Source organism: Ischnura elegans, chromosome 12 (assembly GCF_921293095.1).
Source record: "Ischnura elegans chromosome 12, ioIscEleg1.1, whole genome shotgun sequence".
NCBI lineage: Eukaryota > Metazoa > Arthropoda > Insecta > Odonata > Coenagrionidae > Ischnura > Ischnura elegans.
This window is the reverse complement of record NC_060257.1, coordinates 68,171,620-69,325,052: the sequence shown is the minus strand read 5'-3', so window position 1 is coordinate 69,325,052 and position 1,153,433 is coordinate 68,171,620. Positions and strand designations below refer to the sequence as shown.

At 37.4% G+C, this 1,153,433-nt stretch overlaps 6 protein-coding genes and 1 long non-coding RNA gene across 16 annotated transcripts; 1 reads left to right on the top strand and 6 right to left on the bottom strand.

Moving 5' to 3' along the window:
• Positions 1-306,136: 306,136 nt before the first annotated feature.
• LOC124169582 lies at positions 306,137-306,631 on the bottom strand. Its single transcript, XR_006867155.1, has 2 exons — positions 306,600-306,631; positions 306,137-306,472 (listed from the first exon to the last, which is right to left on the bottom strand). It is a non-coding gene; the product is annotated as an uncharacterized LOC124169582 (long non-coding RNA).
• A 6,711-nt stretch (positions 306,632-313,342) lies between these two features.
• Positions 313,343-342,215, bottom strand: LOC124169828 (ras-related protein Rab-14). 4 transcript variants are annotated; one of them, XM_046548616.1, is made up of 9 exons: positions 342,048-342,215; positions 341,728-341,808; positions 341,465-341,610; positions 341,248-341,374; positions 340,792-340,909; positions 335,487-335,605; positions 328,990-329,058; positions 317,996-318,104; positions 313,343-315,050 (listed from the first exon to the last, which is right to left on the bottom strand). In XM_046548616.1, exons 3-8 carry the CDS (start codon positions 341,568-341,570, stop codon positions 317,996-317,998), a joined length of 648 nt encoding a protein of 215 aa, XP_046404572.1. In that variant the 5' UTR covers positions 341,571-341,610; positions 341,728-341,808; positions 342,048-342,215; the 3' UTR covers positions 313,343-315,050. The 4 variants fall into 4 exon arrangements, 3 of the variants coding, with proteins under 3 accessions (XP_046404572.1, XP_046404571.1, XP_046404570.1); XM_046548615.1 differs by having other exon boundaries at positions 341,761-341,808; XR_006867243.1 differs by lacking the exon at positions 341,728-341,808 and having other exon boundaries at positions 315,151-318,104.
• A 37,427-nt stretch (positions 342,216-379,642) lies between these two features.
• On the top strand, positions 379,643-471,246 carry LOC124169269 (kinesin-like protein KIN-14E). 3 transcript variants are annotated; one of them, XM_046547830.1, is made up of 13 exons: positions 379,643-382,271; positions 444,987-445,186; positions 449,838-449,986; positions 459,827-460,007; positions 460,263-460,629; positions 463,201-463,710; positions 464,945-465,199; positions 465,641-465,922; positions 467,026-467,265; positions 468,139-468,293; positions 470,508-470,624; positions 470,792-470,870; positions 471,094-471,246. In XM_046547830.1, exons 1-13 carry the CDS (start codon positions 382,146-382,148, stop codon positions 471,157-471,159), a joined length of 2,727 nt encoding a protein of 908 aa, XP_046403786.1. In that variant the 5' UTR covers positions 379,643-382,145; the 3' UTR covers positions 471,160-471,246. The 3 variants fall into 3 exon arrangements, with proteins under 3 accessions (XP_046403786.1, XP_046403785.1, XP_046403787.1); XM_046547829.1 differs by having other exon boundaries at positions 467,023-467,265; XM_046547831.1 differs by lacking the exons at positions 379,643-382,271; positions 444,987-445,186; positions 449,838-449,986 and adding an exon at positions 459,149-459,498 and having other exon boundaries at positions 467,023-467,265.
• Positions 471,247-479,977: 8,731 nt separating this feature from the next.
• Positions 479,978-503,091, bottom strand: LOC124169635 (dolichyldiphosphatase 1-like). Its single transcript, XM_046548287.1, has 6 exons — positions 502,979-503,091; positions 502,671-502,771; positions 501,992-502,170; positions 495,317-495,415; positions 490,076-490,204; positions 479,978-483,738 (listed from the first exon to the last, which is right to left on the bottom strand). Exons 1-6 carry the CDS (start codon positions 503,082-503,084, stop codon positions 483,609-483,611), a joined length of 744 nt encoding a protein of 247 aa, XP_046404243.1. The 5' UTR covers positions 503,085-503,091; the 3' UTR covers positions 479,978-483,608.
• Positions 503,092-503,420: 329 nt separating this feature from the next.
• LOC124169636 (oligosaccharyltransferase complex subunit ostc-B) lies at positions 503,421-504,374 on the bottom strand. Its single transcript, XM_046548288.1, has 4 exons — positions 504,094-504,374; positions 503,946-504,019; positions 503,654-503,871; positions 503,421-503,564 (listed from the first exon to the last, which is right to left on the bottom strand). The coding sequence occupies exons 1-4, from the start codon at positions 504,230-504,232 to the stop codon at positions 503,546-503,548; spliced, it is 450 nt and encodes a 149-aa protein (XP_046404244.1). The 5' UTR covers positions 504,233-504,374; the 3' UTR covers positions 503,421-503,545.
• Positions 504,375-507,330: 2,956 nt separating this feature from the next.
• LOC124169634 lies at positions 507,331-518,416 on the bottom strand. Of its 2 annotated transcripts, none has more exons than XM_046548285.1 (4): positions 517,408-518,416; positions 514,612-515,091; positions 509,885-510,328; positions 507,331-507,595 (listed from the first exon to the last, which is right to left on the bottom strand). In XM_046548285.1, exons 2-4 carry the CDS (start codon positions 515,068-515,070, stop codon positions 507,467-507,469), a joined length of 1,032 nt encoding a protein of 343 aa, XP_046404241.1. In that variant the 5' UTR covers positions 515,071-515,091; positions 517,408-518,416; the 3' UTR covers positions 507,331-507,466. The 2 variants fall into 2 exon arrangements, with proteins under 2 accessions (XP_046404241.1, XP_046404242.1); XM_046548286.1 differs by having other exon boundaries at positions 509,885-510,325.
• Positions 518,417-528,504: 10,088 nt separating this feature from the next.
• On the bottom strand, positions 528,505-1,091,272 carry LOC124169727. Of its 4 annotated transcripts, XM_046548416.1 has the most exons (11): positions 1,089,951-1,091,272; positions 967,273-967,328; positions 847,513-847,560; positions 757,090-757,171; positions 632,806-632,906; positions 626,275-626,557; positions 540,860-540,923; positions 538,081-538,510; positions 534,678-535,239; positions 531,698-531,873; positions 528,505-530,388 (listed from the first exon to the last, which is right to left on the bottom strand). In XM_046548416.1, exons 5-11 carry the CDS (start codon positions 632,815-632,817, stop codon positions 530,137-530,139), a joined length of 1,779 nt encoding a protein of 592 aa, XP_046404372.1. In that variant the 5' UTR covers positions 632,818-632,906; positions 757,090-757,171; positions 847,513-847,560; positions 967,273-967,328; positions 1,089,951-1,091,272; the 3' UTR covers positions 528,505-530,136. The 4 variants fall into 4 exon arrangements, with proteins under 4 accessions (XP_046404372.1, XP_046404373.1, XP_046404371.1 ...); XM_046548417.1 differs by lacking the exon at positions 847,513-847,560; XM_046548415.1 differs by lacking the exons at positions 757,090-757,171; positions 847,513-847,560; positions 967,273-967,328; positions 1,089,951-1,091,272 and adding an exon at positions 733,585-734,921.
• Positions 1,091,273-1,153,433: the final 62,161 nt, after the last annotated feature.

The following is a 1,153,433-nucleotide window of genomic DNA, read 5'->3' as shown; positions in this document are numbered from 1 at the left end:
CCCTGTGTATTGCGGGTGATTCCCGTAATGTTATCACCGTGGCTAGTCCCTATGTACTTAAAATACAATACTTTCAGTTTATAGAGGAAATATTGAGGAACGTTTTCTATCCATGAAAAAGCGAAGAGTGAAAAGTCAACGTAACATTGAGAATTTAAAACCAAGCGGAAGTGTACGCATGCCTACAATCTACCATGTAAAATATTCGCAATGTTGATTGGAGATATCGAATTATAACGAGAAAGGTGCAGCAATGGAAAGATTTCCAAATTAATCAGATAAATTAAATGGTCGAGCATGGAGGTCCTGCTTAGCATTAAGCGGGCATGCGTAATAATGTGGTGAATACTCAATTATAATGCGGTAACGATTTAGGTGGACACAATTGCGAATTAAATGGATTCCACTGGTTTTAAATGCGCTCTAATTCAGTAATGAAACTTCCAGCTAATTATTGCAGGCTACTAAGTGCTCAAATTAATTACATGCATAACTTTTCTCGATTGTGTCTTAAAAATGAGTGCGTGGAGGACCTAATTAACAGATTACAAAATGGTGGAGGCATATTTATCGGGGATACTGGTAATTATACACCGAATAGTGTGGATAAGGACTTAAGAGAGAAAATTACGAAAACAAGTCACCGTCCAATTTGATGGAAGAAAAATAATATGATGAATAAATTGGTGGATTAATAAAACGTTTGTTCGTTTTTATTGAAATGAACTTCCACAAAGTTGAGCCTGTGACTAAAGAGATTATTAAGAAAAATAATATAATAGAAATCATGGCTAATACAAAAATCGGAATAGAAGTAACACAGCGATAAGTGATTTTCGTTTAAACCAACAAGTATCACTTCTAGATATACCAATTAGTACTTCCAGAATCCATACAAGTCCTTGCTACTGTACCAAGTGTCTTCCCACTGTCCCTATCTGGGATTTTTCTTCCTCATAGGAAAATCTCCTCGGGATGGTGGTAGATTAATTGCGTATGCTTGGTTTCGCTATTTAGTGGGCCCTTTACGCTTTGTAGCGTTAAGGTGTTTTTCCCCGTCCCCTCCCTTCCGTTCCTATTCTTTTCCCAGAGGCGTCGGCGGGCTCCGATCGCGAGGGCGCCTCTTTCCCTTTTCCTTCCCCTCCAGCCCCTCCCCGGGTGACCGGGCGTATAAGGCTCGGCCTTGGTTCCTGGCCCCGGTGGTTGTATCCTCGAAGGGCTCCCCTGAGCCCTCACTGGTTGTCCCAAGTGTATGAAAACGTAGTAGCCGAATAAAACTGAAAATGTAAAACGAACGTTAATCGAATTTTATTTCTATTTTGTTAATTATTACCTCACCACCGAAGGCACCACATATTGGCCATATAAATTGGGAGTTTTCAACAAGTTAACAACTACAATTGCAAGAACAACTTTGCCCTGTATGAGGGCAATCTACCCCGGTGGGACTCGAACCCGTGACCTCTTCTTTGGCAGGCGAGGACTTTACCCCACCGCCACCGAAGTCGAAAAATATCGTATTTGATCATATGTCAATCCCCAGATTTATGTATCTCAAAACATCGAACACATGATAACAAGGATAAGTTTCATAGGGAAACCTACATTGTTCAAACTAAATCCAAACTGATAATTTCCTATAGCAACCCGGCTTTAATCTCTTCAGACCCAAGGTACAGACACGTTTACTTCAACGCTTTCATTATTACAATCCTTCAAGAGTGAATTATTGCCATTTTAACTCACCTCTGCATTTCTTTGTACCTTGAGGTACACAATTCTGTTGCTACGTGCTAGGTGTGCTGTGTTTTGCACTCGTAGAACACAAGGAGGTTGTAAATATACTGGAGGGGTCACCACTGGTTCCGAGCGTTGAGCGCAGTGTGGCAGGAATGGGGGTGCTTGGGTAGGATAGCCTACTTTGACCAAAACATTGATCATCCCATAATAGTCAATGTTAACTACTTGGTGAAATATTCGGTCATGATCGTTCTTACGTTAAAATAAACTTTCGCAAACAAACACAGTAAAACTTTTTTCTATCACTATGGGAATGCTTCGTAAAAATATGCCTCGAAAATCTTTTCTCAAGGAAAAATTATTGTCAATCACCACGGTTCATCTTTGCAACTAGTTTGGGGAAAATAACATTTTACAAGTGTAAAATATCCATTCTCCAGCACTTCAACTGGAAATAAATAAGTTTACAGCCAATTGATAATCTTACGATAGCGGACCGGTTGCAATAATAGTATGAAATTATGTTCACGACGATATATTATCTCCAAGTTATGACTATATACACAGTAGTATGACGAACGATCGGAAGACTCCTACGACCATCAAAAAGTAATTGTAATTTATAAATCAGAGGCGATTTAAGGAATAGAATACTTTTATTATATACGAACACTGTTTGAGACTAAGTCCTAACATGGTTAAACCATGATGGCGGAATTCTGACCAAGCGAATACAGCGCCTCCAGTGTATCTACAACCTCCTTGGTAAAAATGATGGATGACACAGCACGATGAGTGTGCGCCGTCAACTGTTCTCACAAAGCTATTGCTTGTTAATACTTCGCCTATACGTGAAATAAAAGATTTTTCACATCGTTATAAACTTAAGTGTAGGGATAAACTATTTTTTCTGCTTGTTTCGCCCTGCATGGAGTTCTTAAAAATTTCAAATTCCAGGAAATTATGTGTTCAGATGTTCAAAACTGATAAATACTTTTTATGAAGTTTATATCAATCGATAAATAATTTTTGGTAATAAAGTATTCTTGATGATAATAATTCCTTTGCACTATCGTAGTGCATAAAAATACTGTAGAAAAATCCCAAGGTGCACATACGTGTACGATACTGTAAAATATTTGTTAATAACTACGTCTTTCAATTTTTACTATGGTGTTATTTTTTTCATCTTCCCTGATTATGAAAGGAGACGTAAACATAATAAAACATCTCAAAGACTCATGGGTCTGAAGAGGTTAAACAGCTGTTCCATCATCTCGGGAAAAGCTTTTGTCAGGTGTTATGACATATATAAGTTTATTGGTGGCAAGGGAAAAATTGTGGTGGGCATGAATAGAAGGTCTATGTGGTCAATATCTGGTTAGGTTCAAGGGAAAGAACGTGATGCATCCTTACGGAAGATATAGCATCGAGGTACTCGGGTAAGAGCAAATGACATTGCCGGGATAGTTTTTATATTTTTATGGACCTGACATGGAAATAACAAACAGCAACAGATGAAATAATCTACGTATGCAGCACGAGCATATGTGACGGCCCTTGATTCGTTGGGAATGCTTTTGGCGAATGGTAAATGAAACTGAAAATGGTTCCTCAAAGAGTTCCCGCTTTATAAGCTTCCCAAGTCAGCGCCCAAAGTTTTTTTTTTAATCACATATCATGTTTTTATTTTTTATTAAATATGATACTTGTGAGCTCAACACAATGAACAAAATCCAAACTGACTGAATAATAGAGGAAACCTTCTATTAAGTATATGCACCAAAATGTACGCTAAAATTTACAAAGGATATGCACTGCCGGAGTATTGGCTTGGCACTGCACTGAGTGCCATATGGCACACATGGGCGTTGACGGGATGCACAGGAGGAGAAATATTTGGTACTCATATCAATTAATAATACAACATGGACTTCAAGAGAAATACTAAACGAAGTATGGACATGAAATGAATATGTCAGAATACATGGATTCCTAAACATTATTTTCTATATCGTAGAATAGCATTCCTTTGAATATTATTGCACATAAACAAGTTTTCATAAATTGTAATTTGATTTCGGAAAGCTTTTTCCGAGCGCAGTTTTCCTCAATGAGTATTGCTTTTTTGAATACGCAATAAAATTTACGAAATCAAAGGATAAATTCATAATCCAGGAAAAATTTGATATCTCCATTACAATTATAAAAAAAAACTTCCGTAAAACAGACTTTAGAACTCTAAATTAAAAGCTTTGATTACAATATTCCAGCTGCGGCATAAAGGAAATTCTCGAAGCCCAATAACACAACTCCATAAAAAAATCTAGAAATCTTCGCATTATTCGCGCTTACCTTTCAGATCCATTTCAATGAGTAAAAAACAGGTTTTATGACAGAACAATTTTTGCATAAATGGCCACAGTTAAAAACACTTCCAAAGTACAGATTATATCCTAGAATCCAATGGCAACTTAGAAATATAGGAAGACCATTCATTAATGGAATCCATATTAATACCTAGTATCATCTAATCTACGGACAAAATTTGTACACGAATACTAAAGGAAAAGTTTAAAACTATGAAATACGTTTCGTCATGGTCATACAAACGTCCTGCACCACGGAAATATGGAGTATTTATTCAAATCATCGTTCATATTAATGACAGCAATATACTTCCCTGCTACGAACATACTAACAAACGATATAGTATTGCGGGAAAAAAAAGCTACATTTAATCAAAAGAAGCACTGTAAATACGGAATCATACCAAATGCGAGGAAAAGCCTCGTTCGCTTGAAGCTGCCCTTAATCATTTAGACTACGATAGCCCAGGATAAATGTTCTAGTTTGCCAACACAAAAGGAATTTCCAAGCGCAAAAAAGCTCAATTCAATAATAATTTATTAAGTTTGTTATCTGTACTTCAAAGAGACTTCGGGGTACAGCTTTCTGAAAATTCTAGGTCCACATTAACATGCATTTTTTAAAGGGGAAGGGAGAAAGCCGAATTCACTTAATATAATACGAGTATGCAGAGGAATTACACACCAATGCATGCATCATTTACATACTTTGGGTAGTAATCGTATTTTTAAATACAACTCAGCGAAATACTAATATATTTATTTACTCATCATTACTCCTGAAAAGAGCTTTATTTGCACTTAAATCATGCGATCAAACAATCAGCAATATGCGACAAAAACACCAATGCATTGGTTAGATAGAAGGTATCAAGGTGAGACTCGAACTCGTGATCTTCGCATTGGTAGGCAAGGGTTTTACCCTGCTGCAACCGAGGCCAACGTATGACCATAATCATTGCCGCAGAAAAATTATTGTTCGAAATAAGAAGGCAACAATTAAAGCATACAGAGAATTTCACTTATAATTTGGAATGGGTTTACAATTTAAAGTAAAGTTAGAGGTAAAATTTTGGAGCAACAGCGTAGAAACAGTTGTTTAACATAGAAATTAAAGTTCAGCTACGACCGCACCAAGTTTAGAAATTAGAAGACACATAAGTGAAGAGGTTGCTTTATATCAGCAAGTTGATCAGATCGATTATTGACGAGTTCACTTTTTGGAAATTCATTGCAATAAGATAAAAAACTGCTGTTAATGTTTCACACTATTTTATTTACTCAACTGGTCTCAATTTTTACACGTCATTATCAAAATTGGCCTTTTGTATGCAATTTCGCCCGGCTGATTTCTTCTTTTTTCTATTAACTTCCTCAGCTATTCCCAGCTAGAATTAAATAAAGACTTTACCCCTCCGCCACCGAGTTCGATACATTATCGAAATATCTGCCGCAGAAAAAATATTATTCCAAATAATGAGTCACAAATTGAATCACGCTGAGCATTTGAATAACAATTTGGAACATACTTAGATTTTAGGTAAAATGTTGGAGCAATAGCAAAAGGATAGAAGTAGTTAATTGGTACAGAAATATAAGTCGATATACGGACGCATCAAATGCAGAAATGTTGAAAGCTCACTAGAATGTATTGTTATGGATCGCCATGTGAATGATATAATTGTTAGGAATATATACTAGTTGGAAGGTGAAAGCGATAGGCTATATGAACTCTATATAGATGTGGAAGAGAATGGAGGACACACACAAGGGTCACAATAAAATACTAGAAAAACACTACCTACATGACATAGCTAAACGTTTTCGCTATTTTTCTCTGGAAATACAAAGGGTCGATTTGAAAGATAAAAGTGTGCGAAATCAGTATTTCTGCCTTTCTGATTTCTTATATTTTTCTCAACTTTTTCAGATATTTCCAGCTAAATAAGGACTTTACCCCTCCACCATCGTGGCCGATACAATATCAAAATATATACCGCATAAAAATGACTATTGAAAGTAATAAGTCACAAATTGAAGCATTCTTAACACTTGACTTACAGTTAAGAATAGATTTAGATTCCAGTTAAATTTTGGAGAAACACTTTTAGTGTAGAAGTAGTTAATTGATATAAAAAGTAAAGTTCAGGTACGGACTCGCCATGTCTAGAAATTTAAAGAACACACCAGTGAAAATGTTATAGATCACGAAGTTAATGATTAAATGATCAGAAACATAGACAACTTTGGAGGTGGATGGAAATAATCTAGAGGAATTTTGAGTGTGTACGGAAGAGAAGAAGGAGAAAAAATAAGGGCTACAATAAAATACAAAAAAAATGGCAATCGGCATATATAAACGTTTTCGCTTTGTTTAGTTGAAGTACGAAGGGTTGATTTGAAAGATAAAAGTGGGAATAATATCCTTCAATGATTTCTCTTTTTTTCTTAACTTCCTCAGATATTCCCAGCTACAATTAAAATGAGGGAATCACGTCCGTTTATTCCATCACCACTCTGCTGGAGATAATTAGCGTCATTGGCTACAGCGGTCTGCATTCCGCCCGGATGAACTCAGCAGCCTCCGCAAGAAATCTCCATTACACCACCAAGAGATGTTAACCAAGTGTGCGAGAAACTTGACGTTCCAGCATGAGAGCAATTAATATGGGAGGATTTCGGCGCGAGATAATTCCTCGGAGCATATGGTTCCAGCAGTCACACATGGTCACAAGCGCTTTCGGATTGCCCAAGCAGGTTTCTATCACACCAAAATGATGTGCTGAACGATGGATATGGAGGTAAAAAGACGCGAGAGACTATGGAGCAACGACAGGTTGGCTGGAATGACGTATTTAACGAACCAAGAGTGATGGTAAGATAGGATTAATTTCAATTTGATCTAGGAATAAGCTGCTGGAGTATTTGGATACTCGTATCTCTCCTTTCACGAAGAAATTCTCCCAGATTAATTCTTTAGTACTCCATGGAAGCCTACCTTAATTGGTGGAATACAATAATAATATTTTTACACCATTCAACTAAAATATTCAGCAATGGCCAACATATTTGTGTTTATACCTTGAAGAATCAATCAAAAGTGACCAAAAGAATTTTTCATGGAAATTTTTCAGTTAGACGTAACTTTAAATAGCCATGAAATGTGAATGAGGATTTATAAAGCATTTGAAAATAATGAAATCAATTCTGAAAACACCTAAAAAGTCTTTTAAAATTAATTCTTTAAAAAGCAACTGCATAGTTTTAAAATATTATAAATTTCAAGTTTTTACCTATATTTTTATTTTTCTAGTCTTTGTGGAGCAGTGAATTTGCCCAAAAGATATAGAATTGCTTATCCCTATGTTCATAATAATTATTTACATGGCAGTTTCCGAATTTTTTAAACTGCAACAGACACCGATGACAAAATTTGGTGAATGTTGAATTTGTAGAATGTTGCTATTAATCATATTTAAAAAATGAAATTTTAAAAAGGAAGCATGAGAATGTATGAATGAAACAAGCTAAAACTTCATTATTCAATGTCATTACAACCTCAGCTAAGTAGCCGATAATTTATATTTTTACATTGAAGAGTAATGAATGAATTTACACAGTGAAAAGGACCGTATTTTACATTGTGGCTATGTTTCTCAAACCTGCAAGGCAGCAAATCTTACAAGAAGGGAAGAGGTAACTGGAATGTGTGATAGAATGTAATAGAAGATATGCGATGACCAAACTGCGCGTACATAGGGGTATGCCATCATACTGAGGCGACGGAGCTTGTTTTTATGAGTAGGCAGATTTCGGCGATTGTACCACTAATCTAATACCCTCAGTAATCAGACTCAGTATGAGTAGGAATGTCTCCTCCATGCAATCCCACCACGAAGCCGCCTATAAAAGTACTGATTTACTTAAGCAAGAGGAATAAAGAGAAAATAAGCATTATATTACACTCTTCCCCGCGAAAATCTATTTTTACTTAAGAATATTCCTCAATAATGCCAAAGGGACGATAACAACTTTTCGAAAGACTGACGAATAAATTCTCCGATACCTTGTATATTGTAGAAAAAATGTTCCAAATATCCCACCAAAATCCAAATATATCACCTTGGTGAATATCACCTTTTTACCTGAGATAGGATGATCGAAGTCGTGGCAGTAGCGGAAACAACGGTCCCAACACTAAAAACGTAAAAGTGCAACTGTTTGCATACATGATCTCAAATATTCTCGCCCGCAAAAATTAAGGATTAACGTCAATAATATATAAATTTACGATCACTATCCACAATTAAATACATACAAAAAGTGGCTTTTGGCAGCGAAAGTCAACGGTAGACAAGCATAATTTTCGTCTTTTATCATTCGGCGGGAATCGGATTCAGTGGAATATAATTTATTTTTTTGCGAACTTTCTAGTGGGTTTGGGTGGATGAGAGTTGGCAACACTGTCACCAGCAACCCCACCCCTTGTCTTCCCTTTACTCTCTGCTCAATTTCCCCTATCCTCTCCAAATTCCCCAGCTTCATCAATGGCTCCTTGGCCCTTTCTCCGAGTCCCTTCATAATCTCATCCTACTCTGTCTTAAGAACCCCGATACTCAGGCCCCTAGGGAGGAGCATTCTTCGAAAATCAGGTAGGTAGGGCCTCCAGTGATCCAGAGGATGGAAAGTTCGGCAGGAACAGCAATTTCATGGACAGCAACGCTAAAGCCTATCAGGGCGAGACAAGGAACTTCATGATCCCAAAAAGGAACAGATATGCGAGGAAAACTACAAGCACAGTGACGTCTTTGACTTACTAAAACAGTACTTATTGCAATCCTAATCCCCTGTTCACAGCATCGTAAAATGGCGTAACTGTAGAATGGCGTAACTGTAGAATCCAAAAGTAGAATACAGAGTCTGTTGGTTAGCAACAACTAAAAGCTGTTTAACTGGAATTAGTGACAATGATTTAACTTCAATTAACAAAGTCTGACTGTCGAGTTATAAAATTTAAAATAAGAATGCTTTAGGTCCTTTAACTGGAATTAGTGACAATGATTTAACTTCAATTAACAAAGTCTGACTGTCGAGTTATAAAATTTAAAATAAGAATGCTTTAGGTCCGCAAAAACATAAAATGTAGCTGTTCAACTGAGTTGCGAAATAAAATTAAATTCTCTTGAAAAAATCAATAGCAAGTGCAATATTTATCTATTGAGAGGCATAAAGACTTTCGCAAGTCTCCGAAAATCGATTTAAAGATCGATGCCCGTTTTTTTACGTTGCAAAAGGCATTTTCTTTAACTGGTCTATATAGTTATGAATGAATATATTTCCCACGTTCTGCCCTAAAATGTGATTGAGTTAGCAAGTGACTAATTAAAACAGCAGTTTAATGAACTCTGTATTTATTCAAGGGACGTAATTTTTAATTCTATCGAAATAGACCCAGTCTAACCAATGTTGCAGAAGATTAAAATACCATTTGTAAAACCATGAAGGTAATCCACTGCGAATGTAAAATTATTTTTCATTTAACCTTTCTTTGGGCACAATGGATTAGACAGACACAACGCGAGTGTGGACGCTTATAGAAGCTGTTTGTTCGCAGCCTTTCTCTTTCGACATCAATGCCGACAGATCAGTGGTGGATTATTTAATATAATTACACAAAATAATGACAAAATAAAGCAAATTAAAAGCAGTATGGGCTAAATAAGCAAAATAAAATACAGTGATCTTATAGAATTCACATGCTAAAATAATTTACATACAATAATACTTAAAAATTTAAAGAGTATGCTTAATTGCACCTTGCTGGATAGACCCTTACCGTGAACAGTGTGTAAAGGTGCATATGCATAGCGCATAATAAAATATCTAAGTGTCCAACTACACTAATAATTGTGCTTAAAAACTTTAAAGGTGTGCCACTGAGCCATGCTAACAATAAGAGTTAATTACGTTTTTTTTTCAAATCTGTGCCTGCGAGGCACATTGCCCCTGAACTCGACAATTCCAATATTGCGTCAAACGGGACGTGAATAATTTTAATAGCATTTCGTCTACTTTCAGCCGACATTTTACATCCGTCAACAGAATGGAATATTCCAGTTTCAATATGAAAAAATCCTATCATACGCATTAAATTTTTGCTTAGGTTCTGCACCTCTATGGAGATCGCTTTCTTGAGTGGAACCACGTCGTGTGTTCCACCGAAGCCGGATGCACAACATCTCAGACACACAAGCGGTGCAAAGTTGTCACCCATAATAGCTCGAGAGTAGATAGGGACTTCACTATTCGGTCTCGATCGTCTTAATGAATTTGCCATCCCAAGACCCCATTTCCAAACAGCCAGACAGCATTTCAGCTGAATCACGTCCAATTTCCCTTGAAGTTGGTTTTCGCGATTTCAATTAATTAACCACAGGTGGCGGCAATATATTTCCATATGCTTAGATTCTCACACACACTACACTAATAAGCTAATTCGCGAGAACACCGCAGACGTAATTTTATCACGGCCTAAGCAGTAAGACTATTATAAAAATCTACGCATAATTACCGTAAGAAATCAACGTATTAATTATAAAATCGTATGTTCTACCGTAAATTTGAATTAGATCCAACTTTTTTACTAATAATACAGCATAAGCTAGTAAATCACAGGTTCTTTGAAAAAAAAAGTCAATAATTAAGCAAAAAGAGGCACAAGAATACGAAATATATCCACAATGATTCGGTTCAAAGAACTTTGAAGACGATGTCTAGCAAAACTCTACCACCTTGCTCGCTAATTTTTTTTTTCTCGGCAAGAGACAATACTATTAACACAAATGTCCCTTTGTATTTTGGTGATGGTCCGCGGTTTTTAATTTAAAAAAATATTCTTCTATTCAATTGTAGATTTACGGAAAAGTTCATCACTTATACCATTTGCTTTAAAAACTGAGCTTATAATGACATAAGTACCTATATAACTACCTTTAACCCATGCATTATGCAACTTGGCATAGTATTAACTTCAACATTATATGTTAACTAAAATCCAAGACTAAAATAACAAACGTAGCTATCTTAGGCCCATTTATAAATTTTTTTGTCTATTGAATGCAATTTCTTTTAGTAAATTTATTCATTATCAAAACAGTTACCAAATTATTTAGGAAAAAGGCTCCGAAAATGTCAAAATATATTGCTAAGAATTCGTATTACCTTGAGAAGCCTAGAGGAAAACACTTTCAATTCTAACTCAACTCTTTCATGTAAACTTTGAATAAGTTACTGACGTAAGGCATTTCACAAGGATTTAGAAAAACTGCCTGAAGAAATTACGTTTTGTGGGTTCCACATGAGATAAATTTAAAATTTTATGATCAATTTATATAATTATGATACATTGCAGAGTTACCAAACAAAGGAGAAACAGGCTGAAGAAATGAACTCATCAGATGGCTCTAAAGAGTTTTACGGATAGCCTCCATTATTCTTAAACGTATTGGGGTCACTTTGCATTGCGCCTGTTTGATATTGATACTGATTTCATCTTTGGGTGATCAATCAGTAAAGAATGCAGGATACTCCTTTAAAACTGACACCTGAAATGGTTTTACCACACTGGTTTTACACTTTAAATAAACCAAACAAAGTCCGAAATCAATATTTAATAAATACAGTACAATTAAACTCAGTCAAATAATGGTATTCAAAATAGGAACTACGATGAAAAACTAACTGAGCATAAAATGAAAACATTGGAAGTATAAAATAAAACTCTTAAAACATTTCATTACAGTCCATGGCATAAATTCCCAATTTGCAAGTTCCTGTGGAATTATATGACATATTTTCCACCTGAGAAGCTATTAGAATTTTTACTGCAAATAGAAAATAGAGCCAATTCCTTTCCTGGGGGAAGCGGCATAAAAATATTCGAAGAGAGAACCTTACGGTCCCGCACCTACGGAGGATTTCATCGTAGCAAAGAAAAGAAAACGGGTGAATTCATACGATCGTTCTGAATTGCCTCGCACTTAATTGAATCTTAGAGTTTAATTGAGTGTAATTTAAAGTAATCTCCGACAGCAAAGAGTGTAAAAGAAGGAACACCAGAGGAAATTCAATGCTCCGACAAAAATCTTTTTGAATGACTCTCCTACTCTTCCATCTCGTTGAGTGATTCAAAATTTCCTTTTGGTCCTCTTTTCAGCGACAATTCATTCCAGAGAAAAATGCTATAAACATGTTCCAAAGACGATTTTAATCAGTGGTATTACCGTGTAAAATGGTGAACAACGGCTAAATCTCAAAATTCACGACTTGAGTGAATTTGAAAAGGAATCTAGTCTATCAGCATTGTGTTAGATTGATCACTGCTATAATAATATGGTGAAATTTTCTTCTTATGAATAAAGAAAAAAATTAATTTCAGAGATAAATGCTATAAACATGTTCCTTAATTGAAATTGACGACTTGATTGAATTTGAAAATGAATATACTAGTCCATCGATAAAACTAATAGAAGTAGATATTGGAGTGTAAATTATAAAATCTAACGTATAATTTATGCAATGGTTCAAACTATGTGTAGCAATTAATATTCATAAATGTAGGCGTGCTTGTGTTAGATTCATCACAGCTGTAATAATATGGTGAAATTTTTCTCTTGTAAATAAAGAAAAAAAAATTCAGAGAAAAATGTTATAAACATGTTCCTAAGACGATTTTAATCAGTAGCATTACGGATAGATTAAAATGGTTAACAACAGCTAAATCTCAAAATTCACGACTTGAGTGAATTTGAAAAGGGATCTAGTCCATAAGCATCACGAATAGAAGTAGGTATTATTGCAGGAAAGTACATAAAGAAGCGAAAAAATGTGTAGGCCGTGGTGCATAGAATTCGCAGCAATTAATAGTCATAAAAGTGAGCATGTCTGTGTTAGATTAATTACTGCCAAATTAGGCGAGGCTGTTTGGTAGTAAATAGAAAAGCATAAGTCACAAGTTTTCATCACATTAGTGTCGCATAGATGTTCCGCCATAAATAAATTGCAATGTATTTTGTTATTCAGTGAGCTTCCGATGCATTAAGGAACGCTGAATTTAGGAATCTCTTGAGTTTTCATGATTTATTCAACCGAATAAAGTTTGAATATGTAAAAATTATTTAATAATAAATTACTTCATTCATTCACACGGCTCCTTAAGCGCAAACATACATATAAATTCAGAGGCAAGGAAAGAAAGGGGTAGGAACATGGAATGGAAAAAGGACGAGGACAATGGTGCTGTGGTAGATGGAAAATGCCAGAAATCAGAGGGTAAAAATGCGGCCTGACTGGGACTCGAACCCAGGAATGAAGTAGTGTATCCGCCATATTGGCTGATTTCACGTGGGCTCAGCGTGCCCCGAAACGCATGTTCCTGTCTCTTTCCTGCTATCGTATGAATGTGTATCTTTCCTTTCATCCTTGTGTCCTCGTCCATCCCTTCTGTTGGTGAGTGGTGAGCTGCCCCAGTGCCATCTATTGGTTACTCTTGTGGGCCAAAGCAAAGGGAGTTTCCTGTATATAAACCCCCGCCGAAATCATAATCTAAGCGTCCTGGTAGCGCAACTGGGAGAGCACCTGGCCGGCAACCAGGAGGTTCTGGGTTCGACTCCCAGTCAGGCCGCATTGTTACCCTATGATTTCTGGCTTTTTCCATCTACCACAGCACCATTGTCCTCGTCCTTTTTCTATTCCATGTTCCTATCCCTTTCTTTCCTTACCTCTGAATTTATATGTATATTTAATAATAAATTATATAAAACTGGGAAAATTTGGGTTGGGTATTTTCTCAACGTAGCGAGACACTACCTCGCAGCCCTGCTACCCAACTGGGATCGGAATCTTACATTTTTAATATGAATAGATTGCCCGATAGATAAATTGCTAAAAATTTGGTGCATAAGTACATCGGCTGAATTTATACAATAATTCTACTTTTCTTAATGGTATTTGCAATATGGTGCCACCAAATTCCTACTATTTTATCTATTATTTAAGTTCTAAAACTCTGAAAAGCGACATTGAGTCATGTTGATTACATATAATATTTGTGACACGAGCTATAAGTAGGTATTTTTCAACTTTTTTTTCATTGGATTACAGAGAGGAGTAATTTCTAAAAGGAAACATTTCTCCGTACAATTCTCAATACTTGGTGGTGTCAGTACTTATGAAAATTATAATATTTACACGATTGATGGATGTAAAAATCAGATACATACACTATCTTCTCAATGGAAATTTTTAAGTCACAGTGCTTCGCAGAATAAGAATTAGCACAGCTGAATAAAATACATTAAGAATTCATTCAGAAGAATTTAAAACCTATACAAATGGAGTCAGGGGCGGAACCAGAATTTCTTTCTGGGGGGGCACAAGCAAGGCCGTATCCAGGATTTTGTTCAGGGGGAGGCACAAGGATACCCCGTAATACAAAACGAACGCAATAACAATGGGACCGTATTAAAAATATTGCATATTTTTAAGGGTCTTGGGGAGGTACATGCCCCCGTCCCCCCCTAGATCCACCTATGAATGGAGTAAAGGATACCTTCGCTATATTTCGTGGTTAAACCTTAACAACAACGAGAGTTCCCTTAGCATTTCTCTTTCTTAACTTGGAAGGAAATCAGAGGCATAACCACTACCTAAAATCATCTCCTCGACTTCCTAATTTGATATGATGCTCAAATCTCTTATTTGCACAAGACAGGCCATGAAAAATCTATGATATATTCTTTAAAGTCACTATTAATGTAACAACATCTAATCTAATACTTACCGATATAATAATAATATAGCAATTTCATCTACAGGTGGCATTTACACCAGTAGTAATGCCACAAGTAAGTGGGGTTAAATTATTAATAAAGAAAAATAAATATATTTTAGTAAATAATTTTGATATCAATCCCAAATATTTTCTCCTCCATTAGCAATAACAATGGTAAAAATAGAATTAAGCTACACAAAAATGCGACCCAAATATAGGTAATTTAACCGTAAAACAGTTTTTTTAAATCAAAGGATTTTTCTTCAAAATTATTTTATCACAAATGAAGCCTACTATCGATAAGTAGAAGAAGAAACCTATGTTTAGCAAAACCGTATTTAGTACTTGTTACGTTAAAGGTTGTATTTTTCCGGGTAACATATGATATGTAATCATTATCACTAGAGATTATTATTTGGGAAATGTGCGTTTTTATGTATTTTGTCAGATTTCTAATCACTTATTTTTCTCTATGACATATTTTTCCCAAATCCCGTTTAAAAATAGTATTTATTTTTACCCTCTAAACCAGGGGTTCCCAAACTGGGGGGCGCGCCCCCCTGGGGGGGCGTAGAGAAAGTCCAGGGGGGGCGTGACACCCAAATGAAATAAATAAAAAAATCACAAAAGTAATTACCTCAGATCTTTGAAATAAAGTCTTTCTAAGTTTTCATAATTGTTTTTGTAAAGTTTCAATAAAGTTGTAAACTTTATCAAAGAAGGTTACAGTTTTTAAAACTACAAAACACACAACTTGTATGAGTACAAGTAGGAGTTGGTATGTACGGCACCGTGGAAATAGGGTATTGCAAAATGGAAAGCTGATCTGTGTAGTGGGGGGGGCGTGGTACAAAAAGTTTGGGAACCCCTGCTCTAAACAGTGAGTCCTTGGTATTTTTAAGAATAATTCCTTAAATATATACCTGATTATACTAAAATTTCACATCTCCGAGATAAATTCCAAATCTAGTACGCAGAAGACTAAAATTTGTAGAAACAAGTCCGGAATAGATACCTACACCTAATTTCAGTTGCTTTAAACATTTTTCGTAGTACTATACTAAGGTGAAGACTATCATTAAGTTGAAAAGGAAATCTATCAGTGGTGAAACAGAAGTAAGTACTCATAATTTTAAAGGCTATACATTTCTACATGATGTGAGATAACATGTAATAATTATTACTAGGGATAATCTGTCTTTTTTTAATCTACTGGTTTATTAGACTTATAATCAAATCTCTTTCCCTTAGTCATCTTTTTTGAACATCAAGTTTTTTAAATTGATATTGTTTTTACCCTCAAAATATTTTATTCTCTGACATTTCTAAAAGTAAATCTTCAAAGCAAATCTGCCTTCTCTAGAACTTTATATCTTTAAATACTGAAAATATTTCAAAAACCCAAAACGTAAAAGAGAATCCATTTATCGAAATCTAAAATAGATAAAAACTTTATCCAGTAGCTTTAAGCATTTTTGCACTACTATGGAAAGGTGTAGACTTGTTACCTAAACTTCTAACCTGTGCTTAAGAGGGAGGAAAGAAATACTGACATTTATCTTTCTTGCACTCGAACTCTCCTTTTTTCAAAATTTCCATGGCATTACCGGGAGACATGAGGAGGAAGAGAAGAAGGATCACTGACTTCCGAAAACTTCCTGCAAGTAGAGATTGATGGATGCTCAGTTGCGTGACGACGACAGACCGGAGAAATAGATCTTTCCGCAGTTGCTACGGTACGCCAAAGTCGTGTGAACGCTTGTTAGTGTCAAAATTGAACAAAACGTGAAAATATTCTCTCATTACCAAGTGAACCTCATTGAATATGGTCTTTGAATAGTTGATAGTGCCAGGAAAAGTTACAAAAATATGTTAACGATTATAATTCAGTATTAAAATTTATACCTCTTTAGATTAACGTATATTAAGAATAAAAATAACTCTTAACTTTCATTAGTTAAACTTTTACATTAACTTTTTCCAAATTAACTTCAGTTAATTTCAGCCGTTAAATGTTGGTGAATGACGATTGGTTCTAATTTGGGCACGAAGCTAGCTCATAAGAGCATAGTGACAATAAAATAGTATCGAAGAATGCAAGATAGGGTATTTGGAAAAAAATAATGCAACGAATTTGCCCAGCCAAATACGTCAAAGCAAAACCGGTGTTTCATCATTTTCCTCATACAGGAATAAAGTTAACAAATTATATGACATCAGTTTTCACCAATCTCCTATTAATAAACGTGTGCTGCAATTATCGTATGACTAAAAAAAGACATTGTAGAAACATGTACTGAAATTCAGTATTTTTTTGTTCCTATACCACCGAAAGCAGATCATTTTGGTCTTTAACATCCTGGTACATCACAAGTTTACATTCATACGGGCACAAACCACTACATCCTAGATCCAGGCGGAACTCAAACCTGCGACCTCTTGTTTGATAGGCCAGCGAAAATAGTTCAAGTAATAATCTTTTTGAAGAGAATTCCAGGAATTTACGGCTTATATGCGGCTATTAATTGAACATGAGGAGAAAAACCTCGATAAGCGCATTCTGTCAGAGGAAGCACATAATCAATGACTAGAGATACATGAAAATAGCACTTTCATTTTAATTTTATAGCATTTTGTAGCATCTTTTTTCTTTATTTTCATAATCTATCAATAGTAATTGACCACAAAGTGGCAAGAAATATATTTATTTGAAAGAATGCGGAATAGTTTAAAAAAAGATGGGGTATAACAATAATAAATTAAGGAAAGGACATAATTATTACAATTAAAGTTGATATTAGTAGCCAGAATATCATTTACAATGGTTGAACATCAGCATAGAACACGTTTCTACACTTTCTTCCTTCAACTGGTTGCGTCTGCCAGTCACAACTAGATGGTACTGACCGAAAAACATCTCTGCATCCACGATACTAACTGATGTTCAGATTGTGTGGAGTGCAGAATTACCAAACTCAGTTTTTTTCTCGGCAAATAGCAAGAAATATTTGCTTTACATCGCAGAATCTACTAGGGTTCTCTCTCAACCTCTCTAGTGGCTGGCGATGAAAATACATGTAACTTACTGTGAAGCAGTTAGGCCCAATGTTCAATGGCGTAGCTAGGGGCGGGCTCGGCTCAAAATTAACAAATTTTGCCATCCAAAAGGCAAATTTGCGGTTTAATTATCATAAAAGTCCAGTCGTCGCGCCTATGTCGCATTCATTCACGTGTATCGCATTTATCGCATACGCGATTTTCACGTATTGCTATCAATGACAAATCAGCATTTAAAGAGCTGAGGAAATTGGGTCACAAGTGGATATATGCATGAAAATCAACAAAGCGCGGAATCAGGTTAGAAGGAACATTTCATTGACTCTAGGGAATAAGACGGCAATAGCATAGAGGGGCAATTGGAATGATAATCCTAGAGACAGAACGACTAATCGCTGTATAGGATTTAGTCCTAGTTGGCTCCAGGAAGCGGCAAAACTCAATAAAGTTACTTGAAGAAGTCAAATGAATGATAATACTGGGTGAAGCCAAACTCAAATCAACCGTTAATCTTAAGAGAAGGCAGGAGGAGTAAGGTAACATAAATATCATTGCATATCAAAAGGAAATTCGCAAAAATAGATGAATTAACAAACACTTTAACGTAATTAGTCACGTCATAAGTATAGCGTTTTTATAGCTAACCCACTCTGTCATCTGGTGAGGAGAAAAAGGCGCTAATCGTGCACGTAACTTTTACATATTCTACATACTGATTGTCGATTCATTTTTTTAAGTTTAATTCTCGAGCGTTGACATCGCTATTTTCACAACAAACCAATGAAATTGGTGGTGTTTGACAATACTCAATGTGATTCTTTAAAAACTCATGTTGTTTCATAGTTGAAGGAAAAGAAATTGAGTTAATGAAGTGACATATTTCCATAACCTTGCAAAGAAATTTGACTGATATGAATAAAAAATTGTTGATGATTGAGTCAGTAGCTTAACCGGTAATTAAGTGCAACAAAAATCCTTATATCGTCTCTCACATGAAGCTAGGTGACCTGATTGTCGGGGTTATTTTTTCTCTCATCTTCACACATCACAAAATAATTGTTCAGTAACCGCGAAATTTATGAAAATCCAAAATTTGATGGTTTAAATCATTCCTCTCTTTAAGAAAATCGAGCCAGAAAAGGCATATTCTACATGTTTTAAGGAAATTAAATATCCATTAGTAAACAAATGTCTCTCGAATGTATCTAAAATTAATTTCATCATCTTAGCTTGTGAAAATATTTTAAATACTTCAGTTTTTGTTTCCACGCACGGCATTCAAATTTTGTAAGATAAACGGGCCTAAAGGCATTTTTAATTATCACGCAATAATAAGAATAAGAATTAATAAAAAACGTACTCACGTTAGGGGAGCTACTTCCTCCTCTCGGTGACCTACATAATCTAACTTCCTGTCGGCTGCTGGTATTTGCTCCAGGAAAGCTTCAATTCTGACGGCTTGGGGTAAAAAAATATCCTTTAGAGTAAAATGAAGAAACTCCAGTTGAATAGTCCCTGCAAATGTTCTTCTTTTGCACGTAGTAGTAATCCATTAATTAACCGGATCCACTGAGCCCGTAGGCAACAATTTTTTCCTGGCCTTTCAATGCCTGGCAGCCGTCCCTCCGCTATCCGTTCGTCTCTTTGCAAAATCCCGAATTTTATAAAATGCAGCCGGAAAATACGTCTCTCTTGAAAGCTCAAGAGTCACCAGTGCTGTCCACCCGCAGACGAGGTCCTGACCTGGCTCAAAACGTATTGAAATAATTAAATAAGACTAACTTTTAATGCAATCCCTTTTCAAAAGCAGAAGTGCCGTGTAGGATGCAGTAATCGGGAGAGTAACAAACTTATTTCCAGAATAATTGACATCATATTGTTGTTCTGGGGATAGCGTACATAGAAAATGGTAAGTCAAATAATGAATGGTCACATTAGAAATGGATTTCTTGATGCAAAATTGACAAATAGTTTAATAACTAGAATTGAGAAATGACTTCATATCTGCCAGCTGAGTGGATTCGAATTGTTGGGCTACTAGGTGAGCGGATTGGATTCGGTGGGCGATTGTTGAGCGTTTTTGCAGTGGAAGTTTCGATATGGATATCACTTTTTCAAGCAGAAGTCGCAAAAAAAAAACCCTCGGCCCTAGTATAACTCATGAGAATAAAAGAGAAATCTTGACTTCAAAGACCTCTTTTTGCAAATTCTTACTTATTGTGATTATACTATAAAAAGATTGCTATCTTCTTCAGGCATTGCTTTTTGTTACATTTACTTCAAAAAAACAATGGTGATATCATGGTCAGGAAGTATTCGAAAATTTAGGGTAGGATGACGCTATGCGTCGAGACCATGGTATTCGTAGTTTTTCAATTAAAAAATTCTGTGGAAATTAAAATTTAATTTTTCATTCAAAATGTCCAGCAAATCCAAAAAGTATTCCCAGAAACCGATACATCATATTTCCTCAAAAGAATTGATTCCGTTAAATAATGATAGCTTTTTAAAGCGATAGAGTCATCCATATTTTTAGCTAAATATCACAATTAAATAAAAACTTAACAAATTCATAACGGGCAAAAAAGCCAATATTTTAGGATTTTTTTATTAAAAACAGTCCACTGCCGCAAAATATAATTCAGCTCAAAATAATGACGCTGAAAAGAATAATGATCACTCATATAATCATACCACTGGCACAAATAGGAATTCGTGGTCAGAATTCGTGCGTAAAATTCACTCCAAAGCACTACCAGTGGCTCATTATCCTACTTACCATTGATTACAGATATTTTCACTTTAAGCGAACACCACAAAAAACACTGGGGTCGTGACAATCTCATAAGACGCTACAAAAGTCTTAAAGGAGATGTCCGCGATATTTTTTTACATCAAAAGTAACTTGCTATCATGAGTACAGGGGCCTACTGATTAATTGTCAGATAAATTTAAAATGGACAGATATTTCTATTCCATAGACTTCAGTCGTGATAAAATTTTAAGCAGTGGAATGGGGACTAGGAAAAATTACTTACATTTGAATATGATTTTTTCTATCGTCTCACATCAATAATTGCAACAACTGAATGGAAGGACAAAGGGTTTTTAAAAAGAAAGATACCTGCACAAGGAAACGGCAAGCATAACTTTTGAGACAAACTATATATTTACTACGAGTCCCATTTCGATAAAAATTGTAGTTTGAAGGTATTAAAAGTAGGCACTGAAATATTTGAGGTGAGAACAGATAGCAGTGAAAATAAAGAAGTTCTACGAAAACCTTAAGGGCTACGTCCTGCTATGCAAATATGATGGTTAAAGATATTTCCGGCGAGGTGAATTTTACTCCTACACCACCTCTCAGCAGCTCATATTATCCTTTTACATGGGCATTTTTCAACAAGTTAACATTTACAAGTGCACGAAAAACCATGCCCTTGATAGGGGCAACCTACTCAAACGGGACTCGTACCCGTGACCTCTTGTTTGGCAGACGAGGACTTTACTTCAAGGCCAGCAATGGAATTTACTTACGAAAAAATTACGGAAGAAATTTAGTTAATATTTGACAGTGAATCTAAAAGGCAGACCAATTTATTCAAAAGACTGAGTTAATGAATATGTTCCATCTTCGTGGATATCTAAGGAAGAATTCAATCAACTTAATTTTTACATTCGATTATTGAGAATTAGACCAAAGAAAATTTGCCGGTATATATTTATTTATTACGTAATAACGTTGCGTCAATTTTATAATTTAGTTTCCATTTTTACCATATGCGCGCTGAATAGGTATATATTAAGAATTTAAAAGTCGTGTCCCACTTGAAAGAGTAAAAAAAAGACTAGAACATAAAAAGAGAAGTATAAAAATATTAGAATCACGAAAAGCGCAATAAAAAACATAAAAAATAAAGTCCTTTCGCATTGAATACCACACGTGCACGTTTAAAAAAAATACAGCGGTGGTGATAAAGAAAGATGAAAACCGCATTTACTCTACCTAACGTAACAACGGTGACAATTTTCCTCGGAGAGATATAATAATTTGCACGTGCCTAGTAATCATAGCGGGTCACGATACACCAGTAAAGTTCTGGTGTTATAGGGAGCAACGATAACGCAGGGTATGGAATTGAATGACATGCTGTCACGAATTAAAAATAGCGGCCTACATGTTGGGAGACCGAAGTACGAGACGGCAACACTAAAAACCCAGAAAATATTTTTCGTTATGCAGTGAAATAGTTCGCGCAAGTTCACTAAATGCTGTTTTCACATTCCCCTTTTAAAAAAATATATATCAATTCTGATAAATTTTGACAGCCTTCAAGAGCAACAGAACCATTGAACCATTGGCTCGCTTTTGCAAATGATTAAAATCATTAACCAAAACATTTGCGTCTAAAATAAATCGGAGGACTTTTCCGGCCTAAATTCTTGCTTAATGATAGTAAATTTCACGAGGTAATTGAAAGTAAGACATAAAATTATTCTTTCACGAAGAAGCCTTTGCTCACATTGAAATAATTTTAACGCCTGAATTTTAGTAAGATTCCTCTACAAAATACAGGTGCTCCCTGTAGGTTGCATATCGGAAAAGCTAGCGATATTTTTTATTCACATGAGGGAATATCGCGTTGGTAACGAGAACACAAGAGTGGAGATCCATAGAGGATATTTTACACGTACCTAGAAAGCATAGCGGGTCATGATACATCAGCAGTGGCAGATCTATGGGGGGGGGGGCTAAGAGGGCTATAGCGTCCTCCCTTGGGTATCCAATTTACACTAGATAAAAAGGTAATTTTTAGACCCCCATTACTACTGGAATTTTCACTCCCATATTTTACGCCCCCCCTTGTCTCTATCTACCATCTGCTACTACTGTACATCAGTTGTTGTGCAGTGGTTGATCTATGGGAGGGCTAAGGGGGCTATAGACCCCCCCTGGGGAGTCCACTTTACACTGGATAGAATGGCATTTTAATTTTTTCCGACGCCCACTAATGCTGGAATTTTAACCTCCAGTTAACCCCCCCCTGTCCCTATCCCGCATCCCCCACTGGTGTTGTGTTATAGGAAACAGGGGCGATGCAGGGTATGGAATTAAATGACATGTTGTCACAAATTAAAACTAGTGACCTAGAAATAGGGAGACCAAAGAAGGATAAGTCAGCACTGAAAACCGAGAAAACATTGAACGAATCAGTGGTTGATTCATGAGCTGACAGGTGCACTGCTTCGGATACAATTCCCATGTTGACCGAAATTTCTGCCCACCCATACTCCAACTTGCTGCCGAATTATGATAAATATGCTGCTGAGAATGCGATAACTAAATCCACTTATTAATATATTTTTGATGCCGTTGGAAATGAATTCACTGACGGAAGTGTGCGAAATTGAAATTCGATATATCCCCGATTTTCTGAAAATTTCATGCATGTATCAAAAAAGTAAACAGGAAATGGCAATGTATAGGTTACTTTAACTTTCCTTCATTCAAAAATGTTTTACCAAAAGATAAATTCATTCTATCAAGTTCAGAAGCAGAAATAATGCAACATAAGATTCCGACCTCGGCCCCGATCAGTGTAGCTATCTGAAAACGAGTCATTCTGAATAAACAAGTATACATGTATCGTCAAAATAATTTACTGGATTATTATATACAACCATAGGAACAATGCACCTATATATCTCTACAATCGCAAGCAGAACATTTTCTGGGAGGAAAGGAATGCTACTATTCTGGAAAAAATATTTATTAATAAATGCATTGACGAACCATTTATGAGACTGAAAATGAGTATACATATGTAGTTAAAATTAACAAAATAATTGCATAAAATATGGCGTACAAGTGTTCTAGCCTCCCTTACAATCGGATGTCAAGAAATTTAAGACATAAACCACGAATAAGGTGAAATTTTTATTTCAGGTAAAAGTTTTCGCGGACATTGAAAGTTGAACGATCCAGTGAGTTTGAATCATGTGTAAACAGGTGCACTGCTTTGAATACAATTATCATGGTAACCGAATTTAATAAAACTCTACTCTTTCAGGAATAACATATTCACTAAGCAATGTATAACGGAGCCGTTAATGAGAATGAATACAAGTAAACATGAGTACGGCCCAAAAATTAAAAAAATAATTACATAAAATGTCGTGTAAACATGTTCTTGCCAGCAGTCGGATGTGGAGAGAGTAAGATAAGAAATAGGAAGTAAATGAAGGAAAAAAGTGTAATGAGGAAAGGAAGATTACCGATAGAAGTAAAAAATACCATTTCATCGCCAACTATTCCATTTTAAATAGAACCGTAGAAGAAATAGATGGAGAGTAGGAGCAAGATATTCTGAAAATAAATTAAGTGGAAGAGGTTAGTTAATAAATGGATTGATGGAACCAGTGGCGTAACTAGGAATACGCTTTTGGAGGGATGGGATGGCCTGGGGTGGCGACCCCCTCTGGGATTATTATTCGGGAAAATTAAAAAAAAATTGCATGCCTGGATATACATTTTACATCATTTTTGCACTAAAAATTTAACTTTAAGAAGATGCCATTATTAAATTTCAAAACTTGACAATTGTTTTAAATAACTTTTTTATTTCTCTGAGGCTTTGTGGGGGAACTATCCCACCATCCGCCACCCCATGGTTACGTCACTAGACGGAACCACTAACCTTCCGTCGGGTGCAATGAATCTAATAGGCACAGAACGAGTGTTTTTTTCCACTGGGCAGCACAGACCCTTGGCGCTTATCGTAGCTATTTGTTTAGACACAACCTATGCAGCCTTATGCTTTTCGCATTTACGCTGACAGAGCAGTGGCGGATTATTCAGCATAGTTATACAAAATTATGGCACAATAAAGCAAAATAAAATCATTAATAGCTAAATAAGTTAGCAAAATTGAAAACACTGATCTTATATAATTCACATGCTAAAATACATCACATATAATAATAACCTAAAGAGCACGTTAAATCCCACCTGGCTGAAGCGGTTTATGACCGTATGACGGTGTCTAAAGGTGTATATAAATAGCAAATAAGGTATCATTTTAGGGTAAACTTACAGTAATAAGGATAGTTAAAAAATCTAAATAGTTTTTTAGAGGAGGACATACAGGAAAAAGATGAAATTATTCATACGATATGGTGGCAGTGCTGAACAACCAGTGTATAGAGAAAGATATTGTCAGCTTTATTGTTTTTTTTTGTTTTTACTCGCGTTCATGAATGTTCTAACGCTTGAAGAAATATTTTGGTTCAGTTTTTTTAAGTCATGTCCGAACAGGTAAAAATTAGTAAAAGTAAAATCTTTTACTACTTACAGTTGAGATGTCTTTTGCAGCTATAAAATGCAAGGTCAATGTAGTAAGGACAGTGCTCTAACTTATGACCGTGGACATCATGTCCGTGAAATCTGCAGTTCATGGACATGGCATATGGTAACGGACATGATGATAGCTAAACTAAGACTAGTTACAGAATGTCCAATGAATTTTTTTTAATTCTCGTGATTAAACACAATATTTCTCTTCTGGTATGTCCGCAGATAGCTCAAAAGTAAAAATAAAAAGTGCAAATATTACTAACGACCTCTTGTACCCACGTCATTAGATTGTATGATTGACCAACTGTAATTACACAATTTTGTTTCTAAATAAACAAAATCAATTTTTTTATTTTGCCTGTAGAAAATGTACGTTTTATGGAGATTGACCCGAGTAAAATGTCGCGTAAAAATGTTCCAGCCCCCATTACAATTAGGTGTGGAGAGAGAAAGATGAGGAAGGGAAACTATATGGAGATGAAAAGTGTAATGGGAGTACGAAGATGACGGATGGAAGCGACGCAGAGAGGAAGAGGGCCTGATATCATGATGGGGCGCTGTAGGATTATGAGGTTGGTGGCAGGGGATGCTGCTCGCGCAACCGGGGAACGGAGGAGCTAAGTCTACTTTGGGGTGGTGTACCAGTGCGGAGATAAGCGGCTTAAAAAAAATACCACCCATCTTTGGAGGTCGACCGGCCTACTCCCTTGCCGCTTCCATAATGCTTCTATCTCCGCCTTTGCTCCCACTTTCCCGTCCGAGTAGAACCCACACCCTGCAGTGCAAGCCATTCTCCCCAATAACCCCATTCCGACCTTACAACACCACTGCCACCAACTACCTCCTTCAGTCGCGTTTCGAAGTCGCTCCAATTCATTTCCCACCAACTTTCCGCCTCATTTACTCAGTTCACCTCTGCAACTGCCTATCATTCCGCAAACTAAGAGAAAAGGCTGTTAAAACGTTTTAAAAACAAACTTATTATTTGCATGACGCAAAGTAAAGAATCAGGTTAGAAATTGATCAAAAACAAATGCAAAAATTGTTTTAAATTGTTTTAATTAAAGTAAAAAATCCATCGAAATGTTTTCAAATTCTTTTGATAATCGCGTAATAAAATACCTGATAAAAATGTATAATCACCTAATAAAAAATAATCTGACGTGAAAATAATATATTTATTTAGCATCGTGTTACCCGTATAAAAACGTACGTTAGCATCACGTAATAATCACGGTAATGTGTGAAAAATCGACGACCCTCTAGAATAAAAGTTGATGACATCACGAACTCTTTACTGGCGGATCGCTGATTCTCCTTGGGCGTATGTGTGGCCCTCGTGAACTTAGTGGTTGCTTACACTATTGTGCGCAGTTCGTTATCTCCAAGAAAGGCTCTCCCCGAACGAGTAAATGCACCAGTACGTGAAACAGAACATTAATGACGTCACCAACTCATGTAAAGTGGGAGCAAATTTCACGTTTGCTTTAGCATAAAAAAAGAGTGTTTGAGCTGGGAATATTGTAGAAGAATGCAGAAATACCCTATAGGATGCAGTTATCGGAGGAGCTACCAGTTCTCTCTTCGGCGTAATTTTTCTTTACCTTCCGTCACCTACTTCTTAATATAAATTACGATATCGGTATGAATTAAAGATACACTTCTTCAATTACAACTCACGACTTCAAACTTAAACCGCGATTAAAAACTAAAATACATAGATACGTTGCTAATAATGTACACCATGTTACTATAATAAATATTCTAGGATAATAATACATTACTAGTCACCCCGTACAAAAACTTCGCACTTTATTGCCTTTATCTGAGAATAAGTATGCCAATGAAACGGTGTAATTGGGTTTTAAATAGAGAATAAGGCGTGTTATGAAGTTCATACTTGTTTTCTTGCAAAAATATACGAAACATTGGAATACAATACGGGCAAAAGAGTTTAGTACCAGTAGGTATAATCATGACGTCTGCTACTGAATAATGGCACGCAATTTACAAAACTTCTTCAAGACAATATTATAAGTAACAATGTTGTCGCTAGTAATTTTTTTGCTACCAGTTTTATCATCATGAGATTTTTAAACCTTTTTTTGTATAAAAAAAAAGAATAAAAAAATGCGTGGAGTCGGCATATAACGACATGGAAAAATCAAAACTTTTAAGTGAAATTAATGAGTAAATAGTGACCTTTGAGATTGTATTTTTCATCCAAAGCCGATGATTTAACGTATAAATGATACCTCATTTATCACGTTAGGTGCAGTATTAATGGAGCATACAAGGAATGACAGAAAAAGACCTTTCTTTAGTAGTACATTTTTTTATTTGGAATTTTAATTGACTCTCCAATAGAAATAAGTTACTTATTTCATGTAGTACTTTAGAATATAGATACTTGTAGTATATACTCTTCCTTCAACGTCTATGTCGATGATCGTAAACTTCATGATTTTTGGTTAACATCAATCATTCCCACTCTCGTCACTTGCCTACCCTTAATTCTTCGCTCTTTCGTCATACACTGCCGTTTTTCGTCTCACCATCAACCCAACCCAACCCCACTCTTAGTTCGTTAGCGTCTGCGGTATCGCGGTCTGAGGGTTAAATACTTCGCAACCGGCTCTCCGATAAAGTTCCTCCATGACTTCGTGTTTCTAAAGCCTACGGAAGAGCAAGCTCCGTAGTTTCTACTCTCAGATGGACGTTCCTAGTCCTCATGTAGCTGGTGAAGCGAAAACAGGTTTACTATTTGCTCAAAAAGAGAAAAAAATCAGTTACTATGCGTCATATTTTAATCTTATATTTTGAGCAGCGCTAAATTCAAGCCGGATGTATTAGGAGGCCCGTTTCCTTTTAGGAAATGAAAACATTTTGAGTCCATATGCTGCAAATAGCTCTTCTTTGGATACAAGTTTCAAAATCTCTTTTAAACATTTAAAAATTATTATTTAAAATTTGCTCAGCAAAAGTTGTTTCATAAATAAATTGATTTAAATGCGCTGTATCTAGTTTTTCAAAAAGGAAATATTTAGCATTTTTGTGTGGATAATACCCTAATTTTTTGTGTGGACAGCGTTGCTTTCATTACGTAATAGTGTAGTAGCTAATCGTTATTTATCGCACCATCATAACATCATCATTAGTTAGCGTTTCTAATACTGGATTGACGCAGTTCTCTATTCCGCTCTCTTTACCGCTACTATTTTTATGGAGATCTATATCTTCCTTTAATATTCTTAGTAACCTGTCGTATGTAACTAATTCGGGGCAGTCCCTTGCCCTTCTTTCCTTCCACTATTGTTTTAATCTGGCCATCATGCCTCAAAATGTGGCCGACTAAATTATCCCGTCTTCTACTAAAATTTTTCAGAAGAGTTCTCATTTCTCCCACTCTTCTTAGCACTTCCTCATTCCTTCTTAACTCAATAAATTTATCTTTATATTTTTATTCGGTAACAGCATATTTCGAATGCTTTACACAATTGACTTCTCTAAAACCACTTAATTACCAAGCCTCGATCCCATAGAGAATCATACTCCATTTGTCATTAAGCATCCGATGAATTTCCATTCCAATTCCAATATTCCAATAGGATATTATTTACTCTATTTTATTTATAGCAATGTTTTTTCTAGACGAATTTTCAAGGTTTCCTGAGTTTCACACCTCGAGTAAAGTATTGAATCGCCAACGTTTTAAAGGTCTCCTCGTACTTAATCCTCTTCAGATACAGTACGCCGACTTTAGACAACTACATCAAGTAGTAGGCCCCAGAAAATCATAATGTATGCTTTTGTTTTTAAGAATAAGCCTATATACTGCGACTCAAGGTAGGCTGAAAACTTTTTAGTTCAACATAGTCCGGTTCTAAGGCTACAATAAAATGATAACCGTAATCACTACTGTACATAATACAAATTTACCACAGTAGCATGATGGCAGTGTGCCAATGGCCTGCAATTGTCTAAGAAGTTGTTGTGGAAGACAGAAAAGTGATAGAATAATCCGATAGTGACATCATCTTCACTTATGTCCGCATAACACCCGAAAATACCAAAATTTCGAAACTTTAAGTGCAATGCGGCACGTTTTCCCGGCATCCGATTGCAAAAATAATTGTCACGGTTTATTTTCTCACCAAATGGAACAAAACTGGGGGGTGTCCCAAAAGAAATTCGAAAACTTTAAAAATAAGGAACACCCTAGTCAGCCATGTATGTCCTTGAGAGATTGGAATGTGAAGGTTTCTCAGGTTTGCAACCGGATAAAGCCTTGTAAGGCCATCGTTTCAAACGTGAGAATACAGACTACAGGTTGCCGGCCGTAGATAATTAGATCAAGTAGTAGGCCCAAGAAAACCTTTGCAAGTGTATTTAAAAAAATCAGCAACGTTTGAAAGGTATACTTATACCTCATCCTCTGAGGATACATAATGCAGGCATTAAAACACTAAATCAAGAAGTAGTCCCAAAAAACCTTCATTTCTTTTAGATGCAAGTATTTTTAAGAAAAAACATACCCTACGACCCAAGGTAGGCTGGCATTTCAATCTAACTTTCTCAGCACAGTCCAGTTCCGAGGCCACACTAAAATGATTACCTTAATCCCTATTGTATATAAGACAAATTTACCACAGTAGCATGATGGCCGATGCCATGTATGTCCTGGAGAGATACCCCGATCGCTTTGTCCAGGCACAGGGGGTGGTAACATGGCCGATAAAGCCCTCGTCTTGTGAGCGTCACCACCATTCACAACTGCCAATAACTCGATCCCGAACGCTTGAGACGCCTAACTCAATTACGGATGGTGATCCCCTTGGCCACAATGCCGTCCACCCTCTATACCCCCCCGGGGGTTCTGATTGGGGCCGGATTCAGCACATTGGATCTTTTCATAAGCAGTAATAGCTCCCGGGAATTTACGGCCGCGCGATGATGGAAGGAGGGCGTTCGTTAAATGAGCATTACTTCATTACGATCGATCAGCTGGTACCTCTTTAATCCTAGAAAGCTGTTTGACCAATCCTCGTTTAAGGATGCGAAAGATGTCAGATTGGCAAAATTTTGGATTCGTACTTCATTCTATGAGGATACAAGATGTCGGCCATAGAGGACTCGATCTAGTAGTGCGACCCATCGAGCCTTCATTTTAAAGAAAACCTCAAGAAAAAACCTTTATTTTTAAGAAAACCTAATGAAAAAAAATATTTTTTTAGAAAACTTACCTAACAATTCTTAATAATCATGAATCTTCGAAAAAAATTGAATCTCCGAATTTCATTCAGCGGCTATCTCAGCTGTTTAAGAAAACTTTTATTTGAAAGATAACCTCAAGAAAAACCTTTACGTTTCAGAAAGCCTGAAGAAAAAAAACCTTATTTTTAAAAAGTCCAGACGAAAAAAACCTTATTTTTAAGAAAACCTCAATTAAAAAAAACCTTTATTTTTCATAAAACCTCTGCAATTCTGAAGTGTTAGCAAAAGAAAGGCGTCAACGGTGTTTTGTAATGAATGGCAGCATCTTCTGGGGTTTCCAACCGTTTTCGTTGTTTATAGTGACATATTTGACCTAACAACTCCTTCTGGAACGCAGGCGACCCTTTTGTCACTATAAACGACGAATACGTATGTTTTTTTTGTAATACTATAAGGACTGAGTGAGCCATTTTGTCTCTGGCATGCCGTCCGTCGTTCTAGACAAAATATCATTCATTTTCTAAGGACATTTACAAGGTGACTGCACTAACCTAAATATCTTAAAGGATCTAAAAGGATGTTATTTATAAAGAAAATAAATGTGGTATTGCCCAAAGTCATAGATACGAATTTATCTCCCACACTTTTTTTCCAAAATAGAAAGGCTTGGCATTAAATAAATCGGTAACTAGGCTTTTTTTCGCAGCGTGACACGTTAATCAATCAGGAAAGATCAACGGCATCCAATGAATAAGGCAATGATCAAGAAATTAAATAAGGAAGCTGTGGGTATGCAGTTATTATTTTTAATATAAAAGTAAGGAAAGGCCTAATTATTCAGAAAAAATTACTCCCATTATTAAATATCCTTTTTTTCAATAGCATATTCCTGTGGGCTAAATATTAAACAGGAGAAGCTTTCTTAAAATTCATGAAAAATTCTATTCCTAAAACTGACTCTGTCATAGTTGAGACTTTTTTTCGTAGCCCTTACATAATGAAAAAAATCTGTTAATCTTTATCGATCTTTCTTCGGTTAACGTTTACTCTTTGTCTCCCAAAGAGCATATCCATCTTGTTTTTTCCATGTTCATCCGAAAGGCGTCCAAAAAATTCAGTAAGTAGGGCTCCTATTCAGGTTCAAAAGGTGCTTCCTGCTGCCGCTAGCTCTTTAGAAAAACAGTGCCTGTAGCGAGTATCCATGACCTTTCCATACAACCCTCCCGGATGATTTTAGAATTCATACGCTTTCAATAGTCTACAAGGGTTGAAAAAAATGCAGCAAAAATGTTCTAAATTACTGCTATTTCACCCTCTAACAGTAACACTTCCTCGGTCATTAAACACTAACATATTTTTTAAAAGATGCACACTATTTTCAAAAAATTAAAAGCCACATAATGACATTCCTCAAAATTATGAGACTGTATGAAGGTAAATTCATTCCAAAAGGCCTCCTCGTTCTTCGAGTATATACTTATTGGGTATATAGTCTGAGGTTTCAGGCGAGATGGAGTGGAAACGTGACATAATGAAAAATGAAAAAGCAGGAGCAATTTCCACAATTTTAAATTTAATGGACCTGATGATGCTGTAAAGCGAAACCGGGAGTACCATTAAATTTAACATTTAATTTATTTAGTGACCTTACCTCGGGATTAGATGCTATTACCCCTTGAAACCTAGTACTGCACCATTTTATTCTCGTTAATTTATTTCTCTTAAAATTTGTCCTATTCTCCACACAAATTTACCCTTAATAAAAAAAAACTCATGGTCTCTTACAATAGGGTAGTTTCCTTCATCAAAGAAAACGAAAGGCATTGATTGCGATTCGTTACCCACCATTAGTGTATTCATAATATATAAATTATTTCGTTTTAGAAATACCGGTTTAGACGAATGGCAATGGTCCATTTTCATCCTCATTTGAAAAGGGCCAGATTGGCGCCCATGCGATGCCACTCAACGTGACGTAACAGGGACCTAGTTTCTATAGGAGAAGATAGGAGTTATACATCGTCTGAGGTTACCAATGCATGCATGAGGCGCAGAGCTCAGGGAAACATGTATTAATAATCACTTATTAAAACTGGCTAAGGTCGGAAAGTTTTTCTCGTGTGATAAGGTATTAATAATCCTTATTTAAGCCAAGCGCTACAAGCCAGCAGGGTACTCAGCTACCCGCTAGCAGCCTGCGTCGTATCAGCGCTAAGCCTCGCCTCAAGGTCACCTCACAGGGCGGCAGCGGGAACAAGAAATACGTCTTACGGAGAGATTTCCCGGCATTCATACTTACGCGTCGTGTTTTCGCGCGCTTGAAAATTTTCACTTTTCATTCAATCGCGAAAAATAGATATCGTCATTTAAAAATCTAAAAGCGTGAAATACGTACTCCAGGAGTAATAATCTTTCGATTTAGGCAATCAACAAAATAATAGGAAACCACCCTATTGTTAAAAATTTTTTTTTTTTTAATAATAATATATAATTTATTCCATTTACAATCAAATATTACATTTTAGAACATACTTAAATATTTTGGAATATATAGGTACCCCTTTTAGTAGTTTTGGGGCTACCATCTTAAACTTTTTACATAGGTCTGGTGCTAGCTCACATGAGAAGTAAAATTTATTTGTATTCAGTTATTTGTTCTATTGCCGATTGCATTCATTATTACAAAACGTATTTCAAATATTTGGACAAGGATAACTATTTTTCTTATTTTTCTTATATAAACGCATAATTACATACATAGAATATACAATATACCTTTTATTGTAAACTTTTTAACCCACCTTTCTTAGTAGAAACTCTACTTCCTCACACATCATAAGCCATTTTTTAACTGCGGATTTAAATCCCCATCTTTTTTCCGAGTTTGCTACATTACTCGGCAACATGCTAAACAATTTAGGCCCTAAGTAATTGTATGACTGTCGATAAATTTCGGTCGTCGGCCTAGGTATATGGAAGTTTCTCCAAGCTCTAATGTCATAGTTTTGTGGTCGGGCCTTTTCACCACTACGGTTATAGAATATTCTAAGGACTTTATAAATGAATAAATGCCTTAGTGGGAGGACATCTAATTTTTTGAATAGAGGAAATGAGTGGCTTTTCCTATACGATCGTGTTATAACCCTGATAACCCTTTTTTGCGCCACTATCAATGGTTTAATGTTGATAAAATATGCTCCACCCCAGCAGGCTATTCCGTATTGCAATCTTGAATTAACGAGAGCATAATATACCATTTTTAACACTGATTCAGGGCATATGTATCTGAGGAAGTAGAATTTTCTTACAATAGTAATCATTTCTGATTTTAATTTATTTATGTGAGACTTCCATTTACAATTTTGGTCAAAATATATACCTAAATATTTTATGTGACTAACCTGTTCGATCAAAATACATTTATCACAGGAAGTAACATTATCTTTTATACAATTTGCACATTGATAGTATAGTTTACTTTTGTTTGAGGTAGATTTACTCATGCTAAACATAATATATTTCGTTTTTTCACTTAACAACATATAATTAGCCGAAAACCACATATTGAGTGTTAATAGATCACTTTGTATGTGTTCATATAGATCATCAACACTATTAACAGAGTAACTTAGTGCAGTGTCATCTGCGAATGACGTTAATTGACCTTTAAACCTGCCAGCACATAAATTGTTTACATATATTAAAAACAGTATGGGTCCCAACACAGAACCCTGTGGGACACCACAGGTGAGTCGAATCTTTTCACTGTAGCAATTTTTGAGACGCACACATTGATCTCGATCACAAAGATAACTTTGAAACCAATCATATGCGGTTCCACGTATACCCGCTTCCCATAATCGATTCATTAGTATGTTATGATTAATGGAGTCGAAGGCTTTGGTAATGTCTACAAATAAGCCAGCAACTCTACAGTTCTTATTCAGTCCGTCGTTCAGCTCTGAACAGAATTTTAATAATGCATCCTCTGTACTCTTACCACTCATAAATCCAAATTGGTTTTTATTGAAAAAACTATGCTGATTTAGAAATTTAAGAAGTCTGACTTTAACAACTTTTTCTATTATTTTAGCAAATACAGATAATAGGGATATTGGTCTGTAATTATTTACGTTCATTTTATCACCTTTTTTAAAAATTGGTATCACTATTGCAGTTTTTAATTGTTTAGGAAATATTCCAGTATACATACTTAGATTAGCAATATGGGCAAGGACCTCCGAAATATTTGCATTTACTTCTTTTATAACTTGTGTGGAAATATTATCAACACCTTTAGATTTTTTAGACTTTAATTTCTTAATAATGCTGCTAATTTCTTTCGCATCAGTAGGAACAAAAAACAGTGAGTCAATTGAATTGGAGGTTGGGAATATTTCTTTGTATTTATTCGTATTACTTTCAAAATAATTGTTCTGGGTCAATTCTTGAATTACTTTACCATAATGTGAACTAAATTCGTTTACAATGTCCTGGCACTTAGTGACAACGATACCATTACTAGTTCTAATTTTTACACAATTCTCATTTCCTTGCTTTCCTCCCGTGAGTGAATCTAAAATGCGCCATTGAGCAGCGGTATTATTGACATTACTATCAAATAGGTCCCTGTAATACTTTTCTTTGCGCTTTTTAATATCATATTCTAATCTTTGCGTGTACGATACGTAGTACCTATTTAGCTTTTCATTTTCAGGGTGTTTCCTCATTTTTTTATACAGAAAATTTCGCCTAGAAATTCTCCCGCACAAAGCGTAAGTCATCCATGGCCTCTTCATTCCTCCCGATCTGTTACTGTCTGACACGTATTCAGCTTTTTCAATGCAGTATTTCAGTTTATTTATAAATATTTCATAGGCTTCATTGACATTTTGTTGTGAATAAACATCATTCCAGTCACATCTTAGCAAACTATTATTTAGATGGTTAAAGTTTATCCGGCAATGGCTTCGATAAACTCGTTCGTATATATTAATGGGTACATTAATATTTAAAGAACATGATACAGCATGATGGTCTGTTAAACCCCAATCGTCCGCTCTTCCCTCATACTTATAGTTATCTCTACTTCTGCAAAAAATGTGATCTATACATGTACTACCCGTTTTGCTAATTCTAGTTGGTACTCGAATAAGCTGGTCCAGTCCATGACTAGCCATAAGGGTTTGATATTCAAAGGAAATATCGTTGGGTTGTAATATACATAAATTAATATCACCAATTACAATTAAATTCCTCTCACGAGAGATGGTTAATACATTCTCCAATTCACTCAAAAAATGTTCAACAGGATTAAAATTAAGTCTATATACACCAATAATGCTTATCCAAGAAGAATCATTTATCCCTACTGATATTTTAACCATATCAGCAGTTTTTAATTCACCCAGATCAATAGAAGAACACTCATAAGTATCTGCTACATATGCAATAACTCCTCCAGCCCTATAGTTATTATTACACACATCAAAACTCCGATAGCCAGTTATTTGATACATAGATACTTCAGTGTCATTGACCCAAATTTCTGTCAAAACAATTACAGCGGGTTTTATATCGAGATTAATTAGTTGAAATACAAATTTATCAAAATTAGCTCTTAGACTTCTTATATTTTGATGCAAGACAAGGAACCTGCCACCATTAAATCCACTATCATTAACAGTACTCTGCATTTTGTTAGTAAAGATAGGTTGAAGACATACATAACTCACTCACAGAATGCTTACAGTTTCTCCAGGTCATCAGAGGATTTCAGAGTGATTACTTGATCATTCTCCTTCTTCCTCATGAGTATTGTCCCATGCCTTAGCCATAAATATTTGTATCCCTTTTCTTTCTTCGCAAGACGCGCAGCAGCGAAGAGTCTCCTCCGACCTGGACTCAGGCTCTCGTTTATGTACACCGGAGTATCGGTCGCCAAGCCCAGGTGCCGTGTGGAGAAGGTCCTTTTCACTCGCCTCTTTTGAAGAATTTCTTCTTTTGTATACCTACGGACGAATTTGACTATGATACCTCTCGTTCCGCCTTCGTGTCCCTTCTTTCCCAATCGGTGGCATGTGTTCACCATATCGTCGGTTATTTTAACACCAAGGGCGTCCCCCACACTTTTCACGATTTCTAAGGTATTTTCATTTGGTTGCTGGGGAATGCCGTGTATTTCAAGGTCATTAACGCGAGAATATTGCTCTTGGTCGTCTAACCTCTTTTCTAATTCACTCACTCGAGATTTTAAGCCAACATTTTCTTGCCTAAGTAAGTCTATTGTCGCTAAATATTCAGCAATCTGCGTTGAGTTTTCTTGAAGCACTTTAGTATTTTCATCTAATCTATTGTGCACAAACTCAATAGCCTTGTTCAAGTCCAATTCCATGCGTTTCCTGTCCTCTTTAGCTTCTTCTAGAAGGTTTATAATATGAGAGATACTAGCAGTGTCCGTATCCGCCAGTGGAACTACTGACATGCTCTTACGTTTTTCCGCAGCACAGGTAGGACAACGCCAACTTTGCTTTTCAGCGCCAATATACTCGATATCCTCTTTGGACAAGTGAACACAAGTAGCGTGACACTGAGTTTGACATTCACTGCAGGTAATCCTTAGCTGGCGCTTAAGAACATTCACATTACATACACTGCAATTAGCCATTTTATTCTGCGGTTTCCACTTAATATTAGTAACTCGAGCTTCTAAATTGAGTAGGAAGTTATCCTCGTAATTGAATGCACTTATACTCTGGACGCAACTGAACACATCACTGAGGCACCTGCCTGTCTCGAGCGAAGCACCAGCCCACGTCTGTCTCGCGTGGAAGCTCAACCATGACTGAAAATGTATACCCTATGAAGCAGCATTCGCATTAAATGACTTAAGGCGCGCAAGTTTTAGTATCTCTGTTTGGAAAAAATGCACTGCGTAAACGTACTGCATGCGTAAACGCACCACGGTGAGCCCTACACATTCGGGTTTAATGTCTTGCGTCAAGCACCTTCTGAGAAACAACAGTTTCTGTTTTGTTATCAGGCGCAAGATGAAGCGGATGAAGCTAAATAAATATAGCGAAGCAAAGCAGTGACGCAGCGAGGGGAGGTTTTGGGGGATAAACCCCCCCCCCAAGAGCTTAGAGAATTTTTTTATGAAAGATTATGTTATTAATATTAGGGGGACGGATGACTAACAAATAAAACATATTTAACTATTCACACAGCCACAAAACCCACTATTTTGAACCATTTATCTTAAAAAATGTCTGGGGGAAGTACCCCCACACTTCCCGCTTACCTTAGCGAGTTTTCTATACCCTACAGACCCGTGGTATTAGCTGCGCCCAAAACCCCCTATCCTAGCTACGCACTTGAAGCGAAGGGAGAAATACAGAGGATGGTTTATCGACTCGTGAACATAGCACGCTAAATTGACCATGAGAAAATCATGGGTTTTCATTAGCACATGAGCACAAACAACACAAAAACTGAAAGAATGACCATGCGATTTTTTAATCGTTATCACGAATGCAACACGAATTATAACTTGAATACGTTTAAGCTCAAAAGGGCATATGAGTTGAGATCATGGAATCTACGGAATGAGGACTTCCTAACCTTTGAATTTTCCTTTGAGTAAAGTTGCGTGAATCACATTCATCACCAATTTTTTTAATGACCAAACACGTTCCGTTGGATAGCTATGGTTGGTTTAGGCTTCGAAAGATCATGAGCACAGAAACTACATTTTTCTGTAAATCGTGCCTTGGTTAGCCAGGTATGTCCAAGGACTTAAAATATTCAGATAGGTATTTGGTGATTTCGTCTTCGTTTGTTACACATTTAAAAGATTCGAATCCATGCAGAGTACGAACTATTTGAATTTACCTCGTTTTAGTCATCCACATCTTCGTTCTTGCTCACTAAATCAACCATCTTTGATTCTTTTGGTGATCAATCATATTCTGGAACTCTTTGTTGATGAGCTCACCTCCCGCTGAAACTAATTTGCAATCATTCCAAGGAAATGAGTTAAAACTACTCGATTCCTCGACAGGAACACGGACATTACCGTTTATCAACAATTGCTTGGAGATTTGTTTACAAACACGGTAGTGAAGTATCAACTCGAGCTGGGCCACGGCTGGGCTTACAATCAGCTCGAATTAAATTTTAAAAATGTTATTTCAATTTAATTAATATTTTGAATATATTTAGTAATTAAAATGTTATATTGTTACTAAATTCAGTTATTAAAGTGGTAAAAACAAAGCAAATTATTTAATTTGTAGTTTTGACCGACTTATCAATTGTTGTTGCGTTACTAACTCCTAAAAACATGTCACTAAGAAAGAGATGAATTTTTTTTGGCGAAATTATCCTTTTTTTAATAGCCTATATGTTAACCCCGCCTGAGACGAATCCAAAGAACCAAATCTTATTGAAATCGGTGCAGCCGTTCTCGAGTTATAAGTGTTCTAACTAACACGATTTTCGACTTTCTTTTATATATATAGATTAGAAGCTCAATGTTTTCTTAGACTGGAACTCAATGCCAGTTAAAACAGCGTATAATATAAGAAACAAAATGGGAAATGCCATCCTATGCCTATGCAAAGCAGTAAAATGGAATTAACGTCCACAGGTGAGCTTTTGCAAGCTACGCATTAAATGCAATTTTTGTCTAGACGCTCAGTCCAAGTAATTACTTCACCAACTTATGAATAGCGGGTTTGGTTGCTTGAAGACACCTATAGGATTACCTATCCAACAGCGTGATACTTGAATTCAATTACATTCACTGAGCACCGCCACAGGATATGCGACCACCTCACCATCTTCTCGCTACGCATTTATATATCTACAAAATGTACGCATTCACCCGAAGGAAGCTGGTAAATTATAACTTCTCCGTAATTATGCAATATTCAGTGGGATTAAATGGCAGGTTTTCTGCTTTGTAGATTAATAACGACGCAGGACCTGTAAAAGTCTAAATAAATCTTGTAAATCTAGCACTGAATTATTCCAATCACACAATTCTTCGCACTGTTGCAGATATATTATGATCATTAGAGAAATCAGGCTAGTAATCATTAGGTCGACCTCGCTTGGAGCAGTAGTTAGTTATTAGAAATTTTCACTGATTATAATGAGCAGGCGTATTGATTTTTGTTCCGGAATAGTAAGTTTATAATTCCCGACGCGATCAATATCATAATTTACCGTATGCAAATTATTAATTGGGTTGGGTAGTTTTACGATGAATGGCATGCGGTGATGAAGACACCAACTGATCGGAATTCTATCGACAAATTTTCCGCTTTCATACAAAAAGGGACTTTCAGTAAGATCAGTTTAAATTTTATTTCATTCAACCGTCTTAAGTTTATCTGCGTCAAAATGTAATCCAGTTAGCCACCATAAAAAGGTATTTGACAGCAGATGATATTTTATCTGCCATGCATTACGTCGTCAGATACACTGCTTCAAAAGATGCTGAACCAATAATTGTTGCGTGCATGCGAATTACACAATCTGGTGACAAAGTACAATTTATTGCACCCGAAAGTAAAATTTATCAAAAACGGAAGCAACACACTTAGCAAATTAGTCCCCTTAATTTCAGGCTAAGATTTCAATTCCACCACCACTAAATATTTTGGACTTTGTATCACGTGCATTTGTATCGCCACCAGATTTCAATCAAATATTTTATGCGGAGCTACTTTTTCCGTGGTTTTCACGTAATAAATAATTGTTTTACCCTCTCAATTTAAAAATCAATTTAAATAACAAAATATATGCAAAACTATCCATCGTTTTAATTGGGCATTTGCAACGTGTTTATTTTTTTGGACCACAGATGAATGATGGACACCAAAAAAAGTTAGAGGAAGGAGTAATTCCAAAAAAAAGATACGACTCCTAAAAAAATCGATACGTGAGACATGATTATTAATTTAGCACAGTCGCCGTAACAAGGGTTAGCAGAAGAGATGAAAGATAAAGAAATTCCTCTGAGCAGTAAATTTCTAAATTTCGATAAGTAATGAAGGTAACAGTATACCCCGTGAGAGCGAGTTTAAGGGGGTTAACACCCGCCTACCCTGAAAAGGAACGGGCCTTTAGACTACCGCATCCAAGTGAAACCTCTCTCGAAGAAAATCCAAGATTTTTTTCCTGCCTGCAGCCTGATAAAACAGCTAAAATGGAATATATAAGTATGTTATACTGAGAAGACAATCTCAGGGGAGAGCTGCGTCAAACCAATCTCCATTCTACGATAATTTACGGTAAATGACAATGAATATAGTTACCACCAAGTCACTCAATAAATATAATATTTTTAACTGGCAATTTCTACAACTAATCTACGCTAAGGATCCAATTTTAAACTTAATACATCCTCAGATAACAAGAGGCATAAAACATTTCAGGACTAAAATAAAGAATTTTTTATTCTATCATAATTATGTGGCGCTGTTTCAGTTTCTCCATTCATAAATTACCGACTTAGAGATTAAAAGCGAATTTCACCTAATTATACTTTCGTCTCCGGTGCATACGGTTCGGCTGGCAAATTAATGCTCGGACCTTATCTTCTAATTAAGGCGTTCCGGTGCGCATTTGTCCTGCCTCATTCCTGCACTTCACGGCTCGAATTACCCCCCACACTCGGGGTTAAACGGTGCAGCTGTGGTGGGAATGGTCCAACGATTTGACAGTGAGATAAGCCGAGGATCGAACGGCCGGCCCTGAGCTTTGGGCGACCATGAAATTAACAATTCCGAAACCGCACCAGACTTGAGGACGTAAAATAGCGCTTCTAAGCAATCGAGATGCAGACGACACCTGCCCACGTCTGAGGTCACTTAGTAAGGCAAGAAGCGACAATGAGACCCATTCATGCTCAGCTATGGAACGAGTGAGCTGCCTAACGACCCTGGCTGCAGCCAAGGGAGATAGCGGTGCACAGCTGAATCTTATTTGACACTCGCATACGTAATTTAAAAAAAAGATGTCCTCGAGTTTTCTAAACATGTTTCTGCCTCGACAGTGTAAATCAGAATTATTTAAACTTTGCACATTAAGAAATTTTTTTAATAAATAAAACTCACAAAACAAAATATTTCAATTTCAAGCGTAATATTACGATACACAAACATCACATTGATCGGTAGATTGGCACAGCGACTAACACTTTTCTCAGCTACCTAAATCCAACATACATCACTTCAATAAAACAACGGATTTAACCTATATTCCAAATTTAAACCACAATAAACCAAAACAAATTTTACTCGTAAATATAATGGCTAAATTAAAATATTAGATTATAAAAACCTCAAAAAGAATGAGAAAGCAGATCTAATTTCAATAGAAATACCTGTGCGACTTTTTATTTCATGGATGCCAAGGTAGATCCTGTATTGAGTTTCTTCAATAGTATTTTGAAGAGTGAATCGAATACTTTTGAAGTAAAATAAACAGTGGAAAATACTTCAAACACATTCATTTCCAATAGCATCTTTATCGTGTTCAATCCATTTCATAATTAATAATGTATACCAGTAGAAATCCGTTATTCTCTAAAATTAATAGTTTGCAATTAACTTCAATCGCGACTAATTGACTTTTATTATATGTAATTTTATTTTAGGAAACAGTTTTGAGAGCATATTGGAAACAAATTAAGAATAGCTTATTTCTTCTACGCTATTTTTTCAGAAATTGATTGCTTTATTGATCAACGTATGAGCTGGCCACATTAAAAATTACTTTTAAGGTTGCAATGGAGGTAAATGAAATAATAGCTCAATAATCTCATGTTGTTTAACAAAAGATAAGTACTTACTTATCTTGGTCAATATACGAGTTAATTACATACAAGAGTTATTTTAAGAGACAAGAGCTAAAAGTTAACGTCATCTTCTGCTCCAAATTATGACGTTAACCGTCGAAACCGTGGTTGTGATTAAATAAAAAAATTCTGAGGAAAAACAAAGTTTAAGTTACTCATTCAAAATGTTCCGAAAATTCCATTAAGTATCGCCGGACATCACCTACATTTAAAAAATCTAAAATTGGAATTGGTGGATGGGAAAAGGTTCTGTGTAGAGAGGAGGGTCCTTCGGATTGGTCCAGACCAAACATGAGGACACGGAGCTGTCATCTGAAGGCTGGCCACACCCGGACATTAATCTTGCCTCGGAGACAGGGAGAAGAGCAGAGGTAGAGAGGAAAGAGGGAGGGATAACAAGGACACTTCGACGACCGTCCAAGTTTCATCAAGGAAAGAGAGACCCCCTCGCTGTAGCCTTAATACTTCACGATATTCTTCACAGGACTCCAAGCTTAATGAATCCTTCTTCCAACCTCATCTTTCGGCAAGGGAATTTTCACTTCTTGTTGAACAAAACACAATGAAAACATATTTAATTGCGAGAGTACCGTAAGATGAGTACTTTGTCCCACCTCACTACTTATACGTGCAAAAAATATGCTTAAATCGATTAATTTTATTATACATGAGGTTATATATTTTAAATATTAATTTTTAGGGTAATGTCTATGGGTTACATGAATTTTAGATGTATCAATAATACAAAAATTCTTTTTGATTTTTTTTAATTGGGCCAGCGATGCCCCACACTGGGTTTACTCTGTCCCACGCATGATATCGTATGGTTATGATGCTTGTATTTTTAATCATGAGTCAACATTACCCCAAGGAGATAGTTTACTCATCACATTACTCTTCTATACGTTTTGCATACGCTAGAGCCATGAAAACTTTGCGAACCTCTAGTTAGTGCTGCCACAGTAACAGTATTCACCATGACAATATGTTGGCTGAAAATGTGTTTGAAAGTACTAAAAATACTCTTTTTAGAGCCAAAGTTTTCATTTTTTCCTAAGTAACTCTACCTTACGGTACTTTAAATCAGTGAAAAAGTAATATTGAACGCGAAAAAAGGCCATAAAATTGTCCAAAATAATAATAAGATACTCAATGTAAACTTACAGCGCATATGCTTGGTTCAAGAAAAATCAATCTCGGAAGCATGAGAACTACATAAAATGTGGTAAAAAGGGCAACCATTTACCACTAAAATCAACACGTAGCTAGCAATGCATGAAAATATGTACCTCTAAACAGTGTTTGCCAGGGTATGAGTTTCCACCCAAATGCGAATCAATTTTTAACCAATGGGATTTCACATACAGGGGTGCAGCAAGGAATTAAAGGTAGGGGGGATTTTAGGCGCAACTAATACTTAGGGGTGTTGGGGGTATGGAATTATCGCCAGCATGAGCGGGAGCTGCGGGGGCCATCCCCCAGAAAATTTTTTAGATAAATGTTTCCGAATGGAAAGTTTTACGGCTGCGTGAATTGTTAGATGTTTTGATTGTTAGTCATCCGTCCCCCTAATATTAATTTCTACATTCGTCAAATTAAAATATTTTTATAAAAATATTTCTCTAAGCTATAAGGGGGGTTAAATTCCCCAAAACCCCCCATCGCTGCGCCACAGTTCATGTATCATTGAATGAATATGCACACGCAAAATATTACGCAGCTGTAAACAAGAGCAAATGGTTATCTCTATTTGGCCGCAATTTGGCAGAGAAACAGAAGGGAAATCAGTAAAATCAAAGCTTGAGTCTGAAACCAAAACAATATATAAAAGTCACCGCAATAAAATCGTTTTCACGCTTGCCTTTCCGCAGATTACATTAAATCGTTAAAAGGTGAAGCTTATGGAATATTTTTAAGACTGATTGAAAATAGAGGGATAGGCATCAACCATGAGTTGTAACTGCAGTAAATAAGCCACATAAGTAGAGGGAATGCTTCCAAAGGAGGATGGGATCGGGAAACAGTTAGGGTAGGGCTCGGAACCTTGATGCCCAAGTTAACTTTGCATATTTATATGAAATCTGGTCAAAAATATTCATATGAAAAGCTATATTAGTGGCCTGATTTTTTCAAGAATTTGTAACAAAATTAATAACTGAATGAACCTAAAGTATAATTGCTTTTACGAAGCATGATCTAAAGCATGTTTTAAAACCACTTTAATGATCATTTCTTCACGCACTTAATTTATTTTGCTTACCTTTTATGTGTCTCAACAGAGTTTACGTGTGACTCAATCAAAAGCATAATGCCTCATTAGCCAATCTACTTTCTGAATATAAATACGCCGATGTTACTGTTTGCATGGAAGAATAAATATCATGCATACAACGTTGGGTAAAGCAACAACTAATTAACATTTATGCGGCCACGCTCTGCCCACATTTTGCTGTTGGGAATGCAAGGTCTTTATTTAACCGTATATACGTATGCCAGGTATGCTTCCAATCATTTTCAAGGTTCCCCCCAGGTCAATTACGTCCGTCACGGTCAAAATTCTTGCGACAGGGAGCGACATTATTTTCAAACCAAGTCACTTAAGAGATGAAATTCCCCGAGGTGAGATTCCTGAATTTACGAGTGACATGGAACGCAGTCATTGGCATTATCTGCAGGATAAAGAGAAGAAGATTGCCATACCAAACGGATTATAAATCCACCGATTTACGAGTGAAAACAAGAAAGAGAATATGACCCACCTCCAGCAAGCAAATGTGGTCTAACCGACGCCGCTAATTCGATGGAGAAACGGCATACTGCGATAGCCCCCTCACGGCTTTGAACCCTTTAAATTTAAGATCCCAGAGTTTGACGTCATAGGCTCCCGGAGAGAGAGGAACTCTGCAAAGATTATGGCTTATTCAAAAGGAAATGAGCTCACCGTCTGACGAAGGAGTGGGAGAAGCGATAAGAGATAGTTGGGGCGGTAGGGCTCGGAATTCGAAGCCCTGAGGCTAAGGGAAGCACATGGTTCACGGATGAGTAAACAGCCATCTAGCGTTTCCGAGTCATTCTTGCAAGCATGGAAGTTCGGGGCCCAATTACATCGCGCTCCTACCTATCGCCAGTCTCGCTTACTGGAGGGAGGGCATAACTGGCGCATGGCACGTTGCCAAAGATTGCAGAGCGAGCAGGGGAGACCGATTGAATATTTTCATAACCTGATTAGTCTACCTTCCCCAAGTCTCCCGACTGATTAAAAATGTTCTCCGGGAAAGGAAAACTAATTTGACGCTAACGGTCAGATATTCCGAGCAAACTCCTCAATATTTTTTAATTAGTTGACTTTGAAAACGTGAAGTAATGGGAGTAATGTGAATTTGCCGTTTCGCTGAGCAATTGGCCATATAAGGAAGTACACTTCGCCTTGATATCTCTATTTTCAGGGAAAAAAGTTGACATTGTGCCGATTCCATACCCCTGGATCATGAATACAGTGATTGCGTCACTGGGACTCAATATTGGTCCGATTATCAAACGTATTTCATGGGAATTCGTGAGCAGTTTAGTCAAATTTTAACTGAAGGATTAAAAAACCACGCAAGGTGTTACTACACAAAAGCCGAAAGTTTAGGTATTTTTTAAAATAACGTGGCTTGGGAAAATTTCCACAAAATTATGCTAGAAGGAGCTATGCAAAATGATGCTATACTATGGAGAAAGTTGCATGTATACTTGAATAACTTGATTATTCTACCTTCCGCAAGTTTCCAGGTGGTTTCAACATGTTCTAAAGAAAGTAAAACAAATATGACGCAATCAATCTTACACTTCGTGAAAACTCCTCCACTTTTTTTTACTTAGTTGACTTTCAAAACGTGGAGAAAAGGATATATCTGGGATTTTCCGTATAAGCTAAACCAGTAGATGTGCCAAGAAGTGAACTTCATCTCAAGACAATCTTTACTCTCAGGGATAAAATTAGCGCTTTAACATTTTCATACGACTCAGTCATGTAAACAGAGCATGCGTTGATAAGACAGGATTTTACCGGTAGATTATTAGCTTCAAAACAATCCCTCACCACTTCTATTAGCTAAGACATGTCACATAGAACGCCATTACGCTTCGTGAGAGCAGAGGTGGAGTAATTCTGGAGAAATGATGATAGGGATGGAGGTATATTGAGGTCTTCTTCTTTTTTATTAAACAAATAACTACGAGGTGTTTTAATAAAATAAAGATTATTTTATTTTATTTCAAATATCCAGTTAAATCGTCTACATATATATTGTCGTCTTTAAAATATTCTCCATTGGATTGGATTTTCATACCCATTCTTTCACTTTTTCCAGATTTTCATAGGTTATTGATGTGATGGGATACACGGGGAGATTTCCATCTTCAACGTCTTTACGGACACCTTGGAAACGCTCCCACCAATTATAAATTATTTTCTTACTCGCAGACTCAACATAGGCCTTTTTTTAATTTAACACGCTTTTTTACACTCTATTTACAATCATTATTTCATTCATCTCTTGTAACAAACGAATATCGCAGAGCTCATAAAAACACGTCTAACCAATTTTAAGAATTTTAGATTTTTGGAAATTGCTATCTTGGCCTTCGACATTTCCCATCGCAGAAAACAGCCTCATTTTAGGCACTTTGTTCATAATCATTACACCGTAAGTGACTACGAAAACAAACCGAGAGTAATTGAAGCGATTTCAATCAAATCTCCGTTTCAGTAAGTTTTCTCATTGTCAGGCCACCGACTTGAAAAAGACGCATTCAACTATATTGCGTCTGTAATTCATTAATGTTTAATTAAAACCCTGATAACAGCTTAATTAGTCAAAGATACCAATACTTACCGTAAAAAATTGAATTCTAGCGTTAAAATTGAAGTATATATTATTTATTGATACTATGGGTCATTACTTCAATGATAAATAGTATATTTCTTTTTTACAGCATAATATTTCACACGCGCATGGATGTAATTCTGGAAATTAACTGAAATTTGTTTAATTATTTATTTATTTAAAACAAAAAAGAGTACTAAGGCCTTTACATTGGGTTATATAAGCGATAATAAACTAATATGACTAATACTAATATTAATATGACAAAAATATGAAAGAAATGATATAAAACTCATTGATTTTAAATTACATGATTTCCCTCGTAACACAATCCATAAAAACTCAACACCCCAAATAGTATAATTTGAATAATTATATATGCAATATTGCAGTATTAATGAAATAAATTCAAATTTTCCGTAAAAGATTATAAGGACACAAAATTTCCAATTCCAGCAACAAGCATGATAACAAACTGAATTTTCACATTTTGGCGTTCCATGGTAAAGATTTTTCATTTCAAAGTGACAAAGGCTGTCAGAACAAAAAAATATGCAGTGTGATTTTTTTACTTTTTACGAAATTCAATATTTTTTATGGCCTGTCGATAAATGACTTCCTTTCATAAACCAATGCATAGGCGACTATTTCACATATCTTGGCGAATTGTCGAAGTTTTCAAACTAACATAGCGGATAAACGATTTCAATTTCTCCTGGTGAATACTATTAATGAATTCTTCTCGGGTTCTCAGCCAAGCTAATTCTGCCGTATAAGCCAAAAAACAAGTATGTGGTTTATACGACAGAATTAACCTGGCTAGGAACAATTTAACATAACGGATATTTTAAATATATATCGTAAATTAAAATAAATGCAATGTATTGAACTGCAAAAATTTGATACACATAATTAAATGAAAGTTATATTTTCCTATAATAAGATAAATTTATATTGTAACACGTAAAAATGCATTTTATTTTATAATTAATATTTCGGGGCGAATGATTTCTATATCCCTGTTGGTTGCTTTTGGAGCCTTAAATATTTAGCGCCAAGAGCCTGGTCTTGGTTTGACAGGTCACTGTCGGAGCACTGTTATAATTTAAATAACATTGAAGAAGGCAGGAACAATAAAGTTAAGTTTTTTGGATTAAAAAAAACAAAATAAGGAGCGGGAAGAGAAGAGAAAACTTTTTTTCCATCAGAAATTCCATTCAGTACCAATCCAGCAAACAGTATTTTTTCAACCTTTCATTGTTTCAATAGCACGGTCATTTTCCTTTTCTCAGCGTATGGCAAAAATGCTGCGACAGGTTAGAAGCAACGTTCCCTCATTTGGAATGACATTTCCATTTACTGAGACTATTCCTACGGGACATCAGCGAAACAAAATGTGAACGCCGCGACTCCGCGGTCTCAGTTTTATTTAGTTTTTAAACTCTCCAGTGTCCGAAGCTGAGCTGTGGTAGCCGTGACAGGTTTACAACCAACTAGTGACCTCGCAACGAAGCTTTTCCCAATGCAGTGATCTATGGGCAATCGGACGGAGCGTAACGTCACTCCCAGGTTGCTATTCCTTTTTTTTATAAACACTCCATCCTTTTCCATTCCATACCAACCACATCACTGCTCTCTCTATGGTACCAAACGATTAAATCCACAGCTTTAACTACGTTATCATTAACGCATGTGGGCTAACTATGGGCCTCAAAGAATAAGTCATGTTCCATGACGTTTAATCAAGCCTGATGCTAATAATTATATTGTCAGTAATAATGCATTTTATGGATAGCAGCAGTTATTCCCAAGTCGCAAAATAGAATTTTATGAACCAGTCAAAATAGGAATAATATTAATGTGTAAAAACAAACTCATTTACGTTTAATTTAACATTAATAATTTCCAAGTAAATTATATGAACGAACATTTTTCTTTGATGTGATGATTCCTATTGAATACAACTTTTCACCGTCTTCAGCAATATTTGCTACTTTTACAACAACGTAAACGTATATTGCTACTCATTGATCACTAGCTCTATCAAAATGATGTTATAGAATTTTTCATCTGCGACAAGCCAATATAAGCATGACTATCATTTCTACTTACTAGAGATTTTTATGGCAATTTAGCCTCAGGTCTTCAATTTGAATTCGATACTCCCTGATTGTAATGTATATATTGAAGTAAACTGAGAAGAAATGATGGCAGGAAAACAACAAAGGCTTTTTACTGAAGGAAAACTGCAAAAAAACGCCGTGCCTCTACACCCCAAGATTTCAAACGATAGGAAAAAATTTTATATTTGTGATTTTGGTCTCTACAGGAAAACTCATGTTGTAATTTAGAGTAACTTTGGTGAATTCTCCGCTTAAATTAAAACATAATCCCGATATTTCATATTTTTTACTTTTTATCACAATTTTGTACAGTTTAGGAAACAAAATTAATTGTAACAATGAGATTTAGCCACCAAACTCGAAAAAACGACATTCAGCAGCCTAAAGGATGGGCCCCGAATTGGAGCTCAAAACGTTGGCTAATATGGATAATTCAACCCGATGCACAGTGGTTCGAAATTGGAAAAAGCCGGACAAAAGTTCAAAATAGCGTTTTTTGAGGTAGAGTCTTGAAATTTGACGTGTATGCTCAAAAATAATTAATAATCATGAAACAGTAACTCATTTTTCCTAGATCTCATCCGTTGCTAAGATACAGAGGACCAAACACGACCAAATTTCCAAAAACACGAACGATCTCATTTATCTTCGAAAAACTTTTGAAGTCAGTGAAGCGCGATCGAAAAATTGCGCACATTTTTGCAGCTGCAAACTCTTTTCCAACATTTTTGCTTTACACTCTTAAGCTATCTTCAATTAATTATCTCAGTAAAAGTTGGAGAACTATTATTTCTTAAACTAAAGATAATGTCTACTTTATGTCAGGTTTGGCCATAAAAAATGGAACCGCCATTTTGCGACATTTTACCACATCGATGTAAACCAAAATATTTAAAATAAAGTGAAATGTAGATAAAGTACCATACTACTGGAATTTAATATTTTTTACTTCATTAAAATCCTTCCAAAACTCTACGAGCAGCTTAACTTCTCGAAGAAAAATGAGATCGTTCGTGTTTTTGGAAATTTGGTCGTGTTTGGTCCTCTGTATCTAAGCAACGGATGAGATATAAGAAAAATGAGTTACTGTTTCATGATTATCAATTATTTTTGAGCATTTACGTCAAGTTTCAAGTCTCTACCTCAAAAAACGCTATTTTGGACTTTTGTCCGGTTTTTTCCGATTTCGGACCACTGTGCGATGGGAAACTTGAAAAGAATTTACTCACATTATTCCCTGAAAAATCATCAAATCTTATTTCATATCTTGAGGCAATGAGATATACACAGGGAAGGAAAACTTCCGCCTGGTTTTATTAGTGTGGATATATATTTATGATTCCTCACTAAGAGATTTTTCTTCTTATGATGCATCATGATGGAACTTGAATGCACCATCCTTTCGCGGATGAAGTATAATACGGAATCAAGTTGAGCTCTCGGATCTGCAGTGGCCGACCGCTCGCTGATGAGGGATAATTCAAGAGGCGGAACGTAGTGGGCTGCCAGGGAATTTCCTTAACGGGGTGCGACCACAGAAATGGTGCATCTGCGGCAATTGATAATCACACGCACGTGGACGAGAGGGATCCAGTATCCCACCATATCATCCCGACTCACTCGGTAGCAGTAGAAGGCCAGAGACGCAGGCATGAAATATACATAGGTGAGCACGTCGGATGGCGAAAGGAAGGAGCGGATAGTAGCAGTCATCCACCACATGCGGGTAAGGTAACCGAGCGGGGCTAGTCCGACACATCTCTTGATGTTGATGGGAAGGTAAACACACACACACGCTCACGGACAGTCCGTGCTTGATCACTCCTCCAATTAACCAGAGTCACGGCAGGTTGGGCGTGTGCAAATCGCATGATGGAGGTATCAAGTGGGTAGGAGGGAATTATCGGCGGCCAGCGACCGCAGAGTGCTAAGGAAATTGGTATGTCGTAATGCGGCCGAAAACTTGAGTGAAGATTATGAACACTCATGCTGCAACTGTATCTCAGCTTCCAATGTCATTAGGTTTTTTTTGACACATTGCGTTCGACACATCAATCTCATCCTATATTTCATTTTTACCAAACCACAATCAGTAATCGTAGGCCGAAAACATGAGTGAAGATTATAAACACTCATGCTGCAACTGTATCTCGGCTTCCGATGTCATAAGGTGTTTTGTATGCATTGAGTTCGGCACATCGATCTCATTCAATATTTCATTTTTACCAAATTACAACCAGTAAAATAAAATACATAAATATTTACGCATCGACGCGTGAGAGTGAAAAGTCAAAAGAAAGAACAAATTGCTAATATCTATTCAATTAAATAAATAAGCAACGCCTGTAAGTTGTATTCCATAGTTGAAATGCGATGATGAAAATGCCGTGGAAAGGGTATTTAAGTTCGACAGAAGATCCTACCGAAAATTGTTTCACAATGCTTGGAATAAGGCTTGGTGGGTCGATAACGATCAGAAAAGCACTTAACAAACACATTGGACGAAATTAGCCATTTCCGCTTTTATTACACCATATTATCCCGTCTTGGATTTGGGGGAACACAGTTCGATTCAAGGGGTATATGCTTGCATATAAATACAGGTCAGAAATAAAAATTTTGATCGAATAAATTGCTATTTCAATAATTCATTTGGGATATTAAACTTTTTATCGCATAAATCAACCCAGTTATGGTGTACAATGGATCCAGGAGCAGAATATATTACTATACCTTAAACTTTTCACAGACTGATGATAATTATGATAATAACTACAATATGTGAGTTAATGACAGTCAATGTCATCGATTGCAGTGTGGATAGGAATTAATCCGGTCTTACACCAAGGAAAAAAAAGCCAATTATTGACAATATGCCGGAGTAACCAGAGCTATCTAAGTACCTTGAATAATCAGAGACAGGTTTGTCGTGGGAGATCCGCCCGATGAACGTGTAAAGTAAGTAGAAACGCATTATCGGGAAGAAAAAATCGTAGAATGCTGAGAAAATTGGCATCTCGTGATGTGGGAAAAAAGTATGAAGAAAGCATTTAAACGCTCGTGTTGCGACTGGATTTCAACATTGGTCTTCGTTAGATTTACAAAATACATTAAATATAGTATGTCCGTCACATCAGTCTCATTCTGAGCATCATTTTTTTGAAACTGCTCACTATACATAAACTACTTATAAAATTATTGAAAGAAGTATCAACGCATTGATGTACGATATTGAAAGTTCAGCAACAAATACGATTAAAGGTAATTTATAATTATTTGATTAATTCTTTTTTTCAACGTTTCAGGGGAGAAAATTAACTGTTTACCATATCGTACAACTCCTTTTCAGGTCTATAAAAGACTTATTTCAGTCACTCCCACAGGATATCTGTGAATGGCTTAACAGCATAAACATTTTTAAATTAAATTGTATGGAAAAGACTAACAAAGTACGTTGCTTGAATAGTTCTCGGAATCGCCACCGCGTTAGAAATTACATTTTTGCCGACTTTTTAATGTCCGGAAACTATTCACACAGACTTTCCGCCGAGAAATCACCTAATCTTCCTTCACATACACCCCTTGACTCTTGACTCATTAACACGTTCATAGATAATACTCCGCGGAAACATCATCTAAGTTTCATAGAGCCTATAAAAATGCAAACGAGAGCCTACAACTTTTACGGTTCAAATATCACCAAAAAAGTGATCCGAAAAATGTTTCCTCGAACGATCGCCAAATATTTACTCCTCCAGAAAAGCACACTCGTCATCCGAAAAAGAATATCTTCCTTTCCAATCTTTTTCAACAATATGCCCCTCCCTGGCAGGGAGATTATTTTTCTACGATCTCCGAGCCAGCACTACTTACTTAGAAACCTTTCGTAAGGCCGAAAAAGGTGGAAGATAAAGACTTTCATTCTGGATTGTATAGAAGGGAGGGATTTAATGACGATAAAAGATTGAAAGCATAGGGGAAAAGGAAAAGATCTCCTTGAGAGATAGCAGAAAATGTACATCTATCCGAGGGATAAGAATGTAAGAAGATGGAAAAAGAATACGGGAGCTTTGTGAATGAAAATTGAGAATGGTACCAACAGGGACTCGTATATTCCTCAAGATTTCCCCACTGCCTCCAAGGTTTGGGAACTCGATATTTTTGAAGGAAAGAAAACGTCATCACGAGTAAAAAATACAGGCATAATGAACTAAGAGATAAAATGACTGAAATTATAGGGGCGTAAAGTTGCAAGCTATATACCTTATCTAATACTGAACTGAATGAAAAGTTTGCTATAACCTTGCTTTTAATTAAGATCAAAATGTTCATGATATTTTACGTACAATTTATATAACACAAGGGTAATATTAACCTGCTTTAAAGTATTCCAACTAAAACATGATATATTATCATAAATATTCATTCTGAGTCGTATAACTTGAAGAAAAATTGAACAATCCTACAGCTAATAATATTGTGTGAGACCATGGAGTCTATAATATGTTTAGCCTATTAATTAAATGGATTTAATTATTATAATAATATAATATATTTCTCAAGATTTCCCCACTGTCTTAAATTTTTGAGAACTCAATATTTTATACAGAAATAAAACGATATTACGAATAAAAAAAAATAATAATAATAAAATGCCTTTATTCGGGCGAGGTTGAGACTAAAAAGTGCCCTTTTCCACCCAACCCCAGAGACAAGGCTAACTTATAGATAAAACGACTGAAATTGTAGTGGCATAAAGTTGCAATTTTGTATACAGACCAGAAAATTAAACCACATCTGTCACTAAACGAAATGAAAACTTCATTTAGTACCTTGCTCTCAATTTTGCTCTAATTTTGGAAATATTTCACACTAAATTTTTTAATATAGGTGAAGTAGTGGCATAAAGTTGCAATTTTGTATACAGACCAGAAAATTAAACCACATCTGTCACTAAACGAAATGAAAACTTCATTTAGTACCTTGCTCTCAATTTTGCTCTAATTTTGGAAATATTTCACACTAAATTTTTTAATATAGGTGAAGTTAATACAATTTCAATTACTCTCACTAAAATATGAGATAGTAGCATAACTTTTCATGTTGAGACACATAACTTAATTGAAGAAAAATCGTCCTAAAAACTCCATACCTATTTGTTTCAGTATGGCCATGCAGTCCATATTATGTATAAACGATTTAAGTTTTTCCTGGTGAATACTTCTGACAAATATTTCTCGGGTTAATTTGTGAAGAAATAATTTTCATTGTGTGGCTGCAAATATTAAGCCTGATACTTACAACTAAATATCATCGAACATTTAAAACCGACGCCTCATGACGTATGTGTTTGAAACTTGATATATCATGATTCGTAGCCACAGTAAATCACTGAAGATATCCCGGAGATCAATAAAAGACAAAGCAATTACGATGTACAATTGGAAAATAATGTTACTCCATAGCCATCCTTACGTGGCCATAAAAATATTTGTAGTTATGTATGCGTTTGGCTAAAATGAGCCCTAAATTTGTAGTCAATTTATTTTAACTCAAACTATATTTTATACACAATTTCATTGTGATACAGATAACACCACTTCACATCTAAAGTAGTATCATTAAAACATAAGCTATCATTTTGAGTACATTTTCAAGTTAAGGCCGGTATCTCTTTCAAAGAAATATTTTTTAAATATTTTTATTGTTATTTATTTAGAGTATAATCATGGAGCCTATAATATGTAGAGTCTATCAGTTAAATGGATGGGACACACATTAGTGCTTTTAAACTAAACATTTTGCTAAAATAGTAAATATTCATTTCTCTCGCTCCCCAACAGACTTAGCATCAGAATATATTTGCAACATGTGGCTGCAATGGTACACCAGTAGGCCTGATTATAGCAAAGAAGTATTACAGGACATTAAACCCCGTCACCACATGACGTACGTGTTTGAAACTTAGTGCATGATGATTAATGGTAACAGTGAATCACTGATGATATCCAAGTGATTAATAAAGCAAATATGATGCATAGTTGGAATAAAAATGTGACTTCATAACCATTCATGAGTGACCACAGTACTTCTCGTAACCATGTATGAATACTTACTCCGGCGAAATGTATTCATAGAAAAATAATCATTTTAAACATGTTTTAAAGCATTTGAAGAGTAATTTTGATGACTTTAGAAACAAACAGTTTTGTTAGCAAGGATTTAGTCCACGTGGACAAGGCTTACTTTGGCTGGGCAATGGCAGTAGCCACTTGGTGGAATAATAGTATTAACTGCAATAAACGTTAAAAAAAAGCAGTTGTATTCGTGGGGTTCCGGTAATGTAAGGAACAGATGCCATGAGTTTGATCGACGGATCTAACATGAGTAATGTCTATTTTACAGATGCTGGGAAATTTGCCCATAAAGGACTTTTTCCTAGTATCCATAATGTTACATTATTTGAAGCATCTGATACTAAATATCATGATGTTTCAATGTTAAAAATACTTATGAAAGGAAAGGAGTTCATGGCTTCAGTTAAGTGCTAATCAGGTCGTGTTATAAAATTCACCTCTCTTACATTTTTGTTGTTATGTTATTTTTTTAAATATCATGTTATTACAATGTTAAATAAGCTTTTGGAATGACAGGAGTTTATGGATCCAGTTAAATTTGAATCAGGTCGTGTTATAAAGTTCACTGGTCTTATAATTTTTGTTTCCAACTATGAAAGCATTGAAGATGAGGCGTTGCGCGACCATAATGTTATCTTTCGGAAACGGTATGAGGTCTGTTCTCAGAAAAGTCATACGTCTCCAACTGATGAATGCAGAAAGATTAACACAGATATCGAACTCATTAATCACAAGGGCTATGACTCAAGGGAGAAGGTTTAGGAAGAGAAGGGATTGCATGAAATTGAAGAGGGAATGGTCAGAATTACGCGAGGAACACAAAAAGTGAGAAAACATATTACAGAGGGACTTGGACAGTATTGACATCGAGAACTAAGAAGGGGAGAGTTATCCCAAAGGCAAAGAATACTTATATGAAACGTACGGTGCCCTTCTTGATCCATCGTGATGCTCTGGGGCGAGAAAGAAATGAATTTCTACGAAGAAAAGAAATTCTTATAAAAATATCTCCTAAAGAATAAAGACTAAAATAAGAAAATACTTCCGTTTTTACGAGACGATATTTTTCTTTTCTTGATATTACCCTGGCAAAATAAAATTTTCTACAACACCTATTTTATCTAGGATATACGGTAGGGTAAATATAATAATCAATTTGTAACGATAGCCAAAAATACATACAAATATTTTCTGTTGCGAGAAAAAACATTCTATAACCTATCCGTAATATAGAACCTGGAAATATAGTTTAGACTAAAATAATGTTATATCTGCCATTCTGAAAGGTATTGGGCCTTAATTGCTGAAGTAATGTAAGAATAACACTTATAATCAAAGACTCCAGTGGCTCCCAACCGATATCACGTCAACTCATGAAAGGCACCGTAAGCAAAATAAAAAATGCTGAAGTCGTCATAAAATGCTGAAATCGTCATCAGGATGGAGGGAATAAACAGCAAGTAAAAATATGTCTGCCCGCGAATAATACCTCATCAAAAGCTTTGAACATTGAAAAAGCTGATCATAAAAAAAACTTACGTATTGAAGGGCACTAAAGCTTTACGGGATAAGTGGCAGATTATGAGACAGAATGGCAAATAGAAATAGGAGTATCGGTACCATGCGCTTACTTGTACCCGGGGTGAGTGCCATGGAAATTGCCAAAAGAAAAAATCAAAGAGAAAAGCAACCCTTTCAGGATGTTCAGGAGATATCATATTTGACAATGAAAGAAGCAAATAGTTGAAATAAATTTTTGGTGAGAAAAGGAAAAAACACTAGATGAGAATTTTTATCATAAATTCTACTAAACAAATGGCAAAAAAACTGTGAGCATACCGACGATTCTCTTCCAATGCTTAGCCATTTAACAGTGATAACTATATTTTCGCACATGTCTCTTCCATTTCTTCAACTCATGAAATGATGAGGAAATTTCTCATACCCAAATACACAGTTATGAGCTTACCCAGCAAGCCATAGAGATTATTAGACCATTTAGTTAGCAATTAATCGCTTTAAAATGCTGATTAAATTTCTATTAAATGGCAATAACCGATGCTTAGTGCACCATGCGTTTAATGAGGCAAGATTGCATCAGAGTGCAGCGGTACGACGAGAAAGATCATAGCACCAGTAGAGAAAAATAAGAAATCCTACAGTCCTTCCACGCAGGAGCAATATCGGATATCATACTGACTGACGGTGCGTTAGGAATGGTATTGCCGAGAATGGAACATTGTTGGGGTCTGGTTTTCCGTCGGCAGGGTCTTTGACGCAGAAAGGAGGCCCAGAAGAGGGTTTAAAAGGAATCCCATGTCTTGGTCCCACACTATTTGGTCTCTGACACTCATTATACTTTCATCCCCTCGTGTAGTGTGGATATTTGCGGGAAGGAGTTGTAGTAGCGTGGTGGAAAGCAGGAAAAACGGAATGCCACTGGATAACAAGAGGAAGGGACTAATGCGGTAAGGGATGGATGCTAGTGGTGTGCCATTTTCGAGTAAGGGCGAATCGAAGATGTTTTGGGGGGATGGAGGGCACAAGATTCTGAAAGGCAAACAGCCTTCTCACATTTGAGATTAAAAATGGCACACAACAATTACTGTATGAAGTATTCTCTGTATTCTGATACGACAGTTATTAATATGAAATTAAATTAATATTTCTCGGGTTCTCAGCCAGGTTAATGCTTTTTTATAAGCCGACGTTTCGAGAGACGACTTGTCTCCCATCCTCAAGGCCGTTTTACTTTATGGAAGTCCAATTTTACCCTTATAAAAAAAGAAAAAACATTTATTTTTTTTTCACACTTTCATAAATGCATTAACCTCGCTGAGAACTCGAGAAATATTCATCAGTAGTATGCACCAGGATAAATTAAAATTATTTATGAAATTAAATGATTGAGGCTTCGATATATACAAAAAAAACGCGCATAATGATAACCGTATTCAAAATCTTGTCTATTTTGTAAGCGTCTGGGGGAGGGGGGGGCCTGTGCTCCCGTGCCCGCATTGATCTGCCAATATATGTAAGTGGGCTGGTTCCCCGTCGGAACGGTTAACAATAGTTTATAAATTAGACATATCTGAGATATCCCCAATTATTTCTCGTTTTTTCATCGCGTGTGATGACTTAAACAGGAAATTGTGCTGCCGATGTAAAGACTGTGGTCAATTTAAGTCAACAAACACGATAAATACTGTACTGAATAGTATGGAGAGATATTAGCGGATCTGCAGAAAATTGCACTCTTATTTTTGTGGTATCTGTCGGGATTACTCCGTAACCCAGAGTTGAATCTTATACCAGGGGTTTCTTGGTAAATTTATATTTTAATATTCTATAGCTGTGTCATGAGTACTATTCCAGTGCTATCAGTGGGTATTGCCCTGCTATACAACGCTTAATTTTACACTAGAAGAACCAGACCTGTTACTTTGACGGGTAAGCTATAATTTCTCAATCATATTGCCTAGAATTTTTTATTCTGCCGTCTTTATTTTTTATTTCATTTATTTGAGGTGGTTGGCTAAGAAATTTATCAAGTATTTGTAGAAACATGGTACTTACGAAAAATATATTCAGCATGGAAAACTATTTTTTTTAATCCGACAGAGACGTAAACAAAGAATTTTGCTATCCCCAATTGTACGTTATCGTGAAAGGAGGTTGTAGAATTCTTCATCTTTCTAGCGTTGGCTAAAAACACGAATCTTTCACAATTATTAAGTTTTCAACCGATTTATGAGTGTGTGTTTTCTATAATTCCTTAGGCATTTTATCAACTTATGGATTAAATGAAGCATAATGTTTCTCTAAGCAGCGCCCATTAAATTTTCCATCCCGACCAAATCTAAAGTTGCCTCGAGCAATATAGAAGTATTTTCCCACATATGCCTCAGTAATTTTTCTCGACCAATCACGAAATTACTGCCGTGGGATTGTATCAATGAAGAGGAATTGGTAGAGAGAGGATGAACGGGGTGTGGGAAGATAAAGGAGGTTGGGGGGGATGCCGATAGATGGAACCAGAAATACTATAAAGGGAGAATAAGGAACTGGAGAATGAGGAGGGAAATACTATAAATGGAGAGGGAGGGTTGTCTGAGACAATTTTTAAGTATCTGGGAAAATATGGGACTTTGAGGCAGTATTTATGCGATACAAATGTATTTCAAGACAAAACCAGTGTCAAGTACTTCAATTTCTGGAAGGTTCTCGTAATGAGAGGTAACAATAAAGTGGTTGCAGACGTTTTCTTCTTTCTATTTAAGTAGCAGTATGAATACGAAATCGATATATACGAAATACTAAGTTGCTAACTTAAAAGTCCCCATTAAATAAGCTACAGATTTTAAAGCTTCATGGTTATGTTATAAAGACGACAAAACGAATTTCCCTCCTTAAATTATGCTAATTATATAAATCTCCCTAACTAAAACTAAATATGCCTGCAGCCTAATATGCATATTCTATCTTAACTGCTAGAAAACCATTTATAATTATAATTCAGATATAAAAACGTTCGAAAAGTTTTTAAATATTTTACTAAAAATCTTCCACTGGCCATAACAGTCAGGAAAAAATATGCCTGTATACATTTTTTCCAATTTTACCGGTATACATTTTTGGACCAATTTCTACTCAAGAAATTCTAAAACTTCATGATCATGTTTTATAAACGACGACACGGACATCCCTCTTCAAATAATTTCAATATTTAATGCACCCCTCATAGATGAGATGCCTATACGGTATTAAATCCATTTTAACTTCTAATCTTTAATAATGATTATTAACACGCTGTATAAAGGTTCGCAAAATATTTAGTTCTTTTTATTACATAGCTTTCATTGACTAAGACATTCAGAAAAAAAATGCCTGCATACTTTTCTTCCAATTCCGACGATATACGTTTTTGGACCAATCACGAAATAACTGTCGTGGGGTAGTATCGAAGATGAGTGAAACTGGGAGGGAAATGGAATCTGTAGATGAACGGGGTAACCTGAGGTAGCGAATTCACAAAGTGATTGGAGATGAGGTTTGGGGGGATACCGATATATGGAACCAGAGATACGATAAGATAGAGGGTGAGAGACAGTAGACGTGGATGCTTATTAATTATTTGGGAAAGTATGGGACTGTGAAACAAAATCTGTGTCTTAGAAAACTATTTCAAAACATAACCAGAACCAAGTACGATAATCTCTGTAAGGTTCCCGTGATAATAGGTTACAGTAAACGGTTGTTACAGACGTTTTCTTTACGCTATCGTAGGGTACTTACGAACACTCCGGATATACTAAGTTACTAACTTATCTGTGCCCCATTAAAAATGCCCATGAAGTTTTAAAATATCATGGTCATGTTGTACGAATGACTAAAGGATTTTACCTTTTAAAGCAATGCCAATCGTGGAATCCATCCCTACTAAACTTAATGGCGCCTATATGCTGAAAGGTGTATTCTATCTCTATTGGTAGAATATCTAATAATATCATACACATAAATTCAAATCATAGGAAAGAAAGGAATAGGAAGACATAGGAGAAAATAACTAGTGAAACGATGCTGTGGTAAATGGAAAAAGTCAGAAATCAGAGGGTAAAATATATAATTAAATTTACGATAAAAAACAGTTTCAGGTACAAAAGTAATATAACTATATTTACGGTAAAAAAGGTTCGCAAAGTTAATTGTTCCTTTTATCTATAGCTTAAACTCAATACGAAAGTAAAAAAAATGCAAATTTACTTTAATTTTTTCGGAGTACTTTTTGGACCAATTTTAGAAATTATAGCCGCAGGGCTGCATCAAAGAAGATTGAAAGTGAAAGGGGTAGACGGAATCCGTAGATGAACGGGGTATTCTGGGGTAGCGATAATTAATAGAGTGAATAAAGAGGAGGTTAGGGAGGATAACGAAGGATTGAACCATAGGGATGATAATATAGAGTGTAAGTGACGGTTTTCGAAGTTAATTATGAAGTATTTGGGGAAATATGGAGCTTAGAGACAATATCTGTGCCTTAGAAAACTATTTTAAAACACAGCCGGAACGAAGTACGTTGATTTCTGAAAGGTTTTCTCCCCTCTCATCCCTATCGTAGGTTAAATACGAATACTCCAGAATTACTTAGTTTCTAACTTTGAATTTCCCAAATTAACATGCCTAAGAAGTTTAAAACTTCATGACCATATTTTACAAACGGCAAAAGGGACTCTCAGAAACGGAAATATAGGAACGGATAGAACCAGAGGGACGGTTATGGAAGATAATTGTTAAGTTTTTGAGAAAACATGGAATTTTGAGACAGAATATGTCCGATAGAAAATTATTTCTAAACACAACTACAGCCGAGTAATTTCTGGTAGGATGGTTCCCGGGATACGAGGCTACAGTAAGAGGCGGTTGCTGACGTTTTCTCGGTTCTCTTCGCTATCGAAGGATAAATGCGAATAATCCAGAAACACTAAGCCGCTAACTTAAAAATTAAAAATATAAAAACATACCCCAGAACTTTTAAAACTTCATGGTCATGTTTACAGACGAAAAAATGAGCTTCTCTTACTAAACGGTACAAATTTTTTAATCAATGCCTATAAAACATAAAGATGCATATAGGCGATTAGGCGCATTCTATCTTAAATGGTAATCCTTTATAGTAATAATAATAATTAATTACTATGTAAAAAGGTTCGCAAGGTGTTTTTTTTTTCTTTTTAATACACGGCTTCCACTGACTACGATAGGCAGAAAAAAAAGCCTGCATACTGTATTTCCAATTTTTCCGATGTACGTTTTTGGACCAATCACGAAATTACTACCGTGGGGTTGTATCAAAGAAAGAGTGAAACTTGGAAAGGGGAAATGGAATCCGTAGATGAACGGGGTATCCTGAGGTAGCGAGAATTCACAGAGTGAATAAAGGGGAGGTTGGCGGAGTGAGGATACGGACGGGTGAACCTAGAGGGGGCTGGCTGGCGGATGGAGTGGGGAGGCCGGGGTGAGTGGGTGGAGGGGGTAGCTTTTTTCGGAAAAGGCTCGTAACCGCATTGCGGGGGTATATGGGTCGGCCCAGTGTGACGGTGTATGTGGCTAATCACGTTCGTGTGGAAGGGAACCAATTCATCTTCGCCCGTTTCCCCCCCAACAGCATCCCGGCCTGGACTCCTCTTGTCCTGCCGCCGAGGAGGAGGTGAGACCAGTTGTTACCTCGTAAAGGATGGGCCTTTTTGGCCGGAGGAAAGAGAATTTATTCTTATTTTTCTCATTCTACCTACTCCGTCGCCGCCAATGCTCTCCGTCGCTACCGCCAGTAGCGACCTAAACTCCCTCGCCTCTTACTTCCACACTAATTTATTGTTCTTCGGAACAGAAGAAGAATTAGGGTCAGCGAGGGGCGTGATATTTTCTATATCAATTCCCAGTTGGCGGTGTAATTGAGTGTTCCCCGACTAAACGGCTATTATTCAATCCGGCTGCGTGTCCAGTAATTGCAATCTCGCCGATACATCAATGCAGAGAAAATTCTAATCGATATTAGCGAAGCGGTACAGGTTGAAAGAGTGGTGCTGTAAGCGATAGGTTAGAAATTATGCCCAAGTCTAGATAAGAACTAGAGAATGCTCAGTGGCAGCAATTAGATGACGATTCGCACAAATACATTCACCTTTGATCGCAGGATCTTGAATTAGAAGCTTTGTGATTCTCCTATAACTAACTTTTTTTAAATAAAGCTTGTATATATGATACATTTAAAAGCTAAAAACAGGTTTCAATGATGTATCGTGGAACCAAATGACCATATGACAATCTGGCCAAACTGGCAAGCATAGAAGAAACCCAGGAATTTAATTTTTGGTTCCTCATTTCTTGAGATCAAAATAGTTTAATATCAAATGGAACTGATAGTATTGTTCTTCCGCTATTCTCATTATGGCGGGGGATGAGGGGATAGATCCTCCCCAAATCCTCAGAGAAATAAAAAAGTTACTGAACACCATTGTCTAGTTTTCAAATTTAATAACTGCATTCAGTCTTTTGAAGGGGCTTTATGATCTGTTACATCTTCCCTTGCTGAGCTCTTTGTAGCACCTGAACACCATAACTTCTGGAAAATTGAAGCACCGATATAAAAATATCATGATGTACATATTATGTCAGTTGGCGCAGCATTTTAATATACGATGATATCATTTAGATTCTGTTATAATTGAGTGATCCCGACAGAGGGATATTGTTAAAGTGCCACTATGTCTGTCGATCAATGGGAAGAAAATTGAATCTGGTTAAATGAATGAATATTTTTATTATGCTCTACGTAAAACCTATGAGAGAAAAAAAATAGGAAACACAGGAAATGTTCTACTCCTAATTAATGACAGTTTGATAAAAAATGGCATTAGTGAGCATGGCAATGAGCGATGAAATAAGCAATAAGTTAGATACATACAAACCCAAGCCCAAAGCTAAAAAAATGGTTATTATAATTCCTAAACATCATATCTATCAGGGCGTTGCAATGAATTTAAGGTCTCCACTTATATCCTGATGTCTCATCTTATATTTTCAGAATATAATGATAAGAAGTATCGGAATATTTGCACTCCGAGGGCAGCCTGTTCAAAACGGTCTTCTCTCCTATTGAGTCATATTCCAATGTTCCGAAAATCTGTCCGTAATATTCTGCTTATGTCATTCAATAGATAATCATCTCAACTTCTTTTCAACCCCTCTCCTTTTAGAGTTCGTGAGGTGATAAAAATAAATTCTCAGTTTTAATAATTCCGAAAACAAATATTAATTTTAAACATTGGCAGACGTTAAATTACGTCTTTCACCGTTCTGCTTAAAAATCATGCGGGCGTAATATCACGGCCTCAACCTTGATAATATTAAAATTCCATCTATATATGTTTAAACTGTCTATATTTTTTTAATGGTGCACGAAAAATTTCATAAAGTTGAATGCGTTCAATCATATTTTTTCTATGGTATTATCCAATCTCACTCGCATTGTATACACTCTGAATGACACCAAAACCTTTCACTTGCTTCGATTTACTATGAGTTTGGCACCGCACCTCGATGAACGTCCCGCAATACGCCAAAGAACTCAAAATGACCGCCATCCACCCAACACGACACACGGGAGAAAGGTTATTAATGCATACAGCTATATGATGACAACGTTATCTCTTTCAAAACCGAGCTATGACGAGGAATTATACGCATCGCCCCGGATAAAAAGACCATTCAAGAGACAAAGGAAGATCGCAGCATCGGACGGACAACATTTTCAATGAACCACGGTAGACAATAAGGGATAGGCCATCACTTCCAGTCTAGAATATCAATGTGGTCCCATAAAAAAGCCTTCAATGCTAATGACTCTCCCAATATACGCCGCAAAAGCATCAATAAAAATGCATTATTCATGGTGAACATAATTACAACCGCTAATGACCCTTCATTAATATTTCACTAATTATATACATAGCGATGGAACAAATTTTAATATTTTCCGTTGAGGAAAGGGTAAAAATATGGAAGAGCGATTAAAATTACTGGCAAGTTGCGATAAAGGCTTACAATCAATTGGTGGTTCACTAATTAGTAATGAAATATAAACCTTATTTATGACTTACTCACAAATAGATTTTACGGCTTTCATTTTAATAAATTTTTAATGAAACGGGAAAATGCTACATTTCCCTATTCTTGATATGAAACTAAATAAATAGATGAATATCATTTAGCCATACCGAACATGTTATAATAATTAGCGAAATCATTTTTTTACATTTAATACATACATACATACGGTATATAATCATGAATATATATTTTTCAAAAAGAAAGCGTATTGAAAATAATGGGTCACTCGGACAATATATCAAATACATTTTTTCCCCTAGGTAAGAATTAAGTCTTCATGGCATGTATGCATGATATTGCATTACATAATTTTAATTGCATTAATTTTCGCGATTCAACGGTCTATAAACTCTAAATTCATATTTGTTAATATGAATCTTTCATTTCAGAGGCATTTCATGAAATTAGCAAATAATTAACATATAATCGATAAAACTCCCATCCTATTTTCCAAAGAGAAATAGGGAGTAACAAAGGCGTAGAAATTTCCAAATATACCCCCTTAAATTATATTCATCAACTCTTCCAGAGTTCATTCAAAATGCGCTCCCAAAGTAAGTGTTTTCCGAGCGAAATAATGGTTAAAAATCAGCAAATCATTTCACATAATTACACAGTAGTGGTTATCAGCTATTGTGAATTATTATTAGAACACACCTATCATTTTGAAAATAATATTATATAAGTCAATTCATTTTAGTAAAGTGACGGTAACATTGAACTTTGAGACCCTCCATAACCCTTAGGCCCGGGTTCGAAATCCGGGTGAAGACGAAGATTATTTGGAGAATGCTTGATCCATATATCAGTGCTTGGTAGACGAAACTTCAATTATAGTACTCCTTCCGTCGGATTGGACGTCCAGCCGTGGTCCTCTCGGCGCTTTTCGTTAAAACCCGGCTAATGCCTGCTCGCGGTTTTGAAGATATTTGGTATTTCGCTCCTACTGTCGACATACGTAATTATTCGGTGATGTAGTCATCAAACAGTTTTCTCAGAATAGTCCGTGGACTCATGGCTTTACGAGGTGATAACGTCCTCAAAATGTAACGTGATCTATTTCCTACTAGCATGAGAAAGGTTAAATCTGCACGGAAATCATTTTTCTGAATAAAGTAAAGTTAAAATTATCTCTTCAGTGTCCCTCCATTTTTAATTATGAAAAACGAGGTGAGTTCAAAAGTAATGCAATGCATTTTTGCCTCGGCCAATTTAGGTGAAAAAACTTGACATTTCGTGCGAAACATTTTAAACATTTCCGCTTCGTCTCGTATTGTTGCATTGACTTCTGATTGGTGATTGGTTAGTGACTGACTGTCTTTCGGCGGGAAACCAGCATATCACACATATTTACAGGCGCTTAAGGATGTCTACAATATTCTGGTATTGGAAAACAGCACGGTAAGTTATTGGGTAACGCGTTTTTCATCGTCGCCGCTAAAGCGATGTTGAAGAAGTTATTGATGCCGCACGGCGTTGGCTCCGACATTGACCAATGGAATGGTACCGCGCATCCATGCAGGCCCTCCCTTCAAGTTGGCGTCAAGCCGTAACATTGAATAGAAATTATGTTGAAAAATAGTGTTGAGTTGCCAGGGGTGTCATGGTGCCGGATACCGCCACTGGTTCCGGCACTGGTTAACAAAAGACAATAGTCAAATAACACTTTTATTAATATTAGCACCTCAAAATTTGTAAAATACACATTCGTAACGAAAACAAAAAGATTTGTAATGAAACTTAAATAATTACTTCCAATAAAAAACACACAGAGTAATATTTCACTTCTAAAAATGTTAAGGAAAGTGCGTTCCCGCACTGGTTATTTTGCCATGGCGTCGCTGTGTGTAGCTAAAAGATTTGGGAATAACAAAGTGTATTGGAATGCTGAATAAAACAACCCCTGTTTCGGAAAATAAATGTGTTTCATTACTTATTGAACTTGCCTCGTACTTTTAAATGCATTGCATCTTATTAACAGAGATCTTTTTCTCTTAGAGAGACATCTTATTCTCTATATTGAAATTCCAATATGCACCCATCTCTTTCAACAAGTTTGATTATTTCTGCCAGCCTCTAAAATAAAATAATGGGCGTATTAGACTAATAAAACATTAAGCAGCGTATTCATCACACTTTGAAACCAAAGTAAGGCACAATTTTCATCAAGAACCTCATTTGCCCAGCATGGTAAGGTGTAGCCACATGGCTACGGTGGGTTGAAATGGGTTACAATTGCATTCTTTGACTGATTTTACGAGGGCCGTTTTTCACCCTCCGATGGGACAGAAGATGAAGTGATTGATTAAAAATTATTTCATTGCTAAATATTGAGCAACTTGTGGTACCCTTTCGGCACAATGGACTCTGCGATTCAAGAATTGATCGTGCCTGTGCACCAGTATTACTATAACTTCTTCATAGGATGTTGCCACGAATTACTTCCAACGAATTTTGCCATTTCCCTTGAAGCTCATTGCGCGTTTGAAAACGCTTCCCTCCTAATCACTTATTCATTTCAATGTAATGATGGAAGTCACACGGTACTATGTCGACATTGCACGGCGGGTGATCGAAAATGTCCCATTGAAATTGCTCAAGATCTGCATCAGCGCATCGGTGACGGGCATTGTCATGGATCAGAACATTTCCAGAAGTCAGTATTTATTTTCCTTTGTTTTGAATGGGAATGGACGTAATTTTTCACACTTTTTCACACTCTATCCACAGTTCATTTTAAAAAATTCTCTTTTATCGGCATTAAGGTCAAGATATGTCTATTCTGAAGCCATTTGGCCGTTTTTCACTCTCTCTCTCTCCGCAGTGCACATTTGGCGGGAGAATCAATTGATGCAGTGTATAATTAATGAGATTGCTATTAACCTTAAACTAACAACTTACGGTCAGCAATGTGTTGATGGTGTGCGGTACGGATGACGCTAGGCTTACTTGCGTGGTACCCGCCTGTCGCCTGTACGGTGTTTTTTATAAGAGAAATAGGAGGTTAAGAACAAACCTCCCTCGTTATTATATCCACCCTTGATTTTTTATAATAGATTTTTAGAACATGCTTTTTTAATAGTAAACTTTTGATAAAAAGAAGAAAGATGTTCTTCACCACGCGTTTCCTAAGAAAGCACCTTCACCAGCTATTTCTTGAACGGAGTACCACTAAAAGGAACCGGACGTAATGGCAGCCGCACTATCGCTCACAATTTCCTTAATCCCTCCCGCAAGATTCAATTTGTGCCTCTCGGATAGCCAGGTGAGCTTGCGACGCAAGGCAAAAATGAAAAAAAAGAGGACGAAAATAGTTTCCAATGCCCTAGAAGCAAGGAACGTGTCCTGCGAAACGTGGCCAAGAGGTGAGGAAGATTAGTCTAGCACTGCATATGCGTTTAGCAATTTTAAGCTTAATTATTTCAAATTTAATTAAAAAAACATTGAGAATAACTTAAACGAAAGGGTTCAAAGATTTTTCCCGGTAAGAAATACACATGTCCGCTTAATAGGCAACTTTTTGAAAGAAGAACACCTCAAAAGAACTATGGGGAAACTCATATCGATCAACTGTCTCTTATTGTTTATAAATTAAATGTTTAATTTTATAAAGGCTGCCATTATCCTCTCTTGCGGAACCAGACGAGATGATCACTTTATGCATCAGTAAAGACAAAAAGATGAATAAATATATTCCAATGCTCTTGGGCCTATATTCGTTCCCAGTGGCACGCGTTATTGTGAATTAAGTCAAGCTTGTATTTAACAATTAAAGAAACTTCTAATTCTCTTTATAACACAGATGGAAGATCACATTCTAACTAAAATTAACACAAATCTTTCAAACGTAGTATAAATTACCCCTATTTACACATAGCCAAAACAGGAATAATATGTTTCAACTAAGTTCTATAAGGGGATATCGTTTCGATACTGACTCTCATTTTCTCCTTAATCTTTCCATCAGGCTTCTTTTTGCGTCCCTCGGGGAACAAGACCACATATTACAGCAATGAAAGAAAAAAAGACAACAACGAATTTGGTACAATAGCATAAGACGTGTCTTGTTGTACACGTTGCTAAGAAATGAGGATGGCTTATTTTCATTCAAGAATTACCTTTACTTCGATTTTTGGCATTAACAGCTTTCAATTCTTAGAAAGATATTTTAGATATCATTATCACTGAGCACTGGATACTTTTTTAAGAGTGTGCTCTAGGTAAAAACCTCTCGTAAAGTCGTATCCTAAGGCTAAGGAAGTGTAATAGAGAGATGCCCTTCCACAACTTCGCTTATGATTTATTCAATCCTTCTTACAGGTGGAGTACTTCGAGTACCCAGACTAGAACTCCACAAGATGCAAATATGAAAGTTTAAGTGACCATAAAACTATTTTTTATTACGGCTTTGGCCAAGAAACTTCCCCAATGGTAAAGGTGTATATCTGAGATTGCCTGTAATTCTACTTTGTATATTTCATTCGTTATCATCGATTTTAAAACATGAATTACAGATGTTAATTTAAAAACGGATCTCAAGCAACATCATTAACCAATATAAAACATACTTTTTAGCCATGCAGTCACGGCATTGCCTCTGTAACTCGCAATGCCTTCAACCCGGAAGTTCTAAAACGACGAAGGGCTTCTGCACTATTAATCTCTTTAATCCTTTCTGCGGACTTCCATCAGCTTCTCTATAGTGTACCCAGACGACATCACCATTCTTTTCAACAATGAAGGAAAAAATATACGACAAAAAATTTAATCCAATAGCCCAGGACCAAGAAACGTGCCCTGTGGTATACGTGGCAGAGAAGAGCGAGACAGATTACGGCAGTTCACCAAATACGCTTACAATTTCTGTAATCCTTCCTATAGCTCGACGCCACATTTAGGAGGGGGCCTGCATGGCTGCACGGTACCATTACACTGGTGCATGTCGGAGTCAACGTCGTACTGCATCAATAACTTCTTCAACATCCACGTAGCGGCGATGATGAAAAACGCGTTACCTACTAACTTACCGTGCTTTTGTCCACTACCAGAACATTGTAGACATACTGTAGGCGCCTGTGAATATGTGAGGTATCCTGGTTTTCCGCCAAAAGAATGTCAATCATTGCCCGTTGCTTGGAAAACACCTCTGTTACAGACGCCATTCCAACAGCTCCGTAAAGCACGGTCACCAATCGGAAGCCAATGCATCTATACGAGACGAAGCGGAAATGTTAAAAATGTTTCGCAAGAAATTTCAAGTGCTTTCACCTAAATTGGCCGAGAAAAATATGCATGAGATCTGAGAATTACTGCAAAAATTAATTAATAAATGACAAAAAAATATTTATTCCAATAACAATGGACCGCAGAGGTATAGGTGCGTGTCTGATATTGCCTTTAGTCCTACTTTGTATATTTCGTTAATTATCAGCAATTTTCAATTTAAATTACTGACGTCAAATTTAAAAACGTATCTCAAGCAACATTTTTATCCAAAATAAAACGAATTCTTAAGCACGCAGTCAGTACTGTACAGTTTGCCTCTTTAACCCGCAGTGACTTTAACCCAGTAGTTTTATAATGGGGAAGGTCTTCTATAGTGCAGAACCTACACCGTTAATCTCTTTAATCCCTTCTGCGGGCTTCCATCAGCGTCTCTAAGTGTACTCAGACGACATCACCATACGATGCAACAATGAAGAAAGAAAAAAACGACAAAAAATTTGTTCCAATAGCCCAGGACCAAGAAACGTGCCCTGTGGTATACGTGGCGGGGAATAGCGAGGCAGACTACGGCAAAGAGCGGTCGGAGTAAGCGGCTGCGGCGACGTTCGCCGATCAAATTCCCGCCAGAGGCACCTTTCCTATCCCTAGACCCGCAACCTAATGCTTCACCCCAACCCCAGCGAACGTGTATCCATTTTCCAAGAGCGTGTCCTTCAATCCAGCGGAAAAGCCGCGGCGAGGCAACCGCAGCTGAGCCCCGTTCCTATTATATGTATAGCTTCCAGCCACTTGACTACAGGGGGAGGGTTGGCAAATGAGACGAGGGGATAACACGGAGGCGCGAGCAGACGTGAGCGATCAGATGGGAAAGGTATCATAGGAGACGCTTGTGCACTTTGAACAGTTGATGACTATCGGTCAATCGTTAAAAAAAAAACTGCTCACCGTCTTCCTACAAACCTAACGTCTTCATCAAATTAACAACCAGAGTTACAAACAGGAATTAATCTCTTCTCCTTCAATTTATTTTCTGAACATCCTGCTTCTTATTATTTTTTTGCTGAGATTCTTCTGAAATTGATTTTAGGAAATTAAGTGATATTTTGTAGTTTGTAATCAATGTAGAGCAGTGAGATAAAAATTATCATATACCATCTAGAACACAGCTATAGCTACTCGTATATAATCATTCTATTCCTTCCAATGCATCGTATTTCATGAAATGTGGGTTTACTGTGCATATTATGGATGTTTTTGAGATAATTAAACTTTCAAAATATTTATATTGTACCCCCAGATAGTGCTAAAATTATGAAAATCTGATAGCATGCCACACTTGTCATTGCGCGACTTAGGACCGGAGGTTCACGACTTGTCATTTCATCGCAAGGGATTAATTTAATAAGAAACAATGGAGATTACAGCTTTTCTGGTACAAGACGCTAAATATGTGTACATTTGCGATCAATATAATTATGCATTTATTACTAAAGGGAAGGAAGGTAAGCAAACGTGACGCGCAGAACAGTTCAGCAGAATGAGAGCGATTAAAAAAAGAGAGAATTGACAGCAGAAAACAGGTTCCTCACAGTCCTATTCAAAATTAAAGCTACTCGAGTTCGAGAGTTAATATGTATCTCAGTAAAAAATTAATTTACGTAGACAAAAATACATCAGAAATGGTAATGAAACAGAAATATGGTTGCTTGTAGTAAGATAGATGACAATGCCGTCCATCGTTCAACAGTAGAAAAATCAAAATAATCACTTTTTCCTTTCTAGAAACGTACATTCAGCATGATTCACCGAAATCTAAAATTAATTTTCATTAATGTAGATACAAAATATTGAGAGTTCGAAAGTTATGATAAATGAGCGGATTATGAAAGCCCTGACTGCCGAAATTAGACAAGTCAATGTTTTCGTGAAAACGAAATATCAAACCTATCCTTTCTCCCACATAACACCCTGTAAAAGCATTTAAGGCTCCTAGCTGTATTTTGAATAATGCTATATTGGAAAACATATTCACTGTTTTTCTTTCCTATGATTATTTATAAAGCACCCGAAAAAAGCCAAAGATGGTATTAAAATGTTGGCTCGCAGTTTTTCATGGCGTTCTATATGTATGAAGCTCTCCAACTTCTGGTTTTTCCATCAACCACTGACAACCAACGCAACATAATTCCCTATTTTTATCTCATTTACAAAGCGGGCATTAATTCATCAAAAGCTACCAAGGCCGTAAAATTTGGGAACTAGGAAACAACTGAGCCCGGAAAAGACTAACTCAACAAGGTGGCATATCAGTTAACAGGTTTTCAGATGCCAAAACCTCCGAGACGTAACAACACAACTATTAGGTGTTTATCTTTTCAATGAATCGCGAGTTTGCTTTGTGGAACTTCGAATTCATTGCTAATAAATATTTTGAAGCTAATAGAGAGTTTCAGCGTTAATCTCGAGAAATTCTAATGTGTTAACGAATTAAAAGTAAATGGCAATTTTCAACGAGATACTATGATCGCACCTCCGGTTCCATTACTTTTTGTAATATCTTCAGGAATTTTCGATAGAATTTATGCTTTAAGAATTAATAATAATAATTAATTGAAATTTATGAAAACGTATTGAAACTCGAACTTAAAAGCACTTGAGGGTACTACAAAATGTATTGAAAACTTTCCATTAATATATCCGTAAAAATCCATTAAATTTTATATAATTATTATTAAAGCGTTGTCAATTCCATATACCTTAACAAAACTCCCGTGTCTTTCTCACGAAAACACTCTTTTATTTAGAGTATCTATCAGCAGTGCCTACCGAGGCTCGTAAAGGGACAAATACTGGTAGGTCACAAACACGGTTGTGAGAAATTACTCTTGCTGCAGAAGGAAATAACACAAGCAATCTCATTCACCCGTTAAAAACCACTTGAAAGGTGACCATATGGAGGGGGCCAGAGGCCGCTGCGTGTAAGCTTGAGTTATGGTGCACATTTAAATCGGTTATCAAAAATGTCCGCAGAGCGACGGTCAGTGCAGAGCTATTAATTTTTTCTTGATATTTGCTGTTTAATACTTGCAATCTTAATAAATAGATTAAAGAGTTATAAACTTAATAAATCACGCCATCTCGAACTATATAACTTTCAATTAGGAGCCTTAATATCGATTAGTAGAGAGATAGACTGTAGAACAGACAGATTCAGAATTTTTTTCCACGATCAATAAGAGATTATAACGGCAGCGATAAAACTCATAAATATATTAGAAGACTTGTAGTGTAGCCTACTAACCTATGTAAAACTTAATGCATGTTTTTTAATTTTATTATTATTTCTAACAGCATTTGTTAGTATAATTTGTTAGTATACGTGACCTTTTTGTACTGTATGGTGTTCATGAGGGAGTCCAATTGCATGCTGCATGCTGGTGATTTATCACCCTCTGCCAAACACCTAAGAGGTGGCTCGCATGGTATCATGTAGATGTAATTACAGCTTATCTCTCCGTAAAATTCTGTTTGCTTTTGCTATCAGCAACGCGAGGGACGGCTTTTGTTGACCATTTTCCATTCGTAATGAGTGAAAAACATATTGTGGCCTACTATAGAATCGTATGTGGTGGAGCACCCAAGCACCCTTCACGACCTTTGGAAGACATACCAGGGTGTATTAAAAAGTAAGGTCTCCAACGTCGCCATTTCCGAAAGCGAGAAGCTAGGCGAAATGTGACTACAGCACTGTATTCCTTGGTTCCTTCGCCAAAGTGTATGACCATTCACCTAACTTTATGCTGCTCAGTCGCTGCGAAGCAGTTGTTTAGGACGGAGAGCACTCTTAGCTCGCCCGCCAGGTGCGAAGTACGCTCAGTCATTCGATTTTTTAATGCAAAAAAGGTTTCTCAGATAGAAATTTAACACCAGTTAGTGGAAGTGTACGGTTAGAAATATAATGGCATCAAATACGTGCGGAAATGGTGCCGGGAGTTCTCTGTTGGACGGGAAAACGTCTACGGTGAGCAGCGGTCGGGGAGGCCGAATTCGCCGGAATCAACAATCAAATTAGGTTATGTGAAATGTAAAATACATGCGGCACTAAATAAATTATATCTTCATAATCTCTATCGTAATAGGCTCAACTTTGTGGAGGTTCATTCTAATAAATAAAAGCGAACAAACTATGTATAAATCCATCAATTTATTTTTGTGGTACTACTTATTAAATTATATCTTATACACAATTCACTTGCTAAAAGATTCACTTTCTAACGTCCGTCGAGTACGGTAATCCCCGTGGCCAGCAGCAAGCTCCGAACTGTGCCGCACTTTCGAAAAATCGATCTTAATTTCGGCGCCCGAGATGGTCGCAATTCTCCTTTTGCTATCATACTCTATAGGTTTTGTTGTATATGTGGTATAAATATCTCGAGGTAACTCGGTGATCCTTTTTTTATAATCGTACGTGAACACAAAATTTCGACATAAAACAGGGTCCACCATTTTGTATCGTTTTGGCCATAAATAATACAACTGAGTCGTGAAAGTTGCCAAGAATTAACAACAATAAAATAAATAATGTTATTATGAAAGTTTGTTTCCATTGAATTAGTTCTACAGAAGGTATGGCATTAGTTTTAACATGCTGAATTTCGAAATAAAATTCGATGAGGGCAATTTTTTCAAAATTTGTTCAAATTTGAGGCTAAGAAATTTTTTTAAAAAATTTACCTATGAGAACTGGTCCAAAAATGGACTATTGTATTGAAAATAACTGTGCAAAGTTTCAATTTCTGCACTCAAAAAAATCGATTTTGAGGTTTTGTCCAGCTTTTTTCGATTTCAGCCCACTAAGCGCCGGATCGAATTGACGAGATGGTGCGCAATGACCGAGGAATAACCCGTCATGAGATAAAGTAAGGACGAGTGTGACAACTTCTCCGAGGAGAATATTGTGTCGGAGGTCCTCGGTTACAACAAGGTGTGCCAGGTGGGTTCCTAAGCAGCTCACCGATGAACACAAGAAGAAGCGCATCCACATTGTCATCAAACGATAGCCCTACTCGATAAATTCGGTTGGGAAATCATCGACCACACTCCATACAGCAAGTGGTACAGTTAATCAATCCATGAGTACCTACACCTAACCACCTGAATTATACAGAAAGACCACACCGAATATGGTTTTCTTCTGTAATTCGTATACTTTTATACCTTTGATCTTTCTTTGAGAGCTTCAAGTACTTCAAGTACTCGTGTAACGTTGTGTGCCCTACATATCTATTTTGTAGGGCAATTAAAATTTATAGATTTTAAACCTTAAATTTGACCCTTCAACAACGGAATTTATTTTTGGAGTTTTATTTCGTTTTTACATTAAATACTACTTACAATTAGTTACTCCCCAAGTATTCAGATAAACACTTAGTTTTAAAATTTTGTTCATTCGTTCTTGCTCGAGGTGGTGTGCCCATATGGGCAGGCTAGCCGTTGTTGCCGTTGATATTTTTCAATTCAATACTGAAAGCAATATTGTTCATATGAGTTTACCAAGTCGTAAAATGCCACTAATGTAATTTAAATATTTAAATCAATCTCTTGTATTACAGCTCCGGAAAAACTGCGTTCCGGAATCGTTTTAGGCAATTATTGTTCTTGCTAATTCCTTTTCTGTGAGAGTATGAGCAATGAAATGAAATAATAAATGATGTATATTATTATAGCTATAGAGAAACTGAAATATCTAGATATTTGATGGCCCATTTCAACAGAAACCTTTGTGACCCAGCATGAAAATTGACCTGGATTCAACAAACTACTAATTGTAATTAGTAAATCACGTAAAATGAAAGAAGCATGGCGATATTTAAATCCACGTCTTTTGTTTTACCTCCGGAAAAATATCAGTTTCAAAATCGCGCAAGGCAATAAATTTTCTTACTTATTGCTTTTTTGAGAGAGTTTGCTCAATGAAATAATATAATTATACGATATACACTACAACAGCTAAAGAAAAACTGAAATATCTGTCCTGAATAACTGAAATAACTGAACAGCTTGCGGACCAGAACGAAAAAGCCGATCCAGATTCGAAAAACCACTAATTATAATTACTAAAGCACGTGAAATGTGAGGAGCACGGCAGAGAGAGAGAGATCCAACGAAACCAATTCGACGAAACTGGAGCAAGACTGTTAAGCCTCTTTATAGAGTTTAGGGGGCTGGTCTGTGGGTTTTATCCGAAACTGCAAGGATGGAGATTTGGAAATCCGGAACAGCGAACGGCCCTCCCGCTGTTTTTGGCATTAGCAAACGATGAAAGGAACGGAATGGTCGGTGGGAGACATGGTATGCAAATTTCGCTCCTAGGACGCTCATTTGTTTTAACGGCCCTTAATTATTACGCTCTGCGGAGGAGTCCGAGGTTCTTCTCTCTCGGAAAACATCGCTGGAAACGGCCATGCGAAGAGTTGAGATAGCGGCGAATATGAAGTTTATAACTGCCCACCCAGAGGCGGACCTCCGCCTTATTTTTGTCAATAGGTGCCTCTAGAGGACGTGTTTATTTCGTGGCGTCTTTTACGTTCGGCACGTTATGGGAACTTGTCGGTCGCGGTAATAATTTTGTATTTTATCACGCTCGGTGCCCAATGGCATCCCATAAGAGTCGTTAAAAGAGAGCTTTTTCATTTCATGAACCCATCTTCATCCCACGATGAAAACTGAGAAGGAAATAGTCACTTGCGCAAGCTTTTCTATTAAAATGAATCATAAAATCGCAAAATATACAATTTTTTTTATTTCCACAAAATAATTTGTTATTTAATTATTTTATTTAATTAGTCAAACTCCTACAGAAAATGTGAACAAAACAACTATTAACTAAGATAATTCTTCAGCGTAATTTTTGACAAAGTGTTTTTGTATAAATATGAAGTAAGCAATAACTTTTTATCTACCACCGTTTGCAAATGTAAAATATTTCAATTTCACTTTAAATGATGAGCCATCAGCTCATACAACATTATTGATATGAGCCATCAAATATAGACGAGTTCATTACTTTTTATTTTAGTCGCACTAATTATCGCCGAGTTATTTTATTTGGTAGATTAATCTTCCATAGGCAAAGAGTGAAAAGGAAAATTTATTATTTAAAACTATAACTCCAAATCCATAGTGTAAAATCATCACTTTACTAATATGAAATTCTCATAAATATATAACAATTATCGCATTAAATCTACAATACTTCCTCAAGATTGAATTTTAATCTAAAAAATACATCTTTTGCGAGAATATTTAGGATATATTTACCTCGGTAACAATTATTCAAAGCTCACTTTTACTTGACAACCATGTAGTTCTTTTATCACTAGTCAGAAACAATCAATTCAATTATACATTGCATCTCTGAATTACATTTTAAAGTAAAATGTTTGACAAAATTTCTCACTAATTGGTAACAACTCTTCTAAAACAATTACAATGGATTCCGATCACGTGGAAAAACTTTGGAGGAATAGTATCATGGCTCATATTATCATTTTTTTTTAGTAATTTAAAGAGGCAGGTAGCCTCTATCATCAATCCCCCCTATAAAGTGACCTAATTTTCAGCAACAAAATTATCTACGACCTATCTAAATAACAAATATTTACCTAAGGAGTCTCCATGGTCTCTATCAGCCATACATTTATAAAGGCATTTTAGTGGGGTCAACGAAACTTTATATATCATTTGACCTTTAGCACGCCGATTTAAGGGACGAAGGGGCATAAAACCAATATTTCAGATCTCTTAAATGCACAACTGAAGACCACAAAACAAAGCCTTTCATGACTGAAAATGGGCAGTTCACGGACTCCATAAAATTTCATAGGTTCCCAATCTCTGGCACCTAGGGACCAATTGGTTGAAAATCCGCATTTGAACAGAGACCTTGTCTTTCTTTTCACTGATATTAAAATCAAAGGCTCTTAAAATCAAGAAAATAAATAAATTTTCCCCGTCATCGGCACCGACCTTTTGATAGCGATATTTTATCAATTTTATATTTTACTTTTAATTATATTGCTTATGAGGTATAAATAGAATAATCGAAGACAAATTTATCTTTCGAATCTAAGGAATTAAAAAAATTGCTAATTACTCAAGAAGGAAAAACGAAAAGACCTGTTATTGCATTTGGTAAAAAAATGCTGTTTTGACAAGTTATTTCGGCAAACCTCTACACATTAAACTACAGATAAGTTTTTATTATTATTATCTTTATTTGTTATTTTACGGTCTATTAAAAAAAACTCTTACATAAACTCTTGCTTCACTCTTTTAATAATTGAGTGAGGCGTTGTAAAGAAAAGTACAAATAAATAAAATAACTCACAGAATAAATTTGAAAATCACAAAAGTTCCACAAAATAAGCAACTATTTTCATGATAGGTCAACAGTATATGCATACATCACCAACTGTGAAATAATTTGATTTCTTGATCTTGTGGAAGTATGTAAAACAAATGTATAGCACTGAACGGCAATGTTCCACAAACGTTTTAATCGTACAACAGGTTCAAAGAAGTTAGCGTTACCTGATGAAGAAAAAAGTATTTAAACCAGTGGTTTTATTGAGGTACCTAAGGAAATATATTATTAATCTATCCATAATCCAGCTCCAAACTATTAGTTTTACAAATGTACTATGATTATTAGTGTAGCAGTGAAGTAAGTGATTCTACATGGAAATGGAAAGACTAGAAATATATGTGGTAGTAATTTATCTGCACAATATTAAACATAAAATACGGTGTTTTCTGAATACCCTGAATAATTTTAATTAGTTAATCTTTTAATTTGATTTATAATCCAATATTTTCCATTCGATTTCAACAGCTTGATAATTTTACGAGAATGCATGATATTGGCTATGAAATTTTTGAAGATTCAAAAGAGATCGATTTGAAGTGCACGATTTTTGATTGGTATTGCTCACTTGTTAGTAAGTATTGCAATTTCTTTCAAATTTACAATGCAGAGGCATCATATTCATAATTGGCAACTATAGATTTTCGTAAGTGGCATCAGATTGTGTACAGTTCCGCCATCCACACTATCCACCGCCCTGCATGGAATATTTGGGAAGGACGTGAGGGAATCTTAAAATCCTTCCAAAGGAACTTTGAAAAAGAGCAGCCTCAGAGAATTTTCCAGAAAGTAGTGAAAATGAAACATAAAACATAACAAATTTTAAAATGTTTCCTGTTATCGGCACCGACCTCTGGATAGCGATATTTTACCAACATTTATTTTTATTTTACACTAACATATAACTGTCAACAGAGTATAAAATAAGATAATTGAAGAAAAATTAAGCTATAATATAGAAGCAGTATAAAACCAATTGCTGCTTCCTCAAGAACCAAAAATGACTATCTTGGTTTTTTAATTCATTTTATTTATTGGTCATTTGGTAAAAAATTGCATGCTGCCTTAACAAATTATTTCCACAAACTTATTCTTCTACATGCAAAAATTGGCTTGAAATATGAGTCAGACTTCTTTATCGGACAAAACATAAATCTTACGTCACCTTTAACTTATCTGCTTTTATAACTTAGAAGACAAAACAATACAGACTAAATAAATCGGAAAAGAAATATAAAAATAAAAACCTCCACAAAATGAGCATCAACGGGTTTCAATGAGCACGAACTTCCACAAAAATGTTTCTTACTTCACTGATAATCCGCAAGGTTGCTTTAACTACTGGTTTCCGTAAGCTATACCTAAAACACCCGTATTGGAGAAAGAAGTACTTAGCACATTTACCACCATATTTATTCACAGATGAAGCAATAAGCACGCCGTTAGTAGAGAACCCTTCAGATAAAGCAGTTCGGTTCGACTCATTACCTCACCAACTCATGCAGGTATATCGCGCGTTTAATAGTTCGAAGACACCCGGGAATCCCTTGCCAACAGCGTGATACTCGATTCCAATTGCATTCACTGACCACCGCCACACACCATTAGGGAGCTGAGATTGCTGCTTTAAGGGCTTCCAACGCTCCCGTCATGCACCGCGCGCTCCACTTGATGTCCACCTCAGAAACTAAAACAGAAAATGACTTCTTCTCTCGCCGAAGAATTCCTCGCCCGTGACCCAGCAACTAGAAGCACACGCATACTACTGAGTATCACCCAGCAACAACAATAAATGAAGTCCTAGCAGTCCTAGCATCAATTCCATGGAAATATGTCTATTCTGTAATCGTATTCCCTTTCTCCTAAGAATGATGCTTTTCCCTCCATCCCCAAAAGGATTTACAAACCTGACTTTTTTAGAATCGCTCTGAAAATAGTTAGCACTACTTCTTCCTTTATAGTTTCCTACCAATACTTGCTATTTATTTCGTTAAGATTTTAGCATTTTTTCACTATGGTTTTCAATGGATCTCCGTTAATCGGCAATAGTGTAGCATATGAATAAAATGTATTGGAAAAATATTTGAAAATTTCTGAATTACATCGAAGTACCAATGCATGCTTAAATATGATTTATATTGATATCTGTATTTCATTAATAGTAAAATCTTAAAAGCTGCCTTAAAATGTCTCGTATCATAAAAATGTAATGTTTTATGAATCTTCCCAGAGTAGCTCAACCATGTTCAAATGCATGTTAAAATATCTACCATTCTCTTTAGCAGTCTTTAACCTACCCACACCATGAGATTTCCAATTGTGGTAATATGTCAAGGTCAAGTATATGTCTCCAATTTCTACTGACTGTAAGGAATTGAAATCAAGCATAACTTCTGCCGTATATACAGTAACCGCTGAGTCTTTCAAGCGTCACGAAGAAGTTAAATGTCGATTTGTTAATTTACTAACATAGTATATTATATAATTCTAATGTTCAATTAACTCCATAGACTTCCTTCATGAGGACATAATGAATATTTTTAATTTATATTCATCAACAAAACAACAGAATGTAAGGGATATCTCAAGAACTGGCTTGGCTCTGAAGGTTGTAACAATTAAAAAATGCGGTTACTTGATTGTGATAATATCTTTTGCCAACACAATGCCTACCGTTTAAGGGGACGCATCAATTTCGTTCAATCAGTCACTTTAACGACGCATCAACTCGTTTACAATACCAGCTACCATATTTAGAACTTTGCAACATATAAACACTTTTCAAATAATCCTGCTTCTTAAATGCGAAATATTTGCTCAATATTATCTCAAATGGAAGATTTTCATGGTGAAACATATATAAACATTGATAACGGTCTATTTTATCAAATAAGTTCAACAGATTCAGGCTTAAATTGGTTGCAGTGAGACATATTTAAATAAATAAAAGATTGTAGCACTTTTCCACAAAATTCGCCGAATAAAGCATAAAAAATTCCCAACAAGATGACAATTAACAGGAACGTTACTAATACCACTCCAATGAAATCCTGAAAAGTACTCATCGTTACGTGTGAGCAAAAAGTTTTATTCAAGATCGAAGGTCACAAAATTGAGTTTTTTTTTGTATTTTTTGGCAAACGGTTAATATTACAATAAAAATTGCTCCGACCAAAATTGTATAAAAGAAAATTATATGATAAATTGTCATAAGATTTATCATTTCTGAGAAAAAGCCATTCAGAAGTTAGCTGTAGCTGTTCAATATTGTTCGGAGAGCGCAACAATATTGTCATGCACATTGCGGAGAATACATTTTTTAGGACAATTTAGTAAATAGTATTTCGATCTACAATTTTCGTCTGAGCAATTTTTATCGTATAACAAACCGTTTGGCCAAAAAATGAAAAACAATTGCGACATTTGACCTTGAATAAAATTTTATGCACACACATGATTGATGGGGAATTTTCAGGATTTCATAAGGGCTGTATTCCTAACGGTCTCGTAAATTTTCAGCTTGTTGGGATTGTTTGCAAGGCTTGATGTCTATTTGGACCAGGCTATTAACAAAAAGCGAGCCTGAGGAAAGAATGCTTGGTAATCATGGGAGGGGGAGAAGGAGAATGAGATTTATAGACAGAATGAAAGGACGTATGCCATTTGTGATTTGAAGAGGGTATCACAAGATGAAAGTGAAAATGGCCGGAGTATTTCTCCAATTCTTTATGCAAACCTAACTTAACCGATATCATGATAAAGATGAAACAGTTGTTTTATTTCCACCAACTTTATTTCTAAACCGACCCATGTTGCGACAGCATTGTTTCGACTTTCCACCGATATTATTTCTCAACTTCGACAATATTGTCGAATTAAAATATTGTCGAAAGACATATCGTAATTGTACCAAGGTCGATTGAGAAATAAAATCTGTGGAAATAAAACAACTATTTTATCTTTATCACAATATCGATCCTCGAATTACACAAGGTATCACCTAAGACGTTAAACTCAATGCTAACTTAATCGGTAGAAGACTCGAAGTGTAAATATAAAAATGCATATTAATTAAAAATCAAAAATGATCGATGAATCGACCACATTTAGGCATGCATACCGATACAGGTCGATCTACGACTGTCCATTCCCTGCAACGACTCCTCCTAACACTTTTGGTCCCATCACTTCCCCTCAAGCGCCAATTCCATCCCGTCCCATTTGACTGCCGTGAAACTCTACGAGGCGCCGTCGTCAGGAAAACGGTGCTCTTGAAAATCAGCAGCGAAATCGGCGCTCGAGGCAGCGGCGACCCGTCGCACTAAACGTATATTGCCACCCCCCACTAAAGGAGAGGCGGTAATAGCATGGGAGTCAACTCAGAGGGAGGGTCGAACCCCAAGAATCTTTTCTCGGCGAACGTAAAAAAAATAAGGCACGTCGAGTACTCAAATATCAAGCTGAGGATACCTCAATTTTCCGGGATTCGCAGACTATTTTCGGAATCGTGTCATATTTATATGAAGTAGAATCCTAACTGTGAAAAACAGATATACAATTTACATCATATTTTTCATTCGGAATATTCCAATTACGAAAACTAATTTAACCGCATTCCGTTTTCTCGCGAAATTTTATAAAGGGTAACGTCATCACCGATTGAATGTTTTATATTCCCAGACACATAGCTAAAGAGTACAAGAAACCCATGGTTGCAGCAAGGTAGAGGAGCACTGTACCTGCACATATCAGAATCCATTCTGAAATTACTTTCAAAACCGCGGTATTGAACTATGTCCATTAATTTAAGTGATTTTACTCTTCAAAAAGGGTTACAGAAACTATAAGTAGATGGTAAATATCAAGGCCCAATATTAATTAAATGCAACTCATCAAACTCATTAAAATGTGATAAAATATTAATGAAGTGTAAGGTGATAATTTTGATACGGTTGTGGTAAGCAAACTGAATTTATGTAATTGTATTCATATCAATATTATTTTCGCAAATTGGTAAGGATTACATTTCTAAAACAACAGATCAGAGATAAAATAAAATACAAATGAATAAATAAACCAAAATAAAAATAAATAAATCAGGCAAATTATGATAATAAAACAAGATGCATGAGAGAGAACACAATGCCCAGGCTTTGCGTCAAAGGAAGCCTTTGCACCTACTGTAACCATTTTAACCATCAGCATTATGTAAGCATATCATAAACCACATCGCCAGATTTTTATTTTCGTGAATAAGTATTTTTGTGACTTCAATGTTGCATACAGCTATTTTATATTGTGGTAGGATCTGAACATCATACAGAGCTGTATAAAAAATAATAAATACCGTCACGTCAACAAAGATACGGGTAAAATTTATGGAACGACAGACGTTTATAATCGCAAAAATGAAGTAGTCCTGTGACTACACTTCGCATATTCATAACTGAAATTAAAGCCAAGTAATGTTACAGAATGCGGTGAATTCTGTGATTTTGACAATAAATAAAGGGTTGCGGTAGCCGTAAACATTTCGTTACACTCGTCAGGAACAACTTGTTGAACTCGTCAAACTTATCGTGACGAGTGGTAACAATTATAATAAAGAGTTTCTTTTAATATTCTTTTAATTCTAATGTCTTCTCTAATTTATTGTTTATGGCTGCTGGAGACCTTTATTTATTTATAACCGCCTCGCTTCTATTTTATTCCATTATTCCTTTAGAAAATTTTTATCAGCATCAAGGTATAAAATACAATACTTTCATTCTATCATTACTGCTATTGAAGTGAGTTCAATATTAGGAATGTTTTTAGAAAATATACTTATGGCATTTCTATGATACACTAGCGATATGATTTAAAATAACTAGTATTCACCACTGCAGTTGCCGTAAGGAGTGTTCAGTGAAAGAAGCGGAGATATTTTAGCTTAATTTCTTATAGCAATCGTCACGTCTTCGCATCCAGTCGATCATAAGCGATAAGTAGCGGACCGCTGTTATTACCTACCCTTAAAACACCAAAATTACCAGGATATCACCGTCCTAAAACCTGATTTACCTGTGAAATAGCCTTTTCCTTCCTCCATATTAGATTACATATTATTCCCATAGCCATACTCTGGGAGTTAACCAGCAGCAATGATGCACCAGCTTGGCGATAGCCTATTTGGAGCAGATGCTAGACGATCATTCCAGAAGAACTGTGTGGCTCCATTTAGTTCACCCTTTGCATTCAACACGTTTCCTCATCAATAGGTGTTACGGGCCACATTGAATTTCCAAAGAAAGAAACGGTTTCTACTGACGGAAAGAGAGATGATTTTCTAATAATCTTTGCGTCTGCGAGCAAATTATCGTAACCTAAGAATCAAGTTACGCCATACGCAATCATCTATATCAATGGCATTTTCAAGATAACTGTATGAGATTAGCCGGCCTCGGTGGAGGCCTGCCACACAAGAGGTCGCGGTTCGAGTCCCACCTGCGGAGGTTGCACCTATCCAGAGCATAGATGTTCCTGTAAAATGAATTTTTATATTAATAACCCCGATTTATTAGGCCAATAGTGCTGTTTTTGGTGGAACAGTAGTCATAAATATTCTATCAAATCTTTATGTTTGTCTAACAGCATTCAGTTTGCAGTTCATTTGGGATAATAGGATTTTATTGAGTACCTCATTATATGTACTAAATGAGATGACTGGAAAGAAACTAAAGATGAAGAAGACTAAAGAAATAGTCTCACTCTGTGATTCAACCCAAAGGTTATTTTTGATTGGTGAGGTTAGTTTTTGCCCAGGACTAAGACAAAAGCGTTTGACAAAACAAATTCAGGGCGTGGGGGGTAGTTTCTTTCCCTGGGCCAATTCGCACATTTTTGAAGGATTTTTATTAAGGATCTCCTACGGCCTCACCAGGGATTTGAACTCAGAACGTCGCAATCAGCACCCACTAGGCTACCATAAACGTATTATTACCAAAAAAAAATCGTTGCGCATACTTAAAAACGTCAGAGCACATGAATTAAAATTTAGTACTAAATGTTTCAGGCCGCTGAAAATTTATAATAAAAATTATCATTAAAGCTCTATCACAGAAGATTAATTAGGTGAAGTACTGCAGAAGATAATGCATGCCATAACGCAAGGTAAAAATATCAAAAGTTACAGTATTAAGATCATTTAATATTAACTGAACCGCATACTTGGTCCTCTAATGATTAATCTTCTCGTCAAAATTTAATCTTTTTGGATCGCGGAGTGAAGAAACTACTTAAAGTAGGTTAACATGAAGCATTAAAGAATGAAAAAAATAATCATAAGACAACAACTTTTTTGAATATTTCAAGGTGATAAAATAACTTTAGAACGAGTAATAGCCTCATGCTAGTACAAAAAAAAACTGCTGATATAGAGGGAGTGACGGTTCTTCTCAAAGGTTTACTCTGTTATCATGAAGTCTTATGCGTGATTTGACAATTTTGCTGATGCCTAGAAAATACCTATCAGCGCTCACGTTCTCTGCAATTCTAGCAGAGGTTTATTGATAAAAATTCTCAGCTTTCCAACGGTATAAAATATGCAAAAATTATGCTTTTTTTTGGTCACGGAGTCGAGAAAATACTTCTTAATGTAATCTACACGAATATATGTAGAATTAACCCTTGCGTGACTGTGCCTAGAAAACTTACGCGAACGACTGTGTGGTGTATCTCAGGTACCCCATTTATAATTCATAAATTATGTGTTGTACATTAGTCTTTCCTGTAATTCAACACCATGGCTCTTTTTTAATAATATCTTGTTAAGCATGATTTAGAAATGCAGCGTTGGCGACATTAAGGTTTTTACGTTGATTTTGTGCAAAATGGCTGGGATTTTTCATATTTTGCTATGCAGCTATACATTGGCTAGCATGGTATGAAAAAACGAATGCAAAAGATGCCATCATGTAGAGCATTGGCGTTATTGAAGTTATAGCATAATAAAATTTATTGCATTCTACTTTTATCCCTGCACTTATAACAAACATGTTTTTCTTCCCGCCAACAGCTATATCTACATCTACCTACTACCCCGCAATCCGCTTGAAAGGCGAGTGGCAGGGGTTGTTAGCAGGACACCAGCCACATAAAAAGGAGATGTTCTAACGAAATTACGACTGGTATTTATTAAAGTCCTTTAGTAAAAGCAAGTCTCACATATAAAATACATAAAAGCTGTGCGGGGTAACCCAGTTACCTCACCAATGAAATTTGAAGTTTTTAAAAAATGTTAGATGCCAAAAAATCATTCGACACCTAAATAATGACAAAGTGGTTGAGCTCAAGTACAAAAAAAGGGAACAATAAAAAAATTATACACCATTAACATAATTTGTGGTAACTGTGTTACCCCGCACAGTCATGGAATGGTTAAAAAAATTATTCTTAAGTCAGCTTCAGTAATTTATCGCGAAGTGTCACGATGAAGTTGGCAACATCTATTCTTCTTCGATGCCGTTTAAATGTCTCGATGGTTATGTTTCGCAAGGTGACCGTCAAGTTTTTCATTAACTCACGCGTCTAAAAAAATTGTCCTTCAGCCTAAAACCGCTAGGATATACTCCTTCCTCCCATGGGATATACCAAGGGAGCTGCAAAGAGGAGGCCCAATTCCATCCCACAGAAGGCTGATTTCTGTTGCCACTTCCGTCGCATTTTAATCGCCTTTCAAAAATGTCCGCGGCGCGGTGATGAGTGCAATGCGATCCACTTTTTTCAAAAATATTCTGCAGTATGGCGTTTGCAAATGCGAGGAATGGCATGGAAAAGTTTTAAATTTGGTAGATAATATCACTAGGAATATGAATTTCGGATAATGTCCCTTATCATAGCCTATTTCTCCGTGAAACTCGGATCAATTTGTCCGTTAGCGACACGAGTGGCGTCTTTCGTAACCCATTTAAATGCGCGGTGGTTGACTCTTTTGTAATATTTGTGGGATATACGCTTGGTTCTCTCCGCCGGTCATATTTTTTTCGAGCCAATTAATTTTGTCTTAACGTCTCACTTTGCATTTCATATCGCCCTGATCTCTGGAAGCAGCCGAATTAAAATTATCTACATGATCTCCTCTATGAATGTAGAAGATATTTCTAAGTCTTCCTCAAGAAAAATGCATACAGGTGGCCCAATTCAATACCATAGTAAACTCATCAACTTTCTGTTGCCATTTCGGCCACATCTTAATCAGTCTTCAAAAATATCCGCGGCGCGGTTATAAGTGCAATGGCATACATTATATTCCAATTGTTTGGAGTATAATGTCTGTAATTGCGACGAGAGAATTGATATATTATGAATTTGATAGATCACATCATCATGTATATAAATTTCAGTTAACGCTCCAAATTATACCTTATTTTCCCGTGAAACTCGGTTCACTTTGTCCATCAGCGACGCGAATGCCCACTTTTGTAAACCCATTTAAATGCGCGGTGGATGACAACACATTTAGAGATCGATCTGCGGATCCTGTTTTTAAATATTCGTTGTATTCCTCTTGGTGATGCAGGACTACATCTCAAAGCCGTGCCTGCCGTTTTGCAATGATATCAAGTACAAACATATCTCATGAACAGAATTGATACCTACACAAATCATCGGGAAAAATATCCTTCGCCATCTGCATGAACGGAAGAGGCATGGATAAAAAAGGGCAAAATTTTATTCGAATAGCTAAGATAGTGGAAGTTACTGGCTTATAAATGCCTCTTCTATCACCTAATGATAGATACGAGGCATCGCTGCACACTTAATCGCACATTGACACAGATTCGAGTACGTCATAGGTACTTCTCCACAGTTGAGGCAACCCTACGTGACCAGATTTAGATGGCCATACTCAAAACGTGTCGCGGCAGTTGTATCATGGTATCTCAAGTGCATTTGTCTGCATTATTACAATCCTGATGTAATGTAGCCTGCATTTCTACCTTTTCCGTACCAGTTCCTTTAGTTGACTGATGTTTTTCTACGTGTCCTTCTAAATATTCCCCGTATACTTTTTTCGCCATTCCTCGAGGTACTTCTTTAAATTTTCCCTACATTATATTTCTTACGTAACTGAGTCTTATGACATGGCTAAAATACCCCCAGTCATTACCGTATAATAAATACCCTAAAAATAACCCTTCCGTGATTGTGCGGGGTAACTTAGTTACCCCAAATTATGTTAATGTAGCATTTTTTTATTTTTTACTTTGTTCTTTTGATATATTTTTATTTTTAGCTCAACCACTTTGTCGTTATTTAGGTGACGAATGATTTTTTTAACATCTAAATTGATTTTCAAAACTTCACTGTTTCATTGGCGGGGTAACTAAAGGCCGTTTTACACGGGGAACGTATTTGCACAAGACTTATATGTATAGGGGTATATCATCACTTCTCCGACGTATAGTACTCCACAGTTTTTTCGCTTATTCTTTGGCACATCAGACTTCTCACCGTTTCCCCTCCATTACATCCGTCTTCCCCATCTTCATCACCCGTAGCAGGTCAGGAATGCTTCTTATTATTTTCCTGTCAGACCCTAGTGCATACTACCCCATTTCATACCGATACTGTTTTTTTATAAGTGAGCAAAATGGTTGTTTCTTAAAGTTGCCGAACTCGATTTTTATATTCGCATGCCTGTGAAAAAAGCTCCTATTGGCATTTTGCATAGGTAGTTTTCGATATGATAACAATTGCACGTGCACGAACAACCATATCCTGGATTGGGGGAAACTACCCTGGCAGGACTTGAACCCGCGACCTCTTGGTTGGCAGGCAAGGACTTTATCCCTCCGACATCGAGGCCATGTGTCACAAATGAGACTCGATATACGGACATTGGCACGGCAATTTAACATCGTAAGCACTGGACTACATCTCACGAGAACTGTCTGTTGCCAATTATCATATTCAGCTTGGTATAGCAGGAAAGGAACCTCAAAAAACGATTTGCTTGAAACGATTCCGATTTCAATTATAAGCCACACTTGTTTCACAAAATTTGAAAGCCTCATATACAGGGATATCATCAATAAAGATGACTGTGTAAATATTGCTTCGGTTAAATCTTCTCGGGTTCTCCACGGGGTGAGTCTCTTGTAGGGCGACGTTTCGATGGCTCTAGACCCATACGAAACTCACCAGGTGGAAAACCCGATGAGATTTCACTAATATCATATTCGAAGAAAATAACAAAATCATATAATTATATTTGGGATTCTAGAGACTTTGGGGGTCATTATCACAGATTTTTTCACAGACCAAATGTCCTTACGATTCCATTAAGTCACTTTCGGTAGTTGACTAGGCAACCTCATTTAGGATGAAAACATATTACATTTACACATGCACGGAAAAAAGGTTGCTGTATTTAAAACGGCAAAATAGCTTTAACTTATACAAGAATTTCCATGAGAAAAAATTCCTTTGGACCGTGAATCGAACCACGGACTTTTGGCTTTCCGGGCCTTTGGACCTTTACGGACCTTTTTCCCGGAAAGCCAAAGGTCCGTGGTTCGATTCCCGGTCCAGGGGAATTTTTTCCCATGGCAGTTCTTGTATATTTCACCGCACTTCACGCGGAGGGATTAGAAATATTACAAAACTTTAAATTATTGTATCCTCCCTGAACTCATTTCCGACCCTTATACCCTGCACGATGCATAGAGCAAGATCGTACTCAGGATCAAAACTAGGGGTATGGGGGGGCAAGCCATGGTAGCTCAAGTTGTAGGTAAGATTTAAGCACGGAATAGGTGAACGAAATCAACATTTTAAGGAAACTATAAAAGCTCTTTATTAGTTTTTAAAATTATTTGCTTGAAAAAAATATTATTTTCCTTAAAGACATTTGCGATTTTTGCTTCTGGAGGGGGGGAGGCAGCTGCCCTCTCCTGTCCCTCGCTGGATACCCTCATGGCATAGTGTACCAAAAAATTTGTTCGTTGACCTCTCATATCATCAACGAGGAATAGCATTTAACGAAATGACAAACCACGGGACGGAGGATACTTTACGTTTCATCGAATATGAGGCAATATGAGCTAAATCGAAGTTGAATATCCACCAATGTATCCGCGACGCTTTACGGCACATGACCACTTCCCTATCATATTCACATAGGCATCATTGGGTGTTCAAGAGAATAAGGATTTAACGCTGGATTCTCCTTTAGCTCCGTTCAGCACATAGCCTATATGCATCCTTTAACACTCTTGGTAAAAATGGAGGACTCGCTTGGAACCCCGTCGTAATATGATAACGTGATGGCAACGCTGAATCTATAATATTCGCACGTAGTACATTACCAGGGTTAGGGTACTGAGAAGAGAATATTTTTATGGCCAATATCCAAGACACCCTATAAAGGGATGAATGTTATTTGAGGTTATGTCAGCGACCCGTGGTGGTTAAGTGAGCTGAACTTAAACATAGTTTTTCAACCGCAAAAGGAAACTGGTTTTTTTTGTGAATGAAAATTCATTCTGTATGGGGTGCTTATTCAATCAAAATGCATATTTATTCACAATATTTATTTCGAATCGGAGATTAAATACTTAAAATATTGACTTCACAAGTCAGAAATATGACCAGCATAATTGATAAAAATGTTTTCTTTTTTTAACGGATCCAACATAGGATTAACAAATTAGTAATTTTAAAAGCCTCCTTCGTTTCAAGAAAGAATTGAATATGCAAAACTTAAAAATCTAAACTCGCCTATTATCAAATATCAATATTCATTGAATTTATTAGGCGACTTGTAGTCAAAATGACCTCCTTCCGGAACATTAAAAATTACTTTATTTGTCCCTGATGGATACAATTTAACAATAATTTCTTTATTTGCTTCAATATACAACTTCTGCCCCGAAAGTATTAACATTCAAGAGCCATAAGATGCACGCATATCTTTAGTTACTCCATTCCATCATTAGATTTTTAATGGTCTTGGCTAATAGCTGCCAATTTATTTATTATTGAAAAACATTCTATAACTCAAAAGACAGTATTGGGTATTTAGACCATAATTATCACGGCATTAGTAACTTATAGGCACAGAACAAATATAGTGATTTTTCTATAAATGACGTTTTAATAGTTTTCGAATAATTTTGCATCCCAATATTATTATAAAAAATACGCGCAATTTTATGGACTCAATTCGTATTAATATTTTATATTACAAATTCTCTAATTGGCAGAGACACCCTTTCACCGAGTAAAATAGCTTTTCATTAACTCTCACCCTGACTCGATTATTGAACCTGAACTTTAGATTAGAGAGGTGAGGGCCGAGCACACCTCTCTAATCTAACGTTCTTCTCACCCAAGGCCAAGTCCATGCCCAAGACTAATCCATTAGTAATTAAAGTTTACACACTGTGGGTGAATTTTCATGGGCTAATCCGAGCCTCAAAGCTTTTATTTTAGGGCATGTAGGTAATAATACTCCAATAATAATAATAGGCCAAGTGTGATGGAAACGTGTAACTCTTCGATTAGTATCCCAAAGGTGCAATTAGTGATAATTTTCATTAGTAAATTTTCAAAAATGAAAATTTGAATTCTAATGATAGCTTTAATTCTAACGATGGAATAAATTTTTATTCTAATGATTGCTGTGATTAGTATTCCACTAGGTCACCACAATCTCTCTAAAATTACCTTTATGAATAACAAATTGCAATGAGTAGAGTAAATGACTATGTGACCACGATGAGGCACTAATCACTATCAATCTCACAATCTCCAATGAATTTTATTTAATTAGCAATTAAAAATGATAAAAATATTTGCATATATGATTCCAACTTCTCCATATATTCAACAACATATGTTTATCTTTCAGGTTCATAAAAAGCAGTATACAAATATTTCAGCAGTGTCACATAAATCGTAACATCAAGCACTGCAGAAATTGCGACCTATCAGATGCATGCATTTTGCATTGGTTTTATATCTATTCTCGGGATTAATTTCCACACGTACCTACTTATGATGACGCACTTAAGCGTTTATAAGATGGCTTGAAGTAAACACATGATTGTTTAACACAGTATAAGAAGTCCACTATTGCAAAATCATATCACACTTTCACGAGAAAACCATTGATGAAATTTGTTGAATTTGGAAACCGAAACTCGTAATAAGCTTCGATTTGCATATTTATCGAATATTTTCATCTTGAAAAGAACCAAAAAGAAAACATATACATTGAAAGATGAAAATACATTATCTGAATGGTTGACTCTCTAAAGCTTAAGCGGTTTTCGTAAGCACGTTTTGGGAAATTTTGGGGAAAAATGAGTATGGATCTTGAAGAAGGACGGATTGAAGACTTTTGAGACCCAGTTTACATCCTTTTGACGCAAGCTTCACCACGGCATGGAACGCAGGAAAGGAATGAGCTCGCGTAGACGATGACGTGAAGGAGATCAAAGGGTTGGGAGATTGAGTGGCAAAAGGAGAAGTAATTGGTAGTAGGTTTTGGCGGTTTGACGTTCAGAATCAAGCGATCAACGCGAGGATGCATCGAAGAGGTTCGCGGAATGATAAAAGGGAATTGGTGCGATACAGGAATACGAGTGTAATCAGGGGCGGATTCAGCAAAACATTTAGGGGGTGTTATGAACCGGGAGTGTCGAATACCCCCGTGAGATAGGAGCGTTTTTACAGTAGGGAGTGCTACGCTCTGCTATAAATACAACTCAAAATTCTCTCGCGTTCGCAACTTTTAGCCATGCATTTCCATATCACTCCCTTTATTCCTCTACAAGGATACAAAAACTATTAACCCAATAAAAATTTTAATTTTCGATACAATTTGGGGGGAGTCATGACCCCTGTGACACCCCCTAAATCCGCTCCGGAGTATAATTACGAATAAACTATATACTACAACTATATTCAGTCTCGAGATACTCATATATAAATAATAACATTTCTAGAATGCATTATGAAAATTCTTAATGGTGAAAAATGAAGCTATCAATACAATATTAAATCTAAGAGGTCAATAAACCGACCCATAAATAACTACTTAAACGATAAATCGGTATGGCGTTAAATAAAATCGAAACAAATTTATCAATTGCCAGCTCTATATTTATTGTCATGGAAATAATTTTGGGGCGAATATAAAATTTGAGGGATTTTAAAAGGAATACTCTATACTGCAAGAAATTATTTTTTTCCGCTGGCAGGTCATAAGTCCAACACGATTAAGGTGATGGGTTTCTAGTATTCCTACGCTTTAAGCTGAAAATTGAGTAAAAAATTGGGGATTGAGGTAAAGGGTATTGATATAAGTGAACTGTAATAAAACTGCCAGACCTTTTGTCACAAGTGAATCCTACTGCAAATGAAAAAGTAACTATCACTGTGATTAATCTTAAAGGAAAAAATTGAATACATACTATGAACTTTACGATGTAATTTACATCCGTCAATACTGGAGAATGAATAAAATATTACACTTGTGACCTAATCTCTCTAGCTTATCCGCCGTTACAATCTTAGTTTCACATTCTGGTGACCTTAAAATAGCCAAAATAACCAAACATTTACCAATAAAATCCCATCATCACCACCATCATTAGCCAAAAATGCTAAGATTGGTTTGACGAAGCTCTCCATTTCTCTTTCCTATTCGCTAACCTTTTCATAGCAACGTATTACTTCTATTTTATGTCCTTTATAACCTGTCCTATGTAACACATTCGTGGCCGTCCTTTGCTCATATTTCCTTAACCTATCCTTCTACGATTGTCTTCATCAGGCCTTCATGCTTCATAATGTGGCCAACTAAGTTGTCCCGTCTTCTACTTCAGGTTTTTAGGAGGCTTGTCTTTTCTCCCTCACTTCTTTGTTCTTCCTCGCTAGTTACAAGGTCATTTCATTTTATCTTTTTCATTCTTAGGTAGCACCAAATTTGGAATGCTTCAACTCTTTACTTCTCTGCTGTCAATCCCAAACAATCGATATTCTACACAATTTTTCACAATCTCAAACCCTACTTTCGTGTTAACTTTCTCTATAGCAATAAAAACATAATATGAGTACAAAATCAAAATGAAACGAACTCATTAATTTTATGGTAAAATTTTATTCCTTTGCGAAAAACTATAAACAGGAACTAGTTCACGCATAAATATCTCAATAATGCTAATTAAATTCATGTTAATTACTTACTTATTCAATTCGCGGAAACAAATCGCATCAGGCATTAGGAGTTCAGACCTATCCCTTGGATTTTCTACGCGGGAAAATATTTGATGCAGCAACATATATTTCATAAACCTCCTTCCCATTCAATTAAAAGGACGCTTTTCAATTACAAATTCAATTAAAATAATCCCTGAAACAAGCCCCGGGTAAAGTGAAAGCAAAAGATATTTTTTGATATATCTCCTGCACGTGAATAACGTGAATATATTCACAAACTGACTGCAAATTTCCAGCCTCGAAACCACAAAGTCCGCATAAAAGTGAACCGCATCTGTGCCTTCAGTAGAACTGCAAGGGAGTTCGAATATGCCTAGATTCGAATCCGGCCATGCGGAGTGGCTTACGGGGGGGCATTGGTGGCCACTGACCCAACTACCTTATTACGTTTCTCCCCGCTGCTACTCCAGAGGAATGGGACTGTCTGCAAGCCAAAACCCTGGCCAACAAAGTAAGGCAATATTTCCTTTGCATCTCAAAAGCACAGTGATGACCTAGGATTCATAGGTATATTCCGTTTCTGAGTATTTACCCCATCCTCAACTACATGGAGCATGTACCTAAATACCCCAACTTGTTACACCTACATTTCTCTCGTACAATTTCTAATTATATTTCATTTAGATTATTGCTCTTCTCTTTTAATAAATCCTTGACGATTGACATACTAGCAAACTGTGTGTCAACTTGAATAAAACATTAAGCTACATCTTTAACTAGAAAAAAAATTAATTTCTCTCAACCTAGGGTAAGTTTCTACACCTGCGGTAAAAGCGAAAAATAGCAATGAAGTTGATATACTCGTCATTTTGCTATCCGCAGCCTGGTTAGCATATTTCTAGAAGCTCATTAGTGTGAGATGGAAAACACACTTAATCAAGTCGTAAACATATGCTCAACTGGAAATGTCCTCAAAATTCTAGCGCGTGGATCATTTTTGCTCGATTCCTAACATAGTGTCTTAAGCCTTCATGATTATATTGCCAAATCTATCACTAAACTGCTTCCTCAATTTTACCTTTTTTCGCCGCGCGTAGTCCTGAAATCCTCATCGTTTAATCATAATCAACAAATGTCCAAAAACGGTAAAGGACATGATTTAAATTATTTTATAAAATAAAAAATATTGGAAGCGGTTTTTATCAAATCAAAATCAAACATGAAGAGCAAATTTCCCTACTATGTAAAGAAGAATTGGTTGACAGCTATGAAAATTTTGTGCCTCAATATGCATTTCAAGTAATCAAGTGGCGAGCAAAAATATTTCCTAATTTGTATTTTATCAACAAGACTAATTATTTAAAAATCATAATTCTTACGTATTAAGAATTTTGGATTCTTTTTAACTGAGAGCGGAATTCTTTAATGGTAGAATTCTTTCAGTTCTAAAAATGTATTTCATCTACACATTATAAAAATTAAAATCAAAAATAAAAATCTAGGAAAAAAAGTTTAATCTGCGTTAATAATTCAAAAACTAGTGTATGATTTTGCAGAAGTTATCTTCAACTAAACTTAAAATGATAGCATTAATAAAGCAGATCTAGACAATCCAATGCGTATCTAAAAACCTCCAATAGCATCATAAAAACAAAGGATAGCTCGTCACAAGTCCCTCTACATTGTAAATGATAAAAAACTTTATCATGCAATCTTGTGTCAGTCTTCTTTGATAAAATAGCTTCTTAATGGTGCAGTGAATTTCAGAGAAAAAGCAGCATTCAATTGCGACCGGAAGAATATTAAAAGGAAGGTACCTTTGTCTTTTTTGCAAAATATAGAATCTGATGCGGCCTTTGATCGTTAATGTAAAGAACATAGATAAAACACTCATATAGAGTCAATTTTTGAATGTATAACAACTACATCTACCGTGAATAATAGAGGTTCCATCTGATTATTATAAGAGAACCAAAAGCTTTACTTCAAAACCAGCGGTGATTCTTTATATTCTCCGTCTCCGTTATATTCTCTCTCTTTATATTCTCCGTCATGATCAAATTGTAAAGACAACAACATATAACACGCAACAGGTTTAAATTTTCAGACATTCTGCATATTCTGGTAAAAAGGAGTTCCCATTAGCAAAGGAGAAATGAGGAGGAGCATTAGTAATATTTGAAGGATACAAGTGGGAAGGGTAATATCTTATTGATGTAAGTGTCCACTCTGACTTGCAATCCCATACTATGAAGCTCCAGAGCAAATAGGCATCTAGCGCCTGTCGTGCATTCCACCCCTGGCATCCGATGACACAGAGCTGAGGAACTGCAAGTTAGGAACGACGCGACGTGATTTGGGGTAACTCTCTGGGCAATGCAGCTCGAAACGATAGTCGGTACGGCTAAGGGACTGGAATCTTTTATACGAATACCCGTTGAATAAACGTGCGATACCAAAAGGAGAGAAGTATGAACAATTCGTCAAATCCCATTCTTGCATTCCTCTGCTCCAGCGAACCCCGCGCAGTAACTTACGGTGATACTTTGCAAGCGATAATTCCGAGAATTTCTTGCGGTAAAAGATGTTAATATAAACTTTCTTCGTTCTGCTTCTCACCCAAAGGATCCAAATCGTTCTCACGTCGAAGTACATGTTCACGGAGCTAGAAACCTTACTCTTCAATTAATGTCTGCATTTAAAATAATTAATTGAGCATTGAATAAATGAGCGTTTTATTTTTCATATTTACCAGACACCAGACATGAAGCGACAACTCTATTGACTTAGTTCTACTTAGTCTTCCGATTTCAATATCACTTTTATTGCCGCTTGAATAATAATTATCCACCAAGTTATTTTTGCACAAAAAGACATTTGTCTGATAAGATTTGTCTGACAAGATATGTCTGCAAATCTATTTATTACGCATACCCCAGATGCAAATCAATTATGCTGAACATAGATCCTCCATCAGATCTAATCTCTCAGACATATGTCATTGCTTCATCATGGTATTCTGTCATTGATTGCCTGGCCATTTTGCATAAATAAATACCCTAAAGAACTCCAATCCCTGAATTAGGAATTACTTCATTTTTAATGTAGGCGCCATTCTTAGCCATGCAGTGAAGGAAAATATGCAGTGAAGTCCAACTCCGACATAATACAAACACGTACTACTCCAATCTGTACTATCCTTATATCACCTGAATTTGCAATTGCTCGAGTATGCCTAAATAGCGAAATGCGCACCAGTTCTATCATAAAAAACTTATACTCTCCTCGAAATCTGACACTTAGACAATTCAATATTGGTGGCATTCGAAATAGGTATGATGGTTTAAAGGATGGGACACATGTGAGTATATTTTCTTACCGAATCGTTTTTGCAAGAAAATCCGTCATACTAAATGAACGTAATAGGATTTTTTTCAAATATTCTTTCCGCTCTTGCTAATTTTCTATTACCATTGTGACATCAGTTGCCTCATTATATGCTCTCAAGGCTCGAGAATGCAATCACTGTTGAGTCTGCGAAATAAAAACAGTCAAACGAAAGATACAAGAATCCAATTATCTATTCGTCCGCGATAGAACCAACCGCTAGTCAAATATAATCAAATCAAAATGTCTGCATTAACTTGGGTAATGCATAATCAGATGACGCATCGACGACCCAATTTGTTTACTAGGTAATATACCCACCCCACCAGTAAAAAATGCCATTTTTTGGAATGGACACTATCTTTCTAACGATGAAAGACGTGCAAAGCCAACTACCAATTTTAAATATGTATGGAATAAATAACGAACCGGCCAAGATTCAAAGGATTCAAACAAATAGTCCCCTGCTCCGTATTCAGACGATTTAACCTTTGCACCACAGGACACTTTTTATAATTTCTAAGAATAATATTGTTTAAATTTATATTGCAGTCGAGCAATTAATACAAAAGTTAATTGTCGATAATTATGGCATATATTGATTCTTAAGAGCCGTTAGTAACGTAATAATGAATTGTCTGCTTCTGATCTCTACTGAAAATTTTAAGTCAATGGCTAAATGGATGGTCGGGAATTTTGTTAAATATGAGACATATGACGCAAGATTTTTTCCAGGAGGGCATAAAAACAAACAAACAGACAAAAAAATTAGCAATATAAAAGCGCTGTAAAAACTAACCGCAATGGTGGCATTGCATCTGCAGTAAAAAAATTCTTGTAACACGTAAGGAGAGCATAAAAGGCCAAAAGGGGTAAATCAATGGCTACTTCAGATCAACGCTTCCCTTAGTAAAAATATATGATTCCAAATTACGGTTACAGCGACGATAGGAAATAATTAACGATAGGCCAATACTGATAAGCCTGTTCCATGAACACGAGGTTATAGTTATTCCTCTCACGTTATTGCAATTTATGACGTAATTTGATAAGGCTATTTTTTAAGCAATAGACGAGCACTGAATGACATTAATCACGAGTAATTACTACTTTCAGCAGAAAATTACTTATGACAACACAAAGATTGATGAAATGCATAACGGTGATTGCGCCTGAGGCTCACAACGCGATGTAGACGGCTGTTTGATTACGGTGCGCTTTGAACATGCAGCGTAACTCAATACTGAGCTACAAAGGGAGAAAAAATACAACAAACAAAATTGGTGGAATTGGTAAGGATACAAAGGAGCCCTTCATTACCTAAACATTCCTTCCTCTCTCCCTTTGAGCCTTCCCCTAAGCCATACTTGTTATTTTTCCTTTCGACAGCGTACCCTGTCTTGCTACTCCATCTTCAAGTCCCCATCAATTTCCTCCGGACGAACCAAAAGAACCTCTGCCTCCTCATTCTGCTTTTTTTACGTTGATATGGAGACGCTCAATCGGCCAGTTTCCCCGTCTCCAGAGCGCAGTCGAAGTCCTCTCTTGATTTTTCGAGAGAGCGGAGTCCCTCAGGGTTCGGTTCCTGCCCCACCTCTATTTCTTCGCTTCCCCGTCTTTCGATTCTTTTTGTTTCGGAATGAGGAAAAGTAAATCTGGACGGTACGAGGGGCTTTAGGTCCTGGTTAAAGCCTCAGGGGGCAAGAGAGCAGCCAAGGGACCCTTATTTTCTCTCGTCTCCCGTCCCTTGCAACACTTGTCCCTTTAAGACTTACTGATGTACTCATCATGTTCCCTGTCTTCGAGTCTCTTCCCATTCACGAGCAAGTTACAAGCTTTCATTTTTATTTCCATGTTTTCTGATTGGTTAGGAGGGTAATACTGGGAAAATGGCGAGCGAGTAAGGTAATTCGATATTTCCTGCCAATGAGGTGAGTCGAGTACATTGATTGATTGAATGACAGCTATGGAGAATGTTCGCAACACGTAAGGACAGTAGAAAAGACCTAAGTAGGTAAATCATGGCTACCTTAGGTTTAAATTGCCCTTATTATAAATAAATAATTTCTCGTTACCGTTTCGCAAATTTAGCCACGGTAGCTGACAATATTTAAATGTGGGAAGCATTGTGCTATGCTGAGTAGGCTTAATAGACACGAAATAACTATATCATTATACAACTTTGAAATTATGGCCATGTGAATAAGGTCCACATTACTTCCCACAGTAAGAACCGAATATCTTTCAGCGACTTCGTTTTCCTAGACAAATAGTATTTCATAATTATGTGGGTTAAATCTGGATGGTACCATTGTCTGATGAAAATTGTAGCCGGAAGACAGGCGGAAGTTAAGAACGACAGGGGCAGGCCAAGGATGGGATACATACAGCAGGTGAAGAAGGATGCAGAATAAATACGTATGTGCTAAGACTAACTGATAGGAAACAGCGAGAGTTAGAGCTTTGTCAAACCAATCTTAATAATAACACGGGTCTATGATGGCGATGAGAGAGGCTTTTGGTCCTGATTTAAGCCTTGGTGGTAAAAGAGCAGTGGAGGGACCCTGTACCCTGTTCTCCTGCACCTTAATACACTTGTTTCATTTCCAATGTTTTCATTCTTATTCCATTTTTGAGTTTATGCGAGCGATAATGGATAAAAATTTAAATAGTTCGAGATTATCTACCGATCAGGAAAGTCGCACACATTACTTACGGAACGCCTAGATCTTTTCTATACCTATCGTGACAGGGTTGTATGACAACCTATTGAACTACCTATAATCCACAGTAAGGTAACAAAATCACCTAGCGAATGAAAATGGTGAAGGACACTCCCTCCTCTGTTTTGGTTTCAATCTGCTGATCGAAATAAGTTAAATCTGAACGAAAATGGAGCTTTTGGTCTTCTTTGAGGCCTCGAGGGGTCACAGACTTTGATCAATTGATGCCATCAGTCATGGAACCCTTATTCTGTCCCCTCTTGTCCTTTTGCTACACTTTTCCCTTTAAGGCTAACCAACGAATTCATCAAATTACCTGTCTTCGAGACTCCCTACATTCATGGAATTAACTTACGACCTCACATTTTTATTTCTCAATTCGTTCCTGGTTGGCTGGACAGGTAGTTCAAGGAAAATGACATGAGAGCGAGGCAGCCTGCCATTACCACTGAGAAAACTCGCAGATATTGATGTTATATAGTTACTTAAGACGAGCATTGACATGAAGGAATTAGCGAGTTAGTGTAGAATGAGCTGATCAAACACAGAACACCAATATTTTTCCCATTGGTGTCCACTCAGAACACAACAATTAATTAATTAGAGCTAGAAATCAAAGCATCACAAACTTGGAAAAGTAAATCAGAGGCGGCTACATTTTTAACAAAAGAGAATCATAATGTGATTAAAAAAAACATAATAAACCTCCCAAAAAATAATTAACTCTCTAGCTAAGAGATAACAAAGGTATTTTTTATTGATGATGAAGAAAAATCATTCATTTCACAGGGAATACTTTTATTTTCTATATTTCAATATTTCAGGGAATATTTACACACTTGTTAAACCATTTTTGAAGTTTCACATTTAGTTTGCATGCAGCAAAGGAGAGGAGGCTGAGATAAACGTTAACCTGGGAAAGCGTTTTCTTGATGAAGTGAAAGAGCATGGGAAGCCAAATTCTCTCTTACATGGGAATCCAAATTACCAAAGATGGTCGAAGCAAGAAAACAATACTCAGTAGAATATCGCAGGTGAGGAGGGCTTTCTACAAAGATAAGAATCTTCTTACAGCTTGGAGTTCAAGCATCGAATTAAGGAAGCAATTCATCAGATGCTACACATGGATCACGTTGCTATGTGGAAGCGAGGCTTGGACGTTGACAGCAGTAGAGAAGTCAAGAGTGGAAATAATTGAAATATGGTGCTACCTAAGAATGATGAAGATAAAATGGATAATTGACCGTGTAATTAGCGAGGAAGTGCTAAGAAGAGTGGGAGAAAAAGAAAGCCTCCTAAAAACCTTAAGCAGAAGACTTAGTTGGTCACATTTTTAGGCACGATGGCTCGATAAAACCTATCGTTGGAGGACTAGTGGAAGGGAATAAGGGCAAGGGACGGCCCCGAATGAGTAACATAGGACAGGTTATAATGGATGTAAAAGAGAAGAATTACGTCACCGTAAAAATGCTAGCGGATAGGAGAGAGAAATGGAGAGCTGCGTCAAACCAATCTTAGGATTGTTGACCAATGATAATGATGATGACCGAAGAATGATGAAGATAAAGTGGATTAACCGTGTAAGTAACAAGGAAGTGCTCAAAAAAGTTGGAGAAAATAGAAGTCTTGTAAAAACCTCAAGCAGCAAAAAGCAGGGCAACTAGTTGGCCACATAATGAGGCATAATGGCCTGATGAAAACAATTGTAGATGGACAGGTGGAAGGAAAGAAGCGCAAGAGACGGCCCCGAATAAGTTACGTAGTGGAAACTGGAATCAGCCTTCTATGGATTGGATTTGGGCCTCCTCCATTAAATCATTGGTCAGGGTTTAAAGGATGTTAGAGAGAAGAAACACATCGCAATGAAAAAGCTGGAGGATAGGAGAGAGGAATAGAGAGCTGCGTTAAACCAATGTTAGGGTTGTTGACTAATAATTATGAACCAGAAGTTTAATGACTCTGCTCTGCATGACACGTAATGTCACCATTCGTTTCTTAAATCTCTTTCACATTTTCCCTTTCCCTCCACCTCTAATTCTCTGATAGGCAAGTTTCCTTCACTAAATTTCTCCGTCTTTCCCAATTCTCTCTATAGTATCCCCAACCTTCCTATAGTCCATCCCAAAGGTCCAAAATACGATTGCTCATCCCTGCAAGGCCATCTACCTTTCCCCCTCCGTCCTCAAATAAGCTTTTCACCAATGTTCCTCTGGCATCCAATTGGTCGTTGCTTTCCCTTTAGTTATCTTTTTGACCTTATTCCCGCAAATGAACAAATGCCTATCTAGAGGATTTTTTTCCTCCTCAGGCCAATTAAGATTAAAAATAAGGGCAAGGAATACCAGATTGGAGTTTATATGAAATAAATGATAAAAATATTTACGTAAAGTAAAATAATGCGTGACAATCTGCAGTGACGTAGCCAGGATTTTAAGATGAGGGGGGGTGGGGTTTTACCGAAGATTTTGGGGACTTTCCGGGCCGCTGAATAAGCTGCCCCTCAATCTTGGAATTGATTTTATAGGTCCTTTAATAGTTTTTAGATTTCTCCACGAATGTAATTATTTCTATTCCTACTTGTTTATTTCCGAGCCGTGAAGGGACTCTAAAGCCGCCGATTCTTTAACGCGAATAGCACCTTTCTTTTACTTTGTCATCCACAAATCTTCCCACTATACGCTTCCCTAATTTCTTCAGAATAACTATTAGAATAGAATAACTATTAGATAAACTCGTGGACTTCCGTTGAGGATTTGGTTTACTGAAGGTTTCATTCCCTGTAATATTTTAACTAGACATTACAAAACAGGTCCTTGATGTACCGAAAAAAGGGAGCGAAGGTGCCTCCATAAGAAAAAAAACGTAGGTCACCGATTATTGTTTAAAAAAAGAGGGCTTTATCCACTTAGGCAACGAATTCCCTTCACGACTAGCTTCTTCTCCTTCGTCTTCCTTCAATTGCTGCATACCCATGTTCCCTACGGACTCCCTCCTTCGCTTCATTACAAATGAAAATCTCCATTGAAGACACATTTGTACCCTTTATCCTGGGGTCCATCCTTTTTCCTGGGATTGCATGAATATAGAATGATCCTCTTCCACTGACAGGTCTCCTCCGTCCTTAATCCTCCTTGGCCCTGCAGCAAGCGGAAATCAACCAGTTACCTTTGCCGGGTGAGATTTCTCTTTTTCCTGAAAATCCACTCCTTCTCAACATGCTGCGATAGTCAGTTCACGGTCATTCCCGCGGTTCCGTTGAAAAAATGATAGTATATAACCGGTAAAAGAGTGCTGGCTAAATTATTAGGGATCCAGCACGAATTACAAATGGATAAAAAGCAAAACTATTCTCAAGTCAATTGGTTTGACAAAGTATACAGACTGTCCCATTTATCCCATGTCAGTTTTGATCTCTTGATTTAAGGAATCTTAAGTTACGCGATTTGGATGAAATTCGGCATAAACATCAATAATGTAATTAATCGTAGTGGACGTAACTTGGTGGAAATCCATAATCGCAGGAATAGAAGGATCAACAACTTTGCTGTTTCCATATAGTAATTTAGTGACACCGACCATGGTTTCGTTACAGAGTAACATTATCATGGTGACCTTGATAATGTTACTCTATAACGAAACAAAGTTGTTGATCCATCTATTCCTGCGACATAAATAAAGGTTAATTTTTTAGATGTAAACCATTTCTTTTAATGTTGAAGTTTTGATTTGGTATTGTGGGTCCGAACGAGAAACTTCGCCTTAAGGGGTTTTCTTCTAAGTTTTTGGTGAGATTTCTTGGTGAAAATGAAATATCCTAGGTTTATAGGTTTAGGAAAAACAATAGTTTCTCCTATATTAGAAAAAAAATCCAGGTCAAATGGGTGGTCACCATGGACGTCAAAAGGGGTGGGAAAAGCGAATCTTGGCTCCTAAGGTGTCAAACCTTAGGTTTTCAAAGGCCCCCAAGTCCATCTACCCGGATTGTAAAGTTTTTGATTTCCAAAGAACATTCGAGGGTCAAATTTCATTTATGATTGTTCCGCTCTATTTGCACAACCATCAAGTCTAACCATACGGTTTTAAAGCTGAAAAAATCATTGAAGAGATCCATAGATCCCTCTTGCCTACCAGTGGACCTCCAAAGACTAGAAGGCGGTCAAAGGTCACTGAAATAGGAGCGCCCAGAAAATAGGGTGGTTTCCTATTATTTTTTTATTGCCTAAATCAAAAGATTATTACTCCTGGAGTACGCATTTCGCGCTTTTATATTTTTAAATTACGATATCTGTTTTTCGCGATTAAATGAGAAGTGAAAATTTTAAAGCACGCGACTACGTGACGGCTAAGTATGAATGCTGGGAAAAGCCCGTGTGACGTCATTCTGGTTCCCGCTCCCATCGTGAGAGGTGACCTTGGGGCGAGGATGTGTGCGCCGCTGTGATACAGGCTGTTAGCAGGTAGCAGAGTACCCTGCTATCAGGTAGCGCTTGGCTTAAATAAGGATTATTAATACCTTATCTAAAAAAGGAAACTTTCCGACTATGGGCAGTTTTAATAGGTGAATATAAGAGATTTTTCCATGAGCCCCGTGCCTCATGCATGCATTGGTAATCTCAGACGATGTAAAACTCCTATCTACTCGTATAGAAACTAGGTCTCAGTGACGTCACATGGAGTGGCATCGCATAGGCGCCAATCTGGCCTTTTTCAAATGCGGCTAAAATTGACCATTGCCATTCGTCTAAACTGGGATTTCTAAAACCAAATCATTTGTATATTATGAATACAGTATTTGTATATTATGAATGGTGGGTGACGAATCGCCATTAAAGCCTTCTATTTTCTTTGGTGAAGGAAACTACCCTATTAGGGCCGCTTTCAGACAAGCCGACTTTTCGCCGGCCGCCGTCCACGGAATACACAAACAAAGAGGTATGTTAATGGCAACTCACAACTTGGAAAATGAAACGGGATTTAAAAGCGGACAGCATAATCAAAAGCAAAACTTAAAGTTCCTGCTTTCAGAAAAAACTAGATATAGGCTCCCTTGCCTCCGCATCACTTAATATCCTTAGACTTCACTCACTTGTTAGATATTTGAGGGATGCAGGATTCACATCATTCTCACGTTTTGTATGAGTAAGCGGATAGAGAAGTCATGATCATGCAGTGTTTGTTTTGAGTTTCTGCGCGCTTTCTAGAAAGAGACTGACGAAGTTAGGCGAATGAACTAAGAGCCGAGAATTTAATCTTCGACCTATGTTACAACAGGAAAATCTTCTCATTACTCGTCTAAAAATTGGTGCTGACGATGTTTGTATATTAGAGGCACGCAGTCGATGCAATACCTTTCTCTAAAAATAATGTAAGCTTTATGGTCGAATAAGTACTTGAATTATCTTTCGTCAACTTGCCACTTGGGTCAAATAAAATTAATGTCAGAAAATACCAAATAGTCTTTTTCATCGTTTATTAGTTTGACGAGCTTGATTTGTCTAATTATTAAATAATGATTATTTATAAATTGCTAGTGGGGTGATAATTAAGGCATTACACTTTAAATTGACAAGACATATTTCCACCATCTAATGCACTGATATAATCGCCTCGCAACTTTTTAATGAAAATCCATGTGGCTACTCATATAGACGTAATTTAATCAGCATTATTCATTGCCTTTACAATGCTGCGGGTTCCATATTTACCGTAATTGAACAATTCAAACGCGTCTCATAAAAGCGCAGCAAATCTCTAACCATATTGACCAATACCTACGCACAAAAATGTAATATATATTCCGGAAATGAGAATCCCTAAAATGATTGCTATGGGTCATGGGAGCTTTTGTACACGAGTACACCGGTGAGGCAATTTTTATTGACTCGCCGGACGATGAAGCTCATTTCCTGTATTATAATGTCATAGGGATACCTCATGATCACCGCTCGTGAACTATTTATCCACTATAGTGTAATATAATTGAGAGCGTCATGCAAAAATATGAGCTTCGTTTCGAAAAGCACAGATACGCTAAAATATCACATTAATTCTCATTCTATTTCCGATTTACTTCCTGACCAAGATACTTTGATATCATCGTACTACAATGGGAAGGTGATCCGCTGATTTATAAAACAAAATAGCGGATGCAAACTTTATTACGCGTTTATTTTTACTAAATACTACACTGTCAACGTACGATTTGCAAGCGGATAACTTCCAATATATTCCTCATTGGTACCCGAATTCATTCCGGAAATCGCATATGTAGGCCGTAGATAAGAGGGATATGTTGAGGATGCCCATTTCCATCCCATAGAAGGCTGATTTCTGTTGTCATTTCGATCGCATTTTAATCGGTTTTCGAAAATATCCGCGGCGTGGTGCAGCGCGGCCCACTTTTTCCAATATTTTGCAGTAAAATGTTCATAATTACGAGGAACAGCATTGAAAACTTATGAATTTGATAGATAGCAAATATTACTTATGAGTGGGTTAGAAGCCAAGGGGTACAAGTGATTTCTCTTTTCTATACAGAGTTAGGTGCAGAAATTAGGCATAAAAAAACAAACGAGATGAATTAGACGTTTAGTAGTGTATTTGATTTTCCTCTAGAAGACAGCTCAGAACAGAGAATAACTCTTTTCCCTTGGCAACCAGTTTTTTGTGCATTTATTCTAACAATTAACTTTACCTAACTATGTTGAGAAAAAAATCACTTGTACCTCTTGGCTTCCAACCCACTCATATATAAATTTCGGTTAACATCCCTAATTAGACCTTTTTCTGGTTTAAAGTATACCGGGACTAGCCGCGGTGATAACTTTTAACTAGCGCGGGATCCCGGTCAAGGCGGATGAATTTTTCTCTCAGGATATTTCGCACGTATACCTTTTTCCCCTGAAACTCAGATCACGTTGTCCGTCAGCGGCATGAGTGATAACTTCTGCAAATCCATTCAAATGCGCGGTGTGTCCAACCCATTTAGAGACCGAATTGAAGATCCTAATTTGTAATATTCGTGGCGGAAACAATCGACCGAGCGGGGATGATGCGTCCGCTTAACTGTTGGCAACCCTGCGCCTAAAAAACTGTCAGGTTCGTGAAAAGTGTTTACCATAGTCTCGTTGGTGAAACTGACCTCTTAGATAAACTCGGATGAGAATCTCTATCAGACCGTAGACTGAAAAATGGGCTTAGTCTATTAGATAAATTCAAGAGCACTGTACTTACCGAAGAAGTTAGTATCTCAGTAATACAGAAGAAGTTAGCCATATTTTACGAACGCTAGATTACTAGGAAAGATCAGATCATATAAATAATATAAAAGGCAGTTTTAAATGTATTCTACCTTTTATAAGGGATCCTTATTTTGTAGAAAAATACTGTTATGAAAAATCGCAAGCCCTATATTTTTCCCAACAAAATTTTCCTGAAAATTCGCGCAACCCTCTCTACCTTTTCGGGAAGGGGCCGACCCACTTATTACGGCAGCAAAATGGAACATACGTGGGTGATGCAAATGCGCGGAAGGGCCTTTAATTATAAAACAGTGGCCGCCACGTGTGTGCCGTGGCATGCTATAAGGCGGTGTGTTATACGCAGTAGGGAAGAGGAAAGGAAGGATCCCTTAAAACCCATATAAATGTAAATGGAGCCGCATGCTGCCAGGAGTGCTGAGAGGAGGACCTTATGGTCCGGCGTTACGATTTTTTCCATCCCTTAACGCGCAGCATCACCCAAGAACGGTTCCATACCCTCGCCTGATAAACAGGATTGCCACAACACACGGGAAAATCGTGGAAAAACCTAGAATTAGCAGCTACCCGGAAAAATGTAGAAAATCCCATTAATTGCTACAAGGTACCGGGATGATTTACAGCCGATATAACATGGTAAAGCATATGATAATATTAACACTTTGAGGCCCGTTACATTTTCATGTGCGGTCTGTAGAAAATCCAGATTTTTTTAAAGTTTTTTTTTAGAAAACCCAGTACATTTAGAGCCCGGTGTGTAACAAGTCATAATGTAAGTAGCACTTAATCAGTCTCATTAACAGAATCATAGGAATAAAAACCTGACCTTTCGGTTCATTGATTACCTTCGAGTATCTGATTGTTTCTCACGAAGTTAAGTTCGCAGAACTTGACTAATTGTAAGTAGGAGAAGCAGTACGCTATGAAGGTGAAGGAGAGATGGGTCAGATGCTGGATGGTAAATTGAAACAATAGATGAAGAAGGATTTGGTTCTTTCCCGGCGAATGCTGTTGATGAAATCTTCTCGGGAAATCAGCCGGGTGATGATGGCCATTGCTGCCAACGTTTCGATGGCCTTCTCTGCCATCGTCTTCAGGGCGAAGGGCATATTCAATAGTCATTCGCCCTGAAGACGATGGCAGAGAAGGCCATCGAAACGTTGGCAGCAATGGCCATCATCACCCGGCTGATTTCCCGAGAAGATTTCATGAAACAATAGATCTTTAGACGCGCGGAGCCAAGAAATTGTCTGAAGAGGACGCGTAGTCTGGTGTTAGATTTGAAACGAAATCTTTACCAACCCATAGTTAAGATAGAAGATTGAATGAACAGAATGAACGGAAGAATGGATGCAACGTTTAATGGGTTCTATCCTAAGATAAAAGTGAAAACAATGGCAAGAAATCCTCATCATGTCATATATAATCAATACGCGCGCGCGCATTTGCTCGTGCGTGTCCTCAAGCAGTTAGGATCTTAGATTTCAACTTCTTAGACATAATATTCAATAGTCATTGTCTGAAGGAAAGTTACCACTAGACTTGAAAATTGCAAGTGTTACGCCGTTATTTAAAAAGGGAAAAAGACATGGCCTAGGCAAAGATCCATTTCCATTAACATCGATTTAGGCTATATATTCGAGCATATCATCTTTACTCATATGATGGCTTTATTGGACAGCCGTAACTTCCGCCATGGCTGTCAGCACGGCTTCCAAAAAGGTAGATCATGCGAAACACAGCACGCGCTCTTTCCTCTCGAAGTTCAAAAATCTGGTGAATTGAAAAGATAGGCTGACGAATTATTTCTAGATTTTAAGAGAGCTTTCGACACGGTACTTCACAACAAACTTTTATACAAATTACAGTCATGAGGATTAAACAAAATAATGGTAAACAGGATACGCGGCTTTCTAATTTTTCGTAAACAAAAAGTAATTCTTCACGGAATTAGCTCTTACGTAGTTAAAGTTAAATCAGGTGTCCCGCAAGGAAGCGTAGTCGGCTCACCATAGCCTCTGCTCCAGAAGTAGCAATACAATGCGTTTATTTGCTGACGACGCTGTCACCTATCGTGAAATTAATGATCACTCTGACTTTGAAATTCTATCATCGGCTTTAAACAACAAAATTTTAAATTGGGATATGGCCAACAATGGTTTATTCTAGGTGCCTTGGTGTTTTTATGATGGCTACGAGATTTTTTTACACGTAATTATTCGTAGAAATAATCTAACGAGCGGCAGCGATGCGTGTTCTTAAATGTTGGCTACCCTGCGTCTAAAGGGTCAGCCATAGATGGGAGGTAACCTGTTGGTTCCACACCTAACCCCTTCCCCTCCCTTTGCGCCTCAGAATTGGAAGGAAAATATTCAAACAGGCTAAAAGGGAGAACATTTTTGGGTGCGAGGACGGGAGGGACTGCGGTGAAACAGGTGCGCAAGAATGCGTTCCCCGGCACCACCCCGTCTTCATGGGTTTTGTGGCCTCGCAAAAGGGGCCTAGGTGGGGTTACAGAGCAGGCCGGGTTGGATGGAAATGCTCGCTTCCATTTAGATGCGGCGGTTTGATGCGACCGACCGCTCGCATCATTAGAGTGATCACTTCAAATTGTAGACCTTTGAATGAGGGAATATTCCTTTAAGATGCTTACTCGGGGTCGCAGTTAGGATTTTAGGTCCCCTTAGAGTGATACTAACGAGGAGACCCTAATGTAGGTCCTGGAAGATTTAATGCAACAACTAGCTAAATTGGATATTACGCACTATGAATTAATGATGTGTCATTGATTCACAGTGCGTAATAGCCAAAAATTTAAAGATAAATGGGCTATGTAGGATTGAAAACATTAATTAACAAATAAAAATTATTTCGTACACCTAAATAATGAAGCTTCAAAGATTACTAATGAGCAAACCTACCGAAGGTACTGGGAGATTTAATTCAATAACCAGCTAAATTGGATATTGGATCTTTTCAATTATTGATATGCCATGGTAAGCAATAATATGCATGTAATTGAAGAATTTAAAGGTAAATGGGCGAGGTAGGATTCAAAAAAACTTAAATAAAAAATAAAATAAAAATTATTTCATCTATCTAATTAAGAAGCTTTAAAGATTCGGTTTGATGAGGCCGACTGCGAGTATCATTAGATTGATCACTTCAATTGTAGACCATTGAATGGGGGAATATGCCTTTAAGATGCTTACTCAGGGCCGCTGTTAGGATTTTGCGTCCCCTTACAATTAGAGTGATGCTAATGAGCAGACTCTACTGTCGGTCCTGGGAGATTTAATGCAATAACTAGATAAATTGGATATTACGCACTATGAATTAATGATCATGTGTCATTATTAGGCTCGCTTATCAGGGTTCCAGTTAGGATATTTCGTCCCCTAGAATGGGACAAATGAGCAGTGCCTACCGTAGGTACTGGGAGATTTAATGCAATAATTAGCTAAATTGTATAAAGGGTACTGTGAATGACTGAAATGCCATAGTAACCAGTTATATGCTTGCAATTGAATACATTAAAGAAAATGGGCAATTTCGAAGCTAAAACCTTAAATATCAAATACAAAAATGAATCTTGTTTAACTCTGAGGAATGAGGTAATGCCACCGAAAATTTAGATTCGTGCGATTTTTTATTATGTATTTTGTATTGTGTCTTAACCAACGTGGGTTATTTTTGCGGTAAACATAACAATGAAATATGAATGATTATTTCATGCAAATAAACAATGATGCTTTTACGATCACTTCAGAGTATATTCCACAGCTAATCACACGCTTACTTTTTATCAATGCCGTACAATTACTCTGAAAAATTAAATTATCTGGAAATATCTAAGATTCTAATTGGAAGAAGATAACTTATCGATGTAGCTTGTACTGACCAGCAATCGAAATATCCGAGTTCGAATCCCGACTAAGTCAAATGATTTCTTAAATATAATTTTCAATTTCATCCTCGGTGTACATGTCCTTCTCTTTGAAAAAATATCTTGAAATCACGAAAGGCTAGACCTTTCCGATACTGACGCTGATTTTTCAATCCGAAATGTCCTCTCTTCATACTAGAGGACTCGAAGCAACTGGAATGGCGACAGGTACGGTGGTCATGCATAATGTAGGGGTGCATGACACATAGGTATCTCCACTGCTTTTCCACGCTCAAAGAGTCGTACTCGTCGGGTTGCCGCCGCCACAACCCCTACATTATTCATGCTTCTCTTTTCTGGTCCTGGTAGGCGATCTTCGTCTCAAGCAGCGAATGTGATGGACTCAGACGCATTCTGAACGACTTCCTCCGCAATGGTTTCCAACGTTGACTTCTGTGGAGTCACCCTAGCAACCGATTCCATCTAATTCCCAGCCTCAGAGTTCGTTTATGCAGGAGCGCGCAAGACGGCATTACATTAACCAAACGTTGAAGAAAACAGTAATATGTATTTTCAGTATTATTAAATGAAATGGCATAGAAAATAATATCTCCTAAAGAGATATGACAAAAAAAAGTTCTCATTCTTTAAAAGCTTTTATATAGTATAAAACCAAATTCCGACCACTGGTTAACTGATTTTTGCAAATATTTGGGGAGAAAAGACCAGATAAAAGAAAAAGTCATGGAATATACCATCTCTTATATAGTTATCTACTCTTACATGCATAGCAAACATTGCGGGAACACATATTTTCTACTTAAGACAGATACCAACAGCATCAATGCCTCTACTTCTTGGGGCTTTTGGGAGCCAAAAAAATTATTGTAAAGAAGAATTTTAAGATCACAGAAAAGCTTATCAGTGGCATCAAAGCCGTTGTGGCAACCATTAGTCCACATCTTGCAATAGAAAGGTAGGAAACTAAGAACTAATTGGTGTTCCTAGGATTCAATTTAGGTAGGTTTAATACCACCGAAAAAAATGATCCTTTGGCAAGAAACGGCAAAAAATTGTAAGAGCTGGCAGAGGGACCTGAAAAAGAGACAGGTCCTTGCGAGGGGAGCGAAAGTGAGTAGCCAGATTTAAATACCGCGCTCGTAAAACTACCAATGTAAACATCAAGAAAGCAAACGCTATCCTAGGAATCAGCCGATCAGTCCGTCTCGGTTATTGCCGTTTCAATCACGAATGCAAATTACCTCATCTCAGGAAAGGTCGGAAGATGGTAAGGAAATACAACAGAGAAAAACCTTAATAGAAGCTTTTTATGACCAAAAAGAAGATTTTTTTTCACAACATATGAATAAGCATTTTTACGATTCTAGACTTTTAAGTACTTTCTAAACAGAGATTCCGATTTTAATGAAACCACAACTTGAAGGAGATTTAGACCCAGAATTTTGCGGCGCACACTAAACACTGCAATTAACATGATTTCTCACTCGTGACACAATAAAAATAATAGAGTCCCACCACCAGTCGAAACGTAAATGACATTAATACGCAGTACAAAGTACGCCCTCTGCTGCTTAAAAGGAAAATGAAAATTCAATGCATGCACTATATATTCACGGATTTTAATTTTAAAGAAGAGTTTTTTATGAGTGTGTATATAAATCACTATTTACACTATCACATCAGGGCGAACCCATTTCAATATTTTAATTCAATTGCTACATTTGGTAGGATCCAAAAATTAAGGAGCACCATGAGCTATTACAACATCGATTCTCCTCAATTACTTTTAACTATATATCCAAGGGTTTTCAGAATGGAAATTGAACTTTTGATTCATTAAGAGCAATACTCAGTTTCTTGGTGACTTATTCTGAGTGAAGGTAACCAATTTCGTTTAATTATTACAATAATATAATGCAGAAAGCATATGTTTTTTTAAATATATGAACGTTGGAGTACATGAGCGATGATCACACGCTTTGTACATTAACGAAAGTTATATTCAACACATCTTACTAAAATTCCATACTGTATCATAATTAACGAAAAAATATCTACTTATATTACCTAAGATAAAAGTTGGTTTCTCAAGAATGGTTAAACATTATTTGGTACTTTAAGAAACAATTTAAAGCTGAATTTCTGGAAGAATTGCACTTACCCCATGCACCGTGAAATATGGAAATATATTGCACATCAGCCATGGGACGCACTTGATGGGAAAAATGTGATCCCTTGACAAGTTTGTGAGAAATGATTTATAAAAAATACCACTTTATAGAGAGAGTAATGTAAATATGTAAATCTAATTATCTTTTTCAGTGATTCACATATACATTATGTGTTGAATTTCAATTTTTAGAAAGCCTAGAAAATTTCCCTTAGCTGGTAAAAATTGATATATGCTATTCAGGGGGTTGCACTTTTCCCACCTTACCTTAACGCATTTTCAGATATTATTTTTTTGTACTGCTTTTCAAGTGTTCATAAAACTTAGCATAGACCTAACAAACACATGACCACGGAAGGGCGAAACGGGTCTCCCAGCAGGGTCCCTTAGCACATCTGCGCACTCATTAGTCTTGTATTCACTCTCACAGACCTCAAACTCAAAGCTAATGAATGCCAGCACGGCCTGCTGCGGCCATTTATTCCCCCCATGCTCCCAAGTTCAGTATCACCGCATCCTTTTCCGCAGTACAAATTCACGAAACGCAGCGAAAGCTTGGATCCGCACAGCATCATCGCCCGTACACCATTCATGCAACGTTCTCTGGCCAGCGCTCCAAGGCTTTTATGTACACACTACAACCCATTAAGGCAACCTGACTGTCTATAGGAAGGGCTTTAATTCTCCATATACAACCCTCGTTCTGCACATATCTTCTGGTTGTGAAGGAAGGTCACAGTAAAACACAAACAATGTTTTCCATAAAATTCAGTCTTTGATGTACGAGTTAGGAATTCTTACAGAGGGAGAAGCGTATAGGAAGTACATTACCATTTACTTATTATAACACACGGGCATAGCTAGAAAATGGGAGGTGTTTTGGCGCAGTTAATAGGAGGGGTCTGGAGGGTATGTGATACCTGCCAGGGTAAGCAGGAGGTGCGAGGGTCCGCCCCCAGGAAATTTTTAAGATAAATGGTTCAAAATGGTTTTAATACTTCTACATCTACATCTACGCAATATCCCGCAAGCCGCCGAAAAGGCGTGTGGCAGGGGGTGTTAGGACACTAGCTGTTTACAGCTTAAAAAAACATTAAGTGCTCTAACGAAGTTGGGACTACCGTTTATTAAAGTCCTTAATGGTTCGAGGTAGAGGTGGGTTAAACTGTTCATTTTTATGAACCGTTCACTTTGATCCTGTTCAGTAAAAAGAACAGTTCAAAATATCGGTTCATAGTGAACAGGTAGGGTCATTCGGTAGAAAATATTGGTTATCATGCGTTTAGAGTACATGAAAGCTTAGTGTGGTATCGTAAGGCGTTTTAAACAACATTTTTGGAGATGCATCCACATTGCACAATACAGCGCACTTAAAAAATTAAAATTTCATCGTAGGCGCCAAAAACTAAGTCCAAAGATCATCTTGGTAAGGGGACCGAAAAAAATGTCCCACAATCATGAGTTCAATCGTTTCCTGAGTTCATGAATCACGTTTTAAACAATATTTTTGGAAATGCATCCACAGATCCACAAATGTTCAAAATACGAAATCAAAATGAACGCAATATCCCAACTGAACGCCCCGAGGAAACTAATATTTCGAACGGTTCGAAAGAACTGATATTTTAAATATCAGTTCAAATATTAGTTATTTCGAACGGTTCGAAAGAACTAATATTTTAAATATCAGTTCAAATATTAGTTAGGGGGAACCGTTCAGTGGCTATCGGAGGGGAATAGTAGAGAAAGAAGGGGAGGGGCTCGGTCGTCTACGACGCACTTCGGCCGCCTTGGATGGCCTCCCTCGTTACCGCCATCTGTTGTACCCACAACGCACTTGCTCGAGTAAGCTGCAGTTCAAAATGCCTCTTGATGATCATACCTACTGTACCGAGTACGCCGCAATTGTGCAGTGCCGACATGAACAGTGAACAGGGTGTTTTAGAGAACGGTTCATTTTCGAACCGGTTCATTTCAGTGAACAGTTCGTTTTGGCAGTTCGGTTCTTTTTGACCCATCTCTAGTTCGAGGGGAAAACGAATTCCCATATCTATCTGCTCGGTAAAACATCTCTCTTAATTTATCGCTTCTATAGGACCTGGAAATGGGGGGGGGGGAATGTTTCTAAATTCTGAGGGATATTTCATTCATCCTTACACTTTTCTATAAGTAATATTAACCCAATTAAGTAAAATGTATCGCCTTAAATATTTCTCTGAGCTCTGGGGGGGATTTTATCCCCCAAAACCCCCCTCGCTGCGCCACTATTTCCACAAACACCTTAGCAACACAATCATTAGTGTATCTTAAAAAAACTCTTGTCTGGGCCAAGCTTAATGTGGGGTTTGAGAGGAGATTTAACCCATTTTCGACCACAAAAATGTCTTCTTGCGATTTTGAAGGTATATAGGTGCTTCGCCCCAACATCATCTTAAGATATCCTTTTAAATATTTTGGTGTTGCGTTCATCAAACAGTTTCCTTAGGATGATTTGTGGCCACATGCTACAATAAGCAGTAATGGTGTCAAAATCTAATATGATCGATTGCCTGCCAGTATAAAAAAGGATTAAACCTTCACGGAAAGCCTAGTTTAGGATAAAGTAGGCATAAAACTATCTTTCCGGTACCTTCAATTTTTTATTATGTTATGCCTTGGATATTATTTACAGAGATGGGTGCGCCCGGGCGTCCCTAATTAAATTCAGATTTGTACAAATTTCTTTCAGCGAGTGGGATTATTTCTACAAGCTTCAAATGTCAAATAATTGACGAACTATGTAAACAGAGCACTTATGTACAACAATTTTTAAACAAAAAAGCGCAGTTTTTCTTCAATAGCGCCATTTTCCCATCAGGGTAGGGTGTAGCCACATAGTTACGTTGTGCGGAAATGGGTTAAAATAAGGATATCCTACGATATCTATATATATAAAAGAAAGTCGAAAATCGTGTTAGTAAGAACACTTATAACTCGAGAACGGCTGCACCGATTTCAGTGACATTAGGCTCTTTGGATTCGTCTCAGCCCCAGATAACATATAGGACATTAAAAAATAGGAAAAGTTCACAAAAAAAATTTAAGTCCAAGTCCAAGTATATTTCTCGTTGTTGTTTTCGGCAGTTCCCAGCTTTGCAGCTGTCTCCTGGGTGTCTTTATGTTACAAGGGGAATACACGACCTTCGCATCGCCGATCGAGCTCAAATTTTGCGATTTGGTAGTTTATGGGTACAAATGTAATATGCCGAAGCGAGACGACGCACTTCTCGTAAAATTCCGAGAAAAAAGCAATTAAAAATCGTAAAAAATGAAGGTACGGTATATAAACTGTTTTGAACGCCTATTTTAAACTATTGGGCGACCGTCCAGTGGATACGGTGTCCGACTTTGGAGGTGAAGGTTGCGAGATCGATGCTCGCTCCGGTAACTTTTTTTGTGTTAATTTTTAAGAATTTTGTTGTTTAAATTTTTAAAGTTCGTTTTCTCATCTTCGTTACTACTATGGAATATATTTTTAAAAGAGTTTTTTTAAATATTTAAATCAGGAATGGATCAGCTTGGGATTCGGAACAGAGGATGAAGGGTGGATAGAAACCCGGCGTCGGAATTAGCCTGCTCTTAACGAAAGGCGCCAAGGGGACCACGGCTTAACGTCCCATCCGACGGACGGTGTACTGCACAACTAGTGTAATCCACATTACACGCAGGGATTGAATTTAGGAATGCCCCTTAATTATTTACCGAGATTTGGAGGTGGAAGGCCAGGACACTGCCTCACCACTCCAGTTAATCCTTTATTTGCAATTTTCAGGATGGAACTCATCATAAAGACATGCAAAGCACAGTGATTTGCGGCACCACGAACAAGCAGAAAAGGCGTTTTTTCCACAACTGCAAGGACTGTCCATAATTTTTGAAGGAAAACACACGTCATTTACATTTACGAAGAATTGTCTCGTGCCAGCGAGCTTCGAAGCAAACCATGCATATTTTAACATGTTTTGGAAAATCTGAGCACTTAATTGGTTATGAATTAACGCATGTATTTTTATTGCGTCTTCTCTTGACGCAATATCCCGATTTTCCTCCAATAGAATCGAGGATTTCTGTAAATGTTTTATAAATATTTTCACCTGCCTGAAAAAATACACGTCGCATGGCTGGCATAATGGGGTACATTTTGGAGGAATCACTTTCAGAGTGCACGATGCCTCTCCCTTGTCATCCGCTAAAATGTCATCGTAAATTGCGGGGTTCGTCTGCCCTCCCCACGAATTTATTAAAAGTAGAAACTTCTCTCCGTTGACATGTGGTTTTTACTAATGTATTGACTGATCTTTTTAACAATATTTAAAAAAAATTAAATGTTCAAACATGTTAAAAATATTAAAGTAATATTAAAATAGTATTAAAATAATTAAATTAGAGGTAAGCTCAGCTCGAATTGAGTTGTCAACAAACACATAACTACCGTGTGTGTAAACAAATCTCCAAGCAATTGTTGATTATCAGTAATGTCCGTGTACTCTGCATGAATTTAAATCTTTTAACTTTGTAATAAACGAAGACGAAGTCACCAACTATCTATCTGAATATTTAAAGTCTTTGGACGCACCTGGCTTACCACGGCACGATTTACAGCTAAAGGTAGGCTCTGTGTTCATGATCTTTCGAAACCTAACTTTCGGTACCTACTTTTCAAAAATATTTGCGGAAAAATGTAGGGGGAAATCACTAGTACTGTTCGATTTGCAGTAAGAAATGCAGGAAATTCTTAATAATTTTTCCATAAGAGAACTACTTAAAATACAATAAAGTTTTTCATCGAAATTCATTCAACGCAAGACGTGTTGTGTTGTACGGCATTTTCATGTTAATTTTAAATGTGCGGCTTTGACCAGTGCGACGGCAAGTTTAAGTGCGAACGAATTACTTCAAGCGCTAATTAAACAAATCATTCGCATAAAATCGTTTCAGGCTTAATTTTGTGAAATAATACTATATCCATGATTTAAGCACAAATGGTAATATCCACACTATTTTATTTCAAGGTTGAAAATGACATCAAGTGTCGAAACCATGGTGGGTTAGGTGATAAATAAAATAGTGTGAATATTACAATTTGTACTTTAATCATAAACAAATTATTATTAAAGTATTCTACCAAAGTAGAAAGAGGGAGCTGCCAGAATGCTTGGGAACCATTCTCCCTCTTTCATCATGTACTGCCCTCTTCAATTCACAATAAGGCCTACTCTCTTTCACTAAAATACTATTCCTAAAAATACTATTCTCTACCTTCCTCTCCCTCGTAAAACAAAGGTTAAACAAAAGTTAACATCAAACATAAAGTGAAAACAAAAGTATGGTACTTTGGAGGAGGCGACCGACAGCTGAGGCTGCTTGCGCCATGCGGAAATGGGTAGGTAAGAAAGGGTGGAGAGAAACCCGGCGTCGGCATTATCATGCTCTCAACGAAAGGCGCTATGGAGAACACGGATTAACGTTCCATCAGACGGACGGAGTGTTGCACTTGGAATGTTCTACACACATCATTCAAGCAGGGATCAGGTAGTCGCTGAAAATTCTCTGCCACCACCGGGATTTGAACCCGAGCCCACACGATGGGAAGCCAAAACTCTAGCCACCACACCAAACTGATACCCAGAAAAACAAAATTTCTCATTAAAATGATAGTGTGTAAATGCATACTTAGTGCTTATACATTGATATACTTACCATCTGTTTCCGTTAACAACACTTCTTGTGATTGAAATAGGATCTTAGACTTTCCCGGCGAACTAGCCGCAGGAATTCTGCTAGCGTTCTCCACCGGGTGAGAGAATTCATGGCCGACGTTTCGATGCTCGCTCGTACATCGATTTGGGATCTGCCTTGATGACGATGCGCGAATCGTGCATCAAACCGTTGCCCAAGGAAAATCCGACCCGGTGGAGTACCCGGAAAAGATTTTTGCTTCTGGATTTTGGCTCAAAATAAATCTCGAGGTGTCTATTAACCGAATTTATACTGAAAGGTTATTCAGGATTTCCACCGGGTCGGGTTCTTCGTCACGGGCGACGTTTCGATGAACGATCCGGAGGAAATCCCGAGTAACTTTCTACGATACGCCGGAAAAACCTGCGTTCATTCTTGACTTTATCATCCACAGTAGTGAGCATAACCTAACGTCCTAATGAAACGTATCGCTTAAGCAAAAAACATTATAATCATCAGGCGGAAATGATTTTGGTGAATAGGCTGTCCTAGACGTACCTGCGCCTTGGTGGTTGGGCTCTGTCACAGAGGTTTACCTACTAGACGGTCATGTTATCATAGATTTCTCTTCTGATGGGACTAGGCGGTAATCCTAAAATTCAATCAAAATGGAAATTACCGTCGCACATTTTCGACCACCGTGGGGGCATTACCTTCCGACCGCTTTATTTGGCCAGGCTGTAGCAACCTAGGCTGTCACGGGATGATCTCAGGGAAATTTGATCCATCATCATAGTCATGAAGTGAAAACTGACTACGGCGAAAAATCATCCTCTATTACCAGAAGGTTATTGAGGATACGAGGAAACTATCAGAGGCAAATTCACCAGAAGCAACGTTCCAAGAGTGCATAGTATTGTAATGATTGCTTACCGCCATACTGAATTACTTTCAGCTTTATGTCAACACAGAATCGTTACGTAAACAAATTAACTGGATGTTTCGAGGAACATGAAAGCAGGCAACGTTTTTTGACCAAGATAACATAACAATCGATTTGAAAAACCTCCTTCTGAATTTCTAAGACAGCTAACCAGGAATTAGAAATAAATTATTAAGTCTATTCATATAAATGATAATATGTCATACCGATTTCATCTACTGGAGTTATAGCCAATTTACGTATGTACAATGGGGGAAAAAGTATCCCAACAGAGTGTGTGCCGCCACCATCGCTTCACATGAGAATGGATTCCCTTCCTAACGGTATGCAATCCTTAGAGCGAGACGAGGGAAATTCAAATACGGCATTTTTTCAGCCACCAAGGTCGTGACGGTGAACTTGCCTCCCTCGCACCGAGGCTCGACCGTATTTCGCACTGCTCACCAGAATGTTGGCGCATTCGATATCCTTAGCTATTGCGCCTTCCTTTTTCCCGCTATCTCCCTCTAACCCAGCTTTCCTTTCCTTCTTCGCACCTACTCAGACACTCGTTCTAAAATTCACTTAAAGCACATCTCCACTTCCTCATTTTCTCGTCTCTGAAAATTTACGGCATTAAATATTCGCCAGATATAATCAGCAATGCAGCAATGGCGAGGAGCGATTGTGAGCATCACGAATTACTCTAAACACCTAAACAATCAACACTCTAAAAGGTTTTAGTACGTCAATGGTGACTGAAAATATTGCTTTTTGATTGCTACATACTTAAATGACTAAACACAATTTTGCGAGGTAAATTCCATAAATCGTAACAAATTAGCATTTTATTTTTATATAAAAGAAATATTTTCTGCAGTGTGATACATCACCTTCTTTTCAATTGCTTAGAATACCAGTTTTATAAAATTATAACAATTCATGACATTTTTTGCTGTCTAATTACTTTTGGCAATGTATAAGGGTCAAATAAATATCCTCATTGATGTGGAAAAATGATCAAGGCACGAAAAACATACTCCAGTGAATTCATACTCTACTTTGGACAATATCTCTTCTTTTATAAAATTCGAAATCTCAGCAGCACTTCGTCAACATCTCCGCTTGTACACCTAGATATCCCTCTTCTCCGATTTTTTAATGCCTCATCACCCTCCCTGTTGCATTTCTCCCAGTAGTACACGGTACTTCTATTTTTATTCATCCTTCGCTGTTTCCACTACTGTTAACCCTGCCTTCAACAAGCCGACCACATTTCCCCCTCTCGCCTGCTGACAAAGGCATCTCAAATCAAGATAGGAACATATCCTTTTCGATCCAAAAAAAAAACGTGTTCTGTCCATTCGCTCTTCAGTCCTTCCAGAAAAGCTAGAAATTCTTCAAAGTCAACGGCATTCAAATACGTGGCCCATCGAATCTGTTTGTTGACTGTCTTGTTTACCTCAAAAGAAATCTTGTTATGGCCGGTAGTGATTTTTGTCGCTTCGTGGAGATATGCGAAGGGAAATTCAGAGCAGCGTTCCCAATGTGTGCACATGATGCCGTCGAATGCGCCTCTATTCTACGGAGTTCATCGCGAATCATGCTCTGGGTTGCGGGAGACTCAGTGTACGGTCGCGAATTCTGACGACGAAGAAAGGAAATGGTTGACCTTGTTTGAATTTCCTTCATTGACAAAAGAATAACAATCCAATGGAAAGGAAACACACTATCCCGTAGAGCAATAGTGACGGCACAACCTTTGTTGGGATACTTTTTTCCCCCATAGTAAGTATATTCTAAATTATATAGAAAACCCTCAATAAATTTTAGTATCAAAAGTTTCCATTGAAAAAAACAATAATGGGTTGTTGTTGATTTTGACGGGAAACAGAGAACACGGAAGTTCATCATTTTTATACGCAAAAAATTTAGAAGAAAATTAAGAAAGAAAGATAATAAACTCTAAGTAGCGGACAGAAAATTAATTCCATTCCTTCATTACGATACAGTCATCGTAGTTACCTCATCTACCAAAGAAATCGTTAAGTAGCTATCATCGAATACTGACGGCAAAAGTAAGAGTATACCGATTAAAGCCCTATTTTTCTTCAAAGTAACATTAAAAAATGTGCACATTTTCTGCTATATTCAGGAAGTGTTTAAACAACAGGTTCTTTATTCTGCAAATTTAAATGTCGAAATATGTAGCTAACACAATATTAATTAATGAGTAGAAAATGTTCACATTTTTTTAATCAATAGTCTTGATTTTAAAATCTCCCAGAATCAGCTCTTGGCTAAAAAGAGTTAAAATTATACAGTTTACAGAGCTACTAAAAACCATTTATACAACAATTGTTTCTGTATTTTTTACAATTAATAAGCAATGTTAAAAAAATAAAGAAACGTTGGTTCTAATCCACGCAGTTTCCGGATTTTTACATAGACTTAGAAATTACGACAGACTAAAGCTCCGTCAGACGTGATGATAGAGGGCAACAACGGCTAACAACGGCTTGGTACCTAATTTTATTAACACATTTACTCAACTCAACCAGTTTTGACACAATAAGTGTATAGAACAGTTAGGTTGAACAAGCATTGTGTAAAAAGTTGCTATTAGTCCTATCATCTCGTCAAAATTCCGCAACAATTGTTAAATTCTGTATCAGGTATATTTTAATTAAATTAGCTAATAAGCGTTAATATTAAGCTATAGCTTAATTAGCTTTAATATTAGGCTAATAAAAATAAGTAATAATATTTCTGATTCCTAATTAAAGTATTTTCAAGCAAACTAAAATAAATTTTCAATCCAAATAATATCTTCGGAAGCCCCTAAATCTAATTCCTATCCTCCTTTTTAAGAGAGCTAAGAAAATTAATTTTCTTATAAAAAGGAATGAAATAAGTTTTAAATTAAAAAAGTGTTACTTACGTGTTTGAATAGCAGTGAATCATTTTTGATGCGTCAAGGAGTTACTCCAAACCAAGGTCTGCACCTGGAAAAAGAATTTAGTTTTCTGTGTCACTATATTTTTCTGAAGTAGACTAACTCAACCATGTTTGGAGATTGAAGATTAAAACCATCACGTTAATCATAACTCAATATAATTCAAAGTTCCGAGAAAAAAGTTAATAACTTTTCCAGCCAAGTCTAATCAATGGCTCTAGATGCTTAGCCCTTGCGGTCAATCATGCGTCAAAAATTAACTCGAATGGCCGAGAGAATTTTTTTTCTCGTGGCAATCCATTTCAATTTCACCACAGTTTACTCAAAAGGCTCGAAATATCACACAGCATATTTCATTTCAATTTTTACAATGACACACTTTAATCACATCCGTAGCAACACAAATATCTTTGAACTAAACTCTTTTCTAATTTAGCAGAATCGGAGCAGAAATCCGAGAGTTCATGAGTAGCCAATGATGTTAAAAGCGACTTCTCAATTCAGATATTCGACAATTGTCGGTAAATGGAATGCGGCGGAAATGTTAACTATGAAGTATTTTTAACCGTAACATTCAATCCCACATGAGGGCAAATTTGTAGCAATGCTGTTACTTACAATAAAAATAATTTCATCAAATAATACGATCAGAATCTTCAACGCGATTCGAATTTTTTACCTAAAAATTTACCAATATAAAATAAGAAAAATTAATTTTTCCACCCGCTAATGAATTCAAGCAATAGATAAATAAATTAGAGGAACAGTTACGGGTTATATTAAGTGATTATTATATGGTTCTCTTATATAATGGTTTTAAGAAAAAAGAAGAATTAAACTCGACAACCCATAATCAATTCAGTAGAACTAGCAATATCAACAGCAAAAAAATAAAATCAGAATTACCAATAATATTTCTTCATTTATTTAATTCACAACAAAACTTTTTTAAGCTCTTTCTCTACGTTTAGGATATGTGCGCACAATAGGAGGTAGGATTAAAATTTATGCGAAAGATCCACAGAGAATAAATCATTCGCCTTGGCCGGGATTCGAACCCGGATCCCCCGATTTCCGGTCGAGTGCTTTAGCCAGTTAAGCTATCGAGAGCAGGCCCGGACATAGAACCCAAAGTGGTGTTCGCTCTAGACTAGTTTAAAGTTTAAACTATTAAAATTTAGATATATGTTAAATATTTTGAAAACATTAGCTTATGCAAGTAACTAGCATAGGCACCATAGTTTCCCACTATATTCGAGCTGATGTGAAGAAGACGACATTATAATCACGCGGAGACAAAGACAACTGATTAAGATTTCCTTCTTGTAATCTTCTCCATACTTCACGAGCGGTAAAACTTCATCGGCTCCATAAGTTTCGCAAGAGGACTTCAGCGTGAAGCAGGTTAGGTACATGCATAAGTCAGGGACACGCCTAAATTCCACAATCGGCACTCAATAATTGAGAAAACGGCCATTGAAGAGGTCACAAAGGCACCAAAAGTTGCCCGTCTTCGATGTGAAAACGCGGGTAGTATCGGGAGAAAATAAAAAAAAGCATAACACAGGACAAGAGACCCTTTACTTCCCGCTAGATACCCTCTCGATAGCACAAAAAAGGGTTACAGAGTACACAATAAACTTTCAGGAAACCTAAACGTCTTTGCCAAAAGTTTCCTTCTCCTCTGAGAACTTTTAAGAGCTGTTAATAATCCTTATCGTTTGGAGAAGCATTCTTTTCTTTCAGGGTCACCGAGGATAATAGCGACAGCGTCCTTGCCAGCCGTTACCTACTTCCTTTGAAAAGCCCACAAGTCCTTTTTTTGGGAGGACACCTCTTCTCCCGAGAGTAGAATGCCTCGTCTAATACACTTTGACAGGAAAGGATCGGAGAAAGAGGTGGTTGTCTTGTGAACAGCTCGCAAAGCGCAAAGGACCAAATTCTCGGACAAGGACCAGACTACAGCGACGTTCCTCTGGGCTCCAACTCCGACTTGAAATTCCTCGCTCTGGAATTCGGGAGAACACCAAGAAATTAAACGCAAAGAGAGCAAATGAGAAAGGGAATTTGGAGGATCTTTGAGTATAAGGAGCAGGTAATGCACTAAAAAATCCGTGAGGGTATATGTGCAGCTTCGTAGGTTCATTATTAATGAGAAAGTATAGTTATCAGCAGAAAGAGTCAATCATCTGCATTCCATTACGCAAGCTATCTCAATGGGCGTGACGCAGGAGGTAATAGGCTACCAATGCCGGTTCCACATCAACACGTTAAAGGCTTCAGCGGATCAAAAACACCATAAGCAAACATTTTAGACTAGGATTAACTTATGACACTATTGAAAACGTACTCGGAGGATGGAAAACGTTTTTGAAATTCCCAAGTCGAAACTACTATTGCACACTGGGTAGATTGAGTATTGATATTTCTTATACCCCCCATGAGTTGATTAAATCACTTCCGGATATAAAACGTCATATAATAACTGCCGCGTTTACGAAATAGTCACCTACCAATCGTCTGGTTACCAATTGTCGCGGTTAAAGATGCCGGTTACAAAATAGACGTTTCCGTATTGACGTGATACCACCAATGCTAACTAGTAAGAGGATGAAAAAATAGCTGCACCTTGTGGGTGATATTACTGCCTGAGTTCGATTTTTTTTTCAAGTCCTTATTTACGATAGGCTTTAATTAATCTCTAAATTTTTTGTGGAGTCCTGCTAGAAAATTCGCAATTATACTTTTAAACAAAAAACATGAACCGGAATTGAGAAATTGCTCACTAAGCTAAGTTAAAAATGGATCAAAAATGAAAGGAAAATTAACTAGCCAGCTAATTACTTACGTTTATTCACATCTCTTACTGCAAAGTGACGTATGCATAGTTTTGCAAGAATCGAAGAGTTGAGATAAAATATTTTTGCTCATTCTATGGGTTATTAGTGGGTATTAAATGATGGTAAAATAAAAATTTACTCTCAATTTATGCATTTTTTCTACTCATAATCAACAAATTTCGATATATGGGTCGTAAAAATGAACGCTCCATCACTTAAAAAAGTAGTTTTTACGGTACCAATTATAAGTTACGAAATACCATTGTATCATATTTTTTGTTGAATGATTTTTTTTAATTTTAGCGCTAAAAATATTAATGATATACTTATGGAGGACTTGATTACTTTCCAAACATCGGTATGCTTGAAAAGGTGATCATAGACTTCATCGCATTTAACGCAGAATAATAAACTTCGAGCACCTCAGTAAAACTATTATGAATTCCAATCTAGAGGAAGCCTAGTACATACGAGGCAAGCTAAATTGGTGATAATATAACCATTGGCCATAAGATCTAAATAATAACGAATCAATTTCTTTGAATGCCCATAGCTGCCATTGTTCATGATTTTTAGTCTAATAACTGGTAAGTATATAGTTTTATAGAAGAATAGGAAACATATTCAGGATTTTTTCTATGAGACATAAGAATTCGCAGCTGAAAGAAGTCTTCAATACATTATCCCTATCTGTGGGAAATTAAAAATGCTTACAAAGGTATCATTAAAATGACGACGCAAATAACATAAGTCACCATGCCTAGCCTGATACCTGCCTAATGATACGGTCAGTCAGTCAGTCAGGATACTTGGGGCAAGGTTCTAAGTTGCAACCAAAGGGGACTTTTTACTTTTTCATGTTGGCTACTGTTATGTAAACAATGTGAGTGTACTGATTGGTATCTATTATTTCATAAGCATACTGTCTTCAAAGAGTAGTTTTGATTTATTAGATAATTTTGTTAATTTCATATTTTTTTGCAGTTAAACTTTGTTGCTGTAAAATATAAATATAAACCTACTGCACTGTCCCAAGTTGTCCAGATGCAAATTCAAAAATGTGTCAAGAAAATGTTCATGGTTCTGGATGTTCGCCAACTATAAAGCAAGTCTTCTGAAGTTAGCGGATGCAAGATGAATGAAATGTTCAAAGAAAAGTGCATTTCGTGTTTACAAAAACCTGGTAACTACCGACAGGTTCGCAGTTTACAATTACTTCAGTAATGAAAAACGACAAAATTGAGAAATTTCGAGAGGTTATCTCGACTGGTATAGAACATAGTACTGGCACTAGAAAACATAGGTGTCCCAAGTAAGTGGGAGGTAACCCTAATTTGTGAAAACATAAAAAAACTAAATTAAAGTAAATAAAAAAATGGTGGGTTTAAAATTCCCCATTTCCAATGTGCATGGGCTCTTCGGAATTTAGGTTAACATCTACAGCTGGTGGTTATTTCCAATAGTATTTTCATTTATTTTAGAACATAAAATCTGTCCCAAGCATGGGCTACTGACTGTACATTTATATACAGTTTGTATAATCTATACAGGGTGTCCCATTTATGTTGACCACCCGATATAAACTTTTGTCCAGATGCAAATTCAAAAATGTGTCAAGAAAATGTTCATAAGCCGTCAGGGGGACATTAATCAGCATGATTGCCTTCCTTGTAGCTTTGTTATTTACAAAGATATGATCAGCGGTATGTATTTTTAAATGGCATTATACCATAAGTTCCTTTACCTAAAAATCCTGCCATGTGATCATGAATTCCAAGTGTCTCAATTCTCTGGGTTCAATCCTTCACGAACAACGCCGCGTGGCCTGCTAGTATGCAATATACTAAAAAGTGTTAATGAATTCTCACATTCTCAATATTTTTCCGGAGCGAAGGATAAAGAAATTTTGGTATTTTTTAAGCTACTAAAGGTTTCAACCACGCCCAAGCTTTTTTTAGTAGAGACACAAACGCGCTATACTTGGAGCTTCCGCGAAACATCCCTTTACACATTTTCTTTCGGTTAAGCCTCTTTCATCAAATTACCCAGAATCCTTTTATCCCGTATCCCTCACCCAACCGTAAACCAACTTTTCATTGAAGATCCTGGATTTACGGAAATCTCGACTGTGATCCGACAATGAACCCCACGCATTCACTAAAAACCCTCATACACTCAGACGTAATTCCTTCAGAGACCATACACTGCCCTCCCACATCACCCAAAAGCATCAAAACAAAATCATTCTGGCGGCTTCCTGTGCCCCTTCCTTTTCAATTCCTTCCTTCATGCCGTCATCCAACAAGATTGTTATTCAATCTCAAACTCCACTACATTATAAATTCCGAAGACTCTAGCGTGAAAGAGTGTAGTTTTTCCATGATGAAATAAATATTTGCAATTTTTCACGATTATAAAATTATACCTACAGCCTATGTGTGGTAACATCAAAATCTAGGTGGTAATATATTTTATAATCGTTTGCAACTTAAAATTGCAATTCAAATTTATTACCAGCTAGGTCTTGATGTTACTACACCTACCATCGCCGCAAAGAAGGTAGTACGCTGAACTTTAAGGATTTGTTAGAATTCTGCCGAAGCTCCATAGGGTCGTGTAAAACATTGTTTTACACATTGTCTATTCGTATACAACAATAAGTCATTAAATATTGTATATATTTAAAAATTTATCTTCTACGGTCAAAAGAGTGAAGAATAACACGCGAAAACTATGAGATCAGCGAAACGGTCTTCGTATTCATCTCGTCACGGGCAAAATAATGAATTTGTACATTTTATTGTATTTTTTTATAGAGAGAACGACTTCTTCGTATCGAAAATAGCTTTTTAAATTAAATTTCACCCAATATTTGATTATTTAAATGGCCTAACGGTAGATTTCAATTTCCAAGGTGTAGAAAAGTAAATTAATATCGAAGTTAGTTATGCTATATGAAAAACAAATTTACAAACTTTTCGTGTAAGGAAATTGTTCTACGAATATACCATAAGAAGAAATATCACCATTTTGGTAGCTTGGATTGCTGCGGGGGATTTCCGTTGTTGTGGCATATTTTAAGTAAGAGGAACAATAGAAAAATTTCCTTGCATGGAAAGTTTGGGAACATTTTTTTCATATAGCATAGGTACGTAACTTCGACATTCATTTACTTTTCTACACCTCGATAATTATTTAAATTTATGGAGGCATTTCAGAATCATATTCTGTCAAAGATTGACACGACTCTTGCACTCCCTTGCTGATTAAACCCGGAGTTGGTTGGTACCGGTGAGGGTAGAGCTCACCCCGAACTAAAACACAGGCGTTTGAATTTCACAAATTAAGGGCAGCGGGCGTATTTTCATTCCCTGGGCACCTCTCGATTCGAGGATTTGGTTTGGGGGTGTCCGAAGACTTCACCCGGGACCCCTCCATCATTAGCGAACTGCTCTAACCACTAAACTTCCACGAATTATGACAATGCTCCGTGCAAGAATAAAATGGATTCCCGCTCTATAAAATAATGTAATTATCTCCACAGGATACTATCCGCAAAGGTTTAAGTATGAAGTTTTACACCCGTATTGGTACATGAAACAATTTTTAGGCCCTATGTTCTAGACTGGATCACCGTCGTTTCAACCAACAGCAGCAATATTGCCGATGCAACAGTTGCCTTTATTTCCGCGAATTTCATCTCCATCCATTCCCAAGCGGATTTCCTGCTTAGAGCTCCACTTTTGCCGCATTTCCCGAACTGAATCTTTTTCCCGGTTTTCCTAATCCGAATTACCACCGAAAAACTACCCACGCCCTCCACTACCTCTCTCCAGGCAGTTGACCACGCAACATACCACAACACAAACTATCAAGCATCCCCAGTGGCTATGTCCACCCAATGGAATTCAATAAAAGGAATACCGCTGCCTTCATAACACCACCATCTTCCCACATACTGATGGCTTAAAAAAAATAAAATATAAAATATATTTGAGTACTAAAAATCTCGCGTGGATCATTTTGACATAATTACAAGTTTTTGTCATTGCCGATCGATCTTGGAAGAATAAAATTTTCTCGAAATTTGATTTAAATGTGAACCTAGATCGATTATGAACGTGTAGCCTCACTTAAATTTAGGGAGAGATGCCAATGACTCGGAGGCTACGCGCTACGCTTAGGTTGCTTGACCAAATTGAGGATAAATGTCATTTAGAGATATCATGTTACTTTATAAGGATTATACCTCACTATATTTCCAGGTTCAACGTAAATGACAAATTAAAAGAGATACAACGGACGACGAACGATTCAACGAACACGAAGCTCGTAAGGTCAGTCTGGACGGACAGAATTGGGGGGGACCGCGGAGTCTAAACGATGTAAGATAAGCAAAAACCGGCGAAATATTTACCCAAAGAATCATAACTGTCTGCCCATATGACCACATTATTCTAAGATCTTTTTATGCCCATTATACTACACTCAAGAGTCACCGAGTTAGTTGACGATTGACTTTTTAGAAATTTAAAAAAATAAGGTTTTTTTGGGACATTTAGGCTAGAGGGTGTGTTAGCTCCCGTGTCGAACCCGCAATCAATGGAAACAAGGTTTTTTAAACATCAAATCAATATCAAATGAATTTTGAAATAAAACATTAAAAAATCCGATTACGAGAATAAAGAGCGTCTAAAGAGCAGATGTGGTAAGATGTTAAACATAGTAAAAATGAGAAAGAATAATATAGCACGCCCCCGTAAGTGTTAAGTTTTCATCCGTGTAGCAATGGAGAATAAATTACCAGAAAAAATAAACAAGTCCTTACAAAACAGTGCTGCCTATTTTCTTTCTAACTTGAAATTCATCTTTTTCAAGTAATTAATAATTTCATTTTAACATGACCGACGATAAGAGGCAATTGTCAGGTTATTCAACTGATATAGGCGTGAACTACCATGCACGTAGGAATCGGGGCAAGTCACGGTGCATGCTAAATATGACGGTACCTCCTAATTTCATTTCCATTACAGCTGTTGCATTGGAGGAAAAATCAAGGGAGGAGTCTTTCGAAAAGCGGTGCAACAGCATAATTATGAGGATCAAATAGATCGTCGGGGTGAGTAAAAGGAAAGTCCTAAGAAAAGTAGGAGAGAAGAAAACTTCATGAAAACCTTAAGAAGAAGACGAAACAACCTGATTGGACATATCTTGATATTTGATGGCTTGATAAAGACAATCGTCGAGAGATAAGTAGATGGCAAGAACAAAAAAGGAAAACCTCGAATAAAATGTATGAAAGAGGAAAATAAGGATGTGAAAGAGAAGAATTACATAGGGGTGAAAATATTAGCAAACAAGAGAATTGAGTGGAGATTTCTCACGTAAAGGAATCTTACCATTAAAGGGAGACATACGGGTGTATGCCGCATGATGTATCAGGAATTGCGCCGACGTTTCGAGACCGATTACTGGGAATGGTGACTTTGCTCCATTCCCTTGAAGAAGTGACCAGCAGTTGGTGACGAAACGTCGGGACAATGTCTGATACATCACGCGGCATGCACCCGTATGTCTCCCTTTAATCACCATGAGCCGCGAAAACTTCAATCAAGGAATCTTACGATTGTTGAACAGTGATGTACTCACTCGGGGCGTTCACATACACACCGAAAAATAAAATTGGAGGCAAGACTACACAAGCCGTATACTATTGTTTTCAATACTACTTAGGCTCCGACGAGTCCCACTTTACTGATGGAGCCGGGTCGGTGATAACTCGGAAGGTTGACATGCGAAGCAACCTACTTCCTTGGCCTTTACATCGTCATGAGCCGACGAGAACGGACTGCGTTGCGACCGGGCTAATGAAATTTCAGTCATACTCCACCGAAAAATACCCTTTCGGATTGAATGCATTGAGGAAACTCACGACCACACACACTGTGGGCATTCTGAGTGTTTCTTTCGGGCTCTGTGAGGAGGTGTTTCCTCTCTTTGATAGACTCATACCTGGATTCACCATTTAAGTCTTTTGAAAACGTGGCTCCATAGCTGAATAGATTTTTTCGGTGCCCGCTAGTTGCTGAGGAGTATTGGAAAGATTCGAATTCTAAGTAATCTATTTTTATTCATTTTTTAAGAGGCCTTCTTAACTTCAGCATAATCTATTCAGAGGACATAAGAAAAAGTTAATACTGAATTTCAATTAGGCCCACCCGTAACTTTTCTGTTATATATTTAGGTCGGATTAATGAGCCGGTCATGAAGACTTTCATAAGTTGCCGAGGGTGAAATGAGAGGGCGAAGTCAATAGATATCCAAGCAGAATAATTCTGTATGATAACTTAAAAGTTATTTAGGAAAATGGCTCAATGGATGATTTGCACTCGGCTACAAGTTAAAAAAAAAATTAATAGCCGCCGGATTATTTAGGGTGTTAGAGTACATATACCGGTTTATTTCCACCTGATCCCTAGAGCTAATTGTGATTCCCACACCCACTGGAAGGAAAGCGTTGGTGATTATAATCACGTAAATTTCCGCATTAGGTACTTCGTTATCATCATAAGTGCTAGATATCTGACAACGATTCTTATCGATCGCAAAAAATTATTTTTCTTATTTCCCGGTTATGAAAATGATTTCAACTACGAGTGTATTTGGTTATTTAGTGAGAATTGTAGTTACTACAAATAGGAATTTTAGTCAACGCATATTTGACAGTAATTAGCCGAAAAGACACGAAGTTGACGCAACTGCCACCTCCCCTTCATATTTCCTCTTCGTGAATGAATATGTTCAGAAATAAATGTGTTGACGTAAATAGATTCATCGTATTTATGAGTTAAGTCGTATAAAATTAATCAGTATTGACTTTTTCTTGAGTCATCTGAATAGATTACGTTGATGTTAAGAATACCTCTTTCAAAAAATAAAATAATATGAATAAATAGGACTCGAACCCAACCAGAACTTCACAGTAAGTACCGCGCACAGAATAAACCTTGTCGGCTACGTAGTCACGTATTACTAATACACAAACGGTGAGTGCAAATATGAATCTAAGCAGAGAAAAAACCTCGCTACGGAACCCAAAAGAAAACACTCCGACAGCCCAATGTGTGCGTGGACGTGAGTTTCCTCAGTGCATTCCATCCGCTGATCTTAATTTCGATAAAGCCCGTGGAGTTTGACTCCCACTTCGGTAGATCAGTCGCGTTCGCGTTCGTCCTTGTCGGCTATTGCTGCCGGGACAGCTAAGGGTATAGGTTGCTTTATGTGCCGACCTTCCAAGTTTTCACCGACTCGGACCCATCAGTTAAGTGGGACTCGTGTGTGTCTCCATACTATTGAAAACGGCAGTATAATCAAACCGGGAAGAAAGGCAATGGGGAGAGCAAAAATCGTAACGGGAGCAAGTGCAGACGAGGACGTGGGCACTTACCTTGCTTCCGTTGCTATTCCGGCAGGCGCTCGCCCAAGACCAACGGCCGACTTGCCTAGCCAAAGGCGTATTGCACACTGAGCTGCCTCTCCACAAATATTACAAAAGAGGACCCTAAAGTCGACCTCTAAACAAGCTGTTACCCACCGCGCGTTTAAATGGGTTTACAAAATTCGCCACTCGCGTCGCTGACGGACTAACTGATCAGAGCTTCACGGGGATATAAAATATAGTTAGGAATGTACAACGAAATTTATATACATGATGATGTGATGTATCAAATTAATTACTTTTCGATGCTATTCCTCGCAACTGCAAACATTACACAGCAAGTAAGAGTCGGAAAAAATTGGATCGCATTGCACTCATCACCGCGCCGCGGACGTTTTTGAAAGCCGATGAAGATGAGACCGAAGTGGCGACAGAAATCAGCCCTCTATGGAATGGATTTGGGCTTCCTCTATGCAATCCCCTTGTATCTCCTTCACCTTTGACTGTTACATAGAATTGCCGCGTTGCTGTGAAACCGGTCTCCGCGCATTATTAATTTGCACTTCAACTTTAGTCACTAGTGGCGCAAGGATCGGTAGCTGTTTGCAATTGACATGGCTTTGAATTCCCCTCAGAACCGCCACACTATCGTGGCCCAGTGGCTACGGCGTTCGACTCCAACTCTGAAATTCTAAGATCGAGTCTCGTCTGCGGTACTTTTGTCAATATTTCTTGCTACTTTTTCTTTTACAGATGCCTGGTTTTCACAATTATTTTCATGATTTTTACTGAAGTTTTCACTTTTTCTGCGACATGCGACTGCGACTCAGTGTTCATGCGACATGTGATATTTTCCCAATTTTTTTCTTTGAATTATTTCATTTCCTTGTCGCAACACGACGCATTTTTAAAATACACACGTACCTGTATTCCTTTTATTTTGCGATACGGGTTTGTGGACTCTTACAATCCAAGCCTATTTTTCGAATCGTTGGAAAAAGACCGTTGAAAACCAGAGAGAGCGAACAAGGGAGGGAATGGGTTCTTCTTCGGGAGTTGGGGATGGTCAGCCTTCTTTTCACTCAGCGAGCTGTTACAAATCTGACAAGAGGCTCCAGAGAAGCGTCTTGTTGGTAAATTTTGATTTTTTCATCAAGAGAATTATCAGTTTTAATCATCAAAGAATATAGTTCTCCGCTTATATTTTTTTTCCTACTCCGCAGGGTGTTAAAAGTTCAACTAATAAAGAAATCTGATTCGACAACTAGGCATGATTGGTAATAATGAATCGACAATATCATATTGCAACATAAAAGGAAATCAAATACATGCGTTTCTTAATAATTGGCCGTGTTGCGTCACGAAAATGAAATAATTCAAAGGAAGCTTCCGTGTGAAAAAATGGGAAAACTTCAGACGTTGCAACTGTACAAACGCATCTCCTCACACAGAAACAAAATTTTCAGTGAAAATCATGAATATAAATGTGAATAGCAGGTTTTTGAAAAAAGTGGAAGGAAATTGTGAAAGAAATTACCATTAACCGGGAATTGAACATGAAACTTCAAAATGGTATTCCAACACCGTAACCACAGGACCATATTTACATGCACTTGCATACCGCTTTAAAGAGAGTACATTACACTGATAAATGTTTAATTTCTTTTTTTAACTGTTAGATATGAAATTGAGCCTAATATAAATCAATTAAGCTTGAGTTTGTGCAATAAACGATTACATGCAACGCATAGCGTATCTCATGGGGGCTAATACGTATGTTTACTTGTATCCTGGCGACTGGAGCGCCGCTATTTATAGCGACCGGTCGGAATCAATGGAACTATGGGAGTGGAGAATCCTGTGTGAAGTATTTATGGACGGATATGCCCCGAGCAGACAAAAAATCTCGAGAAATTCTAATTTCAAAAACAGCAAAAGACGAACGGATGGCGCCTAAGGAAGGAGAGAGGGAATTTTAAAATAAGGAGGGTAAGGAAATTAAAAGCTTACCTCCCGAGTGGTACCAACAATGGTCTAAAAAAAACAATTGCGATACATATTTATCCCAATCTCAAATTTCCCTCCCTAAATGTGACACCTTATTCTATAAAAATTAATATTATGATTTCCTTCAATTCTTTGCCTACCCCATTTTGCCGTTAACTCCATAGTTACATCCTGAAGGCATTTCCGGAACCAGTATCAATACAATTCTGTCCCTGTGGTGAGCACTTTAATCGGTAGAATACTATAATAACTAAAAATGGGTGTTATGGAGGGCCAGAGCATAGAGCCAAATGGCCAAAATCGCATATTTTCAATCGCATTTTTCGCGATGTTCCACCACCTAAAAGTTATATTTCCAATACGCCAGCCGAAAGGTATTAAAAAACACCTCCAGAAAACGTTTTTTCTTTTTGGCCCTCTCAAGAAAGTTTTATGAAAACATGCATTAGAAATTTTCAAATCGACGCTATATCTCCTTTTACCGCTCGAAGTTCTTGAAAACAATTTGAAATATGTGCCATTAAATAAGGTTTCAAATGCCGCAAACCGCTTTAAAAAATATGCATTCTTGACCGAGATATTAAAAAAAGAGTGAAAATCGTTTTTTCGATCTAGCCGGCCCTGGTGGGCATCTAGCGGGCTGGAAATATTGGGATGTTTGTCCTATTTGATCCCAAATCGCACACCCCAAGTACGGGAAAAATCCGGGAGGGGGGACTTTTCACCTTCTTATCCGGCTATGCCCTTTGCGTAAAAATATCATAAAAATCCAGCCATCGCATTTATGTCGCATTTATCGCATTTGCGATTTTCACGCATCTCTAATGATGACGTACTTTTGTCATATTCTGAATAGAAATGCACGGTGTCACTTTAGAGAGTGAAAATTCTCATACGCAAGCACCAATCATTCGCAACCAATTGGAGTTAGTTCCATCATTTGTTGAAAGCACTAATTACTGTCTTATTTTTTAACACAATCATAAATGACTTCAAATCAATCGCATAAATCAATCATAAATAAATTAATTGCATTTAAAGCAATTTTAATTAGATTCAATTATATTTCCGTGATTATTAGATGAAACATACATCATTAAGAAATAATTTTATAGGCATTTCATTTCAACAAACCTAAAGGTATTCATGATTTTTCTCATTTTAAAAGATCATTAAAAACTGTCACCCTGCGTTTCGAAAATCTTCCATTGCAAAATTACTCTGATTAGATGAAAAAAAAACTTAATTTTATTCCACGGCCCATGGATATGCCACAAATAATTCCAGATAAATTTTAAGCTTATAGCAAACATTCTTCGCCCCTGATTTTTGCGAATATACGAGAAGTAATGAAATTTTACGTAAGAATGGGAACACTATGAAACGCTGGAATTTAAAAGCTTCCTTGTTAATATAATTGATGCATCAATAATAATCGCATTGCTATGACGATTGATATCCCATTTCCTCAGGTGATGCACCACCGAGTATGAGTAGATGGTATCGATCCGAAAGCGTATATTAGTGCAAGAAAAAAATATGCACAATATACTCCGATATGAAAAAATTCCGCTAAAATATTCATAATTCAATTATCTCCAAAGCTAATTCTAATAAAATTTCAATATATTTGTATCCAGTTTTCCTTATTAATGCAAGTTATCGACGGCTGTTTGGTTCAATGAGATATTTTCACGCCAGCAATATTTTATTTCCAAATTATATTACCTATAGGTATCCAAATTGTGAATTCGGAACAATTTCAATAAAATAAATGACACCATTATTCATTGCAATTAGTTAAGACATTAATTTTTTTAAAGTTAACACATTACACCTATCCAATGCATACGGCAATATCCCAAGTTGAAATGATTAAGTATCCATTACGTTCAGTAATGATGTAGTACACAGCATACGGATATTATTAATTTTCTGTACGGTACATGGCAGGATGAGGTAGAAGTTCTTAGTACTGATTAACGTCCACAATGTCTAATTTACTAATTATTATTAATTTTCACGTAAAAATGTTCAAATAATAATCACATACCGTTTTCTACATTCAAGAAGGAATTTTCTGGAATATGAATTTCAAAAAGTGCCTCGTACAGGTGATGGGCCCAAGTACAATTGTAAAATCAATTGTGCAAATATAAAATAAAAGTTGGAAATTATTTTACCTCGAACTTTAGATCGGTCATATAATCCCAAGTTTTTTTCCATTTGGCGCAAACATAGATTTATTGAAGCGTAAATTAAAATGAGAATTTCCTCTGGACTGCACGTATGGTAGGATATGGTATTTAGAGACGCCCGATAACTGAGGTCATTTGTGCCGTGAGTGAAGCATATGGAAGGAAAGATAGAGAATCCCTGCGCCCCAGGGCCTCCGCGTTAGCCTGTTCTTAACGAATGGCGCCAAGGGGATCAATGCTTAACGTCCCACCCGACGGACGGAGTATTGCGCTTGAAATGCGCTTAACAAAACATTCAAGTAGGAATCAGACTGTCTGAAAATTCTCGCCCACCGCCGGGATTTGAACAGTAGCCCACGGGGTGGGAAGCCAACACTCAAGCTACCTCACCAAAACGATCCCCACTTGGGTCGAGGGCAGTGTCACGGTACAGTCAATGGTCCAGAGGTATGCACGGAAAATCGTATTGGGAATGAATAACAATTGATACTTGCAAATAATAAACTATTTTAAAAACATGAAACCTCAAATTGAAAATCACAGCAGGCGAATTGCCCAATAAATGTAATAATTGAACCGAATATTTCAAGAGTTAGTACGCCTAGATGAATAGATAAATGATGGAAAAGCTGGCCAAGTTTTTGGCATATTATATAACATACATGCATAAAGCATCATAGCATGTAAGGTGCATTTTATCAAATGTACGACACCTCAAGGGAATAAGTGCAGCATTAGAACACAGAAAGTAAGCGAAAAAACTCGAAAAATCTACTCGATCAGAAATAGTATATAACTGGAAAATTAGGCATATGCACAACGTACAGTAATTTTCAAAAGCTTTAGGAAAAGTTTGTGGCACCACATATACTGCTAAGGCAGTATTTGGAAGGAATTGATTTACATACTTTTTAATGGTAATGAATCATATACTAGTCAGTAGTTGGACAAGGGTTACCGTATCTTATTCAATCATACCTGCATTTTAAAGGTTAGGTATTTGAAAATAATGATAATCCGACGGTAAAGACGACCCTCTCAACAGCATATGTGGCCCATTGGATCACTACAGCTATTTATAGCGAGTGTATTATTATACGTTATACACAAACCAATACTGAAAATCGGAGAAAGTAGGCAGTAAATTCTCACGTAATATTCATTAAATCCAACAGAAATCGAAAAATAATGATAATTTCGCAATAATAAACTCTCTTCTCCCATTAATTTACATATATTTGCGCAGAAAACAAATATTCGCGGCGCGTGGATAAAGACAACAGAAGGAGTAAGGGAAACTTAAATTTTCTCGAGAAGCAGAAGTGGCGCCACAAATTTGTCCAAATACTTTCAGAAAAAAATGTACATATCTTCAGTTCAATAAGCAGTATGTACAAAAAGTACAATTTACATACTCGCATTGAAAGAGTGAAACCTGACTTCGAAAAAATACGTGCGTTGAGAAGGGCTGGGTAAATAAATCCCAGACTGCTCTCTCCCTTCAAAATCGCCAAGGGGTGGCGACCGGTCGTTTTCTGTTCTCTTCAAGGGTCTGAGGGAAGGCCAAATTGGATAGGGGACGGTGGTAGGCCCGGAACATGGGTTGAGAGGTCGGAGCCTACGGGCTAATTTGAATCAAGGACGAACACCACTGCCATCTATTTGGCACGTTTCCATCTCATCAGAATTCGCATCAAAAAATTCAGAGGGTCGTACCCCATTGCCCTCCTTCTCCCAGTCTCCCCCAATAAAGGGGCACTCAGGACCCAAAATTGTAAATCATCAAAAGAATTTGGTAGTTGGGAAGGAAAGGTAGGCCACAACGGGATGTGGTGTCGTTCTCGGGTGTTCCACCGAGTAATCTCTTCCATGGCTGCCGACGTTTCGGAGTTTGGGTCGTACTGTATCCTCAGGGCTCAATGTACAGTCACTTTCAAAAGTTTTAGGACAAAGTATGCGGTGCCACTTCTACTTCTCCAGAAATTTTAGTTTCCCTTACTCTTTTTGTTTTACTTGGTTAATCATTATTCATAATAATATAAATATTTCGTTGCAAAATCGGTGTGCAAACAAAAATAAATAAAAATTGGAAATCACTTTACCTTGAACTATAGATCGCTCATATAATCCAAGGTTTTTTTCAATTCAGTACAAATATATAAATATTGAACCACCGCATCTGCTTGGCGAACAAGTGTTATAATACGTAAAATACAAACCAACAGTGAAAACCGGGACAAGTACTCAGTAGATGCACACGAAATAATCATTAAATCCAACATAAATCGAAACAGAATGATCAATTTACAAGTAACATCTCCTTTTGAGTGCATATATCTTTACCCACGAAAGAACCAGTGGCGTAATTAGGACCATGCTTTAGGGGGGGGGATAGGATAGTCTTGGGTAGCGATCCCAAACCCCCGTTGGGACAAATTTTTGAAAAATAACATGCCTGGAAAAACATTTCACACCATTTTCTCACTAAAAAATTAACTTTAAGCAGACACAGTAATTGAATGTCAAAACTAGACAATAGTTTTAAATATTTTTTTATTTTTCTGAGGCTTTGGGGCGGGATCTATTATAGCTACGCCACTGAAACTAACAATCTCTCGTAGATGAATTCTTCACATGATTCCCACCAGAGCAGTTGTTCAGTAAGAGCCAGCGTTTCAATGGCTAACTCGATTGATCCCCCTCGAATCCCCCTCCCTAACTTGAATCCCCCTCAAGGCGTTTCAATAGACGTCTCCCAGGACGCATCAATGGCTAACTCTAACATCGTCCTCCGGGCCCCGAGGATATCGCGAATTCTGCATGCTGGTGATTGATCACCCCCTGCCAAACACCCTAGAGGTGGCTCGCAGGGTAATTTGTAGATGTAGATGTAGATGATATAGAGTTCGCAAGATGCAGTTGTCCGGTGATTCAACAGAAATAGATATGAACAACCAGCCACGTCAAAATCGGGGTAGTGAATTCCTTCTAGATCTTCATACTGTCCCGCAAGCCATCTCAATAGGCAGGGGAAGGGGATTTCAGCAAACCAGTCGTTTTAAAATAAAAAGGAAATATGAATACTATGTTCCACCTAGCATTCTCCAAGGCCTTTATCGTTCGGAGAAATACGAACTCCTAGACCTATCCGCGTGTAAAAGTATCTCGTAATGTATCCTTTCTGTATATATAAAGAGGCTCTTATATGATGTCCTCTGTGTCGCTCTGAAATACAGACTGTCCCAAGGGTCGTGTGTCATTTTTGACCTGTAATGTTAGTAACTTTCCATCGAGCAATGTTCATGAAAATTGGCACACTTATGGGGGAAGGTCATAAGTTTTGTTGAGTGTAAGCAAAATTGTACAGTTTTGACCTTTTGACCTCACAATTTGGGTCCAAACCAAAAATTTGAATTTGCCTTATGGGATTTAAATGTTTAAAAAATCGAGAAAAATACCTGAATTTCATTGACCAAGATGTCGATTCTTAGGTTTTCGGACATGAAAAACCCGAAAATAACACTTCTATTTACGAAAATTCAGCCGTTGACCCAGTAAGGTCACCGTCAAGGTCATAAGGGTGACAAAAATAATATCATACCAACGAAGGTGTCGATCCATGGATTTTTTAGGGTGCCCAAGTGATTGGTATTGTCCAAATATCCGTAATACTCACTAATTGACCTCCGAGGATCACAATGGGGGTCAAAGGTTATAGAGTTAAACGTCAGGCCATCATGACAACCAACGTGTCAAACCATTGGTTTTGAAGGGTGCCAAAGTCTGTTAGGCAGTTCATAGATCCGTATTGTTGATTTTTTGACCTCCGAGGGTCACAATGGGGGTCAAAGGACACACAGTTAAACGTCGGACGTGTATATTTATTTATTCATGGTACATGCTAAAAAAAACTGTTCCCTCTCATGCCACTTTCACTCATGCTGTTGTATGGACGGAAAAAATCAAGGGCGGAGGCTTTCAAAATACGGCGGCGCAGAAGAATGATGAGAATAAAATAGATAGACCGGGTGAGTAATAAGAAGTCCTAAGAAAAGTAGGAGGGAAGAGAATCCTCGTGAAACCCTTGATAAGACGACGAAACAACTCTGACTCCTTGTAGAGTAAGTATCCATTAAGTTCAGCTAATAATGAACTAAATAATATTGAACATACGGATAATGAAATATGATTTTAAGCTTTCCCGGCGAATAATGTGGGTAACCTTTTCTCGGGATTCCCACAGGGTTAATGTTTTTATAACGGCCAACGTTTCAAGTACCGTCTCGGCACTCATCATCAGGGCTGAATATTGATTTATTTTTAATAATTTTTAATAAATCAATATTTAGCCCTGATGATGAGTGCCGAGACGGTACTTGAAACGTTGGCCGTTATAAAAACATTAAGCCGGTGGGAATCCCGAGAAAAGTTTATCCACATACGGATAATATTAACTTTCTGAGGACGAAGGCAGAGTTAGCTACCAAAAATTCGGCTCTGTATGAGCAGTTCACCTGGTGTGGATCCCGTGAAGAATTCGTTCACATCGTGCACCAGGAAAGCATCAAACCTTACGTCAGATCTTTTTCACAATAAGGAGATCTGCTCCACCCAGTCATTCCCTCACAAGTTTGAAATAAAAATAATCAAAAGTTGCCTCTCAGTTTTCATGAGTTGGTGACGCCATAAGAACTCTGGTTAATTTAGCCGTTCAGATAGAACCTTTCACTAACGGAAGGAATGGCTTACAACAATGTAAACAGCAATAAGTACGTGAGGTTCATGCTGTAAGCCGAGGAATAACTGGCAATGAGAAGTGGTGAACCGCGAGGCATGATCTCGTGATGTTATCAAATTATTAGTGGAATAGTGAATTACTTCTAGATATTCATGCTATCCCGCAAGCCGCCTAAATAGGCAGGGATAGTGGGTTTCAGGACAACAGCCGTTTTAAAATAAAAAGCAAATATGATTACCAAGTTCCACCTAGCATTCTCCAAGGACTTTATCTTTCGGAGAAAAACGATTTCCTAGACCTATCCGCGCGTAAATATACCTCGTAATTTTTCATGTTTGTACTTATAAAGGCTCTTATATGATGTCCTCTGCGTCGCTCTGGAAGATATTCTCTTTTAATTGCTGAATAAATCGAAGCCTAGCGCGTAGTTTACCTACCTGTCCCTGGAGGCTCCCAGCCTCCTTTGAACCATATCGGACTATTTTTTTAAATCATGTCAAAATTTTCCCAGTAAACTATTCAGCCATAGGTTTAATAATAAGATACATATGTTGATGTTGGTATAGTGCGTTGCGTTGGTATAGCATATAGTGCGGAAATTAGTGGAGATAGATAAAGGATGGACCATGCGCTATGACCCCTGGGTGGACTGGAAGTCAGTGTATAAACGATGGGATTATGAACAGGAAGCTGCGGATATTCTCCCGATACTCACAACTACACTTGATCTAAAGTGCAGAAGCATTTGGCTGGAAACTAAAGAGTACTCTAGTACCGATTGGTTATTATTGGGGGCACATATTGTAGCTATATTAACTGTATTTAGGCTGATTTTGCTCATTGCACATTACCAAAATTCAGTCATTCATCAAGAGAAGCATGTTGCCAAACGTAATAAACGGCCAATAGTCAATCAAAATAGCTACCCCAATCAATGATCGATTAAATTATCCCCCACAAACCTTTCGCCACTTCCACAATCCGAATATGATGTAAACCTGCAACAGACAGTAACGACTTAATATTACGATAGAAAATTCCGGTTACCATTCTGTCCGGTCATTATCCAAATTTTGAACGCTCATGTACTCAGCAATCCGACATTTCTCTCGAGTGAATTACCATACGATTTCACTTAGGGGCGTGCGGAAATGTGTCGAGTCAGCAGCGTGCAATCACGTAATAATATGCATCCTCGAATCGGGAGAGGGAAATTCGCTTTCTCGGTCGTCTGCTGCTATTTCGTTCAGCCTGAAGAGTGTTATGCGAATTATGCGTGGAGATTAGATTTTCGAAAGAAAGGGAGGTTTTTTTTATTGGTTTACCCGAATGCGCAGTTTCCTCAATTTATTTCTCATTTTTCTTCCTCCTCCATCTCCTCATCGGCATTTTTGGTCAGCATTTTAGAACGCGTATTTTTCCCATTTTGTTTCCACTCCCTCACTTCCCTTATCGACTGATCTTGCCCACCTTCTGGCGCCTGCTTCTTTTTATCGTCTCTCTTTGCCTTCGCGTCGCTACAACCCTTAATGGGTCTTGGCCGTCTCCACATTAAGTCTCCAGATTTCCTCAGGTTTTGCTCTTATCCTACATCCCTCTCCGTTCATTTCCAGTCGTAACGACGTGTGTTCATCGAGTTTTCGGTCTGAATTTTTTCCTTGAATGGCAGGCTTTCACTCCCAATATATTTTTTTGGCCAATGTTTCATTTACTATTCACTCCGTAAGGCCTAGTCAATCTAATTCTCAATCACCTCGTGTGATATGCCTTCACCTTCACTAATCGTATCCAACTCTCTATTCTATCTCAGTCTTCCTTTTCTATCATCGTTCTTTTCCTTGACAGGTCCTTCCTTCGATAGAATCTTCCTTTGAACACCCGTGCTATATTCCCTATTCAGGGACCACACCATAGATGAAACTTAGAAAGTTAGGTGACTACCAGTTGCAAAATAGTCTTAAGGCCTGTGTGAAAAGCAACATGCACATGCACAAACAGGTACATAAGCCCATACAAGTGTATGACTTAAGGTATGAACGCGATAATGAACGTCAAAATGCACTGTTTAACTCCACTCGTGCGAAATGGCATCTGAAATTATTCCGTCCCAGTCCACCAAAATCATTTATGTAATTAGATATTTACACCAATGTTTTAATTTATCGTGTAAAGAGGTCTTTACACATGTTTATTTCGGTCATTTCACGAATAACTTGATATCTAAAAAGATTTCTTCTGAATATCTCCCATCGGATACCTCCCCATGTGGCAAATATGGTATATTTCACCAGATATGGCTAGCACTGTACAAATTAAATGCCCAGGTTTTACTCAAACTAGCAACTGCTTCCAGTTAGAGGTTCGATCTAAAGAGGTTCTTTACGATCATTCCAAATAAATTATCTCTATAAACGAGCACGTAGCAGATAATACAAACTGCAGTGCACAGAGATAATACAGAGACACTTAATAACTAGTCAGTTCAATTTGCTCAAGTTGAAAGGTACAGATGAATGAACAATAGTAAAATCTCTCGGTTTGAGAAATTATTTAGCTATAAAGGGGACATAGAAGTCATTCCATGTCAACTCGACAAAAATGAGATAGCATTTTGATCCCTCATTTATTTGTTACTCTGATGTCTTTCCCGATGCTCTTTTCTCGATTTCATCATAATATCCATATAACTTTTCACTCCAAGACGTCTTTCGCCATAATTCACGGTTAACAAAATAAGGACAAAAAGCGCAAGTCCTAAGACTACGACACTGTACCTACTTAAAACTACGATACTACGACACTAATTCAAAATAGACCAAATCTCATGCAAATTTTATCATTTCAAGCTGATTGTTCAGTTATTTTAGCCAATTCATGGGTCAAATTTTTCTGTGAACCCAGCAAATGAGGCACTGGAATGTTACTACGTAGGTCATGGTACTAGACTAAGAGCCAAAGGTTCGTGGTTCAATTCCTGGTCCGGGTGAATTTCTCCTGGGAATCGATACATATTTCAGAGCCGTTCATAAAGAGGGATTCGAAATATTACACATACCTACCGTAATGCGCGGCTACATCGCAGATTTGAGCGTCTCAACTGGTTGTGGCTTCATTGAAGTACGTCTTTGCGTTGCCATCCTTGATGGACCGTGAGGGCTTAACATCTAGTCCCATGAACCTTACTACAAGTACAATAGCGTAATAGCTCCGAAAGCCAAAGGTCTGTGGTTCGATTCCCGATCTAAGGAAATTTTTTGTCTTGGCAATTCATGTATTTATCGTAATTTTGTCTATAAACACGTCTTGAGCCATGCACCTCAAACAATACAGGCTTTGTGTGAAGTGGAGAAGATAATGAGAGAGGTGAAGGATTGACTGCACAAGAGGTTCAAGGGGCATCAGTGTGAGGAGACGGAATGGAAGGATAGTAGCCCTTCGTTAGGGAGAAATGCAAGATTCATGATGGGAGTTGAAGAATCGAGGACGGTAGAGGGTGAGATAGAAGTGCTGTAGTGGAGGAAATGAGGGTGTAGAGCAAGCAATGCAGGGGAGGGTGCATATGAATAGGAATCAAATCATGAGGAAGAAAACTTGGCCTTAAGGTCGTCTAAATAAGCAAGTGATAGAAGCATGTTTTTTAGTCTTAATAATTACGCCATTAGTCTTCCATCTGAACGTCAATGAAATGAATAGCTCTTGAATGAAATTTAAAAATGATACAGTAGTATTTACTTTTTCTGGTCATTTGCAGATTCGTTCCCCGTAGAGCCATGCCCGGGTGGGGTAGCTTGATGCCGTCTTTATTATGGAAAAAGGGTTTCCAAATGGTTCATTGCAAGCAACAATGGAGCCTCCATAACCAACTAAAGATATAATTTGTCTGCAAAAGCTTTTAATTGAGGAAAATTTAAGGAGTAACTGATGGAATTGACTTCTTTCCGTGAACACAGTCAAAATTCTTGGTCGTCATTGTCGAACCTTAGCAGAGGTAAGTAATGTCGTTATCATTTCATCATTTGAATTGATCAGTTTCTCACGAATAAAATCAAAAATTTTTGATTCTGTTGACTTCATTGGTGAATAATAGTTTTGAATCGGGCATCTTGAGTAGGTTTAAACACGCTTTCAATAACTATAAATTTTGGTTTCATTTTCCCAGAAATATAACTATTATCGGTTAGAATTCATTGTGCACTTTAAACCCCTTGAAACTCAGGGATACCTATGAGAGGTTTATAGGTTTTAATCAACGCGTTTTTGTATGAGAATTTTTATGTATGTTTCAACGAAAATTCAAAATGCGAGGTTCGCTCATCAGTAATATTTCTAACCCTGCCGCGTGAACGGCGGTGAAATATACAATAATTGCCATGAGAAAAAATTCCCCTGGACCTGGAATCGAACCACGGACCTTAGGCTTTCGGGGCCACTGCGCAGACCACTACGCTATCCAAGTTCTTTAATTACCATGGCAATTATACCGAGGCACATGTTACTAGGTGTTAGGCCCTCGCGATCCATCAAGGATGGCAACGCGAGGGAGAAAGGACTTCCAAGAAGCCACAACCGGTTGAGAGCCTCAAACCTGCGCTAAAGCCACGCAAAGCGGTATTTGTAATATTTCTAACCCTGCCGCGTGAACGGTGGTGAAATATACAAGATTTGCCATGAGAAAAAATTCCCCTGGACCGGGAATCGAACCACGGACTTTTGGCTTTCCGGGCCTTTGGACCTTTACAGACCTTTTCCCCGGAAAGCCAAAGGTCCGTGGTTTGATTCCTGGTCCAAGGGAATTTTTTCTCATGGCAGTTCTTGTATATCGCTCATCAGTGTTGTGTAATTCTAACATTGATCACAGTCAACTGATGTTGAAGAGAGATCCTTTGTCCGCCTCTAAACCTTTAAGCATGAGTGGAACTGACTAAATATTCGCTGAATACTTGAATATATACTGGGCTAATCTTTGATAAACAAATGAATGAAATATATAAGGCAGGAATCTTGAGTTAACATAATAATGAATGACTTGGACGTTATACAAAGGATCTATCGAAGGTAAATTCCATGAACTCAAGGTAATAATTGATATGAATGGTGGAGGCTGATATTTGTGGAAGTATATTGTAGGATATGAAGTTAAGATACTTTGCACTATTCCACATAAACATTTATTTAAATTTCAGTCAACATGTTTCACTGCATTGCAGCATCACCAGTTACCATGAGCGTAGTGAATTATGTTGACTCAATTTAAAATAAATATTTGTGTGGAAAGGTTCAACGTATATTTACTTCATATCCTGCAAAGGAAAAGCTTCAGATTTTAGCAATTAATAAGTCAAGAAATAGGTATAACCACGAATATAACCATAATCTAGAAGATATTTATTCGGGCGAGCGTTAGTGGCATGTCCTTATAAGTCATATCATTCAGGAGAGAGAGACATATCGGGGGTGACATCGCAATCAAAATCGCTGTCAAATAGGGTCCTCCTCGCCGCGATCTCTGCTTCACGTAGGTTTGAGCATTCATGTGCCAACAGCGCAGTAGGAAGGGGAAGAAGCTTATCTACTTCCCCAGACCAAATGCGTTTCTCACTCCAACTCCCACTTCTTCCCTGTGGTGACTCAGTTATCCTTATCTCTCTCTCTCCCTAATTGCATTCAATATATACTTCCAGAAGAATTTTGCAAGCACGTCAATTCGGAAAGTCAAAGCGATCGCATGGCAAAACTTAGATTAAACCTTTTGCGAAATTTTCAAGTAGAATACTATTAGCCCGATGTTCGAGATATTTTGAGAAAGCCTAATTATTATCGTAGAAACGGTCACTAGGATAAGATTAAGGAAAAAGACTACAGAACCGATAGATTTAATGTATCGTATTTTCCGCGTAATACCTGCGATAATTTTGCACTAGGATACCTTGACGAGAACTAGACAAATTCGGATCTGTATTTTAATGAAGAATTTTGCTATGATTCTCAATACTAGCTATCTGCATGCATCACCTAGCATGTTACAACTCATGCAAGAATGTATTATTTAACTGACTTATCGTTCAATGTAATTGGTGTGGAATCACCCCCTGCCACACACCCTAGTGGTGGCTTGCACGGTACCTCTTCGATGTAGATTTAACTGGCATTTACAGACACGTTAATGGGGTTTAAATTGCTAGGAATGTCGCATGATTGCTGAACCATGTAAGGTGTGAAATTAAAATATTATAATCTTGCCTAAGTCGAGCATTTTAAAATTGGTGGTAGTGTCACACGATAGTTAAAGTGCAATAATTACATTTAATATCTATAGACCTGATCTGGAAATTTTTTTTTTTATCCCACTATATTACAAAACAAATACTAATACCAGAATGCTAAAAAAACACTGTGGATTTTCAAAAAGACGCCACCCTGCATCAATGAATTCTCTTTCTCATCAAATAAGTGGGAGCTAAATTTAATTTTATTTAATAATTCTCAACAAAAAAATGTTTAATCTCCATGTCCAATCAAACTGCAAGAAGGGAAGACTCCCTACCTTTTATTTGCTCCCGGATCCATCGGCGGCAGAGCTCAGCTTTACAACAGCGATTCTCCAAAATACTTATAATCACCAACACTTCACATTAAACACACAAACAATGATGCATTTTTTTATGGACTCTAAGACTTTTTCACTTCACTTCACAGTTGGATGAACACTCGCTCCTGGCGCTGAGTAACATATCAAGTAGCTACACATTATTTCCATGAGACATGCATACCGATGATAATACTCCTAGGGTCAAGCCATAGGCTTCAAAGGGATCGTTGAAGGCTTGCTGTTATGCTTGTACTTTCATTCAATGGATTAATTCAAGTATTCACTCCACCTTTCGTAAGCTCTAAAAAAAACAAGAAATACCCTATAAGATATAATACCAAAAATTTATATTAATGACACTATACCTTTACTCATATGGCAAGAAGGAAAAGTGACAGCGGAAATGCATTTTTTCCATAAATACTATTTTAAGCTATTGTTAAAGCTATGCTATTATGACACTCCAACAAGTACAAGTTCATGTGCATTTCTTAAAATTTATAATTGAACCAAAATTATGTGAACCAAATTCACGCATTCATGCATTAACATGTACGTGATTGTGTATCGCATAACTATACCTTGCTCCTGCAGTAAGATTCTGATAATAGTTACAAAAAATGAAAATTCTAAGCCAAGTCATAAACTATGATTTTATACATATAAAGAGCTTGGAATCATCGGATATTTACGAGAATAAGACTTACCAGTACTCTTCAGCGACAGACCATCCACCTCTCAACACTAACCGAACTGCTATGAGACTCAAACTTCGCATAACAGAATGAGGGTAAAACCCCAAAGTGACGCACTGCTTCTTACTTACAGCTCTGGAGAGGTAACGGAGGGCGGGGAATTACTAAGGATATCAGGGGAGGTTGCCTGGCACAAATAGCACAACGTAGAGTCAAAATTGCTGGCCTGATTTTGTGTCCGAGTGCATCCCGAAGGCGGTCGGGACAAGTTCGGTTTGCGCGTCGTTGGGGGGAGTTGTGGTTAGGGGAAGATAGGAACTCAAAGAGCGTCGGCGAAGGTGATGGGGGTGGGGGGAGAAAGAACTTTCTACATTCCTCTCGCGACGCCACATGCCTGCGTAGTCTTAGTAGTTTACCAATAAAGATTTGCTGAACGGCAATTTTGATCATAAAAATTAAAAAAGGGATATGCTGTTGAACAGATAGTCACTACAGAGACAGATAGATACTATAACGGCAGAGTTACGGCTTATTAATAGGTCTGTAGACTTGAGCGTCTAAAGCGGTACTACCAGGCTCGTCTAAGCGGTCACGACGATAGATCAGATCATGAAAATAAATTAAGATACATAGAAGGTAGAACAGATGGATTCAGAATATTGTTTTTTTCCTGCAATCGATAAGGAACTATAACGGTAGCGTTAGGATTAACTAATAGGTTAGTTTACTTGTAGTGTAGCCTGCAAACATATGCATTCCTCAATGAATATTTGTGAATTTTTCTAGAATTTCTCACAGTATGTTTTGCATGATCTAGCTTCATAGGCTGACTATCTTCAAAAATTGACAAGTTTTGTCTTTGCATGTACGTGGTAGTTTAATTTGTCAGTATGCGTAACGTTTATATGACCGTGTGTTGCTAGCGTTGAAATCCTCTTGCATACGTCATGCCCGTGATTGATCACCCCCTGCCAAACACCTTGGAGGTTTCATGCAGGGTATTATGTATACATAGATGAAATAGTTGTACAGCTATTATGTTAATTTTACTGTCTTAAGGCAAAGTATTTACAAGTACGAGTTACATTTACGAGTTAAGAGTTAAGAATTTACAAGTGGAGTACTATTTTGTGTTCATTCCCCTGCACAATTTGTATGGTTTAGGGTGCATTCTTAAGTTCATGCATATACACATTTCCTTTCACGCGTTTACGTATACGTGTTTACATTGCCAATCATAATCACCAAGGAAGAGTTCTTAATCATTATATAAAAAATTAATATGTGATAAATTTTTTCATGATAAATCCTTATTCAACAATTATAGCCAGATTTGAAGACGCAACTCAACTTTAAATTATTATGTGCTTAATTCCCATCCGAATGTCAATTCACTTTCGTGACATAAACTGCAGTTTCCAGAACTCAAAAATTTACCTACCATTATCTATACAATTTTAAAATTGACTATCAACACATAATTTTCAATATTACTGGTTAATTTTTATACTTGGGTGGAGTTCGATGCAATTGTAGTCTTCTGATGCCCTGCAAACCAACCACCTCAAGTATGGATGGTACAAAATACATGAACACTATAGCTTATAATTTATAGGTACCTCAGTAAATTAATTTGTGTACTATATTTTGTATCTTCTTTTCGACTTTCGTGCTTGGATTTAAAACTCTGTACCAGTATATTTTACGTTGGTATTATTTTTTTTCAAGTTTTTTTTTATATACGAGGACTGTTTTTTCAACCTCCGATGAGTCATGAACATGGTCGAAGTTTATAGTTTTATGCTGGGGGGAGGAGCAGCAATACGGGAGGTTAAGGGACTATAAAACATCTTCTATTGTAACGGGAGGTATTTTATAGCCCCTAAGTGTTCCTGGAAAATTTGTTTAAATTAGCCTCTGAAAACTACATTTTAAGAACTACCAACGACAAAAATTTATTCAAACTTCTAATGCTTCTATGATAGCATGAAGAGAATACAAATGGATTGATTTGATTAACAACCATTTCATTCCTAAATATTACGTACACTTCTGGTTACTTTTAGAAAAGATAATAGAATTGAGTGGAGAGCTACGTTAAACCAATCTCAGGATTGCTAGCCAGTGATGATAATACAGAAATGAAATATTGTTCAACTTAAGGGTGAATGGCTTCATTCGGCAAAATTCTGGCTATATTTAGGAATGATACAGTGAATACTGCCGAAACCTGAGTCAGAACTTTTTAAAAAATTGTGAAATATTCAATATTGGTGTACCTTCGATTATTTTTACTGATATATTGTTACTTTGAAAAATAATTTATGTTAATGTTATAATTAGTACAATATGTATTTTGAAACCACCTTGATTCAATCAGCAAAAGTGTATGGTATCATTACAATAATATAATAATAAATAAAAATAAAACGTCAACCCCAATGATCAGCAAGAGGTAAGAGGTAAAAATTAAATTACACTATCACTAATGAAATTCACGGTAATTATACGGATTTTTCATACCATCCGACGGAAGAAGTGCTGTGCTTCAACTGCCCTCCACGAAGTACTCTACCAGGCAGCGGGAACTCTGGAAAACCTCCGCCTCTACTGGTATTTTAATCTAGATTTTAAGGGTGAAAAGACAACACTACAGCCACTACACCTACCAGATCCAAGTGTTGACCTAATGATACAAATAAAATATAAGCATTCCTTGTGCCCAGGTTCAATTTTTTTAACTCAACGGATGTCATCTTACTGTTAAAGTACTCAATGAATGCGAAAAAAATTGTTTTGATCGGCGCAGTCGAGTACCTAGCTTCTTCCGGAGATTTACATGATAAATAGGCTTGCCTAAGGTTATATTTATAACTACGTACATAATGTATTAGGTGCCTTACACGCATCATGAAAGATAACTTTATGCTGGAATTCAACAAACGAATACCATACAACCTTTATCTTTTGAATGTGTGCGTGAATACCGTACTTGTTGCATGTTTGGGAACGAGTCTTTTTTGCCGACGAGACGAGTGGAGGACGCTGATTTCTCTCGAATTCTGCGGGCCGCATAACCACGCACTTCTTCTGATAAAACTTCATGCCAAATTCATTACGTATTCCTTCTAACTTATCCAAGGCCGTGCTGAAAAATGGACGCGGGAAGGAATGTATGGTAATTTAAACCTTCAAAGATAGAATACCCGATGAAATTATAAAACAGTACACTCCAACAGTATCACCTACTTCTTTTCTTGAATATTCTTCCAGCAATCCAATGAATCTCTCTACTGACCCTGGATTTGTACAATGAGCATTTTGAATTTATAGTTGCTATGGTCGTAATATTCCTGTAGATCCTTTGCTAAAACGGATTTCATGTTGTTATTTAGAAAGCACTACCGATGTGACTAACCGCCATTTCAACAATTGAACAATATAAATTGTGTAATCGCCTATTCAATACATCAAGGTATTATCTTTTGAGAATATCAACTATCTAATTTTCAGCTGTTCAATAGATCAACGACCAGCAATTCAATATTTAACAGGAAGCAAATTTTGGCTGTCTATGGAAATTCTACACTCCAATTTCCTAAATACCGTTCGTAGGAATACGACAATCTAACTGAAAACTTAACAGTCCCCTCAATGAGAAAGCAATATCCGGATTCCCATGTCGGATAATCCATTTCGAATGCATAGGATGCGTAGACTATGAAAACAAGTCTACACGGAATGTTTACAATATCATTAACCACATATTCATGATTGCACGATTCACACACGATATTCAGGTCAAATTGACATTAAAGCATCGGTTCGAGACATACCTGCATATAACAATGAAGTCAAATTCATTATAGTTTTAGGAAAATGAAAAGAGGGACCTTAAATTGAAGAAAATTATCATTAAAAATGTAAAAGAGACATGATAATTCAAATTGTCGAATTGAACAAGTCTGGTCCGATTGCGCGGTCAAAAAAAACATAGAGCGACTTTTATACAAAAAATTGTATGCTATTAGAAACGGAAAACATAGAGGTAGTATTATCGTTAGGGTGCTCAGGATGTGGAAAATTTAATGCTAATATTTTAGTATTCAAGTTGCACAGCCGTATGAGCCAATTGAAGTCTCATTTTCATGTACATAAGGTTATTTGGCTCCAATCACAACATTAATTTGCAGGTAACTCAAAACATAAGCTAATGGTGCGCCTAAATTTTATCTTTACCATTGGTTTGCCTATAGCATAACGAATTTTATTTCAATTTCTTCAATCATATATTTGTTTATTACTGCAATCAACTGCTTTTTTTGCTTAAAGAATAGGGCAATAAGAAACTGGAAGATAATAGTGATTTTCAAATGAAATTTTCAGATATTTTACCACGGAAAGCCTATTTTTGTGGTTTTCAGACAATGAGGGATACTCATGTTTTGATCTGTGCGTGAAAATGACATGTACTTCGCCTCTAACATCCACTTCCATCATATGTCCCTACAGCTTAAAGCTCCCCATCTGAAACTCAAGCCCGATATCAAAGCATTACCAGTCCATGCGTTGATGTAGATTCTAAAATTAGAATCAAGCCTCAGAAGTAGGAGCTTTAGGACAATGAACAGCCACCCTCCACGATTTTTACGCTGACAATATAAATTAAAATACTTGTTTATAAATAAAAATTACTCGCGTTGCCACTGGAAGGAATGCGTTGGTGATTTTAATTACGTTATTTCCCACATTTTTTCAAGGCCAAGTACATAAAATTTGAAAACAATGATTACCGATCGAATTAGAATATTTTTTCTTGACGTAGGGTTATCAAAATTATTATCAACTACGAAAATATCTGGTCATTTAGTGAGAATTGCAGTTAATATGAATAGGAATTTTACCAAAGGAAGTTTTGACAATAATTAGCCAAAAGAGCAAGAATAAACAACCACGGCCACCTAAACTGATAAATTCCTCTCCGAAAATGGATCTGTTCAGAAATAAATGTGTAGATAGAGTCATAATTTTAATGAAGTTAGTCCTTTAAAAAATCAGTATTAATATTTACTTGATCTCTCTGCAAATATATGTTAATAGTGAGAATATCTCTTTTAAAAAATGAAAAAAGTTTCATCACATCGAACTCAATATTCCAGATCTTCACAGCAAATGCCGCGCACAGAATAGACCTGCTAGACTTGCTCGGCTACGGAGCCACTTATTTTTTAAACATAAACGGTGTGTCCAAATACGATTCTTAAGGGAGGAATAACCTCGCCACGGAGCCAGAAGGATAACACTCCGGCGGCCCAACGCGTGCGAGGAAGTGAGTCTCCTAAGCCATCCGCTAATATGATATCCGCTAGGCCATCTGCTCGTGGAGTTCGACTCCGCCTTCGGTAGCTCAGTCGCGTTCGAGTCAGTCCTCGTCTTAAACATTTCGCATATCCCCCATAAATTTCTCTTTAATTTTGTTGTAATAACAATATTGCGGGAGGTGGGAATGTAATCCAAATTTCTCTCATACTGGTACCATAGAAAATACTGAAACTCAAAATGCGCGAAAACGGCGCCGCTCAATTTGTGAGGAAACTTTTGGAAACCACTGTCCATGTATTACGTACCTTTTACTGCGTAATTTTAGATGAGATACATGCCCTGTGCACTGGGTAAATATATTATTGAGGCAATCACGCACGTATTATGATGTATGGATAGTATGACGTGCCATGTGAATAATAAATGTATCGTAATAATTATAAAATTTCAAGTTTTAAACTATAAAATGCAGAATAGTCAAGGAAAAAGGTATCACGGCAGAATAAAGTAATTGATATCTACTCCTGATATGGAATCACGTGAAAGTCAACGGACGTTTTAAGCAGCGAAGAGGAAAGAAGTGTATGTTGTGAAGGAGTTGAAACCGTAGAGGAAGACGTGAGTCCTACGCGGTCCCCCAAAAAGGGCTCCAAACGAGAGTAGTTCTCAAGGGTTTGTGGGCAAGGATGGGGACCAGGGGAGAGGTACTATGGATGGGCACTACGAGACGCTGGAAGCTTGAATTGGGGACTGTCGCTTAAAGGAAGCATAAAGGCAGCGAGGAAGCAGAAGGAAATGGGTCTTTATATGGCTGGAAGACACTCTGAAATGACGGCAGCCAATTAACTGTGTAAAAGACGCAAACGCGGGGGAAAAAAGGGTAAAAGGTTTTTCCCTACCTTTGCTTAAGGTAGGGATGCCATATCGATACATCGAATCGCTCGATGCTTTTGGTCTATAACAAGAAATATTGAGAAAGAGGAGGACAGGTCCAATATGGATGCGATATTTATACGAAGGATGAAATCCTCTATGAAGAAATGTTTTGGGTAGGCCGGGATTCGTACCAGAATATCCTGATTACCTGTAGGGTTATCATCATCATTACTCCTATTCATGATTTAAATGTGAGTGAAGTAGCTGCTTCTCCTCGGGATAATAATGTGGTGGTTTCACCTTACCTTTCACATCGCAGAACTACAGCCGTTAAAGAAAACGTTACCACGCCCGTAGTGAAATGTGAGTCGCTGTGCCGACCAAGATGGCCTCCACCTTCGCACATATGAAGAAAAAATGCTTTCCTCTCCCCCGAGTGATGAGAGGCATAATCGTTGGCGGCGCCCAGGCGCCCAGTTACGGCATCTTCACAGGTTTCGGTATCATTTCAATGGACTACCCCACCCAATACCCCCTCATAAAGCCGTCGCTTTTTGTCCTCGACTCCTTATTCGATGAGTAAACCCACTTATCTCGCAGCTAACCTCTACATCTAGAGATTGTCCCACCATTCTCAATCCGGTGGACACACTCGGAGGCTTTCAGTTCACCGTTTGATGTGGTGACTATAGTGTTGGAATCCCACCCCAGGGGCTTAGGTTCAAATCCCGGCGGTGATAGAGAATTTCCCGATCCCTGCTTGTATGTTGTGACATTGGATGACATTTCAAGCGCAATATTCCGTCCATCGGATTTTAAAAATTTATTTATTCCTATTTCACCGAAAACATCTCCATTGGCCTTTTACATCGGGATTTTTAACTTAATAATCAAGCGTACACGAACACCCATGCGCTCAATAGGGGCAACCTAACCAGGTGGGACTCGAACTCGCGACCTCTTGTGTGTCAGACAAGAACTATACCCCACCGTTACCGAGGTGGACAAAAATTTGACTCCACCGGGACTCAAAATCGGAACGCACGCAGTTAAAGACGTATGAGCGTCTCTGATCACTCGGCCACCACTGTAGCATAGGATATAGGATGGGACGTTAAGCCGTTGTCCCCTAAGCGCCTTTCGTTTAGAGAAGGCCAACGCTCAAGCCGGGTTTCTTTCCACCCTTCCTTCCAACCCTGCCCTCGTGGCGCAAATAACCTCAGCTGTCGGTCGCCTCCTCCTAATACTTAACTCCACACATTAAACTTGCCTTCTCATTTCACGAAAATGCGCAGTCCCTTTCATCCAATCTCTAAACTGTATTACTCCAATTCTCTGAAATTAATTAGTAGATCACGTCAAAATGTGTATAAATTTTGGTAAGTATCCCTATGTATACATTATTTCCTCGTGAAACTCGGATCAATTTGTCCGTCAGCGACACGAATGGCGACTTTTGTGATTTCATTTAAATGAGCGGTGGGTGACAACACATTTAGAGGCCGAATTCAAGATCCTCTTTTGCGATACTCGTGGTAATTATCTTGAAAGAATCGAGTATCTTGAAAATATCGAAACATCGACAACTCGATGCTTTACAACACCGACGCCACATCCCAACCCATCCTATCTTTCGGAGCTGCCGTCTCAGCTGCGCTACGTGACATCCGTTCCTGCGGCCATCTTTCCTTTCCGTTTCCAGTGAAAAGGGAGCTAAATAGCCCCGGTCAATGGGCCACGTGTATTTGTGGGGAGAAGGAGGACGGGCGATTTCAACCTCCAAATGGGGTCCGGAACGTAAACGAGGTCCAAAAAGCAAGCCACAGGAAACCTCTTCATTTCCTTTCTCCAACCATTCCCTCTCTTTCTCTCTCGAATTGGGAAAAAGAAGCTTTAGCCAAATTAAATTACCTACCACTAAAACATTCACGAAGAAACAGATACATGAGTAAAGTGAGTACTGCGTCGCGAAATAAGACCGATTGGGAGATTGCGATGCGTTTCCATTACACTTTGAGTGCTAATGACGTGATATTACCTTCTCTCGAAGCTTCGTGAAATTCGTATATTATTCGTAATATTAATTCTGTTGATATTGATGTATTTTAAATTACCTTGGTAACATTACGGTCTAATATCTACCTATAATAGTTCTTCAGACGAGTTAGTTCACAGAAAATGCACTAGATGATTGAGCCTTAAATGAGCCTTTATTTAATTTCAACTCATGTACTAAAGCAAAACTATTAAATCTTTATAAAAACTGGGTAAAATTCTGCGCACTGAAGTCAAGTATAATCACCCTGGAAGACATAAAAGCATAATAATTAGAATTAATGTATTATTTTTTTACTATAGGTGTCTTTTCTGTTTCTTACTTAGTTATTAGATTGGTACATTTGTTATTAATGTATGTAAATCTAATGCTGCCACCAGGCAATTGCCTATTTGCAGCAATATGTAAGAATAATAATAAATTACATACAACTTAATTAACACTTATTTCGGATGAAGTACAGTTTATTTCTACAATTTTTCCAATTATTTGCAATATTTTTAATATGACGATCCCATTATAGATGCTCATCGATTGTGTATCAAAGTTATTCGTATTCCTCAACCCGTTCCAGAGAGAAATAGCCACAACATCTCATGCTAGTAGACTCGGAGGAAAGGTACACAACGTCAAAGTCCATGGACGAGAGCGATAGCATAATGTAAAACATCACATTTTTGTTTTCTCGCTAAAGTTTGTTAATGAGTTTTAGAAAAGGCGAATATCTTCCTTTACTGAAATGCACCGTCAGGCTCTCAAATTTTATCATCGTTAGCAAGTATAAAAGGTTAAGAACTAGGTACCTACCTTGCCAAAAATAGTGAAGTACAAGAAACGCACACATTGCGTGCTCTTACAGATATGCAGGAGTGCAAACATTAGCTTTACAGCTCTGAGCAAAGAGCATGGAGTTTGTTCTAGAGTACACGAAACACACACTACACGTGTTATTCAGGGACGATATGGCATCGTACCTCTAGTTCACGCATGAGTACCAACGAATCGTGTGCAGTTCCAGAGTTGTCATTCGTGTAAGGCAATATGAGCCAGTCCACGTGTAATTTATGAACGCTTCCGACAACTTTCAAGTACTCCTTACCCATAGTTAGAGTAGATATGCTGTCCGTTTGAAAATAATGATTATCGATCGAATCACAACTATTTCCCTTTCAACTACGAGTGTATCTGGTAATTTAGTGAGAGTTGTAGTTAGTATGAGTAGGAATTTTACTCAACAGAGATTAGACAGACATTAGCCGAAAGTTCACGAAGATATAACCACTGCCACCTCCCCTGCTTATTTTCCCTTCCTGAATTAATATGCTAAGAAATTGATGTCAGAGATGATGAAAGGGAGAGTCATCATTTAATCAACTTTAGTCGTTTAAAAAAATGAAGCATTAAATTTCTCTTGAGTAATAAGCATGGATTATGTAGATTTTAAGAATGCGTCATTTAAAAATAAAAAAATAAATGATTACTTTGGACTTGATCCCTCCCAGAACTTTGCCGCAACTAAAGTCACAGAATATACCTACTCGGCTACGGAGCCACGTGTTCATGAGGAATAAACGGCGAGTCCAAATATGAATCTATAGATTGGAAAAACCTCGCCACATAGCCCAAAAGAAAACTCTCCGACGGCACAATTTGTGAGTGAACGCGAGTTTCCTCAGTGCATTATATTCGCTAATATTTAATCTGATTGGGCTTTTGCTCCAGGAGACCGACTCCAGTTCGGTAGCTCAGTAGTGTCGGCGACCGTCCTCGTCGACTCTTGGTGCCGTGACGGAAGTTATGCAGGTTGGTTTATGTGCCAACCTTACAAAATCTTACCGACCCGATCCTATCAGTTATGTGGGACTCGTGGATATCTACATGATGATTTGAAAACACTGAAAACGATAGTATACTTCCCATAAAACCCATAAAAAGCCGCCACTACCGGTTCGCGAGAAATTTTACTATCTCAAAGATGGCATTTCATTAACATTTTTATTAATGAACACTTCACTTACCTTAACAAGTTCATTTATGTAAACTTTTAAAATGATATCTGATAACGAAGTTTACTTCTTCAAAAAATAAATATACCGAATTTATTACACGTACTAATGATTTTAGGCATTAAAATATAACCTTGAAGCATTAAGTACAAACAAACATTTTCCTCACCTAAAAATCAGTGCTCTTTTCCTATATTTTTCTTTCAGCGTGGACACCGGTTCATAATATTATGATACGCTTTCTCCAATATCTTCGTCAAAATTCGTCTTTTCGAAATGATTAGCTCCATGGATGAAAATCTTGAGATTTGAGTAGTTGAGACCTCCACGATGAACGCTGAACGGTGCGGTGGGGCGTTGGGTCTGTGAAATTCGATGATTAACTGCAAGTTCCGCTCTTCAAACTCGAACAAAAGAAACAAGAAACCTTCGAAGTGCGCTCGCTACGAGGCGGACATTTTCTTTCTCCTGCCGGTATCATTCACGTAAATTACCTTGAAACAAAAGTTTCCTCCCCATTCGGGAAATTGAAATCTTATGTCTTTGTAGTTGGACTGTTTAGACAAGAACTATTCATAAAAGGATACCCAGAGTTACTTTAGAAAAGACATGAGAAAATCATGGCTTCCTTTATACATATTTTTATTCTATTAATATACTTTAAATTACCACCAGGACTTTCTTGAAGTTTTCTTACATCAGTAGCCCGGTCAAAATAGGCATTACAAAAAATGAAGTGCTCTAACGAAGTTGGGACTAGCGTTTATTAAAGTCATTTATGGTACGGGGGAAAAACGAATTCCCATATCTATCCGTTCGGCAAAACTTCTCTCTTCATTTATCGCTTCTATCGGACCTGGAAATGTAGTGTGGCTCTAATATTATGTTCTCTTTGTCGCTCTTAAAGATATCCATTCTCAGTTGTTCAAGCAATCTAAGCCTAGCGCGCAGCCTCCGAGTATCCAGCGGCTCCCAGCCTAATTCGCTCAATATCTGGGTAACGCTGTCAATACGCCCGTAGCAGTTATTAATGAAAAGCGAAAGGTGTATTCTCCGACATTAACCCTTGCATAAATCCCCAATAAGCTGAAAATTTACAGGAACGTTTGTAATGCCACTCTTATGAAATCCTGAAATCCTGTCTCCATCGATCCCGTGTATACAAAACATTTTATTCGATGTTATAGGTCACAAAAATGGGCTTTTTGCATTTTTTAACCAAACGATTGATTTTACGATAAAAATTGCTCCGACCAATATTGTAGATCAGGAAATTATCTACCAAATTGTCGTATATTTTTTCTCAAAGGTTTACCATTTCTGAGAAAAAGCCATTCGAAAGTTAGCTGGAGCTGACCAATAAAGTTCAGAAAGCGCAACAATATAGTCATGCATATTACGGAGAATACAGGCTACAGCTAACTTTCGAATGGCTTTTTCTCAGAAATGGTAAATCTTAGAAAAAAAAATTTATGGTAATTTTTCAGATAATTCCTGATCTAAAATTTTTGTTGGAACAATTTTTATCGTAAAACTAACCATTATGCCTAAATATGAAAAAAAAAAAATTTTGTAACCTTTGACTATGAATAAAATTTTTCACACTCATGGGATCGATGGGGACTTCTCAGGACTTCATTACTGTAGTATCAGTAACGTTCCTGTTAATGTTCAGCTTGTAGGGAATTTATGTAAGCGTACCCCTATTTTTGGACTAGTTTGACCGGACTACTACGGCATTAACGAAATTTTAAAAATATTGGTTCCGCATGAAATCGTTGTCTTGTCGTGGTGGAGTTGCTCTATATCCATCATTAAATATAAACAACAAATGGTAATTTCAACACTTCAATATACACATAATCTCCGCTACCGACCATGGTTTCGGTGTCATTTTCAAGATAGATGAAAATGACAGAGTGTCGAAACCATGGTTGGCAGTGAGTTATACATGTATATTGAAGTATAGAAATTACCATTTGCTGTTTATATTTTATCATTTATTTGCGCGAGGATCGACTGCCGTGGTATGGGCATGTGGTGCGTAGCGACGAGAACTCCGTGGCGAGAACAGCAATGCGGCTGAACCCTGAAGGACGCCGACCACGAGGACGATCTAAGATGCGCTGGCTCGACAGAATTAAGGTAGACATGAAGACCATCAACGCCACGCCAGTAGACGCCCTGGATCGAGCCAAATGGAGAAGACTTAGCAGAACAGCGGACCCTGCAATGGCGCGGGACAAATGCTGTGATGAAGAAGAAGATATTGATTTCAATAACCCGAAAGAAAACCCGATTATAAATGAAGGTAAATAGGCCATAATAAAGGAAGATATAAGAACAATAAATACAAATTAATAGAACAAAACTGGCAAGTGTATATCTTGAGGTAAAATTATTTGACTAAGACGCCATTTTAAGAAAAAAGAAAATGCTAGATGACTTAGCTGATAGATAGACAGCGGGGGAATGATGAGGAAGGAATAAAGACAAAGTTATCTAAAGGACTGCGGAATGAGACATTGTAGACTACTTTCTAATGATGCAATACCAAAAAAAATATGATGTTTTAAAGGAACCAATTGTGGACAAAACACAACGAATAATTACAGATTTACGTTATATTTTTTCCCGAACATTTTATCGTATTAACCACAGTTGTGCTCAGTAATTAAAAACGTTACAGTAGGCGTGTTAAATATATTACACTTGCCATAAGTGTTGAGCAGAAATTACATTCTACTTCGCTGTCATCTCACTCCATTCATATAATCTAACTTCATGAATTCATTCAGAAATAATAATGTCATACATATCTCACAGAACACATTTAGAACCTCATTTTCCTCTATTAAGGCCGTTTTACACGGGGTACATCATTGCAAAATCTGACATATGTACGAAGGCGCAGTCGAAATTGCGTCGAGTAAAGCGGTGAATTGCTAGAAAGCATGCAGGAATACATGGATACGAGATAACAAAACAGCCCCTGCTCTAACTCCAAGCTCGCATTCTCGCTTTTTCAAAATTATTTTCAGGGCTAACTTCCGCAATGGCATGCATAGTGCAAAACGTCCTTAAGACATGGTTACAATAACTATTAACATGTACAATTTAATTTATAACTGTATGAACGCGCGAATAAACATGAACATGCACCGTGTAACCCACCAACCTGCGCGTACGCATGAACGGAAAATAGAACCTTTTTTTCGTGCATTTTCGTGTTCATTCACGGTGAATTTTGTTTTTCATTCATGAGTTCGTAAATTTAGGCATAAACTTTTAACATTAACGTGTTAGTTGTCCATTCATGAGTTCAAACATTTAGGCATAAAGTTTTAACATTAACGTGTTAATATGTCGTGTAAAACACACATCACGCATTTTTTATTGCGCCTTCGTACGCACGACAAATTGTGCAATTACGTGTCCCCTGTAAAACGGCCTTTATAATATAATTATTCGACATTCACCTCGCATATTACCATGCTCAGGTGAGTGTACTTTCCCACACAGAGGAACTTGAACCTGCGACCTTTAGGTTAGCAGGCAGGAATAAAACCCTGTCACCTTCACTGTGGTTGGCAAAGAAATAGATCTTTCCGGGACACAAACCCTGACCGTCAAATCCCATCACCAATTTTCTGACTTTGAATATTATCGCCGGCCACCGCGGCCGCGACGCAAACTTCTTGCCCGCCTAACAATAGGTCGTGGGTTCGAGTCCTACCACGATAGGTTGTTCGTATCCCGGGCACGGTTTTTCGTGCACGCGTAATTGATTAATAAATCCCTATGTAAAAGGTAGCACTGGTATCTGAGACAGAAGGATTTGAATAAGACTTTGACGGATATGGAAGGGCTGTAGCCAGCTATCAGCTGAAAATCAAGAAAAAGAAGACTAAGACATTAGTGTGTAGCAAAAAAAGAGGAGGCTGCGGCAAACATTAAGCTAGGAAAGCATAATTTCGAAAAGGAGAAAGAGTTTTCTTACCTGGGAAGCAGAATTACCAACAGTAGACGAAACAAGAAAGAAATAGTCAGTGGAATAGCGCAGGCGAACAGGGCTTTCTACAAAATGAATAATTTTTTTACAGCTGAGAATACAAGCATAGAAGTAAGGAAACAATTCATCAGATGCTACGTATGGATCATGTTGTTCCGTGGAAGCGAGGCTTGGATGTTGACAGCAGCAGAGAAGTCAAGGGTGGAAGTATTCGAAATATGGTGCTACCTAAGAATGATGAAGATAAATTGGATCGACCGAGTAAGTTAAAAATTGAATACTTTGTCTTTTGAGCAGCGTTTTGAAATGTGAAACGAAATTCTATGATAAATATTAAATTATATCTCGATTTCAGTATAAACATCAACATGGAAATTTTTGTTGCAATAAATTCGTTAATATCGACCGCAGAGCTTCGTTCAAAATTTAACAATTCTTAGGATAAAACAAGGAATTCAATTCGAAGACTGCAATTTCAGTGCGAGTAACGGTTATCCATATGGCTAATTCATATAAACAAATGACGCAGAGCACGGGACAGCTTATGCAGATGACGGGACAACTTAATTTGCCACATTATGACGCCTGATGAAAACAATTGTAGAAGGACATGTGGAATAAAGGGCGCCTTCACACTACGCTGCTGAGCGGCGCCGCTGAGCAGCGCTGCTCAGCAGCGCCAAAAAATGTACACGCCGCTCGGCAGCGCGTTTGCTGCGGCGCTGCTCAGCAGCGTGGTACCGCCGCAGAGTAGCGCCGCAGAAAATTATTCTAGGCTGGACTTCAGTGTTTGTCCAGTGTCGCAATGGACGTTGACCAAGATGTGTAGCTCCTTGCACTGCTGATAGTGCGACGAAAGAAAACGAAAAAACAGAAGACTCCCGTGCGTTCCTTTTGGCCACTCTGTCACTGTAGAAAGCATGGGAAGAATCCCAAAGCGCTGGTTGATTTTCAATACTTGTTATGAAGCGTTCAGCATTAATGTTATCTACACCTGTTTCCATTTTAATTAAAACATGAGGCAGCGACAACTTCTCTCAGAACACTCGTGCATCAACTGGCGACCGACCGTACGACCTGGATGTGTCGACCAAACTGGTAAAATTTTCGCCTGACCTGGGCTTCCAAGTTATCTTGTCTAAAAACTGTTACAAAAGTGTTTATGCTACAAATTAGTTTCAAATTTTACTTATACATTTCTTGTGTTGTATGTTTCAAAAGAAAGAATTTGAAATGAAAGCATTTTCCAATTGTATACACTATACCCCCCCGAAGTAATGTATCCTTGTTGCCCAACTTGACACCCTGACTGCCCCCCTCTGGCCAATAATCCTGGCTACGGCCCTGCATGCCGCGGCGCTGCTGTGGCGGCATAGTGTGAAGGGCAACAGAGCTGCTAGCGGTCGCCGCTGGTGGCTACTAGTAGCCGCTAGCAGCGGGTCGCGGCGCCGCACGTTCTGCGGCGCGGCGTAGTGTGAAGGCTCCCATTGCTCTCAATGTATTTCCATCTGCAGCGCCGCTTAGCGGCGCTGCTCAGCGGCGTAGTGTGAAGGCGGCCTAAAAGAAGGGCAAGGGACGGCCCCGAATGAGTTACATGGGGCAGGTTGTACAGGATGTAAAAAAGAAAAAATTCGTAGCTATGAAAAGGCTAGCGGATAGGAGAGAAATGGAGAGCTGAATCAAACCAATAATAGGATTCTTGAGTAATGATGATGATGTAAAAGGCCGATATGTACTGTTATTGGTAGTGTGGGAATAAATATATGAAAAGAAATAAGTAATCCTGAGACTCTCGTAGAGTTGGTGAGAGTCTCGTAGATAGAGCTGCGTCAAACCAATCTTAGGATTCTTGAATAATGATGATGATGTAAAATGATATGTGCAGTTGTTGGTAGTATGGGAATAGATATATGAAAAGAAATAAGTAATACTGCGACTCTCCTAGATTACGTGGAAATATAGGTATGTCAGAGGGGATTCCCCAGGTGTTCCCGTTAGAGTCAGGACGTTTCGCCGTCTGACCGTGGCCAACACCTTGGCACGCACTGTAGTCCCGCAAAATTTCTTCCGACCTCCACACGTCTAGGCTTTTACCACTCCGTCCCTCGCCCTCAATTACTGAGGAGGAGCTGGGAAGCATCGCCTTCGCTCCGAATTCGTGCCAATTACGCTCACCTTTTACCTCAATTACGTCTCATACTCCTGCCATGGTCGTCGTCTGCCGAGGGCTAACAAGGGCGTAATGTGTGGAGAGGAAGAGACGAGACACCACTTTTATAAGGGGCATGTAAGACGAGAAGGGAGGCACCCGAGCACGATTAAGTCCCGGTTTACCAAATAGAAAATTAACGGGTTTTTTTTTCAATCTCTACCCACACTCCATTTACCCCACTCCTTAATACAAAGCAGGTCAAAATTCGGTACACTTTAGAAGACATTTATACCCTGGTGGTGATTTATTTACATTGAAATTCAGGCTGGATTAAAAGATATTTTTGTAGAAAATCGAATATAATTTCTGAAAGAATAGAAAACAGTCTTTTATAATTAGACAGTTGCACTACTGACACCAAATACTCATGCAGATAATAGTGAAAGGAATTAGAAATGACATTTTTATTTTTTTATCAAGACGCTTTTATCAATTTTTGCATTATATGAAGAGTCTTTTCATTACTTAATCCAAAGCAGGTAAAAATTGGGTACACTTACCGCGATTTATACCCTGATGATGATGTAAGAATATTGAAATCCAGGCCGGATTAGAAAATATTTTTGTGGAAAATTGTACTTAATTTATTCTGAAAGAATAGAAAATATCTCTTATAATTAGACAGTCACCCTACTCATACTAAATACTCATGCAGGTATGAGAATAGTATTTCTTTAAATGAGAAATGTATGTTTTATTCAGTTTTTTTGTTTTCCATTCAAAATCATCATATCCCGAAAAAAATATCAAAAGACAATTTTGTCTCAGATTTTTGAAGAAAAATGGAGCCATGGCACTCGATATAAATTACTCGGAAAAAATAAGTTGCGAACGTAAATATCTCGTAAAAATAAATACAAAATTCGTACACTATGATTATAAAGGACCCAAAGTAAATATAAGGAGCCTTACCACTTAAATGTATCAAAAAGTTTTTTTTATGACATCACGGGCGACTTGTCAATAAACGTTCTGGGAAAGAAAAAATGTAAGGTAAAATTATCTCGCCGCCTACCTGCTAAGACATTATTGACTCCCGAATTCTTATTGCCTACCCCTATATACTATAGTGAAAAAAGTATCCCAACAGAGTTTATGCCTCCACCATCGCTTTGCAGGAGAATGGATTCCCTTTCTAACGGTATATCGTATTAATCATCCGAATCCTCCGAGGGAAATTCAAATACGGTCTTTTCTCATCCACCAAGGTCGTGACGGTGAACTTGCCTGCCACGCGCCGAGGCTCGAACGTATTTCGTACTGCTCACCAGAACGTTGGCGCATTCGATATTCTTAGCTGTTGTACCTTCCTCTTTCCCGCTGTCTCCCTCAAGCCCTCCTTTCCTTTTTCGTACCTATTTAAAGATGTAGGCTGTATTTATTTACCGGTCCCTAACTAAGTTAGAAATCGCAAAAATGTGCGCTCGTTTCCAACTAGCAGTCATTTTTTTTTATTTCTTGGGGGCACGTGATTCTCAGCCTCTTTTGGAGCCATATTTGAGCTAAAATTTGAATCAGAAATGGAGCTTAAAACTCGGCACGTTTTCAGTCATTTCTCGTGAGTGGTCCGATTAGCTCATTTCAGTTAACCAGAAGTTTAAATCTTTACACTACTCCGCGATTCGTCTCTTTGGGCGTAAGGTAGGAGGAGATGTGGAACCGGTCGTCATCCTGTATAAGAATTTAAAAATTCACGTGCGTATCGTGAGTCATTTGTCTGCCTGAGTTCAATCTAGCATTTAATGAAGTTCTCTACTGCTCGGGAAAAAAATTAATCCCAATCCTAAGTTCACCCTTTCGGTGGAATATCCCTCTAACCCAATGGTTTTCGTCGGATCTGCTTCCTATACAGAGCAGTTATAAGAAAATGTCCTCCGCGTTGCTCTGAATGATATCTGTTCTTCATTGCTCAAACAATCTACGCCCTGCGATTAGCTTCCGAGCGGCTCTCAGTCAAACATTTTTCATTTTTCTGCATATCTCTTTGGCATACGACCCCGAAAATAGACCGAAAATTATGTCCAAATCAAAAGCAATTGGAACTATTTTTTTTCTTTCGATGGGCGTAAGGTGGGAGTTGATAGGGCACCAACCGTGTACCTATAGGAGAATTTTTAAAAAGCATGCGCGAGCTGTGAGTCCAAACATTAGGAAACTTCCAATAAAAAATCCCGGGTGGTAGTTTAAATAATATGAATAGAGGAAAATATATATAAAGGAAGCCATGTTTTACTCATTTCTTTTCAAGTATCTATGAGTATCCCTTTATGAAAAGTTCTTGTCTAAACATTCCGACTACGAAGATATGAGATTTTCAATTTCCACAATGAAGAGGAAGCTTTTTCAAAAATGTAAGAGCTAATGATCATCGCAGATATCGTATTGCCCACAATTTTATATACAGAAAGCTAAATATTTATTAAGTGTAAAAACTAAATAGCTTTGTGGTTTCTCGCACCAGTTTTTGACGAATTTCATAAGCAGTCATCAGTAATTTATTCATAATTTTAGCGCACCGAGCTAAATTTTTCGCGCCGGTATCCATTCGTTTCTCCGCGTTTTCGATATGTGACCTGACGAGTGCAAATCTGACAAAGTAATCAGCGGAACAGTGCTGAAAGGAACATTGAGAGCATAGATCCCTCCCTAACAGCGGAAATACTGTAATAAATGTCGTAACGGGGAAAAGTTCCTCCAACAAGGAGGAAATTTCGAGAACAAGACTTGGAGACAAGGGACGGAGATCTAACCAACTCCACTCCATCTACCTTATACCTACACGCTCAAGTTTTACGGGAAAAAAAGGTTGAATCAGGGGACTCTCGAGGAAAAAAAATACGAAGTCAGTGGGAAGGTTGAGTGGCCAAGGGAAGGAAGGTTAAAGGATGGAGATATATGTATGGAGACATAGAGAGTTGGGAAGGTTATCGAGTAAGTCCCGAGGTCGATTGGAAAAAGAAGAGAGACTTCGAGAGAGGATGCGTTCTCCGGAGGGTTTAAGGGGAAGCAAGGTAGGCGGAGGTGGTTCCAGAAGACGTAGGTAGCGCGAGACGGCTTAGAGGGAGGCCGAAGGCTCATGGGGATTAGAAGGACACAGATGTACGCTGCTCTTCGGCAAGGGGTTGAGTCGGAGGAAAGGAGGACACGTTCGTACTGGCATCGCGAAAACTTGCCTGCTCAACTAACCTCCGTAACGGAATTCCGCCACCTAGGTTCGAAGAGAGTATCTCTGAGAAAGTATGTAAACGTTTCAGGCTTGACGGGGTGGAAATGAGATATGTCCATAATAAAATTAAAACAACAAATAGTAATTTCCCCACTTTAATGTATGACTCCGCTAATCACCACGGTTTCGACTCATTATCTCTCCTTTTTTCACCTTGAAATGGCATTTCACCTTGATAATTGTTCCGCTATTCTTATAGAACAGGTGATACAGTTCTATAGTTGAAAATGCCTTTAGTAAACAGCTTTTAATGAAAAGCTATGAGAAATGAAGCTGTTTAGAGTTGGAACGTATGAAATATTTACAGGCTCGACTTGGTGGAAATGCGATTCATCAATAATAAAGCAAAAACAACAAATGGTATTTTCAACTCTTTTTAATATATATATAACTCCACTACCGACCAAGGTTTCGAAATTCTATGTAATTTCCAAGGCCATTTTCACATTGAAAATGACGCACAGTGTTGAAAACATGGTTGGTAGCGCGGTTAAACATTTACGTATAGATATTAACATTTGTTGTTTACATTTTATCATGGATATTTCTATTTGATATGAGAAAAAATTACATGATATTGAATATCGCTTATTTCTGTTCACTGATGTGTGAGAATTTTTCAAATTGTGAAGCATTTCATTTTACGTTCAGCGAACGTTTGCATTTTACGCAGCAGAATTTATTCTAGCACATTCTGGGAAAACCCTTCGCCAGTCTCTGTGAATCCTTAAAGTTATTTCCCAAACAGTTAAAAATTATTACGCAATCTATGATTCAGAAGCTTGGCCCATTAGATGAAGTGATCAGAAAAGAGTATCGAAGCTTGTAACACTTTTAATTGCATACTAACTGCATAGCTTCATAGTAGTAGCCACTGCGAAACACTTTATAAATGCTGGCTTGCCCACTCAAACCCCATAGTGTAATCCAGGAATCATAAAATTATCTAACATTGGTAGGTGTATATTTTTTCCGAATTGCTAGTCATTAAAAACACTTGGTGAGCGAGCCGATAACTAAGCAGATAGATAGACTGCAGGGGAATGATGAGGAAGGAATAAAGACAAAGGTATCTCAGGGACTGCGGAATGAGACATCGTAGACTACTTCTAATGATGCAATGCCAAAAAAAATATAAGTAATGTTTTAAAGGAGCAAATTGTAGACAAAACACTGCGAATAGTTACAGATTTACATGATATTTTTCCCGGGCATTTATCGTATTAACCACAGTTGTGCTCAGTAATTGGAGGGAGGAAAAGATGCTGCCGGAAGAAATGCCGGACCTGCAATGGAAGAGGAATCTGGTAAGGAGTAGAGGGAGGAGGACAGAAGAGTTAGGAAGAATGGGTCGAAGCGGGAGGAATTCTGTGGCTCCCCACCTCCGAATGGACACGAGTGACTGGATGGCTACTGTAACACTGGCCCTTGGAATAACGTACGGTGTGGGAAGGAAAAAGAAGAAAGAGGATTGGCTTGTAGACACGGTTAAGGATGTCTCCAACCACGGCGGAAAGAATTACGCTGGTAAAGGTAGCACTAGCAGCGATTGGGCCTTCAGCTTTTTTTATAAAAATACCTAGCAACGTTTGCATTTACTCGGTGTGCTGCCGAAGTTTATTCGTTAACCTTGGTATCTGTATGGTGATGACATTAATTAATCTTAATAGGAAAACCCATTTTTTAACGTTTAGCATTTAACGGAGTGGTATTTCATTGAAAAATCACAGTTTTCCGATCATAATCCCTATCACTATCAATTATTACTATTACCGGCATTATAGATGGTACTGTAACAGTACCATCTATAATACCGGTACTAATATAGTAAAGTACTACTGTTGATTACCACAGAAATGCATCCAAAAATATGATTATCAGATAAATAAAAAGCGTTGCTATAAATAGAGAGAAATAACTTCTTTTTTCCAGCAATGCGATAAAAAACTCAGCACTCTATCTTGAATAGAAATGCTTTTAAAAACAAAAATGTGTTCACATTTTCCCTGTGGTGCCTTCAAATGTGTGCTATCATTAATGTATCCTGTTACCACAAAAGTATAAAAGACCTACCTTTACAACAATTACGTGATAAATCTTTCGGCTGTGGTCAGTCAGCTACTCTTATAACCTCAACCTTATAGTCCGGACCTGGCACCAAGCGATTGCCATCTTTTTCTCCCATTGTATAACTTCCTGAGTGATAAGTAGTTGGCATCATGAGAAGATTGTGAAAATCGATTACTAACGTTTTACGCTAATAAACACCAAGACTTCAATGAGGGAGACATTATGAAGCTGCCTTTTGAATCGCCACAAATCATTGAAGAAAAAGGTGCATATTTGACTCAAATCAGACAATTCGAAACATGTTAAATAAAGTCCCGAAGTTCACGCAAAACTAATGGATTTATTTTTCCTCAATCTATTAAATTTGTGACTTTTTGAGTGGGATTTAATTTTAAAAATAATTAAATGACCAGTTAGGACAGACTATCATTCAGACTTGAAAGAGATACAGTGTAACGCTCCTTGCACATAACACGTTTTCGCCCGTGCGGGAAAAAAACCGCACGGGCCTTTTTCTATGAGTCCATTGAAGAAGTTTACGAGACCTTTCATTCTGTATGGTTAAAACACGGGGGCAATTTTTAGTCGCATTGCAGCCTTCCAGTGCCACTGGGGCCACACGGCTATTGTGTCGTCTTTCTGCTTACAATTAGTGATCTACGTAAATAAATGCACACTTTCACACTAGACGGTATCATTCGTGCGGGAGGTGTCTCCAGTACTGTTGATAATACTCTTTTTGTCCGGTTAAAATCGTTCAGTATGAAAACCAAGTGGCCACGATTTAAACCCGTGCGATTTATTCCCGCAAAGGCGAAAACGTAAAATATGCAAGGAGCATTAAGTTGAAAAAGTACACTTCATTCAACAATGCATGACCTTAGTGACGAGTATGCTACTATTTTTGAAGCAGCGTTCCTCATTTTTTTCATGCAAAAATTTATCACCAATAGGATGGTTTCCTATTATTTTTTTAATGCCTAAATCAAAAGATTATTAATCCTGCAGTACGCATTTCACATTCTTGGATTTTTAAACGACAATATCTATATTTCGCGATTAAATGAAAAGTGAAAATTTTCAAGCGCGCGAAAACGCGACGGCTTAGTATGAACGCTGGGAAAAGCCCGAGAGACGTATTTCTGGTTCCCGCTGCCGCCGTTTGAGGTGACCTTGGGGCGATGCTTTTAACGTCGCTACCAGTCGCTACGATGCAGGATGCTAGCAGGTAAGAGAGTAACCAGCTAGCAGGTAGCGCTGGGCTTAAATAAGTATTATCATTACCCTATCAAACGAAGGAAACTTTCCGACCTAAGGCAATTTTAATAGGTGATTATTAAGAGATGTTTCCCTGGAGTCTGTGCCTCATGCATGCATTGGTAATCTCAGACGACGTAAAACTCCTATCTACTCGTATAGAAACTAGGCCCCAGTGACGTCACGTGGAGTGGCATTGCATGGCCGCCAATCTGGCCTTTTTCAAATGAGCTAAAAATTGATCATTAACATTCGTCTAAAATGGGATTTCTAAAACCAAATAATTTGTATATTATGAATACACTAATGGTGGGTAACGAATTGCAATCAATGCCTTTCGTTTTCTTTGATGAAGGAAACTACCCTATTGCCGCCATTCCTTTTCGAGCGATGTGCCCTCCAACTATGTAGCAGCGTAGGGGTAAGAGGGCTCGCCTCGAAGGATATGGGAAGGAGATGGCGTATCCCCCGCCGGACGGGTGCCTTTTGAGTAACGAACGAGCAAACGAAGTTCCACTCTCGAAAAGGAAGAAGTCCATTCCCCAAAGGAGGACCCAGCATCCCGAAGGGGGGTTAGGGAGGAGAAGAGGACTCCGAAAGACAGGAGCAAGAGAGGAGGTCGATGTAAGGGTCTTAAAGTGGTGCAAAGGAAGGTGAGATGGGATTGTAGAGGGAGGGATCGATAGAGATACAGGTCCATCTGAGAGAAGAGCGTAAGAACTTAAGAGAATTCATGAATTCAGGTTGGAGGTAATGAATAGATGACCAATTTAAATGTCCAAGTGTAAGATGACGCAATTAATCGGACAAAAATTGTATGCAACTGTTTTACTGCGTTTTTCGATATTCCTTCATGTAGCATATGACCAACGTATCACATAATTAATGGAAATAGCAGTACTTCATCAACCAGTGTAAACTGTTATACTGCGTTTTTCTGTATGCTTTTATTTCGTGATACGTGTTTCTGTTTTGGTGAAATACTGCATAAAAGGATATTGAAAACGTAGTGAAACCGTTTACATTGGTAGATGAAAGACCACCGTTTCCAGCTATTATGTGATACTTTGTCCCAATGCTGCATAAAATCATATTGAAAAACGTAGTAAAAAGTATCGCATGATAGCTGGAAATAGTGGCCCTTTATCTGCCAATGTAAACTGTTTTACTACGTTTTTCAATATACTTTTATGCAGTATTTGACCAAAAACAAAATGTTTATCACGTAATGGCTGTAAACGTTGGTTTAGAATATTTTGTGGCAACAGTATGCACTAATTGGATGAAATTTGTAAAAATTAATTTTAATTTTCATGCATAAAACCGGTTCAATATCATCATGTTAATAACAGAAAATCCCTTGCACTGATAAACAGAGATTACGTATGAAGGCAAGGACGTTAAGTAAATGGTAACTTCACCACGCAAAATATTTAAAAACCTTAGCCAAAATTTCTATAATACCCAATATTATCATCAAGGTGATAATTTAATCAACAAAGTATTAATTTATTTCATTTAAATTCAGTTTATAACTTAATCGACCATGGTTTCAGCACTTAGTGCCACATATTAGTAGGTACTGCAACCATCTCCGGTTATGTTATTAGATATTGTTTGTGGAAATGTTACATTCATTCATTTTGTCATCCACTTATTGGCTTGGATATCACAAATTTCCACCGCGTTATTCCTGACTCACTTAAATCCCAAATTAATTCGTATTAGTTACACCGAAGTGTCTAAAACGTTAATAGTAAACTTCCTGTAAAATAGAATTTACCATGACACTCGTGGTAAATTAAGATAAATAAATGCAATAGCAGAGAATTCAAAGGGTCTCGGGGTTCAAAGAAAGGTAGTGAGATGAAAACAAGCCTTTTTTCGTCGTATTAAGTCACTTAGTTTTATACACACGTCGTTTCAATGATACTGAACCAACACAAGGTGATCACTCCAATATAAAGCTGAAATTCCCTGACTTATGCAGACTTTACAAATTATTGCCGTGGTTTTTGCCGTGACTGTTCCATTGTAAGCACGCCATCAGATATTCCCCTTGAATATTCTGTACGTTAAATTTTACACTTGCGCTAAAGAAATCATTCTCATTTATCGTAATCAAACAGTAACTTAGCATTAATTAAGTACAATCACAATATAAAAATGAACTCTATTGAAATAAGCAGAAATTAAGCATCACCTGAATGACACGTTTAGGGTGGGATATTCAAATATCAAAGATACACACGTATGTTAGGAGATGAGAAAAAAAATCTCTTGACTTTTGTAGTAGGTAAATATAAATTTTTCAAAATATTAATCACTTCCTTGGGATTCTACGTATTTCCAGGCACAGTTAAAATTCTATCAGTTTACTTAGCACATTAATAAAAAAACGTCAAAAACTCAAAAATCTAGCTTTTAAATAAGTACACCAATATCAGCTTCGGAAATTAAAAAAAGTATTTAATAAAGTCCATTTCGCGATAATAATTTGTATAGTCTTTGGAAAATTAAAACCTAGTAATTTATGTAGGGTAATGTTCCCATGGTTACGTCTCTGCACACCTGTTCCCCTGATAATTCTTTTTTCTCCATTTTTCACCGTTTGAATCCACCGAGGTGATTTGCTAGATGAGATTTTTTCACGCTGTTCCCCCTCTGTCACGTACGCTATCGATTTCAAGTGCGTCATACCATTCACGGAAGTGCTCATAAAGGATAACGGTTATGCTCGACTATCGCGGGAAAAAAGCGAATCCTTAACGCCAAATTCTCCTCATTTCCGCAGCGACACGGAATGTTTTCCAAGCAATATCATTTTTTTAGCTTTCAACAGGAGTTGAAGGTACCAGTCACGATTTAAATCACGCGTTAAGAGCTGAAATCTAGCCTCATCCGTCGTGATTTACCCTTTATCTCCGCTTATGAGAAGCGTCTGCAGGTGGCTACAGGTACGGACTGTTGGTGTGAAGTGGCTATTCGACGTCCAAGGTAATGGCCAAGCTGAGTGCCCAGTTTTATGCCGAAGTATAGCTAAAACAGCATCAGGTACGTATACCATTATTTGAGGCGGGATTTGATGCTATTCGTTCACTTGCTTTTAGCCTGACCACCCATTTTATCAGTAGCCAGGTGGTTCGGCTACCATTAATTTATTCATGCGTTTATAGAGAAAATTCTCTATCTAGAAATGATTTCACCATACCAAGTCACATCGGGGGTTACTCATGGGAGCTTCCTGATGCTACTTCTACTTCATGTCAATGACCTTCAGGACAGCATTTATTCTGTGGTTCGTCTTTCTGCCGACCACTGCATAATTTACAGGAGAGCCGAAGAGAATGACTATCATACCATGCTTCAATAATATCTTGGTTATTTTATGAGTAGATAATAACTAACAATACAAATACAAATAAGACAAAAAGCAATAATCTTAATTTTTCACGTAAGAAACACGCTCAACGTAGGTAAAACTTACTTTCGGGAAATAAAGTAATAAACAGCAACTCAAGTAGGTATATAGGTACCTAACAACTTAACGAGCGGTCTAGGGTAGGGCGAACAAGTCAAATTTTTCAACGGACGATGAGTAATGTAATAGGTAGCGTGACAGAAGGGCCACAGAGGAAATGGCGAATAAATTGTTTGTTCGACCGACCGATTACTCGACGATTTTTTGGGACCCAGTTGAGGAAGGCTACATGAATTGGAAGGATTTCTACTGGAGGAATTTCACAGAAATGACGGGAAAGCCTCGCGATGGGAGAGTCTACAAAGTAGACGGAAAAGAGATAGAATAAGCGGGTTACATAGATAATTAAGAAAGATATAACATAAGGAGCGCTTGGAAAAGAGCACAAATAGCCATTCTTATTCATCAAAAATGACCGTATGTCCAAAGTGAAACAGGATGCATTTGGATGAGGCTTCGGATTTTTTTACTCATTCTCGCTTTTCTGTATCTGTAACTGGAGCTACCCTTGAATGGCTATATGTGAAATTACAATGAAATTATTTATGCTTGGTTTTTAGATTACTTTAAGCATTCATCCTTGAAAGTTGCGATAACTTACAGATTTGACCCCTCTAGGAATGGCATGGCCATTGTTCAAAAGCATACGAGGGCTGTTTAAGAAGTGTCGGACTTTTGTTAATTAAAAGTGTATTTATTGAATTACAGCTACAAACTTTTAATCCCCTTCAAAGTAGTTTCCTTAGCGATGCACACGCTTCTCCCAGTGCTTCTGCCACTTTTCAAACATCATTTGGAATGCTGTTAAACATTCAAAACAATGCTCTTGAGTGATTAGACTGGCTAATAGCAAAGGATAGCAGTAAAATACCAAGGGAAAAGCGTACTAAACGGTAAGTAGGTACGTCTAATTTCGAATATGTTTCAGTAGGGAGGGACTCACATTAAGAGAGACGAAATAAATATTTTAACAAGGTACAATTTATGGTAGAAAGTTGCATCGCTGGGATGCATTAGAGTTGAGAGGACGTCATTAAAGTGGCACAAATATTGGAATTAGGAAGCTTAAAAGGATGGAAAAGTAAAGCAATTAGACCCTGTGCACTGTCCTAAGGGGAATAGTCCGGATTTGTAATAAAAGATCAAAAACTCAAACTCCATCACAAATAATGATCAAAAGTACAACTTATAATATCAGTCGCAAAGGACTACCGTGAAAATTTTTCCATTTATTTACAGACAATCGTATATTGGAATAGTTTTAGTCTAGTAATAGACGCATTATTATTATAAAATTGAATTTGGTTAGTTTGTTCTTATTTTAGCAATTGCTTACTTGTCTTCTTACCTCCTTGCACAGCGCCAACTTGTAACTCTTTTTGTCAGTAACATTGACGATATTATTATTCGACAAAAGGTAGGAACAGTCAGTAAGGCCAGTGCGTTGGAATTAATTATTGATTAATCTAAAAATAGAATGGTATGAACTACAATTATGAAACCTCGAGTCAGATGTCTCTCGATTTCTTTCATACGCAGTTACATATTTATCGGCCTTGTTGGTAGGGGGTAATTGGTAATTAAACAATAAAAATGTATGGTACGTATTCACACAATTTATTTAATTCCTAAATAAATTGTGTGAAAAATTACCATATATTTTTATTGTTTACAATGGATTTTCACAAAGATGCGCCTGAAACAATCGAGTTTAATTGGTAATTGTTAAATAGTCTTTATACCTTCACAAGATCCAACTTGTAAATCTTTTTGTCAATAATGTAGATAATAATTTAATTAGATTGATTTGTGAAACATGAAGATCAACGAATAGGGACAACGTATTGATTGATCTTAAGTGGGACATTATGAACTACAGTTCAAAAACCTCGAGGCAGAAGCGATGTCAGATGTCTCAGGATTTCTTTCCGTGTTCAAGCCCAGCTGGTACCTACGTATCCGCAGAAATACGGCTACAGCATGGAGGTAGCAGAGGGGAGGAAAGTTAGAGTAAGCCGTTTGCTCCAATAATGTTCCAATGGCGGTGGCTGTGTTGGTAAAAACGGAACGTAAGTTTCGAGGCAGGGATAAGACGGTAGCGGCGTCTGTTGGAATAGGGTTCGGGACCGTTTCGGAGTTCTTCGAAGGAGGCTTAAGTTAATTACATCGTTCGCCCCATTATTTGTGCGTTCCCCCCAGGACTGGGCCATATTTACGAGGCGCGAATTCACGAAGAATGCGGGCAAGCGTTCACGGTGCACCCTCCGCTGCATTGACCCAAGTGTGAAACGGACTTTTTTTTCTTCTCTTGGTCACAGGGTATCTTTATTTTTATATCGGAAGGCATTGTTGTGATCTCTCTGTACGTGTTTCTTTAAGATTCCGAGGGAAAAAAGTCCACCCAGCTGCTAATGCCAGGGAGAACTCTAAAATTCACTGCAATATGGTTGTTACTCCTCACGATTCACGGGGTTGGGATTCACGAGGTTGTTGGGATTGTAAACCGAATACTTGCGGGGTTAAGAACAACCAATGTTTGTTTGTGCAAAAAGTCACTGAACTTTTCCAAAATTTAGGGGATGGTAACACCTGAGACATGAGGATTTAGACAAAAAATAGCCATTTTAAAGGAAAAATAAAAAGAAGGGGTAATATTTTTTGGTATTTTGTAAAAGTAAAAATTTTAATTAATATACTAATAATGAGAATTTGAAGCTATTTTTAGTAATTTCCAACTGTACTCAGTCATCCCGTATCAGGTCGCATTGATAATATTAGTGGTCCAATATATTTTAGTTTCAATTTATATAAGTAAATTAGAAATATAAAAAATAAACTAATCTATGTATTAAAATAGAAAAGAGATCAAAGTTTAAGAATTGTAACGTTAGAAATATCCCGAAGAGGATATGACCTCTCGGAGCCCAGTTCGTAAAAAATAAAAATTTTAACTGTGGAAATCATGAAGTTTGTTCACATTTTATACCATTTCGTAATTTCACACATTTACTTTTGATACGTGTCCAGTTGTGATCAACTGCATTATATTTACGTACTTACTTATATGCGATTCCCTTATATTTAGTCAACTGACTAAGGAGTTCATTGATATATTTTTACAATGTTATGCGGGCCTGTGGCAATACATTTGAAGTCCTTTACTTAAATCTACGCATAAAAGCTTGCTTTGTGACACAGTCGGAGCTTAGTAACGCCTTATCAAAGCATGCACAAATTTCCCGTTTTTCTCTGCCAGAATCAACTCCTTTTTGCACATTATGCCAAAATGTTCCCATTCTTATTTTTCAAATTTTAGCAGTAGAGAACTAATTAAGTTATTTTCATGATAGGTATTGGCTCAGATAAATAAATCATATGCACACTGTGAGTTTAACTTTTAAACCTCTTTAAATGAGCATTATTTTTTAAAATTTTCATTGCACGAATGAATCAGTCCGAAAAATGGAACAATATTGATTTCTTTATTTTTTAACCTCTATCGCAATTCGAAGACGATAAAAAATAGGAAAAACGAAGCCATTGGTAATCTCAAATGGCTACCAAGTGGACTATGGCCATTTTGGAATCTCTTACTTAATCTATGCCAACTAAAACGAAAAAATAATATCGTCAATTAGCACACGAAGGAAATCTAACGTAACGAGGTTAAGGAAATAGAGAAGTGGCTTAAAGCGCCAATCCAGAACCAGACCAGCGTAAAAGAGACGGATGATGGAGACTGAAGGGAGTGTTGCAAGAATTACGACGACAAATAGAGCAGCATTGCACCCCCATAACACCACCTTCTCTAGCTCACCCCTGTACTTCTCCAACACCTGCGACAAAGTAGTAGGTACCTACTGGTCTGTGAGAACGGGAGCAGGGCATTAAACGCAGCTGGAATGAAAAACAGTTGAGATACGGAGACGTAGCAGACACGGTGCTCGGAAGGGGTTAATGAGATAGTCATTAGAGCAGTCACACGAGGATAATTTATTTATAGGAATCTCCCAAAGGGATGGAGGAAAAAAAAGATTTATTCCCCCGCGCACAAAGAGATAAATCGGCAGTAAAACTGTGACCTTTCTAAGCCCTAGAGCAAGCTTTTCAGCTCGTAAAAAATCGCAAGGAACAAGCCGTAGGTAGGTCTCATGCGCAGTTAAATTGAAGCCATTAGGTGTAAATGTAACGGCACGTGTAACTATGATTTTCACATTAAGAATTTTGACAGTTTCGAATGGGGTGATTTAAGATGATATTACATGAATCGTTACAAATAAATTTATTTCTCTCGTTTCTAAACGAATCTATCTCCAAATCCGGCGTGCTAGGGTCCTTTATCATAAATCATTGTTTAAATTAAACATCAGCCTGGTAAAGCTGTATTCATATTTTTTCAAATTATTATCTGTACAGTTTAACCGGTGCAGAAAAGTCTGAAGTCGACAGATGTGCAGAAAGTATGTTTTTATAAGTCTATCAATTACAACAAGAAAGAAAGATATTTTCAGCCACTAGTGTTACGATTCCACACCTTACTACACAGAGGAGAGCTAACATTTGTATTTCACATCGATAATAAATAAATTATTGAGACGAAATATCGCATTCAAAGTAAACGCATCAAGTTCACTTCTAAAATTGAGCTGAATCAAGAATTTTTCACTCAGGGTCAGACTTTTTTGGAAAAATAATATTCGAGAGTTTATCTAGGAGAGTTTAAAATAATGATAACTTAAAAATGTGAAAATTAATTTTCAAAGTATTTTTAATAAATTCTTTATCCTTCATGTCAGATAAGCAGATTTTAAACATGCAATACAAAAACACGGTCGATTTCATTCTATTCCCAATAAACGAAGTTCAAGGTAAAAAGCATGCCTTCAGTATGATCTTAATGTTGGGACCTAATTGTGTGCACAATGGACCTAATTGGTATTACAGATAGCTGGTAAATTACCAGGAAGAAACGGCTTCAGGTAACCTGTGAAAGACTAACCTGATTCCACGATGGAGCTTTCACAATGATTCCACGCCATTGCTAGATTTCACAAAGCTATTCGCAAATAAAATGATAGTTACGTTTTCACTTTATAAATGATTACTGAATTAAACAATTAGCCTACAATTGGTGTCTCTAGGTGGGCAAGAATTTTCTTCAACATGTTTCAGTCTCTTTGAGAAATATACGATACTTATTGCGCACTTCAAACCCCGCTGAAGGATGATTTTGTTCCATCAGACGTATTGAAGAGAAGCATTATTAGTTTAAATTTATTTCAAAAGTTAAATATACCCTTTAGAAAGACACAATTTTGAGTCATTAAGATGCAGAACAGCATCCTAATCTACAGGATTAACTGAAGTGAACAATGCTGGAAACGTTAACTGCGGTAATAGAGAAACCAGCCGTAACGATAAGTATTAACGTCATGTATACATGATCTATTTCCTTTACAATAATAGGTACATCACACATCTACGACACATGTGTACTATCGTTTCCAGTAATATGTGGACACCTACGAGCCCCACCTAACTGATGTGGTCGGGGCGGTAAAAACTTAGAAGGTTGGCGCATGAGATAGATAACCTGCATTCTTCAACCCTACGCTACTAAGATCCGACGAGGACGGACGCGGGGGCGATCGGGCTAGCGAGACACCTGGCGCAATAGCCCAAGGAGATGGAATGCACTGAGGGAACTCACCTCCACGCACACGTTTCGGCCGTCGGAGTGTTTTCATTCGGTCTCCTTGGCCAATTTTGTTCCTATCTTTACTTTAATATTGCGACTCAAACGTTTACATGTTGGGTAAATGTGTTTGCGTAGCTGACTAGGTTTATTTCACGCGCAATAGCTGCGCTTGAGTTTCGGGAGGGTTCGAATCCGAAAGGATTATATTTTTTAAAAGAATCTTTCTTAAAATCAACATTATAGACACAGTTTAACTCAATAAATAATAAATACCATTTTTTTTTGAACGACAAAATTTATTAAAATATTGACCAAGTACGTTAACACATTTATTTTTAACCAGAGAAGATTCACTACTCACTGAAAGAAAATAGCGAACATAGACAACTTACATCGGAACCACCACGGATTTAAAATTGAAATTTTCAATGCATAAATTTAGTATCGCCAGCCATTGCGTCACATCGGAAGAGAAGGCACACAATTTTGTAGATTACATGCAAATAACTTTATAACGGAGCGGATAGCTCTCGAAAGGAAAGGGAATATGACCGTTCCAGCACCTTAAAAAATTCAAAGGATAGTTTTTTTCGCATAAATCCCGCTTTATTATATTACGCGAGATTCAAAATGTAATTTTGTACCTAGCGTCGAAAATGATTCTTTCTCCGGAGTGTAACAGGAAAATACATCAAGTGAGGATCATCAATCAATTGAAAACTCGCGAGTAAGTAACACTAAAGATACAAACGCGGTGAAAAATGGTTCCGGAGGACATCATTTTTCTCATCCCTGACCAGCATCGCAAAAGAGATGCCCCGAAAAAAACGATCAATCATGAACTTTTTCCCCGTTAACACTATAGAGTAATAATCTGCCTACGGAAAGAATGTATGCTTATTGTCGGAATTTTAGGCTGCCACTCATGGTGTTATTGAGATGCTTTTCTTTGCAATTACGTCCTTAAAGGAGAGCGTCTAGAGATAATCCAACATTTCCAGATTTCGTGTTCAAAATACTTTTTCTGAGTTCTCACGGGCACCTCGACCAAGACTTTTCCACAGGAAATATGATAAATATCATATCATAAAAGTTTTATTACTCTTTGGTTAATCACGCTATAAATATATCTTTCAGGAATGTTCATATTAAATCGTTTCAGACTTGACGTGGTACATATATATAGTTTTCCGTTATTTCTATCCTTTAAATTACAACCGTATTTCAATAAATTTGCTTGAGGTTTCCTTGTATCTAGACGTGGTCGAAATTTGAAAAATATCGGTTCCTTATGAAATCGTTTCAGGCTTGTCGTGGTGGAAATGTGAAACGTCGATGATAAAATATAACAACAAATGCTAATTTCAACACTTAAATATATAACTCAATAACTGACTACGGTTTCGACACCTTGAAAATGACATGAGTGCCGAAACCATGGTCGGTAATGGAGTTATAAATAAAAAGGGTGGAAATTATCATTCGTAGTTTATATTTTATCATGGATTTCAGATTTTACTTCAAAAGGTAATTGAGTGTATATTTAGTGACATTCTTTCTAACAAATGAAGTTAGGTACTCAGAAGGATATTTATTTATTTTTTGTATTTCACCATCTAAAATGGCACAAAAGCTTTTACATTGGTTGTTTATGTAAATAAATATTAGCAAAAAGATGACAAAATAATTAAAAACAAAAGGAAAACAAATTTTTTTCACATAAGAAGAGGCATTATGGATTATACAGCGGTGAATTGTTCAGGTGGTATTTTAAGGAGGATTTGTAAATATTGGCAGAGAAGAATAAGTCCAGAGAAGAGATTTTTGAAGCCATGGAGTTAAACAAGGAGGGGATACCGTTGAAAGGATACCGTTGAGAGATGGTTAGACGGAATCGCGGAATGTGAAGCAGATAGTTATTACGTCAGGGGCGAGGAGGAACATGAAAACGGAAAAGAGGGAGAACTTCGATAGTCCGGAGAGAACCGGTAAATTTTCTATGCAGAAACATTAGATCTGAAAAGACACGGCGGCTAGTTGTGTAAGAAATCCTGAAGGTGATTTGAATTGGGGGAATATTAGGAGGGCGCGATCGATAGCCGACGTCATCTGCGCAATAAGGAAGGGTAGGAAAGGAGGGGTGGAGAGAAACCCGGCGTCGAAACTAGCATGCTCTTAATTTAAGGCAAGACGGGGATCACGGCTTAACATGGGACGAACTGCTATAGGTACTTCCAAGTCCCCTCCGCAAAGCTCTCAAGCTGGAAGTGGGCAGTCTCTGAGGAATATCCCTCTCCGTGCGAGGCATAGATCGGCTGAACTACGGATGGATTGAATCCATCAATTTTTAAGAACTATACGATATAAAGTCATTGTGTATTTAGATATATGGTTAGTGGGTCGTACGAATGAATATGTTTACAATTCGTTCTACTAAACAAAACTATTAGGAAACTTAGTGTTTTCAAATTAAATCGAAACTTGAAGCATTTACGTGGTGGAAGGGCTCCATATTAATAATGAAAAACACTTTGTTACTTCCACAAAATTCACAATTTCTATTTTATTACCGGTATCGGCTATTACACCATTTTCAAATACATACAATATATGGTGGGGGCAGGCATATATTTTGTGGTTTTTGATGTGGGGGTGAGGGAAAAAGCTTTAGATTCAAGCTGGGATTGGTAATTCGTGGAAAAGAATAGGGGGGGGACACAGTTTGTCAGGTGGGTTGTTGGGAAGGAGGATTTGGGAGGGTGATGAGCAATAAGGGGGATGGGTTGGGAAAGGTTATTTCATTAATAAGGTTTCCATTTATGACTATTTCTCGAATTCCCAAGGCGTCCATCCTTCTTCCTTTACTACTAAAATGGAGTATTTCGGGTTCGAAATTATCATTACATTTTATTTTTATTTATAAATGCTAAAGATGCAAATAATGCTAAAGATATTATTCACCCAAAATTAAAATCCGGCATTTATAAATTAAAATCAAAATTTAATGATTGTGATTCATGCTACATCGGCCAAACGGGACGAGACTTCAACACCAGGGTAAAGGAACACAGGGCATGTTGGAAAAACAAGGACGATACGTCAGCTTTCGCCCGGTACCTCCTGGAAATGGGGCGCGGAAGTAATTTCGAACCCGAAATACTCCATTTTACTCCCCCACATCAACAACCACTATATATATATATACCTACCCCCACCATATGTTGTATGTATTTGAAAATGGTGTAATAGCCGAAACCGGTAATAAAATAGAAATTGTGAATTTTGTGGAAGTAGCATAGTGTTTTTCATTATTAATAATTACTTAGTGTTTTCTTTAGATTCATAAGGCCACCGTGGTAGCAAGAGCCGCTGATAGACTCCGAAAGTTTTTGGATATGTGCTCCCTACCTTTTGATATATTGGTTAAGATGGAGGGTACCTTGGAATTAGATTTAAGTGTAGCAGCAATATTTGTGGCTAACATTTACTTGAGCAATTACATATGCATCTTTCAAAGCGAAACAGTAACCTCTTCTTGGAATCTCAAAATATTTCCATGTCCAACGGAAACATAGAAAAAGAGATATTCTTTTCCGATTAGAGGTAGAGCAGTTGGTATTTTCGTCTAACCTTCAAGGATTTATATAAACATAAGAGTAATAAAAAATCCATTAAGCTATTGACATATGGAGCATGCTTTTATTTTGGAGCGGGATTTGTGTGTAGACAGCAGCAATAAGGTCAATAGTGAAAGGTGATAGGCATATAAAATATGGTGCAACTGAAGAATGATAAAAATAAAATGGATCGACCGAGTTAGAAGTGAGGAAAAGCTAAGAAGAGAGAGATAAATTAGAGGTATTATATGAACCCAGAGGAAAAGACGTAAAACTTTTTTGTCCAGATGATGTGGCATGATGAAGACAATCGCCCAAGGACAGGTAGAAGGGAGGAAGGGCAAAGGACGGCCCCGTATGAGTTACATATGACGGGCTATTATGGACGTAAAAGTGAAGAAATACGTACCTTTGAAAAGGCTAGCGGATAGGAGAGAGGAATGGAGAGCATCGTCAAACCAATCTAAGGATTGTGGAAGGTTACTCGGGAATTCCAGCGGGTCAGGTTGTTCAACTCCATCTCTGCCGACGTTTCGATGTACGAGTTTTCCATCCTGCCCTGATGCCCTGATGACGATGGACAACTAGTAAATCGAAGCGTCAGCCGAGATGGAGTTGAAGAACCTGACCCGGTGGAATTTCCGAGTAACCTTCCACGATTCTATACGCCGGGAAAGCCTACGATCATTCTTCAGTCAAAGGATTGCTTTGGCTTGTTGACTCATGATAATGACGATAGTCGAACTCGTTCAGCGAAACCTCAAACAATACGGAACTTTATGTATGATCTTAGGTTTTCCCGGCGTATCAGTTGCAGAAAAGTTTCTCGGGTTTTCCACCGGTTGATGTCGTCCATGTCTCCCGACGTTTCGATCCGAGACTTGCTGATCATCCTTCCGAAGATCCCCTGAGGATGATCAGCAAGTCGCGGATCGAAACGTCGGGAGACATGGACGACATCAACCGGTGGAAAACCCGAGAAACTTTTCTGCAATACGGAACTTTATTTTTAGAATTCTCCACAAGCCAACGCGTGGTGTCTCAACATCTATCCCCGCAGGTCTATTTAGCCGCCTTGCAGGATAGCACGTTGTGGATGTGAATGGTATTCATCATGGAGTGAGCCATACAAGCTCGCGACGTGAATATGACGCGGAGAAGTTACCTCCCAAAGATGCTCAATTAAGTCCGCAGAGGCAAAGCGAACTGGATCGCTATCCACAACGTGCGGAACAGAGAAATTCGCGGAATAGAGTCATAATTTTCGCCACCCGTCATCCGCCGTGAACAACAGTCGTGATGGAAGCAGTCAAGCGCAATTATCTCTCGCATCAGACCCATCCTTGTTACGGAGCGGACCCATCGGCGTAACTTTATTAATTACTCCTTTGGGTGTGATATTATCGGTGAGGTATAAAAAGTAGGTCAAAGCGAAGCTCGAACTCCGCCGAGCACCGCGACAATATTTGAACTGTGAGGGTTAGGCAATTCGCACAAGTGCCATCTGATTGCCGTTGAAGTTACACATCCGTAAATGGGAAACATTTGATTCTCCCCCATAATAAACGCAGCAAACACACCTCGAGTGTAAAATTATTTATGACCGACACGTGTGGAAACATGGAAAATGTATAAATTCAACACAGTAGGGAACGTCATCGAATTTAAAATCCAGGGAACAATGTCCGCATTATATAAAATCACTAAACAATGCGTTTGATTGCCATAATAGTGATATGATGCAAACGTCTTCAACCTACGGCCCCCAGCCGCATGCGGCCCCATGAGGTTTAAGAAAGCATTGTGTCACGAATCAAATAACGACACACTCGTCAAAAAAGCATTGAAAAAAATCGCATTGATTGGTTGAACTTTTTAGCCAATAAATATAATTACACCTTCATATAATGTTTTTATTTTTATTTTATTGATGTAGTGGTAAAATGACGTGGAGAATAGGGTGGTTTCGTATTATTTTTTATTGCCTAAATCGAAAGATTATTACTCACGGAGATTATTACTCCGCATTTCACGCTTTCAGATTTTTGAATGACGATATCTATTTTCCGTGATTAAATGAAAAGTGAAAATTTTCAAGCGCGCGAAAACGCGACGGCTAAGTATGAATGCTGGTACAAGCCCTTGTGACGTCATTCTGGTTCTCGCTGCCGTCGTGTGAGGTGACCTTGGGGCGAGGATATGTGCGCCGCTGCGATGCAGTCTGCTAGCAGGTAGCAGAGTACCATGCTAGCAGGTAGCGCTTGGCTTAAATAAGGATTATTAATACCTTATCAAATGAAGAAAACTTTCCGACCATAGGCAATTTTAATAGGTGATTATTTACACATGTTTCCCCGAGCTCTTTGCTTCATGCATGCATTGGTAATCTCAGACGATGTAAAACTCCTGACTACTCGTATAGCATCTAGGTCCCTATGACGTCACGTGGAGTGGCATCGCATGGGCGCCAATCTAATGTTTTTCAAATGAGGTTAAAATTGGCCATTATCATTCGTCTAAACTGGGATTTCAAAAACCAAATAATTTGTATATTATGAACACACTAATGCTGGGTAACGAATCGCAATCAATGACTTTCGTTTTCTTTGATTAAGGAAACTACCCAATTGTGGCCCTCCGGACGATGTGAAGTCGATTTTTGGCCCGTGCATTTAAACAGGTTGAAGACCCCTGATCTAATGCATTGCTTTTAGACTAATAAATTAACAAATAATAAAAAATCTGAGTTCGTTCTTGACATTTATAAAAACGAATTTCATGGACTTACGGATCACTAATCCATTTCAACTTTTAATTGATAACTTCTACTCCAAAGTATTTGGGAATTATATATCCATCTTCAGCTTTTTCAATGTTTTCTAAATTTTTTCAAGAAAGAGGTAGTCAGTAGAATAGCACAGGGGAAGAAGGCGTTGCACAAAAAGAAAAACCTACTTACAGCAGAGAATACAATCAGAGATAGCATAAGTAAAGAAACCACTGATCAGATGCAACATAGAGAGGATGTTTCTCTATGGAAGCGATGCTTGGACGCTGAGAGCAGAAGAGAAGTCAAGAGTGAAAGCATTCGTAATGTGGTCCTACAAAAGAATTATTTAGAATAGAAATATTACAGGGTTCCCATTCAATCGAAATTATAGAAGTCACGGTTTTTTCCAGGTTTTCACGGTCTAAATGCCTTCAAATTTACGGCTTGTAGATAAACCATTTTAGGCAGAAATATTGATCACGTAAAAATGCTCACGTTAACTAAAATTTTAACAAACACGACAGGCACCGTGGATGCAAACGTAGCAATCAAAGTGAAAGTATTCCAAACCAAATTCAAATTCCAAACGTCACATATCGTTTGCGAAATTCAGCTCCGACGAAAGGTTGTGAGTGGGAAAATGGAGGGACCAGGGTGCCAGGGAAGTTAAGAAGTGTCTGAATTTTTGCAATTGTTAATGAAGACTATGGTTACCAGTTTTCCGGCTTTGGTACAGGCTTAAGGTCAATGTGTCATCATGACACACGGAACAATAATTAATATTCTTCGAATATACGTGTACAGATGAATCCGTGGCCATGTCTGCACGTGACTGACCTTGAAATATGATCAAAATATCAATTTTTCTTTTAATCTGTCCGTCGTTGTTCTACGATCGTAAAATCAAGATTGAGAGATTTTTATGGTTTTATGACGAAATTCACGGCTTTTTCCAGGTTTTTTCACGATATGCGAAATCCACGGCTTATTCACGGTTTTAAAGGTTTCAAGGTTGAGCGGGAACCGTGTGATTAAGATAAAATGGATCGTACGAATAACTAATGAGAAAGTGATAAGAAGAGCCGGAGAAAAGTTAAATACGGTAAACAGGAAAAGGGGCAAGGGACGTCGCAGAATAAGTTACATAGGACAGGGTATTTAAGATGTAAAATAGATTAAATGTGCCAATGATAAAAGGCTAGATGATAGGAGAGCGGAATATAGAGCTAAGTGAAACAAATCTTAGGCTTGTTGATTTAAGATGATGATAGTGCGATGTATCGGATATGTAATCGTATAGCAGGCGGAAGTGAATCTACACGAGTCTTATGAAGGGGTCTAATTGTCGGGTTTCTCATCGGGTATGGTATTGGGTAACTGTTCCCGACGTTTTGAAGGGTGAGTCTGCCATCTTCTTCAGGGGTAGAGTGTGGAGCCAAATTTTGGTCGATATTTTAATAAATGTCGGTAAAATACAGACAAGACTTTGGCACCACATTCTATCCCTGACGACGATGATAGACTCAGTCTTTGAAACGCTGGGACCAATTACCCAAAGCAACAACCGGTGGAAAAACCGATAATTAATCCTTCAAACTATACGCCGGGAAAACCTTAAATTTTATGAGTCTTGTGGTTAAGAATTATAGTTAGACCAGGGTCCTTCCCTTATCATCACTGTATAGAATATTTCCTAATACCTGATCTTCTTCTTCCATATAACATTCTCCATTCGTACCCATAGATGGGGTCAAAATCGAAAATAAAAGACATTATTCATCATTTTCGAGTTAACTGGAGTCCGCCTAAAAAGCCAAAAAGAAATTCGAAATGCGCTGTGCGAACAAAAATATTTCGGCGGCAAACTGTCATTTATTTTTTCGCCAACGGATAAATTACGCTGCATCAAGCTTGTGACCCTGCCTTAAAAACTTTATAATTGGAACGCTTAGCAACATGAGTGATTCCAGTTGCGCAAGTACACTTTCGTGTGCAGGGAAGGAAAAAATAAACTCTTGGAACGGGATTATAAAGAGCGTGAGAGCAAGGAACTACTAATTAGAGCGAAGGTTAAGGGCTTCAAAGGAGAACGGAGTTGGTACCCGCGTCTGTTAATTGCCGCCTTAGTCGTTCATGACGACGTCGCATAGACATAGATGAGCATCATAATTAGAAGTGAGTCGTTGGAAATAATAAACACAAAAGAAGCCATTACGTCGCGAGGACTCGCCGCCTCTCTATATTGCACCGGTGAAATAAATAATAGAGGCATTTGATGAACAGCAAGGTGGAGCAGGCAAATAAATAAAGGTTAAACACAAAAGTTTTCCACGAGTCTTAGGAGATTAATGTGAAGGTATGTTTTTATGCTTGATGCTTTAAGAAAAATTCACTCCCGACATAAACGCAAAAAAATTAATCCCTAATGCTTCACTTGCCTCATAATGTTGAGACGAAAAACATGCACGAATTGAAGTTCACGAATCGTTGATGCTTTAAGAAAAATTCACTCCCAACATAAACGCAAAAAAAATTAATCCCTAATGCTTCACTTGGCTCATAATCTTGAGACGAAAAACATGCACGAACTAAAGTTCACGAATCGTCTCAAGCGCGTGTCTAGTGCTGTGGGCGTGAGAATTTCTATGACAACCAAATAAATAGGTACCGAGGTATAGTAGGAAAATTTTATTAGGCGAGCGGCATGTTCATACACTTGAAAGCTGCATTTGACGAAAAATAAAACATTCTTCTCGACCTCCGACCACTGAGAAGTTTTTCGATCCGAGCAAGGTATACGGGCAAATATATAAGACGCTTCAAAATTTAACCTGTTCACTCGAATAACTCGAAATAACACGTTGAAGCAGGTCGTAAAGAGGGTAAAAAATTTTCATGGCTTCCTTCAAACTTATCTGCTTCCATATTTTCATACCCCCAATAAACACAATTTTTCTTCCTGCGTTCTCCTGCACATATTCCATTTCATTGCGTAGGAGAAAGACTGTAACGACTATTCTCACATTTCAATGCGTGACAACAGAAAGACGACCAACTTTTCCAACAATATTCTTGTATCTCCTCTATTAAATAAATTCAATTGGTAAAACAAACAAGTTTCCCCAGGTTCGCTCACGAAAGAAATAAGTAATATTTTTTTAGTTTCCTTTTCTGAGGCTGATTTTAATACCAACCGTAACCCGATTCCGTTGACTTGACTCTGTGCTATTTTATGGAAGCACTTTTAAACTCTTTTCCTTTATGGAAAGAAATTAAAGAAGTTACAAGTAGAGCTTTAAAATACGTTTTGCAAACATATCTCAGAAGATATTCAATGAACAATAACAACGACAGGTTTCTTGATTAAAGCTTTCGCTGTTCATGGTGATTAAAGAGAGACATACGAGTGTATTCCGCGTGATGTATCGAAAATTGCCCAGACGTTTCGTGACCGACTGCTGGTCACTTCTTTAAGGGAATGGTGCTGGAGTTTGTTTCTGCTGCCTTTTTATCTCAGGTGGGAGAGATGAGCGTAGGGGGTGAGGAGTGAGAACTGGAGAATCCGGATTGAGAATTATCAATACACAGAACCCAGTCATCCACAACATTTCTTCATCATACCCCTTCAGCTATGTACGTTTTCCTCGACCAAGAACATTATCGTGTGCAATTCCAAGTATTTATCAAGAAATGTGCATATTAATATGTTTTATTTTTGTTTATAAATGAAATATAAAAATATTTAAAGTGCTTTTAACTATAAGATGCTATCCAAATGCGTTAAAATACCCAAAGTATATTTAGGAAAAGTAAAAATATTAAATTTCGGCAAAAAAGCCGCAAGAAATTTGCACATTAATATGTTTTATTTTTGTTTATAAATGAAATATAAAAATATTTAAAGTGCTTTTAACCATAAGAAGTTATCCAAATGCGTTAAAATACCCAAAGTGTATTTAGGAAAAGGAAAAATATTAAAGTTTGGCAAAAAAGCCGCAAGAGTGCACTGGCGCTATTCTCGCGGGCGCATGTAGCTAAGGGTTAAGACTAATGAATGAAAATTGAACTTTGTTTTTCCACATAAATAATATTTATTCGATCACGACTGCGGTTTCGACGCACTACGTCATCCTCAAGCTAGGAGTACATAGATAGGTCGTCTTAAATACCTGAACGTTTAAACCAGATGGAGTGGGGAGGGAAACTCAAGAGGAGGGGGGAGGTTGGGAGGGAGGAGGGGGAGGGGTTGGGTCTTCCCCTGGTTGTAAAAGCCAAGGGGATGTGAGAGGATGGGGAGGTAGGTGGGGTCGATGCACCCAAGCTGACAAACTGCGGCGAAAGGTGGGCAAAGGAGTGGGAGGTAGGGTTAAGACAGTTCACCCACGCCTCAAGCTTTTTTTCTTCTCATGAAATTTAAGAGATTAAGAGCGTATTTCATCTATATTTATGAATCTTGTGAAATTAGCGATTCCCATAAACCCCATTATGCTTTCTCATCGGTACAACTACCGCCACACATCGCCCTCTTGGGCGGCACTCAACTCAAAAGGATGCACTCAACCCGGGATGCCCAACCTTATCGCATGCAAATTCGCCGACACGGCATATCACGACGCTGCGCCGTGAGCATCTGCAACACCTAAGACCTGCTTCCTCCTGTTGCTGTGACAAGGCGGAAGAAGGTCGGACCATCCGGGGCCTGCTGCATAGACCTTTGATCCCCTACCGGCGGGCCCCTTGATGGAGTGAAGCGATCCCAATCGAATGATGCACCTGATACCTCAATCCTGGACTAATGAGGTTGCTCCGGGTCGCCGAGCACAAAGTTAGGCCAGGGTGCGCTCCGATGGGTGCTAATTCGCAGTTGTCGGACGTATAATGACTCCGTCCTCGTGAGTGTATTCTGAGAGGGTGGGTTGATTTTGGGCAGTACCAGGTGATAATTTGGAGAGTAATGAGTGACTGCTATCGGCGCAAAAAAGATTGAACGTTGGACTTTAAGCATTTGCACGACATTCTGTCGAAAATCCATAAGATCATGTAGATTGCCCCACGGCAATGCACACGGCCAAAATATCGATTTTCATATTTGTATTTTATTTTGAGTAAGAGGAACAATATCAGCAATTCCTGACATGGAATGTTTGGATTTTTTTCTCCATATAGCATATCTTCTATATTCACGTACTACTCCTCGAAAATCGAAATCTACCTTTCGGCAATTTAAAAAATCAAAGAATGGGTAAAATTTAATTTTAAAAATACACTAATCAGTGCGAATATATTATTTTCAATATAAAAAAAACAATGAAGTGCATGAGTCAAATATTTTTCCCGTGACGAAATGAAGAAGACGACCGTTTCGCCGTTCTCATAGTTTTTCGAGTGTCCTTTTTCACTCTTCCGACCGTATAAGCTAAACGCTTACGTTCAAACACTGTTTAATGACTCATTAATGAATAAATAATAGGTAAAACGATATTTTGCACGACCCTATGGAGCATCGGCAAAATTTCATACAAATCCTAAAAGTTCAGCGTTCTACCTTTCCTTTGCACCGATAGAAGCATTGTGACAGGAACAACACTGCTACTTTTCACTGCAATTATAAATATATTTCATCCATGGAATGAGTCGATTCCCCTTTTTTACGATCCCAATTCTTTCAGATCGATTCTCGATTGCGATTGCATCTAGTCTTGTTCATACTAACAGCTGGGACATTTATTACTCACTATCATTGCTGTTGTTGAAATTTAAGAACTGAATGGAATGAAATATCAAAGACAATTAAATGGCCCAAAAATTATATTCATTATCACAAAAATAGCAAATTATTTTCATAGTAATAGATCCTCAATTTAAAACAATAATAATAATAGACACTTTAACTATTTCAGGCATAAATTGTTAACTTAATAATGTGTGGTACACGATGGCTCAGGTTTGTGGCGGCCTTCATGCCCCAAGCTTACAGCATATTTTCAAAATATTTATCTTCCTGGAATCGGAATCGACTAATGTCCATCATCTTTAATCTGAGATTTCGTATCGATAGGGCATAATTATTCAATAACATTCATGTTATACATCAAGTTCATTACATTTCAATTCACAGACATTTTGGTCCCACTAAACCATAATTGGCTTATCAACAGGTGCCAGATTACAATTTTTTAAGTGTCTTTTTAAAATTTCTTTACAAATTAACATTCAACTACCAATTTCTTCTTCAATTTCCACTTACCTTCTCACATAGTTTAAAAAAATTAAATTAATAGTTTTGAATTTAAAAAGCTAAGGAACTACCACTTTTAACGGCCTGTTTCCGTTAATGATGTAGCATCGCGGGGTTTCATACGTATTAACAAATCTCAATTTTAAACATCTTTTATTATTCTTTCCTTTTTTGTAATCACTATTACAATAAAATTGTCTTTCATAAAAAAAATATTTAATTAGCTTGTCCACCGGAAAAATTCCAATGTCTTAAAATATAATTCATCATAATTTTCATCATTCTTCTAGAATGTAAAAGGCTAAATTATTTTGAACGTCCTCCTCCGGTTAGAATTCAACCTTATCATATTAGTTGTTACAAATGTTCCGCACACAGTAAGGCCATGTCTTAAGAGGCTCTCGCAAAGAGCACGGTACATTATTTTCAATACATCTTTTGAAACAGTGTTCTTCATATGGTAGATGCATTAATGCATAGTGCATCAAAGCTTACTACTCAATTTAGATGAATGGCAATTAAATGTGAAATTAAAATTAACCACCAACCCAGGATGTTTGCAATCAGCCACATATATTCAAATAGTACGGTCAACATTAACCAGATTAGAGTGTAGACAAGCATGACTGTGTGGTTTAATATTGATGGATTTAATGATAGAAGTGAAATACGCTATGAGCATTGTCTTTTATGTTTTTTTCATTTAAGACTAACCTATTCTCACGATAGCACTTCAGCATATTATTAATGTAATTCCGCATAAGGGTCACAGCTTTATTCAAATTTGCATGACTCGAAATTAGGACTGTGTCATCAGTATAAAAACGTATAAAATCGTTTCAGGCTGTGTGGAAGTTTGCTATATCCATGATAAAAACACAAATGATAATTTCCACACTATTTAATTTTACACTCAACGACCGACCATGGTTTCAACACTTTGTGTCATTTTCAAGGTACCATACTATTATATGTAAAATTAAATACTGTGGAATTACCATTTGTGTTTTTATCATGGATCAGTATACAATACTAGCTCACAACTATTTATGGATTCATTGTGTATCGTTTGTAAAAATTAATTACAAAATATAGCCCAGAATCGATTCTTGAGGTATTCCCATTTTTATGCTTACAGTATCGCTAACAAAACGACTCTCGTACCCTCATGATTCAATTGTGAATATTTTTTTGATTACCATTAAATAAATATTCCTTAAACCAATCAAGTATCAATTCAATTACTCCAATATGGAATTTATTTTGCAATATAGCTTTTAGTTGGTCTTTCTTAGTTCTAGCCTTTCGTAGTTTACACGTAAAATACGTATTATGACATACTTTTAAGTACGGTTTTTTTGTAAAAGCTTGTGTTAATAATGGCTCAATTGGCTGAGAAAATTATTTATTGAATATATTTATATATATATTCATTAAGCGTCATGGTCAGTATATCAATATTGCAAGCTAACATTGAGCTATTAATTTATTCGTGTATGTAGAAGATGGAGTTGGTAAAATACATTGATTAATGTAGTCACGATGAAGCCCAGAAAAGATGTAAATGAAGAGCCTCGCACATCCACAGATTTCATAACATCACGCAATCGCGTCGAATGTAGTGCAAACGGCCGTTTATAACGCTCGAGCGAAGGAATGCGAGCTATGTGCCCCGCGATCGTCTTTTTTTTCCTCCTAATTCGATTTAAACTTACCATGGACGCGCAGCTGTGCGGAAATCACAATTGTCGTGGTTGGAATTCTCCAGCAGTAATTATTCTGCGCATGCAATTCCAGATTGCATCGTAAATTACCTCCCAGTTAGCTTTTACAGCGCAAATTTTGCCCCTTCGGCGGAACGCACGTAAGTGCTTTTAACCTCGCCCGAAAAGAAAAACTGTACGTACAGCCGGCATGTGCTTCGCTCCATTTCTCATAACAGGAGTAAGTGATTCATCAATACAAGGGAAAAATATCGGGCCCGAAAAAAAAAACAGTAAGAGATTAAAAAAGCCTTCAGGAACAGAGAGTAAAAAATAAACTTTTGAATATGTGACTAATTACCCAATTTGGAAATTCCTTTATTTCTCCCTGCCTTATTTCCAACGGATTCACCAATCTTTCAGCCAATACGTAGTAACATAACTAGAGAATTTTTAAAAGTCTCGATAGTTGGAATATCTAATTCATACGCAAAAGAATTTTCATGGAACCTCAAAAATTTTCAAAGAATCACGTGTAAAAATACTTCCTCGGCTTCTCTGATCCATACTAATTACTGACGTAACGGGACCGTAGTAAGTTATATCGTCTTTGTAAGACGACGAATAGCTATGTAATATTTATGGTTACATGCATGATTAGTCACATTTTAACTCTAATTTACATGACACAATATTAGGACAGTGTCATGAGCGTACACTGTAGCTCACATTTATTTATGAATTCCCGAAAATGATTTATATAAATGGAAAACAAAATTGGCACTAGAATCGATCCTTGAGGAACTCCCATTTGTATCCTTGATGAATCACCAACAAAATCTGGGACTCTTACCACTACCTGTCCATTCAATAAATAGTTCTTTAAAAAATCAAGAATAAATCCTCTTCCTCCAATATTGAATACTTTCTAGCAATATTGAATGTACTACCATATCAAAAGACTTTTTTAGTCTGCCGTAGTACTACTCTTTCGTAACAGATACCTAAAATTCATCTTACATACGTTTAAAATATCAATATTTCGTGTCTACCGCTACTTCGAGACCTATGAGTCCCTAATTCTACTTACCTGCGCCTCCATGAGACAAGGACATAGTAATTTATGGGAAACTGCCTAGGTACTCGTTTCGATTCGATTGGAAATTAAAATATACGCTCAACAAAATCTAAAAATGAAGATCCCGAAAATAAATTGAACCCATAATCCCTCACACTACCGCAAAAGACTAAGCATTTCGGGAGGCTCTCCGCATTCAATATCTGCACGCTCCAAGACTCAAGGTTAATTTTCCCTCACCTCACAAGGCACACAAAAGCGAGAGAGAGGGATAAATCTCCTCCACTCTGCGGATTAAATGTAGGTCGAAGGTCAGCGGGCAAGAGGTCGACCGTTAATGTTCGCGTCAGGAACTGCGTCATGCAAAAATAGATAGGAAGGGGGCAAAAACGACCGCAAATCCAGCGTTTTAACCTCTCTCGCCGCAGACATAAGGGCGTCCGTAAACCTCTTCCTTCCACTCCATCACACAAAACTTTGCGGCCTCCGTAATGCAATTAGCAGGAGCGCGATGGAGAGTGGCGACGTCGAGCCGCCTCCTGGCGGAGGCAAAGCACAACGCAAACAAAAGAATGCCGCCGCGCGCGCGCGGCGCTTGCCTTTAAAGCGAATTCCTACGGACGCCTTTTGCTGCGTTCCTCGCACACAGACGCGCGCGTGGTCCCCTTTTTTTCCCATTGCACCTTGACCCAACTGCTACGGCCAGGTATGCCCGATCTCTTTAGACGCCTATCTCAGCCACGTTAATAAATTTTCAACCTTAAACGCACGCTTATATTTACGCACACGCTCCAGTAGATGAAATTTACATAATTGAGGAATATAGATTTTAAGGCCAGCAAAATATTTTTTCTTTACAGACGATTTTATTTTATTTTTTTAGTACCTTTAGATTTTCGGTCGGGCTTATATAGGGGAAATACAGAAAATGCCACCTGCCGGAAAATTGTTTAAAAGTTAATGGCGACATATCTTTTTATATTACGACGGGGCCATAAATATAATGACGATTCACCATAGGAATAATAATAACCCTAATTTTATTTACTTATTTATTTATTTACCACCAAAAACATCTCTGTACAGCCTTATACATCAAGGTTACTGACATGTTAACAATTTAACGTACACACAAAACCACACCTTTAACACTTACATAATTGAACAGATTATTTGGTTATTTAGGGTTTCAATATTTTTAAGGCGCAAATATTCTTTTAAAAATTTAATTTAATTCGACTTCGATTCATTCTATTAAGTAATAGAGCATTTCCGTCACATGTTAAAATATTTTTATTGTAAATATTTTTAAATAATCATATATATTTTATATAATATCAGTTAAATTGTTCGAAACTCCCTAGAAAATCATCTTAGCCAAGGCACTTTTTTAAGGAATACAGTTTTCAGGTAGCCTTAAAATTATATATGCAAATGAAAATTGAGAAAACGCACTTACGTGACTTTCAATCAAAAAATTATGGAACAAAGTAAAAACGCACGGAGCATTCTTGCACCATGATTATACAAAAATAACGCACGCGATGAGCCCTTCTGCACGCAAGTGCAACAGGAGTGAGTGCCTTTTTGGATTTCATTTTAGCAACGTTATCAACTTAAAAAACATGATCGTACTCATACACAAGCCAGAGATACAGGATCCAGGAAAAGCACCCAGGGAAGGAGATTTAAAAGTCTTGCCTCAGAAGACAAAGAAATTGTAATGGAATAAAATAGAATTTTAATTTAAACTATGATAATATTTTGCAGATAAAAAAGAAATCTTTGTGGATTCCGCTTAAGAAGATTCTGCTAAATAAAACTTCACCATTGCCCTTTAAATTACACTAAAAAAATAAAACATACCGTGGCTCAGTATTAAAGCAGTTAAATATTTACGTGCCGATAAATGTTGGGAATACGAAGTTATGTTTTATCGACTTAAGATTTTATAACAGACAATATTTCCTTTTATCTATTGTAGTAACTAGGTGATCGTCAAACACATGAATGACTCACAATAGGAATTATACTGAATCAAATTGACGATTGACGCTAACGACACCTACGGCTTTTCATATAACTGACCCTCTGATTGTTAGTTTATTTAGAATTTAGAGATTTGTGATACATGGTTCAGAATAAATAAAAATTAGATTATGATTCATTTCCACTTAAATCGAACTATATTTATTTTCACCAACGTATGTAGCACTGCCGCTACAGGATTATACTGATTATTTTTTAAATTCCCTGTCACAAATAATTTTCCCTTTTCATAGGAGTGATAAAGGAGTCCCAAATTCATGATAATAGTCCTTAGTTGACGCAACCCAGCTCATTCTTGTATAAAATAAATTTGGAGTGTTACAAATACCTTGATGAATATATTTTATAATAAAAAATAAGATTTATTTCAGGAAGTAGCTATGGTTAATATTATTTCAAATACATATTATATCACCCTTAAAGAGCGAAAATTTCACATTCACAGGAAAAATATTCCATAGAGGAGAAAAAACCATTTTCCATGACCGGGATTTGCAGGCGAATCTTTTAGATTCCTACCTAATATTCCTTCACTTCAGCTACCGTGACTTCTTTTTCCTCAATGGATTTCCGAAATCGTGAGATCCGGTTTCGAATCCCGGTAAGATGAAATTAATGTTGAACCTGGAATTTTGCGGGCATAAAATATAAGCTTTTTACAAGGTATCCTCGAAAACTTATATTATAAAAGGTAAAGAATTACACCCGGTACATATAATGAACATGCACCGTCATTTGATTAGGGATATTCAGTCTAGATAAATACTTTTTCCCCTCTGCATTTGTCTCACTTTAAGATGTTTTAAAGCATTCGGTAACCAATTTCAAACAAAGAAAAACTTTATATCAGGTCCAAAAATGGAATTACACAGTGACTGAATCCAGAAGACTTGGGTTCGAATCCCAATTAAAGCAAAAGAGTTTTCTTCTGTGGATTTTAAAATGTGAAAATTTACATCTGGTACTATGAGAGACGAGCACCGTCATTTAACTCGGGATACTCGGCTTCGCATCTAAGTCAAGATAAATACTTTTTTCCTTCGTTTATTTTCTCACTTAAGTATATTCTTTCTCAAGGCATTGGATGACAAATTTTACAAAAAAATTATATCTGGTCCTTAAAATGGAAAAGAACAGTGATTTGATCCTGGAGACTTAGCTTCGAATCCCGATTGAGTTAAAAGAGCTTTCCCCCATGGAAGTTTTGCAGATAAAAAATGAGTTTTTTTTCAAAAGTTCCTGTTACCAATTTTATGCAGGGAAAAAATTAATACATGGTCCTTAAAATGGAAGTGAACATTAATCGGATCCAGGAGACTTGGGTTCGATTCCCGAATGAGGCAAATGAGTTTTCCCCTGTAGAATTTTTGCAGATAAAAGGTATGTTTTTTCATCAAAACTTCTAGCGCCTAACCAATGTTATGCTAGGAAAAACTTAATACCTGGTCCTTCAAATGAAAGTGCACAGTAATTGTATCCAGGAGACTTTGGTTCGAATCCTAATTAATGCAAATGACTTTTCCCCAGCGGAATTTTCGCGCATAAAATATAAGTTTTTTCAAAACCGGTAACAAGTTTTATACACGGAAAAATTGTAACCCGGTCCTTAAAATGGAAATGCACAGTAATTTATCCAGGAGACTTCGGTTTGAATTTCATTTAAGGCAAATGGCTTATCTGATGTGGAATTTTTTCACGTAAAAGATATGTTTTTTCAAAACTTCCGGGAGCCAATTTAATGAAAGGATATATACGTTATACCTGTTAGTACAGTAATTGGAAACGATCAATAGATGCAGGTTGGAGGCCTAGTCAAAAAGATGCGCGCGTAGACGGGGCTTCTAAAGCGTCGGCGCGGAAGGATGGCAGAATCTTTTAAACCCGCGGACAAAAGAAGGCTCTAGGCCGCTTCGGCATTCTCACTCGCCGCCACCGCTGGCTTTTGAAGAGCCGGGGCAAGTCCTGCGGGCACCTTTGCGATGCATCGCGGCCTCCTCCTGCACCTGGAGCCCCATTCAGCGGACGAACTAACGGAATGGAGGAGGGGGAATACTGCTTTCGGATCTCCGAGCCACGGAGCGGAGCAGGCATACCCTAACAACATACGAGCCGTCTTTTTTCTACCTTATGCCCGCAGACGTTCAAGGAACTTTCGTAAATTCCCCCATACTCCACCAAAGTACATAAAGATATATGATACTAGCCGGCCACACGGCGTTACATCTACATCTACATAATACCCTGCGAACCACCTCTAGGGTAGTTGGCAGGGGGTGACCAATGAAAAATGAAAAAGCATGAGCAATTTCCACAATTTCCACAACAAAATTGTAAAAGTTGCTCATGCTTTTTCATTTTTCATTATGTCACGTTTCCACTCCATCTCGCCTGAAACCTCAGATTATGTAGGGGTGACCAATCACCATCATGCAGCATGCAATTAGACTCCCACATGCACACCACACAGTACAAAAAACGTCACGCATACTAACAAATTATACTACCATATGATGTTAGAAATAATAATAAAATTAAGAAACATGCATTAAGTTTTACATAGGTAAGTAGGCTACACTAAAAGTCATCTAATCTATTTATGAGTTTTATCGCTGCCGTTATAATCTCGTATTGATCGTGGAAAAAAGGCATTCTGAATCTTTCTGTCCTACATTCTATTTCTCTTATTTTATTTACATGATCTGATCTTCCGTAGCATGTTGGCGTCCGTAGGACATGGCTAACTTTGTTTGAAAAGACACTGCTCTTAAATTTATCTAAAAGGTTTAGTCTATTTTCAATCTACGGTCTGACAGAGATTCCCATCCGAGTTTATTTAAGAGGTCAGTTACGCTAACAAGACTATCGTAACGACCTTTCACGTACCTGGCAGCTCTTCTTTGCACGCGTTCTAACTCTGTTATTAAGACTTTTTCATGAGGGTCCCAAACACAGGCAGCGTATTCTAAATGCGGTCTAACGAGGAAAAAGTAGCTAATTTCTCTCACTTTGTCGTCGCACTTTCCTAATATTCTTTAAAACAAACCATTTTACGATTAGATTGACCGGTTATTTGCCGAATATGATTATTCCACGATAGATCATTGTTGATTCTAACTCCTAGATATTTCACGGATTCAACTGCCTTGAATTGGGTGCCCCGAATGATATAGCTATGTTGTGGGGAGATATTCTTCTTCCAGAAATTAATTACGACGCATATTTTCAAATTTAATTCTACCATACGTTACTCGGGAAGAATAGTGCTGAAATCATCAGTCAAAACTAATCGTTTCCCAGCTAATGTGTAAAAACGCAAGTTTTCCTGAACCAGCCAATAAAATAGTCATCACAATTCAATCCAAAAAAGATAAACTACGTATTCTTCTGTGTGGTAAAATTTAATGGTGAAATATGTCGCTGCCAATATACGGCGTATTCAATTTGAATTACTGACCAAGTAATGGAACTAAAGGAATTTAGAAGAAGATAGAAACCAAAATAACAAAGTGGGGATACTTCATTGATGGTTTTGCGCTTGATAGATGCTTTCGGATTCCCGCGCTACAGGGCAAGGATTCCTGCCTCAGCAACATACAAGCTGACCTCTTTCTACCTTATGCCTGCGTGTGTCCATGAAACTTTCGTAAATTCCATCCCACACACACCACCGAAATACATAAATATATATGTATTTACTATACGGAGCATTCAGTGCAGTAGACCTATGCACGGAGAGGGTACATACATTGCTCTCAACCTTCTTGCTTGCACTCCTGGGAAATTCCGCAAGTTGTCGGACGCAGATGCGGGCAAGAACAAGCTAACATGGACTCCCAGAGTTTGCGAATATAGGTTGCGCCACGAAATGGGCCATAGAAGATTTGAGCTTGATCGGCTGACGACCAATGGTGCCCGACGTTTGACGAGGACAACTGCGGTCTTTATAAATATAATTTATGCTTCAGCTCCATAGACTTCATCTATTAAGTAAGTAACTAATTAGATTTTGAATTCATTTTGTTTCTCTTTCCGAATTTCGTTTTATAAAGAAGTTAATATTATTACCTTTATGTATTTATATGTTTGTCTTGCACTTAGTTTAGTTTGTATTTCCGTCATCATTCATTAAGTTCCATTGTTTCATTAGCCACTCACATGGCAACAAAACCTTATACGTTTAACTAAGAAAATTGCGGTATTTCTAAAAAGAATTTATACTACAGCTCCATAGACCTCATCTTTTAACTAAGTTTTCCAATACATTTGGATTTTTTTCATTTCTTCTCCTTATTAATTTTTATAAAGCATATATAACATCTTCATGTAATTACTTGAAGTTAGATAGCCTTCTTTTGGCTTATATTTCCTTCTGAATTCATTATGCTCCATTTTTTTTAAATAAAGGTCCACCATATTAGTTCCATGAAGCTCACAAAGCAAAAGGCAACGCAAAAAATGTAAAGTAACAACCGCATGAAAAATCAAACGGCAAATCGTAAATAATGTATACAGGTGTCACGGAGCTTTTCAACGCATTTCCATGTACGAAATATGCGACCGTATGCTATTATGCAACAATAATAACGTTCAATACTCTTAAAAAATAATTCGTCAGAATACACGAACAATTAACAATTTAGATTATGATTGCGGTCTTTCTAAAAATAATTTATGCTACGGCTTCATAGACTTGATATAGGAAAAACAAAGACGAAAATATAAAATCTGAAGTAACGCAACTGCCCATGAAAATCAAAATCGAACGGCGTATCTTTAATAATGTAAACACGTGTCAATGAGCTTTCAACGCATTTTTATGCACAAAATGTGTGACCGTATGTCATACAACAATAACAACGTTCAGTGCTCTTAAAAAATTATTCATACATAATTACGAGCAATAAACGAAATTTAGATGGTGAGGGGAGTTTTCAGTATTCTGTAAGGCGGGCCAGGCCGATCTGTGTTTATGCATCAAATTTTTGAATCACAGACCACCTATTTCAACATAAAGAATTCAGAAGAGACAATCCACCAAGATTTCAAAATAATACCTTTCAAGAAATTATGTATTTTTAGCGAAATACGCCTTGCATGCATTATAATTAAAGAACCTAAATTAACTAAGCATTATTTAAAATGAAGCTAGAATAAGCGCCCTTTTCTACCCAGGCGATGATATATATAACATTTTTTGCTCAATTAATTTGGACCTCGGCAAGATGAAAACACACTGCGGAATAACAAGATGTGATACGCGATTATAATGATAACATGTTATGAAAGAAAATATTTCCAATAGCTCATTGACACGTGGATAAAAAAATTAACGATTTTCCGGTTTAAGAATTTGTACTTTGATTCGTATTTTATTTTAAATATTATTTTTTGCCTGGTAAGAGTGCCAGCTTACAATAAGGTGGTTTTCTATAATTTTTTATTGCCTACAACGAAATATTATTACTCTTGGAGTATATATTTCACGCTTTTAGATTTTTAAATGAAGATATCTATTATTTGCGAAAACACGGCGGCTAAGTATGAATGCAGGGAAAAGCCCGGGTGACGTAATTCTGGTTCCGGCTGCCGCTGTGTCAGGCCTCCTGGGTGCGAGTCTATGAGCGCCGCTACGATGCAGGCTGCCAGTAGGTAACTTAAATAAGGATTAAATTACCTTATCAAACGAAGGAAACTTTCCGAACTTAGGTATTTTTAATTTGTGATTATTAAGAGATGTTTCCCTGAGCTCTGTGCCTCATGCATGCATTGGTAATCTCAGACTGTAAAACTCCTGACTACTCGTATATCATTTAGGTCCCTGTGACGTCACGTGGAGGGCATCGCACGACCGCCTATCTGGCCTTTTTCAAATGAGGTTAAAATTGACCATAAAAATTCGTCTAAACTGGGATTTCTGAAACCAAATAATTGTTTACATTATGAATACAATAGTGGTGGGTAATGAATCGCATTCAATGCCTTACGTTTTCTTTGATGAAGGAAACTACCTTGTTCTCGAGTCAGCTCGGTTTCGCTCTCGGGGTAACAGTAGATCAGGATGCAGCGTCACGTTTAGGTGTGGATATAATACCCGCCGCTAACAGCCTGCAACCTCTTGGCGTGGAACTCGGTCTTCGTGGGTAGTTGCACAGGCTGAAATTCTGCTGGCATTTCCGGCCGATAGGAAGACGCCAAGAGGGTCATAAGTAGAGATGTGTGAAAATCGCAAATGCGATATAGATGCGATGTGCGCAAATAAATGCGACATAGATGCGATGACTGGACTTTTATGATATTTTTACGCAAATTTGCATTTTTGACGGCAAAATTCGTACATTTTGTGCCGAGCGCAGTTTAAATGCTCCGCCGACACTCACCGCTTTTAAAGCATGTGAGCGACTGGCCAGCTGCTAGTTGGCTGGGACTCTACGTGGCCGCGAACTACAAGTGGGCGCGGACAACCTACACCTACGCCACTATATGTCTAATTCCTTAATTTGTTATTGGTCTACAACATAATTATTTAAAATATTCTGTATTTCGTCATATAACTCGCGTTTCGTCGTGTTTCACTACATTTTATCGTCATCTACCACATTAGGAAAATAAAAAATAGACACCACAAAATGCTGTTATTGATAACCTGTTATTGAAACTGCTATAAAATAAAAATAAAAGTGCGATTTTCACGTATCTCTAGTCATAAGACGACGCGGGCGCAGAAGGTTGCTGAGCGGGCGAAGGGACTTGGGAAAGGGAAACAATGCATCTGTGGCATAGGCGGATGTAGGGGGGGCGCACGGGCACGTGCCCCCTCTCCCCACACACGCTTAAAAAAAGACAATTTTTTTCAGTACTATTATCATTACGTCAGCTTTTTTGTGTATTACGAAGACTCGATCATTTAATTCCATATTAAAATAATAATAATAATACTAGATAAATTTAAATTTTAGATATATTAAATACTACATAAAAATTTAGATATATAAATACTAGATAAATTAAAATATAGATAAATTTAGAAATTACTTCTTCCAAAAAAGCGAGACGAGTAACCTCTATATGTCAGTCGTAAAAAATGATGATAAAGCAACACCACTCCAGCTTAATGTCAGAGACAAATCAATAGATGAAGAAAAAATAGAGGAGCTAGAAGGCACATGGCGAACCAAGCAGTTACATGGGATACATCACAAATTCCTTCATCAGGAATGCGTAGACACCTCACTATCAAATGCCTGGTTAAAAAGAGGTGAGCTATATAAGGAAACGGGGGGGAAAATGGTAGCTATTCAGGACAGAGTAATTGGTACGAAGAATTATAGGAAATATATAATCAAAGACGGAAGCATATTAAATAACCTATGCCGTAAATGTAATGCAAAGAGTGAGACGATAGAACACATAATTAGCGAATGTACGAATTTAGTTGGTAATGAACACAACAATAGACACAATAATATATGCAAAATTATTTATTTAGAAATAGCATATGTTACCGGATTAAAAATGGATCATGGACCATATTACCTGTTCACCCCTGCTACAGTGCTGGAAAATGAAAATTACAAATTATACTGGGACAACACAATTTACACAGACAAACCTGTTCAGCATAACAGACCGGACATAATCTGGATAAAAAAGAAAAGCAGATCTTTATAATTGAAATAGCGGTTCCAGCTGACCACAACCTTAAGAAGAAACACGAGGAAAAGAAACAAAAATATCAAGACCTCGCAAGGCAAATAAAAACTATCTGGAAACAGAACGTGATCACCATCATCCCCATAGTAATATCATCAACAGGAATAATACATTCATTACTTAATTTTGGAATTGAACAATTAAAAATTAAAAGAAACACAATATATAACATTCAAAAATCTGTAATACTGGATACATGTAGAACAGTTAGGCTGTTTTTAAATGAATTGTAACTTGAGGCAGCGTCTTGGCAAGGCTCGACACTGGCAGACCTCTCAGAAAATCTTGTGGAAAAATAAATAATAATAATAATAATATTTATTGTTCCTGGACAAATTGTCCATTAAGAACATAAAATGGATATGACATACAAAAGAGCTCACAAAATAAACTTTTACCAAATATATCAAATATTTCCGAATGGAATTCAGCAAAACTAACACATCAGGACATAGAAATGAAATCTTGAAATTAACTCAATCAATCATAGCAAGAAAACCTAATTATGCACATATACCCATCAAAACATTTAGGGTAGAACTTGAAAAAATAAATAAATAAATGGAACATGAATAATGAGAAATCATTTACTCCAACAAATATGGCATTCGATTTTAAACAGACCTGAGGTAAATATTATAAAACATTAGTTATGAATAGTTGATATCTCAATGACGAATAAATATATGCAAGTTTGAAAACCAGTAAATACTTTCCAATGGCATGGACATAAATTTTTAAACATGCTAATGGTATTGCAACTGCGATATATTATGTATTTCACATTATTCAAGAGTTTGCAGGTGTTTTTTAGCACCATCACTTATTGCTACCAAACCCACATCTACACAAACTAAAAATATTAATAAGTGGAAACCACAAGAGTATTCAGACACATTACAATGAAAAACAATACAAGAGTACGAAACCAGGTCACATATTTTCGAGGGTTTTAATGAATTGAAGAAATTTTTGCTTGAAAGAAGACCGAGACACAGAATCTTTTACATTCTTTGGAATGCTGTTCCACAGACGTGCTCCAACAACAGAAAAGGATTTTTCATAGGTGGTGGTTCTGTGTTCTGTGTATTAATAACTTTCATGTTAAAATAAAGAGACTATTTCGTACAACACTTAATTGTTGCCTTTTGGTTTCAATCACAAACATGAGACGATCGTTTGCCTGTCAGACTTTTTGTGCTCCCCCAGAAAAAAATCCTGGAATCGCCCCTCATCTGTGGTGTGGGTGAATTAAGAGTGTTAAACCAGACATCTGAAGTGTTATCTTACGGTGCCTTCTCAAAAACCGGCTCCTCCATAAAACTCAGCGCTTATCGCTTTATATTTATTTTATGCTGTCTATAGGGCCTGCAGCATAAATTATTATTACAACGACTGCAATTTATACAGTTAAAATTTCATAATTTTCTGTTTGAGAGAACTACCTCTCTTTTAATGTTCATATGTATTACCGTAGGGATTTCGCTTCCAATACAAGTTTAATTTCTAAATATTATTGTCCTAATGTTGAAACTGAATCCTCTTTCTCAAAACTATTGGATATAAGCCAAACTAAGACAAAATAACTTTAAGTAATTACATAAGGATAATAAGCTTTACGGAGTGGAAACATGGACACCTGGGACCTCAACACTGCTACATGTAACCTAAACTTTACGGGTAGTATGCTTTAATGATAATTATATTTTGGGCAATGTGGAATGTGTTTTATTTTAGAACGGCTCATTGTTGGGGAGCGTGGTAGTCTAATCGGTAGATCGCTTGGCTCCTGATCGAGGGGTGCCGGGTTCAAATCCAACCAATATACTCTACACTCACTCCCCACCCCGTCATTGAAAAGTGGGAACATAAATTTCTAAGCTAGTACATCCATAATAATGCCCTAAATTCAGCGAACATGCGCACGAAATTAAATTTTATACGTATGAGAATTTGACGTTGCTGTGAAGGCCTGCGACACCCCCATACGAAATCCTGGAAGTGCGATGTGTTCTAGGCAAATGAGTTGGCCCCACTTCCCTTAACGTGCCAATGCCACACGCACGTAAGTTCATTCGAGTTGAGCTCTACCCTCCCCTACCCAAACCGACCTTCGGGTCAAAACACTGAGTTATTTTGAAAGGTTTCTTGGATGAACATCTATTAATTATATCACTTCTTTTTTTAAATAAAGTGACTCGGATTTCGATGAATCATCACCATTAGGCGTGGCCATCAAAATAATTAATATTCATATAAAAAAGTAACAGATATTCATCCAAGAAGCCTTAAAATGTAATACCACATTCCTAAACATGAGTTAGTGACTTTTCTTGAGTTTGAGAGATAGAAAAATTAATTTCCGATAGTAATGCACTTTGAAAACAATACTAACCATCTCATACTACATTAATTTCTCACCCCCGTCATTGAAAATTGGGAGAATATAATTCTGAGATAATACCCCCAAAACAATGCCCTGAATTTAGCAAACATACGCATGGAATTAAATTTTATCCGCATGACGATTTGACTTAGCTGCGCGCGCTTATTAGGGAGAATGCACACGTAGTATCTCTTTTTGCAAATGAGGACTGTCACATTAAAATTTTCGAGGAGCCTCAAGGCCTAACGAGTCCCTGCGCTAAATTTAGATGTATATATATACTGCTAGTATTAAGAGAGAGGTAAAATGTGTGCGTCACCAAGGCAGCAAGCAGCGGCCGCATGGAGAGGGAGAGGGACTTAGTAACTATAAATTCAGCAGAACAATGGCCACAGAATTAAAGAGCACAGCAGTTCCGCAATTATTCCAACAGTCGCTTAAGGGAATTATATACGGATAAGTTGAAGTGGGTTGCTCGAGAAGGATTTCATTTTTAGATTTTTCGGAGAGAAAAAATGGTCCAAATATAGAGAAATGAGCCCCAAAGGATACTATGATGTTTGCCAAATGCTTCTGGATATCATGAGTTTTTCTGAAGGCACAGTTTTTGAAAAAGTAAAAAAGATATCGAGAGAAAATGCTAAAAATATATTTAAGTGAAGCGGGAAAGCTTTAATACGATGTTCAAATCGAAATAAGTAGATATAATCAGAAAATATAAGTAACTTGCCAGCATATATATTTTATTTTTTCCAATGCCTCCGAAAACTGCATATATTGGCCTTATACATCTGTTATTCAACTAGCTAATGATTACACCAACGACCATGGCCTAGTTAACGGCAACCTGCCCAGGCGGAATTCGAACCGGTGATCTTTTGTTTGGTAGGCGAGGACTTCACCACGCTTTACCACTTTCTCTCTCAACAATCCCCTCCCATCCCCCAACAACTCCTTGGTAACCTTCCATCCATCTTCATTACACACAAGCATCAAATTCAACAAAAATTTCAAATCAATAGCTGTAGTAATTGAACATAAACATAAATATCAAACGTTGCAGGCTTCATTAACAGCCTTTTTTCTGAGACAATGTATGGAAATATAGGGAAATTACAATACTCTCCCCAGTTGAAGTAAAAAAAAATTAGAATAAATAGTAAGCAAGGGTTACAAAGGTATCTATATCTGCTCTAATCCGAATACTTCTTAGCAGATTTCACTAAGAACTTACACGCGAAGCCCGTAGTCGCCACTTTTTTCTAAGAATCAAGCGTGATATGATAAATATCAAAAGAAAGTCGAATAACATAGTTATTTGATGGAAGATTCGAAGCATTTAAAAACACGGAAAAATAATTTACATCGATACCTCCAAATCATAAGCCCCATAAGAATACTCATCAGAAACAACGACGACCGTTTTTTTATCCTCCGATCGCTCAGCAAAAACACCATAAAAGCGACATGCGGGTACTTCGGGGATAGGGCCACTGCACGTCCTCCGCACAACTTGCTCAAGTCATTTATGACCGTAAGTCGCTAGTTTAAGGTTAGTAGCAATCTCATTAACTACACAGCCTTAACTCATGCTCCCGCCAAGTGTGCACTGCGGAGCTACAGCCAGAAAACTCGCCGAATGGCGTCGGCACTGACATATCTTGACCTTTATGCCGATGAAAGAGAATATTTTAATGCACTGTGGCTAGAGTGTGAAACATTACGTCCATTCCAATTCAAAACAAAAGGAGACACATGCTGACTTCTGAAAGTGACCTGATCCATGACAAGGACCGCCATCTCAGCGCTGATGCAGCCCAACTGCTCCTTGAGCAATTTCAATGGGACATTTTGGAAATCGTAGGCGGCAACATCCTATGATGACCGCATACCGCTTGTCCACAGGCACGACCAATTCCTCGATCTACGAGGCGATTGCGTCTGAAGGATACCACAACTGTGCTCAATATTTACCAATGAAATAATTTTCAATCAATCATTTCGCCTTCTGTTCATGTCCCATCGGAGCTTGAAATAAATAAAAACCCTCATATTTCACAATTGAAACTGAAGCGTTGAAATACGGACCTCACATAAATCAACGGTCATTTAGCCAATGAAATTTGTTCTCGGTTAAAAGAGTACATATCGCAAAAATATCCATCCTGTATCTCTATAGTTAGATTACTACATTAGGTACGAAGGGGTTGGGCACATCACCATGGAATTTAAATGAGATCACACGAGGCCTGCAGTTTGCTTATTCCAATCCTGCCATTTTGAACCATCACCTCTCTTCCCTCTTCGCTGCTGAAAGCCGTTTATTTTTCTCATTCAAATGTTCGCAGCGATGCGCAAATGTTTTTTTTTTTTAATCCTTCCGCGAGAGCGTTTCAAAACACATTACACAACCTATTTCCTCCGCAAGCAGGTAACTGGATATGAGAACACTCATCTGGATAACTCCCTTCACTTCATTAATTCAGCGTGCAGCTCCCAGCAAGTCCATTTTGTTCGGTTTTTGGTCATCGAATGTATTGTTACGCGATCTCCAACCCCGGTATAATCTCGGCCACGACCAATTTCCCCCGACGGGGTTAGTTCAATGTTTTGAGCGAGGAAAAAATAATAATATCACCCGGTCAGCCGACTCTTTCCATAGAAATAGCACCGCGATTTTCGGCCTCAATTCGAAAATAATACGCCTTATGTATTCCAATAGCGTCATATCCCTTGACACACACATTTTGGTATACGCAAACAAAACGATATGCAGTATAGAATTCAAGACCTCTCCCGAATTCAATTTTTTTTCAAATGCATTCATCGGATGGTATATCGTTTCGGTCCCTTAGAACGGAGTTCGTATATATTCTGTGCTAATTAGCAAATTTAGCGGAATGTAGGGAAAATCTGTGAACAAAAGGTAGTGCTCCACCAGTATGATACGTTATGAAACATAAAAAAGTTTTCCTAAGACAACTGGCTGGTTTTCCTACGGCTTTTGCATGATTGGAGAGCGCGTGGTAAAACGATTCTAAATGGAACGCTACATGCCAAAATTCCCCATTGATAAACCTCCTCAAAGGCAACAATTTAAGTCCAAAACTGCATAGAAGTATGCGATAGTACTTTCCTCCGCTTTACGATCCTTAATTTACTAATACTCACTGTTTTAATAACATATAATGAAATATCCTCTGCCACCATTTACCGAAAATTATAATCATCTCAAGTAGGATTTACAGACCAAATAATGAAATTGCAACAAACAATATTAAGCTTACTGTTTATTGATTGCGATATGAGAAATACCATTATGTTTATTACAGAATTCAGAGGCAAATCTGAAACAATGATGATTAAGGCTTCTGCGGAGTGGTGCAGTAGGCGCAGCTAGGCAGGCTTCTCTTCGTTTAGTCAGTTTCTCCGACATTGCCGCAGGCGTCTCCAGGGTTGAAACGAACTTCAAACCTGAAGGCACCGGCAGCAACTCCAGCGAAACTGTTGTCACGAAGACGAACCCACACAGAGGAAAACCCGGAGAAAATAATGAATCATCTAAATAAACATCATTAATGTTGTCATGGAAAATACAAATATATCTTTTTTAAGATTTTATGTAATTATTATTACAGGGATATATCAGCCTGTAAGGAGAGGATATGTGGGGATCGGGTTGGTGTGGTGGCTACAGTGTTGGCTTCCTACCTGGTAGGCTCGGGTTCAAATCCCGGCCAGCGACTGAGACTGAGAATCCAAGGACTGCCCGTTCCCTGCTTAAATGTTGCGTGGAGGATATTTCAACGACAACACTCCGTCCGTCGTATGGGACGTTAAGCCGTGGTCCCCTAGGCGGCTTTCGTGAAGAGCAGGCTAACGCCGACGCCAGGTTTCTCTTCACCCTTCCTTCCATTCCCTTCCCTCATGGCGTAAATTACCTGGGCTGTCTGTCGCCTCCTCAAAATACCATACCAGAGGATATGATTGTTTTCAATTGAAATAACGAATTTGGGGTCCAATGAACGACTAGGCAAGTTGAAACTCCAGTCGTTCTTGTGTTGGGTTACGAGGTGAGTTCAATGACTAATGCGGCACTTGTGGAAAATTTTTAAACATTCCTGATCCGTCTCGTATAATTGCATTGGCTTCCATTGGGTGACCAACTTTTTTTCTCTCCACCACAAGAAAAAGGTTCATCTTCAGGGGCAAGTCACTTGAAGTTGTCCAAATATTTTCTATGTACCTACAGGAAAATATCCATCAGTTGTTCAGCTCTTATAAAGATTCAGTGAAATTCACTATTATGCTTTACATTTATGTCCGGCAGAGCTCTAGGCAGCATAGGATGTGTACTAGGTACGCTGTAATGCCGCCTTTGGTATTCCTCCATCATCAGAAAATTATGTTAATGAGAATATTTGACTGCATTCCTTGCCTGTTCTTCCTTAAAATCTTATTCTAGCCTTACATAAGTTCCTCAGCGTACGATAAGCTACTTGTTAATTTCTTCCTTGTTAAATCTATAAGTAACAGATAACTCTCTTATATTGTGCCATCTGGGTTAGGTTAAAATTGAAAATATTAACCCATAAGTCTCACGGGAGTGAATTAGGACTCATCGTTTACATCTACGAAAAAGAAGAAAAACAAAGAGAACGGTTTTATGTTCTACTCCGGAAAACGACTAATGAATAAGCAATATTGTGCAACAAAATTAATGTAGCAATTTGATAGTCTCACGCAATAAACAAAACATGGCATAATATATGTTAAAAATATGATTACGACCAACGTGCTTCGCGCTCTTCGATTGCTTCGGACTGCGGAGGCAATGTGTTGATCGCTCAAATCATCTTGTGTCCATTGACTTATGGGTAATTCGTCATTGCTTACGTCAAAGTATTTCGCCAAGAGAACGAAGTTACCCGAACTGAAGCTCTAGGCGGGGCGAAAAGAACGAGAATAATCGCGGAGAAAATTTTCGCTTCGCTTCGCTTCGAGTTGCCGTGGTGAAGCGAAGACCCAGGCGAAAGGAGAACGAGAATCACCGCCCAGGGCTCACTACTGGCGAAACCAAGATTTAATGTTTCTACAGAAAAGAAAAAAGATTCCTATGAGGAAGGAAATTTCTACGATTTTCCGTAGGTAGTACATTATTTATGCAGTACAATGTTGACTCCGACATTGACCAGTGGAAGGTTACCGTGTAGGCATACAGGCCATCCCTTCAAGATGGCGTCAAGCCGTGAATTTGATGGAGGTTACATTGAAAAATGATGTTGCGTAGCTAAAATATTGGGGAATAACATGGTATATTTGAGTTCTAAAATAAAACAAATGCACTTTGTACTTTCCACACTTATTTTAATATTCTGCAACCGGTTACGACGTGTTCTACGTCATTTTCGAGCTAGACGGCTAGAACATGACGTAGAACTCGTCGAAATCGGTTGCAGAATATTAAAATAAGTGTGGAAAGTGTGTACAAAGCGCCTTTATTTTATTTTGGCATGCAAAACTTCCACAAAGTTAATTCACCCAACATCACCTTCATGCCGTTTGAATGCTGAAAAAAACAACCCCTGTTTCAGAGAAAAAATGTGTTCCATTACTTAATGAACTACCCCCGTAGAAGCATTCCACGCCACATCCCGTCTGTCCCCCTCCAACATTGAAAGTCCCTCTTCAATTACCGGGAAGTCCTAATCCCTATCATTTTATTCGTATACTTCTAATCTTCTTATATCCCCGCTCACCAAAGATTCTTTCCCCTAACAATTTTTTAGCATCCCCTTTCCACTCAGTACTCGCTCAATCCAAACATTCTTTCCCCACCATATCTCCTATAGAAGTTGTCTCTCCTCGCCAACCATCTGCAGCACCTAGTCGTTCCTCCTCCTCTCAGGCCACTTTAACTTCACCATTCTACATCTACACCATTCTACATCTACACCAACAAATTACCCTATGAGCCACCACAAAGGTGTTTGACAGGGGGTGATCAATCACCAGCATGTAGTATGCAAGAGGATTCCCACATGCAAACCACACGGTCATAAAAATCTTAGGAATACTAATAAATTATACTTCCACATTCATGCAAACGCAAAACTTTCCAAATACTCATGAAGGCCATGCCTATGAAGATAAAACATGCTGTTAGAAATACTAAGAAATTTGAAAAACATGCAATGAGGCATACATAAGTTAGTAGACTACACAACAAGCCAATTAACCTATTCGTAATTTCTATCGCTACCGCTATAGTCTCCTATTGATCGTGGAAACAGGGCATTCTGAAACTCTCTGTTTTACTGTCTATCGCTCTTATTTTATTTATATGATCTGATCCACCGCATTATGTTGGCGTTTGTAAGACATGGCTAACTTCGACGTAAAATACACTGCTCTTGAATTTACCTAATAGATTTAGTCCACAGTCTGACAGATATTACCAGCCGAATTCTATTAGATCAGTAACAATAACCAGACTGTCTTAACGATTTTTCACGACCTTAGCAGGTCCTCTCTGTACTCGTTCTAACTCAGTTTGTAAAACAATTTCATTAGAATCCCAAACACTGGCAGCGTAGTCCCATCGGAAACCATTGTTCAGGGTATCGGAGGCTTTTGGCAGCAGCTGCCTATTACGCTTCGTTGAGCAAGCTTTTGCGGCCATTAAAGGACGCATTATAAGGCGATGAATAAAAGGACATTGCTTCAATCGAAACCACGCGGGTGTTGGCCCAAGAATGATTTTGGGTTGACGTCAGGGTCGGCCCTACCCCCGCCACTCCAGTGAAGCTAGAGGAGAGTTGACGAGTGCATAAATGGCATCCACATTTCAAGAAAATAGGGTAGTTTCCTCCATCAAAGAAAACGAAAGGCATTGATTTCCATTCGTTACCCACCATTAGTGTATTCATAATATACAAATTATTGGGTTTTAGAAATACCAGTTTAGACGAATGTCAATGGTCAATTTTAACCTCATTTGAAAAAGGCCAGATTGGCGCCAATGCGATGCCACTCCACGTGACGTCACTGGGACCTAGATTCTATGCGAGTAGATAGGAGTTTTACATCGTCTGAGATTACCAATGCATGCATGAGGCACCGAATTCAGGGAAACATCTCTTAATAATCACCTATTAAAACTGCCTTTGGTCGGAAAGATTCCTTCGTTTGATAGGGTATTAATAATCCTTATTTAAACCAAGCGCTAACTTCTATCAGCCTGCATCGTAGCGGCGCATATATATCCTCGCCCCAAGGTCACCTCATAAGGCGGCAGCGGGAACTAGAATGACGTCACACGGGCTTTTCCCAGCATTCATACTTAGCCGCCGTGTTTTCGCGAGCTTGAAATTTTTCTCTTTTCATTTGATCGCGAAAAATAGATATCGTCATTAAAAATCTAAAGCGTGAAATGCGTACTCCAGGAGTGATAATCTTTCGATTTAGGCAATAAAAAAATAATAGAAAACTACCCTATTGCTCATACGTGATGCTGATGCATCATGGTTTGTCCAAAGGGGACTGCATAGAGGAGGCCCAAATCCATTCCGGATCTCTGTTTCCACTTCGGTTGCATTTTAATCGGCTTCAACAATGTCCACGGCGCGCTGATGAGTACAATACGATCCAATGCGATGAATAGCATTGAAAAATAATGAATTTGATAGATCGCATCATCAAGTACGTAAATTTCGGTAAAATCCCCTGGTTATACCTTATTTCCCCGAGAAACTCGGATCAATTTGTATTTATAAACAAACGCAAAAGCATATCTTACAGATAAGAAAACATGTTTCCATTCACTTAGAACATTAATGCATCATTGTCTCTGTTGTCACTTTTCGGTGTAGTAATATCATTATTCTGAAGAAGTCCTCAAACGGCCGTATTTCAACTTCCATTTTTTCTTGCAGGTAATGGCCGCTGTAAGGACATCTGAAGGTATCTCTGATTGGCTCTCTCTCTGATGACTGTTTTCCATCAAAGCGAAGAGAGAAGCGCCCAGTCAGACAGCCAATTACAGTGCACCTCCCATCCAGCCTACAGTATATAAGCGAGGCAGAAACCAACAGCCGACACCTTCGACCTGAAGACGTAGGCAGGATAGCCAGCGAAACTGTTGTCCACAAACAAGCTGACGCGAAAGGAAACCCTGAAGAAATGCAGAGATCAAACCATCGCCGCGGAAACCTACGTTCTAACACAACTCTAATTCTTTATCACCGACGACTAATTCGCAAAGCCATCGAAATTAAGATGTGTCCCAAAATTTTAACCGAGTGGACGACGTCGAACTCGGCCAGAATTGGAATAGAATCTTCCGGAAAGAAGCAACGACCTGGTTTTTTCCAGAATGATTTTAACAATGAAAGGAGAGGCATAACAGTGATCGCAGAAACGCCCAAAATTAATGGTTAGCACAGCAATTTTCAATGGTTGTTCATCTTATTTTTAATTCAAGCGTCAAATTAAACTGCAATCACATTAAATTAAGAAAGAAGAACTTTGTACTTTCACATTAATATTTAATCACGACCATGGTTTCAACGTTAGACGTCATCATCAGGTGAACTCTACAGAGGTCCATCACATCCTTTTATACCAGGCTAGGAGGGGGAGGGAGGAAGGTAATTAGGTTGAAAGGATTGGTTAACAGAGAAGAGGGAGGGGGGAAAAAAACCTTTCAACCTAATTACCTTCCTCCCTCCCCCTCCTAGCCTGGTATAAAAGGATGTGATGGACCTCTGTAGAGTTCACCTGATGATGACGTCTAACGTTGAAACCATGGTCGTGATTAAATATTAATGTGAAAGTACAAAGTTCTTCTTTCTTAATTTAATTATGAATCGCTTTCACCAAGTTACGCCTCAAACAATTAATTTTCTGCAATCACATGTAAAGATAGTCTTTTTTGTGTTACTGACCTCTTAGAACAAATTGGATGGGAATCTGTGTGAGGCCGAAGACTGAAAACTAGAGTGAACCAATCACGTAGATTCAAGAGCAGTTAATTTTCCGACGAAGTTAGACATATCTTACGAAGGCCTACATGCGATGGTAGATCAGGTCATAAAGATAAAATAAAAAATATTGACTGTAGAACAGATAGATTCGGAATGTCGTTTTTTTCACGACCGATAACAGACTACAACGGCAGCGTTAGGAGTTACTAATAGGTTAGTTGACCTGTAGTGTAGCCAAGTAACTTAGTATTCCTTAAATCATGCTTCTAAATTTTCCTAGTATATCTAAAGGCCGCTATACAGGGTGAATGATCATGCGATTGATCATGCTGAATGATCACGTGATCATTCACAGGACCATGCGAGCAAACTATAACATGCTCTAATTTTCACCGAATGATCATGTACATGAAGGTTCATTAGCGAATTTTTCCGTTATACACGGCGAACGATTTCGTTCGCATGATCAGTCAGCATGATCATTCACCCTGTATAGCGGCCTTAACATCATGTTTTGCATGTCCTACATTCAAAATCAGGTGACCTTCATGAGTAGTTGGCAATTTTTGCCTTGCATAAATGTGGAAGTACATGTAACATTTTTATGACCGTGTGGTATGCATGTGGGAATCCCCTTGAATGTTGCAAACTGGTAAATGATCACCCCCTGCCATACACCATAGAGATGGCTCGCAGGGTACTAAGTAGATGTAACTCTAGGTAATCATCGTGCATTCAAATTCCAATTCATTGGTAAAAAAGTTCAGTGGTTTGCTAAACAGTAGTTCCAATGCAAGCAATGTCAAAATGAAATCCGGAAGGGCCTCATGAACACTCAAGCAAGTTATGGCATGAGATAGCGAAGTATTTGCTTCAGCGTGTAAAGCTAGCAGTTATTACATAGAATCTGTGGCTGACATTTGCTAGCGATTCATACATACGACTACACTGGTACCATAGATAAGGGGATTGCTATTCCACATTAAAGAAAGACTCGATATGAATGACATCCTTCTCATTTACTTTTGATTCCGTTTTATTTTAAATTTATTTTATTCGCTTGCAGGACAATTCTATCATCGCCAGAATTCACGGGTGCAACTGCAAGCAATTATCTCAACACCAACAATCATTCTAACCCAATTTAACAGCAAAAAGTAGGACCTCCCCGCCCAGTAAGGGGACACTACGCACATGCCCGATGCTTAGGCCATCTAGCGAGGAGTCTCAAAGTTAGCAAGTCCCGACTGTGTCCAGCGCGGGAAAAGGGAGGGAAAAAACATCCCTTTTCTCTTTCCAAAGGAATATAACAGCTTAACATGCGCAACAATAAAAAAGGACGGCTCGCAGTCGCTTCCATGGTAACGAACGCCCGAGAATGAGCCAGTACGTGCTAAAAATCTCTTCTGCTAGCACGCCTCATGTGTTCTGTAGTCAGGAGAGTTTTTTTTATTTTTTAATGGATCGGTACAAGGTTGCGTTCCACGCAAGTCTTTTTTTTCCCAGCTCATTTTCCGGAGTTCGCTTTACACGGTCCCACAACCAAGCGGGACACGGATTTTTATTCTTTTTTACGGTTTTTCCAAATATCTGTAGAGTCACGTACCCAAGTACATAATTTTGTCTTGTCCTCTTCCCTAGCAAGTGAATAGACGCTGCTAAATCTAAAGCATCTCGCGGGAAACGTACGCCGCGCAGTCTAAACAAATGAGGAACAGGCGCGACAATATAGAACCGTGTTTTGCGACACCTTCTCGGACAAGGTACTACGCTCACTGGAAGGAAAAGCGTGGTAAACGGATGAAATTACAGGAAGTGTTTACTACGAGACACGCTTTTAAAATTGCTTTTCTGGGCGTTTGTTGTTTTAATTTTTTGTTTTACATTTAAAAGAGAAACGTGTTATCAGAGCTTAGTATTAGTGACCCTGTGATGAAAATAATTTCCTTTTTGAGCAAATTAGAATAATTAAGCATGTAATTCGTAACACTACGCACAACTCTATAATTATAGGGCATTCTCCAGTTTCACAACGCCAAAATTCAAAAGATTTATTACAATAAATTATCCCTGATGGGCAACAATTTCAACATTACTACAAACTATATCCAATTACACACAAATTGTGATCCACGTAAGTAGTAAATATTCGTTATTTTCGAGTTAATATTTTTTTCATTTAATGTTGCAGATTAAGTTTCTCACAATTATTGCATTGGATGACGGAGGAATTTTAGAAATTGAAGAATTAAGAACGCCTTGTATAATAAAATGGTTAAAATGAAGCGCAGGAATTCTAGTGTTTTAACGCAATGAGAAAAATCTTATTTGTGGCAATTCACATCCCTGTAAACCATAATGGTTGCCACAACGTTGCAGCTACGTCTCACGGCAACCAACTGGGAGTTCCATGCAACGTTGTGACAACGTCTTATTTACTGCCAAACGTCCTCCGTACTACGTTTTCACTACGTCTTCACAACATCTTTGCAACGTGACACGTAACATGATTGCAACCTGCCCGCAACCTTCTGTAAACCATATAGGTTGCCACAACGTTGCAGCTACGTCTCACGTCAACCAACTGGGCAAACAACTTTCATGCAACGTTGTGAAAACGTCTAATTTACTGCCAAAATTTAATCCTTACTACGTTTTCACAATTCTTCGCAACCAGAAGCGTAACGTGATGCAACCTTTAATAAATAATAATTTTAATTGTGTCGTTTCAAATGAAATTTTTTTATTATTCCTTATTTGCAATTTGTTTTAGCAAAAATTAAAAACTTTAAAGCTTTGGCCTCGTTTTAGTGCAAGAACTATTACCTATTCTTTTAACTCAATATTTTCATATTTTAATGAATGAGGGAAAATTGTTGTAAGGACGTTGCAAAGCAACCTGTCTGCAACGTTGCAAAGAGACCTTAGTAGCTCTGCAACCTCGTGCAACCTGTCTGCAACGTTGCCAGGACGTTGCAAAGAGACCTCAACAGCCCTGCAACCTCTGCAACCTCGTGCAACCTGACTGCAACGTTGCTGCAACTCATTGTGTTTACTGGGATATTTTATCAATTTCAACCCGCAGTAGCAAAACCTTTTTAAGGTTAGCTTTATTTTCTAAGTTCCAAAGTTTCAGGAAATTTAATCAGTAAAAGGATTCGGGCAACAACATTTGTAAAGGTCATCGATCCCAAAATTATCCCGGTGGTAGCATTTCTTTATTTGGCATATTTGTAGAACTAAATTAAAGATATTAACGACTGAATAAAACTGTTCTAAAAATTTCTTTATAGAGAATAGTCAAGACACTTTTTGTTTGGTGCAGTGACGCTTTGAGCCTTAGATAGCTTATCAAAATCTCCCCTTTTAGAGATCAAAATCTGTTTATAAATTTAAAAAAGTATATAATAATAATTAATAATAATAATTTATTACACCACATTTGTTTTTTACATCTTAATACAATGAAAAAAGAGAAGGAGCTTTAGGTGTTCTCGAAGGTCATAGGACCAGAATTGAGACACCATCAATTAACAAAAATGTATGCCAATAGCATTATAATGCAGTACATGATACATTAAGTTTTATGTAAATAACATCAAAATAAATTTTCAACTTTTTCTTGCGAGAAGAGCCAGTCTTTAGCAACATGACATTTGTGGTTTTATTTTTTTTATTCTAGCGGGCAGTAGATGAAATAATTTTGGCCCCATGTAAATAAAACAGCGTTTATATACAGTTAACTTGGGTCTCTTTGCAACTATAAATGACTCATTCCTTAAATTATAATTATATTTGTCACTTACACTCGGCATATTTCCACTTCTGGCAAAAAACAATTTAAGCACTTTATATAAATACAAATGCCTTAGTGGCAACAAATTTAGGGCCACAAACAACGGAAATGAGTGCTCATAGTAATTTTTAGACAGTATTACCCTAAATAAATATCAAAATAAATGACAGAGCAGACTCAAAAGTTAGACATCAGAGAGCGCGTTCGTGAGGGTACGAAAGAAATAAGACAAATTACCAGTGATTAAATAATGAACACTCAGACATGCATGAAGATATCAGAAAACGAAATTGACTTTATCCATGAGCAATAAGTTTTCAAAATATACATTGCATCAAATGGCCAGATATCAGCTGAAAATCAACAAAAAGAAGACTAAGATATTAGTTTGCAGCAAAAGAGAGGAGGCCAAAACAAACATCAACCTAGGAAAGCATAAGCTTGATGAGGTGAACGAGTTTTCTTACCTGGGAAGCCGAATTACCAGCGATGGACGGAGCAAGAAAGAAATCCACAGTAGAATAGCGCAGGCGAAGAGGGCTTTCTACAAAAAGATGAATCTTCTTACAGCTGAAAATACCAGCATAGAAGTAAGGAAACAATTCATCAGATGCTACATATGGAGTATGTAGCTCTATGGAAGAGAGCCTTAGACGTTGACAGCAGCAGAGAAGTCAAAAGTGGAAGCATTCGAAATGTGGTGCTACGAAGAATGATGAAGATAAAATGGATTGACCGTGTGAGTAACCAGGAAGTGCTAAGAAGAGTGGGAGAAAAGAGAAACCTCCTAAAAACCTTATGCAGAAGAAGGGACAACTTAGTTGGACACATTTTGAGGCACGATGGTCTGATGAAGACAATCGTTGAAGGACTAGTGGAAGGGAAAAAGGGCAAGGGACGGCCCCGAATGAGTTACATAGGACAGGTTATAAAGGATGTAAAAGAGAAGAATATGTAGCTATGAAAAGATTAGCGGATAGGAGAGAGAAATGGAGAGCTGCGTCAAACCAATCTTAGGATTGTTGACTAATGATGATGATGATGATGACATTGCATCAAAAAAGACTACCAAGACTCAATCAGATGAAGAATTTCCGTCTTCTGGTGTCTGCTTTGCAAAAATATTTCTGGGGTTTCCTACCCGGTGATAATTTTTTAGGATATAGATGTTTTGAGTGCTAATTCCGCCATCGTCTTCAGCAAAGAATATAAAGTCAAGAGTGTGTCCACAAAAAAGTAATACAATATCGAGTACCGTTCATCGTGGGCTCTGATTAGTTCGATAGGATTCGTTGTATTTTGTGGTTAACAATTTTCAGCCTCGAATTGCTTAATTACAACCCTTTTTCCTTTGTGTTATTTCAATAAACGAGGGGCGTTTTTAAAGTAAGTACCGTTTTGACATAAAAAAACAACAAGTAAATTTTTTTGGGTCTTGATATACAAGAGATATATTTGATATTTTGCTGAAATACCAAGTTTAACGGTTGTTATTACTTATTCTAAAATTAAAACGAAGTCTGCCGCATGAAAAAATATGCTTGATTCATTCTCTGGTTCTATATGCGAGAAAATAATCGCCTAATACGACTCTGAATGAGTCCACCTTAATTTCTGAGTGTGTAGTGATCATTTATTGAACCAATGAAAACATGTCTATACCTGGGTCATGCTATACAAGAGAAACAGTTGAAATTTCGCCGGAATACCAAGTTTAGAGGTTGTCATTTTTTGTTCTAAAATTGAGACAAGAAACCTACTTTCATGGTTAACTGCGTTTGAGTAAGGTTTTTAAAATGAGTGTGAGTGGTATAATTTTATATGTATCTCTAACTCTAAACTAAACTACTAACTATAACTACTCTAAACTTGGTATTCCGGCGAAATTTCAACTGTTTCTCTTGTATAGCATGACCCAGGTATAGACATGTTTTCATTGGTTCAATAAATGATCACTACACACTCAGAAATTAAGGTGGACTCATTCAGAGTCGTATTAGGCGATTATTTTCTCGCATATAGAACCAGAGAATGAATCAAGCAAATTTTTTCACGCGGCAGACTTCGTTTTAATTTTAGAATAAGTAATTACAACCGCTAAACTTGGTATTTCAGCAAAATATCAAATATATCTCTTGTATATATCAAGACCCAGTTATAGACATGTTTTCATAGATTTTCAAAAAGATCACTACACAAACAGATATTAAGGCAGGCTCATTCAGAAAGCCATAAGGCGATTACTTACTCGCATATAGAGCCCGAGAGTGAATCGAGAATATTTTTTCTCTCGGTGAATCCAGACCACGTACAAAGATTAAGGCTAATTGCTTCAGCATCCCTATGAAGGTCGCCCACTCACCCAGAAGTCTCTTCTCATTTGGCTGAGAGGGTCTTTAACGAGTCGCTACGGCAACAAAGCCTTTTGATGCCCTAGCAGAGAATATGAATGATACGTCGCAAATTATGATCGATGACGATGATGGTACGTCACAGACTTTTGAGATTCATCCCTCGAACTAGAAGCAAGAATAAAAATTGCTCCGTTGCCGGAGGACAAAAAGATAGGAACATCAGGATAGGGCTTTCTCTCACTCAGTTCCGGAAAGCTAACAATCGAAGTCAAGTGCACTCATGCGTTAAATATATCTTTATAACATATTTTTCCACCCGCTATATAATCCCCTAATTACATCGCGAAAAGAAAAATGGCCATTCTACGATATGAAAGAGAGTGAGATTGGACGTAGAACACAAACAAGGTGCTCAATTCATCGTTATAATTTTGACGAGTGCTCGCAGCTTAAGTGATTACACGTTCTACATTTCCCAACGCGTCCAGATGGAGATTTTCCTAGCTTCTTCAGACTGATAGTGGGGTATCACGTCAATACGTAAACGGCTATTTCGTAACCGCGACGATCGTTAACCAGACAATTCGTACCTGACTATTTTGTAAACGCGTCAGTTGGTATAAAGGCGTTCCAAAATAATGAAATTAACTCATGGAGGGTATGAGAAACATAATACCCAAACTACCAAGTATAAAGCCTACGCTTAAATTTGTGAATTTAAAACTGTTTTAAGTTTATTTTTGCCTGATGCATTTTTCATGATTTTCATTCTGATCCACTGAAGTCAAATATGCAGTTATTTTTGCTAAATTTTTGACAATCGCTTTTATACTTCCAAATTGTTTCAACAAATGAATGTTTAAAATTTTTAAATATATTAAAACAGCTGTTTTCGAATGAATACGAGCCGCTAAAGCCGAATTTTATATTATTTTTACTAAACCTTTGACTATCACTGTTTATACATAGAAAATAATTTAAGCAATAAATGATGTTGGTCACTCTCTTGACAAGAGTTTTCTTATATTGACACAGCCCTAACCGATTGACAAACGTTCGGAAAAGATCTTCACTGACGCCGCAAAAAACAGCCAATTTCATTCATAAGGGATATTGCTATTTCCATGATAAGAGGTTCTCAATTGGCAATATAAAATAAACGTGTGGATTACCATGTAAATTTACGATGAAACAGTCGGGTCAGAGGTCGGAAAATGTTTCCGATAATTACCATAAGGGTAATACCACACCGTCGAACTTACTACGCGAATGTAATCATACCAGTCGGGCGTCAGGTTACGTTTTCAGGGCTAATATTTCAGCGGAGACAGCGGGCTGAGTATGCAGAATAACTTCAGCATTATGAAACGACAGAAAAATTTTCGTTACCAGTCCATTATTTGTTTACTTCTATCAGGTGTATTAGCGTACTTCATCCGCCCGGCGATGGCAGAAAAACTCTGATATCCCTTACGCTTAGTCAGGTCCACGGTCGACAGGTTGACTTGAAAATCATCTTGAAATAAAAATAGACACAATGTAGTAATTTTCCACACTATTGTTATCAACCCATCAATCCCCAGCGTTGAGTTGAGGCAACATTATTGAATCCTAATTCTCAGAACAAACCTTTGCTTCAGAATAAATTTTTCTTTGGTTTTATGACTTTTTAAAATATCTCTAGTTCTTGTTGTGTCATTTTGACCAACATTTTCATTAATATAATTACCTTTTCTTTAATTCAAAATTTGCCCTTTTTTAAAAGAGTGAAGCAATATAATGCTGTATGATGCTTCACTAATATTTCTTGAGGAATATTACTATCGGTAATGTCTTATAACTTAGTTTTAAGTTTCGTTATTCATCATGTTTATTTTTATCATTCACTTTCATCGTTACTGGTAAAAATCTGGTTGTTGCAAATAATGTTGCGTTTACGCAACTATGGGAATTCTCTGGTCTTTTCCACAAAGACCACTGGGATTTTCAAACTAAAACTCGACCGGTTTCGGCATGTCTTCAGCCATTTTCAAGAGTTTTCTCTCTCAAGCCAACTCCTGAGAATGAAGTGAGATACGTCGAAACCGGTTGACTTTTTGTAAACATAATGTGAAAAATTATTCGATGCGTCTCTTTTTTTAGTCATACTTACGACTCATGCAGATAAAATAAACTCATAAGTGCCGAATAAATGGATGCCTAGTACTCTCACTCTCACAAACAGTGCTATCGTAGTCATATTCGTCATTTCTTCAACGCGTGTTCATGACCGACATAATACAAATGCCATATCAGTCATGCCACTCTTAATTCATCGCCAAAACATTGGCGGGTATTAGCAGTTATGGCGATAAAAAACCGTATGGATTACTCATTACGACGCGAAGTTTGCCGACCAAAACGTAGGGACACGTTAAGGGTCACAAATCAAATATCAGGACAAAATTCTTTTCATTGATTCATTTTTTTTTTTCAATTATTTTGAAATAAAGACAATTTTACAAATTTTAAGGCAATTGGTATATATAGTATATTTTACTAAATATCCATCTTCTTGGAGAAAATGTAATGGAGAGCATTAAAACATCAACCGTAAAACAGATTTGGCAACAAATCACCTTCATCCTCAAAATAAGTTTATTCGCATCGAATCAAAAAATGTTAATAGTTGAAAACAATTAATATCACAAAAATTATTCCTTTCGTATAACTTGAAACATCAAGTCAATAGCGTAATGGTCGTAAAAATATTTTCAAATGTCATTCAGAAGCTGCATATGAAATATTGGCTACGAGGAGGTTTCACGCCACAATAAATCGAGGTATGAGGGAAATATTAAATGCTTCCAGAAGAAGTATCCTAATGGGATTCCATGAATGTAAAGCAGCTGAATATTCCAAAGTCTTTACAAAATACCGGACATGATTACACACAGGAACGTGTATTTTAGCAATTCTCCCAGTAAGTGGCCTTATGCAGCGATATCAAATATGTGCTCACCAACGAAATCAAAATAATTTGACTTCATATCGCAGGACCACTGCTTGGTCCACTGATTTGCTACCGCAGTCATACTGGAAGTCCTAAATTCTGTCCCACGAAAGCTTATTTGATGTAACGTTTCCAAGGTATATCGGTATTTGGAGGAGGCGACCAACAGCTTAGGTCATTGACGTGCCTGAATCACACGATCATATTTTTCGTCATTTTCGAGGGATCACTCGGAAATGATCCTCACGCGCAACTGTTTTTCGCAATCACTCCAATGATGAGGATTCCCACCACTTTTTCCAACGCTTTTTCCGTCTCTAAGACCATATAAAACATATTTCTCTCAATATGCATTCCTACACTCTTCAGAATAATGACTTTTAATGCACGAATAATTTGTTATGTAAACTGAGCAATGCTTGTGAATAAAACCCTTAAAAACTTCCTGGTAGAGCAACTCCTTTCCTAATCTGTAAAGGAAATTTATACATCCGCTCCATTTTTAGCACTCTTTTAGTCTTTAGTCATTAGTGCTCTTGGTAGATCACTCTTTTTATTTGAAAAAAAATTACTCATAAAATAAATTTTTTTCCGGAAGAACAAATAATATTTTCATACATAAATGAATTATTATGCCGCACAGACAGTTATTATTTAACACTAAATTTATGTCTACTTCTATTCTTTCGTCCCAGTCAATGCTTAAGCTTGGAAACAATTTCGTGTTTCTAAAATTTTTACAACCGGTAGTTAGGAGGAAGATTCATGACCCTCTTGGGACTTGATTCCCCAAGCAAACCAATATCCGATTGACTTCGTTATGACGACGGTCTCATGGGGGTCACTATGGGGCAATTCGGTGCTTAAAGGAAAACTTTTCATGGCTCGGCGCCGACTCGGAATAACTTCTACTCCGCGTCGGAAGAAGCGATTCGTACGTCGTCCATTTCCGGTCCCCCTCTCTCGTAGACGCGGCAAACTTTGATGGCCATTTTACGACTTTCTCGCCCCGATCCTAATCCCATAAAAAGGTTCGACCGAATGTGATTTCCCCCACTGGATTTCCTCCCCTAATTGGACACCTATTAGGCTACATTGTTGTTACTTTTGCAAAGAGTACTTCAAGAGGTTAAAATGTTTGGGGAGAGCTAGTTGTGCTCCTTCAACAAAATTGAGTTTCGCATAATATTCAAAACTACGAGGTGTATGAGAAAAGTAATGAGACTGGCAACATTGCGGGTGATCTGGCATTCATCGTGTCTACTGGCCAGTGATAGACCAATTTTTTCATTCCTTATACTTCCTCAGTACGAGTTTCAACTCAATACAGCTAACAGATTATTTTACAGCCCCATCAGCGAAGTTGTGTTTTTCTTGCGAGTTACAAAAATGGAGCATCAGAATTCAGAGCAACATTGTGCGATAAATTTTGTGTTAAACTTGGTGAATCTGCAAGCGTGACTTTTGAAAAGTTGAAACTGGCCTAGGGGGAACATAGTTCATCAAGAGCACAATTTTTCCACGGGAAAATATAATTTGGGAGGGCAGAGGGCACGTTGAAGATGATCCTCGCTGGGGGAGACCTTCAACTTCAAAAAATGACGAAAACTTTTAACAAGTTAGGGCTCTTATGATGTCAAACCGTCGTTTAACAATAAAGATGATAAGTGAACAGTTAAATTTAAACACTTTCACCGTGCATCAAATTTTGACAGATGATTTGACAGACGATCATTCTCATAACTTTTCTCACACACCTCGTAGTAGAATATTAACACGTTGCGCAAAAATTACGAGTCTCGCCTGTCTTTAACTTCCGATACCAACACAAACAATGTCGAGTGCAGTTCGATTTTCATAATTTTTGCACCGTTTAGGTAAACAATATAAATATTTTGTAAGTTTAACCACAAAACATCCATAATGTAAATAAGTAACTCATATTTGATGAAATATGATGCATTAGAAGGAATAAAATGCCTTCAAACTAATAGCGATGGCAATGTTCTCAATCATTTTTTATTTCATTGTTCCACGTTGATTACAAACCATAAAATATCGTATAATCACCAACCATTTTCTTTAAAAATAACCACAGAAAAAATAAATAGAGAATTGGAACACGATATTCAGAAAATGTATTGAAGTGAAAGTGGTTAATCGTGCAATCAATTCGAAACAATCATAAATACAATTTAGTATGTACAGGGTGATTCAGGAGGAATTTACAATACTTCAAGAGGTGGTAGGGTAGACAATTTAAAGTATTTTTTGTCCATTGACATGGGGTCGCAACTGTTTTGTTACTGAGCTGTGGCAACGCAAACATTTATTGATACACTTTTTAGTTACCATGAAAACTGTTTTTCTAGGGTATCCATCCTTTTCGGCATTTTATTTAATACTCTCAATTTTTGAGGACATTAAATAATTAAGGTTGGACCAAAAATTTGCTGTTATAGTTGACTGAAACAATCTCAAAATGGATAAGATTTCGCTTTCACATTGTTGCTACTGGCTCAATACTGTCGTTAAATTAAGCTCAAAGATAAAAGTCAGAGAAAAGACGGACATACATGAGGAATGGATATGGTGGAACACCAATTTTACCAAAGTATTTATGTAATCATCATTAAGTCTAAACCATAGCAGGAGGAGAGATTGAAAGCGATTAAATGTCAACATATAGATTCAAAAATATTCAACAATACGAAAAATGGAAATTTTTCATAAAGCCAATTACTGAATACGATTTCAACATTATTTTCACTTGCAAATTTCTTCGAGCGTGAGAGCGTGGCCACGTTTAAAGCAATATCCCAAGGCAATAAACGAACACAAAGGATGAAATTCGTCATAAAAAAACATTTTGGCGGGATTCGAACCCGGATCAGCTCAAATATTTTCTTGTGGCGAATTTTCCCCCTGAGTGAATATTTGTACCTGCTCGCGTGGCTACGTAAAAAATACTTATTTCGTATAGTGTTTTGGTAATAAACGAGCTGCAGCCATTTATCCCTTCCTTTTGAAAGCAATTCGACTTACTGTCAACTTTAAACTACGGTAATTTATCTGATAGATGCACATAGCACGTACGTGATACAGAAAGCAAAGAGGAAAATTCAAACGAATGAGGTGATCTGTGCTGATTCCGCTAAAAAAAACTTTAACAGGAAAGGATTTATTTGTAAGAAACAACTTAAGCAAGGCCTTTAATTCTAATGAATTTTGACCTTGTCCTTTCGACGGAGAAAAATATTTTACAGTGAATTCTCAAATTTAATGACATTGATTTTTTCTTGTAATACATATGGCTAATTGACCTGCTCGATTCCTCATTGGTACATAATTTGAGAACTATTTTTTTATGTATACAGCATATATTTTCGCGATTTTTCCCTGAATGAGGTGATTTAAGCGCAAAAATGCAGCACGTACAATACATACGCGATACTGAAGCTACGCGCAGATGTGCACTGAAAGCCTATCTCTGGGAAAGGAAACATATTTCAAATAATTTTCAACAGCATAATACAACCGTTTTTGATTCTTCTGTATAATATTGCTACCTCAATTAGGGATGTTTGTGAACCACTAGCTCAAGCCTTTGGTTTCTGGATGACTAGGCTAAGTATACTTTTTCATTCCATTAGGCTGATTGAAGTGAACCATACAGCTGCCAACAAAGAAATGTGCCTCGAAATGTCTAGAAAAATGATATTTGAATGGTAACTGTTTGTAAACTCCGGTAAATACTGTGACCGAAAAATAGAATGACAGAGGCTTATAAGATTTTTATCGAACGAATAAGAGGTTTCGACGATATGAAACAATAATGTTCACCTTTAAAGAAAGCTTTGACGAGAACGGACTTATTTGTAAGAAACAATTAGGTCTTATAATAAACAAATAAGAAACAAATAGAAATCTTTTTGTTTATACAGGATATATTTTCGCGTCGGAGAAACATTCAATTAAAAAAATTATGTTTGATTAAGAGTACCCCACACGAGATAACTTCAGTGCAAAAAATGTAGCACATACAATACATACGCTGTGCTGAAGCTACACGCAGATGTGCGCTGAAAGCCTATCTCCAGCAAAGGAAACATATTCCACCAGCGAATTGGCAAAAATGTCTCCCACAAGAGATCTCACAAAAACCTCTTGGCCAAAGATTTCTGGCCCGTAAGAGTTTTCCTTTATATACATCTTCCCATTCAGCGAATGCTACACGGATTTTCTCTCAAGATATTGTGTCCGTCCGGGAACAACCTTGAAAAGAAATCTCAATTGTACTCCCCTTCATCTCGAGAACGCCAAACAGATAAGAGCTTATTCGCTCGCTCTTTCTCCGGGAACAGTATAAGCCAACATACACAAAAAAGGAACGAACAAGTGGACCCTCCAACATTTTCCACTCTCTCCGGAACTCTCTGGTTCCGCTACATATTACAGCAACATCCCTCGAAGGGATAGGTATATATAACCCACGATTTTAAAGGAATACTACCACGGCGGATGTTAGATTAATCCCGAAAATTTGTATGCGCAAGAAAGATTTCAGCTCTCGCCACGGAAGTTAAGTATTTTAATTCATACCACGGCGAACTTTTACATGAAAATAAACAGGATGACCAGCCAATTAAAGCAGAAAGATTTATGCATTATTTTAGGTTTTCCAGGGAAATTTCACAAAATTCCATGTCAATGTTACGAGATTTCTGCGATACAGAGAATTAACACACCCAAATTTATTTCAATACTTTTAAATAATATTATATCTATGATATTATTTTGCGTTCCCAATTTAAGGTCTAACAATGAGTGATAGAAACATTACTCTTAATTTATGCATGTCTCACTAGGCCACTCAAGACATTCGCCTTAAATGAAAGTGTTATATTTAAAAATATCTTCATAACATATTTTCCACCCGATCTATAATCCCCTAATTACATTGCGAAAAAAATAGCCATTCTCCGATATGTAAGAGAGTAATATTGGACGTAGAACACAAACAAAGTGCTCAATTCATCGTTATAATTTTGGCGAGTGCTCGCAAACTTAAGTGATTAAACGTTCTTGATTTTCCAACGCGTCCTGAGGGAGATTTTCCTAGCTTTATTGGAACTGATGGTGGGGTATCACGTTAACACGTAAACGGCTATTTCGTAACCGCGACGATCGTTAACCAGACAGTTGGTAACCAGATAATCCGAAACAGACTATTTAGTAAACGTGACAGTTAGTAAATAGATGTTCCTTTACTGCAAGAGATGAAATCATATCATGGAGGATACGAGAAATATTAATTCTCAAAATACCAAGAGTAAAGCATTGGTAAGCTTCGACTTATGAATTTAAAAATTTTTTAAGTCTATACTTGCCTGATATATTTTTTTATCATTTTTCTGATCCGCTGAATCGAAATATGCTGTTATTTTTGCTAAATCCTTTTGCTAAAAAAAGCAAATAAAAGGCGATTTCATTCATAAGAGATATTTTTAATAAAAAGATATTAGGTTCTCAATTGGCAATATAAAAGAAACTTGTGGATTACCATGTAATTTTCCGATGAAACAATCGGGTTAGATGCCAGAAAATGTTTCCGAAAGTATACCCCAAGGGGAATACCACACCGTCGGACTTACTACGCGGATGGGGTTGGAACAATTTAAAAATGTAATCAATACATTGAAATCATACATGAACATAAAATATAATACAAAATGGGCATTGAACTGGTAATTTTTTACGTGAAATGAATTAGAAATGAATGTTATTGAAATTCCAGATTGGAGGAAAAATTCATGAAAAATTAATGCATAATACCAGAGACTAAAAATTCACTCATGATTCCAGCTTTCCTCAATTTTGCCGGTCACTGGTCACCCTCTTAAATCAATGACTTGGTTATAACTTCACTTAAGAGACTACACGATTATTAACGCTGTATCATAGCAACACAATAGAAGGGTTATTTAAGTAACACATGAAAAGAAAACTATGCATTTATCCGCCAATTTATTCTCGCGGTACAGCTAGTCTCGACGCAGCGGCGTCAACATCAGGTAAAGGTACAAGCAAAAAAAAAGGTATTTAACTAATTGATCATTAACACTGGAGAAAAATTAAAATTTACAATTTTTCATGAAATAAATGCCTTAAGGAGATTATTTGTGTAAATACAAATAAATTTACGAGTCATAGTGTTAAGCTATTTAAATTTAATGTTAAACATCATCAACATTAAATGTTTTTATGCAAATAATACTGTATTTTTTTCAAGTAAAGGCACAATGCAGAATGTAAATAAAAATTCGAAACTTACAAGCACGTTTTAATGAAGTCCTACTGCCGAAAGAAATATGTAATTGTCTTTTGGCCTGTCCTTTGTTGCCCGGAGCCAGATTTTGTTGACGTTATATATGAGGTTTTTGAATCTATTGACGATAAATCCGAGGTTTTATCAATTTTTACACTTTAAGTTTGGTGGGACTAAGGAACAAAAGACGTTATACCCGTGTTAACGTTACGGCCGAGGCCGAAACAACCGAGTTACACTGTATTGTTCAAACTCAAATGAATATCCATGAAAGTTTTAGAATTGAAGGTAAAATTCTTTCATCTCAACTCGCCTACTTATGTCTTTCGCCTAAGCCGGAAAGTATTGAAAATTATATTAACTGCGTAAAGGGCTGGGCAGTATCTCAAATACAACTATATTAAAATACATATTTTAAATACAATTGAATTTTGTACTTGCCATTTCAAATACACGACCTAAATGTGTCTTGTATTTTGTATTTCAAATGCAGATTTTTGTTATTACCCCACTCTAAAATACAAAATACATTTGTAAAATACTTTTGAAGCATCTCCGATAGCACTTCTGTAGCATTATGCTTCAGAGATTACTTCGTTTTTGTTATAATCGTATTCTTCATGCTTGCATCTATTCACAACATAGCAAGGCAGGTTGTATTTATTTTTTTAAGATCCCTTAGTTTCCATAAAAATGTATTTTGTATTTTAAAAGGTATTTAAAATACTATTTTGTAGTTCGTTTTTCAACTACCCAAGTCAAGGGTATTTTGTATATTGCATTTCAAATACATTGGGAGCGGTATTTGGTATTTTCAATTTAAATTACTCCTTGGCCTGTATTTTGCCCAGCCCTGATTGCGCACAAATTGTATTGGAGCAGATATCACACAATGGATGCCTTGAAAATATTGTTTGGGAATGATGAGAGTAAAATTTTATACCTTTAATGAGGAAATCTTCCAATGTTCGCCAATAACACTCACGTCAAGAGAAGCGTCCGGTGAGGCAGTTCCATTATTGTATTATCCAGAGGGCTTCGGCACAAGAAATCATTCTTGATGAACTTTTGTTTTTGAAATAAAATTGGCATCATAATACGTTATAAACATAAGAAGACCGTAAAAAAAAAGATTTAGCAAAAGGATTTATTTTGAATAGTTTTTGTTTATATTTTCTTTGCAAAATGCGTTATGATGAATGGTATCCATCGAAAATTACTGTATTATTTCAGCAGAAGGCGCGCTAATTAGCTAACAAAATTAAACTTGTATAAAATTTTATTTCAGCTACTTCATCAAACATGTACGATTTTTAAATCTAAACAACGTAATATATTATAAATAACGGAATTAATGCACACATTAATATTATTAATTATGTAGACTTACAACAGAAATGGTACCAGAATAGCGTTAATTATTGGCTTTATTCACATCGTTTCCCATAAATAATAGAAAATAGGTTACTGCTCTCCATCAAAACGCTAAACGCTCTCGACTAATGTTATAATTTTTGGCTGATAACTAGCATGGATATTTGTTTTATATAGATGATCTTTTTGGCTATCTATCTATTTGGGGGATCGGGTTGGTGAGGTGCCTGAAGTGTTGACTTCCCACTCCGTGGGCTCGGGTTCAAATCCTGGCGGTGGCAGAGAATTTTCATAGACTGCCCGACCCCTGTTGGAATGAAGTGTGGAGGACATTCCAAGCGCAACACTCCGTCCGTCGGATGGGACGTTAAGCCGTGGTCCCCTTGGCGCCTTTCGTTAAGAGCAGGCTAATGCCGACGTCGGGCTTCTCTCCACCCTTCCTTACCTACCCTTCCCTCATGTCACAAATAACCTCAGCTGTCGGTCTCCTCCTCCAAATACCATACACCAAATATCAATTTATCTTCAGAAAAATGTTTGACGGTATGGTTATTACTTAATATTTTATTAAGAATACTTTCTAAAACTCAATATTGAACATTTTTCGTTCATTTAAATCACTAGCTGGCAGGGTATTCACAAAAAGTTAGAAAAATATTTCCTTCGAGTGGAAAGACGAGATATTTTCTCATCCATAAAGCAGAATAAATTTCATGTCTTCACTAAACGCACAATAGAAGAATACAGTACCCCATTAATCTATACCGTGTAAAAATAATATTAACCAATATGATGTCAATATAAATGCTAGCTCATTGGGGTCAATTTCAATTCAAGTTATACCAGGAGGGTCAAATTACTTGACATGATATTTTCATATATCAATTCAGGCAAAACTTTTGAGAGCTTCTGGTTTGAGAGCTTTGATGATCATGCAACCACGGCTTATAAGACTATATCTGAACAATACTATTTGAATGACTGAAAATACTATACATATTGTGGGCATGAAGCAGCTTCTTATGCTATTTAAACAACTTCATTAACTTTTTAATCGCATATACTTAATACCCCAGCAAATTCAATTTTGGCTATCTATCTATAATTGAATAGCTAATAGGTGCTCTCAATTTGAATAGAGTACATAATGTCAAATTATAAGCGTTTTCATCATTACAAAAAGTGACATAATTGCGAAAAATATAATATATATTCCACATACTTTCAAATTCTAGTAAATATATGTTTATAACACATTCGCACGACTTTATACGATGACGCGCATTATGCAAAAAGAGGAGCACCGAAAAATTCTTCATTTTATCTCAGATAAAACGTTGGGCAGATGCATAATAAGAGATCCGTCCATTTTTTTCAACTGCAAAAATCCTAAAAGGACAGTAATACCCAAAGAAAATAAACATGGCATGGAAACACTGATAAAAGATGATGATAATATAAATGTAAAACCCCGAACATCTTTCTGACCTCGTAAAAACATAATGAAAGGTTATCCAAAAACGCATGAAATTAAGATACACATATACAATCCTTAACATTAAGTGCGGCCAGCAAAAATTCCTATTACAGTTTCCTTGATTTCAATTGAGTCACCGAAAAATGAACCGATTCTTTATTAGATTTTTTACGATCGCAACGTAAGAACTCGGGTAATAGCATCAGCTTTCAAGTTGAATAAGACTTTATTAAAGAATTCAAGAATAGAAAACGACGGCTACTTCCTCTTTCCTTCCAAAGGACTCCTCATTCGGAGGTATTTCATCAATTTATTCATTGCTTGCCCCATGACTAATTTATCGACTTAATTCAGTCTCCCGATACATCTGAAGAGAAAACCTACTTGATCGCCATTTTGATTTGAATCATACCTAGAAATACGGTGCTCCTTCTTGATAGCAAATACAACCCTTTTTCTCAAGGTAAACATATTCTCAGGGGGAATAAAGACGATAGTCACAAAGGCTAGTCATAGTAAAGGTGATTTTCAGGGTCAGATTGAGTTACCATCCGTATACCCAAAGATGGCTATATCCTCTTTTGGGCCCTTCAAACAAGTTTCCAAGGATACGATTTCTAAATCTATGAACGAGTTCTCTTTGATTCTACAAAGAGACTAGATAGGTAGAACTGATGAAAAAAGCAAATGCTACTGTATAGCAATGGAACGCCATTTCCAAAGGAAAAAAGATCAGTAAGAGCTTATTCCTTAGAATTGATGAAGATTTTTATTAAGATAATGAGCTAAATAGCCAGTGAACCATCATTTTATCAACATGCATAGCGCAACATACTTCCTCTTTTCAATTCCAGAGTCAAAGACTCATCGAAAACTTTACTTACAATCGATGTCATAAAATATTCCACACTGAAGTCAAATATACTGGAAAAAAATGGGAGATACATGGGGCATATATTTTTTATCAACACTTTTCACATAGTACATGGACTGAGCGTACATTGAAAACAAAAGGAAGCCATATATCAATAGAAAACAAATGTGGTCAGAGAAAGTAATACTTATTGATTATTTGGCCAATATATGAGCAATTTTGGGCTATGTTTAGTGTATCATGGACTTTGTATGACCCATATACGGAAAATACATGAGTCACATTTGGAATATTCAAGAAAAACACACATGCATCGTAAAGTCAAAATGTGTACGAGTCAAAGTCATTTTTACAGTGAAGTGCCCAACGAATGAACCCAAGAACTAGCTACACTAAGTAGTGTTAGGACACTAACCACCAGCTAAGATGTGTTTATTTATCATCACATAAAATTGCCATTATTCCTACAATTGTCTAGATTACATACAATGTAATTGAAACCAATTTGATCGATTCTGGGTTTTCCACACGATATGAATCCAAATCTCCCTATTTCTAATTAATTATAAAGGAACACATAATTTCTTAAATTGAGATGTGCCTCATTTACTCGATTTAATAGTAATCCTTTCTTCAAAAGATGTCCAGTTAATTTTTTGAATTTATGATGGGGATTCAACTAGAATGGTAGTTTTAAAAAATCCTAGATTTGTTATACTCTCAAATGAAGAATACCCGCCACGGAGATAAGTATAATTTCTTCCAAAATTAAGAATACTTTCCTTAAGTTGTTAAGTTTCATCAGGCTGACAACGATAGATAGTATTAGCTTTGATGGTATTAGCTGAGGGCTACAAGAAGATCATCTGATACTTGTGATTTCTTCTGGGGCATTAGCACTAAAATGTTCCCCTTCCCAAGTAAAAAAAATATTCTCCGGGGTATGTTACCATTCATAAATAATAATATTTCCGGTCATGTGAAATGATTATTTGCCTGAAAATGTCTTCCTTTGGTTCTATAATCCCTAAGTCACTCACCCAATACCTGCTTATCACAGAAAAATGACTGAATTTAGAATTTAAATTGAATCACGCATCCACGACTCAACTCTCCGGACTCGGATCCCTTGGTAGAGGGAGACTCAAACAGGGCTATTCCTGAAACCCATGTTATGCGGATGATGAAGAGCTCACCACTAGCTTTTGAGCTTAAGAATCACTCGTTATTACCAGGACTCAGCGGAAGTTATTGCTCGGCATGAAAGTTTAATATATTTTTCGCATGAACTTCATGAATAATACATACGATGAAAAGCCCGAAATGCAACGAAATGATGCGGAACTCATAAATATCCCGTCGTGCATTCGTTTCTCTCGTTTGCAATTCCATCCAATGCCAACGCGGCCTTCAACACCAGCACGGAAAATAACTGGTCCAAATGCTTCGGGGGGAAGAGAACCAAATACTACGAAAACAACGACGCATTTCGACCGAGCAGTTCGAGGCGATATAAATTCGAGCGAAAAAGCGCTATCATTACCGCAGTCATAGAAAGCCAATTTTAAATCGCTCACGTTCGAAAAATTATGGAAGATTCAAATTTATGAAAGATTGTGAAGAGTTAGTATCAGCGTAGTGATCTATTGTTTCTCTCATTATTTCCATGCAAATAAATATAGAGCAGCGATCGCGGTGGCTGGCTGGATAAAATCAAATACTTTCATAAGTAACAATACCTTAGATTTCGTTACAAAATTTGATCCCATGTCAAACGTCCGAGACATTTACACATTGCTGCACATGATGCTTTCGCAAAAAGAGGCCAGCTTTTAAACATCAACCTCAGCATTATTACGGGAAATGGAAAAGTTTAGAAATGAAATACTTATGAATATATTAATGAAATCCCATATAATTCTCGTTTTTGGTGAATGTTTATCTAAATGGTAGTGAAATTTCAAGTTGTAATAAAAATCACAAAAACCAGCGCAGCAGCGGTCTTCGAATTAGATATAGACCAGAAAACAATAAAATCAACTCAAATTAAAAAGCTACATGAAAATGAATTAAAAGCATCTACATATTTTACAAGATGAATTACATTATACACTATTTAGGTCTGATGTGCAAATGGAATTAGGTATCTAAGAACCTTGGGAAAAAATTGAATTCGCCGTATGCTGGCACCAAATGGGTGAGATTAGTAATGTACTTAAATTCAAGCCATTTTCGGAGATTTCGTTAATTTTCTGCTAAATTACGCAATTCAAACCACAAAATGGTTTATTAATATTCAATAAGATTCTTGAATAAATGTTGTGTAAACAATATCGATCAAAAAATATAATTAAAATAGTGTAAAGAGAGTTTCCTAAATATGAAGAGAGAAACCTTACACTAGTGAAATATCTTCGATACCACTACTTACTTTGACTTTATTGATAAATCCATTAATAGGAAATACATGATTGACTGAGAAATAAGATCTAAACAAGATTCTTTCATATTATCGCGTAGTGATCTCGCAATATGAGCTCCTAAATTCTCGCATAATGAAATCCAAAAGGAGCAGCGAAGTTTATTGTACGTCGTGTCAATTAATCCACAGATTGTTGGCTGATTTTCCCACATCTAACACATTGCTAAGAGATAATATAATGCCATATTTTTAATAATAAACATGTCTTTCTATAAAAATTGAGGGGATACCTTTATATGGGAACTTCAAACTCGTGTTGCCCGGCACACAAGTTCGTCGAGAGAAAACAGATAAAAATCCAACTATGCACAGATAACATTATCATGAATGCATTCCAGGCGATCTGTTTATTTTGACTAACTACTTTTATTGGCCTAAACGTGAAAAAACATGGGAGTCATTGAAATATATTTTAACTACATGCCAGCATAGCTACAAAAAGAATAGGATAACAGTCGTATATTGATGGAATAGTTCATTTTTTAGTAATTCGGCCAATACGGACATACGAAAATGGAAACTGGTACAAAAAACAGATGTAAAAACGGCTATTTACTAAGGAAAATGCCAATAATTTAGATTCGAAAATCTTCATTGCTATTTATATATGTATTTCCAAAGCAAAGCCTAACGCAAAAATTTCTGAACGCGGGCGTGATTTTTCCCTTTCAACCTAATTTTTAGTCAAGAACGAATTTTCGTTGAGAGCGAAGGGAGAACATTTGAGGGCCATTGAAATTTGAATTTCGAGAGAAAAAATCTATGCATTCCAACTCGCTATTGAGAACGGAATATATTCACAGCAAGAGCTTATCACGGGCTCTCGTAAAGGTTTTCATTCAGTCACGGACTTATTCAAACGGTACAGTATAATTCATATCGAAACTATGAGGACGCAAGAAAAAAAATAAATTGCACTGGATATTTCATTACACCGATGGTGGGTTCTTCGGCCCCTTTTTCCGAGTATTAGCCACTAAATCTCCGCCCTTTACAATCTCTATACTGTTTTTAAATCGAACTTAATGCCGTGACGCGAGAGTTCCAACGAATGCAAGGGATCGTTTATACAGTGGCAACATACAGTTTTGCCACTTCTAGACTTTACCTCGCTTGGATAATAACCACTTTTTCGCATCATTCACCCTGATCAGAAAGGTTTATAAATCGATAATAGCCGTAAAATATTCTCTCGGCAGAACTCTATGGAAAAACATCAAGGTAGTACGTATTGATCGTAAAAAAATTATCTGTACCGATATTTCAGATTACAATTATTATTCAACCTTTGGCAAACGTTTTTCTCTTCTATTACAGCATCCTGAAGGCTAAGTAAACCAGCATTACGATGACAAGTACCATAAGTTTTCGCTCCAATTTTTAGGTAATTAACAAAAAAATATAAAGACCAAACTTCAGTATTCCATCCACATCAATTCTGTTGATTAATAATAATTATTCGAGCCGAAAATGAATGAACAAGAGGGAAGAAAACATGAAGAATGGAAAAAACACGGTCATCAACACGAGGAGACCAATAATATCACATCGAGAAAAGGATTTTCCGATAAAAGAGGAAAAGTATACTGGAAAGCATGGCCATTTTCCATAAACAACATTGACGATAACTTACAATATCTTCCGCGACAACATGAATTATAATGTATAATTTTTTGCGCACTTTTCCCATAACCCGGCGGCAAGAAAAATATATACACAGCTTTGCTCCTTTCGAAAACAGAGACAATTATTTCCCATTAGAACAATCCTGTGAAAATAAGCCCTGAGGATGGTTTAAAATGAACCGAAACGTAGGAAAATCACTTTTGCATAATTGGCCTAAACTCCGACAACTTACTATCATTATATAATAAGATGTCAAGACAAGAAGAAGAAAAAAACATCTCCTTTTAAAAACCTTTTGGATTTTATATGGTAATTTTTTAATCTACTTAACTCGCTATCAAGCGCCAGAAATATTTATTTATTTAGCCAGTTTATTTGTGAATTAGCAAATCCGACGAAGGATATTTTTTTTCCTCCCGGGGGTGCGCTTCACTCAATTCGGAATTGACGATATGAGCCCTCTTTATGTGTTGTCGGAGTTGACATTTTCAAGCACAGCAAATTCCGATGGAATTGCAGCCAATAGGGACCAACCGTTAAGAACGAAAACCGATCGGAATAATTCCGTTTAGTGTCGAGGATATCACCCTGGCATGTTAATAGTCCGCTATCTGATTTAACATATGTAGGCATATGTTTTGTTACGATGTGAAATTTAAATAAACGAATACCTATAAAGTGTCATTGAGGAAAGTGTCAATGAATTACCTCTTCCTCCACGAGATAGTTACACTGATATGATTAATGCAATACTGCGTATCAATAGCGTAACTAAAAATATGCTTAGATGAGGAGGCCTGAGGTGGTGACCCCCACTTCCCAGGCAACGGGAAGTCCGGTAAAAAAAAATGAAATACGTGGAAATTATTTTACATCATTTTGGCACTTAGATTTTAACTTTAAGCAAATGCAGTTATTTATATCAAATCTAGATAATAGTTTTAAATATTTTTTTTACTTCTCTTAGGCTTTGGAGGGAGACCTATTCCCTCACTACCCCCATTTTTACGTCGCTGCTGCTGTTATCGCTTCAATACAAAGGTAGAGAATCAGGCGCTACCATTACTTTTTTAGCGTTTCACTGTACAACCACCCAACAATGCTGTAGTTGGGAAAGAATTTAGGCGGTACTCACCCAAATTTGCCAACAGCTGAACATGTATCATACATCCGCCGAAATTGAAATTTCAAACTCCAACTCTTATATTAGTTCCAAGTTCTGCCACGAGATAACTATGAACAAGTTAATAACCATTTCCGATTTTTCTTTCTGAAATCCGTTCAACAATAGGGTAGTTTCCTTCATCAAAGAAAACGAAAGGCATTGATTGCGATTCGTTACCCACAATTAGTGTATTCATAATATGCAAATTATTTGGTTTTAGAAATCCCAGTTTAGACGAATGGTATTGGTCAATTACCTCAGTTGAAAAAGGCCAGATTGGCGCCCATGCGATGCCACTCCACGTGACGTCACAGTGACCTAGATTCTATACGAGTAGATAGGAGGTTTACATCGTCGGTTATTAACAATGCATGAATGAGGCACCGAGCTCAGGGAAACATGTCTTAATAATCACCTATTAAAAATGCCTATGGTCGGAAAGTTTCCTTCGTTTGATAGGGTATTAATAATCTTTATTTAAGCCAAGCGCTACCTGCTAGCAGAGTACTCTACGTTACCACCATGCTTAGCAGCAAGCAGCCTGCATCGTAGCCGCGTTCATAGCCTCGCACCCACGTGGCCTCACACAGCAGCAGCCAGACGTCACACGAGCTTTTCCCAGCACTCATACTTAGTCATCGCGTTTTGGCGCGGATGAAATTTTTCACTTTTTCATATAATCGCGAAAAATAGATATCGTCATTTAAAAATCTACATGCGTGAAATAACTACTCTAGAAGTAGTAATCTTTCGATTTAGGCAATAAAAAATTAATAGGAAACCACCCTATTTACAGTAATGCTATTTTTTACGTATATAGAAATGTAGTTTAACCGGTACGCTTATAACGAGTTTGGATTTTAGGGATGTAAGCCGTACCGGCCCAACTACTGCATTGTTTACAACGAGATAATGCCTACATCTACATCCACGAGGCCCCGTGCAAGCCACTACCAGGGCGTTTGGCACGGGGTGATTCCACACCAGATATGCAGCACTCACCATAGTCTTAATCATAAAGTTGCTCGCTTTTCCGACACAAGCACAGAGCCAAGGACAACGACACGCGGCCAAGGCAGAAACAAGGAGACGGCTTCGGACACGAACATGCTACCATGCAAAGATTAGTTAGCGAAGAAAACACTGGGGAGGTATTCCGCCAAATTAATGCACCCCATCATATGGAAACCTTACCTTCTCGTTTCCACATTTATCGAAAGAAATATTTAAAGTATAATAAGAATAAAAGGGATGCTTCTGGGGATCGGGTTGATGTGGTGGCTAGAGTGTTGGCTTCCCACCCCGTGGCCTCGGGTTCAAATCCCGGCGGTGGCAGAGAATTTTCAGAGATTGCCCGATCCCTACTTGAATGTTGTGTGGAGGACATTTCAAGGACAACACTCCGTCCGTCGGACGGGACATAAGCCGTGGTCCCCTTGGCGCCTTTTGTTAAGAGTAGGCTAATGCGGACGCCGGGTTTCTCTCCACCCTTCCTTACCTACCCTTCTCTCGTGGCGCAATTGGCTTAAGCTGTCGGTCGCCTCCTTCTGATACCACACCACCAGGATGCTTATTCATTGTCACTTGATAGAATGCTGATCGGGTTGAACAGTTGACCGCAAAACTTATTTTTTTGGCAAAGTGGTTCGAGTATGGAATTGGAAGGGACAAGAAATAAAAACTACCTCTCGCGATCCGACTCTGGTCGATTCGAAAAAATATATTTTTTTTAACTCACCAACGCTCAATAAGCGATCATACTCGACCTCGGAATTTACCGTGGACTGAACCAAATTCACTGAATTGGAAAACGCTTACTGCGGGAGCATCATGGGAAAATAAATATATATTTTTCTTCACACTCATTCCATGAAGTCCAACAATTTTTTAGATTGATAAAATACCGAGTTGGAATTCAATAGGAAAAACTCGCAGTTCAAAATTATCAGTTATCTGGTACGCGCGGAATTCGAGGGTTATTTAGTTTCCAAAACCTTAAAAACCACAGGACTCCGATTTAAAAAGAGTTGCAAGAGTAGGCATGGTGATAACGTTTCACAAAAATTTATAATAATTTGCTCCCAACATAAAATTGACGAGAGAAAACTGGAGATTGTCTGACAGCCCCTAGCCAAGAGCAACATGTTGTTTAAATTTGCATCAAAATCGTTCTTCTAAATAAAAAAATCACTCCATCTCATGCTGATGAATTTATTTACGAAGATGGGTACCTCATCATTCGTTTCGTGATTTTCGATAAAGACCTTTTCATTACTTTTCATGTTTAGGAACTAAATCTTTCCTACCCAGCTTACGGAGTCCCTGGAGAAAGGTAGAATAAATCTTTTCCTTTTTTACCAATCGTATGCCCATTTTATACTTTAAAAGATATATATTAACCGGATTTTACAGTAATTAGCAACAGAATGGCACCACCTGTGTTTCCGCAATCTACTTATGCCAAATGTATAAATAACAGAAACTCATTACTTAGATGAAATATTTTTCAAGGTAAAACGATTTTCTTGACCGCAGTTCGAATAACGGCCAAGGCAAATGACAAAATTCATATTACTACGGTAGATGGGGAGAAATGTAAAAACTTTAAAAAATAGCAGCCCTAATGTTATGAACAACATAAACATTTCGCTTCTAGAGATTATCTGTGCCTTCATATAAAATTTTAGGTATCCATTTACGTACTTCTACGTATCACACGAGCACGTCTTGCAGCATAAAGTTAAGCATCGACATCAGTCACTAATAAATGGGAGTATTGTACAACGGATACTGGTACTCAAGTATTACACAGGAATCCACGAGAATGTCTCTTTATTTCATCAAGCGCTGCTATTTCTCTAGTCTACGAGAAAGGCATGGGGACATTTTCTTTTTTCCACAGGAAAAATCACTATACATCACTGGTAGCGATAGCATACACAATAGGGTATGGAAAATTGGACGGTAACGATGTGTTCCCGAAGAATAATGCATATCAATTAATAAATAAAAGCAACATGGAAAGACTTTATAAAACATGCCTAAAGAACTGATATTTTAACCTCGTGTACGCCTACGAGTAATTAATTTGCTATCATATATCCCACAACATTCATCACTGTTGCGAAAGTGTTCACAATGGAACAACCGCTTTCTCCGGTGATACTTTTCCATCAGATATCGCTCAATTGCAGACTCGGATATTGATTTCGTGACTAAAATCGCTCAATGAACAAAAAACTTATCTCGCATCACTGCTTGGCACCTCATCCGACGAGAGACATTTCCGTGATCCGCATTATTACGTCATTTGTCATGTCTACGTCAAAAGGCGGCAATCGCAGCGGCGTTGATGGCGACAAATGAGTAATTAGGCAACGCTGTACGGACGAAAGAAAAACAAAAATGATGTCACTGGCGACTGCCATGCATCGTGTAAATCCGCTACCGCACAGTAAAATTCTCTGCTTAAAATTCTAAATGGAAACTGCAATTCATTGCATGACTTTGGTAGGTGGAAGAGATCTATAGATAACCTACACAGAAAATCATCCTCACTCCACCATTCTCTCACACGCTTAACACAAAAACCCGCCTCCCGCTATAGATGAGTTGGTGACGTCATGAGAGTGCCAGTTTATCAACTTGACCGGGAAGAGCCACTCAGTGAGTTAAGGAATCATTTACAAGGAACAACAACGAATCACATGAGAAACGAGGTGTGGTTCAGGAGCTCTAACCCACCTATTTAGTAGGAGTGAATGACATCATTTGGTTATCTTCCAAAGAGTTAGAGCTAAGTACTTGATATTCGTCACGTATAACAGGAGATGTAGACGATAAACCGAAAAAAACGGAAAAATATGGAACCCGTAAATTTTTCATCCATATCACAATTGGCGATGGCAAAAAAAAATTCTATTTTTCTCATGTCAGAAAACCTAAGAATTGACGTCTTGGTTAACGAAATTTAGACTTTTTTTAACTCGAAGTTTTTAACATTGAATGAATAACCCATAAGGCAAGTTCAAAATTTAGGTTTTACTCATTTTACACCCACATTGTGGAATCAAATGGTCAAAATGTAAAATTTTGCTTACACTTAACAAAACATACGACCTTTCCCCCTAAGTATGTCAATTATCATGAATATTTCTCGAGGCGAAGTTACTAAAATTAGAGGTCAAAAATGACACAGGACCTGAGGGAATGTCTGTATAAATTCTAGGTGAAATACCGAGATCAAATCATTTCAAAACCCACATTTTCTCTTTTCATCATTTTTAGGTGAACCGCTGGTTGACTAACACCACCCGCTACACGTCTATTGAGTCGAAGATATGTAGAAATAGTTAATCCTTTTCTTTCACTGAGGGAGGGCATAATGTAGCAACCTAACGAAATAAAGTTACAGCGCATTTGCGACTTCATACGGTTTTAAATATTGCGTGGATCACTGCAGCGGCATAAAGTTCATCTGTTTGATATAATCCGCTGATTATAGCAAACCCTTTTAAGTTAACACAAAATTGAGCATCATCAATATTTTAGAAATATTTATAAAATAAAAAATTGAAGCCAATTTGGCCGATATTCCTTCCATCCTAATTCGCAATCTCCTCAACCATGTTCACCATGCAATACGAGAGTCTATAAAGCGTTAATTACGCTCCAAAATTGGTGATAAATGCCTATTATAATAATAGTGATAATAAATTTATTCCAACCATAATTTTAGACAATTAGAAAGTATTACAGGTATTTTATTGGAATATAGGTGCCCCATTGTGAAAAAAGTATGCTCACCATTTTGTCAACAGAACCTTCAAAATAATCCGAGACATAAATACGATAAATCCGGCGCAGAAAGACATAATCCGAGAACTAAATAAATTACAAATGAAACCGTAAAATTTGCATTACACTGATACAGGAGGGCAGACAGTATAACACAGGTTTGACGTGAAATTTAGCAGTGATTCGCTAGAGATTCCGGTGCAACGTCCAGGCTTAAGTTGCTTGAGCAATAAATGAACAATAAATGCCATTCAAGAGCGCTATATGTTCAAATTCGGCAGAAACTATATAATTAGAGAATTATTTTGCAAAAAAAACTAGGAACGGGATTTGTTCCCGGCCTATGAAGGGCTTCTAAAAATGCTAGGTGAAATACGATAGTTAAAATCTTTCCAAAACGCCCTTCTCTTTTATCATTATCTTTAGGTAAACCGCTGGTGTCAAACACGACCCGCAACACGTCTATTGAGTCGAAGATATGAAGAAGCAGATTAACCTTTATTCACAGGGCGAGGGCATAATGAAGCAACCTTTTGCAACTGATAGGAGAAAATTAAAGTAAACGTGATCTGATACAGTTTTAAATATTGTGTGGATTGCAGCAGCGGCATAAAGTTCACCTCATTGATATAATCCGCTGATTATAGCAAATCATCTTAAGTTAACGCAGCACTGAGTTACATCATATTTTTAAAAATATTTATGAAATAAAAATTGCAACCAGATCGGATGAAAGCTGTTGGTCATTATAACGAGACATGCTCTCTTAACCTCTTCATACATCATTTCCCATTCACTGGGTAATACCTCACTGTTTTTCTTTAATCTTTTTACTCTTTCTCTCGTGATTTTCGAAATTCCGTGCGTGCTTTGCACTAGGAGGGGAAAATTGCATAAACTGATCGTTTTTTGAAAAAGGGTCTCCCTTTTTTTTTGTCATTCGTTTTCATTGAAAGGCAAACTTTAACAACAATTAATATTTTTCCTCCCTTTTTTCATGGCGAAAAATTGAGCAGCAATAACCTCCACGGTTACACGCGGTTGCTATTTTGTCCAGAAATGAGTTTGGCCCAAATGCTTTCCCGTCGACATTGTTTTTTTTTTTTTCTTTTTTTATAACCTTTTAATTTCGGCCAATCTGCGTCGCTGCAACTCGTCCAGGCGGGAAAGAGAACAGAGGGGATTATGGGCCTTCGATCGTGACCGGTAATGCCTATGCCAGCATCGGAATGCTGTTTTTAAAAATGCGCTAAACGTGTTGCCCTGTGCGCGACTCCTATTGTGTCCATGCTGGGATTACGCCTGTTTTCCACTTTAATTTTTTTTCAAAACAAAAAGGTTAAAAACAATAAAAAAGAAAGATAAAACAATGCCGGTTATGCTCGGTCATGTGTGATAACGGTGCCATCGTTGGGGATTAATAAATTGCTCATGCGATTCTCATTGAACCGGATCGCGTAAAATAAAAAGGTTGGTAATTAGTAAACCCCGAGCCCGCATAATGTCGGTCGCAATTTTGTAAGGCCGTTCACGGAGTTGGTTTTTAATAGAGCGTAAAGTGGTACAGCGAAGCGGTTTTTGACATCTGTACCTGGTCACTTTATTATTTTGTCCCCATATTAATTACCCTCTCTGACACACATTTTTGGAAATCTATATCGCTCAAAAATGGCTAGAAATCTATATGATCGAAAAAATAATATTTCTGTACAAGTATTCCATACGATGCACACTTGGACGTGGGCCGTAGGGTCAAAAGTTCGAATCCAGGGAAATTCTTTGGAAACATGCAATTGCGTGTAATATTTCGAAGCCTGCCGCGTGAACGGCGGTGAAATATACATGAATTGCCATAAGAAAAATAATTCCCCCGGACCGGGAATGGAACCACGGACCTTTGACCCGAATTCTGTACAATTGCCATGGATAGCGTAGTGGTTTTCGCGGTGGCCTGGAAAGCCAAATGTCCGTGGTTCGATTCCCGTTCCAAGGGAATTTTTTCTCATTGCAACTCAATTATATGAATAATACGAGTAAGTATCGAACGAATTCGAAAACGAAAGTTCTAACCCATTTTTTCGGAACGCCAGCACGAAGAACATACTCAATAATGTTTTAAAATTCAAATTTAGAACGTATAAAATCGTATCCGGCTCGATTTTGTGGAAGTTCTTTATATCCATGATAAAAAGAAGAACACAATGGTAATTTCCACACTTTTAATGTCACAACTCAACAACCGACCATGGTTTCAATACGTGTCACACCTTGAAAATGACACTTACGTGTTGAAACCGTGGTCGGTTGCTGAGTTGTGACATTAAAAGTGTGGAAATTACCATTGTGTTCTTCTTTTTATCATGGATTCAAATTTAGAGTTGATAAATTCTTAAACCTCCTGTTTATATTATGACAGCAAATTAGTATATGAGGCCCATACAGCACCCTCTCAGAAATTATTCTATCTAATTCTTCCGCAAGCGGAGATAATTGTCGAGTACGTTTTAAAACTAAATTTATAAATATTCTGATATGATAACTGCATTAGGTGATGAGATACGGCATTACTGGGGATGAACGAATTACTGGCGATTCTCATAGAAAAAAACTCCGAAAAAATAGAAGCATAAGTACTAATTACAATACACGGGTCCAGATAATCTCGGTAACGCATGATAAAGCCATTGTCAGTGTTGGGTTTTAATAGATCGTTGAAGCGAAGCAGTTTTTGATATTCATAACTGGTCATTTTATTATTAATTGGTGCCATCTGGTCATTCAATTATTAATTAAGACTCCCTCAACACATATTTCTGGAAATCTATACATAAATTAGTTCTTCATTAGAGTTCGTATGTGGCCAACTATATAGAGGGAAAAGTCACAGTTCCGAATCTGGTTTATATCACCAATCTCTTCCTTCATTCCAGCTATTTTGTGATAAGAAAGCAAACATGAGGTACAAATTGAAATATTACTGAAAATGAAATACTTTCTGAGTACTTTTTGAAGTCGATTTATAAAAAAACTGTTTCGTCTTTTTAAATAGAATTTACATTGGAAATATGCATAATAGTTCATATGATGGAAGAACATAAAGGCCGTTTTCGGATACAGCATTGAAATATAGAGGATCCAGTCATCAACAACGAAAAACAAACTGACAAAGATTTTATTAGTTAAATACGAATAATGTGAATTTCAACGGAGACCGAGAGGTTTTACTGCGAGAAGTTAGTTGTGAATAATGGAGACGTTCTATGTTGTAAACCAAAAAAACTTAAAAAATAATTATTTATGCTCGTTACTCTCACATGCAATATTACATTACAAAAATTTTATCAACAAACCTTTCCAGATTCGGATTCGGGGGGTCCCGAAAACATAAAGAGAAAGATAAAACAAAAAAATAACCACTAGCCCAAAACTTTCCCAGCAAGGCCCTTTTTTGGCTAGATTACCTAAAATCCAATTCAATGGGGCATCCAATCGAGTATGAAGAATGGTTTACTCGGATTCATGAGCATGAAACACATCTCTGTGATATGTATTAGAATACGAAACTTCCATAACGGGAGCGAAAATACGCTACGTATTAAATTCACATCCGCCATATGATCCACTACAAATTTGCGGGCAATAGCTTTTAAATTTAAGACACAGAAAAAAGTCGATAAGGGTATTCTTTACATACCCTGAATACTCCAGCATGATGGTGCAATTTTTAAACGAGTGGTACGTCATCAAAAAATGCCCATCTACTGCGAGCGTTAAGACCGAATAGGGATATTAATGCCATACAGAAAAGTCGATGTAGAACGAGGAAAAGCCCCCGAGAGTATGAAACGCTCCAACTCACTAATTTCATGGTCATTACGAGGCATCGCATTAAGCGGATGAAAACAAAAGACGAATTAAAGACAAAAAAAAGATGGCGCCGAAGCGTCGCGGAAGAGAGATCTCTGACGTGGGCGGGTCCACGGGGGAGTTTTGGTTGGCTGAGATGGCGAGAAAGGGGGTGGAGGGGGGTCAGAGTGACTGAAGCGCAGAGAAGCCTTGGAGAAAAGCCTTTTTTGAGGACGGGCGAGAGAAAAGGACTACTATAGGAGATTAGCCGACGCTAATGGCTCGAAATAATCAATGGCAAACTAAGTAGGTTTCCAGCGGGTGACTTTAGAGGGAGGAAGAAGAGAATGAAATGCGGTTACCAGGGAAACGGGTAAACATCACCATGAAAAGGAAAATAAAGACCAGGATGAGTAGGCCAAGAAGTGGGAACTATTGATGATGATTATTTTACAGGCATTGAATCGGGAGAGCGTGGTAATCCAGTGCGTAGAGCGCTAGCCTTCCGACGAAACGGTCCGGGTTCGAACTCAAGAAGAAGCCAACCTACAGGACAAGCAAAAATCATCCATTTTGAAACCCCTCTACTATGAATGCAGGAAAATTCACAAGCTTTGACTTAGTCAAGGAGTGCACTTTATCCTCACCGATCCAAGCCAGCCTTCAGATTAAACCACTAAGTTGAATGATTCATTGAACTTCAGAGTAAATACTGAGCTGCTGAGTCACGAGATTGCTAACCTCCATCACTGCTTTGAAGCTACCTTGATTGGATGATGACTAGTATTATAATGAACAAATTGCAACGAAATTGAAACATTTATGAATTAGTCTGCAATGCATCACTAGAACTGATAAGCTTTTCTCATACCTTAAAAGGTATCCTGCATATCGTATGAAAAAAAATATGAAGGTAGGGAGCCGCTTAATACTGGTATGCTAAGTTCAAGGCATAGATTGCTTGAGCAATTTAGAGCACACGTCTTCCAGAGAACGTTAAACCTAATCCTTGGAACGCATCATCTTTCAAGGTGAGACAGAAACGATAACACAAGAAAGATATTTTAGCTAATGGGCAGTTATAGGAATCCGTTCATCTCCCAGAAAATAGAGAACTTATCTAATTTCTAGGCAGAGCTTAGTCAAATCTCTCACTCTATCCATATGTTTTTTTTAATCTTCGGCTAATGCCATGAAACCTCCCGATCAACACCTATCGAGGCTTCCTGCTAGGAAATATTTAAATGTAGATGACAAGTTATTAAAATTTCTAAGATTCCACATATGGTTATTGCCCTGTGAACTAACATCTTATCTGAGGAAACACTCGTTTCAGGTAGTCCTCCTCAGAAGGGACGTTAGCATGAAAATTTTAAAACCAGCTCAACCTGTCCCTTTTCCAACACTGAATTTCCTATTTTATCTTGGTGTAAAGCCAGTTCCAAATATCTATCTCTGAATCCTTTCGTTCTTCCCCTTTCGCGTCCAACCTACAACCTTCCCATCACAGATGAGAACATATGGAATAGATTATGGGCATAGACGTCAATATTTCCTCACATCTTCAGGTAGCTCCTGAGCAACTCATAAAATTAATCGCTGTATACGGTATTACGAATTACAGCATGTTTTTCATCCTCTACTCCTTGATTTTCCTGTTTCATGGAAATTTTAATTTGTTGTATCTTATCGCTTTTTATTATTATTTGACAACAATTCCTTCGCTCATTTTTGGTGGACGACAGTTTCGGGCGCGTTCCAGCTCACGTCTTCGGGTCGAAAAAACTTCTTGGGTCGGACTTGTGGCCCTCCCCTTAGCGCGGCGCAAAAGCAAATGGCGCGTCAGACACAACCAGAAGTAGCTCCATAGGCTTTGAAAGCATGAGATGCACCTACGTGCTAACTTTGTTTGCAATCGGTGCAGCCGTATGGAAATGCATAGCGGACCGACAAACAGACATTCTCTCTTATAACCGAGGGACGTTTTTTTTTCAAACTCCGATGGCCTATGAACAAAAGAGGAAATTATTAATTAAAAATTATTTCATTGGTAAATTTTAAGCAAACTTGTGGTGTCTTTCCGACATAATCGCCTCGGCGATTGAGGAATTGGTCAAGCCTGTGGTCAAGTTTTACAACACCTTCTTCATAACATGTTGTCGCCAATGACTTCCAATGAATTTTGCCTTTGTCCTGATGCTCGTCGCCCGTTTGAAAGCACTTCCCTCCAAGCCACATCTTTATTTCAGCGTAAAGAAGGAAGTAAAATGGCACTAGGTCGACATTGCACGGTGGGTAATCGAAAATGTCCCATTGAAATTGCTCGAGGAAAAGTTGGGCTGCATCAGCGCTGAGGTGACAGTCGTTGTCATGGATCAGAGCACTTCCAGAAGTCAGCATGTCTCATCTTTTGTTTTGAATGGGAATGGACGTAGTGTTTCACACTTTTTCAAACTCTAGCCACAGTGCATTTTTTTAAATCTCTTTTATCTGCATAAAGGACAAGACATGTCAATGCTGCAGCCATTCGGCGAGTTCTCTGACTGTCTCTCCGCAGTGCATACTTGGCGGGAGAATCAATTGAGGCAGGGAAGTTAATGAGATTACTACTAACCTTAAACTAATAATTTACGGTCAGAAATGACTTGAGCGTGTGGTGCGGAGGACGCGAAGTTGCCCTATCCGCGCAGTACCCTCCTGTCGCTTGTGCGATGTTTTTGCTGAGCTATCGGAGGTTGAAAAACAAACGGCCTCGTACATAGATGGCGTGCATACGCCAATGATATGGATTTAGGCAGTGGACTTGAGAGCATTAGCAGGAGTAAGGGGAGGGCCACAATCGGACGGGGGTGGGTCAGGGAAGTTTTGTCGTTTGTTAAACCGAGTGATTGATTGCCCCGGAGCCCCGCTAATCGCCGATTACCGCTTTCACACCCCCCACACAATGTTCCGTTCACCCTTTCAACCATCTCCCTTTCCATGGTATCACTCCTCGTCCAAAAAGCTGTTTATTTCACCGTCTTAAAGGAACGTGTTCCGGTTCATCTCGCAATTGGGGGGGGGGGGGAAATGTCAGGTGTAAAAAAATTTCAAAAAATATATTGGAGTTTTCTTTTCATACATAAGTGGTGTGCTTTCGATCACTTATATGGGCTAAGAATTGGGAAAGTGATGAAAATACATGCTTACATTTCTAGCAATTTCAGAATGAAAAATATTAAGTGCGAGTAAACGACCGAATGTACTGCTAATCGTTGATAATAATCAGTTCATATTTTTTACCATGCCACCGAAAGCAGCACTTATTGGTCTTTTACTACGGCGCTTAGTGAATATTTCAACAATTACATGTACACCAACCACCACTCACAAAATATGGGGAACCTCCCCTGTCGGGACTCGAACCTGCGACCTCTTGCTAGGCACGCTTGGACTCTACCTCGCCGCCATCGAAACCAGCAGATATCTTACGAAATATATTATCTTTGCAAGTTATGGCTAACGAAATTTGTTAAACCTCAAACATACGAGCAAAAATAGGAGGTATAAATGCTAGATCCATTTCCTTCTCTCGCACCCTCTGAAAAATACCCCAACAAACACCTTTTACCCTCTCATCCGTCTTCCTATCCACAGCGCTCCTCCTTCTCCAAAAAGCTATTTATTCCACACCCTAAAAAGCAAAGTTCTCCGGTCCATCTCGGAAATTGGGGACAAAAACGATTGACCGAGGTTCGGGTGTTTTTTTTTTCCTTTAAGTGATGTCACTTCGATTACATGTGCGTACTACCCCGTAAGCTATCTCAATAGGCGTATGGTGGGAGGTGTTTGGACTGCATGTGAATGAAGTCAACTTTTTCGGGAGAAATATTGTACAACAACTGAGTGATGAGATACACAAAGATGTCGTCCGTCCACTTATTTTAATTTCATAACTCGACAACACTTGTTTCGACTGGTTAGTTTATGATGATGATGTTACGATATCTACCTGTTAGGGATGAGCGAGTACTCAAAAATCCGAGTCGAGTAGTTGGTACTCAACTCGAGTGATTCGAGTAGCATTACGAATACCGAGTCGAGTAGTTAGGGTTACAGAGCTGTCGAGGCCAGTAAGTTCAGAAATCCGCCGACAGGAAGCGGCATTATTACAATGATGCAAATGCTTTTACTGAGGGCTGTTTCTGGCAGCTCGGATACATATAGGTATATTAATTAAAATGACCACATATTACTAGAGGTTAATTCATTTCAATAGTAATTATGAAAATTTTCATGACACTTTAATTTGCATTCATCTCCTAATACTGACAAAATTACCATCAACATTCCTCATTATCTTTTCGTTTTTACACCAAGCTAAGCATTAAGTAAAGAATATTTACAAAGAGAATAAGTTGTGGCATATAAATGTATGATATTGCCAGATCCAGAAATGATTAAACTCGATTCGATACTCACGAATAGTTTTCAACTCGACTCGATACTGAACTCGAGATCGCAAAACACTACTCGAACATCCCTACGTTTTGTATATTTTCAGAACTGCATACGTTTAACCGTGAGAGAATATAAAATTTGTAAATGCGTTTTGTGAATGATTTCACTGCCAGAGTTCGACCCAGCAATGACTAAGCCTAGACCAAATATGATATCCTCCATAGTTGAGGGAAACGAAATTCCTACCTACTTCTACTTTCATTCAACGCAGCAGTCAACACTAAAATGAATTAAATTAGCGCTACTTTCTTGTTTTAATTTTCCTGTTGGACAAGGAAATACAGTGCGGCTCTAAGATGATGTCCTTCTAATTGCTCTGTTTTAAATTTCTCAAGGAACCGAAGTCTATCACTTAGCCTCCAAATCTCTAGCGGTTCCCAATTAAATTCGAGTAAGGGCAGTGTAATAGGGCGGATCAGAAAAATCGTTTTTTTTCAAACCCATCTGGCCCAATGAAAAAAGTTGTAGGGCTGATCAAAAATATGGCCTAAAAATTTTTAAACCTCTAGGTAAACCGCCTGACCCTCGCTCAAATGCCATTTACTGCACTTTTCTCCTAATAAAACGGGGGTGGGGTCATCGCCACGTAAAAATCAATTATTATGAATTTTTTTTTCCAAAATACACCGCTAATATAGATTCAGAAGGGTTCAGTTTCGACAATGCAGCTTTTTTCTATTTATCATAAAGCAAAAACGCAAAATATGTTTATTGATATCAATCAGGTTACACTCATCACAATGCAGGAGTAATCGAAAAAAAACTTTTCTCCAAAGAAATTATTTCCTGTTTTAAAATATAAAAGAAGCTTAAATATATTTGTTGTCAACAAGATATTGCTGCTGTAGACAAGAACAATTTGTCTATAGAAGCAATAAGATGGCAGGTGCATTTTTTTTGGCAGACCATTAATTACGTCGGAGCTAGCGAACGGAAAACCCCCGCACTGATTCAAGCACGTATTCATTTGTTTCCTCAAGGGGTGTCTTGCTTCCTCGTTTTCTTTTATTTTCAAGGCGGCGAATGCTTTTGAAACCGTGCTTATTTCTCAGAAAATCACATTCTTCACCAGAAGGAGTGCAAGCGAGGGAGATAAGCGTGGTGTAATTTCTGTGGAAACGAGGGGAACAGTATGCCATCAAGGTCGTAAGGCGTGCGCGCAGAATGTGTTTGCTCGAGTAGCTTCTTCAGGAGACGTAGGCAGGCTATAAAGAGCGGCGCGAAATCTGGAACGGGGTTAAGAGAGCGATGGCGGGAAATGCTGAAAAGACTCACTGCCGTAAGTGTCGCGCGTCGGTATTAATAATTCAAGGGACCCTAGCTACACACCCCTCCGGCCTCTCCGGGCATCGATCTGACGGTCGTTCTTCCACTGGAAATGAGTCACTTCGGCACACGCGTGCTTTTCCTTCCCTTCCCTAACCTCAGTGCATAGATTACCCTGCCGACGCGTAGCACAACCTAGGGCAGGGGTCTCCAATTTACTAGGCCACGAGGGCCACATTCCAAGTTCCGAATCGCCTCGCGGGCCGGATAGCTAATTTGCCAATGACTGAAGTATTAGATACCAACGTCTACTGAAGTATCCGGTGGCGTATTTCCTATTTACGAACAGTTGAAGGCGACTTTGACGTGCAGTACTACGCTGCAATGTTCCTACCGGTGTCTCACGGAGTTACACGAGCGAGAATCGCGCGCTACTTGAAACGAGTGCGCGGGCCGGATGAAAGCCCTCCGCGGGTCGGTTCCGGCCCGCGGGCCGTATTTTGGAGACCCCTGATCTAGGGCATAGTTGTACAACCACAGTCTTCCTTCCCTAACCTCCATGCATAGATAACCCTACCGACGATCAGCACGATCAAGGGCAGGGGTCTCCAAACCTTTCAATGTAAGGGCCACATTATATGTTTCCCACATTTATGCCGGACGAAGGAATGAACAAGAAAAAAATCAGTTCCAGGTATTTATTTTCCTCAAAATTTAGAGTATAACTATGGAAAAAAAAATTTTAATCTTGTTGGAAAAAATCAGGGTAAACTAAATAGAATCCTGCCTTTATATTTAAGAAACCAAATTAGTGTGACGAATGATACTGTCGTTTTGACCACGAATTTCATCAAAATCAGGTTCCAGAGTAGATGAGCCAATTGCATGCAAACATGAAGGGATTTTTTTGGCGGTACGCATCAAAATCTTCTAATTTATCGTATTCCAGACCTATCCTCTCATCGGAATAGATTTTCACACAATAATATACAAAGGGGTTTATATTGAATTCAATTTAAAATCACGCATAAAATCGGCCTTAAAGAATGAATACTTGGAACATGCCACAACCGTTGAGCCTTTGTTGCGAACAGCAAACAAAATAATTATGCCAGAATTTTCTTTCCCAAGAAATGAGTAACTTTGGCAACGCGATCTTCGTCCTCCCATCCTCAAATATTACTTTCTCCTTATAAATTATTGCTTCAACTATCTGATATTTCTTATAACGAAAAAAGTTTCAAAACACATGTTTACAGAAAACAAATGAGTAATGCTATTTGAAGGATGTAATGAGCCACCACCTATCAAGTCAATTATTGGGGTATGTCAAGACAAAAATTGATTTAATTATACTATTGTAAAGATATAATTCTAAAAAAAAGGTGGATGTGACGCCGTTATATTGTATTGAAAAAATATTTTTGATTTAATTTTAATCAATCTGTTGTGATAGAAACCTTAAAAAGCTAATTAAGTCAGTTGCCACGCGTTATGCATATTTTGAAACCATAGGTACATAAATTTCAAAATATTTTCATAAGATTATGCGTCTCCTTCACAGACACAAAACATTTTCAACAGCAATTTTAGAAACAAGGTAATCAACGAAATAATAGATCCCAACCAGTGGTCATAACCCTGTTATCATATTAATGATTTTTTCCTATGTTACATCTTCATTTTACGAAGATAATACGTCAACTCCCAAGATTAAACCGTGGAGGACTTTCGAGGCATAGTACATGAATAGCCGCTCCACAAGAATAATCCGCGTATTTCCGTGCAACAATATAATTCGCATCTGTGAGATCAAAGGGCTAGAAGCCTTATTCCAAAGAAATGGCTTCTCTGAGCTGGAGAATACTACAATGTGTAATACCTTTCGAGCGCAATCAGTGGAAAACTCCACCAGAGTGCTCAGAGCAGATAAGGCCAGTTAGTATGCGAAATGCTCTCTAGGATTCCAGGTTCTCAAACTACTCTCGTTAAAGATCTAAATAATCGCTAAAGATCTCTTTGAAATAATCCATATAATACTGCAAATTGGATAAAAATAATGAGATTGAAAATATATCAAGTAAAGAGGTCTATCGCATAAGGGATAAGAGAACACCGTTGAATTCGATCCACAGTCCCAAAATCTGGCAAATATGTATTATATCTATTTCCCATGTCCAGCATATCGTTGGTATCATCAGGCGATGATATTCATCCCTGACAAAGGTATGCTAGACATTGGTATGGTATGGTATTTGGAGGAGGCGACCGACAGCTGAGGTCATTTGCGCCATGAGGGAAGGGTGTGGAAGGAAGGGTGGAGAGAAACCCGGCGTCGGCGTTAGCCTGCTCTTAACGAAAGGCGCCAAGAAGACCACGGCTTAACGTCCCATCCGACGGACGGAGTGTTGCGCTTGAAATGTCCTCCACACAACATTCAAGCAGGGATCAGGCAGTCTGAAAATTCTCTGCCACTGCCGGGATTTGAACCCGAGCCCGCAGGGTGGGAAGCTAACACTCTAGCCACCACACCAACCCGATCCCCTGCTTGACATTGACACACGCCTTTAGACACACTATTCCAGCATCGAAATCATAAAAAGCTTTATGACCTCTGAAAGGAAAAGCTTTAAAGAAAATACTGAGGTAAAATATTCAAGTTCGAAATACAAGCAAATGTTTCCAAAAGTCATCTCCTTTCGCACTGAAAATTTCGTTATGATATATAATGTAATTTTTATAGAGTAAATCGTTGAAAAAAAGAATCCAACCAGACGAAAGAGGGTAATGTGTACTCTTTGAGCACCGTTTATAAGGATTTGCTGATTTGTATAGGTCATATAAGTTAAGATTACAAGAACAATTAAAACAAGCCTTCAAAAATCCCCGACTTATTATGCAATATATTCAGAAAACATCAGCTCAAAATATTTCATTCCCGATATGATGCAGTCATTTTTGGTTCATCGTGGAAAAAAGACTGAATAAAACTTTTAAAAATCTTATATAACAATCACAAAAACCGATTCGTTGGAGTGGCGAGTGAAATGATAAGAAGAGGATTGCTTTGCTTTTTAAATAAACTAAGAACCAGTTTAATATATGAAATTAGGAAGAGAGGTTGATATCATTTCACTTTATAAACTTCCTTTTTGTTTGTTTGTGAGTATGCATACGGACTCTTGCTTGAAAATAAATGGGATAAAAATGAACTGTTTTGATTATTTAGTGTCTGATTAGTAAAAGGGATATCAAAGAGAGAAAAACCGCATAAGCCATTTCTAATTTATTCTCTCTGCGAATCAAAACCAGCTGAAAATCCAATCACAAACGTTTCGGAACATCTACCAGGATGTGATTTTTTCTTTAACATCTATGCCTTTCCTGCTTTTCAAAGCATGAAATAATCTTGTACAAGAGGTATTTTCAAAGTTAATATCGAAAAATTAATTTTTGATCAAAAGGATCAGGCAAGGAGATAAAAGGGGTAAAGGCCCATTTCTCCGCTTTTCTGAAGTAAATAGGCAAGCATGGATTTCTCAAATGCCAACTGAACTCGCCGGGTAAGATAAATGCACTGATTGGGTTCGGACGGGATCTTTGTAAAATGTTAACAGGGGGAGAGTATGAGGAGGGGATTGGAAGGGGATATAGATGATTTCCAAGAAGAGATTAGCAGAAGTGGCCCCTTCTGACTCCAGACGGCGCGTAACTGGAAGAGGAAGGGGACTTTGGGAGAAAATGATGGTAAGAGAAGGGTTTTATATGATATTGCTATGCATCGAACGCAGTGCGCCATTGTGTACCCCTGCCATCAGTGCCACAGTATCTGTGTAAAGTACCACAAGGATCTGTGCTTGATCCTATAAAGATTTTAGATAGTACAAATGGGGTATTTTTTCAATTGTATACATTTCAAAACTCGAAAATTATACCACAGATACAACAATCGCTTGAGCCATGATGAAAGAACTAACTTTAAATTGATTTTCCAAAGAAATATTATTTTCAATCAAACGACGGATTTCACCACACTATGGCCTAATCATGAGCTAACGGGCGTGATTCTATTGCATTGTGCGGTTGAAGACAAAAATTTGATGTACGTGCAAAGTGCGTTATTACTTTATGAATACACAACATATTTCCTGTGTTCTGAAGTTATGGATAGGTTAATATCGTTGCCACTAATAGCAATTAGTTCAAGTCCTACTCGAAGACAATTACGCTGTAGAAGAGGGATGAGTGATGAAGACGAAAAAATATGGACTAGGAGAGTTAAGTTGAGTGTCAATCGATTTACAATTGACGAAACTAACTATGACATGGTATTTGAAGGAGACAACGGACAGCTAAGGCCATTTGTGACATGAAGAAGGGTAGGGAAGGAAGACTCGAGAGAAACCCAGCGTATGAATTAGCTTACTCTTAACGAAAGTTAGAATAGGCCCACTTTTAAAGAAACGCCTTTTGTTAGGCGTAGGTCAAATACCGACGCCAGGTTCTCTACACTATTTCTTCCCCACCCCCACCATTTGGAGCAAATACCTCATCATGGCATCTCCTATTTAGATCATGATATAGATTATTTGTACCAAATCAGGCGCGGATTAAATTCATTATTTAAGGTGGTGAGTTTCATTATTTTCCACGATGCCTCGGTGGAATGTAGAAGCTCATAGCGATCAATCATCTGACGTCTGATATGCATGCATAAGTGGCTTTTATGTATTCGCCAATTATTTCTAAACATAATTTGTTAACCTGGTTAAATAAATTCTCACATCAGAGAGCAACCTTAAAGATTATCTTCACTTCATTTTTCCTAGATATTATGGAGGAGAGAATTGTTGATCACAGTTCATATGGTGGCATGTCAAGCCTAGGAAAGTAATGAACAACCTCCTACTCCACTCTCCCCAAAGCAACAGCTTTAATCTGTCCGTACCTGGAGGAAAAGCAATAGGGGCATGTAATGGCAAAATTTTCAAAATAATACCACTACAGCATGCGTCGTTTGCTGAAGTATGTGAGATGAGGAATAAAAAGGTTGTTGCTATGGGGAACGCCTTTTAATCAAGCAATTTCAAACCAATCTCCTGGTTGGTCATCACATGAGAAGTGTAAAGGCCGTTATACACGGGACATGTCATTGCGCAGGTTTGTACCGAAAACATCTTGAAGTTGCAAGAATGCGAGCTTGGAATTAGAGCATGGGGTATTTTGCCGTCTTGCTTCCACGCATTCACGCATGTGTTCCACCAATTCACCTCTTTACACCACGCAATTTTGATAGCGTCTTCGTACATACTTTAAATTGCGCAATGACGTGCCCCGTTTAAAAAGGCCTTTCGAAATATATGGAAATCCGTGCACAGGAGACAGATACAATGCATATCTTATCGGCATGAAGTGGTTGTATCGAATCGGAACGTGTAAGTCTTAATATATCTCGGCCTTTCTGCTAAGGGTTGAACATCGGTAGCAGAAAGAGAGAAGGAGAAAGGATGGGGTTCGCAGACAGAGGAGATCTCAGTGAGTGCTCTCAAAACTCAAATCTTACGTCCTTGGGGAATCGGAGAACGAGCGCATTGTCCGCTCTATGGAAGAGATGCACGTCTCATCCTACGTTTTCAGACGGCTTAACGAAGGACCGAACACAAGTGGTCCAGGACTCAGAATAGCAAGGAATTTCATGACGACGAAATGGACATCATCCAACAATGGGCCAATCCCTATTCCTTCTATTACCAACGAGGATTGAAGAATACGACGAAAATGGACGCGGAGAGAGAAGTAATATTGATTTACAAGAGGGATACCTACGTCTTCAGGGCTATACCGCCCTGATTGTGATTGCGTAAAAATAAACAACAACAATGAAAATTGCCAGATGAATGGAAATAGAGCGATCAACAATGTGGATGGAAAATGATATTTCAATGTAAAAATATCATTTTTTTATTTAAAAAACTCTATTTATAAAAAGGAAGAAAATAAAGTCATACGGCCTCTTATATAATAGAAATTTTCAAATAATTTTTATGATAAAGTTACAATAAGTTTTAGAAATACCTTTCAGATATTAAAAATATGTCATTTTCTTATTTTTAAAACACGATTCATTATAATGAAGAAAATAACGGCATATGCCCCCTTTTATCACTGAAAATTTAAAATAAGCTCGATGAGAAAGTTACAATAAGTTTTATAAATACCTTTCCGATATCAAAAATGAATAACGTGGGGCGCATGTAAGATTATAAATAAATGCTTGCTCGTCAATAGATATCAACTTTGTCCCTTAGTGAAAGCGAATATAATCTTACATTTTCACCACGTTTTTCATTTTTTATATCTGAAATGTTCTTTTAAAACTTATTGTAACTTCCTCAACAAACCTTTCTGAAATTTTCAATATTTTAAGGGGCCGTGAGCTGTTATTTTCTTTTTTTAATACAACTCGGTTTTTTAATAAAAAATTATATTTTATAATGCAATAATATCTTAGTCTTTTTAGTTTTGTTCGAGTGAAAATGGGGCTAGGATCGTATTCTCAGGCGTATAATCAAAAAATAATTCACCAAATTGAAGAACAGATATGTAACAATGAAAAAAAATCATCCTCTCTTAACCATTCTACCCTAAATATAAAATAACAGAAACGCGAAAGTTATCGTCCACTTTTTATAAATTGGTGACGCAATTAGAATTCTGATTCTTTATCACGCTAAGACACAACTACTTATGGAGGGAAGGAATCCTAACAAGAGTGCAAACAACAATAAACAACTCGAGGCCCATGCGCACATGGCAGCAAATTATCCGGTGGAGAAATAGAGAATCCTTTCTGCACTCTCTCGTAATAGACAACATCAAACAATTGGATGAACGAGCTCTTTATTATAATACACTCCCATTTATTGAAAACGCTACAAGCCCTTTTCAACATTTTTACGAAAATATTTATTGAACCCTCGTAATTAAAACTAACATTTTCCCCTCCAGAAAAACGAATCTTTCTTTTCTATGTCAAAAAATCCAATGGTAATGAAGAAAAATTTGAAAACTCAATGCTCACCTTTTACGTACCGTGAATTTCGATACGATTGTGTACCGCAGGAAGGGCGAAAGCCTTTCAAACGTATCCCTAAAGTACTACCACCGGGTAGCAGCATTTTAATCTTTAATATGATGGATGAAAAATAAAATAATAACCTCGTAAAAATAGTGCTTTCCTTCCACATACAGGCGTACATACATTGGCGTAAAGCAAAAAACAAATGATAAAATGGGAATGAAAAAATAAATGATAAGTATATGAAAATGTAGGTTTACACATATAGAAAGCTACAGGACTTATATACTTTACCTTATTTTTGTCAAAAATAACCTCGCAAAAGGAATTCTTACCTTACGCATATAATATTATTTACGTAAAACTGGCAAAAAGCAAGTATAGACAGAGAAAATGAGAATGAAAAAAGGTAAATGATAAACATAGATAGATACAAAGGTATATAAACCAAGCTAGGAAGAATGCTCATATCCTTTACCTTTTTTACCCAAAAAAATAAGTCCCAAAAAACAGGAGGAAAAAATTTTTAAATAATGATAACTTTATGAGAACATAGGCGCATACATACAAAGGTGATTTAGGGCTTACATGCTTCACCTTATTTTTTTCAAAAATAATCTCGCAAAAGGAATTCTTCCATACACATATAATATTATTTACGTAAAACCGGCAAAAAGCAAGGATAAAAAGACAAAATGAGAATTAGAAATGATAAATGATAAACATATGTATGTACGGAGGTATATAAACCAAGCTGGGTAAAGGGCTCATGTCTTTTACCTAGCTTGGTTACCTTTTTTCTTAAAAAAAATACATCCCGAAAAAAAACAGGACACAAAAAAAATAAAATCCTAAATGCTTCCGATGAAATACCTCCGCGGAATAATATTATTATTATTTTAAGCAGGAACAGGTTTGACGAGCGCAAAAATGCAGGCTGGTTCGTTAAATAAATAAGAGGAAATAAAGAAAGAAAATTCCATTGATGTGGAACGGGTCCGCATATACCAACGGAATCACAGCACGATGTGCAGTATTGCAGACGAGACATGAGCAAAAAAAACATACGCGTCCACTTCGTTTGATTTCAACCCGAGCACAAAAACGCATGGAGTGACTGAGTCCCTGTGCATGCACGTGACCTCGGAAATCCAAATCTCCGAAAAAATCAGTATATTCAGGTGGAAGTCCTCTAATTCAACGGCACCGCCCTCGGGTGAGCTTAATCCGTTCCACCGATACCCGCAAAGAGCATGGACATCTACAAAAGGCTTCAGGCTTCGTCAAACCGATCGACTCCTGTGATTGGCTCTCAAGCCTGGTTCACAGATCGAAGCAGACTGCCGTTGAAGTAGCTCAAAACCTATATCTTGTTGCTATTACGAACACAGAAGTGTTCCAAGAGTTATTTATTTAATGCAGTCCAAAAACAGCACAAGGCCAATTACAAAGGACTAGCAATAACAAATAAAACAATTGAGAGGGTGTGAATCCAAGGGGTACAAGTAGTGCAGTGCATTGTAGTGCGTTTTATTTTCCACTCGAAGTCAGCACATAACAAAGACTCACTCGTATCCCATGGCAACCAAGTATTTCTTCTAACAATTACCTTTGCCTAAATCTGTTGAGAAAAATATCACTCGTACCCCCGTATCCCTTGGCTTCTCACCCTATCAATTTACAAATAGTGAGTAAAAGAAATGAACAAAATAACAATATTCAACAGTATCATCGAATATAAAACATAGCGATAGCTTAGTTCTAACAACACGTATCTCAAAATTTAGCCGGTTTGACACAGGTATCTTAAACAAAGTGTAATAACATTAAAAAATAAAACTCAAGCAAAAAAACAACTCTTTGTTTGCAAGTGTATGCTTCTTTTTCAGTATTATGAATTTTTGTTTTTTAACTTTAGCTTACAATTAGAAAAAAATAATCGCTTTCTTGCTCCCCTGAAAAGTTGCTATTTTTGAGATACGTGTTGTTAGAACTTAGCCATCGATAGGTAGAATGGTAGTGTTCATAGGATGGTGCGAGGACTAGGGGAAAATTACGATGGAGATAGTGCAAGATAGATGAGGGATGAAAAATAGGATCAAAATTTGGAACACGTTTAAAATAGTAGTTAATGGAAGAAAGTAGTCTGAATAGAAAATGTTATACCCTTCCTGATGGCAGAGTAAGAAATGCAAAAGAAATGGAAATATTTTCATTAACCCTTATTTTTATGAAAATCAAATAAAATTTTGGCCTGGAATACGAAGTGAAATCTGCAGAAAAATAATTTGCCAGGCAAAAAATATTGCTTCTATGGCTGAGCCCCATTTTTTTCTTAGGCTGGCTTTAAAACTTAATTTCGGCATAGAACAACGATAAAAGGCTTCAGGGCTCGAAAACCGATCGATTCCGGTGATTGGTTAATTAGCCTGATTTGCCACAACACTGGTGGATCAATTATTTGAAATAATACATTACATATTTCAATTGCCTTTGGTGATGCTCATCGGCTATTAACTGTGAGATTAAATACTATTTATAAGTATACTACATAAGGGAAAACGTTGTTTTTCGCGACATGAATATGAGAAAAACCACTCGTTATCGTTAAAATTTTACTCCTGGAAAACAATCATTACGTGGTATATTTAATACCACGGGTAAGTATACAGTTGAAACTTGAAAAAAAAATATATAAGGACCTGAAGAACCTTATATTGTTCGATTAAATACTATAAATAAGTATACTGCATACAGGAAAACGTTATTTTTTTCAATATGAAGATGAGAAAGACCACTCGTATTCGTTGAAATTACACTCCTGAAAAACACCCATTGCGTGTTATATTGGGTACATACGCTTAAGAACATCATATACACAATCAGAACATCACTTTTTCAATGAAGTACCAATACTCTGCTACTTTTACAGAAATTAAGATCGCACTTAAGAGGAAGAGGATACGAAAATGATCGGTCCAGAAGATGATGACTGAATAATTGGGGAGAATGACTCGAGGCGTTTGGACCAATAAATTTGAGAGGCTAGCTTTAGAGATGAGGAATGATGGGGTAAGGCAATCATCTAATGATTCTCGAGAGAAGTCGTTTTAAGATCAGATACCATGCGAAGAACGTCTCACTTAGATTAAATTATATCCACCATAGAGGAGCCAAGAGAATGGAGGATGAGAAAGGAGACTTACTGACGGTAGTCTAAAAAATTCGATCAATTTTTCACATCCCCTCGCTCAAGATGCAATCGCTTCATCCGGCAAATTTTTTTGATTAAATTTTAGTACTGCGTTTCACTCTTCACCAAAAGCATTTGTTGACTATTTAATTTTTTTTGAGCCCTTTCCAACTCACGCCACTATATTTATCAATAGGATACATAAAATTGAATTTTGCGGGCTTTATAAACGTATATTTTTTTAATTTGGTGTTTCTTGTCTTTTTTACTTTGGTCTTCGTATATTATGGTGTCAAAATGGATTTTGAGGGCAATGTAAATGTATACATGTATTGTTTTTTGCTGATTTGGTGCTATGTATATGGGGATATGTATTGAGTGAAAAATTGTTTTTTTAGGGCTTTTAAAAATTTTTTGGTACTTAGTATTTTGTTTTGTATTTTGGTTTATGTATATTTTTGTGTTTTAATGTACTTCCTAACTTTATGTTGCCATCCGACTTCATGGTCGACTTCTAACTAATTATTTAATAATAATAATGCTAACATTTTAAATATTTTTCTTTAATATGAGACTCGGTGATTTTCTGGCGCACAATGTGGATGAATGTATGATATTAGGTTTTCCCGGTTTATCAGCTGCAGAAATGTTTCTCGGATTTTCCACCGGTTTCCATGTCTCCCGACGTTTCGAGCAGCGATTTGCTGTTCATCCTCAGGGGATCTTCTGATTTATTCAGGGATTCGAAAGATCCCGAGGATGAACTGTTAGTCGCTGCTCGAATCGTCGGGAGACATGGAAGACATCAACCGGTGGAAAACCCGAGAAACTTTTCTGCAATGTGGATGAATGTTTCATGAGGGCGTCCCAACTCTTTCAACTAAACGCATGGTAAGTATGAGCCCTGAAGACGATGGCAGGGTTATCCATTGAAACGGCAGAGCAGCTAACCTGGTGGGAATCCCGTGAAACATTCATCCATACTTTTATTTAATTGTGCAAATGGAGGAGAACAAATACAAAAATAAACATAATTGCGGAGGCTTTCAAGGCCTGTCAGAATTTTTCTTTGCGCCTGGAGTAGAAATCAGATTCTTTCTCCAGATGTTGAGGGAAATGCCTAAAGGTGTTTAAAGTCTCAACAGGTTAATTTCAGGAGGTACTTTTCCGTATTTCCCATGCACTAGAGTGTTACAACTGATGCCACTTATTATTTTGTGCCCAAGGAACTGTTTGTTTTCTACTAATTGTGAGTACTTATTTTTTGTGTACGTGTATTCCTACTCCTAAAAACTTTTAGATCACATAACAACGGCGTAGTGAGCATGGAAATGATTAAGGGAGTTCAAAGTCCCTGGGATGTTTGGGATGTACGATCTTAAGCGCACCTCCTTCAAAAAAAACACACCTTGACATCAGGGCTGCCGACTTGTAAAAATATTGGGGGGACACATACTGGGGGTGTTGCCCCGGAAAATTCGATAAATAGTGAGTTTTAAAGTTTTTAAAAAGCATTTTAGAAGAGTCATATGATCAATATTAGAACCCTGAAAACTTGACTCTCGATAACTCGACACTCCGGTAAAATCGACAAGCCTGAAATCTTTTCTTCCCCCCAATAACTAAATTTTGGGGGACTAGTGCCTCCCAGGCCCCATGGAGTCGGCGCCACTGCTTGACATCAAACATTATGAATATTTGACACCATATTTTGAAAAACCATGGTGGCTAAAATACAAAATAGGCGTTAATAATGACAGAGCTTCCCACATATTTACACCTAAATGTAAAATATAATGCTATAATAAATAAACGTTTATGGATGAACTCTATAAACCACATTATCGAACATCTGTCTACGCTAGGTCCTTCAATGCCACCTCCTGCAAAGTATGGAATCCATTGTCAGACGACCTGAAAGAAAACTGAAAACGTAAGTCACTTCAATAAGAAATCCCATGAAATATCACTCCTTATAAGTGAACTAAATATTGTAATAAAATATTGTAATTACTAAATTAACTAAATATTGTAATTACATTGTACAAAATCAGATGCTTTTTATGTGGATTCATACATTTACCTTCCTATTAAATATTTTGATACATACTAACAATAAGTCTGATTTTGTGATACTGATGCATCATGCAAACATCCCCTCCCGAAATATTTCCCTGGCTACGGCCATGTCACATATCACTCATCTCCCCCACCCCTCAAGTTTTAAATACTTTGGCGAGAAATGTCTGCTTTAAAATGATATCCAGGGAACATATCAATGGTTAATTCTACTCTGATTGGCAGGGAGTCGATAATCATTGACAAAACAGCATGAAGGGGAATCGTCACCTAATTAAATATTCCAACTGCTGATTAAAGGCATACAACCGCGTAAATTATTCACACCACAGTAGCTTTGAATTTTGCAGCCGGGGGCTCGTTCAAAAGTAAAAAAAAAAGAAATCGAACCATGTGCCATCCTCCTATTTAGAAAATTCACAAGAAAGAAAAAAGTTAATAGGAAGCGGAGCGACGTTGATCTATAAAAATCCAAGCATCAGAGATTATTCAGGTGGGTTCTGTGAATTATCGAATAGGACGCATTATAAATGAAATAGAGATATGTAGTTACAACGGACATTAGAGATACCAGGGTGATGGACATCATGAAATGGGTCGATAACAATAGTTTTTTTTCAACCTTATGTTATAGTTTATCATTCGGTGTTATTTCTTGCTCTAAGTTAATTAAACCAACGATAAAGAAGAATTAGAGAGGAGGATGCAAGAAGAAGTGATTAGTAAGAGGAAGACCTTAGCCGTTTACAATAAATTTCGCACTTCCAATGCACTAATGCCATGCACTAATAGTCAAGTCCGCAATAACGTCCTCACATTCAATGATCGCGCCTTCGACGCATTCTATTTTGCCGCACCGAGGAGTCATAGACTCCTAGGCCGTAACCAGCCAGTTTACAGAATAGGTATTTAAATTTAATTGGCACATGTATAAGCGTTTTAAGTGTTATATTGCTGCTTAAGTGAAGAGGAAAGTCAAAACTAATAATTTAACATCAAATAATAATCAGTTGAATGTCATAATAGATTGCAGTTTGACGCAATGATTTTATTGCATTTTTTTTCAATTTTTGGATTTCATTTTTTGTACCAAACTAGTGATTTTTAAGTATGTTATATTTTTTCCTTATTTTTCTCGGAAAAAATTCGCCGAGGTAAAAATCATTTGACAAGACTGGCCACTCCGTTCTTTTCGAACGATGGGTGCCTTGAAAGACCTCCTGAAATACGATGTTAAATACCAAAAAGAATACCACAACCAAGAGCTATTCACATATATTTTCCAAGAGAGGAAAGTTTTAAAAACTCTTTTGGAGATATGCTGCGATATACGAACTCCTTGATAGATTATGGAAGAATTGTTGCATAACAAATAATATCAACTCATTAAATGACTGGATGCTGTTTAAAGGTATGTGAAGAGCTCACTCTGGACTAGGGTCAGGTGAGTGATATTAACACTCAGTTCCTGAGCCCCCTCACACTTCCTGAAATTTTTTTGGGGGAAGAGGGGGAAGGTCGGGTTGGTGTGATGGCTAGAGTGTTGGCATCAAACTCCATGGGCTCGGCTTTAAATCCCCGCGGTGGTAGAGAATTTTCAGGGACTGCCCGATCCCTGCTTGAATGTTACGTGGAGGACATTTGAAGCGGGACACTCCGTCCGTCGGAGGGGACATAAAGCAGTGGTCCCCTTGGCCCTTTCGTCAAGAGCAAATGCCGACGCCGGGTTTCTCTCCATCCTTCCTACCATTACCTTCCCTCATGACCTCAGCTATCAGTCGCCTCCTCCAAATACCTTACCAATTATTTGGGGGTAACCTAAGACTTCAACCAAGATTTGAACCCGCGACTTTATGGCTAGCAGCTGCAGAACAATCGACCATCATATCACCACGTTTCCTAAAAGAATACCTTAATCAAATGCTATTCACTACCATTTAATGTCAAAGAGGGAAGCAACATTAATTACAAAAACAAGAACTTAGACATAGAAACGTAGTAGAAATCCAGATAAGCGTTCAACCCTATCTAACAAAGAGCTGCTTCTGGGAGAAAAAAATCTCATTTTCAAAATGTGAAAAATTACTACTCAATCATAATTAATTTAGCAGCTACATGCTGCACCATTAAATTTCACAGCACAAATGAACGCATAGTTTAAATATTTCCTGGTTAGATCTGCATATGTATATATTTTTGATGCTACTTATTGATAGAAGTGATACAACATTGGGTTACAATTGGTTAAAAGAATTTCACGGTGAAGAATGTTATCGAATAATTTGGCAGTCTGATTTTCTTCCCTTGTGCCGGCAAAGTAGAGTGCTCTAAGAGTTGAGATAAAGACTGCAAACGATCAATGTCCAATCCAGCCCAAACACAATCCACTAAAAGTTCTCCGCATAACTTCTCTCGCCGCGAGATTAATTTTACATCCGAAAAAACCACTCCTCCTCCTCCTCCCTCGAATATTTCGTCCAATTCTCACTCCGTTCCCAGTTCCAAACAGTCCCACATACATTGACGATCCGAGCGGGAGTTAAAACCATTCAATCCGCGGGGAATAATGCATTGAAAAAGTTTTCCTGGGACGCGAGAGAAAAAAAAACGAATAACAGCTGGGGCGAGTTCTAATTTCTTTTTTCCCCCAACTCGGCGCGATTATTTTTTCCACTCTTTTTCGCAAAAAAAAGCAACAATGAGTGGCCAAAATCCCTGCCGCCGAGCTGTTAAACATCAATTCTAGAGCCTACATAAAAGCGGTCCGCTATAACCGGATGAATTATAGATCCAACCTGATTTTCCTATCCGTAACAATCGAAGCGACGCCGAGCCGAGCTTTCTGGTAAAGCGAGCTAATTCGTCCGAGTCTGAACAGACTCGCCGGCTCGCTAGCAGTCGAACCCTAAATTATGGATCGCCAACGTACGGATTTTTAAGCTTTTATGTTTTTACGCTCTAATTAGCCATATCGATTTTTCAGTGGAAATGATATGATAAAAAAGGAACAGTCTGCACAGGGATTTGAGTTTTGAGCAGTTTTACCCACGCGTTTGGCTTTCCATTCGACAAGGATGCATCAAAGTAATTCAGCAAACATTAAAGGCCTCACGCACATATTCTGAACTAAATGGCCATCATGGACAAATCAGCGCATTGCGGCGTGTTTTACGAATAACTGACCACATTACGCCTCATAAACTAGACATATTTTTCGGAACGCACTTCAAATTTTACAGACTAATCTCATATTCTTTACTGTGATGATGATAGATGAAACTTGATTTCCGATTCGCCGATCATCATACAAATTATGGAGAGATATTAATGAGCTATAAATCTGAGAACCTACATAATGACTATGGCGAGACGAGAGAATACGAAACATGGCGAGAAGTATATATGAGGCGTCCAATAGGGTGGTTTCCTATAATTTTTTTATTGCTTTAATCGAAAGATTATTACTCCTGGAGTACGTATTTCACGCTTTTAGATTTTTAAATGACAACATCTATTTTTCGCGATTAAATAAAAAGTGAAAATTTTCAGGCGCGCGAAAACGGGACGCTTAAGTATGAATGCTGGGAAATATCTCCGTACGTCGTATTTCTGGTCCTTCTCCCGCCCGGTGAGGTGACCTTGAGGCGAAGCTTAGCGCTGATACGTCGCAGGATGCTAGCGGATAGCTGAGTACCTTGCTGAATGGTAGCGCTTGGCTTAAAAAAGGTTTATTAATACCTTATCAAACGAAGAAAACTTTCCGAACTTAGCCAGTTTTAATAGGTGATTATTAAGACATGTTTCCCTGAGCTCTGTGCCTCATGCATGCATTGGTAACCTCAGACGATGTATAACTCCTATCCTCTCGTGTAGAAACTAGGTCCCTGTGACGTCATGCGGAGTGGAATCGCATGGGCGCCAATCTGGCCTTTTTCAAATGAGGATAAAATTTGACCCTTGCCATTCGTCTAAACCGGTATTTCAAAAACCAAATAATTTGTGTATTATGAATACACTAATTGTGGGTAACGAATCGCAATCAATGCCTTTCGTTTTCTTTGATGAAGGAAACTACCCTATTGCAAACCTTTTATGTTTAATTTTGTAACGTAATCACATTTTGTCTAACCTATAAACCGCTCAAGTATTAAAAAATTTTTTTGCACCGCAAAGAATATCCAATAGAGCATTTTAACAAGTAGATTTATATTTTTTTGAACAAACTAATAAAATTTATGTCCATTAGTTTTGATGCTTAACCATGAGAAAAACCCGTCAAAGAAGCTACGCAGAAAATCGGTAAACATGAGCGATTTCCAACTTATAACGCAATTTTCGATTGAATTTGCAATAAAAAGATGATCCACTCGCGGGAGTTGTCAAGAGGGTCATAGTAAATGGTTAAGTAGCGATAGAGAGTAGGGTAGTTATTTTCAAAATGTAGAGCAAAGCTCAAGAGCTTATTATGATTAGAGAATATGTATTAACCATTTTACTATGTAAAAACTAGACAGCCAACATTATCACCAAAAGAATTTGTTGCCGCAAGATTTTATTTCAGTGATCGCAAAACCTAGTCAAGCCAAACGCTTTTGTACATACGTTCCCGGTTTCTCATCAGCTACGTCTCAAAGTGAATCACGGATACTCAAAGACATGTGGTTAAATTTCTCTGGAGATGATAGATTAAATATGCCGCGAAAATTCTAACTCTACTAGTACTACTAATACTAATACTAGTAGGCGGTTCGAAAGACCAAAAATAACAGCTGATTTTAGGCAATAGATTCATCGTTGTTTGGGCAAGGCCTCTAAAAAGTCAGAAGTGTCAGGATTATATCTGACTTTATAAAATTCCTTTTCCAAATTTAAAACCTCTTTTGACAATCAATGGCTTGCATTAGGTAATTGAATCCTTTACCTACCCTATTAGCTTTACATCCAAGGGCTTTAGCTATTCTTTTCATAGGGTTATTGATATGCATGCGTTAAACTTGGTTATCACGAACTAACTAAACACTTATGCTCGTAAGAATATAGTTTCTCAAGGCAAATCCTAAGGCAAATCGTGGAATAGAGTTGGCGTGATGGCTAGGATGTTGGCTTCACACCCCGTGTGTCTGTATTCAAATCCCGGCGCCGGCGGAAATTTTTCCCTGCTTGTTTTCCATGCTTTGGGAAGGGTACCTCAAATACACAATTGCATCACTCCGTTCGTCGCATAGGAAGTAAAACCATGTTGACCACACGTTTCCGATATCTCATCAACTAAGTCGTCAAGTAAATACCGAATTCTCAAGGACATGTGGTTGAAATGCAGAGGATGAGATGGATTTAATCCTTTCTAGACGGTGGAGTTCTCTCCTTAGCATGACTGCTAGACTGAGCACCAGGAGACTATTCCGTCCCCTCTCATCATCATTAGTCAACAATCCGAAGATTGGTTTGACGCAGCTCTCCATTTCTCCCTCCTATCCGCTGACCTTTTCATAGCGACGTATTTCTTCTCTTTTACATCCTTTATAACCTGTCCTATGTAACTCATTCGGGGCCGTCCCTTGCCCTTCTTCCCTTCCACCTGTCCTTCAACAAATCTAACGCTTTGATCGTTGGATCATTCTTCCTCATAGAATGGTACTCCAAGATTGTTAGAACATTAATTGCGTACGCTTGGTTTCGTTAGTAGTAGGACCCGCCCGCCTTTGTGACGGTGCGGGATTCCTCGTCCCCTCCCTTCCTTCCCTATCCCCTCCCAGGAGTCGTCGTCGGGCTCCTATCGCGGCGGCGCCTCCTTCCTTGTTCCTTCCAGTCCTCCCCCTTCTGTGGTGCAGAGGTGATAAGCTTCAAGCTTCAGACCTCGGCCCAGGAGTGTAACCTCGTGAGCCCGCCCTTGGGTTTCGTATCCACTGTCCTTCAACCATAGTCTTCATCAGGCCGTCCTGCCTTAAAATGTGGCCAGCAAAGTTGTCCCGTCTTCTGCTTAATGTTTTTGTCCCTTCTGTATTGAGAATTTTTGCAAGAAATTCGTTAAGAAGGGTCTCGCGGATAAACACACACTCTCAGCACCAACCTTTTTGGACGCTTCCTAGCAGGGACCCCGCATTGTCTCCGACTCCTAAGGTAGTTTGGCTCCCTCCTTTCGGGGTTTATAACCCCACCAACGGCATTGGTTTGCGGTCAATCATGATTTTTTATATGAATTAGCTGAATGGATAACTGTTACTTACACGTAAATTGCAGACTTCGAATTGAATTCCTTGTTTTATTCTAAGAACTGTTAAATTTTGAACGAAGATCTATCGCCAATATCAACGCATTTATTGCAAACCCAATTTCCATGTTGATTTTTATACTGAAATCGAGATATAAGCTAATTTATCAAAGAATTTCGTTTCACATTTCTGAACGCTGCTCAAAAGACAAAGAACTTTTAGCTTAAAAATTTTTATAAAAGGAAGAAATATTTATACGTCATGTGAGTGCTCAATCATAAATAAGAATTAATACTAGGTGGCACTAACGACAGACCAAAAACAAATTTTGATTCACCGTTGTTTGGGTTGTTTCATTAAGAGCAGGCTAATGCCGACGCCGGGTTTCTCTTCACCCTTCCTATCCTCATGGCGCATATCACCTTAACTATCGGTCGCCTTCTCCAAATACTATAAAATCTTACTAAATTGAATCATGATTACTCGAATAGACGTGTTTCAATTATTGGAATAAATGGATTTACGTCATATTGATTCCTATGGCCACATTTTTGCGGAACTCGAAATATGAGACCATTCGTTAAGGCTTGTCTCATCATATGCATTCCGTATCTCCAACGTGAGTTTTTGTTCAACATAATTAATGACGGCGCTTTGAATTTTCAGTACCAACATTAATCCTCCTATTAGCTACCATAGGCAAATTATCCACCAGACATCTCATCTCAAAACCCAGTTAATATCATTTGCTACATACCAACCTTGAATAAAAACACCAATAACTATAAAATTATGCTATAAAAAATGCTAAAATAAAAGATAGAGTATTTTAAAAAGACTCCATATCATTGAGAAAACGTCTCCCTAGCTGTCCCTGTTTATTTTTGCGTATTAATTGAACTTGAAATTGCATGTCACTAATTCAACAATGTGTTAAACATGAAGGCAAATACTCTTTCCATTGTAAGCTTAATGGAAAAAGCCTGAATGAATCTTGTTTTCCTTTAAATGAATATTTTAAAAAACACTTGGGAACGTTTTTTTTATAAAAAAATCGCGTTTTAACTATATTTTAATTGCTGCAATAACTGAGCACTAAATTATTTATTGCATAGGTAAGATAAAGCAGTCGGTTTCTATGGCAAGAAAAAATCTAAATGGATATCTAAATTGAAGAGAAAAATCTGCATTTTTACCTCGAATCTAATCTCCAATAGCTAACAATAAGACTTACATCAACTGTCGGCCATAAATATAACAGCTTTTCACTTCAATTTTTTTTTAATCGTACATAAAAGTCAGTAGATTTCTATAGTCTCTAGTACGATTGCTTGAAAGTGCGTATTAGGATAGCGTATGGCTTCATACGATGCGCTCTACCTCACCGATTTAGATCTACGACCAGCAACAAATGTCCTCCGTGTGTAAATGTGCCCCCGTCTCCTACTCCATAAGAAATTCCTAGATTAAAATTAAAACCTAGATTATTCCCTAAGAAATAGGTACGCTAGAAAACAACGCGCTGGCTCTAATACGGAAAAGTGACTTCCCGTGCAATTAATCTCCACGCTGGCTTAAGTATGTGCGTGGCATGGGGAAAAAGAACCAGGAATTCAATGAGGGAAGTATCTCATATGGAATTATTCCGCTGGCCGCTAAGCTTAATGAGGCCCTCTTTAATCAAAAGAGATTATGTACTGCAGCCAAGAGGCATGCCTCGTGGAAAAAAATTAATGAAATTTTAATCCACGGATTAATATACGAAAAAATTGAGACTCGTGAACCAGTTCTGATGGTTATTCATAACAAGTCTCAATTCTTAATCCATGAAAATCATTAAAAAATTCTCATAATCAAGAACATTTCTCTCTGACCACACAATTACGGGTTGGACATTTATAATTTCCATCACAATCTCCCACGAATAACCACGATCGTCATTAAAATACATCTTCGTAATTTTTAGTAGCAAGGAGAGGGAAAAAAAGTCGTAAAGGGCCCTTGAAATTTGTAGAAAAACGAACTTCCGTTGCAAACTCATAATCATTTACAAAAATTATTCGTAATATAATAAGTATTACTCTAGGGCTCTAACAATGTTCCTCAAAAATGTCGCTCAGAATAAAATGAACCTGATTAATTCAGTGTCATGGAAGTATGACTCAGTCTCAAGGGTGAGAGACGAATACTGTACATTCCTAGGGCATAGTATTTATGAAGTTTTCTCGAGATCCACACAAGGTCAATGGGGTTATAAATGTCATTTCATTGTCTGTCTTCCACCATCTTCAGGTCACAAAAGGACATTTTTCAAACCCATCAGCTCAATTTTACGGCTTTTTATTGGCATTCGTACGCCCAATCACTTGCAATGAATTCCAAGAAAACTGCATTAAAGGGCGAGGAAAGTTAAATTTTTACCCATGATAAAAAGAAGAACACAATGGTAATTTCCACACTTTTAATGTCACAACTCAGCAACCGACCATGGTTTCAACACGTTAGTGTCATTATCAAGGAGAAAAATCCAGTACTCTCTCGGTATATATACCCAGGCCAAGGTAGGAGGTGGGGGCATATGGAATTAGGTGTGGGGGAGTGGGAGGGGATACGGTGGTTGCTGAGTTGTGACACTTGTTCACCAAAACCGTTTCCCCTCCCACTCCCCCACACCTAATTCCATATGCCCCCACCTCCTGCCTTGGCCTGGGTATATATACCGAGAGAGTACTGGATTTTTCACCTTGATAATGACACTTACGTGTTGAAACCATGGTCGGTTGCTGAGGTGTGACATTAAAAGTGTGGAAATTACCATTGTGTTCTTTTTATCATGGATATAAAGAACTTCCACAAAATCGAGCCGGATACGATTTTATACCCTATTACCCTAATTATTATTACCCTAATTTCCTGAATTTACTCCTCATTGCGATTCTTAAAGCTTAAAAGGTAAAACTTACCATAAGAACGCTCAATCCGTAGTAATTAGTCCTCTTTGGCAACGGATTACACGTTTAAAACGTAAGATATTACATTGAAATTTTCAAGGAATATACAATAAACATTTTCAAAATTTTCCTGTATCTTATATAAAATAATTTAACTTTAGTCATGGGCGTGGATAGGATTTTATCGCGTGGGTTCCAAGAGCGTTTACGAGCGCCCCCCGTGAATTAACTCCTTTATACGGAAGGTTATAAAATAAGTGTTCTAATCAATAGAAAATATTTAAAAAATTCAAATAAATTATGCCGTCATTTTACTGCAATTCAACCTACCATTTTTAATTTAGAAAATAAAATTTCAACGTAAGCGTAGCCAGCTTTAATACTCAATGAAAAATGAAGCTTTTTAGGCTAAAATAGCAGTAGCAGAATTTATTAAAAAATTAAAGGTTGTTTGTGTTTCCAAGGCTACTTCGCCTTTGAAGTCGCGCTGGGTTACCACATTGTAGACACGCCCATAACTTTAAGGTTATATGTGCATACTTTTGAATATGATGCACAAAAAATATTAAAAAGGTCTGCTATACATATTCTGTCGACTTTAAAATGATAGACTAAATTTTGAATTACCTATGCGTCACATAAAATGACCGTTAGCGCGGGATTAACGCATCTCCTTAAATAAAAAAATGCCTGACCTATACATACGAAACTGGTTTTTGCATTGCAATGACATACTGAGGTCCCAAGATTATTAGCCCCACTAATTTCGAATAATTTGTTAATTTGTTGCTTCAAATTTCTCACTATCTTTATGTAGGTTCCCATTGTTTATCCTTATAGTCTGCAATTATGGCCCCTTGCATAATTATGTCCCCCTCTCTGGCGGAGTTCCTTTTGCACACCAAAGTCCGTAAGTAATAAAGTAGTATATAAGATAAGAAAGGCTTTCCTTCGTTAAATTCTCTATGATAAATTTGAATGCAGAATAAATTCGGCCTTGTGGAGTATTTTATTTTCTATGAAGACATTTCAGGTTTGAAGGAAAATAATTTTTTATAGTCGACTAGCAGAATACGCTTGAACTAACTCACTAACAACTACTAGTCATTTATTTAACCCGAAGGCTGGTTTGGGTAACTGAGGGTAAAGCTCGCCTCAAACTAAGCAAGGCCTGTGGGTAGGTCAGTTCCATTCCCAGGGTTAACTCGCACTTTGAGAGTTTTTTTGTGTCTGACGATTGTACCAGGGATTTGAACACATAATCACCATATAGAGCACTACATTACCATAACAGCTAATTTGAAAAGAGTAACATTTCCACTTTTCCCGTCTCTTGTTGGAAGTTTAAATCTATTTTTCGCGATTAAATGAAAGTGAAATTTTTCACGCGCGCGAAAACGCGACGGCTAAGTATGGATGCTAGGAAAATCTCGTGTGACGTATAGCTGTTGATGTGTGAGGCCACCTGGGTGCGAGGCTATGAACGCCGCTACGATGCAGGCTGCTTGCTGCCAAGCATGGCGGTAGCGTAGAGTACCCTTCTAGCAGGTAACGCTTGGCTTAAATAAGGATAATTAATACCCTATCAAACGAAGGAAACTTTCCGACCTTAGGCAATTTTAATAGGTGATTATAAAGAGAAGTTTCCCTGAGCTCTGTGCCTCATGCATGCATTGGTAATCTCAGACGATGTACAACTACTGTCTACTCGTATAGAATCTAGGTCCCTGTGACGTCACGTGGAGTGGCATTGCATGGGCACCAATCAGTTTTTTTTTCAAATGAGGTTGAAATTAACATTTAACATCCGTCTAAACTGGGATTTCTGAAACCAAATTATATTATTAATAATAAACGATTTTAATTTATCCTGGTGAATACTATTGACGAATATTTCTCGGGTTCTCAGCCAGGTCAATGCTTTTATATAAGCCGACGTTAAATTGAAATTGTTAAATTGTGTGAAATTGGACTTCCATGGAGTAACACGCCCTTGAGGATGGGAGACAAGTCGTCTCCCGAAACGTCGACGTATATAAAAGCATTAACCCGGCTGAAAACCCGAGAAATATTCGTCAATATTATGAATACACCAATGTTGGGTAACGAATCGCAATCGATGCCTTTTGCTTTCTTTGACGAAGGAAACTATCCTATTAAAATTGCGCTCAACCTCAAAATTTCCCCTCCTTTTTCAGATTTCTCAGCGTCTGCCATTAGCAATTTCAAGCTTTTTTTTATAATCTCGGGTCGTTCAAATTCTTCCGCTACAGCTCAGGTTATTTTCCCTGCTATAACACCAACGGAAAGCGTAGATGGGTGTAACGGGCTATAAAAAATCTTATACGTTACCATTTTTTAAGAAAAGAGCCCTAGAAAAATTAAACCCTAACATATAAAGAGTGAGCAGGGATTTGTCTTTGGCATTTAAAGCGCACTAAGAACTCCGTTTCATCCTCGCCTGCTCCGCCATATCGTTCAGCGGTTAGCGGAACGCCTCTCAGAGCGAATAAGTAGCAGGAAAAAAAACTATGAAGGATGAAAATACTCTCGTGGAGACGTTGCAGAAAGCTCATTATACCGCGAGTGTTGCTCCAGATGCGAGATAAGCTCTATTCGCATTCAGCCCCAGAGAAGAGAAGAATAGCTCCTTTCTCCTTTCAAATTCATTGCTCGCTGTTCATGCTGCAGGAATCTTTCAACGCGGTCAAATTCTTCCTCCAGGGAAGTTGCTTTTCGTGCGAGGTTATTTGGCGAGACTATCTTCAGTATCCTTTTCTCCTTTGCTTTGCTCAGGTATGTGATTTGATGAAGATGCAAGTAATCTTTTTACTTTGCCCAATTAAGCAAAATTAAGAAGCCTTTCTCCGATTTAACGGGAGAAAAAGGTTTACTTTACGACATAGTATGTACCATGTACCATGAGTATGTACAAAGAACTCCGCTATAGAGCATAATGAAAAAGGTAACATCATTTCAGAATACAATCATAAAAAATGTGTACATGCTTACAAGTAATAACAAATTTGAGGCATGTGCGCAATATAGCAATAATACACATGCGCTTTGTATTTAACAAACAAACTCATTTTTTATTAAGTATTACTGGTGCAAAACTTAGGCTTTTTTCTTGAGGACACCGGGGTACATAGAGGAGACCTTTTTAATGTCTTTTGCGCCTCAAATTTGAAAATATTTATGACCTTAGCGTCCTATGTCTACAGTGTGTCCCGTGGCAATCCTGTACGACCTCAGAGGGGAAAAAAGTAGCCTTTAAAACCCCAACAATTTGAAATGAATTCTACTTCTACTATTTAATATAAAAAAATTAGTCTTTGATTGAATGTTACATCAGGCGATGGTTACTTTAAAATTCGTATTCTCAATTTCACATAGAAAGTTGAATTGCATCACAATGACGGAAAAAAATATTTGAAATAATATTCAATTCGAAAATACATCTTTATCTACAATTGCTACACCCTCTGAAGACAAGCAACGCTAACTACGCAAGTGAGTGAAACTTAGAAACACGGGAAAATTCAGAACCTTTACTAGAATTGTTTTATGCTAAGAGGTCATTACAATAGAAACATACCTATTCCTAAAAATGCAACATAATGTCTAAATTATGGAAAGTTATTAATGTTCCTTATTTTATGTCATTCAGTCAAAAACTATATCATTCAATGCCCGTTCTTTTTCTCGCCACACGATGGCTTAAATTAATCGTATGGCAGAAGTTATGACGTTTCCGTAGCGTTAAGTATTCTTACTTCGGATACCTTGTTAGTTTCGCTACAAAAATTACTCATGTAAAATTATCAGCCGTAACTACTTTATGACAAAAGTAGCGGCCACAGGCGCGTCTACAGTGGGTGCTATGACAACCACGAGCTTTATCTAATGTGCGCAGAAGTAGCGTTGAAAACCGTAAAATTCTACCATAAAAAGATAATAATAATTAATAAAACATTATTTCTTCACTAAAGTATAAAACTAGCGATGTTAATACTTAAATAAATTCCCTCCATATCTTTTATCAAGTCATATTGCAGAAAAGTAGCGAGAAATTTTTATGATACAATTTTTTTTATTTATGAGAAAACTTAATAATAATAATAAATTATTTAATCCTACATTTTGTTTATACAGCTGAATACAAGATAACAAAGAAAAAGGAGCTTCAGGTGGTCTCCAAGGTCATCATAGGGCCAGAATTGAGCCACTATCAAATAACAAAAATGTATGCCAATAAAGAAAATAATAATGCAGTAAATAATAGTGTTTGAGTGCATGAGCACTTTAAAGAAAAGAACATCAAAGTAAGTGCTCAACAATTTCTTGAGAGGAAATCCTGTCTTTGGCAAGTCTTAACATTTCATTTGATGATTTATTTTTTTAAATTTTAGCAGGCAGTAAATGAAATAACTTTGGCCTCATGCAAAGAAAACAACGTTTATATAATGTTAACCTAGGTCTGTTTTGGTACTACACGTAATTCAATTGTCTCATAATAATTTATAAAATGGACTTTAATTATTTATAGGGGGGTTATCAGCGCTCTCGGAAGCCACGCGAAAAAGTGTTAAATATCTCTATGGGACCATCCCGATATTTTCTCTATCTCCTTAGAGGTTGACTACGGAGTAAGCCAAGATTAAGCGGTAAAGTTTCAACAGATGACCTCTGAATACAAAGGAGTTGTGCCCGCCACCAAAATAAGTGAAGTCAAAAAGATTGTCGATACTCGGATGACACTAACTGGAGGAAAATTACGGGATTTGAGCAATACTATTACCTCCTTTTTTATCACCGAATCGACCTAGATTTTTCGATACATCAGGGTGCGTCCTCAAGATGATTCCTGAAAAATACGCATAAAATGATTCCTTCTTGGATTTCAAAGGATTGAAGAGTGTATCGGAATTCCCATATATCCCAATCGGAATTCGGCCATCGATTGCATTGAAAATTTAATGCTTCGAAAGGGAATCAAAAAACTGTATCTCCTGTCATGAGTAGGTTTGATGACCGTAGGTCACGGATTAGGATAGCAAAAAAATGTCTTCCAACGGATAAGGGCAGACGCTGAGGACCTTGGTGATAAACTTGAGATTAAGTTTACAACTACAATAAAAAATTTAGACCAATGGAGTGATGATACTTGATAATTAATGCTGACATGGAGTCGTGAATGGACGGCTTGAAGTAGACTTCCGACTGATACGTTAACTTGCGCCACCGTAAAGGAGAGGCGAAGAGAAATCTGCGGTGTATAGCAATTTAGTGTAGGTATCTGGTCAGTGATCTAAATGAGGATAATTAATAAAATTTGGAACTGTGCAAAGAACTGTAATTCTTCAGCCAAATATGCTAATTATTCAATAGCGAAGGAGAACATCATCTTAGAACCTTACTATACATATTACCACGTCTATCAGAAAAGATACAACAAGAGAGATATTTTTCCGAACAGATAGGTATGGGAATTCATTTTTTCCTCAACAAAAAAATTAATTTAAATAAATGCAAGGTTGACTTGAAAACATCAGTGAAATCACTGAATGCACACGCCTAATTGTTTTTCATTTTTTACGGGTTCTCTTACAGGTAAACGGCTGGTGAACTAACACCTCCATCCTCTACCCCATTGAGGCAGCTTGCGGGATATTATCAGGGAGGAGTAGTATATACAAGTAGAACCTGGTCACTGAGGACACAACCACCCTCAGCTTTAACATTTCAACAGCAAAGGTTTTAAACTACACCTTTTTACGAATTTTTGACATTTTTGAGCCGACACACTTTCCCGACAATCCACTTTTATGTGGTTACAGAGATTTTCAACGCTCACAGTTTCCCTACATTGCTATACCTTCCGTTACCCCTCTCATTCCACCCTACGACCTCACGAGTATCCCACTGCTTCCCCCTTTGAAGGCGTACTGTTATTTTTCCATTGCTCTTTTTGCTTATAAAAATTGCTGGTACCATTTTTCAAATTTTCCTGTTTATTTACCGATCTGTTAATTAATACTGTGGAAAAATTATGATTTACTATATGTTTATGAATTTCACTACTTTAAAAACTATAGCATTGCATCGAATTTATTCATTGGGATGTGACTTTTTTTAATCTTTCATTAATATTGGAAGTTAAGTATCGTCTATCTAATTCACCGAATTAAAGCGGTTACATTTAAAAAAATATGATTTTTTTTAGAGTTTACAAGTCTGAAATTGGTTCTCACATAGCTAGCTCTAGGAGAATGAATCTGCATTTATTAGGCAAACTGAGTAGATAATTAATGCTAGGGCCATAAAATACCATGACATATTTCAAGAGGAAAATGTGCTGCACATCAAAGTAGTATTCTGCCTGTGCAATTAATATTTTTGAGTCATGACCAAGTCATTCGTAACTAAAAGGTGACAAACGATTAGTACACCGTTCGTTAATCATCCTTCAATTAACCCATTGTCCTTTCGAATACCAACTTGGTCAAACGTGCCTTATTGAGTTTTGGACTACATTGATGTAGGCGGCTTGTTCGCTTTTCCATTTATTCACATCCGAATTTCCGCGCTCATCCATTAAGAGCGCCGAAGTATGATTTATCTTTACATACACATCCAAGTCGTCCAGAAGATATAATATTGTCGTGAATATAAAGCGATAATACTAACTTAAAATAGAGAGAAATAGAAATGACTTAAAATAAAGCAAACTGGGGAGACAATGAATACTAGGGATGTACAACAGGACGCATTCTTGAAGGGGAAAATCTGCAGCACATCAAAGCTGTATTTCGTGTGTAATGACAATGCTTCCGAGTCATAATCAAGTCATTTGTCACGATTAAGCGACGAACGTTTCACTTACAGTTCGCTGCCTGCGGCCCTCTCACGCAAGTCATAGCATACAAGGGCTGTGGGTAACGAATCGTGTTCACGTGGACGCAATTTGGATCCCAAATAGGCAACAAGCTGAACGCTTGCCAGCGCGCACACACACGAACAGTACCCGTATAGAGACGTAACAATCGCGCCTCGATTCGTAACTGGGAAACCACCAGACTGCGTCTCAAATATCATTCCGGATGGCCATGGAGCAAGGCAAGAGGAGACTGAACCTGGGTTATAGGTCACGGAGGCGACCAGCATGACAAGAGGCACCAAACGGATCACGACGGAATTACAAATTGGAATGGTGTTTCAACTTCGATGCACTTCACAAGGGAGAGATGATCACAGGAGGTCAAAATAGAATGATTCCAAATCATCACAGATGGGACGAGTTGTTAAAAGGTTGAGGTATTTCGCTAACAAGAACAAATTTAGTGTGAAATTACGATTGAAGTCACTGGGATTGCTGAGAACCCTTATTACAATTCATTCGATTGGATACGCCTGCAGACGTAGGTATAGTGGTATCAAGCCGGGATATCTCGATAATTCATATTTTATTCATCTTGATACACCTCAATCTCTCCGCTAAATGGAACATGCTAAATTCAGCTTTTTCCTGGCCTTTATAATTATACTTGAAAATTTTATATCATTATACATATTTCTATTTGAAAAAGTAAAAGGATAATAGAAAACACGCTTATTCCAACATAAAATATCATAATGAATATAAAATTCACTAGAAGAAGTAAATAATAACCTTTCCGCCTCTGGGATAATAAAGCATTTGTGCCGTTAGATTTATTAACAATGCGTGCAAAAGATCCTGAGAGTTTTGCAAGGATAGGCACGCAATATTAATACCTAAACCTAATCAGCATCCACGCCCTTTTCTCTTTAAACTTATTTTGTTACTTTGCAGCGCATTTTATACCGTTTTTAGGAAAATACTATTTCATCACGTTTTTAATTCAATTTCATTTTCTACTACTACGCAGTAACTTATGTAATCGATTTAATCAGAGCTATTACAAAAATTTCTGCAAAGAAATACACCGAAAATATAAAACTAGGTATATCTCCACGAGGAAATTTAGTTCATTAATTAGATCGCAAAGGAACAATTCTTCTCAATACAAACAAAGGAACAAAGCAAAATTTCTAATGTCTCATTATTGAATATTGTATTGTAATCAGAATCACACCGGCGAGAAAATTTCAATCCGATTCCACAATGGGAAGTGGGTTAAAAATCAATTACTTTATTCCACTCATGAAACACAAACACTTAAAAATTGAAATTCTTCGAACGACAAGGAGAATACAACACTTCTCACAATTTACGAATTTTTTGCCTTTAATGTTCTCCATTACATAAACTCCATACCTTAAATCTGTCCACAGCAAACACTAATAGCAATGAAATCCTTATCATTTTAGGTTTACAGGGAGGAGATAATACCTGTGTTCACGAATTTCACCACAGTTGATGTTTATAATGACGAGTAAAGAAAACTTTGTAACTCCACATAAATATTTCATGTGCAACTTAGGTTTCGACGTGGTGATGATGTGATCACGCTTTTTTCAAAAAAGAAACTCAACAAAAATTTTAAATTACTATTTTCTACTAAAAGGTGTTAATTTACGCTGAATTGGTTTAAAGTTTTTACTTAATTAAGTTACAAGATTTTAAGAACCCTATCTCCCATTAAATCAACTGGATACGACTGCCAAAAGCGGTATTAATTCGTAAAAGTTCGAGAATTCATTTTTTTCACGCACTCTAGTTCAGTCTTTGACCGGGACTCGAACCGGGGTCAACCAAATTTCTGCCACGAAATTTCATTTTTTTTCGAAAACGTTTCGTTAGACGGACAGCATACTATTCGAGAGTTACTTATTGCGCTAAAATCGACTGCCATCCATATTGATTTTGCCTTCGTTTAACATTAAAATTATATCTCCTTCACAGAAAAAAAAAACAAGAATACACAGCAATCCAATCCACGGACATCGTATTAACTTCATGCTTGCGGAGAGTAAAATTAAAGGAGTTCACGTTATTTATTCAGCTTAAGTAAATTCAAGTCATTCTTTTTTCTAATAAAAATCAAAGAGTGAGCTAAAATCTGATTTCTAAACGTGGTTAACTATGCTAAAAATTACATGGTGGGCAGTAGTTTGAGGAAAACATCCTGCATATAAAAAACAATGTCAAGCATCGACTATAATATGAACATTCTGACAAGTGTTACCATTGGAATTTATAATTCTTAAGACAAAATATTTAATTCGCCTACCATTCCATTAATACATATAATTAATAAGTCGGCATCACTTAATGGTAATCAATCTTCTTTTGCGATTATTTTCCAACTGTGAATGCATCGAGAATATTATTTATTTAAAAAATGGATGAGTGTTTTGACAACTGCTCCTACTGATTTTTTTCAAACACTAACATTTATTTTCCAGCCGATATATTATTAAAAATATACAATTAGCTACATCGCCTAACGTTAACCAATTGTCTTTACAATGGCTTTCTCAAATGTACCGATTCTCATTCGTTAATGAAGACCATAGGTATAGGAGCATATTCTCAAAGCCTTCAGTTTTAATGTCATTGAATAGAAATTATTATTATGACAACTAAATGTTATACATTATTTAGAAATAAACATTTACCACCAAATACACTTTTGCAACACCAATTACATGTCTTTAAGTCATACGATTTGCCCTCATAACAAGTGAATAATTAACATATTCAAACACAAGCTACTGAAAAATTTTTATTTTGGTTCTCCAAAACGCATTAAAATATCTTTTGTTGGGAAAATTCTACGCATGTGTCACCTTTTGTGATGTGTCCAACTCGGATAAACATTTTGACATTTTTTTTTTCTTTTTGAATTCGATTTCATTATTTTCTAAGTATAATATTTCATTACTGACACGATCCTTTAATTAATCATCATATTCCTGGCAGCAAGTCATGCAAGCTAATCCAGAGCTAGAGGGACTTTCAGTGAAATTGCAGAGGTAATCTCTATTCTTCAAAGAGAATTTCCCAAAGCAATGGTTTTTTAAAGAACCAAACTCCTCCTTGAATCCACTAAACTCCCGGTCTTAACCCGCTTGATACTATCCATCCATTTTCTGAACTATTTCCACCCATTAAACTACAAAAATCCGATAAAAATTTACAAAACGCAAATTTGCATAATGCACACAAATATGAAGGGATGAATAAAAATCCTTTGGCCGCCAAAAAAAACACTAGGCGAGAATTTTGGCGTTTCTTTCCCGAGAACCAAACATGCATGATGGAAATGAAGCCAAAGCGATGAATAAATATCCTTTTCTAGGAAGAGAAAATATAAATAACCGGGATGCACAAAACTTCTCTCTCCCGACACTTCTCCGAAGATATAAAACGCGGTCTAGGGCGGTCGCGGGTAGGAAAATTATTCCAGTGCGCGCAAGTAAACGAAAATACGAGCATGAATCAAAAGGGCGGCGTTTTCGGGTTGAAAAGAAAGAAATAACTCGAGGGGATAATTACCACGCAAAAAGGACTCGAAAATGGAAAATCAGGGGGTCGGCGGCCAAGGGCTTATTGAATGGAGAGAAAACCAGCGCGTGCTTTCCGCTACGATGCCAATGGAAGCGAAATCAAGTTGCTGCAGCGGAAAAGAAAATAATCCCAACAGAGAGCTTTTCAGCTCTCCATATTCCAAACCACACCAACATCTTTCATCGACCATCGCTTCGTTCCAAACATATTTACTTCACATAAAAGTCGAGGAATCAAGCGAGATGGAATGGAATTGATTCATAATGAAAGATGATTTGCAATTTTCCACAAAAATAAATTTAATCCGACCCGAGTTACGATGTTACTACATCATTTCCAAGGTACAAATGGAGCAAGTGCAGTTAATTTATACATATTTAGGAGGCGGGAGTGGGAGAACTGAGGGGAGAGAGAGAGGAGAAATGCGATGGAAAATCCTCAAGGAGGTGGCTGGAATGGGTAGAAGTGGAAAGTGTGGGGGGGCGGAGGGGAGAGTGGAGAGGTGTTGCTTGGAAAAACCGGAGGAGATAAAAAGGGTGGAAAGTAAAGGATTTTTTTCCAGGGTTAGCAAACTTTGAACATAGAAACGAAAGCATTTAAATACACGTGGCGGTCTTCTTATCTTCGGGTGTTGTTTCCTAGGGCCATCGGTGAATGGTGAGGAAGGGGGAAGGCGTCTTCTGTGCTTTACTTCATATCACTCCAAACATCCGATCTTCTTTTCCATTCCTCGTTTCGTACACAATAACGACGATGGTTTGATCATGTAGGGACTTTCTCTATCTCGATAACGAATTGTTGTGAACGGGTTGTTAACGAAAGTTAAAGAAAACTCTTGCATCGACACTCTCTTATCGAAAATGAGTTTGTATAAGTCACCTAAACTACAGAGATCAGGACATCAAGGTGGGTCCTCTGAGGGTTACAACGCACCGGGGCCGGGAACCAAGTCAGAGACTTATACGCCCGCGCTCCCGGGGAGGGGTTTGGAAAGGAGGGAAAAAGGAAAGAGGGGCCGCCGCGATAGGAGCCCGACGACGCCTCTGGGATAGGGTTGGAAGGGAGAGACGGGGAATACCCTCGCCGCTATAGAAGCGACAAGGGCCCACTAAATAGCGAAACCTGGCAACAGCCATTAATGTGCCAACGATTTTGTAGGATCAAATCGTTGGAACTCAGCGATCAAATCGTTGGAACACCTATACGACAATTTGTCGATGCAAAACAAAACCACAGCTCGTCTTAATATTATGAATTTCGATAAGCCAACGACGTAGCAGCGTCGATAACACTTGGTATCGAGATAGAGAAAGGACGTACAGGGTTGGCCAACCGGCGGGCCGCATCCTTGAATATTCTTCCGGCCCGCGATATTCAATAAATACACTAACATAAGTGTATTTATTCTGTAGTGGCTTCAGCAGAAAAACCATGCATTGACCTATACGCAATGTGCGCATTAATTTATTAAAAAATTAATACGCACACATCAAAGTTAAGAAAATTACTTGAATTCTCGTAACATACGTATCACGTTACCTGTGTTTATTCGTGATAAAAAAAGAAACACAAAGTCAAAATGCAATCCAATAGAATAAGTATAAAATATTTGTGCATTAATTTATTCAAAATTTAACTTTCTTAGTTAAGAGAAAAAATTTACTTGAACCTTCGAAACATAACTATTATGTTACCTATGTTTATTTGAGAAAAATGAAAAATACTCATTTTGTTTAAAATTTTCACATCAAAGAATATTTCCATAGTGACCCTAATTCTACCATTATTGTGTATGCGGCCCGCGGAGTTATAACGCATTTCCTTCGTGTCCCGAATGACCATTTTGGATAGCCATCCCTGATTTAAAAAGTAGACGCGAGGCCAACTTTTAGTCCAATTTTCCAACGATATACATACAAGAGCGCAGCAAGAACAGGACAGGATTCATAAGCAGAGGCCAACAATGATACCCCAATTTCTGCATAATAAAGAAAAATTGAAACAATAGGACTGTGGGTCAGCGAAGGATACACTTATTCTAGCATTCATTACATACTCTACTGTAAGTATTAAAAGAAAATAGAGATGGCACTTTTCCACAGGTTTATTTAAAGTACGACGCTTGTACTTGATAATGACATAACGGTTGAAACGCGTCGCACTTTAAATATCCCGGAGGAAAAGTGCCATCTCTATTTTCTTTTAATACTTACAGGATGTCATTCCACTACATTTCGCCTGCTTCTGTTACTTTTTTTACATACTCTACTATTTTAGTATACTTAAGCCTGAATCACAAGATCATTTTTTTCGTCGCGAAAGTGATCACTATCGGGATCACTGCGCAAAATGATCGTCGCCGGCAATTGTTTTTCGCGATCGCGATCGCGATGAGGATTCCCATTGCTATTTTTCATCACTCGTCCGGTCGCTTTTTCCATCGCTAAAACCGTCACTAAAACCCCATATCAGCCAATCGGAACGCATTCCCCTACGGAGCGATTGCAGCGCAACGTTTGACAATTGTGGGAACGACATAAATAAACAAACACGCTATATAATTTCGTGATGAGGGTCCTATGACAACGAGCTGTGATATTGGAAATGATGCAAAAAGCGACGGCGGGAGTGACCGTGTGATTCAGAAAAATTATCACTAGAGCGATTGCTTTTCGCGACGGGAAAAGTGATCTCGATAGTGATCACTTTCGCGACGAAAAAAAATGATCGTGTGATTCAGGCTTTAGACAAGTATTGCCATAAGAATCTGGATAGGTCACTGCAGGCTTCCGGGTTATGCAGAGTCTTAAATCTGAATCAAGCCATCATTTTTTTCCGTTCCACAGAATCATAGTAAAAGATACAATGTTTAATGTTCCACAGAAATTTACTCAACCGACCCAGGTTTCGACATTACACTATTACACTATGTCATTTTCAAAGGTCAAATGACATAGTGTAATGTCGAAACCTGGGTCGGTTAAGTAAACTTCTGTGGAACATTAAACATTGTATCTTTTTTTTCCTGTCCCCAAATTCCACCAAGTATTGCCATCCAGCCTTAAGTTCCACAGAATGATAGCGTCAGCGATAGGTTTTCAGGGAGCAAAAAAGTAATCGCTCGACCCATCACTTTCTATATCACACGGTCATTCCCACCGCACCTTTTCCATCGCTTACTCCATCACTTTAGCTATTTTCAACTTTCATTCAATTAAAGTCAACTTTCTTAGGAGAGATGTCGCGGAACGTAACTAATGATAATGATAAACGAAGATATCGTATTGTCCACAATTTATTGACCGAGCACTACGCGTGTTTCGATAGTTATACAATGCAAGGACGTACCCAGGATCATAACTAGGGGGGGAAAGCCAATTTGTGACATTTTAGCATGGAAAAGGTGAATGAAACCAACATTTTAAGAAAATTACAACAGCGCTTTATTAGTTTATGAGATTATTTCATTGAAAAAAGTTTTTTTTAGTTACATATCTTATACTAATACATTACGCTATCTTTTTTCCTGGCTTTAAAGAAATTTAGTTGAATGCTTTCGTGTCAATTCAGTGCTGATTTTGCTTAAAGACTTTTGCGATGTTTGCTTCTAGGGGGGGCAGCTGCCCCCCCTGCCCCTCGCTGGGTACGCCCATGATACAATGTACTGTAGACTTTACTGCAGACTTCTTTAGTACCACAGGATGATTGTATAACAATCGAAACACCTGTAGTGCTCGGAGAATAAATTGTGGACAATACGATATCTTCGTTTAACACCATCATTTCATTCGATTAAAAGCCAAGCTTGGCGTGACAATCGCGGTCAGCGGCTGAGCGTTCTTATTGGCTGAAGGATGGTGCCAGCGATGGTTTCAGCGACGGAAAAAGGGACGTACCGAGTGATGGAAAAAGAGAGCAATCGCAGAAAATAATCGCGTGAAATGGTCATTTCTCCGCCATCGTTAAAGCTATCGCTCCAATGGGACGAAAAAATGACGTCGTTCGGGCTTTCCTTTCAGGAGTCCCATCTTTCGCCTCCGTTGCAGGCTGCGCAGCCTCATGGCGTGCCACGCGCCCTGCGCGTCTTCATGATAATGACTTACGTTCGTCAATCATTCCAAAAGTCCTTCCTCCTCGTCCTCTGATGCTCTCGTATTCTTACTCAGGGTATAAATAATAAAACCTCATGTTGGTTCGACATACTCCACGAGGAATTGAACTAAGGTCCAGTTCATTCAATTTACAATGGATATAGAGTCTGTCCCACAGGTCAAGTGTCATTTTTAACCTCTAATTATAGTAACTACGCATCGGACAATATTCATGAAAATTGGTATACTTATGGGGAATGGTCTTAAGTTATGTCCAGTGTAAGCCAAATTTTACAATTTTGACCTTTTGACCTCACAATGCGGGTCCAAACCAAAAATTTGAATTCGCCCTATGGGGTTTCAATTATTAAAAAATCGAAATAGAAAAAACCTGAATTCCATTGACCAAGATGCCAATTCTAATGTTATCGGACACGAGAAACCAAAAATAGCACTTTTATTTACGAAAATTCAACCGTTGACCCAGTAAGGTCACAGTCAAGGTCATAAGGATGGCAAAAAGAATAGCATACCAACAGCGGTGTCGATCCATGGGTTTTAAAGGCTGCCCAAGTCAATGGTATTGTCCTAATACCCGTATTATACACTAATTGACCTCCAAGGTTAATACGGAGTTTTAGGTTTTAATGGGTGCCAAAGTCGTTTTTGCAGTTCATAGATCCGTATTGTTAGTTTTTTGACCTCCAAAGGTCACAATGGAGGTCAAATGTCCTAGAAGAAAGCCCACATCTGAAATAACAGTACACATTACTACATTTATTAATGAGAGGGCACGTTATTGAAAATGCTTTCTCATATTATCGAGAAGAGTTTATATAGAAATATGTCCGATGCATCTCCAATCATCAATTGATAAAAATAAAAATACACAACACAGTTAGTAAGATCTACAGACATGTCTAAAAGCATCAAAAGGATAATTTTTAAACATCCGTTAGTGTTTCCAGCATCGTAGCTTTTTATTCGTAATGGAAGTGTGCTGTTATTTACATTTGACGATTAAGAAGTAATATTTCCAGCTATTAAGAAGAGTATTTGGGGTCCCATGTAAGAAAGTAAGTTTTTTAAACCGGAGAAAATTGTTAATTTTATGTATTTTCTTCCACAATACCAACACTTAAAAGTACAATGCACCGAAATGACCAAAAAATTCATTGTTTAAGCTCTCTAATGCCAATATTAATGCAGTCTTTTTTTTCTAAATAAGTATGAAATGTGCACAATCAAAAATAGGACTAACACAGGAAATTGCTTTGTCGCGTAACTAGGCAGCATTTCTGATCTCGTGTTCTGAGAAGGAAGCACTGCTTCATCGGACTCTATTTGACCGGAGACATGACTGTTCCAATACCACACCCAATTTCCTCAAGGCAGGTTGCTAGTTAAGACAAGAACAGACCGTATGGAATTTCAACAGAGCATCCGGATTGAAATTAGCAGGCACATTTAGACCAGAGTTTCCCGATCTTTGATGGATGCTTGGAGCAAGAAATTAATTACTCCACGAGAAGTACCAAATTCTAAGCTGGAGTGATTGTCATGTTCATGGAGGCACGTGCACATTATTTCTCAGAAGGCACCGTGGTTGATGGGAGTTCCGATCGACACATGTTGGTTACTATGACGACAGAACTTATAACGAGCATTAAATATTATCATGGTAAAATTGTTCTCGGATTATAGATCAATGTTTGTGATGCAGAAAAGTTTTAGCCAACGACTCTGTTTATTTTAAACTATCATCAGGGCTATGAAAGAAAACATAGCCCTGATGATAGCATATTTCTTTAATAGCCCTGATGATAGTTTAAAACAAACAGAAACATTGGCAAAAACTTTTTTGCATCACATACATTGACCTGTACTCCGAGAACTATTTTACCATGAATTAAACGAGGTCAAGATAAAAAGAAAAAAAAAGAAAAAAATTAATTAAATATTATCGATATCAAAATTACCTCCACTATAAATAGCAAATTCCATCACAAGTTAAATTTTCAAAGGCGAGTTAATCTATGGAAAAATAGCCATATTGTGGTATTGGAGACACACTTTGGCGCTAGATGCGTTTATTATTGTGAATGGTGAAAATCAGCCTTAAAAATTATAAAAATATCGCAAGAGACCAACACAAATGTGAAGGAGATTGGTCAATAGGACAATTATTTAACACTCTGCGTGCCATGGACGTAATATTACGTCCTGTTAATCTTTCTGAAGAATGCCATGGACGTAATATTACGTCTTTCTATTTAATTGGCTTTGTATGCGTGAAGCCTTAATATTTACCCGTCGTACTTTTCCAGTTTATTGCTTAGTGGTTCTTTTATTTCAAAAATCAACTCTCGATGGAAAAAGAGTTCCCTTTATGTCTTCAGGACGAAAATTCCTCTGTAGCTACCGCCATCCTTATCTTATGCCACTTTGTGTGAAAATTCTTTGAGCCAATGAACCGTTCGTTGAGGGTTTAGCGACCCTTTTTTTCATCCAGGATTTATAATGCTTTGCTTGGAACAATGCTTTTTTTATGATTTTCATGCTGTAAAAAGTTCAAATTGATCATAATAAAAAATTATTTTGCATTTTATGGTGGTACATCATATATTGCAGCTTTTTTATTTTTCAAAAACAGTAGGTTTTCATTATTAAATAATATATTTAAAAATTAGAATTAATGTTATTCAACTAATTCATAAAGATGAGCAAAGTCCATTTTTATTGAAATACACATCGATATAAATATACTTTTGATGCGAATGTTTTTAAAAAAATTTGCGAATTTAGCAAAAATGGCTGGATTTTTCAGTAGGGCATAGAAATCAGGGGTCGGCACTCAAAGTGTTAAAAAGTGATTCAGGCGTCCTCAAGTTGACAAGAGGAGTAAAAACTAGTCATTAAAACCAAAAGAATTTTACGGGGTGGAGCTCAAGATCAATATCGGAATGTAGCATCAAAATTTAAAAAAAAAACAGTTTAAATAACGCACGATTACCACGTTTGACGTTCAAGGCTACATTTTATTCAGTGCATTGAAGGACGTTCCGTCAGTAGGCCATCATAAAAACAATACGTAATTTCAAATTTTCGCAACTATTATTTTTTTATAGCAGCTCTCCCATAGGATATTTTTAAATGCAAAAAAATCTTGATTTGTCTACGTAGTGTGCACATCAGTTGATAAAGTGAAACCTGTCATTGCGAATACCTCTCCCTTACAGACAAATCTGGCTTGGGAACACTTTTGAACTCCCCGGTAGGAACATAATCTTTCGCGTTGGGATTAAACCTGTCTACGGACGCTCCAACGACACGGACATATATTTGGGGAACTTTTTTTATGCGAAAATTATTGTCAAAGGTTTTTCGCTCCATATCACAGAAACAAAAAGTTTTTTCTCCCCTATAAGTACTCATTAAAGAAATAATATAATAATAATAATATTTATTTGCTCTGGGTACAATACCCCAAAGAGCACAAATTGTACGTAAGTGGTGAGCAAATTGCATACATAATACAGTTGATAACATATTCATTATAAGTTAATTACATATAAACATAAATAAATAGCATATTACAGTAGATAATACAGTATCGGTTATCAAGTCGAATTTAATCGAAGCATGAAAACGCAAATATGTCATTTAATAAGGTATTTTTAACATAATAATAAATTAAAAATTTGACACTTGATAGCATTTTATCATTTTATAACATTTAATGAATAATAAACCAAAAAATATTTAAGAAAAAAAGAGGAAAACCGCCGCAAATTCTATTGGGTACTAAAGTTTGGATTACTATTTGATTATTGAATTATGTTTTGCGGGAAAGGTGAGAATGAAGTTTTGATTTGAAGGACTGGACATTTGAAATATTCTTTAAGTTGATGGGAAGGGAATTCCATAATTTTGTTGAGTTTACGAGGAAGGAGTGATGGTATTTGGTGGTTCTGTGGGTGGGGCAATAAAGGTCGGTCGACGAGCTTCTAGTATTCATTGTGCGGGACTGTGGTTGGTGTTCGAACATATCTATTAGGTATTTTGGTTCTGAGGTGGAGAATAAGGAGAATAAGAAAACACAGAGCAGATAATTACGTCTTTCCTTGACAGGCAAGCAGGATAGTTTTTCCCTATAAGAGGACAAATGTTCATCGTAGCGGAGGTTAAAAATAAATCTAATACAAGAGTTATGGTCCTCTGAAGTATCTCATTAAGTTCATCAGTTAAGATCAACAAATAAGAAAGTGAAGGACTATCCCTAAAGGCGACGTCATCCAACTTCCTGTTGTTACTCCTTGTTGTAGTTAGAAATGTCTTTTTTGTAATCACCGTGACGACCTGGAGCGTATTTATTTTCGAAATGCATCCAGAAACGAAAAATTCTCCTTAATCGAGCTGTGCAGGTCGACCATGCTTCCCAAGTTCGTAGTCGTAACCCCTTTATATGCCGTGAGGTTGGGCATTGACATTCCGGAGGGATAACTCAGACACCAAAATATGTGTCCATGAATCAATTCCGACCTCCATATATATTTTTTTAATCGCACATCACTTATTCATATCACGTAGCTTTCAAATCCCCTCGAAACCTGTTTATGGATGCATGCAAAGAATGATTTGCTTTTACTCTCGAACTCGTTCAGCATTCGATGGCATTCATGAAATACAGGCCGCGACGGAAGCTATCGACTTATTTACATTCCAATAGAATCTCAGGGTGGTCCCTGATACATGCGCCGCAAAACCAAATACACAACCGAAACAGATTGACAGTTTCGGAAATGGAATGAAACTAGTGGTTTTCGTAGACAAACCGAAGTCATCGCAAACTTAGAAACACCCCTCCATCCAGTGGTTGTGGAAAGTTAAGGGAATTAAGCGAATGATTGAATCTAGGAAATACAACAGTTTCATCAGGGTTGGTACAAGATTGAATATATTATTTAGATTTGGCACGAAGAAAAATTTTCTAGTAAACTTTAATTTTAGATAAATAAAAGCTAGTTACCTATATTTAAATTTAAATTGACTCAGCAGATCAAACTTTAACGAACGCTGAAAAGACAGTGATTTAATATAGTTTGAAAAATTTTACACCGAAAAAACAATAGTTAACTTTATTCCTAAGTAATAACTTACAGAACTAGTGAACTCCGCATCTTACCGAGCGAAAGACAGCCTCTAGACGATAATTCGGCTATTCTTCTGATTTTCAGGTCATAACACAATTATTACAGACGGCATAAACGAGATTCCTCAACTTTTGCCTAATTTCCCTGATTCACTTCAAATCCCCAGACCTTTTTTGATATCCCCGACGTGTAACAACCCTGGCTATGATAGGAGCAGCAAATTATCATTGGTGCAATTGAGGGAGACTGGAGGATCAGCATTGAAATTCAACATCGAAACAAGGTAAGCTTCGAAAATCGGAAATTGTCCGTAGCGATAGTTAAAATCGGGACGATAGCTATAGTCTTATCGGGCCCAAAATATTTTCACGATAAAATACCGTGTTATATCACCAGATACAAAATGGCCTTCCCATTGTATATGAATATGTATCGGACAATAAAAAATAGCCTACCGATAAAATATCACGATACTTTATACGATGATGTATCGGATAGTTTTCGAAAGTTATACCGTGACATTTTACCAGGCGCGATATTTTGATTTTTTCGTCGTAGTTGCACCTAAACCTAGAGTTGCATCTATAAGGTGTCATGCGCATGATCATTCAGCGTAAATTAGATATTTTTCTATTTTACTCGCATAATCCTGTGAATGATCATTCACCGTGTATAGCGGCCTTACACAGCGAATGATTTAATTCGCATGATCATTCAGCATGATCAGTCGCATGCAGGGGCGCAGGTAGGAATTAAGGCTGGGGGGTTTAGGTGCAACTAATACCGGGGTGTATAGGGGTATGGAATACCCACCAGGATAAGTGGTAGGTGCGAGATTAATAAATTGCGGAATTTTAAGATAAATGGATTAAAATGCGGCTTTCTGAGGGATATTTTATTAATCCTTACACTATTCTATTAGTAATATCAATCCAATTAAGAAAATGGATTTAACTTAAAAATTTCTCCGAGCTCTAGGGGGGGCTTTATCCCCCAAAACCCTCCTCACCGCGCCACTGGTCGCATGAGCATTCACCGTGTAGAGCGGCCTTGAGGGATGGAAAAAATGATCCTGCGAACCAACAAATGTTTGGGAGATAAGGTCTTAAGAGTACCGCCACCATATGACCCCCCCGGAAACGTACCTCAAGGACCCCGTTCCCCGAAACATTGTTCTAGCTACGGTCTTGAAATGGATTTAAGGGTTTAGAAAACAAAACGGTAACTTTTACCTATTCCTGTGACCTAAGCGATTGCATGATAAATGCTTTAAGTTCCTCGTAAATGAATTATCACGCAATATAACTTGAGCCGCTCAACCTGAAGGAAGCCTCAACCATTCATCAACCTTACAAGCATGGGCGTACCCAGCGAGGGGCATCTGCCCCTCCCCCGCCCCCTCTAGAAGCAAAAATCGCAAAAGTCTTTAAGCAAAATCAGTACTGAATTGAAACGAAAGTATTCAACAAATTTTCTTGAAACCCACGAAAAATTATATCTATTAGTGTAAGATAGGTAGGTAACTAAAGTAAAACTATTTTTTCAAGGAAATAATCTCTAAAAATAATAAAGCGTTGTTATAATTTTCTTAAAATGTTGGTTTCATCCACCTTTTCCATGCTAAAATGTCACGACTTGGCTTGCCACTCCCCCTAGACCAAGGCTTGCCCCCCAGTTATGATCTTGGGCACGCCCCTGCTTACAAGCACTTATTCTTGGCAGTACAACACAGCACAATTCAATCAATTAAGCTAGATGAGCGGTAAGTACGAGCGCTTCCGGGAGAAAGAGAACAGGCACCCACTAAACAATCATTTGAATGAATGAACGAGGTGAATTTTGATGTCCGAAGCACTCTAACATGTGAAAGTCGCATGAGAAAATCATCCAGATGTTTAAATGAAAAAAATCTTCACGTACCTTCACCGCTTCCCAGTATGAAGAGGAATAATGAGCGAATTCCCAATGGAACACCTGTCCTTTGCTCCCCAGAGTCATACAGCTTTGTCACACAAAGAAAATCGCGGCTTCTGTCGAACAAGAAATGCCGGCGACGCTTTCAGAGAAATATTACGGTCACTTAAAATATAGTTGACCTCAACAACTATGGGAGAAGTTCGATATTGATAGCTGTCAACTAGAGAAACTCGTAATTATTGGGAAAATGGAACACCTTTTCACAACACCTTCACTACAATGATGCCACAGAACTGAAGAACCTACCTCCCGCACGCGAAAGAGCACAAGATAAAACAAACAAACGAGACGCAAATACAACTTTTAAATAGACATCACTCGGTACAGTCAAGATGCAACAATAGGTCAAAGATGCAGGCGAGAACTACTGAAGATGATTGAACTCGATTGCTATCGCGTTATCGAGTTCACGAGGGCTCATTTTCCAAATTTATACATGCACATAACTCTATTATACCTACTCTAGTGGACAAAAGTAATCATTCCTTTGTTAAAAACGCTAACTACACGCAAAATTATCACTCAAAGAAGCGTTGGTTCCATATCACCTTCACCGAACATGCAATATCGACTGAGTCGATATAGGTCGAATCTTAAATCTTAATGTCGATAGTTGCTAGCTAATAACGATATTACCGAAGAAAGAAACACAATTTACCATTCATATAGCATTATGATGTAATCTCAAACCCCTCCTTTGCCATGGTAAATTTTCTGTTTCCACTACCTTTCACAATGGTTATTGCCAATCCATACCATTAGGTACCCTCCGAAGTGAAAGCACGTATAGGATCTGAATCGATTGTCATCTGCTCCTATAATTCTTGGCACTGTACCATTGTAGGTTGGTATTAAATACCATGAAAATTTCCCAGTGAGAAATGGATCATCGAATCTACGTCGAATCTTCGTCGATTCGACGACTATAGATCGATATGTGGTCGACGTCGATTTTATTTGTTCAATCGACGTTTTTTCGACGTGTTATTCTCATTGGCCAGCGGGGTCAGCGTGTTGATTGGCTGAGGGGAGAACTTAGTGATGTAGTTTTAATGTCTTAAAAATAACGGTGAGACGCTATTACAACATATGTGTCTTAAATAAGAAATATAAAATTACATAATTATTTTATTCATCCATAAACATTAGTTTTAATCTCCGAGAACAATCTTTGATTCCTTTTAATTCTGTAACTTGACCGTTGAAGTTCGATTGCGTGTATCAGTTGAGCTGTTATTAGTCGTCATGCTGTTAGTTCTTCGCAGTAAACTCGGAACAGAGACATTCGGCGCCGTATAGAAAATTTATTGTCGCATTTATTTTGCGCGACAAACTTTGCTAGCTCTAAATCCTGTTATTGGTATTTAAAATCCTTCTGAAACTTAATGAGCTTTTGGATTCGTATTAATCATCGAAAAAGGCATTCCGTCGCTTAGTAAAGACAAGCTTCACTACGTCTTCCACACTTCGGAATCGGTCTGCTTTTGGACCGCTGTATGGCAGGTAGGATTAGCTTCCCCTATTTAATGTGTTCAAGATTTCCATTTTCACACATTTGCCACATACGCCGGACCTTCTATTTGCGTCCAAGTTCTTACTTCTTTCCTGCGTGGTATGTGATATGCACAAGCTTGGCTTTGTGACTACGTTTACCTCATTTCGATACCTTTATACTCGCGTCATAGATGTCAACACCTCACATTTTTTCTCAAGGATTTCTGATTATTATTGAAGATAAATCCGAAGGACTTAAGATTACAAAATCACCATTATAAATTTATTTCAGCCTTCATTTGTTTAGACTGTACGTGCTCGATTGAAATACGTCGTTGGCGCAGCAATAGATGCTCTTTATTAGCCGAAAAGATCTATATTTCCGCAATTATTAGTAGGAATCGCAGGTAAAAAGACGATATCTCGTCGACATAGAAAACTCGTCGATGGTGTCGACGTCGAAAACACGTCGATGGCGTCGACGTCGAAAACACGTCGATGGCTTCGACGTCGAAAACACGTCGATTTTCGGACCATATAGACATCGATCGATGTGTTGCCATCGACGTTTTATCGATGAGTACTTCGACGTCGAATCGACGTAGATTCGATGATCCATTTCTCACTGGGATTTCCTAATTATACCACCAGTGGCCTAGCTAATTTCTTTACTTCGTTAATAATTGAATATTTTACGTGAAAGTACCCCAACGACGCATTTAAATGGGTTTACAAAATTCGCCACTCGCGTCGCTGACGGACAAATTGATCTGAGTTCCACGGAGAAATAAGGTGTAGTTTGGAATGTTAACTGCAATTTATGTGCATAATGATGTGATCTACCAAATTCATCACTTTTCAATGCTATTCCTTGCAATTACAAAAATTATACTGCAAAGTATATTGGAAAAAAGCGGATAACATTGCACTCATCACCGCGACGCAGAGAATTTTCAATACCAATTAAAATGCGACCGAAGTGGAAACAGAAATCAACCTTCTATGGAATGGGCCTCCTCTATGCTGTCCCCTTGTGTTATGCAATCAACGCAACAAGATTCGCGTTTCCGTAACGTCCTCAGAAAAATGGAAGATATAAAACTCTTATGCATTCGAGACCGTGACAAATTAATCTTCGATTCGTCTAGAGGAGCACTGTATTTCGAACAGGGTTTCACCATACCATAGCGAATTAGACCTAGGGGTTCAACCCAAGCCCAGTACGTTTATTTTAGGGGGCGGCAAAATTTGAAAATATTATTTTTTTAATATTTAATTTTCCTCATTGAATTATTTAACATTTATAATGGATTTATAAATTATTTAGCTATATTATTAATAAAAATTCTTAATGGCAAAATTTTGTTATTTCTACTTCCGCATCTCAAAAAATTGTGGACAGATGTTATATATTTTAGAGGAGGGGGAGGAAGGGAGCGAGGAAGGACCATAGGAGGGGGGTGGCAAACTGATCTTTGCCCCACTGACTCCTAGTTCCGGCCCTGGTTCAACTCCACCAACAGACATGCTACCAAAAATTTGCTAAGGGTAGAGTTAAGGAGGCATAAAGGTTGACTAGTGATATTTTCATGATAATTTGCTCACATCAGAAAACCATATATGTATAGCAGTGAGCCAACTCCATGAAGCCTGAGCAGTGGCGCCGGCTCCAGGGGGCCTGAAGGGGCCCGAGCCCCCTCAAAAATTGCTTATGGGTGTGAGGAAAATATGTGTCAGGCTTGTCGATTTTCCCTGGAGTGTCCAGATATTGAGATTCGAGTTATCAGGGTGCTAATGTTGATCATATGACTCTTCTAAAATGCTTAAAAAACTAAAAACTCACTACTTATAAAATTTCCCGGGGCAAGATCCCCGGTTTGGCCCCCCCCCCCCCCCCCCCCCAATATTTTTTGTGAGTCGGCATCCTGGTCATTGAGTCAGCTAGTTATTTAGCTTTTTTAGTTCTAAAAGTTAAATTCATCATTCAATGTTCGCAGACATTATGAAATGTAATTACGCATGTCAAAAATGGAGTGTCAGAGATTGAAGCCCCTAGCACCTCCTGAGCTAGTGGTCTCCTCAGCAGATTCATCGCAGGTAGAAGCCACAAGAGAAGGAATTTTGGGGGAACTATAGCCCCACACTGCATGCCTGCCTATTAATACTTTTTGAGATAGTCTAAATTTTAACTGCTCCAAATAACACCCATGTTAATTCCATCTCCTCTAAAAAATGTACCTAAAAATATAACATTTTTCTAGTATCTCTAAAAAGTTTTGAGTGGATTTGAATGCCTTCGTATTCCCCCCCAGGGAGAACACTAAGGTCAAAAAGACGTCTTCTAGACGTCATTTAGATGGTCGAAATAACGTCTTAATCCCAGGTCAAAAAAACCTATTTCCTTCCCTTCACCATGACCTATCCACGACGTCTTGTGGTTCGTCAAAAAGACGTCTTCTAGACGTCATTTAGATGGTCAAAAAAACCTCTTAATCCCGGGTCAAAAAAACCTATTTCCTTCCCTCCACCATGACCTATCCACGACGTCTTGTGGTTCGTCAAAAAGACGTCTTCTAGACGTCATTTAGATGGTCAAAAAAACCTCTTAATCCCGGGTCAAAAAAACCTATTTCCTTCCCTCCACCATGACCTATCCACGACGTCTTGTGGTTCGTCAAAAAGACGTCTTCGGGACGTCATTTAGATGGTCGAAATAACGTCTTAATCCCAGGTCAAAAAAACCTATTTCCTTCCCTCCACCATGACCTATCCACGACGTCTTGTGGTTCGTCAAAAAGACGTCTTCTAGACGTCATTTGGATGGTCAAAAAAACCTCTTAATCACAGGTCAATAAAACCTATTTCCTTCCCTCCACCATGACCTATCCACGACGTCTTGTGGTTCGTCAAAAAGGCATCTTTAAGGCGTCATTTAGATGGTCAAAAAACCTCTCGATCCCGGGATAACAATACCTTTTTCCTTCCCTCCACCATGACCCAATCGCGACCTTTTCTTTTTGATCAAAAATACGACATTTTGATGGTTTAAATATTTTCAAAAATGAACCAAGAAGACATATTTTCTTCCCTCCACCAAGATTCAAGGAAAACCTCTTAGGAGATAAAAATAGGAGATAAAACATGAAATGAATGAAGTAATTTTTTAATTATATAACCAACAGAAAACTAAACAAAGATTAATGTCCGAGAAACGGAAGGTATAACAAAATGTAGAAAACTCCCACAGAGCACAAATATTGACAAAATGTCTATGTCTTATGCGTCTATATCTTATGCTAATATGAATATATCTTTAATAACTTGAAGACACCTTCTAAACATAATGTAGATATCTTAGCTGTCTCAAAGGCATCTGCAGCATTATCAATGAATGCATTCATGTTGATTCAATGTCTTGCAGTATAGGCCTTGAAGTATTTTCCATGCAAGTTTTGCCAATGTATTTTAACACCTTCATCAGGGCTATGAATAAATATGAGTACATAATTATGAAACATAAAAGTTTATGGCGATATTATTCATAATATTAAAATAAAAAAGAATTGTTGTTCATTAACAAAAAAGAAGAGACTAGAATTTTGATACATACCTGTTATTCCATTGAATTGGATTTGTTTATTGATGGTAACTAAGTTAATTCAGTACATAGTTACGTATCAATTTTGATTAAGTAAATAATTATAAATTTTGCTTGAATTGTTGATGACTGCTCTTTCCTTATAACTATTTTTGTTTTTCAAATATATATAATTTGTTTAAATAATCTTTTTGTCAAATTAATTACATAATCTAAAATATTGGTATTTTTGAAGTCCAATCAACAGCCATACTTTCATAAAATAGATATTCTATAGAATTTCTATTATTCTACTCTAGTATTCTCTAGAATATACATAGCTATATATATAGTAAAGACATTTAAAGAACGAGTTTTCCCAACTTTAAATCGCTTTTATGAACATTTGCCAGAAAAGTTGCCTATGCATTTTGGTGCACGTGCGCACTATGACTTCATCTATCCATCCACCTTCAAAGGAAATAGGTATTATTGACCTGGGATTAATACGTTTTTTTGACCATCTAAAAGACGTCTTAAAAACGCCTTTTTGACAAACCAGAAGACGTCGTGATTAGGTCACGGTGGAGGGAAGGAAATAGGTTTTATTGACCTGGTATTAAGACGTTTTTTCGACCATCTAAATGACGTCTTATAGACATCTTTTTGACCAACCAGAAGACGTCGTGATTAGGTCACGGTGGAGGGAAGGAAATAGGTTTTATTGACCTGGTATTAAGACGTTTTTTCGACCATCTAAATGACGCCTAGAAGTCGTCTTTTTGACCTTGGTGTTCTCCCTTGGATAGCGGCAGTGGTTAACAATATTTGATTTTGAAAAAAATGGCATATCAGGCCCTGATATAAGTTCGCAACTTTCCCTCACAGAGCAAATTTATAGGGAACTCGTATTATTAACCTGAGATCGAGAAGGTTTTCTCACCATCTAAATGACGTTTTTTTGACGTCTTTTTGACCTCTTTTGAAGACGTCTTATTCGACATTTTCTAGACCATTTCAAAACCAAACATAGACCACGTTAATGATGAAGTAAATAAATTTGGAATTAACGAGTAATCTTCATGAAAATGGATTCCAGAATGTCCTAGAACTGCTAAGCGAAGCATTTAAAAAACTTTTTCTCACAATTTTTACTGGTCATTTTTTTTTTCTTTTCAATACCTAAGTAAAACCACTGTAGCGGCAGTGGTCAACAATATCTGATTTTGAAAAAAATAAGATCGGGACCCTGATATAAGCTGGCAAATTTCCCGCGAAGGGAAAATTTATAGGGAATATGCATTATTAATATGAGATCGAGAGGATTTTCTCACCATCTAAATGACGTTTTTTTGACGTCTTTTCGACCTCTTTTGAAGACGTCTTATTCGACGTTTTCCAGACCACTTCAAAACCAAACATAGACCACATTAATGATGAAGTAAATAAATTTGGAATTAACGAGTAATCTTCATGAAAATGGATTCCAGAATGTACTAGAACTGCTAAGCGACGCATTTAAAAACTTTTGCTCATCATTTTTGCTGGTCATTTTTTTTCTTTTCAAAACCAAAGTAAAACCATTGACCATATCATGACCTATAAGACGTCTTCTAGACGTCTTATAGGTCTTGGTGTTCTCCCTGGGCCCCATTGCCTCCCCCTGCTGGCAATGGCCTTGTTGGCATGCTGAATATAACTCAGGTCCAGTAGAAACTTAACCCCTTCTATGACTCCTATTTTTCTACTTTCTTAGGAACTAAATGTCACCATTGAGGGAAAACCTCCCCCTGAGTTCTTTGGGGATATGTCTTATATGGGAGCTTGGTATCCCACTAAGTTGAGTGTATCACAACAAAGAGTTCTGGGTTCAAATCCCAGATGAAGCCTTGGAAATGCTCCAAACAAATATCCTTGCTGCTATAGGTGGCCCAGGGAAAGGAACCATGTGTGTGAAAACATCAAATGCCTATGGCTCAGTCAGGGGTGATCTCTACCACCTATCCAAACCAACATGAGAGCTTAAATGCTGAATGAATGTGTCTTAGATGAAGTCCTCATAATACAGACGACCTTAAGACCACTATACGCCGTGAATGATCATGCTGAATGACCACGTGATCATTCACAGGATCATACAAACAAAATAGAACATATGTGAACTGTGAATTTTCACTGAATGATCATGCGCATGAAGGTTCATTCGCAAATTGTTCCGTAATACACTGTGAATTTTCGTGCGAATGAAATCATTTGCCATGCATAGCAGCCTTTAAAATTATTAGCTATGGTTTTTCGGTAGGGGAGATTCTATTTCTATCACTATTGATCCGTTCTCAGCAACAGCATCAATTCAAAAAGCTAAAATGATAATATCGTAACTCTCACTTAAAAGCCAGTTCAAAAAGTTGACACAAGTATTTCCGGGTTAAACCCCTCCCTAGAGCTTTTAAAAGAAGCAGCAAAAATGGGTAAAATGGCCTCAATAAATACAAAATTACTGTTTCTGAGTCCAAAAAATCACATTTTCAACATCAAAAATCCCAATTTTCCCAGGAACTCCCTATGCCCTGGGGTGTTTTCCATACATGCTGGAAGGGTCCTGAAATCTCTGATTAGCCCCCCACCCAATTTCAAAACCCTGGCTAAGCTGCTGAAGCACTCGGCAATGGCCCGAGTGGCCACATTTCATGGCAACAGATCTTGGGGGTATTGAGCTCTATATCCTCAAATATGCAACACAACAAAAAACTAATAAGGCCATATAATGTCTTCCTATGGCCTTCCTTTCAGCAAAAATTTATCACTGCGTTACAGTGTGGGAAAAGGGAGTTTCTGCTATGAACTTTCTGTAGGTAGGCCCACACAACAACACAGAGAATATTTCTTGCAATAGGGGAGTTTGGAGATATTACATGGCCATTTGAGTTTTTTCATTCATACACAGGTTACATATTGAAACAGGTCTTGTTTCCCGTTTAAGTAATGTCAAATATTTTGTGCCAAAAATCCTCAGAGGAAAAATAATTCGCCTTGACCGGGATTCGAACCCGGATCCCTCGATTTCCGGCAGAGTGTTTTAGCCAGTTAAGCTACCGAGGCGTCATTCTCCCCTGTGGAAATTTGTGGACTATATGGGTTAAGGTGGTATGGACTGCTGAGCATATTATGCGACTAGCAGTCCAGTCGTGCGTATGGCGCCACAGCCGGAGAGCCAAGTCCGAACTTTGAACACGAGGAGGTGTTCGCTCTAGACTTATTTAAGTATATTGGGACTAGCCACGGTGATAACTTTTACGGAGTCACCCGCAATGCACAAATTGTGCGAAAAATCCACAGAGGAAAAATTCATCATCATTCTCCCCTCCATCGAGGGATTCGGGTTCGAATCCCGGTCAAGGCGAATGATTTTTCCTCTGTGGATTTTTCGCAAAATTTGTGCATTGTGGGTGACTCCGTAAAAGTTATCACCGTGGCTAGTCCCGGTATACTTAAATAAGTCAATTACTTTCCTTTCCAATGCCCCCTTCTACAATAGCCAGCAGCCACATTTTTTTGCCAACTGCCAATACTGAGGTGACCAGCTGCAGACCCATCAAAAAGAAATCGTGAAGAAATGAGGAATAGCTGTTTTACAAGTACATTTATTGCAAAACTTCACTGAGACAAATCTTGAAGAGGATTCATCATCAGACAGGCTGTCCCATTAGCTAGTATTCTTAATTAATGATTGATAAATTCCATTAAGTCATACCTGACACAACGGGACCTAAAAATTACTCTCAAATATCGTCTGGAAATCACTCTCTTATGATCTAGATACTCCACATTCTAAAAAAATTCTTAAGACCATTCCAAAAAACTTGCATTAAAAAACCATTGCTACCCCTGCATTGTCTGCAAGCAGTATTACTTCCTTCACACCCCTGATGTTGGCATCAATCTAGTGGGGTAGCGAGGAATTACATTCGGAGGGGGGGAGTCCAAATCAAGGAGAAAATTTATGATAAACAGGGTACTAAGTAGAGGGTTTTATAACTACTTTCGACACTTTTCATAATCAAAAACTTCATTAGTCAAAGAAATGTTTTTTTAAATTCATGATTTTGCAATATTTTGTTTCTCCAACCTCTCCCTTGGCTACACCACTGCATTAATCTATTATTATATTATTTTAGTACAAATTTACCAGTCATGTTAAGTCTCCATGGATCATTTGAGAATTCCTCAGTCCACCTCCACTCCCATCTTGATTTCCCTATTCAAATCACAATATGGCTTGCTACCTTTCATTCTCAATAAATCCTATTTTCTTCCTCCCCTGCCTAACAAGAATTTGTTCTAGCAACGGGTTTTAAAACCCCGTTGCTAGAACAAATTACGCCTCTCAGTACTCACTCAATCGAAACCCTCTGTCCTTGTCATATAAAATATCATATCTCATATAAAATCTTTCTCTCCTAACCCACTATAACTAGCACTTCTAGCCTACTCAACATTTATTCTACCTGCAACTCACAGACTAGAGAACCATGGTTGAGCTATGAAGGGTCCACTGTTCCATCATTATTATCAAATATTATCATGGTCGGATTATCTGTCTCTGTAGCATTGCCAACTATGAAGTGTACCTAAGGCCCTAGACATCAGTAAGAGGTCACCAATGTGACTACGTAGATTTCCGCGGTGTTCAGGTTCCAATTTCTCCATATTTCCGGTGCAACCGCGTCGGTTTGTTGGTGATGACAACAGTTTCGCTGGCACTGCTGCCAGCATCTTCAGGTCGAAGATGATGCCGGTCCACGATTTTCGTCCTCCTTATATAGGGGGTCAGTCCCGCCAGTTGTGGCTGCCGCTCTCCTATTGGTCCGCCTAATGAGCCTCCTCCAATGGGCATCCAGATGGTAGCCGTCGTCTCTGTTAAAATTATCCGTCCGGGCTATCTCAATGGATTCGCGGATGAGTCTGGGAAAATATCTGCCCTCTTTCACTATTATCTTGGCGTCGTCAAACTTAATGTCATGTCCCGGGGTCCAGGCGTGCTCCGATATGGCAGACAGCTGGAATTGCCTGTTTTTCATTGCCCTTCGGTGCTCTTGCATCCGTATCTTGAGTGAACGGCAAGTCTCACCGATGTATGCTTTTCCACATGAGCAAGGGACCTTGTAAACACCTTCATGAAGGTCGTGCTGTAGTCTGTCTTTGGCTGTGGGCAGCAAGTCACCAATTTTTGTCGTACAGTTAAACCTGGTGGTGATGCCGTGCTTTTTCAGGGCCCTGGCAATCCTTTCGGTGGTCCCTGCGATGTAGGGAATGACGGCCCAAGCTCTTTCGTCTTCCGTTTTTTCACTTGAAACTGTTGTCATCACCAACAAACCGACGCGGTTGCACCGGAAATATGGAGAAATTGGAAAGAGGTCACCAACTACAGCTGGTGGAACAGTTCAACTCAACAGCAGTGTCCTCTGATGTACAGCCCAACATGGTTGAGAAGCGCATTAGAGGAAAATGGACACAGCAGTAAAGGCATAATGAAGAGGATAGGATTACCATTACTATGAGTCAGTTCAAAAAGACTAGATACAATCAACTACAGTAAATTAACCTTTTCGCACCAAGTATCAGCAACAGCAGTAGGGGTTTCCCATGCATGAAAGAACCAGCATCAGCTACAGGAACCACATTTTCTCAAAAGAAAAAGAAAACAATGAATATCAGCAATGGCTGTCGTGATGTGAAGTATCCAATGTTTTTTCCAGTAGATTGACTGTGGGAAGGATTCTCTCGTTCAGTACCACTTAAAAAGGTTGATTGGCTCAAAGGTACAGTCTGCCATTGTCCTGAGGATAAAGTCGATTGCAGACATCTTTGAATTAATTTTTATCAAACATGAATACTGAATTGCTCACTTTAAACCAAGGCAAGGTTTGAGGTCTATGTCCTTTTAAATGTAACAAATTAAAATAAAATGAGGGGCTCAAATGACCATTAAAAATTTCTCAACAATTCATCCAAGAAACACAAAAACAATTTTTGGTGTGCCGGAAAGGGGACAATTTCTCCTGGAGTGACCTAACTCTCTCAACTGGAAAAGCCATACACACACACAACCCAGTTGGAATCCTTTGCTTGGGTGTAGACCTCACTAAGGCTACCTGGGAGGTAACTTGTGCTTCTTCACAGGGACCATATTATGGATATCAAGAAGCAGATACACGCAGAAGTTGTCATGAAAATTGTATCGCTCAAATGGGTCCAAATATCCAGGAGCAAAAATAGTGTAATTAAGAAGAAAGATATGATGAGTCTTGAATGCATACTAAATCTAAAGAGCAGCACTCTTTAGCAAGCTTAAGGGAATAAAAAACTTGCAAAAACAAGGTAGAATGTGTGACACTGATTCTTAACAAGTAACTCTGATTTTATTCATAACTTAGCATCTCTAACAGGGTCCCTTAAGCCCTGTTAGGAAGCAAAAAAAGCAAAGATAATGAATAAATGAGTTACTAAGTACAGAGGTTTCTCCTTGTGTAATAAATGCGTAAGACCTGTCCTTGGCCATCATTTTTACACTAAGTCATTTATGAAATGTAAAGGTTCAACAGGCCAAGGTGTGACTTTGCAAGGATAGCTGGGAATTGACTTCACCCATGTAGACAATGTGAGACTGATTCACACAAAGCACAAGCAATGATGAATTATCACGAATCATTCTCAAATACCTCGACAATGAAGTCAAAATGAGGAATAAAACAGGCAAAATTTTAAACTAAGTGTCAGATTATTTCATCAGTTTAATTTAATTTGTGATAAATCTTTAAGCATCAACACAATATTTTTAACAAGACCCAAATCAATAAAATTAACAATGTTGTCATATCTGCTTGCAACAATGAAATGAGATAAAAACTAGATCAAATTAGCAACGGTTGAAAATTTTCAATTCTTAAATCCATTCTGCTAGCTTCTATCTCACCGGAATGTATCACTGAAATTTCTTGATGCAATGCAATGCAGTTACCAGTAATGGACTGTTCCAAATCATAAACGCAGCAAACAGCAGCTGATGGGTGTGATAAAGAGAACGGATCCGAAGTAGTCACCCAAAATGTTTACATCACTGGACACTTCCATCGTTGCTTTTTTTTAATGCTACATTCAAAATTAAAAAATACTGAATATATATATACACACTTAACATATACCTTTTTAATAGCCCGATGTTTGAATTTTCTCACATGGGTGAGCTTAACTTTGGTATCAAGCACCTGATTATATTTAATCCATGCTTATGTTTGTTGGATACAACAATAATGATACTTATTACAAAACTGTACATGATCATTACTTAACAAGCGTTGAATATTCTATAAACTACTGGAGGTAACGAAACAACACAAGACATAAATAGGTTCTTATCCTCAAGGAGTTACTTTCTTGGTTAATTTAATATTAACCTTTCATGATCCAAAATTTAATTATGATTTACTATAGGTCACAGAGTCATTACCCCAAAAGCTACAGTTAATATATTCAAAAGTTCATACAGCTACACATTAAAACGTTGAACTCACATGGACCAATTGTGTTCTATGGGAGGCATTGACAAAAAACAGCATTTTAAGTGTTGAAGCTCTAAGTGAAGTGAAAACCAAATCAAATACTATCATCCGCCAATACATTAATAGCTTATCCATTTCTAAAGAATCCTTATTTACCATAAGAACATAAATTATTGTACTCGGTAAATCCTAATTTCCTGCTTGCATGGTTCAATACAAGGTTGAATGAGACAAGTTTTAGTTCAGAGCTGATTTTTCATTCTGTTTCGAACAAAGCAGCAGAATGATCATTTTCGAAGGTCACCAACCTTACAAATCTGACCCATCACTAAACTTATAGGCCTTTAAGAACAGTTCAGAACTGTGGTTTTCTTCCCTCATTATCAACATCATTCCTAAACATAGCAGTGTCTCTCTGACACTTGAGTAAAAGATGCAAGTATTTAAAGACTTAGCTACCGATGTACACCCTCTTTAAAAAAAGTGTAATCTCACAAACTTCATTTGCAATTACCTACTCTTTTTTTTTAAAGAGTTCTCTAGAGACAGAAAAAATCCTGAAATGGTAGGTAGGTACTGCTATTTTTACAAACTTAGTTGGCTTTACACAATTCACTTCCAAAGACACCACTTGACCTCATTGAATGTAGAGTTGAGTCATTTTTTTCCAGCAAGACATATGGAGGGAAAACAATGGTTGAATTCTTAACAACACATCCGATTAACCCTCCTTCTGTGAGAATTAAAGTCCAATAGGGAGTTTTTTTTTGGTGCTTTCTTCCCATCCTGCCGTAGCAGCAACATTAGGAGGAAGAGGGAGCATTGAAAAGGACAATAATAGCTGTGTTGATATGATAGTTTCCATTGCAATTAATGAGTTTCATTAATTCATCCATTTAAGGCCACAGCCTGGCTCAGAAACCTGAAAGGAAAAACAGAAGGGTCATCATTAAACTAAAAAAATATGCAATACACAATTTCTTTTCCTCAAAAATATTTATGCATTTTTTAATTAACTGTACCACAAATATGATCATGTCTTGCAAACTGCTGGATGAATTATGAGCAAACAATTATGCTCAGAAGTTCCAAATAAGCGCATTTATATCCTCATAGGCTAGTATTCCACAAGGTCATGAATTTCCTGAGTGACAACAACTAACTATGTTGCAATTTCTAAGCAAACATATAAAAAACATTTCTTTAAGAAAATACTCATATGTGACCAAAAGCTACCACTGTGCTTCCCAGATAAGATTGAATTACTATCTTGGCTACCTCAACACCTTGATTACTTATCTTATTGAGTGATCTCCAATTGATTCTTTCTGATAAAGTGGGTAAGAATGGAGGCATATTCAAAAGAAGTAAGAGCCCATATTCAAGAAAGTACTAATAACCCAAAAATGACAGCTATTTGCATTTCTTCCTATTTGAGCCTCATTTTCCAACATGCATTCGGCAGAATAGCACCTCAAATAGAAAACCTCACTTCTTTCTAATTCAGTTTGATGACTAACCAAGGTTTCCAAAAGAAATTTGACTCTTAAGATAACAGTATACTTTTGACTTCCATAAGCTTCACCATATTCTTTTTTTCATCACAACCCACACTTAAAATAATGCATGATTATAGATCCAATTCACACTGTGACCCTAATAGCTGTTTATTGACCATTATGTCCAAGAAAAATGAAATTCATCTCATAAAAATTATAAGCCTTAAATGCCTTCAAGAAGATGTCAATGTGAAAACGAAAACAGCTATCAAAATTAAGTTCAAAAGAAGAATTAACTATCATTTACTAAGAGTAATCATCTCAACAAATGTATAATGATGAAAGGATCAAATTCTTATTGTCATCAACAAAATCTATATGCAAATGAATAAATTTAAAGGCAGTCATCACACTTTGGCAATATAAAAAAGTCCGGGTAAAATCAAATACAATAATTTCTACGCCTATTCCAAAATATGTTCAACGATTGATTTTGATTTGAAATGGAAGAAAACAATAGTAATTTTTCTCTCTTTTATTTCATTAGCTACAAAAACAAAACATATATAATTACTTACTCAACCATACATAAGATATAAAATGAAACAAGTTTCAAGGAATAAGTCAGCAAGTAATGATCAATAAAGCACCTATTGAAATTGCAGTAAGCACAACACTTTTATAACACGTCAATGCAATTCCCAAACATTACTAATGCATTCAGCTGCATTATTGTGCAATGGAAATTTTTTAAAAAGCTTAAATATTTAAGTCTTCAATTCAATTCCCTACATATAAGACTGCAAAACTTATGTTGGTAAAATTGTATAATATTTGCATCATGAAGTGGAATGTAACAGTCAATCAAATGATATCTATGACTTATACAATAGATATTTTGGTCAGTTTACACACGAAAATTTGGATGTGATGATTCCTCATAATTACAGCAAATTGATTAATAAATCATCAGGAGAAGCCTTCATTTGTTACAAGATAATGCACGTGAAAGTACAAATCCCTATTTTACATTAAGATAAATTGGAAAAAGTAACATTTATTGTCACCAGCTGATCTAAATAAATAAAATTAAAATAGGCAGCTGTCTGAGGAGTAGAGAAGGCCTATAGAAGAATGAGACTAAGGTATTTCAAGCAGTCAGCGGCAGAGATGTAGCAATTCATGACAGGCAATTGCAAATAGAAAAACTAAGTTACAAATATTAAATCTTATAATTAAATGTTTAGGATGAATGGATAGAAAACATGATCTTCATACAAATCATCAAATACACTCATATTAGGGCTGTCTTTTGTTCCACTCACTTTGGCAAATGCATTAAGCTGTCAGGTCATCCACGTTTAAATTTTAATCTAATGAACAAAGGTATTTTAAATGGACAAGAAAATCATCAACTTCAAACAAAAAGTTAGTTTTCTTGATAAAATCATCACTTAAATACAACTCATATGAAACCAAAGTACCACTGCATTCAAGAATTTGGTTCAAGCATGATAACTGCACATTTCAACAGGCACAACTACACAGCCAAGATAATAAAAATTTTTACGTTGGAAAAAAATGAATAAATAACAAGACATTTTTACAGGATACATTTTTTACAGTTTGCCACCACAGCTATGAGAAAATTTGCCCCTTTTAATTGTTGAGCAAGTGAAAAGCTCTTACAAAGTCATATTTCAATGGCTATTCCAGCCCTTGCCTCAAAAGAGGGCTTTCAGCTACCCTCACAAATAGTTATCCATCAAAAATTACTCCCGAATCCAATCAAAAGCAGGCAAAATAAATATATATATCAGCACCATCAAATACATGGTGGCTCAACATAAATATTTTAAGGGAACAATAACAGATGTGGTGAAAATAATTTACAACTGCAGATATATTCGTTATGCATAAGAGGCAGGAAAGAAGAAGACGAATACTCGAGAGATAGACTTTTAACATGAATCTTAGAGGGTAAGTTTGGTCAATTGCAATTCCTTGCAGAGTAGTGAGAGTATCAACTACATCACTCAAGAAATAAGATCATTTTAACAAAATATGTATTGTAGTGCAGAATTAAAATGAAATTATTGCACAAGACTTATTATTTAGACCCGGACTTTCACACACTTAACCTCTCAAGCCAACAATCAATTAATTATCAGCTAAAAAATGTTTCAAAGGGAATGCAGTTTTTCTGCACAAGTTTTTTCTATAAAAAAAACTAGGAGAGAAAAGGGGTAGACTTCTGAAATATATCATATTAACAGATAGTAGATACACCTCTCTCAACAAAGGCCGAAAGTTTATAGTTTTCAAAGTATATCAATTATTATAATTAATTCAGCTAGTTTTTTCACACCTAGCAAGCGCAACTATCCCGACTGGTCTGCTGGTCATTGACAAGTGTGTTCCTTCCTGGCTGCGAAGGCTTATGCTGGACGCCAGACTCGGCAGCATTCAAATCCAACCTGGAAAAAAATACAAGAATTCTTTAAAATCAAAAGTACAGTCAAACCTCAACATAACAAACCTCAGTGCAATGAAACATCTTTGTGCAATCAAAAACTAAATGGCTCCTATTTTCCTAACACACACTACACTCAATCCCCATTTATGCCCCTTTGAGCTTGAAAGAAAAACCATAAAAGCACTGTTCCAGTCATCAGATTCCATTAAGTCTTATGTCATGGAGCTAAATTCGTCTCCGTACAAGTTTTTCTTAACGTAACTCACACAACTTTTTTCTACACATAACTTTCACAAATGATAGTTTCACATTTGCCATTCATAAATAGTTTTCATTCAATTAGTCCCTCATTTTGCTTATAACTATGAATACAATAAAAACAACAAATAATGCATCCCACTAAACCACAGTTTCAGATTCACCATACGTCTCCCTTTGTCCCCTAAAATCATGGTGATTATAGGTGAACTTTTGGGCAAAATACTTCCTGATGTGCCAACTGATAGGTACCCATAGTGCAATGTCAAGCGATCAAAGTGGTCAGCAACTATGTGTTTTGCAACTGTCTCTGAAAATTATCCTATTCAGTTTTTACATTGTACTCCACCATAAATCCAATCCCCATGCATCACAATGGTGCTACTTCATGCAAATACTAGGAGTACTTAACTTGATATGAAAGTAAGGTAATGGTGACACAATTCTCGCCAATAATGTTTTACAATGCAGCTTACTGCCTAAGAAAACAGCCACCATTCTTTTGAACTCAAATTGACAATTGGAATTGTATACGCATAGAATTGAATGTACCCCTTTTCCAAACTGATGGCGGGTGTCCTCGAAAGCGCTCGAGGCTCACCCACTCTTATAGCCAATCACAGAAGAGTGGCAGGTGGAAGTGCATAGGAGGGAGCAGCCTCTCTCCGACTTTCCTGCAGTTAACATCCCTCTCAAGCTCACAGTGTTACCAAACTTAAATCTGTGGAGATCACCTCTGCCTCACGTAGTTTTTTCCATGGACTGGCAACGCTGGTCGACCGGATGGAGGGAAGGGAGAGGAAAAGGAAGGGCATGGGGAGAGCGGAGAGATGGAAGGGCCAACGCTTCTGACTGAGTACCAGCTCTCTACCGCCCAGACGCCAACATTTAGGAAAAAGGGTATAGAGCCAGCAATTACCAAGCTCTCACTACCACCAGATAAGGGATATCAACTGTTACGCACAAAAAAAGTTATTCCTGACTAAGTAAAATAGCTTAAACCATTTTTCAAACCACTTTCAAATTGTATCAAACGAATAAATTTGAGGCATAATTTAAATTTTAAGGTTTGTTTAGAAGTTTCCCGTAGCAATGCAGGTTGCCTATAGTTCAGGCATGAAATCTTCTCCGGAGACCAACATTATATATAAATTTTACTGTAAATAATAATTGCTATTGAGGTATAGGCTTTACCTCAAACAACTTGTAGATTAGAATTATGTATTTTCATCCATACACGAATTACGTATTTTCATGCACGTGTTGATATTACAGTAACTATAAACTTCAAGTCTTTATTATAATTCAATAGTGCCTTTATATGCTTTGAAAAATATCAAATAAAGAAAGGAAAAGAATAAACCACAGATAAAACTATATCATTAAAATGTTCAATTGCTGTGATTTGGAATGTTTTGATGACCCAAAAAAATGCACGAATTCTAAGTAACATATTCAATGTAGGATAATTTTTGAAAGCGTGATTTTACAATTTATCGATCAAGCCAAAGCTGGCTGGCAAAAACCTTATTACATAGAAACAATACATGACATGATATCAGTAGAGGCAAAGATTATCGGTGAATAAAAACTGTGAATTTCGTCATAAAAATCTGTCAATTTCGGTTTAAAATTTCGTCATAAAATTTCAATTTCGTCACAAAAAAATACCATTTCGTCACAAAAAGTACGGTTTCGTTATAAAAATTCACTCGTCATAAATATTCTTTTTTATCCCAAGAACAATAATTTCAACAATAGAAATGCTCATTACCATATTAAATGTATTTTTAATGGTAAAAACCTTGATAAAGAAGGGTCAAATCAAATGCTAAAGGAATAAGTTAAGCATTTGTTAGATACACATAACATAAATATTCTTTGCTATGAATATACATATTTCAACCTCATAGCACTAGAGAAATGCCAGAGTTGTACAGACTTATTTTTGATTGGTCTAAATTTCAATGTCTCATTGGCCTGCATGATGTAAAAAAGTATCGTTTTCACCAGGGGCGGATCCAGGATTTCTTTCTGGGGGGGGGGGGGCACAAGCAAGGCCGTATCCAGGATTTTGTTCGGTGGGGGCACAAGTATATCTCGTAATACAAAACGAACGCAATGATAATGGTGATGATAATGACCATATTACAATCTCGCACATTTTTGAGGGTCTGGGGGGGAGCACGTGCCCCCCCCCCCCCCCCCTCTGGATCCGCCTATGGTTTTCACTTATTACATTGATAACAAATGTCTTTAAGGTCTAACACAAAAAAATTATATCAACACTTGCAAATGTGTATTTATCTACTAATGGGTTGCTTCTATCTATAAAAGTTTTTTGGAATATGCCATCTGAAATTATGCACACTCTGGAATTTAAAATTGGCTGAATCCTTCTTTTACTGGAATTGAGATCCATTGATATAACTTGACTTTAATTCTGAATTTTTTGGAAGTTCAGTTGTTCTTTTATTTATATTTCCATACATGGAAAAACCACTTTCTGCATCTACATTTGCCACAGGTATCCACAGGGTTTTCACACAATTTTCTACAAAATGGGGAAAATCATTTTAAAGGGCAAGAATTAGTGGAAGTACTGAAAATTCTTTTCCTTCTTCCTGAACTGATCTAACAGAATCCTTCAAAGTAGAATAGCCAAGAAGTTCTTGAGTTTCTGTTAATGATAATATGGGGACATTAGCAACGAGTGTGCTTAAGTCCATCACATCAGCTGTCGATATACACCTTGTGTTGAATAATCTTCCCATGGCTGTAATAATGTTCCTCCCTGGGTCACTGTATACAAGGAATGACAACTTCATATTCGTCTTTACACCTATTTGCTTCAGGACCTCACACATGAAAAGTTGCACAGATTATGTTGAGGCTATTAAGAGAAGATTCATTTTCTTTTCCAAACTGTGCATTGCTGACTAGGGTAAAGGAATTCAATTCTCGATAGATACAGGCCTGGTTCTCCCCCACTGATTCTCGATACTTAGTTCTAATTATCTGAATTAATGGCAAATTTAAATGAACAACCTCAAGAAGTGAATGAAAATAATTTCACGAAAGTTGTTAATCAGCAGGAAAGCTCTGTAAAAAAATGCCTCCATAATTTTATTTGCCAAGTAAAATAACACGTTGTTAAGAATGCATGATCGACCAATGTGTCTCATTACATCAGGCAGCCACTGGTTCTTTCACCAGGTTTTTTGTTGTAACTTGTAAGTCAGATCAAAATACATTCTGTGATGTGGCTAGCTTAAATTGTTACTTTAATTGACAACTTATTTGCATGCTTCACTGTCACAGTTCTTATAACCTAAACAATAAACTGCTCAACACGCCGGTACAGCGACACTGGATAAACTGGGCGGCCATGAATTAACGCAAAATTGTAATGCGGTGTTGCATTATGCAGGATAACCACCCTTTTCGACGCCTTGCATAGGTTTATCAAATTACGAGTTGGCTCTCGAAATGCATTTTGCTCGTATGTTGAAGAATTACTGTATATATACATGAATCAATCTTAAGACCACTCTCAGACGAAACGATTTTCCGCGGGCGCCGTCCATGGCATGGCACACGGCGTTGCAGAGAGTCGTCTCATCAGAAAGCCGCCTGAATTTCACGTGAACGGCGGCCGGCGAAAGGTCGTTTCGTCTGAAAGCGGCCTCAATGTAGCATAGTGTATATTTCACCTCGTAGACGGCGCATCACCGGGCCGGATTGAAATGGGCGCCGTGCCGTCGACGGCACGATTCGACTCGTTTGGAGACATTCATAGAGGCCTATACAGTAGACTCTCGTTAATACGAACAACGTTGTTACGAAGTTCTCGTTATTACGAAGCAAATCGTTGGTCCCGTCGAAAAGGCCTATCCAAGCTATAGTAAAAGAAACGTTATTACGAAATTTTCGTTTTTACGAAATTACGAACCCAAGTTCCGGTCCCGGCGGTTACAATATGAACTTTATTACGAAGTTACACGCACAAGTCACGGCATTTAGGTGGATATTCACAACACTTAAGTTTTAATAATCGCGCCACGTTATTCTCGTGTACTATGCTTAAGAGCGTCAATTATGTTTCTTTATTCAGTTTACGCGCTACATCATATAACAGCCCTCATTCCTGTGAAGTCGTGGTGACCCACTCATAACCGTTAGTAAATTGGATGTACAGTCAATCCTCTTCCTATGCACATTCGATGTACGAATTTTCAGAGATACGAGCATTCAAAACTTTCAAATTTCAAATTTGGCGCCTTTCGATTTGGCCGATACTACGCGGTTTGGCGCTGTGAAACTCTCACTGTAATCACCATCTGAATAAGGTATCATTGAATCTGGTGTGAATTTAGGAACTGTTCAGCGTTTCGCCCGTTCTTCGTTACCGCGGGGAGACATTTTCTCGGCTCCGGATGCATCGCAGGCCCCGATGGATCAGGTCGCCACAATCGTGAGTTAGCGCATACGTGTAATGCAGTGTTGCATCCCGCAGGATAACCGTACTCCTCGATAACTTACATGCAGTCCGGCTGGCGAGGGGTGTCCGATTACGGCACAATAGGAGGGGTGGATAATCCTGCGTCAGCACGGTTTAAAGCCAATCGCTGTCCCCCAAACGCACCTCACACCCTCGTCTAGTCATACAACTTTGTCAAATGCATATTCGAGCACCGAAATAAGCCTGACCAACCAAAATAAGCCCATTCTTCGAATCACAAGAACAAGTAATTATCCCTCTAGGTCCTTCACGCTCGTCGTCCCTTCCGGTTATTTTCTTCATGGAACACTTTGCAAGCGTTTCGCTTTCTTACCTGGCTCATACCCCCTACCCAGCCCATTGTCTGTTACTGGACAACTCTCGGTGGCCGGACTGTAATTTTATCAACCTTGGAACAAGGTCTTGGGGCGCATCTAGTTTGAACATCGGAGTTCATGTGTTCGGGAAGATATCAACCTTCGATTGCGTCATGGCGTAGTCTTCTGTTGAAAAACTGAAACGAATTTTCTTGTTTATATATATTTCCGCGTAATTTAATAGCGTTTATAATACACTATTTCTTTCGACGATTCTTAAAAGAAACGTTCTTACGAACTTCGTTATTACGAACCTCCGATTTTTCGGCCCCGTGAACTTCGTAATAACGAGAGTCTACTGTAGTCAATTGAGAGAACGTCACCGTGCTGAGGACGGCGGCAGGCGATAAGTCAGATTGTTTAAAAGCGGCCTACGTGGCCGCGGCTACAGAATGTTACAATGTTGGCGAGAGCGACAAACTGACGAACCTTTAAATGCGCGAGTTAGCAAGCAACTCGCAAAAGAAAAAAAAACATGGACGCCATAAAATCGGAAAGTAATATATGCGTTTTTAAGACTTTTTTTCACTTTTTGGCCATGAATATGCTGCAGACCATTTCGGATTTGGGCGCCAAATTCAAATCCTCGCTACGTTCCGAGCCGGTTGCAAAGCACCTACTTTATGCGATCAGTTCTTGATACCGGTTTATAAATATACCTTGAAGTGACGGGGTATTTTTTTATCGGCAATGGTACAAAATATCGCGCCAATTTCGCAGAAAAAGTGCTTAAACGCGAAATTTCGTGGAACCAAGTGAATTTCGCACAGCCTTGGAAATTTTGCGTTATAATTCGCGTTTCGCGGTTCGCGAAAATTCGGTGCCCCTAGATATCAGGGACAAAGAGGGCTTCAATGGTCTCAAATTAAAATTTATAAAATGTCCTACGAGATTAAGATAAAATTCCTAAAACATCTGCTAAGTGCGTTGCAAAATATTTATTATTAATCCAATGTTGAGTTATTATGGCATAAAAACTTGTCAACCTGTACACAACAAACAACTACATTCAACAAAATATTTTCCTTATCCCAAGAAGTTTGATATGAAGAGGTTTGATGTATCTTACATAAAAATCTCTATCGAAACAGGTCAAAATAATTATTTTCCTGAATATTAACAATGTTGAGTTTCATAGGTCTAGTTACAGTCAATGGATATTTTTGACCTTATATGGCTTAACCCTTCAAGTGCCAAAGTTGCTGAAAGAGCGGTTAGAAAAATTCTATCTAAATGCTGACATTGCCTTAAGGAAATCTTGTCATCGTAATAAAAAATAATTTTAGCTTTATGATATTTTCCAACTGATTTCTAAAATAAAGGCTGCTCAGTAGATGAGAGAATATACTCTATACTCAAATCAAATACAGTGGAACTTGGTTAGTACGTTCCTCGTTAGTACGTTTTCCTCCTTAGTACAGCGATTTCTCTCGGTCCCGGTACCATCCGAACAAAATACAGGTAAAAGTATTTGGTTAGTACGTTTGAAAAAATTGCGCTTTCCTGGTTAGTACGCTCAATTGCTTGCCGTGATGCAACCCGCAATTCCTTCTCTATCATCTTCTTAAGGGTCGTAAACCTCCGAATTCATGATTTAATTTATAATTATTAGCCATTGACATTCTTGCATTCATTCCACATCTCTTTCTTCGACTGTGATTTATCCAAACGCATTTCTCAATTCTAGTGACGTGATGAATAATAAAATGCGGCCATTTACAGGAATGTCTGACTAACTAAACTGTAGCCAATGAGAAGCCCCGATTTTCCCCACCCCGAGCTCCTCACCTTCTATTGCCTCTGCAGTGCCCACTGCGCACAAATTTCACGAGTGGGCAATTGTTGCTATTGCACGAGTTATCATGATGAAGAAATGAGTCCTATCCAAATCCCACTTAATCTAAAGCAGTACTGCATAAACTCGACGTCTAGGCGGTTTAAGCTCTGGAGTACGTGCATATTTACTTGACTACTGCTGCGGGAGCAGACGATGCTCTGGTTCTCCACGCGAAGCTTAGCTTAAAAATACTTGATTTCGGCACGAAAGCAGACGACATTAGACTTTTTTTAAAGTAAATTTCAACTGTATTTTAAAAATCTTTTTGTAATTACGTAGTAATCTAATAATCTTGCGTGTTATTGATCTAAATATCGATCGATATGGTTTCATTCCAGAAGCGAATGTGCACGGCTGTCGCCGTAGTTAAAGGTTAATATAATTTTGTCCAATTTTTATGATGTTTAAAAACAACCAGTTGACATACTCAGGGTTCTTGTTATACTCTCCGAGTATGCTGTGAGAAAGAAGACATGACTTAGCTTTACTTGTCCTCTTTCTATAAATATATATAGGATAAATCACGGAAGATAGACGCCGTTTTTATGTAATTGTCTTCGGGAAATCTACGAAACATTGTGATTTTTATTCACATGGTATTGTTTTTCAATGTAGCGCTCATTTTAAAGGTGAAAAGAGTTCAGGAAGGCGATCCTACGAGAACTACTGATAGTAGATGTAATTATGACTACTTTTCCACAGATTGCAATTACCCCGACTGCTAATATTTACTTTCCTCGTTAGCACGTTTTCCTGGTTAGTACGTTCATTTTTTGTGGTCCCTTCAGAAACGTACTAAACAAGTTCCACTGTACTATGCAAATTATTAGCAATTTCAATGGTTCTTTTGGAGATTTTTCATCAAGCCTGCATTTATCTGTAAAATTGCTTGCAAACTCTTGCATGAAATAAGGCGAAGCACAAGTGCAGTTATAAAGAAATCATGGATGCATGCATCCACGCATTTAAGGCAAATATGGGAACAGAAGTTTCAAATAAATTCATGGAGTTACACTGAAACAAGCCTTGTTGGCTGAAAATCCAACTGACTCCTCTTTGGCATGCTGAAAACTATTTAGGTTTATCTATCCACAAAAAAAGTAGCGGAACTTATTTAGGGCCCTTAAATTAATTCATGAACATAAGGCAACACAAATGAAATTTTTTACACAAACACCTTGAAAATTGAACGTGGATGCACCAATGAGCATTAGAAAAATAGAGTATGGAGAGAAAAAAGAATAGATCTCAATTCTTCCAACCAGGTCAGCATTGACACCTGTAAAGAATTTAGTCAACTAGCATATCGCGAAGAAGAAAAATAAAAGACAACAGTTGAGTTCATTTCACACACAATACAACTATGAACTCTCTCACAAATAAACCATATTTCTGGAATGAAGTCCCCCCCCTTTATATTTGAGACCTGATTATTGAAAAGAAATTCACTGATGCAAAAGTTCAAGTTGAAGAGCTTGATATGTCCTGTGCTACTGGTGTGCAACTGAGTAAATTCAATATCAGATCACCAAAAATAAAGCCCAATGGCTTAATTGATGTTTTGAAATGCTTCCTCATTCATTCATATTGTTTGAAATTTTTTGCAAATTGCTATCTTATCTAAAATTCTAAAATGCTCTAAATTTCAATTTGAATCTTCCTTTCTCACAAATTTTAATAAGCCATTGAAAACTGAAAAAATAAATAAATTAAATAACAGCTAAGTTGTTTGATGCCTTCTTAACCCTTTCTTGACGACGCCTACAATTAGAAAAAGTTTTCCGTGCTACGAGTAGCATGAGAATATTTTAAAGCTCTCTGTATGGAGCTCTTTTTTGGGTTAGAGTTACCCCTGTATTTTTGTCCCTCAGATTTGGGACCAAACTCAAAGGGTCCCTTACGCCGGCTACTGGACTAGACCCTCTAACCCTATCATAGCACGAATCTACTTAATGCGTTATTAGTGTTTTTTCAACCAAACATTGTATTTGATTTTCTATAATTTACTCCTTTAAAAGAATTAAAACATTTCTTTAATCATTGTGGAATTTTAAACAGATTTCAAGCACTAATAACAACAAAGTTGGTAAACAGTACAAAGCAAGTCCGGAAGTCCATTATTTTTAATGCTAAAATTTCGTTTAAAAATTGCTTACTCACAGAACAAAATGAAGAATTCATGTTAAAGTATTAAAAAATTGTAGTATGCAACAAAATATATCATTGAAAAATCTATTGACAACATAACCACTTCACAACAGATTCCACCAGAGAGGATGATCATAAATGAGTGGGAGGGTCGGGCTTTGTTGCATGGGGAGTGGACATAAGGACTCGCTAAGCTGGGTCTCACGCCGGGCCTGAATACATCAGACAATTGCTACCTCAGCAGTCACTTCCCTTCCCTCGCGTTGTCTAGAGCCGATGTCCGCTCATTTGCATTGAAAAATCTGCGACAGCTTTACCCGACGTCAGATGCTATGGGTTTGAAAATTCCCGTCAGCTCCACCCAACGTACGGCGCAAAAGGGTTAAACTTGGAGTGATTGATTTAAAATTAAGCATTCCTTTCATACTAAATATGTCTCACAGACTTTCAGTCTGAAAATTGCAATAGCCTTCATTCAGTGTTTTATTGTAATAATCCAATCACATATTTCAGACTTCCTCCTAGATTTTTGAAATTCATTAGCACAACCAAATCCAGGAAAAGTGTACCTACTGATTTGGCATACTATAAGAGCGTCCTGGACATCAAATGCATAACTTATTTCAACTCAGAATTTCACTGAAATTTTTACTTTACATTTGGAGAGGTTTCCCACCAAAAAATCTATACACTGGTACGTGGATAATACGTTCCTCTTTAGCACGTTTTCCTCCTTAACACGGCGATTTCTCTCGGTCCCTGTATCATCCGAAAAAAATACAGGTAAAACTATTTGGTTAGAACGTTTTAAATAGTGGCGCTTTCCTGGGTAGTACACTCAATTACTTGCTATGACGCAACCCACAAGTTGTTTCCAGGCAACTTCTGAAGGTGTTTAATTCTTCGAATTCAAAATTTATTTATATTATTATCAGCCATATACCTTCTTACTTTCATCCCACACCTCTCTTTCTACGACCGTGATGCATCCAAATGCATCTCTCAATGCGAGGGGAACGTGCGTCATTACTAGCAGTTGGGAGCAGGTGTTGTGGGAGCAGACGATGCTTTGGAACTCCACACGAAGCTTAACGCAAAAATACTTGATCTCGGTGTAAGTGGACTAAATAAGACAAATTTTTAAGTGAATTTAAACTGTAAAATATAAAAATGTGCTTGTAATAATCTTTATGTGCGTTAATTATCGTCATATCAATCTATATGGTTTCATTTCAAGAACAAATGCATAAGGCGGATGCCATGTTTCATGGTAAATAAAGTTTTGCCCATTTTATAAAATAATGATATTGATGATGATAATTATAATTATGTTTTAAAACAACCAAATGATGTACTAAGAGGTATCATCATATTCTCCGAGCCAGCAGTGAGAAAGAAATTACAAAGCTTTGCTTGTCTTCTTAAAACATATGCATGATAAATCACAGGAGAATGATGCCGTTTTTATATAATTGTCTCAGGGAAATCTATGTAACATTGTGATTTTCATTCACATGGTACTGTTTTTGCAATGCAGTGCTCATTTTCTTGATTTTCAATGTGGAAAAGGTTCAGGAAGGCGATCCTATGAGAACTTCCAAAAGTAATTGTAATTATGACGACTTTTCGACAGAGTGTAATTACTCCGATTGCTATTATCTACTTTCCGGGTTAGCACATTTTCCTGGATCGCACGTTCATTTATTGTGGTCCCTTCAGACACGTACTAAACAAGTTGTACTGTATTTATCATGTGATTACTTACCTTCCATCCTGAATGCTTTGGTATATCTTCTTTGCGGTCTCCAAAAATGCTTCCTCAACATTCTGCCCCCTGTAATCAAAATTGAAAATTCAAATATAATCAGAAATCAAAAAGACAGGCTAAGATTTTCTAGTTCCATAGTTAATATTTAATTATGTATGAACGTATGAATTTAAATATGTAATTATGTACTGGTAAATATGAATGAAGGTATAACTTCATTTTTTTCCAAATACTGCCTGATCTAAGAAATATTTAGTCTCTGTAAACTTAATTCCTCCTCAATTTTGGACCTTTATTCACAAATAAATGGAACTACTATATGTTATCCAAGGGCTCATGAAAATTAACTTCTTTTCAGTGAATTTGTGACTCTAAGTTATTTATAATTATAATAAAGTATGAGTCATCATACCTTATGCCAGAAATAAAACTTGTCAGAATCCATACCGTTTAACAACCATGTGCACCTCAGATGATTGCCATAAATGGAAGATAACAGCATACATTCCATCAGAACGTTAACCATCTATATACGTCAACTATGTTCCAATGTGCATAATTTATTTTGTTGGTTGCACGTTAGTTTGCTGCTATATTTTTTCCAAAAACAACATCTAAATGGCTACACATTGAAAACTTGAGCTTTAATTGACATCAGTAATTAATATCATGCTTCCAATTGCATATTCAAAGGGCGTAAAGTGATTTCTGTACAAATACTTACAAGAAATACATGCAAAATGATGCCTGACAACAATTCTAGCTTTCCAATCCTGGTAACAAAGACAGCAAAGAACGATAAAACTGAGTGGTAGATGCATTTGAGAAGTACCTTGCGATATGTACCACTTCAATGAGAATATCATTAATGCAGAATTCAGATTAGTTATAAGATAAATAAGTTCCATTAACAGTTAACTCCTAAAAGGAGGGAACACTCAAAATTAAAAATTGGATTTTGTTATTTTAAACCAAAAAGATATGAATGAAAAACACACATGCCAAATTTCAGAGCTCAAATTCAATTTATAACTGAGATAAGTAGCTGTAAAAGTCCGCTAGGAGCTTTGGCCACGCCCACGACGTGAAACGTATTTCTATTGGCTGATGCTGTGTGACGTGTGAACCTCAAGAATGCCGCGGGAGTAACGCTTGAAGAAACCGTAAACACATTGGGTTCATGGAAATAGTGGCCAAAAGTTTATCATCATGGTGAAAAAAGCGTTAATTTTGTTCTGGCTGATTCTTGAAATGTACTGACGTTATCAACCGGGCCTCGATGAACAATTTTTTGTCTCAAAACGAATCATTTCATTGAAATGAAACTTTCTTAAGATGAAATAATGACAGTTTTGATAGAGACAGTAATCACAGAAATTACAGTGGATGCTTTAATTTGTGGACATACCATCGTAAAATCCTTTACTTATTAATGGTTTTTAGTTTCCGGATGTAAATTATGAAATAAATCAAAAAATGTGCTATAGTTATAGCCGTTTTCCTGCTCTCTGAAGTGAGGAGGTTCGGGGTTCTCTCAGTTTCTTTTAGGATTAGCATTCAAATTTCGTTGGAACAGCATTTTTAAAGCAGAGGCCTCGCATTGATCAACTGTGCTTCTGATAATTCTTCAAAAAAGTTCCGTACTATAAAAAATGGTAAAGAGTTGTCATCAAAACTATAGAGGAACTCAGAGATGGGGTTTTTACATGAAAATATCCGTTAGTTACCTTATATTTACATCTGAGTTACACGTGCAGTCACTTTCAAAAGTTTTAGGACAAAGTTTGTGGCACCACTTATGATTCTAAAGGAAATTTAGTATCCTATACTACTTTCGTAGTTTTCTGCTGTGCTCCACTAACATTCCGCTCGTATAAATGTACTCAAAGGGATTAATTATTTTATACTGCAAATTTATCAATCCACTTCTCTTTATGCAGGATGTAATGATTATTTCGTATGCATTTACAGCATATTTGAACCGGCTTTCCCCCTTACTTTTTATAATACTTATTTTTTGAGTAATTTTATGTTACCGAGGCGACCAAGTGGCCATCGATTTGAGCTGCACTAGTGAAGGTTGAGGGATCGGGACTGTCTTTCATAATTTTTTCACCTTTTTCTCTCATTTTCTTTCTTACTTACAGGTTTTTTGTATTCGTCATTTCGCTGTCTTTGCTAATATGCTTTCATTGAAGCTAATGCAAATTTTTTTAAATTAAGAAAAATATGGTGGATAAAATCCTGACGTCGGCATTAACGTACAGTTTGAAGTCTGGCGAGAGGATTTACACATTACATTGTATAATTTGACACTTATTCTTTTTCGATGATAGTTGATGAATGATAGTTCAAACTATTTGCTAGTATTCATTCAGTACGCATTTACCTTTGGTTTCTGTGTTTTGCTGTAAGATTAGAAAAGTTAAAAAAGAAAGAAAAGTTATTACTTACTATCTGTGCTTCTATTTATAAACCTGGTGGCACCGTGACTCAAATGTGCTTATTTCTGCTTGTTGTGAGTAATACTATATCGTAGTATTTCGTGGAGTACAAATTTGTGATTATGATGTATTACTTTATACTACCGTATTTCTCCTAATATAGTCCCCGCCCCTAATCTTGAGGCTTCAATTTCGGGAAATGTTAAAAAAAATGCGTTCGAATATAGTCCCCCCCTTTACATTTACCACAGGCATTTTTGGAAAAAAAGGGGGGACTATAATCAGACGTATACGGCATTTGACACATCACCAGGTTAGCGTCGAAGACCCTTTACATAACAGTAGTTGGCTTTTAATGCGCAAGATAGAAACAAAGAGTGAAAACCAGGGAAAATATATAGTAAATGCACACGAAATAATCATTAAATCCAACATAAATTGATACATAATGATATATTTAGAAGTAAAATTTCCCGTTGAGCATGTATGAGCACAGAGTTATGGAGGGCCAGAGCATAGAGCCAAATGGCCAAAATCGCATATTTTAAATCGCATTTTTCGCGATGTTCCACCACCTAAAAATTTTTTTTTCAATATGCCCGCCGAAAGGTATTAAAAAACACCTCCAGAAAAAGTTTTTTCTTTTTGGCCCTCTCAAACATATTTCATAAAAACATGCGTTAGAAATTTTCAAATCAACGCCATATCTTCTGGTCTCGCTCAAAGTTCTTGAAAACAATTGGAAATCTGCTCCATTAAATAAGGTTTCAAATGCCGCAAACCACATTAAAAAATATGCCTTCTTGACCGAGATGTTAAAAAAAAGAGTGAAAATTGTATTTTCGATCTAGCCGGCCCTGGTGGGCCTCTAGCAGGCCGGAAATGTGATGAGGTTTGTCCTATTTGATCCCAAATCGCATACCCTAAGTATGGGAAAAATCCCGGTGGGGGGACTTTTCACCCTCTTTATCCACCCTTTAGCCCTTTCCAGGCTAAAATTTTCTAATTTCCCAGAATTTATATCAATAGTAAGGCAGTCATATATAAAAATGTAGGGTAAAATGGAGCAAGGTATGCATCAAAATATTGCCCTGCAATACATGTATGGCAGTGATGTTAAGACACTAGCCCTTTACGATGAAAAGAGAAGAAACGAAGGTTTGCGTAAGAGCAATTTGACTGACTGAGTCCTGCCTATAGTTTATTGAAGTCTTTCATTTATCAGAGGAGAAATGAATTCTATCAGTACACCTAGGCCAATCCATTAATCCTCTTGGCATTTAAACAATAAACTGTTTACAACCAATGGGAAGCGCTGATTCATGAGTTCCTTTGATACCACCCAGTTTTACCATTCTTAGCCATCTTCATCACCTGGATTGGAAAGTTAAAATTGTCGTTGAACAACGTTTTGCAGAACTTAAGTATAAGTATATGTACAGCTATATCTTTATGCTCTTTGAATATATAATTTAACTCATGATACTGGTTACTGTCCTCAACATAAGCTCATGTTACGTGGAGTTTGGCCCCAATAACCTATCCAAGTTGCTGCTGTAGGACAAAATACAGTGCAACCTCGATATAACGACACCCCACGGTGCACTACTAAACACTCGCTATAGCGAATTGTCGCTTTACCGGAGGTGGAGCTAATAATAGCCAATATACCTGTTGTGAACAGATATACAGGAACGGGACAGATAAACATCTATCCGATAAACGTAAGCATAAATCCAGACGAAAGGCGATGTTTTTTTGCATCACTAAATTTCCTTACTCAAATAACGACTAACTATTCAAACAATTTAAAGCGCCGCACTGAATAAAAATCATGCAAAGCATTGTTTCGTCAATCACTATATTTATCGAACGACAGTTTACCAAATAAATTTGAGTCTGAGCACTCCATTAACTTCATTTCTAACAGATCGTTAGCAGTTACAGAGGTTAAAGAGTCTTGATGAAAGTCTTCCGGCGGTGAAACCCTCGCTATGGCGAGAGCCGACGCCGAAAGGGTCTCGTAAAAACGAATTTTTTACACGCTTATTATAGGGTTAATTGACGGTGCATCGGCTATCTCTCGTTATAGCCGGGGTGTCGCTATAGCCCGTACTCGCTTTAACGAGGTTTTACTGTATAACTACAAACTAAAATACAACCAGCATAATAATTTATGCGCATCGTAACATAATTAAAACAGAAAAATGCATAAAGCTCAGATGGGAAGTGCATACTTATCATCTTCAATTAATGGCAATTGTTTGAGGCTTACGCTGCCGTTGAACCTCATGAATTCTAACAAGTGGTTATTTATCGAAGAAGGTATGTCTACCCATCCTTTATTGAAGGAAATTTACTTAAGACTTACGAAATTCACTGCAATATTCCAGATCCAATAAACAATCATAGCTACATAAATCATGTTTTATAGCAACTTAAATCTCCTCAACAGATCAGTATGTAATTCCATTTTCTTCTAAAAAATTTCAAATGCTTCGTCTCACTGGTGGCACAATATTTCTAAGTAGGTATAATTAGTTTGGGTCTTGTGCATTGCACAATGAACACAATGCAAAATGTTGACATAAAGCATTGACAATTTAATATGAATATGATGATAAACATTCCACTGTAGGTCAGAGCATTAATGCATATGACAATATAAAGAAGAAAATCCATGAGCAAGGGTTATTTACACTGAACCTATGTATATGAATTCTAATAAAAGAGCAACCAAAGTAGATGAATCAAAAAAATTATGTTATATAATCATCAAAGTAGCAATCCTAATGCAAAGGCCTACTAGTATCAGAATGTGAACTGCTAAGGATCATAGATTTTTTAACCATTCTCCTCCACAAATATTTCCAACTATGCCCAACATTACACTGTCATTAAAATTAAAGCTAGAGACTAAGAAACTTGAAGCACATATTTTTTCATTCCAATTAACCTTCCATAACATATTATTTTAAATGTTTAGATAAAAAGGCCATCATAATTAATTGCATTAATAATAATTATTATATTGATAAATATTAGTACAATGATACCTGAATGAATGATACAAGTTTAATTCGTTCCGTAATATTGCTTGTAGGTCAATCTATACGGTCACATGCAAAGTTAGTACATAAGCTTCCGAACCCCATAGTGCTACTTTTGGTTGCATCCGACACGTCCTTTGCATCATTTTCTCTTAACCTAACAATGTAAGTGCACTCAGCACCACCTAGCACCCATTCCCCGACCTCTCCTATCCCACCTCCCGATAACATCTCCATTTACTTGCCATGTTTATACATCTCCAAGCGTGCTGTGTGCGAGGTGAAGGCCGATTTGGTAACATCCAGTTACAACACTGCTTTTTCTCGCAACTTCACCATTTACAGGTATACGGCCTATGAATTACCTTGCTGTCCTTTTAACCATGCTTTCCGACAAATCATGTTTCTTTCATATTTTCCCAATGAAAGGTCAATATGACCATGATTTCCAAGTAACCTGGAAACTGGGTACAATCCTTCCCGAGCAATGCCGAAAGACCAGCTAGTGTATTTATAAATGACAAAATGTTGTATAGAATAACTTAGCAAAGCCACTTCAACACAGAGGTAAACACGTACACTGGGGGGATGAGTGAGATAATGTGAGACGGATAAGTTGCAGGTGCAGTAACAGGGGCGGATCCAGGATTCCTTTCTGGGGGGGCACAAGGCTACCTCGTAATACAAAATGAAAGCAATGATAATGGGGCCGTATGAAAAATCTTGCATATTTTTTAAGGGTCTGGGGGGGCCACGTGCCCCCCCCCCTCCCTAGATCCGCATATGTGCAGTTAACTAGTAACTAAAACTGCCGTGTGCAGTGCTGCACCTGGCCGTTCTTTGCATCTCAAATTTTGCTCGTATTGCTCGAAACTTTGTTCGCTTGATGGCTCATATCTTAAGTATCTCATATGTTATGGTACTCATATCTCAAGGTACCACCGTACATACTTATTGCAATAGAATTAAACTAAAAATAAACGAAAAACAAAACTCTTACGTTTTAGCACTAGCTTCTACAAACATCAGTCCATTCTCTTCCGCAAACTTCTCTGCCTCTTCATAAGTAACATCCCTTTGAGCATCTAAGTCACATTTGTTTCCTATAAGAAATATCACCTGGAAAGAACAACAAAAAATATTATACAGAATAAGTCACAGATTAACTAAAATAAATAATTTTTAACATAAAAAAGTGGCATTTGACATAATAACATGAACAGGGATAGATAATGGCATATGTATTACGTCTTAGATAGGAAAAACAGATTCATAGGCAAAAATAAGCCATGAGATTGAAATTAAGGCTTAGCAAATTTTCTCTTAAAATGGAGTCTATCAACCTGAAGGGTGATTTAGTTAGTTGTGGGTAGAGCTCATCCTAGTCTAAACTGAAGGAGTGAGAATTTTTACATTGGGGCTATGGGTCCACTTCCTTTACCAGGGCCACCTAAAACCACTTGGTTATTATTTGAGGGTGTACAAAGGCTTCAGCAGGGACTTGAACTCTGGACCCTTTGGTTAACATAAGCAAGTGCTGCACCAACTAGGCCAACATAAAATGGAAAAAAATGACCGAAGTCAACTATATAGTACCATGCACAGGAAGTAGAAATTGAACTGTACATGAACATTATTTTCATTTACAAAATTCAATTATATCAAAGATGGAGTAAGTTATTTGGTGTAAACATAAATTTTTGGCTCCTGAAACAGCATGTTTTTTGTATAAACCTCACCAAGTTTAAAAAAAAACTCCAGTTCTAAGGCTTGTATTTTTGGACATTTCCTCCCTATTTCATAAGGTTACATTCTGAAATTAACACCTATCATGACCACATTATGAAATAACAATCATAATATCATGTAATTTGGATTGGCAATTTAATAATCTAACCATTCAATAAGCATATACGGTCACGCTTGATATGTCAATGACATATCATGCATGACCGTTGGTTCTCCATTGAACTCAAGAAAACTGAGCTTTTCAGATACTAACTACATATGTTATGGGATTCCGGTATTTTTAACAATTACTATCAATGGTGCTCCACCGGGAAAGGCCATTTAACATTGAGCATTTTAAGTATGGCAGGGCAATTTGGATGGTCGAATACTCAAACACCTAAAGCCCTGCAGACAAGTTCATGAAGGGTTTTCAGAAAAAGAAAACATAGGGCAATATCCAAACTCAATGGGCTCATTCATTCCTTACTGCTGATAATGATGGTTTAAACCCTTTCCTGACAGCAACTACAAATGGAAAATGTTTTCTGTGCTATGTCTATAATGAGAATATTTTAAACCTCCTCATGTGGAGCTCTTTTTTGGGCTGGAATTACCCTGGTATTTTTTACCCTCAGATTTGGGACCCAGCTCAACAGGGTAAGGCACCCGACCCTTACCCCGGCCACTGGACTACACCCTCAAATCCTATCATAGCATGAATCCACGGTCAACTTATGGCGTTACCAGTGTTTTTCCACCAGAAATTGTTTGATTTTCGATAATTTATTCTTCTAGAAGAATTGCTATCATTTTTTTAAGCATTGTGGAATTTTTAAGTGTTCTAAAGTTAATAACAACGAAGTTAGTAAATACAAGGTAATAGGACTATAAGTGCGAAAGTCCATCATTTTTAACACTCAAATTTCATTTAAAAATTGCCTACGCACAGAAAAAAAACAAAGAATTCTTTTCAAAGCATAACAATTGTAGTATGCAAAAAATGTGATACTGAAAAAACTATTGGCAGGGTCAGGCTTAATTGCTGAGTGGCCCTAAGAACTCCCTAAGCTGGGTCTCAGGCCAGGCCTGACTTTTCGACAATGCTACCTCAGCGGTCACTTCCCTTCCCTTGTGTTGGCTAGAGCCGGCATCCAGTCGTTTACGTTGAAAAATCCGTAACAGCTACACCTGACGTCAGGTGTTCTGCATATGAAAATGCCCGTTGGCTCCACCTGATGTCCAGCGCGAAAGGGTTTAAATTCAAGAGGCCCATATTTTTCCATTTTTGATCCTTCACTTACTTCTTGTGTTATTTGCCATGAAAATTTGAGGCCTTAGGGTCCATTATTTACATCAGGTGATTTTGCCAACTTTTGGACCACTCTCTTTCCCTGCGATTTGGCTCTACCCACTTACCTCCTCCCTCTAATCTCACGTGAGATTGTTCAAAATACATATTTCCAGAGTGAATATGTTAATCTATGCTTCATTGCATTGGGTTTATTAAAAAAAAACATTGTTAAATTATTTTTACTTATGATTAGTTAAGACCAGTATTTAATATTACCAAGATCGCAATTTACAGTTTCTTGCAGAAAAAAAAACAATTGCTATATATGTACTTGCCAGGACCCACCTTCCCCTCAGATGAGATTGTGTGAGAATTGGCTTGACCCCTTCTCCCTCTTTAATGCCTCACATAATTAATGGATGCCAAATTAATCTTTCACTGTTAAGTTGATGACATCGCGAATTCATGCCAAGTACTTCTGCTTCTCGGCTAATCTTCAGCATTGAACATGGGCTTTACGTGTTTTTTAGATTGTTTACCTTCTTGTGAGCAATTACCTTCCCTCAATGAAATGTTTTCCCTGAGCGAGTAAATGAACCAAAACTCTAATGAAGTCACCAACTCATAAAAAGTGGGTGGCAACTTTCAGGTTTTCTAACTTCGAACTCGCGAGAGAACGGATTAATGCACATGAATTGTTTTGCCATACTTATCTTTTCCTTCCATCTACCAATATATTTCAAGGAAATGCTATTTCAGGTCTGAGTGTACAATCCCATCCCATATTCCTGATTTGATGTCCTGCAGTGGACATAAAACACAAATCGAAGCACACAATTCCAACACACTAATCAATTTGAAGTATACCATGAATAAAACAGGACTCTTCTTAGAATAAGGACTCTGTTCTCTTCAATTCTCTAATTCTCTTCAAACACAGTAGATCAACTCATACCAGTCCTCAGAGGACATGGAGGCAATGTAGCCAGCAAGTTACTTAGCCAAATAGGAGCTTGAGACAGGGTTTTGGAATTCATGTATGGACAACCCATTTCACCCCTAGAGTTCATTCCACATGAGCATCAATGCTGCCTGATGAAGGGCAAAAATCACACATAAGTTAATTTCCCCCTAATACAATAATAATTTCCCTCTAATTTAATACAACATTCTAGAAACTCTATGAATGATGCATTAATATTGACAAAATGAAAATACCTATGCATAAATCTTTCCTTTGAGTAGAGGAGCATAATTGTTTGTTCAAAAACATTGAACCATATTTGCTACCAGAGCATTCTGCTACATAAAAGTGTATTATTTTTCAAGGAAGAAAGAAGAGGACTTAATTTCTTCACCTCAGACAATAACAGAAAACTCTATATTGATACTACTTTGTTAAAGAAGTTATTTTTCCCTCTCGCCTTGACTATCAACCCATTTCATTGAAAATTCATTACATTTTTATCCCTTATTTACATCCCTTTTTATCTTTTATGGCTTCCACTCAATGTCAATAAAATTCCTGTCACTAACCCCATACTCCATAAATATTCCATCAGTTTTTTTCACTATTACAGTGGTCAACTTCATCCAGACCCTACTAGTGTCCATGGAACTGAAAGGTCTACGGAGAGTAGGTTAAATTGTTGAAAATACTGGATTCTTCAGAAGAGTTTCAGAGAAGAAAAAGTGAACTCATTGGCTTCAAAAACAAACCCAAGGCTAATTTCTCAAGGCATATCCGTTTGATACTACATATTTACCTTGATTTTACAACCAATAAGCATTACAAATGTATAGTCATTATAAAAGTTTGTGGTCAACAGGTACATACTACACCAAGGGCAGCAAAGCATTGGACTTTCATCGAGTTGCTAAATTAGTCGCAGCATGGATTTCCCAGCATCCAAGACTTCTGCACTTTGTTTGGAATCGATGTAAAGATTTCCACTTTAAAATATTTAGCCTATTCAAATACTGAACCACATCATATACATACAACAGGTATGACTCACAATAAAAAAGGAGGAAAATACCCTAATTAATACAATCCCTGTAATCCAACCCAGTGTTAATGCAACACATCCAGTATTCAGGTGTCCGAGCTGGTTACCTCCCATCAACTAAAATAATTTCATCAGGTTTAAATGAAAAATATTTCAATGGATTGTAAGAATTTTTGTTACTAGGCACCCAGGTTTCTGTGTATGCCCGACTTATATGTAACTTGTACAAAGTTTTGGTAAAGTAACCCACTGTATATTGGATACAGAAAACGAAGTTAGCAAGGAGTAAGATCAGACCCACGCCGGATGTATATTTTTAGAGTTGCTTTCTGCATGTTTCAAGTGATTGAGCCGTTTTGATAACATTGCTAGGTCACAGTTTAATGTGTAACATGTTTCCGAGACCACTCAGTACTTAAAAGCTTGCAGCCAAGAGGTGTGTGTTACAGCAGAACATCTATGACTTTGCTAATGTCTTCATCAAAACCATAATAGTATAGGACTATAGATATATGAGCTGTTAAATCTTAAAATAAGTTCAACAGATTCAGGCTTCAATTGGTGGAAGTTAGACATATTTAAATAAATAAAAGATCGTAGCACTTTTCCACAAGAATTTGTGGAAAAGTGCTGCGATCTTTTAAACTAAACTAAATTCTTAAGTACTCATACTGAAACAAACACTTTATCAGCCACATATTATGTGAAGTCCACACCACTATTTCATTGGAATATTACCAGTTTTCTTTAACATGAATGTATATTATGCTTCCTCAAAGTGATGCCAGAAGCCAATTCCTACATGAACATATAACCCTGAAACACTTCCACAGCAAAACTACAACATTAACTGAAAATTCCTATAACAGACCCTAATCAATGAATACCACTCAAAACTAGGGATCAAATTCTATACAATTTATCAATCATAAAATGGTTTAAATTAAAAAGTTATGGCTTTCTTTGTCGACAAAGATCACCAAAGTTCCTTTCTGTAAAGCATACACGAATTTCTCCCCAAGTTTTTTTTTATTCTTCGCAAAATGATATACCTAATCAGCATCCATTACAGAAAGATAAATAATTTCTTCCATATACAATACTAAAACTGATCATACTATTGAAAATTTTGATGAAAAGGCCCTACCCACAATTATGATCACGAAAGAAATATCCACAATATAACTGCCAATCACAAATAGACCAGAAATTTCTTTCATATGACGTTTAACATAACACCCTGTGCTATTAATCATGCTACAAGCTGAACTTACAGTACTGGGGTTGGTCAAGTTTCGTGTATCAGTCAACCAACTACTAAGATGATTGTAGGTAGATCGACGGGTAATGTCATAAACCATTAGGGCTCCAGCAGCTCCTCGATAATAAGACCTATTAGATGAAAAAATAAGAGTGATAGAGCTAACAACGTAAAAGCTAATAGTACCACGAACACATCTACTGTCATCAACATACAATAAGGGGGCGGTAAAGACTCAAAGATAGAACTAAAGAAAAATCAAAGCCATAAGAAAATAATACGTATATTTTAACAAAACAACTAAAGGAGAGACTCTTCTACATCCATTAGGTTGGTCACATACGAGATCACACACGTACGGATGAATTAAATGTTTGGTAATGCAATTACTATAATTCTAATACTATGACGTAAGCCGTGACTAATGTACGACACAAAACTTCTTCGGTGGTAATTAAACGCAACATACCTCGTTACAGCTCTGAACCTTTCCTGGCCAGCAGTATCCCAGATCTGTAGCTTAATTTTCTGTCCAGAAACTTCAATGATTCTCGTCCCAAATTCCACACCAATAGTATGAGGGCAGTCAGCCATAACTGAAATAAGTTAACAATAATATTTTCAAACCACATCTCTCCAATTATCCAGTTCAACGGCCATAACAATAACTCTACAACAGTACTTACACTTTTTCTCGGTGAATTGATGTAATAGACATGATTTTCCCACTCCCATATCACCGATAATGATGTATTTAAAGATGTAAGAGTAATTGTACGGACCAGCCGACATTGTTACAGCTATATTGAAATGCAAATTCCTGTTATAACCGCTGAAACGAATAACACTCAGTAAATTAGACAACATTAAACAGAATTTGTCAATACAAACAACATGGCTGACTGCCAGTATACACGAATCACTAAAGAATATATCGTAAGGGAAATACCAAGCTATTAAGAAGAATAAAAACGTGGCTCACTCAGACAACGATGGTTTTACAAATTAATACAAGATGTCAACTATAGACCTGTCGGGGAAAATGTTCACAAGCTAAGAATCATGGCCGCACATCAACTTTAGAAAACGTACAGTATTAATGGAGACTTCTCAAACAACTTGACCAATTACGATTGAAAATGAACTACTATTAAATAATAAACATGCAGGTAGGGCTTTAAAGTAAAACGCATTAAGGATAAAATTTCATTAACGGAGAACTACAAATTAGTAGAAATGAAAACAAATTAAAAATGAAGACCACTGTACCTTGAGTAATACTGCTTAAGTTAAAATGCAGCGAAATACCAAGTAAATAAAGGTAATCGAATGAGTTCTATTACAGTGACAAATACGCTTCAACTTTTCTATGTAACAAGGAAAAATATGGCAGTTGCTGTAAGGTTGTCATCGGTAGGCGGAACTGTTCTATCACCGAAAATAAGTCAAATCAAAGTCATCTTCCGACTACGACCAAAATTGTACCTTAAATGGTTCCCGTTTTTTATTAAATATTTTTTTATTTATTTTAAATTCTTTTGAATAACACTAGCTGATTCATCTGCTTTTAGGTATCTCAATTGCTCAACACCTTCCAACAGCTGACAGGATATCAAAATGCCGTGGACCGTAGAGGCGTAGACGACTGTGAAGTGATCAAGTTTTGCGTTCTACATCAAATTCCTCGTAACTTCAGCCTGAAATCGAGGCTTTCCCAACGTTAGTATATAATCCAACTCTGTTAGTTAAATTATCTAGATTATTTATGAGGAGAATTCAACATTTTCGTGACCTCGTATCCACTTCAAAATAGCTCAGAATTAATATTATTAAGCAATCTGCCTACGTAACAAATGCATTTTTGACCTTGATCGATGAAAACATGAGACTTTCCTTAGTCCGGATATTAGATTCCAAGCTTTATAACAAAATGCGTCACTCTTTGCAAAGGTATATGTAAACCGCGAAACTTTCTTCCATAGTACAGGACTACACCCTATGGAAATATTTTTTAAATTTAAAATCGGTGTCGGATTCAGTCGCGCTCAAGAGTAAATATTTGCCTTATACTCATCTGAAAGAGGTCCTTTGTTTCACACATTTCCCAGAGGATCAAAGGGTCACGCATGATTATGATAGTGGTTGTAGCAGAAATAAGACGGTCTCCCCTCCCATAAAAAAAAACTGTTTTGGTGAATGAGCTTCATTTCAGTTCACTGGCGATGGTAGCGGCCATGTATACCATCAATTTAAAACTTTTTAAGTATATTCTATTATTTTAAGAACTGTGTAAGTGAAATGATGGTTTAACAATGTCCTTTGCTTTGCATGCCCACCACTTTTACAAGGGAACTTAAAGGCCTGTGGTTGTGTTGTGTGTGAGCCTCATTCATATATCATTCATGTCCACTGTATACTCAATTGTAAGAAGCACTTTTCTATTAACAATTGCTCTCTGTCCTACTACTAACTAGAAGGTAAAGGAGAATTTAAAGGAATGGCTGTATGGGCAGAAAGAGGAGTGACCATAAAGACATCTTCGATAAGCATAAAAATTGATTCAAATCCAGATTGATTTGTTTGCCAGTCCCAGGGCCGGGCGGCATAGCTAGGGGGGTGAAAAGACGCCCAAACAGCAACAAAAATTTACTTACCTGGGCAAACTGCTGTTGTGGGTAGGGGGGCAAACAAATCAATCGGGAAGTATTCTGTCTCAAGCCGGCCCTGGATAGTCCTGTTATTGGAATTGACCATTGTACAGTCTTGATTATCTGTCATTCCATTCACCTTGCATAGGATTATTATTGAGGAGTATGGAAGCCTATTGGTTTGGTGATCAAAGAGTCGATTTTTAAGCCTTTGGTAACCCCAAATAAGAATCCCCATTGTGGGAGTTGGCCCAGAATAGGAACTAGCCCATCTGCCCTGAATACATGGTATCGCACCGGTTAGACAGTGGTTTTGTCTGGAATGAGCTCCACCCTCACCTACCCAAAATATGTAATCAATAGCTTGATTTTCTGCATGAGAGTTAGTGAGTGGATCCAATCCACCTTTCTTTTCCACAGCCAGTCCCCTGAAACATTCATCTTGTCTCCCTTTACTACTCATCCAATTATAACCTCACTATGTTTCTCATTCTGACAGAAGCAATAAAATAAGAGATACTATGCTGAATGGGTAGATATAGTAATTTTTTATCAGCTGAACAGCAAAAGACTGCCTAGCATTTATTCAATGAATATTTGATGTGAATCAGTGGTGAAATGTCTTCTACAAACACCTCCTTCTCTTTTCTTTTAAAAGGCTGGAGTCCTTACACAGCCCACCACTCGCAAAATGAAGTAGCTTGCTGAGTAGTACGTACAATTAGACACTCTGCCTTGCCTTCCCTTTCATACCATTCCCAACCTCAAAACTACAGTTATTTCAGAGGAATGGATTGTGGCATAACTAGGAATTTTGTTTGGGGGGTGTCCAAAACTAGGGGGGAAATTTTTGAAAAGCAGGGTATTTAGTAGAGGGTTTAAAACTAATTTTAACAGTTATCATAATTGAAAAAACTTCATTTTTCAAAGAAATCTTTTGTAAATTCATGACTTTTCAATATTTGGTTTTCTTTTGTAATGCTGAGTTAGTGTGCTTTTATAGTGCGGGGGGGGGGGGGGGGGTCCGGATCCCCAGCCTTGCTATGCCACTGGGAATGGGTACAGAAGGGCAGGGTCTGTACAAAATATGTGGGCAAAATGAACAGAAACCGAGGTAAAAATTGCTGACAAAATGAGCATAAATGTCTCATATACTTCTCTTTCAATAATATGCATTTGGGCTGTCCTTTCCATATACGTCTACCCTCTGTGTATAGATAATTTAAGTTCCACAATATCCGAAGGATACACGTAAGATTTTGGAAACTATTGTTTACATTAAAATGAGGAGGAACTGGACCTCACCTCGTGGGTTAATGCCCCTACAATCCCTTCTATAATCACATGCAGATAAAGAAGGTTCGTCCTGTTCCCCCCTTGATCAACTGTCGATCAACATTGACCAATTGAGTCGACTGCCGTCTCTAGTCTGTTGTGCTCAAGAAAGTAGAAAAGAAAAGTTAAGGTAATATGGTTCTCCACACTAAATGTTTACCTCGTAATTTTAAAATGCACAGGGAAGCCTCGAACAACTGCTTTACAATCAAGCTGAGAGTTGTCCTGTGACGGGTATAGAGGTTGAAAGAGGGGACCAGAGTGGCATAGAAATAAGAATGCCCAATGTCTGAGATAAATGAAAAGATTCTCCAAAGGAAGGGTTCAATTAACCTTTAAAAGATAAGACAAAAATACACGGTATTTCCAGTGATTCGCGTCCAAGAGACAATATTTTATAGGAAGGCGAGGGTTTGGGATATAAATAAGAGGACAGCTGGTCAAGTGACATGTGAATTTGCCAGGATTGGTTCTTCAACCCCTTCCCTCTGTCATTGGACAACTCTGGCTGACATAGGCAAATTTAGGGTGGGGGTGCAAGGCCCCCCTAGATGCTTAAAAAATAGACAAGATTTTTTAATTAGGTTATCATTACATTTGTTTTATTTTGTGTATTAAGGAGCCTCAATAATTTCATTTAATATTAATAACATTCATATCAAAATTGCTGTATCTTGTTTTTAATCTCTAAGATCATGAGATGACCTGTCTGACTCTTGTGTGTGTGTGTGTCCCCAGAAAAATATCTTGGATCTGCCCCTGCTGGCTGGCCCAACTGCAATGGAGGAAATGCCCACACAGTTGTTTGATTTTTAAGTTCTTATATGCACATTTCCATTTCCAGTCTACCGATTACGTGAGGTGATTTTACCAATTTTCGGACTCCTCCCCCCCACATTAATGAAATATCATGAGATTTGGCTTGACCCCCCAGTGGCGCAGCGAGGGGGGGGTTTTTCGGGGATAAAACCCCTCCCAGAGCTCAGAGAAATTTTAAATTTTAATCCATTATACTTATCTGGATCAGTATGACTTATAGAATAAAGATAGGATTTATCAGATATCCCTCAGAAAGCCGTAAAACTCGCCATTTTGAACTATTATTCTGCAAATTTTTCTGGAGGAGGGCCCCCGCAACTCCTGCTTACCCTGGTAGTTATGCAATACCCTCACACCCGTAAGTATTAGATGTGCCTAAAATCCCCCCTAGCCTTAATTCCTAGCTGTGCCCCTGTGACCCCCTCCCTCTAATCTTAACACGTTGCGTACCGGGGTATTTAAATTCCTAGGAACGCCGAGATTGGAAATATGTGCCTATTAGGGCGTAATGCCTTTGGTTTGAACATGGTTAAGAAGCTAATGTTTGGAATATAACTTTACCCAATCAAACGTTATGATGCATCTATTCCTTATGAATAACAAACAACTACTGAAAACGTACTAACGAATATGTACTATACGCTTTAAAATTGTTTAGGTTGACGCGCCTAAATGATGAGAATCTTCGTCATCAGTCCGGAACGTTTGGGAAAAAAATGACGAGAATTCTCGGCATCCGTATGCAAGGTGTTAAAAACTAAACTCTAAATTCCTCCCTGTTTGGCCGATGCCGGATTCCCTTCCTTGGGAATTTGTCATTGAGAGTGCAAAGACTACTTCCGAAAGAAAAAATAAGGCCAGCCTTTTATAACCACTGCACATTAAGGAGCATGCTGGGGTCACCAAAGGACAGGGTTATCCCGGAGGAACGGAGCGGAATATATCGCCTCAATTGCACCGACTGTGACGCGATTTACATCGGCCAAACAGGGAGGAGTTTTTCCATCAGGGCGGCCGAGCACTAGATGTGTCATAGACAGGGGAAAGATCATTCACAATTTGCAAAACACCTTAACGACATGGGGCACATTAGTGACTTCATGCCTACTATTCTGCACTTTGAGAAGAAAGGATGGAGATTAGACGCCTTGAAAGAGCTGGAAATTTTAAGCCACAGGGACTCATACCTAGTTAACGACCACCTTTACCCTTCTTGCTCCCCCCTCCTCCACTTTCCCACTTACTCATCCAACTCTCCACCCACACCACTCACAGTGACCTAACCTAACTCCAAACCCAGCCCCTACCTCCCCCTAATCAACGGCTACCGGAAATTTCCCTACCCAACCTTCTGCTATATATACTGTCAATTTACCTGCATTTTTCACCTTGATAATGTTACTCTGTAACGAAACCATGGTCAGTGTCAATAAATTACTATGTGGAAATAGCAAAGTTGTTGATCGGTCTATTCCTACATAGTACTAGCCAGGAACCAGTTGCAGATACAGAGAAAACTCAAGGGGGGAGTGCAACAGATATCTTGAGTTACCTTTACTTTTATCGTGATAAAAAATAATCAAGTCATATGCAGAGCCTCAGAAATTTTTAACTAAAGTCATTATACACATATTTAAGACAATGTCATCTTATGACATAAAAAGTTAAAATCGTGGTTCTATTATGTTTGGCAATACGGGTGGCCCAAAGGGGGGTGCACCGTCTGTGCCCCCGATCTGTATCTGCATCTGCCACTCCACCACGTGAGATTGAGTGAGAATCGGCTTGACATTCTACCTCCTAAATGGCTCACGTAATTTATGGATGTCCTCTTGGGGGCAGCAAGCAGGAGGGGATGGGAATATAGAGGTACGAGGGTAAACTTAAAAGTAAGGTCTCCAATTTTTTGTCATTTAATATGAAGTTTATTTACATTGTTGGATACATCATTGGAAAGGTCATGGTTTCAGCTATTTTTTGATATAGTCATCCCGGTGCTCGATGACTTTCTTCATCCGCATGATGAACTTTTGAATCCCCTCGTCATACCAACCTCCATCCACGTTGTGAAGATAGGCGTTGACCTCCTCTTGCACCTCGTCATCCCTCTGAACTTCATCCCTCCCATGTGTTTCTTCAGGGCGAGCAACATGTAAAAAGGATTGGGTGAATGAGTCCAAAAAATCATCTTCTTCCTTTTCAAAATGGCGCACAACTTCTTCACAGTTCATGCTCTGCCTCTGGTATTCTATGGTGAGGTGTTAGTGCACCCACCTTGCATTCGATGTTTGCACGGCCAGGAAGGAACTTGTGGCATGATTCACGACCATTTTTAGCATCCATACATTTTTCACCGTAAATCAAACCAATTGGTGATTAATTTCTATAGGTGCCACCTACGGCATGTTTGGGCACCCACCTTGCATTGGACATCTGTACAGCTGGGAAGGAACTTGTGGCACCATTAACGATCGTTTTTATCATTCATAAAGTTTTCACCGTAAACTCAAACCAATTGGTGACTCATTTCTATAGGTGCCACCTTTCTCCCAGCCAAAAATCGTATGACAGACCAGATTTCAAACGTTGGAGACATGAAAGGAAGCTCCATGGAGACAGCTGCTATGCCAACAATGAGTGGTCGACAATGCTTCGTGGTGGTCGAGAGTGGTAGTGGAGGAAGCAAGGAACATGGTGGTGTGGGTAGACAGAGCCTAGTGCTTCATGATGGTGATGCAACGACTTAGGAGACCTTACTTTTAAGCCTACCCTTGTATTATTGGCTTCTCTTATAATCTGCAGATGCGATAATCTCTTCTGCATGATCAAGGTGTAATGGGTTCTCTTGCCAATTTTATTTTATTGTCAATTGTGATAAAGTTTTAAAATCACAGAGATCCACATTTTTCTGTTTTTCAATCTATCGCCTAATTCTCGAGATATTAGCATCAAAATATCGACAGCCTTAAACCTGTACAAATGAGTTGATGACAGCATGAACTCATGCTGAGTGAATCACTGCTTCTTAGTTGCTCCTTGTTCTTATATTTGGGTCTCGCATGGTTCGTTATTTTTTCCATCTTTTGAGGTATCACCTCCATCAATGAAAGGTTCTCCCTAAATTAGTGAACGAACCATAATTCTAATTACATACATGACAACAGCAAATCCTTCCTCATTCATCCATTCTCTCATGGTATAAGTGGCCATACGACCTGATTTGGTTGGGACAGTCCCGGTTTAGACTGCTTTTGAGGGCCGATTGCTTGTTTCCAAAATTTCCTGACCATCTGTTTCCGAAAATTCTCTACAATGTCCCAGTTTCATCAAAAATTATGAGAATTATGTTTTTATAATAACACTTAACAACAGAAAGCATAGCTCAATATGGCAATAGGAGTTTAGAATAAAAAAGTATTTTAGCAACTTCAAAATACAATAATCAAATATCAGCATTATCAAAGAACACCATAAGTCTAGATGATAATGATCAGTCAGATGCTAATATCCCACCAGTACTGACAATATGTCTCTGTAACTTGTAATATGTCCCGGTCTAGGCCAAAACAATAGGGTGGTTTCCTATTATTTTTTTATTGCTTTAATCGAAAGATTATTACTCCTGGAGTACGTATTTCACGCTTTTAGATTTTTATATGACAACATCTATTTTTCGCGATTAAATGATAAGTGAAAATTTTCAAGCGCGCGAAAACGCGACGCTTAGGTATGAATGCCGGGAAATATCTCCGTACGTCGTATTTCTGGTTCCCCCTCCTGCCCGGTGAGGTGACCTTGAGGCGAGGCTTAGTGCTGATACGTCGCAGGATGCTAGCGGATAGCTGAGTACCTTGCTGGATGGTAGCGCTTGGCTTAAAAAAGGTTTATTAATACCTTATCAAACAAAGAAAACTTTCCGAACTTAGCCAGTTTTTGATGAAATCTTCTCGGGAAATCAGCCGGGTGATGATGGCCATTGCTGCCAACGTTTCGATGGCCTTCTCTGCCATCGTCTTCAGAGCGAACATTCGCTCTGAAGACGATGGCAGAGAAGGCCATCGAAACGTTGGCAGCAATGGCCATCATCACCCGGCTGATTTCCCGAGAAGATTTCATCAACAGCATTCGCCGGGAAAGAACCAAATCCTTCTTAGCCAGTTTTAATAGGTGATTATTAAGACATGTTTCCCTGAGCTCTGTGCCTCATGCATGCATTGGTCACCTCAGACGATGTATAACTCCTATCCTCTCGTGTAGAAACTAGGTCCCTGTGACGTCATGCGGAGTGGAATCGCATGGGCGCCAATCTGGCCTTTTTCAAATGAGGATAAAATTTGACCCTTGCCATTCGTCTAAACCGGTATTTCAAAAACCAAATAATTTGTGTATTATGAATACACTAATGGTGGGTAATGAATCGCAATCAATGCCTTTCGTTTTCTTTGATGAAGGAAACTACCCTATTATGGCCACCCTACCCATGATTTTAAAATTTTAAAAAAATTATGAAATTTGCTAAACCTCTCCTCTCCAGTGTACGCATATTTTCTTAAGAATGAAAATAAACTTCATCCAGTCCACTCTATCAAATTCTTTCTCTAAATCCATGAAGCAAGAGCACACATCCTGGTCGTATGAGATAGTAGGCTAAAAGTCGTATAGACTCTGCATTTTACAGCTTCCTTCTTTTTCAGTGGTGTAATTAGAACTGTTTTTGTGAGATCTTCTGGTCAAGACCCTTCCTCATAGATCCATACACCAGAGGTGTAATGAGGGGGGGAGGGTTTGGGGGATAAAACCCCTCCAGAGCCCAGAGAAATTTTTTAATTTAATCCATTTTACTTAATTGGATAAATATTACTTATGGAATAGTAGAGGGATTAATAAAATACCCCTCAGGAAGCCATAAAATTCACCATTTTGCACCATTTATTTTAAAAAATTTCTGGGGGAGGGCATCTGCACCTCCTGCTAATGCTGGTGGGTATTACTTATCTCCCAGACCCCCCAGTATTAGCTGCACCAAAAAACCCTACCTAGCCTTAATTCCTAGCTGTCTGCCTGCTATACACTAGTTCAAAACACCTTTTTCTCCCAGCCTTCCCTAAAATTTTAGAAACTCGTGGGAAGGATGGCATTGAGGAGGGAAGACGAGAAGAGACTAGGAGTGTTCAAAACGTGGGAGTGAAGAAGGTTGGGAGGGTAATGTGGATGGACAGTGGTGTAGCCAGGGGGGGTGGGGCAGGGGTACAAGTAAATATAAAAACACAATTGTTTTCCTTCATAAAAGGAAACAAAATATTGAAAAATCATGAATTTACAAAATATTTCTTTAACAAATGAAGTTTTTTTTCAATTATGGAAAGTGTTCACACTAGCTCAAAACCGTCTACTTAGTACCCTGTTTTTAAAAATTTTCTCCCATGGTTTTGAACCCTCCCTGCCCCCCGGAATAAAAATTCCTGCCTACGTCACTGTGGAGGGATAGGATGAAGAATGATGGCACACTAGTCATGGTGGTTGAGGAGAGGAAGATATAAGAAGAGATACGGAAAAGACAGAGGGTTTGGATTGAGCTGGTACTAAGCAGGGAGAGGATACTAAACATCATACTGGAATAATGCTGGGATGATGGGGAGGGGAAGAAGAAAATAGGATTTGAAGACAGCATGAAAGGAAGTGGGCCAAACTGTGATTCATACTGTCATGTGAAGAGGGAAGTCCAAGGTGGAAGTGGAGACGGCCTACAGCCTCAGTGATTCTCGTATGCTCTGTGAAAACCTGCTGGTAGAAAAGGTACTCTAATAATAATAATTGAAAGATTTTGGGGGTCACATACATCAGGAGGGCACACTCTGATCAAATATTGTATCTGTCATTTTTTATTGATACTTAACACCAACCTTTAAAGGAAAATAATATGCAGTGATCAAAACGGTCAACACAGAGTCAACAAAAGCTTGTGAGAGCCTAAAATAGAAAAATATCAGCATTAAAAATGGCAGCTTTTCGTTCTTCCAAGTTAGGTAAATACAAGTTTAGAATAGTGATACCTATTCAAATGGCTCAAATGTTTTCCGAGGACTTTGCTTTATTATAATTCATTAATCGATTTTTGGATCGATAATAGGTCTGATATGGATAGACAAGAGGCTTTTTTAAACATTGTTTTTAAGCTGGTGGAAAAAGCATTTTTATTGGACAGTCATCTTAAAGATTGCCATTTTTCAAATTTTCCAGATATTAGATAGGTAGGGAGGGGTCTCCTCGTTTACCCTATACCCCTTAATCTACCTCTGCAGGTACATACAAGACCTGATCAATCCAATTCTTAACCCCTTTGGTCCAGAAAAATGCTATAGGCTGAATAAAAAGTAAAATTATTCTCTCCTTTAAGCAATGATTCTTCAAAGTTTAGTGTTCCCCATGTTTTCTTTTGCAACTGACTCCATACAATTTATTTACAGAAAAGAAAATACATCAGTGGATCAGTATTCAAAACTTTTACTGTATTTGAAAGTTTCTCTTCCATGCTGGAGCCCTTTCTGATTCACTGGTCTCTCACTTTTTATACTCAACAAACCCAAAGACAAGATACAAAGATTAATTTAATGAAAAAATTATAGCTCTTCTGCAAAAGGCATGGAGGTGTATTAATGAATTAATAGCTCAAATGTTTTTTGAGGAATTTGCTTTATCATAATTCATTAATTGATTATTGAATCAATATTATAGGTCTGATCTGTTGCGGGCCTCGGTCGTGGCAGGGTAGCGTCCTCGCCCACCAAACAAGAGGTCACGGGTTCGAGTCATGCCTGGATAGGCTTCCCCTGTCCAAGGCATGGTTGTTCGTGTACTAGTTAAATTTGTTGAATACCCCGATGTAAAATGGCCAATATTAGCTGTATTTGGTGGTTTGAGAATAACATTCAAAAAAATAAATTAAATAATAGCTATGAAATTTGAGCAAAAGTGTTTTGAAGCACCATGGTGAAAGCCTAAATCATGCTAACTAACTTCATTAATATCCAGCATAGAAACTCGATTCAAAGATGATTGCAATGATAAGCCAGAATTGATCCATTTGAATTCAATGAAGATAGCATAACCTAAATTTCACATTTGTCTTGGAACATAGTGATGAAGAATATATTATAGCACAACATTGGCTGTGAGTTGGTGGCTAGAACACAGGGAAAGGGTAGGATCGGAGGGACTGCAGCCAAAATATTCAGCATAGAAGAGTAGGCAGGTAGCGTTATGTTTGATAGTTTGACTGAAATATACAGTACGTCTGTGATATTAATACCCTGATTTTCAGCTTCTAAAGCCTTTGACGCACCAAACAGACAGGAAATATTTTATTACGGAATATTCAAATGAAAAAAATACCTGTAAATACTTACTTTGCTGAGAGAGCATAAGAGAAATTCTTCATATAGATGTATTTAATATCTAGTCCATTTATTATAAGTGAATTATGATCAGCCGTGGATCCAATATATAGGGACAATGGGAGGGGGTGTTAGGCCGCTAATCCTCTCCTGTATATATTCGACAACTAAACAAAATGTAAAAAACCCTCAAATTGGCTTACATAAAGGAGGGATATGGGACCCACCCTCCACTCCCCAAAGTGAGTTGCAAAAATTGTGCAACGCAGCATTACAAAACATGGAAAGGTATCTAGTCTGAATTCGTATGATGATCGAATCACGAAGCTATGGTAATCATATTTTACTCCAATATATAATAATTACTATTCGTAAATATTTAAATATAAAAGGTTATTCATTTTATTAAACAAAATATATGGAATAGGTATCTAAAGAAAGATATGAAAGAGAAAAATATGTAGGCGGGAAAAAATTAGCCAATAGGAGAATTGAGTGATGAGAAAATAATACGTTTTCTTCGGTTGCTTTATTTACAACGTACTGAAAGAATGTATGAAAAATAAATTAAATAAAGTTGTCCGAAGATAATAGAGAACCTGATGCTTTTCTAATGAGAACCTGATGAAGGGTTATTCGAAAAGGTTATTTCAGAGATTTTTTAGAATTCAGTTTTCCAAGAAACAAATTCAATAAATAAATGGTAGAGCATTAATACATGATTTAACTACATAAGCTGTGAATTTCTCACTTTTCGCGTTACTTTTCTGACGAAATTGCTATTTTCTATTAACTTCTATAGTTTTCTAGAGCGTTTCTAGCGTCAAAATCCATTTCCGGGTAATGCGAATTTCCTAAAATTCCGGACCCACAAATCCCTCGGTAAGGATGGCCCAGTAACGGATACAGAAAAAAACTTAAGGGGGGGGGGGGCGCAAACGATATTTTGAGCTATAGCTATAGCTCTTTAGTACTATATAGTACTCTCTATATAGTACACTACCTCAAGCTATAGCTTGAGGTAAGGCTATAATCGTAATGAAAAATAATCAAGACAAATGCATAATTTAAGATAGTTTCATTCAAACTGGTCATACACATGTTCAAAACAATGCTATCTAATGAGTTACCATTGTGGTTAAAAAGTTACCAATGTGGTTCTGCAATGTTCGGCAATGCGGGTAGTCTCGCAAGGGGGGAGGGGCGCGCGCTCCCCATATATGTATCCGCCACTGGGAGGGCCCCATTATAACGCCTTAGCCGAGGGCCCCGATTCCCTTCTACAGGACCTCCTCAGGCCTCTATGTAGTCCACTTGGTTTAAAGACCGTTTCACACGGGGCGCGGAATTGCGCAGGTTAGGAATGCATTAACTTCAAAGGCCGTTTTACACGGGACACGGAATTGCGCAGGTTAGAGCTGCATTTATTTCTAAAATGGCGTGGAATTGCGGGAATGCATGAACGAAATTAGAGCAGGGGCTATTTTGCCGTCTCACATCCACGCATTCGTTCTAGCAATTCACCGCTTTACACGACGCAAATTTGATTGCGCCTTCGCACGTACGTCAGATTGCGCAATTTCGTGTACCGTGTAAAACGGCCTAAAATGGCGTGGAATTGCGCGAATGCATGAACGAAATTAGAACAGAGGCTATTTTACCATATCTCGTCCACGCATTCTCGCATGTGTTCCAGCAATTCATCGCTCTCCATGACGAAATTTTGACTGCGCCTTCGTACACACGTCAGATTGCGCAAGTACGTGCGCCGTGTAAAACGGCCTTAAGAGCTAGGGCGCCGTCGCGACGCGTCGGTCAGTTCGGGAAACGGTTGACCATAAAGCACTCTATTGGAACTGAACTTGTTCCGTCGACGGCAGATATTCGGCGTCTGGGTTCACCGGTGGAATCGGCCATAGAGAACGTAAACACAATCAAACGGAGCACTCAAATGAGCTAACAATCATCTCGCATAACAGTACACAGGCACGGCATCTCCGTCACGGGCGATTCACAGATTTAATCACGGAGCAAAGAAGCGCGTCTCTTGTCCGATCGTGAACGAATTAACAGCTACACATATGATGCTTTGTTTTCTACAGATTATTAAGTTATAAGCTCAATAAGGCTGGGCATAATTCAGATACAACAGGGACCTGTCTCCCTCCAAATCGGCAAAATAAAGAAAGATAAAAAAGGTTATTTTCGACTTTTTAGCGCACTTCATACTGCTTTTGGGAAAAGGGTGTTTAAAAAAATGTTTTTTATTTTAGGTATTTCTTTTTTCTACTTTTTGGTGATTATTTGATACTTTTTAGTGATTTATTGAATCGATTAAATCAGAGCCGTTGAAGAAATTTCAGCAAAAACATTTATAACTACCGCCATGAGGTACCGTCAATATCACTATGCGAAATTCTGATGCTCACTTCCGCGTAATGAAGCAAACTTGATACCCTTGGCCATGATACTATGATGTTTAACTAAAGAAGTTGATATTATTTGAAATAATACTATTTTCCGGGGAAAAAGGTAGGCCCCAGATAGCACAGAATCCTCCGTATCTAATTCGTATGCAGATACTATCCATTGACTACCGCTTCGTCGCTTTTCGTCAATGGATACTATCTGCATACGAATTAGATACGGAGGATTCTGTGCCATCTGGGGCAGTGAGGGAGGGAGTATTGGAAAAATCAGGGATATCGGCGATCAATTTCATTGTTTTCTGATTCAAAATAATTAACATTTCTATACGTTCATCTGACCTACTGGAAGCCTTTAGACAATCACAAGCAAAAATCCTTTGTAAGTGCGAGGTGGCCCAGGGAAAGGAACAGCTCCAACTACCTATTGAATGGATGAAATTCACACACCTATGGATTAATTAAGGGTGAGCTCTACCCTCACCTACCCAAACCAATACTCGGGTTGGATCACAGGCCGAGTGATAAGTTTATTAGTTTTCTCTTACCATTTCCAGCCGTTGCATAACTTGAGCCATTATTCAAACATCACATGATCCCTTTACATTCAATTAAGTCATGATTTGAAATTAACTCCTTCATAAAGTCGAAAAAAAATCCTTCCGCGTGACCGATACGATACGGTTATGACGGTGCCAATTAAAAATCAGAGAGGCTGGGAAGGCAGCCATCGACCCTATCTCGTTGGGTCCACTGACGTATTCTTCCTCTTTTTCAAGGCCGTAGTGAGCGGGTCAGTCTCGCCACGGCTTTGATTAGTTTTAACCCACTAAAATAAAAAAAAACTTGCCAGATACAGCTCATACGCTTTTAAATGACAAGACAAAGTCGAATGAAATGAACAAAGCGGAGTATAATACTAACTCCGTTGCAAGGATGGTGATAGTGTTCAGGGGCGCAGCTAGGAATTAAGGCTAGGGGGGGTTTCAGGCGCAACTAATAATGGGGTGCCTGGGGGTGTAGTATACCCGCCAGGGTAAGCGGTAGGTGCGGGGGCCCTCCACCAGAAAAAAATTAAGATAAATGGTTCAAAATGTTGAGTTTTACGGCCTTATGAGGGATATTTTGTTAATACTCACACTATTCCATAAGAATCCAATAAAATAAAATAGATATTACTTAAAAATTTCTCTGAGCTCTGGGCCCTCGCTGCGCCACTGATAGTGTTTACATCGGATAGTCGGGCAGATCGCTCCACTCGCGAATAAAAGAACACGAGGAAAGTACGTTGCCTCACAATTTTCCAAGCATCTTGTGGAAAACCAAAACCAGAGTAGTTTCATCGCTAAAATTCTCCCCAAAGGAAAGGAAGGGAAAAGGCTGCATGCTTTATAGCAATTAGAGATCTTGTGCATGGAAGTACGATAACGATTCATCAGACGATACATATGGATCATGTTTCTATATTATGAAAGTGAGGCTTGGACATTGACGGCAGCAGAGAAGTAAAGAGTGGAAGCATTCGAAATGTGATACCACCGACGAATGATGAAGATAAAATGGATCGACCGAGTAATTGTAATGAGGAGTACTAACAATAAGAAGAGTGGGAGAAAAGAGAGTTATTCAAAATACCTTAAGGAGAAGACGCGACAACTAATTTGGCCACATTAGTAGACATGATGGCCTGATGAAAATAATCTTAGGAGAGGTGGAAGGGAAGAAGGGCAAGGGACGGCCCCATTTTCGAATGTCCAGGGCATTTAAAATTGAAGTTTATTTTTTTCAAAATAATTTGTTTAATTTTTATAGCTGGCCAGAAATCAAAAAAAAATCTAAGAAATCTCGAGTGTGCGATTTTTGAGCGACACGACGCAATTCCGATCGCGCCTTCGTGCAAACGTCAAATTGGGAAATGATACTCCCCGTGTAAAACAACCTTACGGGTCTATTGTTGTGCTACGAAACAAAAACTACACGTCATGAGTATCCGTTTGTTATCACCTAGCCAAAATTTGAACTATATCTGATGGTGACTTTTGAGGGACTTCCCTTGTTAGTCCATGAAAATCTATTCCCCACGTGCTAACCCCTTCTCCACTTCCACAATTAAGTCATCATTTGTTATAAATTCCTTTACAAAATCGGAAAAAAAATCCTTCCGCGTGACCGATGCGATGCGGTTATGACGGTGCCAATTAAAAATCAGAGACGGTGGGAAGGTAGCCATCGACCCAAACTTGTGGGGTCGATGAATGACAAGGGACTGATAAGCGACAGAAAATGCGCCCCCCCCCCCTCCACCAACCTCATGCTCGCCGCCCCTAATCCGACCTTAACAGGATGAATTTCTGAAAACGTGTCAAAAAATATTTTTCGTTATAAAAAACATCCATATACGCTTCAATTAATTGCTATAAACAACTTTTTCTGCTATTTCTTGATTTTTAAGGAATATTTTTAATATGTATCACATATGATACCTTATGTGATTATAATTTAATTTAGTGACTTTAATATGATATCTAACACATCTGATGTATTAAATAGGCAACAGATGTTATAGACAACTTTTACATTAAATGAATATGTGATGATACACATACTCGTTGAAAACTTCTCATTGGCACCCGTAACTTTACTAATTACATTTATCAACATCGGCCTCGGTGGCGGAAGGTCCGCGCCTACCATACCGAATTACGAATTTACATTACGAATACCGAATGAATGGGTTTGCGCAAGTCGAAGGTCCCGGGTTCGAGACCCCCCTGCATAGGTTGACCCTTCCAGGACATAGGTGTATGTGCTCGTACGTTTTTGATTGTTTATAAACTCCCGATGTAAAGACCTCGTTGAGCTGTTTTCGGGGGTAATTAAGATAAATGAAATAAAAATAAACAAATTAAATAATATCACCCGGGGAAATCCTCTTTACTCGTTTTTCATGCGGGAAGCTGACTTCCTTAAACATAATTAGAAGCTGATAATTATTTAAAAAAGCTATTAATAAAAATAATACAATAATAATAATAATAATAATAAAATAATTATTAATTAAGCAATTATTGATAATTATTATATCTGAACCTGATTATTTGAAGCCTTTGGCACCTACTGATTGCTTCGAGAACCATAAATTATAGCGAAATAGTGTATCATACCTGATACACTATGCGTTAGAGAGAAAGAACTGTGCCCTTCGGAAATAACCGGTAATAAATGTAGCGTATCATAAAAGATACAAAATGCAGTGAATGGGTAATTCCATTAGTCACTAATATTACAAAAGAGGATCTTAGATTCGGCCTCTAAATTTGTTGTCACCACCGCGCAATTAAATGGGTTTGCGCAAGTCGCCACTCCCGTCGCTGACGAACAAAATGATCCGAGTTTCACGGGGAAATAAGGTACAATTAGGGGTGTTAATCGGAATTTATATACATGATGATGCTTTATAACAAATTCATACGTTTTTAATGCTATTCCTCGCAATTGAAAACATAGTAATGCAAAATATTGGAAGAAAATGGATCGAATTGTATACTCATCAACGCGCCGCGGACATATTTGAAAACCAATTAAAATGCAATCGAAGTGGCAACAGCAATCAAATCTCCTCCCCTTGATCTTAGTACAGCGGTATCTTGGCTTTGAGGTAGTTGCCTGTTCATATTAATAACCATGCAGCAACTAAACTCTTAAATATAAAATAAGGACTAATGATAAATATTAAAAATTAATATGATGAAAGTAAAATAAAAAACAGCATATTGATGTACCAAAAATGACATAGTAGATTTTTTTTCTCGAAGGTATAACATTTTATTCAAATACCTTTGGCATTTATCGTCAGTGCCATTCCAAGTGGGTTAATACACCGGAATGATGCAAAAGTGACTGATGATGCTACGCTTTAACGAAACCCGGGCACATTTATGCGGAATCGCAGAGTTTCATTGACTGGATCTCCACAAAAAAAAGAAAAAAATATTCTAATTCACTGCTCAGAGTAAAGTGGTAAAAATATAATGACATAAATTCATTAATGGTCTTTAGCGAAACCCGGGCACATTGATGCGGAATAGCTCAGTTTTATTAACTGGATCTCCAAAAAAAAAAAGAAAAAAATATTCTAATTCACTGCTCAGAGTAAAGTGATAAAAGTATAATGACATAAATTCATTAATGGTCTTGCATATTAAAATAGTTTGAAGCTCATGACTTTTCTTTATTAAAAAGGATTGAATTTACTCGCTTCACCAAAGAGGGCAAAGAAAAAACAATCAAACAAAAATATTTACAAAAAAAACACATTAATTCGGGAAATATGACCTACGGAGAAAAGAAGTAAACAAAATGTATGTACCACGGTGGATAAATGCTTTAAATTATCCAATTAGCTTTCCTACATTGCGGATTGTATAAGAAGGCACAGGGTGGAAAAAAAAACGATTGGATGATGTTTATTGAAACATTTAATGCTTCGGTAAATATCTTGTGACGGCAATTTTTACCTCCTCTTTTTACTTCCTAGCATTAAAATCATGTGAATTGATTGAGCATGTTGTGACAAAAAATGACATAAAGAAATTTTTGATTGGTTCAAATTAAGAATGATAAATGAAATTGTAAATTGAATATATTCATATGACTATAATACTAACTTTTTTTTATTAATGCTAAAAATTTAGGAAAGAGGAGGAAAATTCCACGCCATAACTGGCAAGAGCGGGGGTCAGTAACCTAGCAGCCCGCGAATCAATGTCACAAGACCCGGCCAGCTGGAGCAAGCAATACCAATTCGTCGTGTTTGTACCAAAGAAACTAATGCGGAGGTTGTTGAGCGAATTGATGTCTTAAAATTAGTACAATTTTTTATAGAAAAAATTCACCGTTGAAATAAAAGTTTACGTGCATTGGTAGCTTAGCCGATTCGAACCTTCCCTTTTTTGAGTGACCTTTTTTTTCAAGAACACTGTTTTCGTATCCTTAATTAGTTTACGATGTATTTTAAGACTAATTTTCAGTGAATTTAGATAAACTTGGGCACATTACCGAGTGCATTTGCCTTGGAATTTTAAAGTTTTGCCAATCACAATTGTTTTTAATCGGAAGATTCCAGAATCAATAATAGTTTTAAAAAACCACAAGGAATTTTAACCTGTTAGGCAAAAAGATACTACAAAAAAGTGTGGTGGATAGATGAGCAGCATGTATGCTTGAACTTTGTTTCCTTAAACTAGGCTCTGCTCCTATTAATCTCGGGGAATACACTTTAAGAACAGTGGCACGCATTCCAACGGCTGGAAACATCCACGAAAGTATTGTGCTCTGGCCGGAGTGACCTGCTAGACGATCTTGGATCTGCCACCTTTAATTGCCTTAATGGTCCACTTGTTATGAGAACATGTGTAAGTATATGATACCCTGCAAGCTACCTCTATGGTATTTGAAAAGATACTATAACAATGATGATTGAGCTTACATAAGAGAGGCAGGGGTTGGATTTCACCAAGAATATGCCACTTCAGAAATACCATTACTTTTTACTTAAATTTATAAAAGTTATCGACCTGTTATGACTGATATTATTAAGCAAAAAAAGAGCGTGAAATCATCTTTGTCGCTGCACATTTTTTTATTAAAAACATCATTCTCTTCTGGGTGAAAAGTAAAACTCGCAAACGTAACCGAAATGAATTAACAAGTCTCATTAGATGGATGGACTGGAATAAGCCCCATTCACAATGACTTAGCTTGGCATTAATATAAATTTATAGTACTTGAAAAGGGTGTCAGATGCATCTATGTACACAATTAACTGGATTGAGCGCTTGGGATGGGGATAATTTCTATTCACAGTCGCAATCTCGTCAAAATTTAAAAAAATTGAAAGTAGGATTATTTTCATGTAATTTAATGGAGCGCAATTCTAGAGGTCCTACTCCAGATATCCAGACGCGCAGATTTATGGCTTCACCCGAGGGTGATGTTTGATCATTCCATTGTTATTAAGTTCAGTGTTTACAATTCATTATATGATTGAGGATTTCATGAACGAGGAAGTTCAATAGAAAATACTCGCTCAAAGCTATCGTTCCCATACTGTGATTGACGTCTGTATTGAATGAAACACTAACATTACGGAGAATTCATTCAGCTTCAATAGGGTAGTTTCCTTCATCAAAGAAAGCGAAATACATTGATTGCGATTCCTTACCCACCATTAGTAGGTATATTCATAATATACAAATTATTTGGTTTTAGAAATCCCAGTTTAGACGAATGCCAACGGTCAATTTTAACCTCATTTGAAAAAGGCCAGATTGGCGCCCGTGCGATTCCACTCCACGTGACGTCACAGGGACCTAGTTTCTATACGAATAGATTGCAGTTTTACATCGTCTGAGGTTACCAATGCATGCATGAGGCACAGAGCTCAGGGAAACATGTCTTAATAATCAACTATTAAAACTGGCTAAGGTCGGAAAGTTTTCTTCGTTTGATAAGGTATTAATAATCCTTATTTAAGCCAAGCACTACCAGCCAGCAGGGTACTCAGCTACCTGCTAGCAGCCTGCGTCGTATCAGCGCTCAAGCCTCGCCCCAAGGTCACCTCACAAGGCGGCAGGGGGAACCAGAAATACGTCACAAGGGTTTTTTCCCATCATTCCTACTTAGCCGTCGCGTTTTCGCGCGCTTGAAATTTTTCACTTTTCGTTTAATTGCGAAAAATATATATCGTCATAAAAAAAATCTAAAAGCGTGAAATACGTACTCCAGGAGTAATAATCTTTCCATTTAGGCATTAAAAAAATAAAAGGAAACCACCCTATTATTCACCTCGGTGTCGAGTTTCCATTTCGTAGCCTCGGTAACTGTTGAAAATTACAACTCTCCCCCCAGGCTAGGAATGCTGCATAACGGTCATGACATTACTCAGGGGCGGATCCAGGATTTCTTTCTGGGGGGGGGGGGGGCACAAGCAAGGCCGTATCCAGGATTTTTTTCTTGGGGGGGGGGGGGGGGGCACAAGGATATCTCGTAATACAAAACGAACGCAATGATAATGGGACCATATTAAAAATCTCGCATATTTTTGAGGGACTGGGGGGGGGTGGCACGTGCCGCCGTGCGCCCCCCCCCCTTTGGATAGGCCTATGACATCACTTAAGTTTCCATATCATCCGTTCAAATGATGATGGAGAAATAATGTTTACTTCAATAAATATAATAAATTTTCCTAAAATTTAGTTATGAAAATTGTTCTGGTTCGTCTGAAAATAAAGCTTTTATCGTAAGATATTCGCCTTTGAATGTTGAAATACCTACGATTATGCGGAGTCCATTGCAAAAATAAGCCACCATTATCTTTGTGGATAGAATAAAATGATCGAAACATATCGCAAGCACAATCGTTACAAGTTTTAGATGCCTTCCATCACTGAAAAACGTAATTCAGGGTCTTTATAATAGCTGTACAGTTCATCCAACAAAATGTTTGCGTTGCCATAGCCCAGTAACTAAGGAGTAGCAACCCCATGTTTACAGGGCAAAAATACTTAATATTGTCGCTCCTACCACTTCCTGAAGTACTGGAGATTCCAACTAAAACACCCCATAAAAGTATAGTGAACACGTTATTACACTTGAACCGGGTATCCTCCTTAACTGTTTACAGTCTAATGTCCCCATTTGGGAACAGATATATAAAAATTCGCGAAAATTATATTTCGTATCCGTGATTACTTTTATAACTTTTATTATGTAAATAAAGTATGGAAGTATTTTTTAAAGTGAATTGCATGACTTGGGTATACATTGGTCCTTAATTATACACTTCAAAATTGGTTATTTTCATCACCACTGTAGTTAGTATGCGGTTTATTCGATATTTTTTCCTACACTCCCTTTCCAGTAACAAACGCTCATTTATTCGAAAGATCAATGAATATTACATAGTTCAACTTAGTTTTTTGGTCAAGTGTACATTTATTTTTAAAGTTATAACAAAATTTTGTAGCGTGTTCCTATTTGGGAACAGGCTTAAAAACGCTTTCAAAAATTTTTGTCCGGGTTTTCTATCATAATATCTTTAAGTTTAACAATTCTTAGTTGTGAAATAAATAGGATATGCAAAGAAATAATAAAAATCAGTTGGCAAGCTAGTTTGGTCCTCAAAGGGTCAACGCATTCAACGAATCTTCGTTCTAATTAATCTCTGGGAAACTACACCCCTGCACCAGTGACACGCATTTCAACGGCCGGAAACTTCTACGGCAAGGATTGCGCCGGAGTGACCTGAGGGACGATCTTAGATCCCCTCTTGCTCTTAATTGCCTTGGTCCACTAATTACGGGCAGCGTGCAGCCAGAGACTTTCCTATCCCAACGCCACCGATGTGTTATTTTGACCGCCCACAGCGCCCTCTTTGGGCGCCTGAGGGAAACATTTATTGAAGGGGTATTCTTCTGGGCTTGCTCACCCGAAAACGAGTGATATCATCTCATCAAATATTAGTCCGGCCCAATGACTGAGCGAACTGGGTGAAGGTTAATACGATTCCACCGCAAGGGATGAACGGCGACCGTAATATTTTTACGATGTGTGAAAATGCATTACTGAGACCCAGGTAGGTTGGTCGTTGAACCCTGGTTCCACAGCTATTCCTCACGTATAAATTAAATCGAAACTTGAAGCTTGTACGTGGTTTCGGCTATTACACCATTATCAAATATTTCGGTACGTATAATATACCAAAATATTTGATAATGGTGTAATAGCCGAAACTGGAAAGAAAATAGATTTTTTTATAAACTTGTGGAGGAAACAAAGTGTATTTCATAATTAATTTAAATCCGTACGTGTAATAATAATACTTTTAGTATATCGGATAATGAAATCAATGATTTGCGAGATATCTTGGTGAAACCTTGACATGATAGATTCAAAATTAAATTCTGTTGTATTCCAAACAGATTTATTAAAAGACTAGACTGGTTTCAACCTTTCCTGGTCATTATCAAGAGGTCTTGACCAGAAAAGGTTGAAACTTTTCGAGCCCTTTAATAAATCTGTGTGAAATACAACAAAGTTTTATTTTGAATCTATCACCGGATAATGTTGAAAGACTTTGCATTCCACTGCAGTTATCATATAGGTAGGGGCGGATTGAGGTCGTTGTGTTGGGGAGCATTTAATCACTTACCGCGATGCTTTGATGGTAAGCAATACCTCGTAACGATAATGCATCTTAGGTCTGATATGCGTAGTGAAATGGCTTTTAGATATTCTTCAATTTTTTTTTCAAAATTATTTGTTATATTTAACATAATGAAACCACTTAGTATTATTTCCACGCTCATAAATTTAGACCTACCGATGATTTTAAATTGTGTAACGATCATATGTTCCCATTCCAGTCCCCTCCTGCACATTACCCCACCTCCCATCCATATACAATTTACGTCAATATGAATCACTTCCCTCATTACCATTGTAACTAAGATAACCCTCCTCAGTAAATCACCCCGTTCCTAATCTCACAAATACAGTAACACCCTTCCTCGAAACTCGACCCCCTTTCGTCGCCCATTGAAATGTATACTTAGGAGGTAATCCAAGAATTAGGTACTGCCAATTAGAATACCTTTATCTCAACTTTTCATGATGTATTGGAAACAAACAAACTTATCCAATTAAAAAAATAATAAACGATATGTATAAAGTGGTTAAAATTATTGGCAGATCTTGTACCTTCAATTTAAGGCTGTTTCTGAATCTCACAACTATTTTAATAACCAGGAGTTTTTTCAAAGATTTTCGGCCACAGTCATCTTGAATTAGGGTAACTTTGGCCAGTCTAATAACAATGGGGTAAAAGATTACACGATTGGGTGGAGTGGGATTAAAATTTCATAGAGCATGTTCATCGTTAATGGCAACGATCAGTGGCGTAAACATGGGGGGGAGGGGGAGGGGAATAGATCCCCCCCAAAGCCTCAGAGAAACAAAAAAATATTTAAAGCTATTGTCTAGTTTTGACATATAATAACTGAATCTGCTTTAAGTTAAATTTTAAGTGAAAAAATGATGTGAAATGTATTTCCAGGCATGTCATCTTTCAAAAATTTTCCCGGAATCTCCGTTGCCTGGGGTGGTCGCCCTCCCAAGCTCCCCCTGCATCAAACAAACATAGCCTGCAGATATATAGCGTATTTCTCGATGTAAGTGAGGCATGGAAGATGACTGCAATATAGAATTATGAGTGGAAGCATTCCAAATGCGGTGCTACCTAAGAATGATGGAGATAAAATGGATGGACCAGGTGAGCACTGAGAAAGTTCTAAGAAGAGCGGGAGGAAAGGAAGGTCTTATTAAAATCCAGTAAAAAAATGCGGAACGACATAATCAGCCAAATCATGAGGCATGATGAAAACAATCGTCGAAGGACAAGCAAGAGAGAAAAGACAAAGAAAGTCCCAGAATAAATTACATAGAACAGGTAGAGCAGGCATTGATCTACATAATACCCCGCAAGCCGCCTAAAAGGCGTGTGGAAGGGGGTGTTAGGACACCAGCCGTTTACAGCTAAAAAAGATGAAGTGCTCTAACGAAGTTGGGACTAGCGTTTATTAAAGTCCTTTATGGTTCGGGGGAAAAACAAATTCCCATAACTATCCGTTCGGCAAAACATCTCTCTCAATTTATCGCTTCTGTCGGACCTGGAAATATAGTGGGGCTCTAATATTATGTTCTCCGTGTCGCTCTGTAAGATACCCATTCTCAATTGTTCAAGCAATCTAAGCCTAGCGCGCAGCCTCCGAGTCTCCAGCGGCTACCAGCCTAATTTTCTTAATTTCTAGGTAACGCTGTCTTTACGCCCGTAGCAGTTTTTGACGAACCGCGCAGCCTTCCTTTGTATTTTATTCAGTTCGCGGATTATGTCTTTCTGCATCGCGTCATATACGCTCGCTGTGTATTAAAGGTCGGTCGGACGAGTGCGAAATAGCACCTTTCTTTTACTTTCTCATTCGAAAAATTTCCCACAGTTACGAAGGACATAAAGAGAATAAATACGAAAATAGGAAAATGTTAGGTAGCAGGAGAGCGAAGTAGAGTGCTGATTTAAACAAATCTTCATATTGTTGACTTATAATGATGATAATGTTCGTGGAAAATTCGTCGCAGTACTTTCTCTGGAATAAAATTTACTACATGGAATATTTATAAATGTTGACATGTGTTCTATTAAGGCGGTGCCATTAAATATAGTTTTTTTTTGTCATTTTCAGGACAATAAAAACATACGAATACACATTTCTCAATATACTAACGTCTTAGGGCGGAAAAATGGGCTTTCTGACTAAAGGGTTTAGACAAATTATCTAAAAACCTGCAAACTTCATGATAAAACGCTATAAAAATTAAACGTAGGTACCTCAAAATTAAATGACATTTCTTGATTTATTGACACACTTGCCATATTTTTATGATAAATAAATAATGGAATATTCAATGAAAATTTGAGGAATAATCTCCATGCCATTTTTTAAACTTGGTCAAAATTTGTCCAACACCGAATAATGCCTCTGGTTAACATTTCGTAAGAGCTGTATCCATTTTTTTAAACGAGTTAATCCGAGTGAAATGTAAGTTGTACTTTCTAAAATGCTGGTTAGGTCGTTAGAAAAACAATACCACCTTGGAATTCGATTAAACTCAGCCAGAATTAATTTTACGATATAGTAGGTACTGCTACACCGAGTTACGCGGATGAATGGATACGAGAAAAGTTGTTTGTTGTACTTCACATGCGATCGCTCATGCATTTGTGAACAAGTTGGGTACTAGTTCCCGTTTCGCTTCATTTTACGAGAAAGAATGCAGACGTAAGCAATTCAGTGAAGCAATTTGAATCACAATACTTTTGATTATAAATGAGTAATTGAATCTTTTCGTTGAAGTACATGCTTATAATTAAAAGGTAAAATTAGATGGTTTCCCGAGAATTGATAATCCATAAAAAATACGATACCGCTCTAACTAAGGTATACATTACAGCATATTTTTGTAATGACACGAGACGTGCCACATAAAATTTTAGGAAGTAAATTCTTTCAATGATTCATGCCTCAAGTTTACTCATAAAATTCCAATATTAATTAAATTAGACATTTCCCAATATTGCCACGATTTTTATTATTACGCGCTACATGTTTCGTTGATATTAGAACTTTCTAAAGTGCCTCATATCGAATTTATCATTAAATTTACATCTTATCGTTCCTCAAGTCATAAAAAAGCTTACTGTGCGAAAGAGATCGACTTTTTGTTTTTTCCCCGTATATTTATTGTTCTACTTCACATTGATTACCTTCATTGCCATCTTTTCTACCCTTCATAAACTCAACCCGTTAGCTTGCCCTCTTAAAGCCATGGTGAATGAATTTTATTCGACAACAGCACGGCCTAAGAGCACTAATTAATCGATACAATAATAAGCTCACGAAATATACTCTGAACAGGACACTCATAACCTCACTCAATCCAAAATCGAAATTTTTAATTAGATTTGCATCCATTTTAATAAACGTAGGGCTTAAACCTCGAGTTCTGATACAAGGTAAAAACTGCATTCTGTAAAATAATTATCAAAATATACCTAATTTATACCCAGCACATTATCTTTGTATGAAAAAAGGAAAAAATAGTCAAATCTCGCCCCAATTTAAGTAGTAACTAAAGACAAAACGTTCCACACTGCGCGGGAAAACATTTGACCCTCTCCATACCACTTCATCGCTATTCTCCGGGGATCCATCTATATCATGACGCGATATTTGTGGAACGTCGGATCGCGATAGTCTTTCTGAGGTGTGAACTGGGATATGGGTTTTCTGAATCGTGTTCGTGTCTAGCGAAACGCAACATGCGATCTTACACACTTATGGAGCAGGAAATCATAAGGGGCGGTCGATTTTCAAATCCTTTACCCATGGGGACCCAAGTGAGAAATATAAGGTGGCTGCGGAAAAATATGCGCAAAATGAAATGCCGAGTTAAAAATTATTACTAATTTTTGTGATTTACAACATTAGAACAAGCATGTATAGGTACATAAGGCTCATTAATCAAATTATTTTGAATTGTGGATTGTGATAGAGTTTGAAAAGAAAAGAGAACCGTATTTCTCCGTTTCTCGAACTATCCGCCATGAAAAAAAGACAAACATAACCTTTTCGCAGAGTAGTTGATGACGTTACAAACTCATTTCGAGCGTGGCTCCGCTTCCTAGCTACTCCTCGGTCTTGTTCATGGGTCCCGGAGGTTCGTTGTTTTACCCTCTTTTGGGCGATCATTTCCATCAGTGAAAAGTTCAATTGGGTCGAGAAAATATTTCAAAAACTACTGACGTCACCAGCACATGAGATTTAGGCGGCAACTTACTAACAAACTCGTTTAAATCGTATAAAATCGTTTCAGGCTTGACTTTGGGAAAGTTCGATGTCTCCTTGATAAAAACTACAAATGGTAATTTCCACACTTAAATACAGAACTCAACTACCTACCGACCATGGTTTCGACATTCTACGTCATTGCCAAGGTGGTTCATTGTTTGTTTTGAAAATGACAAAGAATGTGTAAACCATGGTATGTAGTTGAGTTTCGTATTTATGTGTGGAAATTACCATTGCAGTTTTTATCATGGAAACTTACAATTTTTTCTTAATTAACTTAAACTTACAAGAGAATGGCCGAGTGGGAAAGAAAGGGTAGGAAATACACACTTACGTCCAATTAATTCAAAGAACGGAAATGTCGGATGGAAATTTATTAGCAATGGGGTAACAAAAAAATCGAACATAAGCAAGGTATGTTTCTCGGCATCCCATACCATCGCACTCATTCTCCCTCACTTAGACTACTGTAGTCTTGTGTACAATGACTTAACTGAGGAGTTGAATATCAAGCAACAACGTCTGTTGAACCCCTGTGTAAGATTGATCTTTAATTTACGGCGAGATGAACATATTACACCTTATTTTAAAAAGCTGTCCTGGTTTGATCTTAAATCAAGGAGAAAATATAGCATAGCTTGTTTTGTATTCAATCTCTTTAAACATGGTAGCCCTCTGTATTTAAAGGATCTTTTTCTCCCCAGTTGCAAAATCACTAATGTTGTTACAAGACAAGACCCCTGTTTTTTGAATGCCCCACAGTTCCGCACAGCTACAGTTCAGAAGTCATTTACTGTTGTTGCCTCAAAGCTGTGGAACGGTTTGCCGAAACACGTAAAAGACAGTGCATCACTGGAAATATTTAAGAAAAGGATTGCCACCCACCTACTTTCTTGCTACCCATGAACACTGATCATGTAATTTAATAATCATTTACCTCCTCATTGATGTGATTAATACCTATTGTTGTGTTAGAAGTAGTAATCTAGTTCTTGTTACATTTGTTAAGCTAAATTTCCTTTTTTAAGGTTGTGTTATTTATTTCTTGGTATGTTTAATGCTCGTTTTTATGTTAGAAAAAGAAATTATTCTTTTCCAGTTTTACTATGTTAATTCCAGTTTACTATGTTAATTGTACTGCTCACCACTTTAAAAAATTCTATGTTACAAAGTTAAACTCCTAGAGCAATAAATGAGATAATTAATTAATTTATACCTTGTTATATATTTATACACCGTTCAATTCCTGCCACAAAATAAATATCACAACGCAATGTTGATGTTTGTACATGGGGCACTCCTTCTCCCCTTCACCCACAACGATGAGTCTCCCTTCCGATTCCAGGAACAAGTCCGTGGATGGCACCCTTGCGTAACCAGAGCGACCAACACTCAACACTCACCCCTTTTTACCCAGAAGCAAGCGAGAGAGAGACTACCTGCTCAACTCCTCTGTTCGCCCACACCACTTCACTGCGATTTCCGGTGAGGAACACGAAGGAAAAAAAATCACTATCAGACGGCGGTGGGTGCTTCCAAGCGTGCCCTATCACTCGCTCACGCTGTTTCCTTTATCCTATCATTAAGGAGGCGGGGTAGCGACTGCGTGATCCAAAACAGATACTTTTCGCGTACGTTGCCAAAAATGTTTTTGTGTCACAGACGACGTTCATTAAAGCTAGAAAGCTTAAATATGACAATAAAGCCTTATAACCACTCTTATATATAGAGATAACGTTAGCTTTTTTCCTATCTGGAGGGACACGATGCTTCGCGAGAGATTTTTCGAATATTAATTTTAAAAAATAAAAAAGCTTACATATAAGAATGTCGCAAAATCAATCGTCAGACTTTTAATTTTCAATTTTTTTCCGGCTTCATTAACCAACGGCAGTGCTGTTACCATTAAATTAACGTGAATCGAACAATATGACAATTAATTTACTAATAACTCAAATAGAGGTGTGGTTACGTGTATAAAATTATTTTTATCGTGAGTCATATGCCATACAGGTAACTAACATTAAATCATTTCTTCCGTCAAATTCTCATTCATATTCTAGATATAATCGATACTTTTTTTTATAGCTACAGCTAAATATGGAAGGGTTTTCAGCTTTCAGATACGAAGTCAACTTTTTCCGAGGAGAAATCGTGGAACAGCACATTAAGTAATGCACAAAGATACTGTACTGTCCACTTAATTTTAATTTCACAAACTATACTACACGTGTTTCGATTGTCTTGCAATCATTGGCTTATGATAATTGTGTTTCGATTGCCTTTCAATAATTGCCTTACGATAATTGCAAGGCAATCGAAACATTTGTAGTAGAATTTAGCAAATGTTAGCGATTTTAGCATACTTGTCAACTTGAGGCCATGTAATATTTTATAAAAAACAGGCTTTTTATATTTTATATGTTATGTTATTTCAGACATGGGTTTTCACAGTTGTTATTCAATAATCAAGAGTCCCCTTCATGACGCTCGCATGAACTGGAGGGACTCCACGTGCCGGGCGTCGAACCCTGTGCATGGCAAGGCATTAATTACTTCTCACAGAAAGGGGAGAAGAAGTATGAATGACTATATTCCACAACGACATCGTTAAGGAAAGAGCATGGAGACTACGGTTTTAACGCTCGTGGCATGTGACACACGAAACAATGAACGAGAAGTGCCCCCTCCGTCACACGCAAGGGGGGATCTGATTACTTCTGCAGAATCTCAAACCCGAGACCTCTGAGTGGGAAGCAGTTCATTCACATATATGCATGACGCTTTACTACGCTGAAGCATTAAGAAGTTAGATTGCCAGAGCAATTGAGAAGAGATATCTTTCGGAGCGACACTGAAAAAATTATATTAGAATCTCACCATATTTCCAGGTTCGACAGAAACTTTAAATTAATAGAGATATTTTTCCAAACGGATAGTTATGGGAATTAGTTTTTTCCGAATAATAAAGGACCTAAAGAAATGCTATGAGGTACTTCGTTTGAGCATATCTTTATTATTTATAAGCGATTGGTGCCCGAACACCCCCCTCCACTTACCTATTAAGGCTGACTTCGGGGCAGTACGGAGATGTAGAAGTTCCGACGTACTTTCTAACCAAAAGTTCGCTACTTTTTTGTAGAATTTAAGGCATGATGAAAGTTAACATCATAGCATAATAACAGTCAATAAATTGTTTTTGATAACAGTTAAAAGTTGCTTGAAATTTCAAAGGAGAATAAAATAATCTTCACGGGAAATATTTGGGTTACTCACTCTCTCAGTGATTCATGAATTAGAAGCTTAAATTCCTTTAATTTTCAGTTCAAAATTCAAAACAGGGGATTTTAGAAAAATTGCTAACTTGAGGCCATGTAATTTTTGATGAAAAATAATCCATGAAAAAATGTTATCACATGCAATAATGTATTGAAAACAACATTGTAAATTTTCAACATCCATACACCCAAATATCATTGCTGAGCTTCTAGACAGTATTTTTTTCGATTTACTGAGGTTGGATTGGTTCGGTGAAGGTGGAGCTCACCACAGAGTAAGCCGCAGGAAGCTCCATCTCCTAGGTGACAATGAGCTTCGATGTTTTTTGGATAGTTATTTCGAAAGGATTCATTCTCGCCGAGGCACCAAGCAGATCGCGGAAATACTAAAACAGCTGAATACCTCAATAAAACTTGTGTATAGCCTAGGTAACAATACAGAAAAATGTGACTCAAAAGGAAAAGAAAGTTATAGAGGAAACGATAAAAGGAAGATAAAAGTAATAGATCCCAGAAATAGATTTCAGGGCAGAAATATTACGGGCCAAATACCTACATTCGACGAATTATTAAAGATAGCCATAGTTGTGAAATACACTATACGAGTGTTTGTTCCTGGTATGAAAGGTGCTGTCATTCCAATTGGTTTTTTATCTTTTCCTTTGATTGCCTTTCAAAGACTGTTCTGAGTTATTTTAATATGATTGTGATTCAACAAAGCTATTAGTTTTCTTGGTTCAACAGAATACGTGATGTAAGAGCATTGTGGAAGCTTGTGACTAATTTTGTAATGCATATAGAATTATATTGCAAAATATATATGGCCATGCATATATTCCATCGCATTGCTTTGATCTAGAATAGATCTACATCTGCGAGCTACCTCTATGGTGTTAGGCAGGGGGTGACCAATCACCAGCATGTGGAGGAGATCACTATAGGGTCATTAAAATATTACACATAATGAAAGAAGCCAAACTTTCCAACGGTTATTAATTCATATAGTAAATCCATGCAAGGTTATAACAATGGAAGAAAATTTTTAAAATACTTACAATGGATCGTCCTAGCGAGTGACACCATTAAATATGACGGGGTCACGTCACCCCGTAAATCTGAGGTTTGGAGGGTCGTGTCTCGGAGGGACGGTGGTAGTGTCACTCTAATACGGGGTTTGGAGGATGCTGAGGCAAATCCCATCCCCGTCTCGAACAGGTACCAGTTGCTGTCGGATGGAAACTCCGAGGTGCCTGACGTGCCTACTCCTACCCCGAAACCGGCACCCAGGAAGGGGCGTCAGAGTGGGAAGGGGGGGATCATAGTGTTAGGGAGTAGCAATGTCCGTCGTGTGATGGTCCCGTTACGGGAGAGGGCAGACCGCGAGGGTGTAAGCGACCGTGTAACATCATGGTGCATCCCTGGTGGCGGTGTTCCTCAGGTGACGCAGGCGGTTGGTGCGGCGGTACGGGGCACGAAGTGCTCCAGACTGCGGGTTGTGGCTCATGTCGGCGTCAATGATGCCACCTTCCGTGGATCTGAGGAAATTCTAGATTCCCTCCGGGATCTGAATGCCGAAGTGAAGCGGGTGGGTGGGACCATTGGGGTCGGCATAGAGCTTTCAATTTGCAGTCTTGTCCCGAGGATCGATCGTGGCTCTCTGGTTTGGAGCCGAGTGGAAGGCATAAACCAGAGGCTGCGTCGTTTCTGCACGGACATCGGAGCCTCCTTCGTGGACCTTAGGCCGGCATTCCGATCGTGTCGGATCCCTCTGAACCGTTCGGGAGTCCATTACACGGCCGACTCGGCTAGTCGTGTAGCGAGTAGCATATTTGAGCACTGTAGGTCTTTTTTAGAGTAGAGAGCAGGGCAGAGTGTAGATATAGTAGTGGGTTGAAAAATAAAGGGGTAAGTTCAAAACTTTTCACAGACAAAAATTCTTCCAGAAATGAGAATAGAGTAGTAGAAAGAAAAATCTGCGTTTCAGGTATTACATTTAAGCACGAAAAGCGTCAGTCGAGCAATACGTTCAAAGGCAGTCAAGGCTCAATTCATATTGATAGTGAGACAATAAGACGTGCATTTCCATTTATCAGCGGTATAGAGCCTGTGAATAGTCTATTCGACAAAAGCAAATCAGAATTATTCCCGAATCGCAATAATACTGCTTCCGAAGTTTTAATCGTGGCTGTGGTTAATTGCCGTAGTTTAAGAAATAAGATTCCCGAATTCCACCGTTTAATTCATAGTACGAAGTGCAACGTCATTTTTGGAACAGAAAGTTGGCTAACAGATGATGATTCAGACAATGAGATCTTCCCAAAATCGTTCACTGTTTATCGGAAAGATAGAATTAATCGAGTTGGGGGCGGAGTTTTTATAGCTGTAAAGAATTCAATCGTCAGCCAAGCGATAACCGTAACTGAGACCAGCGTTGAATCTGTGTGGTGTTTAATTAAATGTCCAAAATTCAAAACTATTTTATTATGTTCGTATTACAGACCACCTAACTCAGATATAACGTCAATGTTGGATTTTCAAAATCAAATAAACAGCGTAGCATCCAAGTATCCTGAAAGAAACTTGATTGTAGGTGGAGATTTCAACGTACCTTCTATAAATTGGGAGACTTATAGCTTCATTCCTGGTGGGAGGGATAAAGTGATCTGCGAGGCTTTATTACACACATTTACATCTAATTCATTGTTTCAAATAGCATCCGCACCAAACAGAGGAGAAAATATTCTTGATTTATTAGCGAAAAATATACCACATCAGGTAGTTAACGTTGGCACTGTCGAAGGAATTAGTGACCACAGGGTAGTAACTGCAAAGTTTTCTCTAAATACCGCTGTAAACTTTAAAAAAGAGCGTAAAGTTTTCATTTTTAAAAGAGCTGATTTCGATGGGTTTAAGAGTCATCTGAAAAATGCTTTCCCCGAGTTTCAAGAATCAGTATTAAAGTTAAATGTAGAGAATACTTGGAAAGCTTTTCTTTCGCTCGTAACTTCGGGAATAAATAGCTACATCCCTAGTAAAACAGTAAAAGAAGGCAGCTAACCGAGATGGTACGACGCGGAAGTGAGAAGATCATTGAGGCGACAGAGAGCGTGTCATGCAAAAATGAAAAAAGTCAGCACGGATTTATCCGCTAATGAACGCGAGCTAATAATTAAAAAATATAGGATGACTAAAGCCGCCACGAAGGAAGCGTTCAGGAATGCGTTCACGAATTTTAAAAGAAAAACACTAGTAGAGCAGTTACAGGATAACCCAAAAGCATTTTGGTCATATGTTAGGGAAGTTCAAGGTAAACGATCTACCGTATGTTCGCTGAGAAACGAAGACAATGGAGATGTGTTGACAAGCAGTTACGATAAAGCCAATTTATTAAATTCCTACTTCAAGAGCGTGTTCACGGAGCCTTCCGAAAACTCACCCGAGGCCGATGACAATCCCTGTATACATAAGATGCCAGCTATTGACATTAGTACGCTCGGAATAGAAAATATATTGAAATCGCTTAGTCCAAATAAATCACCTGGTCCAGACGATATCCCTTCTCGCGTATATAAAGAACTAGCCTCAGAAATTGCCCCTTACTTGCAGTTAATATTCAGTAAATCCATCAAGCAACACGAAGTACCTAATGACTGGAAAATCGCTAATGTAACGCCAATATTTAAAAGTGGAGACAAGGAACAGCCATCTAATTACAGGCCGATATCTTTAACGTCCATCTTTTGCAAAGTCCTTGAACACATCGTAGTCAGCTCGGTAATGAAACACCTAGACGCGCAAAACTTATTAATTGGAACTCAACATGGATTCAGGAAAAGCAGATCGTGCGAAACTCAGTTTGCGCTTTTCGCCCACGATATTTTAGTCTCCGGGGAAGACAACATTCCAGTAGACGCGATTTTTCTTGATTTCAAAAAGGCATTTGATAAAGTATCCCACGGAAAGTTAATAATAAAACTGAAATCTTATGGTCTAGACGAAGATGTAATTTCCTGGATTAGAGAATTTCTGAGCGACCGCGTCCAAAGAGTAGTATTAGACGGTGCAGTCTCCAATGAGGTTAGAGTCACTTCTGGCGTTCCTCAGGGTAGTGTCATTGGCCCACTCCTATTCCTTCTTTATATAAACGACATTGGCGAAGTAGTACACAGTAAGTTACGATTATTTGCAGACGACGCTGTAGTTTACAGAGAAATCCGTTCCAGCAAAGATATGGATGAACTAACGAATGACCTTGCTGCTATCCAAGCTTGGTGCGATGCTTGGCAGTTGGAATTAAATTTGGAAAAATGCGTCGTAATGAATTTCTGGAAGAAGAATAACTCCCTACAGCGTAACTATATCATTCGAGGCACCCAATTAAATGCAGTTGAATCCGTGAAATATCTAGGCGTTAGACTCAATAATGATCTATCGTGGAATAAACATATTCGAGAAATAACCGGTCAAGCTAATCGTAAAATGGGTTTTGTTAAAAGAATATTAGGAAAGTGCGACGACAAAGTGAGAGAAATTAGCTACTTTTCCCTCGTTAGACCACATTTGGAATACGCTGCCAGTGTTTGGGACCCTCATGAAAAAGGCTTAATAACAGAGTTAGAACGCGTGCAAAGAAGAGCAGCCAGGTATGTGAAAGGTCGTTACGATAGTCTTGTTAGTGCAACTGACCTCTTAGATAAACTCGGATGGGAATCTCTGTCGGACCGTAGATTGAAAAATAGACTAAACCTTTTAGATAAATTCAAGAGCAGTGTCTTTTCTGACGAAGTTAACCATATCTTGCGGACGCCAACGTACTACGGAAAATCAGATCATATAAATAAAATAAGAGAGATAGATTGTAGAACAGACAGATTCCGAATGTCATTTTTTACACGATCAATAAGAGATTATAACGGCAGCAATAGAACTCGTAAATAGATTGCATGACTTGTAGTGTAGCCTACTAACCTATGTAAAACTTAATGCATGTTTCTGAATTTCTATTCTATATTCTATTTCTAATAGCATATAGTAGTATAGTTCGTTATTATACGGGACGTTTTTTGGACGGTGTGGTGTGCATGTGGGAGTCCAAATGCATGCTGAATGCTGGTGATTGATCACCCCCTGCCAAACACCCTAGAGGTGGCTCGCAGGGTATTATGTAGATGTAGATGTAGAATATTTATTCATGCATTGCTTTCCCTGATGGCATGAAGAAAGAATGACAATTCAAATCCCTCTGTTCTTTATTCAATTTTCTTAATTTTCTTCTCATGATCCCGTTTTTTCGTGGGTTTAGACAATAAGGTGGAGTCACTTGCATAATATAATAGGATTACATCAATTGCCCCCCAAACTTGATATATTTAAGAACTAAATAAATATTTAGAAAATAATTGCGGGATAGCCATTAGTATATCCTCAATGAATTTTCATTTATTTCAAGGTGATTTAATATGGGTTCTTACCGCTGATCAGTCTACGAATGTTTTTTTTAATCATATGATATGTTTTCAAATAATAAAAATTACATTCGGATGTTGTTTTTCATTATGAGTCGATTAAGATGGATTTTGAAAGATAAGGAGATGCTTATTTTTGTATTCTTTATCCGTAGCCGACTTCTCGATGTTTTCTCAGCGAAAAATTATTGGATGGACTTCCTCGCTCCTCTTGTTAAGTCACATTGCGATGGCATGAGGGAAATTGAGCTCGAGCTTGCAAAAATAAGGGTTTCAAACCTCGGGTTTCCACGTGGGACGCAATACCCTACCCCTCCAGCCCCCAGAGCTGACGTTTCACGAAATTCACCTGCTCAGCATCGCGATTTGAAAGCATGGGACAACTCACCCAACCTAGTTTTCATCATTATTAATCTTTCATCTACATCTACATCAGCATGTTTTTTGTTTGCTAGGTTTATTGGCAGATTACCTTAATGAATATTTGGCCTTTGCATGAATGTGGCAGTATAATTTGTTGGCATGCGTAGCGTTTTTTGGGCCGTGTGGTGTGCATGTTGGAACCCTATTGCATGCTGCATGCTGGTTATTGACACCCCCTGCCAAATACCCTAAAGGTGGCTCGCAGGGTATTATGTAGATGTACTATCTACGAGGTACCGCGCAAGCCATCACCAGGGTGTGTCACTAGGTGATTCCACACCAAACATTCAGCACTCATCGTAGCCTTAATCAGAAACGCGCTCGCTAACTGGACACAGGTCAAGCACACAGAACAACGACACGCGGTCAGACCAGAAACTAGGCGAGTACTAAGGACACGAACTTCCTACCTTGCAAATAAAACTATTAGTAGTAATAGACAACAAAAGTTTAGCGTGTTTAGCAAGCCAATTCCCCTCCAGCTACCGAATTCTTTTAATGAATTGCTAAAGTAGGTCTGAGTGAATGGATTAAAGCATGAATGTCGTGATATTTGTAACGATCACATCATTCGATAGGACAGCAATGAATTGATTTATAAAGGCTTCCGGGCCCCTCTGCTATAGAGTCAATCTTTCCTCTAAAGCTATAGAATTCTCTCAATTAATTCAGTTCTAATTTAAGGCTCAATAACATACTTAAGCTCAATAATAAAATTTATTTTACCTCATTAAGCTCAAAATATTCTCTGAACCCCTTCCACTTAAATTTATTTTCTGAATGTCCTGATTCTATCCTCTATTAATTTGTTCTGTGGTTATTTTAAATGGAATGGTAGGTATTGAAATTATATTCTGTAGTTTGCAATAAACGTGGCACTGTGAAATAAAAAATGGTTATTATTTCATATTGTAAAATATCTAATTAATTACATCGAGAAAACAGCGATCGCTACTCATATGTAATCATTATATCATTTCCATAGCATCATATTTTATCGAATATGAGTTCTTTATTTACATACATATTTAATGTTTTTACATTGTTCAACTTACTAAATATTTATATTGCTCCTCTAAATAGTGCTAAAATTATGAGAATCTGATGACGAGCTACACTCTTCACTTTAGCTCAAGGGGTTAATGTTAGAGGAAAACCTGACTATAATTTGAAGGGCTCTGAGGTAGGTCTCGAACCCCAGGTCTCCTAGTGGCAAACCATAACTTCAGACCCCTATCCAACATCGCACTCCGGTTCCGGCCAGCTGGTACCCACTTCCCATTCCACTCCAGTTTCACGAAATCCACCTGCTTCTCCACTACGGTACGAGAAAGACTTCCCCTCTACACTGCTCAGCGGAAGGGGAGGGCTGCATGGACGCGTGACTCACCCACGTGTTGAGTCTCATAATGCGCCCGGAGAGGGGACTTTCCCCCCCCCCCCCCCTCCAAAACTCACGTCCCCCCCTTACGCCGGGCGCTCTTCTTTTGTCTCCTCCCCCCTATTACAACTCCTCCTTTCCCCCCCTCACATGAGCTCGAGCTTATTTTTTTCATCATTTCGTCCTTTTTTTCCCCACTGCCTCCGGGCACACTCCATCCCCGGAGGGATAGCAGGGAAGGCCGTCTGTCGTGTTTTTCCCTCGCATTCACTCGCGGCCAACATCGCCGCTTGTGTCGGTCACGCGCAAGGCTCTACTGAACCCCGCTTAGTGCTCCCTGTAGGTAGGAGCAAACCCCCTTCCGCGATATGAGCCTCGGTTGAAAAGGGTGTATGTACTCTCAGTGGACTTTTTGACGTGCATACGAACGGGTCTGTGTTGTTAACCAGGATCTCCGTGTAATTCGTAACGTGTTCGGCTCCTTGAGTGGCGTTCATATTTCAACTTCTTTCTGCAGAGCTAAGCACAGTGACCAGACAGGGTGAGGATTATTTTCAAATTTAGAAAAGGTACCGAGGAACATCAACTATTTTCTGCAGACCTGAGCACAGTGACACGACATGATGACCATTATTTCCAAATTTGGGACCATTACTTCCAAGAAAAGATCCTGAGGAACTCCTGCTAGAATTAGCCTATTTTCAGGGACCAAGAGATTTCAGCGGAGACGATCCTGTGGAACTTCTGCATTACCGTACTAAAAGGGAACTACTTCTGGACCAAGTGGTCAAAGGACTAGTCATTTCATTCGCTTGAGTATCTTCGGTGGTATATTATTTTCTTCTTTTGTTTTGTGGCGTATTAATGCGGTCATATACTTAGTGCTTCCACTAGAACTGAGAACACCAAACATAAGGACGAGTGCGAAACTTGGTAGTTTACCAAGCAAAAGTGTATTGTAATAAGCGAAAGGTTATTACAGATTTGTTTTTTTCAGGGATTTTTGGCGCGGTGTTTACCAACTATAAGTGGGTTTTTAAATCAATATTTTTTCTCACTCATTCGGCCGTTAAAGATTTTTTCCGGGCGTCAAGATAATTGTTACGCGTCCGGGACAAAAACTCGTTCATTTAGGATAAAAGTAAACATTTCAACGCGCACAGTCCTCGAGATTTTAATTTATTTATTTAGAAAGCTCATGTGCCGCTTATAGCAAACTACGGAATTCTTTAGATACTTAATTTATTTAAAAGGAAATGTTTGTCACAAATACTATTATTTAGGCAAAGAATCTTTTTGGTGGGTGTAAAAAAACATCGACTTCATCCCATTATAACATATTTCACGGAATATAAATTAATCAAAAACTAATTACTCATATTTGGTCGTCAACTTTTATTGTCATCTACAACGGCCAAGTAAACCATAAATGTGGCACACTGCCGTTGGCATGTGGAATGAATTCTTTTAAACGCTTCTGTTCTGAGGATGAGGCAAGCTTTTTAAGACTGATTTTTCCGAACAAAGCAGTTCCTTCGCGCGTCCACTCCAAAAGCCTCGAATTCCTACGGTCGCCAATTTTCTATCTCAGTAATTCCGGCCATTATTATTAGCGGAGGGGCAGTCCATGAAGTGAGCTTCGTGACCGCTACGAGTTGCCGCGTCAAGGGAAAATTCCTTGGAAAAAAATTATTTCATCACGCGTGATACATTCGTTTCCGAAAGATAACGAAAAAAAAACGATTACCATTCCTTTCCACAGTGATTGGAACGCTCCGATCGTATTATTTCGCGCGAGTGCATCGCTGAAATTGAAAACGACGGGGAGAAATCAATTTCCTGGTCCATTGGGGGTGACTCAGTGCATACAAGTTCCCATGGATTGCTGTCGGATTATCTCAGCACGCTTTTGTTTGTGTGTGTCTACGAGATAAAGACGAAACGTGTGGTATCTACTTGTCTCGAGAAGAGACGTGAGCTCTCGGTGGACTCGTGTTTCCCGGGCAGCCTTTCCCACGCTAGCCGCCGGGCCTGGGATAGGGCCTTGTGGTACACTTTCCTTCTCAGTCAGAGGCTGACTCCTCCTAGGACAAGGGGCTACCTAGAGCAATTTCTTTGCCAACCAGAAGCAGAATACTTGCGGCTTAGAAGAAGATTCATCGGAGCCGTTCTAATACCGGCTAGAAACGGATTACTTTAGGGAATAGGGGAAGATTCTGAGGAACTCCTTCTAGAATTAGCCTATTTTCAGGGACCGAAGGATTTCGGCTGAGACGATCCTGTGGAACGTCTGCATTACCCTGGTGCATTCCGACTTTACCAGTTAGAAGCGGGTTACTTATGAGCCTATAGTTCTGCTTAACTATTGCTTTTGCTCGCTAGAAGTGAACTACTTACAGAATTAGTATAAACCCTGAGGAAATCTTTTACCAGCAAGAAGTGACTACTTGAGGGAATATGAAAAGAACCCTGAACTCTTCTTTTGCTGGATAGGAGTACTTCTAAATTAGGATAAGACCCTATTCCACTCATCTTTTGCCAGGTGCAATTGGAGTACTTCTGGTCCTTGAAGAAGACCTGGAGGAAGCTATCATTTGTATCCTTGGAGCTGACAACTTCTGGGGCTAGGAGAGGACCCTACGGAACTCTTCTCTAGCCAGTCAGGAGCGGACTGCTTTAGGGCCGCCGGATCTCGTGCAGATACCCAATGCCGTTCCAGATGATCCTCAGGAGACATGGCGACGCGGGAGACAGAGAGTGGCGGGAGTAGCGGGAGCAGTAGCGGCTTTTGTGGCAGTCTGGGCGCGGACAGTTTGGACGATCCATCGGCTGCCTCCACAGAATCCATCGGCTTCCAGCAGGTCAGTGTCGGTTTCAATACTCTTTCGACGCTCTTCCTGACACAACAAAGTCTTAAGCAAAATGCTGATACACCAATCATTCGCTGCGATAAAATCGACGGGTTGACTTGACTTAATGAAAATGCATCACATTAGCAGTAATTGCTAACCCAATTTAAATAATAATGTTTCCATTAGCCCTATTTGCGTTGAAATTTAAAATAATGCATATAATTTGTGCTATGTACGCACTTCATATTCAGTACTGCAAAGTCCTAACTGGTAAAGATAAGGGCTTTTTTGATTTTCGCTTTTTGAAATTTACCGATTGAAAATTTTTGGTGGCTTCGTAGTTATTACAGTTTTTCCATGATTTTTAGTATTCGAGGCGAAATTACGATTTTTTCCACGGTATACAATGACGGTCAGACTTTACGAATCGAATATTTATTTTCAAAATAAAAGGTTTCCTAATTGTGTTTCTACAATTCTTTAACTTACAGAAGCACGAGGCGAAAATCATTCTAATATCATTGTGCTCGTTAGACCTGGACAATTCAGCTTTCAACTGAGTGCCAATAGGTACTCAGCAACTGATTGAAGTTTGAAAATTGAATTGTTTGTGAATTTGCATATTCTTATAAATATTAATAACTGTACAAATATCCTCGGATCAACTTCCACATACACCAGTGGTTTCATGGTGCCGGAAAGCGCCGGAACGACTTTCCGGCACTAGAGTACAAAAGGCATAACAGTCGTTACTAACATAACACTATTATCAATTTTGTCACCTCAAAATTTCTAGCATATACATGCGTAACCCAAACAAAAAAATTCAATAAAATGTAAATAACAACTTGTAACAACAAAACACACTGAGTAATATTTCACTTCTAAAAGTTAGTTAAGGAATGTGCGTTCCTGCACTACTACATTTGCCATGACGTCACAGCATACAACCATCAAAGACCCTTTATAACCTCTTTAAAAATTGATTGAAGAGCAAGCGTTAATCATTACTGAAAAGTATTTTTGCCATTGCCTGTTTATTCCTGTGGGAAAACCAACGTCTGGGTTCAAAGCTCGATCTTTACCTTACCATTTTGGATGCCTCATCCGCGGAAATAAATCCTACATGTATAGCGCTCCTCCAGAAAATTTTAAGATTAATGGTTCAAAGTAACTAGTTTTACCACTTCATGACAGATATTTGATTAATCCTAACACTATCCTATAAGTAATTCTAATCCATTAAGTAAAATGGATTAAACTTAAAAATTTCTCTTTCTAAAAATCTGGTACGTCAGTCTAATCGCGAGAGGATAACTTAATAGTCTATCAATCAATATGATTTTTCCGCTTGTTTCTCTCAGCAAAGCCAAGTTCATCGCCAGCGTTGAGCTCATAATTATAAACATCAACAGGACTGGTTGGAATCAACAATATTTTTTTTTTAACTAATCAATATTTTGATATTTTAAGTTATGTTGATGATTGATTTTTTTATGAAAATTGATGGCAAATTAATTATACCTATATCTTGTTATTTTTGAAGGTACGCCATTATTTAAAACCATTAATCAATCCTCTTGCCAACGTGACGTTTCGTAACATTTATGGTAGCATCTTTAGGACTTGAGAATTTTAATTAATAAACACATGGATATTAAACTTTTTGAACCCTTTACCAAACTTCAATTTTTAATAATGGCGTCCTATATCAGCAAATTTATTAACCACACAATAGGTTAATAATAATTAGTCTGGTACGTCAGTCTAATCGCGAGAGGATAACTTAATAGTCTATCAATCAATACGATTTTTCCGCTTGTTTCTCTCAGCAAAGCCAAGTTCATCGCCAGCGTTGAGCTCATAATTATAAACATCAACAGGACTGGTTGGAATCAACAATATTTTTTTTTTAAACTAATATCCGCCAAATATGTAATGAGTACCAACAGAACAACAGTTATAAATATTAACTTGGAAGCGCCACGCGTCCAAGAAAGCCCGTGCGTGACACTTCATGATTCTTTACTCAAATACTTTTTCATCTCTCGTGATTTATGGGCGTCCCCTTGATATAAAAATTGCCACTCGTCCAATCTGGGCGCAAGGTCAACTTAACGTAATTAAAAGCTAATTCCATTAGCAACTTTTCGGGAGTATTTGTCAGCATCTCCAGGGGTGGTTGGAGGCCACAAAAAACACAGCAATCAATATCTCCTTAATCCATCAATCCCCTCTTGAGTACATTGAAGAAGTCAACACAAATATAGCTCTTCTCTTGTCAAATGGAACGTTGAACCGTGGTTTCCTTGGCGCCTTTTGTTTAGAGCAGGCTAATTGCGACACCGGGTTTCTCTCTATCCTTCCTTCCCAACCCACCCTTAAGGCGCCAATGGCCTTAGCTGTCGGTCGCCTCCTTAAATTATCCATTCTCCAGTAAGTCCTTGAACATTCTAATTTTTGCTTTGTAAGCGAATCATGGAGACATTTATCGTAATTAAATTGTGAAATTAGTAGTTGGCTATATCATACAATTTGCCAGTTTAGGTGGCGGTGGGGTAAAGACGTCGCGTGCCAAACCGAAGATCACGATCTTAGGTTTTCCCGGCGTATCAGTTGCAGAAAAGTTTATCGGGTTTTCCACCGGTTGATGTCGTCCATGTCACCCGACGTTTCGATCCGCGACTTGCTGATCATCCTCAGGGCATTCGGAAGATCCCCTGAGGATGATCAGCAAGTCGCGGATCGAAACGTCGGTAGACATGGACGACATCAACCGGTGGAAAACCTGAGAAACATTTCTGCGAAGGTCACGAGTTCGAGTCCCGCCTTGGTTGCCTCTGTCGAGAGCAAGGATGTTCATGTACGTTTGATTGTTAAATGAAATGAAAAAAAAACGGTGTAAAATCCAAACAGCGCTGTTTATGATGTTGAGGCAATGAATAAATAAAATATCATGGATAATTATGCGTATAAATGTGGAACATATTGTAAATAAATATATTGATAAAATAATTTAGGGTATATCCAGGGCACAGATTACCCATAAGCTTCGCCCCTGCATTGAAGAAGATCATTCCAGCATCACGCGCTTCAAATTTGTTTATTTTTCACCGTTCCCGGCCGTATTCACCGACCCGAAAAATATTGGGGAACGTAAGTAATCCATCCTCCACGACCATGTAAGGCACTGTGCCGTTGCCCCCGCTTTATAAGCGTGTCGAGCACTGCTTAAGCATATGCGCTACCAGCTGAAGCATAAATGTCGTTCACGACGAATTAAAAATTAACGGTGCCTAAGAAAACATCCTGTGCGCTGAAGCGTGTGGTATTTGAGCGGAGAAGATTAGCGGAAACCTTAAAAATTCAATCGATGCAAAATGCTCTTACTTGTTCGCTCGCCTTCGAAGCTTCTTTCTACCTCTGGCCTTCTTCAGCTCATTCCTACTCCTATGCTCAGGAAAGAGTCGCCAGCTGTAAAGGCTTCGTTGTAGAATATCAGGGGCGGTCTGGGGTGATTGGGGACCCTCGGCCTAAGCTTATAATGGGGCCTTTCTTACCAGGGGATACGGGGGTCCTACCCCGGAAAATTTTAGGAAATTCTATAAACTCTTCTCGGGATACCCGCGCGATACATATCGCGGTATATACATATTGTTCGCCGGGAAAGTGTAAAATTTTAGGAAATTTGCTTGCCTGGAAATTTTTTTCCATACCTCCGAAAAAAGCTCTATACGGCCTTTTACATCGGGGTTATTAACATGTTAACAATTCAACGTACACAAACAACCATGCCATTACCATGGATAGTTGTAACTTATTCAGGCGAGGTTCGAACCCACGACCTCCTATTAAAAAGGCAAGGACTTTACCTCGCCGCCCCTGAGGCAGGCTTTTGACGCTATTCTAGCTCTTAATAACTAGGCAAAATTTTTTAATAATAACAATTTCGTGATAAGAAATACTATAATCTATATAGAGAATTTTTTCCTTGAAACTGCACTAAAAACTAAAAACCTCTCATAGGTTTTAAGAATAACTGTTTCAAAAAACTTTCACTTCTGACAACTTCATTTTTGTCATTTTTCATATAATTTTTTTACCCTGATTAAAGTTTAATTAAACTAATGAAAACATAAAATTTTATAATTGCAAAAAAAATGGTCCAAAAAATCTGAATTTTTATTTTATTACACATTTCATACACGCTTCACGATAGACGCTAGCGTTGTGGGGCCCCCCTAAGCTCGGGACCCTCGGCGATTGCCGACCTGCTGACTTGACAAGATCGCCCCCGTAGAATATAGTGTATTAACTTCTTAAATTCTATAGATATAGTAATCATGTAAAAAAATAGGTGCTCCTATGATGTTGTGACGAAAAAATCGGATTCGATGAAAATCGAAAATCGAGAATGCCAAAGATCCAGGAAATCGAGATAAAGCCTTTGATCTTCGAGTTTAGATCAAAACTCGATTTTTCGACATCGATCTTGACCATTTCGTTTGATCTCGGAGGCGTCGCTATAGGCCTATGGTAACGCCATCCGTGCCGAGAGAAAGACGTTTATCATAGGCCGATCAAATTGGAAAGCACACCCTCGATCATCACGCAATTATCAAAATCGGTTGATCTTTTAAAAACATTGAGTGAAGTCGAAAGGTTCAAAGCGTAGATCCCAAAACTTTAATGTGCATGAATTTTAAAATTTTTACTGCTATAATTCACGCATGTTTCGGAATTTGTTTTACGTTTCGCATGTATATTTTTAGTTTTTTTCTGATGAGTAATAAACATGTTTATCTACGAACTATTTTTTTTTTCAAAAAAAGAATGATTAATTTTTTTCAATTAGTCGATGTTTTGCTTCAAATTTCGATTTTTGTTGAAAAGTCGAGATTTGATTTTGATTAAAAATCGATTGTTCGCTAAATGGGTTTGGATTGACATTTTTCTATCACCACTATGATGGGTGCGAGATAAGTTCCGTGCGACACATTTTTTCTTCTCTGCAATTTAAATTTTTTACTTAGCATGAAAAACGGGTATGATGAAACTAGGATAGGTGTTTTTTACAGCTACACCAGTGCAGTGCAACTTAATTTTGGGAAATTAAATTTTGAAAAATAATAACTTCGAAAAAATAAGCACACGATATCGTGCATCATAAAAAAGTTTATCAACAGCTTGTATGATGGATCAATATTCGGCTATTTTCATTTTTAAATATTGGTAAAAATGCCGAAATGATGATAGTATTTGTTTTTCATGTTGTGTTTTAATTGAAAATTCCGTTTTCATTAAATTGAAAATTCCCGAACAAAGGTTAAGTACCAGGGATTGAATAAAATCTCTTAGGAACAACCGTATTTCCTCATGTTCCATGCGCATCTATTTTTCATTCTTAGGGGCGTTAAAAACGTCATAAATACACAAGTATACGAGGGTCACCAAAGTGTTTCCATTTTCAATACTATACAAATAGAATACTAATTTCACTTCATCTTTCCGATCGTGCTGCCATCGGCAGTGCTCGCACGGTTGAAATGCTTTGTTGACCGTCGCATGTTTTATAACTGTTTTGGCCACTATTTGTTTCGTTTTTCCCCGGTTTAAGCTTTGTTACACTCTACACAACTCACTTGAAAAGCAATATGTGCATGAAACGGGTAGGAAAATATTAAATAAATCAAGGCATTTCTAGAACGTAATATTTCTTTCCAATGAATAATATTTAAAATGAAAATACTTGGGAGACATTCGCATCCTTTTGTATGACTCTTGCCGCGTTTTTAACGCCTCTAAAAATGAAAAATAGATGCGCATGGTAAATGAGAAAATACGGTTGTTTCTAAGAGATTTTATTTAATCCCTGGTACTTAACCTTCTTCGGAAAATTTCAATTTAATTAAAACGGAATATCCAATTAAAAATCAACATGAAAAACAAATGTTATCGTCGTAATCAACCAATCAGACCCATACTATCCGTCACGTCATCTCGGAATTCGCCACTTCAATCTTGGTGTGATACGCAGAATTAGTTCTCTCTCATATTGTTTCTCTGAAGATGAATCTCCGTAAAATTACCATGCAATTTAAATATTAATACTACATACTCATTATATTCGGGGCACAGAGAGCCAAATGTTTTGTGCTTCGATTCGGTTCCAGAAGCAGTTTGTTTTGTTTTATGAATAAATGGACGAATACAGTTTCTATTACAATATTATATTTTAAGAATTTCACAAACAATTACGTAAGTGACTCATACGAGTGCCTATCTATTTTCTTTGGGTAACGATGGAAACGATTACGTATCACGCAGTCCCTTGATAAACAGTATTACTCATGTTGTTGATCGAGATATGACCAGCAAACCATCTTATCATCCCCTATGTCAACAAATTCTGGGATGCACTTCGTTCGACTTCAGTTATAGAGGTAAATACTTTTAGGCTCGCAAACCCACAAGCGAAGGACTGCGACTGCAAACTGCATCCACATACAACCCTGAAAGCCAACTCATAGGCGTATGGCGTGTAATGTGGCGTGGAAAAAAAGCTAAATTCAAAGACCGTTTAGATGTGCGTTGCAAGACATTTGACTGCCTGATTTATACCTTGCATTTATCAAAGGCCTTTATTGCTCGGGGGAAAACATATTCCAATGCCACTCCTGTCGGTAAAAATTTTCACTTATTTTATTGTTAGTTTGAAACCTGGAAAAATAGTTCAGTTCAAAGATGAAGTTCTTCGTGTAGAAGATTACATAAAATACACGTATTTAAAACTATAACGCCTCAATTTCTCCCGATATCGGTACGAATAGATATGCCGAAACGAAAGAGGCCTTCAAAGAAAAAGAGCAAAGTGGATCGAATATTATTTACCACTGCAGCCGTCTTTAATACAGAGCATTGATCGGCGATAATCAAATTCTATTTATGATCATCGATTGAAAAAAAGTCAGAAATATGTTTAACATGGAAAACGCTCTCTTTACGCTTTAGTAGTTATATCCGTTTACAGTAATGCAAATCAATTTTGTAGCGGGTATTTTCCATTATAGTTTTATAAAATTACTCTTATAATTGAACGACTAAGAAAGAACCTCTAGAACCTATAGGGACAAAGGGCAGATGGCGACAGTGTAATAGATAGGAAATTAGTGTTTCGATAATTTTTCCTAGGGTTTCATACGATTTTAAAGGGGGTCGATTCCAAGGCATTTTGTCGTTTCTCGTCTCATTAACCCCAAAAGTTTTTATGCATCAGTCAACGGTCGCGAAGAAAACATTATGGAGTATGAGGAGCAGGGGCGCATCTAGGAATTAAGGCTAGGAGCGGTTTTAGGCGCAACTAATACTGAGGTGTCTGGGGGTATGGAATACCCGTCAGGGTATGCAGGAGGTGCGGGGCCCTCCCCAGAAAAAAATTAGGATAAATAGTGAGTTTTATGGCTTTCTGAGGGATATTTTATAAATCATTACACTATTCTATAAGTTATATTAATGCAATTCAGTAAAATGGCTTTAACTTAAAAATTTCTCTGAGCTCTGGAGGGGGGGGGGGGGTGGTTTATCCTCCAAAACCTCGCTTCGCCACTGATGAGGAGTTATCTTTAAGAAAGGATATACTCTCTGAATCAGAATATGATTTAAAGTGACACGCCTCAGTTTTTGAGCAATAGGACATAAAAATATTTGCTAACGATATTTTTTTATATTATTGGCTACGCTTCAATGACAAAAATTTCAATTTTAAAAATGAAATACTAATTTTTAATCATTATTTACCTTATGCGCAGCTATTTGATAGCTTTAGTGCTGCTTACAATCGAGGAAATTCTTTCTTTCCCCTGATGTTCCCGTATCAAAATTTCTACTTTACACTGGTAACTATGCTTCCTGCATCACTTTAACCTATTTTTTTAATTGTTATAGTTTCCCGTATACAATATCGTGGACTGTATCATCCTAAATATGTTTTATTGCATCTTTACAGTACACAAATCGCAAACAATTTTGCTCAATTTACCATTAATACTTAAGCAATAGGAATGTGAGTACTCGAAATTCTAGTGGAGGCCACTAGTTTCCGTTACAGAGCTGTCGAGGCCAGTTAGTTCAGAAATCTGTCGACAGTAGGCGCTATAATGAAACTCATGAAATAATATCGTTTTTAAAGTCGATAAGTCGTTCTAATGCCTTGGCTTAGGGGTTTTAGCTTTTGTATACGTAACCGTCAAGAATTACAGTAATCAACGCGGGAGCCGAATACCTTATCCTCAGCCGCGGCGGCCGACCGTCTTCCGACCCAGCGGCGTATTAATGTCAAATATTGCATGATTTATTTACGTATATAATCTTTATTACAATTGTAAAAATCCCTTTACTGAGAGCTCTAATGAGCAATTTGGATGCATGCATCAATTAAATTGACGACAAATTACTAGGGGTAAATTCATGTCAATGGTGCTTATGGAATTTTTTAGGACACATTAATTTTCATTCATCTCCTAATTGTGGCACAGTTGCCATAAACGATCTTCTCTATCTTTTCCTTTTTAGATCAAGCTAAGCATTTAGAATTGAAAATTCTGATGAGGATTGGAAAAATGAGAATGTGTTGGAGCATGCATTGCTGTATTGCCTAGTTCGGGAATTGCCAGAAGTAGTTTTCAACTCGACTCGAGATCAAAAAGTACTACTCGCACATCCCAATTAACTCTTTCTAACCCAGACTTGTTTCTGGGAGAAATCAAATTTAAAGATTTTTCATTTTGAAACCTTGAAAATTTTACACTCAATGATAATTATCCTGGCAGCTAAATATTTCGTCATTAAAATTTACATTACAAAGTAATATTTAGTTTAGATATCTCCTAAATAGAGCTGAAATTTTAAACACTTTTGATGTTGCTTAGAAGCAACATTGGGTTTTAAAGGTTTAAGCAATGCTTAAGACCACAGCGATTTTTGGCCAGCTTTTTTCGATTTCAGCCCGCAGTGGGTCGGCAGTGGGTTTTATAGTTCAGTTATTCTTTTCGTCGCATTGAAATAAAACCTTACGTTCATCGCATCTATTCCTCGGCAGCGTGTTTTATATGGGCTTCACGGGACTTGATTGGACACATTGCCCCATTTCCCGTCCAAGCAGGCCATTGCCACTGGTTTGCGTACGAATGTGAGTTGTTTATTCCGTGTATTGCGCCTAGTTTGTTTGGCTTCTGTGATCTGGTTGTCAGGGAGGATGTACGTGCTTTGAGCCTTTAATCCTCAAAGCAAACTTCCCAAGCCATTGCTTGTATTATTAGATTTCTACTAAGCTGAGGAATCTTTCGTTTCACTATAATTTACTGGCTAGATACCTCTTTGATCAGTAGCGCCGACTCCATGGGGCCTGAGAGGGCCCGAGCCCCCTCAAAAATTCGGTATGGGTACGAGGAAAAAATGTGTCAGGTTTGTCAATTTTCCCCGGGTGCCCAGATATCGAGATTCGAGTTATGAGAGTTCTAATGTTGGTCATATGACTCTTCTAAAATGCTTAAAAAACTTGAAACTCACTTCTTATAAAATTTCCCGGGGCAAGATCCCCGGTTTGGGACCCCCAAATATTTTTTGTAAGTCGGCAACCCTGTCTTTGATGGATAAACGTTGTTTCAGGAGACGGCAATAGGTTCTTTCACTCACCCAAAACTAGCTATTCCTTTAAAGAATAGGGTAGTTTCCTTCATCAAAGAAAACGGAAGGCATTGATAGTGATTCGTTACCCACCATTAGTATATATTTTAATTATACATAATTATATAATAATTGTATATTAATATAATATACAAATTATTTGGTTTTAGAAATACCAGTTCAGACGAATTTTAATGGTCAATTTCAACCTAATTTGAAAGAGGCCAAGTTGGCGCCCATGCGATGCCACTCCACATGACGACACAGGTGCCTCACACAGCGGCAGCCAGAATCAGAATGACGTCACACGGGCTTTTTCATGCATTCATACTAATCCGTCGCGTTTTCGCGCGTTTGAAATTTTTCACTTTTCATTAAATCGCGAAAAAATAGATATCGTCAATAAAATGATCTAAAAACGTGAAATTATTACTCCAGGAGTAATAATCTTTTCATCTACACACTAAAAAAAATAGGAAACCACCCTATTCAGTAGCTAAAGATATGTTACGTCTAAGTAAAAATCTTCCACATTTTCTCGGAAGAAAAAATAAAAAAGATTTAAAAACAAGCATTCTCCAGAAACAAAATGAAATGCACTAAAAAGAAAAAAATTGCGTTTCATCACTGGGAGAATAAAGTATGCATGCCGATTAGGTTTATTAGAAACTAGCAGGCCACCCGGCAACGTTGCTCGGGAAGAATAGAACCCAGAGAAGTTTGAACTTGTAACTTGGAACCCCTTAATGTCTCTTTTCAAAATTGAAGTAAGGCGGTGAGCGGAAAACGTAGAACAGGAAACAATGGAAAAAAACGATTTCCGTACACCGCATGGGATCAGCTTATACTCTACTACACAACATTGATCAGTACGTGCTCGTACGTGTGTAGACCAAAAAAGTCATATGAGCGCTTACCTCAGCAAAACGTTTTGCACATAGAGGATTGATTGGCATGTGTAGAATCCCTTGAGTTGTATTTTCGCGTTAAGAGTGTGAAGAGGTGTGCCTATCTGGAAGGATTTCCATGATGCTGTGACGTAGCAAATTGTTTTGAGAAAACTACGCAAAGAATTCATCAAACGCAACCGAAAGTTGCACTGTGGAGTTTGGGAGCCTGAGATACACGTACATAATAACTTTAATCACAATCTGTGCAGCCATATGGAAAGGCATAGCGGACAGACAAACAGACATTCTCTTTTATGTGATGAGTTTTGATTAAAAAATGGTATTGATGTTCGTTATAAATTAATGGTGGTGATAAAAATTAAATTTAGGTTCGTTACCGAAATAATTCTTGATTTGATAGCAATATCTTAAAAAAGAATTTTTTTAATAACCCTCGTTCCCTATACCCTTATTTTGCTTCTTGGCCTCCATGGATGTTGTCTAAGATGGAAAAACATTTATTTTTGACGAAACAAGGATTTTAAATTCGAATTTTGAATCGCTCCATTACGAACTTATCTCCTTCATTTCCGGTGCTAAACGAGCATATCATCATTGGCTGACATAGACCTCGTTAATAGCTCGGTGACACCGACGACTGAATGCGCCTGTGAGGGTTAACTGTGATATTGATGATGCATCGTTTGCATTTGACACCGGCTGGGTCACTCCCTAAAAAAGGAGAAACCAGTTACGCCCTCACACAAAAGAATAAGCCTCAGACATGATGTTGGGATCCACCCACAACTAAATTATTTGACCACTTTTGACTTGACGTTACTCCATGGTCATTCCATGGTTACTCACAGGATAAGACAAAGAAGGCAAATATTAGAGGTTAAAATCAAAAGAAATTGACTTACTTAATTGTTACATCTAACAATGAAAATAATTATGCTTCAATAAGGCAGGGGTAACGTTGTCATATCTCATCATCTTAATCATTAGTCAACAATCCTAAGATTGGTTAGACGCAGCTCTCCATTCCTCTCTCCTATTCGTTAGGCTTTACGTTGCGACGTACTTCTTCTCTTTTAAGGCCGTTTTACACGGTACACGGAATTGCGCAATCTGACGTACGTGCGAAGGCGCAATCCAAATTGTGTCGGTGCGGTGAATTGCTAGAACACATGCGAGAATGCGTGAATGCGAGACGGCAAAATAGCCCCTGTTCTAATTTCGTTCATGCATTCGCGCAATTCCACGCCATTTTAGATATTAATGCAGCTCTAACCTGCGCAATTCCGTGCCCCGTGTAAAACGGCCTTTACATCCTTTATAGCCTGCCCTATGTAACTCATTCCGGGCAGTCCCTTGCCCTTCTTCCCTTCCACCTGTCCTTCCACGTTTTTTTCATCAGGCCATCGTGTCTCAAAATGTGGCCAACTAAGTTGTCCCGTCATTAGAAGACTTGTCTTTTCTCCCACTCTTCTTAGCACTTAATCATTACTTAGTCGGTCGATCCATTTTATCTTCATCATTCACCACATTTCGAATGCTTCCGCTCTTGACTTCCCTGCCGCTGTCAACGTCCGAGTCTCGCTTCCATTGAGGAACATGCTCCATGTGTAGCATCTGATGAATTGTTTCCTTAACTCTATGCTTGTATTCTACCAATCGTATTTTAAATATAAATCGCAAGTTTTCGAAAATTTTCTCGGAAGTTACGAAGAAAAACATAATTTTCGATTTCCTTATGATAAGCCGGCTGCAAAAGCACATTTTCAGGAAATGAGGCCAGTTAAAAAATTCAAGGCATTTTCACAACCGGAAAAAATCAGTAAAAGTACAAAAACATGACTATTCATTTTCTTCAATCGCAAATGAGCATTAAATATTATATTCCCTAACTCATATGCCTGTGTACGTATTTCGCTTTCACTTTGTTGAATATACATTTAGGTGAAATATATCGAATCGTGCTCGGAAACTGTAACGAAATATCAGTGAGAACGGATATTTCCAGCAACTGGTGATTTAAATATGTTTTCTTGAAATATGGTTTTATTGCAATGTGGAAATATACTGTAATTATTTACATTTACTTCCTCCAGTTTTTGCTATTATATCGGCTATCCCAATCAATTATCTCCATATTTATTATTCCATTGTACATTTCGGCAAAGAATAAAACTTGATGAAATCTTTGCAAAAAAATTAGTGATGTTTTGAATGATATTCTTAGTGATATTATAGAAAAATTAGTGACATTCTTATGAAAATTGGTCATATTAGTAGATATTTTTAACTACTCAGAAAATTTCAAAACATTCTCATGACATGTGGTTTTCTATAAAATGTGATTAAGTACTCATAAAACTAACCGTAAGTATTTTATTCCATAGAATATCCCTTAATAATTTTCCATATTTCAGAAACAGTTCAAGATTTAATTTCAGCAAAAAAGAAAATCTAACTTTGGCGAAACACAATGTTTTCACCCACTTATCAATATCACCTTCACATCTTGGGAGCTAGCTGTTGAGTCCTTGGTTACTAGACTCTTTCGTTACGCCTTTGAGTTTTGCTGACTCGAGTGGTTTTATTATTTCGTCAGAGCCCCGTTCCCCATTGTTGGCGTCCGGCTACGATTCGTTGACTATATGCGCTTTTATATTTTTATCCCTTGTCCCGACTTACTCTTTTCTTTTGGGGTAAACCGTGATGATGACGGAAGAGGCATGGAATCACGTTGAACCGAAGGACGTCTGCGCTTCGGGCAGGTGAGAAACTCTTTTCAAAAATGAAAAATAAAAACACGATTGGAACTTTGACTTTCGAAAGCATAGTACGATGCCACATTCACTCAGAACTCACATTCGTCGAGGCTTAAGTGTTTTAATGCAGTGAAATGTGAATACCGTCACAATAAATTTTAACGATCTAATAAAAGATTTTTGCGACTAAAATATAAATCCGTGAAATTCAGAGATAATTTCGAATCAAATCAAACTATAAGGACTAGTAATGCGTATGTTTACAATGTGTAAGCACTCATGCAGAGTTAGAATTACGAAAAATCGAATTTTTTTAAGTTCAAGATTTCAGGATTAAATCATTTCGTTCAACGTTGGACTACTTATCAATGGGTCTCGGGTTCAAAACCCGGGTTACGCATTTGGACATAACTAACAAAAATCGTTTAAGTGCGAGGTGGTCTTAAGGATGGAAATGACGTTCCTACCCCGAACGATTGGCATGCACATGCCAGTGTCTTTACCTGGGATGAGCTCTACTCTAACCGACCAAGAATCACTGAGTCAGTGAATGGCAACCGTCTCACGCTGTGGTCATTGCCTCCAAAAATGCTTCCTGATGATATCAGCGAAGAGAAATTCTTAGGCAGTGGAATAATCACGCATTAGCACTACATGTCTTGTAATCGAGACACTTCAATTTCGTCGCAGAATTCTCAAATACATTCGAAGCTCCTCTTTAGATAGCTAAAATTAACTCGGATTGCCTTGATTTTCTTAAAAGTCAACATGAGCAATGGCTATAAATAGATGTATGTTTCTTGCCATGATCTAAATAACATTTACCCATATCTTTGCTATTATTCTTTATGGCTCTTCAAAGATAGAAACAACAGACCAATGTCCTTCTTCCGTCCATCACCTAAAATGGTCCTCTTGAAGGTAGGAGTTCAAAGATGAAGAGGAAAAGTGAACAGTGTGCAACTCATGAAGTTTTGGAAGGGATAGTGATTTTCAAAGAGCATGTACAGTGAACATATTGGCCGCGTACTAGTGCCAAAACTCATTAGACATGCTAATTCTTTTTCGCATCCACTTCCATGAATGTAAATTTGGGAAAAATATATCGAATCGCCCATTATTACGATGGAATGCGTATGGAATCACATGGAACCGAAGCTCTTTTTGCGAATAATGGAATCAAATTCTATGGAGCAGACAAAAAAGATTCGGAACTCCGTTTCAAACTTCATCTCCCCTTCCGTTACCAAAATACCTAAACAATAGTGCGATAGAAATATCCCAATGAGTGCCTGATGGCGATGGTTATTCACCAAATAAAATATTTGTAAATCGGTATTATTAAAAGAAAGAAAGTAATTACTTTGAAATTGTTAACGATGAATATTAAAACAATAAACGCAGCCATTATAACAAGTTATTAGTGATCTTGCCCTAAGAGAAAATTTATACAAAACCGTGCACGATGGCAGTGCTGTAGCAGGATCGCAGAAAATGTAAGCAAGAGCCCGCATAGACTACAGTGTATAGGACCAAGAAGAGGCCAATACGAAGATCACGTGATGAAGCTAACGGGACTGATTTGCTTACTACTACAATAGTGTGCATATGGTTCTTTTCAGTGGAAATTTCATTTCCATTATATATCCACTAAGATGGAAACGTAAGTTCAAAGGTAAATTTTATTAACAGGGCAAAGGCCTAGCTATGGGCTCACCTCTTTCCCCTCAGCTGGTAGATATTTTCGTTGACGATTTGGAAGAAAAAACTAATGGTTCAGGAACCATTATTAGTTAACTAATTTATCTGGCTCAATGGTACGGGTGCGTCGACAAAATTAGTGTGCTTTGGTTTGGGACTGATCGGCAGCAGGATATTTTCGAATGACATTCATCTTACAATGTCATCCACCAGCATCCCTAAAAATTTCTAAAATTGCCCGAATCTTTTAATTAAACTAGATAAAGGCTGGGATTTCTTCTCATTTTTTGTAAACTCTGTTAAGCAGACTATGCCACCCCAACAAGTTCAAGACACCATTACTCACGCCAACTGATGAATTTTTATTCCATGATTCATCGCCCATTTAACCTACCACTATCAATAGAAGTCTTCAAGAATGAAACCAGCATGATTTAACAAATTGCTTCAGCTAAATGTATCCACTAAATTTAATGTACAGACTATGCATTAAAAAACAGAGAATATTGGCCAACGACCAAATGTTTTCTGCGGACGAGAGTAAAAAAACCAGGGATGCACGATGGCATACCTGGGTGCATTATCTCATAAAGTGGCTCACCTTTTACCAAGAAACCAATTCCGCCTGGCTTTTAAACCTTATGCGACTCTCCGAAAACTGCACGTAAAATGAAAGAGCCCGATAGAGTAATTGCACCGATGCGGAGTATATTTATTCATTGAAATGCACCAATTGCAATGTTTTCTACGTGGGGCAGATGGGAAGAAGCTGCTGTGTTAGAAGAAATGAACATTTAACGGCTGACAAGAATAAAAAGGGGATAAAAGTAATTTTTCTAAGTACTTATGCAAGATGTAGCGGCCACAGGAGTGCTTTTAAGGCAATTCATTAAAATATCCAATGACCGCTCAAGTTAGATTCTAGAGAGCAGTTGGAAATTTAACAAGATTTCAAATAACTGAGAAAATCCCCTGATTAACGAATAACTTTACTCCTCCGTGTCCCCTATACTGGCCTGCATTTGAAACTTCATGTCCCCTCGTGTTACCTAACTATGGTAAAAAAGTACGATAAACATATCCCAATTTGTGCCTGATGACGGCGGTTATTCGCTCAAGCCCAGGTCGTCGACTTCAAAATAAAAGTGCCATTCGTAAAAGTACTTTGTCAACATATAAAAAATGCGAATGAAGAATTTATAAGTAGGTATTGTTAAAATCAAAATTCTCATTTTTTTCTTAAGCATTAAATTTGATATTTATAAAAGTTACAATCGAAATAAAGAAAAATGAAAACAATCGCATTCCGATAAATAAGTAAAAAATACCCATTGGACATGATACCAGATTTTGTCATTTCAATTTTAGTCTCCTGTACAGATGCCGATTATATTATATTGCATCTTCATTGAGGTTTATGATAGGCGAATCACATTCAACGAAAGCAATGAATAAACATTTATTTTTAAATCAACCAGAGAAAAGCGTTATTGCTCTGGAGACGAAAGCAACATTTACAAGAATAATCTTTTAGTCCGAACTTAGCAGGTTCATGAGGATAAATTTATTTATTTTATTTTAGTGTTCCATTTTTTGATTATATTGAGTGTGTGCGATAGGTCTGCTCAATAAAATTGCTTAATATTACGGCGTTCGTCAGGGTGAGGTAACGAGGTATTCTGAGAGGCCTTGAGTAACCAAGACGCATTAGCCATCAGGTTCACAGCTTACAAGTGCTGCGGCAGCATTACCTGAGAATATCTAAATTTCAAATTCCTCGGCTCCCATTGTTTGTGTCGTTAAGATTGCAAAATTTAAAATAAATAGCTTAATTTCGTATACTACTTGTTAAACTATGAATTCGTAATAGCATCGTATCATGAGAGGGCAGTTTCAAAATACAGTAAGTTTTGGGTATTTTCAATTACAGAAAAAGTTTTTCCATTAGATGTTGTCACTGAAGGGCGGATCTTGAACGATCTCGCCATTTCTACTCGGGTGAAAGGAGTCAATTCTATGGGAAAATAATTGACATTATTTCTCACAAACATTTACCATCTAGATGAAACTCGTATTAATTATTTGAGATCATAAAAAACATACATTTACAATTCCAAATGTTTTTATAGAGGAAAATACACGAAGGAATAGAATCTCCGCATAACCCAAACCAAACTTTAGTGAATTTTCGAACGCTAGACTTCTTTTTTAAATTCATGAAAAACATATTTTAAAATTAAAGGTATTTATACTGAAACTTTTTGGAGAAAGTATTACATCAATAATTTTAGTTTGAATGCCCATAATTGGATATTTTGATGACTGAAAACTATACATTTGGATATTTAAAAAATCCTCTGATAAATTCCAAACAAATTCAAAGATACCTCAAAAGATACTTCAAATTACCTCAAATTAAATCATGAATTGAAAAACCATGCCGCCTTTTATCTTGACTAAGTAACCTTTTAACTCTAAGTAATAAAGCACTACTATTGTGTGAATAGCATTCTCTAGATTGCAGAAAAAATGAAGAACGGCGGTGAAACGTGGATCTTGGTCTAGGCTTCAACCCTTGGAAGAGAGAATTGTAAGATTGCCGCTTTTGAGATTTGATTATGGAGGAGGCCAGAGAAAATAAAATGGCTGCATGAAGTACGGAAGATCCATTGAAGGCTAAGGGAGAACGAATCACATCAATAGGGTGGTTTCCTATTATTTTTTATTGCCTAAATCGAAAGATTATTACTCCTGGAGTACGTATTTCACGCTTTTAGATTTTTTAATGACTATCTATTTTTCGCGATTAAATGAAAAGTGAAAATTTTAAAGCGCGCGAAAACGCGACGGGTAAGTATGAATGCCGGGAAAACTCCCGTGTGACGTCGTTCTGGTTCCCGCTGCCGCAAGTGAGGTGACCTTGGGGCGAGGCTCTGAGCGCTGATACGACGCGGGATGCTAGCAGGTAGCAGAGTACCATGCTAGCTGGTAGCGCATGGCTTAAATAAGGACTATGTATTGATACCTTATCAAACGAGGAAAACTTTCCGACCTTAGCCAGTTTTAATAGGTGACTATTAAGACATGTTTCCCTGAGCTCTGTGCCTCATGCATGCATTGGTAACCTCAGACGATGTAAAACTCCTATCTACTCGTGTAGAAACTAGGTCCCTGTGACGTCACGTGGATTGGCGTCGCATGGGCGCCAATTTAGCCTTTTTCAAATGAGGATAAAAATTGACCCTTGCCATTCGTCTAAACCGGTATTTATAAAACCAAATAAAACTACCCTATTCGCAAAAATGAGAAAAGGCCAAGGCCAACAATTGCCTTTTTCTACATTTACCCGTCTCTCAAATTTGGAATTTATGCCTCAGTATTTTTTCAAATGTAAAAATTTCGTACTTGAGACATAGGGAAATGTTGATAAAGGTCAACTCTTTATTGCTTGTAAATCTTCAGATGAGAACGTGACCATTAAACGATTTATTTTACTCGTATCATAATATGACCGCTGGAGATGGAGTGATGCGTTCTCTTGATCTAGGTGCTTCACATATTCTTAGAATTTCTCGATCCGTAGATTTTAAGTTCCAATTTAATTGAGATTTCCAGTGTAATGAGCTTGGATTTTAATTTCCACGAAAGACTCGACCAGTTAAAAGAAAGTGCTTGTGCACGTCTCCGAATCTGGAAACTCCTGATTCCGTATTCTCGAAGAAGGATATAAAATTTCAAATAATTAGCATTAAACATTAGAAGAAACTAGTTGGGAATGCCTTTGGTCGGTTGGACTGACTGAAAATAATTAGTGCGTCGATGACGGACACATTTCGACCCACTTTCTAAAGGATAACACGTCCGATAGGGATTCTAATTCCTCCTAAGGTGAATGACTCGAGATGGTTATCGCTTGAATTACGTGCCTTGATCTCGCCCAGGATACTAACAGAGGCACGTTGGGTCGTCTCGACCCAGATCCCCCAGCTTCAAACCTAACTCGCTTGTTTGCCTTCTTTTTTCTTTAATCTGAGGAAAATTTTATTTCGGAGAAGCGGCCCGAAATCCAAATTCTGACCTTCATTGTCTTACCTAAAAACAGCATAGGATATGAAGACTATTAGTGTCCCACCAAGCCTCATTATTATTATTGATTTTTCTCCTCTCCACCTAAGGTTTGGAAAAATTAGCCGGCCCGCGTTGGCGGCGGGGTAAAGTCCTTGCTTGCTACACAAGAGATCGGGGTTCAACTCCCGCCCCTGGTTGCCCCTATCCGTGGCATGGGTATACGTGTACGTTAAATTGATAAGTTAAAAACCCCGATGTAAAAAGCCAATGGTGATGTTTTCGGAGATTATCAAGACTCTTACGCAGGTTAATGTATATTTTTTATGAATTTTTAATTTTTCCATGTTGCTGTGTAGATTATTTGGTATCAACCCCATATATGGACTTGTTATTACTCTTATCTGGATCCAAAGTTATTTTATTTCCCTTGTAATGACTTTTGGATCTTTTCTTCGTTTTTTTTCAATTTTTCTTGAATCACGTAATATATTTTATTAAGCATTCTACTGGTTAAGGTAGGTTTGCATGGATGATTTTGCTGATCACCTCGACCTGTCTCCCCTCTCAGCTTTGATTTTCCTCATCAAACCTTTTACTCCATCTATAAATCCTATTCTCTTCTTGCCCCTCCTTCGTTTACCTAACATTCTACCCTCTAGCACTGTTTTCAACATCCCCGCTAAGTACTCGCTCCATCCATACCTTCTGTCTCCTCCGTATTTCATCCAAAAGCTGCCTCTCCTCCCTGCCCACCGTGTCCAACACTTCGTCGTTCCTCTCCGCCTCCGTTCACTTCATCTTCACTTCGCTTCTTTTCCTTCTTTTTTCTTTAATCTAAGGAAATTAATTCTTCTAATTAATTTTTTATGACAGTAAGCTTCGGAAAGACTTAAGAAAATACTTCGGAAAACTACAATCATCGGTTACCGTACCGTGACAACAAAACGCTTTTACCAGAAAACATAGAGATAAATTAAAATACTTTTGTAGAAGACGTAGAGGAAAAAATAAAACGCTTAAGCAAAAATTTTAGAAATACCCGTTATATCAGTCCGAATACATTTTCATGAAGTAACTTGCACAAACAAATTATCAGAGTAAACCAGCTTCACTCTCCCTCTATATTAAAAAAGTTTTGCGATTATTAAAAAAAATTACGTTAAAAGACTCCAAATTTATACTTTACTCAATGAAATTCTTTGTTTCCCTTGTGCTACGCAAAATTCGTAAATTTTCTCTTACTAGGTGTCTCGTGACATTTGCACTGGCTGCCCCATTGAAGCCTCATTGCAGCTACGCTACTGTTCCTTTTTAAGCATTGAATGCATTTCTAATGCTGATTTGGTTTTAATTTCAAATGTAATTTTTCCATCGATGGTAAAGTTTCTATTTCTCAAATTCAATTTTAAAACATGACAATCGAAACTAAACGAAAATCAAAACCAGTAAAATTTCAATAGTTTCGTTCCCGAGAGCGAAATGTGGAAACGATATGAAAAAGAATCCAACACGGGGAGCTAAACTCAGGGTCGAATAAAGTCGGAGTCAAGACTACTTCGGTTCCAAACTAAACTAAACTTCTGGAACGAAACAAAAAACAGATTATATTTCGCACCGGAGGGACCACGTGCTTCACCACAGTTTGGTTTCGACTCATACACCGAGTACGAAGTATGGTTGAATGAAGTAGAGGATCGGCCTACCGCCATCTAATGCATGGGGCACTCATATTTTTACCACAAACAGGAGAACGGTGAACGCAAACTGGCCATTCTAATTTTAAGCTCAACGTTTTCACCTCTCTATATTCTGCCATGAAATGGGTCGAAACTATTCCCTTTTATCCCCCACCACTGAAATTCTGGGATCGAAACTTAACTATGAGCAGCGGAGTTTCCATTAATTTAGTTTCGTCCCGGGTGAAACTAAACTCCTTGTTGATTTTAATTTCGTGCGGGAAAGAAACTAGGCCTCGTATTGAAATATAATCGGGTGTTTTCCCGGCGTAGGTGTTGGATGAAAAGTTCTCGGGCTTTCCACCGGGTAATAAAATCCTTCTCCGCCGACGTTTCGATGTCCATCAGGGGCATCATCCTCAGGGCAACTGAGTGTTCAGTTGCCCTGAGGATGATGCCCCTGATGGACATGGAAACGTCGGCGGAGAAGGATTTTTATTACCCGGTGGAAAGCCCGAGAACTTTTCATCCTAGGCCTTGTATTTTCGTTTCCCTCCGTGTCGTAACGAAACATTTTCATTTTGTTTTGCTTGCTATCCCTGTCCTACAGTCATCATCTCAGAGGAAGCCTATATGGCAATCTTAGGATTGTTGACCAGTGATGAATCGTAAAGTAAACAATACACTACTAAATAAGCTTCGCTATCATCAGCTAATGCCATTAATCGAGACGAGGTGAGGATAAAAAGGCGCTAATGCTCTCTCGTCAGCTTCATTTCACGTCATCCGTGGATGCGTAGCCCCAGAATTGAGCTCTCCAGGCATGGGAATAAACCGCTACTTCAAACTGCCCGGAACGCCTCGGTTTCTCATATTGCCCCGCACGCGTCTTACGAAATCCCCCTTTAGAAAGTTGGCCTGCGTGTAGTGATATTAATCAGACATGGATGAGTAAAGCGGGAACCACAGAACATGAAACGGATGACTAAGGATTGATTTTGATAGAGTACAAATTTGTATTAAACCTCAGAACTCCCTTGGCCCAACTAAATTACTGTATGGCTGCCGGATGCTGTCTCTTCATATTGAAAGCACCTACCTAAGCATCCCACGCTCTCTCCGTCCCTTTCCTCTGCTTGCACCTTACCTGCACATCCCTCTGGTTTCCGGTCGCTCCTTTCCCACCAATAGGTACTGCAACATCAGCGACCTACGAGCCTCACACGCCACGGCGATGGCAACGAATCGGAGAGGTGAATGCCGATCACGTGGGGACGCCTAAGGTGGACTTGGGAGGGTAAGCAGCTTGGCAGCGGGGAGTCAACCGCGGGATGTAGAGAGAGCAACATCAACTTGGGGATAAATAAAAGAATGGTCTTTATCTCACAAAATCTTTCAATTCTGTTCCCTGTACTTCCTCTGACGGACCACTAGCGGTCTTAAATCTTACATTGGTGTCAGAAGTGGGATTTTAGTCAGAGGAGGATACATATCAGAAGATAAGACCATGTCTTCTCGAATCAGTTTAGGTGGACGAGAGGTGGAGCTCCAGCAGGCCATGAACGAACTGTGCGAACGACTCCGCATGGTCGAGACGGAAAATAAGAGGCTGAAGGATAGCAGCGCGGCAACCACGATAGAAACTCGACCACAGCTCGCATATTTCACGGCGGTTGGCGAGTTTTCGGGAAAAGTCGAGGAGGATGTCGACGCCTTCTTTTCAAAGTTGGAGGGAATCGCAGATCTCGGTGGATGGTCCGATGCCGATAGATTGCGAGTCGCTAAGCTGCGTATGCTCGGAGACGCTAATATTTTCATTCGTAGTAAAGACGAATGCCGCGAGGCAGACTCGTACGAAGTTTTTAAGGCTCTCGTTACGGCGCGGTACCGCTCCAAAAAGAGCGCGCGGTTTTTCCGGGAGGTGTTGTCGAACCTCCGCATGTCACCGGGCGAAGGCATTGAGGCATTCGCTGACCGAGTGCGGGCGATAAATGCGCGAACCTACTCCACTGAGGGCCCAGCAGAACGAGTGGCGGAGCGACGTGTCGAGGCGGATCAGCGGGCGCTCGACACGTTCCTACGTGGGCTAACTGGGGAGGTTGGCCATCAGTGTCGACTGACTGCCCCTGAGACCTTCGATGCTGCCATCGCTAACGCCATCCGGATCCAGGAGACTGAGAGGAGGCCGGCGGAGGGACCAAGGGATGGACCACCCGCCCGCCGAGTATTCCATGCCCCTAGCCAGCGCGTCTGTTTCAACTGCGGGCAGCCCGGTCACCTTTCCAAGCAGTGCAGCCGAGGAAGGCGCTGTTTTATCTGCGGAAGGGGAGATCATCTGGCCCGTGATTGTAGGAGCCGCAGCGGGGTCCAACAGGCGGGAGATTTAAACGGCGCTGGGGCCGGAAGAGCCGCCGAATCCGGCCCCTGGTAAGTGTAATCCTACCTCGTGTGTGCAGTAGAGGGGATTCATGCGATTTGGTGGCAGTAGTTAATATTTTAGGAAGAAAATGTAAAATGCTTATAGACACGGGGGCTCAGATTTCCCTAATCAGGCGCGCTGTATGTGGAACAGACAAAATCAGAGCACCTGCGGTCAGAATTTTGGGTATTGCTGGGGGAAGAATGTGGAATTACGGGGAGAAAGAAGTGACCTTTTGTGTGGGGGCAGTGAAGTATGATGTAAATATGCAAGTGGTTGAGCGAGTTGCAGAATTTGACGGGATTTTAGGTTTGGATTTTCTTAAGAAATATGGGGCATCAATTGATGTGAGTGGGGGTAAACTTTGTGTTGGCAAAAATAGTTGGCCATTAACAGGGGAACTAGTAGAGAAGAAACAGGACCTGAAGGACGAGATTAGCCCTAATAAGAAGGAGAGTAGTTCTAAAAGACACGAAAAAACTATTAAAAATGTAGAGTTGAGGTTAGAAAATGCTATATCTGTGCCGCCGCGTAGCGAAAAAGTAATTAGAACAACAATTGTAAGTGAAACCTCCTTTCAGGGTCGCGAAGTGATTGTGGAACCCATAATTCCGGACGTTGAGGGGTGTGCCGTGGCTCGTAGTTTGAGCAGCGTAGGTGAAGATAACTCTGTTATCTTTCAAGTGGCGAATTTTGGGACAGAGGATTTAAATTTTCCAAAGGGGACGTTATTGGCTACGGTAGACGAGCTAGTTACAGGGTTGGCGGGCGAAAGTGATGTGGTAAGAGTTGGCCAATTAGGGACGACAGAAAATGTCACCGATAAATTAAATTTTGCTGACAAGCTAAGTCACCTATCGCCTGATGAGGTGAATGTGTTGAGGCCTGTCCTGGAGGAGTTTTGTGATCTTTTTAGTCATAAGGAAAATCTACCTGCGACAGATATCGCGTACCACCACATACCTACTAATGAGGTAAAGCCCAAATATCGTCGCCCATACCGCACTCCGTACCATCAGAAGCCATTGGTAGAGAAATTTGTGCAAGAGCAACTTGAGGCTGGGATAATTACACCTAGTGAAAGCCCATGGGCATCACCAGTCGTTATCGTGCCCAAGAAATCCACAGATGGGAAGCCAAATTTTAGATTTTGTGTAGATTTTCGGCAATTGAACTCCATCACAACACCCGATGTCTATCCGATTCCAAATATCGTCGATACTCTTGATTATTTGGGGGGGTGTAAATATTTCACGACCTTAGACATGACCAGCGGGTATCATCAAATACCCATGCACCCTGAATCGCAGCCAAAAACTGGTTTCGTTGTCGAGAGTGGGCACTACGAATACACTAGAATGTCATTTGGTTTGCGAAATGCCCCTGCTACCTTTCAGCGAATGATGGACGGAGTGCTCCGCGGATTAAAACCCTTACAGTGTTTAGTATATTTAGATGATGTTATTGTATTCAGTAGCGGAATTAAAGAACACTCAGAGAGATTGAGACGAGTTTTCGAAAAATTGAGGGAATCAAAACTTTCATTGAAATTTGAAAAATGCCACTTTGCCTTAGAACAGGTAAATTATCTCGGCCATATTATTTCGAAAGAGGGTGTGCGGCCTGACCCGGGAAAGATTGATGCGGTAAAAAACTTCCCAACCCCAACGAATGTGAAAGAGTTGCAATCTTTTCTCGGTCTAGCCAACTATTACCGACGCTTTGTCGATCGATACGCCGAGCTGGCCAGGCCCCTTACAAGGCTTTTGAAGAAGGGGACAGCGTTTATCTGGGGACCGGATTGTCAACACGCAATGGGTGTTTTGAAGGATGCACTGACTTGTAGCCCTGTACTTGTATACCCTGATTTTAACAAACCCTTTATCCTCTCCACGGATGCAAGTAATTTTGCCCTTGGGGCCGTCTTATCACAAGAGGTCGCGGGAGAGGAGCATCCAATAGCCTATGCATCTCGGCAACTAAATACCGCGGAAATCAATTATTCCACGACTGAAAAAGAATTGCTGGCGATCATTTGGAGTGTTCAGCATTGGAGGCCTTATTTATTTGGGAAAAATTTTAAAATTGTGACAGATCACGCAGCATTGAAATGGCTTTTCAGTATGAAGGACCCCTCTAGTAGGTTGATGCGATGGACGTTAAAGCTCGGCGAATATAACTATTCCGTTGTTCACAAACCGGGGAAGAAACATTTGAACGCGGATTGTTTGAGTCGTAAAGTGAGGCTTGTCGACACCATATTTGATGATGACGTAGCAAAAATGCAAGTAAGGGATATGCAGTGTAAACAGTGGCGTTCATCACAAGGTTTCGAAGAAAAGGGAGGGTTTTTATACAAAGATACGCGTAATGGATTGAAACTAGTGGTTCCGGAGATAATGAGATTAGATGTTTTCAGACAGTATCATGAGCACCCTTTGTTTGGCCACGCAGGTGCGCAGTCAACATTCAATAGAATAGAATCTCTCTATTGGTGGCCTAAAATGCGAGCGCATGTTGAAAGGTTGGTGAAAGAGTGTGTGTCATGCAATCGCCGTAGCCCGTATGGTAGAACGAGAGCGCCTTTGCAGAAGCTACCTGAAGCCGAAGCCCCTTTTGATTTCGTAGCGGTCGATGTGGTAGGACCCCTACCCGTGACGGAGAGTGGAAACAGATACATTCTCTCCATATTAGATCATTTTTCGCGGTATTTGGTCATGGTCCCCTTGGCGGATCAGTCGGCAGTGACTGTAGCTGAGGCTTTCGTGAATAGGTGGGTTTTGAAATTTGGTGTGCCAAGTAAGCTTTTGAGCGATCAGGGGTCTAATTTTATGTCTGAACTGTTTACAAATATGTGTAGATTACTGAAGATTACGAAGTTACGCACAACACCCTTCCATCCGGAATGCAATGGGAGAATTGAGAGGGTTCATCGAACAATTGCGGTTATGATTAGCCATTACGTAAACTCTAAAAACAATAGCTGGGATGTATTACTCCAATATGCAACTACAGCATATAATACTAGCACGCATAGTAGTACAACATGTTCGCCACATGAAGTTGTATTCGGGTTTCCAATGAAAACCCCTTTCGAGTGTTTGGACAGAGAGAGTAAAAAGATTGTCGGCGATTATGTTACGGGTCTTCGGAAAATCCTGATGGATGTGAGGTCGAAGTGCCGCAATAGTTGCAGGAGTGCGCAGAGAACGCGAGAGATTCAGTACAATAAAAAATGCAGGGATGTGAAGTACATGTGTGGGCAGTATGTATATTTGAGTGATGCCCAAATTAAGTCAGGCCGAGTTAAGAAGTTTCATTGCCCATGGAAGGGGCCATACAAAGTGATTGAAGTTCTCTCGGACACGAATGTGCGGTTGAAGCTTCCCTTTCGAAATGTTGTTGTTCACAAAAATAGGCTTAAACCGTATCATGGTACTTCCCCTCCCACTTCAACTAGCAGATTCCAGGAGCGACGTCGAGGGCGCCCACGGAAAACCCAGACGACGGAGGACGAAGGAGCTAGCTGTGCGCCCTGTCCAAGTGTGGAAGACCCCCCCTGTTTTCCCCTTCCCAGTGTTGTTTATCCCTCCATCTCATCAGTGCCCCCAGCGAGTCCCCTGACCAGCGAGAGTGATAACGCACGTCCCAGAGAAGGCCGCGAAGAGGATACCAACGTCCTTGCTTCCCCATTCCGTGCGCAAGCACATTCCGCGGAAGGCCGCGGAGACTGCGGGAGCACCGACGCAGACGACAATTCCCTTATCTCATCAACCCTCCCCGCGCGCTCCCCCTATCCCTTGAGGTCACGAGCGGCTGGCCAAGCCGGACCACGCTCGGAGAACGAAGACGTTAGTTGTGAAAATATGAGTGTGCCAGCAGAAAGTGTGGTGAAAGAGGAGAGAGTCGAGGGTGCATATAACCTGCGACCACGTAATAATAAGAAATAAATTGTGTTTTGTGAGATTGAACATTGTTTAATGAAATTTTATTGATGCTGGGTTTATTAGTATTTCATCTTTGTATTGTTGATCCAAGGGTCAGAATGATTATGTATTACGGGATTGTATGATGTTTACTGACGTTTTATTGAGTGTTGGGTTTATTGTGGTATTTCATCTTGAATGTCTTCTTTTTTTAAAAATTGTCCACTGTGTGTCCAATTTTGTTTTGCGGGAGGATGATGTATGGCTGCCGGATGCTGTCTCTTCATATTGAAAGCACCTACCTAAGCATCCCACGCTCTCTCCGTCCCTTTCCTCTGCTTGCACCTTACCTGCACATCCCTCTGGTTTCCGGTCGCTCCTTTCCCACCAATAGGTACTGCAACATCAGCGACCTACGAGCCTCACACGCCACGGCGATGGCAACGAATCGGAGAGGTGAATGCCGATCACGTGGGGACGCCTAAGGTGGACTTGGGAGGGTAAGCAGCTTGGCAGCGGGGAGTCAACCGCGGGATGTAGAGAGAGCAACATCAACTTGGGGATAAATAAAAGAATGGTCTTTATCTCACAAAATCTTTCAATTCTGTTCCCTGTACTTCCTCTGACGGACCACTAGCGGTCTTAAATCTTACATTACCACCAATAATCCACTTCTAGGGTATGTGGTCATTTACTTCGACGCAAAGCCACAATCCAAGTACTATAAAGCAAAATATGTTGCATTCTTTTTACATGAAGTCATGTATACAATTCAAAGCTTTAAACGATGCAAATTGCTGTATGCAAGGAAGACTTTGAACTAATAAATTCAGTGGCGCCGGTTCGATGGGGTCTGAGGGAGCTCGAGCCCCCTCAAAAGTTCGTCATGGGTGTGAGGAAAAATGTGTCAGGCTTTTCAATTTTCCTCGGAGTGCCCAGATATCGAGATTCTAGTTATCAGGGTTCTAATGTTGGTCATATGACTCTTCTAAAGTGCTTAAAAAACTTAAAACTCACTACTTATAAAATTTCCCGGGGCAAGATCCCCAGTTTGGACCCCCCCAATATTTTTCGTAAGTCGGCATCCCTGAATAAATTCATCGATTGACATAATAAATGCTGGTCGAATACAGGCAGTCGAATTTCTCAGATTGAGCACGTGATTTTATTTGGTAATCTCTTGAAATTTAACGGCTGATATCCTGCCACATTCCGTCAAACGACTAATGACGGCTTATGAGATAGGATGTGTATTTACGCGTGTATAACATTAATTAATCCCAGGTAGCCCTGAGGATGAGCGCCGAGTCGGAGTTTTGGAGTTTTTAACCCGGTGGGTATCCTTAGAAAAGTTTATCTCCATTATTCGCCATGAGAGTAAAAAAATCTTCTTTCAATATAAAATCCACTTGCGACCCCTGATTCATAAAAATGTTACATCTACATAATATCCTGCGAGGCACCTCAAGGGCGCTTGGCAGGGGGTGATCAATCACGAGCATGCAGCATGCAATAGGATTCCCACATGCACACCACACGGTACAAAAAACGTTACGTATGCTAGAAAATTATACTACGGCATTCATTCAAAGCAAAATTTGCCAACTACTCATGTTTGGGTTAGAAGAGGTGACAAAAAATTTATAGAATGGACTATTTCCACTATCGTTTGAAACCCTAGGAAAAAATGTCGAATCGCTAAATTTTCGATCGATGACAGTGTAGCCAATTGCCTCTATTCCTCTACTTTTTATGGGCAAAAACATCGATTTTCAAAAATGTCCTTTTTTGAATCTAGATTACATGATACGTCGAGAAACCAATTTTCGGACCGATCGGAGTCCTTTTAATTTTGGCCAACTCGTGCAATTGCACTATTTCCTGAATTATTATCTCTACAAAGTAAGGTGTTGCGTCACACGGATCAACGAAAATTTTAAATGAAATAGAAATGGTCTAGTGACCTGAATAGCACGCAGAGATAGAATAGGGTGGTTTTCTATTACCTATTTTTTTATTGCCTACATCGAAAGATTATTACTCCTGGAGTACATACTTGACGCTTTTATATTTTTAAATGGCGATATTTATTTATCGCGGTTAAATGAAAATAGAAAATTTTCAAGCGCGCGAAAACGCGACGGCTAAGTATGAATGCTGGGAAAAGCCCGGGTGACGTCTGGCTGCTGCAGTGTGAGGCCACTTGGGTGCGAGGTTATGAACGCCGCTACGATGCAGGTTACTTGCTACCGAGCATGGCGGTAGCGTAGAGTACCCTGCTAGCAGTTAGCACTTGGCTTAAATAAGGATTATTAATACCATATTAAACGAAGGAAACTTTCCGGCCAAAGTCAATTTTAATAGGTGATTATTAAGAGATGTTTCCTTGTGTTCAGTGCCTCATTAATTTATTGGTAATCTCATACAATGTAAAACTCCTATCTACTCGTACAGCATCTAGGTCCCTGTGACGTCACGCGGAGTGGAATCGCATGGGCGCCAATCTGGCCTTTTTCAAATGAGGATAAAATTGACCGTTGGCATTCGTCTAAACTGGGATTTCTAAAACCAAATAATTTTTAAATTATGAATATACTAATGGTGAGTAGCGAAACGCAATCAATGCCTTTCGTTTTCTTTGATGAAAAAACTACCCTATTCGGCGGAAGGAAGAGAAAAATATGGTACCACGTAAATCTTTTTCACTCGCCAATCTCTCATTTGCTCGAAGTAAAAGACCACTAAATTTTCCCCTCACGGCTCGCGAGTAACGACGTCATTTTGATTTCAGGTACATTCACTCAATCAAGGACAACTCATTGAGAGAAGAAATCGATCACTAAGTGCGTACCACAACAAACCTTCGTGACGTTACTTCATTTTAAATAAAATTAAAGAGACGAAATCGGCCATCCAAAATTATATGCATGCGAAAGTTACATTTTTTTACTTAAAACTAGGCGAGGGTGAGGAGTAGTTGAGAAGCGGTGACCCGTTCGGCAGTAGCACGTGGCTTCATCAACTTAGCCCCAAGGTCAAGGTCGTCAATTTCTCGCCGTGCGAATGGATGTAATCGATGGATTGAAAAGCGAAAAAAATAATGGTCTGGTCTCCTTATTTTTTAAAATTTATCTCAAACGATAGTGAAAAAAATGGCTAATGCATCCCTTTGCCTAGACTTTTGTTACATTCACATCCAGAATTGTTTGGGGAGCCACTAAATTACCATACTTGTTCCGTACATCAGCATCGCCAGCAATATGCCAAAGTGTCGCTTTTACTTAAAAAAAAACTCTACCTCCAGGCTACGAGTAGCTCTGAAATAATTGAGATCTATCCCGGAATGGTTACCAGAAATATAATTTAAATGATCATTTAGATCTTGATGTTGTTAATCCCCTTAATGCCAATTGAATCACAGAGGAGTATTTGAAGTGATAAAAGCGAAAACCTTTTGAATTGATCCCATCCAAAACTGAGTCCAAAGCTTCATAAAACCATTCGGTTGAAGCGAGTGGCCAAAAATACTGCATTTATAAATTATAATGAGTTTCAATCCCCAAAATATAACTAAGTTGAGATTTTTATTCGTAAAATGTTACCTTAGAAAATGCTACCCAAGAGAAATGAGGAGAAAAAGTATAGCTTAAATCAGAGAACGGTAAGATTCGAATGGTTCCGATTGAAATTTAATATCAACTAATTATTGGTTCATCGTATTATTATATTTTGTAAACGCAAGGAGGTGATGCATTCGAAAATATATCATTACCACAAGAATTGTAGCATAGACACCAAAATGTCTTCATGTACGGATTAAACCTACAGAACCATTTTTTTTTGTTCTGCCGGAGTCCCACCCATGACAGATATCAGTAACTACGATTTCTATCATGATTTGAAGATTGAAAGTTGAACCGAATATCAGATAACTGTATATAATATACTTCTTGAAATGAAAAATAGCTATAAAACATTTTAAGTAAATATTTAATTTTAAAAAATTATGAAAAATTGCAAGGGGTAAACATTTTTCAATATCAAAAATTGCAAAATACAATTTTCCATCAGCACAACGCTACCTCTTTCAAAACGGTATGTTCCAAAATTATAAATTTAAGTAAAATGTACTTCGAAATATAATTCAAATGTGGAGAAAATAGGAGGAAAATTAATTTTAAATGGTTCAATATTGACAGAGAATATATTACCTGAAGTAGGCGAAATTTCTCATTTTTCCCAGGAATGGCAATAGAAACTAAACGTCAAAGTCAAAACCAGTACAATTTAAATAGTTTCGTTCCCAGGAGCGAAATTTAGAAACAAAACGAAATGGATTTAAACCCAGGTAGCTAAACTCAGGGTCGAAACGAAATCGGAGCCAAAACTTCTTCGAGTCGAAACTAAACTAAAACTCTGGAACGAACCGAAACACAGATTACGTTTCGCACCGGAGGGACCACGTGCTTCATCTTCGAACAGTTTAGTTTCGACCCATACACCGAGTACGAAGTATGATTGAATGAGGTAGAGGTTCGGTCTGCCGCAATTAGATGCATGGGGGACTCATATTTTTACCACAAACAGGAGAACGGTGAACGCAAACTGGCCATTTGATTTTTAAGCTAAACTTTTTATCCTCTCTATACTCGGCCACGGAATGAGTCGAAACAATTCCCTCTTATCCACCGTTCTCCACTCAACTTCTGGGATCGAAACTTAACTATGAGCAGCGGAGTTTCGATTAATTTAGTCTCGTTCTTGGGAGTAAAGTTTCGTCCTTGGTCAAAACTAAACTCCTTGGTGATTTCATTTTCGTGAAAATGAAATCACCGAAGAGTTTATTTTTGAAAATGAAATTCGTGGAGATTAAGTGAGTCAAACCTACAACTGATATGATAATCTGCGCGGAATTTCACAATTAATTTCATTCGCAAAAACCATTGCTAGCGGTATGAAAGAAGATATATCGATTGCGGTCTCATAGAGGGGCGGCTATGAGTTTTTCAGTAGATCTAAAGGAAGCGGGCTATTCAAGAGTTAACGATGTACCTTTGACCTCAACGATCTTGAAAACGTAGAGATTATAGAATAGTATAGAGCAGTTGCCGAACGATATCACAAAAGAATTCTTTCTGCTCTAGAAAGTTGGGTTTCTAGAAAAGAAACAGAAATTCCTGAACGAAAAAAATGAATGAGAACCAAAAAAAATGGACCATCAATTAAATTTCTACCTGAAACTGGCACGATTAACTAGCTGAGTTTGAAAATTTCCATTTCATGTTTACACGGCATGGTATTCGGAAGAGGCGACTGACAGATATGGACATTTTCGCCATGTGGGAAGGGTAAGTAGGAAAGTATATAGAGAAACCCGGCGTCGGTATTAGCTTACTCCTAACGAAAGGTCTCGCGGGGACCATGGCTTAACCTCCCATCCAACAGACGGAGTGCTGCTTTTGAAGTGCCCTCTACAAAGCACTCATGCAAATCAGGCAGCCCCTGAAAAAGATCTGCCACCGCCGAGATTTGAATCCGGTACATCTGAGTAAAAAGCAAACACTCTATCCATTTATGCACAAATGGCATTGCCAAGGATGTTAGTGAAGAAATGCTGATGGCAGGCCACAGAAGGGCGATTGTGTTTTTATAAGTTCGAGCTCCTTGGATCGCTGTTTGGATGATTCTTAGAACGTAGAGTTTCTAGATAAAAAAGATTAATTCCTAAGCGATTTTATAGCGTCTTTTTTGGAAGTAGAGGCCAAGAGGTTGTGGCTGAACCATTTTTCGGTTCCCCGAGAAAAATATGTGGCCACCTGTATTATGCCACTGAAAACAGGTGAAATTTAGTTTTTACTAAATACGGCATTATATTGCAAGATACGGCAAATACGTTCAGTGAGAGGGGAAGTTCTCTTCACTTCGTTCACTGAAGTGGTCACTGGTCAATCCGTCCGTCATCTTCAGGTCATTCAATACAGGCGGCCACTTGTGCAGGATTCACAGTATTGCTTTTTAAATCTATATTGAAATCAATGACGAAAACTAAATTTTTTCATAGAGGCCTTTACTGATTTTTATTTTGTTTGTAAAAATTATATAACATAGGGGACCATTACAAAAAAAACCGTTGGTCGATGACTCTGACAAGACTATATATCAAAAGGCTTTTTTTTCCTCAAAGAAACCTGTGGCATGAGAAGTCCAAAGGTGATTAAGTCTCGCCAAAAAGAGAACATGAATAAAGTTTCACGTCCATGCCCTAGAAAAAAATTCACCCCAGCTAGACGAAATTCATAATAACACATCTAGTGAACCTGTGGCATGTGGCCTGCTGCCTCTAGCACTTTCGCAGTCATCTCACGGCCTATTTCAACGCCAATATATAATTTTCCAATGGTTTAAATTAATATCATCATCATCATCAGCTGGTTTTCTGCCCTTCATTGGCAGATCCCAAACACCCAAATCATCTCCATCTCACTCTGTCCAAGGCCTCCCCTTTATTTTCCCTGTATCTTCTTCCTAACCTCACCGCGTCCGTCATCTTCAGCCTTCTTCTTCATCTTCTCTTTTCTCCTTCCACTGTTCCCTCGACTGCTGCATTCAAAATACCCTTCCCTCTCAAAACATGTCCAATCCAATTCTCTTTTCTCTTCATTACAGTTCTCAGTAGTGTTCTTTCCTTCCCAACCCTTTCCACCACCTCCTTCCTCACTTTATCCACCCACTTAACTCTCTCCAACCTTCTCCACACCCACATCTCAATAGCATTTATCCTTTCCCTATCTCTTCTTCCCAAGGTTCATGTTTTACATCCATATACGACAGCACTGCACTAGTAACATTTCACCATTCTCTTCCTCAGCCCTAAGTTCATGCTGCTAAATTCTTTTATTACTCGAAAATTATCAAAGAAGCAGATCTCTTTAACGGACTTTAGTGACAGAGTTGACCATTCCTTCACTGTTTTTCATTTGGTACAGTTGGAAAAATCGTTTGACGTGATTCTTCATATGAAATAAAACATACGAATGTATAGCACCGTTAAATAAATATATATTATAATCAAATATATAATTTCTAAATCTATGAACAACTTTTTGCGGTGAAAAATGCCATTAAAAATTAAGAAAGATTTAAAAAATGTATTAACAGTAAAAAGTTTATAAAGACCTCGATTTCGATGTTACAACATCAATTTCAGTGTCTAAATAAATTTCATAATCGAGGAAAATAGTAAATATTTATTTCAATACGGAAAAATTACACTCCATCACGCTTGCATCTCCGAATTTTATTTAAAAAAAAGGAGCAGAATGAGGTACAAATGTTGATTCAACCGCTTCAATACGACAGAATTTGCCTTTAAAAAATGTCTGCCTCTCCAGTCAAGGTTATCTTGCTAAACATTAGCCAAGCCATTGCGAAAACAAAAAAGGTATAGAAATAAATATTTGCAATTTCCACTATTATAAATGTATTGCGACATAGGTTTCGATCATGTGGTTTCAGCGTCAATGTATCATTTTCAAACGGTTTAAATTAATATAATCATCATCATCAGCTGGTTTTCTGCCCTTCATTGGCAGGTCCCAAACACCGAAATCATCTCCATCTCACTCTGTCCAAGGCCTCCCCACATCGTATTCAAAGTCGTAATAAATTTTATAATCGTTGAAAATAGCAAATATTTATACCTATACGGAGAAATTCCACTCCATCACGATTGCATTTTCGGATTTTACTAAAAAAAAAAAAGAACAGGAGAAGGTATAAATATTAATTCAACTCCTTCCATAGGACAACATTTGTCCTACAAAATATTTTCTACCTCTTCACTCCATGTTATCCTGCTAAACATTAGCCATGCCTCTACGCAAACTCGGAACAAGGTGGAAACGGTGTTATCGCACGCGACGTATTTCTCTTTTATTATTTACAGTAGTTCCCATTCTTTGGCAGTCTTCTACTTATTTCATTTTTCATATTTTCAAACTAATGTACATTCATGGCATATCAAGTATTTAGGTTAAGGGGAGGGATATGGAGTGGTAGGAATGCGGTTTTGTGGACTTTGTGTTTTGTTTTCAGAGGCAGGTTATAATCCCAGAGACGAGAAAATAGTTCATTAACAGTGAGAGGCTTCTCGTGATAAAGTTCATAATCGCGAAAAATTGCAAATATTTATTTGAAAATGGAAAAATTCCGCTCCACCATACTTGCATCTTCCAATTTTATAACAAAAAGGAGCAGGAAAATAATATATAATTAAATATTAACCCAACCGCTTCGATGCGACAACATTGTCCTAGAAAGATGGTGGTTTCCGAAGATACTTTGTGAAATTCGCTGAACATTTTGTATGAATAAACTAAATAAGACATATATTGTGCGAAAAATCCACAGAGAAAAAATCATTCGCCTTGACCGGAGACAATAAACAAAAGAAAGACATATATGTAAAGCAAAGGCCTTCAACTCGCAGCTCCTGGCTAATTTCTTGCGGCCCTTAGAGGCTAAAGAAAATAATATATCGCCAACCACATACCGGCACACTCCTTAAAAATAAACAATGTCAAAAAACGCATTAATTAATTGAAATAATGTATCGCCAAACTTTTGCACGGAATATTTATTAAAACACGACTTACTTTCTTTGTGACCTACTTTCGACTTACGGTTACCACAAGATGAAGTTTACCGTCGAAACCATGGCCGTGTTTCAATAAAAATTCTGCGGAAAAATAAAGTTAAAGTTTATTCGTCCAAAAACTTTGTCCTAGAAAAAAAATTCTACCTCTCCACTCAAGGTTACATCCCACTAAACATTAGCCATGCCTCTACGCGAACTCGGAACAAGGTAGGAAACGGCGTTCACGTCGGGTGATTAAAAACTTCCGAACTCGGCGGAATTAAAGCCACGACGCGGTTCCCAATTAGCTTTCCAACACGGGACTCCACTTCCTCCCCCTCTCCTCAGCTGTCACGCAGGGTCTGGCGATAGTATTTCTGGAGCACATCCGTTAAGGATCAGGTTGGTTAATTATTAGGTGAGAAGGCAAAGAGGTCCGAATCCTGTGAAACGCGCAGGCGCCCCCGGTGAGGCTAATTGCCGCAGTAAATAGGTCGGATTAAACCAGATTATCTACTAGATCCATCTGGAAAGCGGTGCCAGAGACGAGCGGGCCAGATTAAGGTTAATCCACATTCGATCCGATGATGATCTGACGATCTTCGGATGATCAACGTCCAGGATATTGCATCAGATAGGATTTTATATCAAATATATAGATCACGATGACATATCTGTAAAGCTAGGGCCTTCAACTCGCAGCTCCCGGCTAATTTCTTGCGGCCCCAAGAGGCTAAAGAATGTAATTTAACGCCAAGAAAGTATCAACACACTCCACCAAAATAAACAGTGTCAAATACCCCATTAATGGATTGAACTTTTTAACCAATAACGACTATTGCATTTTGAAATTATATGTTTTTTAATTTTATTGATATGGTGTAAAAGTGACGTGGAACATTGTGGCCCTCCGGAAAATTTATAATCGATTTTTGGCCCATGCATTAAAAAAGTTTGAATACCCCTTCTGTAAAGGGTCTAGTAGATTTAGATGGTGAAAAGAGCCCCCACACATTTTGAAAAATAAAAAATGCACACTTAAAGAGCTCGTATTGTTGGCATCAACAATGATGAAGTCTCATCGCTTCGTCGAAAACTGTTACGCGAATAATGTGTCATATATGATTCTTGCAGTAATTGGGAAATTGGTTCAAATGCTGGCGATAACCTCATGGTTAATTAGAGTCAGCAGATGTTGCATTTCTCAAAACATGAGGTCCTGGCTGGAAACTTTGGGAAAACACGTAATTTTTTATGCACCCTAAGTTTATATTTTTTATTTTTCAAAATATTTGGGAACACTTCTCATCATCTTAACCCTCTGTACCTTTCATAGTGTGCTTCAGGGGATTCCTAGGGGCTACGTGAGTCAAGTCAAAAGAACTAAAGCCACCGATGTTGGCTATATCAATAATTATCGCTCTCACCCATGGTATTTCGAAAATATTGGACAACTCCAAAGCTTGGAGTCCAAAAAAAGTAAATTTTCAATGAAGACTTCATTAAGGGTTGAATTCTAACTATTACTTTGCAAACAAGCGAATTTTGAGCACAATGTTTGAAGTGTAACTTCGACAGATCCAAAACAATGGTGATGAGGGAAAATTTTATATAATCAGAAAAAAACATTTACTAAGATCGATCCAAATTTTGCGATACCACTAACATTTTAGATACATTAGACAATAAGGTCCGATTTTTATGTAACTTGATTGATTATCATTCCAATTGTTTTCTAATTCCCCTGAAGTACATTACCAACAAGATAAAACTTACGTCGTTATGACGAAGGTAGGTTCGATAATCTTTTAGAAGCCTACTAAAAGATTGATGGCACCAATGACGTCAGAAGATCGAGGCCTCGCCGTTTACCCAGCGGACCAGAAACTATATACATTCCGAGTGAAGGACAAGCGTCCACGTCGTAGCTGAATATAAATATAGAAATCATTAGTTTCTGAATAATCAGCCACCGGGCCCTAAAACGAACTGAATCAGGGAATTGTAAATTTCGACGTCGAGGCTTTAGCTATTTCTTTAATGATCGAAGGCTATCACGAATGCCATGAGGGATTATCTTTTATATAGACATTCCTACTTTAAAAAAATAAGGATAACCATACCGAATAAGGCATTAATATTTAGGTAAAATATAAAAATACAAGAAGTAATGAAAACAAAAATTTTAATGAGACGAGATGAGATACAATATTAAAATTGAAAACCTCATTATTTACTTTATACTATGGGCTTAAAGTGCTTAAAAGATTAACTTAACTTCAAGGAATAATTTAAAATATAATACCTACCTTCGTCATAACGACGTACGTTTTAGCTTGTTGGTAATGTACTTCAGGGAAATTAGAAAACAATTGGAATGATAATCAATGAAGTTATATAAAAATCGGCCCTCATTGTCTAATGTATCTAATATGTTAGTGGTATCGCTAAAATTTGGATCGATCTTAGTAATAATATTGATAATACTCTACATGGAGACCGAACGCTTCTTCCTACTTCAATTCTTCAAATATTCCCTTTCCACCCAACACACCTGGACGAAAGTCACGGAGGGGATCTGGTTGGTGTGGTTGCTAGAGTATTAGATTCCTATTCAGCTGTTCTGGGTTCAAATCCTGGCGATAGCAGAAAATTTCATCACTATCTCTTCTTAAGTTGTTTGTGGAGGGCACTTCAAGTACATCATTTCCTTCGTCGGATAGGTAGGTCTCCCTGATGCCATCCGCTAAGAACAAGCTGATGCAACGGTGGAAAATTCAGTAATCATCTTTTAAATTTAGTACCTTTTTCCAGCATAATTTACCGACCATAATTCACGTAATAAATATGATTTTATCTAAATACAGCATTAATTACTTTATAACTCGCTGAATAGTATAGTAAAGAGTATATATTTTTTATTGTGATTATTAAGGCATGTTGAGCAGGTTGAGCAATTCAACTATTTAGGCAGTAGGTACGTTAGAGGAAAACGGATACAGTAGTAAGGACATAAGGAAGAGAATAGCATTAGCGAAGGAGGCATTCATGAACAGGAAGGAGCTTCTGAGAGGATCGTTGTGTAAGAGTTTAAATAAAAGATTAGTGAAGAGTTTGATCTGGAGTGTAGCTCTCGACGGTGCGGAAACGTGGACACTGAGGAAAGAAGACGAGAGAAGATTGGAGGCATTCGAGATGTGGGTATGGAGAAGAATGGAGAGGGTGAAATGGACGGAGAGGAAAAGGAATGACGAAGTGCTGGATATGGTTGGCGAGGAGAGGCAGCTTTTAGATGAGATACGGAGGAGACAGAAGGTATGGATGAAGTTAGTGCTTAGCGGTGAGGGGATGTTGAAAATGGTGTTAGAGGGTAGAATGTTAGGGAAACGAGGGAGGGGAAGGAAAAGAATAGGATTTTTTATATAGATTGAAAGAGAGTAGGCCTTACAGTGAATTAAAGAAGGTAGTGCTGGAAGGAAAGGGAGGCTCCCAGCTCACTTCTTAAATACTCCATGAAAACCTACCTTAATCGGTAGAATACTAATAATAAAAATTAAGGCATGTTTACAAGATGCATTCACCAATGCGGTTATATGCGTAAACACATTCACCATCAAAATTTCTCCGTGTAAACAACAAACAATTGACCAAATGCACGAATAGCACTGAGAGGCTATAATAAATGCATGTATCGACAAACCAATATGACGTAGAAATCATATTCATATATATGAATATGATTTCTACGTTCCTGCTGTCTGTGAATGAAACTGAAAATTTTACAACCAGGCACCACTGAGGATAATAGCTCTCTGAAAATATAAAGTAATGTATAGATATCTGATAATGTGTAAATAAAAAGAATTGACCTTCGAATAATTTCATAGCCCAAACGTCTGATACTCAGTCTCTGGGATACCTCACAATCAGATATAATGTTTTGCCATAAGTTTGAATTTAAAATCTCTTATGTAACTCATAAATATTGGGCTACGCATAACTGATGACCAATTTAATCGATTTCATTACCTAAGCTTGTAGCATGGCCACCTGGAATAACACTTCTGTAAGTGTTCAGGGTTAATAATAATTTTCTGATTCAGAGTTATTGTGGCCGTCAGTCGATGAAGTTCAGTAAGGAGACTATTTTCTTTAATTTTATTAAACGTGATACACACTTCGTTTGTCGCACAAACATCTTCAAAAGCGTTCTTCGGATTCCCAAATTAGTGATTAAAGAAACGCAGGCGTCTCTTCAGGAGAAAATTGGGATATGTTACGGTCGCAGGGACCCGAGTGGCCAGCAATGGGACCGTGACTGAAATGAACCCTATGAACACGATCTGAGACTTGACCTTACCTAAATCTGGGAGACAGAGTACGTTTAGTTACTTTAATCGGATTCATCTTTCAGCATGTTTACATCTACATCTACATATTATCGAGCAAGCCGCCTCAATTGACGATTGGTTGTGAAGGGTAAGAGGGCGTCCGTAAATTATGTGAGGTGATTTTGGCCCTCCCCTCCCCACTTACAATAGGGTAGTTTCCTTCATCAAAGGAAACGAAAGTAATTGATTGCGATTCGAGACCCACCATTAGTGTATTCATAATATACAAATTATTTCGTTTTAGAAATACCGGTTTAGACGAATGGCAATGGTCCATTTTTATCCTCATTTGAAAAGGGCCAGATTGGTGCCCATGCGATGCCACTCCACGTGATGTCACAGGGACCTAATTTCTATACGAGAAGATAGGAGTTATACGTCGTCTGAGGTTACCAATGCATGCATGAGGCGCAGAGCTCAGGGAAACATGTCTTAATAATCACTTATTAAAACTGGCTAAGGTCGGAAAGTTTTCTTTATTTGATAAGGTATTAATAATCCTTATTTAAGCCAAGCGCTACCAGCCAGCAGGGTACTCAGCTACCTGCTAGCAGCCTGCGTCGTATCAGCGCTCAACTCGCCTCAAGGTGACCTCACAAGGCGGCAGCGGGAACCAGAAATACGTCACACGGAGAGATTTCCCGACATTCATACTTACGCGTCGCGTTTTCACGCGCTAGAAATTTTTCACTTTTCATTTAATCGCGAAAAATAGATATCGTCATTTAAAAATCTAAAAGCGTGAAATACGTACTCCAGGAGTAATAATATTTCGATTTAGGCAATAAAAAAATAATAGGAAACCACCCTATTAGTGAGATGTGGCGAGATTTAGCTCGACCCCTCCCTCTAATCTCACTAGAGATTGTTCAAAAATGCGTATTTTCGGTTTAAATCAGGGCTGGGTAAAATATAGGCCGGGAAGTATTTCAAATACAAAATACCGCTCCTAATATATTTGAAATGCAAAATACAAAATACCTTTGAATTGGGTATTTGAAAACAAACTACAAAATAGTATTTAAATGCCTTTAAATACGAAATACTTTTGTATGGAAACTAAGAGAGCTTTAAAAAAATATAACCTGCCTTAATACGTTATGGATAGTTGCTAACACGAAGAAAAAGAAAACGAATCTAATTTTAGAAAGGAAAATACCAAAAATATTTATTTCAAATACCAAATACAAGATACATTGAGGTCGTGCATTTGAAATACCAAGTACAAATTACAAATATATTGCATATAAGTATTTTAAAATAATTAGTCTCCGACCTAACTCTGAGGAAGGTGGATGCATACCATCGAAAATTTAGTTATGTGAGTGTTTTTTAAAATCTTTTTGGGTCCTGTGCTTCTGCCCAACCTGGGATATTTTTATGTTATTTTAAAATAATTGTATTTGAAATTCTGCCCAGCCTTGGTGTAAATACTTTTAACCATGCTTGATTTCGTTATACTTAATAAAAAAAACTATTTTTATTATTTTTATTTAAGATTAGCTAAGACTTGTAGTTACGATTACTAAGATCGCAATTTTACACTGTTTCTTGCAAAAAAAATTACATGATACTTGTCAGGACCTAACGTGAGATTGGGTGAGAATCGGGTGGATTCCTCCCACCCTAAACGCCTCACGTAATTATTGGATGCCTCCAAGGGAACACAAATTTTAAAAAAATTGCTGTAGATACTTTCCCTAAGCTGTCGCGTCAAAAATTCGTTTGTCGGCATAACGACAGCAGAACTCGTAACGTTGACGAATCGCGTCTGTAATCTTGAATCAGCTACGGGAGAAAAATTCATTTGTTCGCAGAGCAATTCGTTTCGTTCGTTTAGCAATTGCTTTGTCCTCTCGGCAAATTCTGAATCAGCAAATGGGTAATTGTAGGAAGTACAAAAATTTTATTTTCCTTGTACCATCAGTAAACCTTTAAGAGAATTTAAAAAAGTGGGTACCCAAGCGTTCTAAGATAAATGACTGCCATAAATCAACTGGAAGACCTAAATGGAATTCGCATATAATGTCGCCTCCTGGAAAGCCACACAATTAAAGAAGACACAGGTAGTTTACACGTTAGAACACTTAGAGGAATTGTATGAAACTTGAGTTCCAATCAAGGACAAACGATTTCTCCTCAATGGCATTTTTGCACTTGACAAAGGTTGAAAGAGAAGGTCTAATAAAACATATGCAATTTAAAAACCTCTTTCATTGAAAACAAATATTTATGGATTTTTTGCTAGTTTATAAACAGGTCCTCAATTAAAATGTTAATGCGATTGATAATATCACGCCGAACTACAATCATTAGTAAATTAATGTATTTCTTTCTTGACCATGTAGTATTACATATTTCTTTTTATTTACCTCGAGTGTGTGTCTAGTAATATATAATAATGCATAATAATATAATAATGCATATTTATTTCCCGACTGATGTATTAAAAAAATTACGATATCGAAATATCGAAAATAATATCGAAAGAATTTAATGAGAAAAAATGCTTATTTGTCTTATGTCCAATAAGCTAATGCATATTTCTTTCCCGGCAGATGCATTAAAAAAATTTCGATACCGAAATACCGAAAAAAATGTAAAATACCTTTTAGTTAAAGTCTGAGAATTTCATTTAGAAAATGAACCAAATCGATCCTTTAGCCTTTGGCATAAATCATCTAATCAAAAATATAGTCTATATAACTCAAATTTAATGGCTGGGTAGCTGATTTTTTCCAATACTCAAACATAAACTCAGCCCTGAAGAAGACAATTAATTTGCCGAAACGCCGGCTGGGAATTAAATACAGATAATTTTATGACCTGAACTCAAGAGAAATAAATGATAAGCTAAATTTTTTAGAAATATTTGGTTGAAAAGATTAGGACTGACACTGAGGGACAAAAACAGGCCTCAAAAGGATGATCAACCCCTTTTCCAGTTGTATTCTCCCCCTCACTGACAAGCGATCCGTTCAACTTGACCTTCCAGCCATTCTTCTGTCCTCTCCCTCTTCGAGACAGGCCAATGCCGTCTAAGACCTCGTAATAAGTGCGCTCACACTAATGAGACAAGAATAAGGAATGACCTCCAAGTTCAACAAGCCAATATGACGACGAGGCCTCTTAATATCTCGCTGTATGTGAATGAACCTGTATATTGTATACAACCAGACACCACTGAGGAAATAACTCTCTTTTAATACAAACAGATGTAGATATCGGTTTTCATAAATGTACAAAACAATTAACCATCCAATGATTTCAAATCCTAAATGTTTCATACAAAATATATGGAACAAGTAAAGAAGGATGTGAAAGAGAAGAAATACGTAGGTGTGAAAATATTAGCTGATAGGAGAACTGAGTGGAGAGCTGCGTCAAACCAATCCTAGGTTTGCTGACCAGTGATGATGGTAAAGTGTTTAATAATGTATTACAGTGATATCTCTGATACAATGTTTTGGTATGACTTTAAATTTAAAACCTATTAATATTACTCATTAACGTATGGCAAACACATAAATGAAGACCAATGTAAATGATTGTATTACCTCGGGTAACAGAATGGCCTCCTGGAACACCAGTGAGTGTTCATATAGGTAAAGGCTATTGGTTAGTTGAACAGTCATTGGAAATCCTAAGAAACTGAGTATCCGTTATTCAAAGTTCGAAGAGCTAAAAGCTAAAAGTTCGCAATTTTCTCTCTTTTTTTATTAAATCGACTGACAGCCAACAAAAATAGGATTTGCGTGCAACAGTATCTGGAAATTTAATTTTCAAAGTCATATTATTACACCGGCTTTGAACAGTGGTTATCGCGTTACTTACATGAATATGGTGCTGCGGTCGGCTCAAATAGCAGAAAAAAAATAGCCTAAAGATATAAGAATTAAATTATACAAAGTCTCTATAATCTACTTTGATTTTAAACCACGGTTAATGTCGTCTGTGATTGTAAATATTTTTAAGGTGTACAAAAAAGTATTTTTTATCTAGTAGTCGCTAACGACCACTTTAAGATGAACATATAGGTAAGCTCTAAACTCATATAATTTTACATGGAAGTAATTTCCAACTCCAATTACTTCTCCCCCATTCCTTAATCCAAACAATTGCACGAGCGTAGCGTACCATGTTTTAGAGTACGTTTCATAGAACTAGTTTCCGAGATTCATGCAGTGCCGGCGAGTTCTCACGCTCGAATACGCTTGTCAAGCCTACATTTAAGATCTACGTACCACGATACATGTTTTCTAGTACCATTATCTTACTTAACACTGATGAATTTATATAAAACGCCGCCTCCACTTAAGCCACCAAAGATGAAGAGGATGCCTAGGTAGACCAAGTGATAGCAGTAGCGTAACTATGGAGGGATAAGGGGATAGATCCCCCCCCCCCCAAAGCCTCAGAGAAAATTAAAAAATTATTTAAAACTTTTATCTAGTTTCGTCATATAATAACTGCATCTGCTTAGAGTTAAATATTTAGTGCCAAAATTATGTAAAATGTATTTCCAGGCATTTCATTTTTCAAAAATTATCCCGGACACCGTTGCCTCGGGTTGGGAGGTCGCCACCCAAGGCTATCCCCCCCCCCCCAGAGCCTATTCCTAGTAACGCTACTGAGTGGTGGAACACGTAGAGCAGTGTTTCCCAAACTTTTTCGAGCCACCCAAACTTTTTGGATCCATAAACCTATACTCAACACCCTCCTAATCGGTATCTTTAAAATAATAATCAGAATCATATACTAATTGACCAATTGAGGAACATTGTAATAATTAAATTAAAACCAATGACTAATTAAATTACTAATAAATAATTAAGTTTTCTGTGTCGTGAAGTTGTACCAACAATAGACCAAATGAATATGAAACTAAACCCCTTCAAACGTTACCCTTGTGCAAGAAAGGCTTGGAAATATATTTCAACCATTCTTACTATAAAATGTAAGAAAACACATGGTTTAAATTACTTCCATACGCGGGAAACAAAGTAAACTTTAGAAGAGAAGCTTGAAAATGAAGACAAAAGGAAGGTTACGGAACCTTCGCATTTGTCACATTGTCAGGACCCTTCGGCACCCCCCTGCCGCTCCCTTGGCACTTTTCGCCCCCATAGACTACAGCAACGCCCCCAGGGGGCGGTAGCGCCCACTTTGGGAACCACTGACGAAGAGGGATTCTTTGTGTCTTTATATTTCTCAAATTCAGTCCTAATGGTCCTAATCAAGAGTGAAATAAAATTGAAGAACAAGCCAACTATTTACGCTGATGAAGCATGACAGTTACAACTTCGCTGTAGTTCTTTGATCTACGATATATACGATCTACGATATGGAGGTTAGAATAGATAGAGAAAATAGCATTATGCTGAACATCTCAGATTTCCCAATTATAGAACGAAAACTACCATTTATTTAAGGACTGGCGCAGTGCAAATCTTCACCTTTGAGTGTACGGCTTCTCGTTGAAAGTGTGATGGTGCTAAACAACGCGAGGCAAAAAAATAAGCCCAATTTCCGAGGAATAGGAAAAGTCGTGGTATAAATCCTTTCATCACGTTTTCTCCCACTGACCGAAGCACTCACTGCGTCGGCGGTCGCGTCGCCTGGATGGGAAAAATTGAAGAACACCGTGCGGAACGGGAGAGAAGAAACGGCGGGCGAAGCTGCTTTGAAGGGCTTCCTGGGAGAAGAACGAAATCACGCACGTGGATGCGTCGAGGCTTCTGGGCGGCGTCCTTTCGTAAAAACAATAAAATATTTAGGCGTGACGTCGTTGAAGCTGAAAAGGAATTGAGGAGAAAGGCTCGCGACTACGTATTTCAAAAGAAAGATTTCCGCACGTGTTATCTCGATTTAATTTAGGTAAGGTATTTCTCACAAGGGTACATAAATATTTTAAATTCCATCTCGATGACTATAAGATAGTAAATAAAGATAATTTAAGGCGAAAAAAATCGCCATTCAGCCATTCTCTCGCAAGTTTAAAATAAGAAAGCGCCAAGTTTCCACCCACTTCATGTGAGTTTGTGACATCATTTGATATCTGGTTCATTCACTCGTTCAGGGATAACCTTTAATTATACTGTAGTCTTCCGCGACGTCTAGTATTAGCGTCCACCAGCGTAAACGCAAAATAAAATTACCGAGAAGGAGCACAATTTAATTCTTGCAATAAATGGTAAATTATTAAATAATTTTACCTGCCATTTGAGCCAAAATTAGCGATATTTTCATTTAATTAATGTGATTCGACTTTAATTTATCAATCCACATTGTCTGTACGGTTATTATGCTTTCTAAAGTCCAATGATTTAGTATACGATGGCCCTACTTTTATTATAATATAAGCAATAATAATGTGTTTTGAATCGTGCAGTCTCGCACCTACCTCATGAGTATAATAATACCAATAATTTTCGTGTAGGTATTTAGTTTTAAAAAAATTCTACTGAAGACGTGATCGATCTAGGTGGAATAGAAAAAAAAAGAAAAAATAGAGCACTCAGGATGCGGTTAATTCATTTCTGATATTTTAACTTTAACAATTTTCCCAACTCTTTGAGCCGACCGTGGCGTTATTTCAATGCAATTTACGTGAATGATATGACTTCGATTACAATTCGACTTCGCGAAGCAAATCAAAGAATTTCTTTATATGCTCATATACACTATCTATTGTCATCATGAACAACATTCCTCGAGGTTAAAAAGAAAAATCACGGCACGCGAATATACAGCAGCGTAGAAATCAATACTGAAAGCGTTCAAAATGTAGTGTTATCAAATGGATGAGTCGATTGTAAATGTAGTGATGTGTCGTAGTAATGAGTCGTGGTGATGAGTCGATTCCAAATATCGATTCTCGATTTCACCGGTTGCACGGAATCGGAATCGAGAATCCCTCGCCGAAGTAGATTCTCGATTCCAGGAAGATAAATATTTTTAAAATAGACATTAAGCTTGGGGCATAAAGGCCGCCACACTCCTGAGTCATTGTACACTGTACATTATTGAGTTAACAATATATGTTTGAAACAGTTTAAGTGTTTATTATTTTATTAAATCTGAGGATATATTAGCAATATGTAAATTCGCCATTTTAATCAATATACTTATTGGGCCACTTAATTGTCTCTGTTATTTTATTCCACTCAATTCTTGAGCTTAAATGAAAGCAATGCTACTTACAATTCATTATCCCACCGATTAGCAAGAATAAGAATTTATGGAACCGGAATATAGATTCGAGAATCTATTTGAAAGAATGGGAATCGATAAAAGTAGAATCGATTCATCCCTAGTATATCGTATGAGTGTAGTGGGAGTTTTAAGCAGAGTATGAGATGAGTCTTTAAAAACCCTGGGAGAGAAGACGGAACAACTAAATTGTCTTTATCATGTGACACAACAGAGGCGTAACTATGGGGGGGATGTGGGGATAGACTCCCCCTCCCTCCAAAGCCTCAGAAAATTTAAAAGTATTCTTATGTTTTCCTTAATGTGATGATTTCCCGCAGAATTACGAGTGAAACCCAAATTTTAAGTGCCGAATTGGTGTAAAATTTATTTCCACTTAGGGATGTGATCCGATACGAAAAAGCACTTTAACCCTTTGAGTGCGGATGGCATAGCATTGATGCCCAGAGTAGGTCCTGCCAACGGGCGGGTGGCATCACATTGATGCCACGCCGGCCTATGTCCTTCAATCGCTCCCTACGCTCCTCCGCTCTGTTCTGTCTACTCTCATGATGGTTTCCCGCATACACAATGGATTAGGGAATCTGGATATGCCTTCCGTTTTTGAAAAATAGTTTAAATTTTTTTTGTACAACTTTTTACATATATGGAGTACTTTTTAATTTGTAAGATTTTTCGCCATTACAAAAAATTTTAAATGTGATATTTTCTTTACTCTTCTGAATATTTGTACTAAATGTTGCCACATTTGCAGTTTATTATTCTCGTTTTAGTAATATCAAAATTTTTTTAAACAATATTTAGTCATAATCTTCCTTCCATCTCATCGACGAAAAATATTTTAGTATTTTAAAATACGGTCACTATACACACGCTAAACACAATTGAATAATCTGTTGCTGTTTTTATTATTGTTTAAACTTAATATTTACATAATACTGTTATAAATCATAACCTTCTTCCATAATATATTTGCCACTCATTTTCTGAACGATCCTTTCAATTTGATTATATTGGTTACGGAAAAAGAAATAGATGTTTTCGACTTTTACTCATTTATTTCGTATGAGTTTGTTAAAGTAACTAGGTGGGAATAATTATGACCACCAATTTGTTATTCACCGGAAATAGTGAAGGTTCTAGGAAAACTTTTATATTTTTTCATTCTGAATGAGAAATTATAATTGGGGAAATCCTTGGGGAAAAAATGATCGAATTTCGGGGTTCAAATAAAGGAGTAGTTCTACGTCACCGCGGAATAGACTACAAGTCGCTCTGTGCCGCCTGTTATCTCTATTTTTAGAAGTATTTTTGCCAATCTTATTAGAAATGCATGCAAGTATTCTGTTGTGAGCATGTCGTGGAGAAGGTCAGCTCTTCCTTCTCAGTTTTTGCGACTCTAGCCATTAGTACAGTCTCTTCTTCGGACATCTTTCGATTGCGTGCATTTTCACTCCTCTATAGAGATTTTATTTTTTCTAATATTACCGTATGGCCTTTTTCAATTGGAAATTTCAGTATTTACCATATATTTAGCCACTTATGTGGAATATGGGAGAAACCTTTATTTTTAATTTTATTCCTATTTACAAACCCCATGGACCGTTTATGTATCATCCTTTGGTGAACTAGGCTTAGAATACCTCCTCGCAATAAAACTACCTCTGGCACAATTTACTCAAGTGTATACATGGAACACTGCATTGGGTCTTCTCCGCGAAGGTTTTTTTTTAACTTTGAAGCAATTTACATATTTTACTTCGACCAAATAGAGCTATTATAATCAGAAAAGAAAGTCAGCAAAATTCCTATGCGCAATTAAACAATTAGGATTATTATGCGTTGCCGTTTTATCTGGAAAATACACGTTTAGATATTTCTTGTACGTCGGTTCTAAATTTACGCTTACATCTCTTTCTGACTGCAAAAGAGCAACCTCATCAGTATTTTGTATTTTATAGTTGTCAAGTATTTTATTGTAGTATTTTTTATGGGTGTTAACTGAGGTTTACGTTGAGGATGCAAGTATGTGGGAGCTGGAGGAAATTCTCTCGTCTGAAAGGCTTTGGTTCATTTTGCCAATGCGTCTCAACATGCAGTTCTTCAAGGATAACCGAGCATAAGAATCTTACTCGTGGGGAATGGGAGACATTTTAGGTCTGATATACCTTATGAATGATTGTATGAAGTATTGTAAGATGGCGATCCATTCCAGATTATTGGAAAAGTTAGGAAAACATCTTCGAAGTTTCTTTCCTTCACAGCACTTTTTCCCGAGACCGATTTCAACTAATTTTCCGTTGCATGCATTCTGGCAGGAGCCCTATAGTAGATGATCCGATACCAAGAGACCCCTTGCATAAAATTCGACCCCTTTTGAATTTATTCACTCAAAGAATGAACGAAATTTACTATCCGGGTAAAGAACTCTGCTTCATGAGTCCATGCTGCTTTGGCGTCACAAACACGGCATAACATTATATATGGTTTCTGAGCCTAATGGCCTCGTGCAACATGCTATAATTTACTCTGAGGCGAAGGATCCTGATGTTGGAGGCAGGGGACATGCAAACAAAATCGTGCGAAAATTAATCAATAGATTTCTTCTCTGTGGGCACAGTTTATACAGTTGCGTAGCCACGATTTTTAAATGGGGGGTTTTTGCCGGAGATTTTGGGGCCCTTCCGGAGGGTGCGGGGACCATTTTACCCATTTTTGGCGCTTCAATGGGGGTTGTAAACCATAACATGGCTACCCTACTGAGATTATGCATGGAAAACTATAATAATCTGTTCAAATATCATTGAGTTACTCAAAAAAGACTTACACCGCCGAAACTCTAAGGACAAACAGAAAAAATACCTAATCCTCCTCACGTACTAAGAACGACTAAAAAGTGGCGAATCAGTATATCTCTGATGGTGTATGATGTGCAGAATTTTACAGGGCTGTGTTTGAACCCTTTTTTCAGAGAGTTTCACAATTATTAGTTAATTTTTGCGGAATTAATGCAAAAGAAAATGTCAAAAAGATAAAATAAATTTCATATGTTTGCATGCAAATCTAAGTTAGAAAATATAGTATAAACTAGTGAATTTAAAATTTTTGAAATGTGAAAATGAAAATTCAAAAACTTTTATTTACCCAAAATTTGATGCATGGATAGTGGATGACATCTGAAAAACATTTATCTTAATTTATAATTCAATTCCGCCATCATTACAGAAATTATTTCAAGCTTCTTAGTTGCTACGTAAAAATATGTTGTCCGTCGTTCCTAATGTTTGTGTAACTGGTTGCATAAATATCCGGAGCATTTATCACATGGGTGCGGATGGCATCACTGTGATGCCATTAACAAATTGTTTAATAAAAAGTCAAATTAATATAAAAATCCATTTTTTATTGAACTTGTTTTCATATTTTCGAAAAACAAAGTGAATGCAGTGAAAAAAAATTCTCCGCCAACGTGAAACAACTCTGAGAAAATGTTACGCAATGAAAGGGTTAAAGCACGAAATTTCAATAGTTTCGGACCGCTGTCACTTTAAGGCACTAAACCGAAAAGGCATAAAATGGGATGGCACGAAACCACCTCAAGTCCGACATGGCATTTTAAGGAAAAAACTACCGATCCGAAAAGACACGAGAGTTTCGTACCATGAAGTGGAATATAGTTTCGGATATTACATCTCACTCACTCAAAGGCGAATAGAGGCCGAGGAGGAAGAGCATTTATCTATGTAAAATTCTACGAAAGGGGGAATGGAGCTCATACTCACGGTCAGGCACTTTAACCACTTTTTCGAATAATTTCGTGCCACCCGGCACCAAACTATACGACGCAGAAAACAAAGTGTATGCGCCCCGTAACTTTTAAAAGTAGGGATGGTCGGATCGGATACCTCGGATCCAAATATCCGCGGATGTTGCCCTTCACCGGATATATCGGATCCAAAGTCGCATAAGACATCGGATCTAGATCCGAAATTTTAAATAATAACTTCAGTGAATGCAAAGCCAAAGTGAATGCATAAGGGTGGAGAGAGTTCCGATTCTATCTTCGAATGCGCCGTCGCATGCGATTCTTGTCCTACTCATGAACCGTTTTATTTAAAAGCTCTCGCAGAGGTTACGCAGGAGAATTTCAACCGTGGAAAATTAATAAGGCAAAATACGACTGGCATATAGTGCGACTCTTCCCAAGAGATTGAACAATCATCGGGGGAATCTCAGCGTTAGGAATTTGAAAATGCATTTGGATCCGAAAATATCCGATCCGAAAGATCCGGCTCCGAAAGTCAAGGATCCGATCCGAATCCGGATTCGAGAAAAATCCTGGATCCGTCCATCCCTATTTAAAAGTGAAAAGTTTCGTGCCGGCCTGGTCCCAAATGAATCGGATCGTTTCGTACCTTTTCATCTACATCTACATGTACATAATACCCTGCGAGCCACCTCTAGGGTGTTTGGCAGGGGGTGATCAATCACCAGCATGCAGCATGCATTTGGACTCGGATCGGGCACAAAACGTAAAGTTTCGTATGGGATCACATCCCTGATTTCCAGGCATGTCAGTTTTCAAAAATTTTCCCGTTGCCTGGAGTGGGGTCGCCCTCCAGACCCATCCATCCCTTCCCAATGCATATTCCTAGTTACGCCACTGAGACACAACGATCGGAAATAATTGTCGACGGACATGTGGAAAGCAGGAACGATAGAGGAAGGCTTTTATATGAAATAATGAGCACAGGATAAAGGAATTTATAGATGTAAAAAGATTAGTTCATGGGAGAATTGAGTGGAGAGCTGCATCGAACCAATCTTCAATAGATGCTAATTCCTCATTTTGGGAACCGTGCACTGAGAAAGGTAATTACTGCGTCATTTGAAAAAAGTTAAACAAATGACTAAAGTTTATTACAAACTCCATTTTCCAAATTGAGTTTTTGACGATATAGCTTCCCCATCGACTTTTCTCACTTTATCCTGCAATTTTATTATTCTCGCATACCAGTCATTAGATTCTGAGATACACTTCGTTTACCATCATGAATTTATTTAGTAACTCGTAAATACGTAAGGCCTCCCAACGGAAATTTTTTTTACTTAATTAAATGATTGCCTTCCTTAACTTTTTGCCCTCATTAATTACCACCATATCTCCTACGTCCATATATGCTACGTTAAGCTGTAAAAACTTCGTCATTACAATACATGAGGAACATTTCCTCACGTGGGTTGGAGCTAACGTGTCTCTCCCGGCTAGCAACAATTATTTGTGTGTGGCATGAGAGTTCCAATCAATCCCTATTAAATCCTACACTGTTACAAGTCAAGTTTTTTGACAATCGAGTAGGATGAAATTGTAAATCATGGTATTTAAGTAATTAATTAGGTGTACAAAGAAAAAATTATAACTATTGTTCACATTTAATTAGTTTTGGCTTCGTGTGGCATTTATTTCGATCAAAGCGAAGGCACCGACAAATTTATTTTTCAGCAACACGGTTTCCTCAATCTTTTCAATATTTCAATAAGATAATTAATTATAATAATGATAAATTTTTGGTTGATTGAATTGAATAAAAGATTGATAAAGCCCTGATGCCGATGTATAAATTTGCCGAAACGCGGCTTGCTCGAAAATTAAACTTCATTCACACAAACAAACCTGGACTATGCAGACATGAATTTCATCCATGCAGATATGAAATAATTAATAAAAATCATTTTGTTAGCAGTCCAAAACAACTTATGAAAATGAAAACAGCATCATTAGATGGGTAATAGCTATCATTCTGGATAAATGCTATCATTCTGGATGTCCAAATCATAAATTATTAGGCTAGAAGAAAATATAAATAAAATTCGGGACTAGTTAAAATAATAGGATGCATTTACTCGTTCATAATTACTCACAAAAGTCAATTTAATGACATAAGTAGGCATTGTATAGAATATTTACGTAGCAAACATTCGCAGACGATCATTTTAAGTTTTAACACATATTGTGTGATGTAGGCAGTCACGTAACATCTACAAGTCATTCTTGCAGTTTTGACGCCCACTAAACTTCGAAGCTTAGGAAGGAATTCCAGGGACCTTTGATATGCTATTTCCCACATTAAAAACTACATTTATGCAAATATTCAGCATGATTTCTTTTCTAGGTTTGATCAAATTCTATCACAATTCCTGGGCAATCGGACATCGTAACAAGAATTTTCACTGATAAAAGGTCGTAGGCTTTCCTAGTGAATGCTATTTACAAATCTTGGTATCGGTTAAGGAAAAGGGCTGAAATATGAGGCTGCATTTGACACTTCCTCGTTTGTTATCAGAAAAGTCAATGTAAGTCAAAAGTCAATTTTCCTTTTCCTAGGTTCGACCAAATTTTGTCTGAAATTCCTGGGATATCGGGCATCATAACTGCCAATCATCATCATCATCAAGTTATTTCTACCTTCAAGCAGCCTTACCCGATTCCAAATCCAAGAATATTTTATCAATAATAATCAGCGGGTAAGCCTACAATCTTTTAACATTGATAATTCATTGTTACGATGCCCGATAGCCCAGGAATTTCAGATAAAATTTGGTCAAACCTTGGAAAAGGAAAATTGAACAGTGTCATTCAATTAATTTTGCCTTAAAAAGCCTTTTCGGGTGCCAATCCGAGACAATTTTGTCAATTATCAACGTTGGTTACAATGCTGGGTCATCGATTGTCTGTAATGTACTACAGAATGACGTCCCTACCATCCCAACTATAGGCAACATCACCCAGAGATTTGCAAAATATTTCGCATTAAATCGAGAAGTATCATTTTTAACGCATAGTTATTACGATCAATGAATTTATTTTTTAAAAACCCTTATTTTTACATGAAAATAATAGTCTGATAAATGTTCCACGTGTCAGACATTGAGTTATTCCATTGACCTCCCCGGTTTGAGGCTATCCCCGATCTGTTTGGATGGGTTCACATCTGCTTCGTTTCTTTAATTATAGGGTTGCGTTGCATGGCTTAGTTCCTCGGCCTGTTACGCCAAGATTTTAAATTTAGATCAGCGGCACACCATTTCTGCGGTTTTTATAGTGATATTGAAACTGATCGCCGTAATCTCAAAAGAGATGCGTTACTTTGGATGAAAGATGCCGCGATAATTCACTCGATCTCTGCTTTTCTCTGGAGTTATTAACCCTTTCAACTTCGTGATACACACTGCCACAAGCTGCAGAGAAATCACACGTGCATCAAAAAGTTTATTTTTCCCCAAAGGTTTCATGAATACATCCGGGAATAGTGTCCAGCATTACACAGATCCATTTTATGGGGCACAGAGCTCCCGGTAAACCAGTATTTTTTGTGACACCTTAAATACCTTAATACGAATAAACACCTTAATACGAAGGCTAACATCTTGAAATTTTCATAGTATTTAGAGTAGACCGTATTTGATGTTTGAGAGTCGAAATTTTGGAAATTTCACCCGAGAATTTTGTCAGACGTAAGATTTTTTTGCATTTGAGATACGATCAAATAATGAAAAGACTCTACTCCACACGGAAAAAAATATGAAAAGATCTGTTAATATCTACCAAACAGGTATGATAGGGAGTTTTTTTGTTAAATATACTTAAACTTTGATGCATATAATAAAGCACTTGATTTATTGTAACAAGCGTTCTCGCTGAATCTTTACGAACAGTGCGACATGTCATAATTTGGTCAATCGTGTGTCCACTTTTTTTTTCCAAGTCTTTCTGTACCGGATCCCATACGGTCGCTGCATATTCAAGGTGCGGACGGACGGGTGCGAAATAGCACCTTTCTTTCACTTTCTCATCCAAAAATCTTCCCACAATACGCTTGACGAATCTTAATTTCTTTAGGGCCATGTCTAGTAGTACTAGAGGAGCGGATTTGATTCGGTGGGCGATTGTTGAGTATTTGTGCGGTGGAGGTATCGAAAAGTTCATTCATCACCGTGGGGCTGCAGATGTTAGTCCATTAAGAAAACCCCATCACTGCTTAGGTTTCGTCAGTCAGCTATAAACCATAGTCACGGATCAGTATCCACAGGGCGAGACGCCTAACTATGCTGAGTGTTCCATGCGGACATAAGGGCCAACGCACTTCGCCCTAATACGTCCTCCCTTAATGCATAGGACCAATTTCCGTTGTTCCCCGCACGTTTTCACCGCCCATATACCATATTTTCCCCCAATCTTTCAAACTAATCCCCTTCTACCCTCTTCAATACGTGCCCCTTCCCCCTAAGGGGTAAAAATTGGGGGGGGAGGGCGAAGGGCACTACTCTACCCCCAACCCCCAGAGATGATGAAAATAAAGAAAAATTAAGCGCGAGAGTATGATTCGATAGCTAAAATTATTCTTCCAATAATTCATTAACCTTAAGCACATTCTGAGAGAAAATATCCCACTTATTTACATGCGATACCTGTAACAGCATCGTACGATTAATTTCCAAGTTACAATCGTTCATAACGTTGCATTACAGTCGATAGTGTTGAGGAAATAAGTAGTGAATATGGCACACTGGAATACAAAATCTAAAAAATGAAAATCTTCGTGTGACCGACTGCTTTTTATTTCAAGCAAATAAAAATTACAATGTCCTTGAGATTTATTAATTTATCAATTACCCCCGAAAACAGAAGAATCAGGCCTTTACATCGGGATTTTTAACAATTTGCATCAGACGATCACACACAACCATGTCCTGAAAGGGGCAACCTATCAGGCGGGAGTCGAACCCGCGACCTTCGGTATGGCAGGGGAGGACTTACCCCACGGAGGCCGACACATATTTTCGTAAATCAACATTAATGTCATGCGTTAGTAAAATTAAGGACATGTTTTCATAAAAGTATTATAAGCAATACTTCTTTTTACATTTAATTAATCTTTACATAATAGATTTATCAATGCGCCCACCATGAGAAAATTTATTTCGGAGGCAACTACCTTCAGCCTTATTGAATCATGCGCTGGACCATGGCCGCGTAATACAGTGATAATCCGTCATATACATTCTGGTGTTTCCTAGGTTAAAATAAGTAAACCTAACCTTACATTGATTAACTTAACCGTAGCCTTACTAAATGCGATGGTGGGTGGCGTAACATGGTGGAACTCCTTCATGATGCACAAAGGGTAAGGAAAAAAAACTTTGCCGTTCCGCAAAATAAAATATATATTTGCGACCGGTTTCGATACGGCTTAACATCACCTGGCGTCATGCGTACATTCATCATCAGCCTTACTATTTTCTTGGATGGATCTTACTATGCATTTTCGATCCATCATCTCAAACTTTTGCTAAGTGTGAATACTATTAGCTCAAGTACGCGTGAGAGAGAGAGAAAGGGAAAGAGATAGAAAGAGGCAAACCTAAAGAGTCGAAATCGAATTAATGAATTTTACAAGCATACCTAAAGTGTCCCTAAAGGCAGGCCCAGAACTAAGTAGGGCGGGACAGGGGGCCCCAGCGTGCCCTAGGCGGTAGATTTCAGGGGCGGCAAGATTTGAAAAGTTTCTTTAAAAAAGGTAATTTAATCTTGCTCGTTAAATGATTTAATAGCTATTATTAGTTTTTTATTATTAAAAATTAATAATAATAAAACTTCTTAATAGCAAACATACGGTGAGTAATGTCATCTATCTCATCTCAAGGAAATAGCTTTGTGCGGCAAACCGATCTTTGCCACCCTGACAAAACTCCTAGTTCCGGCCTTGCCTACAAGTATCTCTCATCACCGAGTTTACACTCTGCATTGGGGCCAAACTAACGTTTAGAGTTGCTAATGGCAGTCCCTTAAAGGGGCGAAGATAAGGGAAGAGACCTGGCCCCGCCCCAGGGGATGAGGATATATGTACATTGTACACCTCTGCCTTCCTCGTTTCCGGGAACAAGAAAGAACTATCCCTACTCCCCTCCTCCATAACATCTGCTGTCTAATATTTCTCCCACCTAAATGCGATTCTCCAATATTCGTGAGTGCACCCCGCAACATGACAGGGGGGTTTTAGGGAAGATGGCAGTAAATGAACGTGCCTATCACAGTTAGTGCACACTGACCAGTGAAGTTTTGACTACCGCTCTCTCGTACAGACTTTTTCCTTATGGATCAGAATCTGATGTTATAATGGTTTCAACTCACTAGTGGTAACAGACCAGCCTCTTAGTAATGATAATAAATACTGATATAGCTAATGATTATCCTGACGTCGTTCACTCAGACCCGAAAGAATTCTTCTGAATCATCGGAAAGATGGAATTACCGATCTTAGAGACAGGTCGCCATCAATCTACGATTAATGCTCCTAGATGTCCGTTAAAATACAGACCCTACAAACACAGAAATGATTAAATCTGTATTAAACTCGTATTTTGAAATCCATGAAATCTCAATAATATCTAGATTTAATCTGTTGCAAAGGTGTTGCTATGTCCTCTTTTTCTCATATTATATCTAGATTTAATACATGAAATATCTCGCCCCACACTACAGATTTTCAGGGATTAAATACAGATTTCATTATCTAGATTTTCCAGGGATACATTATATTACTGCTTTTCATTTGAACTTTTATCAAGGAACCTTTGCGTTACAATTAATGAAATATATTGAGGAAGCTTCCCTGAAGGGAAAACCCTCTGACCACCACAATAAGATCTCTACTTATTCACCCATTAACTCCAACAAGAATTAATTATATTATCAAGCACCCAATAAGCAAAATCTTTAAAAATTAACTAACCACTATGCAATAATAAACTGACTTGAAGGAAAAAGATTGTTTATTTGGATTTAGATAACATGACTCATAATAATTGATATTTTATTAAAAAGGTACAAATATCTATTTATATCACATACAAATTCCAAGCATTTCAAATTACAATGAAATTAATAATTTATTAATTCAACTAGCTTTTAATGTGCCCTTATCAATGTCATAGATTTTTAGGTGGAAAAATACATTAAGTAACCACTTCGCAATAATACACTGACTTGAGGAAAAAGGTTAATAATATGGATTAAAAACATGAGATAGAGTAATTGATGCTTTATTAAAAAATTACAAGTATTTTTTATTATCATTATTTATGAATACCAAATTACTATGAATCTAATTGATGTTGAGCATCATTTGCCTCCTCCTGTCCCTTGCACTGGCCTGCCGCAGCCAGAAAGGGAGGAAAGATAAACACAATATACTACATAGAAAAGTGGCAGGTGGATAAAGTGAAAGGCTTTGCAGTCAATATAAAATAAATTTTTAAAGTACTAGTTCAGGGAGAAAGCAGATCAATAAAAACAAAGGCATTGAAATCAACAAACATGACGACACTCACGGCAGAGTTAAATGCTTATAATACAAGGTTAAGATAGAAAGCAGATTCATAAAAACAAAGCCATTTAAGTCAATATAAGTGAGCCCATTGAAGTCACAGTTCAACCATGGGCCCAATAACGGTCACTCTAGTGAATTTTTAGAGAGAGAAATGATAAAAATGTTATATTCCAAGGTTCAGTTAGAAAGCAGGTTCATAATAACAAAGCCATTGAAGTTAACATACCTGAGGACTGCAGGAATATTTCTCGGGTTTCCCACCGGGTGTCGTATCGGGTTGTAGTTCCCAACGTTTCCATGACTAAGTCCGTCATCGTCATCAGGGGTTAATGTTGAGCCAAGTTTTTTCTCCGGTATTTATACACATGAGGGCCGTTCAAGTGGGCCCTGATTGGTCCTTACTGAATTGGGGTGATTTATAGTGATTGATCACTGACTTCCACGTATTACTTAACTGGAAGCCTTTGTCTCTGTTTAGGTTCTTTTGGTGTATGTTGATTTGTATGGCTTCTTTGACAATTCGATCCCAGTAGTTGTCTGTGCGGCATAGCACTTTGGTACTTTTAAAATCCACTCGGTGACCGAGGTCCAGGCAATGCTCTGCCACCGCTGATTTCAGTGGGTGGAACAAGCGTATGCATCGTTCGTGCTCCGTCAGCCTTTTTTCTATGGTGCGGCCTGTTTCCCCAATGTAAACGTGGCCACATTCAAAACTCAGATTCTACATACCTGAGGACACTAAAAGCACAGTTCAACCATGGGCTTAGTAAGAAAAAAGTTAATGGAGAAACCAGGTGCAAAAGAAGGAATCTGAAGGGAATTATGGAAACGGAGTTCAGACTTCAGGGTTCAATAAGCCCACCGAATAACATTGAGAAACGAAAATTTTCTCCTCGACGTCGTTTTTGTTGCCAAGACCATCCCTCGTTACTATTTTCAGAGGCACTTTACAGATTGAAACATTACGATACAGTCATAAAATGAAGCTCATAATGAACCAACGTAATAGATAAATGTGCACCAACGCAATGGAATATGGTTTTTAAAAAAAACTATACATGTATATTGAATGATAAAGTTCACTACATACGGAAGATCCAGGTTACTGTGAGGTGCAAATACGATACTTATGCAATCGATGGATATTAAGGAAAAATATAACAGATAATGGAGCAAATAAACCATATGCACCTCGTGTCGGTAAAATCTAGTCGTTTAGTAACAATAACAAAACACACTTTCAGACTTCATCACTAATGTTTCGGCCATTTTGCAAAATTACGTCACCGACGCTAGCGCCGCTAGTGGCGCAGAAACTTCGGAAACAGATTTAATCCGTATTTAAAAACGATTTGGAAATCTAGATTTGATGTATTATGAAATCTCCCTAAAATACAGATTTGATCCTTTTTGTGTTTGTAGGGGACATATGTTGTTCGCATGCACTAAAATATAAAATAGGTACCTGTCATGGGGTTTCCTAGTATAAGATGAGTAAGCCTAACCTTACATCAATATTAGCACATCTCACTATTTTAGATCCATCATCTTAAACTTTTTCTAAGTCGTAACGTTTGATATTTCCTGTATTTTGACGAGTCAGAGATGAGTATTTCTCCATTTTTCGATCACCTGATTCTGGAGCTACCTATTGGCGAGAAAAATCGACAGCCTTAACACTTTTGCAGAAAAGTTGATGACGTCACGCACTCCCGTCGAACGGTCCACTTCAGCAACTTAGCTACTCCTTGGCTTCGCGTGATTTGTTGTTATCTTGATATTTGTCGTTGATATCTGAAATTTTATAAAACTGTGAAACTTTTTTCTCTGAAGAACCTTGAATCTGGTGTTATTTAAGATTGGTGTTTGTGTTATTCAGTAAATATAATTGTAGAGTCTAAATATTTTACCGCGAATACCTCCGCGAATACCTCCATTGAATAATTTAACAATCAACTGCCTTAGTTTCGTAATGAAAATGGACTGTATATTTTATAAACTTTTAATGAAACTACAGCAGACCAATTTATTTCAGATCAATCGAAGAAATTGGTTTTCGGTCCGAGCATTTTATCTCTTCCTGCCGCTCTGAACCGCTTCTTTCGCAGTTCGTGATACGTAAAACCATAAGAAATATTTTTTCTTGGTTCTTATTAGCCGCACCCTTGCAGTGCGGGACGAAACAGTATCTTCAAGATTTACTGGATTGAGCCATGCTTCTCGTAGGCAACTAAAAGGATATTAATGAAGAAATTTCCAACGTTACACCAGAACAACAACGTGCTGTTGTCCTCTATCGAGTGATGTTTCGTTGCATCCGACTTGCGGGACAAATGACCCGTTTGAAATGACTTTCAAAAATTGACTGTTTGAGCGCTGATTTAATGATGACGGCGCATTGAAAAAATTTCATGAGTATTTTGTCACATCTTGATCGTATCTTCATACAACAAAGTAAAAGTAACCATGCAAATGTGGCCCATATTGTTCTCATAGGAAAATATAACACATACTCCATTGGCCCAGGAGACAGGAGTTACCAATTATGCCGCAGTCGTTTACGTCACTACTGTCTGGTTAGCACTGAACCAGACAAAAGCCATTTCCTGACACACCCCTCTATATAGTTTCCCGTCGCGGACACCTCTTCGTCAAGGTTCCCCTTCCACGTCATTTTTCAGAGAAAAGGGATTAAAAGGCTAAACGAAGAATGCATTTGAAATTCGTTCCCGGAAATCACATGACGCACTGCTTCCGCGGAAGCAGACAGTGGCGGAAATAAAAAGTGATGGCGATAATTTACCATAGCGCCCCTTGATGTGAAAAAAATGGAGTGGCGAGTCATATTGATTGACAGGAAACGTGGAACAATGCTAAGGCAGAATGATTTCCCTATTATACAGGGTGGAGGAAAATTCTGTCCCGAAATTTTAACCTAGAATTGCTGATGCCATTAGGAACCAAAATTACTTATGATGTTTTGGTCGAAAACACACTATTTTACGACTACAGAAACTTTGAGTCAAGCGTTCCGATTAGCTGTGAGTTTGCTCTGTTGCCAGATGCTCAAGACCAGGGGTCTTAAACCTTTTTTAATCCAAGGGCCAAAACTCGATTTCACGTCGTCCGGAGGGCCAAAATGCTCCACGTCACTTTACCGCCACATCAATAAAATTAAAAACATATAATAACAAAGTACAATAATCATTATTCGTTGAAAAGTTCAATCAGTCAATGCGATTTTTGACATTGTTTATTTTTGACGAATGTGTCGATATTTTGTTCGCGACAAATATTTTCTTTACCCTCTAGGAACCGCAAGAAATAAGCCGGCGGGACGTTTGGGTAAGGGTCTCTTCCAGGCGTTGGAGAGCAAATAGCTGTCCTCCCTGTTGAATGTGGATGTTTTCGCTATTTCGATAGCCTCTCGTACGAGTCGGGGGAAGTAATGCTTCTCTCTAGCGATGATTTTTGCATTTCCAAAGTACACATTATGTGTTGATGCGGAGGTCAACCCGAAAACCTTGGTGCACTACTCCCTGAAAGTCTCCACCAACATTTCGTTCGGTTCAAAGTTTAAAAATAGTGCTTTTTACACCTAAACATCGTTGCTAATTCTGGTTCCTATTTGCATCAGCTATCTAGGGTTAAAATTTCGTGACACAATGTTCTCCAACCTGTTTAGAACACCAACGGTCCCTATTGCCCTCAATAATCAATCTCAGTAATTTCGTTCACAACTGTACATACAATTTTTTTACCATTGAATTCCACAATCTACATGCATGTATTAATGATGTCCGTATCTCCAGTGTCAATAGATCTATAGATTTCGACACCGTAAAACAGATCACTATGGCACAGATGTCCTTGACAACGAAGCGTGATAAAAATTAAAGTTCAGAAAACATATTCTCATCACAGCCTTGTAAACTAATTTAATTTCTCTTTGCAGTGCTATTCCACGGGCGAGTCTCTGATCGAGCCGTCGAGGATATCGCAGTCATCTTTCGACCCAATCAAGCAGCACCTGGAGCTGGAACTGGATCGCATAGCGACCAAGATCCGCGGATACTCCCTGGAAAGAGTGCTAGTGGAATCGGCTCTTAGCCACCCCGAGAACCAACAGGGAGGGCCGGAGGCTGCGGCCGAAAGGTGAGCTCAGTGAAGAAGTGTTCCGCATATTTTATGACCATAAAAAAAGAGTCGAAACAAGGCCCACTAATCCGTGCGTCTGTACACCGCGAATGACCAGTAACTGGTGGTTCCGAGCCGGTATAGGGGCTGTGCAATGTGCATGGGTTATTCCTGCTAGGTTTACGACATAGTGCGATGTTGTGATTTTGTAGTGTAGTTGTTCTACTGAGTAACTCCTTCAATTTATTTTCTGAATACCGTGCTCCTATCCTCTGTTCATTTTCTCTGTGGTTCTTTTAAAAGGGAATGGAAGATAATGAAATAGTATTTTGTAGTTTATAATCAACCTCATAGCAGTGGAATAAAAAGTTGACGAATAAGAACATATCTTTTCCAATAAGAACATCGAGAACACGACTATCGCTACTAGTATTAAAATATTTTACCTTCCAATGCATCACATTTCATGAAGTATGAGTTCTTTACGTTCATTATCGATCTTTTAACGTTGCTAAACTTTCAAAATATTTATATTGTTCCCCTAAATAGTGTTAAAATTATGACAATCTAATGACGAGCTACACTCGTCATTGTGCGATTTGGCATTGGAAGTTCATTATGAGCCACACTCGTCATTTCAGCGCATAGGGTTAAAACTTAACTGAAACTTGACAGTGAATTTTAATTTTGGTTTGGTCAGTTATGTCTATTATGTGACTCGAATAGTTACAACTTTTTTTCACAACAAATAAAGATGATTAAAAATAAGTCACATATGGGTGTATTCCGCGTGTCGTGATGGTGATAGCCCCGACGTTTCGCGACCGACTTCGCGAGTCGGTCGCGAAACGTCGGGGCTATCTCCATCACGACACGCGGCATACACCCGTATGTGACTTATTTTTAATCGTCATGAGCCGCGAAAGCTTCAATCAAGAAACAAATAAAGATGTTTTCTGCCCATATGTGTCATAATCATACACCTACTTAAGATCCGAGGGACGACCTTTTGCACCAATGAGAACCCAAGGGGGTTTTCTTAGAAGGTTACAACCACCGGGGCCTGTACCCAGTACTACAACTGATACGCCCGCGCTCCCAGGGAGGGGAGTGGAAGGGAAGGAAATAGGATTGAGGCGCCACAGTGATAAGGAGCCCGACGACGCCTCCGGGGTAGGGATAGGAGTGGAAGGGTAGGATAGGGAATACCCTCGCCCACGGTCTTAGAATATGAGAGTAGAGGGCCCTCGCCGCTATGAAAGCGACCAGGGCCCACTACTATCGAAACCATACTTAGTTGTGCCAACGATTTTGGAAGATTTTTCTATAAATGAGTAAAATCCAAAGATCAAATCGTTGGATAACGACCTTTTGCAGTGGGAACGAGACACCTAGGACGGGCTAGCGGGTTACACTCCTGGGGCAGGGACTGTAAGCGCTAGCTTTTCTCCTCTGCACCCAGAAGGGGAAGGACAGGAAGGAACAAGGAAGGAGGCGCCGCCGCGATAGGAGCCCGACGACGCCTCCTGGGAGGGGATAGGGAAGGAAGGGAAGGGACGAGGAATCCCGCAACGTCACAGAGGCGGGCGGGTCCTACTACTAACGAAACCAAGCGTACGCAATTGAGTATTAATTGCGTTGAATATTAAAGACCTTTTGCAGTTGGCATAGCAGAAACATGCGAAGTGTTCACGCTATTGGTTAGGGAAGTTGGATTACCGGTAATACGCGGAATACGGACAGTCGCGGTCAAGGCAGCTTTGGATACTGTGCCCAAAACGGACTTTCATATCTTCATAGGCTGGTTAAATGTGCGGAATACGAATGACCCGAAGATGTATGCCCTAAACTCTTATAGCTACCTTAAAAATGGGTGGAGTTTTGGGGGTGGGAGGGCGAGCGTGGTCCCCAACGTAAATGGTAATTTATCCGAAAAAAGTACGAAATCTGTGCATTCAAGTGAAAGCAAAAATATCAAAAGTTTAAATAAATTTTAGCTTTACATAGTAGTACTTTAAATGTTGTTTTCAGAGGCTAATTTAAACAAATTTTCCAAGAACAGCTGGGGAGGTATGGAATATTACCCCCGTGTGACTGGGCGTGTTCCATTGCCCCTTGATTCCCGACAGGATTGGTGCCCCAACCCCAACATAAAACGTTAAACTTCGCCCATGACTTTAACCGGTGAGATAATTTGTTGACAGTTTGATCACGGTTTAAATTTAAAGGAAACCACTTTGAATTTGCTGAGTATGAAAAGAACTCATTTGGCTGGAAGGAAATGCACGTCCAATGAAAGGAGGCTATATAGAGAAGGGCCCAGTGCACCCAGTAGAAGTTAGAAGTATGAGTGCTGAGCGAAATATTCATTTTCAATATTTGCAATCACTAGGAATAGCATTGAAAATATATGGATTGGGTATATTACCCCAAAACGAATATAAGTTAAGGTTTACATCCCTCTCTCTAACGGCTGATTTTATCATCAATGTAATTGATTTTAATATTTCCATGATTTTATCAAATAACTGATGAACGATGATGTTACAAAGAACGCAGAGACGCGAAAAAGATTCAATTGAAAGATTTAAGCAAGAGAGAGGTTGACATTTTTTACAAAAATTAGGCTTAAACTGGGGATCACGTATCATTTCTTAGATTCATGTTAAAGCATCATATTCGCAGTTGTGCTATTTTAACATAATTTTCAATGAAACGGAATAATTCGGAATGACGAAAATCGTTTGAAATCATAAAGAGAGTAGTCATACCCGAAGATACTAAACTGATTCCTTTTTCAGAGCTATTAGTGAGAGTTTCTACAAAATCATATAAGCCTAGTACTTTCGTAATCAATTAAGTAACATTTACGTCTTCCCGTAATAAATGCATACGAAGGAACATGACGAAGTAGTCAGTCACTCGTTCCAACCATTGCTCCACGCCTTTTAGATTTCAGATGAACACACCCAGTCTTAAAGAGACTCTTTGGCGCAATTCAACAGTTTTACCGGCAAATTTCCGCATTCATTTCAATGAAAGATGTAATGAGGCTCATCTAATTGAAACACAGAACATTTAACCACCAATTTTCACATTAAAAGAAGTTAATGGGAGTATAGAAGAATGTTCCAAGAATAAGGAAGTAGGATCATTCCTATTCAGTTCAACAAACCTTTCAATCTGACCTTCTTCGATTCCTTTCAGTTTTAGTATTTTTAGTGACTCTCAAAATTAAAAATGCTTTTCCTATAATTTCATGACAACAGATAACAAAAGTGCAGGACATCAAAATTATGAATTTTGTTATTTTGAAACGTATCTCCCGAAAGATGAACTACTACAGCTTCATTTGTAGTTTATCTTCGGCATTTACTGATTTATTGTTAAAGATCTTTAAAGATTGTAAATAGATCTTTAAAATGTTAATCAACGTGACCTGATTCTATGAATTTTCTAACTTAAGGTTATTAACTTTAAATGTGGATATAAAAATATCAAAACACCAAAATTATTTTCAAAATCTCTAATAACGTTATTATTGACAGCCTTTTGGATGGCATATGAACAATAGGAACGAAACTCAAACAGTCGCCAAAATTCTCTCATTATTTGAATGGTAAGGATACGAAATGCACGAACAGGTGACAGCTCTTTGTCATTGGCAACTGACCACTACTGTAGCGGCTGAAACAACTCAGCGAATCAATATAATAAAAAGATGTGCAGATAAGTATCAAAACTTTTATAAATCAATACATAAATGCATAAAATTATTTTCCTGCTATCATAAAATGCAAAAAATAAACATTTACTTTGCATCAAAACAACCAAATAAGGCATTAAACCAATAAATAAGGCCAATAAACATTAATTTCCAACACCACCATTTAGTATACTTCACTCTACTTCTCTAAAAACCGTCATTTTTATCGATGTTAGTGTTTATCCTGGTTTTCTGACAATGAGTGATACCACGTCTACCTACCCTAATAAAACATGCAATCTAATATTTTTTCAACTTAAATTGTTTTTTGTGACAATTGCTCATTTTTTATAGTTTTTTCTAACGATAATTTCGGGTTTCATTCAATAGTCTGTAATGCACTCTCTCTGTCATGTTTAAAGTATGTAACCGTCTCTCTTGACTTGAACTCGTGAAATACTACCCTGTTGTAATATTTGATCTGGCGTTTTTTCTAACTAAATTGTTTTCCTGGCCTTTTTAAGTTTTTTTGAATAATTAATTCACTATTTATTCAAGTGGTTGCTTTCCCTTTTTAGTTTAAAAATTCACTTCTGCATATTTATTATTTCAACCTCGTTTTTTAGTGAATCCATGCTGCACTACCCTTTTATTAAAAAGACATATTTTTGTTAAACTTTAATATTCTTAGGTTTAATAATGTTTATTTTTTAAGTTCTTTAAATAATTCAATTTTTATCCAATTGAGTGATTTCTCCGCTAAGTTTATGCACTACTCAACATAAATACCTTTGATTTCTCAAGCGATTTAAGATACAACTTCCTTCCTTTCTCTGTGAGACACGCTTAATGAAGCTTGCCCGATGCAAATTGAGCTGATGGCTCATTCCCTCTTTTTAACTTTCCCTCGGGCAATTAGGCTCTCTTTCTAATCGAGCGCAATATATTCTTTTCCCATTCTAGCGGAGGAGACATCTCTATCGTGTTGGTGGAGCGACTGAGGAACCTGGAGGATCACCTGACGGGTCTGAGGGCTCACGCGCGAGTCATCCACTATCTGCTCCACCTCCGCTCCGAAAGCGAAAGCAGACGGTCCCCGTACTCCCTGCACGGTAAGATCACCTTTCCAAGCACCACTTACAAAGAGAACGAGCCAATCCCGCTCAAAAGGTATTTTTTTCGAGTCATATTACTTGCTTAATACTAATGATGTCACTTCGAAATTTTCAGGGTATGTTCACTGTTGACAGCATTCGTCTCCATCTCAAACTTGAACATTTTATCTTTTATTTCACTTATTCTCTCAGATATTTTTTTCAATATTTGAGATACAGTAGAATGTTAAAGTGTCTATTCTTGTGCGAAGGCTACCACGATGTTTTGTAGTGAACGATAGCATCTTCCACGGTTTCCCACTGCATTCGTTTTTTTTTAATGGCAACAGTTTCGCCTGCGTTCCAGCAGGTGTCTTCAGACCAGACCGACCAGGAACACGTACGTGCAATTAAAAACAAACAATTCCACCTCTCAGCCTTCGCGGAACACGTCCACTCCGAACCTGGGCGCTCAACCAACTTGGAGAAGACAAGTGTGCTTGCTAGGGAATCTCGTTATTTCCCGAGTTATTCGAAAAGTCATCGAAATATCCAAATATCCAAGAAAATTCAGCCAAGAAGACGGATGTAAGCTCATGGGCGGTCTGGGGCGATTGGAGGCCTTCAGCTGGAGGTCATGATGGGGCCCTCATGACTGGGAGATTCGAGGGTTCTCCCCTGAAAATTTTTAGGAAATTGCATGCCCATAAATGGATTTGACGCCATTCTGGCTCTTAAAAAAAAACTAGATAAAATTTAAGAATAAATACTATGAAAAGTGAGAATTTCACTGTTACTAACTACAATAATTTATTCTGGTTCTATTATCAATTTAGTGACTTTGCTCCCTGGAATTGCTCTGTAATAAAAAAACTCTAAAATTACCTTTTCGAATAAACCTTCAAAGAGAGCGCATGGTTCTATTTTATCTTCTGACACCTTTATTTAATTATTTTTTTAATTTAATATTTTTACACTTAGTATGCTTTAAACTAAGCAGCTAAATAAATCGTAGAATTTTAACACCGAAAAAAATTTGATTCGAGTAAACTGGCTCTTTTTTGCAGCACCTCTCATGTAAGCTTCAGTATTTAGAAGAGCCTTGTGGGGGGCCCCTAAGCTCGGGACCCTCGGCGATCGTCGATCAGCCGACTTGGCCAGACCGCCCCTGAGTAAGCTCCATACTGCATGGAAGAGGCTGTTTAAACCCACCAGCCAATCAGAAGTTAGGAAGAAATTTTGCGTCAAAATAGACCAAGACGAAGGGCCTACATGAGGCGGACCACCCGGATCACCACCACTTCGACCTACCTGTAACGCAGGCGAAACTGTTGTCAACAATAAACACGGTGGGAAACACTATAGGTTGCTGTCATCCACTGTCCATTCTAACTACCCCCAAAATTTCAAGATGATGGCATGAGTCTGGGGATCGGGTTGGTGTGTTGGCCAGAGTTGACTGCCAGCCCCGTGGGGTCGGGTTCAAATCCCGGCGGTGGCAGAGAATTTTCAAAGACTGCCCGATACCTGCTTGAATGCTATGTGGAGGGCATTTCAAGAGCAGCACTCCGTCCGTCGGATGGGACGTTAAGCCGTGGTCCCCATGGAGCCTTTCGTTAAGAGCAGGCTTATGCCGACACCGTTTCTCTCCACCCTTCCTTTCCTACTCTTCCCTCATAGCGCAAATGACCCAAGCTGTCGTCGCCTACTTAAAATACCACCACCACCGGCATGAGTTTTAAGCGAGTAATCCGCCATCAAAAATGACCAGTCGAGAGTGAAGTAGGTATGAGTTCTTTTAAGACATCACCTTGAAATTTTCAAGGTACATAGAGATTACTGTTTTTTACCATTTGCCTTTAAATATCCATTTTGTTCTCCAATATTATTTCAAAATTCTGCAAATGTTTGTATTTGAGATACAAGCAAATGCTGTCACTGGTTTACTCTCTACATCCCATGAATTCCAACGTGATAGCATAAGAAATGAACTAATAATACGACACGAAAAACTGCAAAGGTCGATCGAGTTTGAAGCACCCTCTTAAAAGAGGACTACTACTATTAATACAAATAAAATTTACTAGCTTGGATAAGCCATTCCTACAAACTGCATTTGAAAATACGCAGTTTTATATTTCACACACAGGCTCCAATTACTTTAATTGCTTAAACATATGTAAAGCAATTAATTGATGTCTGAGTAAACCTACAAGACTTTTAGACGAAAATTTCATATAATTTGCGTTACAAATAAAGAACTGCGATGAAAATAAAACTTAGACTAGACACCAGACTGATTTTTGAGTGAAATCTTGGAAAATAAATGCGATAAATAAAGTCAAATCAAGTTATTTACGAAAAAAATGGCAAATATGTGGAAGAAATATTAACTTCCATATAGAAGTATTATTTATCCACATTCTGTTAGCACAAATTTTGATTTATCATCTCGATGGATGTCGTCTAAACTGTCAAGTTTTTTTTAAACATACGCGAAAAGGATTGGATTTGAATCGCGCTGTCGCGAACCTACCACCTAAAGTTTATGAAGCATATGAATTATCCAAGCTAGATGAGTTTACTGGTAGATACACACTTATTACATATATTGTAAAAAGGCACAATTGAGACAAACCTTCGACCAAAAATATAAAACCATAGCCTTACGTAGCCTTCATTTTAGGAGCATTTCCTACTCTAGATTGATTCTTGTATCTCACTGGGTTGCTATTTATGAATGACTTTCACCGTTTTCTTGAATGACTTGATCTTCCTTAGGTATGAAAAATCTACAAAAACTTCAATTTTTCTCCTGGTTCCTTCCAATTATTTAATGTTAAATTTTCAATAAAAGCCTATGAAGAGACTCACTGCTATCTTTAACAGTCACAGGTATTACGAGATGTCATGAAAAAACTTAATTTACAAAAGTAAAACTTTTGAACCATGTACGCAAAAAGGTTCGAACCATGTATTTCTTTTGAATCGCGTGTTGGTAGTAGATAATTCCGAAGACGCTGAATTTAAACGACCGAGTGAGAGGTACGCTATAAAAAAATACGAAAAAAATACGAGAAAAAAATACGGAATTTGAAACCTCCTTCACCGCGGAAGTAAATTAAGAGCGACGGACTTCAAGTCATGCGATCTACGATGCTCCATTGGTTTCTCTTTGAGATTGAAGAGGGAAAAAAAAGCTCACTGAAGTCCACTGCTCGTTTTGGCGTGTTGATTTTTCGATACTACTTCCGCAGTTAGACGAGTGCCTTCTTACACAAAAAAAAAACCAAAAAACTTTCTATGATTGGAGATGTCGCTGTCTGTTCTATTGCCGTTTAGCCACGGAATTGATGAAAAAGCGATTGGAAAGCGAAGATAAGATACAGATCAATCGTTAACTTTAACTTATGTTGCTGTTAACAATGAGTGCGAGCAAATACCATGAAACTAGTGATGGAAATATGACGGTTAAAATCGATTTTTCGAGCAATCGATTTTCAATCGAAAGTAAAAGCTCGACTTTTCAACAAAAATCGAAATTTGAACCGAAAAGTTGATTAATCGAAAAAAATTGACGGTTCTTCTCTTTAACACAGTTGGTACACAAACAAGTTTATTTTAAATTAAAAAAAAAATCAAAATACTCATTTGAGATGTAGGAAAAAAACAAAGAATCTACTTAAAATACATGCGTCAATTATTGGTTGTAAAAATTTAAATATGCACGCACATTAAGTTTTGGGATTACCGCTTGGTACCCTTAGGCTAAACTACATTTTTTCAAGAAAAATCAATTGATTGCGATGAGTACTTGATGATTGAGGACGTGCTTTCCACTTATACGGGCCTTACACATTGGATAGATGACGTTATCATAAGCCAGTGGTGATGCTGCTGCGAATAAACGAAATCGTGAAGATCGAAGAGGAAAAATCGAGTTTTGATCGAAACTCGAAAATCAAGGCTCGATATCGATTCCCTCGATTTTAGCATTCAAAACTTGATTTTCGATTTTAATCGAAATCGATTTTTATATCACTACACGAGATCAAATACGTTCTACAAGAGTCCTATTTTGTGATCTCTCTCCGGGTCGTATTTTGTCTTGTTTTGGAATCACACATTTATAACTTTCATATCATATCGAAATTTTCACGGTTTCCATAATCGACCCTAATGAATATTTGTCACTATTTTAAAAACAAAAAAACTTAAATCTGAAAAAATACTGACAATGAGGTAAAATTTCCAAATTTTAAATGCAGGCAAATTTTGACCTTAGTCCCTTTTAGTCCTGTTTGGCTAATTTCAATATGAATAAATTTGACGGAAAAACGGTAAAATCACGGTAAATCAAATAACAGTGAGTGTATTGGTTTAATAAATCACATACACGAAAATTTGTGGCATTTTGCGATTTGCTACTTTTAAAAGTAAATTGATCCGTTTAGGTAAAGTCATTAAAATCGCTCCATTCAGCTTCCTAATGGTTTACTTACGCAATGAAAATAATTTTCCAGAAAAACCGGAGCGTTGCAATTCCTGAAAATATATCTTCTCAGTATAATTAAAGGTTTACATACCGGCAACCTAGCGGATGAAGTCACTTAGATTTCCTTTGGAATTTTCAACAATGCTTCAGTCTTCTTAGCTTCCTAATAGTTAAGGTATACAATAAAAAATACTGGAAATAGGGAGCTTTGCAATTCTTGAAAATATATCCGTTCAGAATAATTTAATGTTTATACCCCGGCATCCTCGTGGATCTGTTCATTTGGATTTCCTTTCGTTGTTATTGTCAACTTTATACTTCCGTTTTCTTCCATGGAATCGATGAGCTCCAATTTTTCTGAAAATTGTTTTGATTTTGTAAGTAAAATATTACGTAGAAAGTTAAACAGAGGAAAAAATGAAAGTCTCTGAGGAACACAATGCAATAAATATGGTGGAAAAATGAAAAAGAATGCGGGGACGAGGAAGAATATGAGGAAGTCAAGTAAGAGACATATTCCATAGGCCTTAAAGGCCGCTATACACGGCGAATTATTTCATTCGCATGATCATTCGGTGAACTGGAACATGTTCTATTTTGCTCGCATGATCCCGTGAATGATCACGCGATCATTCAACATGATCATTCGCATGATCATTCACCGTGTATGGCGGCCTTTAGGAGCAATGGAGAGTTCATCTACATCTACATAATACCCCGCAAGCCGCCTAAAAGGCGTGTGGCAGGGGGTGTTAGGACACCAGCCGTTTACAGCTAATAAAAAAATTGAAGTGCTCTAACAAGGTTGGGACTAGCGTTTATTGGAGTCCTTTATGGTTCGGGGGAAAAACGAATTCCCATATCTATTCGTTCGGCAAAACATTTCTCTTAATTTATCGCTTCTATTGGACCTGGAAATATAGTGTGGCTCTAATATTATGTCCTCTGTGTCGCTCTTAAAGATATCCATTCTCAATTGTTCAAGCAGTCTAAGCCTAGCGCGCAGCCTCCGAGTCTCCAACGGCTCCCAGCCTAATTCGCTTAACATCTGGGTAACACTGTCGGTACGCCCGTAGCAGTTTTTGACGAAACGCGCAGCCTTCCTTTGTATTTTATTAAGTTCGCGGATTAAGTCTTTCTGCACCGGATCCCATACGCTCGCTGCATATTCAAGGTGCGGTCGGACGAGTTGCAGCATGCCTGTCAAACAATGCAATATAATGTAACTGATAATGCACCTCTCTTTTATTTTGAGTGATGAGAAGTGTATAGGATAGACCCGAATGAACCTTAGGCTATTTATCCACAGCTATATGATACCTTGAGATCCACAACTTGAGTGTTTGATGTAGTTACTATAAGGTAGTTGAGACGGTAATCGCTGATCTCCGAGAGCCTATGTAAAGACCTACATCCATAAAATACAAGGTCCATGATAAAAGGAAGAATAGTTAAGTACTATTTGGGGCTCATCGTTATAAGAGCATTGGAAGCCACGAAAGAATTAAGTCTTACATTTTTTCCCTTCTTTAAAATGTCATGTGACTTACCACTGGCCAGTTATGGCAGCAGTAATAATTTAAAAAAATGTTTCTGTATGATTCAGGAAGGTTCTTTGGTATTTCTCGAGATACTTTTTCGTCATATTTTAGATTCAATTGATTGGTGGAGCTTTTCGAGGGTTTGATGAGTCTTAGCAATTGAAATACTTTTTTGAAAGATTGAATTGAACTGAAATATTTTGTATCTTATTTTCTGAAGTGCCATCAAACAGCTTAAATAGCTTCCACATAATGTACACAGCCCTCTTACAGGATGTCATTGTCCCTTTGCTATTTTATTTGTATCACTAAGACATCAATCCAAAATAATGCGAGATATTTCACTACTATAAGATTCAGCCCTGGGGTTGGCCTTTAATAGGGGATGGTAGAGCTCACCCAGGTCTAATCCTCACGGGTGTGAATTAACACCGACTTACAAAAAATATTGGGGGGGCCCAAACCGGGGACCTATCCCCGGGAAATTTTATAAGTAGTGAGTTTTAAGTTCTTAAAGCATTTTAGAATAGTCATATGATCAAAATTAGATCACCGAGAAGTCTAATCCCGATATCTGGACACTCCGGGGAAAATCGACAAGCCTGACACTTTTTTCCTCACACCCATAACGAATTATTGAGGGGGCTCGGGCCCCCTCAAGCCCCATGGAGTCGGCGCCACTGTGAATTAACATATTAAAGGTAGGGTGGCCAGATCCAAGATGTCCTCTCTTACAGCATTCCCAATGCATTCTCCCACCAGTATCACGACAACATCAATCAAAATAATGAGATTTTTTTTGGCTCACAAAGTGATTCTACCCTAGTAACGGATAAAGAAAAAATTCAAGGGGTTTCTTGAGTGACCTTTACTTTTATCGTAATAAAAAATAATCAGGTAATTTCCAGAGTTAAGGAAAGTTTTAATTGAAGTCATTATACTCATATCAAGACAATGCTATCTTGTGATATTTACAATTGTAGTTCCGCAATGTTTGGCAATACGAGCGGCCCTGTAAGGGAGGAGCGCGCGCCCCTTAACCCCCCCCCATATATATCCGCCACTGTTCAACACGAAAAGTTTGTTTGGATAGGTGCGGGTAGGTCTCTCCCTTAGGCGTGTGAATTCACACTTTATAGCTAGAAGGCCGGTTCCTTTGCCTGGACCCCTAGCTCTCCGAGGAATTAATTGGGGGGTGTCTTTAAAAACAACGACGAAGTGGAAGATCGTATGTACAGCTAAAAATCATATATGGATAAGTTAACTACATTAATGGAAATATAAAAAGGAGATAAGTAATGGTGAAGTGGAATATTAGAAGCCGATAATCAGAAGTACGTACTTGACAGGCTCACATTCATACCCTCCAGTGGCGCAGCGGGGAGGGGGGGATATCCCCCCCCCCCCCACAGCTTGGAGAATTTTTTTATTAAAAAAATTTTAATATGAAAAATTTTGTGATTAATATTAGGGGGACGGATGAATCACAAACAAAACATCGAACTATTCACATAGCCGTAAAACTCACCATTTCGAACCATTTATATTAAAAATTTTCTGGGGAAGGGCCCACGCACCTCCCGCTTATCCTGGCGGGTATTCCATACCCCCAGACACCTCATTATTAGTTGCGCCTAAACCCCCTCTCCCTGCACTCAATTTCTAGCTGCGCCCTTGACACCCTCTGATTTTCAGCTTCTACGATCTTCCGTTTCAGCATTGTCGTCCCCCACTTTATGACAGGAGTTCCCATCCCTTTCATTCCGCTTCAGTCAATTTATATGCAATAGGGTAGTTTCCTTCATCAAAGAAAACGAATGTCATTGATTGCGATTCGTTACCCACCATTACTGTATTCATAACATACAAATTATTTCGTTTTAGAAATACCAGTTTAGACGAATGGCAATGGTCTATTTTTATCCTCATTTGAAAAGGGCCAGATTGGCGCCCATGCGATGCCACTCCACGTGACGTCACAGGGACCTAGTTTCAATACGAGAAGATAGGAGTTATACGTCGTCTGAGGTTACCAATGCATGCATGAGGCGCAGAGCCCAGGGAAACATGTCTTAATAATCACTTTTTTAAACTGGCTAAGGTCGGAAAGTTTTCTTCATTTGATAAGGTATTAATAATCCTTATTTAAGCCAAGCGCTACCAGCCAGCAGGGTACTCAGCTACCCGCTAGCAGCCTGCGTCGTATCAGAGCTCAACTCGCCTCAAGGTCACCTCACAAGGCGGCAGCGGGAACCAGAAATACGTCACACGGAGAGATTTCCCGACATTCATACTTACGCGTCGCGTTTTCGCGCGCTAGAAAAAATTTTCACTTTTCATTTAATCGCGAAAAATAGATATCGTCATTTAAAAATCTAAAAGCGTGAAATACGTACTCCAGGAGTAATAATCTTTCGATTTAGGCAATAAAAAAATAATAGGAAACCACCCTATTGTATATATGACATAGTATCACTGGATGCTGTGGCCATACCCTCCCACAAAATTATGATTTAACTTACTCAGAATACATGAGGCCCGTGATTGCACAATCTGACGTGAGTCCGTTGACGCAGTCACAATAGCGTCGCGTAAAGCGGTGAATTGCCAGAAATCATGCGAGAATGCAAAATAGCCCGTTCTAATTTCGCTCGTGCATTCGCGCAATTTCAATCCATTATTTATTTATTATCACATTCCCCGTAAACAGCACATGACGGCCTTTTACAACGATGGTTTCCAATATTAACAAAGTACAACACAAACATCCTGGTTAGGGATCACCTACCCAGGCGGGATTCGAACCCACGACCTACGGTTTGGCAGGCGAGGACTTAACCGCACCGCCACCTAGGCCATGATTAGAAATTAACGAAGTTCTAACCGTCTAACCGTCGCAATTACGTGCCCCGTGTAAAATGGCCTTTGCCCTCGACCCTGCATTTCTTATTGTTCAAATGCGACGATCGCTGGTTGAATGGGATTGTTGCCCTGGGATTCGCGCGGGAAATTCGTAAACAGTACTACGGATGGCCACTAGCGCCACTGGATGAGCGGCATTCGCCAGGGGAAGAGGATGCGAAGATTTCTCAACGCGTCCGTTTGTTTCCGCCGGAACAGTCCTCTTGTGGCACGGAGGCGGCTCGTTCAAGCGTGGCGATGCGTGACCGCTATTCCGCCCTCTATTCGTAAATCAAAAGCATTCACCGTTGCGTCCTTCCCGTGAACTAAATATCAAATGCTAGAGAGATTCTGCGCAGAGCAGATGCTCCGTTTTAGATCCTTGGGTGGAACATACCACGAATTCGGCAAATCATTGACACAGTGGGGAAGATAAGATCACTGTTCCGCGATGTAAGATCCGAGGACATGCTCACAATGCTCTCCTCCGTTAGTGATCAACATTTATTTTCAAAAATATTCCCTGAATATCGTCAGTTTTGATTCTTCTCCCCAAAGCGAATGCTGGAAGTTCCTGTTGGACATTCACAATGGTAAGAAAGTTCATTGTTGTCATACTTAATTCTCTTCTTAAATGAAGTAAATTCGAAGTATTTTTTCATTTCGCATATTTTTGGTAGCTCTCAATAATTAAAGTCAGCAATTGGTTCTTAAAAACTAGGACACAAGCAGATTCGATTGTAGGTCAAAACCGCAATAAAAGGTTAATTGTCAAAGAAAAAAAGATATACTAAGATATGCAAAAGATTGTCTAAATTGCGAAAGTTCATGAAGTAACTTTACTATACCTTCGACTCTTGAGTAACTTCCAAAGAGACAATACCCTTCATGATAAACAAATCCTGACTTTTCATTTTCCAGACTCCTTGGAAGAGCTTCCAACCGAAGAGACTGATTCACTTGATGTCACCATGACTATTGATGACAGCAGGCTTCTTGGGAATTCCAACCCGCCAATTTCCGAAAAAGCAGATGACACCAAAAGTGCCGAATCTCCTATTTTAGCAGACATGAGGCCCATTGTCCAAGGAAATGCCCTAAGGTAAAGCATAATAAATACAATTAAGGTGGTCTTAACAATTTTTGGAGACAATTTTAAAATATTTTGGATTAATCGAACTACACTGCTCATATTTCCATTGTTTATTTGCATTCGAAACTTCAGGTCAAGATAAATTTGTCTTTTTAATACATATTGAAAAATTATTCATTCAATATAAAATTTGTACTGTTAAATATTTGTAAAAAGATAAAAACCTATAAATGTGTAAATCAATTAACTTTTCTCTTAATTTAGGGGCAAGAACTATAAGACTGCAGAAAAAGAGCGCACGTTCATCTCCCCTCGTAAGGTGTGTTCTCAAGCCTGTGCCTCCTGTTGCCCAATTTTGAAGGGAATTACAGAGCAAGAAAAATCAAAAGACAGCAGTGCTCTAGCGCCTTTATCAGGTGCAAACCAGAGACTTCTAAAGCAAAGGAACGCCCCAGCCATAGTTCCTCTCAAAACTGCAGATGGTCAGAGTGACCATACACCATCAGTTGTAGCAGTAGTGAATCCAACAACCCATCAACATCCTTTGCCTGAAAGTGATAAGAAGGCAACCGATACCGAAGTAAATCAAAACCCACTCAAAAATAGACTGAAGAGAAAATCCACGTACAAGGTACTATATCTCATTTTTTTAATCATTACTGAGGAGGAAAAACTCCCAAATTTTTTAGCCTTTAAGAAGCACTATGAAACCCTTTCCAGACAGCAAAATACTTGGTTTAGTTTAGAGAAACTACCACAACCGTTTTCTTGAATTATTTTTATTCATTAACTATCAGAAGCTCTATGCTATCTTTAGTTTGTAAATCATCTGGGCTTCTGGATTGAGAAGGGTAAACAGAAGTTAATGGTAAAAAATACAAAGAAAATCTCGCCTATTGGCAGTCTTAACTTTAAAATTATAGAAATAGCTCCAAAGATGATAAAAAGCCTAATTTACATAGACTTATAAATACATATATCTATCTCTAAACGTAACGTAAAAAATCCCTAGGTTGGGCAGAATCACAGAAGACACAAAATATAGATAAAAAACTCACATTAAGAACTGAATTTTCGGTGGCATTACCACCTTCCTCGGAGTTAGGTAAAAGACTGTAGGTGAAGGATGAGAGATAGCTGAGGAGAGGGGAAATAGTGGGGAGGTAGGGTCCAAATGGGGGGGGAAAGAGTGTGCTCGGCAATTATGGGATTAGCGGTTGATATTTAAGCCGGGGGGAAGAAATGCTTTAAACAGCCATATGTACGTTAATTCGATGGAATTAAGTTTGAGTGGGTGGCCTCTGGGGGGAAGGGAGGCCAAAACTGATACATTGTAACAATCATCGAATTGACGCTGATGAGTGGCCGCATGTTTCGCCACCGGGAGGGACGCAGAGTGGGAGGAAGTGCATGATGCCCTGTGGTTATTGATTCTAAGGTTAAGGGGAGTTGAGGATTTGCCTATATAAAAGGAGGGACAGTGTTTGCATTGAATTAGGTAAACTACATTTTTTGAAGTACAGGAGGCCGCAGGAGGTGGTGGTAGACAGGAGACGAGATGACTAGGGATAGAAGGAGGGGTAAAAATTGGGCAGGTCTTGCATCTAGGACGACCGCAGGGCGAAGGTGTACTATTGGGAGTAGTGGGTGACTTCTGTAAGGGGTTGGTTGAGCGGAATAAATTTGAAAGGTTTGCAGGTCGTCTGAATGTGACAGTAGGTGGTTTGGCGAAAAGATTGGCTGTCGATTTATTGTTTTTTTAGAATAGGGAAGAGGTCTTTAAGGATAGATTGCAGGGATTGTATCTCTAAACATATGAGCCTATCAGTGGCGGATCCAGAATTGGGTCAAGGGGACTATGGACTACGGATGTCCACTATAGCACCACTGGATGAGCCTCAGGGGGATAAATGGGGGGTAACATCAAAGTAGTAGTGGGGATCCGAACAAAATTACCATTCTACCTAGTATAAACTGAATATCCAAAGGGGGGGGGGCCTACAGCCCATCTCTAGATCTACCATTGGATCACAACATACCAAAAGCATGTAAAATAGGTCCTACATTTAGAGCTAATTTGTATTTCGATTTTTTAAGGTAGGTAAATATATCTGAAAATATAACAAAATACTTTTGTATAAAGTGGCAACCACCAAAAATTTCGATTTTATCTAGTGTGTTTTGACCAAATGGTGGGAGCTATACCCCACCTAACCCCCCCCACCCCCTATAGATGTGCCACTGATATGTATATTTATAACTCTGGGATAAGCACGGTGATGCCATAAAAATTTATTAATGTAAACTCCCATGTTCACTTATCTTTCCGAGCTATCTTTCTCTAGATTCCAATACTGTTTCAGGGTCACCCCCCTCCTTTCTCAACACTTCTCTTCCGTAAATGCTCTCCCACTTTTTCTAGTCCTTCCTCATCACCTTATCTCTGCATCTTTCAGCACTCTTCTTTCCACCTCCCAGTGTTGGATACACATGGAGGGCACAGGGGTGCACAACCCCCCCCCTTGTGGGGCAGCCCTTATTGCCAAACATTGCAGAACTACAATTTTAACTTTTTTATATCATAAGATGATATTGTCTTGTATTTTTACATAATCACTTTAATTAAAACCTTCTTAAACTTTGCATATGACTGGATTATTTTTTAGTACGATGAAAGCAAAGGTAACTGAAGGTATCTTTTGCGCCCCCTTCAGTTTTTTCTGTATCTGCTGCTGCCACCTCCACACAATCTGTATTTCTTACAATTAGTAATAACTATTTAGCTAGCAAATGGATCAATGCACTATAAACCATGAATGTCATAATAGACTAAACCATTGACTTTGGGTTAACCCAGGGCCAAAATGAGGAGTTTTGTTTGGGGGGCAAGGATCAGTTTGCCACCCCCATCGTCTGAGGTATTTTTTTGAGATGTGTTAGTTGAAATTACACACCTTTTGTTTGCCATGAATAATTTTTATTAATATTATTGTTTAGTAATTAATAAATTCATAATTAACGATAAATAATTTAATTAGAAAAATATAATTTTTAAATAAACTTTTCAAGTTTTGTTACCTACTTAAATCTGTGTCCCAGGGCATGTGTCCCCTCCACCCCACCCTAGTTATGGGCCTAAGTCAACCAGTACACAATTGTAAGGCTATTCTTCTGATTTGTTTCTTATCATCCTCAAACCCAGGTAACTCAGCAACATCGCCAGGAAAAACAAAACTTGTTGAATGAGGCACTGGTGAAACTGCAGATTAAACTTGATGACGCTGAGCAAAAAATCAAGGTCTTGGAGGAGGAGTTGAAGAAAGCTACTGAACCAAAAAGTATGAAAATAATTGCTCCACCCAAAGACAACGTAAATGAAAAAATCAGAGATAAATTAGAGAAGGAATGCAAGACACTGAAGGAATCACTGCAAGAGTACACACGCAAATTGGAGCAAGCCAATACTAAAATATCTGAGCTAATCAAAGAAAAAGCAGAATTATTACACAAGTTGCAGGTGACTGAGACTGTTGCCACGAAGCAAAGAGATGCCGCTGAATCAGAAATACAAGCTATGTTATCCGAAAAAATAATGATGATGAGCAAAATGTCTGAGATGGAAGGAGCGTTCCTTAAGCTGAAAGACCGAGTTTCAGATGCTGAAATGCAGGCAACAGAAGAACGAGGGTTGAGGCTTGGACTTCAAAGCAAAGTAAGTATCACTGAGAGTTCCCATAAACAGCTTTATTAATGACAAAACATGTTTTGAGGTAGTTACTTCATCGAGTAAAAATGTCAAAATTAGGAACAAATGGAAAGAAAACTATGTACTTATCCATCAATTTATTCATACAATATTATTTATACAATAAATGAAATAAATTGGTGGATAAGTACATAGTTTTCTTTTCCATTTGTTATAATGAACTTCCACTAAGTTGAGCTGGAGACTATAGAGATTGCCAAAATTAGGTAGTGTCATTAATAAGGATTTTTAGTGGGCCCTGTAAAGGAGCTTAAATGTATGAAGTATTAAGTTGTTTGGCAAGGGCACTCAATGAAACACCCATTCCCACACAATCTTAGAAGTTAAGCAATTCAAGATTCAGACTAAGGTTGGGTGTCAATTAATACCTTAACTGTGGTGCTTTTGTCTGCAAATTAAAGCAGTGTAAGAACAGCATTATGGACCAAGAAGGGTTAAGTACTGGGACACGGGGACCTGAAAAGCCCCCCCCCCCCCCCAACCATGCAATCAAAGGACATACACACTAAAGCTTCAATTTTCCATTCCCTTATTTCAAATAATGGAAGTGTAGATATGTACTTAGCAGTTTCACATTAAAAAGAACTTTATTACACGAAGTCAGCATGATGATCTTGATACTCTTAAAAATCAAGATTTCAGTGAAGCATAAAATTTCAGCTCGTAAATGTTAAGTTAAGAGTATCAAGGGTACAGTCAAAAAAATTCATTGGGGGTATCTTGGAAGGTAAAATACATTTCGAGGAGTGTTCATTTGGAGGGGATACACAGAAAACAATCTCTCAAACACATCAATATATGCAGTGGTAATAACTCAAGCTTGCAGATGGAAGAAGTCACAGAGCTGAAATTATCAGTGGCAAGAAATAGGGTCATCTATAGATTTGATGATGATTAAAGCAAAATGTATTATCTAAGTATCCATGCAAGGGCACAAAAATTTTTATGCAACAGTATGACAAGCTGTTTGCAATTTTTCATAGAAACATTGCAAACATTTTCATAAAAACTGAAAAAAATTGCCTTTCTTCAAAATGATTGCGATGACTAGACTTGAACCTCATGATTAGCTACTGAAAATTACCTGCTTCAAGCAATTATTAACCACCATATGTTGCATAGTAGATAGTGTAAATTTAATGTAGAATTAGACCTCATGTAAATTCATTCAAAATTACAGCTGGAAGAAATGAAGGGCCGGGTGAGAGTCTATTGTAGAATTCGTCCAATAGAAATAATGGACAATGGCCTGTCAGAGCCATTGGCAGTTGAAGTTGGTCCTAACCGCTACACTGCATTTGTTCACCTTGATGCGAATTCATCAAGTTCGAGCAGCCTGAATGGGCGAAGAGATGGGAATGCATTGAAGGAGTTCAACTTCGACCGAGTTTTTCCTCCAGAGGCCACTCAAGAAGAAGTCTTTCAGGAAGCAAGGGTGATATATCTTTTGAAGTTCTTAAAACAACAAATAGCAGAGGAGAATTCAACGTCATTTGGAAAAACAATTTTTGCATTTCTATTTAAGATATGGAATAAAAATTTACTAAGTCAAGCATTACATATGATCACAATGCTTCATAACCTTAACTTAAATGAATTGCAACAATAATTATCATTTCAATTGTTTGTGAGCCAATGATTAGTTTACCTTTCCCATTTAAATAATAAGAATTTATCTTCCAAAGCTAAGATTTAAAAAAAATTCAACTTCCATTATAACTTGACTTCTCTAAAAAAATTCTTAAACTCTCTTGTTTGCTTTGGAATTTAACCAGAATGTAAATGTGGTTAAGGAATTTGGCTTGATTGTTCACAGTTAAACATTTGGACTGTTTCATTATGCAAGAATACTATTAATAAATCAACTAATTTTCAGGATTTGATTGAATGTGCATTGGATGGTTACAATGTGTGCATTTGTGCCTACGGTCAAACTGGCAGTGGTAAAACCCATACAATACTTGGAGGAGGCACTGAAGAGACATGTGGATTGGCCCCAAGGACATTTTCTCTTCTTTTTGAGTTGTCAAATGGTGGATCTTCAGGAGGGAATAGTTTAAGGCCAGCCATTACCCGAGACCTCACAGTATCAGTATCCATATTGGAACTCTATAATGAGAGGCTCATTGACCTTCTGCGGATTGATGGAACGGGAGAGGTAAGGAACTGCATGAAATTCACTTTAATTTAATTATGAATCGCTTTCACCAAGTTACGCCTCAAACAATCAATTTTAAATTTTATCACTTAACACGTTGCGTACCGATGGCAAGAATTCTCGTCATTTTTTTCCCGAACATTCCTGACGGATGACGAAGATTCTCGTCATAAAGGCGCGTCAACCTAAGCAATTTGAAAGTGTACAATACATATTCGTTAGGTTGTTTTCAGTTGTTGTTCGTAATTCATAATGAATTGATGCACCATAATGTTTGATTGGGTAAAGTTATATTCTGAACATTAGCATACCCTGGTACGCAACGTGTTAAAAGCTAGCATTTAAGGAAATAATAGTACAGCGACCAGAAATGTATAAGTCATTACAGAGCCCCATGCAAGTGCACATAAAATTACAGTATTCCACTGAGGAATCATTTGCCTTTTCCAGATTTGGGACTCCAGAATTTGCAACTATGTGTTCTGCCCCTAAAACTACCCAGGCAAATTTTTCCTTAATGGAGTTTTGCTGCATTATATGGATGAGATGATTAATGCAACCATATAATAAAAGCCAAAAGGCAGCATTTTGTTCACATAAAACTGCTTTCTTGAGGCTAAAGCCTGATCGTTGAATGCTATGGCATTAACCACAGGCATAAAAGAGTGGCTATTCACCAACAACATACACATGACATGAAACCAGGATCATAAATATGAATATAATGTCTATGAAGAGCACTCTTGCAGTCAAAGTTATTGATTAAGCCTTGGAACTCTGGTGGTACATATGCACTCAAACATGCAGCCCTATTGTAAACCTTAGATGATGCTGGAAGTTACTTCACCAGAGACTAGTTCCACAACATCACTCTATTAAATTGCGTTAGACATATTATGCTCAATAAAATTTTTCAAACTGGGTTTGGCAAAGATAACATATTTGGGTACCCATTCTTTTTAACTTCGGTTCAGCTTGATTATTCTTCTAAGATCAAAAACTGAAGAACCAAACCAATTTATATGTTATTTATAAGCATTAAACCAAATATCAGTCATATCCTATTTGTGACCTCTGATTTGCCACAATTTCATGTCAAGAAGGCGGAACAACTGGAGATATGTCGAAGTGGAGGAGAGATCGGTGGAGAAGTATGGGTTCGAGGAGCAAAGCGCGTCAATGTCAGCGATGCCAATTGCTTGTGTTCCCTGGTCCAGCAAGCTGTGGCTCATCGAAGGACGGCATCCACTGGGATGAATGCAGTCTCATCAAGATCCCACCTTCTCATTTCCCTCAACATTCAAGCCACATGTTCCGTCACTGGATCAGTTTCAAGGGGCAAGGTATGAGATTAAACTTTTAGGATTTCTTTATAGAGGCCACTACCCTATGAGAAATTATCATAGCACACTGCCACAATTTCCTTTTCTTGTAGCTTAATGTTGCACTGGATTAGGGAAGACTGGAGCATATCTATTTGGAGGATTTTTATAAATTTTGCTAAAATATTTTTAGAATCAAAAATTAGATCACCGTACAGAGAAATTCCTTGCTTAACATTTCATGTATGTATCTTTTTTTCTGTGAATCACTCCCTAAATAACATTATCAGTCACCCAAATTCCAAAGTGTACACTTGCCCAGTGTATGGGATTAGTTTACATAGCACCTATTATCAACTATAATCACACTTGAAATATGCAAATCTAAAACTACATACATATACGAATATATTATAATGTTAAATGCATAACTGCCAGTGTTTCTACGCAACCATAGTCCTGATTTTTGCTGTAATTTTCACCACACAATTTCAGCCTGATGTTATATTCTGTAATCAATTGGCTCTTGCTAAATAGCATGGACTACTGTCCTCTGGCTTCAGAAGCAACTCTTAATTTGTGAATAGCAGAAAATAATACCCTATGACATGTCCTAAGGTTATAGAGGTAGTATTTAACTGCCACTGACCGCAGACAGATATCAATTCACTGACTCAAGAACTTACAAGCAATCTTATGAAAAGAGAAGACTTTTAACGTATATTATTGAAAAATATCACAAAGTCAAGCACTTATTGAGTAAATAATATTCACCCATACATCTTGGTGCAAATATATTCCATTTTTCCAGTATTTTACTGATTCAGACCGATGACCATCTATCTATTCATACTACACCATTCTAGTCCTGAAATTGCTCTCATTCTTTTGCAGATAAGCCTGCTTGACCTAGCTGGTAGTGAACGAGCTTCGAGAACAGGAGCAACTGATGACCGCTTGCGTGAAGCTGGTGCCATCAACAAATCATTATCTGCACTTGGTGATGTTATATATGCCTTAGCAACAGGACAGAGCTTCATCCCATACAGGTAATTTGAAGTGCTGATTTTTATGGACCTTTTTACAAGTTGCTAGTAAATGGAGGACAGTCAGAGTGATGTCATAAGCCATGCTGGTATATGGAAGAAACTGATACTATCAAAAGGACTAGATCTTGAAACAGGCTAAATCATAAAAGAATATTTTTCGAGGGCCTGAGAAGTACCTACGAGGGGGACTCAAAAATAACGGGAATTTTGCAATAACTTTTCTATTAATGAATATTTTTCCACCAAATTTTTATCACCTTCATAGTAATCCCCATTGACTGCAACACATTTATCTAATCGTTTCTTCGACTGTTCAAAACAATTTTTTAATTCACTTAAAATCAATGTTCTTTAGGCCTTTTAGCGATTTTTTTTACCTCTTCTACAGTCCCAAAACATTTTCCTTTCATATCTCTTTTCAGTCTAGGAAATATAAAAGAGTCACAGGTGGCAATTTCTAGTGAATAGGGGGGGTGAACAGTTGGCATCACGCCGTTTTTTTGTCAAAAACCGCTTCATGGACAGCGTGGTGTGGGCAGGTGTGTTGTCGTGGTGGAAGAGCCAATCACCTATGCGCCAAAAATCTGCCCTTTTCCTCCGATATTTTCCCTTAACCTCTGCAAAATATGTATCTATAAAGTTTTTAAATGGTTCGGCAATGATCTTCTTGAACGAGGGAGTGGATTTTTGCAACATTGTCGTCCGTTCTTGATGTTGATGGGTGCCGTGAACGAGGATGGTCATCAATCGACATCTGTCCACTCTTGAAACACGAAAATCAGTCGTAGACACATGTTTTGCTCAGAGCACTATCCCCGTAAGCAGTTTTAAGCATTACTGGAGTTTCTGTGGGAGTTTTCCCCACCAAAAATCAAAACTTCATAGCCGTGCATAGCTCCTGGCAATCAGCCATTACACGTTTACACTAAATCGGAAAAAGTTGGTGAACCGAAAAAAAAATCCCATAGACAAACGGATGCACACAGAGCAACCAGGATTTGCACACTGACTCAGGAAATATCATTGCATAGAACCCTTTACAGGAAAAACTGATCCCTCACTCAGCCGCCCCCCCACCGCACTATTCCCGTTACTTGTCCTCCCACCCCCCATGAATAGAATTTTAAAAAATATGGGAGAGAACCTTTGACCACCTCATTACCCCTGTTTAGATACCTGGTTGAAATATATCTATCAGGGTTCCCACTCTAACTAAATTATAAAATTCACAGTTTACTCCAGGTTTTCACGGTCTAAAAGTCATCAAATTAACTGTTTGTAGATAAGGCATTTCAGGCAGAAATATTGATCACGTTACAATCATCGGCTGCACGTCCACTAAAAATGTAATAAACGCAACAGATGCATTGAATTCAAACGCAGCAATTAAAGTACTCTCTATCTCATACAATCTCTCATGACGCCACCTATCGTTAGCAAAATTCAGGTTCGGCTAAAAGGTGTGAGTGGGAAAATGGAGAGAACAGGGCGGCAGGGAAGTGAAGAAGTGCCTGATTTTTAATGTCTTCCAATCACAGGCTTAAGGTCAACGTGCTGTTATGGCACACGGACGAATACATAATTGTGCTCCGAATACAATTTTCAATTTCAATTTATTATACATCCTGGAGACATTACATGAATGCATAGGACAGGTCAAGATAAGAGAGAAAAAAAAGTAATCACACACAAAGGCAGAGCAGTTCAACATTACGAAAAGTACTCATCCACAGTATAAAAAAACTTTGTCATAAGAAACTTCCTCAGCTGGTATTTGAAAGCCGACAATTTTTCAATGTTTTTTAAATGCCTAGGAAGGGCATTGTACATTTTGATGCACATCACTCTTGGACATAAAGAAGAGACCTTAAAATGTGTGTGTGACCTTACACGTGTGCAGATGAGTGCGTGGACAGTATCTGCATGTGATTCGGCCTTGAAACATGATCGACATATCGATTTTTCTTTTAATCTGTCTATCGTAGTTCTACAATCAAGTTTGAGAGATTTCTAAGGTTTTATAACGAAATTCATGGCTATTTCCTGGTTTTTTTCACGGTAGACGAAATTCACAGCTTAGTCACGGTTTTAAGGTTTTCACGGTTGAGTGGAAATCTATATATGTACAAGCCCATGCTATAATATTTATTGCCCAGTCAAATATTAACATCAGATCAAATTTTGGACTTTTAAACTGTTCTCTCTTATTTGCAGAAACAGCAAATTGACAATGCTGATGCAAGACTGCCTTGGAGGAAATGCTAAAACTTTAATGTTTGTAAATGTTTCCCCATCAGCAAGTCGGGTTGATGAGACACTAACTTCCCTGGTGTAAGTAAAAATACTTCTAATAAAATATGTATTATTTCTAGTTGCGATTAAATCTCCGACCAAAAATTCTGAATGAATTCCCTGCCTCACATTTGTAAAAAAAATATGTCAACATCCTTCTCTAACATCCTTGATCCATACTCATAGTTTCAGTGTTATTCCTTCAGGTATGCATCTCGAGTGAAGCATATAACAAATACTGCAAGGAAAACAGCTGATACCAAAGAAATAGCAAGGCTTAAAAAGGTAGGAATTTTATCTTTACAATGAATTTTTGAAAGAAGTCTTACACTGTCAGTTAGATTTCTAGCTAAAATAAATTATGTAATAATAAATTACATTTTTTAAATGTTTGGGCCAAATAATTTGGTTACAGTAAAATTATGCACACAATTTTTTTCATTTCGTTTTAAAATTTAGATTTTATATTCATACTTTTATGCACAGTAAAAACTTGCTTCCTTTTTAGGTCATCAAAAAACTCCAGGGAAGAAATGATCGCTCAGATATAGAGAGCGACTTTGAGGTTTCATAGAATGAAACCAGTGATAATAAAACTGTAATCTGCATTTTATCGTAACCTATTTATAATTTTTGCTAAAATAAATATTTTAATATTAAATGCATAGCTTACATTTCATAATGCCTCGCACCAAATCTCTCCGAAGAAACACATCAATGATTCTACTGCAAAAGTTAAAAATTATTCCCAAAAATAAGACAGATTTCGGGAATCTTTTAGACCAAGCCATAATCAATTATATGCACTCAAGGATGAAGTTCACCATAAAAAAATATCTGACTTAGCTAGGATTCGAACCCAGATCTCCCAATTGCCAGGAGGTATTGAAAATGCTACAACCAGTACAAACAACTTGAAAAGCCATTTAAGCAAGCATTTGTCAAGGACATAAAAGTTCAAGTCAACATCAATTCAAGGGATAAGATTCATTTAAAATATGTATATGTAGGCAGCACTCACTCATTTCTGTGAATCCCAGCATAGATGGGTCTGATAGAGGAGAAGTGAGGTCATCCGTAAGAGACTATCAGCGTTTATCACACATTCAGGGTAGGGGATCCATGGATGTGCACTTTCTTACCCAAGGCCAGCAACAATATTTGCAAAATAACACCATCAGGATTTCAGTTGTAATTAGACTCTGTTAATTTTATCTTAGCGGGTGAGCTGGTGTGGCTACAGTAAGTGGAGATGAGGGGAGGGAAAGTTTCTTGACACGTGACTTTCCATTCAGCCATTCAGCAATCAGCAGGCGTGGCCTAGCACTTTGTAAACTCAGTCGCTCTCAGACCTCCACCGGGTTAACACATTCAACACAAGCCCGATTTTTATTAAAATCGTCAAAATTGGCCGTTAAAATAAGAAAGAAAAATAGAGGGACATTTCCGCACCATAACTTCCGTTCAAACACTGCTTTTTACAAACAGCGCACACGGTTCGAAAGAGGGAAGCTTGCTGAAGGCCATTAACCCGATCGGAAGACTCGGAAGTGGATAGCAGTCACGAACAGAGGTGGAGGATGGGCTCCCAGCCCGACCGGAACAGCACATCAATTTATGTGCTCCGTATCTCGGGTTGGATGGGACCACGTCATTGACGTGCCATGCCATAAATGTGTTAACATCATGCATGTGGAGCAGTGTCGCCAAATCTCACCCATTCTCCTTGTACATCTTTAAGCATGCCTTTCACTAACGGTTCCGCATTCAGTGTTGGTAGCTGACAATGTCATGGATTTATGTGAAGGGATTATCCTCAATACCTTCCAAATGAGTAGGTATATTGTCTTGGCACCAAGCCCAAAATACCTTTGGCCACCCATGACTCAAATTTTCAGTGACAAACTAGGGTGGCTATATACATACATTAGGCAATGTTAAATCCTGTCCTCTCTTTCAATACTACCTCTCTCCCATCAGTGAAGCCATCCGAGAGTGTCTGGGATCTCATGAAAACTCACCCGAAAGCATAAAAGTGAACAGATTACAGTAAGACGACTAAATATTTATATCTTTAGTTGAATCCTGGACCCTGGCCCAAAATCCAAACCTCTGACCACAACATCTCCTAATAAATACTGCAATACAATAGCTACTGATTTCAGGCACTCACATCAGTTAAATAGCTCAAATTAGAGGATTGAGATTTATAATTTACTAATAAAGCAGCTGTCTCCAAGTAAACTTATGCATAGTACCTGCTTGATGCCAAATGCCTGACAGCAAGATTACATATTAGTTGCCAATATGAGAGCTCAAGAGTTAACCACAATTTAATGGCAACACTGCCCTTTCCACACTCCTACTTGAGCCTAGCAATAAAAGAAGAGTCTCCGTATATGTGAATGGGGCTGTATTTTTTATATCGCCAGTTGCATAAATCTAGGTTATTTATTGAGTATTTTCTATCAATAATACCTCAAAACTAAGACTCATAGAATGCTTGAATAAACAGTTATTTCTTAAAATTTTCTATCATAATGCTAAGAACACAATCTGTTGGTGACACTTTGGCACCTTCCCTTGTAAGACAAGATTTTGCAGCTGAGTGAACAATGCATCATGCCTCCACCAGTTCCTTGAGCAGCAACTTGTACATGATGCAACAGCATGGTATAGTTCCAAAAATATGGTTCACAGAACCACAGTAACTTCATGCATTGCTGAAAATACAGTCCCTGATTAATTATCACCTCTCTCCAAATCATGGGACTATGGGTCCATGACTATTAGAGACCAGTGCTTAATTAAGGATATAGAGCATTCACGTGTGTTTTTCAGAGCAACTATGTATAGGAAAACATCCAAAAGACGCTCACTTTGATATGCATATAGGTATTGCATAAACTCATTTTTATCCCTAGGGAATTTCTGGCAATATCATTTTTTCCTCAAAACTAGTAGGACCTCAATCTTAAGTGGTCGCAAAATTGCTTCAAGATTCGTGAATAACTTTCCCCGCATACAAATCTTCAAATCCCCAGACTTTTTCACTCTCTCATTACAATCATGACCTAAATTTTTTATGACTACCTGTCAATCCAAAAGAAAATTCTAAAAATGTATTTTAATTCCTTTTGAAATACATACTTTAAAAAACACAAAACATTCACTTTTAAACTTAATATCAGTAAATTATAGTAGGGATAATATGGTGTCCAAATTATGCGGGCACATGAAGCAAGCCTAAAAAATGAATGCATATTAAACAATAATTTACTAAGCTCACTTAAATACAGTCAAATAAGGAATTTGTAAATTTCACATTACCAGAGGAAATTTTACAGCATATTTCTGTGTCAAAAATACAAGACCTGAACCACCAGACATTGTTAGTTCTTTTGATTCATATTTCATCATGACAAATATTCTCTGAAGTCATGGACAAGATTCCCTGACTTTTCCCTTCCCGGTATCAACGTTGGGTTGTATTTCATCATTCATCTCCAAAGGGCTTTCTACTAGACTTGTGTTCAAGCCCATTGAAAGAAGGCATATGGCAACAGGAGGTGCTTCGGATTGAATTACTCAAAAAATTCTTAAGTAAACACTATTAGTTAAAATTAAAATATGAATAGTAAATGCAGGCAATGTCATTAATAAAGCATTTTGTAAACAGGAATTGACATCTATTTGAAATTAATTTCACTGTAACCCTAAAGCTGCCATTCCCAGTCTTGGCAGGGTAACCTACAGGCCTCCGGTTCAAATCCACATGGGTGAGTTTTACCACTCATGACAAAGATGCATGTGATTGTCTACCTTGTAATGAAAAGGACTATAGTGTCTCAAGTTAAAGTAATATGATATGCATCATCATTATTAAATATTTAAATATTACATTCTGAAATATAGGTAAAGAACACTGAAGTTTTAAATTGTTGATGAAGACCTGAACTCCTAATTTACATCCATAGATTTAAAAAAATGTGTAGTCAATATATACTGAACACTACAATCTTTAAAAATATGAAAGAAAATATTATTAAACTTGTTCACTGACTCAATGCAAGTTATGCTCCAGTGATTTCAAGTTTCAGTAATCCATGAGATAAAAGAGTCATTTGCATGGAACCATAGAAAAGTGTTAAGATGGGATAACTCAATTCTACAACATGATAAGGCTCCATCCAGGAAAAAGCAGATCAGGTTAAATTTGAATATAAATAGAAACCACTAGATACCATACGATCTAACTGCAACAACTGAAGGTCACATTGCAGAAGTCACTGCTATTGAGAAAACAAAATCAATATACTGGATCAAAGAAAATTTTTTTGAAAAGAAAAACTAACAAAATTCTACTACACAGACTGTGAGTGACATTTTTTTAATCATTCACCTTCTCTTAGATTACATCAACATTTCACACAGTGATAACTTCAAATGTATAATAATTTCATCAACTGCATCACGATGCACCCAAAAAAAAGCTTTTCACGTACACTTTGTGCTGTAAAACTGTTTATATGGTATTAATTAGAGATATAATTTTCACATCATTCAACAATGTCAATAACATCAACTCCAACTAACACATGGGAACAGGTTATATTGTCACAACCAAGAAATTGGCAACTATTAATGTCCACAAACATTTTAACTATTTGTTCTTTTAATATACTTATGATAAATATGCACCGTTTTGCTTCCATACATTAAATTAAAATATAAAATATCAAAGAGAGTCAATGCTACATTTGAGCACATAAAACCTTTCAAGCTGCAAAATCCCACTCATCAGTAGTATCGAACGAATTAATTCTTTGCTTTTAAGCATGCAGGAAACATTTCAATATGGTATACACGCATTTAAGACAGCACATACGAAATGGATCACAATGTTGCACACATTCATATTTACAATTCTTAAGCAATGATAGAAAAATAACTTTTCGTACAAATCCATCACCGAAACATTTGAGAAGGAATAATTTCCATTCAGCATCATCGACTCAAAATGGTAAATTTTACTTTTTGGATACTATTACTGTAGCAATATATTATATGCTCTAGAGTTAAATTAGTTATCAATTCCATGCCTGATTAAAAGTTTAAAGAATGAACATCAGATATCATAAATGTTCCTGACACCAATAAGAGTTTCAAACTTGGCTATCTCTTTACATCTCCTTCCAATTAAGAAGACACATTAACAGTCACTTTTTATCCCCGACTATACTTGTGTGTGAACTGACCTTAACACAACATCATAAATTAATAACCGAACTTATGTGTCCCTTAACAATCATCTTGGTCAGGTTTTATGAAGTATTTTATCATTTGAGTATCTAGACATTTAACTCTTAAAGTTTTTCACTTCTTTCTTCAACCAATATTTAAAAATTTCCTACCCAGAAGACATATCGTAAATATCACACACAAAAATTGAAAATCACTGTAGCCATTTTCAAAATAATTATGCAACACCCCCTCACATGCACCTAAAACTTTGCTCACTGAAATATGACCAAACACATAAGTAAACTGCATTTGAATTCACGGAAAATCTTACTAACACATAATTTTAATAGTATGGATAGATGGCCTAAAACACAAAGACATAGTATTTCAATCAATGAATGAGGTATTTCCCCCTTCATCCTAAATATTACACTGGATCTCCCTTCACTAGACCACGGTCAAATCAATAGAAAAATATAACTTCATAATATTTATTTTAACAAAGGACAGAGAACAATACTCGCTCAATCATTGAATAAATACTCCAGCTACCAGAATAACAAATATTAGGGCCAATGAGTCCAATGAATTGGCAACTATCAACTGTAACTATAACTCAATCTGAAAGAGGCCACTAGGTACATAAAATTTGCATGCACGCCTGAAGAATTAATTAGCAAATGTGGACACACAGCACATTTGCAGGCTTGAATGATAGCACTTCACAAATACAGCCCTTTAAAAATGAAGATTCTTCAATAATCATTGACAAGATTATCAAGAATGACAAGATGCAGCATTAAATAATGCATGTTTAAAATTTTTTACAAGAAAACCAAACCAAAGTTTAATATAAAATTTAAGGAAATATACTTGAGGGAAATCTCAAATTAAAATATATTTTATACTGTTAAGTCTCACAAAATTGTTTTAAAGCATTCAAAATAAGATAGAAATTATTAATATCCCCAATTCCCAAGAGTCCCACTTTACAAGTGGCTAATGTGACAGAAGATCAATCTCTAGAATCCATAAAACAATTTCTCAAAACTGCAGGGAATGAAAATAGTAAAATTGACACTTTGCACAACATCAAAGAGAACCACAGAAAATAATTTAGCCCAAGTAATAACTGAATAGCATAAATTACAACATTACCACAGCTGATTGAGATGAATGAAAGATATAAAAGAGAATTCATGTTAACTCAAAGGCTCATTTTTTCAAGGCATGGAAGAATAGCAATTACATCAGTAGCCTCCATTAGATCAAATTGTCATTACTTTGGTCAAAAATTCTACTATGATAGTAAAATCTTCACCTCATGAAAAGAATCCAACCAACAAAAATTCTGATTTTTTTAAACCAATTCATTCCAACATAACCTAATTAAGTAAGGCCATTGATTTCAAATTGGAAACAGAGGAGCATTAGATATCATCCAGAAAGGAAAAACTAATCGCTGTAAAAGAGTGCTAAGTACACTCTACGGCTCAGTTGCCATCACTCAGAAGTATGCATCTTAAATATGCTCCATAACGACAGGAAGAATTCAATTATTTAACCTCGCCATAGATTGCAGTTGTACACAATTAGAAAGGGGAAATAAGATGAATCTCCTCTTGAGTAATACACAAGCATTCATGCATAATTTTGCGACATGAGGGGTCAGTTTGCACACAATTCGATTAAAAATGTAATGCAGTGAGTAGTCTTAGTGGTTTAATGAAATGTCAAACAAAAATAAATGAGGGCGTGGTAAGATAAAAACAAGTGTGTATATTCAAGGCAGTGACAGTGTCGGTGAGAATATGTAAAAAAAATCTCAAACAATTATGATTACAATTCACAGATTTGGCCATCGGTCTGAGGATTTTACTGGTAACAGAAAATCATACAAACAGTACTTTTACAGTAAAAAAATAGATGTTATTGAACATTGTTTTAGCTGGAACGTAATCATAGACAATTTGAAAATAAATCAGAGAGCCAGAAAAATTACATGAAATGAAGATGAAATTTCACTATGAGTGACTGATTCACTCCCCAGTCAAAAACAAGATTCAATAATATTGCGTGATAATTAATTACCATTATTTTCATAAAATATATATGAAGGCCATGATAAAGATAAATTATTAAGGCAAAATCCGTTTCCATACGACTAAAAAAATTATGGATTGAAAATTGAGTTTATACTTTCCTTGCGGATGTCATTAAGCTGGTAAAAGCAGAAAGACACATCAGGATAATGGCAAAACATTAAATTTTCAGTTCAAGCTTAAGTGAGGCATTCAACTTTTTTCATTTTTATGCCAACAGATATAATTTGAAATTGTACACCTAAGAAGCAAAAATCCAAATCTTTGATTGATTGCTAAACAGGCACACAAGAGTGAAGATAAAATTGACCAATACTCATTCAATACAAAATTCAATAAGGTGAAAGCACAAATAAAAACAAAATCAACACCCAAGTACAGTGATTAAATATCTAATCAGAGTTATTCTCCCATACATTTCAAATAGCTCAAGGAGAGCATCTTTGTAATAAATATGAAGGTGGAGAGCCAAAGCAGGCAAAAAGCTCTTTAAGATAATCAACACACATTTAAATTTCCAAAAAGGCAACAATATGTAAACACACATAATTAGTTCAATGCTGACATCTTTATCAGCAGTTCTGCAAAATCTGGTTTAAATTTCATGATGTGCCAAGAAAAATCTGCTTCAAATAGTTAAGCCATGTCTCCTTTAGTGTACGTTTGATTAGGATAATTTTTTGGTATGTTACTGAATAAAAGTGTCTCCGTAACTTTCTCCAGTTTAATCATTTATAAATGGACCAACATAATAGAGTATGTGGGTTGAAAATAGGGTTCACCTAATTACCAAGAACAATATAGAGGATATAATATGGTCAGAATAAGTCAGACTAAAAAATGAGGGATGGGAAGGCCAATACAAGCAAAGAGCTGCCTCAGAGGAGTCCTGAGAGTCAAGCTGGTCCCCACGATAACATTGAAGTACGAGACTCAACTTTGCACCTTGCATTTATCAACAATTCTAGAAGCTTGGATTCCAGACATGAATTGATATAAACCCCACCTTTCTCCCCAAGTAGGCCAGCTGCAACTTAATGCCTGATGATAAGTGTACTTGATAGGATACATTACAGAGCCTCAAGATTTGATGTCCAGTATTTAAGAAGACCCATCCCTCCCTCTCAACTAGCTGTAATTTGTTTTCTTTTTTTTTTTTTGGGCGACGCATTAATCCTTTAAAATTGAAACTATCATCTTAAAAATTTCAGAATATTTGAGAGCTCTGACAATGTTTTCCTGTTTGTCAAATATAAAAAAAATTGCATCCAAGAAATTTCTGGGGAAAAGTTTTCAAATTTGACATATAGGCAAATGTTGACCAGGGGCTACCTGGCTGGAAAGGAATTGAAGATTTAGGGATTGGAAAGTGTCACTCAATACATCAGCAGCATTACAACTTCTGGTGAAAACATCCAATCATATCTATGATAACGACAGTCAGGCTGTCCCCCCAATCAAAGCAGAAAAATTAATGCATTATTCTCGGTTTTCCAGAGAAATTAAAAAAAATTAATATTACACAATTACTGCGATAGATAAGAAATTTATAACACCCAAAATTAGTTCAATACTTTTAAATAATAACATTTTTTTAAATTTTTATAAGAACAAGGAATAGGTTAGTTAGTACAAATTGTTTTTAAATTTTAATTTATTCAATGCAAACCAAGACGCTACTTCGACCTCATAAGTATCTGTTGACATCACCAGGCATTCTATTCTTTGTGTTTTTGAATCTTACTTGAGTCAAGAGTACTAGAAATTTCGATTCTGTTTTCTTGTCTGACACTCCACTTTTCGATTCGGCTGTAAAAATTCTACTAAACGACTGCACTTAAAATTAACATGAAACTAATTTTAGGCCAGAAAATGGGCATTGAACTGGCAAAATTTTATGCAAAATGAATTTGAAATAAAAGATTTTAAAATTCCCGCTAGGAGCAAAAATTCATGAATATTCCATGCATTATAGGGTAGTATCCTCCATCAAAGATAACGAACGGCATTGATTATGATTTGTTACCCACCATTAGTGTATTCATAATATACAAATTATTTGGTTTTCGAAATCCCAATTTAGACTAATTTTTATCGGTTGCTGGACACCCTGACACTTGAATACACTAACATTTCACAAAGGAACTTTAACATCACGTATCCCAGCTAACTTTCAACAGCCAAAATTCTTGAATTTAACCCTTATAGTGACAGCCTATTTTGCCCAGTATGCTGAAGAATGCTGCCGGCGAATGTTTTTGGCAAATTTGTAGGTTTGTGCTTAAAAATTTACATAAAGCCTGATATGCATTTACAGAAACTACATTTTTTTAAATTGCTCTCAAAACTTACGAGTATTTTAAAGCATGACAGATACTAAAAATAGTTACCAAAGCTACATGAAACACAAAAAATAAGGCATGAGTGTAAAAAAAACCCGGCTGATAGATCGGCCCTTGGCACTCTTTACACGTACCCCCGGGTCGATGGATCAGCCCTTGGCACTATAATGGTTAAAAGAGAATTGAAGAAATGGTTGGCGGAAAAACCTGATTACTCTTATTGCCTTTATTATGTATAAAAGTTCCTCACCTTCTCATCCCTTCCCTCATTTCAACAGTGAACTTTTATTCAGTTAAATGTGCCAACAATCCCTTGGATGGATAATAAACAACCCTCAAGTTAGTAACTACACTTCCAAGAGAGAGCAGCATTAGACTCCACAATTCAACCAAGGTAAAGAAAAAAATTAAGCAACTGAATAAGGGTTATTTGAAGTGTCATTCATTTGAATTGTTATTGAAGCCAATATCATCAATGACCATAAAAGAAACACCCCCACTACACAATCAGAGCAGATGACACCAATTTTGATTCCTTTGTTGCGACTTCTGTAACTTGGAGGAACCAGAAATTTTCAGCTACAGCTAATGGGTATAAGTATATTCACTTGTGAGTTTTTATGATGCTAACAAATATATTTTCAAACAACACCCGACTCATTTTGTCCTCATTATGTGATCATACTTGGGTTACCGACATTAGGCCTGGTGCAGAATCTCCAACGACAAAACCCCCTGAGGACATAAGGCCCCGCGACGGAACCCCCGAGGACATAAGGCCCGGCCATAAAATCCCCTCGACAAAATCACCACGGGATTTAGCCTCGGGCATTTTGCCACCACGGGGATTTTGTCTCAGGCACTTTGTCGCTGTGGGGATTTGTCTCGGGCCTTTTGTTGCCGCGGATTTCAGGAGCGGGTCTTTTGATTGTGACCCATCCTACCCTATTGCTTCATAAATATACATAAATAAACTGAGCACTAAAGGAGGCACGGCCATATTTATTTTTTTAATAATTTACACCCTACTTGGTTTGTGATCCTTAATGTGTTTCCCTCTTACAACGCATCATAAAAAATGAAGAACACACACACCAGCAAACAACGAAATATGTTTCCTATATAGCCCTCAAATAAAAAAAACCTGAGACCATGATGAAATGAAGCTATGACTATCAATGAGAGCCAAGATAAAATTATGAAAACATAATAGGTAGGTTTAAACAGGTACAGAAAAAAATAATCCCCATATAAATGTTAAATGAATCCAAGTAACCATCCTATTTTTTCTAAGATCATTATCATGAAATAAGAATAAAACAAAGCAGAGCTTGTGAAAGGGTTTTCAAATATTTAAAAATTGATATTCATAAGTATACAATTTCATAAAAACATCAGTTCTGAACAAAGCCACAAGAGATAGATTAAAAAGAAAAATAAAAGCTAACAATCCCAACAAAATGATCTCTCAATTTTTCCATTGCAAAACGAAGCTTCACAAGGTTGATGAGTTAAGACATCACAAAGTGCAAAATATCATTTTTCTCAAATTGCCTCTTACATCTCAAAAGAACAAACACCATATAGACACTGGCAACTAATAGTATTCACAAATGTAACTAACAACCTCACAATTCTAATTGATTTACGATGCCAAGGGAATCAAGCCGAATTCTTTGAAACATTGTTTTAAAGAGTAAGTCACAAAGCTATAATGTGCTTTGAGTAATTCGTGATTAGTAGGGTTAAGGTATAGATTGGCACATACACCTTCAACACAAATACACTGAGAGTATATCAAGTGTTATGCCAACTTCTACCTTTGATAAGTCTTATATCAACTGCATGGAAAAGCATGCACAGAATATATACATCATTTAACTCATTTTCTGATAATCTTCACCCGGCTTTACTGCTGACCTAATAACACTATATACTCATGAACACAAATAAATATCAAATATTAAAAAAAAACACTTCAAACTGCTGAGGAATAATTAAATAAATTTCAATCACACAGCCACGCTTTCAATAAGAACTCATATATGTACATCTAAAAAAATAGAACTTTTGACCAACTTAGCCAACTATTACTTTCTCGAATGAGAACTGCTGAATGGTGAAATATAGAAAAAAATTAAAACACTGCAGTAAAAACACTGCACACTGCAAAGACGTAAAAGAAATCTAAATACATACACCTGAATTCATAAAGCCAATCTCTGCTCAACCTCTTTGAGGATTCAATTAAGTCCTAATGGGGGCTTCAAAATCTTAAGGCTGACCAAGAGTATTAACAACAGGCTTGTCATAGCCCATAACTTTCAGTTACACGTAAGATAAAAAAAATAATCCTTATAAAAATGGGGAGCAAGTCAATGATCACTGGAATAAACGCTGCAGCAATCCACATATTTTTTCAGGAGTAAGCTACTACTTGGATGGCTTATAGCTTTCACCTATGTAATCACAAATGCTGTGCATTACTTTTGAAAATACCTTTCATTAAAATGAAAAAAGGCATTTTCTCTGTAGCATTAGTTAAGATTTTTATCATCTCAACAAATACCAACCAGATATTACTGCCATGAAATCCATACCTAGAATCAACCATCGCACGCATCACTAAAAGCCATACATGAACTTTAAACCCTTGTTTGTATGAATAATCAGTCATGCAATTTATTTTCTGTGGCAGCAATGCAAAACCACATTTGACCATTTAAAAAGACAACATATAATAGAGCTAAAGAACATCTTCACACACGCACACACACCACATAAAAGCTGCCTTTGTATCACTGCCATACATCCCTCAAACTCCAACACCCAAAAAAATTCATTTTCGCTACAATATTTCAATGCGCACAAAACATCAGACCACCTCTTTAGTATCTAATTCAGCTTGAGTTACCAAAGGGATGGTTTATAAAACTCTTCCTTTCTGAGTGAAATGAGTCCCAATTATCATTACGTAATTTGACCAGGGAGGGGGGGCAACAAGTTGGTACTGTCCTTCTACGCCATTGCCATCAACAAAATTTTCCCCCCCAACCTCAAAAAAAAACACACATAGTGGCTTCGTCAAAAACAAAGGGCCACCATGCCGCCTCTGCGGTAGAGATGAGGCTCTACCGCACTTTGTGGGGCATACACAGCCGCATGAGCCTGCCCATGATTCCAGGGGGATTGGAGCGTGGAGACACCTGGTTTTGGGCTGACGGCTGGTGGAGGGGGTGGTGGCGGTGGGATCGGTGGAGGTGGGAACGGTTGCTGCAGCCACCAAGGCCGGAGCAACCCCCACCTCCTCCCCCGCTGCCCCCTCCCAATAGCTGTCATTGGGACTTCATGGATACAAGCTTGCGCCCCCTGGCTCGGGACTCCTGGCGACTGTTGGTGTACTCGAACCAGAGAACATTTGGAATGAGTGTGGTATCTCGGAGCATGAGAAATTCAGATGCCCGCCTGGAAAATAACCAAGTGTATTCTGTGAACATTATCCATCCCAACATGCATTCAACATGCATCTACTCTGGGGTAGCCCACTCTCACATACCATATTTGATAGCATATAAGATGCAACTTTTTTCCAAAATAAAAGCTAAAAAAAATTAACCTTTGTCTGATATGTGAAGGTCCATCTCTATGGGTTAATGTTATTACCGATTCCATTACATTTATTAATATATTTGTATTATTCAATCAAGGAATGTGGTAGTTGTCACAGTTATTAATAAGATCATTGCTATTATGTGACATTAATTATTGTTTTTTTATTCCATTATATATCACTATTGTTTTGCTTGCTTCTACAATATCAAAGGAGTAGGGAGCAAGAAGAATACAATCGGGCTTGTTCGATATCCCGCTTTGATATATACGATCATATATGATCTAAAGGGAACTAACTTAAGCTGTTCAGGTTCCGCACCTTTGCGCAAATTTTTTTCTTGTGCATGCCATACTGAAATGAGGGTGCACCTTATATGGTGTCAAATAGGGTATTTTCTGGAAACTTCCGTAATCGTAACATAATTTCCCTTGTACACCCATGTCTCGTATAGCGCAATTTCGATTAGAGCAATTTCGATATAGCGCAAATTCGTTCCTCGGGGAAACATTGCAACGCAGTGTAGCCTAATCAAATATCTTAAACGCTCTCGTGATAAAACGTGAACTTCCGCTAAGTGCACATGAAATTTCTATCATTTTACGCATATTAATATTATTGCTTGCCTCAAATCTTCTTTTTTGTTTATGTATTAATCGAAATCCATTGCTGTGTAATGGCCAAAAGTATTACTCGTCATTGGGTCCAGATAGCCGGCCTACCGAAGTAATTTATCTCGTCTCCTTAACAGAAGGATTTAATTTAGATCATTAATTAAGCGTGGGGCTAGTGGAAATGAGTTTTTTTTAAGCAATACTGGTTGAGACGTAATTTTTGCCGTCATAGGTTATCGGGCGATTGACTTCCAGGTAGAGGGTCTACGCTAAAGCCTTCAAGGTCATCAGTATTCACGGGGGAGAAATAGAGCGGTGGCCGAGTTGCGCATGAATAGCGTCAACATATAAGAGGGTCCGCTATAGAGTCTCAAACACAATAGCTTCGTTCCCTCCCCGCAGTCGTAGGCTCTCTGCGTCTCAAGAATACAGTTCAGCAGTAGAAGGTGATTTCGATAGAGCCATGCAGAGTAAAAACCAAGAGAACGATGGCAAAAAATAGGAATGCGGGTAGAAAAATCAAGAATTTATCAAGAAAAACCATAAACCTAGAAGAGAAATTGATATGGGTCAATTGCTTTGAAAATGGAGAACGTCAAAGCGATATTGCGCGGAAGTTTAAACGCACGATGCCTTATTCTGAATAAAGACGAAGTTAAAACATCAGTGACCTCAGCCGCACCAACTTCAACCAAGCGGTATAAACATACGGAAAGTTCATAGTGAATCAGTACAAAAAGACGAGAGTGGTAATCGCTCCGAGACATTTAGTGAAAGCTCCGGTTGGTTCCAGAATTTAAACGGCAAGCAGGTATTTTCAGTGCGGCGATATCAGGTGAATCTGCAAGTGTTGATAGCGCAGTCACCACAACATTTTCTGATGAACTCCAAGCTGTGATTGAAAGTGGCTCCTTTCCCCCTCAACTAGTTTTTAGTGTTGACGAGACGATATTCTTTTGGAAAAGAATGCATTCTCGTTCATTCATTTTCAGGGAAGGAAAACCTGGGCCAGGTTTCAAGGCATTTAAAGACTGTTTCACGTAGCTGCTAATGACTCGGAGGACTTCAAATTAAAATGATTTATCATTCATAAACTCAGCTAGCTATGAAATGGCATTCAAAGTAGCATTTGCCTGTCATTTCGATGAGCGACAAAAGGGCCTGGGTGACACAATAGTTGTTTTTAGACTGGTTTGAAAAATCGTCAACTGCCGGCAGTGCATTACGAACCCCTGAGATAGCAGATGTTAGCCCACCCGCACAACAGGAGGGAATTTCAAAAGCACGTAAGAATTTTTTTTAACATGAATAAAAGTCCTCAAATGCGTGCATACTATCTTTAAAGATGTTTTAAACTATAAACATTTATATAAATAATGTTTTCTAAGGCTATTTATGGGAATATATATGTTTTAGAGGAAATTCAATACCCAAGACCTATGCTACCAGGAACGCATCCCTATCTTCTTAATGTTAAAACGCTCTCGTATAACGCAAATTCGTACAGCGCAAAGACCCCAAGGAACGCATCCCTTGCTCTATACGAGACATGGGTGTATATTATGCCACGAGTAATGCCACGCACTAAATGCGCAGGAGGCAACAGTGTCATCATTGCCACCCTCAGTGGCGGTAGGGTAAAGTCCTTAGGGTAAAGCGGTAGGTTGCCCCTAACCAAGGAATGGATATACATGAACATTTAATTGTTAAATGTTAAAAAATTCCTGATCTAAAGGCCAAATATCGCTGCATTTGCTGCTGTTTTGGGTGGTTTGGCAATGAATAAATAAATCATAATTTCATGATCATCCGTGTAATCATGCCCCCGATCCATCAGTGATGCTTCAATAACAGTAGCACAGAGCCCTCATAAAGGCAAGTGATGTGAGATCATGCCATCCCACATCATGCAGCCACATATGTACAGTCCTAGGAAAGCAGGTTTTAAGGCAAAAAAGAGAGTATGATTGGAGCGTGTACTCAAGGTAGAGGGGAAGCTGGAAAACTGAGATGAATCTGCCTTTGGGAAATGCTCTGCCATTGGGAAATAATCACATTAGTGCTAAGTCTCTGTAATAGCACTGATAGAAATTAAATTCAAATGGAGTGTTAAGTGTCAATTGCATGCTGCAAATTACCCTCTGATTGTTTAACAGTTAATTTTGGGGAAAATAATGACATAATAGAAGTTGAGAATATTTGATCTGATGGTGGTTGAGGGTTCATCAATATGAGTTCCGCTGATTTTATGACTAGCATTGGAGTAATCAATCAAAATAGTCGAAATGTCAGCAAATGATACCTGATTCCTAAAATGATGCCTCAATAATATCTTTCATACACACAATTTTGGTTCGAATCATAACAGGGTCGAGGTTGAGGGTTCGCACATAGCCCATTTCAATGACTCCCAAGTGCCTAACTAAATCTCAAACAGAACATTTTGTAACAAAGTTATTTCAGTGGTGTCCTTTGCTTGTCTAATAGATAATTTTTCACATTGGATTATACACTCAAACACATCAAATGATAGAGAACACCATCCACGGCAGGATCTCATTCCTCTGTTTCTAATGTTTATCGAAAAAAAATGCAATATGTTATCGTGAGTGACTCCCATGAAACGTGATCACGTCAGTCATATACCATTACAGCCAAAGGAGATGGTAAAGGCAAGAAATAACCACGATATTATTTTGATTACTCAACCAAAGTTGAATTCTATGTGATAATGATTAACATAATGGATGGGTCAAGTAAATGCACTATATATAAAGATAGGAGTGGCTAGGCCATTGTGTAATGGGATAAAGACATGCTTTGCTATAATTATTGTGTATTTTGGAGACAGTACCGAGCTTAAACATTGAAGGTCAGTTGGTGAATTAAGGATATGAAATGCCATAAAAACTTTGCCCACCTTTGAGCATTTATCCCTAAGTTTTCCAAATTTATATATTTATTTCAATTACCCCCGAAAACAGTAAAGTGAGGCCTTTATATCGGTAGTTTAAACAATCAACAACAGACAATTACACACACCCATGTCCTGGAAGGGGTAACCTTTCTAAGCGGGACTCGAATCCGCGAACTTCGGTATGGTAGGTGAGGACTTATCTCTGCCGTCACCGAATTCGACAATATAGTTGAGAATAAATGGAAGTATTTCCCCCAGCTCCTATAAAGTTGCTGAGAACAGGTTTCTAGGACATAATTTGTTTCACCACTGGTAAGACAATACAGTAGACTCTCGCTATTAGGAAGTTCACGGGACCATAAAACCGGAGGTTCGTAATAACAAACTTCGTATGAACGTTTCTTTTAGAAATCGTCGAAAATAAACCATATATGATGAACGCGTTTGAATTACACGGAAATATTTATAAACAGGAAAATTCGTTTCCGTGACTCAACAGAAAAATGTACTATGACGTAGTCGAGGGTTGATATCTTCCGGAATACAGTAAGTCCGATATACTAACTTAGTGCCTTCCAATACCTTGTTCATAAGTTTATAAACCTTCGGTCCGGCCGCCAAGAGTTGTCCGATGTCAGGCAGAATGGCCTAGGTCAGGGAAGCGTTGCCAGATAAGAAAGGGAAACGCCTACAAAGAGTTCTGCGAAGAAAGGAGCCGGAAGGGAAGACGAGCGTGAAGGACCCAGAGGAAGAACCACTTCTTTTGGTGATTCGAAGAAAGGGCATGTTCTGTGGATCAGGCTTATTTCGGTGGTCTTTATGCGTTTGACAACATTGTGTGATTAGGCGATGGTGTGAGGTGCGTTTGGGGGACAACAATTGGCCGTAAACATTGCTGGCGCAGGGTTATCCACCCCTCCTATTATGCCGTCATCGGGCAACTCTCGCCGGCCGGACTGTATGCAAGGCATCGAGGAGCACCGTTATCCTGCAGAATGCAGCACTGCATAACAATCGTGCGCTAACTCACGATTGTGACGAGCTAATCTAGCTTGGAGAGCAACGAAGCCGGAGCCGAAAAAATCACTCTCCGCGGCAAGGAAGAACGGGCGAAACGCTGAACAGTTCCTAACTTCACACCGGATTCAATGATATTTTGTTCAGATTATGCCCAGAGAGCGAGTTCCTCTACGCCGCACCGAGGAGGAACGGCCAAATTCAAATTTTGACACTTTTGAATGCTGGTATCTCTGAAAGTTCGTAAATCAAATGTGCATAGGAAGAGGACTAACTGTACATCAAATTTACGAGCTGTAATGAGTCGGTCACCATGATTCCTCAGGAATGAAGCTTATTACATGACATTGCATGTATGGTGAAGAAAGAACCATAATTTACGCTCTTGATCACAGTACACGAAGAGGACGTAAACATGGCGCGATTATCAAAACTGAGCGCAGTGAATATCCACCTGAAAACCATTGCTTATGCGTGGAACTTCGTAATAAAGTTCATTTTGTCACCGCCGGGACTGGGACCTAGGTTCGTAATTTCGTAAAAACGAAAATTTCGTAATAACATTTATTTTCCTTTAGCTTGGATGGGCCTTTTCTTCGGGACCAACGATTTGCTTCGTAAAAACGAGAACTTCGTAATAACGTTGTTCGTATTAACGAGAGTCTACTGTAATTCTCCATAACAAGGATTTGCACTCCTGTTTTATTGAGTTTCCACTATAAATGCCACATTTATTACTCATGCAACAACTCGTTTATTATATTTTTGTTTCCGAAATTCATACCTTTTCTTGACAAATCAAGAAAAAATCCTTTGAAAGACAGTCTTCTATTTCACCTGGTCACGAATAATGATCTCAGCCATAGTGAAAGATGCCTTCTTTTTGAGACTTTTTAATGTGATATGACCAAAGGCAAAGCTAAAGGAATACAAGGAAATATTCTCTCATAACCAATCCATATATGTACTTTTTGGTGAAGTGTGAAAAATAATAATAAGATTACAATGATAACCTAATAAGTCTTCAACAGTCTCAGCTTATTTCCCTACCCCCTACCCCCAACTTGCCTTCTCCCGGTAAGGTAGGGTAGGAGACAAAAATGCAAGGGAAATTTGACTTTTCAACTCGCCAATAAAAGTACCTTTTTTTACAATGTCCAATATGAACAATGTATTAATGCATAAAAAATCATGCCCACATTCTGTAACTGCAGAAATACAAAAAGCAACAACACAAGGGAAATTTTATTAAGCAACTTGCCAAAATAGACAGATTGGTTCCGCTACTCTTTTATACATTGAAGACGTAATAAATTTTGCGGTCAATTTGATGTTTCCCAAAGATTTCCCTAATACATCCAGTGAAAATAAAATTCCCTGAGATTTCCTAGTATCATCAGTTTTCAAGGTTGCTGGAAAACTTGAATAGAGGGCCTGTGATGTCATACTATGTTCGGATGAATTCGCCATAGTGTGCATATAAAGATTCATGAATACACTTACACACATGCATTGAAGTTTAAGACCTGGTTCATGAAAAACTGAATCCTTTGTACACATCTAACTCTGAAATTTCTTATTTCTTCACCACAAGCAATATCATTTTCATTAATCTAAAATAAGTTAAAACATTAAACCACTCACCATGAAGCAACTATAGGGAAGAGGGGAGTTAAAAACAAATGAGTTACTGCAAACCATATGGCAGCAAATATAACTCCAACCAAGCAGCCACTGAGAACCTGCTTCCACGTATGATACTGCAAGTATACCCTAAAAAGAAGAGAACGGTAAAAAAAGTACATATATATTACTAGTTTTATTAACACACAAATAAAAAAATGTCTTATGCAATGAAAATTTGATTTGTGAACTTCAAATATCAATCACATATGTATTATTAATCAAATATTAATCTCTCCAGCACAAAAGTTGTACATTTTAAAATATAACTATCCTTCATCATCAAAAACTATTAATTAACGAAACATTTAACTGTGTAACAATCCTTTCATGAACACAATGCATACAATATGATCAGATATTTTAACCCAATTTTTATTCCAATGCATTAAAATCTCCGGACTTTTCCCTGACCTGTTACAACCCTGTACTCCATAGGACATCATGCTGAAACTTCGTGTGAACTGGTGTATAGACTACACCGTTGCCAATATTTATCTGACAAAAATCATAGATCTAATAGAAAATTTCAAACATAAGATACAGGCGTTAATACGGATACCAAAACAATTTGAAGGTGATAGTGAATGCTTTAACCCATTTACGGCCAACGTTGCGAAAACGCAACATAATTGAGAAATGCAAAAAAAATGTTTCAATTGAATTTTACTAATGTAGAATTCACTTTTTTCGATAAAAATAAGTTTAAACTGATTTTTAGTGAGATTATAATGACATTTAATAAGTATTTCGATATTTATTAAAATACTCAAAATGTGTCAATTTTCGAGTCTCCTGCTAAGCAAGATAAATAATTTTTCCTATGAGAAACTATTCCCTTTATTAAGTTTTTTATTCGTCCATGCAGACGTAGACATTTCAATTAATAGATATTAAAGCTAATATTTTGTCAGGGAGTCAACATTAAGCGAAAATCAGATCCGGAAAATAATGTTGCGTTTTCGCAACGTTGGCCGAATCCGGTATCTATAGGCAGTTATGCAACCCACATGACCACATATTTCCGTCTCGTAGGATTATGCCGTTTTTACTGTCAGATATACGCCTTTTTATGTCTCATATTTGACAGATATCGTCATATTTGATAATTAAAATTCTTATATTTCCAATGAGATGCTACATTATTTTACCTAAATCCAACATAAATTAGAGATGCATTACGGCTTGAAAGAAATGAGTCAAAGTGAATATTTTTACAGAAGATAACGTATTTTCCAGTTTTTAATTGACATTTTTATCACAACAGAGTCAATTACAACAAATAATGACTACTTATGAATTACATGAAAGCATTTCGCGTGCAATGGAACACAAAACTTTGTACATTCAATCCGAATCAGTCCTTCCTTACTTCACGATTCAGCGATATTACCGAATTCCACAACAAGATATTGGGTGAAAGAAGACGATAAGGCGTAGATTTGGTTAGGAAATTATCAAACCAAAACATATTTAGATTAATAAAAAATAATCTACACTTTTCAGACAATTCCTTTCTGGACAAAAATGACAGATTTATAAATTATGACCTAAATTTGACGACTTGAATTAAAAATTATTACAATTCGGAATATTTGCACATAAATTTTGAAATAATGAGCAAATGGTACCTTACTTTGGTCACTACAGTGCATAAATTTTCTTTTAAAACAAGCCTTTTAGATGTTAGTTTTAACTTTGGTGCTTATGTTATTCAGACGGTTTTAGGGTTCAACCAGGCGATAGAACATTACTTCCATCAAAATTTAGGCTTGGAAGCAAGTGTTATTCTGGAATTTCTCAAGGTTATCCCTGATCCCTCGTATGTTTTTCGATAACTTCTTTTCACCTTGAAGACTATTTATTGTTTTGAAAGAAAAAGGATTATTTGTCACTGGAGCCATCCATGAAAATATAACGGAGGAGTGCCTGATAGAATATTAAAACCATCGACGTGAAACCGAGAGGAACATGAAAACAAACATTTGATAAAGCCGAAGGTCTTAGTATTGTTCGATGGAATGATAACTAGATTGTCCCTGTAGACAGCAATACAAGTTTTTTGCTTCCTTTGGGCACAGGGAAAAGTTTCAGCAGAAAAAAGAAAATACTATTTCACACACTATTCTATGTTAATAAAAAAAATACTATTCGTGTTATTGGGGAGTATAGTAAATACATGGGAGGTGTGGACCTAATTGATAATGCAAATGCAAATTACCGCACTAGAATTCAGGGGAAAAAAGGTCCTAACGTATCAACTCACTGGACAGCGTTTGCACTAACGCCAGGAGATTGTACAGTAGGGCGGATCGGAAAAATCGATTTTTTTCTACTTTCTACGAACTATTTCATCACTTCTCTAAAAGTTAGTAACATCGATTTGTTTAACACCGACGAGGCGCCTAATAAGGGACAAGTCGTCTCACTAAGCTTCCTTTATTACCTTCTACCATCTTCCGATTTATATTATCAAAGATAAACGACCTCCTAGCAGCATACGCGGGATGAATTTTGCTGTATTGGAGGGGTAGAAGCGAGCGGGGAGGGGAGGGGATCGGCCTGCGGCTCTTGTATCCGCGACGCTGCGAGGGCGTTGGAATATTTTCTTCGCGGACGCGGACTCAAATTAGGCATTTTGTGGCTAAACGGTGGCAGATACGTCAAAATACACGAAATTTTAGCTCTAAAGGGCAGTAACTCGGCAAAATCTATTGGAAATGACCATAAAATACTATATTTTTCGAATTTCGACCTTCCCCCCCTAAATTGCATTTGAGCGAGGGTCAGGGGTTCACCTAGAGGTCTCAAATTTTTCAGGCCTTATTTTTGATCGGTCCCACAACTTTTTTTCATTGGGCCAGATGGATTTGAAAAAAATCGATTTTTCCGATCCGTCCTATTGTAAAGGTTATGCAACGGAAGTAAATTTCACTGGTAGACTTCAAATTGTATCTAGCAGGGACGCATCTAAAAAGTGAAGTGAATCAGTCAGTAGATGACATACCCCTATACAATTCGCGTCCTTAAACATAGAAAAAGTTAGGCCATGTAATTCATCGCGGATTCGTGAAGCATGAAAGGACGAATTTGGCCATAGGGTTAAAAAAAATTCAGTAAATGCCGAAACAGTGTAAAAGCCAAACCATGTATGAGTGTACGAAATTTTATGTTCCATTGCACCCAAAATGCTTGAGTATTTCATAACCAGCCATTAATTTTTGTAATTCAATCTGCAATGATAAAATTAAAGTCAACGAAAAATGTACATGCTCTTCTGAGAAAATTTTCGCTTTGACTTATTTCTTTCAAACTGTAAAGCATGTCTATTTTATAGTGGATTTAGGTCAAATAACAACAACATCTCATTGGAAACATAATATCTAAGGATTTTATTAATCCAATATGACGATATTTGTCATATACGTGGCATAAAAAGGTATAGGATTATATCCGACAGTAAAAACAGCATATTCCTCTGAGACGGCAATGTATTGTAATGCGGGTTGCATAACTGCATACAGATACCTGATTCGGCCAACGTTGCGAAAACGCAACATTTTTTTTTACCATAAGCAAATTTTTTTGAAGGCCCATATTTTCAGTTTACCTTATTAAGCATGTTATTAGGTAAAATGAAGAGAAAAAATAATATATTTTCAAGTATTTCTTTACTCGGCCGGGTTAAACAAGTAATAACTCTTGTGATTGGGCCAGTATACCAGGAGTAGATTCTTTAAACTTTCAACAGCAATTGAAAGTGACAATGGCAACCATTTTCTGGGATCGGCGAGGTGTACTGCTCATTTACTTCATTACTTGTGGAGATACCGTATTTGTCTGAATACAGTCCCCCCTTCTTTTCCTAAAATGCCCATGATAAAAGTTTAGGAGGGACTATATTCAAGCCCATTTTTTAAATTTTTTCCCAAAACTCAAGCCTCAAAATTAGGGGGGGACTACATATATTCAGAGGGGGACTACATATATTCAGAGGGGGACTATATTTGGAGGAATACGGTACTATAAATGCAATGCATATTGTGTGACATTGAAGAAATTACAGTGAGCAATGCAAAATCGACAGTGAGGATTGTTGCCTACCTCCACAACAATGCCAGGTCTCGTACGGCTCAGACAACTGAACATCTTGTGCAACAACTCAAATGGGGAATTTTTAACCATGCACCCTATAGCCCAGACTTGGCACCCTCAGATTTCCATCTTTTAACAGAAGTCAAGGACTTTTTGGCAGAATAGAAATTTTAAAAAGATGAAGAACTGAAAGCAGCTGTGACTGCATAACTCAATACACTGGCGGCAGAGATATACAAAGCTGGGATACAAAATCTCGTCATACATTATGACAAATGCTTAAATTTGCAAGGTGACTATGGGGAGAAGTAATTTGAAGTATGTTCCTAACAATTAAAATGTTAATATGTATTTGTAAAAATGTACCAGCTTTTTATTTCAAAATCGGTACTACTTTCCCGATGCCCCTCGTATATGTGAATCAGTGGTGCAGCGAGGGGGGTTTTTTGGGGGATAAACCCCCCCCCCCAGAGTTAAGAGAAATTTTTTAGTTTAATCCATTTTACTTAATTGGGTTGATAATACTAATAGAATAGTGTAAGTATTAAGAAAAATATCTCTCATAAGGTCGTAAAACTCACCATTTTCAACCATTTATCTTAAAATTACTCAATTTATCTCGCACCTACCGCTTATCCTGGTGGGTATATCATACCCCCACATATCCAGGTATTAGTTGCACCTAAACCCCCCCCCCCCCAGCCCTAATTCCTAGCTGCACCCCTGATGTGAACTAACAATCTGTACCAAATTTCATAAAAATCCACGATGGTGATCCATTTTACAATTTTTCTGGTTCATTTAACATGGAATGACCCCATAACTCGTATCATGCAACTCGTAAACTACTTAACGTATGCATGAAAAAAAACTGTGAGATTTTATTTACCAAATGTGAACAATTCAGAAAATTTGGTTTAATTCCTTTGCCGTATCACCTAGTCAAAATGGCATGGAAAGACACACAAAAAGGAAGGGGATCTCAATAAAGGCACAATATTCATTGCGTAAAATGAGCTGGTGCCAATAGTATCAGAGATACTTTTCCTCAGACAGAAACACCAGGATCTTAATGATTCTATAAGGAAAACTTAGAATTGAACTTACCGACTCACAGTAACCATTGTAGCCATTGATATACAAGAAAGTATAATAGCTGTCTTCCAAACATTTTCTAAAACTGTACTATTGTTCATATGATGAAGCCTGAAAAAAAGAAAGAGCTCTTTAATTTAAAAAATTAACAGAAGCCTGATGTGCCATAAAATAAAATCAAGTAAATTTTAAAACATTTCTTTTAAATTAGCAGTAGAAGAACAATAAAATGTGGATTTCACAAGTGTCATAAAGTCATTCAGAATATTCAGTTCCAAATTTCCCCATCAATAGCAAAAATACAGCGAATGATTTGCTTACTGCAAAGGCTATCATGTTATGTATTTACAAAGCTAATTATTAACAAATTGACAAAGCTAACACATTAAATTCCCAATTTGAAAATGTATACTGTGAACACAATTCTGCACACCCATTTATGAACTTCATTCATTGAAGAAATGATGAAATAATACCGTAATAAATGGATGGAGAAACTAAACAACTGCTGTCAATTAAAAGTAACAATTCCCCAATTCTGAAAGGGAATACCCACATTTATTCCTGAGGAATTAGTGCAAGAGACTTCATCATTTTTAGAAATGATACACAACAAGCTGTTCTTTGAGCATAAATACTTAAAAGAATACCCTACGCTTCATGGAATACCAGTGGAAAAAAAAAATTACTCAACATCCAAATTAATATGAATGACATTGTTTCAGGCTTGACTTGGAGCAAATACAATATATCCATGCTAAAATATAAACTACAAATCGTATTTTCCACACATTAATATAAAACTCCACTACAGACCATGGCTTTGACATTCTATATCATTTTGAATGTGATCGAGCACTCTCTCTTGTATTAAGACCCACAGCCAAGGTAGAAGGAGGGGATACATGGAAATGGGGTGAGGGGAATTTGAGGGGCCCACACAGTACATTGTTGCCAAAGGACGTCCGCTACACGTCCTCTCACTGTCCCCATATTTTCAGGACAACCAGAGGACGACCGGCTGCCGTCCTTGCCATCCATGCAGACGCCAAGCGGAAGTCCAATCAGTGTCCCATCTGTACGAAAGTTTTGACCACACTTGTGAAGTCCTACGGGACCAAAATTAATGTGGACAGTTTCTTTGAAAAATTTTCTCATGGTCACACACTTAGATGCAAAAGAATGAAAATTGAGTAATCCTAATACAATAGGGTGGTTTCCTATTATTTTTTTACTGCCTAAATCGAAAGATTATTACTCCTGGAGTATGTATTTCACAATTTTAGATTTTTAAATGACGATATCAATTTTTCGCGATTAAATGAAAAGTGAAAATTTTCAAGCGCGCGAAAACGCGACGCGTAAGTATGAATGCTGGGAAATCTCTCTGTGTGACGTATTTCTGGTTCCCGCTGCCGCCCTGTGAGGTGACCTTGAGGTGAGGCTTAGCGCTGATACGACGCAGGCTGCTAGCGGGTAGCTGAGTACCCTGCTGGCTGGTAGCGCTTGGCTTAAATAAGGATTATTAATACCTTATCAAATGAAGAAAACTTTCCGACCTCAGCCATTTTTAATAAGTGATTATTAAGACATGTTTCCCTGTGCTCTGCGCCTCATGCATGCATTGGTAACCTCAGACGATGTATAACTCCTATCTTCTCATATAGAAACTAGATCCCTGTGACGTCACGTGGAGTGGCATCGCATGGGCGCCAATCTGGCCCTTTTCAAATAAGGATAAAAATGGACCATTGCCTTTCGTCTAAACCGGTATTTCTAAAACGAAATAATTTGTATATTATGAATACACTTATGGTGGGTAACGAATCGCAATCAATGCCTTTCGTTTTCTTTGATGAAGGAAACTACTCTATTGCTAATTTACCCTTTTTTTAAATTTTTCCACGGACACAAAATTTTCAAATCGCTGCGTTGTCAAGACTCAAAATGTAAAAAGCAACAATCGCACCACGAAGCCCAGCACCTGCTGTTCTTAGAAGGTGAGTATATTTTTTAGAAAGATTTGATGCTTTCTTGGCAAATAATATGGGTTAACTTCTCTCAGGATTCCCACTGGGTTATAAGTTTCATTTCCACCGACCTGTCAGCGTTGCAACATTCCGTGCCCCGAGTCAGAGCTTTTAAAGTCGGCAGAAATGGAGTTTCAAACCTGGTGGGAATACCGAAAGAATATTAATCCACATTAAAATTATAACTTATTGAGTATTCTTAAATATATTCACAGAGGCTGAGTTAAGTACCTTGGAGGAGCATTTAAAAAATGAAACTTTTGCTGATAAGAGTGGGAATACCACCCCAGGCCATCCCATCCCCCTTCTAAAGCATATGCCCAGTTCAGGGATGTGATCCGATACGAAACTTTCCGTTCTTCAAACGTTTCGTGACCAATCCGAAAAGGCACAAAATGATCCTATTCATTTTGGACCAGGCCGGCACGAAACTTTTCACTTTTAAAAGTTTAGGATCCCATACACTTTATTGTCCACGTCGTATTGTTTCATTCCGGGTGGCATGAAATTATCCGAAAAAGTGGTTAAAATGCCTGACCGTGTGTATGTGCCATGCGGGGGTTTAGGAAAGGGACCGCCATGGACACAAAAGACCAGCTTAGTGGATGTCCCTCATGCACAGGCCCTTCCTCGAACTGAACGACCCTTTTCTATCCCCTCCGTACGGTCATCCACTGCTATTTGTGGGGTTTTTTCCAAAAAAATATTCGTAGCTTACCTTATATATCTGAAGTTAGACATGAATTCTTCATTTTTCGCTTATCACATGGAAATTTTAATCGGAGTTCTAGCATTAATATAAACGGAGTTCAGTTCAGTTCCAAATCAGCCGATATGGAATAGAAATAGTCAAAATCCGCCAATATGATCTTTAGAACTTCGCTTAAAATTTCCTCACGCTCAGACAAACAAAAGGAATTCATTTTGTATATTAAATAATCGATGGGAACAACAAATATCTGATTATATATAACACGGCTATTTCAGTCAATTCACCGTGGACTGGCACTGTGAAGGAGTCTTTTAATCCTTCTAGGGTCTAGGACAGCGGCCAAGGAATAGGATCAGCGTCCCCCTGAGTTGGGTCCCAGCCTTAGGACGGGTGCGAACTTGTGCTTTCTCTCCACACGAGAGAGCTTCGTACACGGGGTGCAAAAACTTTTCAAGGGACTTCTAATGTGAAAGAGTTTCCGGCGCGATAGTGTACACAAATACATAGTCCCATATTTGATTTGTTCTAAAAATATTATTATAATATACATTAATATTCTTTAATCTTATTTAATAATATACATGTCATTTTTATCCATATGGCAATCACAAAAGGATTCATTTCTCCCTGCAAAACACCTGATAAAATCTTACTCTACTGCAAAGTCACATGGATGCTAAAATTCTATGCATTAAGAGTTAATTCATCTGGAGAGCTAGGAAAAAAGATTGAACATTATATTGTACAGTCTAATTAACTTAATTTATTTAATGGTCAACTTTTTGCAAAAGATGCACGTCTCCTCAACATTCTATTCTCAAATAAACATACTACTTCCCCGGACCCTTCCCTTCCGAAATATTGTCCAATCTCAATTCCCATTTTTGGTTTATTTATCCGTAGGCGCTCACTTCTCGTGTTAGAAACCCCAACCCCTTCCCACCTTCTTTACTCCTTCCTCTTCCCTTTTCGTCTCTCCTTAGCCCCTTGGATATTCCCTCTCTCATTATCCCCAGATGCCCCAGACTCTTGACCACTTCACATTATCTCCTTAACTATGTCTTCACCTGATGCCCAAACCTTCTCAAACAACTCCTTGGCGCTTTCTTTAAGAGTGGACAACCCCAGCATTTGCCGTATAATCCCTCAATAGAGTCCCAAAAACAGATGTTCTCCCACCCCTTCCCGCATGGAATTCCCCAGCTTGCTACCTCATTTGAGTGGCCAATAACCTTTCCTTCTCTTTCCTTCCATTCCATCTTTCACAGATTCTTAAGTTCTTCCTCTTCAGGCCCCTCTTCGCCTCTGAGTGAGTGAGATGTAAGATCCAAAACTATATTCCACTATATGGTACGAAACTATCATGCCTTTTCGGATCGGCAGTTTTTTCCTTGAAGTGTCATTTCGGATTTGAGGAGGTTTCGTGCCATCCCATTCAGTGCCTTTTCGGTTTCATGCCTTTTTGGTTTAGTGCCTTAAAGTGACAGCGGTCTGAAACTATTGAAATTTCTTGCTTTAAAGTGCTTTTTCATATCGGATCACATCCCTGGCCCAGTTATGCCACTGCTAAAGAGGATTTCTGAAGTTACAAATAGGGGTACAGGTGTGAAGGAAACACTTCCAGGAACAGAGATAAATGAAAAGCCTCTGCAAAGGAGTTTAGTACACCCTGACTTGTAACTAAAGGATCTCTAACAGCCAAGCGACATGTGCAGTCGCAAAGATTCTATGCTCCTTCCTTCTATTACTAGACAACTCTGACCAACTCCACCATAAATATCTGTTTAGTTCTATATGACTGATATGATTGAGGATTCTGATTATTTTGAATATTGACCACATGGTATCAGTCATAACATTCTCGGTAAAGAAGGCCTCCAAAAGAGTTTTTGAGAAAACATGGGGAGTCTATAGCTGAGCATCTGGGGCATAGTGGTCAGTGCAGGGAAACCTGGGATCTTTCAAGGCTACCATTTCCTTTTAAAACACATCAAAGCAGGGGCTCTTTGATAACCAATGTGGCCCTGACAAGCATATGGTACTTACTCTTTAAGTTCCATAAAGCCTCTAAGTAAAAAAGTCGGTGACGGTGAAAACTAAACTGTTGCTAAGGTGAACAAATTAGTTTGTATCAGAGGGTTTTGATATAATTTCGAGGGACGAATTAATGCTTTTAATACAAAAACCATGCCCCGACCCACCCTGGCATAATCCGACTCGTCCACATAATTTTGCTAATGCCGTCATAAGCCTTTCTGTCGGAGTCAGTCGACACATAAATAAGGAGGAGGCCGTGCCTTCGGCAGGGCTTCCGCCGTGCGCTACCCAACCCACCCCTCCGGTCCTACGACCGTACACTAGGAATAAGCCATTCATTCGCTCGGATTTTACAAAATGTAGAGAGGAAAATGTGCATCCTTTACAAGATACATCATGCCCCATCTATACCCAAACCTTAGCAGCAGTTTGTTTTCGATTGTCTTTTCTCATCTGTGATGGCTCCTGCAACGTATAAGTTACCTATCCGACACCAAGATAAGTAATGAATCAGTAAATTTTAATTTGTACTCCAAGCACTTTTACCCACCCCTAGGATTGTTTAGAATGTGAAATAAGTTGTGTATACATACTAATTTTGGTGAAGATCCGACGAAAATCGGCAATTCGATAAAATTATACCGTTGCCAAAAAGTCTACCAGAAACCTATTTTTTGAGATATCATCAATGATAGATTGACCTTCTTAGTCAAATTCAGACAAGAATGTGAAAAGATGTAGGCCTGTTGGTCATTTTAACTTAGGCAGAAAAATTCTTCTCTAAGTTCAACCTAGAGCTCCATTACTATAGGAAAGTAACGCACCATGAATTTTATTTTTGAAACTAACTCTCTCAGTATATCAAACCGATGGCTAGTTTGGATAGGTGAGACAATGCTCGCCTGAGAGTAACCTTTGGGTGAGTGAATAAATTATGAAAAAAGGGGACCAGCTTCTTCCCTTAACCTGAGATTATTTTCTGGACTGTAAAGTCGAAGACAAAGGTTGCAGAATGTCAAAATATTGGACACTGAGAATTTCTGCTGGTGGTAGTCCATTGGCTTTACCAAGAAATGAGAACAGGACTCATTCTTCAGGGGCTCAACACTATAGGGGCTAACCCATTACGCCAAAAAAACACACCATTTCTTTGAACCTGTTTTGCACAGGCAAGTACTTGCACAACCTGACCCATATGTGAGAGCACATTTTAAATTGTAGAAAATTATTAAGTGTAGAGCAGTGAACTGCTAAAGCTGATGCAAGAATGTAAGAACATAGGATGGAAAATAGCCTGTTATAATATTATCCTTAAATTTGAGCAATTGCATGCAAGATTGAGAAAAAATGCACTTCTGAATTATGTAATTACGTGTCCCATTGTAACAATCTTCAATAAACGAACATGGAAATTGAGATCTTTCAATGAAAATTTTCCAATAAAGACATTACATAAACCCTTAATTAGTTCCTCAGAATAATATGGCATCAATTTGATTCATATGGCATAAATCTCAACAGTTGAGATGTAATGGTTTTCTAGTCATCCTCGGAATATCTTTAAAATTCTCTTCATGAGTTACAATGACCTTTACAGGTGTAAAGTATGTCTAGATGCAAACTGAGATGAGCATGAATGAATGTGGCTCAAGAAACACTTAACTAAATGGGAAGACAGTAAGTTTCAGTCAATCACAATTCACAATCTAAAATTCTGTTTCCTAAAAATAATGGAAATCCTCCTCAAATCCCAAAATATAATCCTCAAAGCGAAGCAAGTTAAATCACTAACATACACCAAGAAAAAAAAATACATATACCATTTAATCCATTACAGAAAAATGACAACAGAGCAATTTGTGTAGAAACGCATGTCTGCAGTCATCTACAATACACCCTAATGCTTACCTGATGAAGACGAAAAACACCACATACACAGCAAAAAACCACATAAACTGGGAATGCGAAGAGGGCATGCCGTATTCAGTATACAATCCATTTCGGTGCATAGGTCTTGCTTCACAAATAGTGTGCTTTAATATGAGGTTTATTAATTCATTCACCATGGTTCCAATGAAGAAGGCAATCTGGGAATCAACAAAAACCAATTACTGAAGACCATACTTAGTCGGATGACTGAATTATATTCACCATGACATATACACGCTACACATGAGGTGATAATGGGTGCATCGCTCTCAGAAAAATTAAAAGAGGCATGTATGAATTTAGTTACGGATTCTTTAAATTTACGCGTTGATTTTACGGTTTTGAGACAGCCACCCGCAGCTTATAAGGAAAATGACCTAAACGAAGACACCTTTTCACTTAAAAGATAAGATGACACCGGGAGAATCAGGGCCATTTAATTGCTAAATGGAATATTATTACATGGCCTATATTAACACATAATAGTGGGAGCACAGAAACATAACATCAGCAGCTCCTCATTGAAAATTAGTTACGATACAAATGCTACGTAGGTAGCAATTGCGCCCACAAATTAAAGTCATGCACACAGAGACATTGTCTTGTAAACATTGTAAATCACTCTTGTTTAGCAGCTAAGTTCACGGAGATATCTTACCGTGTGTAAATCTCTCCTAAATAAGACAAGCGCTACGAATCCTGCGATTATTCCGAAAGGCATGAGACTGGCCAAGGCAAACATTTTCCCAAGCCAATCACCTGATAAAATACAAGTGAGAAAACCTTACATTAATAATAAATCGTCATTAAAATGGACAAAATCTCTATATCAGGTAAAATTTATGGAGCCAAGACAGACTATATCAATTATCAATGTTCCACTTGAGGTGGCAGTTCATACTCCCCTCATTTTATGCATATTATCGCTTCCGTTACGAATGTTTAAGCACAAATTGGAATACAAACCTTGTGGATATTCTACAAGAGTCAATGCCAAAGGCACCCACTCCATTCTGTCATCAGTAGGTATATTAGACGAGGGGATGTTTTTCTCACCACCTGAAACTGCCATGTTTGATGCTGCACTATCCCACAAAGCAAATCGGCAGAGTGCGCAAGAACAATTTCCGGTCGGAATTGAGTTATTGAACTTTTAAAAAAGATTTACGAGATATTTCCAAGGTTAGAGGTGAAATGCATCCGATTAATTGAAGGAAATCTACGGGTAAGGTTCATCTATGTTATTCAGTCTCATTGATATTCCAAATTCCAACGCAGAATATCTTCGTGAACAGCAATTTAAGTTTTCCCATTTCTCATCCAAAAATGGCTCCCTTAAAATCAATATTTACCGGTTACATTTGGGCACAAAAATTATGGGTAAATATGAAAGAAATAAAACAAGCGCTTAAAACTTTCGAAAAGGAATTACTTTATTACAAAAAGTTACAACTCCGAAAATTCAGGGCGCTTTGTGTCATGATGTCATATTTATGTATTAAAAATCTTCAAAACTGTACTCATTTTTCTCCCTCACGACTGGAGATAGCCACTGTAAAAAGAAAATATGTCATAAGTAAATTAGCCCGAATTTAGGAACATAAAATTGAAAATAGTAAGGACCACACTTCATGTGCTTACGGTAACTTCATTCTCATGAATATCCAACAAGTGAAGAATGACACAAGTATGCAAAGGAATCCAACAAATATTAAAAGCAGTCTGTTTAGCTTTGGCGTTGATGGACTGTGCGTTTGGTCCAAAACAACAAATCCAAGTCCCCCCAGGGTAAAGAGGAAACTGGACGCGAGGCCTTCCATTATATACTGCCCATTAACTCTATATGGCATAAAAGCCACCTGAAATTGAAGAAATACTTTGAGTATAACGCATTTGAGAACATGGAGAATCATCGTACAAAATGCTTCCCTACCGGTCTTGAATGACCATGTTCATCAGTTGTTGAGCCGACGCTGGGTGGTTCCACGATAACATCATAAATTATACCTAACGAAATACAAAGGCATGAGTTAACATAATCCCAATTAATACCGATATGACAAATAAACCACCCTACAAACCTCCAGTGACCAAGAAGTACGAGAGCAGTACGAAGGAAAACATAACCATTGCCGATGGTTGTTGAAGCCATGATGGCCTTTTTATCTTCAAATGTGGCACTTCTAGCACATAAAATGGTATCCTGTACAAGCTCTCCATTACTTTCCTCAATGCACTTAGATCCTACACTAAAAAGTAAATTTGTTGGTGAGACGCATGAGTACAACAATCTTGAGTGACGTGTACGAGTGCGACACTTCACAAATTCCCCCACCTCCGCCTTATCAGGAAAAATTTGACTGTGATTGCCCGCATCCCTACATCGAGGAGTAATGCCGCGATGTTTAAACCGATCTTACTTACGTTCCCAAGAGTCAATTGTCAGGAAGAAGTAATATTTAGCCTTTTAATTGGAACATATGGTTTTTCTGTGTTAATTTCTTGGAGAATCAAATCTAATTTCTCATAATTATTATATTAATAAAGTTTTGTTTCCTCGATATTAATATTCTTTCAACTGAAGGCTACCTTCCTTGAAGTGCAGGAGTGAAAATATTCCCTGAGAGATGAGGCCAACGAAGAAATTAGGTTAGTGTGGCATAGTTTCGATATTTCATGCACATCAGAAAAACTTAGGGACTAAACGCTATTTATTCAGTTTCTATTCCAAGCCCGAAACTCCTTCAATATGAGTCTTAGATTTAATGGAAATTAAATTATTATTCAAAGTGAATGAACGGACTCCAGTTAGTATTTTCAGCGTCATTAACTGAAGTGGTAGGACCTTGACTAGGTACTTCTGCTGGCCGCTTTCACAGGAATCAAAAATCACTCTTCCTTATCCTAAGTCTTTATAGGCCCTTGTTGTTCTCGAATGCCCACAATGCCAAAAACATTAGGGAAGTAATCATAGTTTTTAATGATTTTGAGACAAAGCTGAAGGAAATTTTGGAGTGCATAAGGCACCATACACCATGAAGCTTTTCATTCAGTTTGTATATTCTTATTATAGGTCTCCCCCATGAACTCATTTCTTCAGAGCTAACAAATAATCAACATGCAGTGCACTTGTTAAAACTTTGTTGCCTAATTAGCATCTGTCTTCTGAGATAATAAGAGCTGAGCTAGGCCACAAGGTTAAACAGAATTAAAGTAATCTGTGCATCTAGTAATCATAATTATGCTTGGAGCCTGCCCCTAAGCCTGATATTTTTCCCATCTTCTATATTATTTCTACTGTATAGATACCTTTTTCTCAACTTATACACAACCAAACTCTACAAATGAGGTACCAAAATGCAAAGAGTTTATCAGAGAACATGCGACGGCATATTTTACTTCTTAAATATTGTTATTGTTTCCTAAAATTGGTTTTTAAATAATTAAAAAAAACAAAAACCGGTAAATATTACTGACGTTAAGGCGCACAAACTGATACATTTGTTCATTTGCAACAATATCTCACATTCTTTAAATAACTTTTATCAAAATGCGGCTGATTCCACATTCAAGTCTCCTGTTAATACATAAGTATGAGTTATCATGTGCGTTTAACAGAGGATAGTGTAATTACTTCCAATGTTGTGTTTAAAGAGGTCCTCTGACCTCAATTTGTACATGAACATTCCAATTAAATTTGTACATAAGACCCTGCCTTTTTTTTCTACATTTTAAAATTAGAAACGCGCCTATCCCTCTGCAGACCTGCATTGAAAAGAGCGGGGGAAGCCCGCTGGGAGCGGGCGCAGCATGCTCGTTCTTATTATATAGGTGGCTCTGTGGATCACATAATAGCCTCTAATGCAATTTCCTACCAGACTAAGTGTCCATAAAACTGAATTCCTCATGCATTGCAGTCAGGGCCAGCTCTGCAAATATGTGACTAAGCTTATTTGGTAGTCTGAGAGACAGATAATACCAAAGGATTTTATTCAACTTACCATTTTTTTACCCATGATACATTGCTAAATTTGTTTCCAAGAAAGTGGATGAGCATAACATTTCACTAAAATTTCCAATGAATGCATTCGATTGGTTGCAACACAGTTCTTGGGAGGTTAGTCTCTTGAATACATGGACTACTTTTTGGCTCACCACCAGGCAATAAAATTTAAAGCAGTCGACTTCTATTTGATATTTTCTAGAATAACTAGTGAAAGCAAAGGATCCAGTTGCCCTAATAACTCTGGGGGTAAGGGCATGCATCTAATGACTCTGGACATTTAAAAGGAAGTAATATTTATATTTGCATTGCTTAAATGACACTTCAAAATAAGATGAATCTGATATAATATTCGAATTACATTAAAAAATTTGTGAGAGAAAATTTTCACACCTTTTCTGCTTCAATTTTAGGATAAGTAGATTTTTAAATACTAACTGACTTTGCTAAAACTGAGGATGCATTTCTTTTATACCTTAGGCTGAAAATTAGGTTGCTTTAGTTCTGGAATGACTTTAGACAGAGGCCTGAAATGAATAAGCAGTATTTATTTTGCGTAAACCAACCATGTGCACCAAATTTCATGAAAATCCGAGCTGGTGGGTTGCATGCCATGGTTCAGCTGAAATGGAATGACTCAACTTCCACATTACTCACACGACCTATCCAATTGATCTTCCTTCAATAATACCATCCAACTAACAAGGATAAATGGGTAGAGTGAATCAAGTCAGGATTGTAAGTTGCCAATAATGCTACAGATATTGCAAATGCTAAAAAGAGATGTGCAAGGTCAGTCAGTGGTAGGATGTTCTAGTCTACCTCCAAATAACACATCTATAGAGGGTATTACATGAAATTTTAGCCCTTAGTTGCTCAAGGTACTGATATTTCGGCTTTGTCTTTTTGAAAATATTTGTTCAATTATTTACTATTAAAAAATATATAACTTCAAATTTCATTTAAACGTAAATACATTCTAAAAAGCAAGTCAAAATTTCAGCATCACATTTCAAGAATTATCTCTGCAATAACTACATTTTTTTAAAAATGGATATTTATGAATCGGGTTTGAGATTTCTGGGAGTAAAAACGGAAATTGTCATGAGAGCGAAAGGGTTTAGATGCTTTATCCTAGCTGATGAACTGACTCTATGAACCAAATAAGACTGCATTTTCCCTAGGGGACTTTGAATAAGGTACACAAAAGGTAATAAATATCATAAAAATATATAGATATTTATTTTTAAGAAAAAAAATCATAAAAAAATTATCATATCTTACACATTCTAACACACAAAGACAAAAAAAGAGGACACAGATTGAAGAACATGAATAGGATTTTTTAAGAAAAAGGAGATGGAGTACCTACATAGACTTTCTTTCACATCCTCAAAGACTCTGCACAAGATAACAAACAATAGAGATTTTATCGATTTTTGATTCAAAATTTACATATTTTCTTTTGGCTCATTATCATTTTTTGAAGTAGAAGGTTCACCACAATCTTGCTTCTTTGCCGGCATTCCAGTGGGGGTGATAGGGATGATAAGTTCCTCAGCTGGCTTCTGTGTGTGATTCTGGAAAGTAAACAGACACAGAAGGCTTAAGAACACAAAATACATGTGTGACGTCAAAGAGAGTTGGATGAGTCATAGAAAGGAAGACTCATTTAACTAGTTTAGAGCTGATGCCACGATAGGTGACACCTTAAATAAAACTGACAGTTATAATCACAACATAAAAAGAGGTTCGAATAATAAGTGAGGCTGATACTAGTACAAATACAACTTATATGAGATCCATTTTCAGGGGCAATTGGGAGCCCTGCGTCCAGCTGGGGCCCTTCTTATCGGGTAATTCCTAGGGTCCTCCCCAGGAAAATTTTTAGAAAATTGGGTGCTCGGAAATGAATTTAGACACTATTCTGGCTCTTAAAATCCAGATAAAAGTTAATTAAAACTAGCAATTTCATAAGAAAAATACTCTGAAAAGTAAGAATTTTACAGCTTGGTTCTAATATCTATATAGTGATATAAGTGATTGAACGATCTACAGCCGTTGAACAGTTGAAAGAGAACAAATTCCCCAAGGCCGAACTCTTCGGTGGGCAAAGTGGGGGGGGGGAGTTAAAAGGCTGAAGTATGTCTTTATTTGATGTAAAATACAGAAATCAAGCTAAAACACTATGAAACCAAACAATTGCGCAGCTCACACACTCACCTTGCAGATTTGCGCACTCACATTCATGCACCTCGTGGATTTGCTCTAAGGAACTAGTTTCCACGAAGGTCTCATTCACACACACATTCAGGTTTGCGAAGACTCCGCTCATGCCAGTGACCCATTCACACACAAGAAATAGACAAAAATATTAAAATAAAGAAAAATGCTCACACTCACGCACCTCAAGGGTTTGCTCTAAGGAACAAATTTCCGCAAAGGTCTCATTCACACACACACACATTCAGGTTCTATTTAGTGAATTTGTTCCTTGAAACTGCAAGGAAATCTAAAAGAATTCTAAAATAACCTTTTCATAAAAGCATCAGGTTATCGCTGTTATTCAGACATCTTTATTTTATAAGTAAAATTGGACATTGCAATATTTCCACTGAGTTTTACTTTGACACTACGCGTTTTGTAGCTACAAACAACATTACATATCAAGTGTTTGTTGTGTATAATATTGTTTGTAGCAACAAAACGCGTATTGTCAAAATAAAATTCAGTGGAAATATTGCAATGCCCAATTTTACTTATATTAAGAACTTCCATCACATCTAACCCAACATCATACACGATATATTTATTTTAATTATTTTTCATATGATCTTTTTACACTGAAGCAAATTAATGAAACATAGAATTTTATGATTGCAAAATAACTTCGTTTCTAGTAATCTGAATTTTTTTATTACCCCTTTCATATATGTACGCTTCACACTAGACATGAGCGTTGTAGAGGCCCTAAACTTGAACCTCTCAGTATTTGTTCCTGTCCACTGCTGACAAGAGACAAATCAGATGTAAAAATAAAAATGAATTAGATATAAATAAGTACGACATACTTTCATTATCAAGCATAAAAGTATGCAACTATAATTCTTTAATCAGCCCTTTTTTACATCAGGAAATACCTGCACATGAATAATGGGAATGCAATTTTTATATGTACAGTAAAATTGCCATGACAAGCCCACTCCAGAGAGTAAATTTTGAATGCCCCCTGGAGTTTAAATAATTCATAAATTGAGGGCACGGCAGTACGATGCTGTAATATTCCATTATACATATTACAATTTGTATACATTAAAAAGAGACTTCATAGGGTGCCGATGTTTAGAATGAGTTCTCCTCTCCTTACAATGAATTTCTCTTCCTCCTTTCAATCCGCATTTTTAGTTACTGCTAAGTTGGTGCGTAAGAGAGTTAAAAAGAATGAAAAGAAAAAAAAAGAAGAAAAGAGGGAGAGTTAAACCGATAGGGTTAATGAATATTCCAGAGGTACTCTGAGAGCCATAATCACCCCTTGTTTAAGTTCTGCATTGTGGCCTAAGTAATGTTTAGAATTGCTAACGGTAGTCTCTTCAGTGGTAGCTAATGACCTTTATGTCTCCATTATGCTTTAAAGCTAGTTCCAAGAGATTAAGTAACAAATTAACTAGATGAATGTTCCGAAAGAACACGTAGTTCTCCCTAGATGAATGCATTTTCCACAAGGAATATCCTCCTTCACTAACCATTGTTAGCATTATTCAGACCAAATTTTAAGGGAAATTAATGGAAAGACTCCAAGATCCCACTCAAAATGAGGCTGAAAATGCCAAAAGTACAATTGGCTACCGTGAGTTGAGGTTTAGCCTTACCTTTGGGGCACTAACAGTGAGGATCCCATCAGACGATAGGGATGATTTGATTTCATCATGCTTCACACCATCCGGTAATGTGTAGCGGTGCAAAAAATGACGAGCGGCAGTTATACCACCAGATTCCCTAGCATCGTGATTCCCCTCAACGACAATTTTGTTGTCCACTTTCTTCACTGAGATCTCTCCCGCAGCAAAGTCATGCACGTCTATTTCAATGTGGAAATCATCGTCCTCATGATGGCTATTGGACGATGCTCTGCTCTGAGTCTGGTGGTGAAAGTTGGGGCGCTGTCCAAAGCGACCGCATTGCGGCTGGCCTTGAGCTTGTGCCATGCCCATGGCCATAAATGGTTGGACAAATTGCTGAGCTTCCCGAAAAAAATTGTGCATTGCTTCCATTGACTCATTCGGAGGCATTGCAAAAGGGTAGAAAGCCATCTGCTGATGAAAGAAAAGATATGATCACATTAAAAATCAATGCAAATGAGGATTTAATATGCAAATGTCCTGATAGAATCAGAACCATTAAATAAGAATAAAATTCAAACATTTTAAATTATTACTAAATCTTCTTGAACAAATTATAAATATTCTAGAGAGAACTTTACTATGACCTAATTGATTTTCATACTGATATTGGTTTTTTGGAGGAGGCTGATAATTTAGCTAATGTGCACCACAAGAAAGGGATGGAAATCCAGTATCACCATTAGCCTGATCAGAATGAAAGACATCAGGGGAACTTGATGATCTATGATATTATTAGCATTCAAATACCAGCAATGTTTTAATTTAAATTTTATGTGGATAAATACTGCATAATACACATAAAATATGTAATATACTTCAAATAGGTCCTAAACATACTTTTGGGGGTGAACAGAAATAGGCAGAGAAAACTACACATGCCTTTTAACAGCACCGTGTTGTCCACGGTGGCTATCACAGTTGTCAAAAGAGGCCATTTACAACTTGAATATCGCATTAAAAACAAAAATAACTATAGAATATCTTGTTAGCTGATAATTTTGTACTGGCAACATACTACTCACATTACGCAAGCTGCCCATTGAAGTGCATACCATATAAATGATAGGCAATTATCACATTTTGCCCTAAAATATTCATCAAGCTATTAGATAAAATATTTTCGCCAGGACTGGATAAGATCATACATGACGAAACTGTCTCTGCAACTCAGAAACTTCTAGGGTCAATGTGACTTGAATTGCAAAATGAAATGTCAATAATAATTAGTGCTGGAAAAATCGATTTTGATTCTGATCGAAAATCAAGTTTTAAATTCCAAAGATCGAGGGAATTGAGATCGATCCTCGAGTTTTGATTAAAACTCGATTTTTCGACTCCGATCTTGACCATTTCGTTTGATCTCAATTGTGTCATTGCCAATGATAATGCCATCTGTCCTGAGTGATAGACTATTATCAAAGGTCGGTAAAATTGGAAATCATCAAGGAAGCATTATCAGTTGATGTTTCTAAAAAACTTAGTGAAGTTGAATGGTTCCAAGCAGTGATCCCAAAAATTAAATGTGTGTGCATTTGTAAATTTTTACTAATAATAATTCATACATGTAATCCAAGTATATTTATTGGGATTTTTTTCTAGAGGTAATTCATACATTTTGAGTGTTTTTCAAATGTATTGTCAACATGCTTTTTAGTTAGATAACCTAGAATAGGGGCAGCTAGGAATTGAGGCTAGGGAGGGTTTTAGGCACAACTAATACTAGGGTGTTTGGGGGTTTTGGAATACCCACTAGGGTAAGCGGGAGGTGCAAGGGCACTCCTTCAGAAAAATTTCAAGATAAACGGTTCAAAATGGTGAGTTTTACAGCTGTCGGAGGGATATTTTATTAATATTTACACTATTCTGTAAGTAATATTAATTAAATTAAGTAAAATGGATTAAACTTAAACAAAATTCTGAGCTCTGGGGGCATTTTGTCCCCTGAACCCCCCCTAGCTGTGCCACTGCCCTAGTATATACCCAAAATTCATAAATACCAAGGTGTATATGATTTTCACAACTATCACTGGCAGTTCCACACAAACCCATGACGACATTGTTTTAAGGCGGTTTTCACACTAAATATTAGGGCCTGTAACAAGCAAATAAGAGAAACAAACTAGCAATTTTCTATACAACAAACTTTATTATTCAACCTTTTTAAAATATTTTGAGTGCATAATTATGTCTCGCAAAATATACAGGTAAAATATGGAAGAAGCCGGTATTTCTGGTTTCCTCCGGCTTAGGTTTGTCACCGTAGACTCAGGTTTTCTCCTTCAGGTCTTGACATCCAGATCAGTTCCAGATACACAATGCAAATGGTGAATATTTTTTTATTCATTTTGAATGATGCATTTGCACAATGGGGAGTAAATATCTGCCCCACTTTATTTTCAAGGTTCTTAAGAATCTCAATTGCTACCCTAATTTTATTTATTTATTTTCATCACCCCAAAAACAGCTCATTTAAGGCCTTTTACATAGGAGGAAATAACATAAATCAATGACACACAACCATTCCCTGGGTAGGGGCAACCTACCCAGATGGGACTTGAACCCACGACCTTCAGTTTGGCAGGCAAGGACTTAACCCCGGCACCACAGAGGCCGGATTACTCCTCACAAGTAATTTAAATCTTGACATTCATACTCAGAATAGCCAGACATGTCAGAGAAATGTCAAAAAGCACTAAAAACATACCCTCAAGAACATCAATGAGCAACAGAAAACAGACAGACCCATGCCTTGACTTTACAGTCTTACCCTCACGTCTGAAATTGCAATTCATTGAAAGAATTTGATAGATAGAAAGGAAAGTTACGTTAGAATGAAAAAAATCAATACCATTCACTCATAATTTTAAAATACAATAACATTACTAAGTGAGATCAGAAAAAATATGGGTAGAGGAAATTTTTAAATTAGGTAATATATTTCTGGTGACATTGCATATCACATACATATAAGTTTTATCAAGATTGGCATAAAACAGTTAATTTTGAAATTTTTTTTGTGTATGATAGCAATTCTTGCCATTTATCACATGTAATTTCAAATGCAATTCAAGGAAAAAATAGTGTGGGTTGCTGAAATTATGATTGCTTCACTTAATAGAAGAAATTTTATTCTGTAAGTGTGGGAAATATAAAAAAAAAATGATATCACTTTCACTTTCTGAGCTTTGAAAGCTAGGATTATAAGAGTTGAAGAAAGGAAGAAATTTATTGGGACTGATTGCGACATACATCAAGAGGATGCTTCTTTATGGTAGTGATGCATGGACAATGACAGTAGCAGAGAAATCAAAGACAGAGCTTTCGAAGTGTGAAGCCACTGAAGTATGATGAAGATCAAATAGATGGGAATGATGAGGAAGAAAAGCAGTCAGAGAAATCTTGATGAAAATAATCACTGTAGGATAGATGGAAGAAGTATGAGAAGTCTTGATGAAAATACTCACTGAAGGATAGATGGATGGAGAGAACTAGAGAGGGTCTCGTATTGAATAATAGTGTAGGTGATGAAGGATGTAAAGCAGAAGAATCATGTAAGTGCTGAAGATAAGCTGATAGGAGAACTGAGGGGAGAGCCTAGTAAAACCAATAGAGATGTGTGAGTACATATTTGAAAATTCGAGTCGAGTCGAACAGTTGGCACTCGACTCAAGAGCTTCCAGTAGCAAAACTAATGTCGAGTTGATTTGAGTAGTTTCAGTTACAGAGCTATCGGGGCCAGTAAGTTCAGAAATCTGCCAACAGTAGGCCCTGAGGATACCATGAAACTCAAGTAATAATATCGTTTTTAAAGTCGATAAGTCGTTCTAATGCATTGGCCTGGGATTTTCTGCTTGCTATATACACTATAATAGTCAACTTGAGTGCTGAATTCCATTTTGTCAGCCGCGGTGGCCAATCGCAGTACTACTCACGCATCCTTAAAAACCAATCTTAGGATTGCTGACTGATGATGATTTCAAAAATCCCCCAGGATATTTGAGCACAAAGTTTCACTGCCATGAAGTTCTTATAGATTTCATTCCATTTGTGATTTAACATTTGGTACTAGGGGAAGCTATTGTTCTTGCTTTCTAGTGCATCCAATGATTCTTGTTGCTTCTGCTGCACTGGACAACTATCTGTCCCATTATCTAACATGGGAGATTTAGCCCTAATCACAAAAAAAATCATTCATTTTAATCACTATGGAGTACTTGCAAGGGTCAGAGTTTGGCGACGAGAGAGTTATTAGTAAAAATTTGTAGCTTTAGGAAATCAACCCCAGGGTAAAACTTTTTTGCTGTATATTGTAAGTGATACACGCCATTTAAATATCATATTTTTCACATCGATATCGAAAAAGCAAAAATATGCAATGACACCATAGGTCCTGCCTGCATGGGTCATGTTTATATGTATGTATTTATAATCCATAGGATTTCAATAAAAATAACAAAGGCGTGAGGACAAAAATTTTTTTCATTGTAATTTGAACAATGGCACAAAGTAGCTTCCCTTCAAGGTTTTACTTCAATTTCCTCCAACGATAGCCTGATGAAGGCAATTGTCAAAGGACAGGTGTATGGGATTTAAGGCTATGGAAAGAGATGCTGACTGCTGACTCATGATGATGAACCAGTCTCATATTAAAATCTTGTATCATTTATTGAATAATTACGTAGAAGTCTACTTACATTTGAGTGAGAATCCATTTGGTCATTGTAAGGGAGTAAATCTACTCCACCATTAGTTGATGTTGAGGATGAAGGTCGAATAAAAACTGAGCCTTCATTTCCATGGGAGCCATACCTTTCAGGGCTATATGTGGTGGACAATGAACTGGATGGTCTTTGACTATTACTCGAACTTGGGCCTGGATCCGACACAAAAGACCCATCATCTTCTACGTCGTTTTGTTCTTGGGCTGTCATTTTCCTCTTTGGAGTGGTAAACTGGGCTTTTTTGAGGATCATATTATTCAGCTTTACATTAAGAATGTCCTTCAAATTGGAAGGGCACTCGAAGCACTTTACAATATGCCTTGTCATTTTATTGACATTAGAATGTTTGTACTCTTTACTGCAGAATTTGCATTGCACGCCTTTATCTTTTTCATAAAAAAAATCCCACGCAGGACCCTTCTTCTTCACCATTTTGCTGAACTATTTGTATAACTGAAAAAGAAAGAATGAAAATCAAAAATTGGCTCAAGTAATCAAGGAAGTACTCTGAATTAATCACATTTACATTATTGTTAACAGCCATGATGTTTGCACCATGCCTGAAAAACACCTGCCGAAACGCTGCCTTAAAGGCGTGGCTGGTGTCAGGGAGGCGGGCACCTTTGAGGTAGCGTTTTGGCATGAAGGAATTCAGATACATCATAACGGTTGAAATATTTGTCCAGAGGGATCTAAAATGTCATGTTTACCATAGGAAATGTTTTATCCGGGTTGAAAAACTCAATATTAAAAATAACTACATGCAGGCCCTATAGGCGCCTCACGGCTATCTGACGTCGCACGAACCTGGAAATTTTTTATTATTCTTTTCTCACTGATTCGCTCATTTTGAGACCACAAATTCTTAAATCAGATCATTTTTGAAAAATAAGCGCCGGCCTACTGAGCCATCCAATTCCTGATTATCCTGTCAGTTTATGAGGCCCCTTATTCTCACAGGAAGTTTCAAATGGGCAATTGTCCTCTCAATCTACAATTAAAGAATGCTCATTAAGATCTTAGGTTTTCCCGGCGTATCAGTTGCAGAAAAGTTTCTCGGGTTTTCCACCGGTTGATGTCGTCCATGTCTCCCGACGTTTCGATCCACAACTTGCTGATCATCCTCAGGGGATCTTCCGAATGAATTTCGGGAAATCCCCTGAGGATGATCAGCAAGTCGCGGATCAAAACGTCGGGAGACATGGACGAAATCAACCGATGGAAAACCAGAGAAACTTTTCTGCAATGCTCATTAACTTTACAATTTTCATCACAATACAAGATTTCTTTTACATACTTATTGGACCTCATTTACATGCACCTAGTTATAACCCTTGGTATCACCATTACCGAAGTATAACGATACCTACACTCCACAAGTGCTTGACAATCGCCCACCAAATCAAATCCGCTCACATGCATACACTCACCTCTGAATCTTGGAGAATTGGAGGTGAGCGTTTATGCTCTGGCTATTGCCAGCTGAGCGTATTCATGTTGTTCAGCTCCTAGATGAGCGGATATGATTCGGTGAGCAATTGTTGAGCGCTTGTGCAGTGGAGGTAACAATAAGTTAGGCTAGAATTTCTTCTTATATTCTCCACTGCAGAATCATTTTTTTAAGAAGTCTTATTGCCAAGACCCTATCCCTTACAGATGCCCCTTAGAGAAAAATTGGTGTAACTGAAATCATTTTTGTTTTGATGCATACACTTTTGAAATTTCATGGCGATGCAAGGGTAAAACTAGCTAGAGAAAGGGTAAAATGGATGTCAATTGTCTTGAGGATGGGTAAAGATTCAATTCCCCATACATCAGCAGTATTACATTCACCTACTTGGAGTACAGGCCAGAAACAGTTCATCACGAGATAGTAAGATTGAGAGAATTAAGAAGCTAGGGCAGCTGGACACAATTAAGAAATTTCCTTGGCAGTATAGGTATTTATTGAAAGATGAAAACTTTGGTTGACTAAATGAAAGCACTGATCAGAACCGACACTTGGAATGTAGTAATTCAAATTGATATCTCTAATTAAATAAATTAAATTGATATCATCTCACAATATCCTGGAGAGGGCAGGGGTCTTAAATTGTATGAGATACCATCTAAATAGTCAATATGAAACTTGTACCCAATAAATAAACGAAGTACAAATAAACTATAACAATGACGGTTGACGAGCTAAGCGATATAAGAAGGTATCCCAAAATTAGACTTGAAGAGGGTGTCTTTTTCCGACATTTCTGGTAATGCTAAATGCTATTCAGGATCAGCGGAAAAATATCAACCTCTACAAAAATACTATTTTTTAGAAGGGTGAAAAGCTGACAGGTTGCAAATACTCAGTAAATAATATTATTTGAATAAAAACTTGCAGGTTCGCATAGCGGCTAAATGAGGCAAACGCCGGTCTTGGAAGCCGCGAGGTTAAGTCTTTGCCTGCCAAACCACAGGTCGCGGGTTCGAGTCCCGCTTGGGTAGGTTGCCCCAAATAGGACATGCATGTTATTGTACGTTTAATTTTTATATGCTATGAAACCCCGGTGTAATGACCAAATAGCGATGTTTATGGTGATGTGGCAATGAATAAATATGCCCTCGTCTCACCAATCCCCTCTGACCTGAACACTTGAGATGAGTTACAAATAGAGTTAATATGATACCACTGCTAAGCTTCTACTGATAAAAACATAAAATTATTCCTCGAGTAGCTTCTTTGAACCATTGACATATGAAATATTTAGTTACTTAAATGTAAACAATTACCTCAATCGATGACAGCAGTCCGCTGAAAAATCTCTCCTCCAGTGCGATAGGGAAAGTCAGCCGTGGCCGGAAGTCTTCACCAATCTTCGAAAACGGGCAAATGTACCCGAGAAATCACCTTAGCACAATTAAACTCCACCATCGATAATTCAGCATTGAAGCCGCACTTATCTCCGAAAACGGATGAACAGCTTCCGAAAATAACCCCGTGGACCGCAATAAAGGTCCGCGGGGTCATGAAAAAAACTCTTGTGGAGAAGCTCAACGCAGTGAGGGCGGAATGGCAATCACCGTTCCCTCAAGTTTACAATACTATCGTAAATATAGAAAACATTCCTTGGTAGGTAACCAAAGACCGATAGTCTGCAAACGAAGTAAATAAACATCCGCCATGATGGATCGAAGCTTGCGCAGCTTTCATGGCCCGCAGATGCGCAGTACCAAAGGCGCGAACATTTAAAACGAATTTACTTTTTCGCATGTACCTACATTACTAAAACTAGCATCCATCTTCACACTTGAAGATTATCGTATAAGCGAATATCATTTTAACAATATGATTTGTTTAAATTAATATTCGTGTCCTCTGGAAGATTCTGTTGCCTAAATTGCTTCGTTTGCAAATTAAAATATTCTGTTGCATGGGATACGGCATGAAAAATCGCCATCATAGAAATAATTCACTATTATGAGTTTAGAAGACAAATTATTAGTTATTTACGGGATTTTAGCATTCTAAAGAGAGCAATGTGCCCGAAGAAATTTCAGTTTTAACTTCGCACAACGTCTATGTATGTCATGGAATAAGGAATTCTCTATGGCGCATATTATTCAAATGTGTAAAAATTTACCCGCTTGAGTGTATTAAACCACCGCCAAAATCCGATAATTTCTTCAACACACGAATGAAAACCCTCGATATTTCTCCGAAGAGGGTTGAACTATGAATTCTACCCCTCTTCTCAATAAAATCGTCATATTCCTAAAAACACTGATAGTGTCAGTTTTTTCCAACCTTTGTTGAGATGAAAGCTGCTCAGCTGCTTGTTGAAGTTCTGGCACTTGGAACTGTACGTCTTCTCAGCTCTCGAATTTGGAAGAAGTTAAAATAATGCATCATACAGATTCATATTTATACACGGTCGAGTGGTGCTACTTTTTCCCGCCAGGCGACTCTGATTGCCGAAAATCCCTCATCCCCCTCCACGGCCAGCTGGTTGAGTCAATGGTGGGGAAATTGGTTTTCCCGTCATCACGGTGATGTCTCAGACTTTAGATGATTCTCGAGGATTCTGGATCATCTGGAATATTCGGTGACCATCGAAAGTATAACGCAAGCGTGTGAAATTAGTTGTATAGACTGTTGTAACATTCTGGAACCATCGGGAAGGGTTCTCTTTTGGGTCCGCATTAGTAGGTGGGAGTCACGTCATAGGTTATTTCAGGTTATATTTCCTCTGAATGTCATCATCTTTTGCCGTTACTCATTGATTTACATTACCAGAACTAAAAGGTAATGTTTTTCATATTTCAGTATGTCGTACTTAGTATTGCCTTTACACGTAGTATTGTAAAGGTCTGTAGAAAGAATTAATGTAGTTTTACAAAGAATATTTTTACACCATTACATTTTCAATAGTAAAAAAATATGGTATTTATGTACTTTCCGGGCACCCGTCTTTTTGCAATTTTTTTCCGTCCAATACATTCATAACAGTGTCCTGATTACGAAAATGATAATTTTTTGTAAAAATATTGTTCATCATTGTGTCGCAAATTCTTCATCGGTAATCCCTGGAAGATAATTGTCATGATCCTTGGGGGTGCTCCAAGATAACCTGTTGCTATACTTGCCTTTAAAATGGGTTGAATGATTTTTTTTATAGGGAGTCCACTGTTTGTCATCCAAAATTTTCAAAATGAATTCATTTTGAAAATTTAATCATGATTTACATAGAATTCCTTAAGGAATTCTATGTAAATCATGATTAAATCTCAACTTAGATACTATATTACAAGAAGGAAGTACACTGTAGCCGTGGACAGCAAATAAAGTTTGTGAAAGGGCCCATTCCCATGTGCTCCAGGTTTTCTTTAACATGTTCCACGTATCCCAAGAATGCCTCATATATATGAATGCCCTCTGTCCTACTTATTGCTTGTACAGGTGCTAAATCATTTCTTTCATCGATAGATCGCAGCTTCATTCACTTTTTCAAGAAATTCACCTCAGTTCTGTCAAACTGAAATCTACACAAAGTGATTTACCTATAAAAGTTTTAAACCAACTGGTTTGATTGTGGTGGTAGTCGTTATCTTTGAAGAAAATGGTGAGTTTTCTTGATGGAGTAGAGATGTGAAAAACCAAATGAATGTTACTCAAACTTATTTTTCAGACTTGTTTACTTTATGTACTTTGACTTGTTTCCACACATTGGTTCAATTTTAACCCTTTCCTGCTGACGCCTACTGTAGGAATATGTTTTTGAGCTACAAATAACATAAGAATATTTTAAACCTCTCTGTATGGGGCTCTGTTTTGGGGATGAGTTGCCTGGGTATTTTCGTCCCTCAGATTTGGGACCCAACTCAATGGGGTGCCTGTCCCTTACCCTGTCCCTGTCCCGGCCACTGGTCAAGACCCTCTAACTCTATCATAGTATGAATCCACGGTCAACTTAATGAGTTACCAGTGTTTTTCTCAATCAAACATTGTAGTCGATTTTCTTCAATGTACTCTTCTAAAAGAATTACTAACGTTTTTAAGCATTGTGGAATTTTAATCGGGTTTAAAGAGTTAATAAAAACAAAGTCAGTAAATACAAGGTATTAAGGCTATATGTCCGGAAGTCCATTATATTTAACACTAAAATTTCATTTAAAAATTGCTTACGCACAGAAAAAATCAAATAATTAATTTCAAAGTGTAAAAATATTGCAGTTTGCAATAAAAGATATCATTGAAAAAACTATTGAAAATATATTGCAATAATGATAACTTTGCAATGGATTCCTGCGGCAAGGATGGTCGTAAATGAGTGGGGGGGTCGTGCGTAATTGCCGAGAAGTGACTCTAGGGAACTCGCGCTAAGCTGGGTCTCAGGCCGGGCCTGAACGCATCGGACAATTGCTACCTCAGCAGTCACTTCCCTTCCTTTGCATCGGCCAGAGCAGATGTCCGCTCATTAGCATTGAAAACTCTGCGACAGCTATACCCGACGTCAGGTGTTATGCGTTTGAAAATGTCCGTGGGCTCCCCCAACGTCCGGCGCAAAAGGATTAAGAGGTAAGGTAGGAGATAGCAGTAAAGTTGAATATGATTAAGAACTCTGGGTCAGCTATGTATGCACATGTGCAGTAGTTTCTTCCATTCATTGAGTCTTGAAGGTAAATCTCAATCATTTGTCTAGTGTACACAACCAAATTGTATACCATTAAGTCGACTGTTAAAGGAATCTACACCACTTATAGTTCCTATAGAATGTGCATGGATTTTTAAGTGTTCTTTAATCTATACTAGTCCTTTTCTCATCCGATTGATCATGATATTCAATCGTGTCTCATATCACTTAATGAGTAAGGAACCAGTGTGGCCTTTCAGGAGTTTGGCATGGAAGAAGTAGACATATATCACCTTAGAATAAGACACACTGCCTTTTCCCACTCATACCTTTTCCTGGAAGATACAGTACAGTACCTCGTTATGAAGAATGCTACTCTATATTTAGTGTGTAACATATGATAAGTGTGGGAAATATTAATTTTTACATGATAAATAAGAGATTACTGGTAACTTATGAAAAATATCAGCAAAAATTCACTATTCTTTTTTTTCCTTGGTGTTATTCCATCATGAGGTTTCTCGGCAAAAAATGTTCACTAATACCATTTTTATTTTGAAGTAGGTGACCCAGGTTTCAGTGAATAATCACTGTCATCAGCCATCTGTATTCCCATTATTGTGCCCCTAGTTATGCAACAGAAGGGGAGATGAAATTTGATACGGAGGTCAGAATAAGGGAAATGGTCAATGAGGGTGTTGTCTTGGATTTTTAAAATTCCTAACTGCTCTCTCGAATCTATCTTGCAGTGCTCATTGCATAGTTTTAATTTAATCACTTTAAAATCACTCCTGTGGCTGCTACATAATAAGTGCCCGGCAAAACTGCTTTTTTCCTCTTTTTTTGTTCTTGTAAGCACCTAAATGTTCTTTTATCCTCACGATGAAGCTTCTTCCCATCTTTCTCACGTAGATATCATTGACATTTCTGTATTTCAATGAATACACTCCATATAGGTGGACTAGCTGTATCGGTTCCTTACATTTTACTGGCAGCTTTTGAGGATTGGCGGTAGGTCTAAGAGTAATGTGGCATTGGTCTCTTGGTTAAAGGGGAGGCATTTTATGATTTACTCTACCCAGATATGTATGTCACTGTGAACCACTATTTCTTTTTACTCTTGTATGCAGAAAAAATATGGCATATTTTATGCTTTTTTTAATACATTCTAATTTGTCTATAAAATTTGGTGGATACCCTTTGGCTGACACAGTTTGTTGGATCATACTGATTTCATTCTTGAAGTTTTACCTTGATAGTGGTATGATGTACATCTCAAAAGTCATGAAATGATAAGCCATTGGAGTGCATGAGCAATAGTGTCTTGAACTTGCTGGAATGACATGATCAGTTTAACAGGGTTTCTGAAAAATGGATGAGTACTGGTCTTAAGCCAGTTTAATTGTAAGATCCAAATAATTTAAGGAGTGGTTAGTCGCTCTTTCAGAGTTGAATGTGATTGTTGGATGAATATCATCGAGAAAATTCTTAAAAATATCCATCTGCCGATCAGTTCTATTCTAAAGCACAATAAAATCATTGATTTACCTGCACCAGTATACTTACATTATTTATGACACTGTGAAATAAAAATGCATCTAAATTATCTACTAAAATATCTGCCATTAGAGGGAAAGGGGTTAAACGATACTACCTCAAGTTGAAATATGCAGTTTTGAGCCACACACATTTTGAGAAGGGTGAATAATTAGAACATATCTGTGATTTGCTTTTATGCACCTACAGAGGATGCAGAGGATGATGTAAAAGACTTTTTCTATGACAATCTGGATCAGCTGATGACAAGTATACCAGACTATGATATGAAAATTCTACTTGGTGATGCAAATGCAAAAGTAGGAAATGAACCAAGCTGGAAACAATATACAGGAGGAAACAGTTTGCATGAAACAACTAATGAAAATGGAATGAGGCTCATAAGCTTTGCAAGCGCAAAAAATCTCAAGATCATGTCGACCACCTTCCCAAGAAAAGATATTCATAAGTATACCTGGGTCTCTCCAAATGGACAAGTAAAAAACCAAATTGATCATGTCTTGACTGAGGATAGACATAAAAGCTGCATCACAGACGTTAGAAGCAAGAGGGGAGCAGAATGTGGAACGGACCATTACTTGATAATAATAAAAGTAAGGCAAAAAGTGTGCAAAAACAGAAGAGATATACAAAAGACAAAACAAAAGTTTGATCTCAAAAAACTTGATAACCCAAATATTAGGAAAGAGTTCATGATTAAACTTTCTAACAGGTTCCAAGCCTTAGAAAAGGAAGAAGAGGATTCTATAGAAGGAAAATGGAAAGTTATTCGAGATTCAATTCAGGAAGTAGGGAAGGAAGTAGTTGGGTTCCAAAATAATAGAAAGAACAAGAAAACTTGGTTCAATGAAGACTGCCGGCAAATGATAGAGGAGAGAAAAAAAGCCAAGGCAGGACTACTTACAGATGACAACCATGAAAAAAGGGAAGAATATTTAAGAATCAATAGAAAGACAAACAAGACACTTAGGACCGCTAAAAGAAATTTTGTGAAAGATCAGTTAAAGAAAGCGGAAGAAGACAGAACAAATAACAATTCTAGAGAATTTTTCCGTTCGGTGAGATATTTCAAACAGGGTTTTAAACCTAGAACATTTGGGGTCAAAGGTAAAGATGGTAAAATTACCTGTAACCAAAAAGATATCCTTAATATATGGAAGGATTACTTTAGCAACCTCCTTAATGCGGGCAGGATCCCAGCAGAAGAAGAAGATGAATTATATATATATCCTCAAATACAGATCCAAGATCCATCTGAGGAGGAAGTATGCAACGTGATAAAAGCTCTAAAAAACCACAAAGCTCCTGGAGAGGATGGTATACCAGCAGAATTCCTCAAGGCCGGGGAAAATGCTCTCTTAAGAAAGCTGCATGCACTAATAGTGAAAATATGGAACGAGGAAAAAATACCAAAAGAATGGAACCTCTCTATAATAGTCCCGCTGCATAAAAAAGGAGACAGGTTAGTATGCAGCAATTATCGGGGAATATCTTTAATAAACACGGCTTACAAAGTACTGTCCAAAATACTGTACAACAGAATACAGGAATACTCGGAAGAAATTATAGGAGAGCACCAGACAGGTTTTAGAAAACAAATGTCTACGATTGATCAATTTTTTATCATTAAACAAATCTTATCAAAGTATTGGGAGTTCAATAGAGATGCGCACCTCCTCTTTATTGATTTTAAGAAGGCGTACGACAGTATCAACAGAAGCCAAATGTGGAAATATCTCAGGAGAATGGGAATCCCAAACAAACTAGTCAAACTGGCTCAGATATGTACAGAAAACTCAAGTTGCAAAGTACAGATAAATAATGAATTTTCAGAAGGTTTTGATGTAGTCACGGGGGTACGACAAGGAGATGCACTCTCACCATTGCTTTTTAACCTGTCATTAGAAAATGCACTTAAAGCCGTAAAGGAGCAACAACCGGGGATAGAAGTCGGCAAAAAGATAAATCTGCTAGCTTTTGCAGATGACGTGACCTTATTGGCGGAGGATGCAAATGGGTTAAAAACTCTTGCAGAGTCTCTGATAAAAGAAACCAAAAAAGTAGGATTAGAAATTAGCGAAGAAAAAACAAAATACTTAATTGTTGGTCGACACGCAGAAAATATAGAAGCAGAGGCTTTAAAAGTCCAAAATTATACCTTTGAAAGGACAACAAATTTTAAATACTTAGGAGCAACCATAGAACAGGAAAATAAAGAGGAGGTAGAGATAAATGCAAGGTTACTTCTCGGGAACAACTGTTATTGGGCTCTTAAATCATTGCTAAAATGTAAACTTCTGTCAAGAAAAACTAAATCAAAACTGTACAAGACAATAATACAACCAGTAATACTCTACGGATCCGAAACATGGACTTTAACAAAAAACCAGGAGAGGAAATTGATAGTTTTTGAAAATAAGATCCTCAGAACAATATATGGTCCTATTAATGAAGATGAAGTATGGAGGATCAGAACCAACAAAGAGCTCAGAGAATTATATACAGATCCGGATATAATAGCGCAAATAAAAAGCAGGAGATTAAGATGGGCCGGTCATGTAAAGAGGAGAAAAGATGAGTCCATGCTAAGAATGGTATCTGAAAATCAACCCCGAGGAAAACGTCCGCTTGGGCGACCCCGACTAAGATGGCAGGACCAAGTGAAAAGGGACTTAGGGAAGATGAGAGCAGATGCAGAATGGATGGCGGATAGAGATAGATGGCGACATGTTGTTGGTGAGGCCAAAAACCTCCTGAGGTTTGAGTGGCCACATAGGTAGGTAGGTAGGTAGGAATAATTAGTCCCTCATTTCCTCTGCGATTTTGACTACCCCTCGGAGATTGATTACTAGGTTGCTTCCTCTGGTGGTACACAAGTGAAAAGGTTGACGATGTCAAAGGAGACTTCATTGTCTTGATTTCCACAGTAGTATTTTGTCTTTCATTCTGTCCACAAGATCAAGAGAATTTTTTTTCCAAGTTGTCTGCTTTCAAATAGAAGTGGTATTAGTAAGTTTTTTTTGCCAATAAATCTTAACATTTGGCAACTCCCTGGAGAGTTTTATCCAAGTAATTTCAACCTGAAGGAAATGAATATTCTAAATAAACTATGATCATATGTGTTTCAGACTGATGCGAGCACATTCTTATGTTTTTAAATCGTTAACAAGATTGAATCTAATTTCACTTCTTCTTTCAGTAACTTTTCACTGTCAAGCTTTTGGCTTGAATATGGACAAAGGAAACTGTATAGTCAAACTTTGACTTACCTTCATGGACTTCCTCGTTATTAGCACAATGCGCTGTCCCACCTTATAAGAGTCTTCTCTATTCCTTGGCGTATTTTATTGCTGCATGCTCATCCCTGCTGGTACTACCCTTCTTTGCTCCCTGGTTCGTCACATTTGTCTTACTGCTAGGTCACGATGTGTTTGTTTCCCCACCATTCGCCTTGATATGGTGCTGCTTTATTTGGTAGCGTTTCTCATCTCCCAAATGTAAGTGGTCCAAAGTACCGTAGGTCAGCCACCTATCTAATCAAGTGGCTAGACTATCTCCTGGAAAATGCCTAAATTTCCTTTTACAATCGGGCAAGAATTGGTTGTTTTTTTTAATTCAAAAGATGTTGTTGATGAAAGGCTTAAAAGTAAGGTGTATAGTTACAACATGAAACCGATATCTAATTGTGTTTTCTCTCACATTTAACAAATGGGTAGAGAATTGATGTTAATAATATGTTAAATGAAGTGGTTCCTTTTAATCTCACATCACTTTAGTTGGTGCCAGTTCCTTCGTCTGCCCTATTACTTCTTCTCAAAACATGATGTTAGTCCCACTGTATCCTCAAATGCATAATCACCCATTCCTATATCCTACTTCCTCCACCTTCATAATATTTTCCATCCAATATCTACACTGACAGAAGGCTTGTGGTCAAGGGAGGATCCTAGATTTGTTTGTGGATGGGGGGGACAAGTGTTTGACAGGCTAACGGTCTTGTCTTATTTGACTTTATACAAAATACAAAAAGAAATGTACGAAAAATTCTCTTTAATGTAATATGAAAATATTAATAAGTTGCATTTATAATGGGGACAGTTTTCGATCCCCTTTCCCACTTTGACAATGCTTTTTTTTCAAGTGCTGACTAGCGAATGGCCAATAACCGACAAATGTGTCTTCTTGACTTGGCTCAAAGCTTAAATGATTGAGGCCCTGTCGTAATACAAAAAAACCAACATTATGATGACCAAATCAAAAATCTTATCTATTTTTTAAGTGTCTGGAGGGAGTACGTGCCCTCCCCCTAAATCTGCCTATGCTTCTACTTTATCTCTTGAAAATGACATACAGGTATCAAAACTGGTCGAGGTCAAGCGTGGAAAGTACAAAGTTAATGTTTTATTCATTGCAAAATGAACTCTTGCAAAGGTAACTCTCTGATGATTGAATGTAAGGGACTTAAGCTTATGACAATGGCGGGCTCGCAAGGTTAGAACCCGAGGGCTGGGTCTGTAAGTCTGAAACTTTTCACTGGGGATGGTTGGATCGGATACCTCGGATCCATTATCGAGGAAGACATCGGATCTGGATCCGAAATTTTAAATAATAGCTTCAGTGAAAGCAACGCCCCATAAGGGTGGAAAGAGTTCCGATTCTCTCTTCGAATGTGCCGTCGCATGCGATTCTTGTCCTACTCATGAACCGTTTTGTTTTAAAGCTCTCGCAGAGGTTACGTAGCAGAATTTCAGCCTTGGAAAATAAAAAAGGCAAAATACGACTGGCACATATTGTGACTCTTCCCAAGAGATTGAACAATCATCGGGGGAATCTCAGCGTCAGGAATTTGAAAATGCATTTGGATCTGAAAATATCCGATCCGAAAGATTCAGCTCCGAAAATCAAGGATCCGATCTGAATCTGGATCCGAAAAAAATCCTGGATCCGTCCATCCCTACTTTTCACCCTTACACCGCAGGAGGGGAAGGACAGAGGAAGGAATTAGGATAGGAGGAGCCACTGTGAAGAGAGCCCAAAGACGCCTCCAGGGAAAAGATAAAGAAATCCCAATGCTGTCATGGGGCTTGGGCCACTACCACTGAAACCATAATTTAATGTTTCTACAGAAAGGGAAGACATCCCTATGAAGAAGGGAAATCCTATGATTTTCTGTAGATAGTAAGCTTATGGCAATGGTTTTACTTTTTATAGTGGCTCCATAGGATAGCTCTCCTGTGTTGTATAGGATTTACCTAAAGCTTAGAACATCATCCGCTCTCTGCTGCAGGCATTCTACTAAAATATTTTATTGACTGAGACGATGCGTGAAGAATTAAAATATCTGCAAGTAAATTATGCATCTTCATATTGTGTGTTAGTGTTGTGAAATTGTCTATGCATAGATTTCTATAATGCCTATGCATTTGGTGTCATTTTTTAAAAAGTCTGACCAGCAGGTCAAGTAATCAGTTAGATAAATAATAAATATGTTCAACAGATATATAAAGCCAAGCAACCCAATATAAATGTAGTTCTTTTAGTAACAGTAGAAATTATGAACTCCTGAATTCTTGTTGCACAATAATGAGACTTTTTCCTCAATTATCATTAATTTCCAGTTTTATTCCAGTCATCAAGGTATCCATGTGCAAAGTCAGTTATATAGTATGTTAAGGAGTTAGGGAAGATACATACATATATATAATTTCAAAGGTAAGGAAAGAAAGGGATAGGAACATGGAATAGAAAAAGGACGAGGACAATGGTGCTGTGGTAGATGGAAAAAGTCAGAAATGAGAGGGTAAAAATGCGGCCTGACTGGGACTGAGTCCCAGTCAGGCCGCATAGGTATATTTCATAAGGAAAGAAAGGGATAGGAACATGGAGTATGTATATATATATATATATATACAATGTTTTGGAAAATATGATATGCACGTGGCACGTAATTCATTCACATGGCACCTTAAGTGCAAACATACATATAAATTCAGAGGTAAGGAAAGAAAGGGATAGGAACACATAATGGAAAAAGGACGAGGACAACGGTGCTGTGGTAGATGGAAAAAAGCCAGAAATCAGAGGGTAAAAATGCGGCCTGACTGGGACATATATATATTATATTATATCTGATAGGGATATATATATTACATCACGTGAAAACAACAATATGATACACAATTAAAGAATCAAAACTTGGTTCATTTAGAAAATTTTTAATTTTATATACCAACTTCTATCACAGGGCAATACAACTTATATTAATTGAAACACCAAATTCCGACTTCCAAAATCTCTGTTGTGCAGTGTTCATCACAGTCAATTTGAATAACAAAATTGCAACATTCAGACTGCTTCACTATTCAGAAGTCACTATTTTAACAAGCCATTCTCAAGTTTAACAATTTTTCTATCACAAAATTCACTGTTTACAAAAAGCTTTATCAAGAAAGACATCATTCACACAATCCCAGAAAAAACTCATTGGGACAATTGCAATGTAAAAATGTTTATGTTTCCTTAAAAATGTCGTAATATGAATGTAATGACTAGAAGTAATACAAGTACAGTGAAATTATTTTTTCACATGATTTTAATCATATCATGTGAACAAACTTTCAGTATAAAGTACATGCCCTTCACTTTATTGAGAGGAATTCAGTTTTATAATATGTTTGACTTAATGATATTCAAATATTAAAATGCCATTAGTGTTTAATAAGTGAGATGATGTAGAAGGATATTTTCATGGCACTAAATTTGCTTCAACTTCTTATTTTCCATCTGACATCAAATGTGACCCTATATTCAATCACATATGCCAGTGGTTCCTTTATACAATCATGTTGTATTAAAAAGTCCTCCTGAAAACGTATGAATCCCTCTCATAAACTGAAAACTGAGACTTAAATGCTTATGTATTCACTCATAATATCAACACAACATAAATATCCATTTACCTTCTCTGAAAAATGTCATTAAGCATTTTACTTTACATTCAAGCAGCAAAATAGTCTGGAAGAGAGACATTTTAAAGGTGGTACAATATGCTAATATCAATATCAATCCATTTTTAGTTTTGGTCTGGTACAATCCTTAACCACACAAAGATGAAGAGCTGTTCACCATTTTTCATGTGAACGTCTGTTGTCAAGGCATTGGCCTTCATATTGGCCAGTATTCACCTATTAGTTCTGCAGAGCATAACTTATTTTTGACCATTGCAACAGACCCTTTCCTAGATGCACCTCTCTATTGTCAGCAATAATGGAACAAAAGTGACTGGTTCCACTGAATACAGCTGTAAAAAGATATCCCTTTTTGTGGGGTTATAGATACCATTCCTGCAGTTAAAGGAAAAAAGTAAGTGGTTTACACATTCTCATTAGATACACTTGTTGATTTATTTGAACAACATTAGGGAAACTTCTGTCACAATGCAATTTTCTCTACCAATTCACATCATGGCAAAGCCTAGTACATCAAATATAAATTTAATGAATAGCTTCAATATATATATATATCAATTAAGAAATTAATTTGTGAAACTTTTATCAAAAGGCATTTCTCCAAATTGAAATATCTCCTGTCACCAATTTTAAAAGATTCATACTCACTGATTTTACTGATTTTCAATATGATATGATGAAACATTTTTGTATGCCATAAAACAATTCCTAGTCATATCGTGTGGAGACACTACCTTTATAAATTTGATGATGAGTCACTCGTCTTTTGTATACTATTGTTGCACCAAAACTTTTCTCTGTTATTGTGCTGATATCTTCATTACATGAAAACTCCCCCTTCGGCACTTTGTTGGAAATGTCAGTTAAAGTGCTGTGCGTTCATCGTACACAATCACAGCCTCATGGTCAACTAAAGAATCTGTGTCCCGATGACATCGGTGGGTGATTGTCGATGAAGATGGTAACGGGACTGCTATAGCTGATGCTGGAGGTGCATTTGCATGATGAGAATGACAAGGTGGAATTGGAAGAAACTGGCTTCTAGATTTACTCAGTGCTATGATTGCAGCCTCGTCACTTCTCATGCGATTCTTTCTTTTTTTGCTTAAATTAACCTGAAAGAGAAACATGAAAGAATTATAAAAATTGGAGAGGCAGTTTTGCACTAGTTGAATGTATGGTGCACGTTCATGTATTTTTTTCATGTTGACACATCAAAAGTTTTTTTCTCTTTTAGCTTATAGCTCCCATTACCCATGAGAATGATGAAAAAGTTTCATATCCTCTCAGTTTATCAAGTTGTCCTAATGGATACTTTGATCAGCTAACACTGATTTTTTTTATCAGTCTCGGTAGTAGGCAGAGCCACTTTAAGCGACAAGCAAAGCCCTTTACAACAAGAAAGATAAACATTCTGTGAACATATAGATAGGATATGATTCTCCAAATGCTACAGCTGTTTTCTAGGCAAATTCACCGCTTTACAAATGTGCGTTCCCATGGCATCACGCCAGACACATATTCGGTTTACACAATTGCTTCTAGGTGTGCTCGGGTGGGACGAGGTAAGCAGGGGGGCTTGCCATGTTCAAATGGGTGCTGGGAGCAGACTCAACACGATGGGAGTGCGCACGCGCATATTTGGTGAGTAACTCACAGGTAGTGTTGCTGCCATTTACACTACCTGCACTCAGGATCCTAGTCCATCAATGCATTCAGCGCCATTTAGCAGTCATCATTTGAACTTTTTCATCATATATCATCTCTATTGCATACCCTGGATATATTACCACCAGTCACCTCTGGGAAGGGGGCATGGAGTATCTACCCCATTGTGAGAGTTCTTCATTCATATTGTTTGCAAGGAAAGCTCTAGACATTACTACACCTCTTCTCCTCCTACTCCATAGCCATAGTGTGTCTTATCGCACAAACCGAAGTCATCTTGCCCTAGCCCTCCATGTCAGGACCCTCCTTCCCTTCTCTGTTTCACACTTCCCCTCACCAATTGGTTAAAATAAAAAAACCCAAGAGTTTCATAGGCTATCAGGTTGTTTCACTGAGTGCATTCTGTCACAAAGAAACCAGATGTTATATTGACCAACAACCAGATTATCTACTATGCCTTTGTTATATGGAGTATGTTGATGATTGAAATAATGTGACATGAAACAAGGGTCTTGTTTTAAATTTAATTCAATTTTTCATCAATGTGTTAATTTCCACTTTCATTTGAAGGGGTTCTTAAAAAAGATGATTGTGTGTTTAAATGATCAATATTTTTAACTTGCAATTTAGCCCTGTCTCTAATATGAATTTTTGAATATACAGTATACGTTAATTTATATGGTAATATTAAAATCAAATATTCAAATTACACAAATCTAGGATTTATTTTAATTATTAAAAATGGTTGAATTTTACCTTGGCATAAAGCTCTGCAAGGTCATCTTCAGTGGATAGGGGACGAGATCTTGATCTCACCCATGCTGGCAGACTTCTTGTTTTCAATGCTGCTGTCACAGCTCCATTAGTACCATCTCCAACTCCTTCTCCTGCTACAACATCATACTCTCTTCCACCACTGACCTCATCCAGCACTGTAAACATGGAAGAAAATGCAAGATAAGTTGCATTCAATCAAACCAATAAAACAACTCCAATACATATGTTATTTAATTGTTGTGGTTGTTCAAGGGGTAAATCTTCAAAACTATAGCATGAAACAGCCAACATGGATTAAAATGTATATTGGAGGGTGGAATTATAAATAGTACAATGCAACACATAATTAGGAATGTAGAACTTTGATTACCAGCCCAATGGAGTGGAAAATCTGAATGGAAATGTAATTGAAAGAGAGCAGTGACAACATATCCTGAAGATGAATAAAAAATTGTTTTTTGAATAAAAATCATTCATTATCATTTACTTAGCAATTTTTGCATTAAAAAATCATTTCACAGGCTTTAAATCAGGTGATTTTTTGTAATGTGTACTGCCCACACTTTGAAAAACCACTCCTTATTCATATTCAGTGCATGACCTAACTGTACTGTCAGGGGTGGATCCAGGATTTTTTCTGGGGGGGGGACACGGGACCTACAGGTCTTCTATATTTGAGATTAAAAACAAATTACAGCCATTACTGTGGAAAATTTTTTCTTCATTTTGATGTGAAAGTTATTTATATTAAATTAAATGATTTAGGCTCCTTAGTACACAAAATAAAACAAACTTAATGACAACTTTATTAAAAATCCTGGTCTATTTTTTAAGTGTCTGGGGGAGGCATGTGCCCCCCCCCCCCTAAATCTGCCTATGTGTACTGTCATCATTCACACTCCTGATGCAGTAAAGAGAACTTACACTAATGGGGAAAAATGAGTTCAATCAGTACAAAGCCTAAGGAAAATTTTTGCACTAAAATTCACAGGGAAAATTTTACATCTTTGATTTTTACTTTGCTTTCTCTGCCATGCTTTCTCTTAACCTTTAACACCCAGTTCATTGAAAAAACTAAATGTTTACCGGTAGGGAATTGAAAGAAAAGGAGAATAAAGGTGGGTAGGAAAAAGAGAGGAAGGGAGTGTTGGGGGTGAATTTTTTGGGAGTTCATGAATTGAACAACAAATGGTTAATTGAATATCAGATAAATAAAGCTCCTCTGTACTGTTCTATAATTCTCCCTCCATAAAAGAACTTCTTGGATTTAAATTTTGACCGGAATGGCATGACTGTAGATGGTAAGTATAATTTCTGTTCTATTCAAAGGAAAGCTGCTGACAAGTCGGTCGAGTCCTCCTTAATGGAGTCACTCAGTAGTGCTAAAATTCCATCCAAGAAATATCATTTGCCTTGGCTGGGATTCAAAACTAGATCCCTGGAATTTGCTCCAAATACTCTAGAACTTCAGCTTCAAAGCCATATTCTTCCTCAACAGAGTACTTCGGCTTTGCATTAGAGTACATATTTTATTGTATTCTGCATAGTATACTTGCAATAGTTTACAGATAGCCTCTTAAGAACTGAAATTGGGGAGAGGACTGTGAGAGTGAAGCTGTATGGAAATCTTAGCCCCAAGTAGTTATAGAAAAGAGCTGAGAATCGGGAGATGGATCTGAGAGGCTTAACATATTATGCACCGAGGGTCTTGCAGATTCTCAGCTGCAGTGGTGCACTGAGGGGGGGGGGGCTTTGGGGGTTAAAACCCCCCTCAGAGCTCAGAGAATTTTTTAAAAGTTTAATCCATTTTACCTAATTGTATTGATATTACTAATAGAATAGTGTAAGGATGAATAAAATATCGCTCAGAAAGCCGTAAAACTCACTATTTGGAACCATATATCTTTAAAATTCCACAATTTATTAATCTCGCACCTACCACTTATCCTAGTGTGTATACTATACACCCACACACCCCGGTATTAGTTGCACGTAAACCCCTCCCACCCTTAATTCCTAGCTGCGCCCCTGCTCAGCTGTGCTGACTGGGCATTTTGTGCATTATTTGGAACAGTCAGAATGCAGTAAATAGGTATTACTGTAGTTGTGCGAACCGTTAAAACTGTATTATATAGGTCGCCAAATTAAACAATTCCCTGCAGCGGACTTTAAGACGAATTCACCCATTGCACCAGCGTGTTTTTCTTTTTTATTTAGTTTTTATACCTAATGGATCCTTTCCATTTGAGTTTTCGTATGCATTCGGTTGGTCAAGCCATATAAGTGGCACCGAAGTAGCTTTGACCAACAACGTGCTATGAGCAGCCAAAAGAAACAGCAAAGGAAAGGCTCATTCTTCGGACATAATGACCGAAATGGCGTGAAGACTAAGTATGTACATACATGTTTCGGTCATTATGACCGAAGCGGCGGTGAACAGTTTAAAAGACATGTGTTTCATGTTGTACCATTACAATATATCCAGAAAACAGGAAATTTCCCAATAAATGGCAACAGGGCTGCAGTTGCTGTTAACCCCATTCCAGTCAGCACTCCAACTTAGTGCATATGCTGAAAATGGCCAACTGGAGAGCTGTTAGGGCATAGTGTAGAGAGTAATGAGAAATGAAATGGACATGAAGAAGGCCAAAGAGCAGCAGAAAAGTGGTGACATGCTCATCTAGAGTTGGTGATGTCATCAACTTATCAGGAAAAGGCCGTTAAAATGTTTATCCTGAAAATCTTGAAAAGCTGGCGACCGATTGAAAAAGGGAAAAATATGTGTCTCTCAATTTTCCAAACTTAATCAAAATCAAGGATAAAATAAAATAGGTAGTTTAGCTCCTTGGGGACTTATCTGTAAAGGTTAGGATGCATGGCAATCATACCTCAAGGGAAGAAATATAAAAGAGTGGAGAATAAAGCTGGAATATATGGAGTGGAGAGATTTAGCACCTACCTCCACTGGAAGCATATTGATTGCCTGTGTGGCAAAACTCTGGAATTTCCGGCAAGTGCACTTGTTGCTGATGATTTAACTGGTGGTTCTGCTGATGGTTTTGCTGATGGTTCTGTTGATGGCTTTGCTGATGGTTCTGTTGGTGGTTTTGCTGATGGTTTTGCTGATGGTTTTGTTGGTGGTTCTGCTGGTGGTTCTGTTGATGATTCTGTTGGTGGTTCTGCTGGTGGTTCTGTTGATGATTCTGTTGGTGGTTCTGCTGAAGATTTTGCTGGTTTGGGTCTCCAGAAGAGTCTTGCGGATGTTGCGGTATCGACATGACGATGTGGTGGTGAGGGTATTGCATTTGCTGCTGGTGGTTGCCAGGCTGCATGTTGTGCACTCCCTGCATGTTGGGGTGGTAATGCTGTTGCTGCTGTTGTGGCTGCTGGAATTGCACGGGAGACTGTGCATGCACAACCTGAACATTGTGATGCCTGTTACACGGTCCGTAGCAGGAGGGTTGGCTGAGGGGCCTTCGTCGGCCAGCAGGATCACATCCCATGCCAGACCACACTGTGACCTGCAAGAGAAGTCCTATGATGAGTGCATAGTAATGTTTATAGTTTATATTTATACAAGGATCGTGAAAAGTAGATGTGACATGTCACAAAAAGCAAAATAGATCAATGAATGAAATGCATCATAGATTCAAATATTATATACTAGCAGGCTACCCGACATTGCTCAGGAAGGATAGTACCCAGAGAAGTGGGAAACTTGGAACTTGGAGTTCATGGTCATATAGCAGGATTTTTAGGTGCGCTGAACAGCAAACAATGGAAAGAATGAATTCCGTATACTACGCAAGGAATTAGCTTATATCCCACTCCACAACATTGATCGCTATATGCGTCTTAGACCAAAAATTTTGTTTACGCATACTCCAGCAAGGAGGATTGGACCAATAGGATTAATAAGTGTCAATTCCTTTAAGTAATGTTTTCCCTTTGAGTATGTCAAGAGGTGTGCCTACCAGGCAGGTTGTCCAACTACAGAAAATGTATGACGTGACATAGAAAATGGTAATGAAAAGCAATGCAAAGGAGATGTCATATGTAACCGAAAGGAGCACTACAGTGTTTGGGAGCATGAGATGCACCTATGTACTAGCTTTGGGTGCAATCAATGCAGTTGTATGGAAATGCATAGCGGACAGACAAATAGATATCCTCTTTTATATATACAGAAGATATCACATACAGTGAACTCCCAATTGTCCAGACTAATGATGGGGAGAGGCAGTTTGAATAATTGGAAAAGTCGTATAATTCAAACTTTCACTTACATTTCTCATTATGTTCATAATTCACCAAAATCAAACTATATATGCAGTATTATTTATAAAAATAGTCCGTTATTTTTTATTGCTTCCAGGACTTATTAAGAGCTTTTCCACATACACCAGCAAACTATCAACTCAGGCAAGCACTTGGCCGTGACTCATGCGATCTCTACTCCCTTTGTCGCTGCTTCTACTTCCCCCAATGCCTTCACTTCCACCACTTCCTTTCTCATCAATAAAAGTATTTATTTATTTTCCTGCATTTTGACCTGCATATTTGTCATCTGCGGGGCTTGTAAATTCAGGGGAAACTGAGAAATAATATGTACATAATACAATATTTTAGTAAATCACAAATTCTATCAAACCTCGAATTATCTGGAAATAATTTAAATGCTGCCATATCATCAACAGGGTTACTCTTAGATATTACACCTTGCCACTCAATATGTACATATTCCTCTCCATCTGACTGGAATATTAAACTTATAAGTACATAATTTGTAACACTTGACAAACTCACATTTCCATGCTCAAATGTACCCCAACTATTGAAGACTGAAACTTTCAAACAGCTTTAGAATGTGCTAGAGGAAAAGAATCTCTATGAAGTTCAGGATGCCCATGATATTTGAATTCCATTATTGTAACTGGATGAATCTAACATCTATGGATTTGGTCTCATTTCTCAAATCCACTGATTTGAAAGGATTTATTAAAGCTACTTCATCTCTTTATGAATAAAAAATTTTGGGCTACGTTGTCGCGTCAATTCTTGGGTGGCCCCAACGTTTTAGTTTTAAACAGAGACTCGTCAGAGAAGCCATTGAAATATCCAAAAAAGAAAAGAACAATTTCAACAGGCACACCGGCATTAAAATTAGCCGTACTTGGCAACCCGTAGTGAGAAAAAAAGACAATGAACAACACACTCCTCCAACCTCCCGCTCCTCTCCCCCCACTACCTAACACAGATACCTATATAAAAGAATTTAAATTCCCAACTCTGCAGAATCACTTGAGAAAGTGACCAGCATCGGTCGGGAAACGTTGGGGCCACCCAAGAATTGACGCGGCGACATAGCCCAAAAGTTTTTATTCATAATGACAAGCACCCGCGAAAGTTTTAACTTATAACACTTTATGACATTTTTATAAAAACACTCAAAAAATTTAAACATGATTGGTATTTGTCTGAAACGATGGGGAAAATCTAGGACAAAAATACAATAATTTGTAATGAAGCAATATGTATACAGTTGATGTATCCTAGAACGTTAGGCAACATTAACATACTTATTTGTACTGCTTATTGCATACCAAACCAGGAAACTAGTATTGGTCTTCTTTTTATGCTCGCCATAGATAAATGGCATTTGATTTTAAAAGTTTACCACTAAATCACATAGCTAGTGCATTTTGTTTTTTTCCCAAATCCCGTATGCGACCTCAATTTTCCTTCAAATTCCAACTCTCACACACCACTGCTGACTGGGCACCTCTCCCTTCTCTAGTGCATAATTTAGCACATTCATTGCTGAATCAAAATGGTGTCACTTTCTTCCCTACGAGCAAGGGGACTACAAGGAGGAGGCCCAAGTTGGTCTGTTGAAGCTTGAATCATTCTACCTCTCATGGAAAATTTGAAATAGTTTTCATAAATGTACACAACATGCAATTATTCTTACTATGTATCTGCATTCCGGAGGAATATCATTTAAAGTAATAAATTTGATTGATTATATCAGCTCGAGAATACATTTATGTTAAAAGCCCTAATAATAGCTTATATCCCCCTGAAATTTCGAACAATCTAACGTCAGAATTACAAGTGGCAAGTTCTGTGCACCCATTAAAACGCATTGAGGGTGACAATGCATATGGTGGTCAACTTTTTACAATTGATTGTTATCAAATATTACACTTTTATATTTATCATAAGAAGCAATAAAGTTATTACTACATATATACCCTGAATTATTCATACGGACAAAAGTAGCTAATTTGAAGGGACACATTATAATTACACAATCTAATTCTGCCTTGGTCAATCAATCGCTGGTTAAAAGTGTTGCTTACTCCATTCTCATGTGGTACTCTTTGGGGTGCACGAGGAGATGAAGTTGAGGCAGCCGGATCCAATCTCTCCAATGTTGACTGGCTCAAGACTCTGCTGTCGTAAAACCAGTGAGGTGGCGGTGTCATTGACATGCTCCCCATGGAGGGGGTCACGCGCTGCGGAGGAAGAGGCGGGGGTTGCGAGGCAGGCCTCACGGGATCAGGTTGCCCTTCCTCGGTCGAACACTGTGGTTGCGGGTGGGAGACGATCACCGCCTGTCCGCCCTTTGGCATCTCCCCACTCCTCGACACGATGGGGGGGCATGTTTGGGTCGATTGCACTGACTGGGTTGTGCCAGTCGGCGATGTGGCAGTGGCAGTGGTCACTACAAGGCGACTGTTATGAGACCATTGATTCGACTTCGGATCCAAGTACACTGCAGACTCGTGACTGCAAAGAGAGGCAAAGATTAAGGCAATTATTACTCAACCCTTTCTACGATAACAGCTAAGGCAATTAATGTAAACCAGTGTTTTAGATGAAATCAATGATTTGCAAGTTCATTTTGTGAAATGGTGTCGTGCTAGATTCAAGAATAAACTTTGTTATATTCCACACACTACCGTATTCCTCTGAATATAGTCCCCCCCCCTAATTTTGAGGCTTGAGTTTTGGGAAAAAATTAAAAAAATGGGTTTGAATATAGTTCCCCCCCTTAAATTTTATCACGGGCATTTTTGGAAAAAAAGGGTAGACTATATTCAGACATTTACGGTATTTATTGTCTTGATAATTGCCTATATAGGTCAAAACCAGTAGATTATTTTAATAAATACTGTGTGGAAATGCAAAGTTTACTTTTGAATCTATCACTATAAAAACCACTCTCTGTGATGGGAGTCCATGGCAAATTTTCTTAACAAATGACGTTGTACCCTGCTAACAACACTTAGCCTGTTTAAACAATAAAACAATAGCAACTGGTACAATTTTTATTCAAAATGTTTAATGAGCCAGGGCGGTGCAATCGCACCTCCAAATATCCCCCACAAAGTGTCCATGCCTCTTTGTTCCAATTCCTATCCTCATTTCCATGTCATGAACCCCGATAACTTAGGCAACCCTATGGAAGATTGGGTAACCTACCCCAGAGGGATATTAGAGGATCACGGCAAATGAGGAAAGTAAGGTCTTCCGAAAAGGGCATTTTACAGTTGGGGCTACCAGATGCCCTAGATTTCCCAGACATGTCCATCAAGGGGGATTCAAATGATTGATCATAAAGTGATCTGCAGGAGGCAGAGAGATGCTGCAATGCTGGAGAAGGCAGCAGTATTCACCACAAGTTGGCTGCTCCACAACTAAAGTGCACCATATTAGAGCATCAGTCTGTAATGTGTTTTTAGAATAGTGAATGAGTGAAACCAATAAATTTTCATCATAGATGACAGCCCTGCTGAACAGGGGCGCAGCTAGGAATTAAGGCTGGGGGGGGGGGGGGGTTTAGGCACAACTAATACTGGGGTGTCTGGGGGTGTGGAATACCCGCCAGGGTAAGCAGTAGGTGCGGGGGCACTCCTTTAGAAAATTTTCAAGATAAAGGGTTCAAAATGGTGAGTTTTACAGCTTTCGGAGGGATATTTTATTAATATTTACACTATTTTGTAAGTAATATTAATCCAATTAAGTAAAATAGATTAAAATTTTAAAAATTTCTGAGCTCTGGGGGGGTGGGGGTTTATCCCCCAAAACCCCCCCCCCCCCTCGCTGCGCCACTGCTGCTGCATACAGCCCATTTGAAGGTTCAGGTTATCGAGGAAATCAAATTTGATCCACCACCCAAATCCATCCACCTGAATCACAAGACCTTGCTCATAGTGGTTTTCACTCACTGAGGCAATGGGATGCAAGTAATTTCTGAAGTGACTAATTTTAAGGGATGAAAACCCCAATGCATGACTGTCTGCAGACACGAAAAAATATGCCTTTCAATGTGGTGCACTTCCAAAGTATAGGAAAATTTGCATTGAACTTGAGGGAGACAATTTGAAAAATGATGAGCAAAAGTTGCTCCTAATTCTTATAATAAGAAATAATTACACTTTCCAGGTTTTTATTTGGGTCACCCTCTTCCATTTTTAGATAATCTGAGAAAATTCATAGTTAGCAAAGCGTAATACATATCAAGAATTTTAATTGTATGGGATTCTATGAACATATCTAGGGGAAGACTGAGTTGATGGAAAAATTTAATCCACTAAGAGATATTGTACTTAAGCCATAAATGTAATTTATATAAAAATTGGTACAAGTAATTCCCTCTTTTCTGGAGAAATTTTTCCTTATATTAACTCCGACTTCCTTATCACTGAGTTTGGTCACCCCTTGACTGCTGTTGTAGATCATTCCATATATTCTCATTCAACCCAGAAAATGGAATAAATAACATTCCTGAACTCTAGTAAGGAGAAAAGGTAAGACTGATATTTTATATTTGACCTTAAGTTGGCAAACAATGATTTCAAATTCTTAATTCATGAATTTGATCAAAGAAAAGACCATATTAATCAGCTGGTTCAAATATATGTGGCTAAACTTTGTGAAATTAGTGATAATTATAATATAAGTAGGTAACTCTATAACTATTGACAGTTCAACTATTAATAAAATGATTTACTTAATTTTTCTGAGGAGCCCCTTTTAACAGTGTAATGTAGAATAGAATAATAAAAATAAGAATAATTTTAAGCTATAGATGGTTTCAGAAATGAGCATTTATTAAGTTCAACTGCTACATACCTTGCAACTGCTGCTACTCTAGGCCTATTCTGTCTAGCAGCTTCTTCTTCTCCAATTCGTACACCTGCAAAAAAAAAACAAAATTGCATTTATTAGATATTTGTCATTTCATCAACAAAGAATTACTACTGAGTAATTAACTCTAAATCAGTGTCTAAACCACAAGCATTCTTTCCCTTGTAGGCACAAAATTTAAAAATGCAGCCTTGCCATTTCTGTGAAAACACTTCCCATCCTTTCTCGAGGTCCTACGGGGAATTACTTTCTCAGCCAATTGGTAATGGGGTAGGAAAACAAAAGTAATCAGAAAAATGGAATTGTTCATTGAAACATTATTCAGAGTTCCCTGAGTATAAATCAAATTCTCATGTTTCCTGAATGAGATGACTAATTTAATATATGATCATTGTCATTTAATTCATAAATCATTTTTCTTTTCATCCTGATTTGATGTGTGTTTACAGACATCTACTGGTAGGCATGGAAAATTTATGGCCTCTTTACAAGATAACCAGTGAATGTACCTAGAAGAGACAGGAATTGGAACTGTCTTCATAGGTTAATACCAAGTACATACTCAAAATTGAAGGAATAGCTTTAAAACATTCTCTCCAAAATATACCCCTACAAAGCTGGCAATCATAGACTCAAAGAAAATGTCAGGCTGTGTGCCTGTCAACAGAAGTGCAGGATTTAACCCTGGAGCCCAATTGGCTCCATCAAGACATGCCAGAAAAACACTGTATGTTTGATAGTTCAATTTCAAGAGTTCAGACTTAAGCTGAATGAAATTAAATCATTCACGGAAACAATGACTTTTGGAAAAAGCGAAACAATGATAGGCACCCTTGAAGGTATTCATTACCCTAGTAGCACCAAAAGGATTATATCTGTATAATTTTAAGATTTCGAAATACATCGTTAGACAGATTTGCAAATCTGTATATTATACATATTTTATACATGTCTGAAGATCCATGGTCCTTGATGTATACCAGAATCTTTCAAATATACAAATAATATCCTTACGGCATAACCAGGGATCATTTGACATGTATAAGATATGTATAATATACAGATTTACTACGAGTTATACGTATTTAATCTATGTAAATTCCATATTATGGCAGCAGATATAATATGTATAATATCTAGATATTATCTGCGTGGTAGAGGACATTTGCATGTATTTTATACAGATATAATATGTCTACAGTGTATACTATGATACGTATTAAATCTAGATATAATCCTTATGGTGCTACTAGGGTACTGGACTTCTTTAACCTTGTGATATGTACATTTTGTCTAGGATATCACCTTATCATTCACCCAAATTTGTATGCCTCTCACAACCATAGTTGGATCCAACTATACAATAGGAGAAAGCTGAGGGACCTTTGGCCCTCTGAGTGACGAATTTTGTATTTTCAAAGATGAAATTGGTGCATCATCTATGGATGAGGCTTGGTTACGAATGATTGAACAATTTTCTCCAAGAAATAAAAGCATTATTCCCTGATATTTGGGGGAGGGGAAATCTCTCCTTCTACGGATCCATCACTACAAATAACTAAACAAAGAGAGTACGCAGACATGCAAGCATATCTTTCACACTAACAGAGAGGAAGATTAAAGTTCAAAATAATTTATTTTTCGGCTAAATTATATTCACATAACCCTCACAATTAAGAAATGATTGCCACTAAAATTCCACATAATTACTTACACAACCTCCTGATCATCTTGTAATGGGTCTTCTTATGTCTTCACCTTTCCAGTAAGATAACTTGATATCAGTTTAATCCTGTGACAGTCTTTACTCCATTATGAAATGGTTTTGAAAGTGAACACACAGAAAGTTTGAGCTTCCAAAAGATCAGTAAAATTGTTTCCCAAAAACGATTGGGATTAAATATTCCTATCTCACAACGGATCAGAGCAAAATAACATGGAGAGAAAAAAACCTCTTGATATTAACGGCAAAATTCAAAAGTGAAGTCCCACACCACAATTATGTTTCTCAGGAGAAGTAACAAGCGTGAGTGCGAAGAATAAAATTTTAAATGTGCAACACCTTTGTATGTACAAACAGAAATAAGAGAATATAGTATGTATCAACACAACGTTATGCTCTCAAATATTGTTTTATGGGTGCATGAATAGCTCTATCTGTCTTTGTGCTGTACATAACTAAGCTTAAGAAAACATTTACTGTGTAAAATATTTCATCAATCTATCAAACTATTCTTTGTTACTATTGAGCAATACTTCAGGTATTTCTTTTGCGACATGACTCTCCTCTCCAATTATGCTACCTATGCTAATTGTTAAAAATTAACAATGAAAGCAGAGCAAGCCCTAACATAGACAGCACTCGAGTGATATTCTAGAGTCTAAGAAGATATGCAATGATATGACACAGAAAAAGTGAAAAAAAAGATGTATTCACAAGTGAACAAATGTAGTTTTCACCTTATTAACATAAATGTGCATTAAGTAATTACTGGCAAAAATAACTACTTTTGCGTGCATGCAGACAATTAGATATTTTTTGGTGATACAAAAAATACTTGAGAAAATGGAGTTTTTAAACTTTTAAAGTTCACTGAACATGAATGACAGATCTAAGTTTAAAATGTACTCGCAGTTGCCTAATTTACGCAGCATTAGGGCTATGCAGAGCATTCTAACATTAAGCTATTGCTTCACGATACACTGGTTCATTTTAAATGCCCTATGCATGTTTCGCAACACTCAGCTACTGACAAGTAATGGAAGCAAAAACTAAACAGCCCTTCAATTCAGGTGTATGTACAAAAATTTACAATGATTATCGCTTTTGGATTTTATTGCATGTACTATAGACAATATGTACAAAATTATGGATGGATGAGTGAGGATTATTCATAAAAAAAGTTTAGTCAGAAAATTTGGTGAGGAATTTATTCACTTCACGCAAATTTCCTTTAGTGATAAGCTCTTTAAGTTTTTATTTTAATAAATTCGAATTATCACAATCGAAAAATTATATTGGAACTATTGGAATCGTTAGCTTAATAAAAGGGTGTATTCGATTCGGCGTCAGACTGAGCGAAAATGAAACAGCTTCAGCGTTCCTCCCTTAAGCTTCGTCTTCTCCTGGGTCATTTTCCCCCACCCTACAACCCTTTAGTTTTCCACATTAATCTTCACGGCTTCCTTCCCCTCCAACCTCCAGAAGCCCTTCAGCCCTTGCCATAAATCACAACGCACGCTACCTATCCTTCTACGTTTCCCTCCTCTACCCTCAATATATCTTCTCATTTACGTCCTCAAACATACATATTCGTTTCATCTTTTTTTTCAGTCTCCGATTTTACCTGCATGATCTCTTGCCAATGAAAAACGTTAATTTGAGACGAAAAAATTAGTCCTTACTTCCTCGCTGGTAGAGTTCATATGATAGAGTTCATATTAAGGCCTCTTTTTGATAAACTTGCGATGAGGTCCTGAAAAAATTGCAAATTCCATTCTAACGGCAACAAAAATTAGGTATTTAGAGCCGCGGTATGGTGTGAATTAATTGTAAAAATTTGGGGTTTTTTCCTAGAGTAGACGGAAGATAATAGCGCTCAATTAAGGGAAAAAATTCGAGTTGATTCAAACTGGAAGAAAATCAAGGTTAATGTCGTGATGTGAGCATTCTTAAGAAAGTCATTTATTGAATTTTCGCGGGCGTAACCATGGACATTATCAAAAGGGAAAATCGGAATTCTGCGGCCAAATTCCGAAAAATGAAGACGATTATCATATGTAATCACGCACTAAGACTTTGAATTGAGCAACTGAACACAAACATATTGTGCTAAGAGTGAAATTTTTTGTCTGTGATTTTTAAAACATCGACGCAAATATTTTCTGAGAAATTACTCCCTATTCCCTACGTCACTTCACCTATTACAAAAGTGTCATTAATATTTTTTTATTCTGGCCCGATAAAGGATTTTGAGAAAAACCGGCACATGAGCAGAAAATAACTGATGAAACAGATATCAGAAGCCTCAGAAGAGATGGTAGAAGAACACTTGGGGAGCTGGAACGGACTTCAACGGGAAGAATTCCCAAAAAGACGAGGAAGGAGGGAAAATAAACGAAAGTAATGGAAAGAAAGACCCCTGACGCACGCAAAACTCGCACTACAGAACACACAGACACAAATTGCGGTAGTGAGAAACAGCATCACCAAAAAGGAAGGACGGACATCTCCTCAAACCCTTCACAACAATGATATCTCCCCACTCTTTCACGATGATGAATCTAGATGGCTGCACGGTCGCACTCGGAGGACTGGAGAAACAAAACTTCTTCAGCACTTTTTAAAAACTGAGTTGGCCGTACGAGACACGGTGACGGGTGGATATGATATACAAGACGTGATATTGGAGGAGCTATGGGCGGAGGCTGGGAGATGACAAGCTGTACTTAACCAGCCTACGTCTCCCTGAACCAGCGATGAGAACCAAGACAATGATGTAAACCCGAAAAGATAAATGCGTTGGCGGCGGAAAAACGCGAAACTATTGGCAGGAGTTGACCACATGGTTTTCTTCTTATCTCCGAAGGAAAGTGTAGTAGGAATTAGGAGATGAAACGAAGACTTTTCCTTTTCCGACGAATCTAACATGACTGCTCTCCGTGACATGTCTTCAAGATGCGTATATCTTCTTCCTCACGGACACACCCGTTGACTAGAGCACTTTTGAAGGACTGACATGCTTCCCAGCCTCCTTTCCGAGGTCGTCTTAGACACCACAACTCTTCCAATCTCTTCCGCGAACTGTTCTGCATCATCTCCGCTCAAAAGTGTGCAAACTTCTAGATCGGGAAGCTGGGTAGTGCCGAATGCGAGATGGAATGGACCATCCGACCCCTCCCTTGACGCCGACTCCTCCCAAAGATGAAAACGATGACGCAGGTCCAGAGAAATCCGTCTCGTCGCGCATCCTATCGGCGAAAATTAAACTGTTCCTTAAATAACACACCCTTTTCGTAAAAGAAATAACTATCTCTCATAAGTAGAAGACTATCTTGAGCTTGTAGGTGAGTTATTGTCACAAAATGTTAGGGTGGGAATGGTGGAACTTCAGAAAAACTTTACGCCGACTTCAGGGTACATGATAGAAGGGAGTTTCCGTGGAGCGAATGTAGGGGAGGGGTTTTTCAGGGTACAAATGGGAGGGGTAACACAGGGAGGGGCTGCTCAGACACTAGCGGGGAGTTGGTCCGGAGCAGAAACTGGGGTTTCCAGTTCGCAATGGTTCAAAACGGACGAATCACATAAGAAGATAGTGGAGTAACCAAGCACTATTTTTGATGGCGAATATTTTTCCATGAAATTTTCATAATTCCAATCACTTGATGGTATGAATAAGGGGGTCATAACAAAGTCTGTCACATGGGAAATCAAACTGTGCCGTTAAGCGATTTTTTTCTCGGTGAGAAAAAAAAAATCGAGTCACTTGAAGCACGAGGTCATAGCACTGTCCGCCAAGAGGGACGTTGGGCTACACACGTTGGGACGTTATTCTCGAGCAAAAACTTAAGGATTACAGTTTTCACCGTTTGTTGTGGTTGAAACAGGTTCAGTCACATTGTGCGGCCTTGGATTTAACCAAATGATTATTTCATTTTTGTGATGAGGATTGTTTTTCCCAAGAAGGGCGAGTCACTCGAAGGGAGAGGTCATAACGCCGTCCGTCTAGAGGGACGCTGGGCTGTACACGTTGCAACTCTCGCCACAGGAGTGACACCAGTTGTGGTAAGGATCGCCCCTAAGACACAAGTTTGGGGTTTTGCTCCCGGGCAAAAACTGGCGATTTCCAGTTCGCACCGGTCTGCCACTACTATCCGTCTCTCTCACACAGACACACACACGCCTCCTGCCTACGATAAAAGGGACCGCTGAGCGCGGTGATCCTGCGCCTGGTGGGCGCGGTCCACGGGGGTGCGGCATGGCGACAGGGGAAGGGAGGGAGCGGCCGGGCGCGGGAGAAGAGCGGCCCAGCGGATGTGGGAGGGGCACACGTCACACACAAGATCCACACCCTAGCCTCCGACGTGTCTCTGCGTACGAATGTTTGTGTGTGACTCAGCCCGGGAGACTATGAGGGGTGGGGGAAAGGTCAGGCTATTGAGGAAAATACTACAAACATGGGGTCATTTCAGAATAAAATTAATTTTATTCGAAAGTATATTTTTAACACGAAAAAGTACCGATGGCTTTGTGGAATTTTGATACTTCTAAATGTAGGAATATAAGGATCAACAACTTTGCTATTTCCACGTCGTATTTTATTGACACCGACCATGGTTTCGTTACAGAGTAACATTATCAAGGTGACATTATCAAGTATCGGTGTCAATAAAATACGATGTGGAAATAGCAAAGTTGTTGATCCTCCTATTCCTACGATTATGGATTTCCACCAAGTTACGCCCGCAACGATTAATTATGCCTCTAAATGTGTTGTCCAATTACATTAAAATGGTCGTAATTGGGTGAAACTGTGATCATTACTGACATTATTATCAATTACTTTTTTGTGTATTATTTTACAATACTTCACTATAAGGGCTGAAGATAGGAGTCCAAACCAAGCCCGTTTCAATGGATGTTAGACTGTGTGCACAAAAATGACTAGTTTTTCTCGGTGAAAAATAGACATCCTAGGTCATCAAGCGGAGGTGGACGGACAATTTAGGGATGCATTATCTAGTAGTTTACGAGGGTATAAGGTGAATCTGGAGCAGCAATTTACCCTTAAGTTTTTGGAAGTGGCAAAAGGTGTCAAGGTTTGATGGCCCATCCAACGGATGGACTAATGCACTCAAAGAGTCCACAAAGTCTCCGAATAGGAGCCGGGCCTCAACTCCAACGGGTACTCGAGCACAATATTAGAACTTTATTATTATAGAACTTTATCCGAGAACCAAAACCACACATTTCCTACCATTAACACATTGATACATAAAATTATTCACTCAAATATGGATTCAACTCGAAGTTTGGTTTGGATAGATGAGCAAAAAGGTCGCCTCAGCTGTAGGCATGTGAATTCCTTTCAATCAGGTTAGGGGGTCAGTTCCATTTTCTAGGACACTTAAGGAATTTTTCGGAGATATTGTAAGGTTTCACCCGAAATATGAATCCGGAAGCCTTCAGTCAGTAGCCAAACACTCCACTAATTGGCTCAATGCGCTCATACGTACAACCATGACATGATGGTAATCCTTTTAGAGGACTGCAAATCACGCACTCCTAATTAATTTTTTTCGTCGCGTTCCTCAATTGCTATTGCCGTAATTGGAAAATAAATCACTCGATGTTTTTACGAACAAAAAGCACGGACGACATTACACCATTTCCTTTGACGGCTAAGCAAATATAGTCGAAGATTTCTCGAGTTTCCTTACTGGACAAAACTGCTCACTAGTTCACTACCGAGGTTCGGGTTGTTGAGCGGTTACCACAAAAAATTACTGGAATATATTGTCAATCACAAATTCTTGCACACGACTGTGCCACCAAGATAAGCAAAGCCCGTTAGTTAAATAAACCCAACGCTATTTGCAACATAAGACGAGATTGGAACCTGCACTGATGTTTGTTCACTGAAATTCCTGCAAGGGATCACACACAAATGCCAACAAGAATCCACGCAGGCGATTCAGGGGAGGAATTCTCCACATAGTAGCAGAAAAGAGCAAGGAATTTGAGGAAGCGACAGAGAAATTGGGTCATTTTCGGCTAATAAGGATATTTTGAAAGGTTTAAAGGAGTAGCAAGAAAATTTGAGACACAAGATCATCCTTATTTTTTCAAATAAAAAATTACAACGAAAGAAATATTGTACTGTCGCGGACACAAAAATGTGACATAATTTATACATATATACCATTAATTATAGAAAATTTACACAATTCAGGTTTTAAAAAGTTAATAAGAACGATATGATGAAACATTTTGCCACAGAAAAAGTTTGTAATTCTGGTTTAAAAGTTGAAAATCCTCAGCTGAACCTTGGACCCACGTGTCGATTTATAGTTAGTCCTTGCCTAGGGGTCGCCATGGCTAAAATTTAAATCTGTGAAAGGCGAAGCATAGCAATAAGACATCCCACATAATCATGGTATCGAGGGCATTTCCAAATATCTAATGCGAAATATTTAAAGGTTGAAAAAAATCGTAAAGATCGTTTGAGGTACGTTAAAGACTGCAACAAAATGACTTTTCAACTGTATTCTGGCACGTCCCATCCAGCAATACACACAAAAATGCATTCTGCTGAGGAAAAAACGGCTACAGAATACTTTGTAACCCTCCCTTTGTGCGCACCATTCATAAAAGTCACTATTCTAGTCAAATTCCCTTCCTCGATCTGCTAAAAACTCATTTCCAACCGCACCGAAGAAAAGGTCCTCCCCCATATCAGAAGGTTTGCTGTTCTCTGACGCGGAGTGGATTTCGTCGTCAATTTGGGGTTTAGAAAATATTCGGTTCCTGGATGCTAAAAATATTGTCTCCGGCATTGTACCTCTATTACGTTCTAAACCTAGAACCCTCGTACGTAAACACACGATATTTAAACAGAGATACGGACTACCTAAAAAATAATAAAACACCAACTTCCATTGATGATCACGTAATATGTCAGAAGTTATTCAAAAATTACTCCCGTTGAAATCAATAATTTGTAATCTCACGCTTCATGAATTGCATTTAACAGAAATCCTGCGTACGGAGACACACGAAATTTCTACCGAGATATGAACTATCTAAAAAAATATTACCAAAATTTACTATTGCCTATCCACGAGGGAGTAGTATTATCCAAAAATATTCATCATCAGGGATTGAAAATGGGTCTCCAAGGTCATTAAATTGTAGCCATTTTAAAATAACCTTATATTGTATCTAATAAGTTTTTTCAGTTTGTGTTACAATATAAATAAATATAAAATATTTGATAAGACCAATGCTGAGTCATTTTTAGGGCCTTTCTCCACTCCTACCTTATGTTTTCTCATCTTTTCATTAAAATTACATCACCTCATGAAGAACCTACGACGTCTTTCAACGTAGAGTCAAGAGATGAGGGACTTCGCGAGTGGAAGAATGGTGGAAGGTGCTAAAAGAACGAGGAAAAAAAGTTGAGGGCTCAGAAGCGCTACTCACAAATTGCTCCCCTGCGAGCGAGAAGAAGGTTATAATGAGCGGCAAGGCTTTTGGCTAAAGTGGAAGACCTCTCTCGCACAGGAATAGGAAAAGTAGATGCATTGGAGTTGGACGGGGGATGAACTTAGCGTGGGTGATGAGATACTGCAGAATATTTTACGGGATGGAATCCCAGCAGTGCGGGAGAATTTTAGTCGAATCTCCATAGCTACTTTGGTAACTATGATAATTCTATTCGATATAATATTCACAGAAAGTATCAAACTGTTTGACCGCTTACTTACAACTAACCCTTTCACTTTAAAAATTTCAAGGTACATATAAAGACTCTCATCTACACTGATAAGTTAGTCCCATATGAAAAATTTACCTAGGAGGCAATAATTTCGGCTTCCCATCCCGAAGTTCTGAGTTCAAATTGATCTCGTGCCTAAAAAGTTTACTAAGTTTTCGTTACAATATAAATAAAGATATAATGTCCAAGTAGACCGATGTTTGTTCATTTTTTGGGACTTTTTCCACTTTCTCTACCTTAAGTTTTCACATATTTTCATTAAAATTATATCATCTCAAGAAGAGCCTACAACGTCTTTCAACGTAGTTCAACTTCCATATGACAGAAGGAGATTTTTTATTAGAGACAGCCTACCTTGGTGCCGCGTGGAGAGCTCCCAAGTCTTGTATGCACAGCACTCCGCCCTCGGGATGGGACGTTTACTCATTAACCAATAGGCACCTTTCGTTAAGAGTAGTATAATAGAGCGTTAGGGTGCGTCGACGGCTAGGTCATTCTGCACCACTACTCAATCATTTGATTCAAATCGTATCACAAAGGGCTCGTCACTGCACTATTTATTTACATAAGATAGACAGGAACTTTGAAGTTTTTTTTAAACAGACCTATTTCCTTGAGAAACAAAATTGTACTATTTAAATTAGTAGGGTGATCTCCTAGAATGGTTCAAGGTCTTCCCCTGTATTGAACCGTATCCGCGCGTCACGGTATTTGTTACACTCTGTCAGGATATGTCGGATAATTAAAGGGCACCTGCACTCACCACGCCGAGGGGCTCGCTTCTCTTCAGTAAAAAGAAAGGCATGAGTCAAAGGGCAATGCCCTATCCTCAAACGTGTGATTACTACTTCTTCCCTTCGGTTGTTCTTGGCAGAGGAGGGCCAAGCTGACGTTATCGCCTCGATGCTTCGGAGTTTATTATCCTTAAGATTCGGCCAACTCTGACGCCGGGTTTCTATCCAACCTTTGTTTCACACCCTTCTTCCGTCACGGCGCTAATTAACACAGCTGCATGTTGCTAACTACAGCTACAAAAATGATTAGGGATTTCCTATACCGTGGATAGGGAAAAAGATCTTAAGTATGGCTCAACGTGTTGCCTAGCTGAGACGCATGCATGTAAGCTATCATCTCTGGCTTGTGTACGTGGAATTTTCGAATATTTATGACATAACATTAATTGGTTTGAATCCTCAAAATTGTGGATCAGAATAAAGTTTAAGGGAACGCATCACTTCTGCTCGACTGGGATATTTTTGTGATGAACACCTAGCTTAATAATGAAGTAGTCATCTTAAAATTTTCAGATTATATATAGAACATGCCATTAAAAAAATTTCCGGCATTAATAAAGTGAAAATTTTACCTCAGTATTCGATCACACGTAAAATTCTATTATTGAGAATGCAGGGAAATTTTGAAAATATGTAATTTTACACCCCATTAATTTCAAGCTGTAACGTCAATATAAAACTATTAATACATCGAAACAGAAGACGACTGATCCAGAGAAAGTGATGCATCGTCTACAAAAAATTTCATGAATTAAAAAAAAACTATTTCTATTATAAATATTAAAGAAAAAAATTAAGACTTAAGAGTGCAAGATTCAGATTATGACCAATTAAAAAAAAAGAGGTTTCCACAAACACATAAAGCTCCTCTTCCCCTTCACCAGCAGACATTGTTATTTTCAGTAATAAATTTTAAATAAGTTAAGCAGACAATTTTGAGGTCTTGAGTTCTACTGTTTGAGTGCTAACATTTTTTTTGCTATTCGTCCGGATTCTATACCTTTGTTTACTACCTAATTCTTGCAGTCATGTCTTCAAATATCCCCAAACTTATCTTTCTTTCGCCTAGCAATACCGATAGTACATAAATCTTCAAGGGTTACAATGGCCTCTGTCGTCGCCTACCTCGGCAAATAACCATCTATATGGCTTGAACCCCGGGAGGTGGAAGCTTGGGTTAAAATGACGAATGAGATACTGTAGCGAGGGGAAGATTTGAGGAAAAGAGAAACGGAGATTTTTTTACTGAGTCCCCGAATCAAGCTCGCACAGTTGTATAACATTGGCATCGTCAGCGGACGAGGACCGGTGTGTCACATGTTCGATCGAGAGTCATTTATTTCTTCTTCTGTATTTTTTTTTCGCCACAGGACGCCGTGTGTCGGAATCGGGTCCATGTGTCGCGGTCAGTGTTTTACGCCATGAAAGTGTGTTAAAACTCCCGGACCGGTCACCATAGCAGCAGTAGTCCTAGCAACGAAAAAAAAACACATTTCCCCGCTGTGTCAAAATGGACGAAGACCGAATGTGGGAATCGTTTATATGTACGAGAGAGAGGATTAATAAAAATGCTAGAGAGATATATTTCCACTCGTCCTAACTGGACGAGTGGAAAAATTCGAAAAAAAGAAGTAAAACGCTAACGAGCTGGCACGGTCGAGTTGGTCAATAATGATGTATAAATAATGTGGTTTTTAACCTCAAAAGGGAATATAATTAAGCTACCATTTCCGATGAAAAAACTGAACCAAATCATTTCCAACACTAAAGAGAGGAGCTCATCGATAATATATATTACGCTGTTAATCTCATTATCAGCAAAAAATTACAATCTCTGTGAAATCGAGCAAAAATAATTATGTGGATTGTGTGAAAGAGTTATAAAAAAGTTATACCTGAATATATCGGTAAAAACTCAAAGCTGTCATCATTGATAGCACATCAAACCGTGGATATTTTTGATGCACCCATTCACTCTATTTTCTTACGAGCTATTTTTTCGCACCCATAACATTCCTGTTTTACGTTGTATTTAAGTAATTCAGAACCGAACATCATATACCGTCATAATCAATGGTCATATCAAACCGTGGATATTTTTTACGCACCTGTTCACTCTATTTTCCCTCGAGCTAATATTTTCAAACTCAAAAAATTCCTGTTTTACGTTGTATTTAAGTAATTCAGAACCGAATGTCATATACCGTCATAATCAATAGTCATATCAAACCGTGTATATTTTTTTTACGCACCTGTTCACTCTATTTTCTTACGAGCTATTTTTTCGCACCCATAATATTCCTGTTTTACGTTGTATTTAAGTAATTCAGAACCGAATGTCATATACCGTCATAACCAATGGTCATATCAAACCGTGGATATTTTTACGCACCTGTTCACTCTATTTTCCCTCGAGCTAATATTTTCAAACTCAAAAAATTCCTGTTTTACGTTGTATTTAAGTAATTCAGAACCGAATGTCATATACCGTCATAATCAATAGTCATATCAAACCGTGTATATTTTTTTGACGCACCTGTTCACTCTATTTCCCTACGAGTTAAAGTTTTCAATTTCATTAAATTCCTGTTTTACGCCAAATTTATTTTACTACTTCAGAACGGAAAATAATATCCCATACGAAGGAAAATAATATCCCAAATATATTTTCCTAACTCCGAGAAAGGTCCCGAAAATTTAGTTATGCGAGTATTTTGTATCTTTGATTGTGCTCTGTACTGTGTGTTCTCCACCTCGGATATATATTTGTGCTATATACCTCATCGAGGAACATCTTGATAGTACCGGGGAAAGATAAGATAAGTAGCGTTTTCGACGGAAATAGATGGGAAAAAAAGAGAAAATATTGCGTGAAGCACTGGACAGCAAACAGCCTCGAGGGATTTGAGTCTCTCGTTCGGGCGGAGAATGAAGCTCTTTTTTTTAAGATTTTTGCCGAGCGCTAAATGGAAGCGTGGTTCAAAGCGAGGTCCGATGTGGAAGATCGAAAGGCTTTACACGTCCCAGAGTCCTCCGGGGCAGCAGGTTGGGGGAGCGGCACTTCTCCCGAAGAGAGGAGAAACTGGGTGTTAGGTCATGACCTGACCCGTGAGGTCAACGAGAGGGAGTATCCCGGAGCAATCGAACGAAACATCAGAATCGGATATGAAGGGACAGCCGAGGAATGACGGGAAAGGGAGGAGGTAAAATGAATATGGATGATGGAAAAAAGACGATTATACAAACTCGTGCATGCTGGGAAACATCTGTGTGGGGAATATACGAGGGCAAGTCAATTTTTATCCGCCGCAATTTAGTTATACTTTTGTTTATTTTGGTAGTATTGTCGTTTTACGTTGATAACGCATGCTATGTTTATTTGTTGTTATGTCTTTGCGAGCTTCAAGCTGCTAGGCTGGTTTCGTTATCGCTGCCGTGATGTTAATCATGGCTGCTCCGCCTTATACTTGAATCAAAGAAGAGCAGGGATCAGTGATCCGTTTTTTGTGGTCGGAAAATTCACGAAAGACTTTCGGTACAGTACGGGAACCATGTTTTGCCACAACGGAGTGTCTACAAATGGATAGAAAAATTCCAAAATCGTCGAACAAGTTTTACGCACGATGAAGTAGCCGGACGACCGTTTACCGCCACAAATGAAGGAAAAATTGAGCGTTCACGTGAAATGATACTCTTAGACAGACGAGTAACCATTGACGAAGTGACACATCGTCTGCAAATTAGTCACGGTTCTGCCTACGAATTTTATATAAAATTCGTTAGCAGTATTGTAGTAAATATTACATACATAAGATTTTATAGCTAAATTGCGGATAATAATTTACTTATCCTCGTATATCTGGCAACATCTGCGTGTGAATTCAACTTTTGTATATATACGATCAAGGGACAGTCGACGGATGACAGGGAGGGAGGAGGTAAAATGAATGTACAGGAGAGAAAATGACGATAATAAAAACACGTAAACATAGGGCAACATTTGAGTGGTTAATATATATATACCTGGCAACATCGGACTCTGAATTCAACTATTGTAAATAGACGACGAAGGATAGGCAACGTCACAATAGTGAACCTAAGACAAAAGTTATTCCATTGTTGCTAACACGTGCTGAAAAATCTAATATTGAAATCTAATACATCGAAATTCATGCGCTTAAGAGTAATCTAAGTGATAAAGTGTGGTGCTCAGGAGGTGTCAGAAAAACCAGTGTAAAAAAGGAAAGGTAAAAGAAAAAAAAAGAAGATAATAAATAATGTCAATTGGAAATAACTCTGATAACTTCGGCGTAGGAATTGAGCTACCTATCGTTTATGTTTGACAGAGAACAGGCAACATCTCAAGGGTGAACTTAAGCTAAACGAAATTCAATTGCTACTTAGGCAGGCTATGAAAAATTTGCAAGGGTTCAATACATCAAACTTCGCACGCTGAGGAGTATTGTATCTGAAAGGGTGAGGGGCAAAAGGTGGAAGAATAGTCATCCAAGAAAGAAGTAAGGGTGGCGCTTAATAGAGAATAAATGTATGTTATAGGAAAGAAACTTACGGATAGATACACGTGAATGCAAGGGAACATCACAGCGTTGAATCTTAACTTGAAGACTACGTTGATGGTATTCCATTGTTGTTAAGAGCTGTCGACAAAACATCTGCATGAGGTAAACAAACTTTGGTGCACCAACTAACAAGAAATGCGGCTGCAATACTGCGGCGGCAGGGGGTGATAGGAATACTATTCAAGTAGGAGTGAAGGTTTAAAAGGTAAAAGAAGTTAAAATGTATGCAGGAGAGAATTTAACGATTAGAAGTATGCAAATGAAAGGCAAAATCCCAGCAGTGAACCTAAACCTGACAACTCTGACAATAGAAGTCAGTTGTTATGAACGAAGAAAGATGAAAAATCTGCAATAGATTCAATGCTTACCGAATAACTACAAATGCAAATGTTTAAACAGGAGGTGACATGAATAAGTCACGGCTCAGGAAAGATGGAGGGTGGATGAAAAAATGTGACAAAAAATTACGAATATAATCACGCAAATATTTGGCGAAATTCCGGCGATGAGCCCGAACCTTAAGGACATGGAGTTCGATTCTATTATTCAATTATTGATGACAGCGACACAAGACAACTTGCAAAGAAAGAATTGAACTATACCCGAATGAACTACTCTTCTCGAGAAGAAATATTCAACTGATTAAGTAGATGAAAGGACACCAGTTATGGCAACAGAAGATTTGGGTAAATAAGAAAGCATTGACCCAATGTGACCTGAAATCGAAATAAATGTCAGCCTGTCGATTAGATACACCCAAATTGGAAATTGGACCTGAACTTGAAGAATATGAAGATTGTATCCAATGACTGTTTACACTGGCGATGAAAAATCCTCAAGGAAATAATACAACCACCAACACCAATTGGAGAACGACACCACCAAAGTCTTAGCGACAGAAGGTGAGAGAAACACTTAAGGTTAAGGTAGGACGGTATAGAATGAAAGCAAAATTAATTGAAGAAGGATGTTTTATGAATTGAGGTGCCTTTCAGTGAAATTAGCCCGAATATGAAGTAAATGGTGTGGGTGTGTGTGTGAATAGTAGTTAGTGAGATGCTGCCGTGATATAAATATAGAGAAACCAGGGCTTACATTTACTCAAATACTGTGGAAGAGGAAATCACAGTGACGAATCGAATCCTAACGCTGACGGAGTTGGGATTCAACTGTTGTAAACTCCGGGCTTGACGAAACTTGAAAAGCATAATGAATATATACTTATTGGAAAACTAAGAGAAAAGAACACTGATCAAGGAAGAAGAACGGTGTGTTGTGAAAAGGACACAAATTGAAGAACGGTGTTTTTCATGAAAAGTAGTGTCCTCTGTGAAATTATCCCATTTAAAGACCAGTGTACGTGAATAAATATTTTATGGTAAAATGGTGCAGAGACGTGAGAGAATCGAGAGAATAAGATGGGACCCTGAGATTACATACACTCAAATACAAGATGAAATCACAGCGATGGTACAAATCCTGAGGATTATTGAACATCGGTGTAAGAAAAGCTTGCCGGGCATAAATATACACAAACTGAAAAACTAGACCATCAAAGGCTTTACGACAAGAGACGACAGAGAAACGCTATCCATGAAAGAAGAAAAGTGTTTATGAAATGAATATATGTTAAAAAAGGGTGTGTTAATGAAGTGACGTGCCCACTGAGAAATTAGCCCGACACCTTAGCGACCGTTGTGCGTAAATGAAGGGTATTTAATCCTGAGGATTATGGAGTAGTAAATCAGCTGTTGTAAACAGAAAAACTTGAAAGGTATAAATATATACCAACGGGAGAACTAGACCATCAAAGGCTTGACGACAAGAGGCAAGGGGAACAAAGTAAATGAATGAAGAAGCGTGTTTATGAAATGAAAATATGCTAAAAAAATGGTGTTCTCATGAAGTGAAGTGCCCACTGAGAAAACTGTGAAGTGTCCCGACGATGTAGCGAGTGGTGCGCGTGAATAAAGGGTATTTCGGAGAAATGGTGCAGTGACGTGAGTTTCTACGTGCAGCCGAGAGGGTGGCGGTCGCCGCCACCGTTATTGCCCGCTTACGAGACGAGACTCTCCCGGCACTCCGAGCTCGGACGAACTGAAAAGCGAACTCCGCACACGGAACAAATATTTCCGAGAGCACTCGGAGAAAACGTGCGAAAAAGGGGGAGAGAATAAAAAAAAAAAACAAAAAACAAAACACTGCAGGTAAGGGAACGTGCATCCCTCTAACGCGACGGTGAAAAACACGACCGACGGAAACAAGTGAAGGCGGCGAGGCGACAGCAGCGGCGGCGCTCATGCAACAATAAAAACGCATGCTTCCACACACACACACCAGGGGGTTGGATATAAACACAGAAGCAGCAACAATCAAAACAATAATCACGGTGGTGTTTGTTGTTTGCGAGCACCCGACGCACTATAACCTGTCGTCTTTTTTTTCGTAGTGAAGAGAAACTGATGGCAAGCTAAAGACGAGAGCTTTTTTAAAAGACTCACCTTTCTTCCGGCATCTGTAGCAAGGAATCATAACGTGGATGTGTTAGAGGGAGCGGATTTTTCGGGGGTAGGCGAAAGGTAGGGGTAGATTAGGGGGGCCAGGGGGGGGATTGAGGGGGTTGTCAGGCAGGGTAGGGGAAAAAGAGGGTTTGATATAAAAGATATGTATATATATGTATAAATATATATATAAAAAGGAGTAGAAGGGAACCGGGGGGAAAGGGGGAATTGGTAGGGAGAAGAGGCCTTAAACCTCTCCTACCTCTCACTACGGTGGAAATTGTGGAATCGCTCGAGATATAGGGGCGGGCGAGGGGAACTGGGCCGTTTGGAGGGGTTAAAAGGGGTATTCCGGAGGAGTGGGGGGAAAATAGGGGAAGGGGGCCTGGTAGGGGAAGGGCAGAGACGAAGGCGGGGCTCCATCGCTGAGGGGAACGTGACGTCACAGGAACCGCCCGCCGCCATGTTGGAACACCTATTTCGTTTTCAATAATGCATTTCATTAATTAGAGTCACGCAACTCACAAGTCGGTTATTCGTTGTTATGGTGAGCTGATTTTTTCATGAGTTCGTCTGCATTTGAATAAAAATGTGAAACTGTCTTAAATTTCCATGAAATGATCTAACGGATTGCTTGCAATCGAATGAAGAGCGTATGAAAAGACGAACATGATTTTAACCAATGAATTGAAACACGGAATGCTATTTATTTTCAATTCTCCAGTGAAAATGATGTGGAAATTCTCTCACCCAAATAAACAAATACCTACCCAGGAACGTGCTTAACGCAGTTATTTTATATACAGAAAACGAGCTCAATTTTCGATAATAAGCCATTTTTGTGCAATAACTACAAACTATGATGCAATATATGTTAGCAATAAATAAGATATAACACACCGAACAATGAATGAGCGGTAAAATACAACGGAAATTCTGCAGCAAAGAAAAGACAGCTTCATTTAAGTCACCGCTTATGCATTAACTGCCCGAGAATAAACAAAATTAACAATTTTCAAATATAAACAATTCGATGTCCTTTTAAACAGCAACTCAATATTTGAAGAGTGAGCAATCTACCCTTAAAGACAATTTTGGCTGGACATAAAGCTATTCTCCATCCCGGGTAAGAGCAGGAGACAGGGTGTACTAATATGGCGGACGAGCAACGCCCATTTCATAGACGCAGGCGTGAATAGGAAAAGAGATCCCCTGGATGAACTCCTCTAAGCCTCCCACTCCACATGCAACCAGCTGGCTGGGTAGGGAAAGGGTTTCGCTTGTGCCGCTGGTTAAGGGGAAGGGGAAAATTTGGAGGGGTGGGAAAGTAGGGGACTCTTGTTCTGCTGCCAGGGCGCAGGGTCGCGCGCTGCGGGAGCGGCCGGGGAGGGAGGGGGTGGTTTGGGTGAGGTCGGGAAGGGGTAAGGAGGGGTGTGAGGGAGTATGGCTAGGGTTGCAGGTGGGAGAGTGTGCAGGCCACGTGGGAGAAGCGAGGGAGAATGTGGGAGTGTCTCCGTTAAGTGGGGAGGATAGGAGGAAGGGGAATGGATGTGTAGCGGGAAGGGAGGAAATGGAAGAAGGCAAACGGAGAAAAGAATGAGATAAAGAGGACGGAAAAAGGGAAAGATACAGATACATAAAACCGGTGATGTGACGTTCAATGTGTGATGCAATGAACTTATACCGATGAATATACAGGGTGAAATAAAATTTGGCCATGAATACCATTCTAACGGTGAATGACTGTTGAGTTAGCGATTACACTCAATGGGAAAAGCCGACTATTTATTGTACAAATTAGCGTACACCGGAGCAATATACATGCTCAAGCCGTGAAGTTAACGTGGGTACATTTGAGATTTACTGCAAAGAATGGAATTTTAGAAAATGTTTTGATTTAATTACCGGCCTTAAATGGAAGAACTAGTTAGGGACAGTTTTCATGCTCCGCAAAACACGTGGTAGAAAAAATTGTGTCACGAAATGTTGACTCTTAATATCTGATACCAGTGGATACGAAATCCAACGGCGGGCTCGCGAGGTTACTCTCCTGGGCCGAAGTCTGAAGCTATAAGCTTATCACCTCTGCACCGCAGAAGGGGGAGGACAAGATAGGAAAAAGGAAGGAGGCGCCGCCGCGATAGGAGCCCGACGACGCCTCCTGGGACGGGATAGGAAAGGAAGGGATGGGACGAGGAATCCCGCACCGTCACAAAGGCGGGCAGGTCCTACTATTAGCGAAACCATAATTTAATGTTTCTAGAAAAAAGAAAGATTTTCCTATGAGGAGGGAAAATCCTACGATTTTTCGTAGATAATATCTGATACCAGTAGGAACCAAAATTACCGATGATATTTAGATCAAAAACTCAACATTTTTTACCTACATAAACTTTGAGCCAAGCGCTTCGATTGGCCGCGAGTTTTCTCTTTTGCCGGATGCCGTGGATGCATCGCAATCTCCGGCAGGCAAAATCAAAGTCATGATTTGTCTGGGGCATTAGGCAACAGGGCAAACTCGCGCCCAATCGGATCACTTGGCTCAAAGTTTCTGTAGTTTAAAAATGGTGCGTTTTTGACCTAAATATCATAAGTAATTTAGGTTCCTACTGGCATAAGCTATCCAGGGTCAAAATTTCGTGACATAATTTTTCTCCATCCGGTAGATTGACGGGCTCCCCTATTGCACTATTGTTGCTATTAATTTTGTAGTACCTCTATCCTAGAATGTCCAAAATTGTTCTCTTGTTGCTGGTTTAGAGATGAAATGCTATAATGTTACTTTTTGAACACTAAATGTTACATTATTTTACATATTGCAGTAACTGCTTGTAGTAGTTTTGTTTACATATCTAATTGTGTAGCGGGAGAGTAGAAAATTGAATTTGCTAATGGAAAAAATAATGAGATAAAGTATACGAAAAGAGGGAAAGATACAGATGCACAAAACCGGTGATGTTCCTTGTGTGACACAATCGACTAATTTAACCCGATGATTAAACATTGACGGGCTACCCTAATGCCCTATCTTTGCTATAATATTTGTCGTCTCTCTGTCCTAGAATTCCCCAAATTGTTCTCCTGTTGCTAGTTTTCAAATTAGATATTATATTATGTTACTTTCTGACCAATAAATTTGTAATAGAGATAAATAATAAGGAAATGGAGGAGGGAAAAGGATAAAAGAATGAGAAAAATAGGACGAAAAAAAGGGAAAGATACATAAACAGTAAAACTCGCTTATAACTATCACACATGTATCGAAATCCCGCCTATAACAGGGTGAGTTTCCGGTCTCTTGGACATTCCTATGATCGCCAATGTTGGTTTCTCCGCATGTAACGAGTTCGGATGATACGAAATCCCCGCTGCAACGAACTATATTGTGGTCCATTGGGGAATTATTTTCTCTTTTACAAAGAAATTAGCCAAATAATACCATAAGAGAATCTCAAAAGACATCAACTGATTTCTTTAAATTAACATTGTAAATTATACAAAGGTTTCCGATAATTACATACGTAATAAGTCTACAATTATGGATTCCCTGCAGACTCCTCCCCTTACTTAATTATTTTTACCTCTGTAAGTAAGAGAGGTCATTCTTTAACCTTTGCAAATGAGAAACTGGGTAATTCAGAAACCACTTTAAGTGAGAAAAAAATGCGGTCCCTTGGACTCTCACTTATCAAGGTTCAACTTTGTTTGAAAGCTTAAAAAAACTGAGAGCTGATTGTATGTGCTTTTTCGCATAGAATTCGCTGAAAAGCAGCATACTCACACTTAAACAGAAATAGAAGGACTTGAAAATAATGTATTCATGCAAAGAAGAGAAAGGAAAAATATAATACAATAAAAAATGAAAAAAAAACGCAGAGGAGGTAAAGCAGAGGCGACAAGGGTGGTTAACTGACACTTTTTCCAAGATGAAAGAGGACAGCGAGAGGATGTATACGAGTTTATCCGAAATGAAATGGAAGGAAGAGAGAGAGAGAGAAACACGCAAAATGCTTTGGTGTGTGAGGAAATGGAAATAAAAGGTAAACAGAAGGTGCAAGGGTGCTTTCGAATAGCATGAGAGTCGAAAATGTGAGGAATTTGTTAGGAAATATAAGTTATACGTTAAAACTGCACTTACAAAATATGTAAATCCTGTTAGGAAGGTTCCGCTATTGTTCAGTATAAAATATACTTATCAATCTTTGAATGCCTACAGCTTTAGCGCTGTGTCTAAAAATGTTTCAATGTGTGCATGACTTTTTTTTTTTAATAATGGGAGGCATAAAAAAGGTTCATAGTAATGGCTACCAAATGTAGTCTAGTATGCAAGTAATTAAGTCCTGTAAATGTTTTCCTTTTTTGGAGAAGAATATCCCTTAATTAGTCGTAAAATAAAAAGGATATCGCTGGCTAAGTTCTAACAACACGTATCTCAAAAATAGCAACTTTACAGGAGAGCTAAAAAAACGATTAATTTATTTTACTTGCACGCTGAAATTAAAAACAAAAAGTTCATAAAACTGAAAAAGAAGCATTAATTTGCATATAAAGATTTGTTCCTTGCTTGTATTTTATTTTTTAACGTTATTACACTTTTTTGAATTACCTGACTCAAACCGGCCGAATGTAAGATACGTTCTGTTAGAACTTAGCCATCGATACGCAGAAAAATAAAAAGCATTTCGATACCTCCACCGCATAAACGCTCAACAATCGCCCACCGAATCAATTCCGCTCATCTAGTACTACTAGGGCTACTAGACGAGCGTATGTGATACGGTGGGCGATTTGATGAGCGTTTGTGCAGAGGAGGTATCGAGTTGGTAAGTTATTTCCGTCTTTAAAGGATTAATATGCAAAAAAATGAATGAAAACACTTTTGCTTGGACTAATTCCATTCATGATCAACCAAAAGGAAAGATGAAATACGAAATGGGGAATGGGAGGAAATTCGAGGTGCCAGGTAAGAGGAAAATGCGAGAGACACGAAACAGCGCGAGGATGAAAAACGACGGGAGATGGACTCGCGAGAAAATGGCCGATGGAGAGGGAATAAACGGCCCATAAAAGACGAGGGACAGACAGACCGAATTAGATCGAGGAAGGAAACCCAAAGTATGTTCGCACGAGAAAACAGGAGAGATAAGTAAAGGTATTTATAGTGATAAAAGAGAAGTAGTGCCACTAGAAATAAAAGGAAATAGTCCAGCAAGGAGAAAATAGGCTACAAATAAGCTTTTAATCACACGGAGATTAAATCGTGGGCACTGATTAGGTTAATTAGCAATGGGGGTGAAAGAGCCTAAAAGGTGAGTTTGGTATGCAATATTGTAATCTAAACCTAATCAGCACCCGTAATTTATTCTCCGAGTGACGAAAGGCGTATTTTTTTATTGCATTTTATATTGTTTATGGAAAAGGCATGTTTAAAAAAATCTTTTTAAATCTTATTTTAATTTTATAAGTTTTAGTTGTGAATCGTGTAATCGATTAAACCAGAGCAGTTTAAGAAATTCGTGAGAAAAAAATTATAGCATACGCTATCTACTGACAAAATTTACAACTGTTTTTACGTAGGTATATGTAGATAATTAATTAGAGCACAATGGAACAAAATTTCAAATGTCTCACAATTGAATAATGTATTGCTATCTGAATCCACCAAGTGTGCAAAATATCCAACAATGGGAAATGCATTAAAAATCAATTACAGTTCCATCAATGGAACGGGCAAACATATGAAGCAAGTTAAGCAAAAGCGTGCAATAGGTGAAAATAAAGAGGAAATTACACATAATCTTAGATCACAAGCATAATTTTTATCGCCACTGATAAAATTTTATAATCGAGTTATTTCAAAATTTCATGGCTACACTCATTCTTCAGTTACTCTTGTCGTCTACATACTAAGGTGATAAAGTCGACGTGAAGAAACTGTTTTGTTATTTACAGGTAAATACGAGGCAATTCAAGAATAAATAATTATTTTCCACCACTAAATGCTTACATTAAAAGTGTAAAGTTGCTGCTTATAGTCCTTGAAATTTACGCAATTTATTTCAAAAGAGAATTGTTTTGTCATTAAGTAAATAAATAGCCCTTTACATCTTTTTAAAACCTTTCACAGGAAGGTGCTTTACAATGATTATAGAGATGAATTTCTACATACATTTTACCGAAAGTTTTGCTGCAAAAGAACAATTTATGTCATTGATAATAATAATTCCTCCTGGAAATATACACGAAACTCGAAACTCGCCGTCTTATAAGAGTTAGCATTACTGAGAATTCGACGATTTGAAACAAACGTAAAGCAAAAAATGTAATATATAATGAATAGTTTTTTCTAAAAAGCTATCAAGACTAAATATCCAGAAACAAATGGATATTAATTGAATTCAAAGTAGAACACGTACGAGTAGACTATTGCTTGATAGCACTAGGTGTATTTTTTAAAAGGAGGATGATGAGAAGACGCCAGCTTCTAAATTTAGAAGTACTTTGCTCTGATGTTAGATGACAATTATGCTAAACCTTTAAGAAAACTACACCTAGTGATGTTAAAGGATTGTTATAGAGATTTGGCTCATAAGATGCTTGTGTACGAGGAAATGGGTACAAAGAGAAATGTCACTGCAAAGCATTAATCTATTTAAAATTTAGAATATGTTTTTTCCCATTGAAAAATACCGCATAATTTTTAGTTGTTGGCTATTTACTGCACTGTTTTCAAAGAGAATAAAGAGTAAAAATAATGAAGGAAGGTGTATTAGGATAAAGGATTAAAATAATTAAGCTCGATAAGAAAAGGATAAGCGATTTGAAAGGCGTGGATGAGGCAAATATAAAGGAACGAATAAAGCACCAGAAAAAAGACAAATGGTGATGGAAAAGAAATGCTAATTACATTAGAAAAAAATCAAATTAACGGAAAGGGAGGGTTGAAAATAACAAAAGTGTTCAAACGCGGGGAAAAAAAGGCCGAGAATGTTGAGAAAGAGAATGAATTCTGAGACACGACACCCTAATGAGCTTAATCCGAATGAGGGGAGAGTAATAATTATAAGTTCTCCGCCAACACGCATTTTTCGAGTTTCCTGTTGCCTAAAGCAATTTGGAATAATATTTTAATAAATAACTTTTTCGTTCTTTCCGAATAAAGCGTCGTCGCGAGACAGAAGAAGCATGGCTTAATTTTGGTCCCCAGCCCATGTGGTTTTGGTTACAGCTAATTTACTCGTGAAATTACTGCAGCAAGTAGAAAGCAACAAGGGAGAAAAATAACTGATTAGGCTGGTTGGTTGGGTGCTGTTTATTAAGGCTCCGATCACGCTATTAGCGCTTTTTAGAAATGATATTTAAAACCGTTGCCGGGAAATGTTCACTGTTCGGTTCTAATGTTTCGCGATAGATTCATAACTATGTCCAGGTGATTACTTCAAGCAAAATGCCTAAGTGTATGATATCTAGGTTTATCACTTCATTGTTTATCATACATGAATTTATTTATAGTTCACTGAGGTAAGGTAAGATGAAACCAGTCTATAGAAATGAATTATATGTAAGTTCAATAAAAAAAGAAAAAATAGTTAATAAAATACCACTCCGTGTAAGTGTTAATACAGAATAGAAAAGGGAAAATATGCTTTACCTCGTATTTTTGAAAATGAATGGAGTGATGCATGCATCTGCTAAGGCTATTTTCTCCGTGGGAAGATGAGAAGGGTAAAGAGAAATCCAGTGTCGTCATAAGCCTTATCTAACGAAGTTCACTAAGCGGACAAAAGCTTAAAGTCCTATTCGACGGGCAAAATTTTACGCTAAAAACCCCCTCCCAATTCCTCTCAAGCAAGAATTGAGAAGCTAAGTGATTACCATAACCTTAGCAAAAAATTGACGGCCTTGCCCCTTTCTCAGAGGAGTTGACGACGTCATGAGCTTCTGTTGAGCGGATCACCACATCTCAGCCACTCCTCCCTTTCTCGCATCGGTCTCGCGTGGTTCACTGATGTTTACACTTATGTGCCACATTTAATTCCTCAATGAGCCTTCTCCCTTCACAACGAGTGAAATAATCGGAACTCTAATGACGTCACCAACTAATGAAAACAGGGGTGACATCTTAGATTTTTTTCATTTTTACTTTTGAGGGTGTGGCTGAATGCGGAAGATCTGTTTTCCGTCGTAACTTATCTTTCCCTTCAATCAACTGAATCCTCGCAATGAATTACGAGCAAGAATTTCGAGTCACAGCGAACGAACCTGCTGTAGAGCATTGTAGATGGAGCAATGCGATAAATAGCTGAAAAGAGGAGCCCAAGGACTCAGAAGAGGAATTTTCTCCTACGGAATTTTTTCCCCTTTTTTATGCACACTCGCGAGCGAATCCGTAAAACTTTAACCGCTGGCTAGCCCGAGGTTGCTTCTAAAATGAAAAAGGGAGAGTTTTTTTGCTGAGTAAAAACGTAGTAAGCCAGAGATAAACGAATGGAATAAAGAAGGAAGTGCATAGTAGGACGGTTGAGATTTAAAGCATGCGAAAAAGACAACATAGACGGCAGAGTCCGAATAATTCAAAGAGGGGATTTTCATTTCTCCGTCTTCCTCTCTTGACATGGCTGCGCGGTTTTCGAAAGTTGGTGCCGAAATTAAAACCACGTGGTTTCGGTGAAATGGCGATTTGAATATGGAAACTTGAAGAAGTCAAATTTGCTTATCGCTTGCTGCTTTTATCGGTAGAACCTTGATGATAAATGAAAATTCATTTAGTACATTCCTCACCAATACTATATTTTCGACTATGGTATCGACAACGCAAAGAAATTATCAAAGTTAGTACAGTTGTCAACCAACTGAAGCCATAAAGACAATTTTAACTCAAAGAGTGACATTTTTTCTTCTTCGTGATTACTTAATTCAATAAAAGTATAGCTTATTAAATTATACCTCGATGTGAGTTTCAGTTCAAGCATGATACCTTTTCTTGTTCGAGACTACAAAATTCAACGGAAAGAAATATGTCACTCCAAAGAAAAATCGCTAAAAGCAAATAATAATGTCAGAAAGTTAAATGTTCGAAATAAAAAAGAAGATATAAATGTTGGAAAATATGGAGAGTAAAGCGAAATTCAGAGAAACCAAGAAAAAAAATAAGAACTAACAGTCACCATTCAAATTTGGAATTGAGCTGCGAAAATCCAAGACAAAAGGTAGAAAGTGCAAACTCATACAACAAGCATAGTTTCGACTCGTTAAAAATGAAGAATTGTGTTAATTTGAGTCGCTTGTGAAAGTCCTTCAAGATTGATAAAAAATCAGTAAATCATTAACAGTCAACGAAAATAAAATAATCGCCAAGAGTCAATAAAATGTCGAAATGTTATCCTTAGAAAAAAGAAAGCTATAAATATTGAAATAAAAACATACTCAAGAAGTAAAAGAGAATCTTGAGAACAAAGCAAGATTCAGTGACAACAAGAAACAAAATAAAAACTATCACCCTGCCAATGATAAAATTAGCAGCGAAAGTCTAACAAAAAATGTAGAAGTTACTGAAAAACTTATATTGCATGCATAATTTATATTGTAACTCGTTTAAACTGAAGAATTATGTGAATTCAACATTGAATTAACTGTGAAAATCCATCAATGTTGAGAGAAAAAAAGAAACACTTATTAAGCCTGCTTGAGAAATCAAAAAAGTTACGAAAGAAAAAAAAATATTCAGTGAAACCGAACGCTGGAATCCTTCGCCCATATTGGCGCCGTGAACATATTGCGTGTTCTGCGAGGGAGCAGAGGAAAAAAAACAGGATAAAACAAGTAGACGGGCCTAAAGAGTATGGATGAACCAGCGCAAGAGCGAGGGAAAACATTAGGCAGAGGAGAAAAATAGAGAGGTTTTTCACTCGTGGAAAAGAGCCTGCCATCATGAGGTTAGAAAAGTAAGGGAAGGACGTGGGAAAAAGGAGTGCGGGAAGAATACGTGGGAGATGGGCGGGCAAAAATTGGAACAGCGGCCGAGAGCTACGTGCGAGCTCATGAGCGGTGAGAGTGGGAAGATGAAGAGGGATAGTTTGAGGGCGGGAAAGAGCCGGGGGGAAGGAAGACGCACATAAAGAGGAAAGAGAGAAATTGGTGCGGATGGCAAGGGAAGAGGGTAAACGGAGGGAGGGGAATGGCAGGGGATGATGGACACGGGTGAGCAAATTAGGGAGATTGCGAAGGAAGGGGAGGGGAACGAGATAAAATACGTCAGCGGAAGAGAGGATGAGCGCACGGTAGGATGGATTCTTGTAATTCGACGGGAGAGAACGACGGAAGGGTGGAACTAGCATTAGTGCCGCTTCGAGTTCACCAGATGCTCTCGGAAAGGGACATGGGTTCGATCCCAGGCAGACGAGTAAGGGAAACCCCGGATGAATGTTACATTAGATACGCTACGAGTTCACCAGCTACTCTTAATGTGAACGGCATGGGCTTCGAATTTTTACTGATTGTTAACGAGTTTACGTTTTGGAAATTTCTGGTAACAAGATAGAAACAACCGAAGTAATTTTTCACCTTTATTTATCTAACTGAACTAATTACAACGCTCATATACACTTCATTTTAAAGAGCTATATCGTTGTAAAATTAATGTGAACGAGCTCCTAATGTGAACGGCATGGGCTTCGAATTTTTACCGATTGTTGACGAGTTTACGTTTTGAAAATTTCTGGTAACAAGATAGAAACAACCGTAGTAATTTTTCACCTTTATTTATCTAACTGAATCAATTACAACGCTCATATACACTTCATTTTCAAGAGCTATCTCGTTGGAAAATTACACGTGTTTCTATCTTGTTGGGTATGGGCTCGATTTCAATGGGGGGTTTTTAAGAATAATTTGAAACGCTATTGGACTAGATTCATAGTGCTATATTTGTAGCTCTAATTCCAAAATGCAATCACATAAGTTTTGAAAAAAAGATGGATTTGTTCCTTTTGACTCACTCACTGAGTAATTCAACACGTTGGACGGTTTGAATTGGTGAGGAAAGAGATCACCTTTAACTAAAACTTGGGGGTAATATTCCACGCATTTAGGGTTGGAAAGACGGGGTAAAATTAGCATTAGAGCCACTTCAAGTTAACTAGCCCCTCTAAAGGGGAGACTCATGGGCTTCAACAGAATATCTACGAGGAAATTCCATGATGGTTGGTGGAAATTCATGTTAACAAATTATAAATAGCCGTAGTAATTGTCCGCACTTATTTATTAATATCGCTAATGGTTTCAAAGTTTATATACATATCATATGTAATTTTCAATAACAGGGTAGTTTCCTTCATCAAAGAAAACGAAAGGCATTGATTGCGATTCGTTACTCACCACTAGTGTATTCATAATATACAAATAATTTGGTTTTAGAAATCCCAGTTCAGACGAATGGCAATGGTCAATTTTAACCGCATTTGAAAAAGGCCAGATTGGCGCCCATTCGATGCCACTCCACGTGACGTCACAGGGACCTAGTTTCTATACGAGTAGAATGGAGTTATACATCGTCTGAGATTACCAATGCATGCATGAGGCACAGAGCTCAGGGAAACATGTCTTAATAATCACTTATTAAAACTGGCTAAGGTTGGTAAGTTTTCTGCGTTTGATAAGGTATTAATAATCCTTATTTAAGCCAAGCGCTACCAGCTAGCAGGGTACTCTGCTACCTGCTAGCATCCTGCGTCGTATCAGCGCTCAAAGCCTCGCCCCAAGGTCACCTCACTTGCAGCAGCGGGAACCAGAACGACGTCACACGGAGTTTTCCCGGCATTCATACTTAGCCGTCGCGTTTTCGCGCGCTTGAAAATTTTAACTTTTTATTTAATCGCGAAAAATAGATATCGTAATTTAAAAATCTAAATGCGTGAAATACGTACTCCAGGAGTAATAATCTTTCGATTAAGGCAATAAAAAATAATAGGAAACCACCCTACTGTCTCAGCTGATGGGCTACATGGGACGAAACTAGCGTTAGCGCCGCTTCAATTTCATCAGCTGCTCTCAGAAGGGAATAAGGGTTAGATCCCATGGAGACGAGTAGAGAGAAAGAAAAGAGGGAAGGGTACAACTGGAATTACTCTCGCTTCAAGTTCACCAGCTCCTTAAACGGACACAGTAATAGGCTCCGAGCGATAGTCAGCGTGTTTACCTTGAGGAAATTCATTGCAACAAAATAGAATCAGACTTAGTAATTTTCCACATAAGCGCGTCACCGTTTTAGTTCAGGGTGACCTCTGCCCATACCAATTCAAAACGTACTACTGGATGAATCGCTCAATGAGCAAGTGAGATGGACCAACCTAATCTTTTTTTATGGCTTAAATGTCTGCGTTTTTGAACTAGTGGAACAAAGACTGCGTTATAAAACCGAGTCCAGCGTTCTTCTAAAAAAATCCTCTTCCTTATATCCGAAAACCCGGTCAAACAATCGGTCATAAGCCAAGCAAAATATCTACACCAAATGAATATTAAAAAATATAACCCCTTAAAGGAAAAAAAACAAATTTCAACTTAAACTCAAGAAAGGAGACGCAAACGGATGTCAAGGATTATCTCATAATTATATGTTGCCAATAAACTTGATCCACTATTGTATTTCGATGTACTCTGTTTGAGTGAATATTGGCTCAATGTTTTTGCAATTATCAGTATTGATGCTCTTGAAAGACAAAGGATTCCGCTTGGATTGATTGGAGAAGTTGGAAAAAAATCGGCTGAGTGTTAATACCCGCTATAAAAATTTCTTTACCTATGCTATTTCCTTCTCTTGAGCACAGAGAAGCACCTACAATGTAATGACGTTGGCTGCCCACAGCCCATGCCCAAATCAATCTGATTGGACAGGCTTTGAATTCATGTTTGCAAATCTTCCCAAATGCCTCTTGAAAAACTTAGATTGATTCCAAAAGTGTAAGTACTGGTATAAATCCAAGCTTTTCCGAAGAAGGCTGAAAGCTATAAATGAAGCCCACAAAGACGGAAAAAAACTAGACTCGTTTTGCGTGCTGAGCTGCCATTGACTACGTTATCTTCACGGATTTCTAAGTTCGCGGCCTTCCGCTATCAGAGGGGTAAAAATACCGCAGAAGTTTACCTTATCGTCATTCAATTCGCAACGCATTTGCACTCTTAATTTAAAAGTCCTCCCTGAAAAGATTTCCTTTTCTAACTTTTCCTACTACACTACTACTCTTTGCCAACCATTTCCGTGGAAAATAATTGCAGGTTAAACTGCATACACTAGAAACAATAAGACGCCATTATAAAAACGAGAGTACAATTTAACGTTAGGGAATTCTGAACGCAAAAAATACGGGCTAACATATGAATGCACTAAAAAAATAGCTGGAAATGATTTTTCGCAACGGGAATTTTTCGGGAATTTCTCCGTTTTATGGAAATAGCCACTTTCAGCTGTATTGGTAGCTTTATTATTCAAGAAAGTCGAACGACTGATTTATTAAAATTAAATATCAATAAAGTGATTGATAAACACTGCTAAATATTTTCAGCGAATATAATAAATGAATTTTTCAGAAATAAAATCCCAAGCGAAAAGATCGCATGATGTGAAGAGAGTCGCAATAAATTGAAAATATCCTTTTTAATAACGAAATTGGGATACCACAAGATGTATACACTGCATAAAAATAAATTGAATGCACCATAAGATTACGTATACAAGAGCGAGTGCCGTATGTTCGATTCGGTTCGTAAACGAATCATTAAGATGCAAATAGGTAAACATTTGAGACTTTTTAGCATCGAAAGCAGAACTTGTTGGTGAATCGAATCAAATTTATCCCCAATCACATTGATACGATTTCAAAGCTCTATTTATCACACATGTTTAGAGGCCAAGGTGAGGTAAATAGCGATCATGTGAATGGGGTAGAAATTTTAAGTATTTTGGCATCAAAGCACTCCGATTCCTCCGTTTTGAGTAGCAAAACATTTTTCCTTGGCTATACTAGTTTGCAATCGGTGTAAAATTCAATTCGCATCGAAAGCTGTACGGTTTGTAGGTGAATTGAATCGAATACGAATCGAATCGAAATGGAATCGCATCGATTCAATTTCGAAGATTTATTTACCTAGCTTAAACAATCAGATGTCTAGTTAATCGATGAATAGCGAAGATGCGAAAGAGTAGACATTGTAATTCTTTAAGCATCGAAGCAATCTGATTCGTCGAAGAATCGAATCGAATTCAAAATCCTGGCTCAAATCGATTCCATTCCGAAGCGTTTTTTTGGCACGCTTTAACAACAGAAGGTCACGGAAGTAAGGGCATGAAGGGTGATCTGGACAAAATTTCTGAGCTTTAGGGGAAATTATCTTGATTGGAATGAAGGTCTTTATTTTCTTCTTTCTTTTCTTATCTTTATCCACTTGGTGGTCAGATGTAGGAAAAAAAGTTAAGTTTCTATTTAGCACACATGGGCAGATGTCAAAGACACTTCTAAAAACCTTAAGGAGTAGATGGGACCACATTGTTGGCCACATAATGAGATAATGATGGCCTGATGAAAACAATCGTAGAAGGACAGGTGGAAGGGAAGGAGGGCAAGGGACGGCCTCGAATGAGATACATGGTGAAGGTTATAAAATACGTGAAAGAGAAGAAATACGTGGCTATGAAAGGCTTGTGGATAGGAGAGAGGAATGGAGAGCTGCTTCAAACCAATCTTAGGAATGTTGATTGTTGATGACTAGCAGACCACCCAGCGTTGCTCGGGATGGATAGTACCCAGAGCAGTGGTAAACTTGGAACTTGGATTTCATGATCATGTAGGATATATTTTTATGTTTTCGCTTTGAGTGTATCAAGAGGTGTGCCTACCCGGTAGGTTGTCCAACCGCAGAAGTTGTATGACGTGACGTAACAAACGGTAATGAGTATAAGTGATACGTGAAAATCGCATATGGGATAAAAGCGTTACTGATGCGGTACACGTGAATAAATGCGACATAGGCGCGATGACAGGAATTATATGACATTTAAACCGCAAGTTTGCCTTTTCCATGGAAAAATTCGTAAATTTAGTGCCGAGCCCGTCCCTTGTTGCTCCACTGGACGTTGGCCCTTACTAGTTCATAGATGGTTACATGTATTTTCATTGGCAGCTACAAGAGAGGTTGAGAGAGAACCCTAGTAGCCTCTGCTGTGTTAAGCAAATGTTTCTCGCAATCTGCCCAGAAAAAAAACTGAGTTTGATAAATCTGCAACACACACAATCTGGACACCAGTTAGCATCGTGGATGTAGAAAGGTTTTTCAGCCAATACAATCAAGTTGTGACTGACAGACGCCACCGGTTGAAGGAAGAAAGTTTTGAAACTTGTTCAATGTTGATGCTCAACTAGTGTAAATGATATTCAGGCTACTAATATAATTTATAATTATTAACTTTATATCATATTCCATAATTTATTATTGTTACATCCCATAATTATTTAAACTATTCCGTATTTTTTTCAACTGCTTTTCATCACACTTTTCCAGCTACTAATGCTACATTATGAAAGTAAAGAAAAAAAATTGATGCTTCAAAATGCTAAGAAACTGTAATTGAAAGTGCTGTAGAATTAAAGTGAAAGTGCTATTTACGCGCATCTCTAGTAATGAGAAATTGAAGCAAAGGACGTTTCGGACGTAATCGAAAGTAGCACTAAGGGGTTTGGGAGCATGATGTGCACCTATGTACAAACTTAGGTCGCAATCCGTGCAGGTATGTGGAAACGCATAGCGGACAGACAAACAGGAATCCTTTTTTATACACACATAGATATAGCAGATGTCAAGGGAAGGTGAATAATGAAAATACGAATGGTAGAAATTAATATTTTAGAATCGAAGCTGTCCGAATCGTTGAAGAGTCGAATCGAATTCCAAAGCCTGGCTCAAATCGATTCCATTCCGAAGCAATTTTTTTCAGCACACCTCAACAGCAGAAGGTCAAGGGAGGAAGGGGTGATATGGACAAAATTTCAGAGCTTTACAGGAAATTATGGTGGTGGGAATGAAGGTCTTTATTTTCCCCTTTCTTTTTTTTATCCGCTCGGTGGGCTGAGACAGGAAAAAAAGAGTTTGAAGGGGAGTCGATTTCCTGGAGTATCCGATAATGATCTTGGAACTGGGAGAGGGGGTGGGAAATGGGGGTTGGAAAAAAAATTTGAGGGTGGGTTGTTGAAAAAAAAGGAAGAGTCTGGGAGAGTGTATTTTTTCGCGATGGAGGAGGATGGGTGGGGGGAGAAGCGGGGAATAAAATGGAGGTCTGAGCAGTAAGGGGTTGAAATCCACACGAGAGGGCTCTTTCCTGGAGAGAGAGAGAGAGAGAGAGAGAGAGAGAGAGAGAGAGAGAGAGAGGAATGAGTGCAAATGGAATTAACTAGTCTAAGCTGAAGTCCGTCCGGAGACGAGAATTTTCACTTCCCACCGTCTGCTCACGGTGAACATCAGGTCGTCACGCACGAGCATGGCTCACATAAGATCGTAAAATTTCCCGACGAATACTATTGATAAGATTTCTCGGGTTATGCACCGGTTATGGCCGTTATAGGCCTAGAACAGCTTTACCCGGTGTCAAACCTGAGATGATTTTATCAAGAGCATAGCTCATAATCATAAAATTTCCCGACGAATTATATTGATAAGATTTCTCGGGTTATGCACCGGGTAAGGCTGTTATCGGCCTAGAACAGCTTTACCCGGAGTCAAACCCGAGATGATTTTATCAAGAGCATAGCTCATCTTTTAACACGTTGAGTTAAGGGGTATTTGAATGGCGAACGATAAAAAAATGCGATTTTATTATCACAAAATTATATTCCCATTCTCGCCTATAGTATTAGCGCAATGTTCAATTCAGTCAATACCTGAATTTTCCGATTCCAAATTCAAAAAATAGTACAACGTAGAGTCTGTATCTCAGCATGGATCCTGTATATTTGTATTGGTGTGTATGCACCATGCACAAGCGGAACCAGAAAAAGGATAAAGGGGGTAATGGGGGGCTCCCCTCTCCTGTAAATATTTTACAACAGAACAAAATTACCATTTTATAGAGTGTAAATTGGATACCCAAGGGCCTAGCCGCTTTCTGGATCCATCACTAGCATATGCATGTTTTTACTATTTTCCGGGAAATTCAACTACTTAGTGCAATCCAGCTAACTAGTGAAAGGTGCTTTGTTTTTCCTATGCGTCGATTGAATTTAAGATACAACTAAGGCATTTCCTTTTCTTTGCTTAGCATTTCCACTTACTTTAATACTTCATTTTAAGTTAAATAAGGTCAGCCTATGAGCTAAAAACAGCCATCCAAGAAGGTTATGGGGTCATGATGACGTTATTTACTCACCCCTCAATCATAATTTACAAATTAGATGTGTAATATCCGTAGACGCTACTGAGTTAATATGGAAAGGTCCAGAATCTGGCTGACATTGAAAGTTACCCTTCTATGATACATCATCCATTACACTTGGATATTAGAGGACGTACTCAAAAAGGACTCTTTCCTCAAGAGAGAGAGAGAGAAGGATCGAGCTGACAGACGCAAATGGAATAACCTAGTCCGAGCTGAAACCCAACCTGTGCAATGAAAATTGGGTCGTCACGCTCCAGGATAGCTTAATCTCTCCTAAAAAGAGGAAAGTTTATGAGCGAAAAACTCTTAAAAAGGAAGAATGATTATCATTGATGGAATCAATTACGTTTTCCGCTGACATCATTACCATTTTAGGACAAAAATTTCGGAAACAGTGAAGCAACAAAAATGACAAGGTAGAGAGTATGGTAAAAATCGAAAATTAGCCTTATAACATACCACGCTCATGATATTTGAATCACTCACTCAGTGATTCAATCTGATGTTTTTTTTGATAAGTTTAATTCAATTAATTTATTATCATGTGCCTTTGTGGGAAATCAATTTATAGAGGCAGAAAAAAATCAAGACAACAAGGCTCAAATACAAAGAAAAAAGGAAAAAAATAAATAAAAGACAAATATACGCCTATACAAACACATACACACACTTGCATCCCAAATGCGGATAATCGGAAATCCAGCCGCACAAAAATGACCGCATAAGTGACGGTAGAGCTCACCCCGCCAAAGGCTATGTACGATATCTTCGATCTATAAAGGCTTCGATATTAAAATATGAGGAGAAATATCTACGAAGCTATAATAGATAACGAGAGATTTTATATTAGTGCATTGATGGAGGAAAATGCACCCATACATGCCCATGTGGTGAAAGTGTACCTCAACTTTTAGCAAATAGTCGAGAGTAATCATGAAGTCTCTAGACAAACACCCAAACAAACGATCATTCGTAGATAAACGGGTTATTCCAGGAGATAACCTAAAACAGTGGTATTTGATGTCACTAAAAACGGGAGAGATCAATGAGAGATTTAGATAGGCAAGAGAGATAGAGTCAAACGAGCTAAAATTCATTCTCTTTCTGACCATTCAAGAGGAAAGATCTTAGACAAGGGGTCATAATGGAAACCCATGCAATCGTCCATGCAAAACATCGTCGAACGCTACTGTAAACTAACTAAAAATGGAAGAGATCACTTCTCCCTGTTCTGGAGTAGCTATTCACTGGCTTAAAAGCAATAAAAATAAAAGAATTAAGCCATCATAAGTTACCCAACCTTTCCAAAACACAGATAAACAATATTATTTGAAAGACATCGATCGATGGTAGCAGTACATACAAAAACTTTCATGAGAAATACTATGAAAGCACAAATGAAAGTAACCTGCAGTATAATAAATAATACGTGTGATTATAAAATTATAAACTGCTCTGATGTTGGTAGTTAGCTTATTAATCTTGTTTTCATGTTATTTATGCTATACCAATAGGTATGACAAGCTATTGGAAGGCAGATTTGTATTGGAGGCTGTTGATACTGAATAGTAAAGGCACGATCATTTTTGAAAGGTCAAATATGTTTTAAAATTTTAACAAAGTTAGAGTTTCAAAATTTAATTTTTGAATGCAAATTCCTTAAGTTAGGCATTGCACCATCAAACCATAAATTTAAGTTATTTATTAATGAAAAATTGGTGTGGAATATGGGAAGTTCATAGAAAACAGCTATACACAAAATTAACTTGTGCTGAAATGTCAAAACAGTCTTATTGCTCCATACCAAATACTAAAGACATAATTTTTCAGAAGAAATGGTTCTGCAGTTGTCAAGACAATTTTTTCATCAACATTGGAAACTTATAACGCGTATTGTTAGATGCCTAGATAGTTTCCAGCGATAAGACTTCTTAATGAAAAACCTGAGGGACGAAAAGCCGCCAGGAATGCAGTCGAAATACCAACACAATCGTGAGCTGCTATCTTTGTGGACATTAAGAAAAGAGACGTGACGAGGAAGAATTCCGATGAGGATGAGAAAAATGGAAAAAATAAACAGCATGACACGTCCCTTGAGGGCGCCGAAGGTGGCGCCCGGAGAGGCGCGAAACTATTTCCCCCCGGAAGATATTTTCTTCCCGAGAGAGTAGGACAGTGTCCTCTTCTCGGGTGAAAAGGGGGATCAGGAAAGGGGGATCCGTGGAAGGGGGATTTGGAACTCGGGGAATTCGGGAAGGGGATAGGGAGGGGTTTATAAACATTCCATCGCAAGAACAAGGAAGTGGAACTAGGCTCATTCGATTAATCGATAAATTGAGACACATACCTATCACATCGTGAACTACACATCGGTTTTCACGTCAAAGATCGCAGCTAAATCTATCGCGTAACTAATTTGGTCGACTCGCACGGGTAGACATCATAATGCATATATTTCGATTCGATGCATTGGCACGGACGAAGAAGTGGAACTAGGCTCATTCGATTAATCGATAGATTGAGACACTTCCCAGTCGATATTGTAAACTACACGTGGACTTGCACGTCAAAGATGGCATCAAAAACTGTTTCGTAACTAATTTGTTCGACTCGCACGTATAGATATCGACTACAATGAGAATTAAAATCGACTGGTTCGATCTTGACTTGATCAATTAGCACGAACGAAGAAGTGGAACTAGGCTCATTCGATTGATCGATAAATTGAAACTCTAATCTATCGCTATCGTAGATTACACATGGAATTATATGTTAGTTAGTTATATGAGAGACGACAGCGTAAACTGTCGCGTAACTAATTTGTTTCAATCGTACGAGAAGACATCGACTGCAAAGAGAATTACAATCGATAAAGGACATGGTCGATCTTGATTCGATCTATTACCCAAGTTGAAGCGGTTAAACTTTTAACGCAGTGGAAATCGATGATTACGGATACATCGCAAGCGGTAACGTTGACTTCAACCCGCAGGTAAAGAGTGCTGTCGCTTTGGTTGCCATGGGACACTTCGGATAATAATAGCGAAATAGCTCCTTATTTCTGTGCCGTTAGGGCTTGAGTAAATTTTAAATAACTAACATAATGCTAGTGAAAATGCAAGATAGCAGTAGCGAGAGCTTTTGAGCAGTTATTTTAGCAATTTTTTGCCACGCGCAAATCAAGTTTATGAGGTGGAACGTCTGAAATCAAACGCAAGTATCGACGACTACATTATCGATTAACTGGTGATAACACTTTTAATCGAAATTTGTATTTTAATTTTATTCAAGAATTTATCCGTTACTTATTACGTGTTTCGAATGACGTGTAAATCCATTTGTAGATTACAATAGCGATAGGGAAGTGTGTCTATACTAAGCAATTCTTAAATAAAATAAAATTAATAATTTCAATAAAAGTTATCGCCATTTAATCGACACTTGTCGTCGATACATGCATTTAATATCATACGCATATAGAATGAGATTAGCCGGTGGAGCACCTGAGCAGCCTTCACTATTCAAGTATATTGGTTTACAGTGTTCGAAAACTTAAGCCAATATTGGATCTGAGAACCCTGCGGTCAGAGGACTAACGCTCTATCCACCAAACTATCCTATTCCCTCTAACATCTACTCTACATATCCTTAACATTACCTATTCTTACGTGAAAAGTTTTGTTTCATTTTGATGGATTTGGTTATATTCTGTACCAACTATTTTGTTGAAGTACTCATTCAATAAGCCATTTTTCTCATTCTTTCATTGGCATTACTTATAGATCCAAGTTTCCAACTTTTCTGGGTACTATCCTTCCCGAGCAACGCCGGGTGGCCTGCTAGTAGGTCATAAAGTATGTAAAAGGGAAGAAAAACGTCACTACGAAAAGGCTAGTGGATAGGAGATAGAAATGGTGAGCAGCGTCAAACCAATCTTAGGATTGTTGACTAATGATGATGATGATTATGAACACGAATATTGTAAAAGAGGATCCTCAAGTCGGCCTCTTCATGTGTTGTCACTCACCGCGTATTTAAATGGGTTTATAAAAGTCGCCACTCGCGTCACTGACGGACAAAGTGATCCGTATTTAACGGGGAAGCAAGGTATTATTAGGGATGTTAACCGAAATTAATAAAAATGATGTTGTGATGTATCAAATTAATAACTTTTCAATGCCATTCCTCGGAAATACGATATTATAATGGAAAAAATACAATAAAAGTAGATCGTATTGCACTCATCACCGCGCCAAGGACATTTTTGAAAACCGATTAAAATGCGACTTAAGTGTCAACAGAAATCATCCCTCTTTGGGGTGGAATTGGACCTCCTCTATGCTGTCCCCTTGGCTGCGTCAAACCAATCTCAGAGTTCTTGACTTATGGCGATGATCATTATTATTATAACATCGAGTTCCGACTAAAAAAATCGCCGGAGTCGAACGGACGTCTCAGTAAGTGGGGCGGGGAAGAATCCAGCGTAGAGAGAGTGGTCAGGAGCAGCGGCAGAGACTTCGCAGGTCTCCGCCAAACTGATCGATACTCCCAGTAGGTAATACAGACACGGCGGCGGCGGAGGAAGGGAACGACCTGGGGGGTAGGGGGAAGAGGCGGAACTACTACGGCACGGAATTGGGGCATCCGAGCCCCTCTTTCGCGGAAATTAGGTCCTCGCAAAAGTGGGATGGCGACGTCAACTTGGAGGAAAAAAAGAAGGCTAGCGGGCGTTCCCCTCTCTCTCTTAAGTCCTCTCCTTAATCTCTTATCACTGCATCGCGTCGGTGCTCGAGGGATATGGTCACGCAAAATTCACGAACGTTTCTCAACGAGGTGGGCACACATTGAAGGATTTCGGGCAAGGGCGGATCCAGAATTTTTTTCTGGGGGGGGGGGGCTCAAAAGTCTGACAGACAAACGGTCTCCTCATATTCGAGACTGAAAACAAGAAAAAAAATTACTGTCCGAAATATTCTCTTTATTTTAATAGGAAAGTTATAAATATTAAAATATTAATAATCTACATGCATAATAACGACATAGTGAAGAGTTCTCGGGATCGCCACCAGGTCAGGAACTGCATAACTGCCGACGTTTCGATGCCCGACTTGGTCATCGTCCTCAGGGCACTCACAGCCCAGCGCAACGGTGGCGATCCCGAGAACTCTTCACTAAGTCTATTCGCCGGGAAAGCACGAAATATTTTTTTTATAATAACGACAGATTTCGAGCTCCTTTTCCACTTAGGCGATGCTTTTTTTGCAAGCGCTGACTAGCGAATGACCAATGACCGGTAAATCTGTCTTCTTGAAATTTGACGGGCCCATTGGACACAAGGCTTATACTCAGGCTCCGTAATACACAAAATAAAAACGAATGTAATGATAACCGAATTAAAAATCTTACCAATTTTTAAAGTGCCTGGAGGGGTCCAGGTGTCCTCGTGCCCCCCCCCCTACATCCGCCTGTGATTTCGGGCCCGCCGAATTTCATGAAGTGTTCGATACACTTCGCTGCAGAGCCGGCCTTAGGGTGGGGCGACTGCCCCGGGCCCCGCGTTCGTGAAAAAATTAAAATATACGATAGTTTGAAAACGCAATTTCAACTATTACTGTATTCTTAAGTCCGTGCTAGACAAAAAATAATATTATGAAAAAGGAATAATAATGCAGTAATTTAAAGTAAAAAGAGCACTTTTTATGTTTATTTTACGTGATGGTATCATAACGGCGTAATTACGAAGTCTGAATTTTGGAGGGGAATACATACTTAGCCAGAGAGTGGTAGGGATTCAAAATGCTCGAGTTTGTTGATGGGGTATAGAGTTTAATATTTTAAGTGAAGGGCCCCGCACTGAAGGTTCGCCCCTAGCCCCGCACCTGCTAGCGCCGTCCCTGCTTCGCTGATAAAGGAAAGTTAGGAAATTGGACCGTGAATTAGATTAACCTCCTTTAAAAAGGGTAAAAAGGTTATAAAAACTTAGTGTGTGTATATATGGTAACGTATAAAAACTTTTTTTTTTACGAATTAAGGAGAACATATTCATCATATACATTCGAAATTCTGCAAGAGAATATTGAACTACTAAGTTTCGCTTAAAGTTCCACAAAAAACGCTACAAATAATAAAAATACTTCGTTATTAAAAAATAAAAATATAATTGATACGAAATATAGAACACCAATACAAATTTTGTACTATACTGAGTTCTATTTAGCTCAAAAGTCATGAAAATAATGATGGTATGACACGTTTAAATGATATTTGAAAGCGGTAATAACTAAACAATCCAAGGGAACTATCAGAAATAATTACAACGTTATGCACACCAAGGATGCAATTCGCCATGAACAAAATCATTTGGCTTCCGGAATTCGAACCCAGATCCCCCGATTGCCAGTCAGGTAAGCGACCAGATACACCGCCAAGCTATCTTCTTCCGATACGGTCCTCAGACTTTTTTTTGGAAAACATTTGCAACACTAGAATGCTATCCATAGTAATATTTCATCGGTTAAGATTGGAGTGAGATAGACGCCAGTTACCATTATCTTTTAGCCAAATATTAAGCTCGCTGAGTGAAAAATTGTACTTCTATCATAATGAAGTTCCGTTGCCATATTGGAAACCATGACAACTGACGGGCAGGAAAAAGCGGGATGGCGATGTCAATGGAGAGGAACGTAAGAGAAATTAATACTACAGTATAAAAATAAATATTTATAAGAAAAAAATTCTAGCGAAAATTTTTTTATGGCCTTTGATGTAAACAATTATGATGTCATGATTTTCCAATATTCTCCATATTTTGATCGCAGAGCTACCGCAGAATTTTGTTGGCCATTTGTTAATAAATCTCCATATTAAATTCTGAATAAAAATCAAAATACAGGTTTGTTCAAAATAAAAGTGTTAGGATATCGTATTGTCATTCGGTTCTGAGTTATCCTGGACATTTCAGTTTGATAGCTAATCGGAAAGTGGGTTATAATTGCGTAGCAAAGATTTGACCCGTACAAGACGAATACCCGCTAAAGCATATTTATTAAAAAGTAAAAAAAATGACGGCTAGCGAGCGTTCTCCTTTCGTAAGCCCCACTCCTAATCTCTTGATACCGCATGATGAGTAAGCTGGAGAAATATGGTCACATGAAATTCACGAAAATTTCTCAACGAGGACACATTGAAGGATTTTTGACTCGTCTCATTTCCTCAAGTGATAAACTGAAGGACGCTATGGTGATCAAAGAAAATCCCTTCCTTATGACCCGGAATAAGATTAATCTAGATCATGAACAATGGAAAGATTAAGAAAAGTTTTTAGTTTGTGAAGAACGGTGAATATATTCAAAATTTAAGATTTGAATTCTGCAGAACGATATTACAGATATTCGTGATATTTGAGTTTTACAAAAGTTATCGTAAAAAACAAAAATGCGCAAATTTGAAGCAATTTACGAAATATGAAAGTCCACAACACACAGGATGCATAGTTGTTTTTCAGGTGAAAACTAAAGATTTTTAAAACAGTAGGCAGTAGATGACACAAGGTTACGTTCGATCCCAGCTACATAACTAGAATTGGTAGCTAAAAACATGTTTTCCCGCTGGATATTGGAATTGTAGAGATTCCAGTATTTCTTATCTTAGCACAATTTTATTTTCAGGCTATTCTCTACCTTGAGACATGATGGCCTGATAAAGACAATCGTCGAGGAATGGCAAGAACGGAAAAGGAAGATTTCGAGCAAAATATCTTGAACAGGTAAAGAAATACGTGAAAGGAGAAATAAATAGGCGTGAAAAGATTAGTTGATAGGAGAATTGAGTGGAGAGCTGCGTCAAACCAATCTTAGGATTGTTGACCAGTGATGATGACGAAGCTTTTCTCAAATTTAACTGTTAACATTATGTAAAAATATTCATTTTTGATAGGCATTAGTATTTGTGGTAATAGGCGTGAAGGAAAAAAATGAAAGCCAGCGGGCGACATCCTCTCTTAATATTCCTTTTCTTAATATTATTTTAGCAAGATGTGGGTGCAAGTGGAAAATGGTCGCGTCGAATACGCGAAATTTCCTTAGTGATGTGGACAATCACGGAAGGATTTTGAGTCTGCTGGATTTCCTTAAGCGTTCCATTCAAACACGCTCCAGTGATAAAGGAAAATCATCTCTGCAGTTTGGCCCGGAATGAAATTAACCTCGATTAAAAAGGATTCAAGGATGGGTTTCATGCAGACGAAGAAAAGGCTTATTTGTGACAGGTGCGGTGAATCGGTGAATATTCATGCGAATATCGGTGAGCATTCATTGAATATAAGTCCCGAATCTAGGATTTGATTTCTGTGAAAGAGAATTAGATTTCTACTTCGTGATCAGTTTTTAAGGGAATGTTGTGAAAACCCAAAGAAATGCCTATCAATGAAAATATGATATAATAACGAAACACATTGGATTCTATAAGGAATTTAATTCAGCCTTTTATCATGTAAAATAATTTGAAAATCCATTTAAAAATACTTTTTGAAAGCAGCATATGGTAAATGAAACAAGTTTACGCTTGATCACAATTACAAGGTAAAACGGCCAGCCTAAGTATTTTTTCGCTAATGACGATTAGATTTAGGGTGGCGCCGATTATGTTACCTATTGGCACATTTTTCTCGCATTAATCGCAAAAACCGAGGATATCAATAACGAAAACTGCACTCTATTGTTATGTATATTTGATAAATATGTTGACAGACGGGAAAGAAAGAAATGAAGGCTAGAGGGCGTGTACTCTCCACCGCATAACGTCTGGTGCCCGAGGACTATGGTCGCGAGTAACCGGAAACATGCCATAACAGGGTGAACATCGAATGATTTCGGGCTGCTGTTATAGAGGGATCCCGTGGACCAAAAATGGGCAATCAATCAGATTGGGCTGGCATGAAATCAACCCAATGTATGAATAAAGAGGGTTACAGCAGTAAGGTATACTGATGGTAATGAAATTAAGTATTTTTGTGAAGAATATGGAAAATAGCCAGAATATATGGGTGAAAGAGAGCTGAAAAAATTAAGTCATTCAATTTTTCAGTATTGAATTTTAGCGATAATAAATATTGAGCTAATAATTTAATCAAAGTATCTAATAACTTTTCTACAATTTTCTGAATAGGTTGTTGTTATGGAAAATAAAAGAATAAACTTTGTAAGGCTCACTAATATATTTAAAAAGCTCGACCCCGGTTTCACAGCAAGATGGAGCTATGCTATGAAATCCAGTTCGTGCTTTTCTTTCGGGTCGACCCGTACGAAATAGCTTTACATGGTTTAACTTAACGTATTATAAACCAGAGAAACTATTGAGGTATTATATAAATCATAGCAGATTCCATCTAGCACCCATCGTGATATCGATTTTAATACGACATAGACAACAAACGGTTATACGACAACTTTCTGTTTCTAGATGAACTATCTTATTCCAGTCGTTAATTTCAAAAGAAATTTGAGCTCTTTTCAAGTAATGGCTATCCAAGAATAGTTCCACCATTTTGTGATATTATGAACCAACAGACGTTTTTGGTTCTTGAATTTTCTATGCCGTAAGCTACGTGAAGTTATATCAAATTAAGTTAATGAGAACAAATTTTACAGGTCACGGGAAAAAGTCAGACGGTAACATGACCAAAAGGTGGCAATTTTCACTGCGATAGCGACGCAATTAAATGTTATTGTGCACAAATTACAGGGCACATGCATATAATGCACCAAAATGACACGCACGACTCCGAGGATTACGCCTTCTCCCAACCGAATGCGATAACAATTACTGCAAGGCAGACATCGAATGGACGCGAGGCATGGATCGGGGGAAACGCGCTAAAATTGGTGTTATTTGCGCGCGAAAGTTATCCCCGGCATTTCAGTAATTGACCTCCACCAGTTCGACCATGCGGAAGCAGTCGGCTTTGTGAGTGCCGTCGGCGGAGCTTAATATAAAAACGCACCGGTCCCATTGTGTTACCCTGCGGCACCCGCTGGAGGCTGTTATGAACACCTTTCGCCAACGCAGGGTCTTAAATTACAGAAAATATTAAATTAAATAAAAATAATAAATATACTCAGAGATCTTCAAAGGTTCCGGCTACCCCTCCTCAGACTCGGCCGGGCGTCCTGTTAAGAAAAATTATCAAAATAAAATACGAGGACAGACGCGGGAGAGAGAGGAAGGTACTTGAACGGAGACCGCAATCCGCAAGAAAACAGGGGTTTTGCGCGTGGAAATTCAGATTACGGGAACAAAGTGGGCTCCCGTGGAAGGCACGACGGAAAAAATATAATTGCTCCGACTGGCAGCAGCTGGATAAAAAGGAGCGGGAGTTGGGGGAATGTTAAAGGAATGGAGGGGAGGGTGAAGCGGTTGCCATGGAGTAGACGGAAGTACGAGAGGGGAAGGACCCTTAACACCGCCATCCAACCAGAAGCCGGCGGATCAGTGCAAATTGAGCGCCGCCATTAGAAGTGGCAAAATACAACGGATAATAATTTTTACTGGCGTCGTTGAAGAGAGGATTCAAATTGGGCAAAAAAAAGACAATCAGTATGTCGGGAATATAAATTCGTCGCAATAAACCCGGAATTATATAGAATTAACAATCACCGTCCCGTAATCTCTAGGTTTAATTGCAGAAAAAAGAAAACTGATCCTTTTAAATAAGGCACTGGATTTTAACGAAGGTAAGGTGATTTAAAACAGCATTCTACAAGCAGTAGCGGATCCAGGTTGGGGGGCGAATATTCTCCCCCAGCGTATGGGCCCCCCTAATCTAAGGTAGTCTAGATAAAATGGAAAATTTTTCGGACACCCACAACTGCTGGGAGGATACCCCAGACCTCCACCAACCCCCATCCTTTGTGACTATCTTGGATTCATCACTGCATGCAAGCAATACATGAAACTGAGATTTATCGAAAGCTGCAACATTCCTGATACCGTATGCCTATGAACTTATCCAGTTAATTCTGTAGGGCGATAGCGAAGCGGAATATTCTGTAAAGCTAACTGTAATTTACCGTCACAACGTACGCTTGTAATATTTAATGTAGCTGGTAATCATTCTCATGGAGCATATTTTCATGTTAGTATTTTATTTTCCTACCGGCTATAAATTCGGTAGCTTCAACCATTTTTCGGCAAATAAATAACTCAAATTTTTATATTAACATGCCATTGCTAACTAGTTGAAGAATTTATTGTTTATGACAGAAAAATATCTTTTATTAAGATGAGAAATTAAATTTGCTCATGCACGGCAAAGAATGAATTGATGCTGCCAAGAAATAGCGCTGTATAAAATATAAATAATAATAATAATAAAATAAAACAAAATATTTCCCACTCTGTTTACATGTTGATTTTTACTGTTGATTTTCTCGGATTTTGGTAATTTTTGAAAATAGCTTTTTTGAGAAATTGTCTGTTTTTTTAATGAAAATTTTTATTTTTATTTTTTTCATAATTCAACGTCGTACGTAAAAAATGAACATTATTAAATATTAGTTTTAATGGATAAGTACGAAACATAAACTTCTTATTTGATCATAGAACTTTTGATGGCTATAAAAAATTTCGGAAGTTGACACAATTTGGTGATTAATTAATTATTTCAAAATATATGTCATCCTTCCAATATAATTTTTTTTCTTTTTCTAATTATTGAAAATAATAAGATATCACTTCAAGCAACTCAAATTAGATATTCTAATTTCACTATTCTCCAGATCATAAATACTGCAAATAATTCTAAGCACATTCGAAAATTGACTTTTCCCTTAACTCGCCCGAATGGCTATTTTTGGTCATGAATGGAAAATTGAAAGTGGCCAACTTATAAATCAATAACATAGGTCTACAACTAAGTTTCTTTTGAAAAATATCCCAGACGGTGACTTCGCACTTTTCCAACCGGCTTGCATGAATTTGAATGGGATGGCCCAGTGTCTGAAGTACCACAGTTGTCCCCATGGTGTTCAACCCCTTAGTATTTTCATCACCAATGAAGATGGTGGGGTAGATTCATAGGAGGGGAAATGAACTTGAAACGATATTTGTTGGGGAAGGGAAGTTTGCTCCGGCCACCAGATGGAGAAACTGAATAACCTCGCACATCGAATTGAGGCTTAGAATAGGTAGAGGGTGGAGGAATTATGGCGATTTCCAATTACTTTAGTTTTTCTATTTTAAAACGTTGAAACAAAAAAAACTCGAAGTGCGAGGTGGTTTAGAGACATGAACTTGGCCCAAACAAATAATATATTTTAGGGAGTGGTGAAGGGAGGATCAGCGCAAAGGTAAGCTTAGTAACTTTAGAAAAGACAACAATGATATTTTATATTTAATATTTAAAATATTTAAATTTTAGAATTTAAAAATTATGGAATTGGTACACTTCTTACAATGGGAGATTCAATGAGGGGGGAGAGGGACAATGGGAGGCAAGGGCAGATTCAGCATCAAATTTGGAGAGGGGTGTAATAAACTTGGCCCAGGGAGTATGGAATACCGCCCAATGGAGAGAGGGGTATTCTCCAGTGTAAAATATTTGAAAATATCCATATTTTTACGCATTTTGGTACCTAAAATTTCATTTTTATTCTTAAAAATTGATGGAATTGAACAATTTTAACCATACAAGGCTAAAAAACTATTAAAATATGATCTCGAACCTTATGACCCCCCATAAATCCGTCCATGACTACTAGTACATGGATACGGAAGTATAACTACGGCAGCTCTAAGCTAGGAGTGATAGACTGCTTAAACGAGAAAAACTTTCCTCATTTCCAGGAGAGGAGAGGTAGTCCATTCTGTGATACCCTAGTAAACTATTTGAAAACCTGCTCTGAATAAGTGCTCGTAATTATTTTTTAATTTAAAGAAGAACGCAAGAATATAATCAACTGTTACGTAAGGGTTAATTCTGGAGTTAAAGCGCGGGAATTATAATATATTTGTTTATTTTTCCAGAACCTAATATTCTTTTATAACTAAAGCATATGCTCATACATCACACGCTTATAAAAAATAAATTCATATATCAAACGTAAATACCTCGTGCCGAAACTCATAAATCTGGCTTTTATCCTTTTTAAGTTAACAGCAAGATTTACGATCATTGTTTTTCGTATTTCGGGTCGCGTTGACTCATTTTTGTGCTTCTCAATCGCGTTGACTTATTTTGAGAGTTTCGGGCGCATTCCAGCTCCCGTCTTCGGGTCCGGGAGCTGGAAATTACTTCTTTTTCTTCGGGAAGCTTGTGGGAACTAATCTCATTCGTATTTTCTGCATTCACTTTTTATATTTTTTATTCAATTTTCTTCGCGTAAAATGCGTTCCAAACCAAACGTTTGTAATCGAATCAATTCTTCTAACTACTACAAAATTATTTGTAATAAATAGCCTTGGAATGAGAATAAAGAAAATTGTTAAATTTAATGTAAATATTTTTCATATGCTCCCGGGAGACTATTGTCGTGGAGTTAATAAGGATGATCACTGTTTGATGACTTTATCACTACAATAATATCACAATACAAAAATACTCGATGTAGGAGATTGCCTTGGAAGGAAATCGGACTTCCAACCTAAAATGTTTCAGTTTCTTACGCCTTTGGATTGATGTGGGGTGAGCTCTATCCTACCCTATCTAAACCAACGAGTATTATTACAATAACTAAGTCACTATCGTTATAGTGAAAGGAATAGTAAATGCTTGTAATCGATTCTACGCAATCCCAAGGCCGTACAGAAATGCAACAATTTAAACTGTAAGAACAATAAAAGGCCTTGGAAAATTGAATTCTTTCAATATTATACGGCCGTAGATGGTTATTCTCTTATATTCTCCGTACATATCCCTAAAAAATTCTTGGTGCACTGGTAGAATTTACTGACGAGGAGGTGAACTTGTGCGTAAGAGGGATGTCTGTGTAGGAATGCTTTTGCGGGAAAGACGAACTGAACTATGTAGTCGAGGACGGATGGAACGAAAAGTAATTTTGAGGAAAGAGGTAAGGTTTAGTGAAGAAGTTTGCTGTAGGAAGGTGACAGGACAGATGTAGAAAGTAGAGACAGGAGTGGAGGAAGAAAAGTTATTGGATAAGATAGGAATTTTCATAAGGAAAGAGTGGAGACTCTCAACTTTCTGTACAAACACGTGTAGTGGCAGAATTAATTACTTAAGAAGTTATTCTAATGCCAAAGGTAGGTTTTAATGGAGAATTTTTTTTTAAAATCATCTCTTTTATTTCAACGAGATCGTATTTTTCTGTATTTGCATATCTAAATTCCTTGACTTGACGAAAAATGTACTTCCCAAAAATTTTAATAATAAAAAAATCTTTTACTTTGGTCGCAATTATTTGGAGGAAAATATTTACGAAAATCAGTGACTAATTGGTTTAAATTGATATATTTTTGTCACATGCTCCAAGATAAAATTATCTCAGAGTAAAGAAAAGGATTATACTAATCGATTCTCGTATCAAAGAAAAAAAAACTCGGATTACGAGGTGGTTTAGAGTATAAAATTGGCCCTAGTACCCTCAATTCTTACGTTTCACGTACCTTAGACTTAGACTATGGTGATCTCAACCCCCAACTAATAATAATAAACAACGGGTTGAATCATTAAGCGAGTAAGTGCTATTGTTAAATATTTAAAACGTTAAATCCAGCGCCGCAAACCAATTATATCGGTGGGGGAGGTGTTGTGGAAGGTTCAACGTAAGGTTGTGCTATGCCGTTTTAAATAAAGACATACTTAAACGATATTTTATATTAAACATAAAATAAGAACTTAAAAATAATGGCATTGGAATAGTAATCGTAGATGAATAGGTTGAATTAACTCAGCAGTCTATGCCTTCATTTCACATTCCTACTACATCTTATTACAGAGGTTAAATTTCCTGACGAGGAGAAGGTGAAATTGTATATCGAGGGGTGTCTGTGGAGGTATGCTTCGGGCGGGGGAAGACGAACTGAAGCACCTATGTCGTCGCGGGGTGGATTGGACGAAAAGTGGTTTCGAGGGTGGGTGGGGGTTGAGGTTTAAGGGAGGAAGAGAGAGAAAGGGTTGGGGGGGGTGGGTGGGTGGAGAAAGAGACAGAGAAGGTCTCGCGAAAGGAGGGCCGCCAAGTGGGAGACTCGTGGAGTTAGTTCGAGTGAGAAGGGTGGGAGGTTGGAGGGGAGGTAAGGGTAGGGGTAGCTATGGAAACGGAAGGGAAGACTAAGAGGGAGGGGGAAAATCAATCCTGGACCAAAATCCTCCCTCCCCTCCATTCCTCCTTCCACCCACCCCCTAACCTTCCACCCCCAGCGTGCACCCTTATTTTTAACTTCTTTCCGCTTTTACCCTCTTCACATCCGTCCCTTCAACTTCCCATCAACGTGGCACCGAAGCTTGTGTGCGTGGGTTTTGATCCTGAGTGAGGCAACGGTGTTTTCTTTTTTTATTCCTCGAAATACCGCACGTTAAAAAAATGAAGAGTTTAAAAAAATATAACCGACGAATCCTCTTGTATGAATATTATTCAATAATTACGATTCAATTGACCAAATTCCTCTACGTTTTTCAACAGCAAAAAAAATGTCAAAATAAATAATAGGTAACAGTAGGTAAATATTTTATTTAATAACGTGCATTTCGATCCAATGTGAGGCAACGGTGTTTTTTTTATTCCTCGAAATACCGCACGTTAAAAAAATGGGGAGTTTGAAAAATATAATCGACAAATCCCCTTGTATGCATATAATCCAATAGTTACGACTCAATTGACCAAATTCCCTTAAATATTTCAACATCAGTACACAAGGGTGTTCCCAGGATCAAAACTAGAGGCGGTAAGCCATGGTTGTTCAAGTTATAGGTAAGATTTAAGCATGGAAAAGGTGAATGAAACCAACATTTTAAGGAAACTGTAACAGCTCTTTATTAGTTTTTAAAATTATTTGCTTGAAAAAATATTATTTTCCTTAAAGACATTTGCGATTTTTGCTCCCATGGGGCAGCTGATCCCTCCTGCCCCTCGCTGGGTGCACCCATGTCATTACATGTCAAAATAAATCATAGGTAACAGTAGGTATATATTTAATTTAATAACCAGGACTTCGATCCTAAGTGAGGCAACGGTGGTTTTTTTATTCTTCGAAATACCGCACGTTAAAAAATGGGGAGTTTTAAAAATATAACCGACGAATCTCCTTGCATGCATATATTTCAATATTTACGATTCATTTGACCAAATTTCCCTACATTTCTCAACACCAGTACATGTGAAAATAAATCATAGGTAAGAGTAGGTATATATTTAATTTAATAACGTGGATTTCGATCCTAAGTAATGCAAGTGTGTTTTATTTATTCCTCGAAATATCGCACATTAAAAAATGGAGAGTTTGAAATTATAACCGACGACTCCCCTTGTATGTATATTATCAAAATCAATCCTAGGTAAAAGTAAGTGAATATAAAATCTTAAGAAGATTCAACTGACAAAATTCCACTTTATTTTTCAACAGCTGTACATGTCCAAACCAATCCAAGGTAACACTAGATAAATGATTCAGATTTTTTATTTTATTGAGGTAGCTATTTAATTTTAAGTCAAAGAAATACAATTTTTCCATAATTCTTCCTTTCTACCAATTGAACAGCTTAGAGTTGACTAAATATTTTGCATATGTTATTTTTATTGAACACAATCTTAAAAAATAATAAGACGATAAAAAAAACTATCTCGGTTCATTGTTTTCATTGCGGAGATTAGTTTCCCCAAGGAAATCACGTAAAGGTTAGATATTACATTTTATTAATATATTATAGTTGTTTTGGACACATATGGAACTGAATATCCTTTCCTATCTATTCATCGTACAATTTAGAAAAATTACCAATGAAAAAGATATACATAGAAACTGTTTCCTTGGATCGTATAAACTTCCGGAGAAGGTATGGAGCCACTGATAAAGGCCTTATTTCGAAAAATCTTTACACGCTAATTTCATGCGATTTTTTCATATAACTTACGCTATGCTCAAGGTAAGGACCTAGCCACATAGACGCACGCGGCCGCGAGTTTACTAACAAAATGTTTTTCCTCTTTTCTTGGCCTCATTTAATTAGTGATAAAATAATTCTTGGAGTATAGGTCAAATTATAGTACAGTATAGGTCTTTAGTATTTGATCTATACTCCAAGATTTATTTTATCATTGAGTTTACTAACGTTTTGTAATGTTTGGCCTGAAATAAGGTTATATGGGTAATATAAGACACGGTCTCAGGCGTTACTTTGTGGAATTGCTTCATGTTAAATGAAATAATATCACTATGTTTTATTCCACACTTTATTTTAAATCGTACGACCCGGGTTTCAAAATTTAGTGTTATCATCAGGTGTAGGTGTAGTGTATCATCACCTGATGACAACACTAGATGTTGAAACCCGGGTCGTACGATTTAAAATAAAGTGTGGAATAAAACATAGTGATTTTATTTCATTTTATATGGGTAACATTCATACCTTAAACGTGGTGCTCTTATCCACTGTCTACATGTGGAAAGCGGGGTAAGCATCGGGTTGGCACAATGGATCAAGAAAGGCCTTAGTTCTAGGGAACCGACAAAATGCTCCTCAACAACGTTATCTATCAATACACGTGCAACTCAACTGGCTAATTAACACGATTTAATATTTCTCTATGATGATATGGAAAAAAATCAGCATATCTAGCCAACAAAATTAATGTCTTTCGTGTAGAGAAATGTTGTAATCCATCTAACTCTTCTAACTTCTGCAGAATTAATTGTAATAAATAACCTGGGGAAAATATGAAACAAATTTGTACATCCTTTTTGGATGAGCTCCTCGGAAAACATTTGTCCAAAAGTAAATAAACATGAATTTTTTTCACTTTTACGTCCACTAAGCGAAATACCCACACCTATCACAGTTTGGGCTGCTAATTTGCATCAATCACAGAATCAGTGAATCAGTTTGCAGCTATTATTGGGGCGTCAGTAATTATTGTTCCATGAATGTATTATTATAACTACACAAAAATATACAATACTCCACAATGTTACCTTGTGATAGAAACACGTGAGAAAATAGCGATAGATTAAGATTTACGATAGAAAAAATAGCTAACAATTCATCGATGGGAGCAAAACGATTGAATAGAATTCGGTTTCCAGTTTTTTTTTACCTAGGCGACTGTTCTTTGCTAGTTCAAAAAGCAGGAAACCGTGGGTGCAGAAAAAATTAAAAACCTGGGAGTAAGCAGAGTAAGATAGAGAGGGGAGGAAACCGTTCCCAAGAAGCTCCTCAATGGCAATAGCTTGAATGCCTTTTTTTTCCCACCTCTCATCCATCAACCGGCTTGCCTGCGTTTCGCTTTCACCTGACACGTCTTCCCTCCAAAGCCTCAAGTCCATTTTTCTTCCTCATTTCCGTCATTCATCCCTATTCTCATCCCTGACTCCACAAAACCACTCGTTCCCTCATGGCCCACTTTTCATCCCTAGCTGACCTCCAAACTTTCCCAAATATTGTTGTTCCCTGTCCAATGTTTTCTCGAACGCAATATTTCACGTGATCGATGAAAAATATCCTAATGAGAGTGAAAGAGATCCAAGGAAGTAATTGAGAAGGAAAGTCAGTCATGCAGGAGAAATAACGTGTTGATGAAGGTAACAATCGATCAATTTTTTTTCAAAGTTCGCCCATTAAAATCGTAGCTCTCTTTCCGTCAAGCAAAAATACTCATGCAATGGACCTCATCTCACTTGCAGTGATAAATATAACGTAAGAACCTTCCTTAAAACACTTTTTTCCTAAGATGTGCATGACATGACTCTCAGAATGAAATGTCACTTTAGTGTTAAAATAAAACGTGAATATATCATTCATGAATTTCCACGAGAAAATATTCCCCTGGACCGGGGATCGAACCACGGACCTTTGTCTTTCAAATGCGCAGGCCACTACACTATCCAGTTTCCCTAATTCCCGTCGCAATAGTACCGAGGCTGATGGTACTAGATAAGAAATAGTTACGTCAATTTATATATTTAATAGATCGATAGATAGAAATAGAAAAAATGATCGACCCTTTTGAAGAGACTGATGAATCTTTTTTTTATCAATAAAATAAATAATTAGTATTTCAAATCAAGAATTTCAAGCTATTTGCGATAAATTCGGAAAAAATACTTCTGTGAAAATATATACTTTTAATTAACCTTTATTCACTCATAAATTTTAAGAATATACATGTAGGATATTCTCTGTTTGCACCTTAGCAGCCCTAAGTTAATGACCTTAATGGTTAATTCTTTAATCGGTAAGGAGGGATACAGAGAAGTTAATTTACTCCAAAGTTGACATACTCCATTTACTTTGCTCTCATCATTTCATCCACTTCTCTCAGGTACTTTTTTCCTGTATTCCTCTTACTCAGCTCATGGCATTACCTTATGCCTTAATTTAATTCTCAATATCAAGAACATAAAGAATCTGAGACTAATTTACTATTCCCTTTAATTCTTTTACTTTCAGACTCCAAACACACAGCTTCAATCGTCTCTTCTTATTTCAATTCTTTCTTTAATCTGACTGCCCGGCAACCCCTCTTGTCCTCTTGAAGATATCCTGGTCACGTGGCCTTATCCCTATTATCCCCACCCATTGTTCTCCCTGGAGATAGATATTGCATATCCAAGAGTCCTCCTATTATCCATTCTAGTTGCTACACCACCCGCATGTTTCTTTCACCGTTTCCATTCTTTATTCAAGTCTCCCATTCAAGCTATGCTCTCTGCCATTCTTGCCTCGGCCGTATAACCTATTCATTCCATATTTGATGCTCTGATTCCCCTCACCCCACCTGCCCCACGCAACAAAAGACCATTACCCCTCGTTCTGCTCATCTTTTACGAAGCATTTCACGATTTGGGAGTTGATAAAAAGATAAAATCAAATTTTCACTTGGAAAGTCCCAAGGAGATGAAAAGAAAGGATCGTTTACGTAAAAAATTTAAAAAATCTTTTTTTCCATATTTTACAGACTACCTTAAGAAACCTTGAGCTTTAAATGTGATAAAATGGTACTATTAAACATCACTATAGTGCCTCTCAAGTCTAAAGGATATGAAAAGAAAGGATCGTTTTATAAAAATAAAAAAAATCCGTTTTACAAAATTCACAGTCCACCGAACTAAACCCTAAGATAAAAATGTGATAATATGAGAAATTTAAACCGGAAATTCATATCTTTGCAAAACCCCACACGAAATTGTTTGAAATTGCAAGAAGAATTGTCGGCTAAAATCATAGTATTGATGTCATTACAAAAAAAGACAAATTGACTAATACAGCATTTAATAAAAGCTATGGACGTTAAAAAACAACAAAATCATCCCATCATACTAGTGTTTGTATTTTAGGGATACTGATATTGAAACTGATGTTAAAACTCATCCCATTTAGAGACTATCACGTTTTGGACGAAATTACCGCGCTGTTCAACCCAAAATTCGGTAATAAAACTGACGGCACAAAGATTAAAAGAGTCTACCTTTGCCACCTCGTTTAACTCACAATTAAACTCATCAAAAATCTATCAGGAATGAGAATGGGAAGCAAGTAATGAGCCTAAGCTCCCAGGTTGTCATTATTACATTCTGAAAATATGCTTCTCAATTTAGAAATTCTTGATATAGTGATTCTTCACTAGCTATTAATGCAGCTGCTGCTAATTCAATCTTTTCGGTTTCAACGCTTATACGCACTATTGTAATGGAAACCAATAAGAAGCCTACGATCAACAAAACTATATTCCTGGTTGATTAAAATATGGACTCCCTTTTATTTTGAGATGCCAACTAAAAATATAATATGTTCAACCTTCTGAAGCTTACGCAATCATGTTTCCCTCTATTTACAGTTTTATCACCGATTTATTAGTATAAGAAGACTTTAGACTTTGGTTAACGCCATTAAATTGATAGTATATACTATAAGATTTACTATATTAAGATTTCCAGATTTCATGCCAAGTAAAATTAGGAAAATAAGACATTGTGACGCTATTTCTTCCTGAACCAATGGACCCGTATTCGCCGGGTATTGTAAGAGCCCCGTGAAAACGAGCAACCCCCACCACAAAAATGCTATGAGATGAGTATATTTACTGATTATCAGGCGTTTTCATAACGTGGGTAAGATTCAGTTAAAAAACAAAAGATCCCTTTCCTAACAAAAGAGAACTGGAATAAAAATTAGGGGCTATTAAGTGTAGCATCAACGCACTTTTACGATATTTCACACTTTTTCCAATGAATTATGAACTTAAATACTGAAAAGTTTGCTTTCTTGACGATACTTTGCTTTGATATTTGAATAGATCAAGAAAGTACCACAAAATTTTAGCCAATACGAGGCGAAATACACAACAATACAACTTCTACCAATGAATGAATCCAGATATTTTTTATTACCATTAAAAGTTAATTATTATAAGCACTCCGATGGAAAAAATATAAGAAAATCTCACATGTAATTTTTATCACCGAGGTTTAAACTTAGACTTGGATTATTTTCATCTGAATTCCGCTCTATTTCCAAAATTTGCCGTCTCTATATTCCCTTTTTGGTTTTGAATAATACGATAGCTGTGTGGTTGTATTGGATTTCCATTGAATTAGTAATGGCGCTCCGAAAAAATAATGATAAACGTGTTACGTTTGCGGAAAATCTCCACGCAATAAATTTGAATAAATCTCCAGAGAAACACAAATACCCGAAACTAGGTTTATTCACTCGCTAACGAGAATGAAAATCCCTGTGGGAGGAATTTGTTTTTAATCATCGAACATCGAAGTTGGATGTTTTGTGGGCAAGTGGAATAATATTATAAAAATAAAAATCCATATGATCAGTCAGCAGTCGTGCATAATTACTGCAAGAAAGTCCATTGTAAAGATATTTTGTGCGTTGAGCTGTACTGTCGCTTAGAATTTAGATCAAATTAATCTAAAAATATAAAAGTAGACCCCCGTGAATCCGATATCAATGGGCTTAGACTCCGTTTTACGGATCATGGTGAAAGTTAAGAAAATCATTAAGTTTTCATTTCAAGAGAGAAGTTTTGACAGAACAAACTAAATTGTAAATTTTCCTGAGGGTCCGAGAACCTCCCCAGGTAAATTATTTGTGAGGGATTGGACTCGAATCGGTTCACACGAATCATTTGTATTTTTCAATATTACGTCCACTTTAGGAAGAAAGTTGGGAATATTAGGCTTGTTGTTATCTGATGACTGAATGAAAATATAATAACACTTTTTATAATTAATGTAAGAGATTTTTAACCTTATTTAGTTAGTGAAAATCATGATTTAAGCAGAAACGTATAAAATGCTTTCCTAATTTCAGCCACGTAGTTCATTTGACACCACGCCAAGAAATGCGGCAAATAACTTTCTTCCCGTCCAAAATGTGGTTTTACGCAGAGACTTTCTTATCGTATAGAAATCATGATTTTTGAAAGGCTATTATTACATCAAATTTCCCCTATTTATAATCCTGCCGTGTTAATTTTACGGCGATGAAACTTATTATTTTTAACTAGTTTCACCACTACTAATCATCACTGATACTCTGCGGCTAATATTTAAAGGCTATGGAATAAAAACTTGGTGAAAATTTGATGAGAGGGCTCATCTTTGTTTGGGAAACATAATTTGCGACGAGCCTTAGTAGCCTTTCACACGGATTTTTACGATATCCTGATCACGATAACTAACCCTTTCAAAGGAATCCCATTTATCGGCTTCCTCTCCACTTCTTTCCTCCCGAATGTATTTGTCAAAAATGGCATTTTACCTGATTGCATCTCCGATCAATATCTCTCGCCTTTCTTCCATTCTTTTCAAAGTTATCAGCTTACGATAAATTGCTCCCCGCTCTTTCTTATTTTTTCCCATGTGTTCAAATACAGAGCAACTAACCATAGGTATTTCACTTAACTGATAACACATTAACACACTCCACTCTCTCATTCATCTAATAAGACGTTTACATAAAAGTGCCGAAGAACTTTATCTGGACTCCAATGTTGATTCTGTCAATGAATAATGAGTTTTCTATTTCCTCGAATGATTCCCAATTGAAATGATCAATATCATTATTTTCTTGTATATTAAACATGAATTTTAATTTTATCCCTTATTTTTACGCCTAAGTTTACTTTTACATTGATGGCGATATGCAAAAATATACCACTTTATAAAAATGTATCGCCAGCTCAGGTTTAAATTTTAACGTTGAATTAAAAAACCTTGTACATATCACATATATAATTTTAATATCGACCAGTTTCGTCGTTGTTGTGAGACATCGTCAGTTGCAAATTTGCACCTGAAGATGATGTCGCACAGTGACGATTCTAGTGTATATTTTTTTTTTATAAAAACAAGGGGTTTAGATTCAGCATGAAGAAATTTAATCAAGTTACGCCTCAACCTATCGATTTAAAGTTTTAGTTTAAAAGTAGTTTTATCACGCCCAAAACAAGGGTTTCTCTACTTAAACGCGGCTCCGTGCATAGCCAAATACCATTTATAATTTTATCTCGGGCCAATTTCTAAAAATGTTTCTGATTTTTATTTGATTTATAAAAAAATTCCAAAAAAGAGTCCAGGTTAAAATTTTTATTTTGAATTGAAAAACATCGTATATTTGTAAAATAAAATAAAAATACTTTGTTCTATTCAACACTTTATTTTAAATAGGGTTTCTGTATATCATGCTATCATCAGGTGTGATGCTATCATCAGGCCTGATGACAGCATGATATGCAGAAAACCTGGTCGTGCTATTTAAAATAAAGTGTGGGATAGAAAAAAGTATTTTTATTTTATTTTATGATGAAGTAGTTCCACAAAGTAACGCCGGAGGTCGTGTCTTATACTCGTAGATTTGTATTGAAGTTTTTTTGCAAATGTAGGAGGTTTTTGGATTCAAAGTGAAAGCAATTTTGTCATTGGATTGAAAATTATTAAAACGTCTTCGCGCCTCAAACTATCCATGAAAGTATTCAGCCTCAAAAGTATTTTTATCACGCTGAAAGCTAGGGGTTTCCTAGCGAAACTCAGCTCAGTTCAGAACCAAATATCGAAAATACGACGACTCTCAGCAGCCTTCAAGATGGCTTTTCCTTCGTGTGGATCCCGAAAACCAACCCTATTCAAGGCAGCAGCCCTTGCTCTCAGTATCCCATCCACCCTCCTTGTGAGACCACTTCAGACGAAGAACTCCCCTTTCTCATCAATTTCCGACAGTTCCCTCCTCCAACCCCCCCACAGCCTCCTGCTCCTCCTTACCAAACTACCTCGTCTTTCATCCTTCCAACCAACCCCGTATGCCTCCCCCTACCCATCACTGCACCTTTGCGGACCTGACTGCCGCAACCCAATACACTACCTTCCTCCTATTCTGAGCCCTACCCACACCCATTTAGCCAGCCCCCTATCCAACGACTTCTACCGTTTTGAATAGGAATCCCAAACGAGTGGGTTATGCTAGCTCTACAAAAGAGCAAGATTGGTTTGGTTTGCTTTCGCTTTGCTTTCGCTTTGCTTTTTGATTTTTTTTCCGAATTGTAATTTTCGAACGACATACTAGTACATACTTGTAATATTCTCGTCGAAAATTACCATTCGTAATGACTATTTACTTCGTAAATTACCATTTGTTAAGTACTGACCAATGTTATAGTCAAGGGATGAGAAAAATAGTACCAATCCACAAATGTACAATGAGAAGAGTAATTTTAAAGCCAGTACCTGTCATTAATGACTAAGAAACTTAGCCACATCGATGGTATAAAAAAATTGCATCTGTGAAGTATTGAATGCAGAAAATATTGAAGTAAATGAGCTAGTTGTCTTCACTATCAATATTCCTATTCTGTGCCCTATCCAATTTCATTTATCAAGCACCCTATCCTACGACCTCTACCCTATATTATAGTAATTCCAAACTAGTGGTCTCCTTGGCCTACTCTACGAAAGAACAAGATTGATATGGTTTGAATGGGCTTAGCTTCCTGTAGTTAATATCATAAATATGCCACACTTACTTATCCGCAATCAGGTCTTACGAGCAATAACTTTAAAAGCAACTGCATGTCATAACATTCACAAAGCCACAGTTGTAATGTAAAAAACAGGCACATTACAGGAATTTAATGCAGGAAATAGTGAATTTTTAATGAAGTTACTTAAATTCTTTATACTAATAGTAATTTTCGAAGGAAATCGTACATACTTGGATGTTTTGACAGATTTTTTAGGCGAGAGATGAGCATAATAATAGGTACTAATCCACATCTGTGTAATAATAACAAAAAATTTAAAATTATTACTCGACATTTCTGGCTATGAAACTTAGCTTTACTGGTAATTTAAAAGATCTTACATATAAAGATCAATGAATGCAGGAAATATTAAAGTAATTTTTCACCCTACCAATATTTTTATTATATACCCTATCCATTTTCTTTTAGCCAGCGCCCAATCCCACGGCCTCTGCCCTATTAAATAGAATTCCCGAACTAATGGACTCCTAGGGTTGTGCTTGCTCTACAAGAAGCAAGAGGCGATTTAGATTGGCTTGGTTTGAATGGGCTATGCTTCTTAACTTCTTTTTCACGAATGGTAATTTTCGAAGGAAATAGTACGTACTCGGATGTACTGACAGATGTTATGACCAAAAGAAGAGCAAAATATTTAGTACTAATACACATCAGTGTAACGAGAGCAACAATTTTAAAGATATTTCGTGTCAATACTTGCAATGAAACTTAGCTACAACGATACTGTAAAACAGCTTGCACCTAAGTATCGAATTCAGAAAATATAGGAGTAAATAAGCTAATTTTTTACACTACCAAAATTCTTATTCTGTGACTAATCTATTTTCTTTGAGCCGGTGCTCAATCCTACGATTTCTACCCAATTGAATAGGAATCGCAAACGAGTGGACTCCATGCTTTATGCTCGCCCAACAAGAGGAAGGGAGGTGATATTGACTGGTTCGGATCAAATGGGCTTCACTTCTTAACTTTAAATCATTCTAGTCCGACGTTTACAATAATATTAGTTGATTGCGCCGTGAAAATAAGTTGGACAAATGAAATTAAGGTGGAAAGGAAATTTTTCATTTTATTTCAGTGCTATTAACTTCGGCAAATAGACGGCAGAAGTTGTTAAAAAAAATAAAAATATCACTCGTGCTTATTCACCCACGAGGTCATAAGAGCAATAACTTATTAAGCAATTGCATGCCATAACTGGTAAAAACAAAAAAAAATAGCATTAAAAATCAGTTTTACACTATAGCTACACCTATAGTGTAAATCAGCAGGTGTATGATAAGAATGTAATGCAGGAAATATTTAAGAAAATAAGTTGATGCTCGTTCCTCTATTTCTTCCAGCCCGCCTTTCCTGTGACCGAACCATTCCATTTTTTCCCATGCTCCGACTTATCCCATTGAATAAGATTCCCCAACGGGTGGACTCTTTTGAGTCATAAGCTTATTATAAGAGACACTACGAGAAGATCTAGATTGGCTACGTTCGAACGGTCTTCGCTTCCAACGAGGGAGTTTAAGCTACACTTACTCTCCGGAAGTATCAACGTAAATTATGTCTTAGGATTTTAGTAACAGATTTTATGATCCAGAAATGAAAGAAACTATTTACTGACCTCAATTTTTTAATGTCAGTTAACGTCTTGGAGTATTGGTCCAAGAATGATATGAAAAATTATTTGCCAAGATTTCGATATAATTATTTATGTCTTCTTAAGGGTTACGAATTGATTATAATGATTACATTAAATTGATATACGAGACTATATATGAATATTACAATGTTTTTTACTATAAGAAAATATAAAATAAAAAAATTCAATGGAACATAGCTTTATAATAAATTAATAATAATTACAATCAGGAAACCAACCTTTGCAAAACAGATTCGCCAAAATTCTTGTCTCTTCTATTTAATTTATGTATAATTGAATTATTATTATTTTGTTATTAATTGGTCCTGTCTGTATTTCTGTATTTTTAACATTAAAAAGTATGTTACTAATTCCATAAATTAAACTTTTTACTCGACAAAGAATTATTTTTGATAAATGTATGTTTTTATGAAGATTGAAAATCAGTTTTTTCACTTCATGTACACAGATATAATTGTTGTCTGCACGAGAAAAGTTGTATTTTTTTCAATGAAAACAGTACAAAAGACCTATCTGGCCATTAGCATTTACCCTCGAGCTTTTTCAGCTTGCTTTCCGAAAGGTTAATTAAATCAAAATTTCAATGATATCAGAGCTAAAAAAAGAACTGTATTATATTGCAGAAACTCGATGGTTAATACATGAGCCTTATGTGTACAAAGGAACAAATATTGTACAAAGGAACATCATTGTGCACACAAGAAAATAATTATATATGGATGGAGAGAGACGTTAGAAATGAGGAGTAAAGTATAGAATAATGGTTACTAAGCAGCAGAGAACAGAAAAAGTACGGCGGAAGCCAATAAAATTCCGCTATCTGCCCAGTTCCAAGTTATTTTCACAAAACCAAAAATAAATACATTATATATACACCAAGTGATTCTCTTTTTTGGCCATGTATAATGCGATAACGCAACCACAATTACGATAGATTGCGTGATGCAATTATTTCTATACATAGCAAGCCTTATCGGAGTTGCATAACAACGGACCCTATCGTACTCTATTTATTTTTAAATGTCGAAAAGAATTATTTCAGTATTTAATTCCTTTACGCTAGTTATGTGAGAGACATGTTATAAATGAGGAGTAAAGCATAGGATATTGGTTGCGAAGCAGCAGGGTACAGAAAACGCACGGCAGAAGCCAATAAAATTCTGCTATCCGGCCCGTTCCAAGTTCTTTTCACGAACAGCCAGCCAATGGCATTTCGTGCTCAGCCAATGAAAAGACTGAAAAGGAGAATGCAAGACCGGAACGAGGTGGACTAAGAGGGGTAAAAATATATATACGTGTATACGCGGAGCTTCATTCCATGACCCTGCCATTGACCGAGGAACTCCCGATAAACATTTGGGAATGGAGTTGCCTCGGTTGGAGCGCAGGATGTATAGGGATCTGATTGAATGGCATGGACGTGACCAGCGGAGCTCGAGATGGTTAGCGTTCCCATTTTAATTGGAAATCCACATCTGCAGCCCAATTCAGAGAATAGATATCGAAGGTAATGGTCATGTAACATATGAGCAAATACTTTCAAATTTGACGAGGCATTCTGAAAGCATTTGGAAATGGTAAAATATTTTAGAAACCCATCACGATACAGAATATTATTTCACTGATATTATTATTATTACTAACGATACAGAATAGCATACGAGAAAATCCATTCAAATATCACTAGACATTTCGGACGCATTTGAAAATGATTAAATTTTATAGGACCCATCAATCAGATTTCAATACTAGAGCACCTAAATTGGACCTCATTTGTCTATTTGTGTGCTATACTAGTTACTGTTACGCTACTTGTTAATTATTTTCAATTCGATGATTAAAATTTTTTATGAATGTAGCAAAGGTATCAATTTCAAAATGCATAGTATTCACATTTCTTTAATCCATAATATAGGTAATTATTCACTGACAATGCTCATGGTCCTAACAATATTTGAAATCAACATCTGCAATCACGATACAGAATAGTTATCGAAGGTAATGGTCATGTACCGTATGAGCAAATACTTTCAAATTTTACAAGACATTTTAAAATGGTAAAATATAAAGAAACCTTCACTCATGTGGATAAATAGAGCTTCTAAATTGGACATCGTTTGTCTATTTGAGTATGGTATTAGTTACAATTACGCTACTCGTTAATTATTGTCAATTCAATGATTGGAACTTTATAGGAATGTAGCAAGGAAACCGATTTCAAAATTTATCTTGTTCTTATTTTTTTGGGCTATCACAAAAGTACATATTCGCTGACACTTCTTATTATGTAGCTCACTTTCTCATTTCAATTCGAAATCCGCGTTTGCAGTCACAATACAGAATATTATTTTGTTAGTCTAATAAATAGGCACTTGCAGACACTCCTTATTCGGCGTATAAATCTTACTTCTTATGCATATATTTGCGGACTTATTTCATATCTTCATGAATAATGCTGTAACACACAGTATTTTAATGGTATTTTGTAAAGCATTTGTTATTTAGCTGAGAAAAAAAAACGTTTTGATACGAAACTCGGCTGAAAAGGAATTTTTGTTCCAAGACAAACAAGCACCAACTCTGTTTCTATTCTGTTAACAACTATTAAGAATGAAAAAAAATGATTATAAGTAATCCGCAGTGTTTTTAAATGCACTACTTTTTAATTTTTAGCTCAGTTAAATAGCATTGCATCACTGGGGAAGCATTTTGTGATATTCATTCTATTGAACTTACTTCTTACTTTGCTCTCTTTATGACGCAAGATTCATAATTTCCACCATGCGCATTTGAGTCTCGTGAGATAAGTTTTCAGCGCATTCAGTCTGCATGGAGTACCGCTACCGAGTTCTTCATATAACTTTACTATATTTTTTGCTCCACCGAGGAAACAATTTGAACACTACTCGCCCTTTTTTAATCAACGCTGTACGTCGTGCGAACTTATCTTTCGCGTCTTTGCGGGGCAATTGAGATGAAAATCTAACTTGAAGGCAATGACACTCCTCTCTCTCATATTTGTTCAAGTTTCTTCCTGCCAGGAATATTATCTACAGTAAAAACCATTTTTATTAAAGGAGGGTGATGAAAAAGTTTGAATAGACTAACAAGAGTTGAGCTGAAGACTAGAAACTTTAGTGTGCAAGCTAAAATAAAAGACTGGCGAATATTCTGCTATGGAGTCGAGGGGTCTACTGTAATAAACCGAGGCACATAGCAAAGGAATGGGCCCAAGAGGTTTTAGTATCCTTAGAAAAATTTTCTAGGTATCTTATAAGGTAGCTGGAGGTAATACATTTTCCGAATAGCAATAACGAATTAAGATTAGTCCGAAAATGTTCGTTATTATAATACAATACAGGTTAAAACCTATAACCCAGTCTACAGACTACGCACAAGATTTCTAGACAGTGCATACTAAATATTTGTAAAAAATGGCTTAACATAACAACGCGTTACCATCATTCGCAAAAAAATGCAATAAACTAGAACTTTGCACCGCGTTTGAACGTTAATTAATAAATCATTAATAAAATGGCATAGTTCGAACAGAATAGAATTTGATTGACTGAACCAGATTTTATATTTGTACTTATTTTTAAGTCTTTAGTTTAAAGTTTGGCAGCTACAAAGAGGAGCGGAAACATTCAAAAACCTCTGAAGTATGATTAAGATAAAATACATTGATCAGTTGAATATTGAAACATTAAAAAAAAAGGTAGTAAAAGAGTTATTTCCAAAAGACAAGCTTTAACGAACTAAAGAATTACAAGAATGGCTGAGAAAGATATTTTTTTACTTCAGCCCGACTTTATGACAGCTGCCGACAGTTTCACCAGATTTTAGGGAAGCATGGTGGCTTGCTGTGTAGTGAGCTAATTATGGTGGATTTTCACGTTAAATCCGGATGAAGTCCTTTAACATCCCCAGATAAAATCCTCGGTTGAGTTGCCCCAAGGAAAGAAATACTCCCCCACACAACTTGAATAGGTAACATTCGCACCCCTGTGGCTTAGTTCGTGGTGATCTGTACCCTTTTATATGCAAGCCAAACTTACTGATAGTGAATATACAATTAGTCCCTCCTGCTCACCCTTATGGCATCATTCATTGCTGTGTTGGCAAAAATGGATGAAAAATACCGCGAGTGTAGTAAGTAGCAAATTCAAATGAAAATTTTGCCTACATGTTATTTTTTGATGATTGATCATTTACTAGGTAATGAGAAGATGACTGAGGCGTCAGTTATTCCTGTAACTAGTAATACACACTGGGCAACATAAAAATTGTTATCATTAATGAGGTTCTCAGACGGAAGTTTTTATCCCGTAAAATATGCACATACGCAGGAATTTCATCGCATGTTTCACGTGCATACACAGTCGTTCAATTGTTTTTCCGAAGGAAATCCTCCCAGATACCCGTTTAGTTAAATGATAATGCACTGAATGAACTGATCAACCGGGGGCAGCATCCTAGCAATAGGAAGCCCGAGAAATGTTACTTGACTTTCACTGACGTCTAGATTTATAAATCCCGGAAAAAATCATTTCACGATTAATTTTGACTTTGTAAGCCGAAAATTAGCGTCAAAATACTCATTGCTAACTTATCATTTGCGCTCAACCCATATTTAAATAAAATACAATGCAATGATCGACTTACCGTAACAATCACAGGTGAATATTTTACGAACTAAATCCTGTACATAAAAATGCATCAGAATAACTTCGTAATTTATTTAAAAAAATTATGTCAAGCTACATATTTTTTAGAATTTGTATATTTACACGAAAAAAATTGCACATAAATGAATTAAGTCCGAAAAAGTCATTAGGAATGAAAAATCCAAAGTTGAACACTCTATAGAGGTATGAAGTCCAGGCATTCTTAATATTAATCCACCTCTGATTGTGGGAGCTGTGGATTGTGGAAAGGAAGAGACTCAAAAAAGTAGGAGTTTACGGAGTAACTGGATGAGGCAGATAATTAGGATCAATGTGATGCAGACGACCGAATTAATAGGCAAAATGAAAGGCAAAGGGCTTTATTACGAGAAAAGGGATTCCCAAATGTTAAAAGAAAATTGGAAGTAAAAAGAGTGCCGAGGAGTGGAAATCACAGCATGAAACAGCTTTTATCATCTTTTTTTCAAAAGAAGATAGCAAAAGATATTATTTTGACTTGATTTTTTTTACAAATACCTTCCTAATGCCGACAGACAAGATGCTATATGATAGTGAATTTTCTGCGAAATTTCCAAGTAGTCTTTAACAAAACCCAAACTGTTATCAACTATTGTATGCAATTTGAGAAGGTGCATCTGACTCGAAAAAACTTTGATTTCAAACAAGACATTTTTAATGAATTCTATTTCCTGCTTTATAAAATACTGCTGATAATTATTTTCTCTTTCGTAGATGAAATCACGACAGCGATTAAACTAAGATATACTTGTCAGGTTGGTACCAAAATTTAATCAAAATTATTATCATCTTATCTGAGTCTATTAAAGGTATACTACGTAATTCGATTGTCACCCCTAAAAGCAGCTTTTATAGGCAATACGCCGAGGGCAGCAGGAGACTCGGAGACTAGGGTATAGGATTAGCTCGCTTGGGCTATGAGGAATGGTGATATACAGAAAACGTAATCTTAGAACCACATTTTAGCATTAGGTTCCTCGAAAATAATAAAGCAAAAGAAAAAAATGCCGAGCCTTTAGATAAAGCAGCTCGTTTTTTCCCCTAACGCTTAAGGGCGTCAACATTACTAGGTTGATCAAATGCAATCAGATCTCTCAAAAATCGCTCCTATTGCGGTGGCTTGCGTGATGGCATGCAGATAAAAATGAAATATAGACAGAGAGGTAAATATAACAGAAAATTTCAATAGGGTAGGAAAAATTTTCCGAATGTGTATACATTTTGAATCTTTGAATACGATGAAGTCAAACATCATCAGCTTTTTCGTTCGATATTTCGAAGCTCGAGGTCCGTTGCCAAGGTAATGAAGCAGCCAGAAAACGACGAAAGCACGAAAAATTCCGTACGTATTTACGAGAGCCAGCAGAAATGATTTTTTTTCGGACGGAATGGTCCGTGACGAGCACAAAAAGCTGACTCAAGTTCAGCATAAAAAAATTAAACTTGGTAATGAAAATCGGTAGGGAGAGTCTCGCTCTCTTAACGGTTTGCTGAGTCTCGACTAATGCAATCAAGGCTCGTTATCCCTTAAGAAGCTTTGTCATTTGCGCTGAGACGACTTATCAAGGTAGACGATTCTAAATACGTAAAAGCGGCGAAAAGTTGAGATTAAAATATGCGATTCGTGATTTTAATATGTCATTCTAAAAGACTTGGACGGCTTTTGGCGTAACTATGTGAAAATCTTAAACTACAAAGAAAAACTACGAAAAGAGTTTTTTTTACATTCTATTTCACTATCCTTAGTACCTTTTAAAAGAGAGACCCGAGAAAATATGAAGCAGAAAAAACACGTTTATTCATCAATAAATTATATGCACTGAATTTGCTGAGAATTTACAAGAATAGTTGACTTTACCTGCAATATCAAGAATATTTTAAATTTATATTCATAAATTTCTTTAGTAATAACTTGCTTCGCTTTCAAGTTAACTCAAATTCTCATTGATTCGTTAGTGCCTTTTTGAAGTGGATATACTTGAACAATGGAAAATAAATACCAAAATAACTCATGAATATTCGTCAACTGTCACAAAAAGCCTGATAATAAGATGATAAAGTGAATGATTGAGTAATGGTAGAGTGAAGTAAGATTACAGAACGCGATGATAACATTATAGTGGAAAAAATAAATTGGGAACTCTTTAGAGCGTTATGAACACAGAATAATTATATTTGTGAAAATAAATGAATAAAAGGTAGTAAGCTCAAAAGCACTGAGAAATATACCTACAACCTGGAGAAAAATTGTCACGAAATTATAACCCTTGTTAGCTGAGACCGTAAAAAACAAAAATTACCAATGACGTAAGGTCGGAAACGCATCATTTTTAAACTACAGAAACTTTGAGATAACAATAAGTGATCCTTTTGACCGGGAGCTTGCTCTGTTGCCCAATGCCTTGGGAACATCGCGATCCACTGTATCCGCCAAAGACATAGATGCCATGAGTCGTCCAGAGCATTTGGCAACATAGCAAAGTCGCGGTAAATCGGAGCGCTTCAGTCAAAGTTCCTGTGCTTAAAAAGTTTTGCGTTTTCGGCATAAAAATCACCAGTACTTTTGGTTCCAACTGGCGTGAGCTATCCAGGGTTAAAATTTCGTGAAAAAATTTTTCTCCACCCTATACCTCCACTCTATACCTACAATAATCAACTATAGACTGAATGATTTTAAATGGAGATATTGCAACTGTGCAAACTTGCGGCCAATTGGAGCGCTTGTTTAGAAGTTTCTGTAGTTCAAAATTGGTGCGTTTTTGACCTAAACATCACCAGTAACTTCTTTACACCATTTTCCTCCACCCTGCATACCTACAGTCATTAATTATAGACTGTATGCTTTAAAATGGAGATGTGGCAACAGGGCAATCTCAAAAGGCCAATCGGAGCGCTTAGTTTAACTTTCTGCAGTTTAAAAATGGTGCGTTTTCGATATAAAAATAAATGGTGATTGTAGTTCCTACTTATTATCTAGCGATTTGATCGATGGATTTTTCTTTCTTATAGGAAAACCCACTAAAATCGCTGGCACATTAATTGCGTAAGCTTGGTTTCGCTAATAGTAGGGCCCCCTTCTTAGCTTTCGCTAATAGTAGGGCTTCTATAGCGTTGAGGTGTCGTTCCCTCGTCCCGTCCCTTCCTTCCCTTTCCTTTCCCAGAGGCGTCGACGGGCTCCTATCGCGGCGGCGCCTCTATCCTTTTTCCTTCCTTTCCTTCCCCTCCCCGGGTGTTTGGGCGTATAAGCCATGAGCTTGGTTCCCGGCCCCGGTGTGTTGTATCCTCGAAGGGCTCCCCTGAGCCCTCATTGGTTGTAGTTCCTACTGGGGTTAAAATTTCGCGACACAATAATTCTCCAAGCTGTATACCATCAATGATCAATAAGAGACTGAACGTATACGAATTGCTATGAGAAAAGATTCCTCCGGACCGGGAATCGAATCACAAACCTTTGGCTTTCCGGGCCACATGCGCAAACCACTACGCTATCCAGGTTCCTGAATTTTCTTAGCAATAGTACCAAGGCTCATTTCTCATGGCAATTTATGTATATTTCACCGCCGTTCACGCGGTTGACTTCGAAATTTCACAGAGACTGAATGATTTTAAATGGAGAAAACAGGGAAGGCCTACGAAAAAAAACTTCCGGAAATGTATACAAATAGCCTTGTAATTCTAAGCTTATGGGGTCCGACCTCAATCCAGGCTTATGAGGTAGGGAAGGGGAGGAGGGCACAGTTTGGCAAACGTAGCCCTGTTATCCACCACGCCACAAATTCCTCCCGCCCCTACTCCATAATCTCCCACCACGCGGCGCCACCGCACACCCTATTAAACCAGCCCCATACAAATCTCCCCACCCCCTTACCTAACTTCCAGAATCCTCCTCTCCCTACCCTCACCACTCCATCCACGCTGACAACGAGAGTTTGCTATTTAATGAATTAATGATTTCCATCGCCGCCGCAGCCGACGGAACTTTTCATCGACGATTATGTCGTCACGATCTCGCCGAGGAAATCGCTATTAAAGAGCTTTTACATTCCCGGTGTATGACGGAACGGAATTACCGGTTAAGTGCCTCCGATATTGGCGGGTTTTTACTCGTGTTAGCAAGCCGATACACCAAGTGATTCTCTGTTTTTTCAGCCATCCATAACGTGATAACGCAGCCACAATTACGACGGATTTTACGCGTGGGAGATGCAATTAATTCTATGCATGGCTTGCCGTATCTGAGTTCCATAACTACGTTTCACCTTTTCAGATCAAATTAATGTGTAACTGTCGAAAAAATATTTTCAGTACATACTTATTTTATATAATCTATATGATGATTAAATGTAGCATAAATACCAGGTATACATGCATTTACTTAAATTATTTTATGTCCACCGTAATGACCATTGGGACCATAAGGTTGTACAGGCCGGTAATTCTTGAAATGTTTTTCCTCTTCATACTAAACGTGGGAAACTGTCGATACATAACACAGGCACACGTACAAAATTATTCGCATTTTTATATTTTTAGGTCCGACAGAAATTACGGAATTAGTTAGATATTTAGCCGAAATAGCATAGATAGATATAAGAATTCCTCCCAAACAAAATAGGATTACAACAAATATTGGGTCCAACTCTGGCAGTCAAATCTCTTAGAACGAACATCAAATGTTTTAAGTATTCTCTCATATATGGTCGGCGTCCTAGCTCCTCCCACTAGATACCTATCGAGGTAGCTTACTGGGTAGTATGTAAAACATAGCCGAAGATGGGTGGGCTTGTCTACTCATGGGCGTACCCAGCGAGGGGCAGAAGGGGGAAGCTGTCCCCTTATCTTAGGATTCAAGGGCGGATCCAGGTTTTTTTTCTGGGGGTTTGAGGGGGGACAAGGGTCTGAAAGGCAAAATGTCTTCTCATATTTGAGATTAAACACAATATACAGCAATTACTACAAAAATATTATGTTTATTTTAATTTAAATGATATTAATGTGCAAGTATTAATATGTTAAATACATGAAATAACGACAATATTCTTTCATGTTACCTTTAGACAGCTTTTATTTTTTATAATTAACTTTTGATAAAAATCGGGTAAATCAGTACGGATTATTTTCATCATCGCATTGCATTATATCTCCGTGGCCTTAATGATTTTCTAACTTTTGCATAATATCATCTCGGTTCGCTACCTTCATTTTTTATCTTACTAAGGATTAAACTTTAGATACCTGAATTTACGTGGGGAAGAAAAACAAGTACCCTATACATTTAACTCAATTACTGATTACACAAATCAATTCGAATGTAATGATAACGTATTTAAAATTTCGTCTATTTTATAAGAGTTCGTGCGGTTCCCTCCATATCCACCTATGTCAGGATTGATGTTTGTTGAGAATATTGATGATAATGATTTACCGAATTTGAAATACCAATTTCAATGGATATTTTTGTTAAAAACGTTAACCTAGTTTACTAAGTGATTTAATTTTACCATAACTCGAACAGCATCACTGAGCTCCACGTGTCTGGGTCCACGGCATATAATTTCTGCTGGCACAAGGCTTTCATGGACTGCGAGGCTCATCTTCCTCACGAAGCCCAGCTCTCTCGACTCATATCAGTGCCTCTTATTTACGTCTCACTGCACCCCAGCCTACCTCACGGCTTCCTCTACGTCCCACTCGCTACGTCTGCCGCTGCCACTTCACCTTTTCCGAGGACACTCGAGGAGGAGTACCTCAAGGCTATGGATGCATAATTTTTTACCGCCCGTGGACTGCAACCCCGAGATATACACTGCGAAGGTCAAGGGCTACGTGGAAATTTTCTTACGAAGGCTTTCTTGGCGTTGAAATGAACAACCAGTAAGGTTTTCGGGTTAAGTGCGCATTCTCGTTTCATCACTTACTATTTTGTAGGCGTCTACAAGTCGGGCGTTGAGCGTCTTGAAATTAAAATTTGAACGAATATTTTTGCTAAAAATGTTTAGTTTATTGAGTAAATGTAGGCGTCCACAAGCCGGGCGTTGGGCGTCTTGAAATTCAAATTTGAGCGAATATTTTTGCTAAAAAATGTTTATTTTATTGAGTATCTGTAGGCGTCCACAAGTCGGGTGTTGGGGGTCATGAAATTCAAATTAGAGCGAATATTTTTGTTCAAAAATGTTTAGTTTATTGAGTTACTTTAGGCGTCCACAAGTCGGGCGTAGGACATCATGAAACTCCAATTTTAATGGATATTTTTATTAAAAATATTATCCCAGTGAAATGATTAATTTCGTTTTACCAAAGCTTGAAGAACATCATTCCGCTATAACTATAAACTCATTCTTCTACTTAGAAAACTGCAGTAGACATGACGGGGAATTAGGGATAAATTCTAATTTACCATTATGTATGCTTTACATTCCGAATGAAGGCGAGGTTGATCTTCCTTGATTGGTTAATTTTCTGGGCCCCGCAAGAGGAATGGCGAGGATTGGAGTTTGTCTCTTAAGACATGTTTCGATGAGAAGAAAAATGCGCATCCTTTCTCTAAAATTTCCCGATCTTATAAATGTTAGTAATACTCGCAAAATTAGTTTTGAGAAGTATCTTTTTTCTTTGTCCAATATATTTGAAAAGAGAAGCCTCGCAGTGATCTGGGATATAACTCATATATGACCGCAAATTTGCAGTTATCTTCACTTTAACCTGTCATTAGTAGCATTGTCGTTGCATAGCAGGAGATACTTCGCCATCATTATGTGAAGAAAGCGGACGATAAGCAACTCAGTGTTCTATCGCAAAGACTGGAAGATTAGTTACAGGAGGAGACAGACAGCTTACAATAGTTGGTTATTTTCGATATGAAGGAAGGGTTGAAAAGAAACCCGGCGACGCGTCGGAATGAGCCTGCTATTGAGGAAAGGCGTCTAAAAAAATGTAAATTTGATAAAAATGATTTTCCTATTGAGGGTTATATACGAAAAAACCGGTAATATTCCACTTGTAGTCAATGTAGCATAAAAAAACTATTATTTAGATCAATTAAATTCGATAGGCAAGGTTAAACAAAATGATATTTTATAAAAAGGCGGAAATTTTCACTGATTTTTAGTAAAGAATCTCAACTGGGATAGAAGAACCCGGAAAATCTGAAATATGCATGTATAATATCTAATATGCATGACCGTTCAGAATCATAAATAGTTTAGTCACGGGACTATTTCCCACAATAGTTTATCTCATCCAACAAAACGCAAAATTATGCGAGTGATATTCAAGTCGTACAATGTACATCCTTCACACATAAGTGAAGGAATTACATTTCTGTGCAGCACGTGGAAAAAAGGGTCCCAAAAGCCCTTGGGAGACACTTCCAACTCGGTGGGGCCAAAACCGTTTTGCTCGGAAAAATATGTCTATAGTTAACTAATATGCATTTCAGCGAACTCCGCAGAAGTTTTTCATCAACTATTTTACTTTTTTAGGATGAACGCGTTACGCAATGTCTCGGCCAAAAATAGAAGCTAAATGTATGTTATGTTATGAAGTCAAGTATGGCCGCATAACTGCTAAAACCATAACCATATTGAAAAAGAGCCAGCAGCTCTCTTAAATGAGTATAACCTGAGTTTATTATAAAATTCATGGGGTTTTTGATATAAAATTTTGCATAAAACACGAGAAAAATCACTTTTGATAAAATATGAGGTAAACTCAAAATTTTACATTAATCGGTTCACTTTTCATCACGAAACAGGTACATGACATAACTACGGGTAAAATAGTGCATTCCCTAAAATGTATAAGCGAGGAATGTAGGTCAAAAACCGGGTGGAAGTGAATACGGTTCTTGTTTTGGTCAAATTGAAGATAAGGTATGAACACGACAAAGGATCTACTACTACTACAAAAATTAAGTTAAAGAAGAACGAAATTTAGGATCTATCAATGTATGTTCTATAAATTACCGGGTGATTATCAAAAATGATTAAAAAATCGCAAGTGGGACGCTTAACAATGTGAATGTCTCCCAAAATATTCATAAATCAGCTTAAAGTATTTAATTACATTTTAACAGCCAAAAAGCATGCAGAAAAATAACACTAACAAGGTGAATTCAAGATCTATTAGATTGCAAGATAATTATCAGCTTGAAGTAAAAGCAAAGCAAGCTTGGATTCTATCATGAAAATGGCACAATACATTGTAGGAAGAAACGCGATAAATTATTCTGGGATTTATTCGAATTCAACTGACGAATGTGGACGTAGGCCTGTGGTTTCAAAACGAATGGTTCCCATCTTACACTGCAGTAAAGGGGATTTTTTCAAGACTTTCTGTTTCATCTTGGGTATACTTCGGCAAATGACCAAAGCTATTTACTGACTTCCTTGAATAAGAGATACGTATAAGGACACACAAATTCTAATCAACCATCCATATTTACCCTTTAAATGTGACCTACATCTCGTTTAAAACTAACGCTAGCATCTTGAAATTTTCTGGCTAAATAGAGTACGCCCTTTCCCACATTCGCCTACGTATAAAATAAAGGGTTATCATGAAATAATAAGGCGCTCTCAGTCATTCATAAAAGACAACAAAGATGGGGTGGCTGAGATTTTTAGGCCCGATCCCGATTGAATTCCTTGAGGAGGGCACTTCAAGTGCAGCATTCTGTCCGTCGGATGGGACGTTAAGCCGTGGTCCCCTTGACGCCTTTAGTTTGGAGAAGGGTTACACCGGGTTTCTCTTGTCGAGCGACTAAAGGCGCACCCATTGAACTTTTTAAATAATGTATAAAAACTGTTAATTACTAAAAATAATAAAAAAGATAAACAGTAATAATTCTGTTTTAATTTAAACCACTATCAAACCCATACCAATCTTTTTTGATAACCCTGTACAGACCAAATTATATGAGAGAAAATACAGGAGTGAAATGTTCAAAATTGACGCGAAGGAATATTTTCACAAAAGTTTACTGTATATGCCCACTAATATTTCACGATCGATTTGATAAGCGATCCTTTTAAACTGGTAATGCATCAAGAAAAAGACTGGTAAAGAGAAAAAATGCGTCCATCCAAAATGAAGTACATATCTATCGATACCTGTAATATCATTTTTTACCAACGGAAGAATTATTCCGTATTTAATGTCATTTTTATATTATTAGTCAACTCAAAGCGCCAAAAAATTTGGAGTTTTAATAGTTTTAAGGTTTTATAAATTACATAATTTTAAGCAAACAAACGTTCAATTACATCATAATTTAAGAAGAGATCTCACTGTAGCTTTATAATATGTAGAAATAACCTATAAAACACCATCTTTCTAGTTAAAAGTAAACGGAACGGGAATACTATTGCACTTTCGGCATATTTTCAATGCGTTATACCCGAAGCTCGAATGGAAAGTTTACAAAATAAAAGGTGCATTAAATATCGCTCACGTTTCAGCAAAAATAAGTTTAAACAAGAACCGATTCAGTCATATAAAATAAAAAAATAAAATTATAATCCAACTTTGTCATGGAGATACATAAACGCTTTATCACATCTTAAATGGCTAAGGTAAGAATATTGTATCCACCTTCATTCACTCCTTGCAATCCCAAAAATTCTCTTTGCTGGCCTCAAATTTTAACCTCAATAGCCTACCCCTCGGTAGGTTTCATGGCCAGAATCCAAGAAAATTCGCGGTGGAGGATAAAGAAAAAAAATATCTTTGAAATACGCCCACAGAAAACTTCTGCTAAGTCCCGCGGATGTTTCGAAGTCTTCTTCTTATTGAAAGGAGGGCCTTTCACTTTCATTCGCTTGGAAGGAGTCAAAAACCAACGCCCTCTTCGGCAACCCCTATATCCCTCCACCTCACAGTTCATGCCATTTTACCATCAAATCTTGTACATAATCTTTCAAAACGATTGCTCTGAATAAAGCCATAACGTTTATCTATAAATTAATAATTTATGGTTTCAATCTCACCCAATTACACAGCCATTCAACCTAAATGTTGGTAGGGGAAGATCACTATGAAAAGCAGTTTTAGGGAATAACGATTGATAAGAGTGAACAGAAAGCGTTTGTATTTTATTTTAGGTTTTTGTGTTCCAGTGATAGCATGACACATTTTCCAGAGGTTTCCAGGATTTTGTAATGTCTTTCTCATGTTTAGTACTTTTCATACAGTCTCAATTTAATCTATTACTACTATTTTTTATAATACCACAGTTTCCCTCAACAGAAACTACCCTTGTTTTGCATCACTGCTCTCGCAAAACGTTTTAAAAGCCAAGATATACATAATATTTTCACGAAATTTGGATTATTTTGAAGACTTCATTGAAGTTTTGGGGTAGACATAAATGCCAATGACACATATATGGCTGGAGAAAAATTTTAACCGCTTTCAAAAACAAAAAAGTTATTCAAGCCTTCATAAACGGATTTATTATTGACCTGTGGAGGCCAGAAGTTATGATAGACTATTAAATGCCGCTTCCTTTTTAAGGATAGACAACAAAAATATTGACTGACCTACTCTCTCAACGAATAAAAAATCTGGTACTCTTTATTAATTTTGTAACTTTTAAGATATAAAGTTTTGAATGAAATAAATGATTGAATATAGAAATTAAAATGAATTTAAAGAAATAAGTTTCAATTATTCCGGTGTTTCAACGAAAAAGACGGTGAAAAAATGTAGCTAATTATGTTCATAGCGAATATTGAAAAACTAGCACATTGAAATTGAATTTCGATTACAGTTACCACTTTCAACATGAATTTTACTCGATATATATATATCAACGTGTTTCAATGTTTTCATGCATTGGTAAAATAAATGATATTTAAAAATTTATTTTGTGTTCTCAATAGACAATAAGAAATTAAAGTAATTATAACGTTCAATACCGCACAAATAAGAGAATCGAGGACAAAGATAGACAATATCATAAAATATAGTATTATTTTTTCATTTTCAAAGAAAAAAGAACATGCATTGGTGTTCAAATATTTGAGATTAATGATATATTTAATTAAAAATATACATATGACCGGTCAATCAAAAACGAATATTGGTACTGAGCCAAACTAAATGGCATAAAAATGAAAAATAATGCAAACATGATATATTCGTACATAAATTTGAATACTAGTCTAATGGGAGGGTTAAAACTGGAAACGTTTGTTTGTTGATTTTTTGAGCACAAAGAGAGGGCGAGAGAAAACAATGAATCAGTTAAGGCTTCATCAAAGCTAATTTATCGATTCAACTGAATAAAAAATGGTGAATAAATTGCTCAATAATTTGAAATAATCAGAATGTTTTGAGTTCATTATTAACAGCAATAAAAGAAACGAAAATCAACCAACGCGCTAGTTTTATTAACAATTAAAAATGATACCGGCATTATTTTTTGATCAAAATAATAAAAATGCTAGATTTTGCCTCTAAGAATGTACGTAGGCATAGAAAAGTTCTTAAGCAGATGTTATTTACGCGACCGGGCAGTGCGCAGAATTTAAGTGTAATATATTGCATCAAGGGTGCACCTTTTTGTACCACCAAGTTAATAGCTCCATTAGTCAAGGTGGAACTTTATTTAAAAACCAGTTTCGACTTTAGGATAATAAGCATTAAAACGAGCTATGAATACTGCCGTAACTTAGAATGTGTGTTAGTCGGCTATTACCCTGAATTAGAAAAGCCGACTTTTCTCATGCATAGTTAGCGTTAATCAGATCATACAGTCGTGAACTTAAAATGAGTATTCTTGAAATTTTCTATAAAGCAAGGTATTTAAGAATAACTTTTGTTTAATTGGTGGCCTACAACTTTGTAGTGGTGGTAAATTTGTAAGGGTTCACTTATGTACTTGAAAAAGCACGACGCGGGTTCCATAAAATATTTACATCGCCAGGTCAGATCTGACGATGAATCTGTGTTATGAAATCCGAGTCGTGCTTTTTCAAATATGACTGTGAAACTTATGAAGTATATTATTTCATTTTTCACAGTGGAAAGCTTTCACACACATTTAAGCCTGAAATCATGTTTTAAAAATTGAAGAATTAGTTAGGCACGTTTTTCATGATCCACAAAATTTGAAATAAAAATCATATAACCAGCCATTAAAACCTTGCTAGCAAATATGTACATGAATATTAACAGTAATTATTAAAAAATTTACTCTGTTGGGATACCCTTATACTCAACTAACCCTTTCATACACAAAAAAGAAGGTAAGAATCCTCAAAGCTAGGAATATACCCCATTGAATATTTGGGTTAATTTGCGCAGGTGCGCCTCGCAAAACTTAAACTTAAAATCATATAACCAGGCATTGAAATTCTGCTAGCAATACAAGAATATTATCGTTAATATTTAAAGATCTAATTTATTGGGATAACCTAATGTTCAAATAACCCTTCCAAACATGAGATAGAAGACTAGAATCGTCAAAGCTCAGGATATGGCCCATTGAATATTTGGGTGAGTTTGCACAGGCGTGTCTATGCATGCATGCAAACCTTCCTTCGTCTCCGGACCCTCACTCCTTCCGCCCTCAATATAAGCTCTGCCCACTTTCTTATTCCCTTCCCGGCGCCATCTCTTATTCATTCTGTCCCAACTCCCCGCTCTCACGCCAAACCATCCGTCTTCACACAGCGTACCCCTCCTATCTCACCCTCGACAGCAAAACCCTATCTCGAAACCTCCCCTTCAACCCTCTCGCTTCCTATTACACTGAAATGTCCGTTCCACCAGAGGATAGTACGCGAGTCAAACACTTTGAGGTGACACTAATTTAATAATATAATAATAAAACGTGACTCCACTCATTCAAAAATTACTGCCTCCTCTTTACCAAAGCAATAGAGTATATAGGCACTCCATATGAACCTGTACACTTTGTGATGAAACTATTTAAATAAATAGTATAACAATATAACTTTAGGGAGTAGATATAAAGTGAAAATAAGCACAAGGAAAGCCATTATATTAGTATGCAGAAAAAGATAAGCAGACAAGACTAACAAAAAGATAGGGAAGAATAACTTGCGGAGGTGGATAAATTCTGTCATTTGGGAAGCAGGACTGGAAGCAGGGAAGCTAGCGACGGGAGAATCAAGAAAGAAATTATTAGAAGAATCTCTATGTGGTGCTACAGAAGAATGATGAGGATCAAATGATTAATTGCGGAACCTTTTACACAAAAAAAATCCACACCATACAAATCAATTGGCTTCACATACTTAGGGTGTCAAACTGATTTCAAAACAACATGGCTAGTATAAGCAGTACTTAGTAATAATTTTGAGCAATCAAAACATTTAACGTACAACAGACTAATAAATGATGCACAAAAGTGTTTTTAAGAAAATTAATTTAAATTTAATATTTCAAACATGGTTAAAAACAATTACCCTATCAGAACATTTAGTACGATAATATTCCAGAGGAAGGGGCAAAGTTCCTTTTATAACGGAACGAATTACCACTTTTTTAAAAAAAAAAAAAAAAAAAAAAAAATAGTCTACAGCGTATGAAGCAATCGGCTCCATTGACCTAGGGTGTCAAACTGTTTTCAAAACAACATGGCTAAAATATATGGAAAATAAATTGGGGTATAATTAGTCCGATATTATTCAAATTGGACAAGTTAAAATGATGGTAGATAGCAACTTAAATTAAAGAAAATCCTTCAATCGAACTCCCACGCTCCGTAATTCCAGTTTCTTAAATGATTCCCACTCCTTTATTCCACCCAAGTAACCTCATCCTTCCCTTCATTACTTTCCCCCAAAAACGGTCCTTCTTTCCGCTCATTTCCGTAATTTTGCCCGTACCCTGCCTTTGGTCCCCGACCGAAAAGAAAAAAAAAACCCGAGTCGTCGATAATATCCTTCCCCTTAAAAAGCTTTCGAGAAGGAAAAAAAAAGGAAAAGAATCTGGAACGCAGCACAAAAGATTCCGAGACAATCTCGAAGAAAAGGACGACGGAAAAAATGAAAATAAAAAAAACAAGGAAAATTTTTTTCCCCCTGCTTCATTGAGCTCAGAATTCGTGTCATTTTCTCAAACGTCCGCGCCTTGTCGCCGGCGATTGTCACCGCCACGATGGAAGTGTCTGTCATCAAATTATTCGGTGAGGATGTAATTAAGTCGGTAACCACACCATCACCACCATTTCATCATCCGGGGTTTCTTTCAAATTCCTGGTAGTACTTTTTTTATATTCGCTTTGGAATGATAAAAAAGGTTGACTACAATGTGAGGATGATGTTTGAAAAAGTGAGGAATTGAAAAGACGAGCTCAAATTAAAAGAAAACTACAACGAGCACTCCTTAATAGGATTTTCTAAAAGTGTTTTTCTTTATGAATTGAAAGCCCGCAGCTTATATAAGGCACACTCAATAAACAAGATGGTATTGTTGAAACTGTCTTCTTTTTTTCAACGTTCCTGATTCAACTTCATTGCCATTGCGGAGACGGAAAATATTTCCTGCGGTCAACCTATCAAACGAAAGTTTGTGTCTTTATTGTACGAGTTGAACAAGGTTCCACAACTTCACCACTTCTCACGAATGCCTTATTATATTTAGTGAATCACGCAATTAAGATTTAAACATAAATTTACGATGTGCACCCACAGAGCAAGGCGATATAGACTTAGTTTCTGCGAATAAAAGTCGCCCGTCATCTTCATGTTTGCATGTTGTTGTAGTTTGGATATTATATTATATATTTCTCTCCAATGGCCTAATCCGAATGCATAAAACGTCTTTCAGGGGCCATGACATGCTTTTTTTATTTATATTTAATTCCCAAACCACGGAATATAGGTCATATTGGCCACTTTATATCGTGAAATTCCACAAATTTAACAATTAAACGTACACGAACAACAATGCCCTGAATAGGGGAAACTTACCCAGGTGGGATTCAAACCCGCGACCTCTTGTTTGGCGGGAGAGGACTATACCTTGCCACCACCGAGGCCGGCGAATTTTATATATTCCAAGGCTCCTGATGGCCATAAAGTATTAACCGAATTTCATAGCATTTGTAGAATTGGAGAATATCTTTTGAACTTGGAATAAATTTCAATGTTTAGAATTTTGATAGAATTTGGAGTACTCCACAATGATCATAGAAATGTGTACATTTTGTATTAAAATTAAATACCTGCGATTTAAAAATCTGGACCCAACTGTGGAAAAGCAAGAAACGGAAAAGGATTGAGACAAGGGTGTACCCTTTCACCGTATTTTTTAAATGTTAACATCGAGAAAGCCATCAATAAAATCAAAGAGAAGGCATTGGGTACCGATTTCCACGAGAAATAAATTTTATGCTGCATTTTGTTGACCACATAGCAGTCATAGCCGAGGCAGAGAATGATTTGAAGAAGACTCTCATAATAGATAGGATACATAGACTTTCATAAAGACATAGGATAGTGGACAGAAATCAGCTGAGAATCAATACAAGGAAGACTATGATATTAGTATGGAGCAAAAAAGAGGAGGCTAGGACAGATATTAAAGTAGGAAAACAAAAGATTAAAGAGTTGAACGAGTTTTGTTTCCTAGGAAGCCGAATTTCCAATGATGGGCGAAGCAAGAAAGAAATAGAATAGCAAGCTGGAGGAGTGCTATCTAAAAAAAGAAAAATCTACTTCTAAAAAAAGAAAAATCTACTTACAACTAAGAGTACAAACATAGAAGTGATAAAACAATTAATCAAATGCTACATATCGATGGCTAAGTTCTAATAACACGTACCTCAAAATTTAGACGGATTGAGACATGTATCTTAGACAAAGTGTGATGAAAAATTAAAAGAAATTAAATTCAAACAAAATAGCACTCTTTGTTCGCAAATTTATGCTACTTTTTTAGTTTTAAGAATTTTTGGTTCCTAATTTCAGTCTGCAATCAAAAACATAAATAGTTTATTTTGCACTCCTGAAAATTTGCTATTTTTAAGATAGGTGTTGTTAGAACTTAGCCATCGATATGCAAAATGTTTCTCTATGGAAGCGAGGCTTGTATGTTGACAACCGCAGAAAGGTCAAGAGTGGAGGCATTCGAAATGTGGTGCTGCTGAAGAATAGGGTAGTTCCCTTCACCAAAGAAAACGAAAGGCATTGATTGCGATTCGTTACCCAACATTCGTGTGTTCATAATATATGAATTATTTGGTTTTGGAAATCCCAGTTTAGATGAATGTTGATGGTCAATTATAACCTCATTTGAAAAAGGCCAGATTGGCGGCCATGCGATGCCACTCCACGTGACGTCACAGGGACCTAGATCCTATTTGAGTAGTCAGGAGTTATACATCGTCTGAGATTACCAATGCATGCATGGGGCACAGAGCTCAGGGAAACATCTCTTAATAATCACCTATTAAAACAGCCTAAGTTCGGAAAGTTTCCTTCGTTTTATAGGGTATTAATAATCCTTATTTAAGCCAAGCGCTACCTGCTAGCAGGTACTCCGCTACCTGCTAGCAGCCTGCATCGTGTTGGCGCTCATAGCCTCGCACCAAGGTGGTCTAAAACGGCGGCAGCGGGAACCAGAATGACGTCACACGGGCTTTTCCCATCATTCCTACTTACGCGTCGCGTTTTCGCGCGCTTGGAAATTTTCACTTTTCATTTATTCGCGAAAAATAGATGTCGTCCTTTAAAAATCTAAAAGCGTGAAATACGTACTCCAGGAGTATTAAACTTTCGATTTAGGCAATAAAAAGATAGGAAACCACCCTAAAAAAGATAAAATGGATCGACCGCGTAAGTTATGAGGAAGTGATAGGAAGAGAGGGGGAAAAGTGAAGTCTCCTAAAATCCATTAGTAGAAGATGGGACAGCTTTGTTGGCCACATTATGAGGCATGATGACCTGAGAAAAAAAATCGTAGAGGGACAAGTGGAACGGAAGGAGGGCAAGGGACGGCCCCGAAAAAAGTTACATAGGACAGGTTATTAAGAATATAAAGACAAGTCGCTATGTAAAGCCTAGTGGATAAGATTGCCCCAGGGTGGGCACACGATAACACGTAATTCGATAGCAAAAAATAGTTGGAGCTTAATTGGGTGCGTTGGCTCTAATTTTCGATGGGATGCAGTCCATCTCCATCCAGTGAGTAGAGTTACAGGAATGATTGCGGAAAAATGTTTGAAGTGTAGGGTACAAAGAAGGGAGGAAAGAAAATATTGAACTATTCCGGATTTTTTTTATTATTCCAGAGGCCATCCTATTTCTATTAAGAGTAATTTGCTGGAACCATCTAACTACCTCACCTGGGTTAGAAAACTTTCCGCGGTAACTGTACGCAAATGCACACATTCTATCCTTTCATATTTATAATGTAAAATTGATTTTGCTCTGCAATGACTTTTTCCCATTTTTTCCCTCACATAATCTAATTTCTTTCTAAATTTATCATATATCATGGAGTGAAATAATAAGGCATTCTTCTCTGAAGTCTCATCAATAATACCACATTAACGTGAATTCATCACTATCGAAGGGATATCTCCAGGATATAAAAAATATCAAAAGTCATCAATTGTTTTGGAATATCATAATTACTTACGGTACTCAACTTATGCCATATGGTAAAAATAAAATCCGCCTTTACTAGGATTTGAAACTTAATACAGCGCATTTGTAATTACGGAAGGACATATCTACCTAATTTTCACATGCGAGTCTTAAAATCTCGTACATGGGTAGTGTTTGGTTTAAATCATATGTATGAGATGGCAAGGAATATCATTAGGGAACACAGTATCTTTCAATGCCTTTAGAGAACCTAATCAGAGCCCGCAAATAATGCTCACAAAAGAGTTTAGAGACAAGTAAAATATTATAAAGTTAATACTTACGCATGTATGATTTCACTTTTCAGCAAATGGTGCAGAGTAATAATAATGACTTATTATCAACACTAAATGTAGTGATAGATTCACATAAAATACATAATGCCAATGCTAATTTTTACATTGATAGGCCTTATTCTCGTATGAATGTTTCTTCAGTTCGATATGAACTACATCGCTCTTAGTTCCATGTACGAAAAATGTTTTCCTCCAACACTTAAAAGAGTTACGATTGAAGCTTTTCAATGGGTGAATCGCTGTGGAAATATTAATGATTTGGGAACCGTGCCGGACAGAAACAGCTACCATCTGCGATCCATTCATTCTTAAACTGATTTTGCAAAGCCAATGAACCACGACTCCGCAGGGGAGAACAAATATACTTTTGAGCATAAAAAGAGGATCCTCCTATCAGCAGGTAGATGAGGGGTTTTAACCTCATAAGGGAACAGGGTGCCCGGACCCCAGTTCAGTAGTCGAACAAAAACCATTTCTGTAAAGCAGAGGACATACATCCGAGGAGGGAAAAATTAGGGAATATGTCTGCTAACGCATTTTTTCTTATGTTGTGGAATGCTGAATACATGCTAATCCTAATTTTCGTGAAACAAGTGACATCTTACTTTAAGTTCCTTGCACAAGGGAAACAATGTGATCGCCTAAATTTAACTATATCATTATTAACTATGTGGTATTCACTTTTAAGGTTTTTTTTAATGAATACCTATTACGTGTATCACTTCTATTTTGTAATATAGCTAAAAAAGAAGAATGTAGTGGTATATGTAACGGATATTCATCCAAGAAACCTTAATGTGATTGCTAATCACGGTTTACTTATAGCTGCAGTTTTTGCGAACTTAAGCTGTGAAAAAAAGAGGAACACTTGGAAGTATTCTTACTCAGAAATTTTCCAATTTCGCATACAGTATTCACTCACACGGACAAAAGGCACGAGAAGGAAGTAATAAAGGATGAAGAAATATCAGAATGCAATTTAAACGAAGTTTTTCGAACGACACCTGTAGATAAACACAAGAACTTCTCAGAGTATACCTGTTCAGGATTTTCAAATTTTCCGCCAACATTAATTCACACGACAGAAAGCAATTACACGAAGTTCTCATTTTACTCACAGTATGATGCCTTGGCGTTGCGCGGCGACAACGTGCAGCAGCGCCACAAAGCGACTGCGGCAATGGCGAGAATAAGCAGCGCCCCTCCGGCGAGCGCGCCAACGGCCAATGGCAGCTGATCTTCGGAAATGCGCCAACGGCCCCACTGGAAGCCGCCCCTGACGCCTCCGCCCCCAGCGGCCGCTGCAGCCGCCGCCGAAGCATCGTCCACGCCCCCTAGCAGTCCGCTGCCGCCAGGATAAGTCCCCGAAGTAGCAGACATGGGTGGAGGCGTGCCCTCGTCCTATATGGTCAAAAGGCAACGCAAAAATGAAATCACAATTTAAAAATTTGTTGGGAGATAAATTCATGACCACTAAAAGAAAAGTAGACTAAATTTCTTCATCAAGTCAAAAAATTCCATTCTATATTTTAAATAAAAAATTTAATCATTATCTTGAGTTAAAGTGAAATAAATTATCATGGTTGCGAAACTTTGTAGCGAATAATAAAATGGAACCAAAAATTTCAATTAAAATCCAATAAACAATGTATTCTGGTTTTTCAGGAGTGATAATGGAATCTTCGACTAAAAGAACTTACCGTAGACTAATGGACTCCAGCGTGCTGGAAACTTTCTAGTAATTAAAACCAAGGAAATTAAATAATTATTTCAATTTTATTTTTGAAATCTAGTACGGTATTTGACTCAGTTGGGTTTGCGTTTATATATTTCAACTTAAACAAATTTTATCTTTTCAATTTAAGTTTTTTTAGCTTAATGAAGTACCTGTCTTTAACTCAAAATGATAAATTATTTTACGCCATATTGAATTTAAGGCTATCTGGAAGTTCGCTTCTATCGGTCATTTTTGAACAAATGATAATTTTTTTGACAAAAGATGGTTTTTATCTCGATTAATTGTATTGTCCATGCTTTTCCCGAAAGTTGATCTCATTTTTTAAAGAAATGAACCGTTAACATTTATTTCTTCTGTCATATTTAAGTTTTTTTACTGTCACCGACACCAACAACAAGTAATATTTATGAGCGACTTTTTTATAGTAATAAAACAAGGAACAGATATTCAATTTAACGAGTCCAAAGAAAAAAATTACCTCCTTACTTATGCGAAAAAAATAAACTTTCTTCGAAGGACGACACATATGAAACCATTATCAATGCTCCTATTTTTCAATGGATCGAATTAACTTTTTTAGCATTAGAATTTAACTAAGACAGGGCAGAATTTAAGAAACCTAATAATAAATGCTTGAAGTTTTAGTCGTTAGGAAATGTGGAATTGGGAGCATGATTATTTAAAAGACTATATCAGATTTTCAAATCTGCTGCCTCGATACGCTTGAATTTCAGTGAAATACAAAGAACAATTTCCATTGTAAACAGACACCAACTTTTTTTTTTAGATCATGGTGGTTACATTCAGGTAGAGGGTTCTCTTACGAAGAATTTATACGCAGCAGAAGGACATGCAGCATCGTAAATAATGTTTTAAGTCATTAGCTAGTCATCAACGGTAGCATATCCCATGTGAAATTGACTTTACCGATCAGACGGTAAATTCGGCATGATGTTTACGCTTGCAAGCATAAACGGCAGTTAACTCCAAAACAAACAGCACTAGGAACGATCATAAATAGATTTCTGTGTAGAAGAGGAATTTATAGATAAGTTACCACCCAATGAAAGATTCCCTTTGAACACAACGATTTACGACCATACCGCCTCACTGACGAAAAATTAGTCATTTTCCAAATTACTCAATCGGCAAACTTTAACTGTACAGAAATAGTCATACTCATTTCGTGATCAAAATAATTTTAATATAAGATATCGATTCATATTGACAGAAGATCCAATTGCATAATTGACAATTCACAGAAACCAAGTCCGTGATGAAAAAAATTTTGGGGGTGAAATATAAGACTGATAGAAGTTGGTGAGATTACAACGCCAAAACAAAATGTGACTTGGTTTTCGGTTTCTTGAACTCTTAAAGGGAAAAATTTTTGAATTTAATGATACACACTAAGTTTAAGAAAAATTGTAATTGTTTTATTGTAGTAGATGCATTATTTGAATTAGATAATTACATATACCGTGATATATGAACCTCTCACGAGGCGCAATATTTGAACCACGGAGTTAAGGTGTAAGGTGGAAAAAACGTAATTATCTGACAACCTTGTTTATAAAAATGATAATTTATAGCAATAAATACCAAAACCAGTGATAGCTTACACTCTCATAATGCCCTGATGCCTATCATCGTTGCCTTTAAACTCACTTAACGACACGTTATATGCGCCCCCAAAAATCTAGCTTGCATTTACAGCACACCATAAAGATTATAGAACACCACTATGCATTACTTTCAGCAAAGTGTGAAAAGTAAATGGCTACAAGTAGGATTAATAAACAATAATTTAGTCCTATTAAAAATCCACGTCTTCAAACTCGTGAAGAGTGAGGACGCATTGGGCTTTATAGATTCAAACAATAAAAACTTCCCGTGGTGAGGCTCCAAGTATTTAATAAGGCCGAAGAAAGAACGTTAAAAGTCACACTTATGAAGAGATCCACTTGAATTTTTCGCATAGTGACTGAAAAAATGCATAAAAATAAAACTTTCTTGCGGTATTTGTCAGATCAGTTGCGACTTATGGAAGGCTAAGAATCAAAACGCAAACATAAAAGGAAGGCCATTAATTATTGACAAAATATATGCTTATAAAATACTGACGGATAAATATTTATTGGGTAATCAGAAGAAAATGAAATGGTAATGGAGTCCCAATATCGTAAATAAATCACGATATGTAGTTCTTACGGAGCCTATTAGTGCTAAGATGTTCACATTTTTACCTAACTACACACATCCATAAAGAAATCCAGCGTCAACAGGTAAAACAGAATTACATGCCTGTATTTTTTTTCAATTAAAGACAAGATATTTTGATAACAAAGAAAAACTATGACTATTTTGATACTCTGCTATCTCAATAACTTTAATGGAATCATGTAGAAAATTTGGTATTTGCGGTGCAAGAAATATCATCAAGGAATGCTGGAATGCCAGAGTTGCCTTTGACTAATGCTTCAAAATTCCTTACTTCCCAACGAAAGGACTATTTGCAAACAGGGATAGCATAAAAACGACAATAATTCCTCAGTCGTTAATTACTCAGCCAATCCATCAATTAGAAACGATAATCTTATTTCATGTAAAAAAAAGTTCTTCGGTGCTTAAATTATTCGAGGCAAATCAGACCGAAGATGCAACAGGTGGTATACATTCGACGAATGATCAATATTTTCAAGAGGCTATTGAGACTCGTGGGGTTGGTATGCAAAGATTTTCGTCTGATACGCTTTTAGGCAAGCATTAATAGATGAAAATTGAAAAAGAGATTTAGAAGGCTAGAAAGGGATGCTCCTTACATGTAGGGAACTTGATACATAGCATATAAAAGAGTACGGTCACTGCCGTTAGAAGTGGTTTTAGAAGTAAAGAATACAGAGGACATAGTATACTCCCCTCAACTATTCAACCGTGAAGTACAAGCTTTAACTATGTCTTAAATCTCAAAAATGGTTGACGGTGAAACCAAGCTCAATTAATATATGATAGTTTTCTAAAATATATGTGATAATGATTTAACTAAGCAGCATATACTGCTATTGCATTGTAGAAAATACGTTTCAAACAGAGTGGTCATTGGAGGCAAGGTAAAAATATCCCTCATTTCTTAAGAATAAATCCAAATATTATTTCAATGATCTCCGTCTAGCTTCCCCATTTAAAGAGAGGCTAGTCAAAGAAGTCACAAACGAAAAATTAGATATATCCACTGAAGTTGCTTTTTTCGAAGTTTTTTTTTGATGAGATAGAAACAAATGGGAAATTTTATGCATGATTAACTACAGGTTTTACTAAGCTGCATTAACGTGAAGAAGACGTATAAAGAAGCCATTAATTTGATAATATACAATTGATATTTGGAGAAAAAGTTTAAGCTAAAAAATTATTCAAAATAAAAGGCTAGTCCGTACCTCAGGCAACACCTATCCAATTCTGTACGAAATGGATAAGTAAGAAAATCATTGATAAAATACCCAAATTTTTCCCACGACTGATAACCTAAGAAAACAGCAATACTATCAGGAACATATAAATTGAATCTCTGTTCGAAATGGGGCATGGAGAGTAACGTTTTGGTACATGGGAAATTGTACCATACATGTATTCTCCGTATTACAAATGATGGCTTCGAAAGCTTTGAAAAATAAAATAAACTTCGGCTAGTCCTATAAAACTATTCACGGTTTTAGTGTTTTTTGGTAGTTATACTCACCTTTAACAGCTTAAGACAAAGCAAAATAGGTGGGGCTTTGCAAACAACACAAAATTTTATCAGACAATGCTATTAATTATTGGAGAATAAGATTACAGAAAAAAGGGACTATCAGACAAATTAAAAATTGTTTACTTCACTTGAAATCCATTCACATAATTTATCAAAAAAGCGGGATACAAACGAGATAAAATATTTCATATTCATATTTATTTCAGATTTTTCCAATGTAAACATGATAGGAGTAAAATACACGGTCGAAAATGGAAAATATAAACGGATTATGCTCAATAAATAAAATAAATGGACTCTGCCTCCGTAGCTGCGATACAACTATCCTTGAAATTCCAAAGATAAGACCAAAAGACAAATTAAAAATCAAGTAAACACATTTGAAGTATCGAAATAGCTATGATTAGGTTCGAAAATGGCCAAAGATGTAAAAATTGGCACGGAAAGATGATGACTTGTAACTAAACCGTAGAAGATATCAACTTTGTTTGAGCGAACTTACTTTGTGAGATGTTTTCTTTTGGACGAGTTGTTTTCGTGACGATCTCTCCACGAAAATTCAGAAAATAGTTTATCTGAATATTGCAAGAATGGTTTTCAAGTATTTAAACGTTGTAGGTAAGCACAAAATCGCGAATCGCAATAATAAATAATATCGCAACAAAACACAATATGATTGAAATTTGTTACCTTAGCAACCGCGGAGGGAATACGCTGCGGAAAACGGAAAGCGGAAATCAGCGGGATGCGGACGAGCGGAAAAGCGCAACAATTGGAAATAGCCACTGCCTTCTTAAAACCTAGGCGGCATTGGAATAGCGGAATAACGTGCGGAATATCGGAATTCCAGCGGACGAGTAAACCAATGGGGGGGGGTGGGGGATTTTATTAATTGACTTCAATGTAATACTGACCGTTAGACCATTGATCGGCACTGTGGTTTTGAAATTTTATTTCTTGATATTTCATATGCCTTCAATCTTTTTGAACATTTATTTACTGTTCCAATGACAATGGTTCTATCGCTGCTCCACAGTATGTTTTCTTAAGAACCAGTTCCGCGATTAATTTCAGACAAAGGCATTATTACGCTCTTCGCATTATATTCCACTTCAATAGAAGGAACACGTCAATAAAAAAGTTCAACTTGCATAAATGTCGAAATCATCACCAGTAACCTTATTTGAGCGTACAAGCGTTTGGTGGAACCTGTCGATTATATTTATAAACTTTTAATCCAATAATGAAAAGTAAATTCAACTTATTCTCCTGGCAATTTTTCCGGCACTTTAACTGAGAAATAGAGAAATAAAAATAATTTTCAAATTGTTTTCACTATTTTTTACCCTCAAGATTAAGCTACATATATATCAATACAAATTTAAGCCGATGGCAGGGAATAAAATAAGTTAATTGAAGTTAATCACACATTTTGCCGGTAACCGCTTCACGATATCCCTCCAGACACTTTTCCCTTGCATTAAAACATATCCTTTACATGCACCAATTAAAGATCATTCAGAATGCGGATTACAGGGTTCATAAGTATTGGTAGAATATAAAGTAAATGATTTAAAACGTACGATAAGGCTAAAAACTTTACTAAAGGAACTTAAATGAACATTCGTGAGTTATGAAAATTAGTTGCCAGTTAAATTAATATGCACCAGTAACGCTTTCAATGGAGCAGATTGACCTCCAAGGAGATATTAAAATCAACAAGATATGAAGACCAATTTAAATCAGAAATGTATATTTTCTGCGTCATAGTCAATTGTATCTCAGCATTAAGGCCAGAGATTTTTTTAGAAAATAACAAATGAACATGATTGAAAAAATATTTATGTAACACCTATTAATGTACTACCTTAAACTAAATTTTATAAATAAAGATAAAGTTTAACAACAATCAAGTGTTATCATATATACACATATCGAGGATAAAGTATGCCACGCGCCTGGTCGTATAAAAATATCAGGGGTTCAATATCATATCTATCATACTTATGAGTAATATAGAGGGTTATTATGACAGTGAAGACGTGGGAATTTTTTGGGAAGCTCAATATCGCGTACATGGAACTAATTCGGACGTGAAATTCGTGGAAGATTCAATTGGTTCCAAGAAAACACTGTTACCAGGAAATAATCGGTTTTTCTCACCTCGGGCCACATGCGTGCTACCAACGTGACAGATTGCTGATAGATCTTGGTCCTTTGGAGTCTGTTTTCTGTCTCTGGAAGGAGGAAGGCCGGGTAAACATCTGCGAAAGAACAGAAAAAAGGGCAAATGCAATCAGTCAGATGGTAAACACACTCATGTTTAAAGCTAACCGTAAGTATTACTTAGAGTATTTTATCCATAATCATATAAAATAGTCCATTATTTTGGTTAACACTGAAACCTGTAAATAATTTAGTAAACTAAATGTACCTGTGGATGCCGTTTAGCGGTGAAACGTACTGTACTAATTATAATTTGGTGAAAAAGTCTGGATATCTAATTATGACTGAAATATATTTCCACGAAATGAAGACTGATGTGTAAACATAAACAAAATTAATTTCATTATTTCAAGACTTTTAATACAAGTTGGAAGTCGTGCAATAAAAAATATCAATATACCTGAGTTGTTTTTATTTCCTCTTGGTGCAATAGCCAACTTCGTTCAAAATATTTTTCTTGATTTTGAACGATTATAAACTAAAATATTTGGTACACAAAAATGTTTGAAATGCAAATTGTCTACTAATATGCAGGCAGAGAAAAGAGTGCAAAACGTCATCAAATCGATACCCGTACATTACACAATGTCTGTAAGAGTTATTATGCAACAAAATTGTGCATACAAAAAATTATACCAACAAAAATAGCTCAATGCCGACACTAACATGAGCATAGAGCATAAATAAAATAAAGGTTACAAATAAATATATCAGTTAATGTAACACTGCTACTTATGTGCGGGAAGAAATAAATAGTTCTACCAACATTTCGTCATCTCACTGATACCCACGCATTGCCCAAAGTATATTAGAGTCCCAAGGATGCTAACAACATTATGCAAACAAAAAATTGTTCAATGCCTACAGTGAATTAGAATGAGCATAGGAAATAAATAAAGGTTGGAATTAAACATATAAAGAAATACTTATCGCTTTGGATTGACGCTGAAAACAATATCACATCAAGTTGAGGCAATTTATTAGCAGGAACGTCTTCAGGAAGTCATTCGAATGGACCAATTTAGATCTAAGTGCTGGAGTCGTATACATATTTAATTGGCACAAGCACCCATCTAACTCCTTGCCGTGATATTAAATTCTCTCACAGCTAAAATATATTTGTTTTCGCAACCTCCTCGGGCAAAATGACGAAGGAAGTACGTCAAAGAGCGAGAGAGAGAAGCTGGTCAGACGCTCAACGAAAGACAGATCATCTTTCTCATTAAGCTCGAGAGAGGGAGAGAGGCTGTTTGCTGACAACACAGTTTGCAATGCCGAGGGAGGAAGATAGCGAGTGAAAGTTTTTGGGGGTCGTAATAAGTTCAAGTTGAAAAAGGTCCGGCAATAAAGAGGGAATAAGTAACTCTGCTCGTGGGGTTGGGAGGCTTAAGGCTCGGACTGGGAAAAGAATATATGACCAAGTGAAAGTCTGCGACGTAAAACCGGAAGGGAGACGATGGGAAAGTAAGGGAGGGAGGAAGAGATAAGAGGAAAGAAAGAGATAGAATTTAATGAACTGTGTGGAAATACAAGAAGAGAAGACGGGAAGAAGGAAGCCAAATAGATGAAGCAAAGGATGGAAGTAGGATTTGAAGGGCTGCGCAAGGGATTACGAAGAGACCTCGTAAGAAAGAGAGAGAGAGAGAGAGAAACAGAAGGCGAAAAAGTGCCACAGAGAAGAATATGGCCTTCAATTCTAACCTCAGACCATCTAAGTTCAAGTCTGAAATGGGCAATTCCAACACAAGGCTGTAAGATTCTATCGGTTGGAAACAGAAATATGTTTAAAATTATTACGGAGGCTTCCGCGGTGATGAAATTGATGATTGATCTTCATTTTAATTCCTCGTCGACTCATTTTTGGCGGACGAAAGTTTCGGGCGCGTTCCAGCTCCCGTCCTCCCGATTTGGATCCGAAGACGGAAGTTGGAACACGCCCGAAACTGTCGTCCTCCAAAAATGAGTCGACGCGGAATTAACCCGAAAATCAGAAATCATCGGAAATATGTTTCTATTGAAGCATTCTAAGATTTTCCACCGGGTGAGTTGATTGCAGGCCGACGTTTCGATTAATGCCTCTGCCATGATCTTCAGGGCATGGCAATTCGAGAATGGCTACATCTGCCTTCATATATAGAGGTCATTATCGTGCAAAAAAAAAAAAAACGCCGAAGAATAGTTTTAAGAAAGCGAATAAAAATGTCATTATCTTTCATGCTTCAAATGAATTTAATATTCTTGCTAAGAAAGCTCATTGTTCTTTATTGTTAAGAAAACAAATTTTTTCGATGCTCGATGAGAATAGATACTAAATCTTGAACGTAATTCAACAGATATTCAGATCTTAATCTAGCTAATTAGAGTAGAGATATTAGAAATAAGTTTAGGACAAAAGAAGGTAAAACAATAGCTGCGCAACTATTACTTCTCCGAAAGATATGGCGTGTCAAATTACTGCAACATGGCCTAGCAGCTTAAAAGGAAGACTGATCCTCATTATTATATTCTCTATTGTCTCAATTTTTGAGGGAATCAAATCTCAACGCTGAGTTAATAAATTACAAAGGTCACAAGATAACAAGTAAACTGATCTTAAAGAGAACTTTTTGGTGTTTTCCTCATCTTCAACAGAAAACGGCTACTCATTTATTTTGTCAATACAAAACATTTTCATTTGGTCCTCATTAAAACACGTAAATGGAGTTCATTTCCTTCCTAAATGCTACCCCATTGCCCGTTATATACACGCCTGTGCTCAATTATTTATAAAATTTATAGGCATTCAAAACTCACCATGCCTGCCTTTGTGTAGAAATTTTACTAATGAGTATTGTTTCTGTCCTCAAGGAATCTAGACCATCTTTTTCCTTATTCACTCACATCAGAGTAAAATATTTAACGATTATACATGTATCGTAAATAGTAAGCTTACCGAAAAGTCCATAAATTATGCAAACAACTTATTACAGGATACAAGTCACCAAATCCCGGGAGTTTCCCACAAAAAACCAGTTCGATGTTTACTACGTGGCAAAATGAAAGCTGGCTGAAGACAGTGATACGTCTTCTTAAACATTTTCGTTACGATCTTAGTGCTCATTTTGTGTCTATATCACAAAATGTTTCACTCATCAATCTATATGCGTGTTCTTAAACATTTTAATTATGATCTTAGAGATAATTTTTATGTAAACCCTTATATGTACTATATCACTTATCAACCTATATGCGACTTCTACGACATTTGCATAACGATGTAAGCGATAATTTTATGTCTTAATCATAATATGTATCCCTCATGAACTTTTCCACATTCCATGAAATTCAAATGGAAGATAAATAAACCGTTGAAAATGGTGAGGATAGAGTTGATTCTGGAGTCTGAGTTGAGGAAGGGTCGCAGTGTAACTGGTGGGACGACCTGAGATTAGTCCTGAAGAGTATTCTTTTCGAGGCGGGATATAAAATCTGGGACCGCATTATGACTGGATTCACGTGACGGGATTAGGGGGGGTGGGACTGTGGAAGGGCGAAGCACCGGGAATACAGGATACAGGGGAAAGGTAAATAAGAAGGTGGATTTAGGCCCAGCAAAGAAAAGTCCTCCACATGTAGTACTTCCCGTGGAGACAAACACAGGAATCTTAACTAAAAAAGTGGGACCTAATGAATAAATTCATAAAGTCAAAGTTTTTTGATACATTGTTAGGACCAGTGCTTGTATAAAAAAATCCAGATTTGTCACTCCGAGTCGTTTTGAATATTTAGTTTTGCTTTCCCCGAATTATGAGTTGTCTGGGGCAATTACTTTTAAAAATTTTTAAAGATAAATATATTTTCAACAAAACGATACCAGTATCAGTTCTGTGCATGGAATAATTCCCTTTATTATTTCTTTAATTAATTACCTTTGCCACTTCAAAAACAGACCATTTTCTGCAAACGGTATTTTTAGATATAGACATGTTTAAAGCAAAATATTGGCTGAAGTACTTGTCCTGTAATGTAAAGTATAGTGAATTACATCGATTAGAATTTAATTTACTTCAATTGAAGTGCATAAAATACCTGTAGGTTAAATATTTACCTCCGAAACGACTAAAAACCGAAAATGTGATTTTGTAGAATTACATGAATTTATGCATTAGCACATGTTTTATTCGAATGGCCTAAGACCTGGCCCTTTAGACTATACGAAAATAAAAATGATGCTGAGTACGGATCAACAGATACTCGTATTTCACTCACTGAGTTCGACCTACAATTCATTAAGGCCCTTCTGTTCGTGGGAAAAGGAATACATATACATAATACTATCTATTCGGCAGAACATGTCTTTTTATTTGATTGATTCTGTCCGATCAGAAATTAAGTAATGATGTTCTACTTGTCAGCCAGAAAGATATTTGTTCATACTTGCTCATGCAATCTAAGCTTGGAACGTAACTTTCGAGATCCAATTGGCTCCAAACTAAATCTAAACAATGCTGAGTAACGCTCTTTTAAATATTCTCTAATGGAAATTTTTGAAGAATCGTATCGCTATCCTTTGTGTTCAATTTATGTAACGGATTAGAGGGTCATCATCATAAATGGTCAAAAATCCTAAGATTGGTTTGACGCAGCTTTCCACTCAATTCTCCAACCAGCTAATCTTTTAACACCTACGTATTTCTCCTCTTTCACATCCTTCTTTACCTGTTCCGCATATTTTGTTAGAGGTCTTGCCATCCACTTGCCCCTCGACGATTGCCTTCATCAGGCCATCATGTCTCAATACATGGCCTATAAGGTTATCCCGTCTTCTTATTAAGGATTTCATGAGGCTTCTCTCCTCTCCTACTCTTCTTAGGCCTTCCTCACTACTAACTCAGTCGATCCATTTTATCCTCATAATTCTTCTGTACCACACATTTTGAAGGCCTCTATCCTTGCTTTTTCCGCTGCTGTCATTGTCCATACCTCACTTGCGTATAGGAGCATACTCCAAACGCAGGTTCTTATAAATAAACTTACTTCCATATTTAAGTTTCCCGCTGTAAGCAGGTCTCTCTTTTGGTGGAATGCTCTCTTCGCTTGTGCTATCCTGCTGATACTTTATTTCTTGCTTCTCCCGTCGCTAGTTATCCTGCTTCCCAAATAACAGAATTCATCCACCTCTACCAGTGTTTGCTTCCCTATTTTGGTGTTAGTCTTGACTTCTTCTCCTCTGCTGCATACTAAAATATTGGTTTTATTTGTGTTTATTTCCAACTGATATTTACCAGGAATAGAGGGTAGGAAAGGGAAGTAAAATAAACATTGTAAATCAAACTTTAATCGTGCATATTTAAATAGAGAAAGCGTCTTCAATAATATATTTATAAGGATTTTAAACGTAGACTTTGTGAAATCTCATGAATGCATCCTCCGGGCCACGACACTAAAAATAACAAGACATATTAAACGGGTTTGTTATTAACAGTTTTATATAGTACTTGACTTTTATTGCAGCACGACGGTACGCTTTATACGCTGTGTAATTGATTTTTAACTAACCAATTGATCTTGGTTAAAATGTTATTTAAATTTTTTGGTCTAAGAGGAAGGCACGATAAAATTGAAAAATATCAGAGCAATAAGCTATGATTACGTAATATACGCATGTAAAGAAGCCCTAGGTAATGAAAAAGTCTTGGAATCTGGCGAAAGTAAACAAAAGAAAATCATAATTTTACATATGGCCGTCATAAAGTTTCTTGTGTCACGTAGTGAAACTTTTTCGTTTAAAATCATAGACGTTTTAAACGCAATTGTTAAAAAATTCCACGAATTAGGTATCTGTCACACGTTACGATTCTGTAATTTTCCCATCACCAACAGTGGGCAATGTAGAAATGGTAACCAGTTTACCAAAGTCACCTCGAAAATTGCTTCGCTTAATTGTTCTTTTCACGCGTGTTACATTAAAAAACGCTATTTGATGAAATGACCCACCGTGAATGAGGAAAGTGGAAAGTGCCATTAAATGTGACGGAATAATTTGGACTAAAAATAAAATGGTTAAAATTAACGATTTTTTAACGGACGAGGATATTAATGCATACAAGCGAAATTAAATGTAGCAAGGTAAAACGTTAAACGCGCCCCTGAATAAATCCTCATTTCACTCATACCCTTACTCATTTATAGTAAAAAACGTAGAAAGAAAATAATTATTAACAGTAAAATAAACATTTATGGTAGCTAACAATTAAAACTAACTCATTTGGGGTGAAGGCTAAGTAGTATCGTATTTCAAAATAATTGTGAAGGTAATTTTTATATTTAAAAACAGCAGTAAAATGGACAAGGAAATAAAACGTCGCTGCTAGGCATTCCAAAAATGGATATCCTGTACTATTCCAAAGAATATTTTGTGGAATGACACCATCGCAGACGACGCGGCACGGCAATATTAAGCACTAGGTAATCTTCAACAGCAATTTTGGTTCCTCGCGACCACTTTCAAACGCACACGAACAATATACAGGCATTTTCTTCCGCCTAAGATATTACGCTAACATAATTGCTAGTTACAAAGGTAAATTAAGTGTAAAAGTTGTACAAGACTTCAAATATATGTTAAAGAATGAATTTTAACAATTTCATCGAGGTGAAACTTGACGTCGTTAGATGTAGACAAAAGAAATTTTTAATTTGTCGTAGTAAAAAAACTTAATTCCGAACTAGGCATGTAGAAAATACCTACGGATGGTAAAATACAAAAAGTCTGAGCTAAAATAGGTAGAGTTGGGAAATGATGAAGATGGACAGAAGATGCCAACTGGTATGGGAGAAGAGACAGATGAAATAGAGGTGACCTAGAGGTGTTCAGGGAGTGAATTAAGAAGAGAAAATTGAAGAGCGTAAGAACTCGAAGGATGAGAATGGGAAAGGGGAGGTTATATTAACACGGCAACGAACAAAAGAGGCCAGCAACTGGAATGAGAAGAGAAATCGAGTATCCAGTGAGTATTTTTGTCCTCACCCACATTAAAAACGAAAAAGTTAAGTCTCGTCCTCCTTCAACGCCCACCATTCGTGCAAATACTCTGCAGAACAAGTGACTTCGAACGCAGTAATGCGCATGGTCTGATATTCGCCTTGAGAGAAGATGACTTGGTGGAGTAACTCGTAGCATACCTGACCGAAAATTGGGAGAAATGTTCGAATCTCGGCTGAGCCAAATGATTTTTCCGTGGCGAATTACATTCTTGGTGTATTTAACTATATCTAAAAGTAGAACGCTACAAGTGATTGGATTGCTCCCCTTGCGCAAGTACGGAAGTAATATCGATGACTACGTTCCAAGAAGATGTATCTCAAAAATACCAACTTTTCAGGAGAGCAAAAAAAACGATTAATTTTTTTACTTGTACACCGAAATTAAATACCAAAAGTTCATAAAACTGAAAAAGAAGCATTCATTGGCAAACAAAGAGTTGTTTTTTATTTTATTTTTTAAATGTTATTACACTTTGTTTAAGATACCTGTCTCAAACCGGCCGAATTTGAGATACGCGTTGCTAGAACTTAGCCGGGGATATGTATTGTTACGCTAACAATAATTGCTAGTTACAAAGGTAAATTAGGTGTAAAAGTTGTAGATGACAGCCAAAATAAAAAAAATGAATGTTAAAAATTTCATCGAGGTGAAACTTGAAGCCATAAGGCATACACTAGACAATATTTTAAATTTGTCACTGGAAAAGAAAAACAACTTAATTCCAACCTTTGTCTAAAGAATATCCATATATATAACAGGTAGTAAATTCAAAAAAAGCCTCAGCTAGAATATGTAGAGTTGGGAAATAGTGACGATGGACTGAAGATTCAAACTGGTGTGGGAGAAGAGATAGATGAAAGAGATGTGACCAAGAGATTTTCAGGGAGCAAATTAAGAAGAGAAAATTGAATATCGTAATAACTGTGAGAATGATAATGGCAAAGGGGAGGTCATATTAACACGGAGCGGAACAAAAGAGACCAGAAACTGGAATGGGAAGATGGGAAGAAAGATCGAGTATCCAGGAAACTTCTTACACGTAGAGCTACACATACTGAATAAATTTTTGTGATAATTTAAGCATATTAATCCCCATACAGCTCCCTTTCTTTTGACATTTCGAGACAATGAAAATGGATACTCTATGTAAAATTGGCGCTTAACAAAGCCTTTGCTTTCATGATCTTTTGTAAAAATATCCTATCCGTGACTGTATAGGTTCAACAGATTCAGGCTTCAATTGCTGGAAGTTAGAAATATTTAAATAAATAAAAGGTCGTAGAACTTTTCCACAACATTTTTGAGAAAAATGTCCACAAATGTTGTGGAAAAGTGCTACGATCTTTTATTTTTTTTAAACATTTGTAGAATCTCAATCAATTCAATTTGTGGACATTTTTCTCAAAACTTTTGTGGTAAAGTGTACGATCTTTCATTTATTTAAATCTGTGGCTGTGCCTAGAAAACTTACGCGAACGACTGTGTGGGGGACACCAGGTACCCATTTATAATTTATAAATTATAAGATGTATTTTAATCTTTCCTGTAATTCAACACCATAGTTTTTGTTAAATAATATAATATCTTTATTTGTATAATTTATAGATAGATTGTAGGCTACATTTAGGGTTTTTAATTGATTTTGTGCGAAATGGAAGGAATCTTTCATATTTTGCTATCGTAACTGTTCATTGACTAACATGCTATAAAAAAACAAGCACAAAATGTTCCATCATTTAGAATATGGGCGTTATTGAAGTTATAATATAATAAACTCATTGAAATCAACGTTTGTCCCTGCAAACGTATAAAAAGCAAGTTTTTTTCATACCGCCCACTGAGTTACCCCACCAATAAAAATTGAAGTTTTCAGAAACAACTCAAATGCAAAAAAATCGTTTTTTGCCTAAATAACGACAAAGTGGTTGAGCCCAGATGCAAAGATATAAAAGGGACAAAATAAAAATAGAAACAATTAAACAACATTAACATAGTTTGGGGTAACTGACTTACCCCGAACAGTCACGCAAGGGATATATAAGAAATTTATTAAAAAAACGTAATTTTACCTATAGTACAGGCGGTTAGTATTAATCTGGAGTATTTGACGTTACCTCGCTTGGCTATGAACTCACTTCATTTGTTTAGCTCAGTTCAGGCTCAATGTGAATATTATTTTCCATGGTGATGGCTTTTGCTAATGCAATGTAAATGCAAAACAAAATTGAATTAGTATGAAGTTTTTCTCGCCCATAAATTAATGATGAATGAATAATTCCGAGTTTAACAAAATTATATGTCGCATAATAGATTTATTTCATGATTCGTCTTCGTGAACATCAGCTGAAAGCTTTTGATGAATAAAAAAAACTAATATTAACCAATGAATCCCCGCTAATTAAAGACCCGCGTCTGAATCCATTTCAAGGAATGCATTAAATAAAAAATGACAATTTACTGGAAATATTAATGAGAGGAAGATGAAAATAACGCATCTGACCAATCCGAATTCCAACTAACGCCGTCCTTACGGGAGGCTATAGCTATGAAACTTCGTGGATCTAAAGTGCATGGTAGACAAAGCCCATACCAAATCTGAGACATCTGGAACAATTATTTCTTCCAGAGACAAGGCCATGAGGATGCATGAATCAATACGTTGGGTGTAAAGGGATAAGAAGTGATGAAAGAAGAATAAAAAGAGTTGCAGAATTAAGAATAATGATTAGGGTATCAAAGGAAGGCGACGATGAAAGACAGTTGAGAAGAAATTAGAACTTATACGAGCGAAATAACAATTAATTCAGAATAATATTGAGAGGTAGTTGAAAATAACATTTTTGGACCCTCAAAATACCAACCAACCCCGTCATGATGGGATTCTATAACTGCATTCACCAAAAGTTCGTGTTAGACATAGCTCACACCATACGTAAGGCAACTCAAACAATCATTTCTTCCAGAGTCAAGACCAGGGGTCTCCAAACTTTTCTATGTGAGGGCCACAATAAATATTTTCCATATTTATGCGGGCCGAAGGAACAAAAAAAAAATCAGTGCCAGTTATTTAATTTCCTAAAAAAATAGTGTGTGAAAATGGAAAAAATGAAAACATCTTGCTAGAAAAAGTCAGGGTAAACTAAATTTAGTCCCTGCCTTTAGTTTTATTCAACCAAATAGGCGTGACCTATTATTATGTCGTTTTATAAAATTTCATTAAAATCAGGTTCCAGGTTAGATGAGCCAATTGTAACCTACACACTGGGATTTGTTTTCGGATGAAATTATATGACTGGCCGTAAGTAGCCGGCGGGCTATAGTTTGGAGGCCATGACCATTTGGTCATGACAATGCGGGTGCATAAATCAATACGTGATATGAGCGCAAAGCGATTAGAAGTGACGAAAGAAGGATGAGGAGAGATACATAGAGAAGAATAATGATGAGAGTCTCAAAGGAAGGCGATGATGAAAGAGAGGAGGAAAGAAATGAGAACTCATATAAGGGAGGAGGCTTAGGGAAAATGAAAAGAAAGAAAAGAGGCTGGCAAAGAGGTTTCGTGGTCACGGAGATGGAGTCATAGGAAACGGGTATGAAAGGCTTTGTGAAAAGAATAATACCAGAAAAAAATGAAGGGAGGGATGCGCAGAAAAAATGAGGAGAAAGAGGAATGATTTTTTTTTCGCAAAGAGGAATTCCACAGTGGACGAAGTCGGTGACAAAGAGAACTTCTTATTCAGCGCTATTCCTTACATTCAACCCTGCGATATGACTTTAGCCATGTTCATAAAAGCTGACCTCGGTGAAACATGACTTGCTTATGAATCATAAAAGCTAATGATATGCTCCTTCTATCATAGCGCAAACCATGCATCAGTCCTGAAATCGATTTTAGAGGACTTTCTATAGTTATTATGTCTCACGACAGACAGCAATGTCATCTTTGCAACTGCTTAAATTCAAATTTAATTTAAACCCTTCCACTATAATTCCTTTCTGAATATCGTGCTCCCATCCTCTATTTATTTATTCTGTGGTTCCTTATAAATGGAATAGTAGTTAATGGAATGATATTTACAGATTGTAATCAGCGTAGAGCAGTGAAATCAAAAGTGATTGTTGTTTCATATTGTTCGCGAACGAACCCTCTTCCCGTAAGAACATCGAGAACACAGCTACCGAAACTCCTATAAAATCAATTTATTCCTTCCAATGCACCTCGTGTCATGAAATATGAGTTCTTTATGTACATTACCAATGGCTTAATATGTTAAAATTTGAAGATAGTGTTATTATTGTTGTAGCGTAATTATTTATAAGCCGTATAGAAATGGAGAGGGTGTTGCAATCATTAAGGAAGTAGACTGGAATGATTAAAACTTAAGGTGTCATTTATGAGGCGGTTAAAATTTCTGATAAAAAGAGATACAAAATATTAATGTTGTTTCCCTAAATAGAACTAAAATTATGAAAGTCTTATGACGAGCTACACTCATCATTGCGCTATTTGGAATCAAGAGTTCATCACTAGCGATACTCGTCATTTCTGCGCGAGGGGTAAAGAGTTTCCCAACTTCAAGACGATATGAAAAGGCTTGCGGATGGAGAGCTGCGTCTAACCAATGTTAGGATTGTTGACTTATGATGATGAAGACTGCATTAAGTCAAGTCAATATGCTGTGCACTAACGTACTCTCCTTTTGAGTTTTCAACTCCAAAGTTATGCCAAGTTAAATTATTTTGTTATGATATAACCATATCAATTTCATTCCGCAATAGTAATTCAGTCTTGTATTTCAAAAAAATATTGCTCCCCTATTTGGGTCCACCATGAGTGATTTATTTTAAACGCGCACAAACGTGTAAAAAAATCGCAATTGAATGATTTCTACCATGTAATAAAATTATCATAATTTAACCACCATCACCAATTAACATCATCATAATGATTATATGTTGCCAACTATCACAAGATATGTTTTGCGCAGTTCTCTCACTAATATTATTTTATAATATATTAATCTAGTAGGTCTAGTTGGCGGTGGTTTGAAGTAAACACTTGCCAAACGCAGAGTCGTGGGATAGAGCCCATGTGTAAGTTACCCTTATTGAAGGCATGGGTGCTGGTGATGGTCCAGTATTACTCGTAGAGAGCTCCGTCGTAAATTGTGCTGACTGATTGTGCTGTCTTCAGGGCAACGGAAGTGAAAATTAAATAAATCATTATGTTTACATATTTAGCAATCCCTAATATGATATAGCGTACCGGTGTTGAAAGCTGTGACAAAAATTAGATACCGTTCCCAGCCAATCATACATTTATCTACAGGGTAGTTGTGTGCATATTAACTTTGCTGCCACATCGACATCGTGATTTCTTTCACTATGAATTCCACGTGATGACCAAAAGTAAGCATTCGAATATGGATGTAAAAATAACATTTATGGTCACAATCGATTTTTTTCACAAAAAACCATAGGAATAAAAAATATTAAGATGATTTTATCACTGGAACTAGAGCATGTTTTAGCAAAGAAGGGGCTAGGTATACACTATCAACTACTTATTTGTAAAAATTTCCAAGTGGTGTAAAAGTAGCAATTGCTATTTAAATAGATGAAATGAGGACCCTACAAGCGTAGGGGGATAAGTGCATTTTTAAATGTTATAATTGCATAACATGGTTGGTGGGGTACACAATATTGTTTCAACAAAGAAATACGTATGCAAATCACTGAATTTACATGTACGTGCTTATCAGTGATTCACTTTACCACTGCAGTATTTTGCACCCCACCAACCACTATTCTGTATTTATCTCCAAAAATAAAATAATGCACTTATCCCCCTTGGCCTCTAGGGTCCTTAAATAAGGCCAAATATAACAATAATTACGAATAGCCTGCAATGAATCCAGTCACCATATGTTTACTAACCTCTGAAGAAGTGTGACACTGAGATATCACACGCAACGAGAGCGGGTGACTTCTGAGGAGCCCACAGACGCGAGTTCAAGCTCAAATAGAAACTTCAGGGGTGCTATTTTTGACGCAAACAGAATAAAGCCGAGTCATGAAGAATCTGAGCTGAAAAAGCCGAGTCGACGGCGTCAGAAAGATTTTTGGGTGACTACGTGGAGGGATTGTGCGAATACAAACGCAAGGTCTGAACAAACATCTCCTGAAAGCGTCTCTTCTTTACTCATTCGCCCACCAAAGGCATTTTTACTTCAAGAGATTGTATTTATCTCGCGGGTTACGGAGCAAAAGTCAGAGTTTTCTCGTCTTGAAAGCTAAAAGAAATAAAAATGACTGTACTTCATCACCAGTGTGACGATGGAGCAAATAAACTTAGACAAGCTATGAGTAAATAAGAAATGGAAAGGAGTGTTGCATCCAAAAATGTTAAGTATTATATAAGTAAGAAAATAATTCATTAGAATTACTAAATGCCCCAACAGAACCATTGTATGATTGTCATTAAAAATATACACCTAAGCGAATTTATGCTATCATAATTTAGAAATAATATTGTCTAAAGATGTGGTGATATTATTCATTTTTTAAGAACATCAATGAATTTATCACTATCATAAAATACAATTTTTTATGCCAGTCTGATTTTAGGCTAATACGGAGACACGAAAGAAAACCAATATACCATAAATTATTAAAACAGTCATTAAGAAATTTAAGATTTAAATTTAGGAGCATTAAATATTCAGATTGCATTGCAGGGCCATTTTTCCAAGCATTACTGAATCGCCATTCATTGAAAGCCATTTTTAGCACAGGCGCTTTAAGTTAACGAAGAGAGAACGACAGGTTTGTGGCTTACTCATTATTTTTCCATCCGAAATCACTGGAGGAAAAAATGCACAAAGAAGATGAACTTCGATATATTCAGAGTTATAGACCAATAGTTAGATGTAGTTAGAGACGGCGTAACCAAGGGACGACCACTAACCCGTGGTAAAAATAATCCGATTAACTAATGAAAAAAAGAACCTTTCACGTAGGTAAAAGCTTTTCAACTATTTATTTACATCCGTACACTACAGAAAGGTTTGCAGCTGGCGCAAAATGTCACATGAAATGTGCTTGACGATAGTCGAAAAAAATGTCATCAGAAGAGAGAAAGTTGACTGAATGCAAAACAGTAGACTAGGAGACCTAGAGGGCAAGCGCTTCCTCTCATTAAAACCTTCCGTAGAAAGCCGGCCATGAAAAGTACACAGAAGCGCAAAAACAAACAATGATTTCACCCAAACGAGAGCGGTGCTTTATTAAGAAGAATAAAAACTCTCCAGGATTGCTTTTATCTTCTGCGGCCACGCACAACCAACGAAAAACTTTTCACGGCTCTTAACCCAAAAAAGTTATTTAAACTCACGACGTAAAGTTTGCTTGTGGATTCTGCATCTTATCTTGTACAGACACTAAAATCTCTTCTCTCTGTTTAAGAGCTGGTCGGGACTGAAATTTCAAGCAAGATTATTTAAGAATAAGACTACGCTTTCTTCTTTCATGCATTTGGAATGACAAACATTATATTGACTATAAAAGGAAAACTTTGAGTAAAGACACATCTCCCTGTAGTAAAGAGTGTATTTAACATCTTAAAGTAGAGCCAACGCTGATCAAACTCCTCAAATAGGCGATTAAAAATAAAACATTCTTACCAAGTAATTCTGTAGCCTCGGAACACCTATACGAATACCTCGGAAGCCCTACTTCCCCACCATACGTGGGAGAGAGAAAATCCTAAGTTATTTGGCCATAAATCTAAGTTTAACCTTCATAAATAAACCTTTAAAAACCATTTCAAACATGAAACGGCTGTTGAAACATTCAGAATTGATAAAAGTACTACCTAATATGAATTAAAGATGACGAGTTACCGACAAATATGGTCCCAAAAATATTTTGCGGCATATATAGCCTTCAATTTGACTATCTGATTCACTGATGACGCCTTTGGAGAAATGGAATTTATTTTTATATCGTTCAAAAATGCAGCCTCTTAACTTATAACAATGGAATCAAGCAAAAACAAAGAGTAACCCATTTTATAATGAATTAATATTTTAGGCATACGTGAATAACAACTCCATTTTTCAGAAGTGGCATAATACAGAATTGAATCATTAAATTTAAGACCTATATAAAGAGATATAAGAACTTAGAAGCCTGTATTACAATGTGGAAACATTCATTTATGAGCTTCGAAATCTACCTGTACAGTAGACACTGTCAATATGGATTCCGATGATCATAGGTGAGGAAAAAGTGTCTTATTTAAAAACAGCATGGATACAAAATATATTTTTTTTTACATTTTATGCAATAACCATGGGCGTATGTAAAAAAGGTGGTCTAGAAGATGTTTAGAAATGATCACACAGCACTCAAATCTTCTTCCATCCCATAACATAACTGAAGAGGGTTCGCCCCTCGCCAAAGCGCAGAGGGGGATGCAGTTTCTTCCTGAAGGGTGTTCAGCGACACACAAGACGCACAGGGGGATGAAAATGGGGAAAAGGGTGGGACGGCGGAAAAAGTAAATAAATAAAGCGGCAAGGGAGGAGGGTTGTGGCCGGCAAACGCTATATCACCCGCGCCGCACCCCCTGTCCAAACATTTAGGAAGAGGGCGAAAACTTTTCACGGGCATGAAGGAAATTGAAGGAAGAACGACGAGGAAGCACGCGAAGGGGTTTGCACACCGTAAAAATGCAGCGGCACTAGAAATAAAAAAAGGAGTCACAAGGAAAGTCCCCCAAGTGTCACCACTAGATCTCGTTCAAATTTTTCTAGGTGATAGGAAATGGATGCATATGAGATGTAGTTTTGATTTCAGCCGCCGATGCTCAATACTTTTATTCACGACGAAAGAACCAGAAAACGCCTAATATTATGTGCAACAAGCAGCACGACAATACGTCATTTCTAGGATGAAGATCACTGACGGTGATATAATTTTTTGTAATTTGGTATTGTTGTAACGTGGGTTTGCATAGATTTGGGCGTTTTCCTGTTACATTCCGTCGCAAATATCTCGAAAGGTACTGAGTATTGGTGGATGAAACAAAAACTACACCTCACGAGTATCCATTTCCTAACACCTAGCAAAATTTGAACTAGATCTGGTGGTCACACTTGCGCTCAAAGATGGCAGTAGAAACTAAACGAAAGTAAAAACCAGTAAAATTTCAATAGTTTCGTTCCCGGGAGTGAAATGTAGAAACTAAACGATATTGATTTAAACCCGGGGAGCTATACTCAGGATCGAAACGAAATCGAAGTTAAAAACTACTTCGGGTCGAAACTAATGTAAAACTCTAGGACGAAAGGAAACGCAGATAATGTTTCGCACCGGACGGTCCACGCGCTTCAACTTCGAACGGTTTAGTTTCGACCCACACACCGAGTAGGATGTATGGTTGAATGGAGTTGAGGTTTGGCCTACCGCCATTAGATGCATGAGGCATGATATTTTACCACTAACTAACTAACGCAAACTTTTCATTCTATTTTAAGCTCAATGCTTTAACCTCTCTACACGTAGCTATGCCACACGTAATGGGTCGAAACTATTCCCTCTTCTCCCCCTCCACTCAACTTCTGGGATCGAAACTTAACTATGAGCAGCGGAGTTTGGATTAATTTAGTCTCGTTCTCGGGAGTAAAGTTTCATCCTGGGTGGAAACTCTCTGCTCTTAATGGATGCTCTGTACAAAGGCAACGGTAAATGCAGGCAAAGCATTCGAACTCATGATTTGTGTCAGAGCTTCCGGCAACAGAGCAAATTCGTGGCAAATCAGAGCACATGGCTAAAACTGCTGTAGCCATGTCCTTGTCATTAGTCATAGAGTTGGCATGAGCTACCCTAGGTTAAAATTTCGCGGCATAATTTTTCTCCTCCTTGTATGCACTAACAATGAAATTCGCCGGGGAAAAATGGGATTCGAACCCGGATCTCCCGATTGCCGATTATCGGCATACCTGGCTAGCAATTGAGAGATCTTGGTTCGAATCCCGGCTAAGCCTTATGATTTTTTTCATGGCGAATCTCATCCTTGGTATATATAGCTTTGCATCTGAGCGCCTAAGTGCTTGCATCGTGACTTGTTCTAATCAGTATTATGGTATGTATAGTTTTGGAATATGCATCTATACTTTTTCGGTCCGTTCCCATCACCAGAATTTTATACCCTACTATTTGTACCCGCGAAAATCCTTCCGTTCACAAAATCATTTGGCTAAGCCGGGATTCGAAACCGATTCTCCCGATTGCCGGCACACCTGACGGCAATCGGAAGATCCGGGTTCGAATCTCGGATAAACCATATACTTTCTTTACGGAGGATTTAATCCCTGGTACATATAACTTTGCACTTGTGCGCGTGGCTGTGGACAAAGTCACTGTTGTTCTATCCAGTGCTACGGTACGGATAGTCATAGCATTTGAATTTCTATACTTTTTGGAGTTACATACATGAGTTACATAGGACAGGTTATAAAGGATGTAAAAGAGAATAAATATGTAGCTATGAAGAGACTAGCGGATAGGAGAGAGAAATGGAGAGCGTCAAACCAATCTTAGGATTGTTGACTAACGGTGATGATACTTTTTGGAGCCCATATCCGTTTCCACTGCCGGCGTCCAATTTCTGGTAAATCTACCAACGAAAATCCTTTTTGTTTGAAGCCCCTTTCACAACAATTTCACTCACGTTGCGCGACTTATTGTGAGCCACACCTGTAATGGAGATGAGCGTAAGAAGTCACCACGTCAACTGTCCCAGGTGTACTATCAAACAATTTTGGAGAATTTTTACAGATTAGACGAGCCTCGATGGACATTTGACCTTAAGTGCTATCATTTCATTCGAAAAAAACCACAAAACTTGCCTAAGCTCATATTTCAGAACTAATTTGACCGATTAAGCTCATATTTTTAGTACCATTCTAATATCAGTAGGAGTCAATCTTCCAGTTTTTTATGAAATCATTTTATCAAATTTCTGAATAGTCTTTTCCTAGCTTGCGAATGCACTTCATCAGAGGAACGAATTAAATATGGAGGTATGTAGGTATAGAAAGGCAAAAGAATCATGCAAAAAGTATATAAATATATAAAACGTATATTAATACTGTAAAAAATATTCATTCCATTATATAAATGACGAAATTTTAGAATATTAGCAAAATATATGAAGAAAATGCCTGTCAATACAACTAAGTATATGGAAAATACTGAAAATATTTCAACTGTGGTGTCCTGACACCTCACCGGAAATCGAAGCACAAATCTCTCAGCGGACTCACCCAGTGTAAAAAATCGGAACTGAAGTTACCAATATCAGCATCTGCCCCTGTTTGGCGATATCGATATTTCTATGGAAGGAACAATTTGTACACACTATTAGAGTATTAATACCCTAGGTATGTTTGAATAATAATATGTAGATACTTTTCCATCTAAAAATACCTCCTTCTTTGATTCGTTTCTGTGGTGAGGTATTCTCATAAAGGAAGAAAATAAGAGTATTGTGGTTCAGATAATAGGTACCTATAGAGAATCAACAAAGACTGGAAAATTGGCTTCTAATGTGGCTCTAAAGGCACTGGAAATTTGAGGTTTGAAAATGCTAGGGAAACTATCATAACGCATACTTTAAAAATGTATTTTTCTCAGAGGACCAAATGTTTTCTTCATTTTGAACTCATACACAAATATTCTATGCGACAAGCTCTATAGATATTCAACCCCATAAATTATCATTTAAATTATTCACGTTAGAATCGTTGACGAGAGAATTCCGCCTTTTTGGACACAAAAAAATCAAAGAATCAACAAAAGCTTAAAAACTAGGTTCTAATATGGGCCGAAAAGTACTGGAATTATGAGATTTGAAACTATCGTCACTTAGTTACTCTTCAAATTTTTAGTTCTCGGAGGACCTAATGGCCTCTTCACTTTTGCACTCATATACAGTTATTTCATACAAGATCTAGGGATATTTTTCCCAAAAAATTCTCATACAAGTCCTTCACGTTTGGTTCATCGATGAGAGAATCTCGCCGTCTTAGTTCTTTCCGGCGCCGCCCGCCACTCCTGCGCCTCAGTGGTATGGCAACTCAAGTGCGCAAGTCCAGCAGGACGCCCTGCTACGACTGATATGTGTGCGCCTAATATATCCGAACTCGCTCCTTTGATACTTGTCGTGAGTCAATATCCTGAGCCAATAACGCCTAATTGTAACCGAGCCCTTAGTCGGGAACCGTATATAACTCATTCAGGGCAAACAATTGGCGAGGAAGGGAAAACAAGGCCTTTCTGGAAAGTGTAATAAAGGGTAAGGAATAGCGGGGAAAGGATAGGAAGTATAGGGTATACGGTACGGAGAACGGCGAATGAGAATAAGCAAGAAAAGGAAAGGAATACGTGAGGGCTATGGTGGACTCAGGAAATATATACACATAAAAATCCAAAGTGTAAAAGAAGACATTTACGAGCTGCCAGTGAATTTTATATATGAAATTGAAAGGCATGTGTGTCAACATTATAAAATAAAGATTTGGGCTGAGATGGAGTATTAGAGAAAAGTTAATTAACACATTTTTAACACTTAAATATAAAAATTACAGGATAGGGCATTTTATGAAATTTTACACTTTCAATGTCTAACGCAAAGTTTCAGCTTTAAAATATGCCAGGCATCATGTCTCTACGACAATTTGGTACTGAAATAGAATAATATATTGAATGGTTGAAGGCACCGTTTTTTTAATGCGAAAATATTAAAATGTGCATAAAACGAACAAAAAATTTATTTTAGTGGAACGATTTCGGAGAATTTAGTTAATTTTTTATCTGGTCATCTATAAGAATTTGCATTTGGTGTAGCAATTTGATTTGACACATTGAAACATTAATCAAACAGCATTTTGAGAAAAAATATTTTTAACCAATGTTAACCTTGCTGAAGTTAGATCATAGTCTTATAATTGGTGTATAATTTATATTTTCGGGTACTATAGGGATTTTTCTATCGAAAGGTTTTGTTTATCTCTCGAATTACGGAGCAAAAACTAAATCTCACGAAAATAAAGGAAAATCATACCACTGCTCATAAGGAAACTAATTGAGATATTATAAGGAAAATTAATTGTTAGAAGGACTCAATGTCTCAACGAACAGAATATTTAGGCATTAAAACATGCATAAAATTTTTACAAAATGTCCAGTTGTGAATCAAATATTTTTTAAGTCGAGATTAGATGCACAAAAGAACATCAATGAAATATTCATAATAACTTATTGCTATTTACCGACTAATAGTTAATGTATATAACGACTAGATTAATATCGTACTCGGCTCTTTTCATCTCAATGCGTACACGGATGTAATATATCTTATGTTGAGACCGGACCTCGTCCAATCCCATCTTCTGTGCGTCAAAAAACCACCGCCAGGGGCGACACTCTCGCACGCACGCAATCCATCTGGCCAAGTCAAAGGGACCGTCATCGCTGATACTCCCCCACCTCCATTCCACTCCTTAATCTCCATCTTTCTCTGTCTCCGCCTATTCTCCTCCGCGTCCTTTGGTCCATCCATCCATTCCAACAACAATGCATCCTTTTCTCTCACGTCCACTCAGGTTGGAACGTTGCCAGATTTAAAGCATACTTCAAACTTTAGATTTCAATGTAATTTAATAATCTTAATTTTTATTGCAAGGCTCGGCTGGATAGAAAAGCTCTCTGTGTAGGAATGATAAATACTGTTACTTTTGGGAATATTGTACGCATTTTTTTTGAAAAAAATTGCGAAAAAAGGCTCGGCCCGCACTATGTATGGTTGAAAACCCACATGTTTTTCGAAGAAAAGAACCTATAAGTATGCGAATACGTTTTCAAATTACACATATTACTTCCGATAAAATTTAGCACGAAGTAAGGAAAACTCCCCGTTACCTGAAATGATAATTTTTTCCATGCAACTCTGGCATTCAAAGTCACTCTCATAACTAGTATCATACAGTTTAGATGGCACCAAAAAAGTGTTCATACAAAAATATTAATAGTGCTACGAAAAAAACGAAAAACTCAGACAAAGTGATGATTATTTGGTTATGTCAATTACGACTATGCGTGGAGCTAAAGTTCGTAAAATAAACTTATAAAATTCAGCAATTGAAATGTAAAATGACATACCTTTAACGTAGGGGCAGATAGATGTATCTGGAATGTACTCGATTTCAAACTTGGTAATACATTGCCTACTTTAATTATGGAATATGAAACCTGGGAGCCTCGAATAAACACGGAGTCCATCAACCCATGGGCTTACTCAGACGTTACAATTAGAGTACCTACATTACTCATAGGCTTTAAAATAACGCCCCGAGACACAACGAGTAGGTTGCCAAGAAACACTACTCTGAGTTCAATGCTCGAAAAAAACTCTATTGGTATTAATTACCGCAATTAAATGGTTAAGGAAAATAATACTATTAGTGTTGCCATACCGTTTCCCCAATTAAATAACGAAGGCAATTAATACAGGCTAAAAATAAAAATGACCAGGTGTCAGCACAACTTGCAACCAAAAACCTGGAACGCAGTTATAGCCCTTTCTCCCTCTTTGTGGTTATCGCTTTCCATGATCTGGCATTGTAGCTCGTATCTATTTTAAACTTTTCCTGAACCTAGAATTGATTTTCTCTTAAAGTTTCTCTAATACAAATCCGAACTGAGTTTTCCTATCCCTCCAATCCTGCGTACAACTAAATTAATAATAAATATAAACTATACTATACTATAAAGACTATAAACGGCTGCATCAATTGCAAAAAATAAATTTAGAATATCACTGCTCTGCAAAAAAAGTTAAAAAAATGCCTGGCGACAATTTAGGGTGTTTACGGCTAATTTTTGGTCGCTGAATCCCAAAATGACCTCCGTTTTTTTCTATCACCCTCTATTTTACGAGCAACCCCTAAATTGGAGAAAACAACCCCTTATCTAAACGTATCCATTTTCAAGGGACTTTTACTAATGTTATCTGCTTCTGATTGAAAAATCTGACGTTTTAAGGCTATTAGGGTCAAGAGAGAGACAAACTTGACTGGGGTTGAAAAGATTTGGGGGGTGAAAATTGAAAAAAAAAAAAAAAAATTTTTTTAAACATTAAAAAAAAACATTTTTCTTCGCTTTTTATGGCATATGATATGGTAGCTAAAGGAAAAGTTTTTAAGGGATGAATACACTGTTCACCCCCCCATTTTGTAAAGGATTAACATAACATAAAATATAAGAGGGGAAGGGGGGTATATATTTGTTAAAAATGCAACATTTTATGGAAGCGATAAAAATTCAAGATAAAACCATTGTTTCCAGTAAGATGTGGCTCAACCGTTTTATAAAGAACCGTTCCACAAGTCAATAAAATATTTCAAAATGTAACATCTATGAATAACAAACATCAATCAGTAATTTAAAAATTGAGAAAAGCAAAGTAACTACTTTTTAAAAAGTTCATATTAAAGTACATATTTTGAGTATTTATTAGTATTGTTAGGTTCCAATGAGTATAATAATAATGAAAATAGCAAAGAGATGAGAATATTGTCATTTCGATTTTGTTTAAAGATTTTAGGAAATAGAGGAATCGATTAAGTTCACCGGTATGACATTCCTGGCTCTTCTGGAAAAATATCCTTAATGTATTCCTATTGTACTATGTATTATTGTTGTGCCCACAATATTACTCGAATGGCGAACATGTTATCCAAAGGTTTTGACGCATAAGGTCATTATGAATGGCTTTGTTGTGGCGGTAGTTCTAGCGCATCCTTTTCGCAGACCCGACGTCGCGTCTACTCTGTACAAAGGGGTGTGGGGTAAGATGGAACGGTCGCCAGTGCCTGGACGCCTTCTTTTTGTTATATTTACAACCTTCCATTCATAAATGAGAATTTTTAAGAAGTAGGCAATCACTAATGAGACTCGATCTAATTCATTTATTTACACTATCCAAGAAGAAATAGCGCCATGGTGAGGATAATAGAGCAGTAATAATTGAAACAGCAGGAGTAATTTTCCACACTTTTTTAAATCTTACTCAGCCGGTTTCAATACTTGAGCATCATATTTTAGAGCTGTATCTTTAAAATGATGCGTAAGCATTGAAAACGGACGAGATATAAGAAAAGTGGAAAATTACTACAGCTGTTTCAATTATTACTATCTATGGACTTCCACGAAGTCAACTCGTCGACATTCAGTCTAAGGATAGAGTGTTGGTTTCCTACCCAGTCAACTCGGGTTCAAAATCCGGCGGGAGTGGAGATTTCTCAGAGAATATCCGATCCCTGCTTGAGGGATTTATGGACGGCACTTTCAACTGTAGTCCTCTGGACGCCTTCCGTTAAGAGCAGGCTAATGCTTATGCCTGGACTCTCTCCACTCTTTCTTCCCTACCCTTCTCTACGGCGTAAATTACCTCCATTGTCGGTCGCCTCCTGTCGATACCTTCCTACCTGGTCATCTGACCATTTCATAGAGTATTTGTATAATTTTCGGATGTGAATTCTAAAAAATCTTTGGATACTCGAAACATTAAATTTTCATTCTTATGTTCGAGAGACTTTTAGTTATATTTAATTTGCTAATTAATCTATTAAATTATTATTGCGCCGAAACATTGGTCCATCATGCATACTAGTGATGGGCAAAGTCGATCATTTTAGTGATTCAATCATTTTGACTCGAGTCACATAAGTGATTCAATCAATTGATTCAATCACTATGATCGAAAAGACTCAAATGAATCAAGATCGAAAAGACTCAAAGGAATCAAGATCGAAAAGACTCAAAGGAGTCATGATTGAAAAGACTCAAAAGGAATCATGATCGAAAAGACTCAAAAGGAATCATGATCGAAAAGACTCAATCAATGGATGTAATAAATCACTTTGAATAATCGAATAAATATTGCCTCATCTGCGAAGAGCATTGGTAACGCTGATTGCTATCCATATTATCATTTCATATACTATTTTGATTGTGAATTCCTAGATAAGTAAATTAGATTGCAAAAATGAAGGAAGTAGTGTCATGAAAATATTTGGGAAGGCGAAACTGCCACAGTTTCTTAACACTAATAAAATAATTTCTAACTATAGTTGATCAAAATATAACACAAAATACACCACACACTATGCATGAATCTGATCTGCAGGATAATTTTATGAACGGCACAATAAAATATAACCAGCTTTAACTTCTACTTCTTAACGTTCTCCTACAGGAGTCATCTTAATATTTTCTTTTTACGTGTATTGGTGTTATTAATTCTGATAACTGCTGGAAAACATTTAAGAAAAAGATTACACAAGTATTCAGTTCTTCATAACATAGTATTTAATTTTATCACAACTATTTCTGCCCTGACGAAAAGAGATTAAGCATCGGTCGTTCCAAATTTTGAATCAAACCGGAAACCGAGATGATTGATATGAAACCGGAAGTCGGAGTGATTGATGATTGATGATCGACTTGTTTAACGAAATGAATCATGAGTCATTTGATTCACCTAGTGATTCAATCTTTTTGATCGAATCGTTCATGATCGACCCATCACTAATGCATACATAGCTTCGGGGTCACGACGACGAGTTGTTGATGTGGATATAGTGTGACAGTGTGGTCTTAGCGTTCGGCCGAAGCTTTTACTATTGATCCTACTATCAGCTAACATTCAATAACAACAAGAAATGTGCGCCATTTAATAATATACCCATTGGTGGGAATCCGATAATTTATAATTATTTTTTACTCTACCGGAAAAGGTAGGTTTACATGGGGAATTTCGCTTACCCCGGCCTGTGGACTTGGACTACTTCTTCTCTTCAATTCATGATAAGAATACTTCCTTCCATTCTATAAAAAAATTATATTTATTTATTTTCATCTGCCCGAAAACAGCTCATTTAAGGGCTTTTACATAGGGGGAAATAACATATAACAACGACTATCACACAACCATTCCCTGGACAGGGGCTTCCTACCCAGCAGGGACTCGAACCCACGACCTTCGGTTTGGCAGGCGAGGACCACCACAGGCTTAACACCGCCGGCACCGATTCTTTGGTGAGGCAGAGGCAGCCATCAAAACGGCGGCGTACAAGCAATTCACTCGGTGGAAAACCCGGGAAGATTTCATCAGTATCGTACTCCGGGAGAGAACAAAATCATAATTATATTCTCTTCCTTCCACTCCTTCGCTTATCCAACATGACCATACCGTGTTTTAATTGTCATTCCGTATCAGGCAAAACGTTGGCGATTGAACCTATTGACTTATCTGTGTCCCTTTCCCTTATTTAGTATCCGTTTTTAAACTCGAATGCACAAAATTACTTCGCCAATAGTAGTATGTATGAGTTTAGTAAGGGGTTTTTGTAAACGTACCCTTTCGGCGCAAACCCGACGCAGGCTTTATACAAAGTCGTGTGCGTTGAACGGCCTCCAATAGTCTGGACTCGTTCCATTCGCTGCCAGAGGGGAACGAACGGGTATTTTGTGCTTAAATCACCGTGGCGGCGGCGACGTCGGAGACAGAGGACGGCCAGAAGCGGCCTTCTCGCTTCTTTTGTTCTCGGAGAGAGCGCGTGAGTCACCACTGCTGGCGCCACGGCGCTTCATTTGGCCGTCTGCGAGAAACGGATGAGAAAGCTAACCCGGCGGCGGTCATCTGCAATATCGCGTCTACGGATCGACAACGCCAGTGGAAATAATTGCTTTATTAGCTCGTCAGATTTTCAAAAGAAATTCCATTTAACTTACTGATCCACAGATATTGGGTTAAAATGTAGTAATGCAAAATCAAAATAATTTTTTATTAAATATAAAAATTTAATGACCAACCAAAGAAGAACACAAGTAAATTTTTGTACAACAAAATAAAAATAAATTTTGTAAAAAATAAAAATTGAATGGCCAACCAAAAAAGAACACAAGCAAATATTATTACAATCAATTTTTAAATGAAACTTGAGTGCAAATAAATTTGTTGTTATTAATGTCTATCATTCTCGTTCCTTAACATGATCCCAGTCTGCCATTGGATTTTCATAGTCACTTTTAGAACTAATCTCCATATTTAATTTTACGTTCTGAATAATAATCGAGATAAAGTTAAAATCAAAATAAAAGCGCTAGAATATTGCATTTTCACCTGGTTATGAATTATTTTGGACATTTCAGCTTGATAGCTACTCGGTAAATGGGTAAAGTTGAGTTGCAAGATTCGTCCCGGACAAGATGACAACAAAACAAAGCAAGTTTATGAAAACTTTATAAAATGAGGAAAATCAGGAGAAATATAAGTGCAATAATCTAAATTTACTAACTTATGCATGAGGACATGGCCACGGTTGCGATGACTTCCCATTATAAATATTGCCATTCGTATTCATTAAAACGTAAAATAACACAGGGTTGTTCTTGTTTCTATAGGTTGTAATATATTGATATTGGCTTCTCCCAAAGATGTAATTTAGAAAATCTACAGCCACATATCGTTTTTTAAAGTAAATGTTTTCCAAAGACCTAACATGCACTACTTACATACGGAATTATAAATATGAAGGCAGTTATCATGAAACAGAGAAGCAGAAGGTCGATGAGACAATTAAAAAACTGAAATAATAAAGTATGCTTCCACGGAGTTTTTAATATCCGGATAAATAAAGACAAAAAAGGTAATAGAGAACATTAATTCCACAAGTCTTCATCAACATAATCGCATCCTGTATTGATGATACAGAGTAGAAAAAATAATTCCATAGCAAAAGATATTGTACATTCGGTAACTGAAAAATAAGAGGCGTTAATACTAAAAAAAAAAAAAAAAAACGAAACCTCCAAAGAATTATTAATCGTAATTCCTCAAACTGACTATATCGTTATTAATTATTTTAAAGTAATTAATTCAGTATTAAATTCCTTAAATATATAGAGAGATAATATCAAATAAAGGTATAATATTTTCAGCTCTAAAATATTTCCGACACAAAAATTTTCTTACGCTTCATCCAGTTTGTACTTGAGCCTGTGCCATGGGTGTAGTCGACCAAAACGCTAAATATCGTGTAAGCACGACATCTTCACTTCTGAAGCCTCATAAAATGCAAATGGTCCCCAATTTGGCTCGATAGATATCCGGAGGAGACATGCTTCAATTGTAAATGGCGGATTATTCTCCATCCACCCATTAAAAATCCTCGCCAAAGGAATGTAAATTTTCCTGCGATAAAAACGAACCTGCCTTCCTCGAGGAAATTTAAGAGCGCACTCAAAATTGCAAGGGATTACGATGGGACCCTACTTCAATTCTAGACTATTTTCCAAGCAAATAGACGAGTGCGATATATGTAAGCACGCAGAATGGTAATGCGATGTTTAGAGGCGCTCATCCAATGCCAAGGCGACGCATGTAAACAACTCATTGAATCTCAAGACGAGTGGTGTTGGTGATATCTGTGGTAATGAGAAGTAGCAATGACATTATCATAGGAGTGTGCGATATGTATCGATATATTCAGTATATATTTCCGTTATATCAATACATAACGATCTGCTTCAATGTCCATAGAGCGCAATTTTCGGTGTTATTTCCTACCCACCAGATATATTGCAAAAAAACGAAAGTTTATATGCCCTAAAATATTGGATTTACGTAGGATAGCTAGAGTACGTGGATAGCTAGTTCGTATGACTGCATAAAAATGGCAGGATAAACAATAGAATATTTATGCATGCGATACATAAAACAGCTACTTTTTATAATTATAAACATTATAAAATAATACACATGTATCCCAGCATATACCAATGACAAAACAAAACACTTTGGCAATATACCGATCGGAATATCGTTATATTAAAAAATATTGTAATAAAATCAGCTCCTTTAAAAATACCGCACATCGCTAGATGGTGGTGGAAGCCCAATGGGCTTAGCACACGTTAAAACATGGTATGGTATTTGAAGGAAGCGAGCAATAGCTTAGCTCATTTGCGTATGGAGGGAAATGTTAGGAAGAGTAGAGAGAAACCGACGTAATCATTAGCAAGCTCTTGATGAATGGACAAAGAGACTACGGAACAGTGGCGCCGACTCAATGGGGCCTGAGGGGGCCCGAGCCCCCTCAAAAATTCGTAATGGGTGTGAGGAAAAAATGTGCCAGGCTTGTCGATTTTCCCCGGAGTCCCCAAATATTGAGATTCGAGTTATCAGGTTTCTATCGTATATGATATGACTCTTCTAAAATGCTTAAAAAACTTAAAACTCACTACTCCTAAGATTTTCCGGGATAAGACCCCGGTTTGGGCCCCCAAATATTTTTTGTAAGTCGGCATCCCTGTTACGGTATCATAGTTGGCGAAAGGAGTGCTATCCTTAAAGTTCCCTAAACAAAGCGCTCAGGAAGGACTCAGGCAGATCATAAAAATACTTTCCACTGCCGGTTATTGAACCCGGGCCCGGGCAAAGCCAAAAATCCGACCCTTACACCCCTATTTTCCCTTCCCAGGTAGAAGAAAGCTAAAGAGGGTTAAGGGTATGAGAGGAAAATGGGGAGTGCACATTAGGATATTGGGAATTCAGGAGTAAAATCTCACAGAATTGCTCCAGGGGATAAAGCTTTGGCCAAAGAAAGGCTAATTTGACGAAATGGCATATTCATCGGATGCATTAACAGACAGCATATTGCACGGGAAATAATCGCCATGATCTTCAAAAGAATATTTGAAAGCATTCATTATTTCCTTGCTTCTGCTAAAAGCTTCATCGATTGATATGCATTATTGTCTAGATAATCTCTCCCAAGGCCATTTGTTCAAAATTTACTATATCTATATCAAAATATTTAAAATCAGTTTATAGTATTGGTAAAATACTGAAAACAGTATCAGGGCTCAATAACGGTTGATTCGCAAAAAAAGTAAGCAATTGCGAGAAGAAATTACTGATTTAAATTAGTAAATCAATAAGTAAAATAACAGTCATAATAACAATTATCTCCTATAGGATTGTCCACTCCAATGCCACCTAGTAACTCGCGAAAAGTGGAGCAAAATGTGGAAAAAATGAGTCATAAAAATTGCTAACATTGCAATTTCACTGGCGACACATACAATTATATCTCCTGTAGCTACAAAAGAGGTGTCATATTTGGCAACCATCATGAAGAGACTACAATACATGGGAGAGTGAACCTAAAAGAGCAAATCATGGTACTCAGGGCTTCCAGGTTATCTGTAGGCTTAGGTAAATCAGTGAAATAAGTAAAGTAATCGTTGATTACAAGTAGGTAACGGTTACAACAAAATTAACGATTCCTCTTTCTCCGTAAGGAACAAATTAAAATTAAAAATCAATTTTCGTAAAAATTAATCGTTACAAGTTCAAATAACTACTCAATTAATAGGTTGCAAATGGATTCCGTTTCTAAAACCCACAAGAATGGCAATGGAAATCCATAGTAGGTAAATTTCTCCAATGCGCTGTCATGCTCAGCATTAAGTTCAATTAACGAGTGAAATACGAAAGATTATTTAATGAATACTCTGCGCCGAATAAGCAATTTTCAATTAATACTTAATGCATCGTTCCAAAATATTATTTGCTAGGATTTTTCTTCGAGCATCGTAATTTCCTACTGCGCTACACCACCATTTTTGGATTGCATTCTCACAAATCTGTAATACTGTCATGGTATATAATGCTCTTTAGTTGCAGTACTAAGAGAGAGTATACCATTAATAAATTGTGAATATGACATGAATATTTCGATGTGTGACCTTTTTTCAAGACATTGAACATGGACAACAGAAGCGAGCAGAAATATTCTGAAAAAAGCCTCATTAAATTTCACAATGTGCAGCTCTTAAGATATCTCTTGGCTCAGTTTAGTTTTTAAAAGATCCCTAACTCAACCGTCCGAGGTTTTGGCAAACAAATAATCGCACAAAAGACGCGAGAGGAAGCCAGATTATAATATCTCCATGGTTCGGGTGAAATGAAAGTGGATTTTTTCTATGAGCCCATTCAGTTTATTCCTCAAGGGCAATGTCATGCTAGAATTACAGCTGAATTCCTTCCAAATGAAGAGATCCAAATAAAAAGCGGGGAATGGGAGTGGTGTACGATGAGCACCGTGCCAAAATGCGTGAATGTGTAGTTGGAAACTGGGGAAAAAATAGGAGACATAACATTTATTAAATGAATAAAACGGATATTGTGAATAAATATTGCACGGAAAGAAAGCCACACTTAATTTATCGGAATCCTGCATGAAAATAAACTCAGCATCAGCCTTAGCACTTGATAATAAAAATATCTCAACCAAAAGTTTTGCCTACATATTTTAAATTCTTTTAAATATTACGCATCTGCCAAATCTTGTACATTTTTTCTTCAGTAAAAATAATATCAATTTGATGGAATATGGGATGATTTTAAATAAAGCCAAATCGAATACAAGGTCATTGTAGATTGATAATGCTAGATAAAGAAAAAACCTATTTGAAAGCATTGCACTACGTTCTGGGCTAACCTCCACTCCCCAGTAAAAGGAAATAATGTATACCCTTCAGTGTTACGGGTTATATTCTATGCTTGTTCACAAGAGATGGCGACATGTTTCGCAGGCGTTACACGCAATTCTCCAGGTATCTAAATTGCTATTTATCCAGTATTCGGCCTCCTTATCTGCGTCATGACCTATGATGTACATATAACGCGGGCAAAACAGGCTGTCAAGACGAATAATCATCGAATACAACCCGAAAGAACTAATATATACTCGCCTCTCCGTGGCACATTTCTTTTCATATCAACTCGTTTATGTGACCTGCATTACAATCCTAGCGCTGTTATGGAAAGGAAAAATATCGCACCCATGGAAGCTAGAAATCTACCCCTAATAACTCTATTTTAATAATCAATTATTTACTGGAGATACCGTAACACGAGAGCTCCATTGAAGCCCAGTTTAAAATTATTATGTAAATAATTAGAACCCATCGCAAAAACTTATTTCATTGGTCACATGAATCAATTAAGTCAATCAGGTAAAAATGAAGAAAAATATTTTAAAATATGTAATTTCGAAGGTCCACTCAAAACGGTCCCAAAATGCTGTGAGCGTACCATGGAAACAAATACCAAACATTCGTTCACAATTGGAAAAGCCAAAGGCTTTAGCTGATTTGTGGTACTATGTGACAAACAGTCACGGTAATCTCAACGAGATATTTTGGCAGAAATCGAAAAAAGGAAAACATTGAATGAAATGCCAGATTTCGAAAAAAATAAGAGGAAATGACCAAGAGTTCATTCCAACTAAAGAAGGGTCATGAATCACCTTACGTTGGGACAGTTTTTTTCTCCGCGGGATTCATTCCAGGGACACTGGAAGTTTTCCAAAGTCGCAGGAAAAGGAAAAAAATGGAAGAAGAATGGAAAAAGAGAACTATTGGCAAAAGATAGCAAAACACTGAACAAACGAAATCAATGAGAGAAAAACGCCCGAAAAATTTTCCTGGAAGATGGCGAAGAGGAAGAAAAGGGATAATGGGGGAGTTGAACTTAAGAAGAAAAAAAAGAGAATAGCGGTTAGGAAGAAATCTTCATGCAAAGTTCTCCCTAGTTTTTTTTTTGTTTCATCCGTCTGAGATTCGCAAGAGAACGCGCAAATGCAAACAGAAAAGACGGAAGAATCGTAATGATCCCACCAATGGTCTCTTGAAAACAAGTGAACGGAGGAAAAAATTTTTGCAGCAGATGCGGGAAGGCCTTATGGGAGTAAATAGTCAGTAAGAGATACGACGTGAAGCATGTAGAATAGAAGAGGGAAAGAAAACGTGAAGAGAAAGTTTGTTCAACTCGATGGTGAGCTCCGCGATTTGGAATTATGGCTTCTTCTTTAGTTCCAATATTCTCCGCAGCAGATCCGATGGGAAGAAAATGGAATCTCAATGGAAGCTTGAAAACAATAATTGATAGGGACGGCTGGTTTTCCTACTGGAGGCCTAATGCGTAGGGACAATTTCCCATGATATGAAAGAACACAAGACAATAATAAGGATAAACTATTAGTTGAAAGAAGAAATGGAGAAATAATATTGGTCCATTCATTAGTGACTAAAATGAATCGGAAAGTAATAATATTTGAAGGCCCCACAAGTAAGTACATTTAATTACCATAAATTACCCGGGTAAGTATTACGGATGAATTGGTTTTATTGTTTACTTATTTGCACCACAAAAAATATTCCTATATTTCAGGTAACAGTCATTATAATAAGTTACGCAGGTATTTATAAACCGACAGTGAAAAAAAGACAGCATGAAATGAAATGAGTCTTTAAATTTGTGACTAAACATAACCAGTATGAGCAAGGTTAGTAAGCCCTTCGAGCAAGTAAAATTTGTCATTATTGATCCTCGTTCGTTAAATTATGCAAAGGCAGAGTTCCATTTGTAATCTCATTTGCAATACGATAAATATTTATCCCACTTAAATAAAACAAATATAACTCGTGTAAGGACGACGATGATAATACGCCTAAGAAAACCTTTTTTAACGGATAAATGCGACCAAAAACAAAATAACCCCTTAAATATGGCAGTGGTGAAGATAAATAACATATTTTTGGGGAACAATACCAATAATAAGTTATTAGCAATCACAATAAACGTTTCAAATTAGTTTTTGATGGATAAATTGAGAAAGTGAATAAAAATAAAAAAAGTTGGTCGATTCTTAAACCACTATTGTTTTAAAAAGGTGTTGACTTTGTACCACCATTTTCATACGCGTATTATGCTTGTATTTATTCAGCTTAATTCATTTTTTCCATTTCGGGAGGGTCCCCTACCTTATATTTCCCCTTGAAAAATGGTACCTATGTGGTCAAATAGGATAACAAACAAATAACGATAAGCGAAAAATTAGCCCAGATTATAAGAACATGTATTTCTGAGAGTAATAAAAAAGAATGAATAGAATTGGCGCTAGAGGATTGGGCTGTGGTAAATCGGTTGCCTAACTCCGAAGAAGGTATGCTCTTTACGAGAAGAAAAATACCTGAGAAATACACAACTTTATGGCGAAACAAAAAAAAAAAGCAGCCAGCACTTTGGCTTGATGAGCTACGAGGAATAAAGTCATTTTTCTTTTGCAACATGTCACTCGCAGCATGTCACTTGCAGTCAGTAGCAAGAGCATTATGAAGAATGGAAGGGTCAATCCCCTCCAGTTGGCCCGACATTTCTTTCAACTCTTTGCGTGCAAAGTGACAATATATCGTAGCTCGCGTCCATAGCTCGAACAAACAAATTCACTCATTGGTTTGATCTAATTTAACAGCCCTGGAAGTACTTCAATGTTAACCCTTCGAGTGCCAACCGAGTTTCTAGGTACCACACTGAAATTGCCGACGGATTTTCGCTGATTTTGCAGAAGGTTGGGGAAAAATTTGGTCTAAAAAACAACTCAAGGTTCATATTCAAAAACTTTAGGGAATCTTTATTAAATGTCATTTCACCTTTTTAATGTAATGTTTGACGAATATTTGGTAATATGAGTTAATTTTTATAATTCAAAGAAAATATTTACTGTTAAAATAAAATGAATATTGACAATTGAGTGATTAGTGAACTATCAGTATCCAAGAGTAACATTGCAGGAGGAGCGATATCGCGGTACTGGCACTATTCGTGAGAGAAAATCTATTCTAAGATTTCAAGTTTAATATTAAATCGCAATAAAAATGTGTACACAGTAAGTAAATCAAAGCTTTTTTCCTATATTCAGGAAAAGAGCATACAGTCATAAATGTTTCCATTGTCAAAATTGACAGACTCTGAGAAAGAGTTCAACTTTTAGCTGTTACGTCTTCTCCTACCTACAAATTGAGCAACAGTCATAAAAACAAACTTACTATGTTTCCCTATCCTTCCTCATGATCAAGAAAAATGGGCTGTGAAATATATCTATAAAGAAGAAAGATGAATTTGTATGAAGAGTGTACTGTTATGAAATTTTTCTTAATTGAAAAGGTGTTAAAAAAGCGCAGAATATAATTCTTTTTGCCGACAATACGGAGTACCTCGCTGTTTTAGCTCGGAGACATAAATGATTATTGAAATTATCTTCTTTAAAGATTTGGAAGTTACTTGCAAACCACAATCATTCTGATTTAAGATCTAATGGCCTTTCAAAAAGTGCAAAATTAAGTTGATTTAGCGTCTTCTGCTGCCTTGTTATTGAGCCGTAACCATAAACTATCCATGATCTAACAGGTTTTCAATACTATTAAAGAAAGGCAAGAAAAATAAGGAATTTTAATTTCATCTCTAAAGACAAATTAAGTATTTTTTATGATCGACGACAAATGTTGTATTTTCCTAAATTTACAAGGAGTCACAATAATTTACAATACATGATCAGTAACCTTAGCTAATAGAAACAAACATTCTCAATACAATACGTGATCCTGGAAGTACCTACTTCAATATTAAAATTATGACGATTCCCGAAAAATTCATTCTTACAGCTAAATATGAATGTCTATTATTACATATGTTCATCTATTAATAAAAATAGATTGCTTATCAAAGTTTCGTGATTTATAAACCTGAAATACTAATAAAGAGTGCAAAAATTCCTTCACTTTGCGTCTCCAGTTTCTTTCTTATTGAGTAATATTCAAAATAAATCCTAGATCATAGCATTTTCTTCCAAGCAAGCACGAAGATATGAATTGGAATTGAGTCTATAAAGGCGAATGATGCCTCTTAAGGCGAACGTTTTAAATTCGATTGAGAAATCGGGCCGGAGTAAATGAGGCAATACGTATCTCTACGGTAAAGATTATACCTGATTATTGCAATGAATTGCTATTTCGGGCCTATGTAAACGACCCCATTTATCCAACTTCGTTTCCTGATGCAGTCTACTGGAGGCAGCGCCCTTCCCTGTTCCTAATGGTTTGTCTTTCTGACTCTTTAACTTCTCCCCTGTGTGAGCATGATGAAGTTCTGCGCCTCGTCCTCAATCACTCCCAAGCAGTGAGCTCAAGCATGTGTGCCGCCTGAGGCTTAATCGGTCGTTGTTCCCTGCGCCTGACTAAATTACCACTTGGGTTTGAGTGACCGCACAGCGGCGGCGACACAAATGCAAACAGCAAAGTATAATATACGAAGATTCAGGCGTATTGAATTGACGTTTTTCTAAATTGAAATATATAATTACAATTTTCCACGGTTATAAAATGAATTACAGCTATAAATTATATACCTGATCGTGGAAAATTGCGCATAGTAATGCCAATATAAAAACAGCAAAGCTTTGATAATACAAATTCATTGAAAGCAAAATTTAATCCGTGCATAGGTGTATTGTTTTAGCCTATCACTACGGCTCCTTGCTTTTTGCCGAATAAGCTATTGGGGCTTCAAATTTTTGTTGCACTTTAACATGATTTTTAGGTTTTGTGGCGTTATATTTTCACGATTTTGGATGGTGCTCGGACCTTAATCAAAAATCCACTTAATCAAAAAACTGCAAGCAATGATCCTGAAAATTCGAATTAGTGAAAATCAAGGAGCCCATCCTATCATGCAAATGTGCTCTTCAATGCAATGCTATATATTATTCTGCTTCCCTGCAATGCTATACATTATTGCGACTTATAATTCTTATAATTCGCAGCTATTATTCGCAGATACTATTTTTATTCTATACGTTTTCTATTATAATTATCATAACTAAATATTATATTGTCCCCATACCAGCATGTTGTATTTGCTATCTCCCCAACTATTTCCCCAGTCCAGGTGGCAGCCGAACAATGCTACCATCTGCTAACCTAAAAGTCATGAGTTTGAATCCCGCCGGTAGGGGCCTTTCCCCAAGGCGATAGCATGTCTTATTGGCGACGTCGTTAGGTTATCGAAAATATTAACGAACGACTATTGGTATTCTCCATGTTTGCTTAGCAATGTTTTGCCATTAGCACTAACGGAAAATGTTGATAGCCTATTCGATGGATTAAGAGCCCACCTAAAGGAGTATAACAGATTTGAATGTGCCGTTTGCATATGCCATGGATTATGACCATTTGAGTCGCTCAATCGCAGCCATAAGGAAATAAAACAAAGAAAAATTGATTCCAAAAATCAATCTATGGTGCTTCACTGGACGAGGCACGAAAAACAGTTTTCAAAAATCGAATTCAAGAAATTGATTTAAAAAGAAAAAAAAACATCTACCATTCAAATCTCATTCCGAGGAAAGACTAAAAAATAATTCAACCATCCCGAAAAGATACAATTATAAAATAAACGGAGAGCCTAATAGTAAAAATGTCCTTAAAAGTGATTTTCTGGTACATTTGGTACATCTGGTACAAGTCACCAGCAGGGATATTAGTGGAAAATTTTTATTAGTGCTGAGGTTTGTAGCGCAAGCTTTGGAGATATATAGAATCGATATTTGAATAAAAGTGTAATCCCTTAATGGTCATGAAACCGTTTATTTGTCTTAAGTTATTGATAGTTTGTTATTGAAGTGTTTTCGTTGTGTATTGCTGTTATTGTAGCCTTTATGAATGTCACGCAACGTAAAAATAATTTCACTGCCCGTAATTCATTTCATTAAATCATGTTTTCTAACCACGTAACGGTTTTACCCAACGTAACAGCAACTTGTGGTAAAGAATCCTCAGTGTCTGCCATACGCAAGTACTCAAGTTGGTAATCATCAAACCTGTTCCTATGGTTGCTACGTGCCTACAGTCGAGATAGCGGCCTCAATATTCGGAGACACGTCATTTCGAAGCTTTTGAGAGGTCATGAACAAGGCTGAAGTAGTGAAGTATGCTACCTCTGCGAATAAATCCACGAACTACGGCATTTGGACACGGCCAAAGTCAGAAAACTGGTTCCAAAAATTGCAAGTGATAACATTTTGCTAGATACGTAATGTATTGACTGTAATTAAAATTTTTTGTGACTCGTATACTTTATGAATGGATAAAAATTAGAAAGAACGAAGTTAGTGAATACTTTTTTTTACCAAAGTTTGTGAAAAACTTAATAATAGAACTCATATTCATAACTTAAATGACACTGAACACGAAAAAAAAAACAAAATAAGGGCGAGAAAAGGGTAAAATGCTCCTCAGCTTCTCTTCTTATGTCTCAGTGTTACCAATGAGCAGAATATTGACAATTCATTTTCTGACAATTCGTACGATTAAACTTGAACAAACAACCGCCAAGCTGGAATTCTTCATATTTAGGCATAAATTCAGAACACACTTGAAATAAATAATATAAAAAATAAATAGAGATATAAATAAATAAAATCATATTAAATAAGTTCAAATATTAAAACTTTCATGGTGCCGAGTGAAACGTTGACGAAGATTACTGATGGTACACAGACACAATTTTTGTACCTACATGGAAATGTACTATACCAAAATCGGAAATGTACTCATTGTAGTTTGACATAGAAGTCTAATAATATAACAGGACAGCAGATGTCCTGACACCTATGTATACTTATTTCCATCGGTGCAAAATAAAAAAAACATTCAGAAAAGGAGGAGTTATTCAAATAAATATCCAGCCCTTTACGCGATTCGAATTGAGCATGGCATTATATTTAAACTTACACATCAATAAATAATAGCATTATGATTGTAACTATTTGTTATTATCGTTATCACTAATTATAAATGGAATATTTATGATTGACTTAGAGGAAGTTAAGGGATTTTTCAGCTAAAAACTTGATTTTCAATTACAGTACGTAAAAGAAAATGAGTCAAAAGATTAACTCCATACATTCCGCAATCTCCTAAAAACTACAAGCATTCCATTCTGAATAAAATACTTAGATAAAGAAAAAAAATCCAACCGCTGTACTAGGCTCGATGCTGATCATTTGGGGCCCTGAGGGAGAACACAACAAAGTAGTCACCTTGTGTAAAAACATTCTCCATACTCACAATTCGTAAACCTACGTTAGCCGGTACAGGACGTTTATGCGTAAAAAAATATTTTTATGAACGAGGAGTACATTATGCCATTCTCAGCAAGTCGAGCAATCCTATTTGTACGATTAATTGCTTAAAATGAATTAACTGGAGTTGAAATGTAAAATTGAAATGCATGGCACGGAACTAGGCTATGGAAGTGGATTACGAAGTTGGTACGTGGAGATATCGAAGAGAAAAAGCAGGGAGGAGGCAGGTGTGGGAATGGAGTGTATAAGTTACCAATGCACTTAGGGCTTAAAGGGAATTAAAAGTCCACCCTAAGACCTGGGGTGACTAACTTGGGGGATAAACTTGGCGCGAATGAATGGCACACTCCGTGAATGTGACAGGGATAATTGGGATGCGAGTTGGATACCCAAAAAAACAGTGTTGGGTATGGAACATAAAGGAAATATATATATAGGGTACTCGCCGGGGGTGGTAGCTCTAGCAAACTACCCCTTCAAAGTATGAACCTCGTACAACTCTGCTCCCCCTAAAGTAAAGTTTCTCCTACCGGTCTCTTCACCCTGCCGCAAACTCTTTGCGATTTATCATCCGAATGATTAGCAAAAAATTGAAACGGGAAGGTAGGTCGTTAAATGGTCCTAAGTCGAGCAGTTAAAATGTTTTTTTTATTCTTAACGGCAACTCTCGAAAAGGTTTAGGATCGTAAAATCCAAGCGACAAGTCAAGAGGCGGAGGCCAGCGTCATTTCAAGCTGAAAGGCGGGGGAGGAAGAAAAAATTAATCAAACCCATTACAACTCGCCGAGTCGCCCGCTGGGTGATAAAATTCCGGGAACTCTTAAGAGCATTGCAAATATGTAATGCTTCACCTAGTTTAATCTCATACCAGGATGGGGATTTTGTTTAGCTTCAGTATACAAAATCTTAGTTTTTGAAATACTATAGGAGAATGAATAGATTGATTCACGCAGCTATCACTAATGCGATTTACTTAAACCTAAAAAATCTGCCGTTATTTATATATTATATTAACATATATTAATAATGATCTTTTAATTTAATAATTATTTATTATAATAATTAACATATAAAATTAAAACTATATACTAATTAAATCAGGATGAAATTATTAGGAGAATGGATAATGAAATAATTTAAATAATAATTTACTAGATGCATATTTTTAGCACCAGAGAAAATTTTTCTTGAAATTCCATGAATATCACCGGAAGATAAGAAAAAATTGGTGATAAGAAAGTTGTTAGAAGCCCTCACTAATATTCTCAGATTGATTTGAAATAAATCGCCAATTTATTTTAAACTAATGGAGCAGAAAATTTGAAACGCATGCTTTGAAATATTAATGAAAATATTAAAGTAATTTTGTTGAAATAAGGCACTCAACCGTCTCAAACTGATTCCAAATTTTGTATTATTTTAAATTTAAAATATTCAGTAGTTTAAAAATAAAATATAAACGTAGGAAGAAAATTTAATCGGGAAATTTCCACGATTTAGTAAGCTAAGGTAACTCGGGTATCGTGGTAAAAATAGTGAAAGCAGAAAAAAGGTTCGAAAATTACGTACTAAATTAACAACTCAAGCTCATATTATTGAGATCATCGTGACCATGTTAGTTAGTACTTAACGGGGATAATCGGGCCATTCTCCAAAAAACGTACATTTTCTACAGGCAAATTTAAAAAAATTAAATTTTTGTTTATGTAAGAACAAAAATTGTGTTATTACAGTTTGTCAATCATACAAGCCAATGACGTAAGTGGCAGAGATCGTAAGTAATATTTGCTGTTTTTTGAATTTTTACTCTCGTAATATTTATGGACACAATATATACGTCCAAAGACACGACAGAAGAGGAATATTGTGTTTAATCACCTGAAAAAGTTTATTTTAATTTTCATTGGACATACTGTAACTAGTCCTGTGTAATATCAATTCCGTTACCATCTGTCATATCCGCGGGAAGCAGAGGTCACGGATATAATGTCCACGGATATGACTATTTCCTCTAAATTAAGTAATAGTTGGGACTGACTATAGGTTACGACACTGTTGAAATTGCATCTTAGAGTCGTAAAAGACATGTTAATTGTAAATATTAGTAAAAGGTGCAGAGTTACTTCTTTTTATTTGTCCATGGATAGGACTGATGATCTTGGATCTTTCAACAAAAGGAACTAAATTTTTTCTTCCGGCGTTAAAACATTCACTAAACCAAGTAAAAACTCAAACAACCCAATATAGATGAAAATCTTGTGCGCTAAACACTGGTTGTTCAGGGCTGCCACCATCTCCAATGAATAATTCCCCCTTTTTCCTGTGTGTCCACGGGCATTACTTTTTAGGGTAAGACCAGAGGCGGATTCAGGGGGAGGACACATAAAAAATATCATGAAATAAAAGCAACCCAAAAAGACTATTGTGGAATGTTTATATTGTTGCTACTTGTTTAATGATAGCTTTTATAATAAATTATTTAGTGAAGTTTGTTTATACAATGAACACCCATTCCGAAATCTATGTGGGACCGTCCACGGACATGACGAATCATAGCCTGTGGACATTAAATTTAGGAAATATAATATTCTTTTACTAACTTTTCACGAAAAGTAATATATAATATATGTTATTATAATATATAAGTATATAAAATAATAAGACAGATTAGTTTTGTTTTAATATTAATATTTCCTGTTACACTATACTTCAAATGCCTCTATTCTTTCCTTCTCTCTCTTATCAATTTTGATATATTACACGGTGAAAAATTAAAGCACCGAAAGAGGTCCGGAAATGAGCAGTAATAATCCTTATATATTCGAGAACAACGGCGCAAGCTGACTGCCTAAAAATACATCCGAGGCGCTATATTAGGCCGTGCACTCGAGAAATGACACCAAGGAGTACGGAAATAGAAGAGAATGCAATCAGCTAGCATGGAGCACTGTAGGAATGAGAAGTTCCGGGAAAAAAGGAATGAGAAATATGGCTTGAGCAGTGCAGAGTCACCGCGGATCGGATTAAAGCACTTCGATAGCGACTATCCTCACTCAAAACAGACCAATGATTCACACTTGAGTTAGCGATGGACGATAAATAACTTCCCCTCACGGGAGATTAGGGCGTCGATTATCCATTCGTAAGACGTATTAATTTTGCCAATTTATAGAAATTCATGGTGCCAATGGGATACTTCACTGAACTAAACGACTTAAGTGCATACAGGTCCATCAGGCTTCAAGAGAGCAATAAATGAAGATTGAAATGCTGAAATTAGGTTTCCTGGTGTAACAGCTTCATTAAACTGTACGTACTAGAGTACAATCAAAGTTAATTACGGAAGTCAAATATATCAACCTATGCTAAAAACTGTTACTTTTTCCTTTAAAAAGTTTTTTGTAAGATCTACAGAAATTGAAAATTACTACAATGTTGTAAAAGATGCGAAAACTGACGTCGTTAAATTTTAAGTTAGATACCTGATTTCATTGCAAAATATACAAAAGTTATGAGACGATGGGGAGATCGGTCCAAAGTATGTCACAATAGCGATGATTTAAACTAATAATAGTATCGAAGAATGCATGTTATTTTTAGAAAATATCAATATGCCAGTGCATTAATAGAATTATATTGATATTATTATACATAGGTTTTTATTATTAGTACAAGAATATTGATGAAAATTATAGTTGTAATGAAAAAGCATGGGTAACTATGACAAATAAGTGTCATTAGAATTATGGCATTAGTGTTAAATCACATCTGGAAACGCTGTTTCCAAGCATAGCAAATATGTACCCTTATTCCATGAATTTGAATTCATAGCCATAGATTCTGAATTTTCCTTTGGGATAGGCCAGGTAGGAGACTAACTTCCCTGCAGAGAAAAGCAAATGACGTTTAGAGCGAGGTTGGTGAACTAGCAACCTTTTCCCTCCTCGAGAGAGCTGCGACAAATTCGCTGGAAGCCAAATAAAACGGAGTGGCTAGAATGCGTGGGAAATGTTCCCCACAACTCTTTAAGGGTTAAAAGACACATCATCGTTCGGGCGACCTACTCCCACATCTCCCGCGGGGGTTTCCCGCTTACCGCGTTCCGCTATTCGCTTTCCAAAGAACTTCTACCATCCTTCTCACCGATTATCGAGTGGGCGGAATTATAAGAATGGCTCCGACTCCGAAACTTCCCAGGAGACGCTCAAGTTTGGAACAGTCGGAGGGAGATCACTCTGATTAATCTTTTAAGCGGCTTTGATTGAGTGGCCACAGGTAATTTATGCGATCAATTACAACTTTTTTCCTTCTCGGAGGGACAATTAAGGTTATTTATGAACGACTTTAGTGACGGTGGTGAATCAAGACTTTCACTCGACATCGGATTTCTATAAAAATATATGAAATTTCCTACGGCCCTGAAGATGTTTTCAGCTAATGGCGAAACGTTGGTCAAAAAGTATGAAGTATAAAAACTATTAAGTAAATAGCTAACCTTATAAATATTCAACAAATAAGATTTTATAGCAAAATATAAAGCAGTTGAGAAAGGTATTTCTTCATGTTCAGCAGTTTGCAAAAGGTCGCTCATAAAAGCTGTAATGAGTTTAAATACAATCTAATTTCGATGGAAAAATTTTTATTCAGTACGCTAAGTAACTAAGCATCAATTATAAATTCTCTACACTGGATACACAATAAAATATAAATATACTTAATATTGAATTTGTTTAGATTTAAGCTGAAAGTTAAAGAATAATTGCAGAAAAAACAGACTCTGTAGGACGATTAATTTAAATATGTGAATTAAAAAATGATATTTGAAAAAGCTTTCTCATCGGAACTGATAGCTGTTTTAAATTATCAAGATTGGTTATTTTATGTATAACACCGTGTTTTACCCGAAGGTTGATTTTAGTAGTTGAAGATAGATCTCAAAAAGACTCTCAAGCGAGTAAATTTCACACTGAGTGGTGGAGGCAGTTCTGTTCCTTAAGCCGCTACTAGCATTGACGACTGTTTTTTGGTGGTTTACGAAGGCTGCAAATGGGCCTCTTAAAATTGTGCTGCACAAGAAATAATTACAGACTATAATTCTGATAAGAAGCAAATTTAATGATACTTATCCTGAAATTGAAGAAATACTTTGTTAAATAAAATTTGATTAATTGCATAATATATTTAGCCGAAAATATTATTGAAAAAAAATATTTTTTTATTCTTTTTCTACTATTCATAAACCAACGCACGGAAGGTTATTACATAATGATGGTAACCTAAACACAGGTCGCCGTCTAGATTACTTTAAGCTCCTTACATATTGTATATGCCTTTGTTTGCATTTAACACAGAGAAATAAACAATATCTTATCATAATAATGAAGAGGTATCGTAAAAATTAGTGTTATTACCTCCTTGGTGAAAATTAAAAAAACACTGAAATTATCTATCAGCTTCGAACCAAGGACTGTTTTCAATAAAAAGAGCCGAGCACTTTCTTTAATACTTCACTCAGTAATTTTACCCTAAGGTCTGAAGGAACGAATGAATGAAAGTCAATTAATGCTGTGGTATTCCTAATAAAAGCGAATACAAATATATAAAACAATATCTGCCCAAATAACTAAAGCAAAAAAACACAATGAAGCAAAAATTACCCCAACAAAACAATGAGAACATACAAAAACGAACAAGAGGAAGGGAAAAATGAGAAAAAACTTCAGAAAATATATGATAGCAAACCATTAAAATGAATATAATTTAATGGCATAACTTCTCTCTGGGTAATAATTAATAAGTTTTTCTTTGAAAATGGATAGAGAAATCATTTATAAATGGCGGGAATTTCATAAACTAATACCAGATGTGAGAAAAGAAGCAAGATAAGTGACTGTCCGAGGCATAGGCTTGTAAACAGGTGAGGTTAAATCTCAGCAAAACGTCTGGCGTGTGTGATTCACTTGACGAAGGCAGTGGGATCAGTTCCTCTCCTGGGCCACCTCACCTTATGAGTATTTATGCTATAGAATATCCGAAGGTCCGGATTTTGAACCCGTGGCACTTCGACCAACAGACAAATGGTATCACTCCACCTATGAATACCGATTTTTAGAGAATTGACTTTTCCAGTCGCCAAATCATCTCCTTCACTGCGTCCTAGGCTTTCGCCAGTACTGTAAGGCCTTTGACCTCCCTCTTTCTGACTTCTCTAGTGCCATCTCTCCTCTGGCTAACAGCAGTTCCCTCATATCTCATTCAGTTCTGGATCCCTTTTGTTTGCGCTCAGGGTAAAGACCTCGTTCACCTCCAGATGACCTACTCTGACTAGATTATTTGAAGTTTTCCGATTCGAATTGGAACTTAAATACCACTAACCATTTAAAGGATTCGCGACAAATTTTTCATGTAACTCAGAAACAATAAATAAGGCTTTAAAATATTTACTTCTTGGAATATGGTTTGCAGTGAAAGAAAAATTAGTTCATCTTTAAGATAAAATAGACCATAAAAGAGCTGAAAATCCACGGAAAACCCTGAAAATATTTGATTCATCAGTGAAGGATTTCGTCCATCAAAATAGAATTAAAAAATATGCGCATGGATTTAAAATGGAGCACTTATTGATTAGCGCGGCAATCATAGGAATACAAGTTTACGCGGTGTTAAACATGAATCGTAACGTGAAGATTGACAAAAATTTGCATACCCGTGTTTGTGTAAATTGCTTTGTTAGCCATTAGGATTTGAAGTATATATACAGTTTTTGAGATTCGATAATAATATATATCTCATAGAAATGCAAGATCCAACAATTCAATGCATTCTCTATCACGGTATGGCTGTTGTCGTGATAAACGCATCAGCAATGAATTTGATGATAATTAGTTCATTCTGCCATAATAATTGAAATTAATTAATAACAACTTTGCTGTTTGCATATTGATGAGGATGGCTCCATAACCCAAAAGAAGTTTATCAAATAAACTCACACATTTTGACAGAAAAATCTGTTATTTGTCGAGGCTAAAAAAAAAATATCCAGACCCTTAACAAATCCATACCGTAGATCTGAAATTGACCATTATCAAGGTATTTTACCGGTGGATGTAGATATGCGCGGAGTATTTATAAGGTGTTCTGGCAGTACACCCTCCCTTCATGGAGTTCCCTCTTCAATTCATGATAAGGCCTACTCTCTTTCATTATATCTTTAAATTGCTGGCCTCGGTGGCGGCGGGGTAAAGTCCTCGTCTGCGAGACAGAAGGTCGCGGGTTCGAGTCGCAAGTTGCATCTACCCAGGACATGAGCGTTACTAATTATCCTTTATTGTTAATTGCTGTTGAATCCCTGTTGTAAAGGCCTTACATTTATGGGGAGATGGAAATAGATAAATAAATAAATTAATTAATCCTATTCTCCTCCTTCCCTTCCTTTTAAGGTGAGGTGAAAAGCAACTCAGTTTTCGAAATGTAGACATCAATGGAGACCTTCACCCGATGAACTGTCCGATTTCACATAAAAGACATTATTTTCTAGGAAACAACGACATTATAATAACATAAAATACTTTTCTGTCATAGCAGTGGTTTTTAATCTAGTGCAAACTGGATATCCCAGGGCTCTTTCAAGCCCATTCACCACTGAATGAAAGCGAGATGGAGTATAGGGATATATATGGGGAGTAGACTGTGAGGGGGTTGAGAAGAAAAGAACAAGTCTTGGACTTCCGTGGCAACAGGTAGCGAAGGCGACGTCGACTGAGAGGCTCGGAGTATTTTTCACTCAAGGAGGAGAGTGTGGGTGGGGATTAGGGAGGCGAGCAGCTCAAGGGTTCTTCTTTTCTGGAGCACCTTACTTGTGGGGGCGAAGATGCCGGCATAAGAAAGAGGGGAAGATCCCTGTTGGAGAAAGCTAAGAGGACTTTGCCAGCATCTTAAGAACACCTAAACTCATGCCTAGTGTATAATGAAAAATGCAAAGAGTGTAGTATTTAACTGTGGTTTGGTGCTATAAGGGCCAACAACAAAATCTCTTACTTTTCAGGAGAGCAGTCTTAAATTAAAATAAAAAACTCAACCTTATTTGTGAAATCTCTTCGGGTTTTCCACCGGGTGAGTTTCTAGTAGACCGAATTTCCGATAGCTACCTCTGCCATTGTCTTCCGGGAATTACTATCCGAAAATGGTGTCTTCCTATGTAGCGCGTGAGGAGTTCTCGGTATCGCCACCGGGCAGTCTATTCGCAAGTAAGGCTCTTAATCTTTCTTCATATGTAGCGGTCTCTTTCGCGCCAAAATTCGTCAGATTCCTTCTGATTGACTCGCTCTAATTTTTCTGCCTTATATTCTTGATTTATATATTTATCATTATCCTCGTAGTGCTGGTTTCTAGGTGGGGCTTATAGCGTGGTAATAGTTGAAACAGCTGTAGTAATTTTCCACACTTTTTAAAAATCTTTCTCGCCCGGTTTCAATGTTACGCATCATCTTCAAGATCTATCAGAGATTTCATGAGTCAGAGAGTCATGAATTTAATTACACTATCCAAGAAGAAATAGAGAACTGGTGACGATACTAGAGTGATAAAAATTGAAGCAGCTATAGTAATTTTCCACACTTTTTTTTATCTAACTCGGCCGGTTTCAATATTTAAGCATCATTTTTAAGAGCTGTCTCTTGAAAATGATGCGAAAGCATTGAAACCGGTCGAGAAAGAATGAAAAAGTGCGGAAAATTACTTAAGTTTCAATTATTACTATCCATGGACTTCCACAAAGTGAACTCGTCGACAATCACTCTGCATAAAGCGTAGCCTATGTAACAGTTGTTTTTTTTCAAGTCATGCCCTGAAGACGATAGCATAGGTAGCTATAGTAAAATCGGCCAATAAGCAACTCACCCGGCGGAAAACCCGAGAAAATTTACCAGTTTCATTCGCCGGGAAAGAAAAAAAAATACATCAACCTTATTTTAAACTGAAGCTAAAAATGTTGTCTACTTGGAATTTTCAGAAAATGATTGCCTTAAATCCCTTCTGCAACTACGTTTTTTCTATGTTTTATTTCATTTTTTGCAGATTAATTTTTTTAGTGTTCAATACTGTGATATGACACTGGCCCAATAACTGTTTTCCAATTTTTTTTTATATTGGCCCTTTTTAGACACATAGTTCCCAATATTTATACGGAAATATAACTACCGAAGTTTAAATTTTTGACATTGTTCCTTTTAGCGACAAGCCTCAGATATTCACTTTAGTATTCACTCGTACAACTAGTTCATGTGTCATCATCGGGTAATCCTTCGCGTAATGGTCCCGTGTTGTGAGAGTTTTTATCATCGTTATTACCATTAATCCTCTTAGTGCCTTGGCCTATATATTAGCTTTTGCCTATCCGCCAAAATGCGCCACGTGTCGAAATATCGGCTTTGAGGTAGATAATTGCTCAAATTTATCATAATTCAGCAAATAAACTTTCAAATAAATAACCAGGACTAGTTATGCAGTTAAAAATTAATATCATGAGAGTAACATTGATAAAACTGCATGTTGATGTGCCACAAAATAACACTAACGAATATTTTCTCGAAGATATTATATTTTATTTAAATGAATTTTGCATGTCTCGCAATTGCCATCTGCGCGACCTTTTTTTCCGGGCGTTGTCACAATTCGGAGTACGCTCAAAGGCTTTTTCCCCCACCTTACGGACAAAGCTTCTGCCTCCAGATTCGTTCGTTCGTTCACTCGTCTTCAAGGAACCTTCAAATCTGACGGGCATCTTTAAAACAACCGGACCTCTTTCAAAATACAAAATAAACAACAAAGCCACATTACAACCGTGCAAAATATAAAACATGCCTTATTATAAAAATCGAGCCCCTTCCCGACATATTTCTCAACTTGCCTCCTCTATTAAAACGTTATGATATTCTATTTTTGAAATCAAAAAATCCTTTCCCAACTACTGCTAAAATCAACGAAATAAACTACTAGTTTCACGAACTGATCATAGACTCAAATTTACGGTGAAAAAATGTTGGGAGCCGATAAAATCATTAGCATTTAATCCTAATCATACGCAGACGTAAATAGGAACTCATGAGTAAACTTGGTCCACAATATCGAAAAGCATTATCGGGAGCGGATCTTAATCCAAACGCACGAGTTGCGATTGCTTACGCTCAGACAAATTTAATAAGGGGAGTAAGTAACTCATATAACGCCAGGTTGAGACGACAAAAGGGGTTAGGAAAACAATTTCCAGCAAAATTATTGGGTAATATATTTCCCAGGAATGGATGAAGAGAAGCGAATTTCGGTTCAGTCTATTATTGCCACATAAACCTCTAGAAAATATGGAAAACGGTGGCAAGACGAAATATGGGGATGATATAGCTATTATTTGGGACATGAATTCGTGAAAAGCTCATTTTTCGCTACAGAATTATTCAGAAAATATGAGATGCAAATTATTGCGCCACAAAATGATATTGATACCAATTTTCCTTACGTTTTCATGATAACATTGATAAGCCTAAGTACAATTTATAAGGAACACAACGAGGGATAGGAATTAGAGTGTTAGTGTTAGATACAGTATCTCTATGCCTTTATGTGTAAGTAGGCAAGATTACATTCCTTATATAATATAATAATTAAAAAGAGCAGCGGTGGTTGAGAGTACTTAATATTCAGAAAGCATATTAAGGATATTTAGTATCCGCGAAATGATGAATAAATAATTGAATGTATTCCAAATGGTTTAGTACAACCATTAGTAAATCCACTTACTCTAGCATTGATAATTTTAACATTTATTCAAATTAATGATAGGGCAATAAATTCTTGCTAATATCATGGGCAACATACATTTGGTTGAGAGTTTTACAACAGGGAATAAGGGACGGATAATGTGTCTTGGCTGAGATTTAGGGAAGAATAGAACGTTTAACTTATGAGATATGGAACATGCTAAGTCAATGGGAGCGTTTCCAAGGCAAGCAGAACCGATGATCTAGCTCTGTGGCAATCATTGATGGCTGAATATCACGTGAAGTGAGCCACAATCCGAGTGTTAGATACTTGCCAAATGTGGGTAAGCAAATGTATTCCAACTCACCCGCATATTAGATTATTTCTGGAGAGATTTGCATAAACCTCCTGAAAAATTTTATTTGATAAAACTATTTCACCTTCTTAAAATCTTTTCCACTCCCTTTGAATCCGAAGTGTTCATTTGTTAGAGGTGATTTACAATAACTGCTTTTTACACGCAGTGTCAAGTATCAATAGTTTTTAAACAGACCGAGTTGATTGACTGAATTTAACTGATTCAACTTATTACTCAGTTATTTACATTAGTTTCCTATCAAAATTGTATATATATATTAGATAGAAATTATATTCAAATAGCCAATTAGGGGACAAGAGCTAAGAGAATAGCGACAGAAAGTTGAATCTGAATTCCATTTATTATGTCTTAAAAGTCAAGGCTAATAATAAGCTTAAAAAAGAATTTTTCAAAAAAGTACAAGCAGGCAGGATAAATACTTTCTTTCGGTAGAACGGTTAGCAAGTAGAGTGAAAAAAAATTCTCATCTACGAAATAATACAAAATAAAAATACATTTTTATAAAAATCGTTTTTACATAGATTTTTAAATATTTAAACACATTTATCCATTCAACTGCTTAACATATATATTATTAGGAGAAATTCATACTCTAGTATAATTTCACTAACTTATAATTGCGAAGCAAAAGATAATATTGAGTTTAAAAGAAATTCCAAGAACCCATTTTCCAGCATGGAACTGCTAATATGTACGCAATCTATGGACAATTTGATTTGCCAAAAATTACATTGTATACTTCCTAAATTATCTGGCCCCCATCTTTGTTTTAGCTCTCTCTTCTTGTGTTAGTAATTTTTTGTTCCATTAACTTTTCAATGAACTTTGATATAAACTAATTTGTTGATATGGCTCTATCGTCCTCGTTTTTTTAAATAGTTGCAGCGCCACCATCGGATTTTGTTGGCCATTTTTGAACTAATCTCTATATTTAACTTTAAATTCTGAATAGCAATCGAGATGAAGCAAAAATTATAGTAAAAGTTTTAGAATATTGCATTGTCAACTGATATTGAGTAGTCCTGAAAATTTCAGCTTGATAGCTAATCGGAAAGTGTGTTAAAATTGAGTTGCAAGATTTGACCCAGACGTGATGAAAAACAAGAAAGCGAGTTTATGAGAACTTTATAAAATGAGAGGCTAATAACATCAAGAAAGTCTATTTCAGAAGCAACAGGCAGGCAGGATCAATATTTCATTTAGTTATTGCGGTGAGCAAGTTTATGAAAAGAATTCTTATCCAGGAAAATGGACTGCATCCCTTCATTATTTATTTATCCCCAACCATAGTCACCAAGATGTTTTTTAAATGAAGCCCACATATTTCCAGCCCTCCATCCGGCTTTGGTGAAGGGGGGCACTTATCGTGTGCCGGAAATTAGACCGAGCTGAAACCTATGATTAGCTGTCAAGCTTTCCGCGGTTCAAATCATTAAGGGCGCGCGATTTCTACCGGCTCCGCGTATCTCGGTGGGAGCCCGCCAAAATAAGTGAGGGTATCCAACCCCCTCTTTCGGAAATTTTTCCAAGCGTCCCGCCAAATTGAATAGCGGCTGATTCCCACGACTCGCTCCCCTAATTTGGCTCCTATCCAGACGAGATCGGGGAAGGACTAACGAGGCAGCGTGGCGAAGACTGCGAGCGAGCTGGTGCATATAAAGCTGAAATTAACGAATGGCAACAGTCGATGCAGAGCTTAAAAGCCTAGAAAGCGATGAGGCTGGCGAAGTACCCTGGCGGCAGAAGTCAGAAGTAGAATGCGGAGCTAATGAGGAAAAATTTATTGCTCCCGACAGACGGTGACATGAGGCCGAGGAACTGATCTGAAAAGGAATTAGCTTCTCTTTCAGGTTTGATATGCGGCTGATGCGGCGGGCACTGCACACTGCACCTTTATGATTAGCCACCGACTTTAGACACGTGACTTCTACTTGACTGGAAATCTAACGAAATTGTTTTATGAAATCGTTTTAGGCTTCAAATGGTGGAAATACGATATATCCATGATAAAATATGAACTAAAATGGTAATTTCCATACTTCCACTTGATACAAAACTCCACTGTCGACCATGGTTTCGAAAAATCCAGGGAAAAATCATTGAAAACATTGAAAAGATAGAGAAAAAAATCATTCGCCTTGACCAGGATACGAACCCGGATCCCCAGACTTCCGGTCGAGAGCTTTAGCCAGTTAAGCTACCGAGGCGTCATTCAACCCTGGGATACTTATGGACACAACCGGACAAGGTGTTATGGACTGCTGAGCTATGATGCTACAAGCAGTCCAAATCGTGTGCACAGTGCCATAGCTGGAGAGCAAGGCCCGGATCTAAAACACATAGAGGTATTCGCTGTTGACTAATTTTAAGTATACCGGGACTCAGTGGCGCAGCGAGGGGGGGAGTTTGGAGTATAAACCCCCCCCCCTCCGCCCGAGAGCTCAGAGAAATTTTTAAGTTTAATCCATTTTACTTAATTGGATTGATATTTCTGATATAATACTGTAAGGATTAATAAAATATCCCTCAGAAAGCCGTAAAACTCACCATTTTTGAACCATTTATCTTAAAATTCCACAATTTATTAATATCGTACCTACCGCTTATCCTGGTGGGTATTCCATACTCCCACACACCCCGGTATTATTTGCACCTCAACCCCCTCAGCCTTAATTCCTAGGTGCGCCCCTGCCGGGACTAGCTACAGTGATAATTTTAACGGGAGTCACCCGTGTTGCACGAATTGTGCGAAAACTCCACAGGGAAAAAATCATTCGCCTTGACCAGGATGAATGATTGACGAATGATTTTTTTCTTGTGGATTTATGGTACAATTTGTGCATTGCGGGTATACTTAAGACCATGGTTTCGAAATTTCATGTAATTTCAAACCTCAAAAATTACATATAGTGTCGAAACCATGGTCGGTAGTGGAGTTTCATATTATAGTGTGGAAATCACCATATTTAGTTTATATTTTAAGATGGATTATGAAAATGTACTTAAAAACAAACTAATTTGACTTAGTTTACACATTAAGTTGCACTGGAGTGGCACTATATATATTTTCGGTTATACTGGAGTTATACTTGATTAAGCACAGGCTTTAAGAATTCCATACCATTGCTAAACGGTTTCATTCAGAAAAAAAAACGTTCGCAGTATCAGTATGGTCGCTAAATAATATGGCACGCATCTTTAGATAGAGCAGAATCAATTATTCAATGAGTAATATAAAAACAATTACTTGTGGCATACGTCCCCATGCATGCGTTGCAGGGTTTGATGCTGATAAGAAGACAAAATACTTAATCGTTTCAGGCGGTTTCTTTTTTACCAGGATCAGGAAAAATTAAATCAAATTTTTGCATAAACAAGCAATTCATAAAAAACAAAACTTCCTGGAGAAATTGTTACGAGTAAGTGTGCAACTTTTCAACTCTTTACGTACCTACCTATCCGTATTCCTATGAAATGCTAAAGATTTATTAACATTCTCGAGTGCATATAGCGCAAGAACGTAATTTAAGCTTAATCAAAGGGAAAAGGAGTAAAATTATCCGATTTTACACAAGATTATAATTATTAGCTGATATTTTTTAAGTATATTCTGTAATTATGTCCATTGAAGAGTTAAAATATTGAAAGAAGAAATTTTTAACATGCAAAAGCGAGGGAATTGAGAATGTTAATAAATATAATTTGAGTTCCCGGCTGCTAGATTCATATTCTACTCAGTTGGAACTGCATTGAAATCCTCAATCGAAAAGACATATAGCGCAATCAGTGTACGAGTGAAAGAAGCTAATTAACTTCTTTTCATACGATAATTAGGAATAGAATTCAGGGAAAAGATCCATCTAATTTACAAAAGTCACAGCGATACACGTACCTACGGATGCCCTCCAAGGAACAAACGCGTCTTAATTACGCTTATCTCCGGTTGCAGTCACCCTCAAGGAATGCAGCGTTGTGGAGGTAAAGCTTCGGGGCAGACAGGGCTGCCAAGGGTAAGGAGAGGAGACGACAGCATAGCAAGGAGACCAGAAATATCCAGGAGGTGGCTCGACTAGGCTCGTCGATGTTATTTGGATCCGTGCGTAGCAAGAGGATATTCGGAAAGGTAGGCCTACGACTACTTTAACCCAAACATTACGAAAAATTCTCATCATAATCAACAATCGGCAATCAGAAGATTGGTTTAATTTTATTATACTACCGGCGTACCATTAAAAACTCGCATATGTTTTCAATTTTATACCTTTATTAAGCTGCTATATCTTTCCCGACGCCTTTATTTGCTCTTTAACACCTGTTATTTTAGAGTTGTCATCATTAGGCCAATGCCATCAGTGCCGAATGTTATAATCAAATTAAATGTTGGAGAAGAATGATGGTTCTCATGTTTTTCGGAAACTATGTCAATGGTAGAAGAATGATGGGGTTAAAATGGATATACCGAGTAAGTAATGAGGAAGCCCTGAGAAGAGAAGGAGTGAAGAGAAGCCTCATTAAAACTTTCGTAAGAAGATGGAATAATGTTATAAGCTATATCTTGAGACATGATGGCGTGATGAAGATAATCGTCGAGGGACAAGTAAATGACAAGAACGGAAAAGAAGACCTCGAACGATATATATGGAACTGGTAGAGAATGATGTGGAAGAGAAGAGATACGTAGGTGTGGAAAGATTGGCTGATACGAGAATTGAGTGGAGAGCTGCGTCAAACCACTCTTAGGATTGTTGACCAGTGATGGTGATGATGTTATTGAAGATAAGATGAGCCAATACGGGGTGCTGAAGAATATGGGAAGAGAGGTGCCGGAACTAGCAGATAGGCCATTTCATAGTACAGAATGATCTCGTGATGAATGTGACTGAAGGAAAACTGAAGCTACAGACCCCGAGAACGACCTGTGTTGGCAGACGACACTCGCATAGTGCCAGTCATTTGTCGTTGGTCCCTTCGCCATTAGGGGACCAGGGGTTCACACCTATGGGAAAGTAATAGGGGATAATAAGGAAGACCATCAGCGGGCTAAAGAAACTAGATAGGGATAGGAAGAAATGGAAGGCTCCAGTACATTGCATTTCTCCTTTCTGTCTCCGGATATTTTTCTGTAAATACATTTGTGTCACACAATTTTACAAATATCTATGCGTCATAAATGGCGTATTCAAATCAGAGCCGTATCTCCTGAACGCTCAACCCTCTGTGCCTGTTTGTGGCGCATTTATCTGTGTGTAATGGCAAATGTTAAAAACATTGACCCTTTCTGCTTGTTTTAAAAAAATCGTTGAATTATTAATGCAATGACATAACTTTATGGAATATCATGAAACTGGAATAAAGTTTTCCATCATTATGTGAAAATTAATTCCGAGCCCATAATGTTCGTTGGAACAATAACATTGATTTAAAGTGATGCAGTATTCCAAAGGCATAAATTCGTTCTGCTGTGGTGCATAGAATTCAGGGAAGCCAACGTCGCGGCAAGTGATGATTTTGAAGAACTTTACTATCATTTTTTATATCATGCATACTTTTACCATGCACAATGAGTTTTTAAAAAGACTAAAGAAATTGCAGATAATGTACGATGAATAGAGTTTGAAACTCCTAACATTAGTTTGAAACTAAATTACAAAAGTAAAAGTCAATTATTTTTCTCGAAGAGGTGTCTTTCAGATAATTTTACGACCTTTATACACGACAAGTTTCCAACATAAATAAAAAAAAATGCGACCGAAAAAATGTAGGATAACGAAGGATGACATTCTATTTAGACCTATAGCCCTTTAATTATCATTCGTAATTTTTTGACGAAGCTGATACGATCTCTTCCGAGCTCACTTTTCTGTCATGCTTTTAACCTTTTAGGCCTCTTTTTGTAAGAGAGCGCTCCCGCTAGAAAATTAGTTTTTCTACTTCCACGATCGCTTGGTCCAACTGAACTCAATACAATGGCACGATGATCAACGTACTCCACGTATTGGATCAATTAAAGCCGGACAGGCCTATGCCAATATTTCCGATGAGAATGCGTTTTCAAATTGAAAAATGCAGGAGGCTATAAAGAGAGTACAGTTAATTTTCAATAGCTCGAACTTCCACTTCAGAATTGAGTGGTTCTTCATTCAAATAACGGTCGAATCCTAAAAAACTGGACCTTTGGAAAAATATATTGCAGCTGCATGTTCGCTTCAATCTGGATCAAAATCCTCGGAGTTACTTCCCAATGTAGCTGGAAACATTTTCTTAGTTTCATTTAGGGATAAGGTATCGCTGTTTTACAAAACCTTTCGAATTCAGGCGATTCTCCGAGTTACTACTCATTAGTTGGGTACCTCCATCTTGTGAAATTAAGAACTAATACTCAAGAATATCTCGTACCCTGAACTGGCTCCCGTGCCAAGCATGAAGGCCACACAACGGATCAGTAATAAACCCAAACTAAGGAATTAAAGAAAGAAAAATTAAAAAAATAATTTTCGCATGATATAACTTTTCTTCAATACGTTAAATATACAATTAGTTATAAAATTAGTCACATTGAAAATCATATGTCACATATCTAACGAAGTGAAGACAAAAATAACAGAGAATGGTAGAATTTTAAATTTCTCTGACGCTTCATTATAAAGTATCTAGCATCCGGTACATTTCAAATTTTCAGTGAAGATTAATTAAGTTCTGAAACACGTAAATAATACGAACCTGCGTGGAAAAGCGTAACATATTTGAAAGTTACTACGGACCAAATAGTACAGACTTAAGCACTCGTACGTGAAGGAAGACGTTCAGATAAGTTATATCGAAGCCTGTACATTCCTGTAGCCACCATGGTAGTGTAATAGTAATATAACTCAAGAAAAAAACGAGCTGTGGCGAAATGACACATAAGTCATCCGTGAGAAGGTAAGTGCGCCGCCAGGACCCGAGTATCTTGTTTTCATTACAGAACCCGAGTAATGACTAGCCTATACACCTAACTAACCATTAATAGAACGAGACGTCACGCGATCTCAGCTTATCGGCCACAGTTTGTGTTCCCTAAATGAACATGGGAGGTGAAATTGTCTAGCACTTTTGAGCCCTTCACTAAGATCGACATCAGAAATGCACATATAGGGGCGTTACATGTCGCTTACTAACATACCAAAAATGTATACCCACACACCCACGTTATTTTGATTTTGTTTAGTTACAAAATACACCATTACGTATGCACTACCTACCAGACGGAGTAATAATTTCAATTGATGAATTCTTTTCGGTTTTTCAACCAATTTAACTATACCGTACAGACCGACGTTTCGGAAGACAACTTGTCTCCAAATTCTTTCGAAAATTGAGTTAACCTGGTTGAAAACCGGAGAAGAATTCATCAATATAATTCACCAGGAGGAATTAAAATCGTTTAATCATTTTAATATTTTTTTAATCCTCCTAATTTTGGAGCATAACCGCACGCAGCTTTTTTCATATAAAACATACAACAACAATTGTGTATCCCAGGTTTATGGGTCCTAACAATATTCCGCCCTTGGTTTCGAACTTACACGTGGTGAAAAAAAAAAATTTTCAAAAATTTGCCTATTCATAATTAATTTTTATAAATACATAAAAAATATTTATTGTTCAGAAATGAAAAAAACCATTAGAACAAAAATAATAATAAGTTACATAAATAAATGACAGTTGGCTAGCTCATTAAATACAAGATAGATGATTATAATGATGATAAACTGAAAATTTTAAAATTTCTATGCATAATGTTATTCCGTTATATGACATTACCAAACATAGCAAATGCATGAAATGTAGCATAAGTAAAAAACGGCAAATGGAGCTATGTACCCGGCCGAATTGGATACTAACACAAACAATAGTCACGTATTCTTAGCAAAACAAGTAAAAAAAATGCTATAGAAAAAAAAGAACCATAATAACCAGAGCACAAATTTGAAAAAAAATAAAAGCAACTTATGCTATTGCCGAAACAGGAAATAATCATAACATTTTAGTTTAATAGTTTTAACAGACATACAACTTGTAACATAGTTGGCATCCTGTTCCATGTACGACAAGTAGTAACAAGAAAAGATTTACTATAAACAGTAGTGCGATTCCCAGGGAAATGTAACATATTAGAATCAGACCTAGTGTACATTGTAGAGACAGAGGGACAACTAAGGAACAAATCACGCAGATAGATCGATATTTTTTTTAACGGAATAAACAAAAAGGATCCCAGGAGGTATTCTCTACGGTATTTGACGTTGAGCCATAAATTGCTCATAATATGGTGGGATGTGGACGTCCCTGCAAAGGTCAAAAATGAACCTAAGGCAGGAGTTATGAGAAATTAATCAATTATGAGAAATATAAAAGTAAATTTATGATGCATTACTTCAATTAGCAATCATTCTTTCCATAAACCTTCGTGTACTACGCATTAATACAAAAATATCGCCACCAAAATACATGTGGGAAATAATAGATGAAAGTCGACATTACAAGACAAAATTTTTAATTAAAATTTAAGCCAGAAAAAAATCATGCCTAGGAATGAATTTATTGCAGATTATAGCATATCTCAAAAATGAAAATAATATCACAAAGCAAGTATATTGTAATTAAAATGAAGTAATTTAGAAGACACAGGACGATCCGAAGTTGAAGCAATGACAGATTTGAAAAGAGAAGATGAAAACAAGTTTCTACATCAATTGCAGGTCTGTAATCAGTAAAGCTAATTTAATCCAACCAACCATGGAAGTTAGAAGTCTTCATGACCTTAAGAAGGTTAAAAAAAAAAAATAAATGCCCCCACAGTCGAAAACTTTAATACCAAGAGGATTTAAGCTACTTAGAAGCAAGCACAATAGACTTTTACTATTGATTAAAAGACTGTTTCCGGACAGTAAAACAAGATATTCTTTTCCATCTATAGCTTACGAAAAAGATATGGAGGAAAATAAAATAGAATATGATTTCACTGAGGAAACACACATCGCAGAAAGCTTTACGAAACTCACTCAAACTTTCACTTTGTACAAAGATAAATCTACGAAATTCCTCTATGATATTGGAAGAATTAGGAATGACTACAGAATTGTATTACGAGGGTTGGCGTCGAGAAATGAATTGACAGATAAAATATATATATTCAGGTATTTCGTTAATCAAATGTGAATATGGATGGATGATAAATTCTATAGCCATCTACGAACCATTCTTTTCCATTCCGAAATACAATGCCGATAAAGCTATTGGGTGAACGCTATAGAGAGCCATGACAGGCTTTGTTGCCGAAAGTGGAAAGGCAGCTATTCATCCGAACCTCTAGCGTAACCACTTCATCTTCCTCCCGGACTTTGATGAATATGCTTGCCAAGTACCTTTCAAAAAATATAGAATCCATTAGCTTCAAGGAGTCGATGGCTCAACCGAAAGAAAAACTCTTAAGAACTGATCCGGTAATGGAACTGCAGTAAAGCTTCAATGCATGCAATTGGACCGGTATTGTCACGATAAATTAAGTACTCGCGGAATAAAGTGGAGGCATTGAAAACTGGATGACGATACTTCCATATTTACCATAAATCGATTGGCACAGGATAATGGCATGCAGAATAAATGCCAAAGGCATTATGCGACCTCCAACTAAAAAGGAGACTAAGATTTAAAGACAAAAATGGATTTTGTTGACTTTATAATGCGTTTTTAGTGAAACTTTTCACAAAATAACGGGAGTAGAAATACAAATGAAAGAAAAGTAATGTCCTTCATCTAAAAAGAATTCTGGAATAAATGCACGAAATAGCAAGTAAGAGCAAGTAGCTGTTTCGAAAAAAACATTGTGGAGGTAGTTGGCTTTTTTATAAATTCCTTGTCAATGAGAACAACCATATTTACTCATAACTGAAGAAAACGGAATTTGTATATAAAAGCTTTCAAGATAAACTATTCGCATAGAAAATTATGAAAACATGCAAAAGCGTTTCTTTTTTATTTTATAAAAAAGCGTTTCCTGCAGTAGCATTCCATAGTGAATGGAACCAATATATCAATTTAGCAACAGTTTAATGCGGAAATTTGCGCCTTTTATTTTGCCGTCATTAAGAGACAAAAGTGCTCCGATTAAGAACCAAAAAATTTGTCAAGTAAACATTTTGCAGGAAAAAAAACCACTCTTCATGTATCTTTTTTCAGAAAATAACATTGGTTAAAAAAATGGAATTACGCTCAGATTCAAGACTAATATTGTTAACGCTGGTCGCTAGATTAATAAGTATAATAAGCGGTAAAATGAACTACCACATTCTCAATTACAGAAAAAGTGCGAAGACAGGAAAAATGCGTGTAATATATATAGGACTAGTGATATTTCAGTTTGAAACTCGGTACTCTATGTCACACATTGGTACATTCATCAAATATTTTTTCGCGTTCTTCATTATGCCAATTATAGCATCTCGTGATAGCCATCAAAATATAAGATAAATGACTTCTAGCATACACCAGGGTTGGTCGAAATTCAGGGAGAAATATCAAACCCTAACACCATATAGTGGTATTTTCGTCATATAAATTCCGCGTTTTCAAATTGACTAATGTAAACGTCAAGATACGTACTATGTTATTACTATCCATGTCGAAGGCAAACTTAGTCAACGAATATGTACACATAGATATCCCTATGAGATGAACTGCACGAATGGTGTTCAACCTTGGAAAGAATATAGGATAAGTTGAAAAAATAAATTCTTACTACATTTCTCTTGCTCAAAACAGATGAAACTCGTGAATGAAACCCGATCGTTTTCATCAGAGAAAACATAACACGATAAATGGATTAAAATTAGCGGACGGGAGGACAGATACTTCCGCAATGCCCCTGGCAATGGGGTCAATCGATTTGGAGTTGACCTGCCCCTGAAACGTGAGAGAAATAAGGCGAGTCGAAAAGTCGAACGAGTTCCGTAGTTCTTTCCGAGTGATGTGTGTGGCGTCGTGAAGTGAGAGACGAGATCCCGAACATGCGCGGGTCGCGCTAAAAAAAAAACAAATCGGCATTTTACCGACGCTCACCAAAAAACAGTAATGGCTAAGGACTCCAAGGGGGAAAAACAGCAAACTGCGATCTACGAGATAAACGATTTGCAGTCAGAAATTTTGTAATAGACGAATACTGCATCTATGAAAAATTAAACTAAGTTGAATTATTCTGTTTTTAGCAAATTAGTTCGCCAATTGAAGATTGTGAACGAAAATGAAATATACTGCCATTTTAATGATTAATATTAATTTAGATTGAATTAATATTTGAGCTTCATTAAACGACAGCTTTGAGTGGGCATCAACAATACGATTGCTTAATCTTACATATTTTGAGATTAACTATTTAAGACAATAATTAATCGCATATTTTCATCCAACCTCACTTATTTAATACCCTTAAAAATGAAGAGTATTGAATAAAATGTCGAAAAGACTGGATACCCATGAAAAACAGTTTTCATGAAAACAGCAAAGTGCATACAATAAATGCTTGCATTGCCATAGCTCAGTAGCTAAGGAGTTACGACCTTATGTTTATGGAAAAAAAGTTCCTAAAATTGTCTTCCTTACCACCTCATGAAAATGGCAGATTCTTTCTGGAACACCCTGCATATGAGTGCAATTTCAAATGTTATATCGTTTCCATAAAAATTACGCTGAGTGCTGGAAATTTATACATAATTTATGAATAAAAATTCCTCTTTCGATTACCATTTTTACACATATCAAATATATATAATGCAATATAGAAATATACGTAAACGGAGGAACACCTGCGGGTTTCGCGAATTGAAAGATATGCCAAGATAACCTAAAAATTGTTATGTGTATTACGTATTGAGATTTCGAAATATTTTTCGGCATTACAGGACGAGAAAAAAAATTTCCGCTCGGTGCTGGAATTCGGCTATTTTTTTCACCACCATTCCCTCCTCCGAAGAAGGACCCAAAGCCGTCGCAACGTCTCGAAAGGTGTGTTTATTTTTACCCGGCGTCCATTGGCGCTCTTCCCGAGGACGCGGCACGGCGCGGCTTCGCGAAGTGGGACGCCAACCGACCCCGGTTGCAATCACATACACGCTCAAGAGCCGTTGCGGATCGAGGGAAGAGCTCGCGTGGGATGCACGAAAACGATCCCGAGAGGAAAAGGAAAAACGTGCAGCAGAAGGAGAGGATACGACTCCACCGAATGGCCGGGCGACGGTGAAAAAAATAGCTCCATTGAATAATAAAATACACGCTGAAAATAACACGACGTGAATTCCTGGAACTAACGTTCGACTCCTTAAGGTCCTAGATGCAGACAAGTTTTTCCGAAAGAAGATTGTCAATAATTTGAGAAAGAAATCGTGGTAAACCCAATTAGAGTACTTTTTAAGAGGACGAACTCTTTTTCTCTTGAATATTACTCGTTCAACACGTATGCCTTAATAATGAAATGATCAGAGGTAAGATAGAAGACTGAAGTAAAATCTGATGCTTTCCCGGCGAATATATTCGAAAAAGGCTATTCGGGCACCCACGAACACGAGTCGGGGTCCGAAACGTTGGCAGAATGGAGGAAGACCACCCGGCTGGAAGCCCGAATAGCCTTTTTCGAATATAGAAGATTGCTTTGAAGGAAAAAATGTATTTACCAATTTACGTAGAAAATTTAAAGTTTCTTGAATTTGTAAACTTTTACTTGGAAAAATTCTTACTTTCCAAGTACGGGTAAATGATAACGAGAACATTAAAAATTTTAAGCTGAGAAAGTAAGTATTTAGTTAATGATTCGTTGCAGAAAAAGAAAGTAATCGACCAGATGAAAAGTAGTGATGAATCCTCTTAGTATAAGAAGTTATTTCTTTAACATATATGGAAAGTAAATGCAACCACACATATAACCAGAATTAGTCTTCAAGTTGAAACTGATGATCGTACATGGGTACAACTTTTAGGAAGTAACTGTAGCTAGGTCTCTTTGTTAATATTTCCATTTCATACTGCATAACAACCGATGCACCCATAACTTACGCAAGAAGGGAACGAGATCATATGGCTAGACAAAGTGGAGGATCATGGAAAAATTGTCTTCATTGTGTATTAAAAACACACAAAAAGTAATACCCCTAGATTTCCTGGAGCTAACGATGGAAACCCTGATGTTTTTTAAATACAGAATAGTTTCTTCGAAAGATGTCTTTAGATTGTTTCAGATGGAAATCATGTTATACGCCACTATTTTTCATTTTTTTAAGGTGTGCATCTAGGAAAAAAGTCCAGTCACCTTCGCTAAACCACGGCATATTCGGTCAAATTTAAATTTTTTACATTTCAGATAAAGTGTTGGAAAGATACTGTCTAAATGCTCTGAAAATTTTGAGATGATAACGCAAGCTTTAAACAAGAAATTCATTGCGTAAGAAAGGCAAAAGGCGATCAGCTGAAAAAGTGGGACGGGTCCTCTTAGCCTCTTAGAACATTTTAGTAACGTTTTATGAAAAGCGATTAAAATGAACAATAAATCTGAGCTAATTCCGTATTTAAATTTCAATTCCTCCTCAAAACTGATTACAGTTTCCAGAAAGCAATTGGAACGCGGCTTAGTTACGCCTCTTTGGTACTTAACCCATCTTCGTACGGTAACCATAACATGCAGCAGGAAAGGGTACGACTCCGCGGAATAGCCAGGCGACGGAGAGGAGTATCGTGGAAAAAATGGATCCACTGAATAATAAAAAAACACTTAAAAAATAATACTGCGCGAATGTCTGGAACTAACGGTCGAAACCATAAGGCCTTACAGAGACAGAAAACTTCTTTGCTAGATGTTTTTCGATTTTTTTCAGAAAAAAATCATGGTACACCCAAACAGTTTTCATTTTAAAAGAAGACATGTCTTCATCTCGGCCCTACTCAATCGCGACATAATATCGGTATAAAATTAATGCAACATCTCAAATTTTTACTTGCTACAGAGAATAGATCTTCGTAAAAAAATTGCTGGAACAAACATTTTTTTACTCACAATTTTAACTTATAAAAAAATTATACATTAATGATAAATGCAAATGTTAAAAAAGTCCACTTGTTTACACTCAAAATGGTAAGATAATTAATACGGGTATAACCTAATTATTCGTTGCAAAAAAGACGCGATAAGACTGTTCGAAATAGTAAGTTGCGTCTTCTTAACCTATAACTATATTTAAGAATATTTTATGAACCGTGAATAAACCAGCATACGAAGTAAACACCAAGATAATAGTATAAGTTTCTGTAACAGTCGTTCCCGAGTGTTTCCGTCACTAGTATTTTGTGGAGAGTCAATTAATATTAGAAGAGGAAAAGAAATAAACTATGCTCAAATAACCCTTCTGAGGACACCGAATTCCGGGTAATACTTATAACTTTAAACAGAGAAAATCATATCCGAGCATTGATTGCGGTCATTATCCTCACAGCACCTACTCCAAAATGGATGAAGAGTGAGTAAAGTAAACAAGAAAAGTTCTGCAAGGCTGATCCAGCTTTTCGGGAAGAAGAAAACAGAGTTTGGATCAATATTTTTTTGGGGCGTTGAGGTACGGTACAGGTCTTAAAGGATTGCATTTTCTCAGGGAACACGAGGCGGAAAAAGAAAAAAAAAGACGTAAGGGGTAAGGGTCCAGCGGTGAATCTCTCATCGGGGAGAAGGAAGAGTACAAAGGGGTAGCGGTATGGGGAAGAGGGAAAGAATTGGGAATCCAGGAAGAGAGAAGCTAAACATGCAGGGATCGGTATTTCCCCAGCCATGAGGTAACAGAAAAGAAAGAAGACAACGAATAGGGCTCGTGGAGTTAGATCAATAGTGGAAAGTACAGAGAAGGATTCGATACATATCAAAACCTGCCCTCCAGTGTATCAATAATTGTGCTCAGTGAGGAGCGTGCAAGCACTTAAAACTAAATTTAAAACTTCGACCCTTAAATTGAGACCTTAAGAGAAAATTTCTCAGAGGAAAGCAAACTAGAATATTTTTCTACAGTCCAACAATACTTGCGCACGATATTTTCAGATAGATATAGAGATATAATAGGAAAAAAACGTACTACACATCTATAAAAGCAGAAATCGAATCTTTAAAATATAATAAATCTATAAAAGCAGAATTGTCACCGAATATATTGAGACATAATGTGAAAAGGTTTGAGAGAAAGCAAGCTTTACTTTTCTTCAGTTCAAAAATACTTGCTTAAGATAAGTTACTAGCATTTTTAGACTGTAGAAAAGTTAGTTATAACTTTGTATTATTGAGAACAAATAATACAAAATAACGTACAATCTATAAAAGCAGCAAATAAAAATACAGAAAACTATACCACCTTCCTCTATCATCTAAAATTAATTCACTAGTTCATGGTGAATAGAGTGTTGTTGGAGGAATCGTATTGGAACGGAAAAGGCTTTTAAAATGGATTTTTCACTTTGTGAATAAATTGAGGCATCAGTTGAAAAGTTTTCAGACGAAAGCATGCCAGAATATTTTTCCACAGTCCAAAAATACCTGATAACTATATGTTGATTGTGCTATTGAGGTATAAAAGTAAAAAATAATTCAAGATCTACAAAAGCAGAAGATTAAAATACAAAAAATTATACGATATTTCATCTAAAATTCATGCCAACGCATTTCATTCAAAAATAAAATAGTATAAGGCCCCCAGAGCATTATCAATCACCATTTCATATCGAAGGTTCTCCCATAGAGTTGATAAACTAGAACTCTGAGGACTTATCCAACTCATGAAAACTTGGGCGAAAACTTTAGCGTCGCCTTCTTATTTTAAACTCACGAGAAAATTAGTTGATGAAGTAAATATATATTCAAAGTATCTTTTTTTATCCATTCCATCTAACGAATCAATTCAACCAATTACGATATTAGGTTCAAGTGAATGACCTCATCGCTACAATCTCTCAGTCCACTCCGTCTATCTTCTGCTATTCGCGCAACCCCCTTCCAACCCTTTATAGTTTTCCCAGTCGAATGAGGCTCGGAGAGGAAGAGGGGTAAGGGGTGGGAGTTCGACCGCCCCTCCGTGCCGAGCCGTGCAACCATGACGACGACGCCGGCGTCGCTGCAGAGACGCCAATGCGTCTGGACGCCTCTCCTCTCACTCCCAATGCATCGAAAACGCCGTGATCGGCCACCTCCTCACACAATGCCCTCGTCTCCTGCAATTCCCACCATCGTAAATTCGGACCTTTGGACGTGTTTAGAATCTGTATCAGTAATATGGAGAGAGTGGGTAACAGCGAAATCCCACCAAGGTGGCTAATTTTCCGCGGAATATTTTGCATTGGATATTAAATCCACAAGTGGTTTTACGGGAGTACGATTATGGGACAGTAATATCAAATTTATGATCACCAAGCGGGTATGTGCCTTATAGCCGGGGCTGTCTGGGGTAATCAAGGGATAAATAATTTCCACTTTTTCTGTCCATCTCACTCAATTTTGTTTTACACTTTGATATTACCTGAAAATCAAGTTATTTAAATATTAAATTATCAAACATATCTCTCAATCTGAGGCCAATTTAATTGGAGAGAGTGATAATAGTCGATCGATAATAATATTATTATATAGAGGTAATATTGATAATAATAAATCGATTATTGTCAATATTCGCTATATTCCTTAATTCAATATACATTCCCCTCCCTATAATTGCCCGATATAGTTCATTTCTTGGGTGACCTGTAGCATTCTCCGCTTTTCTCAAAAGTTTTCCACGACATCGCACATTCTAATTTATCTTTCCATATATATTTTTATTCTCCTTCACAACCACACTTCAAAGGCCTTTAATTTTACCACCCTTATTTCCAAACGTCCAAGTCTACGCGCCATTGAGTGCGATGTCTCAGTTCGACAGACTCTTGCTCAAATATTTAATCATAGTTCAACCATTAATCTACATTTTTAATGCAATATTATTTAATCGTAGCAATCCTCATTATATCCGCTATGAAATGATTCCCTTTTAAACCATCACCATCAAAAGTCAATAATCCGGAGAAATCCATTCCTACTTAGGAATTATTATATTTTAATGCTTGTCCTACGTAATGCCTTCGCAGCCTTCAATTGTCTTTCTTTTCTCCCTCCTCTCCTTCGATTATCGACTTGATAACAATATAAAGAATAATATTTATAATAATAGTAATAATGATTCAAAAACTATATAAAAAATAATAATTATTGAAAAATAACAACCCAGCAATAATCGCCCAAAACGTTCTGTGAATCTTACATTTATGCGTTATTTTACTTACTTACGTTTATATTCTTACTTACGCGTTTTTCAACTGTACCACGTTTCGATCGATGCTTCTGAGAGCTAGCAGACTGCAGAGTCTTTAAAAACATCAGTGCAGATACTCTATGCAAAGATAAAATCGATGTATCGTTGCCGGGAGGGTCGGGATTACGACCATCAGTACGTGCTATCACGAAGGCGAGATAGCGAATGCCTTCGGGCGGCGGCGGGTCCTTTTGCGATGCCCCAGAAATCACCTCGCGCGTCGCAGGGCTAGAACCCTATCTGACGCCGTCTACGCTCACGACGACACGTGGAGTATAAGGGGAAGGAGAGGAGAGAAAACCCGCGCTCTGCGTTGGCAGCACACATCTGCTGGCGCAAATTGAAACAGGAGTGGAAAAAATAACACCCAGACGAAACATAATGCTTCGCATTATTGGGCTACGGCAGAGAATCGCAAAAAGAATTTAAAATCGCACCGAAGAGAATATTCAGTAAGACGCTCGCGACCACAGGAAATCTATATCGAAACTACATGCTTTTGAAATATATATATTTCCCGTATTAAAATACATACATATTTGAAATAAGTTAGCATTCTCTGTCAAATGTAACTATTTCTGACATTATTTTATATGTTTTAAGTTGTATACATATACTTTTTTTGTTCTTTTTAAATTGTATTAAAGAATCACTATAGAAATAAATAGCATGAATCAGCCTTGATTTAACTACAGCTTTTGCCACTAAAGGCCCTTGGAATTCAGACTAAAATCGCGTATTATAGCGTCCTTTTTGATACTTCCTTACATTTATTTTGGTTTTACAAAATTAGAATCTTTTGTCAATACAAAATAAATTCCTGATTGTTCCCTTTCACTGAAATCATGTGTTTTGGAAAACAACTAAAATGCTTTTTATAGAAAAGTATTTTTTGCCTCAAATTAAATCCTAATATTTTATTAGGAATAAATTTAGGTGCCGGTTTGGATGACGAAAAGTAATATTTAGGCCTCCCAATTTAAAGGAGTAGAAAGTAAATTGATACTAATTTATAATGCCAGAGAATTTGAAATTTGAAATGCGATATCAGATAAAATTTTGTATCGTTAATGAGAAATTCAAGCACATTGCATTGAAAATAAAATTTGTTCAAGTAGTTAATGGAATAAATATATGGAGCATTTTCATTTTGTGCCTAAGTACTGCTACAAAATATTTTCTTCATCTTTGATCTCGATAACAAGTTAACCTTTCCTTTAGTCGTGAGTTATCATTATTTTAGATAAGATACCTTCATAACAGGTTTGAGAAAGTATGCCATTAGTACAAGAGTAGGAGAGATATAATATAAATTTCCATTCTTTTTCGTTTATTTCTTAGAAACAAAAGAATTTCTTTTTCTCAAAGAGTAGAGATAACTAGCAATTAATGGATCTCAAATTATTTTTATTGCCTAAAATTTATAAAAATAGATCATTTTTAGTTCTGCTTTTTTCCAAACAGGGAAATAAGGGTATCATCTATGGAAAGAGGTTAAGAGTTATTGATTGTGTTTGCAGGCATAAAATATTTATTTTTGCAGACGATGGTTATTTAACATAGAGAGAAATCTAAGAAAGGCAACTGATGCAGAGAAAGCGTAGGATATAAATTCAGAAATGTAGAAGTGTTCGTCAAGGCAAATTATAGCGATAGATAATTTTAATAAAAGGAAACCTAATTGGTATCTCATGAAAGAATGCATTTGTTAAACTTAGGGAAGTAGGATGCCTTGTGTTAATGAATGAACATCGGAGTGGAGAAGGAATATATGATAAAAGAAGTTTTAGAGTTGAAGCAGTTCGTGATCAAAGATTACAACGATTTAAGCAGTTACCGGAAAGAATTCAAGTCATCCGTACTTCTACTCCGAGCTGTAGAAGCGGAAATTTGAACGAAAAGGGAGATAAGATTACAGTCCAATAGAACCCGAGACAAAGAGAGAAAGTAGACCAAAAATACGCAGATTAAGTACCTAGGCGGATAGACTTAGTCCATCGGACAAAGAAGATCCTATTAACGATGTGGAAGAAACCATTCTAGAAATAATTTTTAGATAGAACTAACAGGAAGACGAAGGCGTAAAGGCATGAGATGTAACTAGAACCTCTATTATAATAAAAGCACGGCCAACATTTTAAAAATATTTTCAATATGGAAGAAAAAAATACAAACCCAATTAAATAAAATTACATGAATAATCCTCTTTCAGTTTAAATTCGATAACGGAGAATTAGTAAAAATATCAACTAAAAATGGCATTAATCGGAGATCTACTTCAGAAGTCCGAGCAAGAAGAATATTCATTGTCTTACTGAAAGAATGAAGTAATGCGATATGACCTGAAGCTGGTTGAATTCTCTTAACTTTACGGATATATAATATTATGTATAAATAAGTATATAGAATAAAGTACACAATGCAAAATGTTTTTATACGGGATTGTTGCCTGTTTAGCCACTATGTGAATATTTTCCAAGAATTTTCCTTTCCTCACCCAAAGGACTGAGGTTATGAGTGACTACTGGTGTTTGCAAACCGCTATTACTCGTATATGGCTCAAGCGTTAGAAACTCACGCACCCTGTTAAAACAGGCTTTGTGGTGGAAAAGCTTGTCGGTTTAACGTAAATTAACTGGTGCTAACATTTGTACTGTGGATATGAAAATATGACCGATGATTTCGATTCATTTACAAGTTAGAGTGAGATCGTGTATGTGATCCGAAAGCGCTTATAAGAAAACACTGTAGCGCCCGAAAATATGGATGTACACCCAGTTGCAATGATATGCAATAACTACAGATGATACGTTGGGCTAAATAGATGCTTGTTCAAAAGCGCTAAGAGCGTATAGAAAACCGAGTAAAATATTTTAGAACCTATTCAACAACGATTGCTTATATTTTGAGTGAGTTTCAAAATTAGCTGCTGAAATTTCTAGCTTAATAAATCTGAATTTTTAATTTACGTATGCTAATCTACCAGCAACGTACCTACTCGAATGAATTAAAGAACACGGCGCTAGCAAGGCAAAATTTTACCTTGAATCCTCTGCAATGACAGTAAATACCAACTATGAGGTATATTTTCATCATTTTCCATTCACTGTCGTGCCAAAAGCAATATCTATAGCGCAGCTAATAAATATAAAATGACGTCGGTATCATATGTCTTAGGTATTCGTGTAAAAACTAATGAAGCAGTAAATTCGAAAAATTAATAATAATTTGATGCTTTGATTAAAGTTGGTGGTTTCCGGAGATACTTTGCCGGATTTGCTGAATATTTTAAATGAATAAATTAAAATTTGTTTTTCCAGAGAATTTTTTATCAAATCATGACCATGGTTACGACGGTTAACATCATTTTCTTTTTTTATCATATTAAGAAAATGACAATAACCGTTAAAACCTTGGTCGTGTTTTGATAAAATATTTTGTGGAAAAACGGAGTTTGATTAATTCATTCAAAATGCTTTGATTAAGGCAGTAAATTCAAAGAATATGAGTGGGTCGGCAAAGTATTCCTCAAACCAGTGTAGATAACAACTATTAAGCCACCTTAGTGAAGCCTCATATCTTAATTATGAACACACATCTTACGTAGAAATACATGCATTAAATATATTACAAAAAAACATATATTTCATGACAATAATTTACACTTTTATCCTCCCTACGCCAAGAGAAGAAAAAACTTTTTAAGAGGACTGCTTATTCACAACTTGGCTTGGGCAGCTATAAAGGTCGCGGTCAACAGCTATGAGGAAGCCGCACGATGAAAAGACATATTCGGACAATAGGCTGCTCGGCGACCTCAGGGTTAAACTCTCAGAGCAAAAGGAAAGATACAAAAGGCCAGAAGACATTCGTTTCGAATAAGAAGGCTTTAAATGAGCATTGTTAGAGACTGCAAATGGAAGAAGTTTCCCGAGTGTGAGTCACACAATGCGTGCGACTTACGAAGGCTTGCCTCAAAGTCTTAAGTTGGCCTGAAAATCTTTATTTTTACGAAAATATTTTGATGAAAAATTGCAAGAGAGTTAATCTAAGCACAACTTATAGAGTAAACCATAAAATAATTTCTCTCAATATTCTTTTTAAAATATTATTTTTTATATCCAGAACTCAGTTAGAAACAATTTGATGAAGTGATTATTTTGTAAAAGCCTACCTTGCTGATGTCAAATTCACTCAAAAAACATTTAACATCGTATATACAATATTTTCACGGTGTTTGTATGTTTGGTGGTTCATGTTTAATATGTTTAATATCAAGCTGTTTTTTTCAAGAACAATTTGATGAAGTGATTATTTTGTAAAAGCCTACCTTGCTGATATCAAATTCACTCAAAAAACATCTAACATAGTATATACAATATTTTCACGGTGTTTTCATGTTTGGTGGTTCATTTTCAGTATGTTTAATATCAAGCTGTTTTTATCAAGTCAAATAATCGAGAAGAATGCCATATTAAATCGCTCTTGGGTATTTCTTAGAAGCTAAGAAAACAAATGTTCATTACATTTTTTTACATATTTATATTGATGCAAGTAATGAAGTAACCACATGCGTAATTAACAGGCATAACCATTTAATATAACAGCATTAAATTGAACCAGTTCTTAGTTTCATATTTGAGCGTAGCAAATTTAAAGAAATAATTCTGAAAAGTTGAAGACGTAAAGTGTTTATCCTATGAAATCCCAGGAGGAAAGCGAAGAAAAATCATCACTCACTGCGTAACTTTTATAACAATTGATATAAGTATTTATACTTGCGCGGAACATGATATAAATCTTCCTTTAAATCTATTATGGACGAATAGATCTTCTTCTTGGGAGAATGAAATACGCTTAATATATTTTAAAAGGACCCCAAGAACATTTAAGAAGATTACCTATTCAATTAAACGAAAATGCATGATTTTTATTGTAATATTTTCCGACAATACGGGATAGTAGAAAGTGACACAGGGTATTAAGAAATCAAGTATTTAAGATTTAGTTATTTCGTGACTGCCGCCGCTTCTAGACCAATGAATCCTAAACATTACTTATCCGTCCGAATAATAAGGACCAAGTATTTCATAGACTCAGTTTTTGGCATTTTCTCTCAGAGAGCAGCAATTACCGCTGCAACGACTTTAGATAGGTATAATTAATAAAAATGGTCTCCTTGAAATACCTTAACGCACACCAAGTACACAAATTATCCTTTTCTGTCTAAGAGCCATCCATCTAAGACGCACTTAGCCAATAAACCATCCACCATAGCAGAATAAGTGCAGAACTCATTAAACAAACTTTCATCATAGAAAAACAGAGCTGTTATTTAATTTTGTATGCTATATTATTACAGTTTTGTGAATAACAGTGAATTTTAGACGTTTTAAAAGTGAAATAGATCTGAGTACTTTTTTGCTATCGTGACAGCGGAACTATTTGAATAAAAAACAGGAATCATTTTCCGGAAATATTACCGTCACCACAATCATTCTCTCAAATAATCTTTCACATCAATTCTCTACTCGGCGTTGTCTCATTCTTTTTCTAATTATTCTTCCGACCGTTCGCAGGGACACTATCCATCTGAAAATCGGAGCGAGGCCAATTGCAACGGGAAAACCCAGCGCCTACGACGACCAGGTCATAATGAAAGGCCTCACGCTGCCGAGAGAACCCCTACCGCGAGGATTATTATGTAGTACCGCGGTGGGTTTTTGGGCCTTAATGAGACGACGGGAGAGTGTCTGGAGCCATCGCTGTAGGTAATCATTTCCGTGGCTCATTGCTGATTCCCAACTAAGACTGTAGCGACAACGGCATGATTATGAAGAGAGTTATTTTGTTTCTCTTATGATGAATGCAAAAAGTAACTTTGAAACGTACTCTGCCACTTACCTACGATCCGAAGCCAAATGAAAAATTAATTAGTTAAGTATTGCGACTACTAAATCGAAGACCATCGTGCCTTTTTAACAGAAAAAAATATTGCCCTCCGTACAATTCTTTATCTCAACATATGCATTTACAAAAAATAATGGAAAGGAAAAAAGCATGTACTGTAAGCGGGCAACACACAACATAATACGATTAGAATGTATCGCATTCAAAATTCAAATAAGTTAGTTGCATGTATCACGGAAATTATCAATTTTTACTGTTCTGATTTTACGAGGTGTCGAGGAAATTTGATATACGTGTTACAGAAGTTGATAGTTGAATCCAGTTAAACTTAAGAGATTTTCAGCAGTTGATGAGAAGACGGAACAACCTTACCATATCTGACCATATCTTGAGATATGATGGTCTGGTGAAGACAAAATGCGAGGGAGAAGAAGTAGATGGCAAGAAAGGAAAAGCAAGGCTTCGAATGAAATAAATGGAGCAGGTAATGAAGGATGTAAAAGGGAAGACATACGTGGGGGGGGGGGGGGGGAAGATTTGCTGAGAGTATAATTGATTGGAGAGCTGCGTCAAACCAATTGTTGACCAGTGATGATGAAACATCATGACAAAAAACGAAGCATAAAAAATATTGATTGAATGAATCATAAACTTTATTTATTCAGCCAATCGAATAAAATATCCCAGTCGTCTTATTTAAGCGAATTTCCTTAAAAAAAAGGACTTATCAAAACCCTGTACCCTACGACATGCAAATGGAGAATCAGGGAATGGGGTCCCTACGTACCAGTTAAAAAAATAAATGCCAATTATAAGTAGTCCTTGAGAAAGTACATAAATATGCCTAATTTTATGGTGTTATGCAAGACTGGTTTGCAGTCTATTGACTTCAGATTTATAGCTATAAATGTTTATAGCCGTAAATGAGTAACTACTTATTGATTTACCAAGTAAACCTTAAACAAGTTGAAAGTAAACGATTTCAAAAGTTGTTGAGTGATAATAACGGAGAAAGGTACTGTATGCTTTAAAAATGCTATTTCAGTCAAAGCGGTAATGTAAAAAAAATAATTTAAGACGGCTGATCACGATTAATTTATTATGTGAATGCTTACCTCATTCAATATTGAGAGACTGTAATTTAACTTTGTATCTGCTCAGGGACTATCCTTTTGAGATACAGAAAGCCAATTTCATACACATCTTAGGTATGCCGCTTAAAAATGAAGGAAAAAGCAGTAAAAAAAAAAAAGATTTCCTCACCCACATTCGGAAAATGATTAAACTTTTTCGGTTTTCCATTGCGACTGGTCGTTGCTCCTTGAGATCGAATCCCAGATCGTAAGAGTAAGCTGGAAATATTTTTCATTTCCTCAGTCTCACAAACGCACTCTCGTACTGGACTTGGCGAGATTAAGGTCTGCAATGCTGATCCTTAAAGTCGCGCCAAGTAAATTACTTCTTGAATACCCAGTTAGTTTTTTCTACGGCGAGGTCCCCGTGATTTTAGCTTTCAGTAACTGGGTCCCAAACGGCAAAGTTTTTATAACACCTGGAGCAAATAAATGGAAACGAATTCAGCTTAAAAAAAGCATAATAAGTATTTAAAAATTCACTTGCCAATTGAGTTTCACAATATATTGTACCATTTTACAAATTTTATGAAGAGTTGTCGTAATGCGTAGGAACTATTAGGCAATGATTAGGGAACGACTCTTGGAGTGGTTCTTTGAGAGTGATTGAGACTATGTTAATCCTTTCGTCTCTAACATTCATAGAGCTTCAAGTGGAACTATCAATGAAAGCTATGCAACAAAAATTGGAAAAAAACATCAGATAAATTATCAAAAATATTTTAAGAATCGATTTGCACGGTTAATCCGTTTTATTTTCAAAACGATTAAAACTCGATCTATTATAGCTCAATCAAGAACCCATATTTGGGTCCGAGGAAAATATTTAGAAAACGAAATGCCTTCCTAATTAAACCGAATCAAATAATAAAAAAATATCATGCAATGCTCAGATCATGATCCTAATGATCGAAATTGATTTTTTCAATTTGCCGAGTTGTAGTCCTTGCCAAATCCCAAGTCACCATGATGACTATCAGTTTCTAGTGAAATAAAATCGAATACAATTTAGGGAGCTGCACGTATTCATTGTCTAATTTCCCGAGGACAAGGGTTACTCATCGTAGCAATAAAGAAGATTTGTGAGGAATATCTAGCTAATTAGATGCGGAAACCATGCTAATTACTATTGGTAACCATCACATGAATTTCCAGTTGAAAGAAAAATTTCCTCGAGAACCGATCGAAGAGGAAATAAAATTTCCACATCCTTGCTATCCACATTCTCATATAGCCTTAAATGAAGGGGAAAAATGGACAAAAGATAATGGAGACTGTATGTGAAATGAGATATGGAGGCGAGGCGATTTCTCTCTCTCACCGCTAGGAAAAATGTGGAAGACTGAAAACCCCGATCGGTTGCCCGTGGAATGATCCGTGCTGCCCAGAAACAAAAGAAGTCTGTTTAAGAGGGAAGTAGAGGGTTTTCCGAGGGGATTGGAATGTGGGCCGCTAGGTGGAATTGCGATCGCGGCCGGAGACAATTGAAGGATAAATTGCGGTCGGAGAGTGAAGGAGAAAATAGAGGAAATCACGCGGACAATGGCCCTTGGACGTTTACGTATGTGCGCGGGGGATTGGGCACGAAATAACAGGAAAAGAAACGCTCCTTCCGCCGGGCGAGCGGAAAAGTATAACAAGCACTCGAAAAAGGGAACAATTGGCGAAGGAACTTCAATCACCGCGGCCCGAACAGTTTGCATTCACTCCCCGAAGAAAATAGGTTCCAAATGAAGGGAGATTGTGTACGGTTGCATTTAAAATAATATCTCGCCCAAGCCATTTACGCATAATTTAGGAAAATAAGCTAATTGGGTGATGAAGTAGAAATATTCTACCATTAGCTATTTCATATCCATGGTAACCTCTTCCTCCGGGTTTATACGAGTAATTAATCGTAGTAGTATTAATAATCGTGGCTCTCACCTGGTACATGATCAGGTAATTTTGAATGCATTCATAATTTTCTGTGCTTTAGTTTATTATAGAATTGATATAGGAAAGGAAGTATCAGATCGCAACCGAAGCGAATATACAGGGTGGAAGAAAGTTGTGCCACGAATTGTTTTATCCTGGATAGCTGATGCCAGTATGAGCCCAATTTACCAACGATATTTAGGTCGAAAACATGCCATTTTTAAACAACAGAAACTTTGGGCTATGCCCTCCGATTGACCGTGAGTTTGACAAGTTGACGGATTCTTTGGACATCTGATGACTTCGAATACTTCGCCGGCATTTGCCTTTGCCTCCTATTGGCAGCAGCTATCCAGGGTAAAGTTTCTTGACACAATTCTTTTCCACAGTTTATATTTTCCGAGTAAAGAGAGAGATTGAGTGCGATAGTACGCAAAACCGATGACGGAGCAATTTATTTACCTGTTGGTGAAAAAGTGAATTGAATGAGGAAGTTAAAAAATCGTTATCGTGAATACACAACATTACTTGCAATCACAGAGGTGTTACTCATGATATGTGATGCGAAACTGTTTCATATCTAAAAGATTGGATATTCAATAATTCAGTATGTATTCAAGCCATGCATGCCATGCATGCATTTTGGGGAATCTCTTCAAAGTTTTTATGGTAAGAATAGGACATTTTTATTATCAGATGAAATTGTAGATCATGTAAAAATTCGACTTAAAGGTAATACATATGGAGCAGACATTCGTTTTAAAGAAACCAAATCAAAGGTACATAATTAAATCAAAACCTCTGCGTTAAGTGAGACGGCAACCTGAAAATTAAAAGCACGACGAAGATAGCGGAAGGGTTGGAAAGTAACGTTGAAGATGGCACCATGTTTCTGGATGTGGGATACACATTATAACCGGGGAAATTAAGATGGTTAAAATGTAACCAAGGGGAAGGACCCCGCAATTAAACAGAGCCATGGGAATTCCTCGATCGCTAATTGCATTCAGGAGCCAAGGGTGGTGGAATTTTTCCCACGGCAATGGGTGGGAGGAGAGAACCCTTGAAGAGATTAGCAGCCACGCATTTCAACGGCCAGAGGGTTTTTATGTCCCATTCCGGACTGGGTCTTCTTCCTTCTGTCCCAAAAAATGGATCCCCATCGCGGTAATTTGAAATCCTGAGAGCACAAAAATATAAATAAGAAATTTAAAAATTTCCTCTCACCTTACCATCACGAGAAGAAACGTTTTTTATCGCATTCAATCTTTGTAGAAGGTTATTCAACGATAGCAAACACAGACATGTCGGGCTAACATCGAAGTTTTGAAAAACATATAATAAGATCTAGGTTTCCCTGACGAATTGACTGTAAGAAGAGATTTCAGGTTTTTCGCCGAGTTCTAGGGTTGATAGCCACATTATTTAAGGCTATGGTCGCAGACTTTACCGTCTTATTGTATCGTGGAAGGTTATTCTACGTTTCGACCGGGTAAGTTCCTCTTCATCCATCACGGCAAACGTTTTGATCAAAAGGAACATGCTCTCATGACGGTGGACGACTCATTTATCGAAACGTCGGCAATTATGGAGAACCTTACCCGGTGGAAATCCCGAATAACCTTCATGAGGTGTAGAATATCGTCGTCTTCAGAATTTTTCTAATGGCTCCATCATACCAGTGAACCAGCCTCCTCAATACTGGTATTTTGACATCAACCACGCACAAAAATATGATTACTTCACAAGCGTCTCTCAGAATAAATGTATGAGTTGAATAAAAGGAAAAGAATAGCATGGCATGTGTTTTAGAATTAAAAAGTGAATATAACAGCATCAGAGCACTGAGGATGGTGGCTGAAAAGTTTTTTTTCGACCCTATTCCTTGAATTGTACCGTTTTTTCCTGGATAGAAGAAAATTAACATGATCCAATTCAGCATACCAGTATTTGTTATATTAGCCTATAATACAAGTATGTATACATTAAACGAGTATTGTAGGGCTTGAATTATTCATTCATGAACGAAGGAGTTTATAAGAATTCTCTTCATTCAGTAGTCGATTGATAAAGAGACATAGTTTTGTCTCGTGTGTTCCATAATTGTGTCCTTACGCGGTTCGAATAGCGAAAAATGGTATGTCGTTTAAAAGGATAGGCAAAAAGCCTCGCTCATTTCACCGTTAACAATGCTGGAGATCGCATTTGCAACCGTTTCGAAAATTAGAATAAAATCGTCAATATATATTTATGAATAGAATGATTTCTTTAGAATTCTTCTAGCAAATAAAAATTGGTAGCATAATTTAATAAAAACTTAAATATATTAATAAATAAATAAATTTCACATGTCATTTTAGTAACAACCAGTTTCGTCCCTGTGCGACATAGCCAGGTACAAATACAGGATACAGGTAGAGCATAATAGATAGATTTAGAGCTCGTCAGGTTCAAATACAGATACAGAAACTGGTTGTTACTAAAATAATATGTGAAATTTACATATGTTTTCATTTAACATGAAACAATTTTACCCCATAAGGCCTCAAACTATCAATGTTTTTGGTATAGGTAACTATTTATGTCACGATTTTCAAGCGGGTATCGAACTGACGGCAGAGATATATCTATGTCACTTTTTTTTAGTATTGTGTGCATAAGCGTTACAAACCATTAGAAATATATCAATAAAATATTACTCTACACATTTATATCAGAAAAAATGAAGTATTTAAATTAAAGGAGAAGAATAGCTTGGCATGGATTAGGGAGATAAAAATAAAAAAAACATCAGAACACAGAATGGGAGCTGAGAATTTTTTTTCGACCCTATTCCTCGAATTGTCCCCTTTTTTCACGGAAAGAAGAAAGGGTACATGCTCCAATTCAGCATATACTTCCGTAAATATGTGTGCATATTACATAGGCATGTGTATATTGAATAGGTGTTCGTATTTTTCACCCTTACTTCCGCACGGGAAAAACTTTTCTCTTTTCTTTCTTTCCACGAGAAAGGGTCTCCTCCTCGCATTAGCGACCCAAGAGTGCCTTCGGTGCGTGGGACGTGATGGGCCAGGATTTTTCGGCGACTCTTTTTGCGACCGAAAAAAAATACAAATTTCACCAAAAATGGAACCCTTTGCATTATATCTGGTGTGGGAGTCGACGGAAAAAAGGTTGAGTAAAGCTGCAAAAGTTTCTTCACCCCCTCAAATGAAAGGGAATTGGATAGGTCGAGAGAATTTTCTGAAAGCAAATCCCGGAATAGAGTGGATAAAAGAAGAAAATGACACGAATATTTGTCCTGTTTTCGCACCTGTGTTTCATAATTATATAATTTTTTGTGAGTACAATTTACGATTAGAGACAAGTAGACCTTTTGATAGATTTTAATTTCCGAGCATTAATTTTTAACCCAGTTTGGCTCTATTTCTTAATTCTTTAACTTACAACTCTATAAAGAATGGAAATGTCATAAATATTAATGAAATTTCTGAAGAATGAATATGAACAGAGTTCAATCAGCAGCCCAAATAGTGTCGTTTCACTGCGTAAGTATCTAGTCTTTGTGCCAGTGTAAATTTAATTCTTTATTGTAAAGAGCGGAATAACTTTGTGGTTTACACAGGTCACAACTGGGTGAATGGTCTTTGATTGTGTCTAATGGGCTGCAAAGAACAATCTCTATCAATATAATCTTACAAAAGGAGAACCAGTGTAAGGTAAAAATGAAAAAGACGAAGCACATAACGAAGGTACTAAGTTCCATAGGGTGAAACTGCTCCATCGTGTACAACAGATTTATTTACAAATTACCAATATCATAAAACAGTCTAATGATGAGTAGTTTCCAACAATACAAAATTTTAAAAACGATACTATGTATTGGAACTAGTCATCAATAAATCGTTTCATAAGAGTAGACAATTTATATACAATATGTGTTACATGAAGAATGGCGTTGTTTAATGTTTGCTGTAACCTCTTGTCATGGTTTAGAATAACTCAAAGCCTTATTTTTAAAGTCAAATGCACCGTTCTGTGTTGTGTGGAAAGCCATTAAATCTAATTCTTTCCCCATTGTGGGTTTCAAATAGTAGGCCCATGACGACTTATTTAATTTTGAACTTATAACTCCTACGGCAAGTTAAAGTGGATTCAAAATTTCGTACACAAATAGACTAGTCTTTACGATCCATAAGTCTTTCGCAAAATTGTCACGGAATGCTAACTTTTCGATTAAGTAAATTATTCTACTCGGGATTGTCATCCATCACTTCCATAGCTTCCGATGGAAAAAAGTGACGTCCATAATTCGCATTATCTGCCTTAGAGAGTTGGCTAAAAATGCTCGTTCGCGACTCTACTGATGCTATTACTCCGGCATTGGGCATTCGTTGAATATGAAATTGGATTTGACTGCCTTTCTATTTGATTTCGACATTCGAATAGATTCCAGAGACTCACGTAGACGCATCATCAGAGCTCGCGAAGCAACAGGCAGCGAATTTCCGGATATTCTGGATATGACGACGAAAATAAGATAAATCCAATGTCCCAACAAGTTAAAGGTCGCTTAAGATGTCGCGTCCACAATTTAAAGTACCCATTTTATTCAAACAAGAAATGAAATGCTCGTAATGTGTAACTTTTTGCATGAAAGAAAGCAAAACTTCATACGTGGAACACATTGACAAAATACACAAATTTATAAGTTTTTACTGGCAATAAAACATTAAAGATTTAATGGCTTTAAAACTTTGCTCCTTTATAACTATTCCAGCATTTTGCTTTGAAAGTTTTCAAGATAAAAAGAGAGCGAAAATATTATTTTTAGGGTTTAAAAAAATCAAAGATATTAAAAGTTAATTTAAATAATTTGTAATGATACCATATTTTTCACATAGCAGTGCGATAAATAAACGCTATGGATTAAATTTTCTCAACAGATAAAAGATTGGATATCTCTTATATTTATGTAAGTTATTTTGAGTATCGCTGCAAGTAAATAAAATTTGATTTAACGTCGTGACTGATAGCAAAACTTTAGAGCAACCCGGTTGATAGTTAAGCACAAAGCTGCGGTTGTCGTGGATTAATTTATCAGAAAACACTATAAGTGTGCTGCTTAAAAGTCTACCTTGATCACTCCATTCGCAAGGTATCCTCTTCAAGGTATCTTCTTCATAAACTATTACATCAACACGTCACTATAAAAATGCTTTCATAGCATTTTTAGAAAGAATCTTGAGGTTTTCACATGATCAAACGAAAGTCTTACATTATGGAAATTCCAGACAGAAAAAAATCGTTTGTAATGAAACATCGAGAAAAGCTGAAAAATAAAAGAATGAACTATTAACCATGCTATTCCATCCCAAAAAATAGGAACATCGTTCGATTATCTCGTGCTATCCTAGAAAATTGCGTCAAACATGGCTGTCTCGTTTACTGCCAGGCTTCACCTACCATAATCCCATAAAATACCATAAAACCTACCATAATCTCCACGATACGATTGTTTTCATCTACTATTAAACAATGTATATTTGAATTCAAGGGAAATTCGCCTTTTACCAGGATCCTGGTAAAGGTGAATGTTTTTTTTTCTCTGTATAAATTTCGCACAATTGTAAAATGCGGGTGATTCCGTAAACATATCACCGTAGCTAGTCCCGATGTACTCATATTCTTCTTGTCTATCGAGAACCCATTTTTTCTCACCTAGGGTTATTTACACCTAATACCTCTCTTGAAAAATTATTCAGCAATGCTAATATAGAGAGGGCATATTAAATGAGAATAAAAAAACAACAGGTGATGGAAATATTTTCATCCCTTTTAAATACTACTCTAAATTAAGAAAACAATTACTTGGCAACGAATTTCACATTAAAAGAATAATGGCGTGCAATTTAATTCCAACTATCTCTCCTCTGCTGCAGGTATGCAGTGCAAACGCAGGCTTCAAAGGGAATTAAGGGAGTGTAGGGCTCTCTACTGCAATATCTGCGACGTGGAAAGCTCGGGAAAACAAGGGGATGAGAGGCGGTTCAGAAGCAAATGTAAACTAGGGCAAGCCGAGAAAAATACCCGAGACTTTTAATACAGCTTCCGTACTCTCTATACCTAATGCACGATACGCATCATAAATCTGCAGTTAAAAAGATTAACCAACATCAAACAGTGAACCATAATAAAATAGGGTTGTGTGACTGATTTCCTTAAACTTTTAATGTAAAAATTAATTAAATAAATGAATTTATATTTGCAGGCCTAGGTAGCGGCAGGGTAAAGTCCTCGCCTGTAAAACAAGAGGTCACGGTTTCGCGTCCCGCCTGGGTAGATTAGAGGGCATGACTGTTCTTCCGTGTGTAATTGTTAGCTTGTTAAAAAAAACTAAATTATAAAGGCTAATGTGACCTGTTTTCTGTGGTATGCGAATAAATAACTACTATAGAAAGGTGATGTTAAAAAAATTAGTATTATCCCTACGCCCTGAACACCATGATGTGAGCTTTCAATCTGCCATCTACAGAAATCATCTTGGAATGATATTTGGTGACCGTCTCCGTAAAACATTCATTGTATGGATGCGCACTATAATCTATAAACATTACCTAATTAACAAAATCATGTCAACAGAAGATACACATATAGCTTAAGCATCATTTATCTGAAATCAATTGTATTTCTTGTAGCCTTTCAGTATACAGTGCCTTGCAATATACAAAATATTAATTATCCTTGTCATCGCGCTCGTTTTTTAAACCAAAATATAATCACGAAAAGCCGTTTAAATTATGTAGCCAAGACCTCAAAGTATAAATAACGCGAACCAATGGAGAAAATGATAACGTGACTAACGTACTCACGACTTCATCGTATTGGGCTGCTTCAAGAATTAATAAATTGTTTACTTGAATATATAAAGAAAAGTAGGAAAAATAAACGAATGAACTATAAACCATGCCACTACATCCGCAAAAATAGGAATATCGTTCTATTATCTTGTGCAATCTTAGAAAAGTGCGCCAAGGATGGCTATTTGGTTTACCACCAGGTTAATTGTACCATAATTTCCACGATAAGATTGCTTCAGCTACTATTACACCATTATAAATTGAAATGCAATAAAATTTCACTCATAGTAATTGTAATGTCAAAATTCGGTGGAAAACCCGATTAGCCTTCCATGAAAGAATATTGTAGAGAACCCGGGAGTGTGATGTCTAAAGTAAAGAAACAGAGCAAGTGACATTACGCGGCACAAGTCAGCGATAATGTAAACAGCAGATACGTTGCCAGATATTTTTTTCAAATTCGAATGATATTATCCGTTTCCAAGGGAACAGCAAAATATAGTTTTAGCAAAAATGCAGTCGGAATTGGAAAACAAACTCCTTAGAAGGAGAATTTATACTAAAATAGGCCCTTGTGGTAATAAAAAATGAATACAACGACGCTCATGATTACATAAATGAAATTTAAAACTTATCTTTCAAATGACTTACGTGATGAAAGACCTCAGATTCTCGCGGCGCGCCGTATCAAATGCACAAAGGTTTCCCGGGTTTTCCATCGGGTAAGCTATACTAAGCTTCATGCACCATCGGGTAAGTGGTACCTCCATACCACTTCCTCTTCATCCTCCGGGGATCTTCTGAATAATTCTCTCGGCCGCATTCTATTTCTCATTCAGAAGAACCTCGGAGGACGAAGAGGAAGTCGCTCTTCGAAACGTCACTACGCGTCGGGAGACATGGAGGCTTACCCGGCGTAAAACCCGAGAGACCTTTCTGCAGACTAATGTGACTTTGCAATGCAGAATAATCAACAAAGCCCTACCGGAGGTAACCCGCACACCACCCAAAATATTTTGGCTTTGAATGCCGCCAGTTCCAATTATGCCTTTTTGAAGTCTAATTTGAATTTTTTCAATGCATTTTTAAAACTTAATCCTTTAGTTAATACCATAATGACCCTTAGGAAGGAAATTTTTCCCATTGTGAAACCTAAAAAGGTCACGTAAGACTAAGGGCTGGTGCATCTGGAGAAGTTGATGATCAAAGGAAGGAGCCAAAAACAAAATGGAGCAGACATTCAACATGCAACTGGTAGGACATAGGACGGGAAAAATAGAGTGGGAATCCAAGGGGTCGGAAACATTTAATAATCTTCCTCCTCTCGCATTTCAAACTGCTCACCTCGGCCGCTTCCAGCTCTGCCCCACGCTCCACTTGGGTCCCAGTGCCATCCTCCACCTCCGGCCTCGACACTGCCGCCTCCGTCGGCCCCGCCGCGGCGGCTACCCGTGACGTCACCGTCGTGCATGACGTAATAATCCAACCTCGGCGCGCTAAATTCGAACCGTGTCCAAGAGACTACTGGAGTCGCTAACGTTTTCCTACTGACTTTTTCCGGCACACACTACCTATTTTAGGAGTTTTGCACATAAAGCACAGCAATAACGATGAGTGATACACGTATTCACAGTAGGTCTTAAATTTTGCACTTTAAGCAGTCTGGAAGAAAAGATCTTGGCATATACCAACGACTCAAAAGTTTTTCCGTCTTAAAAACTCACTAATTGGTCTTTATGGAACAGCTTGAGAGTCCTATATTTATCAGTTCAAATATATCCCTCAGAGACGACGATAAAACAAGCACACTGCTATCCCTAAGGGGAATCAAAATAAATGGAACCTCAGTATATTATCTCTGATAACACCTTAAGACGAAACGTGAGGCATTGAAATACCTTGATTTTTCACTTTCATCCACCTTGAAGGCCCAGGGAAGACTTATTGCAGAGAAAACCAATAAAATCACAACGGCACAAAGTATTCGAAGGTGATATTAAAACATACATCAATACATAACGTATAAATATTTGTACACACTCACGCACACTATTTCCTATCAAGGAATCTTGGAGTATCTAAAAACCGATGTATGATCGTCTCATAAAATCTGCGTAAACGAGATTTTCTGCGTCACAGAATTATCTTTTCGAATTTTGAGATAAAAAATCACATTAAAATTTCATCAAATGCAACTTGACTCGAAAAGAATAATCGAGGATCACAAAATGTTTTTTTCTCCACGAAGTTATTCAGTCAAAAGGTGCCAGTTTGCATGACAAGGGCTAAAAATGAAGAAGTACCTTTAATACATTTAGCTTCGTGGGAGTTTTCTCCTCTTCAAGCACAGCTCTATCCCTTATGAATGTGATCAAGTTCCCAATTTGGCCGTTGCCAGGGAAGGCCAAGGTTGAATTACACCCTGGGTGAAAGGGATGGACGTTGCTATGCAATAATGAACTTGGTTTAATTACAGGTTTGGCGAGGAGGAAGTTTCGGACAGCCTGGCTCGTGGCGGAGACTCCGAAAAATCTCCAGCGGAGGATGCAATCATAAATCGGAATCGGAAGGATCACTATCTGATTTACGACACAACATTTTATGATACATGAGGAACACACCTATTACGAGATTTTTATCAACACACGACCAAAAAAAACAACCAAAGCTGCACTACTACACACAAAACACCAAATGCCCCAAAGTCGAGAAGAATCACTTATGGAATTTGACGGGAGATTTTTCCAAACCTCAACACAATTGGAAAAAAAGATGGGAAAATCTGTTTCCCCACTGCAGTCATTTTGGATTATTTCATCAGTAAAAAACGAAAATAATACGAGGCTTCTGTCGCTAAATTATCTTGTCTCAGAATCACCGCATCACGCTATATTACGATGAAGACGGAATGTATGCTGAACAATTAACTACGTAATTTAAAAATAATAACCCTCTTTTTTGTGCATTCTCCGAAAATTTCCTATTACGGAAAAAAATTACGGTAGAAAAATCAACAGAAAACGATTATACCCGCAGGTTTGATTAATCTAGACACTAAATTACCTGAAATTACAGTTTACGACCAGTAACTTATATGGAAAACAAAGGAATGATACACTCCTTCACATTGATTTGGCAGATAGTAGCTGCTGACGCCTAATTATCGAATTATTGTTAATTACTATTTCTTTAGCGGAGTATAAAAAAATGAAGAGCTTCACAGTTGGGTGCAACCCCTTGTCCTGTCTATATGCAGAATTTATTTTCACCAAACTTTGAGGACTATTTTTACCATAGGATTGCAACTTCATTCACAAGTCCGATATGAATAGAAAGTGAAATTTGAAAAAGTATCTGAATTGATTCAATTACACTTCAATCAACCAGCAATAGTATGGCAACAATGCGGTCACATGTTAAAGATGGTTACAGTTGAAAGTATATTTCTGAATAAAGTTATCATTAATGCTTCGTTCGAATTGAACTTCGAATGGCTCGTTCGAATTCGTTAATTGAACGAAACGCTACTTTCCAGTTTGAGGAGTAGGTAATAGTGGCTATAACACAGCTTTGGGAAATATTATCTTATGTTGAAATACTCAATCGACAGGAATATTATTAAAGACGAATTCTGATTATGATTTAGCGACGTTGGTGTAGTATACTTCAAGTTGAAACCTCTTTATGCCTCAGCACTGATTCCTCTATAATTATCAGTGATCAGCACAGGACGCTGGGAATGTGAGCTATATATTGTTGAAAGACGTGTGCGCTAAGCTACAAGACCGGTTTTGCGTGCGTCCTTGCTGTAGGAAGCGCGTGAACTTCCGACAACTGATCCAACTTCCGCCAAGTTCACGCGAGCGGGCGTTCGAAAATCCACCACAGTTCGCTCACCACGTACGTGATTAAAAACAATTTTTTTTTCGAAAACCACCCGACGCACTTTTAATTTTCCTCTATTTTTTATTCCGCACAGCCTTCCCTCATTCACATTCCCTCATTCTGCCGACATTTCGTGCGGAAAGAACAACAGGGAATGAGGGATGAGGGGGATAGGAATGTAAAGAGAATGAACACCCACGGTATGGCGTGGTTGCTCCGGGAAACTACCAAAACGGCAAACGGACGCTAACATCCACACGCATATACATATATTTTTTTACCTCCCCCTTTAAATACATTGGAAATGCCACGCCGCACTCCGACAGTCAATTGTCTGCTTCACCCCCGAGAGAGAGAGAGAGAGAAAAAAAAACCTCACCACCTTCCGTTGCTCACTTTCTCGCTAACGAAACCTCAGACAACATCTATTTTCCCCAAGCCAAGTTATTTTTTTCTACCAGTTTGTTTTCCTTTATTCGATCCTTACATATACGTCCATGGAATTCTCTTTTGGTTCATTTACAGCGACCTTTTTTTTTTTTTTGCCACCACCGACCGTTCGACTTTATTTCAACCCTCTCGCCTGGAGCACGCCTCTTCGTGCAAAAAGTTTAACCCTGCTCGTTACGCAGAGTCGCATTCAATTGTCGAAGAATCGTAGATGACGGATTTCACTTGGAGAATAAAATAGGAATCACGCATTTGATTCGCACGACGGTTTTTCCATTCGCTTTGCTCAATCTCCAAGAGTTATAAATGAAGAGGACCAAGAGAATATACCTTCACGTACGAGCAAAATGGGTTACAAACACAGTCTTTAATATTCCTATAATTTCTTTTGTCAAAAAATATCACCTTCACAGATTTTTTAATGATGTTTTGAGACCCACATTCTATCCAAAATAGGTCAGTAAAAACTTCATATATCTTGTGGCGCGTATAAGAGATGTATTGACGACCTATACTATGGTTACCAGATGATGTTGAATGAAAGAATTCAGTGAAACTCTTCTCAAACCAATGAATACCCTAAGTTTCTCATACGAAATTTTTCAAATTAAAGTTTAATCTACCATCCATTGGAAAAAGATTCTAGGAAAATGGATGAATTCTACCGTCAACGAGGATAATATTAGATATCTTATCCAATTTATTGAGAATAAGTGAATTAAAAAAACTCAGTAAAGTTCACTCAACACAAACTTGGATCTTTTGACGCTTTCCAAGGATGATATTTCCCGAGAATTTATCTCGCACGCAAATGGCAATAGATCTTGAATACTTCACATTCAATAATGCTCGAAGCAAATTCGGTGGGAATGAAAAATTCTCCAATAAACTAGCTTGGGCAAACTGCAAAATCCAGGGAGCAGCGCTCTTATAAGGGAATCCTTCTTATTAAAAAATAAAGGAATGATTCACCTTCCTGTAACCAAGCCACACAGGATCAAGTTAGCGCACAAAAGTGGATTCTGGAGCGCCGCGAATACTCTCCAGGAGTACTCCGGCAAAGGGGAATGCAATTAGACTGGAACGAAATCTCTTACAGGCGCAATTTTGAGTCCGGGAGGGTAGGTAAGCAACGCGGTAGCCTCCTCCGCAGAAGTAGTTAATATGTGGCGGAGGCTCGAAAGGTGAAGAGAGTCTGATGCAAATATAAATTGACCTGGCGAAAGACTTTCAATGTCACTCCGTTCCGAAGGTTAAAAAAAGTAAGTGTCCCAACCGACCTTCCTCGCAAACAATGGGAGCGTAACACTTGGCAACACTACCCAATCGATGTTAATTAAAGCATTCAAGGCTAAGGAGAGCTTACCTCGAGCGAGAATTGCCTAAAGGATTAATGAAAGTATCGTTCACAGACTGAAAAAGTGAATTCTATGTGCGGAAAATCACGGTAAGATCCCCATTAAACAATTCCAGTCCTAATAAAAATTCAGGACTAAGAGGTTGAATTGCTTCACTCGGTAACAACTTCTTTTCGCAATATAATGATATTTTCACAATAAGAAAACCGTTTCAAGCTACCTAAAAAACCTCGGATTGATGCTTCGAGGAGATATTTTTGACTGAAAATACGTAAATAAGTAAATTTTTAAACTCAATCACCACGGTAAAATTTTGAAAATGAAAGATTTTAACTGGGAATTTTATCTCGTTCACGTATACAGCTGTACTTTCTCGTATGCCATTTATCGACACTAATCAAACCAATTTGCCTTCACAAGTCGAGTAGGTTCTCAACTTATTTTGCTGCCACAACCTTCTGCGATCACCCAGAATCTTCTGATTTGGACTAGAGATTTTCTTAAAACCTAGATTTGATAATCTGTGAATACACTCTATCTCAAATTTCCTATCCACTCGTACACGAATTTTTAATCCCTGCCAAGAAATTCACTGCCATCAGCTTCTGCGATGGCTATTCTTCTCACTTAGTGATGAATAAGGAAGGGGATGGGATCCTCTTCGGAAAGATACCAAACTATTCCACGTCGTCTCTTCTCTTTGGTGAAAAGATTGACTCCCACTTCATGAACTCCAAACGAGAGGGTTGAGGATCCTCAAGGGAGGCGAAATGGTCCACTAAATTGGCAAGGGCACAAAGCCGACTCTCCAAAAAAGTCATTGGCCGAAAGGGTTGCCACCTCACGGGAACTGGTCGAGAGCCAAACGATGTCCGGCGCGGATATCCTGCGTCACTCTTTTTCGTCGTGGCAAAGAGAAAAGGCGAGAAAGGAAGGGTGGGGTAGCACAAAAACTTCGGAGAGTGCCTTCTCAAAGTGTCTTCTCTTGTCACGATAAAACTGACGTCATCGTTGCAAGTAAATAAATAAGGCGAGAGGGTTTTGGGATACGGATCACTCAAGTTGGGTGGAAAAAACTTTCTTTTCTTTCTTCTTTCACTTGTGACTTGAAGAGAACTTGAGCAGAGGAAATACGTTCACCTTCCTCTCGCTACATACGTCGCACAAATACGTAGACTGGCAGAAAACGTAGTGGTTTTCAGGTCATCAGAGGAACACTTCTCGTAAGGGGAGAGTTTATTTACCTTAATTTTGATTGTTGAAAAGATAACGATTTTTCTCAACCAAGGCGATTTACTCCATCGCCTTAGAAAGTGTTCACAGGGTCAATATTTCACTCACTGACCCCAATTGTTGAAAAGAGGCGAATTTTCGGTGACCTGATCGATGAATTGCGGAGTCATGAACGAGAAAACTGTGTTCAAATCCAGGTTAAGTCCATGGACACAACCGAATACACTTTCTCACGATCAGGTGTGCTTAGTTCGTGAGAAATTCATCAAAAAAATAGTTCCACTGACAGGAATATGAATTCCGTTCACATAAGTTATAATATTCTTAGTCTAAAATCAAATTATACGCTAATAATACTAGCCTCTTAGTAGATAACACTGAAGAGTTTAAGATCAGATCAGAATTAAAAATATCACCACTCAATCGAAACGTCAATGCATACTTTAAAATCTAAAACTAAAAAAACCTATTTATCTTCCGTTATTTAATATAAGTTCACACAACGCACACTTAGATGTATCGAAGAATTATATGGAAGATATTTGAGTATATATAACTGAGGGTAAAATTAAGAAGTTTGCTCGATGGACACCTTGCTAAATGTCAATGAGCACGAAACTAGGTTTTCTTCCCCTTAAATCAGTTGATTATCAATTTAAATTCTGTAAAGATCACCAATAACAATATCCTGCCGGTTGAAAGCACTTAACAGTTTCCTATACTCAGTAAGGGAAAGAGAACGTTCGAAGTTAGAACACTCGTAGGGAGAAAAATCCTGAAACTTCGTATTTCGTTACATTCCAAAGGCAGGCTGAGAGGGAATAGCGGGGATAGGATTTTGCTTCACCATTGAGTACTGAGAGGCGTTGTTTTCTGCCTTCTTTACCAACTGAGATTGTCAGCGTTAGGTACGCTGGCTGAGCATGGCTGTAAACAGAGGTGTTGGTTGAGGGGGAAGGCACCTTCCGTTACCTCACAGGTTCCCCAAGGGCGCACAAGAGGGGGTTGCAGTTGGGGGAGTGTGGTCGTATACGTTGCCAAACAAATCACTCGGTGGGATGAGGGGCGTGAAGGAGTTGGAGAAAAAATAAATGGGTTCGAAACGGGGAGAGCTTCCACGTGCGGGGAGAGGGAAACAGATGATCCACTGCTTACGGTGCCCTATCCCACGGTTAATCTCCAAGATACCGTGCGATGATGAATGAAACCTTTAAAAGACTCCTGCAGGGAAGCTTAACCATACGACCAACCCTTTTAATTAATAATTAAAAGCATACAGAGTCTCTGAAAATTATTTTCCTGAAGTTATAAGACCATCGGGGGGTGCTAAATGGGGAAGTAATCGACCAATATTAATATTAAGGTCAACGTAAATAAAATAATATCACCACCCGATAATGTTAAAAGTCTTGTAGGGATGCTTAAACCACGCGATCTATTCCTCAATGTGCACTAACAGGCATACATATTCAATAAATAAAACTACTACTGTGAAAAGACTGTCTCGGGGTATTTAACGGCTAAATATTTGACCACTTAGGTTATTAAGGCGAAAGGTTTACTAAAAAATATCGCCGCTTGGTAATACTGTAGGTAAAATTCAGGAGTATTCTCGTTGGGCACCTTGCTAAATGTCAATGGACCTGTGAAATAAGACTTTATTTCTCTCAAATCAATTAATTGCCCATAAATATTCCGATAAAATACATTCAGAATGTAAGCGAGAAGACATCAATGCCCTTAATATTCAAAATCTCACTCGCCTGAGTGGCATCTACACGAAAAAATTCGGTAATCTTTCATTAAAAATCGTCCCACCCTATATATAAATTCTGATATCCTATCATAGGATGCACAGGTTGCAAATAATTGAAGTTCGGTGTCTTTACTTTCCACAAAATCTACCTAATTGGATGAACTTGTATACTATCCAGTAACTGATAACCCTAAGATGGGTCCAGCAATCAACACGCGTTACTCAGCACGTATTCTACGAAATAATTTCGGTGGGAATTGAGAGCAGTCACGCTAAAGCTATTGCCAGTAGCTGAGCTAAACCGATTCCAGAAATTCCGATTTAGCGGGATAAGACAAGTTCCTAGAAATTCCGTCGGAGAGCTTACTTCACCAGAAAAATACGGCAATTATCACTCGATTGCTCAAAATCAGTTCAGTACCTTCTTTAAGTAGATTAATCCTGCAAAAGAGAACGTCAATGCATGCTTTAAAATGAGTCTTGTTAGAAAACTATTTGTCTTCCGGTATTTACTATAAGTTCACATAAAACACACTTATATGAATCGAAGAATTATAAGGAAGATATTTGATGTGAACTGGCAACACACGAGAAGAGATATACCTTAAGTATTCTCGTTCATGGATGCGAAAATCGAATTTCGTGGGAATTGAAACTTCTTCATGACACCAAAAAACACGATAAAATGCAATAAGTACTATCTGATTGGCACTTAACACAATCAACGTTCTTGAAACGGATAAATTAGACGCGAAAATTAGCCGCTAGAGTTATCAAGGCTGCGAAGTCGTTGAAAGACACCTTAAATGAAAGATGGGTCATGTTCGCTAGTCCTGAAGTTCTGCTTTTTCCCTCTGAGGGTGCAGAACAATAAAATGGATTGAATGGCACTGAAGTAAGCAAACTTTTGAAGACACAAAATCTGAAGAATTATTTGATCCACTTAGAAAATTGGTTAACTTCCTTCGAGGGAGCCGAAGTCTTGAATAGTATTGAATGGCACTGGCGTCAAATTTCTATCGATAATATTATCACACACAAGAAATCATTTCACTTCCTGGAGAATAAAGAAGTTCCTTTTTAGGTCACTGAAAGGGTTAAATCACACTTTAATCCTTCAGACACACCCACACAACAATCCTCGAAGAAGAAGGTGACCCAAAGAAGGATCTGGCTCCCTACACTGAATGGGTAAGATTCACACTCTAGTGACTTGCTTCGGGGTGAGCTCTAACTTCACCGCTTTGAGAGATGTGTCAATGAGGGATTGAAGGGGTTCAGAACAGAAGTCAAGGATGCTTCAAATACGTAAAGAATGCACTGGCTCCCGACACTGAATTGGTGAGAATCACACGCCTGTGACCTGCTGCGTGTAGAGCTCTACCCTCACCACACTGAGGGCTAGGTCACTGATTGACGTATTTGGTTTAAAGCAGAAGTAAGAGATGCTTCAAATACGTGAAGAATTCTCCGATATCGGAACAAAAAAAGGGAAGATCCCTTTGAAGAATTCAATCGAGTTCGATGTGAGTTCACCAATCGCGGCGTTTCTTTAACTTTCCACCGTCTCCCTAATCTAAATGGGTGAGTTTCACACTCCTGTAACTTAGTGCGGGGTGCACTCAAACAAAGCCACACTGAGTAATTTATGCGGTTCAAACGAAATGTCAAGGATGGTTCAAATATGTGAAGAATGCTTCGAAACTCTGGAGAAAAAAAACTAAAGCTCCCTTTGAACAATTCAATAAAGGAGTCCGGCGTGAGTGACTGACAGACGGCGGCGATGACCACTCTAGTTGCCCGGGAGTGACTAACAGAGGCGCTCCGACCCCTTCGACCACGGAGGTCGGACTGAGCGAGGAACGGAATGAATCATCCTATGCGTGATTTTTTTTCTGCTCGTCCCATACTCCCCCGCGCGGGATTCCGGGTGACAGAGAACAGGGGAAGGAGTGGCGAACCAACGACAGACGGGGGTGATTGAGGAATTAAACTGCCCCTAAAACGTGGGGAGAAGCCAGAAAGGGGTAGGGAAATGAGGTATAGGGTTGGTAGTAACCTATTGCACCCTTTCGTGAATGAAGACGGAGTAGTAGTGGAAAATGTATGCAATTTATCGAAGAAACTTCAGATAGGTTTCACGTGCATATGATTCATAGAATTTCAGGAGGTTTCACTCAGATCTGGGCCCTATAAGGGTTCAAATACGCTAAGGTAATGTAAATTATGTAAGACCAATTATTTTTGGAATATTTACGAGGGTACGATTCAAGAGCTTCAGATGTATTGAAGATCAGCACGTGAATACGTGCTTCTAGAATAATGTATTTATGTCGTAATAAGGATTTAGGATATTAAACTCAGATCTGGACTCAATGAGGGTTCAAATATGTCAAGATAAAATAAATTATGTGAGAACAATGTTTTTTGGAATATTTAGTGCAGTACGATTCACGAGCTTCAATTGATAGATTAGCGTTAGGTAAATTATGTAAGAACAATTTTTTTTGGGATTCTTACAGGGGTAAAATTCAAGAACTTTAATTGATACCCATATCAGCATACGAATAGTCTTGCTCATTTAGTCTTGATCACAGAGAGGATTAAAATGTTAATATTTGCAATCAACGCCAGCAATTTTTTCGGGAAAACAAAGCACGTTTGTAATTAGAGGAACTTCGTTGAACCAACAAAGAGTAAATAAGATATTTTACTAACTATAAAGATATTTTATTTAAGGGATTCAAATGGAAACTGTTTGTTCACACATTGAAAACTCAGTTTTTGGAGATCACGATTATTCAATCACTCAAATTTTAAGAGGAAGGAAGCACTCATTTGGTTTCACTTGTCCTTCTTCACACTGCGTTCATTATACAAGGATTTAAATTACTGTTACGACTAGCATTTATAAGGCCTCATTCAATTCTATAATATTGAGGATTAAGATGGCTAATAATTAGCTAAGTTTATAAATTCCGAGTTTTTAGAAGGGAAATCAGAGCGCGGTTCATTCAAAGGCTTCCTGGGAAACGAGAACGAATTTTTATGAGGCTTCACGTGATTTGATCGCTCTCTGCACTAAAATATGAATCTGAGATCAATTTTTATTTAATTTAGAGACAACTAACCCAATCAAAAATGAAAAATACTAGACCATATTTATCCCTCAGCTGAATGGCGCTAAGTGTTACGATAGAAGGTTTGACGCAGTTCCTTTGATAATGCCTGGGGAATCAATAGCCGTATCGCTAATAGATTTAAGGATCGCGTACCAGAAATACCTTGACTAATTGATAACCTCTGTAGAAGTTACACAGTTATGAGCTTCAAAATTAATGGAATGGTTCAACAAAGCAGATAATTGCTGCATAGAGGCTCGGCACTTCCACGTATTATTCACTGATATCAATTTGGACCCGGAAAATATTTTACTAGGATTTCGCGAATTTAATCCAAATGAGATTATTTTAGGTCACTATGTCAGTAAAGGATGGGTACACTCAATTGTTTAATTCCGAATTATAAGTATGAGAATACGCTCCTCGAAGTCTTATGTATTTCCCAGTCCGGACTACAAAACGAAGGAGGAGGCTACACGCCTAAATAACTTAGTCGTGCAAAATTACGAGAGGTATCTCAAGGGTGTACCTTATAACTGCAAGAGATTTATCAGTATTTTTTTTAGTGGAAGATAGAGGTATATACTCCCGAGGTTTCAGCGGACATAAAAATCCCAAAGGGAAGCCCGATATGGCTGCTTGCTTGGGAGAGATGTAGGCTTCAATCTCCCGAAGGGAAAAGATGTGTATGTATATAGTGTATACGTGAGGTTGAAATGATGACCTCATGCACAGCGGGGTGTCCCTAGCCAATATCTATCCCCGTTCTATTCCTAGCGCGCACACAAGCGTCACGAAATAGATGCACGGCCCAGTGACCACGGAGGGGAGAGGGTGACCAATTCCGATCCCAAACAGACCGCAGGCAAACCCCCCCTTCTTGCAGAGGGGTCGAAATTTAAAGTCTGCGGGCTGGTAGGGCGACAGGCACGTGGACAGCAGTCGCCTCCGCGTAGCCACGAGCAATAAAGCGATTAAAGTTATGGGCCCGGAAGAAAAAACGCACTCTGCCAGATGTTATGAAGTATAGCGCGGGAAATTGTTCCGCAAGGAAGGAGGGATTATAGAAATATATTGTGAGGGAAATATAGCTTAAATGAAATTAAGAAGTAGAAATATGAAAACAGAAAGATATAAGTATAGGAAAAAATAATGAGCTAAAAATCGGGAGATAAATGTAAATGAAAGATTTATGTAAGGAAAAAAGGGGTTACATAAACCATAGAGTGAGTAAACTAAGAAGGGATTGGAAAATAAATAAGAAAGCTATACGCATGAAATAAAGGCAGAAAGGAAATACTAGAAGTATGAAGAAATTCGCAAAATGATTTGGCACAGAAAAGAAGGATGCAAGCCAAATTTAATTATATCAGCTTTGATAGAGAACGACTCCAACAGAAAGAATAACAGTTTAAAAGATTCGCAACGTCTTCCGCTACGGAGAGTTAGACTAGAGGGAAGTAGAGGAGCTGAAAAGACATGAGGATGAATAGAAAAATAAAGTTTATAAATTAAAAGCAAAGATTTTCCAAAAAAACTAAACTTCAGAAGACAAGAAATTATCGTAAAAATTGACGTAAAGATACATAGGAACCGAAGTTTGAAATATGAGTCGGCGTAGTGGGGGAAAGAATAATGTTACGATTGAGTCGAAATAAATTATTTGGATTGGATGCTGGATTTAAATCATGAGATTTTTGGAATTACTGGTTAGCGAAATATAACCAATTCTGACGAAAATAAGAGATGGGAAAACTACTACGCTTTACCGAAATTCGACAAACTTCAATGATACTACTGAGAAACTAAGGTGTAGGGCACTAATGGCAATAATTACGGAACACAGAACCTGATATTTATTCAAGCGAGAACGTGATAAAGATTAGGAAATGAGAAAAATGTAGATACGTAACGCACGTGTGGAAAAAATAAGAGTTTAGAACTTGGCAGCAAACGGATTCTGCGAAAGAGAGTGCGGTTGCTATGGGGATTCCCTCACTATCTCACAGAGGGGAGTGGATGAGAGAGTTACGCGTCGGATAAACGCGGAATGCGCCCTTCGAGACCGGCGGGGAGATGAATACTAAATGCTAAGGGTGCCGCTACTCTGCTTAAGGGGAGCGTGGTGAGCCTACCCTGGCTGCACACGTGGGGGTAGGGTTTGGTCGAATCTTCAGGGGTGGTAGATAGGATTCGTGGGCCGGAGCCAGGAGCTAGCAAGGGGAAGGCCTGCAGTGAAAGGGTAAAAGGGTATGATTAAGAGGCCGGAGAAGACAGGGGTGGGATGTCACAGAAGGTCTACCGTTGGGCAGTCTCCTTGGAGTAGAGTGTTGAGGTAGGAAGGTACGTAGATTTAAGGAAGAGGAACAGTACAGCATTAAATTGTATCAGATAAGGATAATGGCTGAACTATGTCAGCAACTTTGGATGTAGGCAAGGTCTGTTACGGTACCTTTTACCACAATCAACAATACTATTTCACCAATTACCTCTACCGTACTTTTCGCGATGACGAATTATATTTATAAATTACGAGTCCTTCACTCTCCGGGCAACTTTAGTCAATTTTACTCATTTGAAAGACCTGGGCACAGCATCATATTTTTTCGTTATGACGGTTATATTTTACAAATGACTCATAATGTATTTTAAAATGAATGATACATTATAATAATGAGTCCAATAATACCACGGAACCTTTTTTTTAGCTTCGTTTCAATACTCGTCTATGAACTTTTTATTGTGCTTAAATTTTAATTTTGCTAATTGCTCCTACTGTAATACGAATTCATACAAATTTTTCTTGTTTGCGAGACCTGTTATCGGATATTTTATAGGATGAACTATTTATTTTATCGATTACTCGTGCTCTATAATGGACACGTTAATTAAATTTTCTTTCTTTCAAGAGTTGATTTTAACTTTTTATCCCAATTGAAAAATTTTCCAGTAATGACTTCTGCTTCCTGGGCAAAAAATGTCAATTTTTCCTATTTTTAGGACCAGTTTAAATTATGTTTTAAAAGCTTGGCTATTTTTACTTCCTGTTATACCTTTTATTTCATAATTCGTTGAACGAATATCCATAAATTACTCCTAAACCAGCACAGCAAATGCGTCCCAGTTTACAAGAGTGGAAAACGGGTCTTATAGCGTAATTATTTCAGCTGTTGCTTTCGTTATTTTCGCGTTTACTTGAAGAAAAAAACGAACTATCAAGGTGCTTAAAGTATGGAGAGGTTGGTTTACTTCGATGGAACTTCACTCACCAACATTGTAACCGTGGGGGTCTTTGACTCAAAAAAATCCTGTTTATGGACCTTTTACTATTTATACAACCACCTTAATTTTAAATTATATTCCCATTCCACCACAATGACTGTCTAAACATGAAATTAGTAAATGAATACTTGTTTCAACCTAGGAGATGAAACTTGAACGAGCTCAAAAGAAACTTAGATTAGAATGAAGCCATAGATGGTAACACCGGCTAGCTAGTGTAGATTACAGGGTAGCGGTCAAGGTTAAGAAAAGGGAATTTTCTCAGATGAGAAAGGGTGGATGACTTAAAAAGACCTTGCTTCCTGGTGTAGAGCAAAAGTGAGCACTCACTCACGGAGCCTTGAACTTACGCCGACAGACACTGAGAAGTTTTAGAATAGTAACAATTTGGTATCACAGTCTGCTTAAAACCAGACCTAGAGGCGCAAGGCAAAAATTTGTTGAGTGAAAAAAAATTAATAGTGAAGTATAATTATCGGTAAGAATAGATTCGCCTAATTTTTTATAAAACTTAAATGTGCAAATTAATGCAAAAACTTAGAACTGAACGATAATAATCTGTACTAATAGATTCGGCTAGTATTTTTATAAAACTTTAATTGAGCAAAAAAAAAACAATTGAAATTGATCCAGAATAAATGAAGGGTAAAGGAGATGTACCTATTTCAGTAGTTAAGAAGGAGTAAACGTTTCAATGCAAATGGCGAAAGGAACAAAATACGTGCAAGTGATAAACAGAATGGATAATATAACACAAATTTCAATTATAAATGGGAAGTGTCGAATTACTGATGAAAACTTGTGACTGTGAAAAGTAAATGCAAAAGGATAGAGTGAGGAAGAAGGTATGCTACGGCTCCCCCTTCTATTTTCCCCCTCTGTCACGTGACTAAAGGGTGGAATGGCGAGTTAAACTTGTGGATTTTGAGGAGTGCGTGAGGGACCAAATGGAATGTTCGCCCGTACTAATTGGTAGAGGTGCGAAGTTCACGCCTGAGAGAAAGGGAAAGGCAGGGCAATGGCTGTCCAGCGAAGGGCGAAGAAATAAAAAAAATACTAATTAGAATCACTTAGAAGCGATTCGTCGAATGCGAGGGGTGGAATGTATTACCCAAGCGTACGACGGTGGCGATTTTTTAAATCAATTACAGCAATTAAATACAGAGAGGTAAGTCGATCCACAAAGGGTCACGCGTAAAACAAATTTACAGTGGTATTTTAATCACGGTTAAAATGGGTTGATTAAGAGGCACTCACAATTATGTTATCTTTATTCGACGCGCACACAATTTCAGAGCTTAATTCGTCTTTTGCAAGAAAACTATTCAATATATTTCACGAAATATTTGACGGATGAAAAATTGTTTGCTGATGATAGAAAAGTCCCTATTGTTTTGAAAACACGTCTATTGGAGAAGAGTACAAGAAGAAATTTGGTATAGCAAGCCCATGTATCGTTAAGATGAGTTTAAAGTTAAAAAATATTAGATAAAAAAAGATTTATAGCACTTCAACTAATGCCAATAACGATGAGTATTCAATAAAATGAGTATATGCTTGCAAGTTTAACGATCTACGGTGGAAGCTCTAAAATAGTTCTATTCTTTCAATATTCGCAGCTAATAAATGGGGTAAATATGGTAATTATCATCTTCCTTTCTCTAATTTATCCACTATTTTCTAATAACGATAAAAAAAATAAAATTACACGAATATTACGGAAATTTTCGGCCACAATGAATGCACTGTGATCGAAAGGTGCACTTTCTAGATACAAAAGAGGAGATAATTCGCAAAATTCTGCATTAATTCGATCCTAATAGGCAGAAAGTTTGCTGGAGAATTCGTGGTTTGCTATTTCACTAAATTAACATGTAGGCAGCAATCAAGATATGAGATCGAAAAATCCACAATTATCTCATTAACTAGCTGGAAATATGAAGCCAAAATCGAGACAGTTCCAGATAAATACCTCTCGCCGTAAATGGAATTTAATTGAAAATCTCGCTGGAAATTATGGGTAGAAAATGTCAACCCGTGCAGATCACAGAGCCGAAAACAATTCGACGTTACGGACTGCTGTCCTGATATTTTGCGGGAACGGACACCTCGTCACTTAAAAGGCAGTCGTTACCTGTCCCTGGCTTCGCGATAATTAACTGCAGCCCGCAATCACAAACTCGGGAGGGAGAGGATGAATAGCAAAAACAATACAGCAACGTAGGACGCAGCGTTATGACGACCGCGTGCTCATGGATCAATCAGTTTGCAGTCCCTGTCATATCAGCCTTGAGGAATGGCAGTGGAACAACGATGCACTATCTCAGCGTCATCCAATGCAACGCTCCGCTAAATGCACAACGCTGTCGAGGTGATTCACGGCGTTATGCGTGGGAGATATGTGCAAGAGAGGGAAAAACTGCATAAACGCCGCTCTCCTATCACGACTACGGCGTAGGCAGAGACACCACCATAAACCCAGTAGGTCGTATTTGGGTTGAGTAATGGCTAATTAGGCGGTTTTAAAACAGTACACAAGTGTAAAAACATTGAACTCTGGATGGTATGCAAATGAAGGTGGCTAAAATCACAGTAATTTAGCTCTATAGAAATTTTCCTTCAACTTAAACCCTTAAAATTTCTAAATCACGAATTATAAGACTCTGTAGGATAAATTCAAGTATTTGTTGAACATCTTTTTTGTGTAGCTAACCGTTCTACAGAATAACTAGTGATTTCTTACCAAGACGTAGAAATTGTAAAAGTTTTTTGTGGTAACACAATTTGAACAAGGTATATTTTATTCAAAATTGTCGGGAGAAAAGAGCAAGATAGTTTAACTGAGCCTCCTGATAGGATAACCAACTAGGATACCTAGGCGGCCGAGGAAATGGATTCCGACACTGGGAACAGGAACCAGGTTCGAGTCCCGGCGGTACCGAAGTTCTTTTATCGTTTATGAACCCACTGAGTATAAATATTAGTCGTAAAAATGTTATTATAGATTATTTGTGATTTATTCCTCAAAAAATAAATCAATATCAGTGACGAAACTTTAATCACCGTTTTTTCCTCCTAAGTTACACAGCAAATTTTACTTCTACCTTACAAATGTGTGCCTACCATTAAATAAAATAGGCTCCTGCATGGTGCACTGATAAACTCAATGAAGACAACGCCAGAGGAGATAGCGACGCATCAAAAGGGAGGAGGGACCTTGAAATCTTCTCACGGCTTGGCAACCCTTTGTTGTCACGGGAGCGTGACGCTGCTCACACAACACGTGAAGATGTTACGTCAATTTGTTGTCGCTTCCGGCGCTGGGTGTGTTGTTGTCAAGACGACTTAACCGCTCCCACAAGTCATACGTGGAAGGGGGGAAAAAACACTTTTTTTCTCGGAAGATCGTGAGAAAAGGTGGAAATGTGAAACGGGCCACAACGTTGGAGGCAGACCTTTCCGCTCCGGAGAAACACTCCAGAGCCGAAAAAATTCGGGCCCCTTTCACCACTCGAACCCTTGAGGGACACTCGGTAGTGGCACTAGCACTTATATCACATCCCAGAGTCCTTTTACAAGGAACACGAGGGGGTTTAAGAGAAGTGCACTCGAAATCATCATCTTCAAGCTTCGACCACACGTGGGTCGTCTGAAGGCACCCTCAGTCGGTGTTTGTTTTAAAATAAAGTGACGTCAGTAAGGGAGAATGTACTATTTTCCGCCACTGTATGTATAAACTTCCTTGGGATCAAAAGCACTGAGGACTTGTTTGACGAAGCGGACAATACAGCAGGCTAATTATTTCCTTTTTTGACTCTTGGGTGGGAATACACACAATATTCAGACTGAAGCAAACACGTGTCTGGGATAGGGCAACTTTTAATACGCCAAGAAAATCATGCCAAGTCTCGCTGGAGCATAGATGCACTGTGCATATACGGTAACACGAAGTTTTGTGAGTCAGTCAGTTTGTGAGCGAGAAATTGTATTCTCTCCACCACTTTATACTTTCCTACGAATGAGAAATATAAAAGGTTTGTACGATGAAATAGTGGTATCCTTAGCTTGCTCGTTGAGAAAAAGCAAATGCAGGTATTTTGGCTAAAGCAAAAACGACCACTTGATCGAGGGATGTTTCACAAGAAGCTCACACGCTATTACTTTCGTGATGATAAGTTTCTCTCTTTCAAAGACGTAAAAAGTTACTGCTTGCACTGAATGCTACCTGGATTTCCTCGAGAAGACCTATGGCCACAAAGGTTAGATAAACGCATGGAATGTACTAAAGGCATGTGTAGTAGTATGCTGAATTTGGGGAGACAACATTTGCTCCCGAGCAAAGAAAACTCCTAAGAAGTTCAGCAAAACAAATGGCCCTCTACGACGATACAGGAGTACAGCATTTTTTGGCACTTTGACTTGATGGCTAGACACGGAACTCGATCTTGAAAATAAACATTGTAATAAAAAAGGGAATTGTCAGTTCCTCGATGCACCCTCAAAAATAATTCTGATCCGCATTTTTCTTTTTCACAAGAGTAGACACAGCACTTTAAACTCTTCAGGTTGGTTAAATGGAGTCAATTTGAGGTTTTCACTTATCAAACAATTGAAGACAGATTGAAGAAACGTTCAACTGGCTTCATGTGGAAGACATTAGTTCTGAAGAGAATACGGGAAGAGTTTTATTCTAACACCGGTATGTATTATAAATGCGCTGATATATTAGAGGTAGTTTGACTCGAGGAAGAAGTTTCTCCGGTGAATTAGAAAACCTTGATTGAGAAAGGCGAAGATTAAAGATATTTTGAGAACATCACCCAAGTCATTGACTGTTGAATAACAAAACAATCAGCCAACCAACAGGTTTCAGCGAGATAGTAATGGCCTCCGCTAATACCCGTACATGCGGTAAATTCCTCCATAAGCCGCCTCAAGAGCGGGTACCGCTGCCAGAACCACACGTATCTAGTGAAATCTCTGCGTGTGCAGTAAGAAAATATGAATTAAATCACTGATCCATCGGTAACAAAATAAATTGCCAACCATCAGATGTTCAGCAGTAGTTTTTCCGTTGATAACTTCCTTGTAGATAGGAATACCTTCCGAGGATGAAAGACCGCCTAGCGAAGCACTCTTATGTTGTCAATTCCTGACGCGCAGTAATAGAATTTAGTAGAATAATGGAAAGGGTTTCTGTCCGTTGATAACTGCTGTGTACATGAATACCTTCCGCGGAAGACCGCCCGGCGATGCACTCTTACGATGTTGATTCTCCTCGCGAAGTTATAAAATATGACTGGACACAATCACCGGCTGACAGCAACTAACAAACAGCTAACCAACAGGCCACACGGAGATTCAACACGGTGTTTTTGTCCGTTGGTAATTGCCTTTCACATGGGAATACCTTCCAAGGAACAAATACTGCTGGCGAAGCACTGTCACGCTGTCAATTTTCGACGTGCAGTGATAGAATTTGACCAGACTCCCCGACCGGTGGGCAGCAAATAACAAACAGCAAACCAACAGGCGTCAGGGTATTCAGTATTTGACCGTTGTATACAGCGAATACCTCCCAAGGCCGGTCGAAGATCGAGAAGACCGCCTCACGAGAACGCACTTGTCTTTACGCTAGCGAATTCTCAGCGGGAGCAGCAGTTGCCGCACCTCCGCTCCCGACTTCAAAACGCACACTGGCTTCTTCTTCCCTATGCTCGCGGTACCCCTTCCCCCCCACTTCCCCTCCTCCCGGCGGTCCACGCGGCTACAACTCCAAAACGCCCCTCCCCCCTCCATGCGACACAACTCACCCCCTCCACCTTTCCCTCCCCTCTCCCCCACCACCTGCATCAGCAAGGAAAAACCCCTTCCCCTCCAAACACGTGGAAGCACCTAGGATTGGGCGAGATATCACAATTCGGAAAATTATTTAACATTCGAGTGCTAATGACTTAATATTTCGTTCTTGCGAAAATTCGTACACCTGCGGGAAACGTTATATTACGTCTGTTTGCATATGTGTCTGTAAAACAAGCTTATGACTATTTTCCTGAAATTGTGCAGACAAAATTCTTTCCGTCAATTTATGCGTGTTAAGTGGTTGATTTTCCAAACTGAATAGTATTTTTGGTGAAAATTAATGATAAAGGGTAGAGGAATTAGAATGGGTGCGAAAACAGTAGGAACGCGGAATTGTGGGTAAAGACGTCACATTTCATTATGAGTAGCTGGTGCAGTGTTAACTACGTCATTCGTTGGTGTTGGACTTCAGAAAACGCAAATGCTACGCATACGGCAGCTATTTCTCAAAATAAGTGGTGCTTTGTACCGATGTGTAATAATCTTTGAGTATGAAAATCAATTGCTGTTCGTCAGTCTCGCTAAAACTCGAGAACGGCTGGACCGATTTGGCTCATTTTTGTTTTAAAAAGACGTCCAGGAAACATTTAAACGGTGAGAATATTGTTCCACAGGGCCCATAAGGCCCTAGAATGGGCCCTGAGCCATAACATAACATAATAACGAACTTTACATAAGAAATATGAGTAAAGTTCGTTATTAATACGTACAGACCTTTTTTCTTTGGTATATTTATCGCATTTGAATATTATCTTGCAAAATTTGTTTATTGCGGGTGATTTCGTAAAGTTATCACCGTGGCTAGTCCCGGTAAATTTAAATTACATGGTGTACTTAAGAAGCACTCTGGCAGCCTCCCCTTCCATCAAGCACATTCCTCTTCAATTCACAATAAAGCCTACTCCCTTTTATTCTATCTAAAAATCCTATTCTCTTCCTTCCTCTCCCTATTTTACCCAACATTCTCCCCTCTAACTCTGTTTTCAACCTCCCCTTCCCGCTAACTACTCGCTCCATCCTTTTCTACTCGTCTCCTTATCTTAAAGCTGCCTCTCCTCACCCACCATGTCCAGTACTTCGTCGCTCCTCTCCACCTACTTCAATTATTCCATTTTCCTCTACACCGACACCTCGAAATCGTGATGTTAAAATACAGGAATATCATAAAAGAATGATGCGTTTTCCGTAATTAATAGGAATATGCGATTTTTTTTCTTTCTGGAGAACATCAAAAGCGCTATTTATATACATGACCTAAAACACATGATGAACAGGATTGATGAAGCAACTGACAACCATAAACGAAGAAATGGGACCTAATGTTTGGATAGAAGCTGAGTATCGTTTCGACATTTATCGAGCGACAAAAGGCGCTTAAATTGAATTTTATTCATCGTGTAAAAAAACTGTTTGACACGGCAGATTAAAAATAAATTACTATAAATTGTATGTAATTCCATTTTCACTTAAGCCATATTCAAAACCGCACCATTTTTTACGATAACCCTGCATAATCCAATTTGAAGTTTCACAACCGGCGATGCATGACTTTCAGATGAAAATCGTGCCCAACAGTAAAAATCAAAACATTGCGTCCGATAAAAATAAAACGATATAATACCGTTAAATATTATCTGATAAATATCCGTTATCAAGATTCATACACAGATCGATATATTGTGATATTTATCGAAAGGGGAATTTTTATCGGGTGATTATTACATGATTATCAAGTGATTTATACATTTATATTTAATCATATGATTTATTTTATGATTATTATATTCTTTGAACAACTTGGCATTCGTATTACCCTAGTCCTAAATACCTACTTTGGACTAACTAACCATTCTATTTATCAGAGTTGGTTACATGCAAGCCGATAGAATAATCAATTTTTCTCGTTTAAAACCGCGAAGGCAGTAATGTAACAAGGAGTTTGTGCTGCTTCTACCAAAAATAAACATAAATAATGCATAGGCAATCATGATAATAAATTTTCTATTTCTCTTAACGGGAGCAGTCACATTCTAATTCATAAGGCTTGAATTTTCATCTGCAATAGTGTGTTTAAATCCTTTACATTCCAAACACATGCTTATTCTACTTCCCTGCACCCAAGTAGTTTTTAGATGTTTATGAAGATGGAGTGATGATAATAATGACTGGAGATCCAAATTCGAGTACTGTTGACGCCAAATGATTTTTTCAAGAAAAATTTCACCCTTTGTAACCCGTGTAAATAACATGATGAGATCGATGCCTAGTTTTTACTCATGTACACATGCAAATCGGTAACCGAATTAAGTTCCCAAACTTCATCTTCGTCGAGAGCCAACACATTGAGAGACGGGTAAAACTTGTAACAGTCGTATTCTCTTGAAATTGTTATTGAAAAGAAAAATAAACATTCCGTTTTCCCTGGTGACGCGGTCAGGAAGTGACGTCGAATACAAGGGTTATAAATATTTCCGCGTTCCATTCCAATTTCAATCGCCACTTTCCCCAACAATGCTTTTTTTGGAACAAATGTTTTAGCAGCGGATGAAAGAAACATGTACGACATGATTGATTCAGCAGCGTATGGCAGTCATCGAATATCCTGATATCATTATTTGTTTCGTGATTGTTCATTCGATAGAGGCTGGTAACTGTTTTAAATGAAAATTTTCCTCAAAAGATGGTACTCAGTTTGTAAAAGATGTTGCATGATGAATTAAATTCTTTCTAAGTCCTAATCTAGCTCGTAATTTGATCTATCTATGCAAAAAAATAAAATCAATATTTCACTAATTTCTGCGAAACAGCGGGAATAGAATTAAAATAAATAGTAAAAATGCAATAAGCTAAGTATTTTCGTCATTTAGGCCGCATTTAAGATATGGCTGCATTAATATATCATTTGTTCCGACACTATTTATAGATTAAAAATATTTAAAGCAGTTGCTTAGGTTAGGGGCTTTAAAAACAACACTAAAAATGAAAAATTATGTTTCCATTCGCAATGAACCGATAGTCAAGACAACATTTAGGTAATATCTACTCAGTTCCATAGCAAAAATTAAAAATGCTGGCCGTTGAATTATCTATCTATTTATCTATTATCTATTATTATTATTATATTTATATTTATTATTATTATTATTATTATCTATTATCTATTTATCTAGATATTCATTTAATGTACTTTTAAAGAGCCTTGTCGAAAAAAATGAACGAACAGAAAATGAGCTGAGTTTGTTGGACGTTAGTGCCGTTTAATGCCCCACCCCCCATCATGGTACCATCTAGGCGGCTGATAATGTCCCCACCAATAACTCAATTTCATTCTTAAACAGGGAAAATGGATTCAGTCAACAGATATACCCTCTGAAGAGAATTCCTTCACCAACGCATTCTTACCACAAAGAACATGGCATCCCATTCCCTGTTATCAGTCGCTTGATCATACTAATGTGCCTTGCCCTGCCTTCCTAATGGACCGGTTTTAAATTCTAAGATGCATCTTCCTGGAATGAAAACCCTGTAATTGAGTTCTCTCACAGATTACCATCACACCAACAAAATGATATAGCCTAACGCGGTTTGCATAAACAGGACCCATATCAACCATTAAGTAAGGTAAACGCAGCGTCTAAAGGAATCACTTTTCCTCAAAAACGCGACTAGTATTGAGCCAGTTTCTGGGTAATTTCATTTTATCTAAACTTTCCGATAACAAAGCTGCATTCTTTAAAGCATGCTGCAAGTCTGAGTTTTAACAAAAGTTGAGGAAATTTTGACGACCAAAACTCTAAATGAGTAGAATTTCAAGAACAGAAAAAAAGGCTTCACGTATCGTTCAAAATTGCGTTTTTCCAACTGAAACGTTCGTGGTAACATTGACGCAATTGTCTTCACTGGTCTAATTTAAATTTTTTTGGAGGCCTGGTACATCAATTCATTCCCAAATTTTCTTGAACCATGTATTATTTGAAAAAAATAACTAATAGACTTCAATAAAGAAGTGCACAAAACATCGGCACAACATTTTATTAGTAATATCCAACAAAAGCAAATATTTATTTAGAGGAATAGAATATGCTATAGTTGGCTAACAGAAAATCGTGAAATTATTAAACAGATCAAAACTTACCAGCAGCGGATAAATCAAGGCTGGAGGCTATCGAACTCTGATGCTACAGAAAAATGATGAGGGTCAAATGGATCGACCGAGTAGGAAAAATGAGGAATTCCTAAGAAGAGTACGAGAAAAGAAACCTCGTGGAATCCTTGATAAGATGACGGGACAACCTTATAGACCATATCATGAGACATAATGGCATGATGAAGACAATCGTCGAGGGAAAAGCTGTTAGCAAGCATGGATAATGAAGACCTTGAAGAGAATATCTGGAGCAGGTCAAGAAGGATATGAAAGAAGAGAAACACGCAGGAGAGGAAAGATTAGCTGATAGGAGAATTGAGCAGAAAGCAGAGTCAAACCAATCATAGACTATTCACAAAGTGATGATTGAATTCTTTTCCAAAGAAATAATACTAAAGTGAAAGTCAACTGATTGCATAAAAATCTTAATTTATTCAGCCACCCTATAAAAGAAATCGTAGCCCTCTATCTTTAGTGAAATTACTTTAAAATATCACCACTGTACCGAAATAAATGCTTAACCCTAAATCACATGATCATTTGTTTTTTCCCTCTTAGTGATCACTCGAGCGATCGCTTTTCGCGACCGGAAAAGTGATCGCTTGTGTGATCATTTTTCTGAATAACACGGTCCCTCCCGCCGTCGCCTTTCGCATCATTTCCGATGTCACAGCTCGTTTTCATATGACCTGCATCTCGAAAATATACATCGTGTTTATGTCTACCTATGTCATTCTCACGATTGTCAAACGTTGCGCTGCAATCGCTCCATGCGGGCGTGCGTTCCGATTGGCTGATATGGTGTTTCAGTAACGGTTTCAGCGTTGGAAAAATCGACCAGATGAGTCATGAAAAAAGTGATGGGAATCCTCATCATTGGAGTGATCGCGAAAAATAATTGCGCGCGGAGATCATTTCCGAGTGATCACTCAAAAACGACGAAAAAAAATGATCGTGTGATTCAGGCTTTAGTAAGGATCACAAGGTTGCGGCCTTCCGAGGGTTTCGGAGGCGAATTAAAACAAAATAGATGGTAAAAAACACCATGTATTTTGGAAACTATATGAGAACGTAATATCTTTTTGTAATTTATATAGATGTATACAATGCTTACAGATCTATTCAACATCCACAATTCAACTTTGCAGGAATTCCTCTTACACCCAAAAATTCCGACACATTTCTTGAGTAATAAATAACTCTCCACTGATTGGTTGAGGCCTTTAATTTGTGGGATTCTATTTTAGGACAGGAAAATGAAAACTTTGTTTCATTCAAATTAACTTCAGTTGTAAAAATTTGCTTCTCTAGTTTTGAAACCCTACATCATCTTTAAGTAAGCTAGTCTTGAAGAGTATACAGTGATTAATAGTCACAGTGATTAATAACTACACATAATTAATAGTCGAATAGTTTAGACACACTCGGCCGTATTCATAGATTTCTTAGTAAGCTACTAAGCAGTAGCATACTAGCAAAATGGTATTCATAGATCGTTACTAAGGGCTACTAAGCTCCCACCTTACCCAAGGGTGCTACTAACTATGGCGGATCGTTGTGGATGATCGAACTCCGGTTGTATTTATATACTCTTATAGATTTTTTACGCTATTGTATTTACGCTTATTTGTGCTAAAATGGAACACGGAAATCTATTCTTCAAGTACAGCAGGCAACGTATGTACTGTAATTGTTCACAGGAACTGAAAGTTCTATATAGCTACAAGGAAACTACGACGTGCAGTGAACTTTCATTGTGACTCTAGTGCAAGTGAACACAACTTGTGCACCCCTTGTGTACCCCTAAGTGAATTTATTGCATATAGACGATGAAGCGAAAAGTGAAGTGATTTGTGAGTGTACTAAGTTAGTCGCCCTACTAGCGTGTTTTAGCGGAAATCTGTGAATCCGTCGACTATCACGACGACACAGTGTAGCGAGACTAGTCGACAATAAAATTTGTTTTTTAGAAAGCTAAATCTATATTTTCCTAATTTAATTACTCCCCATTCACACTTTACTTCCGACTAAATCGCCATTTAGACATTAGCTATCTTCCATCGCTTTTCCTCGTGTATCGTCAAGTGCCTCCACGAGTCTCCTCATTCCATACTCAAACCCTTTATGACCCGCCCGTAGAGAGTAGTAGTAGGAATGGAGGGAGGGAAGTGTAAGAGGGCTTCAACCCTTTCACGCGATCCTTTCCCCGAATTCCGCGCATCGCGGCATACACTGCTTTCACTCCAAAAGCCCTCGGATACGCGCTTCACGGAAATATTCACGCATGCACGGGAAATGAAAGACCCTCCCCGCCATATAGCAGGGGGGATCAAGGCCCGTATCAATGAGGCGACTCCGTGATCCTGCACTTAAATTTTTCATCACTCTCCTCCCCCATACCTACGTCATCTTCCCACGGTGCACTGCCTAAAAAGAGTTTTGATGAGAAATATCCCGACCCTGAGCAGTGAGCTTGCTTTACTGCAATCCAGAGCTTTTCTTATTAAAAAGGAACTTTAAAGAAAGATGGCTAGTAATTTTTAGAGAAAAATATTGATATTTTGTGCCATTGGAGTGGAATTACAGTTTAAAAATACCTAATTAGCATTGATTACTCTGAAGTTGGGAATTTTTATAAAGTCGTTTTGATTGGTAAAAGCAGAATTTCATCATTACTGCATCTAATCCTGACGGTGGCGAGGATTTTCCAGGGATTTGACACTAAAGTTTTACATTAGTCTTCCTTCCCCACCCTTCCACCTTAACTATATATCTACCTGACCTGACCACTTAATAATTCTATTGGCAAATATTTTCCTTTTTTATATTTTATTTTCTTCATGATACCTACTCCATTTTTTCATGCTTTATCAACGTATTATCGTTTACGAGAGTTTACTAACCGTTACCTTTATTGCTGGTAATACACGCAGGACACGGGATTACATTCTAAAAAGAAAAAAAGTACGATATCAAGGATGATAAATTCAGACTATTAACTTTTTATTTTATGGGTAAAGAAATCGTATTTAGATTCTTCCACACAAAGATTAATTACTTCTTGTCAATAATCAAAAGATTTGTTTGACGCACCTCTCCACTCAATATTCAGGTCGGCTAATTATTACACACCGACGTATTTCTTTTCTTTCATATCCTTCTTTACCTCCTGTTTTTATTTTATTCATAGTCTTCCTTTTACGATCTTGTCATCTGCTTTTCCATCTACGATTGTCTTCATCAGGCCTTCATGTCTCAGGATATAGTCAATAAGGTTATTTCGTTTTCTTATCAATGTTTCCACGAGGCTTCTTCTCTTCCGTACTCCTCTTTGAACTTCCTCATTACTTACGCGGTCGATCCAGTTGATCCTCATCTTTCTACTGTAGCACCACATGACGAAACCCTTGATTTCTCCGCTGCTGTCAATGGCTTTATCTGAACGAGGCGAAATTATTCATAAAAGTAGTGGGAATAAAAGGATGAAAAGTGAATTATTGAACTGAATTATTGAACTGAAAAATTTCATTCAAATCGAATCGAAGGAAATCCTTCCCCGCCGTATACAAGATGGAGGATCGTGGCGATTATCAGAGGGGTAACTGCAGAGATGCTGCTCTTAAAATTTTCATAACTCCCTCCCGATCTTCCTGTCTACCTTCCCCTTGCGCATTTAGAAAAACTGTTTAGATGAGGAATTTTCCCAATCCGGTGTATGTTTTCCTTTAAACTTATAGCTATAAAACACCAGATATGACATCTTCATCATTTTCCACAGAACTATTATGACGGCATATTGAACACGATAAATCAAAAGATGATTCCTAGAACGACCGCAGCAGTTTATATTGAAAAATAATAAAATTAAAACCAATTAATAATGTAAAAAATGAGCTACTTTTAATGTTCATAAAAATTCATAAATCACAATTTCCCTATACTGGCTCTGGGTAAGGTCCAACCCTATATTTATTTACCTTGAACACATTGAGATATTGAATACTTCATATTTACTCAAGGAAAATGTATCAGTCTTCCCACAAAATTCTCTTAAGTTCATTGGGTTGAAATTATACATTCTTTTAGGGAGTCTAAAAGGATGTTACGTTTATCAAAGTAGGAATTTTGACTTGAACTGAAACAGAAGACCCCTCCCCTCATGAAAAGAGAGGAGGTGCATCAAGGTGTATGAATAGGGGTCATGATCCTGCACTTAAAAATTTCATCACTATCTTCTCCCCAAAGTCATTCTCCTCCGGTGCACCGCCTAAAATGAGTTTTGACGAGATATTTCCACAAGCAGAGCAATAGCCATGCAAAAATCATATTAGGTAGAGCGATCGTGTTCATCAAAAGTATAACATATAAAAAATAAAGATCTAATTGTCCTCATTCTGTGCACTAAATAATTTATTTTAGCCAAGAAGGATGTCGGCTGTGGGTGCACTAGCTTTTTTTTTGGCAAAATTTGGGTAAAAGTTTATCTTTTCCGAACTGCGCGGTCGCAAAACTACCTCCCTAAACCATGGTACTCAGCATCTCACAACGGCAAAAAAAAACATCACCCAAAACCCTTGGCCCACTCGCTCTATTCGAGTCGATCCCTTAAGCGGACTTGGGCGTTGGGATGCCTAAAGTGGTTCCGTTCTAATGGAAGTGGGTTGCGCCTCTTAAACGGACGTTTTTGCAGTTCGCCCCGGAGGAAGAGAACCCGAGTTTTTTCAACCGTTTTTAAGGGAGCGGTTGAAGGGGAAAAGAATTAACATTTTAAAGCAGTCTCCTCGCAACACTGGGACCTCATTCTCCCTTCTACTTATCGTGTATCTGTCCTAGGGGCCAATGAGGATTTTCAGTTTACTGCGAGAATAATTTACGAGATACTGTACTGTAGGGCGCTATCACGACCTACTTGCGTTGGTGAAGAGTCCATCCTGCTAGTGTTTCATCCAAAAGGACAAGGATTCGGTTTCCAGCAGTGGTAGATGACTTGAACTCACTCAAAAACTCAGAGCACTTAAATGGTGATATAGGCTACCAAGAGCTTTTAATTGGAAAACTTCCGATAACGTTCGTTTATTTTCCGTTGAATTTGCGAATAAATTACGAGATACTAATGAAATTACTATTACAACGGCTATTTTGCTATCTGCATGTGTGAAGAGCTTACGCTGCGGTCATAACATCCAGTGGGCACAGATTCATCTTTCAAATAGTTTGTGCGCAATCTTTTAAAAACGCACAATTAATATCTACAAGGTAGGGATTGTTTTGAACACGGAACTTTGATTTAATAAGGGTTTAGAAGGGTTATATTGTATTGTGAATAGCATAGAAAAATGCAGTTAAACGTAATAAATATAGGTACAAATAACTATTCTCATGAGATACAGAGTCTGGCCAGGAATTAAGCAATTTATACAGTGGATGTTTAAAACGAAAAATTATTACCCACACGAAATCCAAACGTATACCAAGGATAAATTCAACCACGCAGACCTCAGATACAATTCTTTTGTATTTATTCCTAAATATGCCTAGGATATAGATCATGTTTACTGCACATATACGTTCCTCTGCCGTTAAATTCGCGGGGAAAAATAATTTTCAATACGATTAATTAGGCCATAAACTGAAAGTTAAAAGTCTAAATTTATCATCCTTGATATAGTACTTTTTCCTTTTTAGTATATAATCCCGTGTGTTCTGCATGCATTACCATAAATGACAGTAACGGGTAGAAAGCCCTCGTAACAGTTGCTAAAGTATGAGAAATGGAGTAGGGATCATGAAGAAAATAAAATGTAAAAAAAGGAAAATATTTGCTAATAGAATAATTAAGTGGTCATATCCGATAAATATATAGATAAGGCGACAGTTTAGGCCATTTACGCCATGGTAAAGGGTGGGAAAGGAAGATTGATGTGTAATACTGGTGCCGGAAGGTCCATTAAAAATTCTCGCCACCGTTAGGATTTGAACTGAGGTCTATGGAGTGCAAAAAAACAAAGCGCTCTCATAGCAACACTATCCCAATATACATAGTCAAATCAATGCCAAGATGTCTGGTTAAATGTATAAACATAGTTGGCCAGTTCATATACTCTTCAGTCTAATATATCGACTCACCATCAGCCCTGAAGATGGATCACGACTGGAGTTCCGAAACGTCGGCAGAATGGAGAGAGACCACCCGGCTGGAAGCCCGAATAGCCATCTTTGAAATAAACAAAAACTTGCTGGCCAAGGGATACGAGAGATTCTCGGTTCTGTACTGACATGAAGTGTAAAATAAAATACACTACGAAATATCTGGTTTACCTTGCTCGTGTCCCTTACAAAATGTTTGTTCCTAGAAACTACATTTAGATTTGAAAAATCACTTGTACTCCTTGGATTCTCCCCTTCTCAATTGTGAAAGCTTGTAACTTTTTTTTAAAGACGCTTAAAGAGGCGAAATACAACGAAAATTCACGGACAAGTATTTAGATAAATGGTGAAATCATCATAAGTTTTCCACCGTGTGACTTGCTTGTAGGCCGACGTTACCATAGCTGCCACTGTCATCTTCCACGTCCGGCGTGACAATCCTAAAATGGTGCCTTCTTATCTAGCCGTCCGTTTCGCGCCAAAAGTTGTCAGGTTTCTTCTGATTGGCTCATGCTAATTTTCTGTCTTTTTTCCTTCATTTTTCGTACTTCTGGGTTCGAGGCTTAGCTTAAAGCGTAACTTGTGTCACGATTGAAGTGTTTTGTTCCCATTCGGATCTCGAGAGAAGAGATTATTTTGAGATGTTGCAAAAAACTACTTGCCTCTAGGGTCACTTCACTCGTTACAATTGCTCTGACACGTCATGTGTAACAAGCAGAGTAATTACGAATGGACACGCGCGCGGGAAATTTCGATAGAGCCATAAATCAACTTCTTTACTCTAAAAGTCAGCCCCTGAAATGAGTTATGACATTATTAACTGGACGGCTTGACCACAGCACGAAATATAGCATCTTGAAAACGAGGATTTATGGCGAAAATGGAAAATCACACGCAGCTGATTTAAATAAAAATGTTTGTGAATGCTAAGCTGATAGAATGTATTATCCACGCATAATATGTGGGGCTACATGAATGTTAAATTTTAGCCAGAAATTTATTTCGGTAAATTGGAAACTATGCCTGGGCATAGAGAAAGACTAAACCAACGAAGAATATGAGCATTTAGTTTTGCTTCTTCGAAAAAGGGAATTAAAATAAGAGTGTATTACATTTAATGCACAACCAGAAATTTTGAGGTGTGCAGCAGTCTGAAAAAAATTTGGGCATAATCCGAGATCTCGAAATATAAATTAATAGAAACTAAAACCTGCACTGCATTGGTGATATATTAAACTGTAGCCCAAATAGAATTATAGACCGGTGATGTTCTTGGAACCAAGCAAAAATAAATTTAACAGGACTGCTTCCATCTCTTTGATCAACCATAAAAATCCTTATAAATTCATTCCTTCACCTTTGATTTCATTTGTGTGATAAAAAACTCGTTAACATTTGAAAAGTTAATTAACCGCGTGATATTAAGTACAGAAAATTAAATCTAAAATTTAAAGAATTAGTGCAACGTTTCAAGCTGAAAAAGTAGCCACAGTAATCATTTCCACCTTTCACGGATTAAAGATGTACACCGAATGTAGTTCTCAGGCTAAGCCAATAACTTGAAAATATTCAAAAACACCATGATTCACGTCGATAAAATTAACTTAATAATAGAATCAAGAATATGATACCTATTTCCTTACACACAGGATATTTTCTTGACGATACATAGGATTATTTCAGTTGAAAGGAAAACATTTTTAATGAACGGCCGGAACTCGTAAGAGATAAAATCTTTGCGGTTGCGTAGGTAGTACAAGCATTTTTTAAGCAAAGTATTTCCCCTTCTCAATAAATGCTGCTCTCATAAATAACCTGCGATCAATGGAAAGGTGGGATGAAAAAAAATCAATAGGAATAATTAATTCATAAAAAGACTGAATACATTAATATACTAGTGATTGAATGCGCATATCACTAATTTAAATTTTATTGTATCATAATTAATATTCTCATTTAATTTATGGATGTATTTACACCAGTGCATTAAAAATTTCACCGATTTAGGGAGAATATGCTCTATGTATTATCACTTGGAATTTATACAATATTAATGTCCCCTTGATCATACTAAATGTATTCAGGAAAATAAAACCGGGGAGCAGTCGTGATTTAAATTATTGATTGCTGATGATAGCGAATTTATGAGTAGTGCATTTAAAAACGCACTTCAACGGGTCGCCCTTATATTTAAGAATAGTTAAGCTATTCTAGTGTCGCGTAGATCATAAGAAAAACAAAAGAATCTCGATCATAGCAACGCTGTTATTATTTTTAAGCTGAAGGCAGCGTTTCGTGGTTTGAACAAGCAAATATGCTCATGAACGGATAAATATTTCTAAGAACTTTGGTGCAAATGCAGACACATACAGAAAATAGCTCAGGTGTTAATATATGCTCGGAGAAAGACTCAGTATTCCACAATGTACCTACAAAATGACAGGGATTAAACACCAAGGGATTTGAAGAGGGATCGGATATTTAAAATAGAAAAGACCGAAATAACAACGTTAGGCACAAAAATGAAAGCATTAAGAGTTGAGTTTTGTAACCAAAGACGAGGAGACGGGGATGGACGAAGAAAGGAAAAAATGTTAAGCAGGATGGAATATGCGGAAAAGGGCATTGTACAAATTATGGATGAGCTTGTGGCTTTGGATGCACGCAAAAAAGTGTGTATTGATTATGTTTCTTCGTGGCAGCGATACATGGTTTTTGACAGGGACAGAGAGGTCCAGTATGGAAACATTGGAAAGTGGTGCAGAAAGAGAGTAAAGAAAATAAAACGGATCGACAGAGTAAATACGGATGAAGTTTCAAGTAGAGTGGTAATTAGAGAAGCCATATAATAACCCTAAGAAGAAGACGGGAAAATTAAAATCGCCACATCATTGACGCATAATTGGCTGATGAAGGCCTTTGCTCTTAAGAGAGCTGGGTGTAGAGCAGCTCTAATCCAATATCCTGATTGTGGACTTTACGATGGTGAAAAACTCTTCTAATAACAGCTAAAATTACAATTTTCAATACTATAACTGGCTATTCTAATCTGACATCATGGAATAAAACACCATGAAGAAAATTAGAGCGAGTGACGATTCTCTAGGCATTGGCTTCACATGAGACGATTCCGGCAGAATATTTGAAAGATTTATAAAGTCATCTACATATTAAGGTTAATGTACCGAACATGTATCACGATAATATCATTTATTCGTGGTGAAAAATAAAATAAACGCCAAAAAAGTCCTAACATACCACCGAAATCCCGTATTATGGAAGAAGTATAAAGGCATCAGAGCTATCCACTATTTTGGTTTATCACATGTACTTTCAAATTGAAAAAGACAGTTGGTTCACAATCTTTCAGGTATGATAATGGCCATGAGTGCTATATTGACTGAATGGTTCATATCGTTGGCTAAGTTCTAACAACACGTATCTCAAATTCGGCCGGTTTTAGATAGGTAACTTGAACAAAGTTTAATGGCATTAAAAAATAAAATACAAGCGAAAACCAACTCTTTGTTTGCAAAGGAATGCTTCTTTTTCAGTTTTATGAACTTTTGGTTTTTGATTTCAGTGTACAAGTAAAAGAAATTTATCGTTTTTTAGCTCTCCTGAAAAGTTGCTATTTTGGAGATACGTGTTGTCAGAACTTAGCCATCAAAATGCTATGAATAAAATCCCTCCCAATTAATATTTTTTAAAGAGAGAGGAAAATGTAGACAAATTTCTCCTTGAGTTGCTACCGAATAAAATGAATTTAAAATGCAACGGTTCAGTGGCCTGTGTTTTTCATCGATCTCTGTTTGAAAAAAATACTGTTTCCTCGACTTGCCACCACCGTAAAAATGCCAGCTGTTTGCGGAGCTTGCGTGTCGCAATTCGTGATTCTTATGTTTTTTTATTTTCGCAGCTCCGGCGAGTGCGACGCGCGCTTGTCGCACAGGATCTGCAGTGTAACGCATGGCGAAATGACGCTCATAGGTGTCTGTGGCGGACCGCGGAGATAACGTGACCCATAAATTGTTCGCCGTTTCTCTCCGTCTATCTATCCTCGGTGGACCTTTTCAACTCGCCCAAGGCAACATGTTTTCGCTTGTTTCCGCGTCCTTCCGTCTTTCGCTTAACTCATCCACTGCCTCTCTTTACCACTGATTTCTGTAACCACTTCAGTCGCATTTTGATTAGCTTTCAAAAATGTCCGCGACACGGTGATTGCAATGCGATCCACTTCAGTGGCGTAGCCAGGGGTTGGTCCAGGGGGTCCGAACCCCCCAAAATATAAAAATCCAATAATTTTTATTCATAAAATAAAACAAAATATTTAAAAAATCATGAATTTACAAAATATTTCTATTACAAATGAAGTTTTTTCGATTATGAAAAGTGTTAAAATTAGTTTAAAACCATTTCTTAGTACCCTGTTTTAAAAAAGAATAACACCCCTGGATTTGGACCCCCCCCCTAAGAAATTCCTGGCTACGCCCCTGATCCACTTTTTCTAATATTTTACAGTATAATGTCCAAGATGGAAAATTTTTCTTTTTTCGTCGTTAAGTTTTTGCTAGGTGAAAGACTCGACTATTCCTACTAAAAGAAAACATGTTATGGAAACATATGCTCGGTGTTATTAGCATGATATGTTCCCTTTAAGTAGGAAACGTTTAGCCTTGCACCTAGCAACAGTTTAAATATAAAAAAAATCGTCCAACTTGGACCTGATGCCTATTAGTTAGCTGCAGTTAGCGATTCATATATCACTGTAATATTTAATTCTTTTTTCTTACAAATATTTGCGCGGTATTCGGTTATCCACACTGGTTTTGATTTTAGGGATAACCTAGAGCTTCCATATTTATGTTTTGTACTAATAATTGTACATATTAGGGGCATTAAAATTAGTATATTAGTATAAGATCACATATTAATTAAAATAATATTTCTGTTATAATGTCTGATTGAAAGGGTTAATACGACCGAAAAAAAATCAAGGCCTTTTACGTGAATTGCCATAAGGGAAATTCCCCTGGGCCGAGTATAGAACCTTGGACCTTAAGCTTTCCATAAGAATCTGCATAGGGTCAATGTATGCGAGGTAATTGTACCTAGGCTCATGCTACTAGATGCTAGGCCCTCACGGACCATTATGGATGGCAACGCAGGGAAGAAAGGACTTCAATGAAGCCACAACAGGATGATAGCCACAAACCTGCGCTATCCTGGATAGCATAGTGAACTGAGCAGTCGGCCGAAACGCCTAAGGCCTGTGGTTCGATTCACAATCTAGGGGAATTTTTCAAATGGCAATTCATGTAAATTTCATCGCCGTTCACGCAGCAAGCTCGAAATATTACACAATTTAGCCCTTATCATAAAAATTTTAGTGAAACGTAACATGAATTACTACGAACTAGGCTCCTTCCGACATGCAACTTCAATCACAGTAAAAGCACAGAATCAAAATAAAAGAGAGATTATAGAGAACTTATGATGGATTTTAAGTCAGACAAATTCACCTCCTTTACTTTTACTAATGACCTTCAAGAGAGAATTCAGCCAGTGGCCTAGCGAGAGGGTAGGTACGGGGGGTGTGGACCTCTGTCCCCCCAAATATAAAGGCACAATTACTTTCCTTCATAAAAGAAAACAAAATATTGAAAAATCATGAATTCACACAAGATTTCTTTGACAAAAGAAGATTTTTCGATCATGAAAAGTGTTAAAATTAGTTTAAAACCCTCTAATTAGTACCCTGGTGTTCAAAAATCCCCCCCCCAGAACGAAATTCCTAGCCACCCAACTGACTTCAGCTATTCTCAGGTAATGACTTCCCTAAGTCCAGTAATGCCACTTTAAGCTTAGTGAACAAATTGCCGCTATATCTAGTCTTGAACTCCATTTCCGCGTCTAGGTTGATCGAGTAAATTTATTTTAAACATGGCTTCAGCAAACGGTGACACTTGGCATAAAATCTCTAAATCTTTAAATCCTCATCTTGATCACGAATATGAATTTAGGGAATAAATGCCAAAATTAATGCTATATAAAACTACTTAGATGTCTTGGGTTTCTGGCATTCATCCTTATCCCCCTCTCCTATTTCCCCTACCAAACCCAGCCCACCGACATGAAGGATATATTTCGAAACCCACACCGTCACGTATTTTCCCGAAAGTATTGACCAGCAGGGGTTGCGATGCCCCATCAAAACCACGATCACGAGGTAAACACGATAATAAGTTAAATGTAATTATCATTATAGTATCAATGTTCTACAATAAATGATGAGTACTAATGACTTGGAATCATTATTTTTCGAAAGTAACACACATAATTGATAAAAAAAGCTGTAAGCCTTTGCGATGAGTTGATTACAAAAACGACTTTTGAGTGTAGCCTTACAATTTATTGAACAGCCTAACTCAAACAAATTTCCGTGGTTAGCGTCGAATTGAATGAAAAGAAAATTAAACATAAAATATTTATGAAACCATGGTAGTGATCTAATAAATATATTATGCGGTAAAACGTAGTTTCATTTTCATTCAATATGAATAAATTCCATAAAGTAACGCCTCAAACTTTCAACTTTGTTAGCGTCGAATTCAAATAAACGGAGAGGCTAAATTGAGCATGTGAAAATGTAAAATTACCAATATAATCAAATGAATTCGCCTAGCGACTGAGAAACATAAAAAAAAACTTTCTCCCAGTGTCTGTAGGATCAACTGCGCCCAACGGGAGGTTTAGCACGCAGAGATATATTCGTCTCTGATGAAAACTCTCCAATTCCTCACTCACTCCCCTGCAAATCACAGAATGCCTATTGCCCCTTCTTTCACCCTAACTGAGCCTTTCACCATCAATCTTCCTTCTAAAACCCAAATACGTCCTCAATTCCCTTTTTCTTCTGGTTTCAACTCTCCGCATGTAATTGTGTTTCGCAGTGAGAATACCGTTAATAAATAAGTTTTTTTTCATGAGGAAAGGAAACCTAATCCCGTAGGACTGGAAATATTTAGAAAGAAGAAAACCTTAATGAAATTTTGAGCTTATTCGGCGTCCCTGAAGCATCACTACCGCTCGGTCGATCACATTTTGTCTTTTTTGCCTGTTAGTAATCGATTAAAACTTTCGCAATAATCTTGAAACATTCATTTTATGCAGAATAAACCAGACTCAGCATTAACCTGCATCTCAAATATTTAAAAAAATTATTTCTGAGAAAGAACTAAGGCATATTTTTTCAAATTTTGGAGACACCCGACGTTTTGACGAAGGCCTATATTTTATGCACTGAGCATTTAAAGAAGATAGCGTAAGTTTAAAACAAGTAATATGCCACAAAAAATTAGCGATAGGCATTCGACCTCCTAAAATTTTTTTATTAAAAAAGAGTGCCTACAAATGCATATTTATGGGGATATACAATTATATTTTACAGTGAATAAAATTGAGGGATGAACTTCAATCTGCAAACAGAAGTATTTTGTTATGCTGCAGTGATAATAGGAAATAATTGGTTTGGGAAATAGTAGAGGCACAATGATAACAGGAATTATACGTATCAGAAGATAGTAAAATAATGGATAACCAGAAGAATACGTAATCCTGATTTATTACCACATAGAGAGTTTGAAGAGTCAGATATCAAACTATTAGTTTGTCCTAGCTACCCAACGAAATTTCCTATTAACCAGTAGACACTTCGAAAAATCTAATGTTATATACATCTTTTATCAAAGGACTATCATCCAAGCAAATTATCTGAGCAGTAAATGATAAATATGCTCATAAATCCAGGAGCTTCAGCAGAGATGATAATGCAAAGATAAAGGTGAAAGAGATCGAGAATTTCTGATATACATTACTACCTAATGAGTAATGGTGTAAAATGCAGCGTGATTTCACGAGAAATTCAATAGCGTGAACAATATACCTCCAAAAATATCAAAAATATTCATGGCATTTATATCCGCAGTTTCATAAGAAATGATCGGCAGTAATTTCACAATAATAAACGTAAATCCTAGGGATTCAATGCATTTTTGAAGCCTGAGGACTGATGTGGAATCCGTTTGCATTGAAAAAAAAAAGATATTCGAACCTTATTTTGCTGTATTTTACATCGTTACGAGAGCCTAATATATACGTCGTTGATGATATGATTTAAAGATCTGAAAGGTTATACAGAGTTTATGTAGCGAAGCATAAGGGAGTTATCCATTTCCCGGGAAAATTTTCATTGCATTCTCAGAACAATAACATTTCATGGGACGGTTTGTGGGACTTTTTAATTGTTCCTCCAAATACAGCTTTTCATATAACGTTAGACTGCATTACGAATTTTTCCGTCTTCTGGAGCATATAATGCTCTTTCACAGTGGTAGCAATTATTGGTCCCATAGAGGAAAATATATTTCGCAACAAAGAGGCCCTAATGTCCTGTCTCCGCACTATAGATAATTATACACCCTATTACGACCGATAATTAACTATGCCCATGGAATATGGGTATAACCTCACAGTTAAAATTAGTGGAAACGGTATTCACGCACATTGTTTGTGGGAGACACGTGGGGAAATAAGTTTATTAACAGATGGCACTATTGACCGGCAATCGAGTAATCCGGGTTCGAACTCCGGCTAAGCTGATTATTTCTCACACCAAATTTCATGCTTGAAATAATTACACCGATGCGCGTGACTGCGAACAAAGTTACTCGTTTCATGCATTACTTTGGAAATTATCATAATGAAATACCGGATACTATGATGGTGGTGGATACTATGGGGTGAGGGGCAAGAACACAGTCACTCACTGAAAACAACAAAAGAAAATTTTAAATAATGAATGACGTGAGTTATAAGCCGTTGTTTGATTCCACTTGCTTACCTCTCATTGCATGGCATTACGTACCAAATAAAACCATGGAAGTGGCATGAGTTTAAATGGGCTTTTGGGTTTAAAAAATATATTAAAAAAATAATTTTCATCATCCTCATTTTCTACAAATGAGCTACTGATGCTCATATCTTCTCTTCGCTACCAGAAAATGATTCCCCGAGAGTCCTCATGTATTCGTGCGAAAGATGTCGGTCAATGGTCCTTCCCTTTCCACAGAGAAAGCAGATCGGTCATTTTTTTCTCATTACCACATCTTTCTCTTCCTTCATCAGTCCTCTCCCCAACCCTAACGCTGTCAACAGCAGCCACTGAAGACTGAGTGAATATTTACGCGAAGGACGATACAGCGCAGATATACTTTAACCCCGATATAAGTAGAATACGCTTTCGTTCAGCGGTATTAAATTTTTTGTTGTAAATAGAATTGTCCATAAGTTGTTTAATGTTTGCATATGCATCGTATTCAATACCAACAAGAATACGCTACGATATTTATTTGCGGAGATTTAAAAATTAACGACGTACATTCGATAAGAAGTACCGATATAATGACAATCCTGATCATTAAAAGGCGCTATTTCAGGTATGAAAATGAAGAGAACTTCAGTATAAATATTGCAAAATTATCTACGAATAAAAACTTGAGTCCAATTTTGATGTACCTTCTGTAATTCATTCATGGGCCCTCATTAACAGAATGCTACTCTATTTATTTATTACATCGGGTGTTTTAATTGTTTAGAACGTAAATTTGGACAGAAGCATCGATATAATGACAATCCTGAACATTCAGTGCAATAAAAAAAGCTTTTTCAGGCATGATATTGGATAGTACCGCGATGTAAAATTGTAAAATTATTCACTATCATAAACTTAAGCTGAGGTAGGCTTTGATGAACCATAAATGTATTTATTTCTTATAAGCTTCTAAAAAAGCACGTTTTGGCTTCATATTCGTATGATAAAACAATTAATGATGCAAATGCATTTACAAACAGCAATATAGCGATGGTCATCTTCCTTTCCATCAGCACTGTCGTGATCATGTCATGATAATAGCAGGTCAGATAAAAATTATAATTAGTTATCTAAATCAGGAAAGTTCTTATGATAAAGTTAAAAATGTTCACCTTGTATTACAGCTGTACATAGTTTTATTTAGAATGACTCAGACAAATTTATACTCCGAATAAAAGCTTGAGCACATGTGAGGCTGAAACAAATAATACCGTGGAAGAGAATACTTTTTCATTTCAGAATAAAAATTGTCTTAGGAACGCACTAATCGCATAAATGTTGCCGGGAATGAATATTTTCATTAATAATTAATGATCTTGTGCTCGTTTGCATTAAATTCTGAACTAGCTCCCACAAGTCATATGGTTATAGAATTCATTTTCAATATTTCACTTCCGCAGGTAAAAGCTCCGTCAACTTGAGAGTCTAATGTTGCTTGTAAACAATTAAAGTAGACAAATTGTAACACTAATATTACTTTTCCTACTCCACCAGCAAAAATATTGAACTGATTGGGAGAAGTAAGTAGTATTTCACTTACCTTTCCCTCAAAAAACTTTGTTGAAAGTCGTCGGCTCTACCACGCCTGTCTGCTGATTGAAGTCCTCAGTATTTCAGAAAACCTGCAGAAAATGAAAATAAAAGATAAATCACACTTAATCAACAACGCATGCATTGCTTGAGGATCTTATTTGATTATTATTAAAACAGATTCCATTTGTACTTTTTACCGACATTACTGTATCAGAACAGGTATCAACTATCGAAGGGCATGGAAATTTAGTGTTTGGTTTATAATTCAAATAATAATTTACATCTTCTCTCAGCCATAAGAATACACGATTAATTAATACATACATTTAGTGATATTTGCCTCTGCAGAAGAAACCTCGTAATGGGGTCTCCTTCAAATGAGCCATATCACCTCAATTCATCTAATATTTGTCCCTTAGGGTCTCAGATTTTGATGAATATTTCTGTATGGATCTTTTCCACCTGTAACTAAATACCCGGGGACCGTATTCTTAAAAGAACGTTTGGTGCATAATTCACAGTGTCCGGCGATATATAGTGGAATTTTTTAATATTCATGAGGATAAAATAAAATGGTTAACTTCCACACACTTTTTTACTAACAAAAACTTTTACGAGACTTTTACGAGAAATTTGAAATTGTTAATAGCCCGCATAATCTTTGTAACGATGAAGTGTATTTTACCCAATCGCCTCTTTTATCCCTGAAAATTCCTGCCCGCTCTTAGCTGTTTTTAATTTCTGACCTTCGCCAACACCCGCTCCTCTCCTGGTTGTCATGACTTCTCTTCCATCCTCACCGTTTCACTAATTTACGTAATCCCTATTCCCAACCCCTCCTCCAAAGACCTTCCTTATTGCGCTCCTTTTAGTCAAACTGTCCCCCCCCTCCCTTGCTAGCCTTTCCACCCCACCTTTCCCCCCGCTGGACGGTATATATAGACCTTGGGAAGCCAAAATGGGTACCTTGATAATGACACTACGTGTCGAAACCGGGTCGGTAGTTTGTTAATAAAAAAGTGTGTGGATGTTAACCATTTCATTTTATCCTCATGAACGTTTGGTGCGTTTAAAGTACATTTTTATTTTTTCGTATTAATGCCAAAAAAGGGGTCTTGAATAATAAAATTCCTTCTATTTCACCACAAAAGTACCTGGAGCCTTGGTGTTGCCTGTCTTAAAGCTTTTAAAACCACTTAAACTTTTCGTATGACAAGGAATTCGTAAAAATTCATAAGCATACCTTTGCTGTTACTGCTATATCTAAATGTTAAAAAAGTTTTTCATTAAATTTTTAGTACTGAGACTCAAATAAAGAGTCAAAAGAATAAATAAAATTTTCTCGGGTTTTCGCGCGGATAAGATGTTCTAAGAGTGCCATGAAATCGTTCTTGTGAAGTTCAAACTACTAATGCGTGAATATTCAAATGAACTTTTGATTTAATTCTGCAATAAATTTTTTTCGGATAATTTACGATGTGGATTTGCTGGATTCAAATGTTTCCAATTGTGTCATTTTCCCATTCTCACGAAACTAACTTGACATTCTTCAATTACATCGTTCATTAACAAATAGCTCAAAATATGTGAAGGTGTCTTGCCCACAATTTATTTTTCTGACGATTCTTATGGCAGATAGAAAAGTAGAAGATAAATTTATTATCATGTATATTCCATTAGAAATACATTTTTTTCTCTGCTTTCATTAGATTAGTTCCTAAATAAAAACTTGATTGAATGCGATTCCGGAACGAATAATGCCCACCGCAAGCGCTCCTACTCTTCTAGATGTTCATTCGGCATTTTAATGCAAATCTTACAGATGTAAAGCGCACTTAGTATATCTTACCCGCGCGGAAACCCGAGAGAAGTTTATTTTTTTCTGTTCGCCGGGAAAGTGTAAAATCATACATTACTAAGCAATGTAACCTAAAGCTTCAACTATAAACTAACCACGCAGCCAATGTTCTTTTCTTATATTGTCAACCATTTGCTTTTATGAACCTTATTCGAGAGGCGAGCTAAAGATTTGGATCGGAAATGCGGCTAGTAACACTCAATTGTCATGTTAACTCATGCTATATAGGTTAAGTTAGACATTATTTATTGCATTTCAAAGAAAATTTATCATTTTAACAAATTGGTTAAGTTGCGTTAAAAGGTATAATTGAATTAAAAAGTGCCTGCTTTATTTCTATATTACTCAACCTAGTTTAGGCTAGAAGTTAATGTTCACTAGGCATTTAAATGTAAATCTCAATGATATAAAGTGATCTAAAAGATATCTTCATTTAAACTATTTTATAATTCAATAGATTTGTATTTTAAGGTACCCTTATGAATGCAATTTCAAAATAACCAAAAGCAATCAATTTAGCCTTTCCCCACGGGAGAGATTCCTATATTACAATTTTTCATTACCATTCATTGAAAAAGACTTCGTAACAATGGATTTGTCCAAAAAAACTTGCGTAAGACTTCTTCGTCCCCAATTACTACCTATATGGAATCACTGTTGGTAAAATTGCAGACACAATCGCTTCTTACCGGAGGATTAAACTCCTTCAAGAAATTTATGAAAATATGGATAAAATAAATTTATTATCACAAAAACCTAGTTTATAATAAAAACATATCTTTTGAGAAATCAAAACGTTGAGCAGGTATATCACAAGCAGTTTGAAACGGAGTAATCCTCAGTGCCTAACTACAATCCAAGGGCCAGTCGGGCGATGCAAATACTATTAACCCAGCCTCGCAGTGACCACCCGTCGCGTCGCGTCGAATAACCATAGAGGGCGCAGTGGACGCCACTTTCCGCTCGTTTCCGGATTACATCCCCCTCAGTCTCCCGTCAAAACACTACTCGAACCTTGTGCAAGGGAACGTCCTCTTGAAGTACTCCAGGATGCATTGAAACAAGAGAATAATTTTGGTTTGCGTGATGTCCGAATTTTAGGATTGCATCGAAGCTGTTGTACTCCATAGCAGCTTCGGATCGGATAAGTCTTATCGAGATTTGTACTTAGTTGCTGTATTTTTTGTCCCAGATATTGCTCGATACTATGATTTAGACTAATAGATATTGGCAAGCAGCTATAGCTGGCTACAGATACTAGTTTTATATATTCAGAGAAAAAGATTTTGTGCAACGCGAACTATGCATGCTCGAAAATTCAAATGTGCATTTTTGATGTCATTCAGCATTGACATGTATGTCCGAGGATTTACGATACGGATTCGCTGAATATATGTTTCCATTTCTTTCATGCCTCCATTTTTATGAAACTAAAGTGGTTTGATTAAATTACTTAGTTCATTAACAAATAGATCAAAACGTATTAAGATATCGTATCTACGAATAATGTACATGAAATTCTTAGGATATGAAGGACATTAGAGCAGCTTAAATATCCTTTTAAGTCCGTCATTATAAAATTTTTCCTCTACTTTGACTAGTTGAGACCCGCTTTAAGGAAAGGATTTTCATTTGCAATGTCAACAAAATATAGATCAGAAAGCCTATTTTTCACGGCCATCAGTCAGTAAAGTACAGTTAAGAATTCGTATTTCGACATTCTGTATTAAAATGAAATTCACTTCGTTTCTCTAACCAATCTTCCAAATTGGAAAACTGTATTTACGATATTTTAGAGATAATTCGATGCATATGCAAGCTAAAAAAAAAAGCTTCGGGTCATTCTGGATACAACATAAAAATGATTACGGCTGGAGGAACGCACAATCTACGTTTATCGCGGTTAAAGTATAAAGTAAACAGGGAAATAAATTGGATGAATAAGTTGAACTAATACGTCGATGCACTTTTCCACAGGTAATTGTGCAATTACCTTTTATTTCAACATGTCGAACATTCCGCTATATCACGCGTGAATCGCTTGAAATTATTGTATGAATATGGTTCAGGTACGACGCCATGGCAACAGCAAAGACACCAAACCAATAGTGTACGCACGACGGTTTATTCCATCACAAAAGCGAAACATGCAGTTTCAGTACCTTTGCTAAATTCCTCCTTTGAACTCGTTACTTTGGATGGCTTCGGAGAGGGAAATATTCCCGGGACTCAACATGTCCTAGTTCCTCCCACAATTGGATTCAGAAAGATCTGTTATTCCTTAATAGTCATGCGAACACCATTCTAGTTTTTGCACTCGTGACGTTGTGGGGTTTGATATAATGGTGCATACAAAGGAAACGGCTTCCGCTGCATCCGAACGGCTTATTACGTACGAAGAGAGAGAAAAAAGATGGCTTGGTTCACACATCCTAAAATCCCACATAAATATCCTTATTAAACGTCCATGCGTTCTGGATGTGGCACATCGACCTTTAAAACACAGCAGAGACGTCGTAAATAATGCGTTTTAACTCCTATAATTGACGCATGACATACGAGAAGTTGAATTCAGCTTGCACGCACTTGAAATAAAATGTGCACTTATGAGCAGATTTGATGAGTAATAAGCAGAATCTTTATAAATACCTACCGCTTTGAGACTAACGTATCCGAAATCTATTAGTGATATTTCCGCGGAAATAACAGAAAATTTTACCCTGGCAATTTAGATTTTCTGATAATGGTTTTGTGGAACAATATATATATCAAGAAGTATGATGGGAGATATAGTATAATTCATTATAAATCATAATCACAAATCGTCTTTCGCAAATTCATGAAAAAATAAGCAAAATCATGATGAATACCTACAAATTACATTGCGGTTAACGTTTCCAAAATCTATTTGTATAATTGACGCGGAAAATAATATTTTTACCACGGCAATACACATTTCCTGGTCATGATTTAGTGGGATAATACAAATGTCAAGGAGTATTATGAGAAATATATAATCCGCAATAAAAACACAATGGGAGGTAGGCACTTAAGATATCAAAACGTCCTTGGCTGGAATGATCAGATTCGTAAAAATGCTTATCAATTATCATAGGTGGAGGAATTTAACTTCGATGGAAGCATTTAATTCTCGGTAAGGATCTTTAATAGTATACGTAAGGGTTCGTCTTCCGGTCGGAGATTTGGCATTAGGGATAAATTTGTTATTAGTAGAAGAGGGAGTAGCTCGAGAATATCCAACTCAATTACCGCATTAAATTACTACCGTTAATAATTTCAGGAATATTACATATATTTAGAAGCTAAGATATAGGCTCGTAAATTATTAAATCCTAATTTCTCGTGTGGAATTCACAAACACTTCTTTTTCCATCAATTTTGGCCGAAAATTTTCAGTTTGAGAGAATATATTTCTTTTAATACTTATCGAATAAAATACTTATCCCTCACACTGTCATTGAAATTTTCGCCTTATCGAAATATAGCTTTATAGGTTTATACGCGACCACGAAAGTTGGATAAAATAATATTTTCCATGAAGTTAGGCCAAACGCAGGAAGTACTAGATATACATAAAAGTAGACAACCGAAAGGCTTCCACAAGAAATTAGCCTCAGGTACGTATTACGAACATCATTTCCTCTCTTCGGTAATTGACGTGGGCGATACCATAAACTATGAATATGCTGGAGAGGGTAAATGAGAATGGCGTCTGAATTTGAATCAGTTAATGGCTGTGGAACTAATCTGTGAGGCAAACTACACGCTTCTGAAGTACATCAGAGTAAGATAAATCCCAATTCTCATTCATCCAAGGAGATCATACTCCGGAAACCCTAAACTTCTGGCTATCATGAATACATCAAACGATAAACTTGGGCCCCATCTCCGTGACAGGAAACGCTAACTGGACCATTCAACGCTTGCTCAGACTTCTGATGATCTTGAGCATCTCAAGTTACGATAAAAACTAGGATTCATATTGTCATGTTCAAAGCAAAATGGACTTCAAACAAATATGCACTAAGGGATTCCAAAATGTTTATCTCGTGAAAAATGAAAGAATACTCACCACAATCTTCACAGTAGTCTACTTACTACGATTACTCGTCTACTTACTCGTATTAAAAAGTAATACAGATAAAATAAAAATGATACCGTTACACTGAGAGGTAATTTTTTCTCTAAAATGAAAGAGCACAATGTTCAATTTTCAATGAAAATAGTAGTACAACGTAACATAGCTAAGATATAAAAAGTATTAAGAATAAAAATTATCAAAATATTGAAATCGCTATGAATTAGGAATTAGTTGATATCATTTAATAATCAATATTATCAAGAATAATTGATAATTAATAAAAATTAAAAATAACCAAGAATTATAAATTAGTCAACAATCAAATAATTGGCCATTAAAACAAAATTTCGTTTAAATTTTCGGATTTATTACAGAATTTCTGTGTGATGAGTTCATTTCTCTCCGAAAAATGTGTTGTCGAAAATATGGTGTACACGAAAAACAGCCGTTTTTGACAAATTCGTGATCAACCTTTTTTATTAGATTTTCGAAAAACGCTTTGAATTATATTCTGTTTATAGAGGCGCTAACATTTTTACCATTTCTCATCAAAATATAAGAGATCAAGCATACCTGTTATCATCGTAGTGTGCATGGAAGCTACAAAAGGATTCTCCGGTCTAATTAGGCTCAAAGTGAGCCCAGTGGCTTGGAGGGCACGCTTAGGTATATGGTTTAAGCACTATACGAGCCTAATGCCCCGTACACATAATTATTGTGCCGAGGAGCACCCGCGCGATCGTAAGCGGAAATAGTCATAGCATTCCCGGAAAGTGGCGAGACGCCTAGTTCAGAATAGTGCCACTTAACAACCAGAGTCCTCTAGATTGCTCCCTCAACACTAAACTTCGTAGTTATTATATGGCAATATAGAGGACTCTGTTAACAACGAATTGGCGGCGCCACAGCGCCGAATAAATATATAAATAATTCCGTAGTAACTGACGACATTATGAAACGTAGAGTCTTCCATTATCAACTGGAGCAGAGCAGTTCAGCCGTTTGCAGTTTCATGGCAGCAAAATTGTCATCAGCATAGTGAGCGCAATTACTACAATAGCTAGGATTCTACACTTGGCCACTGATATTTTGTCACCCGCCGTACATTTCGTGGAAATATTTGCTAAAACTGGTAAAAGACAGAGAATCACTGGAAATATTTAAGAGAAAGTTTGTCACACACTTTCTACTTACCCATGCAGGCAGTTACTCATGTAATTAAGTTATCTGTTTATTGGTATGATTAATGATCTTGTTGTGCTAGAAGCAGTTTAGTTCAATTTTTCACATTTTTGAAGGACAACGTTGTTTCGTTATTAGTACTGAGTTTAGTTACTGCGACTGAACTACCGTTTTTTTCTACGTTGTTACTGACTGAGTTAATTCATTTATATGATTATGGATGTGTCTAATGTTCATTTTTGTGTTTGAACAAGCAATTCAGCTCTTTTTTCGCATCGCTGAATGATAACCTTGTTTCCTTTATATCTATTGTTAATAATTCCTATTACAATTTCTCTCATTTGTTTCCTAATTGTCTGATTGGCTTATCCCCATATTTATATTCTTGCGCACACTTGTAACTGAAAACCATAATATGTTCCAAAGGAGTTCACTCCAAGAACATTAAATGAAATTATTCTTATTAAAATGGACCAAAAAAAGTCGCCGCTGACATCAGAGCGATCCGAATTTCATAAGGAAATATGATTAGCGCCATATAAATCTGCGACGATATATTCAATCACATTCAAAAATTTTCATTCCTTTTTAATGTGATTGCTAATATTCACTTGGAAATATGGAGTATGAATTTGCACGGACATTTCATTTTAAACCGATTAAAAATTCTCCCTGAATAAAGCCTCTATGAAACGAATAAGACAACCTTTACGTATTGCCGTGGTAGTGTGTACGATCGTGCTGATGACAGTGATGAAAACGAGGCATGAATCCCATTACCATATCGAATAACCAGACTTTTTTGCCTAGTGCCCAACCAGCGGACAAATGCAGCGTGAGGGATATATAACATTTTCCCTGAGCTCTAAACAAGAGACCGGATCGACGATGTTGATACGTTGGGAGACACGAAAGGTTCCGAGAACATCTTTGAACTGCAACAACCCGGCAAGCTACGGGGCTTCGGTCTCCGTAATCCTTTTTCCATTAGACCCCACTCTCCTGCACAGCATTTCAGGCACACTGGTGCCCCAGTCCCTTTCCGTATTCCACCTCCGCTCTCATGCTCTGACGTACGATCTTTCTGATCCTATTGATTGACCAGCATACAACTTGATTCCGTACTGTGTGGTAATAAATTGTCACAAATTAAGATATGAATCTTATATCTTTAAGAAATGTCTCGTGTGTTTCCTCTTAACGTGGGAAACCCTAATGCTCAAAATATATTGTAAAATTGAATATTATTAACAGCCCCATTAACGATGATGAAGGCTAAAAGCAAGGGCGTGGCCAGGAATATCGTTCGGAGGGGGGTCCAAAACCAAAACCTAGAAGGGGGTCCAAGACCAGGGAGGAAATTTTTCGAAAAATGGGGTACTAAGTATAGTTTTAAGCTAATTTTTCACTTCACTCAATTAAGCACTATTCATAATCGAAAAAACTTCATTTGTTATAGAAATATATTGTAAATTCACGATTTTTCAGTATTTTGTTATCTTTTACGAAGAAAAATAATTGAGTTTTTATATTTCGGAGGGGGTCCGGAGCCCCTGAATCCCCCCTGGCTACGTCACTGGCTAAAAAAACTTAAAATAACTATCACAAAAGAATAAAACTTTGCTATTCCCATAATAATTTATTATCTTGCGACCAGTTTCGATACAGTGCAACCATATTGATCTTCTGGCATCTGCACTCTATAAAAACCGGTTGAAAGTGAATAAATGGTTATCGAACTGGTAAATTTATATTCTTTCCTAATAGTCATGAAGAAGTTACATAACGTAACGCCTCAAACCATTGAACTTACGATAAATTTTGTTTTACCCTTTACGCGAATACACTCAACATGTGGAATATTTTTATCTCATAAAATATTTCGTATATTCGAACATCAAATTTATTTAAATTACCCATCTGAAAATACTTGGCCATCTGGCGTCAGCTAGTAAATTTTATAAGAATGATTCAAGCATAGAAAAGAATGTCATTTTAATTTTCCCAGATAGGATAATTACAATATTTCGTACTCGCGTAAAATTCACGGCACTGCCCGTTATATTTTCTAACAAGGTGTCACAATCCATTGATAGAATTGGTGAGATGTAAGATAAACACAAGGTACAGTCAGGGGCGGATCGAGGATTTTTTCTGGCGGGGACATAAGAATCTGACAGGCTAAAGATTTTCTCATACTAGAGATTAAAGACAAGATACAACAATTAATGAACGAAATATTCTTTCTATGTTAACATGCAATTTATTCATAATATAAACTTAAATGATTGAAACTCCATAATACGAAAAAAATAGGAACGTAATGATAAGAGTATAAAAAAATTTGCTTAGTTTTTAAGCGTCGGGGGAGGGGGGGCACGTACCTCCGTGCCCCCCCCCCAAATCCGCCTATGGGTACAGCGATGAAAAAGTCCTCCCATCAAATTTGAGAAATAAGAGAGATGAAAAAAACCGAAAAAATACGGATCTCTATATTTTTGTATCACAGTTGGCAAGAAATAAATAGGAGAAGGAACCTTTTCTATTCTCACTCATTTCTCACTAGCTGCTCAAGGACTACTAAACTTGCTGAGCCTCAAGTCAGATTCTCTCCCCTTACCTATTTTTTTCGACCATCAAACATTGAGTCGTCTCCAGCGTTTTCCGCATGCACTCGACCCCCCGTGAAGTCTCCCTCTTGTGCCAGCCACGTGTCCCCAGTTCTTTCTCGCCCTCCCAGCCCTCTTGCAACCTACCCTTCCTCCGCCGTCGTCCCTAAATCCAGAGCCCAAGAAGCACCCTTAGTAAAGTGGGCAAGGCGTAAGAGACCAGAGTGCTTCCTCTCCACTTCTCTTTCGCTCTCTCTTTCATCGGAAACCTTAAAGCCTTCTACCCCTCCTCTTCTCCTTGCGTTCCTGCTTGGGGATGCCACACTGCACGAAAAACATCGAATGATTTTTACACGATTTTTCATTACTTGCTTCATTTTTCTGTTTCAATGAATGGAATCTCGTAATTGAATTTTAACCCACTCCTCATTATCGGATGGACTTGGAATTTTGGCACACGTACTAGCCTCAAATGACAATAAATATTCAATAATAAAAAATGGGAAGGTTTTTTGATAAATTTTCTAATTAATTAATAAATTTTACATACGAAAAATATAAATTTTTAGCATGTTTTGTATTTTCTCAATAGATGGCGATAGTTTTGGCTAAAAGTTTTGGAGGATACGAGGTCAAGTCCAGTCCATTCCGAAATTGTTTTTCAAATTTATAACTTTTTCATGTTTCTCAATACGATTGAATATTTTTCGTCATTCTAAGATGAAATATTTGAGATTCATTGCCAGGAAGCAAGCGGGCATTGCAAATTCTATTATATGATTCAGTTGAAAATAGTAGGGAATGATAATAAAATAAACAAAAGATTTTAAAAAATATGTTTTTTAAGTAAGTATTAGCTCGCACATTTAAAGGAGGCATGTTTTGCTTAAATAACTTGGAAGGATAACACTTAAGACAGGAAAACATAAATTTAAATTAAGATCGTGAAATGCCATAATTTAACTTTTTTCAGAGGAAATGTAACGTCAATTCCTTAGGTACGAGTGTCTATGGCGAATAACTAAACTTTACTCTAAGACATACACTAACTTTTACGACCGATAAACTTTTCAATTTCTATTAGATCACAAGTACTATGAATCGGTGTATAGTCATAGTAATCATACATAGTAGAGTGAAATTGGTTTTCACTTGACACTATAGATGCTTTCGATGCATCGTAAGAAATAAAGACATCGATATCGATCAATACGTATAGTAATTGATTTATGCCTCCTTCAGATTACGATTGTTCCAGCGATCGTCCTAACGATAGTTAGCAGAACTTGTGGTGCGAACCCATGTCTGGAAAATAGTACACTTAGTTAGGAACGTTGCCACTTTAGGATGGTTAGGCGCTGCAAAACCGGAAGAGGAAGCGATAAGAGAAAGACGAAAAGTTTGCGAAGCGCCCATTGCTTCATTTATTTTTCAATGTTGTTGTCCCAGCAAGGACGAATATAGTCAGAAGAAGAATTATATTAGATTCATGGAAAACATCGTGTGACAAGTGAAAACTTCGGTTACCTCGTTCAGATTACGATTGTTATAGCGATCGTAGGAACCATCGTGCATTCACATTACGCTCCTAACACGTTAAATACACGTTGAACACAACAATATCTTAATCGTACATACCTCAACAGCTTCGCCAACCGTCAGTTTCTCGTTCACTTTAGATTTCAGCTATAGACGGTAGCACAGTTTCACCGTCGTAATGTGAATGCACGATGGTTCCTGCGATCGCTAGAACAAACGTAATCTGGACGAGGTAGCTGAAGTTTCCAATCGCCACTCAAAGTTTTCTATGTATCGTTAAATATCGAAAAATCGATATCGATGCGGTATCCCTTCTCTGCACACCAACCTACCATTCCCTTCTTTCCATTCCGTCCGAGCTCCAAGATGGAAAGTGATGTCAAGAGAGAGTTAAGCGGGCGAGAAAGGGTCCCTCGCTGAGTACCTACGGAAGGAGCCGCGAGAGGGCATTAAAGACTAAAGAAGCATTAACACTCTCGAGCAGTCGCGAGAAGATGGCAATGGTTATCCAGGGGTCTTTAAAAATTCTTATCTCCACATTATCGTCGTGCTTGAGTGTTTTATCACTAATAGCACCATCAGTTTTTTTATTACTCTTTTTACAGAAAATGTCAATGATTGTGAAGTAGAGTCATTCATTTTTTTTAATAATCTGAGATATTGACATTGATGAATAACTCTACCCGACAATTGGCTTGGATAGGTGAGGTTGAGGTCACCAAGGAGTAAGTGGGTGATATTTCAGAAAGCTATCGATTACCCCCTCAAAATATATTATTATTATACGAATTTGTATTTAAACATCAGTATTTTTTAGGTTTGGTTCAAATTTATATGCAGAAATAGCAATTACAAATGTATAAATATGTATTTTAAGTTCAAATAAACTGATTACTACACTAAACGTGTGCCCAATATAATATAAATGTTGATTTTGTACAGTGGCTTGCTAGATATGCTCTCAAAATATGGAAATCTGCTGAAAATATTAGTCAAGTAATATTGATCATGTATTTTGAATTTGAAAATATTTTTATCAATGGCAATAGTGGTTGATAAAATTCGCTTTAAGAAAAAAATAAGCATTTCATCAACAGGATATAATAAATCGTGGGAGCTTATTAGGTGGACTAGAAATGAGAGCAGATGAGCCTGACAGGTGAGTAACAATTTGCACGGAAAATTAATATCTAAACCTAGTCAGCAATCAAGCTTTACTATACGAGTAACATAAAGTTTAGTTTTTACTTTTTAGAACATTTAATACTATATATGGAATAACCTATGTTTAAAACATATTTTCCTTCTTATCATAATGTTCTACTTTTTGGTGGTGAATCATATTATCAATTAAACCAGAGCTGTTCCTGTTAAAAAATAAAAACTATAGTGTCCTCTCCTTCCTCCTTCCAGGATGTGCAACTAATCCTGTTCCGGCTCCACATTACCATCTTTTTCTTGGTCTTTCAACACTTCCCTAGCCAATTGGATGATATTCCATTGCTGTTTATGGAATTCTTTTGAAGTATATAAATTTGGCATTCGAAGTATGTTCCTGCCATCTGTGTTTGTATTCTTCTAATTAATTAGTAACTACCTGGACACCCAGTTTATCTCTTATTTGAGTATTTCTTAATTTATCCAGTCTTGTTCAGCCTTTCACTGTTCTAAAAAATTTAATTTCCGACTATTCAGTCTGCCTTAATTCATTATTTTTGGTACCCCACATTCTGATCCGTAAAGCATAGTAGGGACAGCCATTGCTTTATAAAATGTTATTTGTGTTTCTTTTCTCGTTTTTTTTCTCAGAGTTCTTCTAATTGTGCCACATGTTCTCTGGAAAGTATTAACTATATCTTTCTGTTGAAAAATTTTAAAACTATTTTTTTCATATTGGAATTTATTTGATTAATTGGAGCTAAATGGAACAAAATTTCAAATGTCTAGATTTCAAAAGTGAATATTGTATTGTCCTTATAAACGAGTGTGCAAGTATTCAAGTCGATCCTACAATGGGAAATGGGTTAAAAATCAATTGTATGATGAACAATTTAATTTATGAGTACCGAGACTAGCCACGGTGATATCTATATGGAGGCGGATGACTCCGTAATGATATCACCTTGGCTAGTCCCGGTATTCTTAAATTAGTCAAGAGCGACCACCTCTATGTGGTCAAAGTTCGGGCTTTTCTCCTCGTCTGTGGTAGTGTGCGCTACGGTTTGGACTGCTTGTGACATCATATGTTCGGCAGTCCACACCACCTTGTCCGGTATAGTCCTCAAATTTCCACCGACCTCAATTTTGACCGGATATCGGGGGACCTGGGGTAGTATGATTTTACCTGTTGATTTTTCGCACAGACGGAGCAAGTTGAGAAATAGCCAGAAACAAAATAAATATAAAGGTAAAGTGAAAAAATAAACAGCTTTTTCCAAAACAAATAACTGATAATGACCAATAAAATACATTTAGATATGGAAAGAACCATTGGCATAACTAGGAGTATGGTTTGGGGGGGATTAGAGGGGGTTGAAGAGCAACCCCCTCATGCAACTGGGGGAAAATGTTTACCTGGAAATATATTTTACATCATTTAGGCTCTTAAAATTTGGGTGTCATTGAAAGTTTAGGTTGAAATTCATTATATGTCAAAACTAGACAATAGTTTTAAATAATGTTGTAATTTCTCAGAGGCTTTCGGTTAGCATCGATCCCTCCTCGTTCCCCCATAGTTGGAAAGAACTACAGCTTTACTATTTCTTTGCAATCCTTGAAAATAAACGTGTTTCCGAATGGCGATTACATATTTACAGCGTACCAAGCCCATCAATCGTGCGACACAGACGAAGGGAAGGGCGTAAAGAAAGAAACTTGCCGGAAAATAATCCGAGGGACGAGAGAGGTTTGTAAGGGATGTGGGAGAAGGCGGAAGAAATAAGAATGGAAGAAAAGGGAAGGGAATATTAGGGGTTTCGGGCAGGAAAATGAAACCCCCAAGGGCCAAAGGGGATTCTTTTGGAGGGTTGCTAGGGGCAGGAAACAATGAGGTTCCAAGGCCACAGTAAGAGGAAAGAGTCCGAACATGATCCATGAACTCTCTATGATCGTACTTTGTTTAATAAATTTGCGTTCGATGTTCCAAACAGCAGATGCGTTATTAGAAAAAAAATATTGGATACAAGATCAAAAATTTTCCATCAGTAGTCATGAGAAGCTTTCTATTAGACACTGTAGTTTTCTTTCGACAGAAAGGATTAAATTAAGAAAGAGATTTTTCCGAACTGATGGATAGAGGAATTCATTTTTCCCCGAGAAATTTAGAACTTTAAAAAATGCTTAAGGAACGTGGCACAAGTAAAAAGAAGGAAAAGATTTTGCTTTATGCAACTTAATTTTTCAATCGTCAAACACTAAGCTTCGTTTCGTAAGTTGTAGAAACAATAGTTTGTTATTTTTCCTAACTTAAAATGGACTTCTATATGTTTAAGAATTCAAAAATTCAGCGCAGAAACTGCGCAAGCACATTTCTCTTTCTTAATCATTTAAGGCTGTTGTTCCAACACCCTCTGCCACACGCCTATTGAAGCGCGCCGAATACCCCTTTAATTTTAGCCACTGCACTGGTGAAATATACCTACTGTATGCTTAAATGGGTTAGCAATTTCACAATTGTAAATGCATTCTATGCGTGTAGCCCACAACGACTAAGTTCACTATAACACTTCCATTCCCATGTTAAACCGGGCACACTTAAGAAAACTCTCATATGCTGCTTTGGGAGTAAGTATCTATTGATTCGAGCTGCTAAAGACATGTATTCGTGACTATGGGGTAGTACTTAAATATTTACGACAGGCTCCTGCGTTGATTGTGGTGTAAAAATTGTTAGTTTTGACTTGCAATGTCGTTGATGAAAATATTTTCGTGACCAGCTAATTCCGGTAAATATTTATTATTACTTTGGGAAAGGAAATTTATCATAGCCAAAGGAATTAATCGATAAATTTACCTACTTTAAGTTCCTAGGTCCCTATAAATGCTAAAATAAAAAAAATCAATAAAAAGTGGAAATCTAGTCTAGATAAACTCATGAAATAAGAAGGGAATGTGATTAAAAGTCATAATGAAATTGAATTAGCGTTTGAATACTGCTTAAGGGACTAAAATATAGATCACTAGCCATCGGTTAGGCCATTTTACGCCCGGAACCAATCCCTTCAATCAATTGAAATCAATTTAAAACAGATGTATACCTCAGTCTTTCAGTGATTGTTCGATCAATGCGGGGAAAAATAATAAATACTAAAACTGAACGGATGAAACAAAAGGAATGCTAAAAAAGCTGAAAAACGCACCAAAAGATTTATGATTACTAACGTCTTGAAGTATAGTTCTCGAAATGAAAGGAAAAAATGTTTACCGACATTTCGATATATTTCTTATACCTTCATCAGGGATATGAATGACAATGATTACATTATATACATACATGAAGGCATGAACGATTTTTTAAAATTTTTCTTTAATAAAATCGTCCTTACTTTCATGTACTAATTACTTGTATCCATTATGATTCATAACCTTCATGAAGAGAGTAGAAATATATCGAAACGTCTGCAAACATTTTTGCATTTGATTGCCAGACCTATACTTCAAGACGCTATTAATTATTACGTAACTGAGGTCATGAAAAAGAAATCGATTATAAAATAATTAATGAAAGAATTTACTCTGGAACGTGAGTCTCCGTCCGTTCATAGAGAGTAAAATGTTTACATCAATAAATAAGTTGAAACATTTCCAGCATATTTATCTCCCCCTCATTGCTCTCCAATAGCAGAAGCGTTTAGCATGCATGAATGACCAAATAAAAACCGACGCTTCCTACAATGGCTCCAACAGAATTAGCTCCGCCAAAACAGATGTAACCCAGTCTTTCAGTGATTGTTCGATCAATACGGAGAACAAGAATAAATATGAAAACTGAATTTGTAAAACTAGAGGAATATTGAAAATACAGCTTGAAAACACACTGACCGATTAATCTAGGTTTCCATGTTACCTAAACACCTTAAAGATGAAGTAGTAACACTTAAACCTAGGTCGCAATAAAATTTATAATCGTGGAAAATTGCAAGTGCTCATTTTAATATGGAAAAATTCCTCTTCATCAAGCGTGGATCTTCGTATTTTATTAATAGAGGAAGTTAATCCCGCACAATAGTCTCCGTCCATTCTCATAGCGCTGAATGTTTACGTCTACAGATAAGCTGAAAATTTTCCAGCACACTAATCAGACCCTCCAGTAACAGAAGCGTTTAGCATGCATGAATGACCAAATGAAACCCGACGCTTCCTCCAATAGCTCCAACATCAATTGCGTGAGAGGAATGCGGATTGTAAAAATATCTTCCCGATGGTCGGGTTTTGGCACCCCAATCGCTTTAACACTAATGCCCCATCTTTATTAAAGACCTCCATTAAATCTTCACTCCCAAGACCCTTTCTCCAATCAGGATTCCCTTCCCCCGGAAAACCAATCACCATGGCCTCTTGATCACGCGAACACCTACGCAAAACTCAACCTTCACCCTCACTAGCACGACGGATGGCCTCATTTTGGATTGAATGCACGTTAAAGGGAATTAGAAAACTATAAATGAGCAGGAAAGCTCCTGTTAAAATCGCTAACAATATGATTCTAATCCCCGCGAAATGAAAGCTAAAATTTTGGCAAATGAGTTACGACTTCCAGGACGAGAGCTCCTTAACAACATATTTACTTATTTTTTTAGATAAGGGCTGTGTTGTCACTAAAAACAGTGCCAATAATCTCAATTTCGCACTTAATTATTTCTTAACGATAATGATTTTAATATGACGTGTTAAAATTAACAAAAGTTCCAGTAATGTTAATTTGGTACTATGTCAATATCCTATATTTCCAAGTAATTTTTTTGACTCCCCCATTACAGTGCGATATAATTTGCTCTTATTGTATCACACTCAAAGGTTTGTTATATAATTACTATGGGCTCCGCCAGCTCGAAGCGGACTTTCTCCTGAGGGGAACCTATTGTCCCCAATTATGAGAAACATTTAACTAAAATATATAAATTAAGTTTTAGAATGTATTTTACTACAGAAATTGTTTTCATTATAAGCTTATATGCAATCAGCCGACAAATATGCCATAGGTAATTCATCATAAAATGCAGCTGGCATGATGTGTGGTGAAATAGCATTTACTTATGCCAAGCATTTCAGGTCCTACTGGCACACTATGAGCCAAGTCCTAACTTTAATTTGGGACAAACGTACGTTGGATATTAAGGGTGCCAACATTTTATTTAACGATGCTGAAACATTTTCGATTTATTTTCAATGAGATCGAGAAACAAAAATTATTTCCGTTTGCCCTAAGCTCTTCCCTACAGAGTTTGCATCGCCCATTATTAGCCTGCTTGGTGGAATTGGATACAATCATTTCTTTCGATGACGCATCCATTGCTTTTCGCGAGGGGAGGACATCAAGCAATGGGTAGACTCCACAAAAGAATGCGATGACGTATTCCATCAGGGGGCAAAATAGGAAAAAAATGCGAAGAGGCGAAGCGCATTTCAAAAAAGGAAACGAATTTTAATGAAGATTCAAAAAACGGCCACGTGTCAGAAAAGCATTTTTTTATTTAGTCCGTCACCAGTGGCAACTGCCCCCGTGTCATGGCGACGCTAACCAGTCGTGTCGACTCGGAGACGCCGTCGCAGTGACGTCATCGCAACAGGCGGCAAGCGAACTCCCCCTCCCCTCCAAATCCATCCTAAATTAAAGGAGGGGTGGGGGAAGGGCGGCCGGTTTGTTTTTCGTGTGCCCAAAACCCTCACACTTCCTCCACCCCACTTAAAAAAACCGCACATGCGTGACATAGGGGTTGGTTGGTATATGCGTGCAGAGTGTCAACTTGCTCGGTTTTTATAATTTTTTTTTTCAGCAGGGTTTACGGCGTCCAACAGTGTCAGTCATACGGACAAGGTTGCGGAGACGTTAATGGCTTTGAGCACGATCTCTTTACCACCGCAATCCTTCGATGTTTAGGAGCTGAAAAATGTTAAAACTGTTTGCAAACTTGAGCTTCGCATCAAGTGACACCGAGAGGATCTGCGTTAAAAAATGAAAAATATTTGCCTGACTCTTCAGCAAATTTCTAATACCTATCACTTATATGCAAGTTGTTGGTACACGCAAAAGTCATAAAAATATTTTGTTTATTCATGATTTAATGATAAGAAGAATATGATAAATTGCAAACAAATAATATTTAACTGGACTTTTGCATACCACCAACTGGGGTAACATTGGCCCAACTGTTCATGATTCCTTGGAAACTAACCTATCTAACTTAAAAATTAATAAAAATGAATATAGAGCGGTTAAAGCGTTTTTTTTATTTGGGGCAAAGTTATCTTAAATTGGGGAACTTTGACCCAACCTTATAAAAGCATACAAATCTAGTTATAAACCATGAGTTGGAGCAAAGATACCCCTCACAAAACATGTCTTAATACTCTTGTTTTCAAGTTTTCTTTTATGTCTACCTTAAAATTTATTTTCTTCGGGTAAAAATGAAAAATAAGAAAACAACATTTCTGCTAGGAATTATCATGTTATATTTTAATGCACATATATCCAGTTAATTTTCAAAATTCCTTCAACGATATTATTTCTTATTCGATATTATTCCTTTTATGTATTCTATGGACACAAAATGCAAACTGATTCAGAAGTGAATATATGTATTAGCCATATGGACAATTGTTGCTTGCACGTAAATTGCAGACTTCGAATTGAATTTCTCGTTTTATTCTGAGAATTGTAAAATTTTGAGCGAAGCTCTACCGTCATAATTAACGTATTTAATTCAGAAAAAACTGCCATATTGATGTTTATACTGAAATAGAGATATAAGTTAATATTTATCGAAGAATTTCGTTTAAAAATTGTAAATTCTGCTCAAAAGACAAAGAATTCAATTCTTAGTTCATACGTTTTGAGAAAGGAACAAATATTTATTTCAAAAACTGACTGAATGAATAATGGAATGATCAAGGTCCCTTACCACTAAGAGGGGTAATGTGAGACGAGGGGTCCGGGTAACTGCTCCCGGATTTCGAGGGTACGGTCTATGTCCCGCTTTGCTGGGTCCCGAAACTTCGCGATTTCGCGAAACCTTGACCGTCATAAAATGGGGAGAGCAAGGAAATGTATATTTTCGGCATTCGATCGCGAAAAAAAATCTCATAGAAAATCACGTAAAAAAATCTCCGACAAAAATTTGCGGCTTTCGTCTCTCGGGTCAAGAAACGTCCAGCCGCACATTTTCGTCATTCGTAGGGAAAGGGCTAGTTACGCCACTGATGGTGAGGATGTTACTTCTTTGAACCTGCCTCTGTCGAGAATGGTGGGGATGATGAAAATTGTGGGGTGAGGTATTTGTGGCAGAAAATTTGGGGTTGGCTCCTGAGGGGGAAAGGGAAGGGTGGGTTTCTCGCGAGTTAAGGACAGTACCAAGCAGGGGGGAATATTTGAAACGTCTCGAGACAAGTATCATCTTCGTTCCGAGAAATTTTGGAACGTTTTTTTATCATACGCCGGAAATGCTCAAGCAGCACTAGTTCACGGTCGAAAACTTAGGAATGTCTCAATTGCCGAAACAGACACAACGACGATTCTACTACTCCGGAACAAGAAGGGGTTCTCTTTCTCAAACTTTGTGACTTGCTCAATTTAGCGCAGCCCTCTGGGATTAGTCTTTTAGCAGAAAACACTATTTATAGAATTGCAACACGTCGGCGACGAAGGGAGTAATTAATATTTTCTTAAAATTTTCAGCGTAATCCTAATAATGGACGAATGCTAAAATTAAAAAGAATGGTTTATAATTTAACTTGCTTCCTAGGAACTTGCTCATGGCTTCATAAGTTATTGATAATTTTATCTATTCCGCGCAGCATATATTATATATACAACCTCGACCGTTTATAACTCTCAGGTTCCATTTTTATATTACTTGTATTTCCCTTCGGTGATCCAATCTCAGTAGAACTGATGAAATTTTCAATCTATTAATTTTGCTAAAATTTTCATTGCATTTATTCAAAGGTCAGCGACTATTTACAAAAATACACTGCGTTTATGAAGGGAGTTATCTTAAGCAGTCGCATCAATCCCTCTACACGAACTATGTTATGTCTTTTTCACGAAGATTCACATGTTGAAAACTTAAGTTATTATCTTAAAGTTTTAAAGGTAGATAAATAAAACTTAGTCATCATTTTCCTTCACGTAGAATTAATGATGAGACATATGAGATATAACTGTTGTAAGTTTTAGAATTTGAGAAGCGGTCAAATGCTGACGGACAAACTCTAAATATCTCATTTATTGCGAGTTTACAGAGCAGATTTTGTCAAAGCAATTCATCGTGAAAAAAGGCCGACTGAGATGGAGTAAGGTGTCTTCTTAATCCATTTTCTCACAATAGCGCATTTTGGTAATCGCAGATATTTATCAAAACTGCCATTTCTGTAGATCGCATTTTTCATGCCCTGTATTCAGAACGTTACTCTTAATATAGTAAACATTTTAGACATAGATTTTTCACTGAACTTACAAATGTCATTCAACCAGAAAATATGGAAGGATTGCCTAACGGTGCATTAGAATACCTTTTTTATACATCTACTTACTAAGAAACAGAATTTATACAGTTCGGTGGAAGGTACGTAAATTTGAAAACCAGCTATTTACCAGTAAATGAACTAAAATACCATACTGTTCCTTTGTTCCAAGAAGGATAATTCGACTACTGTCAGAAATTTTCTGAAGCCGTTTATACTACGAAGCCTCTAGCAGCTAGAATTTTTTTATTCCAGTTCGATTCTAGAACTTATGTATAATTCAAGACTAAATATTACGAATTTGAATTGCCTTATCATTGCGCATGGAAAAAATAAAATTTATCTTAAACAAATAGGAAAAACATTCCTCAGTTCTGCCTCTAAAACTAAACGCATATATTTTTAATAAGCAATGGCACATCGGTAGAAAGAGCATTAAATTCACGCAATAAACAATAGGATCATTATCTTTTACTACTTTTCCGTTAACTTTACAACCCTCTCCAAAAACGCATTTAAGGGAAAGAGAAAGGACGTGCAATTTTGATAAAAACAGGAAATATTTAAAAGCACGCGCGCATGCCATTTCGTTCCGAGATTTGAGTCGGAGACCACTGATACAAAATTGCGTGATTTCTCTCTCAAGAGAGGGCAGGCTATTAAAACATCTCGTTGAAAGCAAGTGGTTGAGTACTTGCACCGCAAACTGAAAGGGCTTTAAAATATTCCACCGTTGAGTTGGGTAAAAAGTTTCCCCATTTGAAACAAGTGGAGGACTAAATGGATGCATGCGTGAAAACTACGGGCGATGATAGAGGTTTTTTTTATTAGTGACTCAAAAATAAGTCTAAAATTACGATATTTTGTAAATCCATCTATAATTTCAAACACTCTTAGTGTACTCTTGTAATTTGTAATTATCATTAGATTTGATTCTTCATGATACAATTAAAATCCATAGTTAGTAAAAAATTCGATAAAAGAAATAAAAACCTTAAAATAAGAATTTATTACAGACGTATGTGATAGATTGAACGTCATTCATTTGATCAACAAATTAATTAGAAACACATTAAACTAGGAAATACATTAGCCTGTAATTAGTTGAAACTTATTATCCAATTTTTTAAATAACGATGACAATATATAACGATTTTTAGCAGTTCACATTAGTGTTTTCAGCAAATGAAATGATAATGTCAATTTTCGTCGTAAGTAAGATGAAGATAGTATTTTGGCGGCAAAAAATTCGCTTCATCTCATTCGAGTTTCGGTAAGTCTATGAACTAGATTAACAATGCCTATCGTTAAACATTCATGCGCGTTACTGTGCTAAATTTCTATCGTTGCATATAGACCAAGGAATGATATACCTCGAGAAATGAAGATAAAATTTCCACCTATGCGATTGTAGCACCACTTCATCTGATGGAAACTATTTTGATCCATAAAAAATAAATTTTTCTTCTTACATTCCTTCCCAGAATATTGAAAATATTCTGAATACCATTTTTGATCTACAGGGAAAGTAAAAGCGCCAGTTTCGTTTCAATAATTTAGAACCACTTGATTTTACAGCAGCATAAATGAGCTCGATTTTTTTTACGGCTTACTCGTATTTTTGCCATGAGATTCAATGCGACCAAATGCCACATTTCCTCAAAACCGCGTGGAACCATTTGATGCTCCATGGAAGACGACGTTGATAAGCAAGCAGCTGCATCGTCCACCGAGTTTCCACAAATGCTTCTTCAAAGGAAGAAGGAATTAAAAAAATTATTTTATTCTCGCACATTTGCGTGTTTTTGCAATGAAATTCAATGCGACCAGCCACCAACTTAACTCACCACCGCGATAAGCTTATTTCATACACCAAGTTGGGCAAAAGTTGGTAACTTCATCGCTAGCTGAGCCTCGACACATGTTTCACCAAAGGAAGCGAAAAAAACCTTATTCCTTCACATATACACTTACAGCCAAGAACGAGCTCATTAGGCCCGTTTCACTGGACGAGGACGGTCCGCGTGAGCGGTCGCCGTTGTTCATATAGGCGCGGACGAAATCAGTCCGCGTCCCGCACAATGTCAGCTGAGTGTAGCTTGCCAAGATAGAAGAACGTAATACAGCCAAGTGTAATTCAAGCAATTTCTGTATATCAGGTTAGAAAAAAACGGAAGAAAAGTGCCCGTAAAGGGAGGTTTAGGGTGCACCCTATTGTGGCACGAAGAACATAAAAAGCCAATTTAGTGACAATATTTACTGTACTACGCGCTGATGAATATAATTTTTTCGATTATCTTCTCGGTGTTCTTCATTTTCACTTGTCGCGGCGGCGACTCTTTTCTTGTTCCTTCCCATCCAACCCCCTCCCCGCGTGATCGGGCGTATCGGCATAATTGCTGGGTCCCGGCCCAAGTGCGTTGTTTCCTCGAAGGGCTCCCCCGAGCCCACAAATGTTGTCAATTTCACTATCCATGGCGAAAAGACGCTCTAGCACTGTTATCTCCAAGGTCGCTCTGATTCTACTGAAAAATCTACTTGGTCCGCATCAGCCGTCCGCGTTCACGTGTGACTACAAACCTGTCTCCGTGGCCAGTACGCGCGCGGATGATCCGCGGGGCGGAGGGGCCACGCGGATGGCTCCGTGCGGACGGTCCCCACTCATGTGGTGGTGTCTAGAAAGTGGATATCCACCAACGCACCGTCAATACGCATTACTTGGCACAGTGGGCGATGGAAAGTGTTTCGAGTTTTTAGCGTGGTTTGAATCCGCCATTATACTTTGACAATTTTTGGACTTCGTCTGTGACTGATATTTTGATTTGGCAGTTTGGAAGTGTTATTCTACAAATGCGCTAAGTAAAGTGAAAAATTAGCCATAATCACTACTATTCTGCCGGTGATTGTCATCGGAGTTCTCTAATCATTCGCGATACAACTGTTAATTTATAAACTGTGTCCTGCTGGTCACTTTACTGCTGGGGATATCCTTGAAAATATACTTTTGTGCCGTAGTTTTTAGATCCCCATCGGCTAAAATTAAAATTAAATGCCGGTAAAAGTGCAGTTAAATGGCTATTTTACATTCTTAAAATTTTATTTTCAGCTGAGCTGGTTTCGAACGTAACCGTGGTGATTTATAATAATTTTTCAATGGGAAAATATGTTTGAGACATAACTTCGCGGAGACTATCAATAAATTGATTAAAGAAGGTTTTATGTGTGCGTTCCATAGAGTATTTTAATGTATAAACGTGTTATGACCAAATATGTCACGGAAACGTGCATATGATCCCTTTTGAAATAGCCAATGCTTTGCTCAAAGTAGGCTTATCTCACACAAGCACCGCTATTCCCGCCACACTTAGCTCCAGACACTTGGCTCGGAACCGGTGCCAAATCCAAACTCCAGCAAATTCGGATACAGTATTTTTTTCACAAGGTATTACAGACAAACGGTCTTCTCATATGACGGATTAAAAACTACCAGCAGCAATTACTGTACGAAATATACTCTTTATTTTAATATACCTAAAGTTATTAATAGATAAATATTAATAACTTTTATTTAAAAATTTAAAAATTATAAATGTTTTCCTTAAAAATCTCGTCTACGTTTTAAGCGTCTGGGGGGACGTGCCATTCTGTGCCCCCCACCAAATCCGTCAATGGCCTCCGGTATATTCCAACTTCCTTTGGTCGACCGCAGCGCCACTCGCGGTCTCCACGAAAAAAAATAGTCACCACGAACGAAAAGAAGAAGAGTCTAGAGAGAGAAAGATAGCTCGAAAAGGAAAGGACGCAAACGAAGTGCAAAGGCACGGATTTATTTTAATTTTATGAGACCTTTAAAGAGATGAATGGGGGGCTGCAGCAAAGGGAAAACGGCCAGGGGAAACCAGCGGAGCAGGGAAAGTGAGCTCGAGTCCCCAAAGCGAAAGGAAAAGGGTTATTGAGGCGACGGAAAAGACCGCCGTCAGCAAGGGATAAACCGCATCGCAATATTTCAGAAGCGCAAAATGGGCAAAAGGGAATATGGAGAAGCCTGACATATCCAATCTGACCTCACAAACTAACATCTAGCACCACGGACCTAGTCAAATTCCCCTTGGGGAATCAAGGGACTCGAGTAGCGCTGTACTCTGCAGTGAAGCGGAAATAAAAAGGTCCGTGGTTCGAGTCCTGGCCCTAAATATTTTTTGCTTATTGCAATTATAGTGGAGTAGACTTTTCTTAACTATAGGAAAAGCAAGTAAAATTATATTTTGAATAAAAACTGAAAGTGGGGTATCCTAAAAGTTGAGGGAAAAATAAGCAAATAGGTGTATGATCTTAGGTTTTCCCGGCGATTGCAATTGCATTGTGAACCTAAGTAGTAATCATTGCAATTAGAGTGAACCTAAGTGAACTTTGCTTAACTCTAGGAAAAGCAAATAAAATTATATTTTGAATAAAAATTGAAAGAGGGGTATTCTAAAAGTTGAGGGAAAAATAAACAAATAGGTGTATGATCTTAGGTTTTCCCGGCATATCAGGTGCTGGAAAGTTTTTCGGGTTTTCCTCCGGTTGATGTTTCCCATGTCTTCCGACGTTTCGAAAAGCGACTTCCTGTTCATCTTCATAGGATCTTCTATATCAAAATAAAAAAATAGGTATATTTGTCGGATGTTACCCGTCTAAGTGAACAAACTTATTTGAGTGGAACCTACTGACGCATAAGCCGCAAAAATATTGAGCTGATATAAGCTGCTATAAAATCAAGTGGTTCAAAATTATTGCTGCGGATCTAGGAGTTCTACTTTCCGTACAGTTAAAAATGGTACTCAGATTTTTTTCTAGTCTCAGAAGGAATTAGAGTAAAATAGTATGTATGTACTATGGGTTAAATGGATTTGGCTTTAGATATTTGCTGTGAAACGTATACATGAAGTTGGGGATAACTAAGCACATTCACGCACGGGATACTGCCAATTCTAAAGTCTCCATCAATACGCTCAAAGTATTTGCTTTTTCAACAATGTCTTAAGTTTGAACGGTAAACTTTTTTCATCTTCTTTGAATCTTAGCATGTACCCCATATTTAATTCGCACTAGGTACTGAACGGTAATCACACCCGGGTTTGAGAGACGGCTTGAATTTTTTACTGCCTTTCACAGTATTCAGGTATGTTTAACATATTCATTATCCTCACGTGACCTGATATTAAACCTCTTCTATTCAGATTAAAGTGATTTCACACTTGAATCCTTTGCAGAGGGAGACACTCAAAAGCGCAAGTTCAATTTTAATAAAGGCAAAAAAAGAAGTCTTTAAGCGGGAAAAAATCGGGAGGAGCTTACATAAAGAGAATATAGAAGGCGAAATGAATCGGATTTAATATACCAAGAAGACTTGAATATCGTTTTACCAACAACTTAGTACGGACAAAATAATAGGGAAAACTCAGCAGGGATCGACGTAAGATTACAAAAATAAGAACAATCAAAAAACGGGGGAATACATTTTGAGGGGCTTCGAGAGTTTATTTGGAGGGGGCACACATCAAACCGTATGTCCCATAAATTTCGGGGGGGACGTGTGAACTCTCAACCACTCCGCTCACTACGGGTTTACAATATTCCACTAGAGGCGGTGGAGAAACGTATTATGAGTCGGAAATAAAGAGAAGCTCAAAGAACAGGAAGGTTTCGCACGACGCAAATATGGAGATGACGCGTTTGCATAAATTTGAAAGGCAAAATGAGGGTCTTAATCAGTTTTCATTCTAGGAATAGCATTAAGACGGGGAATCAGAGTCATGGGCTTAGCATAGAAAACACTCATATCTACCTCTTAAGAGAATGTAAATAAAACGTCACACCAAGTTTGCGAATGAATATAGCAGTTGACTGCATGTCACCTAAAGAGATAACGAGAGTATAGAAGGCGAATTGAATCAGATTGGGTACACCACGAATACTAGATTGTCGTTTTGTCAGCATATTAGGACGGTCAAAATGATGGGGCAAACTCAGCCTGGATCAATGTAAGATAAAAATAATATGAGCAGTGTTTTAAGGCCTTCAGAAAAAACTGAATAAATGTGAAAGGCATAAGGTAGAAACCAAAATATTTCTCAAAAATAAAACACATTTTGATTTTACCCTGATTAAATAATCATTTTAAAAATCAATGTAAGGGCTGAAAGCATTTACAATTTAAAGAATTTGACGGCTTTCATTGAGGCTCAAGTGGCAGATAATACTTAAAGTCGACCTAATATTGAATTAAAATTTGGGAGTAAAACACTCCAACATCTGTCTGAGTGCCGGCGATATTTTTCCACAAGGTGTTGCGACCAGGGTTTTCATGGAAGGTACCTTAAGAGTTTAATGGCCGGATAAGTAAAGAACATCCAACAGGGAGGAAATAGTATATTATCAATGATCAAATGATAAGATTATGCGGAGATACAAAGGAAATGATATAGCACGTGCGCACAAAGAATTTTTGATTTTTCCAACGAGGAAAGGATATGAGTGGGTGAGAGGCCAAAGGGTAAAAGTTATTTTGTTTTCTAAACAGAGGTAGGTACAGAAATTAGGCATAGAAAAAAATCGAGATCAACCAGATATTTAGTTATTCGTTTTATATCCTCTAGATGTCAGCACAGAACAGGCGCTCATTCGTACCCCTTGGCAACCAAGTTTTGTGTATTTTTTCAATCAATTTCTGTTCCAAAGTCCTAACTATGCTAAAAAAGAAAATAAATTGTATTCCTTGGCTTCTAACTCTCTAATATGGATTAGCCTATACAAATGAATAAATGAAGTTAAATTGATGTTAGATATATCTTGAATTTTAATTAATACCACCGACATTTTAATTTAAACTTCCGATACTACAGTTGTTGAATCTTTAAGTGTAATTTTAATCATTTAATTCATCTAGTCATTGGTAGCGGGTGTAACTTAGTGGGAATATTTTAACTAAGAATAGAATAAATAAAAACTTGCTATTTCTACATGGTAATTTATTGTGACCAACCATGGTATCGTTACTTCGTTGCATTATCAAGATAATCACCCGGTCGGTCATAATAAATTACCATGTGGAATTAGCCAAGTTTTTATTTATTCTATTCCTATCTTTTTGATCTTTTACGTTACCCGTCGGCATAAAGTTTACCTAGAACCGCGGAATGAGATACGTAAATTTGTATGCAAACTATTGCATAATCAATTATATGTATGATCCGTAGACTATGCAACACCGTATTTGCTGTTAAATCGAACGTTTTGGAAATAAACATTTCTGTTACTAGTTATATACTATCCAATTCAGGGCAAAAAGATACACCAAACCATATACAAAATGAAGAATGATCGCAGGATTTCCCGGCGTATAAAATTGTGGAAGTTTACTCGGGATTTCCACCGGGTCAGGTTCTCCAACTCCAACTCGGCCGACGCACGTTTCGATGAACGTGTTATCCATCGTCATCAGGGCATGTCGATTCTTGAAAATCGTCCTCCTTATGTACGGATGACGGCGGTATCAACCGGGGCAGGAGTTATGTGATTGGTCGAGAAATTCCCGCCTTTTTTCTCGTTCTTCACGAATGCTCCTCAGCACAGGTTTCCATGAGGCGGTGAAAAGGCTTGGGTGATAATATAAAAGTTAGCGTCCTCAATTGAAGCGTTGACATGGGAAAGGTGTTAAGTCAGTATATGTGAATTTTACAGGGGACGAAAGAAAGAGGTTTTCCAACATTGTGAAGCTTATATTAGTGAACAAACTTCGCCATTTTAACTACTGATATATTGCAAAACTTGACTTTCTACCTTATTCATTCCATTGGCCTGTACATGCATGTGCTAAATCCTCCATGAATAAACGAATTTTCGATTTTTTCTGACTTGCTACCTCTCCGTTGAAGCATTACTCCACCTCAAACTCCCTAAAAACCGCCTCCGACTGCTCAAAAGCTTTAGCCTTGTCGTCGTAAGCTTTCGCTAAGACTGTACACGTGTACGGAAGTGGTGCCGTGATGCGGTGGTATTGGCGGTAGTGGTTGAAGGGGAGGAAGATCAGAGGAAAGCAAAAGCAGAGCGGTCTGGGAAGAGGATGAACGAGAATGGATGTGGAATGAATAATAAATGTCCAATGCAGGGAAGAATGATTCGACTCTTGTGGCCCCATGCCACAACCCCTGCCACACTCCCATGTTGCATCGTACATGATGTGCATATGATGCAGTCAGATGAGGAGGGATGACCTAAGTGATACATATGCAGGCAATGAGTCTCATAAGAATATCAAATATCTTTGCGAAAAGTTTCGCCAGGTCTGCCGTTACCTTCCTTAGCCCGCTGAACCGATGATTACGGAATCTAGTTGCGCTAGGGTAGGAAATTCAAACTTCCCTGTAACAAGTGACTTAGTTCTTGGGTGTAAAGAAATTGACAGGAACTATGGACTCGCTTAACCAATATATCTTCCCATGAAATAAAACCATTAGAACTATTAAGGCAAAATAGGAAACCAATAAAAATGAAAGAAGATTTGCAGGCAGTAACGTAAAAGTTCAAAAAGAAAGGAATAGAAGAAATAAAAAACTTTAATAACTACAAAACATGATGCTTTAATTAAGTTTTTAAAACACCTTGAGTAGTATAGTTAGAAAATTGTGCTAGTTGAAACTACAAAATCTGCTGCATTTATGATGAACCTACAACATCTCACCCTAAACTACCAGTTAATTAGGGAACTAACAGTTCTGAGCATGAAAAAGCTTAAATTGAAACATTCATTAATAAATAATAATTTCTTTCTTGACAGTAGTAGAGTGCGTGTATAATTAGTTTACCAAACTAACGTCAAAATGTGACTCATCGCAGGGTGAAGCAATGCGGCATATTTCACGTGCGATGCAGGGAGGAATAATGTGGATTTTAAGGTCAAACAACGCTTGCCACGCTCCCTACATGAAATTGCGTAGATGCAGTAAGCTGAAGAGGGGGATCTAAGTGATACACACATGTAATGAGACTCATAAGAATTTAAAAAATCTCAGCAAAAAGTTTCACCAGCTGTGCAGTTTAACTTCTTTGCGTTTTACGAAGTGACGTTTTACAATTTTAGGTCAATTTATCTACTCACACGCTAAGGGCTGGGCTTTTCACATTTGGCTGATAAATTCCCGCAAAAATTACTTTCTCAAAATATTAGCTGTGAGGACATTATGAAAATGCGGCAACTAACCACGGATATCCTGGGCACTACGGAATGTGGCATATAAATTGACCAAACATTCTCAATCCACACTTCACAATCATAACCTAGAGAAGCCCACTGAAAATCCGGTAAAACTATCGTTCAACGAATGGGAGCAGGCGGGATATATAGCGAAAGGAATATAATTGCGCAATTTCAGCTTCTAACGCATTTGAAGATCATCAATATTTCACGTCGTTACTTGTAAAAAAAATTCAGACCTAAGTGATACTCACATAAGCAATGAGTCTCATAAGAATTTAAAAAATCTTAAACTGAGGCACAGAAATATTTTTCCGTGATTTGAACTGAAACCTAAATATAAAAATATTTAAAAGCAATAGCTTATGAAAAATACCAAATACATAAGGAATACATTCCAAATAACGAAGCTATAGCGCCACAGATTCATGCATTTATAAGAAGGATCACGGCATAATTTTTGTGAAGGACGTAAGAATATAGTTTTGAACTTAATTGCTGAATATAGTTATTCCATTTTAGGTTTGACCTGATGCAAATTCTCAGTAAGATGATCTAATTATGGGTGCCATTAAAAGGTTACCAATTAAATATTATTAGTAACAATATAACAATGACCCACATAGACAGTGAGAGCTTATAAAGGAAACAACTGCTAGATGGCAGCGCACTTTCATGGAATCAGCCGGAAGGGCACGTCAAGAGCACATATTCAAATCCGGCCAAGGCAAATCATTTGTCCTCGGTGAAATTTGCTCACTCAAACAATATGAGCTTGTTAAAACGGAGTTTTTCCGCAGTGAGCGACGAAATTCTTCATTTTCGGTTACTACCGCGTCGGTTGCTGTGGCGAATACAACAGGACAACAAGACGCTATGCACAGGAAACGACGCCGTGGTAACAGAGGGTGAGGGATAAGAGCTGCGCGTCATGAAATGAAACAAAATACGTCCGGTCTAGGCCCACAGATCTGTCTGTTTCTACGTCTACGCTTTTTGTGGTTATAAATTGCTAAAATGTGGAAGGAAATAAACATAAAATATGCTTATTTCCGCTGCGGGATGGAGACGCGAAGCGGAGACGGATATTTGAGGGCTTTATGGGAGCGAATTACTTCACAGTACGGGTCAGGATGGAGGCAAACCGCGAGGGAAAAGACGAGAAAAGGAATTGTAGAGGATTGAAGCAGTTTAGGAGCAATTTGACACCCCAGGGGAAGGTGAAGCAGGTGAAACAGTGGATGACCTCTGAGGATGAGTAAATGTTAGGGAAGAGAAAGGACCTGCATATTTACACACTATCCCGCAAGCCTTCCAAATAGGAGTCGTGCGGGAGACTAAAGGACATCAGATATTTACCCTTAAAAAAGAGAATACGTAGGTATTTGATACTTTTAAGAAATAGGTGCATAGTATGATTTACCATATCCTGAATTTATCTGGTAGATTTAAATAGAGAGGCAAGCAATTCATTTAAATTGTTGAATGGTGATGCATAGTACAGAAGAAGAATTTTTAATTTTTCCCATGGCAAAAGTATCTGGAATAGACTACGGAAATGTATAAATGAATTAAATTAGTCATTGATACATCTTGAATATTAACAAATACTACCAAAATCATAATTTAAACTACTGATAAACCAGTTATTATGACTCTGAATGAGATTATACCATACTGATACATATGATCTTTTACCATACTGAGGAGAAAAGTAATGCATAATTTCTTTACAATTGTTTTGTAGCTCATCTTGAATATTAACTTTGACATATGAACAGACAAATTATGGCATAAAAATATAAACACGCAATCTAAATATAGCAACAATTTCCCAGCTTCGGTTGCGTGGGAATAAAATCCTCGCCCGCTGAACCGAAGGTCACCGGGTCATGTTCCTCTACGGTAGAAATTTTGGGCTTTCCTGTAAATGGTAGTTTACGTCCGTAAATTGAATACCAAAGAACTGGCCTCGACATAAAGACATTGACTAGAAAGGCGAAATGCATACCTCTTTTCACAAAATTTTTCCATTTCAAAGAAAATATATTGGACCAATGAAGGATAAGTAGGTAGACTGTGAATGAAAGACAAATTGCAAGTTCCACTGAAAAACTTCACTAACCACATTACACGACGTGTTAGGCACACACGACGTGATTGTAAGAAGTATCGTTATCTAGGTAATTTTACATCTTCTATTCTACAAGATGCGTTAGGGACGTTTTTAACAACGCGTTGTTTAGAATAGTTTCAAATTCATCAGTGGAACCAGAAAAATGAGTTTATTTTACGATGGAATGGTTCTACCACATCTCAACTGAAACTACCAGTTAATCAGTGTACTAATATTTCTGGCAAAGAGCATGATAAATACGTAACACTCACTAATAGTTGAAACCATAGCTATATTATTTCTTTGTTTACTTTCATTCAGTTCGTGCACATATAATTTACTATAATAGCCTTAGAACGCCGAAAGTCTCAAGGTGAAGCAATACGGAATGTTTTTAAACTTGTACGGCTGATTGCAAAAGAAACTTGGATTGTTTGCGGCATTGATTCAAGAAATTGGTTCATGTTGAATCGAAAAATCTTGTAGATTTGGCATAATTAATTTTTATATCAATCAGTTTCGTAGCTAAGCAGCCTGACGTTGTCGCACGGCGATGAAACTGGTCGGTATTAAAATCATTTATCTGAAATCTACAGTGTTTTTTTTTTATTTGACATTTAACATAGGAAGAAATGAGATAAAATATAATAATAAGGATCTTCCCTGTGTGTGGTTTTTTTGAAGGTTATTATGTCCATTGTGTGCAAAGTACGAAATGTGCAGAATGTCATGTAAGAAGGATGAGGATAAAGTACTGTGAATGGGAAGAAGGCCGCCCGAGCAAAGTGTAGAAGGTCCACACAGGAAGAGGGTCCATATAATAAAGTGGGGCGTAATAGCTGCGAGGGAATAATGCGGCCTGCCTCGACCCTCCCTGGACCACTTACCTCCCGGGGCGAGTTAAAAATTCACATTAGTGTACGGAGTACGAAGGAGACCGAGATGTTACGTTGTGTCCGAGGTTAAACATTTATCAGATGTTTTTCACTCTCTCGCATATGAATTCCGCTTGCATTTTCGCCTGCGATCCGGCGTTTTCGTCTACAAAGCGTGGTAAATTTATTTTACATGCCATTTATCACATACCTGCACTTACTAGGCTCATTAAAATTAAAATATATTTGTGCGAAATGAACTAAAATATAACTAACGGGAGTAAACCTTAAGCTGAGCATAAATGTTATACAGATGTGGGCATGCGCAATGCAATTTTAATTTATGTTTAATCGAATCATAAATTCTGATATTAATGGCAATAAATGGAAAAAAATCGTTTTTCCAGGCCTATATCTTTCCAGCTGGTGTTATGTCAAATTGAAACATTAAAGACATCGCTAGCAGCAAGCTATCAACGTTGGAACTAAAATTTTAATAATAAAATATTTTCGTAACTACTTAAAGTGGGCAAATGGTGAAGATGGGTGTGTATTTATATTTCAACCATCAATAATGCACAGAAATAATCATCTGGAAGGTTAAGAAGGCCTTTCCCGATGCTGTTTAACCGATCATAGAGATATCTCCAAATGTGCTCCAATCCTTTATATAGCTATCATGTACTCTACGTCCAACAAAACTTAAAAGTATCTTTTAGGAAGGTACTTAAAAAAGAGTGGAAAATATGATTGTCATATGGTGTAAAATAATCCGCAAATGAGGGAATTCAGTTAGAAAGAAACATAAAAAAATCGAATACACCAATGATGCTCAGATTTTTATCACTTATATTATACACATTACGTCCAAAACAACTTGAACGTATCTTTTTGAATCGGAGTTAAAAAGGGAGAGGGAAATACGATTGCATTACGGTTTAAAGTAATCCGTGAATAAGGGAATCCAGTTACAAAGAAATAAATTGCTCGGTCCTTTTATTTTAAAAGGAAAAGGGAAGAAAAACTCTGAATTCTTTCTTCGTTCTTGAAACAGTTTGTCGGGATTTGTTAGGGCACAAACGGAAAACGATAAGGAAAAGGGGATTACGAAAGGAAATAAGTGGGCAAGAGAGGAGGATAATAAAGGAGGTGGAAGGAAGCAAACAAGCCAAGCGGAGAGAAAACTTCAAAAGCGGACGGAGGGGGAGGAGGAAGACATGCAAATGAGAAGTGCGGTGAAGTATAGAGGGCGAGCTGGTTGGGAAGGAAGGATATATATGCATATAAGACTCGGAGAGCGGGTTCATAACAGTGCACGGAGACTTGGAATAGGCGGAACGCTTAAACAGCAAGCAAAGGAGTTGGAGGAAGGATTATAGGGAGACTTCGAAGTCGCCTCATAAAAGCCGACAGCGCCTCGCGCTTAAGGGAACACTCTACAACGGCGTGGATAGTGCGAGTCTCCAAATGTACTTGGATTGGTAGACTATAATAGTACAGAAACTCTTATACAACTCTGTATCAATAATATAGACGCACAATTAGAATATAAACGGGCATATTTTGGGTTTTGCTAATGACGCCGTGCAAACACCAGTAAAAATTGTTGAAATATCAATAATGCATCTTTCAATTCCTTAATGAAGTGATGTAATACGTTGAATGTTACGCATTAAGGATTAAATTTTGCAGTTATCTTATTTGGATTACCTTAATTTTTAAGGGTCGAAACTCGTAGAAAGTATGTTTTAGAACTGAGAAAAAATGCTAGTTCTTAGGTTAGGTCGACGCCAAAATGAACAATGTCTCGTAACCACTTTACGAATATTTTACTATCAGAATTCTAAAATTTTGTTATTTTCTTATGAAATAATTTATTAATTTAGAAAAATGTTAACATTTCAGTTAATTTTTCAAAACTCATAACCTCTAATTACAAAAAATAAAGAATAAACCACAGGTGATATGGCAATAAATGAAATTTTTAAATACATAAACCATATTGAAACCTGGCACCCGAAAAAACAGAAAAAATGCAATTTAAAACATATACAATGTATATTATACATACGTATATTAAATGAAAATAAAATCATTCATATCACACTATTTAAAAAAAATAAAATCATTGAATTGCTGTGAAGACTCTAACCAGTAGCTTTGTCCTTTGTTTTTCGCTATAAAGAATTAATGGCATCGTTATGAAGTAAAAAATACTTCCTGAATAACACTCCAAAAAAGGACAAAACAGAAAATATTCAGGACACTATTTCCTAGGTTAGGTGACGAAATGGGAAATAGCAAAGGCTTGCTACGAGGCTATTCTCCGAGACAGTGGGACCGTCAAAAAGCAAGCAAGCAAAGAAGTTCGAAGTGGAATCATAGGAAGACTTCCAACTTGCACCATTAAGCTAACACGGCTTGACGCTTAAAGTTTTGGTCTCGCGTGAATACGGGCATTGCCCCAATTCTCCCTAAAAACTGCGAGCGATAGAGGCCGGATCCATACGAATACCACAATGGTACCAGGCACAGGGACAGACCAAAAAGGGCAAGTTTAAAAAGCATATCAAAGGCCATCTTTAACCCAACACATACCATATTTGCAGGTCGCCTGTGGTAAAAATATTTTGCAGCTACTTACACGTGCCGGCCGTTATTGTAATATTGGGATTACTTAGTTTTTATGTCAGATTAAAGATTACACCATTTGGCGATGAGCATTATTTTTTAGCCCACATATGCCAGTAGAAATATATCTATGGCACATAACCCACATAAGTAAAACTTTTATGCTACCAGCTATTTACCATCTATGTAGACATGACTTTTTGTTTAATTTTTCAATTACAGCATGGTAACTAGCTTGCTTTTCACTGTTATTTAGCCTCGTATGAAATCACATGTTATGAATAATTTTTTTTCATGGCTATTTGAAAGATATTTTTAATGCACAAGATAACAATTGGAAAATAATGTGTTATGTATGTATTCAATAAAAATAATTTATAAAAACTCTTTTACAGTGCCTTCCGCCAATTGAAGAAGGGTTGTTGGGCCACTTCAAACTAGCTCCATAAAGCCAGCAGTACTTACAGTAGGCAGCCGCAAAGTAAACTGAGCACGCTACAGACAGGGTTCAATCCATTCCCCAAGGTTACACGCATACGTTGACTTTAATCTTCATGCTTGAGATATTCCATTGTAGTTACATAACCTAATTTAGCTCTTTTTCCATAACCTAATTTAACTTTGCACCGGGATTGTTTATGAGTGCATTTTTTATATTGAAGATAGAATTATTAATGGTTCAATTGCCGCTTTGCCACTAAATTAATTTATAGTATGATGGATAATGTGATTGGAACCTTTATAAACTTGACTCATATAATTTCATTACCAGACTGCATTTACAAACAAATAATAAGAAACATTATGCTATATTACATGATTCAATAATGATACATTCAATGAAATAGGAATTAATACAATTGAGTAAAATAACTCAGGACGCATTTTACAATGCAATAGTAGCTCTCACGTCGTCAACTATCTATACGGCAAATTCATTTGTATGACAGCACAATGAAAATAATTTTTAATTTTTCATATTCATTTTAATTTAAAACTTTTGGGAGTTATTGGTTGGGTTTATTAAGAAAAAAAGAAGATGTGGGCCGCAATACCAGAATAACTCTCTCTTCTCCGTTGAATAAGTCTTTGTAACATTTGGACGCGGAAATGAGATATTTCAACCCACAATGAACGGTGAAATTTAATCAAGAGGGCCTTTTGTCAGAATTACGCGCATTCGCTGAGTAAAGGGAAAACTTCAGGGGCGGCTCTTAGCCTCCTTCAGAGATTCAACCGCTTTGTGCAAAAGTACGCCAGTATCAACATTAATCCCAGGGTGCAAGAGCTTCATACAATAGAACTAACTAACGTAAGATTACAGGAGGCAAGAGAGCTCGTGAATTCGGGTGCGTAACAACTTTGGAGGGCTTTTCAAAGTCCCTAGGATGTCTGAGTGGACCCTAAATCCAGAATTGATCCCAATGAGTATTCCCTGAAATCTAAGTGAAGTAATTCTAGTTGAAAGACAAAAGAGGGTAATCCATTAGGAAAATAATGAGAGGAGTAAAAGCATGCAAAGGAACTTTCTGGCTGTAGGAAAAATTCAACTTCTTGAGGGTATTCAACTTATCGTGAATTAAACGGAAGTAACTGATAGATAAGAAGACTTCACAGGTTAAAGCAGAAGAAATCATGAGTATTTAACGTTCAATGATCCTCAGAAAACATGCGTCATCATGGTTCACCTGAATTGAGCTAACAAGCATATATTTTCTTTGCAATAAAATTTTCTTCACTTCCTAGGATAAAATATGGTAAAAACAATAGTTATATTTTTCATACGAATTCCCCAATCATGCAAAAAGTTTTTTTTTTTCCTTTTTATAATTTGATTCTATAGAATCCAGCAAAAAATAATTGATCGACGCTGAAATGATGAAGCAATGAGAAGTTTATAAGAAAAGATAAGTCTATGAATGGATATATATATCGTAGGAATGTATTTTTAAAAGGTTTCTGTATGTTAAGCCGCAAGTTGCAACAAGGTAAAGAGGTTTGCCTAAGGTTACTTATATTGGATATTTACCAATATTGGACCAATATCAACGAACATAAATATAATATTCAAAGTAAGGAAATGCTTATGAAAGATAATTTGGATTGCGTTCACGGTGCTGTAAATACAATTTAAAAAAGTGTCCGGTTATCGAATTGACATAAAATGAAATAAAAATATGATATTAAGAATACAATGATTCTTATCATTCATTACCATTTGGTACAATTTATGAAGACAAAAAAAATCATAAATTTAAAAGATACATCTTCCGGCGTAATTACGTGAAAATATTGGATACTGAACATAAAAAAGTACATTTCTACTACCAAATTTCTTTATTTCTATGTAAAAATAGAGAAGAGAGGAAATAGACAAGTACTTTCTCATAACTGCAATTACTATTCTTATGCTAACTACCACTGGCACTATTCGTATGCTTAAAATCATGAATAATATTCCTTTAACCTTGATACTATAATATGAATATATTGAAGCTGAACTACAGTCAATTTTGATTTTGACATTCATATCCTTAGGCCTTCTAGATTGGGCGATGGGTATAAGGAGGTTTTGAGCGTAAAGAAAGACGCATGATAGGGAGAATGCGGAAAGGGTTGAGGGTGTCTAGAAAAGGATATAAAAGGGAGGAGGAGTAATATGTGGAAGGGATAAAGGGAATAAGAATCTAAGGGTGCCGAAACGAGGGTATGGTGGATATCATGTGGGGGGGAACTGGTGGCGGAGAGAGCAAAGGGATTTCGACCTTAAAGAGGTCAAGACACTCTAATGTATGTGGCTTGCCCTTAGGGTGCGAAAGGGCGAGCCTAGACAACGGAAGACGGGAGAAAAGGCCGACGGGAGACATGGTCTGGGCTACGACTGCGTGCCCTTAAGGGTCAGGCCTACGTTAAAAGGGACCCCGGCCCCTCTTTCGTAAAGTCGCATCTCGAGAAGGAATTTCTTCCTCAAGGATGTGGAAAGTCGCAATGATTTTTATTTGAAGAAAAAGATTTCAAGCGTTGAATGGAGTAGATGCGTGGTCATTTTGTCCTCCGCAAGGAAAAAAAATATTCGCCACATGATTAAGAAGCCCATTCGCGATATGCACAACAAATGTTGAGAAAATATTGTAATAAATCCAAAAAACCTTATATAAACGTCATTTCCGCTAAACAATGGCAATAAATGTTCCTTCCTTCACGAATTTTAATGTTTGTGCAAAAGTAAAACTTGCCAAAACTTTAAATTTCCTCCATAAAACAGTCAAATCGGAAAGGAAATCATCCTGTCAAATTTGACAAAAATGACCCGTTGAACAAAAAATCAACTCAGGCTTGTAAGAGCATAACCACAGAAGTATGCTGAAAAAAAATTGAGCACATTTTCTTCAAATAGATCAAATACATGGTATATATTTGTATTGAATGAAATCTTTTGTAACGTCTAGTCTCGAGGATTTTCTTCCTCAAGACATGCGGAATTCGCCGTAGTTTTATTTCCCGGGATCGAAGAAGATTATAAGCGTTGTAAAGAGATCATGCATTGTCATTTTTCCCTTCGTTAAAAGAAAATAAAATTATCCTATATCTTATAACGAAGCCCATTCGTGATATGTTAGACAAACTTTGAGAAAATATTGTAAAGAATCTAAAAAAACTTAAATTAACGTCATTTCCGTAAACATGGCAAAAAGGTTTCTTCCTCCACGAATTCAACCATCGTGTTTTGACTTAATATGGGTAAAGTATGGGTTGTAGAATTTATGTGATATCAAATACAATAAGAATTTTCCTTTATTTTAATTACACGTAATCGTTATTTAATGCGTATCAGTTTTATATGTTGAGGCGTAACCTGCTTCCTGATTAGGAAGAGTAACCATGGTAGATATATTGTTGGTTGATGTTTAATTAAATAACATTTTCACAAAACACAGCTTAGGATGCACTATGTTTTCTTGAAGTCCCAGTACCCGAGCATCCGAATTATTTTCGATCACCTTAAATGTGCCCAATTTTTTTTCGCAACCCCTCTGGGAAGAAACTTTCGAAAAAAATTCTGCGGAAAATCCTGATACAGCGGTGAAACTAAGGTGGTAGAGAGAGGGCCTAGATGGAGAAAGGACCCTTCTATAAACTAATATACTACGGCTCAATGCTTCCTTTAAATCATTCGGAACATGCCGATTCAGGAGGAAGTATTTTTGCGCGCAGGAGTGTATGAGCATGGGGGATGGAAATCCTCCACAAGAAGGAGAATTCCTCGCCCGCTCCACTTCATGGCTTGTGTGTAGTGTGTGGGCAGTTGTTTTGCGGAGGCGGTCCTAATTGAAAATAGCCCCCGCGTCATCAATCATTCACGGGCCACAGCGGCGGCCTCCTCCCACACACACACAAGCGATGCGCTCGACCGCCCTGTTTTGTTTTCGGAGAAAGCCGCATCACCATACCACTCCCACGCCCGATACGGCCATGCGATGCAGACCCAACACACGAGCACATTTTATATCGTCTTTCCTCTCTCTAAGCCTTCAACCACGCCAGTCGAGATAAGTTCGGCAAATATTTTTTTTGAGAAAATTGATAAAACTTCGATGTCGAGCCTTTTCTGGCTATCACTTCAACCAAGTTATCGCGACTATCTACTTTATTTTTCATTATTATATCAAAAAAGTTAAAGGAACCTCATTGGATAGCAAAATGTATGCTAATATAATTGAAAATCAAGATTTTAAAGGTCTTATCTCTCTAAGCCTTCATCCACGCCAGTAATGATAATTTCGGAAATTATCTTTTTTGATAAATTTGATAAAACTTTGAAGTTAAGCCTTTCTAAGCAATCATGTCAGAAAATTTATTATATATATTTCTATCTGAAAAAAAATATAAAAAAAACAAGGGGACCATATTGGTTATCAAACTTCGGAGTTAATGACAGTAAATCAAGATCTTATCCAATACAAAAATTTAACGCGTTTTCAATTTATTCGAAAAAAAAGATATATTTAAAATTTTTTCGGTATCGTTAGGCTCAATAGTACTACACTTGCAAGTTTATTTTTTCTTCAACGGGTAATTCCTGCTAAATTCGACGAGGTGGTTTCCTTTCTGCTTTGACTTTTTTAAGAAGGGAAATGAAAGTCTGTGGGAGGAATTTTAACAATATTTAACCGTAGTAATGGAATTATATTAAATCACCTATTTTCTTAACAATTATTTGAATTATTCCAAAATATGGGTGGGTACCATCATTTTAAATTTAAGCCTCGAATAAAATCATCTAGAAAATAAAAACTTGTTTCCACAACGTACGCGAGAAGAATTATCCTTGAAGTGTTCTGTCAAGGCGTAATCACGCCGTAATTAGCACAATCCTGTCAATAGCTAGCGTCTACAATACCTAACGTTTTAGTTACACCTCTGGGTTGAATATAATGGATTTCGTCGCTCGTATTAACACACTCATCAAGTGCCCACACAATCAAAATTTCAACCTGAAAACCAGATCAACTACACAGCCTAATTGAATCATCGTTCCACAATTCTATTGCTCTAAATATTGCATGCGGTCGAAATGTCAACGATATAGTGACGAAAATGGCTTCAAAAATAATGATCCAATGAAGGTAGATGGAGCAGAAACCTGAAGTCATAAAGCTTTGCATTTTTGAACGATTTATTCATTATGACATCATAGAACTACCACGAATTTTACTTGCGCTGAGACTTTGATAATGAGGAATTCATCTCATACTATTAAATGATTGAACTCGTTGTATTCTAAGCCTATGCGCTTCATTTTCAGTCACTCATTAAAGTAATTCTGCCAATTATCAATACGACTATTATGTTTATCTGTCCCTCGCTGGTCATCAGTACGGCTAGCACGTAAGGCACATTTGACAACCTAAGTTAGGTCGTCTTTTCCTTGACATTGTAAATTATCAAGGAAAAGAAAGTTCTCGCGTACTCTGGCTTTCGTTGTGTGCGGACGTTGCAGTGGCGCAGCGAGGGGTTTGGGGGATAAACCCCCCCCCCCAGAGCTCAGAGAAATTTTTAATTTTAATCCATTTTACTTAATTGGATTAATATGACTAATATAATAGTGTAAGGATGAATAAAATATCCCTAAGCAAGCCGTTAAACTCACCATTTTGAACCATTTATCTTTAAAATTCCGCAATTTATTAATCTTGCACCTAGAGCTTAATTTGGTGGGTATACTATACCCCAACACACCCGGGTATTAGTTACACCTAAACCCCCTCCAGCCTTAATTCCTAGCTGCGCCTCTGGGACGTTGTGTCGCTCGCTCCACTCCTCAACGCAAGGTTATGCCATAGTAGTGAGTGTGCTACGAACATGAGCTCCAGCAAGATTTGTAAAAAATCTATTCGGAGTACAGTACATTTGGAGTGCACATGTATTGTCGTGGTAAATTTCATGGGAACTGTTTGGAATATCCTAGTCCCATGTCCTACGTCCATATCCCAGTCTTGTTATACGGGGTTATTATACAACCGTCCTTCGGTCACCCTACGAAGATCACGTATTTCTTTATCTAGACCTAAACTTACGCTACATAAACGTTGTTTCTTGTTTTTTGGGCCTAAAGTATATAATTTATTACCTGATTCATGTCTAAAATCAAAAAATAATAATTCAATTATGAAAAATATACAGTCTTGGTTGTTTACAATGCAAAGTATGGAGGCTATTTTTTTCTGCAATACCATGTAAATATTTATGTACCTTCTTTAATTCAAATTCTGTGTCTAAAATGTTTGTATGTTAGCATGACCTTTTGTAAATGATGGTAGCCATAAAACAGGTTATCCTTAATGGATACCTAAAGTTACTCCTCTGTATGTAATCAATTATAATCTGTACTTTTTTCTTTTTGGAGTAATAAAAACAATTTATTTATTTATTATTATATACTTATGTTAGCAGTAAATAGTGTCACTGAGTTAAAATACATAAACGAATGACTGTATTAAAATAAACAATAAACGGTTAACAACGAAATTAGCCAAAAGTAAGTGATGAATGTTTTCGCGCGCTAAACCTGTGAGTAAATAACGCCAAATGAACTTTTCAAAGATTAAATCAAAGGATTTATTTTCTGAATAAACTTAGAAAGAAATGTCAAACTACCTACATTAACAATACTGACGATCGTCAAGGGGATAGTCTAGGCAATATTATTAAGTAAGTAAGTATATATTATCCTAAAAAATGGCGGGTCTGGTGCTTCTACTGTTAGGCTACGAATTGGAAAAAGGCGAAGGAAAATTGTTTCAGTGACATTTCCCGCTAAGGTGGTCTACACCCGCTAGGCATTTCATGCCAGGCGACCGGCGAAATGAAGTAATCGCATGCTCTCTTGTGTCTGCTGGATCGGGGTCAGCATTCGGATTGCAGCGCCAAAAACGGACGCGAGAGAGAGGCATCTATCCGCCTGCGGAAGAATTAGAAGTAAAGGGGAGCATCGCGTAATCGCGGAGTTCAGACGAAATTCCTCCTTAGGCCTCAGATCTCCGGACTGAATAAGGATCACTAACCTCTACGGGATTTTCATATGTTGGAGAGTCGGGAAATGAGTTCAGGACATAACGAGTGTAAGGACAAGTTGAAGAAAAAATCAAAAGATATCCCTGGAACAAATCTTACAGGGATATCTTAAAAAAGATGGACCATTTCTGTTGACTTACAGATAAGCGCCAGGAAAATATTTTCTGAAATGCAAGTAAACGCCATTTCCGAAGTTCTAGGTAAAAAGTTGAAAAATTGTCGCAAGAACTGACCATGATGGTAGGGATATATTACTTTTTATGGTGCAGTACGTGTAGTGGTTTATTTAAAAATAGTACACCAATATTATTGCATTGCAAATTAAAATTTCCTAAAAATGAAAAAAAAGTTAAACGGTAGATTTGATTGAGCTTCAAGGAAAGATAACGAGGAATGCGACTCAACAGCGCAATGCTAAATCCCCAGAACGAAAATGAAGTGATGGAGGATGAAAAATCAATTTTTTTTTGCATATTTTTGAACGTCTTAGCAAAAACTGTTGCAGAAATTTAAAAGGTATTGTACTTCGGGGAGATTAAGCAAACATGTAAGACAGTTAAATAAGATACTCAGTCCCAACATATCGAAACCTTATTCTTGACTGCCCCTTGGTGTAGAGAGACTAGTCTTAAATTAGCAATATTATACTGAAGAAAGGGTGCTATGCATAAGTCGAACAGAATAAAGAAACCTTTTCCACGATCTTGAAGCTGGTCCATCTTATTTTATTCCGTGGGCTAGTCTAAATTACTCCGTTTCAAATAAGGAATAATGGACAGTCTGTGAATGGAAAAACAGGGTCTGATGATATCCTAATTTATAAAACATATTAAAAGGTATAAGCAAAGTATAAACGGTAAAAAATTTCATTCACATTAATTATCACCGATTTCATCTACCATGAATAAAAATGTGGTTATGTGAGTAGTCACGTTGTAAGAAGAATACATTCAGTCCCCTCCAAGATATTCAAAAATTGCGAGACTAATAGATGACAAATTGAAATAACTCATGGACAGATTACAACCGCGGCTGCATTGAAGATGAAAAGCTAGCAGCACACATAAATGATTTCCATCTTCTTTGTATTCAAAATTGAGTAATAAAAGAAATTTAAAATAAATAAACAGGGACAAAGTAAATAGAAAATAACAGAGGAATCTAACGTAGATAACAAATGCAAATATTTATTATTTAATGGTAAACAAGAGGTCCTACAGTACAAATAGAGCTATTTATTTGACTAAGACATTTAATAAATAGCTAACAGTAAATTTGAATTATGCATTGGAATACATAAACGTGCAATAATTCCAAAATCGTCTCACAAAAGCGGAAATTTATTTTAATTCGTTAGTTGACACTGCGAAATAAATTATTATAATTGCAAATGCGTCCATCAAAGAGGTTTAAAAGAATGTCATTGTTGATAGTTAGATATTATAAAAGTAGGGAACAAATTTAGGGAACACTGTGAGAAGATATGTAGTAAATTACGAAAGGTTAGTTATCAAATGTATCATATTAGAGATTTTTTGCATATTAAAGTTAAAAAGATGTTGTATTTCGCAACTGCTGAATCAATATTAAGATATGGCGTTACTATTTGGGGTAAAACCTGTAGGGTACATAAATTAAAACTATACAGTACACAAAACCGGATCATCAAAGCAATTGCATACCACAAAAAAAATGATAATAATTTGTCAGCTAACTCAGACTCTCACGATACAAATAATTTCTATAAAACACTAAGAATACTACCACTCGAAAAACTTCTAACCTATATTTTAGTAATAGATAATTATTTTTCCAATAAATACAAAACACTGAAAGACAATTTTCATAAAATGGAAAAGAGGAATCTATACCAATATAAAATCCCCAAATGCTTCAATCAATACGGTGAAAACAAAATGGTGGTTAGTGTTCCTAAATTGTTTAACAAATTACCTAAAGAAATGCATGGTTTAACCACATATTCGGATGTCAAAAGTAAACTTTTAAATTATCTACTTGAGGACTTTAATTTTTAATTTTAAGACATAAGTTTTTTATAGTTTCTTTCATTGTTTTAGATGTTTTTAACTTCTTGTAAATGAATTATGGAGAACCTGCTGATGAGCCTGTTTTGGCTCAGAAGGTCTCCTAATTGTAAAAATATTTTTTTGTTCTAAAATATTGTAATATCAGGGTTTTTCTCTTTTATCTTTTCTTGCCCAATAAGTCAGAATAAAAAAAAAAAAAAAAAAAAAACAATTTCATGCTGAAGAAATAACTCATAATAATAATAATCAAACAAATAATTTTGGTTATTTTACATGAACCACGCATACACAGACACAATTTTTCAGCTAAGCAATCCCATTTTTTATGCCTATATCAACATGAAAACCGTACATATTTTTCCCTCTATTGGGCCAAATAAAATTTAAATCGTGGAAAATATTTATTAAAAAAACCCTGACGGATAATCCGAAAAATAATCAAATGAGAATTATTTATTCATATTAACGTCCAGTACACTACACAACAAGAGTGTAAATGGGCCTACAATTATAACTCTCCTACGAATTAATAATACGAGGAAGTACGTTACCTCATACCACGGATAATAACAATATTTATTATGTACAATTAACACTGATGGGCAATATCTATTAGTTTTGAATTTATCTCGGAAAAACAAATACTCTCTTTTAAATAAAAGAATAGAGTCACATCTTCATTTACCAAAGTTGCTATAATTATACCAAACACTGCGAGGTGGACTCTTAAATGACTTTTATTGAATGTTTTAAATGAGAAAATTAAACATTGTTCCTACGTACATGCTTTGTACTGTAAATGCTGCGTAAGGAGTATTCCAAATTTCAATAACCAAACAAATTATTTTAACAGGAAGCATTGTAAATAGAATAAGAATTAAGGTTTCATACAAAGCAATTTTGGCTAAAGTGAGAATTCTCAGTGGCGCATGATTTTATTAATGATTTTCCTGTAACTATCCTAAGCGTAATTCAATAATCTTTAACATTTTTAGTTTCCGATTACATGTTGATTGCTCTATCAAATGTTCATTAAGTGGACTTATGAATGAAATTGAGACCGTGGTAGCTTCTTTAACGCAGAGCCAACGTTGGCAGCTACTGAGGTGATCATCAAAGTATCAAACTTTGAGGGAATGCACTTCATTTGCGATAACCAAGCCGGATTCCACTTTGACCAAGTTGCTCGTACACACTTCGTTAATCCTTAGAGGTTAATGGCTCCACCTCGTTGCCAACGCGCGGTAACTAGGTATGTACGAAGTGTCATCCTGTTTTGACGAGTTGGAATTGCAAAGATTAACGTTGAGAAGTGGCGCACATGCTATGATAAGCTGAAGGATCTACGGCAAGGTGGTTAACCCCAATATCGGGGTAAAATTTAACGATTTTACCGATGCTTCTTGACATCTCCCACATTTTCTGAGTAACTACGCGTAATTACCGAAAATTTATCCTTATATATGATAAAATATGATAAATCGGTGCAGGAAATTAATTCCTCCTATATTAAAATATAACAGGACTTATCACATGAATTACTTACCAACTGGAGAACCCTATGTGAATACTTTTGTAAATGACTGGTGGGAGGTCGCGAACTAGAGTTTTGGTTGTATGCTCATTCAGGGTGGCACAGAGTAAGAAGGGAGAAGAGAAACCAGATGTCGCCATATATTAAGAAAAAAATATAAGGCGCCAATGTGACCACAGGTTAACGTCTCATTCCACGGACGCTGTGCTGTACCCAAAATACCCCCCAAAAAGCACCCTGAAATATCTTTGCCACTGCCAAAAGCCTTGGGGATAGCGTAAATACTATTCATTTACTTGAATACTAACTGAATTTACTCCCAAAATATCAGTGTTAGCCCTTCCCTGACTGTAACTCAGGTAAAATTAACATAATTTAGGGTAACGCAGTTAGAAAATAAATAAAATAAAATCTATAGAGGTACTATTATAGAGATACTGTACTATAACTTAAGGTAAAAACTGTACAACATTGCTAGTTTTTTAATTTTAATTTTAACACTTTGATATTTTTGTATTTGAGCTAAACCAATTTGTCGTTATTAGGTGACGAATGATTTTTTTTTGCATTTATTTTTGAAACTTTAATTTTTATTGGTACGGTTACTGACAATGAGTTACCCCGCACAGCTAGCTGTCGGTGAGAGGAAAATAACTTGTTTGTTATATGAGTTAAGGGATAAAAGTTGAATTAAATAAAGTTTATTATATTACAACTTCAATAACGCAAATATTCTGCAGGATGGCACCTTTTGTACTTGTTTTTTTCATAGCATGTCAATCAATGTACAATTGCAATAGCGAAATATGAAGGATTCCTGACATTTTGCACAAAATTAATGTAAAAACCTAAATGTAGCCTACAATGTATTTATAAATTATAAAAACAAGATATTATATCATTAAAAAAGGAGCCATGGAGTTGAATTACAAAATATACTAAAATACAGTACATAATTTACGAATTGTAAATGAAGTACCTGAGATACCCTACACAGTCATTTGCGATAGTGTTCTAGGTTCAATCACGGAAGGATTAACTAACCCCGCTAAAAAGACGAAATTTTAGGGAGAAAGTTGTTAAAAGAACAGACATGAAGAAACCAATGCTTAAATAATCCAAAAAATCTTCGCTTTTCATCAGTGAGAGAAAGGGCAAGTTAGAAATGTAAGCAAAATTAAACAACGCTCCTTGAGCTAATATATCGGGAGACGACGCAAAGTGTACGATCTCGCTTTAACGATACGAGCCTCACTTATCACTACGAGACGAAATGAGATCAGCATTTCAACTCAATATCGCACCCCAATTGCAGCCCTTTGCTGATGAAACAAGTTGCACTATGAGTGTAAAGGTTATAATATTGTTTCTCCCAGACTGAACCACAATATTGACGTAAAATATAGTGACTCATATATTTCGACGGCTAAGTCAGAGTACCGTTTTTCCGTAAAAATACCGAATCCTGACAACCGTTACTTTAAGCAAGTCAGCATAATGCTAAGATCATATTTTATTTTTTGATATATTTTATTTAAGGTCAACTGTTCAAATGGAGAGAGAAAATTGCGCATAAAAGGTATAAATTGAAACAATTTTTTCGATTTCACTGCGAAACTGTGACCAATATACCTTCAATTTGCAAGGTAATTAAAATTTCACCTAAAATATGAATTGCTCCAAAGAAAATAATTAGTTAGTCTAATCATTGAACAATTGACAAATATATGGAATTTTGGAGACTCTTCATTCAATCACTTCATTTCTTTGAATGAAACTGTTCAAGGAGAGCATATTTATGCACAGACAGCATGGTGAATATTTTTACATTCAGCTAAAAAAACAGTAGGTACCTATTGACATTGCTTTTCGCAAGCAGTTGTAGCAGCAGATACTTGAAGAATCAGATGGAGTAATTTATGATTCAGGGACGGAAAATAAATATTATTATAAATTAAATATCGGTTTGAACTCTCACGGCAGTGATACATATTATCGATAACGTTTTTTTTCGGGGGATGTAACTTTTCTTGTACCAACTACAGTACCACTTTAGTAAGTTCCTTGGCACAAAATTCACCATTCAGTGGACACGTCTCGAATGTACGTACCTGAAAAAATAATAATTAAAGATTAATGGCCATCATAATCATATAATTTCGAAACCCCTCCAACCAAAGAGGTTATTCATATTTTACTCCTCATTATTAGAAAAGAGTGATTTCCTTCTGATTTTTGGGAGAAACGAACTTCCAAAATACTAATAAACTTAAAAAAAGATTAGAAAAGTACAATTTGTTTATATTTTAACGATGCGCCTTAAATCGGATATTTTCAACGCATTTTTATCTTAAGATGGCATCCAGAAAATATTGATAAAAATTTTCATCAGCATATCCGGACTCTTCATTAATTCCTTGCAGATTAAAGCTCATTCCTTAAAAATGTAATTTTTGGTGGTAAATTACAAAACTATGGTTGCACAGAAGGTCACAAAGAAATGATAAAAAATATCCACCAATATCTAAGAAGACTATTATTAATATGAGACAAAATTCTTAGACCAGATGAAGCCTCAAAAGGACCACCCTATGATTAAAATGTCATTCTTTGGGAGATCTGAGGGTAAAAATATCCCCGGGCTATGACAACTTTTGCGGCGATTTCTTAATCCCAATGATTTTTTTGTATGGTTGCCGCTGAAGAGAATCACATGTAACGCTAAAGGAACGGGCATCAGAGCATTTTCGTCTTAAATAAATTGAATGCAAGTTAACTTTTCGTATTGAATAAAATCTGCGTTTACAATTATATGATCATGAATTTTGCTTTTCAACGAGGTTCCCTAAATTATTCTGCTGAATTGAAATTTTAATAAAAAGTCACGATAACTTCGTGACGAGACAGCTACGAAAGGCTTACGGCCGTATTCATAGTTTCCTTAGTAAGTTACTAACGCCCAAGTAGCGTTCCAGGTAGTAGCATACTAGCAAAATGGTATTCATAGATCGTTAGTAAGGGCTACTAAGCTTAGTATTGTCGCGGCTCCAGCGACACTCTCGGTTGCGAGGGAGACCTGGGATCGGGTGATCATGGCGTTTAGTAAAGGAAAGGCCGGGGTAGGAATTTTAAAACACCCGGAGGTGCGTTTATTAGTATCAGAAAGTTACAGGGGGGGGGGTCTGTAAGGACAAGCGAGGTCCGCGGCTGCTGCTTCCGCGTGGCTGGGTCCGGCTCTGTCCGGAACTGCCTCTCTGGGAATCTCCGTGGATCCGCGACAGCTCTGGCGGAGTTCCGGCGTTGGCGGCGGGTCCAGGCGCTACGGCGGGGTCATGGGCCTCGTCCTCCGTCTGCTTCCGCGGGTGATGACCTCAGGCGGGCGGCGGTGTCCGGGGAGAGGACCCTCTGGGACAGCGTGAGCGCTCCTCGCGGAGGGTGCGAGTGCGGCGCCGGTCCACCCGCAGTTTACGGGGCATCCGGCAGAGTGCGGCGCCGGTCCACCCGCAGTTTACGGGGCATCCGGCAGAGTGCGGCGCCGGTCCACCCGCAGTTTACGGGGCATCCGGCCGATTGAGGGCCTGTGGTAGGAACTATGAGGATATGCTCGCTCTTAGTCCTAGCTTCGGCCTCCTCAACCCCGACTGCCTTCCATGGTCCGGGCAGCGTCTTTTATATCCAACCCTGGCCTCCCTCCGTCCAATGAGGGTGCTCCGCTTGGTCACGAGGTGACGCGTTCGCTGTGCAGGTGTGCGGTCGGGGTGTGAGGGCAGGTGCGCAATTAAAAGCGGGAGTGGGGAAATCACGTGGTGTGAGGGGAAGGCAGCGGGCTGGAGTGGGGAAGGTGAGGAGATGAGGGGAGCGTTCCGGTGGAGTGGGGAGGGTCACGTGGTGACGCGTTCTTCACCGGGGGCGCGTGTTTCAAGTGGGTTTTGCCCATGTTCCAATGCAGCACAACAATCCACCCCTCCCCTGATGGCGCAAAACCCGCGAGAAGAAACACTGTGGGGGCATTGTGGCCGTATAGTGTCGGTCCATAGAATATCCTTGGTTGGCACTATGCACTTGGCATCGCTGCCGGGGGAAGGTTTCTTCCTGTGTGGATGTGGTGGGCTCTGTGGGTTGTGGGGATGCTGCTAGGAGGTCTTCGGTATGGACCTTTGGCGTCGCCCATGGGGAATGCTCCCGTCCATGTTGAACGAGGCCTGTAGTCACTAATGGGCTGACTTTTCCTTCTGCAGTGCGTGGGTAAGGATCCATGAGGTCTTCAGCGACATCCTCCAATGACTTCTGTGGGTTGTGGACGTGGAGTGAGCTTGTATTCCCTCGCTGTCCTCCTTTCTTGCAGGCCCGATTCAAGCAGCTCTGTACGTGTTTGCGGACGTCGGAGAGTGCTGCTCGCCAATGATACTTTTGAGTTAGGGCCGTGTAGGTCGCCTTGATTCCAGAGTGTCCTTCAAATGGCGTATCGTGGTAGCGTTGGAGAACTTCCTTTCGCAAAGCTAGCGGTACCCATAGCCTCCAAGGTCCTTTTTGGCCCGGCCGGGACCACAGGTGATCGATGTCGTCCTTGTATTTCTTAAGGAACCGTTTCTGTGTTTTTGTCCTTGAGGGTGTCTGCTGGGCATTCAGTAGATTCTCCCTGATGTCTGCGACCTCTGGATCTTCTTGTTGCGCTTGCTGGACTCTTTCGTATAAATCCGCGTGCTGTGTCACGACACGGATAGATGATGGGACCATCCTGTCCATATCCGGAGTCAGAGCGTCTTTTGATTGTTGCGTCCAGGCAGCAGTGACACGGCCCGTAGTGCCGAAGGAGATTGTCCCTTTTGAGTAGTCTATGACGGCGTCGGCGCTTCGAAGCCAGGGGTGTCCCAGGATGAGATCCTCCTCCATGTCCCGTGTGATGTGCAACGTTACTGGTAGATGCAATTTCTGGACGGTGACTATGGTCTGCAGGTTCCCCGTTGTTAGGAAGGTATCTCCCTTTACCGTTCGTAGTGTTGTGGGTTCTCCTTGGACTAGTTTCTGGAAGGCCACTGGCAGGCAACGTTCAGCTATTAGGTTCACTCCGGCTCCTGAATCGATGAGGGCGTGGAGTACTTCGCCGCCAAGTTCCACCTGGATTCGGGGGGTGTTTATAGCTGCTCCATCCGGTTGTGTGGCCCCTATTGACGGGTGGGTGGGCCGGAAGAGATTTTCTGAATTTCCGCCTGGTTTGCTGGGACAGTCTCGGTGCAGGTGGTATCCTGGACAGTGCTTGCATTTTGGTGGTCTAGAAGGTTGTGTGTAGGTGACATCTTCGGCCTGGTCGGCTTCAATGGCGCTGGCTAGCCGTATGAGCTCTTCAGTGCTCTGCGGTGGGCAGGCTCGGAACATCTGCTTGATCCTTGGGAGGAGTTGTTCCGTCAAGGTGGGTAAGAAAGTTTCCTTATCTCCATCTGGGAACAGCCTCCGAAACAACTGGATCTTTCGAAGGATAAAAATCTCTGCGCTTTCCTTCGGTGTCTGCATGCTTCCAAATAATTTCGCCTGTATCTGGGCCCTCCGTGCTGCTGTGTCAAACCTTCCCTTCAGCCTTTGCTTGAATTCGTGCCAAGTGAAAGCGAATTCCCGGTACGGTGTCCACCACCTTCTTGCATCCTCTTGGAGTTGTTGCTCCGCTCTGCTGACCCACCATGATGTAGGTATCTGGTCCTCGTGGAACATTGTCTCCATGCCTCGCAGGAACGTCTCCGGATCTTCTGCTTCTCTTCCGAAGAACTCCGGCCACGGGGGACGGTAGGCTGGCTCCGGCACAGCCCGAGGTGTGCTGTTCTGCGGTTGGCGTTGACTGCATCTTCCGCATATAAACTGCAACCCTTCAATGTCCCTAGCTTCGTCCCTCCAGCCAAGGCAGAGGTGGTGAAACCATCGTTGGCAGCTGGCACAGGAAATCAGGTGCTCCCCTACTCTGGTGCATGATGAAGCCTCGCATTGATCCCTTGTGCGGGTGCGAGATGGGTTGGGCGCCACCGAGTTTTGTTGAAGCTCTCTCGGAAGAGCTATGGTAGGTGTAACGGGCGCTCCATCGATGGGTTGTACATCCATGGTGGAGGCGTTGATTTGCCAGGCGTTGTCAGTCGGGGGATCCTGTGGGTCCCGGCTGCTATCCATGCTGCCGGTCGATGTCCCCGTAAGTTGGGCGCCAATTGTCGCGGCTCCAGCGACACTCTCGGTTGCGAGGGAGACCTGGGATCGGGTGATCATGGCGTTTAGTAAAGGAAAGGCCGGGGTAGGAATTTTAAAACACCCGGAGGTGCGTTTATTAGTATCAGAAAGTTACAGGGGGGGGGGTCTGTAAGGACAAGCGAGGTCCGCGGCTGCTGCTTCCGCGTGGCTGGGTCCGGCTCTGTCCGGAACTGCCTCTCTGGGAATCTCCGTGGATCCGCGACAGCTCTGGCGGAGTTCCGGCGTTGGCGGCGGGTCCAGGCGCTACGGCGGGGTCATGGGCCTCGTCCTCCGTCTGCTTCCGCGGGTGATGACCTCAGGCGGGCGGCGGTGTCCGGGGAGAGGACCCTCTGGGACAGCGTGAGCGCTCCTCGCGGAGGGTGCGAGTGCGGCGCCGGTCCACCCGCAGTTTACGGGGCATCCGGCAGAGTGCGGCGCCGGTCCACCCGCAGTTTACGGGGCATCCGGCAGAGTGCGGCGCCGGTCCACCCGCAGTTTACGGGGCATCCGGCCGATTGAGGGCCTGTGGTAGGAACTATGAGGATATGCTCGCTCTTAGTCCTAGCTTCGGCCTCCTCAACCCCGACTGCCTTCCATGGTCCGGGCAGCGTCTTTTATATCCAACCCTGGCCTCCCTCCGTCCAATGAGGGTGCTCCGCTTGGTCACGAGGTGACGCGTTCGCTGTGCAGGTGTGCGGTCGGGGTGTGAGGGCAGGTGCGCAATTAAAAGCGGGAGTGGGGAAATCACGTGGTGTGAGGGGAAGGCAGCGGGCTGGAGTGGGGAAGGTGAGGAGATGAGGGGAGCGTTCCGGTGGAGTGGGGAGGGTCACGTGGTGACGCGTTCTTCACCGGGGGCGCGTGTTTCAAGTGGGTTTTGCCCATGTTCCAATGCAGCACAACAGTATGCTACTATCTTAGTAGCCGGTTCTTAGTCGCCCTCCGGCCTTGTCTAAGGAAGCTACTAAATATGGCGGATCGTTGTGGATGATCGAACTCCGGTTTAATTTGTATACTGTTATAGAGTTTTTATGCATTTGTGCCAAAATGGAATACGAGAATCCATTCTTCAAGTAAGGCAGGCAACGTATGTAGTGTAATTGTTGACAGGAATTGAAAGTTTTTCGTAGCTGCGAGGAAGCTACGACTTGCAGTGAACTTGTGCCGCTAGTGTAAGTGAACACAATTTGTACATTCAATGCGCCCCTAAGTGAATTGATTGCATATAGACGATGAAGTAAAGAGTGAAGCGACAAGTGAAGTGATTTGTGAGTGTATGAGCTTCGACAAAATTATTTATTTCTTTCATACTGGTTTAACCATTTCGATCAAAGGTATCTACTAGCTGTTGCGAAGGGGATATGTTTAAGCAGTTGTTCTTTAGGGATACAGCAAACGCTTATAAATTTTCATTCGTTTGTACGCTTATAAGTTGTGTTTGATTATATTACTTATTCTAGTCACTTTATCGTGAGCTTTCGGCAGTGTTTACATTTCGCGTATTTCGTTGCGCTGTTGTTTTTGTTTTGGTTACGGTACGAGTGATAGTGGAGAGTGAGATTGGAAGATTGTTGGTGTTACAATTTCTGGTTTAAAAATTTGTTTCAGCCTATTTATTTCATTGTCTACGTAATGGTAATGTGAAATAACATCAACTGATTCTAAATCATTAGTGATGAGTGGGAAGTGAGATGTGAAGAATTCTTTCGAACGTCAACTAGTGCAAATTCTTTTGGTGTGTGCAGAGTGATTGGAAAACTGATTATCATTGTTTACTAGAGTTACGTTATAGTGTTCTAAATTAAGTGTGAGTCAAGCTTTTCATTGAACCAGTTGATTCAGAATGTACGGATTATAAGTGTCATGAAGACAGCTCGTGAAATGTGAAGTGAAATGTTGTGTGCGTTGTAGTGCTATTTGTGATATGATATACTCATAAATCTACCCTTTCCCAAAGGTATTGCATAATATTTGTGTACAGCAATCAAAAAATATGTCTGAGATGCGATATCACATCGAATTATCCATTATGAAGTAAAAATTTCAATGCATTTTGCTGAATCAATTTCTTTTGTTTGATAGTGTTACGAATTTTCCGCGCCGCGGAGGAGTCAGATGCAGTGTTGTCAAGCGTAGCCTAGCGGGTTGAACCCAAATCGCTACCGAGTATCGGCTGCCGAGCTGGCTAGTAGCATACTGAGTTAGTAGCTCTTAGTAGCTCACGTAATACAATCCATGAATACCATATCTTAGTAGGCGACTAAAAGGTCTTAGTAGCCGACTAAGTTAGTCGCCCTACTAGCGTGTTTTAGCGGAAATCTATGAATACGGCCGTTAGAATCTAAGTTTTACCAATTTTCTAAAATAAAAGCATTCGCCGAACTTATCACGACTGGCATGGATGAAAGCTTAGAGAGAAAAGACGATGTAAAATATGTTTGTGTTTTGGTCTGCATGCTCGTGTCAGGGGTGGGAGTGGTGGAGTATGGTTATACGGCTTTCCCCGAAAATAACCATCTAAATCTAGGAGGCCTACTACCGAAATGAGACAAAAGTCGTCCTACCAGATGAATCCTCAAAAGAACCGGCGGCCTAAGATTAAAATGTCACTCTGCGAGAAATCTGACGGCAAAAATATCCCTAGGCTACGACAATTTGTATGGCGAATTCTTAATTTCAATGTTTTTTTTCTGCTTGCTTGCCGCTCAAGAGAATCATACCTAACGCTCAAGGAATGGGTATCACTGGTTTTGATAGTCACATAAAGGAGCCACGATCCACAGTTCAAGGTGGAGTATATATTTCACAATCGAAATGGCTGGAGAGGAGGAGATAACGGAGTCGGTTAACAATCTCTTGATAGAAGCTGGAGAATTACCTTTTTCATTCCTAAATGGGAGTGAAGGGAAAACGTATGAGGTTTTATTAAAGGCATTTACACGAAATTGTGAGATGTAAGATCTGAGAAAAATAAGAAATTTAATCTCGAACTCGGTAAAAATAAATCTCTTTCGTTTCGAAATCTTTTTATAAAAATATAATTAAGTTCAGTATTATAATATTGTCACGAGTAGAAGACTTAATCGGCAGTCCAGGAAAACATCACAGTATGCAGTAGATGAAAACGATATTATAAATGGCAAATGCAGATCATATGACCTTCTTTCTTTTTTACCGCTTCGTGTTCCTTCGCGCACGACGAGATCAAGTGACCTATTTAGTTGTTTCACCTACCGTCTTTCTGTCTCTAAACGTTCATTTATATTTAGGCTCACTTTCCCATTAACTATTTCCAAATTTGTTCCAAATTTTTATCCTTTTTATTCATCCCTCATCAAAGGCTCAGCGAGGGGGGGGGTTTAGGGGATAAAACCCCCCCAGAGCTCAGAGAAATTTTTAAGTTAAATACATTTTACTTAATTGGATAATAATATTGCTCATAGAATAGTGTGAGTATTAACAAAATATCCCACAGAACGCCATAAAACTCAACATTTTCAACTATATTTATCTTAAATTTTTTTCTCGCGGAGGGCCCCCGCACTTACCGCTTACCTTGGCAGGTATACCCAAGATCTATGGGTATGCCGCACCCCCAGGCACCCCAGAATTAGTTGCGCCTGAAACCCTCCTACCCTTATTTCCTAGCTCTGCCCCTGTCCCTCATCTGTCTAGAACTATCTCCAATGTTTTTCCCCAACTTCTCGCACCACCCTATGAATAGTACCATTCTTTTTTGTATTTGATAATACAGTATTTTGCTCGATGTTGTTTACGTTTTGTTTACAACTAGTTAATTGTTTTCTTTGTTATTATGCATAGTTTGCAATTGGTCTTAAGCTATTTTTGGACTGCATTAAATAAATAAATCATTCCCGCTTTATCTTCTATTTCCACGAAGAATTTCCTACATACTCAAAATCTAAGCTGTCATCTTGAAATTTTCAGGGCACATAGAATAAACCCTAGTCAAAATTTTTCTCTATTCCAAATTTTAAAAAATAATAAAATGAGTTTTTTTAAAAAAACCTCGGTTTATATTTAGATAAATTTACCATCAATATTAAAATTTTCCTTTTTTTGTAGATATACAGTTGTGGACCTCAAATCCGGAAAGCCTGGGACCAAAGGGTTTCTGGATTTCTGGTCTTCGTGATATATTTTGTTAGTTAATTAATTTATAAATGCGTTCAGGTTCTTGTGCTCGATACTTGAGATCCTTACGTGTCCCTGCCTAGTTTGGTAGCGTATGATTATAGAGCGTGTGAAAATTTCCTACTCTCGTCCCAGAACAAGGCTGGGAGAGTGGTGCCACGAGGTGGAAAGTCCTCCCACTACGCGGAGGAATTTTCAAACGTACCGAATTTCTGATTTTTCGGGTTTCTGGATTCCGGATTTGAGGTCCTCAAGTGTATATTATGTGGATGTAGATCATGGGCTACGACATTTTGCGGCCAAAGCAGATAGAAGCATCTTTGATAACAATCGAATCCAGCGAGACGATGTGGCCTGCATATACATATACAATATCTGTTGGCATAACTTTTCCATGGTTTGAGGCGTTACTTGAGAGAGCTCTTTCATGACTATCAGGAAGGAATATAACTTCACTAGTTCCACAATAATTTATTCCCTCACGAACGGTATCGATGCAGCCAGAAGATAAACTATCAAAATCGGTCACGAATGAATAAGTTATTGTTGGACTGGCAAACTTTTCTTCTTTCCTGATAAACTTAATTTTGCAATGAGGAAAATATTTTTGGAGTTTTTATTTCTTAAGCTTCTTTCGGCACAGTTTTACTATTAGTAACGGTATATGTTGCCTAGCTCAAGAAATATGATGCTCTAAACTATCAAAATCGGTCACGAATGAATAAGTTATTGTTGGACTAGCAAAGTTTTATTCTTTCCTGATAAACATAATTTTTCAATCAGAAAAATATTTTTAGAGCTTCATATTTCTTAAGTTTCTTCCAACACACCTATTAAATTAGTAGCGTTAGGTATTTACTGCCTAGCTCAGGAACTATGATGTTGTTCTCCTGTCATTTACTGGGGATTTTTTTTAACAGAAAATTTAAAAAAATAGCCTGCACGCATGGTGCATATACCTAATTTTTCTTTAGGATCTGTCAAGAAAAATGTATATTAATTAATTGACAACTTTTGGACACTTATATACTTTCGTACTTGTATGAAACTTGAAAACTAAAATCAACAATTTGGTTATTGAACATGATATATTAACTCATAATTTTGCAATGAGAAAAATATTTTTAGAGCTTCATAATTCTCAAGTTTCTTCCAAAACACCTTTTCCACTAGTAACGTTAGGTATAAACTGCCCAGCTCAAGAAATATGATGTTGTTCTCCTGTCATTTACAGGGGATTTTTTTAACAGAAAATTAAAACTGCGCGCATAGTGCATATACCTTATCATTTCTGTAGAATTGGGATATGAAAATTTATATTAATTCATTGACAACATATCTACATTTATATACTTTCGTCCTTTAATGAAACTCGGAAAATAAAAGTCAACCATTTATTTTTTGAACATGAGATATTAACTGGTGCATTTATGTACACATCACGATGCTAAAGTAGATACCTCATGAAGAACCAGCCTCGTAATCTTAAGGAGCGAAGTTGATTGGTGGGCGAGAACGCGTGGGACGAGGGAGGAAGTTGAATGGAACGGGGATGAAAGGATAAGATATCTTCTCTCTTTCCGGGAGAAGATGAGCCCGTCCGCGTTTGAGGTAAACTCCACACTCAACTGCACACATAGCGGGGAGACGGGTAAACACGAAGCAGCCGGAATGGATATCCTATCTTTCTCTCCCGAGTCATCCACGAGCGAAGCCCCTGCCTGCTAAAGTTTAACTCATTCCATGTTTTTTTTCCCTCGCCAACGGATGTGCAGCGAAAGAATACTCTAAACCCTCACCGGTACACAAGAGTGAAGTAACGCCTCGACTCTAAAGGAAGCCGTTATGGGGAATATGGACACAGGGGAACAACTCATGCGCGCCGAGAAGATACAGGTGAAGTTGCAGAACCGTGTGGTCTTCCTTTTTCGTCTCAAAAGCTCAAGTGACTTATTTTTTTAGCCGCAAACTTGATGCTTACCTCCATAATTATTTAACACTTCCGCAAAGTGCATGATAAATACAAAATAGTGTCGCAAGTACATCGATTCATGAATTTTTAGTGTAAAAATTAGCAATCAAATATCTGTTCACGCTGACTTCTTCCAAAGAATGGTGACATTAAATATTTTGTGCTCGTGTAAGTAGGCCATTTTGAGCCTTAACGTCATGCCAAAATTAGCAGTGCCGGAACTGACTTTCCTTAAATTTTTTTATTAGTGAAATATTACTTTGTGTGTTTTTTATTACTAGTTATTATTTACACATGATCAAAAAAATTTGTTTTGTAACGAATTTTTATATTATAAATTTTGTCAACATTTTTATGTAAAAAATGTTATTTGACCATTATGTCTTTTTGTTAGCCAGTGCCGGAACGGCGTTCCGGCGCATTCCGGCACCATGTCACCAACAATTTTAGGCATATGCACACATGAGTATAGGTATTTTAAAAGTTTTTTATTGCATATAAATCAATTGCTTAACGACTGGAGTACCATACCACATTTTATATCGATACCTTCACTGCACAAACGCTCAACGATCGCCAACCGAATCATATCCACTCATATAGTACTGCTAGGGCTACTATATAAGCAGATTTGATTCAGTGGGCGATCGTTGAGCGTTTGTGTCGTGGAGGTATCAATATTATTAGCAATACATTTCGCTAACAGCTGAACATATTAATGGTTCTTGACATGAAAAAACTTAAGGTTCACAATAAATACGTCAAATATTCCGTGTTCACGATAACTGCCATTTTGAAAATTTGCGTTAATAATCGGTCGATTCGATTTCGGCAGATAATTTTGAATGTTTTTACGTGCTTGTAATGGCAAACAATCACATCAATTTTCATCATAATCTGAGAAGGAATGGGCCACCTCCAGTGCTAAGTGGCGAGTAATGACCAGAGATGGCAAGTAAAACGAAACGAAAATATTTGCTTTTGTCGCGGAGGCAAACGAAAATACGAGGCCTAAGTTTAGTTTCGTTTCCGCACGAAATTAGCATCACCAAGGAGTTAAGTTTCAACCAGGGACGACAATTTATTCCTAGGAACGAAACAAAATTAAAGGAAACTCCGCTGCTTAAAGCAAGTTTCGATTCCAGAAGCTGAGTGGAGGGGGATAAGAGGGAATAGTTTCGACCCATTTCATGAAAGAATATAGAGATGTTAAAAAATTGAGATTAAAAATCGATTGGCCTGTTTGCCTCCACCGTTCTCATGCTGGTGGTGAAAATATGAGTGCCCCATGCATCTAATGCCGGTAGGCCGAGCCTCTTCTTCATTCAACCATACTTCGTACTCGATGTGTGGGTCGAAGCTAAACTGTATATATAGGGAAACTACTGTATAGTAGGGAACTTACGGGGAAAGGTTGTTTCAAATTTTCGGTGGAACGCCGCCCATCTTTCTCAAGTGAGAAGAGGAGGAAAAGTGAGGGTAGAAGGAAGGGTGCAAAGCAGAGGGTAAAGATGGAGGGAGGAAAAACGATTGACGGGGATTGGTTGTGTTCTAGTGGGCGCGGTTGAGTCCTGGTCCAGAAAACGCACGGAAAGCCCTATGCATTAGGGCGGATCGGAAAAATCGATTTTTTTCAAATCCATCTGGCCCAATGAAAAAGAGTTGTGGGACCGATCAAAAATAAGGCCTGAAAAATTTGAGACCTCTAGGTGAACCCCTGACCCTCGCTCAAATGCAATTTAGGGGGGGAGGGTCAAGATTCGAAAAATGTAATATTTTATGGTCATTTCCTATAGATTTTGCCGAGTTACTGCCCTTTAGGGCCAAAATTTCATGCATTTTGACGTATCTGCCACCGTTTAGCCAAAATATGCCTAATTTGAGTCCGCGTCCGCGAAGAAAATATGCCAACGCCCACGCAGCGTCGCGGATACAAGAGCCGCAGGCCGATCCCCTCCCCTCCCCGCTCGCTTCTACCCCTCCCACGCTTCCAATACAGCAAAATTCATTCCGCGTATGCTGCTAGGAGGTCGTTTATCTTTGATAATATAAATAGGAAGATGGTAGAAGGTAATAAAGGAAGCTTGGTGAGACGACTTGTCCCTTATTAGGCGCCTCGTCGGGGTTAAACAAATCGATGTTACCAACATTTAGAGAAGTGATGGAATAGTTTTAGATCCGAGAACGCAGGAAAGGAGCCTACGGTCCATGAAAAGGCCTCTCGAGTGGCTATAAAGGTATGCGAACTATGGTGACGCTTCCCTTCCATTATGTGTGTGACTAAATGGATTTAGTGATGCAACAGGAAGTACTAAAACTTACGGAAAATGGGAATAGGCCAAAAGTAGGGTTTTAGCTGAAGTACAAAACTCAAGCACTATTGACAGAACATTTGAAATTATGCGATATTTTTGCGTGTGAGTGCAATAAGGAGCATAATGTTCTCCCCAATGAAGAAGTATGTTGAGAGACCAGCGGACGAAACTATAGGAGTGGCTATAAAGGTGTGCTAACTTCGGATATGCGCTCCAATTTCGGCTTTGTCCGACAGATGTGATTAAATGGATTTTGGGCCAAAGCCGCTCGCGTCCCCTCCCCTCAAGCCTCTCCCACGCGCCAAATGCACCAAAATTCACACCAAGTGCGTCTTACTTCGTTAGTCTAAATATTTAATGTTTCAGTATCGTCTGTGGAGGAACAATCACGAAAGAATTTTTCAATTACCTGCTTTCCAATCTGTATTTCTTATGTCAGTGTCATTCCTCGTCTTTCGCTGTTGTCAACAAAGTTTTGGTGAATTTCTTCACGAATCTCTCGTCCGTGTGTATAATAAAAAGAAATATTTAACTTCAAATTTGAACGTTCATCAATAGATTTTTGAAAATCCACAGCACTAAGGTCAGATGTAGCCGGAGGTATTGTGGTCTCTCTCCAATATGTAATCAGCGAGTAGTCATTAAAGTTGATATTAAAATCCAGCACTTAAAAAAATCTCGGATCGGCCGCCAAACGCATACTTGCAGCAATGCAAAGTCGGTCCTTAGATTGCCCTCCCAATGTTTATGTCGCAAATCTAGGTCAACTTAGTGCAATTAGCAAATAGACCTCTGTAAGGGATGAAATATGATTTGATGCTTTCCCGGCGAATGATGTGGGTAAACTCTTCTCGAGATTCAACGAAATTTATCCCTGATGATGATCCCCGAATCGGAGCTTGAAACGTTTGCCATTATGGAAAATTTAACCCGGTGGGAATCCCGAGAAGAGTTTACTCACATAGCAAGGGATGTTGGAATTATGCTTGTAGCATAGGGATGATGCCTCCTTTTTGGGCGGTATTCACCATCGCATTCAAATCCTTTTTATTTTTGAGTATCTAATTTTCACTCGGAAAGGAATCGAGAATCGCAGATTTTATAACTTTTGCTAATCCTCCGAAGGGGGAGGCAAACCCAAAAGTGGGACCCTGTTTCTTCAACTAACATCACACATTCCCCTTTAAACTTGGATTGATAAGTGCTCTTGCCTTTTTTCATCAGACTAAAGTATAGTCTTTCACTCCATAAAAATGTATTCCTTTGATGACACCCTTTGATACCTCTCTTTTCGTATTCACAATAATTAGCATCTTTTTCTGTCTACGTAAGTAATTCTTGCAAACTACCTTGGATGTTTCTTACGAAGTTATGATTTTTGCATCAACTAAAGTTGCGGGGACGATCATTGCTGTTTCTTGGTTCTTGCATATACCTCTATGACATTTGGCAGACGCATTTTCCACGCAGAAGTTCCCGTTTGAGTTTAGTCCTGAATTTTTATTTGATGAGGAACGTAGAGATAAAAATCGGATGATTTCTCTTAAGTTTAATTTTCTTCGGATGAATTGATGAAGAAAATTTTTGATACTATTTTCCCATACAAGAATTGACGATGTCGACTCAACGCTCTCCGACGATTCTCTTTTTTTTCCTCAGTTTTCGAGTTTCTTTAGGACTCAATCCAGCAGGCATCATCTTTAGTTTCGTCCGCTGGTCTCTCAACATACTTCTACATTGGGGAGAACATTATGCTCCTTATTGCACTTACACGCAAAAATATCACATAATTTCAAATGTTCTGTCAATAGTGCTTGAGTTTTGTACTTCAGCTAAAACCCTACTTTTGGCCTATTCCCATTTTCCGTAAGTTTTAGTACTTCCTGTTGCATCACTAAATCCATTTAGTCACACACATAATGGAAGGGAAGCGTCACCATAGTTCGCATACCTTTATAGCCACTCGAGAGGCCTTTTCATGGACCGTAGGCTCCTTTCCTGCGTTCTCGGATCTAAAACTATTCCATCACTTCTCTAAAAGTTGGTAACATCGATTTGTTTAACCCCGACGAGGCGCCTAATAAGGGACAAGTCGTCTCACCAAGCTTCCTTTATTACCTTCTACCATCTTCCTATTTATATTATCAAAGATAAACGACCTCCTAGCAGCATACGCGGAATGAATTTTGCTGTATTGGAAGCGTGGGAGGGGTAGAAGCGAGCGGGGAGGGGAGGGGATCGGCCTGCGGCTCTTGCATCCGCGACGCTGCGTGGGCGTTGGCATATTTTCTTCGCGGACGCGGACTCAAATTAGGCATATTTTGGCTAAACGGTGGCAGATACGTCAAAATGCATGAAATTTTGGCCCTAAAGGGCAGTAACTCGGCAAAATCTATAGGAAATGACCATAAAATATTACATTTTTCGAATCTTGACCCTCCCCCCCTAAATTGCATTTGAGCGAGGGTCAGGGGTTCACCTAGAGGTCTCAAATTTTTCAGGCCTTATTTTTGATCGGTCCCACAACTTTTTTTCATTGGGCCAGATGGATTTGAAAAAAATCGATTTTTCCGATCCGCCCTACTATGCATGTTTGAAACGACCCACGCATGTTTATTCGGTAACTTTCGATCAGAGCTGGGCAAAATAGTCCGAGGAGTATTTGAAATTGAATTTTAAAAAAATACAGCTCCAAATGTATTTTAAATGCAATATACAAAATACATTTGAATTGGGTATTTGAAAAACAAACTACTTACAAAATAGTAATTACACTACCTTTAAAAATACAAAATACATTTGCATGAAAACTAAGCGATCTTTAAAAAAATATAACCTTCCTTGGTACGTTATGGATAGTTGCAAACATAAACACTACAAGTCTCACGAAAACGAAGTAATCTCGGAAGCATAATGTTACTGAGGTGTTATCAGAGCAACTTCAAAATTTTTTTTCCAATTTATTTTTGATTTAAGAATGTGAAAATACCAAAAACCGGTATTTAAAATACAAAATGCTATATAAATTCATGCCGTGTACTAAAAATTCCAAATAAAAATTAAAAATTTATTTTAAATACTTATTATAAAAATTATTATGCATTTATTTAAATACTGCCTAGCCCTGGTTATAATTGAAATGATTACAATTAAAGCCTAAACCACAGTAAACCGACATCGTAATGAAGGATAGCAAATGAAGGCTGTTTACGAAAATTCGAATGGTATTGTCTTCACCAGATACTAAAATCACGTCATCAATAGAATTTTCACTGTGAACGTTCAATTCTGCAACGGTCACCGGTAGGTTTGCGAATGAACGTGAAGTAACACTTTTCCTCTTTAACTTCAGGGATTCCATTGCGCATGTGCACTACGAGAGGATACAGGTGGAATATTTGCGAACCTAGCAGTCTTCTTTTACTCAGATTTCAAGCCTCTTCATTTTTATTTTTTCTACAGCCGCTAAGTCTGTGTTCATCCTTAATCCTTTAACCACCGCGTGAAATGCTGGTGCGAGATAAACATACTATCGGTTAGCACGAAACCGAATCAAATATAATTGAAGCCATAGCAATAGGAAAACTCTGCTGCTCGAAACAATACAAAGTATCATCATATAAGAGTTCCACAAACTAATACCATCAACCATTGCATACATGAAGCCATGTATTCCAAAACGGAAGACGTACGTTTACGTAATACTATTTCCTATAAATAATGTTCTTAGTCATGAGATGAAATTTGGTAACCAAGGGATCAAAATGAGAGGGGGGCATGCCGTGGACGTTCAAGTAGTAGTACAGAAAAGGTTTCGAAAATACAATTTCAAGAAAATTATTACGGCGTTTTATTTGTTTTTAAAATTATTTGCTCGGAAAAATATTAGACATTAATTACATGTTTTATACTTACAACTGTCACTTTTCTTGGATTTAAAGAATTTTTTTTCAAAAATTTCGCTTTGAACTAAATCTACTCCTGCCTACAGGGGAAGGGGGGCAGCTGACCCCTCCTGCCCCCCGCTGGGTACGCCCATGTAACATAAAAGCATAGGACCATGGGGTCCGAAATATCGTTTGATCAGACTTACCTTTTAAGCGTTTTTCAGATATGGTTCTCCAGTAACCTATTCCATCCCCACCGGGGCTCGTGTTAGGCGAATATTATGCGTTAGTAATGGCAGATGAAAATTTAACACGTTTCGCGAAGAACCACATAAGTTCACTCACTAAAGTGGTACATTTTCCCTTAGGAACCCCATTAACATTACTTTATTAACAGTCCTCGTTTTTTGCTTACCTCAAGCCAATTCGAAATTATTAATACCCGTTTACAAAAAAATTAAGGCAAAAAGTAAGCTGGCGTAACATGACTAATCATGAATCAGAAAAATTAATTAAATATTCCTTCAATCACATCACATACTGATCTTCATTCGTGAAATCGATTTTTGAGGATGTATGATATTTTTACGTATCTCTGTGGCCATAAGCGACTATCTTCGTTGCTGCTAGTTAATTTTAAAAGAAGTCTGAGCTACTGATCATAAAATAGTTACCTTACAAATACAGCGGATGAGGGCTCAGGGGAGCCCTTCGAGGATACAACACACCGGGGCCGGGAACCAAGCCAGTGGTTTATACGCCCGATCACCCGGGGAGGGGCTGGAGAGGAAGGAGAAAGGAAAGAGGCGCCGCCGCGACAGGAGCCCGTCGACGCCTCTGGGAAGTATTGGGGTCGAAAGGGAAGGGACGGGGAAAAACACTTCAACGCTAAAGAAGCGAAGAAGGCCCACTAAAAAGCGAATCCAAGCAAAGTTATTAATGTTCCAACGACTTTGGAGGATCACTCTACGAGGAAGAATAATCCAACGATCAAATCGTTAGAGACCTTACAAATACAATATAAATTATCATATTTTCACTTGCTATCACTTAGTTAACAGGGCCAGTTTAAGCGGTAAGCAAAGTACGCAGCCGCGTAGGGCGCCTAGCAAAAGGAGGCGCTAAGAGCTCAGTCCAATTGTCAGTGCTAATCAATCATGGAAATTAAAGGTAGTGGATTTATTTAATCCACAAAATAATTGTACATCGTACAGTGGATACCAATACCCTAGAAAAATCACTTTTTAATGTTCTAAGTGTAACATCTTAAGTTTGATTTCATTTGTCGATTGATTAAGTGGTTGAATTTCTTGGGATTATTATATATTTATTTATTTATGTACATTGCTACTGCGAATTCTTATGCATCATAGTTTTTTTAACACTTTGAGATTGAGCGTCATCAATAGATGACGGCTGACCACGTGACTAAAAATTTTCGGATCTGGGCAAAGTTAAAATTTTTACCTTCGGGCTGAAAGAGTTAAGCTCTAAAAATAACACATTCGATACATAAGAGCAGGCATGCTATATGTTAACACTGACATTTAAGTCCCGATCCTTATTCCTAGAGTATTTGTATTTATTTTAAAATGTAAAATTAGAATACACACTACCTCTCGAGTTATTTTTAAGGCCCGCGGAATGTTGCTCGCTGACACTGGAAAAATGACTAGAAATGGTCCTGCTAGCACGGTCCTCTTTTTGAATTTTCAGCTGCATAGTTATATCCAGTGAATTAGTGGTGAACTAGACCACATGTAGCCACGTTTTTTGCGAAATAGACCATAAATATGACTTTTAAAACCAAGAAAACTAATACTCCGGTTTACTACGGAGCAAACAATTATGTGTTACAGGATCTTCGGGATCCTGGTTTAGGCGATTAAATGCCGTCACAATACAAAGCTCTCAAAAAAATGCTAAAAATGGTCGTTTGTATTATACGAATAAATTTGTACAATGGAGGCCAAATTAGCTTTAACGGCCCGCGTGCTCGCACAAATTAAGATAGAGTTGGGCAGCCATGAAACTCATTCCAAGCGAAACACATTTGATGATATCTTATGGGATTAATAGCTACTTCCGCTATCCTCTCACCACACGATCTGATTAGCCGTATTCGTATCCTTCCATATAGATTGACACATGCTAGCATGAAAGATGGAATAAAAAAAGGAACAGACAGAGAGTGCTACACAGCTCTCAATTCCCTGAGGACGATGGCAAAGTTAATAATCAGCTGACGTTGACCACGGGTAATCAACTCTCCTAGTGGTGTACTTCTGCGTATTGGATTAAATAAAACTGTACATATAATATAATATAATGTAACGTAACATAACGTAACGTAACGTAATCTAATGTAATATAATGTAATGTAATGTAATGTAATATAATATAATATAATATAATATAATATAATATAATATAATATAATATAATATAATATAATATAATATAATATAATATAATATAATATAATATAATATAATATAATATAATATAATATAATATAATATAATATAATATAATATAATATAATATAATATAATATAATATAATATAATATAATATAATATAATATAATATAATATAATATAATATAATATAATATAATATAATATAATATAATATAATATAATATAATATAATATAATATAATATAATATAATATAATATAATATAATATAATATAATATAATATAATATAATATAATATAATATAATATAATATAATATATTCCACAGATTTCATTAAACACCATCTGCGGGTTCACCGGCTTGGTGCCATGATCACGGTGCAGACATTATTGCGTAAGCTGTGAGCAACCGTAACAGTCAGCAGCTGAAAATTCGGTCGCTGATAAAATAAACATGTGAATTAAAAGAAATTTTATTTAATTGCATATGAATTATCCTAAAAAATGATGTTTCTTTCTTTGACTTTGACGTAGTTTTCAGCTAGTTTACACAAGTTACTCATGCCCAGCTCGGCTTGACTCCGCACGAACACGCTTTGGTGCTGGGACCAAAAATATTTTGCCCTACAAAAGCATCTACTGGTTACACAATGGAAGGCTACTAAAATAAAGAAAAGGAATCAAGCCTCCGCTTCCTTAGCAGTAAGCATGTCTTCTTGGATATTGGAAAATAGATGGGTACTTTCCGTATGTGTCCCTGACTGCGGGCTCTTTTGTTCGGATGTAATGGCGGATATTAAGACCTAAAGTCCGGTCGTCCTTACGAGCCGTAAGCCTGCACACGACAGAGCCAGGCCAGAGCTTACGCGCCAAGGGATGAGTACCGCGATGTGCACTTAGATGTCATCTTTAGCCTCTTCCTCATTCCCTTTCCGGCCACCATGGGCGCCACAGGTTTTTTACAAGGAGGCTACGTCAAGGAGGTTGTAAATATCTGGAGGGGGCACCACTGGTTTCGAGCGTGGAGCGAAGTGTGGCCGGAATGGGATAGGATAAGACACTTGCTTGTTTGGGTAGGATAAGACACGCCAACTTTGACCAAAACATTGACAATCCCATAGGGGCAAATGCTTACGATTTGGTGAAATTTGTAGTCATAACTCGTTAATACATTAAAATAACCTATGGAACCCACAATGTAAACTTGTTTTTCTTACTTCATTGGCAGGCTTCGTTAAGTTATGGCACGAATATCTTTTCCCAGGGAAAAATTACTATCAATCACCACGGTTACATTCTACAACCAGCTCAGCTGAAAATAAAATTTTATGAGAGTAAACTAGTCACTCACCTGCACTTGTACTGGTATTTAATCTTATTATAGCCAACGGAAATCTAAAAATTATAGTAAAAAAATATTTTTTCAACGATATCCCTACCAATAAAGCGGCTAACACAGAGAATTTCATACATTAATAGAACTATCGCGAATGATTGGAAAAATCTGTTAAAAATCTCCGGCGAAATACGAGTGATTATGAAAAAAAATTTTACTTGATGCAGCGCATTTTCAGAACAAAATTTATCCACCTCAAAATATCGGTCGAAGACTTAAGTCCAAAAATTGTCAAACCAAGAGAGCGGAACTTTGGCCACGCTAAAAACTCGGAAATAGCGCCTCCAGATATTCGCAACGTCCTTCAGCTACGTAGACTCTATCTCATTGCAAATACGGTCTATTTTCGTTGCCACTTCGGTCGCTATTTAATCGGTTTTCAAAAATATCCACAGCGCAAGCGCAGCTAAGAGTGAAAGGGGGGCTATATATTCTCAATAATTACTAAATAACGTTTGGTACAGTGAAAAGGGGGCTATATATTCTCAATAATTACTAAATAACATTTGAAATTGTGAGGAATTGCTGTAAAAAGTTGTACACCTGATACAGCATATCATCATCAATATTAATTGCGGTCAGCAGCCCTAATGTTTAATTATTGATCTGTAAAATTTGGATGTCTTAGTCCGCCAGCGACGATAGTGGCGACCTTCGTAAACCCATTTAAATGCGCGGTTACAAACAACTATCGATGGTGACAACACATGTAGGAAAATTGTTCACTTCAGGATCTTCTTTAGTAATACTCGGTTTTTGCAAGATCATTATTTCTTTGGATAAACGGACCTTGATTTCAATGAGGCGTCATTCCAATAGCAATGGGTTTACTGGAATGATCGGTAAATTTTTTCGTTTCGAAAAACAATTGCAAAATAAGTGGTCCAATCAATATTTCTTCACTACGGATATTGGATAAATATTACAACGTTGAAAAATAAAGATTTCAAAAATAAATCAAGGAAAAATGAGAATGCAACCTGGCAGAAATCTACTGCTTAATAAACCCATATCACGTTATTCATCCATATCACCATTCACTCAATATATGATACATAGCACTTTGAAAATTTTATAGACAAACATTACAAATATTTTGAATGAAATAAACCTAGTAGGTTCCTTACAAATAATTGTAATATCAGCCAGTTTCATCCCTGTGTAATATAAGGCCAAGCTTTTCCTGTATTTGCACCTGGAGATGTCGTAGAGCGACGAAACTATTCGATGTTAAAATTAATCATGAGAAATTTACAAAGTATATTGATTAAACCTGTAGAAATTTCACGAAGTCCTGCCTCAAACTATCCATAAAATAATTGTTTTCACAAATATGATACTACGTTGATCGCCCAGTTTACGACCATTCGTGTTCCCTCACCACTTTGCAGATGACGGTTTTTCCTCAGTCCCCCATAAATGAGGGGTTGGTTCGCCGGGACCCACCCCTGCGGCCGCGCGTGCGACCAGTTGAGGAGGCCAGCCACCCCTGAACAGCACGTGACCCGATTTCTCGAGCAGTCAATCGGAATACTATTCCGGGAGGAGCGAAAGGTTGGGGTGTCACTTCCGGTTTCGCCCGGCGGCGAAGGAGGAAACGACAGACGGAGATAAGATTGGGGGGGGGGGGGGCGGCTATAGGACAGGATTGGGAAAGAAGAAATTAACCTTGACCCTCTGCCACGATCTACCGATTTGATCGATAGATTTTTCTTCCTCATAGGAAAATCTACTAAAATTGGTAGCATATTAATTACGTAAGCTTGGTTTCGCTGATGGTAGGACCTGCCCGCCTTGTGACGGTGCAGGACTCCTCGTCCCCTCCCTTTCTTCCCCGTCCTTCCCCTGGAGGCGTCGTCGGGCTCTCATCGCGGCGGCGCCTCCTTTCCTTGTTCCTTCCCGTCCTTCCCCTTCTGGTGGCAGAGGAAAAAAGCTGATCGCTTATAGTCCCTGCTCCAGGAGTGTATCCCGCGAGCCCGCCCTAAGGGTTTCGTTCCCACTGACCCTCTGCCACGACCACGCCGCTAAAATAGTCCAACTTTGTTACCTATATATTATGGGGAGTTTGAAAACAAAATGTATAAACAATGACAGGGGACAATGAAAAATTAAGGCATCACTATTTACCGTCGCACTTTAATAAGTGAGGGTTCACGGGACCGTCATTTTTTTCTCCCTTATAGAGGTTTCTGACTTACTCAATTCCTCACTTACAAAGGTTATGGAGAGACCTCTCTCGCTTATAGATGTACAAGCAAGAAAGTAGGGGGAGATGAGTGCAAGGAATCCACAATAGGGTGGTTTCCTATTATTTTTTTTATTGCTTTAATCGAAGGATTATTACTCCTGGAGTACGTATTTCACGCTTTTAGATTTTTAAATGACAACATCTATTTTTCGCGATTAAATGAAAAGTGAAAATTTTCAAGCGCGCGAAAACGCGACGCTTAAGTGTGAATGCCGGGAAATATCTCCGTACGTCGTATTTCTGGTTCCCCCTCCCGCCCGGTGAGGTGACCTTGAGGCGAGGCTTAGCGCTGATACGTCGCAGGATGCTAGCGGACAGCTGAGTACCCTGCTGGCTGGTAGCGCATGGCTTAAAAAAGGTTTATTAATACCTTATCAAACGAAGAAAACTTTCCGAACTTAGCCAGTTTTAATAGGTGATTATTAAGACATGTTTCCCTGAGCTCTGTGCCTCATGCATGCATTGGTAACCTCAGACGATGTATAACTCCTATCCTCTCGTGTAGAAACTAGGTCCCTGTGACGTCATGCGGAGTGGAATCGCATGGGCGCCAATCTGGCCTTTTTCAAATGAGGATAAAATTTGACCCTTGCCATTCGTCTAAACCGGTATTTCAAAAACCAAATAATTTGTGTATTATGAATACACTAATGGTGGGTAACGAATCGCAATCAATACATTTCGTTTTCTTTGATGAAGGAAACTACCCTATTATATACCATTTATTTATGTAATTATCTATAAACTTTAAACTATAACTTCAAAACTTTTAGTTATTTACAATGTTTATTTAAAGAGATAAGTTGAAGACTCAAGTGATTCCCTTGTGGTATTATTAATATGTTTTTTTGATCTCATTACTCCTATCAAATATACCTTTTTACCTTTTTGAAACGACTCTACAACTACGTGTTTTGATTCACAGGATTCGAAGATTCAGCTAGGTGAACCCATGAAATTTTCTTCGAAAAAATATCACCGTCTTTCTCTATTATATACACAATGATTATTAAAAGAGATCATTTGAAGACATGAGATTTTCTTATGGTACCATTAATATATTTTTTGACCTCATTTCTCTTATCTGAAACAGATTCTTACCTTTTCGTAACGACTCTACAACAGCATGTCTCGAGTTTACTAGATTCGAAGATGCAACAATGTAAACTTCTGAAAATGTCTTCGAAAACATATCACTGTCTTTCTATCTTCATTTCCGTCAAAGTGTGTGTAAGGAATTGATAGAGTTATAAAGAATGTGTTACCTTCAAATCAACGTCAAATAAAATTTATACAAATCTAAAGTTCGCGGGCGAAATAGGTTCCACTCATTCTGTATTGAGTCGGTGCACACATTTCCCCGCCAGAAGTCGGCCAAAAATCTCTCACTTAAAGACGTTCCTAGATTCTCACTTATAAGAGGCTTTCAAGGGTAAAAACGACTGGATATGGCAAATAGTCTGAATTCACCCATAGAGGTTCTCAATCATTAAGTTCTCGCCACTCGGGCTATCGACAGTATATCTTTTAATAATCATTCATGCGCATTTTGGTTTCAATATTCCTTAAAATTATTAATATCATATTTCTGTCATTGAACGAAAAATCCACGGATAAAAAATCATTCGCCTTGAACGGGCAAGGCGAATGATTTTTTCCTCTGTGGATTTTTCGCACAATGTGTGTATTGCGGGAGACTCCGTAAAGATATGACCGTGGCTAGTTCTGGTACACTTAAATTGTTATTGAATTTATTTAATGCTTGCAATATACCACTATGTAATCTAAATCGTACCTTCTGACTAGCACTATGGACCAAGTTGTTTACCAATTCAATAATGGCAATTGTTACTAATAAAAAAGTACTCTCCACAAAATTTATTTCATGTACATTTACAATAAAGAACCTTTGATTGTTTTTTTCAGATTATTGTGTTGACATAGTTACTTATGATTTATTAAAATGAATAATAGTGAAAATGAGGTGTGATAAAAATAAACAATAGGCTGAAAAGTATACATACATAAAATAAAATAGTATAAATAGGAATCCGGAAAGTTAATTACATTTAAAAAGTAAAAACATGCTTAGTTAACGGCAACCATACATCAGGAATATGTATTTTGGTTTAATTATTTAAAAAAACTTTTTTTTCAATATAATTAGTGGCTTATTAAGTTTTTATTATCTCTCCAACGCATTAGTTCATCTGCCTTTTATTCATTTTGTTTTAAGACTTATATTTGCGCAGCTAATTTTCCTTTAACTAAGATAATTTTAATTTCAATTGACAGCATTTGTCCGAAAGTTCTCAGAGTAATATTGTAATGGAACAAGGAAAAAATAATCCATAGCGGTGGTAATGTACCTTTATATACATACGTAAGGACATTGCATTATAATTATTCGCTCCGCTGAAAAAAGCTTGTTACTTTAGGAATGAATACCAGTCAATTAATTTTTTGTACTCTGGAAAGCGCCATTATGTTCATATAAAGAGAAAATGAAAATAATTAACCAGTGGCCCACTTAGGACCATAGAACAGGAAAAATGTGAAATATTTCAAGAGCTTAAAATATTCAATACTTCACATTAATGACGGAGAGCCTTATAAATATAATTCCAAAAAAATTGACAAACTTGTGTGTGAATAAATAATTGCTCATTACTTTAACTTTAGCGTGAGAGCCCTCTAAATGAAGCTGTGGATTTTGAGCACGTGTTATTCGCACTTGTTAAAGCATGAATTGAGATGGAAACGAGGAAAGGAGAGAGATTCATAGCGAAATATGAAAATTAAAATATTTCCAATTCATGTCAAGTGGCGACTTGAGTAAAAGGACTCACGAAGTACTCTCCATAACGCTCAGAAGCGGATAACAAAAACTTAAAATGCTTCATGAAAGTGCGCATGGAAGTCTGCAAACCAATCCAGCGTTGAAACCTCTCTGCTTTAGCTCTGATAAAACATTGTGGGAACCCATTAAGCTTGATGCTATTCCCACTTCCAAGTGCATCTCGATCCTGTAAGGCCCTAAAACTTTATTTACTTCTCCCGCTCAGCACTTGAATGCGCCACCGACCTAGTTTTCCTCATGAACACAAATGTCTCTCTCTGTCGTCTCTCCTCCGAACTAACACGACTGCTTCCATCCCGACTCTCTAAAAGCTTCGCATCTCTCCACACAGATGGCACTGCTAGCGCCACATCGACGGAGCACCGGCAGCATTACCCCTGCATTCGAAAAACCTTTGTCTCTCTTTCCGTTCAACCCTAAATTCTACACGATGTATGTCCAACCAATGCCTCATCTTCGTTCCACAATAATACGAACGGGTAATAAAATTTTCCACTCCAAGCAATTGGCTCAGGTACGGATATTGCAAAAAATAGAATCGTGAAAATAACATGGTAATTTTAGTTTATCATTCAAACGTTATTTAACTGTTTCGTTAGGAGTATTCCGTTACTTTTCTATCTTGCGGTTAAAGAGACCGTAAGTTACTTTCGGTCATCAGATTAAGGTTCTCTTTTTCTTTTAATTCGGTTAATAATGTTCTTAGTTTTACCTGCCGTCATGAACACCGTAGCCACCAATTTATGGCCTGCCTTTAAGGCAACCAAGATTCTTTCACATAAGACCATGGAATAGTTTATTTAAACAAATAATTTTTGTAACCCAGGAGAAATCATCGGTGTCAAAAATTAACGCCTTCCGCCTTCAGTTTTCCAAGGAAAGGTAATGCTAGAACTCAACCAGGACTACGCCACAGTCATCTGAATAATAAATATCACACTATTGGTAGGGCAAACAGTTACTTCCTTTGGGCCCCCACGCACTTCGGAGGTTTCGTGTAGGGTGTCAAAACGCCTCAGCTTAGATTTGAACCAGGGACTCTCGGGTCAGCGAAGTCAGAATTTTCTGCGGTAATTGAAAAGGATTTTACAATTCATGTTTCTCATTTAAGTAGACAGGAAACTTATATTTTGCCGGTGCTATTGCTCTATTAGTCATCTCAAATGTAATTTGCAACTGTCAAAAATAGATAAGAAAATGTTTTTTTTTTCCAAAAAAGTAAAACGTTATAGGTTTTTTTTTATTCACTAAAACAGCGAAAATGTCAACTTTTCAAGGAGAGTATCCGATTGCTTTCAGAAAGCTACTTAACTCATGATAAAAATTTATCTATTGATTGTGTTAGTACCAGAATTAAGCACTCAACGGGATAATTAGCTGCCAATAAAGAAAACTGAGCTGAAATGGATATTGCAAAAAGTGTGTACATAATTAATATAAATTGTTTTCGATTAGTAGAATATGTACATTAAATGGGGGCCTTGGCACTTAAACAGTTTAACCAAAGAATAGGATACGTAGGAATAGACATAATTCAGCCTGAGCCCTTTCTACCCCAAAGCTGCTTTTGGGAGAAATTAAATTTCAAGACTGTCATCTCGTTTTAAAACAGTGAAAATTTCCTACTCAATCATTATTGTAGCTACATATTTCACCATTCAACTCTACCCCACAAAAGAACACGTAGTTTAAATCTTTCCTGAATAGAGTTGAAGATGTTTTCATTTTTTATGTTACTTAAAAGCAACATTGGGTTATAATGGGTTAACCATTTTTTGAGTTGCAACTGGATATATGTAGATATAAGTGAAGAAATTTTAGAATAAACAATTGAAAATAATTCATCATCATCACCATTAGCACTGGTCAACAATCCTAAGATAGGTTTGACGCAGCTCTCCACTCAATTCTCCCAACAGCTTATCTTTTCACACATACGACCTTCATTTCTTTCACATGCTTTACCTGTTCCATATATTTCGTTCGAGTCTTCCGTTCTTGCCATCCACTTATTCCTCGACTTTTCTTCTTGTCTCTTGATGTGTCCTATAAGGTTGTTCCGTCTTCTTATTAAGATTTTCACGGGGCTTCTCTTTTCTCCTACTCTTCTTTGGACTTCCTCGTTACTAACTCGGTCGATCCATTTGATCCTCATCATTCTACTACAGCACCACATTTCGAAGGCCTCTATCCTTGCTGTCTCCGCTGCTATTATTGTCCATAACTCACTTCCGTATAGGAGCATACTCCAAATGCCATTAATTTTACCATGATATTATGGAAAATAACTAAGGGAAAAAAGTCATCCTCTTCAGCCACCAAGAATGAAATTAAAAAATACGAAAATTGTCGCTCACTTTTCAGTTGGAGTTGGTGAGTTCCGTAAAGAGTAGGTAGACAAGAGTTCCGGTACAACAACTCTCCCAGAAAGAGCCGCTTATTGACAAAATTATCCGCTCATACGATTGCAAACACAAACAAACAAGGTGAGATTGTAGCATAGAAATTGGGGGGTAACATCAGGGCTGGCTTAGGCGGTAATCAAACTCGCGGCCGCGTAGGGTGCCCAGCGAAAAGGGGCACTTAAGCGCTCACTCCAATGTTCAGTATTAATAAATCTTGAAAGCTAACCCTTTGTATTTATTTATTTGGATGTATCACCCTGGATTTTTATACGTAATTGATTTTTAACACTTTGAGTGCCGGCCGCTAATTTTAAAGCCCTACTGAAAAATGCAGCCATTTTTACTAAATTCGTACATTTTTAAAAACATTAGCATCAAAAATATATTTATATCGATGTGTATTTCAATAAAAATGGACAATGCTCTTTTTTATGAATGAGTTGAACAATATTTATTGCTAATTTATAAATACATAATTTAACAATGAAAAACTAGTATTTTTGAAAAATAAAGAAGTGGCAACACATGATGTAGCGCCATAACATGCATAGTAATTGGTTCATTGGCCCAAAGAATTTTCACACAAAGTGACCTAAGATAAGGATTCCGGTAGATACAGAGGGATTTTTATCCTGAAGATATAAAGTGAACTCTTTTTCCTGAAACAGGAAAGGACCATGGGCGAAATATTACGGCTTCACACATACAAAGCCAATTAAATAAAAAGACGTAATATTACGTCCATCGCACGCAAAGCGTTAAGCTCTAAAATATCACATTCAATACATAAGAGCAAGAATGTTACAAGTCCGCGGTGAAACTTTAGTCTCGACCCTAATTCCTAAAGTATTTGTGTTTATTTAAAAAATATTTACATTGAGAATCACTATTATCTTTCAGGGTATTTTTAATGGGGCGGCGGAATGTTTTACTTACACCTAAACTAGAAAAATATGCAGAAACGGCCCTCTGTAATATGTAGATTCAAATGAATTTCTCGGGGGTTCGAACAAAAGCACCAGAATGCCATCCTTAAGCATATAAAATTAGGGTAGTAAAAAAACCACGCTGCGAAAACCTGTGGAAATATCCCCAATTCGTAACCGAAAAGATTACGTGAATCAACAAGAGAAAAACTTCCGCTCTCATAGAATCGATGAAAGCCGCGAAAATCAATTGCCCCGAACGCATTGAACTTTCGAGACACGTTCAAATGGGAGGAACATGCAGCACTGACGAAATAAAATAGTAAAAATACCCGACGCAAAGGAAAAGGGATTGGCGCGACAGAAGAGGGGCAGATTCCCCAGTCGACGTGATCCGAATTGCCGCCGCCATTTCCCGGCATTCACCACGGGTCTCCTAAAAGAGCCCGCTGAATTCCACGCTATTTTCTTCGTTTCTGCCGACGCGACAGCGTTCAGGGGATCGCTGTTGATTAGTTCCATCGATTTTATTAATATAAAAATAATATTACTTTTAAAGAACCCAAAAAACGAATTAATAATCACATTTTTCGAGGAAAAATATCAATGAACGAGCTATGTTCTCGTTGATTAATTTATTGGGTTTAATGGTACTGATGGAATTTATTGTCATCAGTTGTGGCTGAGTTTGGAAAGTCAAGAGAACTTTTTTTTAGCGTTTTTCAATCCGTCGTACAATGGACTGGAATCGAAAAAAGTTGGCCAAAACCTCAAAAAAGGGTTTTCTTGAGTATGGCAGTTGAAAATTTGCACAGTTATTGTCAAATGATTAGAGGATGCTGTGACGCATACCGTTTTGCATAGGGTACTTTTTTAACGAAATAAATTTTCTCAAAGTTAAACAATTTTCGCAAAAATTGCGTGTATTGAATATGTTTCGCCTCATTTTCGAGCTGTTTGCGGAGAAATACCATTAAGTAAGGGCGGAGTAATGTCAATAACTTGTTCTTAACAAACCGCGAGCGTCTCAATGGTAACGAGCTATTATGCTATGTGACTATGATATGATGAGCAAAATTTGCGCTGCTAGGGTACATTTGGGTGCCAAGAAAAAGCATTCAAGAGAACCTCAGTGACCTATCGTAATTGAGTAAAGTAAAAACTATTTTAATATATTCTATTTAAAATTGATACATATGAGAGATTCCTGTCTTCAGTGAAAGATTCTCCAAGAACTAGGAAATGAATCATAGTTTTAACAACGTTACCATGTAATGTATTACGTCGAGACGGGTGATAAATAAGGCGACAACTGCCTATCCTCACTGCTTTAGACGAAGTGATAGGGAAGGCGACAGCTTCGATTTCTTCGATTGCAGTATTCGATTACTTCTAACCCTTAGATATCAATTGACTCGCTCACTAATTATCCTTTGTTATCTATTTTGATGAGGTCGAAAAATAAAAAAACAGCATTTTGCCGTATTTCGATCCGTTGACTTCTTCTCGCGGCATTTACCGCAAAGGGTCGATGGTATTACGCCATTTTGCAGATAAGTTGATGACGTCACGAAATCATGCCGCAGGGAGTCTACTACTCTTTAGTCTTGCACATCGGAGGCGGGAAATTTCGCGTTTTTCATTTGAAAAATATGAGAAAATGGTCGTTTGCGGAGGTTTTTTGCTAATCGTCGTAACATTCTCCCTGATTAATCAATCGAAATATTTTTAAATAATTGCGAGTTGGAGTCTTGAGTGAACTTCTACATTCAACTCGAGGTGAAACAGCCCATACTTCGTTTTCACATCATCCAAATTCACAGAGACAGATTAAAAACCCTATCAATAAAACTACAATAGTACCATAGAAAACCTAGGACGAAATTGTGCGAATGATTTTTTCTCTGTGGATTTTTCGCACAATTGTGCATTGCGGGTGACTCCCGTAAAAGTTATCACCGTGGCTAGTCCCGGTATACTTAAATTCGTACTAGGACGAAATGTCATTAGCTAAGTGAAGGGTGAAAATCATGGAAAAAATAGCACTTATATTTTTCCAAGTGATCACTGGCTGTTTCATGGCTATCCAGTGCTTGGTGCTTTTATCAATTCAAATCCTGATTAATTATGACGACCTGCCTACTGGCATCCAGTAAATTTTATAAATGAATGACTCAATGTAAGTCAAGGATTTTTAGCTAACCCTCCTGGATAATTGCTCCACAATCTAAATATACCCGACGTATCGACAACGGAAACTTTATTTCCTATAGCATCTGAGTGACATGAAATCAAGTTTTTAGAGCGTAGATTCAAAGAGTTCCCAATTTAGTTTCTCTCCAATTGGTTCTTTCTTTTCTAACCCTTTTATCTTGAACATAAATCACTTTTCTGTTACGTATGGCCATTAAAACTTTGATCTAAGAAAATGACGTAATGGTGTAGGACCTCAAGAATATCTAAGAAACAATGGCTATGAAAACATTTATAAAGTAATTTTAAAAAATTGAGAACAAACCAAAAACTATTTCATGGATTCACCATGCTCACTGAATGCATATTACTCAAGGAAAATGCCCAGTATATTGTTCTGAAATAACGCCACGTGCATAAAATGATTTTCATTCGAAGAAACTGCATAAAAGTCTTCCGCAACTGAGTACATAAAAGAAGGCCTTAACACAATAGTAGAGATACAAAAATTAGAATTCATGTAAAAAAATGAATACGCTGGTAAGCATTGAAACTAATTAAATGAAGATAGTGAATATATGCACACGGTGATTAAAAAAAAAGATAAAGTCAAATGAAAAGACGCTTTTGGTACAAGAAGAAAGAGAATATTGATTTCAACTGGATACCTTGGAAACAATGGCATGAAAAAAGCGTGCTGACGACAGACGGATATGCGCTGCCATTAGAATGCGGAATCAAAGGGAACAAACGATCTTGTCTTTGCCAATTTAAAAAGCGAAGTTCCAACATCACTTACGTAATGGTAGGGAGAAGACGAAAACAGAATGAAAAATACGAACGTGATACGCTCGAGAGAGGTCTGAAAGAGGATGGAAGTGGATGGAATTGAAAAATTTTAACGGTCTTGGAAAAAAATACGAGTTAAAATTGAATTATACTGCTTTCACTTCCTAGAGTGGAGGACTAAACGGTTAACATTATTTCTCTAATACACCATCGTTGTCAATAACCCGGAATGATTTCGTGATAACCTTGTTGGGTATTAATGATGGAACTAAATATGAGTCAGCTAATAAGTGATAGCAAACTTCCCGCCTTTGTATTTTATTAATTTTCTATAAGAATCGCACGTAACAATGACCATGAACCCATTTATCTCATTAAATTATTGCATGGTAAATGGTGGTATAAGTGGATGCTCTGTTTCCTTCGACCGATCATATTTTTCCGTTTTTCGTGATAGATTGAATTATTAATACTCTTACTGCCATCTAAGGGCTAGAACGAGAACAAAACAATTAGTCTTGTCATGAAATTTAATAAAATTAACTACTGAGAATTTTAAACGCCAAAAAATGACACGTTTGAGATACAGCGATGTTCCCTGCGTTGTATGCCCATAAAATACTGTCGATTTTAAGTGGATGTAAAAATGATAAATTGCATGGTATCAATGCAACATTTGTGAGGATGTAGTCAAACCTTCCTTTGATTTCAACATAATAATTCGTAATAATGGGAATAGTTAAAATAATTATAATAAAATAATAATAATGATATTATTAAATAATAAAGTTGGTGGTTTCTGGGGACACTTTGTGGAATTTGCAGAATATATTGGATGAAAAAAATTCACCTGTGTTTCTCCACAGAATTTTCATTAAAACACTGCCATGGTTTCGACGTTTAACGTCATCTCCTGGTGACGTTAAGACCAAGAGAGGATGTTAGGCGTCAAAACTATGGTAGTGTTTCAAAAAAAAAATTCCGTGGAAAAACAAAGTTTTAACTTTTTCATCAAAAATGGACGCCGAATCACCACATATTATTTATGGACGGGTGAATGACTCATTTTTAAAATCATGATTCGTTATTCAATTATGGCTTAGCGAGGGCATTAGATCTAACAATGATACCCACTCCCTATTAGCTCCACATAATAGAAGATGGAGAATTTATTGACTTTGCCCTATAAATTTAAAAATGTATACAACAAGAATGAAAAAACTGAACATTTTCGAAAAGCTGGAAAAATTATTATTTATTACATCCTTACCATCGTTTAGGTACAAAACTCAATCGACCCTCACCTCGTGCCTAATATTTTAACATAAGATTATGCAAAGGTATGGTAGTTCATCTGTCGATGCTGCTTTTCGGTTAAACCACTAGAATCTTATTGTGAGTACTCTAGTTCAATTTTTCTACTTCATTTATAGCATAGAGTATACTTACTCTATGTTTATAGACAATCTTCTTTGCATCGGTTAGTTCTCAAATTCTTGACGTTACAGGAGTATTATGCTATTTTAAGGTTCCACAAGACCATAAATATCAAGGAAATGTTAAACAATTGAAAATTAATCATGGAATGTGAAAGAGAAAGCAAAGACAAGAAGAAAAGGCTTAATACAGTAAGACAATACAAGCTAAGGCATGAAACGACTAAGGGCAGGGACAAAAAATGTGGGTGGAATACACGCAAAAACACTGAGAGTGACATGTTGAAACAATGCGATACGAATTCCTACGTCACAATGCGTGTTCGCGACAGCGGGGATGACAGTTCCCCTTTCAGAAGTCAGTCACCCGACTCAACCCCTACACCAACGCGTTACGGCTTATGCCGTGGAAGGGAAAAGAAAATGAAACGACCTTTTTTTACGGAATTATTTTCCATTTACACCAAATTTCACATGGCAACATATCTATTCATGTTTTGAAAGCCAAGTCATGGCTTTGGACTGTTGTGGAAATTTAGTTTTATAAGTTAATACTTCAATTGAGAATAATAAAGTTTAATTGCGGCGAAAACAAAAATTTAACCGACTGTATCAATATAATATACGCCGAACGAATTGGTACAGAATTTCGTTTTTCCGCCGGAGAGTAGGAAAAATGTAATAAACTATTCGTGAGACTCAGAAAAGAGCTGAAGTTTCACGTCTTTTTATTAACGGCTGGCTTGAGGGATATTCTGTCTAATAGATAAAAATATGAATCTAAATGTAAGGTGTCAGCCAAATTTTTATCATTATTGTTTTTTTTTTAATTTTTAAAATATTGATTTAATTGATTGAAGATGATGGAACAATATTTTGATTTTGATCTATAATTTTGATTTTATTCTAGATTTATTAAAATTTATGAAAGAAGGCAATATGAAAAAAGTTTTCTCTGTTGAGTTTCCTTTAATATATTCCCGCCCAAGCATTCGAACCAAATTTATTCCGAGGGAACTTCATTCTTTCCTTTGCCGCAAGAGGGCAAACCATGCCGTAGCGGGGCGGATGATAATGCCACCTACATGCCGCCAGAGCATTTACCGGTACACATCACCTACTCATTCATAAATACGATCCGATCTCACAGCACAACTGTCTAGCAAGTCTGCAAAACTTATTTAGCGGGAGAGAGAGCAGGACACATTTTTCCACAGTGATCAATAATCAGAGTAGTTATAATTTCCTGTTGATGTAAGAGAAGGGTACTCGAGTTCCATTCGTAAAATTTAGAGACAGATTTCAGCGATAATTTCACACGTTTAAGGTGCAAAGAGGAGAGAATGAAAGTACTATAATATATCCGTCATACTAGACGATCAGAATACTTTTATCAAGAGCTGGCCTAATACCAGTGACTAGCTTTCGTTTCTATCTAAGCATGGATATAAAAAAAGTAAAAATCGTAGCTCTAAGTATTCAACAATTTAACAGAGCATTTCTATCAGAATCCTTTTATAACAATATAAAATGCATATTTGTTCAAGTTAATCTTATAGAACGCAAGAGATTTTTTTTACTCGCACACGACTTTGTGATGGAGAATTTCTCCGCCTAAAACACGCTAAAAGATCATTTTTATCCCCTCGGCATATCCTCGTAGTCACCCACCTCTATGGATATTTAATAGCTTGACTAAGGAGAAAAAAAAGGATAAAATTCAATTTGCATGCGTCACCTTTACTGCATCATTTTTTAGGCAATATTGATTTTTGTAGGTTTTTTTTCAATTTTTAAAGGGAAATTTGCCAAGTGAATTTGATTGGGCAATACATTGGGTGAATCCTTAGGGAAGGAAAATAACATCAGGTTGAGGAACGTCGCATAAACGCCAGCTCAAATTACAGACAAAAAGATAAGCCCATATTAATCGAAAATAAAAGGTAAGTAAACCAATTTCAATGAATAACATAATGGAAGATCTGGATTAGCTAATTCAATTTAGAACTAATTCAATGCAGAACTGATTTTAACTGAGGATGATATAATTTCGCAGTAATACGTTAAAAATACCAATAATTGTATGTACACAAAATATGCAGAAAAATGGGAGTTCTCAGCAATTTACTTCGTAGCGAGCTGAAATGACTTTCCCACGCATGTCCCTCGAAATGATAAGAGAGACACGTAAAAAGAAAAAAAAAACTTTCAGGATTCGGTCACGAATTGCCGTTTACGGGAAAATATATTGGGATTTTCTCCACCTTCAATAAAAAAGGTACATCAATAAAAGAGATAGGGAATTTACAATCGGACAACATTCTGTATTTGCTAACTCACTCTATAACTGTAATTTTTTTGAGAAGGAATCGGAGAACTTAATACTTCTTTTTTCCCCTTTTTTATTCCTCCAATTCCTACGATAAGGGATTTCCACCAAGTTACGCCCCACTACAATTACTTATAATTGTTTTTGTGGTTTTTTAAATTTAAAATAATACTTGAACATGCAAAAAAGATTTTTAGGAAGTTATTACAATTTAATGGGTGCATGCGTAAAAATACCAAAAAATTAACGTCTAAAACAAAAAATGCAGAGAAATTGAATTCCTTGGTTTTCCTTTCAGCACTAACTTTGTGGCCTGCTTAAATGAATATCCCATGCATATCACTTGAAATGATAAAAAACCAAACCTAAATTTATCATTTATATTTCTGGAGGTTTGTCGAATGATTGACTTTCAGTTAGCGAGTAGGGATAGCCTACGTTTTAATGAATCTAAATCTATCTACTTTATTTAGACCTAACTATAACATATATATTTCATTAACTCTATAATAATTATAATAATTCACTCAATAACATGTATAATATGTATAATAATATAATAATTCACTCGATATGGTTGTTCGTTTATCATCACTAGGAACATTTGATATAAAAAATAACATTGCAAAGTAGCACTACAGGGGGACACGTAAAATAAGACGACAAAAAAACCTTTCAGGATTCGGACACGAATTGCCGTTTAGGGGAAAATATATTGGGATTTTCTCCACCTTCAATAAAAAAGGAAAATCGATGAAAGGGAAAGGGAATTGACAATATGACGAGAAGAGCGAAGAAAAAAGGGGGAAAACCCTGATGGTAAGGATTCGGTTCCAATTTACGTGGGATCAGCCAAAACTGGATGTGATTGGCCACAGCAGGGGTTTTTGCTCAGAATGGTCGACTTGCATGGGAGCATGGGTGAGAGTCCGTTCTCGCAAACGAAGACCGCAAAACGCTCAAGGGTCCAATCGATTTGAATGGACAGCGAAACGGCGACGGAAGCAAAAAAAAAGACTCGACAGAGACGTGTTTTAAAATGGTGAAAACACTTTTCGTATTGGAGTGAAAGTGAACAAAATCCGGCAAGCTGACGCGGGATTTATTTCTTGCGCGCGACAATTCTTTCCACAAACTCTGATAGTATTCCATGCAAATCGAAATTGAGGAAAAGCAATTTGCTTCAGTGGCTAATGGGGAAACATTAAGGTAAAGACAATCCATCTCCATAACTATAATCGAACCAAGTATTCATTGGTTTTCACATAAAATTTCAGCTGAAACTTTCCGAAATACATTTAACATCGTGTTTTTCATTCGTTCATAAAATATATAATTACAATCTATCTTTCTGGATGCTTGCCGTATGATTGAATTTTAATTATAGATTAGGGATAGCCAATTTTTTGGTGAATGTAAATCTATTCACCATATTTAGGCCTTATTACATCTAATCTAATTCACTCATTCAATTGTGTTGAACAAAGATGGCTCGCGGAACTCTTTTGATGGAAAAAATAATGTTGTAGAGAAAAGCTACTATTTTACGCTCCTCCAAGTTTGAAAACAAATTGCGATTCCTGTATTAGGATGTTCATGGAAATCTTATTTGGGTTCAGCGGATTAATTGTCCGCTTAAAAGTAGAGTCCGCGGGAACTGGTTGGATTTTCAATATTCAACTTTATTCCAGTGCGAAAAATGTTTCCACTGCTTTGAAACACGATTCAACGCATGATTATCTCCTTCATGCCAAAATACGTCCCCAAAAATATTTTTAACCATCCAAATTAAATGAATGAATGAAAACGTATTATTTTGCAATTCCTCAAAATATAAATATAATTTATTGAAAATTCGCCACGCTAAAATCTTAAAATTCTATAATTAACGAAACATCATGAATGATTTCAAATCAACGCAATGTTTCCTAGACAGCTAGGCGAATGGAAATTGTATGGTATTATGATATAAATATAGTAGCTTAATACCAGATGTTCTTAAATTAAAGTCATGCTGAAATCTCAACGATAAAAGAGGTATGAGTATCCCTTAGCCAAACAATTTCCTATGAAATAACATAAATAGTAATAACCTGTTGTAGTAACAATAAGAGCAATTCATTACAAGAGAAGACTGATAAAAATAATTTCTGTATTTAGGTAAAAAATTTCACTCGCCTGAAATTATGAGGTAAATTCTATCAACACCTTCGTTTCTTCATCATTAACGAACTACTACGATAATGGGGAAACATGCTGAATATGAGCTTTTTGGTCTCCTCTAATACTAGGAATTTCGTTTGGTAATAAAAGGAGAAAAAATGCATCTGCTTCAATTGCTATACAACCGGACGGACGAAATAAAATCACTAACATAACATCACTTCCATTCATGAAGTCCAACACAGTCCGGCTGAATAGCAGGGAATGTAATTATAGAACAAATTATGTACTGATATTGATTAGTCAATTACGGTCCTCAATAATCTCATCAATAGAGATACAGTCTCTTTTACAAGAAAGCGCATTATAACAATTATCTCCAGTCACGAACACGAATGAATTATTTTTGCGTAATAAATTAGATCACTGTGAACATTTGCTATAGTAAGCCTACTTCAAGCTTGTGTGTGGAAATCAATTTTTTTAGGCCGCTAGATAAGGTAGCTAAATACCATAGGTTCTTACGGTAAATCCATGTTAAAAACTCCCCGTATGAGTAATAAGTTTCTATTAGTCAAATAATTTTATGTAAAATAACAAAAATAGTGATAACCTGTCATGGTAAAAATTAAAGCAAGATTTAACAATAGGTAAAAAAACTATAATAAAAGGTATGACAACTTAAATGCAAAATTAAGTATCCAGGGGTGAAAATAAAGGGAATATAGCGGGAAACCAAATGCATAATCATATTCTAAAGTTTAACGATAACGAATACCAAACGAACCAGATATTCATAGTAATTTTATATTTTGATAATATATAAGAGGAAAATTAAGGATCAAATTTGGTATCGCAGGGAAAATAACCAAAAGCCATTTTTGCTGTGATATTATGAGGACTATAACTTTGCGATCCCTTAATTCACTATTGTAACTCCAAAAGGCAAGTATTTTCCTGTAAAAATGAAGTTCGCAGAGTAAAAATTGTGTGAACCGTGCAGAATAAAAATTAGTCTGACTATAACATTGTTGAATTATTTTAAAGCGGAGATTCCACCGCAACAGGGTATTCTGGCGGATTAATTTTGGCATGCACGTAATGCATCCCTAACAAAAATACAGGGATTTAAAAGGGATTTAAAAGTTTAAGTGGGAATAAATTTTTTATTATTTAAAAGCGGATAAGTTGCGGGATAGGTTAGCGGCCCAGCTGACTTTGTAATACTTTGTAATGTATTCTTGAGGTTTGTCGTGAGCAAAATGAAACATAAGTACGAAAAGGTTTCATTTGACGGAAGCAGGACTTGTCCAAAAATCTAAGAGGTACAGAATACGGTAGTGTTACAAATAAGTGCACGCTAACGTAAATGGAGAAAATGTAATCAAGGAAAGCTGTCTTTAGTGAGACTATATGCAACGCGTGATATTATTATTGTTATAACTTGGACTATGATCACTTGTATAATCATCATCAAATTTTATCATACTTATCCCCTCTAAAACTACTATTCTAAGAATTTTGGAAGTAATAGAAAAATAAATTAAAATGCTATGGTAGGAAACCTCCAACAGTTATGGAATGGGGAAGTAGGCTTCCTAAAGAAAAAAAAGTTTGATATTGGTTTCTTAACTTACGGTGTCATTATCCGTGCAGGATTGAGATGTGGTAGACATTATCCAGATTCAGCATTTGTAACTTCTTCGCATTAACTTCTTAAATCATCCAGGCGTCCATCTTTCTCTGTTGCTTTTAATATGTCGCAGTATATTAAAAATAGGGATGAGTAATGTATGAACTCTTAACAAAAATATTTTAATTCGTGATGTATGGAAGGAAGAATGAAGCAAGGACGACAAAATTTGAAAGTTTTCATTAAGACCTGCGTCTATAATCATAGATCAAGAAAATAAAATACAGAAATATAACAAAGAACTACTACGATAATGAAACAGGTCGGCTCACTTACAGACAAAAAAAATAATCCTCAAACTTCCAGTGAAAAGAATCTTTTGCGAAGAAGAGAACCTTTAGATGCCTCCAATCAAACTTTGATGCGAGTTTCGCAAAAGGCACAATTATTGAGCATCATTATGGAGAACCCTAGCAACGGAATGAAATATTGATCCGGATTTCAACGGGCGAGCGGAAGTTGCGATATTTGAGGATCTGCCAGGTAAATAACCATTATATTTATATGTTAATACTACAAGAAGTAACAACAATATACACTTAGGAAAAAAACAAGCAAAGGGCAATCTAAAATTGGACGCATAAAAAAAAACAGCTGACGAGGTACAATTAATACATTTGGGTAGTGTTCAATTAATATTGGACATCTTTTCTCAAAACCCAACAGCAGGAGGATTGAGAAGTTTCTTTAGACCAAAATATTTACAAAAACGCAATGTTTGATAAAGCAAAATTATTTTTGGCCTAAAATAGATAAGTACAATTGTGAGCATTGAATAAGTATAAGTTCGTGAAATTGTAAGTCTTAAGTAACTTTGCAAATTCTTTCGTCAGTCGTGTAGATATTGCAATTTAATGCTTAAATGTTTAAATAAATAATATGTTCATTGTTGTTGTGTTGAATCTGCGTTACTTTGACTAAATATATGGAAAAGCTCGATATGTACTTCAATCGATAGGAAGTTCTTTTATATCCTGAAGTTCATAAATTCTACGAATAGAAAAGGAGGATATTTAAATGTAAATTTAAAATAGGAAAAATTTAATAATAAAACACATAAATTTATTAAAGCTAAGGTTTGTCCGGGCATTTCCTAAACAACGTGCTATTTACCGTAGAGCATAATGGGAAAAGTCATACTCAATCCTATATGGCGTAAATGTGAATTAAATTAAAAAAAAACTCCTGAAAATCGTAATAAGTCTTATTGTTATTGATAATTATACAACCGAAACAATAAAAATTGAATGTACGAATCATGATCAATAACGACAAAATCTGAAGGCAATTACGACGTTTAACGGAGCTATGAATTTTTAAATTGCACCTCCGCATGAAATGAGAATCGGGAGAACAGGATTAGCCTTTTACTATTTTCGACACAATGGAGAGAATTCCATTTCTGAGTCGTAATTCCGGATTTGTAAATCATCATTGCGAGTATTGTCCGACAAATACAAGGTTAAAATTGATAAGAGGGCGATTTTAATGAAAACAACGACGGAAAAATCAAGGCTAGGAACAGCAGTTTTTTTTTCAAGATAACTTGATTTGAGTATGATCATAGACCATAGTCAGGGAAAAATACCGTTGTTTTTGATGACAACGACGTTGTTATGATGAATGAAATTTTACAAGCTATACAATCGACACCGAAAAAACGTATCATTAAATGCAATGTGTTAAGAGACTGTAATACCTTTTGGAGGTATTTAGGTCATTCGAATTTTTATCATGCATACAGATGTTAATACGCGTAAAATCAATTCATGGAATAATAATGGAAGTAAGAGTTCTTGTAGCCCAAAAAGTATCCTAAAATCTGTTTATTCACAATTCCAGCCAAGTGACAAGGTATTTTTGCCGATTTAGAATTATTAATTTCAATTCTTTCACCATCGCAAAAAATGATTTTCTATTTATACTTTCCTACATGTAGTTTAGTTTATATCGCCGTATTCAGAATATAAAAAGAAAGGAACACATGTTCATTTATTTTTGATGTTAAATTCATTATTTGTTATGGAAAATATTGAAAGTAAACTTACAATTACAGATGCATCTTTCCAGAACAGTACCGCGTTTATTTCCTGGTCCTGAAAAAGGAATTATTTCGTTAAAACTGGCATAAAATGGAGAATAATATGTTATAGGATAAAACAACTGATCAATAAAAAAATATTGCGCATTAGTTCTGAAGTTTCTGAGGTTGAACTCTTTTAGGGATATTTTAAACAACCTCTTCTATTTAAATTAAAGAGATCAAATGATCTTGGTAATCCATGTACACATTAGGTATTTAGCTTAAAAAATAGGAAAAAATAAATGAAAATTTTACATGCATCATAGGGGAATATGTAAAAAAATTGTCTCTCTTCATTTCCAACTTCACTTGAGATCGAAGTCTTTAAGTTTTATGTCTACTGTTGTAAAAAGTTACACATGCATTTTACTGCATTGCCGTTATTTTGAGATATTGCTGATATTTGCCAATATACCTCGCAAGTACACAGGCATAATGCTTTCCCAAAACTTAAAGGATATAGGTTCTGTCTTTGGATAGATGGTCACCTTTAAGGTGAGAGACGAGTGGGGCGTAGATGAACCAGTATATTGTAAACCTTTGTTAGCATTTGCCAATATTGTATAACTTTAAATATAAGCTAAGCAATTTATGAAATATCAAATTTCTACTGGATTTGGGGGCGACTAAATTAAAAACAGCTCTCTAAGCGTTTAATTCAGGACTACATTGGTAATTAATTACACAATCACACATTTTCAAACATAAAAAACTCGTGCAAGTGGGAATGAGGTAATAATTGGGCAAAATTGAAACATTAAAATAAACAATATTCGCAAGTAAATAACAACAATAATAATATTTCTACTGGTTAATGTAGGTAAGGTCGTATTCCATGCATTCTAAAAATTTGAAGACAATAGCTCAAGAGGTAGCGGAGAAATTCGTTAAAAAGAGTTATCTATAGTTAGTCTTTACTATAAATTTAGCCTATAACTAAAGTTATACCTAAAGGTTAACTATAACTTTAGTTATAGCTTTAGTTTATGCGCTTGGATAATTCGAACTTCTTCCATTCGAATATTTCTCTTGGTCCCTAGCATTTTTATTCAAACAATGCTAAAAAATCGTGGATAATTTGAATTTTATTTTGGATGATTCGAGTTTTTGGTGTGTCAAATTAAGGTATAAATAGTCAATAAAGTACGTATTCAATGTTTTTAATCCCTTTGGTTATTATGGTAGTAGTAGTATTTAAATTTAGGGTGCATCGACGGCTAAGTCATTTCGCACCACTACTGTGTTATTTCCAAAACGTATGTAGAAAGAGAGCCAGAATTTGGTTATTATGATTCTATTGCAGTGTATTATACTATGGCATCTTGTCTAAACGCATACGATTACGAGTTGAGTTGTTAGTGGATAGCAGTTCAGATGTTACTGAGGACATTTTAAGGTTAGAATAAAAAAATTACTATACTTTACATCGTGGTTTGTTGAAATAAATATTCCTGTTTTAAGATTACTTTAATCTTGTTATTAGGCGTTACTCTAAGTATTTATATTTAAAGAGTGTCAATTTAATAAAGTGTTTTGATTGGAAATATGAATTTTATTATTTTTGGACCTATTTACTAAGGATTTTTTAAATTCGAATTTTTGGATAATTCGAAATTAACTTCTGGTTCAACTGGTCCCTTGAAGTTCGAATTATCCAAATTCCATCGTAAGAGAGAGAGAGAGAGAGAGAGTGAGACGTCCTGTTAACTTAAGCCTCTTCAATTGTCCGCGGGCTGTTTGACTACGACCATAGAGGAAGTCTGCGGTCACCCTACTGGAGTGGGTAAACCACCCTCCGTTTGACCAAAGCCTTTACCCAATGACCGTAGCTTTTCGGTTTAGACCTTTTCCTCCGCGACCCATTAAAGGTGGTCACCATGACCTTTTACCCTTATCTCAACAGTTCCGCGACCCTGAAAACCCTTACTGCGCACTGTGAAGGAAATAATTGGGGCTGTTCATATGGACTCAAATTTGCAATACGTTAGCAGAATTAGGTGGAAGGTAGGGGAAGATATTCATAGCAAAAACTCTTCCTTATACAACGAATTTTTCATAAGGTCAATATAAAAGAAACGCTAAATATACAGCCCATTTTTCTTGAGTTGGTGACGTCACTCTAGTTCTGGCTCATCAAATCGTCCATAAAGAGCCGCTTATTGACGGAATTGATCGCTCACATGAGTGTAAACAACAATAAACCATGTGAGGCTGTAGCAAAGAAGTAACTGAAACTGAAAGATAATTTTTAAAAGAAATACGAGCGTATGAAGACAAAAACCCATCGGCGAGAGGATTAGGTTTATTTTTCTTCACGGATAGCTAAATTAGAAGGCGATGGATCGGAAAGTGGAAATAACACAGAGAACAATAACAAAGAGAAAAAAGAAAAAAAAACAAAGGAAAGAAGAAAAAAATTAGATATATACCTATACAAACACATACTTACACTTGCATCCCGAATGCGGATATGTCCACATATGAAATACATTGGAAACAATTCCACTAATTTTCTCAAACAAAGTGTTCATGGCTAAAAGTATAAGGCAATGCTAGTAGAAACCACGTCAAAACTGTATCAAAAATGCTAAAATATATTCTCCCCCAATTTACATCAGTAAACCCTCACGCTAGCATAGCTAGTTATGCTGGGAAATTTCCATGAAATATCAAGAAACTACTTGTACACTGTCGACTTAAATACTCCTGTTGTGCAAATATTTTACTTCTGTCGGCAGTGAACTTCATATTCTGGCAGCTTTTACCATAAAAGATTCATTGAGGTGGTAAGTTTAGGGACATGTATGTCAACTCCAATTTACGTGCCTGGTGGGTATTAAATTTATATCTCTTTTCCAGATAAATCTTTCGAACCAAGGGTACCACATAGAGGAGGCCCGATTCCATCCAATACAAGGCTGATTTCTGTTGCCACTTCGGTCGCATTTTAATCGTGTTTCGAAAATGTCCGTGGCGCGGTGATGAGTGAAATGCGTTTCTTCCAATATTTTTCATTATAATATTTTTAATTGCAAGGAATAGCTTTGAGAAGTTATTCATTTGTTAGATCACGTTGTTATGTACTGTATAAATATCGGTTAACACCCCTAATTATACCTTATTTCCGCGTGAAACTCGGATCACTTTTTCCATCAGCGACGCAAGTGGCGACTTTTGTAAACCCTTTTAAATGCGCGGTGTGTGACAACATATTTACATCTACATAATACCCTGCGAGCCACCTCTAGGGTGTTTGGCAGGGGGTGATCAATCACCAGCATGCAGCATGCATTTGGACTCTCACATGCACACCACACGGTCCAAAAACCGTCACGCATATAAAAAAATTATACTACCATATGCTGTTGGAAACAATAATGAAATTAAGAAACATGCATTAAGTTTTACATAGGTTAGTAGGATACACTACAAGTCATGCAATCTATTTATGAGTTCTATCGCTGCCGTTATAATCTCTTATTGATCGTAGAAAAAAAGACATTCTGAACCTGTCTGTTCTACAATCTATCTCTGTTATTTTATTTATATGATCTGATCTTCCGTAGTATGTTGGCGTCCGTAAGATATGGTTAACTTCGTTAGAAAAGACACTGCTCTTGAATTTATCTAAAAGGTTTAGTCTAGTTTTCAATCTACGGTCAATTTAGAAGCTGACTTGAGGATCCTCTTATGTAATATTCGTGTTTTGAGCAGTGAAGGTGGGTTACCAGAAGATAGCATTTTGTGAGATAAGACTTGCATGAAATTGTGACTTGTGAGATGCTTTATAGGCGCCACGCCTGTCAAATTTACGACAAGCTTCCTTCCATTAAGAAACCTTTGTGAGTATAGTTAACTTTGGTCGGAAAACTCGGCGATCATAATCCAATAAAATGCTTCGTCGTTCCGTGAAAGGTCGCAAACACGGTTTTTCACTCAGCCCGCGACAATGCAAATCGGGTTTGAGGGAACGTATGCAAATTTTTCGCAATATAATTCCATTAACCTCGTCATTGATTCATCAGAGCGTGGTCGCACAAAGTGTGATGCATTAGCGTAGTAACCTTCGCCATTAAAACTCCAACAAAAGCCTCGACAGGGAGACGGCATTGTGTGTGCCCTGCTCTCAGCATGGGAAAGTGAATTTACTCGAGGTCACGGGGGCCCTGTTAGCGCGGTCGCTTCCGGTCCCTGGGCCATAATTCAGCCGCGGCTACGTAGCCCCTGTCAAGGACGCCCCCTAACCATGACCCTTTCACGGATAAGGGACTGCGGAGCTGCTTTCGGGATCCCTGAGGTGAGGAGATAACTGTTGGTCACATTTTGGGGAGATTCTTCTCTTCACGCTGGGATCAATGGACTTTCAGGGTCCCTGAACAGCTGAGATAAGGGTTGAAGGTCATGATGACCTGCTTAAATGGGTCGTAGTGGAAAAAATTCTAAACCGAATATTTTTGGTCATTGTGTAAAAGGTATGATCAAACAGGAAGCGTTTTAACCGCCTTAGCCGGGAAACCGCAGTCCGCTGTGGAGTGGTTGATATTCTAAAGGCCTGTTTCCACGATGCATAAACACGCACGAGTTAATGTGGCCTCGTTCACATTACGAATGTCCGAGCGAACGTCCTAACGATAACTGGCCGAACTAGCCGTGTGAATACATGTCCTGAATACATATCATTTTAGAAAAATCGCATAAATTCTCTAAAATTATAAGAAATTTTAGATTTCCAAGTAGGAACAATAGCACTTGTTTCGCTATTACTATATAATGAACACTCTGATCAATGGTGCCCACAACCATGCACAGCAAAAGACAATATTAAACTTTTAACTCCCCAGGAACTCGTAAAATACACCCAGCAGAGTAAAAGATATGAATAAAACCAGATGTATTGAAAACCGCATGACTAAAGTACCAGTTGGTCGACGTTGAGATTATGGATAGCCAAAAGTTCTAAGCTGTGAAACTAGAGTGAAAAATCACATTTAAATTTGTCATAATACGAAAAGGACATATGACTAGACCGTCATTTACTGACTAATTCAACCACAAGGTTGGCTCGAATAGGTGAGGATAGAGTTTACCTCGAGCTAAGCCTAAGGCAAGTGAAATTCACACATTGAGGGTCAGGTGTACCAGTTCCTTTCCCTTGGCTATATCGAACTCCGAAGGTTTTTTTTTATCCTTGGGCGTTAGAAGACTTAACCCATGATATGAACTTGGGACCCTGGGGTCAGCAGCCAAGCGCCTTTCACTTTAATCTCCCACTGTTCCATGTTTGAGCGAAAGTACCTACCACGATTTGATAGACTTTTTTGCCTTCTCCCACTCGAGACATTATCAATAACAATCTGACCAACTCAGTAGGTGCACGGAAAAAAAAGATTTGATTAAAACTATCGAACTGGTGTGATAGGGAGTATTTTTGCTAAATATACTTAAACTTTGATGCAAATTATTAAGCACCCCGGACGGCACAGAACCCTCCGTATCTAATTCGTATGTACATAGTACCCATTGACTAAGGGGATACTGTGCCGCTCCGTCGCTTTTCGTCAATGGATAATTTCCATTCGCGGCCTGTCGACGAAGCGCGTACGCAGCAATGTGAATGTCCGCTACTAAGCACGTACGATTGGATACGAAGCGCGCAGGAACACGGCACTCAGGCTAATCTCAATCGATTAGGTCGAAATTAGATATATCGTAACTCGCATGATCGAAAAATGTATCGAACGCAACACAATCGATAGCTACCGACCGTAGCGAGAACCTTGATACGAATCATTATGAATTGTAAGTTCTCAATAGGTAAATAACACCATATCATGAATTCTAATTACCATGAAAGACTCACGACCGACAAAGTTTTTGTCGGTTGTGAGTTTTTCATGGTAATTAGAATTCATGATATAGTATTATTTACCCATTGAGAACTTACAAAACTTATTCGGCCACTTAAATAACTGCGAAAAATGAGATTCTCAAGGCTAATTCACGCATCCCCAGCATCCAGCATTCTTAAGTGGCTCGTACTTACTTGGAAACCTTGAGATGTTAATAAGAGTAAATTCTTATTAATTTTGACACTAAATAAGACATCACATAGCCCACGAGCATTAAAAAGCTTACCCTAAAGCCTGACGAAATAAAATTTTTAAATAAAAATTGCCGATGAAACAGGATTGCTGACGCATCTGCTATTAGTATGATCGAATTCATCAAAATGCAAGCAAAAATTAACGTATAGTTCAGTCTCAGCTACTAAAACTTACCCATATCAGGCGCTTAAGTATTTGAAAAATTATTTGGGATGAGTAAAAGTCTCTAGGTCACTGCAGTAAATGTATCAACCTATTAAAAATATGAAAGTCCTGCCAAATCACCAGCATAAACACTTGTAAAATAAAACATGGTATCTCTTAGATCACACCTCCGATTTTATACTTACTTTTCATGAAGTCACCACCACAAGAAATTTTAAAGAGGCAGGAAAGAAAAAACCCACAGAAATACAATACATATATTATGTATTTTCTATTATCAACCACAATAATATTTCCAATTTTCTCTTCTATCCCACTTCTAATTTAGCGAAACAATTAATCTTATTCTCATTCGAATAGAAAATTATTTAAAAGAGGACTGGTCGATACATAAAAACTATCTTCAATACTTTCTCCGCTGAACGCCCACTATCACAGCATCAACTTGCACAAATCAAATCCACATCCACAAATATGTCACTTCTGCCACAATGTCTGTATTATGTATTTTCTATTGTCAACCACAATAATATTTCCAATTTTCTCCTCTATCCCACATCTAATTTAGCGAAACAATTACTCTTATTCTCTTTCGAATAAAAAATTATTTAAAAGAGGACTGGTCGATACATAAAAACTATCTTCAATACTTTCTCCGATGAACGTCCACTATCACAGCATCAACTTGCACAAATCAAATCCACATCCACAAATATGTCACTTCTGCCACAATGCCTGTCTTCTTGGCGACAAGTAACAGTGAAGCAATGGTACCTTCCTCCAATCTGGGCACCTTCAATTCAGCAAGAATTTTCTCCTCGTCTTCTCGTCCAAGGCCACAGATTACTATCTGATATCACAATGGTGCGATGTGAAGCTCACACACCTAAAATTAATAAATAATAAAATACCATGTAACTTATTAGGTCAAATCATTTCCAATTTTTGGTACTTCTGCATGAGAAATCAAATTACTAGGCTCGTAAATATAGTAAATATTTGTATGCCTGATATTTTTATTGTTTTACACTATAGCATAAGATAATTTGAAATGATGAAAGCCGACGTGTAATACACCATAGGGCAAGCTAAGAAGCAATATTCGATCCTATAAACTTGGCAGCTTATTCCTAGTTTCTCCTTTTAACCACACGTTCACCGAATGAATTAATACAAAAAAGACAACTAAAATGCAAGAATTTTCAAAAGAATTGCTGCTACAATATTTTCAATCACCATTTTTAGTACTGAATAGTACTATAGTACTGAATAGTTCGGGATGTTGATGCATCAACATCCCGAAGCCCTTTCTAACTTAAAATTACATCCAAATAATTACAGCGAGAAAGAGTACATACCTCACAGCTTTTCGTAGGGGTGAAATGTTTTCTTCTTATCGCCCAAATGCACTTCTTCTTCAACTCAGGATCTTTTGGAAAGCTAAAACCTTGAACCATGTCCCGGAGTTTCCATTACGTCATCCCGACAATGAACACACGAAAGGCATTTTTAACAAAAATATCCCACAAACACGTTTCTGAAGCCCAGTGAATGAAATTAAAGAATAAGGGAAACTTCACTATTACCAGACACTCTATTTTTCACAAACTTAACCACAAAAATCCCTGAAATGTGGTAAGACGTGACGTAAACGAAGCGATCTCCAACGGCTGGTGCCAGCTTGTGAAGGCATGTGATCTTTCTATAGAGCGTTCCACATTTAGTTGACAGTACGGGCCTTATGGATAACAGTGTTGCGAAGCTTCCGCTCCGCCGGCAAGCATCCTAACAGCGTATGCAACCACACATAATAGAGCGCCAAAACGGTTTAGTTCAAAAAGGAGTTGGGGATCGCACGAAAGACAGCGTAAATTACGGAATTTTTTAGCGTAAATTACAATACCTTTGCTGCAATATAAAAGGAAAAGTCTTTTGCTATTTTATGTACGTACTTATTCAATGCACAAGCTGAATAATGAATAATCTGTAATGTAAAAAATAACAATAAATTTTTTTATAGGAGGATATGGCACGATGGCACCAGATGGCACCACCCGCGAAAGAAAATAGTCCCAGACCGAATACAGTTTTATCGATGAGATACAATTTTATCGATGCATATGAATTTGCCAGTCCTCTTGCATCTTTTTTCGTCATTATAGGAAATAAAGAAACAAAACCTTTTTAGTAACTTCCTAAGCGCGATTTTTGTATCTTGATGGTCCACCCTCGTATTCAGGTACGAAAACTTCCTGTGCCGTCTGGGACTTGATTTATTTTACCAAACGCTAGCGTGCGCTCGTGATATATTTCATCAAACGTTTTGATACCTCATAGTTTGGTCAATTGTACGGAAGCGTTTGGTCAAAATAACCGAATTAATTCAATACGATTCTGAGTTTGGTAACTTTTATCGAAGTTATGATTAATTTTACGAAGGTGATTGCTTGTTTGGTAAAAATTATCAAACTCCACATTGCTATGCAAATTTGGTTTGATAGAATTTACCTAGTGTTTCGTAATCTATCGCACGGTCTGTCGTTCCATTTATGTTTATACCAATACACATTTGCAGTTGAAATATTCTTAAACAGGCCTTACATGAAAGGTAGGTTGGTAGAAATGATTTTGTTTTCATTATTTGTAATGGCGATAACGTTTTAATTTTGTTTACGTTCATTTTTGTTTTTTTTCCGCTTTAAATTGCAATGCTATTCGTTTGCTGGTGCATCAAAGACAATGATTGAATAGCGTATTATCATAGATATTATAGCTGTTAGGAGATGTTTGTGTATTTCGACACATTAAAACTTTATTTAGAGGTATTCCTGAGGTATAATCATTCGCGATCATGTTCAATAACATGTGATAAAAGCCGTGATACTAGACCCAATCCATGCTAAGGATATCACCCAGAACGTTAAAGCCATCTCCATATCGATGTAAAAAGCCTGCAAATAAAGTTTTCTTGCGCATCTGCACTAGATATTCATTTGGAGGAACTACGTAATGCAATTGTGTGCATCAAGTATTCCTCTTAAGCATACAAAGGGAAAATGTAGTCACACCTTATTCACACTTCAAAACAAAGGTTTAATACTTACAATATTAATATATTAAAGCGTTTAAGTGGGCATAGAATACGGTAACCGAATTAGACTAGTTGTTAGAGTCCGATGCTACCACGCAGGGGGCCCACGTTCAATGCTTCATGCAGGCATGTTATTTTCCCACTTTTTTTGTATTTCTTTTGCAGAAACTTACGTTAAACTCCTTATTTTATGATTTTCAATCAGAATATTGCTTTTTGGGTTGAAAATCTTTCACATGTGCACGCTACGTCGGTTTCATTACCCTTTCGATTTTGATAGTTTTTATCCAACTGCTGTGGCCATTTCGGTAACAATTACCAAACTAGTCTGATAAAATTCATCAAACTGGTTTGGTAATAATTACTGAATTTTTCAACGTGCCATATGAACCCAAAAGTTTGATAAATTTCGTCAGAATTCGATAATTCTAACTAAACTTTTTTTTCCGTGTGGTTTAAGAGTATGTTTAAGACGGTTCACTTATCAATTCTAAATACGTAATCCTCAGGTAGAAGATTCTAAAGCTTTCAGGTGGGTATATCCATACCGTTCTTTACTTTATTCAGCTTTATATACCTATCCTCTTCTCAGTAGCGACGAAAAAAGCCGGCCTCAGCTCGGTGCCAAAGGAACTTGCTGCCTCGTACTACAAAGATTTTTTTTCTTTTTGTGACGTGGGAAGACTTTAACCGTGATTTGAACCTGGCTCCCTTAGGTCAATATCCAAGTGCCTTTTGCTCGAAACCACTACAATTCGAACTTCAATTCGATAGTGCCATGATTTAATAGACTTTTTTGCCTTCTCCCACTAGAGACATCATCAACAACAGTCTGACCAACCCGGTAAGTGGTTTAAGAGTTTCTTTCAGACTTTAAGCTCATGTAAGCATTGCGTTAAATAAGTGACTTCATTTGCAGTCCCGTGCACGGGTGAACATTCATAAACACCAAGGATGAAGTTTGGCATTAAAAAATATTTGGCAAGGCGGGATTAAAACTTGGATATTAAGATTGCCGGTCAGGCGTGTTAGCCAGTTACACCACCAGTGCTATCAGTCCGAACTTCGCGATGGTTTTTTTTTGCTATTGATTGCTCATGGTGAACTTCATCCTTCGCGTTTTAAGATCAACAATTCTAAGTACGTAATCCTCAGGTTCTAAAGCTCACAAGCTAGTGCATCCATGGCGGTCTTTACTATATTCACCTTCAGATACCTATCTCACTCGCTACGAAAGAAGCCTGTCTCAGCCTCGTGCCAAAGGTACATCCTTCCTCGCACTAAAAATATTTTTTTTCTTTTTGGGGTTTCAGGAGATACTACCCAGGATATGAATCTCGTACCATTAAGTCGACAGCCAAGTTCCCTTCGCTTGAGCCCATCACGACTAAATCTTTGAAAGAGAGTACCTAATAAATTTAAAATTTCTTAATTTTAGAGAATTTATGCTATGTTTCTAAAATTCGACATATTCAAGTAACTGGTCAAAGCCATCCTATTTTGTCACTTTGCTGTACTATGGTTTCCGGCCTGACTCAAAGAATTGGTACCGGTAAATAATAATTACAATTCATTTATTACCGTGGGATTTTTCGGCCCATGAGATATTTTACAGCAACACTAAAATTTAGGAAAATCAATTGATAATGGTACAAAAAACAACGACATCAAGGCTCAATAAGTGCAAATTAAAAGAAAAGAGAAAAAAGAAAAAAAAACAGAGGAAAGAACACAAAAATTAGTTTAGTAATTTTATAAATATTTTTTACCTTTGCCCAACAGAGACATCATCTACAACCGACTTAACAACCCGGTAAGTGGTTTCAGAGTTTCTCTCAAACTTTAATCTCATCAGTGCTAAATACGTAATCCGTTGGCAGAAGACTCTTTCAGAAGCTTTCAAGTGGGTATCTCCATACAGGCATTTACTTTATTCAGCTTCAGATACCTATCCTCCTTCCACTCGCGACGAAAAAAGCCGGCCTCAGCTTCGATGCCAAAAGGGGAAATTCGTGTCGATAACATCGGTCGATGGGCGATCCCTGTGTCCTCCCACGGCCTTCCGCCGAGTTATATCTTTTTGTCGCTCGCTTTTTTTCTGGCATTTCCAAACGTGAAAGGGAGAAAGGGAATATCTGCGGTGTCGGGGTGCTATTGTGTTGAGCCCTGGCGCCCCGCTTCCCCTGGCCAGATAGCGAAAGGGATTCTGGGAAGATGGAGAGAGGATATCTGGATTCGCGGTGAAATAAAAATAACGATTTTTATTCCAGCTTCCCCATGAACCTAATACAATTCAACGTCTCTATTTTTTACACACGCTTTATATTCCGCCTTCTCTAGCTTTTCTAGCAAACCTCTCCAAGAAGGGTTGAGGGGTCAGGATAGTATTGCGGTGGCTTAAGTATTGGTCGCCATATCTCAGTCGATCCTTTGGAAGTTAATGTTTTTAGGGAATGCTTAGTATGAAATACAGAAAAACCCCTTCTTTTTGGTGACACTTTGCAAATATAAGATTAGAGAAAAATCAAATATTTCGTGTCAAGTTTTTTTTACTAATATTGAATTTTAATATATGGGACAATTGGGACATGTATTTCTAAACGAAATAAATATAGAAAAGAAAACATTCTCAAATGAGGGCTCTTCCCAATAAAGGATTCTTTGAAAATTGAATAGGGATTGCTAATCAAAGGTAGAATTGTATAAATTTTCTGCATTAAAATCATTCTGCGGTATCAAGTATTGCTGTCTATTTCTAAGTCGATGCTTTAAAGTGTATTTCTATAGATAATGGCAAGTGGAACATAGAGAAAATAATATTTTCTCTTATGAGGACTCTATGTAAGTTTCATGGACAATACATTTGGATTGATAATATAAGACAGAATGTTATTCATTTTCTACAAAAAAATCATTTTACAAGATAAGAGCCGATATAAAATAAAACGTGGAAATAGTATTCCTTGCGATACCAAGTCTCTATTTTTTATATATGCTATATTCCGCCTTCTCTAGCTGCGAAAGCAAACCGCTCCCATGGTATCTAAAAGGGGTCCGTCCAGTGTGGTCGTTTTCCTTGGATATTTCACAATTACTTCTGCCTCTACTAAAGTAGTGGTGTAAGTAATAGTGAATGCTACGAAAGTGGTGGTATAATAATAGTGAACAGTAATATTGGTATAGAAAACTTATAATGGAATACCAAAAGGTTAATAATGAGTTAATAAAGAGTGAATTTTGCTAGTGTGGTCGTTTAAGTGTTGGTCTCAATTGATACTTTAGACATTTATTTCTTTGGGGAATGGCAATTGTAAAATAGATAAAAGATACCGTTCTCATAAGAGGATATTTTTCAAATGAAAGGTTCTTGGAAAATTAAATAGGGATTACTAATAAAAGGCAGAATTTTATACATTTTCTGCATTAAAATCATTCTGCGGTGAAATGAAAATGATTTTTATTCCAGTTTCCCCATGAACCTAATACAATTCTACGTCTCTTTTTTTATAGACACTTTATATTCCGCCTTCCCTGGCTTTTCTAGCAAATTGCTCCCATGGTAACCAACTGGGGCTCAGGGGTCAGGGTAGTATATTGGTCTTTGTATTCCGCCTTCTGTAACTGTTTTTAGCAAATCGCTACCATAGGAACCAACAGGGGTTCAGGGTTCAGGCTAGTGTGGTGACTTAAGTATTGGTCTCTATGCCCCAGTCGTTGTTTTGGACGTTTATTTTTTTGGGAATGCCTCGTAAAAAATAGAGGAAAAAACCTCCATTTTTTAGGACACTTTGCCAATAAAATATACGAGTAAAATTATATAAGAATTGCTGATAAAAGGCAGGATTTTATACATATTCTGCAATAAAATCATCCCATAGGACACCGACCAATATAAAAAATTGTATTAAAATATTAAAATGTATATGAGGAAACTACATTTAAATGGATTATGAAACACAATGAAAAATGGCAATCAAAAGGTTTGGAGGGGTCAGGCTTGTGTGGTGGCTTAAATATTGGTCTTTAAGTTACCTGTTAGGACGTGCATTTCTTTAGAGAATGGCAAGAAAAGAAGGGGAAAGAAATATTTCTCTTGAGAGGACGCTTTACCAATAAAAGATAAGATTAATAAAAGATACATAGAAAATAAAATATGGAATTCTGATAATAATTCTGCATATTATTCCAAAGGATACCAGCCAATATAAAAAAATAGTATTTCATACATCACTATTATTTACACACTAATTATATACTGCCTTCCCAAGCCTTTCTAGCAAACCGCTTCCATAGTAGGTAATCAATAGGGGTGAGGGCTCAGGCTTGTCCTGTCAATATTGTTGACGTGTATTTCTTTTAGAATTGGAGGTGAAAAATGTGGAAAAGAAACCTTTCTCTTATAAGGACACTTTGCAAATAAAATATAAATGAAAAAAATTGAGATTGCCAAGAAAAGGCAAAATTTTATACATATTTTACATTAAGATAATACTGCGGTGAAGTGAAAATGATTGAGGAAAAAAAGCGAGGTGAAATAAAAACTATTTTTATTCCAATTTTCTCATGAACCTAATACAATTTCACGTCTTATTATTTGTTCCAGTTTTATATTCCGCCTTTCCTTGCTTTTCTAGCTAGTCGCTCCTATAGTAACCAACAGGGGTTGAGGGATCAGGATAGTAAGGTGGCATAAAAATTGGTGTTTAAATTCCGCCTTACACAATTCTACGTCTCTTTTTTTTTGTACAAGTTTTTTTATTCCGCCTTTCCTAGCTTTTCTAGCTAGCCGCTCCCATAGAAACCAACAGGGGTTGAGGAGTCAGTATAGTGAGGTGGCATAAATATTGGTGTTTAAATTCCGCCTTTCTTGCTTTTCTAGCTAACCGCTCCCATTTTTATCCAACCAGCAGGGGTTGAGGTATCAGGCAAGTGTGGTGCTAGCAAATTCAAACTTTTGAAAACAATCGAAATCAGTGGTATTTCAAAACTTGAGAGAAATCTTGAGGAAATCTTGAGAGGAAAACTTGAGAAAAAATTGAGTGAGCCTATGAGAAATGGAAGCTAGAGCATTGGACCGTTTTATTGTTCCTTTTCTGTTGTATTATGCAGCATTTTTCTCGTCTCAAGTTCCCTTCGGCTTCTGTCCCTTGCTTGCAAGCACTCAAAGTCGGCAACCACTCCAGCAGCTCCCTCTTTTCCTTGCCAAGGAGGTAGGATTTCAATCGCAACAGCGTGATACGACTCCCAGGGGGAAGATAAAACACTCTCCGCTGAAAAACCAACCTCAAAGCCATTCTCACAAGCTGGAAAAGGAAGCAGCAGTCACAAGTGTAGCAGGCACCAACAGCCAACAATTGCAGCTAATGGTTCCCTTCGTTGATGACAGTTAATGGCAATGAACCACCAGCATTTTCCAAGTGAAGCATACTTCCGATTGTTAAAGCTCTTCAGCAACATGTCTAGGAAGGAGTGCACCTGAAGTGCTATTAATACTGAGTTAAAAATACTTGACACTTTAAAAATATTATAGAAATTTAACTTGTGAGCAGCGAATTCTCTTCATATATTTTCACACCAATTTTAATTTTTAAAATGATAGTTCCCGTAGATATAAACATGGTGTTTTCAATTTCATGCATTCTGAAATCCTAGGTTGTATGAAGGAAATGAAAAGGGTAACTATTACATCTTTAGCTGAAATAAATTCAGTATAATACATATTGATCTTATTGGTCAACCTATCCGTTTGAAAGATGACTCATTTGTAAACGGCAACTACAACTTCACACTGTGACGTAAACGGCATTAGAAAGGCAAATTTTGGACTCCCTAAAATTTGAAGGAATAATTATTATCTATTCATGACGACCTCCGGCGTTGGTTCTCTACGAAGGCGAAAGGCAGAGGAAATATTACTTTCATGAATAACTTTCCTTCCTTTCGTGACGATTCTTTGGTGATTACCTCCGTAATTTTTGGGTTTATATGACTTTTATGAATGAAAATATCTTTTTCGAGCAATTAAATTCATCATTTCATTGCTGACTTAACTTCTTAGATATTTTTTAAAATATTAAACACATTTTTTATCAGTTAAAAATACAAAATATGAATAATACCCAGACGATTGAAACAAAAAAAATACTTCATGTAACAAGCAACTATGTATAAAGTCACGTGTACGAAGTATGAAAGATATACCTTATTTTTCTTATTTTTTTTTGTTATTTTCGATTAGATATAATAAATCTTAGCACTCTATTTTAAATAAAATTACGTTTAAAAGCTAAAGAAAAGACGATGCATCGAAATCAATGCTTAGCATTTGGTCCACCTCTTAGAGGACCTTAGTCACAACAAAGTAAGCTTTGAAAATAAAACGTTCCCTAGAAGATGATAAAAAAATGTGTCGAAGCGAGTGGTGATTGGTGAAAAAAATGTATGGGTTGTAAAATTCAAATATACATTTAGAATACTTTAAATATGGATCTATTCGGATCAAGAATTACGTTTACTCGTTTTCCTTTTTTTTATAAAATACTTCCTACTAGTTTACTTTAAAATAAGTAATTCCTATGATTAGAAGCACCATTAAAATTCAAAATACTAGAGGAATCATAAATAGATGAGAAGCTTTATAAAGATGAGAAAGGCGTTTCACGACGTGGAACGTAGCAATGAAAGTGAATAATTGCAAAGTTGTCAAAAGCTAGCTCGAAAAAAGAAGATACCAAATAGATGAATCGACGAAAAAATCAGAGGTATCTTAGAACGAAAAATATGTATGCAAACCTGAATGAAAAATGAGACAAATGTGGCTCGGTTCTCAGCTCTTCAATGTTTTCTCACTTTCAAAACGTTACGCTCAAACAACGACCTAAACCCAGCACGGATGAAACTGTGGCTGGAAAGATACTCCATATCCCTTGGGAGCACTACAAAAAATAAACTGAGGCTCCCGCACATCTGCTAATGAATAAGCTGTACCCGTAGAGAGATATATGCGAGTGAAGGCACCTCTGTGTTATGATAAGCTTTGTTCTTGGGATGAGAGTAATTCTTTTTTCTCCGCGGGAGAAAGATTAAAAAAAAAAATTAAACTTGAGCTTCAATCGAAAGCGAGGGCGGTTGACAAGGGGAACAGAAACACAAACGGATTGGCGTAGGAGTGTCTCATGTACCAAACGAATGCTCGCTCGCTCTATCCTGCGGGCGTCAAGACAGAAAAGGTCGCGTTACGTTTCTCTCAAGCAACGCGGGTTGCATTGTTGCAGAAGGAGAAAGTGAAGAGGGATGAGGAATTTGAGAAAGGTATGGGGGCAGGAGAGAAAAGATGTTGCCAGTAGATACGGGATACACCTAAATGCAAAGATCGCTATACTTGATAGTCAGATAGACATTAAAGATTTTTTCATTTATTTGCTAGAGTATAAATCAGGCTAAATAATTCATGAGAATAAACTATGAATGGTACACTTCCACACAATTTTATTCAAATACCTATAGTGAGAATAATTTATGGTATCTAAATAAAATTGCATGGAAGTTTACCATTCATGTTTATTCTCATGGAGATCAAACATTTCCACAAGGCATCGCCGGATACTGTTAATTATGTAAGTAATTCAAATTCCCTCGAGGTAAATGCGGAGACTACAGTATCTACTAAAATATATGTTTACGATGTGACTCAAACAATTTCGATTCATTGGTACGTTCATTCACTTGTATTCATCATCATCGTCATCATCATCATCAGTCAACAATCCTAAGATTGGTTTGACGTAGCCCTTCATTACTCTCTCCTATCCTGTAACCTTTTCATAGCGACCTATTCCTTCTCTTTTACATCCTTTATAACCGGTCCTATGTATCTTATTCGGGGCCGTCCCTTGCCCTTTATCTCTTCACCTTGTCCTTCAACGATATTCTTCATCGAGCCATCGTGCCTCAAAATGTGGCCAACTATTAAGTGTACTATTTGCAACCATGCATGAGTGATGCTATCATGAAACTCCATGAAAAAATATACATATCTATGGCTAAATACTGGCAACACGTATCTCAAAAATAGGAACTTTTCAGGTGAGCAAAGAAACGATTAATTTTTGTACTTGTACTCTAAAATTAAACACCAAAAGTTCATAAAACTGAAAAAGAAGCATTCATTTACAAAAAATAGTTATTTTTTGCTTGTATTTATTTTTTAAAATGTGATTACACTTTGTTTAAGATACCTGTCTCAAACCGGCCGAATTTGAGATACGTCTTGTTAGAACTTGGCCATCTATATGTAGATTTGTATTTTATTATTCATAAAATAAATTACATTCCAAGCATCAGTAGTAAAATTTTTGCGAGCATGTATTTCATGATAAAACAGCAGTTTTGCATGATAATCTTTAATTAAACTGTACATGTATCTGATTCGATCAGGAATCAGATCCATCTTAGACTGAAAAGTATCTGCATAAACCTAAATGAAAAAGACGACGAATATTTCACACTTCTCAGCTCAGTGGGAAGTAGAAAATGGGAGGGAGATTTGGAAGAAAAAAATATAGGTAGAAGGAGTGGAAGAAGCCTTAAATGCAACGACCGCAGTGCGCAGAGAATAATGAAAGGAAGGAAGCTTTCTTAAGCTTGGTAGATCATGTGCAAGATTGACTATGGAGTTTTATTGTGAAATTTAAAAAAAACTGGGTTCTCCTGCTGGTTAAGAACCAGAATCCTGAAAAGGAACTCACGATTACTTATTTTCCTGTCGTCTTTAACTTGTTGTAACTCTAAATGTTCAATACGTGCCACGAAAATATTTCATTTCTTCTTCAAACTTTTTTCACACTGAGAATACGTAAGCGTTGACAATACATGCGAGATATCTTATTTGGACTTCAAATAAGATACTTGGAAATTTAATCCGCGAACTGAATAGAATGCAAAGGAAGGCTGCGCGTTTCGTCAAAAACTGCTACGGGCGTACAGACAAAATTTGCCCAGATGTTAAGCGAATTAGGCTGGGAGCCGCTGGAGAGCCGGAGGCTGCGCACTAGGCTTAGATTGTTTGTAAATTGAGAATGGATATCTTTAAGAGTGACACGGAGAACATAATATTAGAGCCCCACTGTATTTCCAGGTCCGACAGAAGCGATAAATTAAGAGAGATGTTTTGCCGAACGGATAGAAATGGGAATTCGTTTTTCCCCCGAACCATAAAGGACTTTAATAAACGCTAGTCCCAACCTCGTTAGAGCACTTCATTTTTTAGCTGTAAACGGTTGGTCTCCTATCACCCCCTGCTACACTCCTTTTAGACTGCTTGCGGGGTATTATGTAGATGTAGATGAAATCAAAACAGTCACTTAAGAAGTGCAAAATAGGCGTTTTTTTGGAAATCATCGAATCGATATATGAATCTTGACTATCGTTAAGACCTAGTGGTGGATGTTCTTATGATGGAAAAAAACTGAAGACGTGGCTACAGGAGAGAGGAATGGGGTAGTGGATACCACGTGATACGTTAACGGAAGACAATGGGGGAGGATCCTTTTAAAAGCGAAGCGGTGAAGAGGATAAGAGGAGAAGCAAGCAAAATAAAAACCACGAAAGAGGAGAGAACAAAAGGAGACGAGGGGAGATTATAAGCTGAGGGAAGGACTTTGAAAGTGGGAAGATGAAAGTGGCAGGAAAGAAAACCAGGAAGAGGAGAAAAAAATTATGGAAAACGCGTGCGATGGGAGAACAAAAAGGTTTCATCGGCCCGAAAACGTGCATAATGAAATGCCGTGAAAAAAATGGATGGAAAGAAGACGCTGACAATGGCTAAAGTAACGTTAAACAGACGAACCAAAACGCGGAGGTTACTCTACAGAAAACTCTTAGTGCATGTTCAAAAGTAACGGCTTCTAGGCAGCTGGCCATTCTAGCAAAGCAGGCTTTTTAATGCTTTTTAATGGCGTTTACTGTTTTGCTACAACTTATAGACTCAGTCCGAACGTTATTTGATATTGGTGAGGGTAGAACTCACCTCAGACTAAGCCATAGTGGCGTGAATTTTCAGTTAAATTAATTTTATTTAAGGGGTTCCTGTTCCTTTACCTGGACTTTCTCGAACTTCCAGGATTTTGTCTCAGTGTGAAAGGAGAATTAAAGCGATTTGAACCCCTTAACTTTCGGCCGAAAGCCAATTGACAGGCGTCGGGACCTTTGCGCTGCACATAGGACGGTATCCAGTTGAAATTCAAATCAAAGCCTTCGAAAACACCGATTCTGTGAAATAACACGACCGTGTATAAGGTACAGGTGAGTAAAGTTGTATTAAGTAGATGAATGGTTCAGGAAAGAATAATTGAAAAATAATGAAAATTATTAATTATAACTGATAAAATAACTTACTAACCATAAGCATATTGCAAAAAAACCAATGATATTTTCCGGCCTCGGTGGCGGCGGGGTGGAGTCTACGCCTGCCAAACTAGAGGTCGCACGTTCGATTCCAGCTGGGTAGGTTTCTACTACCCAGAAAATGGTTGTGAGTGCAGTTATTAAACTAGTGGAAAACCCCAATTTAAAGGCCAAAATGTGGTGTTTTCAACGGTATAGGAATAAATAAATATTATCATATACCATGTGTGTAATAAACATATGCAGAATTGCAGCATAAATATCTTTTTTGCGATTTAAGTCTGAAAGACGAGCAAGGGAAAGCTTCCCGCATACTAAATCAATCATTCATTTAAACTTTCTCTTTATTATTGACTCCTCTATTCGTAACAAGCAGGCACATGGCAACTTTTGTGGAGGGATCCACTCACAGGCACGGGACTCGAAAGTTGTACCATAAATGTGGACATCCACAGCAAATTTTTCGACGCTGGCGAAGAACGTGTGGGCGCCTGGGGGCTTGGAGGATTATGGTCGGCGATGAGAAGGTTAAAAAGAAAAAGACGAAAAGATAAAGGAGAATAAAAGGAAAAAGGGAAAATATGGAATGTACGTGGAATGAAAGAACAATGAGGCTTATTGTTAAGCAGATGATGACGACCCCCATGTACATTCTACCCCTCAAACCGTCTACATAGGCGTGTGGCAGGGGGTGCTAGGACACCAGCTATTTACATATAAAAAGCAAATGCTCAAAAAAATTATGGCTTGCATTTATATAAGTCCTGTATGGCTAGGGAGAAAAACATAAAACCACACCTATCCATTCGACAAAATACCTCTATTAATTTATCGCTTATGTCGGACCGGGAAATATAATGTGGCTCTTATGATTTTTTTCGTGCTGCTCTTAAAAATATCTATTCTCAATAGCTCAAGCAATCTAAGCTTTGCGCCCAGCCTCCGAATCTCTAGCCGCTCCCAGCCGTTAATTGGCGTAACATATGGGTAACGCCGTTTGTACGCTTGTAGCATTTCTTGACTAAAATTGCACCTTTGCGAAATAGCACCTTACTTTTACTTCCTCTTCCGAAAATATGCCCTCAATACACTTGACGAAATCTATGTTGATTTTTTAATAAATATATATGGAAAAACTTGTTATCCTTATTGTGCTAACAAAATAATATAAAGCCATAGTAAAGATTAAACGACGCATGCATAAGAATGTAGAGTGTAGAATACTAATAGAGTGAACTATAGAGTGAAGTAGATGCATAAGAATTTGAACAAAACAATGGATTCTAGTATGCAGCAAATGATTAGCCCAAAAGCCTTTATTGCACGATGTTTAGTTACTATACCCTTCTATCCTGCATGAAAATAAATTTTTCCATTTATTTACAAAATCATTGAGACCTCTGACATTGCTTTCTTTAATTTCCAACTGAGTAATCTATTCAAGCTTGAAATTGTGCGCGAGATGAGCTCGACATGAAGTAATATAGGAAATACTTCTCACGAAAATTATTGATGTTGCATATTTTGCTCCAGCAACACATTTGACGTTTAAATGAACGAAGGCTAATTCGGTTGTTCTTTAGATATATTAGGCGATATTGTAAGACAAACTTGAGCTAGTAATAATGTATCGTTGAGAAATTTTGTAAGTGCATGCAAAATAACTTGGCATGACAACATGCAGGTATACGTACTTTAAATTATTTCCATGGGACAAGTGAAGCAAAATATTACGCCGAATGTAGAAAAATAATTTACCGTCAATGCCTTACAACTATGAAACAACCATTCTAAACCAATCAAAAACTCTTCATCCCTGAAAAAATTCAGAAAAAATTATACTTCTCTCTAACTACACCAACCTAATTCTCTATTTGAACGCTGTATATTTATATTCTGCATTGTTGTTGTATATTTTCATTTGTTTACCATTTCAATTTGTTATTATACGAAGAAATTAAACTTCTGTCTGAGCTGCAAATTGTTTAAAAACAAAGCTCAAATCGGGTGCAAAAATATGAGAACAATAAATATTACTAGTATCCAGAATTTTCCATTCCTTGCCCACCATTTTCACCACTTCGTCGTTCCTCTTCCTATACGTCCACTTCACCCTGTCTATTTCCCTATACACACACATCTCGAAGATATTCAGTGGTTTCTCATTCTCCTATGCCCATATACTTGTATCCGCATCTTAAAAAAATGTAAAAAAAACTGGAAGCCACGCTTTATTCTCTGAGCCAAGAGAATCTAATTTTTTTAAACTTTATGTGAATTTTATTGTTTTTTAAATATTTTCCTTTAGTTTTATTTTCTACTTGTGAATCAGGTAAACGATTATATCAGAGTTTTTATTGAAACTTCTGCCAAGAGAATATAAATAACGCCATTTATTGAGAAAATATAAAATTATTTTTCAAATGGAAATTGAGTTAAATATTTAGAACATGGAAAAATTTAAAATGTCTGACTATTGAATATTGCATTCCCATTGAGAGCAATTATATTAACAAATTATCAAGCCACAACAGTGGGAAAGCCAAGACAACGGCATGTGGGTTAAAAAATTACAAGGTTATATCGATAAAACAGTATAACTGCCGAGGCAAGTTATGAAAAAGGCCGCAAAAAAGCTCCACGCTCCAGATCAGACTCTTTTATATCCTTCCTTTAAAATTTTTCTTTCATAAAGATCCTATCATCAGCTTTTTCCCAAACGTGAATGCTACCTTTGCTAACACAATTCATTTCTTGGTCGGTATCCTTATTGCTGCATCCGTTTTCCTCTAGTGTGCTGCCCAAATAGGTGAATTGATCCACCTGTTCAAGATGGCGACCAACATCTTTTGTCTTGAGCATATCATTCTTAACTGGCGATGCTTTATAAAACCCAATGGAGGATAAAGATGGGGGGCGCAGGGACGCGCGCTCCCCCTCCCTTGCGGAGCTGCCCGCATTGCTGAACATTGCAGAACCACAATTGCTTCTTTTTTATATCGTAAGATGCTATTGCCATTTAGACGTGTATACTCAGTTTAAATAAAACTTTCTTAAACTTTGCATGTGACTTGATTATTTTTGATTACGATAAAAGTAAAGTTAGCTCAAGATATCTTTTGCGCGGCCCCCCTTTTGTTTTTTTCTGTATCCGCTACTGACAAAACCATGCAGGTATATGTACTTTATTATCGATTACACAACAGGTTCCTCTGAAAAGACTAAAATACCGCCAAATTCTTTGGGTTTCAAGAACTTAACTAATACTACCCAGGTAATATATTAACGTCTAGTATAAAAGGGTATCTAATCCTTGTCTATGATCTAAATTTCGTAGAATCATGAATATATGTTATTTATAAAACAATATAAATTTAACTTAGGTCTTCTTATGATTAATGTGCGGTGATGTAGGATGTTAAATAATGGCGTATAGAACATGAAAATATTGTTTGAAAAATGTGGCGTTGTTAAAGCTCAAAGGGTATTTAGTATATCAGAGGAGGCATCGCAGACGAATAAGACGAGGGAGGAACACGGCTGGATATTAAGAGGAAAGGAATAATGCAGCACGAAAAGAAGCCAGAACGGAGGGAGCCAGAGAAAAGATGAATAGCGAAAAAAGAAAAAAAAATCAAGAGAACGTGCTCACGTAAAGACAAATTGGTTGGAGATAAGGTATGCAAGAGAAAAATAAAGAAAGGTTGTAAGAAAGAAGAAGAAAACAGAAAAAGCCAATGTTTTACGGTATCATCGATGAAAAGAGAAGAGCTGGTAACATAGGTAATAAGTGGTTCAAATGGTTCTAAAATGGTAAAATAATAGCTCGGAATCTAAAATTAAGCATTTCATAATGACATGTGGATGATTCATACACCCACTATCGAGCAGCTAAAAAGGTAATGACTATGAAAAAGTATAAGTTTCAGTAGATATCCCGATGGAGTAGTGGGGGTACAATACCAATTGATGTAAACGGAAATAAATTTGAAATTTATTAGTAACTCATTGACGTTAGCCTAAAACACCAAGAGAAATGAATATATGGATATTCATTATGGGCATTGAAATTATTCTTACGACCTTAGAGAACAATTTGTTAAGCACAAAACTTAGGCGGAATCTCATCTGAATATCAAAAATGAAACATTTTTAAAACGAAAGTTAAGTTTCCAATATGTTCCTGCACAATTCTGAGTTTTAAAAGGGCTTGCAGAAAAGATTTTTTTCAAATTATTGCTATACTAATCTATATCTAATCTATATAAATATTCAAAAATCTTTTCAGCAAACCCTTTCAAAATTCAGAATTGCGCAGGAACATATTGGAAACTGTTAACTTTCGTTTTAAAAATGTTTCATTTTTGATATTCAGATGAGATTCCGCCTAACTTTTGTGCTTAAAGTAGATTTGCTTTGAATGATTAGATTGAGCATGTTTGATCTACCCTATCATATCATCGTTATCCTTTCCATTTTTCTTTCTCTTTCTTCTTCCTCTTCTGAAGGATTACCTACTCACCCTTGGAGTTTTGCATGTAAGTTTGTTTACATCCCTAAAACCCTTATTAATGAATATGAATTTTCGGCAATTTGCCTAAACTACATTCAATCAACTACTTGTGTGATACTACTTGATATCACACAAGTGTGATATCATGTGATCATTCAGAAAAAATACTCTGAATGTCAATGAAAGCTTAAAAATCTGAAAATGGTTTGAATATTTTAAAGCAGATGTAAAAAGAAAACATGAATCCATCATCATTGTTGTTCAAATAAAATATAGCACAAGTAAATATCGTATTAGATCATTCCCCAATTTTAAGATAATACAAAACTAGAGAAGTACTCATAATATTACCTACATTAAAGGTCAACGATAACTTTCGATAATATTTTATCGAAAAAAATTCGATAATGAAAGAAAATATTCACGAGAAATAGTTTTCATTTTTAAGTGAAGGTCCGAGAAAAAAATGCGATGGATAAGATTTTATTGAATATATACCTCGTTAGATACTTAACCTCTGCCTCTGGCTTAAGTAGAATAAAAGAATAACTCCGCGCAGAACGAAAGCATCAAGATCTGTTGTTTCTGGCGGACCTAAACGAGGTCGTAGGAGGCGCTGTACTCTGGCGTTGATCAGACAGCTAGGCATCCGGTGCTGCTCATAAATGCTTTCAAAACCGCTTTGTGCTCTTGAAGATACGACCCAGGTAAAATTCGTTTAACCTCCCACGTGTGCCACCCCTATCCTGAAAACAACCCACGCAGACGGTGTAAAAATGAAAGGAAAAAAAACGGGGAAAGGATCGACCCTTGAGGGACTCATGAAATTGAGATTGGTAAAAATTTCGGCGCTGCGGGAAAGTTAATGAAAAAAGTGGAGTTGAGATGAAATGAGAGGTTCTAACTAACTAACATTATTCTCTCAGGTACGATATATATGGAACAATAAATAGAAAAATAGTCTAAAAAATTAACGTCGTAGAAGCAGGGACTCGTCTATTATTTTAAAATGTCACGATAACAAAGAAAGGTCATGAGAGACTCACTTGGGTGATGCAACTTGTATGAAGCAGGTGCTGGCGTGGAAATCAATAGCAGGGGCTAAGGAAGTAAGATCTATTTTTACACAAACTATTAACGAAAAAATATGGCACCCATTTTTACTTTCTTCAGCCTTGTTCAAGCAATTATTTAAAATGTGCGATTCTTTCTAAGTATAAGTACCACCAAATTTTAATGAATAAAAATGATGTACAAAAAGTAAGCAATGTTATGCAAACAATATTATAGATATTGTGTTCACGCGTTGTCACAAAATGGGCATTTGATAATTAAGCAAGAGATAACATGAAATATTTAGACTAAGTACATTAGTTGAATGATATTTTGATTTATTCTTCTAAAGGAAAAGTAAAAAATAACATCTTCCCGAATTTCCTTTCCTTTCCTTAGAAATAAATATTTGCAACAGTTCCCTGCACTCAATATCCCTGTATTTTCCTTATAGTCGAACGGAGGAGATATCACAAATTCATATGTAAATCGTCAATTCCACGTCAAAGGAAAAAATACGTTATTTACGGCAAAAAATTGGATGGTTTATTAATACGACGAATATAGACACAGTTCAGATCAGGATCGTCTATTTTATTCGTCACCAATAAGTCCGGAGAGCTTATTCCGACTTTTCACTCTTGAATTGATGTTGGAACGTGGATATTCAAAAAGTGATGAGATTTATGACAGGCAGATTGGTAAGGGACAAGTTGGAATAACAAGATTATTCGTATTGATTCCTGCCCTGAAAAATGGAAGGAAGTAAGGGAAAGAATAACATAGAATAAGAGCATAGGATGAGGTTGCTAGAATAAAGTAAAAAATATTAATGAATCACTCATGGTAAAGACCTGTAAATAAATACAAAAAGAATGCACTGGCTGAAAATTTTCTTAGTAAATTATCCCAAGACAGGGACTCAATCTATCGATATTCAGCTACACAGTACCATAAGTTATCCACTAGACCACCATAAGTTTTCAAAGTGGATCTTAGAATACGTAAGTACAAACCGATAGTGAAAACCGGGACTAGTACGCAGTAAGTGCACACGAAATTATCGTTAAATCCAGCAGAAATCGGAATTGAGTGATGAATTTGCAATGATGGCGTAACTTATCCCTTTGAGTGCTCGTATCTTCACGCGCAAACTAAAAATTTGCAGTGCGTAGCCAATGACAACGAAAGCAGTAGGGGGAACTAAAATTCCTTGAGAAGCAGATGTGTCTTGTGACAAACTTTGTCCTAAATCTTTTGAAAGTGGTTGTACATTACCCTTCATCTCAAATATAAAATTACCGACGCATAATGAACAAATTATTGAAACTCTGTAATGTTTTTAATGTCCTATTTCAAATAGACTGAAGATTTCAAAATGATAGTGCAAGTTTCCAACGATTAATACGTCACTAAAAATGACCTTTTCAGCCTCGCGGACTTCGTTAAAGGCTGTCCAAGAACATTGCGGTCATGCGTTATATCTGCTGAAGTTTCGCGCGCATTTTATTCAGCGGCGCCACTAGGCAGCGGTATCTCGTTCAGTGCGACTTTCACCATTAAAAGTAGTGGGTGTTCTCTTTTTTAGTCGACCATCGTCTCGCATGCTTTAAATGTATAGATAATATGATTTACTGTCTCCGTTACGTATCACTGCCGTGTATTTCCTCGATAAGAGATGAAATCCGTTTGATCCTTACCATTCTTCTTTAGCACCACATTTCGAAGGCATAAATCCTTCCTTTCTCCACTGCTGTCAATGTTCATGCCTCACTTCCGCATAGGAGAATACTCCAAATGTAGATTCATTTAAATTGTTTCCTTGCTTCCATATTTAAGTTTCCCGCTGTAAGCAGGTCTCGCTTTCGGTGGAATGCCCTCTTCCCTAGGGCTATTCTGCTGATAATTTCTTTCTTGCTCCTCACGTAGCTAGTTATCCTGATTCCCAGATAACAGAATTTATCCACATCCATCAGTCTTTGCTTACCTATGTTAATACTAGTCTTGACTTCTTCTCTTCTGCTGCACTCTAATATCTTGGTTTTCTTTGAATTTATTTTCAGTTGATATTTCCCCATTACTTTACCCATATTAACCAGAATATTTTTCAAATTCTTCTCTGTTTCTGCTGTGACGGCTATGTCATCGGCATATATTCGCATGCTAATTTTTTCTCCATGGATATTCACTCCCGAAGTCTTTAAAAATATCATCATCATCATCATCACTGGTCAACAATCCTAGGATTGGTTTGACGCAGCTCTCCACTCAGTTCTCCTATCAGCTAATCTTTTCACACCTACGTATTTCTTCTCTTTCACATCTCTCTTTACTTGTTCCATATATTTTGTTCGAGGTCTAATAGGTTCGAGGTCTTGTTCGAGGTTAAAAATATAATGGCATAAATTCATTAATAATCTTGAATGATAAAAGAGTTAGAAACTCATCTACCTGTACCAGTTTTTGCTTTCATATTTTAATATCTTCAGTCTTTACGTCTTCCCTTCTGCTGCATACTAATCCTGACTAGTATCTTCTCCAATAAAGCGATTCAACACTCACAGCGTCAACTAAACCGTTTAACCAAAGGTTCCTCCCAGATACGGAATGGGAATTCAAGACACTGCTCAAGCCGGAGTATTCCCATTTTCCTTGTTCGAAGGAGAGTTGAAATGCTCTCCTACTAAGGCTCCAGATTCCAGCACAGAGCCCGGAAGTACTCATAGATGGAATCTAACCTGCCTATTCCGCCGTGACCCCGTTTGAAAATTCGATGAAGACGTTCCCATTATTGCGAGAACTGGCAAAGTGATCCAATTGTGCCCTTGAAGGCAATATTAACACAGACACTATTTCTTTTTACGTCTAATAATTACTAGCCAGATTTTTTCATTTTCATCCATTCACATTGTTGGTCAGGATTCTTTGCGATATAGCGTAAACGTCAAACTGCACCCATTTGGATGATTTACAATTTAAATTCATGTACTTTTCATAAGAATTGTTTTATTTTTCTATAATTTTTAATGAATAATAATTTTGAATACTTTGATTTATTATGATATGAATTCAGGTATCCCGCCATCACATGAAATTTCGATTTATTCCCATCTAAGTAAGTACAAAAAGATGAAATTTGGCTTCTTAACAAATTAGCCAATATTGTTTCCTTCAATTTTCGCCTATCAACTCTACCTTTTAATTTCAACTTACTACAATTGCAGGACCCTAAATATAAATTTTGTGACGAGTTCATCAACATTTGAAGCTATCCAGAATATACTCAATAGAGTAGTTTCCATCAACAAAGAAAACAGAAGGCATAGATTCTGATTCGTTACCCACCATTAAGGTATTCATAATATACAAATTATTTGGTTTTAGAGATCCCAGTTTAGGCGAATGGCAATGGTCAATTTTAACCGCATTTGAAAAAGGCCAGATTTGGCGCCCATGCGATGCCACTCCATGTGACGTAACAGGGACCTAGTATGTCTACGAGTAGGTAGGAGTTTTACATCGTCTGAGATTACCAATGCATGCATGAGGCACAGAGCTCAGAGAAGCATGCCTTAATAATCACCTAATACAACTGGCTATGGTCGGAAAGTTTCCTTCGTTTGAAAAGGTATTAATAATCCATAATTAAGCCAAGCGCTACCTGTTAGCAGGGTTCTCTACTACCTGCTAGCAGCCTGCATCAGCAGCCTGCGCCTAGCGGCGCACATGTCCTCGCCCCAGGGTCACCTCACTTTGCGGCAGCGGGAACCACAATGACGTCACACGGCATTCATATTTTGCCGTCGCGTTTTCGCGCGCTTGAAATTTTCCTCTTTTCATTTAATTGAGAAAAATAGATATCATCATTTAAATATCTAAAAGTGTGAAATGCGTACTCCAGGAGTAATAATCTTTCGATTTAGGCAATAAAAAAATAAAAGGAAACCACCCTATTGTTCGCAAATTAATCACGCTATTCATCCAATTTATCTCCATCGTTCCTTTGAAACTCCAAATTTCGAAGTTTTCCAACAGACTCAAGGTTGCAATATTTAAATGGTCCATATTTCACTATCGTAAATGAGAATGCTGCAAATATAAGTCCTAATGAGTACGCATATCCTAGGAATAAATATTGACGCATAAGACCACTGGATAGACCAGGACATGGAAAGTTCTGCTGCAAGCAACAAGAAGAGAGAAATTCTATTGAAATTGGACTCGTGAGAGAATGTGCTCAGCCGTGGCCTAAACAATAATCGACGAAGTCCTACAAGTGCTGCAAGTTTATGGCAAGCCACAAAAATAGGGAAGTATGATAAAAACACAAATGGTTATTTCCAAACTAATTCAAAACTCAGCAATCAACCATGGTTTCAACATATCATGTCATTTTCAAGGTGATACAACAAGCACTCTCTCAGTATTTATATCCCAAGCCTAGGTAAAAGGTGGAGGTATATGGAATTGGCGTGAGTGGGAGGGGGAACTGGTCAGTAGTTGATTTTTGAATTAAAGGGTGGAAATTACCATTTGTGGTTTATATTTTATCATGGATACATTGAACTTTCACCAAGTTAAACCCGAAACTATTTTATAAGAATAGGGAAATTTTATTGCCGCAATATTTGTGAGAGAAATGACTTCAGACCAGTGACTTCATGGCGTCATAATTAGCAGTGCCGGAACGCACTTCCTTACTTTCTTTGGAAGTGAAATATTTCCCCGTGCGTTTTATTATTACAAGTATTTATTTACACTTTCTTACTAAATTTTTTGTTTTGGTCGCGAATGTATAACATGGAAATTTTGAGGCAACAAAATTGATAAAAGTGCTACTTGACTATTATATATTTTGTTAACCAGTGCTTGAACCACGTTGTGGCACCATGACACCACTGCTTAGGACCTAGCCTAAGTAATAATCCACGGTACCTTACAAGAGCTCGATAGGCCAAAAGTGGACTGGGGCAATGACTTGCTTCATTGCATGCTCAAAATTCCTCTTGCCGTTCTCTTAGGATTCTTGCGCTTGCTTTGCCGGCTCACATTTTCCGCCAATGGGCCGCAGCCATTTCATTTCAACTTCCGTTCCCTAAGGACCCTGTCAATACCAGCTAGCGCTCTCTCGGTCTTATCGATCACGTAGTTCACACGCTCACTAACATTCATCCTCCTCGCAACGCCCTCGACATAGGATCGCTCGATGCATTATCGGTGACGTGCAGAGTTCGAACGCATCGCTATGAGTGAACAACAGCCATCGGAAGACGATTTCATCGATACGAGCTCGAATTTATGCATTTATTTATGTTATAATACAAATAAGGAATATTTGCGACATATTCCTGAAGAAACTCGGATTCGTCAAGCGTATTGTGGGAAGATTTTCGGATGAAAAAGTAAAAGAAAGGTGCTATTTCGCACTCGTCCGACCGCAACTCGAATATGCAGCGAGCGTATGGGTTCCGGTGCAGAAAATATAAAACGAACTGAATAAAATACAAAGGAAGGCTAAGCGGTTCGTCAAAAACTGCTACGGGCATACAGAAAGCGTGACCCAGATGTTAAGCGAATTAGGCTGGGAGCCACAGGAGACTCGGAGGCTGCGCGCTTGGCTTAGATTGTTTAAACAATTGAGAATGGATATATTTAAGAGCAACTTGGAGAAAATAATACCTAATAGAGACCCACTATATTTTCAGGTCCGACAAAAGCGATAAATAAAGAGAGATATTTTGCCGAACGGATAGATATGGGAATTCGTTTTTCCCCCGAACCATGAAGGACTTTAATAAATGCTAATCGTAATTTCGCATTTCCTTTTGTGTGTTATCGGCTGGTGTCCTGAAACTCATCACCATACGCCTTTTAGGCGGCTTGCGGGGTAATATGTAGATGTATTCAATGGAGGATCCTCTAGTCTAAATGTGTTGTCACTCACCGCGCATAAATAGGCTAACAAAAGTCGCCACTCTCGTCACAAATGAAGTGATCTGATTTTCACGGGGAAAAATAATTAGGGGTATTTACTGAAAATTATACACATTTTGACCAGTGATGTCATGGAAAAATTAGCAGTACCGGAACGCACTTTCCTTAACTTTTTTTTAAAGCGAAATATTACTGTGTTTTTTTATTACAAGTTACTATTTACATTTTATTACCACATTTTTGGTCGAGGATAAGAATGCATGTATTAGAAATTTTGAGACATCAATATTGATAAAAGTGTTATTTGACTATAATTTGTCTATATGTATATAATGTATAATGTCTTTTGTTAACCAGTGCCGGAAAGGCGTTCCGGCACCATAACACCACTGATTTTAATGTGATCCATCGAAGTCATTCCTTTTCAATGCTATGCGATGACAGATATTACACCGCGAAATATTGTAAAAAATTGATTCGCATTGTTGTCATCACCGCGCCGCGGACATTTTTCAAAACAGACTACAATGCGACCGAAGTGGCAACAGAAATCAGCCTCCTAAGGGATGGAAATGGGCCTTCTATATGCAGTACCCTTGGATGCGAGTAGCATGAAGTCACTCACTCCCTCAGTGATAGACCCCGAATGCTGGTTTAGTTAGGTGAGGTTAGAGCTCACCCTAGACTGACCCACTGGCGTGTGAATTTCACACTTACTGACTTGAGAGGCCAGATACTTTCCCTGTGCCACCTAGAACATCGAGAATATTTTTTTACTCACACCTGTAAATTTCCTTTAGGTTAATCAGAATATTAGACTCGGAGAGGAAAATAAAAAAAAATCGAGTGGCAGGGAGCATAAGAGAACATTTTTCGAAACATGTACTTTATAGGGGTTAATTAATGTGCATTGCTTGAAATTGCACTTCCTCACTCATCACTCATCTCCTCCATTCAACTCGTTTTGGCTGTTCGTCACGGTTCTTGAAGTCCTACTTTGCCACCGAGAAGTTTTCGTTTTGATTAAAGAGGGTATTGGGCTTTCACTGGCATAAGTCTAGTGGGTATTAAAACGTGGGAAGCGATTTGTACACTCCATCCATTTGAAGCTTCCTCGGTAGTTGTGGAGCCAATGGTGTCATCACGCTGCCGCATATTTTCTTAACATAGTCATTTTCTTTTCTCATTATTCCTGGCAAGTTATAAATTACTGTTTCTCAATGTTTTACCCTATAAAAGCTTCCTAATATCTCTTAAACTTCACTCAAATGAAAAAATGGCTGAAGTTAAAAAATAACTTTACGGCATTTTTTAAATGTCCCCTGGTCAAATTACTGCATAATTCTGTGTTCAAAACCAACAAAAAACCTAAAATAGTGACTCTTTTAGTTACTAATGCAACAATAGAAACTATAGTGTATAGGCATGATGTTTTATTTTATTCCAACTGTTTTTGCTGATATTATCTGGAAAAAGGGCAAAGGCTGCACCATTAAAATGGACTAAAATGGATGGAGGATGACAAAAAAATCATGCCACGGATTGATTACCAAAGAAACAAAGCATGGATATCTTGATTTGCATCATTAAATTTTAACCTTTATCATATCAAAGTAGGTTATGCATCAAAATAATTCCTCGTGTAAGTCGTCGTTTGCGTAAAATTAACCAGTGCACAAAATAATTATCGAAGATAAACAATCATCGCCAATATTTCTACAATTTTCATTCACCACTACATCGCAAGAGCACATGTTTTAGTCTTAAAAAGACGCAATTTTCCGTAATTTCCGCGCGGATATAAAAATGTGCTAATTTATCTTTTGTGGCTAAAAACACAATAAGCAAACGCCCGTTGGATTATTTGAAAAAATCGCATTGGGATAAGCTGAGGCCCAATGGAGAAAAGCGGATTAATTTAAAATTCCCGCACCCAATAAGGCAAATGGAATGGATTGCATCACAAAGGAAACAATTGGAAACGAAATTGGCATGTTGGAGACCGTTACCATCACTGTTGCGTTAAAATTGGTCCGGTAAAAACTTTAACGGTGTCCCACAAAATGACTAAACATAGCTTTTTATATTCCCTGTAAATTCGTCCCTATAGTCTCCGGATAAAAAACGTGGTTTCCAAAGCTGTGAAGGGCAGATAAAGAAAATTGAAACAGCTTATAAATCAGACTTTGCTATCATGCCTCCATCCGAAACTACGCCATCATATTTCATTGTTTAGAGCGTGCTCTATGTATACTCCTATTTTCACAATTGACCTTCAAAGTGCTAACTTGAATGCTTTATTAAAGTGATATTCTATGAAAAATATGAACCCTTCATCTAAATGGCAAAAGTTGTTTTTATGCTGAAAATTAAAAGAATTTCCTGAGTTCCTCACCATTTTCTGCGTTTGGAGGCACTAGAAAGAGAATGAAACATATTTACAAGAATGCTAATTGGTATAAAATTTTGTCATTTGTTTTTTGAAGTTGAATTTGAATTGAATAGGTATAAAATGTTGTCAAGGAATATTTCAATGCAGGATTCATAAATTGGTGCCTGTTCAACCACATTGAATAAAGCGTCACGTAACAATCACCCTTGGATGAACCCTGTGCATAGTGGAAATGACCTAAGAGAGAGAGAGAGAGTCATTATGATATTTCTCATAAGAATAGCAAAAGCAGTTTTTATGCTGTAACGTAAAGCATTTTCGGAGTTCCTCGCCATTTTATACGAATATAGACACCAGAAATAAAAGAAATAAGATTTAAAAAAGTACCATTGCATAGGCAGTAAATGTGACCATGGAATCTTTCAATTCAGAATTGATAACACGGTCCATGACCCTTGGGAAACCTTTGCAAAAACGCCAACCAAGACCATCGGCCTAACTTCAATGAAACCATGAGAATCACCCGCGTAACCACATTGAATAAAGCGTCACGTAACAATCACCCTCGAATGAACCCTGTTCATAGTGGAAATGACCTCAGAGAGCAGGAGGTCTGCGCCTCATTTTCCTCGCGCAGCCATGCGAAAGAATATCAAAGGCAAGCGTGGTGAAAAAAAATAATAAAAGGACCCGCCCGCACAGCGCGGCCGCGCATCGCGAAACCCCTTCTGCATCCTTGCAATTCACATCTCGACGCTAAGCTCCGCTCCTTTTGTGATTCGCACCCCCTCGCCCCTTTTAATGTCTTGCTTTAACCCCCCCCCCCGTAGTTTTGAAAGGAATACATGTGCTGCCCTCTACGGTCCCAAAATGCTGCTCAACTATGATGAAACCCCACCCACGCACTGATATCTCAAAAGCCCCTCCCCCGACATTAATATTGCGGTTCAGCTGGTAAAGATATTGCGATCGCGAGTGGTGCACGCGCGTCCATCCTCCAGGCATTTTTTTTTCAACACACATCACGTCGCCCTCTTAGGAGTTACATTGTCGGTCCCATCTCACAAGTATTGAAAGAAACGCCACACGCAAAATTATCGAAAACCATTCCCTCTCCTATTTTCCATTCATTCCTAGTTCAGGGCCGTATCCAGGCGGGAGGGGGTGTTCAGGGGAACCTGAGAGAATTTTCGCCCGACCTGGACAATTTGAACTGCAACCAATTTAAAATTGTATTGATTTTAGTAACACGGTTATGGATTATTTTTGCCCGATCTTCCTTCAATGCTCCTCTGACCAATCCTAGTTCAAACGGATATATATATATTGTGACGAAACAGGCCCGTTTCCCTGCCAGCCCGTCGACCCGTCTCAGCCCTCACGCTCCCGAGTGTTACCCCCTCCTTCTTTCCTTCCCCGACAGCTCGCCACTCCGAAATCTGGTTTCGGTAGAATGTGATTTTGGGAAAAATATTGCAGAAGAATACGATCTTAGATCGTTTATTAGGGCGCCACCCAAAACCGCGGCCCACGAACTAGCTTTGCCGGTAGAAGCAAGGACGTTCCAAACTCCCAGGATTAAATAATTGTTAATACGGGTGGACAATATGACAATGCGGACACTGGTTGTTTGACTCACGCACGGACAAGGGTTTGAGGATCCGACGAATGAACACTGACCTTTTACATTATGCACAAAAATCACCATTTATTATTGAGACTTTGGCGAAAACAACGAAAAACCATCAACTCACTGATGAAAAATCACCCTTGAACAATACTAAGCCTAATCTACAAACTAATGATGGATGAATGAACACAAGCAAAAAGATGAAATACCCTTGATGACACAAAGAAATAAGAATTGAAAAGCCATTACATGTTCCTCGTCTGCCTCCTGGAAAGACGGGAAATTATGATACATTAAATTGCCCTTATTTACGGGCGTAAGACGTGCAATCAATAGTCCTTTTCTGTTCAATTAACTATTTAAAAACTCGGTGCAGTTATTGACTTTTTGCAGTCTCGCATGAACTCTTGCGAAAGTGACTTGATTGATCTTTACATGAATCACCGGTATTTGGATGAAGTAGACGGACTTTAGAGTGGTAATCTTTACCCTCTTGGTACTGCTTGAAGCACTTGGGAATGTGATAATACGGGAATAATTACGGGAGATTGATACTTATGGGCATGGCAGTCTGTGGTTCCCGACGACTCCGTCGCCAGCGATTCGGGGAGCTTTTTGGCTGCTCCGGATGAAAACGGCCCACAAGCGCAGCGACGGCCTCACTTTCGGCACAGATGTCGCCTTCTCAAACGCCTGGGCCAGCACCTTTATCCGTGCTCCGGAATCAGAAACTGCTCCACTTCCCCCGGTCGCTCTCCGTCACACACCTCTGCAATCACAGCCGTTGCCTTTCTTGGGTCTCCTTCCCTCTCACAGCTGAGCATTGACTGCCAGCTCCCAATTATGTGCTCTCTCTCTGCTGGTACCTCGAGACAGGCTTGTCTCCCTCTCCACCAACAGACCAGTACCGTGTCCGTTCACCAACTGCCTTCATCCCCACTTCTCCTCCTACCACGTAACCTCGCTATTCCCGGTTTTTCCGTTACGGAAAGCTGACACACGTCACTCACTTTGAATTTTAGCCAATCACGTCACTGCACAAGTGGCGTGATCGCCTTACATCCTATGGGTACAATTGAATGGGAACTAAAACCATGGTATTTTACCGTCTTATACTACATGAAGGTCAGAGTCACTTCGCCCGATCCACGTAATCTTCCACGGGGAAGATCGTAGCCGCGTGAGGCGCGCTGACATGGGATGAAAAGAAAAAAAATATCGTGACCACCCGTCACAAAGCCCCCCAGCGTGAATGAGTTTTTTTTCCGAAAAAAAAAAAACGAGTTCACGTCTCAGAAACGAAAAATAAATACCCAATGAACAATTTTCAAACACGAATGATAATAAAAATACAGACAAAGAAAAATTCACTTGGCATGGGCTGCTCAAATTAAATTTTATGCCCGATAAGGAATTAAAGAATATGCATTGAACGTTCCTAGTCTGGATCCGTCCTCTCTTTCCAACATATAAGCATTGTGGCCTGCCTGGCCTGAGATCCTGAAGGGTCCCGTAAATAAATGAAAAAATTTATGAAAAAGTCCCAATTTCGTATCGGACACCCTTGGTGTCCTCAAGAGTACAGAGTCTCCAATTTTGAATTTAGAAAAAACCCTTTGCTGATGCTTTACCCGCCGTTTCGCGGACTTTTTTAAGTTTCTTGTGATTAACTTCACAATTGATCTACGACCCATTATTTTATCCTTCGGGAATAGTAAGCCATCGGGGAAGCGATTTGGGGGTTTTTTACCGAAATGGGCTTCAATTGGGGTCATTTGAATAGATTCGTGAACCACCTCGTTAAACCATTGGTTTATATACGGTATAGCCTCTATCCAACTTCGATGATCCTGATTGCAATACAAGCGGAAAACCCTAGATAATTCTTTCATTGTCCGTTCACTGGGATTCGAGAACTCTGTGGGAATAGCCCCCCTTCCCTCTATGGCCGCGATCTTAGCCTCAATCGCACTGACCCTCTCATCATTCCTTTCGTCGGGTTCGCGACGAACATGCTCTAATGCGTCCGTACGCGCGTTAATCTGCCTTACTTCTGCCTCAATTATTTTATGACACTCATCATGAACATCTTTCAATTTTACTTCGACGGTTCCCACTCTATCATTGACTTGGGCTATCTCTCTCCTGAGACGACCATTATCAGTTTTTGCCTCTCGTTGTAGGTTGGCAATATCGCGGGACATAGTTCCTATCTTCTCACTACATTGATTGAACGCTAACCTACATTCTGATCGCATTTCACCGACGGTATCGCGCATCCTATCTTCAAAACACTGTAGTTTACGCTCAAAACTAATTTGGATAGCTTCTTGGCCTTTTTGCATAGTTTCATGGTTATTTTGTATTTTACTTTCTAAACTAATTTGGCCTTTTTGTGTAGTTTCATGGTTTTTTTGTATTGCCTGCATTATGGACATCAATATATCATTATTACATGATCTAACCTGCGGCTGTATCACTTCTAAGGATTCGTCCTTATGATCGGCACGCTGTTCCTCTTCCCGATACTCCGATTTATCCAAAACCATTCCCTGTATACAATTCGCTAAATCATCGGTGTCTGAATTCTCACTTCGCTCTTCCGATTCCTCGTCTTGAATCACCCCACTCTCCCTATACTGGGTAAAAGCTGACCCCTTTTTCTCGTCCGCCATTCCGTATCTTTCGCAAAACACAACTGACTCTCCTCTAAAGGCATGTGTCACTGCCTCTACCCCGTCAATCTCACCATCCGCGTCAAAAACTGTGGCCAAACTCTCCACCTAGTTGAATGCCAAAAATTGTCGTGATCGCCAAAATCTGTGGCGGATCGGGCCCACCGCGTTGGTACGCCAATTAAACTGTGACGAAACAGGCCCGTTTCCCTGCCAGCCCGTCGACCCGTCTCAGCCCTCACGCTCCCGAGTGTTACCCCCTCCTTCTTTCCTTCCCCGACAGCTCGCCACTCCGAAATCTGGTTTCGGTAGAATGTGATTTTGGGAAAAATATTGCAGAAGAATACGATCTTAGATCGTTTATTAGGGCGCCACCCAAAACCGCGGCCCACGAACTAGCTTTGCCGGTAGAAGCAAGGACGTTCCAAACTCCCAGGATTAAATAATTGTTAATACGGGTGGACAATATGACAATGCGGACACTGGTTGTTTGACTCACGCACGGACAAGGGTTTGAGGATCCGACGAATGAACACTGACCTTTTACATTATGCACAAAAATCACCATTTATTATTGAGACTTTGGCGAAAACAACGAAAAACCATCAACGCACTGATGAAAAATCACCCTTGAACAATACTAAGCCTAATCTACAAACTAATGATGGATGAATGAACACAAGCAAAAAGATGAAATACCCTTGATGACACAAAGAAATAAGAATTGAAAAGCCATTACATGTTCCTCGTCTGCCTCCTGGAAAGACGGGAAATTATGATACATTAAATTGCCCTTATTTACGGGCGTAAGACGTGCAATCAATAGTCCTTTTCTGTTCAATTAACTATTTAAAAACTCGGTGCAGTTATTGACTTTTTGCAGTCTCGCATGAACTATTGCGAAAGTGACTTGATTGATCTTTACATGAATCACCGGTATTTGGATGAAGTAGACGGACTTTAGAGTGGTAATCTTTACCCTCTTGGTACTGCTTGAAGCACTTGGGAATGTGATAATACGGGAATAATTACGGGAGATTGATACTTATGGGCATGGCAGTCTGTGGTTCCCGACGACTCCGTCGCCAGCGATTCGGGGAGCTTTTTGGCTGCTCCGGATGAAAACGGCCCACAAGCGCAGCGACGGCCTCACTTTCGGCACAGATGTCGCCTTCTCAAACGCCTGGGCCAGCACCTTTATCCGTGCTCCGGAATCAGAAACTGCTCCACTTCCCCCGGTCGCTCTCCGTCACACACCTCTGCAATCACAGCCGTTGCCTTTCTTGGGTCTCCTTCCCTCTCACAGCTGAGCATTGACTGCCAGCTCCCAATTATGTGCTCTCTCTCTGCTGGTACCTCGAGACAGGCTTGTCTCCCTCTCCACCAACAGACCAGTACCGTGTCCGTTCACCAACTGCCTTCATCCCCACTTCTCCTCCTACCACGTAACCTCGCTATTCCCGGTTTTTCCGTTACGGAAAGCTGACACACGTCACTCACTTTGAATTTTAGCCAATCACGTCACTGCACAAGTGGCGTGATCGCCTTACATCCTATGGGTACAATTGAATGGGAACTAAAACCATGGTATTTTACCGTCTTATACTACATGAAGGTCAGAGTCACTTCGCCCGATCCACGTAATCTTCCACGGGGAAGATCGTAGCCGCGTGAGGCGCGCTGACATGGGATGAAAAGAAAAAAAATATCGTGACCACCCGTCACAATATATTAATAATTACGATTAATAATTACAACACAAATTAGTTCAAAAGTAATTTTAGCTAATATCGCAGTTTTGCTTATTATTAATGCCTATAACGGCTCATGACTTCACATATCAATAATATAAAGAGAGAGTCCGTATATATGCACCTTCGTGCATCTAAAGAAAAAAAATATGCAGCCGTAAGCGACGACACAGCAGTGTTTCGATTATGCGGTTGCGCCTGTAAGTTTTTCAACGCCGACGGGAATTAAGATGCTGCGGTTTGTGTATGTATTCGTCACGGCTTTCCCCTTGGACTTCGGTAATCGCAAAGACGGCTGGAGCTTAACAGTGACAACCTGAGAGGGTTGAACGAAGGTCAAGGCGATGTAAGAAAAGAAACGAATTGCTTTTTAATCCCCTGGTTGTACTGACCGCTGTGTATAAAGGAACTCAAAATGTAAAAGTCAAAATGAAACTGTCATTATCTTTGCTAATGGATTCTTTTCAACGTGCATGCAGCGTTATCGTCGGCCCATTGTTTGGCTAAATGATCTCTCCGCATGCCTCTATTTACAGAGAAAGTTAAGAGTTTAAGGCAAATAAACTTCGGAGTGTAAACTATAAAATGACTTTTTCACTAACAATAAGTAAGCAATTTTTTGATAGATTTAAGTTAACGATTTAAACATTAGTTCTAGAATGAATTTGCACGTAATTTAAATGCAAGGGCAATAATTTTCAAGTAAAGAATAACTCAGTCTCGAATTCATTAATTGCAACTGAAAAGTTTGGTTAACTTTGAGAGTTCTCCCTTTTCTTTCTCTATAATACCTTGTTAAGAATGTATTTCGTTTTGATGGAATTGTAGGATATTTTTCTTAGCATAGCAGAAGTTATCTAGAGGAGGAATTTTTTTAAAGGAAATCCTAAATCAGAACAAACGTTGTGACTTTAAAACTGCAGACCGGAGATAATTTCAATTTCCCAAGATTCAACATGGTGCGCAAATCAAAATTTTACCAGAACCAACATAACTTATACCTATATTTTTAAATTTGTTTATTACTTTTTGGATTTTAAAGCCCAATATATACTTGAAGAAGTCCAATATTTAAGCTATTACCCATTTCCTAAAGTCAATAATAAGAGGAAGAGTAATGTCTCCGTTTTTTCGGTTGGCAAGGCTACCATCATCGGGGTTGATGAAATGCCGTAACCAATCGGAGTATGTGGTAAGACAGACACCGGTTTAGGAGATGTTAAACCCTTTTTTTAATTGGCTTAACGAAATACACATAGAATATTTAATTTCATCTAATTAATATCTATAGCCAATTGTATTTGATGCTGAGAGCATTTAAAACATTCACGAAAGTTAATTTAACACAAAAAAGTTTCATACTACAAACTACCTCACTTTACGCCAAGAATTCGCTAGATGAAACTCATAAGATAACTTTTGGGGTTAATAAAATGCCTAAAATCCAAATGATACCTAATGAAGGCTCTTGAAATTCTCTGTAAAAAGAATTTCCAATCTTCTCAGACATTCACCCATCTGACTTCCGGCTTGTAATCGAATCAGTCGCACTCAACTGGATAACTTATGACGAATTTTTATCCTCTGAGAAATTAAATTGGATCGAGAAATTCTTAGAAGCCAAATTTAAAAATCCAACCTGATATTAGGAGAAGGCAGTTCGTTGCATTAAAAATGCACATGACCATGAATGCTGTTTTTGCAGTTTTTAGCATGGCTCAGCGCGGAATTTGAAGGATGGGAAATTGAACGTAGAACTAACTAACTAATGGATTTACTTATTGAATTTCACGAATGAAAAGATAACATGGAAGGTACGTCTTGACTTCTCAGCAATTCAGTGAGACATATATTTGTTGGAAATATTATCAGAAATCCAAATAGGCAGATTGAATCACTAATTTTCTTAGCACAGCCGATTTCTACCCATTTTCCTCGTGTACGAACGGTCAAGAAATCTTCCTATTCCACATCCTATCCTATAAGGCATTCGAGACCAGTTTTTTCACGTTATAATTCGAGTATTTCATATTACATTTCTAATTTCAAAAAATCTATTCAAACATATCCGATCTATGTTTCAGGAAAACGAGTTAAGCTAGTTTCTTTTCGAATACACTGTGGTTCTTTAGGCCTCTGTCGCAAGGCCTCTGTCGAGAATAATACAATAAATAGCTCGCCGTAATTTAACTAATGATTTAAAAACTAACTTATAAAGAAATTGCAGAAGTCAAACAATGAATCACGGTTTTGGGCGTTAATCAATCATTATTATTTAATTTATTATTTATGTCATTACTAAAATGAACTAATGCTAACCTTTTTTAAACATAAAAAGAATACGATTTGGTAATAAATATACTGGAACCTTTTAATAACCTTTAACCAAGCACTGAGTAAGGCAGCAGTTCACACACTGAAATAAAAAAACACAAAGAGTATCAGCGCATATAAATTGTGATTCGTAAAAAAATTTGCTTCGTTATCATATCAGGTGCAGGGTTATGTAATTGTTGAAATATTTTGCGTGTTGTAGCAAAATCGGCGAATTTTGATATGTTAAAAAGTGCACGAAAAAATGAGCGAGGGTTTACTTAAATGAAAAACCTACTTAATACATCAATTAGGACGGACGTCAGGTAATGAGAATGGTGGTATAAAGGGTACGAAAATATTATCGAGCTCGATGCAAAACCGGTCAGCCAGCAAGAGGAAGTAATTTAACGTCATGGGTTTTCCCCATACTTCGTTAGCGGCTGTAAAGAGGGTGCAATTTAAGGACACGCCAACCCCGCAAAAGGGTAGTAGTCGTTCACGCAAGCAGAAATCGAACGCAGGAAATGTGAGAGGGGAAGCATACATAAGCACTGCAATGGAGTCAAAGGGAAACAGCATTCGTCACTGTTCTTCAAGAGTACGTTAGCCATCTAGGGACACGTCAGCGAATCATTATGATGAGTGTATTCTAAGATTGGTTTTAATGATAAGACCTCTACGGTACGGGGTAAAGGAAAGATATTTTAAACAGAAGTAAGAGAGCGGGGTATGTGGTTGGCACAGATCGCCTTTAATCTTAGACGTTGATTCTGAGTGCTCGGAAAAATATTACTGATAGTTGTAAAGTACAACTCTCAAGGAACTGCCGCTTCGCACGAATGTCTTCAAATTTATTTCAAATTAATGCGTTATAGGCATAACTATGAGATAAAATAGATTTCCTACAAAATAAATGATGAATTAATGACGAGGGGCAAAAAAAGCCTCATTTGCTAATGAAGAAAATCCTTAACGTATCAAAAGTTGTATACACTGATAATCTTTACTTTGATTCTTCGTCTGGAAACACTGCAAATTCAACATGCGATGAATTTAGATTTGCGATTGGTCCTCCGGAAAAGAATGTCGTGAAGAGAGGGCTATCGTAATATCATACGATGCATGAACTGCTTTTAGGAAGAAGTTCTTTGCGAAAATATCATTATTCAATGCCTGTATAGACATAAAGAAAATATGAAGCTAAAGATTGACAAGCAAAAAAAATCATTTGGAAAGGAATAGAAACTTCGCTTTGTGTTTACTCGTATTATTCCTACCGACCATAGTTTAGACATGTGCAATCACTGGTGGAATATTGATATATTTGATTGTTTGAAGCGTAACTTGGTGAAAGCGATTCATAATTAAATTAAAAAGAAGAACTTAATGCCGTCACTTTAATATGAAAGTGAAAGCACAAAGTTCTTCTTTTTAATTTTAATTTAATTGATATATTTATAAGGACACATTAGGTAATTACAAATCATTTTAATCAAAGTGTGTCACATGTATTGCCGGTGAAAGAGATGAAGTGGGAATCATGCAAGTGAAATGAATTGCGTACTAGCGACGAAAAGAGGGACAAGAAGCCACCGATTTATAGGTAAAAATATACTTGAAACAGACTTGAAGGAAAAAATTAGAAATGATCTAATATTAGATATTATGGGCCTGTGTAAAGGATATTATTGAGCTCATTGCCGATAATAATGAAAGAACTTGAGTTACCGAGACGGGCCTAGAGATTAACCAATAAAAAAATGGAAACAATACTATCAGGAGAGCGTGAAGTAGACAAGCCTTCAATGGTACTAAGTGTAGGAAAGAGAATGGTGGAAATAGAAGTAAAAGGAAGGTATCTGAACTTCCAATCTCATGGAAGTAGCTGGAACGAGATCCTTGTATAATCATCCACACGTACATACTACCCCGCAAGCCGCCTAAAAAGGCGTGTGGCCGCGGTGTTAGGACAACAGCCGTATACACATAAAAATCAAACCCTAAAAAAATTAGGACTGGCATTTATTCCAGTCCTATATGCCCAAGTTCGGGAGAAAAATGAATTCCCATATCTATCCGTTCGGCAAAATATCTCTGTTGATTCATCGCTTCTGTCGGACCCGGAAATATAGTGGGGCTCTAATATGATGTTCTCCGTATCGCTCTCACAGATACCTATGTTAGAATGCCTTTAGTAAACTTAACTCTTTAGTACCTACCTACTTTCACTAAAAAAAGTAATATGGTGGCGTATGTGAGGATACAAGAATAGAATCCATCAACCGTGTCCTTTCCATGCAAAACAAGAACTGAATCTTTTTATTTCTTAAAGCATAAGAAACATCACATAACAAATAAATGAATAAGGAAATGCACCTGGCAACAGCTGATATTCATGGAATAATAACGCATACTATAACACCTATTTTATGACTACTTATAAATTGAAATGTGAATCCTCATTCATCCTTACTACCCATGCCATTCAGAGCTAGCGAAAACTCTTCTACATTTGAGATGAATTACATCCGCCACTCGCTACCCCGCTCACAGCTTGCTTGTGAGCTGAATGCTGACTACTACCAACCAGTCATTTGTCTCCACTTCATTTTTCATTCAGTCTTTCGTCCCCCTGTTCTCATGACGTCTCTTTTGACTTGGTTCCCTCATCCCACTGTCGAAAACCCTTTTTCTGTTCTCTCATTTCATCCCTTCCCCATCGACCCTTTTTAAAGTCCCCCGTACCCTTTTTGCATATTCCACTCCAAACCCTTTCTGGTTCCGCCACCATTTTCCATAAAGCACCACCGCTCCGTTACGCCATCTAACCCCTACAATCGCAAGTTCGTCTTCTGCCTCCCCAACAATTCACGACACTCGACAATGAGATATACCATTGTTAACAGTGCACTGTTCGCATGGCTGGAAAAGGAGGTTCTACTACCACAATGGAAATATATTGAAAAGCTCTATTAAACCACTCTCAGAGGAAAAAGAAACAGTGAGCGCCACTCAAGGGTGGATGACGATATTTGTTAGACCTGTGTAACAGGAATCAAAATCACTGATACACTAATATTATATTTTCCACAAATTTATTATTGGTCTGACCCATGTTCCGACAGTGAACACCATATCCCATGAGAATGACCTTTGAGAACGACATAGTGTACAGTTGAGTGATGCAGGGTACTGCTAGCTTGTCCTATTTAACGAATGGAGAGTAAACCTATGTACTGTATTATACATTTGAAGTATACAGCGCAAAAAGTATGGGAGATTTTGATTTATACCTTAAACTGCATGGCTTGTTTAACCTTGAGTGCGTTGTATCGTAAAGTGTATTTATTAATGTACAAGTTATTGAATCTGGATTACAATATGGGAGACTCATATTCTTTTTGTCCAACGACCAATCCTCCTTACTAGACCGACCGACTAGACCCCGACCTTAATTGCCACAAAATGCACTGCAATACCGTTTGAAGATTGCCTCTTCTAATGCAGAAACTACTTTTTGAAGATCTTTAATTTATATAAACGCATCCACTTCTTCGTGGCCTTCCACCAATTCGTTCATTCAAACCCCTGACAGTGGAATTTAGACATGAAATGAAAACTTAGCAAGTGGCGATATTATGTCAAACCGGGTATGGTAATACATAAAATTGAACTGTGGAATCTGTATCTAGATAATCACGCCAGATCTATGCAGGAAATCAATCAATGGATTGATGTAGGTATAAATACTCTTTATGCTCGACAACATGTATGAATGCATGATTATTTTTTCGATGCATTTTTACTCGTTCCCACTATTTACTATTTCCACTATTTACTATTCCCACTATATACTATTCTCCTTAAGAGTTCTTCTTAAACGGAAACTTCTATTGATTCAACCTGGTCGGCGGCTGCTTTAGGCAGCTTTCAGTATACTCAAATCGGTGTGCTGCGTCTCATAATTAGTAATCCACCATTAATAAAATTTAAGTTAATTAAAAAAAAGCGGCTTGATAGCATACGAGTTTGTCGACGACTTTAGTTTTTATGAGGACTTTTTCCGGGCACATTAGCTACCTCCACGTACTCTGGACTTGATTGTAGTGCAAGCTGGTAGCGAAATTTTAATATTATTTTTAATTCCGCGGGTAATAGGGAGATTCTCTTGGGAAGTACTTTCAGTAAACGAATTACGCGCACTTTACGGTATAGCTATACTGAGTCTAGCATAATTCTTGCAGAGGCCTGAAAATTGGAAGAAGTGAACCAGCCCAAATTAAAGTTATATAATAAGAAGATTTACTTTCTGCATAATCTAAAAGGCCTTTTAGAATTAATATGACCGAAAAGGATTTATAGCTAAGGCTTTGAAACGTTAAACAAAAATCGAAAGAAATATATTAAAATATTTCAGTACAGGAGACTTTAAATTAACTCAACTTAAATTTCATTTCAGGGAATTTTTTTCTAAATTGTGTGCATGAAATATTAAACGAAAATGCCACAGCAACGTTTTCCTCGTAGCCAGCTTGTGAATTCTTAGATTACACAACTCCAAAGCGGTATGACGCAGGCCGCATGCATAAAACGGCACTAAATTCGCGTCTTTGTAATCGCACAGGCGCACAAGCTTCGCTTCCTCCCTATCCGCAACCTCCCCACCACTCCAACAAGCCAACGCTTCCGCTATTATGGACCCAACTCTATAATCTCCGCCTTGTACACGCAAAACTCACATACGTATAATACATATATGAGAGAGTCCGTGTGTACCAACCTACCCCACGGGCCATAGACAACCCACGGTTCGTTCCACCCCAAGCGCTAAGTCCACTCTTGGTCGAAATTTACGACGGTCATAAGGTTTTGCCGGAATTTTTTTTTTCCTCTCGGCGCCGGTTTTACAAGGGTATCAGTAAAAGCCAGAACCCCTAGTCACTTGGCCCCAGCGTTGGGCAGCTGGATTCGCAATCCAAAACGATCGAAGAGAGATTAAGAGACTGCCCTAAGGCTATTCACAACATACCTACTAGTAATAGCGAATGTAATGACGGAAATTTTCCGGAATGAGGTAAAAAGTAGGGTGGTTCACCATCGGCGGAGTTTTTTTGGGGGGTGCAGGGGGAGCCTAGCCTTAAATGGCAATTCGTCCGAAAAAAGGACAAAGCCTGTACTTTCTAGTGCAATGAAAACAAAAACATCAAAAGACCAAATAAATTTTAGCCTTAGATATTAAGTAAAATGTTTTTTTTCAGTGGTTAATTGAAACTAATTTCCCCCCAGTCAAACGTGTGGTATTCCAAGTTAGTTTCATAGCCCCTAAACCCCTGAACATATTGCTGTCTCCCCTAAAATAAAACTGTGATCTTCGTCCATGTGGTTCAAATGGAAAAAAGCAATTAGGTATCTACCCGTTCAATCTTTGGATTTCAATGGGTATTTCCTTCATAATAAGAGTTATCTAAAATAAGATCTCCTAACTAGAATGAAAGTTTACGCTACTTGAAAGCAATTCGCTGACATTTTTTATGTTCAATTTCTCACCGGTAAATTTTATAGAAGTATATAATCTATTCACATATAAGATATCAATTGAACGCATGTAAAACTCGTCGTTTTGCAGCAAATATTCAAATAAGCATTTACTAAAAGTAATAAGGTCTTCCGAGATAATTTGCTCCTCTCGGCGCCAAATTTACTACATTACCAATAAAAGCCAGAACTCCCGTCTTTTGGAGCTATTGCCTGTCTATTTATGTTTCACATTACTTCGAAGTCATGGGAATGTAATTTATTCTGAGAAATATGACTCCGGGAATCTAGCATGAAAGTTTATACTCGCAAGCTTGTCATTTTTCAATTCTTTTAAGAATATACAATCACATCAAAGAAAACTTTCTGAAAGAGGTGAAAATTTATAAATACGCAAATAGAATCTACAAATATATAAAATAGGTATTCCGTGCATATAACCGTGAAATTGATGAGATGTATTCGTTTGGGGTCACATTTTATAGCGGACATAAGTTTTTGAATTCAACAGTAAATAAATAAAATCTAATTGGTGACTGTTTTTCGGGTTTATTCCGCCTTGACTCATATTTTGCGGACGATAGTTTCAGGCGCGTGCCAACTCCCGTCTTTGGGTCAAAAAAATAAAGAAATAAAAGCAATTATCAATATTAATATTATTATTACCGCGGAAGCCTCCGTAATAATAAGATATAATATTGAAAAAATACTGCATAAAAAAAACTGATAGAAATTCACACTAGACATTATCTTACAGGTGATTGTTAGTTCTAATTTAAAACGAATACAAACTTTTACCTTTGATTATAACACCTTGCTCTTAAATAAAGTCGCCTGGAAAATTTGATTTGGGTATTTTTAGAGTACACTCCATACGTAAGGTATACGCAAAACGAAGGTAAATGCGGTTGGAGAAGGACAACAGCTCAGACACGTTTTGACCCTTTGAATGAGGATTGAAATCGTAAACCCGAATCCGTTTACAGCGTAACTCTTTCGTGACGTAAAATGCTTTCCAGGAGGTATTCAAGCGCAAGTTAGTGCACGGGCGTTTATCGGCTGGAAAACGTGAACAGGTTGCTTGTTATTCTGGTCCAATACGTTAAACCTTCCAACCCTTTTCACGACATTTCGAACGAAACTGCTCGGATTGAAATTAGCCCTTGCTTGCATTCCCAGATTTCCTCACACAAAGGCATTTCCACACGAAGAAAATAAAACTGGAATATTTAGTACATGAATGGATCAGTTGGTGATTTTTAAAATTTTATTCTTTATTAATATGTCATTTTACACTTTTTTATAATATTATCAATTAATTTAATCCTTTATATATTAATATATAGTCCTCAAATACGTCAGTATATTATGAATGAAGCATGGGGATTGAAAAAGAATACCACTACTGTAAAAATCTATAACTCGGCAGAGAAGAAAACGAGAGCTAAGAAATATCTGTCGTCAAATGAAGGAAGCTCTAAAGTTCTAAAACTATAAAGTTTCATCTAGTTGCTCATTTGTTTGCTTGATGCGCTGTTGACGTCAGGCTATGACAATCAAGGAGGATGTAAATATTAGATAATCAAGGAGATTGTAGATATTTACTACCTCCTTGATGACAATGCACTTCATCACTGGCCTCCAAGAAGCCCTGACCTCATCCTGAGGCCCTATGATTTTTTCTTACAGGGGTATGTTAAGGATATGGTGCTTCGACCACCTTTACCATTAAGTATTGATGATCTGAAACAAAAATAAGAGCAGTTATCCAAACTGTTACGCCAGATAAGCTCTTGAGAGTGTGGGACAAGATTGAGTATGGGGTTGATATCATTTGAGCGTTTGGATAATACCATAATGTGACCACAATAGTAAACTGGATACGCGACATTCTCAGTGATCGTAAACAAGAAGTAGTTCTTGACGGATTTGCTCTGATGTTGTAAAAGTTACATCAGAAGTACCACAAGGAAGTGTAATCGGCCCCCTGTTGTTCATTATATACATTAATGATCTCTGCTCCCGCATTAGCAGTAAACTACGTTTATTTGCTGACGAAGCTGTCATCTATCGCGAAATTAGTGATCACCCTGACTATGAAATTCTTTCATCGGACTTAAAAAACGTTCATTTATGGAGCCAAGAGTGGGGACTCGAACTTAATCTGAGCAAATGCATGACGGTACATATCTTGCGGAATTCGTCCAACTCTAACCATGTTTATGAAGTGGATGGTATTAACATAAAGGCAACAGACGAAGTGAAGTACTTGGAAGTTACGATAATCTCGAATCTCACGTGGAGAACGCATATGAAGAATATTTGCGGCATAGCCCTGAAGAAATTAGGATTCGTCAAGCATATTGTGGGAAGATTTTCGGATGAGAAAGTAACAGAAAGGTGCTATTTCCCACTCGTGCGACCGCACCTTGAATATGCAGTGAGCATATGGGATCCGGTGTAAAAAGACTTAATCCGCGAACTGAATAAAATTCAAAGGAAGGCTGCGCGTTTCGTCAAAAACTGCTACGGGCGTACAGACAGTGTTACCCAGATGTTAAGCGAATTAGGCTGGGAGCCGCTGGAAACTCGGAGGCTGCGCGCTAGGCATGGATTCTTGAACAATTGAGAATGGATATCTTTAAGAGCGGCTCGGAGAAGATAATATCAGAGCCACACTATATTTCCAGGTCCGATAGAAGCGATAAATTAAGAGAGATGTTATGCCGAACGGATAGATATGAGAATTCGTTTTTCCCCGAACCATAAAGGACTTTAATAAACGCTAGTCCCAACTTCGTTAGAGCACTTCATTTTTTTAGCTGTAAACGGCTGGTGTCCTAACACCCCCTGCTACACTCCTTTTAAGCGTCTTGCGGGGTATTATGTAGATGTAGATGTAGAATAGAATATTTCTCATTAATTTGAGGATCTTGTGCTAAATCCATATCTCATATCTCTGCATATTATGTCTTGCAATTTCACAGAACATAATCTATAAAGATGCATCACTAAAGAGACAAAATCCCCAGAGATATATGGTAGCACTCCGTACATATGATCCACAAATTGAAGAGAAATATTCGATTCGGGTCACCTTCTATGGTGGCCATTTAGTTTTTTCTACCAAAGTAATAAAATAAGATAAAGTATTTTAGAGAAAGGTACTTGCAATTGTGCACTGAAAAAGTTGACACGGTGGGACGTAAAATGCCGAATTTTAACAGTTAACAGTTCGGGTTTTAAATATTTCATTATAAATGGCCTCGGTGGCGGCGGGGTAAAGTCCTCGCCGGCCAAGCATAGGTTCGCGGGTTCGAGTCCCGCCTGAGTAAGTTACCTCAATCCAGGGCAGGGTTTCTTGTACACGTTAAATCGTTAAAATGTTAATAACCCCGATGTAAAAGGCCGTATAGAGCTGTTTTCTGTGGTATGGAAATAAACTAATAAAAAATAAATCATTTGTACATCTATTAATATATGTAATTCCTGCGTAGGTTTCCGCGTTGATGATCATGGTGCGTATGGGTTTCCGGGCGCTCCAGCCGCGTTCGTCGGTTTTGGGTGACGACGGTTTCGAGAGCCATCCTGCTCCCGTCTTCAGGTCGAAGTGGAGAAGCTTAATTTTCCGCCGAGTTATATAGGCAGGCCCCTGGGCGCTGATTGGCCGAAACCGTCGTCACTCAAAACCGACGAACGCGGCTGGAGCGCCCGGAAACCCATACGCACCATTAATATATGTATAAGCTATAAATCTTTAGCAATAAAAATTAAAGCTATTTGAAGTAGGTCTACAAAGTGAAACAAACACTTGTGGAAACCAGGATATAGTTAAGAATATGACTATAATAAAAAGTTGCTAAAAGTCCTATTTTGTTTACTGATCGTTGCTAGGATTTTTGTACTTCGAAAATGCCAAATCACGGAGACCTTGGTCCTCAAATGAGTCAGTTAAAATGTGCCGGCTATTTTCCACTGGAAATATCCGGCAGTAACTTTTTATCTAGCAATACGTTACTATTCCATCTGGTTGAGACTGGTACAGCTCTCTATACCCGGGACCTCTAGTTGAAATATTTCTTCAAGCAATGAAACATGTACATTTTTATGCTATTTGTGTAGACGGGCGTACACGCAATGGTCGAACGAACTGACAGTGACAAACTCCAGCATGCGAACGTATATTTTAGGGAAAGGTGATTATTATCAGATTAACCCCAAAATTAGGCACTCGTTATCTGTTGTTACTATTTGCAAGCCACCCACCCACCTTCCTTTGCAGATCCAGACTCGATCAAAAATAAAGCGGCGAAACACGCAGCGTGGATGAAGCCGATATAGGAATAATAACGCTTAATTTGGAACACTGACCCAGAAATACTACACCCTCGAAGCCGTGTTAACGCCGGGAGATAATTACCTGAAAAGAAAGAGAATATCATTTTAGAATCGATTTATTATTAATTTAATATATTTATTGCATTGATGTATGCATAAAGCAAATATTTTCGGTGAGAAAAAGGGAACATATCACAGGGAAAAGTAAAATAAAAAAATAACAGAAGATAGCTGAAGAAAAGGATTTAGAAAATAGATATTAAAATTATTAAGGTATAATCATACAAAACTACTCCTAACTAGGGACACCTCCTGTGTTTATTGAAAAAAAAAACAGATTAAAAATACCAGAGGGTATATGATAAGTTGAAAATTAGAATTTAACAGCATTTAAGTCTTTATATCTCGGATTGTTTAAGCACTGTTTGGCCTTTGTCTTATGGAAGAACTCTGATATTTCATTAGCTGGTGATAATTTCCGAAGTTACCTCTTTCATATATTTACACTGTGTGAAGCATTGAATGAATATTTGGATTGGATGGCATTAAGCGCACCTTAAATTTATTATCACCTAAGGGAAATATTCCAATCTAAAAACGCATTTGAATTGATCAAAGTTCAAATCCCGACGAAATTAAAATATATTTGTTTTAGAGATACTGCCTCATTTGGAGTTCATACTCTTGCATTGTTTTTCAACTGCACAATAAAGGTGATTTGATTGGCCTTGCCACTAACCATTCAAATTTTCGTAAGCAACAAATTTCATTGGAATATAGGTGAAACCACCTTTTAAGGAATATGACAAAAACAAGCCATCTCTTTAACCACGTTTATAGTATGAAAAGTGTTGAATTGACTCCAGCGATGGGTTCGTACGTTTTTAGGCAAAACCGCAATTAATTTAAATTATTCTTTAGGAGAATGGCAAAGGTAAGTTAGGGCGCAAAACATCTCCCTCAAGTTCTCTCTTAATATCGAAACATAGTCTCTCGTAATATCGAAATAAAAATACGCCGAAGTTCCCGCACTCATATCATGAGCCAATGACGTCGATAGAGTTTCAGTTCACAAACTCGTAGATGAAGAAGCGGTTATTGATGCAAGGTCTCCATTACAAAAGGGCAAATAAAAAAACAATTGTGCAAGAGAGGTGTAGCTAAGAAGTGTTGACCCGAACACCATGGGCGTGTGACGTCATCAACTTATCAGCTAGAGGGCGAAAACCATCGAGTTTTCGTGGCGATCAGCTCGATAAGTAGGCGACGCATTGCAAAACGGAAAATGCACTTCAAAGAACATTAATTCCCTAACGCTGTACTCTTTACTACGCTAGGATAGTGCGTTGAAAAGTTAGTTAAGGACGTCAGTGGAGTGGAATACAACAAGTTTTGTTACGCTGTTAAGCGGCCGTAGAAAGTTCATATATTTATAACACGCCTTAGGAAATTCATTTTCTTAAAATTCTTTAATGGTCATAGAAGTTCATACCGACGACAAAAATATACGATCCAATGCTTAAGAAACGTGAATCGCATTTCACTTTCTTCCATTCACTTCTTCTGATTGTGGGACTCAATGTCTCTTCCTCACGAATAATTCTTCAATCCTTGCTTTCACCCGACCTTCAGTTTTCATCCTAAGTAAATCAATCTATGGTTTACGGATTTGTGATACGATTTACGTAGAATTCGAACGCAGCAAGGTTAATGGACCCTAAATTCCTTGCGGTGAAAGTCAGGATTAAAGTAATAGCGTACCGGCGATGCCCCTTTTCTGTTCGAATTTCGCTAACCGAGATCACCCGCTCCGTAAGCCTATATTGGATACTGCTCCCCAGTAGGAATTGCGTGCCCAAAGAAATTAGGGTAAAAGCCTCGTTCCGTATTCCTCGCGTATAACGGAGGGGAATGGGTCTTTCTCCTACCCCCGGTAGTTTTCCCGAATTTCCTCGGCAATCAACTGAACGTAAATTTTCGCCGTGTAAAAAGGGGGAAACGGGGCGAATATAGACCGGTGCCCGAAATTTAAAGTCTCGTGTTCTCTCGCAAAACGGAAAAGTGTACCGCAGAGGGAGGATATGCAAATCTTTGCTGAATGTTGTGATTTGATAGCGGAGCAAAGCTGCAGTATTAAAGAAGTGAAGCCATTCCATCTGAAAAAAATGAATCATAAAAATACAGTAACGTTCTGTTATACACTTATTTTTAAACTAAACACTATTTTTGAACACTTGAGGCCCGAGGAAAGGATAATATAAAAGATAAATTAGTATTTTTATTTAAATGCACACATTTCATATTTCGATTGATTATTTCACCTATGTGCTTCAGTTGAAAGTCATTCGTGAAAGGAAAATGAATGCAACAAAAATCTATTCGTTTATTTGGCAGAATTGACTTCCATTGTGCATACATATTCCAAAGTGTTTGGACAGTTGATTCAATTGATAGAAAAATATCATTAAAACGAGCGTTGTATACCTTTTAGTTCAAGTTAATGCATCATATGCTAACAACATATGCTATTTTGTCTTACACTTGTTTAAAAATTGCATTACAAAAATATTTCCAGTTAATCATTTATTATTTTACCAAACTACAAATAGTTTAATATTTGCTCTCATTTAAAAATCAAAACTTAAAGTCAGACAAATTATAACTTTAAATTATTATGTTATTATCTCAAAAACTGTGAAGCAGAGAAATTCTGACAACGGCCTTCTTAGTGCAATGTAGGCCTGTAGCTGCAGTTCTGACGGCATTATATGTCACGAAATATAGACTGGCCCAGTGGAAGTGAAGAGTCCTCTTAAAGTAGTAGGGGTAACAGTTAACACGTGAGAAAATACAAAATGATTTTTTTCTCTGTAATCTAGCGGCAGAGTCACATTAACACATTTCGTGAGGAAGACTTCTTAAGCAGTAATGGCGAATGACTGCCTTACCGAATGAAAAATAACTTTAGGGCAAGACAGCTAATGGAATAACCTATTTGTGTTGCGGGTTGCCTAAGTAATAATATAAGCTATTGGGAATGACTGATTTAGAAGTCAAGAATTCTTTTTAGAAAAATTATTTTTTTCGCAGAAATATGATAATATGACGTAATTGTACGGTAATCAGTCTTATAAACATGAAAGTAACGAAATAATAGATTCACCACCGAACGTGGACTCCAAATTTACACCCGCAAGTATTAAATATTTTCCAGTCCCTTCGTGGTGGCCTTTACTCCTTTGCATATCAAATGAAACAATTTACTTTTCTAAAAGAAAAAAACATCGCCTTCGTGATAAGAACGGAAGGCGCCGCATACAATTCCTGCTGCAGTTTCATTATCACTGCAGTCTGGCTGCTGCTCTCGACTGTTGTAGCTCCGTATAATACACGCGAAGGTGGCCAGGAACAAACAAAAGAATAACGACCTGGCGTGCGTGTAGCGTTTAAATGCCAGAATAAGGAGACAACACGAAGCTGGTTCTATAGACTGGATTGGTTCCGTGAGGGATATACATCGAAGGAAAATGCGTTGAAAAGAAAATAAAAGCATAGGACGACTAAACGGCACCGAATTGCTTGTTCTCGGAAAACTTTCTTCCAGGTAAGTGGCAATAAAGTCGGGGCAATATCACAGAAAATGAGCAGTAGCACCGCATTTGAAAACGGAAAAAACAGAGCGAAAGAGATGAATGGCTGTCAACGTTACAAGGAAATGAAAAATTGCTCAAAAAATCCATACAAATTCTAACTGGAACAATCAACCTGCACATAAGTATATCCCTTATTTTAACAAATGTCAAAATTTTAAGGAATTCACTCAATTTGACTGTCCTAAATACTAAAAGCTGTTAGAAAAACCGTTCAATATATTTGAATCGGGGCTAAATATATATATTATTTACCAGAGATGAATCATAAAACTCAGTATCTGTTATGGAACAGAAAATAGAAATGCATTCCATCAAAATTCACTGCGGGTAAAAATGCCGTTCATTAAAAGTGAAAAAGTTCCATAATTTTTAAAAGCATTTTGCCACAAATATTGCCAAAATGTTAATGATTATTATTCGTAAGAAGAAAACTAAAAAAAGGTATATTTTAGTTAAAGAAAGATCTCTCAGAAAGGAGGGATTTTTTCACTATGGCCAGGGTAATTATTTTCGGATATATTTATGGTTCAACACCTGAATACAAATGCTACTGCTACAACTCATAAGCTTTACCAAAGATATCGGGATTCCTCAGAGGGATCGTTGCAACAAGAGCAACATATCAATTTAGATATTACTATTGATGCAAATAAAAATAAAGACGAAGCCGATATGCAATGCATTCAGTAAATTCTGCAGAATATTGCAGATTGAATATAGAAAGACAAAATGTTCCAATAATTAAGGAGGAATCATAAAATGATTGCCGGTGAAAAAATTTTAGTCAAACAGTTTCATAAGAAAATTATTCATTTGTGAAATTCAACGAAATAGGCAGAACTTAAAGTAGCGAAAATAAGACGGAAAAACTATGAGAAATGATTTTGTCCTGTCGAAATACAGTTACCGATTAGCATTCATAACAAGATTCCCAGCAGATCCATAAACCTGAGAAAATTCGTCAGAGGATTTTTCTTCTTCCATCGCACCCATATCTGAAAGCTTCTACACAGATTTAAGTGATAATACAACAACATACGCATACTTATAACACGGGTTTAATTGTTAGGTCGAATTTAGAAAGTAAAAGGAGCTAAAGGGACTCTAAATGGTATAATTTTGTTTCCCTGAATCCACTACATGAAAATGACTATAAAAAACATAATTTTATAATTCAAAGAAGTATAAATTATCAAGGGAAAATAAAGGAGTCTGTCATATTCTTAGTTAGAGATTAGTCAAAATCGTAAAAAATGTACTCAAATGCAGTGGGTTTTGGGGGATAAAATACCCCCAGAACTCGGACAAAATTTAAAATGCAACCCATTTTAATTAATTGTATAAATATTAATTATAGACTAGTGTAAGGATTAATAGAATATCCCTTAGAAAGTCGTAAAACTCACCATTCTGGACCGTTTATCATAAAAATTTTCTGAGCGAGGGCACCTGCACCTCACATATTCCATACCCCTAGTATTAGTTGCTCCTAAAATCCCCCCCTAGCCTTAATTCCTAGCTGCGCGCCTGCTCAAATGAGATTAAAATATCTCTTTTCATACTGTTTTTCTATTTTTCAATTAAAACTGCTCCATTTTTTTACTCAAATGCTGAAAAAAGTTCCTACAAATGATAAATAAAATTTTCTTGGGGTGAGTTAAAATTTTTCCATTAAAATCTAAACAGGGAGTCTGAACAAAAAACGCACGGTGTTCATAGAACTATGGAAATCCATTCATAAATTACTAAGCTTGATGGGCATAATTTGGAATTGAATGACAACTTAGACGGGAAACAGAAATTCTGAAAGTAAAGAAATAGACAGGCAGTCAATGAACCGTTTTACAATGTCGTATCTCAAACCTTAACCCTACCCTGAGTCCGAAAATTACCTTAACTTTATAGTTGGTGTTCTTTCCATGGGGCTAGGTATAGACTAAAATTAGAAACCCCGAAGTATAATAAGAAAAAGAGTACATTTACTGCTTGTCTCTCATGGCTTAGAGTTTTGTGAAGTACTGAGGGAAACTAGAAATAAAACTATAAACCTCCCACAGCAGAACTTTTAAAAACAGCAGTAAGACCTGAGGCGTTGAAAAGAGAATGATTGAACCTTGAAGAGGGTAGACTTTCCCGAGAACTTTGTCTTCTGCCCATTGGCTTTCCTCTACTGCACTATCGGAAGCATTGATCTCACCATCTTTTGGCCATACAGATATCCATGGATGCTAGCGCGCAATCTCAGAAGTTCAAGATATCCAGTTTTATGCAGTGGCGGATACATATGCTGGGCGCAGGGGGAGCGCGCCCCCCTTGCAGATCCGCCCGTATTGCCGACAATTACACAACCACAATTGTAAGTTTTTTTGATATCATAAGATGGTGTTGTCTTTTATATCTATATAATCAGTTTAAATAAAACATTCTTAAACTTTGCATGCAACTTTATTATTTTTAATTACGACAAAAGTAATGGTAGCTGAAGATATCTTTTGCACCCCCTTTGAGTTTTTTCTGTATCTGTTACTGGTTTCGTGTAACTAAGAGCAGGCATACTATAAATCCTGGATCATTACCAGAATCTTAGCAATGATGCTTTTAGCAATGATGATTTTCATTATTGCTCCCAGTCTTGGAGGAAATACAGTATTGCCGTCATATAATCGGTAATTCATGAGAAGGTAGCTTGGATGAGGTGGCAGAAATTTTTCAGAGGCTGCCCGATCTTCGCTTGAGTGCCTTGCGGAGGGCACTTCAAGTGCAGCACTGCGCCCGTCGGATAGGACGTTCAACCATGCTCCCTAGGCGCCTTCCGTAAGGTGTAATCTAATGTCGACGCTGGGTTCCTCCCTTTTTGAGCGGCTAAGGAGGCACGTATTGACAAAATTGTTTCGGGCGACAAATTCGAAAAAAAAAATATAAAAGCGCAAGTGATTGTAGCCTTGGTTACAAAACTTTAAGTGATTCTGTATTCATTTAAACCAAATTCAAAACCGCGCCATTCAATTATGCTAACCTTGTTTATGAAAGAGCGATATCCTCTGCGCATGTGACCAATACTGAAATGGTGAAATCCTAGATCACGTGATGGATTGGATTACGATAGCATTTGTTTGGATGGTATTTATTTTTATTGGAAATTTCATCTTCATCAAAGATAATGCTCATGAATAATGATTAGCATTAGTTTCAACCTTAGTAATGCCGTACATTTTTCGGTGATATTCAGCTGTAATCTGAACCACTATGCTTAATCAGGTAAAGGCCAAATACATGCATTATAGAAATAAATGTCGAAAATCGTATTTTCAATAAAATTGATTTGATATGCATGATGAGAAAAATTTTATTTATAACACTTCCTTAAAATACTAAGCCATGTACCATTTCTCCAAGAAATTCAGTCGTATAAATTATAGCCAAGCAAATCATTCATCATTTTATTTAATTGAATTGGAAAACGCAAAAGTCTTGCCTATTACATGCAATCAATGGGTGGATTAAACAGTTATGCAAAACTTGATGAGCAAGAGAGGAGCAAAACAGATCACCATTTGCTGACTCCAAAACCTACAGGGGATTGTTGGGCTGAGAAAGACTAGGAAGCAACAAAAATGTCCTATCAGAGAAGTTTGCGGATGATCAGGTGATGATTCTAGTCAGCGAGAGGGTTTCAAGCATTGACGGATTCGTGAGATAAATGGTGTTGAGAATGAGCCATTAAGGTCACTTAAAAGAAGATTACGTGTTTCAAATACTTATATTTTCGATACAGCCCAACTTCACCCGTCATCATAATACGGTATCCATAGCAACAATGTAATGTTTATGCTCTTGGAGTATAGGTCATGATATCATGACCTATACTCCAAGAGCATAAACATTACATTGTTGTTATAATAAGGAAGGTCAGGAGAAGAAACTTTATTCATTGGTATCCATAGCGATACATCGCACAGACCTAAACGGAAACACCACTTCGTAGATGGATGACGTTCGTTGGATCTTTGAAATATTTTTCGCACAGGAGTACCATATTATTTTGATTTAGAAATTTACAGAGAAATTATTTTAACGAATCCAACCGCGCATGGATAATGCGATATCCATGCGATACATCACACGGGTATATACGTAAACAACATTTCGTAGGTGGATGACGTCCGTATTTCTTCTAGAAATCTTTTTTCCCACAGGCGTAAACCTAATTTTGATACGGAAATTAACCAAGAAAACAATAAAGAATCAACACGCGTATGGATAATACGATATTCATACGATATCGCATAGGCCTAAACGGAAACACCACCTTATTGGCGGATGACGTTCGTGATCTACCTTTGAAATCTTTTTTCTACAGAAGTACACCTAATTTTGATGTAGAAAAATCACCAAGAAAGCAATAAAGGATCAGCACGTGTATGGATTTTGCGATATCCATACGATATTGTATAGGCCTACAACGAAATACCACCTTAATGGTGGATGACGTATGTGATATATCTTTGAAATATTTTTTCTGCAGGAGTACACCTAATTTTGGTGTAGAAAATCACCAAGAAAACAATAAAGAATCAACACGCGTATGGATAATGTTTTTATCCATACGATATTGCGTAGGCCTAAATGAAAATGTCACTTCGTGGTTGATGCCCGCGAGCTCTTCTTGCAATCTTTTTACCCGCAGGAGTACACCTAATTTTGGTATAGAAAATTACCGAGTAATAAAAAAAGCGAATCAACCCGCGTGCGCGGTGGGGCGTGGGGATAGCACTCATGTGGCGGCGTCAGACGAGTTGGCGCCGGCCGTAATTACGGGCCACACCGCGTGGGGGCGATTATGCTCCGAGCAGCAATTTGAATGGGACGGAACACGATCGATTTGGAAGAGACTCAGGAGTGGGTGGAAAGGTTGAAGTTTATCGCCAAGTGCGGAGCTAGTCATAGGTTCGGAGGGGTGAAAAAGGTCAATCCCAGCATTAACAACGCGGCATAACTATTCCCAGTACCTATTTCCCTACAACAGCGATTATTGTAGTCCTTACCTATTCGTAAATATTTATCATGTGCGTCCCAATTTTCTATGTTTTATTTGAGAACAATTTTCCGAACACATTTATTTACAACGGAAGTGCAAGCAAACAAAGCTTCTGTCTAAGATGCAATAATGTTCTTGTGTTTTAGTAAATATTTTTCATATATTTTTCAAATTTCTATTTTTTATTTGTGAATAATTTTCCAAAGAAATTTATTTACAATGGAAGTAAAAGCATAAAAAGTCTCTCAATAAAATATAATACGTCTTCTTACGTCTTTATTAATGTTTATAATATATTTTCCGATTTTCTATACTTTATTTGTAAATAATATTCCTAAGACATTTATTTATAGTGGCAGTAAACATGCAAATCTTCTTCCTAACAACACAATATTAAATTCTAGAAAGAACAACAGCATTTATATCAAGTTTACAGATAGTGAAAAATATATGCATCAGTAAACATGCAAATCTTATACCTAGCAATACAATATTAAATTCTATTGTGCTAACGGCTTTGAAAAAATGTTTAAGCCAGAACTTCAGAACTAATTGCATTACGTTCTATTCACCAACATGGACGTGGACTAATCACCTGATTCTTTAGTTGTAGCAACTCAAACCTATATAAATAACGACCTCCCTTTTGGCAAGATCAAAAATAAAACTTAGGATGACTTCCAAAAAATGATCGGTGGAATTTAAAGCATAAATACTTATCCGGATGACATGAAAGTTAGCAAAATGCGTAGATTCTTATTAAAGAATATATGCTATCACGAATGGATCTCACTAATGAAAAGAAAACAAGCTTTAAATCAAGTTTATAGATACTGAAAAATATTTGCATCACTAAACAGAAATATGGGCTAAGCTAAAATCCTACATATGACGTATAATAATTCAATGATACGCTTGGGTAAGCCTTAATAGTATTAAAGTAACCAAGCCTTTGTGGGATATAAATAAATTTTGCAAATAAAAAATCAACACCTGGCTCAAAAGAGCGGAGATTATATTTTAGAATAAAGCACATTCATGTTTGACGGAATCTCTGTGGCAATTTTAGCTAATGGTTAACCTCAATTTTCAAAAAGTGATTTTTTTCATATAATAAAAATAATTACGCATTGAATCCAGAGGTCGAAACATTTACTCTGCGTCCCATCGTGGACCTATTAATTCAGTACAAATAGCTTTCGACAAAGGTATAGGGGTAAAAATTGAAATTTTCGCTCTATTGGCCGCAAATTTCCGCACGGGTAAATTTCCCTTAGAGGACAACTTACGAGATATGAAGTTATTGGAAAAGTCAGTCACCATTTCAAAGCTAAATGAAGGCAATTCTCATAGTCTCCTCCACGGGACGAGAGAACGATTGAATTAATGCTTCAACAATCACCAGAAACGAAGTTTATTTTCCCCCCAAAAAATATAGAGCCGAAAGAAAAAAATGTAAGATAAGAGAGAAAGACAAAGTGGGGGTAATTCAAGCCGTTTTGTTCCCTCTCGCAAAAGAAGTGACGGTGAAAATGACAGGGACCCGATCCTTTTTTATTACCAAATCTTTTCACCATTTATGGAATGTACTATGGAAGCGTGACAATTCGGTCGACCCTTTACCCCATGGGCCAGGAAGAAAGCGAAAAATCATCACCCAGTAATCGGATACCAAATGGAAATTTCTGAGCGCCAGTGAAAAAAAAAAACGGTTGGTAGACTTAAAATTCAAACAATGGCATATTGCTTGATTTTAATGTTGAAAGGATTTTATTTCACAGCCATTGAAGACAAAAAAACGGCAAAAATGTATCAAAAAACTATATTGGAGAAGAAGAAATATTCAGTTAACAAATAAAATGAAATGTTATAACGAATTCCCGCCTAGCATTTATTACAGTTGTTTATTGTTCGAGGGAATAAGCTTCCAAAAAGCTTCCTGGTGGAATTCCAACAGCTATCCGTTTGGTAAAATATCTCTCTTAATTTATCCTTTCTGTTTAATTTGTAAATATAATGGGGTTCTAAAATGACGTAGCAGTCTTTGACGAATCGTACAACTATCCTTCATATTTTAATTAAGTTCACAGATTGAGTATTTCTGCACCGGATCCCATACGCTGGCTGCATGTTCAAGGTGTGGCCGGACTAGGGCGAAATAACATTTGAATTTTATTCCAAAAATGTTCCCACAATACGCTTGACGAACCCTAGCTTATTCAAAATGTTATATGTTACACAGATTTTTAATGACCGACTAAGGTTACGACTTACTTTGTAATTACCTTTCATTTTAAAATCTTTCACTCATTACGTCCATTAAATGGACATGGCGTTAACGGGATATTAACCTCTCATTACATACCCCAGTTCACGCTCATGAACACAGATCACAAAACTTACAACGCGAAAAATAGCCAAAAATAACATTCATTAATAACATATGCTAAATACTTAGGTATTGGAGATCGTAGGTAGCAGGTTCGAGTCCCGCCTGGGTAGGTTGACCCTATCCGGGGTATGGGTTTGTATGTGTCTTTGTCAGTTGTTGATACCTCACGATGTAAAGGCCTCATTGATCTGTTTTCGGGGGTAATTGAAATAAAAAAATAAAATTTATGACTGGAAGGGTTAAATGCAGATTTATTGAAAATGATAGTTTGTCGCAATGTGGTTCGGTAAATAAAAATCTGTCGATCATACGGCAATAGTGATGTAATAATAGGTGAACTACTTTACCACTTACCTAACTATTGCAACTGTAAATAAAATAATTACCTTCAACGCATTCCTTTTGTAATTATAATTATATTTAAAGTACAATCGTGAAATTTGGCAAGCCAAGCACATTATAAACACGTTTTTCTGACATAATTTTACGAAAAAACACGGCGATATTCCTCTTTTTTCGCGTGCGAAAAGTGTAAATGTACCCACCACCACTCACACTCGAGTCGGACTCTAATCGATATATCGATGGGCAGATTTCATTCGCGAACCTCTTTTTTACCCTTTCGGATGAGTCATATGCGGGTTCGGGAAGTGGCTCAGGAAACTGGTTCTTCGGCCGAAAAGGTCGCAATCGCGCAAGGGATAATTAGGGCGCCGGGGCCGAAATCACGAAACGCGGAAATTCGTTCACTAACGGCTTTACGGCGATTGGGAGAGATGCCCTTTGCGGATGCCCTTAGCGAGAGATTGTGATGGCAGACAGATGAGCCAAGAGAGAGAAGTCAACGAGAAACCGAAATAATTAAACCAAGCGAGGATACCCATTCCACGGCCTTTGACGCCCTTATTTATTCATTTATTTATTGCATATTGCTACAAATAAGCTATTTCCTGGTGATAGCATGAGATTAAAATAAATAAATGAATGTTTTACCTACCTAAGAACAAAGTTAAGATACATGAAATACACTTAGTGTATAAAAAAATTGTATGCAGCAGAAGAGAAGTCAAGAGTAACTTTAAAATAGGGAAGAAAACACTGTTAGAGGTGGAATCTGTCATTTGGGAAGTAGGATCACTAGAAACGGGAGAAATAAAAAAGAAATTATCAGCAGAATAGCCCAAGCGAAGAGAGCATTCCACCAAAAGCATGAACTGCTTGCAAACCTGCGGGAAACTTAAATATGGAAGTGAAGAAACAATTTATAATAGCCTGATTCAAATGTCATACAACATATTTCGAATGTCATACAGCTAAAAAATGAAGTTTGACCCAAATAACCCAAAATGCCAACTCTCACTAATAAATCACAGTAACATCGACCAGGAATTGATGAAGATTTACTCTAAAACATTTTAGCATTTGCGTGAAAGATCTCAGAGCCATAGAAGATGGATTATAAACAGCAAGAAAAAATAAATTTAATTAGGAAAATATTTCTAGAGTAGGTGAAGTAATTGCGATTACTTGTGCATTTCTTGCAAACTCTTTGATTGGTCCAATGGTAAAGCCCGAGAGCAAATAAACTATCCATCTAAATATACCAATACGAAACAATAAAACCGATTCCACGGAAAAATCAGGATGACATATATAGAGTTGTTGATGTAATTGCGACTGATTGGATTTTTTGTTAACTCGTCAATCCTCAGGGGAATATTACGCGTAAATCATGAATATTTCATATGATGATACTCAAGTCGGCCTGTAAATGTGTTGTATTTCGACGCTCATTTAAATGGGTTTACAAAAGTCGCCACTGGCGTCGCTGACGGACAAAGTGATCTGAATTTCAAGTGAAAATATGGCATAAGTGAACCTATATTAATAAGCATAATAATGTTATCTATCAAATGCATAACTTTTCAATGCTATTCCTCGCAATTACAAGCATCATCATGATTTTTTAATACATCTGAAAAAAAGTCATCAATTTGAAAAAAAAAGTGGATCGCATTGCAGTCATAGCCTTGCTGCGGACATTTTTGAAAACCGATAGAAATGCGAAAGATGTGGCAACAGAAAAAAACCTTCTATGGGATGAAATTGGGCATCCTCTTTGCAGTCCACTTGGTATAAGTATTCACTCCCTTCGTCTGATACTCATTATTTCGATTACGACGGAACCAATGCGTATAAGAGCTATTAAGAATATTATTATTAAAAACTCTAAAAAGTGGTAAATTATTCGACTAATTGACATAGTTACTATCCAAATACTTCCTCAAGTCATATGCAGGGATAGAATTTGATCAAAATGGCCCGGAATCCGAACAATTCGTGGTCATGCCCTTTGGTAACCCTGTTCGGATAAGTCTGCTAATGGAACAATATTCCTTTGAATAAGAAATTGAAAGATATTAACTTAATCTAGATTGAAAATAATTTGAACATCATAAAAAACACTCACACCAGGCACAAAACTCATTTTTTGCAATTCTTCTTCAATTTCCTCAGCAGGCACGAGATTAAAAACCCCTAAAACTAGACTAGCATCGCCATTTTACAGCTAATATATCCTCCTCTCTAGGTTAGACACAGTAAAAATTCTTTTTCTCTACTGCGGTCATAAAATTTCGCACAAATTCCCAGGGGCCTTCTTTGGTTATGGAGCGAATTTGGATCGTAAAAAAATGTCCAATCCGATCAATTATTCAGGAAGCGTCGCCACTGCACATTTTCCTTTTTCCTGCATTCTTTATTCTCCCTCATGCCAGATCCCTTTTTATGTCCCTCTAAAGTAAGCCATTGAAACCAACTCCTTTAGAATAAGCTATTCCGGAGGTTTTATTCCAATACGTTAGTACCTGGTTATATTAAATGAATAGTTCCCCTTTCTACTCCACTTTCCTGTTCCACATTACGAATGATAGTATACACATACAGTATTGGTACCCAATTTATGAGAAACCATCCAATATTTTTTTCATTCTTTCCTTTCCGTTTCAACCTTAAATAATTTTCATTATATTATTCAGAATATATGCATTATACGTCGTTTGGATCAAATAAATTTAGTATCATATGAATGAGGACATTAATTAACATACTGTGAAGAGAAGAATTCACAACCGAATCGTTCATATTTGAAATAAAATGCTACTTATACCACAACTTAGTAATGAATTTTATCAGTCTTTTCCACAAAAATGTGGCAAAATATTTGAGTCTGTATTAATATTCGTTATAATTGCACAATGTTTTCTCCCACGAATATCCATCAAGGATACAGATATGTTTTATGCTGGAATATAATATTTTTTCACATAATTAAAAAAATATAATCGCACTTTCCCATAATTATTTTAATGCTTTTGATCTCTTGTCGCGCCATACGTATTAAAATAATTGTGGAAAAGTGCAGGTGAAAATGTTATTTAATGCCATGAACTTCCATTATATCTCGTCTGACTCAGTTGAATTTATTAACACTTTGCGTGCCATGGGCGTAATATCACGTCCTGCTAATCTTTCTGAGGATGGCCATGGACGTAATATTACGTCTATCTATTTCATTGACTTTTTTTGCATGACACTGTAATATTTTGCCCATGGTACTTTTCCAGTTTACTGCTTAGTGGTTCTGATTTCAAAAATCAACTGCTCGATGGAAAAAGAGTTCTTTTAATGTCTTGAGGACGAAAAGTCCTTCGTAGCTAACGTCACCCTTTTCTCAGTCTACTTTGTGTGAAAATTCTTTGGAGGAAAGAACCGTTCGTGGAGGGTGAAGTGACTCTTTTTGTCATCCAGGATTTTGAATGATTTGCTTGGAACAATGCTTTTGTATGATTTCCATGGTTTAAATAGTTCAAATTGAGCGCAAAAAAAATATTATGCATTTTATAGCGGTACATCATTTGTTGCAAGCAACAATTTGTTGTCAAAAACAGTAGGTTTTCATTATTAAAATATGTATTTAAAAGTTTGCAATAAATGTTATTCAACTGATTTATAAAGAAGAGCAAAGTGCATTTCTATTGTAATACACATCGATATAAATATATTTTTGATGCTAATGTTTAAAATAAATTTGCGAATTTAGGAAAAATGGCTGCATTTTTCAGTAGGGCTTTAAAATTAGTGGCCGGCGCTCAAAATGTTAATATTATCGATTTTGCATGACTTTTATTCTCCGTGGACTTTATATTATCAAAACTATAATTTTCCCGTAAGAGTCACATCACTACTGAATTCTTGCAGTCAAAGACAGAAACTATAATCTCTAGAACGGAGTCTAACAGACGTGAATGTTATGGTACGAAATTGCAGACGCAGAAATAATCATATTATGCTAACGAAAAATTTTGGCAACAATGTAATGTTTATGCTCTTGGAGTATAGGTCATGATAAATTAAGCTCACATTTGTGTTTGTTGTTGCAATAAAAGATCAGACATCGAACACCTAAGCAAAATTTATTATTATTCAATTCATCGAAATTAAAATTGTTTAGTATAATTTAGATACCATTTGTTAACAAATGAATCAATATTTATAAGTAACCATGATTAGCCTAGTAACGAAACTTTTCTATCACAGGTATGTTGTTTAATTCTGTACACAATTTTTTAATTTACCAATGAATTTGTACTGCACAATTGTATTCAAATTTTTGTAACCACTTAATTAATTTATTTTCTTTATTTTCTTTGTAAACATTCATTATAATTAAGAGCCCTGAGGAAGAAGAATAAATCTCCGAAACGTTGGCCAAATGTGAGTTTAATTTATCATGACCTATACTCCAAGAGCATAAACATTACATTGTTGTTATAATAAGGAAGGTCAGGAGAAGAAACTTTATTCATTGAAAAATTTTGGGCTTAAAATATTTTGTGTACATTACATCCAGGAAATTATATTACTTATTTTCACCTACCCAATAGGTACCAACCAAGTTTTTTTTTGCATTACATAACCGAAATTAAGTTTCATAAGCACAATTCAAGAAGGTTACATTACGTGGACCGGAGAAAAAAGTTACAAATTCACATTGCCTTGAAATATGAATATGACTAATCGTGTAGGATCTTCATCTCGTTTTTTAAACCCACCTAATTATCTATTTTTATTTCGGATCAAAACGTGAAACTCGATCCCTTTTGATCATGATTGCATGGGGATGCCTGGAGAAAAAACGGAATTTCGAATTTCCTCTGGCATGCCCCTAACGATATAATAATAATTTACCTCGTAATCCAATAGGCTGGAAAAAAAGAAGGTTAAACGAGTCGCTAATTAGCAGAAATGAATGTGGGGATAAAAATAACGAGCTTATTTTTTTGCCAATCCTGCAATACTGAATTTACAGAAAATATGCTGTTTAGTTTTTAAATCGCGACCATAATATTCGATCTCGAAAAAGTTTCACTTCTGGCGATAAAAATTTCTAGGAATCCATTCTCGTTACCCCCTTTATTTTAAGATCATAAAGACATAGGTTGGTATTATTATTGTTAGTTATCCTCACATCCACGTTAATTCTAATTCAATCCGAAATACGTTATAAATCGTTTAGTATATTTCTAAATCTACAATTAGTTAATATAGATTAAGAATTTATTATATCACTTATCGTGCTGATCTTAACACTGAATAACTGTACCCTTGTGCTGGCCATTTTCATTGCTTGTGTGTTATTTATAAGCAACCAAACTTTGATACGAGGGATACGTGTTTTGCACCCTTTTGAAGAATAAAAGTGTTTTTTTTTTGTTTTTCATTTAATTACATAGAGTCTAGTTTTAGTACCATTTTGTTTAAAAATGGCAAACTACAAACTATATTTTGCAAAAGACAGATGGCGTAATACAACGCCCATAGCACGGTTAGTGCTAAACTATTAATTGCAAACTATGATTTAGCCGTATCCACTGGTATGGAGGAGGGAAGAGGCGTTTTTGGAGGGGAAAATTTATTTTTGAGGGCTTAAATAGAAGGGGGCCCTCCAACAATGTATCTTCCCGGCATTTAAGGAGCGGGTTTGAATCTCTTCATCCCCCCTTCAATTTACTCCTCGCTGTACTATAATTATGTTAAATGCTTTCTAGCAATCTTCCACGCCTCTTCCTCTAGCAACGAATGCTGATTTTTTATGCTTAAAGGTACACTCTAAAATAGATAATTGCCGATAAGCCACATATGAGGTAGGTAAAAAAAACACGAACAAGAGTAAGCAACGAGTATTTTTGCATAGCTGTTAGTGCACTTAAGGGGTTACTAGCACAGAATTGATTGAAGGGTAGATTCCAACTTTTGGCCGCGACCTTGAATATTAAAATTCTTTCCAATTCCTTTAGTAATTAACGAAATAACTTGGCTAATACGAGTAATGGTTTCATATTGTTAAATTGCGATTAATTGCCTTCCCTACACACAATTTTAATTGAAATAACAGATTAAACAAATTTATATTTATATCTATTTATAGGAAATTTAGTGTTTCGACAATATTTCCAAGGGTTTCAGACGATTTTAGAGGGGGACGGTCATAATACTTTTTGTCGTTATAGCTAGTCCGGCTTTATAGCATATAGATTTAGGAGGAGATATATCAGGAAATATTCAAAAGAAATCGATGCCGACAAACCAAGTTGAGATAAGTGTCAAAAAAATAAGAAACTAAGGGATGCAATGAGGTTTTACACCTTCTTCGAGGCACACAACAGTTAATTAGGAAAATAATGATTATAATGCTCCACTTATTGTCGTTACCTTGCCTGATAAAATTATCTTCGATGCTTGCAGCAATGAATGGAATCACTTGGCCCAATAGAGCCATGAGCGAGCACTCGGAAAGTGTGATAATGGGATCCGCTCAACTCAAGAGCCCTTTGCCTGGGAGTATTGAGCCAGACCGATGGAATATGGGCCAAGCGGGAGAAACTGAAGCGGTGTTCGATAGGCTGCTGGGAAGGCAAACGTGTATACGACGGAAAAATGGAGGAGGGTAAGGCAGGTGAAGGCAAAAGTTATGAAGATGCTAAAAGTGCCTGCCTCGGTGGCGGCGTGGTAACGTCCTCGGCTGCTAAACAAGAGGTCGCGGGTTCGAGTCCCGCCAGAGTAGGTTTCCCCTGTCCAGGGCATGGTTGTTCGTGTACGTTTACTTATTAAAATTGTTGAATACCCCGATGTAAAATGACCAATATGAGCTATATTCAGTGGTTTGAGAATAAATAAATAAAATAAAAAAAGCAAAAGACAAAATTGGTCGCTTCCATTACGGTTTCAAACACGGGCTCTTTACTGGTTTTAGCCCACAAAAGATTCACCATTTGACTTCTGGTGTTGATACTGGGCGTACTTACGTAAGTACTTGATAGACCAAGGATGGATGTTGGCTGATTTGATTGCCAAAATATTAACTCAGAGACTTCTTTCGCTCATAAAGGGTACGAAAATTTCCCTTTTTACTGGTGTTATCAAATGACTTACTAATAATTTGAAACTAATTCTGTAATGCTGAAGTTAATAGAGTGTACTAGTTTTAATCCTTGTAAACATACTTCTGACATTTTACAAAGTTAATTTCATGGGTGCAATTTTTTAATATTTTCTACGAAGATATTTTTGAAATACCTAAGGATTTCACCAATTAAAAAGCGAACGAGCGTTTATTTGAGGCAAGGAAAAGTATTAGGACTGATAATAAATTGTATAAAATCTCTGCAATTATATGGTTTATAAAATTATATAGATACCTGACACTGGCCATTGAAATACTTGATAGACCAAGAATAGATATTGACTGATTTGATTGCCAAAATTATGTTTCTACAGGAAGAACTTTCACTTATAAATAGTGCACAGCACTCCCTTTACGCTGGTTGTTCTTAAATAACTTATCGATCATTTTAAACTAAATCTTTAGCGTTGAAATTTTCCGTTTTGACTTCTGGTGTTGACACTTGCCGTTGAAGTACTTAATAGAACAAGGATTTATATTCACAGATTTGATTGCCAAAATTATAAGACAGAATTATTTCACTTATTAAAGTACGCAAAATTCCCTTTCATTCGTACACGAAAATATCGTATTTATTGATTATTTGAAACTTATTCCATAATTTAGAAATTTTCAGTGCACTTTGATACAATTCCTTCTTAAAAAATCTGAATCTTAAATTTTTATCTCCATACGTTCATAAATGAGAGTTTTTAATACATTCTAAGCATTGGCAAATTTTGAAAAAAAAAAAACTAAAAACTTCACCAATTGAAAAGTGATACGTATCTGCTCTGATATAACTATTTGAAAGGCAATGAACGCGATAAGTTTCAAGTATTGCATAGCTTCTAGAAAAAACAAGTAGCTTACCTCATCATGATAAACGAAACTTTATATCAAAAACATAAAACCTGCACTACTTCTCCGTTCCAAAGTTACATGGATTTTGAGGTCTGATGAAAAGTTAAAATCAAAAGGCAAAATTGATCGCATCCATTAAGGTTTCCAACGCGGGCTCTAACCTAGTTCCAGCCCTCAAGTTATTTCGTCAACCTCTTGACTTCTGGTATTGATACTGGTGGATGAAACACTTCATAGACCAAGACAGATTGAGCAACCTGACTACCAAAACTACGTCCACAAAGGGACGACTTTAGCGCATTAAGTGAATGCAACACTTCTGTTCGGTACGAGTTTTCGATTACGTATTACTAATTTAAAACTAAATTGAAATTTAAATAAAACTTGAAATATTTGGTGAACATAAGAGAATCCTTGTCAAAATTAATTATTTAAACAATCGAGAACGTACTTCCTTAAGGCTGAAATGCCAACAGTTAAAGGTACGCAGGTAAAGCTACGAAACCTTCGGGTTAGCTATAGTCACACGAATAGGCGCATGGATATCAAGGTCAAAAGGTAATTCTAATATTTATACTAAAGGCATTAAATTCACAGGATAAGTAATTTATATTTAACAAAGGCGCGCTAAGGAAGGATTTTCCGAGAAAAAATCTCTAGGGTGGTTTATAACCCAATTAAATTGAAATAGTAAATAACGTGAGAAAAGCTAATTACTGTTGATACCTAAAACTATGAAGTTTTTCTTGCATAAATAACCCGATTTATACACATAGAAACCCTGCTGAAAAGTTTTCGTGAGAAATATTACTTGGGTTCATTTTCGCTCAATTCCAGTTCAATTGCAATTTACGTAAAAGAGAAGACTAGTTGTAACTAAGAAATACACCGAAAATATCCCTAGAAGATCTTTAAAAACTACAAGAGATTCATTTGACTCCAAATGAAATGAAAAAGTATTTTCCGACAGTGAGTGAGTCGAAATTGGCTCACGAGAAAAAAAAATAACCTACCTCTTCATGAGATTCAGCCGCTGTAATGCCAACAATTAAAGGTGCAATTCTGTTAGTAGGAAAGAGAACGGGGCAGAGGTGATCCGATTCAATCTTTGCACGGACGGCTGTTGATGATCATCGCCACTCCAATACCAATAGTCCAGGGAAATTGCAGTCGCTGAAAGCTGTGTTTGAGCGCTCCCTATACCCTCACGCGGCAAGCAGGTCACGACCCTTGGCCAAAGGAGACGAGTGTTCCACTCCTCGAAGCGGAAATCGCTTCGGAAATTACCGTAAAAAACAAAACACTACGAAAGCCTTCGGCATAACCATAGTCACGGGAATAGGTGCTGGGATATCGAGGTTTAAAACTGAGAGAGAGTTTCATCCGCAGTTGGAGAACAAGGAGAAGGTATTTGAGAAGCAAAAAGCCGATAATTGCCCACTCGTAACTAAGATTGACTGAAGGATTCTCCAATACGCTTCTATTGAATTCAATTCTGTATTTTTCTCCAACTTTCTCGAATAAAAAAATTATCGTTTCTCTAGATTTCACTTTTTCAGATGCCTTGGTCACATTCAGCAGCAATACATACTTAAGGTTTAGGACACGGATTCCAGTACCAATAAAACTGGGGATTGCCATGGTAACCTTGATATTAGCCAAAATATTTTAAAATAAGCTTCATTTCGAAATATGATTATTATAGTTTGCGTGAAATTTACTTTCTATGTATAGCTAATTATTCACACAACACGATGGTATAGTCTAAAGGAGTGATATTATTGCGATATAAAAATTTAATTACAATATTGATCAAAAAATTATTTTTAGGGGATGCTATCAGTGGGATCTGATAGAAATAGGATGCTTTATGTACAGATCGTCCTCCTAAACTGACTGATACATTAACTGATCACCCAACAGTAAAACTATTGATGTGATAGGCATGAATGTTTAGAATATTTTGATTTTTCACATGCAAAGGTGAAATAAAGAAGAATGTTTAGAATGAATAATCTCCAGGGTACTTTATAATCCCATTAAAGTTAACTCGTCGAAAATATGAGAAAAAGAAGCTACATATGATACTAAATTTTAATTTTCCATGCCTAAAGAATGCGATTAAGACACGTAGAAACCCTGTAATAAATTTTATGTGAGATTAAACTATTATTTTAGTTTAATTTTACTGCATTGCCCGTAAATTTTAATTTACTAAAAAGAAAAAAAAACTACTGATAAATATAAAATCCTAAGAAAATATCCCTCATCTACGAATAATAATAGCAAAAGATTTCCTCTCCTTCGAATGAAATGAAAAAGTATTTTCCGACAGTGAGAGAGTCAAAATTGTCACACAAGAGGAACAAAAATATCTTTGAGATAGTTGGAATACTGCTTTAAACTAAATAATATGGAGAATAAGTTTAAGAGGATCAATTTATGCACTAATAATTCAATTTTATACATGTTTTCATTAAAAACTAGCAGCATATTCAAAAAAGAAAATGGAAAATGCGGACAATATAACATTAGTGCTTTCATTTGTGGTTTAGCTTCAATATTTTGGGGCAGTATATTATGGAAACAAAATTGAAATACGATGACAAGAATAACTTAAGCATGAGATAAACCTTAAAATGGAAATCTTGGGTCCATTACATACATAAACCAATCAGGATTCAAAAGGGGTCATAATATGACCAGCAAATTACAGCTGAGTTGCAGAAACATGTGAGATGAATTTTCAATATTTACTCACTAGAGAACAGAAAGAGCTAGACAATATTGTTCCTGATTCAACACCACATACCATTACATTACAATTACCGTGTCTGTCTCACACTTTCACTTAAAAGCCATTTCATTCCAGAGCCCTCCAACCTTCGAATTCCTTGGGCTAGCTTTTCCGGGAACGAATTGCGTAGAATCTTGAATGTCATCTTCAAAAGCTCCCTCTGAGACTAAAGGAAACGAAAAGGATCCAACTCCATTCTCGTAGTCTTCTCCGATTACCACTCGCTTTTAGCGGAAACAATTGAAGCGAAAAAGAAGAAGAGCAAACACTGGAGAAAAGAAAAGGAACTTTATAAAGGGCTACAGACCTTTAAGGTTTCTCGTGTGGATAAAGGAGAGAAGAATCAAATGTGATAGAAAAATGTAAAGACACACAGAATAAAGAAACCGAAGATATCGTGATGAAAAGCAGAGAGGAAAAGAGAAGAAAACAGCCCTCATGCAAAGATTGATTAAAGAAATCACATAAAATATTTTAGCAAGTGAATGAAGCTTTAATTCTAAGCACTTCATTTTGAGATGAACACAGAAAAAGTTGGAACTCGCAGTATCGATCTACGGCAACGAAAATATTGTTAAAATGATTTTTGCTCTTAGGAAAAATAGGTACGATAAATAAACGCTGGAGAAATGAGCATCAGATAACTGAAACATTGGTGGAAATGAGAGGCCTATTTAAAAACCTCTACAAATTGCTACGTGCAAGAGTATTAACCTAAATATCTATTAACTCCTAAGATTTCACATATTTCCTCAAAATGAACAATGATCAATTAAAAGTGCCCATAATACTATAAAATTGAGTTGACTTTAATAAGGCAAGTATATTTCTTCAGGCATGTAAAATATGGCGTTAATTATGTTATGAAGGAAATTGCAACTCTTTGACAAAATATGTATACCTAAACCTATGAAAATAAACCAATAAAGAGTTTTCATGTCACAATGTTATGCCTAGAATCAAAGCTTCGTTCACTTGCTGAGATATTTTATGTGATTTCTTTAATCAATCTTTGTATCAGGGTAGTTTTTTCTCTTTTCCTCCCTGGTTTTTATCGCGATATCTTTGGTCTCTTGGTGCTGTGTCTCTTTACTTTTTTCTATCGCATTTGATTCGTATCTTCTCTATCGAATATATCCATTTTTTTCTTTCAAGTTAAACTGTAGGACTAGATAATATTTAAAGATTTTCGTTGATATACAACAAAATGTGCGTTCAAAATTACACAAAATACATTTTATTAATATAAATTAATGTTTGCATTTTGTTGTGGAAGATGAATGCTGTAGACGTGGTAGTTTTCCCTAGGCTGAGTTACATCATGAAGTTTACAAAACGGCTTATTTTACGGTTCGCGGAGTCATTTATTGCACTGGTATGTCTACATTTTTTAATTTTTCATAGAACAAAAAATATAATAAATCAATAATAAAACTTTCTTTAAAATTACGGTTGATTCGTTATTATATCATGCACCGAAGGCCTGATAAAAAATTTCAAAGTACAGCGGCACACCATTTAGACGTCGACGCGAAGGTAGGGTGGTGGGTAGAAGGTCGGCAGGACGCAAGAATGAACTTGGTCTTTTCCCTCCTAATCCTTTATTGGTTGACGCAACTCGACTAATAATTAAGAAAAAAACAGAGATATTAATCATCACTGAGAATGAAGGATGGGCATTTTGGAAATACAGAAGGTAATGTAGTCTCGGTTGGGTGGTTGGATGGCGTCAGCATGTTCTATCGGTCACCTGGCCTTGCTTCTGTTTCCCGATGCGTCAACGCAGAGGCGCAATGTTACCACGAAATACGCAGTTTTCCGGCTCGATCTATCTTTTTAGTGACAAATTACACACTAACAGTTTCTGCGATAGCGAAAAAATGTTTAAGATACATGAAGTAGGCCCTGGCTACTATTTGCTTGTATCCAAAATCTGACAATTTAACCTCAGGGTTTTCGAAAGTGAGTTTGTTTTATTGTTATCAGGTGCAATATTTACGACAAAGAGACAAATTTTAACAAGTCTATCCTAGGTACATAGAACATTTCGAGACAATAGAGTATGTTTTACTAGGTAACACGTCATTATAAAATATGAAAGATCGACAGGAGGGGATTAATATCATCACTATCACAATGTTTGTAAAGAGGAATACAATGAACAGTCTTAAAACTCTCTCAAAAGATAGACAGTTCAAGATATTTATTAAATAAAATAAATAAAGGGCACAAAAAACATCACGATATTTCCAAATGAGTATAGGTTAAAAATTTTCAGACTTAGACTTAAAAGAAAACAGGAGATATTAAATTTTAGAATCATCTCTCTCGAAAACATTTTCACATTATTGATATTGGTTGAAAATTTAGAGTAAAAACGGTTCAAAAACGTATCATTTCACGAAAATAACTTAAAACTACCCCTTTCTGGTACTCAGTAACGAGTCTGAAACTCGCAACCTGTGTCATCCATTAGGCCCTCACATATTAATATGAAAAAGTCATTGGAAGGGATAGTTTTTCATTTAAAAACTTTAAAAAGGTCATTGTATGGATGAAAGGTTTTGAAAGCGGCTAAAGGTTAGGAAGAGAAAAGGATTTATAGGTATATTGAAAGCGATTATCGTGAGTTGGAAAGGAAAATAGGTGAAACGTAAATTCCTTGCTATGAACCTATCATAAGGAGTAAATTACCTTAAATTAAAATCACTGAAAATGAAGAGCGGGCCTCACAAGTTAAGTTCGATGGCTTTTTATATTGGTGCTGGTTGGCTAGGTTCAATTGCATCACAATATAAGAAAGATGACGATCGTTTATTTTCAGCGGATGATGTGAAATATGACTTTGAGTATGAAGTATTCAGGGGTAAATATTTTTACATGGAGATTTGATTTCTCTAATGTATACCTACTACGTTTCTTGAAGTTTTAAAAAACGTCCCTGTGGACTATACGTTTTGTTACAAAGTTAATAATGATAATAACTGAATATACCTCACGAATAGTAGGTGGTGACGTTCCATTTTCTACATTTTAAGCCAACGAAAATATGAAGAAGATATTTATTCGTCATGAACTTATTTTAACACATCCATTAACAAAATTGATAAGTTAATTAAAATTTCGGGTTTAAGTAAACGACCACAGTGGCTCCATAGTAACAAAGTAACTGTATGGTATCTATCTTGGATAGGTACCTATTCTCAATATTAAAATATGAAAGAGGCAGCACAGATGGAGAATGCTGGGAAGGAATGGAAGAGGAAGGACAGACTCGTGAAACTGGAGTCTTTGGAGCAGATTGCCCAGCTAGGTTTGAGAGCACCACAAAGTGAGGAAAATAACCAAGGTTCCTTCCAGTAAAATAAATGAAATATAACTTTTAGACTCTTTTCGCTCAATTAATAGGAAACATTCAGAAGTGAAAAGGTAAACATAGAGTTTTTGTGTCTTTTACATATATTGTTTTCCAAAAAGTTTGCAAACACATCATTGTGACCTGTGCCTATCGTAGCAATGTAACTATAATTGAGTATATCTCATGAAAAATAGGTGCGGACTTTCGATTAAATACAACTTTATCCGGAGAGATAATATTGAGTGAGAGAGAGATATTGTGGAAAAACATATCCAATGATAAACAAACATATCGTACTGCCCAACTAATTTTATGTAAGAGCTCACGTGTTTCGATTGGCTTACAATCTTCATCAGGTAATATACCATATCAGGTATAATTGTACCATGAGTGATTATACAGCATTTGATACGCGTGTTGTGAGCTGTTGAAAAAAATATTTGGGCAGTATGATATCTTTTTTATTTCTTAGGTGACTCTCGAGTTTTTGCATTCCTACCAATAAATGAATTTTCGGGCAATTGGGGACTATTCATATTAAGTTTTTAAGTTTTTCCTTCATATCCATCAACCGAATTGTGATAACTAGTAACGGATCCGGGTCTAAGTGAACCACCTTTAGATTTGTAGTTACCAAGTAACTATGTATCGTTCTTGAATGGGTATCTATTCTCATTAATTGGAATAGAAAAGTGAGCAGATGGAAAATGTTTGGAAGGAAAGGAAGAGGAAGGACAGAATCGTGAAACGGGAGTTCTTAAAGCCGAGGATCCGCGCGAAAAGGTATAAGAGCGAGAGCCGAAATGAAAAGAAAAAGTTTTCAAATCCCGCGGGGATGACTTCGATTCAGGGCCTGATGAGGTGGGAGCCATGGAAATAATGAAATTTCGTGTTTATTCAGACCTCCCATTCTACTTATCTCCAAGGGAAACAGATTACGAACGGAGTCTGCCACTGGGCATCTCATTCCCAATGTAATTACGTTTATTTTTATTTCTCAGGACCTAGTGGAAACGAATGGAATGGGAGGTTGTTTTCTCTTATCCAATGAGGCGAGGAGACAGGCCTTTTGATAAAACATAAATAAAAATCTCGACCACAGCCCAATATGAAAACGGAGATCACAGTATGACTGCATTAATTTTATTTTCAGGCGCATATTTTTTGGGAAAGCGCATATTGTGTACAGATTCTTGAAAATAGTTTTGAAATTTCAAATAGAGATAAAGTACGGTTTAAATTTTTTATCACATTGAAGGGAATGTTAGTAGTTCATTTAAAAAGTAGATGGATGGTATAAAATTAAATATTTGAATAATTTTTTAAGCCTATGTATGTGTAATCTATGACCATATGTGAGATAAAGGATGGTGATGGATTAAAATAGAGAATTATAGGCAAATGGCATTATTTTAAAATGCGTAATTGTAATTTAATTATCGCGATATTGAGATTAATAATAAAAATCGAACTTGAAAAAAACGCATACATTGCATTTTAAAATCATTGATTTAGGTGCACTGGCCTATCTTTAATGTACAGTGACAGTTCTTTTCCCATAAAACATAAAATCTGGTATACGATTATGAAATTTGATGCATGACATGCAATCAAAAGCTTAAAGAATAAGTTAAGCATGATTTTAACATAAAATCAATCCTTTTCAACAAAATAATGTCTCTTGTATCAAAAGAAGCTATCCTAACGATATGAAAATCGTTGCAAAAAATGTCGTTACAAGGTATTGCCTACTCATTGTTTCACCATTCGAAGAAAAGGCTCTTCACTGTCCAAATTCTACTTCATCGCGTAATTGATCGCATAATTTATTTTTGATGAGTATTAAATTTATAACAAAAAAGCATTCTTAAAACACTGGGACAACGTAGCGTCTTCGCAGATTAAACAGGTTGCTACTGTCCATAAATTAAGGTAAACTGATGCTTCACTCGTTAAATATGTTCAGTTCCTCGTCACGGTCTAAGCTTCAGTGGGGAAGGTACCACTCTTTACCACTTAAAATGAAGGGCTCAATGGAAAACTACAAATCGATCAAGTTTGGCTCAACACCACCCAATATTCTCCGTCAGCCCCCCAAAGAGATCCCCAATTTTTGTTCGGAAGGAGAAATATTTATCCCTGCAGAAAGGAAGCCGCCCATAAGCTCGAGATGCATCGCTCGTCCATTATTTTGGATAGGAAGAGAACCGTTCAAACTGCGGAACCCAACGAGACGCGGAGAAATGCTGTAGGAAACAAACTGATAGAGTGTACATATATCTCCCAATGTTCCGCGTGTCTGAGTTAGGGACCAGCTCCCCGCTACCACATTCGGAAATGCGATTTGTTCGGGATATCTTCGAGATAGCATTTTTTTTTCGGAATAGGAAACCAATAATTTTCCACGATTCGAGAAAATGTGCTTTCCTGAACAATTTACTCCACTCAGAAAAACCCGACCGCAAAAGCATTTCCTATTCACGGTACCAAATAATGACACGTGTAATCTTCTTTTCCGTGATATTTTGTGATCACCTTATTTGATAGTGTTAATCTCCACGTCCCCTAAAAGAAAAGTAAATATTTCTATAGATATGCATACAAAGAGAGGCTCCATTTCCGTATTTTCTTCCTTTCTTTGATGCAGTGGCACAGAAAAAAATATTCAAAACACTGTACACTCCATTCATATTCTTCGAATGAAATCCTATATGTAAAAACAAAACTCAGAAAAAATCACAAGAATAAACTGTCGATGATAGAAAGGATGATCACGGCACCGTAATAATAGCAGACAACTCTCCACGAAAAACCTTCGACTATTAAAAAAAACTTCAAAGATCAAGATTTTTTCTCATGGCAATTTATGTGAAAAACTTCAAGGTGTTTCCATGTTTCAACATTAGTTTTAACGAAAAAAATACTTATTTACTGCGTTATGAGCGTGTGAAACTCGTTATTTGCTTCCGTCTGCAACTGACAGCAAGCTATTCATCGTGAACTATCTAGGTAATGTTTTGATCATATACAGCCTTTAACTTACCTCAAACGCAAAAATAGCAAAATATATTTAAAAGGCTTAAGCAGTCCTCTGCAGGTGGATAAGAGGGAGGATATATATGTATAAAATATTAACCGATCGTTGAGTAATAATTTGCAAATAATTTGGGAGGACGGTTGGAAATAACGAAATATAATCCCTGGTTAAGATGCCAAAGTACACAAACACATTAAGGATGAGCTACTTGTATTTCAATGAAAACGGTATAGAATGATTAAATTAGTACTGTACGAGGGTTGAAGTAATGGACCAATTTTTTTCTCAGCCGGCAACAATGCTGCGGATGCGTATTGTCACGAATGAATTATATAAGTTTCATGGGTGCGCAAGCAACATTTCTGGCTCTTGTGACACATAGCGTAGGAACAGGACCGCTTCAAATAGGCGTCTGTAAGGAATACACGTTACAAATAACGTACCGTCATTGAATTTATCGCTGCAAAGAAAGAAACTGCAGGGAATATAAAAATAAAAGATTTGTGTGAAGTCTATGGAGTGTCTGCTTTCAACAAGAGTTCAGTTAGTTGCTGGGCTCAGAGGACGTGGACATCAGTTCGGCGGTGCTCCAAGATTTGCAGCGGTTGTTGACCAGAACAAAGAATACGATAAACAGCACAAACGCGTCCTTATTTCGCGCTAAAGGCCAAAATAGCGGACGGAGATTATGCGGAAAAATAGGATGTGTAGTTGAATCATTTTTTCCTGTGTGTAATTCTCATTATGTGCATTAAATAAATGTGGAAGAAAATAAATATGGTACATTACTTTCTGGGCAACCCTTGAATATTGTAATCTTATTATGATAAAAGCTTGGAGGTCTCATAAATACTGATTGCCCTCATGCACGTAGGAAAACAAATCAATTTACGCCTTAGGTAAAACTATTACATCATTAACTTGGTATATTTTTTGGCACATTCAACATTTATTCAATGCGAAAAAATTAATATGATCCATGGCTAAGGCTACTTATGAATCAATGCGAAATATAATTACCATTTTACCAAAACGACCGCATAGTAAAAAATATATCAAGCCAATAGCGAGCCGTTTTTTTCTATCCTCATTGATACCATTGTTGAATCATCATAAAACCTTAGCATAAACTGAAGAAATGGAAATGATACGGCCATTTTTTTGTCTTGCACAAATTACCTACCTATTATTGAAGTTTATTTCTAGTCACTTTTTCTCTCCTTGACAAAATCCGGATTAATTTTTCTTGAAATATCAACCGCAATCAATTACATTGCTTGAAGTACTGAAGTCGCTTCTATCATTTCGGACAAAAAGCACATCGGCTATGTAAGCATTAGAAGTTTTGCCATAGCGAGATATTATTCAAAGTATCGAGTGTTTCTCATTATGAGTCCACATGAAACCACAGCTAATTCTATTTTTCTATCATTCACAGTGATGGAATAAGCTAAATGCACAAGTATTAATTCTCGCTTAGCTGACGCACAGAGTGATCTAAATTTCAATTGTAGATATACTATAATTCGGGATGTTAACCAAAATTTGTATCTGTGATAATGTGATCTTATCCATTATAACTTTTGAAGGCCATTCTTTGCTATTATAAATATTAAACAGGGCGGAGGAAAATTATGTCACCTACTATCTACATTGGATAGATGATGCCAATAAAAACCAATTTTATCGATGATGTTTAGATCGAGAACGCACCATTTTTAAACGACAGAAACATTGAGCCAAGCGATCCGCTTGGCTGCGAGTTTACCCTGCTGACGTAAGTTCTAGAAGAAAGGCAAAGACAAATGCAGGAAAAGCATTCAAAGTCATAATTCAAACTCGCGGCCAATCAGAGCGCTTGGCTTGAGGGTTCTGTAGTTTAAAAATGGCGCATTTTCGAGGACACGTGCTCCATTTTAAAATTGATCATTGTAAACTGCTGGTTGGGGTGAGCCAAGGCTCACCGGTACAGGGACGTGACTATAACATAAACATTATTGGTAATTTTGGTTTCTACTCGATCAGCTAACCAGGTTTAACATTACGTGAAATAATTTTTCTCCGACCTGTGTTGTTAATATTGAGAAAAAAATGGAATAATTTCATCGCCGCTTCGCGGAAATTTTGTAAAACCGACTGGAATGGTCCCAAACTGGCGACAAAAATCAATGTTCAAGTGGACGCACTGCTCCCACCTCTACCTAATCTCCTCGTCAAAATGCAACCCAAACAATGGCACGCACGAAAATTTTTACGCAAAAACGAACGTGGATATACAATCACCCCGGTCCCGTTTTACGCCAAGCCCGAAACTGATCTAGACACGGGATAGGGAGATGGCAGACAGAACGGGCGAACGTCTCACAATCAGCCGGCATCATAGCAAAACACGCACGCGAGGCGCTCTTCACAACCGGGGCGATATCGCATGTTTATTGCCCTGCCACTAGCGAGTGCAGGGAGCTCTCATGGCGATAAGACTGCTGCAGCGGAGGTCAGTTGGCACGAGGTATATACGAGACGGCTTCCGGCTGGCGTTGAAGGGGTGGCTTCCTATCTTTTTATGGGGTTTTTGGAGTACGTTGAAAAGCCCGCGGTCAAATCTGCACGGGCGAAATAAATATTGATTTTCTCCTAACTTCCAGGTCCAATAGAACCGATTAGATAAAAAAATGTCACCATTCAACGAAGTGAACTTGCCAACCATTGCTTTGATACTGGTATGGTATGGTATCTGGAGGAGGAGGAGAGGGAGACCGACAGCTGAGGTCATTTGCGCCATGAGGGAAAGGTAGGTGAGGAAGGGTGGAGAGAAACCCGGCGTCGGCATTAGCCTGCTCTTAACGAAAGACACCAAGGGGACCACGGCTTAACGTCCCATCCGACGGACGGAGTGTTGCGCTTGAAATGTCCTCCACACAACAGTCAAGCAGGGATCGGGCAGTCACTGAAAATTCTCTGCCGCTGCCGGGATTTGAACCCGGGCCCACCGGTTGGGAAGCAAGCCCTCTAGCCACCACACCAACCCGATCCCCGCTTTGATACTTATCAAAACTGATATTCCTGATGGTGCGATCTATCAATGTCGTAATATTACAATGCTATTCCTCACAATTACAAATACAACAACTTCTGGGATCAAAAATTAACTATGGGCAGCGGAGTTTCGATTAATTTAGTTTCATTCCTTAGAGTAAAGTTTCATCCTGTGCGGAAACTAAGCTCCTTGGTGATTTTAATGTCGTGCGGGAGCGTAACTAAATGTTGGCCTCGTATTTTCGTTTCCCTCCGGGTCGAATCGAAACATTTTCGCTTCATTTTCCATCCCTGCATATAATATCATGTGTATATATTTTCATATTTAACATCATAGGATTTTCTCATTCCAAATTACTTTACCTCTTCTAAAATCGATATTACCCTCCCCCCCATTTTCACTATCGATTCTATCTTAAGGAACAACTATGACTCCTTCCCGAAGATTACTGAAGCTCTGCCTTGAAAATAGAAAAGCTGAACCTCATAACCTACGTGACATCATATATTTCATTTATTCATACACCGCCAGCTCATTAAAATAGAATACTAAACAAGGCCGTAGCGAGCGGGTGAGGGTCTAACAGTTCCCCCCCTAGAATTCTGGGTATATATGGCCGTTTACTTATAACAGCCTAGCGAAATATTTCTGCATAAGACATTTGAAAACAAGAGTAATAATGTAGACAGAAGAACAAGGAAAATGGCAAGAAAAACATATGATGGAGAACCACATCCGTGACGAAGTAGGTAAAACTTGAGATATAAGGATATTTACCAACTCCTTTTGCTACACTTAAAATACCATTAAGCTTTCCATATAAAAAAAATATCTTGGAATATTGGGAGAATATTTAAAGTGACACAAGATCAAGTCAAAGATGAATGGGGCAAAGATTGCATACCATCCTAAGAACCCGTATTGAAATCTCCGATTTCTTCTAAGAGTACGAAACGTTAAGGAAAGCACGTAGACTGAATCCCTTGAATAGGAAGAGAAGACGAGGAACCAGCAGTTGTGATGTTATGGTTTTTCTATTATTCATTTCTTGTATAGCATGGTCTGACTTTTTTACAGTCTGCATAGAATTGACTCGGAGCATAATTCAATTCTCCTGCGAAACTAATTACCCCTTGATTGCATGTTTTGAATGGCTTCATCAAGTTCCGTAAAAATGCGATTCATTAATTAACCGAAACCTCAGTTTTTTTTAGCAAGGAGGAAAGAAAAAGAACATGGGGGTTCAACGAAACATTTCAGTGCAGCTTCCTTTTCATTAGTCACCATTCACACGTTCCTCTTTCCTTTCCATTACAGTGCTGCGACGCGTAATTCACTTCGCGCAAAAGATAATAATGGAAAGAAAACAGTTAAGGAATGAAATTACTTCTGCGTGTAATGTAAACTTTAGTTAACACTTTAAGGTCCATAAAGATTCCAGTCATTACATTGCATAACAAAATACGTTTCTGGCTTAAATAAATGCGTAGATTCCAAAAACATTTACATGAAAGCGATATCTCAAATAGTTTTTGAGATACACCCAAAATTAGCTTTTTATGTGCAATTTTGTGGTTCATAATTTCTAGTAAATAACACAATATAGGGCATTCCAATGAATTTGTACTAATATTTTATTATTTATTCTCAGAAAATTTAAAGTATTTAATCAATACATTTTCTTGCCTTATGTGACAGTAAAACAATTATTAATTTCAACGTTCTACAGCTTAACCCAATAGGGTTCATAAAGACTGCAGCCTCTAGATTGCATGACAAAATACGTTTTCAAGCTAATATTAATACGTAGATTCCAAACATATTAATGTGTAAGCGATATCTCTAGTACTATCTGAAATACAGTCTCGGACTGGAAATAATACCAATTTTCGCCCCGTTATGGTCCATTGGGACATGTGTGTCCCATGACATAAAAACACTAATTTTGTGAAAATAAAAGCAAAAATGTTGAGTTTTTGGTTCTAACTCCACAGGCTAGGTACACACAATTGATAAACCGAGTCTTATTATAATTGACCTTCTCATTGACTCCATAAAATAAAAATACTTTGTCCTACTTTAAAATTTATTTTTAATAGTACCACCCGGGTTTCTGCATATTATGCTACCTGATGATAGAATAAAATAATATATATATTAATAATCTGCATATTTTTTAATATGCAGAATATCGGATCGTACTATTTAAAATAAAGTGTGGAATAGAACAAAGTATTTTTATTTTATGATGAAGCAGTTCCACAAAGTAACGCCGGAGACCGTGTCTTATATTCTCATTGACTTGTTATAAACTATCAAATTTCCACTTCGTAATCAGCATTTCAAGTGAAAGTTCATAAGAATTAGGAAACTACAATATCTAAAGGATGTCATAAAAAATTTAAAACTAGAGGCCAATAGCCTATTCTTTCACAAAGACAATTCTTACAATCATAAACCTTCCCATTTAATTTTGAAATAATTAAAAAAATTTGGGACATATAAGCTCTTGGGACCTAAAGGGGTTAAGTTCGACTATAAAGTCATCAATAGGTTACTAATACGGAAAGGAAAAAGGTACGTCTGAATAAAGACTTACAGACTGCAGCCAGCATTTTTAAGGATTTAAATTTACAAATACCGAATTAATTCTCAAAACCATCTAAGCAGTCCTTTACATAACTTTTTTATTATTTATAACTATTCCCTATATATTGTCCATTAATAACCTATTTTTATTTATTAAAACCTTATTGTCTTTTTGTCTAAAACCTTTAATTCCAACTATTTTTTGTTTATTGTCTACGCTATGAATATTTTCCTTGTTTTACCGTTTTAAGTATGATATTATGAATTGAACTTTTTTGACAGTTGCAACTTAAAAAAGCATACCATTTTAATTTGACTTAATTGGAATAATTTTTTATTAATAATCTATTTTCTCATCAAATGCTATTACTATCTTATAGAAATATGTCCACTGATAAATAATTTACTTTTCTACTTCCAACCTAACAGTAGCCTGTCTGGTGGGATAAAGGAAAGAACAAGACTTCTGCGAAAAATCCTGAACATGTGTTCAGAAAAAGTAAAAATCATAATTATATCAACCTAAATGTGAAACACGAACCAAAGACCATTGTAAACCATTACATGAGAAATAGCGAACTGCCTGAAACTCTGTACCAGTGAAAGTAATGTGTTTGGGCAAGTGCTTGCACTTGGCCTAATCAGACCCAGTATAAATAAAACTTGAAAAAAAAAAGAAATTTTGCGAAGTATTTTCTAACTCTTGGTTAACTATGTGGTATTCCATTATTTCCTGGATATAGACAGTTACTTATACCACTTATTTTATAAGAGCGCGACCCGGGTTTCAATGAGTAATCATCATCATCATTAATTAGCGCCTGATGATGATGATTACTCATTGAAACCCGGGTCGCGCTCTTATAAAATAAGTGGTATAAGTAACTGTCTATATCCAGGAAATAAGTATTTTCTGTTCAACTACTACATGTTACCTACGTTCATTTCATTTATATATTTTATAAAATAACTGGGTATATTTCACGCTAATTTTCTTAAATTTATTTTGCGCTCGATTAAATGTTTCTTTATCCACCACCATCAAGAGTCTTCAATCCTAAGATTGGCTTGACTCAGCTCTCAACTTGATTATCCTAAAGGCTAATCTTTCAGCACTACAAAATTTCTCTTCTTATCATCTTTTACCACTGCATGATTTCATCCGCGGCCTACCTCTGCTGCTCTTTCCTTCCACCTAGTTTTCAACGATAATTTTCATTAGTAAATCATGTCTTGTGATGTGTCGATTAAATCGTCCTGCCTTCAAACGTTTCAAGACCTCTTCTCTCCAGAATCGCTTAGGACTTTAACGTTAGTCACACCATCTATCCATTTTAACTTAATCATTATTCTACAATAACAAATTTTGATAGTTTCTAACCTTGTTTTTTCCGCTGCTGTCATCTTCAAGGCCTCACTACCATAAGGAAGAATGCTGGTAACGGAATTCCTCATGACTTGCTTCTTAACTTCAACACCTACATTTTTAGCTGTAGCTAAGAATCTTCCATCGATTCCACCAAAATCGCTTGGGCTACTCTACTCACTATTTCCTAATCCTCACACCTTTTATCACACGGCTGTCCGAGCGGAACTCCTTCACCTCCTTAAGTTTATGATTTCCTGATGTCAATTTGGTCTTCGTCTCCTTTCGTTTTACCGACTAATATTTTTGTGATTTGATTTTCAGCTTAGATCGAATCATTAGGTTATTCAAATATATTAAAATTTTCTTCAGGTCAGGCTTCTTCATAACTCTCTGTTTCTGCGATGACATCATCGGCAAGTAGCACTACGTTAATTTTTCACCAAAAATGTGTTTATTACGAAATTTAAAAATATTGTTTCTCAAATAATTTCGTTAAAACCCATACGTCATTTCTTGTTAAAATTTTCCATTTTTACTCTTCTTTTTTACAACGGTGAATAAAAAAATTCATCATGAGTACACATTTTATGTTCAAAGGCGACACTCTCATTATTTAAAAAACATAAAATGCATTAATCTGCGTTGTATTAGTAAAAGAGCATGACTAACTAAATTAAAATTTTGATATACCCATATATTCATCCTGCTTTCGAATGGGATGAATAAAAAAAAATCTCCAAATTCCCAAAACTCATTGTGTGTTTTTATCATACAACATCATCTCTGCCTAGCAACACCACGGCTTTACTTTTATAAAAATGAGAATTTTTAACGACCGTTGAACGTACATTTTCGCGTTATATTCGTGTATATGAGAACTGCGGAATAGAAATTTGGCTTGAGGCACGCTGAGTTATTTCGGCATGAATGCGACGTTCCTAAGAAAGAGCTTTTTACCCTTGCACCATTTAATTTGGCCACGGAATATACGAAACGGACTCGTATCTTCCGCATTTATTATCTCCATGGAGTAGTTAAACATTTCACGGTATTAAACCTTGGCAGTAATTAATTAAAGACATACCTTACCCCAAGGTTTTTCTTCACCAAATGCGTCTCTTCCATTCCTATTGCTTTCCTTGTCATTCATCGCCTACTTCCGTTAACAATTGCATCAACATGCACACTCAAAAAAAGGATTGGATGTGGCATCCAGTTTTAATTGGATAAGTGAAAGTTGGATGCAGTATCCACTGTAACAGACACGGCAGCCAACGCGATTGGGTGTACTATCCAACTAAATTGGACGATCGCAACTTGGTTATAGTGTCCAAGTGTTGGTCCCCACACCCATCTCGAAGAGATCCCTCGTCCAACAGTTGGATCCCACAGCCAACTCGATGGATAGGGCGACTAATATTGCTTCTGCGTCAATAATCGCCATAACGACGGTCTCCCAAACAGTTCTTATAATAAACAACTCGTAAGTGAACATGTTTGGCGTGCTTTGTGGTAAGTATATAGCTTTTAAGTTTGCTCTTGCAAGTGAGAAAATATTGCCATTCAATGCCAATTTTAATACTTTTTTTATATATCATAGAGCACTTTAATACGAGAAGATAACCGACCTATGGATTTTCTTGATGCTTGGGGCCTGAACTGTCTCGTGGAAAAATTTACCGGTGAGTTTGGCTATCGTGTTTCGTTAATATGCGGAACTCTTATATTATTTCACCGTTCAAGATTTTATCTTTTGGGTTGATGTTATCCTTAGGTTGGATATTGTATTTTTTTAATTTTTCCTCGAAAATAACTCCGGTCCATTTTCGATGACTACCCGTATGAAATATGCATTTCGTTACTAATAAAACGAATGCATTTTAACTTAATACATGTGTACCACGCAGTATCATTAGTTCTGAATGAAATTTTTTATTCTCATTTAATCCATTGATGAAACGTTTCAAGTAGTTTTCCATTAGATTACAATTTCAATTGGATTAGATTGCAAGTTCATGCACACCGGATAACCTGAGTTCCACTGTACAAGTAGAAATACAGACACTTATGCACTAATTATGCGAAGGACTCTACCCTAAATTTATATAATATAAAAGTGTAATATCAGACACTGGCTTCTTCCAGAGACCTCTTTATTCATTTCATATCAAAATTTCTTTTTCTCCTCTCCTTCCTTCCAGCTCATATTTAAATGGCTTCCCTCTCAACAATTCCCTCTCTCTTTTCAACAACTCATTGGCAACAATCCAAACATAAACATCAAATAAATAATAGAAATCAAAACATAAACATAATATCAAACGTTACAATACGTATGAACTGCAATATAGAGCTGTGTATCACGAAATTTAGAGCTCAAATCGAGGATATATAGACCTATATACTATGGTATCCATATTGCTAGGTGTAACATACCACAGAATTTTTAAAATCATTTTTCTCCTGATCTAGCTATTCTTGATGTTTACATGACAAGAAGTTACGGCTGATTTATGTACTGTATAAATAGCTTAAGTTATGAGTAGGAAGTAGCTTCCTTTTCATGCAAAACGTTGGTAACTAATTGCGAAAGAGTATAACGAATAATCATAAAGGCAAGTTTAATTATGCAAACATTTTATATATTTATTCCAGTTCCTTAGTGGAAGATTGTGAGGTGTTGATGAACACTGTGAACTTATAGGAAAATTCCCCGTGAGTTTGAGTCAGCTTGCCTTGAGGTGCCTTGGGTGAAGAGGAAGTTCACTCGTTACCGAAGTGGAAAATGTGTTGCAGTTGGTTTCGACGATTTCAGCCTTCCTGAATTTGGAAAAGTGGACAGAATAATTTCCAACGAAAATGACTGAGTGTTTCGTCTACAAAGCTCTGTACACCTTGGATTTCGACAAATATTTGATGTTTACGAAGTTCTTGAAACCAGCATAGTAAACTACATCAATGTTGAAAACTTAATATCTTTTCATCCTGTAATTTTTTTTTTTAAAGTTGCTTCATTTTTTAATAAATACGTTTCATACGTTTCTTTCTTATATCATTTAACCTATTTGCATTATTTATGGCATTCAATTCCACATGATAGTGATCCGAGGTGAGTAAGTCTTCAAGGTTACAAGTTGCAGTGAAAACTACGAACCCCAAAATTTACGGTAAATAAACATTTTATTAAAAAATGTATTTTCTAACTTTAATTTTCATCGTAAGTGGAGGAAATAGTACGACGAAAGGATATTATAATGTTACTTTCAAATGGTGACACTATTAATAATAATATCCGTTGAAATATTACCCATTCATTAAACGCTACGGCAACAATTTCGCAAGGTTGTGGCATCCAATATAGATGGACGTAAGACCCAACGACGCTGGCTTGTTGTATCCAACGAGTTGGTTGCCACAGCCATTTCTCGCCCAGCCATTTAAAATGGCTCCCTTATCCAACTAACTGGATGGGGCCATAGCAACCATTTAAATTGGATGTGGGATCCAACTATTGGATACAACAGCCAATTTTTTCTTTCAGTGCAATTACTTATGCCGCTAGTCTTCAAACCTGCTATAAAATCATGCTTGACCTCCCGTAAGTCATATTGCATCATAAATCCAGTCTTAATTACACCTGTTACTGGCATAAAAAATATTTACATTTTCAGTGCACGAAGTTCCAAAACAGCATTTCAATTATCGACATGGAAGGAAATTTCCCCATTGCTCGAAGATTGAAAAAGCAGTGAATATTTATTCTTGCCATAAAGCTGCAAGTTGGCACATTAATGACTATGATGATAAATTAATTTGCTAATTAACTAGTGAAATTATTAAACTATTTAAAATGTGTTATTTGCAGGTGATAAGAATTGATAGTAAGTTTTCGCCAATAGAATTTGTAACTTAAAAAGCCTGAACAGATTGCGTACTGCAGAGTTACCATGATGGAAAAACCTTATGCCTTTGAAAAGGAAAAGAAACCACAATGAATATCTTAAATGTAAGGCATTATTTAAATACCTGTAAATTACGATGGTAATGAACTAAAATGTTTCGGTATTAATTTTTGCTATCCTCTTTTATTTGCCTGGCAGGATAAATTTAAACGATAAATAAATTAGGTAACTATTTCCAAAAATACAGTAAAACTATTTTTATTATACATATTGAGAGGAAGATTTAGTACTATTTATACACTGGAAATCTAGTAACTTTAATTTTTTTATTCCTTTTTCAATTGGCTAGAAAACTTCATTCTAGATTAATAAATTCACATTCTTATGAAAGTTGTATGAAAATAAAATAATTCGGAGGTTGGTTCTTTTCACACTGGAGTACTGTACGATTTATTTAAATAGTAACTATACCTTTTACTATATTTTCAGCATTAAAAAATTCGGCGCTCTTTACCAGTAAAAATGATGGACTCATAAAACATACTTATAAAATTTCTCTAGCAATTATTGAACATAAAAGTTGAAGATCACGCAGCATTTGCAATTCTGCAAAAATTCTGGCAGAGAATGCAAAATTTGTGACTGCCTAGCACATTTCCCATTGTTCTTCTCAGTAAGAGACGGACGCTATACCACAAGACTTTCACTCTTTGAAGCACTTTCCATCCATTCTCAGAAACTTTACGCCCTCTCGTTTCCTTGTTCCTAACCACCGCAGTGGAGTGTCAACCAAATCTGCGAAACGAAACGAATTCTGCAAGGGACCACATCCTAATTGCGTCTAGACCCGAGCTTAATTACTCTTCACCATTAAATTTTCGTAGATGACAAGGTTTTCATAGTTGAGTAGGAACTAAACAAACTTTTCCCTATATTACAGTCCTTTCCTTGTTCCTTCCTAGTACCTAGATTGGTTTTGTAATCCTGACAGCGTTTTTTCGTAAACATCATCAAAAATAGGGTGATCTTAATCTTCAGTTTCTTAAAAACAATTAACTAATGTAAGCTTAGTCATTAAATGCGAGACATGTATGTTTTATTAATTTTTTTCTGGCTAACATGTTCTATCAATCATGCATAAAATCGTTTCATGCTTGATTTTGTGGAACATTGCTATATTAAAAAAAACACAAGTGGTATTTTCCACACTATTGAAACACAGACACCTTGATAATGACACAAAGTGTTGAAACCATAGTCGGTCGTTGAGTGTTAAATTAAATGGTGTGGAAATTTGTGTTTTTATCATGAATCTATCAATCATGACTTAGGTTTTCGATAAAGGCCGTAACAGTTATCTGAAACGAAATTTTACTAATGAAGATATGCGTAAAAATACTAGAATTTATGAGCAATCATGATAATGATTACGAATTTATTTATAGTCTAATGCTTCATTCAATAAATGGATATACGAAAATTTCCGAGTAAAAATAAGTGAGAGAAATATTTTTTATCTAACTGTGTGGTACCAAATCGCATACAAGAGGGCAAGCAAAAAAAAGTTATCTAAAAACTATGAATGATGCAGGCAACTGTCGATATAAAGGGGACTGCATAGAGGAGGCCAAATTCCATCCCAATAAGGGCCGATTTCTGTTGCCACCTCGGTCGTATTTTAATCCTTTTTCAAAAATGTCCGCGGCGTGGTGATGAGTGCAATGCGATCAACTTTCTCCCAATATTTTGGGGTAAATCGTTTGTTAATACGAAAAACAACATTGAAAAATCATGAATTTCATTGATGATATCAATGTGGATATAAATTTCGGTTAAAACCCCTAATTATAGCTTATTTCCCGTGAAACTCAGATCACTTTGTCTGCTAGCGACGCGAGTGGCGACTTTAGTAAACCCATTGGAATGCGCGGTTTATTTTATATCAATTGTTTCTGACTCCGAGGAAGGTGGTTTCGCACCGAAATGTTGGTAGTGTGAGTCTTTCGTGTCTTTCATCGTGCTCTGTAATGTGTGTACCCAACCTGGGTTATAATTGTATTTATAATAATAGATGTGTTATTTATTAGATAATATTTATAGGGATTCTTGAGGATCCTCTTTTGTAGTATTCGTGGTCGAATGATTCCCTCATTACACTTCTCTTGTTGGTGAAAAGGGTCTTCTTCTTCCCAGCTATATCCCAGGAGGGAAAGGATTGAATGGACTCCCTTCGTCTCCATGGCCACGTGGCGCTAACCACTGCCTTCACACGCCTTCACCAACTCCTCCCTTCCTCCCCCTAACACTTGGTCCCCTGAAACTTTCCGAATTTTCCTCTCTCTCTCCTTCCCTCAGGCCCAACCCTTTTTCTATGGTACCCTTACTCGCACCTTCATTCATTCTGCTCTAACTCCTCGAAATTCGTGAGACCCTAGGGGATACGTTTGTTTTCTTCCACAATTCCCGTATCCCTCCTTCTTCCACTCCTACACTCTCATCATGCCCCCCCCAAAAAAAAAGGAAAAAGGTGGGTGGAAGGGGCTGTTTTTTCATAGTTTTGCTAGTTTTCACTACGGTTTCACATTATTTACGATATATGGACATTTTCATTAAATATGGTACCATGATATACATGTTTTGTTACTAAAATTGTAATGATAATCAGGCATAAAATTTGGTGAATCATGACCCACGTGTTAGCCTTGAAGGCCAAATGGTTGAGAAGGGAAAATTATTCCTTATGCATCACACCTTTCCTCCACGCATCCACTCCTGGATATTCGAAAATCTATAAGGATTTAGTTACTCTTCTTTTAATACGTACTTCCATATTCTACTTAAATTCACTCATCACGCATACAGTAAGATAGATGGACTATGGATGTTATTTTCACAGCTTTACGACATTGATGTAGGCTAAAATATAGAATAGAATTGTATGACAAAAGGTTAAACACTTATTTTATTATTGAAAAAGATATTACTCGTGGTGGCTGTGCAAATGTTTTTATAAATTTGAAATCATTCGTCAATTATAAGTTTTAAAAGTATCAGAAACGTCGCATACAATATTATTGCTATTTTACTCCACACACGACTGCCTACCAGAAATCATTTCTAGTTACGGTATCTAAATTTTGGAATCTAAAACAGAAGGGCTCCAACGATGCATTTAAATATAAATTATGCATGGCTTTATTCAATGGCGTGCGAAAACAAACGCCTTCATAAAATAAAGCCTACATGTTACGTGTTGCTACATTTTTATTCTTATTAACGTGTAATTTCTTTATTATTTGTGTATCATTCTGCTTTATTGTTATTACTTGATTTTTTTCATGTATTTCGAGCTTTTTGATGAGCCAATTATTGTAAATTGTGCTTTTCTTCGATGGTATATCCAGAGCATGAATAAATATATATTCTATTCTAATTGATTCAATATCATCATCATCACTGGTCAATAATCCTAGGATTGGTTTGACGCAGCTCTCCAATCAATTCTCCTATCTCCTAATATTTTCACACCTACGCATTTCTCCTCTTTCACATCCTTCTTAACCTGTCCCATAATATAGCTATGCATTTCATATCCTAGCTTTAATGTAGCTACCCATATTTGATGCCCTATAATATCCGTCTATACGCTTATAGATGCGGCACGCGGGGTGGTGGGGAACTTTAACCAAATTTACCGTCATTTTGAAGTATTAAATATTTAACTTCTAAGCATCTCAAAATAAAGCATATCGATGGTTAAGTTCTAACAACAGGAATCTCAAAATAGCAACTTTTCAGGAGAGCAGAAAAACGATTAATTTTTTTTAACTTGTGCAGTGAAATTAAAAATCAAGAGTTCATAAAACTGAAAAAGAATCAGGAATAGAAGGATTAACAACTTTGCTATTTCATTTACTATTTCAGACTATTAATTATAATTAATTATATGAAAAAAGCATTAATTTGCAAACAAGGAGTTGTTTTTTGCATGTATTTTATTTTTTTATGTTATTACACTTTTTTTAAGATACCTGTCTCAAACCGGCCGAATTTGAGAAACGTGCTGTTTGAACTTTGCCATCGATATCTAATACTGTTGTTGGAGACTTTCGCGGGGTGGTGCAGCATGCGTAGCAAGCCAGGTTTTCGGGTTGACCTCCGCGTCGTTTCATCTTCATGACGACAGTTTCGCCAGCGTTGCAGCTGGCGTCTTCAGGTTCGAAGTCGAAGACGCCAGCTGCAACGCCGGCGGAACTGTCGTCATGAAGATGAAACGACGCGGAGATCAACCCGAAAACCTTGCTATGCACGATATCTAATACTACTTTCATCTACCGTAGATATCCTTCCTCGTGCCCAACTCTTCCATGAAACTAGTCGCAAACCCATGCCTCTATTCATCACACTCCTCGTTAACGCACCAACACCTCTGGATTCGCGACTCTCTCTTGGGATTTGGTTTGTCTTCCTTCTACCTCTTCCCCTCCGCTTACTTCCCATTTCATTTCTTACCGCCGCACCCCTTGCCCCTCCCTCTCAGCGAGCAGTCGACTTCCGCCCTTAGCCGACCGGACTCGGAGCACAATGGGGGAAGACTCAGAGTGTGGGAGTTTGATGTGGGGAGGAAAGCCGAGGCAACGAGCTATAAAGGGGATGTGTGACGATCTTATGCCTGGCATATTTACCCTCCCCAAAACCGAAAAAAAATTGAAGGCTATTTTACTTACTTATTAAGGTACTTAACTTGAATATAATGTTCTTCATTTACTCCTTAAATTCGCATATTTATTTGAATCGCTAACTGCAGGAAGGAATCATGAGGCATCATATCCAAGTTGGACGATTTTCTTTTTTCTTATTTAAGTTGTTGCCAGGTGCAAGACTCATCGTTTCCTACTAAAAGGAAACATGTTATGGAAACGTATGCTCTGTTTTATTGCCATGATACCATTTTGTTTTAGTTGGAAACGTTCAGTCTTTCACCATGCAACAACTTAAATAGAAAAACGATAAATCCTCCAACTTAGACAGGATGCCTTTATACATTTAGCGATTCATTTGATACAAATTGCAAACACTTTTCGTATGTTCTTCAAGCGAAAATATCGGGAGGGACTACACCCGAACGCCAGGTTTGGCAAGTGATACGAAACGAAAATGCGAGGCCAAGGTTTAGTTTCGTTACCGCTCGAAATTCAAATCACCAATTACTTTAGTTTCGACCTGGGACGAAACTTTACACCCAGTAAAAAAACTAAAATAATCGCAGCTCCAATGCTCATAGTTAAGTTTCGATTCGAACTTGAGTGGAGGGGGATAAGTGGGAATAGTTTCGACCCATTACGTGTGACATACATGTAGAGAGTTTGACTTGATGTTTCTCCTCTCTAGCTTCTGTTCACCGTTCTGTTAGTGGTTAAAATATGAGTGCCCTTACCATCCAAATGGCGGTAGGCCGAACCTCTATTTCATTCAACCACACTTCGTACTCGGTTTGTGGGTCGAAATTAAGCTGTTTGAAGGTGAAGCACGTGATCCCTCCCCAGTGAAATGTTTTCTACATTTCGTTTTGTTCCAGAGCTATAGTTTAGTTTCGACCAGATGTAGTTTTTGACTCCGATTTCATTTCGACCCTGAGTTTAGCTCTCCGGGTTAAAATCCATTTCGTTTCGTTTCTACATTTCGTTCCCGGGAACGAAACTATTGAAATTTTATTGGTTTTTACTTTCGTTTAGTCTCTATTGCCATCCCTGCCGAACGCCACAATACTCCCGTATTCTTTGTTCCACGCCGTTAAGAAGAATTGTCGTCCATTTTTGTTGGACTCCATTGTTTTTCCACATCGTCACAAAGAGATTGATACATGACTCATGGTGAAACATGGAGTTAAAAGCTGAAAAAGAGTGTCCGTTGATTCAAAACAACTTAATGAGTGTAAATTGATCGATCGAAATCGAAAAAATTATTTGAGAAAGGTTCAAATGTCTCTTGAAATTAAGCAGAGGCAAGGAAGAGGTGTGAAAATGACATTGGTGTGAAACAGTTTAGCGTGAAAAGTATCCAGAGTGAGAATTATTCATCATAATTTATAGCTATCCTTATGCTACCTTTATAGATCATAAACATTTTTCTAGGATGTACTATTCTCACGTAGTATTATGATTCAAGCGGGGGGAAAAAACATGACTGGATATCAATATTTTAACTTAAGAAGGGATTAATTCGTACAGAATCATGCCACATAGACATATAAAGAAAAAACTTTTTTGCATTGAAGGAATGGGAGACAATAGCTAATTGTCTGAAAAGAAATAGTTCATTTCTCGTCCAGGAAACGCATCGTTATCAGGTATTCCCCGATGAAAAACGAAAATTCAACATTCATGGTTTCCAGCACTATTACAAAGCATTAAAATTAATTCAAAATGAGAGGCCCGAGGTTTAATTAGATCAGTCTTTGAGTTAGTACTGCTCGATTCTCATCGATGACCTCACTTTCCGCTTGCTAATTAATTCTAGCATTTAACAAAGGAGATTACCAATGCACTCGCTCATTGAGCTGAAAACCGGTAAGAGTTACAAAGCAGATCGGAAATTAATGTCGTTCTGAGAGCTTAATGCGGCAGCCTTGCAATTTAATTCTTTTTGCCTCCATGGTTACCCAGGGTAATTTCTGATTTCGTGATAAATCAGATGAATGAGAGATTTATTGATGATTTTTCTACTCGAAGCATTAAAATCGATTGGTACCCTTCCGAGGCTTTATAGCGTTTAAATAGCTTTACCAATTACACTCAGATAAGTTTTAAATCCATTATTTATTCGTCCTTTTAAATCGACAAGGAAGCCTTTATACCTCTCATCAGTGGGCGCAACTATGAGGGGAAAGGGGTGAGGGGATATTTCCCCCCAAAGCCTGGGGGAAATGAAAAAATCATTTAAAAATATTGTCTTATTTTGACATATAATAAAGGCATCTGCTTAAGGTTAAATTTTTATTGCCAAAATGATGTAAAATGTATTTCAAGTCATACCATTTTTCCAAAATTTTCCCGAACTCCCCCAAACCCGTTGTCTAGAGGGGGGGGGTCACCACTCCAAGCCATCCCCCCCCCCCTAAAGCATATTCCTAGTTACGACACTGCCTCTCATGATCCTTATCTAATATGGACCAAATATAGAGTTAAACCCAGGCTATCAATTTTCACGTATCAGAACGGATTAACTGATTTCTAGATAGCTTCGTTATACTTCATTTTTCTTTTTTATTTAATTTTATATGGAGATTAACTTACAATCGTGAACATCAGTAAATTACTAGCTCAACAATACCTTCATATTTATATAGCCACCGAACTTGGCGCGTATTAAATTGCACATGAATGTATTACGCCACTTTGAAATAATAAATGAAATATCCTCGCTTCGAGTAAAAACCGAATTGGTGAAATAAAAAGTTTAAACTGGTAATTTATGAACGATTTCCAACAGATAAAAGATTGATAAAATGTAGTTTTGATCGCCTATAATACATGCAGCAATGGATGAATCGCTGGTTTCACAGGTAACAAATAATTGTTTTATTAAGATTGTTGGAAAAGAATAAAATTATTAAATTTGCTACATTGAAACTTTGGGTTTTTCATGAAAACTGACGGCAATAAAATGTAGCATCGTAGTACTTTGAAAATTCTTTTCTGCAATGTTAAGCACAGATTTAAAGTTACCCACTAGGTATATGTTTTAAAGGAGCTTGAGGTAACTTTACCATAACTAATATGCATTTTGTCATTACAAGCACACAAAGTTCATAGGTTGTCAATTAAGACATTAAGAAGCTACACCCCGAAAAAAAGAAGTAGTTTTACCGTAATCTAATATGCATTTTGTCATTAAAATCACAAAGTTCATAGGTAGTCAATTCAGACATTTCCAAAGTTACAACGCAAATAATTACGAAAAAAAGGAACTTTAAAAAGTACCTAAAATATTTGCTACTTACATGAATTACGGTACGTTTCCAAATTTGATGCATTAAATAAATTTGGGATACTGTTTCAATTAAATACTAATAGTTGATGAAAAATGTCCACTAATATTATGCTAACAATAAAATGTCAAATTATACTCTTCAATGACTACTTTAACTACAATTGAATAATTTAAGTGCTCGCGGTCTAATATTAGAACTCGTTATCACTTTGAGGACTCATTCACTTTTTCGCAGAGGAATGACGTGACCCGTGTGGAAGGAATATTTCATTCATCACACTTAAAGTCGTGGAGCCATCATTCACTGCGCGATTTCACGACCCTCTGAGCCCAAGAGATTCCTATCGCGTTCACGAAGAAAGGTAAATATTTAAAGCGTATTCTCGGGAAACCCGAGGTTTTTCGGGAGAAAATTTATGCCTTTTTGACGAGGAAATGAAGTACACGAGAAAGGTGGGGTTTCACGGGACGAATCTGCGGATCAGAGAATTGCTACTCCGCGGAATTCGAGGAAAGGTATTTCCCCAGGGCGGGTGGGCTAATCCCTGGAAATGACGAGGGTTTTAAGGGTAAGTATCTATAGTGGGTGGAGGTTAATGGATGTGAAATTAAGGGTCGCATAAGTTATCGCTTAATTCGATGAGGTTTTTTGCATTGAGATTTCCGCGCGGAATTCAAAGCCTAAACAAATACGAGGCGTGTTAAAAAATAAAGGGAAATGAATATTTAAAACTTTAACGAGTTTGAAGATTTCGGTCGATTATTTTTTTAAATTTTAAGTATAGCGGGACTAGCCACGGTGATAAACGTTACGGGAGTCACCCGTAATGCACAATTTCGCACAATTATTTTTTCATTATGTTGGTATACATTCCCCTAAAACGGGATACAATTCAAGCTCTTTCACTGTAGAATTTCAGACAGCCACTATTGTCAATTAAATTTTTAAATTCCTCGCGATTTTGTAGAGTCCGACTGCTAAGTTTTTATTATGTTGGCATATCTACATATGTAGCATGTTTCTTCATGGAAGAGAGGCTTGGACGTTGACAGCATCAAAAAAGGCAAGAGTGGAAGCATTCGAAGAAAATAGAAATCTTCCAAAAACCTTAAGCAGAAGACAGGACAATTTAGTTGGCAATGTTATGAGACATGATGGCCTAATGAAGAAAATCGCAGAAGGACAGGTGGAAGGGAAGAAGGGCAAGGTACGGCCCCTAATGAGTTACATGGGTCAGGTTATAAAGGATATGAAAGAGAAGAAATACGTCGCTATGAAAAGGTTAGTGGATAGGAGAGAGGAGTGGAGAGCTGCGTCAAACCAATCTTAGGATTTTTGACTAAAGATGATGATAATGTCGGTATACATGCCCCTGAAGTATGATAAAATCTTCAGCTGTATTCATAGTATACTATGACAGCCGCTAAGGTTAGACGTGTTTTTATGAGCTCGGCGATTTTCGGCAAACACTTCATTGTTCGTGAATTTGGGGCCAAAGAATTCCTGTAACGATGACCCAGGCCTCCAAATTCACTAGACAAAGCTACATGACCCTTTTTTATAATTCCAAAAATAAAGAAATATAGTGGTCCTAAAATCTTTGAATATATACCTTTAGTTGTTTTTTAGACCTAATTTTTTCTTAACTTACAGCAAAATCAGCGAAAATGCCTCGGCACTTTAAACAATGTACCTAAAAAATTGGTACATTGTTTCATCGGTACAAAAAATCTTCATAAATTTGCGATAGGATTTGATTTCATGCTATCTGAAAACTCAGAAAAAATTACTCATTGGTCTAAATCAAGTAATATATATTTTAAGAGAAAAAGTATTACATTATGAAAAAATCAAGAGTATTGTTTTATTTATACATGCCAATCATGCAGTATATGATGATATAAGTTGACGGAAAAGTGAAATCCGTCCGAGTGTTGACCATTCAACCTCTCATGCTATCTACGATTTCTTTGACCAGAACGATCTCTCGTTGAAAAAGGGTCATAGGTGAATAGATTTCCGAGAAAAGTGGAGATTCAGAGGTATGCATGATGCATGAAGAGGCAGAGGTCGGAGGAACCAGGGTCGCTAGCTTTCTCTCTTGTACCCTTTGGGGGGAATGGGAGGGAGGGGTTAAGGTACGGGGAATGGGAACATGCAGTAGAAATAAAACCAGCGCGTGCAATTGACAACCGTGAGATATACGAGAGAAAGTTTTTCTTGTTTTTTCTCCACGTACACATAAATAGAAGTGGATAAGCGATATTGCTTTAGTTTGACTGTGTTGACAGTAATAACTCAAAGTTAATTTTTCAATTACGATAATTTTGCAAAATTGATGGTTAACTATGATATATATTAGGTTTGTTACAATCAATAAACAAATTACATTCATTGTAAACAACGGCATGTTAAAATTATTGTCTCTTGTTTTTAGTTGATATTAAAATTGAATTCTTTTTATTTTATCATTTTAAAAAAGGCATTACAATAGCTTTCCTTTTGTTTACATTACAATGTATCGTACTAATCCGTAGCCCTGAAGAAGATTAAAAAAAAACGTCGAAACGTTGGCCAAAAAATTTACATTTCATTCTGAAAGAAATACACTCCGAGACGGTAATCAACGACGCTAATATCAAATAAAGGTCACTGACGAATAGTAACCAAGTTAGAATAGTAAAATTTTGCCAATGTTTCTCAAATGGGGTCGTTTTTTATTTTTATTGAAAATTTAGAGAGCGTCGCGTCGGTATGTTGCGGCTAGCGCGCTCGACTTTCACTTTCAAGGACACAGTTTTAATTCCTGGAGGCTTCAGAAAATGATTTTCTGATATTATATGAAAAATTTTCAATTCTCACCACGCAACATGGTTTTGGAATTGAATTTTCGCTATGTATCATCTGGGAATCTTATGGAATTAAAACAATTGGGACAACGGTACGGAATGATATATACGGGAGAAATTGAAGAGTATGTTAGAGACAAAAAGATGGAATGCAGGACGCGGTTATGACCTTTCCCGCTCGCGATAGACCTCAGCATTTTGGTGACGGATTGTTCACACCATTTTGGAATGGAAGGAGTGAAGACTTGCATTTTTTTCCTTAACTTCATCCACTAGACATTCCCTGTACTTTTTTTCAATATTCACTCTAACCAGACGAGCAAAATCCAATTAATTTTCTCTAGCCTCCCATGTTGGTGAGATCACACAATATCGCCGGCGCTTAAACTAGAGAATATTCTGAGCGAGTGAATCCTTTGAGGTTTGAGAGATGTAACGTGAGGTGCAGTGTAGACCGAATTCCATCGGCGCTGGTGAGGTTAACCCAGGAGATTTCGTTTCTTTTTTTTAATTTTAAAACCAGGGATACCACGTTCTAACGCTAAGCAGGAAGAGAAGCATATGAGGATACCTACTCGACGAGTGAGAGCTTTTTTCCCAAATGACACCAGCCGATATTCAAGGCAGGATGTCCTTAGAACTTTGGCTGAGGATAGGAGATGACTTAAGCCACTACACCGTAAAAATGCATAAAAATATTTTCGTGAAAATATTAGGGTGGTATCTCCGAAATATTTCGTGGATTCTACTACACATACCTTGTTGATTAAAATTTACAATTGCATTCAGTATTGCTCCTTCTGCAGGATGTTTCAGGAGAATTCTGCATTACTTCAACAGGCAGTTACATAATATACAGATTTTAATGTTTAAAAACTATTTCTTATAAAATAATGTAATGGTGCTATCATTGACTACAAATACATCATAATAAATTTGTAATTTAAATGTACGATTAAAAAACAGTAGTAGATTTTAAGTGTTTTCTATCTGCAGGTCATTCCCAAGTGTCATTTTTCCTCTCATTTTATCTATTTACCATCTTAAATATTGTATAAGCCATGTTTTTTACTTCTCTCTGAAACTCATTAAAATTATCTAAATTAAGCTTTAGTAGCTAAATAAAAATTAAATTATAATAACAATAGTATTAATTTATTAATTATTATTATTATTACTATCCATTTCCATCCATTCCCAATAATCTGTATCTGCTCTCATTACACTCATTACCGCGCTACTGACATATTTTAAGCCAATTAAAATGCACGCAACAAAACTAGAGCTTCCCCGAGACGAAGTAGGGCCTTTTCTCATTAGTCATTTAGATAAAAATACTTGTTTCCAATTCACTGGAAGTGAGCAAATAGAAAAGGCTAAATTAATTACAAATGATGAGAATATGCAAGTAATTAATATCGGATTTCGACAAAAATATTAGCCGGAATTTTTTGTAACCATATAGTTACACAGGACGTTTCAGGAGAAGTCTACAGTACTTCAGGAGGTGGTAGGGGAGACAATTTTGAACATTTTATGTCCATAAACATGGAATCACAACTCCTTAGTTACTTAGCTATGGCGACGAAAATACTTTTTGGATACACTTTGCAGTTACTATGAAAACGGTGTTCCTTTGGTATCCAATACTTAATACTCTGGATTTTTAAAGGCATCAAATGATTAAGGTTGGACGAAAATGTGCGAATATAATTGTATGAAACAAGTTACTTTTGAGCTTAATTAAACGAGAGGTTTGAGCGAATATCAACAATATGATTGCGCATTGTCCAAAATATTTCAAGAGATTGCTAAATTCGTACTTTGTAGCGAAGCAAACGAATTATATGTCATTGAAAGTGGATATTTCGCTGAAACTTTCTGTATGGGCAGAAAATGGGAGCTAACCATGCTGAAGGATTTCTGTATTTCATCCAAGTCAAGCCGTCGATTACCTAAAACTAAGTCGAGCTGTCAATATAGCATTATATTCTAAATAAAAATTATATATTTCTAAACTAGATGGCACTGCAGCCGATTTTAGTTAAAAAAATTGATAACTCCGCAGAAATACATAAAAGAATAACAAATAATATAAAATAGCATCACTTTCATTGAGTTCTATTATGTTATATTATTAAAAATAAATTATTCATCATGAAAAAATAAAAACTATGAAATTATGGAACTCTTCTATGCTAAGTAAGTCGAGTGAATAAAACTGACGACATGCTTTAATATGGAGTCTAATAGTACGTACGTGTATCTTCATTCAATAACAGCCTTTCAATAACATGATTCTAAATTCTGTGAACTTCATTACGGAATCTGCTTTAAATATAAAGTTCACAATGACGTATAGTGCTAAGTATAAAGTTGAGATAAATGTATAAATAATACGGGCAGTACGAAATATACATGCAGTCATTTAAGAAAAAAATGCCAGTAGGAAACTGTACGGGAACATATACCCTCAGTTATTAAAGTCAATTCGAACGTATGCTTACGCATGGGACCTCTAAAAGGGGAAAAACGTACATGGGTCAATCCATTTCAAATCACCCAATATTAATAAAATTTGTTGCTCAAAATTTTTAATTTTCTTGATGTTTTAATCATGAGTTCCGTATGGGTAGACAGTCACAAAACACTATTTGAAAAAATTTAGAAGCCATATTTTTTTTTTTGGCAGCCATTTTTAAACGGGCGGCTGGGCAAATTTTGATGAAAAACGTGGTTTGCATAGCGTTAAATTTCGAAGCTATTTTAAAAGATATCAGAATAATTCGAAAACCAGTGAGTTTAGCATGAAATGAACTATAGGAATTCATTGTTTTAATTGCTCTATCATGAAAGAGAGTAAGTCAAACTCTTTCTGCAAAAACTCGGAAAAAATTGGTCAATATTAACTTTTTAAGACCTAAAATGTAATCTAATGTAATGTAAAATCTTGTAAGAGATCGAATAGAAAAAAAGGAAATATTTACCGTCATTAGTCCTCAGTTTGCCTGCTTTTATACTCTGCTAGACTGAACTCTAGCCTATTTACTGCCACACAGAACATGGGTAATTTGGTTTTGGTGTCTTTTAATACGCTGTCCATTTAATTACCTCTCGTTCTAACGGCACGTGAATGGCGTGTTTTGAAAATTTTACGAAAATGATGTTGAAATGCTTCCAAATGAGTTATCTATAGCTATCTCTATTTCGTATGGTGTTGACCCCCTTACCGAGGCCCAAATTGTCACTGTTCAGAAAACCTTTGTTATGCATTGGGCCAATACTATTAATGTAAAAATATTTAACCTGTTACCATCTGAGCAAAATATATCAGTAAATACTCATATTTTATGAAAAAATGGGTTTATAGTTATCAAAAAATCAAAGAAATACTTTTTTAATTAATATTTGAAAATTGCAATAATACATTTAGTCAAAGACATAATTTTTGTTAATAATGGTGCGTGTTCTTTTTTTCTGATATTTGAAACGATTCATGGAACATAATTATATAATGATGGTAACCTAAAAACAGGTTCACCTTTAATGTCGCATAATGCTCCCAATATTTTGATTGTGTCTTTGTTTGTAAATAATATGGGGTATTAAACATTACTAATATTATTTATGCACGTGGAAAGTTAAACATGGTATTTACGAAACTTGGACTAGAATCCTGCGCAATAATTTCACCTCCTAAAGTCATTCACTCCGACCGAACTCCAATTTATGACTACAGAACTTTCCAATAGGACATTTGGCTCAGTGGAGCATTTTGCTTAAAGCGAGCTTGGATAGTATCTCACCTCCCTTTAACTACTAATCCCACCCACACCAGCCTCATCACTTATTAGTGACCTCATTTATCGATTACAGTCGACCAGGAGCATTATCTCCACTTAGATAAGTGCTGAAGATCATTGAAATCAATAATGAATAGAAGCCGTTGGCTGAGCTCATATTGGGGACATAGTGATGTGGACATTTTTGCGCAAAAGGCTCAATTAACTTGACTATAAACGCAGTGCCTTCTTTCTAAAAGAATTGGCATTAGCATAGGTTTTAATTTAATTTTAAAAATTACGTCGTATGGTAAGGATTTTATGTTTACCTCTTACGTGACAGATTAATTCAGTTTATTAATTTATCTATTTAATACCTTAGTTACCTCCGAGAATAGCTCAACGAGGCTTTTATACCGGATATTGCTACCACAGTTAACAATAAACAATCACACTTATCCATGCCTGGATAGGGGCAACTTATCCTAGTGGGACTCGATCCCTCGACCATAAGTGTGGTAGGCAAAACTTATTTCCGTCGCCACTGAGGCCGACTTTACTAAAAAACAAATGGCGTTAAACGACAAAATAAAGTAATTACAGACTATTCATATAGATTACGATGGTAAATGTGAACCACTAGGGTAAAGGCGTTTACAATTTAAGCTACCAATCACTTGACGATAGCGCTTTGCGACATGGTGAAGACTTCAATCATATTTTTTAAAATACAGATACGGGAAAATATAGCGAAGAAGATGAACAAGATACCAATGCTGGTAATTATCCGAATTTTTATGTTAAAGCTCACTAATGTTAAGACAGAACATCCCATAAATGTATATTTATAAAATTTATAAAATGTAATACTCCTCTTCGCGGATTCGATACAAAATATTTTTTAAAAACATTTGTAAACCTTTTTTTGACGAAATTATCTCAAAATTATGCCATAAAATTTATAATAATATGACTAACCAAGTGCATGAGCCATTTCTCAGCTGTGTTGCAGAAAAAGAGACGTATATTACTTGTTAGTCCACGCGCCCTAAGACCAGCACCACTTATTATTACCAGCACCTTCTTATCATTATTGAGAAATAATGTAGTCGTTCTAGGACGCAGTTACCGCAAAACAAGCATTCGATTATTGATAACTAAATGGACACATGCTAAAATTGTATAAACATTTGCTAATACATTTTTATTTGTGATAAAATGTCGTTATATATCATTAAAATATATTTATACCCAGATCAAGCATTTAATGGGCGCATCTGGTAACATATGAATATGCCTTACTCGTATTAAACTTGGATTTAAAAATTGGAATCACTTGACGATGAAATGATAAACATTGTAACCAAGAAGATAGGTATTGTGCAGGTTATCTATAAAATTTGCCTTTTTTATTCAACCTTAATATTTAGAAACCTATTTCACGCCACGCCCGAACCTTCGCAATAGAGAAGTTAATAATGCCATCATTAAATCCATCAAACGTAATGATTACTGTCCAATATTTCGAAGCCTGACTCGCGAACGGAGGTGAAATATGCATAAATTACAATAATGTCCCGGAACTGGGAATCGAGCCGCGTACCTTTGCTTCTCCGCCTAACATCTAGTACCTCGGTACAATTGCCATGGGAAATCAGGAACCTGTATAGCGTAGTAGTCTGCGTTATGGCCCGGGAGGCAAAAGGAGGTTCGATTCCCGGTTCAGGGGAAATTTTTCTCGTGGCCATTTATGTATGTCATAATTAACATGAAAGTCATTTAACGTATTCTTGCAGTCATACTTTCAATACTATTAAGTCACCACCTGAATCAATTCAACGCAAAATAGTTTCAAAATAGGTTTCAGAAACTCTTCCATTCATTCAGCTGGAGAATCACTTCAACATTACGGACAATAGAGTTTCAACCGCGTTGGCCACACGCAAATTAGATTTGGAGAACATAATAAAAACTATTCCAGTAATTTAACTTATTATTGTACTCCCGTCTTCAATTATATTAAGTCACCACCATTGCACCTCAAAATGGTAATGTTTTGCAGAAAATCGTTCGTTCATTCGTAATTAGTTTGGAGATCATTAACTGGAAAATCACTTTAATATTACGAGCATTAGATTTGCCGCGGCGTTTGCAACTACGTTTTCGGAATAAAAAAGTTAATAATTGTATCATTTAATTGATGAAACATGATAATAACTTTCCGAGTCATTTAACTTATTCTCGCGTTTATGTCCTTAATTATATCAAGTCACTACTTGAATGATTTCGCCGCAAAATGTTATGAAAATAGATAACAAAAAGTAGTTCATTCAATCGTAATTAGTTAGGGACCGCAAACTGGAGAATTACTCGTTTAACATATTCTTACACTAACGTCTTAAATTAAGTTAAACCACCGCCTGAATCATTTCACCGCAAAACAGTTTAAAAAATGATTACAGAAACTCCTCCATTCATTTGTAATTAGTTAGGAGACCGCCAACTGGAGAATCACTTCAATATTACGGGCAATAGAGTTGCTACGGCGTTGGCAACTCCATTGTCGGAATAAAGAAGTCAATACTTCTATTATTTAATTTATGAGTCATAATAATAACTCTACAAGTCATTAAACTTATTCTCGCATTCATGTCCTCAACTATGCCAAGTCACTACTTGATTTCACTGCAAAATATAATTAAAACAGGTGACAAAAAGTCGTTCATTCGATCGTAATTAGTTAAGGACCACCAATTGGAGAATCTCTCATTTAACACATTCTTACACTCACGTCTTAAATTGAGTTAAACTACCATCTGAATCATTTCACCGCAAAAAAGTATAAAAAACGATTGGAGAAACTCCTCCATTCATTCGTAATTAGTTAGGAGACCACCAACTGGAGAATCACTTCAATATTACGGGCAATAGAGTTGCCACGGCGTTGGCCACACGCAAATACTCCATTCGGAGAGGATTCCAGCGGTCCAGACGGGATTGGTGAGCGTTCGTCGGTGAGCTGGCAATGGTGGAGGGTGGGAATTAAACTTTGCCACGGCGAACGGCAGCGCAGGGCTTTCTCAAGAGGCCGAGGCAGAATGGGATTGCGGTCGCTGCGAGCCCAGTTCTACCCGAAGTGCTTGCTCGCAGGGAGGAAGAAGGTGTTGGTTGGATTGTGGAGCTGCAACTAGGGATGGAGTGAAGGGCATTAATTGGCAGAGTTGGTGCGGTTCAATGAGACCACCAGAGTGCGGAAACGGGGGCGTGGGTGTGCGAAGATGCGCGAGGCTCCGAATGATATTCCGGTTAGAAGGCAGAGCAGTATCGATCCTTCGAAATTTAACATGAGATGCATTGAATTGAGGGCTATTGTTTTTTTGTTCGAGTCACAATGCGTTACGGACATTTCACTAGGATGGGCCGAAAAAATTTTTTTTTTATTTCACTGCTGTAATAGCACGGAAAATTCGCTACGATAATTATATTGACAAAGGAAAAGAAAAAAATGATAATCGGGATAATTTCCGGTTGCGCATTGGCCCTAAAGTTTGATGAAATATGAAAAAAATAATATATGCGACTATCTTTTAAATTTTTTAATTTGGTGTTATCGTGATACAATAGTTTCTTACGCATTTTAATAGAGACTTAAAAAATTGTGTATTAATTAGGTTTAGATCCGCTGATATCTTTCCGGAGCGCATTGTGGCTAAAATTTGCCAAATTATTTGCCATATTATTCAATACTCTGGTAAATTTTAGACTCCATGCGCGACTGAAAGACATCAACTAATCTAAATAAAATCAATGCACAATGTTTTAAGGCTCTATTTAAAAGACGTTACAAACTACGGTTACGAAACGGAAAACTACGGTTACTATTGATTATGAAAAAAATAAAATTAAGTAAATAATCGCAAAATTGATCTAGGAAAAGATTTTGTCAAACTTAAGAGCCGATACGCGACCAGAAGATGTCAAGCGATTTTAATTTTTTCATTTGCTTTGTCTATAAATAATTCGCAACTTTTTCTGCAACTTTTCTTATACCTGCGATATAAAAAATGAGTTTTTCTGGCCCACCTTACCGTTAATTTAGAAGGTAAAAATCAACCACTTGGGTAAAGGCATAAGCATTTCTAGACTCTCTATGACTTTGCTATAGCATTTTTCGTCATGATGTGACTTGAGTTATATGCACATAGTTTAATACAAGTTCGGGAAAATATAGTGAAAAAAATCCCAGTGCTGGTAATCATCAAAATTTCTATTAATAAGCTCGTGTAAGCGGAACATCTTGAGTTCGCAGAGACGTGAAACCGGATGGTAATGCTATTCTGATCCCCATGCCTAGTCACTCATGTGAGTGCGTGGGAGTGATGCTGCCATCAGCACCTTCCGGGAAGCCGGAGGCCACGTGTGGAAAAGGCAGAGGGCAGTCGGCAAAAAGTACTCATGTGTAAAGGCCGCAGGCCAGGTGTGCGACGCACGGTGTGTGATTGATAATAAATACCTTCACGAAATGAGTTGATTCCATAATTCCTCTGGAGTGCCAACCCAATTAGAAACCACGCGCTTACAACTGGTGTCAGAGTGCGACGTTGGCCTCCAACAAAAAGAGGAATCAAGTCTATAGTGAAGGTAAGTGAGGATGACGGGCAGGGTCAGTATATTGGGCCAAGAAATGGATCTCCAACGCGCGTTAGACACGTTGACTGCGCAGTTAAAGGACCTGCAGGAGGAGAACGCTAGAATGAGGGCTCGAGAGGCCGAGAGACCTATGCATCTCCCCGCCCCGACCGCTGAGAACTACGCGGATAGACAACCGAATTTCGCCCTCTTAGCCTCGGTTGAGAATTTCTGCGGCGGACCAGCGGAGGATGTGGATGCCTTTCTCGAACGGTTCGATAGGGCTGCCTTGCTGAGTAAGTGGACGGAGGAGGAGAAACAGCATGCGATCAGGCTGCGACTCAAGGGGGCCGCGGATACGTATTGCCGAGCCAAGGCCGAGGGGAGAGAGGCATTGACGTATCCGGAGATTACCGGACTGCTGAAGGAGAGATACAGGTCGAGTAAAAGCCGGCGGTATTACCGGGAGTTGCTGTCCACTCTGCGGATGAAGGCGGGGGAGACCATACAGGAATTCGCGGATCGGGTTCGTGAAACGAATGTACGGACCTATTCTGTCGAAGGCACTGAGGAGAGGGTGGCTGCCATCCGGGAAGAGGCCGACCAGAGGGCATTGGATGCCTTCTTAAACGGTCTCTCTGGCGAGGTGGGCAGACAAACGCGACTGAGGATGCCAGCGACGTTTGATGACGCCATTGAGAACGCCACGCGCATCGTGGAGGTGGAACGGCGTGCGAAGAGGCCAGTTGGGGAGATGGAAGTCTTTGCATCGACGGCAAAGGCGTGTTTTTCGTGCGGGAAGGAGGGTCATTTCGCACGCTTATGTCCGAGCCGCCCCCGAGGGCTCTGCTTCGCCTGCGGCCGCCAGGGGCATTTTGCGAGGGACTGTAAGAGTACTCCGCGGCTGTCGAGCGACAGGAAGCCGGATTTAAACTAGGGTGGGGCCGAGTTAATCGCCGAACGCGGCCCCCCCAGGAGGTGGCGATCACACCTGTTTGCTCGCTCCGCGAGGCAAATGGACTGGTAGTACGAGTGGAGATGGACGGACGGGTGTGGCCCGTGTTAGTGGACACAGGAGCCCAAGTTTCCCTAATAACTAGACAGTGCAGTGGCAATTTGACCCCTACTTTCTCACCCTTGAGGATACGAGGGATTTCGGGGGGGCACATGCGAAATTACGGCGAAGTGGTGGCCCCTTTGAGAGTTGGTGGCATGTCACTGATGCTGCGTGCGCAAGTGGTGGACTCGCTGGGCGACTATGCAGGACTGTGGGGGATGGACTTTTTAAGAGAAAACGGTGCAGTGATTGATCTCGCTCGGGGAGTGTTGGTATTGAATGGAAAAATAGTTCATTTGGCCGACGCGCGAGAGAGTGCGTCGACTAGGAGGGAGGCGGCGATGGGCGCGGTGGGTTGTTATCAGCGGGCCCCGTCCGACGGGATGGAAGGAAAAGTGGGCGTGGTTTCGCCCCAGCGCAAGGAGAGAGGGGGAAGGAGGAGACCGACCGACGGGCCGTCATCGCCCGCGGCTGATGGGGCCGCCCTAGCGGCGACGAGGAGCCCGCTCTCACCGGTAGTGGACCCGGTGCTGGCGGCGACCGACCGTGATCTTCCTTTCCGACCCGACGCGGCGAGGAGAGGGGGCGAAAAGATACCACGAGGATACCCCACGAGGACGTGCCATCGCCATGGAGCAGTTGACGTACCGGTTCGACTCCTGCGCGCTGAAATCGTTCCGGGTAGAAGCGTGCGACTCCTGCCTATTTTCTTGGACACCGAAGTTTGGCGGCCGGGTCAGGAGTGCCTGGTGGAATCTGCCCTGGAGGAGGAGGAGTGCTGGGTGGCCAGGTGTGTGTGCTTGGTGAGCGATGAGGGAAGCGTCACCACACACGTAAGTAATTTTGGACCTGATACACTTACGCTAAACAAGGGGACATTGATCGCGAGAGTTAGCGAGGTGCACTCGGGTGAGGACATTCAAACGGGCCGCGAAGAGGGGACAACTGGATGGGAGGAAAAGTGCGTTGGGGTAATGGAAGTGAAGGAATTCGGAAGGGACATTCGGGATAAGTTGGGGCACTTGAAAGGGGAGGAACGAGAAGTACTAGCCCCAGTGATTGAGAAATTTCAGAATTTGTTTACGCAAACGGGCGGGCCCCCTGCCACTCATCTAGTGGAGCACGAAATTCCGACGGGTGATGCCCGCCCGATTTATAAAAAACCCTATAGGACCCCGCACCACCTGAAGCCCCTGATAGAGAATTTCGTGAAAGAGCAATTAGACGGGGGGGTCATCCAGCCTAGCAATAGCCCGTGGGCGTTTCCGGTGGTGGTGGTTCCGAAAAAGTCACTGGATGGCAAGCCAAACTATCGATTCTGCATAGACTTTAGGGCCCTTAATGCTATCACTAAAGCAGATGTTTACCCCCTTCCCAATATCACAGAGACTTTGGAATATTTAGGCGGATGTAAGTACTTCACGACCCTCGACCTCACTAGCGGATATCACCAGATTCCGATGGCCGCGGACTCGCGTGAGAAGGCCGCCTTTATCGTAAACAGCGGCCATTACGAATACGTCCGTATGCCATTTGGACTTAGAAACGCGCCCGCGACATTCCAACGGATGATGGACGGAGTGCTACGGGGGATGACGCCGTCGGAATGTTTAGTTTATCTAGACGACGTCATCGTGTTTAGCGATTCGATTGACACGCACGCCTCACGGCTAAGCAAGGTATTCGAGAAGTTGGAAGCGGCCGGCCTGTCGTTGAAATTGACTAAGTGCCACTTTGCCCTCCCACAAGTAAAGTACCTTGGCCATGTTATCAGCGCCAACGGGATCAGGCCCGACCCAGAAAAAGTTGCTGCGGTGCGCGATTACCCAACCCCGAGAACGGCAAAGGAAATTCAGTCATTTTTAGGACTTACGAACTATTACCGCCGGTTCGTGGATAACTACGCCGTCCTCGCCCGACCACTGACGGCGTTGCTGCGGAAAGGGACTACTTTTAATTGGACGCCTGAGTGTGACGAGGCTGTGGAGAGTTTAAAGGAATCGTTGACGAGTAGTCCGGTATTAATTTACCCCGACTTCAACCGACCTTTCATCATCTCTACGGACGCGAGTAATTTCGCAATAGGAGCCGTGTTATCACAGGTGATCGATGGGGAGGAACACCCCGTGGCATACGCGTCTCGGCAAATGAAAAACCCCGAAATAAACTATACTACAACAGAGAAGGAACTCCTCGCTGTCGTGTGGGCAGTGCGACAGTTTAAGTGTTACGTGTTTGGCCGTAAATTCTTGATCGTAACTGACCATGCTGCTCTTAAGTGGTTGTTTGGTCTCAAGGATCCAAGCAGCAGGCTAATGCGTTGGACACTTAAGTTAAGCGAGTACGACTACGAAGTAGCGCACAAGCCCGGGAAGGCGCATTTAAATGCCGACACGCTCAGCCGGAAGGTGAGGGGCGTGGTCGCTGAGGGAGCGATAGACTTCGCGGATGCGCAAGGGAGTGATGAGGAGTGCCGAGGGTGGAGGGAAGACAAAAATTTCGCGGTAATCGACAACGTGTTGTTTAGGAAAACGAAACGGGGGAATAGGACTGTGGTGCCGAGAAGCTGTAGGGAGGAAATACTTAAACAATGCCATGATCATATAATGGCGGGACATTTATGTAGGGAAGCAACGGTGACTCGACTAGTATCGCAATATTGGTGGCCAGGTATGGAAAGAGCCGGGAGGGAGCACGTCAAGCACTGCATTGCGTGCAATCGAAGAAGCCCGTATGGAGGCTCTAAGGCCCCCTTGCAGGAAGTGCCTTATGCCTCGCGGCCGTTTGAGTTCTTAGCGCTAGATATTGTAGGCCCTTTGCCGCGAACAGATAAAGGAAACCGGTTCATATTGACAATTGTGGATCACTTTTCACGGTATGTAGTCATGACGGCCATGGCCGACCAAACTGCGGAGACGGTGGCTGCGGCGCTTGTTAGAAACTGGATTTTGCGATTCGGAGTCCCAAAGACGATCCTCACCGATCAGGGAACCAATTTTGAATCGGAGTTGTTCCGCGAGATGTGTAGACTGCTCGAAGTGAAGCGATTACGCACGTCATCGTATCACCCGGAGGCGAACGGGAGGGTTGAGCGAGTGCATCGCACGATCGCCCAAATACTGAGCCATTACGTGAATTACAATAACAACAATTGGGATTCTTTATTAGACTATGCAGTCTCTGTGTATAATATTAAAAAGCACCGTAGTACAGAGTACTCCCCCCACGAAGTGATATTCGGATTTCCGATGGCCTCCCCCTTTGAAGTCGTGGCGGCGAACGGTGTTCCGTCTGAGCACCCGGCTGTGGGAGAATTGTGTGCGAGACTAACAAAGTTGTGGGAAGATTGCAAGGAAAACAATCGGAGGGCACAAAAGACGCAAGCAGAAGGGGTAAAAACAAAGGGAAAACAACGCAGATACGAGGTGGGCGACTACGTATATTTACGCGACCCGTGTTTGAAGCCAGGGCAAGTGAAAAAGTTTCATTGCCCCTGGGAAGGGCCGTATCGAGTGATAAGAGTTTTGTCCGATTGCAATTTAGAGTTGGAGCTTCCCTTTCGAAAAATTGTGGTGCATGTGAATCGTGTGAAACCTTACTCAGGTTCTATTCCACCCCCAGATTTAGGAGGGAGACGTGCTCGCCCCCGAGGAAGACCCCGGAAGAATCCACCCCTACCTCCCCAAACCCCAATTCTACCCCCTTGCAGTGAAATAGAGTTCGAATCTGTGGAGCCGCGGGGATACGCCGACCTTCCAGAAGCCAGCCAGCTGGGAACGGATAGCGGGGAAGGGTTTGACTCCCCTCCCTCACCCACCCCAGACGGCGAGGCGCCAGCGAAGAGGGAAAGAGTGGTTTCCCCCCCTCCACACCAAGAGGAGAACTCCTCCCAGCGGAACGAAGCAGCCTCCCTTCCACCGCCTTCCCCTCCCCTCACAAGGCGGTCCCCTTACCCCCTCCGCAGCAGACAGCGAACAGCTGAGAGAATCGCAGCCCCTCCCCTGTCCCCTTCTCCAGCGCCCTCACACTCCTATTCGCTCCGATCACAAGGACCCTTGTCCACGGTTCTAGAGGAACACGAACAAGAACAATGACCTTGGTATTTGCCATTTTAGTCGCCGCTGGGATAGCGGGACTTGAAATGGCTCAAGAATTGGTGCCATTAAAAAAAAAAAAAACGGTTTGGTATTTGATCGTGGACAAGATGTAGGGTTAATAGAACACGATTGGATGGTGGTAATTAATTTTGATTTGAAGGAATGAATAATGAGTATAAATTAATAGGTCAATTGTTTGACAGAGCTAAGGGGAGGATACGTGATGGGGGGCGGGGACCCCTAGATAATGGGTATGCAATGTTAGATTTAAGGTTGTAAAAATGAAGGGTATTGCTTAACAGTGATAATGTGTAATGTGTGAAGTGCATCAGTAGTGTGGGGCGGGGTCGTGGGCAGTGAATTGCCAAGAGGGTTTTTAAAATCCAGGGATTCCCGTGCAAAGATGACGAGTGCTTGGGAGGGTGGGAATTTGTGATTCTAAAAAAGTGTAGGCCACGGCCGAAGATTGAACTCTGGACCTATTCATCCACTTGAATTGATTCATATATTTCAAATTGTACGGTTTTCTGTTAAGTGCGTTAAGTTTTTTTTTTCTTTCTTTTTCTTTCTTTCATCTATCATTGGGTAACTTTTCATCTTTCTTTGTTTTATTGTGATTTTAATGGTTTCCATGTATTCTAGTATTGAATTGTTGTGTTTTTAGGATATTCAACAATTCACTTTGGAGGGGGTATAGTTGTAAGCGGAACATCTTGAGTTCGCAGAGACGTGAAACCGGATGGTAATGCTATTCTGATCCCCATGCCTAGTCACTCATGTGAGTGCGTGGGAGTGATGCTGCCATCAGCACCTTCCGGGAAGCCGGAGGCCACGTGTGGAAAAGGCAGAGGGCAGTCGGCAAAAAGTACTCATGTGTAAAGGCCGCAGGCCAGGTGTGCGACGCACGGTGTGTGATTGATAATAAATACCTTCACGAAATGAGTTGATTCCATAATTCCTCTGGAGTGCCAACCCAATTAGAAACCACGCGCTTACACTCGCAACGTTCTAGAGAATTTTTATTTTGATAAAAAATTGAAGTCAAGAAAGAAAAAAAGAAATGCGTTCCTTTACAAACGTTAGTCTTTTAATTGTCTTGTTTATGAATGCCGCTTTCTGGCTATTCGAGGTATATCCAGAAAATAACAGAAATTTTAGTCTTAAAAAAAATTAATTATATATTCGTTCACATTATATTTTCGCCCTCAGAATAGCCCCCGTTTGATATTCAATGGATTAAATGTTCATAAACATTTCTTCCACTTTTTCCATGATTTCATCAGTTTTTGATGAGCTGGAGCGAAGAAGCTTTGAATTAAATATTCTATCATTAACATCTTCAACCTTAACAAAATGATATTTCATCCATAGTTAATGGCCACATACAAACCTGATCGCAAGCTGCAAAATTATCCGAATTATCCTAACACGAATAATGATGTTTGATAAACATTTTTATGTTTCATTTAATTTGTAAACGATATACCGTTTTTTAAATATCCAGTCCTTCAATCTAAGTTGAATGAGAACCCACTCAAAAGGTATAGGAATATCAAACTTCCGAGATACGATGCGATTTATCCTTATGACATATCACGAAAAAAATTACAAAGAACAAAGTTTTATAAAAAAATCTAAGCGATACTTTTCACTTTTTACTACCAATAGTGCTTAAATATTCATTCACTCATTTACATATTTAATCTTCTGTTTAAAATACTTTCACCCAAGCCCATTTAGCCATTACTAAATTTTGAGTGCTATCACGAACCCATAAAAAGTTTCCATTACATGAAACCCCATGCATACTAGATTAACTTACGCCTATGCAACGAAATAAAGCAGTAATGCAAACAGATGAATTTGATAATTTATTACTTTTGTCACAAGGTGCGACGTATAAAAACAATAGGACGCCCAGGGAAAGAAATTGGCCCCTGCGCAGAATTGGTGCATGTAGCACGCATGTGGCTTATTTCGAGGTGAGCTCTACCCCCTTCAGTCCTCCACGAGTTTTTGGCTGTATCACTGAGTGATGCAACATCATCAAAGGATAGTTTTGTAACCTGAAGTAAAAATTATTCAAATACATGCGACGCACTGAGAACTTTGAAACATGTACTCTAGTACACGCAGCATGGTAATCCGAGCAGGCACACATATATACGTGGGAAGACGAGGAGAGGGCTGACGCCGCGTTGTCTCGTCAAGTTCTAAGTATCAAAGTTCCCTGTTGCCACGCTTCTCGCTCGGCATCTATTTTGCATCCTCAAACACGTCATGCAACGCGATTCAACAACCTTACAAGCAATTAGGTAGCCAAAACAATATTCCGCAGTAGTAATACAAACCGCAATCACTGAAACTTTCGTTATTATCAGCCGAAACTTTTGGAAAGGGATTTTGCAGAGAAAATATGGAAGGCCATGTATGCATATCTACCCTGCCACTAATTTATGACTATTGGAAAGCTTAGAATCACAAAATATCTTTTTAAAATCCCTAAAGAAAAGGTCTGCCTTGATTTCCGAAAATCAAAACTATTACGACTATAATTATCATAGGTTTAAAAACGTGAATAAACAACGATCACGAGCAAATTAAAATATTTAACATTCGATAAGAATCTTGGTTTCTATACATCACTCAAAATCTTCAAACTATCACAGAATAGAGAGCTTAATAACGGTGTGTATATAAAAAGACCAAATAAAGACATTTTTCGAAAGAATAGGTACCATTAAAATTTCTTAGGACCACGCCTTCAATACATAGAATAAGTGATAAAAGATATGTGCCATACATATTATGAGCTGAAAATGTTATGCTGCGAAGGAAATGGAGAAAATATTTGTGTCGAGCCAACTTTTTCGTTGATCATTTGGTTTTTCGATATATCATCCAAGTTTATGACATTATTATTCAACAAGCTGCGCCGCGGTGTTACCATGCCAGAGAGAAACAAGAGCACCTAGTTTGCGCAGTAAAAGTCGTACATAAAGTACAATAAATTGATTTAAAAAAAGAAACAAGGCAAAAAAAAGAATTAGTCACTTGAATACGGATAAAATTGGGATGTTGATAAAGGTCTAAATTATAATGAATAACGTCTAAAAGCTTGTTCTAAGGCTCTTAATCGTCGAAAAGCTTGATCATGGTAAGGCCATGTTCATAATGTCACTATGCTTACAAAATTTAGAGTAAATTCTGGTATTTGAAATTAAATATGAACCTTGGTTTCGATATATCACGCAACATCTTCAAATTCATATACTTGAGGGATTTATTACCCTGGTAGAAACAAGAAGGCCACATGAAGACACCGCCTCAGTTTAGCAAACATAGTGACGGTGTGAAGTAAGACACTAAGTTCAGAATTAAGTCCCACGTTATTGTGTTCGTACAACAGCACAGAGAACAATGTCCTGCGGTTACATTACCTTCAACTGTTTGGGACGTTTTGCCACTTTATTCCGTGGCAACATTGAAGTAACAGATGCTTGGCTATCTTTATTACTTCCATATAGATTCTGAAATACCGTAGAGTTTCTCAAAATGTCATTGATGGTTAACGCTAAAATTAGAGGTATACGGTGTAGTACTTTCGCAAGGAAGTAATTCAGCATCACAGGCAATAAAATAGCCAGTATAAAATATAAATTAAAGCGCCGTATATACCTTAATTTGCGTAGGAAATAGGTGTCCGCTACTAAAGTAATCGTTAGTTCTAAGAAACTTAATATTTGATGAAAAAGAACTCTCTGGAAACGTTTTTCTTTACATGTTACGGCTACATATGAGATTAATTTAATTTCAATAAAATCGATATACCTAGAAAAGATTAAACTCTTTGGAACACAAAAAAATCTGATCCTACCTTAGATACCGGCGAGGAACATGATCCAGGAATATCCAAAACTTGAAAACAGCACACTGTAACAAGGAAAAATTAAATAATAAAAAGAAAGCTCCAATAGCAGTTGACTTAAAATGTAGGATCATTATGCCTCAATTCTTAAGTTAAAAAAAGTTAAAAAATAAGCCATAATTTTTCTAAGCCATATTTCTATGGTCTGAAGCAGAAATCACATCAACAAACTTGTATTAAAAGCGTACGTAATGTAGAAGATAGAGAAGCCGGAACGCCGCGTGGGAAAAAATGTAAAATTTTCAATATTTACTAAAAAAATAGTTTCATGAGTTGCCAATAAATGTAATTTTTGAAACAGTAAGGTAGACATTTTTAGATTGTCAAATGAAATATTGGGCCAATTATGAGATGGAGAGCATGATAAAAATATGTTGGCAATTTTAAAACACTCAAATATAACAATGATAGGAAAGTGATGAATTAAATGAATCCTTACACAGTGTCTCACCGGCGTCTTAAGTCTTCATGAGAAAAGTCTTAAATATAAAATAATCCACAATTCGTGGCTCTTCAACAATTTGGTGGTGAAAAAAAGGAATTATATGCTTCAAGTCATGCTTAATTGGCAAAAATGCGCATTAAACGCAGATTTATTTTGCAAAACGGCCTCGAAGTATTTATTTTGAGGCTAATGTAAACCCATAGAGAAATTCTCATTAATATCTGAGAGGGGAAGGGAAAAACAGTCGTTGAGTTGTTATGAAATGGCCCATATTTAAAGGCACATATAACTACGAAATAATTTGTATAAAAGTTCAAAACCTAGATTAGGAAATATTTTACAGCAGGAAGAAAAAACTTAGAAGTCAAAACGGGATAAAAAACTTATTTTTACCTTAATTCAAGTACCTATTGGCGCAGGCATTTGCTTTAAAGAATATTTAATGGTGATTATTGATACCACTGACTCTATTTAAATAGAATTTTAGTGACTAGTCGCATCATTTTCAAACCTAGACTGAATTATGAATCGATAAAAGCTAAATAGATAGTAAGGCTTTGACCAATCACCCACGTCGGCAACAGAAATTTTCCAGTGAAGTATACACCAATTTCCAGCTCGACCTAGTAGAGCAATTTAGTAAGGAAAAACTTTCATGAAAAATGCTATTACCAGCATTTATCTACCAAAATTGACACCAAGTGTATTTCCTAATTCCACTTTTATACGAAATGTAGCCGGGATTCAAACTCGCAGATCAAAAAAGAAAATATCACTGCAGCTTATCACCGATACAGTTTAATGAGGGGCAGAAAAATTCCGACGACCAAGCGATGGTAATTCCACTTCATTTGACTGCGATTGAAAGTTCACCCAATAAATTAGGACAGGACTGAAAAAAAAGTTTTTTAGCCTGTGGCTGGTAAACATATGAATCAGGTCGATCATCGGAATACCCATACGGTAGTTGCGGCAAAAAACTATGAAAGATGTGGCCTCATCATGCACTGAGGAAGAATATATAATTTTCCAATTATGATATCCGTATTATTGATACGACTGATTGTGAATAAACATCGCACAGAACCGAATATGAAAAATATATCCCAAATCGGTCGTCTAAATCCGTAATCATATAGAGAGTGTAAAGTTACATCTAATGCACCGACGGAGAATTTTAGGTTCGAAGTTTATATGGCGGAATCTTTCATGGCTTACAAAATTGTAGCTAGTTCTAAGATTCTAATATCTCCTCCCTTTGTAACGCAATATAGGAGATATTTTCCCGAGGGTCGATCCTTATGAACAGAACATGCCGTTTTACTTTGCCCTTACCGTTTTATTTAAAACCTGTAATCCGTGCGGGTTGACTGGAATATATTTACAGCCATTATTAACAGAGTTGAAGGACAAACTATTTTGAAAGTTTTTATATTAAGAAATATTTTAGGGACACACAGAATTTAACGAACATACACAATGGAAATATAGATTTATATACATATCGCATCGTTTATCATTATTGTAAAAAATCCTTACATGAATTTAATGTTTGTATCTATTTTTTTCGTTTACTGTTAGGAAAAAGCAAACCTATTAAGTCAAAGAAAAAGAAAAAAAAACAATCTGATATTATTTGCACCGCAGGTCCAAGCTAATAACTCATATTTTTTCTAAAAAGTATCTATAATCAAAGGCACTTCGTAGCGATATTATTCCTATATTTCCCAAAGAGAAAACTAAGCAATTGAACTTATTTCTGATAATGCCACGATATTACTTGTAGGGTGCTACCTTTCCCCTTAATTTTCCAGAGATTTTTAGGGGGCTTTGAATGAATTTAGAAAAGTTGATTCACATAAAAACTATTCTCCTCTCAAATTAACAAAATCAATGGTGCGAGTTCGGCTGAAAATTTTTTTTTAGGTTTTTGGGGTGGCATCATAGATCAGCATTATGCATTTATGTGGATTTTAAAAAACGTATAAAAGTAGGTTTTTGCATATGAATCCAATATTGTCAACCAATTCAATTTAATCAGTAATTCGTCTACACAAAACATGCAAAGATAATACATGATCGGTAAATAAATATAAACATTTTTGAGTCGCTATTGTAAAAGGTTAGTGTATTGATCTTGAGTGTATTGAGTATTTTTGCTGCAACTCTTTCCCTGTATTTTCTGTTCACTATTGTTGCTGTGTTAGCGGCTACAGAGGCTTATTTATATCCGTAGGAATAATATTAAATGGTTTTCCTGTGTATGAACGGATTTTTTTTATTCCATGTATATTTTCCCTAAAAGGAATATTTTAGTGGGCCAAATTACAGGCTTATTGCCATACAGGCCAAATTACTGCCATATTGTATAAAGTCTTATTTGAAATGTTAATATGGTGGTTGAATCATATCTTAAATGATAAAGATTTCCCCTGCTTATATATACTCTTCCACTAGCAACAAAAATATAAGCTAAACATTCATAATCAATGGTTTTCAGAGCGTTAAAAACAGCAGTAAGTGATAATTCTATTATATTTTTCCTGGAATAAAATAAACTGCAATGATCGTTATTTTAAAATATGGTGAAAAAACGAAGAAATCTATTTAGACTACAAACTTAACTTAAAAATAACTTAAACTGGGGATAGCACTCAGATGAATCTCGAAAAGTAACAAACGATGAGAAATTTAAGGAAGGGAAAGAGCGGAAAATGGAAGTAAAGACAGACAATCGGAGACGATTTTCAATCTGTAGCTGATCCGGGGATGCTGGTTTTGGAGATAGCGGTATTGATCGGCCCATAGCTAGCGGCTGACGGATTTATTGGGAAACGGAGTGAGAAACAGGGGATATTGAGGAATGCCAGGGAAAGAAAAATAACGGTGGGCAGAAACAAAGAACGCAGCTGACACTGCTAGCGTCGAAGAGTCATCAGGCGTCGTGAAATCGCAACAGTGAAATGGCAAAATTCAAAGTTTTACTGGAAAGGTTGATAGGTGGTCAAAAATATATTACAACAATATGCATAATATGTTGAATCTTTTGGGCTATGTCGCCGCATCAATTCTTGAGTGGTCCCAAGCGCTGGGGTACACAACAAACCTTAAGGAATCAAAAATCGTTGCCAAAGTAAAGAGTTTTAAACAGAGAGTCGTCAGAGAAGCCATTGAAATATCTAAAGAAGAGAAGAACAATTTCAACAGGGACACCGACATTCAAAATTAGCCGTACTTGGCAACCCGTGGCAAGAAACAATAACCAGCAGCCAACTCCTCCAACCTCCCGCTCCCCTCCCCTCACCACCTGACACAGATACCTATATATAAAAATTTAAATTCCCAACTCTTCAGAATCCCTTGAGAAAGCGACCAGCATCCATCGGGAAACGTTAAAAAAATAAAAATAAAAATGAGTCACCCAAGAATTGACGCGGAGACATAGCCCAAAAGTTTTTATTCAGAATGACGAGTACCCGCGAAAGTTTTAACGAAGAAATATGCATAATAGGAAGTACTTAGAATGAGACACAAAAATCGCTTCTATTCACATTATTATGGAATTTATATGAGATAATATCCTGGAGAAGAATTATATAATGTCCTTTGATGCATGTATCTAAGTCAACAAAAAAGCAAGGTATGCGAGGCAAAACAGAAAATAAATCTTCCCAGAATTATTTTTCTATTGAGCGTCTCATCACTACGACACATATTCTCGAGGGTTAAGAGCAGATGCGATCTATCATTAACTGATGATAGGTATATTCATAAAATTTTGGTTTCTTGATGGCCAAGTCATTACTACCAAAATACCTGACAAGAAGTACTTTGAACCCATTGATTTTGTCGTAGTGGATATAATTAGATAATTTCATCTGTTCCTTTTTTGTCTTCGTTAGTATATATTCGTCAACAAAGTATGATGAGAAGGTATGATATTTCATCACCATTAATGGGAAAGGTTCCATAATTTTTCTAGGAATATATATCAATGATAAAAGCACGCAGACACTAATTTCCACACTTTTTTATTCCAAAACTCAACAACCGACGATGGTTTCAACACATTTTGTCATTTTCAAGGTGATACAACCAGTACTCTCGCAGTATTTATCAATGTCAAAATCAAAATAACAATCGGATCCGCACGTAAACAAAGTAGGTACCTTGTCGTAAATACAAGTCAGACGAAATGAATGTGACGTTTGCGTTTACTGCCACCTAATGACTCTGTTGTGAGTTCCACTTGTACAAATGTCTGAACGAAATTAGAATAGGTTATATTTTCTGTTCAGAAATTCATACATTCGTACATTTTGATGCGGCTGCACGGTGAATTTTCACGTTCATTCTGAGATTCAGACATTCTAACATTATTGAACATATCTTGAAAATATCTTGAACATTCTGATGTAACGTGTAATCAGGCCTTTACACCACTCCATTTTTCATTATGTTGAATCACTCCCGCTCCCCGCCTTATTCTCTTAACATCTGGGTAACGCTGTCGCGTAATAGGTAATGTTACTAAAAGTCTACTGCGATAACAGTCAACGTGGACATGAAAACCCAGATGGAAAGAGAGCGACAAAAGACGAAAAGAGAGTTCAGGAAGACAACGGAGATGGGTAAAAAGGGTCTCACGGTTGGAAGGACAGGAGAAGAAGGTCGAGAGAGGGACTTAATATAAAAAGGGAGGAAGACAAGCAAGAGAAGATGAGTGAGGGTGGAAGAGACAGCAGTCAGGGCTGAGAGGGGTCTTCAAATAAAAACGAAGGCAAGAGAAAGAGAGGAGGACATAGAAGGAGAGACTCGTAGGGGTTGCAGGCGGAGAGAAAGACAGTGGAAAGGTTGAGGACAGAGAGAAAGCGAGCGCTGAATCGTAATGAAAATTGTATTCTCCGCCTCTTCACCATTAGTACCTTAACCTTCCGAAGAAAATTAATGCCACCCATTCCGAATACTAACAAAAATCTTGTAATAACTAAAACAAATAGAACAATTTAACCTTTAAACCTCTTTAAAAAATAGAAAACGGTTACAAAACTTTTTTAAAATCTAATAAAAAATTTTATATCTGTAAGTAGTGAACGTATTTGATTGCTGAAGCGGAGAAACAAAATGTGAGGCAGTGGCGAAATAGATAAATTTTTCGTTCTATTGTATAAGGCTCAACTATGCGGAAGTTAATACTCGAAAATGAAAAGGAGACTTCATTGATTTCCACTGATTTATTATGTCCGTATGACATGTTTCGAACCATAGAGGTCATTATCAAGTACCATTAATTACCGTTACCAAGGTACTTGATAATGACCTCTATGGTTCGAAACATGTCGTACGGACAAAATAAATCAGTGTAAATCAACGAAGTCTCCTTTTCATTTTCGAGATAAATTTTCGTTCCCTTCAATATATAAGAAAATAGAGAAATAAAACATTATATTGCAGTCATTTGAAATTAGTACAGAAATTACGATTTTTTTACGCCAAATGTTTGTTAATGTCTACAAATACGCACCATTTAGTTCCTAAAATGCGAATGGTGCACAAATAGCTTCAATTACAAGTGCGTAGTGAGTAATGTAACTAAAACACAACTAGTTGATGAATGTACACTTCAATCTTCTCCAATTCTAACAAGAACGACCAGAAAGAGGACTCTTTGAGGTTGTTGGCGGAGAGATAGACGGAGAAAAGGTTGAAGACAAAGAGAATGCGAGCCCTGAATCGTAATGAAAATTTTATTTTCCGCCTCCTCACCCTTAGTGCCTTAACTTTCCGATGAAAGTTAATTTCACGCATTCCGAATTATAGGAAAAATCTTATAAGCACTAAAAACTAGATCAAAGTAACCTTGAGATCTTCCAAAAAATTACACGGTTTTAAATTTCATAACAATTTGATGATATAGATTAGTAGTGAGCGCTTCATGATGGCCGAAGTGGGTTTAGTACATAACCAAAGGAATTGGGGAAATGAAGATGTTTTATTTCCTCCGATATATAAGGAAATGGATAAAAAAGACATTTCTGTATTCCAGTAAGTTCAAAAGAGTATACAAATATTTATATTTAAAGTTTTTTTTCATGGGTCCCGTATTGAGAAACAGATTTACTTTAAATACAATAATTCAACTTATATTTATTGGGGTGGAAAACTTACAAAATACTTATAATAATAAGTGCTTGGTGAATAGTGAAATGAAAACACAACTAGTTGATGAATGAACACTTTAATCTGCCCCTATTCTGACTAGAAGAGCGAGAAAGAATACTCTCTGGGGCTATGAGTGGAGCGAAGGACAGAAGGTTGAGGACAGAGAGAGTAAGCGCTGAATCTCAATGAAAATTTTATTTCTTTTATATTCACCATCACAGCGTTGAACGTACCATGCAAACGAATGTAAAGTCATCCGAATTTTAATGAAAATCAAGCAAGAATAAAAATAGTAGAAAGTAATCTAAAACTCCTTGTATAAAACTAAGAAACATGTTGTTCAAATTTCAGAAAAGTAGAGAAAACCGGCATGCTTTAATTTCCAGCTTTTTTCTGGAAACATCATTTTTAAATAATTACTCGCAGCTACCCCTTGAACAGCAGAATGATACAGAAAAAGCCTAAATGATTAATTTTAGAGTCTATCATGAAATAGGACAGTACTATAAGGGGCAATGCACATTGCCATCAGGGAAATAATGCTAATGAATAAAACTACAAAGGTTACACAAAGTGCCAAGCTTAAAAAAAATCAATAAAAACATTCATCTCTTACCTTCTTATTGCTTATTAAGATTTTCATATTGAATCCACTAAAATAGTGATATAGGTCAGTGAAGGTAATTAATTGGATTAAATTACCAGTGCTTAGAATATGTGTGAAAAGGCACTTTTTCAATATGACCTATCCAACATTAAGATAACCTATACTGTAACCATACCACTTTGAATGAAAATAAACCTTGAAGAACATGACCATGATGCCCACTGTCATGTTCCCATGTCTATGTTCCCAAACGTTGGCAAAGGATGACATTTTGATAGCCTAAACTGATCTGCACTCGCATTTTTTAATGCGTTGAATATCAAGCCAGAAGAAGAATCATATGAATGAATTTGTGAATACCTATTTACCGTTTTTTCAACTAACAGTTATTTGATATTAACGTTAATTTAAGATATAAAATAGATGACAATTGCCTTTATAATATGGAGGATAATATCAACAATTCATCCACATTCTTCATATCGACGTTATGCTATCGCTAAGGAATATCGAACCAAGGAAAAAAATCGTGCAGTACACTAATGGAACCTGTGAGGTGTATTAAAGACATTAAACTCCTAAATAAGATGACATTCCCAAGACCAGGTGAACGAGCATTATTTATCCTAATAACGCATTTTAATGCTTATCTCAGAGCCTCTGTTTCAAATTATTCTCTACTTTCGTGAATAACTGAATTGAATCAGGAGAAACATTAAATGAATAGGATGAATTTTAGGATATAGTTCACAATAACCCAGGAGTAAACCTTTACGAAGCCATCCGAAGGAAATGAAGCCATCATCACCATAAGCCAACAAGCCGAAAATTGGTTTGACGCATTCTGCTCTCCTATTCGCCATAATTTTCATAGTGACGTATACCTTATTTTTCAGCTAACGGAGAATAATTCATTAGTTCCCATGAGTAAGTCTCAAACCGCAATACTCTCAATTTATGAAATTAAAAATGAATACACATAAAATATTTCAGCCAAAAATAGTACTAAAATACGAATGTCACCAATTTTTCACATATAAATGTATGCGATTTTTACCGCTCTCCTATTCCCTGAATCAATATTTTAACACTAGGAGGACGGGAGTTTCGCGCTACCTACGGGGTCATTTGACCCCTAAAATGTATTTTGGAATAAAACGCCTAACTTTCAACCAATATTCAGTTTAATCGTATTAATTGTTGAATCAGTTCATTAAAAACACTATTAACATTATTAAATATGATTTCCATCGTCAAAAGTTAATAACAATTATTATAAAGAATCATGAATTAAACCGTATGTAGTAGTCGATTGCACATCAAATAATGAAAATACATACACTCAATACAAAAGTTGTGTTACATGTTTAGACAATAGGGGTACTGAGTTTACAAAATTTGCATTAAAATTTTTAAAACTTATAACTTTGTTGTAAATCTCAGACAGACTATTTTTTCAGCGCTGTTTCCACAAAATATTTTTTTGCGCTGAATGCGTTCATTGGACGATTTATTCATCTGCATCTAAATCTACATACTAACACGCAAGCCGCTTAAAAGCGTGTGGCAGGGGGTGTTAGCACACCAGCCATTTGCACATGAAAAGGAATTTGGAAAATGGAAAGGAAATTGGTGCAATGATTCAATTTGATGGTATTTGCCACCTTTTTCTTTTTTGTGCTCGTGGAGATATGGCTGTTGGATTTGGAGACATGTAAATAAATTGATACATGCTATCCATCATATCAACTCCCACTTTGTTTTTATTATGAAATAGGATGGTCTCTGGTATTCTTTTATTCGTTTCGGAAATAGTTTCTGGTATTCTTTTATTCGTTTCGGAAATAGTTTCTGGTATTCTTTTATTCGTTTCGGAAATAGTGTCATCTGAGATCATGCTGCTGAGTTAAAGTACATTATTGTTCTAGTTTGCCTGATTCTACGAAAGAGTATGGCCTAAGGTATTTTTGAACACTCGCGTTGAATGGATTACATGGCTATTTTAGGGGTCATGGATATTTGTGCGTCACGCCTGTTTTTTTCAGATCGTCCATGCAAGAGAAGTTTTCTATTATTTTATGACTTCCTGCCAGCTGGATGGATGGAAAATAATTGTTACAAGTTAAATTTGTTCCTGAATTCTTGTATGTTACGGTCACTTTAGTAACTATTTATTTCCCTAACGCTTGATTTGATGGCCAATCATCATCTTTGCCACAATATGGAAATTCATTTAGGCTGTATTTTCATTTCACGTCTGTCAAAACCCAGTACTCGATTCCAAATTTGTCTGGTTTATTTGGAATTTACCTCATAAAAGGACAGCTGCATTTTGTTGTATAGAGCTGTGCATTTGCTACCACGCCAAAGTTGCCATCGGATTCACTATCTTGGACTTCATCGCTTCCATCGCACGCAGATGTTGATGGATTGGTCAGAATGTCCTTGAACTGATGTTTACGATTCACTTCCAGACTGATCTTCAGTATTCCCTACAGCGATTTGAATCGCGACGATTCTCTTCTTTTGATGTATTTCTCAACTTCTTACTTTCTTCCTCAACTTACTACTGATATGCATGCAAGAAAATCTACAAACGAAAGCGCATTATGGTAGAATATTCTCTAGTTGCATTGGAGGTAAAGATAGCTAGAGAGCATTAGAAATTCATACAAAAGGACAACATTTTCAGAAGTAACGCTAATTGCCGTTCGAAAGGCAGGGACTCAACCGCCAACCGTATCCTGATTCGTATCTTCCAGGAACTTGCAGTAATGCTTCTTTTCCGACCTACGTGCGGATTCCAAGGGTAGAATTTACAGTAGAATTTTACAGTCCACCCAATTCCTCCGCTCTCTCAAAAAGAGACAGGATTTTTCCCCAGGACGCAGCGTGCAGTCAACCCGCCCCAAACCCCGACGGGGTCAGGCGGCACTAATGCTGGACACACGGCAAAGGGGCTAGGTCAAGTGAAAGTGCCGTCAGGTCAGAAAAATGAAAGTTATTCGTAAACCTGATGAGGCGATATTGAAAATAATGTCTCTAAGAGCTATGAATCTTGGACGACGGAAAACAATTCTTGGGATACGTGACGACTTTCCGGTATGGGTAATACAATAATCATTGAACAATAAATAAAACAAAATTAAAATATCACAATTACATGAATTTACGCAAATCAAGGATTGAAAAGGTTTTATTTACCTTTGCTGCCCAAAAAATATAAAAAAAGATTTTGCACAAATAGTCGCTATGCCTAGGGTATCGAATATAGATAGGAGCCCTTGGGACGAAACTGGCATTGAACCGGGTACTTCCATATTCAAAATGAAGCAAATCATCTACCACACTAGCCTCTTGCTGATTATATGATATACATGGCACTAAAGTGCCCACGGGCAAGAAAATAGCGCGAAAACCAGTTGTGGGTCAAATGACCCCTAGCCGTCATTCTAGGTATAACACGTCATAAAAATTTAAAACAAAACACTATTGTTGAATTTTTACTAATTTATCAAAATATAGACCAAAATGAACAAAGTTAAAAAGTTTCAAATTTAAAAAAAATATTTTAATAAGAGAAAAATAAATTTGAAATCTGAAAATGGGTCAAATGACCTTCTAGTGTTAAAATCCGTCCTTCTAGTGTTAAAATCCCCGGGGTGGAACCACATATTTCCCAAAAGAACTGCAGAACTGTCATGGAGATAAAGAAAAGATCAGGTGGAAATGGACAGCAAGAGAAGAGGGACAGTTGGTCTTGAAAGGGAATGGAGAACGACATAGATTAGGATACAAATCTGTCGTTAACTGGAGTGCGTGGGAGATGTTATACATTGTCGTTTAAATAATTTAATTCCGACATTTTTAATTAAAAGAGATAGAAAGCAATTATTCACTATTGAATCGCTTCTGCGGAAGGTTAGTGTATTTTATTATCCTTACCAAACAACAACTTTCGCTGTACTCGTTCACTTTTGTTGCCACTACGCTGATACATTTATATCCGCAGGAATATTCATTTTCAACGGTTTTCATATGTACGATCGGAATTATTTTGGTTCTTCATTCATTTTCCCAAAACAGGTTATCGTAGTTAGCCAAATTTGAGGCGTATAGCCTTAAAGGCCAACTTTATTCATATTTTGTGGAGAACTAGTTGCAATTTTCATGTTATTGAATGGTAGAACAAAATTTAAATGAAGAAGCTTACCTTCATCTATGTTAACTTTTCCAAATTTATTTTTACTCAAGCCCTCGTAAGAACCCTCATAAAAGCCCTTAGCATTATTGAATCTCTGGTTTGCAATTGAAGGAAACATGGATAATTAAAATGAACCTATACCTGCTATTTTAAATAAAATGATAAATCAACAGGTCACTGAAAAGGATGCTGTAGTTATTATATCGCTAAATGCTTTCCTTATAATAGAGAATACATTTTCAAATGATAAAGCTTTCCTTTGCCCTTCTCAAAATTTGCAAAGAAATTCTTTTTACTGGAGCTCTCGTAAGAAACCACATAAAAGCCCTTATTTTTTGTGAATCTTAGATATTAAACTGTAGAAAACATTGATCTTTATATTAAACCGATGTATGCTTTTTTAAAACGAAATAAAAAAATCAAGAGGTCGATGAAAAGGATGCTATATTTATGAAAACACTAATTCCTTAGATATGGATACAAGTAGTGCGCAGTACATTAATTGAACCACTGAACTGAAATAAAGAGATAAAGAACAACCGATGACATTCCTATGAACAGGTGGACGTGCCTTACTCATCCTAATGGCGCGACGCAAAAAAGATTTTTTCAAGTCCTTGTCCCTCCATCGCGACGTAATTCAAAACCCTTTGCCCCGATATCCATAAAACATAAAAACAGAAGGAGCATAATCCGCAAAAACGTCAGCGAAACTCGGAGTGATAAATACGCCCCAGTGAAAGTTTGTGTGTCCATACTCCCTTATTATTTTTTTCGAAAAAGGTCTCGAAAAACGGTCTGGAGGATAGAAGGGTAGGGAATGATTAGGGGTACGAGGTTTCAAAAAGGGTTTTTGGACGAGCGAAGGGGAAAGTTTTTAGCGAGTCCGCATAAGGGCCAGGATACGGAAGGAGGGACTGGGATTGCCGGTTAACGAGCGGGAAGCCGCTACGGTGAAAGGGTGAAGGCGGAGTTTTCTAAATGTGTTTGTTTGTCCTCTCGAGGAAAAGTAGAAAAATAGAAAGCGTATCTAAAATAAAAAAAGGAATAGATTTTGAACTTGCTAGAAGGATGGATTCACTATTAAGAGGGTAAGTCTCTTACTATCCGCAATGTAGTAATAAAGTTTTGCATATGTATGCAATACTACAATACGTCCTTCGAATTTTCTTTTAGAAATAGAAAATTCTTAAGCAGTATCGTACTCAGGCAAAGAAAATTACGATTTTTAACTCTCTCGTATTTATATGAATAGGTACTAGCAATTTTTCACGATTATAAAATTTATCACGACCTGTGTTTCAATGTTATCACATGATCTGCAAGGTGATGTATAAAATGATGAAGTAATACTGAAATATAGGTAGTAATAAATTTTATGATCGTGGAAAATTGCGAGTAATTATTCCAAATGGAATAAATACTCGCAATAATAAATTCCACTCCATCCCGCTTAAATCATCGGATTTTACACTCTCGCATTTCCTGAAAGTAGTGTCAATACGATATCTCCACTGCACAAACGCTCATAAATCGCCAACCGATTCGAATCCTCTCTCCTAGGAGCCCAACAACACGAATACTCTCAGCTGGCAGTTGCCGGATCATGTAAACGCTCACCTGCAATTCTCCAAGCTTCGGAGGTGAGCGTTTGCGTACATTCCTGCGTAAAAACCCCATATTTTCCAAACGAACTGCAGAACCTATTTTAAATAAAATTCGTAGGCAGAACCGTGACCAATTTTCAGGCAATGTGCCTCTTCGTGAATAGTTACTCGTCTAAGAGAATATATTCACATGAACGCTCAACGTTTTTTTCATTTGCGGCGGTGAACGGTCGTCCGCCTCCTTCATCATGCGTAAAGGCCGTTTTACACGGTACACGGAATTGCGCAGTCAGATACGTGTGAAGGCGCAATCAAAATTGCGTCGTGTAAAGCGGTGAATTGCTAGAACACATGCGAGAATGCGTGGATGCGAGACGGCAAAATAGCCCCTGTTCTAATTTCGTTCATGCTTTCGAGCAATTCCACGCCATTGTAGAAATTAATGCAGCTCTAGCCTGCGCAATTCCGTGTACCGTGTAAAACGGCCTTAACACTTGCGCGACCATTTTGGAATTTTCCAAACCATTCGTAGACACTCCGTTGTGGCAAAACAGTTCCCATACCGTACCGATAATCTTCGATGAATTTTTGCCCCTGATACGCCTTCCAAACACAAAAAAAAACGGATTACTGAAAGTTACTCTTCTTTGGTCTAAATAGAAAGCGGAGCAGCCATAATTAACAGCATGACAGCGATAACGAAACTAACCTAGCAGCTTGAAACTTGCATAGACATAGCAAAAAAATAAAAAAAATCATGCATTATGAACGTATAACGACTGCAATACCAACATCAAAAAGATATAACTAAATTGCGTATGATAATAGACTTGCCCGAGAACATTTATGTGCTCATCATCACTCGTCAACGATCCTAAGATTGGTTTGACGGAACTCTCCATTCAGATCTCTTATCAGCGAATCTTTTCACACCTACGTATTTCTTCTCTTTCACATCCTTCTTTACCTCTTCCATATATTTAATTCAAGGACTTCCTTTTCCGCTCTTGCGTTCTACTTGTCCCTCGGAGATTGTCATCATCAACCATTATGTCCCAAGATATGGCCAATAAGATTGCTCCGTCTTCTAGTCAAGGTTTTCACGAACCTTCTCCCCTACTCTTCTGAGAACTTCTTCGTTACTTACTCGGTCAATCCATTTCATTCTTATTAATAACACCGCTACACGTAAAAGGAATATATTAGGATGACTCTTCTTCGCAACAGGGTAATTTTATGAACGGCACCATAAAATGTTAACAACTGCAACTCCTACTCGGTAAAAAGTTTGACTAGAACTATCGATTTCTGATGAAATTTATCAAAATTTTGGGTTCATATGGCACATTGAAAAATTCAGTAATAATTACCAAACCAGTTTGATAAATTCTATCAAACTGATTTGGTAATTGTTACCGAAATGGCCACAGCAGTTTCATAAAAACTATCAAAATCGAAAGGATAATAAAACCGATGTAGCGTGCACATGTGAAAGATTGTCTATCCACAAAACACTATTCTGATTGAAAATCATAAAATTAAGAGTTCAACTTAAGTTTCTGCAAAAGAAATGCAAAAAAAAGTTGAAAAATAGTACGCCTGTATGAAGCATTGAACGTGGGTCCCTCTAAATCGGTTACCATAATGAGTGATTACTTAAACGCCGTAATATATTATTATTGTAAATAATCAACCTTTGTTTTGAAATGTGGATAAGGTGTGACTACAGTTTCCCTTTGTAAGCTTAAGAGGAATACTTGATGCACACAATTGCATTAAGTAGCTACTCCATATGAATATCTAGTGCAGAACCGCAAGTAAACTTTATTTGCAGGCATTTTACATCGATATAGAGATGACTTTAACGTGCTGGGTGATATCCTTAGCATGAATTGGGTCTAGTACCTATGTCGACTTTTATCATATGTTATTTAACATGATCGCGAATGATTATTATGATGAATGAATGACGTGGCGGTTGCTCGCTTTGCTGGACAAGGCGCTCATATAAAAACGTTGACGTTATAATACTGGCACATCAAATTAGCGGGTTAAATTAAATGCTTAGTTTCCCACATTTATCACCCAATGTCAGAGGCTTCATTTCAGTCCGGGAGTACTTCTTTGATTCTTTCCAGCAGATGTTCGAACTTGGACACTGGATCCAAATATTGGCTACTGTACTGCAATGGAGTGGAGTTAGGTAATTCGTGCTCAGTTGAAAGCTTCTTATTGATTCAAAATTCCTTGCGGCAGATCAGATTGATGCATAGTGTGTGGTGTATTTAGTGTAGTTTGAGATATATAGTTTGAAATTATTCTATTAGTGTTAAGAAACTGTGGCAGTTTTGCCTTCCCAAATATTTTCATGACACTACTTCCTTCATTTTAGCAACCTCATTTACTTTATACTCATCTAGGAATTCACAATCATAATAATACATGAAATGATAATATGGATAGCAATCAGCGTTACCAATGCTCTTCGCAGATGCGGCAGTATTTTTTCAAAGTGATTAATTACATCCATAGATTGAGTCTTTTCAATCATATTTCCTTTGAGTCATTTCGATCTTGTTTCCTTTGAGTCTTTTCGACCATAATGATTGAATCATTTATGTGACTCGAGTCAAAATGATTGAATCACAAAAATGATCGACTCTGCCCATTACTACTATTAACTCTCGTTAAATGTAAATTGCTTTTGAGAGTAGCGACTGCGAAAGATGCTATATATTTTTTAATAAGCTTTCAGTTCATTGTAACGATGACTAATTTCTGCACTGATGGGGAAGTATAATGCATTTGGGAATCATATACAAGCTATTCTAGACTTAGCAAAGTACAGAATGGTAGTGGGTGAAACTCATAGGTGCACTTAAAATGTAAGCATCATTACCACGAAATATATTCATATTTAAACCTAATCAGACCTCCCGCATTTTTCTTCGAGTAATGATAAGTTTATTTTTTTTTACTTTGTACGGCTTTTATACAGTTTTTGAAAAAATAGGTGTTACGTATTTGTTTTTATATTTATCTTCATTTCTAATATTTAGTGGTGAATTCTGTAATCAGCCAGCGCTGTGAAAGTAATTTTGTTAAAAAATTCAATGCTATTGCCATCTATTGGGTAAAATTAAAACTTTTTTGCATATTGAAAAATAATATTGTTCCCTCGTATCAACGTATTCTCTCGTTTATAATACTGAATTAAAAGTAGCGAAAAAATTAACTGGAAAGGTCGAATCATAGTCAATATTCTTGAATTTTCCAGGAGGAAACCTTTTCGAATTCGACAAAATTCAGGAACACAATAATTAAATTCCGCAAAATATGATTTACAGTCTTATTATTTTTCCCCAAAGAGCCTCTCAGCATCATCGCCAAACCACAAATATTAAACATCAAATGCTGGGCAGGGATACGAATGAAGAGGTGTATTGGTGAAAAAGAACAGTAAGATGGGAGAAGAAAATAAACGAACATGAAAGGATATAGGTGACGATGCGGTATGAAGTGGAATATTGCTCTGTATATGGGTGGCTAGGGTTTTATCTATATTTTTCCATCTATCTATATAAATAAAAGGTGATGTCTGTTTGTCTGTCCGCTATGCATTTCCATACGGCCGCACGGATCAAAACTAAATTTAGTACGCATGCGCATCTCATGCCCCCAAAGCCGGCTGTACTGCTACTTTTGGTTGTGTCCGACGCGTCCTTTGGGCCATCTTCTCACTACCGTTTGTTACGTCACGTTCCACAACTTTAGTGGTAGGACACCCCGTTGGGTAAACGATCACCCATTGACACGAACAAAGAGAAGATATAAATATCGTGTATGATCATGAAATCCAAGTTCTAAGTGTTACACTTCTTAGGGTACAATCCTTCCCGAGCAACGCCGGATGGCCTGATAATTTGTGCGACAAATCCACAGAGAAAAAATCGTTCGTCTTTACCGGGATGATGATTTTTTTCTCGGTGGCGAATGATTTTATCTCCGTGGATTTTTTTCGCACAATTTGTGCCTTTCGGGTGACTCCCGTAAAAGTTATCATCGTGTCCAGTCCCTTAAAATTACTGATAGATAAAAGTACTTAAAATTACTGATAGTTTGTAACGAAAAATCATTATAGATTCGTGCTATTAATGTTTCACATAAAAAAATTACAATTTACGCCACTCTAACATTTCCCTGTCCAAAGATCTGTGCAATATCTTTATGTCTTCAAGACTGAACCATAAATATTCCGAATCAGTGGCTCACTGGGGCCTTAGGGGGCCCGAGCCCCCTCAAAAATTCGTTATGGGCGTGAGGAAAAAATGTGTCAGGCTAGTCGATTTTCCCCGGAGTGTCCAGACATTGAGATTCGAGTGATCAAGGTTCGAATGTTGATCATATGACTCTTCTAAAATGCTTAAAAAACGTAAAAATTACTACTTTTAAAATATCCCGGGGCAATATTCCCGGTTTGGGCCCCCCAATATTTTTTTTAAGTCGGCACCCCTGTTCCGAATGAAATGCTGTGCAGGCATTCGGATGAAGAGGATTATAGGTGAAAAAGGACGGTAAGGCAAGGGGAGAAAATGAACATGAAAGGATATAAGGGAGGAACCGGTATGAAGTGGAATATTGCTCTGTGTATGGGTGACTGGGGGTTATATCCAATGGAAAGTGAGAGAAAAAGAGGGAGGTAGAGAGAGAGAGAGATTGGAACATGGCGGACAGACAGAGAGTGTCTTGACGGGTCGATGGCCGTATCTTTCAACCCCCTGGGCGGGCGGCGTACGGCAGGGGGTGTTCACAAGAGTGTGCGCGTACAACCCCGGCACTTGCTTTGTGTGCGAACGAGCGAGGTATTGCAGTCTCAGAGGGTTTGCACGTTGCGGCTTCACGCCCTTTACCCGTCTATGCCTATGAGAAACTCTTACCCCTTTCATACCCTTTATTCCCCACCTTATTTCTTAATTCCCCACCTTAATTCCCCTCCCCACCTGCGTTCTATAGATTCACTTTGAATAGATTCGTTGTATTCTTTTCCTGGATATCGTAGAGTCCAATAACACGTCTGTGGTGCATTGAAATTTTGAATATGAGTCACAAATTTCAAACGTGGACTTAAATAGGTAGTATTGTGTTCGAACTAATTTGCCAAAAATTTCAACACAAAAAAGCGGTATCAGGAAGCATTGCTAATTTGAGCGACTGTTGGCAATTTTTTTACGCAAACGAAGTGGAACCTTGTAATTTTTCTAATTAAATGCAAATTATATTATTACATTTTAATTTCACATTCCGACCATGGCTGAGGATGTGATGCATTTCTCCCCGAAGCTGAAAAAATAGGATGTTATAAGGTTTGGAAATTTTTCTATCCTTTATAGGACTTTAAACAACTTAATATTCCAAAGTACCTCCAACTTTGCGTTCAATAGATTCACTTTGAATAGATTCGTTACATTCTTTACATGGATATCATAGAGCCTAATTACATGTCTGTGGTGGATTGAAATATTGAATATGAATCACAAATATCCAACTTCCTTTCTCCTCTTTCTTCTCAAATTTCTCCTCATTTTCATAAGTTGACAAAGGTAGTGTTGAGTAGGAAGGGGAGCTAAGAAAAAAAGGCGTTCGCTGACGCGTGATTGAGGTAAAATCACTTTACCGATTGCTCTAGATGTTCTAAGTGATAAAATCTAAAAAAAATTAATTAGCATGAAATTAATTTCATAAATATAAATTTATTTAGACCTATTATAATCAAAACTCATTGATACTTCTTCATTAGCATAAAGAATTAAATAATGTAAACAACATAAAATATCTAGTATGTAATAAATTTATTTCTTGATGCCGATGAAAATTTTAATTATAACAGATTAATTGGATGATATTATATCAAACCCTTTAGCGAATTTTATTATTTCTTAAGTTAGCCCAATTTCATTAAAATAGGAAAATAAATATCGGAATAAATATTTTCAGCCCCTTGTCAAAGAGGCATAAACGAACAAGCTGAGAAAATCTCGAACTAAATAGATTAAAAAAGTTATTTTTGACGGAAATTGAGATCTGTTACAGAATTTCTCCTTTCACTGCCAGATGGAGGAGTTTCAGACCAAATTCGCTCGCCTCTCAAGATTTGACGACACTTGAGAAGATAAATCAATTCGATTGAGGCTTTTCCACAATTTACACCTTCAGCTCTCAATGACCACCGAATACATTTTTTTCGGGCCATTTCAATATTATTTAAATACTAACTTCCACTTATTAACGAATGTAAAAGATAGATAAATAGGAAAATATTTCTATTTCATGAAAAAATCCATAAGAACAAAAGAAATATTAAATTGGATGAATAAATTAGTTTGATAGCACATTAAATGCAAGATGGATGATTACAATGATGATAAACTGCAATTTTAACATTTCTCTGCGTAATGTTATTCCATATTACGACATAACCAAACATATCAAATGTGTGATATTTAAGTAAAAACCACAAATGGAGCTATTCACCAAGCCGGATTTAACTAAACAAGTAAAAAAATGCTATCGCAAAAAAATAAACCATAATAAACCGATCAAAAATTTTAAAAATAAGAGCATTTTATGCTATTACCGGGACAGTAAATCATCATAATATTTTTGTAAAATTTTTAACAGATCTGCAACTTTTTTAACATCAGTGGCATATTATTCCAAATACGACAAGCGGTAACAAGAAATGATTTACTATAAACATTAGTGCAATGCCCAGGGAAATATAATGTATTGGAATCAGACCTGGCGAACATTGTAGAAACAGAGGGTCAGCTACGGAACAAATCATACAGATACCACGGTAATTTTTTTAATATAATAAACAAAAAAGACCCCTGAAGGTATTCTCAACGGTATTTGACGTTGAGCCATCTTTGTTGCTTATAATATGTCCAAAAATGAACCCAAGGCAGAAGTTTGAGACACGGTGAAGTTTTAAATAATTTTATTCATTACGGTCGTTATTAACAAGACAGCAGTAATCTAATACAGAGAAAATAAGCGACGATATGAGTGTTTTCCTAGTATTAAAAGGTAGTCAGTATCTATGAACTTTTAAGTGATTAAGTATAAAGAGGCAAGGGAAAACGTCCACATGAATTGGTCGCGCCAAAGGTACTTCAGTAAAACTGTACCGGTGAGCCACCCTCACCACAACCAGTCAGACAGATTTACAATGAAACGGTGTCGTGCGCATATGTTCTGTTGTCGTATGAAGTGTTGTTTGTGAGAAGAGGAAACTCAAAAACTAAATTGGAATATTAACAAAAGGTATAACACAATACAGTACATTGAAATTGTTTTTTTAATTCTTTTTTGATTATAATATTTTTTAAAGATATATTTTTGATTATATCTTATTATTATTATTTTTGGACAATTTATGATCCTTTTTTAAATTTTTTTTCAATATTTTTCAATGGATTATATAGATTTTTTAATATCGAGGAATTGTCATTCGTATTGTTTTCACCTCAAAGAAAGAGCAGAGGACGGAATTTTGGAAAGGTAGCTGCTTCAAACGCAGGAGACATCCCACAGGAAAAAAAACCATAGAATTCATACTACGCGTATCCCAAACTTTCCACCGAACTTCCAATGGCGCAGGAAAGGACGTGGATTAGCTAATTCTATGGATACCATAGTTTGACCCGAACCTTGATAAGAGCAGAGGTCTGCGTGGCAGCCTAAAAAAACTAAAGGTTCGTAGATGTAGTACGATAGGTATTTTTTCCCATGACATGTTATGTAAGTACTATAATTATGGAAAAGTGAAATTATTATTTATTTTAACATGTGTAACTTTCTCTTCCTCTAAAATATCTCACCTGATCAGCAAAAGAAAAATGGCAAAGTGGATGTGAAATTTTAATAAATAATAATAAATTCACCAAAAGTATTACCATTCGAATTATTTTTACATTAATATTGCCATTAACGTAATTAAAAGTACAAATGAAATCAGAATAGAGCACATCTAATAAGCAGTTTCCAAAAAGTGTTTATTTAAAAATGTGATTTGAAATTATCTTTAATTCAACATGTCGAACTTCCTTTTCATCACACCTGAATCGGTTGGACGTATTCAAAATTAATATTTAATAGCTATTTTAAACAGCTTTACTGGAAGAAGACAAGTATCGGGATTCGAATAAATCTAATATTTATGCTATTCTGACGGTGGTTTTACAGGATTCCCACCGTTCTTAGGGTGAATTCCGGGTAAGCTCAACCCCGCACTCGGTACTCAAGAGGCGACGGCCTATACAGCTCCGCGAATTTATGTTAAATTAGTTTAAGTTTTTTGCCTTTCATGCTATTGATTCTTAAATGTTATCTGCGGAATAAACTTTGAACTTCAATGTTCAATAAAACCTTTTGGGCTATAACGCTTACCTATTTTCCAGATTCGTATTATCCCGGCATTCCAGATTCCCTTGAAAATTCCCTTTGACCAGATTATTATATTTTACCAAATTACCAGATTCCCTTGAAAAGCGACCAGTCAGGAAATGGGGCCACCCGAAAATTGACGCAGCGATTTAGCCCAAAAGACTACATTTAACATGACGAGAACCCGCAAAAGTTTAAACGAAGAATGAACTTATATATGTTCAGCGTTTTCTGCATTTCCTAAATAATATCGGCAGTTATCTAAAGTCAAGATAATTTTAACTTTCCATTGTGTTTATCATTGCGATCATCCACTATGCTTGGTGCGTTTTTTAATTTCTCTGTTGTTTAAAGGCATATAATCACTCTGAGACTGAGACTCGAATACGACCCGTAATACTTCAACCTCAAAAATTCCATTGGCTAGCACCACCCATCCACAATATTTCGCCTCTGTATGCGGGGGCAGACGAATCGATATCTTACGCTTTGGAATCCGTTCGTTGCGGAGTTCCACCCACCTGTTTTGCTTTTTCCTATTTTCTTGTCGCTCGGTATTCTCCCAGCCGTCATGTTCGCGAATCATCACCATTCTTTTTCATTTCCCGAGATATCAAACCACCCTGTTCTGTAGAGACTTTTTTCTCTCCCTAAGCTTCATCAGAGAACAGCATAGTGACGGTATTTTGCTGCCTTTTGCTCGTCTGAATGGGAAGTTAAACTCCGTATAGTAGGATTTTCTGACAGAAACTACTCCATGCTATCCGAGAATACATAAAAGCAGAAAGAAGCAGCATTTGGCTAGTTCTAACTACAGTGGAATAATTACTAGACTGAGGGAAGTAATGAAGAACGTTGTCCGACGGGGAAAAAAGGTGTTAGCTGTATGCAATAGGCTATGGAATTGGGGGCAAATAAGATTTTGTATCGCCACATCTATCATTTTCCGAGATATCAAACCACCCAGTGCAGTCGGGACATAACTATCTAGCTATGCTGCATCAGAGAAGCGCTCTATGACGGTTTTTTGCTGGCTTTTGCTCGACTAATTAGGAAGTTTAACTCGGTAAAATAGGATATTCCCATAGAAGCTGCTCTATTCTATCCTATATTCCAAAAAAATATAACATAACGAAATGGATTTGGCTATTTATAACTACAATCGAATAATTACTAGACTCATGAAAATAATAAAGAACGTAACTTTTGTCAGTTGAGGGAAAAAGGCGTTAGTTATATGTAATAGGCTGCTGAATTATGGTCAAATAAGGTCTTGTATCACCGTCTCTTTCATTATCCGAGATATTAAACCACTCTGTTCTGTCAATACATTTCTGCCTAAGTTTCATCGGTGATGCGTCTTGTGATGGTATTTTGCTGGCTTTTGCTCGACTGAATGGGAAGTTAAGCTCCACCTAACAGGACTTTCAGAGAAACTACTGCACACTATCCTAGATTACAATACAGCGTCCGCAAATACATTTGGTTATTTCTGAAAAGAATGGAATAATTACTAGACGAATAGAAATAATAAAAGAATTAGCTTTTGTCAGGTGAGAAAAAAGGCGGAACTTTTATGCAATAGGATACTGAATTATGGGCAAGTAAGATCATGTACCAACATCTTCCTTATTATCCAAGGTATTAAGCCCATCATAACTGCCTTGATATCTCACTCTTCCTAAGAATTATCAGAGGAGCGGATTGTGACGATATTGTGTTGAGTTTTGCCTATTCGAATAGGGATTTGAACTCGGTGAAGTGGGATTTTCGAACTACCCTATAAAATTGAAGACAATGGTACACGTAGAGAACGAATTTTGGGCCCTTCCTAGCCAAATTGGTTCACAATAGGAATCATAAAATCATCGAAATCATAAAAAATGAAATTTTTATCTGGTGACAAAAATAGGGGATACTTACTTAACACTTTTACGCGATTCTATGGAAAAATGGGTAAATTTGATACCACGTCTCATCATTTTAATGTAAACAAAACGTATTTTGATGACATTTACTGGATTTTACTCCGAATTAATAGTGATTTAAACTCAGTTTCACATTATTTACGAATCGAAAATACTTCATTGAATCCAGGTAGGTATAAAGAACATTAAGATGATAAATATTTGGTCATTCATAGCCTTGTTGGAATAATTAAAAGGTAACTCATAGTGATAAACAATGCAATAACTGCCACGCAACCGAATAAGCATTGCAAGGTGATGAATCTTGTGCCACCACATATTTCATACATATCTGAGCTATCCAACCCCTGCCTGGAAATTGCTCTTTTGCAAAGATATGTAGGGGAAGCGGATTGTCACGGTATTTTCCTGGCTTTCGCCCGAATGAATGGAAATTTAAACTCATTAAAGCGGGATTTACTGATGGAAACTACTCAAGGGAATTCTAGGACAAGGCACAATAGGACGACGGAAAGGCCATTCTTCATTTCAAGCCATGATGGAATTGTTGCGACCAATCTCCAAAGAATGAAGATCATAATCCTTATGCAGTGACAAAAACAGGTGCTAATAGTAGCTTCTAAATATCAATCTACGTTACTTATGCAGCATTAGTTTGAAAATGCAACTTTTTTTCCGAAAATAAGATGGGAGCTATAATACCCTTACAAATTACTTACGCAATACCATATCTGCTGCTCTACTAGTCAAAACAATTTGGTAATTTCTAATGAGGGGCAATGATAATATCAGAAAAGTACATGTATAAGATTATTGGAAAATTTTTAGCAGGACGAAAACTCATAGTAACTGAGGATATAACATTTTGCAAAGACAATCTACGAAAATACAACAAACTTTCCCTCTTTCTACCATATTCCTAAAACATATAGTGACTGGTTTTTGCCATTACCTAATCCATAAAAAAATAAATCCTATGAAACAGGATCATAAAAATAGAAGGTTAACTGCATGTTCTTCACAATATCCGCATACAAGAATGCCTCTAAACCAAAGCCAACAATACATAAAATGAGAGGAAAAGTGAAACTTCTATGATAATGTGAAAGTATTAACTCGCTGTAAAACTTGCGTAAAATAGAAAGTACCTATAATCAATAATTTTAAGATCGAATCTTTCACTCAACTAATAAAGTATGGCCTTGAAATCAGACTATGCATGCCTATTTTCCAGAACACGTCAAAGGTTTTTTCGAGCATGTAGAACCAAGTATTGCCGTTCAACTTTTTATGTAGAGATGGAAGTGTTGTCAATAAAATGTACAACAGCAACCACCTTCACCCATGTCTGATGTGTGTGCTTAATTTAATAAAAACGTTACGAGTGGTAGTAATTCAAACTCCTTATCTTCCACAAAGTTTTCTTACTAATATGACTGATTTCGGATCTTTTTGCGCAATTTTAAAGTATAAAAAGGGTATAGCCTCATTACTCTGAAACCCTTAAAATTTCAGGATGATAACTTAAAATGATGATTCACTTTCTGTTAACCAGGCATACGTCACGACGAAACACTTATTTTACGCTAGTCTGATAAATAAACTACGCTGTCGCTACCAGCTAGATGAGACAAAATTACATTTGGTGGATCCTTTTCAGTATTTACGTACATCTAAAATAAAACCACAGTATTTTTCTCAAATGCATAACTCAAAAATCTCTACTTTTCATGAACAAGAAGCATAAACAGGTTGCAGTGTACTTTACATACTCCGTGAATGTGAAGATTTGAGGACGATAACATAAAATAACGCACCACTTCCCCTCAACCAGACATTTTTCGCGGCGAAATAATTGTTTTGAAACCAGCTAGAAGCCACCCAGGTATTTTTACCGGAGCCTTTTCAGTATTTACCTACATCTCAAATTTAACCTCAGTATATTTTTTCAGATTTTCTTACTTTGACTTTTGATGCACAAGCAAATGATGGAAAGGCTTTACGCTATTTAACTTGAATTATATCCTATCAAATGTTTCATATCAAAAAATATTTTACTTAAAATCTTATCGAATTTTAGTTATGCTTTGGTTGAATCGGTGATAAGATATGGTCTGTCAGTGAGGCGCAGTACCGCAAACACGTATAAAAAAATCTTTTTATCTTTCAAAATAGAATAGTGAAAACAATACGAACATGTAATAGAATTTATGGGACTATGCGGGGATAACAGATATTAATTTTTTCAACGGGGAATATTAATTTACTTAACATCTTGCCAGAATGAACTCTAATTTTCAAGTTTCCCATTTCTCTGGGTACTGCTTTTCCCGAGCAACGCCGGGTGGCCAATTACTAATGTATAGATACTGGTTTGGAAATTCCACGGAAAATGGATGATTATGTGACGAAAGAATATCCTCCTCACTGAAAATTACAGAAAAAAACAGTTTTTCTCTAACCTGGAGTATTATTCGTGAAATTTTACTTTGAAATTTGAATTGCAATCTTGCGCTTCAAACGACCAGTCACCATGTTTGCGGAGCATGGCGTCAAAGTTCAGCAAACAATACTTCCACGTGGTGCCAATAGACTACTTGCATCAGTTTAAGGAAAACTTATGTACCTCTCAGTACTTTTTTCTCAAAACAATTTATTTTTTTCATAGCAATAAATGCTAATTTCATCATCAGTCATGTGAAAGATTTACACTGAATAAATGAGAGGTTTAAAAAAATGTATGCATACTATAGGATGCAGGACAGCCTTGAAAAATAGCGCTCATTAATTTTTCATCCTCATCTACGGCGATTTATGCAGTATAAGATTATTGTCCTCACAGTACGTTCTGGTGTCACCTTATCCCCAACAGTGCAAACACTCACATTTATTTTCAGTTAAACGTATCCAAAAACTGAATCACCGTGTGTCTCTATTCCACACCTTAGGAAGGCTAAGTAGTAACTAACGAAGTAAATCGGCGTCAAATATGTTCCGTTGCATTTCTCCAGAATGTTATTTTCGTATATTCCAATAATGCACTCAGTGAACATTAAAAGCAATGAGTAAATGACATTAGTTCAATGAGATACAAACCAAACTCAAGGTTACCAGCTAACAACATAGTTGAATTTATGGGAGCACCCCATTTTTAACCAATAAATAACTTCAAATAAAAAAGTTCAAGATGATTGAGCAGCTTTTAAACGAGCACTTCGCGGCGAGGAAGTGCAGGTGTAGCGAGAGTGATGCGCCCTCTTAAAGCCTCGCATCTCTTCCAGTTCGCCACTTCCAAGCAGGATCCCATCCGCCATCGACATAAAAGCCTCCGCCTCCTCCCACGCCTCTCGCACGAGCAGCCGAAATCCGCCGCGGGGGGCCTCCTTGAGGCGATGTTCGATTCAGCGGTGACTACGCGATGGCTTAGCGGAGAGACATGCAGGGAGGGGAAGGGTGGGGGAAGAGGGGAGGGCCGAGAGGGGGATGAAAAAGAACGTAAAGGGAAGAGGGGCTGACGCTTATGGAGTGCGGGGTGCCTCATCGGATACAAATATTGGAGAGTTTGTTGTATCCAAGTTAACAAAATAAATTATATCCCATTCAATTTACCTTAAAAACAATATGAACAAGTGCAAGCATGTATAAGTTTTTATAGGTTTTAATTTTGCTTTTTTCCTTTGTTTTTTTTCATTATTTTTGTGTTTGCCTTTACGGAGCCTTTTGTACCTCTGACAATTGATTTTCTTGAATTTTTTTGTAACTGTAAAAATCTCATGGACCATAAGGCCCACGATGATAAAAGAATTGAATATACTTAAATATAATAATAATCTCAATTATTGTAATTTGACATTTAACATCAAACAATGCATGATCGATAGTAATACACATTAGAAAGTTAATGAATACATAAAAGAATTTCGTATGCTCATTAAGTATCTTATATAAATAATCGACACAATTTGGGCCCGACTAAGTTCGTTAGGGCTTGTCACGGAATGCAAGTTTTCACAAAGTTCATCTGCTGTGTTGAATTATTATTTTGATGTAGTTATTATGATTATGGTACGTAATGTAAATAAATAAACATTCTACGGCCGTTTAACAGTTGAAAGAAATGAATTATATCTATTTATCATTATTCTATCTATTCTACCTAGCTATCCATAACAAATTTCTCATTATCTCAATCATTATCTCATGAACACACAGCCCAAACTATTGAAGATACGGCCTCGAAATTTTAGAGCATATTTTTGAGTTACACATGATTGATTTTTGATTCATTTTTTAAGGTTTTTGAGTCCCATAATAAAAGCAATGAATTCCGAGATGACTACTTTTTATTCGCCTTTATTCAGTTAATTACACTCAAGATATTTGGCGGAAATGTTCATCATTCCATTGAAAGGGGCTCTTATTTTCAATTTTTATACTCTTTGTTTTATTCGGGAAATAGAGTTTTTAAATCCAATTTTTTATTCTATTCCATATCAACCAATCGAGTAATATTTGCTAGCAAAATTAGGCTCGAGGTCAACAACTATCCTGTATGGTTAGGTAGAAAATCGTAGCTACATATTCACAAAAGCTCATAAAATTTCAATAAACTTGAGTTAGGCTTTATACTGACAAGAAAATTATTTTGATAAACCGTAACAGACGAGAACTTAAAGGTTTTTGTAAAAATATCAAATAATGAAAATGTTACTTTATTTAGCATGTGAGTATTATAAGGTAAGGGAATATACTTTGTTCAATTATTATGATTACTATCGTAAATAATAATATTTAGTCTAATATTTTCACTATTAGGTAACATTATATAACGCTATGCTAACACTGAAAACATGAGTGCGCTGTGATGGAAGAACAATAATTTCTTCTTCCTGCTGTAATCCATTAACATTCTTTCTCATGACAAGGATAAATATTTATCGAGCACGTAAAAAATAGTTCATCTCAGAAATCTGCTCCTATACAATGTAATAAACATTACAATATTATTTACTATTAGTACTATTATTATTAATATTAGTACTTTCAAAAATATGAAGCATTCTATGCATCTAAGCATTTTTTTCTATTGTTGAGGAATAAGGATTATTACTTTAAAGAGGACAATAGAGGAAGCCTAAACATAATTTTTCATTCAATTTAAAAAAAAATTACCTTGAGTTTTAACGATCTTTGAATGGGTAGAAAAACATCGATGGCTCGGTGATTTAAATGGGGTATCCCTACTCCGGGATGAGAAGGCGGGGATATTGGAGCAGAGAGTGGATGGATGGAATGCAATGTAGTAGGCAGCAGGCGAAAGGGTTGATGGGGAATGTTGGAGGGAGAGGCATTGTTCTGGAGGTTGATGAGGACGCTGTAAGCGGAGGCGCTGTGAGCCCCAGGCAGCAGGATTAAGTAGGGGAAAACCCTTTCCCGAATGAGGCGACGCTCTGTGGGAGCCTCTCAAGTCGAGAGTAGCATCACCTAGTGATAAACAACGGGGCGATGAGTTTTAAATACTTTGGGTTACGTTGAGTATCCCTGTAACAGACTCAAATATATACTATTTTTTACAGAAACATTTCCAACTTTACCAATTATTTTCTAAACATAGCTTCCGAAAATTATCTTAGCATGTCCGTGTTATGGAAGTAAGTATTGTTTTTCGAAGGTTCAAAGACCCAGGGAAAGGAAGGACTCTTTTTTGTCGAGAGTAGTATCACTTACAATTAGTGATAAAAAACATGGTGATGGGTTGTAAATACATTGATTTACGATCACTATTGCTGTAAAAAGCTCAAAATGGGTACTATTTTAAAGTAAAATCTCCAACTTCTGAAAATTTAACCAATTATGTTCTAAACATAGTTTTAGAAAATTACCTCTGCATCTAAATCTAGTTATTATTGTTTTCCCACCATTTCAAAAGACAAATTTTGCACAAAAAAGATAATATTAGAATAGTTTTAAATCCATAAGAACGCATCCTTTTTTTCAGGTAATCTCCACGATGAAATATAAGTGCTGTGTACTTAAACCCTTCGCGTCTGAGTATTTTTTATCTTTCCGAAATTTTCACCATAAAATAATAAAAGCTGAAATATTAAATAATGAATATTTGATCTGATATAAAGTTAATGACAAAGATAAGACCAAGCAGTAATGTTCAGAAAATATTACTGTACTAAACTACTACATTACCATACAATTGATAACAAATGAATGAGGAAAGTGAGTATAAAGACTCCTAAAAACCACATGGCCATTTTAATCAATATGAATGCCACGATATATCTTCAGCAGTAAAAATCTTAACAGGTACAGCAAATATCTAAAAATACACGTAATATTATGAGAAAAGACATTGAATTCTGTGCACAGTTTAGAAATTAGCTGCAATTTCACAATTGGTATATAGGAAGGGAAAAAAACCCCTTTTTGAAGATTTGAATTAGCTTTAGATGGAGTGATGAAAAGGTAGAGAATTCTGAGGTCTACAGCACCATCTGGCCATTACCAGCAAAGCCTAGTTTTTCCAACGAATTGGGTCACGGTAGGCGGTAATAATCTTTGTGATGAAGCTAACAAAAGAGACTTTTTCCTTTGATCAAAAATCCCCAGATTTAGATTCACACAGTACTCTGAAATAGATGAATAGCTGAATACTAGCAAGTGCGAAGTCGCCAAAAGTAATATCCCAGATTCTCACTAATGGGAGCTCGGATGTCATAGACTCTTAATCTTATTCAATGACAGTGTTCATTATATTTATTCATTTTATTGGCTATAATGACAAAGCTTTCGTAATGTGGTGCTGCAGAATGATGATGATCAAATGGATCGACGGAGTTAGTAATGAGGAAGTCCTAAGAAGAGAAGGCAAGAAGAAAAGCCTCATGATTATAAGAAACCTCATGCCTTGATAAGAAGATAAAACAATCTTATAGGCCATATATTAAGACATGATGGTCTGTTGACGACAATCGTTGAGGGACAAGTAGATGGCAAGAACGGAAGAGGACGGCCTCGAATGAAATATATGGAGTAAGTGAAGAACGATGTGAAAAGATCAGCTGATAGAAAAATTGAGTGGAGAGTTGCGTCAAACCAATTTTAGGATTGTTGACCAGTGATGATGAATGATAAAACTCCAAATATCCAAGAATAGATTAAAAGTGAGGTTAGTGGATGAACCTCGACTGCAATATTTAACATATTATCATGGCTACGCGGCATGGATGCGATGGAGACAGCAAATCCATAGGTTTTGAGACTAAAGCGGGGAAATATTATCAAAAATTAAATAGCCACTTCAACGCCATGTTAGGTAATACTAATTTCAAATGAATATTCATTCAATTAAGAATCGCCATAATGAATAATGGAGATGACTACATGGTGACGGCTAAGACGGGAAGGGATTTGGGATTTGTCATTGGGGTTGATGAGATCGCATTGTGGAACGGTGAAGACATCAGCCTCGAGAGACGCGGATTAAGCACCGTGAGGCATTGTGGTAGAAGAGAAGGTTTGGAGTTGAAACACACAGGGATTCCGAGAAGAGTGAGTGATAGTGTGCTAATATTGCGCCATGCGTGTGAAGGGGAGCCACAGTAATTACGAGTAAGTATTATGATTCGTATTTAAGTAACTGTGGCTTCCCCTGCAATCTAGATTAGAAAATAAAATAGCTGTTGTTAAATAAGACAGGCATCACAATACCTCATAAAATGGACTTGTTAATTCAATTAGTTCCACCACCATTAATCTACCAAGGTGAGAATATTTGCATAGAAGTTCTGGAGGCATTATGATCACATAATTTCACAACATAAATCATCTATAAAAAATAAAATACAAACACGTGCTCTTGCAAACCACAGTTTAAACAATAGCCATATTTTCGAATTTGAAAATACTAAAATTTTAGTTACTGAAATCAATTTATCAAAAAGATTATTTAAGATAGAGGTTTATATTTTCGAAAATTACTGATAATTGTGAAAGAAGAACAATGTAAGTAATGAAAGAACAATGAAAAGAACAATGTAACTTGGACAATGTAAGCAATATTATTATACTTTAATTTTTTAGAAACTGATAGTTAACCATGAATATATTAGCTTAGCAACCAATTTAATAAAAGTTGCAGAAAAGGTAGGTATATCTCAAATATATATCTCAAACTTCTAGTTTCTTATTTTTTGCTAATTCACAACTAAGTTTTTTCCAACTTATTATACTATAAATGTTTGTAAAAAAAAGCAGTGTTGTGACCCTTTATTTTGATTAATTTCTATTTATTCATAAATTTATACATCCGTTTCTATTTCAAGCCCTGATGAAGGCTTGAAAATAAATGAAACGTTTCACTCAATTTTTTTTAAGGCCTACACTTCAAAATACTGAATTAACATGTTATTATTAACGATTTTCTAACAACCCAGGCCCATTTGCATTAACCATTTCATAAGATAACCCAGCCTGTCACAGTTCTTGTACTGAACTCCCTCTCTCCTGATTCGGCAAAAGGCCTATTCCCTTTCTCACAATCGATCATCCCTGTCATATTTCTCCTCCTCTTAGACTTCCCTGACATACTCTCTCACTCCATCATGATTTGGTTCACATATTCAATTTAACTCCCATGCAAACATGATATTAGAATACAGAGCTAGGTCTACTATCGCCGCAAAAAAGGTAGAGCACTGAATTTCAAGCATTTGTATAAAATCCTACCGAAACTCCATACGGTGGTTTTACTTATTGTTTATTTGACTGCAAAAACAGATCGTTAAACATTGTTTTACCGTAAAATTTTAGCTTTAACGGTAGAAAGAGTGAAGAAGAACACGCGAAAATCTATGAAAGAGACCAAACGGTCGTCTTCTTCGAATCGCCAAGGGCAAAATATTTAATTGGAACATTACATTGTATATTTTATGCAGAGGACGACATGTTCGCATGGCAAATGGCTTTTTAAAATTAAATTTTATGCATTCTTTAATTTTTTTAAAGGCCGAACGGTAAATTTGAATTTCTGAGTTATAGAAAAGTACATGAACATCGAAGTCACGTACATTACATGAAAAAAATATTTCCAAACTTTTCATGTAAGGCAATGTTAATATTGTTCCTCTTACAATTTACCACAAAGACGAAAATTGTCATGCGGTAAAGCACTATACCAAAATGGTGATTTTCTTCGAATAAGCAATGAGTGAAACGATATATTTCACGACCCTTTGGAGCTTCGGCTGAATTTCATACAAATGCTTTTAGCTCAGCGTTCGCCTTTATTGAGGCGATAGTAGTTCGAAAACTTATTCTGTGAGTCGAAAACGAAGTCAAAATATTATTACAGATTTTATATCGGCTAATATGGAATCACATGGAACATTTACAAATTACCCCTCCAATTACATCATTCACCACTTAACCAACATTCTAGCCATAAACCCTGTCATTTCCATCTCCTTGCGCTATTATCTTCTGACACGGATTACAGATGAAGTAACGTTATTATATTTAACTGCTAATACAACATGTATGCGAAAACATGAAGTACAGAAATCTTCACCAGAAATGGCACGTAGTACTTAATCCGTTTCGATAATAAAATTTGGAGACGTCAAATAGTATCGATACCGATGGAGGAATAATCTCTAATATAATGACTAATTATTCTTAAAAATGAAATTTCGAGTTACTAATATGACCTCTACTCTCTCCCTTCCGAATAAGGATTTGGTCTTTAGTTAAGAATAAGACATAATACTATAATTTTTACCATATACCCTGACATATTCCTACGCCTTCGTAGCAAAACGCACTATCCCAAGAAAATCGCACTGTCACAGGCTTTAGTGTGCATTTAACGGTATCTTCCATGGCAGCATAAAGGTGAAAATATGACGTAACAATAGAAAAGCCCGGAATAATATATTACAGTACGTTCAATAGCCTGTACTCAATCATCTGGGAATATTCAATGGACTTTTGATAATTATTTTCCCGTATTCCTTATACCTCATAAAATGGAAGTTTTCATTCAATTAGTTCCACCACCATTAATCTTCCAAGGTGACAATATTTCCATAGAAGTTCTAGACGTATTGTTGCAAGAGTTGATGAGATGACATTATACAGCGTCACCTGCCTACGTGGAAGACGAGGATTAAGAAGGTACCTAAAGGCATTGTGAGAGAGGGTTTGGTGCTTGAACAAGAAGGACACATTCTAGGAAGTTGGTAAAAGTTGCTGAGTCAGGCAACTCTTGCTGTTCACTGAAAGTGCAATTAAAAATTATAAAAGATATTCCATCCGTTTGTATGAGTTTTGATGAAATATTTTACAAATCATCTCAACAATTTAGTCTTTATTGAACTAAATTTCATTTTTTAATTTAACCTAAGGCTCCTTAATTTCACTGTACACTAGGATCCTGATATCTTTCTTTTCTTTTATCAATTATCTACGATAACTCTTTCCTCTGATACGGTCTACAACAGATCATAAATGTAAGTATGATTTAACCTTCACTTGCTATGAAAGTATGTGGTTGAAAATGGATAGTAAAAGCGTTAATGATACGGAAGAGAAAAATTACACCGCAACGAAAGTAAGGGAATGACAAATAGGTATTCAATTATTGGTTCCCCGCATTCAAATATTAGTGCTAATTAAATTCTGCAGATTCATTAAATTAGTCATTACCATTATGAATCTGTAATCACTATAATAGGTAAGGAGGGATCGAATTGTTCTTGGGGTTAATGATATCTTATTGCGAAGCGGTGGAGACATCTTCCTAAGTCAGAGATGTGGATTAATAATTGCAAGGCATTGTGGGAGAGGAGAAGGTCGGGAGAAGGTTGCAGTAGAGGCAGGTACGAAGCATCCTGGGAATTTCTTACCTTATGAATTAAATGAAAGCGTAGATCAAATATTATTATATATATTCTATCCGTCGAAGAAAAATTTTACCATGAACTTCTCTCGGATTTGCGCAACGGTCAGAGAAATTATGGCTGCCGGCGTTTCGGGTTCCGCCTCGTTACCCATTATCAAGGCTACTGATTAAAATTACCGATTCTTCGAAGGTATTGCGTAGCGATAGAGACATCTGCCGAGTTGAGAAACGTGGGTGAAGTACCGCAAGGCATTGTAGGAAAGGAGAAGGTGGTAGTAGCGATAGGTAGGAGGCATTATGGTAAGGATTGATGCGAGGGTGACATTATTTCCGGACATTGTGAGGGTAGATAAAATATTATTAGCGATATTATAGTGGTAGAAGAAGGCCTGAATAGGTCCCATTGAAGGAAAAACTGAGACGAGGGTGATAATATTTTTCTGGGCATTCTGAGGGAAAGTTAAAATATTATTACGGATTTTAGCGGTTCAACTAAGCCTAATCTAAATGGGACTTAGTGGTCAGGTATCACACTGGACTCTTACCAATTCCGTGAAACATTTTCCTACTTAAATTGATTTGAGACAAAAATATTATAATCCTATACATGAACCATGTTTCATTTCACCCCCATACCCGCTTAGATAACTTACTTCTATCACACATTTTGACAAGTATCAATTTTTTTCACAACTTCCATGGTAAACGGATGTGATATAATGAGGTAATGGTGTATTGATGAAGTCCGTAACGACACAGAAGAGTTAACGCAAACATATACGTATACGCTAAGATTTGGAAACAAATGAAAGAGGTCCATTATTGCTTCATCATCACCATTAACAGCTTCTTATTAAATCCCACTGATAAATGAATATTACTTTGATTAATTATCGCATTAATGAATGTCTCAAGGTGACGATATGCAAATATAGATGGTAAGGACGGGAGGTATTACAATTACTGTTCCTGGGGTTGATGAGATGGTATTGCGTAGCGGTGAGAGACATCTGCCTAAGTGAAAGACTAGGATTAAGTACCGCAAGGCATTGTGGGAGAGGAGAAGGTCGGAATCGAAACAGGAGGCATTCTGGGAATGGCGTCTGCGGCGACATAAAAGCGACTTGACAGCGAATGAGGCAGTCGGGAGTGGTTATTGGGGTTGGCCGCCGTGCAGTGGGGAACAATGATAATAATTCCTCCGTCTCCCGATCCCCACATGTTTCAATCAACCGGAGGGAACGTTCTCTCTTACAGCATCTGAGGCCGAAAACGCTATTGCAACTCGCTCGACGATACGATTGATCTGTCATGCTCTTTGTTTTGAAAGGCAGCCGCGTCGTTGTTTTGGCGATGCGTCACTGTAGAAACCGGGGCTGTCTTCGTCGTTGATCATTTGAGGAGGTTCCCTACGGAGTGAATAAGAAGGGAGAAATAGTTTTTGCTTATCTTATCTATTTGTTTCCTTTTCGTAGGTGACATCTATTTCTGCTGTAAAGACAAATATAAAGGATACACAGAATGATGACTATTCATTGTAGCAATCATTCGTAATACTGCAAAAATAATTTTGGCAGGCAGGTTCATGGAGCCAACGATATCTCCATTCTTTCCTGTCTCTGGCCATTTTTTGAAGTCTCTATAGTTTCGTATTTTTAAGTCATCAATAAACTTCAGCCTTCTCCTTCCCCTTCTTATGATCACTTCCACCATTCCCTCCAAGGCTACCTTCAAAGTCTTCTGTTATCGTAGTTCCCAAGTAAGCCTAATATATTAAGAATTGCAGCTCTGATGGTCATTTGGGCCCAAATACGGGAGCTGAAACGCGCCCGAAAACCTCGCCCACCAAAAATGAGTCGACGGGGAATTAACCCGGAAAACAATCGTCAATTTAATCACCTCGGAAACCTTTAAATAATAATAAATAAAATATCAATTATTTTCAACACATGGCACGGAACTAAAATCTTTCACATTAAGACGGTTGGGGTTATTTTAGAGATTCACCTGCATGTTTACAAATAAGTGTATTCATCAGTAGATGTGGAGCAAATCATACCAAAAATACAGAAAAATTACGGCAGGAGCTCTAAAGGTCATGATCATAATCCGCGCGCAACACTGCCTATATCACAGGATAACAAGCAAAGCACTCGACTCGGATAAAAATCCAAGGCCAGAGATTTTACGCTACGTTGCCGTCATACTTTTCGAAATACTCCTTTCATGATCACGAGGGGGTATAATCGTTTAGACACTCAAGGGTAATTTTGGAGAGGGATTTATCCCGAGTCGACTGACTATATTCTGCCTCAATCTCCGCTCGCCAACGCCAAAAATATGCCAAGGTCTTCTTCATCGTGGGGGGGTTGGGAAACTTCGGATTGGGAAGGCATACTTGGAAATTAGCAGGCATTCCTATTTGATCCCTTTCTCTCTCAGCCCCTCATTCCAGTTCCGTCCTATTCTTCGTCGCATTCCGCTCAAATAGAGAGAGCGCTTGCATTATTCAGCGGCGGTCCGAAACGAATCCGAGCGAGGGTTTTCAAGGATTTAAAAACGGCTGCTTGGGAATTAAATCACTTCGTAAAAGTTGTCGAGGCAGCAGAAGTATTCCAATATGAGAGGAGAAAAAGTATTCTCACCATCCAGAATTGGAGAGATGCTAATTCTCAAGATAGACGGATTTTAAGCACGGTTTTTGTGCAATTTTTACGCGGCACAGAAGTTATTCTGCATCATAAATTTCATAAACGGAACTCTCAATTTCATTTAAAAAATGAATGACCTATTATTATTATCATCAATAACAGACACTTTGTATCCTTCACAAAATATTTATAAGTATTTACATACATTACAGATAAGTAGGTTCATCCTTATCTCATGCCCTTATCGAAAATATTGTGTTTTATCTTTTATAGGGTAGACATACCTTTTTTAATAGTATTATTAACGACTCACTAAATTCTGTGTTCCATCATTCCTATATAATCCTTTTATTTTGGATTAATCTACTATTTCTAATACCTTAAACGTTACTTTGCATTATTAATTACTGTTTCGCAATTCAGCTTCGATACAATGAATTACGTATTTTCGGTAAAACTCCTGCCAGCATCCGCGGTAATTTCCAGGACATATTTCCATTATACAGTGACTTAAGCCATTGATTAAAAAGTATTGGGGCACACATTTATACATTAATCTAATGTTTATACCACCATCATATATATTTTATATTGTGTGGTACAATACAATATTTTCTATAGCCTTTGGAGTCGTAAGAAATTAGACGGCGCGGGCGGGCCGCATGGAGACCCTTGTTTTTGGTTATAGCAGCTTTTGCATTTGCCTAAATAAAAGGTCAAGCAAGTAAAAATGTTAAAACAATATACACACATAATGACATCTTTATGCATTCTTTATCTTCGATGACTTTGTTATGGAAGAAAAATTTATATCTACTATGAAAATACAATGGTGAGAAGCCTTCAACACCAGCACCATCTTAACTCGCAAACCAACCCTCTTTTTCTTCCCCATCGGTTTCCACAGCTTCTTATTTAGCATAATTGATTCTTCCGTCAGATCCACGAGTTCGCAAGATGGATGGAGGGGATGGACCAAGGGGAAACTGCAAGCAAAGCTCCCGGCTCCTCTGTACATGTTCCCACCGCGAGGGAAGACCCAGGACCGAGGCGACGAAATCCCTATCGCCAGTGCCAAATATTTACAAGGCATCTACAGCTTGTCTTTCATATCTTATCAAACAAAATCCGGAAGAATTTGTGCAGGGAAAAACAGGAAAACACGAGGAAAATTGACAAATAAGTTTAGCCTAGCCTCGAACGAATGATATAAAAGATGGTCTCAGACTCCACTCTGCAATTCAGTGACCCAAAGATGATGGCTGTAATGCCGCTGAAATTTTGTATATGAAGAAAGACACACGTGGTGGATACCCCGGAAACTTCGCACTGAGATCTTCATCCCACCATGAAAAAATGCTCTGGGATTACCTTTCAACACCTTTTATCAATTATATTTCCTTAGAAATACGCTTCAAAATTAAATGCCTACACAGTCTCCACCTGGGGTCAAATATGACCCCACTCCGGAAAAATAATCCCAAACATAAATAACTGAAAAATGTAACATCTAAATGATATGAATGCAAAGACGAAGCATGCGGGAAGGCATATTTGTAACATGGGAAGATTATCTCAATTAAGTAAAAAATTGCAAGCGTTTTATCAACCTTGGGGTCAAAGAAGACCCCAGGTGGAGTCGGAGGGTTAAATGACCAATATATATGCATGGAATGTTTTTAATCAAAGATTGCAAGGAGCAGAAAAGAATTGGAACCCTATAGGTCTAAATGAGACTCCAATAGAACCACATGATGCATTCAATTGCTATTTTCAGCCAGTGATTCCTGTATATTTTTAAGTAGAGCCTTCACTTACAATAAGGCACACCAAGTTATTGTATAATAACACACATAGTTAACAAAAGACCAAATCACAGAAAAGGTCTTTGTCTATGATATTTGTCTGAAAGTATTTTGTTAAAAAGCTCTTTGTTTAGGCGTGAGCTGATAGGTATCGGACATGGCAGGAAGTCAGTACGAAAAGTACGTACTCTCCTCGATGTAATTCCCTTGAAAGATTTCCGCATCAGATTGTGACACGGTAACGTGAGTCTGCGGGTCGCGTGTCTCCTGGCACAACGGTATCGATTGTATTGCAACTTGATGTTAACTGTGTTCATGTTGGCGGTGAATACAAATGTTTAACCTAATTTTAATCTAAACTCATTGAAAAATATTTCAGTGTCAATTCCAATGTACTACGGGGGAAAAAGTATCCCAACAAAGGCTGTGCCGCCACTATCGCTCCGATGGGATACTGAGCTTCCTTTCCAGTGGGTTGTTAATCTTTGGTCAGTGAGGGAAATTCAAACTAGGCAAACCATTTCCTTTCTTCGTCCTCCAAATACGCGACCGGCCAGTGAGTCTCCCACAAACCAGAGCATGACTCACGATGAACCCCATACAATAGAGACGCATTCGACGGCATCATGAGCGAACATTGGAAACACTCTGAATTTTCCTTGGTATATCTCAACGAAACGACAAAACTCACTACAGGCCATAGCAAGTTTTCTCTTCAGGTAAACAAGACAGTAAACGAGCAGATTCGATGGACCACGTATTTCAATGCAATTGACTTTGAAGAAGTTTTAGCTTTTCTGGAAGGTCTGTTGGGATACTTTTTCCCCAAAGTGCATATAATGTCAAGTAGTTACTTCAGCAATCCATTTTCTCTAACATCGATTTTCAGTGGATAAATGCCAAACAAGGTGGTCGCGTTTCAAGTTCAGGGAATGGCATTGGAAAAACACGCTGCAGTGCCCGCTATTGGAAAAAATCAATTCTAATTCGTTGTTTTCCGAGAATAAACAAACCTCTTTTCATTCCAGTACTGTAAAACAGTTATAATGCAAAATATTGGAAAACATTGGATTGCATTGCACTCAACATCACGCCGCGGACATTTTTGAAAACTGATTAAAATGCGAATGAAGCGGCAATAGGAATCAGCCTTCTATGGGATGGAATTGGGCTTCCTATATCAATATCTCCGTGGACGCAATCACAGACATTGCAATGGAAAGTGAACGGAAAGCAAACAGCACAAATGCAGCGAGACTCGTGCTTCCTCAATAAATGGCCGTGGGGTTTATTTACATTCGCGGGGCACGACGCGACGTCCCATGACGTCCGTTCTGGGGACGGTAGACATGTAGGACGAGCATAAAATGGCGGATGCAACCGGGGCCGCGACATTGGAGTGAAATGGGCCCAAAGCGACGCGACCCAAGGTGAGCAATATCCTTGGGGCAAGAGGCCGTGTTCTATCCCGTCCAATATTCATTTCCCGAGCGAAGGCACGATCCATTTCCCTCAGTGACGGACACCAGAATGAAAAGTAGATTGCATAGCTTGTTTAGCAGATTGAAATTATAGCAAAGATGTCCATCCCTGTTCCTTGTCATTGTCATGTACATACGGCTCTATCAACCTCCTCAATACGCGTGTGGTAAGGGATGCTAAATATTCACAGGGGCAGTAGCATATACAGAAAAAACTCAAGGAGGGGGCGTGAAGTATATATCTTGAGATGCCTTTACTTATACCGTAATGAAAAATAAGTATCATGCAAATTTTAAGCAAGTTTTATTTTGACTGATAATACACTTTTACTAGAAAATGCCATCTTATGATATGAAATGGTCACAATTGTGATTCTGCTATGTTAGGCAATGGCGGCAGTCCCGCAAGGGGGGGCGCGCGCCCCCTGCAGCCCCCCATATGTATCCGCCACTGCACCAGGGTTGATGTTGGTGCCAACTTGCATGATGGCTAGCTGCATTGTGGGGTATAGTTGAAAACACAGAAGATTAAGGTGTGATCTATTCCAGTGGTATTTGATCTATCTTATTTTCTGTGTAATGCACCATAGTAAAAGTCCAACTAAATGTTATCAGGGCGCGGAACATCATATTTTTTAACTTAATTTCATAGAAAGAAGGAACAGTGAGAAGCGAATTCAGCCTTTGTGACGTTATTAGACAATAAATTAGACACATAGATGAATAAATAGCGTTGCAATCGCAGTACTTTTTTTTTAAATGGTGTGGTATTTAGGTTTTTCACCGTAAAAAAAACGAAATAATGTCATTGACACAATGATTTAAAAAAAACGACATTCCTATTTAGAAATCATTGTTTCAATGACATTATTTCGTTTTTTTAAGGTGAAAAACCTATTTATTTAAAAAAACGTATTTCGATTGCACCGCTATTTATTCATCTCTTCTTCTAATTCGCTGCCTAATGACGTCACAATGGCTGAAATCGCTTCTCACAGTTCCTTCACATCGCTGTCGATTAAAAAAAAAACCGCGCATTCCTTTCCTTCTTTAATCTATCCTCCAACTTTCATCTCGGGCCATCGATCATCCATCATGCAAGCGCTCCTTATTTTCTCTCCATAACCCTTCGAAAATTTTTCGTATCACACCGCGGGATGGGACGCGTGGGTCTTCCGCGGAATATGAAAAAGCTTGGGCGGCTTAGAACTCGAATCGTGGAGGGTGTGGGGGAGGAGAGGTATTGCAGGGCGGTATTGGTGAGATGGTGAATTGAGAAAGTCGGAAAAGGGTCGACCTAGAAAATCTCTCCCTTACATACTACGTCTTATATATTCTTCAGTTGGGTTTACAAGTCAAAGTTGACTGTTGCAGCCACGGTGTTGACACACTAGCAGTGCCAACCTGTCCGCTACACAGCCAGGTTGACTCTGCGCTTCTGGTAGTTGCCTTGTAGCCAAGGAGGTTGTAATATCCGAGGGCGCTGTATCCTAGTTTTATGCGTTGTCAGAATTCCGCCATCTTTGTTTGACTATTTTCGGACTTAGTCTCCAACAGTGTACGTACATAATCAAGTATTCTATTCCTTATATCGCCTCTAATTTATAAAATCAAAATGCAACAATTACTTCTTGATCGTATTCGGAGTCTACCGATCGTTCGTCATACTACTGTGCATATTAAACTGTCCATATAGTCATATCGTAGTGATAATATATAACCGTGAACACACTTTCGAACTACTATTGCGACCGGTCCGCTATGGTAAGATATCCATTGGCTGTAATCTATTAATTACCAGTAGAAGAGCAGGGGAATGGATATATTTACACTTGCTGAATGTAATTTTGGGCTAAGCTAGTTGCACAGCGGAACCGTGGTGATAGATAATAATTTTTCCTTGGGAAAAGATATTCGAGTCACATTTTCACGAAGCCTTCCCATAATGATAGAAAAAAGGTTTACTGTGTTTGTTAGCGATAGTTTATTTTAACGAAACAACGATCATGACCGAATACTTCACCCAATATTTAGCATTGACTCTTATCGGATTATCAATATTTCTGTCAAAGTAGGCGTGGCTATCCTACCCAAGCAACCCATTCCTGCCAAACTGCGCTCAACGCTTGGAACCAGTGGTGACCCCTCCAGTATATTTACAAAAGTCCTTGCTTTTAGCCACTAATATTACAAAAGAGGATCCTCAAGTCGGCCTCTAAATGTGTTGTCAACCACCGCGCAATTGAAGGGACTTACAGAAGTCGCCACTCGCGTCGCTGACGGACAAATTGATCCGAGTTTCACGGGGAAATTAGGTATGATTAGCGTTAACCGAAATTTATAAATATAATGATGTGATCAATCACATTCATTACTTTTCAAAGCTATTCCTAGCAATTAAAAACACCATACTACCAAATATTGGAAAAAAGGGATCGCATTGGACCCATCACCGCGCCGCGGACATTTTTGAAAACCGATTAAAATGCGACCTAAGTGGCTAGAGAAATCAGCATTCTATGGGATGGAATTGGGCCTCCCCTATGCAGTCACCTTGCTTGTAGCCTATTGTTGTGGCGCTGTTGCCTGTCACAGTGTTACACCTGTTGCTGGCTGATAGAGTTTTGCAAAGGAGACCACTTTTGTGCAGTGGAAAAACAGGAATTAATTTTGACTTGCCACTGTTTGTCTCCCGTTTTGTAGGCAGGCTGATTTTGGCTCGTTTTTGCATTTCCTTTCCCGCAACTTAACGATATGTCGAGCAGCAGCACTGGAACCAAGTCTAAAATGTGCGTGCAGAGTTTCTGCGTCGAACTCACCAAACACCATCCCTTTAGCACTTGGTACGACTGAGATAGACCCTAAAGTGTGACTGCACAAAATTCAGACAAACTGACACTTTACAAACTCAATATATATATACATGCAGACTATATAACTCGATGTTGACCGCTGACTGATTGATATAAATGCTAGGGGTGAACGAGACGAGATACGGCAAAAAGTCATATAAAAACATCCCCCTCTAAAATCGTGTGGAACCGTTGGAAACATTTTCAGAACAGTAACATTTACTACCTATTGGAGAGTTGCCAACTCCCCCAATGCCTCTTCACAAATGTTTTGGGTGAATGAGACGAGAAACGACAAAACGTCATGCAATCGACCCTCTAAAATCGTCTGAAACCCTAGGGAAAATTGTCGTATAAAACATACCTATCTACTACTGTGCTTCCGACTTCATCTAAGCCTCCATACACTCTCTTCCGTAATCTCAGCCTTTTGAGAAGTGAGGAACACATAAGAAATATTGACATTTGTAGCTAAAACTTTTGGGATCACCAATGGGATTCTTGAACACCTTCAAAAAGCTAGTTCGTGTGTGCTACGGTTTTAATTCTAGGTCAATCATTTAGCCGATCGCTACGAATTGCTTGGTAGGTAGACGACGGATTGATAAACAGAAAAATGAGTTTTTTTCAGTAGAATACCATCATAAACGACAGTAAGAAATATCCTGTGAGCAGGCTAACAGTAAACACTCGTAATTGATGTCCATTGACCTTGATGACTACAACCGTACTTCCGACATTACACGTATGACCTAGGAACGCGGACTCCCCGAGTTTCCAGGGGGGCGCCAGACGTGTGGTCTTACATTTGTGATGATTTTGGTCGGGGACTCGGGGGTTATAAATAATTCCACGGGGTCGAGACTCGGCGAACTGCATCCAGCGGAAATTGCTCGAAAAATTGCCTGCGGCATAGAGATAAAATGTCTCTCTCTGTCCCGCTTGTGACTTGAACTCACGCCTCAAAACCTAGAAACGGGAGGGATCCAGGTAAGGATAAGAATGTAGAGATAGGTTCACTTCTAATAGTAGGGCAATCAGAGATTGTATGGCAAAGTTCAACGAAGATTTAGAGACATGCAGGTTAGGAGGGTTTAGGGGAGGGGACGGGCCCAGAAGCTTAAAAAATAGACAAGATTTTTAATACGGCCCCTTATTTTTATGTTCGTTTTGGTTTGTGTAATAAATAATAGATTTGAATGCAAAGGGTACTTGAATATATTTTTATTTCGCACGTACATTCAAGTATCAAAAGTGGTATCTCTAGAAGATTAGAAAAAGAAGGTAGCGAACCGAGTTGGTATGAGGAGAAAGTCATTAGAGTCCCGTTATCATTGCGTTCATTTTGTTTTGTGAAATCAGAATTAGATTTAATGTAGAGGGTACTTAAAAATATTTTATTTATCAGGTCAGTTCAGGTATCAAAAGTTATCTCTCTAGTTAAATAAAAAAAGAAGGTAGCGAAGTGAGATGGTAGGTATGACGCGAAAGTCAGAAAATCATAAAGGCAACAGAGAGAATGCAATGCAAAGTTGAAAATAATCCGTACTGATCTATCCGCTATTGATCGCGAGCTAATAATTAAAAAAAATATATAAGCTGTCTCGAGGAAACATAAAAGAAAACTATCGTTATTGTAAATTTTACTAATTACTTTCACATGAATTAATTTTATATTAAAATATGGAAATTTTTGAGACTAAGTGTTAAGTAAGTTAAGCATTTGGAAACTTTCCGCTATGAAAAGGAAGCCCATTTTGACAAACCTTTCGTGATATTCCACGCTAATGTGTCCCGAATGCAAACAGATTATTCATCATGGAGGAAATTACGCTTGAATCACCTGGTGGCCTTCGAAACGGAGACACATAATGTCATGACGCAAGCTGAGCAAAGAGGCTTACTTAGTGGTCCCCATTTGGCCTTCCGCTCGTTAGCATGCGGAGACAAACAGATCACAATACCGCGACGAACGGTTAAGTAATACGATGGTCACACTTTCCAAAACGCCTGACGTCAACCGTTCGTGAACCGAATAATTAATGATTGATTTCAAAGAGCTGACGAGTGAATGCGTCTCTGAAAATATGTTATCATTTCCGCACGTTTTGCACGCCAACATGAACGAATGCTGCTATGTACACGAATATTGCAATCAGCCACTCTTGCTGTAATCACCCACCGTGCATTTAAATGGATTTGTCGAAGTATCCACTCGTGCCGCTGATGGCAGATGAATTTCGCGTGGAAATTAGCTACACTTAGGGATGTTAGCGAAAGCAAAAGCATGCTGCTTTTTTAATGATATAATGCATGAAATACTGGAATTTCCAACGCTATTTCTCGTGATCACCTAGAGCATACCTACTCGAAAATATTGAGGCAAAATGGATCGTTCTGTACTATGAATTTAACGCGGAAATAAGCTACAATTACGGCAGTTTACATCAATTGCATGTCGTATTGATATAATGTATCATATATGAGTGGGTTGGAAGGCAAGGGGTACAAGTGATTTCTCTTTTCTATACTAAATTATGTACAGAAATTATGTATGCCTAGATACCAAACGAGATCAATTAGATACTTAGTAGTGCATTTGATCTTCCACTCGATGTCAGCACAGAACAGAGACTCACTCGCTTCCCTTGGCAATCAGTTTTTTGTGCATTTATTATAACAATTAACTTTACCTAACTCTGTTGAGAAAAAAACCACTTGTACCCCTTGGCTTCCATCCCACAAATATATGACTTTTCGATGCTATAAATAGCAATTGCAAAAAGCATACTTCAAAATAATTAGTCAAAATGGATCACAGTGCACTCATTATCTCCCTGAGAACGTTTCTGACCAAAGATTTAGATATTCCCGAAGTGGCAACATTAATGAAATGTCTACGAAACGAGGAATGACTTGGCGGAATTCTCTCTTCATATTGGAAATGAAAAGCAATGACTAAATAATTCCACACAAAAAAAACATAAAATTTATTAAATTGACCTAGGTTTCAAAGTAGCACACCATCATCAGGGATACACGCACCATGGGCGCAGCTAAGAACTAGCTTTAGGGGGAGAAGGGCATGCGCAGCCTATACTGGGTGGTGTGGAGTTAGCGGGTGATGCGGGGCCCCTCCCCCAGAAATTTATCTAAGATAAATGGTTCAAAATAATGAGTATCACACCTTTCTGAGGGATATTTTATTAATCCTTAATATTGTCTAAAATTAACAGATAAATATTATTATTAGTATATTAATCCAGTTAAGTAAAATGAATTAAAATTAAAGTATTTTATAATAGTAATAATAGGCAGAAATTTTAACAGGATTTGAAGTAAAATTATAGTATACTATAAAATTACCTCAGGTAATATTAATTTAAGATCATATAATTTTATAAAAACAATTCTATGAGCTCTGAGGGGGGAGCTCTGAGGGGCTCTTTATCCCCCAAACCCCTCTTTCGCTGCGCCACTGACATGACAATGTTACACACAGCATCGATAACTACATGCTTCTCCGCATACCCCCTAAATAGGCGTGCGGTGAGGGTGTCAGGACACCAGTCGTTTGCAAATAAAAAGGATGTGCTGTAAGCTAATTACGAAATTTTCAGTGAAACGATACATACTCTTTCATTAAAATCACATTAAATTAGTACTGCTCAACTGCGTGCTAGCTATTATTATCGATGCCCATAGAGTGAATCACAAGTGTAGCGTTTAACCCGGCGCCTTCTAGGATGACTCAGAACACGGCGAGATGCCCATCTCCACACTTCGAGGCCCTTTAAGAGCACTTAGTCGACGAGGCTTGTTTGTTTTACCATCTTCCTTCTCCACAATCTACGGCTGGGAAGCAAAGGCGCGAATCGTCCACACATTAACCCGGTAATGGAGCGAGAGTCGCCGAGGGTCAATTTAGCTGGGTCAGTAAAATGAAACGTTACCCCTTCATCATGAAACTGGTATCGATCATATAAGAGTTCAGTTTGCTAGCTTTCAAGCAATCCAAATATTTTTGAGTCGCATCGAAAAGACTTTTTCGAACCACATTTAATGTAAATGTTCACTCACTCAAGTAAGGGGCATACATATATTATCTAATGTTTTTGACACCGGCTGTCGACACCTTAACCTAATGAGGGATGAATTACCAACCCTAGCCCAATGCGATCTCACCCAATATATTGTGGAACCATTACAATCGGGAATCGGGTTGGTGTGTGTTGTTTAGATTGCTGCCTTTCCGCCCCAGAGGCTCAGGTTCAAATCCCTGCGAATACGGAGCCTTTACGATAGAATGCCTAATCCATGTTTGGGTGGTTTGTGACGAGTACTTCAAGTACACTACTCCGTCCGACGTAAGGGACGTTAAACTTTGTCGTCTTTCGCTAAGAGCAGGCTTATGCAGACGCCTAATTTCTCTCTTTTTCTCCTACCTTACCCTTCCCTCATGGCGCAAATGACCTTTGCTGTCGCTTGAGTATATTAATACAAAGTTTGTTCAGAAATAACGGGGATTTTGACATTGCCCGGGTTTGGAGTGTACGATTGTCAATTTTTTTAAATGCGTTGGCATACGTGCCCCTGCAGTAGATAAGAGAGTATAAAATTTTATAGCTGATTTCATTGTTCACTTTGCGGCTAAGGTTACATATCCATGATTTAAGTGAACACATGTAACCTCCGTATAAAATCCTTCGTTTTTATGAGCTCGGTAATTTTCGGGTAATACTTTATTTGTAAATTTTTGGCCAAAAAATGATGCTGTGACGATGCATCAGCCCCCATATTCGCCAGACATGGCTCCGTATGAGTTTTCTCTCTTTCCAAAAATAAAGAGAACCTCAAAGGGCTATCGTCTTACAAGCATTGATGACATGAAAGCCATATCCATCATCGTCATGCATTTACATCTACGAGGTGCTGTGCAAGTCACCACCTGGGTGTGTGGCACGGGATGATTCCATAACAGATATCTTCTCATCAGCACTCATCCTAACCTTAATCAGAAACGCGCTCTTTCCTTGGATGCAGGTCAAGTACTCAGGACATAGACACACGGTCAGACCTGAAACTAGGAGAGTGCTAAGGATACGAACATGCTATCATGCTAATAATACTTCTCTCAGTCCTTTAAAAACTAAAATTTATCGCAGTACGTGATTCATGTATGCCACAAATTCGTGTAGATAGTTAGTATTTAAAACATGAATGAGTTATTAACTACAAATTAAGAGCCTATGATACCTTGTCCAACTGAAGCTACCCTCGAGCTAAACCATCGTCGGTATTACGGTCACTAATTGTACGCGGAAAAAACGGCATCTTAAATATATCAGTTTTTGAATTCTAGTTCCCTAATTTTATTCATCGTTCCTATCATAATAGGGTGTCCTTCTCACGGCGTTGAGACAAATATATGGGAGTCACTCAGCGCTCTGAGGATGATGACCGAGTTAGCTATCGAAACATCGGCAATGTCTTAGCTTGGTGAATTTCCCGAGAAATTCTCACCCATATCAGGAAAAGTAAAAATTTTTCCAGGAAAACTTGGTCTTACAAAGCAATGTAGTTGAGGCTACTCATAATCTAAGGGTACCGTGTTTGACTGTAGATGAAGCTTTTGAAGTTTTAGAGAGACCATTTTTATATGCATAGATAGGGAAGGCGAACTTGTTGGAAAAATAGTACGGAAAACCATATTCCACATACTTAAGATTTAAATCCAAATCTTACATATCTTATACAATACAATTATCTTCCTCTTCTTTCTTTGCATTCAGTTTTTTGCCTCCGCACGTTGCTAGGTGAGTTGCATGCTAGTGGTGACTTTTCCCCCGCCGATATCCTTCTTTTACTGCCGTCTGGGGAATTACGTGACGGCGAAGCTCGGATTATGACTCACGTAAGCAGTCTGGGTCTCCCGACGCTGAGTACACATGGAGAAATTTGCACCACCGCGGCACTGGATAGAGCAGGTGATGAGGGAGGGTGGGGAGGATAGGGGTAGAGGAAGTTGCGAAGTAGGGGAGGGAACGGGAGAGGTTGGTCTGCGTGTAACCAAGGAGATAGATTTGACCAAGAAATTACACCCTTCAAATACTTGTAACCTGGTTTGAACCGTAACTTCTGCTCTCTCAGAGCCCATTTTAATAACTGCGTCCATAAAATAATAGGTATATTCTACAAGGAATGGCAGACAAATAAAACAGAAACATTCCTAGGAAAACTTCTCAACCAAAGCCACTCTCTGTATCTAATTTTTATATCAAGTTCTGTCGTAACATTTACCTGAAAACTTACCCTACCCCTAAGTTGATTTTCAATTTTATTATTGCCTAAGACATTGAATCACCCAATATAGAAACAAGAAATCCTGTTTGTTAAGATAATAAATCTCTCAAATGTGTATCTCTGCTCTCCCTGCGACTCCAAACGTAACTTTAGCTCATAGTTAAGAGAGTATTAGAGATCTGCTGCCATAGTCAGTTGGAGATTGTGCAAATAAAAGTGATACGTAACATATTTTTATAACGGAGTTTTTTATGTACAAATCTTTTGCAAGTACTGTTTCCTAAACGCAAGGAAGATATCAAGTCAGGACAATTTTTCGAACGGTGTAATCATAGGATTATAAATCGGAATGCGTAAAAATTTAGTGCAGCAAGTTTTCCCCATAAGAAGAAATTCAATGGGTGAATATATCTATCTAGAAAGATACAACAATGGAATCATATCCTAAAAGTCGCGCGGAGCATGTTTAAATTTAAAACAAAAGGGAGAACTTTAATAGTAAGGATACTCACTGAAAGCGCCAAGCAACTAATGTGATATGGCTGGTACTAACCTGAAATAATAAAAAAAGGTCATTAGTTCAGGAATGAATTTCAAGCTTATAAGATTTTACCACAAGAAAATCGTAAATTTATATACTTTATTTAACTTAAATTTTAAAATAAATTTATATACCTTAATTAACCTCTTCCACTTTCATTTATTCTTTGAAATACGTACTACTAACTTCTATTTATTTCTTTTGTTTTTTTGAACTGGATTGAAATGATATGTAGTAGTTTGTAATCTCCGTAGAACAGTAAAATGAAAAGTGATTTTTATTTCATATTTTTCACATACGTACCCTCTTCTCTTAGCCATAACATTGATAACACAGCTACACCTTCTCGTATAAAATCAGTTACTTCTGTAGTTATCTGACAGGAATAGTAGGCCGAAGGTTTCGTGTTCGAATCCTCAACCGGTCTTTTTTTTCATAATTCCGATTTTTTAGATCCTTGTTCATTTCATTGATCAATACGTGAATTGAATATAATGATATTTTTATTTGAAACATATTTAGCAATTAAATTAATGTTTATTTTTGTTCATTGTTATTGCCAATTAACAGGGACGAGGGATTAATTCAAGAAAAATTTGTATTAAAATAGATGTATAATATTAATATTCAGAAAATTAATCAAATGCATCCTAAATCATGAAATATGAGACCTTCATGTAAATTGAAGATGTTTTTACATCGTTGAACTTTTAAAATATTTATTTATATCGTTACCCTAAATTTTGCTCAAATTATTAAAATCTAGTGACGAGCTATACTCGTCATAGCGCGGTTCGGCATCGGAAGGTCATGGCGCAATGGACTCGTCATTTCAGTGAAAACGGTCAATAACTTACAACATATTGATAGCTAAGTTCTAATAACACGTGCATCAAAATTTGGCTGAGTTAATACTGCCAATGGTGTTAATAAAAAATAAAATTCAAGCAAAAAACAAATCTTTTTCTGCTCTCAGTTTTATGTATTTTTGGTTTTTTAATTCAATTAAAATTACATACCATTAAAAAAATTAAATCGTTTTTTTGCTCCCCTGAAAAATTGCTATTTTTGAGATACGTGTTGTGAGAATTGAGCCATCGATATATTGATTTCTTCTTTTCTTTATCATTTAATCACAGATACATTTGTAAATAAATAAGGTTAAAAAATTAAGGAATGGTTTTAGTTATTACAACCTGTGCATCTAGACATATTATTTAAGTTTAAAAAACCAGGTCAATTTATTCTCCGCCATCAATGATACATACGTATATACAACTTGGAGTAAAAAAAAATAGCAAGCCAATCTATCAAACATTACATTCGCCATTTATATTACCAAAGAGGACAGGGCTCCAGGCTGTAAGGCGGTATTTAACCCAGTATACGGACACAAATTGTATGCTCAGGCAAGAAATTTCAGATGAGTTAATTGAAACGGAGATAGCAGACTCCATTTTCAACGGTAGAGGATCGAGTTATATCCACCTGGAAAACTAGAGTTTTTGGTAAAAAAAAAGTTTGTCGCCATCTCCATTTGGGGCTACGAACTAACCGCCACGTTTTTGCGGTAATCCGTTGACTTTGCCCCTCCGTGCCCGCAACACGAGCATCGAGATGTAATTATGCAAGGATGAATTATGCATCAATTGTCTTGACTCACGCCGCCCTCCCCGTTACTTCAATGCATATCAAACCTCATTTCTTTCCCGTCACCGGTCGATTGTCTCGCAAATGAGATTTCGATATTTTTTTGCCGTAGGTAATATTCAATTTCGTGAACAATGCTATCCACTTGCACAAAAAACGGATTGTTTAGCATTATTTTTATTTTATTCATACAATACAAAACTGACAGTTTGTGTTTTTAATTTTCGATATTTTTAACAACCTACTCACTACAGCCTCGAGGTTTTAGTAAGTAACTTCATCCATTTAAGGTTGGCGATACCTTAACTAAAAACTAAATGATATTAGAGTTTAAAAAAATCATTCGTATATAATTCCTATAATTCAATATTTCTATGAAATGAAAATTAATATATGTTTATGATAAGTGTATGATTTGATTGAAAATCACTATTAGGCAAGAGAAATATCAATCAAATATATTCTGTAGGAAAAGTCCAAAAAACATTAACATATCGGTAAGAAAGGTCCTGGGACAGATTCAGTGATTTCTGATTTTCCTCATTTAAATTACTTTCACTCACGTTATATGGCAGTGGCTATAAAAGTTTGCGCTTATTATAAGTGGATCTGACAATGTAACTATGATGTGAATACCGGGTCGTGCTTTTTCCAAATACGTTGCGTAACCCTAACAGAGTTTATTTTTTCCCTTTTAAGTGTTAGGATGATTTCATTTTATGCATTTATTAAAGCACATTTTGAATTATTTGATGGCAATTTTTTATTTCGGTTTTCGATATTTTACCAACCTACTCCCTGCACCATCAATATAAGAATTGTAGGTTTTAGCAAGTTTTTTGCTGCTGGTGGTACCTTTTATTCACCCATCCTTACAGTTAAACAAAACTGAAACTCCTTTAATAATAAAATCATGACGCATCTATATTACATAATTTGACACTTTCATGCAAAAAAATAAATTCATGTTAACTCAATAAATTTAATAAATGGCGGCCTCTATTGAAGATAGAGGTATGAATACAGTGAAATACTTAGTAGCGAAATGCATAATGCGCGAGCAAGGAAAGACAAAATTGGCGCATGTTCAGAATATGACGGGAATTTAATATTTTCGATTGAAATATTTATATTCTCGGGATCGCCCTGACTCACAGTTTACTTTCGACGAATAAATACACATTTCTCTCAAAAAAATTAAATTCCCGTTATTTTATGTACATACCGCCTATGCGCCGATTTGTCTTTACTTGCGCGAACAATATGTATTTCGCTCATTAGTATTTCCCTGAATTTATGCCTCTAACTTCAATAGAGGCCGCCATTTCTTGAAAGTTAGTATGAATGTATTTTTTCTAAATGAAAAAGTCAAATTTTATAGTATAGAGGCGCAATCATTTTCTTTTTTAAGCATTAATTTAGTTTTGTTTTTGTAAGGATGGATGAATAAAAGGTACCACCAGACCAGCAACAAACAACTAACTCAAAAACTTCGTCATACTTCAAGGGCATGTATACGAACATATTTTTGAAAACTGACCACCGGACTCTCATAACTCGCGAGAAATTTAAAATGTTAGCTCCCGTTATTTTCAAATCAGACAGTAGATACCATTTAAATTCACGCCAATTCACTGCAAATTATGCCATGTCTACACATCGGCGATTTACACTTTAAATAGCTTTGAGATTTCCGTCCTTAATTGTGTCAAGGTCAACTCATTCTCAATCCTCCCCTTCCAAGTCACACAATGTTTGGGTCATGGTGTGCGAATATTTAGGGTCATTCAGAAGCCGCGTGTAATAGGGTAGTTTCCTTCATCAAAGAAAACGAAAGGCATTGATTGCGATTCGTTACCCACCATTAGTGTATTCATAATACACAAATTATTTGGGTTTTGAAATACCGGTTTAGACGAATGGCAAGGGTCAAATTTTATCCTCATTTGAAAAAGGCCAGATTGGCGCCCATGCGATTCCACTCCGCATGACGTCACAGGGACCTAGTTTCTACACGAGAGGATAGGAGTTATGCATCGTCTGAGGTTACCAATGCAAGCATGAGGCACAGAGCTCAGGGAAACATGTCTTAATAATCACCTATTAAAACTGCCTATGGTCGGAAAGTTTTCTTCGTTTGATAAGGTATTAATAAACCTTTTTTAAGCCAAGCGCTACCGCTCAGCAAGGTACTCAGCTATCCGCTAGCATCCTGCGACGTATCAGAGCTAAGCCTCGCCTCAAGGTCATCTCACCGGGCGGGAGGGGGAACCAGAAATACGACGTACGGAGATATTTCCCGACATTCATACTTAAGCGTCGCGTTTTCGCGCGCTTGAAAATTTTTACTTTTCATTTAATCGCGAAAAATAGATGTTGTCATTTAAAAATCTAAAAGTGCGAAATATGTACTCCAGGAGTAATAATCTTTCGATTAAGGCAATAAAAAAATAATAGGAAACCACCCTATTGGGTCTCCGGTCTCATCGGGGTAATTCTGAATTCTCGACTGCCGTAATGATAAAATTCTCCATTACCTAGCGGCGTTTGCTTAGGTCCCGAGAGTGTTCCAATATCTCAGGGGTGAAAATGTGATGAGCACAGGGTCATCGAGGGAATCGGTGTATCAACAAACGGTTGAAAGCGACCCAGTTTTCAAATATTGGGTTCCTCGTTGGTAATTTGTTTATGCGACCAAAACATACCCACATAGGAACTATATATTCCACATTTTGCAGGCTAACTTTGTAGAACTTGCTCAGTTAAAAATATATTGATAACTTTGCCTATTTCGCGCAGGTATGGATAGAGTACCGGAAATAATATCTGGATAAAGTTACAGTTAGTTTTAAGAAATTGTAATCAGTTGCAACTGTTAGTCAGGATATCAAAGTAATTAGATACTGTAATAGCTACAAACTTCTCGAAATACGTTTTCAAAACTGCCTACTAGATTCATGCAGAAGATTCTATTGATTTTTACCTTCAAATACACGTTTAAAGGCCCGTTTACACGATACATTAACACGTACGAGTTAATGTACGTTTGCGTGAATGATTTTGGTGGACCGGAACGGAACATGTACGAATGCATGAACCAAATTAGAACAGGTTCTATTTTCTGTGCATGCATTCGCAAAAGTTGGGTGGTTACACGGTGCATTTTCGTGTTCATTCACGCGTTCATACATTTAGACATTAACCCGTACGTGTTAGTGTACCGCGTAAACAGGCCTTAAGACATTGCTTTTGGTTGATACTTCGGCAGAGGTACGCATGTAGGAATGCGTCAGTTCTCACAAGTGCGCAAGTTCTTGGCGTACGCTAGTCGCTACAGTTATAATGGGAAAGTAACGATTGCTTTCAGAGAGAAATTGGTAAATTACAAGTAAACGTTACATTTTATCAAACGCAGCAAAAGCAGAAATACCTGAAACTGAGCAACGGAGTTATATTTACTCAGTTATGCCACATCTCTGATTCTACATAGCTTTATTCGACCGAATGGTTTCAATATTATTTATTCCTTTATTGATCATGACTTGGGAGAGCTGAAACCGGGAGAAGTTATACCGAATAGACAAATTTATCAATACACTAGATGACCCTGTGAACTTCGTATCACCTTCGTATTTATCCATGCATACATAAGTCAGTTGCAGTTAGTTCATCTCGCTAAAACTCGAAAACAGCTGCATCGATTTAGCTAATTTTGGTTATCAAATACCTGTGGGAGTCTTATAAAGTTGGTGCTCGTCCCGTCTTTCAACCACGTTTATCTAATCAATGTGCTACAGATAATTATGCCAACTTATAAGTACCAACCTACAATTATTTTCGGTCAGTACCATTTAGTGGCCTATCACTATTAATTTAAGTATAGCGGGACTGGCAACGGTGATAACTTTACGGAGTCACCCGCAATTACCTTATCTGGTATAGTCCACAAATTTCTACAGAGGAAAATGACGCCTCGGTTGCTGGCTAAAGCACTCGACCGGAAAGCGGGGCATCCCGGTGAAGGAAAATTAATTTTTCTCCGTGGATTTATCGCAATATCACTTTTAAATATGGTTATCAAAAAAGCTTTCTTATATTCAAATGAGTATAATATCTTCATCTACATCAAATAAAACACAGTTACAATATAGTTCATTAAATTAATGCTTTCTGATAAACTATATTTTCTTCATTGTTTCGGTGTTTAAACATACAGAGATGAAGAAGTCATTTGAAAACAGCTGTCATATTTTTGAAAGTAGGCCAATAAGGGGTTAGAATCGTTTCCCATTCAAGAAACTAATGAATGTAATGGATCTGGTGGTGGCACCAATTGCAGCAATTTTACTTTTCCACCAGCATAACATAATAAGTTAACGGTTAGTATGGAAGTACCATAAAGTAAGGGACAATGTTATCGCACACTAAATACGTGAATGAATAATGACAAATGAACTTTTTAAGAACTAAATCAAAGGATTTATTTCGTAAATAAAATTAGAAAGAGATGTCAAACCACACAAATAATTCTAACAGTCGTCAAGGGAAAGCCGAAAATGCTAAAATTTCATATTTTTTATGATTGTTTTTCCAAAATTCACCAATGACCATGAGGGAAACGAAAATCGATTACAATAACAAGACTGTGCATTTACTTATCTTTCCTATGGCAAATGCTTCAACAATATGTGACCATCATCACTTATTCAAATGTGCGAAAGAAAGTAGGTCTGCAGGCATTAATATCAAACTTTCCATGCATTTCTTATGGAAATGTGTCTTGGCCTATTCCAGGGCCTCATGGGCTCTGCGTCATAATATTATCACCTTTTACACCTTTCCTACACTTTCACAAACAATTTAAAACTAAATGTAGCCAAATCAGTTGAGCCGCTCCCGAGTTTTAGCTAGACTAACGGACAGTGATTCGTTTTTTTATATAGATTCATTTAACCTTATACATACTACAAATTGCCAAAATATGTGGTTGTCGGGAGGTGTAAAGACAAAGGCCATTTATGTGCATAGAGTACTTAAAAATCGGTGCGCCTCTTGAGATATTTAATTTAGGATTCTTTAATTTCAGTTATTATTCCCGGGAAAAACTAATTCATCTACCGTTCCGTTACCCAATTCCGTTTCCATCTGTATAACACTTCATTTACGCTCATGGAGTTTTTTGACTTTTGTGTCGCTCTACAAGCAATCTAAGCCCAGCTAATAATTATGAAGGTGAGCAGCGTCGCTTATTGTCGAGATATTTTGACCCTCTTAAGCTATCGTCGTGAGCTAAAACCCTTGAACGGCTAGCGTGCCCATATGGGTATAGCTGCAATGGTCTAAAGAATAACGCATAAATTCCGACCAGAACATTGAAGATCATGCTGTTTCCGCCAAAAATGATTACAATGTATCACTTTATTCGGTTTGTGTGTTTACGGGCAGCATTTATACCAGCAGTGGACTGTGGCACGATTTGTATTCTTACTCACTCTGTTCGAGGCGGTAAAAGAGAAAAAATGGCGAAGTGTCTCCAGTAAATGCGATTTTTTTATAAGCGGCTATGTATTTAATCTTATCGTTATAATGAATGTTGTCAACTTCGGTTTCTTTTGCCAGCATTGTGATATCTTTCGTATGAGACAAGGAATTTATTTTTGGGTGATCCCGTACGGGCACGCTAGCCGGTAGCCGGGGTTGTCTTTTTTTTTGGCGGATGTTCATCGCTACAAACGTTGTTATTGGGTCTGTTATCAAACGATTTCGATGTAAAACGCGAATTTTTTGTCAACTTTTCATTTTTTCCTTATGTCATCCGATTTTAACGACTTCAATTTTTTTTGCTTTATTTTTTGCAATATTCCCATTAATTTTTAGTACAAAAAATACACTTTATACTATTCAACAATTTTATTCATGGTGCTTGCATTTTACTTTGCCAAGAGAATGTAATGTTAATTAGATGTTCGGGTGGTATCGTAGCTAAGGAGGATTTGTGGGTTCTGTCGGGAAACATGGTTAGGGAGGCCACCTGCTGATAGACAAGGGTCAACCGCGATGTTAGTTAGATGGGGTTGCTTGATCCCAGGAAGGACCATCTGCCTATGGACAAGATTCAACCCGGTCACTTGAGGAAGGTGAGTTGACCCTTGCAATTGGGGAAGGGGTCGGTTTTGGATCCAGGAAGTGATTTTCGATGCAGTGTGTATTCTGTTTGTGCGGTCTCTGTGATAATGAAAGCCAAAATGACTAATATAAAGGAACATTTTCGAATTTTCAAGTACCAAATTCCCGCTAAGTAAGAATAACTATATAAAGCTGTGATGCATCTTCAAATTTTCAATTGAGTTGTCCAGAAGAAAATATTCTCAAAATTCAATACTTAACGCTTGCAACACAATTAGTTTTACAAAAAAACCTAAGGTGTTACTATGCATGCTATGAAAATGTATGTATCACCGTGGTTAATCTTCCTTTTTTTTCGAATAAACCCCGTTTGTAACCACTGTGCATTCATGGTTTTTACACCCGCTGCGATACGGCTTTTGTCCAATATCGTACCACACTACATTTTTAGAAAATAAAGGAAAGACGCATACATAAAATGTTGATACTGGTCATTCCAAATTTAGCAATAAAACAAAAAGGTTCTGTAGTAAAATACTTTAATGGTGCCCATCCATTTCTAATGTAAGCAAATATGAAAAATACTATTTCAGGTATCTCAGGCATATTAGATTGCTATTTTGTAACTGAGTTATCAACTAGTACAGGAAATAGCAATTTTCCACTCTGGGCATTAATATTATTTTTACACAAATAAAAGAGGCAAAAAAATAGCCATTTCCACCTACTTTTCGATAAAAATGTGAAATAGATAATGCAGTTAATTTTGAAAATGATCTGAGCACTTTCATTTTTTTACATTTATTCGTATTTATTGTTTCAACTAGCTTCAAATTTGAGATGTGCCGCTGAATTCAAAAATCATCCCGACGTTGGGAGCTGATGGTATCAAAAGAGAATTTTTGGATTTTTGAAAATAAACAAACTGGAATCTAATAAAACTTTGCTGCAAAAAATGCAAGCGTAAAGTTATAGAAAGTGGAGAACAACTGCTTTTTTTTACTGTGGTGTGGACATTGCCCAGCAACAAAGTAGTATTTAGCATTCGGGCATGGCTTTGCTATAGAATCCTTAAAAATCTTCAAGAGCGGTTAATATCATATTAGGACCCCTCTACATTTCCAGGTGCGATCATTTTCACGTCCGACAGAAAAGATACATTAAGAGAGATATTTAGCCGAACCGATATGTATGGGAATTCGTTTTTCTCCCGAAGCATAAGAGACTCCAAGAAATGCTAAGGGTAATTTCATTAGAGCGTTTACTTTTCAGGTGTAGACGGCAGGTATACTAACACTGAAGCCGCACGCCTATTTAGACAGCTTGCGGGGTAACATGTAATAATAACAATAGTCAATTTATTATTCCAGGATAATAGAATCCTCTAGAACATTGTATGAATATATGTATGAGTATTCGACGATAAGCAAATTACTATCCGCTATTTAGTAATAAAATTTTATATACATAATACTATTACACTGCCTATGAATTTTAGGAATTCGTAGGCATCCATTCTTAGACACTGCATTGTGGCATAACACTATTCCCGTACTGTACTGAGAGTCTTAGATGAATTTTGGCTCCTGATACGCCTTCCGGCCACAAAAAAATCGGACCACTGAACGTTGCTCTCCTTTGGTGCTCATAGAAAACGGAGCAGCCATGATTAACAACATGACAGCAATAACGAAACGAACCCAGGAGCTTGAAACTTGCAAAGACATAACAGGAAATAAACAAAGCATGAGTTATCTACGTAAAACTACAGCAATTACAAAATAATAATAATAATTTTATTGCTTCCTAATAAAATTACATTTTCAACATTGCGTAATAGCATATATTGTGAAAAATTGGAAGCTTTAGGTGGCCTCCAAGAAAAAAACTGTGCTAAGACCACATTCACAAATGTAAACAAGCACAACTGCGAAAAAAATATGCTAATCTTGATTATCATATTTGTGCTTTTCAATGTTTAAAATTTCATAAATTTATAAAAGAAGAAAAATGAAAAACAGTAATACACGACTTGCTTAAATACAACAGGTGCTTAACTACAATGAAATAAATAAATAAAAAATAAATCACATTGAGTATGCCAAAAGAGCAAGAATAACTTGAAAAATCCAAAGACCGGTACCATATTATTTCAATACATCAAAGAGATTCTCAACACTAAATTGATGAAGAAGCCATTTCTCTATATTTTTGGATATCTTAACTGAGGAGTACTGTAAATATTTCATTTCAAGTAGTAATAAATTGTACAGCTTAGGGATAAACAAAGATATAACTTAATTTCGGATAGTAATTGACTTCCCCTTTTAGTACGTGGTATGATGAAAGCATAAAAACCTTGAAGAGCACAAATATGATTCGGTTAGCAAATTCTACACATTCAGATCACTTTTTTTGTGCAGACCGAAATATCTGAGGGAAAGGCATCGAAATGCCATTTCCTTTTTCATTTCTATCCTTTCATTTTCCACTCCACCCTCCTTAATCTCTCTCTCTCACTCGCTTCTAATTCGGTCAGACGCCCACTCGGGCACGATGGCGCTACGTCAACCAAGAGTGAGTGACGCATTTCCTCGTTCCGCCGTTTCTGATGGCAACTTCCTCTCTCTATCTCTCTTCCGAGAAGCCATCAAGCGGAGCAAAATTAAATCATCCTCCGGTCGAAATGCGATATGTGTGGAGATGTGGATTCGCAATTTGTTTTTGTTTTGCTTTGTGCGGGCCGATACTCGTACGCTTCGAAAGAAATGGGCTTATGGGAAGTAGAGGCGGAAGTAGAGTGTGGGGAACGGAGGTGTACACCCATATCTATATACTACCCCACAAAAAAAGGTGTGTGGCAGGGTATGTTACGACACCAGCCGTCTACACATAAAAAGTAGATGCCCAAACAAGATTACGAATAGCATATATTTAAGTCCTTCGTGCTATGGAGAAAAACGAATTCCCATATCTATCCGTTCGGCAAAACATCTCTCTAAATTTATCGATTCTGTCGGACCAGGAAATAAAGTGGGGTTCTAATATTATGTACTTGTGTTACTTCTAAATACATCTATTCTCAATTGTTCAAGCAATCTAAGCCTATCGCGCAGCCTCCCGAGTCTCTAGCGACAAATCGCGCAGCTTTCTTATGTATTTTATTCAGTCCATGCATTTAGTCTTCCCGCATCGGAAGCAATATGCTTGCTACACATTGGAATTGGACACACAGCGATGGAAAAATTGATTTCGATTAAGTTTTCAAGGATATTACACTATTACTTATTCCACTTATTTTTTACATAGCGCGACCCGGGTTTCGATGAATTATCATCATCTCCAGGCGCAAATTATGAATTGTTTATCTTATTATTGTTACCTGGTTACCTGATGAATTTTAAAACGGACGCCAGAATAGGGGAAAAGGATGGGTAGAGATATTCATTTATCAGAGTACTGTCCTGACTTTCGATAATTTTTAAAATGTCTAACTGCTCTCTATAGTCCAATTCAAGGCGGTCATTGCATAATTTTAAAATATTCATTTTATAATCGCTCCCACGGCAGTTGCATATTGAGTGTTTAGCATAATTACTTTTTTCATCTTTGTTATTTTCGTAAGGACTTAAATTTTCTTTCTTCCTGACTTCAAAGCTTCTTCCTGTCTGGCCTACGTGGACACCATTGCAATCGCTTAATTTCAAAAAGAAGAAAACTATCCAAGAAAACTTATAATGGAACACCGCAATAAGTTAGTGAATTTTGATTTCGATTAAATTCGAAAATCGAATTTTAACATTCAAAGATCGAGAAAATTAAGATCGAGCCATGATCTTCGAGTTTATATCCAATCACGATTTTTCAACTTCGATTTATGACAATAGAGTTGTTTACCTATTATTTTTTTATTGCCTAAATCGAAAGATTTTTACTCCTGGAGTACGTATTTCAGGCTTTAAGATTTTTTAATGACGATATCTATTTTTCGCGATTAATCGAAAAGTGAAAAATTCCAAGCGCGCGAAAACGCAACGGCTAAGTAAGAATGATGGGAAAATTTCCGTGTGACGTATTTCTGATTCCCCCTGCCGCCTTCTGAGGTAACCTTGGGGCGAGGCTTGAGCGCTGATACGACGCAGGCTGCTAGCAGGTAGCTGAGTACCCTGCTAGCTGGTAGCGCTTGGCTTAAATAAGGACTATTAATACCTTATCAAACGAAGAAAACTTTCCGACCTTAGCCAGTTTTAATAGGTTATTATTAAGACATGTTTCCCTGTGCTCTGTGCCTCATGCATGCATTGGTAATCTCAGACGATGTAAAAACCCTATCTACTCGTATATAAACTAGGTCCCTGTGACGCCACGTGTAGTGGAATCGCATTGGCGCCAATCTGGCCCTTTTCAAATGAGGTTAAAATTGACCGTTGCCATTCGTCTAAACTGGGATTTCTAAAACCAAATAATTTGTATATTATAAATACACTAGTGGTGGGTAAGGAATCGCAATCAATGCATTTCATTTTCTTAGATGAAGGAAACTACCCTATTTCGTTTTATCTCCTCAGCGTCACTACCAGCCTATGATGACGGCATCAGTCCCATGCGAAAGACTTTTACCTAAAGAAAATATTTATGGAAAAAATACATCTATATGAAAACATGTGAAATTTGTCGCCCAATTTTGATGAGTTCGTGGCGTCATTGGATTTTTGAGTCATTGACTCGTTCGTAAAGACAAGGTTATCGAGGGAAAAAAACGCCCTCAAGAGTTTTATTAATGAATGAACGAGTCACGAGCGGCCGATGTTAGTGGAAGTGGAGTAACGGTAAGCTCTATTACATTTGACAAAAATATTGGTAAACAGGCGCATGGCTTTCTAGAATCAAAAGAAGCGATAAAAATTAGAAATTGGGCCCAATTTGACTTTCAGAAGAAAATTTGTATTCGCACGCACGTATTACAGAGAAGTGATCAGCTTTAAAATATTTTAAAATAAAATAACTAACAACAATAAATAGCAGAAAAGGAAATGAGGTGATTATTTTTACCGTTAGGAATTTTGCATAACAAAAAAGTCAGAGGCATCACAGGCATTAATAAAATAACTCTCTATACGTGTTGAAGAATTTGGGACATAAAAAATAACGCAACGATAAAACTGAATTAATGCGAAGGACTTGTTTACGTTTCTCGAGGAGAATCCATTGTTAAAGTGGACACCTAACCCATTTTCGTCTATGAAGTTGTCTTGGGTAGAACCACGATAAAACACTACGAAAGATTAGCGAGAAATACAATATCCAGTCATAAAAAAACGATTATTTTAAAATATTTACATATTTTTGACTTTTAGAAAGTTAGCCATTTCTAACTTCATATCTTTTGCAAGCGACTCCATAATACTGGTAAATTTTTGTCCTGAAAATGAAAACAGAAAATAAAGCTTAAGTTAGCAGGAAAAAAAACGCTCGGAGAAAAGTGAAAAATAAGACTGGTAATAAAAACGATTCACTAAAAACAGCTCTCCAAGAAAAAACGTTAAAAGTCACTTCATTTGCATTTCTCATCTCATCCAAGCGTGCAGATAATCTTAGTGAGTGATATTTCCAGAACAGAAAAAGTAGAAATAAAGATTTGAGAAGAAAAAATCGTAAAAAAGTAAAAAACAGTTTTTCGTCCACTGTACCTGCGGTAGAGAGAAAATAGACGTCGCAAGACGTTTTTAAGAATGATATGTCATGCTATTTCCACAATAAAAGAGAGAATAATACTTTAGAAGGAAGCAACATAATAATATGACCGTAAAAACCATTTATATCAAAGTATCATAATGGTGTAATGCAAACTAAGGCACTTTAAGTAATGGCTATCATTACGTGTTCGAAAAAAATACCTAAACGAGCGCAAGCACAATGAAAATAAATTACTTGGATTTCTTCTGTCTTCCCAAGAAGATTTCAGCATTAAAATAGACTCTCGTTTCCCAAAATTCCTCTCTTGGGCCAAATGACGAGAAGACTCCGTTCGGAGGAAAGCTAAAAATATGACACTATATAATAACGATTCAAAGAAAAAACACTCGTCGTTTCTGCTACTGAAAAAAGGTTGGCAGTCACTTCATTTAAATTTCTTATGTCATCCAGCCGTCTAAATAATCTCACTGAGTGATACCTACACACCAGAAAAAACGGAAAGCAAAACTTATGATCATTAACAAAAGAAAAAACAAAACGAAAACGTTTTTCTTCCCTTCCTTCGCAGCAGAGAAAATAGTCGTCGGAACTCACGGGCGCTTTATAGAATGATATTTTCCCCCGACCGCGAAAGCACTCAAAATATATGCCCCTAGTTTATCTCTCTCGGCGTAGGAAACGCTGTTTTTTTCTATCGTGAAAGATACAGGGGAGGATTCGTCCCTGGGAATATCGCCAACAAGCGAAAACGCCCTGGATGCCTCATCCACGGCTTCAACTCTATTCTGGAGCGTCGCGTTTTAAAAGCAACGAAAATGGCCAACACACGCGGACACTTGACATAAATCCAAAGGTCAGCCTAAAACCAAACGACATATCGCGCTAATAAAAAAACGGCAGTAAAAAAAAGAAAGCATTGACCGAGAAGAGCTCGTTTTTCGTGTTCCATGGGAGCAAAAGGAGCGTTCATAAATTTTGAACCACTACAGATATGACACAGATTGTGCGAAGGTGAAGCCACGGCCAGATTTTTATTTTTAATTCAATATTTCCGAGGGCTTTATACAGGAGATTATCCGAGGTTTATATTGACGAAAATCTGGCATTCGTTTAACAATAAATAGAAGTATATGGCAATAAAATCCATTGTTTAATTTCGATGGGCAACAAATTTATTGTCCACGAGATCGATCGAGATTGTTGTATGTACAAAAAAAGATCTTCCTGAGATAAATTTTACTTTCATCAAGTTGAATATAACTAACAATATTAAAATATATTCAATATGGGTTTTCATACGTGAAATTACAAGGCACAAAATTTATTAGCATTATAATTCGGCTCGTTGCAAGAATTTTAAATCTGGAATTTCGAAGATAGAATACACTTGTAAAACATGCTGCGGCGCTTGGTGCATTGCAAATTCAATCGGTTGATTACGGTATCACAATGACAGTAAATGCACTATGTACTGTCCTATGCGATAACATAACATTCACATAATTAAACACTTGAGACCAAATTTATTTTGTTTTAATGCTACGTAATGTAATGTCATTCGTTTAGACGTTACTGGAAGCTGGTACAGATGCAGAACTATAAAAAAAGCTCGACTTCTCACATAAAATACTTTTTTTCTACTTCAATAACCAACTCAAAGGAGAATGAATCCTCCAAGACTTTGAATCGAATTACTTTGATGGTGCTGTTAAAAATAGATCATGACGCCTGAATTTATAATATTACCCATTTCGGAGAAAAGTCATGAGTTTTGAATAGCCATTTTATCTCAATTATTCCTGCATATTCAAATATGTTGGGGGAAGAATGAATGATATCTGCAAGTAGAACATATTCATCTTCTGAGAGCCCCAGGCATCGCAGGAGATAAGGTCCCTCTCTTCTTAGAAGATCTTTATTTTTACGCCGGACTAGCGGAGACGACCTTCGGTCGCGCCAGGGAGGGTGCCACAGCCGTCATAATCAACGTCTCACACGAGAGAGGTCTTTCGAAGTAATCTCACAGATGGCGTTCTCAGCGCAGCTTCGCTATCAAGCTGATAGCCTCGGTCATGCGACCTTCAGTTGTTTTACTCCCGTTAAGAGTGCTCTGCTTGAAAACAGAAGTCATTCTAACATCACTATCAAAACACTCGTCCCGCCAAGAATATAGACATAGGTTCATTAATCTTATGACAATGGATCCACCAATCTGTCACTACATGTGCTGTTAGTCTTCGTACGTATAAATGCGTTTACGGAGGGCACCAATCGCTTAGCTGACGGTATAGCGATCCACTTATTACGGAGAAAAAAACAATAATTAGGGTTTATGCCCTGGACGATATTATCTATCGCATTCGTAATTATTTAATGCTATTACTCGGGAGTAAAAATACTATACTTAGACTGAATGGATCGCAATAGCCTCATCGTCGTGCAGGTGACATTTTTAAAAACCGATATTTGAAATTATTCTAATTGGCCTCATCGTTACAATCATCTTGATCACATTGATAGCCTCGGTTACGAGACCTCACTCCAGTTCTGGTTTAAATTTTGGTTTCGGCTTTTGGGTGCATTGTAGCCACTAGGAGTGCCCTTGTATGGATATATTTTGATTATACGCGGCTGCCATGTTAAAGAAAACCTGAATGGGTCATACCTGTAACAGGGCTGCCTCCTCAGGGAAAATAGGTCTATCTTTAAGGACTGATGTGGCCAAAAACACTCGATATACGGTCATATAAATACTCTTTATTTTATTAGCTGCAGCGATCGCACACCACATTTATTCATTCCAAAATACTAAAACATGAAAATATAATTTATTAGTCAAATGTTAGACATCACAGATGTTTTTATCACATATAGGTATTAAAATGAATAGGTACAGTAAGAAACTCGTTAGGTGAACATATCTATGCAGTGGTGTCATTATGGGGGGATGAAGGGGGTGGATGCCCCCCACCAAAGCCTGGGAGAAATAAAAAAATATTTAAAGCTTATGTCTAGTTTTGAAATATAATAACTGCACCTGCTTAAAGTTAAATTTTAAGTGCCGAAATCATGTAACATGTATTGCAATTTTTCAAAAATTTTCTCGGTCGCCCCCCATTCGCCCTCTCCGACCCCACCATCTTAAGTGTGCATATTTCCAAGTTACGTCATCTCTGCTCTCATTCAGTCCACGTCATCTATATGCCATCATTTCATTAAGTAAACATCTCTATTCCCTGAAAAATAAGGCATACTTCAAAAAAGTGATTACAAATTCGTGTATTTTGATTTCTGACCTGTCTTCAAAGAAACTATTCTCCCTCCATAATTCGTGAAATTCATGACACCTAAGGTGATGCTTTCCTCTCCCACCCTCAAACCTATCGTCCAGGTCTCAAGACACTATTTATAACTTAATCCACAGCAAAAATAAGAATTCAGTCACATTAATACCTAAAGAGAAAACTTTAAGTGAAAAAAACTAGGAATGGAAACGCATAGTCTGCTTCAAACTGAATTTGCTACGGAAGTGAATCACAAGTATTTCTGCCGACGCCGAGTCTATACACTTGTCTAAGCAAATGCTGACTACGAAATCTACCACACAAACATACAACCTCGTCGACCAGTGTCACAATGTAATCAAAAGCATATAGCACAAAGGTGGCTCAGCACTTTCGGAAAGAATATAATACATTGCCATATTCCCACAAAGAAAACTATACGAGTCAATACTAACACGTACAGAAATGGAAATAAAAATTTACACTAACTTTCTTGGACCGTAACTGAAATTTAGTTGTTAATTTTTTTCAAAACTTTGAATTAGTAACAAATTTTTATTTATAACCAATATAATAGTACCCCTCATATTAAAAAGTATAACTATCTCTCAAGCAAGTGGAAATACGCTGAAAACTATAGATATTTTACGTTTTGAAATGTAATTATTTTTCAATCAGTTTGTGTTCTTGGAAAAAAGAAAAAGTAATTTTAGGTCTACGGAGAATGCGAATATCTACAGATACATTTTTTTTTAGATATTTTACTCGTCAGCCTGTTCTATAAATCAGTGACTATGCGCAAACTTGTTGGCGTTCCAATAAACAAGAATAGGTAAGTATTCAATTTCTCCTACGTCCTAACGATCATAAGCCCTTACGAAAATACTAGGCAATACTTGTTGATTGTAGCGGCGCCAATAGTTCCCATGGCTAATTTGGAATCAATCTGCACTGGCGTGGGTCATTCCACTGAAATACTTTTTTTCACAATTTTTGTACATTTTAATTTAAAGCTTTCGCATTATCCAAAGGTTTTTATTTATTTTCTGGCTCAAAAATATCCTGCACAAAAATGGCAGACGTCGACTGTCACAGATTTAATGCTACTAGGTTTCAATAAAAAAAGTTGATTGACTGCGTTCTCTTCGTACTCTGGTGTCTCAGACACGTATTAACTTACGGCTTACATAGCAACGATGCCCGCAAATGACGACGGCAGCACACCAATGATTCACACGTCGAAAAAGTGCACCAATACTATGACGTGATTCCTCAATGCCAGTGTCTGCCCTTAGCTACGTCCAATGTGGTTACCTACTTCGAAACATAGGTCTCATTATAGTTGTAGATTGAAAAAATGTGGACTGTTATAACAAATTAAAGCTCTATTTATTACAAATTTCCTGAATATATGTTTTGATGGCGCTAATTGGCGTACCGATGTTTTTTCTTCAAATGCACCGGACCAAATTTCACAAAACTTTCCAACTTTGCCGGGTAATAAATTACTTTCTTATTTTTGTAAATCTATACAATTTCGGATATTATGATAGTGTACGATTCTTAAAAATCGAGCTTTGAAAAAAATGGAGTGGTTAGGGCTTTCAATGCTACTAATTTACGCCACGAGTTATCGTGAACATTCATTTTAAAAGATACTCCCATGCTCATCCGGCTATCTCAATAAGATCAGATGTGCACGTGAAGTTCTTAAAATTTCCGCGGTCCATACGTTGTCAAATAATAAAATTTTTGGATTGACCTACGGTTTCTTGGTTGTAAGTAAACGGAAGGGGTGTGCCTCCTCAAATTTATAACTTGTGGCAAGGTCTATGAAGGTGAAAAAGGAAGGTCGATCAAGACCAGAGTCAAAAAGCATAGTGCCGCAATAGATTAGGACAGCAAGAGAAATCGGCGGTTTTGGCGCATGGGGCGCAAGTCACCACATCAACACCCAGAACTGTTGAGATTGCAATTTGATGTTTCAACTGTTTCTATAAATAACATGTTCATTGTTATTGATTTGCTTCTGATTTAGTTGGCTAAATAAAATGAAAGGCTCAATACTTGAATCGGTAGGAAGTTCTTTTTGATCCTGAAGTCCATAAAATCTACAAGACCCCGCTTATCCTGGCGAAGGATAAATTTTATAAACTGAGGCTCTATAGAGAAGCCCGAGAATTCCGTAAATACCCCACGAATTTCAACAGGGGCCAATACAGACAATTAGCAATGCACGTCTCCCAGTAATATCTGGAAAAGAAGGAATAAGATACCAGAATTTTCCATTCTAACTCCCCTCCCCCACCGAGGCGATATATAGATAGATGCACAACCTTTCCGAAGCTTACGAGTCCTGAGGAGGTAGGAAAAAGGGAAGAAACGTCGACTTTGAACCACAAGACGCGAGTCGAACCGAAATTATTAATAATCAGCAATGCACATTTTTTAATAAAATAAGATAAATAGACGAATAAATATAATTCCTCTTACCACATAACTAAACAAAATAGAGAGCTCAAAGTTTCCAAGTAGGATACCGCGGAGATTATGATGATATTTAGTTATTTTTCCGGGTACTCTTCCGCGTTTATCCAATTTGTAGGACACGGAAAATGGATAAACGCGGAAGAATACCCGGAAAAATCACTAAATATCATAAAGAGCTCAAAGTCTATATCCATTATTTTAATCAATGTTGTTAATCAAAGAAACGTAAAAAACGACAGGGTGGTATACGTGTCACTTTCACAATTGTTACCACCGTAAGTCGTCAAACACGAATGCTACTGCCACAAGGGGGTCTCTCAGCCATTTCTCGATTGTTCACGAGGGCTGCATACGGAGCTCAAGTCAATGGAGAAAATAATTATCCCAAACGACACCCCAATTAAACTCGCGGCACTTCCCGAATCCAACCTGTTCAACCTTTTCACGCCCTATCCCTCTCCACGGGCAATGTCATTGGCCTCGTCACAGAGGAAGAAATTTCATCCGCTAACGAGGGAAGCGAGAGACTAAACATTAAACAGTGGTATGCACACAAGACGCAATGAACACAGATGGATTTAAAAAAATGAATGAGCCTTTCTTACTCCAACGATCTTTTTTTCATGAAATACGCTTGTTTTTGTCCAGAAACTCGGTGAGGATAAAAATTCACACAAATTCATCAAAATTAAAAATCATACAGATTTTTAAGTCAGTAAGAACGCGAAAGAAATCGAATAAAAAAAATCCAAAAAATGTTCTGCAAAAAGTTAAAATATTTCCCGTGACGATATCCTGAAACGAAAGCAATAACAATACTGTAGTAAATCGTAAAAATAATCCAAATTAGGTACTGAAAAGAGCCACATTACTTACTTCTGTGGAGACCAATTATCGGGACAAGTTATCTATGAAAGCTTTAGGATAGATATCATATGAGTATTATCAATAGTAACTCATAAATACGAGTATTTGGATCCTCAAAGAACGAGAAATTAGAAAATTTTGGAATTTTATTCGAAAAAAGTAAGAATAATCTTGTACGATGCGACGCAAACAGACGAGTGGTTTCACCTACAAACCAGGGAAAGTAAAGGTAAAAATCGAATAGGGGAGAGTACACAAGAAAAAATACGAGTGAAAAACCCAGACAGAATTAAATTAAGTTTCAAAAACCATTGATGCCTAGGAAAATAGAAGCTCAAAAACAATAACCAACAAGTTATTTGTAGAACAATGAAATAAACCCGGGGGCAAAGAAATATATCGAGTTTATGGGGACAGCAAGTATTTACTCGGCAGAAAGCCCGTGAGAGCCTCAGTCTCGATAAAACATGCCTTTATCATTGAAATGTAAAATAAATCCTCGATTGACTAAGTATAAGATACAAGTTAGAGCTTAAGTGTTTCTGTAAATGTAATAATGTAATTATCTAATGCATTCACCTATCCATTTAACCCATTTCTTCCCAATATTGCGTGAACGCCACGCAAACTTTGCGATGTTTTCTCCATATTTGTTGTTGATACGTAGTTCATCTATTTAACATAGGTTGTAAAATGCTTTTTAAATCAATTTCTCTATAGAAGCAAATTAATAACTTTTGTTTTTACAAGTCTTTTTGTTTGGTAAGTCGTTATTTTAGGTTATCGTCTAAGTTTACATATCATATAAAGTCTGAGGCACTCAATGATTATATCCCTCCGCAAATGCAATCATGCATTTGTATTCTAGGCCATTGCAACCAATTGGGCGAATTTGACGAAGTGGTCTTCAAATTATTTTAGAATCATTTAATCTAATTTATGTAAAATCCTAAAATCTATCATGGGACACATGCCAAGGAGGCTAAAGGGATTATACTGACCATTTCCTTCTGCCCCAAACGGACAGCACGTAAGGCTTTACAAGACTAAGGACGAAAAAAGTACACTCCTCCTAATTACTCCCTAATTAAATTTCCAGTACTACTCGCTCGTAATCCGGCCTCCCCAACCCTCACTCCTTTTAACGCCTTCATCCCCTTCGCTGAGCAATGTCATTGGCCTCGAAGAGGAAGGGACCGGGAAAGGGTGAGATATTATCCACGCTAACGAGGAAGCAAACGGGGTAAGGGGCGAGGAGGAGGAGTATGCATTAGCCACAAGTAAACGAAAAAGTATATTTATGCAGGGAAACGGAAAAAAATGATTTATGAAAAAAATGAAAAGGGGTAGAAGTAAAAGAGGATGCATATAAAAAAAATAAAACAGATGAGGACGAGAAGTCCGCTCCGACAATCTGAAAATGCTTGAGGCAGGACAATAGCCGAAGAGTGGCTTTCGACATTGGGAGGAAAAAATGAAAATGAAATAAAAAAAGCGGAGGAACGTAAGAAAATAAAAATGCGAGCGTTACGCTCGTGGAGAGAAAAGAGCGTTGGGTAGAGGGGACGTCGTTGGGTGTGTGGATGGGGAAAGAAGAGAAAGCTGAGATTGCAGAATGCATGCGTAGGGTGGTGGTGGTTGAATTCATAAAAAAATACCGCGCTGAGATGTAAAATTTCAACGCAAAACATACACTTCATCGCATAGGATATGTTGCCTAAAACCTTTAAACTAGATATCACTTTCTCTGCGTATAATTTAATGGATTAAAATAGAAAGTATAAGCTTGAAAGTGGTGGAAGGGTTCCATATTAGCAATGGTACCACTTTGCGACTTTTGAAATTTATTTTTAAAAAATACGACCGGTTTCGACTATCAAGCCGTTACCAAGTACATAATAACACTTTAGTGTAAGCACTTGATAATGGAGCTTGATATTAGCTTGATAGCCGAATACCGGTCGTATTATTTACATAATTTTAGAAGTCACAAAGTGATATCATTGCTAATAATGGCATTACATTGTGAAATTAACAGTGATGATGGAAAATTACTTTTTCAACAAAATATATTTCCCACCGCATAGACTACACTGCCCAGCATTCAGAAAATGTCATTAGGGTGAAGATGGTGTTAGTGGAATAAATGAAAAAAATACCGCCCTGAGAATTAAAATTTTAGCGCAAAAGATATACTTCAAAGCGTAGCATTTGTGGTCTAGTAATCTATTACACTACATATCAATTTTTTCTCTTTAATCTGATGGAAGTAAACAGTAATGATGCAAACTAATCTTTATGCTACGATATATATTTTCTATAGCATAGACTTTAATGCCCAGCATTCAATAATGTAAGATTTCACATTATATACGACGTATTTTAGAAAGTAAAGAATTGAATTGAATAGCTTCACAAAGAATGAAAAGTTTTATTTTCTTCCGCAAAGAATATGCTTCCTAGATAACCGTTTCACTACATATCACTTTCTCTAAATCTCATTTGATGGAAATAAACATTAAAAATAACGTAAATGAAATACGTAAAGGATGCAGTATGTCCACTTTTGTTTTCGCGTACAACTAGTTTCGGTGCAGTCATGGAGTATCCGAAGATCAAACATGACTGCGTTAAAATGGTCGTACGTGAAGACATTAAAGTGGGCGTATAATACATAATTAATGTATTTCATTCACATTAATACGGTCCACATTATCATGCCTCACATAATCATCTTTTAGCGACAAAATATATTTCCCATAGCACAAGCTATTCTGCTTATTATTCAAGATTATTAAATTTCACATTCTCTGCGTCTTATATGAGAAATTTAAGAATTGAATTTAATAACTTTGCAGAGAATAAAAAGTTTTATTCCAAAAAATAACCAAGCCAACTCATTAAGTATGCTGCCAGCATTTCGTAACAATGGATAACACAATCTTTTTTCTTTACTTAATGGAAGCAAACATTACTTTTAAAATTTAAGTTGATAAATAAATTTTCTACTGAAATATATGTTCCCCATCACAATGAATAATCTCTCTAGGAGTAAAAAGCCCTAGTAGTAAATAAGTATAATTTATAGCAATTTTAAGGCCGTGCTCTCAACATTAAAATAAAATACACCAAATGAAGAGTTATGATTCATGCATTGCTTTAGTAAATGATTCCAGATATGTGTTCTTATAAACATCATTCAAACCCATCAATAAACATTTATGTCCATAGAAAGGGCTGCTAGTTTCCTCCAAAGTTCAGAAGCAAACCCGAAATAAATCACGTGCAAATGACCGTATGCAATCAAATTAAGATTTATCGTCAAGCCTCCACGCCCACTATACTTGGCCTCCACCTTATTAATGAGCTAAAATTAAAATTTGGCAAGTTCATAGCCACGACTCGTCGAAAAGAGAAAGCTGCTCAAATGTGATCAATACCGTAAACACAAACTTAGTATACCGAGCCCTTTCTATGCTTCACGAAAACAGTGATTCAATCAGCATGAAGATTTTTATAGCTGAGAGTAGAGCTCACCCCGGACTAAGTCAAAGGCATGTGAACATCACACATTCATGGTACGGGGGTAATAAAATTTATTGCATTCAACTTTTATCCCTGCAAAAAGTTTATTTTCTACCCGCCAACAGTTGTACGGGGTAACTCAGTCACCCCACCAATAAAAATTTAAGTTTTCAAGCACACAATAAATGTGTAAAAAATCATATGTAACCTAAATAACGGAAAGAATGGTGGAGCACAAATACAAAAAATATCAAAGGCACAAAATAAAAAAATACACAGCGTTAACATAATTTGGCGTAACTGAGTTACCCCGCACAGTCACGGAAGGATTGATTTAAACTCTAGGCCAGTATATACAAAAAGAGTTGGGAAGGCAAGGCAGTAGACCATCCGGCATGATAAGATTACGGTGGAACAGCCAGAGGATGAAAGTTATAACTACATAAGGAACCAATCGAGAGACAGCCGAGGATAAAGAAAATAGGAAAGGCACTGTTGGCCACTGAGGTTTCAATGGCCAAAGAGGTAAGGTAGGTAAAATAAGGCATGGAGAGCAATCTCAAAATATTTAAATAACATAATTAATAGTAGCGGGCATAACTTTATGGAAATCATTTACCGTAAGAATAGAAGAAATAATAACTTGGCTATTTCCATATGGTATTTTATTGTGACCGACCATAGTTTCATTACAGCGCAACATCGTCAAGGTGAAGAGTTACAAGTAAATTGACCAGTATATGTAGTTAAAAAAAGGGATGGGTTGGGAGATTTTTGGGTGTTGCTGGTTAGGAGGAGGTGGGGGTTGGGTTTGGAGTTAGGTTAGGCGTCACTGAGAGTAGTGTGGGTGGGGGGTTGGATGAGTAAGTGGAAAAGTGAGGGAGGGGGGAGCGGAAAGGGTAAAGGTGGTCGTTAACGAGGTATGAGTCCCTGTGGCTTGAAATTTCCAGCTCTTCCATGGCGTCTAATCTCCATCCTTTCTTCTCAAAGTAAAGAATAGTTTGGGTGAAGACACTATTGTGCCCCGTGCTCATAAGATGTTTTGCGAAATGTGAATTGTCTTTCCCATGTCTATGAAACATCTGAAGCTCGGCCGCTCTGATGGAAAAACTCCTCCCTGTTCTTTAAAAACACTTATCTTTCGCCTAAGACATATTTTTTCGTTTCCCTTGATACCATCACGAAGCACATGGGCACACATATAATACTTCTGTGGCGATAATGGTGATGAGTGGTAGCTTCTCTTCGTGAGTTTTGACTAGTAAAACAGTCCTTAAATCTAGAACGACTGGGGTTGTACGTCTACCTAGAAGGACCATTACCCATCATTTTAACGGGAAGAAATTATTTTAAATACGTCTTTGCTATGTTTAATTTAATTGAAAGGGTAATTAAATATAATCTTTTCCTTTATTTATCAGTACAACTGGGTAATTTCTTATTAATCATTTTACAATAAAAGATTTGCAGTCACGTCGCTCCTGTTTCCTCTACCCTGGCCTACTATTAGCCAATCGGTATAGCAGATATGCTTCTTCCTAGTACCATTACTACTTCTACCTAATACTATTTCCATTCAAAATGTAGTAAAGAATTTAAAATTCATAAATGTGGTAACTAAAAAATCAAAATGGCCAGAAGTAATATAGTGAGGTGATTTTGTTAGTTTCTTTAATGCAGAGTTGTAGAAGTTTGTTGTAAGTGAAAAAAATAACTTTAGCTCAAGATGCTTCATTTAATTAACATAACATCAGAAGAGTATTGTCACACAGTGTAAACATAAATACATTTGGTCGCTAACCGACGAACATCTTACAATTAAAAAAAACAACAGATTTCTTGAATAAAACATGCGTTACCGTAACTAAAACATTAGAGACGCTAAACCCATCATTTTAACTTGTGTTGGTTTTTTTTAAGGTAAACTGGTGATATAACTATTTATGAGTGAAAAAAATATGTTTTAACAGAATTCGTACCATAAAAATAAATAAAAGTCAGAAAAAAATTAGAACAACGTACAGAAAAATTCTGGGCAGTAAAATTAAGCAAGTAGAGGTTAACCGTCAAAATGATGGATATGGTTCTTCTAGTGTTAAACCATTAAAGCGGGTTCCAGAGCATTGTACACGAAGATGTTGCCCGCGGTATCACCATTGAGAGAATCGAACATAAGGAACGGGGCTTGAATTCCTGCGTTTTCAACAACCACAATCTCAGCACGCAGCATGGCACGTACACATACATACCCGCCCCGTTTAATTCCCACACGGGTAACACATATATTCCTCGGGGAGGTAGAGAAAAAGGGAGCAAGGGAGATTGAACACATGTAATGTTTGCGGCGAGGGTTGAAGCGGGGAAGTGGTGGGTGCGCATTGTTGGGAGAGGAGAGAATGAAGAGCCCTGGGGGAAGGGGGGAGGATTGGGGCTGGGGAGGGGAAAGGCAGAAGAGGAGAACGCAAATAGTAGCGGCGGATGGGAGGAAATATAAATGGGCGCGTCGGTGCGTTCGACCGCGCTTTCCACAGACTCACACGGAGTGGAGGGTGAAAGTGCGAAGCGAAACGAGAGGTGGGGCTGTGAGGGGAGGGGAGAGTGGGAGGAATGAGCAAAACTGGAGAGAGAAGGGGAAATATAGACATATCTACATTATAGTCATGGATGGCAAGTGAAACGAAAATGTGCCGTTTCGACTCAAAGGTAAACGAAAATACGAGGACTAGGTTTAGTTTCGTTCCCACACGAAATTAAAATCGCCAAGGAGTTTAGTTTCAACCCGGGAAAAAACTTTACTTCCGGGAACGAAACTAAATCAATCGAAAATCCGCTGCTCATAGTTTAGTTTCGATCCCAGAAGTAGAGTGGAGGGGGATGAGAGGGAATAGTTTCGACCCTATTTATAACAGATTATACAGAGGTTAAAACATTGAGTTTAAAAATCGAATGGCCAGTTTGCGTTCACCGTTCTCCTATTAGTGGTAAAAATATGAGTGCCCCATGTATTTAATGGTAGTTTGTCGAACCTCTACTACACCATACTTCGGATACGGTGTATGAGTCGAAAATAAACTGTTAGAAGGTGAAGCTTGTGTTCCTTCCGGAGCGAAACATAATCTATGTTCCGTTTCGTCCCAGAGTTTTAGTTTGGTTTCGACTCGAAGTAGTTTTGACTCCGATTTCGTTTCGACCCTGAGTTTAGCTTCCCCGGGTTTAAATACATTTCGTTTCGTTTCTACATTTCGCTCCAGGGAACGAAGTTATGGGAATTTTACTGGTTTTGACTTCCGTAGTTTCAATTGCAATCCCTGATTCTTGCTCGCGACTCGAGACAACATTCAGCGCAATAACAAATCGTAGTTAAATTCACAGCTCCCATAAGCCGTCGTGAAAATAACTAGAATCTAATTTTTATACTTTTTAACTCTTTCTAACCAAGAGCTACTTCTGGGAAAATTAAATTTCAAGACTTCCCATACATAATAATCGAGAAAATTTTCTTCTCAATCATTATTATTGTGTCTGCTACATAATTCGCCATTAAACTTTATAGCACAATATATCACGTTGGTTAAAACTTTCCTGAGTAGAGCTGAAAATGTATACATTTTTGATGTCACTTTTGTGTTTGAGGCAACAACAGGTTATGGTTAGTTAAGCTCCATTATCATCCCGAGATATTACATTTTTGTCCAACTGAATTATTTATATTTCTATGAAAATAGGATCTTTTTTTAATTTTAAAACAATTCTTTGGAGTCACTTTTGTCCATTATTTCCCTAATGCAATATACGGGCTTTAGAAAACCTCTCACAGTATTAGCATGCAAATTAAAAAAAATCGAAATTAAAAATTAATTTGGACATTCGGACAGTAACACGCCTTGAAAATGGAAGTCGAGTAGTTATCCGAGTCGTCGGCCATTACGAATAAATTAATAAATTAAAATTAAAAATTAACCCGTAGATCCCTATAATAAATCCTGAATAGGAACAATATCTTGCATAAAATCGTTTAACATACACATTAGTAAAAAAGCTTCACGGGTTTTCACCGGTTTATGTTCTCCATGTCTCCCGACGTTTCGAGTAGCGACTTATTGTTCATCCTCAGGGCATCTTCTGAATGATTCAGAAGATCTCCGGAGGATGAACAGCAAGTCGCTGCTCGAAAAATCGTGAGAAATGGAGAAAAATGACCGGTGGAAAACGTGAGAAACCTTTTTGCACCGTATACGCCGGGAAAACCAACGATTAAACAACCACATAAGTATATGATCTTGTTTTTTCTCGGCGAATATTTCTTATAAATATTTCTCGGGTTTCTAGCCGAGTGAGACTTTTTTGTTCTAACGTTTCGACGGAACACTCTTCCATCGTCCTCAGAGAATGAATGTGCTGCAGGCCCGCCTTCCTGCGCTTATATAGCCGTTCAAACCGCGGGGCATTGTTGTCGCCTTCTGTCCGTTATCTTTTTGATTAACGGTTTCCATTCCGTGCTTATCGTGTACCCAGAATCGCGATTTACTTTATTCCTCTCCAGCCGGATCTCAATGGCTTCTTTAAGGAGACGATCCTAAAACAAAGGTGCCTTAGAGATCACTCGAGCCTCATCAAAAGATATTATATGATCTTCCGTTAGGCTGTGTTCAGCGAGGGCCGATTTCTCCGGATGGAACAGTCTTATACACCTCTTGTGCTCTTTAATTCGTGTCTCTACCGTGCGCCCAGTCTCTCCGATGTACACTTTCCCACACTGACATGGGATACGGTAAACTCCAGGTGTTCTGAGTCCCAAGTTGTCCTTCACACGCACTAAATCCCCACGCAGTTTTTGCGGTGGTTTGTGTATAGTTTCAATATTCCGCTTTGCTAGAATCCTCGATATTTTCCCGGCCACAGTTGAGACATAAGGAGAGAGACATATTGAGAGCTTGTCTGCCTTATGTCTCAACTGTGGCCGGGAAAATATCGAGGATTCTAGCAAAGCGGAATATTGAAACTATACACAAACCACCGCAAAAACTGCGTGGGGATTTAGTGCGTGTGAAGGACAACTTGGGACTCAGAACACCTGCGGCCGTATCCATAGATTTCCGCTAAAACACGCTAGTAGGGCGACTAACTTAGTCGGCTACTAAGACCTTTTAGTCGCCTACTAAGATATGGTATTCATGGATTCTATTGCGTGAGCTACTACGAGCTACTAACTTAGTATGCTACTAACCAGCTCGGCAGCCGATACTCGGTAGCCTCGGTAGCGATTTGGGTTCAACCCGCTAGGCTACGCTTGACAACACTGCATCTGACTCCTCCGCGGCGCGGAAAACTTTCAAACAAAAGCAACTGATTCAGCAAAATGCATTGAAATTTTTACTTCATAGCGGATAATTCGATGTGATATCGCATTGCGGACATATTTTTTTATTGCTGTACACAAAAATTATGCAATACCATTGGGAAAGGGTAGATTTATGAGTAATACAGAAGCATTTGTATGTTTGAGATGCAGTTATTGTTGTACAAACGGCCGTGTATTCATTGATCATATACATTAGATATTGTTTGCACTTCCGATATTTGTTTCCATTAGTGTATGCGTGATTAGTATGGAAAAACATAACTAGCAACGTCAGTATTATACATATCTGTATTCGGAAAGCAGAAATACACCTCAATGTCGGAGTAGAAACGAAAACTTTTGCAATGGAGAAATGAAACGTTAAGAAAATAACGTTGAGATAAATGTGTGAATGATACACATTTATTATGTTACAAACACCTACGTGCGAGCAATTAGTAACATCTGTTTGACTCCTAAAATGTTAGTCAAGGAAACAACAATCTGCTTCGCTACATTTAAATATTTCAAATATTGACAGCGTGCGGAAATATACGGCATATACTTTACTAGAGGTGGTTAATGTAAAAAACAAAGCATAATTAACGTAACTTGTTTTACTTATTTATTGCTGATCATATCACAAATAGCACTACAACGCACACAACATTTCACTTCACATTTCACGAGCTGTCTTTATGACACTTATAATCCGTACATTCTGAATCAACTGGTTCAATGAAAAGCTTGACTCACACTTAATTTAAAACACTATAACGTAACTCTAGTAAACAATGATAATCAGTTTTCCAATCACTCCGCACACACCAAAAGAATTTGCACTCGTTGACGTTCGAAAGAATTCTTCACATCTCACTTCCCACTCATCACTAATGATTTAGAATCAGTTGATGTTATTTCAAATTACCATTACGTAGACAATGAAATAAATAGGCTGAAACAAATTTTTAAACCAGAAATTGTAACATCAACAAACTTCCAATCTCACTCTCCTCTATCACTCGTACAGTAACCAAAACAAAAACAACAGCGTAATGAAATACGCGAAATGTACACACTGGCGAAAGTTCACGATGAAGTGACTAGAATAAGTAATAAAATCAAACAAAACTTATAAGCGTACAAACGAATGAAAATTTATAAGCGTTTGCTGTATCTCTAAAGAACAACTGCTTCAAATATGGAACATACCCCTCTCGCAAAAGCTAGTAGATACCTTTGATCGAAATGATTAAACCAGTATGGAAGAAATAAATTATTTTGTCGTAGCTCATACACTCACAAATCACTTCACTTGTCGCTTCACTCTTTACTTCATCGTCTATATGCAATCAATTCACTTAGGGGCGCACTGAATGTACAAATTGTGTTCACTTACACTAGAGGCACAAGTTCACTGCAAGTCGTAGCTTCCTCGCAGCTACGAAAAACTTTAAATTCCTGTCAACAATTACACTACATACGTTGCCTGCCTTACTTGGAGAATGGATTCTCGTATTCCATTTTGGCACAAATGCATAAAAACTCTATAACAGTATACAAATAAAACCGGAGTTCGATCATCCACAACGGTCCGCCATATTTAGTAGCTCCCTTAGACAAGGCCGGAGGGCGACTAAGAACCGGCTACTAAGATAGTAGCATACTAAGCTTAGTAGCCCTTACTAACGATCTATGAATACCATTTTGCTAGTATGCTACTACTTAGAACGCTACTTGGGCGTTAGTAGCTTACTAAGGAAACTATGAATACGGCCGCTGGAGTTTACCGTATCCCATGTCAGTGTGGGAAAGTGTACATCGGAGAGACTGGGCGCACGGTAGAGACACGAATTAAAGAGCACAAGAGGTGTATAAGACTGTTCCATCCGGAGAAATCGGCCCTCGCTGAACACAGCCTAACGGAAGATCATATAATATCTTTTGATGAGGCTCGAGTGATCTCTAAGGCACCTTTGTTTTGGGATCGTCTCCTTAAAGAAGCCATTGAGATCCGGCTGGAGAGGAATAAAGTAAATCGCGATTCTGGGTACACGATAAGCACGGAATGGAAACCGTTAATCAAAAAGATAACGGACAGAAGGCGACAACAATGCCCCGCGGTTTGAACGGCTATATAAGCGCAGGAAGGCGGGCCTGCAGCACATTCATTCTCTGAGGACGATGGAAGAGTGTTCCGTCGAAACGTTAGAACAAAAAAGTCTCACTCGGCTAGAAACCCGAGAAATATTTATAAGAACCACATAAGTAATTTATTTGTTGAGATGAAATTGGTCGTGTTACCTGAATTATTTTTATTGTTTCTGGTTTAACTCGTCCGAATTACGTCCGGCTCCTTAAAAATTGCAAATCGTAGTACACCAGAACAAACATTTTTAAATACGTCTTCAAATGTATAGTGTTGCATTAGCAGCCCCCGTAGGCGTTTTATGGACACAAGTAAAAATAACTGCTACAAAAAAGGCCAAGAGACGTAACGACTGATAAAAAATGTAAAAAAATTGTCATGCTGCGCCTTCAGATCAGTTCCGTCCGTAACAAGGTTAAAAACTTGAAAATCAGGAAGAAAGGGGTATGTAGGCAGGTTGCACAGTTTTTTAATTGGAATATTTCCACTGGGATTGTGAAGAGATTAACTGACACTTTTGGAAGACCCCTAACGAACGAATATTTGCCATGATGATGGAGGGCCACGCCTCATTCCGAAAAAACAACAGGAGTTGGGAACAGAGGAGAGACAAAAGCGGATATATATGAGAACGGGAAAAATGAAAACCATTCCCGCTGAAAATTTTAAGCAGACGGCAGATACTGAAAAATATCAGAATTTAATTTTTTATTTATTTTAAATTTTATTTTCGTCATTTTTCTCCGTGATATTACATTTCCAACCGCCTGGGTTTCATAAATATATATTTTATTAATCATTTCCCTACCTCCGAAAAAAACACTATTCAACCTACTCATCGGAGTTTTTATAACAATTAACAATCAAACGCGTACAAACATCCCTGCATATGCATAAGGACATCTTGCCCAGGCGGGACATGAACCCGTGACCTCTGGATTAGCAGGCGAGGAATTTAAGCCGCCGACACCGAGGCCGGCCATATTAGCTATACCTAGGTACTGGTATTACAGATCAATGGGAATTTTCATTGCCGCAATCGGCCATGGATTCGTTAATGGATGTAATACGCTTTTTAATAAACGAAAAAGTCGATGGGTAATTTGTGTTTCTGAGGAAAATAAATCATGCTCAAGGTGGGAAATGATACTAAAACTATTGCCAAGATTCACCCTTCTTCCCATTTGATTTTAATTAAAAATCTATTGGTTTATATTAACCGAATATCTGGTTCTTTCATAAAATAATCGGTAATTTTTATCTTAATATTAATTTATCGCTGAGATTAAAACGGAACCAAATATGAGTGCAATCGTAAAACAGTTTTACGGTATCACTGTCATTAACTTAAACTTGCACTTGGGAAAATAATTTCGGGAAATTTTTAAGATAACAAGATGTAATTGTTGAAAGGGATGTAAAATTTGTGGAAAGATACAAAATTTTGCCTACCACTCAAAATACTCGTAGAAATTCAGCATTTTTTCCAATCGTCATGGAAGCACTCGCTACTGATGAGAGAGTTATTGGTCTCATGGGGACCGAAGTCCGCGAACAGAAGTTGCATTGTAAACGTAGGTTATCGTCCTCCAAGCACATTTTCAGACAAAATACACCAGAATTTTTCTCTGAGATATGCCTCGCGGAACTTGGTTCAATTTACTCTCTCAAATTGTTAACGAGACTAATATATCTCTGATGCACACGCAAGGGGTTTACATAGAACTTATAAAATAGAAATTTAGAACTGAAATTATGTTTATAGCTTATATATAAAGTTTGTATGTATGCGTAACCAGCGCCAATCGACTACAATTTTAAATTGCATTGCTCAAGCAAAATATAAGACATGTAAATCCGGAAATCAAAACAGTATAACGTGGAGATTATATAACATCGAGGAAGAAAAAAAGTGCTTTACTGCCAAACTATCTTGCAAGGATGAAAATTGCCGCATCACCTTTTAGCACACTTCATGCATTCATAATTGGACACCAAATAAATATTCTTAGGCACTATTTAAAAATATAATCCTTATTACAAAGACTAGTGGGATATATTAATCACTTATCAGTATGTTTTCAGACTTAAGTCTTTAAACTCTGGGATTATTGGGAACCATAGCATTACAGTGAAAACTTGTTACACCCTAGAATTCTCAATTTTACTGGATTTTTATGACATCTTTTACGATGGTTTTGTAAATATATTGAATTATTCAATGAAGTAAAATATTTTTCATAATTATAGTCACATTCTTCAACGCTGACTCAAAAACGCTATAGGAAACCTTGGTAGGAGACTACAATGTGGCCTGGGCATTACAGAAACCATGATGAATATAAATAATTTAGAATTGGATCAGAGAATGAACTGATACCAACAATAACGCTAATTGCGGTAGTAAAATTAGAACAGCTCGAAGCAAAAACATGAAGTTTTTTGTAATCACTCTCTGTCTATTCTTTCACGGCATTCACCATTGTGTAGTGTAAATGGCAAACGATATACTTTCTACCAGACTCCATCGAGTTGATGTGAAACGCAGGCAAACGTCTCGATTGCTCTGATTGAGGTTGAGGCTGAGATTAAAGTTAATGAATCATTACAGTTGTCGGTATTTCACTGCAGAACGAGGGAATATCAGTCTATTTTAAGAATCAGAAGTAAAATGCCTCAGAAGTTTTCCTGACATGCATGTCAACTAATGCATACTTGCTTATTTTAATGAAAGGTTATTTTACATGAGCCTAATTCGAATATATATAAAATTATACTCGTGTTTCAGGGAAATAGGTAATTCATAAAACATCAGAGCACATCTTTTAACTATATCTCTAGAAATAATTGGCAGTTATAGTCACTAATTATTTGAGGACTCTTATATCGACTAATTAATTGAGATAACTTTAGTGAACATATAAATATACGAACAGCAAAGAGTACAAATTTAACTTCCTAAGGTACCATCCTGCCGTTTCGGCTCACGCATTCATAAGATCACCGGCAAAGTCCTGGAGAGCGAACCTTAAAAGTCATAACCATTTTTACGTCCCTGAGCATTTTATGGAGTCAGGATGCACAAGGAAGCACTTTTGATGGGCGAAATGCATGCAGCATGCATTAATGCCTTGAAATATTACATTTCCGTTGCAGTCGCAGTTTATGTGGCTACTCCTTTCAACGAAAAAAGAACTGTAAGGCCTTTTCAATGGAATATGTGTGGAGTGGGCTAAAAGCGCATATGAGGCATAGGAACAGACGGAGACGAAAAAGTAAAATGTCGATAGCGATTTTTTTTCGCCAAGCCATTACAAAACGAAATGATTCCCCATTATTGTCATGGTACTCGCAAAATATTTTCCATCCCATTTTCCGGTACCTGCTTAAAAAACTTTGCCTCACCTATTTCCTGTAGTTAAATATGCATCAGAAACACAAAATACGGGAGTATGCCAGAGGATTTGGATTCTTTTTCCAGCTAAAAGGAAATGGCGCAAACGAGTCAAAAAGAAAATTTATTGATGTTAATTCCACCACAATAACAATGGGTGAGAAGCCAAGGGGACAAGTGATTTATTTTTTATACGCAGTTAGGAATACAGGAATTAGCTACAGAAAACAAACGAGATTAATTAGATGTTTAGTAGTGCATTTAAACTTCCACACGATGTCACCACAGAACAGAAATTCACTTATATCCCTTGGAAAACAAGTTTTTGTGTATTTCTTATAACAATTAACTTAACCTACCTCTCTTGACAAAATTATCACTTGTACCCCTTGGCATCTCACCCCCTCATACACCTTTGATTAGAAAATACCTACTTTCACTTTAGGGATAATTGAACGGATATTAAATCATATACAATTAACGCGTAAGCTATAACAGATCCCGAAAAATTTCCACCCGTAGGTGACGTCTATTTTTATATAATTTATATTTTTAAGTGTTTTTCAATTGAATTATAAATCATATTGTAAGGTAAGGCACCGGACTAGAGAAAGAAATGAGAATAAAACACCGACACGTATGAGGTACCAATAAATTAGTCAATGCCCAAACCAATAAACACTAAGCATCCGTAAGATACCTCATATTTGCATAAAACAACTGAAAACGGAACAAATTAGAATTAAAAATTCATAATAATATATAAATAATTTTAGCACTAGAGGCGTTTAATAAAATTTTCAGAAGAATAAATGTATATGCTTTCACACAATCAGTTACCACCCAACACCCTCGCTGAACTGATAATCTTTCAGAATTCTCTAGATAGTTCAGCTGAATAGTCGAAGTGACTTGGATATAAAAGATAGTATTGTGGTGTATTGAGATGTATTGAATATGTGCTTCGTTAATATCTTTCGGACATAAAATAAAGTGATCATTAACTAAACTGAAATTAGATAATGGGATACTACGATATTAAAAAATTGCAAAAGGCAATAATTGATCATGTAGAATTTCATATCTATATTTAGTACTCAGTGATTAATTAACACGCTTCCGGGATTCCTCTTACGCTCATTAAACGTAGAAAAAAATAGAAAATTAAAGGCGCGACATATTCAACATCAGTCAGGATTAATGCACCAAAAACTTCTATATGATTACGGAAAATGGAAATAATTAATTAAATAAGCACTAGTAAATAAATTTAACATATATTTGTTATCTCGTCTTTTTTTGTAATAGTTAAAATTTTTGATGGAAATAAAATTTTCGATCGAAAAAAATACAAAAGCTATCGCAGGAATCAACCAAACTGCGATATTTCCGGATCAGGTGATGTGGAATTGTCCCACTATATTCTAGTCTACATGGTCACAAGGCAAATATCACTCCTGTTTATATTTACTCGGGTGCTATGCAGAGACAGATTCCTCCATCAAGAATTTCCTTTCATTAAAATGGCAGCGGAAAATAAAGGGAATAGTTATGTTTTCATAGGGTTGCACCGTAAAAAATACATACATTGAGAACTGCTTTATTTCTTTTATATTTTTTTAACACCGTTCGATACTCCAGGATTCAACACAATTCGTTGCACCGTAAAAAATACATCCATTGAGTCCTGCTTTATTTCTTTTCTGTTATTTTTAACACCATTCGATACTCCAAGATTCAACACAACCCGTTATGCCGACACCTATTTATATTTGATGTCAACAGAAAGGGTAAATGCCTCGTATGTTTTCACGCGTTCAAATCCGACCTTTGGCGAGAGAAACAAATAGTATGACGGGAATGCATTGGTGGAGAGTGACGAGGAATGCAGGGCCCTAAATGGAACGAGGAAGTGCAGCAGTGACTGTGACAAAATGAAAAGTGGATCGTTCGAACGGTGACCGACTGCGTGGCGTGGAGAGGTGACACGTCAGGAATTCGAGCTACGGGCTGCCCGTGGATATTTCCGGATGTCCGATTCGCTAATGGGAAGTAGAGGAGAAATCGCATGACGACATAGGGAAACAAAAGAATTGTCCACTGCCCATCCGAATCGATCTGCAACGCTTGAACACACAAAAGGTTGAACATATTCGTACTTTCTGTTGGATCGTCATCGATAAACAATGAGCATATTGATCGTTGAAATTTTTAAGCTTTGGAAAATGATACTGAGGGAACATACCGAGATGGAATTAAACATTAAAATGATTTCATCCTGCATAAAATGAAAGGAAAACATACTGCATCGAACAAAATATTTCTTATATTACCAGGTCATGAAATTTTTAAAATTGATTTCCATGCCAGTGTACTAGTAAAAAATAGACTACTACGATAAATAAATTCTTTTAGTAAGAGCAGAGTAAATGAATTTTCACAAATTAAAAATAACTGTAATTATTGTAATTCCATTTAGTCTGAATTATTTATCTTTTGAGAGTACTTTTTAAATCTCATCTAATGAAAAAAACAGTAAACAAACGTAAAAAAATTAATGATAAAATTGTAAAAGAACAATGAGAGGTAATGTATTAATGTAGCACAATAGTCATAGAGAAAAAAAGGCTTCGAAACAGCACCAATTAAGACGAAACCAATCAATAGTGTGTGCTGTTAACAAGAGAAGGATTAATAATATAACGATTCAAGCTGGATGCCTATTTTGAGCTTCAAACGATATCCTAATCACACTCCAATTCCCATCATTTGACAAATATGAATTTTTCCTTCTGATGATAGAAAAAAATTATTAAACCATGCCATTGAAATAATAAAAATAAGTGCATCGAAAAAAATAAGTGAATCGAAAATAATAAGTTAAAAAGCAGTGGACTCCGCACAATTGGTCTCAGCAGATAAAGTTATTGGCAATAAAAAGACTTGAGACTGCACATATATGCTAATTGGTACTTAATAAATAACTTTCATTAACTCCAAAAATATAATTTCCACAGAAAATATTACTATATCAAGACAGAGAGAATAAATTTTTCTTTAGCATCCAACACGCTATACCGGAACCACAGTTTTCACGCTTAAAATAAAAAACCTCAAAAAATGTCATTGAGAACTAAAATTTATTGTGCCGAAACAAAATATCTGAATATTTTGGCCGTCAAAGCATTCATTAATCATACACCGAACAAATTTGGTACATCAATTGCTAATTGAGAAATCACTGTGAAAAGAGTATTACTCCCGATACAGCTCATCTTCATAAATGAGGAATACAATCACAAGTTTTTCTTTATAGATGGAAGTAGGTTACTGTATAAATGATGTTGATATTTTGGAAATTACAAATTACAATGAATAATTATTATCATCATCAAAAGGAAACTATTTTTACAACATTTCAGTGTTTTTTGCCCGTGATAACAATATACCTACTCTTTGAAACTCGATCTAACTGCAAATAACCGCGAATGAATATTTAATGAAAATTATGAAAAATATACGAAGTTGCCATTACGTTACAGCAATTTTCAGAGTCATATGAAGTTTTACCTCGCGTGACCTGAATTTTTAACACTCATGAATTTTCCACAGAAGCTCAAAATCAATAATCCCCACCAGACAATTGCACATGGAAATCAAAGGCCTTCCTAAATATACCTACAGAAGGATTCAGCATAAATAACGCAAAAATTCGGAATCATGTTAAGTTTTACCTCTCAAAACCTCCATTTACAAAGTAACCAAAGGTGTGGGAAATGATAAATACGTCACATAATTTGAGAATAAATACGAAGCATATTCATAATTTAAGAGGCGTTTGGTCACAGGAAAATATTTACTCTTATGAAACATATTTTATTGGCACTTTTGGTTAGCTAGAAACCTACTTTACTTCTCTACATAATCGCCGTTCGATTCTAGGCATTTTTTTCGTACCGCTTCACCAGCTTCATCAACTCCTCTGCATGGAAGCTCGCTTAGAGTTGAACCAATTGAAAAAGCCGTTGAGTTCATCTTCGGTTTCCAAATGTTGTCCACGGAGCCACTGTTTCAAGTGCAATAAGAGGAAGTAGTCACTAGGATCAAGGTAAGGACTGTTCGGTGGGTGGTCAAAGAGTCCCCAACGAAAATGTTGAATTTTCTTACAAGTTTTTGACATCATAGTGGGACAGTGACTTAGTCCATGGTACAAGAATGAAGAGAAGTGAAGTAAATTTGTAGCCAACTAAAAGAGCCAATAAAATGTGTTTGATATGAGAATATTTTAATCCCTGTGACCAAACGGCCCTTAGTTTATAAATATCCCTCGTAATTTTGTGAAGCATAACACATACGCTAGAAATAAATGAATAAAACTTTGTAAGGTTCACTGTTATATTAATATGGGCACGACCCGGGTTTGTTAATGTAGTTACATCTTCAGGTGACTACGTTACGAAACCCGGATCGTGCCCATATTAATAAAATAGTGAACTTTACAAAGTTTTACTCCTTTATTTCCAATACGGAGAGGTTTCACAATGTCAAGCCTGAAGTTACCAGACACATGCTAGATATTCAAAGTTAGTTCATTTATATATCTCTCATTAATACTGCCTTTGTAAAGCGTTGTTCCAATTTTATCGCCACTAAATTTTGAACTAGAGTCATGCTTACACTTGACACTATTCTGTTCGAGGAATTCCCCATGATTGTAGTTAAAATATTCGAGGACGATTCATGTCCTTGACGCAAGGCAGAAAGTTTTGATATGAGTTTTCCTAGGTCAAAGTGCAAATGATGTAACAGCTTATGCGTACTAAAGTAGAACAGATGGAGCAGCTGGGATGAGTCTCAAAAGCATTAAGCAAGGAACTTCACGCTGAAATGTAATTCCAACTAACCCCAGCTACCTCATAACCAAAGTGAGGACCATTAAAAGTTTGCATTCTCTAGGTTGAGGCTACAATAATCCTTTTAACTATTAATCCCAAGAGCCGTTTTAATATCCATGGTTACACAGTAATTACTTAGTTTACTAGCACCCTCGTGTAATCTCATGCAACCACATTGTTGAATGAGCTCCGTAAGGATAAAATACTTTCTACGTGCAAAAGTTTAATACGAGTTCAAAGTATTATTTTCAGAAAAGAAAAATCGTGCGCATGCTAATAGCTTTAACCTAATTTCAAGTACAGGAGTTTCAGGATGAGTTTCTTTGGCCAAACAGCTTATAAGGATTGTCTTATGCTTACGCTATCTTTATGAAAGTTCCATTTTTGACTTCGAAGATTGAGATCAACAATAACATCAAATATGAAGATTTTACCACACTCTTTTCTTCATGGTAAAATATAGCGAGATCAGGGGAATGCATGAGAGTAGACAAGAGGTTAGGCAAATAATTAGCATGGGGATAAACTTATGCACCGTCTGAATTAGTTTAATTTAGTGTAATTAGTCATGATCGGAAGCACGACTATTGCATGCACTGATACTTCCCGTCTCCCCGCACTTGAAATATCATAGCGCGTCCTTACTTACGATTCTCCCCCTTTTATTATCAATCAAACATCTTAAGCCATAGCTAAGAAGAGTCCCGTTGAAGAAATGGTCCCTGAATGTGGCGAACTCCAGTGAGTAAATAAAAAAGTGAACAGGTCTTTATGACAGATGATCTATATCCATTACATCTCTGGATATGATACGACCCTTAAATAGCGCAACTGCATATCTAAGCAAAAAATTTCACGAAAAAATTTGAAATTACTACTTACTAAACTGAGAACATGCGTACGCTACGACGCTTAAAATCACACTGCATTCAGGCCTCAAAAATCGCTAATCAAGAATATACGATGGGACACAGGATCAGGCATGTGGCCACGAGGTTTACGGCTGCATATAAATAATCCAAGATCAAAAAAAGCGAAAAGTCATGACATTTAGGCGTAAAATTTAATTATGGAAGTTAAATATCTATTGGAGGAACGCTGCTAAAGTAGCGAATCTTTTATGGTGCAAAAAAAAAAAACAAAAAATTGACAGCCAAGCACGCATTGCGGAAAATAAATTCTGTCGAATCTATTTCCAATATTTTCTCGAACTAAAAATTATCTTCTATCAATGAAAGCCCAACAAAGTTACGCTATCTAATAAATTGCCCCTCAAATGGAAAATAACTCAATTCCATTACGTGATTATGGTAATAATAAAATCAGATTTTAAATTTATTTAGAATTTCATCACGCAGCCTTGTGATGCATGGCAATTTACCGACGTAAAGCGAGGTACGCCCCGAGCTAAAATCGAATGTACCAAACGCATTCCCACTGAAATTGAGTTCCCAACTCCTTTTGGCAAAAATTTCCATATTTTGCGGTCATGAATTCAAATGATTTCACTCACAGTCCTCATGCAGCTTTTAGAGATTCATTTTGAAACGTATAATGCAGATCCGAACCTAATAACCCCAAATTTCTCGATGCAAAATTTAAACCATTCCTGTAGTTCATCACACAAGAAGAATTTCATAGATCAAAGAATAAAATTGTCAACCAAATTGGCAAAATTATACCAAATAATTTGCGTAGCATCAATATTAACATACGAGTCATCATCGTTAATATACCGATAACATCGGGGTCAAAGCATGCACATAGAGAGAAAAAAATTGCACTGATCTTTAAAAACATATTACATAGGTGTAAGCTGAAAATCAATTCAAAGAAAAGGATTAAGCTGGTCTACTGTAGAAGAGGAGAGGCCAAAAACAACCCGAAACTAGAGGTCATAAACTTGAAGAGGTGAAAGAGTTCTGGAAATTGGATGCCTGCCGAGTGACCAACGATGGATGAAAATAGTAGAAATAGTTGGTAAAATAGTCCAAGTGGAAAGGATATTCACAGAAAGAGAAGTCTCTTGACAGCTGAGAATGAAAGTATTTAAGTAAGGAAGCAATTTATTAGGATTTAAATTGTAGTATACTTCTTTATGATGGCAAGTAATTGATGATAACAGCGGCGGAGAAATCACGATTGGACGCTTTCGAAACTCGGTGTGTAAGAATAATGATGAAGATCAAATAGATAGATTGTGCGAGTAATGCGGTAAAGTACTAAGAAGAGCAGGAGGGAAATCTTTCGACAACCTCGGGTAGAATAAGGGGCAATTCGATCGGCCATTTCATAGGAAGCGAGGGTCCGTTGAAAATTACCAATGAAGGGCAGGTGGAATGGGACGGCATTCGTAGTCCACTGATGAGATACGCAGAAAATGAAGGATGACAATCAAAAGAATTATGCAGAGGTTTAAAGATGAACCGATTGTAGAATAGTGTAGTTTCCTTCATCAAAGAAAAAGGAAAGGCAATGATTGCGATTCGTTACTCACCATTATTGTATTCATAATATACAAATTATTTGGTTTTAGAAATCCCAGTTTAGACGAGTGTTAATAATATAGAAATTATTTGGCTTTAGAAATCCCAGTTAAGACGAATGTTAATGATCAATTTTAACCTCATTTGAAAAAGACCAGATTGGCGGCCATGCGATGTCAATCCACGTTACGTCACAGGGACCTAGTTTCTATACGAGTAGTCAGGAGTTTTACATCGCCTGAGATAACCAATGCATGCATGTGGCACAGAGCTCAGGGAAACATCTCTTAATAATCAGTTATTAAAATTGCCTACGGTCGGAAAGTTTATTTCGTTTGATAGGGCATTAATAATCCTTATTTAAGCCAAACGCTACTTCCTAGCAGAGTACTCTGCTACCTGCTAGCATCCTGAATCGTAGGGACGCTCATAGCTTCGCACCAAGGTGGCCTCACTCAGCGGAATCAGAAAGACGTCTCACAAGCTTTCACCAGCATTCATACTTAGCCGTCGCGTTATAGCGCGCTTGAAAATTTTCACTTTTCATTTAATCGCGAACAATATATATCGTCATTTAAAAATCTAAAAGCCTAAAATACTTACTCCAGGAGTAATTATCTTTCGATTAAGGCAATAAAAAAATTGGAAACCACTTTATTGATTAGAGTGTAACATGAAACTATTCATAGGTTTAATGGCTGATGATGCAGTGAATATTTGTAATTATATTAATAGATGGCCATCAATAGATTACATGAGGCAAAATAACTTCTTATAAAAATATAATGTAGTGACCAAAAACTTAATATCAACAAATAAAGTATATCTAAAATATTTTGTATAGCCTTGAAAATTTTATACATCTAGACATATTATTCCAAAAATGTAGCACAGAACGTCGAAGTCTGACGGCCAAATTCAAAAGATTTCTGCAAACTTTTTTTTGCATTTTTTTTTTTTCAAAAAATGCATTTCGATTCCATTATGCACGCACACATTGAGCGGAGTAGTTTGGTATTCCCCCAAGGGCGGCGCGGCAATCGATACTTTTAAGAGTTCTGGAGCCAGACGCGAGTCTTCTTTTTTCGTGACAGACTCTCCGAGGATTTCCCATTCGCCACGAGCTAAGATGGGAACAAACCGGGTTTCCATTGGCGACGCCAAAAGCACGCAGGGGGTCTCTAAAACAACCCTCCCTCTGTAGGGAATGACCGGTCGCCTATTTATAAATGTGCGTCTGAGAGTGAAAAGACAGGTGTATCGTGTTTTTAGCACTTCGGCGGTGGAAACAAGTATAGTGGAGGGGGGGTGGGAAACTGACAACATTTTTTCCGTTTTTGAATCTGCCAAATACTTCATTCTGCAATCCGCAAACAGACCGCAGAGGGAGGAATTTAAGACATAAACTCGTCGTCAAACTAACTGGGCATCGGAATTACCGCTTTCTGATACTAGCTTGGTAAACAACTGTCATCAATCATAATCAACAATAGTTGCATGTATTATACAACTTCTCACATTTCATTATTATTTGGATTTAGGGTGCGTCGACGGCTAGGTCATTTTGCACCACTACTGTGTGATTTAATTACAAAAGTTATGTATAAAGTAATCTACTGCATCTGATGTCTTCGTTCAAAGTGTACATAATTAGACTTTATTAAAAATGTTTATTTCTCTGAGAAACCGAAATGTACAGGTTAAGTTGGTAGGGTAGTAGTAGTGTTTCTTTTAATGGGTGCGTCGGCGGCTAAGGCCATTTTGCACCACTCACTGACTGGTATTGATAAAGGGGATTAGGCCCGTTCTGAATTTAACGTGCCAATAATTTACAAGAGTATCATTTATATTTTATTGAAAAGTCGAGTTGAGTGTAGGAATGCTATCAGTCGGGAAATGTTTTCGGGAGTGTCTCCTAGTACCTCAGCTAGGTTGACTCCGAGGTTGTGATTCACCCGTGCAGTACGATATCTTGCGACACCCGTGCAGTACGACAGTCCGTCAGGATATGTCGCACTGTTAGTGGACAATTGCAATTTAAGCATTGGGGCTGTATTCTCTCTTCGGTGAAGAGGTATGAATGGGTTAATAAGCAGTGACCAATTCTTAAGCGTGTTAAAACCACTTCCTCCCTGCGGACATTTCTTATAGAGGTCTGCCACGCAGTTATTACGGGCTTTATTTCCCGAAGTTTGTTATTATGGATTTCGAGCCATTGCGTCTTCCAATTTTGTCTAATCATACCCCTCATGGCATTCCCTAAATCTTCCGCCGGCATTAACTGAAAATCTGTATCCGGAGACCTGAGCGCATCTTTGGCTGCAGAATCTGCTTTCTCATTCCCTGGTATGCCCACATGTCCAGGGACCCAAGCGAAGCTTATAGTGGTCCCTTTTTTACTCAGGGATAACAGAGTGCTTTGTATGTCCTGAACAATGGGGTGACAAGGAGAATAAAGAGATATGGATTGGAGAGCACTGTATGAATCTGTGCAGATCATAAATGACGCAACACTGTTTTTAATGGATCGGAGAGCAATCCTAATGGCAGTGAGCTCAGCCGTAAAAATGGAACAGTGCGGATGCAATTTTGCCTTAAGTACTCCATGATATGGGGATACCACAGCGCACCCACAGGCGGTATCCGATTTGGAACCGTCAGTGTATACGAACGTAAATTCGGAGTTTTCGGCGCGGAATTCCTTAAAAAGTTGTTGGTATTCTCCCGGCATAGTAGTAGATTTGGAGCAACGAGTAAGGTCAAGTCTCAAAGCTGGCCGGGGAATTAACCACGGCGGCACGTTACTGTACCCAGTGGGGTACGTGGCGGGCAAGGTAAAATTGCGTTCTGCGATTAGGTTTCTGAAGCGAACACTTAGAGGTTTAGTGGATCTTGTCTTTCGGTTAAAAAGGTCTAAAAGCAGTGGGTGAGAAATAATGTTAAAACAGGGGTGGTTCGGCGCAGATAAAATTTTTGTGGAATAATTGCACATCAACGTCTCTCTACGATTGACTAGGGGAGGTTCTCCTGTATCGGCGTAAATGCTCAAGACAGGGGAGGTCCTGAAGGCACCGGTTGCTAAACGCAGTCCAGTATTATGAACCGTCGAGAGCGGTTTCATGTAGGTCTCACGGGCGGATGAGTACACAATCGATCCGTAGTCTAGCCTTGAACGTACTAATGCTCGATACAGCATAAGCATTGAGGTACGATCCGCGCCCCATGTCGAATGTGACAGAAACCGTAAAATGTTCAGAACTTTGAAGCAATTGTCTCTTAGAGTTCGGAAATGTTCGCGCCAATTCAGGCGCCGGTCCAATGTCATACCCAGAAATTCACATTTCATTTTACTTACCCCAAATAATAAGTTACACAGTGATTCATACTATTTTTCTTTTTCAGAGTGATCCAATGCATAGAATTCGATAGTAAAATACCAAAAGCAAGATATTTCTGATTTTATAAAGAATCCATGACAACGCTCGTTTGGAAACGCTTTCCTCCCAGCCACTTTTCCATTTCAGCGTAAAGATGGAAGTCTCACGGCACTGCGTCGAAGTTGCACGCCGGGTGATTAAAAATGTCCATTGAAATTGCTCAAGGAGCATTTGGGCTTCATCGGTGCAGGGATGACGGGCGTTGTCATGGATCAGAACACTTCGAGAAGTCACCTTGTCTCCTCTTTTGTTTTGAATGGGAACGGGTATAATGTTTCACACTGCTTCACACTCTATCCTCAGTGCATTAAAAAAAATCTTTTTTATCGGCATAAGGTCAATGCTAAAGCTGTTCGGCGAGTTATCTGACTGTCGGTCCGCAGTGATCACTTGGAGGGAGAATCAACTGAGGCAGTGTAGTTTATGAGATTGCTACTAACCTTAAACTAACAACTTACGGTCAGAAATGACTTGAGCGTGTGGTTCGGAGGACGCGCAATTGCCTTATATACCCGCCTGTCCAAATTTCATCATTCATACCAAAGTATCAAGGGAACTCATTATATCGGCGAAAATTGATTCGGCAAAAAACAATTATTTTCCATTTCGTTACTGAAACTTGGCCATGGTGCACTTAATTATTTCAGTGTTCGCTAAAGAAGAATTCATGCTGTTATCCAGAGAAATGGTTGACATTATTTTTGATTTTGAAAAACAAACTTCATGCTGATGATTCTCCCCGGTTTTTTCTGCAGCTTTACTGTTGCAAATAAAGGGCCTTTTATCGTCGGACGAAAAAAGCATTCATTCATTCATATATGAATAGGGTTAAATTATTTAAATTATGACAGACGAAGAGGGATTTTTAAGTAATGTTATCACAAAGTCATTGATACAGCTCAAAATATGTGATAGAATATTTTATCACGTACAATATTTGTTTAATCGTAGTTATTAAAGATAATTCATAATTAAATACAGGACTTCAATCGATTCTATTACTTTTTGACTGGTATTCTTTCCGCCGAGGGAGTGTATATTATAATGCACGCAGATCACGTTAGTATTAAAAGAAAATAGAGATGGCACTTTGCCGCAGGTTTATTTAGAATACGACGCGTTTCAACCGTTAGGTCATTATTGAGTACAATAGTATATCAAGTACATTATACTTGATAATGATCTAAGGGTTGAAACGCGTCGTACTCTAAATAAACCCGTGGAAAAGTGCCATCTCCATTTTCTTTTAATAATTACAGGATGCCATTCCACTGCATTTCACATACTTCTGTTACTTTTAGTAAGTATCACGGTGAATAAAATTAAAAAAATGTAAAAATGCCAAAGGTTTTTCAAAAATGAAATTAATAGATACCTTAATAAACAACGAATGCTCGGAATGCGCAGAGCAGATGGTTTAACGCGTGAACAGTAACCACAACTGAGAGTAATCACGCGAAGGCTCACCTAAAAATAGGTTCAGGCACTCAATCCATTAATCTTATCCTTTAACGCCGACTAGAAACTCAGTGTGCGAGTCTTTCCTCCAGCTTCTCGGATATCCTTCATGTTTCCCGTGAGGCCCGGTCGATATCAAGGTCGGGTGCCTGATCCTAGCTTGATAAGGATTCTGTTGCGATAAGGGTACAACGTGGGTTTTAAAAGGGACTGACAGTGAACGATGGTCAAAGTTTCCTCGCCACCTGACAACGTGAATCCCCGGATTTGGAGCGGAAAATATTGAACCTTTTTCGGAAAACGGAACGAAAAATTTTCGGTGTTGTTACATGCACACGTATCTCTACAAGTCACATCCACAAGCGTACGGCGTGAGGATATCAGTTAAAATTTCGTCAGTTTATCATTCCCTTATGTGTTTAATTGTATATTTCGTCGTTATAGTCCGTACTTACCCTCATCCCTGGGTATATATCGCGGAGTTAATTTTTAGTAATGTTGCGTAGATAATGAAACTAGGTGCCGAAAACTTGGTCGTTTTAATTTTTAAAAACTCCGCAATCCGTCGTGCGGCGTGCAGCTTACGGTGCCAGGACATCAGTCGTTAACGTTTACGAGAACATTGAGCATTTTTAGGGTTAAATTGTTAGAGAATTGTGACATAACAAACTATGTTCCATATAGCATTTATAAATTTCCTATATTTTTCAGGGGAAAAACGAATTTCTAAGCTTACCCATTGGGTAAAATATCCGTCCAGCTTTATCCTTTGCATTACACTTCAAAATATAGCGGTGTACTAAGATGATGTTTTACGAAAATCTGCAAAAGAATTCTGCATTCAAAATGGGTAAAATTAATATGATATATCGAAGGCATTCGTTTGCAACATGAATAAGATGTATAAATCAATTAAAAGATTATTTCTAACACATACTATGATTTATTTCATAACGTTGCAAAGAAAATTCAACATGATTTAAGTTACAAATGCTCTTCCTGCTTCGGTGGAACAATGACGGATCATCAACCGATTTATATTTCAAATGTTAGGACTAAAATCCTAGAAGACGACATAAAGATATTGATAACAGATGTGCAATATAAGTAGAAGCGGATACATATTATTTTTATCCCACATAGGAAACTTTTATTACCATTTCACCCCTGCAATATGTCCGTGATTATAGCTCTAAATCTAGAATTAACTTTTTTTCTACAACAAGCAAACAATAAAACGAACCAATCAGGGACCACAAATGTGAAAATAGAGGGATATCAGGGGTGCAAAAAGAAACTAAATGAAAGTCAAAACTAGTAAAAATTTCAATAGTTTCGTTCCCAGGAGCGAAATGTAGAAACGAAATGGATTTAAACCCGGGGATGTAAACCCAGGGTCGAAACAATATCATATTCAAAACTACTTCGATTCGAAACTAAAGTTAAAGCCTGGGACGGAACGAAATACAGATAATGTTTCGCACCTGAGGGGCCGCGTGATGCGTGATTCACCTTCTAACAGTTTAGTTTCGACCCACACACACGAGTACGAAGTATGGTTGAATGAAGTAGAGGTTTGGCTTACCGGCATTAAATCCATGGAGCACTCATATTTTGACCACTAACAGGAGAATGGTGAACGCAAACTGGCCATTCGATTTTTAAGCTCAAGGTTGTAACCTCTCTACATGAATGCCAAACGTAATGAGTCGAAAATATTCCCTTTTTCCCCCTCCACTCAACTCCTGCGATCGAAACTTTAATATTAGCAGCGGAATTTCGATTAATTTAGTTTCATTCCTGAGAGTAAAGTTTCGTCCCGGGTCGAAACTAAATTCCTTGGTGATTTTAATTTCGTGCGGGAACAAAACTAAACCTAGGCCTCGTATATTTCGTATTTTCGTTTCCCTCCGGGTCTAAATCAAACATTTTTGTTTGGTTTCACTCGCCATTCCTGGTTTATATGCCAGAACACTACTGACATCGGCATCATAAGCCCTGAAGATGTTGGGAAAGTCTCCATTGGAGACGTAGTCCTGCAACATGCAGACCCTAGCCCTGTTCGAAACCCGAGAAGAATTGATTTTCGTCATTCAATGGGAAAAACTCAGATTCTTCTTGGCTCTAAACCATTTTCATGGACCGCAAAATAGTTTCCTTGGTAAATGACATATAATGAGGGGACACGGTTTGAAATTGATGGATTTTTGCTTCAAAATCTGGTGCTACCTCCCGTCGCGGCGGCTAATTCCTACATAATACTGCCTGTCCTTCAGCAACAAGCTTTTTTTTTACTTCTACTCACACTTTACCCTACCATAGTTTATGCTCTGCTCTTCTCTGTGCACACATGGTGGGGGCAACTACTGCGAAACGCTGCATTCTAATGGCAGTAGGACCCGAAACCTAAGACGGTCAAGTAAACGTATTTGTGAGAAAAGGTTTGGAATTTCGACATGAACGTAACCAATTTCCATACAGTCAAGCCTGATACACATGTACAAACAGTTTTTACACCCATAGTTTGGTTACAAAATCAGGGTGGTTTACTTATCCTATCTCGCATTATATTCATCAGTTGATGTTTCCTTTCTATGTTTAGTTGTATACTTAGTTGTAAACTTCCGGACTAGCCCTCCTCACTATGCTTGTATGGTGGAGTTGATTTCGAGAAATTATACGTATGTATGAAATTAGGTCCCGAAAACTTGGTAGTTTCCGGGATTTGAATATTATGCGGAAAGTGACTAAAAGTTTTTATTTTTATGAAGAAACTTTCATCTTTAACGTATATAATTTGCTACAATAGAAAATTCAATCTAAATTCAATTTCTGAAAGACTATAGTATATAACAATGCAAGTTTTGTTAACTGAGACAAGGATATCTCCATAAAATTTACATTAAGATTCTAAGCATAATCCAAAAGCAAGTGACTCGATTCGGGTCTCATAAAAAAAAATAAGTTGGCATTGTACGGTTAAAAATCACGCCAAGAATTTCTTGGACTCGAAAAATATCTTCTTTGTCTTCCCTTCGGCCATGACCCATTTCCGAAACGGAGACAAATAACGAGTTACGTAATGGGTAAACATTTCTCTGGGTGATTCACCTCGAAAGCAGGCGATGAATGAAAAGTCCGGAACCGAAGTAGGTACACAATCCCAAACAAAACTTGTAGGGTTGGAGAAGCGTTTGGCAAGGTTTTGCGGTGACTCTAGGACACCAAGTTTCCTACTTACTAGCATATGCCTGCGGAAAAGACCCTTGGAAACGCGGATAATGTGTATCTCATATCCCAAAAAGACCATCAGTTGGGGGAATCCCTGTAAAGCAACGTAAAAACTAGAGACGAAGCTTTTCATCTCCAACTGATAGCTATGGCCTCTTGTTCCCCAAAAAATTATCCGTATATTTCATGAGGAAGCACAATGAAAAATAAAAACCGTAAAATTACTATGGTATTTTTATATACATTATGATTTAAGATAGTGGTATATCTATTTTTTGTGTCTGTTCAGGGTCAGAAGACTCAAATAGGGCGTATCTCGGCTTACGACAACTTCAAATGGGGTAACTAGACTCAGAGTGGTCATTAATTCTTAAAATATCTGAGGATAATTATGGTGAGTCGACCCCCAAGAGATATTTCAATGATTTTTGGCCCGATAGCTTTTGTTGGTGAGTTATAGGGCCATGCCATATATTTGGTCCATTTTCTTCAACAACCGAGTTTTACTACACTCCAATAAGCAAATGCTAACCGTTTCGTCCTAACTCCCCCTCCCCATACACCTCTCCCCTTACCCCTCTTTTCCCTTTTCCAACCCTCTCCTTTCCTCACCATTCATACTTCAGCTGACGAAGAAGCCTGAAGTGCTTCGATAGCTTCGAGTTTATTTATTCAATATGAGTGTTTCTTTTTTGTGTCTCTGTGTTTATCGATATTAACTTGAACTATTTATATATATATATATATATATATATATATATATATATACATATATATATATATATATATATATATATATATATTATATATAGGTATACCTGTATATTGATAACAAAGAAAAAACATATGCACTCACCATATTTATCCGATTCACCATACTTATCCTGCTATTCCCTTTATCATTAAATTAGTCATTAGCAGAGTATTAGCAGATAATTTTGTCAACTGAGAGATAAAAAACTATAGAAGGTCCCCTAAAATCGATTTTAGGATTTATGCTGTGATTGAAGAAATATATAATCTACATAAAATTAATACCTATTTATGGAAAAATTTGAAGTCCAGTCTGATGAGGCATCGATGATTTGCAGAAAAAATGTCATAATTTGAAAGGCTTCCCGAATAAAACAGTATAGCTTTGGAATTCACGGCTAACATGCTCTAAAACCTAGGTACAAGTAATAATATGAAGGTTAATTGTTGATGGTAGAAAATTTTCAGAGAGATAATTGAATAAATTCTTGAAAGAATCGTAACACTATTGTGAATCTCCTGTAAATGTTTGTAATCAATGTGCAGGTTTTACGCATTAATAGAGCAGAGAAATAAATATTAACCATTATATGTATTTCATGAAATAATATATTAAAATCTCTAATAATATCTTGCGTTAATAAACAAGCCACCGATAAAAAAATTTAGCGTAATTTTTCACCGACAATACCTTTTTACACGTGTTATTTATAGCCAATTGGTCACAAGCAAAAGATGAAATTAATTGGAATTTCATCCAATTCCAAACATGCAGATAAATTTCCTTTAAACTCGTCAGAAAGAGATACATCAACTGAGTCCTGAATACCAAAGTTCAAATCATGGGCTTTTTTTTGATCAGTCAAAGCATTAATAAAGATTAAAGTTTTATGCAAGTAAAATCGATTGAATTATAAAGCGCCAAAGGGATTATAAGAGTCAATAGAATAAAATGCGTTAAAAATGTTAAATCTGTAACCAAAATACTTCAATTAATTTACCTGATGATACCAACCTCAAACCGAAATTTATCTACTCACTGACTATGAAGGCATGTAGGTCCATCACTTTTTCCCATAATATATTGAAATTAAAATAAGAGTTAATGGAATAAAGTGGTGTGGAGAACAAAAAAAAGAAAACTTATTCTCCAATAAAGTAGTGACTAACTGGTTTCGGAGATATATTTCCAAAATTGAGGGAAATCATTTATAAAACGTAAAGGAGAGATTTTTGGAATATACTGTAATTAAAGTATCCAAGTTCCACCATAATGCCAATTTATGACTGATAAGAAATAGAATTACAGAGATAATAGATGCTAATTTCATGTTTTTTGTGACAGCAAGAGTTAAAATTAAAAGAAAAAAGATACACAATTAATAATGAAGACATGTGAGAAGTAGAGATGTCCGTAATTTGAACAACAACTGCTGGAAATTGTATACTACAACTCTTACGGCATGGCCTCATATGGGTAAGAAAAATTAACATGAAGCATTGTTGCATCTAAGTAAATATTCATTGTACATCTCCATAGAAAGCCAACTGAGTGGACTAAGCACTGATTCAACGCGAAAGGTTGGTATGGATTTCCAAGGGTGGAGCTCAATCCAAACCAAGCCACTGGTGTGCAATTATCATGCATTTAGTTATCAAAGTGTAGATGTTGAGTGAATTAAAAAATAGTATGAGATATTGAAAAGTATTAAACCTTATTAAAAATTTCATGAAGTCAAAAAATTAATGCCTCTGAATCCCTCAGTCGCATAAAAAAACAAGCCATTCGACCTTCCATACAAATGAGATTTCATTCAATTCTTCACAGGCAATACCTTACTTCAATTTTCCATAAGAACTATATGTGAGAGGTTTCATATTTCGATGTATATAGACGTCAGCTTCTTTTGAGAGAACAGCATTTGCCGATGTATATTTGTCTCCACTGTCAAGCGCTCGATAAAGATACATCGCTCCAAGGGAGTGAAGATCCGTGAAAGCACGTGCAAGTACGTAATATCTCTCGAACTCCCGTGACATCAATTCCAGTGACAATCGCGACTTATAATTAAAATTTCCCAACATTGACAGAATACCTTTATGGGAATGTTTGACCAAATTTTGTATGGATTCAAACGACACTCAAAAAAGTTTAATAATCAGGACAAAAAATTGTATCTATTCTTAAAACGAATCTGGTAACTCGATGAATTTTCGAGGTGAAAAACATTTCAGTTCGCAACCATGCATACTAAGTACCACAGTGCAATCAACACTGTCTACAAGGAGCTAGGGGTTCACGTACAGACAGAGTTGCTCTCGTGTTCCCGCAGAATATTCCTTTCTAGTAGCGTGACTAGAATTCAGGGCGCCGGGAAACACCGAAAGCTAGGCTGTAATCGAGGAGAAAACCGTGGAGGTTGAGGGTATTTCCACCCTGAGTATTCGGTACCCCTGAGGCGCGAGGAATGGCATTATTCAGATAAAACGGGAATGTATGCTAGCACTGAGGGGATTGAGTGCTACTAAGACAGGGCCGAAGGGAGCTATAAGGTATATTGCAAAGGTTTTTTTTTATTTTTTATGTTTTACTATGTTTTGGTTGACGATTATGTTGTATTATTTGTTTATGAGTTTCTCCATGCATTTATTTGTTTTTTATCCTAATTTCAAAGTCATATGTTAATTAGGGCAAACTTTTAACCAATATGTTTCCCCCGACCGAATTGTAAATTTACTTTAATAATAATAATAATAATGAGGAGTATCAGGCCGGAAAAAATGTTACGCATTAAGTAATGTATGAGTGAGTTTCATACCAACTCATCTAAGGTAACCTTCGAGTTAAAGGACTTGCGAGGAAGGTCGCTTAAAACTAATAAAAATCATTCCTCCCACTTTTTTGGTCGAATTTTGTCTGCTTTTTTAACGTACTTCATGTAAAAAAATACCATCTCTAAATTTTCAGCGTTCATACAGTAAACATTTGTCAACATTTACTTAGATCCTAATTACAAAAATTTTACCGAAACAAAATGGGATAAAATTTTCGTATTTGAGATTAAGGGAATTCGATGATGAGAGGTTTATTTTAGGCACACTAAAATTTTCAAGATGATAACGTAAATTTAAAGCAACGAATAGATTACGAAAAAATACCGGTTGAGTCGGAGTTAGGAATGCTCTCTAAGCCCTGAAAACTAATCTTTAAATTATCGCTGCAAATGCCTTCCTTAAACACCATTAACGTCTTAATGATGATTCCACATCGTGGAATTTTTTTTTAAAATAAAATATGAGATTAATTCAGGAAATAACTGAAATGAAAAACTCATACCAATATCACAAAATGTATTAAAAATTCATATATGAGCATGCATATGCAATCTGGTATATTCCGTTCTTCAACATTCATGGTGGGCAATAGCAAAGCATGGAAGAGGAGCTATACTTTTTTCTTTAAGCCCACGAAGTAAGCCCTTTAATTACTCGTTCAATATAACGTTAATTTTTATTTCAATAGCAATGCTGTAGTAGAGTGCAAGTTTTAATTATTTAGCGTGCATTTCGAAACTAAGAATCATTTTCAAGAAATTTGTCTCCAAAAAAGACAAAACTCGGCTGATATAATAGGTGTTAATCGTCTATTAACACACTATTAATTAAAATGCTTAACTATTCTATTTGTATCACTTTTGGCGGGAAGATGCTAGGAGTGGAAGATGAGCTACATGTATTTTCTCAAACCCCACGAACTTAACCTATTATTTACTCATTTCAATAATCCACGCAAATGTTAAGGTTATAGTATCGCTGTAATAGCGTGCAAGTGGTACCATGTTCTATGTATTTATCGTGCGTTTCAAAGCTAATCACTCTTTTAGATCAACTCGTCATCAATTAAGACAAAATACGACCGATAGAATGCGTGCTATTCGTCCTCTTAACCAATAAAGTCCTGCATTAGTTTGGTCTGGCTGGGCAGGCGAGCACAATCTCAAGCAAGGTGATCAGCAAGGAGTTGTGGGATTGTGACGGGCGTGAGTATATCGATGGAGAATGGGCCAGACGCATGTATACGGGCGTATCAGAGGGTTGAGGTGGAAACTGCAGGGAGAGATAGCCACTGGGATGGGGAGGGGGTGCGCTACGCCTGTCTGCATCGACCCCTGGGGTCCTCCTCCCACGCCTACCACCCCACCCTTCACAACACACCCTGCCCTGCACCATTAAAACACATCCCCTCCACCCCCTTACCCACCCAAAGCGGCGGCCGCAACGGACCGCTCGCCGCGGGGAGTTGCTGCCGGCCCACCTGGGACCACAACGGCGCAAAATGAATTTTAAAAATTCCCAAAGACTTACGCAAATCTGGCTCTGCCAGCAGTACTTCATTGCTATAACATTCGAGCATTTATAACTATTAGGCGAGACTATGGACAAAGAATGCGAAGCACTGCGAAGAGAGTACATGTACCAGCTACCCCGAAAGCCGCCTGGATAGGCATGTGGAGGGCGGTGATGATCTCAAAAATTCAAGAAGCTATCTTAATTTTTGAACAGTTAATGCATCTTGAAACAATATGAAATACGTCCAGTTGAACAGGATTTATTTTTAAGCACTTGGAAACCAATGAGTCTGATTAAAACTTAATATGAATTAATTAATTTATGATTCGATCGAACTTGACGAAAATTTAAACCACCATTGAATACATGCAAGAGGATTTCGTTAACATTTGATAAGTCAAAATCATTTAATTAAAATCGTACATTATGCTATTAAGCCCATGCATATCTTCATAATGCCTCAGCTAAGCTAAGGATACTAGCCGTTTACACGCAAAAAAGAGATGCTCTAGCGCGCTGACTCCGAATCTCTAGAGTCATGTTGCACAAATCAACTGAGGGTATGATCAATCTATTAATACTAGTACATGAGTCAAACTTGACTGCTACAACTCTAGTTTAAAAACGCTGGTTATTTCGCTATTTTCATCAATACAGCTGTATCTGAATAATTCCAGTACACATTACCACGTAGGAAACGGTAGGAGAAAAAAATGAATTACGAATTCATAATAATGATTTTAAACTGTTGTGTACGAGATAATTTCATCAAATCAGCCCTTAATGCTAGTTTATGGCAAAAAATATAAATTGAGATTAACGATAAAATTAGCTTCACAGCTTTAGGGCTCAAAAAAAATAACGTGGACCTACCGCCATCTATTATTCTCCTGTAGAACTATAATCTGCCGCACAAAACGTATTTGTACTGAGTCGCATTTTTTAAAGTTTACTTCTTTAATTCCATTTCTGTAATTCTGTATCCACTTTTGTTTTTCATGCTGAGATGGCCTCTTCCACGATACGCAAACGTGAACATGACTCTGCGGGTTCCAAAATTTCACGTCGATTTTCTGGTTAATTCAAAATCGACCAAACCCACGCTAAGTTTTGTGCTAAATTTCACCACAATTATTTTCTGCAAATGTCACCATTGAAGCATAGGCTCAGGAATCTCACGCAAAGAGCTTCGTGCAGATTGTATGGCTAATTGTTCCCATACACCGGCCTTATGATTGATTCCTCATGAATACAGAATTGAAAACAGGAAACTGAAGCTACATTCTTGGCCCCCATTGTTACATCGATAAGCAGATTGTGATAGACTCATACTCATAGATTTATTCATTATGGATGCATCACAACCGTCGACCGGTCGGATTGATGACCTAACTATTCCTTAAGTTATAACCTGTTAACAACTTAACCCGTTAATGCCTAGCGGTACCATATGGTACCAGCGGGTAAAGCAATCTAAACGAGCCGTTTTCTTTGTTATTCATTCTGATTTGTTTGGGATTTTGAGTGTTTTAAACTGATAAGCATATTTATAATTACGTTTTCCAGAAAAGTTTGCTTTTTAAGCAAGATTTGACATTTTTGAGTAATTTTGATAAATTCTTGTGCAAAATAAAAAAAAAATTTCAACGTTTCTGGCATTTAAATGTGAAATTACTAACGCTTATTTGATTTCTAATTTGACCCTTTAAGGGCCTAGCGGTACCACATTGTACCAGGCTGTATTTTCAAGACTATAGTGCAAAAAGTATCAAATTTGCATCTAAGAAATCAGATTTTAAAATTGAATATTACGAAAAAGTTCGGATGAAATATTTGATTCAGGCGGTACCGGGTTAAGCTTTCATTATTAAATTTTCAAGACACACACAGTAAAACGCTGTACTTATCAGTATCTAGACTAACAATTTTTCTGCAAACAATTAAAAGGTATGGTACTTTTCCATACTATTTATGTAAGACGACCGGTTTCGTCCCAGAGGTGTCATCTTCAGGTAGAGAAATCGTTATTTTAGAAAAGTATCATATCTTTTTTATTGTTTACAATGGATTTTCACAAAGTTAAGCCTGAAACCATCGAGTTTAATTTTTCTGTAATTAAAATTACAAAAAAACACCGAGGAAAAAGGAATTTGATCTCAGTAGTTACGGTCACATTATTTTTCATTAGCGTACACTACCATGAAAGGTCATTTATAGGTAAATATTACATCATGATGTTAAGTAACAGCCCAATAGCCACGTACCTACCGGTCGGTCGAACTTGAAGATGCTATTTCGGTATTTTATCTGAAGGAATATTTTTAAATGATCTGCTCTAAATGATCTCAAAAATTCAAGAAGCTATCTTAAGTTTTGAACAGTTAATGCATCTTGAAACAATATGAAATACGTCCAGTTGAACAGGATTTATTTTTAAGTACTTGGAAACCAATGAGTTTGATTAAAACTTAATACGAATTAATTAAGTTATGACTCGATCGAACTTGACGAAAATTTAAATCACCATTGAATAATGCCAGAGGACTTCGTTAACATTTGATCAGTCAAAATCAATTGAATAAAATCGTGCATTATGCTATTAAGCCCATGCATATCTTCATAATGCCTTATTCACATTCCATAAAATATATGCAAGGCAAATCAATATGTCAAAATATGTAATATCCAAAGAATAAAAGGCTAATCCCAATATAATTTCTTAGTCCAAAGAAACGCAACATTTTCCTACAGAACTGAGGAAAAAGTATTTTTCCCTCATCTTAGAAGAAGGTCCTCTGCCATCAATGTGTTACCGTTGATCTCCACGCAAACTCCAAATCCGGATTTAAGGTGCCTTGGGGACATCATCCTGGAGCCTAAAAAAGCGAACGAAGGTGGTGTTGGGTGACTCTCATATCCTGTCTATTAGGGCCACGACCCAATTACAAGCAGTCTCCGGACGCAGGGACGCACGTTAGTCACGTGCTCAACGAGGCCGAAATACGTGGAGGTGGTTAACTAAGGACATGGTTAACCTTGGCACATTTCGTGAAGTTCGCGATGCGCATCGCATAAGCAGGTGTCTATTATATCGGCAGCGGAGTAAACTAAAATACAAGCCACTGTGCAGAGTCAAGGGCAAGGTCAGAATGGGCATGTTTTTTCTTCAAGGTTGAAATACCCCATTATCATCCACGAGATCGAGGCTTCCAACGGCGAATTCGTTTAGCTGGTTCACAACTGAAACGGCTAACCAGATGAACGAATTCATTCTAGGCACAGCTAAGCTTCTGGGTTGTCCTCCGCATCGATTAGTCTTCGTGACGACAGTTTCCCGGCGGCTCTTCCAAAGAAGAGCTGCCAGGTACGTGAAAAGTCGTTACTATAGTCTTGTTGGTGTAACTCCCCTCTTTGATAAACTCGGATGTGAATCTCTGTCAGACCGCGGATTGTAAAATAGACTAAACCTATTAGGTAATTTCAACAGCACTATCTTTTCTGACGAAGTTAGCCATATCTTACGAACGCCAACATATTACGGAAGATCACATCATATGAATAAAATAAGAGAGACTGTAGAAAAGATTCAGAATGTCTTTTTTCCACGATCGATAAGAGATTATAACGGCAGCGTTCGAACTTACAATTGGATTGGATGACTAGTAGAGAATCCCCCTAATTTATGTATAACTTAATGCATGTTTCTGAATTTTATTATTATATCTAACAGCATGTGGTAGTGTAATTTCTTAATATGCGTGACGATTTTTTTACCGTGTGGTGTGCATGTGGGAGTCCAGTTGTATGCTGCATGCTGGTTATTGACAACCCCCTGCCAAACATCTTAGAGGTCTCTCCCAGGGTATTGTATAGATTTAGATGTTGCAGCAGACGTCATCAGGATTGAAGTGAAGAAGAAGATGTTGTTGTTACTTCAAACCAGGGATAGCGAGTGAAATGAAACGAAAATGTTGGGAAACTTCACTCCCGGGAACGATTTCGTTCAACTAATTGTAAGTTTGAACTAAAATAATCGAAAGCCTGCGTTGCCATGGAGACAACGGGGCCCACGACTAGCGAAACCATTACTTACTTTACCAACGAAATAGGAAGATTTTTATATGAGGAGAAAAATCCAAAGATCATTTTGCTGGATTAAATGGGTTTTCGTTGGACACAATGTGGTGGGATTTCGATGAGATACAATGATAAGGAGCTTTTGGGGCCTTGTGAGCCATGAACAACAACTTAGAATATATAAAAACCTATTCCTTGGTAAAATTTCTTATGCAGAGAAACGTGTCCTCACTGATTCACTTACTTCCAACGATTTGATCGATGGGTTTTTTTTTCTTTTTAATAGGAAAATCCTCCAAAATCGTTGGCACATTAATGACGGATGCCGGGTTTCGCTATTTAGTGGGCCCTGGTCGTTTCTATAGCGGCAAGGGTGTACCCCGTCCCTCCCTTCCAACCCTATACCTATCCCAGATGCGTCGTCGGGCTCCTATTGCGGCGGCGCCTATTTCCTTTTTCCTTCCCATCCAAACCCCTCCCCGGGAGCGCGGGCGCATATGCCTCTGACTTGGTTCCCAGCCCCGGTGCGTTGTAACCCTCAGAGGACCCCCCTTGGGTCCTGATCTCTGATTCGCCTACTCATCATCTTACTGCCAAAAATACTCAATATAGAGCCATAATATTGTCAGAATAAGTTTCTTGCGTCATATGTATACGCATTAGGAAAGAAGTTTTGCGAGAAACAAATTTATATAAATGTTTTTACACGATTAATGTTAAATTTCTGATCTCCACTAGAAAAGAATTGAATCCCGTTCCGGTCCTAATCGTCCGTTTTTTTCAACAGACGAAAAGTGTCGGGTTCCGGGTTTTTCCGGGTTCGAATCCCGGTTAAGGCGAATGTTTTTCTTCTCTGTGGAATTATCGCCAAATTTGTGCATGGCGGGGGCTCCATAAAGTTTTCTCTATGGTTAGTACCGGTATACTTGAATGAATGAGTACATTGCCTTGGTTGCTTTAGGAGTCCCCAAAAATCTTTATTCACGTTCTCGTTCTATTTCGTCTACATTTGGGAGGAACCCCATCAATCTACATCGGAGCGGGCATTTACTCCCTTGGGTGACGGGGTAAATAGGCATTTCGCTCGCACCAAGGAGGGCCGCGGCTGTGCTTGGCCAACCAAGCTCCTTCGGACCTCACATCAAGATATATATCCTCTGGGGTCCTTCAGCCGTATCTATCGCCTCCAGGGGCCATCATCTCCTGACCTTAATGGAGACATTGCATAAACGTGGCGGTTCGTTGCATGCCGAGTCATTCCACATCATTCCCTACGCTGATCAGCCTTCAATTGTTTTTAAAACGGAATTGTATAGGTAGGAAAAAGATTTCTAAGATGAAGATTCAATAACGCGAATATTTTCAACACCTCTAGTTAGTTATACGAAAGCACAATTCAAGGGCGATGAAGATATCGGTCAACCTTCAACGTAAAGTCTATAATTCCGTGGTGATAGTTTGAAAACAGCCGCAAGTGCTGACTCTTAACTCTTCCAACAATAGAGTAGCATTGAAAAGTATTGCACAATTCAAATGGCTATCAAAAACAAATAAGGAGTAACATTAGACGAATACAAGAGCATTCCGAATTAAACTATAGCGTATGAACAGGCATGTAACTTCCGAGCTGCTTCCGTATTCCTTTTTTGAAGTACACGATTTTCATCGCTAATTCTGTTAGCACGGTGAAGTCCTCCTTGCAATTCGTCACACTATGCCAATAATCAAAATAAAGGGCGATGAATCATTGTTTCAATTTAGAAATTATAATCACCAAAAAGAAAATTAAAAAAAAAAGATGATTCCAGCTCACCAACAAGCTTTAAGATTAACATTTTATAACTATACTACAACTCCATGATATACCCTAAACTCATTCTGGAATCATATTTAATTCCTATTTCACTTGGCTTGCTCCATTTTCATTGTATTCACTTGTAATAACCAACTTTTTCAAAGCATCACAAAAACAAGATTTAGATTTAGAAGGACACTTATTGTTCTAGGACTTACGTACTCTAAGAACAAAAACAATTTACTCGTACAATATTACAAATCGTATATATATCGTTAAATATTGTAATAACCAACTTTTTCAAAGCATCACAAAAACAAGATTTAGATTTAGAAGGACACTTATTGTTCTAGGACTTACGTACTCTAAGAACAAAAACAATTTACTCGTACAATATTACAAATCGTATATATATCGTTAAATATTGTAATATCAACATAGAATTAATTGAACATAGAATCATGAAATCAATTCACTTATTCGTGAACGATAAACTAACAGGACAATGTAATAAAAGAGTTCCATTATACAAAGTTCAAAATAAAAGAAAGAAAAACATATCATACACAAAGTTCCAAAAGATTTTAATTAGTGCCAGCATAATGACTATACGTAAAGCACTGAAGAAACAAGTAACTTTGTACGCAGTCACGTACAGGGGTGCAAAGTTGAATACACCTAAGGATTAAGTTCGCCATGAAAAAATGTTTAGCCGGGATTCGAACCCGGATCTCCCGATTGTCGATCAGGTGTTAGCCAGTTACAGCACCAAGATGTTGACGTCACAAGTCCACACTGTGGCACATGTGTAACACACCTGACCGGCAATCGATAGGTCCGGGTTCGAATCCCGGCTATGTCAAATATTTTTTCATGGCGAACTTCATGAAAAAAACATGCAAACAAGAAAGATGAAAAGATAAGTTTCATTTAGTAGCACATTTGTTCACTTGAGGCGCTGTTGACATCAGCCTGTGACAATGCACTTCAACACTGGCCTCCAAGAATCCCTGGCCTCATCCCCTATGATTTTTTCTTATGGGGGTATATTAAAGATATGGTGTTTCGACTACCTCTACCGTTAAGTATTGATGATGCGAGACAAGAAATTACAGCAGCCATACAAACTGAAACGCCCGATATGCTATTATTAGTGTGTGTGTAGAGTGTGGAACAAGTTTCAGTATCAAGTAACAAGTTTGATTTCGATCGAATGTCTGGACATTCGATCTGTCTGACATTTTTGACCTATTTTACAAGTAAAAAAACTTTTTAAATACGCTTTATAATGATTCTTAACAAAAGTTTCTTTGTGTTTCTTTGATTAAATACAGATTTTTAAAGTTTTGTTATTCATTTTGAATCGCCATGTATATTCCAGAAATACAATAGAGGTCTTCCTTACACCCATTCTTGGTGAAATAAATGCGAACGATTTCCACGATTAAATCTGTTATTTACTTCCAATCCACATACATACAGAGCTGATAATTAAGAAGCATTAATGTCACTGCAGCCTCATCAACCAAAAAAGTTGTAATTTATTTACTATGAAATTAAACGCTGGAAATCATTTGATACCTGTAATTACTCTATTGCGACATTTTGAGTAAATTATTTAACCCAATACGACAAAATATTTCAATATTGCAGCAATATTTCCTCCTTTCATCTTGTTAACATTGCAAAAACTGATTGGACAAACTATTCGTAAGAGCTAATAAATTATGCTGCGAAATAAACATTTATTGACAGTTTACTATTAATGGAGAATCCCTGACTGTAGAATATTTTCTGGTTATCAAAGCAGGGGAATGAGAAAAACGAAAAAGCACACCTACACTTTAATAGTCATTTTTAGGGGTGTGTGAGTACTCGAAAATTCGATTCGATTCGAGTAGTTAGTACTCGACTTGAATGATTCGAGTAGTATTACGAATGTCAAGTCGAGTACTTTCGATTACATAGCTGTCGATGACAGTAGGTTTAGAAATCTGCCGACAGGGAGCGCTTTCATGAAACTCATGTGATAATATCGTTTTTAAAGTCGTTCTAATGTCCAATCACAAAAGTGTGTAATGATAGAAAATTTTCTGCTGGCAGTGATACTGTAACTTCGGGAGTCCTAACCTGCTACCTGAACTTGTAAAACAATTGGTTTTCCTGCACGAGTATTTGAGAGGATGAAATATCACCGGATTCATTTGCGTAAATAATATTTATTACAAATGTGTAAATTCATTTACTCAAGGCTCTTCCGAAAAATTTAGATACATATATTATTAAAATTGACGGTATATTAGTAGAGGTTAATTAATTTCAATTGTGCTTATGCAACTGTTTAAGACGCATTTTTTCATTCTTCTCCTAATTCTGACACAATTACCATGAACTTTTCTCATTATCTTTCGGAAAAACAACAATATGTTGGTGAATGCATTGTTGTACGTCCTGGTTCAGAAATTACCATACTCGACCCGATATTCGCGAGTAGTTTTCAACTCGACTCGAGATCAAAAGTGCCACTCGTACCCTATCCACTTTAAAAATAATTTCTCCGCTACTTCAAGAAAAAGTATATTTAAATATAGCAAACTTGTTTGCAGCAAGGATGACTTACAGCTCATTTGGATTTGGTTTAAAAAGTTTGGCGATGTTGGCCACTTAGGAATTACAATAATGTTCCCGTTATATGCTCAAAATATCCAAAATGTAAAACAAATGTAGGTAACAATGTCATTTATGAGATTGCAGATGCATTGTGCAATTCATGTACGAATCCCCAAAAATAAATTGTTTTTAGCTCGCCAATTTACTAAGAAACAGCAAAATTAGTGGAGGAATTATTCTACAAAAAATTACGATCATAAATCGTAGGGAACATTAAAACGATTATTACTCCCCTTATATTACCTACGCCATTGTTAAAAGTGTGGTATACCGTCCTGAATAATTGGTTATTCACTTATTACACACCTTCGTGGATACAAAATGATTTTCTGGTGTGTATGTGCAAATGTAGCTTCGATTCATTGAAGATATCAACATTTTTTATAGTTTAAACAGATACCTAGTAAACGTAGAGATACATATTTTGGCGAGAGGGACTTTCAAGTGGATTACGAGACTCAAACGTCAAAGTTGGCTCTGTAATTGAACAGCTACGTGATTAAATCAGAGAAACTTCAGCAGAGCAGGCTTTTAAGTAGTCTGTGACAAATGGGTCTCTTTAGAAATGTAAACGGATGAGTTTCAATGCTCATTAATCTCTGCCTGAACCCTCATAACTTCTCATGACAAGGATAGGAAAGCAAAACTGTAAGTAGCTGGCGAATTACAGAGGCAGTTTTTCACGTCGTCACTGCCAAGTTGATGCAATCGTGATTGAATATGCCTTTTCGCCCAATATCACGGTACGAAACCAAACATCCATTAGATTCGCTATGATTACGGAGCGGTAAATTTCTCATAAATACACAAGCAACGAGGAGGTTTGAAGGCAAAGCGTCCCATTTTCGTTACGATCAATGAACCGGCTTAAAATTCACTTTGGGGGACGGAAAACCTGCCCATATATTTCAGTCCCTTGATTTTTATAGCAGGGACTGCAATCAAAATCTCATCCAATCAATAATTAAAACGATATTCACTATTCATAACTGATCTGACATGAATGCAATCACCTCATCATATTCATTTCCCGATAGATACCCTTGCATTTAACTAGGAGTAGAAAATATGACTGTAAGAACATATATTTGACAAGAAGGAGATAAATTTAATATTAAATGGGTTATAAATTTATTTCTTCAGTATAAAAATGATCAAATAAAAGTGTTCTTTGATATTATAAAGCTTACCATGTACTTTCAAATACACGCATAAATTTTCTACCCCGGACGATTACTTTCGGTCCTAAATCATATACGTGGAAAAACACAATCGTTCCAATAATCTTGAAGGATTAATCTGGTGAACTTCCAACGCAAGAGTAAATAAAGATTTACCGGCACTATAAAACAAATGCGCAGGTCATTACACTTCGAGCTACACACAATATGTTAGGATTCCACCATATTAAGCCTAGAGGAGTTATAGATTTATCTATCTTTTTTATAACCTCTTTATATCACAAAAAGGTTGTTTGTCACCTAAAATAGTTCGAATTATGCTGTAAGTCCCGAGGATGACAAATCAAATCGTCGAATATTTGGCAAGGAACTGAATGGGAATTTTAATTGAAAAACCTCAGGATTAACTAAAACTATTAAATAAACGTGTACTATAATTCACCTTGAATATGACATAATATATTGGAACCATAGTCGGTAGTTGAGTTTTGAAATGTAGTTTGGAAATTAACATTTGCCTTTTTATCGTGGATATATCGAACTCCCATCAAATCAAAACTGAAACGTTAAAACGTATAAAATCGTTTCAGGCTTAATTTTGTGGAATAGTGCTATATCTATGATTAAAGCATAAACGGTAATATCCACACTATTTTATTTATCACTTAACCGACCATGGTTTCGACACTTGGTGTCATGTCCCCAAGTCACCAAGTGTCGAAACCATGGATATAGTATTATTCCACAAAGTTAAGCCTGAAACGATTTTATACGTTATAAAGTGAGTCATTTTTAAGCCTTGAAAATGACACCAAGTGTTAAATGATAAATAAAATAGTGTGGATATTACCGCTTGTGCTTTATTTTTGGGAGGAGCCTGATATCGAACTTAAAATGATCATATCTCAGGATTTACGACAACTATAAGGTGAGTCTAAAATTTGAATTGCACCTGCATATGAGCGCCGCCGCCGTTTATTCACCGCCGTAATAATCACGTTTGAATGCGTCGGATCTACCTGCGTACCCAAAAGGGAGCGACGCGCCGCGCGACTCAATTCGCCGACTTGAAGGCATTCCTATCACGCGCCAGTAACAAAAGACTCCTCTCCTCCGCATCCCTCTCGCACACACGCTGCAGAGGGAGCGACTCAGCCTTGGGAGAGTTTTAGGCGTGTTTACATTTGGAATTCATGGGAAAGAGACATCGTGCGGGATGGGGTTTGCCCCAAACTCATCTTTCTCTCTGCCGAGCAACGTAAAGTAATAGCGGTGAGAGAGAGAGAAAAAAAATCACGGGTCGCGAAGCAGAAAATTCGGAATGGATTGCCAATCTGCACGCAAAAATGGCGCCTCGCCGAAGTACAGCAAATTTTTATTCGTTCTCGACAAAACCGAAGAAAATTCGAAACATAATATTTAATAATAATAATAATAGGCCTAATCCTGAATATTGAAAAAAACAGGAATTCTTTTAGTTTTAATAAAATAAAAATATTATAAAATTTCCACCATCACAGGATTGATTAAAATACATTTTTACCATATTCAGCTGAAGAATTGTACGCAAATTGTATTAAATTCAATGGAAGTCCATTCAAATTGTATTGAAACCCATCTTTTGTTCAATATTTTTGGAAATAAAATATGCGGTTAGTCATTAAATAGAATAGTTACATATATTGCGAAATCTTAATTGTGTTTACTTTTTCAGGTTATGTAATACATTATTTCAAGTTTAGAAAAAGATTCACACATACTTTAGAATTTTCGCAAAGGTCATGGTTACTATTTATAACAATCGTATAAAAAAGCATCAATCACTCCCATTCCTTATATTTTCATTGAGATAAAATATAAAGACGAACTGATCCCACACCCTAGACAAACGGAGCGTGAAGTACGATCATAAGTATCAGGATCGCCTTCACAGTTGGCCCCAGCAAAAGAAATTCAGCATCATCAACTGCCATTTTGCTACTAGACCCTCCTATCGGCCCATCAAGAGGGATATAGAACCAATCCGCCGACCGCTCTGCGGCCATTTAAAACGTTCGATCTACGGATAAGAAGGGTCAAGTTATTGCTCGGATAGGAAACCCAACGGACCGCGTAAGAGAAGGATTAGCAGGGAAAAGGGAGCGACCGATAGTTACTTCGCTAAACGACCGTGGAATCACTCAATCTCCATGGATAACTCGAAAACAGTTCGATGGGTCGAAATCGATCGATAGTTCCAATGAGGCGTTCATATTACTTTCGCAGGAGGGCTACCTAACTCTCACGATTTTTTCAGCCAAATTAATACTCCCTCTTCCCTCCGAGCGCGTCAATTTACTGGAAAAAAAGAACAAAAAAAGAAAGGGAGACGGATCCATTACGTGCTCCATCCTCTAAATAAAATTTCCTCTGCTGGTACGTTGAGGATGATACAAAAAGAACCCGCGACACCTCTAAAAAGTGAATCTCTTTCATGAGGGTGTGCAAAAAAAATATAAAAAATGTAAGGTGTGCTGTAGCATCAGAGCTTTTTTTAAAGGAGTAACCGGATCCTCAAATAAAAATAATTGAGTGAAAAGTTAATGAGAAGTGCTGAAAGCACTGCTCCAATTACGAAGTATACATCATAAACATCACAGGAATCTTAAAAGGGTATAATCGAGGTGACGAACACGTTAAAATAATTTTTTGCGGAATCAAGGGTAGATATAGTGAAAAAAGTTAACCTTCACATGAGATCTTGAAGAGGATTAGTGACTTCTTATTGCATAATTTATAGGTATACCAATTAGGGAGACTTTGAAAGAACGCTAAATTATCAGTAGTCGCTTTGAGCGCAATTGAAAGTTTGTAAATCATCTCCTGATGATTTTTTTTTACTTTTAGGACAAGAAATTTGCAATTAACATCAGCTACGATCCAGACACATTTAATGTGAATGTACCGTACCGTGAGAACATTTTGAAAAAGGCATTTTAACTAGAATATTAAAAACAGCTCAGTAAAAAAGGTTGAGTATGAGATCTCATCAACGTTTAAACGAGACTTTCAGAAGATAAATAGGTAATTTGCATGAATTTACTGAAAAAGAGCTTTCCAATGTCGGTTCACACAAATACATGACGTATCAATGTGTATGCGGTAAAAATGTAAAGGATAAAATGAAAAAGGAGAATATTTATCGCAAATAACACAAAAAATTTTATAGCAGGCATTTCTGGACTGATAAATATGTATTTGAAATAGTCGACTACAAACAGACATGACTTTGTCATTTATTCACGTATGTGCTGAGAGAAAACGGTTGTAGCGAGAAGGATTTTAAATGCTCCATTGCGTAAAAGCAAAAAGTCGGTTAGAGTAAATACGTTCCCCGATAAAAAAATACAGGAGCAGCAATAAAATAAAGACAGTAAAAATCACGATAACGACCCCGATGCTGTATTCGCAAATAACGCGTCAAATTGCCCCATTTTCACGAGAGCAGGAAAAAAAACCTGGGAAAGTCCGACCTCTAGAAACGCTAATCCCATGTCCTTTGGAAGGATTATTAGCAACTCAGCCATCAGTTATAGCATCCCATATGGTCGAAATATTCCATTGATAAATGGAATGACCCTTCTGAAGACTATGAGACAGCAGTTCCCAACTGGTTGTACACCGTCGTGGTACTCGGTGGTACCAGTCGGGGGCACACCGAAAATTATTAGTTATGGCGGACGCTATTTTCCCTAATAGTAGCCTGGCAACAGTGGCGGTTAAACTACTATGCATCTTCATGGGTACAATACAAAAGTGAGATCCCAATCAATATTTAGTCTTCTATTGAAAATTTAATAAGTATGTATGCTTACAGTAAAAGTAAATGGAAATAAAATACAAAAATAAATTATAACTGGAAATTTTAAAATGTAAAGTTTAAAATGGCGAAAAAAAGTTTTAACCGTGAAATATGTATGCATATCATATGGAGTATTTAAAACAAAGTATCTATTTAAACGATTATTTATAACTTAAAGTGTCACCTACCCGTAGTGAAATTATGTAATCAAATGTGCACGTTGCATTTTTGGAGGTACAACATTAGTTACATGCACGCACAGGAGATGGGAAGAAAAATATATTGGGAACCGCTGCTAAAAGAGATCACAATCTTTAAAGGCGACAGAATTCCAGTTTAATTTTTCCCATTAATCTGGAAGTGCAATATTCTTCGGGGAAAGAAACTGGCCCCCTCACCCAGAATGCGTGATATCTGGTATTATTCAAATGCCAGGGGATATGATTGAGGTGAACTATACAATTGCAAATAGGGGTTGCAACGGGTGGATGCAAGTGGATATTACGCCATAAATCCTGACTGTAACAAAAAGGAAAGGTGAATTAGAGTAAAATATAAGATCATAACACTTCAATAGGGTGCTCATATTATTTTGACTTGAAATATCGTCTTATGGAAAATAATCACGAGGAAATTCGAACTTCAAGGGACGGGTAACTCTAGTTGGACTACGAAGAGCAATGCCTTGAATCACCGACTGGACAGGTGAAAGTATTTCCTTCAGCTTCACGAATGAGCTGATATATGCATTGACTGTTATAACGCTTTACATTAACAACTTATTTATGCTTCTCGTTGTTCATTGAAGTTAATGCTGGAGATGGATGTAAATGCTGACGACATCTTAAAAAATTGCATTTTTGAGTACACATTAGGTTGATATATCGGATAGCTACGAGGAACTTACTTATTTTATCAAAAAACTTTTGCGTGCCCTTTATGAAGTGCTATAAATATACTGAGCATTTGGTTCAAATAAACATGTCTCATAGTATGATTTGACCCATGACGATAATAAAAAAAGAGAAATTTAATGCTAAATCAAATTAACTACCCTGCGGATCTGAACTGTGATGCATCATCGTAATCTGCTTGCTATTCTAAACCAGTGTTACCTACACTCATAATCCGAGGATTCAGGGAAAACAAATGATATTTAAACGATTTTAATTTCATCTGGTGAATACTAATGATGAATATTTCTCGGGTTCTAAGCCAGGTTAATGCTTTATACAAGCCGAAGTTTGCCCTTTTTTGCTGAAAAACCGCTGTCCAAAGCCTTAATCCCATATGTGTCAACCATATCTGGTAAGATCCACCGCATTCTACGACGTTATAGCATCAAAACCATCCATCAGCCACCACCTAAATTAAGGCACCGCTTGGTGAGGGTGAAAGATCCGATCGGCCTGAAGACACCGGGGGTTTGTGGGATACCTTGTGAATGTGGTAAAGTATATGTGAGGGAGACAGGCCGAACGATTGAGACGAGGCTAAAAGAACACTGAAAATTTTTCAGATTAGCGCAACCAGAAAAGTCGGCCGTGGCGGAACACAGCATTAATGAAGACCATGCTATTAGATGGGATGATACAAAAATCCTTTGCCACGCACAACGTTACTGGGACCGCATAACTAAGGATGCAATAGAGATCCACCTCAATCCCAAAAATTTCAATCGGGACACCGGCTTTCATCTTAGCAATACATGGAGACCTGTAATCAGCTGCATAAAAAACATTAGGGAAGAACGTGAAGAATTTGAAAAGACTTACAGCCAATCGGACGACACCTGAGCCGCATTGTTGTTCTCGGTAAACGGTCGATCCGGTTGAGTGTGAAATTGGACTTCCATAAAGTAAATGACATTTAATCTTACTCAAATAACAAGGTGAAATATTCCATGCCTTAAATTTGACTCGACCAAGGTTTGACAATATTACCCATTGATTTGAAATCAAAATTGAAACCCATATAACTTTAAAATTCACTGGGGGATAATTTTTATCCATTACCTCCGTATGGTAAGAATCATTAATTTACACCAGATCTAATAAAAACGATAAATTCAGAAGTTTTCATCCGATTGCTAATATTTAAAATTCATCTTTAAATTTTATTATCACTAATCCAGATATTTCTTAAGCGGAGGATCAAGGAGTTTACTTAGAAAAAATGAACCAAATCTAAAATGAAGAGACTATCCGTAGCAAATTTGGTCACAACGCAACAATTAGGTAAAAACGCTGACCTGACTGAAGAAGCTGAAGACGCCTTCGACCTGAAAACACTGACTGCAATGTTAGCGAAACTGTTGTCGCCAAAAGCCAACGGACGCGGTGGAAACCCGAAGAGAATGCAGAGATCATCTAGTTATCTTCTTGTTAAAATATAAACAATTTTCCAAGAAATGGGATATTCTTCATATGATTATCTGTCTTAGAAATCGTACTGTATTGAAATATTACCAAAGACTTTCCTTGAGGTAAAGGTTGCCATTTCATTTTTTGAATGGTCATACGTACATACCATGTAATTTTTATGATTATGTTATACGATTTAAGCAACAAATACTTCAGAAAATCGAGACGAATCACAACAACAGATAAATATAATACGGTCACGAATCCAGTCGAATTTTACCTTTCTAGCTAGTTATGCATCCTCATAACGAAAAAAGTCTACGGGATAACGGCGTGTAACGTCCCATCTGACGGACGGTGTACTGTCCTTCCACTTGACTGATTTAATTTCTTGGCAAACTTATTGCTAAATCAAAAATCGCGCACTCCTCCCACTATTCAAAGTAGATGAGACTGTTTCTATTAATCACACGTAAAAACTGGAATAGTGTTTTGAAATTTTACCTCATTTTAACTTGAACAAGAAGGTTCAAATTTTAGACCCAAATAATCATACGGTGATCCTGACGTCTAATTTCTTGACATATCTGTTACAAAATTAAAAATCACGCCACCATCTCACTGTTTGGAATAAGTATAGTAGACTTTTTTCAATAATTTCCGCAACAACTGGGGTACTATGCTAAACTTTTACCCCATTTTTCCCTGAGAGAAAAAGACTCATATTTTAGGCAATAATAGTAGTTGATTTATTTTTATTAATTTCAATGTTTCTCACACAAGTTCATAAAGTGAAACCGGGGTTAGTGGAACCCCATGTTTATATAGTTCACATTTCATTAGCTACTGTACATTGAATTGATATTCAATTTTATTAACATTAAGAAATATGCCTGGTTAAGAAATAAGTGTTATAAATATGACTTCAAAAGAATTACTATACACACACATTTCAATGATTTTCTTTCCGAATTATCCTATTTCGATCTATTATATAGCAAATAAATATCACTGAGGTAAGTTGAAATAGTTCAATGACACACAATACCAATAGAAATGTAATTTTTATTTACTACTCATTAATTAAACCTAGGTATATCGGTTTCCTTCGTATACATTGAGTTTATCCTTCACAGAGGAAATCGAGAGAAATTACGAGGGTGACCAAGATTTGAACCAGTATTAGGTGGTGCGAATATACCACAGAGAAAATTATGATTCGCCTATACCGGGATTGGAACCCTAATCTCCCGATTTCCGTTCGAGTGCTTTAGCAACTCTACTTAAGCTACCTAGGCGTCTTTCCCCTTTGTAAAAATTTGTAGAGGAAGACGTTTTGATAGCTTAACTAACTAAAGCACCGGAAATACGGAGAACTGGGATCGAATCCTGGTCAAGTCAAATGATTTTTTCTCTGTGGAATTTTCTCACGATTTGTGCATTTCGGGTGCCTCCGTTAAGTTTTCACCGTGGCTATTCGCGGTATTCTTAAACCAGTATTAGTTCACGAATAAAGGACAAAATAAGACCGGTCGAATGGGAGTGATGGGTCTAGTAGTAACAGTACATTGGATTAGGACCCGCGCCACGAGATAATGTGCACGAAACGTGCCTTACATACCTTGAGTGACGAGGATTAGGCCAGGCGAGAACCGCTTACGGCAGCAGTAAACACGCTCCGTCGATCGCGCGTTAGCATCACTCGCGAGAAATCGACGTCGGACAAATTAATTGCCAATCTGGAGAGAGCGCTGAGCCGAGAAGTCCCGCGCAACTTATAATCGTAGTTTCCACCGAGGTGAGTTGACACTCTCTACAGAGTCAGCACTCCAGAGATATCCTTGCTACAGACGGGAAGGATGACACTGGATAAGACCGACGTATATGAGGACTCTCCGACACACCGGCAGATTCATCCAGTTTCACGGGCGTTGCAGAAGAAAAAACAGAAGAAAAGCGCCGTTCGGAGAAGTGGAAGAAGAAAACACCACAGAGGGAAACACACTGTAGTCCGCAACAAGTTGAGATAAATCCAGCGAAATGCTTGAAGGAAATGTAGGGATGACAGCCAAGTTTGCGCGGTTCACACTTGACTGTTAAGTTGTCCCGGAAGGGTGAGATACAACACTTGTTCCTCGGCGCAAGGAAACTATTAGAATGGCTCAAAGGATCACTAGTATAATCGCGATTTCGGAGACAATATGAGTAAAGAAGGGACAAAATAGGTTCGTCAGGTGATATTAATCCGTGAAAATGCAGGGCGAACCCGTGAGAATGGCAGTACTGATCCCACTTAAATGCTGTATTCAACGATGAAGGTGAGATATAGCACTGGCTGCTTAGCGTGAGGATACGGAACTGCAAGAATATCTCCCTGAATCACTAATGCGATAGCAATTTCGGAGAAATTATACAGATAAAGGAGGGAGAAAATACGTTCGTCAATGTCGATCTTTTCGTTCGTTCGATGATATGGAAGAAAGCACTTAACACTTGTGTGGAACGTCGTTTAGGGGGAACAATCTTCAATATCACCCAAATCGGTCACACGTGGGGACAGTGGATACGAAGATTTCCCCCGACAAGAGGAATTTATGGAGCCAAAATGAACAGCACTTGCTCTTCAGCCAGCACAAAACGACACTGATGCACCAACAGAGAAAACAAGCGTCACTTGGCAACGATGATCACCTTATAAATCGGTGGGAAAACCCCCTTAGGTTTGGGTCTATTTTTCTCTTCCTTTCCGAGAAAACCCAAGCACTTCGCGGTGCAAGCCGAGAGTCAAACCTTCTACGAGACGATAGGACTCTGGCTATCGTCTAGCTGAGGAGACGGGTGTTTTGGACTCGCACAAATCGAATGGCCCACGTTTTACGTCCCACACGAAGCGTCCATGGCGCCGTGAGCGGAGGGAACACGAAGCACCGGTCGGTATCACGTCCGAACAGCGACTGACTGAGCGCGGGAGAGTGTAGATAGCGCAGGACCGGAGGTAGGGGAAGGTAGGGGGAGGGAGAGGGTGGGGGCGTAGGGGAGGCACAGGCTGGGGGAGCGAGAGAAGACACCTCAATGCAAAAGGATACGCGGGGGCGGAGAAAAAGGGTGTTAAGGGAGCAGCTGCAACAAGAAGCGTAACTATGGGGGTGGATGAGGGGATAGATCCCCCCCCCCAAATTATCAGAGAAATAAAAAAGTTATTTAAAAAAAATTGCCAAGTTTTGAAATATAATATCTGCATCTGCTTAAATTTAAATTTCTAGTGCCAAAATGATGTAAAATGCATATTCGGGCATCTCATTTTTCAAAAATTTTCCATCTCATCCCCCCTAGGCCATCTCATCCTCCCCAAAGTATATTCCTAGTTAACGTCACTGGCTGCAACTAGAGCCTGAATCGTACGACTCAATAATGATCCATCGTGGAATAAACATATTCGGGAAATAACAGGTCGAGGTAATCGTAAACTGGGGTTTGTTTAAAGAATACTAGGAAAGTGAGAGAAATTAGTTACTTCTCCCTCGTTACAACCCATTTGGAATGCTTCTAATGTTTAGGATCCTCATGAAATAGGCTTCAAAACAGAGTTAGAATGCGTGCAGAGAACAATTGTCAGGTACGTGAAAAGTCATTACGATAGTTTTGTTAATGTGACTGGCCTCTTAGATAAACTCGCTTGGGGATCTCTGTCAGACAGTAGACCGAAAAATAGACTATACCTTTTATGTAAATTCAAGAGCAGTGTATTTTCCGACGAAGTTAGCTGTGTCTTACGAACGCCAACATAATACGCTAGATCAAATCATGTATATAAAATAGGAGATATATAGACTGTTGAAATGATAGCTTCAGGATATCGTTTTTTCCATGACAAATAAGAGGCTATGACGGCAGCGTTAGTACTCACGAATAGGCTAGTAGACTTGAATGATTGAAAATGATGCGTAAAGAAATACTTAATAAAAAAGTGCGGAAAATTACTACTGCTGTTTCAATTATTTCTGAATCTCCTAGTATTTCTGACAGTATTTTTTGCATGTTCTAGCTTCATAGGCTAATTTCCATCATGGGTAGCTGGCGTGCTTTGCCTATGAATAAATGTAGAAGTACAATTTGGTACTATGTGTAGTATTTTTATGTCCGTGTGGCGTGCATGTGGGAATCCTCTTGCATGCTGTATAATGGTGATGGATCACCCCCTGACCTGGATCACCCTGGAGGTGGCTCGCAGGGTATTATGTAGACGTAGACATAGATCATTTTTTCCATCCCTTTCGAGGCTCCAGCGATCGAACTAACGATGGCAGAAAAATAACCGTTTCTGGCCTTCCTTTTCCGCAAAAGGGTGGTTTCCAATTTCTTTGTTATTGCCTAAATCGAAAGATTATTACTCCTGGAGTGCCTACTTCACGATTTTAGATTTTTAAGTGACGATATGCATTTTGTGCGATTAAATGAAAAGTGAAAATTTTCAAGCGTGCGAAAACGCGACGGCTAACATGAGAATGATTGCTGGGAAAAGCCCGTGTGACGTCATTCTGGTTCCAGCTACCGCCGTGTGAGGCCGCCTTGGTGCGAGGCTATGAGAGCCGGTACGATGCAAGCTGCTATCAGGTAGCAGAGTACCCTGCTAGCAGGTAGTGCTTAGCTCAAATAAGGATTATTACTACCTTATCAAACGAGGAAAACTTTCCGACCTTTGCCAGTTTTAATAGGTGATTATTAAGACATGTTTCCCTGAGCTCTGTGCCTCATGCATGCATTGGTAATCTCAGGCTATGTAAAACTCCTGACTACTCGTACAGCATCGGAGTTCCTGTGACGTCACGCGGAGTGGCATCGCATGGGCGCCAATTCGGTCTTTTTCAAATGCAGTTAAAATTGACCATTAACATTCTTCTAAACTGGGATTTCTAAAACCAAATAAATTGTATACTATGAATACAGTAATAGTGAGTAAAAATCGCAATAAATGCCTTTTGCTTTCTTTGATGAAGGAAACTACCCTATTGTTAGAGGGATGGAAATCCCCATCCCTATTCTTATCTTTTTATAATAAAAAAGAGAGATGGCAATTTCCAACAAATTCATTTAATTATGTACGACGTGTTTCCACCGTCAGCGCCTTCTTAAATTGTACTTGAGAAAGACCTCAATGAAAAAGGGTCCGCGGGTTGTGAAGAAAAAGGATGTTAGGGAAGCAGCTGCATATAAAGCTTGAATCACACGATCATTTTCTTCGTCCCTTTGGAGGGACAGCTCAAGCGATCGCTTCTATGATAGCGGGAAAATGTCTATTTCGATAAATTATTATCCAAGATGGCTGCAGACAGTATGGTAGCCAGGAATTTTGTGTTGGAGAGGGTCCAAAACCAGGGTGGAGGGGTTTTTTGAAAAACAGGGTACTAAGTAGAGGGTTTCTAACTAATTTTATTTCTTTTCACAATCGAAAAAACTTTATTTTCTTTTGTATTTTTGTGATATTTCAATATTTTTTTTTCCTTTTATGACGCAAAGTAATTGTGTTTTTATATGTCGAGGGGGGGGGGGTCCGAACACCCCGAACTTCCCCACTCCCAACGACACTGGCTTGCAGGGATGGAAATCCCATTCCTTTTGGCAAGGCGACCCTATTAAAGAAGGCCCAAGAAAATGATAGTTAGGCGTTAATACCAGTTGCCGCTTCGCGTGCATTTTATTCGGCGGCGCCACTAGCTGCATCTCTTTGAGTGTGACCAGCGCCATTATCCGTAATGGAAGGTATCTTTTTTTAAGTTTTCCTGGATATCACACAATTACTTATACCACTTATTTTTTACAGAGCGCGACCCGGGTTTCAATGGATTATCATCATCTTCAGGCGCCAATTATTAATTACTATTATTATTTTAAATTATTTGCGCTTAAACATGATGATAATTCATTGAAACCAGGGTCGCGCTCTGTAAAAAATAAGTGGTATAAGTAATTGTGTGATATCCAGGAAAACTTATTATGGAATACTATAAAGTAAATCAAGAGTTAGTGAATTTTGTACCTTTTTTAGTTGACAGAGCGCGACCCGGGTTTCAATGAATTATCAACATCTTCAGGCGCCAATTTTTAATTTTTTTTTTATTTTTATTATTATTATTTTAAATTATTTAATAGTAATAATAAAATAATGGAATATCACAAAGTAAATCAAGAGTTTGATGAATTTTGTATCTTTGTTAGTTGACAATCGTCTTGCATGCGTTAAATGTATGGTTTATATGACTTGCTGGGTCAGAAACTTATTACTGCCGGTTATTTCCTCGTGAAAAGTGGATATACTCGTAGTTGACTGGTAGCGCCGCGAGTGGTGATTTTGAAATCTGATTTTTATGCACGCGGAGCGACAACACTTCCAGCGGCAAACTTGAGAATCCTGTGATGTATTAATCGTCGTAATCGTAATAATTTCTTTGTTCATCACTTTTCCGTCGCTGGTAGCGTGTTTCAACCAATCAGAACGCACGGCCACAAACAGCTATTGTAACACCACGATTGGCCTTTAATTCAATGACAGTTGTGAATACCGAACGTGACCAATTAAGCGATTAAAAAGTGTAACGTCGTGTCCATGATGTTTGCCGTAATTAAGTATACATTGATGTTTGAATTGTTTTTTGTTATTGTTTGCATGTTGATGAAGTCTTCACGGGAAATCAGCCGGGTAAGGATGGACATTGCTGCCAACGTTTCAATGGCCTTCTCTGCCATCGTCTTCAGGGCGAATGATGGACCTGGTTAGTGCGGTAGCCAATCACTGCATTAAATACAATCATACCATCAAGTTCAATGAAACAAAAATCCTCTGCAGGCAAAAGGATGTTGGGACCGTCTTACAAAAGAGGCCATCGAAATAAGAATCGCAATTAATAAAATGAATAGGGACGCGGGTTTCAACCTCAGCAAATCGTAGAATCCCATGATCAAAAGTATGAGTAAGCTGAGAGGAGGAAGGACACCTAAAGCTTATCAATCACAGGCGACCGCCCCAACGGTATATACAGACTGTTCCAAGGGTCGTGTGTCATTTTTGACCTGTAATTTTAGTAACTTTCCATTGAGCAATGTTCATGAAAATTGGCACACTTATGGGAAAAGGTCCTATGTTTAGTTGAGTGTAAGCAAAATTTTACAATTTTGACCTTTTGACCTCACGATTTGGGTCCAAACCAAAAATTTGAATTTGCCTTATGGGGTTTCAATGTCAAAAAAAACGAGATAGAAAAATGTCTGAATTTCATTGACCAAGATGTCAATTCTTAGGGTTTCGGACCCGAGAAACCCGAAAATAACACTTTTATTTACGAAAATTCAACCGTTGACCCAGTAAGGTCACCGTCAAGGTCATAAGGGTGACAAAAAGAATGGCGTACCAACAAAGGTGTTGATCCATGGGTTTTATAGGGTTTCCAAGTCATTGGTATTGTCCAAATGCCCGTATTATTCACTAATTGACCTCCGAGGGTCACAATGGGGGTAAAAGGTCACAGAGTTAAACGTCGGGCCATAATGGCAACCAACGTGTCAAACCATAGGTTTTGAAGGGTGCCAAATTCGGTTAGGCAGTTCATAGGTCCGTATAGTTGGTTTTTTGACTTCCGAGGGTCACAATGGGGGTCATAGGTCATAGAGTTAAACGTCGGGTCATCATGACAGACAAAGTGTAGAACCATGGGTTTTAAAGGGTGCCCAAGTCAGTTTTGCAGTTCGTAGATCCATATAAGAGGAGGTTAACCTGATGTTACGGACGAGGGTATGTTGCCATAGTGCCGCTATTTATGTGACCACGTAAACTTTCTCCCCTCAGTTCAACGATTTTATTTCGATATCCCTATTATTTCCTACCATATATCTGTAAAAAAATTGTATGCCATCGTAATTGACAATCTGTTACGAAATCGATGTTAGTAAAACGGTGTTTGTCAGTGTTCTCTTATTTCCATCCATGGTTGAGAAGTCACAAGACTGGTTCCAATCAATAAGCACCGCTTGAGTGAAAAGAATCCGCTCCAAATATATTTTAAGCCAATATCAAATCGAAAACATTAATCGAAGAATAACTAATGGAATTAATAATCTAGATAACCACTGATGGAGTGTTTTAGACAGTTTATGCATGTAAAAGGAGAAATTGAATCCTAGAGGAGCAAGTTCAGCTGTTACCAGATTTGTGGCTAACCAATATTCAGATCGACGGGTGCATATAACGGTGGCGAATCAAATTGAACGGAGTATGCCCAAAAAAAAGTCAGTGGGTACCAATATCCGACAAACGTGAATTTGAGGAAGACGGTTGGACAATGATCTAACCTACGCGGTGGTAGAACTTTTCAGTTACACTAACTGATAGACTTAAATGTAGATGAAGAGGAAAGACATCAGTGAGAATTTTTTAATTCCCTTTTTAAGGAAAACTATTTTGAATATACATAATATAATGATAATTGCTATTATCGATGGAAAATATTACGTTAGATCTAAAACTATTTTAAATATACATAATATAATGATAATTGCTATTATCGATGGAAATATTACTCTAGATCTAAAATGAAGATCAGATAACCGATCGACATCTAAAGCCATTTCGGAGGCCTAATTATACCGGAGGAGGAGATAATTCTCCGTGTGCTTGAACCGTATAATGTACCTAAATCACGTATTAATACAGGATACATTTTTAAAAGGAATCCTCTATTGTCAAAAAAAAAGTAAGGGCTATTAATTTAAAGGGATAATCATGTCGAAAGCAGCAGCACGGAAAAGCTTAGTTTATTTAAATTTCCAAAAACATAATGTAACCATGGTAAAACATGATTTCCAAGAATAAAAAAAAACCACGCAAAAAAGAGATAGACTTTTCAACATTTGGTTTTGTTTCAAATACCAAAATTTTGCGTCTGAGAAAATATTGTGGAAAGATTGTCAAACCATGGTTACGCATAGCCATAGAAAAGAAGAACTCATATATTTTTTAATACAAGTTATAACTTGCCACACAAGGGATAAAATTTGTCAGAAATATCATTTTCGGTTGGCGTAAAATCATTTTTATCACTTATCGTGCTGACCACTGCACTATAAATCTGTACCCCAGTAGTCATTTTAAATGTTTTTGTGTTCTTAAGAACCAACCTTTGATGTGAGGAGTAGGTGTTCGGAATCATTTTAAATAATGAATTTTGCTTTTGTTTTTTCATTTGTTTATTTAGAGGTTTTAAAAAATGGCAAACTACGACTTTTCAAGAGGCGGATGGCATAATATTATGACTGTAGCAAAAATCGAAGGAGTTCACGTGGAATAATATGACGCTCATATCACGAAAAGTGTTAAAAAAATCTTGAGCCCATCCACAAAAAATCGCACCACTGAGCCGACGATTTCTTTAGTAGATGGTGGAGATGTGAGTTATTCGTAATGGCCCGAGAGAAAGAACTCTCATCCCACTTGAGTTTGGCGGCGAATGGCACTTTGCCACGGCTCCCGTATAGATAGACGCTGCCATGACGAGTTGCGGCTATACTCGGATGGGATTGTTGGGGAAGGCATAGCGTAGGCGAAAGTGTGAGTGAGGTGGACTATAATGGTGCATCGCAGACAGAGGGGAGGTATGAGGGGAACCTCTCCCTCATTCTCCACAACTCCTTTTACTTTCGCGGTCAAATACGCCTTCAAAGAGCCGGGGACTCCCCCATGATGTATCACACCGAACCTTTGTTTTCTTATTCGACTCGTAACAGGAACGAGAGTGTGCGTGTCCAGATAAACGGAGCGTGCGTCAATGTCACGCGAGGAGGCACGCGTTTCAATGTCGCGTGCTCGTAAAAAGGGACTCAGCGGAGCCTCCCGGACGAATATAACGCGGGCTGATGTCTGCGTGAATTTTGAGGAATCACTTTTCTAATTATATCAGATAAAATATAAAAACTATTTTATATCTCAAGCTGCTGGTTTTATCTTAAAACTTAAATCGGAAGAAAATTGAGCCGTAAGAAGACACATCACTCCCTACCGTCAAGTTGAATGTTATTTTTATCCACAATGAATGTCTCGTTTTAAAATTACCTTTTCATCTCAAAATTATCGTGTTGCAAATAGCTAAGCTTTTTTCACATTTGCTTTTGTTTCAAACACAAAAATTTGCTACTGAGAAAATACTGCGACCAAATTATCAAATTTTTAGATTAAGGCACATGTCGTGCACTTGGCTCTTATTTATGTACCCAGCCTAAAATTTACAGAAGGCAGCCTAGCTTTAAACTAGTAATGTTTTACGAAATGAGACCGGCCGTGAGTAAATGAAGAGTCCTCTAAGAAGGACCACTGGGTTTATAAAATTTGTGTTTAGTTCGATAGGTTAATGTGTACCTAGTCAGTTCTCACTCATAATGGAGAAATTTGTAGGTTAATGGTCAGTTTTTAACCGCAGCTGAGGAATTTTGCAATAAACTGCGTGCCTTCCAGTTCCTCTCCATTCATTTTACTGGCCGCTCGAGCTTTCAAGGAAATAATTTCTAAGCCACTATAGTCTGTATGATAACCACCCCTGGATATTAGAGTACAGCCAAGGGCGGATTTTTTTCTGGGGGTACAAGTGTCTTACAGGCAAACGATCTTCTCATACTTGACGTTAAAAAAAGATGCTACAATAAATATAAGAAATATTCTATTTATTTTAATATGAAAGTAATGAATCTGAAATTATTTTATGATTGAGGCCTACTTAATACACTAAACAAAATGAACATATTTAAAATAGCATATAAAAATTTTGTCTATTTTTAAACGTCTGGGGGAGCACATGCCCCCGTACCCCTCGCCCCTTAATTCACCTATGGATACAGCTGTGGCAAATACGCTATAACTTCCGAATTATCAGCAAGGATTACAGAGTGGGTAAACTTTTCTCCGGATTCGCATCGGGTTACAAAATAAATTTTTGCCGACGTTTCGAGCTCCGTCTCGGGGTTCATCCTCGGAGCTGCTTTTTATGAGGCCCGAGTCATAGCTCGAAACGTCAGTAGAAATATGGTCAATTATGTTATTAATCCCGATGAAAGTTTACCCACGTAATTATCCGGGAAAGCATAAAATCTTATTTCAAAGAATAGAGGTTTTACTCGTTAAAATTGTTTTTTACTTGATGACAAATGTATCCGCTTTGTGAAAAAAGGCGATGAAAAGTCGAGGACGATATATTAAACACTCAATGATAATTGAACCAAACGCTTAGAGCAGAATTTAAAACACTTTATCATGCTGCAACAATGAAGTTCAAAATGTAAAAAAACGGAGTCTGCTGTTTCACAACTACTTTGAACGGCGAAACTCGAACGAGCATGCAAGGTCAATAGCTGGGTACTCTGAAAATGAGTCAGTGGAAAATAAGATAGTCATGTCCATAAATAATTAATTAAATTTATGTAAGAAAACGGTATCAAAATATTTCGTAGCAATGGCCCTATTATGGTTCGTCACCAGCCACTGACGTCTTTCCATTTTTGTTAGATATGAACGTGTTTTATTGTGCACATAAGCTTCCACTCCAGCTAAGTGTTTAATAGGTGCAACTAAAGTGGCTCAACCGATCAGTTAGATTTTCTCACTATTAACGCAAGTATCACTCCGTGGCATCACCAGCCAAGATATTTATCTTGCGATCACCTTTCACTGCATCTCCCGCGATTAACCGCGAAGCACTTTCTCTGCCGTAGCTAACAATATCGTACGCGATGAGAGGAACTTAACGCTTTAAGTGTTTGCAAGACACGGGCCAGGATTATGGCGGAGATAAGTCTAGCGCATACGTCCTCCCCTAGTAGTAATTTGTCTGGCAGCACTTAGCGACGTGAAAGGCAATAATTCCGCCCGTCACAGACCGGGCTTCTGAATTATGCGGGACCATCTTCAAAAGAAAATTGGAGCGATTGTAGCCAAGTCGGCGGGATATTGTATGAAAAGAAAGGATTTGCTGAAGTGTACAAAAAATACCAATATAATGTGATGCAATTTATAAGATTTAATCAATTGGCCAACGGTTACAACACTATAAAATATACTAGTTTATCGTATTAATTTTGTAGGTTTAATGTATTTATGATACTCCTTTTCTTGATATTCCTGTCCATTATTTCTTCCTATTATCTTTTTATATTGAAACTTATTTCTAAAAAAAATGCCAGAACCGAATCAGATCTAAGTAAATATCAACTCAACAGAATACCCAGAAGGAGCGCGGAATAGGGAAAACACCTCATTAATCGGATAAAACAGTTCATCACAGTAAAAGACTACCTTCAAACGTTAATGTGAGTAACGATAAAAAAGATTTTATTTGATAAATAATGTAAGAATATAATTCACCACGCCATCATAATTGGTGCTTATCCTTCATGAGATCTATGTTAAAATATTATAAGATTTTCTAACCATTGCCAAAAATAAGCATACATTGCCAAAAATAAGCATACTTTTCTTCCTAAAACTACCATAAGAAACTTCTCTCAGGGGCAAATTTAAATACTTAACTGCCGGCAGTAATTTACAAGCTTCATTACTGAAATTCGGTGCATGAATTTGCATTTTAAACAATACATAGGCCCTATTCATTAATGGAAACCAATTGAGGGAAATGCAGGCATAAAAACAAAGAAAAATTAATGCAAGGTGCTTACGAAAATGTTTTTCGTTGCTGTTAAATTTATTGCTATAATTAGCTGAAACCAAATGCATTCACTGCATGGAACTGACGCAAAAGTTTTCTCAATTAAGTGAAACATTATTTGCCTTAGCCATTGTCGGAGTACTAATCTTTAAACTACGGGTAACAAAGTTGCTGTTAAGTAGTAAATTATACCATCAATGATAGAAACAATTTTGCTAAGTTGCTTCGCTTTCTTCTTCTTCTAAAACATCACTTGTATCATGCCACGCTATAAAAACTATAAAGTGAGTTTTAACAAATTATATTCACCAAAAACTACTGAAATACCCTAAATAGTTTATCACCCGACAATCCTCGTTAGAAATAAATTTAAACCAGATAGGTTTGAATGGTTTTGTGACTACTGCTGTTATCCACTCATATACATTTTTTAAATAGAAATAATAATTTAGGTTATATAATGGTATTAATAACGTCAGATATTTAAGTCCCTGTCTTCTGAATAACCCACTTTTACAAACTACAACTTTATAGAATCGATTCTAGGTTCCATGAAACTAATTAGCAAATTCAAATTTAACGAAACACAAGAAACCGTAGACCGCAGCTGCAAGGGGTGTCGCCTAAAAGCTTTACCGATTCAAAAGTATTCTCTTCGGTATAATTATGTAGTTCTGCAAAGAAATATTAATTAAGTTACTTAATTATATTACGCCAAGATAGTAACATTGGCGATTCTAAATAGTTCAAGAGCAAGCGATAGAGATACGAACTTTGTTCGGAGCAAAAATAAAATAAGTTCATAAACTGTACCAGCAACTAACGCGAAGGCTACCGACAAAGAATGGTGATACGTGCCGTTACAGCATTATTCTAGACAAAAACAATTCTTCTTTGAAGGAGATATGAGACTTGAAATCTTGCAATTATGAGAAATAATAGACAAAGTCAAATTGTTTCGGCGACACAAATTGGTAAATAGGTAGTTTGATAACGTCGAAAAAAAACAACAAAAATTAAGTACAATTTTTATAGCATACTGCGAATAAAATGCTGCTCCAAGTAAGCGTAGATATTCAAGAGAAAAAGTGTTTTTAATACATTCTGATGTTTTTTTTACTATCGTAAAATACGTTCTATTTTCCAAAATGCGTAACCCATTTGTCACAGCGAAATTAGTGAAGCATATCACAAATAGAAAAAAAGATTCACAACAAAACGAGTCAGTTATAGCATTAATAAGGGAAATATTTATCTGAAATCTCAGGCAATCGTAGTGAGATACAAAATTTAATAATGAAATCTACATTTGACCGAGTACTACTGTTCGTTATAATAATAGACGCAACTTCATTTCTAGTAATTTTATCCGTAAAATGGGTACGCAAAATTTGCATAGCACTAAGGCCATCAAGAGAAGTGAAATTTCACGCATTATCCGCTCGAGTTCTATGTAAATTGTATTTACATTGCAGCAACATACAACTGTGCGTTTCACGGAATTTTTATACATATCATTTACATCTTGCAATGTCCCTGAAAATGGCGATGCAGACACCTCACCTAATTAAAACAGGTTTTCACTTGGGTGCAAACGCTGGCAAATTAAATGAAAACAAGGAAGTTTTAAGACTGCGTTAACGAGTGAAAATTCTTTACTTACAAAAAAATTAATCAAGGCATACTTATATCAGCTAATACATAAGTCTGAACTACTCTTTCTTTTACAGAATGTGGTTAATGAAACACCACAAGCGTAGGGTTTCTTAAATAAAAATGTGACTGAAAAATCATTTTCATTTGTTGACCTATAAAATCACTCGATGCATGCATTTATGCTTCCTTTTCTACGGATATATTCACAGTTTGATACATGGTAGTAAACCTTGAATTTATGAATGAATGTATAACAAAAGGAATTTGGGATTTTCATTCACTGTTAATGTGATGACCATTCGCCACATTTGTCCGGAATTGGAATCAAGTGGCAAACAGCTAGCCATATTTGAGTGGAATGACCCATTTTGTATGCCAATATTAATCATCAAAACTGAAATAGATTTTCTATCCACAGACCTACAATATTCATTGAGATTTAGCGCTCTAACCAAACGAGATAAAACATTTTGAAACCGAATTTTTGTTTCATTAGCCTTGGCTTTGACTACTGCAAATTCTGTTGGAACTGTTTTAACACGTTCGTCGTTTATACTTACGCAATAGCAAATGGAAAAGGAGCTACGCAACCTTAGCAAAACATTGCTCCATTTTGGAGTCAGTTTCGTATACTCTTTATGACAATGTCGTGGGGAAATATTAATTTTCGCGAAATGCACGAAGTTATCTATAAATGCTGTTTCCCAAGTCAGTGGGAATGACCAATAGCACGCAATAATGGAAACCCTAAGCTTTGCACTTCACGCATGGTAAATTATTATTTTTTTGTTAACCGAGACAACAATAAATTTTCCTGGATTAGGGTGACGCTTCTCATTGTTTCTCAAGCAGTAAAAGTCTGCCTACCGTTTCAAGTTTTTATGCTAATCAGCATAATTCGTCGCTTAAAGGGAAAATGTGCCTAGTCTTACACAAAAGCAAGACAGGCTCACTTAGGTAATTAGACGAGATAAACATTAAAAGTGATCCAAAGTTTGTTAGTTAACCAGAACATATGGCTGCGTTTTTAATGAATGTCTCAATAGGGTAGTTTCCTTCATCAAAGAAAACGAAAGGCATTGATTGCGATTCGTTACCCACCATTATTGTATTCATTTTATACACAAATTATTTGGTTTTTGAAATACCGGTTTAGACGAATGGCAAGGGTCAAATTTTATCCTCATTTGAAAAAGGCCAGATTGGCGCCCATGCGATTCCACTCCGCATGACGTCACAGGGACCTAGTTTCTACACGAGAGGATAGGAGTTATACATCGTCTGAGGTTACCAATGCATGCATGAGGCACAGAGCTCAGGGAAACATGTCTTAATAATCACCCATTAAAACTGGCTAAGTTCGGAAAGATTTCTTCGTTTGATAAGGTATTAATAAACCTTTTTTAAACCAAGCGCTACCATCCAGCAAGGTACTCAGCTATCCGCTAGCATCCTGCGACGTATCAGCGCTAAGCCTCGCCTCAAGATCACCTCACTGGGCGGGAGGGGGAACCAGAAATTCGACGTACGGAGATATTTCCCGGCATTCATACTTAAGCGTCGCGTTTTCGCGCGCTTGAAAATTTTCACTTTTCATTTAATCGCGAAAAATAGATGTTGTAATTTAAAAATCTAAAAGCGTGAAATACGTACTCCAGGAGTAATAATCTTTCGATTAAAGCAATAAAAAAATTATAGGAAACCACCCTATTAAAAGTGTGAAACTAAAATTAATCAATCAGATTTTTAAAAGGTGAAAATAATTTTTTTTTATTACAAAAATTACATTTTCATAACAATTAATTTCTTTAATCCTAATTTAATTAGCTCGCAAAAAAATAAATACGGCCTGTCCTGCTAAAAACAATGTCATCTCTGGTGGAAACTTGATTTTCCGCTAATTAACATTTAATACAGGGCTTAAATAGATATGCTGCAATAACTTTATATTTCTGCAAGTATATTTATTAGTATTTTTACATTTTTCAACAAGTACTACAGGAAACAAATTTTCCTAAATCATAACACGAAATCATTCGTAAATAGCCATCAAATTTGATACACGATCACAATCTGACTGCGGTAAAATTAAAGGCTAAAATTGTGTGTAAAATTGTGTAAAAAAAACGTGTGCACGTATTTCACTATTTGAAAATATAAATAATAAATGAAATAAGAAGACAGTTTTCCCGTATGCTTATGTTATGACTATGACATCTAGCATATGCTATGACATCAAGTATAGTAAATTATATCTTTGGCTAAAAAAGTTAGCAAAATAAAATAAATTCCGAATAAGTTCTATACATAACAAAACAAGGAAAACATAGCCTAACAAAGGAAAAAATACATATGCAACTACATCTATAACCGTCATAAATAAAAATAAAATGTATACACAAATTAGCATATGTTTCAGGAAAGTAAACATGCACCTAGTGAACGGGTTCTTGACGTACCCCTAGTACATTTCTCCCCTCATATCTGTTTCTTTAGGCACCATGAAGATGCTCAATAGACTGCGGTTTTCCCTTGAAAACTATAGAGTAGCCAACCTTAAATTAGAAATTATGATGCCTAACATTGAACAGGGGAAAAAATAACATCCTGATTTAATCCAGTTTGTCATAGTGCAAGCGGAACCATGAGTTTCTTTGAAAATCCCCAACTCGGCAAAAACTAGGTCGTCATCCAGAACCAGAACACCAGGCTAGGATAGGAAACACCTGACCTATATTTCCTGTCCCAAATCGTTCGCAAGACGTTACTCATCCCTTTCCCTCCTATCTCTGCAGGTCTGGAAAGGCTTGAGGGACAAAGTTTAGAGGGAAATCCTACACATGAATGTCTCCTTGATATAACTGACAACATCTATGAAATTTAAATTTACTATTACGATTAAAATACAATAAAGCTCTCTCGTTTTTCACTGACAACAAATATTCCATAAAAATTAAATATGACAAGCTCAAAATTATTTTTTGCACGAAAACTTGATCGTAATAATACTGCATATTATTTTAGCTTAAAAAAAATATGTATTCGGAAAAAATGCAATTCATCAATGCATCGTCCTTCCGCTATATTAATTTATATTTTTACTCTTTTCGATAAGTTATTCCTATTAATGAAAAATTTAGACATATTTACCAGTTAACCATAAATAAAGAGCACCATTTATCGGACCCACAATTTATGGCTGTGGTAAAAATCAAGCCTATAATTAATGACAAGTGTACTAATAGCACTACTTGAGAAAAATATCTAGTGAATGAAACGACAGGAGAGTTTTTCGCCTCGCCTGCAAAGTTTTCTCGTTCATTATTAAAAGGAGCCATTTTTATAAAGCTTGCTATAATAACCCCAATAAATGTTGATTTCATATTGAATTATCTACTGAATTCTCGCGACGAAAACTTGATGATAACTTTATTTGAAATACTGCAGACTTTTCGATGTATGCAGCGTTAAGGAATATGTATGAAGTCCACATTTTGGAAGCATAGGAGAAGTAATAATGCGTTCATTCTATAAAACAAGGAATCATAGATATCATTAAACACCTGCGTCTTGATCAATAAGTATTAGAAATTAACAATAAAATGAAATAGGTACTTTAAACTACCATCACACATACAGTGTATTTGCTGAGTCACTACACTGACTAAAATTTAGCGGTTATACCCCAGTCATCCCATGAAACCGAGGGTTAAATAGGTGAAGCACAGATTGGATGGTTAAAATTCTAGGAGTTGAGGCTACAGCTGCAGCCTACTATCCTTAGATCAGTCTTAAAAGTATGAAGCAAGGGTTGATGTGGCATCAGGCTTAAATATGTGTACAAAATTGTTAAAAAATAAGGGCAGGGTGTCTAAGAGGTAGACAAAAGAAGGTGAGAGAGGGTCTCCGTAATTTATGGCAAAATTGACAAGATAAAAAGACGTGACTTTAAGGCTCTCTTTTAAATTGATCGAAATGATGCAGTGGCCAGTGAAATTAAACAAATTCCTGAAGAGGACGCATATCTCCCACTCCACTGCTAGTTTTTGGAAACGGGTTTTTCACGCGAAACTTGCTTTCAACTTGATATAGTCAGGGTGTGTGGACCCTGTTAGACATTTTCCTATCTATTCTTATATCTCAAATATAAGAAATGTACTTATATGTAATGTAAAAAAATAATTTAACGGAAAATTTTTGAAATTTGAAGTACAGGAAAATGTTGACCAAGGGGGTGCTTTGCATGCACCAAAAATTTCAAGATGATGTGACAAGAAAAGGAGAAGTTACCTTTTTCCTACATATTACAATAAAGATTAAAAAATCATTACATTGTTAAATATTACATAATAATTGTATAATATTATACATTGTATAATATTACATATATTGTTACATTACATAAATTTACATTGTTTAGCAACAATGAAAAATTGCAATGGTAGTGAAGACTTGGGGAAGATTTTGAGCCCGAAAGCTCAGAGGCGTAGATATAATAGCTTGTGATTGATTAACATCTATATTGACAGGCAATTTATTTAAAGAATTTGACGTTTTCTTGTTCGGTTGGAATAAAAATAATACGCAATAGAATAGTTGAGTCTGAAGGTTATGGAGACCGATTATGTATCTTTTTTTTTAAAACGCCGCCTAACCCTTAGGGCGAAAATGCGACGACCTTATCCATTTCGTAGATGAGTTTATGACGTCACGCGCTCTTGTTTACGCCGGGTGACTACCTCTGACTTCTTCCATTCTCAAAACATTGTCGTACCTAGGAAGCCAGACTGCCAAAGTCAAGTAAATGCATTATTTTTATTTACAGTTAAATTAAAACGATAGTCCACATGTTACCATGTAAAATGGTTCATAAAACACGTCTTGGGCCTTCACTGGGCATTTTTTCTGCACATGACCGCAATGAAATTTTTGAAAACATAGGATACTCACAAAGTCAAGAGGGCTAGTGAAGTAATCATTCATACGCATTTGACTAAATTTGTTAGATTCTTTGAAATACTTCTGCACAATACGTTTTAAAAAATGTAAAAATAAATGTAGTAATGTATGGGTATGGGGAGCTTTGTTAATGGTGGTGACTTTTCTTTGCAATAAATCTACCGAATTCTTGCAGTGAACTTTGATTTCGGGCCAGAATGAGGTTCCTTCAGCATTCACAAATGCTACATTAGAGGATTCTCAAGTCTGCAGATAGATTTGTTGCCGCTCCTCGAGCATTAAAATCAGATTTCAAAATCACCACTCGCGGCGCTATCAGTCATCTATGTGCGGTTGCGCGGCTGCTGCGCGGTTCGTCAAAAACTGCTACGGGTATACAGACAGCGTTACCCAGATGTTAAGCGAATTAGGCTGGGAGCGAATGGAAAAATTAAAAATAAATCAAGAAGTACTTCTATCAATTTTATTTTTTCTTTTGAGGTAAACTGTAGGAAAAGATAGTATTTATACATTTTCGTTATTTTACAACAAAATCTGCGTTTTAAAAATACGCAAAAGTCATTTTATTAATCTATACTAATCCTTGCAACTTCTTGTGGAAGATGAATGTTGCAGACGTAGCAGTTTCCCTAGGTTCAGTTACCAACTTCATGAAGTTGACAAAACGGCTAATTTTATTATGCGCGGAGTCATTTATTGCACGCGTGTCTACATTTTTGAATGTTTCATAAAAAAAAATAAATCTGTTTTAAGAATAAAATTTCCTTTAAAATGATGCATTATTCATTATTATGGCATGCTCTGAAGTTCAGATATAAATTTGCAAAGTTCAGCGGCACATCATTTTGACGTCGAAAGTAGGCTTAGATTTCTTGAACAATTGAGAAAGGATATCTTTAAAAGCGACACGGAGAACATAATATTAGAGCCCCAATATATTGCCAGTCTAATAGAAGCGATAAATTAAGAGAGATATTTTGCCGAGCGGATAGATATGGGAATTGGTTTTTCCCCCAAACCATAAGGGAATAAATGCTAGTCGCAATTTCGTTACAGCACTTCCTTTTTATGTGTAAACGGCAGGTGCCTAATACCCCCTACCACACGCCTTTTAAGCGAGGGTATTATGTAGATGTAAATATATCCACTTTTCGCGGGGAAATACACTGCAGAAATATGTAACTGAGCCGTTAAAGTATATAAAACATTTCATTTAACGCATTCGAGACGATTGTTATCTAAGAAAAGATCACTTCCAATACGATCAATGGCGAAAGTCACACTGAACGAGATACCGCTGCCTAGTGGCGCGGGCGATTAATGCGCGCGAAACGGCAACAGATATAACGCTTCATCGCCATGTTCTTGGGCCTCTTTTAACGGAGTCCCCTCAATTAATATGCTGAGTGTAACGAAACAATTTCTGAAAAATCATTTAGATTGAAAGAGTTTGTTGACTCTACGAAGTATCTGTATGGATGTCCTTTCACTCTTTCCCTCTTGACTACCGGGAAGTTGAAGAGTAAATTATGCATTGTGGAGAGTGGATTGATAAAGAGATGATGAAGCAGCTGGAAGATGAAATGCATTCTCTCTTCCGCCTGTTTCATTGTCCCCAGAGCGTCATCTCAGGCGCCAATGAACGTCGAAGTGCTCGGGAAAGTACTTCCGGCTTCGTCATACGAGTTTCATGAAAAAAAATCATATCAGCGCGAGATTGAGTGCGAGGGTGGTGGAGGACCGAAACTAAAAAAAAAAAAAAAAACAAAAAAAAAACAAATGAACGCCACTCTTTAATTTCGCCTTGAAAAAATTGAAGTGAGGGCGATAAACGCGGGGAACCGCTGAGCTAAGGGTATGTTGCTAGGGAGACGGGAACCACTGGCAGGCAGGTAGGGAGTCGACGACCTGTATGCAGTTGGAGAAGGAAGAAAACGTTTTTGTGTAGAAAGTGGGGAAAAGTGGAAAGTAAACTGATGGAAAAGGTGCCGGATTCGGCGAATAAGGAATGGCGTTCGTCAGCTGTTCTCGTGTTTTTTTCCTTAGAGCAGCGATGATATTTTTTTACTCTCCATTTAGCAGATATTTCTGCAGGTTATTTTTTTTATAAAAAAGTAATGCGTGTGGTTTCTGCCTTAACTTAATGAGAATGGCTACATAGTAAACAATGTATAAAAATCAGTATTCTTCAACCAAGAGGTAAAGTAAAAAAATCTACATAATGGAGTCTTTCGATCAAGCCCGCAGTCACAATACTAGAAAAGGATTCGCCAGATGGAAGGGAAAGATAGGTAACGACGGAAAATAACTCTACCCCATCCAGACACTCCATCCTAAGTGTAAGGTAGTTAGTCACAAAACAAAAATTTCAACAAAAGAAAACATAATTAGAAAGGAAATATGATTGCAATATTGCACCTCAGCATAATGCAAACGTCAAATGAATTTTAAAAGGTGTTAACTCGACTAGTTTTAAAATTGTTTCGAATGTTTGCACACTGAACTGTTGACGACACACCTTGACTAAATATTCACACACTAAATGGTAAATCCTAAATAAATATATAATCATTTTAAAATAAAAGATATGTGATACGTATATAAAAGTTGGGAAACAAAATATATTTGCGTAATTTAGGCGAAGTTGGAGTAGCGGTTTCTAGATCTGTGATGTTTGTACCAAAAATTCTCGCCTACCTTACCAGTTTCAGGCAGAGATGATGAGGGTTCTAGGTGAACCCTCTTAAGGATACAACACACCGGGGCCGGGACCCAGGCCCGAGGCTTGATCCGCCCGATCACCCGGGGAGGGGCTGGAGAGGAAGGAAAAAGGATAGAGGCGCCGTCGCGATACCAGTTTCAGGCAGCTTGTCACGCTTTTTTATTTTATCACAAACCTCTCCTTCCCCGTGCATATTTAGATTTTTCACAAAATTTTGCTTTTAATCAGTGCCGTCTCAGGAACGTCTTGATACATACAGCTTCCCTAGCTCGAAAAAACTGTATTTCTCCATTTGAGAACATGTTAACTTATCCTAATTTTACTGCCAAAAATCTCAAAAACGGCGCATGGGAATACCTTTTTCTTCGGATTATTTTAAGTGCGCCGTTCAAAGAATATGTGGCCAAAGTTTCATTAAATTCTTGCTACTTTTTGCAAGGGGCTCTGAATACCTTAAAATAAGATAACGTGGAAGTCCGCCCTCGTCACCTGAGTTGGTGGCAACATCCGAGTTCTGGTTCATTGGGTCGCTTCACAGCTGGGGCTGGCGTTGACGCTGCGGATAGCGAACCAATCAGATCCCTTCTTCGAGAATCGGTGACGTCATGTCGTCAGCTCGCTGCGTAGTGCTGAAAAATCCATTCACGCTGGATCTTCACGGGAGTGGAGGAGGCAATAGATTAGAAATGTATTTAATGCTCTAAAAAAGTTTTATTCCTGCGGCCGGGAAACATATGGGAGATATATTATGTATAATGTGGTTATTACATAAAAATGTTTAAAGACTCCTGGTCAAGACTTATCAAAGAATAGTAGGCGGCAGCTGTAGCTTCTTCCCCTATGGTTTTTACCACCCCATCTCTGCTTCATCAGTCTGGAATGCCCTTTATCGTTCCACATCCCTCGCGAAATGGGGTGAAAATCCACGCTCCCCCACAAAACCCTGGGCGCTGCCAACCACTCCCCCAAATCCCATCCTTCAAAACGCTCGTATTCCATTCCCCCTCTTCTTCTGCGATGTCTCACTCGAAGGAGGAAGAGCAAAGAGGGCAGAAACACACAGGGACGCGAAAGGAAGGAACTTTAAAAAGGGGGAGGCGAGAGAGGGTGAAGAGGAAAAAAAATACAAGCGTATAGATGAGTGGATGCTCCTTTCCGACCCAACCCTCACCTTCGAACACTAAGCTCCATCTTCCCCCTCAATGCATCCAAAAGCGAAAGGGGGCCGTGGGTACACTTGGGCGATCTAAAGATATATTGTGAAGTATCAAGATATTTAAATATATCGGAAATTCAGTATTTAATTTCGAAAATGAAGAATGCATTTATCGGATCCGGTAAAGCTCAGACACACATACATCGAGTCCGTTATAACCAGGGTTGCCAAGTGAAATGAAACGAAAATGCTTCGTTTCGACCCGGAGGGAAACGAAAATAAGAAGCCAAGGTTTAGTTTCGTTTTTCAAATTAAAATTACCAAGGAGCTTACTTTCGACCCGGGACGAAACTTTACTCCCGGGAACGAAACTAAATTAATCGAAAATCTTCTGCCCATAGCATAGTTTCGATCTCAAAAGTTGAGTGGAGGGGGATAAGAGGGAACAGTTTCGACCCATTACGTTTGACATGCGTGTGGAGAGGTTAAAACATTGAGCTTAAATGTCTAGTGACCAGTTTGCGTTTGCCGTTCTCCTGTTAGTGGTAAAAATATGAGTACCCCATTGCCTCATACTTATAACGTCGGTAGGCCGAACCTCTACTTCATTCAACCATACTTCGTACTCGGTGTGTCGGTCTAAATTAAACTGTTCGAAGGTGAAGCACGTGATCCTTCTGGTGCGAAACATTATCTACGCTTCGTTTCTAGCCTGAGTTTTAGTTTACTTTCGACCCGAAGTAGTTTACCTCCCCGGGTTTCGTTTCGTTTCACTTGCCAATCCTGGTTACAGCTCGGGCCCGATAAATATATCGAGTATGAGTAGGTGAGAAGCCAAAGGGTACAAGTGATTTTATTTTCCTAAGCAGAGTAAGGTACAAAATTAGCCAAAGAAAACTAACCATACCAGCTAAATATTAGTTATGTATTTGATTTTCCACTCGACGCTTGCACAGAACAGAAACTCACTAGTATCTCCTGGCCACCGAGTATTTTTGCAAGTGCATACAAGGTCGTGCGCAGGATCAAAACTAGGGGGGCGAAAGCCATGGTTGTTCAAGTTATAGGTAAGATTTAAGCACTAAAAGGCGAATGAAACCAACATTTTAAGGAAACTGTAACAGCTCTTTATTAGTTTTTAAAATTATTTGCCTGAAAAATATTTTTTTCCTTAAAGACATTTGCACTTTTTGCTTCTAGGGGGGCAGCTGCCCCCTCCTGACCCTCGCTGGGTACGCCCATGTTTGTATAAAAGACGTATTCAATCCGCCATCCCTTCCTACGCATATTTAACATTTTAGAGCACGATAGCGCCAATTTTAGGCTACGGAAAGGGGTAATGTGTTGACAGCGACGCTGTTCACCAAGTTAGTGAACTTCCTAATGAGGTATCATCACTGCCGCTCCACTCCCTGTATTTTCATTGTTTCTTATTACATTATATGCTCTAAAAAGTAAGGCAGCATCAATAAAATTTCAAGATAAATAGAATTGACCTATAGGATAGGTAGAAACAGAATAATTGTAAGAATCTTTGTCGGCATTCACCTGCAAACAAATACGATGATGTTAACCCAGTATTTTCTCTGAGCAAAAAGTTTGATTTTAGAGGCAAATACAAATACTGAAAATGGTCAACACAGGTAAGCTGAAAATTTCAAGATGATGACGTAAATTTTAAACAGGTATTTCAATAACATTCCATATGTACTTTCGAGTTTTTCGGGTGTACCCCCGTACTCTATCGGCAGCATTTTTCAATCTCGGAATAGTAATGTGGGAATGTGTATGATCCTTCTGGAAGCTGAATAACTATTATCGAAAAATCGCGAATGTCTGCCCTTCAATAATTCAATCAGTCTGATATTTAACCCATAGTACTGCGACTATTCTTTGAAATTCCGCGAATAAAATTAAACCTAAATTGCTATTCCTTCAAAATTTCCTGTAATATTTTATCGTATTTCATAATCATCGCTAATTTTAAATACTCTTAAGTATCATTGAGGGAAGGAACAGCATTTTATAGAAATGGGAACAAGAGTCAAAACTTTGTCCGTGGGAGTCGTCCTTTTTTAATTAATATAATCGCATTAAACAACACTTTCAGTGAAACTGCATTAGTCGAAACCTGGTTGTACATTTGGACCCAGCATTAAAACGTTTGAATTGCATGAAATTGTATCCCTAAGCAATGCAGATTGGAACAAATTTTCATCTATACGACGCTTTGTGTCTAAGTGTGCTTCACGGCTGTCAGGAAGGAAAACGGTGGTGGATGGTGGATGCTTAATTACCACCCCTCAAAGAACTCCCTAAATCCATCCGATTACTCGTTAAAATTTGCTCCTCTCGACGTAGCGGAAAACAAGAATTCCTTCAGTGATTGAACGATCAGGTGTTCTGAAGGAGACTTAAATTAAAGGGTACAATTAGGTTCTACCACTACAATGGCATTTTAATAAGTACATTGGATAACTTAAAATAATTTATAGTAATAAAATAATAATATCAATTTTTATTAATAGTCTTTATATGAGATGAATAACAGTCTTTATATCAGTTTAATTCAAGATGGCACTAGTAATATAATATTGAATTAGTTATATCGAGATGATGGTGAAACTGGTTACAGTTATAGCAATAAATAATTTTAAATATGATTGTGAAAGCATTTTATTTTTTTCACCTGTAAAATATCGATTTTCACCACCTCGTCATTGATAAAAATACGTAATTAATGACAATGATAAAAAGTTGATTTTTTTGTCATCAATAATGCTTAACATGAGATTTATTTGGAGCAATTCATCTTATCGACCAGACGTAATAACATAAAACAAGAAGTTGTTCAATATACCACTTGTTTTTTGACGGAATGCAACCCATTTTTTTGGAAAATATAGTATTTTCTGAGATACTTAATGAAAAACTCTATACTCGTCATAACCGTTCAATGGTCGGAAATTAGGTCGATTTAAGGAAAATAAAGTGATTTTACGTCGTTTCCTGGAAATGAAAAATACCTGGATTAGGTGCATGAAATAGTTATTGCTTACCAAAATGGTACATATGATGACGAGAATTCCTCCATTACAACACCAAATTTTTTAGGCGTCTTGAGACGTCCATATTGGATTTAGGATGAAAACGTTAGAAATAAGTGAATGGCAAAATATCTCTCAAAGAACTGAGTCAATCCCCATGAAAAACATACAACATATAGTTGAATTTTGATCGAAATACCTGAAATTAAGGCCAAAAATATTAAACTTAAAATGCTATATTTTTGCCGAAATTATGCTGATTCTGTCTTCTGTGAATAGCAAAGGTCTTCATGAAATCACTATTGTCAGAAAATCTTGATTTTACTTCAAGCTAGTGTGAAGTTCACCGATCATCATCAATAATGATAAATAGTAGGTACTTGGTTGTTTTTTTTCTAAATGTCGATGGCTAAATTCTAACAACATGTGTCTCAAAATTTGGTCGGTCTGAGTTAGTGCTGCCAATATTGTTAATAAAACATAAAAATTAAGCAAAAACAACTTTTTGTTTGCAAACAAATGCTTCTTTTTCAGTTTTATGTATTTTTTTGTTTTTAATTTCAATTAAACTCAAAAAATAAATCGTTTTTTCTCTCTCCTGAAAAGTTGCTATTTTTGAGATACGTGTTGTTAGAACTTAGCCATCGATACGCTTATTACTTTCCATCTCTTTTGTGTGGAATAATGTAGAGGGACCCCTTATGCACAAGATACACACAGTTTTACCTTTACTGCAATAATCGTATTTCATGTATTCGTCGTATCGGTTCATCGTTCTATAGAGGAGTTTTTTCTATAACCGGTATCGTTTACATAGCGATAACGATTTCATGTAATCCAGTTATAAAATGTATGACTTGCATGAAATCAGTATTTTTTCTGGAAGCATTATGGATTAAGGTGAAAATCATCCAAACGATGTGACTCATAATTGTGGTTTTCTTTTGAGGATCGCATAATTTATGTTGAAGGTGCACTGAAAAACCATCGCGTCACTTGAAAACTTGATTGTCTAAATAAATCACTTTTTAAGTTAAATTTCAAAATTTAATGTATTGCTTGAATATTAATGACTGGGAAAACGTTCCTGAGTTTCCATGAGAGGTTCTTCATGACTGCACAATGACGTGCGTGAAATATTGCATCACTCGAACACTGGATTGGTTCAAACAAATAACTTTAAATAGTTACATTTAAAAACGTATTTTTTTCATTACAAAAAAAATCTTCCAGTTAGTCCTGTAATAAATAAGTTCCTGAGTTACTATAAAAGGTTTTTCATGACTGCACGAAGACGAGAGTGAAAGGTTGCCACACTCGATCACTGAATTGATCCAAATAAATAGCTTTTTTGTTGTATTAAAAATGTTAATGTAATTTTTCCCTATGTATAAATGGTATTAAAAAAACGTTCCTGAGATGCCATGGAGGGTTCTTCATTGTTGCACAAAGAGTAGAGTGGAAGACAGTGGATGCTTAATTTCCGCCCAAAAGAATTCACTCAATCCCTTCAACAATCCGTGAAAAGTCGCTCTCCTCGACTTGGCGAAACGCAAGAATTCCGTTGATGATTGAGCGAGGAGGAGTTCTGTAGACGAGTGGAAATTATCACGCGTCGCCTCCTCCCGCCTCTTCCTTCCAGAACTCTTGGCTCGAGATATCTGCGGCTCAACTGAGCAAGATGGTGAGACGAGAATGATGGGTGGGGAAAATAAAAAGAGAAGGGGACACATCCGATGCTCCTAATGGCACGCGCTTGCGGGGAGGAAAAAAATGAATAACGTAGGGCGAGGAAACAAAAAAAATCATCGTTGCGCAGCCAGCTTTTCCAGCAGGGCGAGAATTTTTACACCAGACGACCGTCATCTGTTTCTTTCTCTCGTTCCAGTTTTTTCTTCTCCTCTCCCTCTCACGCCTTTGCACTGTTAACAATGGGAAGGCAGGGTTGATAGCAGCGATGGAAAGAGGGGTTAAAAAAATCATCCCTTACTCGATGGATTTGTTTCTTCCCCACCATTCTTCTTTCTTAAAGGCGATTTCGCAGTGACTACGAAAAAAATTCATTAAACCAACTTTTCGCATGCATTGCTAAAATAATACTGCTTTCTTGTATGAAATTCGTCCTGAATAAGGATAAATAAATATTTTTATTACTTTCACTTCTTTATTTATGGAGCTACATAGAAGGACCCTCGTCTTAGTCACATGCAAAGCCTTTACTGTAATAATCACAATTGATTCGTTGTATCGGTTCATCATTCTACGAATTTTTAAAAATTTATATTTACGGATATTTATTTATTTCACGCCATACTTTTTCCCTTAAAGTTGATTTTGAAGTAACTACGCAAAAAACATAAAACCAAATTTTTGTGTGTATTGCTAAGCTAATACTGCTTTCTTATTTAAAATTCATCAGGGAATTGAATTTATAAATATATGTTTTAAATCTGTTATAGTCAACGTAAAGCCAATTTCATTTTATTAGCATTTTTTACTTGGACTACTGCTAGTAACACCAAATATAGAAATATAAGACGGTCAATTAACATTAATTCAGTTTCAATTATAAAATCCAGCCAATCAAGCAGGTTTATACGGAAATGGATTTTTCTTTCGGCAAAAATGTTTTTTATAGCCATGACGCTTACAGTGAATAAAACTTTCTTTATCTTTCTCAATCAACCAAATTTATACCACCTTACTTCCAGTCCAATTTCAATCCTTTATTTGCATGATGAGGTATGATTTCGTTCTTCTAGCACAATGAAGTACCGATAACTAACCAATCTGTATGCATATTATGGTTTGAAAACATATTTATTTACACCATTTTAAAAAAATGACAAAAATGATTCAGGCTGATAATATTGATGGCAGTTGCCGTCATAAAAAAATACATCTGTCTTCACACTATGACACTTGCATTTCCCTAAAAACATGATAAATTTTTCTATCTATCTAATTTAGCTATGCTTCATCGTCTGCGTAAATTTTTCTCAAGTTGCCGATATAAACAAGATTTAAGGTGGAAACAGCTGATTAGAGGTGGGTTGGAGTTAAGGGTTGCATTTATCGATAGTAGCTAGATAGAGTAGCTAGCCCTACTTTCACCTTAATAATCCACAACTCATTACCCAATAACTAAGGTTAAAAGCACCCTATTAAATTTTACAATTTTTTAGAATCATCTAATTTTCGTGTGACACTTTTATGTTTCAATATTTATGATAAAAATGAATTTTTTTCCTTAAAATCCCAGTGGAAGCCGGGTGCAGTCTTCACCAGCCAACCTGAAGGTCGCGCGATCGAGCGCACTCAGATTAATTACAAGAATTTAATAATACCTTATCAAACGAAGGAAACTTTCCGACGATAGACAACTTTAATAGGTGATTATTAATAAATGTTTCCCTGAGCTCTGTGCATGCATTGGTAATCTGAGACGATGTATAACTCCTATCTACTCGTATAGAATCTAGGTCCCTGTGACGTCACGTGGAGTGGCATCGCATGGGCGCCAATCTGGCCTTTTTCAAATGTGGTTAAAATTGACCATTAACATTCGTCTAAACTGGGATTTCTAGAACCAAAAAAATTGTATATCATGAATACACTAATGTTGGGTAACGAATCGCAATTAATGCCTTTCGTTTTCTTTGATGAAGGAAACTACCCTATTGGTGTTTTTCGGGAGGAGGTAGGTTAACAGCCGTTTACGTTTAGAGGACACAACAAAGAAGAAAAAACTTTACGCGCGCGGGGATGGGGTTGATTTGGTAGCTGCAGTGTTTGCTTCCCACCCTATGGGCTTGGGTTCAAATCCAGGCGGTGCTGTAAGAATTTTCAAAGACGGTCTGAAGCCTGCTTGGATAATGTGTGGAGGACATTTCAAGCGTAATTTCAATTTCAAGCGACCATTTGCATGATATGTAATTTCTTCTTTGCATCATGAATGGGTCCTTCAGATGCATTGATCTCCTGACATTCTTTTCACTTCGCATTCCAGCTCGAAAAACCCGCAATACTGAAGTTCTACACCAGCCCAATTTCCGTCTGTCAATATGCTATAGATCCCTTTTTTACCGCTTACCTTATACTTTAAATTCCATCTCAAATACCTGCTTCTTCTTCTCTTGACCGCTTTGCCTCCCGCAACAATTTCAATAACCAATTGAAAAAACTTTCTTTTTGGTTCCCACCTTTTATATGAATAGTATATGTTGAAAATTATTGTTATTTATGAGATTGTTTTTATACTTTATTTTTTTTATATTAACATAATTTATTTTGTTTGTAAAACCCAATGTAAAGGCTTTAGTGCGGTTTTTGGTGTTAAATAGATAAATACATAAATGAATGATGTGTCCGTCGGATGGGACGTTAATCCGTAGTCCTCTTGACGCCTTTCGTTAAGAGCAGTGCGGACGCCGGGTTTCTATCCACTCTTCCTCATCGACCCTACCCTCGTGGCGCAAATATTATTATTCCCTCAGCTGCCGGTTGTCTTCTACAAATATCATATCTTTACATGCGCGTTGTGGGTTGACTGCCTGAGTTGAGTTCGACTTATCACGAAATAAAGTTGTTAATTCTTCAGAATGAAAGTGAATTCCTAAACCTCTCCCGCCGCCTTCCGTTCCTTCCTTCCGTTTCCACCGAGAGTCTATAAAATAAAATTTATTTGAGTCATAAATATTGAAACTTAAAAGTGTCACACGATAATTATATGATTCCAAAAATTTGTAAAATTTATGTAAATACTTTTAACCGTTGTTATTGAATAATGAGTTATGTTTTGGATTATTAAGGGAGATCATTTTCATTGTAGATTTCATTTTTTGTCATTTTATTTGCAGTGCACGCATTGGTAATCTCAGACGATGTACAACTCCTGACTACTCGTATATAATCTAGGTCCCTGTGACGTCGCGTGGAGTGGCATCGCATGGGCGCCAATCTGGCCAATAAGGATATTTGAAGTGATGTATCGCTCCTCCTTCCTATACCACAAGGAAATTATTTCTCTTTTTATAGTCCTCGTCGTACATGGAACTAAAGACTGGTCATAAGGTGTTTTTATTTATAAAATACTGATAGAGTTCTCTTTTCGCCAATCACTCGGTTAGGATGGAGAAACGGCATTAGGATAATATGCATAGCAGAATATATTGCTATCCCTATTTCGCTCACTCCTTTACGTGATCAATACGAGTTAGCCGGTGATATCTCGGTCAATGCAGATGCTACGGTTCGTGTCTGGCGATAAATGGCGATACCATTTGTCACATCGATTTTACTTCGCCCTATTTTTGGACGAATGGATTGACCTGCATTTTAGGTCACATAAAATCTTTTGAAAAATTTCTTCCCGAGTCATTCACATTCAATTCCATCTTTTTTTACAGAAGATTATGCAGCTTAATCTTCGACATCTAGACAAATAGAGGTAAGTGAAGAATGATCGTAGGCTTTCCCGGCGTATAGAATTGTGGAAGGTTACACGGGATTTCCACCGGGTCAGGTTCTCCAACTCCATCTCGCCCATCGAAACGTCGGCCGAGATGGAGTTGGAGAAACTGACACGGTGGAAATCCCGTGTAACCTTCCACAAATAGAGGTAAGCATGAATGTTTTGAGGATTAAGTTTACTCGAGGCAATTTTAATATGCTATTCACGCAGTCACACTGCCACGACAGCTTTTTAGCTGGTATTCATATTTAGAGTAAATAACGCGAGTATATCAATGGGATAAGTTGGAGCACTTAATTTTAAGACCGTTTTACACAGGGCAAGTTCTTGTACAATCTGACGTGTGTGCGAAGGCGTAGTCAAAATTGCGTCGTGTAAAGCGGTGAATTGCTAGAAAACATACGAGAATGCATAGAGAAACATGCATGTGGACATGCGGTGGCAAAATAGCCCCTGTTCTAATTCCGTTCATTAATTCGCACAATTCTACGTCATTTTAGAAATTAATGCAGTTCTAACCTGCGCAATTCCGCGCCCCGTGTAAAATTATGTTAAGTTCCGTACCCCGTGTAAGTTACGAAGGAAATTTTTCCAAGTTTTGATGTTGAATCACATTGAGAAATGAACAGCTATTCAGTATTTGACGATCGATTTATATTATTTGATGGAAGATTATGTAGCTTCATCCTCGATATTTAGACCAATAGGGATCGATATACACTTTTACAAACTTAAGTTTGCGCCAGAAAACTATTAAGGCTACGCCATAACAGGTTTTTTTTTAGTTGGTGTTCATTTTTAGAGAGAAATGCAAAACTACGCGAGTACAATAATGTGCAAAGTTGGAGTATTTATTTGTAGGAGGGAAATTCTTCCAAATCTTGATGTTGAACCACAGTGATAACTGAAAAGCTGTTTGCATAAGGCGATTGCTATAGGCTCCTCCAAGCTGCGAATTAAGATCCAAATGTGAATATCAGCCACCCAAAACTCAAGGAAATAATGTTATGTAAGAAAACGATGTTTAAAAAATTACATGACAATGTTTACTAATTCATTATTAACTTTTTAGTGTGCCACTATAAGTTTTCTTGGTTATTTTACTATTACTTATGCCATTTTTTTTACATAACGCGATCCGGGTTTCGATGAGTTATCGTCATCTTCAGGCGTAAATTACGCCTGAGGATAATGTTAACACATAATAGTAAAATATCCAAGAAAACTTACATGGCGATAGCCAACCCCTGTTCGTCACTGAGCGCTAATGTAATTTCAATTCATGAAATCATATTGCGGTATTCCCTCTACTTAGAAAGGGACGGATCTAGGTTGTCAGACTTTCAAATTCATAGTCGAACCTAAGTACTTCCTGGAAATATTTCATTCCTTTTAAGGTCCAAATATCAGTAATTAGTGAGGCAAATTAAGCTTCACGAGACCACTGGAACTACAATAAATGCATGACCATAATTTTACCCTATAATGACTCCCGCGGAGTTAAGTCCTATGAAATAATGGCCCTAAATGCCGAGTACCGAAGCTGAGAGGGCAGTTTCATCTATCACGGAAATATTTCCGGGGAAAAAGATGAAAGTTAATTGCCAATAATTCCCAAAGCTTGAGGTACGACTTATATCCCTGAAATGACATTTTTATTGTGATCGATATGCTCTACAAAACTATAAAATTATAAATCAGTTAAATCATAAGATGCATGCGATGTCAATTTTACGTATTAATGCAAAGATAAAGATCTTGCATCAACTCACAACTGGGTGGTTCACTCATACCTATAATCACGATTCTCATGCAGCCATTCACTAATTCGTTTAATGCAAGAAAACGTGGAAACTGTACGCACACTTTCGATGCGTTTGTGACGCAGTTAATTACCTAGGTGTTAAAAGATTATCCAATATTAACATTGATTGAAGAGCCGAGTCAAAAAAATATTAGAATTTGTGGCCATTGTTAATTACGATTGCTTCGTTTTTATTATTACCTTAGTGTACTTTCAATCAGCCAATGAGAATGAAAGCTTTTCCAGTTTCCAACTGCGTCAGGGTCTGCATGGTATAGGCCATGTTCTTCCATCCATGCTATTCACCGGGAAAAGCTCAGATTCTTCAGCCAATCAGAAGCTTCACTTTTTTTCTAGTTTTTGTAATTCGAAGATTATTAGTCGCTTAGCAACGGGACATTCCGGCTTCGTCATCATATCTGCTTGTCCGCCCTCACAATAATTCCTTCAAATTTCGTCCCAAGTACGCTGCTACCATTGATCTCGCACATTTTTGTTTAAATGAGCGCCTAAAACATCATTTCACTCTCTAAACCATGGATATCACTTATTAGAGGCCCCAGTTCGTCTCATAGCAGCTTGGTTCATGTTACCACTAAGAGGTAGTGATAGATAGCTTTCTAAAATATCCACAGCACGGCGGTAACTGCAGAGAAATCTATTTGTTCTCGATATTTGAAAAATAATTGTAGTACTCGCGAGTAAATCATTGGGAAGTTATGAATATAACTAGAGAAACGTGAAAATAGCACTTCCAATTACAGTTTATAGCATTTTGTAGCATCTATTTTTTCTTTATTTTCATAGTGTCGCACAAGTAGTTAACGACAAAGTGTAATGTTAAACAAGTATTGGAAAAAAATATGGAATAGTTTAAATAATTATGGGGTATGACAATAAATAAATTAAGGAATAAGACTAAGTGAATAATTAAAAATGTCACTAGATTGTACTGTCTGAAAAACCTGCATCCACGATGCTAACTGGTGTCCAGATTGTGTGGAGTACAGCGTTACCAAACTCAGTTTTTTCTGGCAGATGGTAAGAAAAATTTGCTTGACATCGCAGAAACCACCAGGGTTCTCACCCACCCTCTCTCGTAGCTGCTGATGAAAATACATGTAACCGTGTATGAAGCAGTGAGGCCCAATCTTCAGTGGCACGGGGGGGGGAGGGCTCGGCACTAAATTTACGAATTTTGCCATGGAAAAGGCAAACTTGCGGTTTAAATATCATAGAAGTCCTGTCAACGCGTCTATGTCGCATTTATTCACGTGTATCGCATCAATAACGCATTTATCGCATACGCGATTTTCACGTATCACTAAATATAACATATTACACCATCATGATTATACATTTCGGTTAGAAGTTCTAATTATAGCTTATTTTTCATGAAATTTGTATCGCTCTACCACCAAAGAAGCGACAAGCGACTTTTGTTAACCAACTTTTTTTAAACTATTGGTGAAAATGCATTCAGAGGTCGACTGGATATTCTATTATAAGTGTGATCGCAACCTTCATCGTGCCTTTTTCCCTCCGATAATCAAGTCCGGTTCCAATTCCTCTCCCCCTGAAAATCCTTCCATCGCATAATTTATCTTTTTCGATAAGCCTTTGAAAAAATCCCTTCCACAGCTCCTTCCCCTCTTTTAATTCCCTTTGAGGAATTTAAATCCTTCATAAAAACATAGAGCCTTGAGCCAAAGAATTTTCCTCATCCCCTAAATCAATCTCTAATCGTCTCCACGTGGCTGCTATCCACCATCGATTGATATGTTGGATTGGCCTAACCTTTTTTCAAACACTCTCGTTATGATTGTTGAACTTCATCTACACTTATACATCCTGATTGGTGATTTCTAATTCTTATTCTGCCTTTTCTCGCAACTAAACCGTTTATAAGCAAATTGCCCCCAAATATCCTTGCGGTCATTATAACAGTGCATTCCGACAAATCGTGTTTCTTTGTACGTTCTTTCATGTATTCCCATGAGGAGGTCAATATTACCATGAATTCCTAAGTTTTCCCCTTCTCAGAGAACTATCCTTCCCATGCCGCCGCCGTTTGGCCGGCTAGTTTATAATATTTTCATGAAATTAATTACTCACTTTATCTTGTTAAAATTTTAATTTGCATTGTATTTTTATTTGGTTAATGAATAACTACCTTATAAAATCATGGAAAGAATGCTAAGAACAATCCTTAGTTTACACCTTGTACATATACTCTCAGGAGCCCTTACCACACACCAACCTATTCTGAATGACACTCAACCACCTTCTCAATTAATTCAAGTTCAAGTCCAAGGACTCCTCTTACTTGCAGGGAATGGAGCGAGTCTTCAACTTCAAGTTCAGGAAGCGGAAGTGAGAGATAAGGCACGTACGGAATCGTCAAGAGGTGCAGTGTTTAGGCTTCATAATTTTTTATTCAACGCCAATTAAAGCAGTATTGGTAAGCAATCGGATTACTTTTAACGATTACTTTTTACGAAATATAAATTTTACTTGTAATTTACTCCTTACTGTGAAAGAGGAATCGTTACTTTCGTTGTAATCTTTACTCTCTCGTATTCTACGTTGCTTCACTGATTTACCTACAGGTTACTTCGAATCCCTGAGTACCATAATTTGCTTGAGTAGGTCCAACCATCCTTATGTCTAAGCTCACTTATGATGGGCACAAAATATGAAACCCTTTGTGTTGTCACAGCAGTTATAAATGCATGTATCGCAAGTGAAATTGCAACTCTAGTTATTTCTGTGACTTAATTATTCCACATTTTACTACACCATTCGACAGTTTCCAGTTGGTCTCTTGTGTGGACAATCTTGCGAGAAGTAATTGCACTGTAGTTTTAGTGATTACTTCTTAAGATCAACAATTTGTACCCGTGAGCGATTAATGTTTCACGAAGTAACTACAATTGAGTCGTCACTTTGTCTCAGTACTTTTACCTACTTAGAAATACGGCAACAGCAAATTTTTGAAGGTATCCATTCTGAAATTTCAGTGCACTGCAGATGGAGACAAAGGAGTTGGCGAATACCAAATCCGCAATTATAAGCCAAGCGTATATCTCTCTTAACCACACGTAGATAAAACGAAACATTTAAATGAGGTAAATTGCAATCTAAGACTTTACCAGCAAACAGAATTACGGAAATCTAATCGAGTTTTCTCACGACAAAAATACGGCGTGATATCCGATGGCTAACTCCAACATATTTATTTGAGAATGTACATTATTATTATGACCGGCATTGTTTCAATGACAAATATTTTCAGGCATTTAAGAGTCCAGCAATGAGTAATGAATGAACTTAGGCATAACATCATGAATCTGTGTTTGATACAAACGCAGAATTCTGTTCCTCAGGGTAAATCAGCGAGGCATTAATCCTTGAGAATACGCTATAAGATTGCGCTGAATATCTATGTGGTGAAGCCGTTGACTATTGTTTTTTATCACTTTATCCTAGGATACCAAAATAAAACAAATTTGCGAAGTTCCAAATGAATCTGTACACTTTCAAAAAAAATTTTTTGCCATCTCTAGATCCTTACGGAATAATCGCTGGAGCTATTTCTAAGTACACTAAAAAAATATCGCATATTCGGTGCAGAGTGATCGGCAATGAGGAGGGAGAGAACCCTAAACACGATGACTACTTCGGATCAAGGGATAGTATTTTAATCCCACCCGTTTTGACCTGAAAAAAGTAAAGGGAGGCGCTGGACCGCAAGAGACTAATAAGGATTAAGGCAGGAGTTTGTTTGCGGTATTAAGCCACTACAGAAACCTCTACCTTAAAGAGATTTTCATCGTAATCTAAAGATCCCATTAGCTTCCCTAATACCAAAACATCGATGGTTTCCCGTAGATAGAAAGCAGCTGCTGGTTAAACCCCGATGAAAAAAGTCGATGAATATATTAAGTCCGCAGTTACCCTATAAGAAAGATACATCTGTGAAATAATATAGCCTAAAACAAGGATGGACAACGCTTTTGCGTCCAGGTGTCTAAAAGCCGGTGTACATAAAGTTACATTAAACAGTATATTAAAAATAAACTCTCATCTACATCTTAACACAACTCGCCCCAATAGGTGACTTGACTTGACTAGCTTTTTATTTAACCTGACCCGAATGAGGCCACAGTCCGGCCCCCTCTTCCCCAGGGCCAGGGTGAGTGCAAGGCGTTAGAGCATCACCCGTTAAAAAAAGCAAACTAAATAAATAAAGTGAAATGCTCGTAGGAACTATAGTAAACATAATAATGACTATCACGTCACGAGAAACGTTCTCAGCTCAACGCAACAGTAAAAGCCACTCTGATGAGAATCCGTACTTTTTACAAAAAAAATTATAAAAACATATTTATATAGTAAAACTTGCTTATCACGAAACGCAATTTAACGAAATTCCTCCTATAACGAGGTGAGTTACCGGTCCCTTGGATATTCCTATGGTCGCCAAGGTTAATTTCCCCGTATGTAACAAGTTCGAATGATACGATATTCTGGCTATTACTTTGGTTCTAAACTATCCTTTGGTTCCTTGGGGAATTATTTCCTCTTCTATAAAGAAATTAAGGCCATCTTTGCTCCTTATCTTATCATAAGTTGTTCATACGAGTAGTGATCACCGCATGGTTCTACTCTTGATCCTTCCATTAACAGCCTTTTGATGGAAGGGGTTGCTCGATGGTTAAAAGTTACGGACCTGTTGCTTAAATAAAAGCGATGTACGGAATATTAGCCGCCAATTCTGTGGTGTACCTATACATCAAAATCCTTTATTAAGAATATAACGAAATCACGTGTATAACAAAATAGAACTACAGGTATGGTCCCCTGAAATTCGTCACAAGCGAGTTTTACAGTAATAATTTTTTTCGTCATTTACACAGTACAACTTATTGTTCAACAATCATTTTTTAACAAAATGTAATGCTGCAGTTATATTATCACTAGAAGCACACCATAATAAACTTAATATTATTTTAATACACATTTAAATTGTAACATTTTAGATTATCTTTAAAAAAACAGTAATATATTCAGTATTTGTTTTCCGAATACGAATATCCACAGTTCTTACTATTTAAAGATGTCTTCTTATTATGCAGTACACACATTACTGATAACTAGGAGTCCTTCTAAGCTGTTAACCTAGCTTGTTAGCATGTTCTCAGTTTTCATTTTTTCTCTCATTTTATCTATTTACTCTCTTTAGCACTGCATGAGCCATTTCTTTACTTCCCTTATAGCCTCGCTCAAAATTTAGTGGCATGAAAATAATAATCCATTTCCATCCATTCCAAATAACCCATTCTCTGCACCTAGACGAGCCTCGGACATTTTTAAGCCGATTAAAATGCACCCAAAGGGACATATATCTGCGGACTTAATATATTCAAATATTCGTATATAAGGGAAAAATATAGACTTTTCACGTGACAAACTGCGGCCTGTTCTATTTTATTCATCTTGATAAAACTACTCGTTTCAAGAACACTGGAAGAGACCAAATAGAAAAAAACTAAATGCATTAAAAGTGACAAGAACGTGTTAGTAATTAAATTTGGATTTCGACTACAAAATTTTCGGAAATTTTTGTAACCATCTAACTATACAGGTTTTTTCAGGAGGAAACTGCAATCAGGAGATGGTGGGGGAGAAAATTTTAAACGTATTTTGCCCTATAATAATGGAGTTGTAACTCCATAGTTACTGAGCTATGGCAACGCAAACATTTTTTTTTAGATGCACTTGGCAGTTATCTTGGAAACAGTTATTCATGGATATCCAGCCTTTTCAGCATTTAATTTTAGACTCTGGATTTTGAAGGACATAAAATAATTATGGTTGCTTGTAACTGGAACAATTCGGATGATACAACCGGAAAGTACTCGCTAGAAGGATCTTGGGAAAAAACCTCGATTCTCATTTGATTATGCTTTTGAAAGGGATCTGAATTGTCAAAAGGTAAATGGAATAATAACTCTGTTGTAATTGTGGCCAGAAACACATCGCCAGTTTACCCTTCAGGTAGTGCGAAAAGCAATAAAGAAAGAAAAGAGGTAAAAATTCCCCAGCCGCAAAAGAACGGCCAATTTTACGGTGTGCGGAGTCGTTTATTGTACTGGCGTGTCTAAATTTTTGAATTTTCCATGAAACAAAAAATTAAGCAGAATTAAAAGTATAATTTCCTTAAAAATGACGTTTTATTTATTGTTATGATATGCACTGAAGTCCAGATATAAATTTGCAAAGTACAATGGCACATCATTTTGACGCCGACAGCAATCAAAGGTGATAGAGTTACTATTGAAAATCACGAATGAATACATGCAGAAGGACCATATTTCCGAAAAAAGTGGACCATCTGGAATATATTAGCTAGCAGGCATTAAATAAGATCATTTAGGTTATATTGTCGAGAAATATGTATTAAGAAGAAGTTGCAACTAATGTAACAGCCACACTGCATTTGTATGTGTATAATTCAATGTGCCCTTACACCCAAAATATTTTCTTAATTTTCATAAATAAAAAGGTGTCATTATTTGATGAATAGTTATTTAATGATTTTTATGAATAGTTTATGCGTTTCAATACGATTATAAATAAAAAAGTGGAAAAGAAAAATATTTTGGTATTTCACGGTATTGCAACCGAAGTACGCACATTCCGCCAAAGGTGCGAAAAAACATCATTATTTTTTCGGTATAAATAAATTTTTTATAGCCTCCAATTAAAAAAGAAATTTCTTGTTCGTCATAAAACTAAATACAAAGATAAACTTAAAAATTTCTAGCGAATATTAGCTTTGGCCGTTAATGGGTTAGATATACGAGAGCTTTGAGCGAATATCAACGATGCGATTTCGCAATCTGATCCATTTTGAGGTAAATAGTTTTAAACAATTGAAACCGCTCATTTTTTGTCCAATTTTAATTATCTAATACTATTATTCACAGCGGTGGTTCATATTACAAAAACATTATCAAAACTTAATAGTCAATACGTTTGAGAAAGAGGTCAAAACATTATTCACCGCAATCTCTATGGTGTTTTTCAACAAAGGGAAAAATCCCGTGCGCATTATTTTTTGTTGTATTTGTTTAAAAAATTAAGAAAAATATGGCTAATGAATTTCAAATGTGTGCAACCAAGAGCCACCTACAAAATTGAAACAATTTCAAACGTGTTCCAGCCAAGAGGGCTATTTTTCAAACTTTCCTATAAATATTCCTTCCATCCATCATAATGTAACCATCAAAAAGAAATCTGGGTGAATTAACTGTCTTTATGTGGGGCCTCCGGTACCCACTAGGCATGGGAAAGTCAACGCCTTGATGGATTAAAAAATTTGTTTTAGTGTCGGAATGTTTTCAGTTGAGAATAAGTTGTTGATTTAAACGAGTTATCATTTGAATTGGGGAATGTGAGAAATAGGCGCCACAAATCAAGAGACGTTTTTAAGGATATAATTTTTAGTAATCGTTAATTATAGTATATTCCTTTTTTTATAAGATATATGCAGAATCAATTCCACATGCATATCGTGATAACAATAAATATACAATTTACTGACACCCAATTGATTCAATCTTTGAAATTGAAATTGTGAATCAAGAACCAATAATAATTTGCCCCATAATCTCATCTTTACACTGCTGCTTATGCCATCTTGTCTGAAACTCGTTGAAGCCAAGAGCACCGTTCCTGAAACTTTATTCCTTCCACCCGCCTAGGTGGGAACATTCAATGAAATCTGTGTGACGTCACTGGGGCGTTATGAGGGGTCCCCCTACGCGTGGCGAAGTTAACGGCGTCGTAACTCAGTTCTGGCGAATAGCCGCCATCTCTAAGATTGACTAACCCCCACGCATATCCTTCTACCCGTAGTCGTATGGAAGATTCTTTCTCAGGAAATTTCACGTCGTCGCGTGAGAGCCAGCTTGGAAACTTATTTGAGGGGTGGCATATTCAACTTCGAAAAGTTTTTATTTTAGATCAGAGTTGAGATTAAACGCAGGACTGCAACTTCCTTGAATTACGACGGAGGGTTTTATGCGGGAGTTCTTGTTAAAACTATGGATGCCTGAATGTGTCACTGTAAACCTCAGGTTTTTGTAAATTCCATAAAAATTGTTCAAAATGCAGTTTAGTTTAGTCAACCATCCAGATATTATCACTTTATGTTTTTCATGTTTTTAATGGGTCAAATGCTTACACATGCAGGGTGGTCAGAAATTCACGGATACGCTACCATGGACATCATAGATTATTATTACATATTAAGTAATTATAAACAATAAATTTTTTTTAAATATTTTTATCATTGAATTATTTCCGAGGTATTCGCAATTAAAGTTAGCCAATCAGAGCGCAGCCCAGGAAATTATGAACGTCCTTAAAGAGGCGGTATAGTATATTCAAACTGGGTTGATATATATTTCCGTGAAAAAGCGTGTTGGTCAAGTGAACGCATTTACGTAGAAATGTAACCCAGTTCTCCCGGACCATCAACTATGGTTTATTATATGTTTCAAAATAGACCGATGCCATTGTACAACCAACTCATTATGTACAAATTGGTGGACTTGTACTAAAGAAATTTCAAGGAATGGACTTAAAGATTTGCGATACTCTGTTCGGTTCAGGTATCATTGGAATTCAAATAACAATATTATGCTTTGGATGATTTCATGCAAAGATGATTTAATGATGGCCGGAAAATTTTCATACGAGAGATAAAATTACCGATCAACCAAATACATTTCAGTGAGCGCAGCTAAAATAGCTTTCAAAGACGTCGTGTTCCTCTCGCTCGGGTAAATTATTTGATGCATTTGTGAATGCACAATTAAGAAATGAATAGAAAAGTCCTCTATATGTATAAGCACGAGTTTGAGCGTGGCAGAGCAGTGGGTAAATCCTTTTGACTACTGACAGAAGGGTTTTAATCTCGCACTAATTCTTATGATTCCCACATAATAAAATTTCTCTCAATGATAGGTGGCCCAGGATATACAACCTGGCCCCCAACGATTACTTTAATTTATTGTGAGCCTTAAATTGTGACAAACGCCTGCCTGAGTCTATAGTATACAGTGGCGGAAAAAAATTAACGCAAATCTCATTGGCGTCTGAAAGCGGCTATTTCAGGAACTACTTGTGATCCAAAATTATGCCCTCGTAATGCTTTCATACAACTGGGAATTTTAAAGGCTATATGCCCCTTATACCAGGGAAATTACCATATCTGTCGCATTATGACGACGCGCAAAAATCCAGCAACGAATTCTTCCCCTTAGTCTCCGAAGTATGCCTCGCCCACGAATCGCCTAGAATGGAGTTTACTCTCTTCGGGACATTTGTGAACACAGCCAACATATTGGGCATAAAGAATGCCTTAGGGCACTATCGCTTCGGTTGTGTAGTGGTTAAAGTATCGTGCAATAAATCAGATGTTCCACGGATCAGGTCTCAGTGACGGATGATTTGATGCTGCACACACATTGTGGACATTTTTCTCATGTTAAAAGTTCGCAAAACCTATTACAAGCTTCAGATTATGTTGCAGTGCGCGGAAAAATTCAATAGTCATGCGACATTTTTACATCATATTGAATTCTTACGCGATAAATCATTTGTTGAAAATCAACTCCTGAATTGCATAGCCGTTTGGGCAGTTGACTGTGGAGTGAATTTTAACTACCTTTTCCGCGTCATCCATCCCCGCTTCAAGGCCCCTTACATTGGCTGCATGTTTCGCACATGTACATGTTTCTAACTTAATCCAGGGCTCGCTAGGAAAATACCACTAGTTTAAAGTTCACTTGCTAAAAGAACCTTCGGGTTGTGAGATGAATCCTCTGCATAAAACCTTTCCAATTTAAAGCTTAATTTAACGCTCACTTTAATTATTGCACTTTCCAAGTTCAGCGAACCATCCCTAACAAGACCGCGATATGCGCAACATTAATGGTAAACCAAAAAAACCACTAGACCCAATGCCTATTTTATCAATAGGTCACATAAAATTCAAATTAAATATATGTATTAAGTCCTGTTGATGCATGAAAACCTAAAATTTGTAATAATAACTACGATTACGGTTGCTTGATTTGTTGTTGATGATGAGTTATTAAAAGGAATGGGATTGATTCCATTTGGTAAGGTAATTATATATAGGTATATAAGACGACCAACAGCTGAGGTCATTTGCGCCATGAGGGAATGGTATGGTGAGGGTGGAGAGAAACCCGGCATCGGCATTAGCCTGCTCCAAACTAAAGGCGCCAAGGGGACAACGGCTTAACGTCCCATCCGACGGACGGAGTGTTGCGCTTGAAATGTCCTCCACACTTCATTCAAGCAGGAATCTTAGAAAATTCCTTGCCACTGCCGGGATTTGAACCCGAGCCCATCGGGTGGAAAGCCAACACTCTATCCACGCCACGCCAATCCGGTCCCCTTGATGCTGTTACTACCAAGAAAGTGTCTAAAGAGGGAATAATTTTATTTATATAAAGAGAAAAGCTTTTCGCATATTTTTTCCACATAATTTCATCAAGTTCTGCGTCTCCTTATTGCCATACCTATTCTAATTTTTCTCTACCACCACCTCACTCTACCGACCTCAGGGTTGAATCAGTCAGTAGAACGTTTACGCGAAGGAGGAGCTGGTCTTCAAGAATGAGGATAAACCCTCAAAGATTACTTTAATTTGTGATGAACCTTAAATTGTGACAAACGCCTGCCGAAATTAAAACCAGGTTCCCCTATCATGCCACACGAAATGGAAACAGGAAGTCATTCTAAAAGACCCATTAACTCCGCTAATGCGGGAAACGCAAAGAGTTCCTGCTCTTAATTCTCTAAACCATCAAAAAGAGAAAAAAACGGGTTCCTACGCAATTACATGTCACCTCCCAACGGGACCAAATCACGAGCAGTTGTGCAAACTCCGACTATTTCCTTAATCAAGACCAGGGTTTCAGATGCGCATAAACGATGCCAAATTAAACTGTGTGTGGCCGGCTGACACAACAGCTAACTAGACTTCCCTCCCAGATTAGATTTTAAAAAATCTTCCGATGAAATACTTGAGCTCCATCTGCTTGAAATTAATATATTAAAAATGATTTTTTTGTGAATACAAAATGCAATAACATGCGATATTTCCACAAGAAAAAATGTTGCTTTGTACATAAAAAGTTGCTTCAACCTCAATTCAGGAAAATTTATTCAACCAGCTTGACTCTATGAACAAATATAACTGATGGCTTCAGGCTTAAATGCGTCAAATCAAGTTCTGGTCCCCAGATGCGCATAGACGATGATAATTTTGACCTGTGTGTAGTCAGTGTCCACAGCAGCTAACTAGATTTCCCTCCCAATTTGGGTTTAAGAAATTTATTTTTTTATATTCTGATTGAATTCCTGTGGTCTAAGAACTTTATATCAAAATAATATTTTTTGGCGTGCATAAATGCAAAAATTTGCGATATTTCTGCAAGAAAAATATCCTTGACCTGGACTCAAAAAAAATATTTTAACCAGTTTGAAATTAAGAATGAATATAACTAATGAATTCAGGCTTAACTGTATGAAACCTTTACATTATGGAAAATAAATAATAAACTTTGCTGGGTTCACTAATATATTTGTGAAAGCATTTGGTAAAAAACGGTATGCATGCATGATAGATTCATCAAACGATGTAGCTATGTTTTGAAACCCGGGTCGTGCTTTTACAAACATATCATTGAACCTAACGAACTTATTTTTCATAAGAATGACTATGCTGAAAAAATTATTTGAATGAGTAAAACTATAGGAAGATAAGACATTCTGATTGGTATCCAGAGCAGAGAGACTTAATCCGCGAACTGAATAAATTACAAAGGAAGGTTGCGCGGTCGTCAAAAACTGCTAAGGGCGTACAGACAGCGTTACCCAGGTGTTAAGCGAACTAGGCTGGGAGCTGCTGGAGAATAGGAGGCTGCGCGCTAGGCTTAGATTGCTTGAACAATTGAGGATGGATATCTTTAAGAGCGACACGGAGAACAAAATATTAGAGCTCTACCATATTTCCAGGTCCGACAGAAGTGATAAATCAAGGGAGATGTTTTTCCGAACGGGTATGTAAATTCGTTTTTCCAAGAAACATAAATGACTTTAATGAATGCTATTCGTAATTTCGCTAGAGCACTTCCTTTTTATGTATAATGGCTGGTGTCCCAACACCCCCTACCACACGCCTTTTTGGGCGGCTTTCGGGGTAGTATGTAGATTTAGATGTAGATGTCAAGGCTTAGAAAGAGACTCCTTATTCTCTGTTAGCCTAGCGTTGAGCAGCGGTTAAAGCCTAAAAAAAGTAGTTAAAAGAATTTTCGGTCCGTAATGGCTTCGGAGTGTTTCTTATTACACGCTTTTTCTTAACTTGCTTCTTCTGTTTGTCTGTTTAATTGATGAAATCTTGTAATTGATTTTTAAACAATTATCAAATCAATTTTTGAAATTCAATGATCAAGTTTTTGAAATTTTTTTCCATTAAGCTCTAATTAATTAACATAATGTCCACATTAAATGTAATTTTCACATATTCTCAATAGGTAGCACGTTAGGTTTCGTAAAGGATGTCTTATTTATCATAAATGATGAATAAGACATATTAAATTATGAATAAGACATAGAAGATCTTAAATGATGAATAAGACATCATTAAAGATGAATAAGACACCCTTATTTTACGTGACATTGGTGCAGTTGGTAGCAGTGGCAGCAGCCGAAGTTATCTTCACCGTTTTCACAGCCGCAGTGATTTCGAGTATTCAGTGATTGAGTCACTGGCAGTGACGGCTACTTCTCTTCAATCACAGGTAGCGATATATCACTCATCACTTGGTAGCAGATTTAGCTATCTTCACCAAATCCACAGTCACAGTGATTTCGAGTATTAATACATCGGCAGCGACTGCTATTTTTCAGTAACGATGATTTAATCACAGTTAGCGATATATCGCTCATTACTTTATTATTTATTTTTTGGTGCATTTTATACTGTTAGAACAACTGTGTGTAAATAACCTTTATTAATTATTATGTATTATTTTTTAAAGATTTAATTGCCATTTGGATTTCCTTGCCTTCGAAATTTTCCAGCTTAATAACCACCAAGGCATATGCACTCCCGTCCTTCATTTTGGAGACTTCGGACATGCAGGACATGATACGGCGCCGTGCACAAAAATTTAGGATGCAGAATATCTGCGCGTACATCACCAGAGTACTGATGTACATATATTTGCCCAACTTTTATGGGGGTTAAGTCATGAAAAAATTTAGGAAACAACTTGCGAAAAAACAGCCTGTGAATCTTTCCGTAGTTTCCCAAGATTACAACCAATGAGTGAAATAGAAGATAAAATCAATTTTTCATGGTGTTAATCGGAACAAGTGTCTAATAAATATTCAAATTATTTAAATCAATTCATGATCCAAATTTATTTCCGCTGACTTTTAACCTGATGCAACTTGGGTATCTAAGCCTCAAAAATTATAATAAACAGTAAAAATATACTTACTTAGATAATAATGTAATTAATGTATGTCATATATCATCAGAAAAAATGGAGATAAAGTATAAGGACTATTTTGGAAGACGATATTTATTATATCCCCACATACGTAGTTTTCTATACTAGACTTTACCACATAAAATCGCAAATAAAGATGCAACGAACGGATCCTTAATAAGCCTATTCCATCCCCTGAAGTCAGGATCAATGATATATTTTTAATGACTGCCACTAGGATAAAATTACCTCTGAAAATCCCTGAATAAATGGAAGTTAAGCTTTTTTACCAAATTAAAATTTTACCCAAAAAAACACCCTTAAAAGCTAAAGAGGAATAAATTTCTAAAAGCCGACTCTTCCCACCTAAATTCACTTAATTTTTCCTCCCTCGCTACACATAAAATTCTCAATTTCCTCCACCACTTAACCTTCCTGGTTTTTCTGGCTATAATTTCAAACCCCCAAGGGCAGTTGACTAGTGGAAAGCTTTCTTTCGTTCTCCTACTCCTAACTTTCTACCACCCCAGAAGCCCATGCTTTAAATTTCCCGACTCCTTTTTCCTCCCGCATCTTTCTTAAGTGGTTATCCCCAAAAGGTTTATCCAGCATTCTGAGAATGATGATAAGGGAAGAGAAAAAGGCAAAATATAGCCAATGAAAATTAGAAGAAAAAAGTTCTTTTTTAATGAAAATGTTTTTTGAAAACTAAAACGTTAATTGGGGTTCGACCGATGGAAGTAGCAAAGAAAACTCTGAGAAGCCTGTTAGATTACACCGAGGATAACTCCGCTCTGATTATACGTATCATAGATAACGAAATAAAAGTAGGGGTAACCCTGAGATAAGGCTGAACTTGAAGAGACGCAATAACAGGAATGCTTTTTAGGAGACACAGCTAAAATATTACCAACAATGCAATAAAAGTAAATCGCCCAAGAATTGTTTAAAAAAATGTACTAATAAGTATAAAAAATATACTTTCCATTGCTCGAAGAATAATGCGTGGGTTCTGATTATGGCTAAGTAATTTCTATTGTATGCCAATCCTTACTCATCAAGAAGGTGCATGTACACTTATTTGTAATAAATGTAATCAGCATCCGTACTTAAGTCTCTGGGTGATACCTAGCTTTTTTATACTTTCTTCTGCATTTTATAATTTTTTCGGAAAAAGCGAGTTTTTTAAATTTTTTTCTAGCTTAAAATGAATACGATTTTGGTCTCCTCGGACATTTTCAACTTAAAAAACTACCAAGATACTATATATCCCTGTGGCGTAAATTATAAAAAACAAGATGAAAATTATGACTAATAGCATATCTTCATATTGCGAACACTAAGAGTATAAAAAAGTCAATGCGATCATAATAGTGGAAATATAGATCGCGATGAAAAGCTTTCTTTCCTCCTCCTTCTTCAAACATTATACCTCTTCAGAAGCCCTTGCTTTGAATTTCCCGACTTTCTTTTTCACTCGAATCTTTCTAAAATGATTATCCCCAAATGCTCTACCCCACATTCTGAAAATAATGATGATGGAAGAGAAAACAAAAAAGTATAACCAATGAAAACTCGAAGATAAAGTTTATTTTTACTTAATAGGTATTCGACCGATGGAAGCGGCGACGGAAACGTCTGTAAGTCTCTTATATTTTACATTGAAAGCGGCTTTACAGCATAGGTAACGAAAAGAAGTAGGGAGAACCCTAAGATATTGAAGTTTTTGGAAGTGATGCAAGGGCGGAGATGTAAAAAGGTTTTAAAAGCATAAAAATGAGAGAGTTAGTTGGATAGAGAATTTTTATTTATCACTGCTTGACGCATTAATTATTTTAGCGGCGATATGGTAACAGAAAATCGCCCAAAAATTACAGTTACAAAAAATGTACTAAAAGGTAAAAAAATAGCCTTTCCATTACTCGAAGAATACAGCGTGGTTTCTGATTAGATTTAGGGCGCAGTTACACATTACGAATTCCTGACCTGACAGTAGAGCGCTACTGGACCTGGGTACTGGCATGACAGTAGCTCAACTCGCCTCACCCGGTCACACAAGTGCGAGCTGTTGGCGTGAAAGTAGACAGTTACTGCACGTGTGAACTGGCATCGTTTCAATGGCGTTTCAAGCATACAATACATAACCAACGAGAGGGTAAAAGAAAATCTCCCACAAGTTGTAGCTATAAAAACATCTAAAAAATAAAAACTAAGCTTTCCATCATTCGAAGAATAAAGTATGGAGCTGATTAGGTTTGGATATTAATATTGCATGCCAACCCTTATTCTCTCAGGCACTTTTTGGATAAAGTTAGTTTTATATTTTTTAAATTTTTTTTTTCGAGCTGTACCTGGCACACGGAATTTCTTGTTTTTGGAAATTTTCAGATTAATATCTTCCAAAGCATTAAATTTCACGGTGCCGTAAAATAAAAAACCAATGATAATTTAAACTACTACACTTCTCTACGCTGAATACAATAAAAGTATTGAAAATCTCAATCTGATCATATGATTATTCGAAGAAAAATTCATTATTATTATTATTTTTTTTTTACTATTTCAAACGAATACCACGACGACATCATTCACGTACTGTCCCATTGAATTAACGTTACAAAATTTCCCAATACGTAACTTGCGAAAATCGTTCTTGCCATGAATTCAAGAATAAAACGGTTTAAGAAATTCATTCTTAGAAAAGAATTTTAATGTCTTGAATGGAAAGTTGTACGGGATATCAGATGCGAAAAATGTTTTATCTTTCCATTTAAAGAAAATTTTATGTAAACAACATGAGAACTTTCTTCTACCTGAGATAAATCGTGTATGTATTTTGATATCTGATTGAAGTAACTTACAAATGGCACTAAGAAAATATATACCTAGATTTCAAATATATAGTGTTGGGTGAAACTACTACTGAGGACTTCAAAAGGGTACAATATAAATAAAGAATAGCGTATAGTTGAAATTCTAAAAACTATCGGCAGAAAATTAAAATTTTAATAAGTAAAGAATATATGGATGAACTTATTCGCTTTTGAAATTCCACCAATCTATCGCTGAAAAATTGGGTTGTCAAATCAAAATCAAGCTGGGAATAAATCAAAATTAATACAAGCAAAATAGAAAAAAATCAGTGTCAATTGCATTCCAATTTACATTTGATACCGGCATTTTCGATATAGGGCTATCGCAGAGGGAATTAATTCCAAATACCTGTTAAAAACATTTTTCGCATCTGATATCCCGTATAACTTTCCATTTGCATTCAATATATATCCCATATCTCTCCTGCGATTAAAATTAATCTCAGAAAAACTTTCCCGAATATTTTCAAGGTTAGAAAAAATATGTAAAGCTCATAATACACAAATGAAGCACGTTTTCTATGAGTTTGGATAAAAATTCGTCAAATCAATTGGAAAAATAACTACTAGGATGAACAGGGATAAAAAATTTCGAATGTTCGCAAGATTAGGAAAAATACTGAATTAAGCTCTACGTAAACGAACAGAACTCATTTCAATAGGGGTTATATCATTGATTGGCTAATTAATATGTAAAAATAATTACGAGAATTTAAAATTAAAATTATATGTGAATATTTATTCATCGTAGCACCATTAAAAATTTTGGAAGATTCGCAAGCTTAGGAAAAATACATATAGCTCCAAACACACACGAACAGGGCACATTTTCATAAAAGTTTGATTATTAACTTGCCAAAGCAATGAGTAGAAATAATTAAAAGGATTCAAAATTCAAATTTTATCAACGTATAAATTCCGGAGAGAGCATTTGATAATCTTTCTGATCACCATTGCATGCGGACACTAGCTTAATGCAACGTTCGGGATATTCAATCATTTTTTGCTCTAATGGAGAGAGAGATGGCTGCCAATCGATTTCCGATAAAGTCTCGCCAGAAAAGGCTTTTCGAAACTTCAGCGCTCGCACCTGAAATCCATCTCTCGCCGAATGGAAGAGGAATTAATTTTTTTGACACGAAGCAATCACCCGTTGCTTATGGCAACTTCAAAAACTTGTCTCCGTACCACTGCGCTTTCAATACGTCATTTATTCCCCTCCGAAAGCTTCGATACTGATTGAAAGGCCTTCGTCGAAATCCTATTTGATGTGCTTCGAGTATGAGAAATGAATACCTAACCCCCGCCATTCCGCTGCTGATAGCATTCAATTTTTCTTATTCGGAAAAAAGGCAGATGTGCGATCATCGGGTCACACATATGATGAATAGTTCAGAGGCACAATAAGCATCTCTTGACGAACGTTCCCCCGTTACCTCAGGCAGTAGACGTACATCTGGCATTAGATATAGGAGGGGAATTTACGAGGGTTAAGATTAACTAGGGCAGGAAGATAAGTCCCCTAAAAGCCTAGAAAATCACATATCCATAATCCGTTTGATTATGGATATGTGATTTTCTGATGATATTCTGATATATGATTTTCTGATGATTTCTGATATGATGCAAGGACGTTATTGGAGTGGATCTATTGCATTTGCTTGAACTAATTCAAATACTTCATTCAGGCATTTTCATGATAATCCACACGCCAGTAAGGTTTTCATCATGCACCGTATTTTTCGTTTTCTAGGTGATTTTGAGCACTTGAACCTTAAAGTAGACTTGAGTCCTCAAGCCAGAACCCCAACTCTGATCCGAAATAGCTAAAAGTGTGCAATCGGGATATTTTCAGAAATCATTCCTTTAGCAGAGAATTTTATCAACCAAATCTGGGAATGGCATCAGGAATAGCGACTTCAAAGGAGGTAAGTTAAATACTACGCCATCCAAACCAAAAAACCATTTCGAATTTTATTGAGCAAATATTTTCCATCATTCATGTTACAACTATTGCGGTTAAAAATCTAAATTAGGATACTTACATGTAATAAGGATATTTTAATCCCTTTGTTGTTGAATTTGTATTTTTTACATTGAATGAGCTTTAAAATATCGCTAATTCATGTACCACGCGATTCAGTATCCAATTAATTGTGGTGGCTCCTTTGTCACTACATGAACCAATTCTAATATCTTATTGGGCCGATTTAATTCTGATTCACGAGCTAGTTAACAAGCAATTTTATAACGCATAACTCATTCCATTCGGGGGTAATTTAAAGCACTAAATCGAAACCTGAAAGTAGATTTGGCATGGTACGACCAAAAATTGTGAAAATTATAGCTATAAGGCACATTCAAAATCAGATATCCCCAGGACACCAAATTCGTTGGGAACCCAATATCTAAAGAAGGTATGTTCAAGACAGCGAAATGCCAAACAAATGCTTTTCGCTATTGAAAAACGATTTTGGCCATCATACAAGACAACTGTCAAACCGTTTAAAATCAAAATTAGGGTACAGAAGATGTGCATAGTTTAATCATTATATCGCATGGAGAGTAGCGCCCGTAAAGACTGTAGCATCAATTCCACGAAAATAAAAACATTTCAGTTCAATTACTGCTTAAATTTGTTGATGATTATGGTAACATGCCAACGCTTCATTTCTAGCATGGTTCTAAAAGTATATGAGACATTAAATTTTTTAAAAGATACAGTGTCCGGCATGAAGCGGTGGAAATCATTGATATTCAGCTTATTAAAACAACTTGTCTGTTTCCACACTATTTTATTTTCACCTTTGGTGAAAAGACCAGTTGTTTTAATAAGCTTAATTAATTTTTTTTCTAAAACGACTCCAATATTTTAGCACTATCAAGATTTTTTCTCATTTTCTTGGATAAGGTCCGCTATAAGATAATGTTTAAAAAACGATCTTACAGTATATATTTCGAGTACAATGAAACTGGTGAGGAAACGGGGATAAAATTAATGTAGAACATAAGACTTATGGGCATAAAAATAGATACAATCACTTTATAATATTCTTGGCTACCATTACCAGTATGTAGAAAATCGGGACAATAAGAGCAACAGTATCGGCCCTAACGTTTCACGGAGGGGTTGAGGTCGGCGTAGGTATCGCAAGAATGCTGAGGGTGCGATAAAGGGGTGGAGCGTGAAAATAGACGCAGATGAAGAGAGGCGGTTTGGCAAGGGTCGTATAAAAGTGCTAATTTAGGAAACGATAGCGCAGCTGTGAATTGGCCGAGGGCCAAAGAACCCTCCCATCCGCACCACGACAACCCTTTACCGCCCCCTTTAAGAATCCTAAGGGGCTCATTCCCGCTTCAACCTTAGCGACCATTCTTGTCACCTCTACTCATCATCGTAACCATCCCCTTTACGATCCAAAAAAAAAATAATGGAATCTACCGCTTGATCTGAAGATTGGTCATCGCCTGCGCATAAAGCTTGGTCTAAATTTGCCTCAGGAAAAATAAGTCACCAAACAAAAGTAGCCATCCATACTTTTCGCACAGTAGCTACTATATGGTGATGCAATGAGATGCTCTCGTGACTCTCGTGAATATCAGAAGAGCCACGCCCGAAAAGGTATGAACCCTTCGTTATTCCATTCACCTAAAACTTAAGACATATTTTATGGTATTAAATAATCCGATTTTTATTGCCCTTATATTTTGTATAGAGCAGAAAGTTGAAGAATATTCTTGAATTTTCTTCCACTTTATGCACCTTATTATATGTTTAAATTAAAAAAAAACTTTAAAAATTTGAAAATGTGCAGCAGGGGTAGGCGTTTTGTTTTTCAGGAAAAATGATTAAAATATATTACAGCTTTAATGCAAATTTAGCCTTTCCAAGAGTCAAAACTTTTCTGCGAGAAAATCTACCAGAAAAACTCTAAACCTAAAACGACTCAAACGATCCAAAAAAAAAGGACTAAGTATCTCCCTTCTATTCCAAAGATGGGTCATCGCCTGCCGGCAACGCTTGATCTAAAATTGCCTGAGGAGAAAGCACACACCAAACAACATTAACCAGGCAAAATAGCTATACACGCTGTACCTACCCTTGGGTGATACAAATCAACGTTCTCAGGTTCAATTCGCATCAGAAAAGCCTTTTTTTACGAAAATGTTTTATATGAGCCACATAGTTATTACTTCACCAAAATTTAAAAAAAAATAACTTTATGATCGCAAAAAAAGTCCCATTAATTCGCAAAATATGTTAAATGGGAACCACGTCAGCCTGACAGCTACACCCTAAGTGTCTCTTTCTTGGGACCATTTCATTTCGCTGATGCTTAATGCGTCAACGCTCATTCTTCGCATCTTCACCTTCTAGTTCTCTAGCCTTCCGCAGGTACGCAGTGATCTAAACTCACCAACATGGATGCTTGCGTAAGTCTTGTCTCTGTTAATGAATTTATTACATGCAAAATTAGAGAGAAATTTACTTGTCTTTACAATTTTAGAGACTACAGATACCGAAACAGAAATCTAAAATACAAAGCCTGGAGATAGATAGGAGCATCTGTTGGAATGGAAGATAATGAGAAATTTAATTTTTGATGATTCTTCAAGGTTACAAGTGTTGAAGCTTGAGTGGTGACATCACTGTCAGTTTCAGCGAAAGATGTTTCGTACATATGGTAGTCTCAACGTGACAAAAATCACACCCTGTACCTACGGCAACTTGACGTGTGGATGAGAGTAATGGGCTCCAAGAGAAAATGGAAGAATTATACTTATTTGGGTTAGATGATCCACACAAGATAATTACTACACCACTACTTTGGAAGTATTCACGGTCGTCACGTTTCATTTGTTTTATTGTCGCTTCTCTGCAGCAAATAGCGCGCAAGTGCCTCCTAGGCGTAGATTCGCCAACGCATACGTTCGTATTCATGAGAACGCGAAGAACGACGTGTCTCGTCGCGCGCATGCGCGCCAGATGCATTTATGAAAATCTAACTTAAATGTTATCACGCTCGTAGTGAAATGAGCGTCACAGTACCGAACAAGATATTCTCCTCCTTCACATACATAGCCACTGCCCTCTCCCTCGTGTGATGAGTGGCATAATATTTGGCGGCCTAGAGTCGAAAGTTCACGGCACCTTCACAGGCTATCATTAACTCATTGGCTGACTTTACCCAAGGATAGACCAATTCCCACTCAGATATCCGTCGCTTTTTGCCCACGGCTGCTTATTCAATGAGTAAACCCGCCCGTCTCGCAGCTAACCTCTGTATCTAATAATCCAGAACCCGGTGAACGCAGTCGTTGGCTTTAAGCTAATCCGCGAGGCTTCCACAGTGCCAATACTTTTCCGATTACGCATTTCTATTGCAGTAAATAATCTCTAAATTACAAGATAAATGCTCTGTACTTACGTTAAGAAACAGTACCATGTTATTTTTTACTATCATATTCTAAATTCTCTTTGGTTTTCTCTGTTATACGATGAAGTTTTTAATTTTATATGGATGGTTTTTAAACTTGGCATATAATTGGTACCGCTAGTAAGGAGCTTGGATGTTAAAGCACTTATGTTACTGAAGGGTACCGGGTTCCAATCCCGGATGAAGTCTTCAGGTACCATCACAAAGTGTTCCTTAAGGGCAAGGAAATGAAGTGAAATCCTACCTTAAGTAAAATTCACTCACCAGTGGCTTAATATGAGGTGAGCTCGCCTATGGCGAGAGAGATTAATTAGTGCAATGACGATGGTATAAAGTAATTGGCAATCGACCTTAACTCAGGATATTACTTCACTTATATTCCATGTCTCACTCTTTGTGTTTACAAACGGCAAAAGTTTTTGAAATAAAATGAAGCGTGAAATGATTTAATGGAATAGAAATGGACCTAAATAGCCTAAACATTGCATTCCTATCTCTACAACTCGTATTTGCTTTGAAAAGTGGTTCCGATGTGTTCACGATTTTAAATGGTCGCTGATGTAAAAGCAATAGTAACACTTTTCTTAAAAGCATGAATCTAGTTTTACCCAGATAAAAAAAAGAATTTTTTCCAATCCAACTGAAGGAGATAGAAAAACGTATTCATCCACCGATCAGCAAAAAGTGTATCCATTCCTTAAATTCAATTCGAGATAAAGTCAACAGGGCAGTGTAATACCAGTCGAAATCTATTAAAACTAAAGGCAGGAATCTTTTTGTTTACACTGCTTTATTCCAAAAAGATAATTTGAAAATTTTCCATTTTTATACTCTAATTTTTGAGGAAATTAAATTACAGGCACTGTTTTTTATCTTTTTTAATTCCACCCACATAATCGCATGTGGTACATATGTAATGTGGCCCATACATTGAAATGCTTTGAGACTCCTGGTCTAGTGTGACGCTTGTCGGAAAATAACAAGGTCTCCAAGCGACCCCAGGAGTGGGATGGGATGGTTCAATCCTTTCCCCCATCCAATGCTTTTCGGAACGTATTTTCGGCGCGTAAACAAGGGAATCAGATTAGGAGCCCGTGAGAGAAAAAAATCCACGAGGGTATCCGGAAGAGGGGAATTAAGGTTGAAGGATGTCTCGTTTCCCGACAGGAAATGCTTGCGATTTTCGCGTCAAAACATTACCGTTAATCTTTTAAGAACAAGGACTCGTAACGGGAAGAAGCGTAAAACAACAGTATTCGCCGAGGAGACATTTCACTCACACGGCATGAAAAGATGCGTCACGAATAAAGACACTGATTTTCGACGCCGCGCTGGTTCATAGGAATTTCCAAAGTCTTTCGAGGATTCTCATGTCCGCCGCGAGAATTATTGTCGCTCCGCGCGCGTTAAAATCAGATTTCAAATTCGCCACTCGCGGCGCTACTAGTCATCTATATCCACTTTTTACAGGAAATTTACGACATTAATACGTTAATGAGCCAAGGAATCATAGAAACCACAAATTAAACGCATTTGAAACGATTTTATACTTAAAAGATCCAGTTGCACTACGGTTACAGTCACACTGAACGAGCTGCTCAAGGGGATTGCAAGGAGGCCAAACTCCATCTCTTAGAAGGCTAATTTCTGTTGCCACTTCTGTCGCATTTTTATCGGTTTTCAAAAATGTCCGCGGCGCAATGATGAGTGTAATGCGATCCACTTTTTTCAAACGTTTTGCAGTACATTGTTTGTGATTTCGAATAATAGTATTGAAAAGTTACGCATTATAGAGACCACATAATCACGTATATAAATTTAATACACGTACACGTACATACGCGTACGTACACGCACTCCGCTAATTATACCTTATTTCCCTGTGGAACTCGGATCACTTTGCCCCACAGCGACGCTAGTGGTGACTTTTGTAAATCCATTTAAATGCGTAGTGGGTGACAACGAAGATGGTTGTGAATATCTGGAGGGGGCACCACTGGTTTCGAGCGTGGAGCAAAGTGTGGCCGGAATGGGGGTGCTTGGGTAGGAAAAGCCACGCCCACATTGACCAAAACATTGACAGTTCCATCAGGGTTGCTTACTATTTTGTGAAATATTTGGTCATAACTCGGTAAAACATTAAAGTATACTTTGGAACGCACAACGTAAACTTTTTTCTTTCTTCATTGGTAGGCTTCGAAAACTTATGACTCAAGCATCTTTTCCCAGGGAAAATTATTATCAATCACCACGGTTACGTCTACAACCATCTCAGCTGAAAATATTTTACGAGAGCTAACTAGTCCTTTACCTGCACTTATACTGGTATTCAATTTTACTATAGCCAAGTTTACAATTAAATTGAAAGTCTTACAATTACAGTAATAAAGTATGTTTTCAAGGATAACCCCACCAGTAAGGTGACTAACAGACATACATTATTGGAATATACTTTATACATTATTAGAATTATCGCGAATGATGGGTAAAATCCGATGACAATCACCGGCGAAGTACTAATGATTATGGTAGCATTTTTCACATAATGTAGTTCATTTTCAGGACAAAACTTAGCCACCTCAAAATATCAGTCGGAGACTAAGTCAAAAAATTGTCAAACCAAGATGGCGGAACGCGCCGCCGAATAAAATGCGCGCGAAACGGCAACAGATATAACGCTTAGCCGCCATGTTCTTGGGTTCTCTTTAATTCAGACCCTTCCCCTTGCACGAAAACACCGAATAAACCGATGCGTTGCCGTATCGGAGTTACGTTTTTTGATCGCAAGGCTGCCAACCCAACAATCACTATACTATAAAATCCACATTCGACCACTAACTGATTCATAGCAAACGTTTGGGGTGAACGAGACGAGATATGACGAAAAATCATAGAATCGACCCCTCTGCAATAGTCTGAAACCCTAGGAAAATAGTCGAAATACTAAATTTTCTATCTATTATTTCTATTATATATTATTCTTATTATATATTATTATTTTATATCTAGTATTTCCAACTTTCTCTAAGCCTGTATTTCTTGGGGGCACTGGGGGTGAAAAAAAATCTTTGAGGTATTTGAGCATCGCGTAGAAACTGTTTGGTATTCCTAGGATTTAATTTAGGGGTATATTACAAAATATTAATAATAATTTACAAAATGGGTGTTTGATCACATTTTTGACAAACAATCATTACAGTTTCGCTTAAAAATTACTCTTTTTTTATTTTATTATGCTCATTATCAATGTTTTGGCAGAGGGATTTTAACTTCAGAAGTGAATCAAATCCTTCTTTTACGTTCAACTAGGTAGTTTGGATTTCAGTTTCATTTTCTTCACTCTTACGTGTACACTGTAGAGCAAAATCTCATTAGAGTTCGACTGCTCTAGCGATACCTCCCGATTGCCAGTCAGGTATGCATGCTATCTAGTTAACTATGATGTTGCTAAGCCAAATTATTTTTTCAAAGCGATTTTCATCATTGGTGTTTACAGGGTGGAGAAAATTCATGTCACGAAATTTTAGACCTGGATAGCTGGTGTCAGTAGGAATCAAAATTACAAATGATATTTAGGCCGAAAACTCAACATTTTTAAACTAAGCATAAACTTAGAACTTGCCCTTTTACCGGATACTCTGGACAATGCATGACTTATGAATGAATCTACATCTACATACTACCCCGCAACCCACCTAAAAGGCGTGTGGCAGGGGGTTTTAGGACATCAGCCTTTTACACATATAAAGGAAATGCGAAATTACGATTTGCATTTATTAAAGTCCCTTATGGTTCGGAGGAAAAATGAATTGCCATATCTATCCGTTCGGCTAAATATCTCTCTTAATTTATCGCTTCAGTCGGATCTGGAAATATAGAGGGGATATATTATGTTCTCTGTGTCGCTCTTAAAGATACCCATTCTCAATTGTTCAAGCAATCTAAGCCTAGCACGCTGCCTCCGTGTCTCCGTGCCCGGTGTCTTGCCTAATTAGCGTAAATCTGTGTAATGCTCTCTGCTCGCCCGTAGTTTTTGACGAACCGCGAAGCCTTCCTTTCTTTGCCTGCCGCAGATCGCGATGTACCCAAAGTATCAGGCAATGGGGCAAACTCACAGTAACCGGAGCGCATGGCTCGAAGTATGTGAAGTTTAGAAATGGTGCGTATTCAACCTAACAGTCATTAGTAATTGTGGATCCTCTTGGCATTAGCCGTCCAGGTTTTAAATTTAACGACATAATTTTCTTCAGCCTGTGTAGCAAATGCCGAGGTTGCAGTTTCAATACTGGTCTCGGATTAAGGTTTCTGCAACGCCCACGTATGCGCTCTTATATTTACATATTTTCTTACGCATTCATGTTGGAGATATTTTTGGTTCTCACAACAAGACAGGAGGCGTCGTTAAAATCGCGTACCCATCGCTCACTTTCAACATTTGATGAGAATTTATAGCAGTGCCGTCAGTATATCAGCCAACGGCATGTTTGACCTATTTTAGTCGTGTGCACCAAATTCTGAATGTTCGCAAGGCCATTTGAGGGGCCACCGTGCCGTTATGCTCGGAGATTTATGGTACCATCCTGGTCCGAGAAACGGTCGTTATGAAGAGAACATCCCCATTCCCCACGGTCATATTTTGCCTTGTGTACTTCTTACCTCACTTCTCCACAAACTAACAACCTCTATTTTCCAGAAGAAATAATATTTGCTACTTGTTTTCTCTGTGAACATTGTTGCTTCCACGGAGGATATAATTTTTCTTCAAACAGAGTATTTTCCTCGTTTATCGTTTCTTCCTGGCATTTAGTTATCAGCATTTCACCTATTTGAAACCTATGCTATCATGATGAATTCTTAGGTTAAGTAGACCCTTGTCAAAATATGCTTGTTTCACAAATATGCCTCCTCAGTGTATTTATAAAATACGAACAAGCAAGACAATTAAAAGTTTTTTTTACTCTGAATGGCGCGGAATTTGAATGGAGAGCGAAGAAGAAGTAGTAGACGTCATCTTAAGGATTGATCTGAGGTTTCCGCGGCGTTTCTTCATATGAGTCTTGAAAAAGCATAATGTGAAGACCAGGTTTACTTGCTGCAAAAAAGCGAGCGACTTTCTACCTATGCCGAAGGACAAGATACCACGCTCACTACACGAGGGAGTAGGTATATCGGCTGCAATGCTCATGCGGCAAATGTTACATAGGACAGACCGGCCGTTCTATCAAAACCAGGATAAAGAAACGTGAACGTGCCACGAAGAAGAAACAGTTCCGCCTTTCCGCCGTCTCGGAGCACTTGTGGTCGGAACCTGGCCACACTGTGGATTTCGACAAGCCTAAAGTCTTGTGTAATGAAAGCCGTTACTATCCTAGGCTAATCCGAGAAGCTATAGAGATAGCTAAGCACCCTGAGAACTGCAACAGAGAAGACGGCTACACATAAGCCAACACATGGAAAAGGGTCTTCAAAATCAACGACCTATCAGAGCCCACATGAATTTCCAACCAATCAGAATCGACCTCTGATCCTCAAGGTACTATGTAAGACGGCCAAATTTTATGCATCGCTACTTCTGACCTGAAGACGCCAGCAGGATGGCTGGAGAAACTGTCGTCACTTATGGACATCTAAACGCGGAGGAACGCCCGGAAGCCAAGACTCATATCTCATAGCACCAAAAGAAGAATTACTACTCTGTACTTACAAAGATAAGACTTCGCAAGTCTCATCGCCGCGATTTTAAAATTTTTGACTCATCGGCGACTGAAAAGCCATACCATCGCGTCCAGGGGCGCAGCTAGGAAATAAGACTAGCGGGGGTTTTAGGCACATCTAATACTGGGGGTTTGGGGGGTATGGTGTACCCGCCAGGGTACACATGGGGTGCGGGGGCCCTCCCCCAGAAAATTCTTATGATAAATGGTTCAAAATGTGAGTTTTACGGTTTTCTGGGGGATACTTTATTAATCCTTACACTACTTTATAATTGAATCTGTTATCTAATTACGTAAAATGGATTAAACTTAAAAATACCGGGACTAGCCACGGTGATATCTTTAAAAGTCACCCGCAATGCACAAATTGTGCAAAAAATTCACAGAGAAAAAATCATTCTCAAAAATCAATCCTGGTCAAGGCGAATAATTTTTTCTCGGTGGATATTTAAATATTTCTCTAAGTTCTGGGGGGGTTTTATACCCCAAAACCCCCTCTTGCTACGCCACTGATCGCGTCAAAACGTTTTCCTTTCCAGAATGATGACGCGTAAAGGGAAACAGTAAAAATGAGTATTCGCATTGGATACATTTTTGGCTCTCACAGCAAGACATTAGGCATCGTTAAAACCCCGTACCAGCGTTCTTTTTCAACATTTTGAATGAAAATTTACGGCAGTAATCCAGCCTCTTTCATCGTGTTTGGCCAGTTTTTATTGAGTATACCTAGCACTACTTCCCGCGCTAAAGGAGGAGCTACAATTTCGTATACACTTGAGGATTTATGGCACTACATTTGATGGAGATAGGGTCGTTACTGAGGAACATGGACACAACTTTTAGTGTCTTAATGCTTTTGATGAATTTGAATGCCTTCAGCCAACCACCGCATTGTTTCGGAGGGGTTTTATGCTCATTTAGAGCTGTCGAAGGGACAGAGAGGACGGATATGCTGGGCGATTCACACTCTTCGGTAAATCAAATCGTAACAATGCGGCTCTTAACCCCACAAATGCTATGCTGGTGATTACCAGGGGTGGTGTGCAGTGGCGTAGCGAGTGGGTGGGTCCAAGGGGTCCGGACCCTGAAATATAAAAACAATTATTTTACTTCATAAAAGAAAACAAAACATTGAGAAATCATATATTTACAAAATATATATTTGAAAAATGAAGTTTTTTCGATTATGAAAAGTACTAAAATTAGTTCATTAACCCTTTGCTTAGTACCCTGTTTTTTTATATTCCAGCCTGGTTTTGGTGGACCTTCCCTACGAACTAAATTCCTGGCTACCCCACAGGCGGTGTGGGGTCCTCCTAACCGGGGGAAAACTTTAGGAAATCGCACGCCCGGAAATGTATTTTGACGCCATTTTGGCTTTTAAAAATACATAAAAGTTGATAAAAATAGCAACTTCGCAATAAAAAATTAGATGGAGAGTGAGAATTTTCCAATTTTGGAAAAATTCAATAATTTACTATGGTTTGATAATCTATGTTGTGAATTTGTTCATTGAAACTGCACTAGAATAACCTTTTCGATTGACCTTTTCAATAAAGTATCTGGTTATCTTTTATCTTCCGTCGCCATTAGTTTATATATCTGATGTATTAAGGTTCTATTATCTATTCAGTAAATTTGCTCCTTGAAACTGCATTGAAACCAAAAATGATTTCCATTTACTCGCTTTTTTCCAACGCAAGTGTCATTGTATGGAGAATATTATCCTTGCTAATATTTCAAGGGTAGGAGCATTTACTTGCTTAGTGCCTTTGCGTTCAAATAGTCTCCGTTTCTGGAAATAAGTATATAACAGACATTTTCAGGCATCGATCTTCATGCCCAGTCATTACAAACGCGCCGTATGACCTACATTCACGTGCCTATATAACCAACAAATACCATCACTCCGTGCTGGTCAAAATCACACAAAAAAGAAAGTACCTCCCCATTAACATAAATGGAGTAGCATTAGGCAGTAATTGAGATTAAATTTGATTATTTACTCTTCAATAACAAATAACCCGCCGTTTCATCTACAAAACTCATGAAACTCTCACGTTCTTGCTTTGTTCTTCAAGATTCAATATATTGCCTTAGGGTCTTTTATTGTTGGTTTTAGATGTTGTTACGTTAGAATTCAATACAGTTTGCATCAAAATAATCCTATGACTCTGTTTTATTACCATTTTATTATTTTATTTTATAAAAAATTGAATTGTTAATTGTAAATTTGATCCATGAAAAGGTTAATTAATTTTTTTACTCAATTTTTTTACAACTTGTTTCTAAATTTCTCAACTAATGTTGTTATAGCAACAAAACGCGTCGTGTTCGTATAAATTCTGAGGAAATATATCAATGACTCATTAAAATAACTTAAGGTTTGTAAAGGGTTATTACATAACCAATAACCATTGTATTATTTGTACTCCAACTGGTTCTGTATTGAGAGCAAATATATATGAATACGAGTATAATAACAAATCCTCTCCAAATATACGTATCTAAAGGACGCAATTGTCGCGAAAACTGCACTACACGGAGAGAATTCGGATGTATTACTGGGCTAGGAGGGTGGGATCTTGGAGAATCCTTCTTACCCTTCCTACCTCTTGCAAACGCAGCGAGGCTAACACACCTGGGAAATGAGAGTGCCGACGCCACTAAGTTTAACTCGATGAGTCCCTCATTTCCCATCCCTCGTCGTTCGTCGGGACGCCAAAGAGATAGGAGCAGGAATTTAGAGAGAGGAGAGCCCATGAGTCTTTCTAACTCGATGATCCTCCGCTCCTTCATCCCCACTACAGACCTCCCCAACTCAAACCACACCCCTTCAGCAAAACCACTCCCAAATGGGCCCAAGAGGGGTGGTGAGCGCTTCGGAGTAAATTATCGTACCCACGCGACAACATTTCCCTTTCCTATCTGCCTGCAAAAAAATTCAGCCTCCAACTCCAAGCGTTGCCGTCCTTCTACAAGTCTCTCTTATCCATTAATAGGAAAGAGAATCGTTTTTTATTATTTCGTTCAACAAACTAGTTTATTCGTATAGGAAGGGGGAATTTTCAGCGAAAAGCGTTTCTAGCTTCAGTCTTAGGGGCAAGTCCTTAATTTTTTTCCTTTTCGAGCATTTATACTCAAGGAAGTAGTTATTTTAAAGTGGCATATATACCGAGGCTGAAAGAATTTTCAAAGAAATTGCCGAGTAATATCAAGAAATACATGCCCTAAAGTATCAAACGCTAATTTATTTATTGAACCTGATAGGGGCATGAATCAAGATAATCCAATGGCCAGTCAGCTCTTGGAGTATCTTTCTTTAAGTACTTAAGGGATTTATAATCATGGAAGTAGTCAGTGCGAAAAATCCACAGAGGAAAAATCATTCGCCTTGACCGGGATTCGAACCCGGATCCCTCGATTTCCGGCCGAGTGCTTTAACCAGTTAATTACGAGTGACTCCGTAAAAAGTTATCACCGTGGCTAGTCCCGGTACACTTTAATGGAAGTAGTCATTTTAATGTGGAGGATTTACCCAGGGCGAAAGAATTTTCAGCCTAATTGCTGAGTAGTATAAAGAAATACATGCATTCAAGTATGAAACAATACAAAATTTATTGAACCTGACGGGGGCATGGACCAAGATAATCCAATAGCCAAGTTGGTGCGAAGGCTTCCGCGGTGCGCTGGTACTGTAACAAAACGTCACCAACGCAACCACGACGCGGTGAAACCCGGAAAATGCAGCCTACAATCCAATAGCCAGTCAGCTTCTTTATCAATTAAAGATCTTCGCACAAGAATATGATGCTTTTTAAAGAATTATTTTCAATTAGCAGAAATATTTTGAAAGCAATTAAAATTTGGGGCAATGTGATATAACTACTTTCCTTTAATTTTTACAGTGAAGACACCAGCGTAAATACTTGACGGAATTTCATATATTCCAGTACTTTT

What these genes read in the sequence shown, in the direction of transcription:
- LOC124169635 (XM_046548287.1), bottom strand. Translation starts at nt 503,084, where the DNA reads ATGGCAGTTTCAGGTGGTGAGAAAAACATCCCCTCGTCTAATATACCT. An exon ending in TTAGGAGAGATTTACACACG is followed by an intron (nt 502,171 to 502,670) that starts GTAAGATATCTC and finishes GTTGATTCCCAG; the next exon opens with ATTGCCTTCTTCATTGGAAC. An exon ending in ACAATGGTTACTGTGAGTCG is followed by an intron (nt 490,205 to 495,316) that starts GTAAGTTCAATT and finishes TCTTCTTTTTAG; the next exon opens with GGTATACTTGCAGTATCATA.
- LOC124169828 (XM_046548616.1), bottom strand. Translation starts at nt 341,570, where the DNA reads ATGTCGGCTGGTCCGTACAATTACTCTTACATCTTTAAATACATCATT. An exon ending in ACTTGACCAACCCCAGTACT is followed by an intron (nt 335,606 to 340,791) that starts GTAAGTTCAGCT and finishes TGTTCTTTCCAG; the next exon opens with GTGATATTTCTTATAGGAAA. An exon ending in CAAAGCATTCAGGATGGAAG is followed by an intron (nt 318,105 to 328,989) that starts GTAAGTAATCAC and finishes ATTTTTTTCCAG; the next exon opens with GTTGGATTTGAATGCTGCCG.
- LOC124169269 (XM_046547829.1), top strand. Translation starts at nt 382,146, where the DNA reads ATGGCGACGCGGGAGACAGAGAGTGGCGGGAGTAGCGGGAGCAGTAGC. An exon ending in CCGGAGGCTGCGGCCGAAAG is followed by an intron (nt 445,187 to 449,837) that starts GTGAGCTCAGTG and finishes TTCCCATTCTAG; the next exon opens with CGGAGGAGACATCTCTATCG. An exon ending in GTCCAAGGAAATGCCCTAAG is followed by an intron (nt 460,008 to 460,262) that starts GTAAAGCATAAT and finishes CTCTTAATTTAG; the next exon opens with GGGCAAGAACTATAAGACTG.
- LOC124169634 (XM_046548285.1), bottom strand. Translation starts at nt 515,070, where the DNA reads ATGGTGAAGAAGAAGGGTCCTGCGTGGGATTTTTTTTATGAAAAAGAT. An exon ending in AAATGGATTCTCACTCAAAT is followed by an intron (nt 510,329 to 514,611) that starts GTAAGTAGACTT and finishes TTCTTTCATCAG; the next exon opens with CAGATGGCTTTCTACCCTTT. An exon ending in TCACTGTTAGTGCCCCAAAG is followed by an intron (nt 507,596 to 509,884) that starts GTAAGGCTAAAC and finishes TTTACTTTCCAG; the next exon opens with AATCACACACAGAAGCCAGC.
- LOC124169727 (XM_046548413.1), bottom strand. Translation starts at nt 716,846, where the DNA reads ATGCACGACGGTGACGTCACGGGTAGCCGCCGCGGCGGGGCCGACGGA. An exon ending in TAGCACGCATGTGGCCCGAG is followed by an intron (nt 626,558 to 632,805) that starts GTGAGAAAAACC and finishes TTGACCATATAG; the next exon opens with GACGAGGGCACGCCTCCACC. An exon ending in CAACGCCAAGGCATCATACT is followed by an intron (nt 540,924 to 626,274) that starts GTGAGTAAAATG and finishes TTTTTTTTGCAG; the next exon opens with GTGTACGAATTGGAGAAGAA.
- LOC124169636 (XM_046548288.1), bottom strand. Translation starts at nt 504,232, where the DNA reads ATGGAGAGCTTGTACAGGATACCATTTTATGTGCTAGAAGTGCCACAT. An exon ending in GTACTTCTTGGTCACTGGAG is followed by an intron (nt 504,020 to 504,093) that starts GTTTGTAGGGTG and finishes GTATTTCGTTAG; the next exon opens with GTATAATTTATGATGTTATC. An exon ending in AACATGGTCATTCAAGACCG is followed by an intron (nt 503,872 to 503,945) that starts GTAGGGAAGCAT and finishes CTTCAATTTCAG; the next exon opens with GTGGCTTTTATGCCATATAG.